The sequence below is a fragment of the Bos mutus genome, chromosome 16, assembly GCF_027580195.1.
Source record: "Bos mutus isolate GX-2022 chromosome 16, NWIPB_WYAK_1.1, whole genome shotgun sequence".
Classification (NCBI taxonomy): domain Eukaryota; kingdom Metazoa; phylum Chordata; class Mammalia; order Artiodactyla; family Bovidae; genus Bos; species Bos mutus.
The window spans coordinates 23,019,005-24,068,539 of record NC_091632.1 but is presented as its reverse complement, the minus strand read 5'-3'; the positions used below and the strand labels follow the sequence as shown (position 1 = coordinate 24,068,539).

General features: G+C 45.1%; 5 protein-coding genes, 2 long non-coding RNA genes and 1 other non-coding gene across 10 annotated transcripts; 5 read left to right on the top strand and 3 right to left on the bottom strand.

Annotated features, from left to right (window-relative positions):
• Window positions 1-20,964: 20,964 nt before the first annotated feature.
• On the top strand, window positions 20,965-64,106 carry KIAA1614 (KIAA1614 ortholog). The gene is given in 15 exon segments (XM_070384837.1): window positions 20,965-21,654; window positions 23,352-24,298; window positions 25,160-25,223; window positions 36,538-36,681; window positions 46,757-47,047; window positions 47,049-47,229; window positions 47,232-47,991; window positions 47,994-48,173; window positions 48,176-48,238; window positions 48,462-48,464; window positions 50,759-50,912; window positions 52,832-53,090; window positions 56,431-56,558; window positions 57,228-57,412; window positions 62,850-64,106. Coding segments are annotated over 15 exon segments (3,600 nt in total). The 5' UTR covers window positions 20,965-21,607; the 3' UTR covers window positions 63,044-64,106.
• On the bottom strand, window positions 50,733-62,895 carry LOC138991247 (uncharacterized). 2 transcript variants are annotated; one of them, XR_011467221.1, is made up of 5 exons: window positions 62,776-62,895; window positions 58,339-58,521; window positions 56,405-56,520; window positions 53,742-54,649; window positions 50,733-50,868 (listed from the first exon to the last, which is right to left on the bottom strand). It is a non-coding gene; the product is annotated as an uncharacterized lncRNA (long non-coding RNA). The 2 variants fall into 2 exon arrangements; XR_011467222.1 differs by lacking the exon at window positions 53,742-54,649 and having other exon boundaries at window positions 50,738-50,868.
• Window positions 64,107-69,152: 5,046 nt separating the features above from the next.
• On the bottom strand, window positions 69,153-124,104 carry STX6 (syntaxin 6). Of its 2 annotated transcripts, XM_070384836.1 has the most exons (10): window positions 123,843-124,104; window positions 106,255-106,424; window positions 104,305-104,399; window positions 91,464-91,526; window positions 88,207-88,332; window positions 86,877-86,983; window positions 82,639-82,733; window positions 70,604-78,569; window positions 69,641-69,822; window positions 69,153-69,476 (listed from the first exon to the last, which is right to left on the bottom strand). In XM_070384836.1, exons 1-8 carry the CDS (start codon window positions 123,875-123,877, stop codon window positions 78,493-78,495), a joined length of 768 nt encoding a protein of 255 aa, XP_070240937.1. In that variant the 5' UTR covers window positions 123,878-124,104; the 3' UTR covers window positions 69,153-69,476; window positions 69,641-69,822; window positions 70,604-78,492. The 2 variants fall into 2 exon arrangements, with proteins under 2 accessions (XP_070240937.1, XP_014335538.1); XM_014480052.2 differs by having other exon boundaries at window positions 69,153-69,822.
• A 13,072-nt stretch (window positions 124,105-137,176) lies between these two features.
• LOC102270888 (major histocompatibility complex class I-related gene protein) lies at window positions 137,177-157,523 on the top strand. Its single transcript, XM_005901566.3, has 6 exons — window positions 137,177-137,342; window positions 148,409-148,669; window positions 149,328-149,603; window positions 150,630-150,905; window positions 151,510-151,611; window positions 155,296-157,523. The coding sequence occupies exons 1-6, from the start codon at window positions 137,288-137,290 to the stop codon at window positions 155,334-155,336; spliced, it is 1,011 nt and encodes a 336-aa protein (XP_005901628.2). The 5' UTR covers window positions 137,177-137,287; the 3' UTR covers window positions 155,337-157,523.
• A 27,398-nt stretch (window positions 157,524-184,921) lies between these two features.
• Window positions 184,922-187,108, top strand: IER5 (immediate early response 5). Its single transcript, XM_070384835.1, has one exon. It carries the CDS (start codon window positions 185,162-185,164, stop codon window positions 186,134-186,136), a length of 975 nt encoding a protein of 324 aa, XP_070240936.1. The 5' UTR covers window positions 184,922-185,161; the 3' UTR covers window positions 186,137-187,108.
• Window positions 187,109-393,291: 206,183 nt separating this feature from the next.
• On the top strand, window positions 393,292-929,561 carry CACNA1E (calcium voltage-gated channel subunit alpha1 E). The gene is made up of 49 exons (XM_070384834.1): window positions 393,292-393,685; window positions 512,386-512,818; window positions 591,897-592,163; window positions 619,180-619,285; window positions 620,136-620,275; window positions 689,958-690,061; window positions 691,179-691,331; window positions 692,888-693,069; window positions 762,071-762,174; window positions 825,075-825,190; window positions 831,854-831,907; window positions 832,558-832,647; window positions 833,605-833,814; window positions 834,593-834,705; window positions 836,528-836,640; window positions 836,986-837,117; window positions 837,584-837,656; window positions 838,519-838,636; window positions 842,972-843,039; window positions 844,579-844,676; window positions 848,904-848,960; window positions 850,141-850,800; window positions 851,195-851,505; window positions 854,768-854,927; window positions 856,100-856,229; window positions 857,124-857,183; window positions 857,947-858,053; window positions 870,998-871,094; window positions 873,522-873,682; window positions 874,412-874,549; window positions 875,827-876,028; window positions 877,005-877,169; window positions 878,120-878,230; window positions 882,139-882,222; window positions 882,941-883,066; window positions 886,665-886,730; window positions 892,022-892,113; window positions 892,657-892,822; window positions 898,168-898,295; window positions 903,433-903,529; window positions 905,686-905,791; window positions 906,952-907,059; window positions 908,231-908,331; window positions 908,612-908,718; window positions 913,598-913,709; window positions 916,555-916,683; window positions 917,717-917,897; window positions 919,002-919,192; window positions 920,972-929,561. Exons 2-49 carry the CDS (start codon window positions 512,400-512,402, stop codon window positions 921,500-921,502), a joined length of 7,344 nt encoding a protein of 2,447 aa, XP_070240935.1. The 5' UTR covers window positions 393,292-393,685; window positions 512,386-512,399; the 3' UTR covers window positions 921,503-929,561.
• Window positions 557,604-557,675, top strand: TRNAW-CCA (transfer RNA tryptophan (anticodon CCA)). The gene has a single exon. It is a non-coding gene; the product is annotated as a tRNA-Trp (tRNA).
• Window positions 910,026-914,063, bottom strand: LOC138991245 (uncharacterized). Its single transcript, XR_011467220.1, has 3 exons — window positions 913,956-914,063; window positions 913,573-913,706; window positions 910,026-911,303 (listed from the first exon to the last, which is right to left on the bottom strand). It is a non-coding gene; the product is annotated as an uncharacterized lncRNA (long non-coding RNA).
• Window positions 929,562-1,049,535: the final 119,974 nt, after the last annotated feature.

The window sequence follows — 1,049,535 nt, the reverse complement described above, 5'->3', positions numbered from 1 at the left end:
CAAAAGCGGCTTATTTTCCATGCACAAATGTGCACCTCTAATTAAGGCTGCCTATACCATTAAAATGGATTAATTAAGGATTTCATACTATACAGAGAGACATTAAAATGATCACAAATTGTCATCATTAATTAGGTTATAATAGTTATTTTTAAGATTGGAAAGAGGTTGGAAACCTATGTGCAACTTTCTTTTTCAGCATCAGCCCTTTTTCTCCTTAAAAAAGCTGCTTCATTTCAGATACAGAAGCAGTGCTGTGGGAGGAGAATGCCAATCACCCCAGCAGTAGCATGTGTGAACCCTTAGAGAAGGAAAACAGAGCCCAGCCCCTCAGATCTGTGACATCCCAGTATTCCAACAGGAGAGTTGGAAGATTTTAACTGAGATTTTGCCAGAGGTAACTTGTTGGTATATGATATCCTTCTACCATGGTTTGACCAAAGTATATTCATGATAACTAGAGAAAGCAATTTATGCTTTCTTAACTAAGGCAAGTTAAGAATAGGAGAAAATAGTCTATTGAGTGTACAGGCATTGATTAACAGACATTTAGTTGAAGAGAAATAAGGTAATTGTGGAGGTAGCAGAGAAGAGCAAGAGGAAGTTGGACCTTGGCAGCAGAAGCCGGGCAGTGAGGAAAGTAGGTGAGCTTGACCACATCCTTTGGGTGGTTATACTGCTGGTAGACACCTGCCTGTTTTGCTACCCTCTTTCTCCACTACTTTCCTTTACTCGGGAAATAGTTCTTTATGCCCAAAAGCAATTTTATTAGCAATGTCTAGAAAAAAAATTTTAGTCTAAGGAAAGTAATTTAGAAAATAACTATCCATGGTGTTATTTTATTCAAATATTTAGGATTCTCTGATGTGATTGCACTTTATTTGGTAAATGAATTTCAGATTATTTTCTGTAATAGTTTGCATGAAATCTTTTAGTTATTAAGAAATAGGAGCTGTACAGCATATTGAAATTTTAAAAATTAAGGTGGCTTCTCAGATTGAAAAAACTTACATTGAATCTAAGGCTTTCTCAACTACAAAATCACCGAACTTTTAACACATCTAATTTTAAAAGCCAATAATAGATATGATCTATGTCACTAAGTTAAGACAGTAAAAGTTCTAGTAGAACTTCAGGAAAAGTTAAGAGAAATCAAATTTTTGAACTTAATTCATTCCTTTTTATGATGCATCTGGCTTATTTCTTGCTTTTGATGATTAGCTGAAGCAAGGAAAGGTTAAAGAGATTTTACAAATTGCTTAAACACACATATGTTTCTGCATTTCAGGTATCAATCTTGATAGCAAGTCTTAAAAGCTAACTTTCTGCATTATATTTTCAGTCTATGCAATGTCAGCACAGTCATAATGTGGTCTAGAGTTTATTATATTAGATGGTAAGAAATTTGTGCTGATAAACGCTATAAACCAGTATTACCCAGTGTTAAGCCACACCACTCACCAAATATGAAGACTTCAAAGAAGTTCGGAGCTTAATTTAAATGATATGAGAAGTTTGCCTGGGAATTGAGAGGAGCCTGCTGATTGGAATGGTTCATCATGCCTTTCTAATATGAATTGGCAAAACTGTGATATTGAGTTGCCCCTTTAAAAACAACCTTCCGGAATGTATTTGCTTGCTTACTATGGAGTATAGTGGTTATCACATTGGCCTAACACTTTGAACACACTTACTACAGAAGAGGAAGTCAGAGGGACAAGATGAGTTTCCCTGAAGAGAAGCAAATGATTATACTGCTTTTCATCTAAAGTATGCTTCCTTATAGCAGACCTTTATTTTATTACTAAAGTAAAGCCACCTTCAGTTTGTTTGTTTGTTTTGTTTTATGCCATCAACCTAAGGAGGACAATCAAATAACCAACTGTTGGCCTTGGATTCAGTGTGTCTGCTAATTACACCATCTCATCTTATATACCTTCAGACCCGTTACTTGAGTAAACGTCCACCATATCACCTTAGTTCTTCCTATGCCCTTTCCTCTGTGCCACCACAAAACAGAGGGAAGACTTAACTACCAGAAAGATGTGAACTTCTAAGAAAGAGCAAGGATTTCATCTCACTCTCCTTTTATCATTATCTCTGAAGTCCCTCCCTACAATTCCCTGATGGTCCATGCTGCAACACCAGCATGGTGGAAGTGAGAAAGATTGTGGGGAATCCCGAAAGAGTAACTGATTGTGACATTGTTATTCTTTTGAACTATAAAATTGTGAGCCACTCACACTTGCAGAAAGAGCAGAACTCTTAAGCTTTATCACATTGTGAAGATTAATATCTTACTGTTTTCCAGATTAGCACAGAAGCTTGTATCAGTGAAGAGTATTTAGGAGGGCAATAGGGTGTAAAATGTACCTGTCTTTGAACCCTCTCCCTCTTACTCATGTTTCCTTCACCCCACCCCACCCCACCACACTGTGTTGGTCAGGTGATACTATTCTATGAAACTGAGCTATAGTTGTCGAAAGTAACCATGGAATGTGATTAGTCCTCTGTGGGTGCTTCTTCCCCTGCTTCTTCTCCCTTGCTTTCTTTCTTCCTCCCTCCACTCTGGTAAATGGAAAAGGTGATGTCGAAGAATTGATGCTTGCTTGGACTCATGTTGTATCTGTGACTATGCTGTTAACTGTCTCCTTCTTCCTTCTTACATGGGTAGAATTCTTATGAAGTGTGGCGTTCCCTTCTTGAAAGTAGGTTTAATGCACAATGTGGTACTGTTTTATAGTTTCTTGATGGTTGTATAAAGCAAAAAGTTAATGTGGTTATGTGTTTTTAAAAGAAAATAAGTGATTGGTTAAAAAAAAAAAACTGTTCTTTTTTCATTATTACAAGCCTTCACTGTTTTCCAACAGTTTACTGCCTCCTTTGTCACTGGTGAATGGTTTGTGTGACTGTGTGTTTTTCTCTCTGGGTTTCTTGGATCCTGAATATGATTCCTCTTAGGACTACTAACTTGTTAAGAGTTTAGGGCAAACAGACTTCACGGGTGAACATTTTTTAACTCTTTTACTAAATTGAAAAATAAAATAGCATTTTTTCTTTAGGTAATATATGAAGTGTGACCCTAAAGCAATGGGATTGATGCAGCCGATCTTTTTTCAGTTAAATCCTGAACAGCTGGACACCTGTTATTATTCCATACCCAGACACTGTGGGAACGTAGAATTTTCTGTGGAATTCCTGGATTATTACTCTTATCTATCTAGAAAAAGTTATCAAATTAACTGACCCCAGGATAAATATACTCGAAAAGAGAAAAATATTTTATTGACTAAACCAGAATATGATAACATGCAGTTACCACATTAAAGTCAGGATAAGCTGTGGATATATATGACTCATTGGATCCTCAGCACCTCTCTCTAATCTGATGATAATAATAACATGCTCAACATTTGTATGCCTATAGGCGTATACATACACTATAGTGTTTTACATTTTTAATTTTAGTCAATCAAGTGTTCTGTAGCCCTTCGATAATGAAATATCAAAGATAGTTTAGAAACTTGTTTGTCAAAGATTGTTCCTGTCAACTAGAATTCAGACTTTTTTTGCCTGCAGTTCCACAGATTCTGTAGAAATCTTTAAGCACATCCCTGGCAGCCTTCGTCAAAAAACTTGCTGGGTAGGGTGTGTGTCCTGCTGCCAGCTATGGTCAGTGACCACGAGGATATACGCTGACTTTCTTCCATGCAATGCCCCAATCTTAGTCTAGTCTGGAGTTCTAGCAGTAATACAAATCAGGGGAGGGGAGACGTCCTTTTTCCAAAGGTGTTTTGTCAGTGGGAAGTCATACAAAATCATATTTACTGAAATGTGTCAAGTACCTAGACGATAGTAGAGGCCTAATAAATATTTGTTAAAGTGAAAGGTAACTTCTGGAGATTATTAGTAGATAAGCTATTGAGCAAATTTAGGAAGTAATTGACTTTTTTCCCCCCATCGATTGCTACAGAGGTTGTGCCTCTTAGGAACACTTGCTTACTGACAAACTGGTCAGTCATCCTGTGTTGAATCAAGTTGTGTGAAAACTTGATCCTGGTGCTCCCTTCCTGATAATTAGCTGCTTCTTCATCCCATGAACTTTCTATTCTACTCCACAGAGAACAGATTAGGTCCCCCAAGGGCAGAGTAGTCACTGCTGACCCTCACTGCCCAGCACAGGCAAGGACCATCTCTCATCAGTGACATCATGTAGTATTAGCACCATTTATAGAGGAGAAAGTGCGTAGTGCCTGGCTGTGGACACTGCAGTAACTACTGACCCTGCAATTAAGATGCAGATCTGACTGGCTGGAGAGCCCACATTCTCCCTGTTCCTTAGAAGGAGAAAACATATTTCTTTCTTAGCAGGAACTAGGAAGCAGCTTCTTTCCAAAGCTATGCCTGATCAGAATGTAACCATCTTAAAGAAAATCAAAGAACATTTTCTTCCTACAAAACACACACACACACAAACTATAGGTTCCTCAGCAAGCTGGGTTCTCTGATTGTTGGTGAGAATTTATCTTCTGCCCCTCCAGGGATGACAGTTCTTGGGACTCTTAAATAGTAACAAATGAGCTCCTTAATCAACTGCTTTTCACAGGAGTCTTCTCCCTTGAGTCAGTCACGTTTTTTCCTGCTCTTCCCTGCAATTTTTAAAAGTTTCATCCATGGTGAATCAGGATGGTATACTGGAGAAGGCATGAACTTGTGATGAATCAGGCATTGATGTGGAGAGGAGAAAAGAGCTATAGAGAAATGAGATTGGATGGCTATTGCTAAGTGCCATTGATATCTACAGAAGAAGCAAGAACGGCTGAGGACAAGTACCAGGCAATTGAAAGCCAGATGTAGAATCAGGGCCTCTTTGTTGCTATACAAAGACGTTCTCATCTCCTACTGTGGGAGGCAAGAGGAAGGACAAAGGACTTAACAGACTAGCAGACCCTCAAAGACAGTTAAACAATCAACCAAGATTGTTGCTAGGTCAGGACCCCCTGTTGGGAAAGCCTGAGACGTCAGATGCAACATCTGGTTGGATCCCTTGCATAGGTTTTGACTCCTCAAACCCCTGAGAACACTCTGAGCCTGTAGCCATAACTCCCCATAATCCTCACTAGCCCTCCCACCCCTGTTTCATATTTTGTAGGAGCTGGAGGATATCCTGAGGGTTCTTGAAGAAAGGGGCCAGAATATAAGATTGAATAGAGAAGTATGTTTGACTTGGAAGTGCTTCACAAGATACAGAATTTAACTCCCTAGCAAGGATTCCAGAAGTTGGTAAAAAACTGGCTGTTAGGATAGCTCCTAGAAACATTGAAAAAGTGATCGTCCGTGTTCAGCAGTTAAAATTCCAGAATTGCTACAGCAGACAGTGAAGGCAGGGTCCACAAAGCTAGGGAAGTGGGCTTGCTGGATACGCTATGGCTGGAAAGCCAAGAGGACTTACCATGAACAAAGGTCATGGAGAATGTACTGGTCAGAGGTACACCAGCATCACTAAAAGTTCAGAGGTGACTCTTGTATGAAGACACCATTCCAGAGCTGTGAAAGCTGACAGCAATAGCACTGGGGTGGTAGGACTCTGTAAAACCAGAGGCCAGCTGGCAGCACAAATCCACCCAATGTTGGTCAAGATGCCCGTTGCTGTTCTTCAGTCACTAAGTCACGTCCTACTCTTCGTGACCCCGTGGACGCCAGGCTTCCCTGTCTTTCACTATCTCCCGGAGTCTGCTCCAACTCATGTCCATTGAGTCAGTGATACCATCCACCCATCTCATCCTCTATTGTCCCCTTCTGCCTTCCGGCTTTCCCAGCATCAAGGTCTTTTCCAGTGAGTTGGCTCTTTGCATCAAGTGGCCAAAGTATTGGAGCTTCAGCTTCAGCATCAGTCCTTCCAATGAATATTCAGGGTTGATTTCCTTTAGGATTGACTGGTTTGATCTCCTTGCTATCCAAGGGACTCTCAAGAGTCTTCTCCAACACCACAGTTCAAAAGCATCAGTTCTTCAGCTCTCAGCCTTCATGGTCCAACTCTCACATCTGTACGAGACTACTGGAAAAAAAAACATAGCTTTGACTAGACAGACCTTTGTCAGCAAAGTGATATCTCTGCTTTTTAATATGCTGTCTAGGTTGGTCACAGCTTTTCTTCCAAAGAGCAAGCATCTTTTAATTTCATGGCTGCAGTCACCACCTGCAGTGATTTTGGAGCCCAAGAAAATAAAGTCTGTCACTATTTCTACTTTTTCCCCATCTATTTGCCATGAAGTGAATGGATTGGATGTCATGATCTTAGTTTTTTGAATTGTTGAGTTTTAAACTGGCTTTTTCACTTTCATTAAGAGGCTCTTTAGTTCTTCTTTGCTTTCCACCAAAAGGGTGGTGTCATCTCTATATCTGAGGTTATTGATATTTCTCCTGGCAATCTTGATTCCAGCTTGTGCTTCATCCAGCCCAGCACTTCTCATGATATACTCTGCATACAAGTTAAATAAATAGGGTGACAATATACAGCCTTGATGTACTCCTTTCCCAATTTTGAACCAGTCCATTTCTTCATGTCTGGTTCTAACTTTTGCTTCTTGACTTACATACAGGTTTCTCAGGAGACAGGTAAAGTGGTCTGGTTTTCCCATCTCTTTAAGAGTTTTCCACAGTTTGTTGTGATCAGCACAGTCAAAAGCTTTAGGATAGCTAATGAAGCAGAAGTAAATGGTTTTCTACTTGCTTTTTCTATGATCCAGCAGATGTTGACAGTTTGATCCCTGTTTCCTCTGTCTTTTCTAAATCCACCTGGTACATCTGCAAGTTCTTGGTTTGTGTATTGTTGAAGCCTAGGTTGAAGGATTTTGAGCATGACCTTGCTAGCATGTAAAATGAGTGCAATTGTGAGGTAGTCTGAACATTCTTTGGTATTGTCCTTCTTTGGGACTGGAATGAAAATTGACCTTTTTCAGTCCTGTGGCCAGTGCTGAGTTTCCCAAATTTGCTGGCATATTGAGTGCAGCACTTTAACAGCATCATCTTTTAGGATTTGAAATAGCCCAGCTGGAATTCCATCACCTTCACTAGCTTTATTCATAGTAATGCTTCCTAAGGCCCACTTGACTTCACACTCCAGGATGTCTGGCTCTAGGTGAGTGATCACACCATCGTGTTTATCCAGGTCATTAAGATCTTTTTTGTATAGTTCTTCTGTGTATTCTTGCCACCTCTTCTTAATCTCTTCTGTTTCTGTTAGGCCCTTGCTGTTTCTGTCAGGTCCTTGCTGTTTCTGTCCTTTATTGTGCAATCTTTGCATGAAATGTGCCCTTGGTATCTCTAATTTTCTTGAAAAGATCTCTAGTCTTTCCTATTCTACTGTTTTCTTCTATTTATTTGCATTGATCGCTGAGGAAGACTTTCTTAGCTCTCCTTGCTATTCTTTGGAACTCTCACTCAGTTGAGTATATCTTTATCTTTCCTTTTCTCCTTTGCCTTTTGCTTCTCTTCTTTTCTCCGCTATTTGTGAGGCCTCCTCAGACAGCCATTTCGCCTTTGTGCATGTCTTTTACTTTGGGATGGTTTTGGTCACCACCTCCTGTACGATGTTGCAAACCTCTGTCCATAGTTCTTCAGGCGCTCTATCTATCAGGTATAATTCCTTGAATCTATTTGTCACTTCTGTATAATCATAAGGGATTTGGTTTAGGTCATATCTGAATTGCCTAATGGCTTTCCCTACTTTCTTCAATTTAAGTCTGAATTTTGCAATAAGGAGTTCATGATCTGAGCTCCAGGTCTTGTTTTTGCTGACTATTTAGAGCTTCTCCATCTTTGGCTTGGTGCAAAGAATATAATCAGTCTGATTTTGGTGTTGATAATCTGGTGATGTTCATAAGTAGAGTTGTCTCTTGTGCTGTTGGAAGAGGATGTTTGCTATGACCAGAGCATTCTCTTGGCAAAACTCTGTTAGCCTTTGCCCTGCTTCATTTTGTACTCCAAGGCCAAACTTGCCTGTTATTCCAGGTATCTCTTGACTTCCTACTTTTGCTTCCAATCCCCTATGATGAAAAAAACATCTCTTTTTTTTTGGTGTTAGTTCTAAAAAGTCTTGTAGGCCTGCATAGAATCATTCCACCTTAGCTTCCTTGACATTATTGGTTAAGGTATAGACTTGGATTACTGTGATGTTGAATGGTTTGTCTTAGAAACGAACAGAGATCACTCTGTAGCTTTTTGAGATTGAACCCAGGTACTGCACTTCAGACTTTTGTTGACTATGAGGGCTACTCCATTTCTTCTAAGGGACTTTTGCCTCATCCATCAGAGGGCAGATAGAAGCAAGAACTACAATCCCTTGGCCTCCAGAGTGAAAACCACAGTCACAGAAAACTAACCAAAATGATCGTATGGATCACAACTTTGTGTAGCTCAGTGAAACTAGGTGCCATGCAGGGCCAACCACGATGGACAGGGCATGGTGGAGAGTTCTGACAAAATGTGGTCCACTGGAGAAGGGAATGGCCAACCACTTCAGTATTCTTGCATTGAGAACCCCATGAACAGTATGAAAAGGCAAAAAGATATGACACTGAAAGATAAACTCCCCAGGTCAGTAGGTGCCCGATATGCTACTAGAGAAGAGTGGAGAAATAGCTCCAGAAGGAATGAAGAGGCTGAGCCAGCGCGGAAATGATACCCAGTTGTGGATGTGTCTGGTGATCAAAGTAAAGTCCGATGCTGTAAAGAATAGTATTGCATAGGAATCTGGAATGTTAGGTCCATGAATCAAGGTAAATTGGAAGTGATCAAAAAGGAGATGGCAAGAATGAACATCGGCATTTTAGGAATTGGTGAACTAAAATGGATGGGAATGGGCAAATTTAATTCAGATAACCAGTATATCTACTACTATGGGCAAGAATCCTTTAGAAGAAATGGAGTAGCCCTCATAGTCAACAAGAGTCCAAAATGCAATACTTGGATGCAATCTTAAAAACAACAGAATGAGTTCAGTTTGTTTCCAAGGCAAATCCCTGGCTGGGGTCCTTCTCTATTGCTCAGTGCATTGGGCACTTGAAGGGCTACCCTCCCCGGGGTCTTTCTCTATTGGTCAACGATCAGCGCTGGTCTGCAGAAAGAAGCTACAGTGACTCAGCAGCATCACCTTGCCTCCCTGGCTGCTCTGCTTTCCTCCAAAGGTATTCCCCGCCGGGATCTCCTCCCTCATGTCCCCTCGGGCCGTTTTCCCACAATCAACTGCAGACCTCATCCTAGGATTGCTCTCCAATCCCTGCACTCCAGCTCCCAGCCACTACAGGTTCCAGAGGACTTGCATCCCTGTCCAGGATACATAGGGCTGTGGCAAGGATTGTCTGTGGTTTTCTTTCCATTCAGACTGTTATATAGATCAGCCGCTGCACTTTCCAGCAGCCTCAAATCCTTTTCCGCTGTCCCAGATCCTTGTCCCATGTGGGGATTTGACCCCTGCTTCAGTTCCTCCTGATGGCTGGGACGGTAAAGAATGTTCTGCAATACCAGAGACCCAGGTTCGATCCTTGGGTTGGGGAGATCCCCTGCAGAAGGGAATGGCTACCCATTCTAGTATTGCTGCCTGGAAAATTACACGGACAGAGGAGCCTGGTGGGCTACAGTCCATAGAGTTGCAAAGAGCCAGATCCAACTGAGCGACTGACACACTTTCAGCTCTCCCGTCCCTGGACACGGGTCCAGCTGCTCATTCTCCTCTTTCCCCCTCCTTCCTTGGTCCTACCCAGTCTTGCGTGGATATATATATATATATATATTTCTTTCCAGTGGTCAGGGACCCCTGCCCGCTCTCAGCTAGTGTTCCGCAAGATCTTCTGTGTCTGAAGGTATATTCCTGATGCATCCATGGAGAGAGATGGACTCAATGTCCACCTACGCCTCTCCCATCTTGAGGAGTCCCTTCATTCATCTTTATATCTGCTTGTCATACTTTTGTCCTTTTTCTGGAAAGAAAGGTTTTTTTTTTGTCTTTTTTTTTAACACAGGTGATCTGAGTACCCTTGCTACCCCTTTGCTCAATTGTGGTGTAAATGGAGAGATACTGAAACCTCAGTCCAAGGACATGGTGACCAGGGCCCAGGCTCCTTGGGGGTAAGATCAGGGTCACATCACCAGACTAGCCTCTGAGGCTGGGAGAGCTGAAAACTGATGATGAGGGGCATCTAGAAGGAAAGAGCATCAGCTGTGGTGCAGAGACCAGCTGCATCAGTGAGGGGCTGTCTCATCCTTCTAACCTCAGGAAGAAAAGCTCACCACAGTCCTGGAAGAACAGCTGTCTGAACACGTGTGGAAAAGTGAGCCGAATGGCATGCAGGGTGGACTATGGGGGATGCAGAAGTGCACCAGCCAGATCCCGGTCTAAGGAAAGGTTTGCATCACAGGTCTGGGGCACAGGTGTGAAGGCACAGGTGTGGGGCACAGGTATGGGCGTGCTGTGAGCAATGTCTCTGGTTGGCAGCTCTCAGCTCTCTTGTCCCCCAGTGGCTCAGCGCCTGCAATGCAGGATACGTGGGTTCAATCCCTAGGTCGAGAAGATCTCCCAGAGAAGGAAATGGCAACCGACTCCCGTATTCTTGCCTGGGAAATCCCATGGACAGAGGAGTCTGGTGGGCTACAGTCTTTGGAGTTACAACGAGTCAGGCACAACTGAGCACAGACGCACCCACCATTACAAATTTTTCCATTCTAGACTGTTCTTGAGGGCAAGGATGCCATCTGCTTTTCTGTCCTGATTGTCCAACCATAATGCTTAGCTTATAGGAAGAAATATTAGTTGAAAACATGAATTGAATTAATTTGGCCAAGGATAATTTTTGTATGGGCTTCCCAGGTGGCGCTAGCGGTAAAGAACCCACATGCCAATGCAGGAGACATAAGAGGTACCAGTTCGATTCCTGGGTTGGGAAGACCCCCCCCCGGAGGAGAGCATGGCAACCGAATCCAGTATTCTTGCCTGGAGAATCCCATGGACACAGGAGCCTGGCAGGCTACAGTGCACAGGGTCACAAAGAGTCGAACACAACTGCAGTGACTTAGCACACAAGCACAATTTTTGTACATAAATGTTAGGAGCAGCTTTATTTATTCATAATTGAAAAAAAAATGAAACAACCAAATGTCCATTAACAAGAGAATGGATAAACAATTTGGGTAAACTGTCTTGGTTGCTAGGGCTCCCATAGCAAAATACCACACACTGGGGCGCTTAAATAACAGAAATATATGTCTCATTGTTCTAGAAGCTGGTAGTACAGATCAGGGTGTCAGCAGATTTGGTTTCTCTGGAAGCCTGTCTGCTTGGCTTGCAGATGGCGGCTTTGTCACTGTATCCTCACATGGCCCTTTCTCTGTGGACACATCGAAGATAGTTTTTAAGAGGGATAGTCATGTCTTTCATAGAGTTATAAAATGCAAACATGTCAGAGATTTTGTCATTAATCAGAAAACCAGTATAGTGTTATAACCTGTTCAAAGAAGAATCTAAAACACAGATAAATATACAGACATCTGGAATGTGGGGAAAATTTATAAACAAATGCAAAATCAGCAAAATTGGTCAATATTCATAAGTCAGTTCTACAAATACAACCGTCACTTCTCAGGACAAAAATCATTTGCATTACTATCCACTTTACTACAATTTATAGAATTATAAAACAGCTCAGATAACCTGAAAGGATGCATAGACAGTACATCCAATGATGTTCGGGGATCATTTCAAAGTCTTTCACGTTTTCCCCTATACTTTAATGACTAACTTCCCCATTCCAATTTATGCATTCATTTATCAGGTCATTTGACATAATTACACACACACACACACACACACACACACACACACACTCACACTCCAAAATGCTTTGTTCTCAACACCCTAGAAAAAATTCCCGTTCAGCTTGGCCAATTAGCTAAAGCCAGCAACCGGGCTCAGATCCTGGGGCAAATGGAATCCACCACAGTTCTCCTTGTTTCATCTAAATCTTCACAGAAATGGCCAAAACTCTAGGTGAGAGATATCATTAGCAATATCAATATTAGCAAGAGAAAGTTTTTGTCTTAGATGTTCCATACTGAAGAAGTTTTAAAAGCTAAGCAGCTTTCTCATGACATACAGAGACCTACCAACCATGATTTTCACCACCGCTTTCCTGGGTGCGGAGACGAGTCCCAGAGCACAGTTCCCAACCCTGCTGCAGAAATGGAGCCGGACTTTGTGGGAGAGACGTTGGTTGAGAGGCCCGAGGGGGAGAAAGGGGAGCAGGAGAGTAGAGGGGTGATTCTGGGTGAGGGCATCTATGGGGCGGAAGTAAACAGCCATGAAACAAGCAGAGAACCTTTCCAGATGTGGCTGCTCATGAAAGGGCGGTGAGGGGCCCAATGGGATAGGACTTTACACACACAAAATCAGAGCTTTCAAGGGCCTGCAAACCCTCAGACACTGGCACTGACGAAGGCCTTCTAAGAATGTATACAGAATCCACTTTGACCTGATCCCTGAGCCCACTGGCCACGTGGGCACTCTTCTCTCCTCAGCTCAGTAAACGTAGCACCTCACACCCTGACCCAGCCTACTGAGACTCTTCTCCAGCAAGCTCTGAAAGGGGCCACTGTGTCACAGTCCCTCATACACACAAACACTAAACACTCCTCTGCACACAAACCCCAGATGTCCCCCAGGGCTCCTTGGAGGCGACATCTTCCCTGTGAACACCCTAAGGTCAGTTCAGTTCAGTTCAGTCACTTGGTCATGTCTGACTCTTTCGACCCCATGGACTGCAGCATGCCAGGCTTCCCTGTCCATTGCCAATTCCTGGAGCTTGCTCAAACTCATGTCCATTGAGTCGGTGATGCCATCCAACCTACGTTGTCACCTTCTCCTCCTACCTTCAATCCTCCCCAGCATCAGGGTCTTTTCTAATGAGTCAGTTTTTCACATCAGGTGGCCAAAGTATTGGAGCTTCAGCATCAGTTCTTCCAATGAATATTCAAGACTGATTTCCTTTAGGGTTGACTGGTTGGATCTCCTTGCAGTCCAAGGGACTCTCAAGAGTCTTCTGCAAAACCACAGTTCAAAAGCATCAATTCTTCAGTGCTCAGCTTTCCTTATAGTCCAACTCTCACATCCATACATGACTACTGGAAAAGCCATAACTTTGACTAGATAGACCTTTGTCAGCAAAGTAATATCTCTGCTGTTGAATATGTTGTCTAGGTTGGTCATAGCTTTCCTTCCAAGGAGCAAGCATCTTTTTAATTTTATGGCTGCAGTCACCATCTGCAGTGATTTTGGAGCCCAAGAAAATAAAGTCTGTCACTGTTTCCATTGTTTCTCCATCTATTTGCCATGAAGTGATAGGACCGGATTCCATGATCTTAGTTTTTTGAATGTTGAGGAAAGTTTTTTCACTTTCCTCTTTCCCTTTCATCAAGAGGCTTTTTGGTTCCTCTTTGCTTTCTGCCATAAGGGTGGTGTTATCGGCGTGTCTGAGGTTATTGATATTTCTCCTGGCAATCTTGATTCCAGCTTGTGCTTCATCCAACCTGATATTTCACATGATGTACTCTGCATAGACGTTAAATAAGCAGGGTGGCACTATACAGCCTTGATGTACTCCTTTTCCGATTTGGAACCAGTCTGTTGTTCCATGTCTGGTTCTAACTGTTTCTTCTTGGTCTGCACACAGATTTCTTAGGAGACAGGTAAGGTGGCCTGGTATTCCCATCTCTTAAAGAATTTTCCAGTTTTTTATAATCCACACAGTGAAAGGGTTTGGTGTAGTCAATAAAGCAGTAGATGTTTTTCTGGAACTCTCTTGTTTTTTTGATGATCCAACAGATGTTGGCAATTTGATCTCTGGTTCCTCTGCCTTTTCTAAATCCAGCTTTATTATCTGGAAGTTCTCAGTCCATGTACTGTTGAAGCCTGGCTTGGAGAATTTTGAGCATTACTTTACTAGCATGTGAGATGAGTGCAATTGTGCAGTAGTTTGAACATTCTTTGGCATTGCCTTTCTTTGGGATTGGAATGAAAATTGACCTTTTCTAGTCCTGTGACCACTGCTGAGTTTTCCACATTTGCTGATGTATTGAGTGCTGCACTTTCACAGCATCATCTTTTAGGATTTGAAAGAGCTCAACTGGAATTCCATCACCTCCACTAGCTTTGTTCATAGTGATGCTTCCTAAGGCCCACTTGACTTCGAATTCCAAGATGTCTGGCTCTGGGTGACTGATCACACCATTGTGGTTATCATGAAGGTCTTTGTTGTATAGTTCTTCTATACAAAGTAACACCCTAACCTCCTCCAGATCCTGTCCGCTCCTTCACTCTCCACCACAGCTCTTAAAACTGGTTTTAGACCCAATCTCTTAAGTCAGTAGCTTGTAACCCTTTGATTACCAGCCAATCCTTTTATTATTTCTGTGATCCTTAAGTCTATAAAAGTTTTGTCCAACAAACCAACCACATTTATTGCATAATAATCCTTGTCCCCTTGGCAACCAACACTGTCATACTCAGCTGATACAATACTAGTCAAAAGCAAAGACACTTCTCATGGTAAATGTATCATTTCCATTAGACTTCTTTAAATATGGGTGATAACTTATGCTCCCCTCCCCATTAGGTGTCTGGGGACCCCAGGTTCCCTCATGGCTCAGTTGGTAAAGAATCTGCCTGCAATGCAGGAGACTGGGTTCGATTCCTGGGTCAGGAAGATCCCCTGGAGAAGGAAATGGCAACCCACTCCAGTATTCTTGCCTGGAGAATCCCATGGACAGAGGAGCCTGGCTACAGTACAGGGGGTTGCAAGAGCTGGACACGACTTAGCGACTAAAGAGAGAGAAAGAGAGAAATATGGGTGGTAACTTATGCTCCCCTCCCAATTAGGTGTCTGGGGACCCAGGTTGGGAAATCCTGTTCTGAGGATTAATGTTGAGTGAGTTCAGCCAAGTCTCCCTTGCTCTCCCTTTTCTCAGATGGGCAAACTGAGGCTGTTAGTTTTAAGGTGAACTGACTTACTTAAACTGCCAAAGAATTGGAATGGAAATTGAGAATTTTTTAAAAGAAAGTGTCCCCTTTTTTGGTCTCTAACTCCTTTTGGCGTTAGGTTTTCTTAAAAAATAAAGTAAAATTAAGTTGGGATGGGCTGTCACTTGCCCCCAGAGTAAGTCTTTTCCGCTTGCAGCCTGGACCTGTTTACAGGATCCTAGAATTTGCTGCATAGCAGCTGCCTGCTCCTCCCCTCCAGGTCAAGAGGCCCAGACCATCCCGACAAGAAGGAACCTGAGACGTTGTCTGGTCCAGGGTGTCCCAAAGTGTGTTCCCCAGGATGTTAATTGCTATGTTGGGGTGGGGTGGGGAAACAGCTTCTGTGGTCATTTACTTTTGAGAAAGGCAGTGTTAAGCAAAGGTAAACTGGTTTAGTCTTGTTTTGTTTTCAGGACATGGCTGAGCCTGTGAAATGCCTTTGGGCCTAACGAACTGCCAGGAGGGTGAGATGGCATGCATTATTGCCCAGATTTACTGGACTTGAAATCTCTTTCACGGGAGACCTGTTCACGTCTCACGGGGCCCTGGGGTTCTGAGAAGCTTAGCTGGGGACCTGTTAGTCCAGCCTGACACTTCCAGGTAAGGAAACAACTCAGAGTGACCAAGGCTTAGACCCACAAGGGGATCTAGTCCAGACCGGAACCCAGGTCGCCGGAGTCTAATCCTGGGCTTGGCAAATTTGGGCCTTTTCCTCTACACCTCACCCACCACATACTTTCGTTTAACACAGGGGGAAAAACTGTCCGAGGGACCCCGGAAGCAGAGGGTGTTTGCTTAGAAAGAGGCTCTCTAGAGGCTCATTTGCGTCTCCAGCAAAACCTCCCAGGCTGGTGGGGGCAGGAGGGGACGGGGGACAGGAACCCCCACAGGATGAGGGACTGCAGAGCCTGGGGGGCTAGAAAGGGCTCCATCTGCAGCAGAAAAGCCGTGAGGCTTTCAGAGTCTCTCATATGTCTTAATCGAATTATCACATAGAACTGAACACTGTCTTTTCTCAAGATCAAAAGCTGTCACTGACATGACTCCAGTGCTCGGTCAACCTCCAGTATCTTTCCCCCTGCATCTGCTCTCATTTTGTTAACGAGAAAAATCAGTGTGGCCACGATGACCATGGCTATTGGCAGACAGGTGAGAGCTAGGGGTCTCTCCTCTTATTGATGGTGGCCTCCCACTGAGCAGGCATGGGGAGTCGGGGAGTCGGAGGGAGAGTATTAGAACATTTGCCTAAGCCCAATCATTTCCTGGTGATTAGGATTACGAAATGAAAAGCTACAGTGTCTCTCGCATGGGAGCAGATGCCTGGCAGACTCAGGGTGGGTGCAGGGCGAGTGGGCCTCCAGAGCAGAGGAGTCTGCTGTCAGTGTCTCCAGGGCAGGCCCGTCCCATCCCGGCAGCTCCCCACCTGCCTGCCCCGGGGAGCGGTGCGGGCTGACCAGGTAGGAACCACGCCTTTGCTCTTCCTGAGTCTTAGTCAACTCAGGCAAGCGTGGCAAAGGAGAACATGGCATACATGTGTTCCCATGCGTGTGTATACGTGTGTGTTAGTGTGTGTGGAGTGGCATGACTAGAAACCTAGGTGGTTGCTCTCTGGAGGTGCCCAGCTGTCATGTTGCCTGACTGTACCAGGCATCTTCTCTCCACCTAGATTTACCTGCTTCTCTCGCGTGCTTTTCTCCTCTCCTCTTCCCCATCTATTTCTTCTTCTGAGAGCTATTTTATCTGCAAATTTCCAGGCTTACTCAGAATTGAAGTGTAAGGGCCACACCACTGTCTGGGATCAGTGGCCATTTGAGGGAAAAGCGAGGCGGGCAGGAGCATCAGGTGTAAGTGGGAGTCATGAAGGCCGGAGGCCGGTCCTCACCCTGCCCGTGGCCTACTATCTTGTAGGCCCTGGGGCAGGATGGGCCACACTGAGGGAATGAACCACATCCTTTGGAGATGACCTTGATCCACTGAGCAGGAGCAGCCCCCTGTTCTGCTCTTAGGCATCCTTACCCGACAGGGATTTTTTTTCTGTCATTTTAACTACGTGGCCTCTAGTCAGTAGCTTTTATGTGCTGGGAGTGTGTTGGAGCCAGGAACGAGGTTGAGGAGCAGGAAGCACTGTGAGGTGTCAGAGGCTGACCACTCAGAGTGATAAGTGCTCGGGCAGAAGCGGGTCAGGGGTGCACTAATCCAGGTCGGGAGGACAGCACAGGATGTCGAGGAAGGTGTCTCTGTAGAGGCTCCAGTTGAGCTGAGTGTGGACGGTCTAGGAGGAGACAGCCAAGTTGGGTTGGGATGTGTGTATGTGTGTGTGGTGTGAAGCAGCGTGTTTCAGGCTGAAGGAGAGACTGGGCAAAGGCGAGGAGACATGAGCCAGTCGGGGGAACTAGAAGCAATCCAATATGGTGGGTGGGCTGGACAGGTTCTCGGGGTGGTGAGAACTGAGGCTAGAGGGACTGCTGTACCATACAAAGGACTCTGAGTTTTAAGCTGAGGATTTCTGCTTCTTCACACTGGCCTCAAAATCACCTAGGACACTTGTTAGGGAACACATTCCTGGGCCTAACTCCAACTAAGGAATCAGAATCCCCAAGGGTGAGACCTCAGAATCAGCCTTTTCAGCAGTGTCCTGGGAGGGTCTACATGAGCTCTGGGTAGACTGGACCCTGGGAAACAGCAGGATTCCTATCAAGGGAGAGGCGGGTACATGGGAAACCAGTCCTGACACTCTGCTGGAAGGAAAAACAGGGTCCGAGGGGGAGGCCCTGGGACTGTGAACAGTATCACGAGGGGGGTCGCCAGGATCAGATGCCCTAGTGCTCCTGGACTAGTGCCCCCTGATGAGGACAGGAAAGGCAGATCTCCAGCTGGACACACTCCTGCAGGCAGTAAGGGGAGGGATGACAGAGGCGTCCCTCCCACCCTTTCCCACTCGACTCCACCTGCTCTAAGGGAGGGACCTTGAAGGACTAGCTCACCCTTTCCCTCCATCCTAAGGGAAATCCCTACTTCCACAACCCACAAGGCTCCCTATTCAAACTGAGTGTTCAGAGCCCATTGGGGGAGGGTGGAGAGGAGGAGTGAAGCTTGTGTTTTCATCCAGGCTAAGGGGGAGGGAGACTTCCCTAGGTGATCCAAAAGGAGGAGGGGGGCTCTGTGACTGCTATTTACTCTACATTTGGGTTCCTCGTAGATTCCTCTCCAAAGGGTGGTAATGAAAGACTGATACTCAAGGAGGTAAGGCAGTTCCCCAGCCCTGAAAGGTCCTCAAGGCTAAGGCCCAGATTAGACCACCTTCCAGGGACTCTCACCTCAAAGGACGGGGTCCTAGCGCCTTACCGGGGACCTAGAGCCCTCAACCAGGCCCCACCACCCTTGTTCTGCAGCCTCACCCCCACCCCTAGACTTTCCCAGATTAACCTTTATATTTAACACTTAAACCAGGCAGTTTCGCACCTCAATGCCAGTGTTTATGCTAATCCCTCCTCCTCTGACTTGCCTCTCCCACTCCTCCCCCTCTGTCTGGCTAATTCCTGCTCGTTCTGCAAGACCCAGCTCGCCCTGACACCTCCCCGACCACCCAGCACGCATCTCAGTCTAGCTATTCCTGTAAACGACCCACACCACCCTGTGCTCACCTTGATGCGACCACTCATACACAGTTTAGGCACTGCCCCACTCTGAGTTGACCAGAAATTCCTCAAAGGCAGGATTTGTGGGTACTACATTTTGTCTCCCCAGCGCCTGGCACACAGTAGGAGCTCAAGAAATATTTGCTGAGCCAAACAGAATCCAGATGAATGGGACATGCCCTGAGACATGCGAGTGCCACGATCATTTAAGAGCATTCTAAGGATCGGCTTATGGTGTTTTTAGGACCTATGTGCTGTGTGCTCAGACACTCAGTCATGTCAACTTCTCTGCTACCCATGGACTGTAGCCCATCAGGCTCCTCTGTCCATGGGATTCTCCCAGCGAGAATACTGGAGTGGGTGTCATTTCCTTCCCCAGGGGATCTTCCCGACCCAGGGATCAAACTCGTGTCTCTTACGTCTCCTACAGGTGCCTGTTAAAGCCTCTGTATAGCTGTGACACTTCATCCCCTTGTTTATTGCAAAATAACAAATTTAATGAGTATACTGAAGGTGAATATTTGCATGTTAAACAGGCTGAGGGCAGGTTTCCTTTAAATACTAAGCCTTTGCTAGAACTTTCAGAAACTTACCTTACAGATCATTAACTTCTGGGGGAGGCGGGGAGCAGAAGTCGTGGAACTGAAATCTCTAAGACTCTGAGCTCCAAAGCAGTGACTCTGAAAGGAAGAAGCAAGGCAGAGTGTCTTGGACCTGGACAGAACTGGGTTCAGACTCTGGCTCATAACAGGTCCCCAATAATAGTAATAGTATTGTTTGTAGGGTTGACTTTGTGCACGGAGGTGAGGAAGGAGTCTTTCGAGGTTTACAGGATTTTATCTGGGCTGGCAGAAGAAGGAGGCAGAGATGATCCAGAAAGGAAGGGCCGGACCATAGCAACAACATAATCCGACTATCACAGTACTTCACAATTTTTTTTTTATGTTTTTAAACAAAATCTTTTCATGTTGAATATGCGGAATGCTGGCAACAGCATTGTTCTGGGTGGTTAATGGAGAGGGTCTTGGACTTATCAGCTCTGCGACCTGGGACAGATCACCTAACTACAGTTTCCTCATCTGTACAAAGAAGACAGGAAATAGTATCCATCTCTTAAGGCTGCAGCAATGCCAGGTGATAGAATGCCCTCCATAAATGGTACCAGTTACTGTATTATGAAGTGATCAGTACTACAGCACAGAATGGTAAGTCCCTGTTGGAGGAACTGCTTGCTGTGGGAATTATGGGGGTGGAGGGTGGGGCTAGCTGCAAGAGCACAACCCAGGACCCTGGAGACCACCTGTGTGACCTTGGGCCTGTTCTGTAACACTGAGGGTGTGCCCTAGATAATCTTCCAGGTGCCTAAATTAGCAAAGGTTACTCCACCCACAGACAGCTCCCCAAACAGCCGCTCTCAGGCCTGGATGCCTTGTCCTGCCCAGATGCCCTCTTCCCCGCTTTGTGCAGAGTAACTCTTACTCACTCAAGGGCAGGCCTCCTTCCCATCCTTCCCTGACACTCCATACCCTCTGCGCAGCAGTCCGCACGCTGCGGTCCTCATGGTAGGCAGCTAGGTCTGTCACCTAGATGGTGACTCTACTGCCTCAGTGCAAACAGAGAGCAACGGGCGCTGGACAGTGAAGCTTGTTAGCAGTCGGAAAGATGATCAGCACTTTCCCTTTGTAGAGATTTCCGGAATCTCCTGGGTCCTAATTCTCTTATAGTTTGTTGTGGAGAAATAGGTTTGGAAATAGTTGGGGCTCCGTTCCCTCCCCCTGGGTGGAAAGAGAAAGCGTGCTCCCTTGGTTTGGGCCACCGCTGCAGGTCAAGTCCTTTGCAGCTATTACTACTTCCTGCCAGGTCTGGGAAAAGTGACAAGGGGCCTTCAGGAGTCCCCAGAGTCCCCCCAGAACCGGTCCCTTTCCAAGGCGTCTGGCCATGCAGGCACCTGGCTCTCCCCTTTGCACAAGAAGAGGGGACTCGCGTCCACCACGTGTGCCCCCTCGCGCTGCTAGAAAGCGGAAACAAATGACCTTGACCTCCAAGGAGACAGCCCCTGGGAGAGGGCGCCTCCTCCGGAAAAGTTGTCCAGACAAAGGGCATTCCTCGGCTTCCACCCCGACAGCCGCCAGCCGCAGGCCGAGCCTCCCCCCTCCGCCCCCGCGCCCCGGGTGTAGGGTTACACGCCTCGCCGCGAAGCTCGGGGGAGAGCGCGGTGTTTCCGCAGCTTTGGCTCACGTGGAGCCGCGTCTCACCGCCGCGCTCTCCCCGAAGCCTGGGCTGCGAGCGCCCTCCCGGCGGACGGGGCGACCCGGGCCGGGAGGGGTGAGGTCCGGCGGCACGGAAGGCCGCCCCGCCCCGTCCGAGGCCCCGAGCTCGCGGCTGGGCCGGCGGCTTAGACGTCTGCACGGTCCCGGGAGGGGCGGCCCTGCAGGGCTCTGGGGACTGGGCCCCGGGCCCCGGGGAGCGCGCGGGGCGGCGGGGCGGGGTGGGAGCGAGGGCTGCTCCTCCAGCCCCTTCCGCTGCGCCTCCTTTCTGCTCTCCCGCTCCCTCTTCCCGTCCCAGCCGGGGGAGGCGCCGGGCTTGGCCTCTCACCCCCTCCGTGGCCGAGCCATGAGGTAGCCGCCCATGCCGCTTCCTGCCCTCCCGCGCCCTCCCCGTCCGACCCTGCGTCCCCTCCCCGGACCTGGAGGGAGGCCGCGGCCCGCGGGGCGGCTGCCCGGTTCCGACCCCACCCGGACCCCGGGGCGGCCAGCAGAGCCCGGAGCCGAGCCGGGCGCGCCCCGAGAGCCGAGGCCTGCGGGCCGCACTCCCCGAGCCCCGGGCCGGAGCCCGCGCGCCCTGCTCCCCGCCGCGGGCCCGGGAGGGAGAGGGGCGAGAGGAGGGCCTGGTCTCCCCGGGGATGGAGGGGATGGAGGCAGCGGCCAGACCTGCCGGCGGCAGCCTTCAGTGAGTACGGAGGAGGCGAGGCCCCGGGCGGGCCGGGGATGGCGGGACCGGGGGAGCGAGAAGGAAGGGTCGCGGGGGGAGCCCTGCCGGTCACGACCGTCTTCATTTCAGCGTCTCAGGGTTGGGGTTAGACGAGCACAGCGCTCGGCCCTAGACTTCAGCGGCCCCGAGCCGCACAAATCGGTACCCACTGTTCCCCCGAGGAAAGTCTCATCCATCCTAACAGGTCTCTAGAGAGGGGTGATCTCTGGAATGCTGTTCAAGACTTTACCTGAAGGCTCTTGTAATGTGACGGAAATTGCACCCAAACCCTTCAAATCCCCTGCTTCCTGGATCGAACCTTAGAAGAGAGGACTCAGTGGCTGGGCTGTGACGACAGAGTTCGTCAATTCTAAATGAACTGGTAGAGAGACTGATCTCGTCCTCCCGAAGACAGGCCTTAAATGTCACAGGCTTAAAACTGATGTAACAACAACAACAAAAAAAACTGATGTAACATACAGACCGTGTGTATGTATTTTGCTTTATGGAATATGTGTATTCATGAAATATATTAAAAACGGAGTTGTAATAAATGACTATAGAGAGGCTTGGCATTTAAGAGAATTCTGTAGTGAATCTTTAGTCAGTATTAGGTGAATAATTAACCCCTAGTTTGTAATTTATGTAAATATGAATTTTTATGCATGCCGTGGGACATTCCTAGATGTATGGTGTAGAAGGGGCATGTTCTCAGAGAGCAGGATAAATATTAAGACATTGTGGCTTCTATGTGTGCACAGAACTGCTTGGCGAGTAAAATCTCGAGCTCACTTTTATTCCCTGTGAAGACATTGACATCAAGTGTGCTACCAAGGAGCGGTCATCTGGGCACGTCACCTGTCTAGGACTAAGGGGAGTTGGGGTCCTGGTCACTGGGTGCTTTGGAAGAGCCCTGACCTTGGGAGGAGAAGCTTTGAGTTCCTAGCCAGGCCTCCCTCAGCTTTGGTGTCTCCTAATGGCTCTGTGCCTCTGTCTCTCTGTAAAATGTCTGTAAAAATGAGGGTCATAACTGTTCAGGCAGAATGGTGTGAGAATTTGAGAGAGAGCGTCTGAAAGTACCTTCAGGCCTGCCCAGCACCGAGCAGAGGCTGAAAGGCCTTGGTGCCTGATCCTGGCTGCCCTGTGGGCACAGCTCTGCTCACGCCTGAGGTTTCGGCACAGGGAGGGGGACACCTTCCACCAGCGGGTCAGATCCAGGGTGGTATCTTCCTGAAGCCCATCCTCTGCATTGGTTCCCTTTGGAAAGGGAAGAGCTTGTGGGCATGAACAGAAATTGCCATCCTCCCCTGAGGCCTGACACCTGTCAGCAAAACACGAAGCCAGGGACTGGGAATGCAGCCCCCATTTCCCCTCTGGTCCACACTAGGCAGAAGATTAGCTGTTGCTTGACGCTTCACTGTCCCCACCTGTAAAATGGGGATAGAAAAATAAGACTACTACTCCGACTTGGAAGAAAAAACTCAGTAATGACTTATTCGTACCATCCAAAGGCTCGTGCTCCCCAAGCTGCTTTCACATTGTCTAGGGGCACCCCCTGATCTGACCCCAAGTTTCCTCCAGACAGGGCTCTATACCAAGGCACTATGGAGACCCAGGAGGTCGTGGGAGCTGGCCAGGTAGTGGGTCTAAGGAGCTCTGTCTGTTTTCTCCTCCAGAGAACCCCAAATAGGGAGCAGAACGGCCAGCTCCATGGAGGTGACCTCAGCTGTGGAGAGAAGTGACCCCGAGCCACAGCCGGAGAACGGACACCTCCCAAGACCCTGGCCCTGCCCTCGAGAAGACGGAACACCCAGCCCGAAGGCCACCCAGCCTCCCGGGGCACCGGGGATACAGCTCCAGGGGCCCTCCGTGCTGGAGTCCAAGGTGAGGGCCTTGAAGGAGAGGATGACAGCGGGCAGACAGGGGGCAGGCCCCAGCCTCACTTCCCACCAGCGGCTGGCCCTCAAGAAACCCAAGTGCAGACGAGTCAAGGTGGGTGGGTCCAAGCCTCCGTCAGAGGGGCCTTCCCCACCCGAGGCTGTGGTGGTCCATCACACGCAGAAGCCAAACGACAGGCGGCTGGACCGCAGTGTCACCGAGGAGGAGCCCGCCAGGAACGGGGACCCCGGGCCTCCCGGGTTGCCTGCTCCCGGACTCGAGTGCTGGAACAGGAGGAGCCCGTGGCCTCCAGAGGCTGTTCAAACACAGCCTGAGCATGACAGAGCTCTGCCGGCCGGGCCCAGCTCTCTGCAAGAGGGCCCCATCCACAGGGTCACTCCCAGCCGGCCGGGGGGCTCTCGTCCTTGTAACAAAACCACCCACGTGCTCACCCTGCGGAAAGGAAGGTCACACCCCCAGCAGGATGGTCTCGGCACCCGGGGAGACCCGGACAGCTTGTCTCCGACCTCAGAGGAAAACTTCGTCCCCAGGCCGGCTCTCCTGGGGGAGCTCTGGAGAACCAGGGACCTGGGGGCCCTGGGCACTGGGGGCAGCACCTTGTCCCTGTCTGACCGCGTGGAGAGGAACCGCCTTCTGCTGCAGGAGATGCTAAGTGTTGGGGGGCAGGGCCCCTCCAAGGTGGGAGTCCCAGGCTGGACTTCATGCTGGGATAGAGCTGTGCCAGGTAAGGCCCACTCTCTGGGTCTGGGGGTTGGGGGCAGGGGGGGAGTCCAGGAGAGGGAAAAGGAGATGGGGGTTACCTCGGAGGGGAGGGGAGGGAAAGTGGGAGAGCACAGCTGTTTATCACCAGATTCCTAGGTTGTCTCTTAGTCTGGGCTTTGACACAGATTCTGCATCACCTCACAGCCAGCCCCATCTGCTAAAGGCTCCCCCAAACCCCCCAGAACAGCAGTCCCCAGCTTTTGGCACCAGAGGCTGGTTGCATGGAAGACAATTTTTCCACAGACTGGTGGGATGATGGGGATGGTTTCAGGATGATTCAAGGGTGACGTTTATTGAGCACTTTATTTCTATTATTACCATATCAGCTCCACCTCTGATCATCAGGCATTAGATCCCAGAGGTTGGAGACCCCTGTCCCAGACCACAGGGAAGCCTCCACAGTTTGTTCCCTGTGGTTCTTTCAACAGTGGCTTTTTGACGATGACACGTCCTCAGCCCTCGGTGGACTTCATTGTCCTTGGGTAGGAGCCCCTCCCCACAGAGAGACCCAGCCTCCAGGCCGGCGGGCTGAGCTCAGGTGGTCGCACTGCTGCAAATGTTCAGGCCTTAGCCACGGCTCTTGCCCTTCCTTCCTCCCACACCCAGCGCTTGAGAAGACCCCCGTGGGCCCTCAGCTCACGACAGTGCCCACCAGCAGTCACTGTGACAGGCTGAGCCTCCACCTGGGGGGGGGTCGGAATTATCTGGGGGAGTAAATGGCTGCTGGAGAAAACTTTCTCCTCCGAGCTTGTGCTCATTAAGCAGCAGCTGAGAGCCCAGGTCCTGGCTCTGCCCTAATCTCTGCTTCTGCTCTGGGTCCTAGAGCGACTAGCCGGCGACGTGGACTGGGACTCGGGCATCTCCCTTCAGGACTCGGACCAGAGCAGGTAAGTGCTCAGGGCACACATCTTCTCTGCGTCTCTCCTGGACAGTTGTCCCTGTCCCTTCATTTCCTCTGCGGCAGGAGAGTAGGAGATGCGGAGAGGGGAGGGGACAAACAGCTGCACCTGCAGGCAGGTCTCCTCCCGGAGGCCTCCTAGGAGGCACCCCTCACCCCCTGATGCCCAGGTGGGGCCCCTGCTCCCCGTGCAAAACTGCGGGGTACAGAGCCTGGTGCAAGGAGCACTGCAAACCACCTGCTCTGCGACGTGGGGCTCATTTCCCTGCCCCGGCCTCTGTCGCTTTATCCTTCAAGTGAGCCAAGTAGTAACTTGTGTCATGTACCTTTCGGACTGTTGTGGGACTGAACACAAGATCAGTTCAGTTCAGTCGCTCAGTCGTGTCCAACTCTTTGGGACCCTGTGGACTGCAGCACGCCAGGCCCCCCCTGTCCATCACCAACTCCCAGAGTTTACTCAATGGATGTGAAAATCCTTTGGGAAAGCATGTGAATGCAAGGCTTTTACTCCGACAGTTCCTTTCCCAGTCAAGGGGTGTGCTGACTGGTGTAAAGGTCTTCATCTCCCCCAGCCTCCCGGACTTTGCTGCAGCCCCTCCATTGATGTCTGAGGAAAGCTGGGCACCTGGGGTGGGGGTGAGTGGCCATGGGGCTGTGTCATGACCAGGTAGGCCAGAGGAGTATCTTTTGGGAGGGCAGGGGGGCCATCTGTGGATCCATCGGTGGCTGCCCAGGGCTTGGCCTCATCTTCCATATCCACTGCACGCCTGGCACGTGAAGCTGAGCGAAGTCTCAGGACTTGGGAGCAGCCACATTTCCCCTTTCTGTGCAGTGACGTCACCCTCCTGTGGGTCTCGTGGTTTCTGCTGAGGGTAGAGGGCAGCAATGTTACTTCTGCAGATTCCCTGCCTGCTAAGTTCCACTTGGCTTGACCTCCCCTCCAGAATATGTGGACCCCCAGTTCCGTTTTCACACAGTGAGGGCTGCCCCGGTTCAGGAGATTCAACCTCTGCTTGGCCACTGGCCTTCTCACTGACTTGGGCTGAGAGCCTGGTGGAGAGGGGGCTGTCTGGCTCCTTCATCCCTCATTATTTACGACTTGGAATCGTAGCTGCCCCCCCTTCTTCCGGGGGTCTCTTCCCGCCTCCCTGGCCGCCATGTTCAGCCTCCCCTCACATCCACACCTAGCCCAGCCACAGTGTGGAGGCGTGTGACTGGTCCTCGTGACATCCTGTCCCCTGCCCTGCCCCTTTGTCCTTCCTGGGGAGCCATAAAGGAGACAACCTGCCTGGGCAGACACAAGTTGTGCCTAGAGGAGCCGGGGCCTCCTCTTCTGCAGCTACATGTCTTCCTGCTCCCCGCTGCTCGCACTCTGTCTTCCCTGGGTGGGAGGAAGGCTCAACTGCAAGATGTCCACGGGGGCTTGCCCAGAGGTCACTATTGAAAGAAGCCGAAGCTCCTGACTTGCATGTTGGATACTAGGTAATTAAAATACCATCTTAAAGGACAAGAACCTCAACCATGGGGGGTCGGGAGGGGCTTTCCCCCAGTCCTGCAAGGAGATGGCGTTTGTGTAGAATGCTCAGGGTAGGAATTTCTGAACTATTGTTTCACCTACCAGACCGTTTGCAGTGGGTTAGGGTCTGCAGTTTACAGTGGCTCAGCGGTAAAGATTCCGCCTACAATGCAGGAGATGTGGGTTCGATCCCTGGGTCGGGAAGATCCCCTGGAGAAGGAAATGGCAACCCATTCCTGTATTCTTGCCTGGAGAATCCCATGGACAGAGGAGCCTGGTGAGCTACAGTCCAGGGGGTCGCAAAGTGTCAGACACAACTTAGCAACTAAACGCACACCCGAGGTATCTGTGTCTAGGTGTAGGCTGTGTAGGTGTGTGCATATGTATATTGTATGATGATCTCATGTGTGTATATGTGTGGAATGAGGAGGGTGCCCAGCATATATCCAGGCACAGAGTTGGCCTGGGGAAAACTGTCCCCTGGCTTGTTTAGAAGGTTGTTCACAGTGCCCCATGGACCTTTATTGGTGATCTACACCCTGCTGAGTAGACACCCAGGCTGAAGGGCCAGAAAGGACGCCTACTTCATGGAGAAAGTTCATCCATGTCCAGAGACCCCTTGGGACAGGCTTTCTCATTTGGCTCTATTCCTGAGTCTTCCGGGCAGATACTAAAGCATCCCTGAGACCCTGCAATTCCGTCTCTCCCCTAAGCAGGATGGTTTTGTTGCTGCTTCTTCTCTATGTCTGAGCTTCCTGAGAGACTTTTGAAGTAAGGCACACTTCCCTCAGCCCTGTACCCCTGGCCACAGGGTCTACATGGAGGGGCTGAGGACCCTGGACAGCGTAGACTCTGAGACCATGGCAGCCGTCATGATGGTCATCCTGAAAGGGCCGGGACATCAGTCAGGACGTGTTCTGGCAGTGAGCCCCTTAAATCTCAGCGTTTGAGGCATAAAAGGTCTGGTTTCACACCCAGTCAAGTTTAGCGTCAGTGCAGTTCAGTGTTAGAACCAAATAATCACCAGGTTGACGACTGATCATTAGTCTGGTCAGTAATGACCAGGTTAACCCAGCAAGTATTTATGTCCTCGGTTGTTACTGTTCTGCATGATGGTAAGACAGGAAGCCCCACAATGATGGTGAAGCAGCAGAGCCCAAGACAGCAGACCCTGTCTGACTGGCGGGGTCGGCCCAGCTCATTGCAGGTGGTCACAAGGAGAGTCACCTGTGGAGGCGAGACCCCCGAGATGCTGAGGAAACACCAGAAATGTCCCAGGGCCAATTGGTTGTCCCTTCTACTGAGGGACGAAAGGAGACTCCACCCCAGAGGACAGGAACCACCTGGAGGTCCTTCCTTCCAGAAGACCATGCTGACACTCAGCTCCAGCCCTTGTGCTGTGCCGCATCCTGACAGTGTCCTAATAACAACGTATTGACTGTTTCCATTTCACTGACAGAGACCCTCTTGGGCAGAGGCTAAGTGACTTGCCTGGTGATAAAGCTATTAAGTGTTAGAGTCAGGGTTCACAGTCAAAAACACCAAGGGCTGTTCTCTAACCATTATGCTGCACTGCTACAAGCTGTCCCCACAGGTCATGCCTTGGGTTAGGGATCTGGGGGCCCTTGGCCCCCTCCCCCAGCCTGGTATTCTCAAGTATAGACCAAGAAAGGTAGGTGGCAGGCTCCACGGGCTAAGCTTGTTTCTCTCCTAAGTCGCCGTTGACATGATTTGGGAAATGGGGTTTTGATTTGTGGAGAGAAGACAAGGGGAGGGGTAAGCACTTCAGGACGACAGAGGACGAGATGGTTGGATGGCATCACTTGACTCAATGGACATGAATTTGATCTAATTCTGGGAGTTGATGCAGGACAGAGAAGTCTGGCATGCTTCAGCCCATGGGGTCACAAAGAATCAGACACGACTGAGTGACTGAACAACTCAACAAAAGCACTTCAGGGAAGCCCAGTGGGGTCAGTACTGTCAGCCGTGACCTCGCTCACAGCCATGTGTGAGCACTGGACTCGTCAGAGGAGGGAATCGAAGGGTGCTCTGCTCGGGGGCTCTGCCCCCATCCATTCTTAGAAGCCTGTGGTGTTGCGCCCCTGCTGTCTGTAAAACGGCCAGGACCCGCTCGGTCTGTCCACTGTCTTGAGGCCTTGGGAGGGCACAGCAGGATTATACATTGCCTTAGGACCCCAGCTGAACCCTGCTTGTGCAAAAAGTGTATAAAACCAGAGGAGCAGCTGCAGTCAGTGCGATCCTCACCCCAGGCCCTGCACCGGAAGGGAGTCGATTCTTTCCAAAAAAGCACTCAGCCTCGGGCCGCTGCAGGCACCAGGGAGGCCCCCTGAGGCCCGGGGCCTGCCTTGGCAAGCTAGTTGGGAAGGCGGTGCTGTGGGGCCCAGGCTTGCTCTGCTTCAAATCAGGGCCTTCCGTGTGTGCCATCTTTGGGGGGCGGAGGGGCAGACCCTGACACGTGTCTGCAGGGGCTTTAACCCCTGCTCCGCTGTGGGGTCAATGGAGGGGAGAGGGTCTCTGGGGTCGTTTAATTTGTGCTGTGATGATGATGAAAGCACAGAGGACTTCCTGAGTTGTTGATTTCCCCCATCCCTGTGGCAGAGTTATGCCCATTTCTAGATGCAGAAATAGAGGCTCAGAGGAGGGAGCCCAGTCTCAGCGTGTATACTTCATCACAAGAAAAGAAGGCGCAGACGTTGTCTGGTTCCGGTTTTCAGGCCTCCACGCAGACAGCTAGCAGCCAAAACTCCCTGCCCCGAAGCTGTCTGCAGGCTCCAGTTTACAGGAGGGGCAGACAGGGAACCCTCAAGAATTTCAGAGGCCTGGGCTGTGGCTCGAGTGGTCAGGCCCACAACTGTGAGAAAACCTTGGGCTTTTAAAACTTAATTTATTACCTAGCATTACACTGTGTGTAATTTCAGAAGGAATTCCCACTTTGCCCTCACTGCCCACTCTGCCTACACCAACTTTGGCTGTTGCTGGTGGATCTTCCCTCTGGAGCTCCTTGAGGGGCGAGGACCATGCTGTTCTCTCTGGGACCCGGGACCTGCCAAGTGTCAGCACGGTACCGGCACTCAGAATGTGTTTGCCAGAAGCATGCGTGTATGACTGTAACTGAGGGCTCACCTGGGGTGGACGCCCCTGTGGGCTTGATCGGATCTGACTGGAGCCAGTAGAGGACATTCCAGATGGGTAAGACCTGCAGACACGCATGGGAGAGGTATGCAGGGGATTGCATGGAAGGTACTATCAGGACACAGGGTGGGAGTGTGGGCTGAGGCCATTTTGGAGAGCCTGGGAATTTAGATTTTGGAGAAGGGAATGGCAAACCACTTCAGTTTTCTTGCCTTGAGAACCCCATGAACAGTATGAAAAGGCAAAATGATAGGATACTGAAAGAGGAACTCCCCAGGTCAGACTCTGATGCTGGGAGGGATTGGGGGCAGGAGGAGAAGGGGACGACAGAGGATGAGATGGCTGGATGGCATCACTGACTCGATGGACGTGAGTCTGGGTGAACTCCGGGAATTGGTGATGGACAGGGAGGCCTGGCGTGCTGCGATTCATGAGGTTGAAAAGAGTCGGACACAACTGAGCGACTGAACTGAACTGAACTGAAGGTAGGAGGAACTGGAGAGACATTTTCTCTCTCTCTCCTCTTGACAAGATTGGGAGTGGCAAGGGCTTTCCTCCAGTTTTTCTTTGTGTCTGTGTATCAGAGCCAGTGGGCTTCCCTGGCGGCTCAGATGATAAAGAATCTGCCTGCAATGTGGGAGACCCGGGCTCAATTCCTGGAGCAGGAAGTTTGCCTGGAGAAGGGAATGGCTACCCACTCCAGCATTCTTGCCTGGAGAATCCCATGGACAGAGGAGTCCATGGAGGTCACACAAAGTCAGACACGACTGAGCGACTAACACACCCACACCTGAGTCGGTGGGCAGGATGGGGAATGGCCGGGTGTATGCAGGATGGTCAGGGGCTCAGCTAGTCTTGGTTACACCCTTTCCTAGGTGTCTCCTCTGATATACCTGCAGCCCTGTGACTCCTAAGGGTCTCATGCTCACCTCCAGGATTCCTCATGACCCCCTGAGTCTAGGGAACCAGAAAGTCCAGAACCTGGCTGGGGAGCCAGAATGACCTGCAGACCCCCTTACCAGGCTACCGGGTACGAGGCCACGGGCATGGCAGCATCCCAGCACTGCCAGGAGACGGGGTCCTCCTACCAGGGAGGGTGTGGGGTGGCAGGAGGGAGTCCTGGGCGAGAGGGTGAGAGAAGCAGCTCCTGCTCCTCCCAGGAGTCGCAGGGCTGCAGGCATACCTGAGGGCACCCCCAGGTTCAAGGTGTAATGAAGACTAGCTGAGCCCCTACCTGTCCTGCATACTTACCCCCTGTCATTCCCCATCCTTCCCGCTGACTCAGATATACAGACACGAAGGAGAACTCGAGGAAACCCCTTGCCACTCTCAAACCTGCAAAGACTAAAACTAAAAAGAAGAAAATTACATTTAGCCGCTCACCAGTGTTCCCAACTACACACACACTCCTGAAGCATCTAGGGTTCTGAGTACCCCGTGGAGAAGGAAGGATGCTATCCCTTCAAGCCCTCCCTCACAGCGAGTGTCACCTGCAACTTTCCTCCATGTCATTGTCACACTCATACACCCCACACGTGAAAATCTCATTGTGGTCCCAATCTTTATGAATAGAGGGGCTCAGGAAAGTTAATTTGCTCAAGATCATTCATCTGTGAGGAGCTGGGCTGAAATTCAAGAGGAAGCCTTCCTCCATGGTCTTCAGAGGGGAATAGGCCACTGTCCCCCTACCTGGGGGTGTCTTGGTCACCTGCCTCCACCCATGCAGTGCTGACCAAGGGGACAGCCCACAGGAATTTGTTCTCCTTTTCCTTCTTCAAGAAGGCAAGGACAGAACCACTTTGCTCTCCCTAAGGAGTCGACGACCTGGGGAAGCTCTGCACGCCCCCACACACATCTTTTCAAAGGTGTTCAATGCGGTGTATCCCACGCAGCCATCCGTTTTTGTTTGTTTTATTTTGTTGCCGTGTAGTTGATTGACGGTGTTGTGTTACCTTCTTGTGTACAGCAGAGTGATTGTTATACGTACACGTATATTCTTTTTCATTTTCTCTTCCATTATAGTTTCTCATAGGACACGGAATGCAGGTCCCTTTGCTACACAGTAGGACCTTGTTGTTTATCCTTTCTGTATACAGTTGTTTGCATCTGCTGATCCCAAACTCCCAGTCCCTCCCTCCCCCGCCCCCTGCTCCTTTACGCCCACACGTCTGTTCCGTGTGTCTGTAACTCTGTTTCTCTTCTGTAGGTAGGTTCATCTGTGTCTCGTTTTAGACTTCACGTGTAAGTTACGTTATAGGGTATTTGTTTTTTCTTTCCGACTTACCTCACTTAGTGTGATAATCTCTAGGTCCGTCCTTGTTGCTGCAGATGGCATGATCTCATTCTTTTTTATGGCTGAGTAGTATTCCACTGTATATATGTACTTCATCTTCTCTTTCTGTTCCTCTGTTGATGGGTGTTTAGTTTGCTTCCCTGTCTTGGCTGTTGTAAATAGTGTTGCAATGAACATAGGGGTGCACGTTATCTTTTCAAATTATAGTTTTCTCTGGATATGTGCCATTCTTAAGGATGCCGCTCCTCCTTCTATTTCGAGAGAAGTGCCCATTTGTTTTCTGGATAGCAGCTTCCTTCTGCTACCAGATAGCCTCCTCCAGCTCCCTGTTCAATGGAAATTGCCTTTTCTGTGGAGCCCTGTGCAGGGCTCCAAAGGTCTAGAACAAAACCCACCAAGCCCTCTCTAGCTTCAAAATAGTCTCTCACTTCTGAACATGCCTTTGTGTGACATCCCCAAGTTGACAGGGGATCTCTTTGGCAGGTGCTTTTAGTTCACGTTCAGGGATTCCATCTTAAGCTCAGCAAGAGGGTGAGAGGAACTTAACAAAATAATTGTGCAAATAATAAAAGCAGTGATGATAATACATGCTGATATTGATTGAATCTCATCAAGTTCCTGGCTCTGTGCTCAGCTCTTCTGAGGGGATCGGTCTCACTTAACAACTGAGCCCTTTTTTAGGAGAAGAGGAAGCCGAACTTTAACCCCTAAGTAACCTACCAGGGTGACACAGCTAGTAAGTGGCAGCCCAGGATGAGAAGCTGGGCAGCCTGTCCCAGTGGACATGAATTTGGGCAGCCTCTGGGAAATAGTGCGGGACAGGGAAGCCTGGTGTGCTGCGGTCCGTGGGGTCTCAGAGTTGGACAGGCTGTCCCGGAAACACACTTCTAACCTTCACTGTAGGGTTTGTTCTGTCCATGTCCTGCAGCCCTGGGAAGCAGGCGTCTATAACAGTGAGCCCACAGGCCCCTGCCCACATGGAATACACGGTCCAGAATAGGTTCCGAGCCCACTGCTGCCCTCACTCGGGGGGCTGCGCACAGTGTGACAGTAAGGGCACTCTATTCGTGGCTATCTGAAAGCTCTCTAATGTGCAAAAATGGCACAGTTGCTAGGCAGAAAGGTGAAGGTGTGTTTTGGTCACAGTAGATGTTCCTTCTCCTTGCTGCATCCTGGACTCTGGGAAATGTCAGATCCCTTTCCATCCCAAATTGTTTCCCTAATTCCTGTTCTTAGGATAAAAGGGTTAAAGCCAGACTGGCTGGAGCTTATTATTTTAATCCAGGATTATGATGGCTGCTGAAGGAGGCTGCTCTGTCTCCCTGACCTCTCTGACTGGGGGAAATGGTGGTTGTCCTGACTGGAGATCTTGAGCTGGCTATGCCTGGCTGGGAGGGGAGCTGCAGGCAGGGCTCAGCTGGCCTCTCTACCAGGAAGCGGGGCTTAGATGGAGAGACCAGAGTGGGAGGGGCTTTCCCGCTGCTCTTTGTCCTGGGGTCAGCTTAGGACGCTGTGGTTGGAAGGGCCAGGGTACTCACGTGGATCTCCCGTTGTCCCCCACAATTAGCTCTTTTAGGTGTTGCTGCTTCTTGGGGGCCACGCATCTGTGAGCCCCCTAGGAGAGGACCTCAAGTTTCCCCACCCGGCCTTGTGGTACTGCAGACTTTCTGGCCTAAGACGTAGGTTCATGAGATAGCAACGTGGATTCTCTCTCTGTACAACTCCAGCTATTTACAGATGGGGAAACTGAGGCCCGGGGGAAGCACTCAGCCTCTTTGACCCTGTGTCCCACCCACTGAGCTCACAAGCCCTAGGTGTGCGAGCTCTCACGGCAGTGACAACAGCTCTCTGTGCTCAGGTGGAAAGTCTTTGCCGAGCCACACAGGGACTGCCCCAGCCCTGCCAGGCAATCTGCAGAGGGACCGTGGGAGCGGGGACCTTGGGCTGTAGTCACAATGGGAAGGAGTTGGCTCCAGGGCTGTCGTCACATAAGTGGAGGGTCCGCCTCAGATAGCGGAGTCTGAACCTGTCTGCCTGGCGAGGTCGGTGGCCTCGGGTGGACCAGGACAATGCAGCGAAGTTGGGGGGCGGCGGGTGGGTGTGAGAATAGGACAGGTTCACAGGGCTGCACCTGCTTGCTCCCTGCCACTGGGGAGAAAGACCCCTTTCCAGCCACAGGGCTGTCAGGCCTGCCCACTCCAGAGCACACCATGACCAAGAGCCGGCTGCCCTCCTGACTTTGGCCGCGGTTGGTGAAGGTGGCTGCCTCTCTCCTCCCTGCTCAGTTTGTTCCTGCATGGATGCCTCCAGGCACCTCCAAAAAACCCTGCTTTTCTAATCAGTGGAGAAACCAGCTTTGTCTGCCAGAAACCAAAGCAGGGCAGCTGATGAAAAGGAAAAAAATAAATAACAGCTCCAAGTAGAGGGAGCAGAAAGAAAAAACAGCAAAGCTGGAAAATGGCTTCGAAACCTGGGGCGAGGCTGTTCCTGACAGCATCTGGCCAGCTGCCTGGAGCCCTCCTGCCTGCCCACCAGGTCTTGTGACAAATGCCCTCCGACAGCCGGGCGGCCACAGCTGTCACCGGAAGGCTCTGAGCGCGCGGGCTGGCAGCCAGAGGCCCGTGGCTGCAGAGGCGTCTCTCCGGGCTGGTAACCTCATTATCTCTGCTGGCGGAGCTGGAGCCCCAGGGAGCACAGCTGCTCTCAGCGGTGCGTTGGAGGCCCTGCCTGCTCGGGAAGCTGTGCAGAGGGCTGCCTCGCCTCACAGGGCAGCGGGCCTTGAGAGCTCACTCTTCATTCTCTCCTGGAAGCCCTCCTGGTTCCAGAACCGTGCCTGGGCCCTGCCAGGGTCCGTAGGCACAGATGGTGCCTTTATTCTGGCAGTTCTCAGTTTTAATCTTGGCCCCAAAGCAGGATTAGGTGCAAATAATGGGAAAATAAAAAGAAAGAAAAAAAAAAATCATAGACTGCCCAGTGCTCGTCCAAGGTTGTCCCAAGGAGGCCTCAGGGTTGGGCCATTTTCCACTCACATCTCTATCATCCGTCACCTAGGAAACGACTTGGTACCATCCCCCGTCAAGACGAGGCCCCTTTCTCCAGGTGACATATGGGCTGGGGAAGCCCGGGATTTGGCTGTCTGCAGACTGAGATGCAGGCCAGCCTGAGCCTCTAGCCGCCCAAGTCCTCCTCCTGCAGACCCTCCCTGGTGGGGACAGCCCAGCGTATGTGACAGCGAGGAAGGACAAGGGCAGCTGTGGGGAGTGCAGACATCGCATCAGAGAGTGAGTCTGGCTTCAGCCACATGCCGGCTCAGCCTGCTCTGGGACCCCGGGGCAGGGAGGGGCCGGAGGATGCGGCAAGGATGCTGGAGACAGTGGAGCTGGCTGTTGTCTGCTCCGCTTCACTTGGTGTTCGACCTTGAGTGACACGTCACATGTTCCTCTCTGCTCAGGAACACCCTCATCTGTCAGGCAGAGAGCGCACCTGCCCCCAGGCCCGCCTGGCTGCGGAGAGGGCCCTCTGGTCAGCGGGAGGCTGTGGGGCAGCTGTTATCCCTGCGACCTGCCGCTGTGTCACTGGGAGATGGCTTTGAAAAAAGGCTGCTGTCATTTTCGGCAGCTCTGGACTGGCTGGGGAGGCAGCACAACTGGGAGGTGGTGAGAGCTGCTGGAAGCAGCCCCTCGTTATGATGAGGAGTGAGCCATTTGCTAACTTGGTGTGGGTCCAGCTTAGTTCCTCTCGGCCCTGACCTGATGTCTGTTGGGTTAGGATTGGAACTGAGGCCAGAAATCACCAGGACTTATAAAAATGTCATTCTCTCAGAGGAGCAGAGCAGTGATGGGCAGGGCCCTGATGCCTTGTGTCTGCGGTGAGAGCTTAGGACGGTGCGCTGTGAGCTTGAGTGGGTGTGTGTGGGTGCCGAGAGACAGGAGGAGAGAGGGAGGCGATGCGTGTAGAGACCATCTGGCTGGGCACAGTCCCAGCCCAGCAGCCCTGGGCCCTTTCCTTCCCCTCCTCCCAGATAACTCCTGCTCTCTGCCCAGGGAAGAACAATGAAGTAATCTGGAGACTCCCCTACCCTTTTCTAGATCCTCCTGGGGTCTCTGCCTCCGGTCTCTGAGCAGCTGTCCGGGGTGGGCCGGTTCCTTCCAGAGTCAGCAGGCCCCCGCCCCCAGGCCCCAGGCTGGTGCCCTCCCGTGTGGGAGCTGGCCAAGGAAGGCTTCCATGCGGGGCTGTTTCTGGCACAGCCAAGCTCGACACTGTTAAAGCCCTCCTAATCCGTGTTATTTTCTTCTAATCCCTACCCCCACCCGCTCTGGCCCACACACCCCCCTGCAGGCCCTTCGGTCCCAAGCTGCAGCCCGTGCTGAGCCCCAGGCATGAAGAAGCCAAGCATCTGCTGCAGAGAGCCCGCATGAAGGCCAGGACCCGGCCTGTCCGTGCCAGCCATGACATCGTGCCCACCCTTGCCCTGTGCAGCCGGTGAGTGGGGCCCGGGCCAGGCCGGCCGGTATGGGCTGCGGCAGGAGAAGAGATGGGATCCAGCCAAAATGCCAGCTCTCACTCCTCCCTGCTGGTCCGTGTGGGAGCTTTTCCCGTTGTCAGGCACCGCTTTCATGATTTTAGTCAGTTAGTACGTCTTCGCTGAGAGCCTACTGATGGCGTATTAGGGAACATAACCCGAGTCTCCCTGGGGGAACAGCGGTGTCACAGTCTCCAGGGAGAAAGACCAGCAGATGGGTCAGTACAGTTCTGTGGACTGTGGTGTGGAGAGACGTGTGTGTAGGATTGGAAGTCTACTGTAACTCCATCTGGAAAGGAAGGGGAGGCTTGGAGGAGGTGGCTTCTAAGTTGGAGCTTGAAGGAGAAACATAGATATTTACTGGGCAGCTGAGGGAGGCAGGGGTGAGCATCCCCGGGCAGAAACTGAACAGAAGCAGTATTCTCAGGAGTTGGGCCAGACGGCCCAGTGGAGGCAGTCATGGAGGCCTCCAGGACTGATGGACAATTTGGAAGCCTCCTGTAATAGCTAGGAGCCACCAAAGGATTTCAAGCAGCTGGGTAGCACCATCACGTTTGCATTCCAGTAAAGCTGCTTTGGCTGCAGAGACAGTTGGATCTGGGGGACCAGGGGGACAGTGTGTGGTGATGGGAGGAGAGGGTGGAGATGCAAGGTTGCCCAGAGCCAGAGCAACAGGCTTAATGAGGCAGCAGAGAAGTGGTTAAGACCGGAAGTGGACTGCTGGGTTCTGGCTCTGCCACTTCCTAGCTGTGTGCTCTCGGGGAAGCCCCTGTGCCTTGGTTTGCTCCTCTGCACAATGGGAATTATACCAGACCCTATCTTTCAGGATAATTGTGAGGGTTCTGTGAGTTCATAGAAAGTGTTTAGAACAGCCCCTGGCATGTAGTGAGTACCCTACAAGTGTTACCTCTGACTGAATCATGGAATCAACTGGATGAGGGGAGCCTGAGAAGGGGGGCATCCAGGATGGAGCCCAGGATTCTGACTTGGTGTCTGGAGGTTCAGTGAACCCTCGGTGCAGGATTAAGCTTGGGAGGGACTGTCCACGGAACACCCACTGGAGGTGCTTATCAGGCAGTTGGATACAGGAGCTGAGGAGGAGGACAGAGGTCAGACTGCAGAAGTAGACATCATCCCGATCTCACAGTGGTGGGGCCATGAGGGAGGTGAGCTCGTCAGGGATGGAGAGATGAGAAAAGAACAAGTTCAAGGACGTTCAGCACTCCACACAGGTAGACGCCCCTTGCACGACATCCCATCCCCATCTCTGCGCCTGTTCCGTGTACCACGCGCCCCAAGGAATCACTTACAGGTGGAGCTGGCGGGTGCATCTGACCTGCAGTGAGGCTGCCAGCTCAGGTCCAAATGCCCCAGGCCCCAGCAGGACCATCTGTGGCTGACCAGGCCTGTGGCTTCTTTGGCGCAGTGGGTACTAGAGGGAGCGAGGATTCTCGGTGGAACTGGACACCATGCTTTTTGACGGGGATGCTGAGCTGGCTTATTAAAGGCTGAGGAACTTCCGGACACCTTTGAGACTGACTTCAGCAAGAGCAGAGGGCTGAGGCTTGCCTCTGGGTCAGTGTCATGGTGACCTCTAGGAGAGGCGCTCAGGAGACCCTAAATCCTGGCGAGAGGTCCCCACCCGGCTCCCCTTTTATCTCTGCATTTTGTGCCTTGTTTCTTCTGGCTGGAGGACACTAATTAGGAATGCCAGTGCCTCCTTTGAAGCATCCTGACTGTTCTTCTCTGCATGTATATGCGGCCCAGAGCCTTAGACTTCCATGGAGCCCTCCTGTTCCACTTTCTTTAGGTACTAAGGTTGAGTTGGGTAGCTGCAAAACAGGCAAGATTCTTGAGAGTCCCTTGGACTGCAAGGAGATCAAAGCAGTCAATCCTAAAGGAAATCAACCTTGAATATTCATTGGAAGGACTGATGCTGAAGGTAAAGCTCCAATAATTTGGCCACCTGATGCGAAGAGCAGGTTCATTAGAAAAGACCCTGATGCCTGGAAAGATTGAAGGCAGGAGGAGAAGGGGGCAACAGAGGATGAGATGGTTGGATGGCATCACTGACTCAATGAACATAAGTTTGAGCAAACTCTGGGAGATGGTGAAGGACACGGGGCCTGGAGTGCTGCATTCCATGGGGTCACAGAGCATCAGACATGACTGAGCGACTGAACGATAACAACAAAAATCTGCAAAGGAGACCGGATGATGTAACTGTACCTTGGGACACTTCCTCTTCCCCAAATCTCATCAACCGCTCACGACGACCCCAGCCACTAACTTTAAAGTAGGTTCCCTCTCACCAGGCTCTTCTCCAGCAGTAGAAATGCAATTGAAATGCAAGGTGACCCACTTTAGCAGCTGCTGTGTCCAGAAAAGAATTACTTTGACTTGGCAGCACTGGTGAATCCTCAGAGGGTATAGCTGAAAAATCAACGCCAGATGGCTTGCTGCAGATGCTTCTAAAGGTTACGCTTGTCAGATCACCCTGGAGAGCCATGCTGAGCTACCATGGCGATGCCACACAGGCCTGGGGCCTCATTAGATGCAGGAGCCCCTCCTCCACCCCCTCCAACCCCCAAGCCCAGACACATCACTCGTTCCAAAGAGCAGCCTGATGAAAGCTGACGGAAGAGTGGGACAGACAGGCACAGCAGCCCCCAGAAGGTCTTCTTTATCTCAGGTCTAGCTGGAGGTGGCTGGGGCCATCCTGAACAGACAGGCTTTTTCAGGAGGTGAAGAGGGGGCCAGCCGCAGCTGCATTTTCTTGAAGCGAATCGGTGTAGAAATGGAGAGCTCTTGGAAGTGCAAGCTCTTGCTACTGGGGAGACAGGCGCACCTGGGTTGGTGTTCCTGATCCCAGGAGGGCAGAACACACCCACCAGAGGCAGGGCCTGGGAGGGGACACCGTAAGTGCTGGCGTTCTGTGTCAGGGGCCGGGTAGGGCTGCCTGGAGCTTGTGTGGCTAGGACAGCACTGTGGTAGAGAGGGGCCTCCGCACAGAGGCCGTTTGGCACCAGCGTCTGAGCAGACAGGATCCTCTCGGAGAGGGATGGTTGTGGAGGCATCAGTAGTGCCTCATGTTGACAAGGTTGCTGTTTGCTTGCTGCTGGAGTGCCTTATTTTCTCTGCCCTCGTCTCTAAGACCTTTGCCATACCTTTATGCCCTGGTCCCAGCACTGCTGGTAGGGACCTCGGGGATTCAGTAACTGAGCTGAAGGTATGTGACTGGGGCTTCCCACGTGGTGGTAAAGGATCTGCCTGCCAATGCAGGAGACGCAAGAGACATGGGTTTGCTCCTTGGGTTGGGAAGATTCCCTGGAGAAGGAAATGGCACCCCACTCTAGTATTCTGGCTTGGAAAATTCCACGGACAGAGGAGGCTGGTGGGCTACATACAGTCCATGGGGTCTCAAAGAGTCGGACACGACTGAGCGACCACGCAGCAGCAAACCTCATGGGATTAAGCTGTTCTGCATCTCCCCATTTCTTCTTCTTAATGAAGGCAGTGTTTGAGAATTTTATCTTATTTGTTTTGGGCATGCTGCTATATAGCATGTGGGAGTTTGGTTCTCTGACCAGAATTGGAACATACGCCCCAACCCCTGAATTGGAAGCACAATCTTCATCATTGGACCACCAGGGAAGCCCCTCCATTTCTTCTTTTAGAACAAAAATATGATTTCTACCTTTGGCACGAATTCAGGATGACTGAGTTCACCCGCTTGACTGTAAAGTTTAAGGTCGTTGATGTGGCTGAGAGGACCTGGAGTTCCTTATTAGATTAGGAATATACCACCTCTACAACTGAGTGTTTTTCCTCTTAGAAAGTGTAGCTCATATGCTGTCAGCAGAGCAGGGCCTTGCCCCCGGGGCCTGGTGTGGGGTGTTGTATCTAAGCTGGCGTGCTGAGTGTCCAGCGGGCCTCTCCTGCACTGGGCAGGCCTGGCAAACCAGGGCACCCTGCCCGCGCAGCAGGGGCAGAGCTGCTCAGCGGGGCTGCTCTTGTTTCTAGAGGGTGAGATGGTGCTGTTTCTCTGGCTAGAGCCTTCCTTTCTGGGCAGGAATGCTCTGGATACCTGACCCAGGAGCCCCACACTGTCAGTGAGCCCACCAGAGGGATTGTCTCACCGCTCCTTCTCAGGTCCTGACAGGCTCAAGAGATGCAGTTGCAGATGGGGTCCTTATCCTGGGCGCCAAGGGCTGCAGCGCCTCACAGTCACTTCAAGAGAATGGTCGCCAGAAGCGGGGTCAGAGGGACTTCCCGGCCATGCTGAGACAAGCAGAGAGAGACACTGCACCTCCTCACCAGGGGTGATTCTACCCAGGAGCTTTACATCTCAGCCTCACAGCCCTCTCCAAAGGCAGGCCCATAGTGACTCTGGGGGGCCCTAGGCACTCTGGCCTTCGTGACTCCTTCCTCCATACTACGTGTGTGTGTGTTCAGTCATGTCTGGTGCTTTGCGACCCCATGGACTGTAGCCCACTAGGCTCCTCTGTCCATGGGATTTCCCAGGCAAGAATACCCAAGTGTGTTGCCATTTCTTTTTCAAGGGAATCTTCCCGACCCAGGGATCAAACCCATGTCTCTTGGATCTCCTGCACTGGCAGGCGGATTCTTTACCACTCAGCCACCTGGGAAGCCCTTTCCCCATAAACAAAGTTAAAATTTAAATGTTATGACCATGCTGGCTAAAAGGTAAATATATTAATATTATATCTGAGAATGTTTTCTTTGACTTAAAAGTGTATTTATGTATTCTCTTTTGACTTCAAAAGAAACTAAAACATTTTCATGGGCCCCAGGAGAATTGTGGTTCCCAGGTACCGTGGCTATTGTGCCTGATGGAAAAGATGGCCCTTTTTGCATGTGGATTCCAGGAAACAGGATGACTGACAGCGTCAGAATCTGCTCAGATCTCAAAGCAGGCAGATCCACTTACTTAGCAGTGGTGCTTTTTTTTAATCCTCCTGGAGCAGCGCCAATTGGGGAAAATGCTGGAGTCGGGGTTGGTGGCAGGTGGGCAGGCTGCCCCTGCCCACTGCATCCAGGGCAGTGTAACCACCTAGGGAACACCTAGCATCAGGCTTCAGGGAGGCCCCAGAACTCGCACCGTGGCACTTCGCAGCTTCCTTGGTTTAGGAAGTACTCACCCACTCCTTGGAGAAGGAAATGGCAACCCACTCCAGTGTTCTTGCTTGGAGAATCCCAGGGATGGGGGAGCCTGGTGGGCTGCCATCTATGGGGTCGCACAGAGTCGGACACGACTAAAGCGACTTAGCAGCAGCAGCAGCAGCCACTCCTTGGTGTGAACTGGGGGCTAAGGTACAATGCAGTGTGACACAGCAGGACCTTGGCTGTAGCTTTATTGTGCCGGCTCAGCATTCATGGCTGGGTGAGCACCAGCCCCTCTCTTGGTGTGACCAGAGGCCCCAGGTCCAAGATTTGAGGTTGTAGTGAGCTGACATGGCACAAGTGAGGGAATCAGCTCTCAGCTGTAGCTGTTTCCCATGGAGCTTTGCAGGGAATCAGTCTTGGACAATTTAACTATGACATCTCGGGCAACCCCAGGACCCCCAAGGGTAGCATCTATGTGCCATACTCCACGCCATCTGTGATCCAGACCATTCTACCCATCAGGGTCTTGAGATTAGTCAGTGGCCTGGCTGTCAAGGCACCCAGGAAAGGGATGAATTGGAATGGTCAGGGATACCCTCAGGGCCCAGGTGTGCACATGTCCACCTGAGTCAGGCAGGCAAGGCCATTTATGCATACAGAAAGCACAGCCTGGAAGGATACACTGTCCAGACTAGTCAATGCCATGTATAGTTAAGGAAGTCAACCAGTTCAGTGGCCACTCTCCCCACTGGTTGGCATGTTTTAACAGTAATTGTTAAGCATGGATGGTTTCTTCCTGCCATTGTCTGACCTCCTTTTAAAAAAATTTTTATTGGAGTATAATTGCTTTATAGTGTTGTGTTAACAAAGTGGATCAGCTATATGTATACTACATCTCCTCCCACCGCGCCCCCATCCCACCCCTCTAGGTCATCACAGAGCACCAAGTCGAACCCCTTGTGCTATATAGCGGCTTCGCACTAGCGACCTGACCCGTGCTGTGTCCACATTGAACTCCTTTCCTTTTAATTGCAAACCACACCTGTCTTTCTGTTGGGTAGCTGTAAATTTGGTGAAGAAGGAACTCATGTGAAGGCAGCCTTTTTGAGAGCACTGACATCTTTCCTCCAGAATCGCTGAAGCATCCAATTAGAGGAAGGATAAGAAAATCAGCCAGTCACTCACATACATTTCACTTAGAATAAGTTGTTGGAGTATCAAGACAAGCTTGAACGAGTTGTGCTAGGAGGAGGGTATAGTTAGGGAAGCCTTGGTAAGTGCCTTTGAGGACTAAAAGCAGTAACAACACATAAAGTATGCCAGCATAGATAACTGCATGGGTACTGTTCCCGGTAATTCAAAAGTAGTTCAGTTCAGTTCAGTCACTCAGTCATGTCCGACTCTTTACGACCCCATGGACTACACCTTGCCAGGCTTCTCTGTCCATCACCAACTCCTGGAGCTTGCTCAAACTCATGTCCATCAAGTCAGTGATGCCATCCAACCATCTCATCCTCTGTCGTCCCCGCCTTCTCCCGCCCCCAATCTTTCCCAGCATCAGGGTCTTTTCAAATGAGACAGTTCTTGGCATCAAGTGGCCAAAGTATTGGAATTTCAGATTCAGCATCACTCCTTCCACTGAATATTCAGGACTGATTTCCTTTAGTTTGGTTGGTTGGATCTCCTTGCAGTCCAAGGGACTCTCAAGTCTTCTCCAACACCACAGTTCAAAAGCATCAATTCTTTGCTGCTCAGCTTTCTTCACAGTCCAACTCTCACATCCATACAAGACTACTGGAAAAACCATAGCTTTGACTAGAGACAGCCTTTGTTGGGAAAGTAATGTCTCTGCTTTTTAATATGCTGTCTAGGTTTGTTATAGCTTTTGTTCCAACAAGCAAGCGTATTTTAATTTCATGGCTGCAGTCACCATCTGCAGTGATTTTGGAGCCCAAGAAAATAAAGTCTCTCAATGTTTCCACTGTTTCCCCATCTATTTGCCATGAAGTGATGGGACCGGATGCCATGATCTTAGTTTTTTGGATGTTGAGTTTTAAGCCAACTTTTTCACTCTCCTCTTTCACTTTCATCAAGAGCCTCTTTAGTTCCTCTTTGCTTTCTGTCATAAGGATGGCGTCATCTGCATATCTGAGGTTATTGATATTTCTCCCTACAATCTTGATTCCAGCTTATGCTTCATCCAGTCTGGCATTTTGCATGATGTACTCTGCATGTAAGTTAAATAAGTAGTGTGACAATATACAGCCTTGACGTACTCCTTCCCCAATTTGGAACCAGTCCGTTGTTTCATGTCCAGTTCTAACTGTTGCTTCTTGACCTGCATACAGGTTTCACAGGAGGCAGGTAAGGTGGTCTGGTATTCCCATCCCTTTAAGATTTTTCCAGTTTGTTGTGATCCACACCGTCAAAGGCTTTAGCGTAGTCAGTGAAACAGAAGTTAGATGTTTTTCTGGAATTCTTTTGCTTTTTATGATGATCCAATGGATGTTGACAATTTGATCTCTGGTTCCTCTGCCTTTTCTAAATCCAGCTTGAACATCTGGAATTTCTCGGTTCACAAACTATTGAAGCCTAGTTTGGAGAATTTTGAGCATTACTTTGCCGGCATATAAGATGACATAGCAGGAAAGAAGTAACAGGTCTCTAAAATCCAAGCCCCTGTCTCCAGTCAGAACCTGACCATGACGATGGTCAAAGACTAGTTCCGTATTCATGGCTCCTTCTAAAGAGAAAAACTCCCTGCAGCTTGCCTTTCCCAGCTGTTCAGGTGCTGGTCCGTCCCGAAACTGGTCTTGTGTGCCCTCTCCTTCGTGGAAACAAGTAGGGGTCACTTGGTTGTGCTAGTCCCTTCCAACCCTGATGTCTCTTGAGTCTTTGATGACAAATGGGTGGCATGGGTAGTCAGAGGAGGAGACAGCATCAAGCTGTATCAGTCAGGGTTCTCCAGAGAATGAACCAACATAATGTGTGCTTATAGAGAGAGAAAATTTTATTCTAAAAAATTGGCTCGTGGTACCTAGGAAACTTGGTAAGTCCAAATTCTGCAGAGTAGGTTGGCTGGCTTGAGACCCAGGCAAGAGTTGCTACTCAAATCCAAAGGCAGTCTGCTGGCAGAAGTCCTTCTTGCTCAGGGAAGAGCAGTCTTTGTTCTATTCTGACCTTCAACTGATTAGACGAGGTCCACCATACCATGATCAACTTTATTTGAAGTCTACCAGTTTAAGTCGGCTTCCCTGGTAGCTCAGCTGGTAAAGAATCTGCCTATAATGCAGGAGACTTCAGTTCGATTCCTGGGTCAGGAAGATCCCTGCGTGAAGGAATAGTCTACCCACTCCAGTATTCTTGGGCTTCCCTTGTGGTTCAGACGGTAATGAATCCACCTGCAATGCAGGAGACCTGGGTTTGATCCCTAGGTTGGGAAGATCCCCCTGGAGAAGGAAGTGCTAAACCACTCCAGTATTCATGCCTGGAGAATTCCATGGACAGAGGAGCCTGGCGGCTGCAGTCCATGAAATCACAAAGAGTTGGACACAACTGATGACTAAGCACAGCACAGTTTAAATGTTAATCTTATCCAAAAAAAAACCTTCACAAAAACATCAAGAACCTGGGCACCATGGCCCAGCCAAGCTGACACATAAAATTAAACATTACACATGGCATCTATACACAGGTATGATTTAATGACTGGTAATCAAAGGCAGACAGGTTAAGAAGAGAGAGTGTAGGAAACAGTGGCAGGAGAGTTGCCTAAGATAAATGGGGTGAGAAGCCTGGAGGCCTTGCAAGTGGGCCACAGCAGGAAAGGAAGGCAGAGAGGAATGTGGAAGGCCTGTGTCTTTACCCCAAAGACTGAGAACTTGATCCTGTGCCCTCTTGAGAGATGATGCGATGAAGCTGAGATCCAGGAGATCCAATGAATAGGAGGCCACCGCAGGGGTCCAGGGTGAGTGATAAAAGCAGGAAAGGATGTGAGTCCCAGCTGCTCATCAGTAGATTGGTGGCGAGGTGCTGCTGGGAAAGGCAGGGAGAAGCATGGTCCTTACTTAGGTGGCCTCTGGTAGATGAGGGCCTGTAGGGATCTGAAACTCGGGCCACCTGGCTCCGGGGGGCCTGGTGTGAGGTTTGTGCAGGTGTTTTCTTGATCTGAGCAGGATTTGACCACCAGCTACAGTGTCTCTCAGAGCAAAGGCTGACGACAATGTGAGGACTCTTCCTAGCATAGTAATTGTTGTCACAGTGTTTTGGGACAGAGTGTGTGAGGAGGGCTGGGGAGGGGCAGATACAGGAGGCAGCGCTGGAACAGACTAGATGGCAAGACCAAGGAGAAACACTAGTGTTACTCTGTCTAAATTTTGTCCCAGCAAGATGCTTAGGAACCCTGAGTGAATCCGGAGAGGAGGAATGCTTAGAAACCTGGCTGCAGGTCCCACACGGTCTCCATGGAAACGTCTGCTCTTCCCATTAGACCCTTATAAGTAATGCAGGACTGCCACAGTTCATCCCAGTTCACCAGGTGCCCGTGATGGCCGGGCTCACTTCTAAACACACGCCAGGACTTCGGTATCCTCCTTTCCTACAGTCCTGCGTTTAACAGCGTTTCATCTTAACTCAGACGGAGGCAGGCAACAGAGGCAAAGCCCAAAGTAGAGAAGGTCGTATTCATTTTGTTCAGCACTGTGTTCAGGATGGGGATGGGCCTGTAAGCTTTTCTGCTTTGCTGCTGGACTCCTGAGGAACCTGATTTGGGCAACTTTGGGTTGTAGTTTTGCCTGAGCGCTGTGCAGGACCGGGCCCCAGGGTGGACGGGTTAGCGCCCAGCGAGGAGGCTTGTACCTTCCTCTCCTCCTCCTGCTCATGACCTCTCTCCTCCTGCCTGCCCATCAGAGATGGGCGGAAAAGCCCAGCCCTGGACCCAAGGATGACCATTGCCTGCCGAGACAACCTCCAGAATGGGAACACGAGCGACTCCTCCAGCGGGGAATCCAGCAGCGGGCAGTGGCCAAAGCGGGGCACCTCTCCGTCCCACGTCCGCTTTGAGGATGAGTCCGCCCGGGACGCTGAGTCCCGCTACCTGGAGCGGCTGCAGCAACGTCAGCGGCAGGTGCTCAGCCTGGCGGACCAGGGTCCCCTGCGCTCCAAGCCCGACCTCGCCGACTACATCCAGGGGGGCTGCCGGCGCCGACGCGGGCGCGGGCGCTCTGCACCCTTTGCTGGGTGGGCTGCAGCCTGGGGGCCTCTCGGCGCCGCCGCCCGCTCGGGGCAGCGAGAGGAGGTGCCGAGCCTGCGGCCACTGCATCGCCCCCGACCCGAGGGTCCTTCGGGAGCGCGAACCCGCCTGCGGAAGGGAGGGGCGTCGGCGCAGCCCCTCAGCTCTCAGGGCCTGAGCGTCCCGCTCCGGCTCCTCTCCGCCACCGAGCCCAGACTCCACACCGAGTGGATCCGGGAGACGCACATCGGGGAGCAGGCGCTTCCCGAGGAGGCGGACTCGGCCCTGGACAGCACCGACACCTCCGACAGCTGCCGGACCGACAGTGAGGAGGCCGGGACCTCTCAGCCCAGCAAGACCCGCCTGCGGGCCTCCAGGCCTCGGGGAGGCCACAGGTGGTTGCACAAGGCTGAGATGGAGCCTCCCCAGAGCCCTCAGGCCTCACACGACCTGCCTGGGCTGGAGCTCCTGGAGGTGTCAGATGAGGTGACAGAAGGCGCGGGCCAGACGACGGCAGGGGCTCTGCTCCCCAGAGAAGATGCTTTGTCTAAGCCTCCTGTCCAGGACTTGAAGAGGGCTTTCCCCGGGTCCCCGTGGCAGTCTGGACCAGGGCTGGAAAATCACTGGGCTCACCCCGGGGATTTTCGGACAGCCTACACCATCGCCTCTCCCATGAAGCTGGGGTCCTCGGGGCCAGGCAGACAAGGCCCGGTTATAGAAAGCCAGGAGTCTCTGGGAACTGACTGCCCGCAACAGAGCCGCGCAGAGCCCTCTGCCCACCACCAGGCCCGACAGCCGACTGCTTCCCTCTGCCCTGACGGCTGGGTGCCAACCCCTCCCTCTTCAAAGAAAACCACCTCACCCGTGTCTCACAGGAAGGCAGCCCTGGCTGGGCTTCGCAGGCTGGGCAACCAGGAGAGCCCATGGACAGCCCCCTGCCTGCTTCCAGAAGCGCAGTTCCCAGGACCTGCGAGCTCACCTCGCCACAGCCCCCGCCCCACAGTCCCCACAGCAGGCACCCGCTGCGGGCCCTGTCCACCAACAATTGCAACAGCAGCATGCCCCAGGGGCTGCAGGAGCCCTGGGAAGGAGCCATCCTCGTGGGGAGATGGGTGCCCGAAGCCAGGACCCCACAGCACCGCTGGAGGACCGCAGAGATGGTAAGGGATGGCCCAGGGGCTAGGGTGGTGCTAGCCCAGAGATCACGGGCTGGGTTTGTGGCCCACCAGGCACTTAACTGTTCATCTTAATAGATGACAGAGCTGTGCATTGCTCCTAGCAGCTCCCAGAGCCTGGCAGATGTTGGGGAAGTTGGCAGGGTCTGTGAGCGGTGCAGGATTCGACATCAGTCTGGAGGCAGATTAGCCAACTCCCCCCGGGGAGGCGGTGGTAGGGATGCTAAAGGAGCTCCAAGCTCTGTGGCTGTGGGAGGCCTGGGCTTTGAGGGAATTTTACTACCAACAGAGCAGAAAGAGGCAGCAGCTCCAGGATTTACTACTTGCTTAGAGCAGCAAATGCCAGATAATCCCACGGCTAAGGTCCCTCCCCTTCAACATCGTCACTTCATATACTCATTCATTCAATACAGTTTGAGCACCCGTTACAGGCCAGGCACCATCCTAGGCCCTGCAGGGGGTGCATAAGTGAATTAATTCAGCAGGAGTCTACCCCCTGAGACCCTCGGCGGCCAAGCAGGTGTGCTGTCCTGATGACACAGTGACCAGTAAGCAGAGCTCCTACAAGGAGTGCTGGGGTTGTTCTCTAGTGCTTGAGCCCTCCTAGAGCCCCAAGCCTACTGGGCACACTGGTAGGTTTCAGCAGGCAAGGCTGCTGAAGGCTGGAGGGTATCCCCTCTGCCCTTGGAAGGGGTCCTCATGTCGTGGGCAAATCGTGAGCTTCCCTGATGCTGTGATCTGAGGTGAGCAACTCAGCCACCCGCTCTTAGGCAGAGGTAGTAGCCTTGCCTTCACGTGCCCGCGGCTCTGGCAGCCCTGGTGCTGTGATGGCTCGGGAGGAATCCAGGGCTTGGGAACAGTGAGGGGGGAGAGGCCAGAGAGGTGACGGGCCGTGCTGACCTTACTGAGGATGCCAGTGCCCAGCGCCCACCCCACCTGGGGGGTGCCACCACCCCTCCACTGCATATGGGGAGCCAACGCTGCCCTATCCCTCTCGTACTCACAGGAACCTTGAGCAAGCAGGCCCCACCCTGAGTTCCCGCCTGCCCTGTGCTCAAGTGTGGTTTTCCTCCCTTGGGTGGGCTCTGGGCTGGCTGCTCCTACCCACTTCCTATGGGGCTCCTATTTTGAGAGTTGCTGACCTTTCTGGCCAGCCCGGCCTTCACCTGCTGGAGCAGAGGGCCAGGTGAGGCCCCTCCTCTCATTCACCACGAGGTCCTGGGCTCTTCACATCACCCCTCTCTCTCTAGTTCTCCTCTCTAACCTGAGGATATCATTAGAACCCATCTCCTAGGAGCTCAGGCAATAATCTCCGTAGAGGGTTTAACTCTTGCCTAGCGTATCACAGATGCTGTAGACATGGTGGCTATCGTTTAGCTGTTAGACATCACAGCCAACCAGATTGTGGGTCTTGTCCCAGGAACACAAATCCCCCCCAGCCTCTGATTCTTTTGCGACCCCATGGACTGTAACCCACCAGGCCTCTCTGTCCATGGGATTCTCCAGGCAAGAATGCCAGAGTGGGTTGCCCTGCCCTCCTCCAGCAGATCTTCCTGTCCCGAGGATGGAACCCGTGTCTCCTGCATTGCCAGTGGATTCTTTATCGCTGAGTTACCAGGGAAGCCCTTGGTTTCTGCCATACAGCAGTGCAAGTCAGCCATAATTATACATATATCCCCTTCCTCTTGAGCCTCCTCCAAGACCCTGATCCCACCCCTCTAGGTCATCACAGAGTGCCAGGCTGAGCTCCCTGTGTTATATAGCAATTTCTCATCAGCTATGTTTTACACATAAAACAGCTAGTGTATGTATGTTGATGCTACTTTGTCCATTCCTCCTACTCTTTGCTTCCCCCACGGGGTCCACGCGTCCTTTCATATACCTCTTGATACAGGAGCGACATGACTTATCATAAGCAGCCTTGCACTTTTTAAAAATTATTTATTATTTTTATTTTTGGTTGTGCTGGGTCTTCGCTGCTGCATGTGGGCTTTCTCTAGCTGCAGCAAGTGGGGCTACTCTAGGTTGCTATGCACGGGCTTCTCATGGCGATGGCTTTTCTTGTCGCCAAGCACTGGCTCTAGCACAGGGGTTTCAGAAGTTGCAGCATGCGGGCTCGGTAGTTGGGGCACATGAGCTTTAACTGCTCTGTGGCATGTGGAATCTTCCCAGACCCGGGGTTGAACCTGTGTCCCCTGCTTTGGCAGGCAGACTCCTATCCACTGTACCACCAGGGAAGTCCAGCCTTCATTTCACAGGTGTTTATTTCTCATCTGCTGCGTACCAGGCGTTATGCTGGGGGTGATGGGCTTCATCCCAGGGAAACAGGATCCCTCCCTGCTGCGTGTGGGTCTCACCACTGCCTCCGTGGCTCTCGTGGGGCTCCCGCTTCCCTGCATCTTCCTCTGGCTCTTCTGCCTCTGTCGCTAGGACTGCCCCCCTCACCCCCATGACCTGTGGGGGTGGATCAGTGCCACGGGAGGAATGCTGTGGTTGTTGTAAGAGGACTCCAGGGCTGTCTTGCCTCAGCAGCTGTTGGCACCATCAGCTCCGTGGGCATCACCTTCTCCCTGGCCTCAGAGGAGCCCAAGTCCAGCCAGGAAGCAGAAGGAGGCCTGCGGAGGACAGAGCCGAGTTCTGTAGGGCACGTGTCATCCCGGTGAGTGACGCGAGCGACAGCCCTGACTTGGGAGGTTGGGGGTTGGGGTGCTGGGTGGGGAAGGAGCCCCCCGGAGTGGCAGCAGGATAAGTTAACTACTCCCAGATCCTTGGAGGCTTCTAGATCAGGTGCAAGCATGGCACCCCAGCACTCCGTTCCCTGCCCTGTCCAGTCTAGTGTGCGTGCTTATTCATTCCCCAAGCTTTCCCCGAACAGCCTCAAGCTGCAGGTACTGTGCTGGGCACAGCTGTGCATACAGCCCCAGCCCTCCAGGTGCTCCCAGGATGGGCTCTCTGTCAGAGGACTTGCTCCTGACCCTGGGGCGGGAAACAGCCTGCCACTCACGGTTCCATGCTCTCCTTCATTCCCGAGGCTCTGAGTCCTTACTCTGGGGCTGCTGAACCTTGGTGAGCTGGTCCTCTGGCCGGGCTCTCCGTTCTCCACTACACATCATCCCTGGTGACGTGGCCCAGGGCTTCACATGCGACTGCAGCCAGATGGCCACCTCCTGCCCCGTGTGTGCCGCAGAACTCCGGATTTGTGCACCCAGTTCCCCCGACATCCCCACTAGGGTGCCCGAAAGGCCTAGTGCAACTCTTGATCTCTCCTCTGATGAAAGCTGCTTCCTGGGGCCCTCCCCCGGGCAAACACACAGCACACCGCCATCCCCTCAGTGCTCGCATCCCGCCGTCCTGGCTGCCTCCTCCCCGTTCCCTCCCACCCTCATCCACTGGCACGTCCTCTCTGGCCCCTGCAGCCACCTGCATGGCGTTCTCCTGGTGTCTTCTTTCTGTGCAAACCTAACATTCCCTCTCTGCTCTCTGCCTTCCTCTTACCCTTTCAATTCCTTCTCCACTCAATGGTCTGAAGTGTCTTTTGAAAACCTTAACTAAGTGATGTCATTTCTCTGACTGAAACCCCAGTGGTTTATTCTTTCACTTACCTCGCTGCTACTGCTGCTAAGTCACTTCAGTCGTGTCCAACTCTGTGACCCCATAGACGGCAGCCCACCAGGCTCCCCCGTCCCTGGGATTCTCCAGGCAAGAACACTGGAGTGGGTTGCTATTTCCTTCTCCAATGCATGAAAGTGAAAGTGAAAGGGAAGTCACTCAGTCGTGTCCTACTCTTCGCGACCCCATGGACTGCAGCCTACCAGGCTCCTCCATCCATGGGATTTTCCAGGCAAGAGTACTGGAGTGGGGTGCCTTCGCCTTCACTTACCTTACACTGATGCAAACCCCTTACCCTGACATAGCACTCACTGACAGCTTCGCTCACCTGTCAGATCCCTGCTGATCCCTCTTTCCTCATTACGTCAAAGTCCTACAGGCCTGGCCCTGTTATGTTCTCGAACCCACCACACAGCGAGTCTCTTCCTGTGTAGGCCTGTGGTTTCAGCTGCTCCCTAGCCCTGGAATTCTCACCTCCAGGCTGGGCAAGATTGACTCCTTCCTGCCATTCAGTCCTCTGTTTAAATGTCGTCTTGTAAGAGAGGCCTTCCCCAGCCACCCTGTCACCCTCTGCTTCACCCTGCTCATCGGTCACTCAGAGGGCTTCTCCCTTGCTTACTGGCCTGTTGTTCATAAGCTCCCAAGTGGAAGGGTCTTTCCATCTGGTTTATCCCATACCCTCGTTATTTGCCACATGCCAGTGCTGGCAGGAAGCCTTGCAGAGGTTCTGAGGAATCACTGGGTGAACGAATGACTGGTGAACCCATAGTTGGCTGTGACCCTGAGGGTCTTCTCTGCTGCCCAAGCAGAGGCTCCTTCAGAAGTCCACTCGGCCTTTCTGTCTGCAGCCTGGCTGTCACCTCCTCCTCGAGGCTGGGGTGCTGGCCCACCTGGGCCCCACAGGACCCTAAGGTTCTTGCCTCCCCCCAGCCCTCTCCCACCCACCTCACATCCACCTCTGCATTTCAGTGCCTTGTCTGGGGTCAATGCGGGCCCCAGCCCGCCTTCCACCACCGCTTCTGACAAGAACAAGAAAAGCAGCGGAGGCATCGCCTCTGCCCTGGGGCTGAAGAAGTTCTTCTCGACGCTGAGTCAGGGCACGCGGCCCAAGATGGGCAAGTCCCGCAGCTACAGCGTGGAGCAGCTGCAGCCCCCGGCGCCTGGCCCGGCTTCACACACTGGCACCCCCAAAGTGAAGAGAGCCCCGTCCTTACAATCCCTGCATCTGGTGAGAGTCCCAAGGGCCCAGCCGAGGGGTGTGTGAGGGCAGTGGGGTGCTAGCCACCACTGAGATGAAAGGTGAAGGAGAAGAGAAGTGCCAGGGGGTGCTCCTGAGGAGCCCGGGGTGGGGAAAGGGACGCTCCTGGCATCCCCACAGTCCATCCGCAAGACGTGGACTCCCTGGACACAGTGCGATGAGCGAGTTCTGTTCTTCCAGCCCACTGCCCCAGCCTGGGCTAAGCCTAGACCCCTCCCCCTCCCTCACTCCACCACCTCTGCCAAGGCCTGGCATCCGCTGCCTGATTATTCTGGAAGCTTCCCCGCGGCCACAGCCACTCTGTTCGTCTAGCACAGATCACTGCATACCTGGATTGCCTCCACAGCCTCCTCACTGGCGTCCCTGCCCTGTCTTTCCCCATGTGGCTTCCAGAACGGTCCTTCCTGCATGCAAATCTGGTCTTGCCTCCCCCCCTTGTGGAACATCCACCACTGGTCCCTTATCACCCCCAGGAAAACACTTGGAGGCCACTCAACATTGCCAAAGGGTTTCTATAATCTGACCGCTTCTGTAATCTGACTGATCATTCCCCTAATACTCAACCCCAGGTATCCTTGACCTTGCAGTTCTGAAATCAGGCCACACAGTTTGAACCTTCACCTGAAATATTCTTCCCATCTTCTCCACCTGCTAATGCTGTTCATCCATCAATACGTAAGGCACGGCTTCCTCCAGGAAACCGCTTCTCATCCTTCCTTGGGCTGAGCTGGGCACCTCTGCTCTGGCTTCCCTTCTCATCCTGCGCTTTCCTCCTTCATGGAACTTCTCATGTAGTATGTTGGTTTTTGTCTGTCTCCCCTCAGTGGAATGTGATTCTCTGACGGAACACTACTTGATCTTTAGAGTCTACATATTTAGTATGATAATTAGCATAGTAGACATACGCAGTACGCAGTGAATGAATGAGTGAGTGAACACCGGGCAGCCTGCAAAAGTTCCCTTCTCATGTGCTAGCGGATACCAACAGCACACCAGTAGCAGCGCCTGACTCTCAGCTAGGTCTCTGAAAGTGCTGTTCTAGCCCAGGTTTTCCAGGTATCATGCCTGTTCTCTTCCCCGCCCTCTCCCCTGGGCAGAACAAAGCAGATGATTGCGGTTCAGGGCATTGGAGCCTTTCATTTTTCAGCCTGAAGTAGGGAAGAGAATGCAGGCTGAATGAACGTTCCATTGGTTGTCTTGCATCACGTAGAGTATAAATATTTGCTGGCTGGATGAAGTTGGAAGGCAGAGAAACAAAAGCAAAATGATCTCAAGCTTGGGACAAAAGCCTAGAGTGACATGGTGCTCCAGGAATTCGCTGCTTTTCTCCTGAAGTTAAATTTGTCCCGGTGTGTCTGAGCCATGGTGCTCAGATGTATGGCCATCAGAGCTTCAGTCTGTACCCAAGGGAGATGACAGCCCATCATCTGCCATGTAATCCGAGTGCGCCAAGTTAGGAAGTAAGCTGGCCGAGAAAGGGTGGGAGCAAGTGCCGGGAGGACTGAGCAGCAGAAAGAATTGTTCAAGAACTAAAAAAAGAACATAAAATAAGACTCCGCCTCACTCTGGTATATTCATGACCTATCTCAGGGTGAACCCCTTCCTCTTGTGCTGCCAAGTGTGCATGGTGAGAGTGCAGATGGGCTTGGTTTCCACTCTGCCCTTCTAAGTAGGCAGTGAGCACCCTCACCACGTGGGCGGCTCCCACGTCCTCTAGTGGCTGTGGCTCGTTCGTTCCTCCCTTTTCCCCTCCTCCCTGCCTTTCCACTCTTGAGTTGAACATGACTTCTTCCAGGAAGCCCTCCAGAACTTCAAGGCAAACTCAGGCCCCCTCGTAAGCTTCTGGATAATACAACTTCCTGAGAGCACGGCTTCCCAATGTGATAAATAATGTGTGCAGTATTTGTTTAGAAGTCTGCCTCTCCCTGCCTCCCACCCGCTCCCTCAGAATAGCCTCCTCACTGGGTCAGTTTCTAGAACACAGATCGGACCTTGTAATTATTCTGATTACTATCACTCAGTGGCTCCTCTGCAGGTCAGATGAGGTCTCTCCGGGTCTGGCCCTTGGCTCCAGCCCACCGCCCATCACCTCTGCAGCCCAGCCCCCCAGACCACAAGTATATTCCAGAACATTCATGCTTTCTCCCATCTCTGTCTGTCTGCCTCTACTCTTTCTTATGCCTGGAACTCCCCACCCCTGTCTTCATCTGGAGAGCTGTTGCTTCAGGTGCTGCGCAGGCAGCGGCTCCTCCAGGGCCCCGAGGCCTCCTGAGCTGAGTCGCTCTGCTTCCCTGCACAGCGTCATCCATGCTTCTAGCCTCACACTTACAATATACATTTAGGGCTTCTGACCTGTCCATGCTCACCCCACCCCCACCGTGGGGTGAGCTCCTTGAGGGACTTCAGTCTTATCCATCATGCACAGTGTTTTAAGGTGCATACTTGATAAAATTTTTAATGTCAGCGATCATAAAAGGGATACTAAAGAATCATAAACTAAGATTTCAACTCTAAAACTGTGTTCATTATTCTGTAATTATTTGATTTTACCTTTTTAAAAATGTATTTATTTATGACCGTGCTGGGTCTTCACTGCCTCACGTGGGCTTTCTCTAGTTGTGGTGAGTGGGGTTACTCTCCAGTTGCAGTGGGCAGGCTTCTCACTGCAGTGGCTTCTCTTGTTTCAGCATGCAGGCTCTAGGCATGCAGGCTTCAGTAGCTGTGGTGCACAGGTTTATTTGTCCTATGATGTGTGGAATCATCCCGGACCAGATATCGAACTGTCTCCTGCCAAGTGGATTCTTAACCACTGGACCACCAAGGAAGTCCTACCTTTTTTTCTTAATCAAGGAGAAAGTTAGCTTTTCTTAGTCAGTGAGATAATTAGCACTATCATATTCAGTTGCTATTTCAACCAACACATTTTTTTCATTATTTGAAGCTTCAGAGTGCCTGCATAGGCCCATCTCTTTAAGTGAGTTATGGTTATTCTGTTAAGCACTTTCTTAGCAGGCCCTCAAGTTCATGGTTGGGGTTCCCTCTCTGTCAACCCCTTGGTTGTGGTTTAGTCACTAAGTTGTGTCCAACTCTTACAACCGCATGGACTGTGGCCTGCCATGGTCCTCTGTCCATGGGGTTCTCCAGGCAAGAATACTGGAATAGGTTGTCATTTCCTTCTCCAAGGGATCTTCCCAACACCAGGAATCAAACCCAGTCTCCTGTATTGTAGGCAGATTCTTAATGAGGGAATCCCTGTCAACCCCCTATCAGATGGCTTTTCTTACCTGCAATATTGGGTCTTCTCCACCAGGTGTCACCCTCTCGCCAACATCGGAAAGCCACCTCCTTTCAGAACCTCCATTCTCTGCTGAGTGGCAAGGTGGACCGGTCCAACCTCTACCTGGTAGGGGAGCCAGGGGATCACAGCGCAGCTGACAGGTAAGAGTGGGCAAGTGTTTTGGAGGGGAGACCCAGAGCATGAACAGTGGAGCTATACACTTAACTCCTTCCTGCCTTAGCAGCATGGCCCAGGGGAGGGTCCCTTTAAAAGAGAAACCGAGGCCAGCTACCTGTGCTTCAGGTACCTCAGGGGTCTTAGAGCCCACACCTCAGTGCCCTTGTCCTGAGCAACTGGACAGGGGTTGGGGGTTCTATAGAGTTGGAAGGTTTGATTCCTCCATCCCTTTACTATCTAATGACATCCTGAAATCTGAATGTTCAGAGAGCTGCCTTGGTCCAGTTGAAGATTTATTAAAGATCCAGAGACAGGGTCCCCAAAGAGTTCCTTGCCCCTTGACCAGGTCTGCCTAGAGAAACCGCCCTCTCTGATGAGACCCGCTAGGCTAGCTGCTCTTACCGCGGGCTCCACGGAGGGACTTCAGGGGGTCCATTAATTCCTGGAATTTCTTGTGTAAAATTAAAAACTTTGTCACATTCTCAAGAGATCTCTCCAATTAAAATGATTAAAAACCACTGGGGGAGGGGGCTCTGTGGAACCTCACATAGCCGTGGGCACCGCCAGGCCCGGGCCTGGCTGGAGGCCTCCTCTAGGCCTAGAGGCCCCAGTGCCTGCCCCCTTTGCCCTCCCTCGCCTCTCGCCCCTTACAGGCTGGGCAAGGCGCCAGCCCGGCGCGCCCTCAGCGTGGAGGACGTGAGTGCCCCCGGCCCCGCGCGTGCCGTGGGCCGCCTGGTGGAGGTGTTCCCCGACGGCACGAGCCAGCTGCAGCTACAGCGCCCCCCGGAGGGCACTTTCGGCTTCAACGTGGCCTCTGGGAATGGACGCCGGGACTCAGGTAGGCCCCCGCCACCCTGTTCTGGCTCCACGGCCCCGGCGCATCAGTAGGCCGCAGCAGTGCCTTCTGGCCGTGGCCGTATCTGTTTTCGGGTTTTCACCGAGAGCTCCAGACTCAGAGAGCCTCTCAATGAGGAGACTGGAATTCTCCCCTCCAGGCGGTAGGGACGGCAGGCTTGCTCCACTGTCCCTCCGTCCATCTTGAAATCAGAATCCCAACTCCCATGTTTTCAAGGGAGAGTCAGAGGGAGGTTGTTTGTGTTGGCTGGCCCTCCAGATCTCTTTGATGTGGTTGGTGTGGTTCCCTTCCTCTAGCTGCGGAGTGTGTCTGGGCACGTGGACCGTGCCTGCCTGTCTGTGCCCCTCCCTCAGGGCGGGCTCCTGCTGGGGATGTTCACATGGATCCTGGCTCTACGCCTCTGGCCGGGCGGCCTGCTAGGTCCCGATCCAGCACTGGCAGGATCAGGGAGGGTCTCTGGACGTCCTTCTGCACCCTGGCCAGTTCTCAGCCCTGCCGCATGGATGTTTCAGGGAAAAAATGACTTGCCCAGGCCTTTACCTGAGGTCTGTGAGCTAGGATCCACCACAAGGCGAAAGTGAAGTGAAAGTGAAAATCATTCAGTTGTGTTTGACTCTTTGCAACCTCATGGACTATACAGTCCATGGAATTCTCCAGGCCAGAATACTGGAGTGGGTAGCCATTTCCTTCTCCAGGGGATCTTCCCAACCCAGGGATCGAACCCAGGTCTCCCGCATTGCAGGTGGATTCTTTACCAGCTGAGCCACTAGGGATCCACCACAGGGCAAGGGACCTTGGGAGGTATTTCTCAGCTGAGATGAGTAGGGAAGGCAGACAGACATGCAGGAGTGGGAAGGAGAGGAGAGAGAGGAGGAAAAACAGAAAGGCAGACACAGAAAGACACTCACAGCTGCCCTGGACGGGTTGTGCCGTGGTGGGTTTAGTCCTGTGCTTTGATCTCCTGAGTCAAAGCCATTTAGGTGGCAGAACACTGCTGCTGCTGGACTTGCAGACTGAAGTGAGTTCTTGCATGTGTTCCAGCATTTGTTTTTCAACAATGTACGCTGAGCATCTCCTAGGTGTTGTAGATACTGGGGACAGAGCAGTAAATGGAACAGATGAAATCCTTGTCCTCAGGAGTATACGTTCTCATGAGGCAGTTAGACTATCCACATCTACATATATATATAGCAGGATAAGGCCCAAGGGCAGTGAGTTGGGAGTCCTGATGGGGCAGCTTTTCTGAGAAGAGACCCCTGAGCAGACAGACACTGGCATGACGTGAGGGTGGCCCCATGTGGTGTCTGGGGCAGTGAGTTCCAAGCAGAGGGAACAGTCCATGCAGGGCCCTGAGGGCTGGAAATGAGCTTGGCCCATGGGAGGAACTACAAGGAGGTCAAGCTGGACAGAAGGGGGTGAGGGGGAGGGACTAAGCTGAGGGTAGGAAGGTTGGGGGACAGCCGAGCCTCGAAATGTGGGAGAGAGACTGAGCTGAGCTCAGACGGGGCCGTCTTCCTTGAAATGAGACAGGAGTTACAGGGGCTTGGAGCCGGGACCGACATGCTCTGATTTAACGCTTTTACCAGGGTCCCTGGCTGCTGTGTTGAGAATAGACCCTAGTGGGATGCAAGTGGAGCCAAGGAGCCCAGTTTTAAGGTTATTTCAATAGTCTGGAATAGATATAGTGGCAGCGGCTTAGACTGGCACGGCTGTGGAGGTGGTAAGAAGTGGCCGGGTTCTGGCTGACTTGAAGGTAGTTTTGACTATTTGCTCATAGGTTTTACATGAGTGTGAGAGGAAGGGAGGACAAGAGTCTCCCCATTCTGGCCCTCAGGAGGATACTCGTCTGTCCTCGCAGGGGGATGTGTTAAGCATGTGTTGACCATCGTAAAGCATTCCACAGGCTGTTAGCCACTCTGCCCTTTCCTCCAGCTTCCTCTACCCTTCAGTGAGGGGGTCAGGCCTTGCCAGAGAGGCAGCATGCAGGTGTAGTTAGACGACAGAGCATGGTTTGTACTCCAGCGCCTCTGCTGTCTGTGTGACCTTGAGCAGGTTACTTACCCTCTTTGAGCCTCTAGTCTCTAATTTGTAAAATGAGGGACTTCCCTGGGGGTCCAACTGTTAAGACTCTGTGCTTCCCTTATAGGGGTTATAGGTTCAAGCCCTGGTTGGGGAACTAAGATCCCACATGCCAGGCAATGTGATCCAAGAAATAAGTAAATGCTGCTGCTCGACCCCATGGACTGTAGCCCACAGAACTTCTCTGTCCATGGGATTCTCCAGGCAGGAATACTGGAGTGAGTTGCTGTTTCCTCCTCCAGGGGATCTTCCCGACCCAGGGCTCGAACCCACGTCTCTTATGTCTCCTGCGTCGGCAAGCAGGTTCTTTACCACTAGTGCCGCCTGGGAAGCCCATATATAAAGAACACCTAACCTGTAACATCAAGCTAACGAAACCCTGCCTGGAAAAGTCATTTCAGTGGGGTATATAGGGAAGTACCTGGCACATGTGTTCCTTCCCTCTTCAGAAAAAGAATGTGTATTTGGGGAGAAGAACTCCAGACAGAGGGCGGGGGGAAGTGGGCCGAGACATGATCTGCACCAGCTGCCAGTGTGAGCTCAGGCCCAACCAGGCATTCTCCTGTGCCCCCCATCCTTCCCACAAGTCCCTTTAGGCCTCTTTGCCGGCAGTGGGACTCCCTCCCCGATCACCTGTCACGGACTGCTGATGGGCAGGGGTCTCCAGTGACCAGGAGCTTCTTGGGTTCTGCCTTGGCCTGCTCTGTGGGCGCCCCTTGCCTGGGTGGGTGCCAGCTCTTCCCTGTCCTGCCCAGGTGGCACCCTCCTCCGGCCACTGCGGTTGGCTGTCAGCTGTCCCGCAGAGATGCCCTCACCCTTGGAATGTGGCTGGTACTGGTGCGTCCTAGCCTCAGGCCGTGCTCCAGCCCCCCAGGGTCACTTCTCCTGGGCCTCAGAGAGGCTGTGAATTGGGGCTGGTTTGTATTCCTCACTAAAACATCATGATGTGGGTGTTCCTTGCTGGCTGTCACATCTAAGTCCGTACAAGCACGTGAGAACGGCAGGCTTCGCCGTCTGCTTCTCATTGAAAACAACACAGAGATCATACATCCTGAACAAAGGCCGTTGGCAGCAGACAATAAACGTCTACAACAGCCTCTCTGTCATACTTGTGTCATGACTTCCAACTGTGAAACGTACCCCGGAGTCTTCCCCCTACATGGCAGGCGTGACAGCGGTGTCTGGTCCTCCGACTCCATTCTTTTGGGTTTTCTCATCCCTCCCCACTGACACGCTCTGCTGGACAGCAGCCATTTCTGCAGGTTCCTCCCCTGCCTCCTTACCTGCCTTCCCCCGACTACTGCCAGCACGCAGACAAGGCAGGCAAGCAGTTAAAGAACCCAAAAAGAAGAGGGGAAGGCTAGGGCAAGGGCTGTGAGAAAAGCCTTGTGCAGCCAAGATGACAGACAGGCCTTGCCAGGAGGGAGCCGGCCTTGCAGGAAAGGATCAGATCAGCCAAGAAGCACTGAGAGCGAGTTCCACAGCTCAGACCGGGAAGCAGGAACATGTCAACAGATTGGCTTTGCTAAACCCAAGAGCGGCAAACCTTCGAGTGTCTTAGAGGAGATTTCAGTGCACATTCAAACCCCAGCTTTGAAAAGCTTGACTTCTCTTGGGACCAGAAGCTCCTACGATGCTGGGTGAACTGGAAAGATGACTTCCCACCCTTAAAAGGCTTCCAGCCAGAGAGGAGATGCTCTTTCAGGTCCCTTCTAAGAACACTGATTTTTAAGAAGAGGAAGTAGAGAGCCGGGCATGGACAGCTGTTAAGTGTTTCTAATCAGCCAGCCGAGCTCAGGCTGGGGTGCGGCGAGGGTGCTTAAAGCCACGCCAGCGTGTCCCAGGGCACCCTGCAGGGGCCGTCACTGTACAGGCTCCCCGGCCTGCAGTCTTCCTGCTCTGCACACCTGTGCTCACTTAGTGCGATTTGGTGGGTGGGGGGGACCCATGGATGTGGGACACCCAGTCTTCCCTGGAAGAGCCTGTGCTCCCTTGCTCCCTCAGGCAGAGACAGCAAAGGGGAGGGTTTGAAAGGTTTTCTGCGGAAGTTGAGGCAAGAGGGGCTCAGTCAGCTGGACTGTCCCACACTGTGTGGCCAGGGAGCCCAGCCCAGCCAACCCGAGGCCCCCAGAGCCTGCTCCGCTAACATGAGTTCCTCAAACTGAACTGGGGAAAGAAGGAGAAGCAGCTCCTTGAGAGGTTCACCCTACCTCAGACACCCAGGAAATGGTCCCCGCCAGGTGGGGCCCCTCGGGGGCACTGGAGGGGAGAGTGTACGCAGAAAGGAAAAGCGAGCCACTATGACTGTAAATCGGGGGCTAGAACTTCTACGGGGTCTTCCCTCGTAGCTCAGTTGGTAAAGAATCCACCTGCAATGCAGGAAACCCGGGTTTGATCCCTGAGTCTGGAACATCCCCTGGAGAAGGGAATGGCAACCCACTCCAGTATTCTTGCCTGGAGAATCTCATGGACAGAGGAGCTTGGCAGGCTACAGCCCATGGGGTCGCAAGAGTCGGACAACTTAGCAACTAAACCAACCGACCAGAATTTCTGTTTCCTGGGCTTTTGCCCAGATGCCTCTGAAATCTAAGGATCCATATCCGAGGAAGACTGAAACCAGGGCTGGCCCTAGACAATCCGGTGAAGCAAACCAGGTTTGGATTTGACCTTAGCCCAGCAACTCCCTGGGCTTCCCAGGTGGCGCTAGTGGTTAAGAATCTACTTGCCAAGGCAGGAGACATGGGTTCGATCCCTGGGTCAGGGAGATCCCCTGGAGAAGGGAATGGCAACCTTGGACAGAGGAGCCTGGCGGGCCAGTTCCTGGGCTTGAAAGAGCTGGACATGGCTGAGTGACTAACACTTTGATTTGTTTGCGGCTCCAGTGATACCATCCACCCCCAGCTACTTGAAGGGAGCAGGTGGGTCTTATTTGTGAATCCCCACCTAGAGCAGTGCCGGGCATGTTGTAGGTCTTAACATTTTCCTTATTTTATAATCAAGGCTTCTCCCAGAAAAAGATAAGATTAGCTCATTCACACTGAGGTATACATGAATAATAACAGCTTAAGGCATTATTTGTATTAGGGGCATTTTAAAAGAGAAAAAAGGAAAAATGAAGTGGAGGCAGGCCTGCTGTATCTATTATAAAGGGAGTTGTGGTTGTGAAGTGGAATAATGAGTGTGCGTGCGTGCGTGCGTGCGTGCATGCGTGAAGCACCTTGTATAAGCCCCTGCCTCCCCTCCACGCACCCCCCAACACCACCCACCTGGTCGGCATTCCACAGAGCTGCGTGTCTTCGGTTTGGATTTCCTGCGTTAACTCTCCTGTTTTTCTTTGCAGGGTTCTACGTGCAGGAGATGGCTGACGAGAGCACAGCCAAGCTCTACTCGGGGCTGCTGGGGGTGGGGGATGAGATCCTGGAGGTGAACGGGGCCAAGGTTGCAGGGCTGGGCTTGGCTCACGTGAGGGAGCTCCTGGCCCACGCGGAGAACTTGTCGATCCGGGTGCTGAGGCAGAGGCCTGTCCCACGGTGACACAGAGGTGCCTTGCCTCTCACTGTTACCACACCACCGCCCCCCCACTCCCCCACCCCCCGCCCGATGGAAACCCCGAACCGCCCCCGGGGGTGGCTGGGAATGTGCTACACAAAGCTGCTTTGTCTACTGAAAAAGAACACGGTGGCATGCAACCCCTCGGGCCTCGGTCGGGCTTCTGTGACTGACTGTTCTTGCAGAGGGAAGGAGCCTGTTTGTGTGTTTTGTTTAAGGATGTTAATTTATGCAGAAGCAGGGAAGGGAATGGGTCTCCCACCCTGAAGGGCCTGAGGTGGGGTCACCGTCTTCTGGCACCTTTGCTGGCAGCAGGAGGAGAGAGATTCGGTGGGTCCTTCGGTTGGTCCCCAAGCAGCATCGCCTTACCCCCGGGCCCCGTCGTCCCACAGTCAGGGGCTCCCCGAGCTCCTCTCACTCCAGAGCCAAAGAAAGTACTTGGCCGTGTTGGCCTTGAGCCTGCCTTTTTTGGTCTCATTTCTCCCAGCTCCCATCTGACGCCTTTGCTCTTTTTCCAAAAATGGCCCAAGTGTCCGGGAGTCACAGCCTTACAGCCATGGACCATATATCCCAGACCAACTGTGTCTGGTGTGAGAACAGCTGAGAGATGGTATCTGGTAGTCAGAATATTAAGGATTTCTGGGAAATCTTTATGATATACGAGGTTGAAGGGACAAAATGAAACCGAGACCAACTTCAGGGAAGTGCAGCTGTAGCCAGTGGGACTGACCAGAGCAGCCCTGCCCCACCCCGCCCTGACCTCTGCTCCCGCCCAGAGTGAGACTGGAGCCGCTGCAGCCTGGCCGTGAGGGGCTCTGTCTTCCTTCTCCTGGGGCCTTGGACAAGGCTGCAGCTGGTGCCAGGCTGTCTCCAGCCACAAGCTCTCAGCCCAGACTCCCTGAGGGCAGCTGTGGGTGGGTCGCTGGCAGGGAGATGGCAGGGCATGCGAGCAGAGGGAGGGGCCATCCCATCTGGCTCTTCCATGGCCCAAAGTGTTGGGACTCTCTGGAAGTAGTCTTAAATTATTAAAAAGCAAAACCGAAACGTCTCCCACTCTTGAGTCGCTAAATTTTGGGCTGATGTGTTCACTTGACCTTCACTAGCCTGGCAGGGGCCTGGGGGGAGGGGGAAGGAGGACACAGGCATGGCAGTGGGCTGTGTTGGCATGCCAGAGGCAGGGGCCGGGGAGGCCTCTGGGGTTGGGGTGATGCCAGGGTTGAGGTGGAAGCCTCCAGAGGTCGCTCTTTGGCTGGAAGAGGAGCCCTGGGCAAGGTGCATTTAGGAGCAGGAGACAGACTGGAGCTAAGGGTCCTCAGATGGGATCAGTTGGGATGGGCAGCCCCGGGCTGCTGGGGGCAGGCTGTGGTGAGAACACTGCAGAATCAGGTTACCATGTGTGTGGCTGCAGCTCTTAGCAGGCACGGTTGCTGAAGGAGACTTGAGGCCTAAGAGAAAGATGACGGGCAGTGGAGGGGAGGTCAGGCAGGCAGTGTGTGTGTGTGTGTGTGTGTGTGTGTGTGTGTGTGTGTGTGTGTGTGGTGAGCTTTCCCAGGAGATATGTGGCCTGAGAGAAAGATGACGGGCAGTGGAGGGGAGGTCAGGCAGGCAGTGTGTGTGTGTGTGTGTGTGTGTGTGTGTGTGTGTGTGTGTGGTGAGCTTTCCCAGGAGACATGTGGCCTGAGAGAAAGATGACGGGCAGTGGAGGGGGTCAGGCAGGTGTAGTCTGTGTGTGTGTGTGTGTGTGTGTGTGTGTGTGTGTGTGTGTGTGTGGTGAGCTTTCCCAGGAGACTTTCCCTGGAGAAAAGATGTGGCCAGTGGAGGGGTCAGGCAGTCTGTGTGTGTGTGTGTGTGTGTGGTGAGCTTTCCCAGGAGACATGTGGCCTGAGAGAAAGATGACGGGCAGTGGAGGGGAGGTCAGGCAGTCTGTGTGTGTGTGTGTGTGTGTGTGTGTGTGTGGTGAGCTTTCCCAGGAGACATGTGGCCTGAGAGAAAGATGACGGGCAGTGGAGGGGAGGTCAGGCAGTCTGTGTGTGTGTGTGTGTGTGTGTGTGTGGTGAGTGTTCTTTCCCAGGAGACATGTGGCCTGAGAGAAAGATGACGGGCAGCTGCAGGGGAGGTCAGGCAGTCCTATGTGTGGGGGCGGTGAGTGTTCTCCTCTCCCAGGGCCTTAGCAGCAGCAGCCAGTTAAAACCCCTCTTTACTTCCCTGGAGGCTAGCGGGGAAGGACAGCTCCCAGAGCCCCCAGCACTGCAGGCTGGGGAGGCTGTGCTGGCCTGGGGTCAGGATGATGGGATTGAGCAGCAGGATCAGTGGAACAACTACTGGGGTCTTCCAGGTGTGAAGAGGGCCCTGGGATAACTCAGACACCAGCCCAGGGCCCCCCACAGCTGAAATGGCCCCAAAACAGGAACTACAGGAGTGGGGAAACCCTGGCATCTCCTGCACCCCAACCCGTGGCCTTGTGTTCATAAGACTTTGAGGAAATTTCACGTTGAAAGATGCTTCTAGAGGCAAAAAGACCCGCTGTTTTCTCTGTCTGGTGAGGATAACCAGAATAACATGCCTCTTCAGCCCCAGCTGGGAAGTAGGGTGCTTGGGCTGGGACTGAGTAGGGGAAGGTTTCTAAGGAGCCCTGAACAGCTGCATCTGTTAGATCCCAGATGCGGGGTCAGGCTTCTAACACATCTTATTTCATCCTTAAACTAGTCCTGCCAGGGATGTCCCATCTAGTGTCTTCTTTTACACAGACGGAGAACCAAGTTCAGCAGTGATGACAGGCCGTTCAGACCTAGTACTCTGACTGGGGGCCCACTCTTCTACTGCTGCCCCCTCCCCCCGTCCCCCATGCCAAAAAAAGGCTGGATGGAAGGAGGAGGGAGGGAGGCTCTGTGGGCTGTGTGTGAAGTACACCTGCTTTACTGTAATTCCACGGAGGCTGAGGGTGCTCCCTCCTGGAGTAAAGCGATGCTGGGCCCCGACTTGTGTGGGTAGGAGGGGGCTTTGGATTCTCCGGCCTCCTGTCTGACCTTCCCCTTCTGCTCTGCCTGGGGAACTGCTGACCTGGAAAGCTAGGTCCAGCGCTGCGGCATCCACCCCTCCCACAGGGCCATCAGAACCTTCTTATTTAGAAAGTGTTAGTCGCGCAGACGTGTCTGACTCATTGCGACCCTATGGACTGTAGCCTGCCAGGCTCCTCTGTGCATGGAATTCTCCAGGCAAGAATACTGGAGGGGGTTGCCATTCCCTTCTCCAGGGGATCTTCCCAACCCAGGGATTGAACTTGGGTGTCCTAAATTGCAGGCAGATTCTTTACCAGCTGAACCACCAGAGAAGCCCTTGTGTTAACTAGGAGCTAGGCCATGGGCCATGCAGGAGCTCCGAGAGATGAGAAAGATGGGCTCCACCTTATCTGGCCAGAGGCTAGGGGAAGACTCAGGCATCCCCACCTGGCCTGATGGTGCAGAGAGGAGGCACCTGGTTCGCCCTAGGGTAGAGAGGCTGGCAATGATCTGAGATTGGCTAGGGGAGGCCTGCTTAAGAAGCGGGAGGAAAGGCTCTTAAGAGGAAGAACTCCCAGGAAGGTAAAGGAAAAGATGTTCAGGCACAGAAAATAAGCAGCATGTTCAAAAGTATGGATTTCTCCTGAATCTGCCCTCTGTCCCTCCGGTGGCTGTGTAAGCTGTGTGTCCAGACGTCTCTTTGTACAGGTGGGCATCTGACACTGCGACCACACAGAACAGAAAATGGCCCCGGCTTTGGCTTCGGGCGTGTCAATATCCTTAGGACAGCCAGGAGCCTGTTCAGGTGCGATGGCAACCTCGGAGCCCCCGCCAAAGCCGCGGGTGTTGAGCTGGTCTGGCAGGTCTGTAGAGGAAGGATGCCGATTTGGACTTTTTATTTTAGGATCGCCTTTCCTCGATACTGGAGGGGCGAGAGCGCGTCTCCTCGGCAGAGCGCTGCTGGGTGTCTCCGGCTTGAGGTCCGAGGTCTGTGGAGGGCGCCCACCAAGCCTTCCCCTCTTGGCTACTTTTTTCCAGGTGGTGGTGGTGGTTTAGTCGCTCAGTCGTGTCCGACTCTTGCGTCCCCATGGACTGTAGCCCGCCAGGCTCCTCTGTCCATGGGATTCTCCAGGCAAGAATACTGGAGTGGGTTGCCATTTCCTCCTCCTGGGGATCTTACCGACCCAGGAATCAAACCCGGGTCTCCTGCATTGCAGGCAGATTCTTCACCGACTGAGCCATGAGGGAAGCCTACGGCGCCGCCGGCAAGTCCGGTCGGCCCTCCCCGCCCCTCGGCGGCCCCGGAGGCCCCGGTCGCGCCGGCAGGAGGATGGGGCCGGCCGCTCTCCGGGCCGCCTGCCTCGGTCAGCGCCCCCGCCTCCCGCGTCTCGGCGCCGCCCGGTCCTTGCCTCCGTGGGGCCGGGGAAGGGCCCGGGCGCTGTCCCCTCGGGGAGGTCCAGCAGGTCGGGGCGCGCTTAGACCGCGGGAGGGCTGGAGCCTGGAGTCTGACGGGACTGGGTTCTTGGGGGTTTTACATGCCCCGTAGCCCGCACAGCTGGGACGCTCGGCTTGGTGCCCGCTTTATCCTCGAGGAGCGCACCTTTGGGGACGGGAGAAGGGGGAAGAGGGCAGCCTGGGGAGCTGCCCGGGGACCGCGCCCGGCGTTGGCGGCGCGGCAGGGGGACGAGCTGGAGCCGGTGGCGAGGGGAGCGAGGTGAGGCCGGGCGGCACGCGTGTCGGGGCGCGGGCGTGGGGACCCGGTGCGCGCAGTGCCTCAAGCGCTCTCACGTGGAGGAACGGCAGGCCCCAGTCGCATTTTGGAAACCAAGGTGGACCTGGGAATCCAGGGACGTGCAGTCACTGTGCCGTCCGCCACCCTGTTCGGCCTGCTCCTCAAATACCCCAGAGCTCTGCTGGGGACAGGAAGGTCACAATCCTGAATCCCTACAGTGACTCAGCGAGGGAGGGACTACTCATCTCCGAGTTGCAAATTAGGAGTCCCAGACTCAGAGGTTAAGTTACTTATCCAAGGTCACACAGCAAGTAATTAACAGAGGTAGGATTTGAACCCGGCCCTCTGCAACTCCCAGCCTGCGTCTGCCCTTCTGCGATCCTATGAGGCTCACCTCTGGAGGTCCCCGAGCCACCCTCTCACCCCACCAGCCCCCCACCCCCAATCCCTGGAGCCTGTGATCAGCTCTTCAGGCCCAGTGCTGCAATGACCTTCACTATGGCAGGCCTGGGGGGTTTGGCTTCAGTTTTCCTTCAGGGAAATGGAGCTGATGCTCCCACCTCCTGGTGGGGGGAAGGGAGTAGGGCGGGCAAATCATTTTACAGAACAGTGTTTCTGAACTGCAGGCCTCTACTAGTGGGTCATAAGATATTTTAAAGAAGGACCAGCATTAAAAAATAATTAACAGTGCTTCACACAAGGCAAGGTTAGGTTCTGTATGGAAAATGCCTTTAAGACGTGTGTGTCCCAGAGTTGTAATCTGAAGCGTGTTCTGCTCTGAGGGTGGCATAGAACCATCTTTGGGGCTAAGGCTGGGAGGCTGGCCCCTCCATTCTGCCCTCAGGGCCCAGCGCTGCCCAACTTAGGAGCTGCTGAAACCTGGCCTGAGGGCGGGTGTGAATGCGCCCGGCCCCTGAGAGCAGAGGCATCCTTGCTCCCACATCCGTCACCTTGAGGAGGCCTGCACCCGGGGTTGGGCACCGTGACGGGACAGGGCTTCCTGGTCCTCCAAGCTGACCACCGGCAGCAGGATTCCCACAAGGGCAGTTTTTGGCTTGAGCTTCAAACTTCAGTTGCTGGTTTCTTGGTTCCGCTGCATCCCAACTCCACACACTCACATCCACCCATTTATCTTATTTATGTGTCTTTGTTGGGGCAGTCTCCCCCCTGTCCACCCGTGGACCCCAGACAGCCTTCAAATATGTTAGACGTGTCCACCCGCAGAAGCATTCCATGACACTGATGCCGAAAACTTGTGCACCAGTGTCAAATCTGTAGACAGAATTTTTGGGTGACGTAGAAAAGAATGCTGTAGTCCAGGGGGTCGTAAAGAGTCAGACACAACTGAGGGACTAAACTGAACTGAGAAAAGAATAGCTTTATTGCTTTGCTAAGCAATGGGAGACACAGCAGGCTTCTTTCTTTGAAAACTGTGTGTGCCAACCTGGAAGGATCTGGTGCGGAGTTTTATAGTAATGGCTCAAGGATGGGATTGTTAAGACTAGGGTGTGTCCAGGGCCTGCACTCCTTTAATCTGGTCCCAGGTAATCTCAGGATGAGCTTCTCTGGTTCCTTCAATCCGGCCTCAGGTGGTCTTCTCTGGAATGAAGAATGCTAACATCTTTCATTTGTTGGGAGTCTTAGTCAAAATGGGTTTCCCTGGTCACTCGGTCAGTAAAGGATCCACCTGCAGTGCGGGAGACCCAGGTTTGATCTCTGGGTCAAAAAGATCCTCCAGAGAAGGGAATAGCTACCCACTCCAGTATTCTTGCCTGGAGAATTGCAAGGAAAAGGAGTCAGGCAAGCAACAGTCCATGAGATCACAGAGTCAGACATGACTAAGAGACTCACACACTTAGCCAAAGATACTGTTATGTGTATCCCTTGAGAAGGAACCAGGACCCTGCTGCAAGGCTGCACAACTGTTTCTTGACTGTTTCTCCTTGTGTCTCTTCCATTTCTTCCCTGATTACCAGCTATTCGAATCTGCCCTTTGGAACTCAGGGAAGGGCATGGAGGCTGGAGTCCGTTCCCTACAAACAAGAAAAGGGGGACAGAAAGGCTTCCATGTCCAGGAGCCCCACTAGGTCCTGCTCAGTTTCAACCCCTGCATGCTGACTATGGCCCCCTCTGCTTAACTCCTGTAGAATCTCATCTCAAGGGCTCTTCCTTGCGGTTCTTTCCCCATGGAACTGCTTCTTTATCCTCCACCAAACTTACCTGGCAACAACTGGACTTCCCTGGTTCATCTGCCCACTTCCCCCCACAGGCTGTCACCTGATCCCCTTCCTTCCCTCCCTCTCCATCATCCTCTCTGAAGTTTCCCTTTCTTTTAGACAGCCAGAGCACCTGCTTGAAAATGGCAACAGCCTTCCTTGGCAGGCAGCTCTGCCCAGCTCTCAGGCTGGGGTTTGGCCAGGTCGCAGTGCTGGGTGCCGAGGAAGGGGCTGCTGCAATTGGCTCTGACACTCTGCCCACAGAGCCAGGCCTTAACAGCTGTCCTGCCAGGCCTGGAGGGTATCCGGGCTCTCCAGTGGATGCCCAGCTGCCTGCTGGGCCTGCCTTTGTCTTGCCCTTCTGCAATCTGGACTCGGGCCCCGACTCACAGTGTGAAGCTGCCCTCAGGGGTCTGGCCCAATGCCGGGGACCGGGGAGAGGCCTTCCCTGTCCTTGGGATGCCCAGGGTGGAAGCAGCTACAGCTGTGCTTAGAGACAAACCAGTGTGCCAAGGGCTACGATGGTAGCCCCAGGCAGGTGGCCCCATTGCACCTGGTGAGCAGAAAGGCCTCCCAGGAGAGGCAGTCCCAGACTCACCAGCTTCCCTCCCAGCTCAGTGTTGTCTCAGGAACAAGGAGCGCTGGCAGCCATGGGACTCATGGTGACCTTTGGATGCCACAGCTTTCTCATCCTGTGCTCCTCAGCCTGTCTCCAGGCCTTTCTGAGTTTATATAATGAGCTTGGCTCCCCTATTTTTTTACACATTTCCAGCCAAAGGAACAAAAGCTTCAGAACATTTTATCAGCAAGGCTGACCTGCCTGAGGTCCTTGACCAGGTTTCTTGAACTCTGCAGTAGGCTTATGGGGTTTGAGTTATGGTCAAGTTCAAGGTGGCGGGTGTCCATCATCACCATCTTCGGCACTTCTAGTCCAGTGCTTTCACCTGCTGCTTACCTGTGCTGCAACTTATTTGAGCCTTCTTCCTCTCCTCAGTTTTACCTGTTTCTCCGGTTAGAACAATGGCTTGGTGAGAGAAACATCTGCTCACCACCCCTGAAACCTAGATAGTGACTCCTCAGAAAGGCTGCATCATGTGAGAACTTGATTCCCATTCTATCATACAATGGTTGTAATCTTGGGGAAGATTCGTAATTGCTCTATGCCACAGTTTTCAGACATTAAAATGGGCCTCAACAGTATTTCCCTCATGGGGTTGTGAGAATAAACAGAAACAGTCCCTCAGGCCTTGGTCATGTCCCTCAGGCCTTGGTCAAAGACCAGCTGGCGTACCAGATTATCATCAAATATTGGCCAAAAGTATTAGCTTTATTAGCTACTAATGAGATAAAAAATTTTGGAAGTTTGCTCTCCTGGAAGAGTTGATGATCCTCCCGGAAGGCTGCCCAATCTTGTGAGCTTTTGTGAATGGAGACAGAGCCATTTAATGGTGCACTTCAGGGTGGACAGAGACTGGGGGGGAGGAAGCGGCCCTGCAGAGGTCAGAGAGGCTGGCTTTGGGAGTCCACGTTCCAGTCCAGGGCGACTGCTGGAGCCCATCACTCCCTCCCTGAGAGGTGGTGGTGGGGATGTTTGTGCTCAGGCTCTGCCTGTACCAAACAGGAACCACTGCTGCATTCTGGCTGCCAGCACCCTGTGCGGGGGGTGGAGGGGAACCCTATTCCCAGACAGCTGGCACCCGGGACGTTCCGAGGATGGGGCACACTTTGAAATGTGTCCTCTTCGACAGTGAAGACACCGTGGTGGCACAGATGGTCTGCCCTTCCTGGGGCTTCCGTTTGTGCCTCTAGCGTTGCCTTTTAACATTCCCAGTGTGAGTTTTGTGTAGGACTTGCGGCCAGTGGGACCTCTGGAACAGCAGCAGAGCTGGGAGTGGGGTCAAGGTGCTGGGGGAAGAGGACCTCTCGGCCGTGGGGATGTGCGTCTCCCCTCGGTCCACGCCATGGGGTCCATGTTGTCCCCAGCTGTGGGGAGGTGATCGGCTTTATCAGGAGATACGTAGACCCATTTCCTCCCCGGGAAACAGTTGCTGTAACCGTCAATAAGCAGGCACTCCTCTAGTAAGGCTGTATGTTGACTCGCCTCTGCCCCTTCTAGTTATCAGGTCAGGGGGTCATGAGGCTGAGGACTCGGGAAGCACTGCTGGGCCAACTTCCGAGCAAGGTGTGGGGGACACGTACACGGCTCTGCCCCTCACCAGCTGTGGACGGACCTTGAGAGACTACTCGTGTCCAAATTTCCTCATGTGCAGATTTGAGGTAAGACTAAATGAGGAAATTTCTCCAGTTCACACAGGCATTTCCAGTACTAGATGCGTTAACAGAAGGTACTAGAACAGTGCCTGGCACATACACAGAACGTGCTCAATCTGAGGACGATGATGCAAAAGAAGTGAAGACCCCATCCTTCATGAGCTCACACAGCCTGACCTTGTCCCACAGAGCTCAAGGCAAGCTCTTCTGACTACCAACTGGCATGGGCAATATTTTTGTATGCCAACACTTCAGTGAAGGGCAAGTCGGGGACTCGATTCCTTTGTGTTATAGTCTCTCTGACCCCCAGGTGCCTCATCCCAACTGAAACGGTGCTGTATGAATGCACAGTATGACTGGCTGGGGGTTTAAGAATTCATATATAACTTACTCAGCCAGAGAAAACAATTTAGAACTCACATCTCACACCAGCCACAAACTTTTCCTACCCCAGCCATATGCACAGGTTCATGTTTATTAGTGCGAGCAGGAGGAGGAGAGGCAGCTGTGTTTTGGTCTGAAAAGAACTAAAAATAAAAACCAACCAAATCAAAAACCAGGACAAAGTTCATGGTCTCTCCATTTCTCTTTAATACTGAACAGTATTCTTTGTACAGTTGTAACATGACTTCAAGAGTAGAAGTAAGAAACTTTACTGATAAACTTCTGGGTGTAAAAATATCACTTTTAAGGATGGCTAGTGGAGGCTTTTTTAAACACAAGTATTTTTCAAAAGTTTTCAAGTTTATTGTGTCATCAAATTTTAAGGTCAGGATTAGAATCAAGGCCATGAAGCTGTTTTATTTTACAACAGCGGTGGTTTACTGCAGCCTAAATTCCACAATGCAGGGAGCAGTGGTTCTCACACTTGGGTGGGCATCAGAATCCCCTGGAGGGCTTGATGAACAGCCCACTGGCCCCATCCAAGTCTGTGGGTCTGGGGTGGGGCCCAAGAATCTGCATTTCGAGCAAGTCCCCAGGGGATGCAACCCGCTGGTCCCACTCCACACTTGCTGAGCTACTGCGTAGAGGAAGCGAGACCTACCTACAGCGAGGCTGGAACTGCTAGCCCCGGGCTCTGACACTGTTCTCCTGGGGTGGTGGAGCTGGGGCGGAAGCACCATCTGGAAATCACCACGGCTTTTGCATTTCTAATCACCGATCTCACGTCTTTCATTTGTACCTCTAGCTAATTAAAAATAAAATGCTTTAAGGTTATTTATCCTTGAAAGAGAAAAAAAACAATGGTTTAGTCCTGCTGAGCATTGCCATGTATTACACAACTTTTAATTACACTAATTTCTGATTACAAGTGAGCCAGTGGAAGCATATTTCCACTTACAAAACCCGAATCCATCATCATTTACAGCTTGCTTGCTTTGGCCCTCTCCTGGTTGCCAGGCCGCCCCCAGCCCTGGGCGTTCTCCCAGCCCGGGTCAGTCAGGACGTCATCACGTGATGCTCGCAAGCAGTTCCAGTGCCTTATTAGTGGGACACCTGCCTGGCCTCCCCTCACCCCGCACAGACAACAGGGTACACTCACACTATTTTCCTGAGGATTAGGACAGCTGCCTGTCCCGGAACCGACCAACCGTGGGGTCACAATTCCCATTCAGTAGCCCAGTCTCAGCCAAAACCTACTTTCTGCAGAGCAGGAAAAGAACCTCCCTGAATCTGGTCCCACCCCCAGGGCTGCCAGAAAGCTGGGCTGGAGCAGGGCGCTGGGCTGCCGCCAGGGAACAAGCCTGCAACAACTGCAGACAACGAAGCTGGGTGGTCTTGTTTCTAATACCCTCCGGATAATCAAGTGGCTTCAGGTTGGATAAGTCGTAACTTTTAAGAAAAAAAGAAAAAAGGCAAAATACACTGTCACAAAGGGTCAGGACCATGAAATGTTCGTGTGAAGCCCAAGCAGCAGGGCAGGCGCCTGGATGCTGTCTAAGCACAGTTCCCCGCACGGCCTCGGGGAAGGGCATTTCTGGACACAGGTCACATGCGAAGGAAAACGGCACCAACACGTTAGCTTGTATCAGAGGGAAGCCAAGTTCTTGTCCTTTCTTTCTCACCTCCCCAAGTGTCTGTCCTAGTAAAGAGACGGTAATATCACCTAACAAAGAACTTGCCACCCACGGACATCACAGCAACACGACCAGAGTGCCACTGTAACATTCAGAGCCTCGTGTTCACCCAAAAGCAAAAGATGTCAAGTGGCTGAGCTCAGTGGGGAGCACAGGTCGCTACAAGCCTACGTCCCATCACTGAGGTCAGCCTGTCCCAGACAGTGGGTGGGCTCCCTGTGCCAAGTCTGGACTGCAACCCACCCAGTGACTCCTGTGTCTGTTGAGGGAGCTGAAAGTGTGTCCTCTCTCAAAACATGAGGGCTGAGCTAAGTGACAAAGTCCTTCCGAGTCTACTGTTAAGGATGCTAACATCCCAGAAGTCGGCTAGCTTGGAGCTTTGGCCTCCAGGTTCACAGCAAGGCTGTTCTGAAGGCTGTTCTCTCGACTCAGAACTTTCCTGGGTTTCTGGACTCAACAGCCGATAGCAGTCAGCAGTCTCCCTGGGAGCATTATCAGGCAGACCAAAGGAGCTCCTTGGTTTCAGCACAGGCTGGGAGCTGGGTAGAGGTAACCAGATGGGGCAGAAAGGCTACCTCTTCCTGCCGGGAGTGCCCCCCCCCCCGCCGCCCCAGAGACGTAAAGGCTGGGAGGGGGAGGCTGCAGGGTCCTACCCTGGGCCCCATACTCACGCACTGTGCTCAGGCACGGGGCTGCCTGACTACGGGCCTTGTGGCTTCACCCTCTCTCTGCACTTGATAGACAAAGAACAGTCTTAAAAAAAATTTTTTTTTTTCCTTAAAAAAACCTGGAAGGGGGAGAAATGCCAGTGAGAGGAAGACAAAGAGGGAGCACTGGCAGTACTGTGTTCCATATTTTAGAACTTTAGCTTTCTAGACAGTCCGAATTTTGTTTACAAATTTGTCCTGTGTACAAGGTAACACCAAATGGTTCAAATTCCAGCGTGGAAAAGCAACTCGTATTTATCAGTTGGTTTTAGATCTTCGGATGCTATGAATTCTCGAGAAAGGTGGTAATGGTCTCACTTGACAGCCAGGGAAATAACCAAAAGAAAAATCTTGGCTCCGCCACTTTCACTTACAGAAGGTAAAACGCTTCAGAGAGACAGATTTCTGCTGGAGTTAAGGCTGCGTTTCTCTTCGCAGCCCTTAATCTCACGAGGTGAGAAGGAGTGGAAGTTGCCAAGTCGTTGGCTACCAGACCCATCAGTCTGTCTAACTCTGGCTAAAAGCAGAGAATAATGGGCAAGTTACCAAGCTTCTCCCCCAGCTCTGGCGTGAAGAGCCTCATGTAACACACATGCTGTGACATCCAATTGCCACGCAGTAGCAGCATACAGAGCGCGTTTGTGATTTTTCACAGTTCACACAAAGACAAGATCAAAAACCAGGACAAGGAACTAAAGGTGTTTTGGTTTCCCAGCTGGATTCCTGCTCTGGCAAATTCTTTCAGTTGATCACTCCCCCATTCTACCCACCCTGCCCAACCAATTGATCAGTAAAATGTTCTTCCAATAAACAGAAATTGAGCTCTTTCTGTTATCCATCATATCCTGCCAGCTTTTTTAGCAATGATGAGTACGGATGAAGTACATGCTGAGGAGGGGAAAGGCCCCATGGCTACTGGAAGTGCCTTTGAGCCTCATGGAGGTATTGTGGGCATCTGCTCCACCCCCATTCTGGCACTCAGGGTCAGCGGACCACTGCAAGGAACTCACAGCATTAGGTCACTGATGAGGAAACATTTATCCTTAGAAATGAATCTAAGCCCCTGGCATGCTCTGTCTGCCACAGTCTGGAATTTCACTGGGGAGCCTTCAAATGAACATTGGTCTGCAGTGACTGCCCAGTCCTGATATATAACAGCCAGGGTCAGACCCAGGATCAGGTCACCTGGGGCTGTGTGTCCGACAAACACATTAAGAGGTGGCCTATCAGAGAACAGCTCCTCCAAGGTCAGAAAGACAGGGAGAATGCTGCACTGCCCGGATTTTAAGTAAACTTTCTAAATATTTTCCTCTTCAGTCTGGTCTGCAACAGCCACAGTCTAGCAAACACCTTAAATGAGCAAGTTTGCCAACTCTTAATATCCCCAAACAGTTAGTAGTTAAGCCTCGGTATCACAAAACTTGGTCCCTGAAGCCTGGGGAGAATCTTACTAATGACCAGCGTGTTCCCAACAGGCCCTGCAGACATGATGTCAGTTTCGAAGGACATGGTCAATCTGGTAACACCCGGAGAACAGTATGGCATTTAAACAGGGCAATCGTGTAATTCATCATGGGGATCACAGTACTGAGACAAGGTCCACATGGATGTTTAACAAAGACATTTTAAGGACCAGCTGTGTCTTTGGCTTGTAGGAGACTATTTTAACAAGCTCAAAACTTGGAAAAGTAATCTAGTACCCTATATCTGAAGCCATTTGTAAAAATCACTTTTTTCCCTAATTTGAAAAGAAATAACTTACATATCAAGTAGAGTGGAGTGTAAACGTGGATGTCAACCACCCTTTTAATTCTATAAACCTGCTTTCAGCTTTTCATCCACAGGCAGATTTCCTGACCTACCATGATCCTAAACATGAGAAAATACCCTTCTTTAAAAAAATTGTTATGAGAATTTATTCCAAAGTGCAATTCAAGAGTTAGCTGGGCAAGTACATCATTGCAAATCACACACACCAAAAAGGGAAAACAGAAGCTCGACACAAACAAAAAAACAAGATACAAACAAAACAAGGGGGAAAAAAAAGTTAGTGTGCTGAGGAATGGACCCTGAAAGATGAGGAGACGGGAGTCGAAGCCAGAATTCTGCCCAGATGCTGCTTCACAAGTGCAGAGAGAGATGGTGGGGAGGGACCGGCAGCTGCCACGGCCACACGCTGGCTCTGGGCTCAGCTGCTACTTCAATCCTAGGTTTTCATCAGGGAAGTTATAAAAATATATACACATGTACACTGGAGGCATTTTAAAAGTCACCAGAAGCTTGGAGTGTATAGTGTCTCAGCAGGGTCAGCAACTAAAACCCAATGAAAGCATCTGTCATTTAAATCCGGAAGGGCTCAGTTATTTGAATGGATGATAAACCACATCGTCTCAGGGAAAAAGGAACCATGTTCACCTACCCATCCTTGCAATTACAGGGTAAGAAAAATCTGGTCCAGAACTAGCCTTTTTTGACATTATGGTTTCTGGTAAGTGTCATTAATGTACTGACCACTCCCAGCCCTCAAGGCGGAGTGCTGCTGGAATAAAAGAACTGCCGCGGACGCCACCCTGGGACCTCAGGCCGCTCACGTGAGCCACTGAGCCGCTCATTTCAGGGTCCCCTAGGAATGCAAGTTGCCCCTCTGGGGAGGTGGCTGTATGACAGTGGCATGAATCCAGCAAGGGCCTGACCCCGGCGACCTCACCCGCCCTCCGCAGCTGTGCCCTGCTGCTCCGTCCTCCCTTTAATTCAAGCCACAAGTCGCCAGCAGCCCCAAAGCCCAGCACTTTTCGCTCTTTTCCACTGGTTATTCCTACCACAAAAACAGCGCCTAGAGAAGCACTTTCACCCCAGCACTTACCCCTGCAAACCAACCACTGCATCTTCTGTCACAAAGTGCTTCTGAGCTCTCTGTCCCCACTAACCACCAGCTCTCAGGGGTGAGACAGCACTGCCTCGACAGGATGCGAGACCTATCCAGGCACCCACACCCCCCATAGGTGTTTCTGCAGTGGCCAGCGCGAGCCGTCTGAGGGGCGAAGAGTCTGAACGCGAGAAAAGAGCTGCCAAAGATGGATGGAATAAGCGTCAGCCAACATGAGCCGAGTCCGCGAAGTTTTCTGGATTCCTCGAAGGCCCTCCAGGGGGAGCAAGTTCCGGGGGGAGTGAATTCCGGGGGAGGCAAAGCAGAGCCAGCTGTCCTCAGAATGGGAGCCGGGGAGCCGGGAGTGTGCAGTCCTCGACTTCCTCTGTCCACCGGCCCTCCCCACACTGGGCTGGAGGCGCTGTCTCCACAGTGGGGTCACGGAAAGAAAAGTCAGCTCAGGCTGTGCTTCCAGGAGAGGGTTGCGAGGAGCGAGCCGCCGCGCGCTGCTTCTCCCTGTCCCCCGGGGTGTGTGTGCAGCAGGAAGCGAGCCGGGGCCCTGCCGTCACAGCACTAAGAAGAGGATCAGCACGATGAGCAGGACCACGAAGAGGACTGCGATGGCACACCACTGGCGCCGATCTGGAAGGCAGGACACGAGGGTCAGCGCTCCTAGGACCTGACCTTCCCCAGGACACAGTTACAGGACAGTTAAGGCAACACCTGGGCATGCAAAGGGCACAGAATGGGCAAATGATGGCAAAGAGAGGCCCCAATTTGCCTGGGCACCTGGCACTAGACCGCTGCTGTTCCTGGCCTGCCCGTACCCCGAAAGCCAGCCTCGTAAGAAGTACTGGCTTTGTGTCCCAGCTCTCTTAAGATCTACAGGCTGCAGCTTTCCGCTGGCGGTTATCACATCCCTGGAAAAGGTGTTGGCATTGGTGTTACAGGTCAAAGCTCATCTGCTTTAATGTCCCACCAAAGTCACATCGTTTAAACAATAATCATGGTCTTTTCTCAAGGAGCACAACGGGAGGACAGAAAGGAGATGAAAGCTGCTGGTGGTCACTTCAGGAAACAAAAAAGCTGAAAAAGCAAGCTGTACTGATCATGGGTGTGTGACGGGCTTCATACCATCCTGGGCAAGAAAGATCGCTTTAACCAGTATTAAAGTAACTGACATGAACATCTCTAAGTCAAAGTGGAATGTCTTCTCTGAAGCTTTCTGCCCTACTCACAATTTACAACAGGCGCAGGAAACAAAGTGGCCAGAGCCCATCTACGTGACCCCAGAGCACGGTGGCCCCGAGGGACGGATGAGAGCAGGGCCCCCACAGTCCTTGCTGAGCGCCCCTAACTCACAGGGCTGCCGGAGGACCACGCAACACGAGTATCCGCACACTCTGTGGGCCCACACTTGGCACAGGATGCTGTCGTCCTCAGGATGCGCCCTTTGCTTGGGCAGATGTAGGAAGAGCAAGCTGGCTCCCCACAGAGAACCCCTGCCATTCTGCACAAAAGGTCAAGCTGAGATTAAAGCCTGTGACACTGGAGCTCAGCTGCTAGAAGTAAGATAAGAGTTCTGTTTAAGTAGAAGTAAAAAGGTACCCCTACCAATTCATCAAAAGTTTATTTGAAAGATTTTAGCACAACACTACTATTGAGAATCACATTGTAAAAAGGTCTGAATCTAGGAAAATAGACCACGAAACTTTACACAAAGCAATGCTGGGTCCATAAAACATGTAACTAAAGTAAATGTCGCAGACAGCAAAGTCTTAGAACCGGTCAGCAGAACTGCCACCGACCAACAGTAAGTAAAGCAAGTACCTTTCCAGTGGCTCACTGCGCTCCCCATCACACATGCTAGAAACTCACTTAGCAAGTGGGATTAGAATCAAGACCTCAAGTCCACCTGTTCCTTTCTGAGACAGGACTAGTCCAAAGGGCGTGGGGAGGGTGAGTCTGCCTACTCCAGATAACAGTATTCACCTGTTTAACTATCACTTCAATGGTCCAGAAAACTCAAGTATCTAGCCTTCCTTCATCTACTTAAAAATGTTTACAATAATTTAAAAATCCTCTCATTAAAGTGATTAATCTATATTCTTCTAAGATGATACAGTCAAGGTAAATACCTCCTTGCTGCCTTGCCCAAGGCATCCTGCCATCTTAGACCTGAACTTCCAACAGTGAACCAGCTTCCCATCAGCCTCTACCCAGCCCTCCTCCCACCTCCAATCACTTTCTCTTCTGAAACTGCACTAAACAGGGGCTTTCATCAAAGAGCACACAAGCCAGCACAATCCAGGAATGTGCTTTTAAATCCATTTCCCTTTGAAGTGTAAGCTGCTCCTAGGAAGCATGAACGGGGTGACCCAGGGAGCTGTTATCCTAGCGGACTTCTCCCAGAAGGGGTGGGTCCTAACCACGAGGGTTTTTGTGACCCCAAGTGAATGGTCCTAACCAGCCTTTTTGCAAGCTTGGACCTGTCTCAGAAAGTCAGGTGCGGGGGCGGGGGGTGGGGGGGCGGTGCAGAACCCCAGAGGTGACTCTGCAGGATTTTCCTGCTCTCAACAGTCTCCTCCCCTAAAGAGAAAAGATGAACAACAGAACTTTGGAAAGTGAGGGGAAGAAAACCTGGGTATCCACTCAAAAGAACATACTTCTTTTGGGTAGAATGACAAGACCAGTGTCTCTCTTGGGTCATTCAAAATAGTAAGTATGGCACCCTGGCAGATTTCTGCCCAGGAAAGCAGCCAGGCATGGGGAGGGCAGGGTCTCGCCTCTGCAGGCCTGTGAAATGTGGGAGTTCACTAACTGCCTAATCACACACTCCAGCGTGTCCCGCTACTCTTTCTTTGTATGTAGGCTTGATCGAAAAGCAGTGAACTTTCCCAAAAGTTACGAAGAACAGAGACAAACACCAAACTGCCCTGTCATCAAATCGAAGCCAGCACAGCCAAGCAGGAGGCCCCGAAATCGCTCTCTTTGGGGAGCAGATACTACAATGAACACCACAGGCAAGCTGTCCAAACCCAGGGGCCTTTCAGCATAAATGCTCTGTTTCCTGGCTCTCCTTCTTGAGGTATGACAGGACATACCTCAAGTTCTTACTTGCTCCCCAAACTTTTTTGGGGGGAGAAAAAGTAGAAGACAGCGTGAGCAGACTTAAGTAGAAGACAGCGTGAGCAGACGTCAGTGCTATTTATACACACGGAGCGGCTTATCACAATGCAAGTACTTTTCTAAATTACTCATTCCCAGAACGCTGGAGACAAGGACACAGTGCATCTTTGTTACACTGTTCTCTCCAAACAAAACCGGTGCTCAAGTAGCTACTTGACTTTGCCACTAATACAGACACTAGTGAAAGATCCGGTTGAAACTGGTTATACAATACTTCAGTAAAAGCTTTTTTTTTTTTTTTAAAGGAGAAAAAAAGAGGAGGGAAGGGGTGGAAGAAGAGAGAACAGAGATAAGCGGGAGGAGGACTTCACAAAACTCCTCTAGACGTGTGGAAGACGAAGTGAGCTGGGGCCCGCCGCTGGCAATGAAGAGCCTACTAGAAGCACGAAGCGTATGTGCCCTAGAGAGAAGGAAGGAAACCAGTCTGGCTAGGAGCTTCCCTTTGTCTTAGATGTAACAGGTCCTTGGCCCCCCATGGCCATCTTCTGCCTGTCTTACCCCCCCCCTTTTTTTTTCCAAACAAACACTTACTATGTACTAATACATGAGAGACACTGTTAAACATTTGTACACTAATTACTATTTCATTTATTTCTCACAATGACCTTGAGAGGTAGGCGTCATTCAATTTTTTTATATATAAAAGAAACAGAGCCCAAGAGAAGTCTTATGTAACTTGACTATGAGTTAAACAGTTGAGAAGCAAATACACACTTGTATTTAAATTTTGCCTCAAAAGGCAAGAGTGGACAGTTAGACTATGTCATACAGATGTAACAATAGGAAATCAACTGAAGAAAGCTGTCAAGACACAGGGGACATTCTGATGGGGGAGGGGGTGCTCTGGTTCAAGAACACTTAGGTGCCCTTGAAGGATGTCTCAGTCCCTCCCTTCACCCAGAGTCTCCCACCAAATAGAGGGAAAAAAGATACTCTATTTTCTCTGATTTAAAAAGATGTTATTTCTCTTAGAGAAGACAGGTTGTAGTAACAAAAAACAGTCACTGGCACTCATCTTCCTACACAGTAACCAATTTGAAAAAAGTTACTTCTTCATCCCTTGCCTGGTATAAATTTGCTGGAATAGTTCACTACAGATTCAAATAAAAACAGTTTAAATGAGATCTGCAAGGCCATCTTCTGAAATGTAGAGGTGTTTCTTTCAGTGAAAAGTCAGTCCAGGAGAAACAGTAACTAGCTCTTACTAGTTGGGAATTGGGAAACCAATTCCCTCTTTTGGAAAATGAAATAGAAAAAGGAAAATGAACGATTTTGTAAGTGCAAAGAAAGTTACTCCACCAGAAGAAACGTCAGCACCAGCCTCGCATGGTGGGGACCACGAAGGCTCTTCCCAGGTGAAGGCCACAAGCCGAAGACCAGGCCTGTGTGTGCTAGTCTTCCATCTCCTGACCCCAACGTCTAACAAAAATGTGCCAGAGGATCTGAACAAGCGCACCCATGAGACACCCCCTAGACTGTGTCTCTAGAATTAAGAATTCTGGAGCTTTAAGCACATACATACCACTGGTCATGTGCGATACTTTTGCAAGTTTCTTCATCACATTGTCCAGTCGAGACTGAGTGCTCTCCAACTCGTGAGAGAAATCGTCCAGCATGCTAGAAAGACAAGCAGACACAGGAGGAGGTTGCTCAGCACAGCTCCAGATACAGTGGCCATGGAGTTAAATTACTGGGATCTGGGCCTCAGTCTTAACAATCACCAAACAGACAACATTGGGATTCAGACCCCCCAATCTTTTTATCCAAGGGACAAGATCTGTTTTTGAGTTCGGAATTTTGGAAATCTGAAAAAGTAGTAAGTTACATACACTGTGTATTAGCCAACACCCCCAGCAGAGTCTGGGGCTGTCATCAAACACCTGAGTTAATATTTCTACAAAGAAAACTATGAGGAGTCATGGCTGCAGTCAGTTCAGGTCAGGTTCCTCTGTAACAAAAGCTTGCTGCAAATGTTTTTAGAGCTTTCTAGATTGCAGAACTGCAGCCAAGGCCAATGGGGACCTGAACATACAATAATACAAACTCAGCTGCAGTGCAGTGTAGCAGAAAGAAGGCTGTGTGAATCAGACAACCAGGCTTTGCCACTTGCTACTTTGGACAAGGGACCCTTATCTGTAAAAGCAGGCGATCCTATCAACAGGGTTCCCATGAAAGTTAAAGTGTTTGCTGCTCAGTCATGTCTGACTCTTTGGGACCCCATGGATTGTAGGCCCCCAGGCTTCTCTGTCCATGGAATTCTCCAGGCAAGAATACTGGAGTGGGTTGCCATTCCCTTCTCCAGGAGATCTTCCCAACTCAGGGATCAAACCCAGGTCTCCTGCACTGCAGGCAGATTCTATACTGTCTGAGCCACCAGGGAAGCCCCACACAAAGCACTTTATAGTAGCGTGAGTTAAGAAATGGACTTTGATCAAATCATCATCTGCTTTAAGCCACTCCATGCTTTACCATAAAGCTGGGCAGCCTCAGGACTGAGCTCCGTGCACCTCGTCTACACGCACAGAGAACCAGCTCCCTGAGGCTCACACTGCTTGCTGCCCAAGGTGTGGCTAGGAAAGAAAACACAATACTCATACCAACAGTGTTTATTTCATAAATTACTAAGCATTCCAGACTATTCAACTTTGGATTAATATATGATTATCCTGAGGCTAGAATATGACATACTAATTAGTAACCAGAGGGCTTTTTAACAAGGCTTTATTCATTCCTCTGGCAGCACCAAGGGCAGCGAGTGGTTTGGGTCTGGGCCCACAAGAGGCACCCGAGAGCCCTGCAGGATTCAGGCAACCAACTCCTCATTAAGTCAGTCATTAAATATCCCCCATGTTGGCAACTACACAAACAAGCCTTTGTCCCTTACCTGAATTTTCAAATTAAAACATTTTTTAGCTCATTTTAGATTCTGGTAGCATCTTGGCCCTGCAGCTGGCAGACCTATCCACACAGGGCAAATGCTGATAAACAAGAGCTACCTGTGTGTGCTGTGTAAGATCTTTCTTACTCAAGACAAAAACGGGTAAGTCATCCAACCTCCAGTCCAAGGACACACATTAACCATGCACTAACCAAATTTCTTAGGTGGCTCAGTGGTAAAGAACCTGTCTACCAATGTAGGAGACACAGGTTCAATCCCTGATCCAGGAAGATGCCCCTGGAGAAGGAATGGCAATCCACTCCAGGATTCTTGGCTGGGAAATGCCATGGACAGAGGAGCCTAGTGGGCTACAGCTCTTGGGGTCAAAAGAGAGTGAGATATGACTTAGTGACTAAAGGACAACAAAATTAAAAAAAAAACAAGTTTCTAGCCTACCTCTGTGCTGTCCAAAAGAAATGCAATGTGAGTCTCCTATGCCACTTCATATTTTTCAGAAGCCGCATTTTAAAAAAGGGAGCTGAAATTAATTTTAATAACCTGTTTTATTTAGCCCAATATACCTAAAAAAAACTATCATTTCAATATGCAATTTTATATTTTTTCACACTAAGGCCTTCAGAACTGGTGTGCATTTATACCCAGGGCCCTTCTTAGTTTAGACTGGCCACATTTCATGTACTCAATGGCCATGTGGGGGCTGGTGGCTATTGTACTAGACAGCACGGGTCTAAGTGTAAGACCCACTTCTTCCTTTTAATTTACCTATTTTTATTAGAATTACACACATACATAGTTTGTAGAGCCAATCAGTCCTTTTATAAAAAACCACAGTTGTCCCCCATCCCCGAGGGCCACCGCTTTCAGCCCCTCCACTACTCTCTGGGTGCATTCTCCAGTTTCTGAAGCTACACGCTGGCAGCTCAGTGTCCGGATCCCGCTGACTCTGCACGGTGAAAGCCTAGGGCTTAGCGCCCTCCCATGCCATTCCCCACCTCTGCATCCTTCCCACTTCTCTTCCCGCTTCCTTCCTTCCAACAGAACTGTGTCCTGGTTGGATAAGGTCGACATCCAGGGCTCCCACTGTCAAGAGTGAGGACATGCTCTTCTCAGCTGGGGGTCTGGGGCCTGAATCACACCGCTCTGGGCTCTCCCCTCTGCTCACCAAGGACCCTGTTTTCTCAGGTTCACCATTTATCTTTCTGCTTTCCAGGAGCTAAAATGTTAAGATCACTGTTTCTTATTCCAAGCTCTATGTCCCCATAGATTTTATGCCATTAAATACAAATAAAAACCTCTGTTACTGTTCTCGTGGACTTCAGAGTAGGAACGGAGATAAAGAGGTTGTGTTCAGTTCACCGTCTTTATTTGGAAGTCTGCCAGGGTCTGTCATCTACCCAACCAATGTAACTGCTCAAATAATTAGTTCTTTCCCATCCGCATAGTGAATTTTAGGGTAAGAATGCATTTCAGACCAATTAAGCTGCATACCTAAGCTCCTGTTCTGCCACCTTCCTACGTGGCCTCCCTGCTTCCAGTCTTTTCCACTGTGGTTCACCATCAAAACCAAAGATGGACGGATCTCCCCCAAACATAAACCTGACCATGGCATTACTAACACAGCCTTCCTTGGGGTTGTGTTTCCCATCGCCCTTTGAATGACAAGTCCTAACTCCTTACTGTGGCTTCTGGGGCCTTCCCTGATCTGTTCTCTGCCTCCCTGACTTGACTCCTGTAACCTCCCTCTCAACCCCGGTGCTCTAGACACACTAAACCTCTCTGCTGTGTGCACATATCACCTCTAAGTCATTATAAGGACTCTTCCTTCCAGGAGAGCCTCCCCTCACCCTTTCCTCCCACCCCATCTGGTACCTTATACTCATTCTTCAGTCCCAGTTAAACCTCTCTTCTCTTCTCAGGGAGTTTAGACTGAGTCAGCTCTCCAGTTCAGGCTGTTAGGGCCCTCAAGGCACCACACACTCCCCTCACTGGCAGCTCTCCACTTCTGTTACCCTTCACAACTTGCACCATTTCTATAATATCCATTCCACCCAGTAAGCAGTGAACCCTTGATGGCAGAGACCCTGCCTATTCTCTTGGCTGCTTTGTGGATACCCTGGGGCCTCCCAGGAGAACAAGATGCCCAGTTTGAATTTGTAAGAAATGAATCCATAAGGTTGAACACAAAATCAAGGTAGGAGAGTTTCTGAAATACCCTACTAGATTTTTTTTTTCCCCCCAGAAAAAATATTTTGTGAAATGGCAAAGGTAGCATATTTTAAGAATTCTGTTTTTGGTGTCATACTTCAGGAGTGCAAACGGAGATTTTTCTTAAGGAAAAACGAATCCAGGTATGTTTTCTTGTGCTTTTTTTCTAGGAGAAGACTTTTCCATTGTAGGAGATTTTTTTATTAGTTGGAATTAAACTTATATTTCCCCCTCCAACAAAATAAAAATTTAAGATACAGAGCAAAAAGTTCCATTTAATATAGCAGGAAAGGCATGCAATGATGAAGTTAAGTCTTATCCTCTTTGGGACAAAAAATCTCCATGGAGCTTACACAGCCCTAACAGTTTCACATTCCTATTCACTACAACACTTGAAGTCAGCTGTTCAGAGGAATTGGTACCTCTTTTGCAAGTGTTTAAAAATACTAATAACTTTGCCTAAACCTTCTTGAAAATTGTATCTGATGGATTTGCCTTTTTTGGAGAGGCTAGTCTGTAAAACAGAGTAAAGATGCAGCTAGAAACAAAACAGCTTTTGGCTTTACTGGCCATGTAACCGGCAGGCTCTTCAGGGGTCTCCTAAGATGGCTCTTCCCTTCACCTCTCTGAGGCGAGAGGGGCATCCCGGTACTCACACGGCCTGCTCCTCCAGCTCCCCTCCGATGCGCTGGGACATGTTCTTCAGCACTCCGATGCTGCCAGAGACCAGCTCCAACTGCTCATCCTGCTGTTCCACGATCAGCTGGTGCCAGAGAAATGGGAAATAAGCAATTAAAATCCATCTTACCTGGTTCCAAGCCCAGCACTCGAGCAGCTGCTAGCTTCTTTGCCAACTCGGGACAATTCACATTCAGAAGCAAAGCCCAGAAATCAAAGGACCAGACCGTCCGCCTCAGAGAACACGCTGCTCAAAAGGCTGGGCTGTCAAGCTACTGATATCCCCTGCTGATCCAACTTGTGAAACAGTCAGCGGGGCTTGAAACCACCCAGAGAGATTTACCCTGGTTGGCTGAAGTCCAGCAAGGGACAGACAATGGCCAAAAGCACCTGTGCAGTGACCACGGACATGTGGGGATGCTTAGGAAGAGGAAGCCCGCTGCCGGGGTCAGGGTCTCAATTGGCAACAGCCGGCCACAACTTAACTGTAAGAGAAAGTCTAGCAGGTCTCTGGACATGGGAAAACTACACACACGGAGTCCTTTGCTCCCTCCTCAAGGACACGTGAGAGGAGGCTCTGCGGCAGTAAGCTACCTTGCAGGCAACTCCTGAGCACAACTTACTTTTAATTGTGCTGCAGTAGCCTCACTTTTCATTGAAAAAAAAAAAAGTTTGCTTGGTTAATAGCAATTTAAGTAGACAAATGGTTAAGCTGATGTGCTAATGGAAAAAGATCAGCATGTATATATAAAACACAGTATTTAAGAACCAATCATTTTGATGGGGTGATAATGCTCAAATCCCCAGACACTTTACTATTAGCTTCCTTTAATTAATACAAATCAAAAGCAACCACACAAATATAATCAACCTTTCCTTCCACCCCTTAACCTCCACCAAAGCAACGATTTTTACATCTAATGGAACCAACAACAATTTTCGATGAAAAAACAAGGACTCAATTTTTCTCAAAGTGCCTTTGTTGAAATGAACAAAAAGCTGAGTACAGAAGCAGAGGCTGGGGAAGAGGCTGCTGTGTTTTTAAGTCAATGGCCTCCTCTGTCAGTTGCGGGGGTCTGGTCTGCTTGTCCTAAGAGGTCTAATCAAGCTTGGTTCTCTTGAAACTGTCATGCTCTGAAGGGTGTCTGCAACACCCTTTATGAAAGCAACCGTCACACAGGTAGACTCCGGCAGCTGTGAGGCTAGCTCTGGCCCATCCTGCCTGTCATCAGCAACAGAGCCCTGGCTGGCAGAGGAGTGGGGAGGGTGGTGCTTGGCCTCCCACCTCCCTGTCCTCCACTCAGGTACCTGCTGCTGTGCCTGCTGCTCTTCGATGAAATGGGAGTTGGCCAACTGAAGCTCCCTGTCGAGGCGCCCGTATTTATCCGTTGTTCCACTGCTCCAGTTCTGTCCACCACTGTCTCCTAGCAGGGCCTGCGAGAGCGGGGCCGGGGGCAGCAGAGCAGGAGGGACAAACCGTTACTCTCACTGAACAAGGGCCTCATCACCATGATATGAAGAGTTCTCCCACTGCTCATAAGCTGTCTTTCCAGGGGTCAGCTTTTTATGGATTGGTGCAGGTTGGTGCCTGCGGAGTACAAATCAAAGAATGCCATGAAGGGCACTTTCTATGGACTCACAAATGAGCTCTGTCCCATTAAAAATGCAAGTGAGAGTCAACTTTAAAGCAGTCTTAAAGCCCCTCTGTGCACTGCTTTGTGGACCATAAGGCACGTGTTCTCACAGGACCAGCTCTTCCTAGCACCCTTGGAGTTTCACTGGAGACCCGTTGAAGGTCCTAGTCTAACTGATTCCAGACATCCAGAGCCTTTTCTATTTAAGTATGACCAAGGAAATTTTTGGTGTTCAGAGGAGGGAGGAGATAGTTTCCTAAAGTGACAAGAAATTAAGTCATAGTCCCTCATACAGTGAAGGCACAAGAACCACCAATGTCTGCTCAGTGTGACCCACAGATACATCCCAATGCCCTTCAGCTGAACTAAAAGGCTAGAGGTTTCCAGATGGAATAGGGGTTGCTTCGGCAGGCAGCATGGCCACAGTGGGGGCCTGACCCTGATAACCCAAACAAGGGTTGGCCCTGATGTCAGTTCTCCACCTGGGCCCCCAGACGCCAGGGTTGTGTTTTCTAGTATGAATTTGAGGAATTCTGTAGTCAGAAAAGGTTAAGTTTGGGAATGTCTTCCTTCATTGAAGAGGCCAGCCAGGAAAGTGAGCTAACCCTGCCTGGGATCCTCACAAGCCTTTTTAACCAAAGAACTGGACCAAGCTAGTGACTATGATTCTTCTGTCTTGTAAAGCTGCCAAAACTTCTTACCAGGTACCCTTTAGCTCTGGAACTGTTAAAAGTCTAACTGATTCCTTGGTTCTCTGCAAAGCCCCTCAATACCCACACTAGCCTTGCCTGACTTTGAGACATGAATTCGGCCAAATGGCCACATTTCAGAGTCTACATTCAAAGAAGTTCAGGATGTATGTTGAGTTCTGAGGCAGATATGAGAAGAGGACCAAGATGCCTGAGAACTTCCACAGCCCAGAGCCTTAGTCAAGAGTCTGGATGATGACTGTCTCGGGTGTAGAGCAGACATAAGGTTTTGGGGGGATGCTTCTGCCCCATCTGGTCATGGGGCTGATTGAAAGGATCCTGCTCGTTTTGATACAAAGACTCTAATGACTCTATGGTGGATACTAGGACCTAGTGACAATTTTTTCAAGGTCAGAAAAAGTCTACAGTGTATCACTAGGCTATGAATAGAGAATCAGAGCTCCTGCAGCCACAGTCATGGCTATTTTTTCCTAGCTTATCCATGGTCTACACTTGGGTAGGCATATGACATGCTGTTAAGAGTCACCCGTGAAGCTGTTGAGATTCCCCTGGTCTGACCTCCAGGAGTTAGTTAGTGAGAAAGAAGACGGAGAGGGCCCAGAGCACTGGGGACCAGCCCAAGTATAGGTGCCAAACCAGGAGGCCTTGGCTTTGTGAGGATCAGCCCAGCACCTGGTGTTGGAAGCAGCTATGAGGTGGACTCTGCCCACCTTCCATTCCTTGAACGCCTGTGACTCGAAGACATTTTGTTGTAGTTTAGTTGCTAAGGGAAGTTCAGGATGTATGTTGAGTTCTGAGGCAGATATGAGAAGAGGACCAGGATGCCTGAGAACTTCCACAGCCCAGAGCCTTAGTCAAGAGTCTGGATGGTGACTGTCTTGGGTGTAGAGCAGACATAAGGTTTTGGGGGATGCTTCTGCCCCATCTGGTCATGGGGCTGATTGAAAGGATCCTGCTCGTTTTGATACAAAGACTCTAATGACTCTATGGTGGATACTGGGACCTATACTTGGACTGTGTCCAACTCTTGCGACCCCATGGACTGGCCCACCAGGCTCTTCTGTCCATGGGATTTCCCAGGCAAGAATACTGGAGTGGATTACCATTTTCTATTCCAGGGGATCTTCCCGTCCCAGGGATCGAACCCAAGTCTCCTGCATTGGCAGGTGAATTCTTTACCACTGAGCCATCTGGTAAGCCCAAAGATATTTTACTCATCGCCTAAAACAAAATTCCCAGCCACAGTCAGAAAGGCTATGCATAAATGCACATTTTATTTATGTTAGCTCACTAGCTTTTCTGAGAGTCAGTGCCAGATGGGATGGCTAGCTACTGTCTTTTCCTGTCTGCACTGTTACAAGCAAGGAAGGTGGATGGGGAAACAACAGTGATGGAGAGTGGCATGTGGGGAAAGGAAACAGGGAAGTTAAGCTGGAAGATATTTAGAGAGTCCTCTTCCCTTTTCAAGCTTTTAGAATACTTGTTTTCAAAATTAAGTGGGTCAAGAAATACCTACAGGTATAAAGTGAAGAGTATATCATAAACCACTGGTTCCTAGTTAATTAAAAATGGTGAGCTGTTCTTCAATTATCAGCCTACTAAATTCAAGGACTGGGTCTCTTGTAGCTTTTATTTTTGATGTGTCAGTATCTGGGCTTTGGTTTCTGAAATTTATTAGGTTTCATAATTTATTTGTAATAACTTACAAAAACTGGACCTCACATCAAAAAAGAAAAAAAAAGATACATAAAACAGTGAAAGATTTAACACATATTTAAGTTTCTTCAAATGCTTTATGTAAAGTTTCAATCATTAAATGTCTAGAGCGTTCTACACATGGGCAGCTAGAAATCTAAAAAACAAGAAGAGAAAAACCATGACACAATCCCTCCCCACTCACAAAGAAGCTTGAGGTCCAGCAGAGAAAATGACAAGAAAGCAAGCAATTACAGCTCTTAACAGAGTGGCTGGCACACAGAATGTGCTCCACAGGTGCAGAATAAATGGCTTGTGGCAAGGGCTATGAGGCACACAGAGGGTGCAATGGGAGCCCAGAGGCGAGAACCAGAGGGTGTGGCGGGAGAGGGGGAAGGCTGTTGCCATCTCTACGGGCTCAGCACCAAGGTCGTCTGCTTGAAGACATGATACACGGATGTCAGAATTTGCAAGTCCACGTATCTGTGTATTTTCTGTGATACTGTATATTCCAACGCTTACTCACCTGTCTATTTTTCCTCTCAGCTAACGCCTGCACAGATGAAGCTGACATCTGATCTTTCATGTCCTAATGAGATAAGCAGAAGACCAGAAAACAAATGAACATCCTTAAAACTGTGGTTAATATTCTGCACACTAGTAAAATATACATAATTCATGATTAACTTTTTAAACAAAAAGGCAGTATTTTTTGCCTTCTATTTTCAGCCTCAAAAATAAAGGAAATAAAGAGAAGGACATCCCCTTAAAAAGAGGTAACCTGGATACTAAATTTAAATATGAGGAAAGAGAAAGTACTTCCTGGGTACCTACCACAGGCCAAAACACTGTTAAACATGTACACATTAGATCACTATGTGATCTATCCACAATGACCCTATAAAGCTGGCATCACCTTCATTTTACAGTTGACAAGACTAAGATCTAAAAAGATTAAGATACTTTCTCAAGGTCACACAGCCAGTAAATGGCAATCCTGGGCATACACACAAAAGCTTGTGTTCAATGCTTGTATCTTTAAGTATATGCTGTGCTTAGTCTCAGTCGTGTCTGACTCTTTTCGACCCCATGCACTGTAGCCCACCAGGCTCCTCTGTCCGTGGGTTGCCATGCCCTGCACCAGGGGATCTTCCCAACCCAGGGATCGAACCCAGGTTTCCCACACTGCAGGTGGATTCTTTACCATTTGAGCCGCCAGGGAAGCCCAAGAATACTGGAGTGGATAGCCTATCCCCTCACCAGGGGAACTTCCTGACCCAGGAATCGAACTGGGGTCTCCTGCATAGCAGGTGGATTCTTTACCAGCTGAGCTACACGGGAAGCCCATCTTCAAGTATGCTGCTGCTACTGCTAAGTTGCTTCAGTCGTGTCTGACTCTCTGCGACCCCAGAGACAGCAGCCCACCAGGCTCCCCCATCCCTGGGATTCTCAAGGCAAGAATACTGGAGTGGGTTGCCATTTCCTTCTCCAATGCATGAAAGTGAAGAGTGAAAAGTGCAGTCGCTCAGTCGTGTCCGACTCTTAGAGACCCCATGGACTGCAGTCTACCAGGCTCCTCCGTCCATGGGATTTTCCAGGCAAAAGTACTGGAGTGGGGTGCCACTGCCTTCTCCGATCTTCAAGTATAATACATGTTAAAAAAAAAAAAAAACCACATACTTTAAAGTATACTTACCATTAAACACCAGAGAATACTTTCAAATAGTGATGAACAGGTCACTTTATTTCTGAGTTGGATTCATGGGACATATAGACTATTTCTAATGCCAGTATTTTCCAGAGTGATACCAAAATTTTGTTTGTATGGAAAGAAAAAGGAATGTACCCATTACTTAATCTAATGCAAAACACTTTATTAAATATGAGCCATCAGCTGCATATTTAACTACAACCCAATATACCTTAAAATGATTTCAGCTAAGTATATGATTACTATAAGTCTTCTTTTTAAAAAAAAAGGGATGCCAAAATATTCTTTTCTGCTGGCTCATAGGCTACTTTAGAGGTACAAATGTTGACGTATTAGGCTTTTACAAACTTCTTGCAGGACGCATGACAAGGGAATGGTAGATGAGGGTGCCACATTTCCTAATTCCTACTATGGGAAGTTTGATAACCACCTCGCTGCAACCTTCAGTCTGCCCGGTCCCTCACTCAGGAGATACTGACCGATGTGTGCCTGCACACAGCAGTGATGATACGGACACGGCCCCTGCCTGACATGGCTCACATCATGGTAGACAAGCAGCAGCAAATGGCAATCACACACACACACTTCAATAAGGTGACGACCATTCTAGAAGGAAGGGAGTCAATGGGGCTGAAATCCAGTGGGTGAGCGCCACTCTAGAAAGACAGGGATGATACCTGATCGAGACCTGAGGGCCTAGAAGCAGCCCACCACAGAACAAGCCCAAAGCCAGAGAATTCCAGACAAAGGAAACAGCAAGCTCAAAAGCCTGCAGGCAAAACGGCTCAATGGTTTAGCTTTTGAGAAGACTCGTTGCTGAAGGAGCCACCGCGTGCTGGGAGTCGGACAAGGCTGACCAAAACAGGCAAGGGCCATCAAGGTGCTTAGAGTTTATACAGAGGCAGTGATTGGCACACTAGTCCTGTAAAGAAGTAGATATTGAATATTCCGCCTCTGTCGTGTTTTTTTTTAAACCACCTTTTAAAAATAAATGTAAAACCATTCTTAGATCTCATGGGCCACAGAGTGCAGGCCCCTGTTCTAAGGCAATGGGAAGCCTTAAAGTATTTTGAGAAGGGCTGTGGAGTATTCTGGGTCATGTGTTAACTCTGGTTATTCATTGGGAAAAATGCTGGCAATTAAGCAGAGCAGAAGTGAAGAGATCATCTTACTGTCACACATTAAAGTGCTGCCCAGGATGGGAAAGAATTGCCCTGAAGGTGGGAGCCTTCAACAAGAGGGCACGGGAACGCTTGGACATGATATTGGGCAAGAGGTAGGGCATCTGAGGGTGCTCAGTTAACCCATAAATTCTAGGAATCTTTACCTAAGTTAATCTGTTCACAAACCTCAAAAGGAAAAAAAAAAAAGAATGCCACCCACAGAAACTGAGAAAAAATGTACTTAGTAAAAAAAAAAGTATTCACCACAAAGATCCAGATACTGGCATACTTAAAACAAGAGAAACAGTGATATAAGCCATATTTCTTGAATGTTTGAGATTTACCTGAGTCAGTCACCTGAGGTATTATTAAAAATGCAGGTCCCTGGACCCCACTCAGAACTACTTACTAAATGAAACTTAAGGAACAGTTTAAAAACAAGTCTCCCAGATGAGAAGCTGTTTGACAGGCTCTGGTCCACACAAATTCTAGAAGCCTTCAAAGGAGACCATTATGCTATTACCTCCTGGACTGCAGGATTCCTTTTCTAATTATCAATTAGAGTTTAAGATGACATTCTGATTTTCAATCAAACAGTATGAATAGTATAATCTCACTTATTTAGAATATCAGAATTGTTCCCTGGCTAGGATGATGCACGCTTTTGCAAAATGCATTTAGGGGGACTTCCATGGTAGTCCAGCAATGCTGGGAATGTGGGTTCAATCTCTGGTCCGGGAACTGGGATCCCGTATACCCTGGAGCTACTGAGCCTGCACAGCCTGACTAGTGTCCATGTGCCCCAACAAAAGATCCTGCGTGATGAAACTAAAACCCAACACAATAAATAAAAATATATTTTAAAAAACACATTCAGTACACTTTATAATAGCCTTTTACAAGTACTGAACACTGTGTGTGTGTTAATCACTCAGTCATGTCCAATTCTTTGTGACCCCATGGACTGTATGTAGCCTGCCAGGCTCCTCTGGCCATGGGATCCTCCAGGCAAGAATACTGGAGTGGGTTGCCATGCCCTCCTCCAGGGGATCTTCCTAACCCACGGGTGGAACCCGGGTCTCCTGCATTGCAGGCAGATTCCTTACCATCTGAGCCACCAGGGAAGCGTCCTATTGAATATTAGTTGCATAATAAAAATAGCAGCACACCTGTATGGGAAAAGTAACTTTGAAGTTCTAGTTGGACTCTGAACATTATCTGTAGAATACATTTTTGCTCTTAGAAGGTAAGACAGTGAGGGGGGAGTAATGACTGTAAAGGTACACAAGAGGATTTCTGGGGGTTGCTGGGAATGTTCTGGAATGCTTCCAGGTATTGCTTCCATGGTTGTGATCAGTTTACAAATTCTTCAAACTGTATACTTGGGGTGTATATACTTTTCTATACAGGTGTATACGCTTTTCTATACTGTTATATAATTAAAAGTTAAAAAAAAAAGTCTATTGTCCACATTTCTATTTGGAATACAAAATGTCTATTCATATTCTCTTTCCACTTTTTAATCAGAATGTTTGTTTTTTGTTGAGTTGTATATGTACTTTCGGAGAAGGCAATGGCATCCCACTCCAGTATTCTTGCCTGGAAAATCCCATGGATAGAGGAGCCTGGGAGGCTGCAGTCCATGGGGGTGCTGAGGGTCGGACACGACTGAGCGACTTCACTTTCACTTCTCACTTTCGTGCATTGGAAAAGGAAATGGCAACCCACTCCAGTGTTCCTGCCTGGAGAATCCCAGGGACGGGGGAGCCTGGTGGGCTGCCGTCTATGGGGTCACACAGAGTCGGACACGACTGAAGCGACTTAGCAGCAGCAGTAGTACTTTACTAATATTTTAAATATTAACCTCTTATCAGATACATGATTTGCAAATATCTTCTCCCATTGAGTAGGCTACTTTTTCATTTTGATGATGGTTTCTTTCACTTTGCAGAAACTTTTTAGTTTGATGCAGTCCCGTGTATTCTTTTTTTCCCTCTTGCTTTGAGTCAAAGCCAGAGCTCAGCGGTGAGTGACCTGGACGGTGTGGCAGGCGCAAGGAGGCAGAAAATGTGTTCATTTCATGTGGCATCTCAGTGCAAATTTGCCTGGAGTTCTTGGCGAGGAAGCGGGCAGGTTTTATTATTTACTTATAGCCTACGTGCTAAGCTCGCCCTGGGGCCTCGCTTGGTTTTCAGAAACTTCATTCAAAGGCCCAATAGACATTTCTTCTGTTCCAAAGAAGATAAACAGATGGCCAAGAGACACATGAAAAGATGCTCGACATGTCTAATTATTAGGGAAATGCAATGACATATCACCTCATGCCCATTAGAATGGTTATAATGGAAAGGACAAGAAACAAAAATGTTGGAGAGTACACAGAGAAAGGTGAAGCCCTGTACACTGTCAGTGGGAATATAAACTGGTGCAACCACTACAGAAAACAGTACGGAGATGCCTCATAAAATTGAAAATAGAACTATCATATGACCAAGTTATTCTTCTTGGTATTTAACTGAAGAACATGAAAATACTAATTAAAAAAGATATATGCCTTTTTATGTTCACTGAAGCATTTACAATAGCCAAAATAGGACAACAACCTAAGTGCCCATTGATGGATGAACAGATAAAGAAGATGTAGTATGTATATACACATATACATACAACAGAACATTATTCAGCCATAAAAAACAAAATGTTGCCATTTATGATAACCTGGCTAGACTTTAAAGATATCATGCTAAGATATCTTTATCTTAGATAGAAGAGTCCTCATGCCAAGAGTCCTCTTAGATATTTCTCCATGTGAAATAATTCTGGTGGATAAAGACAAATATTATATGATTTCACTCATATATGGATTCTAAAAAAAAAGAACAAAATAAAGCAAAAACAAACTGATGAATACAGAGAACACACTAATGGCTACCAGAGGGAAGAGGCAGTTGGGGGTGGGTAGGTGAAATGAATGAAGAAGGTCCACTGTATTGTGAAAGATGATAACTAGACTAGTGGCAGCAATCATTCTGTAGTATACACAGACGTTGAATTGTAATGCTGGACACATGAAACATATATATGTGTGTGTGTACATGTATGCATGTATGTCATACAAAAGCCAAAAAATGAAAAAGAAAAGACAGACATCAAAATGAATTGTGAGAGAATTAAAGTTTTAAATTATTTGTATTTAAAAAAAAAAAAAAAGAACTATTGCTACTGAACAATGGCTAGAAGGCAAACCAACCCTCTGAAAATAAACTTGGCATCTTGTATTAACAGTTTTGATATTTGTAACAAATATCCACTGCCTTGACCTAGTAATTCTAATCAGATCATATCAGATCAGTTGCTCAGTCGTGTCCGACTCTTTGTGACCCCATGAATCACAGCACGCCAGGCCTCCCTGTCCATCACTAACTCCTGGAGTTCACTCACACTCACGTCCATCGAGTCAGTGATGCCATCCAGCCATCTCATCCTCTGTCGTCCCCTTCTCCTCCTGCCCTCAATCCCTCCCAGCATCAGAGTCTTTTCCAATGAGTCAACTCTTCGCATGAGGTGGCCAAAGTACTGGAGTTTCAGCTTTAGCATCATTCCTTCCAAAGAAATCCCAGGGCTGATCTCCTTCAGAATGGACTGGTTGGATCTCCTTGCAGTCCAAGGGACTCTCAAGAGTCTTCTCCAACACCACAGTTCAAAAGCATCAATTCTTCGGCGCTCAGCCTTCTTCACAGTCCAGCTCTCACAGCCATACATGACCACAGGAAAAACCATAGCCTTGACTAGACGAACCTTTGTTGGCAAAGGAATGTCTCTGCTTTTGAATATGCTATCTAGGTTGGTCATAACTTTCCTTCCAAGGAGTAAGTGTCTTTTAATTTCATGGCTGCAGTCACCATCTGCAGTGATTTTGGAGCCCAGAAAAATAAAGTCTGACACTGTTTCCACTGTTTCCCCATCTATTTCCCATGAAGTGATGGGACCAGATGCCATGATCTTCGTTTTCTGAATGTTGAGCTTTAAGCCAACTTTTTCACTCTCCACTTTCACTTTCATCAAGAGGCTTTTGAGTTCCTCTTCACTTTCCGCCATAAGGGTGGTGTCATCTGCATATCTGAGGTTATTGATATTTCTCCCGGCAATCTTGATTCCAACTTGTGTTTCTTCCAGTCCAGCGTTTCTCATGATGTACTCTGCATATAAGTTAAATAAGCAGGGTGACAATATACAGCCTTGACGTACTCCTTTTCCTATTTGGAATCAGTCTTGTTGTTCCATGTCCAGTTCTAACTGTTGTTTCCTGACCTGCATACAAATTTCTCAAGAGGCAGATCAGGTGGTCTGGTATTCCCATCTCTTTCAGAATTTTCCACAGTTTATTGTGATCCACACAGTCAAAGGCTTTGGCATAGTCAATATAGCAGAAATAGATGTTTTTCTGGAACTCTCTTGCTTTTTCCATGATCCAGCAGATGTTGGCAATTTATCTCTGGTTCCTCTGCCTTTTCTAAAACCAGCTTGAACATCAGGAAGTTCACGGTTCACATATTGCTGAAGCCTGGCTTGGAGAATTTTGAGCATTACTTTACTAATTCTAATATTAATTAGAATTAATTAATTAGTAATTCTAATAGGATTTACTTTAAGGAAATAATATAAAATATATACCAAAACAGATATACAAAGATATATACTGCAGTTTTATTTATAATGTGAAAGAATAAATAAGCATCATATCCAAGCATGAGAATAGTATCAGATATATCTGTATCAGATATTACAATTAGGAAGAGAGTTCAGTGAACAATTCACAGAAAAATACAAATGATCAAACATGAAAAGATGCACTAATGCATTAATAATCAAAGAACTACAAGCTAAGAAATATTTTTCCTGGTTAGAGTGGGAAAGATGAAAAATATGAACACTACTTAGTGTTGCCAAAGGTATTAGGAAATATAAAATATGCACTCTGCTATTAAGAAATATCATTGATAAGGTCTTGATACTTTGAAAATATTTATCTGTGTTTAAAATGGGCATTTTCATTGAACTTTTTAGTACTTAAATATCCAAGATACACTCACAAAGATAGTTCCTGAAGTATGGTTTGTAATTGCCAAAAATTAACCACATAAATACGTACAAACAGGGTCAATGATCAAACAAATCATAACAGAAACAGGTTAGAGAAGAGAGCATAGCCTCTCATGTCAAAGACCTGGGTTCAAGCTTAGTTATGCTTTTTAATAAATATGCAAGGTTGGACAAATTACTCAATTTTTCAAAGTGTTTATTTCTTCCATATAAGATGCTATTTTATAGGGTCATTGTGGGGGATTAATAAAGTATGCAACTATGAAAAAGAATACTCTAAATCTACTCTGTCCAATAGCTGTCAGCCAACTACGGTTATGCACTGAGCACGTCAAATGGAGTTAGTACAACGGAGGAATTAAACTTTTGACTTAATTTTAATTAATTTAGATTTAAATTTAGTTACTGGGAAAACTTTCACATATGTCTGGAAAATCTGGCTATTTTCCAGTAAATCAACCTTTTCAACTGTAAGTTTTATAAACTCTAAATACAGATGAAGTATCTCCAATGAAAAGCTCAGTTCTGAATTGAGATATGCTTAAATATAAAATATATGCCAAATTTGTAAGTTTTAGTAAAAAATTTTTTAAAACTTTATAGAAATCTCAATTTTTTAAATATTGATTACATGTTTAAGTAACAGTCTTCTGGGTATACTAATTTAAATAAAATATATTAAGTTTGTTGTTGTTCATTAGGTAAGTTGTGTCTGATTCTTTGTGATCTCATAGACTGAAGCACACCAGGCTTTCCTGTCCTTCACTATCTCCTGGAGTTTTGCTCAAACTTATGTCTATTGACGGAGAAGGCAATGGCATCCCACTCCAGTACACTTGCCTGGAAAATCCCATGGATAGAGGAGCCTGGTAGGCTGCAATCCATGAGGTCTCGAAGAGTCAGACACGACTGAGCGACTTCACTTTCACTTTTCACTTTCATGCATTGGAGAAGGAAATGGCAACCTACTCCAGTGTTCTTGCCTGGAGAATCCCAGGGACAGAGGAGCCTGGTGGGCTGCCGTCTATGGGGTCTCACAGAGTCGGACATGACTGAAGTGACTTAGCAGCAGCAGCAGCATGTCCATTGAGCTGGTGATGCCATCCAACCATCTCATCCTCTGTCGCCCCCTTCTCCTTACCAGTTTCTTTTTATTTTTTAAATATGACTACTAGAAAATTAAAGATAGCTTGTACTTTAGTATTTCTATTAGACAGCATGTATCTGTATTGATATAAAACTATGTCCACAATATTTTTACATATAAAATTACAAACTAATATATCATTTCTTTTAAAAATATATTTCAATTTCGTTTTATAGAAATGCCTAGAAAAAATAGATAAAACTGATTATTTTTATAGAGTGGAATTATAGAATGGAGGCACATTTTCACCTTTCTTATTCATCAAAATTATTTGCATTTTTTTTAAAGTACAGATTGTTTTTAATTTTAAAACTTAAAAACGCTTATGATTACATAACAGTATAATCACAAATATGGACAAATAAAACAAAGTTCTGTTTTTGTGTTGTATTTTGAGTTTAGGTTTCTTTTTCTATTTTTTGTTTTTGTAAAATTTTTCTAATTCTCTTTAAAAGCATGTGTGTGCATGTGCTCAGTCGCTTCAGTTGGGTCTGACTCTTGGTGACCCCATGGACTGTAGCCCGCCAGGCTTCTCTGTTCATAGGATTTTCCAGGCAGGAATACTGGGTGGTTTGCCATGCCCTCCTCCAGGGGCTCTTCCCAATCCATGGATCAAACCCATGTCTCCTGCATTAGCAGGCAGGTTTTTTATCACTAGCAACACCTGGGAAGCCCTTAAAATGGGCATGCATTACTTTAATGAAACACACATTTAAAAGTTTCCATTTTTAAGTTTTCCGTTTAATAAAATATGTGTGTATGTGTGAGTGTGTGTTAGCTCCGACAGCAGTAACCTCAAGAGCTGTGTGGTGCGCATCCTGTGTTTGGCATTGCAAAAGGCAAAGAGCTGTGGCTTTCACTTTCAAGATGGTCCTTTCTTTATGCAGGGTAAAAACTGCCAGATACCATGCCACAGATCACCTTCTTATTAGGATCTGGGATTTTAAGTTACATTGCTAAACAGTTTTGAGTATTGTGTAACACCTGTCATGCCAAAAACATAATTAAAACTCATCTTCTTTTAGAATAAGCTGTCAATAAGCAGTTAGTACTGATAAAATATGGGTCACTTGTCAAAAAAAACAACAAATAAATGAAACAACTTCCTGTGTATGCTGTTCTCATTTTGCGCCATCTTCCAAGCTGAGTGAATAACACGCTGGAAATCCCAGTGCTTCCCGCGCAGAGGACTCACATCCCAGCGTCATTTGTAGTGACACAGTATGCCTCACTCTTTTTGATTAACCAAAGCCATTTCTATCATGACTTATAACTGACTATAAACAATTCTTAGATTTGAAGAGATGGATTTTGGGGAGAGGGTGCTATAGTTTTGATTGCCTTTGAAAGTTCAGAAAGTTGCAGTTAGTGAGGATCATTTACTTGTTAAAGAAAACTGAGATCGAGAGAGGCTACATGACTTGCCATGCTGAAAATTTACTGAGGTCTCAGGGGAGCCTAGAACTCATGTCCTCTCACTTCTTATTCACTATTTTGCCATTGACTACAAAAACCTTTCACTATTAAATTAACCCAATGTCACTTCTGCAATAGATCTCCATAACACAAATATATCACATGTGAAATCTCTGATATATAGGCAACTCCACAAATGTTTGCTTTCTTTGGGCTTCCCTGGTGGCTCAGAGGGTAAAGAGCCTGCCTGCAATGTGGGAGACCTGGGTTCGATCCCTGGGTTGGGAAGATCCCCTGGAGAAGGAAATGGCAACCCACTCCAGTATTCTTGCCTGGAGAATCCCCATGGATGGAGGAGCATGAGGGGAAACAGTCCATAGAGTTGTAAAGAGTTGGACACAACTGAGCGAATTCACTTCACTTTGTTTTCTTTAGTAAAAAACTGCTGGTAAGACTTAATAAAAACTGCACAAACTAAAAAGACACTTGGAAAAACATACACAAGACTCTTTAAATAAAAATGACTTATTTAAAAGCAAAAACAGTGGACATTAATTGAGAAGAAACCGAGATAGAGGTTTAGTTCTTCAGACAGAACAGCTACAAAAAATGTGTAACGTATCACTGCCTGCCCAAAGAAGGAGAAAGCACAATTGGCACAAATGCATCAAAATGCATTCCTTCAAGCAACTGAATGACATCTAACTGATACTGGTAACCAAGGAGCTTGCATAAACTTGTGGTGTACAAAGTCCTAATCTGAGCCTGGTCTTGTGTTTCATTTACCCAAAATGCTAACTCTCTGAACCCATGCTATCAGTGTCCTTGAAGTGGAACTCAGAGAGCTCTGGATACAAATATTGTCTAGTTGAATATAACAATACTGAATCAACACAATGCTTTTAAAAAAAAAATCAAGTTACTGTCAATTACCACTTCTTTTTTTCCACAAAACCTCAACTAGAATTTATTAAAATCAGAGAAGCAAAAAATCAGTTAGGTACTATTAACCCACCACTGGCAAATAGTAACAGCTTCCAAATTAGAAGGAGGACCAAAAACTCTAACACATTCAGTTGAATCACACCGTTTTGAGTCTACTTTAGCTCTCAACTCTAAAAGGACTCTGCAACACTGTGAAGTATAGATGATTTAGAATACTTATTGCAAAGAACATACTTTAAAAAGCTTTTCAAATACTAGAAAATGAACTTTGGATTACACTTTCAATTATACCAACTCACTTAACGTTTACTGTATTGACCTCTGAATTTCAATGTGCAGAACTTCTAAGTACTACCTTGCAGAAAGAATAAATATAATGATTAAAGTCATTTAATCATTGCATCACTGCAAGGCATCATTTAAATATCAACATCTACAGAAGTCATCTTCAGAAAAACCTATCACAAAAAATTTAAAAAGCACACACTCTATTTATAAAGTAAGTAACTGGGAAATTGTTTGCGCTACCCAACAATATACCACCTAACAACAGGGCTTCCTTATCAGAATATCCTCTGAACTGGCTAGAGACTAGGAATGTCTAACCCAAATGTTCACTGTATAGATGGGGTATACATGCTCAATACATGCTTGAGTGCTCAGTCACTCAGTAGTGTCTCTGCCACCCCACATGGACTGTAGCCCCCAGGTTGCTCTGTCCATGGGATTTTCCAGGCAAGAATACATGAGCAGGTTGTCATTTCCTCCTCCAGAGGATCTTCTCAACCCAGGGATCAAATCCACATTTCCTGAGTCTCCTGTGTTGGTAGGCAGATTCTTTATAACTGAGCCACCAGAGAAACCCATAGATGGGGCTCCTAGATCTAAATAGGTTACCACCCCATAAACATGGGTTTATTTCTAAACAATTTCTAGGTATATGGATACAGAAAGGCAACTAATGAGTAAAACAAGGAATAAGAATCGTTTAAAGCTCAGTGATAACCTACCATTTGAAATAATTTCAAAAGGAAATCACATGACACGGAGTCTTTGGCAAACACATAGCAAGGTTCCTGCCTAAGATGACTCTTAAAAAGCCATATGTTAGCACTGGTATGATCCCAAGTCTTTTTATTCAAGGAAGCTGCTTTCTAGTACATATGTTAAAGACAGCTGGTTCTCTTACATCTAGTTATGCTAATCAACTGGCTTAGCCATATAGTTTCAAAATACAAACATATCTTAATGATATTTCACTTACATGCTATTTTCTCTTAGGTCTTTTTAACAATAGGTTAATATCAAAATAATCTGAGACTAAAGATTTTTTTCCCTTGGATTGATTTCTTATAGGCTGATGATTGCTTGTTTGCTCTGGATAACTCCCGAAAGGCTGTCAAGCAGTTGTATATAGAAATGTCAGTAACTGGGTTGCAAGAGTTCCAGAAGCAATTCAGATGGTAGAAGAGGCCGCCATCCAAACCCAGTAAGAGCACTCTTCACAATGCAAAGTGATTACCAATCAATCAGGAAACCAAATGGTTTCTACCATAGTTCTTCTTTTTGTCTAGGAACACAGCATACTAAGAAATAAAGAGGAAAAAAGACAACTGGTCTGGAAGAGTGAGACAGATGGACAGGAAGGACACAATAACCTTCCCAAAGCCAGCAGTCTACCCCCTCATTTTTGCTCTGAGAAATAAGCCTGATGATATTAACAATAGATTTTTTCTATCAGAGAAATTATATGTGGAAACTGTCATTTAACTCACTTAAGGAGGAGTTTTATAGCTGACCTAGTAGTTTACATTAAGGGAAAGAGTTTGGAGCAGTCTGGCTTTTTCTTGCACAAGTAACACAATAAGATTTCACTCCTTACCCTGACAACCTGCCGAGTACTTGTGATGAAGGCTTTTCTTATACTCAATTCGGTTGCATCAAGGTTGAATTTCCTAGGATTTGCTTCAACTATGCGTGGGTCAAAAAGTCAAGGTAAAGCAATTTCATCAGCCAAAACCTAACAGCCAACATCAGTGTTAAACCGCAGATCTCTCACAAGCAAGCAATAAAATCTGGCCCAATTTCTGAACACACAGTCAACTTACACTGATCATCCTCAAACTTTCTCTGCCCACAGCTAGACAGGGTTCCTTGTGCCCCAAGGCAGAGGTGACCTGCCTGGGTTCACTACAAACCCACAGGTGTCCGGCCACAGCTGAGCTAGGCTCTTCCACGTGCCTACCACTGTTTTGACTCCAGATCATCTTTCCCAGGACAGCGATTGCAAGCCGTTTTCATTTGCCATTCCCAACCATCCCACTTCTGTCAAGATGCTAACTCTGCTTCTTAATCTAGAAATCGAGGCTTCTTCTCCGAGGCTTCCCTGCTCTTTTCACCCCGACCCTGGGTCACTCCATGGCTCTCTGTACTCATTTCTTATCGTCCGCAAGGATGCGTTTGTAATAATATTTGACTAATGTCTGTTCTCCCTCCTCCAAGCCCCCTTCTACCCCCACCATAAGTTCTACAAGGGTCGGTACACAAGGGTCGGTACACTTTTGCTTATCAATCCAATCTCAGGAACTAGCAAGATGTCCAGCACATAGCACACTCAGTGACTATTTGCTGAATGACGATATCTATTAAAACTTTTGTTCTCTTTATCTCACAATTTCTCTATCTCCCCCAATCTTTTTCTCTTCCCTCCTGTCTCGAGGTAGGACATATATCCCTGTAAGGGTGCTTTTGCTCCCACCCCTTCACATATTTCTCTTCCACTAGTTTCAGAGAACATATCTGTCTTTTAATAATTTAAAAGGTACCCCAGGGTCATTTTGATGAAAAGAAATTATCCACTCCACAAGTCAACTCTATATGAACCTGTGTGCTGACTATAGACTGATCCGGACAAAATCTGGTTTCCTTTATGTTTTGTTACACTCAAAAAACAAAACAGGCCTCAGAACATGCAAATGGCATATCTTCGATCTAAAGTTATGACTGAATATTTCCAGTTGAAAAAACGGCCATGTAATCCAACTTTTACAGTTCCCTGGTTCATCCATCATATCAGCGAACTTACTTAACATCAATAGCATGACTTGGCACATAGATCTGCTTTAATAAGTGCAGTTTCATGGGACAAGATGCTTCTCTAACGCTCACTGGCACTGAACAGGAAAGTCTGGGGAAAGATTTTCTTTTGATCTCTAATTACAATGTACAATATTGGTCTGTATACACCTCCTCAAAATAATGACAGCTAACACTCACAGAAGCTCTCTGTGGGGACTTCACGCAAGTCCAGTAGTTAGGACTTTGAGCTTCCAAAGCAGGCATGCAGGGGGCACAGTCTGATCCCTAGTTGGGGAACTAAGATCCCACAGGCTGCATGACTCAACAACAACAAAAAAGAAAGTTCACTGGGTCAGGCACTATCCTAAGCTCTTTACCTGATAAACTTTCAACAATCGTATGAGCTAGGTACAACTGTTACCTAAGGTTCTACTGAAAAGCAAAGTGCCCAGAGTCACAGTTAGCAACTGGCAGAGGCAGGACTTGAACACCCAGTCTGACTACAGGGTCCAAGCTCAAAGCCACTGCGCTACGCGGCCTCTATGTTGCAGAATCTGTCATGCACTGAAGCAGAATTTGATTACTCTACCTTAGCCTCCTGGGCAATGATTTTAAGTGTGCCATGGTACAAATAAGAGCAACATCAATCAATGATAAAAGGAAATATCTAATCTATGTATTTGAGACATCTGAATGAAAACCTGTCCATTTGCCTGTCTGCCTCACATGGCACAGATGCCTCAGAAAAGGATATTGATGGTTTCGTCGAGGTCCTCTAGGTCCCACTCTATGCTCCGGAGGTTGTTCCTCAGCTCGTTGGTGGTCCAGTCGATTTCTTCCCTCGTGGCTGTGGATGGGTCCTGGAGGAGCTCTGTCCATCTCTGAAACAATCCCTGTGCAGTGTTGACTGCTTTCTGAACCTCTCTGTAACCAGGTGAAGGGAAAGGAGAGAAATGAGACAACGCTTACTATGAACAAGTTAACACAAGACTTATGTTAACCATTACAATCAGACCCCACCCTCAGCAATGAACCACCATTCCCCAAAGTGTTTCTCTGTTATTACAGAAGGCTCTTCATGGACAAATATCAAAATTCAAAATTTTAAAATAATAGTCTGAGTATTATGTTTTCAGTTGATTTCAAAATAAAACAGCCACAACTTAAGCAGCTATAACATCAAGTTTGTTCGTAAAGTGAAACTGCTAGCCGCTCAGTCGTTTCATCCTTTGCAACCCCAGGTTGCTCTGTCGGTGGGATTTTCCAGGCAAAAATACTGGAGAGGGTTGCCATTTCTTTCTCCAGGGCATCTTCCCAACTCAGGGATCAAACCCGCGTCTCCTGTGTCTCCTGCATTGGCAGGTGGGTTCCTTACCATCTGAGCCACCAGGGTGTCCTTTAAATTTTGTAAAGGACAAAATTTAATTTTTCTAACAGACCATACTTAAAAGTAATCTAAGAAGCTATAATACAAATTAACTAAAGGACCATTAACATTCACACATGCTGCTAGTTGGTGCAAAGTAATTTATATTCAGATGAAGATTCTAAAACAACTTTCTTTTCCTTAGGAAGACTGCTGGGAAAGGGGGGTAAAAAAGGGTAGATAGAAGAGTTACTGTTACACAGCTCATCTTTTAGAAGGTAAGTATTTCAACTTGAGACATTTTAAAATTCAAAATCTCATTAGAAGATTCCCCAACAGTATTAGCTTTATATATCTCTATTGTACTTTCTACTCTGCACAGAAGATTAGTGTGCTTCAAGTTCAGGGGGTGAGACTAGGCCATTAAGTACTACGGTCTATTTTCTTTTAGATTATAGATAACAGCCACAAGGTCTTAAAAACCTTTCTCCCCACCATTGGGCCAATATCTACCATTAAATGTTATAATCTAACACTACCATGTATAAAAGCCAAAAAGGAGTCATTTTATAATCATGGTCTCTTGTGTACAAAGATTATAACCTTCATGCTCCTAAACTAAGATATCTGTTATGATCCTTCCATGATTTCTTAACCGACTCTTCTGGGTGTTCAATCAGTGTGCTTGTTGCCTATGGCTTTAAAACAGGGAGCTGCACGCATCCTATTCCCTCTGACATTTCAGGTGTCAGAGGAAACAGCACTAACAAAATGAAAAAAGGTACCTTATAATATCTTGGACTGTGAATACTGATGAGAGCTAAAAAGCTGAATGTTAAATACAGAATTATAGACACTGGATCCAGCTGAATAAATCACTGAGCTCTGTGGCCCACAATCAATCTACCAGGAACAGTCTACTATGTTCAGCAAGTACTTTTCATGGGTTCAGCAAGTCCCCTCATTGCTCCTCTCACATCAGCCCTATGCTTTCAGTGCTAAAGAGAAACTATCTGAGACAGAAAGAGGAAGGACTAAGTAACTGAGATGCAAATCTACTATTTTTACTCTCTATTGAGGTTTCTGGCTGATCTGGTAAAGAAAAGGGCATACATTTTCCCATAATATGAAGTACTTGGTGAAGGGAAGTTTGTGTTGAATTGTGTTGAATACCTTCTCTGATAATAGAAGGCAGAGTTAAAAAGTTATCTAAGACAATATATCTCATTCTAAAGGACATAAAAATTACCAGTTCTGTAAAGGAAATCTGAATTCTGAATTGCTTTTTGTTTTTTTAATGATTTAAGTTAATCACTTTAGTTTATTTTATTTTATTTTTAAACTTTACAATATTGTATTAGTTTTGCCAAATATCAAAATGAATCCGCTTTTTGAAAACTAGAAGTCTCAGGCTGGAGCATACCACATTCTCTACCACCACCAGACAACTAGGATGCTGGAATTAAACTCTTAAGCGCTAATCCATAAACTTTTTCAGTCTCAGGGCTCTTCTGCACTTTTCAAAATTACTGAAGACCCCTAAAGAACTTATTTTGATGTGGGCTCTTTATCTGTTGTCATTTACCATATTAGAAATTCAAACATATTTTTAAATATTTACCAATTAATAAAACATTACAATGAAATTACTGTATGTTAATGTTTTGCAAAAAATTTCTAAAACAAAAATATTTAGTGAGAAGACTGGCACTGATTCACATTTTTGCAAATCTTTGATTCACATTTTGCACATTTTGCAAATATCTGGTTTAACAGCAGGACAGGTATATTCTTACAACTGCTTTTACACTGACTGTTTACATACGTTTTGGTTGAAGCATATGACAGAAATCCAGCCTTATACAGATATATAGTTGGAAAAGCGAGGAGTACTTTAACAGTCTTTTCAGATAATTGTGGATATTCTTTTTTGTCGCTCTAAGAAAACTTGACAAGTGGCAGTTTCTTAAAGCTTAGCGGCAATATGAAGCTGAAACTGCACCAAAGACCCTGTGAACACCTCATACATTGCAACTCACTGCTCCATCTTCTACAGTGAATGCCTCTTTCACCCATCATGTACTGCTCATTTGCAAAGTATTTTACCAAGCATCAAAGATCTTCCAAATGCTGACTCATTTCATTACACAACATCCAAAATCATACAATAGTATCACCACCAATCCCACTACAAAAACTTTAACTACTTGGAATCTGTAACATGATACAAGTTGAATCAAGCTTCCCAAATTCTTTTTTTTAAAAAGGCTCTAATTTCATCATCCGTAAAAATATTGTCAGTTGTTTTCCAAGAAGTGACAGGTTCACCTCATTCATTTTTGAGAAAATCTCAAGGTTTTTAATGGATAATTTTGATCCTTATGAGCATATGCAAGTCTCAATAACAAGTCTGCAAGTCATTTTTTGAAGAAAAAAATGAGATTCTGTGGAGGAAAAAGTGAGCTATTTCAGCTTGTAACTGCATCACGGAAGTGCCTTCGCTGGAGTCAGTCATCTTACAATACAGCAAAAGTGCCCCATGCACTCTCTCATGCTGTCACAAAGAATATTAAAGTGTGTACTGAGGTTGGGAGAAAACAACTGTGAGTTACACTTCTGATTAAATAACTTGTATCTACAATATACATATATATATATATTAAACTCTCAAAACTTAAACAAACCCAATTAAAAAATGGGCACAATGAAGACCCAGCACATTCCAAAATAAACAAACAAATCTTTAAAAAAGAAAACGGAGCTGATTTCTTAAAAAAAAAAAAGGGGGAGGCCAAAAGATCTGCACAGTCACTTCACTAGAGATAACATACAAGTGACAAGTAAGCACATGAAATGATGCCCAATCCCTTTAGTCATTAGAAAAATGCAAAGTAAATCCATAATGAGATACCACTACAAACTTGGAATGGCCTCACACAACCAACCGACAATGCCAAGTGCTGACCAGGTGGTGGAGTAACTGGAACTCTCATGGATTGCTGGCGGCAACACAAACTTGTACAGCCATTTTGGAAAACAGTGTAGTCGTTTCTTAAAATTAAACATACAAAACGTACATTTACCATATGACCCAACAACGCCACTTCAAGACGACACAAAAACACACACACTCACACAACAACCTGCAAATTCTTACAGTGGTTTTAGTCATAATAGCCAAAAACTGAAAACAAGCCAAATGTCCTTCAACCAAGGAATGGACGGCTCTGGTACACCTTCACAATGGAATAGTACTCAGCAATAAAAAGGAACAAACCATGCCTACATGCAACAATAAAGACAAATCCCAAAACGTATCATGCAAAGTGTAAGAAGTTAGATGGCCACACAATGTATGCTTCCATTTCTGTAACATTACGGAGGAGGCAGAACTATAGGGAGAGAAAACACATCAGTAGTTGCCAGGTGCTGGACATGGCGGGAGAGGGACAGAGAGAAACTTCTAGGGGTGATGGATCTGTCCTACAACTTACTTGTGGAGTGGTGGTTACTGACTACATGCATTTGTCAAATTTCACAGAAGTATACACTAAAAAGAGTCAGTTTTATTGTTGGCTAATCATAACTTTTAAAAAGTGAGGAAAAGTTGGGACTTCCTAGGCAGTCCAGTGGTTAGGACTCTGCACTTCCACCAGGGGCCCAGGTTTGATTCCTAGTTAGGGAACTAAGATCCCACAGGGTGCATACAACAGCGAAAAAAAAGAGAGAGAGAGAGACCAACTCTTTTTTTTTTTTTAGAAAAGGAAAAGTGTTATTGGGAATCAAGATTAGATAAAATTAATATTTCTTTTACTGTTTCATGAAGAACAATCTGAAGGGAACGTGATTCTTTTTCTTTTTCACCACGAGGGAGGAATGGTTTTGGTGCCGCTGCCTTGATTTAGGGAAAGACACGAGTGGTTTAACCTGCCACTGCCTTTGCACCATCAGTTTAAATGTTAACATGATGAAAAAAGTAAATAACATCTGAGTAGCAAAAGCATCTGAAGCTGAGGGGCTCTGCTATGAAAGGATCTTGAGGTGGCCCCCACACTGGGAGCCAAGGGCCATACTTTCATCACCACAACTTTAAAGACGCTGACGACTCAGACTTGAGAGGAAGGAGGAGCAGGTGGGTGGATTCAATTCTAGCAACACAGAGTGAAATCAAAGAGTCCTAAAGCATGCAAGAACTTGAGCATGTCCTAAAAAAGAAATGAAAGAAATGGCAGGAATTAGAAAAATGCTACTAAGCGATCCCAGGATAACATTCAACACCCCACATGCCCGGCCAGTGACCTGGCTCATATCACTCTCAATCTCGTTCATTTTTAGTCTTCGAGTAGTAGCACAGACATAAGAAAGTCAAAGTAGTCTTATTTTACTTTTCTGAGATGTGTTTTAAGGGATCACAAAGGTGGGAATGGTCAGCAGTGGTTCTGATCTGAAAAGCCAGAGAACCTGTAGTATGTCAAGGAATCCCATCTTAATAGCATCTATAACAGGGTCCCTCAAAGTTTATAACACCTCCCAATTTTTCTTCTTTTAATATCATTTCAGCTATTAGCCTGAAAAAGAAAGCATGGAGAGAAAACGTGTGTCACAGACAAAACCTGTTTTTAAACCAAATATTAATGATACCCAGAATATCCAAAAGAACTTGGGATTCCTGAACAGTTTGAAGACACACGTAAGAAGTACAAGACACTAACTAGTGACACAACCCACTCAGCTCAGAACCATTTGTAAATACCTGGGACTACATGTTTAGAATCACCTGTCATTCCAAGTAAACCGATGAACAAGACACAGGAGTATACAACCAGGCCAGCTGTTTGGTATTTGGGAGGATCTCAGTAGAGAAGAGCTGGTGGAGCTTTCTTCACCTACTTTTCCAGGAAAGGTACAGGGGTTGTTTCTGCATGAACTTGTGTGCATTCCCACACATGTAGGTGCGCCATCCTCTGCTCATGGTTAGCGCCCACCACACATTGAGCCCCTGTGAGCATGCTGCACCCTGCAGGGAGCTCTGAGGCTGCCGACTCCTTAGTCAACGGTGATCCACATTCATCTGCGGTCTCTGGAAAGGTAGGAATCACACGATATTGCCTCTTTTTCCTGTAGAGTCTGCTTTAGCTATTTTCAGGTTTTTCTTCCAAGTGCATAATGGGAATGATTAAAGTCTGATACTCAGAACTTTCTATGAGGGGCCACGTACACCTTGAATTTCTGGAGTTCTTCGGCTTAGCTTCTTGGTACAGAGGCTTCCCTGGTGGCTCAGACCATAAAGCGTCTGCCCACAATGCGGGAGACCCGGGTTCAATCTGTGGGTCAGGAAGATCCCCTGGAGATCTTCAGCAACCCACTCCAGTACTCCTGCCTGGAAAATCCCATGGACGGAGGAGCCTGGTAGGCTAGAGTCCATGGGGTCGCACAGGACTGAGTGACTTCACTCACTTCACTTCAGCTTAACTATCTTCTTGATAAGTAATAATCTGCTCATGGACAGCTTTGGGTATCATGTCTGACACCATTTCAACAAAAATCTTGCTAATTGCTTCCCTAGGCATTACAGGGTTAGCTCCTTACCAGGAGATATTTTTCAGCCCCTTGAAGGAGAGAGATGGCTAACTCCCACATCTGCTGCAGATGCTTCGAAGTCAGTCTCAACTCACACATTTCATGGATAACAAGAGTCACAGCGTGGAAATACCAGGGAAGAGGCTCTTCCCCTTGCTGTCCACCAAACGGCCCATCAAAATGATGAGCCCCATCACATCCTCACGGATAACAACTTCTATGACCAAGAGAATGAAGGCTCTTCACTGAGAGTCATACCAGGGCCCATGCGACCACTTGTAACACAGAGCTTCTTTCCAGTAAGCAAATGTCAAAAACGACTTTGAAGAATGTATCTTTCAAGCAAAAATAAAGTAATCCAAGCTTTCAAAACTGGATTCTTCCATTCCTTAAAAAGAGTTGAGATTGGCAGGATGAAACCAACCCAGTTCTTCCGTGGGTGGTGTTTTTTTTTTTTTTTTTCCTTTTCTTTTTGGCCACACCATGAGGCATGTGCTTATCTTAGTTCCCTGACCAGGGATTGAACCCTTGTCCCCTGTATTGGAAGTGAGGAGTCTTAACTACTGGACCACCAGGGAAGTTCCCCTGTTTGTTTGAAGCTAGCGAGCACTAACCTCTAGTCACTGCTGGTTAAGCCCCTACCACACAACATTCTGCCAAAGAATTGATGCTTTTCAATTGTGGTGTTGGATAAAACTCTTTGAGTCTCTTGGACTGCAAGGAGATCAAATCAGTCAATCCTAAAGGAAACCAATCCTGGATATTCATTGGAAGGACTGATGATGAAGCTGAAGCTCCAATACTTTGGCCACCTGATGTGAAAAACTGATTCATTAGAAAAGACCCTGATGCTGGAAAAGATTGAAGGCAGAAGGGGACGACAGAGGATGAGATGGTGGGATGGCATCACTGACTCAATGGACATGAGTTTGAGCAAGCTCCAGGAAATGATGAAAGACAAGGAAGCCTGGTGTGCTGCAATCCATGGGGTCACAAAGAGTCAGACATAACTGAGCGATTGAACGACAATACAACATCCCAGTCTGTTCCACCATGGAGAAAAGTTCACCATCCCAGCCAACCCTTTGTTTGGGTTTTAGGCAATACATTCAGATGTCCATAAAATCATTTCTTAGCTGGATCTCACCAAATTTGTTGGTAAGATGGAAGGAAGAAGTGTTTCAGCCATTAGGGAGCTTCAGTTTCCCTGAACCTGTCATTCAGTTGGGCCAAGAAACTGCAGGATAATCATAGGTGCAGCCTCCACCAGCCTTTTGATTTCTCCTTTCTTCTTTGACCATGCTGATAGGCTCTGAAGTGGCATCTGTTTCAGTTACTCTGGTTGTATAACAATGACCCCCAAAATCAGGGGCAACAAATGACCATTTCTTATGTACATGGATTCTTTTTTTAATTTTTTTATTTTTTAACTTTATAATATTGTATTGGTTTTGCCATATATCAAAATGAATCCACCACAAGTATACATGTGTTCCCCATCCTGAACCCTCCTCCCTCCTCCCTCCCCATACCATCCCTCTGGGTCGTCCCAGTGCACCAGCCCCAAGCATCCAGTATCATGCATCGAACCTGGACTGGCGACTTGTTTCATATATAATATTATACATGTTACAATGCCATTCTCCCAAATAATCCCACCCTCTCCCTCTCCCACAGAGTCTAAAAGACTGTTCTATACATCAGTGTCTCTTTTGCTGTCTCGTATACAGGGTTATTATTACCATCTTTCTAAATTCCATATATATGCGTTAGTATACTGTATTGGTGTTTTTCTTTCTGGATTACTTCACTTTGTAGAATAGGCTCCAGTTTCATCCACCTCATTAGAACTGATTCAAATGTATTCTTTTTAATGGCTGAGTAACACTCCATTGTGTATATGTACCATAGCTTTCTTACCCATTCATCTGCTGATGGACATCTAGGTTGCTTCCATGTCCTGGCTATTATAAACAGTGCTGCGATGAACACTGGGGTACATGTGTCTCTTTCAATTCTGGTTTCCTCAGTGTGTATGCCCAGCAGTGGGATTGCTGGATCATAAACATGCACGGATTCTTTGGGTCAGGAATTTGTGCCAAACACAGAAGGGATGGCTTGTCCCTGCTGCACACTGTCTGGGGCCTCAGCTGAAAGACTCCCTGGGCAGGGGGCCGGGGCAGGAGGCGCTCCTCAGTAGCATCTCTGCGCCTGCTTAGTCTCGCCGCATGAGCGCTCGAGCAGAAGGGCTGCGGTAGAGCTGGACTTGCGTCCCAGGTCACAAAGATGTGACTGGAAGCTGAACTGGGTGTCTTTTGTGACTTAATCCTCAGGAGTCAAGCAGTGTCATTTCTGCCTCATTCTGTCAGTCAAGGCAGTTACATAGGTCTGCCTGGGTTCAAAGAAAAGCAACGAAGATCCCAGCTTGATAGAAGAAAGCCAGCTTCACAATTTAAGACAAGCAAATGGGACAGGATAGATTTTGGACGGCCACCTTCGGAAAAACACACAGGCTGTAACACGTGTGTCTGGAGCAGCACCCATGGTGTTCGTCATCCTGTATGTACGAAACCGGGGTCCCTGGTTCACCAACGCACCGAGAGGCTGCTGAGGGAGACGGTTTCCACTCTACCGATGAAACTGAAAACCCTAGGCTGTGCGAGCCTCTGCATCATTCTCCCACCCTGGGCCCCATCGGCCTGTCCCACCACCAACCCCTCAGGCTAGGTGAGGAGGCGCTCTTTTCACCGCCTGACTTGCACACTCAAGCCTTTTGTAAGGGGAAACACACACACCTGCGACACTTGCCCTTACTGCCATTTCCAAATTCAACTTCACTGTGATAATATCTTTTGCAATAATTCTCCTAGAGGCGGAAAAAAAAAAAAAAAAAGCCTTTCATTACCTACAGTTCTAGACAATTCTGACCTCAACCTGCCCTGCTTCCACAGCTCCCCGGGACAGTACTGCTGCCCCAGGGACACTGCAGGTCCCAGTCACGGGTGACTTGAACTCGCCCTCATTTTCAGTGTACTTGACACCGCAGCCTATTTTCTTGAACTCTCACTTCCTTGTTTTTGTGATATTGTGCTATTTTAGCTTCTACTAATTTTCTCTTTCCTCTTCTTCCACCTGGTCCCAGTATTTCTCAGCACTACGTTTACAGTTTCTAGGTGCTCAACAACACTAGTAGATTCAAACGCTCCCTTGAGGTTGATGACTCCCCAACTGCCGTCCCAACCCTAACCAGTCACCCAGGACTAAATCCTATATTTTAGCTGTCTCCAGGATCATTCCATTTGCCTAAAACCAAACTAATCATATTCTTCCTCAAAAAAAGCAAGTATTCAAACAACAAAATAAAGCTGAAAACAACAACAACTGCTTCCTTCTCTAACTTCCTCATTCTAGTTCTTAGTGACACTAGTCTCCAAGATTTGAAACTAGTCTAGACAAGCATCATCTTTGACTCTTCCTCTTACTTCTCACCTTGCACAACCTCTACTTAAGCTGCGTCACTGGATTTTAGATCTAGAAGGAACTTTCACAATAACAAGTCTGCATTCATTAAACAAATAAGAGAACAGGGGCTCAGACTTCTTGGTTTCAGACCTCAAGTTCTTCTGACCCAGAGCACGAGGCGCCTTCCAGTAACAAGACTTTTCAACCCCATCAAAGCCTCCTGACAAATCTATTTTCTTAGTGAATCAAAAGACCTGGGTTTGAGCCCTCAGAAGTTGTCTGACCACAGGCAAGTGGCATGGTAACAACTGTTAAAACCGCCTCCTCATTAAGAATTTACAAAAGCAAACAGATTAAATTTAAACTCCTCAACTGGGTATTCCATGCCTCCTCCTCCCCACAAAGGAGCCAACTTTAATTTCCAACCTGATTTCTCACTGAAACAAAATCTGTTTCAGTTGGCAGCTCTTCTTCTCATCCTCCCTTTCCTCATTTCTGGCTCTGGACTTTCGCTCACCGCTTCCCCATCTGGAAGAGTCCTTACACCTCTGCAAATGAAAAGCAGACACCTCCTTCATGGCTCAGATTAAGGCCCTACTTGCTTCATGCAAGTGTCCCTGACCAACATTCCCTGGGGAGTCTTTTCTGTCTCCACAGCATCTCAGCTCTATTCCAAAATCTTACATGCAATCCCTATCGTCTATCACCTAAACTGCTTCACACAGCTGCACAGTGTTCTTCAAACCAGGAGCCAAACAGAGTATCAGGAATTCAATAAATGTGTAACAAATGTCTGCAAAGTGATTTTTACAATGAAACATCTGATTGGGGAGTTGCCTAGGCCTCCACACTCTCACTGCCAAGGGTGTGGGTTCCAGCCCTGGTTGGGGAACTAAAATCCCACAAACTATGCAGCAAGGCAAAAAAAAGAAAAAGAAAGAAACATCTGAAACATCTGATGGATTTTCAAAAAGTAGAAAATGAGACTTGACATATTCCATTTTATTGGATAATAGTACTCATAAATAAGGATAACTTTTCTCAACATTGTGAATAAAGTGCACAATGCTTGCCTTCAAGGAGCTCATAAAAGGTTCTACACAGAGACAAGAGAGAGAGAATTATACAATGTAAAACATATTGTTTTGCTCATCTGCTTACTTACACCATTATTTCAACAGGATCCATAGCCAAGAACATAGAAATAAAACTATCCTCCTTTAGGCACACAAAGCCTCCAAACCAGCAAAATATTAAAGGAACACAATATTTATGCCTTTTCCCTACAGGAGAGGCTCACTTGGTACAAAATACTCTCATATTCCACCACTCACTTTCTTAATGGCTTATTTTGATTACAAGCTGCAAACAAAAGAGGGGTAAAAACTATAGATCCCAAAACTCAAAATGGGATCATTCATTCAACAAACACTATGTAGGACCTTACTGAAGACAATGATGAAAAAAACATGATTCAAATATGGTATGTTTCACCTAGCAAATTAGTCAAGGTTTCTTCAAATGAGAATCTCAGTACTGGCAAGGGATCAAGGGAAATGGGTCCATCAAACTTTGGGGGTGGAGTGCGGAGTAGAGTAGAGAGGAGTGTATCCTGGAAGGCAATTTGGTAACATGTATCAGAAGCTTTGAAAATGTGCTAGCCCACTGAATTAGCAATTCTGCTAGAGGAATAAAGGCTCTGGAAATAATCAGAAACAGCAATGAAAACCTATGAAAAGCAGGGCTTATCATTACAATAACTGTAATAATGAGAAATTTAGAAACATCATAAATGTCATCCCAGGTGATAAATTATATTACATTTATATGACAAAATACAAAGGCAGTCATTAAAAAGCCTCCCCACCAAAGGCATGCTACATGCTAAGGATATAAAGATATACAGATGAAATGATTTCAAGACAGTATGATCCCAATTTCTTCATGATTAATAATAACAATAATACCAATTTATATAAATCCTGGCCTTTCCAATTACAAGCTTATGAACTTGGAAGTTTTTTTTAACTAATTTTGTTCATTTGTAAAATAATAATAATAGTACTAGTACCTAGTTCATAAGGATTAAAACGACAACCCCTGGCAGGTTCTCAGCACAGTGACTGATATATGATAAGAGATCAAAAACTGATGGGTAGTATTATATAAAACTATTAACAGAAACAGATAAGAAAGACACCAAAATTTTAACTATTTCTGGATGATGGCATTTCAATGCTTTTTTTTTTTTTTTAACATTTATGCACGTGGCTGCACTGGGTCGTCGTCGTGGCACGCGTGATCTTTAGTTTCAGCGTTCAAACTCTTAGTTGCAGCATGTGGGATCTAGTTCCCTGACCAGGGATTGATCCCAGGCCCCCTGCCTTGGGAGCTTCAGAGTCTTAGCCACTGGACCACCAGGGAAGTCCCTTCAATGAATCTTTAATCCTTTTTTAAAATACTTTTATTTCCTAAGTTTTCTAAAATGAGCATATGCTACTTTAAATGTTACTCCAAAATAAAAACAGAACAAAAAACCAGTAAGACATGGTCTTTCGTCTTAGAAAGGGCAGACTGTTTGGAAGGAGACACATAAACAGACATTTAAAAGAGAATGTTTACTGAGCACTTGATGGATGCCCCAAACTGTGCCAAGACAACATACATGCCTTAACTCATTTAATCCTCATAACCGATAAAGCAGGCATTGTTAAGCCAATTTTGTACCTAAAGAAACAAGTTCAGAGAAGATAATTAACATGCCAAAAGTTACATCAAATAATGGATAGAGGTGAGATTCCAACTTTAGATCAGCCTGATTTACACAGCTCAGTTCCTTCACCAAATCTCACTGCCTCTGGAAGTCACATAAAAAGAAAAATAACATCCAGAGCACGCATTTCCTTTCCCTTTGCACCTAGCTTTGTTTTTCTTACAGAATCTACCACCACCTGATATACCATATATTTGTTCACTTGTTTACCACCTGTCCCTAGAACATAAGCTTCATAAGGACAGGAATGTCGTTTGCCCACTGCTGGACCTTTCGCCCCTGGTAAACGAAAAGAGAACACTCGGTAAGTGTTTTAGAATGAAGGATTCTGGATAGAGCTGTGACCTGACCATGTCTCCAAGGCCACATCTGGCAGCAGTGCCAATGAAGCTTGCTGAAGAGGACACTTGTAAGAGTCCAGGTGGGAGAGGACAAGGACGTGAATGAGGGCGGAGGAACCAAAACCAGAGAGGAAGAGAATTCCAGAGATATCCCGGGGATGCACTAAGAGGACCTGATGACCAAGTGGACATAGGACTGATACAGAGTGTTGAGTCGGGAGTGAATAGGGCTAAGAGGAGGAAGAGATTTTTAGGTAGGGGAAGGAAATGAAAAAGAATTGGGGGTAAGATACCCATCCCACAGCATGGGGGATGTCAAACAATTAGTAAAATACACAGAAGAACACTTGGGAGAGAGTTGGGTCAGAGTGACTAGGGTGCGGGATGTACAGAACCACCTGATGCAATGGGAATAATCAAGCTTACTCAGTGAGGACACACCTGAAGAGGGTCAACCACTCAAACTACAAGTGAAGGGCCGGTCTCAGTTTACTCAGTAGGGCTAAGCGTTCTGGGAGCAAAAATACCACTGTGAATACATGGGCCAGTAGAGCTCCACCTGCCCAGAGAGCCCAGCTGCCCGACTGTGGTGGTTTTCCCCCATGTTCTGGTGTTCTGCTCTGAACAAGACATCGACAGTATCAAAATCTCACAAAGTGAACCTCAAACACTCAGACACCAATCACTGAATATTTAAATTAAAATAGCTTTCTAACTGGTCTCCTTTTTAATCTTTCTTCACACTGATGCACCAAACACTACTACCAAATCAATATTCTCAGGACCCTAATTTCATGTCATTTCCCTGCTTTTCATAACTATTCATGGGATTCTCAAGGCAAGAATACTGAAGTGTTTTGCCATTCCATTCTCCAGTGGACCACATTTTGTCAGAACTCTCCACCATGACCCATCTGTCTTGGGTGGCCCTACACGGCATGGCTCATAGTTTCACTGAGTTTCAAAAAAGCTAAGTGCCAAAGAATTGATGCTTTTGAACTGTGGTGTTGGGGAAGACTCTTGAGAGTTCCTTAGGCAGCAAGATCAAATCAGTCCATCCTAAAGGATATTAGTCCTGAATATTCATTGGAAGGACTGATGCTGAAGCTGAAACTCCAATACCTTGGCCACCTGATGCAAAGAACTGACTCATTGGAAAAGGCCCTGATGCTGGGAAAGACTGAAGGCAGGAGAAGGGGATGACAGAGGATGAGATGGTTGGATGGCATTACCTACTTGATGGACATGAGTTTGAGCAAGCTCCGGGAGTTGATGATGGACAGGGATGCCTGGCATGCTGCAGTCCATGGGGTCCCAAAGGGTAGGACACAAATGAGCAACTGAACTGAACTCCCTGCTTTGAAAACTTCCAATGGCCTCAAGATGAGCTCTTCTTGATTTTATTCTACCTGTTCTGTGAAGTGTTAACAGTATGAGGAGAACTAGGCAGCTGAATGTTGAATCCTGGGTCTACCACCTATTAGCTTTGTGACCCTGTGGAAGTAACTCAACCCCCCTGTGGTAGCTGTTTTTCTTATCTGTTAAGTGGGGCTAATACCCACACCACAGAACTCTTCTTACAAAGTGGTAATTCTTATAAAGTGCTTACTGAGCTTGCAACACCTGGCATAGGTGTTGCATCCTTTAAATGTCAGTTATTATTATTATTACTTCTCCAAATAAACTTCCTACTCCGCCTGGGATGCCCTCCTTGATTTCTAAACACACCATGCCCATCTGAGGGCCTTTGCTGGTCATGTTCTCATCCACGAACCACCATTCCTTACCAACCACAACCACCAAAGAGAACTTCTTCAACATTTATGCTATATATTCAAGGTGGCGGGCTGGAAACACAGGAAAAACAAACAGTTCCAACCCTCAAAGCTCACGGTAATAATGACAGAGAGCCAGAGGAAGAGGTGCGATAATGTGTTACAGGTGTCAAGGAAGCGCTTTCTGGAGGCAGTGGAGACGCTGACTTTGAATCCTGCAAGCTGAGTGCGCGCATCTGGCAGAATGCATGCATATGGGGTCAGAGCACCCAGTCCCACAGTCACAGTCACTGTACTGAGTCTGGAGATCCTGGAGCTCTGGGCAGGCACAGTGAGAGAAGGGTAAAGGAAGGCTGCATCACAAGGCCAGGAAGTCTTGAGACTTTCCTCCAGGCAACAGGCAGCCACTAAATGATGTTAAGTAGGGAACTCCTGCTTGGGTTCTAGAAGAGCTACACCTGTCCTGCCCAATATGGACACCACATGTGACTGCCGAACTATGCTAGTGTGACTGTGGGACTAAGTTTTAAATTTTAATTACTTTAAATTTAAAAGCTGACACTCAATTCACTTACCAAAAAATTTAAAAATATACTTGGAACAATTTGGGTATGTGAATCTACTTTTTCAACTGTAAGTTTAATGAATTCTAAAAACAGATCAAGTGTCTCTGATGAAAATTCAGCATCCAAATTGAGATGTGCTGTAAGTGTAAAACACACACCAGATTTGAAGACAGTACAAAAAGGGTGAGAGTCTTCGTTAATAATCTTTATAATTATCACATGTTGAAATATTTTGACTATACCAGGTTATCGATGACATTAAAATTCACTTTACATGTTTTTCACTTTCCCTGTGTCGACTAGGAAATGTAAAATGGCATGTGTGGCTCACACTGCATTCTGGAGAACACTCGTCCAACAAAACCAAGGCAGACGCAAGAGGAAAGAGACTGGAAGCAGGAAGACCAATTAGAGACTCTTCTTGATGAGTCCAGAAAAGACACACAGGACTGAATCATCTAAGTGATACTCATCTTCAAAACCCAATTCAAGACCTGCTACTATGTCCAAAGCTTTTCCAATAGTAACCTTTCCTAATGGGATGCCTTTCTGTGAACTACTAGGGGACTTATCATCTGTTGGATTCACTTCAGCACTAATCATTTCCATCAGTCATTTCTACTTAATTATTGGGTGACTTGTTTCTCAGATTAGACTATCAGCTCCTAGGCTAAAGGTCACAATTTAGGCTTCTTTCATTTTTCCACATCATGCAGTGAGTGTATTTTCAAAACTTTTAATAAACAGAGGTACATGGCTCCCCATATATTTCACCACATTATCTGGAGACACTCATGTAGCTAATTTTACTTTTCCATAGCAAAAGGTTTTGATATCTTAAAAGATATGCACTCAAACAATGTAAAAGTCAAACAAGATTCCTGGCCAATGTTTCAATAAAGCAGTGCTATCTAATCAGTGAGCAAGCCCTGGCAAACTGTACTATCAGGAAAAAAAGTCAAGATGGCAGAGCAATTTAGCATTTTCACAAATTCCATTTAAAAATGAAACAAAAAATTCTGATTATCTACAGCCTCCACTGCCAGACATAACCTTTGAAACCTAAGAATTAAAAACATTTAAAGGAAAAACACACAGATTTCACATTTAAAAATTAACACCTAAAAAAAAAAATCAATTCTTCTAATAACATTTTCCAGGTAGAGATCCATGTATTATTAATCATCTAAACTCAGATTTTCCCATCTAAAGTCAGGTGAAGGCAAAACTTTTTAGGGAAATGTTAAATATATATATAAATGTATCTTACTGTACCATGGATAATAAAGTATTTCACCTAGAATATCACTTAAATTTTCTTAGAAGAACCTTAAAAAAAAAAAAAATCACATACACCCTCAAGTAACTGGTCAGCTTTTATCCCTACAGAAATAGAAATAGGGAGCTAGGAACTAGTTGAAAGCAAAGCCGTACTTTAGGGTGATTAGCACTGATCTCTCAGGAACTTTGCAGTTCTCAAATTTTTAACGTTTGTTTGACATTTAAAACAAAAGCTGACAAGTTGTAACAACAGGATCCATCTTCCCTGAATTTGTTTAACGGCTACAAAGCCTATATAACAGAGTGCCATTAAAGTTTCTGGGTATCTGCAAACAACTGAGCAATCAAAGATGGAGTCACGACAGCTCACAGGGAAAAATAAGTTTAAGGCTGTTCTAGTCTGAAAGGCAGAGGAAGAAATGGGGGAAACCTGTCAAACAGCCTGGATGAAATCAGGGAGTTAAAAACCAAGCGCTCATTTCCTTTAGCACTGTGGGAAAAACCCGGTGCTAACAGAAAGCTAAGGAAAGTTTAGTTTGGCTGATTTCATTTTGTTTTCCTTCCAACATCATCACTGAGTTTGAACGGCTGCTTTCCTCCCCTCCCATTACTCAGTAAAAACTCCCCCACTGAATTGAGTCGTCTTCCGGAGCCAGGCGCCCCCGCCTCCAAGCCTGCTAACGTGCTCAGACGCCTCTGGGCATGTTGTGGTCTCACCCGTCTGCGGGGCCAGCGCTCCGAACTCAATGGACAATAGGAGCTCACCCCCGTCCACGCCAACTACAAAGCTCAGGAGGGCCATTTCCCTTTTCCTGCCCAGATGCTGTTTTTCCCCCTTCGAAGCAGGGCCCCGTGCTCCACTAGAGCCCCAGTTTGGTCTGGGACGCCTAAGCTCCCTTCCCACCTGCAGAACTGCTGAACCCCTCCTCCCGTCCAAATAAGTTGTAGGGCAGCGCACAGGCCAAAGGGGACCCCCTCCCCAGGGGCTTGACTGGGGGCATGGGTTTCAAAGTCCAGGTAGGACGGGAAAGGGATGTCTCTGGACACTTGATCACGGCCCTCCAGGCTAAGCCGTCCCCACTGTCCCCACGCCAGCCTCTACTTGCCTCCCATCCCCCCTACAACGAGGAGAGGCGGGGAGGTGCGGGCAGGCAGCACGGCCACCGCCTCCTCCAGTGGAGCCCTCGGCAACACTCACCCTTTCACCACAAAGAAGGGGTCCTCCATGGACATGGCGTCCCGGCCCCCGGCCGCCTCACGTTTGCTCCGCGCACAGGGCGCCCGCGCCCTCCAAATTTCCCTCTGCCCACCCTACCCGCCTCTCGTAGCGGCCCGCGCCTCGGCCTGGGGGTCCCGAAGCCTCTGCGCGCGCAGGGCGGGGTGCACCGGCCAGCCGCTGGTCCAGCACTCGATGGGCACTGCAGACCAAATCCAGACTCCGAAGCCGGCCCCGCGGCTGTCCCCTCCCCCGACTCCTCCCGGAGCGTCCGGCCGCCTGGCTCCGCCCCCAGGTTCCTCGGCCTCGGCCAATCACGAACGCCATCCGCCGCACCACTTCCGCATCCGTGCACACGTGATCACAGCCGACCCCGCCCCTCGTTGGCGGGCCCTGGGCACCTTGTCACACGACCCTGGAGGCGGGGCTCTGGAGGCGGTGGAAGAGGGTGGGTCTTGTCTCCACTTGCCCCTCAGGATTCAGGGGCCGGAGCTGCTTGTCCCTTCGCCGGAAAGGCATTCAGGTGTCCTCAGTTCAGTTCGGTCGCTCAGTTGTGTCCGACTCTTTGCGACCCCATGAATCGCAGCACGCCAGGCCTCCCTGTCCATCACCAACTCCCGGAGTTCACTCAGACTCACGTCCATCGAGTCAGTGATGCCATCCAGCCATCTCATCCTCTGTCGTCCCCTTCTCCTCCTGCCCCCAATCCCTCCCAGCATCAGAGTCTTTTCCAATGAGTCAACTCTTCGCATGAGGTGGCCAAAGTACTGGAATTTCAGCTTTAGCATCATTCCTTCCAAAGAAATCCCAGGGCTGAGCTCCAGAATGGACTGGTTGGATTTCCTTGCAGTCCAAGGGACTCTCAAGAGTCTTCTCCAACACCACAGTTCAAAAACATCAATTCTTCGGCGCTGAACCTTCTTCACAGTCCAAATCTCACATCCATACATGATCCGGGAAAAACCATAGCCTTGACTAGCTGGACCTTTGTTGGCAAAGTAATGTCTCTGCTTTTGAATATGCTATCTAGGTTGGACATAACTTTCCTTCCAAGGAGTAAGCGTCTTTTAATTTCATGGCTGCAGTCAGTCCTAGGTATGCGTTAGTATCTCCTTTGCACAATTCTTTCACCTTTCCTCTACTTTTGATACTTGATTTTGATAACATTGATTTAGAAATCCATCTCGTCCTCCACTTACAATAAAGCCTGCTCGTATACATTATCTGACTATATTGCACAACTTTACATAGGTCTTACTATATCCAACAATGCACTGAAGGCTGTATGTACATTATCTCAATATTCTTGGGGGGAAGGTATTATTATTACCATTTAGTAGATGAGAAAAGTTCAGAGACGCTTCGAGATTTCCTGCTCTCATACAACCTGGACAGGGCAATCAGAGAATCTGTGCACTTTCCACCAGATGGGTGTATTTTCTATTGCTGTGTGCCTTTCTCGAAGTGACCAGTAAGATAATTTTTTCATACAGCATGTGATGCTTCCCAGGAGAAAGAACTTTTGAGGGACAAAGGAGGGGCCAGATATGGCAACTTCTTCTGAGCTAAATGGTTCAAAAGCACTTCCAGAAAGTATTTTGGTCAGAACAGTTATCAAATTCATATGTTAGATGTGCTATGGGGTCTGTGAACATTAATTGCTGATTATCTTTGAGCACTTCCTGTATGTCAGGCACTGTGCTAAGTGTTAACCTCAGTTGCTGTCAGGAGGTAATTACTGTTGTTATCCCCATTTTACAAATGAGAAATCTGAGACTTTTGCAGGTTAAGTGACTTGCTTAAAGTACCAGTCTTTTTGGAGATGGAAGAGTCCTTTGAACCAGACAAATCCTGTTTGAACCTGAGTTCTGTTATTCAGTCCCTCATCTATAAAGTGTGTATAATAATATTTAGCTCGTGGATTGTTGTGAGGGTTAAGTAAAAATGCATGGAAACCCCAAGGCCCCAAGGAAGTAAGGCAGTGAAGTCAGGGAATCTAGTCTGGAAGCTGCTGTGGTCATCCAGCCTGAAGGGCTGAGGACCAGAATAGGACAGCAGCAATCATAAATGGAGAGGAAGCAGACAATCTGATAGATGTTTCCAAGGAAAAACAAAACACCTAGATATGGTGAAAGGCTGAATGGGGTTAAAGGGAAGAGAGGTGAAAATCAGACTCCAGGCTTCTCTGAGACCCTGGAGGAGCAGCTGAAGGGGATCAGATGTAGGGAAAAAGAAGCTGTTGGAAGAGAACTGTTTGGGTTCTGAACATATTGAGATGGGGAACTCAAAAGGGATCAATCATTTTTCATTCATTCAACAAACACATGGAAATTGAAGAGAAGATGAGAATAAAGATTAAGAGCCATAGTTGCAGCCGGACTGTGCTCAGTCACTCATTCGTGTCTGACTCTTTGCAGCCCCATGGACTGTCGCCCACCAGGCTTCTCTGCCCATGGAATTTTCCAGGTAAAAATACTGGAGTGGGATGCCATTTCCTACTCCAGGGGATCTGCCTGACCTAGGGATTGAACCCATGTTTCCCGTGTCTCCTGCACTGGCAGGCAGATTCTCTAGCCCTGTTGCCACCTGGGCAGCTGGATTACCTGTGTTCAAATCCTAATTCAGCTATTTCCTGAGTATTGTGTCTTGGGCAAGCTGCTTAGTCTCTCACTGTCCTCAACTAAGAAATGAATATCATAATAGCACCTTGCTCATAGAGTGTCCGGAGAAAGGTAATGGCAACCCACTCCAGTACTCTTGCCATGGACAGAGTAATGAAATCCCATGGACAGAGGAGCCTGGTAGGCTACAGTCCGTGGGGTCGTGAAGAGCTGGACACGACTGAGTGACTTCACTTTCACTTTTCACTTTCATGCATTGGAGAAGGAAATGGCAACCCACTCCAGTATTCTTGCCTGGAGAATCCCAGGGATGGGAGCCTGGTGGGCTGCTGTCTATGGGGTCACACAGAGTCGGACATGACTGACGTGACTTAGCAGCAGCAGCATAGAGTGTCATCAGGATTAAATGAGTCAGTGTCTGAGAAGTGCTCAGAATAGTACTAGCATGCGTTGTCATCTTACTATGTGCTAGGCACTGAAATGAACAGGCTTGGTCCTTGACTTCAAGGAATTCTCAGACTAGCAGGAGAGCAAGGCCAGTTACATAATGAAAGAAAGGCATATGTTGCCAGAGAAACACGGAGACAAGCCACCAATCTATTTGTGTGTGGGGGAGGGTGGGGAGGACTTCTGAACAATGGCTAGAGGCAGCCAGGAGACAGCAGGGCAGCCTTTGGAGGAGCCATGGCAGGGGGCATAGCTGGAACGGAAAGAATAGGATTGTGGCAGCAGGAGCCAAGGGTGGAAATGGGCAGGGCCAGTTTCTCGGGGCCCTTGATTGTGATGTTAAGAACTGTGAAGACTCAGCTGAGGGAATTGACAGGATAATTCTGGCATTTGACGTAGGTGCAGCAGTGGCTGAAAGGTCAGCTGGGAAGTCATGGTCCAGAGAAGGGGTGAGGGTGTCCTGAGATAGGCTCACTGCAACTAGGATGGAGAGGGGGATATATTTGAGAAATACTTTAGAGGCAACATTCGGGGATTTGGTGAGTGAATGGTTCAGCGTTCAGCGTTTTCAGAGCTGGTGAAAGAAGGAGTGTTCTGGACTTGGAAGTGGGTTGTTGTTAGTTCCAATCACTGAGAAAAAGAACATAGGAGGACTAGAATTAGGGTGAACATAAATTAACTGCTAGCAGGTTGATTTTCCGGGGCTTCCCGGGTGGTACACTGGTAAAGAATCCACCTGCCAATGCAGGAGACACAAGAGACATGAGTTTGATCCCTGGGTTGGGAAGACCCCCTGGAGGAGGAAATGGCAACCCACTTCAGTATTCTTGCCTGGAAAATTCCATGGACAGAGGAACCTGATGGGCTACAGTCCATGGGGCAGCGAAGACTCGGACACAACTGAGGATTCGAGCATGTATGTCAGTTCTCCCCACTAAACTGTAAACTCACAGAGGGAGGGAGACTTCCAATGTTACTACCACCTCAATACCTGGCATAGCGTCTTGTTATCTATTCCATGAAAGGGGTGTCTCTTTCTTTAATATGTCATCCTTTCTCAAACCAACCCAGACCTTGGCCTCTGCTACCCCAGGGAAAGGGAAGTATAGCTTAAATGGGAGGAAAAATAAAGGAAGCTCTTTCTTTTCCCTCTTCTCTTCTTTTTTTCTTCTTTTCTTTTTCTCTTCTATTCTTTTAAATTTAACAGGCCTCAGATCCTGGCATAAACAAAAACATAATAACTCAGGAAGAACACTCAGCAAAAAGTCATCTCCTCTACCCACTCCCCACCCTCCACTACCTCCTGAAAAAGAAGAGTTAAAAATTTTCATGGAGCAAAAAAATCAAAACAGTAGTTGCCTTTGGGTGGGGAGTATGATTAGGAAAGGAAACTTTCTGGGGGCTAGTGATTTTCTGTATTTTGACAGGACTGTAGGTTACACAGGTATGTGAATTTGTCAGGACTTGTCAAGCGTACTTAGACTCTGTCCATTTTGCTGGAACAAGGCTAACATTCCAACTCTGAGATTTTGAGTGGTCAGCCGTGAAAACCTTGGGTCTCTGAGCAAGTCTCCAAAGTTAGGAGAGTGAGTGGTGGAGGATACTACTGGGATCCTGCAAGGCATCTTGTGCTGAAATAGGAAATGCCAATGCAGAAAGAGGGCACAGGCCACCAGGTCACGAGCTCATGAGGATGAGCATCAGAAAGGATCAAATCACACCCTGTTGCTAGGAATGCCAGAATAAACCCGGGCCACTTCCAACCCCATAAAAGCTGTGAGAGTTCCATGTCACTCCAACAAGGGGATCTCTTCCATTCTCAGATGGGAATGGTGTCTAAACTACTCCCTCACTAGGTCATTTTAAGGATCAATTGGGATGTTAAATGTGACTACATTTTGCAAAGTGTTTAAGATACTCTGTGTCCCCCTAGGTCTTTTTAAAAAATAGTTTTGAAATTTTAATTGTGGTAAAATACACATAACATAAAATTTTCCATCTTAACCATTTTAAAGTACTCTGTTCAGTAGTGTTTACAGTCACATTTTCTACCAACCTCCAGAATGTTTATTTGCTAAACTGAAACTCTGAAACATGTCCTTAGTCTCTGCTCCCCCTGCCTGACCACCCTTCTACTTCCTACCTCTATGAATTTAACTTCTCTAGATACCTCATATAAGCGCTTCTCATACACTCATACAGTATTTGTAACACATGTATCTCATACCGTATTTGTCTCTTCGTGATTGACTCTTTTCACTCAGCATAAGGTATTCGAGGCTCAATCATGTTGTGGCATGTGTCAGAATTTCCTTCCTTTTTGAAGCAGACATTCTATTGTATGTATACATCACCTTTTCTTTGTTCATTCTTGTATTGATGGACACTTGGATTGCTTCCACCTTTTGACAATTGTGAATAATGCTGCTATGAACATGGATGTACCAGTATGTAGTTGAGATACTGTTTTAAATTGTTTCGGGTGTATACCCAGAATTGGAATTGCTGGATCATAATCTTTTGAAGAACTTCCAGACTGTTATAGTGGCTGCACCATTTTCCATTCCCACTATGAGTGCACAAGAGTTTCAATTTATTCACATCTTTGCCAACACTTGTTATTTTGTTTATGTGTGGTTTTTTTTCTGTAGTAGCCATCTTAATGGATTTGAAGTATGTCTCATTGTGGTTTTGATTTGCATTTCCCTAATAATTAGTGCTGTTGAACATCATTTCATGTAAACATTTCATTGTATAAAATTCCCAAACTTAATTTTTATTTTTTAAAATTTTCTAAATTTTTATTTTATATTGGAGTATAGTTGATTTACAATGCTGTGTTAGTTTCAGGTGTACAGCGAAGTGAATCAGTTTTACATATATCTATTCTTTTTCAGATTGTTTTCCCATTTAGGTTATTACAGAATATTGAGCAGCATTCCTTTGCCAAACTTTAAATACATGTTTTTCTATATAAATAAACAAATGGCTTATTGGCCATTTGTATATCTTCTTTTGGAGAAGGGAATGGCAACCCAGTCCAGTATTCTTGCCTGGAGAATCCCATGGACAGAGGAGCCTGGGAGGCTACAGTCTGTGGAGTTGGAAGAGTCGCACACGACTGAGCGACTAAGCACAGCACATATCTTCTTTAGAGACGTGTCTATTCAAGTCCTTTGCTCATTTAAAAATTGTGTTTGTCTTTTTGTTGTTGCATTCGTCTTTTTGAAACAAGATTGAGTAAGGGAGAAAAGTGCTATGTAGACGTTAGGTATTATACTCTTCATCTTCATCCCAATCTTTTAAAGGCCCTGAGATGCATGTGCTTGTTCTGGAGCACTCCAGAAGACACTGGCTCTTGTTGGCATCCATTGACCTGGCTGTGTCTACATTTCCCAGCACCAACCATAGGGAATATCCACATGCAAGTTGTGTTTTCTTTCCTTATATATATAACACAAGAAAGTGATTAACAATTTCTGAAACATCCATTTGATGGTCACCAAAAAGGTTGTTTAAAATTGTATAATGATATATATTGAAAATAGCAAGACAATATTATATTTATAATATGATTTCAATTCTGCTCATTTTTATATGAAGAAACACTTTTACACATAGAAAAAAGAAAATGTACTTAAAGTTTGACCATTTTCTACAATGGAGTATATACTTGGATAATCAGAAATATAAAAAGTAAAAAAAGAAAGAAAAATTGAAGAAAGATAAGTGAGAAAGCCAAGTGACCACATATGCAAAAATATAACAAGGGTTAGCAGTTTTAAATCCCTTTTAGAATAAGGCAGGTTAAGAGTGTATGAATGAAAGGATATTAGTGAGTTCGCAAAGTTAATTTATACTATTGAAATTCAACAAACTTTTAAAATTCAGTTATTTATTTGTGGCTGGCTGCTTGGTGCTGCGTGGGCTTTTCTTTAGTTGCAGCGAGCGAGAGCTACTTTCTAGGTGTGGCGCGTGGGTTTCTCATTGTGATGGCTTCTCTTGTTGTGGAGTACAGGCTTTAGAGCTTGCGGGCTCAGTAGTTGTGGCTCCCCAGGCTCTCGAGCACAGACTCAATAGTTGTGGTTCATGGGCTTCGCTGCTCCGAGGCATGTAGGATCTTCCCGGGCCAGGGATCTAACCTGCACCTCCTGCACTGGCAGGCAGATTCTTGACCACTGAGTCACAAGGGAAACCCTGAACTTGATAAAACAGTGAATTCAAACCATTGTTGAGCGGCAGATATGACATTTACCCTTTTCTATGAATTTGCTAGTGCACAGGGAAGGAAAAACTACAGTCTTGCTTGGTAAACTAGTGAGTCACAACAATAGTTATAACGATTGCTAACATTTACTTACTATGGACCAGACATTGTGCTAAATAATATACATGCATACTCTTCAGAAGTGGCTCCAAAATTTCTACATGGGGCAGGTTTAGAATGTAACTTCTTTGGACAACAGGGCTAGGAGACTTGAACTGACATTAGATGGCAGACCCAGTGTATATTTTGAAATTATGGGTTATTTGGGATGGTAATTATGTGTGTGTGGTAATGATGCTCTAAAGTCCCAAGAGAGGCTTGCCAGGTGGTGCTAGTGGTGAAGAACCTGTCTGCTAAAGCAGGAGATGCAAGAGACGCGTGTTCAGTCCCTGGGGCAGGAAGATTCCCTGGAGGAGGAAATGGCAACCCACTCCAGTATTCTTGCCTGGAGAATCTCATGAACAGAGCAGCCTGGTGGGCTACAGTCCATAGTGTCACAAAGAATTGGACACAACTACCAAATTCAGACTTAAATTGAAGAAACTAGGGAAAACCACACTAGACCATTCAGGTATGACCTAAATCAAATCCCTTATGATTATACAGTGGAAGTGAGAAATAGATTTAAGGGCCTAGCTCTGATAGATAATGTGCCTGATGAACTATGGAATGAGGTTCGTGACATTGTACAGGAGACAGGGATCAAGACCATCCCCATGGAAAAGAAATGCAAAAAAGCAAAATGGCTGTCTGGGGAGGCCTTACAAATAGCTGTGAAAAGAAGAGAAGCGAAAAGCAAAGGAGAAAAGGAAAGATATAAGCATCTGAATGCAAGAAGAGATAAAGCCTTCCTCAGCGATCATGCAAAGAAATAGAGGAAAACAACAGAATGGGAAAGACTAGAGATCTCTTCAAGAAAATCAGAGATACCAAGGGAACATTTCATGCAAAGATGGGCTCAATAAAGGACAGAAATGGTATGGACCTAACAGAAGCAGAAAATATTAAGAAGAGGTGGCAAGAATACACAGAAGAACTGTACAAAAAAGATCTTCACGACCCAGATAATCATGATGGTGTGATCACTGACCTAAAGCCAGACATCCTGGAATGTGAAGTTAAATGGGCCTTAGAAAGCATCACTACAAACAAAGCTAGTAGAGGTGATGGAATTCCAGTTGAGCTATTTCAAATCCTGAAAGATGATGCTGTGAAAGTGCTGCACTCAATATGCCAGCAAATGTGGAAAACTCAGCAGTGGCCACAGGACTGGAAAAGCTCAGTTTTCATTCCAGTCCCCAAGAAAGGCAATGCCAAAGAATGCTCAAACTACCGCACAATTGCACTCATCTCACACGCTAGTAAAGTAATGCTCAAAGTTCCTCAAGCCAGGCTTCAGCAATACGTGAACCGTGAACATCCTGATGTTCAAGCTGGTTTTAGAAAAGGCAGAGGAACCAGAGATCAAATTGCCAACATCCTCTGGATCATGGAAAAAGCAAGAGAGTTCCAGAAAAACATCTATTTCTGCTTTATTGACTATGCCAAAGCCTTTGACTGTGTGGATCACAATAAACTGTGGAAAATTCTGAAAGAGATGGGAATACCAGACCACCTGATCTGCCTCTTGAGAAATCTGTATGCAGGTCAGGAAGCAACAGTTAGAACTGGACATGGAACAACAGACTTTTCCAAATAGGAAAAGGAGTACGTCAAGGCTGTATAATGTCACCCTGTTTATTTAACTTATATGCAGAGTACATCATGTGAAACGCTGGACTGGAAGAAACACAAGTTGGAATCAAGATTGCCGGGAGAAATATCAATAACCTCAGATATGTAGATGACACCACCCTTATGGGAGAAAGTGAAGAGGAATCAAAAAGCCTTTTGATGAAAGTGAAAGTGGAGAGTGAAAAAGTTGGCTTAAAGCTCAACATTCAGAAAACGAAGATCATGGCATCCGGTCCCATCACTTCATGGGAAATAGATGGGGAAACAGTGGAAACAGTGTCAGACTTTATTTTTCTGGGCTCCAAAATCACTGCAGATGGTGACTGCAGCCATGAAATTAAAAGACGCTTACTCCTTGGAAGGAAAGTTATGTCCAACCTAGATAGCATATTCAAAAGCAGAGACATTACTTTGCCAACAAAGGTTCGTCTAGTCAAGGCTATGGTTTTTCCTGTGGTCATGTATGGATGTGAGAGTTGGACTGTGAAGAAGGCTGAGCGCCGAAGAATTGATGTTTTTGAACTGTGGTGTTGGAGAAGACTCTTGAGAGTCCCTTGGACTGCAAGGAAATCCAACCAGTCCATTCTGAAGATCAGCCCTGGGATTTCTTTGGAAGGAATGATGCTAAAGCTGAAACTCCAGTACTTTGGCCACCTCATGCAAAGAGTTGACTCATTGGAAAAGACTCTGATGCTGAGAGGGATTGGGGGCAGGAGGAGAAGGGGACGACAGAGGATGAGATGGCTGGATGGCATCACTGATTCGATGGATGTGAGTGAGTGAACTCCGGGAGTTGGTGATGGACAGGGAGGCCTGGCGTGCTGCAATTCATGGGGTCGCAAAGAGTTGGACACAACTGAGCGACTGAACTGAACTGAACTGAACTGAGCTGAAGTGACTTAGCAGACATTCACCAAGCAGGAGACACAGGTTCGATCCCTTGGTCAGGAAGATCCCCTGAAAAAGGAAATAGCAACCACTCCAGTATTCTTGCCTGGAAAATTCCATGGGCAGAGAAGCCTTCGGGCTACAGTCCATGGGGTCACAGAAGAGTTGGACACAACTTACCAACTAAACAACAATAACAGAAGTCCCAAGAAGTGACAAATCACCTCTTGGTTCCATCACTGCTGATTTCATTGAATCCACACAACTCTATAAGGTAGATATTGTTATGACCCCCATATTCCACAAGACAAACCTGAGGCTTGGAGAGGTTGATAATTTGTCTAAGGTCTCATAGGTATGAAGTGGCAGAGCCCCCTTTGAAGATAAGTTTGTCTGACTCCTAAATCCATGTTCTTTGCTATAGTACTTTACTGATCATTTGTACAAGGGCTAGCCTTGTCCCAAAATTGGTGAATGGATTTTACCTAATCACTGAAAATGGCTCAAATCAGATTTCACAGACATAACGCAGGCACATGCACACACACACACACACACCCCTGTTGAACTTCTTAAAACACCCCAGAGGAAACTACTTACTGAATGGGATAAAATACACTACAGTATATTGAAAACAATCCATTCAGTTCAGTTCAGTTCAGTAGCTCAGTTGTGTCTTACTCTTTGTGACCCCATGGACTGCAGCATGCCAGGCCTCCCTTTCACAATACATTTAATGAATTAGACTTTTTTGCTAACTTAATAATTTGTCTTTTGCTTTTTGAGGATGACTTGTCACATTGCAAATGGGTCAGATTCTTCAGAAGGGCCTCAAGATATATATAATAAAACAGTGTTTAAAAACCAAAGACATAGATCCATAGTAAACAGGGTAAACACAACCTACTGTGACAAATACAGCTTGAGGTTCAAGGATTAGACACTTGCTCAGAGGTAGAGCTAGTTCCCAAGGGGAATGAATAGGACACTTCTCACTCCAATGCTTTCTAGCTTAGTCGGGCAGTCTTCACTTGTCCTTTAAGATACTGACACTTATTAAATCCATTTACTTAAAAAATTTAAGACTATTAAGGCTATGCTATAAAAATGCATGTTGGTACTGGGAAATTGTTAAGTTAAAAATAAATTACAAAATAATATTAGGATGTGAAACTTGTTTTGGTAAAATGAATCCCCCAAAGTGTGTTTGTATACATTCATATATAGTCACAGCAAAGTACTAAAAAGACATATACTAAAATGTTAACATTGGCTTTCTCTGAAGAGTGATTTTTATCTTATTACTCTGATTTTTTAATGTGCTTTCAAGTTTTCTGCGTTGAATTTGTTGATTTGCACTTAGGATAAAATGACTTAAAAATGAAAAGCACGGTCACCATACCTACTTTCTAATGTAATTGCTGCAGACTGCAGTACAGTATGCAGTTTTGTAACAAGATAGGAACAGAAATTCAAAAGAAGAAATGAATTCCCTGCTGTGGGACATCAGTGCTAGTGAGAGATCCCGGGGACTGTTGGGGGCTCTGAGAGTGAGAGGCACAGGGGTGCCCTGCATTTGTTAAGTGAAGAATTAAGGGAAAGAAAGAGAAGGGAAGGAGGAAGGAAAGGAAGAAATACAAAGGTCCGAGAAGAGAAGGTGCTAGGAGATGCTGACAGTTGTTAAATATCATTATTATTTCATTATTTGGCTTCTTTTTTTTCTTTTGGGAGATGGAGGACACGTAATTTTCTGTTGCTCCTAGAACAAATTACTACAAAACTAAGTGCCCTAAAACAACACAGATTTATTCTCTTACAGTTCTGGAGGTCAGGTGTCCAAAAGTGGGTCTCTGGGGCTAAAATGAAAGTGATGGCAGAGTTGTGTTCCTTTTGTAGGCTCTAGGAGAGAATCTCTTCCTTCTCTTTCCAATTCTAGAGACTGTCTCAATTTTATAACACCCTTGAGATTGGACCCACCAGATAATCCTGGATAATCTCCCCATCTCAATATTTTAAAGTCAATTTTATCGCTGAGTCCCTTTTGCCATGCTAGGTAATAAATTCACAGGTTCTAGAAATTAGAATATAGGTATCTTTGGGGTGAGGAAGGGGGTATTATTCCACCTACTGCAGAAGAAAACTGGTATGTTCTACTATCTACCTTGTACGCTGTAAACACAACCTCATCTAAATCTTCAACAAGCCTTGTGAAATATATGCCAGGATTTGCTTTTAAAGTTGAGAAGACTGACGCTGGTAGGGAAGGATGGGGAGAAGGGATAGTTAGGGAGTTTGGGGTGGACATGTATATACTGCTATATTTAAAATGAATGACCAACAAGGATGTACCATATAGCACAGGGCACTCTGCTAAATGTTATGTGGCAGTCTGGGGTGGGAGGGGAGTTTGGGGGAGAATGGATACATGAATACGTATGGCTGAGTCCCTTCATTGTTTACCTGAAACTATCACAACATAGCTTGTTAATCAGCTGTACCCCAATACAAAAGAAAAAGTTTTCAAAGCAAAATAGATAAATCGAGGAAACTGAGCCTCAACACAATTTGGGATTCTGCACAAGGTCAAGTAGCTAGGATGCAAACATCCCAGGTCCCTGAGCAGAAGCTCAAGCCAGCCTGCCTGGTGGCCTTGCCTCCACTCATCTCTCCCGCTCACCTCTACATCCTCTCTCCTGTCTAGGCCTGTCCTCCAACTCCCTGAACAAGCTTACACTTCTGTTTCCCAGGTCATTGTGTTCTCCTGATGACCAGGTAGTTGTGGCTTTGTGCTGAGGTTTGCTAATCTAGGAAGCCAAGCCAGCTGCCCCTCAGAATCTTCTTAAAGCCCCAGGTCTCCTTTACTCAATGAGCATTTTTGAGCTATTGGGCTGGGGGTGCTAGAGCAGCATGGAAGATAGATGTAAGCTAAAAATGACAAGATAGTCTAGGGGATACATATTATATCAGACATGTGGACTGCAGCATTATAGGAAGCCAGAGCAAGTCCTGGGAACTTTGTGTGAATCTTTCTCATGGATCTTGGGTGAAACCTAAGCTCCAGGGAATAAACAAAGGCTTCTTTTTCTTTTGAGCTCCCTGGGGGACCAGAACTGATTCATCTTTGTGTTCCCTGTGTCTTTCTTATAGCTGTGCTCCATAAATATTTAGAAGTTGGTAACAGGACCAAGATAGGAACAGCAAAAGGAGCAATCAGTGTCTCAGACCAACAAAGGGTTAAAGGTCACTGGGGAAGGCGGTCCTTTAGTTTTCTCTTGCTCTCTATGCTACCTAGCAACTGATGACACCAACATTTCCACTGTTTTGACTGGGAGAGAGACCTTGAATGTCACAGTTGCTGAATCACCAAAAAACGGAGAGAGCCGATACAGTACAAGGTTCTTGAAAGATCAACAGGGACCTATCAGTGTTATTGTTAAAAGAATCAGAAGAGAAGGATTTTAGAGGGGCTGATGATGCTCCTATTGCCTCTCATCATTGTATTAATGATGAAGCTCAGCGATGCTCGTGAGTACCCCAAGTTCTCTTTACTCTAAACTCCCCAGCTGAGGGAGCCTCTGGGAAACAGTTTGTCTTCCTGAAACTCCTGGTGAAGTGAAGAAGCCAGGGGCAGAAAAGTGTGTTTATTCAACCCAGGACTTGTTGGAGTGATGAACCGGAAAGCTATACAGTTTTCCAGTCTGTGTGCGTAGGATCTTGATGTTGCCCACCTTTTCTGAGGGGTTGAAAGCCATTCTGGAAAGACCCTCTGGATAACTTCCTCATTCCTATTTCCTTTCTGAACGTTCTTCCCTGTCTTTTCTGCTCATGTCTTTTCTTTCACTTTTGTTTTTCCTCCCTACTAGCTTGGTGAGTCTCATGAGGATGTGGTCAGGGTTTCAGGGGCATTGAAGAGTAGAGCAGATCCATTGTTCACATTTATTTGTTTATCCTCCTCACCACAAGCCCTACCTGTAACACAAGATCCCAGAAAGATAAAACCATGGTTCTGGACTTGTGTACTGAGTGTAAGAGTTATCAACTGAGTAGAAAAAGATTTTCATTGTATGGGGAACCTGTGTTACTAGGGAAGCAGTTGCTTTCTGTTGCCCCAAATACACAAGAAGACTGGTGGGCTGGAAGCAACAGGCTTCTCTGCTCTAAGCAACTGCTTTCTCAGCTAGAGTTCAGCACTCCCAGGGGGTTGCTGGACAACATCTGGGCTACCATCATAGACAATGATGTATGAGCATGATGGGAAGGAGCTCTTTCAAAATATCTGTGTGTTTCTTGATGGCCTACTATGTGATGGCACTTTTGGGGACATGACCATGGACAAGATAGACATAGGTCCTAATTCTATAGAAACTTCTATAGAAAAGTCCTACCATTCAAGTCAGACATGGGAAAGATTGAAGGTGAAGGTAAGAGACAGAGGATAAAAAGAGGGCAGGAGTGATATTTCTAGAAGGTAAAAAGCCTATATATTGCCTGTATTTGATTCTCAAAGAACTCTCCAATAATATGACCACAATACCCCCTAAATATAATCTTTTATGTGTTGGTCTAACTAACCCTTGTGGCTGAGACAATATCCCCATTTCCCGATGAGGAGATCCAGACCGAGAGAGGTGGACTCAGCTCACATAATGAACAGAGTCTGAAGCACATGCAGGTCTTCCCGCCCACAGCCCCTGGCTTTCCCACAAAATCCTAGCGTCTCTGGATGTGGATGCTCCGCACTTTGATAACTGACAGCATGAGAAATAGAACCAGTCGCCTATGAAGGGCAGGTAAGGTCACCTTGTGCTGGCTCTCCTTCTCTTCCGCTGCATCCTTCTCGGCCCTGTGTTGTGTCCCGGGGCGTTGACTGCTACAGGCGACATCACCCGGTCTCTCTCACAGGCTGATTTCTGTTTGGGTTCACCCAATAGGAGACGCCGAGGGAAAGCAATCAGAGAGCGAAGCGAGGTTGAGGTATTACCTTCTTCTTTTCCCTCTTTCTCTAGTGCCTCTGGTAGTATAATAGCTGTGTCCCTCCACAATATAGTTTTCCATGAATAGCCCCTTTTTCATGGTTCTAGCTACCACTGGGCTTCAGGAACACTATTTGCTCCTCTAATCGCTACAACACTAGGGCTGGTAACGGCTTCTTATAACTGCTAGCTTCTGGGTTCCCTAACATCCCTCATTTGTTCCTGTAACCTTGCTCACAGCTCTGTGTAGAGTCCCTCCACTGAAGTTTCTTCATGTGACTCATCTAGAGTGAAGGCTATTACCTGCCAGGACCCTGACTGAGCACGCTGAGCATTGAGGAGTGCTAACAGAGGGGAGATGGAGTTATGAAAAAGGACTTGGTCTTGTTGATATTTGGACCTAATGCTGGCCCTGAATGGGAGCTTCTGGGGTGGAAATGCAGGGAGGAGATACCAGAGTGTTTGAGATCACAGAGCAATGTTAAGATCACTCCAGCATCACTTCCAGTGTGGTGTTCTCATTGACTCCTTAGCCTTCAGTAACCTGCTCTTGCCTTTGTACTCCCATAGCTCCTGCTCCCAGTTTTATAGTTTTCTATCTACCAAAATCTCTCAGTCAAGGTTCTCCTTAAAGCGGGGAGAGAGATCTCATTTTTCTCGTTTCCCTCATATGTTCTAGTGACCAATAGGCACTTAATAAACACCTCCTGGGTTTTATGTTCCAAGGTGATGTTTCTAAGAAATTGAAGTGATCTGGCTGTATGCCATAGAGCAGGGGTCCCCAATCTTCTGGGGCCAAGGTAAGCAGCAGGCAGGTGAGCAAGCAAGCAAAGCTTCATCCATATTTATAGCTGCTCCACATAGCTTGAATTACCACCTGAGCTGACCTCCTGTGAGATCAGCGGCAGCATTAGATTCTCATAGGAACGCTCAAGAACCTGCTGCGAACTATGCATGGGAGGGATCTAGGTTTTTATGAGAATCATCCTGAAACCCTCCCCCACCCCTCGTCATTACCCAGGCTGTGGAAAAGTTGTCTTCCAGGGAACCAATCTGTGGTGCTAAAAAGGTTGGGGTTAGGGTTGGAGAGAACTGCCATAGAGAACTTGGGCAGCAATAATGACTAAATTCATGACTGTGGTTTATTCTGGTTGCAGAATTTGCATGAAAAAGAAAGAGGTTTCCAGCCCATGGGAAACTGTGAGCTGGTGGGGGTGGGTGTAATCAGGTGGGGCAGGCATGGGATCTCTCTGGCAGAGCTATATGTGGTTTGTATGGTTGATCCTGAAAAACACCAAGGTCAGTCTCTTGACGTTATTCATAACTCTATGGATATTTCAATATGCTATATCAATCTGCTTCATGAAGTCCTCCACAGATAAGGACTGATGATAGATAAGTCCCCAGAATTGTCAACTGGGCTAGTGTTAAGAGACAGGCTTGCAAATTATCTGCTAAGAAATGACCTTGAGTTCCAAGAGTTAACATGAGAAAATATGGGCACTTGCTATAGACCTTATTAGACTCCAGTCTGTTTCCATGGAGCTGTTGCCAAGGTACATGCAGTAGAAATTTCTCCAAGATACTGTTTTACTCCCCTAAGGCCCTCTTCTTAGTTGACATTGAATCTATCTAAATCCGAGAAATTCAACTAATGTGTAGATTTTCTTCTGACTAGTGGGAATATTTGTCTATTCTTACTAAAACCCATTGACCTCGGTCATCCTCACTAGAGGATTCCCAAGGTCTCAAAGGAAGGGGCCTAGGTTAAAGAGAAAACACATGACTTTTTAAATACTTGCTTTATGAAACCCAAATTGAGACAGATGATAAAGGACATTCTTTCTGATGGCGAGTTTATATTTATTATGGAAAACTTTTCAAGAGTATGAGTACCAAATCACATTTTGTTACAACTTCAATGAATCATTTTATAAGAATAGAATTCATAAAATTGTAATTCTTCTGGGAAATAGGAGACCTGTGGTCATCATCGTATACAGAGAGTACTGGGGGAAAAAACCATCAGGGCTCATTCATTCATTCTCTGAAGGTTTATATGGCTCACAGTAGACCTTGCTATTCCTCAAACACATGGAATGGGCAACTTTCTGGAGGACTTGGGCTTGTTGTTCTGCCTGGAAGGTTCTCCTAAGCTGACTTCCTTTCTCCATTCACATCTCTGCTCAAGTGCCACCTGCTGAGATAGCCTTTCCTGGTCCCTCTAACCTATAAGATCATCCCTCTTCACATTCTATTTTCCTTGTTTTTTTCTTTTTTTTAAATTAGTTTTTCTCTTTTTAAATTTTCTTTTTTCAGTATCTTTTTCTCCATTTAAAAAAATTTTGTTTATTTTTGTGTATATTTCCTTTCCTTTCTTTATTTCTCTTCAAAACCCTTGTGTTTATACACTTAGCTACTGCCAGTCTTCCTTCTAGAAAGGAGTTCAGATAGCTGGGACATTGATGTGTTCATTGCTGTATTCCTAGCAGTTAGGACTGTGCCTACTGGAAGTTCAGAAAAGCATAAAATTTAAAAGGGACACTGGTAACCTCCAAAGGGTAGCCTTAAAAGAGTAACTTAAAAGTCAAACCGCCACATTCAGCACTTCCTGGCCCTCAACAAGTTTCTGTAGTGAGAGGAGTTGTTAGGAGAGACTGGCAGTTCTTGAAGTGTATAGAGCCACCCACATCACTGCATAGTTGGACTAGTGTCCAAAGGCCCTCTTAACTAAAAATATCACCCTCCACTTCTCCCTCTCATTCCCACGATGCCTGAAATTCCAGAGAGTAGTTCCCAGGAATTATAATCATTTTGACTGTGTTAAGACATAGGGCCATTTGGGAGGGCCAACAAATAATTGGGGCTTTGTTGAACTGGTCATCCAGTCAGGACTCACAGCCAGTTGTAGGAAGGTCTCAAGTCTGGTTCCCCTGGGACAGGAAAATCTGGGATTAGTGAGTCATCCTTGACACAAGAGGGCGGGAGAGAGCAATGGTGAGCCTGGTGAGGAGCCTGAAACAGAGCCTGGGATGGGGAAGGGCCTCTGCTTCTGAACAGCTGGGCAGTCTAAGGCAGAGAGGCTTCCTGCTTGACAGGTCAGAGGGAAATTCTTGGGCCCTCTACTTATGGATTCTAAGGATGATATTGGACAATTTTCTTCATCTCTCTGAACCCATTCCTATCTGTGAAATGGGAATTTTAAGAAAGTGAAAAGTGTTAGTCAGTTAGTTGTGTCCAACTCTTTGCAGCCCCATAGACTGTAGCCCACCAGGCTCCTCTGTCCATGGGATTCTCCAGGCAAGAATACTGGAGTGGGTAGCCATTCCTTCTCCAGGGGATCTTCCAACCCAGGAATCAAATCCGGGTTTCCCACATTGCACACGGATTCTTCACTGTCTGAGCCACCAGGGAAGCCCTGGGAATTTTAAGATCTACCTCAAAGGGTTGCAGGGCTTCTCAGGTGGCTCAGATGGTAAAGAATCTGCCTGCAATGCAGGAGGCCCTGTTTCAATCCCTGGGTTGAGAAGATCCCCTGGAGAATGGACTGGCTACCCACTCCAGTATTCTTGCCTGGAGAATTCCATGGACAGTGGAGCCTGGTGGGCTACAGTTCATGGGATCATGAAGAGTTGGGCACAACTGAGTGACTGAGCACACACACACACATAAAAGGTTGTATTGAGAAGTAAATATAATTCATGTTTATCCAAGACTTAGCATGGTAGCTATCACATGGTTTGCACTCAAGAAATAAGCGTGGTTCTGAGGGTTATGACTCAGATTTCACTGTGCTCCATGGTGCATGGAAGGCCTAACTTCATAGCGGGTTTTCCATCTCCTCCTTGTGGCATTTCTGGATCCCTTCATGGAAGACCAGGATGTCTCTCCTAGTTGCTGGAACATTCCATTGGTGCCTCTTTTGTGGCACTTACTGCTTGCTGCCATATGTCCCTGTATTGTATTTATTTTTGTCACATTCTTTGGCTCTCCAATAGGCTTCCCTGATGTCTCAGCTGGTAAAGAATCCGCCTGCAATATGGGAGACCTGGGTTCAATCCCTGGGTTGGGAAGATCCCCTGGAGAAGGGAAGGGCTACCCACTCCAGTATTCTGGCTTGGAGAATTCCATGGACTGTATAGTCCATGGGGTTGCAAAGAGTTGGACACGACTGAGCGCCTTTCACTTTCATTTTCACTTTGGCTCTGCAATAATACTGTAAATTCCTGGAGGAAAAGAACTGGTGTCTGATCTGTCTTTCCCTTCCTGACATTGCCTCACAATTCCTCTTACATGGTAGAAACTCAAATATCAATTGCCCTCATGGATGACTATCTGAAAATACGTTAGCAGTTATTGTCATTTCCACAGCCTTTTGTCAAAATGGTCCAGCTAGTTCATCTACAGGCTAAAATGAACATAATTTAAGATGTAGAGTCACCACTATATTTGGTCTGATCGCTGTTCAGTTGTGTTGTTCAGGCTTTTCAGCAACGTCTATCAGAGGCTGTTGGGACAGAGCTGCCTCTTTGAGAAGCAGCTTGACTGGCCTAGACAGAAGACCAAATTCAAAATTGTAGATTTCAGTCCACTAAGTGGATTGATGCTGATAATCTGTTCATGGAAAGGGAGAGAAAAACCCAATTTGTAATTATTGGAACAAGAAGAAAGAATCAGAAGGTCAGAATGAATCATATGAAATTGCCATTTTGGTAGATCAAAACTAGTCCAATAGAGGTCTTTTCAAATGATTCAACCTTCATAGTTATATGGAAATCTAATCATCCAGACAGCATATCCATAGGAATATAACCTATCACAAGATCTAATGTATCATGAGAGAAAGAGTACCATGAATTTTCTCCTGTTTTTTCTGTTCTGAGTTACTGACTTAACATCTGTCAACCAACTTCCCATCACAGCTGAGGTAACATTTTAGAAGCCCAAGTAAGGAGCAAGCATGGCTCATACCTATGGATACGCCAGATGGGTAACTGGGTGCGTGGCAGAGGAAGGGGACCAGGCTGTGATGTCCTGGAGCAGAGCCACAGCTTGACTGCACGAGGCTGGATGGGCAGGCGACTGGCAGATGGAGGCCAGCCTTTAGGGGCAGAGCACCCTGTGAAGTCAGGGCTGGCTGGTGGAGAAAAACTGCTCCGAAACCAGGAACAAGACTCGGAGGTTGGAGAAAAGGGCATTCCACTGTCCTTGGACAGCTGGCAACAGGCCATGTGTCTCTCTGTTGACCTCTAAACTCTGGATTATGCAAATCTTTATGAAGTTACATTTTTGTAAGAAAGTGAAATTACATGGATTGTAGATATTATGTATAGAGATGATGTCAGTGATACTCATTTAGAATAAATAACCCCATTGAGCAGTAATACCCCAAGTTGGTAATACTATTTTTTTTGTTTGTTTGTTGGCATCTACCAGGCAGGCAGACCCCAGATGTCATAGAAGGAAACCCAGTTTCCGAGGGAAGTTCTATATGTCAATGACATAGTCTCTTTTTAAAATCCTTCCTCCCTCTCTCTCATTCTTTGTCTGGGATTTGATTTCTATGAGGCTTTTTGCTATCGGAAGCGTGGAAGCAATTCCTACCTATTTCTTTTCCCCTCACCCCCTCAGCTCCAGCCCCAGGCCTCACTGCTTTTCCCAGAATGTGCCAGGTTGACCTTTCCTTGGGGCCTTTGTACAAAATCCCCCTGCCTGGACCGCAGTCCCCAGACATCTGCCTGGCTCCCTTGTTCCCTGCAGGCACTTGTTCAAAGTCTTCTCAGACCAGCTTTCCCTAACTTCCGCTGTTTAGAATTACATTGCTTAGTCCTCTTTGCACCTTTATTTTTATCCACTGCACTTTTTAAATGACGGGTTATATGTATTTATTTTATATTGTCTGCCTTCCTTGTGTCCTCCCATTAGGATGTAGGCTCCAGAAGGGCAGACATTTTCACCTGTTTTGTATGTAATGTGTTCAGAGTCCAGAACAGTGCCTAGCACGGAGAAGGTACTCACATGTTTGTTGAGTACTCAGATGGAGACTAAGAAAGTGTGAGAAAATGTTCATGACTTGCTCTTCCTTTTGCCTTCATCTTTGAGCAATTGCATAATCTGCGGAGGAACCACAAAACCTTTCCAGATGTGGAGAAATAGAACCGTTTGCAAAATCGGTTGCAGATTCCACCATATTACACCTTTTGCAGACTCTAGGCTGGATGTAAATTAGATTTCAGCTCTGCTTCCCATTCACCAGCTTGCACCTTATGAAAAGTATTTTTTAAAGTATAAGTTCCTGGGAATTCCCTGGGAATTATAATTTAATTTTATAAAACTAAAATTTTATTTTATTTTATTAAAATTTCTATTTTAAAGTTTAAGTCCAGTGGTTAGGACTTGGAGCTCTCACTGCTGGGGTCCTGGGTTGGACCCCTGGTCAGGGAACTAAGATACCCATGTGGTGAGGCCAAAAATGTTTTTAAAATAAAGCATAAGTTTGAAGTTAAATTGATTCGCATTCATTCCAGCATAATTAATTATTTTGAAGCATAAAAATAGTGTTTTGCAAACAATTTACAAATACCTACAAATATTTAAGTTCCAACCATGCGCTAGGCTCCCTGTGCTAGGCCTTGTAGGAAATACAGAAGGAAGAAGCTAAATCCCAGTTCTTAAGTATCTTAGGACTGAGAAGTGGGTAGAAAGTGAACAAAGATAAGAGAATAGAAGGCAGAATATGGAACTATTGTTTCGGGGATAGAGTTTATGCCTCTGCTTTATCCTCACTCTTGCTTTCATAAGAACCAACACTTTTGTGATGGTCTTATGTCCAGTCTCAGAGGTTTTCACTGGGTTGCCTCCCCATTCCAGCCCCCACCGCCACGGGAAGGGAGAGGGGTGGGGAATAAAAGGTCAAAGCGGTACGGAGGGACCATGGGGCCTTTATGCTCCGCCCAGGCCTGGGGGAGAACAGCCTCCATCTTGCTCAGCAGCACAGCTGACATGCAGGATACTACCTCCAGGGAGGGGGCCCATGGGACATGGGTGCTGCCCAAAACTGCTCCCACCCCAGCTGGAGGAGCAGAGAGAAAGAAAACTGAGAAAGAAAGAAAGAAAACTGGAGGATCCTGCAGGTTACAGAACTGGTGCAATTGGTTGGAAGGGGCCGGGGCTGAGTAGGCCTGATTCGGCCTCAGGGAATCCTGCTGCTGCTGCTGCTGCTGCTCCTAAGTCGCTTCAGTCATGTCCGACTCTGTGCGACCCCATAGACGGCAGCCCACCAGGCTCCCCCGTCCCTGGGATTGAGGTGAGGGTTCCCTGGCCTTGGGGAGGCCTGTTCTAAAAGACAGTCTGCACAGTGTGGATTCTTTCATAAACAGCTTTAGAAAAAGTTATAGCCAGACGTGCATGCACAAAAATGAACCCAACCATTTTGTGAACTGTTTTGTTTGTTTGTTTGTTTGTTTTGACTTTTTTCTTAAACATATATTTAAAATGAAGAGGAAGGAGTAAACTTCATTAAGTTGCATTCAACCTGGGGGTCAGCCTGACCCCCATCTGAGGTTCTCCACAGCGACCAAGGCCGTGCCTGAAGATCTGAGCCTTCACAAAGGGGACAACAGTGGGATGAGCTACCTGGAAAAAACTGGGGGAAATGGTGTCTAGGGCAGCTCTTAGACACATACAAGAGAAGCCGTGGATGTGGCTCCACCTTTTAGAGGGCCCTGCTCCAACAACTCCCTTATCCACATCCTTCCCCACAGAGCAAGCGTCCATGAGGCCAAGTGGAGGTGCTTGCCCTGGGTCTGCACCTCACCACAGGTATCTGGAACCTGCAGCTCTCTGCCCAGATGACTCAGGGCTGCTTGAATTTACATGGGCCTCTTCCTTTGGTCCATCCTCCTAAGGATGGTAAGGCCTCTGCTAAGTCCAAGAGGTGGCAAAGAGGCAGTGTTTATAGATGGAGCCTGAATGAGAGAGCACCAGGCCCTTAGCAGAGCTGGGGGGACTTGGGGAAGGTAGAGAAGGAGGTGGGTCTCAGGCTAAGGCCCAGGGGCTGGAGGATGGAGGCTACCTTTCTCTGCGCCACCACCAAGTCAGATTTTTGAATTTGAACTTGGGCTTTGAGGTCATATGAAGGGATATTTGTCAAGGTAGGGAGAGTAGAACATACTAAACAGTTCGTTAGCTTGATTTATCCCTGTAAGATATTTGGGCCTCTGGCATGTGGGCCTCCTCTGATCTCTTGACACAGCCTTGCAAATATCAGGGCTGGTCTTGGGGGCTGTCTTTAGAGATGCGTTTTGCTGACTGGGGAGGATGTTGATGGGTCAGGATGGCAGGAGGTAACAAGATAAAAGGCCTAGAGATGGGCATTTCCAGACAACACTGAGCAGAGCCTGGGAAGAAAGCCACCGTGCTGCGTGTCTTCTCCCCGCCAGCTTTTTGGCAGGACATGGAGGACCTTGGTTTCCTTGGTCTCAGCTCTGCTTACCTCTTAGGTGTCATTTCTCCTCTCCTCTGTGATGCTTGCTGAGCTCCAGCATCCTAGGCCACTGGTTCCCGCAGTGAGCCCCGCTCTCCTAGCCTCTGTCTGTACAAATTGTTTTCTGTTCTGCTCCTACTGTCTGTCCTCTCTCCTATGTCCCTGCTCAGCCTCATTCCCTGCTCACCTCCTCCCCATCCCAGGATCTCCCCTAAGATGTATCTTCTCTAGAAAGTCTTCCCTGAAGGCCCACGCCCTGCACTGACCCCATTATGACACCATCCCATTCCTTCCAGACTGCACTGTCTCCACCAGACGCGGGGCTTCCTGGTTGACATGAGAGAAGTTCAGTGCAAAAGCAGCAGAGAAAGTCATGCAGTTTTATTTCATCTTAGCCGGCTTTTGACCATTAGGGACTATGACAATTCTTACAGTGAGGTTTGGCTAGAAGAAAAAAGTAGAGAAAGAATAGGAAAATGGTTTTCAGAGTTGGTTTGATATAATAGACAAAGCATTTTTAAAATTTTGCTTTTTAAAATTTGAAAATTAAATTTTTTAAGAAAAAATTTAAAATTTTCCTTGGGAGGCCTGAGTCTTTATGTGGGTTCTCACTGTGGGTCTGTCGAGCAGACTAACCAACCCGGTGTGTGTGTGTGTGTGTGTGTGTGTGTGTGTGTGTGTGTGTGTACACGCGCATGTGCATGCACAGCAGTGAGATAGGGCCCTCATTTATCACCCTAGAGCCTCTGCTGGTGAAACCTGGGCGTTGGTTGTCAGGGTTTTCAAACCCTCAGAATCCCTCAGGGATAGATCTCCCTGGAGGGGCCAGTGAGTGGCCCTGGGCCCCTCCCCAAAAGACCAGAGCACTTAACTTCACCTACAAGTTGAGTTACGCGTAAAAATGTTCAACCTGAACAAAAAAGGCTCCAAGTCTTGGCTAAAGCTCTGAAGTCCTTTCCAGGTCGAAGTTCCTGGGGTTCTGTGATTCCATAAGAGGAAGTAGCAGCTGGGTCCCCGAAGGAATGGGTGCAAATGAACACGGAGGACTATCATGAGGTTTAGACGGAATCTAGCAGCTTATGGATCTGGATCAGCCATGACCCAAATATCTGCCTTCTCTGCCTCTCTCGCAGGGACTCACTCTCTGAGATATTTTCGCCTGGGCATTTCAGAGCCTGGCTATGGGATCCCTGAATTTATTTCAGCCGGGTATGTGGATTCTCATCCCATCACCATGTACAACAGTGTCTCCCAGCTGAAGGAGCCGCGGGCCCTGTGGATGGAGGAAAACCTGGCGCCTGATCACTGGGAGAGGTATACACAGCTGCTGCGGGGCTGGCAGCAGGCGTTCAAGGTGGAACTGAAGCAGCTGCAGCGTCACTACAATCACTCAGGTGGTGAAGGCAGCAGGGATGAGCACGTTCCATCCCTAGCCCCCAACCCGGTAGAGGCCCCTGGGCTGACAGTGGCTGTGAGCTGAGCTACATTCTTTTGGCAAAGCTCAGGCAATCTTGTCACTGGGGTTCAGTGCCTGCCATCTGTCCTGTGCCTCTTCCACATTGTCTGTTTCTTCCCCAGGACCCCATGTGCCCCCATGTCCCTGTCCCATCTTCATTCAGGCTGCTGACCTGCATCTCCTCCTAAATCTAGCCGTTGCGTGTCTTATTTCCAGGCCTAATGAAGTGCTTACTTATGGGCAATGACTTACTACATTAACTTTCCCCGGGGATATTTCTGGCTCCTGGGTATCTCTCCCTCCTCCATTGCAGTAAAAAGTGTATCAGTTAGTTGTTCCCAATATAGGATAACTCCACAAGGCAGGAATTATCATACTCCTTTGACATGCAGTAGGTACTCTGTAGATACCTATGTATAGGTGGGCTTATATCACAGGAACTTTCTGGAGACTCAGTGATGCCATGCCAGGCCTGTGCGGTAATGTATTCTGGGGTAGAAGATGCTTCCAGCCATGCCCCTAGTCAGATCATCCGGGTACCCACCTTTACATCCCCCTGTCAACCCCTCCCTTCCTGCCATTCATGTGTCTTCCAGGGTTTCACACTTACCAGAGAATGATTGGCTGTGAGTTACTGGAGGATGGAAGCATCACGGGATTTCTCCAATATGCGTATGATGGACAGGATTTCCTTATCTTCAATAAAGATACCCTGTCCTGGATGGCCATGGATAATGTGGCTGACATCATCAGGCGGGCATGGGAGGCCAATCGGCATGAGTTACAATATCAGAAGAATTGGCTGGAAGAAGAATGCATTGCTTGGTTAAAGAGATTCCTGGAGTATGGGAAAGATGCCTTACAAAGAACAGGTAAAGAGGAGGGGGAACTCCTTGTCCCCACATCCTCAGAACTAGCAGTTTCATACGTAACAGTCCTCTAATTTAGCTTTTAGCCATCCTTTTCTGAAGTCTGTTTTGTTAGTTGGGCTACAGTGACCTGTAACTTCCTCATGAAAACTTTCCCTAGTTACCTTTTTATCAGCATTTTAACAACACTCAGCAATTCTACTTGTTTTGAGTGGAGTATGTCCAGGGACCCTTCCTTTTGGGGGATTCAGTGAGATAAATCCTCCCATCTCCTGTTAATGATAAGTTGGGTAATATTGGGTTGGCCAAAAAGTTCATCTGGGTTTTCCTGAATGAACTTTTTTGGCACCCCCTGCCCAGTACTTTGGGAGGTAATGCAATTCTTCAAGCTTTGTAGTAACCAAGAGATCATACAACACCAGGATGAGTAAAAATCTGAAATTAGAAAAAAGACACACAGAGGGTCTTTGCTTACCTTAAGAGGTTAGGATAAGATTCCTTTCAGTAAAAAACTCCTCTTATACATCAAAGATATGATTCAGTTGGTCAACTTTTAGTTAACAAAGAACTTTTCATGCATGATCTCATTATTCAAAATGAATTATGTCTGTATCATGCTGTGGGAAACTCCCAGACACGATGTGCCTTTTCCCACAGGAGTGATGTTTAATAGTGGGGCTTTCCAGAGCTATGGCAGCCCCTTGGGGAGGCACCTGGACTACAGGTATGAATATGGACTCTCTGTTCAAGCACATCGGTTTTGGAGGCAGTTGACTGGAGTTTGTTTCAATTCTCCCACTCACTAGCTGAATACTCATTTTCATTTTAATGGTTTCAGGTAACAGAAATCTGCTCAAATTGGCTTTAGATCAAAGAATTTGTTATTGGTGAACCTGGGTTCTGGGTTATTCTTATTTTTATATGTTTCCTGCAATGAAGAAAATTGGGAAATGCAGTTGCTGTTTTCTAGTATTGTGCACTCAGTACATAAGATACTTCTATTTTAACTTGAACTTCTTTTTTTTCTAGAGCCCCCCAAAGTCAGAGTCAATCACAAAGAAACTTTCCCAGGGATTACAACTCTTTACTGCAGAGCTTATGGCTTTTACCCCCCAGAAATTTCCATTAACTGGATGAAAAACGGGCAAGAAATTGTCCAAGATACCGATTATGGAGGCATTCTTCCCAGTGGGGATGGGACCTATCAGACTTGGGTGTCTGTTGAGCTGGATCCTCAGAATGGTGACATTTACTCCTGTCACGTGGAGCATGGCGGAGTTCACATCGTTCTTCAGGGTTTCCAGGGTAAGGCTGGGGTTGTGGCTGTCTGGGGAGTGAGACCGAGGAAAGGTGGTGAGCAGGAACCGTGGATCACTGCGTGCTTTAGAATAGGTCTGTTAAATCAGAGGTTCTCTCAACTTTTTGGTCCTAGGGCTCCTTTATACTCAAAAAATTATTGAGGACCCCAAAGAGCTTTTGTTTATATAAGTTATATCTATTTCTATTTACTGTATTGCAAATTAAAAAAAATTTTTTTTAAGTAAACACTAGAAAACATAGCATTCTATTTGCTGTCAGAGTGATAATGTCATCTCATATTGTGTGGCCTCTAGAAAATTACCCTGTGCCCATGTGAGAGATGGAGATTTAAAAAAGGGGGGGGCGGGGAATCATGAGTTAGATCTCATTGACTCTCTGATTGGGTCTTGAGGACACCTGGGGCATTCAGACCATACTTTGAGAACAGCTGTTCCTGTTTCAGATTATTCTCCACAGAGCTGTGAAGAAGTCACAGTAAGAAAAGTAGTATTGGGCTTCTTAATGATCACAGGAAAAAAGTCCCCAAAAGATAACATAGAAGAGCAGGAGGACACGTGGATTTTTTCCTCCCTTATTTGCTTACTTTCAGAATCGGAAACTATACTTCTCGTGGTGAAAGCTGTTGGGTTCATTGTCCTCGCCATTGCCCTGGCTGGAGTTGGCATCCTAGCCTGGCGAAAGAGGCCCCGAGGTAAGAGGCGCGTGGAAGGATCCTGGGGATGAAGACTGTCTCTCCACAGCTCCAGAGTTTTATTTTCTGCACCTGCTACTCCAAGCTCCCTTTAGAACTGGGTTTGGCCTCATTTTGTACCATAGGACCCAAAACACCTCTCTCAGCATATAGGGAACACACACCATGGATGATGCTTGCAAGGAGAGTGGTCTGTTTCCTAAGTGGTGCCTGATGTCAACAAAGTGGTACAGTTCCTGTCCGGGTGGACTGTCCTTTGTGCAGTTGGTTCAGAGAAGATATGGTGACATTGATTTGTCTTTTTCCAAATGATCTCATTATTGTTAATTACTACTGACCTTTTAAAAATAATTTATTAGAATTGGAGGCTAATTACTTTACAATATTGTAGTGGTTTTTGCCATACATCGACATGAATCAGCCATGGGTGCACATGTGTCCCCCCAGTCCTGAACCCCCCTCCCCTCTCCCTCCCCACCCCATCCCTCTGGGTTGTCCCAGAGCACCGGCTTTGAGTGCCCTGCTTCATGCATCTAACTGACACTAGTCATCTATTTTACATATGATAATATACATGTTTCAATGCTAATCTCTCAAATCATCCCACACTACTGACTTTTGAGAGGATTTTGTCCTTTGTTTTTCCCATCTTGACAAACATTATTCTGTCACAATCACGTGGAAGTCCTTTTTCTTCTCCTTTTTTTTTTTTTTTGGTCTGCACTGGGTCTTTGTTGCAGCACCCAGACTTTCTCTGGTTGCAGCACTTGGGCTCAGTTGCCCCGTGGCACGTGGGATCTCGTTTCCCGACCAGAGATTGAATCTGCATTCCCTGCATTGAGAGGTGGATTTTTAATCAGTGGACCACAAGGGAAATCCCTGCTTTTTCTTCTAAATTCATCTTGCAACCCATGAAATGTGGAAGAGTAGATACCTTTAGAAAATGGAACTCAGGGTAAGAAAAAGTGAAAGGAGAAATGAGACATATAGGTTCTTGGTACCCAGGGAAAAACTTCATCCATTCCATAAACATGTATTAAATGCCTCCTGTGTTCTAGGGATTGTATTAAATGCTGGGCTATCACAATGCAAAAGACAGACACAATCCCTGTTAGAAAGCTTACAGTCTAGTCTTGCAAAGGTCATTTCCCACCTCTGGCTTCACTAGGTGCTCAAGTTGATAAGAGCATAATATTGATGAGCCCTGGATTATGGGTTTGAACCCAGTTGTGGGCCAGGAATTTGGCTGTACTTCACAGCCATAGTATCACCCAATTCAGGTGATACTGTTCAAAGTGTCCTATTAGTTAAACGAAACACCAACCCTGTACAAGAAAATTAACTCAGAGTTAATGGATCATTGTTTTCTTTATAAAAAGTATAGTTCTAACCCGAATCTAACAAGTGATAACCGCTGAAGCAAAAAAAATTTTTTTCTTCTTTTCTTATAATGATACACCTCTCTCAAGGATGATATGCACTGTGATTTCCTGCTCTTTTATCTTGTGGAGTTTGTGAATTTGAGTTGAAGTTTCTCAAGTAGTAAGAGAATCTTGACAAGTAGGCTAAAAATGTTTCTCAGAGTTTCAGTTCAGTTCAGTTCAGTCGCTCAGTCGTGTCTGACTTGTTGCGACCCTGTGGACTGAATCACGCCAAGCCTACCCATCCATCACCAACTCCTGGAGCTTATGCAATCTTATGTCCACTGAGTCAGTGATGCCATCCAACCATCTCATCCTCTGTCATCCCCTTCTCCTCCTACCTTCAATCTTGACCAGCATCAGGTCTTTTCCAACAAGCCAGTTCTTCCCATCAGGTGGCCAAAGTATTGGAGATTCAGCTTCAGCATCAGTCCTTCCAATGAATATTCAGGACTGATTTCTTTTAGGATGTCCTGGTTGGATCTCCTTGCAGTCCAAGGGACTCTCAAGAGTCTTCTCCAACGCCACAGTTCAAAAGCATCAATTCTTCAGCGCTCAGCTTTCTTTATAGTCCAACAACATCCATACATGACTACTGGAAAAACCATAGCTTTGACTAAATGGATCTTTGTTGGCAAAGTAATGTCTCTGCTTCTTAATATGCTGTCTAGGTTGATCATAGCTTTTCTGCCAAGGAGCAAGCATCTTTTAATTTCATGGCTGCAATCACCATCTGCAGTGATTTTGGAGCCCCCCCAAATAAAGTCTCTCACTGTTTCCACTGTTTCCCCATCTATTTGCCATGAAGTGATGGTACCAAATTCCATGATCTTAGTTTTCTGAATGCTGGGTTTTAAGCCAACTTTTTCACTCTCCTCTTTCACTTTAATCAAGAGGCTCTTTAGTTCTTCTTCACTTTCTGCCATAAGTGTGGTGTCATCTGCATATCTGAGGTTATTGATATTTCTCCTGGCAATCTTGATTCCAACTTGTGCTTCATCCATTTCTTATGATGTACTCTGCATATAAGATAAATAAGCAGGGTGACATTATACAGCCTTGACACACTCCTTTCCCGATTTGGAACCAGTGTGTTGTTCCATGTCCAGTTCTAACTGTTGCTTCTTGACCTGCATACAGGTTTCTCAAGAGGCAGGTCAGGTGGCCTGGTATTCCCATCTCTTTAAGAATTTTCTACAGATTGTTGTGATCCACACAGTCAAAGGCTTTGGCATAGTCAATAAAGCAGAAGTAAATGTTTTTTTCTGGAACTCTTGCTTTTTCTATGATCCAACGGATGTTGGCAATTTGATCTCTGGTTCCTCTGCCTTTTCTAAATCCAGCTTGAACATCTGGAAGTTTACAATTCATGTACTGTTGAAGCCTGGCTTGGAGAATTTTGAGCATTACTTTACTAGCATGTGAAATGAGTGCAATTGTGCGGTAGTTTGAGCATTCTTTGGCATTGCCTTTCTTGGGGACTGGAATGAAAACTGAGCTTTTCCAGTCCTGTGGCCACTGCTGAGTTTTCCAAATTTGCTGGCATATTGAGTGCAGCACTTTCACAGCATCATCTTTTAGGATTTGAAATAGCGCAACTGGAATTCCATCACCTCCACTAGCTTTGTTCATAGTGATGTTTCCTAAGGCCCACTTGACTTCACATTCCAGGATATCTGGCTCTAGGTGAGTGACCACACCATCATGATTATCTGGGTCATGAAGATCTTTTCTGTATAGTTCTTCTGTGTATTCCTGCCACCTCTTTTTAGTATCTTTTGCTTCTGTTAGTTCTGTACCATTTCTGTCCTTTATTGTGCCCACCTTTGCATGAAATGTTCCCTTGGTATTTCTGATTTTCTTAAAGAAATCTCTAGTCTTTCCCATTATGTTGTGTTCCTCTATTTCTTTGCATTGATCACTGAGGAAGGCTTTCTTATCTCTTCTTGCTATTCTTTGAAACTCTGCATTCAGATGCTTATATCTTTCCTTTTCTCCTTTGCCTTTTGCTTCTCTTCTTTTCACAGCTATTTGTAAGGCCTCCTCAGACAACCATTTTGCCTTTTTGCATTTCCTTTTCTTGGGGATGGTCTTGATCACTGCCTCCTGTACAATATCCTGAAACTCCGTCCATAGTTTTTCAGGTATTCTGTCTATCAGATCTAATCCCTTGAATCTCAGAGTTTACTGAGCACTGTATAATTTATTTTTGAGCTATAAGGAAAATGCACACATATCTGACTACAAACTCTTTTTCTTTCAGGGAAAAACAAAGTCATCTACCTTTCTACACCAGAACACTGATGGGAGATGGCTGCTTTCCAACTGTCTCTTCTCTAGGAACCATGGCCTCCTCTGTCCCATATGGACTCAAGCCTAGCACTTAAAGCTCTTGATAACAGCTGCAACAGACACGGATATTACAGGATTACGCATTTGTAATCTATGTACATTTCTACACATGGCAGAAAAATAGGAGCTACAAAATTCTTTGGCTCTAAATTAAAGACTGTCAGGTATCAGGCTCTTTTGATGGAATCTTTTAGAATGTGCATGCTAAGTTGCTTCAGTCGTGTCTGACTCTTTGCCATCCTATGGACTGTAGCCTGCCAGGCTCCTCTGTGCATAGGATTCTCCAGGCAAGAATACTGGAGTGGGTTGCCCTGCTGTCCTACAGGGGATCTTCCCCACCCAGGGATTGAACCCACCTCTCTTACATCTCCTGCATTGGCAGGCAGGTTCTTTACCACTAGTATCCTTTATCACATTTCCTCTAAATACATCTGCTCTTCTGACACATTTCCTTACATCCCACTTGTCAACAGTGGTTTGCAGGTAGATTAGAGAACCTCAGGGCTGGGAGAAACCTTCAATCCAAGGCCAGAAATGTTTTCTCCAGTGCCTTTGCCTTGAGCATCTAGCCTCCACTTGAATTCCACCAATGATGGGCACCTCACTATATCATAAAAGGCTTTTCTCTTCTTTCAGGAAAATGTTTACTATGCAAAAGCTGTGGGTGCCATGACTGTGACCCTACAGACAGGTGGGACCATTCCATGAGGACAGTCAGTGAGTTTCTACAACAGCTTGTGAATGGTGGGATCATTTTACACCTTTCCTGGCCTAAGAGGAAGCAGAAGGGCCCTGTTCTTATGGCAGCTCTGCCTGGTAGTTGGGCATCTTGGAAATATCCCTTGTCAGATCTGTTCTTCTGTCTTATATGGGAAAGTAAGAAAAATAATAATCAGACATTATCACCATCAGTGGAAATACAGAAACATGAACCCAACTGCCATCTTTTAATGTAAAAATGATAGTATGTCCCAGAAGAGGATTCAGTTCTAATTTCTACCGTTCCTCTATAGGTTTATTGTAGATGGGCTCAACTCACCTTTATATATGTGCTTTTTCTCTATACATCTGCACTGGGAATAAACAGAAGTCCCATTGTGAGAATTAGGATTCCCTTGATCCTCCTTACTCTTTCCAGCCTCTTAAAATCCTCACCATCACGTACCCCTCATCCTGCCCCTGTGTGGCCACTGGTCTTCTGGTTGACCGTCAGTTCTATATTCATCTGTCCCACTTCACCGACCCTGTCCGACCACACACCTCAGCTCTGAGGTTGGCGGACCCAACTTTGACAGCTGACTTTAAACGTGTACATAGACTTGACCTTTGCTCTTTCTCGACTGTGACATTTGCCTCCGGCTTTAATCATCACAGTTACAGGTACAGACATTCTCAGTGTGCCAGGGCTATTCCTTGCTCCACTGTCCCCACCTCCTTCCATGGATGAAGCTCCCACCCCTCGTTTCTTTCCTGGCACCAGCCGAGTTGCATAAGAGCACATTTGTGTTTGTTTATTTTGCTTTTAGGGTTGCCATGGGCGATTTCCATACCATCTTTTAAGCAGCGTTGCACTGTGAAGAGAGCAGCTTTATTTCTGGAATGGTTTCTTCTTACAATTAGAATAGTTAGGGACTCAATATATTTTGAATGGACACTTACAGTGATTCAGGTGCTATATCTATATAAATGTCTTGTCTCTCCACTGCACAGTACTCTCATCAAAGATGTTAATAGTCAAAGCCTTTTTGTGTTGCCAGAGCCTTGCCCGACACTTAACATGTAATAAAAATGTCTGTATGGATGAAGAGGAAAAGGCAGAGGCAAGGGCAAGGATGTGGTGAGGAGACATCCAGTAACACACTAGCAGCATCTCTGTTTATCCCTTGGGGATTTTATAACATAAAGAGAGTTATCATATAAATGTAATATAAAGGGATGATTTTGTACCTTTGTTTTACAAGTGGCTCAAGATTACATTATTTCTTGATAATTTTGGACCTCTTGCTTCATTAGCTCATATTTGTTGATTACAGATGCTCAGCTATTGGAATCTATGAAATATTTGATAACCTAATTAAACATTAAAAACAACTGTGCTATCACCACAATCATCTTTTGACTTTGGATTGTCTTTACTTGGGTGTCCTTTGTAACTCAGCTGGCAAAGAATCCACCTGCAATGCAGGAGACCCCGGTTCAATTCCTGGGTCAGGAAATTCCCCTGGAAAAGGAGTAGACTATCAACTCCAGTATTCTTGGGCTTCCCTGGTAGCATAGACAGTAAAGAACCTGCCTGCAATGTGGGAGACCTGGGTTTGAACCCTGGGTTGAGAAGATCCCCTGGAGGAGGGCATGGCAACCTACTTCAGTATTCTTGCCTGGAGAATCCCATGGACAGAGGAGCCTGGCGGGCTACTATCTGAGTTAAGAATAGTGGATGAGAAATATGTTCAGCTCTCTTCTTATTCATCTTGTTTTTTAAACTCTATTTATTATATATTTTCTTGTTAAGCACATACAGACCAAGATATATCATACTTAAATAACAATGTATGAGGAAAGCCAGGAAACCGGTTTAAAGAGCAGAGAGAAAGTCAGGCAAGGCTTTCCTGGCCCAGGCTCCTCTGTCGTACACATGAGCTGTCCCATCAGAGAGCTGGCCTCCTCTGCTTCTCCCACTACTTTCAAGTTCTTCTGGCTCATTCCTTATTTCCAAGGAACTACATACTTAGTTTTTCCTCTTCTATTTTTAACCTAAGGAGAGATTGGTTTCGCAGTTGTGGCCCTGAGGAATAGTCGTCCCCTAGGGAGGCCAGTTGATCATTTTCGGGCAGGGTCCCTCCGAGTGGTCACACCTTGTTTTCATCGCCCGCGTCTGGGGTCTTTGTCCTAACGTGTAGGTCAAGCATCCCTGTGGGCGCATAAACTGGAGTGTCACTGGATTCATGTACTGTGATTGCCAAGTGGTCAGATACTTGTCTCGGCTGGTCGGTGTATCTCCCAGCAGCAGAGTCTACATGAGAACAACCCCTCACAGTCAGACGGTGCCTGGAGGCCCCAGAATTGATGCACGGGTATGTGTGTGTGGCGGGGGGGTGCAATTCTTGCTCTTTAGCTCCACATTTCCAGGGTGAGCTGTTCTTCCACACACCATGAGTTCAGAAAACGTTCTCCAGGGAGGGAAAGGCATTTGCTCAAAGTGCCAGTGGGCAGCAGCACCGGAGGGGTGTGGGGTCATTTGTCTTCCAGCCCAGATGTTTTCCACTTGACTGCACTGCCCTTGTTGGAGAAAAAGCCGCCACTGTCCTTCCTGAAATGCCTTCAGCACCTCTCTTTCTTTGGACTTTTGCCGTCTTTTAGCCTTTGATCTCACTGCAGCATCTTTGCATCTCTCTTTCCCTTTGGGCTCCCTTTCTCAAAAGTCCTTTCATCTTCCAGTTACCCCTGCAGGCTGTGTAACAAATCCCAAGCCCTAGTGGCTTAAAACAACAGCAATTGTTTTTATCATTAATATCTTTCAGAGTTTCTGTGGGTTGGGGATTTGGGTAGGCAGTTTTGGCTTGGGGTTGCAGTCAAATAGTGACTGGAACTAAAACAGAGCAGGACTGGAGCAACTCAGGGTGGAGGGTCAGGCATCTTTTTCTCTGTGTAGCCTGGGGCTCTCCATGTGGTCTCTCTGTGTGGATTAGATTGGGCTTCCTCACAGCATGGTGGCCTCAGGGCAGCAAGACCACTTACACGGAAGCTAGCTTCCCTCAGAGCAAGTGTCCCAAGAGATAAGGGCAGAAGTGGCCTAGCCTTGGAAGCCACACCATGTCACCTTCGCCATACTCTAATTAGTCAAAGAAGTCACAAAATCCTGTTCAGGTTCAAGGGGAGGGTGTAGAGACCTCAACACTCAATGGGAAAATTGGCAAAGTCATGTTGTGGGAAGAACATGTGGGTGGGAGGTATGGCTGTGGTCGTGTTTGGAAAGCCAGAGCCCATCAGAGGCACGCTGGCTCACCCCTCTCTCCCCATCCCACAGTGCATTAGTGTCTAATGACTGCCATAGCAACCCACTGCAGACTGGGCGGCTCTGGAGCAACAGATTTCCCATCTCACTGTTCTGGAGACCAGAAGTCCAAAATTAAGGTGTTGGCAGAGCTGTGCTCCCTCTGAAGCCACCAGGGAAAAGTCTGTGCCAGGCTTCTCTCCCAGCTGCTGGTAGAGCCTTGGCTTGTGGCTGTGTAACTCCAGTCCTCACTGGTGTTCTCCCTGTGTGTGGGTCTCTGCATCCAGCTTTCCCTTTTTATGAGGATAGCAGTCATACTGGATTAGGGGTCCATGCTACTCCGATAGGACCTCATCTTAACTAACTACATTAGCAACTATTCCATTTCCAAATAAGGTCACATTCTTAGGTACTGGGGCTAGGACTTGAGTTGGGGATATACACAGTTTAACCCATAGCACACCTCTGCCAAACCTCTGCAGGCTCCTCTCAATCCAGCAAAAGTTCGTTTTGCTCCAGTGAATCAGCCGGCACTTAGGAAATCAAAATAATTAAACGAACTCTCCCCAGAGTGAGACTGACTCGTAAGCAGTCCACCTGACCTTAACTCGCCACGAGAGGAGTTAAGTCAAATGAATCTGGCAGAATTTTGCATATGGTTTTGGGGGAGTTTGGGGGACTGCAATCCTTTCTTTAAATCATACCACTTGGTTTTCTTTCATTTATAATGCTCATCCCCCCAACCTTTGCCTGACAAGGAAAGGTATTTTTGGTCTCCAGCTTTCATCCCTGATGGTGAAAGCAGCTTCTCATTGATCTACTTGCCCAACAGCTTCTCCTTTAGAGACTGAGGCTTCTGATGCCTGCTCTCTTTGGCTCAGAGGGAAGATGCTGGTGTCTTTCAGTAGGTTAAATATGCCTTCAGACCCCTGGACACAAGATCTCTGGGAACACTTAGCTGATGGGGACCCTCTGCTGAGGAAGGAGCTCAAACTGGGGTTCCAGAGGAACTCACCCAGCTTTCACTGTGGCGTCCTTCTCCTTCTCTCTTGCTTCCCCATAGTTGGCTTGGCTGAGTAAAAAGAACACCAAATATAGCCACCTACATGAATGACTTACCACGTAGCTAGACAGACACCATCTATGCCATTATATGTATCTTTATTGTACATCTTATTTAATTACAATACTAAACTCTGTCCATTTACTCCATCTCTGGCCCATGAACCAACTGAGGAGGGCCATAATTAAAATATAAGGGACATTCATGCAAATTTGAAAACTATTTCCTTCCTCTGGGTGAACGCTGACCAAGGCCAGGTCATATGGCTTAGCCAGCAGAACATCGAGTTTTTCTTCCCTGTTTGCCCCTCTGGTGAGATGTCCTTGTAGGGGGCACAATCTTACATGACAGCTCTAATCCTACCATCAGAAAACAGATAGAAATTGGCTGTAGACTAAGACAAATGAATTGGTTTGGAAGGGAGGGGTGAGGGTGGAAAAATACAGGTTAAGTCATTCAAATGGTAGAATTAGAAGTCCTATTTGTGTATACAAATGGCTAAAATTACCCGAAAGGCTTTACATAACCCTATCATGGAGTTTATTTATGGCAATCTATTTTTAAATTTCTATGTCATATTAGACAGTCCATTTGCACGATGCCTTGTATGTAGTAGGAACTCAGTAAATACTTCTTGAATGAACCAGTACAGTATTTTAATTAGCTGGTCCACATGTACTGGTGCAAAAGAACAGTGTCATCTTACAAATGAAGTCATAGACGGGAAATATCCCACTCAGGATCGTATGACGTTCGAGGGGCCCAGGATGAGCACTCCAAGGATTCATCTGAATTCTTCAAAGGTTTCATCAGCATCAACATTCTTTGTTTAGTACTTTATCCTGTTATTGCCTTGTCTGTGAGATTAGGTATCCCAAACATTCTAACCACACTCCTCTTCCCACACACACACATTAGGGACCAGGACAGATTTCAGAGGTTCTTACCTTCAGCCACCTTTTTCTGGAAGGTTCCGAGAAGAGGTGCTGAGAAAAGAGTTCTCAGCCATCTTGGGGGCTTCCCTGGTAGCTCAGTGGTAAAGAACCCGCCTGCCAATGCAGAAGCCATGGGTTCAATCCCCGGGTAAGGAAGATGCCCTGAAGAAGGAAATGGTGACCCACTGCAGTAGTTTTGCCTAGGAAATCCCATGGACAGAGGAGACTGGCAGGCTACAGTCCACAGAGTCGCAGAGAGTCAGACACGACTTAGTGACTAAACAAAAAAATCGGTGGCTATCACTCAGCCATCTTGGGGACCCAAATATCTGATACTTAATTTTTTTTTTTATTCTTAAGGATTCTGAAATTTCCTTTCTACCATCACTTGGAAGTATTTAGTTAATAATGCAAGTTTAAAAAATTATTTATTTAATTTTTATTTTTGGCTGTGCTGGGTCTTTCTTGCTGTGCAGGCTTTTCTTTAGTTGTGGTGAGCAGGGGCTACTCTCCAGTTGCAATGTGCAGGCTTCTCATTGAGGCGGCTTCTCTTGTTGTGGAGCACAGGCTTTAGGGCACAAGGGCCATGTTCTAGAGCACAAGCCCAGCAGTTGTGGCACACACATTACACAAGTGGGATCTGTGGCAAGTGGGTTCTTCCCAGACCAGGGATTGAACCCGTGTCTCCTGAATTGGCAGGCAGATTCTTTACCACTGAGCCACCAGGGAAACTCAACGAAGATTCTTGAAATACAAATTCCATCAATTCCTACTCATCACCTATGAAGTATAGGAAACAGTGCTAAAGAGAATTGATCGTGTGTATATTTTCCTCTCCTGCTTCCTCCCATTTAGGGTTAGCTGCACTGAGCGACTTCACTCTCACTTTTCACTTTCATGCATTGGACAAGGAAACAGCAACCCACTCCAGAGTTCTTGCCTAGAGAATCCCAGGGCCGGGGGAGCCGGGTGGGCTGCCATCTATGGGGTCACACAGAGTCAGACATGACTGAAGCGACTTAGCAGCAGCAGCGGCAGCACCCAGTAGGAGCATCTGCCTTTGTTCCGCGGTGAGGGTTGGGTATGAGAGAATGTTTGGGACCAGAAGGTTCTGAGTCCATTGGAGCTGGACAGTCAGAGTGAGCGGCTGAGTGGCAGCAGTAAAGCTGAGTTGGCTTGGAGCCCTGGCAAGCCGAGGCTGGGGCTAAGGCAAGTGCTGTGGCAGCAGCCAGACCTCTGAAGATGCAAAACCAGGGCCAGAAAGTGGCAACAACTAAGGAGAAAAACAGGTTCTGAGAAAATAGCTTCTTAAATGGAAACTAAATTCAGGGAACAGGAGACTCCAGAATGAAATGGGAATGGAAACCAGAATGGAAAAGGAAGTGAAACCAAGGAAGAAATGAGACTTTCACTCCCAAGCTAAAGCAGTCTGCTTTTCTCCCTTTTTGAAGAATCAGTGTAGATTCTAAGGTGACATTGCTAACTGAACTGAGTAAAAGCTCTATTTTTTTTTTTTTAACAGCAAGATGACAGTAGCCTAAATAAAGAATCCTGGGAACACACAGAGACGACACAAACTCAAAAGGTGAGACAATTCCAGGAAAATCTGGAATAATAAAAAATAAAACATTTGGAGTTCATCAGCTGCTGAAATACAGCCCTTTGACGTACTTGAAAAGATTCCAACGCTTATACTCTGCATATCACTCACATAATGGCTGCAGATATGTGGCCCCCGCATGACGCACCACGGAAGTCACCAAACCAGATGTAACCCCCAGAGGCTGAGAACTTGGGCTGCCTGCCATCTGACTTTTAAAAAGCTGAATTAGTCATTGATCCCTGAGGAACAAGGAGGGTTGAGGATGAAAGGCAAGCTGCTCTAACCCAATTTAGGTCTTTGCAACTGAAATTGAGATCAAATTTCAAAAATCTGTAAACTTGCCCAGCTTCACAGACCTGTGATTCATCTACAAGATGACATGTTTATAGGCCCAGTGATGCCATTTTCAAGGATTGGCCTCTGCCACAATGAATTAGTCGTTTCTTTGTGTGGCACTGCATACACCATACTTTGATTAAAGCCAGAGTGTATTTATTCCAATTTCTCATTAATAATCTGCCACGGATATTGATACTCAAGTTAAATTCATATGTCCTTCATTTGTTAATCAGCCATTCATAGAATGTATGTTCCATGAGGCCCGAGACGCCAGTACCTGGCACATAATAGATATTCAATAACTGTGCATATTGACTAAAAGACTTTCTGTAATACCTACTATGAGCCAGACTATATAGAAAATGGTACCCAATGATGTTTTGAAAATCAAGTGCAGAAATGGCCCAGACATGTGCTTATAAGCAAGTCAAGCTCACATGATAGAGAATGATTCTAGGGAAGATAATCTGGAATGTATTTCTGTAAAATAGACCCTGGGCTTCATGTTAATAGAAGAAATACAATTCTGACAATGACCTTTGGGGATAATGCCGAAAAACACAGGTTGGATAGAACTCCGGAGCCTAATGGAGATAGGAAGGCTTGTTTATAAGTACTGCTTTAGTGAAGGGGAGGAGAGAGAGAGGGGAGGGCTGGAAGAGCCCAGGGCTGCCCTCCTGCTCTTCAACCCCCCTCCCCCTGCCGCAGCAGCTGTGCTGGGCTTCCAAGGTCAACAGCAATTGTGGTGGTGACATCGAGGAACTCAGAGATGTCCAATGAGACAGAGGAAGCTCTAATTCTCTAATTTCCTTCTGCCTTCCCCAGCTGGCCAGTCCTCAGAATCCACTCCTTTTCTCAATCCCTCAGTGCCTTTGGCTCTGCCCCTCAAAGGACACTGGCTACTCTGTGCTGAAATTTATCTGTTTCTGCACAGCTGATCTCTGTGGCTAGCCTGGAAGCTGCTTAAGGACACAGTCTGAATTCAACCTCATTTGCCTCAGTTTTAAAAAAAAACAGTTAAGTACCTCTTTCCTAGTGTTAGTGTGGGAGTCATAGGAGATGTGTGTGTGTGTGTGAAAGCACTTGGCACAGTGTGTGCCACATGCTGTGTCTCTTCCTCTAGGTTTTCTCCAGGAACTACGCCTTGTGCCCCACATAATCATAGCTACCATTTACGGAATACTTACTGTGAACTAGGCACTTTACATGTATGGTCTCTTTTCATCATAATTTCAGCAGCAGGTCTTATCTCCATGTCACTGAAATTCAGATAAGTTACATTTCTTGATGAGGTCAGAGTTCATAAATGACAGATGCATGATTCGAACCCAGGTCCTTCTCCATAGAGAGCTGTGCTCTTTTCAGTACCTCACCCTATCTGCACATAGTAGGCACTCAACTGATACTTGATGAAAATTATAAGGTATTATTTACTCTAAGGGCTCCTCTGGTGGCTCAGACGGTAAAGCGTCTGCCTACAATGCAGGAGACCCGGGTTCGATCCCTGAGTCGGGAAGATTCCCTGGAGAAGGAAATGGCACCCCACTCCAGTACTCTTGCCTGGAAAATCCCATGGAGGGAGGAGCCTGGTAGGCTACAGTCCATGGGGTTGCAAAGAATCGGACACGACTGAGCGACTTCACTTTGACTTTGAACTATATTCTAGGACTTCCCTGGTGGTCCAGTGGTTAAGAATCTACCTGCCATAAAAAAAGGGCACATGAAAAGATGCTCAACATCACTAATTATTAGAGAAATTAAAATCAAAACTACAATGAGGTAACAGCTCACACCAGTCAAAATGGCTATCATCAAAAAATCCACGAACAATAAATGTTGGAGAGGATGTGCAGAGAACGGAAGCCTCCTAAAGTGCTGGTAGGAATGTAAGTTGGTACAGCCACAATGGAGAACAGTATGGAGTTTTCTTAAAAAACTAAAAATAGAGCTCCCATATGGCCCTGCAATCCCTCTCCTGGGCAGATATCCAGAGAAAAACACAGTCTAAAAAGATAGATGCACACCAGTGTTCACTGCAGAACTGTTTACAGTAGCCGAGATATGGAAGCAATCTAGATGTTCATCGACAGAGGGATAGACAAAGAAGATGTGGTAAATATATACATAATGGAATATTACTCAGCCATTAAAAAGAATTCCATAATGCCACTTGCAGCGGCATAGATGGACCTAGAGATTGTCATGCTGAGGGAAGTAAGTCAGAGAAGGAAAATATCACATCTCTCGTATGTGAAATAGAAAAAGAAATGATACAAATGAACTTACTTATGAAACAGACTCACAGCTTTAGGAAAGAAACTTAAAGTTGCCGGGGTTAGGGGAAAAATATGAGGAAGGGATAGGAAGTTTGGGACTGACATGTACATTTTTCTACATTTAAAATGAATAACCAACAGGACCTATGAAATAGCACAGGGATCTCTGCTCAATGTTATGTGGCAACCTGGATGGGAGGGAGTTTGGGGTAGAACGGATACATGTCTATGTATGAGAGAGAATGAGTACCTGTGAAAGTCATGTCCGACTCTTTGTGACTCCATGGACTAAAACAATACAGTCCATGGAATTCTCTAGGCCAGAATACTGGAGTGGGTAGTCTTTCCCTTCTCCAGGGGATCTTTCCATCTCAGGGATCAAAGCCAGGTCTTCTGCATTGCAAGCAGATTCTTTACCAGCATGGATACCTGTGTAAATACCTATGTAAATACACACACACACACACACACGTTAATCAACTATACACAAATACAAAATAAAAAGTTTTTTTAAAAAAGAATCCGGCCATCAATGCAGGACATAGGTTTGATCCCTGGTCTGGGAAGATTCCACACGCCATCGGGCAACTAAGCCCATGTGCCACAACTACAGAACTCATGAGCTGCAGCTACTGAGCCCGTGCTCCGTAACAAGAGAAGCCACTGCAGTGAGAAGCCCGAGCACCACGACTGGATAGGAACCCCCACCCGCCACAAGTAGAGAAAGCCGCGACCAAGACCTACTGCAGCCAAAAATAAACAAATAAAAATTAACAAAGCAAAAACTATGTTCCATAGTGAACCTTGGGAACAAAGGAATCAAAGCAGCTTTACAATGAATCAGAAAGTTAATAAAGTCCCTTATAAATTTGTGAAAGTCTGGATCTTTTTGCTCAGCCTTTGGTGATGTGACTTAAATGCTGAATATGGCCAAATGAAGCACATAGGGAATTGTCATGTGTTTCATGGAAATGTCAGTGAAGGCCATGGACAAGATTCATTCCTTGGCAATTGTTGGCAGATGGGAAGAGCTGATGCACAAAGGGAAAACTGAAAGCTCTTCAACTTGCAAACAAACTCATCCAAGGTAGATCCAGGGATACTAAGGATTTTCAAACTGGGATGTCAGGTTAGGGGTTATACAGTTAAATTCTCTCATTTTACAGATGAGAAAGTTGAGGCTTAGAGACAATAAAATGATTTGACAAAAGAAATGCTAAAACTAATCACAAACTTTATATCTTTATAACATAACATCACTAGTCATTAGGGAAATACAAATTAAGACCACAGATTATCAGGACACACCTATAAGAAGAACGAGAATGAAAAGCAGTGACAACAGCAAATGCTGGTGAGGATGCAGAGAAAGAGAAACCAGATCGCTCACCGTTGTTTACAGAGCACAGAACGGTAAAAGCAACATAGTTTGGCCATTCCTTTAAAAACTAAAAATACTTATCCAGAAGTGAAATTCTTAGTAATTTACTCCAGAGAAATGAAAACCTATGTCCACATAGAAATCTGTACACATTGCTCATTGCAGCTTTATTTGTAATAGCCAGAAACTGGAAACAACCAAAAGGTCCCTCCATAAAACAGTCATCCATCCATGCTATGTAATATTACTCAGCAGAAAAAGAGAATAAACTATTAATACATGCAATAATTTGGATGAACCTCAAGAGTATTATGCTAAATGAAGAAAGCCAATCTCAAAAGGTTACATACTACATAATTCCATTCTACAACACTCTCGAAATGACAAAATTTTGAGAGATGGAAAACAGATTAGTAGTTGCCAAGGTTAGGGGTAGTTGGAGAAAAGAGGCTGGATGTGACTATAAAGGGGTGGCATGTGAGAGATAGTAGACCTGTGTCTTGACTACAGGGCTGGTCACACAAATCTGCACATGTGATAAAATAACATAATAAAGTGTGGAAAATTCTGAAAGAGATGGGAATACCAGACCACCTGACCTGCCTCTTGAAAAACCTATATGCAGGTCAGGAAGCAACAGTTAGACCTGGACATGGAACAACAGACTGGTTCCAAATAGGAAAAGGAGTCCGTCAAGGCTGTTTATTGTCACCCTGCTTATTTAACTTATATACAGAGTATATCATGAGAAACGCTGGGCTGGAAGAAACACAAGCTGGAATCAAGATTGCCAGGAAAAATATCAATCACCTCAGATATGCAGATGACACCACCCTTATGGCAGAAAGGGAAGAGGAACTAAAAAGCCTCTTGATGAAAGTGAAAGAGGAGAGTGAAAAAGTTGGCTTAAAGCTCAACATTCAGAAAATGAAGATCATGGCATCTGGTCCCATCACTTCATGGGAAATAGATGGGGAAACAGTGGAAACAGTGTCAGACTTTATTTTTCTGGGCTCCAAAATCACTGCAGATGGTGACTACAGCCATGAAATTAAAAGACACTTACTCCTTGGAGGAAAGTTATGACCAACTCCTTTGCCAACAAAGGTCTGTCTAGTCAAGGCTATGGTTTTTCCTGTGGTCATGTATGGATGTGAGAGTTGGACTGTGAAGAAGGCTGAGCACCGAAGACTTGATGCTTTTGAACTGTGGTGTTGGAGAAGACTCTTGAGAGTCCCTTGGACTGCAAGGAGATCCAACCAGTCCATTCTAAAGGAGATCAGTCCTGGGTGTTCTTTGGAAGGAATGATGCTAAAGCTGAAACTCCAATACTTTGGCCACCTCATGCGAAGAGTTGACTCATTGGAAAAGACTCTGATGCTGGGAGGGATTGGGGGCAGGAGGAGAAGGGGACGACAGAGGATGAGATGGCTGGATGGCATCACTGACTCGATGGACATGAGTCTTGAGTGAACTCTGGGAGTTGGTGATGGACAGGGAGGCCTGGTGTGCTGCGATTCATGGGGTTGCAAAGAGTCAGACACAACTGAGCAACTGAACTGAACTGAACTGATACTCACATATGGTATAAGTACTGGTTTCTTGGCTTTCATATTAACCATAATTATGTAAGCTGTAACCATGGAGGAAACTTGGTGAAAGGTACATGGGACCTCTCTGTACTAGCTTTGTGCTTTCCAGTAAATCTATAATTATTTCAAAATAAAATATTTCTAAAATGAAAGCCACTTGTAATTATGATACTTGTAATTATTTGGCTTCTTTGAAACAAGTTCCACATAGATATTAGCCAGATAATAGACTGATACTCCTAGCTTGTTAAAGTGATCTGTGCCTGTTATCATAGCTACCCCCAGATCCCTTTTTCGAAAAATTCCATTTCGTTTGCAATCAGTAAGATTGTAAAATTAAGACACTTAAGGAGACCCATTAACAATGGAGTAATCTGAAAAAGCTGTCTTATTAGAATTTGGTAATTTCATATTACAACATTAAAATCATTTGTTTGGGAAGTCTTTGGAACATTTCTACTGTTTTAAAACCCCGTAATAGAAGAAGTGTAAGGTATTTGGTGCTTGGATCTTGCTGCCATTTGAAAGCACCCTCACCCAAGGCAAGGTAAGCATCACTGACTTATATGACCAACAATACTAAACACTTGGTGGTGAGGAGATCAAGATGATTTGAATGTTAAGCCTCTTTTTGCACAGTCTTAAGACTGATTATCCTTCAGCCATTCTAACTGTTGGGTTCTCAAGTTAGTTCCCTTGCAGTGGCTGTTTTCTAGTTGCTCACAGCTGTACCTTGAGTCTACAAATACATCACCCATTTTCTGTGGCTCTTAGTGACCTGAGAGTTATGACTAATGCTTTCCATTATGACTGTACTGATCAAGCTAATGAATAAACCAGTTAAGTGCATAGTTCCTTAAGGGGCAGATCCTCGTGGAATTGATCTGCATATGTGGTTAGGTGTGATGCAGTTCATTTCCTTGTAGGGGAGACAGACAGGTAAGAGTACAATAGAAATTCATCCTGATTGGTCCTACAATAGGACAAGGGTAGGATTGAAGATGGCAAATTCTTTGAGGAGGGGGCAAGGGCAGTACTGGAGACCAAGGCTCATGGTGTCAGAGAAAGAGGCTTGAGCTGCTTTTTCTTCTAGTAGTTACAGAAGAAGGTAATATACAGTAAGATAGGAGTGAGTAGGGGAGTTCCAGCCACTATCCAACCCTTAACAAAGCAACATCTGCCCCGGAAACAGGGAACTACAGGCGTCTGTGTTGTTCACTGAGGTATCTCTAGCACGGAGGACAGTAGCTGGCTCAAAAAAATAGTTGTTGAATGAACGAATAAAAAGAATACATTAAAATTCATCCTCTATATCGCTGTATCCTTAACTACTTTTCCATCAGTTCAGAGTGTTACAGAGTGGCATCACAGGAGCCACGAAAGGCAATTTCAAGGAAGAAAGTGTATTCAGTGATGTCAATTCACGTCATATATCGCATGGGGCTGATGGTGCATACCAGGTGCCCCAGGGCCCAGCATGGGGCCCAGCATGAGTCACCGTGCCTCTTCACTGGATGAATGGCGTCCAATAATTATTTTTAAGAGTTAACTAGAATATTGCGTTGGCTCTTTCTGTTCTCTCACATTTTGTTAGTTTAGAACCCAAACTTGTGGGGTTTTAATAAACGCTGGAAATATTTAGGAAACATCTCAACTCCTTTTTCCTTAAAATATTTCTCCACTGCCACTAACTCAGCAAATAAAATTGGGCTACGCAAAGTCTTTTTTGTTCCTCTTTTTCTAGTGTGTTGGAGCTGGAAGGGACCTTAGATGAACTTCATCTTCATAGATTAGGATCCTAGACTGTGAAGTCTAGAATGGCTTGCTCAGGGTCACCTGACCAGCTAGTGGCAGAACCCTGTGAGAATCTAACTCCTCACCCAGTGATATCTCCATAATCCCCTGCTGTCTTTCTCTCTCAAAAATTCAAAACAACAGATGTGTCTGGGGGGTACCTATTAGATACAAGGCCTTCCCCAGCGGTTGAGTGGTAAATGCTCCACCTGCCAGTACAGGAGACTCGGGTTTGCTCCCTGGGTCGGGAAGATCCCTTGCAGAAGGAAATGGCAACCCACTCTAGTATTCTTGCCTGGAAAAATCCCATGGACAGAGGGGCCTAGCAGGCTACAGTCCATGGGGTCTCAAAAGAGTCGGATACAACTTGGCAGCTGAACAACAATTAGATATAAGACAGTAAGCTGATGGTTTCCACTGGAGAGACAGATTGAAAAAAGGTCCCTACCTTGAACAATTTTATAAATGAATGGGAAGAAAGACACATTTGAGGAAAATTCTAGAAAATATACGCAAAAAATAAGTTGCATGGAAATCCATGTGGCAATGAACTTCAACTTGAATGAGAGAAGACTTTGGAGCAAATGTGACACCTTAAGTGTGCCCACTCTGCTCCACAGGGAGAGCGGTTGAGGGTGTGTGGAGGTGGGGGCGTCAAATCCTTCACTGGCCCCAGAGACCATTTCCAGCATAGCTGGTGTGGTTGGAACGCTGCTCACCTCTCACTGTCTTCTTACAGGAGAGGCCAGGAACCATGACAATGTCTAGGCCAACCACAGGTTTTCTGAGCAGAGAAGAAAGAAGCAGGCTCAATATTTCAGGCACATACTTACGTCCTTATCTTTTCTTAATCTACAATGTTCCTAAAGGAAGTTTTTTGAGCCAAGAGTCTTAGTTTGCAGTTATAGTCGGTTTAACTTGATTTTGTAAAACCACCTCCAGAAATGCCCAGGATATTAAGTGATACAGGACTGCAGAGAACAGTCAGTAGAATTAATGTGCTAATGAGGTAGTAACACAGCTTTGCTCAGGATTAACACATTCGGGAGCCAACCAATTAACTGCTCTTTCTAAAACCTCCCAGGCATATTCTGTGTTCAGAGCTTGGTAAATCTTCTAGCCTTTGTAAATCTCAGCTCTCCTATGGTTTTTGTTGTGTTTTTTTTGGCAGGGCTTGGGGAATGGGAGAGGAGTTAGAAAATGAAAAGTTAGCTGAGTGACAAAGCCCAATTTAAGCTATCTTGTTGTTATACCAAATACTGATTGCATGCGTGCTAATTCGCTTCAATGGTGTCCGACTCTCTGCGACCCCATGGACTATAGCCTGCCAGGCTCCTCTGTCCATGGGATTCTCCAGTGAAGATTACTGGAGTGGGTTGCCATTTCCTTCTCGAGGGGATCGTCCGAATCCAGGGATCAAACTTGGGTCTCCTGCATTGCAGGCAGATTCTTTACCATCTGAGGCACCAAGGAAGCCCTGGTTACATATCAGAAAATCACATATTTGTTTAGCATCATCCCAGTCCTTTATGGATTCACACAGCCTTCCCCTCCACCCAATTTGGGTCAGGACAGAAGTGCTCTCTGAGATGCAAGTACTCTATTTTGACTGTTAATCCTGGCACTAACTTTGCTCTCTAATTAACATCCCTGTATCAGGCAGAGTCCTTGCCAAGGTAAAAAGAACATAAGCATCTCTGGATCCTAACATCTAACATTTGAGTCAGCCACAGATGCCTTTGTGGGAGGGTCCTTTGGAAATATAACAGCATATATTCCTCTCTTTACTCTAAAAGTCCTTCTCCGGTCTCCAGAATATCCCTTCACTCCATGAGGTATTTTTCTTCTTTAAGACGTTTGACAAAGTCAAGGCTGAAAAAGATAAAGTCACAAAACACTTTACATTTATGGAGCTATATACTGCTCCTCCATCCTCTTCCCTGGAAACTTTCCTCATGGGAGGATACCTGTCTTTCTCCTAAATCATTAATTCAACAAATGTGTGCTTTGTGTAACCCTGTGCATGCCATGTACACTGCTAGGTGCTGAAGAGTATGCATGAGGAACAACTCTTGCTGGAAGGTCAAAGTTACTCACATTACTTTTCTATTTTGTTTATATGTTAGAAGAAAGTTTGCCAATTGTATAATCCCTTTTCTAAAATATCAGGAGAAAAAGGGATAATTTCTGAATGTTCCAAGTGTCTTCCTCTACTATGTATTCCATCCATCCATCCGTCCGTCCATCTGTCCAGCCACTCACCCCTGCACTTCCAACATTGTGTTGCCTTCTTTTGACCAAATGCTGTACTAGGCACTGAGGATAAAGACCCATCTGCTAACAACCTCAAGGAAGTTCCAGTCTGGAGGGACACGGTTGTATGATCAGACCATGAGCCAGAACATTACTGTTAGAGTGGAAGCATGTACTCAACACAAAAGGAACGAAGCCCATGGCTTCCAGCAGCTGAGGCCGATTGTGAGTGAGTTCATGGAACAGTTCTTGATAACTGTTTTAATTCCCTTTGGGTATATTTTCAAGGAAATTTAGAAACAGCAAAACCTAGAATCCAATTTGATATGTATAAACGTTTAATCCTTTGGGGGCGTATTTGGTCCTTCTGTTTCTCCGCTTCTCTCCTTTACCTTCAGGCTCCCGACCTTGTGGAAGGCAGGTTGCTAGTCTGTTTCCTTTGTTTAGGGCATCTTGTGCTTTCCCTTCCCATCCACACCCCCTCTCACGACAGCAGACATTTCAGGACCCCAGCGAGCTCGGGCCGGCAGAGCAAGTTGACATGTGGGAGCGGGAGAGGTCATCTTTCACAGAAAAGCACGAGGAAGAGGTAAAAATGGCAGGCTGAGAGATCAGAGAGAGAAGAAAGAAAGAGGACAAGGCTGGGAAGGAAGGAGGAAGAAAAAAGAAAAAAACAGCAACCCCAGCTCTAATCAGATCTCTCCAGACCTGGTGTTGAGCAATTTCTGTCACTGGGAGTCAGGTTTAGAAAAAAGCTGGCGGGAATGGTCTTTCCCAACATGGGGGCGACGTGGAGCAGAATTACAGGAATACCAGAGGACTTGACTCACTCACCGCGAACTGCATCTTAAACAGAGATTTTGCTTCGAAATTATGAACTGGGGGTGTGAGGTGGGGAGAAAACCTTCCCAGCATCCATCATGTGTTGCTTTCGAAAATTATTATTTTGGAGCACAAGCTGTTTCCTGTCTTTAAAGCCTATTATCTGTTTCCCTTCCAGGTGGAGCCTGGGCTGCCTGCTAATTTAATCCCCTGGGCTTCTCCCTCTGCCTTCAAGATCTCACAGAGATGCAGGCTTCATAAAGAGGGCACCTTTGTGCCTTCCTCCCCGGAAGGCCCCCATCTACCCTGGCAGCCAAGGAGATGCTATTTTGGGAAACAGCAGCTGAGTGGGAAGGATTGTTAATTGTTTGTCAAACCCTTCCAGTCTAGTTAGATCTCATGGAAGAAAAAAAAGAGGGGGCAAAGCCATACCCTTTCCTTCATTCTATTTTACTCTCCCATCTGTGGGGCGGGGGGGAGATGGGGAGGGAGAAGCTGGGAATAAGGGGTTTCTTTTCCTCCTCAAAAGCACAAGCACACAATCTAATGTCTAAAAAAAAATTCTTCTGCCCAATTGGAAACATAATATTGGCCCAAGAACCAATCAAAGTAATTTTAAAATTGTTTATAAGCCTCAAAACAAACAACAACAACCAAAAAATCCCAAACAAACAAAAATCCCGTCACGATGGAAGAAATATCAGGGTCTCTGTTATCCAGGGGGACCGCAGCATTTATTCAAACTGCTGTGGCCAAACTAAGCAGATCCCTTGGCATACCCGCGCCACCCGCCCCGCCCCGCCTCCGGCCCCCCCCCCAGCTCTGCCCGCCCCTGCCCATGCCGACACCCACTGACACACTGGAAAACAATTCTACCCAGGCACACTAATCAGAACATCCATGGTGACACACACTCAGTCCATCACAGCATGGACAAATTCAAAATCAAACAGAAAATGACCCACATTGAGAACCGGCTCCTCAGGACTCTGACCTCAGGGGCCCCCCACGTGACTCTGAAACTTCATAAGCTTTATGTCAGCCTACAAGCAAAAGGGAACCAAAATCTTATGCTTCTTAAAAGGGCAATGCCACAAAACATTTTCTAACTAGTTTTTCTTCCTTGACCCGTTCTAAGGGAAGGATGTCTAGACCTACCTGACTTTTAAAGAACACTTCCCCCCATACACACACACAATGATTTTTTTTATATTTTCAAGGAATGTCAAAAAGAATTATCTTTTAGTATGAAAGGAGTTGAACTCCAAGAACTTTAGAAGTGATAATGGTGCAGGGATGGGTATGAGAATGCTTCCTATTTTACATTCATTTTTCCTCAAAAGCACTCAGGCTGCCTTATAAATATAAATATGCTAATCCACACACTAGCTCCTGGTTAGAGAGCAGATCTGAAACTTTCTTTTACACTGGAGGATATGTCTGTATAAATTTACTCAGAATTTGCTTAGTCAAAATGAGCATGAGATGGGCTAGTGATTTGGGGTTTTTGAACTGAATGAACATTCATGTTGAAATTTAGATCAGCTGTGTTGATCTAAAATGGACTTGATTGGTGATTTAGAATTTGTTCCATTGGCTACAGCAATTAGAAGGACAGCAGGGAGATGAGGCAAGGCTTTCTTATTGGCTGAAAGAGATATATGTTGCCCCTAAACGAGGTGCTGATACCCAGTAGGCTTTTTGGTAACCAGTAATGTTTAATTAAGAACAGACTCAGACACTAAAGAATCTGCCTGCAATGCAGGAGACCCAGGTTCCATTCCTGGGTTGGGAAGATCCTCTGGAAAAGGGAGTGGTTACCCACTCCAGTAGTCTTGCCTGGAGAATTCCATGGACAGAGGAGTCTGGTGGGCTACAGTCCATGGAGTCTCAAAAAGTTGAATATGACTGAGTGACTAACAGGAAAGCTACTAGGGCTTCCTTGATGGCGCTAGTGGTCAAGGACCTGTCTGCCAGTGCAGGAGATGCAAGAGATGTGGGTTTGATCCCTTGGTTGTGGAAGATCCCCTGGAGAAGGGCATGGCAATCTACTCCAGTATTCACACCTGGAAAATCCTATGGCCAGAGAAGCCTAGTGGGCCACAGCCCCCCATAGCGTCACAAAGAGTTGGACAGGACTGAAGCGACTTTTCACGGACGCAGGCAAGTAACTACTTCCTCAGTAATAATATCCCACACTTGTAAATAGCATTGCAGAAAAAACAAACTATCAAAAAAACCTCACTTTATTTTATGTAAAAATAGCTTTTCCAGGGAAATGGTAGAGCTTAGGGTCATGAATAATTGTAAGCCAGGGTAAGATAAAATGTGTTCACAGTGATAGTTTGGTTAATGTTGCCACTAGAATAATTTGTCAGGTACTCTTCCCTCTAATCTAGTTGGCTGTGTTTGAATATGTTAGTCTCAAATTTGGAGAACCCATTAATTAGTTTATCAGATGGTTACTGATCCCTTGATATGTACATAGCAATACTCAGTTTTCTGGGTATTGTGGAGACAGGATGCAAAAAAGTATAATGTAGCATTTCTCAGCACTTTATAATATTATTGGGAAATAAATATATCCACATCAAAGTTAAATAAATGACATGTGAGTAAATAAAATACAAAAAAAGAAAAAAACAGATATCATAAGATAACAAGTGGTTATTGTGGTTTTAAGTAACAAATGAATGTTGGGTTATGAGAGAGTACGCGTGCCCAAGTGAGCACACTGCAAACACCAGCGGGCATGGAAGGCTCCCTGGAGGAGGTGATGGTGCAGCATTTGGGCAAGAGAGAGTGCATTCTGTTGAGGAAGTAGGAGATGAGATATATACCTTTGATCAGACCTGTCCAGCTGAGGAAGAGGAGGGTCATTTATATTGCTCAGGTTAAGAGAAGGGTTGGAAAGATTTGCCTTGATTCATGCTGCTGCTGCTGCTGCTAAGTCGCTGCAGTCGTGTCCGACTCTGTGCGACCCCACAGACGGCAGCCCCCTGTCCCTGGGATTCTCCTGGCAAGAACACTGGAGTGGGTTGCCATTTCCTTCTCCGATGCATGAAAGTGAAAAGTGAAAGGGAAGTCACTCAGTCGTGTCCAACTCTTCTCGACCCCATGGACTGCAGCCTACCAGGCTCCTCTGCCCATGGGATTTTCCAGGCAAGAGTACTGGAGTGGGGTGCCATTGCCTTCTCCGGCCTAGATTCATAGAATCATAGAATTCTAAACCTGAAATGATCCTAAAAGAATCAGCTAGGCCACCGGTTCTCAAACATGGCTGCACACTGAGCTTTAAAAAAATCCACTGCCTGGGTCTCACTCTAGACATTCTGATTTGAGTCATCTGGGGTGAGGGCTGGAAGACTCCAGATTTAAAGCCTCCCCAGGTAATTCTAATATGCAGCCATCATTTGAGGACCACTGATTTTAGTCCAACTGTCCAATTTTATAAGACAAGGGCCACCTGCAAATCTGCCCATGCACAGCTGGTAAGAAGCCAGGCTCTGTCCCCTGTTCCACTCCAGGCTATTTGTCTCTAACAGTGTATTGTGTAGTGCTCTGGGGACCAGGCCAGAGGGTTGGATTTTTGCCATAAAGGTCATGGGGAACCACTGAAGGTTTTTGTGCAGGAAAGTGGCACATTAAAAACAAATGGTCCTGCAATTCCAGGTGGACTTCAGAATTGAAAAGAATCAATACACCCTACAAACACACAAAAATGAGGCTGTCCAAGTGAGTACATTTTCTCTCTGAAATTTAAGTGTGCATGGTTGTATTTTGAATTTTAAAATAATATTGTGATAATTTATGTATTACCATATTCAGATAAGGAGAACTGGGCTTCACTAACTTTGTGGCTACTTCTCAGTTCTAGAAAGAACTTTCTTCTGGCCAGTCAGCTCGGTTGTTTTTATATTTTTCTTTGATTTTTCTCCTCACCTCTACAACCATCTAAGTGTTTCATGTTTCATTTCCTTTTCATTTTATCTTTCCTCTGCTCTCCCCCTTCACCAATCAAGGACATTTGTTAATTGCTCACAATATGCTCATGCATATTTATATGTCCACACCTCCCAATCCCTTTATTATCCATAGGGCAGTGTTGTCCAATAGAAATATAGTTTAAGCCACAGATGTAAAAACAAACAGGTTAAGTTAATTTTAATAATTTTATTTAACCCAAGATATTCAAAATTTTATCATTTCAACATGTTACCATTCTCTTTTCGATACTCTTTGAAATCGGCTATGTGTTTTACAATTACAGCATCGATTTGGATGCTAAATGTTCAAATTTCGAAAATACGACACAGGGACTTCCCTGGTGGTCCAGTGGTTAAGACTTTGCCGTCCAGTGCAGGGGACCTGGGTTCAATCCCTGGTCAGGGAACTAGAGCCCATGTGCCACAACTAAGAGTTTGCCTGCTGCAACTAAAAATCTCGAATGCTGCAACAAAGATCCCACATGCCACAACTAAGACCCTGGGCAGCCAAATATAATAAATAATTAAAAGAAAAATATTGTAACAAATTCAATTAAGACTTTAAAAATGGTTCACATCCAAAAAATCTAGCAAATAAAAGAAAATACGACACAGTCGGGACTTCCTTGGTGGTCCAGTGGCTAAGACTCTGTGCTCCCAACACAGGGGGCCTGGGTTCCACCCCTGGTTGGGAAACTAGATCCCACATGCGTGCCACAGTGAAAATACTGTGAGTTGCAGCAAGTAAGGCCCAGGGCAGCCTAAATAAATATTTTTTAAAATGGCAAAATCAAGTTGGGTTTCAGGAAAAGGATTTTATCCTATTTCATTTTTTAGATGCTAATGAAATAAAATTCAAAATTCAGTTCCTCAGTGGCACTAGCCACATTGGCCTAGGGGCTACAGGATTGAACAGCGCAGGACTAGGGTTTTCTACAGTGGTGTTTTCCCATTCTGTGACTTGAGAGGGTACCACGGTCATTTGAATGAGTTTGAATGCTGTACTTACTGAGGGAATTTGTTTTTCTTTGGAGTATTAAAGGAGACAAGGTATGACAAAGGTGATCATAAGAACAACCTAAGTTTCTCTGAACTAACATACAAAATTTAGGACAAGATGGGGGCTGGGGCTGTAACAGTTTCAGAAAGGGAACTTTGAGGAGGAAAAAGAAGACTGTCAGGTTTTGATGTCCACCCCTAGTCGAATGCTATTTGAAGATAAAGAAATTTTATAGTTGTCAAGGTGCCAAGAAGGAAAAAAAAAAAAGATGTAAAATATGCCAGGATAGTGAGAGAAAGTTGAAATGAGGATTGCCTGTTTCAGAAGAGCAAGGGCAGTATTATTTACATAAAAGTGCTTATAGTATGCTTTTGCAGAGTTTTCCTCCTAAAGAACGGGGATGTCACACAAATGATTACTCATTTACATAAAGCAACTTTCACTCCTCTCAAATTCCAAATTTCAAACATTGAAAGGTAGGTACAGTGCAGATAATTTGTATTTCACTTGCCCACTTCTTAACCATGGTTACTTATCACAGAGCTATTGTATGCATGGGGCTTCCCTGGTGGCTCAGTGCTAAAGAATTCACCTGCCAATGCAGGAGAAATGAGTTCTATCCCTTGGTTAGGAAGATCCCCTGGAAAAGGAAATGGCAACCCACTCCAGTATTCCTGCCTGGGAAATCCCATAGACACAGGGGCCTGCAGGGTACAGTCTGTGGGATTGCAAGAGAGTCAGACATGTCGTAGCTACTACATAACAACATTGTATCCATGATCCCTAGCGGGTTTGCATTGTTCTTATATTGACTAGACCCCATTTAAGGCAATATTAGCTCTGTCATCATCTGATAATAATGCCTAGTCATGCAAACCAGAAATAAAGTCAGTAGAAGTAGGCAGACAGGCCTTGTGTTAAAACGAATCCTCAGATCAGAGCTTAGACAGTACTTGAGTGGGGATAGCTGTGACTACACTCAGTGTACTAAGCTGCTTGTGCCCAATGGATAAATGGGGTGGAAGGGCAAGACAGACTTCATGGACATCCTCTGGCCACTTCTAAAGCAGTTGCTTGCTCTGTCCTTCTGATACCCCCAGTCTCATCATGCTACCAATTACTCTTTTTAACTGAGAAAATCCTGAAGATGACAGCAAATTCTAACTGCTTTCTAAAGCTTAGAAGAATACATTCTATACTTTCCCACTTTTTTGGCAGGTGAAGATGAAGCTTGCTGATCCTGAGAGCTCAGGTCCTCTGGATATGAGTTCTCAAGGTTCTGTTTTACTGTCTCAAGATTGAGGAACTCCTGACAATAACAACGATCATGCTCAATTTGAAGTCAGTAGACATTTATTGCGGAGAAGCTAATGGCACCCCACTCCAGTACTCTTGCCTGGAAAATCCCATGGATGGAGGAGCCTGGTAGGCTGCAGTCCATGGGGTCGCTAAGAGTAGGATACGACTGAGCGACTTCACTTTCACTTTTCACTTTGATGCATTGGAGAAGGAAATGGCAACCCACTCCAGTGTTCTTGCCTGGAGAATCCCAGGGATGGGGGAGCCTGGTGGGCTGCCGTCTGTGGGGTCGCACAGAGTCGGACATGACTGCAGCGACTTAGCAGCAGCAGCAGCAGACATTTAGTGAGCACCTACTAGTTGGTATAATAAAAAAAGCATTCAAAATTCAACAAGTGCTAACAGTATACCTACTATGTGCTTAGTACTGAGCTAGGCACTAGTATAATAATGACAATTATGAGAAATAAATACTTGTGTGGTACTCAGAACTGTATTAAACACTGTAGGTATGCTTATAATTCCCATTGTATACAATAGGTGGCTGAGGCACAGAAAGATGAAATAACTTGCCCATTACAAAACATGATTTACTTATTTCACCTAGATGTGAAATAACTTTCCTAAAGGCAACAGCAAGAAGTGAAACAAGGGTAATCTAGCCCCTGAGCCCCAAACTCACCAGCCTTTAGAATTAAACAGATTCAGAGCTGAAGTGCACTCTCTTCCATCTACAGCTGTATGACTTCTGGAAAATCACTTAACTTTTTAGAGTCTTAGTTTCCTCACCTGTAAATGGAGATAAAGACATCTACTTTCAGAACTTTGTAAGGATGACGTATAATGCCTCTACAGTGGCGAGCTCAGGGCCTGGCCAACAATATCATTATTCAGTTCAGTTCAGTCATTCAGTCGTGTCCGACTCTTTGCGACCCCATGAACCGCAGTACACCAGGTCTCCCTGTCCATCACCAGCTCCCGGAGTTCACCCAAACCCATGTCCATTGAGTCGGTGATGCCATCCAACCATCTCATCCTCTGTCGTCCCCTTCTCCTCCTGCCCTCAATCTTTCCAAGCATCAGAGTCTTTTCAAATGAGTCAGCTCTTTGCATCAGGTGGCCAAAGTATTGGAGTTTCAACTTCAGCATCAGTCCTTCCAATGAATATTCAGGACTGATTTCCTTTAGGATGGACTGGTTGGGTCTCCTTGGAGTCCAAGGGACTCTCAAGAGTCTTCTCCAACACCACAGTTCAAAAGCATCAAGTCTTCGGTGCTCAGCTTTCTTTATAGTCCAGCTCTCACATCCATACATGACCACAGGAAAAACCATAGCCTTGACCTTTGTTGACAAAGTAATGTCTCTGCTTTTCAATATGCTGTCTAGGTTGGTCATAACTTTCCTTCCAAGGAGTAAGCATCTTTTCATTTCATGGCTACAATCACCATCTGCAGTGATTTTGGAGCCCAGAAAAATAAAGTCAGCCACTGTTTCCACTGTTTCCCCATCTATTTCCCATGAAGTGATGGGACCGGATGCCATGATCTTCGTTTTCTGAATGTTGAGCTTTAAGCCAACTTTTTCACTCTCCTCTTTCACCTTCATCAAGAGGCTTTTTAGTTCCTCTTCACTTTCTGCCATAAGGGTGGTGTCATCTGCATATCTGAGGTTATTGATATTTCTCCCGGCAATCTTGATTCCAGCTTGTGCTTCCTCCAGCCCAGCGTTTCTCATGATGTACTCTGCATATAAGTTAAATAAGCAGGGTGACAATAAACAGCCTTGACGTACTCCTTTTCCTATTTGGAACCAGTCTTGTTGTTCCATGTCCAGTTCTAACTGTTGCTTCCTGACCTGCATATAGGTTTCTCAAGAGGCAGGTCAGGTGGTCTGGTATTCCCATCTCTTTCAGAATTTTCCACAGTTTATTGTGATCCACACAGTCAAAGGCTTTGGCATAGTCCATAAAGCAGAAATAGATGTTTTTCTGGAACTCTCTTGCTTTTTCCATGATCCAGCGGATGTTGGCAATTTGATCTCTGGTTCCTCTGCCTTTTCTAAAACCAGCTTGAACATCAGGAAGTTCACGGTTCACATATTGCTGAAGCATGGCTTGGAGAATTTTGAGCATTACTTTACTAGCATGTGAGATGAGTGCAATTGTGCAGTAGTTTGAGCATTCTTTGGCATTGCCTTTCTTTGGGATTGGAATGAAAACTGACCTTTTCCAGTTCTGTGGCCACTGCTGAGTTTTCCAAATATGCTGGCATATTGAGTGCAGCACTTTGACAGCATCACCTTTCAGGATTTGGAATAGCTCCACTGGAATTCATCACCTCCACTACCTTTGTTTGTAGTGGAATTCATTAATCCAAGTGTGTATGCACTTGGTGGGCTTCCCTGGTAGATCACTTGGTAAAGAAACTGCCTGCAGTGCAGGAGACCTGGGTTCAATCCCTGGGTCAGGAAGATCCCCTGGAGAAGGAAATGGCAACCCACTCCAGTATTCTTGCCTGGAGAACCCCATGGACAGAGCAGCCTGGTGGGCTACATACAGCCCATGGGGTCTCAAGAGCCAGACACGACTTAGTGATTAAAGCACCATGCACTTGGTATGGCCACCTCAGATGTCATAACCTTGAAATGCTGCCATACCAGTTGGCAGAAACTCTTGAGTGCCCCTCTTTCAGGACACACAGCCCCTCCTGCAGGTGCCTGCCCAAAACCCCTGCACTGGAAGGGCCTCCAGGACCAGATGGTCAGTGCCTGTGTCCTACAGTTGTAAAATATTTTCAGTATCTCCTGGTAACAAACATGAGATGGGCTCTTGCCTATGGTCAGAGGGCAGTTGGGGAGCAGCCCTAGGCATGATGGGAAGAAGTACCAGGGACAGTGATGAAGCTGTATGGAGGATGGGGGGACTCCCCGCTCAGGTGGGTCAGGAAGGCTTGGTGTGTCAGGGACCAGTGTGGGTCGGGGAGAGCATCCAGATCATCACTAAAGTTCCTTTTGTCTCTTGCCTTTTTCATTCTTACTACCTCCACCTGGTTCAACCTTTACTACTCTTTGCCTAAAGTCCCCCTAGATCTTCATAATTAAGTGGTCCCCTTTATAATTGAGTGGCAATTAAGGGTGCTGACCGTTCTAGAATCCGTTCTGTGGTTCCCTTAGTAAACAGTCTTTGTTAGATTCCTCATCTTCTCATAGGTATCCACAACCCTCTATCATGTAACCCCGGCCTCTATTTCCAGTCTTTCCACTTACTATAGGTGCCTGGGACCCCTGCCAAATGAAGTGTTCCTGACAATGGACTCAGTGGCCCCTGCTGCTTGGAACTTGTGGACCCTACCTCTGGGATTTTCAACACCCTCCTCAAATACAAATTCTTTGTTCCATCTAGGATCCTTCCTTTCCTTGTCTTTTTCCACCCCAGGTCATGTAAGGTGTGATGCTCTAAACTTCCATTGCTAGCATGTGATACCTTGTTTTCTCTTCACAACAGCTCTAGGAGGTAGGCACTATTACTATGATCTCTATTTTAAGACAAAAAAGACAAAGGCACAGAGAAGTGAATTAATTTTCCAAAGGTCACACAGCAGGCAAAAAGTAGAGCTGGGATCGCAACTCAGGAAGCTTATCTTCAGAGCCTGTGTTCTTAGTGTTTTATAGTGATGACTAGCTCTCAAAGAAAGAGAAAATAGAAGAAAAAAATTGCTCATTATTACATGAAACACACGGCTTGCTTTTGCAATTATTTGTGTTGTCCTTTTATCTCCTTCTTTAGGTGAGCTGAAAATTTCTAGAGAAGAGGAACTCTGGGTCTTATGGACTAGTGTCTGTAATCATCATTAAGTTGTGAGGATAGATAATTACTGAGCTATCACATCCTGATTATGAATTAGCTTAATCAAACCTGCCTTTCACTAGTACTTTTCCCAACTAAATACATTACTTGGCCAAATCCTGATGCAAGATCAGGCTAGCGTTCCACATGGACTTCAGGAAAACTGTGCTTAGTTTGGTGACTCAGATTGTGGATGAGAGTTGTCATTCATGGGAAGATATGCAGATGCGTATGTGATTTCTCCTTTTTAGACTTGGAGAAATTGAAGCATCCTGAGGTTATTTACCCAGCATCAGGCAGGTCTGTGGTGGAGCTTAGCTGGGACTAACTCAAATTTACTCTCAGGAACCCAGTCTAGGACCCTGGACAACCCTCTGGTGTAAGGATCAGTAAATAGACTAAGCCATCGACTGACCAGAAAATTCTGGAACACTCTTCCCCTAAATTTTTTCCTTGACACAAAATAAAATTATGACATCATGATGGGAATACAGGACTTCTCTATTTGTACTTTTAAAACATGTTAGATTTTTTTTCCCCCAAGGGTGGATTGGTCAGTCCTAGTGTTGAAGAAAAATCGTTGTCAAGAACGTGAACCACCGTTCACTGTAACTGATGTTACAACTGTATTGGTTCTAGAAACTAGAGAACAAAATGATAAATACTAGCTTAAATAGAAAACCAAAAACTTTGTAGGTAGACACAAAACCTTCCTGAGTAGACAAAAACTTTGGAACTTTTAGAACCCCCGTTTTCTTTCTTCGGTGTTAAAATTGACAGGTACTAGAGTGTATGTGACTTTAGGAGGCAAGGGACTTATCCAAGATTAATATCTGCTAAATATCTTGTAGCAAAAGTATGTTATCTAGGCGAATCCTGTGCCGCGTTTTGCCTTCGTCTCCATTTCTGTTAGGTTGCGCGGAGCTTACAGGTGTATGTCGCCTTGGAAACGGAGGTGCGGGGTGGGAATGGGAGGAGAGCTGATCCAGGAAGGATCGAGGCTTTATTGCCGAACAAAGTCCACCACGATACTCAGATGAAAGTTCGAATGGTTTAGTTCGCTCTGGTTCCGGGAAGCAGCGCACAGGCCAGCACCTTTAAGGCCAAACAACACCGTGGCTGTCCCGCTCTCCGCATCACCGGCGCTCACAGCACTGTCTGGGGTAACCGCCTGCAGGCGGTCGCGCGCGTCTCCCCCTTTAAGAACCTTCTCCGCGGGACTAACGTTCGAATAGCCCTGGCGCCCCTCCTCGGTCTCTGATTGGCCGCTCGAGGCGCACGAGGGCGCGCCGATGGCCCTGGAACGGTTGGCGGCCTCTCGCGATTGGCTGTCGAGAGGCCTTTATAAGGGGCCGGGCGGCCAGCTTGCCTTCAGTTAGCGACCGGACGGGAAACTGGCTGTGTTACTGTAGTGGGGAGGGCGTGGAGGCTAGTGAGCGCGTCGTCAGAGCCTTTTCTCTTCAAGAGTCTTCACAGACCGAGGGTCCACCCCCCGTGGCGGACTTGTTGGTACTTCTTGTTCCCGTCTCAGCTTCGGAACGTGGGCCGGGGCTCACCCCCTCACCTCCGCGCCAGCCCTGGGAAGGAGGAGGCAGGATGGAGTTCAAACTGGAGGCTCACCGCATCGTCAGCATCTCCCTGGGCAAGATCTACAACTCGCGGGTCCAGCGCGGCGGCATCAAGCTGCACAAGAACCTCCTGGTCTCGCTGGTGCTCCGCAGCGCCCGCCAGGTCTACCTGAGCGACCCGTGCCCCGGTCTCTACCTGGCCGGTCACCCGGGGGCCCCGGCGCCGCCGCAGCAGCCCGAGGAGTCGGCGGCCGGGCCACCCGCGGGCTGGGGGGAGCCACCTCCGCCGGCCGGCCGTGCCGCCTGGCCGGAGCCCGAGCCTCAGCCGGAGCGCCCTGCCGTCCCAGAAGTGCCAAGGGCGGGTGACGCGCAGCCCGCGGCCACGGTGACGGCCGCCGGGGACACTCTTCAGGGCGGAGAGGCGGAGGCGCCGGAAGCTGCCTGGCGCCGCGTGGAGGGACCGCGAGAGACGGCGATCGGAGGAGCCGGGGGTCCCGCCGAAGTCTCGGGGGTCTTCCCCCAGGGGCCCAAGGCAGCGCGCGGCCCCTGCGGCTGCCCCCCGGGGGACGAGGACAGGCTGAGCGCGGCCCCTCGCGTGGACGGCTGCCGCGCGCCGCGCCCCGCCGCGGCTGAGCCCCCCGCGTCACCCCCTGTCTGTGCCAGAAAGCGCGGCGCGGCGGGGGTGGGCTGCGGCCCCGCGGACTGCCCGGCGCCCGGCTCGACCCCGCTCAAGAAACCCCGCCGGAACTCAGAGGAGCAGCCGGGCGGGGCGGCGGCGGCCGCGGAGGAGGAGGAGGAGATGGAGACCGGTAACGTGGCTAACCTCATTAGCATCTTCGGTTCCAGCTTCTCGGGACTCTTACGGAAAAGCCCCGGGGGCGGCCGGGAGGAAGCGGAGGGAGAGGAGAGCGGTCCGGAAGCCGCCGAGCCCGGGCAGATCTGCTGCGATAAGCCGGTGCTGAGAGACATTAACCCTTGGAGCACTGCCATCGTGGCCTTCTGAGCCCCCGCGGACCCCATGCGGAGAGGAAGTTGAGCAGCTGGCGTCCCGACGTGAGGGCTGGGCCTCTCCCGGCGGCGAGGACGCCCCCGAGGCCGTCGGCGCCGAGCGCGAGCGGGTGCCGCCGGGCGGCACAGACTGCCCTTGGGCTTGGCGGCCGCCTGGGCCGAGCCTCTCGGGTCTCCTCTGGAGACTTCGGAGTGGGAGACTTATTGGAAGAGGACGGCGATCGTGGACTTTAGTGTCTGTGTCTGTGTATGTCAGTTTGTCTCGTTGAATTAAGGCTATTTTGCCCCTCTGGAGAGCGTCACCCCTTCCCCGCGGTTTAGGAGATTGGGGCAGACAGGGACTTTCCTCTGCCGGCAGCGCCGAGAAGGAAGCGGCGAAAAAGGCCGGGGCCGGGGAGTTCCCCGTTCGCTCTCGGGGGAGGAAGGGACTTTACACACACCTCTTACATGAAAGCTAGAACTGCACCGAGGCCAGGAGCGGCGTTTCCTCCCAGGATTTCCTCGGACTAGAGGGATTTAGTCTGGAGTAGAGACTTGTATTATTTCTCTCCTTCCCCACCTTTCTCTGTCACTGAAGAAACGTTTATACCCTGTGATTACTCGGGGAAAGGGAGTGTTAGCGGCCCTTGTCTTCCTCACGGAGGGAAAAAAAAACTTGATGAACTTCACAGAAGAGTTCAAGCTTGGAAATAATGGAGTTTATAGAGAAAAGATTTATTTTTTAAAAGCTCTAGATCAGAACTACTACACAGTGCTTTTAAAAAGTGTTTAAGGAAACAAAGTTTACAGACAGAAGCCCTAAGTGGAAAGGTCCTATGGTTTTGTAGATAGTGACTCCAGTCTTTGTTGTATAAAGGTTGGGGGAACTGACAAGGTTTTTGTACAGTATTTTCTCCTTCGTTGTATTGACTTTTGTATAAAAATGTAACTTTACGTGTCTAACACGTATTAAATATTTTGAAGCAACTTCACTGCCTCCTTGTGTGTAAATCGCCTGTCCGGGTTGTGAGGGAAGTGGGAGGAGGGCACCTATGGTCCTCCTGGAAAATTGAAGATGTGGTTCTTAATAACAGTTGTGCAGACTGGGGACATTGTTTGCTGACTTCATTAATTATGGAGAGAGGCACATTTAAGCTTTCTCCCTCACATCAGAAGACTGCTGTTAGGTACTAATATCAGTGGTCTGCCAGTTTCTTGAAACCTGCCACTAAAACTCCCTTTTCTAAAGTCAATTTAGGCAATTTGATTTTTAGCCCAATCTGACAATGTCCAATATTAAATAGCCTAAGTGCCAACTTCTGAGGCCCTTCCCATCCACAAAAGTGTTTTTCACTAAAACTTTTAGTTTCCTGTTATTAATAAAACCTGAGGGAAACTGCTGAGACTGACATGGCCAGCTGGTCAGGTCTACACCTCTGCATTCCAGTGGATGTCAGGATGGAAATTTCAGTGCTTTAAAAATTTTTTTTTAAATTATGTCTGTAGAAAGTAAATGCATCAGTGAAAGGAAATAGCTTGTGTCAAACTAGATAAGGTTGGAGGCCAAGGAGGGCTAGATGAATTAGCAAAGCCTGATTTGTTTGTTTTTGTCACCCAAATGGTGACATCAGTGTTTTGGCTGTGGGTCATGGTAAATAAATACTTTGACAGCCAAGTCAATGTATTGATACATTTTTGGGGGGTCTAAGGCAGAATGTTCAGTATTTGAAGGGTAGTCAGTAATCTCTCAGAAGCAAATCAGAGAATGGTGTCTTAAAATATGGTTGCTAGTACTTTAAAAGATGGAACTGGTCTAAAATAGCTTATGAATAAACTGGGTGTTTATGAGGTGGGAAAAATTGAGGAAAGGAGACAAACCTCTAAGAAGGGATTATTGCCTTTGAGCAGAAGCATAAGGGAGTGCTTTGCTCCCTAAAGTCCTGACAGTGTAAACTTCTGTCAGGCCAGTAGGCCCCATGTTTTGGTATTTTTGCAAATCTATCTGTGACTGGTTAAGTCAAAGGAATTTTCTACTTTATGCTCCATCACCATAAATAATATATTCATAAAATTAAACATTCTCTAATCAGGGTCTTGTTAACATTGACTTGTTTTGCTTTCAGAGATTAGCTACTTCAGTTACAGCCACAAGAGATCCATTGAGTGGGACTGCTTAAACTGGAGGTGTCTAGGGCCTTAATTTTGCAAACATTTCCTGTTGCTAGAAAGTAATTATTATGCTTGAACAACTCAGTGCATTTTTATATTTGAAAGAAGGGAACATTTGGTGTGTTTGAGTTGATACATTTTGCTTGAGATGAAAATCGCCATTGATCCTTATTTTCACATTAAGATGAACCATGGGACCATGAGTCTGCTTAGTTTAGAAACGGTAAATGGATATATTTGATAGGGAAATACAGCTTTGGAGAAATCAGTAAAGATGAGTTTTTATCGTAGAAGCAGTATATGTCATGGTTAGAGCTGGGCTCTGGAGCCAGACTTCCTGAGTTTGTATCTTGGCTCTGCCACTTACTAGCCGAGGGATCCTGGACAAGTTACCTCATCTCTCTGTGCCTTAATTTTTTCTCGGTTATGAAATTGAGATAATTGTGCCTACCTTGTAGGGTTGTGAAAATTAATGCCTCTAAAGTTTTTAGAAAAGCACATCATACATAGGATAAGTAAGCATACAATTGTTAGTTGTTAATGTAGAAGTGAGTTCTGTGTATAAATCAGATCTATGGTCAAAAGAATTGTGTATATTTGTAAGAAAGGAGGGGAAAGGAGAGTCTGTTTCGAAATTAATCCAATCTGTGAATTCCAGGTTCTTTTATTCTTGTTTTTCTCTGGACACTGGGCAGTCCACAAAGCTTAGAACAGTTTTGCTGTTCTGTGTGTCTCTCACCAACCCTGTGACTTTTCTGATTGTATTAAACAGCTCTATTTTCAGCGAGGAGTAAGCAAGAGTGAAAACATTCAAGGAGCAGAGATCTTGTTGACATACAAATGCTTTCTGTGGATGAGCCAGAGAGGGAAAAAAAAATAGCCCACAGAGTTATTTTTAGCCTGAATTGCTTGGGCATAGAATGTTTCTTAAGCCATGTTAATTGATAGGTCCTGGAAAAGAGCCTTCCCAATGCCAGGATGGGGTTATCAGATTCAGTGTGACCAGAAATGAAACGTAGTTTTAGTACTGAACCACTTCTTAACCACTCAGGGAGGGAATTTTTTGATCAATGTAACCTCAGATCTGGTCTGGAAACATTTTTTCCAGATATTTAAAGTGCTTTCTGACAAGGACTCCAGGAAGATCACATGAGTAGTGAATAGAGGTGGTCAGTTTCAGTAACATCTCAACTGTGACTGTTTAAACTTGTATTCCCTCTCAGAAACCAGTGATTATATTTGCGGAAAGGAACTAATGCTGGAAAGCTTGAACTGCCCCTCCAACATCACTGCGTTTGCCCTAAGGCACCTAATGTAGTGATAATAACCCTTGTATTCCTACCATTCACCACTGATTGGATCTGGGGATAAGAAATGGAAGCGGATGGACCATCTAACAATTTTGGTAGAATGCTTCTCAGAATAAAGATATAATAAATATTAGGAACAATTCATAATGACAAAACTCTGTTTTTATCATTGGATTAATCTGAGTCTCCAACTTGCTAGGCATAACTACTTGGCTTAGAGCCTGTGAGATGAGGTCAAGAGGGTAATACCCACTGTGACATGCAGTTTGATGGACGTTTATTTCCTTATACTTTTTTTTTTTTTTAAGTAGAGTTAGTTCAGTTCACTGAATAACCAAAGAACTCCTGATCTCTTGCCCTAAATATTTTATTCTTGTCCTGTTTTGTGAATTTTTTATTCTCCTAGGCTTGCTTTTATCCCAGCAAGTTCCTTGAAGAAGACAGGAATGAAAAGAAACACTGATCCAACCCTCCCGTGACTATAAAAGAAGCCATTCCGATTAGGTACAGAACTCGGGTGGGGAGTGAGGTCTGCTTCCCAGGATTCCTGGCACTCTTTCCAGTAATGAGCAGTTTGTCTCTCAGCCTTTGAACCATTGTTCACATTTAAAATTCCACCCAGCGGAAAGCCTTGGGAGGAAAAAGACAGTAGAAGCAGAGTTGATGTTAGGAATCATTGTGATCTTAACTTGTGGACCTGGGAGTTTTTCAGTAGCAATTCTGGAGGGTGCCCTAGAGAAGAGATTAAGAACAAAAAGTCTAAAAGGATAAACACATCTAGTAGAATTTCCCCTTCCTGATTCAAACACAATTTTCCCCAATGCCTGCCACCGCCCTTCTAGCCCAAGTGGGAAGGAGGGTTTTAAAAATAAGATCTCTCTCCAGCAGTTGCTCTCTCTTGGGAGAATATAGCCCAGCTGGGATATTGCTGGGTTGTGTCCTGGGGTTTATCTCAGACCTTTGGAATCCTACAAGGAGGGAGGGAGAAGCCTCCTGGGACTGGATTCCTGAAAGGGCCTCTCCCTGCCTGCTCTGCTGACCAGCAGCAGCCTCCACCTCTGGATGCTACTTCCGGGTAGGTGAGAAACAGTATTGGCTGTCAGCTTTGGGTCTCTGCAGGAAGAAGGGCTGGCCCCTGTCATCACCACCAAGTCTCCCCAGCAGGTCTCTCTGGGGACTGCATTAAGTAGGCCTGTTGATATTTTATATAATCGAGTTTTCTAGGACCCGGTCACAACAAGTCTTTGTGTGATAAACCACATTCGTAACTTACAGGATGATGGTGAGGCACAGCTTTTCTTTTTTGCCCCTTTTAGGCACCAGGGTAGCCCTAATCCCAGCCTTCTGTTTTCTCCCTGGGCTTTCAGGACTGGGCTTCTGTCAGGTACCCCAGCCCAGTCATTCCCTGAGATGCCAAGGCAAGACTCCTTTCAGTTTTTCTAGAACTCAGGGGTGTGCCAAAGCTATGTGTTCCCACCTGTTTGTTCTTCAACTCATTTGACCTCCCAAGTCTTGGGGCAGGGAGGCTGCTGGAAACTTGCTTTCTCTAAGGTCAAAGAAAACCATTCTGTTCCCTCTCAGAGAACTGAAGTTGTCTCTGAAGGCAGGATTTCCTTAGGCTACTCCCCACACTTGATGCACTTCCTGAACCCAGGACACCACCGGTTAAGAGTTTTTCTCCAAGTTGATATACAAGTGTATGACTTTTTCTAGCGTCATCCTGCCCTTTGAGCCATAGATACTTGCTTCAGTGCTGTAGCTGTTTTGCCTTTCTGTCGAAGCTGAGTCTAAGATTCCTGCCCTCCATCCTTTTCTGAGTGTGCTCACATTAATGTTTGGGGAAAGGTCTGAGAAGCAGGGAAGAGCTTTGATTGGGAATGCTACCACTAAGGAGCAGAGCTGGATTTCTTGACTTCGAGGCTTGCAGTCTCTAGAGACTACCTACCAGCGATCAAGTCACATCTGTGATTACTGGTCATCCAATCCCAGATTCCAGCATAGTAGGGGCTGGGTACGGGAGTATTTATCCTAGAAACAGGAACAGCCACTGAAAAGCAGCTTGGCTTGTGACCAGATGGGGGAAAGGAAAGGAAAAGCCAGGGAAGCCCATGGGCTACATAGCTCCCTCTTCCTTTGCCACTTTCTGAACAGGTAATGAATCCACAGGCCCCTCTAATGGAGAAGTCTCTTTTTTTTCCCTTAATTTTTTAGCCACATTGCATGCCATGTGGGGGAATCTTACTCCCCCACCAGGGATCAAACACGCGCCCCTTGCATTGGGAGCACAGTCTTAACCACTGGACTGCCAGGGAAGTCTCAAGAAATCTCTTAAGTGCTTCTTTGCTTTGTCTCTCCTCTCTTAGACTTTGATCGATTAATAGAAACTTTTTACAGTGAGTTACTAGAAGTAGGGGTGGGAGTAGTCATAATCCCTGAAATCACACAACAAAAGTGATGGGCAGCAAGTGAGCTGGAGACTGTGAGGTGAGACTGTGCGGCCCAGGACAGTCATCATGGTGGGGGGAATCACCACTGAGTCAAGTTCTCCCACAGTCAAGGTCTGCTGTGGGCTGAGGGACTTCAGCACCCCACTGGCTTTCTCTTCCCTGGCTGTTCTCAAACTGTGCCACAACCTTCCATTTTTTTCAGACAATTTCCAAGTTTTATTTTTGGTTTGGAAAAGGGTGGAAGCACCTTGACATGTGCATTTATCAACACGAGCCTTCTCTCTGTGTATGACCTACTTTAGACTAGAGTTGCTTTTATGTTTATGGCCGTGGGAGAAATCCCTGAAAGCAGAGATTCCGTTTAGAAGCTGAACTTAGGGTACATGGGACGCTATGCTGAGGTCGTTGTTACTCTGTGCTTTCTGTGGTTTTCTCCCTGCATTCCACTCCCTCGGTTTTCACAATGTCTTTGAACAGGCGCTCCTAGTCTGCACTAAGGAAGGCAGCTGTAAAGATGTGGTGTGTGGGAGATTCCGGCGCGTGGGCTGGCCCAGCTGTCTGCTTCCCAACCTTTTAGTCACCTCAGCATGAGGCATCTGGCCTCAGCCTAACATGAAGTTGGCCGCTTCTTAAAGCTCCTGAGCTCCTCTGTGAGGGGAGGGCGGACAGGAATGGTCTCCTACTTGTCAGGAAAAAGGAAACAAGGTCCAGAGAGTGAGTAGGGCATCTTGAATGACCAGGTGAGAACCCAAGCAGAGGCCGTGCTGGAATTCACCCCTGGACTGGGATCCCTCTGAGCCAGGGACTTGTAGGTCAGAATCTGATGAAAATGTGACTCACTACTTGGAGAGTCATTCATCTTTCTCAGTTTCTATTTATAGCTTAAAAAAAAAGTATCTACTTGCCTCACAATTGTGATTTAAAGATAAATTAGTTTGTAAAGCAAAGTCCGAAGATATAAACAACTCAGCCCTGGGTCCCATCAATTAAGTATTTACGGGAACATCCAGGAGAAACTCATCAATAGGAAATACAGAAGTGCAAACAGCAGGATCCTGGCCCTCGTGTAGGGTGGGTTACACTCCAGATGAGATGCAAAAACAACAGAGAAACTACCGCCCCTCCCCAGAAAATCTGACAATAGCTAAGTGTGATCTAGCCCCTTGCTCCTCAAAGTATGGTCTTTGACCCAGTAGCTTGGGTCATCTGGGGGCCTACCAGACATGCAGAATCTCAGGTCCCACCCCAGACCTACTGCATCTGCTTTTAACAAGATTCCTAGGTGACCTGCATGAACATTAAATACAGAGTTCTTTCCAGGGAAGAAAGGAAAAATGGGAAGGGAGTTTGGAGAAGAATGGATACATGTATCTGTATAACTGAGTCCCTTTGCTATCCACCTGTTAACTATCACAGTATTGTTAATCACCTCTACTCCAATTTAAAAAAAAAGTTATTTCCAGTGATCTGGAGGGAAGGGTCGTGGCTGGGGGGGGTGGGGGAGGGGCTGTCTAGCGTGAACTTCTCAACTTGAGGTCACCCAAGTCTAGTTCCCTCTAGTCATTCCTTCCTTCACACACTCCTTCCTCCACATGGGACTAGCCGCAAGCTTCTGGGCCTTTTCATATGCTGCTTCCCAGGAGGAGCAAGGCCAGGTTTAGAGATGGTCCTTAAAGCTGAGAGCAGGAAGAAACTGCAGGCAGGAGAGAAGGGACCTAGTAAAGGGGAAGCATGAAGGTAGGGCTGGAGTAGGAAGAGGGTACTGTTGGCAGGACCATGGTTGGTGGAGAGGTGGGAGTCAGGCTTGTGCTCAGAGAGATGGGCAACATAAAAGTTAAGGAAACTGGGACCACTGAACTAAACATGGTTCTTGGTGAATTTTGAGAGAGATTCAGGCAGAAGATGGGACAGAAATTTTGATTATAAAGAGAGTGGAGAGGCTGTGGAGGCTCCAGCTGTAGCTTCCTCCTCAAGAAATTTGACATAAAAGGCAAAAGAGAACCAAGATAATGGCTAGAGAGGATGCTGGGTCGATTGAAAGGGTGTGCGTGTGTCTTAAGACAGAGCCAGTGGGCACTGAAACAGCTATATTGAGATGAATGGGTTTTGAATACATAAGCTACTAAGTAAGGGTCTCTTATCAGAAGGAATAAACACTTTCTTTTCCTTCCCCTGTCAAATAAAAGGAGCCTGGAGAAGCTCATAAATCACTCCAGGGACCTTGTTAATATCAGCCGCCCTGCATTCTCTTCCTCACTCTCGGCTCATGAAGACTCTTGCAGCTCCAGCCCCAGTATACCAGTTGGCAAGGTAACAAAGGGCGAGAGGATCCCGGAGGATAAAGGATCACTCCCTGAAACCCTAGCACTGCCAGCTGCTAATCGAAAGATATATATTTATGATGTTTTGTCCTCTTTAGATATGAGGAGTTTAAAGCATCAGAATACATGCATGTGCTCTGAGGAAAGCAGGACTGGATGTTTTGTCAGCAGAAAACATACACACACACATAGTACGCTCTCATTTGGAAAGCTAGTTTTGAATGAGCATGGGTTCCTGGGTAAGAACTTTGCTTTTCCTCCCCTCCCAAGAACGTCTGACCTCATCTGTCATTCTCGGTGTTACAGAGGATTCGTCTGAGACCAAGAACAGGTTGAGACATGTCCAACAATGAGGTTCTGGATGCTGAGAAGAGGGAGGGAAGTTGAGCAGTTTTAGGTGTCTTAAAGCAACTGATGAGAGGTTTAAGGAGATGGGAGAGGAGAGAGGGGTGGACAGCTGTTGAAGGCAGGAGTGACAGATGTCTGTGATGATGTCAAGAGACACAAGACGAAAATAAGAGTCAGAAAACAGGAAGCATGTGAGAAGGAGGAAAAGGTAATGAACTGAGAGCTGCAGTGTATTTGATCAAACACAGCCCTGTCCAGATGGAAAGCTGCATTATGCCCCAGCAAAGTCCTCTGGAACACAGAGAAAATGGAAAAGAATGAATAGCTCTACTGGATAGGGGTGGGGGGTTGCGTTTTCTACCGAAGCTGGAGGACTAGAGGAACCTTATTCCTGGATCTTCATCACAAGTTTTGACAGGTCAAGGTGAGACCCTAGCTTGCTAAGCTTTCCACGCTTACATCATTGAGAGACAAAATCAACGCAGAGCTCAGAATTCCTCCAGTGGGTCTGCTCTCTGTCCTCATTAGATGAAGCTATTTCTAAAAACAAACAGATCATCTCCTCTCAGGGAAGCCCTGGTGGCGGAGCGATAAAGAATCTGTCTGTAATGCCAGAGACACAAGTTCCATCCGTGGGTCAAGAAGAGCCCCTAGAGGAGGAAATGGCAACCCACTCTATTCTTGCCTGGAGAATCCCATAGACAGAGAAGCCTGGCAGGCTACAGTACATGGGGTCGCAAAGAGTCAGACACGACTTAGGGACTAAACAACAGCATCTCCTCCCGTGAGTTCCTGCGCAGCCCCTTTCCGCCACTTCCAGTGCCTTCCCGTGACTGCAGTCTGCTTCCTCTACTCTAGTTCCTTCTCCGGCACCAAGGGTGCAGACCTTGACCTCGCCTTGCCTCACCTCGCCCTTTTGCCAACATATCCAAACATCTAGCTCAAACATCTAGCTCACGCTTCTAGCTCTTCCTCCCCATGAAGATCATTTTCCATCCCCTTTACGGTCCCCACTTCGTCATTCTTCCAGCCCTCACTACTTCATTCGTTCTCCCCTTTCCCTCAGCCTCCCTCCCCCTAGCACTGAATAACTAATGGATTACTCAGTTTACCAGAGAGTTTTCGTGATATTATCAGCCTCTGAGTCAAAAGCCTCTAATGACTTCCCATACTCTCTGTGAACTCCTCTGCAGGCATGCAGCCTTTTATGTTTATTGTCTACTCTGTGCTGGGCTCTACGTACAGAGACAGCAAGGAACTTGATGTTTACGGGGGAGGGGGATGAAAAACTCCCTGGAATTCAGGCTTCGGGGACATTGATGAGGGGTGCTTAACTGGAGCATCAGGGAGGGGTTCTTGGGAAGAGGAGGTTATTTCTGTACTGAGTTCCCAAAGACTGAGAGTGAAAGAAGAGGAAAGCCGGGAGGTAGGACGAGGCAGGGCTGGTTAGAGCAGTTCCATAACTCCGGTGAGAAATGACTGGACTAGCAGCTGCAGCGGCACTGCCCCGAGACACCTCTGGGACATTGTCTTGACTGTTATTTAGGTACATGTTTTTTGTTTTGTTTTGTAACTTCCTGAAATTCTTTCCTTCTCCCTTCCCCATCAGATTGTAAATTCCTTGAAGATAAGTGTGGGCCCTTAATCTTATCTGTGTAGAGGCCTTTCAGTGTTAGGATCTGAACCGAGGTGGACTTCCCCAGTTGTTCAGAGGGGGGAAAAAATCTGCCTTCAATGCATTAGACACAGGAAATGCAGGTTCACTCCCTCGATCGGGAAGATCCCCTGAAGGAGGGCATGGCAACTCACTCCAGTATTCTCGCCTGGAGAATCCCATGGACAGAAGCGCCTCATGGGATACAGTCCATGGGGTCTCAAAGGCTCCAACGTGACTGAGCATGCACACACAGACTACAAAAAATGAAAAAAAGAATGGGGACCTAACAACAGTAGTCAGTGGGGGAGCTCACAGCCAAACAGAAAAAGGAATGTGAGGTTTCTTTTGCTCAGACCCCATTCTTTCTGCAGCCCAGCTGGGTTCCCACTCTGGTTTCTGCAAAGAAAATTCTGAGTCACCTCTTTCTTGCTAAATTCTCTTCCCCCAAAGGCTCTGAAGGCTGTAGGGTTACTGGAGTAGGGAAGGGGTAGGAGCACCTTCTGATTCTTTCCCCGTTTCCCAGGACAGACAAAGAGCAGTGATGCTGGCAATGGCCAGGCCAACAAGATAGTAGCCAGAACAGAACCTTCTGCCTCTCAGCCCTGGGGCGATGGACTATCACTTGGAAAGCAGGCAGAAGGTGGTGAAATTAGCCTTGAGAAGCTAGGAAGAGGTGAGGGGGCTGGAGGGAAGGCAGCCATCCTTGCAGGCAGTGAACAGAATCAGTCCTTCCAGCCACCTCTCCAGTTACCAGTCTGTCTTGTGGGTAATTGCTTGTTTACTCCTGTCCAGTTCTCAGAGGCTGTTGGACTTGTGCTGCTCTGGGAGTTGTGGGTTTACCGATCCCCCTTCTACCCTCAACTTCTCACTGCACTGAACCTGCTTGGAAAGAACGAAGACCAGAGTTCAAGTTCTAATGAGGTCTCCAGTGAGGCAGAGGTGATAGTCCTCATTTGGTCCCAGGCAGAGAGATGCTGAAATCCCAGAACCAGCCCCTACATTGGTTGTTGGCCTGTGTGCGGCCTGAGTGCCCTGGGGAGGTGGGCAAAGCTCTGGTACTTGGCTTCTGGGAGAGTGCAAGTAGCCCTTCTGGGATCATTTCTTCCCCAACCTACAGTCTTGTCCCCCAGAGACGGCGTTTGAGTGCTGCAATTTAATAAATCCCTGAAAGGCAGAGTGGATTCAAGATGTGATAAACACAAGCATGCAACTTGTATTCATAGAGGAAACAGTAGAAAGTGAATCCTCATATCTGTTAAGAACTTGGGCTAATGCTCTCAGAACAGATTCTGCATTTCTATTGTGAGGGATGATCCTCTATTAGTTTAGGACTTTATTCCTCTGGAAGCTAGCCATTCTGTGAACACTGACAGTTGCTGGTAAAAGTCATAGGTATGCAATTCATGTCTTCTCCTAATTAAAGCACATTTTCGATTATTTACAAAATGGCTAGTGCTGTAATAAACTAACCCTTAGGAGACCCCCAGCTCAGACAATCAAACAAACCTAATTTACTATAGAATGTCAATGTGAACCTAACTGCAGAGTTTACTGTTGTATCTCCTTAAGGATATTAGGTCCCTTAAGGACTGCCTTGATTTCTGTTATGTTTGGTTCTCCCCTTTGGCCAGGGCATCCTGGAATGTGAAGTCAAGTGGGCTTTAGAAAGCATCACTACGAACAAAGCTAGTGGAGGTGATAGAATTCCAGTTGAGCTATTTCAAATCCTGAAAGATGATGCTGTGAAAGTGCTGCACTCAATATGCCAGCAAATTTGGAAAACTCAGCAGTGGCCACAGGACTGGAAAAGGTCAGTTTTCATTCCAATCCCAAAGAAAGGCAATGCCAAAGAATGCTCAAACTACTGCACAATTGCACTCATCTCACACGCTAGTAAAGAAATGCTCAAAATTCTCCAAGCCAGGCTTCAGCAATACGTGAACCGTGAACTTCCTGATGTTCAAGCTGGTTTTAGAAAAAGAAGAGGAACCAGAGATCAAATTGCCAATATCTGCTGGATCATGGAAAAAGCAAGAGAGTTCCAGAAAAACATCTATTTCTGCTTTATGGACTATGCCAAAGCCTTTGACTGTGTGGATCACAATAAACTGTGGAAAATTCTGAAAGAGATGGGAATACCAGACCACCTGACCTGCCTCTTGAGAAACCTATATGCAGGTCAGGAAGCAACAGTTAGAACTGGACATGGAACAACAAGACTGGTTCCAAATAGGAAAAGGAGTCCGTCAAGGCTGTTTATTGTCACCCTGCTTATTTAACTTATATGCAGAGTATATCATGAGAAACGCTGGACTGGAAGAAACACAAGCTGGAATCAAGATTGCCGGGAGAAATATCAATAACCTCAGATATGCAGATGACACCACCCTTATGGCAGAAAGTGAAGAGGAACTAAAAAGCCTCTTGATGAAAGTGAAAGTGGAGAGTGAAAAAGTTGGCTTAAAGCTCAACATTCAAAAAAAAAAAAAAAAAGCTCAACATTCAGAAAACGAAGATCATGGCATCCGGTCCCATCACTTCATGGGAAATAGATGGGGAAACAGTGTCAGACTTTATTTTTCTGGGCTCCAAAATCACTGCAGATGGTGACTGCAGCCATGAAATGAAAAGATGCTTACTCCTTGGAAGGAAAGTTATGACCAACCTAGACAGCATATTCAAAAGCAGAGACATTACTTTGCCAACAAATGTTCGTCTGGTCAGGGCTATGGTTTTTCCAGTGGTCATGTATGGATGTGAGAGTTGGACTGTGAAGAAGGCTGAGCGCTGAAGAATTGATGCTTTTGAACTGTGGTGTTTAAGAAGACTCTTGAGAGTCCCTTGGACTGCAAGGAGATCCAACCAGTCCATTCTGAAGGAGCTCAGCCCTGGGATTTCTTTGGAAGGAATGATGCTAAAGCTGAAACTCCAGTACTTTAGCCACCTCATGCGAAGAGTTGACTCATTGGAAAAGAACTCTGATGCTGGGAGGGATTGGGGGCAAGAGGAGAAGGGGCGACAGAGGATGAGATGGCTGGATGGCATCACTGACTTGATGGACGTGAGTCTGGGTGAACTCCGGGAGTTGGTGATGGACAGGGAGGCCTGGCGTGCTGTGATTCATGGGGTCGCAAAGAGTCAGACACGACTGAGCGAGTGATCTGATCTGATCTGATCTAGGGAGTCAGGGTGACAATATACAGCCTTGACGTACTCCTTTTCCTATTTGGAACCAGTCTTGTTGTTCCATGTCCAGTTCTAACTGTTGCTTCCTGACCTGCATATAGGTTTCTCAAGAGGCAGGTCAGGTGGTCTGGTATTCCCATCTCTTTCAGAATTTTCCACAGTTTATTGTGATCCACACAGTCAAAGGCTTTGGCATAGTCCATAAAGCAGAAATAGATGTTTTTCTGGAACTCTCTTGCTTTTTCCATGATCCAGCGGATGTTGACAATTTGGTCTCTGGTTCCTCTGCCTTTTCTAAAACCAGCTTGAACAACTGGAAGTTCACGGTTCACGTATTGCTGAAGCCTGGCTTGGAGAATTTTGAGCATTATTTTACTAGCGTGTGAGATGAGTGCAATTGTGCGGTAGTTTGAGCATTCTTTGGCATTGCCTTTCTTTGGGATTGGAATAAAAACTGACCTTTTCCAGTCCTGTGGCCACTGCTGAGTTTTCCAAATTTGCTGGCATATTGAGTGCAGCACTTTCACAGCATCATCTTTCAGGATTTGAAATAGCTCAACTGGAATTCCATCACCTCTACTAGCTTTGTTCGTAGTGATGCTTTCTAAGGCCCACTTGAAACGCTGGGCTGCAAGAAGCACAAGCTGGAATCAAGATTGCCGGGAGAAATATCAATAACCTCAGATATGCAGATGATACCACCCTTATGGCAGAAAGTGAAGAGGAACTAAAAAGCCTCTTGATGAAGGTGAAAGAGGAGAGTGAAAAAGTTGGCTTAAAACTCAACATTCAGAAAACTAAGATCATGGCATCCAGTCCCATCACTTCATGGGAAATAGATGGGGAAACAGTGGCTGACTTTATTTTTGGGGGCTCCAAAATCACTGTGGATGGTGACTGCAGCCATGAAATGAAAAGATGCTTACTCCTTGGAAGAAAAGTATGACCAACCTAGACAGCATATTGAAAAGCAGAGACATTACTTTGCCAAGAAAGGTCTGTCTAGTCCAGGCTATGGTTTTTCCAGTGGTCATGTATGGATGTGAGATTTGGACTGTGAAGAAAGCTGAGCGCCGAAGAATTGATGCTTTTGAAATGTGGTGTTGGAGAAGACTCTTGAGAGTCCCTTGGACTGCAAGGAGATCCAACCAGTCCATTCTGAAGGAGCTCAGCCCTGGGATTTCTTTGGAAGGAATGATGCTAAAGCTGAAACTCCAGTACTTTAGCCACCTCATGCGAAGAGTTGACTCATTGGAAAAGACTCTGATGCTGGGAGGGATTGGGGGCAAGAGGAGAAGGGGACGACAGAGGATGAGATGGCTGGATGGCATCACCGACTTGATGGACGTGAGTCTGAGTGAACTCCAGGAGTTGGTGATGCATACGAGGCCTGGTGTGCTGCAATTCATGGGGTCGCAAAGAGTTGGACACAACTGAGCGACTGAACTGAACTGAACTGAACTGGGGAGGCAATCAGAGTCCTTGGGCAGGAGGAAGAGGAACAGTATCTCCAATGGCATGTGGACCATCTCTGCCTCTTTCTTCCCTCCAGTGTGCTTAGCTCTCAGCAGACTGTAGCTCCCCGAGAAGCCATGTTTTCCCAGGATTCCTCTGCCTGGAATGCTTTCCCCACAAACCTACTGGGCCAATTATTCTTGTAGACAGTCCTCCTTGCTGTAATGGTTTGTTCACGTGTTTCTCTTTCTGACCAGACTGGGCCCTTCCCATCTCTAAATCACAAATCATCTTTCTAGTCCTAATATCCACATCAGAATCAAGCACATGGGAAGTACTTAGCATTAGTTGACTAGCTATCGACTGGGGAGACTTAAGTTTTGGGTTGGCCCATTCACAGTCTGTGTGACTTTCAGCACAGTCACTTAATCATTCTGAGTTTTAGCTCTTTCATTTAAAAATAAATCCTGCCAATTCCAACTCACACAGTGAGGAATTAAAAATGAGACAACTGTGGAAGTGCTGAACAAAACGCCAGGTGGTAGAGGTGGTAGGAAGGGTGCTCGGCTCCAAGCAAGACATATTTGTCTTAGTCTGCTCAGGCTGCCGTAACAAAATGTCGCAGACTGGGTGGCTTACACAACAGAAATTTATTTTCTCGTACTTTTGGAGGATGGAAGTCTGAGATTAGTGTGCCAGCATGGTTGGGTTCTAGTGAGGGCTCTCTTCCTGGCTTGCAGATGGTTGCTTTCTCATTGTATACACACCTGTGATAGTTATGGGGCAATCTCTTCTCCCTCTTCTTATAAAGCCACAATCCTTGTGCACTCACTTAATTTTAATTACCTCCTAAAGACCCTATCTCCTGCAGTCACATTGGGAGTTAGGGCATCAACATGCACAAGGGAAGAACTGGGAACACAATTCAGTTCATAGTAATATTAAAGGAGATTCAAGAGCACACAGAGCTCCCTTCAGTCCCGCCCCTAGGCACCCCAGCTTGCAGATCTGGCATCTCTCTGAGTCCACAGACCCTTTCCTCTTGTTCTCTGGACAACAGATTGTCTTTCTGGTCTTGTGTCAACATTTATTCTTTTTATAACTTCTGTCTCTTATTGGGGCTGCTCTTCTGGGCTTGGGTTTTGGTGTCTACACTGGGGTTGTGTGGTAGTTGAAGCCATCTTATAGGCTAAGAAGTAAAAAGGAAATCATCTGATGTTTTGATGCCAATTTGAGCCAAGGATACAGGAGGAGTGGCCCTGGAAAAATAACTGAATTTCTTCCCCCATTCAGAGGTGCCTGGAAAAGAGATTGTCTGTGTCTTATAGTATATCTGGGGAAATAACCATTAAAGTTAATGGGAAGGCATTTTGCAGCTACAGTATATGAATTATGACTTGTATATCAGTTTATAGGTGTCCCAGTAACCAAAGAACTTGTGTGGCACATCCTATGGCTTATGAAGAATACTTTATACATTATCTCATCTTCACAACAATCATTTCTCAGATGAGGAAATTTACACCTAAATGGCCCAGCAAGTCTCATGCCTAGGTCCTTTGACTTACATCCCCAAACTCTTTCCACCATACTAAAGTAACCCCACTAGACCACTTCAAAAAGAACTTAGGGCTCTTAGAACTAGCCAAGCCAACTCTACATGCTCCACTCTGATCATGGAGAGCTGGAAACTTATTTGCCCCATATGAATCCTTTCTTCTGCTTTGGAATTTTATGGAATTTGAAGCAGCAAATATATATGGAATGAGGTAACATTCTTAAGACGAAAAGATTTTACAAATGCAGAGTATTAATTATTGTATTAGGTTCCTTTGATATGGGACCAAATTTCAACGAACCTTGAATGCTTTAAGTATATTCCCGTCGGATGCCCTGCCCACCCGGGACAACTGAATGAGGTAAGCACTACCTGGTTTTAATCATATCCCTTCACTAAACGTTTTGTTCAGAATCTTTTAAGTGCCAAGGTCTCTACCCTGCAGGAGTTCGCCTTCCAAGAAGTCAGGGGTAGGCTGCGCCCCTGAAGAGGGATGGCGGAAAGAACATTCTTTGGTCTGCCCCTTTCTCCCCCTGGGTTGGGAAGATCCCCTGGAGAAGGGAAAGGCTACCCACTCCCGTATTCTGGCCTGCAGAATTACACGGATACAGTCCAGGGGGTCGCAGAGTCCGACACTACTAAGCTACTTTCACTTTCTCCCCCCACCCTACCCGATTTGGTCGGTCAGTCTCAATTCTGAGCCAATCACCTGGAAGCTGAGACACTTGAGGATCCGCAATACTTTAGCACACCACATCAACAAACAAAAGCTGGAGGGTGACGCACTGTGGTAATCTTCCTCTGGGAGGGGCGGGGTGGGGGCGTCGATCCCATCCAGGACCTAGAGGGACTTTTCACAAGTGCAATGCACTTTGGGAGGGCTCCCTGGAACGGACGACCCCGGCGCCCGACGGCGATTCCCCCTCCAGCCCAGACCCCTCGGCCTACGCTTCCCCGTTCTTACGGGCGGTCGGGCAGGAGAGAGAGCTTTATTTTCCCGGCCTCCCCATTCACCTGGCCGCGCAGGCCGGGGACCCTCGGCCAAAGCCTCCACCCATCGCCGGAGGAAGGGCGGGGAGGTTCGGGAGGCTTTCGAGGGGCTGGAGGTCAGGCGGGGTCGGGGGAGGCTTCGAAGAGACAACGCGAGCCGCGTAGTACTCCCGCAGCCTCGGCCGCTGCGAAGCTTCCTCCCCTGCCCCGCCTTTCCGGGCAGGCCGGCGGCCGGGAGGGAAGGCTTCCTGCGCCGGCTCCCGTGGCGCCTGCGGCCCAGCCTTTCGGGGGCCCCGCCCGAGAGTTGGTCTGGCCCCCGCCCGCTGCGCAGCTGGCGGGAGGGCGGGACCCGGCCGGGCGGTGTCCTCTGAGTCGTGCCCCCCGCAACCGCCGGCCGCGGCCACAGTTGCCAAGGTTACGGGGGCGGGGCGCGCCCAGGTGGGAGGGAGGCTGCTTTGGCGCTGGCCGGCGGACCTGCGCAGCGGGCGGGGCGGGACCTGCCTGGGGCGGGCGGCGGGAGTCGCTGCCTGGTCGCCATGGGAACGGCGCAGCTATTTCCAACCCCCCGGGTGGTGCCAGTGGCGCGGTGCCAGGGTGCGAGGGTATGGCAGGACAGCCGCAATCTGCTGCGGCCTGGGACTTGACAATGCGCCCCTTTTGTAGCGCGGGGCCCGCGGGCAAGAGGCCCGGGTAACTGGAGGGCCGCCCCCCGCGCGTCGCGCCTCCCCCCGGGCGCTCCCCGGCGTGGAGCCCCGCGGCCCCGGGCACTCCCGGCTGCACGTGCAGCCCCCGCCGCCGCCCTCGCCTAACAAAGCGGGGCCCTCCCAGGCGCGTTTCCTTCGTGCCCCCCTTCACTCGACGGACCCTTTGATTTCTTTCCATTCTCATCGTCATCTCTGACTCGTTCCACCTCTCACAGCCGCCTCCCGGAGTGCCTTCTCTTTTGTGCTCGCCAGCTCAAGTTTGGCCCTCACCCCAGAGCTTTGCCTTAAAAAACGACTCCATTTGACCTTGCCCCTCCCCCACGCTGTCATCCTTTGCTGGTTTAACGCTTTTGTTTCGCGACTGCTCTGTCTTACCTTTTCTGTTAGCCGCTGGCTCCCCTACCTAACACAAGCTACTTTCTGTTCTCAGCCTTTTCACTTCCCGAAACCCTCTTGACATCTCTGCCTCTTTCCCAGTTTCCTTTCCACCTTTTTCTCTCGGAGGACTGTGGACAGCAGAAGGGAGACTGCAAATGGCTACCTAGATTGAGCTTTCTTTTGTTTCTCGCTGCTGTTGTTCAGTCGCTCAGTCCTGTCTGACTCTTTGTGACCCCATAGACTGCAGCATGCCAGGCTTCCCTGTCCTTCACCATCTCCCGGAGCTTGCTCAAACTCATGTCCATTGAGTCGGTGATGCCATGCAACCGTCTGATCCTCTGTCCTCCGTCCCCTTTTACTCAATCTTTCCCAGTATCTGGGTCTTTTCCAGTGAGTGTACTCTTCGCATCAGGTGGCCAAAGTATTGGAGCTTGAGCTTCAGCATCACTCTTTCCAATTAATATTCAAGGGTTGGTTTCCTTTAGATTGACTGGTTTGATCTCCTTGCTGTCCAAGGGATTCTCAAGAGTCTTCTCCAGCACCACAGTTCGAAGGCATCAATTCTAACCCCACTCAGCTTTTGCTGACACCACCCTTTTTCTGTGACCCTGAAATCTCATTGTTTGGGCAGTGTAGCTGACATTCTGGTGGGCTTTTGGGAATTCTGCTGCCGTCACCATTACCCGTCTCTTTGATTGTAGGCTTAGGTAAAGGAAACTTCTGAGAACTGACCAAAGACCCATGAAATGCAACTGGAGGAGTAAACTGTCTCTGCTTGCTCACTCTTTGCTTCAGGTCATACAGCATCTGCCTCTTCCCACCTCTAGACTCCCTCACCCAGGTCCATGCCCCACCCCACCCCCCAACATCACATTGTTCATCCTTTGGCACCATGGATAGAAGAGGAAAGGGCAGGTCCTCCTCCCCAGGAAGGAAGGTGGGGCAGAGTAGCTTGTGCAGGAAGGGAAGGAAAAAGGAGGGAAGGAAGGAAGTGGCCAACAGAAGAAGGTGGAATCCGGTGGGAGGGCTTTGCATTGTTTTAACTCCTTTCATTTTTAGCTCTCCAAAGTCAAGCCCAAGGTCATCCCAGAACCCCAGGGGGGGTTGCCTGCCTGAACCTGAAGGGGATTGTCAGAAGCTTTCAGGGACATATTAAAGGGAGGTGGGCAGAGTTCAATGTATGCCGCAGATTCTAAAAACTTACATTTTTTGTGTATCCATTTCCTTTTGTTTCTTTTCTGTTCAACAAAGTCAGCTTTAAAAGAAAAAACAACTTTTTTCCCCCCTATAAAAAGCCCCAAGATAGAACTATACCTCCTCTAAGAAAACTTTTATGAGGACCTTTGTGAATCTACTCTTATAGTCTGTAATACTTCACATTTAATGGGATATATAGTTTATAAAGGTCCATCTCTTAATTCTACCTAATCTCACTCTTTATTATTACCCCTACCTGGTCCCTTTCACCCACTAACTTTAAAACTCAGCCTTTCAGGGAATAAATATTTATCCATATTGCTTTCTAATATTCCCTCCACTCTTTTTCTGGCCAAGGCCCAAATTGCAGCCCCTAGGAACACAGACAAGAAAGTGCTTTGGTCCATCTTTGGCCTGTGGTCCAGTACCAGAGGTATTAAGTTATACATTTAAAGAGGTTTGTTATGTGACTATTATTTGCATAGTGTATCTTTGCATCTCTGTTCACTTAATATCCAAATGCTTGGCAGCATCTTGTTCTTTGGAAGCCTCAGAGTGAAAACAATCGATTTGTGTTTTGGGAGAGCTTTCCTGAAATTTAATAACTTATCCTGCAGTTTGTCTTCCCATCTTGTGGATTCGTTATCAGTATCCTGAACACTGAGCAGAGGGCAGAAGGAGTAGGGTTTTGTTTTTCTCGGTCTGGGAAAGCTCACCCCTGCATTCTCTGTAGGCATACCCTCCTGAGGGGAAAGTGTCATCAATAACATTTTTCCATGGCCTGGGATGGGGCTGAGGGTCAGGAACAGAGCCCAGCAACCCTAGAATCCTTTTGTGTATCTTTTGGTTTTAAGTTGCTGTCTCTTGATGGAGGCCTGGCTGTGTAGAGTTGGGAAAAGTATGGGCAGAACCATGGGGCTTGGCTTCCTTTCCTTCTGTCTTACTTACACAGTGCTCTAGAGAGAATTTTCTACCACCTTTAATCAGCAAACCAATCTGCAAACCAGTCTGCTCTGGGCACTGCCTCAGGGAATTTACACTCTTGCAGAGAACACAAACTCTGCAAACAGTTCCTGTGTGAAGGGGTGCGGAATGAAGCAATGGGGAGGGGAGATTCATGGTAAATAGTAGAAAGGATTTTCTCGTAACTGGAGATCCCAACTATGACAGAGGCTGGGCCGCCTTAGGTATCTGTGGTCATGGAGATGGTCGTCTAAACTAGGTAGTCACCTGTCAGAAACGCTGCAGTGCATATTCTTGTGCTGGGTGGGAGGTGAATTTGATGACCTGATGACCCCTATAAGTTCTTTCTAACTCGGAGGGTCTGATATTTTGAAATATATTGATGATCCTAGGCAGTGTTCAATGAACGATTCAAACTTTATAGGGAGTCCATTCATCAATTATTTATTGAACGTGTGCTCCGTGCTGCTGCTCTGCTAGATGCTGTGGGGGACTCAGAGATGTGAATGGTGGGGTCTAAGATCTTTGCAAAGGCCACCGACAGAGCAAACTGAAGCAGAAAGAGTTCCGGGCCAGAGTGAGAAGTTTTGTCTCCCATTACTTCTCAATCAAAGCCCAGAGGTCAGCCTCCTCTTACACCTTTGCCTCGTGATTTGTTTCTTCCTGAGATGCTAGATTGAAATATTTCCAGGGCTTTCCATCTCGAGGAGAGGGGCAGGAAAAAGAACCTATATTAATCCAGAGAGAAGTGCTGAGGGAGTGAGGCCATGTCTGGAAGGCTGAAAGCTGGGTGAAATTAGACAACACCCCCTCCCCCCCTCCAAATCAGGATATGCTGGGATGGGGACAGGAATGAGAACTGGGAGGAAAATGAGGTGGAAATGAATGGGCCCCTGTAGGAGGAGGTAATGAGGTGAATCAGAAAAATCTGTCACTGAGATCCAAGAAGAGACCGGGGAGTTTCGTCTCTCTCGGTCTTTTTAAAAGATGAGATGTGTCAGTGAGAGGGCCTGGATTTATGAAGACAGATCTGTTTTGTTGGCTCCTACCAGGAGCCTGGGGAGTGAGCAGGTGGGGGCTCGCTATGGTTGCTGAGAAAGACGATGATATCCCAGTTCTTGGGCAGCCTGGAATCAGCTCTGGTCCCATTTTTCTTTTCCCATCTTTGGCAAGAGGAGTCCTGCTAAGACCTGAGAACTCTTTCCCTGGCCAGTGCTCAGCACCCTGCCGCCCTCCCCTTTGGCAGCCTCCCCAGGAAGAGTTCAGGCACCTGTAGGCCAGAGAGAGTGTTGGGGTAGGGTGGAGTTGGGGGGTGGTGGAGGGGATCACCATAGGATGGTGAGTGTCTGGGGAAAGGGAGGAGTCCCTCACAAAGATTCTGATTTGCTTCTCTATTCAAGGGAACAACCAGGAGTCAGTTTAATTGGAGACCTTGGCATCCTAGGGGGTGGAAACCTCTGCTTTGTTGGTGTATATTTGTGTATGTCCCAAATACTGTCCCTTTTCCATTGCCTGGGATAGTCTCAGAATACCATTGCTGAGAATGTCCTTTAGGGGGTCATGTCTTGTGGCTCCAGAAGGACCTGGGAGTATGATTTTAAGGGCCTTCCTGGGGGGCAGGGAGCAGTTTTATGTCCCTAACCACAACCCCTACTAGCCTACAGCTTCTTTTGGGATATTGGTCTACTTTGAAGCACAATCTTCAGTTCTCACTGAAATGCCAGTGCTGCCTTTGTGGGCATGGTGCCGCCCTGGATCACCATCTGCTGGAAGGAGCAGACTGGTAAGCACAGGAGGGCCACCCAGCATGGACCAGAAATCTGAAGGAATGGGGTCTAGGACCAGGGAATTTTTCTGGGGATGGGCACAAGACAAGGAAGGAAAAAGTCCCAAATACCAGGGCTAGGGTTAGGAGCTGTTTTTGCTCCCTTCACTCCATCCCTGTGAGCAGAAGGACTCTGAAACTGACGCAGGTCCTGTCTGCAGGCACAAGGTGTTCAACTATCTCTGAATTCTAGGGCCTGTGCACCCTCGACTGTGGCCTGAGTCATCTCAGAATCTCTGTGGGGTAGGGGGATGCTGTCATGGAATTTCATTCTGCTCTAAATCTGAGAACAGAAAGGTTGCTGCTGGGAGTTTTGCTCTTGTCTGCATTCAGATCATTGCCATGTTCTTTGCTTTGATGAATGAACGGAAGCCAGGAGCTCAGTTTGACATGGACTCTGCAGGGAAATTGCGGGATGCTGTTGTGGGCTGCAGGAAGCTCTTCTCCTGCCCAGATGATGGATGTGATGGGCCTCTGCGAAGGAGGCAGCCAGATGCTGGTTGCTTTTCAGGGTTTAGCTTTTAGTGCTGGGGTTCAGCAGGAAAGCCCTGGAAAGTTTTTCATGCAAACCGAGAGAGGGCCAGAGGCACCACACCTGCGCTCAAAGTCCTCAATGTCACAGACCTGTGGGTGGCAGCCCTTGGATTTCTGCCTGCAGTGGGCAAGGCTGAGAAGGGGAGGGGCTGAGTTGGCAGCTGAAACGTGGGGTAGAGCAGGGGTCCCCAGCCTCTGAGCCATGGACTGGTATCCCCTGGGAGATTGGTGGCAACATTAGATTAGAAATAAAGTACATAATAAATGTAATGGCCTTGAATCATCCTGAAACCACCCCCGCTTCCCCGTCTGTGGAAAAATTGTCTTCCATGAATCTGGCCCCTGGTGCCAAAAAAGCTGGGGACCAGAGGGTGGACTCTTTAGCCCCAGAGGAACTGATCTTGAGGCTAGTACACTGGACAGAGTGGCCAAGAGAGAGCCCTCTGCCTCCCATGCTTTTTCAAGTGTCAAGGGCTTAGTTGTTGACTTGTAACCCAGGCAACACAGGTCAGTCATCCTCCAGGGCTCAAGGTCACTGGGGTCTATTTCTGTGCTGACTGATTGGTTTTATCTCCCTTCTTAGCTGAGATGTTCAGGAGCTAATTGGGCTTAGAGGACTAAAAGAGGTTTGCCTTCACTTTCAGAATTAAATCCAAATGCTGCAGTATTAGGGACTCAAATCTTTGTGGTTCATCACCTGCCTACTATTTCTGCCTCATGTTTTGACACTATCCTGCATATAGACACCAACTAGTCACACTGAATTATTTGCAGCTTTCCAGAGCATAGCATCTTCTCAATCCTCTCTAACTTGGCCTATGCTGTTCCCTCCCCCTAAGAACACCCTTCCCTTTCCCAACTCCAGAGATGCCTGGCCTTCCAAAGAGCTTGCATCTCATCTTTTTCGATGCCCACAACCCCTCCCCAGTCTAGAGTAAGCTGCCCCTTCTAAGTGCTCCAGAGGATGTTGTGCCTAACCCAAACCCTAACCATTACCCGAATTACAGCAGTTACCATATTATATTGTGGTGCTTTGCTCCTGGGTCTCCCTGAGAAGAAAACAGTTTCTTCTGGGATTTCCCAGTGCTTAGCACAGTGCCTGATAACAATCAGCACTTGTGTATTTGTTCAGTTGCTAACTGCCTGTGTCCCCCATGCCCCTTCCCTTCCCCCACTAGAATTTAACCTCCATAAGAGCAAGGGTCTCGCTTTCCTGGTTCACTGCTATGCCCCAGGGTCTAGCACATAGTAGGTCTGCACTAAATATTTGTTGAATGATTGGACGGGAGTCAGGGCCTGTGATTCACATTTTGGCTCTTCCCCCGAGTGTTCTGGAGAAGAAAATGGCAACCCACTCCGGTACTCTTGCCTGGAAAATTCCATGGATGGAGGAGCCTGGTAGGCTATAGTCCATGGGATCGCAAAGAGTCGGACACGACTGAGCGACTTCACTGGTTCACTGAGTGCTCTGGTGATCATGTGCAAGTTACTCAGCGTATCCGTGATGGTGTGGTGGGACAGGCAGTGGACCAGAGCACGGCCCTTAGGCACCACTTCAAGCCTTCAGTGCCTTGGATCTTATTCCAGCCAGTTGTGTGCAGAGTTCCCAGACTTGTGTACTCGCAGCTCAGAAATGCAGAAGAGTTAATACCCTGTGGGACAACTCTTGCCCAATGAGGAACCACAGCCAGTGGATAAATGCTTTCCCCCTTTCTTCTGGTGGATGATTTTTTAAATAATGTTTATTGGAGTATAGTTGATTTACAGTGTTGTGTTAGTTTCAGGTGTATAGCAAAGTGAATCAGTTGTATATATATATATATATTTCCAGCCTTTGTTAGATTCTTTTCCCACCTAGGTCATTAGAGAATATTGAGTAGAGTTCCCTGTGCTATCCAGTAGGTCCTTATTAGTTATCTATTTTATGTATAGTAGTATGTATAAATCAATCCCAATCTCCCAACTCATCCCTCCTCACTTTCCCCCTGGCCCCCATAAGTCTGGTCTCTACACTGGTGTATGATTTTGAGATACATTTCAAAGTGTCCTCAGATGGTCCCATGGGACTGGTCAGCCAGTTGACCTTTATGGACAGCTTCATTGTATAACTACTGTCTGTACTGGTGCTCCCTCCTGCCCTGTTGCTGCCTCCTTGGACCACATTCTCAAATGTACTGCTCACATATAAGCAGGCTCTGCTCTGGGGGAACCTGGGTGAAGACAACCCGTGTCCACTCCTTGTTCTGCTACCTACTAACTTTGGGTCAAACCACTTAGCTGCCCTGCTTCTGTTGCCTCAGCTGAAAAAATCGGTGCCATCATGTCAACCCGAGGTTTGTCATACTGGATAATGTAATATATGAGAACGTCTGCTTAAGTCCTTGCATGCATCAGGCACTCGCTAAAGGTTCCTTTCCTGTGTTTGTGAAAAGGCAGGCCTGGGAAGCCTGCTTGGCCACCTAAGGGGTGAGGCCTTATGAAGAAATGTTACTGCGCGTGATCCCTGCTCCTCGGCAGGAGCGAAGGGTGACGTGACTAGATGACTCAGCCATTTGGCAACAGGATCATTCTTCTCTGGAGCATTCTGTCAACATTGGTCAATGGAGTCTTGCAACATGCCTGACAGGTGGGAGGCGGGAAGAAGCAGGGTGTGGAGGCCAGGAGGGGCCCAGCCTGTTGCTCAAGGGGCCAGAGGTAGCTGGCATGTCCCAGATGCTCCTCTGGCACATGTGGAGGCCTCCTGCGAGGGGCAGTGACTCCACAAGTTCTCTTGCTGTCCCCCACGTGCCTTCCTGTCAACCTTGCGCCCTTTCCTGGATGGCATCTTTCTGCTCCAAAGAAGGATTCTGGTGTTTTTCATCCTTTGTCTCTGCCCCCACCCCATGTTTTCCCTCCAAAATAGCTTGAGTCTCAAAGCAATGAAAACTCATTTCTGGCCCTCCCATAGGTGATGGGAGACGGTTTTGGGGGGGGCACAAAATCTCCCTGGCTGCCCCTTAAATTGTACAGTATATGCCCCCTTAGCCTACAGGTGAGGCAGGTGCCAGGCACATTAAGCCCATTGGCTCCCAGGAAGCTCAAGGAAATGACTCAGGAGGGCTGGGTTGGCTTTCCTGCTATTTAGTCATCACCTCTTTTCAGGCCCAGGCCTCTGCTTCCCACCCTCCCTGGCATTCTTCTGCTCTGGGCAGCCATGCTTGATGGCCAGAAGGATTGTCTGACTCCCAGGTCTCCTGACCTGAAGGGACTGGGGGCCAGAGTGAATATCTGGATGTCACTCCCCAGCCCAGAGGTGGCCCCTTCTCCCAGAGCCACCCCTGCCACCTCCCAAGGGACTAGATTCCCACTGGTCCAGACATCTAGTGCACATCTGACTGGGGTACCCTCTGGAGGAGCCCAGGAAGGGAGAGGGCCAATTGCCAGCAGAAGGCAGGCTGTGCTGTCCCTGACTCCTCCCTGTCCCTGAGCGTTTGGACCCCACTCCACCTAGCCAGAGAATCCTGCCCTGTGAGCTCCTTATTGGTCAGGTGTGCTTGGAGACCCGCAGCTCAGCTCACTCTGCCCTCCCTTCCCACCCTCTACCTGAGTCACCAGGGAGCCGTAGCTCAGGGAACTTTCTCTGGAGGGAAGCCACTGATAGTAGAGGGGAGAGGGAGACTGATAACAGAGAATTGTCGACTAAGTTGCCGGGGCCTTTCACCTCTAGTCTCCCCATTCCCAAACTGCTACCCTAACCCCAGCACAAGCATCTAAGTCGTCATAACCTGTGCACACCACTTGTACTTCCCGAATTCCAAACGCAGGCAGCTAGTCCGCAGTCAAACGCCTTCCCAGCCGCAATCCTCCTTTCTGTATTCTCTGATCCTCTCCATACTCTGGACCCATGTAGCTGACCACAGATTGTATCCGTTGTGGCCTTCATCATGGGGATTCTCAGTGTAGTTTCCAGACCAACAGCCCTGGCCTCACTTGGGAACTTGAAATGCAAATTCCCAGGTTCCGCCAAGACCTACTGAATACAAAACTCTCAGGATGGGGCTCAAGAGTCTGAACTTATCAGAGCCTCACCAAGTGATTCTGATGTCCTCTGAAGTTTGAGAACCACTGTCTGATCATAATGTTGGCAACAGCCTAAATGGAGAAAGCCTTGTCCGGAGGAGGGACAACCCTTGTCCAGGCAGGAGCAGCTAACTGCTGTCACAAGCCAGGCTTCCTCATGAACGCAGAGGTGCAGGAGGCCCCTGCCCACTGATGACAACCCCAGAGGCACCCGGGGATCCTGAGAGGGCTCTTCTCGCTGACATCTCTTCCAGGCATTACAGAAAGTGCCATGTCATTCTCAGAGAGAGAGTTTTCTGAAAGCCTGTTTTTTTTTGTTTTCACCCACGAAGCCTAGGTGGGGATTTCATAAACAAGGGAGTTCCCAGAAGAGAAGCAGTGGGCTGGCTGTAGCGTTATAGACTTCTGTCCTCCTTTATCATTGGCTTCCTGACAAGGCATGGAATTTTCTTTTACTCTTCCCCACACAGCTGACACACAGAAGGGGACGACAGAGGATGAGATGGTTGGATGGCATCACCGACTCAATGGACATGAGTTTGAGTAAACTCTGGGAGTTGGCGACAGACAGGGAGGCCTGGCGTGCTGCAGTCCATGAGGTCTCAGAGTCGGACACGACTGAGCGACTGAACTGAGCTGACACAGCTGACAAAGTTCCAGACATGACCACAAGGGGCAGGGGGTGGGGTGGGGTGGGGTGGGGGTGGGGTGGGGTGGGTGTGGGGTGCTGAACATCCTTAACTCCACAAGTCTTCCTCATCCTTAGCCAGGCCTTGAGTGGGCCACTCAGAAAAGAGGGCAGACAGCAGGCCACTGGCTTCTCTGAGAGAGTCCAGCAAGACCAGCGCCCCCGCCTTCCGCCCCCCCACACCCCAAACATCACCTCTGGTTCTCTTCACCTGGGATCCTCCCTGCCCCCACCCAGGCCAAGGGTGTGTGGCCTGAGCCTCACTCCCAGACTTCCTCCTGCTTCTTTGGGGGCCGCTCTCAGCTTTGGGGAGCAGCATAAGTGGTAGAACCGGTGTAGGAGCGCCCCGGGGCTCTCTGAGGCTGTGGCTTCTACTCCTGGGAACAGCCCGAGGCTATTTCTACTCCCTTAGTCAGCACTGGGCGGGAAGGGTGAGGGCCTGGGAAAGGCCAGTGGTGTGAGCTCCTGTGGCAATCGCTCCTCGGTAAACACAGTAATAGCAGGTCCGGGATTATGATCGTTACCCCGATAATTATCAGCTGCAGTGCATGCCCTCGGAGGTGGGCCACACCAGCTCATCACTCACTGCACAGGGGGCTGGGGGCGAAGCTTCAGATTTCCCAGAGTGCGTCCTGCAGTTGCTAGGCAACTGGGAGTGTGTGCCGGAAGCGGGGATCTCATTTAGGAAAGTCTCCCCAGGCCTCCCGAATCTCTGAAATCTGAAGCAGCTGTTCTCCACGTGTAGACCTTGGATGACTGACTGCTCACCTGGTGGAGGTGGGGGGAGGTCAGGAGAGGGGTGTCAGAGGCTGGGCACTGAATAAGAGAATCAGTCAGCCCAGGGGAGAGGGGCATGGGGGAAGGGAGGTTGGTCTGGGGGCCACCCTCTTGCTGAAATGCCAGAGCTGCTGTTCAGGGCGTGGGGCCAAGTTCAGCTGTGTTACTGCTGTTGCTAGTTGAGAAGCAGCTCTGGGGTGGTTGCCTGGTACTGGCCAGAGAGGTCTAAGAGGTGACCCAGCAGAAGAGAAGATAGAGGAGGAAGGTGGGTTCGTGTCAGTTGGCTTGTTTTAGTGGCAGGTCCCTTTGCATATGTTAGGCAGACCCTAGTGCCTTTTGTATTGTTCCAGAGCTCCATAGAACCAGAGGTTTTAGGGTTTTTTGGCTTGTTTTGGCCGTGCCCTGAGGCATGTGGGATCTTAGTTTGCCAACCAGGAATCTAACCTGTGGTCCCTGCAGTGGAGGCTCAGAGTCTTAACCACTGGACCAGCAGGGAAGTCCTTCCATAGAGCAGAATTTGAGATCATCGAGAAGGAGAAAGACCTTGGAGCTGCTTTCATTTCTTGCTAAAGGTGGTATAATCTGGGGGCTGGTGAACTGAATTTTCTCTGTTAAAGAACCTACAGCATTGTCTTTGGCCTGCTTCAGGAATGTACTCCCAGAACCCTCAGCATCACAGGCTGGGGCAGGTGCAGAGCAGGGAAGGAGGAGGAGGCAGCAGTGGAGCCTATTAGCTTCCAGCTCTGTCAACCTTGACCTGGTGCGCATGGCATTTTCCTGTTGAATTCTGCAGAGTGTGTCTAACTCTGTTCACCTGGAGGGAGCCCCTGGCTCAGAAACAGAAACAAATCACAAAGGAATGAAAATTCAACAAACCTTCCTTGACCATGGTGTACTCAGATGGGGAAGGTGCTGGGTGCCAGGAGGAAAGGGGGCCTGAGGGACTTGGTTCCTCCCCTTAATGAGCTCACAGTCTAGGTGTCACATGCACACTTCAACTGGAGGTCACTTTTTCTTCCTGGGAATGTGCCTCCTTCAGCAGCCCGAGGTTGGGGCTTTGTCCTAAGGTGGAGGTAATAAAAACCTGTTTATCTTCCCAGGGCAAGATGTGCCTTGGGGCCTCTGCATGTCAGTTTGCCTGAGTCAGGTGGAAGATCACCTCCTAGTCTCTGGAATGTTGTCAGGGCAGGGAGGCGAGAAGAGGTGAGGTGTATCCCTGGTGTCGGAGCTGAGGAGGTGGACACAAAGAGCTGCCGGCTGTCTCTGGTCTCCTGGCAACCCCGACCATGATACTCTCCATATAGCCAGAACTGCCCTGAGGAGACCATGATGAACATATTCTGTAAAGGTATTCAAACAAAGAAACATCCATGGTCAACATCACCTTCAGTTTCAACAAATATTCATGGAATTCCCACCATGTGCCAGCTAGGGGTTGGCGCTTTCCCATGGTTCTTATTTAGCCAGCATTCTCTCAATCAGGAAGTACGTATCACCTCCATTTTACAGATGAGAACACAGAACCTGGGGGCCGTAAGAGTACTCATCAGACTCAGTGAACTCAATGCCGCTTGCTAGTTCTATAGGACACCACTTAGATGTCATTCAAATATTTCAAACTTCTTTTATCCAAAACTAAGTTCACTATTATCGTCTCCTCCTGGGTTCCCTGCCTAAGTAAATGGCCATTGGTCTAGCTGCCTGAAATCTGGAAGTTATCCAAGACACCTCCCCTTCTCTCATCTCTGCTTTCTGTATTTGTTTTTCTTACCGTCTGAATATCTCTTGATTCCACTTCCTCTTTCCCGTTCCTGGGTCACTGTCCTAATACAGGCTCTAGTAATTCATGAGGCTGCTCATCACAGTGGCCTCTGCCTGGAGCCATCCCCCACCCCCCACCCCCCGCCTTGCTCATCCAACCTTCTGCTGGAGAGTAGCTCTCTGTAGTTTTCACGATAAATACAGACCCATTATTTTAAATAAAAGGCTCTTTTGGACTGGACCTTGATCACCCATGATGCCATATCTCCTCTCCAGGGCCCCAGGCCCGTGACCTGCATGCAGTTCCCACGTGAGCTACACATGCCTGCGAGTTTTCTCAAGCTGGCTTTTCTCCCTGGACTGCCCTTTGTCTCAGTCATCACCACTCACTATCCCAACTCCCATATATGTCTTCTGACCTAACCTGAGCTTCCCGCCTTTTGGTTAATGTTTCCAAATGCCTGGGGTGGAGATGGTTGCCCCAACTTTTGTGCTATCTGTCTCCAGAATGGAGCTTGGCTCTCTGCTAACCAGAAGTGGAATGATCTGGTGCTTGACCACTGTAGTGGTTATCTGACAGAAGAACAACCTTAGAATATAGTGCTTTAAGTTGGGGTGGGGACACTGCAACATTACAAAAAGAAAATTTATAAAGCTATCCAGATAAATCATGGAGTTCATTGTTCAAAGGAACAGGTTTAGCAGTTGTTGAAGCCTCCAGTGGACAGTGATGGGCCTTCACATACGTCGTGTCATCTAACCAGTAGGTCTGGGCTGGGCCACAGACAGCCTGAATGGCACAGCCACAGTCACTTGGCAGTTACCTGCCAAACCTGGGGTTCAAATCCAGGCAAAGGCTCTGCTCCTCCCACTGCCTCCTGGGGCCTCTCCTGTTGGGAGGCCGGTTTTCCATTGTGGGGATTGTCTTTTGGTCATTTAGGGGCTTATCAGGACTGTGGCAAGGAAGGGGATAAGGGATAGGGGACCAGGGATGAGAGGACGCCCAAGGCCCCACAGCTCAACCTCCTGGTTTTTCTCCTGTGTGTTCAGCACATCTCATGGTGCTGGAACAGTTCCTGCAGTAGGATTGTCACAGGTGGCTCTGAAGATTGAGGTCAGTGTGACTCAGGTCAGCATTAGGCACAGAGGGCCCAGGCCTAGTGGTGTATATCAGTGTGGAGAGAAGGAGAAAAAGAGCTGGGTCCATGGAGGTGGTGGTGGGGGCTCTTGGGAGCCCTGGGGGTGGGGCCCGCCCCCCTCTGGCTCTTTGCTCTAGTGCTCTCGTGCCAGCAGGTCCTTGGTAAATGATTGTTGTATGAATGAAGGAGCAGAGTGAGTTCCAGAGTTCCATGTCTTTCAGGAAGGAGGAAGTATTCTCCCTCCTTCCTGGGTGTCTGCCCCTCAGATGGGGGCCATTTCTGCCATAAGCCATCCCTGTTTCCTCTGCTCTCCCCTTCTCCCCTCCTCCCCCCAGTCTCATTACCCCACCTGGGCAATTAGCATATTACTTTACTTTTGCCAGGCTTCAGGGTCTCCTCTAGAAAGATTCTTTCTATCTTTATCCACTGGACATTCATTGCCTTCCTTCCCTGGCTCAGCAAGTATGAGGCTCCGCTGGAGGAGAAAGGAAGATGCTATGCGCCTGACGTTCTGGAGCACAGGTTGGTATGGGAGCCAGCTAGTCAACGGAAAGTTGCCATGGATTTTGATCAGAGGTGAGGGACATCCAAGAAGACTTGGATGAATGGGATTCAGAGAGGGCTTCTTGGAAGAGGTGACGCCTGACCTGAGCCAGGAGCACTTGCACAAAGCTGAGAGTAAGTTTCCTTAAGTTTTATGCCCTAAGCTTTGACTCATTTTATTCCCAGCCCTGACCCTGAGGATGCGCAGAGTTAGTAGGAAAGGGAAGATAGTGATGGTGAATAAAGCACCTTGCAGATAAAGGAAGTGGGCAGCAAGGGGCGGCGCCCTGAGGTGAGAGCCCCCAGAGCCACCCAGGGGGCTGGGTGTTGGGAGGGAAATTGCTGGTGCTTGGACCCCGCTGATCACTGTCCCTCTCCCAGTGTTGTTGCTGTTCAGTCACTCAGTTGTGTCCCACTTGTGACCCCATGGACTGCAGCATGCCAGGCTTCCCTGTCCTTCCTCCCAGTGTTACCAGTGCCCTTGCTGGGGAGAGAAGGTAGTTCCAGGTGGCATGGAATCAAGTTTCCTGGGTAATAAAACAGTGACATAGGTGCTTACCCTGTGCACTTCACACACATGTCCTAGGAAGTACGTACCATTACTATCAGCCCAATTCCATAGGTGGGGAAACTGAGGCACAGAGAGGTTGAGCAACTTGTGCAAGGTCATACCAGCAGTACCTGGATGTGAACTCAGGCAGTCTGGTGCTCAAGCCTGTGCATCGAACCACTCACTCTTCTACTCTTCCTGGTGATACCTCTGAGCAACGGGAGAGAGTAGACACTCCTTGGGCTGTTGATGAAGATGACTACAGGTGGGACATTTCTGAAAGATTCCCATCTTATTTAGAAAATTCACATACATCTTGTACCTATTGCAAAATAACCCCCCTAAACGTTTAATCAAAATAGTGCCTCCCACCAAATAATTGAGTAAAATCGATGCTCTAGAGAGAAGTGCCACATTTATCCCAAGGCACCGAGGATGGGCAGGAACACAGTCTGTAGTGGAGAGGTACAGCCCGCTCAAGTTCAGAGCAGGAAGAGCTTGGTCCGGTTGGAGGAGCTGGATGAGGAGGAACTTGAGCATTTCGCAGCCGCCCTGTGCTGCTGCCCACCCTCCGCCTCTTACGGTCTAGCTGGCAACTCTCTGAAGTCAGGGTGCGCCTGATCAGACTTCCTCACGTGATCCTCACAGCCAAGGTCATCTGGAAATGGGCTACTCCCACTTTGTGGTCACTGGGCTACCTTGTTTACAACTGCAGTTCCTGCCTCTCCTCCCCTCCCCCTCCCTCCTCCTTCTCCCTCTCCCCCTCCCCCTCCCTCCTCCTCCTCCCTCTCCCCCTCCCCCTCACCTCCTCTTGCTCCTTCCTCTTCTTTTGTCTTCTGTCCTGGAAGGAGGCCTCCCTGAACATCACGTGAGGGATGCCCACGTGTGAGCACAAGCTCTGGGGAACCTCTTCCATCTTAGTTCACAGCACTTTGTTCTCTACATTCTTCCAGTTCCTCTCTTTTCTAGAAGTTTTCATGTTTGCTTATGTTGAGCCTCTGCAGAACCACCCTTGCATGGCCTTAAGAAAATTCCGGGATCGTTGCCTTTCAAAGTGGGCAAGTGGATTTCAGCTCAGGGGCTAGGAGGTGCCCGGGCTGGCGGGAGAGAGTGTCCTGAGGGGCTGATGGTGGCTGGACAGGGCAGGAGGGCTTGGACCTGGGGCTGAGCCTGTTGTTCTCCAGAGCAGGCAGCGGTAAGGGTGTCTCTGGATGTGTGTGCTTTGGTGGATAAGGGAAGGCAGGCGGGGGAACACTGACAGTTGGACAGAAACTCTCAGCAAAGCTGGGCTTTGACCTTTCACAGATGGAATAGATCACTTTTGAGCCCTTTCCATGGAAGTTCTGAGAGCAGAGGCCCCGCCCCTGGAAATCACCTAGCCCATGCTGGCTCGTTGTCAGCCCTGGGGGAGCTGGTGACCTGGGGGCAGGGTGCACAAACCTTTCTTCAGGCACAATTCAAAGGTCAGGGTATCATGAACAATATTCGTTAACCTCACCCCTTTCTCTTGATTCTTCTGAAGTCTGGACTCTGGAACCTCAAGTGTCTGGAGGGAAGTGAAAGAGAGCTGACATCAACTGCTCGTCGACAGTACTCCTGGCACCAGGCCAGGCAGCATACGATACGTGTGACGTGTTGGTCAAGTAAACATCGTCTTCATGTTTTTGTACCAGGAAACTGAGGCCGGGAGGGATCAAAGCATCTTTTCTCAAAGGAAACCCAGGCTGCCTCTTTCACAGGGTGCTCTTGCATTAAGTGTCTCCCAGAGAGGCTGGGTACACATCAGAATCTCCAGAGGAGAAGTCTTGGGATCTTGGTTTTTAAAAAGTCCCTGAGGCACTCGTCATGGCCAGGATTGGAAACTTCTGCCATGCACCACGTGGCTTTCCTGAAGGCCTGAGTGGGGCAAATGGAGCAAAAAGAGAGAGTAGGTACCCATGTTTGGAACATTAGCTTAGCAAAGAAACTTTAAACAGTGCTAACTGGCATTCTGGCTATGCTTGGGATGAGTCACTGAACTTCTCTGAGCCTCAGTTTCTTTGTCTGTAAAGTGGACATCCAAATACTTACCCTGCAGGATTACTAAAGGTCTTGGGATACTGCAGTAATGACTCAGTTTAACCCACTCCAGTATTCTTGCCTGGAGAATCCAATCCCATGGACAGAGAAGCCTGGTGGGCTACAGTCCATGGAGTCACAAAGAGTCAGACATGATTGAGCAACTCTCACTCACACACTCAACTAACTATTGGATAAATGGTAGCTATTAACACTATTTGCTGCATCAGCTACGCTTTTTTGTGGGCGGCGGGGAGGATGAGTTGGGGGACAGTGAACTCCTCTGTGGCCCACTCACCCATCGCTGAGGCCCCTCCTTGGCACAGTCTGTTACATAGAAAGAGCAGATTGCCAGGCACTCCTATCCCTCCTGGGAAATCCTAGTATCCCTGTAGGCCACTGGGCCCTGTACTCTGGTACTGAGGCTCAGACACCTGGGGACACTCTCTGCTTTTCAGCTGGTGAGTCTGCCCGCCGCCCCCCCGCCCCCACTTGAGGGCTGGCCCAGGGGCAGGCCGGGCATGGGGAGCTGGCAGGGGAGCTGGCCTCGTGTGGAGGAGGCTGGCCCCGTGCCCTGCTTCTCTGCCAGCTGGGCGGCTGGGCCGGGCAGCAGCTTGGACTAGCTTGCAGGCCCAGCGGGGACCTCTGTGGGCAGCAGGCCCCCTGAGCCCGGCTGCTAGCACCAGGGCCATCTGGTGCCTCTGTCCCCTTTTGTGTGTCTGGGGGAGGAGCGGGGAGAGGAGAGGCAAAGGGGAGGAGACAGATTCTCTGGCCCACTTGCTTCAGAACTAGGGAGAAAGGAATGGAGTGGAGGTGGAAGAAGGGGACGAAGGAGACAGAGGGAGACTGAAGCCTGAAAGGGGGTAGGGGAAGAGGGAAGAAAACGCAGAAGGAGTGGGTGCTCTCAGAATCTTGGTAGGAAAGCTAAAAAGGAAAGAGAAAGCGGGAGACAGAGCCAGGTGGAGAGGAAGACCTGAGTGGGCTAGAAGCAGGGATGTAACTATGCAGGAAAGAATGGAGGCCAGGAGGAGGCAAAGGTATACGAAGCGTCTCCACATGCCACATGTGGAGCTGTTTTGCCGGAGTATTTCTGTTCTAGGAAAGAGGAAGTGAGAGCCTGTGGGCTGTAGGTGACGGGAGGGGGATGGCTGAGAGAGCAGGCTGGGTTTCCGGTCACAGCAGCCTGGGGTCCAGCCCCGCCCTGCCCAGCAGCTGTGAAGGTTGGGGTCCCAGTCAGAACCACTGCCAACCGCAGACTTCTGGAAGGGGGTGTGATGGTTGGTCTCTAGGGTTGGGGAGAAAAGTTGTGTTGACAAGCATGTGCTTTGATGTGTGCACTCGGAGAGTAAAAGCGTGCATTCCTGGGGCCCTCAGGGAAAGTGAACTTAAAGAACCTCACATTTGGGGGTTTACAGTGGGCTTTGAGGGAACTGTCTTCTGTCAGGTGGCAGAGTATCCCTCCTCCTCCATGCAGGCCCCAGGCAGCAGGGCATACACGCAGCAGACAGAAATACCCATGAGTGTGCAGATTTGTGTCTCTCTGGTGTTCCTATAGACTCGCATTCTTCCCTCGGTGAAGTCATGAAGGATACAGAGTAGACTCGCATTCTTCCCTCGGTGAAGTCATGAAGGACACAGAGAATGGTCTATTTTCTGTCCTGCGGACAATACAAACCGGCCCTGGGTTGGAAGGCTTCCTCTCCTGGCACTGCTCCTGTCAGACTCCGCTCCTGGAGCCCTCTCAGAATTCAGCTTGCGTCCCCCTCCTGGGCTTCTTCCAGGCCGTGCTGCCTCCGGCTGTGGACCCTGCATGTGCATCCCCACTCTTACATTACCAGAAAGCCATCCTGTCATCTGCCCACAGCCTTACCAGCATCTGTCTTCCTGTCCCATCTGGAACGTGGGACCAGTCACCGTTACCTCCTTGAGGAGGGAAATCTGCTCTGAGCTACTGCATGACTGAAACAGTGGGAAGGCACACAGCTAAGTGTGATTGATTTAGTGCAAAGAGGTCCATTTAACTTCAACCAACACGTGGTGGGTTTTTTTTTCTCTCTATTCAAGTCGCTTGAAGATCACCAACTGGTGGTTCTGGAAGCACTCTGTAGCTCTGGGGGTGGCGGGGGTACCCTGATCGGATGCGGGTGTCGTGGAGCTGACCTTGCTTGGGCCCCAATAGGCTCAGTGAGGGGCTGTGAGGAGCAGGGTGGGAGCACGCATGCCAGAGAGGCTGGTGCCTCTGGACGAAGCCCCCATCCAGGAGGTCACTGGACGTGGCCGACAGACAGCTGAAACGAGCAGGGCTCTACGGGAGGTGCCCACTCACGTGTGTCTGCAGGCGGGCTCCCGCTGGCCCAGCTGAGCCCCCTGAAGAAAGAAGAGAAGGGGCTTTGTATCCACAGCTATGAAGTGAGTGCTCGTGATGCGCTGTCCTCACAGCATCTCTGACCGGGAGGAAGCCTGGCCCTAAGAGGCTCAAGGCCTCCCGCCCACCCACTTGGCTGGTACAGGGCAAAGCCTCTGTGCAAGCTGCTGCCAGGGGCCAGCATGGGCCGAGCCCCAGCCCCTAACCAGGGTCAGGAGGCGCTCTGTGGAAAACGATTTTGAAATGGCCCCAAAGAATGAGCAGGACTTAAACATTTGGAAAGCTGATGCTTCTTCTGGGGGTGTGGGCACAGTGTGGAAGCACATCTGGGCAGGGACGCACGTGGGGGCCATTGTGGAGTCTGAATGCCACCGTGGAGGTTATGTTTTCTTCAGGAGAAGGGCTGGGGGAGGGGGTCCTGTGAAAGTTTTGATGAGGGGCATCGAAGGGTCAGGGTTGTCCTGGCAGTGGTCACAGTGGGGCAATGAGAGAGCTGCAGGGGCCGAGGTAGGAGACTTCTGTGTGAGCAGTGGGGAGGCTGGGAGAGGGGAGGGGAGATGTGTGGGCCAGAGAGTTGTGGGCCTGGGAGGAATAAAAAAAATGACTGAAATGTCAGCCGGGACGATGGTGGGGTTATTTATAGAAATGGGGAAGTCACAGAGAGAAGGCGCTTTGGGGGGTGGGGGAGGGGGACAGGAGAGTTGATTCTGAACCTGGTGAGGTCATTTGTTGTCTGGACGTCCAGGTGGCCATGGTGAGCAGCAAGGGCGCCCAGATAATCAACCCTAGAACCTCACCTTGACTGTTCAGCTTCTTGGTTCTCCCCGGAGGTGCTGTGCTCACAGAATGGCTTTACATTTTGCGTTCTCCCAGTGCCACCAAACCCTCGATGCCCTGGGAGCCGTGGGGCCCAGTCACCAGCTGGCGCTCAGGGTCAAGGCCACGCAGTCCCTGCCCCAGATGTGGCCCCTTGGACCTTCAGGGAAGTTACAGATGAAGAATCTCCCTAGAGGGGTGTTCCTGCAGGGCCCAGTCACTCTGTTTTTCCCAGGAGAGACTTGGCCCACCTTGTTGCAGGAGTGGAGAGGCTGGCAGTGGGGCAGGGCGGCACTTTGGCTCAGGGGCCATGGCAGTGACCCTGCCTGGGTGAGGAGGGAAGAGACATGGCTTCCTTCTGCTGGCTTTATCTCTGCAGGAGAGGGAAAGGAGCAGACCCCTGGCATTTCAGCATTTCTTGGTCTCCTCTCATACTCTCCACCTGCACGGGTGAGATGAAATCAAATTTTGGATTTGGGTTCATTCCAATTCTTAGTGAGAAGGTAGAGCTCTGGGAAAAGCAAATTATAATGGAAATAAGATCCATTCATTTTTTTCAGCCAGAAAGTAGGTATCTAGTATCTGAAAGTGAAAGTGTTAGTCGTGTCTGACGCTTTGCAATCCCATGGACTGTAGCCCACCAGGCTCTTCTGTCCATGGACTTTTCCAGGCAAGGATACTGGAGTGGGTTGCCATTTCCTTCTCCAGGATATCTTGCCAGTCCAGGGATCAAACCCGGGTCTCTAGCATTGCAGGCAGATTCTTTACCATCTGAGCCACAGGGAAGCCCTAGTATCTATTCTGGATCAAATAAAGGATGGATAGGTGAAAGGCCCCACCCCTGAGGAGCTAGAGTTGGGGGTATAGATGCAGACATGGGCAAGGACAGCATAGGAGGGGCCTGTAACCCAGATTTAGGGAAATCAGGATGTCCTCACAGAGAAAGCATGTTTCATCTCAGGTGGGAGGTGAGCAGGAAACTGTCCAGTGAAGGGAGAACGGAAACTTCTCTGAAATGGGAACAGCAGGAGCACCCCCAGAGTTTCTAATTTTGTGGATCTAGAGATTGGCTTGGGCATTGGCATCTTAAATCCTCCCCAGGTGATTCAAACTGGCAGTCAGGGCTGAAGGCCACTGACCCACCAACTGGTTTGTTTGCAGACTGGCGTGGAAATGAGACCCCTCCTGCCCACAGGCCTCTGCTCTTGTAGAAGAGGAAGAACTCTTCTTTCTTTTCCCACCTGTCTTAGCTACGTTCATTGGGGCCCCACAGTTTAGACCTATGAAGACAGATGAACAAGACAAAAATAAATGGAAGTTTATGAGGCCTCATGCATACGTAATGGGAAAACTCAGGGAAGGGAAGCTCAAAGGGTGGTTGGACCCTGGACTTAAGGAGCATTTTAACAAAGAACAATGCCTTTGTAGAAAATCGAGAAACAAAGGGAAAGGATTGTAGGTTTCCAAAGGTGGCCAACTGTGGGAACATAAATACATGGGGAAACTAAAGGAAGATAAGAGCTGGTTAGTGGAGCTTTTGATGGAGATTCCTCTGGTGCCCTCTCTGGGCTGATAAGGGGGGTCTAGAGTTGTCTCTGGTGATTAACTCCTGACCTTCCTGGTTGGGGGTGGGGAACATCTTTATAAATTTATGTTCTGCTTTTGGGCTTCCCGGTGGCTCAGACTTTAAAGAATCTGCCTGGAATGCAGGAGACCTGGGTTCAATTCCTGGATTGGGAAGATCCCCTGGAGAAGAAAATGGCAACCCTCTCCAGTGTTCTTGCCTGGAGAAGTCCATGGACAGAGGAGCCTGGCAGGCTACAGTCCATGGGGTTGCAAAGAGTCGGACACGACTGAGCGACTAACACTTTGGACAAATAAGGAGAAGGCAGAGAGCTTTTCTTATTTTTTTCCCTTAATTGCTTTCTGCTCAACAGAGTCCTTATGCTGAAGTGGCATGTTTTGGGGGGGGTGTATTCTGCTGCCCTTTACTCCCCAGGCCCAGTGGCCCCCAGCACACAGCAGGTGCTCAGAGGAGGCAAAGGGTGAGCCCACTGAGCATAGCCCAGGTGAAAGTAATGGGAATGGCCTCATTGAAGATGGACATGCAATGCAGGCAGCTCTCCTGGTTTTAAATGAGGAAATTGTGGTTCCCCCAGAAGATGTGAAACTTGTCAAAGGTCATTCTACAGATGACAGAGTTGGCATTTAACTCTCCGTTTAGGGAGTGCTGCCTCAGAGTTCTTCTGGCTTTGTGTTGACAGTGCTGGGCTTTGGTAGGGGAGAAACGGGGGCAGCTGCTGGGTCATCCTTGGCCTTTCCTCAGCTACTCAGAGTGTCCTTGTGCCTCCAGCTGTTCCCTCCCATTTGCCTGATTTTATTAGAGATGATTTATCTCTGGCTCTCACCATCGATGGCTCTGGAGGCCCACTGACAACTTTAGAAGCTCTCGAGAAAGCTCACTCTTTATTGGCATCCCTGGCAGGAGCCAGTTTCTTCAGAGCCTTGGTCTCCTGTCCTGGGGGCCAGGGGTGGCACCCCTTGTAGGAGGGAGCAGCTAGGGACGGGGATGGGCAGGGCTGCTAGTGGTGTGTTTCTGCTGGTGTGTTCCTGGATCTCTGGGTTTATGTGGGGACAGCTCAGCCTGAGGCTGAGGGGGGAGGGGACATGCCTGGGCATGTCTGCTGGGGCATGATTGTGTGAAGACTGCAGAGATTCTTGAGAACCTCAACTGGACTCAAGGTGTGGTTAAACCCCGCCTGGAAAGAATGTCTTAGTCAGGGTTGGGGGCGGGGGGAGGTCCACTCTGGGGGAAGAGGGATGGGTACTGATGATGATGTGGTAGATACAGATGGGTATTATTACTGAGCACTTCCTAGGTGCTGGGTACTGCACCTCAGTCCTTTATAGATGTGAGATCATTTTCTCCTTAGAAAGTACCTTGACATGAGACGTGCACTTTCTGGTTTTACATTTCCCAGTTTTCAGATGAGGAAACCAAGGCTCATATGTCCAGCCACCAGTGGAACTCCCATCTGTCAGCGCTCTTGACCACTGCCCTCTCTGAAACCCTGAGTTCTCAAGATGTCCAGAAATACTGGGTTGGGGGTGGGGTGTGTCAGCGGGGAGACTAGAGCAGGTATGACTCAGAACCAGCCCAGTATGGGTTCCTCTTGTTCTTGTGTCTCAGACTGGCAGGGTCTGGGAAATCTTGCATTAGTTACATTTATAGGTCTTTAAAAGCAAAATTGTTTTCACCCTTGACCCTAAAATAAAACACCATCTCTAGGCTTTGCTCATAAAGGAGGAATGGCTATCTTTAAAAGACTCTTTACAATGCTTCCTGCCATGATTCCTCTGGCCAATTCTGCTATGAACTGGCACAAAAACTAACAGCTTAAACCCTTCTGGGCAAAACTACAGAAGAAAATAAACCCTGGAGTGTCACTCTTGGCCACATACTGAGCATGAGTAAGTAGCAGAGATACTGATCGGTGAGAAAAAGCTGATTGCGGCACTGTGCGTGTCTGTGTTAACCTCCCTTTGGGGGGGTAACTTCCTAGTGAGTTGTGTTCCACCGTTCTATTTATAGGTCACTTGCAGGAACTCAGAACCGCTTCTCTCACAGATCTATCTAGAAAGGCCCACCTATGGCTTGAAACTTAGCGCGCTGTGTGCTGTGCTAAGTCGCTTCAAAACTCCCTACTTACGATGAAACAATAGGAGAAAGGAATTCGGCTGGGATGGGTAGTTAATGTTTACCGTTCCTTTGTTATAGCTGGGAAATACCCCATCAAATACTTTACGAGGGAAGTGATGATGTCATGGCCAGAAGCGCAGCTTGTTTCAATTTTCAGGTTGGTTAGTATTTGGTGCACCTCCACCTCTTCCTACCCCTGTCCCTACTGGATCTTTCTAGAGGGCTTTCAGCTCACTCCCAAATTATTTGCACGTGTGCACATGTGCTCACTGCCCCCCACCCCCCCACACACACGAAGTAGGACACCTCTCAGTGCCCGCCCTGCCTCCCCTCACCGCAGTCTGTCTCTCGGACTCCCAGTGTGGGGTGCTTCCTCACGCACTTCCCTAAAGTCTGACGACAACCATATGAAAAAAGATCAGTCCTGCCTCCAACACAGAGCTCCCATCAGATCAAATCTCCATCCTTCCATGGCCTCCATCTTCTCAGGGAGTCAAGCAGGATAGTCTGACTGCCTTTTTTTTTTTTTTTTGGAGTAAATAAAGTTTTATCGTTGGGTCAAGCAGCAAGAGGAATGGGTGACTCATGCTCAAAAACCCCAAACTCCCCAATAGTTGCCTTCTGACTTTACTTCCCACTGCCTCTCCTGCCCCAATCCCCACTGCCTTTTTCCACACAGCAACCAGAGTGATGGTTGACAGCTGTCATCAGTTCATGTCACCTCCCAGCACATGGTAAAACCCAGCCCCTACCATGACCCTGCCAGGCCTGCATGGCCTCCCTGCCTCTCACCTCCTTTCTCTTTTCCTAGGAACTTGTTGCATCTATTTTTATAACGAACTGGGCTATGTGGGTTACACAAACAACAAGCCCCACCTCCCATCCACAATAAGTGGACTGAGAGTGTTAATAAGGCTGGGGTGAAAATAACAACAGTTCAATTGGTTTTACACATGCTAACACCTGTGTGGAAAACACACTGATGTGAGCCGATGAGAGCACACCTTCAGGGGTGTGACCTTTATGCCACTAGGTGGGGTGACTGATGAATGAAGCAGACGCCGCACAGATAACTTAAGGATATATTTATGAAGGGTCAAGTACAGATCTGGGAGAAGAGAATTTGGGGCATGTGAAGAATTTGGAGGTGAAGAGACTGAATGTATGAGTAGGGGAATCAAAAAGAAGTAAGTTCTTTTAAATGTTTGTTTTGAGTCATGAGAAAAAGTGATATTTCTGAGATATTAGAATAATGGATCTTCAGTCTCAGGATTGCAGATGCTCTGACGCACTGAATTAGTGGGCTTGTGGCTTCTGGGGAGACTCACCCATCATAGGTCAAAAAAGTCTTGACCAGCTTTGCATTTCTAATTAGAATATTACAAGTCCAAGTCCATAGGAAGCGAATAATCAATAATTCCGAAAGCCTTGGGAATCCCCTGCAGGTCCACTGGTTAGGATTCCGCATTTTCACTGCTGAGGGCCCAGGTTCAATCTCTGGTCGGGGAGCTAAGATCCTGCAACCACAGAGCATGGCCATAAAAAAAAAAAGCCGGGTAGCTGAGAGGGAGGTTTTCTACTTTCCATGAAGATCCCTTTTCTGTGTCTAGAGTACAGTATGGAGATTAAAGCGTAGAGTGACATGTCCAGCTGCGGTACAGAGAAGAGAGGGCTCAACACAAAGGCAGTACTAGCCTCCCAAGACAGAAGCCAGCCCATCTGATGCTGGGAGAAGCTTGGAGGGAGACTCGGGATGAGGATGTAGGGTAAGACGCTGTGTGACCCGCCCACTACCCACAGATTCAGGGTGGAGTGGGCGGGGTGGTAGAATCTGCCCAGACTGGGTGACAGGAAGCAGGGAGGAGAGGGGCTTATGCCCACTTCACATGTGGATTGCTGGGAGGAGAATGTGTAGGGCCATCACAGCACAGTAGAAATACTGTTGGGTTTCAGCACAGGGAGGGCCTGAGACAGTGACCCTTGCTTCTAGGAGCCGTGCATAAGGGTGTGTCCAGGACCTCCCAGATGACCCCTAGGGATGCATCAGGAAGCTGGGAATTAAGAGTCTCATCCCAATCACTGGGTCAGTGGGACCTCTGGGCAGAGTCTCGGTGCGGACAACCAGAGCTGGGACTGGGGGACGATGTGGCTGAGCCCCGGTGGGTCAGCGGTGCCAGGGAGCATGGAGCAGGAGTCCAAGAAGCAGGGAGACGGCCAGGTTGCCCATGGTAGTTGTTAGGCCTAGCCTACAAGAACGAAACAGGACATGAATACCCCCAAACCCAGTGGGACAAGGGGCAGGAGAGGATGTGGCTTTGGGACAGTACATGAGAAAGGCACTTAGGGTTTTCATTCATGATAAGATCAAAGTGAGTCCCCAGTGTGAAATAGTAAGACTCATGAAAAAAAAATAAAAGGTTTATATAATTTGGTCTTACTCCTTGGAAGGAAAGTTATGACCAACCTAGACAGCATATTAAAAAGCAAAGACATTACTTTGCCAACAAAGGTCTGTCTAGTCAAGGCTATGGTTTTTCTAGTAGTCATGTATGGATGTGAGAATTGGACTATAAAGAAAGCTGAGTGCTGAAGAATTGATGCTTTTGAACTGTGGTGTTGGAGAAGGCTCTTGAGAGTCCCTTGGACTGCAAGGAGATCCAACCAGTCCATCCTAAAGGAAATCAACCCTGAATATTCATTGGAAGGACTGATGCTGAAGCTGAAACTCCAATACTTTGGCCACCTGATGCGAAGAGCTGACTCATTTGAAAAGACCCTGATGCTTGGAAAGATTGAGGGCAGGAGGGGAAGGGGACAACAGAGGATGAGATGGTTGGATGGCATCACCTACTCAATGGACATGAGTTTGGGTAAACTCTGGGAGTTGGTGATGGACAGGAGGCCGGGCATACTGCGGTTCACGGGGTTGCAAAGTCAGACACGACTGAGCGACTGAACTGAACTGATAGTCTGGTCTCATTCTTCTCTGGTCTGGTCGGTTCACTTCTGGAGCACTGTGGTCACACTGGTGTCCCACCTTGAGAGTGAACAGAGAAAGCAGATACCATTCCCAGGAGAGTGGTGAGAAACTGCCAGGTGAGAGCAGGTTAGAAGGAATCGAGAATGTGCAGTCAGGAGAAAGCTAGTCCAGGAGTGACTCACTGCTTAGTTCCCCCATGGTCCCAAGGGGAGTTCTGATGTATGGACATTGTAGGGAGAGAGATTTCAGCCTGAAACCCCAAAGAACTGTCCAGTGATTCTCAGCTGGCATGGTCCGAATCAGAACAAAATGTCTTTCCTGGAGCTGCTGTATCTAGGCTGCAGCCAGGACGTCATGCAGGAGATTCAGACATCTGTCTGGGTCACAGACCTGGTTGTTGTTCAGTCACTCACTAAGTCGTGTCTGACTTTGTGATCCCATGGACTGCAGCACGCCAGGCTACCCTGGCTTCCCTTCCCACTTAGGCCTGGACAGTCTTTAAAATATCTCCCAACCTTAAGATTTTGCGGGTTGCAAAACAGAATTCTAATTTTACAATTTCTGACCCCGAAGAGGCTCTTACTTTGGGTCACAGTGTCTGAGTGGAAGGATCCCAGCTCCTCAGTGTCAGACAAACCTCATTTTCAAGACTGGCTGTGTGTCGGTCACTAGCTCTGTGACCCTGGAGGAGTTCCCTCACCTTTTCTCATGTATAAGATGGCCATGCTTACCTGGCAGGATTTTGTTGGCATTAAGTGAAACAATATCATAAAAGGTGGGAAAAGAAAAGATCAAAGCAGACTCTGTGTGTGTGTATGTGTATGTTACTGGGAACAGGGAGACGCTAGCACCTTTACAGTGCTATAAAATCGCATTACTGCCTCGTGGTTAATTTTCTTTTTCATAAGATCACCTTACAGAGCATCAGGTTTAATGACAAGATGAAATCGACTCTGATGTGGTGGAAAAGATTCTGGCTTGAATCCTCTTAACGGGGAAGGGAAGGGTTCGACACAGGGAGGCGGGGAGGTGCCTAAGACTGTGCTCGGGAAGGGGCAAGAGAAAGTCATCTTCTGAGGGCTACAGAGAGACACCCCCTGGCCCCGTTCCTGGCTAAGGATGAGACTGCCAGTGTGCGTAACCGCCCCACCCCCAGCCTTTTGAGGAAGTAGTTACTTGGATAAGACACCCATGACTGGTATGGCCCCGTCTGTGGCAGCCTGCAGCTGCGACTGGGCACAGAGTTCCTCTGAACCATCCCACTTCAGCCAGCCCCCACCTGCCTCTTACTTAATCCCTCCTGATTCCTCTGTCAGTTTCCCTCTCACAGGGAGCTGTACGTGACTGACAAAGGTAAACACGCTCCCTCTCCCAGGGACGCTTGCCCTTCAGCCCCAAACCAGCTGTGACTCTGCACTGGGGGCTCCTCTTCCGTGGCAGGAGAATCCCAGTGGAAGTGGGCACGGATGGCACCACCTGGTGTGTCTTTTTGCCAAGCTGACCCACTCTTGAGTCCTGGGGCACAGTGGTGAAGGAACAGGCCCAGCTGTGCACGGTGTGGGGGAATGCTCCGCCTCTGGTGGGTTGGAGGAAGTGAGTGGTCCAGCCTCAGGCCCCAAGCTGACTCAGTGGTTCCTGGAAGGAGGTGATGTCACGGTGACATAGCAGTTCCCATCCCCAGAAAAGTCAGTAGGAGAGTGAATGACCAGTGTGTCCCATCAGCACCAATGCCTGGGGCTGTCTTCAGAGTGACCACGTTCTTCCCCTCCTGGCTGGCCACCTCTGCTGGTGGCTCCCTTCTCCAGATTCCTACAGCTTGGATCATCTGTCCCTACAGTGACCCCATATTCGGGGCAGTCTTGATTGATCCTAAGCCTTCTGCCTCTTTGTTTTTCCAGGTAAACACACTCACAAATGAGAGGAAATCATTAGGCCTGAGCATACCTCCTGGGCTTTAGGAACGCGGCATCACCAGGCTGGATCGAACCCGAACATGGGATCCTGGGCAGCCTTGCGTCTTCTTCCAGTTTCCCGTCTACATCTCTTTTCAACATTGCTAGCTCCGGAGAGTTGGAGCTGTGTCCCTTTATTTCTTTTGTCTTCTGCAGGGAGTGGGAAACTAAAAATGCTTTGCGGGGGCGGTGGCGGGGGGTGGGGTAGGGGTGACAGGCACCCCACCTTGTCCTTGTCAGGCGCTCCCTCCCTTTATCTCATGGGGGTTGAGACATCTGCATCAGGGCCCCTGTCGGGAGGTAAGCAGGCTCAGTCTTGTTTCTTCGAGGTCAGATCAGCGCTAAATCGAAAGGTAACGGCAGTCAGGCCTGGTGTGGGCTTGGGAAAAACCTGGAGAATTTGTGAGGGCCGGGGATGCTTTCAGAAAACCCTTTCCCTGGTCCCTTGTTCACCGGAGACCCGATTTCCCGGGAGGCTGCATGTCAGACCCACGTGGAGTATCACGGGTCCTTTGTCAGCTGGAGTCTGAATTCCAAGGCCACCTCTATGGTCCTTCCCAGACCCGTTCCGACGTTTTACGAGCGAGCCGGGCGAGACCTTACGCTGCCGGATGCTGCCCCCTGCAGGCTGTTCAGGGGCACAGCCCTCACATCTGGGCTCGCAGGCTCCGAGCCTGAGTTCAGAGCTCTACCGAATGGTGGCTTTTCATCACCTAAAGTTGTCAGAGCAGCTAATAGTCCATGAACAGGGAGAAAATTAGGCTTCTCCAAGTGAATTGGGTGTTGAAAGATACTGAGATAAATGGTGGCGATGGTAAGGATGACAGATGCAGTCGTGTCTACTGCAGCCATCTCCTTGAAATCCAAGCTCACAACCACCCCAGAGGAGCAGCAAGTGTTCCAAGGCCTTGTTTAATGAATGTCAGAATCAGACCTAGAAAGGTAAAACGCTGTGCCCAAGGTTATATATCCAGTAAATGCTGGAGCCAGTACCTGAACTCAGTGACCCCAGAGCTCTGTGGCATTGGCTGTCCATCACCCCCGCCCAAGAGAGCAGAATCCTGTCCAAGAGGAAGATCCCTTTTTCTATGGTGTGAACAGGGTTCTGTGGGATGAAGGTGAACTTTTCACAGCAGTCTCTTCACTAAGAGCTTTAGTTGTAGCCTCCACGAAATACCCCACTTGCCCTTCCCATTGCTGGGAATCTCACTATAGGAAAGCCATTCGCTTGATTAACATTGGCTAGGTGGTACTCTCTTGCTAACTGGAAATATGGTTCCTAAGGGAAAGTCATATGTTAACCCTTACATTGTAAATCTACATCCGTGGGAACTAGCTGTCAGATTGCTTTATCCCTATGATGGAGAATTAAGGGTTAGGGGAAAGTGGCAGACTGAGGTGTCTGATTGTATTCCTGGATGTCCAGAGATTCCCTATACTGAGGATATCCCAAATTAAATTCTTCATCTTCTCCCCAACCCTATTCTTTCTTGGACATCAATCTTCAGGTTCTCCTTCACTCCTCCACCTAATTGGTCCTGAAGTCCCACCTGGCTTGCCTCTAAAGTGGTGCTTAAATCTTTATCATGCACACCTCCAGTCTCTGGTCCTCTCAGGCCCCCATAAACTTGTCCCATAAACATAGCTTTTTTTTGGCCGCATGGTATATGGGATCCTAGTTCCCCAACCAGGGCTCAAACCCAACCCCCTGCAGTGGAAACTCAGTGTCTAAGCCCTGGACTGCCTGTCCCTGACTTCTTTCTAACTCCGCCTTCACTGTTCTACGAGACTTCCTATTGGTAGAATGTAAATCTGATAATGCTGCGTTTTTTCCTCAAGATCCTCCTCAGGAAGACTTCCTATTGGTAGAATGTAAATCTGATAATGCCGCGTTTCCTCTCAAGATCCTCCTCGTCGCTCAAGGAGTACGACTCCTTAATCTTTTATTACAGGTCCCTGGGGACCCCTCTCTCTAGCCCTAGCTCTGTCTCCCTCTGTACCTCCCTCCATTACCCTTCTCCATCCCATTTCCCATCCTGACTGGCAGACAGTTTTCCTTTGTTATCTCGAATGTTCCTTCACATCTCCATGCCTTTGCCCATGTGTTGGTTTTGTCAGAAAAGCCCTTCCCTTTGGTGGTCAACTGACCACTCCTCAGTGAAGCCATTCCGGATTTCCATCTCCATCTCCTAAGGAGGAGGTAAAAATTTAAGTCTCTGTCTCCCTGACTAAGCCTGGATGCATAAATGAATGAAGGATGAGTAAATGAAGTCAACTGATGAGTGGGCTATCCATTCATTTCACAGGAAGTGCTGTTATTTTTTTTTAAATGAATGCAAACTGAACCACGGCTCCATTTACAAATGCTGCACGGAATGTGTGTGTGTGCACCTTGGTGGGTATACTGACTCTGTTATGATAAATAATTTTATGGGCCTTGAACTTATTCACACAAGCAGAATCATTTCAGAACATTGCCATGGAGACGAATGAGGACTCAAGCAGCAGGGTACCAGTTAAGCACTGACAGATTTTACAGAAAATGGGCTTAGACACACCTTTCTTGTCAAAAAATAAATAAATAAATAAAAATCCCCTAGCTAATAAGAAGAGTGCTTCAAGGCAGACTAAAGCCTTGCACTCTTGATGAACAAAAAGCCCCTGAAGAAAGGAACACAGGAAGAAGCAGGTCAGGAAGAAGATAAATTCTTAGTGATAGATAGAAAGACAAAAGGAGAAAGAGGATGCTGGAGCCCTAACATGATGTTGAAGTTCCAGATAGTATCAGAAAATAAGCAGAGGTTATTTCAACTATCTCAACTACTGTATATCATTACATGGAAGAATGTAAGGAGAGAATCTTGTTGTGTGAAATGATGGAATATCACAGGGAATATTCATGGCTGGAGGAAACTGGACCCTTGAACCTTGGCAACATGATCATAGTTTAATACAGAACTAGAGCTAAAGTCCTACAATTCTGATCTGCAGAGAATGACCTTCCCTGTCTGGTAAAAAACTCTTCTTTCAAGGGCGGGTTCAAATGTCACCACCCTGTGAATGAACCCTTTCTCCACTCTTCTAACAGGGTTAACAGTCTCCTCCGCCTTCTGCTCAGTGCATCAATCTGTGGATTCATGTTGTTCTCAGGTCAGCCTCACCTGGACTGTGACCCACACGAGCATGGCACCCTTGTCCAGCCATCTTTACACCCAGACACCGATGTGGTGTCCAGCACAGAGCATATTAGGAGCTGAGGTTGTGTCTCCCAGAATCATGTGAAAACCCTAACCTCCAGCACCTCAGAATGGGACTGTATTAGAGACAGGACTTTAAAGAAGCCTTTGGGTTAAAATGAGGCCTTTAGGGTAGGCCCCCACCCAACCTAACTGGTGTCCTTGTGAGATGAGGAAATTTGGACACACAAGAGACGTCAGGATCTTCATGTACAGAGGATCTTCATGTACAGAGGATCTTACCTCTGTACATGAAGATCCTGTGAGGACTCAGCGAGAAGGGGCCATGTGCAAGCCCAGGAGAGAGGCCTCGGGAGAGGCCAGCCCTGCTGACACCTTGATCTTACGCTTCCAGCCTCCTGGACTATGGGGAAAATAGATTTCTGTTGTTTAAGCCTCTCAGCCTGTGGCAATTTGCTATGGCGGCCCTGGCAAGCCAATGCAGAATGCTTCCTCAGTAACTCTGTCAAATGTAGATAGAAATGCTGATTGTGAGAAGAGGCAGCCTCAGATTTTGGTTGGAGATATTAGGAAGAGAACCTCCAGGAACCAAAATGGTTCACTGCTGGAGAAAAAGCCACCTGTCTGAATGGATGCCCTAGCTGGATGTGAAAGAGAGAGATGCGCATGTTCACTATACATATTTATATTTGTAATTTACATATATACATGTAACTTTTAATAATTTATTTTGAAATAATTTCAAGCTTTCAGAAAAGTTGCAAGAACAGTATAATGAATTCCTATATCCCACACCCAACTCTTAACACTTCACTAAATTTGCCCTATTACCTTCTCTCTCTGTTTCTCTGTGTACATGGACATATATGTACATGGATGTATATGTCTGAACCACTTGAGTGCAAGCTGTTGAAGGGATGTCACATCACTTCTAAATATTCCAGTGTTTATTTCCTCCAAACAGGGTTTACAGACTCACCATATGACCCTCCAAATCAGAGAATGAACACTGTCGCATCATGACTGCCCAATTCGTAGACCCCTCCCCCCACTCAACATTTTCAGGCCATTCCAACAATGACTCTTTCTCCCCTCTGGTCCAAGATTATATCCAGGAATATGTGTGGGATCGTTCTCACCCCTCTTTAGTCTTCTCCAACCTGGAAGAGTTCCTTTGTGTTTCATGTCACCGATTCTTTTTAATTAAAGAGTACAGACCTTTCATTCTGTGGGATGTCCCTGGGTCTCTCTGGGATATTCTCATGATCAGACTTGGTCATGCTTTTTTCTTTTTTAAATTATGAAAGTATGACAGCACATTTACAGGGGACTTGAAAAATACAGAACAGAGTTACACTGCGGTTGTTGTTGTTCAGTTGCTAAGTGGTGTCTGACTCTTTGAGACCCCATAGACTGCAGCACACCAGGCTTCCCTGTCCTTCACCATCTCCCAGAGCTTGCTCAGTCTCAGGTCCATTGAGTTGGTGATGCCATCAAGTCATCTCATCCTTTTTATTTGGAGTTTCAATATAAAGCTTTCAAGAATTAATAGAATGAATATACAGAAAAGTAGAAGGATATAGTAGACATGAAAAGCATAGTCATGCTTTCTTAAAAGAATACCACAGAAATGTGTTTTTTTTTAGTGAATTATCTAGGCATGGGCTGGGGGAAACATGATGTTAGCCAATCATACAACTGGTGATTTTTATTTTATTATTTATTTGCTGCTTGTAGGATCTTAGTTCCCTGACCAGGGATCGAACCCATGCCCCCTACAGTGGAAGTGCTGGGTCCTAACTACTGGACTGCCGGGGAATTCCCGAACTTGTGAAATTCACTTATTTTTTAAAGTGCCCCTTGACTATCTTTACCCACTTGGCGATATTTATCTTGATCACTAGTTATGTTGGTGTCTGTCAGTTTTCTCCCACGTAAAGTTACCATTTCCTCCTTTAATATTGAATGGCATTTTGAGGGGAGATATTCCTGTTCTTTAATAAGCTTCCATGTATCAATCTTAGCCTCCATTGATGTCTCCTGCTGGAAGCAAACACCACTCTGACAGTTGCCAAATTTCTATTTTCATCATTTCTTCTACTTTCATTAGTTGGCAGGCTACTTTAATAAGAGCTTTTCCATTTTCTGGGTTTGTGTGTATATTTAAGTGGTCCCTTCAGGGTGGTCCTTGTGTCTTTCTGACGTGTCTCCTTCATTCTCGTCATGTTCTTACTTTTTGGCACAATTTGTCCCAGCTTCATCTTGTACTTTTTCTGCTGCAGGCTGGAATTAGTTCTTTCTTCAAGGAGCCCTGCTTTCTTTTGGTGGAGGATGGTTTTTAGAAATCAAGATCTGGGCATTTAGGGTGTGTATTGTTCCTGGGGTGTCATTGCTTCTAGGCCCTTTCAGTGGAGAAAGTTTGGGAACATATATATTCATTTGAAAACACCAGCATATACATATACTTAAATCATTTTTGTTGTTTAGTTGCTAAGTTGTGTCTGACTCTTTTGCAATCCCATGGACTGTAGACTGCCAGGCCCCTCTGTCCACGGTATTTCCCAGGCAAGAATTCTGGCGTGGGTTGCCATTTCCTTCTCCAGGACATCGTCCCAAACCAGGGATTGAACCCGTGTCTCCTGCCTTGGCAGGCGGATTCTTTACCATTGAGCCTCCTGGGAAGCCTTTTCTATATCTACCTGTGTTTGTATGTTTTAAAACAACGTAAGCTGATACTCATACCTCCAAATCCCAATCCACATTCAAGGTTCGTTATAAATCATCCCCTCTCCATATTTGCAACTTTGTTCTCCAACTTGGCTCTCATTATTCTTAATATATGCACCTAACTGTTCAATAAATTTTCTTATTGGCTTAATGTGACCACTGTCCCGATCACTCCAGCTGTGCCTTTTACTTCTACCCTGCCCCTACCTTCCAGCGTCCCGTGTACATGGGCACCAGTACACATCATGGTGTATCAAAGCGCCTCCATGTGTCAGCCCTCTCTTCCTGTCAGTATCCCATGGGGATCGGATGCCGACTCTTCCATATCAGGAAGGGAAGGGAAAGGAAAGGGAAGAGGAAAGAGAGAAGAAGGCTGTGCATATTGGTTTAATTAAAAGCTAAAAGGAAGGAAAAGGAGATGCCATTTCACCTAACCCAGTAAGTGCTTTATCAAGTATTGATTAATAAGAAAGTATAGATAGATGTACATGCAGGTGTGAATTGGTAATTAATATTGTTTTAATAAGTTATCTGATTATTTATGTTTAAAATATAATGCACTGTTGTCCTCTTCACAAATGCTGTAGAACCTTGTAGGTAGGGTAGAGTGGAAAATATAAAATAGCAGTGATAGGATCAAAGGAAAGTCTAAGTGACAATTCACGGTTGGGCACATTCCTCACAACAGGGACACATCTCAGAATTTTGCAAAGTTACAAAGAATTCATTCTCTGAGGTTTGAAACCAATAAAAATCAGCTTAAGTGAATGACATTAACTACTTGTGGGGTGGAAGCATCTTGAAAGATGACTTGTAATTGGCTACCAGCTACAACCAGGGTGCTTTCCAAATTTCCATCGAGGAGACCAGACCGGTGAGCCTTCCAAAACCTCCCTAGGCTGTCATTCATTAATTCAACACTAATTGTGTTGGTGTCCACTGGGTTTCTTCCAAGCAAAGTTATCATGTCTCTCTTTAAAATCATGTGTTAGCATTCAAGGGATATGATGGAGGAGAAAATACTGTCCTCATATGCAGAAGGTTCATGGTCTGGTTGGAGGTGCGGACCAAGTAAGCAGGTTGTTTCAATACACGTTCTGGTGCCTTGAGAGGAGGGAGTGTCCAGCCCTGACCCGAGGCAGCGTGCGTGGAAAGGATTCCCAGAAGAGGTGGCATCTAAGCCAACGCTTCAGGATAGTGGGAATCAGCCAAGAGAAGTGGCATGGGAGAAAGTAGAGAGCAGAGAACATTGTGGCATGAGTGGCTACATGCTCTAAGACCTGGGGAAATGAGAGAACCTGGAGCACTCAGGGCGTGGCTTGTGGCTCAGTGTGGCTGGAATGGCAAATTTGAAGGGGTTTGGGAGGATGTGAGACTGGAGACCTACGCAGCCCTGGATCAGCACAGGTCTTGGATGCCGAATCTAGGCATTTGGACCTCACCCTAGGGAGAGTAAGACACCGCTTGAGTGTCTTAGGCAGTTGTGTGAGAAGATCGCAGTCCTATTTTAGAAAACCCCTCTTGCTGTGTACAAGGTGTCAGCCCAACTCAAGGTTAAAGGCACATTTCCCACAAGCCTGCCCTCACTTCAGACACCAGCCCCAAGTTTGGGGGTCCTCAGAATCAACCTCTCTTGAGAGCAGCTAGCTATAAATTCAGGGGTGCCCATGACTACCCTCAGATTTGATAATTTGCTAGAACAACTCATAGAATTTAAGAAAGTGTTATTCTTAGGAATAGTGTTTTATTATAATCAAACAGATAAAAATACATAAAATATATAAACTGAAATCAAAGCACAGTAGGCTGGAGCCTGAGAAGGTTCCAAACAGTAAGTGTCTGTATTCCTAGGATGCGTTTCCTCCCCAGCATCTCTATGTGACAATAAACATGAGTCTTGCAACTAAGGAAGGTCATCTGTGCTTCAGTGTCCAGAGTTTTTACTGAGGCTTCATTACCCAGGCATGATTAATTTAATAATTACCCACATGGTTAAACTCATCTCCAGGTACCCTCCCCTGCCTGGTGGTTGGGCTGGTACCTTGTGGCCCAAAGCCCCAGCCACAGTCATTCCTGTCACGTCGGTCTTTCTGCATGGCCAGCCCCAACCGAATCATCTCATTAGCATAAGGGCGGGTCCCACCTTGAATAACAAAGGTACTCCTCTCAATGCAGAAATTCCAAGAGTTTGGAGGTTACTCCAGGAGCCCAGACAAAGGTCAGATTTCTCTCAGTAAGGCCAAATTTCTATGTACTGTGGTATGGCAGTGAGACTGAATGAGAGCAAGTCTGGAAGCAGGGAAAGCAGTTAGCTGGTTGCTGCAGAAATTCAAGCCGAGAACATGGTGGCGAGACCAAGGAACGGCAGCGGGAATGAAAAGCAGCAGAGGGAGTGCAGATGCATTCAGGATAGGAGGTCAGGACTTAGTGGTTGACTGGGTCCCGCAGTGGTGCCTGGTTGACGGATGAGGGAAGTAAAAAATGATGCCAGGTGACTGGCCTGGACACAGCTGGCTTAGGCCCGCCGTATGCCCATAGCACACATTGCTGAACTGGGAAAAATATGATAGAGTAGAAGGAGGGGCTTAAATATTTAAAACTACAAGACGTCAATTTTTTACTTCGATCTAGGCTTTAGAAATCATTGCTTCTTATTCCATGATACTCGCAGGCAGTATAAGGTCTATATATCCCCAAAGAATTTGTCAGCCACACGGGGCAGCATCTTCTCTACCGCAGGGCCCACAGCCAGGGAATGGGAGCCCCATTACTGCTCACTGGCAGCCTAGGGCTTTTCTTGGAGCTGGATTTAAGGGAGGTCTCTCAGTGCCGGGTGGTAGAATAACGTGGACTCTGGAGCAGGTAGAACTTGGTTTGGATTCTGCCTCTGTTGTGTGACTTCAGGCATGTAACTTAACCTCTCTGAGCTTCTCTGAGTTTATCTGTAAAACGGAAATGACAACAACCACACAATGCTTTTGTCGGGATCAAAGAAGATGGTGTATATCCGCCTGTAAGAACACCATGTCTTTCCTTGCTGACCTGAACACCTGAGACTCTTTCTCAGACTATCCTGATTGCATCGGATACTACCAGACCTGGTGCCCACTTATCAGTGATATTTATTTCCTTCACAAGGCCTGCTCTGACCTCCAGAACCCAGAGGAAACTCTCTCCTAAACTCTCCACCCCATCACTTTCTTCGGTCGTATCCTACTTTGCTGAGCAAGCTTTCTATTTCTTTATCTGCAGTTTACTTCCTCAACTAGACTGTAATCTCTCACAGAGCAGAGACTTTCATCTTTTTTTAATGTTCCATTTTGGAATCTTAGCACAGTGCCTTTTTGGACCTAGCACTTGCTCAAAAAATAGAAATCAGTTGATATTCTACCTACTTTCATCTCCTAAAACTTGCCCCAGAGTCCTAAGCTGAACTCAGCCTACATAAGGTCATTAGTACAAAGGAACATGTTTATTCATTTATCTGTTTATCCAGCTGCCCTTCATTGAAACACATCCAAACGAGGACAGTGCCTCATAAGGCTCTCTGAAGGATTGCAAGGAGCCTGTCACCTCTCAAAGCATTTGTGGAATTCCTGCATTGAGTTTTCGGGTGGTGAATCCTCACACCTCCTGGGAGGAGTTATTTTTGGAAACAGTGAAAGTCATTTTGGCCAAATTTGGTAGGTGTAGTCATTCAAGGGGCAGCTGGGTGTAGAGCAAGAGGCACGATGATCAGTAAATATTTAATTTGGCATTTCCAATGTGTCGGGCACTTTACATTCACTGTTTTATTTTCATCTTAATATCATCTCTAGGAGGCAGGTGCTATTATTATCCCCACTTTACAGACAAGGAGCCTGAGGGCCAAAGAATGCCAAACACACTCTCTATAAGGGACTCCATCGCTTTTTCCCCATTATCAAGCTAGTGTTCGGAAGCACACAGGACAGACATATGGGAGTAACCCTCCTGCCCCTCCAGCAAAGAGGAGGGCTCAGGATGCCTTATCTAATGACATCAAACCTAAGAACTGTGACACTTGAACTAATGGGGGCAGGGAGAGCTTGAGGAACACAGGAGCTGAGAAAACTGGCCCTTCCCTGCAATGTAGGTGAATGCCAGCACACAGGAAGGCTCCTCTGAGAGGGACCAGAAAACGAGGAGAGGATTGGTCCACGACTGGGGCATCCCTGAGCAGGGGGGATGATTCCTAACTGAAAGGTTTCCTTTTGTGCCTCTCTCTTTTTTTTTAATTGATCATTTTACTTTAAAAATTTTTATTCATTTTACTTTACTTTTTTGGCCACACCATGTGGCATTGGGGACCTAGTTCCTGGATTAAGGATTGAACCCCTGCCCCTTGCCTTGGGAGCACGGAATCTTAACCAGTGGACCGCCAGTCCCCCTTTTGGGCCTCTTTTTCACTTTCTTAAAATTGTAGTCATGTTTACTGACTATAAAAGGAGTTCAAGTTCACTGTAGAAAACTTGGAAAACAGAAGTATAAAAAAACTTAAAATTACCTATAAATGACCCTCCTTCTGAGATCCCAGGCCTTGCGAAGACAAGGCTGCTGAGCAGATCAGTACACATGGGATTATTTATAAACTCCCTGCTTCCCACCCACCCACTCTCCTCTGGGCTAGAGAAGGGCCTTCAGCCAGGACATTCCCTAGCAGCCTACTCAGGCTGCTATATCAAGCCCTGCCTTTCTAGGGGCTAGATTAGGCGTTCCTTATCTCTTGGCTGCAGGGTTCTCATAATGTGCCCAGTTGGCAGGCGCTTGGAGATGTGCCAGTGGGCTCTGGCTGCTGCTATAAGGGCCTCTAGCCCGCTCAGGGTCGTCTGCTCTGATTTCCACTGAGACTTGGCTAACGACACCGAAACCTTCCCTGTAGGAAGTCTTTTGTTTGCATCATTAGAGGGTAGCTGTCAGACAGCTGAGGTGAACCTGATGGGCCTGGCACAGGCGATGGGTGTGTCTGGCTTGCGCAGGCTCCATGGTCCAAGTCCTCCTCCTGACTCTGCCGTGCCTGCCCCCTACTCCCTCAGTCCCCACCCCGACTTCCCTCCCCTCTCTCTTCCTTAGTGCTTGGCTCAGTCTCCATCCATATGGTGTCGGCAGGCAAAGGCCTTCCGTGGCTGGTGGCCTGCTGCGTCTCAGTTCCAGAATTCTGGGCTGTACTCCTCCCTAATTGACAGTGGACTGTAGCAGATGTAGTCTCTCTGCCTAGAAGAGGAGTTTTGCCAAAGGAGGCAGACTGACCTTATTGCTGCAAGTTGGGGCAGAGACATAAGAGAGGCGTCCTAAAAACATGCAAAGGCTTAAATCATGCAGAGCCACTGTGAGATCCTAGTTCCTCCACTCTAATAGAGGTGTGATCTTAGCAAGTTATGTTACCCCAAGTCAGACATGACTGAGCGACTTCACTTTCACTTTTCTTTCATGCATTGGAGAAGGAAATGGCAACCAACTCCAGTTCTTGCCTGGAGAATCCCAGGGATGGGGGAGCCTGGTAGGCTGCCGTCTATGGGGTCACACAGAGTCGGAGACTACTGAAGTGACTGAGCAGCAGCAGCAGCAGCGTGAGGCTTAGTGTTCTCATCTTTAAGATGTACAGAATGCCATCTCTATTTTAGAACACATCCAAAAATTGCAAAAGATAACATATATAAAGCTGACATCAGTTCAGTTTAGTTGCTCAGTCGTGTCTGACCCTCTGCAACCCCATGGACTGCAGCACGCCAGGCTTCCATGTCCATCACCAACTACCGGAGCTTACTCAAACTCACGTCCATTGAACAGGTGATGCCATCCAACCATCTCATCCTCTGCCATCCCCTTTTCTTCCTGCCTTCAATCTTTTCCAGCATCAGGGTCTTTTCTAGTGAGTCAGTGCTTTGAATCAGGTGGCCAAAATAGTGGAGTTTCAGCTTCAGCATCAGTCCTTCCAATGAATATTCAGGGTTGATTTCCTTTAGGATGGACTGGTTGGATCTCCTTGCAGTCCAAGGGACTCTCAAGAGTCCTCTCCAATACCACAGTTCAAAAGCATCAATTCTTCAGCTCTCAGCTTTCCTTACAGTCCAACTCTCACATCCATACATGACTACTGGAAAAACCATAGCTTTGACTAGATGGACCTTTGTTGGCAAAGTAATGTCTTTGTTTTTTAATATGCTGTCTAGGTTGGTCATAGCTTTTTTGTTCCAAGGAGCAAACGTCTTTTAATTTCATGGCTGTAGTCACCTTCTGCAGTGATTTTGGAGCCCAAGAAGATAGTCAGTCGCTGTTTCCATTGTTTCCCCATCTATTTGCCATGAAGTGATAGGACTAGATGCCATGATCTTCATTTTTTGCATGTTGAGTTTTAAGCCAACTTTTTCACTCTCTTCTTTCATTTTCATCAAGAGGCTCTTTAGTTCTTCTTCACTTTCTGCCATAAGGGTGGTGTCATCTGCATATCTGAGGTTATCGGTATTTCTCCTGGCAATCTTGATTCCAGCTTGTGCTTCATCTAGCCCGGCATTTCATATGATGTACTCTGCATATAAATTAAATAAGTAGGGTGACAATATACAGCCTTGATGTACTCCTTTCCCAATTTGGAACCATGTGTGGTCCCAACAACAACCAAGTATGTTGTTCCATGTCCAGTTCTAACTGTTGCTTCTTGACCTGCATACAGATTTCTCAGGACGCTGGTAAAGTGGTCTGGTATTCCCATCTTTTGAAGAATTTTCCACAGTTTGTTGTGATCCATACAATCAAAGGCTTTGGCATAGTCAATAAAGCAGAAACAGATGTTTTTCTGGAACTCTCTTGCTTTTTCTATGATCCAACTGATGTTGTCAATTTGATCTCTGGTTCTTCGGCCTTTTCTAAATCCAGCTTGAACATCTATAAGTTCACAGTTCACGTACTGTTGAAGCCTAGCTTGGAGAAATTTGAGAATTACTTTGCTAGTGTGTGAGATGAGTACAATTGTGTGGTAGTTTGAACATTCTTTGGCATTGCCTTTCTTTAGAATTGGAATGAAAACTGATCTTTTCCAGTCCTGTGGCCACTGCTGAGTTTTCCAAATTTGCTGGCATACTGAGTGCAGCACTTTCACAGTATTATCTTTTAGGATTTGAAATAACTCAACTAGAATTCCATCACCTCCACTAGCTTTGTTCATAATGATATTTCCTAAGGCCCATTTGACTTCGCATTCCAGGATGTCTGGCTCTAGGTGAGTGATCATACCATTGTGGTTATCTGGGTCATGAAGATCTTTTTTGTACAGTTCTTCTGTGTATTCCTGCCATCTCTTTTTAATATCTTCTGCTTCTGTTAGGTCCATACATACCATTTCTGTCCTTTATCGAGCCCATCTTTGCATAAAATATTCCCTTGGTATCTCTAATTTTCTTGAAGAGATCTCTAGTCTTTCCCATTCTATTATTTTTCTCTATTTCTTTGTATTGATCACTGGGGAAGGCTTTCTTATCTCTTCTTGCTATTCTTTGGAACTCTGTATTCAGGTGGGTATATCTTTCCTTCTCTCCTTTGCCTTTCATGTCTTTTCTTTTCTCAGCTATTTGTAAGGCCTCCTTGGATAACCATTTTGCCTTTTTGCATTTCTTTTTCTTAAAGGTGGTCTTGATCACTGCCTCCTGTACAATGTCATGAACCTCCATCCATAGTTCTTCAGGTACTCTATCAGATCTAATCTCTTCAATCTATTTGTCACTTCCACTGTATAATCATAAGGGATTTAAGTCATACCTGAATGGTCTAGTGGTTTTCCCTGCTTTCTTCAATTTAAGTCTGAATTTTGCAATAACGAGTTCATGATCTGAGACACAGTCAGCTCCCAGTCTTGTTTTTTAGAGCTTTTTCATCTTTGACTGCAAAGAATATAGTCAATCTGATTTCGGTATTGACCATCTGGCGCTGTCCATGTGTAGAGTCATTTTTGTGTTGTTGGAAGAGGGTGTTTGACATACATGGATATAAAGATGATGATGGTATGTGTGTGTGTGTGTGCGTGCTCACTCAGTCATGTCCAAATCTTTGTGATCCTGTGGTCTGAGCCCACCAGGTTCCTGTGTCCATGGGATTTCCCAGGAAAGAATACTGGAGTGCGTTGCTATTTCCTCCTCCAGGAGATCTTCCCAACTCAGGGATCAAACAGCATTCCTTGGTCTTCTGCTCTGGCAGACCGGTTCTTTACACTGTGCCATCTGGGAAGCAAAGATGGCATATATGGAAACATACGTTATGGTAGTTACTATCATTTTTATTAATGACGTTTATAATCAGTTAGATGGTAGAGAGATTGTAGCTTTTTTTTCTTTCTCTCTTAGATTTGAGATTTAACAGAGGAACTCTCCATATTTGTTAAGAATTAATCTAGGCAAGAGATGCATGTTCCATTGATATTTAAATGATTTTTCAAGTTTGAGAGAATCCATTCAAAGCAACTTTTGAGCCCTGAGGAGGCGTTGGTTCACCTTTGTATTAGCCTTGAGAATCAGATCAACATTATTTGAAAAGGCAATTCATTGTACTTATACCTGGTCAAAACTTAGTGGCAAAGCATTCTTTTGGTAAGCCACAAGTCACTTTCTGGATGCAATGATTTCCTTTAAAAATAAAAAAACACTTCTTATCAGAACTTAGGAGATACAGTTAAAGCAGTGCCCAGAGAAAACAGCAGAGTGAGATTTTATTGTCAGTTGGACTGGCCCATAGGGTGCCCAGATCCTTGGTCAAACATTATTCTGGGTGTGTCTGTGAAGATGTTTCTGGATGGGATTAACATTTGGCGGGCTGGGTAAAGCAGATTGCCCTCCCAGTGTGGGTACACCTCGTCCAATCTGTTGAAGGCCTGAATAGAACAAAAGCTGAGTAGGAAAAAAGTTTCTTTTTCTCTGTTCATCTTTGAGCTGGGACATTGGTCTTCTTCTGCCTTTAGCCTTGAATTAGAATTTTCACCATTGACTCTCTTGCTGTCTGCAGATCTTGGGACCCTTCAGCATCTGTAACCAAATGAGCCATTTCTTTATAATAAATTTCTTTTTATATCTATTGATTCTGCTTCTATGGAGAACCCTAATATAGACAGTTTTATAAGGAGCTAATAAAAAATTAAACAGGAATGAAAAAAATGAACTAAGCATTCAACTGAAGTAGTTAGGAAAATATAAAGAAGGCAGAAGGACTTATGAAATGTTAAAGCAGAAATGAAAGACTTGTAAAACAAACAGGTTTAAAGTTAGTAAATTATAAGCAAATAATAAATTCAAATATAATTCTTTGAAAATAGAATAAGACCGATCAATTGTTGACTAACCTTGTCAAGAGAAAATAATGAAGCACAAATAAGAAATGCTAAGCAGAAAATAAACACAAATGGAGGGAATGAAAAGAATCCTTAGAGACAGTTTGGTCAACTCCATGAAAACAAATTTAAAATCTTATGTAGCAAAACAATTAACCTTATCCAAAGAGAGATCCCTGGCTTTCCAGGTGGCTCAGTGGGTAAAGAATCTGTTTGCAAGGCAGGAGACACTGGAGACATGGGTTCGATCCCTGGGTGGGGAAGATCTCCTGGAGGAGAGCATGGCAATACACTCCAGTATTCTCGCCTGGAGAATCCCCATGGACAGAGGAGCCTGGCAGGCTACAGTCCATAGGGTTGCAAAGAGTTGGACACAACTAAAGTGACTGAACATGAGCATGAAAGAGAGATCCAGCCCTGCTCTTTGGCTCCCAAGAGGTAATCTCTAGGCCTCTGATTGTCCTGCCTTGTAGGAGTGTTTTTGTTTACCTGGGGGCCTAAGGTGACACCTCACTGTTTAACAATATGATTTATGATGGAAACTTTGGGCCATACCATATTAGCTCTTTCTCTAGAGCACCTGGAGACTAAAAGTCATCCATGTGGGCAGCAACGTCTGTGTGACTGAACCCCAACAGAATCTCTGGACACCACTGCTTAGCTGAGCTTCCCTGTTTGGCAATACAGGTACGGACCGTTGCATATTGTTGTGGGGGAAAGTAGCACTGTCCACAGCTCCAGTGGGAGAGGACAAGTGAAACCCTGTGCTTGGACGAGTCCTGGACTCTGCCTTCTCTTTCCTTGGCTGGTGTTAATTCATATCCTTTCACAGTAATAAACTATAACTGAGACTACAGCAGCTTTTAGTGAGTTCTGTGGGTCCTTCCAGCAGATTTTTGAATCCAAGGATAGTCTTGGGAACCCTCTAAATTTGCAAAACCTAACATACTTTCCTGAGAAATGTAATTTTCCAAAAACTGACCCAACATCATATTCAATGACATATTCAAGGTCAGCTTGCCTTAGTTAATCTATAAATTAAAAGAAATCCCAACAAAACTAACAGCTCATATGGAAAAAGAAGCTGAAAAATGAATAGTAAACTAGCTCTGTAAGATATTATGCATATTATAAAACTTGAATAATTAAAATAGTGTAGGACATTATGTGGTTGGAACAAATAGGAAGTCCAGAAATAGAGAAAAACTTATTGGGAATTTAACTTATGATAATGGTGGCATTTCAAATCATTGGGGGAAAAAAAGATGAATTATTCAAAAAATGGTGTTGAGACAACTGGGCAGCCATCTGGAAAAAAATTAAGTTGGATCCATACCTCATTTTTTATATCAGATACATACCAGGAGAAATCAGTGATTTAAATTTTTAAAAATGCTAGAAGAAACTATGGCAGATTAAAAACAAATCTAACGACTATTTTGTAAGGGGAAGAACTTTCAAAGATGACACAAAATACAGAAGACATCAAGAAAAAATTATAACTTCTGTTGCATTAAAATTATGTATGGCAAAACTAGTAAAAGCAATTTCTAAAGTATCATCAAACCAGGGAATGTATGGTAATATTCCTAACACAGAGACCTTTTATGAATCAATAAGAAAAATGACTATATGATAAGAAAGTTGGCAAAAGATATGAACAGAGAGTTCACAGCATAGGAAGCACAAATGATTTATAAACATGAAGATGCTTCGTATTACTCATAATAAGAGAAACTGCAAAATAAAACTACAGAGAGATAGCGTTTACCACTTTTCACTTACCAAATTGACAAAGATAAAAAATTTGTTTATAAACTGTTGGTAAAGGTATAGGGAGCAGAAAGTCTTATGTTGTCAAAGGAATGTTGAATATCTGTACAACCTCTCTGGATGGCAAAAAATAACAAATGCACATTACCTGTTGACCAGCCTTCTATTTCTAGGGATTTACCATAATCATTCTGGATAAAATATAGTGTATCTACTTGGGGAGATGGTATTTAAGGGTAAAAACTTAGAACCAGTAGATAAATAAGTCCTGGAGAGCTAATGCAAAACATAGTGATTATAGACAATGATATTGTATAATAAACTTCCAAGGTGCTAAGAGACTAGATCTTAGTCGTTCTTATCACAAAAAAGAAAGGTAATACTGTGGCACGATAGACGTATAAAAAATTAAATAGTATGTACAAAGTTATGCATTGTGGCATTGCTCAGAAACGACCGGAAACGACCAAAATGCCCACTAAAAAAAGACTGGCTTAAGTAAATTACGGTGCATTGAGGAAATGGAAAACCATGCAGCTCTAAAATAGACTGAATGAGCTCCCAGAGACACTTGAAAGAGGAAGAACTTAGATACAGAACAGTATATGTGAAACAGTGCAATATCATTTCTATAAAATGGGAAAGAAAACAACATCTATTACAGTGAGAGCAGATATGTGGTGTTTAACCTTGTCCCTGGTATAAGGTAGGTACTATGATTATATCATGTTCTGTGGATGGGGGGAAGGGCTGAGAGAGGTGCCCTAAGTCACCCGCTGGAAAGGGGCAGTGCTGGGTCTTGAGCTCGGGTAGACTGGCTCGGAGTCTGTACTCTTCCCACCATGCCCTGTTCTGTAGTTTGGGTTCACCTGCTTGCATGTTCACGAGCATGTCTGGGCGGCTGAGGGAAAGGTGTGGGAGAGCGTATTTCACTATATTCCCTTTGTACTTTTCGACCATGTGAAGTATCGTCCATTAATATATTTAAGCCAAACATTTATTTCTGATTGGAAGCAGATAAATGACACAGGACTCAGGTCCCCTGAGGCAGGTATAAAATTCTGTCCTGGATACCAGGAACCCAGAGCCTCTGCCTACCATGCCAGGGAAACTGGGGCCTCCTCCTGGCTCTGATGCACTCAGGGGGTCCATGTAAGAGCAGTGGGTGGAGGTGAGGTGGGAGATGCCCAGGTCTTGCCCACTGGTGGCCTGACCCTACCCGCCGGGCCTCATGGCCACTGGCTCCAAGATCAAGGAGGTGGGTGTCAGGCCAGGCCCTCTGCTCTGGGCTCTGCTGTGGTCTGTGGGTATCCTCATGACGCCCCCCACCATCCCCAGCGGCAGTCTGCTTGCTCATTGCCCCCCAGGCTATCAGCACCGTCTGTGATGAGATGGGTCAGGAGGGCACCTCTCCTCAGCAGCCAGCCTCCTCCTCAGACTGTGGGGCCGGAGGAGCCAGAATACCTGCAGCAACCACACGACCACAACGACCCCAAGGGCAGTGACCTCAGGCGCATGACAACCATAATGACCACAAACTCTGCGACAACCAGCACTGCAAAAGCCAGGTGACCATACAACTGCCACGACTGTGGTAACTGCAGTGACCACAGAACAGCAACCACCGCACACGTGCATAGCCACCACAGCCTGCGGCAGCCACAGCATCAGCTGCTGTGCATCGGATGCGTGTTACGTTTTGACCTCCTGGATCTGAGATCTCCAAAGGTTCCCATCACACATCAGCCGAGTTCTGGGAGGCTGGGTAACTTCCTGGACCCTGAGGTGGGGGGCGGGCATTCAGATCAGGTGGGCTGGGCTTGGGACATGGCCTCCGCCCTCTCTGGGGGAAGGCGTGGTCATTGAGGACTTTCAGGGAACTTGGCTCTATGAGGAGGGGGCATCTTTCTTGCTTCCCTTCCAGGGGATGCCCCGTGAGGCTCGGTGTGGAGCTGCGAGCAGAGATGACCATCTCTGGGGATGGGACAAGACGGCAGGCTTTCCTCTCATTCCAGTGGCCCACTTGCTTGAACATGTCTCGGAAGGGAGGCACTGACCTTCTAAAAATCACTTTCCTAAAGGAGGGTGGGGGAGGCCATTTCTTGACAGAAAACCCTAAGTTCTGTCGTCAACATTCTGTAGGATTAACCCCTGTTCTGCGCAGCCTGGCTTGATCCTTGGCTGGCCTGTGGTTTTGTCCACATCAAGGAAAGAGGAATCTTCCCCCCTCCACTCTGGGAGGACTGTCACTTTTGCTGACAAGTATGCTATGCTTCCTCTTTTCTGATTTCAGAGAAGAGTTACACTCTTCCTTCAGGGAAAGGAGAACCAGTTCCCAAAGCCGTCAGAAGGGCTGCCTCTGAAGTTTGCCCAAGTGCTGGTCCTGGCTGTTGAGAGGGGCTACCAGGCCCTGCCCCCAGATTCAGCCTGTTGGGGCAGAAAGGACGTTTTCCTTTTTCTTATGCTGTTCTGGGCCAGTGGCTCTCACCTGTGATTGAACAATGGGATTTCCTTAGGAGTTTTAGAAAAGTACTGTTACCCAGGTAGCAGCTGATATCAGCTGTATAGGACTTGGGGAAGGGCGTCTCTATGCTTGAAAGCTTCCTGGGAGATTCCTGGGTGCAAGGGGAACCTCCATCCATGTTTGTGGTTCCCATAAATGCTTCTTCATTTACAGCTTGTAACCCCGTCTGGCTAAAAGCTGGGCAGGTGTTCCTGATGTCACAGTGTTCAGTAGTGAGGCAGACTCAGAGTGGGCCTTGGGGAAAGGTGAGCAGGGCCAAGGGTAATCACCAGCATGAAATTCTGCTGCGTAGATTGTCATCTACCTCCTCACTGTCCAATAACTCTTTGTACCTGGCATAGGCCCCTATTCTTGTTCCCAAGGGTCAGTAAAACTCCACCCGCACCTCCTTCCTTGCTTCATTGGTTCCCTGTCTTGTGCAGAGTCAGCCACGGGGTCTTTTCTTTGCTTCCTCTTGGCCTCCATAGCCCCCAGTTCAGAACCTGATTTCCTGTTGTCATGATCTGGGGATATTGCAGATCCTGTCCTTGGGCCAGGGACCAGGTTCCTTCACACTTGGGGGTAAGAAGCTTTGTATAAACTTCAGCCCTGGACACATTTTATTATGGCTTTATAACCACCCCGCCCAACCCCGATGTTTGTGTGGGAGCCCCATACAGTCTGTTTTGGGGACAACTGAAATGCTGGGCTGGATGAGTTACGAGCTGGAATCAAGATGGGGGGAGAAACATCAACCTCAGATATGCGGATGATATCACTCTAATGGCAGAAAGCTAAGAGGAACTAAAGAGCCTCTTGATGAGGGTGAAGGAGGACAGCAAATAGGCAACTTAAGATTAAATATTAAAAAACTAAGATCATGGCATCCGGCCCCATTACTGCATGGCAAATAGAAGGGGAAAAGGTGGAAGTAGTGAGAGATTTCCTTTTCTTGGGCTCCAGAATCACTGCAGACGGTGACTGCAGCCATGAAATCAGAAGACGACTGCTTCTTGGCAGGAAAGCGATGACAAACCTGGACAGTGTGTTGAAAAGCAGAGACATTACTCTGCCGACAGAGGTCTGTAGAGTCAAGGCTATGGTCTTCCCAGGGGCCACGAACGGTTATGAGAGCTGGACGGTAAAGAAGACAGAACGCGAAAGAATTGATGCCTTTGACCTGTGGTGCTGGAGAAGACTCCTGAAAGTCCCTTGGACAGCAAGGAGATCAAACCAGTCAATCTTAAGGAAGATCAACACTGAATATTTACTGGAAGGACCGATGCTGAAGCTCCAGCTTTTGGTCATTTGATGCCAACAGATGACTCATTGGAAAAGCCCTTGATGCTGGGAAAGATTGAGGGCAGAAGGAGAAGAGGATGTCAGAGGATGAGATGGCTGGATGGCATCACCGATGCAATGAACATGAACTTGGGCAAACTCCGGGAGATGATGAGGGACAGGGAGGCCTGGCATGGTGCAGTCCTCGGGGTTGCAGAGTTGGACACGCCTGGGTGACTGAACAATAACCACCTCGTGTGGTGTTCCCTATCTTATCACAGGAGAAATCTCACCACCGCAGGTTGCTCCTCGCCCTGGAACCTCACAACACCAAGCATGACCCCAGCTTACAGCCCTGTGTCTCTGCTGTAATCCTCAGAGATGCTGATCTTTTTGAGCAAGGCTTATACTTTTAATTTTTTTTTTTTGTATTTTATCTGTTATTGCTAAGCATTTGGAGCAGGGGACTTTCAAGCATGAATTTACAGCACGGTTGTGCCTGTAAGTCTTATAATTACTACTCTGTTTTGGCTCTCCAGCAGGCCTATGACAACACCAGGCTCACAGGGTTTATTACACTTGAAAGTGTGGAATGAACATTGAGGTTGGAAGATGCCTTGAAATCACCTCACCCCGCCTTCTCATTTCACAAAGGAGGAGACCGAGGCCCAGTGCCTTGCTTTGGGCTCCGCACGTTGTTAACAGCACAGCCGGGAAGGTAAACCTGACTCTACAGCCTGGGTTTGGAACACCCGGCCTTGAATAGGATTTCTTCCATACAGAATGGTGTTTTGGCTTTGCAGCCCTATCTGAACCTCACTCCCAGTTTAAGGGCCAACTCAGGATCTACACAGTCCTCCTGTGGTCTCTCCTTCATCTTGAGGCATCTGGCACTTAAAAGCAAGGGAAAGAGGATCAGCTCTAGTAATTACTGAATGCCTCCCTTGTAATGGTTTTGTGCGGGAGCTCACATTTTCATATACGCTACTGCCCTCTAGTGGTCACAATATGCATCAACCGTATAGTCTGGAACAGCACGTTTAACTTGCTGAATGATTCAAGACTACTCAGTTCATCTTGAAATCATTAATGTTCTCATAGTCATAACTTTCCTTCCCTGCATCGAAACATAAATTCAAGTCCTATTTATTTGGTATTCCAATGTCAAAGCTATGGTTTTTCCAGTAGTCATGTATGGATGTGAGAGTTGGACTATAAAGAAAGCTAAGCCCCGAAGAAATGATGCTTTTGAGTTGTGGTGTTGGAGAAGACTCTTGAGAGCCCCTTGGACTGCAGGAAGATCCAATCAGTCCATCCTAAAGGAAATCAGTCCTGAATATTCATTGGAAGGATTGATGCTGAAGCTGAAACTCCAAAACTTTGGCCACCTGATGTGAAGAACTGACTCACTGGAAAAGACTCTGATGCTGGGAAAGATTGAAGGCAGGAGGAGAAGGGGACCACAGAGGATGAGATGGTTGGATGGCATCTCCGACTCAAAGGACATGAGTTTGAGTAAGCTCCAGGAGTTGGTGATGGACAGGGAAGCCTGGCATGCTGCAGTCGATGGGGTCGCAGAGTCGGACACGACTGAGTGACTGAACTGATGTCTAATATATAAGATATGTATGAATATAATCAAAAGCTATAATAACTACCTTGATGGCATCTAACATTTTCCAGTTGATACTGCTCATCTAGGCAGTACTGTCCAGTAGAAGCATAACGTGAGCCACAAAGTAATTAAAAATTTCCTGCTGCTACTGCTGCTAAGTCACTTCAGTCGTGTCCGACTCTTTGCGACCCCATAGATGGGAGCCCACCAGGCTCCCCCGCCCCTGGGATTCTCCAGGCAAGAACACTGGAGTGGGTTGCCATTTCCTTCTCCAGTGGATGAAAGTGGGAAGTGAAAGTGAAGTCGCTCAGTCATGTCCGACTCTTCGCGACCCCATGGACTGCAGCCCACCAGGCTCCTCCATCCATGGGATTTTCCAGGGAAAAGTACTGGAGTGGGGTGCCATCGCCTTCTCCTAAAAATTTCCTAGAAGCTTCATTTTTTAAAAATAAAAAACACGTTAAATTCATTTTAATGATACATTAATATATCCAGGATATTATAATTTTCACACATATCCAGTGTAAAAATTACCAAGAGATATCCTTTTTTTCCTTGTACTAAGTTCCTGAAATTTGGTGTGAATTTTACAATTGCAGCACATCTCAGTTCAGACCAGCCACACTAAGTGCTCATGAGCCATGTGTGACTAGTGGCCACTGAGTTGGACAGCAAAGGTTGGGGCAGTGATTGCCAAACTCTGTCCTTGTTATTGCACTGATGTTTGTATGTCCATGAGGAATGTTTTCACCAGTGTGCAGCAGAATGAGAAAAATAAGAATTGTGCTTTTAAATAGATAAAGTCAGTGTCAGATTATCACCTATCTTGCCCAAGGGAATGCCTGGAGGATGTCTTTCTGACTGTTGCTGTTCATATAATCATTCTTTTATGGAATGATGGTCATAGCAGATGGCAGATGATTGACCAAGTGTCCCTATTTTGTAAATAAAACGTTCTCCATACTCTTCAGGGGCCCAGACTTTGTGTGCACGTGTTACTGGTGTGTGACGTATTAAATTCTGGGAGCCACATGCTAAGCATTTCCCTCCACCCTACAAGCAAGCTTGGACTATTGATGGTCACAAATGGAACACGTGTCTGTGTGGCAAGGCTCTGGCCAATTCTTGGTGTGTCAACTCTACACCTTTTTCTCTGCCTCACAAAGACATAAAGACATGCAAGCAAGTGAGCATGATGCGAATACAGGGGTGACCTTGAATTTACTCTAAGAACCACAACTAAGAGTAAATAATTAGCAAAATTCAGTTCTTAGCAGTAATTAGTAGTCATTACTACTCAACAGAGTCTACAGCCTTGAATGCCACATACCTGGCATGTGGCACTGTAATTTCACGTTGGTTGGTTTAGTTGCTAAGTCATGTCCGACTCTTGCAACCCCATGGACTCTAGCCCACCAGGCTCCTCTGTCCATAGGAGTTTCCAGGCAAGAAAACTGGAGTGGGTTGCCATTTCTTTCTCCAGGGGATCTTCCCAATCTGGGGATTGAACCTGGGTCTCCTGCACTGCTGGCAGATTCTCTACTGACTGAGCTACCAGTGAAGCAATTTCACATGGCTGGTTTTAAATGTGGAGTGGTGGAAAGTGGTGGAAATACTAGAAGAGAAGCCACTGTTTTATGGGAAAGGACATTAATATTCTCCCGGGCTTTATAACAGACAGTATCTGAAGTGGTGCTGGGTAAATTTGTCTCACTTCGTGTGGCTGAGGGATGGGGGGCTAAGAGCTCCTTTCCAGGAACCAGGGGCTTGACCCTCTGTGCACACATAAAGAGTATCTAATTGCAGTAACTCCAAACTGCAGTCCGGTCTTTGGGTCCCCCCTTTTCTGACTGATGCTCCTCCTTCTCTGCCTTGCTGTCTTAGCAGGTCACAGCCCTATCCCAGGCTTTGAGACATCCTCAAATTGTCCTTAAAATATGCTTTCTGGCCACCCTGTTACAAATGCGTGTCTTTGTTCAGCTGTCACGAGGGTACTCATTAGCACTTGTATTTCTTTTTCAAATACAGCCTCTACCCTCGACTTAAAATATGGAAAAGATGCTAGCATATAGAAAATTTGTAAATCCAATAAGTTTGTTTGCTCTGGGAGCTCACTATTTAAGAAATCCTAGGGTGAATTCTGTAAATTGAGCTGTCAGCCCTCTACTTGTTTTAAAAATTCAAGTTTCAATATATCTTGCCTGAGGGACATAAGTCCACTGGAATTAAGAAATTTAAAGTTGCAAAGAAAAGACTGAGGCTTCAGTCTCCTCCTCCATATTTAAATGGTGGTATGTAATCACAATTATCCAGCTCCAAGTAATTACCCTAGTATTAATGAAGGGACCCTAATCAAAAACTGTGCCCAAGGGAAGCTTCTGCCTGAAAGTCAGGGTTAATGGCCCAGCCATTGTTTTAATGGATTTTCAATGAGGTGTGAAGATGACAGGCCAATAAGGGTGAAATTTTATGGTGCAGCTAAACAAGTGCAATTAGTGTCTTGCCGTTAGTATTCTGACTTTGTTTCTGCTTTTATTTCCTTACAACCCCCGTGAACTGATTCCCTGGATGTTTAGTTATTCATTTATGTTTAATAGAATTCACAGAGCCTGTGTTAATTCTGAGTACAAGTGTCCCATCTCAGCTGCTGTTATTGGAGGGGCGTTACTAAGGCCCCTTGGGAAAGACATTTCAAGGGTGAACCTGATGACTGTGGACTCTGATGACCCACCTGTTTTTGCTCTCCACCGGCTCTGGCTCCTTCCAGGCTCTCTGGCCCTTTAGATACCCAGCCCCACAGCCTTGTCATCTACAGTAGCCAGAGCCCCCACCCTGGGGGAGTGTGCCCACCTGCTCAGTTGTGTCTGACCCTTTGTGTCCCCGTGGACTCTATCCTGCCAGGCTCCTCCATCCATGGAACTTTCCAGGCAAGAATACTGGAGAGGGCCGTCATTTCCTACACCAGGGGTTTTCCTGACCCAGGGGTCGAACACTGAGTCCCTTAGCCTCTTGCTCTGGCAGGTGGATTCTTTACCACTGCGGCATCTGGGAAGTCTGGGAGGCGCGTAGTTAGTGGTTATAAACTCAGCCTCACTTGGTTTGTCTCCTGCCTCTAGTAGCTCTGAGTCCTTTGGCAAATCACTGGGTTTTTGTGTAAGAATGATGCCTCTAGGGCCTATGAAGGATCTTCCAGGGCCCTCTGTCTTGCCTCATTTTGAATCCAAGTGCCTGAGCTCAGATTCTGGGCTAGATCTGCCTTGAGTCCACCCCTAGCACTTCTGGGGACTCAAAATTTGATCATGGCTTTTACTCCCCTAGAGGCTTCCCTTGTGGCTCAGCTGGTAAAGAATCCGCCTGCAATGAGGGAGGCCTGGGTTCAATCCTTGGGTTGGGAAGATCCCCTGGAGAAGGGAAAGGCTACCCACTCCAGTATTCTAGCCTGGAGAATTTCATGGACCATACAGTTCATGGGGTCACAAAGAGTCAGACACGACTGAGCGACTTTCACTTTATTTCCCTGGCTGAATTCCCTCTTTCTGAAAGGCAGCTTGAACCCTTTTTTTTTTAAATTTTGAAAATCTGTCTCCTAACCGACAGGTTGGCAAACTATGGCCTGTGAGCTATGTCTGGCCCATTGCCTAATTTGTAAATAAAGTCTTATTGAAATATAGCCATGCTCATTCATTCACATATCGTATGTGGCTGCTCTCCTGCGACAATCGCAGTCTAAAACATTCACTGTCTGGCCTTTAATGGAAAACACTTATGGGTTTTTTGTCTGTGTGGATTGAATTATGTCTTGGGAAAAAGGTATGATAAAGTCCTGACCCACGGTACCTCAGAATGTGGCCTTGTTTGGAAATAGGGTCTATAAGGACAACAATTATTTTGGATTAGAGCTCACTCTACTAGCCTCATTTTAACAACTTGATTACCTGACAAGACACTTTATCCTTTCCTTCTGCCTCCTGACCAACCCTGGGGCTTTCCTGGGTGACAGGGTTCCCTGTCCACCCTCCTCTGGAGAACTGCAAGTAACAAACTCTCTTTTCAATGGTAATTGTCTTCTGAGCTGTTGGCCTCTCAACTCTGAAGAAACCGGAAATCCCAGGTGCATTTTAGAACACAGGGATAGACAGAGAGGGAAAATAGTGTGAAGATGAAGAGGGAGTGCCATGTGACAATGGGAGACGGGAGTGATGTATTTACAAGCCACAGGACTCCTGGAGCTGCAGAAGGTAGAAGAGGGGCCAGAACAGTCCCCCCGGAGTACCTTTGGGGGAGCGGGGCCCTGCTGACACCTCGATTCTGGACTTCTGGCTTTCAGAAGGCGAGACAGTACATTTCTGGGTTTTTTCAGCATAAATGAAAATTTATTGATAGAAGCATGAAAAAAAGTGACATCTTCTAAATTTGTACATCATGCTGTGTGGGTTAGTGGTGGTCCTGCAGTTGAGCGCAGAGAGGATTATGCAAGAGGTGGCTGTAGTTATTTAAAACAGCAAAAGGATCATGACAATGATGTCAAGCTCTTGATTTGTAATGGCACATTCTTTAAGATGAATTGGACAAATCTTGAGGTCATGAGAACAATATTTGATCGACTCTGCCTGGATTTATTGTTTTATTTTTATTGCAATCTAGTTGCTTTACAATGTCGTGTTAGTATCTGCTGTATAGCAAAGTGCATCAGCTGTACAGTACACATATACCCCCCCTTTTTTAGATTCTTTCCCCATATAGGTCATTACAGAGTATTGAGTCCCCTATGCAGTTGGTTCTCGTTAGTTATTTATTTTATACACAATAGGGTACATATGTCGATCCCAATCTCCCAATCCATCCCACCTCCCCATTCCCCCTTCTGTATCCATATGTTTGTTCTCTATGTCTGTGTCTATCTCTGCTTTACAAATCAGTTCACTTGTACCATTTTTCTAGATTCCACATCCTTCGGAAGTATCACCATCCTTTGTCCATCTCTCAGGATGGACTGACCCACATTCAATGGCGATTCACATGGAACTTTAGCCTCCAGAGTTCTTCTTTGAATACTAGCTGCTAACACAAAGATCTGCACCTGTGGTGGCTCCACGCCCTAGGCGTCAAGGCTCACACCTGGCTGGCCCTCCTATCCTCGTGGGGAAGTGTGGGGGAGGAGGGGTTCGGTTGGCGTCACTACCCCCTGGTTACTGGGGGAGCACCAAGCGCCCCAAGCCTGATCCCGGCCCTCTCATGCCTCTCTGACCACCAGGCCGGCCGGGTATGGGCCCAGCACGCCAGCGCCATCCATTTTCAGGGCTAATTGATTCGGCAGGTGAGTTGTTACCTGCTCCTTTGCGATTCGGACTTCCATGGCCACCGTCTGCTTCTGCTGTTTTAAGTCCCTCAGTTTGGGACTGTGTGATGGCAGCCTAGGAAAGGAATACACACCCTAACCAATTGTTTCGTTTCCTTTATTCCTCATTGTTCTTTTGTGTAGCATATTTGTATGTGTGGTAAACTGGGCTACAGTCCATGGGGTTGCAGAGAGTGGGATACGACTGAGCACAACAAAACAGTCATTTCAGGGTGACCCTCACACAGAGTGTTGCGTCTGGGTCTCCTGAAGTAGTTAAGCGAGCAGGCAGCTCAATGGACCCCAGACTGAGGTTCAGAGACCTCAGGGGGACCTGCACAAGGTCCCACCCCCAAAAGGCAGTGAGTGGGGAGTGAACTAGTATTAACAAGGGTTCCTTATGTGTGCTTTGCTAACATTATCTCAAGACCCTCCAACCCAGAACCAACCTGAGGATTAGTTGCTGAACCATTATACTAAGATAGCTTTGAATATAGAAAGGGTGTTTTTTTCTCACCTCATCTCCCCAGTCTCTCTACTTGGCTTCTTAAGACAGAACCACTTGGAGATGATCAGATACCTACCACTTTTCACAGCCATGATTAGAACCAGCTGGTGCTGGCTAGAGTGGGGAAGCTGTTTCCTTGAAGGGTGATGAGTTTACCAGTGTGTGTTGAAACGAGATAGGATTGCTCTAGAGACCCCTTCAGTTGCCGCTCTGGGCTGTGGTGGGGTCTGAGGAGGGGAGGATGGGGAGGCACCTGGGACTATGCCAGGTGCTAGCGTTACCGTGATGGCCGGAGCTGGTTCTGGTCCAGGCTCCATCTGCATGTCATGGATCCCCCGAACTCAGACACCAGGTGCCCAGCGAATCTCCTGAGGTTCTTGCAGCCGTAATGTCCATTTCAATAGTTACAACATTTCTTCCACATCAGGGATATTTTGTAAAGTTATGTCAGGATTTTGGGGACTGTGAATGGACAGGCCATCTCAAAAGGACTATGATCCCCGTTTTATCTATCTATTTGGCTACACTGGGTCTTAGTTGAGGCATATGGGCTCTAGTTCCCTGACCAGGGATGGAACTCAGGTCCCCTGCATTGAGAGCGTGGAGTCTTAGCTGCTAGACCACCAGAGAAGTCCCTATCCCCATTTGATAGATGAGGACATTGAGTGTCCATGGAGTGAATTGTACGTTTTATTGTTGTTGTTCAGTCACCCAGTCGGGTCTGACTCTTTGCAACCCCATGGACTGCAGCACGCCAGGCCTCTCTGTCCCTCACCATCTTCTGAAGTTTGCCCAAATTCACATCCATTGCATCAGAGATGCCGTCCAGCCATGGAATTGTACCACTCCTGTCCCCGCCAAAAGATGTACTCAAGTCCTAATCTTCAGTGTCTCAGCACGTGACCTTATTTGGAAATAAGGTCATTGTAGGTGTGATTGTTGGAGAAGGCAATGGCAACCCACTCCAGTACTCTTGCCTGGAGAATCCCATGGACGGAGGAGCCTGGTAGGCTGCAGTTCATGGGGTCGATAAGGGTCGGACACGACTGAGGGACTTCACTCTCACTTTTCACTTTCCTGCATTGGAGAAGGAAATGGCAACCCACTCCAGTGTTCTTGCCTGGAGAATCCCAGGGACGGGGCAGCCTGGTGTGCTGCCGTCTATGGGGTCGCACAGAGTCGGACACGACTGAAGTGACTTAGCAGGTGTGATTGTAGGGGTTGCAAAGAGTTGGACATGACTGGGCAACTCACACACACAGAGGTGTGATTACTGAAGATGCGGTTATCCTGGAGCAGGGAGGGCCCTTAGTCCAGTATGACTGGTGGGGTAAGAAATTGATGTGAAGCCACAAGGAAAGAACGCCAGGTGAAGACAGAGGCAGAGACTGGAGGGATGCAGCTGTGCGCTGAGGAATGCTGAAGATGGCTGGAAACCACCCAAAGCCAGGAAGAAGCAAGGAAGGATCCTCCCCTAGAGTCTTCAGAGGGCGAGTGGCCTCCCCTACACTTTGCTTTTAGTCTTTGAGACTCCAGAATTGTAAGAGGGTAAGTTTCCTTTGCCTTAAGCCGCCCAGTTTAATGTGCTTTGTTGAGGCAGCCCTAGGAAACTAATACAGGGGTGTTATCTTGTTAAGACTCTTATTCCTAATTGTGAAATTTAAGATTTTATCCTAGTCAAAGAAATTTCCCACATTCTATTGGCCTACTAATCTGATGTACCCTGAAGACTATAATGCTTCGTTTTGGGGGAGGGATCCTGGGGCGGCATGAGAATTCAGAAGTGCCTGTTTCTTTCCACCTTATCACTGGAGAGTAGGGCAGGGCTCCAACTGAGTGGAACCTGAGTATCTCCTGGATACTGACAGTGTGGGTTTGGGAAGAGGAAGATGAAGGGGTCTCAGGTGTGGGCTGTGGCAGAGGCTAGATGAAGGGGGCCTGGACCCCAAGGACATTAGGTGCTCAAACCTTGGCTACTGTTTATTTATCTGAGGATTAAACTATCAGTTCAGTCCAGTCACTCAGTCGTGTCCAGCTCTTTGTGACCTCATGGACTGCACACATCAGGATTCCCTGGTTATTGTGTACACCAACCCCTGGAGATCACTCAAACTCATGTCCATTGAGTCGATGATGCCACCCAACCATCTCATCCTCTGTCGTCCCCTTCTCCCTCCGCCTTCAATCTTTCCCAGCATCAGGGTCTTTTCCAATGAGTCAGTTCTTTACATCAGGTGACCAAAGTATTAGAGCTTCAGCTACAGCATCAGTCCTTCCAATAGATGTTCAGGATTGATTTCCTTTAGGATGGACTGGTTGGATCTCCTTGCAGTCCAAGGGACTCTCAAGAGTCTCCTCCAACACCACAGTTCAAAAGCATCAATTCTTCGGCACTCAGCTTTCCTTATAGTCCAACTCTCACATCCATATATGATTACTGGAAAAACCATAACTTTGACTAGATGGACCTTTGTCAGCCAAGGAATGTCTCTGCTTTTTAATATGCTGCCTAGGTTGGTCATAGCTTTTCTTCCAAGGAGCAAGTGTCTTTTAATTTCATGGCTGCAGTCACCATCTGCAGTGATTTTGGAGCCCAAGAAAACAGTCTGTCACTGTTTCCATTGTTTCCACATCTATTTGCCATGAAGTGATGGGACCGGATGCCATGATCTTAGTTTTCTGAATGTTGAGCTTTAAGCCAACTTTTTCACTCTCCTCTTTCACTTTCATCAAGAGGCTCTTTAGTTCTTCTTCACTTTCTGCCATAAGAGTGGTGTCATCTGCATATCTGAGGTTATTGATATTTCTCCTGGCAATCTTAATTCCAGCTTGTGCTTCATCCAGCCCAACGTTTCATATGATATACTCTGCATGTAAGTTAAATAAGCAGGGTGACAATATACAACCTTGACATACTCCTTTTCCTATTTGGAACCAGTCTGTTGTTCCATGTCCAGTTCTAACTGTTGCTTCTTGACCTGCATACAGATTTCTCAGGAGGCAGTTGAGGTGATCTGGTATTCCCATCTCTTAAGAATTTTTCACATTCTGTTGTGATCCACACAATCAAAGGCTTTGGGTAGCCAATAAAGCAGAAGTAGATGTTTTTCTTGCCTGGAGAATCCCAGGGATGGGGGAGCCTGGTGGGCTGCCATCTATGGGGTCGCACAGAGTCAGACACGACTGAAGTGACTTAGCAGCAGCAGCAGATGTTTTTCTGGAACTCTCTTGCTTTTTCGATGATCTAATGGATGTTGGCAATTTGAGCTCTGGTTCCTCTGCCTTTTCTAAATCCACCTTGAACATCTGGAAGTTCACAATTCACGTACTGTTGAAGCCTAGCTTGGAAAAATTTGATTATTACTTTGCTAGCATGTGAGATATGTGCAACTGTGCAGGAGTTTGAATATTCTGTGCATTGCCTTTCCTTGGGATTGGAATGAAAACTGACTTTTTCCAGTCCTGTGGCCACTGCTGAGTTTTCCAAATTTGCTGGCATATTGAGTGCAGCACTTTCACAGCATTATCTTTTAGGATTTGAAATAGCTCAACTGGAATTCTATCACCTCCACGAGCTTTCTTCGTAGTGATGCTTTCTAAGGCCTACTTGACTTCGTATTCCAGGATGTCTGGCTCTAGGTGAGTGATCATACCATTGTGGTTATCTGGGTCATGAAGATCTTTTTGTATAGTTCTTCTGTGTATTCTTGCCACCTCTTCTTAGTGTCTTCTGCCTCTGTTAGGTCCCTACCATTTCTGTACTTTATTGAGCCCATCTTTGCACGAAATGTTCCTTTGGTATCTCTAATTTTCTTGAAGAGATCTTGTCTTTGCCATTCTATTGTTTTCCTCTGTTTCTTTGTACTGATCACTGAGGAAGGCTTTCTTATCTCTTCTTGCTATTCTTTGGAACTCTGCATTCAAATGGATATATCTTTCCTTTTCTCCTTTCTTTTCTCAGCTATTTGTAAGGCCTCCTTGGACAACCATTTTGCCTTTTTGCATTTCTCTTTTTTGGGGATGGCCTTGATCACTGCTTCCTATACAATGTCATGAACCTCCATCCATAGTTCTTCAGGTACTCTATCAGATCTAATCCCTTCTATCTATTTCTCACTTCCACTGTATAATCATAATGGATTTGATTTAGGTCATACCTGAATGGTCTAGTGGTTTTCCCTACTTTCTTCAATTTCAGTCTGAATTTGGCAATAAGGAGTTCATGATCTGAGCCACAGTCAGCTCCAGTCTTGTTTTTGCTGACTCTATAGAGCTTCTCCATCTTTGGCTGCAAAGAATATGATCAATCTGATTTCAGTATTGACCATCTGGTGATGTCCATGTATAGTCTTCTCTTGTGTTGTTGGAAGAGGGTGTTTGCTATGACCAGTGTGTTCTCTTGGCAAAACTCTATTAGCTTTTGCCCTGCTTCATTCTGTATTCCAAGGCCAAATTTGCCTGTTACTCCAGGTGTTTCTTGACTTCCTACTTTTGGATTCCAGTCCCCTATAATGAAAAGGACATCTTTTATGGGTGTTAGTTCTAGAAGGTCTGTAGGTCTTCACAGAACCATTCCACTTTAGCTTCTTCAGCATTATTGGTTGGGGTATAGACTTGGATTACTGTGATATTGAATGGTTTGCCTTGGAAATGAACAGAGATCATTCTGTTGTTTTTGAGATTGCATCCAAGTACTGCATTTCGGACTCTCTTTTTGACTATGATGGCTACTCCATTTCTTCTAAGGGATTCTTGCCCACAGTAGTAGATATAATGGTTATCTGAGTTAAATTCACCCATTCCAGTCCATTTTAGTTTGCTGATTCCTAGAATGTTGACATTCACTCTTGCCATCTCCTGTTTGACCACTTCCAATTTACCTTGATTCATGGACCTGACATTCCAGGTTCCTATGCAATATTGCTCTTTACAGCATCAGACCTTGCTTCTATCACCAGTCACATCTACAGCTGGGTGTTGTTTTTGCTTTGGCTCCATCCTTTCATTCTTTCTGGAGTTATTTCTCCACTGATCTCCAGTAGCATATTGGGCACCTACTGACCTGGGAAGTTCATCTTTCAGTGTCCTATCTTTTTGCCTTTTCATACTGTTCATGGGGTTCTTGAGGCAAGAATACTGAAGTGGTTTGCCATTCCCTTCCCCAGTGGATCACATTTTATCAGAACTCTCCACCATGACTCATCCATCTTGGGTGGCCCTACATGGCATGGCTCATAGTTTTGTTGAGTTAGACAAGGCTGTGGTCCATGTGATCAGATTGGTTAGTTCTCTGTGATTGTGGTTTTCATTCTGTCTGCCCTCTGATGGATAAGGATAAGAGGCTTATGGAAGCTTCCTGATGGGAGAGACTGACTGAGGGGGGAACTGGGTCTTGTTCTGTTGGGGGCCATGCTCAGTAAATCTTGAATCCAATTTTCTGTTGATCGTGGGGCTGTGTTCCATCCCTCTTGTCTGACCTGAGGCAAGCTACGGTGGAGGTAATGAAGATAACGGCGATCTCCTTCAAAAGGCCCCATGCAGGCACTGCTGCACTCCTGCCCCCAACCCTGCAGCAGGCTGGCCCTGACCCACGCCTCTGCCAGAGACTCCTGGACACTCCCGGGCAAGTCTGGGTCAGTCTCTTTTGGGGTCACTGTGCCTTTCTTCTGGGTCCTGGTGCATACAAGGTTTTGTTCGTGCCCTCCAAGAGTCTGTTTCCCCAGCCCTGTGTAAGTTCTGGTGGCTCTATGGTGGGGTTAATGGCGACCTCCTCCAAGAGGGCTTATGCCATACCCAGGTCTGCTGCACCCAGAGCCCCTGGCCCTGCAGCAGTCCCCTGCTGACCCATACCTCTGCAGGAGACAGTCAAACACAGTTCTGTCTCAGTCTCTGTGGGGTCTCTGGGTCGTGGTGCGCACAGGGTTTGTTTGAGCCCTCTGAGCATCTCTGGCAGATATGGGGTTTGATTCTAAACATGATTTCACCCCTCCTACCATCTTGCTGGGGCTTTTCCTTTGCCCTTGGACGTGGGGTATCTTTTTTGGTGGGATCCAACGTTCTCCTGTCAGCGGTTGTTCAGCAGCTAGTTGTAATTTTGGAGTTCTTGCAGGAGAAGAGGAGTGTACATCCTTCTACCCTGCCATCTTGAAATATGGATTAAACTGTCCATAACTGTGAATTGCTGAGCCTTTCCTGGTCTGTTCATGGACCACAGAGACAGGATGATCAAAACAGTGTCCTCCTCGAACAATCTTTGGTACGCAAATGTTCACTGCAGCTTTACTTATGACAACAAAAGGTGTCAATACAAATAATCCAAACTTCCATTGACTGACCAAGAGACAAGCAAAACCTGGCATATCCAAACAATGACATGTTGTTCAGCCAGAAAAGAAGTGAAATCCTGCTGCGACAGGATGAGCTGCACAGACATCACGTAAGTGAAAGAAGTCGGACAGAAGTGTATGACTGCACTTACACGAAATGTCTGGAATAGGCAGATCTGTGCAGACAGAAAGCACACCAGTGGCTGCCGGGGGGATGGAGGAGGGACAAAAGGAAAGAACTGCATGACGGGTATGGGGCTTTCCCTTTTGTGATGAAAATTTCTGGAGCTAGGTCACAGTGATGGGTGCATACCACTGTGCATGGACTAAATGACACTAGGTTGTACATTTTAAAATGGTAAATTCTATGTTATTGTACCACACAGACACACAAAACCCAGAGTCTCTGCCTTTCTGCATTCAAGTGAGAGGAGACAGACAATTAATAGAGAAATACGTATTTAACATAAGAGCTGTGAAGACAAGACAGGCCAGGGGACAGAGACTGACAGGGAGGTGCTACTGTCCAGGGTGGTCACTGTTGGCCTTTCTGAGCAGGATGTGAGGGAGAACGCCCAGGAGATGGCTGGGAGGGGACTCTTTCAGGAAGAGGGAGCAGAAAGGACCAAGACCCTGAGGCAGGAGTGGGCTGGAGGGTGGGGGAACCACAGGAGGACAGCAGGATGGAGCTGCGGCAAGAGGGTCCGAAGGGGAAGGAGTCTATGGCTGCAGGGGTTTGTGGCTGCAGAATGAACAAGTGGAGGAGACTGGCAGGCTGGCTCTGGCTGTGTTAAGTAATACTAATGGGAGTTACACAAACAGCATCCCTCTGGTCTCGGTTACCATGCAACACGGTCGTGATTAAACAGATTTGTAACCAGGTGAGGATTTTTATTGTGCTTTGTGGGCGCACTGCCCAGGTAGTTCATTTATTTATTTTTCATGGGGGCTGTATTGAATGACATGTTGTATTTTGCACGTGTAGGTCTCCTGTGGTCCCCCTGCCTGGGGCTCCCTGATTCCCTCACTCTGCTTTTTTCTTTCCCACTGCGCTTGTTTCTCACCACCCATGCACCCCTACAGGTATACACAGCTGCATGGTTAATTTCTGTGTCCTCTGGGCTAGGCTACAGTACCCAGTTATTCAATTACACACCAGCCTTGTGCTGCTGTGAAGGTATTCTGAGGTTGTGGTAAACATCTACAATTAGCTGACTTTTAGAAAAGGAGCTTACTCTCTATAGCATCTTATCAGTGGAAAAGCCTTTTCTGCAAAACTGAAGTCTCCCTGTGGGAGAAGACATTCTGCCTCCAGACAGCAACCTTGACTCCTGACTGCGTTTCTAGCCTGCTGGCCTGCCTTGCAGACTTGAGATATTCCAGCTTCCACAATCAAATGAACCAAATCCTTGAAATAAATCTCTTTCACATCTATGCATATACATACATAGACACATAGTCACTCGTATATTTCCGGTGAGTTCTGTTTGTCTAGAGACAGATACCATCTCCTCCCCCAGAGGCAGGGTCTTGCCTGTTTCCTTCACAGCTGTGTCCCAGAGCCTAGAACTGTGCCTGGCAGTCGGAGGAGCCCAATCTGTATAGTCCAGTGGATAGTTCTTGCTTGCTTGGTGTTGGCTTTATTGGTTGTTGGCTTAGCTTGAAAATCAGGGGGAAAAAAGAGCCAGGACAATCTTATCTGAGCTGGGATTTCCCGGGGAGGGCTCAGGGCTATAGATCCTGCTCTTGAGTGTGTGTGTCTATTTGTAGCTGAGAAAAAAGCTGCAGCGGTTAAGAAAGGTTGCAGATTTAAACTCAAGTTCGGGTTCTCCTAGCAACATGCCCACCCACAGCTGCTGGCTGGTGTAATTCAAGCACCAAGTACATACAGCTGGGGCAGTTCGTGTTGCTAGGAGAACAGGGACTCCTGACTGCGGTGGTATTAGGGCCACAGGGGGGCGGTGCCCTTGTGTCCCCAGTAATTGTGTTACAGCAAGGTGTGCAGGAGGAAACCGGTGAGTGGGAGAAAGAGGGGCAAAGCACAAGCTCTAGTGTTGGTTTGTTTGTTTAGGAGCTAGTGGTTAGTGCGAAGCCTCTTGGTTCAGAAAATGTCCCAAATGGGTTTGTAGTTAGGGACAGCCTGTTGGAGCTTATGGAACAAACAATTCCGCATGCTGTCTGGCTTTCAGCATCCATAGGTCATCTGGATCACAGCATAAAGTGTGAGGATGGATTGGGGGTGGGGTCTAAACACAAAAGCATCAAACTGGCATTGGCTGGGGCCAAGAGGGATTTGGGTTTCTAGATTTTGCATTCACTTTGAGGACTATGGTCCATGGGGTCACAAAGAGTCAGATATGACTGAAGCAACTTAGCACACACATAACTACATTCACAGACCATCCTGACTTCCATCTTCTATCCAGGGCTGAGTCAGCCAGGTTGACCAGCTGAAAAACAAACCAGGACACCCACCCAGGTGGTGGCCCTGCCTCTCACTTTGTTGGCTTCCAGGAACATTGATTAGCCTGGAGAGGATGGTGTGGTGTTGGCTGGGGGATGGGAGAACAAGAGAAAGAGGGCTAAAGAAAATTCCACTCACGGCTGCCCTTATAAAGTGCTGTTTGCAATTGGTAACCACCTCATGTTACCATTTCTACTTTGTAAGAGAGGAAGCCGACTCGGAGGGCTGAGCTGTCCCAGGAAGTGACAAAGCTGTGAACTTGGCCCAGCTCTGTCCCATTCCGAAGATCACCTTCTTTCTCTCAAATCTGTTGCTACGGGATTTAAGTAGAAACGGGTGGAGCATACCTTGGGCCTCTTTTCTAAGAGGATGCCCTACAGGAAATTTAATTCAAGTCTTCTCTTAGAGAAGCCTTAGAAGTAGGTAGCAGGAAAAACAACAGTGTGATCATTGGACTGATTTTATCTTCCTCCTGAACACACAGAAAGACTGTTCCAGAGCTGCTACTGCAGCAGCGTGGTGTCATGGGACTGAGTTTCTGGCCAACGGATGGGGCTAAAGGAATAAACACCCCTGCTCAGCTTGGTCCTAAAACCTGCCAGCTATGGCCACATGCTTTCTTCCCACCTGCTGGTTGGATGCAGAGGACCCAGGGTGGGACTCTGCAGCCATGCAAGTTGGTGGAGCCCCTGGGAAGAAGCCTGGGCACCCCAGTGACTTTGCAGAGAGGAATATCTTCTTCCCTTGGTGATACTGGGCTGTGAGCGAAAAAAGCCTTTGTTGTTCAAGCCCTTGGCTTTGAGGATGTTTGTTAGAGCAATCAGGCTATGCTGATTGATACAGAGCATACGTGAGTGTATGTGATAAGATCACTTTTGGGGGCATGCCTAGAGAATGATATTTGGCAGAGGTGTTTCCACGGGGAGGTGGGAAGGAGCCTCATGGTGTCGGAGGGATAAGATTTAATTAGGAGAAGAGGGAATCAGTGTGTGTATAAAATTCAAAACTAGGAGAAAAGGGAACCAGTGTGTGTATAAAAATAGCAGTAAACACCCTCTAGGAAGACCCTTTCTGAATTGTAGTTAAAGATAATAATCATAAAGTTAATTTTATTGTAGAGTCACTTTTCTAAGAACTTTACATGGATTATCTCACTTAACCTTCATAATATCCCAGTGAGGTAGGAGCTATTAATGTCATCCCCACTTTGTAGGTGAGGACATTTCCCTGAAAGTTAATGGCCGAGCCGGGATGGGAGTGCAGGTACGTCGGCTATGAAGCCTGTCTCTCTGGAGTGTGCAACAGCCCTTTTTTATGAGAACAGGATTCAGATCTCTTATCTAATTGTCTGAAAGAAAGGCAGAAGTAATTTGGGTGGTTTAAATGTCTCAGGTTGCTGTTCGAATTCTCTGAAAGGGCACCAAATGTTCCTGGAAACATCCGGAGGGAACAGGACTGCTGGGGTGATGAGGAGGAAGACAGTGGGCATGGAGAAGCCAGCCTGTGGTCATCGTAGGTTTAGAGAAGGTCCCGTGTAGACCCGTGCTCAGGCAGAGGGAGTCACAGGCGCTGGACAGGTGTTCTTCTAACTGAAAGTGGGGTCCAGCTGCTTGCAGCGCAAAAGCCAATAAAGGGGCCAGGTTGGTGGAAAGGAGTTTGCTCTATTTTGGATGCCAGCAACCTGGGCAGAGCTTGGGGGTAGGAAGGGGAGTGGACTCCTGTTCAAAGGCTGACTTGCTGCCCCCACTTCCAACAATCAAGGGGCAAGAGCTTTTATAGGCTGAGGGAGGGGGCTGAATGCAGAAACATCACAGTCAGCTCTGACAGTCATCTTGCGACTGGTCACGCAGTGCTCCGACTAGCATCATCTTGATCAATTCAGGTACAGTTAATCTTTAGTTCCAGGGTCGATTTGTTCCCATTCCCTTGAGGCCAATTCTTGCAATTGTGGCATCTTATGTCATGGCTATAGTCTGGTCATCACGTAGCTAACTTTTCCCACTGGTGAAGGTTTCAGTATCTGTAAGACAGCTCACAGGATATGGCTCAGAATATTATTTACAGCCCTTGAGGAGGAACTAAAGATCCTTGACTTTGCTTAATGACTCAACGGTTATTGTTTAGTCTTGCTGGACTGTTTGCCTTTGTTTCTGCATTTTCTCACTTCTCTGATTAAACTTCTTCTTTGGTTAAAGTTTTTCCACAGACAAAAGGCAGGCAGAGGACATGAGGGGCAAGGGCCTTAGGGTCCTGCTCTGTTTCACTCTGAAGCTCCCTGGAGCACGTTGGCTTGTCTGCAGGGAGGGCTTTGGGTAGGAAGAGCACTGACTGCTGTTTCTGCTCTTTGTCCTGAGAAAAAGGACAGGTCTGAAGGTATCTTTAGAGGAGACATACTTGGTCAAAGTTTACTGAATCCATATACCAAATACTTATAAAGGGCCTACTGTGTGCCAGGCAAGGAATGCTGTGAATGCGCTAGTGAGTAGAAAGACATGGCTGGATTCTAGACGATGGGTGTTTCATTGCAGGACCAGCCGGAGGTCACAGGCACCACACTTGGGGTGGGGTGGGGAAAAATTCAGAATGGGGAGTCCAGCAGGCTCCAAAGCCAAGCCATATAGCATGACTGGGATGGGCTTGTTTACCTGCTAGTGTTTTCAGAAGAGAAGCAGTTGGTGTTTCTGAGTTGCTAAGTTGTGTCCACCTTGTAGCAGTCACAGTGCTTAGGGGACTGACTGCCCTTAGGGAGCCAGAAGGGGAGCTCCTGAGTGGAAATATGCACAATTCTTTTTGGGACCAGCAGAGACCATGCCCCATACAGGCTCTTTCCATTTATTTTTTTAAAAAGCACTTTATTTATTTCCTTTTTAGCACCAAAAACATTTTGTACTGGGGTATCCCCGATTAACAATTTTGTGGTAGTTTCAGGTGAGAACTAAGGGACTCAGCCATACATAACATGTACCCATTCTCCCCCAAACCCCTCTCCCAGCCAGGCTGGCACATAACATTGAGCGGAGATCCGTGTGCTATGCAGTAGGTCTTTGTTGGTTATCCATTTTAAACACAGGCCTTTTCCATTTCTGATGTCACTTTGGGATCGACATTTGATTTGCTCGGTTACACGGGCGTTCAGGTGGAGCTGAAGTCTTGTGTTAAATGAGGAAACACTATTCACCGGTTGGTCTGGAGTCTGGAGATGTGATTTGCTGTCTGGGGCACTGCATGGAGGCAGCCTGCCTTCCTCCCCCACTGACATTAGTGCTGCCCTGAGCAGGGACATTCCATAGTGTAAGTGTTCTTGCTGATGAATGTCTGACCCTCGGGTGCAGGTGACTTCATGTCCCACTTCCTTAAATGGGATGTGTTCTGAGTGGGAGCAGGGATACATCCCTGGGCTCAAGGAGAGGTCCCTTGTTAATCTAAGCTGTGTCCGGAGTGCAGATGCTTCCTTTCTTCCCAATCCAGGTAAACTCTGGGACCCCCATACATTTGCCCTGTCAGATGTAGTGAAACTCACAGGTAACTTACAGGTGAGTGGGCAGGATTCCCAAAATGGCCCTCTTCCACTCATCTGTCCTGAGATCTAGGCCCCTGTTCCCAGCTGCTTTCTGAATATCTTGCCACATTTCAAAGTCACTGTGTGTCCCTTCCCTCAGTCATCATTTCTAGAGTCTTCTCCATGCCAGCCCTGCTAGGGGTGGGAGTCAAAGAAAAGATGGCCCCCTTTCACATGACTGGTCTCTCTCTCTCTTTTTAAAAATTTATTTATGTTATTTTTTGGCTGTGGAGAGTCTTCGTTGCTTCAGTAGGCTTCTCTAGCTTTGACGGCAGGGGCTACTCTCAGTTGCGGTGTGTGGGCTTCTCATTGCGATGGCTTCTCTTGCTGCGGAGCACGGGCCCTAGGCACGTGGGCTGAGTAGCAGGGGCTTGGGGGCCCTAGAGAGCTGGTTCAGTGGTTGCGGCACTCGGGCTCAGTTGCTCTGAGCACGTGGTGGGTTTCTGTTGAACTTACCTCCTCCTTCCTGTTCTGGACCAAGCATTCTTTGAAGGCAAGGGCTGCATTTGCTCCCCAGTGTATTCTCAGCACCTGCGAGTTAGCACATATTAGATGCTCAATAAAATATTGTTGCCAACATGTCAAATGAATGCAACACCTGTCTTCCAAAGGCTTCAGGGTGTTGGGGGAAGCAGAGAAGGGAACCAACAGATGGAGTTCACCCTGCACACATGTTGGGGTAGAGGGTAGTGGGAGGAGGGCATTTAACTATGTCCCCAGGGTAGGGCTCAGGGATGGCTTGCAGGCGGAGGCAACTGAGAACTGAGAATAAATAGGAGAAAGGACAGGGCATGGGGGAGAAGGCCATTCCAGATGCCAGCAGAGCGGCCCAGGGCACCAGCTGACAGAGCAACAGTGTATTCTGGGCAGTAGAAGGAGGCGAGGGTAGGAGGCCCAGGCAGGTGGACAAGCTCATCCTTTCTGCAGACCAGCCCTGCCTTCCCTGACCCCCCGGTTTCTGTGGAGCCACCTCAGTTCTCCTGGAGACTTTCCTATGCATCCTTTCCTCTCTCTTCCTCAGGACTCTTGTTCTCTGGGTTTTGTGCTCACCCTTCCCCGCCCTGGAGCCTCCATTCTGGTCCCACTGCCCTGCCCTTATGTTCTGCGGACCTGGTTCCTGTGCAGGCCACCCAACTGGCCCTCCTGCCCTTGTCTTCTTGGGCTCCCTGCACCCCCATACACTTCTGGCAGATTCTTCTTTTTAGGGTTCCATCCTGACTACAGCCCTCCCTGCCTGGTAGCATTCAATGGCTCTGAGGTGTCTACAAAATTAGGTGAGAGATTCTTGACTCCGCATGCCAGGACTCCAACCTGAAGGGCTACCTAACTTTCTAGAATCATCCATTGTCCACATTCATGCAGCCAGCATCAAACTGGACTCTTTACTTGAGTTCATGCTGTCTGGACTATCTGTTCCCACGTCCCCAAATGTCTATGGGGTCCTATACCTCTTTCAAGGCCAATCTCCATCTCTGCTCTCCGTGAGCCTTTCCCCACTCCCTGATAAACTTTATTTCATAGCTCTTACCTCGTGTCACAGCATAGTTCTAATCTTCCCTGGGCATGAGAGCTTGTCACAAGGTTGGCAGAAGTGAGGAGCTAATATATGCCTTATGGCCGGAGGACCCAGGGGGATCCAGGCCCTAGCAGCCACTATCCACAAAGTCCCAGAAGGAGAGTCAGAGGAAGAGCAGAGAAGAAAGAAGAGTCACATTTGATGGCAGCTGGACTTGGGCTCCAAACTGGAGTCAACCAGGCTGAGCCTAGGGGCGGTGTTCTCCCTGGATCTCTGCTCTTCCTCTGCTCTGGGCAGCCATATGGAAGGACAAGGGAGAGGGCATCAGCCTGGGCCACTGAACTGATCGGCTGCAAGAAGAGAGGAGAAGGATGGGCCAGCCACTCCACCGGACCCCTCACCAAGCCTGTGTTTTGGGAACAGTAACCACTGCTGCTGCTGCTGCTAAGTCGCTTCAGTCGTGTCTGACTCTGTGTGACCCCATAGACGGTAGCCCACCAGGCTCCCCCGTCCCTGGGATTCTCCAGGCAAGAACACTGGAGTGGGTTGCCACTTCCTTCTCCAATGCATGAAACCACACCTACTTGCAAATACGGGCCAATCAGTGACCTGCCGTCTGACCAATCCGACGAACATTCTCCCTCCTTGGGATAGAATAACAGGGGAGGTATGCGGAGATGGAGCCCTGAGATGTCTCCTCCTACTTCTGGAGTTCCTTCAACACCCAGCACAGCAATGGAGACAGTGAGAACAACAGGGACTGGTTGGATGAATTTGAAACCAGCACTTCCAGCATGAGTGGTGGTCTGGGTCTGTCCTCATGTCAAGGTCCAGACTTGCAATCTCTAGACAGGATGCAGTGACATTAGAGTGAACCCTTTCCCTGCCTCCCGTTGAGTACACACTCACTTACACACTCACTGGTGCTCAGTAAATGTCAACGGCCTGCTGAGCTAAGAGGAGTCGGAAGAGATGTATAGGAAGGTTTTCACCTGAAGATCCTGGATCTTTTTGAGCGGCCATCACAGGAGAAATAGATATTGCATGACAACATGGGATCCAAGAGGAAGGAAAGCCTGAGAAGCAGAACGTATCGGGGCAAAACCACTGGGCAGTGGAAATACACAGGCTGTCAGACCCCCTCTGGTTAGGAAGAGAGGACTCGGGGGAGGAAGGGGCCATGGGGACCTGTTTAGGGACCCTGTATCAGAGGGTGCTTTTTTTTGAGCTTCATATTTTATTCTTTTGAATTGGAGTACCATTGCTTTACAATGTTGTAATAGTTTCTGCTGAACAATAGTGTAAATCAGCCATATGTATACATACGACCCCTCCCTCTTGAGCCTCCCTCCCACTGCGCCCCCAGATCATCACAGAGCCGTGAGCTGCGCTCCCTGTGCTGTAAAGCAGCCCCCTGCTAGCTGTCCATTTTACATGGTAGTATATAAATGTCAGTGCTACGCTCTCCGTTCATCCCACCCTCTCCTTCCCCTGCTGTGTCCACAAGTCCACTCTCTCTGTCTGTATCTCTGTTCCTGCTCTGCAAATAGGTTCATGAGTACCATTTTTCTAGATTCCATATATATGCATTAATATACAATATTTGTTTTTCTCCTTCTGACTTACTTCATCAGAGGGAACTATTAAGAGATGCGTCAACCAGGGAACTGAACCCCCAAACTTGTGTCTGCCCTGCCAGGTGTTGGGGCTTTGGTCAGCTTGCCCCAACCCTCTTGTATAAAGTAGGTCTTCTGGCTCTGCCTCCCGTGGTAAGGGCTGTGAGGGATGCTGGTTGGCTCTCTGCTTTGTTTTGGGGTGGGATTTGGGGCCAGGGCTCCCTCTTATTTCTCTCTACTCTGATGCCAACTTCCATCCTCTTGAGGGTTTCCTCCCAGTCCTGGATGCTGAGGTGGGGGCAGTTTTGTTCTCATGATACTGGGCTGATGGACATGGGGCCTGGACTCCACGTCCAAGGAGATCAGAATGGGACCAGCAGGTAGATTTGTTCCCACAGAAGGACAATGCCTCTGCACCATCCAGTGGGGGTGTTCTCACAAGTCCTGACCAGACGTCCGAGACTGCCAGAGATGTCCCAGGCCGAGATGAGTGCCTGGGGTTCTAGGATTCTGCCTTTGCTGTGGTTCTGAATAGATAACTTTTTGGGCTGTTTCTTCATCCTCCAAATGGTTTGAGGAGGGGGGAAATCATACTGTCTATTCCACAGGTTTCCTAAAGAGTAAGCTGGCTTCTAAAGTCAATACCGAAAAATCCCCGAGACATCCTTGATCATTTACATTTCCCATATGGAACCTTGTGATTTTGGATTTCAACTACATGTTCCTTTCCTGCACTGCCAAATTAAAAAAAAAAAATCTCTCTTTTGAGAAGCTTTTGATGGTCAGGATCAAGGGTCTTACCTTCAAGCAAGCGTATTTGTATTTGCCTCGTGTCACATGCAAATGTCATTAAGGATCAGAGACTTGGAACAGTGAAGGCTTTTGTTCTTCCAAATGCCTTCCTCAGCCTTACCTTGGGTCTCACAACCCCTCTGGGAGGGCAGCTGGGTTGGTGTTGATTTTTATCACTGTCTTTTCCAGGTGGGGAAATCCAAGCACCCACTAGTATGGGGGCAAGGAACCAGGTCAGAGCTGGGGGTCGAATCTGGACCCTCCCTGCATCCTGTTCCCTAGGGGCCACCCACAGGGCAAGGAGGCTGCTTCTGCCTCAGAGCTGCACATGCCCTCTCTCTTTGCCTCCTCATCAGCCCACAGCAATGCCAAGAAGTCAGGATTTCAGGGGACAGGAGCCTCAGCCCCTAGTCAAATATTCTCTTATGGGAGAAGAAGCCCGGGGACCCAGGTATGTAACAGACAAGGGAGGAAAGGGACCCTGCCAACAGCCTTGCTCTCCTAACTGAATTAACTTCATGTGGCCTAGAGTCTACCAGCCATTTCGGAGCTAGTCTCTCTACCCGCCAGCCTTCCGTTTCTTTTGCCTTTTCTCTCCCTTTGCTCCCTGCAGCGGCCCGGTGCAGCGAGAGCCCCTGACTTCTCAACTTCGCCAGGTGCCCCACCGCCGATTCTGCAGGTCGCCACTGGGTGGCGCAGCCGCCCATGAGGTGCGGGCTCGGGTCGCGCGGCTCTGGGTGCAAGTGGCGCATCCGGCGCGCCATCTCCACCAACCCCAGGGGAGAACTGGGCTCCTAGGGGCGCTAGAAAGAGGAGCGGAACGGAAGGGGGCTGTCTTCTGGAAGCCTGGGGGGCGGCTCCCAGGCTGTGGGGCCAGGTGGGGCTGAACAAAACTCGGGGACCTTTAAAGAGAAGTGGATGGTTTCCTGCCTCCCGTGGGTCCGGATAGGGTAGGGAAACGTGGAGAGAGGAGGGGTTGCTGGAACCTTTTTTTCCCTCAGGGAAGCCCTCTCAGGTTGAGAATAGGCCAGAAAATTGCATTCCAAGAGCAGCGGAGAAAATATCAATGCACATGATTTGGGGAAGAGGGTTTCCTTACCTACTTAACAAACACAGCGCTTGTACATGCCAGGCGCTTTACAAATGTTAACGCCTTTTCTTCTCAGAACCACCCCACAACCTTATTTTACAGTCAGGACACTGAGGCACAGCTTTCCCCGTTAGTAAGTGGCATAACTGGGGTGTCGCCCAGACAGACTGACTCTCCTGCAGCCCTCTCAGGGCTGGGATGGACTTCAGACCACCTCCTTCCTCACAGAAGGCACTGGGAGGGAGGCATGCCTGAGCTTCTGTGTACAGTTTAGCTCTGATGCCCTCCTGCTTCTTTAATTCATTCTTACAGGCACTGTTGATGTGGGGCTTCTTGGCACTTGGACTACAGTGGTCAGCAAAACCAGCCACAATCCCTGTCCTTGTGGAGACTTTATCCTTGTGGAGGTAGTTGTATTAGTAGTAGTGCTCAGCCATGTCCAGCTTTGTGACTCCATGGACTGTAGCCTGCCAGGCTTCTCTGCCCGTGGGATTTCCCAGGCACAGGAGTACCGGAGTGGGTTGCCATTCCCTTCTCCAGGGAACCTCCAGGGGACCCAGGGATGGAACCCATGTCTCTTGCATCTCCTGCAATGGCAAGTGTGTTCTTTACTACTGGAGCTACTTGCGAAGCCCAGGAGCTAGTTAAGGAGACAGAGATTAATCAGTCTCATCAGTGACACTTACAGAGATCAGTGTTCTAGAGAAAGCTCCCTTTTCTTCCTGGCCCTACTCCATACCCTCCCATCCCAGACCCACTTGGCATGTCTGAGCCCCTATGTGTCTATTAAGACTCTCGCTCAGAGCTGAGAGGATAGGTGGTGACTTGACTTAGTTGCACAGCCCTTGGTAACTTAGAAGGGAGATCACATGCGTTATTTTGTTTGGCCTTATCCATAATGGGTTGGCGTGGTTCTCCTAGGGAGGCAGGCCTTTTAGAAGAGGATGCTTCAATCCAGAAAAAAATTCTGGGCAAGACTGGGAAAAAGTCTTTCAGACTTGGGTTTGAATCCAGACTGTCACCTGGTTTGTAGTGTTTGCCAATTTCTGTGGTCCATCTGTTGGTGGATTTCAAGTTACCGATGTGATGTCACTAAATAAGGAGCTGGGAAGAGATGCACAAATCTGACTCTCACAGTCTGTGTGGGCATGCGCCAGTGCGCTGGTGGCGGTGCCTCTCACTACTTGTGTGAACGGAGGCAAGTGATGTAACCATCATAGCTTCAGTTTCCTCATCTGTAAAATGGGCTAACAGTACCTCTCTCAAAGTGTTGGCATGTAGGTTAAGTGACTTACTGTTGTTTTTACTTATCTTATTGAATCCTTATGATGCACTTACTCATTCTGTTTACTTAGTTTCATGTTTGTTTCTCCAATAAGCTATGACCTCTTTAAAAGTAGGGACCATTCACACATCTTTTTGTTATTATAGTTTTGTTGTTGTTTGGTCCTCTTTTGTCTTTTAAAAAAATCAGAGTATAATAGACTTATTATATTAATTTCATGTGTATGGCAGTGATTCAATATTTTTATACAGTACAAAAATAATCACCATGATAAGTTTAGTTACCATCTGTCATCATACAAAGTTATCACAATATTATTGACTATTTCCTATACTCTATATCCTTTATTTTATAACTGGAAGTTCATGCTTAATCCCCTTCATGTAGTTGTCAACCTCCTAACCCCTCTGCTCTGGCAACCGCAAGTTTGTTCTCTGCGTGCACGAGTCTGTTTTCTTATGTTTGTTCATTTATTTTGTTGTTTAGATTCTTCATATAACTGAAATCATGCGGTATTTGTCTTTTTTGTCTGATTTATTTCACTTAGCGTAATTCCTTCTAGGTTCATTTATGTTACTGCAAATGGTAATATTTCTTCTTTTTATGGCTGATTAATATTCTACTGTATGTGTGTATATATATATACATTTTCTTTATCCTTTCACCTACAGATGAACACTTAGGTTACTTCTATATCTTGGTTATTGTAAATAATGCTGCAGTGAACATTGGAGTGCATATATCTTTTTTATTTAGTGTTTTCATTTTCTTGGGAAATACCCAGAAGTGGGATTGCTGGATCATATAGTAGTTCTATTTCTAGTTTTTTGGAAAGGATTTTCATAATGTGTTCCATCCTGGCTACACCAGTTTATATTCCACTCAACAGTGACAGGATTCCCTTTCCTCCACATCCTGACCAACACATGTTACACGTCTCTTTGGTGATAGCCATTCTGACAGATGGGAGGTCGTATCTCATTGTCTTTTTGATTTGTACAGTAAGTCCTCTACATAAGAACCTTCAAGTTGCGAAATTTCAAAGATGTGAACATCCATTCACATGTCCAGTCACATAAGATGGTTCCCAAATCTGGCGAACGTTGTGACGTGCATGTATCTTCCACTGGAAGCTGTGCTTTTGTGCTTTTGTGTACTTTACTGTATACTTTGTAGAGGACAGTGGTACAGAGTCTTTACTTCAAGCCCAGGAAGTCCTGAAGCAAGTAAAAGCAGCAGTGGTGTAGCTGGCACTGCTAAGAGGTGCCAAGCGATAACAATGGAAGCAAGTGACAATAATTGAGAGAGTAGAGCAAGGTGAAAAGATAGCTTGTCCTCTGTCTCCTGTTGCTGACAATCCTTCAGCTCTACCGTCTTATCCCTCTTCCAGTCAGTAACTCTTCTTGCCTCTTCACTCGATGCCAGCCCCTGTATGCCAGTTGCTGTAATGTACTGCTGTACTTTTCAAGGTACTATACTGTAAGATTAAAAATGTTTTATTTTTGTGGGTTTTTTAATGTATTTGTGTGAAAAGTATTATAAATCTATTACAGTACAGTTGTTGTTTAGCTGCTAAGTCGTTTGACTCTTTTGCAACCCCGTGAACTGTAGCCCATGAGGCTCCTCTGTCCATGGGATTTTCCGGGCACGAATACCAGAGTGGGTTGCCATTTCCTTCTCCCAGGATCTTCCCCACCCAGGGGTGGAACCTGCGTCTCCTGCATTGATTGGTAGGTAGATTCATTGCCACAGAGCCACCAGGGAAGTCCATTTTTCAGTACAGTATTATGTAGCCAATTGTGTTAGTTGGATACCTAGACTAACTTTGTTGGACTTATGGACTTATGAATACATTCTTAGAATGGAGCTCAATTGTTTGTAGGAAACATACTGTTCTTCCTTGATTATTAGTAATGTTGAGCATCTTTTCACATACTTGTTAGTCATTTGTATGTCTTCTTTAGAAAAATGTCTACTCAAGTCCTTTGCCAAGTTTTTATCAGGTATTAATCTTTTATATTGAGTTGTATGAGTTGTTTATATATTGGATATTAACCCCATGTTGAATATATGATTTGAAAATATCTTCTTGTATTCAGTAGATTGCCTTTTCATTTTATTGATGGTTACCTTCACTATGCACATTTTTTTGTGTGTGTTTATTTTTTTGATTAGGTCTCTTTTGTTTATTTTTGCTTTTGTTGTCCTTGCCTCTGGAGACAGATCCAAAAAGTGTTTCTAAGACCAGTGTCAAAGAGCATATTGCCTATGTTTTCTTCTAGGAGTTTTAAAGTTTCAGGTCTTACAATTAAGCCTTTAATCCAAGAAAGTGCTCTAGTTTCATTCTTTTGCTTGTAGCTGTCAACTTTTCCGATTACCATTTTTTGAGGAGACTATCATTTTCCCATTACATATTCCTGCTTTCTTTGTCATAGATGCTTGGCCTAATAAGCAAGGGTTTATTTCTGGGCTCTCTGTTTTGCTCTATTCATCTACGTGTCTGTTTTTTTGTGTGTGTGTGTGCCAGTACCATACTGTTTTGATTCCTTTAGCTTCGTAATATAGTTTGAAACCAGGGATTTGTGATACCTCCAGTTTTTTCCTTCTTATTCAAGATTGCTTTGACTATTTGGGATCTTTTGTAGTTCCATACAAACTTTTAAGATTATTTGATCTGGTTCTGTAAAAAAATGCCTTTAGTATTTTGACAGGGATTGTGTCGAATCTGTAGATTGCTTTGTATAGCTGCTGCTGCTGCTAAGTCGCTTCAGTCGTGTCCGACTCTGTGCGACCCAATAGACGGCAGCCTACCAGTCTCCCCCGTCCCTGGGATTCTCCAGGCAAGAACACTGGAGTGGGTTGCCATTTCCTTCTCCAATGCATGAAAGTGAAAAGTGAAAGTGAAGTTGCTCAGTTGTGTCCGACCCTCAGCGACCCCATGGACTGCAGCCCACCAGGCCCCTCTGTCCATGGGATTTTCCAGGCAAGAGTACTGGAGTGGGTTGCCATTGCCTTCTCCGGACATTTAAATAATATTAATTCTTTCAGCCTATGAACATGGTATATTTTCCCAATTATTTGTGTTGTCTTCAATATCTTGCATCAGCATCTTATAGTTTTCAGAGAATAGGTCTTTCACCTCCCTGGCTAGAGTTATTCTTAGGTATTTTATTCTTTTTGATGTGATTGTAAGTGGGATTATTTTATTAATTTCTTTTCTGATAATTCATTATTAGTGGATAGAAATACAATATATTTCTATATATTAATTTAGTATTCTGAAAATTTATTTAAAATTATTTTTAATTTTTATTTTTTGGTTGTGACATGCAGCTTGCAGCATCTTAGTTTCTGACCAGAGATTGAGCCCATGTCCTTGTCATTGAAAGCATGGGAATCCTAACCACTGAACTGCAAGGGAATTTCCTAGTATCCTGTAAATTTATTGAATTATATATTCTAATTTTTTTTTAATGGAGTCTTTAGTGTTTTCTTTATGTTGGGTTGGCAAAAAAATTTTGTTTAGGTTTTTCTGTAAGATGTTATGGGAAAAACTGAATGAACACTTTGGCCAACCCAGTAGTATCATGTCATCTGCAGGTAGTGACGGTTTTACTTTTTCCTTACCAATTTGGATGCCTTTTATTATTTTTTTTCTTGTCTGATGCTGTGGTCAGGACTTTTGATACTACATTGCATAAAAATGGTGCCAGTGGACATTTTTGTCTTATTTCTGATCTTAGAGGAAAAGCAGCTTTTCACCATTGAATATGAGGTTAGCTCTGGGTTTGTCATATATGGCCTTTATTATGTGAGATATGCCCTCTATACCCAGGCTTCTCAGGTGACTCAGTGGTAAAGAATCCACCTGCCAATGAAGGAGCTGTAGGAGATGTGGGTTAGATCCCTGGGTCAGGAAGATTCCCTAGAGGAGGAAATGCCAACCCACTCCAGTATTCTTGCCAGAATAATCCCAGGGACAGAGGATCCTGGGAGGCTATAGTTCATGGAGTTGCAAAGAGTCAAACATGACTGAGCGACTGAGCATGCACACATGCATATGCCCTCTTTACTTACTCCGAGGAAGGTTTTTTTAAAAATTATAAACGAATTTTAATTTTGTTGAATGCTTTTTCTGCATCTATTGAGATAATTATATGGTTTCTATCCTTTATTTTGTTAATGTGGTGTATCATATTGACTTATTTGCAGATACTGAACAATTCTTGCTTCCCAGGTGGCTCAGTGGCACAGAATTTGTTGGCCAATACAGGAGACACAGGCTTGATCCCTGGGTTGGGAAGATCCCCTGCTATAGGAAATGGCAACCTGCTCCAGTATTCTTGCCTGACAAATTCCATGGACAGAGGAGGAGCCTGTTGGGCTACACCCCATTGGGTCACAAAGAGTCAGACACACCAAGAGAACAAGCATGCATGCATGCACAATCCTTGCATTCCTAGAACAAATCCATTGATCATGCTGTATGATCCTTCTAATGTATTTTGAATTCAGTTCGCTAATATTTTGTTGAGGGTTTTGGTATCTATGTTCATCAAAGATATTGGACTGTAATTTTTTTTTTTTGTAGTTGTCTGGTTTTAGTATCAGGGTAATGCTGGCCTTGTAGAATGAGTTTGGAAACATGACTTCCTCTCCAAATTTGTGGAATGCTTTGAGAAGAATAGTATTAAGTCTTCTTTAAATATTTGGTAGAATTCACCTGTGAAGTCATCTGGTCCTGGACTTTGATTTTCTGGGAGTTTTTTGATTCAACTTCACAACTAGTAATACGTCTGTTCAGATTTTCCATTTTTTCTTGATTCAGTCTTGGAAGATTGTATGTCTAGGAATTTATTTTCTTCTAACTGTGAACTTCCAGATGTTCAAGGTCATTTTAGAAAAGGCAGAGGAACCAGAGATCAAACTGCCAACATTTGCTGGATCATCAAAAAAGCAAGAGAGTTCCAGAAAAATGTCTATTTCTGCTTTATTGACTATGCCAAAACCTTTGACTGTGTGGATCACAATAAACTGTGGAAAATTCTGAAAGAGATGGGAATACCAGGCCACCTGACCTGCCTCTTCCGAAACCTATATGCAGGTCAGGAAGCAACAGTTAGAACTGGACATGGAAAAACAGACTGGTTCCAAATAGGAAAAGGAGTATGTCAAGGCTGTATATTGTCACCCTGCTTATTTAACTTATATGCAGAGTACATCATGAGAAACGCTGGGCTGGAGGAAGCACAAGCTGGAATCAAGATTGCCGGGAGAAATATCAATAACCTCAGATATGCAGATGCCACCACTCTTATGGCAGAAAGCAAAGAAGAACTAAAGAGCCTCTTGATGAAAGAAGAGAGTGAAAAAGTTGGCTTAAAGCTCAACAGTCAGAAAACTAAGATCATGGCATCTGGTCCCATCACTTCACGGGAAATAGATGGGGAAACAGTGGAAACAGTGGCTGACTTTATTTTTCTGGGCTCCAAAATCACTGCAAATGGTGATTGCAGCCATGAAATTAAAAGATGCTTGCTCCTTGGAAGGAAAGTTATGACCAACCTAGATAGCATATTCAAAAGCAGAGACATTACTTTGCCAACAAAGGTCCATCTAGTCAAGGCTATGGTTTTTCCAGTAGTCATGTATGGATGTGAGAGTTGGACTATGAAGAAAGCTGAGGGTTGAAGAATTGATCCTTTTGAACTGTGGTGTTGGAGAAGACTCTTGAGAGTCCCTTGGACTGCAAGGAGATCCAACCAGTCCATCCTAAAGCAGATCAGTCCTGGGTGTTCATTGCAAGCTGGGTGTTCACTGAAGCTGAAACTTCAATACTTTGGCCACCTGATGCGAAGAGCTGACTTATTTGAAAAGAGCCTGATGCTGGGAAAGATTGAGGGCAGGAGGAGAAGGGGACAACAGAGGATGAGATGGTTGGATGGCATCATCGACTCGATGGACATTGGTTTGGGTGAACTCCAGGAGTTGGTGATGGACAGGGAGGCCTGGCGTGTCACAAAGAGTCAGACACGACTGAGAGACTGAACTGAACTGAGGTTGTCCAATATGTTGGTGTATAATTTTCCTAGTAGTCTCGTATGAGCCTGTATTTCTCTGGTGTTGGTCATAAGTTCTTCCATTTCATTTATGATTTTATTTACTTGGATCCCCTCTCTTTTTCCCTTAATGATCTGGCTAAAGATTTGACAATTTTGTTTATCTTTTCAATGGCTTCCCTAATAGCTCAATTGGTAAAGAATCTGCCTGTGATGCAAGAAGATTCTTTTCAAAGAACCAGCTCTTAGCTTCATTGATCTTTTCTATTTTTAAAACCTCTATTTCATTTATTTTTGGTTTACTCTTTATTATTTCCTTCTTTCTGCTGAGGTTGGGCTTTGTTTGTTTTCTTTTTCTAATTTCTTTACCTGGTAGTTTAGATTATTTGAGGCTTTCCTTGCATCTTGAGGTAGGCCCGTGTCACTATGAACATAGGGTGGGTTGCCATTTCTTTCTCCTGGGATCTTCCCCACCCAGGGGTGGAACCTGCATCTCCTACATTGGTAGGCAGATCCTTTACCGTAGAATGGAATTGGTTTTACTGTGTCCCAAGTTTTTTGGAAAGTTGTGTTTCCATTTTCATTTGTCTCAAGATATTTTTTTTTTAAATTTTTTTTTTTGTGTTGGTTTTGCCATACATTGACTTGAATCCGCCATGAGTACACATGTGTTCCCCATCCTGAACCCCCCTCCCACCTCCCTGCCTATCCCATCCCTCTGGGTCATCCCAGTGCACCAGCCCCGAGCACCCTGTATCATGCATCAAACCTGGAGTGGCGATTCGTTTCACATATGATATTTTACATGTTTCAATGCCACTTCCCCATATCATCCCACCCTCGCCCTCTCCCACAGTGTCCAAAAGACTGTTCAATACATCTGTGTTTCTTTTGCTGTCTTGCATACAGGGTTATCGTTACCTTATTTCTAAATTCCATATATATGTGTTAGTATATTATATTGGTGTTTTTCTTTCTGGCTTACTTCACTCTGTATAATAGGCTCCAGTTTCATCCACCTCATTAGAACTGATTCAAATGTATTCTGTTTAATGGCTGAGTGATATTCCATTGTGAATATGTACCACAGCTTTCTTATCCATTCATCTGCTGATGGGCATCTAGGTTGCTTCCATGTCCTGGCTATTGTAAACACTGCTGCAATGAACATTGGGGTACACGTGTCTCATTCAACTCTGGTTTCCTCAGTGTGTATGCCCAGCAGTGGGATTGCTGGGTCATATGGCAGTTCTATTTCCAGTTTTTTAAGGAATCTCCACACTGTTCTCCATAGTGGCTGTACTAGTTTGCATTCCCACCAACAGTGTAAGAGGGTTCCCTTTTCTCCACACCCTTTCCAGCATTTATTGCTTGTAGACTTTTGGATAGCAGCCATTCTGACTGGCGTGAAATGGTACCCCATTGTGGTTTTGATTTGCATTTCTCTGATAATGAGTGATGTTGAGCATCTTTTCATGTGTTTGTTAGCCATCTATATGTCTTCTTTGGAGAAATGTCTGTTTAGTTCTTTAGCCCACTTTTTGATTGGGCCTTTTATTTTTCTGGAATTGAGCTGCAGGAGTTGCTTATATATTTTTGAGATTAATTCTTTGTCCGTTGCTTTGTTTGCTATTATTTTCACCCATTTTGAAGGCTGCCTTTTCACCTTGCTTATAGTTTCCTTTGTTGTGCAGAAGCTTTTCATTTTAATTAGGTCTCACTTGTTTATTTTGCTTTTATTTCCAATATTCTGGGAGGTGGGTCATAGAGGATCCTGCTGTGGTTAACGTTGGAGAGTGTTTTGCCTATGTTTTCCTCTAAGAGTTTTATAGTTTCTGTTCTTATGTTTAGATCTTTAATCCATTTTGAGTTTATTTTTGTGTATGGTGTTAGAAAGTGTTCTAGTTTCATTCTTTACAAGTGGTTGACCAGTTTTCCCAGCACCACTTGTTAAAGAGATTGTCTTTTCTCCATTGTATATTCTTGCCTCCTTTGTCAAAGATAAGGTGTCCATAGATGCGTGGATTTATCACTGGGCTTTCTATTTTGTTCCATTGATCTATATTTCTGTTTTTGCGCCAGTACCATACTGTCTTGATGACTGTGGCTTTGTAGTAGAGCCTGAAGTCAGGCAGGTTGATTCCTCCAGTTCCATTCTTCTTTCTCAAGACTGCTTTGGCTATTTGAGGTTTTTTGTATTTCCATAGAAATTGTGATATTATTTGTTCTAGTTCTCTGAAAAATACCATTGGTAGCTCAATAGGGATTGCATTGACTCTATAAATTGCTTTGGGTACTATACTCATTTTCACTATATTGATTCTTCCAATCCACAAACATGGTATTTTTCTCCATCTATTTGTGTCCTCTTTGATTTTTTTCACCAGTGTTTTATAGTTTTCTATATATAGGTCTTTTGTTTCTTTAGGTAGATATTTTCCTAAGTATTTTATTCTTTTCGTTGCAATGGTGAATGGAATTGTTTCCTTAACTTCTCTTTCTGTTTTCTCATTGTTAGTGTATAGGAATGCAAGGGATTTCTGTGTGTTAATTCCTGCAATTTTACTATATTCATTGATTAGCTCTAGTAATTTTCTGGTGGAGTCTTTAAGGTTTTCTATGTAGAGGATCATGTCGTGTGCAAACAGTGAGAGTTTTACTTCTTCTTTTCCAATCTGGATTCCTTTTATTTCTTTTTCTGCTCTGATTGCTGTGGCCCAAAACTTCCAAAACTATGTTGAATAGTAGTGGTGAGAGTAGGCACCCTTGTCTTGTTCCCGACTTTAGGGGAAATGCTTTCAATTTTTCACCGTTGAGGATAATGTTTGCTGAGGGTTTGTAATATATAGCTTTTATTATGTTGAGGTATGTTCCTTCTATTCCTGCTTTCTGGAGACTTTTTATCATAAATGGATGTTGAATTTTGTCAAAGGCTTTCTCTGCATCTGTTGAGATAATCATATGGTTTTTACTTTTCAATTTGTTAATGTGGTGTATTACATTGATTGACTTGTGGATATTGAAGAATCCTTGCATCCCTAGGATAAAGCCCACTTGGTCATGATGTATGATTTTTTTTAATATGTTGTTGGATTCTGTTTGCTAGAATTTTGTTAAGGCTTTTTTGCATCTATGTTCATCAGTGATATTAGCCTGTAGTTTTCTTTTTTGTGTGGCATCCTTATCAGGTTTTGGTTTTAGGGTGATGGTGGCCTCACAAAATGAGTTTGGAAGTTTACCTTCCTCTGCAATTTTCTGGAAGAGTTTGAGTAGGATTGGTGTTAGCTCTTCTCTAAATTTTTGGTAGAATTCAGCTGTGAAGCTGTCTGGTCCTGGGCTTTTGTTTGTTGGAAGATTTCTGATTACAGTTTTAATTTCCATGCTTGTGATGGGTCTGTTAAGATTTTCTATTTCTTTCTGGTTCAATTTTGGAAACTGAAAGTTGTACTTTCCTAAGAATTTGTCCATTTCTTCCAAGTTGTCCATTTTATTTGCATATAGTTGCTGATAATAGTCTCTTATGATCCTTTGTATTTCTGTGTTGTCTGTTGTGATCTCTCCATTTTCATTTCTAATTTTGTTGATTTGATTTTTCTCCTTGTGTTTCTTGATGAGTCTGGCTAATGGTTTGTCAATTTTATTTATTTTTTATTAGTTCAAATGCAAACGTATTATACTGTGGTGGATTTGTTTGGATTCCAACGCATCATTCTTCTCAGCTGTTGGTGCATCTATAAAATCCAGGGTTTGGTCTCCATGACCTCTAAGGTCTTTTCACATTCCTATATGAAATGACATTTTCCCCTAACTAGTTACCATCCTTGTCTTTTCCCTGTAGATCTCAGAGAGAGGTCATTTTTTCTATTTCTGTAAGGTCACCTTCCTTAATTCATATTCCTGCTGTTGGCAGCTCTTCACCCAGTTCTCAGATCCTTCTAAGCACGAGATGGGGCCCCTCACCCTCCGCCTATGCAGAGCTCACCCGGCCAGAGTGTCTTCTATTCTCTCTTCATCTGTCTTCTCTAGAGTTTGTCACCTTCCTCATCCCTTGACAGTCCATTGGATGGTTGCCATAGGAGGGATGGTGCAGGATGGCATGAGATTTCATCACACTCGGGGATGCGGTGGAAGGTTGCCACAGAGGGTCTCTGGCATCCTCGTTCAGGACGTTGTTAGCTCTCAAGATATTTTTTTGATTTCCTCATTCACTCATTGGTTGCTTAGTGGCATGTTCTTAGTTTCCTGTGTTTATCATTTTTTCCCCCAATTTTATTCTTAAGGTTTATTTCTGGTTGGTTGTGTTTGGAAAAGATGCTTGATATGAGTTAAATCTTCTTAAATTTATTGAGGCTTATTTTGTGGCTTAGCTTGTGATGTTCTGGAGAATGTTCCATGTGTACTTGTGAAAAATGTGTATTCTGCAGATTTTGGGTAAAATGTTCTGTATATCTATTAAGTTCATCTCATATAATGTGTCCTTTAAGACCAAGGTTTCCTTATTGATTTTCTGTCTAGATGTTCTGTCCACTGATTCCACTGAAGTAAGGGGGGTATTCAAGTCCCCTATTATTATTGTATTATTGTCAATTTATTTCTTTATGTCTTGACATTTATTTTATATATTTAGGCACTCTTTTGTTTGGTACATAAATATTTAGGAATGTTATATCTTCTTTTTGGATTGATACCTTTATCACTATGTAATGACTTTCTTTGTCTTTTCTTACAGCCTTTGTTTTAAAGTCTGTCCTGCCTGGTATGAGTGTTGCTACTCTAGCTTTCTTTTTGTTTCCATTTACATCGACTATCTTTTCCCTTAATTTTCAGTCTGTGTGTGTCTTTAAATCTGAAGTGATTCTCTCCAGGCAGCATATATATATGGGACTTAAAAAAAATCCATTTAGTTACCTTGTGTCTTTTGACTAGAACATTTAGTCTATTTACATTTAAAATATTCATATTTATGTATGTATTGTCATGTATTGCTTTCTGATTGTTTTTGTAGTTCTTCTGTCTTCCTTTATTCTTCTCTTGGTGGCTTCCCTTATGGTTTGATACTTGTCTTAGTTTTATGTTTGTGTTCCTTTCTCTTTCTCTACTGTCTACATATTGTCGGGTTTTGGTTCCTGATTACCATGAGACTAATATATATCTATATATCTAGTTATGTCTATAATCTATATAGCAGTTTTTGAGTTGATAGTTGCTTAAGTTTGAATACATTCTAAAAGCACTACATTTTTACTTCCCACATTTTGTTGTTTTGAAATGATAATTTGCATATTTTATTCTTGACATTATAATTTACTTACTATAGTTGAAATTTCTTGCAAGTATCGCATGCTTATCAATTGTGCCACTGGAGCAACAATAGTTGAAATTTGTATTTTTGCCTTTTAACCTTCATATTAGCTTTTCAAGTGACTGATCCATTGCCTTTACTATTTATTTGCCTCTACCAGTAATATTTTTCTTTCATATATTTTCTTAGTTCTAGTTATGACCTTTCCTGCTTAAAGAAAACCATTAACATTTCCTGTAAGGCTGGTTCAGTGGTGATGAACTCCTTTAATTTTTGCTTGTCTGGGAAAGTCTTTTTCTCTCCTTCACTATAAATGATAGCCTTTCTAGAGTATACTTGGTTACCGATTTTTCCTTTCAGAACTTTAAGCTGTTCCTTTAGGCTTGTGAAATTTCTGCTGAAAAATTAGCTGATAGTCTTATGAGGGGTCTCTTGTATGTGACTTGTCTTTTTCCCTTGCTGCCTTGAAAATTCTCTCTTTATCTTTAACTTTTGTTATTTTAATTAGGGCATATATTGGAATAAATGTCTTTGGGTTCATCTGGTTTGGGATTCTATGTTTCATGGACGTGGATATTTGTTCCTTCTCCAGGTTAGGGAAGTTTTCAGTCATTATTTCTTTAAATAAGTTTTTCTATCGCTTTCTCTCTCTCTTCTCTTTTTGGGACCCCCTACAATGTGAATGCTAGTGCGCTGGTATCCAGTATGCTTGATGTGTTCCCAGAGGTCTCTTAAACTGTCCTCATTTAAAAAGATTCTTTTTCTTTTTGCTGTCCTGTTCAGATGATTTCCGATTCTTTCAGATTGCTTATTTGTTCTTCTGTTTCACCTCATCCATCCCCTGTTGACTTCTTCTAGAGTGTCTTCTGTCTCAGTCACTGGGTTCTTCAGCACTGATTGGTTCTTTCTTATATTTTCCCTTTGTTAAAGTTCTCACTGTCTTCCTCCACTCCTCTCCTGAGTGCAGTGAGCCTATTTACGGCCATAACTTTGAACTCTTTATTGGTAGATTATTTATCTCCATTTAATTAAGCTTTTCTGGGGTTTTATCTTGTTCTTTAACTTGGAGCATGTTTCCTGACTCCTCATTTCGTTTGACTTTCTGTCTTTGTTTCTGTGGGTTAGATGAAACAGCTCCCTCTCTTGGTCTTGAAGGCATGTCCCATGTGGACAGCATGTACCAGCTGGCTTTGGCAGGCTGGTGGAGCTACAGTGAGTGCGGACCAGGGAGGTCCTGAGGGGGGCTGTGCCTGGGCCGCCTTCATGGGATGTCTGGAGTTGGGGTGAGCACCAGCAGAGGTGAACACAGAGCACACCATGCCAGAGCCACCTTGAGAGGGCAGCTGTAGCTGGTGGAGCCAGGGGCCTTGAGTTCAGTGGGTTAGCCCTGGCTGGCCGGCTAGAGCGCCTGGACCATATTCCCACCTATGCCATTGAGATAGATGGGGAATGCAAAAAGATGGGGTGTGCAGTGTCTGTCACTTGGAGAGAGTTCTAGCAATTCCCTACACATTTGGCATAAGTGCTAAGGTTAATAAATAGACTTTCTCAGATAATCTAGATGTTCTTTAAACTGCTGAGTTGTTTTTTTTTTTTTTTTGGTTTGTTTTGTTTTTTCGTTCACCATAGGGTGAGCAAGTATGCACACAGTCCCCTTGGAGATATCCCTCCAATTGCGTGTTGCCATGTGGGGGGCGAGGTTTCCGTCAATCCTGTGTCTCTCTCTACTACTCACATCTATAGGTTCTTCTATTGCTTTTTGTGTGCTTGTGTGTGTGTGTAGAAGCTGTTCCATCAGCTTCTACATTTTTCAGGAAGAATTACTCTGTATATTGGTGTAGATTTGGTGTGTCTATAGGAGCAAGTGAGTTCACAGTCTTCCTACACAACCATTTTGGACCCCAAGTAATCACATTCATCTTTGTATCCTCACTGTTCAGCATAGGGCCTACCACATAGTAAGCTCAATAAAATGTCCCTTTAAAACCCAAAGGTATGGCCCTGAGAGAGCAGATCATATGGTGGGGATGTTTTGTGGATAATAGCCACTCCTAGAGAGCACCCTTCCCTGGGGTTCATCTCTGGGCTCTTTGGCTCTTTCTGTGATTCTGGGTGAGCTGCTCACTTACTCAGCCTGAGCTTTCTCTGTAAGTTTGGGGAGGGCTGACCCGCTGACTCCTGTGTGGATCTTTCTGAAGGAGCCGGCATTGCTTGATCGGATTTTAGCTTTCCAAGGTCTGTGGAACAAGTCTGAAAGACGGTTGTCAGAAGGATCACTCTTGAATGTCTCTCTTGGGCTACCAGGGGCCACTTGTAGGGAATATAGCCTTAGAGGCTTGTGGGGGCTGGATCACAGCTGTAAGGAGCTCTTTCCATGAGGTTCCCCTGGCTCCTCCCCAGCTCTCTCCAAGTTTATGGAACAGGGCAGAGGGAATACCAAGGTAGCAACATTGCTACCCCAAACCTCAGAATCATGTCTATACATGGGAAAAGGAGCCACTCTGGCCTTCTCCCCAGGAAGCATCAAACCTATCATCAGTCTTGCCCACTCTAGCTCTGTTGCTCTGGAAAGCCTCCCTGTGAACTTCCACTGGTATGAGCTGGGCCCCTCTGAATCTCCTGTGCTCCCTGATACTCGCTGCTGCCAGCAGTGCCCAGCTTGGCACCACCTGCTGCTGCCCACAGGCCTGAAGCTCCCTTTCATCCCTGCTTCCTTTCCTGCTTTGTAGCTGGCCCACTGTCTCTAGGGGTACGTTCTCCTAGAGGGGAGAGACTAGACAGCATCGATCTTTGTTCAATCACCGTGGAGTTTCTTTAAATTCTTGTGACAGCATGTGTGCATTGGTCTCTGAAGAAGTGAAGTCTGCCTTGTTTCATCACCTTATAAAAGTTATCTGAAAAGTTTAAAAATCTAGATCTTCCTTAAAATCTAAATTCTCACCACAACTGAAGATCATTGGTTTGACTTGGTTCAAATGTTCTTGCAGTCCCTTAATAAAAGTGTCGCCGACCATCAATATTAAAAGTGGCATTATTGGAGAAATGACAGAATAATCACCATCTCTTTCCCTAGACTTCCGTTTCCTCTACAAAATGCGGATAACAACAGCCACATTTATTGAGCATTTGCTATGTGCTGGGCAAAGTTCCAAATGCTTTACACATTATTTTATATAATACATTTAATTCTCACAACAACTTTATGTTATAATATCCCCATTTTACAGATGAGGAAACAGAGGCAGTGAGAGGTTAAATACCTAGCCAAAGGTTATTCAGCTAGTATGTGGTGGGACTGAGATTTGAACCTTGTCAGTCTGGCTCTAGAGCACAGATTCTTATAATAGTAGCTCCTACTTCTCCTGTCTCTCCTTTCTTTTTTTGACTGCTGAGATGCTAATTACTAATCAGTCTAATTCATTCCTTTAAATAGTCCCATTCTTTAGTTTAACTGAGAAGTTACGTGGTTTAGTTGCTTTTCCTTTTTGCTCTTCATCTGTGCACTCAGCCATCTGTCCATCCATCCATCTGTTCATCTGTCCATCCCATCCATCCAAGATCAATGCAATGTAAATAATTACAGAGATACTATTTACCAGCTGTTAGCTCTTAACCTCTTTGATTTATTCACCAGAATAAAATGGCATTATAACATTTTCAGACTGCTCACGAGTATTACATGTGCTGTTTTATGTCCAGTGTCTAGCCTAGAATTCATATTACTCTATGTACTTGAAAGAGACATAATTACACTGAAAAAAACATCTACAACTGGTAGAATTAAAGATTCACTAATATCACTGATAGTTTATAAAAATCTAATCATGTTGCATCCTAGGGAAAAATAACCCTTCTAGTGTTGAACTGATGAAGGAGTCAATGTTCGCCTTAGCCACTCTCTCCCTCCTTTGGACAGTGGGAGCCATCTGCCTCTTGGCTGACAGAGAGAGATTTGAGCCCAGTGAGATGGCCCAGTCTCCTTTCCTTTTTGAACTTGCTATTGGCAAGTTTGGGCTGCTTCTCCCTGAAAGAATAGGGTAGAAGGGCTTTTCAAGGGAGGGGATGGAGGGGTGAGTATCAAGAATAATACTCCAAAGGCTGGGGTGGCCTGGCCTTAGTGGTATCTGGGGTATGTATTACCTTCCAGAGAGGGTTTCCATAGCAAGGCCAGCATTTAGAAATTTCTAGTCACCTGTGATTCTGATCTTGGAGATGGCTGGAGAGTGAAGGTAGACAACCTTTTGCCAGAGAGAGCTTGGCACTCAGGCTTCTGCCGTCTGGGTTGTGAATGCTTTGTGTGTGTGTGTGTGTCTTTGTGTGTATGTGTGTTCCATAGGCAGACTCTCTGGCCAGATGTCAAAAGGTCTCAAACCAAGGACAGGGGAGTCCTTGATCAATTGTCTCCTTAGCCATTTCCCATTTCTGCCATTTTCCACAAGTTAAATGTAGAACACATTACAATTCAAAAGAAGTGGAATTTTTTATACATTTATTGTCTCACATCTTCATCCAAGTAATAAGCTTTTAAAAGACAGCCCATTGGACATAATAATCATCAATAGTAAAACAAAGACACAAACCCAAACGTAAGACAAACCAACCAACCACAGGCTCAAGCTGTCTGCTGCAATCACCTCCCTGCTGCTGCTGCTGCTGCTAAGTCGCTTCAGTCATGTCCGACTCTGTGCGACACCATAGACGGCAGCCCACCAGGCTTCCCCGTCCCTGGGATTCTCCAGGCAAGAACACTGGAGTGGGTTGCCATTTCCTTCTCCAATGCATGAAAGTGAAAAGTGAAAGTGAAGTCGTTCAGTCGTTCCCGGACTCTTAGCGACCCCATGGACTGCAGCCTACCAGGCTCCTCTGTCCATGGGATTTTCCAGGCAAGAGTACTGGAGTGGGGTGCCATTGCCTTCTCTGAATCACCTCCCTAGTGCCCTGGAAAGAGGCTGGCATTTCTGGATCAGCCTCTGCAATCAGGGAACAGGAGGGGATCAGTGAGCTGCCGTGCTGGTCAAGAGTCCAGGATGCCTGTGTTTGGGACCATCAGCCTGCAGCTCACAGCCAGGGCTGAACTGAAAGATTGGTTTCTGTGGGTGTGGCTTCAAGCCACACCCATGGGAGGGGAGGAGGGAGGGAGGGGTTCAGTGAAGGAGCACTGCTGGGGAAGTGCAAGACCCTTCCAAGGACTCAGAGGCAGGGGTCTCTCCAGATTCTGGGTGGAGCCCATGTTGGAGCATCTGGACTATTAACTCAGCTGGAGGGGAGCCACCTGTTGTTTCTGGAGTGTGAGGAGCAGAGAGCACACTACAGCAATCAAAAGGCATATGTCTTCTAAGTGGCAAGGCTTGTGAAACCATTTGACCTTGAAAGTACAGCTGTAGGAAGAACTTGCAACTACTAAGCAAGCGCTTGCTGATTATCTCGGTCTCCTGAAGACCCCACAGTTCATGCATTCGGCTAACACTCACTGAGCAATTGCCCGTGGCAGGGGCTTTTTGGGTGCTGGAGATACAGCAGTGCACAGAAAGAATCAATCACCCTGTCTGCAGAGTCTGCCTCCTGGTGGGTGACCCAGCTCATAAGTAAGTAAAATACATGGCATGTTGGCTGGAGATAGGTGTCAGAGGAAAACAAGGGGCAGGAAAGGAACACTGGGGGGAAATGTAGTTTTAAATGGAGTGTCCAATAAGGGCCTCACTCAGAAGGTGATATTAAACTGAAGACCGGAGGAAGGGAGGCAATGAGCCTTGCGGGTGGTGTAGAAAATGAGTGAATCAGGCAGAGGGAATGGCAGGTGCCATGACCCTGTGGCAGGGGAGGCAGGAGGGCCAGTCCAGAGGCTACAAAAGGGAGACTGGTTGGAAAGGATTCAGAGAGGGGGCAGGTCATGCAGGACTTTGTTGGTCACTTCAGAGCCTTTGTTTACATCTTAATGAGAGATGGGAAGCTGGTGCACCATTTCTAGCACAGAAGTAACCTAGGGTTTTACAAGATTGCTTTCCCTGAGATATTGAAGAGTAAAAGTGTTAGTGGCTTAGGGCTGTCCAGCTCTTTGTGACCCCATGGATTTGTAGCCCACCAGGCTCTTCTGTCCATGGGCTTCTCCAGGCAAGAATACTGGAGTGTACCATTCCTTTCTCCAGGGAATCTTCCCAACCCAGGGGTTGGACCTGGATCTCCTGAATTGAAGGCAAGTTCTTTACCATCTGAGCTACCAGGGAAGCCTTGAGATATTGAAGAAAGACTGAAATAGTGTTTGGCCCAGAGAGTGTGGTGAGATGGTTCCTGGGCGTAGGAGAGGGTGCCTTTGAGTTAGACATGGAGATTTGCTTACATATGATCCTGGCTGATAAGATAGACTACTAGCATCAGGTGCCTAAGGAGGGAGATTGGACGAGGAGATGGTGAGATAAACTCACAAAACCCTGTGGCAAAGAGAAAGAAAGAAAATTGCAGTGTGCATGGCACAATTCCATCGATGGAAAATTACACATGTATGTATGCAAGAAGTGTGAAAACTGCTCATGAAAAGCAGACAGTGGTGAGATATCCCTGGGGTCCAGGGCTTAGGACTCTGGTTAGGACTTCCACTCCAGGGGACATGGGTTTGATCCCTGATCCCTGATGCTGTGATGGGGCCAAAAAAAAAAAAAAAAAAAAAACCAACCAGCAATGACAAAGAAAAAAAGAACCAGGAAAAAAGCAGGCGGTAGTAATGTCTGGGTGGCAAGTCATCCTAACATTTTTCCCCAACACACTTCTGTATTGTTTAATTTTTTTTTTTTTTGCAATAAAGCAGGTATTGTTTATATAACCATGAAAAAAAAATCCAGTAGAGCTATTTTCATCATGGGGAAAAAAAAAAGAACACGATTACTGGAAATTCTGTGATTTGTTCTGTTAGTACATTTTATGACTCAGGCTCTCAAAAACATGCTATAACTAACTGAGGGAATGGTGACGATTTCTGCTTCCACTGGTCACATGGCTAAACCCACGTTGGAACCCCTGCTTGCTTTGCCCCAGTGGCATTCCTGCCCCTCTGTTCCGGGGTCAGGCATTGCCTCCCTGTGCTACAAGTTAACTAACAGCCCACCTGATTATCCCAAGTTCTTTACTGTGGAGGGGTGGGACAGTACCTAAGGGGAACGGCTGGAGATTTGGGGCCAGACTTTCCTAGGCGTCTGCTGGAAAGCAAAGATGCAATCAGGAAGGAATAAATACTGAGAAAAATTCTAGGCCTCAGAGCAACACCTGGCCCCTTTCAAGGAAACAGTAAGAAGGTCTTCAAAAAGCGGAGTGAGGAGTAGAAGAAACAGGCAAGGCCTACTCCTGTCTGCCCCTTGCTCCCTGCACCATCACCTCCCAGGGATAATTAACCTCCCAGTCAGCTGAGACTTCATGAAAATTTAAAGACCGGAGCTGAGGCGGGCACTGCGTGTTGTCTTCATGGTGGCTTGGACATCTTTGAAAGCCCGAAGTCTCAGGGTTTCCCACCGAGGCCCCTGTGATGTCTGCATGGGGCTTCCTGGGCCCTGGAGTCATTGGGGCCCCATTCCCTGGGGATGCTGCATAGAGGGAGAAGGCCAGAGCCTGAAGCAGAGACCGCCCTAGGTCCCTCTGCCGGATACCTGTGGGCTTTTACAGGTGTCCCCAAATCTGCAGAGCCACACCGTGGTTACTAAGGCAACACCCACCCCTCCAGAGCCAGGGGAGGGAGGCAGCGCTGACAGAGGAGGGTTTCATGAGCTGCTTTTCCAGAGGGATCAGGACTAAAAATACCCCCACAATTGGCACTTGCATGGCTTCGGGAGTCTCTGCCTTGTGTGTCTTGCTCCCCTACTGTTTTCTGATCTGCCAGGTTCGGGGCGGCCCTGACTGGGATGAGAAAGACAGGCATTTGAGAGAACCCATGATAACCCTGACAGCTCTGGTGTGGAGGCAGGTGTGAGTTAGGGCTGGTGTGAAGCAGGGGGCTGCTGTTGTCCTGGCGGACACAGGGCCTGCCTTCTTTGACTGCAAGGAAGTCATTGGCTTGGACACCCTTGGGCAGCTGACTGGCAATCATCGAACCATCGGTGACTCCGGAGGGCACTGGAGACAGGCCCAAATGCTCTGAGCCTGCCTGCCGTCCCTCCCTGAGTCACTGCTGAGGGTGCAAGAGGCCCTCCCAGGTCACTGCTGGGCCTGGGATCAGGCATCCTGGAATTTGCTGGCTGTGGGGCTTGCTGCTCTTTGTTCCGCATGGCAGGGATACACACGGAAGCAGAGACGTGAGCTCAAGGCCCTGCAATTCCCGGGCTTCCAGCCTGTGCTTCTGAGGGCAGCCCTGCTTCTGGGTCTTCATGTGGTGAGAGAGGAGGATTACTTAGGTCTGCACCATGAACAAGAGCCTCTGAGGTGGGCCACCGATACAGCCTCTGTGCCCCGTAAGAGGGGCATGTGGAGGCTTGAGTCTGTGACCAAGTGGCCACACACTGGTAACGGGCTGCCTTGGGTAGCACTCAGACGGGGTCTGCTTGGCTGTCTGAGCCGCCACAAGTCACTGAGAGGCCACTGGACAGCCTCTGGATTGCTGCTCCTCAAACCTCCCCAAACTAGGCCAAAGAACACCTAGTTGCGTGCTAAGTCACTTCAGTCATGCTCTGACTCTTTCTGACCTTATGGAATGTAGCCCATCAGGCTCCTCAGTCCATGGGATTCTCCTGCAAGAATAGTGGAGTGGGTTGCCATGTCCTCCTCCAGGGATCTTCCCAACCCAGGGTTTGAACCCACATTTCCTGCAGCTCCCATATTGCAGGCAAATTCTTTACCACTGAGCCACAGGAAGCCATGCTTGTTAAATGCAGGTTCTGACCCAGCAGGGCTTCATGGGGCCTAAGATTCTGCATTTCTGACAGGCTCCTTCCTAGAAGTCTCAAAGGCAATGGTTCTCAAACAGTGGAGTAACTAAGAATGCCGGGGAGGCATTTTAAAACTCCAGATTCCTCCACTCCACCTGCGACCCCCTGAATCAGAGTCATCACATGGACAAATGTCAGAAAAGCTAACGGGTGATTTGCAGTCACCGTCCTCCAGCCTTCAGTGGGTGGCTAGACATGGGGCTAAATGCTTCCCCAAACCAGTATGGTTCAAACATTACTCTATTTTTAGTAAGATCTGCCCTTTGCAAAGCTGGCCTACCATCTTTCATTCTTCAACAAATATTTATGAAGTCTCTTCTGTGTTTCCATAAGGGTCTATTCTTCCTCTTCTGGCTGGACAGACAGATGGCAGATGACAGACTCTGCTTCATGCCTCCAAGGCTGCGAAACTGAATTAAAGAACTCTCCAGTGACTTAGGGTTCAGTGGGTTGGTTTCCTTACATGGTTACAGAGCAAGTAATGTGTTCTTAATGAGCTGCCATTTACTTATGCAAATCGCAGGCCCCAGATGCCAGGGGGATTAGGGCTTAGCAGAGAGGCGTGCCTCTGAATACCACTCAGGTTTTAGCGCAGCAACTGCTGTCCTTTTGGATCCAACCCTGTTTTCTGTCTGTAACAGTCATTGTGTGGCCAGTGTGTTTGTGCGTGTGGATGTGTCTGTGAGTTTGGCGGTCTCACCAAGCCACCCTGGCATGAAGGGATCTACACCTGCCAGAGATCCTAGGGGTCGTGGTCACAGACCTCTCCTTGCCCATGTCTGCTTCAGGCCCGACCTCATGGAACTCTGTGAAGACCAGCCAGGGTGGTAGGCTAGGGCTGTTGAACTCCATGGTATAATGGCCTTGCTAGAGCCAAGAAGTGCTGTGAACTTCATTTCTGGTCTTCATGAGAAAATTTCACAAACGTTCCTTTGCATCTTGTCCAAGGACAACAAAACACAAAAGCAGGGTCTTTGTTTCTCTGCCATTCTCCCAAGAAGCTTCCTCATCGCACAGGGAAGACGCTGCTTGGACTGCGAGGGTGTGAGGCTGCTGTGTGTGCAGTGCTAGTGTTGGCACGCCCTCTTCACTGGCACAGAGGAGCACCTTGCTGCAGCTGGTGACATTCAGTGCCATTCCAGGCACTATCCAAACAGAATTTTTCAGGCCTCTCGCCTCATTTCCCAGCTCTTGGAACATGGATAGGAGAGCAATGATCAGTCCAAACAGGTATGGCATTCTTGGGAGTCAGAGACACACTTGTGATGTGCTCCCAGGCTGTCTGCCTTGGCATCTCATTAGCACTGTTTGGCTGCCACCCTCCTCCTCCCGCAGTAACTGGCTGTAGCTGCCTGGATGTCTTCATGCTCACTGCTGAAAACAGCTCCCCCTGTCTATCTGGCCTGCCCCAGAGCCTGGTGGGAAACTCCTACTGCTGGAGCATCACAGATGCTGCCAAGTGAGGCTCTTTGAATCACTTCCCACAGATGTCACCCTTGTAAAATGCCCTTCCTGTTGCCCTCACCATCTTGTGCCCTCCAGGCCCCATCTATTCCCTTCTGTCTCTGTGGCTGAGGACTTGGCCATGAACACATGTAACTTTTTTCAGGCAACTCATCCCGGGAGGAACTGCTGGATACCATGCAGCTGGGAAAATGAAGACTTTTTTTTTTTTGGTGCCCATTCCCTCCAGCCCAGAGTCGGTCCCTTTCATGAGGGCTATGTATCTTGAGCTGCTGCCCGCTTCTCCACGGGAGAAAAGGAAGTGGTGGGACAGACGGCGGGGTTGTAGCACAGTAGATGGAAGGGTGGGTTTCACCCCTGAATCTCACTTAAGGCATAAATCACCTTGTCTCATGGGTCACAGTTCCTTTACCTGCAAAATGGGGAAGGTTGGTTTGAACTTCTCTGGCCTACTCTAATTCAAAAAAACAAAGACTAAGAATGAAATAAATAATCAAACTGTTTGAGCTCATATTTAAAACTTAAGGGTTTTCACTGAAGCCAGCTCTAAGGATTGCTCAAAGACTCTAACAAAAAAGGGGAATCTGAATTAGAAGACTGATAAAAGAGCCATTATCAGGACTTCCCTGGTGGTCCAGGGATTAAGATGCCAAGCTTCCACTGGAGAAAAGAAATAAATAGATAAAACTTAGATTTTTCATATAAAAGTATGATTTTTTCCCCTTCCCTAAAAAAGTGGACATATTTGACACCACCACTACCTCTTGGCAGCAGTTGTCTAGACCTGAGTAACTGCTGCCCCTTGTTGTACGTGCCCTGCAGTGGGGTCCACTTTGGGGCCCACGTCTCATGCCAGGCCGCCTCCCTTCATGGCTTTACATGTTTGGTCTCTTTACATGTTTGATTTCCTAGAGCTAACATTACACATTACCATAAATTGAGTGGTTTAGAACAACAGAAAGTTACGCTCTGAACACCGAAGTCTGAAGTCAAGGTGTTGGCAGGACCATGGTCTCTCTGTAGGCTCTAGGGGAGAGTCTTTGTTTGCCTCTGACTAGCTCCTGGTGGATCCCAGCAACCCTAGCTACCTCTTGACTTGTAGCTGCATTTTTCAATCTCTGTCTCTGCATCCATGTATTTCTTTCTAAGTGTTCTAGTCACTGGATTCGGGCCCACCCTAATCCAGCATGGTGACAGCTTAACTTGATCACATCTGCCAGGACCCTATTACCAAATAAGGTCACATTCTGAGGTTGCTGGTAGACATGAATTTGGGAGTGGGGGCCCTACCCAGCTCGGTGCAGCATGCGGACGGGCAACCCTGGACCAGTGGCTTTATGTCCTCCGACTTGCCTCTCTCCTGACCTTAGCCCCCAGCTTTCTTCCTCTCAGTGGTATTTCACTCCTCCTTCAGCTCTCTCAGTGTGAAGAGGTGGCACCTCAGTTTTCTGGTCTTGGTTTGACCACTTGAAAGGCCACCTCAGGGCTAGTCATTGTCCTGGGTTTTTTGTTTCCATGTGTCGCTGCAGGACAACAGATGCTGCCTGGGCTGTGGTGGGCATATGCTGAGTGTGGGGTGCACTTTTTCGTGTGGGTTCATTGCAGCTCTCAGTAGCATTGCCCCTGAGCAGCCCCTTCTCTGATTTACACTTCTCTGATTTACCCAGAGGGCAACTGTCCTTCTTCTGGGTACCCACAGCAGTTGAGACATACCTTTACTCTATAACATATCTGACTCCATCTTTAATCTGTTTGACCTTTGCATTCTATTGCTTTTGCTACAAGTTAATCACTAAAGGGATGTTGCCTACTGCTTTGCTGCTGCTGCTGCTGCTAAGTCGCTTCAGTCGTGTCCGACTCTTGTGAGACCCAATAGATGGCAGCCCACCAGTCTCCCCTGTCCCTGGGATTCTCCAGGCAAGAACACTGGAGTGGGTTGCCATTTCCTTCTCCAATGCATGAGAGTGAAAAGTGAAAGTGAAGTTGCTCAGTTGTGTCCGTCTCCCAGTGACCCCATGGACTGCAGCCTACCAGCCTCCTCTGTCCATGGGATTTTCCAGGCAAGAGTACTGGAGTGGGGTGCCATTGCCTTCTCTGGCCTACTGCTTTAAGTATACATAATGGGCCGTCTCTGGGGACCCTGCTTCTCAAGCCTGAGTGTTAAGCTAAAATACTTTTGTTTAGCTCTCAGGAGACATCCTCACCAGGACTACCTGTGAATGGTTGCAGGAAAGAAGAAATTAACACATCGCCTCCAGTGGCTAAAGCTTCCCTGGTGACTCAGATGGTAAAGAACCTGCCTGCAGTGTAGGAGACCAGGGTTTGATTCCTGGGTTGGGAATATTCCCTGAAGAAGGGAATGGCAACCCACTCCAGTATTCCTGCCTGGAGAATTCCATGGATAGAGGAGCCTGGCAGGCCCTAGTCCATGGGGTCACTAAGAGTCAGACATGACTGAGCAACTAACACACTTCAGTGGCTGGCCAGAACTAGGAAATGTTCGCAACAACTTACTGCCTTTTTTTTTTTTTGCTTTGCCCTCTCACCTCTCCCTCTTTGTTCTATAAGAAAACAAACATCCAAACCCAGGCAGGATGTTTCTTTGGGACCCTAGTCCATCATCTTCTTTGATGGCTTTCTGGATAAAGTTGCCATTTCTTTCCCCATCAACTCTTCTCTCAATTTATTGGCCTGTTGGTGTGATGAACAGTATGAGCTTTGACTAGGTAACAGTTCTGGCACTTAATTACTAAATCGAAATGTGTGTTAGTCGCTCAGTCGTGTCTGACTCTTTGGGACCCCATGGACTAGGGCCTGCCAGGCTTCTCTGTCCATGAAATTCTCCAGGCAAGAATACTGGAGTGCATTGCCATTTCCTTCTTCAAGTTGCAATAAAGTGTTTATAAATCTCTTTCTTCTCTAGACTTGGAGCTCCGTAAGGTTGCCATTTCAGCTAGAAACATGGTTGGCTTCTTCAAATTGCAATAAAGTGTTTATAAATCTCTTTCTTCTCTAGACTTGGAGCTCCGTAAGGTCAAAGACTGTGCTTTTCATGCAGACATTCAGCTAGAAACATGGTTGGGCAAGAGGACTGGAGTGGGGTGCTGCTGCTGCTAAGTCACCCTTCAGGATTGGGTCCAACTCTGTTTCACTTTCTTGAATGCTCCAACTTCTGACCCTTCCATGGTCTACCCAGCCTTGACAGCCCACCAGTCTCCCCCGTCCCTGGGATTCTCCAGGCAAGAACACTGGAGTGGGTTGCCATTTCCTTCTCCAGTGCATGAGAGTGAAAAGTGAAAGTGAAGTCTCTCAGCTGTGTGTCTGACTCTTAGTGACCCCATGGACTGCAGTCTACCAGGCTCCTCCGTCCATGGGATTTTCCAGGCAAGAGTACTGGAGTGGGGTGCCATCACCTTCTCCGTACCCAGCCTTAATTTGGTGGATAATTGAGAAGAGATGGTGAGCTGGGCCCTCCCTTGCCAGCCATTCTCACCACTAGGCCTGATATTGTGTGTGTTGAAGTTTCTTTCCCCCAGATTTCAGTCTTGTTCAGTAGAAACGTTTCACTTCATTTCAGTGATAATCCCCAGATCCATCTCCAGGGGTTGGATGATGCCCGTGGTCTGCCTCATCCTGGCAGGCAGGTCATATGCTTGGTCGAAGTGTTTCATTCCAGTGGAACTCATTTTCTCCATCTGCTGTGTCTATGCTGTGGCTTCATTCATTCAACTTTTCCCTGATAAATATCTACTGAGTTCTTATCAGGTACCAGGTGAGGTTCTGGTTTCTAGGAATAAGGTCATGATTGAATGAATATGGGCCATTGTCATGGAGTATGATTTGATTTAAATTGTGATAGCTCTGATTATACAGTTTGTAGGACTCCCTAAAGCATCATTAGTTCATTAAGCATTTTCTAAGGGACAACCATGTTCCTACCCGAATGTCTGCATCAAAAGCACAATCTTTGACCTTACAGAGCTCCAAGTTTTGGAGCTCTATAATTTAAGCTAGAAAAGCTAAACACACTGTCCTATGACTTTGTCTGTCAGGAGGATCTGAATTCAGCCTCGAGTTCTGGGGAGTGCCGACTTCCTTGGAACATGGCATGTAAGCTGCGCTCTAGAGGAGAGCTAGGAATCTGGTTGATAGAGGCAGATGGGGACAGAGAATGGCGGAAATGGGACGCATGGAGACCCTGTGGTGGGAGACAGGACAGCCTCAACGAGGGGTAGGGAGAAGGTCTGTGTATCTGGAGGTTAGAAAGTGGCCGAGGAGGTGGCAATGGAGAGGCCAGAAAGGCAGGTGGGGCCACATCAGGCCTCATGGTCCACACTGGTGCAATAGATGTCATGGAAGCATTTTAAGCACGGGAGTGGCGTGTCCAAATGTGCATTTTCAAATGCTCATTCTGGCTGCAGTGTGGAGGATAGATTGGAGGAACCGAGAGAGAAATTGAGGAGAGCTGGGGGAAACTACTGGAATCATCTCAAGTGAAACTTGGTGATCACTTGGACTGAGGGGGAGGGAGTGAAATGGCACAAAGAAGGCAGATATGGGAAGTTGCTGGGAGGTCAGATGGACTTGGCAATGGATTGGGTTTGGTGGGTGAGTGAAAGGGAGGCGTCAAGGATGACTTGAGGTTTCTGGTTTATAAAATTGGTTGGTGGCATCTGTTATGGTGAAGAACAATGGATGGGAGCCAGTTTTGTGGGGAGAACATTAAGAGTTCAGTTTGGTATATGACTGCACCTATTTCCTGGGACTAGTGGGAAGGACATTGCTCAGAAGAAACCTTGGGCCTTTTATTTTTTAATTGGAGTAGCATTGCTTTACAATGCTGCTTTCATTTCTGCCCTACAGCAAAGTGAATCAGCGGTTTGTTTACGTATATCCCCTCTGTTTTGGATTTCCTTCTCATTTAAGTCACCACAGAGCATTAAGTAGAGTTCCCTGTGCTGTAGAGCCAGTTCTCACTAGTTATCTATTTTATACATAGCAGTGCGTATATGTCAATCCCAATCTCCAATTCATCCCACACCCCACTTCCCCCCTTAGAACCATCTGTGGTTTGATTCGGAGATGAGCCACTGTGATCTCTTTCCTCCTTACCTTGTGTCCACTTGAACCCTTGTAAAAAATGATCACTGAAAACATGCTCATTAGGGGACTAATTGATCTGGCAGGTTAGCAGTTAGTGCCACGTGGACATTAAAAAATATGATGCCTTTTTGTCCTGAAAGAATTAAATGTCCTTCCCACAATGAGCCGCTCTCTTGATCCTCATGACGACCATGAGTGGGCGGGCAGCAGTGCACCGCAGAGCTGGGCTTCGGCCACTCATTTGCTCGGGGACCTTGGGAGGTCATGTGACTCTTTTGAGCCTCTACTTTGCATGGTGAGGATCAGATAAGATGGTGTGGCTGAAAGGGCTTTAGAAAGTTAACTGCTATATAGAGATAAATGGCACCCCACTCCAGTACTCTTGCCTGTAAAATCCCATGGACGGAGGAGCCTGGTAGGCTGCAGTCCATGGGGCCGCTAAGAGTCGGACACGACTGAGCGACTTCACTTTCACTTTTCACTTTCATGCACTGGAGAAGGAAATGGCAACCCACTGCAGTGTTCTTGCTTGGAGAATCCCAGGGACAGGGCAGCCTGGTGGGCTGCCATCTATGGGGTCACACAGAGTCGGACACGACTGAGGTGACTTAGCAGCAGCAGCAGCAGCAGAGAAAGATGGTGCTTAATTGTTACTGTGGCTGCAGCTTCCTCAAGGCACTGTACAGCTCCTGCCCCTTACAGACTAGGAGGTGGATAAGATTTGTGTCAATGACCGAGACATCACTTGGAGGGTTTGGTTGTCAGCATCACCCACCCCCATCTGTGGTCCTGTAGCTAGAGTTTTCCTCCATGTGACGCTGTCCTTATGCAAGAATTTTGCAAATTCAGTTCCTTGAGACATTGTGCCAAATCCTTCAGCAGAATTGAAATCTTTCATGTCTGCTCTGTTCCTCTTCGTCACCAATTTTGGTAATTTGATTACAGAGAAAACCCTCTCTGTTGGAGCTCTCCTGCTCTGGCCAAGGAAGCTGGTTCTGCTAAAGGTGATACAGCCCCTCCTTCTCAAACAGGTTGTTTTTATTCATGTTTTATTCTTGAGTTTGGAAAATACAGCCTTGCTGTGAGCTACAGTGGGCAAACAGCCTCCAGTTCTTGGAGCAGGGCAGGGAATACACAAATAAATGCATTCATATACACACACACACATACTCTTGGGCAGCTGCTTCTGGAAAAGATCAATACCTTTGTGCATTTTCCTCAAAAAAAAAAAAAGGGGATGGTCAGAATGTTACAGATGATTTCAGTTCTTGGCACTGGGCGCCCAGCCCGGCTGTTTGAGCTGGGGAACCGTGGGCCCGTCTTTGGTTTCTCTGGGCCTCCGAGTCTTCACTTACAAAATGAAGGCATTTAAGTCATCATTTCCAGCTCAGAAGGTCATTCATTCACTCATTCCACCAGTATCTATTCTAGGTGCTGGAGATGTAGCCGTAAATCAGTCAAACTCCTGGTTTTGAGAAACTTACATCCTCATTCTGTAGCTGGATTGTTCATTCATTCAGGAAATAGTGGTTGAGCCTCTACTCTGTGCTGGGCAGCATGTGGGCACTATGGAGACAGTGGTGACCCATGTGGAAGTGGGTGTTGCTTTGGGGGAGCTTGCAGTCCAAGAGAGAAGAAGGGATCGTAACAAAGGGTCCTGACTACGTTGTGATGGGGTGAAGAGCAGGATGCTAGGATGCTGGGGGGCACAGTGTGTGGACCTGCCTCTGTCTGAGCGTCAGGGTAAGTTTCCTGAGAGGAGAAAGCTGGGTTGAGAGGAAAGAGGAGGAGGAGGGGAGGGAGGGAGGTTCTGGGCCAGGGAAGAGCCTCTGAGAAGCTGTGAGGAACTGGGAAAGGTCTAAAGTGGCAGGAGCTGGGAAACAGGAGCAGCATGGGGGGGTGCAGGTGGAAGAGAGGGGAGAAGCAGAGATCTAGGCAGGGGACGGTTCACCAGAGCCATTGGTCTCAAGGTCTGGATGGTGACAGGGAGACCCAGGGCCTCTGGGACCCCTTAGAGAGTGAGGTGCCCCCAGGGCCAGACCCTAATCTGGGGTGGCACTCCCAAGTTCAGGGTCTTCTTCAGGTAGCCCAGTTCCCCTTTGATTTTCACTCAGGCCCTCTTGCCTTCTGGACTATTGGAACACCCTTTCTTTTTGGCCTCTACAGAGAAACTGCTCACCCCTAATTTCTTTCTTTTAACCATTTATTTTCCCGAAGAGATGTTTATGAGATTTGAGGCATCCAAGGCATTTGATGGTAGGAAGGGGGCCTTTTCTAACTGCACAGTTTTCTTTTCCCAGTGAGTTGGTGTCTCGCCCTGCATGCTGTCTTTGGAAGCCGTGCTGAAGGTTTGGCTGGGCCCTAAACTTTTGTGAGAAGGTCGTGTGGGAGCTGGGAGCACTGATTATGAGCCATGTAGAGCCAATGCTGAGAAGGACCCACAGACCTAAAAACCAATGCCAAACTCTAGCCACTCTGCACTGAGGCAATCTCGAAACAAAAATCTCACTTAAAAATAAAACATGTGCTTTTCCACATGAATTATTTCCCCTGGGGTTGTGACACCAGTGAGTGACATTCCTGCCTTGTAAGCTTCGGCCACCCTGGTCACCTTGAAGCGCCTCAGACACTCCATGTTCCCTCCCTCCCTTGGGGTCATTGCATGCGCTGGGCCTTCCCCTTGGAGAACTTATCCTTCACTTTATACCCTTTTGCCTCGGTTCCCCTTCCTCATGCTTCTTAGTTTAGTTTAAGCATCACTTCTTCAGAGAAATCTTCCTTGGCCCTCCCGGTTGAGATTATTTACTACCAAAGCCCTCTGTTCTTGTCCTCCATAGTACACACCTCAGCTTATTGTCACATTTGTGAGGTGGTTTCATTGGCCACCCAATAGATTCCAAGTTCTCTGAGAGCAGGAACCGTGTCTGTCGAGTCACTGTTGCAACTACAGGATGAGCGCCACACCTGGTGCATAGTGAGTGCTCTGAAAACATTTGTTGGATGAGCAAACTATCCTGGGTCAGTTTCCCAGTCTTCTTGGATATGCTGTTACCACCGGGCACCTCAAGGCAGCAGAAATCACACTCTCCTTTGATGACTCTCTAGCTTGTGCTTTTGTGAAACCTGGGCTGAGACAAGCTTGTCAGGACATATCTCAGGACATTTCCCTGGCCAAAAGGGCAATGAACGGGATATTTAGGGATAAAGGACTCAAGGCTCTGGGCAAAAGATCAGATGTTTGGGCAGAAGCTGGGAGTTTGATGTGGCTGAGATAGTTAGTGCTCATCAAATATCCATGTGTTCCCTACACGGCTTCCCTCAAGGCCGTGTGCCTGCTTCTTTCTAATGCACCACATGGAAGTGATGGGAAGCATTTTCATGGGGAGGCAATTAAGATGCACATGACTTTTTCATCTCTTTCTTCTCTTCTGTTGAAGAAACTGTTTCCATAGGACATAGTTGCAAGATGGAGAAGGGTTTCCTAACATGCTTTTCACAAAAAAATCAACTTTTTGTGAAAGAGAAATAAATTTTTGTTACAGCAAACCTTTAGGATTGAGATTAGTCTTATTAAGATTCAGGATTTATTTGTTACTGCAGCATAGCACAGACTGTCCTAATATCCTTTTACCACATTAAATCTTTCTCATGATTCATTCAGTTCAGTCGCTGAGTTGTGTCCAACTCTTTGCGACCCCATGGACTGCAGAACGCCAGGCTTCCCTGTCCAACACCAACTCCTGGAGCTTGCTCAAACTCATGTCCATCAAGTCAGTGATGCCATCCAACCATCTCATCCTTTGTCGTCCCATTCTCATGATTATGTTTTCTCAAAAGAAAAACACTTTTTTTTCCTTTCAAATTCATACCTACTAGCCAGTTGCCTTCAGACATTCTGGAATTTGTATTAAGAATTCTGGACATCCACCAGTGATTTTCAGATACAACAGATCCTGTCAGCACTTGGTCATTTTGGTCTCTTGATACAGGTTCTTTCCCTTCCTGCGGGAACAAGGTTTCATATTAAGTAAATGTCTTCCAGCCCTTGGTGGCATTTCTGACAGCTTATGGGAGAGAGGTTCTGCTTGGCAGATCCCTGGAGTGTCTCGCACACCCTTCAAATTGACCTCTTCCAGGTAAGCTGGGGCAGAAAGCATGTCCCACTCAGCTCCCAATCACCTCCGGTTATTCAGAAGGCTCAGACCTCAAGCAGACAAAATAAAAATACTCTGAACAGTCATTCACAGGGGAGGCTCTTCTCTGGGGTAGCTGCTGAGGTGAAAGAGGCTTCAGCTGAGGTACGGGGGCTGCTGCTGTCAAACGACAGATCCTATTAGGGCTGAAGGAAATTTTACTTTCCTCAGGCTCTGACTAACTGGCTGGGCTTGGGCAAACCACTCCCATTTCCTCACCTGTGAAGAAAAGTGCGTGAGTGGGGGTGGGGCGATGCAGCATTTAGTAGTTTTCAAACCACCAACACTCAGGGACCACAGGGATGAGCAGTGGAGGCATAGGACCCTGACTCTCTCTGCCAGAAAAGCCCTGCTTTTATTTATTTTATTTGTGTTGGGGTAATCCATTGATGTATTAACTACTCTATCTTTGTTCTGTCTCTCATGAAAGATTCCAAAGAATGAAGTGAGGCTTTTTTCCTCCCTATTACCTGAGATTCTGGCCTCCTGGCCCTAGGGGTTTGTTAACAGCTTTTGAGATACAGGACCAAAAAGTCATGCACAAAGAGAATCACTCTCCCCCAGTCTTAGTTTTGTTTGGAGATGAGTTGTGTGGGAGGAGGGGAGAGTCAGTCTGAACTCGGGGTGGTCCTTCCTGGGAGAGCGCGGCTGGCAGGGCCCAGGGAGGGGTGGAAAACTGTCTCACCTGCGAGGTCACGGTACTGGTGGCTGGTTGTCTGCTGTGTGGTTTTGGAGGCCAGTGCTTTGGCCTTGAGAAGAGCCATGGATGGATCTCTGTGGTCAAGTGTGTCTTGATGAATGAAATTAGATGAGAGTTGTGGAGAGTGGTCTTCTCTGTTCAAGGAGCAACAGTAGATGTGGAGATGCAGGGCAAAGCCTGGGCCCAGGGACGCAAGAGATGAAATGAGGGAGAGGAGGCTTCAGCGCCTGATTATTATTGATACTGGACTCCTTGGCTACCATGGTGAGAAGAAACTTGGTGCCAAAATGTAGTGTACTTTAGAAGAATCTTCCCTGGTGGCTCAGATGGTAAAAGCATCTGCCTACAATGCAGGAGACCCGGGTTCAATCCCTGGGTCAGGAAAAGGTCCCCTGGAGAAGGAAATGGCACCCCATTCCAGTACTCTTGCCTGGAAAATCCCAAGAATGGAGAAGCCTGGTAGGCTACAATCTATGGGGTCACAAAGAGTTGGACACGACTGAACGACTTCACTTTCACTTTAGAAGAGTAAGGAATATGAATGATGTGGAGGGAATCCTCTGCCCTACTTGGTTAGCCTTCTGGATAAATCTTCTTTTAGAGAAAAGGTGACTAAACATTTACAACCCACTGTACTGAATGACCTCTGAGGTTCTTTCTGGAGCAGACAGTCTATGATACTGGAGTTTTAATGGTGATTTATCACTGACTCAAGGGACATGAGTTTGAGCAAACTCCAGGAGAAGGTGAAGGATAGGGAAGCCTGGTATGCTGCAATTCATGGGGTTGGAAAAAGTCAGACACGAGTTAGCGACTGAACAACAACAAAGGCGGTAAGTGTCTCAAACTGGGAGAAATCCTCTTATATCCTCTCCAGCTCTGTTCTACACCAGGCAGCACATGGCAACTGTGTGGCAACTGTAGAGTTTCAGCCACGGTTGGGGAGCCTAACAGGGTCGTCCTACAGATTTGGAATGCAGTGCACATGAGATTTTGGGAACGGCAGAGCCAGATACGTGGTTGGAGGGTCTGACTCCCGGCTGACTTGGACTAGTGCCGATCCTCTGATAACTGAAAATGCTCAGTGAATTCATATGTTCAACTTCCCAGGCTAGCTGAACTCTCCAGCCTGAAGGTACAGCTCCTACAAAGGAAATGAGCCACTGGCTCCACAGCGGGGCCCAGGCTCAGGTGAGGTTCATGCGAGATCATACCCCTGACATAAATGCACACGTGAGTTGGAGGTGTTTATGTGCCTGGTCACATCAGTGGTCCCTCTTTGCATGTCACTGGCCTGCAGAGCACGAAGGTCTCCTCTAGGGCCTGCTCCACAGACTGCCTGCCACTTTCTCTTCTCTTGGACTTGAATCCAAGTCAGCTAGTTTGCTTGGGGCAGATCTACCTGGATTTATGAGGCTGAGGCTCCAGGCCCTGAGAGGTACTGGGGGATGAAGAGTGTTCTACGTGGAGAGGGTAATTTCTGTGGAAGAGACTTTGGGGGAAAGGTTCTGATTCTCTAAGTTTCCAGTAATAACTTGCCAGTATTTCTTATCTTATTCAAATTAAGTATACTCTTTCATACCTAATTTTGTATTAGTTATTCTGTGTCCTTTTTCTTGCAGAGGGCACAAAATTTGTTTAAGCTTCAGGTGTCATACAACCCACGCAGATCTGGTACTGCTTATGCTAACACTTGTGTTTGGGATATGTTCATGACCATCAGTGTAGCTAGACAGGAGCATGTACAAATTCCCTGCACTTTCCATTGTGGGTGCTTTGCCCCAGCCCGTTCCCCTCTGGAGTGACTTCCGCATCTTTATGGGGGCTCCAGAGCCCACATCAGGGTCAGCCACTCCAGATGTGGCCAGGGTGGTTTCTCCCCTCCTCCAACAGTTCTGGACATTTTCTTTAAGAGTCCATTTAGTGAGTACTCATGTACAACTTTATGGTGTTTCTTTTGTCGTTTGTCTTGAATTGAAAGTTGAGTACCAGGTTATTATTTAACTTTTTGTGTTATTTTGTCATATCTCCCCAGATGAGAGTGCAAGCTCCTTAAAGACCAGGGGGCCACCTTCACAAAAAGAACTGTGTTTTCCATGGAGCTTGGCCCTGAGGAAATGTCTCAATGCACATTTGTTAGCTTGTTCAAGTAATAATGCCTACAGTGTTTTCAAAATTGACTGTCATTCAATTAGGAGAGGCAGAACAGGTAGATATTTTCTCTGCTTTATATAATTGAACAACTCAGCTGAGATATAGCTCGTGTATGAATGTTGTTCCAAGGTAAGACAATCTTAAATCATTTCAAATAGATAGTTTCATCTTCTTTTTTAAGTTTTTGCCAAAAAGTAGACATTTCCAGCAAGTCTCTTTCCAGTTTTTCCTGTGTATCAGAGAACCTTTCCTTCTGGCTATGTTAAACCTCCTCTTTTCTGATTCACAGTTTACTTGCATTCTCCTTACACCTCTGGAGAGGTCTTTTCAAAACACTGTGTCAGCCCCCAGCTTAAACTCCTCCAATAAGTTGAAAGAAAACCAGCATGTGCATGACTGTCCATTTTAAGCGAGCCAGCCTGGCCTGCCTCCTCTACCCTTCTGCCTTCCTTTTCCTTCTCTCTGCGCTAGTCACACGGCCCTTCTTACGCTCCCTCGGACGCACCAAGAGCTTCCTGCCTCAGGGCCTTTTCACCTGCAGCCCCTCCGCCTGCTCTATCCTTCAAGTCTCTGCCTAACTATCAAAGGCTCCTCCTTCAAAGGACCTTTTGATTACTCATCATGAAGACATCCCTGTTCTTCTAGACTCTGTCACAGCACTGTACTTTTTTTCCTGCACAGAATTTTTCGCAGTCTGAAATTATTTTGATTATTTGATCAGCTGTTTAGGATCTCTTTTTCCCAGGAGTAAGTTCTGCAAGGACAAGGACCCTGTCTTTTTTTTTTTTAAAGCAAATTTTTATTTTATATTGGAGTACAGCCGGTTAACAATGTTGTGATAATTTCAGGTGGACAGCAAAGGGACTCAGCCATACATAAACATGTATTCATTCTCTCCCAAACTCCCTCCCATCCAAGCTGCCACATAATACTGAGCTGAGTTCCTTGTGCTATCCAGTAGGTCCTTGTCGGTTATCCACTTTAAATATAGTAGTGTGTACATGTTTCTTTTACTCGCTGTTGCATGATCCCCAGTCCCACCTCTATTTATCACATGGCAGGGATTCCGTATATATTTGTCAGCTGGAGGCAAGAAGTATGTAATTTATTGATCTTGGGTAAAAGAGAACACAGGACCTGCTGCTGTGAGTTTGGTCATAAGAGGCTCAGCTGAGCCTGGGAAGCCATCTGATGACAGGCGCCCATCTTTGGATGGGAGCAGTCAGTTGGCATGTCTGGCAGGGCAGGGTCTCCTCCTCTCTCACTGCTCTGGCCCCTGTCTTGACAGCATCACAGGCCTTCCTCCCACCATCTCCCTGGCCTCATCTAACGGGTCTGAGAAGGCCAGCAGGGAGCTGATGAGCACCAGGTGCTGCTTGTATGGCTGAAAAAAATGCAGTTAGGGAGACCCCCTACTGCCCCTCACAGCCCCGTCTTTTCATGAGGCCTCCAAGTGTGAGCGTTGCCACTTAGAGTCAGAACGGATTCGGTGGTTTGTCATCTCCAGGGAGGTGGGGATCACTCAGGCAGATGAGTCCAGATGAGATTTTAAAAGATGCTATTGTCTAGGGTGACAGAGAACAGCTCATTTTAGGGCCCGAGGTCTCGCTTGGAGTTGATGGATAAAAGAATGATTTAGTAGCTAGAGAAAGGGAAATCAGCTTCCGAGGCTTCCTCCAGCTGCTCAGCCATAATACTGTCCAAGAGCTGACCTTTAATGTGGGCGTGCGAGGCCATCCTGCTGGGACAGACTAGAAGAATCAAGCTAAGAGAGGCTGATGGCAAATCTAAACCAGCCAAGGGTGGAACATCCAGGGAACGTGGCCTGGTGGGGAGGGTGGCCAGAGAGCTGGAAAATAAAAAATAGCCATCACATATTTGCAGTGGGACAAGTGAATGCAGAGGGCTTTGGTGGGGCACAGCAGAAGGACCAGCAGTGTCTGGGGAGGGGGATGGAAATATTACTCCCACCCCAGAGCAGGGTGGGCAACGATGCCTGGGGCTGCTACGGCAGGGTGGGTGTCATCCGACTTGGTAAGATATTTAGTGGTGCTTGGCAAAGCCCATTTCATGTAGACAGCCTAAGTCGAGCCTATGAGGAATGAATCATCTCTGTTTCCCAGTTATGGAAACAGGCCCTGGGGATCCTGTATGGGTTACCTGAGGCTCCTGGCTAGTGAGTGGCAGAAGCAGGATGGAAGTTGGCCTTCAGAGGCTAGAGTCAAGCTCTGATCCTCTCTACTAAGCCAGGGAGGTGTTTTGTGAGCTCAGGAGCCCCCACTGGAGGCCATGACCACCCTCCCTTGCTGGATCTTGCTCAGCTCCAATCAAATCAGGTACTAAGAGCTTTCGAAGGTACAAGCCTGCCCTGAAGTGATCCTCCTCACCCTGAACTCAGCACCCCAGGAGATCCAGACTGTGGGATTTGGGGCAGAGGAAGATGGCAGATTCTGGTGTCAAGCGTCCTGTCAGGTTCTGCCATCAGTGGGATGGAGAGCCTGTATTTTTGTCAGAATTGGCTGATACCCCCAGAACTTCATTCAGGTTCTGGATGGCCCACTGACCTGACTTGGATGGCATTTCCTTTTCCCAGGGAGGTAGATGGCTTTCATGCTCCTATTCTTCAACTGCAAGAATGGCGTCTATTCTTCCCTCTCTCTTTCTCCATGCCCTTTATCATGTAACTTTGTGAACACTATTTCCTTATGTCTTGACTCTGAGATTACTTTACTAGCAATCTCAGTAAAGTAGAGATTTACTCTATTGTGCAATTGTGCTGTAGTTTGAGCATTCTTTGGCATTGCTTTTCTTTGGGATTGGAATGAAAACTGACCTTTTCCAGTCCTGTGGCCACTACTGAGTTTTCCAAATTTGCTGGCATATTAAGTGCAGCATCACTTTCACAGCATCATCTTCCAAGATTTGAAATAGCTCAACTGGAATTCCATCACCTCCACTAGCTTTGTTCATAGTGATGCTTTCTAAGGCCCACTTGACTTCACATTCCAGGATGTCTGGCTCCAGGTGAGTGATCACACCATGGTGATTATCTTGATCGTGAAGATCTTTTTGTACGGTTCTTCTGTGTATTCTTGCCACCTCTTCTTAATATCTTCTGCTTCTGTTAGGTCCATACCATTTCTGTCCTTTATCAAGCCCATCTTCAAAAGCAGAGACATTACTTTGCCAACAAAGGTCCATCTAGTCAAGGCTATGGTTTTTCCAGTGGTCATGTATGGATGTGAAAGTTGGACTGTGAAGAAAGCTGAGCACCAAAAAATTGATGCTTTTGAACTGTGGTGTTGGAGAAACTCTTGAGAGTCCCTTGGACTGCAAGGAGATCCAACCAGTCCATTCTAAAGGAGATTAGTCCTGGGTGTTCTTTGGAAGGACTGATGCTAAAGCTGAAACTCCAGTACTTTGGCTACCTCATGCAAAGAGTTGACTCATTGGAAAAGACTCTGGTGCTGTGAGGGATTGGGGGCAGGACGAGAAGGGGACAACAGAGGATGAGATGGCTGGATGGCATCACCAACTCAATGGACATAAGTTTGGGTGAACTCTGGGAGTTGATGATGGACAGGGAGGCCTGGCATGCTACGATTCATGGGGTCGCAAAGAGTTGGATATGACTGAGTGACCTAACTGACTGACTCTGAGATTAGTCTTGTGACTTGCTTTAGCCAGTAGAACAAGGCAGAAGTATAATTTCCAGCCTGGACCTCAAGAGACCTTGCGTGTTAAGGCCTGCCCTCTTGCTCTCTCCCTGGGGTGGACCTGCCTGGGCTTGCCTGCTGGTTGATGAAAGAAGAAAGATGACAGATGTGTGGAGCAGAGCTGCCCTAGCAAAGGCACCAGCCAAGCATGCAGAGAGAGTTCCCAGCAGATCTACAGATGCCTGGGGAACCGGCCTATACCAGCCACTCTGCACTGCCACGTGAGCCAGAGCTGTTGAATTTTGTGTGCCGCTGGGGTTTCATAGCTCACAGACAGAGGTACTTGAAGAGCTAATAAAGTACCAGAACCTGAAAAACTAACTCAATATATTATGTGGAAAAAGAAAAACAGTAAGAAATTTGGTTGAACAGACCTCATCTCCGGTATGGACTTGCGGCTGTTGGGTTCCATCGCTTCATCCTGCAGAAATAATCAAGAGTCCCAGAAAGGTGAAGCAACTTGTTCTGGATCCCATGGCTGCATTGAGACTAGGAGTCCTATTTCCCAGGCCCAAGCTCTTTAAATCTCCTACCTGCAACCTATCTGCCTCCTTGTACAGTTCAGACAGGCACACTGGGCTGGTGTGGGTCTGAGCTTGTGGGTGAAGGTCAAGGATAGGGTGTGCTCTACAGCCACACTCTTAACCTCTGAACACTGCAGCCTCTCAGCCCCAGGGTCTGAGACTGAGTAAACAGCCTTGAAGTAGAAGGCCAGTACCAGAGTGACCACTCAGTCTTCAGTAGTGGCCTCATGACTCCAAATGGCAGCTGCTTGCTTCTTTCAGCCACTAAGCCCCAGAGGTCACTTTTGAGCTCTGTCTTGGGCTTCCTAGGTGGCTCAGTGCTAAAGAATCCACCTGCCAATGCAGGAGCAGCAGGAGACGTGGGTTCGATCCCTGGCAATGGAGCATGCACGTAAATCATGATATTTGTATGTAATTTATCAGTGGTTCTCTTTAGAAATGAATCATAGCTTGGAATTAATAAACAAGGCTCTCTTTATTTAGGGTATTTTGGGGGAGATTTCCTGGTGGCTCAGCAGTTAAAGAATCCTGCTGCAATGCAGGAAACTCAGGAGACCTGGGTTTAATTTCTGGGTTGGGAAGATCCCCTGGAGAAGGAAATGGCAACCCACTCCAGTATTCTTGCCTGGGAAATCCCATGGATAGAGGAGCCTGGCTCCAGTTTATGGGGTCACAAAAGAGTCAGACATGACTTAGAGACAACAATAACAACATGCCTAATTGGTCCTGTGCCAGAACACTGCTACGTGGCCTCAGGTAGTTGGATTACACCACAGGCACTGGTATTTCCCTGCCTTGGAAGGTTGAGAAACACTCCTTTGTATACCAGGCATGGTAAAGAGCAATTAACTGGCTTGTGTCTCCTGGTGCTGCTGCCACCAAGCTCCTTCACATGTGGGGGTGGAACCCGGTCAAAACTCGAACTGGGACTTGATCCCACTATCTCTGAGTAGGAGGGGACTCAAACCCACTATCTTTTCATTGAAACCACTCACCTAGTGTCAGGACTTATAGAAGCTCAGATTCTTTTGTCTCATCACAGAAAGGACTCAGTGTGAGGCAACATGGCAGGCAAAGAGTTGAGTTTATTAGCATGGGATGCTTGTGAGAGATACAGGCAGACAGGTGAGAAGGCTCTGCCCTGATGACTAAGAGGACTTTATTTTTATAAACAAAAGAAAAGTGGGGAGAGGGAGAAGACCACCTTCTTCCCTATTCTTCGGCAAACATCAAGGCTTACTTCATTAGTTCCTCCCCTTTGACCGTGTATGGTTTAACAGGGACTGTCATGGTGCTATTTAAATCATACATGTGTTAGTAGAAGGATGGTACATACACGCTAAGGTGATTCAGTTGTGTCTGACTCTTTGTGACCCTATGGACTATAGCCTGACAGGCTCCTTGGCCCATAGGATTTTCCAGGCAAGAATACTGGAGTGGGTTGCCATGCCCTCCTCTAGGGGATCTTCTCAACCAGGGACTGAACCAGTGTCTCCTAAGTAGCCTATATTAAAATATAGTAATTCATCTCAAGTTTTGGTACAACATCCCCTTTCATCTAGTTTTTTCCCCCTTTCACCTCTATTTTTGTCTTGGCTACATGCAAAACTACTACCCTTCAAGGACTTTTAACTCTTTGACTGCATGTAACAAGATTCAGACCCCATATGTATTGTCTTGTATTTTAACTATGAGGGTTTGTGGCTTGGGTGTGCCTGGTGCTTGGATGCACCTGGTCTTCCTTCAAGGTAGTTAGTGTTGATTGTTGCTAGGTTACTGGATTCTTTTCTTGAGTGGTCATTAGTTTACAACAGTCTCTCAAATTCCCTTAAAATTCCCTTTTTGTCTTTAATCCCCTAGTGAGATTTTTGAACTATTTAATTATCTTACTCTATCCCTCTCACTGCCAGCTTCACTACTTGCACACGTGTTCTCCCAGACGTGAGCCAGCCCTTGCCAGAAATCCAGGTGTGAGTTCACACATGTATACATGTGTGCATGTGAATGAGGGATCTGAGACTGGGGTGTATAGGATCAGGGATCTGTGAAGCTCTCCTTCTGGGGTAGACTACGATGGGTTTAATGATCCTTTATGCTTTTCTATAATTCTTCTGTTCCAGGGTCTTCACTGACCTTGTCTCTTGTTCATTCCCACCCTGCTGGACGTGCAATGTCAGATCTGTGTTTGGGAGAATCAAGATTCCAGCCCAGTAATGGGAATGGAGGCAGGTATGGGGCTCCAGGCAGCAAGACTGAGAAAGAACAAGTCCTGCTGAGCCTTCTGCTTGGTTCCTACTTTCATTCAGGCTTTAGAAGAGGCCTCTGGGATTCCTGGGGTTGTTGATGGGTCAGGACAGAGAGGCTGCCCTCAGGCTGATAAAAGGGGACATGGGGCTGCCATCCGGTTCCCCAACATACTTTGCACTATGATTTCCAGTCTGGCTACACATTAAGATCACCTAGGAGTTTTAGAAATTCCCACATGCCCAGCCTTCACCTCTGACGATAGGATCAGAATCTTTCATGAGGGAGGTGAAGGCCCAAGCAAGGTATTGTTATAAAACTCACTAGGTGACCCTTACATGCAGCCAGAATTGGAGCATACTGCTTCCAGAGGTGAATCTGTAAGAGCCCCCCATGAGAACTTCAGCCAAGTGCTGTTTAGGGGCATATGATGGTGAGGCGGTTCTCTGGGTTAAAACACCACCTGTGGTGGGCTGAATTATGGCCAGCAAGATATCATGTTCTAATCCCTGGAGCCCATAAATATTGTCTTATTTAGTGTGTAGGTGTGACTAAATTAAGAACCTTTAAATGGAGGAATTTATCCTGGATAATTCAAGTTGGCTCTAGATGTAATTAGAGGGGCAGAGAAAGGTTGCACAGACATGGAGAAGAAGGCAGTAGGAGACGAAACAGAGAGAGATTTGAAGATGTTGGCCTTGAAGATTGGAGTGATGTGGACATAAGTCAAGGGATGTTTGCAGCCTCCGAAACCAGAAGAGGCAAGGAATGGATTCTCTCTAGAGCACCGCAGGGACAGCAGCCCTGCCAGCACTTTGACTTTGGCCCCATGAAGCCGATTTTTGTTTTCTGTCCTCCAGAATTGTGAGAGAATAAATGTATATTGTTTTCAGCATTGCAGTTTATGGTAATTTGTTATAGTAGCCACAGGAAACTAACACACTGTCCTTGGGGGAGGAGATGTCAAATTGGTGTTACTCTTTATGGGTAACATCCCCAAGCCAAACACGTAACCTGTATGAATCCAATCTGTCAACCAACCAGCCAACTAGTATTGATGAGAGGACCAGCCCCATACTTGATACAGTAGCAGTTACCAAGCAGGATGGGTGGCAGCCTGGGGCACAGTCAGGACGGAGATTGAGCCAGCAGACTGAGTTAGCATCACTGTGGCTTTCTACCTACTAGTCACAAGACTATCAGAGGACCTTTATATAAACCTGCTAAGAGCTACGTTCAATTCCTAGGTCAGGAAGATCCCCTGGAGAAGGAAATGGCAACCCACTCCAGTATTCTTGCCTGGAGAATTTCATGGACAGAGGAGCCTGGCAGGCTACAGTCCATGGAATTGCAAAGAGTCGGACAGGACTTAGCAACTAATCCACCACATGTAGCTATTAACATTTACTATCCTCTTAGGGAATTCTATTTGCTTCTCTCTTGTGTTGGAGCACATTTTCTGGATCCTATCTGCATTTTGTCTTTGTTGTAACAAATCTTTGATGTAACACATCTTCCAGTAGCTTTCTATGAAAAAAGTTTACATGACAGGTAAACTGTAGAAATTTTGTATGTCTGACTTATATTCTTGTTTCATATCCAATATTTATTGAATTTATAGCTTGGTTGAGTAGCAACTTAGAATAGTATTCTAAGTTGGTAAGCTTTTCCCACTGAATTTTTAAGGCATTCCTCCATTGCCTTTCCAGGTTTCTACAGATAAGTCCAATACTACTTTAAGTTTTTTCTTCGTAAGTGATCTGATTTTACCTTTGAAAACTTTTAGGATGATCTTTTCATTTGCTGTATGCTTATGCTTTAACATATGCCTTGGTGTGGGGCTTTTTTTCAAATGTTCAGATAAGCATATAGTGAAAGAAAGTGAGAGTGAAAGTCATTCAATCATGTCTGACTCTTGGTGACCACATGGACTATACAGTCCATGGAATTCTCCAGGCCAGAATACTGGAGTGGATAGTCTTTCCCTTCTCCAGGAGATCTTCCCAACCCAGGAACTGAAGCCAAATCTCTTGCATTGCAGGTAGATTCTTTACCAGCTGAGCTATACGGGAGTTCAAAGCATGTAGTGGGCTCCTCTAATTTTGAAACTTAAGTTCTTCTGTTTGGGGAAAGTTTTTCTGGTTGTCAATTTGTTTTTAACAATTTTTTTTGGTTCTCTCTAGAAGTCCCCATTATTCAGATGTTGGACTTTCTGGAATGATCTGATTTTTTTTTCTGGAAGATCTTCTCAATGTTAATTTCTAACTCTTCTATTGAAAATTTTATTTACTCGATTGTATTTTAATTTCCAGAATTCTCTCTTTTCCCTGAATCAGTCTTTTCTTTCTAGTGTTGTATTCATGTTTTGTGAATATACTATTTTCTTTTATCTATCTGAGGATTCAATAATAGTTTTTTGAAAGATGTTTTCTTCTACTTCTTTCAGTGTTTCTTTTATCTCTGAGTTCCTTTGTGTTTGTATGTTTGTTCATTTTGGCCTTTATCTGTCATGTTTAAGAATTTCTTAAAATGTATACCAGTTCTTGGCTAAATGCTCATATTTAAGAGAGAGGTATTCATGCTGCAGTTCATGGGGTCACAGAGTCGGACATGACTGAGCGACTGAACTGAACCGATTCAGTATATTTGGAACTTCTAAGAAGTTTGCTGACTTGTGGGCCTACCTGTAGCCAGTTGCATTGAAGATCCCCAAATATCAGTATCTCTAGGTCTTTTCTAGTTACCCTATAAAGAAATCCTCTTATCTCTTTCTGTAGAGTGTAAGACTGGCTATTTAGAAGGGGCAGGGTCATAGTGGACTTGGAGAGCCATCTTCAAAGCAGGTCTGTCGTATCAGCTTCTGCGAGTGCTGTTAGTAGGCAGCAGTCAGTTGTCATCCCTGTCATGAAAGGTCTCAGCTGCAGAAAGCCACCTTGCTCAAGATTGTGTCCTTCCAAGAGTGGCCCACATCCAATGATTGGTTACAACAAAGATGTAAAGGCCTGGCATTCTTGGCCCACTGTGGGACAACTCTCACGGGCCATTCCAGCTCATTTATTGTCTCACCATTTCCAAAGGTCAGGAGTCTGGTATGCTTTCACTGGCTCCTCTGCTCAGGGTCTCCCCAGACTGTCAAGGTTTCAGGTGAAACTGCGCTCTCATTTGGGACATGGGACCCTTTCCCAAGCTCACTGATGGTTGGTAGAACTCAGTTCTTTGCAGCTTCTTGCTGGCTGCTGCTGCTACTGCTAAGTCACTTCAGTCATGTCCGACTCTGTGTGACCCCATAGATGGCAGCCCACCAGGCTCCTCTGTCCCTGGGATTCTCCAGGCAAGAACACTGGAGTGGGTTGCCATTTCCTTCTCCAATGCATGAAAGTGAACAGTGAAACTGAAGTCGCTCAGTTGTATCTGACTCTTAGCGACCCCATGGACTGCAGCCTACCAGGCTCCTCCATCCATGGGATTTTCCAGGCAAGAGTACTGGAGTGGGGTGCCATTGCCTTTTCCCTTGCTGGCTGCTAGCTTGGTGCTATTCTCAGCTCCCAGAGGCCAATATTCTCTGCTATTCGGCCCTGTCCACAACGTGGCTGTTTTGGAGGACATCTCTGCTGCTTCAATCTCTCTGACTTCCTCTGTTTCTGACCTCCAGACCCACTTAATGTTTTTCTAGTGGTCTGCTTTTATGAATCTTTCAAAGGCTATCATTTTAGCCTTCAGAGAAATGATGTACAACTGTCTTTTCCCATTCATCTTTCATGCGTTTACATAAAATGTCATTGATTGTATGTAATTAGAATAATAAGTGTGATTGAAATTTGCAGTTTTGAGAACATAAAAACAGAGACAACACACCAGTCAGGAGTAGAAGAGGGCAAGGGAACCAGAGATGAAAAATAGTGGCTGAAAGTGCTGAGTATTAAATGGGGATCAGCAAGCTTTCGTTGATCTAGTGAATTCAGTAAGAGAAGATTGACTAAGAGAGCTGTAATAACACTTATGGAGGGTTTATTCTAGACCAAGCCCCATATTAATCCCTGATTTCCTCTGTCTCTGACTTCTGAACCCCCTTTTAAAAGGACTCACCTGATCAAACCAGGCCCACCCATATCAGGGACAGGAATCTTGGGACCATATTAGAATTCTGCCTACCACAGAGGACTTCAAGGTGGGGAGGGGCATGGTCTGGCCTGTGTCTTAGTAGGATCACAATGGTTCTGCATTAAGAATAGACTCAATAGAGAGGGGAGCATATATGGACACAAGGTGACCAGTTATGAGGCTTGATCGGGTGTTGAGCTGGAGAGGCCTGAGAAGTGTGTGTTGAGACTGCTGCCTGGCCAGGAACTGCCTGGAGGCCTAGCTGGGGATACTGGGCTTTCTTTTTTTCTTTTAATTTGACCACACCATGCAGCATGTGGGATCTTAGCTCCCCAACCAGGGATCAAACTTGTGACCCCTACAATGGAAACACAGAGTCTTAACCACTGGACTGCCGGGGAAGTTTGGAGATCCTGGGCTTTGAAGGGGCCATGGTAGTAGCATCCTGAGTTAGAGACAAGTGTAACTTTGGGTTTGCCAAAGCACAAAGGCTCTGCAGCAGCCTCTGTCCCATCCTGCGGAGGATTTGCCAGGAGTCGAAAGCACTGTGGTTACCCGTGGCAGAGAGGCAGGGTGGAGGTGAGAGCTCTGTGTCTGTGTTTGCTGAGGATATGGGGGCCAGGCTGGGCAGGTGACACGCCTGAGAGCCTGCGAGCTTAGGCCAGCGCCCCCATCCCTTCTTCATCCCAGCACCTCCTGTCACCCCTTCTTTCCCTGTCAACAAAGATGTGTCCCTGGCTCCCCCAGAAGGGAAGGCGGCAATGGCTGTGAGCCGGGGAAGGCAGAGGCAGCCTGAAAAGCACAGCGGGGATGCACTGTGAATATCCGAGACTTGTCAGCACTCCCAGGCGGGCGGGGAGGAGGGGAGAGAGAGAGCAGAGAGAGAGAGCATGCAGAGCATGTGGAGGCAGGGTTGGGGAGGGCTGATGTGGAGCTCAAGGTGAAAACACCTAGCCCTGCGCCTCACACGGAGCAGGCCCGGAACCCGGTCATGTTTCCTGAGCACTGGCTCGGTGGACCCAGTGCCTAACACTTCATTTCTGTCTCAAGGAGTTTACAATTTTGTACAATGTGAGTTTTGAAATAGCTTGTATGCAACAAGCACACTTGTGTGTGTGTACGTGTGTGTGTAAGATCTCAAGTAAAAAATCTGAGATGAGATCTTGACTTCAGCACTTACTTGCGTGACATCATACAAATTGCTGAACACCCTGGGCCTGCCTTACCGTCCTCTTTGTAAATGGGGGGCGGGTGGTACAAGTGCCTGCCTCACGGAAGGATCTCATTAATGACATGAATTTGTAAAGTGTTTAGAGCAGTGCTTGGGATATAAGTATCTTGTATAAGTGCATGGTACATTGGAAGGACTGATGTTGAAGCTGAAACTCCAATACTTTGGCCACCTGATGCGAAGAGCACCTTTTCCTCATTGGAAAAGACCCTGATGCTGGGAAAGATTGGGGGCAGGAAGAGAAGGGGACGACAGAGGATGAGATGGCTGGATGGCATCACCAACTCAATGGACATGGGTTTGGGTAAACTCCAGGAGTTGGTGATGGACAGGGAGGCCTGGCGTGCTGTGGTTCATGGGGTTGCAAAGAGTCCCAGGACTCTTTCAGTCACTCAGGACTGAGTGACTGAACTGAAACTGAAACAGATAAAGAAGGCTGAGCACCAAAGAATTGATGCGTTTGGACTGTGGTGCTGGGAAAGACTCTTGAGAGTCCCTTGGACTGCTAGGAGATCAAGCCAGTCGATTCTAAAGAAAATCAACCTTGAATATTCACTGGAAGGACTGATGCTGCAGCTCTACTGCTTTGGCCACCAGATTCAAAGAACTGACTCATTGGAAAAGACCCTGATGCTGGGTAAGACTGAGGGCAGGAGGAGAAGGGAATGACAGAGGATGGTTGGATGGCATCACTGACTCAATGGACATGAGTTTGAGCAAGCTCTGGGAGATGGTGAAGGACAGGGAAGCCTTCAGTCCACAGGGTTGCAGAGTCAGAAATGACTTAGGGACTGAACAACAAAAACAGCAGAAAAGGCATGAAACTTGAAATCTCCAATGACGTCTCCTCATCTTGTGAATTTCTTTCTCAGTTCTCGAATCTTCTTGTACCTGATGTGAACGGAACTGAAGGGCTGATGACTCAGGGTCACACCTTTTGTGAACGAAGGAGAGAGGGGTCCCAGATGTTCCTGGTTCCAGATGACACCAGAGGTCAGTGGTCATCTACACATGGCCTCTGGCTCTACCCCAGACCACTACAGCCCAGTGTCAGGGGACAGGAACTGGGACTGAACTTCTGAAAGGTTCCTGGGAGGTTTTGGTACCTAACTAGCAATGGGACACACTGATAGTATTGACTTGTCTTTTCTGCCTGTGTTTAATCCTTACTTCTATCTGTGGAAAGCGTGCGTATGTGTGTGAGGTAATCATTTGTCATCCACTTGCTCAGACAGAGTTATGGGAACAGCAGGCTTGGACGTGAGGCTTTTGTATTAAAGCTCATTCTATTGTTAGGCAGGTGAATAAAGCTCATTACTGGTTCTGGTCAAGATGTAACGAGTTTTTCTGTTCTCCACCCTCAGCACCCTCTGTCTGCAGCAGGTATGTGGCCTGATGCCCTTTCTGACCATTGCCTGCATCCCTTTCTGAGTCAGGCAGAAAAATCCGAGGGCCGGCAGTCCTGACAATCACTGTTCTGGGAGGTCAGAGAGGGAAGCAGAAAGATGCGGCCTGAGCTCGGTGTGAGGAAAGCAGGAGAGCTTCTGAGAAGTGGAGGAAGAAAAGCCCCTCCTTAGAGCCCTCCAGCTCCTAGCGCTGCTAAGGGGATGGATGGTCAAGGTGAAGAATTTAGAACTGCATCTCTAGTGGGTTCTGTTCATCCCCCGCTACCCCCACCCCCAGAACTAGAACAGTTTGCTCAGAATGGTGCTGTCTGTCTTTCCGAGGCTCCCTGATTGTTTCATTATGGCTAATGGGCTGATTTCTAGTTACATAACCTCCTCTCTGCTCGTTGAGGTCTCATTATTCCGCAGTGTGGTGTGCACCAGGTCTGGGTTCCCGTGGAGTTACCTGAGAGAAGCTGGAACGTGCTGTTTCTCGTCATTTCCACTCAGCAAGGGAATCAGGGAGAGAGCACTACACCCTAGCCAATTATTGTGGGGTCCTTTGGGGTTGTTGTGTAATCTCCCATGGGCAGTGGGGTGGAACGGGCCTCGCCCCCTCTGGTGGGTGCACTGGCCGAGGCAGTGCCTGTTCCTTACTTAGTAGGTCTTGAGTACATGAGTTCTCTTCCAAACCCAGGAGATTTTGAAGTACATTTGTATGTGGTTGAGTGGGGGGACTCCTGAATTCACTTGAGGTTTTCTTGCACACCAATATACAAAAATAAGAAAATAAAAGCAAAGAGAGGCCTTCCTTCCAGGCCTGGTAACTGCTAACTGAGGTCCTGAGTGGGCTTTGAACTAGGTAAGTCAGGCCACCAGCACAAGAACCTTCAAATCCAAGTATAAAAGCCCTGACTCCCAGGACAGGACAAGGCTGTGGCGGGGAGCAGAAGCTTCGGTGAGATGCCAGGGGCTGGAGCCCTCTGAGACAGCAAGGGTGACAGGACGGCGTGGGGTGGGGGCCGTGGGGGCTTTGGGGTCAGCAGAACTGGTTTGACTCTGTTCTGCTGCTTCCCAATCATGTGGTATCAGTTCACTGTATCAATTAGGGTCCAGTCAGGAAAATAGAACACCTCTTTATCTTTCAATGCATGCATGCTCAGTTATGTCTGACTCTTTGCAACCCTGTGAAATGTAGCCCCTGGGCTCCTCTGTCCATGGGATTCTCCAGGCAAGAATACTGGAGTGGGTAGCCATTCCTCCTCCAGGGGATCTTCCTGACCCAGGGATTGAACCTTTGTCTCCTTCTCTTCTTCACTGGTGAGGCAATGAAGTGAGGCACCTGGGAAACCCACTCTTTTAATAGAGGGTTTTGAGTTAAACAGGCAGTGGAAGAGTCAAAGAGATAAGCAGGGGGTAGGGAATAGGGAACCAGCACAGTGGGAAGCTGCTGTCCCTGGGACTCAGGGAGGCAGTCTTCTTACCAGAGTTCAGAAGCCAAGGCCGTTCCCAGGAGCTGGGGCCATGGAGGTAGGGAATGTCAGGGGGAGCTGGAATCACAGGGGAGACAGAGCCATGGCTGGAGATGCCATTCATAGCAGAGAATAAGGAGGAGAGATGCTCCCATTGGCTGAGCCTGCTTGAGGGCAAAGGAACCTGGGAAATGAGACTGCTGTGATACAGACCAGAGCCAGGCATGGGTCTAAGAACAAACATGCATAACTGGCACGGCCACCAAGGTCTTAAATAAGCCATGTCTAATGTGCTACTGCTTATCCCTAGGCTGAGGCTTGGAGCTGGACTGGCGGGTGGACACTCTCAATCATCTGGGAGGGGAAGGAAACTCAGCGTCACCCACTTAGGTCCTTCTATGGACCCCGCACCTCAGTCCTCTGTGATAACCTCGATTGTGTTATCATGAAGTAAATGTGACCCCGTGTACTTCCATTTTACTGCTCTGTTTCTTGCGTTTAGAAGCCGCTGGCCTCTTCTTCCTTTTTTAAAATGGTTAGTTCATTTTTACTTTTGCTAGCCTTAAGGTGCCACCTACCTCTTTTAAGAAGACTTCTCAGGCAAGACCCAGATCTGCCTGAGTGACTGCAGAGAAAGAAGTTTTAGGGAGAGTGGAAAGCTGATATATGGGACGTGGCTGAAAGCGTGTATCAGACAAACCTGCTCTGCAGCGCCCCCTCCAGCTGGTGGTGAGAAGCCTCGGCCATCTTCATCCCTTCCTTCTTTCTCTCCACTCGCTTTCCACCACTCGTCCCTTGGCCCAGTACTCAGTGGGAAAGAGATGGCCTCACTAAAGGCAAGTTTGTTTAGTGAAGGTTCTGTTTCTGTGTGGGTGGGGTTCAGGGAATCCACACAGAATGGTGGCCCATCAGGGACAAACGAGACCTGGAGGCCGTCCCCACCCACAGTGCCCGAAGGAGCCACAGTGCCGGAGCCCCGGAAGAGTTGGAGCTTGGAGGAGGGGTCAGGCGCTATGTAGTCTTAGAGAAATACAGTCGCTGCATTCCCAGACTGTGGCAAGATGTGGAGGGGGCAGAGAAATGAGGACCCATGCATTTCTCCCGGCTGCCCTCTCGTCTCCTGCCGGGCCTTGCATTGGCTGAACCAGAAATGGGAGGGCAGGATGCCAAGTGTAGTGGCCCACTGAGGCTGGCCTCTGAGGTCAGAGCAAGACGGAGGGTAGGGAAGGGATTTGGAGGAGGGGGTACAAATCGAAAATAATCAGCATAGTCTACCTTCTTTGTCACTTGGCATCTATTCTTGTCCTTTATTTAGTGAAGTAACATGTGTTTCTGCAACACTGGGAAAGCCCCAAGTCCCATGAACCCCTCTGTCATCACAGAGTGATGCTGATATGGTAACACTCCAATCTCGACCCTCGACTGTCCTGTCGGCCACTGCTCTTCATATAAAGCAGCAGCAAAAATGTCGGGAAAAGAAGCAACAAAAAGCTTTTCTTTTTCCACCACTCATTTTGTATTCCTCCAACCCCCTGCCAGCACTTTGATTACTGGGGCACCTGGTGGATGACCCAAACCTTCGTTTGTGCAGGATCCACGCTTTTAGTGGTCCCATCTTTACTGGGTTGTCGTGGCTTCCCATCAGCCCTTATTATTGGACGTGGAAGCACTGAGAGATGTCCCAGGAAACTTCTCAATTACAGTCTTGGTCCCCTTTGCCCCCATGTGTAGCAGCAACCAATTTCTCTGTTTTAGTTAAATTAATTCATTAATCATCCCCTTCTCTGACTGTCCACCAGGAGCTCCAAATGGCTGAATGTAGCTTGTAGTGTGTTCTCTGGTAGAAGACTTGCTCCAGTGTGGTATCTTAGTTTGGGTTCTTCCAACCTTGGGATAAGGACCTGGGTGCAGGTAGTTCATTTGGGAAGTGATCTCAGAAAACACAAGTGCGAATGGGAGGAAATGAGACATGGAAGGGAGAAGAGCCAATAAAAGGTGAATTAATGATCAAATGACTGTGGGCCACTGGGCTTGGTCCTGCCGGAGACTCTGAGAAATAGTGTGAATAGGACCCTCCAGAGTCCTCCTATCAGAGAACAAGGAGGCTGGGGCTGTGACTACTATCCCTTATTGGTAGAGGGTTTCAACCTTGACTTCTGTCTGTGGTGGAATAAGCTCCCACAATGCTGGAGAAGGCTCTTTGTCAGAGGAGGAGAGAGGCTGGCACTTGGCTCTTGTAGAGTGCTAGGACGTGCCTGCTGTGCTGTGGGGGGGACTCAGCGGCATGGCCTGAGCAGTGTGTCATCATCACTGAGCCCAAGGAAAGCAAACCCTCCCTAAAGGGGTTGTTGGGCAGTTAGTTCAGTTGCTCAGTCATGTCTGACTCTTTGCAACCCCATGGACTGCAGCACACCACGCTTCCCTGTCCATCACCAACTCCCAGAGCTTGCTCAGACTCATGTCCATTGAGTCGGTGATGCCGTCCAACCATCTCATCCTCTGTCATCCCCTTCTCCTCCCACCTTCAATCTTTCCCAGCATCAGGGTCTTTTCAAATGAGTCAGTTCTTTGCAACAGGTGGCCAAAGTATTAGAGTTTCAGCTTCAGCATCAGTCTTTCCAATGAATATTCAGGACTGATCTCCTTTAGGATGGACTGGTTGGATCTCCCTGCAGTCCAAGGGACTCTCAAGAGTCTTCTCCAACACCACAGTTCAAAAGCATCAATTCTTTGGCACTCAGCTTTCTTTACAGTCCAACTCTCATATCCATACATTACTATTGGAAAAACCATAGCCTTGACTAGACTGTTGGGCAGTAAGAGGAGTCATTCTCTCCTCTGTCCCTTGGTTCTGGGACCTGGGTTATCTGACTTAAGGGGGAAGAACACCACACATTGGCCATGGAACCCCACCTTGTAGGACAGCATCCCAGCCTTACAGAGGGTGGCCCCCAGCTAGCACCATAGGAAAGGGACTGCCCTGCTGAAGCTTTGGCCATGGATGAATACAACCTGCCAAGACCTTGGCGAGGTAAGGAAGAAGTGAGGGCAGAGGGGGTGTGGAAAGAAAGACCTCCACCTGTGTCCTCTAGTTCTTCCTTCTACAGTCTCCTGCTGGTCCCTCTCATTGGCTGAACTCAACCGGAAGCAGAGAGGGAGGTGGTCTGGATGGTGCAGCCCGCAGGGTCAGTCTTCTGGAGAAGAGCACAGGGCAAAGCGAGCCAGAGGGATGGGGGAAGGGAAGGGCAGCACTCAGGCTGATAGACGGTTCCCAGAATGCCTCCCCCCTTTCTATCCCTCCCATAGTCATCAACTGTGTTCCAACCTCATTACCTCACCCCTGGAATATTGGGACAATCTCTCAACACGTCTCTGAATCTCCAGTCCACCGTGCCTAATGCCTGAGGCACACGCTGAGTTCCATCACTCCTCCTTGCAGAGAAGTCTCGTGTTCCTCATTCTCTGCTCTTTACTGAAGGTGGCCAGGTGCAAGGCATTTTACAGGATAAAAGGATGATTCAGAGATTGCACTCGTTTCTAATAAGGAGGATAGGTATTAAGCTAGAAATGGATCATTTCACCATAAAAGAGATGTGGTTAAAAAGATATGTAAATTTGGGCTCTTAAACATCTTGGCATCATATTCAGGGATCTTCACAGTTTAACTCCAAGTTTTCCTTCCAGACTTGTTTTCTAAGGCATGTTCTACTTTATTCTCCCATGTGCCCAGGGTCCCAGCTCCAATGGTTGCCTAGCATACTTTGCACCAATCATAGTTCGGATTCAATGCCTTTGCTCTTGTTATTTCTTTAGCCCAGAAAGCCCCTCCTCAGCTGGCCTTTGGGATGGTCTGATCAGTCACTCACAGCGGGGTGAGTCAGAGCACCAGAATTCTAGGGCCTCCTACTTGGAGGGTGGTCCTCAGACTAGTAGCATGGTATTGCCAGGGCCTTCTCTCAGGTGACTCTCAGGCTCACCTGAATCGAGACTCAGATTCTGCCCTTGAACCAGAGCCCCAGGTGATTCCTATGTCCTTGACAGTCTGAGAAACATCCTATGTTTTGTGAGCTACCTAAGTGGGGCTTGTAGTGTGAGCAGGGCAGCTTACCCTTCCGAGTGTTCCAGAATAAAGTGCAAGGGCTTAGTTTTTACTGTAGTTAGTTATAAACTGTTTGTGTTTCCAGCTTCCTAGCTTTTAAGTTGTAAGGATGAGGGAGGCTACTGAAATGGTTAAGAGAATGGGCTTTTACAGCATATAGCCACAGGTTCAAATCTCAGCTCTGCCACATATTAGCCTGGGGCTTTAATAGAGGCAATTAGGGGATTTCCTTGCAGTCCAGTGTTTAGGATCCCATGTTTTCACTGCGAGGGCATGGATTCAATCCCTGGTCAGGGAACTAAGATCCCACAAGCCATGTGGCTGGATAAATAAATTAAAGGCAATTAACCTTTCTCAGCCTCAATTTTCCAAAACATAATGTATTAATGATATTACCACAGAGGTGCAAGGATCAAATGAGATAAAATATGAACATTATTTAATAAATGTTAATTGCATTTATTGTTTTGCAAACATGTGAAGAAAAGCAAAAAGCAAGAAACCTTTGGATGGGAAGGTCTGAGCCAGATAGCCAGTGATGGGAGGGGCAGGTCTTCGGTGCTGGAGCTCCAGGGCATCAGAGTGAAAAATGAGAGCAGACAAAGCCACGTCCAAGAGCAACTGAGTCAGCCTGGCTGAACAGAGGTTCCCATACCAGAACTACATCCTTAGGCACTGTCTGAAATGTAGGCAGCATCCTGGTGGGCTCCCTGGAGGTGGGGTTGTGACATACAAAGTTAGGGTGTCTGATCAGCCAGGACTGAAAAGGAGACGTGCCCCCTCTTCCTGGATGACTCATCCCAAATAACCACAACCATGTAACATCTGACCAGGGTTCGGCCACTTGCAGTACACTCATCTCCATCATTTCTTTTAATCTGGGCTGTGACAGGGATTAGCCTGCTTGTTCAGGTCTCCCATGACGGCCCACCTCTGCTGATTCACACAGGAGAGATGATCTAGGCAGGGCGAAAGACAACTTTGAATATGTCTCCACAGACTTTGACATTTTGAGCAGGAAACAGAAGGACTTGAGGGCCCATGATGTGTTTTCTTCCCTCCTTCCTGTTGAAGGTTGTGACTTTGGGGGAGACAGGAGGCTGTGAGATGAGAGCAGCTGGCTCCAGGGAGGGTTCTGAAGTCTGAAATCGGTGGACTTGACACACTAGGGGGATGGCTGCTGACAGGATGGAGTGAACACCCAGGAAGTGTGGGTTTGGGCCTGGATGCTTGCCAAACCCATCTTGAAGACTTTCAAGGGGCATCAGACTGTGGAGAAAAATACCCAGAAAAAAATGGAAAGCTCAATATGATCAATGGTGTATGTAGCGACATGGAAGCAGATGGTAAATCTTCAAATGAAGATAAGAAGGAAGGGGTTGGGAATGTGACTGTAGACTCCAGACCCAACTGCTCATGGTGTAGGCCTGGAATATTGAACTTGAATGGCAATGCAAGAAGGTGAATGCACGTGCAGATTTATTTTCTCCCTTTTGTAGGTTTATGCCAAGCCAAGGACTGTCATTAATGCTGTTCCAAAGAGGCGGTTATACAGTGGGTAAGTCTTGGTTTCAGGAGTTCAAATCCTGGATCTGCCTCTTGCTCTGTGTGACTCTGGGCTGGAACTCTGACTTGCCTTAGTGGTAGTTTTCTCATCTGTGAAGTAGAATAATGAAGTCCATCTCATAAGGTTATTCAGAGAATTCAGTGAAATGATACAAGCCAAGGGTACTGTTAGATACACATAATGTCCCATTGCTATCAGGGGAGCCTCTTCTGTTCTGGTGACATAAACTAGCCCTTCCAGGTGGTCCCTCTGGACCCCCACACTAGCCTGATCAGGCACAAGAACATCCAAAGTTCTCCCAAAGCCACAGGTAGAGAAGGAGCTTCCCAGGCAGGAAATGGAAGGGAGAGGATAGTCAAGTAGGAGGAAACCCACAGGCAAGTGGTGTCTTGAAGGTCCAAGAAGGATGGGTTTGATGAGACAGGAGTTATCTTCAGTGTCAAGCGCTGGTGAGAGGGGAGGTGTGCCATCCAGGGAGAGCAGGAGAGTATCTCTGGACTTGGGAGGTGTGCTGTGCGGGAGGAGGGAGACCTGGAGGCGGCCCCACCTGCCATGAGAGCTTAGAGTTTGTGGACCTCTCAGTCTTGACCTTCCTAACTATTGTGATTAAGTAATTTATTCTAACTTTCTTTTAGCTCTAAATGATTCTGTGATGAAAGAATTGACTTTGAATTGGACATTGTCTCATTTCAATAAGAACTCATTGAACATCCAGGAAACTTACTGTGTTTGAGGCACCTTGGGGAACACACACGTGGTTTAGAATCTCAGTCACCTACTATAGCTTGATCTGGGCTGAATCATTCACCTTTCCCAAGCCTCAGTTTCCCCACGTGTTGCAATCGTTACTGAGCACTGGCTGCCCTGGCAAAGTACCAGGTTGTTTTCAGTGAGATTATCTAACTACTTACAACCTGGGGGAGAGTTTGTCAGTGGGGAATAGGACTTAGAGAAGTTGTATAATATATTCAAGGTCCCATGTCATGTCTGTGAGCTCTGGAGCTGGGAGATGGGCAGAAGTCTGCCTCCCCCCACATGCTGCCTCTGCGTGGCTGCGTGCTACTTGATGGGCAGAAGACGCACCGCCTGGGCCATGTATCTGTACCATAGAGCAGACCTGGTGAATTACAGTTAGGTAGTTGTTCATCCATCTCTCCTGCAAGGTGTCAGATTCCTTTTTATATATTTATTTTTGGTTGTGCTGAGTTACTGTTGCTGCTCTCGGGCTTCCTCTAGCTCCCGAGAGCGGGGCTATTGTCTAGTTGCAGCGTGCGGTCTTCCCACTGTGGTGGCTTCTCTTGTTGCGGAGCACAGGCTTTAGGCAAGTGGGCTTCAGCAGTTGCAGCACACAGACTCAGTAGCTGTGGCTCATGGGCCCTAGAGCGTGAGGGTTTCAGTAACTGTGGCGTGTAGGCCCAGTAGTTGCAATCTTGGGCTCCGGAGCATAGGTTCAGCAGTTGTGGCACGTGGGCTAGTTGCTTTGAGTCACGTGGGATCTTCCGGAAGAGGGATTGAACCCATATCTCCTGCATTGGGAGTGGGAGTGGATTCCTAGCCACTGTACCACCAGGGAAGTCCAAGGTATAAGATTCTTAAAAGCAGGGGGTGATTCTGAATTACCTGCTTGTAGTACTAGAGCCTAGGAGAAGCATCTGGTATATAACAGGGGCACAGAAGATGTTGGATGAGTGGCTATAGCACAGGCTCTGTGGATGGATTGAAAAATATAGTCTCTGCTCTCAAAGACATAACATAATCTAATGGTGATATGGAAATACAACTATGTAATGACAACACAATAAGATAGTTGCTTTAATGGATATATGTATACAGTACACATTTTCTTCTTGTAATTGCATTTATTCATGTGAATAAATACATTTTTAAATGTGAATACATTTTTAAAATGAAAAGTTAAGGTAATTTTTATTATGGAATATTTTAAGCATGTACATATAAGGAACAATTGTGTATCTATCACCTAACTTTATAAATCTTAACATTTGCCATGTTACATGAAAACATACCAGCTTCCCAGGTGGTGGTAGTGGTAAAGAACCTGCCTGCCAATGCAGGAGACATGAGACACGGGTTCAATCCCTGGATTGGGAAGATCCCCAGGAGGAAGGCAGGGGAACCCACTCCAATACTCTTGCCTGGAGAATCCCATGGACAGAGAAGCCTGGTAGGCTACAGTCCATGGGGTCACACAGAGTCAGACCTGACTGAAGCGACTTAGTACACACACACACACATGAAAACATACACCATAAATATACTGCAGATCAACTGAAAGAATCTATATATTCCTTCAGCTCTCATTCCCTTATTAATGTGAATTTGGGCTTAATATCCCCATATATATTCTTGTATACTATTGCTTTGTATATACATATCCATAAACAATATATAATATATTGTTTTAATATTTTATGTATGGTTTTCATTACTCTTTTGCTCAAAGTTACCATTTAAGATTTATTCATGTTTATATACTATAGCTCTAGTTCATTCACTTTAACTCATATATATTCATATCATTTTTGAATGTTTTAAAATAATAAATTAAAAGTAATACTTGCTTCATTAATTTGGATAATACAGATGCATATAAAGAAAAGTTACCCTCTCCCCAGCCTCCTCTATGTCCTGAGGTAAGCCAGAAGATTACCTGTTTGGTGGGTGTCCTTCTACAACTTTCTCTTGGTTCAGACAAGCATATATACAGTGTATATAGATGCCTTTCTTTCTCTTTTCCTTCCTTCCTTCCTTCTTTCTGTTAACAATATGGGATTCTACTAAACATGTAGTAGATGTGTCTTATTCCACTTAATCTGAGATGTGTCTTATTCTTATCCTGAGATGTGTCTTATTCCATGTAATCTGTGTAGGTTTATTGGATGCAAGTCTTAAACTTGACTTTCATCCTGTGTCTGCAAAAGTGAAAGTTTAGATCAGGCCCTGTGCCTCTCACCAGAGAGATATCCTCTCTGCCCTTAAACTGGGAAAAGGAAGTCCCAAGAGGGGCAGGTGGGAAAAGAGGCAGGAATGCTCTGCTAGGTCATGCAGAAGACCAGGCTTTGGGCAGGAAGGGCCTTAGCCATTATCGAGAATCATAGCTCTCCACAGACATGGGTGTGTTCAAGTTGGAATCAGGCTAGATTACAAGAACGTTTTTCAGTAGTAACTGATAGAAGCTTTAGAATTTTTGGTTCAAAGTTATCCCTGGAGCAACATAATTTTTCAGGCAAGCCTGGGTCATCCATGGGTGAAGTTATACATCACACACATCTGAGACTATGATCTCAGCCCACCTCCCACTTCCTGTATCATCTTTGTATCAGTTAGGATGCAGGTTTTGCTGCTTTGATAAAGACCTGAAGCTGGAGCTGGCACAAATTTTCAAAATTCTTATGAGCTGGTTGTTAAGCATAGCCATCACTAAAATTGTAATTATATAAATTTAAAAAGCAATAAACTGGAACTTCCCTGGCATTCTGAGCTGCTAAGGCAGGGGGTCTGGGTTGATCCCTGGTCAAAGAACTGGATCTCACATGCTGCAACTAAGAGTTTGCATGCCACAATGAAGGCCGAAGATACCAAGTGCTGCAACTGTGACCCAGTGCAGTTAAATAAGTAAATAATAAGTAGGGGTGCTTCAAAAAAGGCAATACACAATTCTAAAAACCAGGGCAATGAATACTCAAAACTCATCATCTCCTAATTATTTTACTACATTTTCCTATTTGCTGTGCTTTGACAGTGATGTACATCTATTACACAAGCACAGAGGTACTGCTCTGCAGTGGTGTGGTGATCCAAGCTACTTTGATCTTACTGCTCTGACATCTCAACACCTACATTCTGTCCTGGCTCCAGGGAGGCTTGTTTAAGTTCTAACATCCATCCTGTACCCTAGCCAGACAGGAAAGAGGGGAAGAGAAGGGCAAGGTTCACTCCTTCCCTTTTCAAGTCACGGTTGTGTATTTGCATACATCACTTTTGCTGACATCCCATTGGCCACACCTCACTGCAAAGGATCTTGGGAATATGGCCTTTATCTGGGCTTCCATGTGCCTAGCTAAAACTCTTTTTACTGTTGAAGGAGGGAAAGGATACTGGAGGGATAGCTGGTACTCTCTGTATAGCATTTCATGGATTCTTCTCATAGCCCTATACCATTAAGCATTCTATCCCACCCTTATCCTACTTCTTCTGAAGGCCTGTTACAGGGCTCAGGCTTGCCATGGTCATAACCAGTACAGACATGGCCTTCTTCAGCCAATCTCATATCCTTAGCCTCCAGGCAGTGAGAAGAGACTCAGAGGCACATGAGACAGACCCATTTCTTCCAGAGTTAGGAAAGCAACAGATGAACAGAGGCACAAGAGGCCCCCTCTAGTCAGGGCTGACCTGGGATCTGAGGAGGGAGGGATAACAAAACCAGGAAAAATGAGATAGTACCAGCCTCAAGGAGCTTCTAGTCCAGATGAAATGCTTGTACCTGGAAGATCACTAACAATACAGGCAGTAACCGCCAGGGACAAGGTAATTCCGCTCTAATTTTAAATTCTGGGCAGAGAACCAGTCTCCATGAGCAACCAACTCACTGCTGGACTAAGCTCTTGTTTTTAGCTTTTATAGTTATAATCAAATAAAACTTGCAATGAAGTTAGGTTGACATTAGTTAAAGATCTACATAATTGTTGTGCTGCCTGGTAATTAGGCAGAAATGGTAAGCAATTCACATAAATGACTGTAATTAGCATTATTTTTACATAGCCAATGTAGTTTTTAATTTTCCCTGTTACCCTGTATGGTTTATTGGTTGTCACTCTTAGCTCCAACGGTAACTAACACTTTGCAGTGTAGGTAGGCTGCCTGGCTCTCTCCAACCTCTGCCCTGGGCTCAGAATGGCTTCTGCACTTCCCCATCAAGCCCCCTTCATACTGGTAAGTGGCAAAGTTGTTACAGGCTTGGGCTCTGGAGTCAAAATGCCTTTACAACCCACTCCATGACTTAAACTTGGTGACCTTAGTGAATTGTTTGATCTTTCACGGAATCACTTAGACATCATTTCTGAGAAGGGGTCTGGGATATAATTAGTCATACATGTATGTTATTATGCACTCACTTATTCATTCATCCAATCGACAATGAATTTCAGCATCTGCTCTCAACCAGATATTGCTCTAGGTGCTGAGTACGGGTAGTGAACCAAAGCCTTGCCCCCATGGTTTGCCTGTTAGAGCAGGGAGATAGACAACCAGCACACATCACGGTTTATCAGGCGGTGGTCAGTTGCATGAGGAATCCGAGGCAGAGGAAGGTGTCCTGGTGAGGGAGGCTGCTCTTTCAGCAGAAGTGGGTCAGGATAAACTAGGCGAAAGAGCAGGAACAGAGCAACTCCCAGTTTCTGGGGCTTCCTTTTGCTCCTGCTGTTTGTTCACTGTGGGTCATCCCGGATTCTACTCCACATCTTTATCACCCCTGCAACCCAGGCTGACTGTCTTCAACCTCTGTACTGTCCCTGGTCATGAGAGCAGGTGAAAGGGGGAACGTGAAGACTCATATCTGGAAGTGACATTGGCCAGGGTAAGTTGCATGCTGTACTTGATTTCAAGGATGGCAGGAATGTGGGGCCCTACCTTGTGCCTGGAAGGAGAGGAGCCAGAAATATTGATGTGCTAAGTAACTTCATTTATCCTGGATCTGCTCTCTGTCCTATTCATGATCTGGTACTTGAACTCTATGCACTGTATCACCAGGGCTCCCTGGCCCTCTAACTCCCACTTGGATTTGGCCAAAAGAGCGCACCAAGAGGAGAGCCAAGGGTGGGGAAGGGCAGGCTGGTGTTCTTGATGCTCCCTGCCCTGCCATGGCTGATATTCTATAGCCACAGCTCCACCAGGCACTCTCACACCCCGGCTCCAGCTCTCACATGGGCTCTGGTAACATCATTACTTTGGCCACCTGATGCAAAGAGCTGACTCATTGGACAAGACCCTGATGCTGGGAAAGATTGAGGTTAGGAGGAGAAGGGGACGACAGTGGAAGAGATGGTTGGATGGCATCACTGACTCAATGAGCATGAGTTTGAGCAAGCTCCGGGAGGCCTCCCTGAGGAAATGACGTGTGATGTGAGGGAGAAAGTCAAGCAGGTATCTAGCATAAGAGGATGGAACAGACAGGGAAAACCAAGGGGAGGAGTGGAGGGTGATACTAGGCACATACAGGGGACAGGGAGCCAGGTTCAGGGCTGTGAGTGTGGTGGGGAAGTGAGAGGAGTCCAGGCCAGAGAGGTGGAGGCCCAGATTATGTCAGACTCTTTGATGGGATGGGAGGGGTTTGTGGTTTTATTCAAAGTGCCATAGGAAACCCCTGGTGGTGGGGAGAGGTTGAGCGGGTGAGCAACAGGACCTGACTTACAGTTTTAAAGTTTCACTCTGATTTTAGGGACAAAGTGGAGATGATGTGTTAGGAGGCCAATGCTGAAGTCTCAGAGGGAGGTGTGAGATGTGGTGGCTTGGACCAAGGTGAGAGCCATGGAGGTGGTGTGCTAAGGCTTGTACACACTCGTGTCTGATTCTTTGAGAGTCCATGGACTGTAGCCTGCCAGGCTACTCTGCTCATGGAATTTCCTGCCAAGAGTACTGGTGTGGGGTGCCATTTCCTACTGCAGAGAATCTTCCTGACCCAGAGATCAAACCCGTGTCTCTTGTGTCTCCTGCATTGGCAGGTGGATTCTTTACCACTAGTGCCATCTGGGAAGCTCCATGGGGGTGGTGAGAAGGGATCAAATTAGGACCTAGGTAGAGATGACACAAGACTGGCTGATGGATTGAATGTTGGCATGAGAGTAAAGGAGAACTTAAGAAAGAATCCAGGTTTTGGCCTGAGAGGAAAGAATTGAGGGGGATACATCTCTTTGGGAGAGAGGAAATCATGATCAGTTTCCATCATATTAAGTTAAAGATACCTGTTAGACCTTGAAGGGGAGCTGTTAAGTTAGTGATGAGAGGGAGAGGTCAGAGCTAGAAATAAAAATTTGATGATCACCAGTGGTACATGCATGCTAAGTCACTCAGTCATGTCTGACTCTGTGACCCCATGGAGTGTGGCTTGCCAGGCTCCTCTATCCACAGGGATTCTCCAGGCAAGAATGCTGGAGTGGATTTCCATGCCCTCCTCCAGGGGAGCTTCCTGACCCAGGGAGTGAACCCACAACTCTTCCGTCTCTTGCACTGGCAGGCAGGTTCTTTACCACTACACCACTTGAGAAGCCGGGGTAGGTGGTGCTTACTGCCTAGAGATGGATGAGCTCTGCTAATGAACGAGAGCAGTGGGGAAGAGAAGAAGTCTGAAGATCCAAGGAGGATGCTCTAACATTTAAAAGTTCAGAAGATAGGGAGGCTCCAGCAGAGATTAGAAGGTTTAGCTGAATAGGAAGAGAATTACATGAAGCCAGCGTTCCAGGTAGGAGAAGCGGGTATTAACTACACCCAATGCTGCTGAGAGACTGCGTTAGATGAAGACACCCTTTCAGGTCTTAGCTTGACTGGTCCTCTTCTAAGAAGTCTGTTCTAACCCCTGGGGGCTCAGGAGCTTTGTGACACGCTCTTATACACCACTGCGTCTCCTCCACACTGTATTTACCTTCTGCCAAGTCCGTCTTCCCCACTGTACACAGCTTCTTGAGGGCAGGAATGGTGTCTCTACTCATTAATCACACTGAACCCAGTGCCAAGAACTTGGTAGAGTTAAATTGATGAATGTTTTGTTCAGTTGCTCAGTTGTGTCCGACTCTTTGTGACCCCATGGACTGCAGCACACCAGGCTTCCCTGTCCTTCACTTCCTCCTGGAATTTGCTCAAACTCATGTCCATTGGGTCAGTGCATTGAAAATAGTTCACTAAAAACAACAAACAAAACCCAGGAGTCAATCAAGGTGCAGTCCATGCTCATCCCCCTCCAGTACATTCACTGTCCAAAGCTCCAGATTTTATTCTCAAGAGTTGAAGTTTCTTACTTTTTTCACCTTGCAGGGGCCTGAAGATTTGCAAGTTTCTTTTAAGCATTTCCATTTTAGTAGTTGGGACCCCACCAATGTTCCTCCTCCTTATGATGCCGAGGGCTTCTGGGACTATTTCTCCTGGTTGAGCAACCTGGGTACCATGGGATGGAGCTGCAGAAACATGGAGACATAGATTTACAGAGTGTCTTCCTTGGTGACGACTTACTAAATCCTAAGAAAGAAACAGCCACGGGGAGGAGGAGGTGAGCGGAAGAGAGAGGGAGAGAGGTGGGGAGTAAAGGAGAGAGAGGGAGAGAGGCCCAGGACAAAGGTGAAAGAGGTGGCCTTGAGGAAAGGAACGTTTTCTTCTCTGGCATCTCAGAAATGCTTTCGTGAAATTCCATTGTTTTATAGAAGGGAAGTTGAGCCTGAGAAGCAAATGGCTTATCCAGGGTTTTAGCGTTGGTGGTGTGGCAGGGCTGGCCTAGACCTGTGTGCTTGTGTCTCCCAGTTCAGCACATTTTCTTTTCTTTTTCCTTTTTACATAATTATTATTTTTTGGTTTATTTATTTTTATTGGATGCTAATTACTTTACAATATTGTAGTGGTTTTGCCATACATTGACATGAATCAGCCATGGGTGTACATGTGTTCCCCATCCTGAATCCCTCTTCCACCTCCCTCCCCATCCCATCCCTCTGGGTCATCCCAGTGCATCAGCCTTGAGCAATTTTCTGTAACATGGTGATGACCTTAGAGTCAGGAACAGGTGTTTCGTTTTCCAGGCATATTTCTTCTACTTATTCAGTGATACCTGGAGCTGCTGTCAAAGACAAGCGTCTTGTTCCACAGGTGAAAGGAGAAAGGCTAAAATTGCAAATGATGCAGAGAGAACAGTGCCGGGGCGCTTCTCTGCTAAGGCACAAAGGATGGGAAGTTCCTTAGAGGGTCTGGGAAGGGAGCGCTCTCCTGGTGTCCGCTGGAAGGAGAGCAGAGAAAGAGAGAAGAAGGCAAGGCTAAAGGTGAGGAATTCAACCTGAAATTCGGGGACTTCCCTGGCGGTCCAGTGACTAAGACAACACTCTCAGTGCAAGAGGTCCGGGTTTGATCCCTGATGAGGGAACTAGATCCCACATGCCGCAAGGGAGAACCCACATGCCTCAACTGTGATAAAAAAAGGTCTGGTACACTGCAAAGAAGATCGAAGACCCCACGTGCTGCAACCAAGACCAACTGCAGCCAAATAAATAAATATTTTTAAAAATTCTTAAAAATAATTTTAAAAAAAGAAACCCTGAAATTGGGTGGGGACAGGGAGGGGAGCAAACTAGCTATCCTACTGCTGAGAATGAATAGAACCATCTCACGATGGCGCAACTTGACTGAGCAGATTGAAAAGGTACAAGAAAGGGAGAGAGGCCCCATTCTCATCCAACCAGTGAGAGCGAGGTATGAATCTTGGTTCCTCTCCCATTAGGGAAACAAATGGTCTGCTGAGGAGGGTTCAGGTTTGAGGAGTCGAGTGTGACCAAGTTCGGACGAGATCTGCAACTGGATCATCCTGGGGTTTAGCAGTGGGCTTGGCCCTCAGTCCCATGAGCTGAGCGTTCTTGGGTTTGCTGGAGTTTGGAGGCTTTGCCAGACTCTGTCTCACCTAGATCTTTCTAACGGTGCTAATTTCCAAACCCAATCATTTCCATAAAGAGCCTGGCAGCCTCGCCTCCCTTCTCAGTGAAGGTTTAATAGCAGAGCACTGAAACAGGTCTCGTTGCTAAGCCTTCATTATTTCCACAACATATACTACAGGACTCCTACTAATACACCATGAAGCATTATCCTAATTAAAACTAAACGACTCATGTCAAATTAAATGAGAGGAGTACATTGGGTTAGCCAGGACTTTGGCTTGCAATTGCGTGTTTATTTACTTGTTAATTGGCCAGGTTCAATAACCTACCTCAGTATTTTCTTCTCATCAGTTCAAATCACTGACACTTCAGACTTGGTCTGTTGGGGAGTCCTGGCCGAGGAGATGAGATGCCTGACAGTCCATCCCACTGTGCTGTCTTATAAAGCTGTTGAGCCACTGTGTGCTCAGGTTCTCCTGGAGCAAAGGGAGCATGTCTTTCATGAGCCTCCCACCTTTTGTGGACACTGCAAAGCTACTGTAAAGTGGGGTCGTATGAAGAGCTCCTACATGTGCTCCCCTATGGAAGAGCTTTGATCCAAAGGCTTCCTAGGTCCAGGAGTCCAACAGGGCTTTGAAGGCTAGTATAAGCAGGAACAGCCTCATGGGTCACTCCCCGCCCGCCCCCTCCCCCCACCCCAATTCACAGATGAGAAAACTGTGGCTCAGAGAAATTGGGTAGCTTGGCCAAGTTCACACAGCTAGCACCTCGCTGTGGTTTTGGTGTCCCTTTCAAAGGGCTTCCCTGGTGGCTCAGATGCTAAAGAATCTGCCTGCAATGCCGGAGACCCGGGTTTGATCCCCCTGGAGGAGGAAATGGCAACCCACTCCAATATTCTTGCCTGGAGAATACCATGGACAGAGGAGCCTAGTGGGCTACAGTCCATGAGGTATCCAAGAGTCGACCCGACTAAGTGATTAACACTTTCATTTTCACTCTCTTCAAAGCACACACCCACCATGGCATTCATCCCATTGTGTGTCTACTGCCATTTTGCTACCTGCCTCCTATACCAACTCAAGGGCTCTTGAGCACTCAGTGGCTTCGTGGTGGGCAGATGGAGTTCATGTCATTAAATGACCATCTTATGTGTAGGTGGTCACCGTGGGAGCCCATTGCCATGAGAGCACTTCCCTGGCCTATTGTTGTTCAGCCTCTCAGTCACGTCTGACTCTTTGTGACCCCATGGACTGCAGCTTGCCAGGCCTCCCTGAATTTCCTTGTGGCCAATTTAGGAAGGTGAATTTCTAGAAGTAATGGGACAAATTTCCACATGAAAAGTTGAAGAAAGAGGAAGGAAGTGGTAGAGGTGCAGAATAGGGGAATATTGTAATAGAAAGGATTCTGATTTGTAGCCAGACAGATCCAGGCTCAAGTCTTGGATGGTAAGATGGTCCCTTACCATCTCCTGGAGTTTGCCCAAGTTCATGTCCATTGTATCAGTGGACAAAAAGATATGACAACAAAAGATGAGTCCCTTGCCTGCTACCTGATGACTAAATTTCTACAACTTGGCATTTCTCTTTTTGGTTTAAGGCTCATATTTTGTGTAAAAATGATGAATGCTGGTGGGCAGTGCCTTTGCTAGGTGTTATCATTTTCACCTACTTGTGAATGAAGATACCAGGTTAGCACTTTCTCCAGAGATGCAGTCTTCTTTTACTAGGGAGGGGACGATGTCTCAGAGAAGTCCTTTAGCTCTTACGTGGCAGAGCCGGGGCTAGGACACACGCCCTTTACATCCCAGCCTAGTGTTTTCCCCTTTGTGTGATGCTTAGAGGTCCTGGGTACCTGGGCCCAGGAGAGTTGTAGGAAAATCCTTGGGCAAGAACTCCCAGCTAAGTGAGGAGGGTTTCCAGGGAAAGGGGTGCTGGGCTATTTTCACTGCATGGCACACAGGGTGTGCCTTGGGGCTTCCTCCCTCACACCAAGGTGGGTTATTATTACAGTGAGCACCCTACTCTCCTCCTGCCACTGGTGTTCAGAAAATAACTCAGGCTGTCATTAACCAGTCAGCATAATTTAGTACCAGCATGAAAAAGAGGGAAAGAAAAGGGGAACTAGGGAGAGAGTTTACCCAGGAGGGAGACAATACAGCTTCCAGATGGTTCTCCCTGAGGCTGTGTGGCCTCCAGGTTTACCTGGAGCCGCAGGCTGCAGCCAGAGTTTTGATAACTGAGGAGCCCCAGGTGTGTGAGCTGGCCCTGACCTGACCACACAATGGTCAGTGTGCCCTGATCTGCACAGACTGTTTGGAGAGATGTTAGCTACAATCCAGTGCACTTTGCACAAAGGCAAAAAGATGTGTATGGGATCCTAGAATGTTCGTTGCTATAGCAACATCTGCCTTTATTATCACCTAAATCCATTCACGGTATAAATATAGTAACTATTTGACTTCCCCACCCCCAGTCCACTTGGTAGAATATTTTTTTAAAAATTATGACAACCAAAAAAAGAAAAAATAAAACTGCAGCAAACTCCGGTATCATGGGAGTGTGTGTAGAATTGACTTTTGGAGGTGGGGAGAATATGGGGACATTTGTGGTTGGGATAAATTTTCACAAGTTGCAAGTTAGTGGAGAGGCTAGTTTCCTTGCAGCCAATTCAGAAAGGTGAATTCCTTGAAGTAAAGGGACAGATTTCCACATGGAAAGTTGAAGAAAGAGGAATGAAGTGGTAGAGGTGCAGAAGAGGGGAATATTGTAATAGAAAGGATTCTGATTTGTGGTCAGACAGACCTGGGCTCAAGTCTTGGCATCATTGCTTATCACTTGAGGAACAATGGGCTGCTTATAAGTAGGAAAACATCTGTTAAGTAGGAAAACCATATCCTGCACCCTATTTCAGGAACTTTATCTCCTTGGACCAGCACTTGACATCAGTTCACGAGCAGACATTTATTTCCTATGCACGAGCTCAGTCCTCTGCAGGGGAAGGGGAAAGGGGGCAGACCCAGCAGGGGCAGGAAGATCTTTGTGCCTGTTTGGAGATTGTCTGTGATGTTAATGATGGCCCACAGCAGACTGGGAAATGGCATGACAAGCACTGTGAGTATCCTTAGGATAAAATACTCTCCTTCTATCATATAATTAAGGTGACCTTAAAAAAAAACTGTAGAGTAGTTTGGGGAAGAAGAAGAGTCTAACACCTAGCTACACATGGATATGCTATTATTTACTGATTGAACCATTTCTCTTTTATGAGGCATTTGGTTTGTTTCAAGGTCCTTCTGTCATATGACCATGCGTGTATAAATTCCAGTCTACATCTTGGATTATTTCCTTAGGATAAATTCCTAGAAGTAGAACTGCTGCATCAAAGAAGATAGGAGTTTGTAGGGCTCTTGACATATGTTGGGGCTTCCCTGGTGGCTCAGATAGTAAACAATCTGCCTGCAGTGTGGGAGACTCAGGTTTGTTCCCTGGGTCAGGAAGATCTGCAGGAGAAGGGAATGGCTATTGCTAAGTTGCCAAGTCACTTCAGTCGTGTCTGACTCTGTGCGACCCCATAGATGGCAGCCCACCAGGCTCCTCCATCCCTGGGATTCTCCAGGCAAGAACACTGGAGTGGGTTGCCATTCCCTTCTCCAATGCATGAAAGTGAAAGTGAAGTCGCTCAGTCGTGTCCGACCCTCAGCAACCCCATGGATTGCAGCCCTCTAGGCTCCTCTGTCCATGGGATTTTCCAGGCAAGAGTAGTGGAGTGGGGTGCCACTGCCTTCTCCGAAGGGAATGGCTACCTGCTCAATATTCTTGCCTGGAGAATCCCGTGGGCAGAGAAGCCTGGCGGGCGGGGCTACATGTAGTCCTTGCGATATATATATATATTACTTGACCTATATTACTAACCATACCTTCCTAGAAAATTTGTAACAATTTACACAGTGTACTAATTTGCTCATTTCCACATATAGGTCTGACAACCTATATGTTGTTGTTAAGTTAAAATGGGGCATTTTAACTTAAAATTTTTTTTTTTTCTCTTCTTACTTTCTCTTTGATTGCTCTCTGTCTAGGATGCTCTTGGAATTAATTTTTTTCCAGCTTTGTTGAGATATTATTGACATATAACATCATGTAAGTTAAAGATGGATACCTATATTGACTTGACACACACATATTGTTAAATGATTACCACAGTAATGTTAGTTAGCACCTCTAGAACCTCTCATAATCATCATTTGTTTCTTTTGTGATGAGAACACTTAACATCTATTCTTTAATCACCATGCTGTGCATTAGATCCCTAGAATTTATTCATCTTATAACTGAAAGTCATGTTCTTTGTCCAACATCTCACTATTTCCCCCATACTCTAGCCCTGGCCACCACCATTCTGGTCTCTTTTTTCTGTAAGTTCAGGTTTATAGATTCCACGTATAAGTTGATATCATATAGTATGGGTCTTTCTCTTTCTGCCTATTTCACTTAGAATAATGCTTTCAGGATCCATCCATGTTGCTGCAAATGGAAGAATTTCCTTCCTTCTCATGTGTAAATAATATTCCATTATGTTTAAGTGTGTGTGTATGTATCAAAACTTCTTTATCCATTCATCTAGATGGTCATGTAGGTTCCCATAGTTGGGCTGTTATGAATAGTGCTGTGATGAACATTGAACATGGGGGTACAAATAAACCTTTTTTAAAATTAATTTTTATTGGAGTATAGTTGTTTTACAATGTTGTGTTAATTTCTGCTGTACAGCAAAGAGAATCACCTATATGCATACATATATCCCCTCCCTTTTGGCTTTCCTTCGCGTTTAGGTCGCCACTGAGTAGAGTTCCCCGTCCTACATACTAGGTTCTTGTTAGTTACCTATTTTATACACTGGAGTGTATATATGTCAATCCCAATCTCTCAGTTCATCCCACTCCCATACCCATCGTTCCCCTGATGCTGGGAAAGATTGAAGGCCAAAGGAGAAGGGGGTGGCAGAGGATGAGGCGGTTAGATAGCATCACCAACTCAATGGACATGGATCTGAACAAACTCCAGGAGATAGTGAAGGACAGGGAAGACTGGCGTGCTGCATTCCATGGGGTCACAAAGAATTGAACATGACTGAGTGACTGAACAATAGCAACACCCACAGTGTACAAGGTTTTCCTTTTCTCTATACCTAGATAGCATATTGAAAAATAGAGATGTTACTTTGCCAACAAAGGTCCATCTAGTCAAGGCTATGGTTTTTCCAGTGGTCATGTGTGGATGTGAGAGTTGGACTGTGAAGAAAACTGAGCACTGAAGAATTGATGCTTTTGAACTGTGGTGTTGGAGAAGATTCTTGAGAGTCCCTTGGACTGCAAGGAGATCCAACCAGTCCATTCTGAAGGAGCTCAGCCCTGGGATTTCTTTGGAAGGGGTGATGCTGAAGCTGAAACTCCAGTATTTTGGCCACCTCATGCGAAGAGTTGACTCATTGGAAAAGACTCTGATGCTGGGAGGGATTGGGGGCAGGAGGAGAAGGGGACGACAGAGGATGAGATGGCTGGATGGCATCACTGACTCGATGGACATGAGTCTGAGTGAACTCTGGGAGTTGGTGATGGACAAGGAGGCCTGGCGTACTGCGATTCATGGGGTTGCAAAGAGTCAGACACAACTGAGCGACTGAACTGAACTGAACTGATACCCCTGCCAGCACTTAGCTCTCATCTTTTCAATAACAGCCATTCTGACAGGCGTGAGGTGACATCTCATTGTGGTTTTGATTTGGAGTTCCCTGATGATGGGTGACATTGAACATCTTTTTGTGTACCTGTTGGCTTTGTGTGTCTTCTTTGGAAAAATTGTCTGTTCATGCCCTCTGCCCATTTGAAAAATAGGATTGTTTGGTCTTTTGCTATTGAGTATGATTTTCTTATATATTTGGGATATTAACCCTTTATCAGAAATATGATTTGCAAATATTTTCTCCCATTCTGTAGGTTGTCTTTTAATTTTATCGATTGCTTCTTCTGCTTTGCAGAAGCTTTTTAGTTTGACATGCATCTGTGCATGCTCAGTCGCTTCAGCCATGTCCAATTCTTTGCGACCTCATGGACTGCAGCCTGCCAGGCTCTTCTGTCCATGGGATCCTCCAGGCAAGAGTACTGGAAGGTGTTGCCCTGCCCCCTTCCAGGGCATCTTCACAACCCAGGGATCAAATCCATGTCTCTTGCATTGCAGGCAGATTCTTTACCAGCAAGCCACCCGGGGAAGCCCTTTTAGTTTGATGTAGTCCCATATATTTATTTTGGCTTTTGTTGTGTATGTTTCTGGTGTTATATCCAAAAATTGTTGCCAAGACCAATTGTAAGGGACTTTCCCCTATGTTTTCCTTTAGGAGTTTCACAGTTTCAGGTCTTTTGTTGAAGTCATTAATTCATTTGAGTTAATTTTTGTGAATGGTGCAAGATAGGGATCCAATTTCATTCTTCTACATGTAATTATTCAATTTCTCCAGCACCATTTTATTGAAAAGACTGTCCTTTCCCCACTGAGTATTTTTAGCTCTCTTGTCAAATATCAGTTGACCGTGTATGTGAAGGTTTATTTCTGGGCTCTCTTTTCTATTCCATTTGTCTTTTTGTCTATATCTATTTTTATGTCAATATACTATTTTGATTACTATACCTTTATAATATAGTTTGGCATCAGGAAGTGTGATGCTTCCTGTTTTGTTTTTCTCATATTTGTTTTGGCTATTCAAAGTCTTTTGTGGTTCCAGATAAATTGTATGATTGTTTCTTCTATTTCTGTGAAAAATTCCATTGGAATTTTGATAGTGATTGCATTGAATCTGTAGATGACTTTGGGTAGACTGGAAATTTTAACTATATTAATTCTTCCAACCCATGAACATGGGATATCTTTCCATTTAATTGTCTTTTTCTATTTCTTTCACAAATGTCTTATAGGTTTCAGCATACAGATATTTTACCTCCTTGGTTAAAATTATTTCTAAGTATTTTGTTGTTTTTGAAGCTATTGCAAATGGAATTATTTTCTTTATTTCAGATATTTTGTTGTTAGTGTATAGAAACACAACTGATTCTTAGAAAATTTTAATGGGCTAAATTAAATTGTGTGTATTCTCTCTCTAGTCCGTTTTCTTTTCAGAAAGTAAGATGGGAAATATCCCTTTGCTTTAGATATATGACAATTTTCTTTTCTTTTAAACATTCTTCTCATCAGCAGTAGAAAACTTGTAGATTGCTAATAAAGAACAAGAAACCTCTTCTTTTTAATGGATATTGCAAATAGCAGATGGTCATATGAGATTTTTCTCCTGAGGCTCTCCTTAGCAATGGCCCTCAGTTTGTCTCTGCAAGAGTCTTAAAATTTTACTTGGGAGAACGCGTCTTCTAGCTTGGACATGCCTCCTAAAATGAATTTTAAACAATAGTTCTTGATAGAAATTTAAGTAAAGTCATGAGTTAGTTCCTTTTTTTGTTTGTCCTTCCAATTGTCTGGATAAATTATTGAATGCCTACTAAGTGTCCTGTGTTGTACAATATGCTGTGAAGTACAGGCAAGCCTCCTTATTTATGGATTCCATACTTATGACTGCTTGCTTGCTAAAATTTACTGTAATCTTAATCAGTGGCTCTTTTATGGTCATTTGTGGACATGTGTAGCATAGGGAAAATTTGAGTTGCCCAAAAAGCACATTCCCAGGGGAGGCAGAACAAGGTGTTTCTCCATTTTATCTCTCATGCTCTAAATAAGTGTCTTTGTGTAATGTACTTAATGCCATGTTTTTTAATTTTTCTTGGTGATTTCCTTGTTTAAATACTGAAGCGCTGTCTAGGGTTCCAAAGCACAAGAAAGCTGTGATGTGCATTAGGGAGACTTTGTGTTTGTTAGGTAAGCTTTATTCAGCCATGAAATATAATGCTATTGGCGGTGAGTTCAAGGAACCAACGACATATATTAAATAAGGCATCTTTAGACAGAAACGCACATAAAACAAGGTTATGTATGGATTGGTTGATGAAAATGTGACCAGAGTCTCATAAAAATCTAACCCTGTGTTTTCCCTGGGAGCAATGCTTTAGCGTTTGCGAATTCGGTATTCGTAGCAACTATAGGAAACAAACCAGCAGGAATAACCAGAATTGACTGCATATCAAAGGGTGACAGTTTGCCCTGGTAGGTGAGACGAACAAAACAGATAATGAACAACATAAACGACAAAAGTGGTGTAAATACCAAAGACAAATCGGAGTGAGATGGAGGAAGGCTTTGTGAAAGCAGTGGTCTTAAGTCTGGGCTCTGCAGAATGAAGAGAGTTTAGGTGGACCCAGGAAGCTGAGAGTAGGGTGATCAGTAGTCTTGTTTGGGGATGAGAGGTTGTAAGCCAGCTTGCTTGAATTTCAAGGTGATTTTGAGTCTGAGACGTATGAGAAATAAAAGTAGAAAAATAGTGTGGGTGAGGTTATAGAGGGTCCTGAATGTTAGTCCGAGAGGATCTGGGTTTCTTCTTTAGACCAGTTGTTTAAAAAAGAAACAAAATAATTTTACCGAAGTACAATTTCCATACAGTAATACAATGCACCCATTAGTTTGATAGTTTGATGAACTCTGACAAATGTATACTAAAAACCACCACAATCAAGATATATTTTGACAACCCTAAAATGCTCTCTCATATTCCTCAATACACCTTTCACTCATAATACTAGGAAAAAATATATAGCATAAATTTGCCTCTTACAGAATTATAGATAAATGAACTACTAAGTATTCTAATGAGACTGGCTTCTTTTGCTCAGCATAATGTTTTTGAGACTTATCCATTTTGTATATAGTGCATAGTTTCTTTTAAAATGCAGAACAATAGTTCATTTTATGGATGTACAAAAATCTGCTTATCTATTTTCCTGTTACAACATTTCGGTTGTTTCAAGTTTTGAGCTATTATAGATAAAATTGCTATGGCCATTTATGTACAACTCTTTCTGTGGAAATATGTTCTCATTTTTCTTGGATAAATATCTAAGAGTAATAACTGTTGGGTCATATAAGTGTGTGTTTAACTTTTTAAGAAACTGCCAAGCTATAGTATTTCCAAAGTGGTTAAAACATTTTATATAACCCCAGCCATATATGAGAATTCCAGTCGCTCCATATCCTGACAGCTAATACAGTTAGTCTTTAAAATTTTTGCCATCTTAGTGGGTGTGGAATCTCTTCGCATTTTTAACTTAAATTTTCTTTAAGACAAATGGTATTAAACATATTTTCATGTATTTGAGATTTTATATATCATTTTGTGAAGTAACTGTTCAAATATATTACCGTTTAAAAGATTGTCTTATTGGCTGGGAGATAGTCTTTAAATATTCTGTATATTAGTCCTTTGTCACACATATGTATTATGAAATTTTTTCTTGTGTGACTTGCCTTTATTCTTTTGTAATGGTGTCTTTTGAAGATAAATTTTTATTTTTTATTTTATTTATTATATTAATTACTTTTTGGTTGCACTGGGTCTTCAGTGCTGTACGCAGGCTTTCTCTGGTAGTGGCGAGCAGCCATTCTCTTCAGTGTGGAGCACAGGCTTATTGCAGGGGCTTCTCTTGTTGCAAAGCAATGGCTCTGGGTGCACGAGCCTAGAGCCCGTGTTCAGTAGTTGCATCATGTGGGCTCAGTAGTTACAGCCTGTGGGCCCTGGGGCGCATGGGCTTCAGTTGTGGCACACAGACTTCGTTGCTCTGAGGCACGTGGGTTCTTCCCAAACCAGGGATCGAAACTGTGTCCCCTGCATTGGCAGGTGGATTCTTTTTTTAAAAAATTTATTTATGTATTTTAATTGGAGGCTAATTACTTTACAATATTGTAGTGGTTTTTCCATACATTGACATGAATCAGTCATGGGTGTACATGTGCTCCCCATCCTGAATCCCCCTCCGACCTCCTTCCCCATCCCATCCCTCAGGGTCATCCCAGTGCACCAGCCCTGAGCACCCTGCTTCATGCATTGAACCTGGACTGGCGATCTATTTCACGTATGATAATATACATGTTTCAATGTTATTCTCTCAAATCATCCCACCCTCACCTTTTCCCGCAGAGTCCAAAAGTCTGTTCTTTACATCTGTGTCTCTTTTGCTGTCTTGTATATAGGGTCATCGTTAGCATCTTTCTAAATTCCATATATATATTAATATACTGTATTGGTGTTTTTCTTTCTGACTTACTTCACTCTGTATAATAGGCTCCAGTTTCATCCACCTCATTAGAACTGATTAAATGCATTCTTTTTAATAGCTGAGTAATATTCCATTGTGTATATGTACCACAGCTTTCTTATCCATTCATCTGCCAAAGGACATCCAGGTTGCTTCCATGTCCTGGCTATTATAAACAGTGCTGGCAGGAAGATTCTTACCCAGGAAGTCCCAGAAGTTTTTATTTTTGATGAAGATCAATTTGTCTTCTTTTAAGATGGTTCATGCTGTTTTGTACCCTCTCTAAGAAATCTTTGCCTATCTCGAGGTCACAGAAATTTTCTCCTGTATATTCTAGAAATTTCATAGTTTTAGCTTTTACATATAAGTCTATGATTCATATCAAGTTAGTTTTTGGTATGGTGTGAGGGAAGGGTTGAGGTTCATGCTTTTCTCTGTGGATATCCAGCTGTTTCAGTAGCGCTTGTTGAAACAACTCTCTTTTCTCCACTGTATTCCCTTGATACTTCTGTCAAAAGTGATTATTGACCCATGTAAGTATGGATCTATTTCTAGGTCCTCAACTCAGTTCCACTGGTTTATATGATTATTTTTATACCCACACTGCATGGTCTTGATTATTGTAGCTTTATAGTGAGTCTCAAATCAGGTACTATAAGTTTTCCAACCTAATCCCTTTTCAAAATTGTTTTGGATATTTTAAGTTCTTTTAGGTCCCATATAAATTTTAAAGTCAACTTGTCAATTTCCACAAGAAAGCCTGCTGGCATTTTCATCAGAATCCCAGTCTGTATCTACATATCAATTTAAGAAGAATTATTATCTTAAAAATACTGAGTCTTCTAATCTATGAATATTGTGTATCTTTCCAATTATTTAAATCTACTTTAATTTACTCAACAATGTTTTGTATTTTTCAGTGTACAGGTTTTGCATGTATTTTATTTATTTATTTTTTAAAATTTTATTTTATTTTTAAACTTTACAATATTGTATTAGTTTTGCCAAATATCGAAATGAATCCACCACAGGTATACATGTGTTCCCCATCCTGAACCCTCCTCCCTCCTCCCTCCCCATACCATCCCTCTGGGTCGTCCCAGTGTACAGGTTTTGCATGTATTTTATTTAAATTCTCCCTGAATATTTCATGCTGATTGATGTTACTGCTAATGATTTTTAAAACAATTATTTTTTCATTGATTTTCTCTATTTTTATCCATTTTTTCTATGCCATTGGTTTATGTTTTTATTATTATTTTCTTCTTAGTTTAGTTTGAATTTGCTCTTATTCTAGCTCCTTAAGAGGGATGCTTAGATAATTTATTTTACACCTTTCTTCTCCTCTAATGTAAGTGCTTAAAAATATAAATTCAATTAGCATTGTGTTTTAGTTGCATGTCATGTATTTTGATATGTTTGCATTGTCATTCAAGATATTTTAAATTTTGTTATGATTTTTGTTTGATCCGTGGATTATTCATAAGTATTTTGATTGATTTGAATACATTTTGAAATTTATTTATTAATTTTTTATTATTGATTTATTTTTTTGTGGTCAGAGAACGTTATAAGTTCTCTGAATTACATGCTGCTTGTAAATGTCAATTAGTTCAAGTTGGTTCAAGTGTTTGTCAAGTCCTCTCTTATTTTTTCTTGCCTGGAGAATCCTGTGGACGGAGGAGCCTGGTGGGCTGCTGTTCGTGGGATTGCACAGAGTCAGACACGGCTGAAGTGACTTAGCATGCATGCATGCGTTGGAGAAGGAACTGGCAACCCACTCCAGTATTCTTGCCTGAAGATTCCCAGAGAGGGAGGAGCCTGGTGGGCTGCCATCTATGGGGTGCACAGAGTCGGACATGACTGAAGTGACTTAGCAGCATCAGCTTTTATTTTTACTGAATTTTTTTGGTCTATTTTATCAATTACTGAAAAAGGTTTGTTGAAATCTCCACCTATAATTACTTATCTATTTTTTCCTTTCTGTTCTTCTTTTGCTTCCTGTATTACAAAACTCTGCTTTTAGGAGTTAGGATTATTATGTCTTCTTGAGAAAGTGACCCTTCTATCATTATAAAATGTGGCTCCTTATCCTTTGTTATATTCCTTATGATGTTAACATAGGCACTCTTTCTTTTTGTTAGTATTTACATCATATATCTTTTAAATATCATTTTAGTTTTAACTTATCTTTGATTTTATACTTAATGTTTTCTTCTAAATGGCATATGCCCTTGGGTTATGCTTTCATATTCAGTGTGACAATATCTGCCTTTTTAAGATTTTTAAAAAATTTATTGGAGTATCAGTTCAGTAGCTCAGTCCTGTCTGACTCTTTGTGACCCCATGCACTGCAGCACTCCAGGCTTCCCTGTCCCTTACCAATTCCCGGAGCTCCTTCAAACTCATGTCCATCAAGTTGGTGATGCCATCCAAACATCTCATCCTCTGTCGTCCCCTTCTCCTCCCACCTTCAATCTTTCCCAACATCAGAGTCCTTTCTAATGAGTCCATTCTTTGCATCAAGAGGCCAAAGTATTGGAGCTTCAGCATCAGTCCTTCCAATGAATATTCAGGACTGATTTCCTTCAGAATTGACTGGTTTGATTACTTTGCAGTCCAAGGGACTCTCAAGAGTCTTCTCGAACTCCACAGTTCAAAAGCATCAATTCTTTGGTGCTCAGCTTTCTTTACAGTATAACTCTCACATCCATACATGACTACTGGAAAAACCATAGTTTTGACTAGACAGATCTTTGTTGGCAAAGTAATGTCTCTGCTTTTTAATATGCTGTCTAGGTTGGTCATAAGTTTTCTTCTAAGGAGCAAGCGTCTTCTAATTTCATGGCTGCAGTCACCATCTGCCAGTGATATTGGAGCCCAAGAAAATCTGTCTGTCACTGTTTCCTTTGTTTCCCCATCTATTTGCCATGAAGTGATGGGACCGGATGCCATGATCTTTGTTTTTTGAATATTGAGTTTTAAGCCAGCTCTTTCACTCTCCTCTTTCACTTTCATCAAGAGGCTTTTTAGTTCCCCTTCACTTTCTGCCATTAGGGTGGTGTCATCTGCATATCTGAGGTTATTGAGATTTCTCCCAGCAATCTTAATTCCAGTTTGTGCTTCATCCAGTACAGCATTTCGCATAAGGTACTCTACATATAGGTTAAATAAGCAGGGTGACAATATACAGCCTTGACATACTCCTTTTCCTATTTGGAACCAGTCTGTTGTTCCATGTCCAGTTCTAACTGTTGCTTCCTGACCTGCATACAGGTTTCTCAAGAGGCAGGTAAGGTGGTCCAAACTCTTTAGGAATTTTACACAGTTTGTTGTGACCTATACAGTCAAAGGCTTTGGCATAATCTATAAAGCAGAAGTAGATGTTTTTCTGGAATTCTCTTGCTTTCTCTATGATCCAAGGGATGTTGGCGATTTGATCTCTGGTTCCTCTGTCTTTTCTAAATCCAGCTTGAACATCTGGAAGTTCATGGTTCACCTACTGTTGAAGCCTGGCTTGGAGAATTTTGAGCATTACTTTGCTAGCATGTGAGAGGAGTGCAATTGTGCGGTAGTCTGAACATTCTTTGGCATTGCCCTTCTTTGGGATTGGGATGAAAACTGACCTTTTGCAGTCCTGTGATCACTGCTGAGCTTTCCAAATTTGCTGACATATTGAGTGTAGCACTTTCACAGCATCATCTTTTAGGATTTGAAGTAGCTCAACTGGAATTCCATCACCTCCACTAGCTTTGTTCATAGTGATGCTTCTTAAGGCCCACTTGACTTTGCATTCCAGGATATCTGGCTCTAGGTGAGTGGTCACGTTATTGGAGTATAGTTGATTTAAATTGCTGTGTTAGTTTCAGGTGTACAGCAAAGTGAATCAGTTATACATATGCAGATATCCACTCTTTTTTAAGATTCTTTTCATATAGATCATTGCAGAGTACTGAGTAGTTTCCTGTGCTATACAGTAGGTCTTTATTAGTTATCTATTTTGTATATAGTAGTGCTTATGTGTTAATCCCAACCTCCCAATTTATCCCTCGCCCTACTGTTACTCTCTGGTAATCATAAGTTTGGTTTCTACATCTATAACTCTATTTCTGTTTTGTAGATAAGTTCATTTGTAACCATTTTTGTTGTCTTTCTCTGTCTGACTTACTCAGTATTACATTCTCTGCATCCAGCCATAATGCTGCAAATTGCATTATTTTTTTCTTTTTTAATGACGGAGTAATATTGCATTTTATATACTGTACCACATCTTCTTTATCCATTTCTCTGTAGATGGACATTTAGGTTGCTTCCATGTCCTGACTATTGTAAATAGTGCTGCAGTGACTATTGAGATGCATGTATCTTTTGGAATTATGGTTTTCTCTGAATACATGTCTGCCCTTTAACTGGAAAATTTAGATCAGATATGCAGATATTGGGCAGATCTCTCTTAATTCATGAAGCCATTCAGTGAACTTTTCACTTCAAATATTTCATTTTAATCTCTAGATGATCTATGTTATCTTACTTATATATTCCATTCCTCTCTTCATTATGTTCATGTTTTCTTTTAAATACTTACACATAGTTGTAAGATTTATAATTGTGTTACGTCCTTGTCTGAAAATTCCCCATCAAATATGTCATTTCTAGTTCTATGTCCATTGACTGATTTTCTTCATGGTTTTGAGTCACAATTTTCTACCTTTTTACATTTTTACTAATTATTTTCAGTGGAAACTGAGCATTATGAATTTCCTTTGTTGAGTGCTTGATTTTGTTGTATTCCTTTAAAAAGTGATGGTTTTGTTTTGGTAGGCAAAAGTTTTTGCAGTTACTTTAAGTTATTTGAAGACCAGATTGATCCTCTTGAGGTTTCTTTTAAGTTTTTTTAAGGCAGGTCTGGAGTATACATTAGAGCTCTGGTATAGTAGGCTCTATTTACCATATTACTAAGCTATGGTCCTTCTGGTGACTTTACTGAATGCCTTATGAACTAAGAGAGATCTGTCTACTCTGGCTTATGGAAGCAAGTGATTTTCATATCTGTTTGAGTTCTGGGAATTTCCTGGCTTGCAGCTCTCTGCTGATTGTTCTTTCCTGTCATTATGGAGCTTGACCCTATGCATATACAGGTTAATATTCAAGCAAAGATTTGAGGGAACCCTATGCAAATTTCCAGGGACATAGCTTCATATAGCTCCCTTATTTTCAGTATTCTACTCTGCAACTTGTGGCTGCTTTCTCAAATTTTAATCTCTGTCTCCCCAATTTAGCAAGACCACTAGGCTTTGTTTGGATTCCTCCTCCTCGTGCTGCAATTTGGAATTTGCGTGCAGGTGGATAGTCAGGGTGAATATAAAACATCATATTTAAATCCCTTTTCTCAATGCAGGAGACCTGGGTTCGATCCCTGGGTTGAGAAGATCCCCTGGAGAAGGGAAAGGCTACCTACTCCAGTATTCTGGCCTGGAGAATTTGATGGACTGTATAGTCCATTGGGTAGCAAACAGTTGAACACCACCGAGCGACTTTCACTTTCACTTCACTTTCACTTTCTAAAGGGTCATTATCTTGCATTGCTTATAATCTGATATCTGAAAATAGTTGCTTAATGTGTTTTGTCTGGGTTTTAATTTATTTATTATTTTATTTATTAGTCAGGAGAACAATTCCCGTAGCAGTTACTTATTCATAGGTGGAACTGAAGTCTAGAGCAGTATTTATCAATCTGTGTTTGAGTTTGTGTAATGAGGTTATGCATGTATTGTTTATGCCTTCATATAGGTAATATGGGTCATAGATATTGTCTTAGTTGGCTTGGGCTACTGTAACAAAATGCCATGGACTGAGTGCTTAAACAGTGTAAATTTACTTTCTCAGTTGTGGGGGCTGGAAGTCCATTATCAGGGTGCCACCATGGTTGGGTTCTCTTGAGAGCGCTCTTTGTGGCTTGCAGATGACTTCCTTTTCACTATACACTCACATGTGACAGAGAGAGGGAGAGGGAGAGGGAGAGGGGGGAGAGACAACAGGGTTGTGCTCTGGTGTCTCTCTTTATAAGCACACTAATCCCATCATGGGGGCCCTATCTTCATGATCTCATCTAAACTTAATTAAACTTAATTACCTCCCAAAGACTGCATTTCCAAACACCATCACATTGGGGGTTAGAGTTTCAGCATATGAACTTGGTGGTGAAGGGTAGGGGGATGGGATGCAATTCAGTCCATAGCACACATTCCTCAGAAATACCTCTCACTTCCTCATGGTAATTTTTTCCCAACTTATGTGATATCTATTCTGCTAAGATGTGTTTTAGGATCTAAGTGACAGAACTCCCACTTTCTAGTCTATTAGGGCTGTGCAGATTGAGAATTATTGCAGACAATAGGGAGCCCTTACATTCAGGTTTTTGAGCAGGGAGTTGACATGATGAAATGGTTATTTAGGCATTGAAGTATAGAGGACCAAATGCAGGAGGGTGACAAGAGACAGAAGGTTATTTAATGATTATTATGCTAACCAATTGATGTGTTCTCTCAAGGTTGGGGGTCAGCAGAATTTGTCACTAGTCATTTGCTTATGAGTTGTGCCCAAGCTTAACATTATCCTCGGCACTAAAGCATTGGACAGCTCTAGTGATGAAGAAATCTTCAAAGACTCAAACGCCGAAATATATTCATTCATTTATTCATCTAGCATCTGTTTTATTTAACTGTTGTGTCCAGCATTTTCTAGGAATACAAAATAAAGTATACTACTCTTACCCTTAAGCAGCTTATGAACCCCTTGGGGAAGGGGGACAAGCATATAAAGTAAAATATAATCATAATAATAATTCATTATTTGAGTATTATCTTACTCTTTTAAAGTGAATCCTCATACCTTCTTTGGTCAAAAAGATAACCAACATACTGTCTTACAGATTGTCCGTATGCTTTAAGGAAAGAAACAGGATAGTCAGTGTGGGATGGTGTTAGCCAGAGAAGACTTTCAGAGGAGGTTTTGTGTGTTTTCTTGAAAGATATGCTGAAGAAGAGGTGGAGGTTTCTTTGCACTACATAAATCTCCTGGCAACCATCACAGGAGTTCAGGCTGACCCAACTGAAGTAGAAGTTGGACTTTGGGAAATATGACTGGAGAAAAGGAGGACCCCAGATAATAGAAATCTTGAAGGCCAGTCCCAGGCATGTGGACTTGATGCAGCAATCAAAGAAAGAGATGTGGGAGGCTCCTGTGGTCATGTATGGATGTAAGAGTTGGACTGTGAAGAAGGCTGAGTGCTGAAGAATTGATGCTTTTGAACTGTGGTGTTGGAGAGACTCTTGAGAGTCCCTTGAACTGCAGGGAGGTCCAACCAGTCCATCCTAAAGGAGATCAGCCCTGGGATTTCTTTGGAAGCTCTAATGTATACTCCAGACCTGCCTGCTAAAGCTGAAACTCCAGTACTTTGGCCACCTCATGCGAAGAGTTGACTCATTGGAAAAGACTCTGATGCTGGGAGGGATTGGGGGCAGGAGGAGAAGGGGACGACAGAGGATGAGATGGCTGGATGGCATCCCTGACTCGATGGACGTGAGTCTCAGTGAACTCCAGGAGTTGGTGATGGACAGGGAGGCCTGGCATGCTGTGATTCATGGGGTCACAAAGAGTCGGACACGACTGAGCGACTGAACTGATCTGATCTGATCTGTGTGTAGCAAAGTGATGGAAGACTTTGCCCTGTGTTTTCTTTTCCCTTTTTTTTCTTTCACTTTCACGTAAGCTTAATTTTAAATTTACTTTTGACACTAAAAATCTTTTAAAATAAGCTTTCTGCTTGTATCTTATTATTTAAACAAGCCATAAAATAGATCATCACCATAAAAACTTGTAATAAAATTTTAAGACTGTAACCATTGGGTTAATGTGTTAAAATGGTAACCAAACTCATTTTCACTCCCAGAAATAATGCTAGACACTGAGAGAGAGACAAAACATAAGCGTTTATTTATTCACTCACTCAGGTAATATCTTACGACGCTTGACAGGATATAGTCCCTGGCTTCAGTATCTTACAGTATAATGATCAGAAGGGACTGGACAAACAGCTGGTTGAAAGGAAGCAAATCTCCTTCCTTTCTTCTCCCTCAGCTATAGCAGAAGTTCATTCAAATCTCGGGCCACTCTTCAGGGCTTTCTGATTGGTTTAGGGACACAGGAGGGGAGGATTCAGAATGGAAGTTAGGAACAGTTTGGGGGCTCTCTGAGGCTGCTGAAGCCTTTATTCTCATGTCTCAGAACTCCATGTTGACATCTTCCCAGGGAGATTTCTTGGGAGTAACAGTTTATTTTCCTAGATTGTTGAAATAGTCATTTGAGTCTTTAGTTGGGGGTCAAGTAGAAAGGGTGGAAAGAGCATGAAAGATGTCACTTTCTTATATAGTTGTGGGGATAATACCCAGCTGTGTGAGGGAGGCATAATAAATGAAAGTCAATGATTTCAGTAACAGATGGGAAGCACTTGCAGCTAAGGGATTTTAGTTTATAATAAGCACGTGCCATGCCATGTGACCACAGCTTAGAGCTGAATGCAGTCTTAGCTTGTATTAATTATAGTATCTAAGAGTCTAAAATGAAAAGTTCCCATTTTACTTTCCATTGGCCAGTTTATGTCTAGAGCATTTTATTCCCTTTTAGGGGCTAGGTTTAAACAGAGAAACAGGCAAATGGACCTCTTAAAATATTAAGAAATTAGATGAGAAAATGAAAAGGATTGAAACCAGGTGATATCTGGAATTGTTGAAAGAGACCTCTGTGCTGATCCTGTAAAAGAAAGGATTCAAAGGATTTGAGAAGTTTCAAATATCTGAGGGGCTGTCTTATAGAACAGGAAGTAAACTGGATCTAGGGGAACCTAAGGGATGGGACTAGAAGCAACTCAAAAAAGTATCAAGGAAATTCAAGTGGGAGAGAAAAGTCAATTAGAACAGTTCCAATATGGGCCAGCTTGTCCATCATGGGTGGTAAGTTCACTGACAATGCATAAGTTTGATGTACATCTGGGAGAAGTGTTGTAGAAGCGTTCTAGTATCTGAAAGACAGTAGGATTGTTCACTAAGATTCTGTACTCTGTGATGAATCCCATCACATGTCAGTGCCCTCTCAGTGGTGAGCTTATAGAGCTCAAAAGAGCTCCTAGGAACCCAGGGAACTGTGGATGAGTTGGTAAAGAGAGTGACTGCCAGACGCCCTAGTTGTGAGTCATGTTTTTGAGCTACCCTTAGAGGCAGGGTGGAGGGAGGAAGAGAAAAAATTCCAAGAGGGAAAATACCTTCTGTTGCTCTTGGCAAACATTTGAAACAGCATCATCAGCTTGATGCAGCCCTACAGCAGGGAGAATCCTCTGGTGCCCCGGTTCCTCTATCAGCCTGTGCTTCCCAAGGCAGGAGGCTGGTCTTTGACAATCTCTCTCCAGCATCTGGGGAGTAATTAGCCCCTTGGGTGGTGGGTGAAGTGAGTATAGGTTTGTTGTAACAGGAGACAGAGCTTACACTAACTCAGAAGCTGTATTTGATATTTCCTGATAGTCTCAGTTGTTCTTTCTCCATTTGACTTATGGGGACTTTCCTGCTCTCTGGAATGTAGGGCCTTATCACCAGGACAAGTGAGTTACCCAGAGTTTGCTGTTGGCGCTTTTGCTCACTTGACATTAATGCAGCCTTTTCTTTTTTTTTTTTAACTGCCTTTGGTGGTTCTCTTTTCACATGTACCTGTCTTCTGAAAAGTGAAGGTGTTAGTTGCTCAGTTGTTTCCGACTCTTTGCAATCACATGGACTGTAGCCCGCCAGGCTCCTCTGTCCATGGAATTCTCCAGGCAAGAATACTGGAGTGGATTGCCATTCCCTTCTCTAGGGGAGTTTCCGGACCCAATGATCAAACCTGCGTCTCCTGCACTGCAGGCAAATTCTTTACTGTCTGAGCCACCGGGAAGTCACCTGTCTTCTCTCTCCCATTAATGGTAACAGTCCTGAGGTAAAGATTGGCTTATACTTTTGTGTGTCCCCCACAGCACTTAGCTTCATGCCCTGTGTGATGAAAGTGCTTATTTAAGCATTAAGGATAAATGCCAACTTGTCAAAGTAGTCAAAGTAGATTTTCTGTAAAGGAGATGATGCTGGCTAGTTGTTATCTATTTATTTTGTGGACTCTTCATTATGAACATTAATCAGTGAATATCATATCTTTATAAAAAATCCTTCAGGTGGTTTAGGTCATTTGAAAATTCTTGCTGTTGGAGTAGATATCAGAAATTTTAAGGTCTCTTCTGCCTCAGCACTGGGAATCACCTTTGAGGTCTGATTGGATCTGATTGTTACAATGAGTTTCAGGGATTCTGTTGCTGATGACTTGCATCTACTCAAAGTCAACAATACACTGCTCACCCCCTCATGATTTGGGTTGTTACTTCTATTATCACAACCAATAAAAAGTTTTTCTAGAAGCTACACATACATATTAGTCCTTCAGTGTCCAAAAGGAAAATTAGCCTAGATATAGGGCAGCTATCAAGTGCTGACTTATGTGTGGGTTGCAGTGTGATGGCAACTTTGCTCATTACATCCCTTTGGTCCTTTCCTTTTCCTCTTCTAGTAGAGGGCAGACAGTGTGACACCCCTTGAAAGAGAGCCTTCTCAAGCAAAAGCAAGCCATCTCCAAGGGAGGTTTGCTTTTGCCACCTGGATGAGAGTTCATGTCTGGAGGAACCAAGGAAACCATCTTTGAAAAGCTGCATATAGACCAAATAATAGAATCCTAAACCATGTTGTTGTATTTTAAAAATAACAAAACTTGGCAGGTAATGGGAGCATGCTATGATTTAATTGCTTTTGGTATTAATTTTAAAAAGATATAACAGGCTTTCAGGGAGGGATTTTCATGACTGTAGGAGTGTTTGAACATTATCTTTGTGTGTGTGTGTGTGTGTGTGTGTGTGTGTGTAGCCTATAAATCACCAAGAAAACTAAAGAAGCAGAAGCATGGCAAGCTCATTTTACTGCCAGAACAAGGATTGTTGTCTGCAATAAAGTGCCCAGGGTCCTTAAGGAGCCTGTGCTGGGCAGCATTCTTGAATGTTCAGTCTTAATTTGTCCTCCCTTGATTCAGTTTGTTCATCTCTGTTGCCAAATTATCGTCCCTTCGTGCCACTCAAATTGTTTTTCCTCCTTGATACATAACAACTGTGAAACACCCAACCATTGTTTGTCTCACACTTTTAAATCATGACTGACAGCTGACTCCGGCCCTTTGATTCTGTCTTCAGTTGATCCACGTACTCACCTAGTAATTATGGTTGTTCTTTAGGAAACTCACAGGTTTTTGCAGCAAGAGCTAATAAGATAGCTGTGAAGAAATGTCCTGTTGCTCGCAGTTCTCTCTCTGAGTGGCAAGCATCCTTACCTAACTTTCTTGTGTTTTCCAGATGAGAGGAAGTAAAATAAATGTCTAACGGTGTCCCTAACGAGCTGTGACTTTGAGGAAGTCGTTTCTCAGTGTCAGGATTACTTTCTGTCCTCCTGCCCTTTCTTTCTCTCTCTCTTTCTCTCCCTATACATGTATCAGTTTTTCAAATTCTTTTCCCATTTAGGGAATTACAGAATATTGAGCAGAGCTTCCTGTGCTGTACAGTAGGACCTTGTTGTCCATTTTAAATATAGCAGTGTATATAGGTCAGTCCCAAACTCCCAGTCTATCTCCACCTTTCCCTCCCACCCCTATAACTGGGAAGTAAGTTTGTTTTCTGAATCTGTGAGTCTGTTTCTGTGTTGTAAACAAGTTAATTTGAATCTTTTTTTGCGGGAGGAGGGGATTGGATTGTCTCTAGAGGTTCCATCTGTGTTTCTGCTCCATCTTGGCTTTCTCCACCCATACTCTGTACCACAGGGCACTGGGTATGCAACAGACAAGACCTGGTTGCATTTCAAGGGAGTGAGAACTCAGCCCGAGTGAGTGAATTGGGCTTTGCCAAGCCCTGAGGAGCTGGGCCCTGAAGCACTGCAGAAATCATACCTTAACCCACAAAAACATCCCAGTGCAGTGCCCTGAGCATTTGAGAGGAAAAAAGCTATAGAAATCTAATATGGAAATGATTCTTCTCTCATTTTAATTTATAGGCTCTCTACAGGCTAAAGTGAGAGCTCATTGGTATTCAGGTTTGGGGTGTAGTTTTTCACACCCTTTTGGGTTTTGTACTGTTCAAGGCTCCTTTTAATTGGGCTACAAGAAGAAGGAACAAGCTAGGGCCAAAGCTGGCCAAAGGGCTATGGGGGGTCCCATGGGGGCGGGGGGACAGTAGCCGGGCACTGGGCACAGTGCACGTGGAGCCCACTTGCCTCGCTGAGGCAGCAGAGGTATCTGAGCCATGCAGCACTCCTCAGCCTTCATCGGAACAATCCACAGACGTGGAGAAGCCAAAGGAACCTTAATAGAAGCCCAGTAATGCCTAGGGTACAGTGTGACACGTGACATATGATTAGGGAAACAAAGAATACTAAGAACCTTTAACCTGGAAAGGAGAAACATCGGGAGTAGCATTGGAACAATTTCCCAATACGTAAAGGACTGTCACATTGAAGAAGAATTAGGCTTGTTTATGTGCTTTCAGAGTGCATTGTTGATGAAATTAGACCCATTTGCATTCACTTTCAAGAAAAATATTCTTAATAGTGTGTCAGAAATTGGAATAATAATATTTTACATCTTTCTGATGTTTTAGATTTATAACATTCCTACCTGATTTAACAGCACCATGAGGTAGGTAGAGCTAGTATTATTATTTATATTAATATTAATCATTATTACTATCAACACCATTAATCATTTTAACCACCAACACCATTGTTTTTAATCAGACATGAAAACAAAAATAATACATTTATTTAAAGCCCTGAATAAGCTTTTCATTAAATTAACAAAAACACACACACACACATGCACACACACACTCCCCAAACCACAAAATATGTGAGGAAACAAGTTCAGTTCAGTCACTCAGTCATGTCTGACTCTTTGCAATCCCATGGACTGCACAATGCCAGGCCTCCCTGTCCATCACCAACTCCTGGAGTTTATTCAAACTCATGTCCATTGAGTCGGTGATGCCATCCAACCATCTCATCCTCTGTCATCCCCTTCTCCTCCCACCTTCAATCTTTCCCAGCATCGGGGTCTTTTCAGATGAGTCACTTCTTCACATTTGGTGGCGAGAGTATTGGAGTTTCAGCTCTATCGTTTGTCCTTCCAATGAATATTCAGGACTGTTTTCCTTTAGGATGCACTGGTGGATCTACTTGCAGTCCAAAAGACTCTCAAGAGTCTTCTCCAACACCACAGTTCAAAATCATCAATTACTCAGCACTCAGCTTTCTTTATAGTCCAACTCTCATATCTATACATGACTACTGGAAAAACCATAGCTTTGACTAGACAGACCTTTGTCAGCAAGGTAATGTCTCTGCTTTTTAATATGCTATCTAGGTTGGTCATAACTTCTTCTAAGGAGTAAGCACCTTTTAATTTCATGGCTGCAGCCACCACCTGCAGTGATTTTGGAGCCCAAAAATATAAAGTCTCTCACTGTTTCCACTGTTTCCCAATCTATTTGCCATGAAGTGGTGGGACCAGATGTCATGATCTTTGTTTTCCGAATGTTGAGCTTTAAGCCAACTTTTTCACTTTCATCAAGAGGCTCTGCATATCTGAGGTTATTGATATTTCTCCAGGCAATCTTGATTCCAGCTTGTGCTTCATCCAGCTCAGCGTTCCTCATGATGTACTCTGCATATAAGTTAAATAAGCAGGGTGACAATATTCAGCCTTGACGTACTCCTTTCCATATTTGGAACCAGTCTGTTGTTTTATGTCCAGTTCTAACTGTTGCTTTCTGACCTGCATACAGATTTCTCAGGAGGCTGGTCAGGTGGTCTGGTATTCCCATCTCTTTTAGAATTTTGCACAGTTTGTTGTGATCCATAGAGTCAAAGGCTTTGGCATAGTCAATAAAACAGAAGTAGATGTTTTTCTGGAACTCTCTTGCTTTTTTGATGATCCAACAGATGTTGGCAATTTGACCTCCGGTTCCTCTGCCTTTTCTAAATCCAGCTTGAACACCTGCAAGTTCATGGTTCACGTATTGCTGAAGCCTGGCTTGGAGAATTTTGAGCATTACTTTACTAGCGTGTGAGATGAGTACAATTGTGCGGTAGTTTGAGCATTCTTTGGCATTGCCTTGCTTTGGGATTGGAATGAAAACTGACCTTTTCCAGTCCTGTGGCCACTGCTGAGTTGTCCAAATTTGCTGGCATATTGAGTGCAGCACTTTCACAGCATCATCTTTCAGGATTTGAAATAGCTCAACTGGAATTCCATCACCTCCACTAGCTTTGTTCGTAGTGATGCTTCCTAAGGCCCACTTGACTTCCCATTCCAAGATGTCTGGCTCTAGGTGAGTGATCACACCATAGTGATTATCTGGGTCATGAAGATTTTTTTGTACAGTTCTTCTGTGTATTCTTGTCACCTCTTCTTAATATCTTCTGCTATAGTTAGGTCTATACCATTTCTGTCCTTTATTGTGCCAGTCTTTACATGAAATGTTCCCTTGGTATCTCTAATTTTCTTGAAGAGATCTCTAATCTTTCCCATTCTATTGTTTTCCTATATTTCTTTGCAATGATCACTGAGAAAGGCTTTCTTATCTCTCCTTGCTGTTCTTTGGAACTCTGTATTCAAATGGTTATATCTTTCCTTTTCTCCTTTGCCTTTCACGTCTCTTCTTTTCACAGCTGTTTGTAAGGCCTCCTTAGACAACCATTTTGCCTTTTTGCATTTCTTTTTCTTGGGGATGGTCTTGATCCCTGTCTCTTGTACAATGTCATAAACCTCTGTCCAGAGTTCATCAGGTACACTGTCTATCAGATCTAATCCCTTGAATCTATTTCTCACTTCCACTGTATAATTATAACAGATTTGATTTAGGTCATACCTGAATGGTCTAGTGGTTTTCCCTACTTTCTTCAACTGAAGTCTGAATTTGGAAATAAGGAGTTCATGGTCTGAGCCACAGTCAACTCCTGCTCTTGTTTTTGCTGACTGTATTGTGCTTCTCCATCTTTGGCTACAAAGAATATAATCAATCTGATTTTAGTATTGACCATCTGGTGATGTCCATGTGTAGAGTCTTCTTTGTGTTGTTGGAAGAGGGTGTTTGCTATGACCAGTGCGTTCTCTTGGCAAAACTCTATTAGCTTTTACCCTGCTTCATTCTGTACTCCAAGACCAAATTTGCCTTTTATTCCAGGTGTTTCTTGACTTCCTACTTTTGCATTCCAGTCCCCTATAATGAAAAGGACATCTTTTTTGGGTGTTAGTTCCAGAAGGTCTTGTAGGTCTTCATAGAACCATTCCACTTCAGCTTCTTCAGCATTATTGGTTGGATTACTGTGATACTGAATGGTTTGCCTTGGAAACGAACAGAGATTATTCTGTTGTTTTTGAGATTGCATCCAAGTACTGCATTTCAGACTCTCTTGTTAACTATGATGGCTACTCCATTTCTTCTAAGGGATTCTTGCCCACAGTAGTAGATATAATGGTCATCTGAGTTAAATTTACCTATTCCAGTCCATTTTAGTTCGGATTCCTAAAATCTCGACATTCATTCTTGCCATCTCCTGTTTGACCACTTCCAATTTGCCTTGATTCATGGACCTGACATTCCAGGTTCCTATGCAATATTGCTCTTTACAGCATTGGACTTTACTTCCATCACCAGTCACATCCACAACTGGGTGTTGTTTTTACTTTGGCTCCATCCCTTCATTCTTTCTGGAGTTATTTTTCCACTGATCTCCAGTAGCATATTGGGCACCTACTGACCTGGGGAGTTCATCTTTCAGTGTCCTATCTTTTTGCCTTTTAATACTGTTCATGGGGTTCTAGAGGCAAGAATACTGAAGTGGTTTGCCAATCCCTTCTCCAGAGGACCATGTTTTTCCAGAACTCTCCACCATGACCCATCCATCTTGGGTGGCCCTACATGGCATGGCTCATAGTTTTGTTGAGTTAGATAAGGCTGTGGTCCACGTGATCAGATTGGTTAGTTTTCTGTGATTGTGGTTTTCATTCTGTCTGCCCTCTGATGAAGAAGGATAAGAGGCTTATGGAAGCTTCCTGATGGGAGAGACTGACTGAGGAGGAAACGGTCTTCTTGTGATTGGCAGGGCCATGCTCAGTAAATCTTGAATCCAATTTTCTGTTGATGGGGGGCGGGGGTGGGGAGCTGCTTGGCTGCGCGGTGCTGGGGTGGTGGCTGCGCAGCACTGGAGAGACTTTGAGGAAATATCCCACATCCAGGGGCAAAGGAGAAGCCCCAGCAGGACCATAGGTGGGGCAAAATCGCATTTAGAATCAAACCCCATACCCGCCAGAGACGCTCAGAGGGCTCAAACAAATCTGTGCACCAGGACCCAGAGACCCCACAGAGACTGTCTCCTGAGGAGGTATGAGTCAGCAGTGGACTGCCACAGGGACAAGGGCTCTGGGTGCAGCAGACCTGGGTATGGCATAAGCCCTCTTGGAGGAGGTCACCATTAACCCCACCATAGAGCTGTCAGAACTTACACAGGGCTGGGGAAATAGACTCTTGGAGGGCACAAGCAGAACCTTGTGTGCACCAGGACCCAGGAGAAAGGAGCAGTGACCCCACAAGAGACTGACCCAGACTTGCCCGGGAGTGTCCAGGAGTCTCCGGTGGAGGCGTGGGTCGGTGGTGGCCTGCTGCAGGGCTGGGGGCACTAAGTGTAGCAGTGTCTGCATGGGGCCTTTTGAAGGAGGAAACAAGTTACCTGCTGTTAAATCTTTTACAATGGCTGGTCTGACACCATGGTTCTCTTTAAATACTTCTTGAAATTCTCTCTTGGAATATCAACTCTTGATTGCTAACTCCAGGGCCCTGTACTCATTCTCCCAAGCCTAGAATGGTCTTCTTTCTAACCTTGTCTGGGATCATCTGGAAAGGATCAGCAGGAGGATTTGGGAACCTGGGGTGCTAAATGACTAATTCAGGGTCTAATTTGTGGGGCCCCATGGAGCGGCTGAGCATATCCCAAGGTGCACAGCTGGTTTTTCAAAGTGTTGCTATTATAGGATTATTGGAAATGGCAAGTGGGCCTCAAGCATGGGGCCTCTTTTCTCGATCTTTAAGGTAAACTTAGCAGCAGTAGTCCATGGCCTTGACAGTCTTTAGACTGAGGAAGGGGGAAATGAATGGACAATGGAGAAGGATGATACTAAACTCATTTTAGAGAGAAGACAGTCCTCTTTTTTAAAAAAAGATCTCTAAGGAATAATTCCATATTTGGCCCCAGTTCCTAGCCGATCTCTGAAGTTCTTCATTTTGCTAAACCCAAATATCTCAGGCTGGCATTTAGTGAGTTCACGAGCTGATAGCACTTACAGAGCATTCCCTCTGGGGAGATGCAGGAGACCATACACGCCTGCTCCTTGACTTCACAGTGCATTCATTTTCAATTTCCCCAAAGAACTCAGAATTATAATAGTTGATGTTATGATGGAAGTGTCAAAAGTACATGAAGAGAGCTATAAAAGCTGGGTCACATAAACATGCTATCATTTGCTATACAGAAACATATTTTTTTAATCATATTTTTAATATCAAGATAGAAAATAAAGACAGAAATATTGAGCATGTGAGAGACTGAACAGGAGGAGGGTTTGAGCAACAGGTCAGGGTCAGCCTTCCCCTCTCAGGTTTCTTCTTTCTTTCCATCTGTTTTTGTAACTGAGAAGGACCCTATGGGGTCTTCCCCGGACAGACCTCTCCCTCATACCCTCTGCTTTAACTCCTCTCTGAAGCACCTAGATAATATTATCTGATGCACATATCCTAAGTTGTTTTACATATGCTAAACCACCAACAAATGGAAGAAATTAACTACCTGATGACCATGAGCTTATCGACCCCAAACCTATTGGCACCTAAGGATCGATATATTAACCTCCTTGACATCCCCTGTTACATCACCATCAACCAGTCAGAGCACCATGCATGACTGATCACACACCTGGGATTTCACTCCTTCACCTTGCCTTTAAAATGCTTTCCTGAAACCCATCAGGGAGTTCAGGTGTTTTGGGCACCAGCAGTACTGGACTTCTAGATTGTGTGGGCTTAGTCACTCAGTTGAGTCCTACTCTTTGTGACCCCACGGACAGCAGCCCGCCAGGTCCTCTGTTCATAGGGATTCTTCAGGGAAGAATACTGGAGTGGGTTGCCATGCCCTCATCCAGGGCATCTCCCCCACCCAGGGATAGAACCCAGGTCTCCCATATTGCAGGCAGATTCTTTACTGTCTAGCCACCAGGGAAGCCTGGAGTTCTAGACTGGTGCCCAGCAATAAATGCTAGAATGTCCTTCACCACAAGCCAATGTCAGTAGATTGGCTTTACTGTGGGCATGTGCCCAAGCTTGGTTCTGTAACACTTTTCATTAACACAAATTGGAGTAGCCTCACTCCTTCTTTTCTTAAGTCTTCTCATATTGCTATGTTCAGAAAGCCTGTCAGTCCCAAAGCCTTCTTTTTGATTTCTCTCAGCTGGCCTAGGGGCCCACAGGCAAACAGGTTACCTTGCAGCCTGCCTCAGAAGTCCAGAGGCCTGAAATGGTTTTGCAGAGAAACCTTCTCTGGACACACCAATCCTGTGGGGAGGGCTGATGATATGAAGTGGGGTAGTCTGGGAAGATTCCCTGGAGGAACTGGGTTGTCAGTAAAGATCTGAAGGTGGTGTGTGTCTTGGTGTGTGAGACAAAACCTCAGAGGGAGCAGGATGGGGCCAGACTTGAGCATGAGAAGGGAGGGGCCAAAGTTGTTCTAGTGATGAATATAATAATTCACGTGTTTAGAATTTGAGTCCCTGCTTCTATCCCCAAACTTCCTTTTCTCATTCTTCTCACTCACATTCAGAGTACACTGAGAGCTTTTATTACAGTGTTCTCAGGGAGCAGATTGATGGAGCTAGAACAAAAAGGTCCACTGGATTTCTGATGAAATCTGAACTTACTCGACATGAACAAATATCTTAAAAGCTGAAGCTTTAGATTAAAAAATATATATATATATGTATATATACACACATATATATTGCTTGGCTTTAAATATCAAGAGCCAAAGTCTAGAGAGCTAAAGTTTTAAAAGGCAAGATGACACAATTTATTTCCCACTCAAAAGGAGATGAAAATGTGACCAGCTGGGGGAAGGGAGGAGGATGGAAGCCACATGGTTATTGCTGGAACATAGAAGCTAGAACATAGGAGTTACTGTGAAAAATCTCAGCGCCCCTATCTCCTGGGTGAATTATGGGTACATGTGTGCTAAGTCACTTCAGCTGTGTCCGACTCTTTGTGACCCTGTGGACTGTAGCCTGCCAGGCTCCTCTGTCCATAGGATTCTCCAGGCAAGAATACTAATGTGGGTTGCCATGTTCTCCTCCAGGAAATCTTCCTGACCCAGGGAGTGAACCCATGTCTCTTAAGTCTCCTGCATTGGCAGGCAGGTTCTTTGCCACTAGCACCGCCTGGGAAAGCCTGGATTATGGAAGGGAAGGGCAATTGAATTGCTAGATGGATTGAAAGGAGCTCCAAGAGCAGTAGAGACTCGGACTCTATAAGAGATTCTAAACAGACCAGAGATTTACATATAAAAAATTAAACCATACAAGTATTTTTTTAAATGAGTGAATTCCTAATTTTGGAGTAGGGAAAACCTTTGTAACAATGACTTAAAACCAAGAAGTAATACGAAAAATTGATGTTTTGTTACATAAAAAATTCTAAAAACTTGCATATCAAAAAGTTACTATAAGAAAAATGAAAAAGAAAAATATTTGCAAATTATTTGCAAACAAAGAGTTAATATCCTTAATATATATAGACTTTCCCTTATCAACTTCCCCTCATCGGAGTGTGTAGTGTTAGTCACTCAGTCGTGTCTGACTCTTTGTGACCCCATGGACTATAGTCTGCCATGCTCCTCTATCCATGGGATTCTCCAGGCAAGAATACTGGAGTGGGTTGCCATTTCCTTCTCCAGGGGATCTGCCTGACCCAGGGATTGAACCTGGGTCTCCCGCATTGCAGGCAGATTCTTTACTGTCTGAGTCACTATAGGAAAAGCAAAATAAATGCTTGACTCTTTCCTTTTATTACCCATTTTTAAAAGAATGAGTTGATTTCCAAGTGTGATCAATAAAGTTTTTTTTTTTTAAAGTATCATAATGAAATTGTAGATGTAAACTTAATTAATGTGTTTCAATTAACTGTAATTGTTCTTATTGGTAATTGGATATCCCACCTTTGGCTAGTAGGAGCCTCTTCAAGTTGGCTTCTGCATCTACTTGACATGACTCTAGCAGTCTTTGACAGCTTCCTTGATTTCTGGAAATTTTGCTAGATATTGTCAAATTCTTCATCATAGAGGTTCTATTGTTTTGCCTTCCCACTAACTTTTTAACAGAATATGATGTCACACTTGGGGTTTTTATCAACCTGACAGATGGGATATAGTACCTCACTGTATAGTTTAAAATAAAAAAAATTTTTTTAAAATGATGTATAGTTGATTTACAATATTATATTAGTTTCTGGTGCACAACACAATTTGTAGAGATTATACTCTATTTGTGGTTATTATAAAATATTGGCTGTATTTCCCGTGTTATACTATGTATTCTTGTACTACATTTATTTTATACATAGAAGCTTGTACCTGTTAATCCCCTCCCCTAAATTCTCCCTCCTCACTCTCCTCTCCCCACTGGGAACCACTAGTTTGTTTCTATTATCTGTAGGTCTGTTCTTTTCTCGGTATATTCACTAGTTTGTTTTGTTTTTCAGATTCCACCTGTAAATGATAACATGTAGCATTTGTCTTTCTCTGACTTATTTCATTGAACAGAATACCCTTCAAGTCCATCCATCTTGTTGCAAATGGCAAAATTTCATTCTTTTTATGACCGAGTGGTATCAGTGTAGTTTTCGTTTGCTTTGCTCTTGTTTTGAATCAGGCTAATCAGCTTCTCCTGTGGTTAGGAGCCATTTGCATTTTTTCCTATAAACTCTCAGTTCTTATCTTTATTACATGTTAAATCTTTTAAAGTGCGGTGGGCCTCCGTTCCTAGAAAGTCTCTGCATATTATGGACATTAAACCTTTGTTTATGAATAAGTTGCAGATAGTTTTTCCTACTTTGTCATCTACCTTTGTTCTTAGAATTTTTTTTTTTGCCCTGCAAATGTTTTTAAAAATTTCTTATGTAATAAAATTATCAATATTTGCTTCTGGGTTTTAAGTAACAGAAAGGTTTTTCTAATTCCAAGACTGTAGAGGAATTTACCCATAGTTTTTTCAGTTACCCATATGATTTAATTTTTACATTTATTTATTTATTTTTAATTTTTATTTTTTTGCTTTTTATTTGAATCAGCCATGGGTGTACATGTGTTGCTCATCAAATGTCAGAATCCATTTGAAATTTATTCTGGAATATACTATATGAGCAATGGATCTGATCTTTATCTTTTCCTCTGTGGTTATACAGTAATCTTATACTCTGTTTTCCCCACTTTGAAATGCTAAATATTCAGGTAATAAAATGTTCACATCTGGGTCATTTTCCAGGTATGCATTTTCTGTCCATGCATAACAATATCAAAACATTTTGTCATAGAAGTTTAGAGTAGGGTTGAATTCTGATGTGACTAGCCCCTTTCTACCCATGTAGCCATTGCTCTTCATTTAAGATTTTTCCTGGTGATCCTTCTTTGTTTATTCTTCCAAATGAACTTTATAATCAACTTGCTTCCAGTTGACTCAAGATAAAAAAATTATCTAAAGGTATTTTTATTGAGATTGTATTATGCTTACAAATTATCTTATAAAGAAACTGACATCTTTAGGCTGTTGAGTCATTTCATTTGTTCAAGTCTGCTTTTGTTTCTTTCTGATTGTTTTATAATTTTCCTGATACAGATTTTGGGCATTTTTTTTTTAGGTTTGTATCTAGGCCTTTTATCTTATACTGCTACACTGAAATGGGTTTTTTTCTCTCTCATTAGACTTCTAATTGGGTTTCTTTTTATAAGATAATTTTAGTACCTACTACTTTACTAAGTTTTCTTATTATGTGTAGTAGTTTTTCCATAGGTTCATTTCAATTTTCAAGATGATATCACATGCAAATAGTTTTTCCTCTTTCATTCCAATTCTTATTCCTCTAGATGCATTCTCTTATTTAATTGCATTAGTTCCAAAACAGGATTAAATAAAAGAGGAGACAGTGCTTGTCTTGTTTCTGAATTTAGCAGGAAAGCTTTCAGTGTTTCCTCATTCAGGTGGCACAGTGGTAAAGAACCCACCTGCCAGTGCAGGAGACACAAGAGATGTGGGTTCAATCCCTGGGTCGGGAAGATCCCCTGGAGTAGGAAATGGCAAGCCACTCCAGTATGCTTGCCTGGAAAATTCCATGGGCAGAAGAACCTGGTGGGCTACAGTCCATGGGGTTTCAAAGAATTGGACCTGACTGAGTGCATATTCACACACACACATTTGTAAAATGCTAGATTTGGAATTTTTATCTCTGGGTTTCTTTCTCTATTGTCTCAACACTGAAACAATCTAATAATCTCTTCTTTTCCCTCCATTTCCCTCCACTAAAGCTATTTTGAAGTAATATCCTTTTACTTCCTTACATAGCTAATTCCTGTAAGGCAATAAATGAGCTTATTTTACTTTTTACTTATATCCTTTCCAGGCTCCCTCTGTATTTTAATGGTTTTACCGCATGGGAATTGTCAGAACATAAAGTTCTAACATATTACCTTACATATTCTTGCATACTTTCCTTTGTAACTATAATTTGGTCTTGAAGTGAAGTGAAATGAAGTGTTAGTCGCTCAGTCACGTCTGACCTTTGCAATCCCATGGATTATAGCCCGGCAGGCTCCTCTGTCCATGAAATTCTCCAGGCAAGAATACTGGAGTGGGTTGCCATTTCCTTCTCCAGGGGATCTTCCTGACCCAGGGGTCAAACCTAGATTTCCTGCATTGCAGGCAGATTCTTTACCATTTGAGCCACCAGGAAAGCCAGTAATTTGACCTTAGGTTTATCAACAAATATACACATAATGTTTTTTAAAAAATTCATTTTTGAATTGCTTGCCTATGGGTTTAGATGGTAAGCCCATTTAAGGGCTTTGTGTTGCACTTTTCCCCAGGTTTATAGCTGTTATGTGGTGTGGAGTTGGGATCATTCCTTGATACCAGAAGCAGAACTTCTTTTGGTACTTGAAAAGGCCCCAGAAGTGTGCAGTTCATGGGGGCATCTGGCCTAGGGCAAGCCCAGTGGGGATTATTTTTGGCTGTAAGAGTCAACTGCTATGGATGGAGATGATTTCCCAATTCCATCTGTAGCAAAATTTGCCTTTTGTAGGTTGAGGCCCTGGTTGAGGCTTTCTGTTTAACAAGCATGCCTCTGAAGGAGTATATCCTGCCCCTTTTGTTCCTTTGGGGCTTCCCTGGTGGCCCAGACAGTAAAGAATCTGCCTGCAAAGCAGGAGACCCAGGTTCAGTCCCTGGGTTGGGAAGATCTCCTGGAGGAGGAAATGGCAACTCTCCAGTATTCTCGCCTGGGAAATCCAATGGACAGAGGGGCCTGGTGGGCTACAAACTGTGGGGTCACAAAGAGTTGGACACGACTGAGTGGCTAACACAACACTTTGTTCCTTTGCATGACAGGGATGTAGATGGAATCAGGACAGGTCAGGCGTCATATCTGCCACCTCTGAGCACACAAAGGTAGAGCCAACACGAGCAACATCTCTTTAAATCTCCTGTGTTAGAGGATGTCCCTCTGTCTGACAGTGAGATGACCATCTCATCTTCGTCAGGGAAATAGTGTGTCCACAAAAGCTCAGAGAACGGGGATCAGGGATGGAGCTCTATTTCTTGAATATGGTGTCCTCTAATTCTGACCTTTTTTTGTAAAGCCTTTTCTAAGTGTCACTAATAACATTCTTTTAAAATCTCTCCAGGAACAGAGTGTCTCTGTGAACTATATTGCCCCCTGCGTTGTCTTCTAATAATTTTATATGTACCTGTATTCTGTCTTTGCTATCAGCCTGTAATCATTTTGAGGGTCTGAGTCCTATTTCTCACACAATTTATCTACCCAGCAGTGCCAGCACAGGACATGTTGTCAAAGTAGAGTTGAGTTGAACTTGAAACCAGGAATGAATTTTGACAGCTCAGAGCTCTGGCTTTGCAGCAGAAAATAATGTCTGTAAATTTCACAGTGGGTGGTCTTAGAAATCATGCTGAGAGCATGCTGAGAAGGACTGGGGCAGCTTTACCAGTTCAGGGCTCCAGAGTCTGCAGTGCCTGAAGTGCCCGATATTAGGAGTGAAGATTAAAAAAAAAAAGAAAGAAAAATAGACCTGAGTTTGAAGATTTCAACTTAGGTTGAAGGGTTTAAAACAGAATTATCAAGAAAGTAAACATGGCTATTTCAACAGTTTAGGGGTTTAACCAAGTTAAGTTCTGAAGCATGATCCTGACACTTTAATTTAAATGAAAATTTAACATCAATAAAGTGAGGCTGCTGCTAAGTCACTTCAGTCATGGCCGACTCTGTGTGACTCCATAGATGGAAGCCCACCAGGCTCCCCCGTCCCTGGGATTCTCCAGGCAAGAACACTGGAGTGGGTTGCCATTTCCTTCTCCAATGCATGAAAGTGAAAAGTGAAAGTGAAGTTGCTCAGTTGTGTCCGACCCTCAGCGACCCCATGGACTGCAGCCCACCAGGCTCCTCCATGGGATTTTCCAGGCAAGAGTACTGGAGTGGGGTGCCATTGCCTTCTCCGAATAAAGTAAGGACACGACATCAAATAAGAACAACACTATTCTCAGCCTGTACTCTGAATGTCAACTTGACTTTTACCCCACAAGTTCGATGAGTCCAAGGCTTTTTCAAGCTGGGTGCCTCTAACTCAGCAACTATAGTTACATTATTGTTAGTCTGGTCATAAGTGGTTTTTGGACATTGTGTCCATCAGCTTCCTGACCCAACAGGATATATACTTAAAATTGTTTTTCCAGGAGAGCGACTGGCTGTGTTTTACTCCGTGTGCTTTTTCTTCTGCTGATCTTGTGAATAAGCCTCACTGATTTTTCCCTCTTGTGGAACTCCCAACAGTTATTGTCCATACAGTCCACACACTCAAGTCACTCTGACTCTGATGCTAACTTAAGCCTGAGAAAACCCAGGTCCAGAGTGCCGTGTTCGTTTCCCAATGTTGCAGAGTGGTTTGATTGACAAAACTGTGATGAGAATCTGAGTCTTTGCTGACAGTTCATATACTGCAACCTGCACGGCGCTGCTCACACTTCATAGAATAGCAGCACCAACAGCAATAATAATATGATACTTCATGTAATGCTTTATGCTTTGCTTCTATTCTTTTTTGAAATTAATTATTTATTTTTGTCTGGGCTGGATCTTTGTTGCTATGTGTGGGCTTTCTCTAGCTGCAGTTGGTGGGGACTAGTCTTTAGTTGTGGTACACCAGCTTCTCATTGAGGTGGCTTCTTATGTTGCAGAGCTTGGGCTCTAGAGCCCTGGTTCAGTGGTTGGGGCGCTGGCTTAGTGATTGGGGCACATGGATTTAGTTGCCCTGTGGCATGTAGAATCTTTCCAGACTAGGGACCAAACCCAGGTCCCCTGCATTGGCAGGCAGATTTTTAACCACTGCCAAGAAAGTTCTTTTTCTATAATTTTTAAGGCTGAATAATATTGTATTGTATATATATACACCATCATTCGTACCTTGAAGGATTTTAAGCAAGGGTGTGACCTGGGCTGTGATTTAGAACAATCACTCTGGGGGTCTGGTGTGATTCTAGAATGGAATGGAGGGGACAGAGTGGAAGCAGGGAGACCAGGGAGGGGCTAGTGCAGTTGCCCAGACTAGATGGCAGTGGCCTGGCATCAGGCGTGGCAGAGGGCTTGGATTCTAGAGACATTCTAGAGGTGGGATGGGTGGAATTTGATAAAGGTGATAAAATATGTGTCCTCACTTTAGAAATCCAGAGGTGGCTCGGGTCTTCATACTTAGAGCTTACGGTTTATTTATTTATCATTCTTTTTACTTTTATCAAGATAGTACTAGCTTGATTAGAGGATTAGCCCCTAAGGTGGATAACACTATACCAATATTTGGTTCTTAGAATTGAGTTCTATTTTGGAATGGCAATACTTACAAGGATTTTCCATAGCCTGGGTTAAAATGTACCAACACTGTCGTCCTTCCTTTGTTATGACTCTGTGCTCACCGAGCAGCAGCCTTGGATGAATAATTTGGTCTTGCAGATGTGCTGCTAGCAAGAAAGAGGTGTGCTGGCTACAGAATTTAAGTACATTATTCAGGCCCCAGAAAGGACAACCTCCTGTGTGTAAATTAATAAACTGGCATTCCAGTTTTCCAGTCTCTAGATATTTTGGTTTATGTGACTTTCCCCTGGTATTGGTTAATTTCAAGGGAACTAACAAAGTTGAGTTTCTGAAACTGCCCTGCTGATGCTAAACGGTGATGACTCTGCTGAGAAATGACCGCCTGGTGAGCCTCATCTTAAGCAGCAGCCCCCTCCCTCGTGGCCATTTATGAAAATTTCTTGAACTGTGAAAGCTCCAACTAATCAGAACCTTCCAAAGAGTTCCTTAACTGATGTTTTCTGTTTGGCACATCCCATTTTATGTCAAGCTAAAATTCTTTCACAGACCGGGCTTAGTACTAACAAGGCTTGAAGACAAGGTCAGGTAGAGAACAGACTAAGAAGGCCCCCAGGCAGTCCTAGAGAGTTGAGAGACAGAGGGAATGCCTGGCTTTTTTTTTTTTCAAATTAAGTTTTATTGGAGTATAGTTGCTTTACAGTGTTGTGTTAGTTTCTGCTGTACAGCAAAGTGAATCAGCTATATGTATACACATATCCCCTCTTCTTTAGATTTCCTTCCCATTTAGATTACCACAGAGCATTGAGCTGAGTTCCCTGTGCTATAGTAGATTATCATTAGTTATCTATTTTATACATAGTAGGGATGTCTGGCTTCTAATTCAGGTTCAGGTGAGTTAAAATAAAGTCTGGAGCCAATGAGATTCTTTTTCGGGTGGCTGAGATGCATGGCTTGTAGGATCTTAGTTCTGTGACCAAGGATCAAACCCAGGCTACAGCAATGAAAGCTATGAGTTTTAACTACTGGACCACCAGAGAATTCACACCAATGAGAGTCTTATGCCATTTATTCATTCTGCAGAAATTTTATTTTTCATTGATATCTAGGCCAAATAGTAAATGGTAAATACCAATCCCTGTAATGTCAACTTTTGCCCCAATAACACTTGGTCATAAGCTACTCCCAAATTCAGAGGCTTAAAACAATAATCATTTCTTCTCAAGGAGCAGGAGGTCAGCTGGGGGAGCTTTGCTTCCAGTTGCAGTGGCCAGGCTAGCTCTGTGTCATGAATCCCTCCTGTTTCTCCTGGAAGCACTGGGCCAAGCTGGGCATGTTCTGTTCATGTCGGTGGCAGAGGGTCAGAGAGACAGCCCTGATGTGTCATGTCTGGGACATCATATTGGCCAGAGCAAGTCACATGACTGAGCCAATGTCAAAGGCTGGAAGAGTTCCCAGCCCTCCTGTGGGAGGGGCCACAGAGGGCATGGGTCTAGGAGAGTGAAGGACAGAGGACATTAAGGCAGTCTATCCCAGGCCCAATTCAGAATTCCTGGAAACATGGTGCTATTTATGTCCCTGGGAAGGTTCTGCAGATGAGGACTTTTTAAAAGAGAATGTGTTAACAGTTTGGTTGTTCTCAGGGAAGGTTCTGCAGATGAGGACTTTTTAAAAGAGAATGTGTTAACAGTTTGGTTGTTCTCAAAAAGTTAAACATAGAATTACCATATGATCCAGCAATTTCACTCCTAGGTAGACATCCAAAAGAACTGAAAGTAAACAGAAATAGACCCAGGGATATAGAAAACAAATTTATGGTTACCAAAGGGGAAAGGGAGGGGAGGATAAATTATGAGTTTGTGGTTGACATATATACATTATTATATATAAAAGAGGTAACCAACAAGGACCTGCTATATACTCAATGTTTTGTAATACTGAGTAATCTATGAGGGAAAAGAATCTGAAAAATATGTATATGTGAATATATATATATATATATATGTATTAATCATTCTGCTGTACATCTGAAACTAACACAACATTGTAAATCATCTATATTTCAATTTAAAAAAAAGAATTAAAAGCAGGGACTCAAGTAGATAGTTTGTACACCAATGTTCACAGCAGCCTTTTTCATAACAGCCAAAGGTAGGAACAACACAGATGTCCATCAAGAGATAAATGGATAGACAAAACGTGTTATATACATACTATGGAATGTTAGTCTTAAGAAACAAGGATATTTTGACACCTGTTACAAATGGATGAAGCCTGAGGACATTGTGCTAAGTTAAATAAACAGTCACAAAGGACAAATATTGTAGGACTTCACTTATGTGAAGCACATAAGTGCTAAGTCACTTCAGTCATGTCTGACTCTTTGTGATGCCATGAACTGTAGCCCACCAGGCTCCTCTGTTCATAGGATTTTCCAGGCAAGAATACTGGAGTGGGTTACCATTTCCTCCTCCGGGGGATCTTCCCGACCCAGGGATCGAACCCATGTCTCTTACATCTCCTGCATTGGCAGATGGGTTCTTTACCACTAGCATGACCTGGGAAGCACATAGAGTAGTTATATTCACAGATACAGAATGTAGAATAGAGGTTACTAAGAGTTAGAGGTGGGAGGCTGCAGAGTTATTGTTTAATGGGTACAGAGTTTCAGTTGGGGAAGATAAAAAGTTCTGTAGATGGATAGTAATGATGGCTGCACAACAATACGAAGGTACTTAAAGCCACTGAATTGTAGACTTAAACATGAGAAAAAGGGTACATTTTATGTTATGTATGTTTTACCACAGTAAAAGAGAGAGAGGGAGATGTGGTTGCTGGGCTTGGTCATCAGATCTTTAGAAAGATCTGGGGGCATCAAAGATGCTGAGCTGAGGAGGTGTCTCTGGTATGAAGGCCTCTGGGTCTCGATGGGAGAGAAGAAAGCAGAAGTCTGGAATATTTGAATTTAATGTCCTAATGGAGTTTTATTTGCAGAATTAAATCCATTTGATCAGTCTAGAAGCTTGTTTTCTTTGTGTAAATTGACTCAGTATTATATACAACAAGCCATGGGAACTAGAAGGATTCAGGACCAGGGAAATAAGGATAATTTGGGGGTTGGTGAGAGTGTGGGTCTCTTCCCTCACCTTTTATTAAATGAACATAACAGAGCCAGCTGATGCAAGGGGTAAGGTATTGGACACAGCAAAGCCAGTAAAGCCCAAACAAGTGCTTTATAAAACTTGAAGAGACAGGGAGAAGGAAGGTCAAGATCTGATGGAAAGGTGCCACACCTTCCCATCGTGATGACTGGACTGTTCCTATTTTCTTTCCCCTGGAACAAAAAGCAAATGGATGCTTCAGGAATTCCTAGAGTCACCTGCTCCAATATTTGTACTTCCCTTTTTTCATTCCCCCAAAAGTTCTTTGAAGATATGCCAATGCCATTGACATCTCAGCGTGCTGAGAGATGCACGGTGGTGTTTGTCTTGTACAGGAACAACTAAGGAGGGCTCCTCTTGCACAAAGGTTTCATGCCTCTGTTGTTTTTTCCTTCCTCTCTCCCCCGTGCTCAACTTCCATGGACTTGGAAAGCCATGGATTTTAAATTATCATCTTTGCATGTAATACATTTTAAGAGTGTCCACCTGGAGCGACAGGGTTGGCACATGCTGGAGAAGCAGTGGGTTGTCTGATTAGACAGGCTCTAAGGAAGTGCATGCTCTGGATGTGAGAAGAGAACATTTTCAACTCTCCCTCTGATAACACATTTGCTCTTTGCTCAAGGATGCTGGGCCTGGGTGACTTGGGTACCACTAGGCCCTGTGAATGGACAAGCTGCCGTTTTCAGCATTCACTGGAAATGTGGAAATAAATGTTGTTTCTTTGGCCTTCGACTTCTCCTTGGGCAAATATGGAAGGCTGTGTATTACCAGAGTCCCAAGAATTGGAGGTCCGGGTTTCCTGCCAGGGTTCCTGAGGGCAACAGACTGAAGAGATTGCAGGACAGAAGGAGGAGCAACCAAATCAAAGGCCCTAAGGTGGACAACTGACTGGGTGGCCAGGGGTCTAGGTGATTGAAAGTGAGGGGTATTTGGTGAGTTATCAGAACATCCATGAGGCTCAGGCAGTACCAACTCTTGTTTCCAGGACCCTGTACCCACCATCCAACCTCGATCAATGAAAATGAATTCCTGCTTGTGCTATTCTGGTGTTCATTAGGTTAGATCCCTGTTCCTGCCTCCTCTGATTCTAGACATCCCATAGGGGCAGGATGGAGGCCAAATCAGTTCAGTTGTCCTTGGAGTGAAGGGGTGGCTTCCTTCAGAGGTCTGTCAGGGACAATGTGGTCACAAGGACAGCAAGTGAGAACTTGAGATGCCTCCAGTGGGCTCTTGGGGAGGAACGAGAGTAACTGGGAAAGAGTCCACAGACAGGTGGTTTTGAAAAATGGATATTCCTGACTTACTGATCTTTTCTAAAATAATCAATTTGTGTGTGACTGAATGATTCAAATTCGTAGCCTTCCCTGAAAGGGAGCAAGGTTTTTCTCAGACATCTGGGTAAGTTCAGAGTGAGACAAGTGCATGGGAAGTTATCTTACTCATTTCCTTGCCTGCGGGCAGGATCAACCCAGACACCTGACTCAATTCTAGCTTAAAAAAAAAAAAGAACTTCAGTGAAAGAAATTGTTTGGCTTGTAATAATATTTATTGAGGATTTTCTATATTCTAGGCATTGTTCTAAGTACTTGACAGGCATTATCTCCTTCACTCCTCACAATTGCCCTATAAGAAAGATATTGTTGGGACTTCTCTGGCGGTCCAGTGGTTAAGACTCCATGGTCCCAATTCAGGGTGTGAGGGTTTGATCCCTGGTCAGGGAACTAAGATTCTACATGCCATGCAGTATGGCCAAAGAAAGTTTTTTAAAAATAAAAAAGAAAGGTATTGCCATTATCCATATTATGTAGAGGAGGAAACTGAGGCACAGAGGGGTTAAGCATCTGGCCTAAGCTCACATGTTATTTAGTTCGTGGCTGAGCAGGCAGTGAACCCCAGGCAGTCTGATGCCAGAGCCCCCACTGTAGTCCCCTGACGAATGGCACTTACTCCTCACCATCTCATTTCAGGTCTCAGACTAAGTCTGCTCAGGCTTCCATAACCAAGTACTATAGCCTGGGTGGCTTAAACCACAAAAAACATTTTCTCACAGTTTTGGAGGCTAGAACTCAGAGATCAAGGTGTTGGCAGGGCTGGTTTCCTTCTCCTGAGGCCTCTCTCCTTGGATCGTAGATGGCTGTCTTCTCCCTCTGTCTTCACATGGCCTTCCCTCTGTGTGCATCCAGGTCCTACTGTCTTTTTATAAAGACACTGGTCATATTGGATTAGAGCTCACCTGCTGCCGCCAAGTTGCTTCAGTCGTGTCCGACTCTGTGCAACCCCAGAGACAGCAGCCTGCCAGGCTCCCCCGCCCCTGGGATTCTCCAGGCAAAACACTGGAGTGGGTTGCCATTTCCTTCTCCAATGCATGAAAGTGAAAAGTGAGAGTGAAGTCACTCAGTCATGTCCGACTCTTCTCGACCCCATGGACTGCAGCCTGCCAGGCTCTTCCATCCATGGGATTTTCCAGGCAAGGGTCCTGGAGTGGGGTGCCATTGCCTTCTCCGAGAACTCACGTGATGGAGCTCTAATCGCTGCATCAATTGCTTTCAATTGCTTCTTGAAAGACCCTGTCTCCAAATACAGTCAAATCCTGACATACTGAAGTTTATGACTTTCAGTATATGAATTTAAAATCCCCTGGAGGAGGCACGGCATTCTTGCCAGGAAAATCCTATGGAAAGATGAGCCTGGCAGGCTACAGTTTGTGGGATCTCACAGAGTTGGACACAACTCATCATGCACTCATGCACATATAATTCAGCCAGCATGTACAATTCTCACCTGTGAATTCTCACAGGGTGATGGAGAATGTAGGTCCTATTGAAGCCCACAATGATTAGATTGCCTCTTGGTCTTCTCTTCTGAATGAGGAAATAGTCCCACCTCTGCTGTTTGCTTCCCTGCTCTTCTTTTCCAGTCAGTTAATTATCTACACTGTTCTTTTGCCCATGAATTTCATGTTCTGCCTTGTAAGTGGTTGGGTCCAAACTGAAAGCATACTATGTTCATTTACATCTAATTTTTCTCTTTTCTTCTATTGGTTTGTAGATATACTACCAATTCTGGGTTGGAGGAGAAAATTTTGTGTAGCGATGGGAGAGATAAAAGGGTAAAATAAAAGAGTATGAACATTTGAAAAATAATAATTCTATCTTAACCACTTGTGCTGGTTGTCCTGTACCGCTTGTCCTGTACCATATATTGAATTAATAAGCCAAAAGGTTTCTCCTGTATGTGGAAAACAATTTGAAACCCCAAGAATCCAAGAATCATATAAACAAGATGCTGAGGCTGAAGAAAGCTAAGGTCTTGCTAGAGGTCTCCAGGCTCTTATTTACAATTCAATGCAATGAGTTTCCCTGGTCCCATTCTCTACTGAGTCCTCTACCATATTTCTTCATTAATCAAATGAAATTCTTTCATTTCTTTACTCCTATAGGTCAGCTAGGTCTGAAGAAGAGTCTGCAAATTATTTCCCAGTAGGCTCCCAGTTCTGTTTATCAGATTCATCAGAGGAAATGAGACATTAGCATGTAATATGTGTTGAAGTATTTTATCTGACAAGTCAGTTTGGGCTGTTTCTCATATATATAGGTGGGACCATGTCTGATGCTAACACTATACTGAGAACTTTGCTCTAAATTGACGTAAGATAACCACTTAGAAAGAAGTCCTTGAAGGGCTGTGGAAACATGGGTATTGGCACCCTGTCCCCATCTCTGTGGGTTATGCTGGCCTGGGTCCTTTGTTTTATTCTCTTAGAGCATTTTATGAATTAGTAAATATGATTTTTTTCTCACTGATTTTGGGGTGGTTCCCTGGAGAAGGGAATGACAACCCACTCCAGTATTCTTGCCTGGAGAATCCCCTGGACAGAGGAGCCTGGTGGGTTATAGTCCATGGGATCACAAAGAACTGGACACAGTTGAGTGACTAACACAACACTCGGGGTGGTTGTCTTTTTTGCATAGGGGAAAAGGGCAGGTCTACAGGACCTTGCCTGCCCTTAGACCCTACTTAGTCTGAGACTCCTCCAGGGTAATCCACATACTGAAGTCAGAGTTTTCAACACCTCCTTCCAAGGTAAAGCCAGAGCCCTCGAAAGATTCCACGCTATTAAAGTGTACTTGACTTGAAACTGTAACTAAACATTGAGGGTGATAAACTGCAGATAGAACAAGAAGCCAGTTAGAGAGTGTACATGCAGGAGCGAGCAAGCTGCATCTGTTGAATGGTGAACCCCAAGAGTTCAGTTACCCCAGTTCCCTCCACAGAGGGTAACCATGGAAACCTCATAACCCAGTGCATCATCAGTCTGAACAAAATACACACACACACACACACACACACACATGCCCCAGGAGGGCAATGATATGTATGAATATGTGTGCATGTGCCCATGTTTCAGTTATCGTATAATGTGGGGTGTGTTTGTGTGGTGCCTTGACAGTTTGTGTGTGCGTATATCAGATGGAATTAGCATGGGCGTTCACTACCAAATGCTTTCCGGTTATGCTCTTGGGGTGATGAAGAGCGTAGGTTTGTCGTTTGGGTGCTGTACTGGGAGCTGGTTCGAGCATGTGGGAGAGGACGTGCATTTTCAGTTTAGTGGAGAGTGATGTGGTGGGATGGTTTGAGCACACTGGAGGGATGGTAACTTATTTTTCCCTTCATCAGGTTTCTATTGCACAAAAGTGTACAGGTGTGGGATATTTCACCAGCTGGGAGGTCTGATTCTCCTGGGATGGGAAAACTCAGTGTGGATCCATATTGAGCTCAGACGATCTAGTGTGGATGCAAATCCAATTTGGGGGTATCATTTTTACAAAGAAGTGTCTGTTTTTTTCACAGACTGTGCTGGTCTTCTCTTTTTTTCATCGTTCTCTTTCTGATTTAAAGCTTTCGCTTTTTCTGAGGCTTGGGCTAGCTTGCCTATGGCATGAGGTCTGTGAGAATGTGGCACTTGGGAAGAGAGTGGGGGGACAACTCGTGGAAGTCTGCTAATGAAATGTGTCATTCAGCATGCACATGATATCAAGAAGATTGCGTGTCACTTGGCAGATCTTTGACAGCAAGGCAGCTCCATCTGGATTAAGGATAATTTGGGGGAAAAGCTACATGAAGACCGGGACTTCAGACCAGCAGGCCTGGGTTTCTAGGTTATGAATGGGGATAGCACACCTTACTGTAGAGTCTGGCCCTGTGCTTGACTCTCAACGGGAGCTCTGTGCATTTGAGGGCTGTATGTCTGTGTGTTTCTCAGCTCTGTCCCTCCTCCTCTCCGTAATGTATGAGTGAAAGAGAATTCATTAGGAAGTCTCAGGAAGAAACCATTGTCCTCCATTCATATTTACAGCTAAAGTTTCTTAAATGGGTAGGTCTTGTTTGTCCATCAAAACATGGCTATCCAAAGAATATTTTCCTTTCTGTTTTTAAAGCAGTCACTTCCTGGATGACAGAAATCCACACTGACATTTCCCAGCAGGGGCCTCAAACACTGCCCACATTCTCCCTGACGCCTCTGCCGATCACCCGTGGGCCTCTGGCAGCACCATCCCAGCCTCCCTCTGCTTTCCTCATGACCCTGCTCCTGGCAGAAAGTTAGGCTGAATGGCTGCAAGATATCTGCTGTCAGGTGGCTGCCTGAAGCTCTGACACCTTGAAGGGAGTTCCTGTTACCTCATGCATTCGGTTACCTTTTGAGTTTGCCTAAATGGTGCCAGAGCAGCCTTGGAGATGGGCAGAAGGGAATCACCTGTCTGGAGGTGTTCACTTTCCCCATTCCCTCTGGAGCCCATTCTCAATCCCTCTAGGACCTATTTCCATTCTGGACTGTCTCACCAAAATGCCTGGAAGGGCCCCTTGCTCTCAGCTCCCATCTCATCAGAACAGTTTGGAGAGGAGGTCTCCTTTGCCCCATGCACACCCAGGGAAGACTGGGACTCCCATGGGCTCCCACCAGGGCTTCCTCATGCCATTTCTGGGGTGCACCTTGAGTCTTTAACAAGCAGTGATTCAGAAATGCATGGTTTGAGGTGATTTACCCTTTCGTTTAACCACTAATTCTTATGTGCCCCCCAAGTGGCAGCCACTGGGGGTATGGCAGTGAAAGAGGTGCTATTTTTGCCCCTTGTGAGTTCACACATCAGCTGAGGTACCAACAATACAGTAAGAAAAGGTATGTGTGTGCTCAGTCACTTTAGTCGTGTCCAACTGTTTGGTACCCCATGGACTGTAGCCTGCCAGGCTCCTCTATCATGGGATTCTCCAGGCAAGAATACTGGAGTGGATTGCCATGTCTTCCTCCAGGGCATCTTCCTGATTCAGGGATTGAACTCGAATCTCCTGGGTCTCCTGCATTGCAGGCAGATTCTTTACCACTGACCCACTGGGGAGGCCCCAATAGGGGGTCAATCCAGGGCCCTACAGGAGCTTAAAAAGGGACCGTGGAGGCTTCTTAGGGGAACTGATGTCTGATCTGCAACCTGAAAGATGAGGGGGAATTAGCTGGGTAAAGGGAGGTGATGGGATACTTTCCAGCAAGAGGGAATTGATTTTTTTTTTTAAACTGCCTAACAGGTAAAACCTGATGGCAAATGGTGAGAGAGAGAGAGAACAAGCAGAGGACAAAAAGATGGAGAAACACAGGAAATAGTGGAAAAGGCAGAGATAGACACAGACAATTGGACAGTAATGGAAGGCTGGAAGATGGAGAGATGGGAGGAATAGAGAAAGGACCAGGGAATCGTGGACTTTGAGAGCTGGAAGGAACCAGAGAGAACATGTAAAATCCCTCCATTTTATAGATAAGGAAACTGAGGCACAGAAAGGCATTTACCAAGGATTTACCAGAGTTACACATGTGTTTAGTAAAAATGCTGAGTAAGAGACCTAAGATCCCAAGGCTTCTAGTAGGTTTGAGAGAGAAAGAGCTAGAGCAGGACATGATGGGGAGAGAGGGGAGTCAGAGACAGAGGGACAGGAGCTGAGGAGAGGCGCGGACAGCTGAGATTCGTGGGTGGCGCACTGTCAGGATTATGTGTGGAGGGAAAGCAGGGAAAGTTTAGATGAAATCTGAGCCAGGTTTCTTTTCCTTTTCCCATTCCCTTTTCCTCTTTTTCTCCCTCTCTTTCCCCTTCTCACCACAGCCTGCCTACAACTAGATGGCAGGGAGCTTGTTGCCATGGCTACTAAATGGCATTCAAGCAGGCTGAATTATTAAACCAGGGTCTTTGAAGCCAGGGCCCCAGTACGAAGTCCCGCTAGGGGGCGCAGGGCGCAGCGTGGGGCACAGGTCTACACCGGGGTGGGCCAAGGTGCTCCCTTGCTGGCCTGGATCTTGGAGTATGCCTTGAGCACCCGAGCACCTCGCTGAGTACAGCAGAGGCCTGGGAGTGGGGGAGGGGCAGCTGCTGGGGTGAAGTGTTGGAGGGACTGAACCCCAGCTTCCAAGCCAACTCTCCTCACCTGCTCCAGCAAAGGCACTGGACAACAGCTGCAACTCATTGGAATGGAAGAAGAACCCAAACCAATATTTTCGTTATGTCTGAAAGGGCACCATACTGTTCAAGTTAGTTGTTACTTGTTGCCAGAGAGGCAAGAAATAAAATGACAGGTGTATCACTGGGGTCATACTAGGCCATCTGGGATTGCATTTCTTTCTTGGATAGTTGGAGGCAATCTGTTGTGGAGCCATCCGGTTGGTAGGTGTGGCCCTCTGCCTACAAGAAGAAGGGGGCTGTCAAGGAGGGTTGTTTGTGGGCACAATGGTTGTTTGTTTTGATGGTGGAGGGGGGTGAGTATGGATGCCCTTTTCTTAGGGAGATTCCAAGCCAGGAAAACCATCAACCTTCTGGTAGCCCAGCTCTTTAAACTTTTTCATTAAAAAAAGAAACCCAAACATTGTAGTGTGACTGTTTCTGCTTGTGGGCTGATGGAAGAAGGGCCTCCGTGGCTGATAAGTGTCCTGTGTCTGTGGGTACGTATGTTAGGGGGTGGTGGGGGGCATGAAGAGTCCATTTTGAGGTTAATGGAGTCATTCTCCTTCCCTCTAATAGATTCAGTAGATCCTGAGGTCAGTTTTCTAAAGTGGGAAAATTTCTCCCCATGTCCTCCCCACTCTGTCTTCTCTCTCGAGGGGAGGGCTGTTGACTCTCCAGGTCCTAGGATTCTGATCCCCCTGTGTTCAGGCCCCATGTTTTCCTGTATGAGAGAGGCTCCTGCTGATGCTCGAACTGAGAAAAAAAAAATTCTTAATAAGGGAAACCAGATCTGTAAGTCTTCCCAGAAATCTGCCAGCCTCTGAAAAACTGATGGATAGCCCTGATTTTTTCCCTGATGGTCAGCTGGAGCAGTTTTCCACGTCAGGGCTACAGGCTTGAGTTTCCAAAAGCTGATTTCATAGAGACCAGACTCACTTCTTTTCAGGGTTGATGATAATTTTTAGGATTTACCTGATGCTGGGGCTGAAGTTCTGAATCCTCCCAGTGAGATCTCATGGGGGTGAAATGGACACGAGCCAAGGAGGCTGCACTTCCTCTCCCCATTCCAAGCTAAGAGGAAGGGGAGAGGAGCCTTTGGCTTTGTGACCATTTGATTCCCTTCAATGCATGTTTTCTGAGATGTGCCAGGCCTTGGGTAGGTGGGTATGGAGCTTATAAAGGTGACTAAATAAAATCCCTGCTCTTGGCCATAGCTCACAGCTAAGTAGGAAAGGCCCAACGTCTTCATTCAACTCTGGCAACCCCCAGAGGAAGTCTTCAGAAGACTTGCCCCATCTCTCTGCACCAAGGCCAGGACTAAGGAGCTAGAGCTGCAGGAGCGAGAAGCCTCTCCTTTCTCTTTCTCTTCCTCCCCTTCTTTCTTTCTGTTTCTCTTCTCGGCCCATTCAATCCTACTGCCTCTCCTTTCTCTCTCAATGGGGCCCTCTGGTTCTGAGTTTTCGGTAGTTAAGTGGGCAGCTGAGTATAGCCAAATGGCACAGCCCCTCTGGGGATCTATTTGGACTGAAGAGATGGGCTGGTGGGAACTGAGGTCTTCACCAGCAAGGGCCCTGGGAGGCATTTCTATTATCCAGGAAAAGATATGCAAAGAGCCAGAGAAATAAGAGGAGATGGAGCCCTCGGAGGGAAATCTCTGACAAACCTAGACAGTGTGTTAAAAAGTAGAGACATTACTTTGCCAACAAAGTCCGTCTAATCAAAGCTATGGTTTTTCCAGTAGTCATGTATAGATGTGAGAGTTGGACCTTAAAGAAGGCTGAGTGCCAAAGAATTGATGCTCTCGAACTGTGGTGTTAGATAAGCCTCTTGAGAGCCCCCTGGACAGCAAGGAGATCAAACTAGTCAAAAGGAAATCAATCCTGAATATTCACTGGAAAGACTGAAGCCGAAGCTCCAATACTCTGGCCACCTGACGCAAAGAGCCGACTCATTGGAAGAGACCCTGATACTGGGAAAGATTGAAGGCAGGAGGAGAAGGGGACGACAGAGGACAAGATGGTTGGATGGCATCACCGACTCAATGGACATGAGTTTAAGCAAGCTCTTGGAGTTGGTGAAGGACAGAGAAATCTGGTGTGCTGCAGTCCATGGGATGGCAAAGAGTCAGACACGACTGAGCAACTGAATAACAACAACCAAATACACCTGCGAAACAGTCTTCCTTCGAGCACTCATTTGGCCCTGGCCACCCCCAGGGAGCCTCTATATCCCTCCAGAGGCAGCAGAGATGTTCCCCACTTGGGCTGGGGTCTCTTCCTTGGACACCATCAGGATCAAGCACTGGCCCCTCCCCACTTCCTCCTCTCTCTTAACTTGCTGCTTAAAGCCCCCGTTCACTTCTGCTTCCCTTCCCTTAGTAGGTAATCAGTAGGTAATCACACTTCCATCGCTGTTCCCAGCCCAACAAGGCAACCAGCCAGGACCCTAGAGCCAGGGTGAGGTCCACTGGCAGAACCTTGGGAGGTGCCGATGGTGTTCAGAAACAGGGACGGTATTCCACTGTTCCACTTGAGTGGAAATAGACTGTGGAAGTTTGAGGTCACTGAACTTTTCTGCAGAAACCCCGACCGAAATTTCTGGTCTCCAGGCCCTTTCTCTACACCGAGCCCCGCCCGCCATCCAGCCCCCGGCCCCGCCTGCCGGTGTGCGCGCTCCCGCTCCCTTCGGCATCTCTCTCCGCACCCTCCCGCCGCGTGGTGCTGCCCAGCCGACTGTTTGTTCCTCTGTTTGGATACAGCTCCAGTCTTCTTATCTCCTTCTGACCCCTCTTGGGGGCATGTGTGCGAGTTCTCTTTCTGATTGTCAGAAATTTCTTTTTCACTGTGTGGGCAGGAGACAGCTTGTTCCCCCCGCAACTGTCTCCCCTCTCCTTTATTTTATTCTCCGTTTCTCTCCTTTCCCTTCTCTTGCCTCCCCTCTCTCCTTTTTTTTCCCCCTGATACCTCCTTCTTCCCCTTTCAATTTCACCGTCTCTCCTGCCCCCTCTCCCCGCGCCCCTTCCCTTACCTTTGTGCCCTTTTAAAAATAATATAGTAATGTCTCGGGAATACTAGCACACTCTCCTCGTTCAGCCGAGCGCGGGATTCTGCGTTAATTCAAGGTAAGCCCCGGTGGTTCCTGCTGCCCAGGAAATGGTCGCCTTCGCCCTGGCGCCCGCTGTCTGAGGGGCTTCGCTTCTCTCCCCGGTGTGTTGGTGTAGGGCGCCTGGCTCCGAGCCCCCAGTGCTGCTACCTGTTGGGGGTGCATGGACCGTGGAGATTTCCTAGTTTGAAACCTTCCCCTAAGCCGGTTCTTCTCCACGCGCAGCCCTTTTCTTTGTAACTTCCGTGTTAATTTCCCAGGCGTGGGAAAGCCCCCGCGCGGTGGGGTGTTTCGGGGTGTGAGTGATGTGCCCCTTGCCAGGGCGCCGGGGACTGGCACCTCGTTTGTGCCTGCGTGTTCACTCGGCCAGGCGGCAGCGAGGGAGGCTCGTGCAGCCCCGGGAGCGCAGCCAAGCTCGGAGGAAGGGGTGCCGGCCGGGGCTGCGGTGTCTCTGCCAGTTCCAGCCTCGGGGAAGTGCTGTGGGTTGCGGGGGGCGGGGGGTACCTCTCCGGGGAGGGCTGGCTGAGGAGGGTCTGAGCTTCCAGTGAAGTTTCTTCCAGTGTGCGCCCTTGGAAGCATCCCGGGATCATCGTTGCTGGGGTGTTTCTGGAGCCTTGGGGTTGTGGATCCGTGGGAGAGTGAGTGGACCCTATCCTGGGAGAGAGCTGGGAACAGGCGCTTGCAGGAGGAAGGCGAGTTCGAAGAAGAAGCCGAGCTATTTAGAGTGACTTGCCTTTTGACTACGTTTGGGTCTCCCAGCCAGATGGTGGCTGTGTCCTTTTCCAGGGATGAGCACCCAGTTCACTGTGCCCCTTTGCTTTGTGCCCGTGCCCAGGAGAAAATGATGGGAGATGCCACCCCCTCCCCCTCCCACATTCCTCTGAGATCGAGGCTTCTGCCTCACTCTGGGCCCTGAGGTGGCAGTTTGGCCACTTGCCCAAGGAACAATTGTTCTTCTCACTGGGTCTGACTCTGTGGCTGCTCAGAGCAGGTGGTTCAGGCTGTGTAGGTGGGTGCATGACCCAGATCTGGGTGACTGTAATGATCCTCTCTCTCTACCTTTAGAGGCCATGGTGTTGGAGCACTGATTCTTTCTTATGGTGGGGCCAAGAACCCCACGGTGTCTCAGAGACATCACAGTCAACAGATGGGCTGGAGGAGCCAAGCACTTTAGTCCAAAGGAGACTTTGAGACCTGCGCTCAGAGAAGTGTTTTCGTGAAAGGAAAGAGGTTTCTGACACTTAAATGAGAGCATCGTTTTATCGCCATTGACACCAGAGAAAAGTGGTTTTCTTTACTGGGGCTGGGAGCTGGGTTAGATACTGGGGAAAACTTCCCCAGTTGACACTTCCAAAAGGAATCATTAATGGAAAATAATAGAACTTCCTTTCCTGCCAAATGTGTGGGTCTTTTGGGTTGTGCAGCCATCTCTGGAGCCTAGAAAGAGATGCCTTTTTCTTGTTTGACTCCACTCTACTATTCTCTCACATGATTTGTCTCCAGCCAGCTAAGATTTTTTTTAACCTCTTTGTAGTACTGAGTAATCATATAATTTATTGTCCAAGCTGAGACACTTTTGAGAGTAGACAGAGACATTAGTAATAATTAGACATGGACAAGAGAGACTGTCTAGACAGATAGGGATGAATGATTGCCCTGGGAGTGAGGGAGTATAGTCAGAGTGAGGGACAGTTAACGAGACAGTGTGCCATGCTCTCATATCATTTGAATCTTGCACCTTCCTTCCTGGAGTGGCTCTTCCTGAGTCAAATTGCAAATGGGCTTTATTTCAGTTCCCTCTGAGAAGCTAGCACTGATTATAAATCTCTTCCCTTTGACAAACCCCTCTTTCCTCAATTCCATGAAACCCTTCACAAATCCCACTTCCAGAATGGACCTTCATGCTTTTTGCAGGAGTTACAAGGAGAGGGTGATTTACATGGAACTGATTTACATGTTTCTATCTCTCTGTCTGTTTCCTTGTGATATTTATGAGCTTGGGCTCCCAGGGGGCCATCCTTCTGCCAGGACTTGTGAATGTTACGTTGATGGCAGGATGATATACAGTGACCCTCAGAGTCACACGGTTGAGTGATTGAATCGATGCTGGCATACCTCCTCAGATGTCCTGAGGCTTCTGGTGGGGTATGTATTGGATGTGAGAGAGGAGAGGGAGAGGAAAGAAACCTGTATGTGTCTGAGTTTCAAACTGCTGCTGCTGCTGCTAAGTCGCTTCAGTCGTGTCCAACTCTGTGCGACTCCATAGACGGCAGCCCACCAGGCTCCCCATCCCTGGGATTCTCCAGGCAAGAACACTGGAGTGGGTTGCCATTTCCTTCTCCAATGCATGAAAGTGAAAAGTGAAAATGAAGTCACTCAGTCATGTCCGACCCTTAGCGACCCCATGGACTGCAGCCTACCAGGCTCCTCCATCCATGGGAGTTTCCAGGCAAGAGTACCGGAGTGGGCTGCCATTGCCTTCTCCCAGTTTCAAATAGAAGCATTCTATTGCAGGGAAGTGCCCAGCTCTTACTTCCTGGGTTGTGTGAGGAAGTGATGAGAATTCTCAGGGGATGTGTCAGTCACACCTCCAGCCCGCTAGGAGCCCGTGAGTCTGTCAGACAGTCAAATTGCTGCAGGGCTTCAGCAGTTTAGTTATCACTTATTAAGTGCTTATAATTTTCCAGATACTAGAGTGAGGAGTTTCCAGACTTTATCATAATTAATCCTTACCCAGCCCTATTAAGTGCATGCATGCTAGTTTACTTCAGTCGTGTCCGACCCTGCGCGACCCTGTGGACTGCAGCCTGCCAGGCTTCTCTGTCCATGGGATTCTCCAGGCAAGAATACTGGAGTGGGTTCTCATGCCCTCCTCCAGGGGATCTTCCCCACTGAGGGATCAAACCTGTGTTTCAGCAGGTGGGTTCTTTACCACTAACACTGCCTGGGAATCCTTATCTAACCTATTAAGTAGGTATCCCCATTTTATAGAGGTAACTGGAGCTCAGAGAAGTTAAGTAACTTGCTCAAGTTCACCCAGAAGCTAACTGACTCTCTCCATGCAATGGGCACCTTTTTGTGCTGAAGTTGATCAGAATTTGGTTCACACATGTGATACAACCTATTTAGGGCCCTGGGGGTTTCAGAGTAGGGTGGATTGGACAGTCCACTTGTCCATCCCATCTGGTTCTTGATTATATTGCCCCTGTGTTTTCTGTCTGTGTTGTCCTTTCTTTTCTTTTAAGATATAATAATAACAACAGTTTATTGTATCTTGAAGAAAAAAATGGATTTAAAAAAATGGCATTGAGATAAATGGCCAAACAGTAAAAAAAAAAAAAAAAAAAATTTAGATGGACCTGCCAAGCCTTTTCCTTTGGATTAACCACATTGTCCTTTCTTGGTGTCTATGAAATTTGTGTGCCCCACTCCCTGCCCTGTCACCTGGGCCATCACTGGAAGTCCCTCCCTTCTAGAACTCACTCCAGTGTGTCGATGAATGCCTGGGGTAGAAGGATTGTCTCGTGAAAGGGCAGAGCATGTGTCAGCATATGGTACTGAGGGTCAGTCTACACCTTAGTTATTGAAGTCTGCCTCTCTCAGGATCACAGTTGACTGACTCCAGTTGTCTCAGAGACTGACCATAGCTTTGATTTGGAGAAAGCCTCCCCACCCCTTGGTTTGCCCAGAAGTAACTCTATAGACGGGGCTTCCCAGGTGACTCAGTGGTAAAGAATCTGCCTTGCAAGCAGTTGACCCAAGTTCAATCCCTGGGTTGGGAAGATCTCTGGAGAAGGAAATGGCAACCCACTCCAGTATTCTTGCCTGGGGAATCCCATGGACAGTGGAGCCTGGGATGACAGTCCAAGGGACCACAAAAGAGTTGGACATGACTGAGTGACTAAAGAGCAGCAGCAACTCTATAGACTAGGAGGGGAACCTGACCATTTCCAATTGACAGTGTCTTGGTTAGTCCTTTAGATCCTTTCTCTATCGTTGAGGCAAAAATAGAGCCTTAAGATAGGTAATCCTAGAACTTTATTTCCACCTGTTCATCTTTCCTATTTATCCTGCAGCCCTGTAATCTGCCAGACAAAGAACAGCATGCCCAGAGGCCACAGGGCATTATCAGGTAGGGGTGGGGTGGATAAAGGACCATTGGCCTGGGAGACCTGACCCAACTCATTAAACCCCATTAAGGAACCTTGTGACCTTGGGTGATTCACAAGCTTCCCTGAACCTCATTTAACTTGCCTAAAAATGAAGATTGGGCAGACGCTTCCCAGGTATTTCCCTGCTCCAGCTGTTAAAGATTCCACAGTTCAGGGCAGTGTTGAGCTCCGGTTCCACAAATCCTAGGCAGAACCTCTCCTGGTTTCCCCTCCCTGGGTGAGGATGGGGGAGCCCAGAGAACGAAGGATGGAGGTAGATGGAGGGGCCACGAAAGTGTCGTCCTAGGGAAAAGCAGTGACTGCCCCAGGTCTCCTCTGGGCACCTCAGCCTAGTGCTAGTCTGGAAAAATAGCATTGTTTATTTGGCCTTTCCTCCCATCTGCCTTGTGCTATCTTGCAAACCCGAGGAGTTGTATATCCTTATACCTACAATAAGTGACAGAGAATTGGAAAGAGCAGGTTCCCCTATGCTAACCAACATCTACAGTGTTCCCTGAATGATGAGCTAAGCACTGGGTGAGGGGTAGGGGTGGTAGGCAGGAGGATGGGAGAAGGTGGTCTATGAAAAAAATGAAAAAGAGACATGGTCTTCATCCTCATGGCCTTGCAGTGTGGTAGGGAGCTGGGACTAGGCCACTCTGTAGTTGTTGTTCAGTTGCTCAGTTGTGTCTGACTCTTTGCGACCCCATGGACTGCAGCATGCCAGGCTTCCCTGTCCTTCACCATCTCCCGGAGTTTACTCAAACTTATGTCCATTGAGTTACTGATGGCATCCAACCATTTCATCCTCTGTCATTCCCTTCTCCTCCTGCCTTCAATTTTTCCCAGAATTTTTCCCTTCAATTTTTCTGCATCAAATGGCCAGAGTATTGGAGCTTCAGCATCAGTCCTTCCAATGAATATTCCTTTAGGATTGACTGGTTTAATCTCCTTGCTGTCCAAGGGCCTCTCAAGAGTCTTCTCCAGCACTATAGTTCGAAAGCATCCATTCTTTGGCGCTCAGCCTTCTTTATGGTCCCACTCTCACATTTGTGTATGACTACTGGAAAAACCACAACTTTGACAATAAGGACCTTTGTTGGCAAAGTGATGTTACTTTATAGTAACAAATTGTAAAGCCATTTGGAACCCAAAACCCACTACAAAGCTCTTTGTTTTAGCATAGAGTATTATGTCACATGCTCAGTTGTGTCTGACTCTTTGCAGCCCCATGGACTGTAGCCTGCCAGGCTCCACTGCCCATGGACTCTTCCAGGCAAGAATACTGGTGTAGGGTGCCATTTCCCACTCCAGGGGAATTTCCCGGCCTAGGGATCAAGCCTGCATCTCTTGGGTCTCCTGCATTGGCAGGTGGATTCTTTATCACTAGCGCCACCTGGGAAGTACTGAGTGGTTACATGCAAATCAAAAAACTTCCTGAAAGAAGCAAAGATAAGTAGTACCTCTTTCCCTGTAACCTGGACAAGGTGTGAAGGATGTAATCCTCTTCTGAGACATGAGAATTCCAAAGGGTTCTGTTGTCTGCTGTAGATGTGTGGACTTGCAGGAATGGCAGTGAATGAGATTCTAGAACAGAATGGGCTTTACTGAGGAAAGGCCCTCCCGTCTGTGTTCATATAGTGTTACTTTGAAAGATACATCCTCGGGAATCACGGAGCCTTTATAACTACATTGACTACACTTGGAAAAAAAAAAAAAAAGAACTTTCCCCCTATAAATACTAACCTGGGATCGGGGTAAAGAGAGAGTGCTCCAGATTTTCGCCATAGGGTTAGTGGTGGCAGGAACAGCTCAATGGGCGCTGAGTGAGAGGGCATGAGCTGGGCACGTGAGAGGAAGGCATGAAGCTGTCTTGGACATGGGGCAGGCACTGCAGCCTGTGGCAGGGCAGGGCATCCAGCCCTTTGTGGGCTTTTACGTGATTTCTAACCTGAGTAAATGTAGGGCTACATTCATGGGCACACCTCTTAATGATGGAAATATCACTGCAGTTGCAGAAACGTAACGACGCAGCTCTCTGTGTCTTTCCAGCATAAGCTATCTGCGTTGATGCCTCCTTTATGTATCTTTTGGGGTTCCCCAAATTGAATCAAATGTGTACAAGGCCTTTTGCTGGGAGAAATTGGAAAAAAAGATGAAAATGACGTAGTTTCCACTCTCAGTTAATTTCTAGCTCTAAGTACAGTCCTTTGAAGAAATTTTGATTTCTTTTACCAAGTTACGTGTTACCTGGTCTTGCCCCAGTCCTTCCTGGCCACAGACCATGGCAAATCATTAACCCCTTGGGCCTCAGCTATGGTATCAATACACAGGCCCAGCAGTGCATCTTGGAGAGGAGGGGCCCGGACCCGCTGGTGGCCTGAGGCCCCATCCTATTCTAAGATCAATGCCTGTTCTGTGGTGTTGTTATCCACCCCTTCTTTCTCCCCCTCTCTTTATTCTTTGTCTCCCCTGCTTAGCTAGTCATGCAATAGATTTTTCTTTGTTTGCTCTATTTACTGAATGGAATTTTATTCTTCGTTCTTAATTTTAAAAATGGTGGAGAACATTTTATATTTCTGCCTCTCAATAGAAAGTAAATTAAATCTCTCTTGACTTATTCGGTCCTTGATTGTTGTTTTCTTGAGTGAAAAGATCCTAAATACAGACAGAGTTGCAGGCCTTCTTTAGAGAAGGGATGTGGTGACAGGTGAACACACATTATCCCCGCTTCTCTCTCTGGTGGATCTCTGACTCTGGGTTAACGAGCTGTTTGGCGCTCAAGTCTGAAAGTCCTGGGGATGTCTGCCTCTGTGCCCAGGCAAGGAAAGCCAGCCTGTCAATCTCAGGGCCTGGGCACTGGCCTAGAGTGGCCCGCAGTGTCCTCAAGGAGGGGAAGGAACCTGGGCTGGGATGGGGTGGGCAAAGCTCCAGTTGTGAGCCCAGCTCTGCTCCTGAGTGGAAAAATCAGAGCCTCTCCCTGCTGCTCTTCTCCCTCCCCTGCTCCCACCCTGCTTCCTCCTGCAGGAAGGAAGTGTCCTAAGTCCTGTTCCGGGCCAGGCACTATTTGGGAACTGGGAATACAGCAGTGAACAAGGCAGACCTTTCCCAGTTCTGTGAAATTTTTGCTCCACTGCAAAGAGAGAGAGACAATAAATGGACAAGTAAATTTATTTTAAAAAAATCACACTGTGATACATGTCACTCTCAAAATTAATATAGGGTGACGTGGCACTTGTTTGGGAGTGGAGTGTGTTAGTCGTTCAGTCGTATCCGACTCTTTGTGACCCTGTGGACTGTAGCCTCGAAGGCTCCTTTCTCCATGGGATGCTCCAGGCCAGAATACTGGAGTGGGTAGCCATTCCCTTCTCCAGGAGATCTTCCAAACCCAGGGACTGAACCCAGGTCTCCGGCATTGCAGGCAGAATTTTTACCGTCTGAGCCATCAGTGAAGCCTGGCACTTGATTGGGTATCTCTTTAAATTGGACCTCAGGGAGGCTTCGAGGAGGTGATGTTTAAGCCGAAGATCAGAATGCAACAGACGAAATAGCATCCATATCACCAGTTCTCATAATGTGGCCATGGTGAAGAATAAGCATGATTGTATATGAAAGTGTTTTATAGACTGCATAATAAATGCCACACATTTTATATCTCATTAGGCAAAATTCCTTGAGGGTAAGCATTGTGATTAATTAACGCTTGCAATTTCAGCACCTCGCATGGTAGTGAATGAGGGTTGAAAAACATTATGTGTATAAAATAGGGAGTTCAGAAGGGATTTTGTAAGAAATAAGTTAAGATGATGTGGATCTGTACCAGGCCTTTGTTGAAAGAAGACACTCTTGCCACTACTGGGCTTTTCTGGTGATTTCTATCCATGATGCCTTGGGGAAAGCAGAGAAGGTTCCCAGGGCATCACTCGGGCACAGAGGGGTGGAGCGGGATGGGCAATACTGTGGATGCAGACTTCCTGATGAAATTCCAGATTGCTTTTCTTGCTTTTCAGCGTCTTCTTAACCCAGAGCAGAGGGTAACTTGTCTGAAATTGTGAAGAGAGGCCCACAGGCTCCCTCTCTAAGCTTCCCTTTCCATACTTCTGAAACCTTTGTCTTCCTCCAGCCCCTCAGCATCTCTCTCTTCTCTCCAGTCCAGGACCTGGCTCATCAGCTGCCCTGGAGACCTCAGTCCATTCTGCTGCCTGATGCCTGTGACTCTGCAGCCCTGCTCTCCTTCCCTGCCACCCTTCTTAAGGGTTTAGTCAATACAGCCCACCTCCCGAATCCTGTGAGTCATGGCTTTTCAAACAGGCAGGTGTGAATCACTCAACTTGTAGCCCTTGAGATGTCTTGGGTGACAGCTGAGGGAGAGGCTGTGCCTGTCGCTGTCCCTCACCTTCCCATTGCTTTGTCATGCTTCCTGCACTGAGAACCCAGAGCTCCCGTCTCGCAGTTCTTCTCTGGGGCCTGAAGACCAGTTTATGGAGTACATATGAGTGGGCATTCACTCATGTGGGAGGAGTCCTTCAGGGAGAACATCCTGTGCCCAGGTGTGGTTCCTGGACCAGCAGCATCAACCCCATCCCAACATCCTGAATCAGAACCCAGGGCTGGATGCATGTGATGCATGATGAAGTCTGAGAATCACTGTTAGAGGCTTAGGTTAAGGGATGTGCCAGAAACTTGGAACATCTTACACTTCTTGAGATAGAGACATTGTTATTCCTGTATTTATAGGAGTGAACAAAGGATTCTAGAATCCAAGATCCCAGTAGGTGGTGGAGCCTGGATGAGAATCAAGCATAAGCTCCAAAGCCAGAATCACTATGAAGTTTAGATGCCTAATTAAAATGCAAATATATCTGGAGACATCTGTTACTAATCATTAGCACCTTAATGCTAATTACCGTCCTGGTCATTTATGATAGACTTCTGAGAAGAGAGCTGGAACTGCTCGATAGCCTGGGTCGAGCATCTCGTGGGTGCTTTCACTGCTTTGGTAATTTCTCTCCTGGCTAGCTCTGGCGGAGTTCCTCCTCCCGTTGGGAACCGGGTGACTGATCCTTAAATGTAGGTGCTTCCTGGTCCCAGTCCTGGCCCTTTTCACTTGTTTGGGTACCCTCTCTCCTTGAGGGACTCCAGCTCCTTCCTTGCATCAGCCGTTACCCATACGATGATGACTTACAAATTTGTTTTCCGTCCCAGGATTCTCTTTTGAGTGAATTTCTCTCTGCTGGACATTTCTATTTCAACTCCTCATAGTATCTCAGACTTACCTTGTCCATAACTAAACCCATCATCATTTACCAAAATTTGTCTTCTTCTCATAGAGACTCTTTCAGCAAGTGGTACCACTGTCCATTTGGTTGCTCGTCCTAGAAATATGGACGTCATCTGTGACTCTTCTTCCTCCTAGTTGCCTTGTTCCCTCACCTACATCTTGTTAGTGAGGATGTTCTACTGACTGTTGTGTCTAAATGCCACAGAATTCTGGCCTTTATCCCTTCTTCACTGCGACTGCAGTCAGCGTTTTGCCCCTGGTCTACTGTGCCTGTCTTGTTTCCATATTCCGGATTGTGGCAATAGCTACCTTTCTGCAGAGCAGATATGAGCATGTCTTTCTTCTTTTTGACATGACTCCATGGGAACTTTTTTCAGAATAAAGTATATATGGTAAGATGGGTGAAGTCTGTCATGGTCTAACCCCCTGCCTGCCTCCCCAGCCTTGTTTCCAGATATTTCCACTCACCTTCTCCTTACTCTCTGCTCCTCTGAATGACTGCAGTTACCTAGACATGCCTTCCTCTGTTGAGCCTTGATATGTTCAGTAGTGCTAGTTCAAGGTGACCTTTCCTAGCCCCTCCTCACAAGGGCCTGGCTCATTGTTGCTTATTCTACCAAAGTCAGGTACTTCTTCCAGGAAGGTTTCCTTGGTTCTCTCCACACTGTCCTGCATCTTTTTCCTCTGTAGTCTCTCAGCGTCTTGTGCTGTAGCGTCATTGCCAGCCTTGTCCATAGCATGTGAAATCTTCCAGAGCAGGAATTATTTCTCTTATCTATGTCTCCTTGATGCTTTGTACTTAGCACATGCCTAATACATTTCTTGAATGTGTAAACAAGTAGAGAAGCCACACTAGAACTTTCAACCAATCCTGATTCTCCTTCCCTCTATTGTGGTACCCTAGTCCCTGTGACTGGGGACGCTGTACTCACCGACTGTGACTTTAACAGAGTAGTCATCACCAAGAACCTATCGACTCCTCTCAGAGACAGTGATGAGTTGACTGAAAGCTGTGATACTGTGGAGTGTGTGTGTGTGTGCACGCGTGCATAAGTGTTCTCATGAAACCCAAAGTAGGAGAATTCAGGCAGGTGCTATAGTCCTGCCAATTTTGTATCCAGTAATTTTTTAATATATAGAAAGTGAAGAAGGGTTTTCTTTGGTTCTCCCACTTTTTATTTAGGATAAACAATGTGTTTCAGTTATAACTGCATAGCCATGACTCCTCAGTATGTTGTCTGGAACATAGTAAATGCTAAATAAACTTTCAGAAGGGCTTTAACCAATGGGAAGAGCCCTGTGAAAGGGTTTGGGTTAGGAGCCTGAGGGCAGGATCCATGAATCCATAATAAGACCAACCCATTCCCATGGCTGTGAGCGCCATCTTTATGCCCCAGACTCCTGTGTCAGTTTATTTTTCAGGATCCCCAAATAAGTCATCCCCAAACTCAGTAGTCTAAAACAGCAACCATTTAGTATTTCTCACAATTCTCCGAGTTGGTTGGGTAGGTTGGTTTGTTCTGGGCCAGCTTGGTTGGAGTTGGATGGTGTAGGTTAGCCTCACTTACACATTTGGGTCTTTAACCCTGAGGCAGTGAGACAGCTGGAATGGCCGGAGCCTCTCTCCTCGCAATTACTGATCCTCAGAAAGGCTTGTTCACATGGTTGAGGAAGGGTTTCCAGAAGCAAGAGAGAAGGCAATCCTCAATGCACAAGTCTTTTTCAGTGCTCAGCTTTTATCACATTTGCTTCTGTTTCACTGCCTAAAGCAAGCCGCAGAATCAAGCTGAGATTCATTGTGGGCAGGTCCTCCAACAGAGCAGACACCAAGATCAGATTAAATGTGTGAAAATTTTATTGGGGAAAGCTCCTATGAAAGGTAATGGGGGAGGGAGCAGGGAAAGGCTGGAAGAGCTATCAGAGCACCTCGAAAGTCTGACCCTAAGTGATGAGTAGAGGGAAGAAGGTTGGTATCAGGGTCCCAGCCTGCTCTGCAATCTAAAGATGTTCAGTAAGTGCTGGGATGTTTTCCGGCCAGCCCAAGTCAGCCGTCAGCAGGGTCCTGTGTCTCCCAGGAGTGGGCCTGCTTTAGTATCCCTGCTCTGCTCCCTCTGTGCAAATTCAGTGATGGATTTCAGAGCCTAGCAGCTGGGGCTCTTGGTCAATTAAGCACCCTGAAGTTAGACGTCTGCCAGGCACATTCTCATGGCTACCTACAGTGCCAGTACTCAAATAATTCATTATAAGTTCTTAAATTTATGCCTCCAGGTCAGACTTCTCTTCTAAGATCTGGACCTCTTAGATCCATCAGCTTTCTTCATGTCTCCTCTTGGCTGTCTCATCGGCATCTCAAGCTTAATGTCTTCAGACTGAACTCTTGATCTCTACCACCAAGTCTGCTCCTTCAGCTTTCTGGTCTTGGTGAATGGCACCTTCATCCAGCCACAAGTCCAGGGTCCCTGTTGATGCTTGCAATTCTGCATGCCCTTAGGCAATCCATTATGAAATCCCATCAGTCTGACTGCCTGAAGATGTATTGATCTGCATCTTTTTTTACACCTGCAGCCCCCACCTAGACCAAGCCACCAGTGTCTCTCACTTAGGTGACACAACAGCCTCATAACTCAAGTCTCACTAGGCATACCTCGCTTTATGGCACTTTGCTTTATTATGCTTTGCAGATTTATTGTGTTTTTTTCTTTTTTCTTTCTTCTTTTTCTTTTCTTTTTTTTTTTTACAAATTGAAGGTTTGTGGCAACCTTCTGTCAAGCAAGTCTTTTGGCACCATTTTTTCAACAACATTTGCTTATTCATGTCTCTATATCACATTTTGGTAATTCTTGCAATATTTCAAACTATTCAATTTTGTTATATTTGTTAAAGTGGCTTGTGATCAGTGATTTTTTTAATAATTAATTTTATTTTATTTTTAAACTTTACAATATTGTATTAGTTTTGCCAAATATCAAAATGAATCCGCCACAGGTATACTTGTGTTCCCCATCCTGAACCCTCCTCCCTCCTCCCTCCCCATACCCTCCCTCTGGGTCGTCCCAGTGCACCAGCCCCAAGCATCCAGTATTGTGCATCAAACCTGGACTGGCGACTCGTTTCATACATGATATTATACATGTTTCAATGCTATTCTCCCAAATCTCCCCACCCTCTCCCTCTCCCACAGAGTCCATAAGACTGATCTATACATCAGTGTCTCTTTTGCTGTCTCGTACACAGGGTTATTGTTACCATCTTTCTAAATTCCATATCCCAATGTTCATTGCAGCACTGTTTATAATAGCCAGGACATGGAAGCAACCTAGATGCCCATCAGCAGATGAATGGATAAGAAAGCTGTGGTACATATACACAATGGAGTATTACTCAGCCATTAAAAAGAATACATTTGAATCAGTTCTAATGAGATGGATGAAACTGGAACCTATTATACAGAGTGAAGTAAGCCAGAAAGAAAAACACCAATACACTATACTAATGCATATATATGATCAGTGATTTTTGATGTTACTGTCACAAAAAGATTATGCTTCACTGAGGACTCAGATGATAGCATTTTTTTTAGCAATAAAGTGTTTTTTAATTAAGGTATGTACATTGCTTTTTAGAAATAATACTACTGCATGCTTAATAGACTATAGTATAGGGTAAACATACCTTTTATATACACTGAGAAACCAAAAAATTTGCACAATTGCTTTATTGCAATGTTTGCTTTTCCTCCCTTTTCTGTTTATTTTTTTAACTGAAGTATAATGGAGTCCAGTTGATTTACAGTGTTGTATTAGTTTCAGGTATACAGCAAAGTGATTCATTTATATATATACACACACACACACACACACATATATATATATACACACATATACGTATGTATTCTCTTTCAGATTATTTTCTATTATTGGTTATTATAAGATGTTGAATATAATTCCCTGTGCCATACAGTAGACTCTCCTTGGTTATCTGTTTTATATATAGTAATGTGTATATGTTAGGCTTCCCCGGTGGCTCAGCAGTAAAAAATCCACCTGCAACGCAGGAGACTTGCAGGAGATGCAGTTTCGATTCCTGGGTCAGGAAGATCCCTTGGGAGGAGGAAATGGCAACCCACTCCAGTATTCTTGCCTGAAGAATCCCATGAACAGAAGAACCTGACAGGTTACAGTCCATAAGGTCACAAAGAGTCAGACGTGACTAAGAGGTAGCACACACGCAGGTACGCAACGTGTATATGTTAATCCCAAACTCGTAACTTATCCCTCCCCTGCAGTATTTGTTTTATTGCAGTGGTCTGGAACCAAATCCATAATATCTGGCTTTGGCCCACACCCTCTCCCTGCCATGGCCACCTCCGCCCAGTCCTCCTGCTTCCCCTCTTCTCTGCCTGCCTCCAGCTCATTACGGCTGAAATGAAAGGCAGAGGTATCTCAAATGAAATGTCACAGCAGGTGTTAGTCATTGTGGCAGGCCAGCCAGGGAGTAAGCAGAGTAGAGTACGAGGTCAGGTCAGCCCGAGGAAGGTGCCTGGGAACTGGGCAGACAGCCCGAATTCGACCATGGATACAGCAGCTCTGGCCCTTATTTCTGTCCTTCTCTCCCCCTATGGGGTGGGCAAGGCTTGCTGGCATCCTCAAATTGTTGAAACTCTGCTGTCGAAACATAGAACTGCCCAGGTCACTGTGACAGGGTTTCCTTGGGTGTCAGATGGGTCGTAACCAAGTGGGTGGGGACTCAGTTCTATGGTGGAGGGCTTGGAGCACCAGCCTGGGGTCAGGCAGCTTTTACATCAGGTCCTGCCCACCCCATTCCTTCCTAAGTGGTTTTGTGCAGGTAAGTTACTTTCTCTGAATCTCAGCTTCCTTCATTGTATCTAGAAGTATACCCATCTCACAGGATTTGTGTGAAGTCTGAATCAGTATAAGTGCAATCAACACATATTAGCTGGAGATGACTGAGACTTGTTTAGAATCAAGGGGGTGGTACGGTGCTGAGCTCTGTGGGGAGGGGAGAGAAGGCAGAATGGCAGGCAGAGGTCTCTATGGGCACTGCCAACATACCTGTGGCCCACCTTTTTCCTCTGCTGTCTGTCCTATGGCATCTCAGAACCTCAAGCCCATTAGACATACACTAAAAGTTGATTAAATGAGCATATAGAATATTTGAGGGAGGCAATGACTAAAGATTGTCTTGGATCCCATATCCTTTTATGGGATGGCCCACAGATTTTGATGGGGTTGTAAAGATGTGAGGATTTGGGGAATGTCAATTTATAGAAGCCCTTCAAATCATCAATACCAAACACAATTCTGTGAAAAGTATAAGTTGCACCCCATTTTCTTGCTTTACTCTGCTTTTTAGGTTTTCAGAGCAAAATCCTCAAAGTCCAAATATAAAGTACCAATGAAATAATCTGCATTGTAAACTGTAGGGTTTGGAATATGCATAATGTCAGCTGTTATGTGGGAAATAGTTCCTGATATGTTTGCTATTTTGTTTGGCCTGTAAAGGTAGAGGGTGCTTGAGGTTTGCATTGCTATTAGCCTGCTATTGAAGAATTATAATTCTTATTTTCATTGATACTGAAACAATCTTCTATTTTGAGAGGTAGGAGGACCTTTGAAGGAGCCCCAACAGATGTAATTATACCCCAGACCTTACCCCAAATCCAGTACATCAAACAGGGATTAAGTCTCTAGTAGTGTGATTCATGGAGAAGGCAATGGCACCCCACTCCAGTACTCTTGCCTGGAAAATCCCACGGACGGAGGAGCCTGGTAGGCTGCAGTCCATGGGGTCGCTAAGAGTCAGACACAACTGAGCGACTTCCCTTTCACTTTTCACTTCATGCATTAGAGAAGGAAATGGCAACCCACTCCAGTGTTCTTGCCTGGAGAATCCCAGGGACGGTGGAGCCTGGTGGGCTGCCATCTATGGGGTCGCACAGAGTCAGACACGACTGAAGCGACTTAGTAGTAGTAGTAGTAGTGTGATTCATAACGTTTAGAGTCATAGAATTTGTTGAAAATTTGATGAAGCCAGTGGACTTGACCTGGTGAAAATGGGTGCTCCAAATATTCCTACAGTATCAGGGACCCGAGAGCCTTAAGAAGCCTATCCTACTTGGAGTCTGAGTGGATCATGCTAGATTGAGAATGTCCTCAGAATCATGAGGCATCCTTGAGAGGACTGGGCAGAACTCAGAGGACATAGATGCCAGGTGAAGAGGCAGGCCTGGTCCCTACTTTTACGATTGAGTCTGGTGTCATGACTCACCAAGGATGTTTCTGTTCTCATTGCCCTCTCTGAGGATGCCACCTGCTTTGCACAGGGACAGGGGCTTCTGTCCACAGCTTTGGGCCCTGATGTCCAGAAAGTTGGCCATGGGTCATGGTGGCCCACAAGAAGCAATTCATACGGACACATCAGAGGGTGACTTTGGGGATGGGTGACATCATTCCTGGCCTCTCCCAGCGTGAACTCTGTAAAAGTCTGTGGAAGGGCCTTTTCTTCCACAGCTTTTGTTCCTATTACTTTCCTTCCTAAAATGGTCTCTCCTCTCCACCCATCTTCCTTGGTATCATTTCTAGCCCTTGCCCTGGCCCCCTCACTCTTCTATGAACTGGAGTACCCTTAAGGCCCTCACAGGGCTACTGCTCTTCCCACACTCCTTGTCTTTTAGTTAACCTTTCAGCTGTAATTCCCTGGAGAAAGGAAAGGCTACCCACTTCAGTATTCTGGCCTGGAGAATTCCATGGACTGTGTAGTCCATGGGGTCGCAAAGAGTCAGACATGACTGAGCAACTTTCACTTTGCAGTTAGAAGGCAGCTTCTCACAGTTAGAGACTCAACTTCTGACTGTCTACCTAGAAGCTCAGAGTGGGAAGTTTAAGAAGAAACCAAATATGTTATTTAGGAGAGCAGCCAGGAGTGGAAGGAAGCCCCAGTGGAAGCTGAAGGAACTGTGAAGGGAAGGTCTGGTGGAAATGACTGAGACTGTGCTTTAAGATTCTCCTCCTCCAGAAATTGCTCCATTTTGCTTCTTAGTGGAGTACAACTCAAACAAACAAACAAACAAAAACAACCAAAACAGAAAAGCACAGTGTGGTTCCTCTGAAGAGTTGTTTGTTTGTGCTCACTGCGTCCAGACTTTCACCCTATTTTCTCTCTTTTTTAAAGTAGCTTTTTATTGTGGAAAATTTCAAACATATACTAAAGTAGAGAGAATCATCTAATGAACCTCTAGGCATCCACCGCTCAGTTTCAATAATTATCAACTCATAACAAATTATTTTTTCACCTCAGTCTCCCTAGTTTACCTTCCCGTTGGAGTATTTTGAACCAATTCCCAGTTATTATAATTCCATTCATAAATATTTTGATACTGGTCTCTAAAAGATAATGGATTAGAAAAATAACCATAATAGCATTACCACACTCTCCAAATTAACAATAATTTTAATTAATTGTTAATTAAAACAGTAATTAAGTAAAACTCTTAATATTTTCAATATCTAGTTGGCATTCAAATTTCTCCAATTGTAGCATTTTTTTTAAAAGCAGTTCACTTTTTTTTTTAAAGAAGTTTATTTGAATCATAATCCAAATAAGGGTCACACATCATATTTTGGTGAAAGATTTCTTAAGTCATAACGGCAGGTTCCTTTACTCCACTTGGCTTTTAGCCTAATGGTTTATTTGTTGAAGAAACTTTTCATATTTTTGGTAGATTTTCCCACATTCTGGAGTTTGTTGGTTGCCCCTCCGTCATGTTGTTGAATGTTTTTTTCCCCTGTGTTTCCTATAAACTGGCGTTTAGTGCCTTCTGATTCAGATTTGCTTTTTTTTTTTTTTTAATTTTGTAAGATCACTTCCTAGGGGATGGTATGTATTTTATGTCTGCTTGTTTCCCTTCATGTGACATTAGCAGCCACTGAAGATTATTGCCTGGATCAGAGTTGGCAAACTTTCTCTATAAAGGGCCAGATAGAAAATATTTTAGTCTGTAGGCCACACAGTCTCTATCACAACTAGTCAACACCACCATGGTAGTGTGGAAGCAGCAGGAGTCAACACAAAAATGAATGTGCATGGGTGAGTGCCAATAAAACTTTATTTACAAAAACAAGCAGGCCAGGCATAGCCCAAGGGCCATAGTTTGCTGACCCCTGCCTGGATTGTTTATTTCCTTGGGGGTTACTCAAAGCTGATATCCTAATCCCATCATTCCTTCTTCATTTATTAGTTGGAATCACTTTTATTTTTTTCTGGTTCCACTGGGCCTTCATTGCTTTGCCCAGGTTTGGTATAGTTGCAGAGAGTGGGAAGTACTTTTGTTCTGATGCACAGGCTTCTCATTGTGGTGGCCTCTCTTGTCGTGGAGCACAGGCTCTAGGTGCATGGGCTTTGGTAGCTGCTGTACGCAGGTTCAATCGTTGTGGCTCCCAGGCTCTAGAGCATCTAGTCGTTGTGGCGCATGGGCTTCCGTTGCTTTGAGGCATGTGGAATCTTCCTGGATCAGGGATCCAACACATGTCTCCTGCCTTGGCAGGCAGATTCTTATCCACTGTACCACCAGGGAAGTCCCTTGAATCACTTTTAAAAACAGATTTTCCCCCACACTATTTGGCTATCTTCATTCTTTTGATCCTTCCTTTTGCCCCAACCCCACCAAAATTGTCCTAAGATCATCAAGGACTGTCCTGTTGCTAAACCCATTTCTCATCTTAAGATACTTGACCTACTGGCAGCATCTGACATAACCGATCCTTCTTTCCCCTGTAAAATACTTCTTGTGGCTTTCAGGTTTCACCACCCTCTCCTGAGGGTCTTCCTTTGCCAATGGTAACTCCTTCTCAGTGGCTTTTTAATTTTCCTAATCAATCTGTGAGTCTTGGATTCTCTTGGCTCAGTCTTCGGACTTCTTCTGTTCTTTATCTATAGTCACTTCTTCAGGGTTCTAGACATAGATGACTTCTAAGTATATATGCATATAATTAACCATATATGCATATTAGATATTATATTTCATATGATATGAAATATATAGCTCTCCCTTGGTCTTCTTTCTGAACACTACATATGTCTCTTCAGTTGCTCATGAGACATTTCCATGGGGATGTCTAAAAAACAAGTCAAATCTTACATTTTCAAATATGAATGCTTAATATTCCCTATAAAACCTGCTCCTCCTTCAGTCTTTCCTTTCTCAGTTAATGAGGACTCCATCCTTTCAGAAGCCTAGATCAAAAACATCTTAGCATCACCCTTGACACCTCTTTTTCTTTCACTCTGCACACCCAACCTGTCAGCACATCATCTTGATTCTGTCTTCAAATATACCCACTTCTCACCACCTCTGCTTCTACAGAAGTCTGGTTCAAGCTATTGTCCCCCATCTCCGAGACTGTTGCCTGCTACTGACTGGAGCAGGTGGTCATCTGCCCTACCTGAAGTACATCCCCAAGCTAGCAGCCCAAGGGACTCTTTAAAAACCAGAAATCAGGGTAACTCACTGTTCTCAGAGTTCTCCAATGGCTTCCCATCTCATTAAGAGTCAAATCCAGAATCCTTAAATTAGTGACCTGCAGAAGCCTACACGGACTGAACCTCAGCCCGACCCCTTGCCTTTCTGGCCCCATATCCTTTCACTCTTCCCATGTGTCTCCCTGCTCCAGCACACAGGCCTGTTGCTGTACCCATTATGCTAAACAGCCTCTTTGCCCCTGGTTCTTTGCCCTTGCTGTTCTTCTGCCCGGGATGCTCTCTTATAGATACTTGAGTGGCTTGCCCCTCCCCACCTTCAGGTCTTTCTCAGTGAGGCCTGCTCTGATCACACTACTATTCCCTCTACCCCTCTGCACTCCAGGAAGGAAGAATGTCCAGATCTCAGCAGAGAGAAGCCGGACTGTCTTTCACTGAGACCCTGACAGGGAAGCTAGAGACCACACAGGAGTATTTCCCTGTAGTCCTTTTCCTGTCCTGACTTGCACTGCAGTGGGTCTACATGGTAGGTGAAGCTCCAAGATGGTGAGGGGAGTTGTGCCTTTCCCTCTCTATCCATGCAGGATACCCTCAAAACCACCCCCTGAAAGAGACCCTTTTTCTCTTTCCTTGAAACATAAGCTCTGTGACTCTCTGGGTTGCTGGACCAGCTGGGGTGTCCCAGAGCTGGGACTGGCGTGGGGGACCCTGTTGGATTCATAGCTAAGCCTTGGGATGATTTCTTCCAGGTCTTCACTCATGAATCTGCTTCAGTGTTTTGTTCTGGAGCTCATACTGGCTCAGTCTTCCCTGGTGGCTCAGAGGGTAAAGAATCTGCCTGCAATGCAAGAGACCTGGGTTCAATCCCTGGGTCAGGAAGATTCGCTGGAGAAGGGAATGGCAATCCATTCCAGTATATTTGCCTGGGGAATCCCATGGACCGAGAAGCCTGGTGGGCTACAGTCCATGGGGTTGCAAGGAGTTGGACATGAGTGAGTGCCTGACACTTTCACTTTTCACGCTGGCCCAGAAAAAGGCTATGGTGGCCTCCTCTTTAAGCCTTTCTTCCCTTTTGTTTGTCATCCCGGGGTCAGCGCATCTTGGTGCCTCTCCATTCATTTATGTGAAAACGTCTCTCGTTTTGAATATGAATCTACATCTGCCATCTGGAGACTTCTGATCCCTGCCGGGGTGGCAGTTGGATGATATCATGAGATAGTGATGCCTGCAAGGCTAATGCCCTGAAGTTTTTCCCCAGCCAGGCCATCATCCAGTTCTTGGCCTCTCTTTGTAGCATCAGAAACTCTCTGAGCCAGATGATGGAGCCCCAGTGACCACCTAGTCTAACTCTCTGTGTCTCCTCTGCAATGTGTCTGAAAAGTGGCTATACAGGCTGCTTTAGTACTTTTCAAGGTAATCCATTCTACTTTTAGATAGGGCTTCCCTGGAAATTCAGCTGATAAAGAATTTGCCTGCAATGCAGGAAACCCTGGTTTGATTCCTGGGTTGGGAAGATCCCCTGGAGAAGGGTTAGGCTACCCACTTCAGTATTCTTGGGCTTCCTTGGTGGCTCAGTTGGTAAAGAATTCGCCTGCAATGGGGGAGACCTAGGTTCAATCCCTGGGTTGGGAAGATCCCCTGGAGAAGGGAATGGCAACCTACTCCAGTCTTCTTGGCTGGGAAATCCCATGGACACAGGAGCCTGGCAGGGTATAGTCCATGGGGTGGCAAAGAGTCAAACATGATTGAGTGACTAAGCACACAGCACAATCATTGGAAAACACTTTAAACCTTCAATGTATTTGAGTCTCTTGTTTATTCTCTTGAAGAATACTTCCATAGCGACTTCTTCAACACTTGGTCCTTCAGCGAAGGCTGCCTGAAGATAGAATCCTTTCAGATCCCATTTACTAAGTGGCGAGGTTCTTAAAGGCAGGAATCCATCCTATTCTCTGTATTCCCTGCACTTGGCGTAATATCTGAATCTAATAGATGCTCAGTAAATGTCTAAGGCAATAATGAATGAGGAACAACTACTTATTGAGGATTTAAAATGTGGCAGACACTCCTCTAAGCCCTTTATGTGCCTCAGAACAACCTAGTATAGTAGGCAGTGCTTTTATTACCATTTTTTTGTTTTTTTGATGAGGAAACTAAATCTTAGAAATGCTAAGTACCTTTCTAAGGTGACGCCGTCATGAAAGGGAGTAGTGAAGACTCAAACCCAGAAGTGTGGACTCTCTAATCCACTCTCCTTTGTATATTTCATGTTTCTTTCTTTCTCTTTATTTTTTTATTTTTATTTTTTTAAATTTTATTTTATTTTTAAACTTTACACATTGTATTAGTTTGGTAAAATATGTGCAATATAAAGTTTACCATATTAACCATTTCTAAGTGTACCGTTTAGTCACATTAAGTACAGTCACAATGCTGTGCAGCTATAATCACCTTCCTCCATCTCTGTAACTTTTTCATCTTCCCAAACTAGAGCTCCAGACACATTCCTTCCTCCCCCAGCTCCTGGTGACCACCAATCTACTTTCTTTCTCTAGGGATTGGGCTACACAAGGCACCTCATACAAGTGAAATCATATACCATTTGTTCTTTTGTGACTGGCTAATTTCACTTAGCATAATTTCTTCAAAGTTCATCCATATTGCAGCCCTATACATCCATATGAAGAAATGTGTCAGGACTTCTTTCTTTTTAAAGGTTGGATGATATTCTATTGTATGTACATACCACATGTTGTTTATCCAATCATTCACTGATAGAAACTTGGATTGCTTTTGGCTATTGTGAGTAATCCAGCTGTGAAGATGGGTATCCAAATATTTGTTTGAATATCTATTTTCAGTTCCTTTGGGTATATAGCTAGGAATGAAATTGCTAGATCACATGGTAATTCTTGGGCTGCCCAGGTGACACTAGAGGAAAAGAACCCAACTGCCAGTGCAGATGTGAGAGACATGGTTTCGATCCTTGAGTTGGGAAGATTCCCTGGAGGAGGGCATGGCAACCCACTCCGGTATTCTTGCCTGGAGAATCCCCGTGGACAGAGGAGCCTGGTGGGCTACAGTCCATGGGTTCTCAAAGAATCGGACATGACTGAAGTGATTTAGCACACACACATGCATGGTAATTCTCAATTTAATTATTTTTGAGGAACTGCTATATTGTTTCTCACATGGATGCACTATTGTATATTTCCACCAGCAATGTACAAGGGTTCCTTCCAATTCTACACTTCCTTATCAATATTAGTTACTTTTTTTTTTTTGTATAATAGCCATCCTAATGGGTATAAAGTGGTACATCTCATTGTGATTTTGATTCACATTTCCCTAATGACTAATGATGATGAATATCTTTTCATGTGCTTATTGATCATTTGTTATCTTTGGAGAAGTGTCTAGTCATTTACTTTACCCATTTAAAAATTAAGTTCCTTGTTTTGTTGTTATGGGGGTCCTTTATATATTCTAGATACTAAACCTTATGAGATATATGACTTGCGTATATTTTCTAAGAGTTTTATGGCTTTAAGCCTTACATTTAGGTCTTGATCCGTTTTGAGTTAATTTTTGTATATGGTATAAGGTAAAGGGTCCAAACGGAGAAGGCAATGGCAACCCACTCCAGTACTCTTGCCTGGAAAGTCCCATGGAGGGAGGAGCCTGGTGGGCTGCAGTCCATGGGGTCGTGAAGAGTCGGACACGACTGAGCGACTTCCCTTTCACTTTTCACTTTCATGCATTGGAGAAGGAAATGGCAACCCACTCCAGTGTACTTTCCTGGAGACTCCCAGGGACCGTGGAACCTGGTGGGCTGCCGTCTATGGGGTCACACAGAGTCGGACATGACTGAAGCGACTTAGCAGCAGCAGCAGTAAAGGGTCCACATTCAATTTTCAGTTGTGGACATCCCAGTTTTCTCTATACCATTTATGGAAAATACTGTCTTTTCCCCACTGAATAGTCTTGGATCCCCTGTTGAAAATAATTTGACCATGTATGGAGGGTTTATTTCTAGACCTCTAATCTGTTGCATTGATCTCTATGTCTGTCTGTATGTCAGTACCACATTGTCTCAATTCCTGTGGTTCTCAAGTAAGTTTTGAAATTAGGACATGTGAGACCACTAACTTTTTTTCTAGATCATTTGGCTATTCAAGGACTCTTGAATTTCCACATGAATTTTAGACTTCGCATTTTGGTTTATGCAAAAACGTTGAGATTTTGATAGGGACTGCATTAAATCTCTTTGGGTAGTATTGGCATCTCAAGACTGTTAAGTCTTCTGATCCATGAACATGAGATGTCTTTTCATTTATTATTATCTTATTTAATATCTTTTAGTAATTTTTCATAGTTTTTGGTGTCTTTATTTGAAAAAAACTTTTCTCTTTATTTAAAAATTTCCCCAACCACCAAGTTTTCCTCCTAGAAAGTAACCACTATTTTCATTTTCTCATGTGTCCTTCTATTTCCATATATATCAGTAAAATTTTGATGTATAAATTTCTCAAAACCAAATAGTAACATACATAACTTACTGTTCTGTACCTGTGTATTTCTCCACTTAAGAACTGATCTTGGAGTTTCTTCCAAATCAGGACCCTGAAATCTGTCTCTCTTTTAAAAAGCTTTATACATCCCATAATTTATTTAACTTGTCCCCTTTTGATGGATATACAGGTTTATTTCTTTTCTTTTTTTTTTTGGTAATATTTTACTATTAATGCTTCAATGAATAAGAATAAGGATTTCATTTGCCCACATGCAAATACACATGAAGAAAATTTCTTTTTTTTTAATTTTATTTTATTTTTAAATTTTATTTTATTTTTAAAACTTTACAATATTGTATTAGTTTTGCCAAATATCGAAATGAATCCACCACAGGTATACCCACGTTCCCCATCCTGAACCCTCCTCCCTCCTCTCTCCCCTACCCTCCCTCTGGGTCGTCCCAGTGCACCAGCCCCAAGCATCCAGTACCGTGCATCGAACCTGGACTGGTGACTCATTTCATACATGATATTATACGTGTTTCAATGCTATTTCTTAAAAGTAGAATTGTGCCAAAGAGTGAGTTTAAAATTTTGCATTGTAGTCCCAAATAGTCTCCCATGGAAGTTGTACCATTGATCCACTTACCAGCCTGCTGGCTATTTCCTTGTATCCTTGCCAGCACAGTGTGTTATCAAACAATTTTTAGCCCTGGACTATCTTAAGGGATGAAAAGTGTATCTCCTAGTTTAAATGTGTTTTTCTCTTGTTGTGATAGTGAACAACTTTTCAAATATTATGAGCCTTTTCTATTTTCTAATTTGTGAGTTGATCGATCATATCCTTTGCACATGTTCATGTTACCTTGTAATTCATTATATATTAAGAGAAAATATCTACTTCTGTTTTACGGACTATGCCAAAGCCTTTGACTGTATGGATGACAACAAACTGTGGAAAATTCTTCAAGAGATGGGAATACCAGACCACCTGACCTGCCTCTTGAGAAATCTGTATGCAGGTCAGGAAGCAACAGTTAGAACTGGACATGGAACAACAGACTCCAAATAGGAAAAGGAGTATGTCAAGGCTGTATATTGTCACCCTGCTTATTTAACTTATATGCAGAGTGCATCATGAGAAACACTGGGCTAGATGAAGCACAAGCTGGAATCAAGATTGCCGGGAGAAATATCAGTAACCTCAGATATGCAGATGACACAACCCTTATGGCAGAAAGTGAAGAGGAACTAAAAAGCTTCTTGATGAAAGTGAAAGAGGAGAGTGAAAAAGTTGGCTTCAAGCTCAACATTCAGAAAACTAAGATCATAGCATCTGGTCCCATCACTTCATGGGAAATAGATGGGGAAACAGTGGAAACAGTGGCTGACTTTGTTTTTTTTTGGGCTCCAAAATCACTACAGATGGTGAGTGCAGCCATGAAATTAAAAACGCTTGCTCCTTGGAAGAAAAGTTATGACCAACCTAGACAGCATATTAAAAAGCAGAGACATTACTTTGCCAACAAAGGTCCGTCTAGTCAAAGCTATGGTTTTTCCAGTGGTCACGTATGAATGTGAGTTGGACTGTAAAGAAAGCTGAGCGCCGAAGAATTGATGCTTTTGAACTGTGTTGTTGGAGAAGACTTGAGAATCCCTTGGACTGCAAGGAGATCCAACCAGTCCCTCCTAAAGGAAATCGGTCCTGAATATTCATTGGAAGGACTGATGTTGAAGCTGAAATTCCAATATTTTGGCCACCTGATGAGAAGAACTACCTCATTTGAAAAGACCCTGATGCTGGGAAAGATTGAAGGTGGGGGGAGAAGGGAACAAACAACAGAGGACGAGATGGTTGGATGGCATCACTGACTCAATGGACATAAATTTGAGTAAACTCTGGGAGTTGGTGAAGGATAGGGAGGCCTGGCGTGCTGCAGTCCATGGGGTTGCAAAGAGTCAGACATGACTGAGCGACTGAACTGAAGTAATATATTAAGAGAATTTGTCCTTTGCAGTGTAGATGCAGAAAATATTTTCTAATTTGTAGTTTGCCTTTTGTAGTTGTTTATATTTTTATGACAGTTTTTATTTAGTTGAATGTATCAGCCTTTTTATTACTATATTTTGGTTTTATATTGCTAACAGAGGCCTTTGCAACTACAAAAATTACACATTAAAAAATTCTGGCATTTTTATGGTTTCATTTGTTACATTTATATCTTTGATTCATAGATAATCTATTTTGGCATAAGACTTGAGGGAAGGATCCTACTTAATTTTTTCCCATATGTCTACTCAGTTGTCTCAAAACCATTTATTAACTATTCATCTCTCCCTCAGTGATCTGGAATATAATATTTCTCATAGATATTTAGGTCTCTTTCTGCATTTTAAATTCTGTTCTATTGATCCATTTGTACATTCATATGCCAGAATGCATATTTTAATTAAAGCAATTTTATAATATGCCTTAATATGTGAGGACTAGTTATCTTTAATAGCATTTCTGTGTTAGAATTTTCCTGAATATTCTTGCTTACTTATTGTTCCATATGAGCTTCAGATTAAACTTATCTAGCTCTCTCCAAAACTTACTGGTGATTTTGATGGGAATACGTTTAATTTATAAATAAACTTTAGGGAGAATTCACATCTTTCGGATGTTAAATTCTTTATCCATGAATGTGTTGTGACTTTTCATTTGTTCAAGTCTTTGTTTTTTTGTCCTAAAGCAGTATTTTAAATGAAATATTTCTTCATACATCTTGCATAGTTCATATTAAATTTATTCCTCTCTCTTTAATTTTATTTTAATTTGTTTTGATGAAGATCCATCCTCTTAACTACTAGAGATCTCACTGTGCTTTTAGAAATTTAGTCACTTTAAGCTTCCCATTCTTCTGGCCTGGGGTGCTACAGTGTCCCTAAAGGAAATAATCCTCCCAGACATTGCCAGTTCTCCAAATCTGGCCTGTGATTTACTGTTTTCACTTTCTGAGTAATGGGCCTCTTTCATGTCCATTATTACCATCTTATATTTGTCTAAAAAGCCCTTTGTATATGTGATTTCACTTGATCCTTACAATGATCTTGAGATATCAACAAAGAGAATATTTATTCATGCTCATTTTGAGAGGGAAGAAGTTGCTCTCCCAGTTCACACGGGTGGGGCTGGACTGTTGTGTTCAGTTGCTCAGTCGTGTCTGGTCTATCTGTGACCTCACTGACTGCAGCACGCCAGGCTTCCTTGCCCATCACTATCTCGGAGTTTGCTCAGACTCGTGCATTGAGTCAGCAATGCCATCCAACCATATCATCCTCTGTCACCCTGTTTTCCACCTGGTCTCAATCTTTCCCAGCATCTGTGTCTTTTCCAATGAGTCGGCTCTTGGCATCAGATGGCCAAAATTTTGGAGCTTTTGCTTCAGCACCAGTCCTTCCAATGAATATTCAGGGTTGATTTCCTTTACGATTGACTGGTTTGATCTCCTAGCTGTCCAAGGGACTCTCAAGAGTCTTCTCCAGCACCACAGTTAGAAAGCATCAGTTTTTCGGCACTCAGGCTTCTTTATGGTCCAGCTCTCACATCCATATATGACTACTGGAAAATCCATAGCTTTGACTATACAGGCTGTTGTTGGAAAAGTAATGTCTCTGCTTTTTAATACACTGTCCAGGTTTGTCATAGCTTTTCATCCAAGGAGCAGGCGTCTTTTAATTTCATGGCTGCAGTCACCATCCATAGTGATTTTGAAGCCCAAGAAAATAAAATCTGTCACTGTTTCCATTTTTTCTCCATCTATTTGCCCTGAAGTGATGGGACTGGATGCCATGATACTAGTCTTTTAGATGCTGAGTTTTAAGGCAGATTTTTCACTCTCCTCTTTCACCTTCAAGAGGCTCTTCAGTTCCTCTTTACTTTTTGCCATTAGGGTAGTGTCATCTGCAAGTCTGAGGGTATTAATATTTCTCCTGGCAATCTTGATTCCAACTTGTGCTTCATCCAGCCTGGCATTCTATACGTGATATACTCTGCATATAAGTTAAATAAACAGAGTGACAATATACAGCCTTGATGTGCTCCTTTCCCAATTTGGAACCAGTTTGTTGTTCCATGTCCAGTTCTAACTATTGCTTCCTGACCTGCATACAGGTTTCTCAGGAGGCAAGTCAGGTGGTCTGATATTCCCATTTCTTAGAGAATTTTCTGCAGTTTGTTGGATCCACACAAAGACTTTAGCTTAGTCATTGAAGCAGAAGTAGATGTTTTTCTGGAATTCCCTTGCTTTTTCTATGGTGGTCCAACAGATGTTGGCAGTTTAATCTCTAGTCCTCTGCCTTTTCTAAATCCAGCTTGTACATCTGCAAGTTCTTGGTTCACATACTGTTGAAGCCTGTCTTGAAGGATCTTGAGCATGACCTTGCTAGCATGTGAAATGAGCCCAACCCTGCGGTAGTTTGGAGCCATGCATCCCTGTCCACGTTTTTTCAGTCCCTGTCCTTGCCTGGCAGCCCCAGGCTCCTGTCCCATCTCCAGGAGCAGCCTGTCTGTCCCTCCCTCAGGGTTGCTCTCCATCCTAGTTCTCCCCCGAGCTGGCTGCTCTGGGTCTGTGCAGGGATGGGCCCCCAAGCACTTGGAGCACACCCAGCACCCAGCTGCAAGCTATGGAGTCTGAAGCCAGCCTCTGCTGCTCCTTGTTTACTGAGGCAGTAGTTGGGAATGTTTGTCCTTTCCGGAGGTCGTGCTGGCAGGTTGACAACCCAAATCATTTCATCCTGCTGCCTTGACTTCTCAGAGAGAACAATGCAACACCCCCACCTTCCTCTCCTGTCGCTTAGATGAGGATTAAAGGCAGCCTCACTTATTTTCCTGCTTCAGCAGGGGTTGCCTTGTGCTCTGAAGGGGGCTCCGTATTCCTTCACTCACAGGGGATCTTTTCTGGGCTCCAGGATCAGTGGGGCTGAAAGGGGCACACAGGCCACCAGCACACGTGAGACCAGGCCGCAGGGCCAAAGGGGAGGCCCTCGGCCCCGGGTACAGAGCACAGCTTCAGTGTGTTCACCTCCTGCCTCCCTTCTTTCCTTTTATCTTCCTCCACTGTTCTGAAAAGTATTCACTACTTTCTATCTGCCCACTTCCTCCAACTGCCACCAGAGCAGTTATGCTGCTGTCTTTCATGAAGACTCATTCATTCATTCAAACAAGCTTTTATTGAATGCTTGTTCAATGCTTGTTCAACAGTTGCAGTAGCTGAGGATACAGCAGCAGACAAGACAGTGACCTGAGCTCAGGGAGGTGGGAAGAGAGAAACAGTAAGCAAGTCACCAGACAGGCAAACAGATGGCTTCCCGTAGCAAAGAGTGCCATGAAGAAAACCAAGCAAAGGGGTGCGAAGGAGGGAGATTTGGGGGTCTCTTCCAAATGATGAGAGTTGGGAGAAGGAGTTGTCTGAAGAGGTGTTATTTGATTTGAAACTTGAACGATAAGCCAACTATGCCAGCATCTGTAGTCAGGGAGAAGAGAGAGCAAGCACAGGGGTCCTGAGGTAGAGGTGCACGTGGCAAGTTTCAGCAACAAACACACCAAGGAAGTGGGAAAATTGTGAGCAAAGGGAGGGAGATACAGGAGGAGGGAGGAGAAGGAAGCAAGGGTCTTAGAAGCCAAGATAAGGCTTTTGGATTTTAAGTACAACAGGGAGATTTTAGAGAGTTTAAAGCAGAGGAGAGACATGGTCTGATCCATATTTTAAAGCTATTCTGGCACCAGGAGACAAATATCAAACTGCTCATAGCAACATTATTCATATTGGCTGAAGAACTAGAAGCAACCCAAATGCTCAGCAACAGTAGAATGGATAAATAATGGACTGCCATAGAACAATAAAAATAAACAAACTAGAGCTCAATACACAACACAGAGGAATCTCATAAATGAAATGCTGAGTGAGAGAAGTCCAACATGAAGTAATGCATGCAGTGTGATTCCGTTTTTATAGTGTGTATATCAGACAAAATCAAAACAACAGTTTTTACAGATTCAGGGTTAGGTGGTAAACTGTAAGAGGGGTTGAAGAAGTGATTACCTTAAAGCTAGGAGAAGGGTTATCTTTGGCAGGGCAGGTGGGGCAGTGACAGGGAGAGAGCACCAGGGGAGCTTTTGGGGCAGAACTAGGAATGTTTTTACTTCTTGATCTTGGAGATGATTTACTTCTTGACCTTGGGGATGATACAGCATGCATGTTCATGTGGTCACAAACCACAGAGTTATACATTTTTGTTTTTTTGTGCTTTTCTGCCTATGTGTTGTATTTCACAGTAAAAATGTGCAAACACTGCAGTTTGGCTGGTGTGTGACAAATGGATTTAAGGGAGCCAAGAGTGAGAGGAGGACTAGTAAGTACTTAGCTGACTGTAGACATCCAGGTGAGTAGTGAGGGTGCTGGGACTCTGGTGGTTTCAATGGAATGGGTCAGGGCTGTGCTTGGAGGTGAGGTTCACAGGGCTTGCCAACAGATTGGGTTGTAAGCAGTAGTGATGAGGGAAACAGTGGTCTGGATGCCCTGGGTATTTGCTTTGAGCGTCTGGTACTGTTTCCTGAGAAATAAAACTTGGGAAGGGGGACAGGCTTGAAGGGGAGATGAAGACATCTACACTGGTTCTGTCAAATTTGAGTTCCATATTTTGTATTTAATGGAGAAATTAAATAGGCAACAGTTTCCTAACTGGCTGGTCCACTTCCAGTCTGGCTCCCTTCATTGCATTCTTGACCTTCTGGTTCAAGCGATTTGTTTCAGGAATAAATCTGGTGATGTTGTTTCCCCAGTAGAGAAGGATCTTCTGCAGATCCTTCCAATGACTATTGCCCAGTAGGAAGAGGCTTAATTCCTCATTGTGACCTCAAGCCACCATGCCCAACTGGGTCCTGCCTCTCCAACTTTGTCTTAGTGGCTCCTCCATCACCCCGGAAGGGCCACATAGAAGGACGATGGACTTTTACACATGCCGTCCTCTTTGTCTTCAGCTTCTTCCCTCATCTATGCCCTCACCATCTTATGCCTACTCTTCAAGTCTCACCTTGGATATCTGTTGCCCCAAGCAGCCTTTCCACATTTCTTAGCCCCCAGGACCCAGTGGGGTGCCATCCTGTGCTCCCTCAAACCCCTCCTTCATTTAGCTCTTGCATCAGCCCTCATCCCACAGCCCGGAGTAGCTCTTCACTTCCATCTCTTTTCGTTGACTGTGAATTATCTGAGGGCAGTGGCCAGGTTCATAACTGCATCTCTTGCAGCTGGCCATAGCTGTTAAGGCAAATGCTCAACAGACATCTCTTGATGAATGACTAATGACACACCCTCTCCCATACACGTTCTAGGTACTTGCTCTTTCTCTTTCACCTGCATATCTTCCTCTTACACTCTCCCCACAAAGGCACACTTTGTACTGCTCCTTTCACAAGCATTCTGTCTCAGGCCACAGGGCTGAGTCTCCAAGACCTTCAGGGAGAGAGGACTTGGGGTGGTTGGTGGTATCCCCTTAAATCTTCTGAGAGTGCAGATGTTTTTCTACCTAAAGGTTTGGAAGGTCATCAAGGAGGAGGCAAAGATGTCATTGGAGCAGCTGTCAGAAAGAGATGGGAGAGCGGAAATCAGCTTCTCTGGTGTCTCCCAGGCAAAATGATCCAAAAATTGCCTCGGGGGAAACCCTGGGTCTAAGTGACTGCAAATGCTGTTTGTCCTCCCAGTCATCTTGGCAAGGCCGGTGGAGTGACATTATGTATGTCTTCCCTGCCCAGCACCCTCACGTCCATTCAGTGTGAATTCTCAAGGAGTCATTAAGTAGAGGAGTCACACATAATGTGCAGTAGAGGGTGGCCTTTGTGGGCCTATGATAGGGGTGAGGTTTCTGTGCTGTTTGCCTGGGAACCTTAGTTCCTTTTTTTTGTTTTTAAAGAATCTGTTGACAGAGCTCTGAATGCCTCTGTGGTTCACACTGGTGAGGTTAGTCTAGGGATTTAGCCACATCAAAGGTCATTCTTGGACTTCAGAGATGGTGCTAGTGATAAAGAACTGCCTGGCAATGTAGGAGACATAAGAGACGCGGATTTGGTCCCTGGGTCGGGAAGATGCCTTGAGAAGGAAATGGCAACCCACTCCAGTATTCTTGCCTGGAAAACTCCATGGACAGAGAAGCCTGGCGGGGTACAGTCTGAGGGGTTGTAAAGGGTCAGACACAACTGAAATGACTTAGCATGCACAGATGAGGTCATTCTTACAATTTTGCCACACCTTTCCTCCTGCTCCACTGATACCTGCTGTCCCAAGATGGCCAAGGGATGGGAAACTGAATTTCATCCCTGTAAGAAAAAGGTGAGCCAACCCAGACCCCGGAATGAAAGAGAGTGGCTTGGGGCTGGCAGAACTGCCATAGTCCCAGCCAGATCCCTGTTACCTGCCTCAGCAGAGGTGCCCCAGGACAGACTGCAGCCTCAGTTGCTGGGCTCCTGGAGAGCAGCTGTCTTAAAGAGCAAGCAGCCATCTGCCATCCTGATTAATGATGGTCACCTTGGAGGACTGGTGGCTTATTTCCTTGTAGAGCCTCTTTATAAGTGCTCTGCAGACCCTGAGCTTGGGATCTCTTGTGGTTGGTGTGAGCCTGGGCAATAGAAAATACCACTGATGGCCGGCCTGAGGGATGGGAATTGCTTCATTCATCCTCACTGTTGGGCGTGGCCGCGTGAGAGACGGTGGCCCAGGTGGCCAGCCTGTGGTGTGAGTGGGCCACTGGGAAAGTCTGGAGCCTAGAGTAACCATTCAGGGTCTGTTGGCTGCAGAGGCTCCCTAGAGTACTGGCTGTGTGTGTGACTCCAGGGCCGCTGTTAGAACCTCAGCTCGTGGTCTGAGACAAGACATACATGGAAACATGGGTGAGGCTGGTCTGTCGGCAGAGTGGGGTCCTCACCAAGGGCTGAAAGAGATGTCAGAGAGGAGTTACCCTGCATCTTCTTTTTACAGGTGAACAAACTGAGGTCTAGGAAGGTCAGATAAGGTTTTCATCTCCTTGATTCTTTTTTTTTTTTTTTTGTTCTTTCAAGTTTTATTTATGTGAGAAAGTCCATTTCTTCCTCACTTTTGAAGGATAATTTCACAAGGTGCAGAATCCCAGGTTAGTAACTTTCTTCTCTAAACACTAAACATTTCACTTGCATAATTTCTGAGGCATCTCCTTGATTCTTGAGTGGCTGAGCCAGGGCTGAGCCTAGATCTTCCTCCTAGCCAGGGTTCCTCCCAACACCCACCAGGTTCCATTAGACAGGAGGATTGGGGTCCTGGGGCCACCAAGTGCTACTCGGGGGGCAGGGTCACAGGAAGTAGGGGCTGCAGGGGTCACTCTACCTCCCCTTGATGGGATCCAAGGCCAGTCTCCTCCTCACATCTCTCTCTCTTTTTAAAAAATTTTAATTGAAACATAGTTGATTTATAATGTGTTAGTTTCAGGTGTACAACAAAGTGAACCAGTTCTACATATACACATATCCATACTTTTCCAGGTTTTTTCCCATATAGGTCGTTACACAGTGTTAAGTTCCCTGTGCTATACACTTGGTCCTTATATAGCTCACATCTCTCTTTTCACTGGGTGATTAGCCATGAAAGGGTTAAGCCTGGGGCTTTGCCCAAAGTAGGGCAAGCTCTGGTAGGGTGTGTGATGGAGACTCCAGAATGGCTGAAGAGGCAGTGGGAAGACAGGAGAGCTGGGAGGAGGCGGCATTGAAGGTCAGTGAGAGCCATGAGCGCCATCACCCAGCTCTTCCTGCCCTCCCTCTGCCCCAGCCAGCAGTCCCCTCCTGCTCCTGTCTCCCAGGCCTGCTCTCACCTTGGGGCACCTGCACTAGCTCTTCCCTTTTGTCTGGAATGTATTTCCTCACATATCTACATAGTTCCACCCTTGACTCCCTTCAGATGTTTACTCAAAAGAAACTTTCTCTAGAAGATCTTCCTTGGTTATCCTTTCTAAACTTTAGGCTACTACATCTCCCTGCCTAATTTTTCTTCCTGACCCCTTATCATCATCTAAAATGCCCTTTGTTATCCCTAAACATTTTTTATATTATTTATTTCCTCCATTGGAATACAGGTGATAGGAAGTCGGGGATCTTTGCTTTGTTGCTTTTTATGAGCCCAGACTGCCTGGAGCTCCGGGTTGAAGGGAGAGGGCCATGATGGGAGTCACCAATAACAGCCTGCCACGGGCTGCTATTGTAGGCCTGGTTCTTCCTAATGACTGCAGGTTACTTTAGTCTTTCCCTTCTTGCTGCTCTTCGGACAGGGTGCCATTTCCTCAGGATGGTTCCCCCTAGGGAGTCAGCCAGTCTGAGGTGTGGGTTTATGCCTTTACCTTCTACTGGCTTTTAATTGAAGGCTCTCGGGATCATGTTGCTTTCATGCAAAGAGCTGGATCTCTGATGGTGGGAATTCCAGGCACAGCCGTCAAGGACAGGCTGCAGCCTCCCTGCCCACAGGCCTCCAAAGAATTGGCTGCTGACCCCACCTGCTGCAAGGCCATGGCTTAGATTTTCCTGAAAGCCATTCTGTGGAAGCAGGCCCTGGGCAGTACACTCTTAGAGCAGCCTGCCCTGCGCCTGGGGTATGGAGTTCATTACAGACTTGCTGAGAACAGAGCCAGGCACCCAAGACACGCTTGCTGACTGAATGTGGGCCAATCAACGAGGACCACAGCTCTTAATGGGGACTTCCCAGCATTGCCTTCTAGTTAAACACAAGGAAATCTTTACCAGATTCCATTATTCAGATCCCGTCTTCCAGAACTTGAAGAATGGCCATCACCTTCACGTACATTCACCAGGGTCACGGAAATGAAGCAGCTCACAGGCTTGACTCATGGCCTGATTTACTTTAGCTGTAACCTGTTTCCTCTTAGTATCGGTCTAATTATCTCTAAAGCATGTCTGTCCAGAGAGTCCGAAAGTCCTGAGAGCATCTTCCCTAGCAGAAGAGATACAAAATAAGTATTGAAAGAATAAGAGCATATCTGAATATTCTTCTTGCTCTGCCTTTCCTTTCTTCCCATCCCCAGATGGTTGTTTGGCATTTTGGCCCCTGAATCAATGTGTGGCTTGTTTTTGTAGGGTGAAGCAGACAGGTGCCTACTTAAGAAGGTCCTGCCCAAACAGCTGCAGAGCCCTGTTCACATCCCATCTCCTAGCCAAAGGCCCTACAGATTCAGGGATAGGGGGTCAGGTAAGACGATCCATAGCCCCCTCTGAACCTATTCCTCCTCCATCCATGATTTTGGGTCTTCAGGCCTCAGGCCTTCACTCATTTTTAGTGGGACTCATGGTGTCTAAACTCAGTGACCGTGTCTGCTGTCCTGGGTGGTGGAGTTGGTGACAGCAAGTGGCTGCAGCCTGCTGGGTGGGGCGGGGAGTGGCCACTTTACTACAGAGGGCTTTCCTAGGTATCGTCCTCCATGATGGTAAATATTTCCCCTTCTTGTCAGAAAACAACAAAATCCCAGCTGAAGGCCTAACAGGCATTTGGCAGAGTGTTAATTATTGATGCGGTAGGACAGCATCTCACCTCACCCTGTAGGTCCAGAGACCACTGCTCACTTTACAGCTGGGAAGCAAAAGGTGACCCGCAGAGAGGACCTACCCAGGGCCAGGCCTGGTGGCGGACAGGGAACAGGAGCTAGGCTCTCGCCCTCACCTGCTCAGGTAACTAGCAGGTGACTCTTGGCCATTATTAAGACTTTCTGCTGGGCCACCTCTTTGGACTGGCACCATCCGGTCACTGCTACTTAAGTTGGTGGGATTGGCGTGTGGGAGGGCGATGAGCAGGGTAAACCTTCTCTAGGTGCCTGCCACCTCACTGGCTTGTGGCTCGATAGTGAGTAGTGGCATGGATAGTTGCAATAATGGACTCGGTCCCTGCCCTGGAGTCACTGGTTCCAGGGAGGGCGGATATAAACGCCAGTGGTGCCCAGCACTGAGCTATCTTCTTAGCTCAGATGGGGTGTAGGTAGACAGGATGGCCTTGCTGTGGAGATGCAGGGTTGCACTTGAGTGTACAAGTCCCCAGGGGAAAGAGAAAACATATGTAACTTGAGGTCTGCCTAGCCTGTGGGAGGTTGGGTCACATGTAGTCCAGCCCTCATTTCACAGCTTGAAGAAGACACAAGTGATCTGAGGAGTTGAGCTGGGGAGTCAGTATGGTTTGCTCAGTGGCAGTTCTGCTTGTTATCGTCTGAATGATGGGCCTTGTTTTAAGCTGCTGGGCCCCAGGTCTAATTAGCCATAGCTGTGCTCCTGGAAGGCCTGCGTGGTGGTGGTGAGTGTGTGTATGAGTCAGATGAGTGTGTCGTTGTCTCAGAGGTTTTTGTGTCTTCTGGTGTTTATTGTACACGCTCTTCTGGGAGATACAAGTCAGATTTCCAAGAAAAGGGCTACTTTTCCTTCTCCTCTTACATGCCCTGGATGTTTAAGGCTATGCTTTCAGCTTTCAGCTGCTCTGCTTGCCATTTGTGTATGGAGACACTGATGTTTACTTAAGACATTAAAAAGTATGGGGCATGAATCTTTTTTATCCTTTTTTTTTCTTTTATTGGCTGTATTGCATGGCATGTAGGATCTTAACTCTCTACCCAAGGATCAAACCCATGCCCCCTGAAGTGGAAGCATGGAGTCTTAACCACTGGGCCACTGGGAAATTCCCCGGAGCTGAGTCTTGAGGGAGCAGCAGGGAACTGTAACATCCTCTAATAGAACTGAGCCTGTGGTGAGTGCATGAGGGCACTGGGTGGGCAGGCAGTGGGCTGGGGGGACAGGACCCAGGATCCAGCCTGGAGCTCCCGGGCCCATGCCTCCCACCAGGCTCACTGGTCTTCGTCTCTACAGGGTGAGTCCAGAAAGGACCCTGAAAGTGGGCAGGGGGGGAGAACAGTTGGTGAATGTTCCCTCACAGAGATCTGTAGATGGCAGCATCCTTAGGAGGCTCTGGGGGACCCGTGGGGAGAGCAGAGAGGTGGCAGATCTGGGCTGGCTGCTGTTACAGGGCAGAGAAGGTCAGAGAGGCATCACCGTGTGGCATCAGCTTGGCCCTCAGTGGAGTTGATGCCCTTTGGGTGGGGATGGAGGCACAGGTGCATCCTGAGGCTTATCCAAGGCCACGAGAGTCAACGCAATGCAGATAGGACTTGAATCTCTGATTTCCAAGGAATGGGCAGTGTTGGAGATCTCACTGTGAGCTGGGCTGGGCTGGGTTAGGAGGCAGGGGTCACTGAGAGGAATCCACAGGGAATCTGCCGTCTTATTGGGAAGATGAGATATAACAGCCCTGCACCATAGGATTCAGGGTTAAGGTGTGTCGTATGAAAACGCCAAGGCCTGGAGTTGTTTAAAGAAGGGAACGAAACCCTGGTATTAAGAGGGTTGATGATAGAAGAGAGGCCTTGAACTGAAGCCTCCCAGATGGTGAAACTGGAGAGGAGGGAAGGCGTGCCAGCTGCCAGGCGGGGGAGTGTCTTCAAGAAAAGCACAGAGTTATGGGTGACAATGAGAAGATGGGCCTGTGTAGAAAGGATGGATTCATGTGTGTGTGCATGTGCATGCCTGTGCACACGTGTGTGTGTTTGCGTGTGTATTGGCATGTTGTAGATGAGGCTCCAAGATACATGTGATGGAACTGAGTTGGAAATGGATTATCCTGATATCAGGACATTTGAACTCTCGATCCCACTCTTCCTTACCAACAGCCTTGTCACCTCGAGCAAACCCCGTTCCTTCTCTGTTCTTCAGTTTCCTGGGCTGTAGTTGCCTTTCCAGACCTTATCCAGCCCTGGCTCGTAACAGTGGCGTTTTGAGTAAAGACCCTCAGCCCCCTGACTTTACTGCTTCTGAGTCCTTCCCTGAGGATGACAGGCAGGGGACCGAGAGAAAGGGGGTCTTTTATGACCCTGCACCCTGGCCAGGAGACTGCCTTCAAGTTGCCAATATTTACTGGGAGAAATTTAGTGGTGCTCTCTGGAGCCCATTGCTCTCAGGCAAACCAGATCTTGAATTAAAGCCTTAATTATCCAGGCAGCCTTCCCTGAGGCCCCATTCTCCATTTTAATTTTGGGAAACTGGTGTATGTGATATTCTTCTTCTCTTGATCTGTCACCAGTCAGGCTGCAAACACTTCCCTGGAGACCCAGCAGAGGACGTAAGTGATGGCTCCTGGGGCTTGGAGCCCTCCATTACCTGGTGCTGGGAGGGCGCAGCTCCCCTGTAGCTATTGCCCAAGGACAGGGTGTCCTGTGGCAGAAAGAAGAGATATGGGGAGCCCTGGTCTCTGGGGGCTTTTAGCACCTGCCTCTTTGCTCCCCCGCCCTCATCCCTCCCTTTATATCCAAGGTGGGGTTGGGGAGGGGGGAGTCGATACGTCCTCTGGCTCAGTGTCTCTGATCTAACCTCATAATGGCCCGTAAACCTCAGCTTGCCCAGGACTGAGAGAATATGACCCAATGAGCCCGCACACCTGTCATGCACCTGCCCTGACCCTGATTCCTGGCGTGAAGGTGGCTCTTGGACAACAGCCTTGCATAGAGGCACTTGCAGCCAGCTGAGGAGGAAGCAAGGATTATCACGAAGCAGTTATCCACCGAGAAGGCACAGCGTTGCATTAAGTGGCCCAGAAGGTTATGTGGAGAGAGACCAATGTGGACGTGGCAGTGAAGTATTAGGGCTTTTTCAGTTTAGAGAGACAGAAATTCAGCTCCAGGTGGCTGACAGTAAAAGAGGCAGGTTTTAGTTCATGTAACTGGGAAGAAGAGGGGTGGATCTAGATCAGGTTCAGCTGGACCAAACAGTTCAAACGGCCTCCATTTTCCCCTTGGTCGCTCACCCTCACTTGTGTTTTCTCCTCTGCGGCTTTTTTCCCTTCCTTACATTCATTTTTATTGGAGTATAGTTGCTTTACGATGTTGTATTAGTTTCTGCTGTGCAGCAGGAGGAATCGGCCGTACATATGCATGTATCCCTCCTTCTGGACTTCCTTTCCATTCAGTGCACTAAGTAGAGTTCCCAGTGCTATACGGGAGTTTCTCATTAGTTTTACACACAGTAAGTACCAATAGTGTCTGTGTATCAATCCCAATTTCCCAATTCCTCCCACCCACCCCTTTCCCCCTCAGTATGCATACACTTGTTCCTCTACTTCTTTTTGAGTGAGCTTTCCAGGTGGTTCAGTGGTAAAGAATCTGCCTGCCAATGAAGGAAAACCAGGAGACGCAGATTTGATCCTTGGGTCAGGGAAGATTCCCTGGAGTAGGAAATGGCAACCCATTCCAGTATTCTTGCCTGAAAAATTCCACGCATAGAGGAGCCTGACAGGCGACAGTCCACAGGGTCGCAGAGTCGGGCACTGCTGAGCACACGCGCTCTACTACTTCTTTTTGAGTATTGACCTTCTTCCTCTGTATTACAAATAGTCTTCGAGTGGGAAGCTTGGCATTTCCGGGCCCTTTAATCTGAATGTGGCAAAAGAAAAAGTTTTTCTCTTTCAGTATCCATAAATAAAATCTGGGGGAAGCACTCTGGCCTGGTATAGGCATGAGCGATTTTGGCTGGGCCTCTATCACATGGCCAACCCTGTGATCATGGTCAGTAGGCTCTATGATCACCTTTCCCATCAGAATCACATGACTCAGGTGGGAGGAGAAGTACCTCTAAAGAAGAGAGGATGCTGGCCACACAGTGGCAACAGATGCCCTCTGTTAGTGGCTTAGACGTAATGATGGTGACTCAGCTCTGTGGTGCCCTGGGCTCAGATTGGTGGGGAAGGAGGGAAAACTGGGATTGGGTCATTTGGGCTAAAAGGAATTTCCTGGCTTGGGTCCTGAGGGGCCAGCAGTCCCACATCACAGTGTCCAAAGGGCCTGAAGACCTTGATTCTGATCCAGGTTCAAAAGCATCTGATGAGTGGGGACATTGCAGCAAGTGGTGAGAGGGGTGAGTGTGTGCAGTGCTGTGGTTCCTGTGATCAGCTGTCTGGATTGGAGCAGCACAGGGCTAAAGTGCAAGTCAGGAAATGAAGGCAGCCTTAAAAATTATACCAATCTAGCAAGGCAAGAGAGGAGGTGCCAGTCCAGGGGGCCTGTAGGCCAGTACGGGGCGTATCAATCATTGCTCTTACAACGGCCCTGTTCTTTGAAGCTCCTCTGATCCTCTTTGTTCTGTTGTATAGTCTAGGCAAGGTTGAGACTATAGGAGACAGGCTAAAGGGGCTGGGGGAGCTGGATGCTGATGGGCCTTGAAGAGTGGTGGAGAGGATTCAGGGAAAGTGGAGAAAGGCACAGAGTTATAACGGGCATGGAGGTAAGAGTCAGGGAGCACACACAGCTTTAGCCATCCGAACTGGGTTCCTGTCGCAAAAGATGACTCTCCACGTCTCAGTCGCAACAGATGACTCTCCATGTCTCAAACCTGGAAATGATCAGAAATACTGTCCCCTCCCCCGACCTCCTTTGCCTTATATGTTCCCAGTTATTTCATCCATAACCTCCACAGTTAAGGGATTAATTAATTCTACAATGTGTATTAAGTGCCTGTATCATTTAGGCACCTATATTAATGGTGCTGAGGATACAAGAGAAAACAAAGTAAATGCAGTTTCTGTACTTTGGGAGAGAAGCAACCAAACAATAAAAATAAAACAAGTAAACAAATCAATGAATGAAATAGCTGTAAATGATGGCAAGTCCTATGAAAAAAACAAACAGGGAGCTGGAAGAGAAAAACAGCAGGGAAACTTTTTTTTAAATTGAAGTACATAGTTGATTTCCTCTTGGTGTAGGTTGCCACCACACTTGGTGGCTCAGATGGTAAAGAATCTGCTTGCAATGTGGGAGACCTGGGTTCAGTCCCTGGGTTGGGAAGACCCCCTGGAGAAGGGAATAGCAACCCAGTCCAGTGTTCTTTCCTGGAGAATCCCCATGGACAGAGGAGCCTGGCTAGCTACAGTCCATGGGGTCACAAAGAGTCAGATATGACTGAGCGACTAACACACACACAATTAATTTATAATATTGTGTTAGTTTCAGGTGTACAGCAAAGTGATTTGGTTATACATATATATCTTTATTCTTTTTTTGATTCTTTTCCATTATAGGTTATTATGAGATATTGAATATAGTTCCCTGTGCTGTACAGTAAATCCTTATTTATCTGTTTTATATATGTATGCATCTGTTAATCGCATATTCTCAATTTATCCCTCTCCTCTACCTTCCCCTTTGTAACCATAAGTTCATTTTCTATGTCTGTAAGTCTGCTTTGTAAATAAGTTCTTTGTATTATTCTTTAGATTCCATGTATAAGTGATATCATAGGATATTTGTCTTTGTCTGACTTGCTTCACTTAGCATGATGATGCCTAGTGCCATCCAGGAGAAGAACTCTTTTTGATGCTGAGTCAAGAAAGGATTCTCTAAGAGGTGACATTTAAGTTTGGATTCAAGGAAAGGCCAGGCATTTGAAAAGCAGGATGAGGAGAATTCCAGTTGGAGGAAGCGGCTGGAAGCATTGGAATAGCTGAAGGAGGACTGGTGTGTCTATCTCCTCACTCATGAGCAGTGTTGGGACTGAGAGGGTGGGAGGTTCATACAGTAGGGCAGGAGTGTGTTGAGTGTCAGCCGGATCCACCTCTGGGGCTAAAGGCCAACAGGAAGTGCTCAGGGTCCACGGTGTACCATGGAGCATGGCAGGTAAAGAATTGTCTTGTCCAGGACTCTCCAAGACACAGGAGAATAGACTCAGTCTTGGAGCTGTAGAACTTTGGGTTTTACTATGGAGAAGGAGTGATTTGAATTCTGTATCAGTTTTCTTCCATGGCTGTAGCAAATTGTAGAACAGGTGTTGGCTTAGAGCAGCAGAAATCTGTTCTGTTGCAACTGTGCAGGACAGAAGTAATACGTCGGAATAACTGGACTGAAATCAAACGTTGAGCATGGCTGAGCTCCCTCCAGAGGCTCTAGGAGGAGCTGCCTCTTGTCTCTTCCAGCTTCTGGTGGCTGCTGGCATCCCTTGGCTTGTAGCTGCATCCCCTCCCATCTCTGCCTGCTGGTCTCATGACCTTCTCTTCTTCTGTGTCAAATCTCTCTCTGCATCTGTCTTCTAAGGACACTTGTCATTGCATTTAGGCCTACCAGGATAATCCAGGCAAATTTCCCCATTTCAAAATCCCCAATCACATCTGCCAAGTCTCTTTTGTATTATGAGGCAACATTCACAGGTTCTGGGATATTAGAATGTGTCTATATTTAGGAGCTACTGTTTAGCCGACCCCAGATGTGATTTAAAGGAGCAGGAGGAGATAGGGAGAGTGAGGGAAGGATTTGTGCACCAATATCTGAAATACATGCTCAGCATCTGGTTGGAATCCCTGATGAGTGCTGGCAAAAATACTTGGTTACATCTCCAGCTGTGATATTTTAATTTTTCATTACATCTGAATCCTGTCATTCCCAGGATAAGATTTGACCAGCAGCAAAGAGGGATGAGAAGTTTGGGGTGGCAAGAACCCTTTCAGTTACATCAACTCTTTATGTTTTAAATAAAAAGCCTCCTGACATGGAATAAAAGGCAACAGAGCAGTGCGCACTGATGGTGTTCAAGCAAGTGGGGGTGATAAGGATGCTGGAGGGTGGAGGAACGTGGAGACTTCTGTTGGCATTTACAGGGAGGGTTGCTTTGTTGCCTTCAGTTCTGAGTTTTTATTGTTAGATTCTGAGAATTCATGGACTTAAACAATTATGTGAGATATGATTAAGTAAATAAGAGAAGAACACGGTATTTCCTAGCTCTGTCAAAGAAACATTAAAGTCTCCTACCTAGACAGTCTTCCTAGAAATATTGAATTTCTTTTCATTATTTCTGAAGTTAAACAAGAATAAATTTGAATAATTAATACATTGGTCTCTCTCTTCACCGCCTCCTCTGCCACTTGTTAGCATCTATATCATCTGAAGGTGCTGAGAGGAAAGAAATAGATCAGAGGCATAGCAGTGCAATTTGTAGATATTGGCTAAACTGCTCTTTAGACTTGAGAGTGGAGATGATGGTTATGACTGGAGGGTGAGGGTCCTCGTCTCTAAGCCAGTGTCTGCTCCTATTAATCTTTCTTGCAGCTTGGTGAGCCCTTTGGAATAAGGCATCTTTTCTGATTGGTAAGAACAGAGTGGGGCTAAGTGCAGGCTGAGGTTGTCCCCAGGCAGGACTAGTGAGCACTGCTCTGACCCGAGGGAGAGCAGGACAGGGACTCAGACTGACCTCAGTGCCCCGTCAGAGTGGTCTCTGGGGCTTCAGTCATGCTGCCCTGGCTTCTGGACACCTGCTTGTTGTTGGCTGTGCCACTGCCCCATCACAGACCATTGCCAGCTACACATATTGGGAATTAGTGGGAGCTGTTTGGCTTCTAAAGATATAACGGCTTCCTCTGCTAATCTAGAGGGGCCTGCAGGAGATCACCTCTCTGGGGTCCTGTGAGGGGTTTTCGTTTATATCCCACAAGCATTTAATATGTCTACTACTCTGTGTCAGGCTCTGGAGATACTGTAAGACACGGCACAAGCTTGGCCCCCAAGTAGCTTTTGTCTAATGGGAGAAGCCATGAAATTAAAAGACACTTACTCCTTGGAAGGAAAGTTATGACCAACCTAGACAGCATATTAGAAAGCAGAGATGTTACTTTGCCAGCAAAGGTCCATCTAGTCAAAGCTATGGCTTTTCCAGTAGTTGTGCATGGATGTGAGAGTTGGACTATAAAGAAAGCTGAGTGCCGAAGAATTGATGCTTTTGAAGTGTGGTGTTGGAGAAGACTCTTGAGAGTCCCTTGGACTGCAAGGAGATCCAACCAGTCCATTCTAAAGGAGATCAGTCCTGGGTGTTCTTTGGAAGGACTGATGTTGAAGCTGAGACTCCAATACTTTGGTCACCTGATGCAAAGAGCTGACTCATTTGAAAAGACCCTGATGCTGGGAAAGATTGAGGGCAGGAGGAGAAGGGGACAACAGAGGATGAGACAGTTGGATGGCATCACTGACTCAATGGACATGAGTTTGAATAAACTCCAGGAGTTGGTGATGGACAGGGAGGCCTGGCGTGCTGCGGTTCATGGGGTTGCAAAGAGTCGGACACTAGTGAGCAACTGAACTGAATGGGAGAAACAGACAGGTAACCCAAATCAGAGTAGGATAAAGGTTGCTACTGATCTGAGTGCGGGGTGATCTGAGAGCACAGATCTGGTCTTGTAAGGCAAGGGTGGCTTTCTGGAGGCAGTCATGCCTACACTGAAGTCTGAGAGAGAGTCAGGGTTAGCCAAGTAAAAGGTGGAGGAGAACATTCCAGATAGAGGGAATAACATATGGCCAGGCTCTGGAGAGAGCGAACATGATGTGTTTGGGGAATTACAAGCGGTTTGGCATGAATGTAGTGTTGAGTGCAGGGTGAGGGTCAGAAAAGTTGAGGGTGAACCAGGTGCCGACTCTTTGAATGGGGTGTTAGGGCAATGGACCATGAAAGGGTTTAAGCATGGGGGTGACATGATCAGACTTACACTTACTATTATTTTAGAAAAATCATTCTGACTGTAGTATGCAAAATGGCTTGAGGAACGAATAGGACTATTTAGTAGGGACACCAGTTCAGGTGCTGTTGGTCATTTGGACAAAAGACATTGGTGGGATAGACTAAGGTCTAGGCACAGTGGATGGTGAGAAAACACAAATATTTGGAATATTAATAGAGAATAAATGACAGGGCTTTGGGGTTGTAGAGGGTGAGAGAGAAGGAGGAATAGATGACATTTAGGCTTAATTTTCTGAGCAGCAAACCTAAATGATGGTCTCATTTTGCTCAGATAGGAAATGCAAGAGTGTAGCAGACTTTGAAGGAAAGATACTAGACCTGACATGCTTGTGAACTATTCAAGTAGAGATGACACTGGTCTAGAACGCAGGAGATAGAGCAGGACATAAGAAGCAGAATCAGATCCTCAGCACATGGATGGGAACTGAAGCTGAGAGACAGTGAGAGCTTCCAGGAATAGCACTGAGTTATCTATTGCCACATAAAAAAGAGAAATTTAGGAACTGAATACAACAACTATTTCATTATATCTCTCTGTTTTGTGGGTCAGGAATTTGGGCAAGGCTCAGCTAGGCAGTTCTTCTCTTCCTTGTGGGGCTGACACAGGTCACGGGGTGGATTCAGCCAGCATATGGGCTGGTCTGGAGATACAGGAGGCTTCACTCACACATCTGAAACCATGGAGATGGCTGGAAGGTCAGGCTTGGTTGGAACTCTCTGGTGAGGCAGCCTCAAGGTAGCTGTACACCCTACGTGGAAGGTCAGGATCCCCGGACAGTGTATCCCATGAGAGGAATTATAAACTGTCAAGTTTCTCAAGGCCCAGGACTGGAAATTGGCAGAGTTATTTTTAGTGTATTTCATTGATCAGAGCAGCCATAGAACCACTCACTGAAGTTCAAGGTATGGGCATAAACTCTGCTTCTTGATTGGAGGGCTGTCAGATTTTCAAATTTGTAGCCACCATACTGAGGAATAAAGGTGATAAAAGGCTGTAGAAGGCAAGGCTACCTTTATTTACCAGTAAGGAATTTGAAGAGATTCCCTGAATACTAAAATTGATAATTAATTGGGATGCACTAGTAACGCTATTCAGGGTTGTTAAAAATGAAATATTTCCATACATATTTGATAAAGAGTCACTTTGCTGAGCTCCTGAGTGCTAACTGCCTTGGCTGACTTGGTCTCTCTCCTGTCCACACAAATTGCACTTTTACTGTATTTGTGTATTATTCAAGTTTAGGATTTATCTCTGTATCCGACTGGTAGCTGAGTAAGAGCATAGACTTAAAAAATAATGTCTGTTGTAATTGTGCTTGCCACATGATTGTTAATATTGCTCAGTGAAAAAAAATGAGTGAAAGCAGTATCTGTGAAGGTGGAGATATGTATCTACCGTGTGCTAGTCACATAGTGAGAGAGATGATAAAATAGGGGAGTGAGATCTATAATATGTCAGATGTTGACAAGTGCTATGGAGAAAATCCAGGCAGGAGAATGGTGAGAGCCAGGGAAGAGTTGCTCTTCCAAATAGAGCTCTCAAGGAAGACCTTGATGAGGAGGTGACTTGCATGAAGATCTGAAGAAATCAACAACCTCAAATATGCAGATGATACCACTCTAATGGCAGAAAGTGAAGAGGAACTCAAGAGCCTCTTGATGAGGGTGAAAGAGGAGAGTGGAAAAGCTGGCTTAAAATTCAGCATTCCAAAAACTAAGATCATAGCATCTGGTCCCATCACTTCATGGCAAATAGAAGGGGAAAAAGTGGAAACAGGGACAGATTTTATTTTCTTGGGCTCCAAAATCACTGTGGATGGTGACTTTAGCCATGAAAATAAAAGATACTTGCTCTTTGGAAGGAAAGCTATGACAAACCTGGACAGTGTATTAAAAAGCAGACAAACCTAGGCAGTATATTACAAAGCAGAGACATTACTTTGCCAACAAAGGTCTATATAGTCAGAGCTATGGTTTTTTCAGTAGACATGTATAGATGTGAGAGTTGGACCATAGAGAAAGCTGAGCACTGAAGAATTGATGCTTGTAAACTGTGGTGCAGGAGAAAGACTCTTGAGAGTCCTTTGGACTGCAAGGAGATCAAACTAGTCAATTCTAAAGGAAATCAGTCCTGAATATTCATTGGAAGGATTGATGCTGAAGCTGAAGCTCCAATACTTTGGCCACCTGATGTGAAAAGCCAACTCATTGGAAAAGATCCTGAGGATGGGAAAAATTGAAGGCAAAAGGAGAAGGGGGCGGCAGAGGATGAGATGGTTAGATAGCATTGATAACTCAATGGATATGAGTTTGAGCAAAATCTGGGAGATAGTGAAGGACAGGGGAGCCTGACCTACTGCAGTCCATGGGGTTGCAAAGAGTAGGACATGACTTAGCAACTGAACAATGGCAACAACAACTGGAGAAATGAGTGAATGAGCTTACATGGTTTTTTGGGGAGCAGTGGGAACCTACTTTATCAAAATCCATGCCAGCTTCCTGGGGTCAGAAAAGTCACAAGTAGAGATTCCCTCCTTTAGTTTGAGTTGTCTGTACCTTACCTTGTTCTTTTAGAGGAAGATTGTGTAGCTCATGTGGAAGAGTAGGTTTTCCTTGAGGAAGAAGGGGCAGAGCAGTGAGGCCCTGGCTACCCCAGGGTGTTCTAGGAAGGAGACAGCATTATGGGCGTGGTGTGGGAGGGCAGGAGAGCTGGGTTCCTGTGGAAAAAGAAAGGGAGGGAGAGACAGAAGGAGGGTTTTGTGCATGAAGAAAACAAAACAAAAATTGAGAGAGCCAGCTCCAAGCCTAGTGAGTGGTGCTAGGAAGTAAGGTTTGGAATCTTACCACCTCTTGTCCAAGACTTCCAGAAATTTCGGCCGTGTTCCATGGTGTGAGGAGATGGAAGCAGCCAGAGTCTGCTGGGACCCTGCTTCATGAGGAGAATTGAGCCCCGCTTGGAGGAACCCCACCAAGGAAGGCGTGACTTTTTCAAATAGAACAGTTCCCAGGGGAAAGGGTCCAGTGAGTTGGTTAACTTGGGTGAGGCCCTGAGCTCATTGCCTGGGTTTGAATCCTGGCCCTACCTCATACTAGCTGATGAAAAGATGAAAGTGAAAGTCGCTCAGTTGTGTCCGACTCTTTGCAACCCCACGGACTGTAGCCTGCCAGGCTCCTCTGACCACGGGATTCTCCAGGCCAGAATACTGAAGTGGGTAGCTGTTCCCTTCTCCAGGGGATCTTCCCAACCCAGGGATCAAACCCAGGTCTCCCATGTTGCAGATGGATTCTTTACCGTCTGAGCCACCAGGGAAGCCCCAAAATTCTGGAGTAGGTAGCCTATCCCTTCTCCAGTGGATTGTCCCAACCCAGGAATCAAACCAGAGTCTCCTGCATTGCAGGTGGATTCGTTACCATCTGAGCTACCAGAGAAGCCCCACTAGCTGATAATATCAGATAAAATCATTATCCTTTGCATATCTGTTTTATCATCTGGAAAACGTGGAAAAATACATCACAAGTGAAGGGGAGGTTTAAGTGAGACATTGTGTACCAAGTTCTTAACCCAGGGCATCCCATGGACTACGGGCTTATTTTATTGGATTGACCTAAAAGTTTCAGATTTTTCTGTAACATCATAAGGAAAAACCCAAATGAACTTTTTGGCCAACTCATAATAATTAGAACCAAAAATCTGGAAAGACGTCCTTTAGAAGAGAGCTCTCCCCCACAATGCTTGTTTCCAGATCAGTAACTGATTGACAGTTGCCGGAGGATAGAGAGTGTTCAAGATAAATTGACAGAAGGCATTGCCAAGTGTGGGGGCATCAGAAACGAAGGTGCAGTGTCTCTGAGATGATGAGGCAAACCAACAGGGCATGGAGACCCACTTCATAAGACAATTAATTTGCATGCTACTTTTGATCAAAATTTCGTACAAGATATGCCGAGTTGGTATAAGGGATTTGTGCCCCCTTCTCTCTTCTACATTTTTATTGGCACCATTGGGACCCCCCCCCATACCACATTCGCCACCTGACATGCATCTTTTTGTGCCCTTCTCTCTGTGATGCTGTCATTTTTAAAGCAGAAAGTTGTGTAGATTGGGTTTTGTTTTTTGTCCATGTCTTATAAAAAGGTGATCATCATATATACACTTTTTATGCTGCTTGTTTTTCTGATTTCATAATGCCTCCCACAGCCCACTTTTCAGGAACACATTTTTTTTGATGAAACAAGGCACCTCGGGGGGACTGTTACTTAATAGTACAGTGGTGAGGGCGAGTGGGTATTTCTTGTGAATTCTTGTGAGGCTGAGCACCTCAGTTGACCCTACTCTGCTGAAATCAAGGACAGCTTTTACCTGACAATCCAGTAGCCCATGAGCAAAAGGAGGTAAAGGCAGTTCTTCTCACCTTGTGTTTCCAGGGCTGTCACAGTGCCCAGGGGCAGCAGGCGTGTTGAAACTGTGTCGTGATGCTTGACTCACTGACCAGCCTGCAATTTCCCTGTGCAGGTATGCTCCTGTGGACAGACTGATCAAGAATGTCTAGGATGACTCTGAAGTGCTTGTGGTAGAGTTCTTTCTCTTTAAGTTTTATGTATTTATTTTTATTTATCTACTTTTGGCTGTGCTGGGTCTTTGTTGCTGTGCAGGCTTTTCTCCAGTTGCAGCGAGCAGAGGCTACGCTCTGGTTGCGGTGCACGGGCTTCTCGTTGCAGTGGCTTCTCTTGCTGTGGAGCTTGGGCTCTGGAGCATGTGGGCTCAGTAGTTGTGGTTCCTGGGCTCGAGAGCACAGGCTCAGTAGTTGTGGTGCTCAGGCCGTGTTGCTCTGCCGCGTGTGGGATGTTCCTGGACCAGGGATTGAACCTGTGTCTCCTGTGTTGGCAGACAGATTCCTCACCACTGAGCACCAGGGAAGCCTGACAGAGTTACTTTTCTTTGAACTGTTGGGGAGTAGAGCATGAAGATGCAGGGATAGAGGAGGCTGGTGGGATTGTCTTCTTCCCTGATTGTTGCCTTCCAGTTGTGTGTGTGTGTTCAGGTTGATTGTTACATTGGAGACAGTGATTCCTATATCATCTGTTTGCTCTGTATCTAATCCACACCAATTCCCCTTCTAGCTGAACATATGACTTTGTACCTGGTGCTTGGGATACAAAGATGCACAGTAGGCTCTTGGTCTGACTTGGTCCCTTAGTGGCTGGGCCCTCCCCAGAGGCCTGAGGTCCCTAGAAGACTTGCGTGCTCTGGCCTTTGCATTGCCTCCCCCAAGGCCTGGCTAGGAGAAGATATCCAGGTCCTGCAGGCCTCAGCTGTGTTTAGATTCCTCCGCAGCTTCATCTCCGAGGCTGTTTCAGGCTCCACTGATGGGCTCTGTTCCTCCCAGGGTGGCTCCTTCTGCATCCTAGGGGTTTCCTTATCCCAGGGCTGCAGGTAAGGAGAGGCTAGCGTCTCGACCCTCTGCCCTCTGTTCCTCCTTACTCCCAAGGCCTGGGTGGGAGCCCTTAGAGGCTTCTCTGTCTCCAGTGGACAAATAACTGGCTGCTCAAATTGGTCCTAAATATAACCAGTACAGCAAAGAGGCTCACTAGAGGGGATGGAGAAGTTGTACTTGGGTAAGCGACTGTTTGTTTCCGATTATTTTACTGATAATTGAAGCTGCCCTCTCCCAGGCTTCCTCTTTGCTTCTTTCTCAACTGCAAATGTAATTGTTTCCATTGAGGTGGCTCCCCTCCTCCCTTCCCACCTGTTTCGGCCTCGCCCACCCACTGTTCGAAAGGAGTCTTTACTTGTTCTTGTTCCCAGATTAACTCCAAAGGCTCGCAGAGCAAAAGGATGGGCTTGTCTTGGGGAGCCCTGGCTGATGGAGCTGGCGCCCACTTCTCTTTTCTTGGACTCAGAGTTCCCAGAATGGGCATGACCTCCCATTGCCATGCTTAGAAGTCCTTGGTGAGGCCCTCTGGGCACTTTTAAACATCTGAACCATTATTCCTATCTCTATATGAGAAAACTGAAGCAGACACATACTTGTGATTCTTCCCAGTGCCCCTGGTGAGCAGGGCTGGTCCCTCTGGCCCTGTTCAGGACTGTTAGCCCCCGTGGTAGGGAAACACTTCTGTTCTGGTTTCCCTGTGTGTATTTTTTCCTCGTTTGGAAATAAGGGACGCTGCCAGGCAGTCTGTGTGAGCCCAGTTAGAGTAGTCTGATAATGATAGTTCTTAGGCAGGATTGCCTATGAATTACCCAAAGGATGCCTCCCCCTGCTCTACGGGGAACTTCAGCCCTGCCTCATCCATCACTTTCAATCTAAGGCAAAGGAGAGGCTATTTAGTTTTTCCTGAATTTCAAGGCTATATTGTTTAACCCCAGACTCTGAATGACATTTGGAGTCTACATGCTTTGAATGCCCGGCCCCTGAGTGTCCTTATTGGATGGTGTGGGATGGTGGAATCTGCACCCTTGGTGTTGTGAGTCCCAGGACAGAGAGAGGGCAGCAGACAGTCATTGCACTCCTTTCCCCTGCTGTTCGTTCATGGTGAGAGGAGGAAAGGGTGGTGGGCTATGGGCCTCTGCCATGCAAGGGAGTGAGAGATTTGCTGGTAGAGGGCTCTCTGTCACAGAGTGGGAGTTCTGCCAAGTGTAAGGGGATGCAAGTAGAGGGGACTTGACATGCCTTCCAGGAGGACAGGACAGTGCCAGCTCTAAAAACAGACTGGGAGGACATATATACACTGTTGATACTATGTATAAAATAGGTAACTAATGCTGTAGGGTGCAGAGAATACTTAATCCACTATGGTGACTTATATGGGAAGGAAGTCCAAAAGGGCAGTGATCTATGTATATGTCTGGCGGATTCATTTTGCTGTACAGTAGAAACTAACAACACTGTAAAGCAACTATACTCCCATAAAATAAATAAATAAATTAAAAAAACACAACAGATTAGATTGCATCTGTCCACAGGGGGCTCTCGTGGACAATGCCATGTCATGTCTTCTCAGTGCATGACATGAGCAATCTTACATTCCTTAAATCTGGCAGGGACCAGGCTGAAGTAGCCTTTCTTTTGTTTGGAATTGGGTGAGTTTTATTAATTCCTTCTGTTTTTTGGTCAGGAGCTATTTCTTGAGACTTAGCTAAGACCTTGCAAGCATGCAGATTAATGCTAAAGGCCACACATGCAGTTTGGTTTTGCTGCAAGATGCAACAGTTGTAATGATTTCTTTTCTCATGTATAAAGGGACATTTAAAAGAGGGTTTGGTAAAATCGTGGAATTGGTCAAACAAGAGATGGCAAGAGTGAATGTCGACATTCTAGGAATCAGCAAACTAAAATGGACTGGAATGGGTGAATTTAACTCAGATGACCATTATATCTACTACTGCGGGCAGGAATCCCTCAGAAGAAATGGAGTAGCCATCATGGTCAACAAGAGAGTCCGAAATGCAGTACTTGGATGCAATCTCAAAAATGACAGGATGATCTCTGTTCATTTCCAAGGCAAATCATTGAATATCACAGTAATCCAAGCCTATGCCCCAACCAGTAACACTGAAGAAGCTGAAGTTGAACGGTTCTATGAAGACCTACAAGACCTTTTAGAACTAACACCCAACAAAGATGTCCTTTTCATTATAGGGGACTGGAATGCAAAAGTAGGAAGTCAAGAAACACCTGAAGTAACAGGCAAATTTGGCCTTGGAATACGGAATGAAGCAGGGCAAACTAATAGAGTTTTGCCGAGAAAATGCAGTGGTCATAACAAACACCCTTTTCCAACAACACAAGAGAAGACTCTACACATGGACATCACCAGATGGTCAACACCAAAATCAGATTGATTATATTCTTTGCAGCCAAAGATGGAGAAGCTCTATACAGTCAGCAAAAATAAGACCAGGAGCTGACTGTGGCTCAGATCATGAACTACTTATTGCCAAATTCAGACTGAAATTGAAGAAAGTAGGGAAAACCACTAGACCATTCAGGTATGACCTAAATCAAATCCCTTATGATTATACAGTGGAAGTGAAAAATAGATTTAAGGGCCTAGATCTGATAGATAGAGTGCCTGATGAACTATGGAATGAGGTTTGTGACATTGTACAGGAGACAGGGATCAAGACCATCCTCATGGAAAAGTAATGCAAAAAAGCAAAATGGCTGTATGGGGAGGCCTTACAAACAGCTGTGAAAAGAAGTGAAAAGCAAAGGAGAAAAGGAAAGATATAAGCATCTGAATGCAGAGTTCCAAAGAATAGCAAGAAAGATAAGAAAGCCTTCTTCAGTGATCAATGCAAAGAAATAGAGGAAAACAACAGAATGGGAAAGGCTAGAGATCTCTTCAAGAAAATTAGAGATACCAAGGGAATATTTCATGCAAAGATGGGCTCGATAAAGGACAGAAATGGTATGGACCTAACAGAAGCAGAAAATATTAAGAAGAGATGGCAAGAATACACAGAAGAACTGTACAAAAAAGATCTTCACGACCCAGATAATCACAATGGTGTGATCGCTCATCTAGAGCCAGACATCCTGGAACGTGAAGTCAAGTGGGCCTTAGAAAGCATCACTACGAACAAAGCTAGTGGAGGTGATGGAATTCCAGTTGAGCTATTCCAAATCCTGAAAGATGATGCTGTGAAAGTGCTGCACTCAATATGCCAGCAAATTTGAAAAACTCAGCAGTGGCCACAGGACTGGAAAAGGTCCGTTTTCATTCCAATCCCAAAGAAAGGCAATGCCAAAGAATGCTCAAACTACCGCACAATTGCACTCATCTCACATGCTAGTAAAGTAATGCTCAAAATTCTCCAAGCCAGGCTTCAGCAATATGGGAACCGTGAACTTCCTGATGTTCAAGCTGGTTTTAGAAAAGGCAGAGGAACCAGAGATCAAATTGCCAACATCTGCTGGATCATGGAAAAAGCAAGAGAGTTCCAGAAAAACATCTATTTCTGCTTTACTGACTTTGCCAAAGCCTTTGACTGTGTGGATCACAATAAACTGTGGGAAATTCTGAAAGAGATGGGAATACCAGACCACATGACCTGCTTCTTGAGAAATTTGTATGCAGGTCAGGAAGCAACAGTTAGAACTGGACATGGAACAACAGAGTGGTTCCAAATAGGAAAAGGAGTCTGTCAAGGCTGTATATTGTCACCCTGCTTATTTAATTTATATGCAAAGTACATCATGAGAAATGCTGGACTGGAAGAAACACAAGCTGGAATCAAGATTGCTGGGAGACAATGTTCATCGCAGCACTGTTTGTAATAGCCAGGACATGGAAGCAACCTAGATATCCATCAGCAGATGAATGGATAAGAAAGCTGTGGTACATATATACAATGGAGTATTACTCAGCCATTAAAAAGAATACATTTGAATCAGTTCTAATGAGGTGGATGAAACTGGAGCCTATTATACAGAGTGAAGTAAGCCAGAAGGAAAAACATAAATACAGTATACTAACGCATATATATGGAATTTAGAAAGATGGTAACAATAACCCGGTGTACGAGACAGCAAAAGAGACACTGATGTATAGAACAGTCTTATGGACTCTGTGGGAGAGGGAGAGGGTGGGAAGATTTGGGAGAATGGCATTGAAACATGTAAAATATCATGTAAGAAACGAGTTGCCAGTCCAGGTTCGATGCACGATACTGGATGCTTGGGGCTAGTGCACTGGGATGCTTGGGGCTAGTGCACTGGGACGACCCAGAGGGATGGTATGGGGAGGGAGGAGGGAGGAGGGTTCAGGATGGGGAACACATGTATACCTGTGGCAGATTCATTTTGATATTTGGCAAAACTAATACAATTATATAAAGTTTAAAAATAAAATAAAATTAGAAAAAAAAAAGATTGCTGGGAGAAATATCAATAACCTCAGATATGCAGATGACACCACCCTTATGGCAGAAAGTGAAGAGGAACTAAAAAGCCTCTTGATGAAAGTGAAAGTGGAGAGTGAAAAAGTTGGCTTAAAGCTCAACATTTAGAAAACGAAGATCATGGCATCCGGTCCCATCACTTCATGGGAAATAGATTGGGAAACAGTGGAAACAGTGTCAGACTTTATTTTTGGGGGCTCCAAAATCACTGCAGTCATGAAATTAAAAGACGCTTACTCCTTGGAAGGAAAGTTATGTCCAACCTAGATAGCATATTCAAAAGCAGAGACATTACTTTGCCAACAAAGGTTCGTCTAGTCAAGGCTATGGTTTTTCCTGTGGTCATGTATGGCTGTGAGAGTTGGACTGTGAAGAAGGCTGAGTGCTGAAGAACTGATGCTTTTGAACTGTGGTGTTGGAGAAGACTCTTGAGAGTCCCTTGGACTGCAAGGAGATCCAACCAATCCATTCTGAAGGAGATCAGCCCTGGGATTTCTTTGGAAGGAATGATGCTAAAGCTGAAACTCCAGTACTTTGGCCACCTGATGCGAAGAGTTGACTCATTGGAAAAGACTCTGATGCTGGGAGGGATTGGGGGCAGGAGGAGAAGGGGACGACAGAGGATGAGATGGCAGGATGGCGTCAGTGACTCGATGGATGTGAGTCTGGGTGAACTCCGGGAGCTGGTGATGGACAGGGAGGCCTGGCATGCTGTGATTCATGGGGTCAAAAAGAGTCGGACATGACTGAGCAACTGAACTGAACTGAACTTGGTGAAATCGTATGCATTGTGTAATCTTTTAAGAGTTTATAAAGTTGCAGAAGGGATTTATTTCAGATGTTTGAAAGAGCTTTATTACTGTGGGCTAGTGATCCAGTGAACCAAGGAACATTAAGGCTAATCCTTACATGGAGATTTCTTGGAAAAGCCTTGATATTATAGTTGTGTTTTTGAAATGAATGTGAATGTCCTGTTTTGCAGAAAGAGTGTGGTGAGAGGAGAATCTGGCTATTGCTAAGCTGTGTGTTAGATCTGATTTATTCATAATGAGCTATCATTTTACATCAATGTAAAGCAGGCTTCTAGAGACTGTCCTCCTTCAGAAGTACACCTGGCGCACTACATCATGTCCTTGTAACATTTTCCCCCATATGTCTCTTCCTCAAATCCCAGTCTAATGCATATGCCAACAATGTTTCCTACTTATAACACTTCCTTACTTTAATCGTTTTATCAGAAACTCAGGCAAGCAGTTGTGGAATCAACAGAAGTTTTGGTTGATACTGCAGTGTTTATTTGAAGGCAATTTCTGGCCGTTCCTTGGAAATCACCCTGGATGTGTTGGGTTTGAGCACTGGCTCTGTTGGAATGCTTGATAAGTCCTCTGGCTTTATTGGCCTTTGTCCCTTATTTGTATAACAGAGGCTTGGCTGACTATAGTTGATTAACGAACAATTATAATCAAATACTCACTCAACAGATGTTTGTGGAACATCAGCTATGTGCTAAATGCATGGATCTGGTCTGAGAGTGCTCAGTAGTGTCTGACTCTTTGTGACCCCATGAACTGCCACCTGCCAGGCTCCTCTGTCCATGGGATTTTCCAGGCGAGAATACTGGAATGGATTGCCATTTCCTTCTCCAGAGGATCTTCCCAACCCAGGGATTGAACCCACATCTCTGGCATCGCCTGCATTGGCAGGTGGATTCTTTACCACCTAGGAAGCCCAAATGCATAGGATACACAGTCGAATGATAATAATAAAGAATGCACAGCTAATTGCCCTTTGTCTGGGTGGGAGGGTGGTGGTAGTTGAAGGGGCTTTATTTGGATAGAAGATAGAGACATATAAACAAGTAAGTACAATGTTAAGGGTGTATGTAGCATGCTGAAGGGTATAGATGAGGAATGGTTTAATTCTGCCTGAGAAGGACAGCGAATGCCTCACTGCAGGAAGAGACATTTGTACTTGGCCTTGAAGTAGGACTTTATTTTTTTAAACATCCAAGGGGAAAGCATAGTGTGGGCAAAGGCACAGAAGCTCAGACACACATAATGGATGTGGGGACTAGCAGGCAGTCACTGTGGCTAAGGGGGAGGTGATGCTGGAGAGGAAGCTGGGCGAATGGGCCATTCTAAGGAATGTGGGCTTGCACTCCCACTAAGCACCTTCTAGTTCTGCTGTTCCGCACAGCTGTGCTTACTCTTCCCTTTTGGGTAAATACCTAGAGCTTGGGTGGTGGACGGTTTACAACTCCTCGTGGGCTTCCCTGGCTTCCTTTTTGAGATGCTTCCAAGATTAAGCTGCGCAGTAGTGACATATCTCTATTCACAAATTTAGGTATGCAAGAAATGTAATTTTGGGAATTCCCTGGAGGTCCAGTGGTTAGGACTTCACCTTTCAATGCACGTACTGTGGGTTCGATTCCTGGTTGAGAAGCTAAGATCCCACATGCCTCATGACCAAAAAACTAGAACATAAACAGCAAGGGCAATATGGTTAAGAAATTCAATAAAGACTTTAAAAATGGTCGGCATAAAAAAATCTTTCAGAAATGTAATTTTATTCATTTCCCTATAATTTTCCTTAATTTCTATAATAAATTCTCATTCTGCTAGAAAAGGAAACTTAATCTTACTTAATTTGAAGCCCTCTCCTTTCCTTAGGGTTATAGCTAAATGTGAGTTGCATGGGGGGAGCTGGTGTAAACATTCACCCTGGTAGTTGCTGAAATAGCGACCCTGCTGATCAGTCTTGCAGCCCAATGCTGAGTGGTTTTGACTTTCTCTCTCTCAATGATAAGATCTCCTTATGTCTGGCTCTCTCCCTTGTCACATAGGAATCATAGTTGTTCTGCTGCTTCCATGACTCATTAGGCCATGGGTAGCCCCACAGGCTGTCCAAAATCCTATCTCTGCTGAAGCCTTTTGTAGAAAAAGTCTTGGCAGTTCCCCAGAAAGTTAAATATAGACTTATGACTCAGCACTTTCACTCCTAGGTATATAACCAACAGAATGCGTGTGTTTTGTGGACCCACAAAAACTTGTACATGAATGTTCATAGCTGTGTGATTCATGATAGCCGAAGAAGGAGAACAACACAAATGCCTATCAGTTAATGAATGGATAAACAAAGGGTGGCCTATTCATAGGATGAGATACTGTTCAGCCATAAAATGGAATGAAGTACTCATACGTGCTATGGCTGGCTATAAACTTGGAAAACATTTTGTTAAATGAAGGAAGCCAGACATAAAGGTCATATATGATTCCATTTTTATGAGCTGTCCAGAATAGGCAAATCCCTAGAGACAGAGAATGGATGAGTGGTAGCTAGGGGCTGGGTGCAGTGGGGTGGGGGTGGGGATTGGGAATGGGGGATTGGGGATCTCCAATTGGGTATTGGAGTGACTACTGACAGTATAGGATTTCTTTTGGTAGGGGAATGGAAACGTTCTGGAATTAGTGGTGACGGTTGTGTAATATTGTGAACATGCTAAAAACCACTGAACTGTAACATTTTACATGGTAGGTGATTTTTTTTAAGCATGCAGACACATCGTTTTATTGTTTTTAGATTTTTAAAAACCTTTTTATTTTGTATTGGGGTATAGCCAATTAACAATGTTGTGATGGTTTCAGGTGAGCAGCAAAGGGACTCAGCCATACACATACATGTATCCACTCTCCCCCAAACTCTCCTCCCATCCAGCCTGCCGCATAACATTGAGCACAGTTCCATGAGACACATCATTTTAAATTGAGGTTATAATGAAAAAAATCCCAGAGATATTAATAACATTTTCTGATATCAGTGCATAATTGTGTGCAAAATAAATCTCTATGGCATAACATGTAGCAATTTTTAATGGATCATTGCCCTGAGCCATTTGTTTCTTAAGAAAAACCATCAGTTTCAATGAAATAGCAAAATTCTTAAAGCATCTTTTTTTTCTACTTCTTCGTCTTTAGCAAATTATCACGAGTCACTGCCTGAAGTGATAAGCTTTTTCTGTAGAGTCATCATCACTTTCCTTTTAACCACAGATCTTTCATGTGTTTCTTTCAGCCAAATAAGGTCAGGCTAAATGGTAAATGTTATGTGAATGATATCTTTATTTTGAGGATTGCAAAAAAACAGAAAAAAGAGAGTGAATTTTTCACTCTCTCTCTGGATACCCTATGTAACTATTTCTTCTCTGAGACCTTATAGGACTCTACCTGGGTAAGGGGGCAAGGACCCCTGATGTTCTCAGATCCCATAAAGTTGTGGGGAGGGTGGTGCAAGGATCCTTGAGAGGTGAAGGACTGGGCACAGCGTTCCCCTTCCTTGGGGGCCACTGTATCTCTCCACCCTTGCTTCACCCCTGGCTCCCCCAGCGTGGGAAGCTCTGAGCTGCTTTTCTGTGTAGTTCTCTTCTGTCTGTGGTCTAGGTGCTGAATCCTGTCTGCTCCTTCCTGAGGGCTGGGCTTTGAAAACTCAAAAGCTGGAACTAACTCTTTCTTCCTCTGTGATTCTCTGTGCTCTCCTTCTAGAGGCAGTGCACACAGACTGCCTCAGCAGTGAGGGAAGGACAGGCAGTACAGGGAGACACAGAGCTTGGTTTAGAAAGTTGCTATTACCTACTTCACAGGGCAGTTTTGAAGGCTGGTTGCATGCCAGCATCTGACATTCAGTAGGTCTCAGATGAATATCACCCTACCGCATGCTGTTTAGTCTTCTACTTTGTGTGGGGCCCTGCCCCATGGGAAGGTTTCAGAGCTTCATGGGCCAGGAGATTCGGCTGCTAGATTTTCCCAGGACCCCCAGGAAGCCTCAAGGATTGTCATTAGGAGGGCCTGGCCTTGGGCAGAGGCAACATGAAAAGAGGACTTTAATGCCCATCTAGGAAGGGAAACTGGGAAACTGAGGGTAGCGAACAGTGTTAATCACTCAGTTGTGTCTGACTCTGTGACCCATGGACTGTAGCCCGCCAGGCTCTTCTCTCCATGGAATTCCCCAGGCAAGAATACTGGAGTGGGTTAGCCATTCCCTTCTCCAGGGGTCTTCCCAACCCAGGGATTGAACCTGGGTCTCCTGCATTATAGGCAGATTCTTTACCATCTGAGCCACCAGGGAAGCCCTGGGAAACTGGGAAGGAATATGAAAGAATGGATAGGAGAAATCAAAGACTCTTTTAAAAAAAAGATTTATTTGTTTATTTATTGGCTGTTCTGGGTTCTCATTGCTTTGCGTGGGCTTTCTCCAGTTGCGGTGAGTGGGGGCTGTGCTTCGTTGCATGCACAGGTTTCTCATTGCTGTGGCTTCTCTTCCTGCAGAGCACAGGTTCTAGGCAGCCGGGCTTTGGTAGTTGCAGCACATGGGCTCAGTGTTTGCAGTGCACTGGCTCAGCAGCTGTGGTGCACGGGCTTTGTTGCTCCACAGCACGTAGGATCTTCCTGGACCAGGGATCGAACCAGTGTCCCTTGTGTTGCAAGGCAGATTCTTTATCACTGGACCACCAAGAAATCCCCCCAAAGATTCTGATTGTATACTTTGTCTTCAGTTGAACCAGCCCTTGCCTGAGGCCTCCTCAGATACCACATTATGAATTTACCAGAGAGGCCAGGGGGAGACTTCAGGGGTTAACTATCTCATCGCAGGTTTGGCATCAGGCCTCTTATCGGCCCCCAAAGGCCCCATGGGCACAGTTTCCCAGTTTCCCTAGGCCCCCAGAGGCCCCATGGGCACAGTTGTGTTTCCAAGCTGAGTTGTGCTCATGGTTGACTTTTATTGCTTTCTTTGAAGCCAGGTTGCTTCAAAGCAGCCATGAACTGGAGACAAGCAGACCTGCCATCATTCCAAGTTTCACTCAGTAAGTTCCTAGAGTATATTTTGTATCTGGTCTGGTGCTGAAGGTTATGAAGAATGCTCTGAAGGCACTCAAAATCTCTTTAGGGAGACAGGAAATGGATATATGAAACTATAACAAAATGAAAACAAAACACTCCTTTGTGAATACTTGCCAGAACGTGTGTGTGAGATGTCAGTTGCTATAATTCAGGGAGAGACAGTGGTGCTAGACTGGCCTAGGAAGGAAGGAGAGAATCCATATTTGGAAGTAGTGGGAACTAAACTGAGACAGTATCTTAGGTCACTTCCCTGGAGACAGACCCTGAATTAAAGATGGATATGCAAGTGACGGTGAGATTCCTCACAGCTGTTAGAATGGCTATCACCAAAAAGACACAAATAACAAGCGTTGACAAGGATGTGGAGAAAAGTGAACCTTTCTACACTGCTGTTGGGAATGTAAACTGGTGTAGCCTCAGGGAAAACAGTATGGAGGTTCCTCCAAAAGCTAAAAATAGAGCTACCATATGATCCAGCAATCCCACTCCTCGGTATATATCTGCAGAAAGTGAAAACACTAATTTGAAAAGATACACACACCCCAGTGTTTATAGCAGTATTATTTACAGTCGTCAAGATACAGAAGTAACCCAAGTGTCCATCAGCAGAGGACTGAATAGAGAAGATGTGAGACGCATACATATATGTGTATATATGTGTGTGTGCATGTGTGCACGCGTGCCCCATGGAATACTACTCAGCCACAGAAAATAATGAGATTTTGCCATTTGCAACAACATGGATGGAGCTGGAGGGTGTTATGTTCAGTGAGATAAGTCAGACAGAGAAAGATAAATACTATATGTTATCATACATGTAGAATCTAAAAACAAAAGCCAGTTAATATAACAAAAAAGATATAGGCTTGCAGATATAGAGAACAAACCAGTGGTTACCAGCGGGGAGAGGAAAGGGACGAGGGGCAAGGCAGGGGTAGAGAATGAAGAGGCACAGACTGCTGTGCATGGACTAAACTGAGAGGTTATGCTGTACAGCACAGAGAATATATGTATGTGTGTGTGTATATGTATATATATATATAGCCAATATTTTATAAGAACTATAAATGGGTCTTTAAAAATTGTGAATCACTATGTTTTATACCTGAATGAAATATTGTAAGTCAACTGTACCTCAGTTAAACAGTTAAGTAAAATAAAATACCTTAAAAAAGGATAAAATGCTTCCAGGAGAAGCTAGTAAGGGCCCAGGGGTGGAACAAGAGGGCAGGGAAGGCAACAAGCCAGGGTGCTGTTCCAGGTGCCGTTCCAGCCTCAGCCTGGCCCCTCCGGGAGCTCTGGAGCATGAATGACATGGCTGACTCTGTCCAAGTCATTACAGCTGCTGTTTTGCCTCTTCCCTCCCCCCTCCACTTTTCTTACTCGACGGGGCTCTGATGTTCTGTGGTCCCAGCAGACACTGGCTCAGAGCCATGCTTTCTGCTGTAAGTTGATTGGATCCCCTTGGGTTGTTGGTTGCATGAGACCCAGTTATCTCAAGGGTGATGTTGTTGTTCAGTCACTAAGTCATGTCAAACTCTTTGTGACCCCATGGACTGCAGCATGCCAGGCCTCCTCGTTCCTCACTATCTCCTGGAGTTCGTCCAAATTCATGTCCATTGAATCGGTGATGCCAATCCAGCCGTCTCATCCTCAGTCACCCTCTTCTCCTTTTCCCTTCAATCTTTCCTAGCATCAGGGTCTTTTCCAATGAATAGGCTGTTCGCATCAGGTGGCCAAAGTGTTGGAGCTTCCGCTTCAGCATCAGTCCTTCCAATGAATATTCAGGGTTGATTTTCTTTAGAATTGGCTGGTCTGATCTCCTTGCTGTCCACACAGCAGCATGGCACATTGCTTAAAGGCCTACTCTGTGGCACGTGCTTACCTGCTCATCTGTAATCCTCACTGCAGCCATTGGAGGTACTCTTAGTTCAATTTATAAGTGAAAGGATGATAGTTTGGAGGCTGACATTCCTTCAAACTTCTTCCTCTTTGGGACTTCCACTTTCTAACCCCTGGTGGCCCAGGGGTTAAGACTCTGCGCTTCCATTGCAGGGGGACGTGAGTTCGATCCTGGTCAGGAGACTAAGATCCCACATGCCACAGAGCTTGGCAAAAAAACAAAACAACTTGGTCCTCTTTGCATTATGTGATCCTGTGTCTGTACTGAAGGAGGCACCCCTCTGCCTAACACATCCTGCTAGCTCCTTTGGGGCTACCACACAGGTGAGCCCCACCTGGGACCAGGACACCCTGACTTCTGGGGATGGATCTGCATCTTCTGCCTCCCCTGTCCCTGGAGAGTTGTCATTTGGGAGTATTGTGATAGCACCTCCTGCTGTGGAGAACCTGTTGCTGCTTAGCATCGAAGCAGATTCTTAGCAGAATTTCAGATTTTGTCAAAGATCTTAGGCCTGGTATCTGATCTGAAGTGCTGCTTCAGAAACTCTGTTCTGAGTTGAATTGGCACCATCTCATCTTGCCTTTCAGATTTTCTCTTTCCCATATTGGGCTTTAAGAGTTTGCCTCTTAGTTTGTTCCAGGACCACCTGGACATTTATTTTTGTTGTGCACTGCAGACTTGAAAACTATTTCAGAAACTTGCCTCCTCAAAGGGGTACCGAATGTGCAGTTGTATAAAAATATTAAAAAATGAAGCGAAGTTTCAAGCTCTCCAGATGAACTTGATTTGGGATGATAATTATGTTGGTACTAGTTACAGGTAAAAATAACAGTCACTAGCTGACTGCTGAAAAGATAGATTGCTTTATAAGGGATGGGTAAGATATAGTATATTAGCTTTTATATTTTAATTATTTGCAAATGCAGTAAATATGGTTCTGCTCCAGAACCACAAGAAATAGGTCAACTTATTTGTAATTTACTCTACTTCCTTTGAAAATAGTCCTTTAATTCTTATAGAGCTTTCAGAAATCCCTACCGATGCCTTTGATAGACAGCCATGTGAAGCACTTGGCAAAGAGAAAATGCATCACAGATCTGCCTGAGTAACCGAAAAGGAGATATTTATAACTAGGTGACAAATGAAAACTATTTCCACAGAGAACCTGGGGTACAAATTTTATTGTCGAAAAGATTTCTGAAAAGTTATTAAAGACATCTGAATTAGAAATAATAAAAGCTAGCTGAAAATCAAAATTAGCTAAAATAGGAATATGAGTTTGAGCAAGAAAAAGGTGTTTCAGTTGTGTGGCAGAAGCAATTCAGACATGCTTATGGGGCTTCAGTAAAAGCTGCTCTTTACAATTTACATCTGATGTTTTCCTCTTGTGTCTTGTAAAGACAGAGAAGAGCCTATGGGGGCAGAGACGGAACCAGCAATAACAGTGGCCTTGTTTTGCCCACAGTCAGAACTAATACAAGAGGCCATGGAACCAATTTTTTTATTTTTAAAAAAAAAAAAATTTATATAAAATTTTGTATTACAAAAAGTCTGTTTTTTGGTCAGTCTCTGTTTACACTAAATTTGTTTCCAACTTTCCAAGAGGGAGAGAATCAAAATATTTTGGAGCCAATGGTGTGAATGATTATGAACTTTAGAGTCAAATTGCTTAGTTCCACATCCATAGAGTGGATTTCATAACACCCCCGAGTGTGGATTCTTCAGGGAGTAAAGATGATGAATAGAAAGTACTCAGCACACAGTAGGTTCCTTTTCAGTGACCACAAGGGTTTGTAGTCATGCTGACTTATCAGGATTCCAACCCTATACTGAAAGAAGCATCATGAAGAGAGGTTGAATCAGATGCTGTAGAAGAGAGTGGATCCTTTTGTCTAAATGACTCCCTAGTTCAGGTCGGGACACTCCTCACTAAATTATGCAGGCCTCCAAGTACACCGGTGAATAGTTGCATGTCAACATTTCAAAGTTAGCTGGCTCCAAGATATTTCTAGCTTGGAAATTTCCACTAATTCCAGCCTTGCACAGAATGCATTGTGGGGGTTGAAAACTGGAGAAATTACCTGGCTTGCAACCAAGGCTTTTTAATGACAGCATTCTCCAGTCTCTGTTTCCCGGTCTGACTGGGCCACCGGAGAAAACTGACGCCTGTTATGTCACAAGCCTTGCTCTGACTGTCAGTCACAGTTCCTCTCAGAGGAAATGGAATTCACCACACATTAACTGAGGCATTCTGGGTTGCATAAGTCACATGAAGCTCAAAAAGCCACATCACAGAACTCTCTCTGCTAAATTTGTTGAATGGAAGTTGCCCTATGTTTCTGTTATAATACATAGGCCTCAGAGATGGGACCTTCACACCTAGAGGGACCCCTTCAGCTTGAAATATGACCTTGAAAGAGCCAAAAAATTCCAGTTTCCCAGGGCCATGCCATACCTGCCACATTGTACTGGAGACCTGTGAAGACCATGGGTCCCTTCTTTAATGCCATAAAGATGCCTGAATGCCTCGTCCATCTCAGACATCATAGGATCAGTAGAAATGGCTTTGGTAGGAAATTCAATGCTGAATTGATTAAGATTTTGCCCCTAAAAGCCTGAGATAACCTAAAAGAGTCAGTAGAGTCTAAAATAACTGGAAATACCATGCTAAAAATTTCCCCCACTACCCAATGTATTGGGGTTCAATAATCAAAATGAATTTGGCTTTAAAATTTAAAAAGTATATTTTTTACACATCTGGGAAGTGTATATAATCTTTGCACCTGTATGTATATCAATCAGTAAAGGTGAAAAACAAAAAAATGACTGGAGTGGAGGGAAAATAATACAACATAGTTAAGACCAAACAGAAAGCTGGTCCACCCCCCACCATAAATGCCTTCACATTTAGAAAGTGGGGACTTCAAGTTTGTCTCTGATCGTATCTACAAGCCCGGATAAAAAGAGAAGTATAATTAGTCACAGGTACCACATTTTCATAAGATGAAAGAAAAATAACTGCTCTGGAAGTTTTCCAGATACCAAAGATGTAAAGACCAGTAGGGGCCAAGTGATGTAGTGGATGAATAACAATATGATGGGCATTTGTTAATTAAAAAATTATTATTATTATTTTTGGCCACATCATGTGGCATGCAGGATCTTAGTTACCCGACCAGGGATTGAACCCATGCTCCCTGTGGTGGAAGTGCAGAGCCTTAACCTCTAGGCTGCCTGGAAAGTCCCATGATGGGCATTTGTTAGTTCACTCTACAAGTACTTATAGAACACACACGACATGCTCACCATGCCAGGGGGATGGAACAATGAATGGGACTCAAGCCTTGCCCTAACAGAGCTCACAGTTGGGCTGAGTCTGAGGGGCTTGTTTCCTGTATGTCTGTCTGTGCAGACTGGAGGCACAAACGTTAAAAACAGTTCTGACAAGAGAGGTTTTATTAGGGGTCAAGTTCATGTCAGTTGCATTTGCAGCTCCTCCTGTATGGTATTCAAGTTTGATAGAAACCTCTGTCAAGCTGAAAAGAAATTCATTTATTTGTTCCATAAATGCTTATGTGCACTTTTTTTCTGTCATACGATGAGAGACCCTGAGAACACAAAGGTAAATATTAGGTGGAGTCAAGGCTTTCTGGAACCTCCCATGAAGGTAATACACACAGGCAAATTGAGTGGATTATGGTGGGTGCTATGACAGAGGTGTGAGCTGAGATTTCTGGGGACGTCTGATTCTCCCAGGGGGAGTCAAGGAGGGGTCTACCAAGAGGAGAAGGATCCTTCAGTTGAAGGATCAGGAACAACTCAAAGAACAAAAGCAAACACTTGTGCGTATAAAATGTGTTGAGGATTAACTCCTTTTATTCCTCAGAACGGCTCTATGAAGAAGGTACAGTCATGATCCCCACCTGTTTCACAAGTAAGGAAACCCATGTAACATGGAAGCTAAGCACTGTTCTGCCCTGCAAGCAGATTTCCTTGCGGGGCAGTGACTTCAAGCCTGGAGCCCCTCATCTTTCTTGTCTCCACTGGGTGACTTCTCTTGAGTCCCCAGGAGACCCCTGGGTTTCCTGGCTTCAGGCTGTAATGGCACTGTGTACTTTTCCTTCTTTCTTAAAACTCATTACATAATTATACACTTATCTGTGCACTTATTTATTTAATGTCTGTTTCTCCCTGTAGACCACAATCTACAGAATTACTGTGTGTACATCTTTTAACTATTTAATCTCTAGTGCAATAATTTGGCACACATAAAGCACTCAGCAAATACTTGTTGAGTGGGCAGAGCCAGGAAAGGGCCTGAGCTGCATGAAGAATGCATGGTCAAAACCCAAGGTGACGGGAGGTGGGAGTGAACCATGGAGATGCTAAGACTTGAGACAAACCTATAAATCACACCCATCACCTATGCCAGTGCCTCTTTTGTTGTCACTTGCTTTAAAATAGACCTCTGCTGGGATGACCCACTGAGGAAAGTAAGCTGTTTACTCTGCTGGGGCAGAGATAAGAAATAGGGAAGAAGCTTGGATGGGGCCAATTTTCATTCTTTGACAGCCTTGGCCTACTGGATGTTTCCTGAGCCAGGTTAGGGCACAGAACCTGGGTGGCTCAGTGGTAAAGAAGCCACCTGCCAGTACAGGAGCCACAGGTTTGATCCCTGGGTCGAGAAGATGCCCTGCAGGAGGCAGTGGCAACCCACTCCAGTATTCTTGCCTGGACAATCCCATGGACATAGGAACCTGGCAGGTTACAGTCCATGGGGTCGCAAAGAGCAGGATGCAACTGAGCATGCATGTACAAACCTGCAGTAACAGATTTTCATATCTTTTATTTTTTTAATATTTGTTTAGCAATAGTTATTTACACTATTGTGTTAGTTTCAATTGTATAACAAAGTGATTCAGTTATATAATCATATTTTTACAGGTTATTTTCCATTATAGGTTATTACAAGATATTGAATATAGTTCCACGTGTTCCCACGTGCTCAGTAATGTCTGACTCTTTGAGACCCCATGAACTGTAGTCCGCCGGGCTCCTCTGTCTATGAGATTTTCCAGGCAAGAATACTGGAGTGGGTTGCCATTTTCTCCTCCAGGGCATCTTCCCCGACCAGGGATTGAACCTGCATCTCTTGCATCTCGTGCATTGCAGGCAGATTCTTTACCACTTGAGCCATCGGGGAAGCCCCTATAGTTCTATGTGCTACACAGTCAATCCTTATTATTTATCTATTTTATGTATAGTGGTCAGATCAGATCAGATCAGTCGCTCAGTCATGTCCGACTCTTTGCGACCCGTGAATCGCAGCACGCCAGGCCTCCCTGTCCATCACAAACTCCTGGAGTTCCACTCAGACTCACGTCCATCAAGTCAGCGATGCCATCCAGCCATCCCATCCTCTGTCATCCCCTTCTCCTCCTGCCCCCAATCCCTCCCAACATCAGAGTCTTTTCCAATGAGTCAACTCTTTGCATGAGGTGGCCAAAGTACTGGGGTTTCAGCTTTAGCATCATTCCTTCCAAAGTGGTATGTATCTGTTAATCCCACACTGCTAATTTATCCTTCCCCCTCCCCTTTCTGCTTTGGTAACCATAAATTTGTCTTCTTTGTCTGTGGGTCTTTTTTGTAAATAAATTGATTTGTATTATTTTTTTTAGATTCCATGTTTTGATAATTTTCTTTCCTCCTTCAGTCTCTAGGAGACGGAGACAGAAAGGGCCTCATGCTGAGAGGTGGCTTTTGACATGCCTTTCTTTGCTCCCTCCTTCCCCAACCTTTTGGGAAGGTGCTTCCAGCTCCAGCTTGGGGTGGGAGGGGACAGGGAGTGGGTTCTCTCTCGCTGCTGTGGGGATGCAAGAACGGGCCGGTTTCCTGTCCTGTGACACCATGTCACTCTTGCTTTGTGTCCTGAGCGTTTCCTGCCTCCTGCTTTCTATTTCCAGGGGGAGGATGGCAGCAGAGTCTATATTTGGTGGGATGTTCTGCTTCTCTTTGGTTCATTTGACTCAGGGAGGCTGGTTGATTAGACAGCTTCTAGAGCCCGGAAACTGGCAACTGAATTTTCCTAGCCTTTGTTACTTCTGTTACCCCCAGGGGGCTGCCAGGGATGAAGTGTCTGTTTTGGGCTCAGTTCTTCCTGCCGTTTGCATGATGAGGAGCTCAGCTTCTCTCAGGAAGAACTGGCTAAAGACAGAATTGACTGTAAAGTTCTTTGCCTTGAATGTGGTCTTTAGTTCTCTGAGTCAAAGTAATTTATCTGTTCATTGAGTGGATATTTATTGAGTCACGGCTAGGTGAATAGCTCTATAACAATTACTAACATAGGAAGTCTATAGGGGTCCTGTGAAAATCATCGAAAGTGTTGCTGAGGCTGTTGAGAAGATATAGAGATTGAATATTTTAAGAGTGATCAGAATAGGCTTTATGGGAAGGTGGAGTTTGAGTTAGGCCCTTAAGGATGGATAAGACTCAGTTAGAGTCAACTTGGGCAGAGAGAGGCTATAGAATGAAATTCCAAGTGGAGGAGATTGTGTGAGCAAGGGTTAGGAGGAAGATGTATTTGGGGTCTGGCAAAAGGATCAGTACTCATGGAGCAAAGAGTTACTGTGGTGGCAGTGGTCCTGGAGAAATGAATTTAGAGATGACTACTGGGGCTAGACAGTGGGGATACTTGGGGGCTTACATGGAGAACCATTGAAGATTTTACAGCAGTGATACACTAGGATAAACCTTGGATTTTAAGAAGCTTCTTCTAAAAGAAGTATTGAGTTGGCCAAAAAGTTCATTAGGATTTTGGGGGGAAATAAAACCCAAACGAACTTTTTGACCCACCCAGTATCTTCTGGAGGATAGATGAAAGGGAGGAGAAATTGAAAGCAAGGAGACCAGTTCAATTCAGTTCAATAATACTAGCTAACATTTACACAATGCTTACAGTGTGCCAGGCATTGTTCTATAAATTTCACATATATTAAATCATTTAATCTTCACAATAATCCTCTGTGTTTGATTTTATCATCTCTGTGTCACAGGCAAGAACACTAATGTATAAGGAAGTTAAGTGACTTGTCTGAGGTCATATTGCCAGTGACTTGCAGCATCAGGATTTGAACATAGGTAGTCTGACTTCACTATTACATACTCTTAATACTGCACTATAAAATTTCCCTAGATGTATTAAACCCCAGCAAAGTGCAAGGAGCTGCTAGCATCATATAAATGTGAATAAAATACACATGATTTTGTCCTTCATCACTTGGTTAAGATATAAATGTTTTGATAGTTCTTACGATGATTATCTTGAACTATGACTGGTGGTAATGGATAAAAGGAATAATTGACAGAACCTTGTGCTTGATGTGCTGTGAAACTTAAGAACACTTATAATTTGCAATCTTGGGCTGACCTTTTCTTTAATTTACTCATTTGTAATATGAGTATAATAACAATGACAGAGATTTTGCTTCTGGTCAAGATGAATGAAGTAAAAGGAACCACATTTAAACTACTTGAAACATTAAAATTCAGAAACAACATGTGAAACAATAGTTTGCAAGTAATTGCAAATCAAGCAGAAAAAGACAGTAATTCTTGAGGGATAGGAAACACATGAGGTGAACTCTATCATTGTCCCAGCTTACTGTCTTGAGAGAGTTTCCAGGCCATGTAGAGGGAAGGGAAACCCAGCCAAATCCCAGCCAACTCCCTGAATTTAAGAGACAAAGCTGATAGTCCAGGGAGACCAAGGCAGTTCGAATGCTCAGGACAGAGTAACAGAGAAGAGAAAGTTGCAAAGAGAGAGGACTCCAGGAGTTTGTAGAGAATCCCTTTTGAACTTTCAACTGAGTACCTATGTTGTGGGCATGTGTGTGAGGAAACTATCCAAAGCTGAGGAAGGCTTCACCTGAAAGGATTAGAGGCAACAGTGTCTAGCAGTCACACGGGGCCGGAAATACTACCTGTTCTCAGTAGCCTGACAGGAAACCTCAAGAGTCAAGGGCATTGCTCTGGTTCTGCGTAACAAATTTTAAAAGCAGGACACAAAATGATTAAATGGTTTCCAAGAACTGCATCCTGGAACAAATCTCACAAATAGGGAAATTTTTTCAACATCCAATAAGCTAAAATTTACATCAGTCATCTAAGCAAAAATTACTAGACATGCAAATAAGCAGGAAAATACAGTGCCTAAATACGTGAACCATGAACTTCCAGATGTTCAAGCTGGTTTTAGAAAAGGCAGAGGAACCAGAGATCAAATTGCCAACATCCGCTGGATCATGGAAAAAGCAAGAGAGTTCCAGAAAAACATCTATTTCTGCTTTATTGACTATGCCAAAGCCTTTGACTGTGTGGATCACAATAAACTGTGGAAAATTCTGAGAGAGATGGGAATACCAGACCACCTGACCTGCCTCTTGAGTTGGACTGTGAAGAAAGCTGAGTGCCAAAGAATTGATGCTTTTGAACTGTGGTGTTGGAGAAGACTCTTGAGAGTCCCTTGGACTGCAAGGAGATCTAGCCAGTCCATTCTGAAGGAGATCAGCCCTGGGATTTCTTTGGAAGGAATGATGCTAAAGCTGAAACTCCAGTACTTTGGCCACCTCATGCGAAGAGTTGACTCATTGGAAAAGACTCTGATACTGGGAGGGACTAGGGGCAGGAGGAGAAGGGGACGACAGAGGATGAGGTGGCTGGATGGCGTCACTGACTTGATGGACGTGAGTCTGGGTGAACTCCGGGAGTTGGTGATGGACAGGGAGGCCTGGTGTGCTGCGATTCATGGGGTTGCAAAGAGTCAGACACGACTGAGCGACTGAACTGAACTGAACTGAATAAGATAAATTTATCAACTGAAATTGATGTACAACTAATTCAGATGCTGGAATTAGCAGACAAAGCCATTAAAAATAGTAATAGCTGTATTCTGTATGTTCAAAAAGTTAAGTAGAGACATGGAAGATATAAAAATCCATCTTCTTAAAATGAAAACTACAGTGTGTGAGATGGAAAATACACTGAATAGACTAAAGATAAGTTAGACTTTGCAGAAGGAAAGTACTGTGAATTTAAAGTCCTAGCATTAGAAAACATCCAGAGTGAAGCACAAGAACCAGAGAGAATTTTTTTAAAAAAGAACAGGACATTTTGTAAGCTATGAATAGCTTCAAGGGGCCTTACATGTAACTGGAGTCTACAAAGGAGTGGAGAGGCAGAAGGGACAGAAAAAAATATTTGAAGAAATAATGGGTGAAGCTTTCAAATTTGATGAAAATGATAAATTCAGAAATCTAAGAAATTCACAAACCTCAAGTACAAGGAACCTGAAGAAAACTAAACTAAGGCACATCATAATCAAATTGCTCAAAACCATTGATAGAGACAAAGTATTAAAACTACCAGAGGAAACAGACATGCTATATACCAAAGAACAAAGGTAGGAAAGACAGCAGATCTCTTCTGGAAACAATGCAGATGGAAGCTTGTGGCGCATCTTTGAAAGAAAATAACCCTATCAACTGAGACTCTGATGTCCCCAGAGGAAGTATCTTTCAAAAATGAAGGAAAGATAGGGACTTCCCTAGTGGTCTAATGGTTGGACTTTACCTTCCAGTGCAGGGGGTACAGGTTTGATTCCTGGTTGGGAACTAAGATCCCACATGCCTAGTGGCCAAAACACCAGAACATAAGAAAAAAAAAGAAAAGAAAAAAAACAACAGAAGCAATTGTAACAAGTTCAATAAAGACTTTAAAAATGGTCCACATCAAAAACCTTTTAAAAAATGAAGGAAAAATAAAGACTTTTTCACACATACAAAAGCTGCAAGAATTCGTCACCAGCAGAACCACACAAGAAATGTTAAAGCGAGTTCTTCAGGCAGAAGGAGCAGGCTACCAGGTGGAATTCTGGATCTAAAGGCAGGAGTGAAGAATACCTGAAATGATACTTATGTGGATAAATATAGAATATTTATTATCTAAATCTCTTAAAAAATAAAGTGTTTAAGCAACAGTAGTAATCTAGTGTGGGATTTAATATATGTAAAAATCAAAGTCACGACAACATAAAGATTGAGAGGAGAGAAATGGAGACCGTACTATTGTGTGGTTCTTATACTTTATCTGAGTGGTATCCCTTGAAGGTAGCCTGTCATAAGGTAAATATGTATATTTTGAATCTCCAAGCAACCAAAACAACAATAAAACAAAGAGTTAACACTAATAAGTTAGTAACAGAAATAGAATCATACAAGATTTTCAGTTTATTTACAAGAAGGCAGAAAAAGAGGAAAAAAGAATCAAGGAACAGATGGGAAACAGAAAAATAGAAACAAGATAATAGATTTAAACACAACTATATCAATAAATACCCCAGTCAAAAGACAAAGGTTGTCAGACTAGATGAAAAGTTAGGACCTAACTACAAGAAGTCCACTGAAGATAAAGATATAGACTTGCCTCTGAGAAAATAATGGTTTCAAATCAGCGGCTTCAGCTTCCATCTTACGCTCGAAAAAGAAGAGCTAGGTAAACCCAAAGTAAGTAGATGAAAATAAATAATAAACATCAGAGCAGAAATCAAATAACTTGAAAACAGAAAAACAGAGAAAAATTAATGAAATGAAAAGCTAGTTCTTTGAGAAAGTCAATAAAATTGATAAACCTCTAGCCAGACTGATCAGGAGAAAATGAGAAAAGATATAAATTACCAGTATCAGGAATGAGCAAGGTGACATCACTATCGATTCTACAGATATTAATAGGATAATAGGATAATATTATGAACAATTTTCTGTCAATAAATTCAACAGCCTAGATAAAATTGGCAAATTATTTGAAAAATACAAACTGTCAAAGATAATTTAAAAAGAAATAGACAAGTTGCTGTATGGCTCAGGAAACTCAAACAGGGGCTCTGTATCAACCTAGAGGGGTAGGATGGGGAGGGATATGGGAAGGAGGTTCAAAAGGGAGGGGATATATGTATACCTATGGCAGATTCATGTTGAGATTTGACAGAAAACAACAAAATTCTGTAGAGCAATTATCCCTCAGTTAAAAAATGTAAAAAAATTTAAAAACCTGTATACCCCATGAGAGAATTAAAAAAAAAGAAATAGATAACCTGAATAGCTGCATAGTTGTTAAAATATAATTTTTGGTTAGAAACATTTCTGTAAAGATAACTCCAGGCCCAGATAACTTCACTGGTGACTTCTACCACCCATTGAAATAAGAATTCCATGCAAACTCTTCTGGAAGATTGAAGAGGAAGGGATACTTCCCAACTCGTCTTAGGAAGCCAGTAGGACACTGATACCAAAACCAAAGACATCACAAGAGAAGAAAACTAGAGAACAATATCCTTCATGGACACAGTTGCAAAAATTCTGAACAAACTTTTAGCAAACTGAATTCAAAAAGTGGCAAGAGTCCATGACAATATGCTGAACGTCATCAGTTGTTAGAGAAAGCAAATTTAAACTGTTGGGAGGTACCAATATGTGTCGAGTGGAATGTCTAAAATTAAAAAGACTGACGACATGAAATATTGTGAGAAGGAGGAAGACCTGGAACTCTAAGTGCTGAAAGTGGTACACGACGTTAGAAAGTATTTTAGCCGTTTTTTAAAAAAGGTAAACATATATCTAGAATATGATACAGCCAGTCTGCCCCTAGTTATTTGCACAAGACCATTGAAGGCTTTTGATTTACATACAAATGTTCATAGAATCTTTATTTGTAATAGGGCCAACCTGGAAACCCCAAATATTCATCTATAGGTGAAGTACAAACTGATACATCAATACAGTGGGATGAAGTGAAAATGAAAATCGCTTAGTTGTGTCCTTTGCAAACCCAAGGACTATACTGTCCATGGAATTCTCTAGGCCAAAATACTGGAGTGGGTAGCCTTTCCCATCTCCAAGGGATCTTCCCAACCCAGGGATCGAACCCAGGTCTCCCGCATTGCAGGTGGATTCTTTACCAGCTGAGCCACCAGGGAAGCCCAAGAATACTGGAGTGGGTAGCCTATTTCTTCTCCAGCAGATCTTTCCAACCCAGGAGTCAAATTAGGGTCTCCTGCATTGCAGGCAGATTCTTTACCAACTGAGCTATCAGGGAAGCCCATACAATGCAATACTACTCAGTGATAAAAAGGAAATATTGACACAAGCTACAGGATAGGATGAATTTCTAAACAATCATGCCGAGCAAGTGAAAGAAGTCAGGCAAAAATTAGTATATATAGTATGATTCCATAAAGAATTTTTAGGAAATGCACATTAATGTAGTGTTGCAAAACAGATCAGTGGTTTCCTGGAGAGAATGGAGAAGTGGGGAGGGATGAGGGAGAGATTACTAAGGAGCTCAAGGGAGCATTTTGGGATAATGGATATGTTCATTATCTTGATTTTGGTAATGGTTTCTTATTTATTCAATTCTACTTCAATAAAGCTGTTAATAATAATGACCATCTAAATGATTAAGAAGATGACATGTGAAAGCCCCTTATATACTATATAACACTACAGAGAATTATTAATTATACACAAGGACTTAATTAAAGATGACTATGTGATTACAAGCTTAGGAAATCAGAAGAGTGATGGGAGAAGTAGCAGAAATAAGGGAGACAGAAACAGGAACTAGTTTGCAAAAGATAGTGATTTCAAAAAGACACATGTACCCCAGTATTCATTGCAGCAGTACTTACTGCCCGGACATGGAAGCACCCTAGAAGTCCATTGACAGATGAATGGATAAAGAAGTTGTGGTACATATATACAATGGAATATTACTCAGCCAGAACATGGAATGGATTTGAGTCAGTTCTAGTGAGGTGGATGAACCTAGAGCCTGTTTGTTATACAGAGTGAAGTAAGTCAGACTTCTTACTTCATCATATATTTATGCACATATATAAAATCTAGCAAAGTGGTTCTGATGAACCTATTTGCAGGGCAGGAATAGAGATGCAGACAGAGGGAACAGACTTGTGGACAGTGAGAGGAGGGAGAGGCTGGGATGAACTGAGAGAGTAGCATTGAAACATATCCATTACCATATGCAAAACAGACAGCTAGTGGGAAGCTGCTGTGTAACACAGGGAGCCCAGCCTGCTGTTCTGGGACAACCTAGAGGGGTGGGATGGGGTGGGGATGGAAGAGAGTCTCAAAGGTGAGGGGACACGTGTATACCTATGGCTGATTCATGTGATTGTACGGCAGAAACCAACACAACACTGTAAAGCAATTATCCTCCAATTAAAAATAAATTTTAAAAAAGACAGTGATTTCTGTTTTCCCCAACGTGACACGTAGGTGGGAACACCAGGAGCTCTTTGGACATGTAGAGCTGCAGCTGTGTAGAGGTACCTTATGTGCAGACAGGTTCAGAGGGCAAGCTGGAAGCTGGGGAGAGGAGGAGATGGCTGGAAGGGCAGCAGGGAGCAAGGGAAAAGCGGAAGTCTGGGGACACTCCCAGCAAATTCTATAGCAGTAGTTGGGGACCGGGGCTGTTGGGATGGGCAGTTAGAGTTCTGAAACGGTGACATTTGAGCTGAGCCAGCCATGTGGAAATCAAAAGGAAGAGAGTTTCCAGGCTGGGGGGCCGTATCTGCAGAGGCCTGGAGATGGGCAAGGCCTTGATGTGTTCTAGGAGCTGTTTTTGGAGACTAGTCAGTCAGAAAGAAATGACTGCCTTCTCCTGTCCACCGCACACAATGGGGTGTCGTTGCAGAACTTTTCTGCTTTGAATGTGCAAGATTCTGCATCCGGTGTGGGGTCAATTCTCCTTCTCCACACATGTGCACTGGCCCACACCCGCCTGCACATCTCCATCACTAACACTGGGACCAGACAAAGCTGCCCAGTCTCCAGTTTTCCCTCCAGGGAGGACCTCATTAAGCTCCACCTTACATCCTTAGGCATTGGATCCCAGAGGTTGGGGACTTCTGCTTTATATCCAGCATTGCCTCTCATTTTTGCAGCCATCTCTGTTTCTACTTTGCAAGTAAGATCATCTATATACCATTTTTCTAGTTTCCGTATACATGTTAATAAATGATACTTGTTTTTCTGACTTCAGTCTCTATGACCTTCTCTAGGTATGCTGATTTGCATTCCCCTGATGATTAGTGATATTGAGCATCTAGTGTGGCTTGGGTTAATCAAGAAGGAGGAAGGCAGTAAGTATAACTTGGTTGGGCTGAAAGGCTGCAGTGAGTTTCCTTCAAGGACACCCCCAGAACTTATTTATCTCATAACTGGAAGTTTATATCTTCTGGTTGTCTTCACTCATTTTGCACACCTCCCATCCCTCTCCCACCTCCAGCAACCAACAATCTATTCTCTGTATCTATGAGTTCATTTTTTCTTTTTTTAGATTTCACATGCAGGTGAGTTCATACAGTATTTATCTTTTCCCCCTTAATTTTTATTGGAGTGTAGGTGCTTTGCAATGTTAGTTTCTACTGGACAGCAAAACGAATCAGCCATACACATACATACATCCTCTCCCTTTAGGCCTTGCCTCCCATTCAGGTCACCACAGCGTATCAGGTAGAGTTCCTCGTGCTGCACAGCACTTCTCATTACTTATCTCTTTCATACATAGTATCAATAGTGTACATGTGTCCATCCCAATCTCCCAATACCTCCCACCCACTCCTTTCCCCCTTGGTATCCATGTGTTTGTTCTCCACCTCTGTGTCTATATTTCTGCTTCTAAATAAGCTCATCTATACCATTTTTCTAGATTCCATATATACACATTAATAAATGATATTTGTTTTTCTAACTTCACTTTGCATCACACTCTCTAGTTCATCCATGTATCTACAAATGACCTAATTTAATTCCTTTTTATGGCTGAGTAATATGCCTTTATATATATGTGTATGGACCACATCTTCTTTATCCATTCCTCTGTTGGTGGACACTTAGGTTGCTTCCATGTCCTGACCATTGTAAACAGTGCTGCTGTGAACACTGGGGTGCATGCATCTTTTTGAATTATGCTTTTCTTTGGGTAATAGTGGAATTGCTGTTTTCATTTAGCACAATGCTGTCAATTTTTATCCATGTTGTTGTATATGGCAGTATATCCTTCTTTTTTCCTGGCTGAATAATATTCCATTGTATATACCACATCTTATTTATTGATTCATCTGTAATTGTTTCCATGTCTTGGCCAGTGTAAATAACACTGCAACGAACATGAGACTGTACATATATTTTGGAAATCATGATTTCATTTCCTTGGAATAAATACCCAGAAGTGGAATTGCTAGATCATGTAGTAGCTCTATTTTTAGCTTTTTGAGGAAACTGTGAACTGCTTTCCTTAGTGGAGATATCAATTTATAGTCTCAACAACAGAGTACAAGAGTTTCCTTTTCTATTCATCCTTACCATCACTTGTTATTTATTTTTTGATTATAGCCATTTTCTAGCAGATGTGAGCTGATGCCTTATTGTGGTGCTGATTTGCATTTCCCTGACGATCAGTGATTGAGCACCTTTCCCTGAACCTATTGGCCATTTGTATGTTTCCTCTGAAAAAACATTTATTCAGAGCCTCGGCCCATTTTAAAATTAGACTTGTTTTTTTCCCTGTTGAGTTGTAGGAGTTCTTATATATTTTAGATATTAATCCCCTATTAGATATATGATTTGCAGATACTTTCTCCCATTTGGTACGTTGCCTTTTCATCCAGTTGGTGGTTTCTTTTGCTGTGCAGAAGCCCTTTAGTTTGACGTATCCTTGCTTATTTATTTTTGCTTTTGTTGCCTCTCCTGTGAATGTTGACTCAGATGTCTCCATAAATGATGGGTTGGGGGTAGAGGGCGCAAAGGAAATAAAGGCCATAAATGGACCAATTGAAGGTGCTTAGAATTAGGAAAGTGTGTGTATGCCTTTAGAGAACCACAGCTCAGAGCATGAGCCTGACCACCATCTTAACACTAACATTTAAAATTTAAAACAGCCTAGGGGGAGACATTCTTGTTTTAGGATCATCAGTCTGATTTTATTACAGAACTGTAGTTGGGAAATGAATTTTCATTTTAGGAAGTTTTTAGAATGTATCTGAGGCAGGAGCTGGCAAATGCTCACTAAACCCATTTCCTCTTCCTCCTGGGCACACAGCTTGAGTGCAGTTATGTGTGGCCATGAGACTGAGCTCTGGCCAGTGGAATATGAGCAGAAGGGCTGTGTGGCACCTTCAGGCCTGGCTGATGAGACCCCTGCGTCATCAGCCGAGCTCTTTCTTGTCTTTGCCTGCTGGCTGCGTGCCAGCGCTCCAATGGAGAGCGGCTCTATCTGGTGGAACCTTCTACGATGAAGAAATGTCCTAACTCTCTGCTATCCAGTATGGCAGCCATGTGCTCACTGAGCATTTGAAATGTAGCTTGTGTGACTGAGGAACTGAATTTTTTATTTTATTTACTTTTAATTAATTTAAATAGCCACAGAGGGCTGTGGCTACCATACTGGATAGCACAGCATTAGATAGATGGAAGGAGTCTGGCCCCTGAATAACTGGGTGGAGCAGAATTCCAGCCTGTTTGCATTGCCTGGTAAAGTGTATGAGAAATAGTTACTGTGTTAAGGTGCTGAGATACAGTGTCTTTTCCATAAAGTGAGGGATACCTAGGCTCATTCAGCTACTAAAAGTTCGTATAGTATCCGTCTTCAGCTGGGCAACAATGTGGCTGCACAAACTCAATATCTAATATCAAACCCAGTTATCTGTGTCATTTTTTTTTAAAGTATTTATTTATTTATGGCTGTGCTGAGTCTTCGTCGCTGAGCGGGTTTTTCCTCCGGCTGCAGTGTATGGTCTTTTCACTGTGGTGGTTTCTCTTGTTGCAGAGCACAGGCTTCGGAAGTTGCAGCACGTGGGCCCAGCAGTTGTGGCTCCCAGGCTCTAGAGCACAGGCTCTGCAGTTGTGGTGCCCAGGCCTAGCTGCTCCCTGGCCTGTGGGAGCTACCTGGATCAGGGATTGAACCCTTGTCTTTTCCATTGGCAGGCAGATCCTTTACCAGAAGCCCTCTAGTGTCATTCTTAAACGAACAATCCAATCTCCTTTCACCTCCCTTGAGCTCCTAGTCTTGCCCCATCCTATTTTATTGGGGGATAAATGGAGCCCAGGAGGCAAATACTACCTTCTTTTGCTGCACAGGGTAGCAGAGACTGCTCTACCCTAGCTCACCACATGGCCTCAGGCAGGTCGCACTGCTTCTCTGGTTATTGGCTTCCTCACTCATAAAACTGTGATTTCTGAGTCCCCCTCTTTTTTCCCCTAAAACACTTCTTTTCAATATTTGCTCTCACATGGATGGATAAACAAAATTTGGTCCATACAAACAGCAGCCTAGTATTATTCAGCCTTGAAAGGAAAGGAAATTCTGACTCACTCTACCATGTGTATAGACCCTAAAGAGTTAGGCTGCATGAAACAAGAGCTGCAGACTGTCAAATCCTGTGTGATTCCAGTTATGAGGTACCCTAGTTGTCAAATCCATATAACAGAAAGTAGACTAGAGGTTCCCAGGGTTAGGCAAGGGAATTACCATTTATGTCTGGGGTTTCAGTTTGAGATGTTAGAAAAGTCTGGAAATAGATAGTGTGGTGGTTGCAAAGCACTAAACGTACTTGATACCAGTGATTTTTTTAAAGCCACAATTAAAAATAAACACACACACACACACAAAAAAGATAAATATCTGCTCTCTTTCTGTCCTCTCTGTTTCTCCTCCTTTGATAGCGTTCTCACTCCCAGAGCTAGTTCCAACCCCCACCCTGCCCACCCCAGGCCTTTCCACATTCTGTTCTATGCCCCTGTTTCAGCCTTAGCACTTAGCACTCTTACTTGCTTCATCTGCTTATTTTTTTCCTCTGTATGAATTGTGTCCATGCCTGAGATCACCTGTGCCTCACACCTCACTCATCTTCAGCCTCTCAGCCCAGCTTCTGCCTAAACTTCTTCACTGAGGTGGCTTTGGGGAATATCACTGTAATTATGCTCTGTTCAGCTTCAAAAGGATGGTCTCTGGGGACCTGATGAGTCTCTTTTGTCTGGGCACTTAATCCTGTCATGTGGCTCTTCCTCCCCACCTATACATTCCAGACTCTCACCTCCTACACTCCCTGGGTGTCAGGAGAATTAAAAGTTTGTAAATTGCCTTGAGTTCCTTGGGAATAACTAGCAAGTGTAAAGAATAAAAATCATTTTATATAAAGCTGTTGAAAAATAGGCAGTGAATTGATTCAGTCTCCCCTACTGGACTATGATTATGAATATCTTAGATGAAATATCACATTTTGGCAAGATGGGTGATGGCTGTGTTAGGCTGCTAATTGTAATATGAAGCTTAATTTGCACTCTGCTTCTCATTCCACTGGGCTGGGCAGTGGGGGTGGCAAGGATGGGGCTATTCAGGGAGGCTTTATAAGCCTGTCCTTTAGTCGGTGATGGGAAAATAATTGTTGCAGCGTTGTATAGTCAAAGTTTGGTTACTTGATGCTGTTAGCTCCTGGCTATTCTGTTACTCAATAACACCATCATTTCCCCTGTCTCCTACGGCGAAACTACATCCATCATTTATTCAACTACCTCTTCCTCTTGTTTCTCTTACTTGTATCTTTCTTCCTCCTTGTCTCTATTCCTGTCTTTTTCTCTTGTTCCTTCCCTCCCTCCATCTCTTCCTTTCTTATTGAAAATTCTTTAATAATTTTGATCGTCTATAATAATGAAGAGACTGGAGAGAAGGTGGTAAATGAAATAAACAAGGTTCCTTGTAATTGCAGCTATGGTGGTTGACAAACAATGAAACAAGGAAGTCTAACAAAGAGAGTCATTCATCCATTCAACAAATAATCATGGAAGAGTTTACTGTGAGCCAGGCAGTGTTCTAAGCACTGGGATACATTGGTGAACAACTTACAGTAGGGCTGTGATGGGCAAAGCAGGGGACTTTGTCTTATCTAAGCATTTAGGAGGGACTGTGAAGGTTGAGAAGAAATCAGGTTGGCAAAGGGGTTGGGGAAGTGGTTCAGCTAGCTGCTGGAGGGAGCAGCTTGTGAGAAGGACAGAAAGAAACTTACTCAGTGTGGCTCCTGCATGTGGCATGTCCAGAGTGGCAAAAATGTCCCGAGAGTCCTGAGAGCCAGGTGGAGGCTGATCCCTAAGGGCCATCTAAGCCACGGTAGTGAGTTTGAACTTCTAGGGCATCTGAGGATGCTCAAGTGCATAAGGACAGTTTGAATCAGAGCTGTCCAATTGAACTTTCTTTGATGATGGATATCCTGCTCTGGATGTCCAGTAGCATCAATGTCCACCATATTAACAACTGCATACTTGAAATGTGACTAGTGTGACCTCAAAACTGGGTTTTGATTTTTATTTTATTTCCATTTAAGTAGCCATGTGTGGCTTGAGGCCACCATATTGACAGTACACACCTGGATTGTCGGCTCATTATATCCAGACATCTAGTGGATTCTCTTCTGCCTAAAACCCCCCGGGTGGGCCCTTCTGTTTCTCTCAAGGCTCCCCAGCCACTGAGGCCTGTTGTACCAGTCTAATCTCCTAGTGAACTGGGTAACCATTTTCTACCAGTTTCTACTTGTGTCCCCCTTCCTCTTCAATGAGTCTTTACTTCAGTGAGTCAGGGTGGGGGCTGCTCTTGCTTTCGATTTTCACCCCACTGCAGGCCACATCGCCTGTATTCACTGAATAGATTTTGTTTCCACGGGCTCTTGTTTTTCATCATGAGCTGATGGATAGAAAGCTCTAAGGATGCAGATACCAGCTGTGTCCTTTCTCCCAGAGTGTACACAGAAGGCATCTACCTGTGAATTGTACAGCCACTGGGACCCCTTTCTGGGGACCCCCCAGACTCTCTCACTTGCAGGGCTGCGAGTGCACTGGGGTGCAGGGGTTCTCTGCTTCCTCAGGGAAAGGCGAGGCGTCACCTCCTGGGACCTTGTCTCTACGCTGGAGACCTGTCAGGCTGCTCTTCTGAAAGCCTTGTGGTGACAGGGAGCTTGCTTTCCATTCCTGCATTCACTCTTGACAGTCAAATCACTTTCCCACTGAGATTTACAGTTTTAAAATGATTGGGAAAAAGTCTTATTTCCATGCTTATGTTTTCGGCTCAGCTTGAGGCATAAAAGGAAATGTTCTTATGGTAATTGCTTTCAATCAGTCTGGGGATAATCAATGATCTGCCACTTTTCTAGCCTCCCTCTACCCTCAGAGCCAGAGAATGGTAGCGCGCCTGCCCTGAGGGAGAGCCATTCCTGAGCACGGGTCTCTGTGCGGCAGCAGGAGGCCCTCATGACATGGTGGCCGGGGCTCATCTCCTCTCTCTGGGAGTGCAGATGGTGTCACCCCCTTTTCAGAGTACACAGAGACTGGAGACATGGCGATTTTAGTGAGGGAACAGATATTTTGCCCTGACAGAGTCTTGATTCCCACTTGGGGGATTTATTTTCTTAGAGTAACAGACTCTCAAATATCATTTCATCAGTGCTTGCATTTTCTGTGTCCCCTCTGGTTGTTCCCTGTGGTGACAGGGACCTCAGTACCACATGAGGCTGCCCTCCCATCTGTAGGTGCTTCTGATGCTGGGAACAGATTTCACTGAGCTAAAGTCTGCCCCTTTGTAGCTTTCACGCCTGGATCCTGAGCTTCCCCAAGGGATTCTATAAATCCAGGCTGATCATCCCTCCTTCATGTGAATGCCCCCGGATGCTGGGTGACAGCCTGAGTCTTTCCTCTCGGTGGGCTCCCTGTTCTTTGGAGGACTAGGTATCAAGCCCCTGGTGATCTTGGCTGACAATCTTTAGTTTCTCCTCAAAGCTAAAACTTCACAGTCCACTGCTGACCTCAGCACAGCATGTGGGGTAGATGCTCTCCTCCGTTAACACAGCCTGGGAGACTATAGAGCTCCAAAGCAGTCCATCCCTGTTATTTACAGTAGCTGTGTTATATAGACTGATGGAATTAGTGAATACTGGAGCCTTGTTCCTAAGGGAAATACAGGGTTAGGGTTGCCCCGAGCTTCTGGTCATGATGTTTTCATCAACCAGTCAATGCATAACCTTGTTTTATGTGCATTTCTTTTTAAAGACACCTTATTTAATATATGTTTTTAATTCATCAGCATTGAAATCACACCCAGCAGTGCTAAAAACTGATGCTTGAATAAAGTTTATCTACCAAACATATTTCATGTGACAGACTTCTTGTGCTTAGGGACACCAGATAACACTTCAGCATTAGGCTTGGGGGGCCATTTAAACAGTGACGTTACCAACAGCAAGCATGAAAATGCGAAAATCATGGTTCTATGGAGACAGTGAAAAGGACTTGTTTTAGGAATGAGCTGAAATGAGAAGGCAGAGCATCACCTTGTTTGACTTTGGCTGGAAAGTGTGCATGGGGTGGCTCAATTTTTTTTGCCACCCTTACATGTCTGTGGATGATTGCCAGAGCGCCTTGAGTATTGATTTGGGGATTACAGATAAATTTTAGTCAGTAGGTGAATCTGTGTGTGTGTGTGTAGTCTGTGAATAAGGATTGATTGTATCAAAAGCATGAGGAAAAAGTCGAAAAAAGGAGGTTAAGCTTTATGCAGAGACGTGGAGGGTGAGTGCCTGGGTATGACATCCTGGGCAAGTGTGTATTGCTGGAAGGTGTAGGTCTGAAGTGTTGGTCCTGACCACAGAGTGAGAGAGTCTTACTTTTTGTCCTGTGTCCTTGGGTGGACTCAGCTTGGGGAGCACATGTCTGTCATTTGCATCAGTACCGTCTGGCCCAGAGTGAGTACTTGGTGACTGTTCGCTCTGAGGGCTATGGGGATGTTGTTGATGCTGGTTCAGAGCAGAGGGAGGGAATGAAACGAGACGAGGGATGCACACAGGACCTGAGGAGTGCTTACAGTGAGTACACGAAGCCTAATTCAAAACATATATGAAGAGGTAGTGGAAGGACCTGCTGGAGGAAACGGAAGTGGCTGAGCCACAGAAAGATGATCTTGGGCGAAGCAGACTCTGTGTATTGGGAAGGGGGGCCGGGGAGAGGCAGAGGTGTGTTGTTTTCCATTTCCTTCCTTGGGAGGACTTTCTTTCTTGAAAACATGACTCCCCTCCACATAAAGGATGGCTGCTCTTCATGACAGATCCCTGAGACAGCTGGGCTCTTATGCCCACTGTTCAGATGAGCAAGGGGCCTGAGAAGGGGATTAAGCCATCTTCCCAAGGGAGCAGGGTCCGTGGTTGGAACCTGGGCTCCCACCCTCGTTGACCTGACCATAGGGAGTGGCTTCAGCTGCATTCCATGACGGACAGATGAGAGGACATCATTTTACATATCTATTTTTAATGAGAAGTTAGGAAAGTGGAGGCAGTTGAGAGAGCTTATAAAAGGAGACATGCTCTTCATGCTGTTTGATGGTATCAGTTTGGTTTAGTTCGATGGACACTGGCTGAGCCTCTGTGTGCCCTTTCTGCTGGAAAGGATGGAATCACAGGCTGGACAGAGACAGAATCTGGTCAGGTGCAGCTGCCCATCAGTAGGGGAGTGGGCTTCATCTATGAGTCAGGGAAGGACTTCCAGGATTGTTAGCATGGGCTCACAGTGCTTGCTGAAATTCATACCCTTTTGTGTAATAAGAGACAGAACCTGGGGCCTGCTATAGAGGCAATTCTCTTCTGTTAGGTTGTCAGCTCAGTGCTTTGCCCTGTGGCTGCACCTCTGAGAGTCCTAGGTGCTGGGGATTTCGGTGAAAGATACAATGAGCGACAGCAAATGCCAGTCTAGCAGGGGAAGTAAGTCAGATGGACATTTAGCTGTAGAGTTACAATGTTTTCCCACCATCATGTGATTACAAAAGAAGGAAAAACTACTCCCTACTAGAAGGGCTGCTGGAGACAATTTGACATGTTATTTGACCCCCAAATTGCCCCTGCCTTATCGTCCCATCTCTGTGCTTCCCACCCAGTTGCTCAAGCCAAACATCTAGAAGATTCATCACTGATTCTTCTCTTTTCCTCATCCCCCACATCCAGCCTACCTCCAGTTTGCTTAGCATCTATCTCTAGCATAGAACTTGAGTCTATCCATTGCTCTCTTTGTTTATTGTCACCACCCAAGCTCTGGGCACAACCCACTGCTGCTGAGGCTGTTGCAAGAGCTTCCTAGCTGGTTTAAAAATCTACCCAACCTCCCCTCCTTTCAGTAGTTTTTGCAGCAGCCAGAGTAATTTTTCCAAAGTATAATTCAAGATCTTGCCACTCTTATTCTCAAAAGCCTTTGTAACATCCTGTATTAGTCAGTGAAACAACTTTAGGTATTTCACAGGGAATAGAAATAAAGGATTTCGTTACATAGAAACAAATAGAGGATGGGAGGCAACCCAGAGCAGGAAGCCACTGCCACCTCTAGGCTGGAGAGACCCAAGCCGAGAAGCCAGAAGCTACTCAACCATGATGGCCACCAACCTCCCCTGTCTCCATGATGGAAGCTGGGACCTCAGAGGAAGGGGCCGTCTGGTGGGAAGCTACAATGACAAAAGAGACATTGCCATAAATGTCAGCTAGTGCTAAGAAGGCAATGGCAGCCCACTCCAGTCCTCTTGCCTGGAAAATCCCATGGACGGAGGAGCCTGGTAGGCTGCAGTCCATGGGGTCGCTAAGAGTTGGACATGATTGAGCGACTTCACTTTCACTTTTCACTTTCATGCATTGGAGAAGGAAATGGCAACCCACTCCAGTGTTCTTGCCTGGAGAATCCCAGGGACGGGGGAGCCTGGTGGGCTGCCGTCTATGGGGTTGCACAGAGTCGGACACGACTGAAGCGACTTAGCAGCAGCAGCAGTGCTAAGAAGGAGAGAGAGAAATACTCTGGCTTCTCCCTATTTTCTGATCTCTCACTAGGGTCTCCCAATGGCTGAACTCTGCCAAAAGCCCATTGTCAGGGAGCCTGGGAAATGCTGAAGGGTGGAAGCAAATCAACAGCGAACAGACCAAGTCTGGTGCCCCCCACTCTCTGCCATTGTCTGTGGGGACCCAAACCATCTGCCTCTGGTTTCCTGTCCACTCTTGCCTTGTGCCAGCCTGCCCTTCCTCCAAGCAGGCCTGCTTCTCCAGTCTCCTTTCTAGTCCTGCAGCTCCCCAGGCTCATCCTTCCCTACCTCTTTGGACAGTGCCCTCTCTTTCTGGAATATGCATCCCTTGGCAATCCTCCTGGCTGGCTCCTTCTTTATATCCTCAGTCTTAACTCAAATGGCACCTTCCCAGAGGGGCCTTCCTGACCACCCACTCTGTATAAACTGGCTCCCCTCACCTTACTCATGGCTATTCTATAATATCACCCTGATATGTCACCCTGATATGGCATTTGTTTTCAGCAAAATTGTTTTATTTGTTTGTTGCTTATTACTGTCTCCCCTTGCTTCATTCAGGTCTCTGCTCAAATGTTGCCTCTACAGAGGGGCTTCCATGACCACCCAAGATAAGGAGTGCCCCTCACCCTTCTTGACTTATTTCACTACACAGTTTTATTATTATTATTATTTTATAGAGCTAGTCATTACTTGGTGTGTGTGTGCATGCACACACACACATTTATTTTCCCCACTAGACTATAAACTACATGAAAGCATCTTGTTTACCTTGTTCTCTTGAAAGGAAAGCTCCAGAGAGGCAGGGGTTTTGTGCGCCCCATTCAGCAGACCAAACAGCTGTGACCATCCGCAGTACTTAGAATGATGCCAGACATAGTACACACTTGGCCTATCTGTGGCATGAATAAATCAATAGTGTTGAAATCGAGTAGAATCTCCATAAGCAGTGACGGGAGAGAAGAAAGGACATTCTCAAATAGTACTAATAATGAAAAAAAGGCCAGACTGTGATATGTAGTAAATAGGAGTTATGTGAAGAGAGGCAGGTTGAGGCTATGCTAATAAGTTTATTCAGTTAGGTAATAAGGAACCATGGTAAGTTTTTGAGCAGGATCATGCCATATTCAGAACTGCACTTTGAAGGATGCATAGAAAGTATCCAAAGAGTTCCTGCATTTTAATGCCAGTGAAAATTTTGTAGCTATCCTAGTCACAACTGGTTTAGACAGAGGGATGCCATTAGCAAAGTGAACTTAAGAGGAATTCATTTATTCATCAAGGGTTGATGAATAAATGATTGAATCATTGATTAATAAATGATTGAATCATTGAATAATTCAATAATAGTTGAATAATTGAATCATTTATTCATCTAGGATTGGAGTGCCTCATAAGAACCAAGTTCTGCTAGTGTAAGGGAAGACACATTTAAATGCAAAACAGGATGTTAATGTAAATGTGAAACCAGGGTCCCTCCCCTTGGGCTCACTGTCTAATAAGGGAGATAAACCTGTAGACAGATGACTGCATTGCAGTGTGATCTGTGCTAACTGAGCTCTTAGTGCAAAGCAGGGAGCCCTTCCTGGGGTGTCACAAAGGTTGCTTACATCCAAGGCCCTGCTCGGAAGGTGAAGGGAAATGAAAGTGGACGGACAGCATGTGATCCAAAGGGCTACAAGAGCAAGGCTGCTTGAGAACAGGAGGCAGTGGCCCTGTGGGCAGAGTTTATGGTGATGGTGAGGATCAGCAAGGGACTGTGGACGTGGTGAGCGGTGAGAGGTTGGAATGATGGGGTGGGGGCCAAGTGATTGAAGGCGCTTCTACGCCATGTAAGGAGGTTGAAGAGGAAGACTATTTCCTATCACTCTCTGATTTCTGCTCTTAGGAGAAAGTCTCTGTGCCCCTGACACACCTGATTTTCACACATTTGTTCCTTCTTTCCAAAAAGATATTTAATAACTTTCTGTTATATGCCACATACTATTGTATGCATTGAAGATATAGAGGTAAATAAGCTAAAGAGGCTGTCTAGCAGGAAAGACGCATGCATATATATATATATATATATATACACATACACGTATTAAGTATACATATTTATTTTTGCCATCATTCTTAATTTTATGAAAACATATTTGTGTGTGTATATATATTTTGACTATATATATATTTTTTGGACAAGTTAATGAATAGTTCTATGAAAAATCAAAACTCATAAGGAACTATAGTGTGCTTCGAGAGGGTTTCTGTTTAGCTTGGGAAGTCCTGGAAGGTCTTTTAGTGCTGTGGGAAGTGACACGTGAGAAAGGTCGGAAGTGAGGAGCAAGCCATGTAAATATAATAGGGAAGAGTGTTTTCGGCTGAAGGAATGGCAGGTGCAAAGGTCCTGAGGCAGGAGACGTTCCAGGAAGGACAAGGAGGACAGGAAATCTGGAGTACAGTGTGTGAAGGCAGAGGGGCAGGAATGGAGGGGGAAGTCAGGAGCAATCACTGGTGGGCTTCTAAGCAGAAGACAAAGTGATAGCTTTTATTCTAAATGTGATGAGGAGTCAGTGGAGGATTTTGAGCTGGGGCCTGATGCAACGTGACTTATATTGTATTAGAATCGCATCGACTGCTTCTGAGAAGGGGGCTCTAATGGGGCAGGTGAAGCCGAGGGACAGGTTGGGAGACAGTTGCTATGGTACAGGTGAGAGACGATGGTGGCTTGGGACATCTGCACAGCAGTGCTGTTGGTGAGAAATGGTCGGATTTCATATATTGTGCTCATGGAGTCAATATAATTTGCTGATGGAGTGAATGTGGGGTGTTAGGAAAGTGGAGAAGTCAAGTGGTTGCTAATGTTTTATTGTTTTCTGGCACACCCCATGGCATGTAAGATCTTAGTTCCCTGACCAGGGATTGAACCCATGCCCCCTGGAGTGGACTCAGGGAGAATTAATCACTAGACCACCAGGGAAGTCACTGTCCATGTTTGTGACTTGAGCAACTGGGTGATGTGGTGGTGCTATTTACTGAGATGGGAGACACTGACAGAAACACTGAGCAGGGGGCAGAGAGCAGGGAAATGAAGAATTTTTATTTGGAGAAGCATGTCAGACCCCCAAGTGGAGATACCATGTGGGCAGCTGGATGCAGGAGCCAGGAGTTCAGGGGTGAGGTCAAAGGTGGAGACCTGAAGTCAAAGGTGGAGATAGACATAGGGGAGTGTCTGAATATAGATGGCAATTAAATGCCGTTTCAGTGAGTCCTGACCACCTTTTCAGGACCAGAGTCAGTGCCGCCTCTTCCATGAAGCCTTCCTTGACTGCCCCAGGCATTTCCTTTGCCTTCCTGTCATTTCCTCTAAGTTGGAGCCCTTCATTTGGGTTGCTTGGGGAAGCTATGGCCCCGAGATCTCTTGGGCCTTCATGGGGCCTTGACTAAGTAGGTGGGCCCGCTGTCCACAGGATGAGGTGCTCACCTTCTACGTGGAGAGGCAGGTGGACCATGTCTCCCAAGGCGCTACAGGGTTGGTGTTTTGGGTCCACCAGAAAAGGTGCATTCTTGTCTCAGTGCCTAGACCCTCAGGGTGCTCAGCACACATTAGGATGGATTCACAACCTCATCAGGAAAGCCAAAGACAGAAGGATACATATAATATGATTGTATTTATTGGACTGGCCAAAAAGTTTATTTGAGTATGTCTATAACATCTTATGGAAAAATCCAGACAAACTTTTTGGCCAACCCAATATATGAGTTTCCTTTGGCATGATGAAAAAGTTCTGGAACTAGATAGTGGTGATGGTTGCATGACATTATAAATGTACTGAATGCAAATGAATTGTAAACTTTAGAACGGTGAATTTTTTATTATGTGTATTTTACTACAATGATAAAAAATCAAGAAATGTTGTCAGGAATGACAGTTTCTATAGGCTTCTCATTCTAGTCTCTCTTTTGCAGTCACCTCTCCCTCTGCCCCCTTCCTCTGCTGGCTCCTTCTCCTTGGGGCAGGGCTAGAGGCCAAGGGCAAGGCATGGGGATGAAGAGTTTGGAAGTTTGCGGCTGGGAGCTAGCACTGACCTGCTTCCAAAGGCAGTTTGTCCCTTTGTAGGGAGAAGTGGAGGGAGGCAGGGTTGGGATAGCAGAGCAGGGTGGATTTATTCCCACCTGACCCAGGTCTGGGATGCACATGGGGTGGGACAAGGGCTGGTTTCAGGGTGAGAGCTGGCTAAACTTAGGAATCACCATGGAGACGGAGACTGAGGAGACCCTGGAGACTCTGCCTCTCAGAAGCTGAGTCCCAGGTGAATCAAGCTGTCCCTGGTATTCCGAAATGCCCCACAGAAGTCAGGCCACAGGTTGGGGCTGGGGGCCAAGGCAGGTGGCCCGGGATGTGAGCTGTATCCCGGAGGAGGAGGTGCAATAAATTGCTGGCTTGTGGAATATCAGGCACTGGCTGAACTATTTGTGCAGACTGGGTCTGACTCCTGGGTGCAACAGAAAATTGCTGAATTTATCAGAAAGTACCATAGCCCAGGAATCTGCTCAGCTATTCATATTTCTGTGTGTGTGTGTGTGTGTGCGTGTGTGTGCCTGTGTGTCTTGTGGAGGGATAGATATCTCCTGGACCAGGGGCTGAGTAAATGATGAAGAGCCTCTTATTGGCCTCTTGTTGACCCTGGGAGAATAAGCAGAGAATATTATTCTGAAGAGAATTATGTGGCAAATCAGCAGAGAAAGTGTAAAACACAGGCAGTCTGGTCCTTCCAGAATATAATCTCAGAGATTTTCATGTGGCATTAAAGCCTTTTAGGGTTTCATCCAATCTTATTGCTCATGTTTCTCCAACTGAAATCTTTTTCCCGATACATGACTAGACCACACTGACTCCAACCTCCTTGCCTTTGTATAGAAGAGTCCCTTTGGCCAAAACCTAGCCATTCTTCAAGAACAGCACAAACCTCACCTCCTCCATGAAGCCTTCCTGGTTTCCTTTAGGCCACAGGGATCTGTCTGTCCTTTTCAGAATTCTTCAAAGGTTTGAAGTTGCTTTCACTATGTGGTTGAATCAGCTCTTCCCAAGAGAGCTATTTCAGAGATGTCACCACTGTTCTCAGGCACAGTGTAGATGTCTTACCAACATCTGGTGAGTGGAAATTTATGCAATCCTAAAGATCAAGCAATCAGTGTTTAAAAAGAAGAAGAAGGGAAAAAAAGCGAGACAGGTAGAAATGTGTGTGATCAATGATTAATGAGGCCCCCAAAGAGAGTGCTTCAGGAACAAGACAGAGCAATATGGTCATTGGCAGCAAATCTGTAATTGTGGCTGTTGGGGAGAGGGTTGGCTGCCCTTAATTAATGGGTAGCTGGAAAAAGAAAAGACAGCGGCAAGAGAGGCTGAGATGGGAAGCAGGCTGAGAAGGCTTAGCGTGAAGATGTGTGATGCTGACAATTTTGAAATGTTACATTTAGCAATGAATAATGGATAACTGATCTAGTGGAAAACGCAGGGCAGGCTCTTTAGGAAGGTAAGAACGGGGTCTGTGAAGTGATAAGGAAGTTAACTGTGGGTAGCTATGTTGGAAGATAGAATGTCAGTTTGTTTACCCATCTCGATGTTGTCTGTGGCTGTGAATGGACTTGCTGGAGCTTTAAACAGCCCTTGGTGTTGTTTACATGTTCCACCCACTTTCATGCTGAAGGATGGTGCATCAGTTAAACACAGGCTGTGGGGGTAGGCTGCCTGGGCTTAAATCGTGGCTTGCTTACTTACCACTTATAGTACTGCAGGAATGCTGCTGAACCTCTCTGTGCCTCAGTTTTTCTCATCTGTAAATTGGGTTAATAACAGTACATTCCTTATGGTGCTGTGAGGATTAAATGAGGTGTAATTTATGTAACGCATTCTGGAGTGCCTAGTGTGTTGCAGAACCCAATATACTATTAGTTATTCTTACCATCAATTGTCAGTGTCTTCAAGAATTTGAGGATGAGACTGATGGAAAAGCTGGTGTTCTTTCCTGATGGAGGCAGTGAGAAGTTGTGGACCAATGTGTAGTCACTCAGCCTCAAAGGCTTTGAAAGCCCTGATACTTCAAATATTTGCAAAAATGGTTGCAACATTCAAGAAGCGAATACCAAGAACCTCTTATTGGGCTTGCAGGTTGAAGGGGCTGGTGCTGTTTGTGTGACTGTCCATCACCTTGTGTTGCCAGTAGGCCTGTGCCTGGGGACGGGAAAGTGAAAGTGAAGTTGCTCAGTCATGTCTGACTCTTTGTGACCCCATGGACACATGTAGCCTACCAGGCTCCTCAGTCCATGGGATTTTCCAGGCAGGAATACTGGAGTGGGTTGCCATTTCCTTCTCCAGGGGATCTTCCCCACCCAGGGATCAAACCCGGGTCTCCAGCATTGTAGGCAGACACTTTACCGTGTGGGGATGTGAGGAAAGGTGGATATTGGCTGCTGGTATCCAGACAGGACCCTAAGGGACGCCATGACGATGTGGTGCAGTGGGTTCTCTGGGCCACAGACAGTTGTCTCAGCTGATCGCAGATCCCTGACCGGTGCAGGGTGTGCTGGGTGTTTAGTGGGAGAGTGGGATATCCTCCAGGGACCCCAGACCTGGATTTATATCAGGCTTTGCTTCTCACCGGAGAAGGCGATGGTACCCCACTCCAGTACTCTTGCCTGGAAAATCCCATGGACGGAGGAGCCTGGTAGGCAGCAGTCCATGGGGTCGTGAAAAGTCGGACACGACTGAGCCACTTCACTCTCACTTTTCACTTCCATGCATTGGAGAAGGAAATGGAAACCCACTCCAGTGCTCTTGCCTGGAGAATCCCAGGGATGGCAGAGCCTGGTGAGCTGCTGTCTATGGGGTCGCACAGAGTCGGACACGACTGAAGTGACTTAGTAGTAGTAGTAGTAGTTGCTTCTTACCTCTTATGTGACTTTAGAAAGCTACTTAACTTCTTTGAGTCTCAGAACATGGGAGGAATATCTAAGATAATGTAGATAGAGAGTCTGGCACATAGTAAGGCTGCGAAGTGTTAATTCCCTTTTCCTTATTTTCATCATCTGTAAAATGTGGATTAAAAAAATCACCTGAAGTGTTTATCGTAATTATAGATAGTAGTTATTCATTCATTCAACAATTTTCTTTTAGTATTCACTCTGTGTCAGATGCTACCTTAAGGGCTTAGGGTGTATCAGCAAATAAAATAGCAAAGATACTGGCTCTTTTGTGGTTTACATTTTAGCAAGGGAAGATAGACACTAAACTAGCAGAAGCGAATAGAGTTTCTAGTTTGTAAAAAGACGTTAAGTGCTGCAGAGAAAAAAGAACTTAAGTAGGATCTGGGGCCTTGGGAGTGCTGGGGTCGGGGGGCGGTGTGTGTATTAAACAAGACGGCCAAACCAGACCTCGTTGACACGGTGGTATTTGCGCAGAGACTTGAAGAAGGTGAGGGACTTGGTCATGATGGCATTTAGGGAAGAGCATTCCATGCAGAAGAGACAGTACATGTCTTCAAATGCTGTGAGACTGTGCCTAGAGTGTTCCAAGAATAGCAAGAAGGCCAGTGTGGCTAGAACAGAGTAAAGGGAGAAGAGAAGGAGATGAAGTCAGGGAGTAACAGGGAAACCAGACCGTGTAGGGCTGACGCTGGGGAGACTTTGGCTTTTACTCTAACTGAAATGAAGATGTACTGCAGGGTGCTGAGCAGAGAGGAGTGGTGAGATCTGCCTGTTTAAGAGAATTACACTGCACACTGGCTACTCTGTCCACAGTTGACTGTAGAGAGGCAAGGATGGAAACGAAGAGACCAGTTAGAAGGTTACTGCTGTGTCCAGGTGAGAGATGCTGGTAGCGTGAATTAAGATGGTACCAGTGGTTGGTGAGAAGGAACTGGGTCTTCTTATATTCTGGAAGGTAGAGTCATTAAGTGTCACTGATGACCGTATGTGAAGAATAAGAAAAAGACAGGAGTTAAGGATAGTCTGAGTGGGAAGATGGAACTGCCATCAGTTCAGAAGAATGTGGAACAGGTTTTGATGGGAAAAATTAGAGTTCACCATTGATCATGTTGAATTTGAGTTGTATATTGAAAATATCCAAATGGGAAAGTCACATTAACAGTTGGCTACATTCATTAGAAGTTTGAGAGACTGATAGGGGCTGAGAGATAAATTTGGGAGTTGACAACACAGAGGTGGAATTAATTAAAGACACGAGGCTGGATGAGGTCACCGAGGGAGTGAGTGTAGACACACAAGAGAAGAGGATCAAGGGCCAAGTCTTAGGGCCTCCAGCTTGAAAAGTTAAGTGAAAGTAGAAGAACCAACAGAGGAAGCTGAAAGGAAGTTGGGAGAAGCAAAACCAAGAGAGTGTGCTGTAATGGGAGTCAAGCGAAGAAAGTGTATCAGGAGGAAGGAGCCTGTGATGGGTCAAGTATGTTAATTATCTATTGTGGCTCACTCCAAAACCTAGTAGCTTAAAACAGTGTTTATTTTCTCACAAAGCTTCTGGGGGTCAGGAATCTGGGAGTGGCTAAGCTGAGTGGTTTTGACTCAGGATCTCTTGCAGGGTTGCCGTCAAGCCGTTAGCTGGGGCTGAAGTCATCTCAAGGCTCAACTGGGGCTGGAGAATTCTGTGCCAGCCTCACTCTTACAGTTCTTTGGCAGTCCTCAGTTCCTCACTGGCTTTTGGCTGAACAACTCATTTTCTCACTATGTGGGTTTTTCCATAAGCTGTCTGAGTGGCTTCACGACGTGGCAGCAGCTTCTCCCAGAGCAACTGATCCAAGAGAAAGACGGCATGAAAGGGACCTCCCAAGACGGTAGTCACAGTCTTTTATGGCCTAATTTTGGAGTTGTCATACCATCACCTCTGGACGCTCTTGGTCTCACAGCCCAAACCTGGCTCAGTGTGTAGGAGGTTATACAAGGGAGAGAGTACCAGGAAGTGGGGATATCTTAGAAGCTGACTACTAGATCAAGTTGAGAATACTTAACCAGAGTGTGAAAAACTGATGATGGGAAGAGAAAGACAAGGACTTCCTGGTGGCCCAGTGGTTGAGAATCTGCCTTCCAATGCAGGGGATGTGGGTTTGATCCCTGGTTGGGGGACTAAGATCCTACACGCTGCAGGACAACTAAGCCTGCACACCGAGAAGGCAATGGCACCCCACTCCACTACTCTTGCCTGGAATATCCCATGGACAGAGGAGCCTGGTAGGCTACAGTCCCTGGGGTCGCGAAGAGTCAGACACGTCTGGGCGACCTCACTCCCACTTCACTGCGCCACAGACACGTCTGGGCGACCTCACTCCCACTTCACTGCGCCACAGCTAGAGAGAAGCCTGCTTGCTGCAGTGGAAGATCCCGTGTGCTGCAGCTAGGACCCGACACAGCTGAAAATAAATAAATACATTTTTTCAAAAGAGAAGAGAAAGAGAATTACTGGAGTATTGTCCTTGAGTAGGAAAGATATGCGCGGTGTCAAGGGGGAGTGGACCTCAGCTAGACGCATGCTGGGATCAGGAAAACAAACCATGTGGTGGGGGTAGATACGATTACAGGAGTTTGCGGTGTTGTCTTCTGATCATTCCTTTTTCCTCAGTGAAGTGGGGAAACAAAATTATCAGCTGGGCTGGCTATGATATGTTTTAAAACCATGGTTTTGATCCTTTGATGACTTTGATGATGGTGGGTAACTGTGGCTGCTGTTAGACCCCTCCGTCATGATTCCTTTCACTTTTAGTTAAAAGGTAGACTTATATTCTTGTAACTTGTCCAGATGTGGGGCATCTGCAAAGTCATGGTACCCTTTTTGAATTAACATAGAAAGAAAGATCTGTTTAACTCCATGCTAAAAACATAAAATCACCTGTGCTGTGCTCAGTCATGTCCGACTCTCTCTGACCCCATGGACTGTAGCCCGCCAAGCTCCTCTGTCCATGGGGTTCTCCAGGCAATGATACTGGAGTGGGTTGCCATGTCCTCCTCCGGGGGATCTTCCCAACCCAGGTCTCCTGCATTGCAGGCAGATTCTTAACCGTCTGAGCCGCCAGGAAGCCCTAAAATCACCCACCCTATTTTTACATAGATAAGAGCTACCAGACCACAAGAGTTTAAGGGAAAAAAAATTACAGGAAAAAATCTTAATGTTCTTTCCATTAATGGAAGTTCTTTTCATTAATTATTTTTTCTTCTTGGAATCGGAAGAAGACTGGAGTTTCTTTATTTCAAGAGTAGAACATATCTGGTCAGAACAATCAAGGTGCCTGGTTGCAGGGTCTCTGTAGTTGACATGAAAAATCACTGGCTTGGACTTTTAGGGCTTTCAGATCCCTGAAGATAGAAGGCTCTGCCTCCAGATGAAGGAATTATAGAGCATAGAGGAAAATCACAGGGACCTGTTGACATTCTCAGAATGTCTCTGGAAGAAGCAGAAGCATCAGCTTCACCCCAGTGCCCCCCACCCCTGCAAGCTTCCAGCAGGCTTTATGTTATTAAATCCTATCCTCTTTTAGGTCTCACTAGAATAAATAGTGGTTAGGACTCTGTCTTGGACCCCTAAGCAGCCCAGACTGCCAGTTGGGTCAGGCTACTTGGTCTCCTCTTGACCACTAGGAAAGGGGAGGACAGTGAGAGAAGTTTTTGAATGGGCCACACCTGTGATGCTTAGACTCCAGCTTTAAGACCTAGCATCCCTCCCTCTCCTCCTTCCTCATCCTCTATTCCCCTTGCCTGGCTCATTAGTCCTGGGACCTCCAGGTTCAGGCCTGAGCATGAGGTCAGCCCTTGCTCCTCTTGTGCAGTAGGCAGTTCCTATGGTTGCTCTCCTGGTTCCCAGAAAGCCCTCGCCCCATTGGTTGGGATGGAAAGTAACCTTGGAGATCCTGAATGCTCTCCTAGCAACCATACCAGACCTGGTGGCCACCTCAATTTTGCAGAGACAGATTCTTCTGTAAGAGGAACAGATCAATGAGCCGTCCTGAGGCTAATGTGCTAATGCCACCTTATCAAGCTGGTACGTAGCTCAGAGAAGTCACCTCTTCCTGTCATCCCTGCTCTGGCACTCAATTTTCCATTGTAGCATCAGCCCCAGGCTTCTGGAAGGCTCCGCAGACCACAGGATTCCTGTAGTGGGTTGATTTTTTCTCCCTTTAGAATCTGCCTGCAATGCAGGAGACCTGAGTTTGATCCCTGGGATGGGAAGATAACCTGAAGAAGAGAATGGCAACCCATTCCAGTATTCTTGCCTGGAGAATCCCATGGACAGAGGATCCTGGCAAGCTAGTCCATGGAGCTGGACACGACTGAATGATTAATACACACACACACACAAACACACACACACAGTGTATATATGTCAATCACACTTTCCAAATGCATCCCACCCCCTCCTACCCGCTCCTAGCCCCTCCACCCCCAGTATCCATATGTCTGTTTTTTATATCTATGTCTTTATTTCTTTCTTGCAAATAAGCTCAAATGCATCATTTTTCTGGAGTCCACATATAAGCAATACTATACGATACTTGTTTTTCTCTTTCTAACTTACTTCATGCTGTATGACAGTCTCTAGATTTCTCATGCAGTTTTCACCATATGAGGAACAGCTATTCTTCTTCTCCCTATTTTCTAAAAAATAGGACAAAGATGTGCTAAAGCTTTAAATTAGATGATAATACCAACAAACAACTTTTTCCTCCATAGGCTTTATAGCTTAGAAAGTGCTTTCTCACTTTATCCTATTTAATCCTCATAATAAATCTATTGGAGGCTAGGACAATTAACTCCGTTTTACAGATGAGAAAACTGAGGCCCAGAGACGCTGCTGACTTGCTCAATGACATTAAGCTGGTAAATGACAATCCTAGGAATAGAGCAGAGAGAAGAAGGGCCAGAAGAGGGTGATTCAAAGTGAAGGTTAACTCTGGAGGAAACCCTCCCGGCAGCTGGAGCCAGCAGCTTGGAGACTGCTTGCTCTCCATGGACCTTGCTGAAGGACACTGAGGTTCCTGGGGCCACCAACACCTCTCTGCCTCCCGCACACCTAACCTGGATCCTGTGTCAGCTTTCCATTCTGTCTCATTTTCAGGAAAATGCCTTAGCTGCACTGCTGGGCCTACTCTAGTATGTTTCCAAGAGGTTTCACTTCACCTCACAAAACCAGGCACCTCTTTGAAATCTTTAGCCCATCCCTAAAAATCAGCCCTTCAGCTTGGTCAAAGGGCAAAAAAAACAATGGAAAAGTCAACTAAAAACTCCCTTCCCCTCTTCTAGGTTCTACTGTGCACTTCAGAAATGCTGTCTACCAAGAGGACATAAATATTAAGAGATTCTCCTCTGCAGATTCTAGGTGAACCTTGATTCTTCAGCGAGCCTCCTCATCCCCCAAATCCCTGAAAGATTTGTCCTCCTGTTGGTGACCTTTCTGCCCCTCTTCTGAAGTTGTTGGTGCTAACTGTTCCTGAAATAACCTGAATCAAAAATAATGGCTTTCAGAAAAGTTACAATTAGCTTTTCACTGGGAAGAAAGCTCAAAGAGGTGCTTTTTGTTAGTTTTTATTTAAAAAAAGAAAAGAGGTGGAAAAAGAAAAAAGAAGCAACTGAAAAATCTTGTGGCCTTCTGAGTCTGTTGAGAAAACACTGAACTATGTCAGGGGAGAACTGTTCCAACAGGAGACACATTGATTTTTGGCTTCTTTTCATTGTTTTTATTGCTGATTACATCCTCTTTTTCTAGATTGTCAGTGTTGAGTAGAGGTGAATGAATTATTTTTCCTCACAGTTCATTGATTTCTGTGTTGACACACATTGATTTCAGCTCAGAATAAGGAAGAAAGAGAGTCCTAATAGAGCTGTCTTAAGTTGGAAGAGTTGCCTTGGGGGCAGAGATATCTGTGTCAATAGAGGTGTTCAAACATAGGCTGAGTGACTGTGCAGGGAATATTTGGATCTGACTCAAGCAATGACTGGGAGGGTAGCTTGGGTAATCCTTAATGTCCGCTATGTCTATCTCATGTTCAACGTTATGAGATGACTTAATCTCTTTCAGTTCAGTTCAGTTCAGTCGCTCAGTCCTGTCCGACTCTTTGCAACCCCATGAATCACAGCGCGCCAGGCCTCCCTGTCCATCACCAACTCCCAGAGTTCACCCAGACTCACGTCCATCAAGTCAGTGATGCCATCCAGCCATCTCATCCTCTGTCGTCCCCTTCTCCTCCTGCCCCCAATCCCTCCCAGCATCAGAGTCTTTTCCAATGAGTCAACTCTTCGCATGAGGTGGCCAAAGTACTGGAGTTTCAGCTTTAGCATCATTCCTTCCAAAGAAATCCCAGGGCTGATCTCCTTCAGAATGGACTGGTTGGATCTCCTTGCAGTCCAAGGGACTCTCAAGAGTCTTCTCCAACACCACAGTTCAAAAGCATTGATTCTTCGGCGCTCAGCTTTCTTCACAGTCCAACTCTCACATCAATACGTGACCGCAGGAAAAACCATAGCCTTGACTAGATGGACCTTTGTTGGCAAAGTAATGTCTCTGCTTTTCTTTTTTTTTTTAATCTCCAAAATATTTAATTACAAACAGCTCATGCAGTTCAATATAAAAAAACAAAAAAAACAATCAAAAAATGGGTTTAAGACCTAAGTAGACATTTCTCCAGAAGACATACAGTTGGTCAAATGGCACATGAAAAGATTCTCAACATTGCTAACCATCAGACAAATGCAAATCAAAACCACAATGAAATATCACCTCACTCTGGTCAGAATGGCCATCATCAAAAAATCTACTAATAATAAATGCTGGGGAGGATGTGGAGAAAAGAGAACTCTCCTGCATAGTTGATGGGAACCCTCTTGCACAGTGTTTATGGAGAACAGCATGGAGATTTCATAAAAAAAAAACAACAACAACAACTAGGAATAAAACTTCCACATGACCCAGAAATCCCACTACTGGGCACACAGCATGAGAAAACCATAATTCAAAAAGACACATGTACCTTGCATGTGTTCAACTTTCATTGCAACACTATTTACAACAGCCAGGACATGAAAACAACCCAGATGTCCATCGACAGATGAATGGATAAAGAAGCTTTGGTACATATTTATGATGCAATATTACTCAACCATAAAAAGGAATGCTTCCGAGTCAGTCCTGATGAGGTAGATGAACCTAGAGACTTATACAGAGTAAGAAAGAGAAAAAACAAATATCGTATATTAACACCCATATATGGACTAGAAGAATGGTACTGATGAACTTATTTGCAGGGCACCCCACTCCAGTACTCTTGCCTGGAAAATCCCACGGACGGAGGAGCCTGATGGGCTGCAGTCCATGGGGTCACGAAGAGTTGGACACGACTGGGCGACTTCACTTTCCCTTTTCACTTTCATGCATTGGAGAAGGAAATGGCAACCCACTCCAGTGTTCTTGCCTGGAGAATCCCAGGGATGGGGGAGCTTGGTGGGCTTCTGTCTGTGGGGTCGCACAGAGTCAGACATGACTGAAATGATGCAGCAGCAGAGTTCTGAAGACTGGGAATTCCAAGACGAGGGTGCCAGCATGGTTCGGTTCTGGTGAGGGCCCACATTCTGTTTCAGAGCCCGTGCCCTCTCGGCCATGTTCTCATGTTCTTAGGCGCAGTGTAAGGCTCTGCTTTTCAATATGCTGTCTAGGTTGGTCATAACTTTTCTTCCAAGGAGTAAGTATCTTTTAATTTCATGGCTGCAGTCACCATCTGTAGTGATTTTGGAGCCCCCAAAATAAAGTCTGACACTGTTTCTACTGTTTCCCCATCTATTTCCCATGAAGTGATGGGACCGGATGCCATGATCTTAGTTTTCTGAATGTTGAGCTTTAAGCCAACTTTTTCACTCTCCTCTTTCACCTTCATCAAGAGGCTTTTTAGTTCCTCTTCACTTTCTGCCATAAGGGTGGTGTCATCTGCATATCTGAGGTTATTGATATTTCTCCCAGCAGTCTTGATTCCAGCAAGATAATAATCCATAATAATAATAATTCCATAATAATTCCATAATCTCTTTAGCTAGAGCCTGTATCTTAACCAGGACAATATTTCCAATATGGTGGTATGCTGGAGGGTGTTTTTGGTGATGGATTTATCATTAAAAGCAGGAAAAATTATAAAACAACAATATACCATTCCATGCCTATTAGAACGGCCAAAATTCAGAATATGACAGCACCAAATGTTGGCAAGGATGGGAAGCAGTAAGAGCTCTCATTCATTGCTAGTGGAATACAAAGTGGTGCAGCCACTTTGGACGATAGTTTGGCTGTTTCTTGCAAAAATAAATGTACTATTGCTATATGATCAGGCTATCATGTTCATTGATATTTATGCAAAAGAGTTGGAAACTTATGTTCATAAAGAAACCTGCACACAGACGTTTCTAGCAGCCTTAGTCATAATTGCCAAAACTCAGAAGCAAGATGTCCTACATCTTGGACATGATGGATGAACTGCAACATCAGACAATGGGATATTACTCAGTACTAGAAAGAAATGAACTATCAAGCCATAAAAAGGCATGGAGGAAGCTTCAGGGCATGTTGCTAAGTGGAAGAAGTCAATCTGAACAGACAACATACTGTAGGGCTCCACCTGTATGATGTTCTGGGAATGGCGAAACCATGGCAACTGTAAAAGGAGATTTGTGGTTGCCAGGGGTCAAAAGGGCGTGGGGGCGGGGTGAAGAGGCAGAGCACAGGGCAATGAAAATACTCTTTATGATACCTGTCATTGTACATTTGCTCAAACCTATGTAATCTCCCGGCTTTGATAATGATGTGTCAGTGGAGGATCATCAGTAGTGACAAGTGTACCATTCTGGTGGGGTGTGGACAGTAGGGGAGGCTTTGCATGTGTAAGGGCAAGAGGTAAATGCGAACTCTATGTGCCTTACTCTCAGCTTTGCTTTGAACCTAAAACTGCTCTAAAAAATTAAAGTCTTTTTTTAAAAAAATGAAAAAAAAGGTAAAAATAGAATTAGCACATCAAATCATGATTTTATGGATATCATTGCCTAGGATGAAGCTAAGACAGTCAATGCCATGGAAACCCACTCTAAGACTGCACGAATTACAGGTGGGGTCCTAAGACATGACCTTGAACATTTAAAACCTTCATTGCTGAATTTCGACACTGACTGTTGCAAAGCTTGAATAGTTTAGACAATCCAGGTAAATGATTTGAAATCATATCTACAGTATTTCCATGCTGTATCTCAGTGCTCTTTTCAAGGATACATTGTGAAGCAGATTTGAATTTGCATGGCCACAAAACTCAGAAATAGATATGATTTTCATTATTTCCAGAACCTTATTTGATTTCTGAATCCCCAACCACTGTAATGGTGAACAACTTGGTATTTTCAAATTCATGTTTTATCTTGGTTCTAGCCAGAGATTTCCTAGTTAACGCACAATTTATCATTCTTTTGATTAAATATATCGTGAACTAATATTCTGTCTCCTATCCTTTCTTCCCTGGTGCTTTCATGGCCTGACATTGGCGTGGGGTATGTGGCCTGTGAGGGTGGCCGCAGACTGGCTGTGACTGGAGTGTAGATATCCTCTGCTGGGTGGGCATGGGTGTGACTGCATCAGCTGCTGGACCCTCTGTGTGCCCCGCCATGCCTCTAGTCGCCAGTCTCTTCCTTGCCTGAACCCTGAGGCTCCTTCAGGACAGTGGCTAGATCCCCTCAACCCTCTCCGTGGGCAGGAATGTGTGCTGAAGATAGGAAATCTGCAGAGAGTCTCCTGCACCACTTGGAGGACACAGGAACTTTAGGGGTGGCTCAGACAGTCAAGAATCTGCCGGCAATGCAGAAGATGCAGATTTGATCCCTGGGTCAAGAAGTTCCCCTGGAAAAGGAAATGGCTACCCACTCCAGTATTCTTGCCTGGAAAATTCCATGGGCAGTGGAGCCTGGCAGGCTACAATCCATAGGGTCACAAAGAGTTGGACACAACTCAAGCGACTTAGCATGTACGTGGCTATCCCAGGCCCTCCCTCTGCCTCACCCCAGCCCAGCCCTGCCTCCAATTTCCCTTGTGACATGTTAAGCATCTGATGGTTAGGGCCCTTCGAGTGACCGTCTCTGCCCAGGGTTCTGGAAAGGAAGCAGGCACACTTACTGTATTATTGCTGTAGCAGCTTCCAATATGCTCTTTCCCTGCTCCCTAGAGTCTGTTCTCAACACCAGCCAAGTAGGATAGTGTCCTGCTGCTGCTGTTGCCAAGTCGCTTCAGTTGTGTCCAACTCTGTGTGACCCCATAGATGGCAGCCCACCAGGCCGCACCATCCCTGGGATTCTCCAGGCAAGAACACTGGAGTGGGTTGCCATTTCCTCCTCCAATGCATGAAAGTGAAAAGTGAAAGTGAAGTCGCCCAGTCGTGTCCGACTCTTAGCGACCCCATGGACTGCAGCCTACCAGGCTCCTCCATCCATGGGATTTTCCAGGCAAGAGTACTGGAGTGGAGTGCCATTGTCCTAGCTCTGCTTAAAACCCTCCAATGGATTCCCATTTCACTCAGAGCCAAAGGTACAGCCCTTCCACATTACTTCTCTGAGTTTATCTCTTGCTATTCCTGTTCTAGCCACACTGGTCTCCTTCCTGCTCTTAGAATGTTCTAGGCCTGCTCCCTCAGTGAGGCCTTAGCACTACGTCTCTGTCTCTCTGGAGATCTCAATTGCTCACTTTTCCCCATTCCTTCAAGTTTGCTCAAATGTCACCTCCCCCATGAGTTCTACCCTGACCAGGCTATTTAAATTACAACCCACCCCAGCTCCCCCAACCCCACGCCACACTTGGCCAACTCTTTTGTTATAATGCACAGTTCTCAGCTTAAATAAATACCATCCTCCAAGCAGCCTCCTTGATTCCCCAGTGCTCTCTATGGACTCCCAAAGTAGGTGTTTTTGTTTTTTTTTTTTTCATTTGAGCACTTAGCACAGTGTCATGTCAGAATCTGTTCATCAGCCTGTTTTGAGCCCTGATGCCTAGCCCAATGCTTGGCACATAATAGGTGCTCATTATACATGTGTGGAATAAATAAATGATTGGATGAATGAGTGAATCAGTTCATTAAAAAGAAAAAAAGATTGTTGCAATTAGCTAGAAGGCTTGTAAAGCCTTCAGTATGGTGCCTGGCTCAAAAAGAGGTAATTTATAATTTATGTGATAAGGGAAGGCTTCTTGCCACAGAGCTTCCGTGTTGTCTGTCATTCAGCTAGTCTCAGTGAAAATGGCACTGCTTTTTATACAGGAGAAATCAGACCAAAATGTTGGAAAAGTGTGTGTTGGATGGAAGGGGCAGTCCTATGTTTCTCCAGCATCGTCTTACAGGTGACTTGCAGAGACCCTCTTCTTGCCTCATCTCCTGTTATCACTGCAGCAGCCCAGCTTCAAGGCATCTTGAAATGTGCTAATGTATTTAAGTGATTTTCATTTTACCTCGAAGAGCCTCCTTTGCTAGGGGATCTCAAGTTTAAGGTGGAAAAAAGAGGTAGAAGAAAGGCAGGGTAGCCTATCTTGGAGCGTATGTATGATGACTAGATGGTCCAGCTTTCTGATGCTTCCCAATTTTGTACAATTGTATTTTTTCTAATATGGGTAACTATATGAGATGTTTCTTATATGTCATTTTTAAAGTCAGAAAAAAACTTTTAATTTTTGAATTGAGAAGTAAGGTCGCCATAATCATGGTGAATTTTTTTGGACAAGATTATGGTGAAGACAGTCAGGAATTTGACAACAGCCAGAGGACAGTGAAGAGCCATGGCAGCTGGAGGATGCGAGTATAATGTGGCAAGGGAGAGACCAGGGGCCAGGAAAGGAGGGGAAAGATCCCAAGACGCATTTTGTCCATCCCAACCCCCCACTCCCTCCCCACCACATTTCATCCCAAGCAGAGCTGTCACTTGATTTTTGTCAAGTGAAGACAGGATCGCAGGTGATAACTCATTCCCTCTTTTCCACATCTCTGGGCTGCCCCAGACCTGCTCTGTGATGATCCTGCATGGTGCTGCCTGGGGAGGCCTGGGACACTTGTGCCAAGAGTTTGCTCTGCTGCATGCAATACTGTGTTTGTTTAGAAGGTGCCACTGTCCATAGCTCTGCTTCTTTACCACAGTCCTGTGTAAAGACACAAAGCCAGGGCTTCCCTGTGGTCCAGTGGTTAAGCATCCACCTACCAGTGCAGAAGACATGGGTTCAATCCCTGGTCTGGGAACTAAGATCCCACATGCTGTGGTGCAACTAAGCCCATGTGCCTCAGCTACTGAAGCCTGGGCACCTAGAGCCCCTGCTCTGCAACAAGAGAAACCACTGCAATGAGAAGCCCCCACTCGCCTCAACTAGAGGAAAACCTGTGCACGGCAAAGAAGACCAAGCACCCCTTATACAGTACTGAGCATAAAATAAAAATTCAATAAATATTAACCATTATATTTATTGATGGTAATAATGATGACAGTGTCTGCTAGGACCACTAAATCTTTTTATGCTACACTTAATTGCAGAAAGTCCTTTTCCATGTAATTCAGTTCCCTTCCCACCTAAATTGAATTTAACTTTTACTCAATTGAATTTAACTTTATTCAGTTCAAATCATTTCCCCATTATACCAGTGATTCCTTTTTTTTTTTTAAGTTTCACTGTGGAGAGTCATGAGATGGAAGGTGAGGGGAGGGCTACCTGCCTGGATAGTTCTCTGAAACCTTTGTGATAGATGTAGCATCTTTTCATGAAAATCCCAGAAGCAGCCAAAGAAGCAAGAAGAAGTGAAGGTGTTAGTTGCTCAGTCCGACTCTTTGCAACCCCATGGACTGTAGCCCTCCAGGTTCCTCTGTTCAGGGAATTCTCCAGGCAAGACCACTGGAGTGAACCAGTGATTCTTAGAATTAGTATCCCATTATCAAGAATTTTATGTAAGACTGAGGTCCCAATGTCTTACGTGTAAAAGATAAACGACAACCAAAAAAATCATGTTGAGGAGCGTGAGGGGATGTCTCCCTGTTGTGGCCAAAGCGACTCACTGGCTTTTCAGGCTTATAGAATAGTTATGTCTTGTCATGGTGTGGGTGGCTATGGGGGCTTCTAGTCAGTGAGCTTTGGGATGAAGTGACAGAAAATCTAACGAGAATGTATGGGCTGCAGCTGTAAGGAACCGTGATGTCTCGAACTGCTAGAGTCTAGTGGTGGATGGCTGGGCAGGCTGACGGGACGTGGTGACACCATTCTTGAGGCCTGCCCTCCTCCATGTGGCAGCTTGGTCTTCAGGTTGGCAATGAGGCGGTGGTGGTGGTGGTTCCACAGTTCACATCTGTGTAGGACACCGTCCAGAGACAGTTCCTTTAAAAGCTTTCCTTAAAATCTGGAAGAATTCTCCCCACAGCCCCAGGAAGCTTGACCTCTTCCCTTCCTGGCCTTAAGTCAGTCACGTGCCCTTCCCTTAACTACACCGTCCATGGGATTCTCCAGGCCAGAATACTGGAGTGGGTAGCCTTTCCCTTTTCCAGGGGATCTTCCCAACCCAGGAATTGAACCCAGGTCTCCTGCATTGCAGGCAGATTCTTTACCAGCTGATCCACAAGGGAAGCTCCTTCTCTTAATTAATCACCTGCAAAGGGTTAGGATTACCTTGACTGGTGTGGTCTAACTAGAACCCACAGGTTGAGCAGAAAGTGCATGAGGGCAGGGGCATGGAAGGTCCTGAATGAAATAACCGTACGCCCACTGCAGTTTTTCTTTTTCAGCTTGTTGTAGGCGTGCAGGCGTTGTCAATGTGGTTGTATTTTGTTGTCTAATGTCACACAAGTGCTCCATGTCTTAGTCTACAACTCCACCAGTCTGAGCTGCACACATTGAACTAACAACATTGTGTGCTGTGTGTGTGTGTGTGTGTGTGTGTGTACTGAGCATAAAATCCTTCAGGTCATTTTATCTCTGGAAATGCAAGTTTTGTTGGCTTAAAAAACAGGTTGATTATAATATCATTATTAGTAATTATGTGGTAAAATACACAATAGATGGCCAGAAAGAAAAAGGCATAAATGAGCAGTGAGAGAGAGCAGAGATGAGGGTGGGATGAAGAAGAGAGTTAGAACAGCTCTCAGAGGCCAGGTACGCTTGAAAGGCATCCGTTCATCCTTTTATTTCTGTGGGGACCTGAGCACCCAGCTCAGAAGCCATGACTTTCCACTTGCTGGCCCTCTTCGCTGTAACTTCCCATGTGTCTGATCATAGCTGAGAGGGTGTCCAGACAAAGGCTGGCTTCTGAGACAGGCCTGACAGTGGGGTCTGACCCCCAGGAGGGGCCACTGGCAGGCAGGCGGGGCAGAGTTCAGTATCTGGAAGGGACGGCCACCACCACAGGGGCTCACATCTGGCCAGAATGCAAGGCCTTGAGGCCTTAAGGTTGTCCTACTTTCTGTGGCCGCACCTGGAAGCCTGAAATGCAGACTGGGGGGCTCTGCACTTGTTTCTCTCGGCTGGTGGTGGCTCCGACTGGCTCTCTCCAGGCAAACCAGATTCCCTGCTTAGAGCTGCAGAGGAAGGGGCTACTCGTGGGCTAGTGCCTCTGAGAAGCTGCACTGGAACTGGAATCCTGCTCAGAAAGGAGGTGCCATTTATGCCGACTCCAACCCCTTTACTGCGGCAGTAACTTATTCCTCTTTAACAGACAGCTTCCAGGCAAACCAATTCAAGTCATCTTGGTCTGTGTGGGCAGGAGGGCTATTATCAGGCACTAGGTGGAGATCCCAGTGCTCCTGAAATTGACACTTGACAAGCACTTGATGGAAACAGAGGTGCTGGGGGAGTTTGTGCAGCACTCTGCGTTCAGCTGTCGGAGCCCGACGACGCTGCAGCGGTTTGGACAAATGTCTTTCAGGGAATAGGTGTGGTCTCCTGGAAGTCGGCCCCCAAGCCCTTCTGTATCCCAAGCCAGACAACTGTGGCACCTTAACTCTCTTTCCATAAAGCTGTCATCATAACTGATTCCTTCCAGATCCTGAGAATGTTATTCTGTCCTTAGGTTTCTACTTGCTCTAAGATCTTCAGAAAAAGTAGGCCTTCCTTTTTAGCTTTGCCTGTCTTGTCTGTTTATGTCTGAGTGCTTTAGGGAAGTAGAAGGAATAGCAGAAGTAACAAATCCTGGAAAAGTCACAAATTCTCAAGGAATTTCAAGATACTCTTGTAGAAGTAATTTTTGGTTAAAAAAAAACACAGAATTTTTTTTTTTTTTTTTTTGCTGGGCTAACTCCTTAGGTTTCTTCCTGGATTCTTTTTGTGGTACCATAAAGAATTACCCGTGCCTTTATCATTCCCTGACACGTGGTAGGTGCTCAACAAATGTTTGTTGAATGAATCCATGGACATTTCTGCATGGAAATTAAGCCTCCCCTCCCATGTTAAAGTGTTTCCCTTCCCCTCTCTGAGCCAGGCAGGTCCTGTGGAGATTGTAAGAAGTTCTTAAAGCAGAACAGCAAAGGCAAATATTCAAGCAGATTGGAAAGTTACAAGCAAAAGCCCCTTAAGCCCACTCCTGCCCACTCAAATGTAGTGGTAAGGATCTCTGCAGAAGCCAATACTTTAAGAGGACTAATTTACCACAATAGCAAAATTATAGTATGGGAAATTGCAGAATATCTTCCTTCCCCTCTACTTCCCCTTCCTCCTCTTTTCCCTCCCCTACTCCTTTCTTTTATAAAAACGTATTGAATGTTTTTAGGGCTGGGTGCTGGGGATACAACGGTGGATAAAGCTGCTGTGGTCTCTGCCTCATTGTTCAGTCTCTAAGTCCTGTCTGACTCTTCGTGACCCCATGGACTGCAGCACGCCAGGCTTCCCTGTCCTTCACTATCTCCCGGAGTTTGCTCAAACTCACGTGCTTTGAGTCCGTGATGCCATCCAACCATCTCACCTTTTGTCGCCCCCTTCTCCTGCCCTCAATCATTCCCAGCATCCAGGGTCTTTTCCAGTGAGTCGGCTCTTCAGATCAGATGGCCAAAATACTGGAGCTTCAGCTTCAGCAACAGTCCTTCCAATGAATATTCAGAGTTGATTTCCTTTAGGATTGACTGGTCTGATCTCCTTGCTGTCCAAGGGACTCTCAAGAATCTTCTCCAGCACCACAGTTCGAAACTATCAATTCTTTGGCTCTCAGCCTTCTTAATGGTCCAACTCTCACATCCGTACATGACTACTGGAAAAATCATAGCTTTGATTATACGGACCTTTATCAGCAAAGTAATGTCTCTGCTTTTTAGTACTCTGTCTAGATTCATCATAGCTTTTATTTCAAGGAGCAAGAGTCTTTTAATTTCATGAAAAGACCAGTCACCATCTGCAGTGATTTTGTAGTCCAAGAAAATAAAATCTGTCATTGTTTCCATTGTTTCCCCATCTATTTGCCATGAAGTGATAGAACCAGATGCCATGATTTTTGTTTTTTGAATGTTAAGTTTTAAGCCACCTTTTTCACTCTCCTCTTTCACGTTCATCAAGAGGCTCTTTGGTTCCTCTTCACTTTCTGCCATAAAGGTGTTGTCATCTGCATATCTGAGGTTATTCATATTTCTCCCCAAAATCTTGATTCTAGCTTGTGCTTCATCCAGCCTGGCATTTCACATGATGTACTCTGCATATAAGTTAAATAAGCAGAGTGACAATATACAGCCTTGACGTACTCCTTTCCCAATTTGGAACCAGTTTGTTGTTCCATGTCTGGTTCTAACCATTGCTTCTTGATCTGCATACAGATTTCTCTGGAGGCAGGTAAGGTGTTCTGATATTCCCATCTCTTTAAGAATTTTCTGCAGTTTCTTGTGATCCACACAGTCAAAGGCTTTAGCGTAGTCAGTGAAGCAGAAGTAGATGTTTTTCTGAATTCTCTTGCTTTTTCGATGATCCAGCAGATGTTGGCAATTTGATCTCTGGTTCCTCTGCCTTTTCTAAATCCAACTTGTACATCTGAAGGTTCTTGGCTCATATACTGCTGAAGCCTAGCTTGAAGAATTTTGAACATAATCTTTCTAGCATGTGAAACGAGTACAATTATACGATAGTTTGAACATTCTTTGGCATTGCCTTTCTTTGAGATTGGAATGAAAACTGACCTTTTCCAGTCCTGTGGCCACTACTGAGTTTCCCAAATTTGCTGGCATACGGTCTCTCTCTTCATGTAGCTTAAAGGCCAATGTGTGTGTATGTGCGTGTGTGTGTGTGTGTGTGTTTATATGTGTTTTGAAGGGGGGTAGTCTGTAGTGTGAGCCTGCTGCATAATTGATTAAGGCCAACACCAACACTTTGCGTTGCTGAGGTCTTGTTTCCCAAGTCCTCAGGATCCTTTGGTGAATTGAGTATCACACCACTTAGCCTTTTTCTTTTGTGTAAAATATATCTGTTTCTCTCTGTGCATACTATGATGTGGCTAATTTATAGTAGTTGATTAATAACTCACTGGATTGGCCAATATTCAATTTGATTCACTTTTGTGGTTATATCATAATATAGATAGCAGTTGTGTGACGCAGATGATCTCTATAGGTTTCTCCTTCCTATCCTTGACATGCAGGTAGATTGCATTTCTGCTCTCCTTTGATTAAGCAGGGCCAGGAGACAGTTCTGGCTAATGGAAGGGGGGGAAATGCTATACATCACTTCCAGATCTGGCCTCTAGACCTTTTGTAAGAATCCCCAAGTGCTTTTTCTTTTTCTTTGTCTCCTGGCTGGAGAGAAAAAGTCTAGTGGAGGATGATGAGGCTCTAGGCTCAGTTGTTAGCTGCCTATTTTTGTTAATAAAGTTTTATTGAAGCAATCACATTCATTTGTCTATGTGTTATCTATGGCTACTTTTATACTACAAAGGCTGTGGTGAGGAGTTGCAGCTGAAACTCACGCCCTGCTAAGCCTAAAATATTTACTTTCCAGCCCTTAAAAAACAATGCCATCCTTAGGGGATGACAGGGCCCATGAATGAGATCAGTCTGGGTCCTGGAATGACGGGGTGCAGGGTCTTTCCCATCTTCTAGGCCAACTTGCATTATTTGACTATGACATGAGAGAGAAATAAACCTTTTTTTAAAAAAATTATTTTTCCAGTTTTATTGAGATACAATTGACATACAGCAGTGTATAAGTTCAAGGTAGTTACTTATATACATAATGAAATGACCACCACCATCAGCCTTGTTAACATTCATCATCTCAAATAGATCAAAAAAAAGAAAAATGAAAAAAATTTTCCCATGTGATGAGACATCTTAGGTTCAACTCTCCACAACCTTCACATGTAGCATATAGTCATATTAACAACTGTCATCATGCTGTATTTGGCTTCCTGGGTGGCTCAGATCTGCCTGCAATGAGGGAGGCCAGAATTGATTTCCGAATTGGGAAGATCTCCTGGAGAAAGGAATGACTACCCAGTCCAGTATCCTTACATGAAGAATTCCATGGACAGAGGAGCCTGGTGGGCTGCAGTCCTTGGGATGGCAGAGAGTCAGACATGACTGAGTGAATAACCCTTGCACTTGCACTTGGGTTAAACCATCGATATTTGCGTTTTTTTTTTTTTTTTACTAGCATTATTTACCTAATAAAATATGTCATTTATATAATAAAAACAAGAGCTAACATTTATTGGGCATTTTTATTAGGTGCTGTTCTATGTGTTTCTACTATTCTATGTGCTTCTGTTCTCAAAACAACCCTATGAAGAATCTGCTCTTAGTGATGTTTTAAAATGAGGAAATGAAAGACTCTGTCATTTGTCCAGGGATTCATTTGGTCAGAGGGGAGCTGGAATTCATACCTAGGCTGCATGGCTTCAGCATTATGGCTCCAAGCCTCTCTTTTTTCCTTCATATTTACATAATTCACATCTCCAAGTTTTTTCTGAGAGTCTATCTTATTTGAGTTTCACCACAGACTTCTGAAAGACAGGTTATATTATTATTGACAATATAATTACAGAATATATTTATTAGTAAATATTGTATTAAATAGTAGAAATTATATAATTATTATCATTGTTCAGGAGAGGAAACTGACCTAAAGAAGTGACTTACTAAAGCTTGCTTAACTAGCAAATGGCAGAACTATATCCTGAGCCCTGAGCTGCTGACACCAGTTTGAAGTTATGTGTCTTCCTTGGGTCTCGGTTTCCATTCAAAATACACCAACCTGTCAAATGCTCTTGGACATTAGCCCATCCTGAACGGTCAGCATAACAACATGGACATATGGAGAGGGATGTGGGATGGGCAAAAACGGATGTCAGTCTAGGGGAGGATGGAGTTTTGCAGGAGTGGGGGTGGGTCAAGGAGCTCATCCTGGATGTTTTTTGGTACCTTCAGTTCATGATGCAGACTGAACATGAGTGAAAGGGACACTGTCCCACCTACGGGCCTTTAACATCCTAATTCATCCAAGATATTACTTCTTATCCACTTGGCACAATCTCTCAGGACATTTCCTGCCTTTAGGACAGTGTTACTCAAGACTTGATTCCTGGGAGTGGTGGAGATGAGGTGGTGCTTATTAAAACTGCAGATTCCTGAACCCACCTAAGATCTATTGCATGAGAATCTCTGGAGGAAGGTCCCAGGAAGCTGCATTTTAAAATCAGCAATGTAGATGCTTCTGATGGACACTAAAGCTTGAGACTCACAACCCTGGGAGGTTACCCCAAGTGAACAATCCAGCTTTTACTCCTCCTTTGTGGTCAGGTAGCAAGCTAGCTCAGATAAGAATCCCTAGATGAATATTTATCACCGTACCAGGAATGTTCCTCTCTGAGTAGGTGGGTGAGGATGAGGAGTAGGGTCATTCCCTGCCTTTTGTTTTGCTGGACAGGAAGCCCACTAAGTATGTCAATTCTCTTCTCTAGAGCATCATTTTTAGAAAAGAACTCAGAATGGTATCTCAGTTGTGTAGTAGCTTTTTAAAAAGTGTTTTCCTCTTGTGAGTTCTCATTCCTTATGGTTGGATGGGGACCCTTCTGCCCTCTCCCTGCCCAGGGCAGACAAAGGTGCAGGGCTCGGGTATCTCAGGTCCAGCTGAGGGACATTTGTGAGCCTCCCAGTCACCTTTTACTGCCCGTCAGCTCCACTTCTGTTCGCTGTCTCCCAGCCTGTGCTGCTTGGTGGGGCATCCAGGGCTGACTTCTTCCTCCTTGCTCAACTAAAACTTTCAGGGTTTGAAGGCAGTACGTTCACAAGAGCATTGTGACTTTGTTGACTTCTTGATGTATCCGTCTCTCAGAAGGTGACTGGAAGATGTTCACGTTCTGGAAGAATCAGAAAGTGAGGGGTGGGAGTGGAATGGGCATGAACCCAATGAGAGGACGATTTATGTCTTCAACATGGTGGACTCACCTGTTGGGTCTGAGAGGCAAGGACATGCCAAGGGGATGCATGGACCATTATTACTAAAGCAATCAAAGATAGATGGATAAAATTAAAACTCTTTAAAAAAGTATATGTATATATATATTAATATATATTATTTTTGCCATACCACTCAGTATGTGGCATCTTATTTCTCTGATCAGAGATTGAACTTTTGCCCCCTGCATTGGAAGTGTGGAGTCTTAACCACAGAACCACCAGGGAAGCCCCTAAAATTAAAACTCTTGATGGTCCAAAGAGTTTGTTCCTTTTGGGAGGAAGATCTTGACTTTGGCTCTGAGGGGAGAGAGGAGAGAAGGTTTCAGAGGCAGGCAGGTGTGTGGACCACTGGCTTGAGCATCTTCATCAGTGCAAGGTGCTTGGGAGTAAGAGTGGAAAGGAGAGCCCTTACTCTGCTTCCCTATGTGGGCTGACAAACAAAGGGAGACAAATAAGTTTAATGGGGCTGCTGGATTACAAATGTGCCTAAACCTTCTTCCTCCTCAGGATCACCATAATTTAAGATCCCGTACCTGGCATACCTTCCTGGGTTGGGAAGATCCCCTGGAGAAGGAAATGGCAGCCCACTCCAGTATTCTTGCCTGGAGAATCCCATGGACAAAGGAGCCTGGCAGGCTACAATCCACGGGATCGCAAGAGTTGTGATCGCTAAGATCACAACTTAGCGACTAAACCACCACCACCACCACCTTGCGTATTAGTCAAACAAACCAACAAAGAAGAAGAAGAGAAGTAAGTGGAAGGCAAGTTTAGAGGAGTAAGATAGGTGTCCTCGGGGCTTTCATGAGCTCATTCTTGAGCCATTATCGCAGAGCAGCAGGGTCTGTTTTCCTTCCCCTAGAGACTGGGGGTGGGCACACATGACAGAAACTTTGCCCTCAGGAAGCTTCTCACTTGATGTGTCCACCCTCCATTCTGTTGCTGCGATTCATGGGGTCGCAAAGAGTCGGACACGACTGAGCGACTGATCTGATCTGATCTGATCCTCTCTTTATTTCTGCTGCTCTATAGAACTTGTGGACACAGACTAAGTGGCCATGATGGTGTCCAAAAGGTCCAGTTGAAAGGGCAAAGTTTACAAAAGTTCATCAATAAAGTTTTATCAGAACCCAGTCACACACATTCATTTACATATTGTCTGGTTGCTTCAGGCTACAACCGCAGAATTTGAGTATTTGCAAGAAAGATTACATGGCCTGCAACGTCTGAAATAATTACTATCTGGTCCTTTTACAGAAAATGTACCTGTCCCTCTAGATCTAGAGGCCTCACACTGGTTTTAAGTGCTTGGCCTCGAAATGATGTACATCCTCCACTCACAACTCACAGGTCAGCAAGCTCACATGAACCTCAGGGGGCCAGGGTGTATATCCTACCATGTGCCCGGGATGGGGATAACCAGACTATATGACTAACAGTTATCAGTGACCGCCATGTGACCCCGTGGACCCCCACCAGGCTCCTCTGTCCACAGAATTCTCCAGGCAAGAATACTGGAGTGGGTTGCCATTCTCTTCTCCAGAGAATCTTCCCGACCCAGAGATTGAACCCAGGTCTCCTGCATTGCAGGCAGATTCTTTTCTGTTTGAGCCATGAGGGAAGCCCTCATCAGTGACCACCACAACAGTCTCCTACGTGTTGAACTTAGTCCTAGGGTCTGGATATAGAAAGATAAATCCAGACAAGATCTCTGATCTCCAGGTATTCAAAGAATGCCAGAATTTGGGGGCTGGGAGAAAAGCTAAGTATAGAGAGATTCAAATGTCCTTCCCTGGAAGATGCAGACTCCGTCTCGTCTAAATTTCCTGAGATGAAAGATGTTTTCTCAGCTCGATGATAGCCAGACCTGGGGACTGGCCAGCTTGGCAGGCGGTGGGGTGACAGATTCCCATGATGAACATTTATATCAATAATAGAAGGGTTGTTTAACAGGAATTCTTAAAGGAAAGATGAGATAATTTCATGTTTTGATATTCGTAAAATTGATTCTGTTGAAGCAGGAGTGCTGTGGTGCATATTACTGCTGCTGTAATTTTGGCAAAAGATGTGACTCAACTTGGCAGAGTGTCTGGGAAGGGGGAATCCAGTGAGGAGGGAGAGGGTGGGCCAGGAATCAGAGACAAGGAGCCAGGTCCTTGGTGGGAGCTGGGAGGGTGGTCCGGGAGCCTCTGCCAAGCGGGGACATGAGGAAGGTTCTCTCGGCTGCAGAGAACCCGAGGCTGCTTGGGTTTCTGGTGGTGCTAAAGCCTGCGGAGAGAGAGGGAGCAGCCAGGGAGGGGTGTGTGCATGTGTGTGGTGGGGGAGAGACATTTAAACATTGTAGGAATGAAGGATAAATTTAAAATCCATCAAGCAGAGTTGAGACAGGATGACAACGTGAGGAACATGAATCACTCTTTCTAGGGACCCACCCAACTGTGTGCAGGATTGGAAATGGATTTTCCCCTTCATTTCTCCTCTCCTGCAAGCTTATCTGGGACCCTTTATCTCCCCCGCCCTTGCCCTCTTGATCTAGCTTGGTGGCTGCATACCTAAGGCTGGTCAGTGCATCCCCAGGGCCTCCTCCCCTCTATCTCTGAGCTGTTGGGTGTGGAGCTGTGCCAGCTGGGATGACCAGTCCACGTGCTCGAAATGTAGGAGACAAATGAGGAAGATACGTCTGGCCCACTCCTCAGGGAGATCAGGGTCTATTTGACACTCATACCAGGCTTGATCAGCTATGCACTAAAATCATCTTGCCTTTTTTTTTTTGGTGGGGGGGTGCACCTTGAGGCATGTGGGATCTTAGTTCCCCAACCAGGAATAGAACACCCCCCTCCCCACCCCCCCCCCCCCAGCCCCACACAGTGGAAGCAAGGAGTCTTAACCACTGGACTGCCAGGGAAATCCCCATCCTGCCTTTTCTACCTGCTTCCTTAATATAATGAGGAGGGGGTTGAGGGGGCATTTATGGATTTTGCTTCATGGGTTAGAGGCAGTGTGATCAATATAGTGGAAAAAACTGTGAGTTAAATTTAAAATCTGAGCCCTTTCCTGCTCTTTTATTTCTAGTATGACTAGTCTGAGCAAGACTCTTTATCTCTCTGGATCTCACCTATAAAATGATACGGCTCGACACTTAAGATTCCTGCCCATTTTAATATTCTAAGTTTTTATGATTTGCGATTTGGTATGCAGTCCAGACTGTGGAAGGTGGAGCAGGGTGTGGGAAGATGCCTCCCCTGGGGGCCCAGCCTAGTCCTCAGTTCATCATAGGTGCTCACTAAGCCCTGGATTAGTGATGTGGATACCTGGGCTCCTCCCAGTATGTAGACCAAACGGCACTTTTTGGAGCCACGGGGGCGTGTTTGTGCCAGCTGTGTCACTAGGGGCATGGTTTGGAACGCGGGTGGAGAAGAGGCTGGGAATCACGGGTGTTGGGCTCTTGGCTGGGAGGGAAATAGGAGGTAGAGGTCTGGAAAAGATGGTAAGTTTAGGTTCTCTCAATTCAGGACTGTCCCCCAGACCTCACACTTGCTATGGGAACTCTTTCTAAGTCCTTCAGTTCAGTTCAGTTCAGTTGCTCAGTCGTGTCCGACTCTTTGCGACCCCATGAATCGCAGCATGCCAGGCCTCCCTGTCCATCTCCCGGAGTTCACTCAGACTCACATCCATCGAGTCAGTGATGCCATCCAGCCATCTCATCCTCTGTCGTCCCCTTCTCCTCCTGCCCCCAATCCCTCCCAGCATCAGAGTCTTTTCCAATGAGTCAACTCTTCGCATGAGGTGGCCAAAGTACTAGAGTATTGGCTTCAGCATTATTCCTTCCAAAGAAATCCCAGGGCTGATCTCCTTCAGAATGGACTGGTTGGATCCTCTTGCAGTCCAAGGGACTCTCAAGAGTCTTCTCCAACACCACAGTTCAAAAGCATCAGTTCTTCAGCGCTCAGCCTTCTTCACACTCCAACTCTCACATCCATACATGACCACTGGAAAAACCATAGCCTTGACTAGATGGACCTTTGTTAGCAAAGTAATGTCTCTGCTCTTGAATATGCTATCTAGGTTGGTCATAACTTTTCTTCCAAGGAGTAAGTGTCTTTTAATTTCATGGCTGCAGTCACCATCTGCAGTGATTTTGGAGCCCCCCAAAATAAAGTCTGACACTGTTTCCACTGTTTCCCCATCTATTTCCCATGAAGTGATGGGACCGGATGCCATGATCTTCGTTTTCTGAATGTTGAGCTTTAAGCCAACTTTTTCACTCTCCTCTTTCACTTTCATCAAGAGGCTTTTGAGTTCCTCTTCACTTTCTGCCATAAGGGTGGTGTCATCTGCATATCTGAGGTTATTGATATTTCTCCTGGCAATCTTGATTCCAGCTTGTGCTTCTTCCAGCCCAGCATTTCTCATGATGTACTCTGCATATAAGTTAAATAAGCAGGGTGACAATATACAACCTTGACATACTCCTTTTTCTATTTGGAACCAGTCTGTTGTTCCATGTCCAGTTCTAACTGTTGCTTCCTGACCTGCATCCTCTCTGTGCATGCTCTCCCTTTTGCTGGTAATCTTCTCCTTTTCCTCACCCAGCCTGAGGGTCACTTCCTCCACAAAGCCCACAAGTGGGCTGAGGGGACCCGCACATGAGCTCACATAGCTATCAGGCCCACCTCAATCACAGCACATCAGGCTGTGTGGTCAAATTCATGTTCATCATGTTCCTCCAAGGAGGAGGATGTGGACTAAATCCAGCTCATCTTGGCATGCCCAGTGCCAGACTCGTGGTTAAGGCTTCAGTCAGAGTTGATTGAATGAGTGTGTCTCATAGGGGCAAATCCGGCTACCTCTTCCTTGGTATGGAAGAGGAAAACCAGCCTCAAGGGAGCCAGCCAGGGTACCTGATTCCACACATGCTCCTCAGACCCTGCTGGAATGAGCATAAGAAAGTGAGGAAGGAACTGTGTGTGGGACCCAGTTTTCATCAATAACTTGCACCACCAGAGAGAGTATGAGAGTTAGGGGAGCAGGTGGTGGGTGGGTTCCCCAGAAAAGCTGGGTCCCTGGGGAGAGGGGTAAGGAGATTCTTTCACCATAGACAGGCTGGGATGGCCAGCTAGCTGTCAAGGTGGGGCTGAGAAGGACAGCCTTTGGCATCCTTCTCTCAGCACCCTGAGACATTGATCACAGTTGCCTATAATTATGGCTTTAACTTCTGCTGTCTGTGCCAGATTGAAGTTCATGGGGCAAAAATCAAACCTGCTTCTCCTGACTCTAAACACCCAGCACTTGGCACACAGCATGGTCCATAGTGGATGCTCCCAAGTTCAGCCATCATTTATTGCCAGCACCTGGCACACAGCCTGCTCCAGGATGGGTGCTCCAGAGTGCCACAATCATTTATTGAGAGCCAGCTGTGTGCCAGTTTCTGGGCCAGGCCAGAAGCCTTGCCCCAGAGGACAACGTCATTAACCTCTTTCTCTTCTCTATCTCCCTCGTGCCCACCCCTCCCCTCCCTGCCCTCCCACCCCTTATCTCTCTCCCACCTCCCCGCGCAGAGCAATGTTCTGTGATGGTGCCCGAGATGCATGGACTGAGCCCCGGCCACAGGCTGCCCGAGCCTGCCCTCTGCCCGGCCGCGGGCGGGAGCCCTGAGCCCGGCGCCGCGAGCCGCCGCTGCCGCCACGTCCTGGCCCTGCCCGAGGAGGAGGCATGGCGGCCCCAGCAGTGCGCCCTGCTCGAGGCCGAGGCCTCCGACGAGGCGGGCATGCTGCCGGCCTCCCCGCGCGCCGCCGGCGGCTTCGACAACTTCTTCCCGGTGCAGGAGGGCGAGGGCCCGGGCTGGGAGGGCGGCTCCAGCCCCTTCCTGCCGGTGAGCCCCGAGGTGATAAAGCGGCGGCGCGGGGGTCTCATCGAGCAGCGGGACATCATCAAGGCCCACGAGGCGCACAAGATGCAGAGCACCCCGCAGGCGCGGCGCAAGGAGTGGGAGTGAGTACCGGGGGTGGCAGGGTGGAAGAGGGGCGCATGGGGCCAGGGAGGAGCCGAGGGCATGTGGGGTCACGTGGGAAAAGATGATGGGCCCAGCGGAGCAGATGGAGCTGTCTCTGCTGCGGCCAAAAGAGAGGCTTGACCTTCCGGCTAGGCCTCCGAGGTCAGACCGGATCCATCTCACTAACCAGCCACAGGCTCCTGGAACCTCACGGAGGTCTAAGGACGTCCCGAGAGCCGCTCCCCACTCTTCCCACTCCCACTCCCCTTCCCAAGCGCATTTAGTTTACCAAGAGCCTGGGCATCAGGACCTGGGGTCTGATTCACATCCCAAGCTTTCCTGAAAAGAGGAGCTCTGTAAACCATGGAGAATCTATCAAAATGTGAAGCACCTATCTCGTTTTTCCCTCCAGAATTGCTGCTAACCCTCCTCTTTCTGGTATATTATTGAGTGAACGATTTTATTTGAGGGCAAGTGTTCAGTGGATAGAAGGGATTGACCAAGATTCCAGCCTCTCCCTCCTTCCCACACCGCCTTTGTTTCTTTTTGTGTAGAGTCAAAGGATTTATGTTCTGTCTTGGGCCATGTTTACCCTGACTGATGCTTATTGAGAACTGGGATTTTATTCCTTGGAGTCATAAATTAAAGGAAGATAGTATTGCATTTAATTCTCAGTGGCACCAGATTTACCTCCCACCCAGGGACTTTGATTTGTCCTTCTGATGCCAGTGTTTATTCTACCTGTTTATTAATACATGTCCTGAGGTTTGTACGTCTTTATCTCCTCTTGCCTTGGACTGAGTTAGTAGATGTTAGACTAGGTGTTTTTTTGATAGTGCTGGTCATGGTGGAATTTTCCTCCCTGGTTTTGATGGACATCCTGGATGGTGCAAATTGGGGCAGATGGAGGTGATCCCTGGTGTTGTTTTCCTATAGATGTTAATGTTCGTTAGCTCATTCATTTGGTGACATGTGCCAGGCTCCTGGGGTCCAGAGAGGAAGTGGGTACCCAGCACTTAACAAACCTTCTCTCCTATTGATCACTTACCAGTGTGTTAGCCTTTAAAACCTCACATAGCCCTCTAAGTGCCAGCGACATTCTAAGCACCTTACCTGTGTTAACTCATGTGATTCCTCATCCTTACTATGAGGTAGTACAATTATTGTCCACATTTAACTGACAAGGCACAGGGAAGTTAAGTGATTCTCCGCAGATAATTATTACGGCATTGGAACTGTGGTTTGAGGTTCATTAGTGATTTGTACCCTGGAAGTCTGGTATTAGAATACATGCCTCTAACTTCAAAGGCACAGTGCCTTTTATTTTAGGTCTCATGGTACTTAACTGCTGATCTCAACCAGCCATTGAGGTGTCATGGCAAGAGCACTGGCCTAGGGGTTGAGAGACTTGGGTCTGATTCCCAGGGTGGCCTTATAGGTGGTGAGTCATCTCATTGTGGCTTTGAAAATTGAGTAGGAGGAAGTAGATGACCATTTGAATATGGTCCAACTCTGCTAGTTGGTATTTTTTTCATAATCAGAAGTGCTATACTTTTATGCACCTCCATCGTGTCGTCTTAGGGGGATGCTGAACAGCTTGAGGGCAGAGACTTGTCTTGCACGTTCAACATATCACTCAATGCCTGCCGTATGACCTAACTCAAGAATTCCTACAGTACTTACTGAAAAAGTCACTTCTCCACGGCTGGGAATATGTGAATAAGTCTTAGGTTTGGTAGTTGGAGGATGGAGTGGCAGCGGGAATCAGGAGAGATTGTGCTTTCATCAGGGCAAACCCATGAAAAGGTGAAATAGGGCAGCACACCAATAGCTTAGGGACATATTAGCCTTTAAGAGTAATGGTAGAGGAGGAGCTCACCAAAGAGGTCAGAAAGAGCGGCCAGGGTGGTAGGCAAAAAGCCAGAGGATACAGGGACAAAGAAGTGGAAAGAAGAGTGTTTTCAGAAGGAAGGAGTCTTCATTTGTGCAAGATTTTCTTTTTTTTTAAATTAATTTTATTTTATTTTATTAATATAAATTATTTTAATTGGAGGCTAATTACTTTACAATATTGTATTGGTTTTGCCATATATCAACATGAATCCTCCACGGGTGTACACGTGTTCCCCATCCTGAATCCCCCTCCCACCTCCCTCCCCATACCATCCCTCTGGGTCATCCCAGTGCACCAGCCCCAAGCATCCTGTATCCTGCATCGAGCCTGGACTGGCGATTCGTTTCACATATGATATTATACATGTTTCAATGCCATTCTCCCAAATCATCCAAGATTTTCTAAAAGGTCAAATAAGATGAGGATGGAGAAGGAATCGTGGGTTTTGGCAATACAGAGGTGGCCTTCATGGGAACAGTTTCAGGAGGATGATGGGGACAGGACCCAGTTGGAGTGTGTCGTAGAGACAGTGGGAGGTGATAGAGACAGTGGCATGGCCCCAGACTCCCTGCTCCCCAACACTCACAGCCATCACTGCAGTCTGCTGGGAGATCTCCATGATTAATACCACTAAGCCTTTGTCCTCACCACAAACTCCCTCCCTGAAAGGCTCTGTGCATGCCTTAGTCAGACCCACTTCCTGTTCCTTCCCCACTTCCCAAACCCTGATATCACGCTGGCTAGGACTCATGTTCCATCATCAACAGGAGCCTTCTCTCGACATTCCCTTTGCCTCCTGTTCTGATTGGACCCTGCCTCTCCCCAAGAATGCTACTCGATCTGCAGCTGTGTCATGTGGTGGCTGCCTTCCCTCCCATACTGCTTGGTACTCTTGAGGCTGTAGGTGGGATAGGTGTCTCCCTGCTTGCCATTGTTGCTTCTAGACTATTATTCCTCACTCCTGTACTAAAATGCCAGTTTGGAGCTCATGGCATCAGACACCACCACCTGCTACTCCTTCCCTGTGCATCTATCTGCAGACTCCTAGGCCTGCTCCTTCATCCCAGGAAGGTTTTAGCTCTTGCTTACTGCCTCTCTCCCCATCTTTTCTCCTGACAGCAGTTCTTGGTTAGTAGATGACCCTTCTTGTACCCTGGCCTCTTGGTTCCTTAACCTCTTCTACTTGATGGTTTAACTCGACAACTTTTGCCTGGCCTCATTTCCTTGGTCAATGTGGACCACGTCGTAACTGCACTGCTCCATGATCTCAATTTCAAGCGTCCTACTGCTGGACTCCCCTCTCTTTTCTGTCTGGTTCCCTCCCTCTGGTGCTTTAGTCCCCAGATTCTTTAATCTCACTGGCATCCACAGACATTTGATCCTATGACTTGGTCACTGCCCCTTCCCCAGCCATATCCTCACTTCCCATCTTATCAAATTAAATTCCATTGTAAGCACCAAAAATACTCTCCAGAGAAAAATAGTGACATTGCACTTGAGGTCACTTACCTTCTCAAGACTTTCTCCTGCCAGCTTCCAAGGTAGAGCCAATCAGCAGCCAAGGGAAAGGACGCTGGATGCCTCCCAAGCCGGTCAGTAGCCTACTTCATGCTTCACCATTGTTATAATCACTTCCTTGTTTTCACTCTTGACTTCCTTTACCCTCTGGTGTTCTATTATATGGGTCTGGCAAAACCCCAACCCTGCTTAAAGCTTGCTTGCCATCTCTTCTTCACAGTCAAACATTACTATAGCGTAACTCACAGCCTTGCTGACTGGTTTTTCTGTAAATTTGTGACCCCCTCACCAAGTCCACCCTTAGTCCTGCCCAGAAATCTCACTCGGTTCGGTTCAGTCTATTAGTTGTGTCCGACTTTTTGCAACCCCATGGGCTACAGCACACCAGGCTTCCCTCTCTGTCACCAACTCCTGGAGGTTGCTCAAATTCATGCCCATAGAGTCGCTGATGCCATCCAACTGTCTCATCCTCTGTCACTCTCTTCTCCTTCTGCCTTCAATCTTTCCCAGCATCAGGGTCTTTTCCAATGAGTTAGTTCTTCGCATCAGGTGGCCACAGTATTGGAGCTTCAGCATCAGTCCTTCCAGTGAATATTCAGGACTGATTTCCTTTATGAAATCTCATTACTTTTCCTTTTTTATCCACCCTCATACTCTTTTAGAGACGATTTCACACACTTTCCTTTTTACTCAAACCCCAACATCTCCTTATAAGCCAGCTTATTCTTAGCTCATGACCACAATTACTTCCCACTTCACTGGGAAAATAGCAGCAATCAAAGAGGCTGGCATGAGCTCTGGTCCATAGTGACACACTCTGCATCTAGGCCCCTGTCCAGGCGGTCCCTCTTGTTTCTGTGGACTCACCCCTGTCACGCTCCACGTGGGGGTTCGGTGCCCGCGTCGAGCATGATGAGCCTCTTTGTCAGTACGCTCTGCCTCTCATTTTTCTCCTACAGTTAGTTCCCTCTGGAACCCATTCCAATCAGGCTTTTGTCCCAAACAAAGCTCTTACCATGCTTGTGTGGTCCTCCACTTTGCTCCTATATTCTTCCCTATCTCAGTCAATGGAACCTACACTCTTTCTGTGGCTGAGACCAGAAATGTCGGAATCATCTAGATTTCTCTCACACTGAGACCCGAAGCTTGCCAGTCCCTGGTGACTTCCCCTGGAAATCCTCCACTTTGCTAAATCCAGTGGACAATTCTCCATGTCCATCTTATTTGATGACAGTGGCAGCAGAAGCAGCATTTGACCATTGCCATTCTCTCTGCACCCTTTTCTCTTTCTGCCTTGGCCAGTTGCTCCTTAGTCTCTTTGACTAGTTTCCTCTTCCTTTTCCCAGTCTCTAAACAGTGAAGGGCCCAGGGCTCCGTCCCCCTTCCCAACACTATTCCCTAGTGATCTCTTCCAGCCCCCACGCTTAGTTACCATAATACACTGGTGAATCCCAAATGTCTATCTGCAGCCAGGACGCCTCCTCTGAATTTTTTAAATTTATTTTTAATTATTTTTACCTTTAAAAATATGTATTTATTTGGCTGCACCAGGTCTCAGTTGCGACACACAGGATCTTCTGTTGTGGCTTGTGGGATCTAGTTCCGCAACCAGGGATCAAACCCAGGCCCTCTGCATTGGGAGTGTGGAGTCCTAACCATTGGACCAACAGGGAACTCCTCCTTCCCTGATTTTAAATGCTACCCACTTAGCATCTTCTCATGTGTCTGTAGGCATCTCAAGGCCAGGACGTCCAATGGCAAAATATCTACTTTCCCCCAAGCCTGCTTCTCCTGTGTTCTTCCCTATCTCAATGGAACCTACACTCTTTCTGGGGCTGAGACCAGAAATGTCGGAGTCATCTAGATTTCTCTCACACTGAGACCCGATGCTTGCCAATCCCTGGTGACTTCCCCTGGAAAATGTAGCAGGTCACATTTCTGTCTCCCACTCTCTCTCTGGTCCAGCATTAATTTATTAGTTAAATTAACTAATTTAATAAAATTGAAATTTTATTTTAATTTTTTTATTCCATAAATACTTACGTGGTACTTACTAGCTATCCAGCACTGTTCTAAACACTTTATTCATTTAAACCTTTTAACTGAATAAGGCTGGTACTGTTAATAGCCCCTGATTTGCTGTTGAGCCACAGAAAGTTTGAGTAACTTTCCCAGGATGATTACTGCAACCACCTCTTAACTAGCCTCCCTGCCGGAGCCTAGTGGACTAGGTGACTCCTGCTGGAGTCACCCCCACTGCAGTGAAGGGTCCTTTTTGTTCTTTAAAAAAATGATTTACAAAGGAGTTGGAAAGATAGTGCGTAGAGTTTCCATGAAGAGTCATTGGTCCTCTGCTCAGAACCTTCTCGTGGCTTCTCAGCCCACAGAGCAAACCCCAGTCCTTAGCACAGTCTGCCTGGCTCTGCCCAACCTCCCTCCTAGACCTTGACCTTGACTTCTCCCCAACAAAGACACACGGGCATCTTTGGCTTCATCTCTGAATCTGTCCTCCCTTCATCTGCTCCAGCTGTGTTGTCTCAGGCCTTTCCTTGACCCTACTTCACTGCAGGGTGCTCGCCCTGGCTGTTCCCTCTGCCTGGAGTACTCTTTCCCTGCAGATCTGATCTATTCAGCCCCTACTCCGCTGAGCACTCTGCTCCGAGAGCCCTTCCTGACCCCTATTTATAGAGTTCCCTCCCCAGAGTCACCCTATCTCTTTATTATGCTTTAGTTTTCATCATAGCCTTTACTATTGTTTTCCCAACACACACATTATGCACATAAGTGCACATACAAACACATAGAGACACATGCACACACACACACACACACACACACACACGTATTTGTGTATGTCTGTCTCCCTGCACTGAAAAGTAAGCTTCTTGAAAGTGGGGACTCTCTTTATTTTCAGAGTATAGAATAATGTCCCCTGTGTAGTTGGCTCATAATAACTGTTTGTTGAATGAATGATGAGAGAAATGCACCGAAAGGAATCGATACCTCTTCCAATCAGCTAGCTTCCAGGGAGAGAGGCAGCTAGGTTCTCTGGGTCAGCAGTGCGGTTGTGCAGGTTGTTGACTGTACAAGGCCCTCCAGCTGAACCATCAGCAGAGGAAGTGGGGAGTCTGTTCCCTGCCCTCCCCCAGGGCTGCTCAGGACCCTGTGTCCATGGTGCACCTTGGAGAGATGGAGCCTTCTCTTCTCTCTTCTGGCTTGTCCTGACTTATATTTCACAGATAGGCTCCTGCTGGCACCAGGACAGGGCAGCCTGGTCTGTGTGCAGGGCATAGATTTGCTGTAGTAGGAAATCAGGAAGGATTCTCTGTCAGGGGCCCTGCCAGCTTTCTGCTCCTCCCCCAGCTCCAGCCCCTTCCTAGGCCCTGGCCACCGCCCGCACAGCTGACAGCCCACACCACACACACCGCCAGCTTTTACCAGTCCCGCCTTCTTGGCACTGACTCTGGACTCAGGTGATGCACGAACCTGACTAGAAACCAACCTGGGCAGTTTCCAGCATGCATTTTTGGTCTTGCCTGGGGGAGCCAAATGCTGGGAGGGGACGTTGGAAGGGTAGGAGGAGACTTCAAGGAAAAGATATCCGTTTTCCTGAGGACAGACTGTAGGTGATTTGGATGAAGCAGATTTTCTTGTGTAGAATTTTATTTCTCAAAGAACCTATTAAAAAATTTCTTTGGGCCCAGTGTACAGGTTATGAGACCTTTCGGTTAACACTGTTTTATAGCTCTAGCAAGTGGGCGTGAAACCATGTGTTACTAATGCCTTAATATAGTTCCCTCTAGCTTCCAAGATGTTTTCATACATACTATCTCATCTGACCCTCACTATGACCCTATGAATGAGCTACTGTTATTCCTGATTTACAGAAGGGAAAAACGAGCCGCAAAGTCAGAGGTGGTGTTAGGTCAAAGAATCCAAGTCTTCATAGCCACTGCCCCTAGTGATGGAGCACTGGCTACACGCTGTGTGTGTTATTTATTCCAATGGAAATCATAGGTACTATTATAAAGAGTGGAAACATTTCATATGGGACTATTATTGCATATGGAGGTGGAAGAAAGGAAACTGTGTGTAAGTTTCAAGTCTGCGTAGGTTGCTGCAACTTATTCTATGAAGACAGAAGAGGTATTTCCATAATCATAGTCTTATTGCAGTATACTGCAATTGCCTGTTTACATGCCTGTCTCCCCCACCAGACTGTATAGAGCAGGGATGTCTGTCTGATGCCCATCGTGTCTCCATTACTTAGCACAGTGCCTGGCATGTAATAGACTCTTAATAGACATTTGCAAAATGACAAAAAGAGAAGTGATTTGCACACTGGGAAAGTCCATTTGATGAGGTTATGTTAGTTGTCCGGATCCTGCAGCTAATGAGGTGTCACACCAGGCCCTCTGACTTCAACGAAGCCCATCTTGTTCCACGGACGCATTCCACTTGCTTTAGTGTCTCCTGCAGTGACAACAAGCACAGGCAAGTGACAGGAACCCAGTTCAAACTACAGTAACTCCCCTACATATGGATCTTCAAATTGCAACAGGTTGCAAATTGCAACCTGTGGTCCATCAACATCAGGCGTGAGTGAAACTGCAGCTTGCCCTCCATCTCCTATTGCTGACGGTCCTCCAGCTCTGCCATCTCCTGCCTCCTCTCCCTCCTCCAGTCAGTAACTCTTCCTGCCTGAGGCCAGCCCCTCTATGCCAGCTGTGATGCTGTACTACTGTACTTTTCAAGGTACTATAGTATAAGATTAAAATATTTTATATTTGTGTGTTTTTACATCTTATTTGTGTGAAAAGTATTATACACCTGTTACAGTACAGCACTGTAGAGCTGATGTGTTCGTTGGATACCTGGGCTACCTCTGTTGGAGTTAGGAACAAAGTGGACTCACAAATGTGCTGTTGGCATGGAGCGCATTCATATGTAGGGGGCTTACTGTAGGGTTGATCCTTGCGATGCAACTTGTAAACTGTGGGACCTGAGGCTGGTGGCAACCTCTCTGCATTTTGTAGAGTGCGGGAGAGTCATAATATTTAATTTGCCGATCTGTTGTAAATTTTGGCCGTATTTATTCTATCACATATACTGGTGTGGGTCCTTGAAATGTTGGTGAGCCCCAGGGTTATTTTGGGCATCACATCTGCCTACACAGCCTCCTTGAATGACCTCAGCCAGGTCCATGTGTATAGCCATGACTCCTGAATATAGATTCCCTAAGACTCTTGCAGCCAAATGGTAGCCTGACACCTCCATACTGTGGTCTAACTGGCATCAAGAACTGACATGGCTGAAACAGAACCCCCGACCCTCTCCTGACCCCACAGCCCCTCAGCCCTCCCATTTCTGTAGATGGCACCACATCTGTGCAGTGGCTCAAGCCAAAGACTCTCATGATCCTTTTTTTCTTCTTCTTCCCCTTTCTCTTGCTTCCAATCAACTGGAGAGCCCTGACACCTCCCAAACATATTCCAAGCCTGACACTCTCCCATCCCCACGGCCGCCAGTCTCTTCTGCATCGCTGTCACTCCAGCCACTGAAGCGGCCTCCCCATCGGCCTTTCCCCCGTCTCTGCTTCCCAGTGATCTGGAATGTGTCTGTTCACACCGCAGATGGGGACACTGATAAAAGGTGTAACCCACACGGCGTTCTGTGCCATGACTTCCCTTTGTAGTCAGAGTACAGTCTGAGCTCCTTTCTCTGGCTCGCCGAGCCCCACACCGCCTGGTTTTGGGGTGCCTTCTGGCCCCCTCCCTCTGACTCTCTTCCTTCCTCTCTGTAGTCTCACTTACCTCTCACTTTCAGGCCAGGCCTGGGCCTGCTTATCTCTCTGTCCTGGCTCCTCCCTCTGCCTGGAATGTTCTTTCTCTAGAACTTACATTATCGGTACATTCTTGTCATCTTGACATTAGCTAAAATGACACCTCCTCAGAGAGGCTGACCTTCACCACACGGTCTAGACTAGACATCTGGTAACTCTGGGTCACATCACCCTACGTGGTTCGCTGCCTCCCCGACAGTGCCATGCAGTGGTGTCCCCTGCACAGTCGCAGTGCTGGCCGCAGTGCCCGACACCCAGGCTCTCAATGAATATATGAGTGAATGGATGAATGGATGACTGCTCCATGTGCAGTCGATGTGGTTATAATTATGATCTCGATGCTCACCTGGCCTCTCACAGCCCCCAGACATGTGGGGTCTAGTCCAGGAACCTTGCGGAGCCAGGGGCTCTGGGTCTAGAGCGGGGTCAGCCCCTGGGGTGTGGAGCCTCATGGGCTGTGAAAACCCAGGTGGGTTAAGCTGCAGGTCATTTGGGAACCATCCTCCTTCACACCTTCTTCCTTTGATCACACTGAATCGTGTGTTATCGGATATTGGGAAAAATATTCTAGCTTTCAAAGCTTCATTTTCCTCCTTTGCTAGGTTGTGGATGAGGACAGTGACCTTTTTTGAGTTGTTATGAAGAGCATGTAAAGTACTTAGTCCCATGCTTGGCTGTTTCCCTCCTAACATCGGGTTCCTTGCCTTCCAGAGCCTTGTCTTGCCATCCCTGTCTATAGCAGGGCATAGAAGTTTGCTGAAGTCTGGGGCGCAGAAGGTGCAGTCAGGGTTGGGATCAACCACATATGTCAGTGGATCCCAGCAGCTCTCAGGTGGTGAATAAACAGTGTCCAGTACATGGTAAAGAATCAGTGCACACCAGCCATTTTATCGTCATTGTTGTGGTCATTACCATCTGCTCCAGCTGCCTCATTTACAGATGAGGAAACCGAGGTCCTGAGGGCTGGGTGGCTGCCAGTGCTTTCCATCAGCCGTTCTTCAGATGGACTGTGGACTGTGGTGAGTGAAAAGGCTTGGAGAACCCAGCCCTATAAATCCCAGCCACGGCCCTGCAGCTGTGCTATCCTGGGAGGCGGGGCTGGGCATCCAGATTGGGAGAAACGGTAACTCAGACACACCACCAGCATTCTCACCAGCTTTCACACTGCACTCAACATTCGTGATGAATTCTGTTTAAAAAAAAATAGACGTCTCAACCTTGAAGCTTTCCGGCTGAATTTTTAAAGTCACGGGGCCAATTTTTTCTGAACTCTTACAGAACCATGGAGAAACCAGTCAGGCTAACTAGGGACATCCTTCCACATGCTGCCACTTGCTGGCAAAATTCAGGCTCCTCGGGGTTAGTTCTCAGAATGCTAGAGTCTGTAGGACACCGTTGCCAGAAGGGCACAGGGGCAGCATTTTGTTGAGTTGAATAGAGGTGCTTTGTTGAATGATCTGATACGGTTTAAATCCGTGTGCTTTGAGGAGGGGCAGTAAGGTCACTGCCACCCCCAGCCCTCCCTATGGCCTCAGACAGGGCGGCATCCTGCGTTTAGAGGTCCAGCTTGGGCCCGAAGGCACCCGAGCATGCAGCTATGCCGAGTCCCACCCCCTCACTCAAAACGAAGCATTGCAGGCTCTTAGGGTGGTAGTATATATAACAGGCTTTCAGAAACCAGAACATATGCCAATGGAACACAGAAACCATGAGCCTTCAACACACTGCCTTATCACTAGCCAAAAGCACGTTTGGAAACCATGAGCCAAGAAGGGACCTGCAAACATCTGCCCTGCCTTCTTGAAATGCTGAGCATTCCGCCTCCCCCAAGGAACTGACACAGTTCTGGAGACTCCTAGAGACTGGCTTTACGGTGGCCCTTTGGGGGAACTTCAGCACATATCCTTGATTTTTTTTTTAACCTGTCCCCTCCAGGGATTAAAAAAATAAAATAGTTTCTTTCTAGGTCTGTTCTCTAGTGACTTCCCTTCCCTGCATTTTTTTTTTGTTCTTCAGACCTTCCGGCAGTTCTGTGAAAGGGTCCCTCGGAGGGCAGGCTGTGGGGAACCTGAGCAGTGTGGTCCCCTTGCAGGCACCCAGCCCCTCCCACCGTGTCTGGTGACTCCCCCCCCACCCCCCATAACCTCTCTGCTCCTTCTCTGAGCCACCAGCTTCCCCAAGGGACAGCAGTTTGTCACCTTTTCTAGGGCATGGAGCCAGGAGCCAGCACTCTGTGGAGTCACGTGACCCTCTGTTGTCCTGGTCGTCCTCTCAAGGACAAACCAGGGAGGAGGAGGCAGGGGAGGAGAGTGTGTGGCCCTGTAGCCCAGCGCTCAGTCCTGATGCACCCCAGGTGTTGAGTCCATGACTGGTGTCCCTTGATGGCACCATCAGGGTCTTGTCCCTTTTGAGGGGCAAGTGAACCAGTCTCTCCTCCGCACCACCCAGCCAGCCAGCGTGGTCCTCGTCTGGTTACCTTCAGAAGAGGTTCAGCCTCCTGGACATGTCAAGAGACAAAGGGATTCAATCCCGACCCTTTTTTTTTTTTTTTTTTTTGAAGAAAATGGGGAAAAGGGTGCCCTCTAGTGTCAGCTGCACAATTTATCCCGCTTTTCCCTTCTCAAGGTAATTTTTACTGTTTTATGGTGCCCTCTAGTGGTCATTTCTGTGTAGTGCGGCCATGGTCTGTCACTTGGAAGCTTTTTACAGAGTGCTACGAAAATAATCTGGAGCAGCCTAGGGGTCACCCATCATATCACAGGTAAGGACAACCAGGCAAGAAGATGGAGAGCCTGGCAGAGCTGGGGGAGCACGCAGGGATTCTGGCTTCGGTTCTGTCAAGGCCTCCCATCTCCCTTACTGCCCTGCACTGCGCTTCACTGACCTGGATGCATGGCTGCAAATGAGTCAGGGGTGCAGTGACACCCCTGACGTCACAGGGGTGACAGAGGGTGGCAGGGGCGTGGCTCGTAATTGACAAGCAACTGGAAACTGCCACGGAGAGGGGCTGGGTGGACAAACTGTAGTTCTAAGGAAATTGCACCTAAGGAATACTATGCAGTATTAAAGAGACATTGTGGTATTCTTTCTAGAAACCGTCAAGGAAAGATATCCAAAATAGAGTGTTAATTTTTAAAAAGCAAAATTAAAAGCAATATGCAGACCTGTATGTTATATGATTACACTGTCATGACAGAAGGAAAGGGAGGGACAAATGTTCCTCAGCAGTGACACATGGAAAACGGGAAATGCTCAGCGCTGAAGACCTCACACACATGCACACGCACGTGCACACGTGCACACACACACAGAGCACTTACGATTGCAGATACTGTGATAAGCAAGACAGTTAAAAACCTTAAACGCCTTAAATGAGAAATTACGTGAGGCGTTGAGACAGCAGTTGTTCAGCCACTCAGTCGTGTCTACCTCTTTGAGACCCTGTGGACTGCAGCACACCAGGCTTCCCTGTCCTTCACCATCTCCTGGAGACTCGTGTCCATTCTTGATTGCAGCTTAAGCTTTATTCAGCTCGATGTTTCACATGATATGCCCTGCAAAGAAGTGAAATAAGCAGGGTGACAATATACAGCCTTGACATCCTCCTTTCCCAACTTTGAACTAGTCTGTTGTTCCCTGTCCAGTTCAGACTGTTGTTTAATGAGAAGGAAGCGCGTCGCCCTCGGCCCTGTGGCCAGTCCATTGTGGCCTTCGGCCTCTGTGCTGTTTTCGGGGCCGTGCCTCCTCCCAGCACAGGATGCCCCTCAAAAGGCCGGCTCCCCTACCCCACCTTGTTTCTCTTGGTCGTTGGCCCCTCTCACCGCCTCACTCCTCCTCTTTTGTTCTCCAGCACCCAAGGTGGAGGAGGAATGAACAAACAGAGTGGGGCCCTCTTTTGCTTCTCTTCCTCACTCCACCTCTTACCTGTGCAGACCCGCTGCACACTGTATGCGCCTCGCTGTTTGCTCATCACCTGCTGATCTCAGTGATGGGAGAGCTGTGTCTCTCCCCATATTTATAAAGAGTACAGGGAGGAGTTGGGTAAACTCTCTTTCTTAGAGTCCTTAGGGTACAGAAATAACATACAGAAATACTTGGCACGCTCTTTGGTGTGGGGTAGGACGGCCAGACGTACTTGGCATGCGTGTGCTGAGGTCAAGTCCGTCTTCACCCCTTCTCCCCCTCATCTCAGTGCTCCCTGGCCACCATCCATTGTAGTGACTCTCTGCCCCTTATTTCTGTGCTGAAGCTGTGAACATTTGTCCCTTCCTTTCCTTCTGTGGTGACAATGTAATCATATAACATACGGGTCTGCATTTTGCTTTTAATTTTGCGTTTTAAAAATTAACACTCTATTTTGCATATCTTTCCTTGGCAGTTTCTAGAAAGAATACACAAAGTCTCTTTAATGAAAGAATACCACAAAGTCTCTTTAACGCTGCACAGTATTCCTTAGGTGCGGTTTCCTTAGAACTAGTTTGTTCACCCAGCCCCCTCTCCTGGCAGTTTCCAGGCGCTTGTCAATTCCGAGCCACGCTCCTGCCGCCCTCCGTGATTGGACCGCTGTAACATGCGCTTTCCTTCCTGTAGGAGATGGTCGGTGGGTGGAGGAGGCTTTCCCACACTGTGCCCTCGCCTCTTGAGGACTAGCGCTTCTCCCCAAACCCCTCCTCTCATCTCAGCTGCAAATTGAAATGTGAACTTTCTCAGTCTGTGTCATCTCTCTGGCCCCAGCGGAGAGGCGCAATGAATTAATAATACGCCAGCAGGAAACAGAGAGTTGGGCTCCTTAGCCATCAGTCTGTGTGCCCAGCCTCTCTGCTCACTAATTAGCATGCTGACAGCCTTGGTTTCATCTAGAGCCAGGGTCAAGCTTCGGAGACGTTTGTGCCTCAGCATGGGCTCTCCGGCGCAGAGTGGGGAGCCCAGGTGCCTTCCTGGGTGGAGTGGGTGCCTTCTTGCAGGAGTCTGGCTGAATTCAGAAGTTCCTCCTGGGAACCCTGTGTACCTCCTGGGGATGGGATGGAAACGGGCCTGGGGATGGAGGCAGGGATGGCTGTTCTTGTCCAGGTGGTGCTGGCTGGTGTGTGCTGGTCCAGGTGACCGGTTTGTGACCTTGGTTCTGCTGCAGGCAGGTGACACTTGCTGAGCTGTGCTGGAGGTAGCTGTCTCAGGGAGTAGCCTTGTCTTCAAACTACAGGCTCCCTTTAGGGCGAGGTGGTCCAGGAAGATTGCCTCAACATAAATACTGTTCTAATTCCACAGTTGTGTCTCACCACTCTCCTAGGAGGTTAGTGTTTAGGATTAGGAGGTGTGACCTTCAATCTGGCCCTGGCACAGTCCCAGGCTTGTATAAGGTTGCTAAGGAAATGCTTCTGTACAGGAGACTGTCACCAAGAAGCTGTGTAACCCTGGCTAATCCTCTTTACCTCTCTGGGCTCTGTTTGTAACATGGGTTAGAAACAGCCCTTGTTTGCTGTCTGAGGCAGTGTGGCCAGATTACTCAGAGTGTAGATTGTAGATCCTGTTTTCAATCCAGACTCTCACACCTGGAAGCTGGGTGGCTTTGGGTAAGTCACTTCACCTCTCTGGGTCTCTGTTCCCGCCTCCCTTTATTATATAGAGCTAGTCTTAGTGTCGGAGAAGGCAATGGCACCCCACTCCAGTACTCTTGCCTGGAAAATCCCATGGATGGAAGAGCCTGGTAGGCTGCAGTCCATGGGGTCGCTAAGAGTCGGACACGACTGAGTGACTTCACGTTCACTTTTCACTTTCACACATTGGAGAAGGAAATGGCGACCCACTCCAGTGTTCTTGCCTGGAGAATCCCAGGGATGAGGGAGCCTGGTGGGCTGCCATCTATGGGGTCGCACAGAGTTGGACACGACTGAAGCGACTTGCAGCAGCAGCAGCAGCAGCAGCAGTCTTAGTGTGGTATTGATGTAAACTCCAATCTGATGAAAATAATTTTCCCCCCATGTTTGTATGCTGTTTGACAGACGGACTCGAGATGAAATCTCTGAGGCCACCTGGCTGAGACTCAGCCCTGTTCCCTCCCGCTCCTCTCCGCTCCCTGTCTTCCCAAGTAAGCTGTGGAGCCGCTTGGGGGCCACGTGACCAAGACAGAGTCACATCCTCTGGGCTGGGCTGCAGGCCTCGCCGCCTCCTGCCCTTGGTCCTGGTTTGGCTGAGGTCCAGGCTCTCCAAGCCCATCCTGCATCCCCTGGTGCCCAGGACACCTGCCCTTCCTCCCACATCGCTCTTGGGCCGCCCACGTTGCTGCAGGGGTGGCAGAGGCTGCGCACTGCAGACCGGGTTCCCAGAAACAGACTTGGAGACAAGGATTAATGTGCAGGATGTTTATGCCAGGGTGGGAGGGTGCTCTTGGGATCAACACCTGGGGAAAGGAAGGGAAGGAAGCAGGATTGGGCAGAGAGAGAAGCTGGGCTGTGATGCATCTCAACAAAGGCCTTAGATGACGTCATGGGGTGGTGGTGGAGGACTCTAGAGTTTGGAGGGTCTTCCAGAGTTATCCTGAGCTGTGGCGAAGAAGCCAGGCCTTTCTCTTCCCTCTTCGGCAGACCCTAGATGCAGACCAGCCCCTGGAAGGTGTCATGACGTAGGTCCAGGTCAACAGCGCAGCTAAAGCAGTCCCTGAGGGGGCTGACATTGTGCGCCATGTGCCAACAGCATCTGAGCAGCTGGAGGAAAGGACCCGCAGTCCTGATGGGAGACAGATGCGTCACAGCATCCACTAGACTGCTGTAAGGCCTCCTGCGCCCTCAGAGGGAGGGCGTCGTATCCCACCAGCCACACAGCACAGACTTGCCTTGGAGCCTCTGTTCTGGGAACAGAGCCTCTTGCCTCTGTTCTGGGAACATGGGGGCTGGCCAGGACCTTCCAGAACACCAGCCAGGACCTGATCTCTCCAGGGCGCTTCTCTGTTGTGGGGGCTGGCCTCTCTGTTCTGACCTGTCCCCATACCTATGGATGTGGTTGGAGCCTCTTGGTGGAGGGTCTGGCCAGGATGACCTGCCCGGCGTCCAGGCTGGGCCCTGCCGTCTCTCAGGGTCCTCTTGGAAGCTTCTGGCCGCAGAGCTTGGTGGGAGCTGGCAGTCCTTGAGATCAGGTAGACCTGGGCCTGTCACCCAACAGCCTGGCATGTCCCTTCATCTTCCCGGGATTCAGGACAGTGGTGTCTCAGGGTTGTTTCTGTTGTTTTCTGTGTGTTTACCGTTACCAACAAGCTGAATATTTTCTCATGCCCTTGTGCTGTGCTAAATCTCATTTGCACGAATGTTTATTATCAGTCTCGGGCTTGTCAGTTTGGGCTGCTGTAACAGGGCACCATAGCCTGGGCGGCTTTTAAACAACGGAAATTTATTTCTCATAGGTTTGGAGGCTGGAAGTCTGAGATCAAGGTTACCCACTCCGGTATTCTGGCCTGGAGAATTCCATGGATAGAGGAGCCTGGAAGGTTACAGTCCATGGGGTTGCAAAGAGTCAGACACAACTGAGCGACTAAATAGCAACAACAACAGAGAGCTCAGGGACTAAGACTGTCACAGAGGAAGAAGGCCACTGACACTTTTCTTTAGCTTCAGCCATCATTAGATCTGGAGCTGTGGTGACTTTTCAAGGTTATGGACTCCTTCAAGTATCCCAGGAAAGCTATGGAACTCTTCTCACCCAGAAACACACACTCATATACACACACCAGCCTGAACACTTTTGCCTGCAAATTATTACAAGTGATTTATTTTACATACATAAAAGAGAAAAATGATACCCCAAAGGAATATGCCTCTTCCTCAGTTTTTCATGTAGAAATTAATGACCATTTGCTAAAAAAAAAAAAAGATTCAAACTGTACAAGTAAAACAAAAGGTAAACTATGCTTAAAATTAAATTTGAATAGAAGATTATTACTGTTGGCCTTGAATAAGGAACCGAAATTGTACAGAGGTACATCGTGTTTGCTAGCCTTGGTTTTGATCATAACATACTCAGAATCTCAGAGATATGTCATTCCATCATTTTGAAGAAATCATGACTCCTTTTTAAAATTGAAGTGTATTTGATTCCTTCCCTGATAGCTCAGTTGGTAAAGAATTCGCCTGCAGTGCAGGAAACCCTGGTTCAATTCCTGGGCCAGGAAGATGCCCTGGAGAAGGGATAGGCTACCCACTCCAGTATTCTTGGGCTTCCCTGGTGGCTCAGCTGGTAAAGAATCCATCTGCAATGCGGAGACCTGGGTTGGGAAGATCCCTGGAGAAGGGAAAGACTACCCACTCCAGTGTTCTGACCTGGAGAATTTCATGGACTATATAGTCCTTGGGGTCACAAAGAGTTGGACACGCCTGAGTGACTTTCACTTCAATTGTGTTAGTTTCAGGTATACAGCAAAGTGATTGTAATATATATATTATTTTTCAATTTATTTACCATAATAGGTTCATTACTAGATATTGAATATAGTCCCCTGTGCTGCCCAGTGATTTCTTGTTGTCTGTCTCTTTTATATATAGTAGTGCATATCTTTGGAGAAGGCAATGGCACCCCACTCCAGTACTCTTGCCTGGAAAATCCCATGGACGGGGGAGCCTGGTAAGCTGTAGTCCATGGGGTCGCTAAGAGTCAGACATGACTGAGAGACTTCGCTTTCGCTTTTCACTTTCATGCATTGGAGAAGGAAATGGCAACCCACTCCAGTGTTCTTGCCTGGAGACTCCCAGGGACAGGGGAGCCTGGTGGGCTGCTGTCTATGGGGTCGCACAGAGTTGGACACGACTGAAGTGACTTAGCAGCAGCAGCAGCAGGAGCAGCAGTGCATATCTTTTAATCCCATACTCCTAATTTATCTTCTCCCCCGTCTTCCGTTTGGTAACCATATGTTTGTCTTCTGTCTGTGAGTTTGTTTCTGTTTTGTAAATAGATTCATTTGCATTATTTTTAGGTATAAGTGATATATAATATTTGTCTTTCTCTGCCTTACTTCAGTTAGTATGATATTCTCTAGGTCCATCCATGGTGTTGAAAATGGCAATATTTCATGCTTTTTAATGAAGTACAGGTAACATCTGGGCTTGCAGTTGGCATCTGAAGTCCAAGGAGGGGGTGATGGGACCCTCTATCAGTAGCAAGTTGGTCAGAAGCATAGGTAACAAGCTGGGTGTCTGATTGGTGTCTGAAGTTGGGGAGTAGGGTACAGTCTTGTAGAACGAGACCCTTATCCTGTAGAATCTTAGGCTGTCTCTGGGTGGATAGTGTCAGAATTGGGTTGAATTGTAGGGGATCCCCACTCTATAGAATTGGGAAACAGGAACCTAAAACTCTACCCTGACCTGGAGCTTAGCCTCCCTCTGGTGTCAGGGGAAAGGACCAGCCCCCTTGGAGGATACCCCGCCCTGTCACTGACCCTCACATCCCCTCTCTGTCTGTGATCACCTCCTTTGTGACTTCCCTTGCTACTTTTTCTCAGCTTAAGAACCTGAGGTCTCTCCCGACAAGGCTTGTCTCAGCCTGATCCTGGAGAAACCATATTTGCAGTCCCCCAATCCTGCTTTGAACTGTGGTGTTGGAGAAGACTCTTTAGAGTCCCTTGGACTGCAAGGAGATCAAACCAGTCCATGCTAAAGGAAATCAGTCCTGAGTGTTCATTGGAAGGACTAATGTTGAAGCTGAAACTCCAATACTTTGGCCACCTAATGTGAAGAGCTGACTCATTTGAAAAGACCCTGATGCTGGGAAAGATTGAAGGCGGGAGGAGAAGGGGATGACAGAGGATGAGATGGTTGGATGGCATCACTGACTCAATGGACATGAGTTTGGGTAAACTCCGGGAGTTGGTGATGGACAGGGAGGCCTGGAGTGCTGCAGTCCATGGGGTCACAAAGAGTCACGACTGAGAGACTGAACTGAACTGAACTGAATCCTGCTTATCTGGGCTTTTTAACATTCTCTCAATTTTTCATTGCCTTTAAAATCTTCAACCGTTTAAGAAACATAATGATGTAGTTTTTTTTTCTCTCTCATTAAAAAGGACATGATCATTGCAAAGCAACTGGGAACACCTGGGTATAAAGAAGAATATAAAAATCACTCATAATCCAATCACTCCAATCTAAACACTGCCAGCATTTTGATGTGTTTTTCCCTCTGGTCTTTTTGGAAACATTTTAGATACATACAAATGTGTTTTTAATTTCTTTTTTTTCTCCCTAAATTGAGCTCCTGCAGAATATAGCTTTCTATCTTGTTTCTTTCACTTTTCATTATATTGTGAGTAATATAATAATACCATTAAGTATTATTTGAGAATTAGATTTGTAATGGCTAATGGCTGAAGTTCAGGGAAAGACTTTGGGGCTTTTTATGCTGATGTTAAGATAGAGACTCATAGAAACTTAGTTCCTGTCTTCCTGCTTATTCTTCCTCCCTAAAGAGTTCTTGACCAAGAGAAGTGCAAATAAGGAGAGCAGCAGCCAACTGTGAAATAAGAAACTATTTCAATTGTATCTCAGCACAGCGAGCAGCAGCTCTTGGATGTTTCTGGGCTCATTGGTCTAAGTGAAGTTTCCTAACCCCATCCCTGGAATCTTAGATGATCTCGGTGGGCCTGTTGAGCTGACTTTGGCTTAACTTACTTACCTGGCTCTATGTGGCTTTGGGCAGATGACTTAACCTCTCTGGGTATTTCCTCATCTGTAAAAGGGCCAATAGCACCCCTTAGAGTTTTGTACAGTTTAAGTGGGGTGAACACATAACATGTTTGCTACAATACTTGGCAAATAATGATCAATAAATGTTAGTTTTACCCTTTTCTTATCATGGGGTATTTATGTGCTTAAATTTTTTTTTTCACTGTTGTAAATGAATCAGTTTATCAATATGCAGCAAATATTTACTGAGATCTTCCTAGGTGCCAAGGATTCTTCTAAATGTTGGGAAGGGCACGGGTAACCATGACTAGACAGAGGTCATCTCACGGAGTTTAAACTTTAGTGGAGGGAAAAGACAAACAAGGTAAGTTCAGGTGGTAATAAGGGTTATAAATAAAATAAGATAATGTACTGAATTAAAGGGTGGCAACTTTGGGTAGGGTGGTCAGGGAGGACCTTCCTGAATAGGTGACCTGAGTGACAGGGAAAGATGTGGAAAGGGCAAGTCAGAAGGCTCTGAAAAGGGAATGAGCTTGGGAAGTTCAATCAAAATTCAGAAGCAGTGAGTGAGCAAAGAGGGCTTGAGGAGGGGTCCGGGAGGTAGACAGGGGCCACCTCATCACGGAGCGCTTTGGGGGACAGAGCAAGGAGTATCGACTTTATTGCACAGTGTGAGGGATCCCCCACTGGAGGGTTTCGTGAGGGGGAGAGACACACGTTCAGTGGTGTGAGCTGGACCTGGCCCATGTGGGCTTATGCCCATTCCTTCCAAACTAATTGTTTGGTGACATCAACGCATTTGGTGATTTAAATGGCCATGGTGAGAGGATTTACACCGCGGAAATTTGGAGCAAATGCTGTGAATCAGGGCTTTCATCTTTCAGGGAGCCTGTTGTTAACAAGTACCAGTACACCACTGGAATGGACTGACGCAGGCTTTTAAAAACATTTCTTGAGCTTCTGTGTGGAGAATGAATTATATGCAGGTGATACTGCAATGAACATTCTTGAATACATCATTTTGACTGTAGTTCTGGGTATTTCCTTAGGAGAAATTACTAGAAGTGAAATTACTGCATAAAATTACCTAATTGCCCCATACGGAAGGTTTCACCAATTTATTCTTCCACCAGCATTGAGAGTCACGTTTTCTGTACCCTTACTTAGGCTGATCATTAGCAAGAAAAGAAGGGGGAAAAAGAGAAAAATTAAATTTGTTAGATAAAATATGGTGTCCTACTTGATAATTAATGATTGGATACTTATTGCCCATTTGTTCATCTTCTTTATTGAATTATTTATTCATGTTCTATTCTCCTTTAAAAAAATTGGCTGTTTGCATTTTTCTTATTGACTTGTCAGAACTCTATACATGAAAAGTTTTAATTTTCTGACATTATGTTACAAATATTTTTCCTTAGTTTATGTATTCCTTTAATTTTTTAATATATTGAAGTTTTACATTTCTGTGGAATAAGACATATTGTTTCTTCAGCCAGAGAAATATTCATTTATGTTTTACTTATATTTTAAAAATACATCTTTAATCCGTCTGGAATTTACTAAGTTCTTAGGTAATGTTCAATTTCATTTTATTGTAAATGGTTAACCAACTTTCCCAGTGATAGGTATTTTTGAAATATATTCCCCTATCATATTTTTATTTGGACTATTTTTAGAGCAGTTTAAGGTTCAGAACCAAATAAAGGGAAAGGTACAGAGCTTTCCTATACACACCCTGCTCCACGTCTGTATAGCCTCCCCAGTTATCAGTTATCATCAGTTCAGTTCAGTCAGTCATGTCTGACTCTTCATGACCCCATGGACTGCAGCACACCAGGCTTCCCTGCCCATCACCAACTCCCGGAGCTTACTCAAACTCATGTCCATCTAGTCAGTGATGCCATCCAACCATCTCATCTTCTATCATCTCCTTCTCTTCCTGCCTTCAGTCTTTTCCAGCATCAGGGTCTTTTCCAATGAGTCAGTTCTTCTCATCAGGTGGCCAAAGTGTTGGAGCTTCAGCTTCAGCATCAGTCCTTCCAATGAATATCCGGGACTGATTTCCTTTAGGCTTGACTGATTTGATCTCCTTGCAGTTATCATCATCCCCCACCAAATTTGTTACACTTGATGAATGTAACTGACACATCACAGTCACCCCAAATCCATAGTTTACTGTAGCGTTCACTCTTCATGCTCTTGATATTGTACATTCTATTTGTTTGGACAAGTGTATAATGATGTATCCATCATTAATAATATCATGCAGAAAATTTTTCACTGCTCTAAAAATCCCCTGTGCTCTGCCTATTTATCCCTCCCTAGTCTCCATTCTAACATATTTTAATGGTTAATACTGTATCATATTGGGGCTTTCCTAGTGGATCAATGGTAAAGAACCCATCTGCCAATGCAGGAGACACAAGTTTGATTCCTGAGTTGGGAAGATCCCCTGGAGAAAGAAAAGGCAATCCACTCCAGTATCCTTGCCTGGGAAATCCCACGGACAGAGGAGCTTGGTGGCTTCAGTCGCAAAAAACTTGGACACAACTCAACGACTAAATAGCAACAACTGTATCATGTTATCAATACCAATGCACTGATTATTATCATTAATTTATGATATTTCCAGTTTTCCAGTAGTACAGATGACACTGTGATGAGCATCTTTCTTTTTTTTTTTTAATTTTTATTGGAGTATATTTACTTTACAATGTTGTGTTAGTTTCTGCTGTACAGCGAAGTGAATCAGTTATATGTATACATATATCCCCTCTTTTTTGGATTTTCTTCCCATTTAGGTCATCACAGAATACTGAGTAGATTTCCCTGTGCTATGCAGTAGGTTTTTGATAAATTTTTGATATTTCTTTGGTTAGGGTCTCCCATATGCTAACCTGGAAATAAAGAATTAATAAGCATCATTAGTTTATTTGGGAGTGATCCAGGAGCCATCAGTAGGAGAAGTGAGAAAGGGAAAGGGAGAAAGTCAATACAGGCTGTGTCATGGGCAGTTAAGGGCTCAATTCCAAGTGACCTTTGGGGGTCTGTCTTGAACTCATCTCCTAGTTGTTCCCACTGAGAGTGAAGAATCCTCAAGTTCTGCCCAAGATTGGTTAAGGATTGCTCCCAGAGGTGTTAACTCCTTGGAACTTCCAGCCAGCCTCATGTGTGACCTGGTACACTTTCTTACCCAGCAAAGATTCCAGGCAGAGAGTTGCCAGCCCAGCACTATTTATTGAGTAAATCTTTCTCCACTGATTTTTAATGTTACTTATATCATCATCTACAACCTCAGGTATAGTGTAGTCTGTTTCTGTCTCTGCTTAATTACATTGGTCTATTATTTCCTCACTATCATGTGGTTTTGATTTTTAGCTTTATAATATATCAGAATATCTGCTAAAGTAAATTCCCCTGTAGTATACTTTAGAATCACTTTGCCATAATATTAAACATTTACAATTTTGCTGGGAATTATGAAAATCTTCAGTTGATTCGGAAAGCAAGAACATTTATACTTTTTTCCATCATGGAACATGATGTTTTTTTCAAGGTTTCGCTTACATTTTGTAGTAAAATATAATTTCCTTCCTTTATACAGATTATGTTTCTACATATCTTGTTAAAGTTTTTTGAAGATATAGTTTTTATCGCTATTATGAACAAGATACTTGTTTTCTAACATGTTATTGCTGGCATGCAGGCAAGCTATAATTTTTTGTGTACATTGACGTTAACCATTTATATTGGTGTCCCATTGAAATCTGGACTCCTATAATGTTCTGCCAGATCCGGCTGTCTGCCCCTCCAGCTTTATCTCTACACCTTCTCTGTTCTTTCTGTCCTCTGGGCCCTCTGGCTTTTTCTTACCTCCTCCAACATCCTGACCTTTTTGTCTCACCACACAGTCTGCTCCTTTTATCTAGAATTCTCATTCTGTTCATTATGCAGCTGATTGCTTTTTATCCTTCAGATCTGAGCACATACATCCTCTCTTCCCAGAGGACTTTCCTGACTACTCTCTCAATCTGGAATTACTTGTTTGCAAGAACCCTGGCCATTTACTCATCAAGCTGTTTCCACTGATTAAGACAGTATCTGTCACATGGTTGTTCTTTAGTTGCTAAGTCATGTCTGAATCTTTTGCAACCTTATGGACTGAGGCTGGCCAGGCTTCTCCATCCATGGGACTTCCCAGGCAAGAGTACTGGAATGGGTTACCATTTCCTTCTCCAGGGGAATCTTCTCCTCCCAGGGATCGAACCCACGTTTCCTGCATTGACAGGAGGATTCTTTACCGCTGAACCGTCAGCGAAGCCCCCTGTCACATTATAGGCTCTAGTATATATTATTGGAATGAGCCAGTGCATCTGGCTACCTTTCTGAGCTCTCAAATTAATATAATACAGTTGAAGAAGTTCTTTTACTTGGATTGTCCTGGATTGGTTTATTCTATTCAAATGATATTTCTGAGGTTGAGGTATCTTGAGTCCAAAGAGCTCAGTGGTTGATAACAAAATATTATGAAATAAAATGCAGCTAAACATTTGTTACCCATTAAAACATCAACCACTAAGAACTCTCACTAATGCATGATTCAAATGGGACTGTCAGGACCTCCGTGAGCGCTTACCGACAGCGTCTCTGACTGGTTGTTCTCAAGTCCAGACTTCCCCATCACGTTGTGCCTGTGGAGCTCAGAAGACCACAGGCTTTCCTTCTCACCATATGGCTGATGTGTGTCCAACAGTTCAATATTCTCTTTTAAAAAAAAATTCTGCATTTGCTCTCAGTCCCATCTCTTCATCTTCCTGCACTTTCCATCTAACAGATCATTTCTACCAGTGTAAATACATGTTATGTAATCTCCCATTAAAAAAGAAAAAAAGTGTCTCTCTGGGATGTCGTGCCCCCCTTTATCTTTTGTCCTGTTTCTCTGCTCTCCTTTACAGTAAAACTGCTTGAAAGAGATGTCAATAGTTGTCTCCACTTTTTCATCTGTTATTCCCTCCTTGGCTGACTCTAATAGGCTTCTGTCTGCTAAAGCCACTCTTGTAAAGTGGTATCCTTGTTACTGAGTCCCAGGGTTCCTTCTCTGCTTTTCTTTTACTTTGACTTCTCAAGAGTATTCAGTACCGCGGATGACTCTCACTATCGCAACATTTACTTCTCTTGGCTTTTGTGACAGCCTGCTCTTGTCTCCTGCCTTGCTCTGTGATTGTTCCTTATAGTGCCTGTTACTGGCTCTTCGTCTGTGCCGTGTGCCTAATGTAGGTGTGCCTCAGACCTGGGTGTTGACCCTTTTATCCTCGCTGTCTTTACTCACCCCCTAGGATCTCATCCATTCTTGCAGACTTCCAGAAATCTGTATGTAGATGACTTCCAGCCTTCATCTCTCCTCTGAGCTCCTGAGGCTTAATCCAGCTGCATCCTTTGCACCTTCTCTCAGGGGTCTAGTGGCATCTTCAGTTTCACATACCCAAACCAGAACTTTCCACGTACCCTCTTTTCCACGTCTCTCCCTCCCCCATGTCTTCTCTGCTCCACAAGTGACGCCGCCATCTACGGTGTAAGGCCTGTGGTGGGAGTGACAGCTACTTCCCCGAGGGCACTGTTCCTAGGACTGGCCTCTCTCCCATCTGACCCTCCTCATTTTGTGGTACGTGTCCCAGAACCCAGTGTCTTCAGGCAGTTCTCCTTCCTTTCCACTCCCACTTCCTGTTCCTTCTTGGGAATTTTGGTCTCGTAATGACCCTAGAAGCAGAGGACTGAAGGCTACCGTGCGTGATGGTATTCTGTATTCTCCCAAGTTATATCCATGTAGGAGAAGGTTGGCTTCCTGGTTTTCTGGGTAGTAGAGCTCCTGCCTCCCTGTGATGTGAAGCGGGAATTACAGATGAGGGATGGTGCATTGATGGAAATTCTTTCAGGCTAGTAGGTTTTTTTCTGTTCCAATTCCATTATCAGGTTGTTGTTTTTTTTAATGTTATTTGTTTTTGTACATTTTCCCCTTTATCATTATGGGTATTTTGGTGCAGAGTGGGAAAGTCTAAATCAAAGACTGTTAGTCAGATGGGGTTGTAAGTTAGAAATTCCCAGAGAAAGACAAATATAAATAATTATGAGAAACTTCTTGATGCCCAGCAGAATGACAAAATTCAGAAAAGTGGCTAATACCCATGTCGGCACTCATGAGGGGAGTGGGAACTTTCATGGACTGCTGGTGAAAGGATAGCTGGTACAATGATTCTGGGAGGTAATTTGGTAGAATCTCGTGAAATGACATGTGTATGACCTATGACCCAGAAGTCCCACTCAGATACATAGATCCTAGAGAAGTGCTTTGCATAGATCCAAAAGGCCATGTCCAAAGATTTCATTGTCATATTGCTTGTAGTATTATGGCATTAATGGCAACTTAGGGAAAAGATAAGTCAAGTGCAGTGGAAGCAGCTCTGGCTATGTAGTAGGGAAGCAAGAGCCTATATACTGCAACACAGATGAGGTTTTTAAACAGTATTGAGGGAGAAAATGAGAAACAATGAAATTCCTTACATAGGTAAGTTGAAAAATCCCTCCCTCCTAATATCTCATATTTTGTAAAGATAAATACTTAAGATTATACGCTAAATGTGTCTGAGAGGTATTTATGCTGGAGGAGGGGTTTGAAGGTGGGAGTTAAGGATGAAGATGTAAAATCCCTGGTGCCTCCTGAGTCATTTCAGGGAGAGGGAAGGACAGCATGCAGGAAATTAGAAAGTTCAGATTTAAAACATTTCTCCCATGAATTTCAGAAGGCTAGATTTACATTTCCTAAGTAGTCTTTTTGTTGTTGTTGATTTGTGTGTGTGTGTGTTTAAAACCCAAGTCCATGACCAGCATGAGTGGGCCAGGCCTTTGTTGATGGGGATAGGGGTGGACTTTTGCCCTTTTCTGTCCCCAAATTGTTCTCAGCTACAGATGATGTGAAACCACTATGCACAGTCAGTCCCTCTGTGTTTAGAGGGTGAGCCTGGTGGACTGGGTCTACACCCCACCTGGTGTCCACAGCTCCCAGTGGGTCTACACCCCTCCTGGTGTCCCCAGCGGCCAGTGGGTCTACACCCTCACCTGGTGCCCCCAGCGCCCAGTGGGTCTGCGCTCTCACCTGGTGTCCCCAGAGCCCAGTGCAGTGATGGGCAAGGAGCGAGCTCTCAGCACTTGCTAGCTACTTTCAGCTGTATCACTTCATTAGTGACTTTTCTGGTGTATATGCTTGCCTTGGCAGGAGGCTTATGCAGGTGTTTCTCCACCAAAACGGCAGGTCTCACCCACAGAGACAGCTTTGTCTGTCTCCCAAGAGAATAGCATGTCATCTGGTCATAGATATATATCCTCAAAATGATGGCCAAGTCCACCCCCACGAGGAGACAGCATCTTTTCTATTCAGAGAATACCCTTGTGGAGCTCTGTTCAAGTTCACCCAATCTCACAAATGCACGTTGAATGCCTACTAAGTGCAACGGGGTTGAAGATTTGGGGGCAATTCCAATGAGATGACCAGAATGCTCTAGAATGAGTGGGAGCTAGAGTGTGGTACATGGATTACAATCCTTTATGCGGTAATAGAAATAATAGGGAATAATAAGGACTTACATTTATAGAATGCTTTATACCTTTCAAAAGTATTTTCCTGTCAATTATCTCAGCATGGTTTGGCGACCATAGTCTCAGGCAGTCCTTGTGATCAGGTAGATATTTGCTTTGGAAAATGGTCTCCAGCACTGGGCTACATACCTTTTGGGGTTGCATGGGTGTGCGGGGGACAGAGGTGATTGTCATATGCTTCCACAGAAGGAGATGAAGGAGCCAAGACTGAAAACTTTCTTGTCCCTAGCCGTGAAACTAACTCTGCTCATCGATTCCCCAGGGGTGTCCTGAAATTCTTCAAAGGAGTTAATAGTCACTCACTTGAATTTTTACAACACACACATATGCTGTGTGGCATAATGCTTCTATTCAGGATGGATCAGAGGAGGTGGACTGGAAGTTGTATGTGGTCAAAGAAGCTGTCAATCAGTCAAAGAACAATGGGTACCTGAAACTCCCTCAAATTTGGGGGAGTGATTGGTCTGTGTTCACACCTGCGGGCTTGGCAGAGGCAAAAGGGGGTGGTGGTACTGAAAAAGTTGACGTAACTTGTTGGATGACTGGGTGACTCCACACTCTGAACCCAAGATGTTCTGACTGGGGCCCCAGCTGGTAAGATGCCCAGGTCTTCCCAGAGCCTAGAAAAGCAGGCTTCCTAGCCCCCAGGGAGCATGTCAAGTCTGCGATGCAGAGTGGGTGGTGAGGGCTCAGTTTACCAATATTATTTTCAGTTGACGAAGTGAAATGATTCAGTGCTTCTAGCATTTATTTATTGATCCCAGGCAAGTATTAAGAACAACACTTGGGTGGCTGCTTGGTTTAACACAATGGCATTGGTCAATCTTTTCATTCCCTACCCAAGTTGGCAGTGCCAGGCTTGCTGTATTGTAGCATCTGGTTAATACAGACACATGGATCACCCTGTGTTCTCGGAACTTCAAGTGCGTCATATTAGCTGGGGAGGAACTCATTGACGACACGGCCTCAGAGGAATGTGTCGAGGGCCGCCTCTGCTTCCTTCCCCTGCCTTGCTGGTTTGCCGGGGAAGTGAGATTTGTGGGCAGCTGCAACTGAGTGTGTTTGGGCTGGAGGCAAACTATTGTGTGTTCTTAGCTTGATTCTACGCAGTACAGTAGGAAAGGGGCCAGAGAGCGTAGCTGGCAGCAGGGGCGCCTCCATTTGGGGAACATGAGGCAACTGGGAGAAGTGATGGAAGAAGGAGGATAGGGGAGTTAGGGAAGCCCTTATGCCCCACGTCTGGCAGCTTGGACACTGAAGTGGCCACAACTATGCCTCACAGGTTATGTAGTCGGTGCACTCACAGCATTTTAAAGCCCGCGTGGACCTTGGACTCTGGCAGGTGCTGTAATTGGCTGTAAGAATAGCAGCTCAGCTTTCTACTTGACTGGGGGATGTGGGAGTGGGGATTAGGTTGTGAAGGGCAGAGGCCTGTGTTACTCCGCATTTTGTTCTGGTATCTTCTCTCCCCAGTAGTCTGTCTTCTCACGTCCTCTGTTGTGAGCAGGCTGGCTGCCCATCACCCAGATGGCAGGGCCCCCAGAGGCCTCTTGCAGCTTCCGAATGTCCTGTTTCTTGAAGATCTTAGCAAGAGTTTGAAGACATGATTATGTCCTAGTTCTCAGTCTTCAGATAGACTCAAACCCCTTCATTCTCGGTCCTTCAGCATGCTTCTGTTCTCTTGCCTTCTTCCATTCCCAGCATGTGCTGAATGGGGGGTGGGTCCCGGGTTCAGTTAATAAGATTTCCCGCCACATGAGAGCAAGTGTCTCAGCACTGCTGTGCCCAGCTGTCCCATCCACCGGCCACTCCCTCTGCAGAACAGCTGTTTCTACAGACCTGCTCTGTCCCGGGAGCACCCTCTTCAGCCTGTCCCGCCTGGTTCAGGGTGACCTTTCTTCTTTCCCTCAGCCCAGAGTGGGCAAAGCAGGATACTTATAAACCAAGGAGGAGAAAAACACGGAAGAGCCCACCACGTGCAAAAGGGCCACATGCCAAGGGGCAGCCTAACGTGATGGGAAACACAGCAGACTTGCGTTTGAGTGTTGCGTCTGGCTTAGCAAACTGTTTTAGTCTACATGAATCATTTTGCTTTCTAAGATCTAACGGACTTCCCTGGTGGTCCAATGGTAAAGAATCTACCTGCCAATGCAGGGGACATGGGTTCGATCCCTGGTCCAGAAACTCAGATCCCACATGTCTTGGGGCGACTAAGCCCGTGTGCTGCAACTCCTGAAGCTGGCGTACCCTCATGCTCAATGACAAGAGAAGCCACTGCAGCGAGAAGCCTGTGCATTGCAGATAGAGAGTAGCTCCCACCTGCCCCAGTAGAGAAATCCAGCACAAAGCAACAAAGACCCAGTGCAGCCAAAGATAAATAAGTGAAAGTGAAAGTTGTTCAGGCATCTGACTCTTTACAACCCCAGGGACTATACAGTCCATGGAATTCTCCAGGCCAGAATACTGGCGTGGGTAGCCTTTCTGACTCTTTGCAACCCCAGGGACTATACAGTCCATAGAATTCTCCAGGCCAGAATACTGGAGTTGGTAGCCTTTCCCTTCTCCAGGGGATCTTCCCAACCCAGGGATTGAACCTAGGTCTCCCGTATTGCAGGCAGATTCTTTACCTTCTGAGCCACAGGGGAAGCCCCAAAGATAAATAACTTTTTAAACAAAAGACAGCTTCTTTTGCTGCAAAACATCTCTACTTTCTCTTTCTCACAGAACTAATACGTAAAGTGTGCAAAAGCTCTTGGTGAAAAATTAAATAGTAGACGGAAGACCGGACAGGCCTGGACTGGCTCAGGCTTCTCAACTGTTCCGTCATCACTATCATCTTGGTGTTTGTCCCCATGGTCCTTGACCTCACACTTCAAAGTTTGTCTCCTCCCTGGATTTTCCCAGTTGATGGGAAAATGTGCTTCTCTTGTTTCTTCATAGTCGTGGAAGACGACTATGAAAATGGCTTTGACACATTTTGAATCCTGCTGCTTTGATCTACAGTCCACTGCCGAGAAAAAGTAAGTACAAGGGGTGTTGCAGTTTCAAAAGGAAGCAGACAGCCTGTTGTAGGCAGGACCACTGCTCTTATCATCTCTCTACAAGCTCATGAAGACAGCAGCTTCTGAGACAGGGTGTCCTGTCACCACTGTGCCAGCAAGATTCTTCCTCCTTCAGTGGATGTGAGAAAACTGAGGTTTTGTGAGCAGACAGAGCTCGCTGCAGCGTAAGTGGTGAAGCCAGGATTCGATCTCAGGTCTGTCAAACACCAGGATCCACCTTCTTCCCATTGCAGCACCGTGAGCTTGACTATGTGCGTGATCTCAACATGGCAGCTCTCACGCTGCACTAAGCAGGACTTAGCACTTGGACGAATCTGCAGAATAAAGCTGGCTTCACAGCACATTGGTGGGAGAGGGAACGTTGACTGAAGATTTTGTGGGGCCGGATGAGGAAGATGTTTTACACTGCACACAGCTTCGGAAGACTTTCTTGAATTCCTCGAATTCTTTTTAGCATCTCTGTTCTCCTTGATGCCTTTCCCTCAGCTCCATTGCAGGGCTGGCTCATCTGTCTTCTCTCACTCTTTTTCCTTTGGCCCCTGGGTACCCGCTCCATTGTTCCAAGTAGCTTGGTGCCCACCGAGCAGCATGCACAGGGCAGCCAAGCAGAATCTCTGCAGAGTTGGGCTGACTCGTTTTGATCACAGTCCAGAGAGCGTTTGCAGTAATTTCCTGCCATGTCCCCAAGTGGCTTGTCAGAGTATTCACCGAACAGAGCTGGTGTCTTCCAAGGGTAGGGTAGGACTACGCTTTTAAAATTAGCATTTTGCTCTCTGTTTTTTTCATATGGGAGAGCGTGAAGGAGAGCAAGTTAAAAGAGAAGGCTTGGATCTCCCTTGTGGTCCAGTGATAAAGAATCTGTCTGCTAATCATGCAGGGGACATGGGTTCACTCTCTAGTCGGGGAACTAAGATCCCACAAGCCGTGGGGCAGCTAAGCCTGTGCATTGCAGCTGCTGAGCCTTTGCTCTAAAGCCCTTGAGCTGCAACTCCTGGAGCCCAGGTGCCTAGAGCCTGTGTTCTGCAACAAGAGAAGCCACCACAATGAGAAGCCCACATACTGCCACGAAGAGTAGCCCTACTCTTCTAGTAGAGTAGTTCAGGTTGCTCTGCGACTAGAGAAAGCCTGCTTGCAGCAATGAAGACCCAGTGAAGCCAAAAATAAATAAGAACGTAATTAGAGAGGGATGGCCAGTGGGGAAAGAGAGGAGGAGATTGCAGTGACACAGTGAAAGGTGGAATTATAGGGCTTGGGGATTGCCTGGAGAGACAGGGAAGGAAAAGGGAAAGACTAACTTAGGATCTTGGCTACAGGGCAGAATGAGATGGAGACATCTGGAAGAGAAACAGATTTGAGATGGGTTGGGGGAGAAGAGTTTAGGGAAGGTAATATATTTCCTGAACATTGGGCTGCCTTGCTATCTTCTTGAGGCACCGTCTCCTAGGGCCCCACCTGTTTGGCCTTAGCACATGTGGTCCTGGTTTTAGCCTTGGGTCATCTTTTGGAGTGCTCAGCTCTGGTGGGAGAGATGGAAGGAGTGGGCCCCAGAGCCTGGAAGGCAGTTCCCCAGTTCGCCACCTTGAAGTCCACTCTGCTTGGTTCCGCTGGAATTGCTCCCACCTTTAAGACTTCCCTGGTGGCTTAGACAGTGAAGAACCTGCCTGCAATGCTTGAGACCCAGGTTTGATCCCTAGGGTGGAAGATCCCCTGGAGATGGGAATGGCTACCCACTCCAGTACTCTTGCCTGGAGAATTCTATGGACAGAGGAGCCTGGTGGGCTACAGTCCATGAGGTCGCAAAGAGTCAGACACGACTGAGCCACTTTCACTTTCTAGGGTCTCCTCTTTCATTTTTTCCTGCCATTGTTCCTCTGTCCTCTCTCTGTAAATTTGTACCCATGGCCTTTGATCTTTTAGAATTTTCTCACCCCTCTGGTTCACTGATGACAGCTTGTTTTCCAGTCCTAGTTATATAGATATATTCTTAAACAAAACAAAATGGAGGGAAAGGAAAGGAGACATGTACTTAGATTGTTCTCTTGATCAGTTCTCCTATAATTATATGTTTTTGTGTCCCATTCCCCTTCGGACTTTGAATTCCTTGAGAGCAGAAAAACTGGCTTATTCATCTCTTTGTTCTCAGTGCTAACCAAGTCTTCTTTTACAAGCCCTGGGGAACTTCATGTTTGAGGAATTGTATGTTTACTTCTTTTGTAAACTTAAAAGATAAAAATACAGCACATCATCTTCCAGCTCAATATTTTTTTCCTTGCCTCTTCTGTGTTTAGCATGGATTTAATCAAATGCAAGGAAAATATGAACACAGCAGAAGACCTGAAGCCTTGAAGCTATTTCCCCTGCTCCAGACTCTAGACTTCAGGGCTAGAGAGGATGAAGGATGCATGGTGGGGATAAAGGGTGGATGGAGAAGATGAAGGATGGCAGCAGGGATGAAGGATGGGTGGAGGGCATGAGGCATGGGAGTGGTTCTCTGGGCTGGAGCAAGTGCCTAGTGTGGCTGGCTGAGTGGTTGATGAGCTTTTTCCAGCCCACCCACATGTATGCATTGCCTACTTGCCCTGTGCTTGGCATACACCAGGGGTGTGACGTGTAACAGCTGATGCACCACACAGGAGCCATGCCCTCAAGAAGCAGAGGGACATAAGCCTAAGACACAGTCAGTAGTTGGAGAACATTCCAAGTTAGAGAGTTAAAAATTGCAGCATTTGACAAATCTGGTCCCAGACTTACCTCACTTGCTAAATTGGTGGTTCACGCTGCCAGGATCATTCAGCTTCCAAAAAGCCAGCCATCATAATGGGGAAGGCATCTTTGCATCTTTGTATGTGGCTCCTGAGTTGGTTCAAAGAAAATCAGCAGCAGCCCTACTCTGGGGAGCTGATTGCTCTCTGAGCCTGACACACTCAACATTCATAGAAGAGGAGGAGCATTAAGGATGCAGCTGAGTCTTCTTCCTGCAATGATGGTCACTAAGTCATCTTGGAGCCCACCCAGCAGTTGGTTCTCAAGGTAAAATAGCATCATTTTTCTGGACTGGCTCCTTATCTTGCTTACTAACAGGGCTGAGCTCAGAGTCTGGGGCAACCTTATTTACCTTGTTAGACTGGTGTTCTTTGGAGAGACTTCCAGACTAGAAGAGGGATGTGACTAGGGCTGCTGGCCTGTGAGCCTGTCTGGGGTCTCTCAGCATCTGTGAGTTCACCACACAGGTGCTAACCTGGCCACAGCTTAGATTTTGCCTCTGCCTATAATAGAGGATGAAATGAATCTCAGCTAAAGGGCGCAGGTGTGCATGGTGCCAAGTGTTGCATCCTGAGCACCTCAGAATATGGTGGGCCTAATGGATAAAGCTATCACAGATGCTCTTATTAATACAGCAGACCGCTGTTTCATTACAGGGGCTGTGGCTCCCCAGCACCCGTTGCTTGGAGTTACAGGTATCAGCTTCTTCTTGTTCCTGGCATTCGGTGGCTAATGCACTTTGTGAAGATTCAGAGGCATTTAATAAGATGATTGAATGCCATGCTGAATTAATGTTTACAGCCTCTTGGCTTGGCCTCTCTAACTCTTGAAGTACTTGGGGCTGAAAACTGAGAATCTGTCTTGATCCCACACTCTCTCTGCTTACCCCATCATTCTTTTACAGTATGTGCCCTCGGAGACTCTTGCCCCCTGCCATGTGATTGCAGAGTGGATTCTAACTGATGGGAGAGATATGAAATGTATTGTTTGTGTCACTAATGGGCTTGCGGCTCCTCCTTGAACCTTGTGTTATTTCCAGATACCATGTTTGGCATAAATGGCATCTGGTTTGCTTTTTCTCTCCAAACACACCATTCTTAACAGTGTTCTTTCTTTCTTTCAACAGTGTTCTTTAGATCCATACTTGTTCGAGTTTTTCTTACTCCCAGAAGAATCTGGGCCATTGAGTTTTAGGCTCATGATGTCATCCTGTGTCATGATGTCATCCTGTGTTGTAGGGTGATCTGGTTAGATTCTACTCCCAAGGCACTTAAGTTCTTCCCAAAAGTTATGCCTCATTTTACCAGCAGACACCAGGCAGAAAAGGCCTGGTAGAGCACTCAGGGTTCAAATATCCCGAATATCCAACCTTCTCTTAGGAGTCATTAACTGAGTAAAAGAACATTTGATTGCTATTCCAGTTTAGAGTTTTTTTCCTATCAAAATAGAACTCTATTAAAAAGCTAAATCTGTATATACCTAGTGTAGTGTATTAGTCTTTTTACTGATGCCATAACAAATTACCATGAATTTAGCAGCTTAAAAACCCCTCAGATTTATTACCTTCCAGTTCTGTGTGGACAGAGCTAGTGTTGGTCTATCCAGGCTAAAATCAGGGTGTCAGCAGAATGTTGCCTTCTGGAGTTTCTAGAGAAGTGTGTGTTTCCTGCTCATTTTGGTTGTTGGCAAGAGTCTTTTCTTAGCAGTTACAGGATCTCAGACTCCAGTCTCTTGCTATCTGTAACCTGAGTGCTGTCTCCTTCTTGAGGCTGCTGCCTTTTCTGGTTTGTGACCTTCTTCCTCCATCTTCCAAGCCAGTGGGCTGAATCTTTCTCATATCACATCTCTCTGATCCATGTTTTTTCTTTTTTCCTTCCTCTGCTGCTTTCAAGAGATTGTGTAATTAAATTAAATGAGACCATGATAATCTAGGTTAATCTCTCCATTTTAGGGTCAACTGATTAGCAACCTTAATTCCATCTGCAGCCTTCATTCTCTTACATGTTCTGGGGATTAGGATGTGGACATCTTTGGGGGGCGGGTATTTTTCTGCTTGCATGCTAAGTCACTTCAGTTGTGTTTGACTCTTTGTAACCCTATGGTCCAGAGCCTGCCAGGGTCCTCTGCCCATGGGATTCTTCAGGCGAGAATACTGGAGTGGGTTGCCATGCCCTCCTCCAGGGGATCTTCCCTACCCAGGATCAAACCCGCATCTCTTACATCTCCTGCATTGGCAGGTGGGTTCTTTACCACTAGCACCACCTGAGAAGCCCACTATTCTGCTTACCCCATATGTAGTTTCTTCACAAAGCCCATTATGCCTACAGTTCTAGAGACTGCAGCCAGGAGGAGGGGAACTAACATCTATTGAGCACCTACAGTATGCCAAGCACCATGCTTGACATGCACATGCATTCTGTGCATTAATTAGGTAAGGACCATGCACCCCACTCCAGTACTCTTGCCTGGAAAATCCCATGGACGGAGGAGCCTGGTGGGCTGCAGTCCGTGGGGTCGCTAGAGTAGGACACGACAGAGCGACTTCACTTTCACTTTTCACTTTCGTGCATTGGAGAAGGAAATGGCATCCCACTCCAGTGTTCTTGCCTGGAGAATCCCAGGGACGGGGGAGCCTGGTGGGCTGCCGTCCATGGGGTCGCACAGAGTCGGACACGACTGAAGTGACTTAGCAGCAGCAGCAGCATCCTCATTTGGGGCTTCCCAGGTGGTGCTAGTGGTAAAGAACCCACCTGCCAATGAGGAGACATAAGAGACATGGGTTCAATCCCTGGGTTGGAAAGATCCCCTGGAGAAGGGAATGGCAACCCATTCCAGTATTCTTTCCTGGAAAATTCTTTGGACAGAGGAGCCTGGCAGGCTACAGTCCATGGGGTTGCAAAGAGTTGCACATGACTGAAGCGACTTAGCATGCACACATCCTCATTTGGGGATGAGTTAACTGAGTTTTGGGGGAATTATGCAACTTGCCCAAGATCTAAAATCTAGTAAATGACAGAGCTAGGATTTGAGCCCTAAAAGGTAAAACTCCAAAGTCTGAATACTGTCTTTCTATCATTCCATACTGTTCTTTTCCTGGGATCTCAACCAAGAGCTTTAGAATTAGGCTTGTTTAAATATAAATGTTTCCTCTAGATCCATTAAAATCTGTTGAGGTCTGAGCTTGAGGTAGAGTGTAGATTACTCATTTCTCTGACTCCTGTCTCTGATAAGTAGCGGGAACCAATTTTATATCACTTGGGCCTGGGACAAGAAAGACGACTGAGGAAGTGAGGAACCTCCCTCTCAGAGCCTTTGGTTGGGCCAAGCTCAAAATCTTTAAAGGGTGGCTTAAAGTGGAACCAGGAATTTTGTTCCTGTAGTGTCCTACCCTGAGGGTTGGGAAGCTGGTTGAAGTCCTTCCTCTGTTCTGCTCATCTCAGATGCCTGGGGCCCTGCAGCAGGCTGGCCCCTGCTCTGAGTGGCTGTGCCCCCTGCATCAGAACTAGAGGAGCTCTGTAGGAATTGCAGGGACAAAGACACAGGGTGGGGCAGGAGAGCATGCCAGGTTTGGTGTGAAACCCCAGGTAGTGTGATCATTAATTTCCTGTGGATGCAGCTGCTTTGGATCTGGGTTGACTGTTGATGCAGTGGCCTTTGGAAGCTCACAGTTCAAGCCAGAGACACTTGGTTTGTGCCTCAATTAGAAAGATTCCCAGAGACACGCAGTCCCATTCCTGAGATGCCTGCCAGAGTAACGACTTGGGAAGGCTGAAGCTATTTTCAGTCTCATATACACACACATATGTACACTCACGTACACACTTTAAATAATGTGATCAGCTTATGTCCTGCTTCAGTATTCTGTCTTTTTCTTCCAATTTTGGTACTTCTCTGACAGACTGGCAGGGCACCATGATTCTGTCTTTGCACGTTGATTAAAGCAACTCTGACAGATAAGGATTGCAAGTTGCTAACTTGCTTCTGAGTTCTGACTGATGAGGAATTTCTAATGTCTATCCTAATGTCTTCTCCCTCTTAGCTTCTGCACTGAGAGTCTGAAGCATTGTGACGAAGTAGTGTTGGCATCTTTCTGTTTGCACCACCCACAAGGGTGGGAGGAGCCTGGGAGGAGGAGACACCCGGGCCTCTTTCTGTTGATGACCAACTCCTTCCCACAGACCACCTGTATATGAAGGTGCTGGGCTGTGGGCTCCTTTGCTTCATTCTAGAAAATACTGGTTGAACATCTACTTTGGATATTCAAAGACAAACAGTGACACACCTCTCCCTCAGTTAAAAAGGCAAGTACAATAGAGTGTTATAAATCTGTAACACTATATGAGAAGATACTATATGAGACAGAGAAGTATAGGGTGTTATGGAGATGCATAGGAAAGTGCCCAGCCCAATCTTGGCAGTGGATGGGCAGGACAGGCTCCCCTAAGGAATCGACATACAAGCGAGACCTAAAAGCAAGCCAGAGCTCCTTTCTTCAGGGTCAGAGGAGTGTGTGTGTGTGTGTGTGTGTGTGTGTGTGTGTGTGTGTGTGTGTGTGTGTGTGTAGGTAGGTAGGAGGTTCAAGAAGAAGTAAAGAAGAGTTCTAGGCAGATTAATGTCACAGGCAAAGGTCCAGAGGCCAGAGAGAATTAGGCAAATGAGAGAATTGGAAGCTGAGATGTTGAGTGGGATTCAGAGGTGGATTATGGATGGAAAGTGGAGAGAGATTAGATTAGGGGAACTGAAAAACTATGACCATCTGTAGACCAAGTAAAGAAATTTGTGTTTTAACCTCAGGGAGATGGAGAGCTGCTGCCCTGTGAAGGAAGAGTAGTTTCAAACAAATTTGGCTTTAAAGAAGACGATTTTGGCTGCAGTGTGGAGAGTTGCTTGGAGGAACCGGCATCAGAATCAAGGAGACTCATTACAGTAGATTTAAGTGAAGAAAGCAGTAGTCTGACTTAAATGTTGGGATGGAGGAAGTGGATGAATTTTAGAAACATTTAGGAATTGCAAAGGCTAGGACTTGGTCTCGATGATTGATTAAGTTGGGTTCAGGGAGAGGAAGTGGTGACAAGAATTTAACCAGATTTCTGTCTCAACCGGACGGACAGTACAGCCGTTCACTACTAGGTGGACTGGAAAGGCAGAGCAAATGTGCGCGTCTGGGGTGGAGATGAGTGCAGCACGGACATGTTGAATGTGAGGGGCTGTAGGATGGCCAAGATGGAGTTTCAGTCGGTGTTGACTCACCAGGCCTGGTTGGTTATTGAAATATGAAATATTTCTGTGCTGCCAATAAAGAGCCACCACCCCGAGCAGCCCCTCATCCCTGTTCTCCTTCCACAACCTTGCTCACCAGTCACTTGGACCTTCTATCTATTTCTATCGATAGATTTCTATCGATCCACAGACCAATAATGTGAATCATGTGCAGCATGGCAGAAGGTCTCCTCTTCTGACTGGTTAGTGCTCTCGCTAGGGCTGTTCAATATTTTGCATATCTCTCCTTGGAGATGGCTAATGTCTTTCAGGCAGTTGATTGTAAAAGATCAACTTTTTGAGGAAAGAGAGGTCATGGCCAGGAGTACAGTTGACCCCTTCATGTCTGTGGGTTTTGCATTCTTGGATTCAACCAACTGCAGATTGAAAATATTAAAAAGAATTTTTTCCAGAACATTCCAAAAAGCAAAATTTGACTTTGCCTTGCTGGCAGCTATTACATGACATTTACATTGTATTTACAAGTATTTACATAGCATTTACATGGTATTAGGTATTATAAGTAGTCTAGAAATGAGTTAAAGTATACAGGTAGATGTGTGTGAGTTATTTGCAAATACTCTGCCATTTGATATAAGGGACTTGAGCGTCCATGGCTTTTGGTAGCCATAGTAGGTTCCTGGAGGTCCTGGAACCTATGCCTCTCATATTCCAAGGGATGACTACTCATTTGAGATCATCAATCTTAAGGTTGAAGGCTTGAAATGGATAAGAGTCTTTAATAAGAGTACGGAGTAAGAAGAGGGACATCCTAGGGCTGAGGAATTTGGACTTGACCCTACAGGAAGTGAGGAACCAATAAAGTTTTTTAAGTAGAGGCATGATCCAACTAGTGTAACCCCCAGGGCAAAGACGAGAGCCACAGTCTGACAAGGACTTCTCTGGCAAACTCATCAAGGAGCTTATGCTCACACTGGGGTAGGGAAGATCAAGACTTCCCCTTTAAAGGGAAGAGGCTCACCATGTGTGATGATGAAGTAGCAAGTGAGCAGCCCTGTCCCACAGTGGGTAGTTCTGTCTTACAACAGATCCTGGAGCCCCTAGTGTGAAGGCCCCTCCTCCACCTGATGATTAAGGTTGGCTGAGTGCTTAGGCAGTCCATTTGCCTTTGTTGAAATCCTCAATAGTAGAGACAGTGCTTCAGAAATAAATGATTTCTAAATTCCCTTTCAAAGCCTAGATTCTTGAATAAGTGGAAAGGGTTCTTCATACGAATAAGAACCTTTGTACTTTGCAGTTTACAAAACCCTTTGAGTTATGTTGTTAACTGAGCCGATGAGGGTTGTGAAAGAACTCACAGAAGTATTAACAAGGGAAGAAAAAAGTTTTTATTCACTTTCCAAGAGAGGAAAGGGAACAGAGGCCTAGAGTGGCTGAGGGCTGAGGTCTGAAACTTCTTATTGAGTTTAAAGGACAAGGTACAAGAGAAAGGGGGGTGAGTTCATATTTATTCTGGTCCTCAGTTGAAACTGGGCTGGCTGTGCTTCTCTAGGATGTAGTTTTCCTGAGAATCTGTGACTTCCTGCCTTCAGTAATCTTCCAGTTCTTGAGGTTTCAAAGAGACTTGATAGTGGCCCTTGACAGTTGCTATTCTATTTGGAATGGTGTTAGATGGGTTTGCGTATATTACCTCATTTTATCATTTCATCAGGTAATTTAGAGGATCTTGCAGAGATCAGGAACTGAGAGTCAGAGACATTTGAGGTTAATAAATTATGGAGCCAACCTTAAATCTGGGTGTTTAGACCCAAGGGCTGGTTCTTTCACACTTCTCCAGTGGTTTGCAAACTGTGTTCCTTGGGGCCCTGCAGGGACTGTGTTGGGTTGCACGTGTTGGGAAGCACCCAGGAAGCAGTGCTCAATTCCCAGACTATCTCAGCCAGGCTGTCAGGCAGTTGTCAACCTTTGAGATCAGCCTTCTTTGGAAGCTTTCCCCCAGGGAAGCATTTCCCAGTGGGGAGAACCTTCAAGACTTCTCAAGGCCGGTCTATCAGTCATCCTCCAAGTTGGTGGTGTGTGTGTGTATGCCAAGTTGTTTCAGTCTTGTCCGACTCTTTGTGAGCCTATGGACTGTAGCCCACCAGGCTTCTCTGTCCATGGGACTCTCCAGGCAAGAATACTGGAGTGGGTTGCCAGGCCCTCCTCCAGGGGATCTTCCCAATCCAGGGATTGAACATGCGTTTCTTAGGTAGGTTCTTTAGCACTAGCACCACCTGGGAAGCCCAAGGTTGGTGATGGTCCTTTTTCCCCCAAACGAGATGTAGCACGCCTCTGGCTCTGTTCTGACCTTAGGCCTTCAGCCTTTGCTCCGGTCTGTCCCCTCAGGACCTACCCTCCTATCCTCTGTAGCTCCAGCTCTTCTTATCAGGATGTCTGTTTGCTTTCTGTCCCTCCACCCCCTCCTAGAGATTCCTGGCACTCCAGACACTGGAGGAGTGAATATAAAAATGTACCAGCTTGGATTCTTTCCCGGACATGCATTGTTCCTGACTCTGTGACCATCGGCAGGGCAGTTTTAGTGTCTTCAAATCTTGATGGGCTTTTATTTGGACACTTAGTGCCAGTGTTTTCCTAAAACCACTGCATCTCACGCGTTTCAATTTACCAACTCCCTTGTCCTTGGAAATTGTACCTGCATTCGGACCATCCTTTTCTGTTGACTTTTTTTTTTTTTTAATAAAGGCTGCAGTTTGTCTTGACGCACCAGTAGGTATGAGTTAAGAGACTGAAGAGAAAAAGCCCAGAGGCAAAGACAAATCATTTTGCTTCCTGATTATACAGCGAGAGTAAGAATTAATATTTCTGTGATTTCCATTTCTGAGAACTGCCTTAGAATTTAGTGGCAACTTTCTGACTCATAATTTGTGAAACAAAGGCCTAAGCCTTTTTCTTCTGCTCAAATACTTATTGACCACCTGTCATATGGATGTAAAGCTTAGTGCTAGATTCTGTGGTGGATACAAAGATTTTAAGAAATGATTTCTGCCTTCAAGGGAGTTATTGGTCCTAGCATGGACTTAAATAATACAAGAAAGAGGCAGGGAGGGAGGGATGAAATAAATATTGAGGGTGATCTGAAAAATGGAAGTAATCACATGATTTCAAGATTCCAAGGGAGAACACTGATGTTCTGACGGGTGACCCACTGTGTCCCATTCCAGAAGCATGGGGGTTGATGGCAGAGTTCTGCTGGGTCCAAGGGCAGGGAAGTCCAGCAAAAGAGCAGTGACCTTGATAAATCAACTCCCAAGTGGTGTGGTCGATGGTGGGGAGTTCTGGACTCAAGTGAAATGCTTGTGCAGAGAAAAACTCAAAATATTTCAGCTCTGCGTTTTTGAAGAATTGGTCATGAGTAGCTCTTGACTTCTTAGCCCTAGACCAGACTGGAACTGTTGGAGACATGACCCTGGAATAGTTTGTCCCCCAGATCTCCCTCTGAGAGAGCACAGGCTCTGGAGTCAGAGGCCCAGGTTCAAGTCCCTGCCCCCTTTTCCTACTCTGCTGTGTTGGTTGCTTAACTTGTCTTGGCTTCAGTTCCCTTATGGTACAAAGGAGAAAGAAAGAATGCCTGCCTTGCTGGCTTGTTGGGAAGATGGGGGACAGCACAGGGAAAGTGCTTGGTATATAGCAGGCCCTCAAATTAATAGTAGTGGGTTGGCCAGAAAGTTCATTCAGGTTTGTCCGTAAGATGGTACAGAGATCACTGTGATCCAATGGTTTCAGAGTGGTATGGAGGCCACAGAGTGTGGTGGCCTACACGGGTGTCACACCTCCTCTCATCAGTGTCTCACCTATGCATGATGGAAGGAGGGTCTAGTGATCAGGCTCCTCCTCTGAGCCTCTAAACCTTCTTTCTGTGTTAGTCCTGTTTATACGCTGATAAAGCGGGAGTGCAAAAATCACATTCAGAGTTGGAGAGGATTTTTCGATACAACTTAAAATAAGGGTATTGAACAGGAGAGGCAGCTGAGGCCTGGAAGAGGTGAAATGACACCCACAAAGGCAAAGTTAAGAAGGTAGCCCTTGCCTGTGATAGAATGCTCCTCCTCTATGCTGCTGCTGCTGCTAAGTCGCTTCAGTCATGTCCGACTCTGTGTGACCCCATAGACGGCAGCCCACCAGGCTCCCCCGTCCCTGGGATTCTCCAGGCAAGAACACTGGAGTGGGTTGCCATTTCCTTCTCCAATGCATGAAAGTGAAAAGTGAAAGTGAAGTCGCTCAGTCGTGTCTGACACTTAGTGACCCCATGGACTGCAGCCTACCAGGCTCCTCTGTCCATGGGATTTTCCAGGCAAGAGTACTGGAGTGGGTTGCCATTGCCTTCTCCGCCTCTTCTATATAGCTGCTTTAAAAACTGGTGGCAGCTCGGAGGCCTGGGAGGTTAGTTCATGCGTCATGAACTAATGATCCCTTTGGCTGGACCACCCACACGTGTCAGATTTATCATCGACAAATGCTGTTTTAGTCAGCATCATTCAAAGACTTGTACCATAAATGTAGCAACAAGTGGGTGTGGAAAAGTGCTGGCTTTCCCTCTGTTTTTCCTGCTTAGCTTCCTCTTTATTTTTGGTTTCTGAAGTGTTTCCCGCTCTGACCTGACATTTGCTCTCTCGATATTTGCAGTAAGTCCCCAACATATCAACAGGTTCCCTTCTTAGAGCATGTTTGTATGTCCAATTTGTAAGCTCATCAAAATTAGCCTAGGTACCCAACTAACGAAATTGGTTATATAGTACTGCACTGTAATAGGCTTACAATACTTTTCACACAAATAATACATAAAAAAAATTCACAAAAAGTAAAGAAAGCATTTAAAATCTTACATTACAGGACCTTGAAAAGTACAATGGCACAGCACAACAGCTGGGTACAGGGGCTGGCATCAAGTGAACAGGCAGGAAGAATTACTGGCTGGAGGAGGGAGAGGAGGTAGGAGACGGTCGAGCTGAAGGGTCGCCAGCAATAGGAGACGGGGGCAAGCTGCAATTTCACTCATGCGTGATGTTGATGGTGCAAGTTCTGGTTCCCTGCTGGAACCAGATGACCATTGGCTTCTTTAAAAGTTTGCAACTTGAGGGTTCGTAGGTAGGGGACTTTAGTGTATGCCATATGAATAAGGCTTTCTGAGTGCTATGGGGGATACAAAGAAATATAAACAAAATTTGAGAGTCTTAGAGAAAATATGAACAGTTGAAAAGTTGGATAAATGATGTGAGAGAAAATAAAACTGAGCAAAACTGCAACACACTGTATGATTAAGTGTCAAGTGAAAAATCTCTGTGATTCCAATGCTAATTTATGGGTTGGTGCCTGTTGATGACAACATTTTCATCAGCTTTCTGTGATATGAGGAAAACAAGGCAAGTAGTGATTATTTTATAGGGCTCAGTTTACATAAGATAACATATTATTGCACTTCACTTTTTTGCACTTTGCAGGTCCTGCTTTGTTTACGAGTTGAAGGTTTATGACAATCTTGCATTGAGCAAGTCTATGGGCACCATTTTTTTCCAACAACATTTTGTCACTTTGTGTCATTGGGTCCCATTTTGGTAGAAATTCTTGTCATCTTTCAAATCTTACACGAACAGAAAGATTATGACTTGCTAAGGCTCAGGGGATGGTTGGTATTTTTTAGAAATAAAGTATTTTAAAAATTAAACTATGTACATTGCTTTTTTAGACATAATGCTATTGTACACTTTATAGACTATAGTATAGTGTAAGTGTAACTGCTATATGCATTGGGAGACCAACAAATTTGGGTGACTTGCTTTACTGCAGTATTTTTTTGTATCATTTTGTTATGATGGAACCCATGATATCTCTGAGGTAAACCTGCATTTGTTTTACAGGATTTTCTGAGATTATATGCTTCTGAAATTTTAGTATTAAAATGCTCTTTGTTTTATAAAATGATGGGGTATAAATAGCAGTAGTTTTTTTTTTTTTTAAAGCCCATACTTAGAAAAATAAAAAGTTGGCTACTTAGCATGTTTCTTTTTAAAATATTGCTCATCCTTGAAATTCAAAAGGAAATGAATCTTTGGTGTGCACACATGTCTAGAGTCCAGGGGAGAACAGTTACTGAGTACTAGTGTCCAGGGGGCTTCCCTGGTGGCTCAGAGGTTAAAGCGTCTGCCTCCAATGCGGGAGACCCGGGTTCGATCCCTGGGTTGGGAAGTTCCCCTGGAGAAGGAAATGGCACCCCACTCAAGTATCCTTGCCTGGAGAATCCCATGGACGGAGAAGCCTGGTAGGCTACAGTCCACGGGGTCGCAAAGAGTCGGACACGACTGAGCGACTTCACTATAGAGTGTCCAGGGGAAGCTCCCAGGACAAGGACAAATATCAATTTTGTTTGACAAAGGATTTGATAAACTGGAAGGGTGTGGGCAATCTTCCCTTGAGGGAGTAATGTGAGAAGAACTCTAGATATAACACTGGAGAGTTCCATTGGGGTTGTAGGAAGGAGTTGGGAGGCCTTGTCTATTTACCTGCTGTGTCCACAAAAAGTTTACCCAGCTGTTACTACAATAACAACAGGTCTGTAACTCTCTTGAATTAACCAGTCACTGAATCAATGACCCAGTCTCGATGGTGTTCTGGCTCTGGCCCATCCTTTTGAACGCTGATTGTTCACCTTGCCTTAACACTCACGTATGGCCAGCAGTCGCTCATTTCCAGTTCTGACCTCTTGCTTCCATCCCTGAGCACGGTTCGGACTCATGAGATGGACTGAACTTGTTCATTCTGGCCTTGTCCAGAAATGTACACCCTGGGCTGTGTCCTCGAGGGCAGCACCCTTACTGAGTTAGCCCCAGCTCCTGAGGAGGGCCCAGTGAGCAGGGGCATGTAAGATGCATTGCCGGGCAGACTAAGAGAACAGGAAACATCTCAGTAGGACCCATGGCTAAGTGAAGAGGGAGGAACCAGTGGCTGAAGCCTGGGGATCTGGGGCTGGGATGCTCACCATTGATTAAAATAGGAAGAGAGCCTGATTAGAGGAGGAAAAAGAATTTGGTTCCAAAGTCGCTGAGCCCAAGACTGAGAAGGGAGATAAAGGGAGGCTGGAGGAGGAGGACCAGGTCCATTCGGAGCCAGAAGGATTCATGATGGAGAGCTTCTGGAGGGAGAGGGCACCACTGCTGCAGGTCCAGAGAACATGGAGGAGGAAAGAACTGGAAAGAGTGTAGCCCCCTGAAGGCTGCAAAGAGTGCAGGAAGGGCTAGGTGGACTGCAGTGGGCTGGGGAGCCCATAGGCAACAACACAAGAGGCACCACTGAGAGAGCATTCACCCGGGTCTTGGCAAGGAGCCACCCTTTCCGTCCTTGGCAAGGGCTGAAAATCATCCCTCACTGTAGGGGGCATGAGGGTGAGGGAGAGGCATGCTTGCCTCCGTGTCATCTGAGGTATTCCCTTGACACAAGCCCCCACCCACTTGGCTTGCGTCTTCACGCCTTTCCCTTTCCTCCTCAGGGGAAGGCGGCCCTTGCTTCTGAGAACTGAGTGGCTGTAGGGTACAGAGAGGGTAGTGGCTAAGGGGACCATCCTTCTTTAGGTCTCTGTCCCGGGCTGCTAAGCAGGGCATCTATTTGAGCTTATTTATGTGCTTGGAGTTGAGAACCCATGATTTGCTTGTTCCACCAGCTTCCCACGCTCCCGGGAAGGTGCTAAGCAGCAGAAACTCAGATGCCCCCTCCCCCTGAGCTCTTTCACTCTCTCTCTCTCTCTTTCTCTGTCTCTGGTGCTCCTCAACTCCAACCAGAGCTAATATTTACCTGCTGCATTAGCTCTGGGGCTGTGGGATGTGACAGCTGGAGGTGGAGAAGACTTTTTTTCTCTCTTCCTCCTCCACCTGTCTTTCTCTAGAGGTTTGAAAAGGGGGAAAAATGTAGCAATCTTCAGGACTGCCTGGCTGATAATTCAGAGATCGCTGGGGAGTGCCAGGGGTCTTGTATTAGCTTCTCTACCAAAAGGCAAGGAGGGAAGATGCCCTAAAGATTGGGTCATCTGCTGGGCAGCCTGGGAAGGGGAGTAGCTGCCAGCCAATGGATATTTTATTTTATTTTATTTTTTACAGGTGAGGTATTCCAGGGTTGGGAACTACAGGGCCTTCGTGACAGAATCTGAGGCATTACTGTGATGGTCTCAATTGGTGCTGGCTGACGTGGACCACCTTTATGAGGAGACTGAGCAGATTTCCCATGGCTAGGTTCCGGACTATTCCCTTCCCCTGGGGACTCTGCCAGGTACTGACTCAGCCTGAGTATTCACCTGCTCACCTATCAGGACTCGAACATATATAATACTTTGAACAAATGTCTGAGAGCAGGAATAGGAGGAATGTCTCAACTCAACGTGGTTTGTGTATGACAGAAAGATGAGTAACTGGTGATGTTCTAAGACCGTGATACATTCCTGCCATGGAAAGGAGGTTCCCCAGGGATGCTAGAGGAAGGGACGTGGAGGGGAGATGGAGTAGGGATGAAAAGAGGACTCTCTTAATTGGGAGTGGGAGGGTGGGGATGTCACCGCTGTAGATTCTGGGTGTGGTGCTCCTGGGCGTCAGCACTCCTCCTCCTCTCAACTCCTCTAGCTGCCTTTTCCTGCCTCTCTAGCCGTTCACCAGAAAGCCTGTTTCTATTCTTCAGTCTGTTCTTTTGAGCTGTGTTTAATGATTTTCACTCACCCCAATTTGTCATCTCATTGCCATGGTAGCTGGCTAGGGGTCTCCAGTGGTTGGGGGTGTCTTGCTGGCAGGGCATGGAGGCAGAAGACACAGGTGATCCTGGGATGGCACTTCTGCAGCTCCTGGTGCTACAAAGCCCCCTTTGGGTCTGCTCTGCCCCCATCTCCCTGCAGGTCCCACAACCTTTGCTTGAGAGAAGCAAAGAGAAAGAGAAGCAAGAGAAGCAAAAGCAAGAGAAGGAAACAGTAGTTGCAGTTTTCTTTTGTTCTGGCAAGGCATGGGCTGTCTCTTTCAGGGTAGAGCTACAGAAGAGCTGAGATGGGATGGCTGCTTAGGGGAAGAGCCCCAAGGAAACACATCTCCAAACACATGGTTCTACTGTCCCATCCACAAGTAGGAAGAGAAACGAAGGCAGTAGAGAGGGGCTGAATTCAGCCTGGGGAAAGCCACTTCCAGGAAACGTGCATCATTTGATGTGCTGTGGGCTCTTGGCCTCTAGCTGGGAATCTCAGAGCCCAGGAATATGCAAGTTTTTAATATAGGCTCTTGACTTCCCTGTTGAGGTTCCTGTATTTTTGGTGCATTGCATCACTACATGTTAGCCTTTTCATCGTTCACTTGGATTTCCTATCACATCATGGCTGGTGTACACAGATACATTTAAAATCATTTATTTACCCCTCCATCTATGCATTTATCCACCTGATCATCCATCTCTCCAACAAATATGGGAGAAATAATTATTGAATACCTATTACAACTATGTACTGTTCCAACTATGTGGATATAGTAGTAAACAAGATTGACAGTTTCTGTTCTCAAGTAATTTACATTCTTCTAATACAGATCAACAACAAATAAAAGAAAACAGCAGATGGTAAAAAGTGGAAGATTAACATAGAGTGATGTCATAGAGGCTCTCTGGGTGGATGGTCCCAGAAGGCCTCTAAGAAGATAACATGTAAGCTGAGATTGTAGCACCAGGAAGTAGTCACCATGGGAGACTGAGGAAAGAGCATTGCCAGCATGGAATGACTGCCTTGATGCCCTGGTGCAGTGCAAGCCCACGTGCTTAGAAATATCAAAAAACCTCACTGTGAATGGAATGAGTGAGGGAGAGGGAGGTATGAGGAAAGGTCAGGTCAGAGAGTCGTCTCAGACACCTTACGGGGCCCACATCAGAGCCTCTTGGCCTCACTCATTTCTGGGACCTTTGGCTGCTTTTTCTACCCCAGATGCCACTGTAGTGGTTGGCCGACTCTCTGCATTTAAATTCGGTGCCCTTCACCACATGCTATGTACCTCCTACTTCTTACCCTGGAATTTCTATGTTGATGCTGACCTGTGAGATATTCAGGATTCTCTTGGGCAACTGCAAGTTGAAGAAAGAAATTAACTCACTGGATGATTAACTTTTGACCAGTAGGATACCCAGCAGATGAATTTTTCTCTGATGGACTCTCCCAAGATGCAGTTCCTTGGGCTTTTAGCACTGGCACCCCACTCCAGTACTCTTGCCTGGAAAATCCCATGGACGGAGAAGTCTAGTAGGCTGCAGTCCATGGGGTTGCTAAGAGTCGTGTCACTTTCCCTTTTCCCTTTCATGCGTTGGAGAAGGAAATGGCAACCCACTCCAGTGTTCTTGCCTGGAGAATCCCAGGGACGGGGGAGCCTGGTGGGCTGCCGTCTATGGGGTCGAACAGAGTTGGACACGACTGAAGCGACTTAGCAGCAGCAGCAGCAGCAGCAGCTTGGTAATACAGCCTCGTATTGACTGCCTGGGTGTCTTCCCTCCCTGTTGCATCACTCCTACTTCATGTGATTGCATGTAAACCCTTGTCTCAGGTTCTGCTTTCTAAACTGAGCTGAGACAGATGGGCAGGCGTTAGCTGATGGAGGGCTTTGCAGGACATGGTAAGGAGTTGTATTTCATTCTGAGAATTAGGAGAAGTAGTTAAAGAATATTGAACAGGGTAATGATGATCTGGTTTATTAAAAAGATGACTCTGATGTAGTTAGGAGAATCAATTGAAAGGAGGTAGGAGTGGAAGCAAGCTGAGCAGTGGGGAAGCTGTTGTCATAGTTCAGGTAAGAGATGGACGATGACCCAAACAAGTGGGGGCTGTGGAGGACATGGGCGTGTGTGTCTGTGACAAGGGTGATCATAAGGCAAGGCTGCACTAAGATGTGTGCTGGGTTGTGGGTCAGATCACTCTCAGTAACGGACTCACCTCTACACAGCAGCCTTTATGCTTGGCATTCACATATGTGGTTCAGCAAGATGACAAATTACATCCTCCTGTGGACATTCATCTATGTTGAGTGTAGTGAGTTTCACCCTTGGGGCACACTGCTCTGGAGAACTGAAGACCTTTACAGTTTCCTCAGTTCAGTCGCTCACTGATGTCTGACTCTTTGGGACCTCATGGACTTGCAGCACGCCAGGCCTCCCTGTCCATCACCAACCCCAGAGTTTACTCAAACTCATGTCCTTTGAGTCAGTGATGCCATCCAACCATCTCATCCTCTGTCGTCCCCTTCTTCTCCCACCTTCAGTCTTTCCAGCATCAGTCTTTTCAAATGAGTCAGTTCTTCGCATCAGGTGGCCAAGGTGTTGGAGTTTCAGCTTCAACATCAGTCCTTTCAATGAACACCCAGGACTGATCTCCTTTAGGATGGACTGGTTGGATCTCCTTGCAGTCCAAGGGACTCTAAAGAGTCTTCTCCAACACCATAGTTCAAAAGCATCAATTCTTCAGTGCTCAGCTTTCTTTATAGTCCAACTCTCACATCCATACATGACTACTGGAAAAAGCACAGCTTTGACTAGATAGACCTTTGTTGGCAAAGTAATGTCTCTGCTTTTTAATATTCTGTCTAGGTTGGTCATAACATTTCTTCCAAGGAGCAAGCATCTTTTAATTTTAACAGTCACCTTAGGATGGCATTATTCAAATTGCTCCTTGCTCAGGGGGAAGGTCTTTGGATTTTCTACTCTTGAATCAGAGTAGTCCTTCACTTACATTTGTTTCTTTTATTTATGCTTCGAGTGGTTATTTCTTTTACAGAAAGGGATCCATGGCTAAAAAAATGTAAGGAAATACTTCTATTGATGAGTAGTAATTTAGCAAAATAAGACCAGACTGAGTCTTGGATGCTGAGAGCCCTAGGCTTCGATTCCAGCTTGACCAGTTCCTAGTTATATGTCCTCAGTTGAAGTTTCTTACCTGCAATATGGAGATTAATAACACCAACTGCCTGGAGTTGTCGTGGGGGTTGAATGGTTTTGGTGTGTAACCTGCCTGACCCATGCTCATTCTCTCCCCTCTCTGCATTTATAATCAATTAGTCCTGTGGAGGGTGCAGTTCAGTGGGGTTAAGGTGAGATGGGTTCAGCCTTGGCCCTCATCTAGCAGATCTCTCTCTAGGGTTTAGTCTGGAGGTTCTGCAGTTTGTGTCATTAAGGAGGTAATGTGTGTGTGTGTGTGTGTGTGTGTGTGTGTTACTCAGTCATGTCTGACTCTCTATGACCCCATGGACTGTAGCCTTCCAGGCTCCTCTGTCCATGGAATTCTGCAGGCAAGAATACTGGAGTGGGTTGTCATTCCCTTCTCCAGGAGATCTTCCCAACCCAGGGATTGAACCTGCTCCTCCCACATTGCAGGCAGATTCTTTACCATCTGAGCCACAAGGGAAGCCCCAAGGGAAGTAGGTAATAGATCCTTACAAAACATTCCTTTAGTGATATTCAGGAGGCTAGAATCCAGCCCTTTCTTCTGAGAGGCACCAGGCAGCATCCATTTATGAATTACTGTGATGGTGCCCCTGTGAGATAATTTGAGACAAGTGTTGTTCAATCCATTTTATAGATGGAAGATTGTAATACTTCAGGCAGTTGTGGCTCCTCACTTTGCAATCAGACTGTAAGGCATTTACCCCTCTGTGTTCTCGTCTTCCCTTGTTCAATCAAAAATAACCCTGGCGCTTATAGGATAAATCACCAGTCACTAACAGTGGCTGATATGAACAACTCATATGAATATTAGACCCTTCTTAGATAAAATAATGTAGCTTTTTTGAAATTACAAGAGGACTTTATGTTTATTTTAGAAAGTATGGGAGAGCATAGAGAAGAAAATTTAAGTTATCTATAATCTCATCATGTACAATTTATTATACTCAGTGGGGATTATAGTGCCTGCATATTGCTTTTATAACCCGCTTTCCTGACTAATAATATACTGTGAGTAGTTTCCTATGTCATTATATATTATTTTACCATATGATTTATTTTAGCCTATGGTTTTTAATGATTGTCAAATACTTCATTATATGACTGTATTATAATGTGTTAACCAGTTTCTTATTGTCCTTATTTTAGATTGTAGTTTCTTATATTCAAATTAACAATCCAATGGACAATTTTACAAATGCCTATTTTCATGCAAGTTCAGTGATCTCATAAAGATAAATTCTTAAAATTGCAATTATTGGGGGCATTTTTTGTTCAGTCGCTTAGTCGTGTCTGACTTCGTGACCCCCATGGACTGCAGCATGCCAGCCTTCCCTATCCTTTACTATCTCCCAGAGTTTGCTCAAACCAGTGAGTGGCAATGCATATATTTATGATGCTAGAGAAATATTGTCCAGTCTCCCCCAGGAGAGTTTGTACTAATTATACCCCTGTCAGGAGTGCATAAGATTGCCCAGATCTTTGCCATCAGTCTGTATTTTAATTAAGAATATCTCCTGAACTTCTTTTAAACATTTATTTGAATTATAATATATTTCAAATATTTAGTATAGAAAGCAGTTAAAAAACATCCATGTATTTAATCAGTCAATCCTAAAGAAAATCAACTCTGAACATTCACTGGGAGGACTGATGCTTAAGCTGAAGCTCCAATACTTTGCCTACTTGGTGCAAAGAGCTGACTCATTGGAAAAGACCCTGATGCTGGGAAAGATTGAGGCAGGAAGAGAAGGGGGTGACATAGGATGCGTTGGTTGGATGGCATCACCAACTCAATGAACATGAGTTTGAGGAAACTCTGGGAAATAATGAAGGACAGGGAAGTCTGGCATGCTGCAGTCTGTGGGGTTGCAAAGAGTCAGACACAACTTCGTGACTGAACAACAGAAATATATTTAACATGAAGATTAAATAGATAATGATATTTGCCATATTTTCTTCTTCTTTCTTCCATTTTTAAAGAAATAAAATGTTACAGATGCATGTATGTACCCTTATCCTTATCCCTCACTCCAGAAGTCAATTTTCTGAGTTGATATTTCCTTACCATGTGCATTTGCAATTTTACTGCTGGTGTGTGTATTCATAAAATATGCATGTGAATTTCTGTGAGTTTTAAAGTTTTATATAAATGATGTATGGAATCTGCCCTTTTGCAGCAAAGTGAACATTTATTTTTAGGATTTACTAGTGTTATTACACACACACTTAGTTCATTTTTTAACTTTCTGCTCACCACTGCACTGTATAAATAAATCACAGGTGGTTAATTTACTCCCCTTCTGAGGGGAGTTAGGTTGCTCCAATGCTTTTGCTGTTACAAGCAATGTGAAAATGATCAACCTTGTCCATGTTTCCTTGGGCAGAGGTGAGATTTTTCTCTAAGGTTGGTGCATAACAGTGGAATTACTGAGGTTTGGAATGCAGATGTCCAACTTTATTAGGTGTTACCACATTGCTTTCCAGAGTGACTGTGTCATTTACTTTCCCACCATATGCAGAGTTCCCGTTTCTGTATATTGCCCACAACACCTGAGATGATGAGAATTATTAAAATTTGATGAATCTGGGTGTAAAATGAAATTGAATTATTCCATTAATTGCATCCCCCCCCCAATGAAATTGAGCTTTTCATGTATGTTTATTAGCCATTTGAGTTTCTTCTTAGGTGAATTGTAGGTTCATATCCTTTTCCCATATTTCTATCACATAGTTTGTGTTTGCTTCTTATAATTTGTGATAGTTCTTACAGATAGATATGATTTGTGGGTTGTAAATATCTTCTCCATCACATGGCTTGTCTTTTTCATGTTGTTTATGGTGTTTTTTGTCATACAGAGTTGTTAATATTAGTGTGGTCAAAGATATCTGCTTTGTTCTTTGTGATTTTTGTTCATTTTGTCATTTAAAAAATTCCTTCTACATATTTAGGTTAAAAAGAAGTCATTTGTACTTTTTTAAAAACTAAAATTTTTAGTTTTTGCTTATCACATTTGGCTCTTTTACTTCACCTAGAGTCAATTTTCATGTATAGAGGTAAGTTCTAATTTTGTCTTTTATTCCTCCCCCTGCCCCCATGGTTTGTCCTTTGTCCCATTAGTCACCATTTAGTGGCTAGTTCATTTGTTTGCACTGTTTCTGAGCATCTTATTTTTTTCCACTGGCCTAACGGTATATGCATTTTATCTCTGTCTCACTAATCTAGTTTTTATAGCTTGTAGTTTTGATATTTTAGGGTAAATCCTTCCCATTGCGTTGCTGTTGTTCAGTTGCCCAGTTGTGTCCGACTGTTTGTGACCCCATGGACTGCAGCCCACCAGGCCTCGCTGTCCTTCACCATCTCCTGGAGTTTGCCCAAGTTCCCTCCCATACCCCTGCCAAATCGTCTTGGATATTGATCTTTATTCATTAATAAAACTTTTAGGATAAGATTGTTGTATTTCATTTTAAAAATGGGATTTTGACTGAAACTGAATTTATAGTTTTATTTGAGGGACAGTTGGAATCTTTAAGCTATTTTTCCAACCCTGAACATGATGTTTCTTCCTATGCTTAGATCTTCCTTAAAGTCCCTCAAAGGATTTAAAGGTTTTTTTACATTTTTTACTGCACATCTGTTACTTGCTTAACAGTTTTGATGATATTGCATGATGCCTTTTTATTATTGTATCTTCTGGTTCTTTGTTGTAGTTTTACCGGAACTGGTATTTTTGTATACCTGTTTCATATCCAGCATGCTCACAGAACTCTCTTATTACTTTGAATGATTTCCCCCCATTGCAGTCATATTTTTTATGTAGGCGGTATCAATTATGAATAATGACAGCTTTGTTTTTTCCTTTAAAATCCATATGCCATTTCTTTCTTTTTCTTTACTTATTACACTGACTAGTACTTTAAGTACAACAGTGAATAGAAATATTTTTAGTGGGTGTCCTAGTCACATACCTCACTTCAAATATATGGCTTGGCTTCAAGTCTGTACGCCTTCAAGTCTGAACAATACCTCACCTCTGGTCACCCTTCCCAACTTACACGGCACTATTGACTAGTGATATGGCTTTGTCTTGCGTCTGTGTGGTCACAAGTTATACTCTCTCTCTTATCTGTCATCTGTCTATCTATCTTTAGATTTGGCCTCATATTTACCATTATCTTTTGCTTATCATGTCATTTTCTTGCATGGCAGTCTTTTCTTCCGTTTAAATTTCCTTCTTGAGGAATATTGTGTAGTACTTATTTCATCTGAACTTGAGTGGTAAAATCTTCATTGCTCTGAGAAAGACTTTATTTAAATCTCAGTTTTGAGTAACAATTTACTGAGTATTTTTTGAACTTGAAGGTATTATTCCATCATTTTCTAGCCCCTAGTATTATAGCTGATTGTTGTTCAATCGCTCAGTCGTGTCTGACTCTTTGTGATCCCATAATAGCAGTATGCCAAGCTTCCCTGTCGTTCACTATCTCCCAGAGTTTGCTCAAACTCATGTCCGTTGAGTTGGTGATGCCATCCAGCTGTCTCATCCTCTGGCACCCTCTTCTCTTCCTGCTTCAATGTTTCCCAACATCAGGATCTTTTCCAATGGATCAGCTCTTTGCATCAGGTGGCCAAAGTATTGGAGTTTGAGCTTTAGCCTCAGTCCTTCCAGTGAATATTCAGGGTTGATTTTCTTTAGGATTGACTGGTCTGATCTCCTTGCTGTCCAATGGACTCTCAAGAGTCTTCTGCAGCACCAGTTAGAAAGCATCAATTCTTCAGCATTCAGCCTTCTTTATGATTCAACTTTCACATCTGCACACGAGTACTGGAAAAACCATAGCTTTGACTATACAGACCTGTAACCTATTAATAATATTGTTTCTTTAGGTAATCTTTTTTTTTTCTCAGGATGCTTTTAAGATTTTTCTCTTCATAATTTTATAACTTTTGATATTTCACTAAAATGTGTATAAGGTTGGATTTATTTTTGTTCATTCTGCTTAGAACTTACTGAAATACTTGACTCTAAGGATTTATATCTTTCACTAATACTGTAAAATTTAATCTTTAGCTCTTCAAATACTCTTTCCCCCATTATCTCTTTCTAGAACTCCCATTAGATATATTTTCGATCTTTTTCATCTGTTCTCCCTTTCTGTTAACTTTAATCATATTTCCCAAGTGTTTATCTCTCTGTGCTGTATACCTAGGAGTTTTCTTAGCTATCTGCTGCTGCTGCTGCTAAGTAGCTTCAGTTGTGTCTGACTCTGTGCAACCCCAGAGACGGCAGCCCATCAGGCTCCCCCGTCCCTGGGATTCTCCAGGCAAGAACACTGGAGTGGGTTGCCATTTCCTTCTCCAATGCATGAAAGTGAAAAGTGAAAGTGAAGTCGCTCAGTCATGTCCGACTCTTCGAGACCGCATGGACTGTAGCCTTCCAGGCTCCTCCGTCCATGGGATTTTCCAGGCAAGAGTACTGGAGTGGGGTGCCATCGCCTTCTCCTTAGCTGTCTACATGTCCATTAATACTTTTCTTAGTGTGTCTAACCTAATAGTTAACTTGTCTACTATATTTAATTTCAAAGATTAGATTTTTCATTACAAGAAATTGTATTTACCAGTTAAAACTTTTTTCATTGTATTCTGTTATTGTCTTTCTCTATGTACCTTTTCTGTTGTTTCAAGCTCTAGTGTGCTAATTCTCTTACTATATCAACTAACTTTCCCTTATAGTAGATTGTTTCCTTGTGTGATTAAAAGTTTTTGATTGCAAGCTCATGTCTAATGATGCTTGTTTTTCCTATGCAAATGCAGTAGAGTCAGAGTTGTAGAGGAGTCTTATAGAATGGTTTTGTTTAGTTCTCTTGTTTAACCCAGGAAGGTTATTGGGACTAGTTTTTACTTTAACTTAAGGATTCCTGAACCCTCCTGAACATGTGGTATGAATTCACCTTATAAATCCGTGTACTATATACAGTCTTGGGTTTTGCTTTCTCAGGTTTTGCTTTTCTCACGCAGAGATAAAAGCTTCCGCATCATCTCCTTTTGCTGCAGAGTGGATTTTTATGCAGTGTATTGTTTAACTGAGAGTGCAGTCCTTCAAGTGTTCCAGCTTAATGCAGAATCTTAGTGTCAACTTCTATTCACATGTGCTCTTAACACTTTATCTCTTGCTCTTGAATGGGCATTAAAGCCCACCTATTGTTTCCCAGGACTAATCGTTGTCTGTGGGGTAGCTGCAGTCTTGGTGTATATGCTTAGTCCTACGTTTTTCATTTCCCCCTTGGAATTTCCTTTTATATTTTGCAAGTTCAGCAATATATGTTTTAAAATAAATTTGAAAATGTATTTCTGTACTTTATCGAGTTTTCCAAACATTTTTAGCAAGAGGCTTTTTTTATTCTGCTATTTCACTAGTACTGGATCCTTGAATGACTTTTACAAAGAGAATTCTCTAAAATAGGAAAGCATAAGCTATTTCCTGGGGGCATACACAGCATCCTCCAAGACTTGTAAGTGTGATGTTCCTAACGGAGAAGTTACTCAATGCTGGACTTCTCTTCAGAAGAAGATTTGAGGAAGGAAGTGGGGGAGGAACAGCAATGCATTTAATGAACAGTTACTTTCTGCCCCCTCGGATAGATGGTACCTGAGTGTTTAGCTAATAGCAGTTCACTTAGAAAAGCAGTCATTGATAAGTCCTGGTAAGCAGCGTCTAAAAATATCTTGCCTGAAGTGATTGAGTCTTTTTAGGAAATAAAAGATCAGAGTCTGGAAGCAAGGAGATGGGTCTCCAGTTCTACTGAAGGTAAATTCTAAAAGCGAAGTGGGAGCCACAGAAGGTGTTGGTGAAAGGAGAGATTGAAGGACTCAAGCTCTCCTCTAAATTTAAACATTAGAAGAGGAAGCAAACAGAAGGAGAAGCAGGGGTGAGGGTGTAAAGGATTGAGTTGAAAGCATGAGTGTAGGAGTTTTCACTGAAGACAAAGCCAATTTGTGGGGGAAACCTATTCTCCATGGGGCCTGGTAACTGCATTTCTTAGCATCTGAAGTATGAGGAGGAACGCCACTTGTCTGAGATCTGGTTGCTAAGCCTTAAGCAGATGATATTGGATTGTGATCACTGTTTCCTCCACCCCGAGTTCTCCCTTCAGTCTCTGCTAGGAATATGTCTCGTTCATATTGAGGTGTGGAAACCCTGTAGGGTTATGAGGCCATTAGAAAACCAGACATGCAGCTCTGAGTTCACTCCAGCAGCCAAAGGCTGTGTCTTGTCAGAGATGAGGGAGAAAAGTGAAAGAGAGTGTTGGTGTGGCAAGAGCATCCTATTGTATTCCTAGTTACAGTGCTAGGGAATCACGTGATCTTGAGAACCTCAATTATTCTACACCCGTGGTCTCAAGCAGTTTTGTCACCCCCCCACCCCCACCAAGAGACATTTGGGAATTGGAAACATTTTTGCTTGTCACAACTAGGAGGTGCATAGGGCCACTAGTGGTAAGGAGCCAGCAATGCCACTAAACATCCTACAATGCACAGAACCGCCTCCCGTGACAAAGAATTATCTGACTCAAAAATGTCATTAGTACCGAGGTTGAGAAACCCCACTCTTACATGTCTTTTCTCATCTGTAAAAAGGAGAGGCTGGAAGAGGAGGTTGATCATATGTGTGGCTAGATTAGGGAAGCTCTGTTCAACTTACTCATCTAACTCAGACCACTTCTACCCACATCACGTCCATAGAAGCATGAATCAAATGAAGTGGGTTAAAAACATTGCCCCTTTCTTACCAAAGAATGCAATTGTGGACTCAGAATGCTCTGAGCTTTGCAAGCTCACTGTGACCACTGTGTTTGCCTCTGCCCAATGCAACATTCATCTTGACATGTTGTGCTTGCAAGTTGCCCTTGTCCCTGTGAAGTGAGACTCGAAGACTTGTCTTCTTTGAGCTGAACCAGTTGTCTCCAAAACAGGTTTATCACTTCTAGCTATTCCCAAGCAACCTGCCCAACCTGACACAGATTGTGAGAAGTCCATGAGCTGGTTGTATCCATTTAGCTTTGCATACAGTGACCATTCATTCGTGCATTCAGTAAACATGTATTTAGTACCCTCCATGTGTAGCAGCCATGCATTTGTGGTGTGAAGAATGAAAGGATGTGTAAATGAAGCCCCTGTAGTGCAGTGGGGGAGAAGAGATCCATACACCACAGTACGTGAGGTAGGAGGACAAAGTGCCTCTTTCCCAGAGAAGAAAGAGATCATGTTTGTGTCATGATCACAAAATGCTACACAGAGGAGGTATGGTATGAGTTGGGTTTTGAAGTCTAGTTTTTTGACAGCAAGATAAAGGAGCAAGGGGACAGAAGGGAGGAAGAAAGTGGGAAATTATATGCAGGAGTATTTGCATTTGTGGAAGTTGTGTATTTATATATTTGTAGACTGGTGAGAGTCCTGCTTCATTGGAGCAGGCAGTGAGAGCAGCACAGTCAAAGGAGATATTGCTGGGAACATGGATGGAGTGGGGTGGGCCATTTGTTCAGACCTGGTCTTTGAAACAAGGACTTACATGAGGTGATGTTTAAGTTTGCTTTCAACCCTAAGATGATAAGATCTCATGATTTCATAGTTTTATTTGATAAGCACTAGAAAACTCATCTATTCATTCAATAAATAAATATAATGATATATTTTTAGCAGACACGGTGCTTGGCATGGGGAGGGTACAGCGTTGTTCATACTCTTGGATTTTGCTGCAAATCTGGAAGAAGATGGGTTGGGAAGCTCTTCCCAGCTTCCAAGGAGGGGGCATACAGGTCTAAACTTGAGAGATAGTTGTGCAAATAGAGAGGAAACCTGTGAAAGGGGAACAGGAAAAAAAGAGTGACAGGATTTGGGGAAAGGTTGGTGAAGGATGTGGGCAAGAGGAAGAATCATCTTTCATTCCAAAGTTTTATGCCTGAGTTAGAGGGCAAGTGTGGTGCTGCAATCAGAATGAGAGACCCAGAGAGGAGCTGGTTTAGAGGGAAAAACACTATTGAGTGGGTTTTTAAACCAGTTGATTGACGGCCCTGTCAGGCCATCCAGGTGGAGGAGCCTTAGAGCAGTTGTGAATGTGGTATCAGACTTTTAAAAGAACACACCAGAGGAAAAGATGGGGGAGTCTTCCAGATATTAACTGTGGCTGAAGCCTTCTAGATGGATGATATTACCCAGAAAGAGGGTCTACATAGAGAAGAGGGTGGGAAACAGGCTCTGAGGGATGCATGCCTTTAGAATAAAGAAGAAAGAATAAAAAGTGAAGAAGATGAAGGGGCAGCAAGGGAAGTGGCAGGAGAACAGTAGATTGGAGATGCTTCCAAGAGGCAGGGGAAGCAGGGAAATGGGGAAGCCAGTTCCTACTGAGCCCCGGATACAGCAGAATATGTACACACCCTGGTAGCCTCCAGGGAAACAGACTCTGGTTCTAACCATCCCCCCCCCCCCGAATGTATTTAGCAGTAGAAGTGTTGAGCCACCTGATCATTTTATCACTTTTTGGGCCCTCAGCCAGAAGGGGAGTGGGGAGAGTGGGAGGAGGAGGCTCTCCAGTGAGTCATCCGTCCTGGGTGTGGAGTTGTGGGGAAGAGGTTTGCTGCGAGGGAAAGCTGCTTGATTTGTTTTGGGGTAGGTCCCAGTGTGGCAACAACAGGACTTCAGAAGCTACAGCCTTTGGCCCGAGAGGTATCCCCTCATCGGGAAGACGTTTGGGGAGTGTCTGTGATGGATTTTGTCCAGGCCTGTTCCCCAGGGCCTGCATGGCTATGTGGGTTTCTGTAGCTCATGCAAGATCTACGTTTTTCCTCCAGGAAAAGAAACTTTTTTATTTCTGGTGGAGAAGGCTCTGTGCTCACTGCCTGACCCTCAGTGACTCGACAGTGACCCTGAGCTCTTCCACTACAGGCCCTTGAAACCATTTTTGCCCAGCCTCACCATTCAGGCCACACTCGCTCCTTCCCACGTGGCTTTCACAGTGGGGGAAGGGGTGGGATGTGTCCTCTGGCATCAGGCAGGTCCAGCTCCAATTTTGGCTCCATTGCATACTCACTGTGCAATCTTAGTTTAGGGTGTCAACTTAAAAAATATTCACAACCTAAAAGTTGAGAGTTATCTTTTATTCTGCAGGTATTTTTCGTACTTCAAGCCTGGGAGGCAGCATCTCAAGTAACCCTGAGAGAACTGCTCTGAGGAGGCAAGGTGAGGGGAACCAGGTTATACAGAAGTTTTGCAACAAAGGGCAGGTAGTCTGAACACCCAAAGATTATTGTTAATTAAAGGAAAACCAGATATCTCAAGTTAAGGAGTTTAGTGCTTGTCTATGTATGGGGAGATGCAAGAGTCTGGGCTCCCTCATTCTTTTGATACGCACCTCAGCTATCTGGGGCCGGTATTCTATTTTCACATCCTGAGTTTCCCTCAGGGCTCACTGTAGGGAGTGGCTGCAGTCTGATGGCTGTGAGATGGCAGATATCCTTTCCTTCCTGAGTTCCCTCAGGGCTCACCAGCTACAGTCACTGATGAATTTGACATACTGTGCTTACTCTGAGAAATGCAGTATTTCCTGCAGTATCAGTAAACAAGGATGTCACCATCATCAGTGATTCCAGCCCTCCAGGGCAGCCAGGAAGGAGAATATCTGCATGATGTGGCAGTCATCAGGCTGTAGCTACTCCCTACGGGGAGAACTGAAGAACTCAGGATGTGAAAAATCACAGGATACTGGCCCCAGATAGCTGAGATGAATATGAAAGGATTTCATATTCATCTGAATATGATTTCAGTGAGCCCAGTCTCTTGCATCTTCCCATTCATAGGAAAGCACTAAATTCCTTAACTTGAGATACCTGGTTTTCTTTAAATCCCAATAATCTCTTGATATTCAGGCTACTTACCCTTTGTTATAAACTTCTATATATCCTGACTCTTCCCCCTGGGAGCAGCTCTCTCAGGGTTACTTGAGATCATGCCTCCCAGGCTTAAGTCCAAAAAATTTCCATCGAATGAACCATAGCTCTCAACTTTAAGGCAGTAACTATTTTTTTTAAGTTGACAACTGATAGGGTAGGAAATATTCCATTTCTCAAGGGACATTGTTTCTCTGATCTCATCTGAAAAACTGTTGAAGCCCCCAAGGAGTCTTATGCAGATCAAATGATGTAGCACATACACAGTGTTAGACCTTCCACAAATGGTAGGGATTGTTACTGCTTTGAAGCTTTTTCTTTCATTCTTCTGCTTCGTTCTCTTTGTTGAACTGTTTTCAGAATTTCTTTCCCTCTCTTCCAATATTTGCCACTTAAAAAAAGCAATTAATTTGAAGAAAATTATAACCTAACACCCCTTAGCCAGCTCCTGTCTGACTCCCTAGGCAAATGAAGGGCCTTGAATGCTTTGATTGTTCTGGTATAATACCCTTTTGGAAGTAGGCAACTGTCTTTTGGCATCACTTTATAATGCCTGATGTCTGTCCATGCAAATATCACAATACTATCACTCACTGTAATATGACACTCTAAGTTTACAAAGCATTTTCACATGCATCATCTCAACAAACTCAACATCATTTTGGGAGCAGGGTCTTTCACCCCAGAGAGCTAGTGACTGTCTTCAGTTTTTAGGGGTGTGTATGTGTGTGTGTGTGTGAGCTCAAAGGATTGCTTCTTTTCTTTTAACACAAAAAGCTAAAGTTTCCAAGCAGGTGGGGTGTGGGTTAAACACTGTTCTAAATGGCAGGCCTGCTGTTCATGGGGAGGGAAAGTGGCCTGAAAGTTTAAAAATAACCTGAACATTATAGACTCCTGTGAATTCTACAGCCCGGAGCACTGCGAGTCTGTGGGTGTCTTACCTGCTGGAGTGCAGGCAGGAAAACAACAAGTTGAGAGGCATGAGGATTTAAATGTGCTGAATCCTTTAGTGGCACGCGTTGGCAGCAGAAGTATTCATAGAAAAGAAATTAAAGCCATACTGAATGATCAGGATCGATATTCCTGAATGGTCAGAATGGCACTACCCTTGAATTTCCTGAATGCAGAGCACTGACTAATACTTGGGTCTGCAGTGCAGCGGACCCTTCTCTGTGGCTGGACAACATCTCCTCTCCTTCCTCCCTTCCCTCCTGTTGACTTAAAGAGTATTCATAACCTAAAAGTTGAGAGTTTTGTTTTATTTGGTGGGAATTTTTAGGACTTCAAGCCTGGGAGACAGCATCTCAAGTGGTGAGGTGAGGGGATCCAGGTTATATAGAAGTTTTGCAACAAAGGGCAGGTAGTCTGAACATCCAAAGATTATTATTAATTAAAGGAAAACCAGATATTGCAAGTTAAGGAGTTTAGTGCTTTTCTATGTATGGGAAGATGCAAGAGTCTGGGCTCCCTCCAGTCATTCTTTTGATATGCACCTCAGCTGTGTGGCCAGTATTCTTTTTTTACATCCTGAGTTTTCCTCAGGGATCACCGTAGGGAGTAGCTGCAGTCTGATGGCTACTAGATGGCAGATATTCTTTCCTTCTTGAGTTCCCTCAGGGCTCACCAGCTCACCTTGCATGGCGGCTGCAATTTCTGGTGTCTGTGCCATCCTTTGTTTACTGATATGGTAGGAAATATTCTATTTCTCACTCCCTTAGTGACCCCTCCAGAGTTAGACTGAAAATTTTTCCAGATTACTACCTGGATTGACCTGCCAAGGAGCTCAGAGGTTGGGGCATTTGGGGTAGATTTGGCCATTCTTCAGATAATAAGTAGGTAGATGGAAAATTATGTTCATCATGAGTAAACTGTGTACAGTAATGTACACTCTGGATTTTGAGAAGTTTTGAAGAATTTCAATAGTGTTTGAAAGAGGGCTCAGTTCTTGCATGGCTTATGTTTGAAGATGTAACAATGCAGAACCAAGGCAGGTCAGTCTAATAATAGCAGCATGACTTGAAGTACAATGCACTTGACAATCCGTTGTCACAGCTGGTCTGTTGATAGTCTCCTTAGATTCATATGGGTGGGTACTACTGCTGTCGTTCTGTACCTGGGGGTAATAAGCCCAACCAGGACTGGGGGATAAGTCTGTCTTGTCTTACACAAACATGACTTGCTTATTCTGGGGTCCTTCAGCACCTGCTGTAGTGTCTGCACATTTTCTTGCCTCAGAATTGTAGGATCATCATGAAAGTAAGTGACTACCCCATTTCTATTAATGATATCATGAGAGGCTATACAGTGTGGTGGTTAAGATAATGGATTTTGGAGTCAAACAGACTTAGGATTGACTTTCTGTGATGTCATTCACCAACTATCTGATCTTAAGGGAAATTATTTCTTCTCTTTCAGTTTTGCTTTTCTTATGTGTAAAATGCAGATTATAACAGTACCCACCACATAGAATTATTCTGAGAAATAAAGAAAGTAAAGGACTTGGGACAGTGCCTTGCACATAATAAGTATTAGTATTATTACTAATTAGTATTTTTCTTTTTTAATAATCTATAATTTAAATTTTTTTAATTATGCAAGTATACATTTAAATTATGCAAGGATACATTTTCAAGAGGAATGGAAAATACAGAACAAGGTTACGTATAGTTCCAATCTATATTGCAGTTATTTTTTAAGTAGATAAATTAAGATTTTTAGTTGGAGTTTCAATATCAAACTCTCAGAAATTAATATACAGAGAAGTAGAGGGATATAGTAGACCTGAAGAGCACCATGAACCAATTCAACACAATTAAGATTATACAATTTTCAGACAACAATAGGATACAAATTCTATTCAAGTTCCCTTAGGCTATAAGCTAGGAGACACTGGAACATATTCAGGGACATAAAACAAAGTGCAAATATTTCATGGCCTAAAAGTATTGAAGTCACACAGAGTTTGTTCTCTTATCACTGTGGAATTGTGTTAGAAATCAATATCAAAAGATATTTGAAAATAACCCACATATTTTCAAGTGCAATGTGACATTTACCGAGACAGATCTTTGATTTAGCATTGAAAGCCTCAATAGTTAGAAGACTGAAAAAAACAGAGAGTGATTGCAGAGAAGAAAGCATTTAAATGATACATTAATATCAAAATGAGAAATTAATATCTAAAGATACTTTAAAAATCCCATGTATTTGGTAATTAAACATCTTTTGTATGATTCTTTTTAAATGATGGGTGTATCTAAGAAGCCCTAACATGGAAAATTAGAAAATATTTGTAATAGAATAAAAATGAAAAGAGAATTTACCAGAATTTGTTGCATGCAGTTGAAGCTGCTCAGTGCAGTTGAATACAATGTGGAGTCTTGAATAAGGTATGAAAATAAATAATGGACGCTAGCATAGATTTTTGTGAAATTTGAACAAAATCTGTACTTTAGTTAATAGTTCTGTATCCCGTGTTAATTTCCTGTGTTTCTTTACAACGTTGTATTTCTTTATATTCTCAGAATTGGATTAGAAGTTTCAAGCCTCATTCAAAAAATTCTTTTTAAAATATAAATTTATTTTAATTGGAGGCTAATTACTTTACAATATTGTATTGGTTTTGCCATACGTCAACATGAATCCACCACGGGTGTACACATGTTCCCCTTCCTGAACCCCCTTCCCACCTCCCTCCCTGTACCATCCCTCTGGGTCATCCCAGTGCACTAGCCCCAAGCATCCTGTATCATGCATCGAACCTAGACTGGTGATTCGTTTCATATTTGAAATTATACATGTTTCAATGCCATTCTCCCAAATCATCCCACCCTCTCCCTCTCCCACAGAGTCCAAAAGACTGTTCTATACATCTGTGTCTCTTTTGCTGTCTCACATACAGGGTTATCATTACCATCTTTCTAAATTCCATATATATAAAAAAATCACTAAGATAATAAATTTTCTAGACTTTTAGCAGTAGTACTGGATGCCAAAATACATGGAACTATATCAAAGTTTTGAGTGAATGTAAATTAGAAACCTAACAATCTAGCATTCTATTCCTACTAAGTCAAACAAGAGGAATAAAAATGTATAAATTTTTTAACTAGGCAAAAATTCATAATTTTTCTAAAATATATTACATTATACATATTATATATATATGTATACAAAAGCTTTCTACTATGCTTGATAAAGGCTTGAGAAAGAACAACAACAAAAAAAGAGATGGAGAAATTGGAAAACATAAACTAAATGAAAAGGGGGCACTGAATATGAAATAGAAAGTGAAATAAACTTGATAAAAGTAAAACAGCATTGTATAGTCTAGTTGTTTTTAAACATGACTGCTCATTAGAAACACTTCCGGAGTTTGGAGAAAAAAAGCAATACCTGGGCATTTGTATTTTTCAAAAAAAAAATTCCAAGACAATTCTGATATGCATCTGGATTTTAAAAAGTGATTACAGGTTTTTCTATTAAGTGGTAATTTTAGTGATATAGAATTCTATTATTTTCTGTTGGCCAATTGTGACACAATGGTTTTACGTGAATAATTGTTACATATCACAATAGTAAAAGATATTTATCAGTTTTCACAATCAGTAGACAAAAATAAAAGATAATTGCAATTGCAAGCCATAATGGAAACATGATTAACCTAACAATATAAAATAATTACATATAATTTGGAGGGTTAAGTAGAGTGATGTGGCAAGTAGAAGTGCATACATGTACATGTTTTCATCTGCCCAGCCAATCTATGTCTTTTGGTTGCTGCATTTAATCCATTTTACACTTAAGGTAATTATTAATATGTATGATTCTATTACCATTTTCTTAATTGTTTTGGGTTTAATTTGTGTAGGTCTTTTCCTTCTCTTGTGTTTCCTGCCTAGAGAAGTTCCTTTACCATTTGTTGTAAAGCTGGTTTGGTGGTGCTAAATTCTTTTAACTTTTGCTTGTCTGGAAAGCTTTTGATTCTCTGTCAAATCTGCCTGAGGGTCTTGCTGGGTGGAGTATTCTTGGTTGTAGGTTCTTCCATTCCATCACTTGAACTATATCATGCCATTCCCTTCTAACTTGTAGAGTTTCTGTTGAGAAATCAGCTGATAACCTTATGGGAGTTCCTTTGTATATTATCTGTCATTTTTCCCTTGTTGCTTTTAATATTTTATCTTTGTCTTTAATTTTTGTCATTTTGATTACTGTATGTCTTGATGTGTTCCTCCTTGGTTTGTCCTGCCTGTGACTCTCTGTGCTTCCTGAACTTGGTTGACTATTTCCTTTCCCATGTTAGGGAAATTTTCACCTATTATCTCTTCAAATGTTTTCTTGGGTCTTTTCTCTCTTCTCCTTCTGGGACACCTGTAATGCGAATGTTGGTGCATTTAACATCCCAGAGATCTCTCAGACTGTCTTCATTTTTTTGTTTTCCAATCCTTTTTTCTATATTCTGTTCTGCGGCAGTGATTTCCACCATTCTGCCCTCCAGGTCACTTGTCTGTTCTTCTGTCTCCGTTCTTCTATTGATTCCTTCTAGTCTGTTCATCTCTGTTTGTTCTTTAGTTCTTCTAGGTCTTCAGTAAACATTTCTTGCATCTTCTCCATTCTGTTATTCTGAATTCTTTTTTGGAAGGTTGCCTATCTCCACTTCATTTAGTTGTTTTTTGGGGGTTTCATCTTGTCCCTTCATTGGGACATAACTTTCTGCTTTCTCATTCTGATAAGCTTTCTGTAATGTGGTTTTCATTTTAGCTGCTGCAAAATTGTGGTTCTTCTTACTTCTGTCTGCCTTTTGGTGGATGAGGCTGAGGCTTGTGTAAGCTTCTTGTTGGGGGGCATTGGCTATGGGAAAAACTAGGTCTTGCTCTGGTGGGCAGGGCTTGCTCAGTAAAGCTGTAGTCCAATTATGTACTGATGGGTGGGGTTGCACTCCTTCCCCACTAGTTGTTTGGCCTGAGGTGACCCAGCCCTGGGGTCAGTGGGCTCTAAGGTAGGGTTAATGGTGACCTCCAGGGGGACTTAAGCCGAGGAGACCTTCCAGGACTGCTGCTGCCAGTGCCCCCGTCCCCGTGGTGAGCCACTGTCAACCCACACCTACCCAGATGACCCTCCAACACTAGCAGGTGGATATGGTTCTGTCTCCTGTGGGGTCACTGCTCCTTTACCCTGGGTCTTGGTGCATGCACAATTTTGTTTGTGCCTTCCAACAGTGGAATTGATTTCCCTCAGTCCTGTGGGAATCTTGTAATCAAATCCCACTGGCCTTCCCAGTCAGGTTCCCTGGGGATTCCTAGTCCTTTTGCTGTATCCCCAGGATTGGAAGCCTGATGTGAGGCTCAGAACCTTCACAACAAGAGAAGGATTTCTTTGGTATTATTGTTCTCCAGTGTGTGGTATTATTGTTCTCTCCCATGGCTATGGGATTTGATTTGATTGTGTTTGTGCCCTCGTACTGCCTCACTATAGCTTCTTCTTTGTCTTTGGACACGGGGTATGCTTTTTTGGTGGGTTCCAGCATCTCCTGTCAATGGCTGTTCAACAACTAGTTGTGATTTTGGTGCTCTCGCAGGAGGAGATGAGCACATGTCCTTCTACTCCGCTATCTTGAATGGGAAGCCCATTAATTAGTACTTTTCTTTGTAATTATTCTTTGTTTGCTTGATGCATGTCCATTTTTTTAATAGTTCTGGAATCTGCAATATGAAATTATGACTTACTGGAAAATATAGATTATTTTAACAAAGGGAAAACAGCATGCATGATAGGAAGCTTTGGGTGATTATATTAATACATTGACCACTTTATATCTGGCAGAATTTCTTTGAAGAATGTGATTGAACGGTGGGGGATTATGTGAAGAAAAAAAAAAACACAAAAAGTCTTTAATGGAAAGGGCTGTGTAGTATGTCTATGTGTGTGTCCAAAGGACAGGCTTATTAAGGGTATTGCTGCTGCTGCTGCTACTGCTAAGTTGCTTCAGTCATATCCGACTCTGTGCGATGTATTAGAGAGAAGTATTTCATAAATTCTCTCTTTTGATTGAGAATTACATTTCCACCTTTCCCATTTTTAAATGACATATTACGAGTATTTAGAAAACTTCAAAAAAGCTTATAATTCTTCACCTTTGATTGTACTGTGTTAAGCCTGTTTGAAAGTTCTGAACAGCATAGGAAGATTCCTTGTGTATGTCTGGACACGGCCTGGCAGAACTTGAGATCAGATTAGAAGCCAGTGCATGTATCTGCATACGATCAAAAGTGGTATATCTCTTTCACATGCAGTTCTTCATAAGGGAAAGAGGTATGGTGATGACATTTGCCTTTTTTGGTAGAGAGAAGAGATAGAACCGATTAAGACTGTAGTTGATTTTTTTTGAAGCAGAATTTTATTCTTTGTTTTATGTTCTGTGAAAAGGGAACTGAAAATATTCTCTGTGTAGAGATCTGGATGTCTCTTTTTAAATAACTGATATCCCAAATCTTAATTCAATTATGTTTTTAAAGAGCAGGAGCTGTTCCTCATAGGGGAATGAACCCTATAATTTATGATGGATAAAATGAGGGTGAGGTTGTTATTGTGCTAGAAAAGCTCCCCTGAATTAGAGTCACCTGATCTCCTACATGAGTGCTAAGCATGCTTTCTTATTAAGGTGAGAACGAACACTCAACCCAGAAGGAACAACTGGAAATACTTAACAACAGACTCAGTGGCAGAATGTATTAGGAGAAGGGCAGTCCCTCAGACAGGGACCAGCTACCTGGTTGATGCCAAAGCTCTTTTTCACCAAAAAGAGTTGCAGGAGATTCAATCATTCATTCTTTGACTATGTATTTAGTAAAGACCTGCTAAAGTAAAGGCTTCCCAGGTGGTGCTAGTGGTAAAGAACTTGCCTGCCAATGCAGGAGATGTAAGAGGTATGGGTTCGATCCCTGGATTGGGAAGATCCTCTGGAGGAGGGCATGGCAACCCACTCCAGTATTCTTGCCTGGAGCATCCCTTGGACAGAGGAGCCTGGCGGGCTACAGTCCATAGGATTGTAAAGAGGCAGACATGACTCAATCGACTTAGCACACACACATGCATGGAGAATGATGCAGGCACACCAGGGAATAAAGAAGGGGAAGATATGTCTTCTGCATTTAAGAAGCTTATACCACAGTGGAGGAGACACAGCATACCTAACTGTAAAATTAAATAGAAATGTACTGGTGAACTTATATCCATGGCAACAATGACAGTGAGTAAACACGTTACTATCCATGAGTGATACAAAAGTTTTATGAGTTTGCAGGAGGTAGAGATCATAGATTGAATTGGAGAGGTGGCAGAAAGCTCCCTAGAGTTGGAGAGGTTATGGAAGGCTTCATGGAAAAGGCAGAATTGAACTGAACCACACATCTGGAGAAGGAAATGGCAACTCACTCCAGTATTCTTGCCTGGAGAATCCCATAGACAGAGGAGCCTGGTAGGCTGCAGTCCATGGATCCCAAGAATTGGACACGACTTAGTGACTAAACCACCACAGGACACCTAGGAGTCAGAGAAGCAGAAAAGAAGACTGTGCTTGGGTCAGTCTGAAGCAGGTGCTGTGAGCAAGAGTTTTAAAGTTTTATAACTATGTTAATACTCTGGAACACGGAGATGGTGTTGGCAAGGTATGGATTCAGATTGTCTTGACTTGTCAGACTAAGGAGTTTGGCCCTGTTTTAGGTAGTGAGGACCTATGGCTGCAGTCAAGCGACTGACAGGGAGAATCATGTCACCTGGTAGAAGGTGTAATTTTTGGATGGGGAACTTGCTTTGAAGGAATTATAATGAATTCACTTTTAAATGCATTGAGATGATGATGGATAGCCCAGTGCTCATGGAGATACCCATTGCTTAATTGTGTATTTGCATATGGAAATGAGGTGAAAGGTACGGGACAGAGGCTGGATGGGGAAATAGAGGGGTAGCTGAAACTGTGGGTAAGGACGTGACCCCAAAGGGAGAGGAGTCAGAGGGAGAAGGTCAGGAGGTTGAGGGCAGATTCATGAGGGGCTCCCCTGATAAAGGGAGAGGAGGAAGAGGAGGAAGAGGAGGAAGAGGAGGTGGTGAGGTGGGACGAGTGGAAACTGAGATGCTAAGTGAGGGACAAGAGGCGGTCAGTGGTGCCAGACTCTAGTGTGGTCAAGGAGGAGGAGGGGAGAACAAGGACCACATGAGGTCAGTGGGGTCTTTGTACCATTTCCGGGGGCTTGGAAGGGGACAGAGCCAGCCTGGTCTGCCTAGATGCACATTTCAAAGCTGGCCTCAAGTCCATATCATATGGGAATGCCTTATTCACTCTGATTATTTTATACCAGGTGGGTGTAAGCAGCTGCTCAGCGGAGGAGAGAGTGGGAGAGAAAGGGTGTGGTGATGGACAGGTGGTGGCTTAATCTGTGATGATTCCAACCCAGAGTCCTGTGAGAGGCAAGCCTGGTGGGTGGGATGGGCACGCGTTCTCTTCTCTGGGTGGTCAGAGCTCCCCTAGGCTATCCTTGGGCTGTGAGCCACTTTCCCTGTTGGACATCGTCTTCAAGAGTGAAATGTGGGGAGTGAGTGGATCAAGACTGGCTGGTCAATGCAGGATGCAGCCTGGCACCCTCTCAGTCTCCTCACTGTCCCCTTGACTCCGGTCCCCGAGGCCACGCCTGACATGTGAAAGGCGCTCATTTTCTGTTTGCTGAATGAATGAATCAGCCCTAGCCCACCAGGCTTAGTGAGCTCTGCAGTGTGTGTGGGCTGTATTTTTTTTTCTGAGTCAAGAGGCCAAGGGGATGGACGGAGAGGCGTGTTTCTGTCCGTTGTTCTTACAACAATGATGTAAGATGACAATGCACTCTTGGCTCATTCCCGTCAGTCAGAGCTGGAGCTCTGTGGAGTGGTCCTGCCGCCTTCTATCTTGACTGGGCAGCCGGACTAGACACTGATGGCAGGTGCTGAGGTGATGGGGCAGGCATCCTTGGTTGTCTGGGGCTAGACACTGGACCTCCAAACTGACTTTCCCAATAGATGGTACATGCGTGGTGCGTGATTAGTCAGTTGTGTCTGACTCTTTGTGTCTCTTTGTGACCCTTTGGACTGTAGCCCCCAGGCCCCTCTGTCCATGGGATTCTCCAGGCAAGAATACTTACTGGAATAGGTTGCCATGTCCTTCTCCGAGGGATCTTCCCTACCCAGGGATCAAACCTGCATCTCCTGTGTCTCCTACATTGTAGGTGGATTGTCTACCCATTGAGCCATTGGAGAAACCCAAGTCATAGTTGCTTAGTATCCGACTCTTTGCGACCCCATGACTGTAGCCTGCCAAGCTGCTCTGTCCATGAAATTCTCCAGACAAGAACACTGGAGTGGGTAGCCACTCCCTACTCCAGGGGATCTTCCCAACCCAGGGATTGAACCAGGGTCTCCCATATTGAGGGCAGATTCCTTATCATCTGAGTCACCAGGGGGTTAATTTCTCTTAAGGTTGACTTTTGTCTGGGCTGAAAAGTGACTCATCTTATGGAAAACAAAGGATTGAAGTGGTAATGCTAGACTCTTCGTGATCCTAGATGCATGGAAAGAGAATCAAGTGCTGACTGGTTCAGGAATTCCCTATCATTAATCACCACATCCCAGCTCAGGCCGTCCTGTCCCCCAGGGCTTCTGGGCCCCCAGTGCCATGCTGATTCTTCTCTTTTCCCGAGCTGCCTCCAGCCTGAGGGAATGTCTCCCTCCTTGGGTCTTACCCCACCTGTGCTCTCTTAGAGTGCTCGCCACATTCTGACTGCTATCAGTGTTCTTCATAAGGATGTTTTCCCCTTTTCCTCTTTAAAACTGTAAGCTCTTAGGGGCCATGACTGTGTCTAATTTTCCCTTGAGCCTCCAAATCCTTGAGAATAATGCCTGGCACATTAAAAGGGGTTAATTCTTATTCGTTCCATGGGCTTATGAATTAAGGAGGCACCTTTTCACCAGGTATCAAGGCCTTTGGGCTCTTTAGACTCTGGTCTCTAATCTTTTGCTTTCTTTTCTCTTTTTCCCTCATGGTCTTTCTGACCAAATTTCAGGCACATTTCTTCGTGCCTCTGTCTACTCTGCACACACCACAGACACACTGCTGGGCTGTGCTTCTGAAGTCTGCTTTTAGAAGCAGGACACAGCCAGATGTGCAGTGTTTGCTGTATGTACGGTGGTCACAGCTACCGTAGCTGAAGTGTATTTAACAAATACATATATAGCACCAATTGTGTGCCAGGTACTGATCTAAGAGCTTAGCTAACTTCGTAACATCCCTATGGGACAGGTGATGGGTATTCTTAGAAATTTAACCCTCAGTGAGACTCTCTGGCTCAAGGCCATGGCTTATTCTCCAAAGTCTAAGACTGTACCTATGACCAGACTCTTAAGCAAGGAAAACATCCTGACATGCAGTATGTTAAGAGTGGTTGCGCACTGTAAGGAACCCTGACCTTATTATCAGGAGCTGCAGCTCTGTTTCCTCTCTCTGTGCACTTGGACACATCCCTGAAGCTCTGGGCCCCAGATAATAGTGTGTCTCACAGTCCTGCAGCAAAGATGCAGTGAGATAATATCACCATGGTTGGCACCCAGGAAATATTGAGTTGTCATAAATGAATGGTTTGAAAAACATATTTTAGCAAAATCTGCACATCTATAGTTAGTTGATAGAGTGTTGGTGCTGTAGGGTTTCTCGGGCATAGGTTTGAGAAATGCTGGTTCTAGGCACAGACATTACATAAGGACGTGAAGTTATGTTTTTACCCAAGTCAGGGCTGTAAGGTATTGTGGAAGCCACCAGACTCCCAAGATGTCTGCATCGCCATAATGCTCTCCTGCTCTGCTGTGAATGTGCACATGGTCTCCTGCCAACTTTTTTCTTAAAACCCACTCCCAAATCCTCTCTGCATTATGTTCCTTAGAGCACTGCTTTGCATAAGAGTCTATTTCTTGGAAAGGCTCTGCAGGGGAAAAATAGAACAAAAGGGGCTCTGATCACTTAAGCAAGCATAAGCTATCTGGATAGAGCTGGGAATGGAGAGGGGGGTGGGGCTGGTGGGAGGGAACAGAGGTTTTGGATGAGGCAAGGTTTGCAGACTCCTAAGTGACGGGCTGAAATCTCCTGTGAAGATGGCCCATGGCCTGACGGATCCGGGAAGAGCTTTATGAATGAGGGAAAGAGGCTAAGTGCTTTTCCATCTTTGCCACTTGTGTCTCTCCATCTTGGTACAAACTCCCATGGCCTGCCTGGTTCAGGAGGAGTGTGGCCACATTGTTGCCTTCCTTTCCAGGGAAGCTGGAGGGACCCTCTACCAGTTAAGTCCTCTTCTGCTTGCACTCTGAATGGTGCACTGGAACAGAGGGGCTGAGGGGTTAGGGTTACTGTCTGCATTGGATTCGTATGCTAGGAAAGGTTTTCACTTGCTTTCTTAGATCCTTTTGGGTTTATAGTTTGCAGGTCACTTTGTGCAGAAAATACACGTAGACCTTTCGGCTGCACCGTCTTAGCTCATGTGTGTGTGTGTTTTGACCTCATACCACTATGTCCAGTGTGGGGGACTGCATGTTTCAAGTACCATGAGATGCCTGGTTGCATTGATGGTAAAATTTTGGGCTTAGGCTTCAAGAAAGTATGACAGGGGAATAGAGGTCTGGTGACCAGAGGTCACCTCTTTAGGAATGTCTAGACCCTGAGGTATGAGGTGTGAGGCAGCCAAGTATCTGAGGTCACAGCGAAGTGCTCACACATGACCAGTAGATGGTGCTCTAACAACATAAAAATATGGCTAATAGCCCTCCGGAGCTGGAAAGGGATTTTAGGAAACCAGTTTCCAATCCGAGTTATCTGATTTTTTACATTTCCATTTGTGGTCTCTTTAAGAGGACAGTGGAACTAGGGACACAGGAAGGAGAATGCCCACCAAGTTCCCTTGCAAAGGGCATTATGGTAGTGACCTAATCTCAGGTTTTTTTTTTCCCTAAGGATCCTCCCAGATCTTGAGGGCAGTAGTTGTGTTCCCAGTTAAGCATCTTCCCAGCATAGTCCCAGGAGCATTTGGTCACTGATCACATTCAATTTGAGGATGGTAAGCACAGTATTCCCATAGGCTTAGTGTGACTGGATAGTTTCTTCTCTTGATTGTGAACAATTTGGAACTACACTATCACTGCCCAGAAGAAATTAGCCTGGATATTAGAAAGAACCATCAAGTGAAAGTCAGAAGAGCTGTTACAAGTCTCAGCTTTGCCTCTCATTAGATGTGGACAAACCACTTAACATTTATGAAACTCTGATTTGTCCACCAAATCAGGGTCATAATACATGTTTGCCAGGCTGACCTCAGAGGTTTGGAGTGTGGTTTATATAAATTGAAAATTATTAAGGACATATAAACTATTATTCAGCCGTTAAAACTGTAGCCATCTGAGGGCTGGGAGAATGGAGGCATGGGAGAGCATGAAAGCAGTCCACAGATCTCAGAGGGCTGTGAAGCCAGGTGGGGGTGAATATGTGAGAGTGCCTTCCTCCCAGCATTACTGTCCTTAGGCCAAGTCCATTCCGAAAGCTATTCATGCCATCATATTTGCCTCTGTGCTCCTGGGCTGCACCCTCCAGGAAGTCGCAGTTTTAACCCCCTACAGAGGCACTCCTGCTCCCCTGCAGACTTTACATCATCCCCGGCCATACATTTGTGATTCGTGCCTCCTCGGAAGGTGGAAGGCGGGAAGGAAGCCTCAACTCCAGGGGGCCCTCTCATTTCTATGAGTAATATCCTGCTGTGGGAATTCTCGGAGAAGGCAATGGCACCCCACTCCAGTACTCTTGCTTGGAAAATCCCATGGACTGAGGAGCCTGGTAGGCTGCAGTCCATGGGGTCACAAAGAATCAGACACGACTGAGCAACTTCACTTTCACTTTTCACTTTCATGCGTTGGAGAAAGAAATGGCAACCCACTCCAGTGTTCTTGCCTGGAGAATCCCAGGGACAGGGGAGGCTGGTGGGCTGCCGTCTATGGGGTTGCACAGAGTCGGACACAACTGAAGTGACTTAGCAGCAGCAGCAGCAGCAGTGGGAATTCTAGGTCCCTAAAGAATTATAACAGCCACAGAGCACAGAGGATATTGTAGAAAGAGCAAAGGAATCTGGATCTCTGCTGTATGGGCGACATTGAAGACACAAGTCAAGGGTTCCTGGTCTTCCCAAAAACTCTTCCTGGAAGTAATATGTTGGTGAGCCTTGCTTCTCTGAGCATTAACAATTAGGCATGCCACCTTCCAGCCTTTAAAGGCCAGGACAAGGATCAAAGGGGGTGATACTGCAGTATGAGAATGAGATCCATCATGCATTCCAGCCAGTAAGGTTATACAATTTAATCACAGAAGCAGATGCTTTATTTTTGTCATCATCTATTTTGCCCAATACTTTGGCCACCTGATGGGAAGGGCCAACTCACTGGAAAACACTCTGAACCTGGGAAAGATTGAGGGCAGGAGGAGAAGGGGGCTACAGAGGATGAGATGGTTGGATGGCATCACCGATTCAGTGGACATGAGTTTAAGCAAACTCCAGGAGATGGTGAAGGATGGGGAAGCCTGATGTGCTGCAGTCTGTGGGGTTGTAAAGAGTCCAATGCGACTTAACAAGACTGACAACACAATTTTGTTCAGGAGTGTGTGCTCAGTTCCTGAAACAATGCCTTGGGCTTAAAAATATTTGTCCAGTGATTTGAATGAATTTTGTGCTATGGGTTACGGTCCTACCTCTGAAAGCATGGATTTGGTCTTCTCTGAGAGCCTTTTCTAACCCTGTGTAGTTTACAGAGCTATTGAGAGAGTCACTTGTGACTGGGTCCAAACAACTGACAGCTGATGGGGCTTTGGGTTCATAGTACCACCTTCCCTTTCACTCTGAATAGGTGTTCAGACAGAAAAGGACCCTCTGATTAAGGGAGCTAGACGATAGGGTAAGGGAGTAAGGAAAGCAAAATACTAATTAGAGCTGACTCACTTCAAATCATAATTGGACCCAAAATGGGCTCCCCTGAAGCAAAAGGTCAACCTGCCATGCCCAAAGGGAGCAGTGCCTGCCGCGGGTGGGGGTTTTCCACCACCAGAGACTTTCCCTTCACACAGACATTCTCACACAGCCTGTGTCACTGCTCACATGGCCTTGCTGCCCCGCCACGTCCACGGAGGAACACACTGCTCCTCACTCAGACATCACGTTGTCTCCCTTCTCACCAGTTATCTCACACACAGGCACTGCCTTTCACATCTGCGAGGGAACACTCACCCAGGATTTCCAGCCTCTGGTCACTCTTCTGTTTTCCTCCTCTGCCCCACCCCGCCTTCTCTTCCACCGCTCAGGTGGGAACAACTTGGAAGGGACCCTGCATTCAGGCAAAGCAGTGGCAGCTGATACCTGTCTTCAGATCAGACCACTGACTCACGCGGGGAAGGGCGTGGTTGCTAAACCCGGGAACTTTCTCTGGGACCTGAAGTCCACCTTTCCCCTCGTCTGCAGCTCAAACATTAATTCTACTTTTTCTCCATTTCTGGAGTGGGTTCGAGGAAGTCAGTGGAGCTGACCTGAGGGTAAGAGGTAGGGATGGGCGGATCCCCCGATTGTTAAGATTTCAAAAAAGTGGTTTTAGCCTTTTTGAAATCTTAGTGAGTAGAACTCACTACTGGGGACCCGGTGTCTAGACCACCTTTCCAGAAATGCAGGGGTCTCCTAGAGCCAAATCCAAGAGGCCATCCCAGATTGCGTTTAGAGAGGGGGCGGCTCTCTAAATGCAAAAAGCTCCCACCAGAGCTGGCTCCAACCCGAGAGTGCGGAGACCCCGGAGGTCCTAGCGTCGCTCACGGGGCCTCCAGGCTGCTAAGTAGGTACAGGGGCAGAAGGGAGTGCTGCCTTCTCCGCGGGGAATGCTAGGGCAGTACTCTCGGAGCCCGGGAGGTGCGGAGACGCGGCGACCGGGCCCCGGGGCAGGGCACGCAGAGCGCAAAGGTCCGGGCGGCCGCGCGCCGGGCAGTGCGCGGGGCACAGCCCCGGCGGGCACTGACGGCGCGAGAGCGTGCGCGCGTGCGTGTGCGCCCCCGCCGGGCCTCGGCTCTCCGGCGGAGACTTTGCCGCGCGGCCAGCTGCGCCGGTCTGTCTCCTCTCTGCAGGACTTGGGGGAGAGGCTACTCTAGCCCGGTCTTTGGCAGAGGAGGCCCCTTCCCTCCGGCTACACCGATCAATGAGCCACACTAGCCCCGCGTCCCGGGAGCCCTCCGGCCGACGTGGGCCGGGGTCCTTCCGGCTCCATCCCGCCCAGCCCGCGCTCGCCGGCCCCGCCCCCGCTTCTCCGGGCGCTCCCGTGCGCGCCTCGCTGCGCCTCTGCGCTCGCCTCGCTCTCCCCCTCCTCGCCTTTCCCGGTCTCCCCGTTCCCTATCTTCTTCTCTGCTCCATCGAGGGGAGAGCTGCCGGGGTGGAAGAGGAAGACCGAGTCATCAGTGAGCAAGTTCGGTCCCTGGACAACTCGCGTGCCAGGCCACCGCTGGGCTCGGCTGCAACCTGTTCCTCCCTCGCCCAAGAGCTCTCCCGCCCGCCCGCTCGCTCCCGCCCTCTCCCCGGCGCAGCCGCGGATCGCTGTTGCATGCTGATCCGGGGAGGCGGCGGCGGCGGCGGCGGCGAGCGCTCCGGGAGGATGCTGGCACTCGGGCTTCGCCGCTCTCTGGATGCTTTTCAACTTCTCTCCCAAGCGCAGGAGCTTTGAAGTCATTTGTCCCTCTCCGGTTGGATCGACTTCTTATTTTGATATTTTGGGCGTTGCGGTTTATGCAGGAACCTCAATACAGCTCTCCTCCCTCCCTCCCTGTCTCCTCCACCTTTGGATGCGTCTGTGCTGGCAGGTTTAAAGACCCAAGTCTTGGTTGTGGAATTTCTTAGATGGACTTGCAGGGGCCGGCGTTATAAAGCATGTCACCGTAACCTTGTCCTTGTCTTTTTTTTTTTTTTTTTGAAAAGTTCTTTTGTTTTCATTTTTCCCCTCCCCCCACCATCAATAAATTACCAAACTGTTACCTAGCGGGCCGGTGCCTGCCTCTCTCCCAGAACTAGGTGGTGCGTCTGCCAGAAGAGGAGCTATGTTTGAAGAGCAGCCTACTCCACCCCTCTTCTCTCCAGTCCCTGAACGCCACCACACACTGGCATTTTGAAAAAAAAAAAAAAAAATGTCTCCAGAAACGGAGCACCCCCAAGCTCTCCCCCCCCCTTTTTTTTCCTCCTTGAGGAATGGAGCTTCGCAGAGGTTGCATTTAGATTCAACAGTTCAGAGCGGCGGGGTTGCTGCTGCCGCCTCTCCGAAGAGCTCGCGAGGCTCCCCGGAGGCGGTGGTCCCCGTGCCCGTCTGGATGCGGCTCTGAGACTCCGTGTGTCTTTCTGCTTGTTGCTGTGTGCGGGTGTTCGGCCACGATCACCTTTGTGTGTCTTCTGTCTGTTTAAACTTCAGGATGGCTCGCTTCGGGGAGGCGGTGGTCGGCAGGCCGGGGTCGGGCGATGGAGACTCGGACCAGAGCAGGAACCGGCAAGGAACCCCCGTGCCGGCCTCCGGGCCGGCGGCCGCCTACAAGCAGTCGAAAGCGCAGAGGGCGCGGACTATGGCTTTGTACAACCCTATTCCCGTCCGGCAGAACTGTTTCACCGTCAACAGATCCCTGTTCATCTTCGGAGAAGATAACATTGTCAGGAAATACGCCAAGAAGCTCATCGATTGGCCATATCCTTTCTTGCCCACCATTACTCCCCTCTCCCCTTTGCATTTCTTCGGGTAAGGGGGGAAACCTAGCGTGGAATTTGCCCCCCATCCCTTTTCTGGTGCCGATTTGCCCCTTCGCTGAAGTGCACTCTGTACTTTGGTGCATCTAAGAGGCAAGCATGGTGCCGTAGAAACCGATGTGGGCACTAGTGTTTTTCAAGGTAAGACTTTTGGTTTCTGATTTTTCCTCCGTGAAAGTCTCCAGCATTCCTGGGTGCATGGTGTTGCGGTGTTTGCCTCTTTTGGGGCTGGGCTTGATTGGATTCTCGGCCCCCTGGTCCCTTCACAAGCTGCATAGAATGGGTTGCTGCTAATCTCAGGATTTTCTTTCATACTCAGTCCCCTCTTACGTCCCTTGAAGCCATCCCCTTTGCCTCCATCCCCACCAGCTGGGAAGACATCGACACTGTCTGCCTGGAGGAAAGTCGAAGCTCTGTGAGAGGATTTATCAGCTCAGAAGCTTCAAAGCTAGGAGCCCAAACGCTGTAGATACATTGACAAATGGATAAATAACACAAGCGTTTGGCCTGGGACCCAGCTAACTGCTGGGGATTGAGTTTAAGTTCTGCTGGAAGAGGAGTGAGTGAGTGTGTCCCAGGAGGCAGTCTCCAATGACACAACCCAACAGCTTAGAGTTCGGGTGCTTTTCTCGGTCATGGCAGAGCAGCTCATCAGGGCCCATCCTTTCCTTAGTCCGGGTTGGGTTCTCCTGCCTCTTCAAGCTTGACCAGCTGAGTGCCTTCCCCATTCCCAGGATCCAGGCAGACCTGCTGGGCCTGAATTCATCAGCGGAGGGCTGCATCAGCTGAGGCCAGAGGTGTGCAAGCAATCCATCTCTCGTCTCTCTCTAGCTCCATAGGAACTGCTCTCCACAAAGAACTGGTGGTGGCAGTGTTAGGGTGAATGGGCAGAGAAGGAGCTCCTTGGCAGGTTTAGTTAAGTGCACCCGATGCAGGCTGCTGATGAGGCATCTCACAGCCTCGTTCTTCACTAAGAATATGGGCATCTGGCAAGGTCTTTAGGAATCAGGGGCTGATGGATGGTGAGGGAATGAGTAGGGAGCAAGCCGGAGGAGGGGGTGGATTATATACGGGTGTAGGCTTGGAGACATGGGACTTTGATGCTTGTGGAGAGATTTCTTGGGAGGGATGTACCTGCAAAAAGAGGCCACTCCTCGTCTTCCTTCGCCTGCCTCCCCCCACCCCCAACCTCCAGGTGTGCATGGGGAGGCAGCTGGAGCCACCTTGGGTCTCCAGTATCCTGGAAGCTCCTGGCTTGACCCGCCTTGGGGCCTAGGCATCTCGCTGCTACCCCCACCCCAGCCTCTGGCCTTCCCTTCCTTCCTCCCTAGTTCTCTGCCTCAGCCGCACCGCGATTGGCTGGCGTGTGGGGCTTCTAGGGAGCACCCCTGATTAGAAACGCGGGAGCATCTCTAAGCAGATACTCTTACTGCTGCAGCTCGCACCACCACCCCCCCCCCCGCCCCCCTTCTCCCTTCACTCCCCTCTCCCTCCCACCCCCACAGAGATCCTGGGGCCAGCCGGTTCCAGAGTTAAACCTATCTGGGGTGAGGGGGGACGGGCAAGGGGGAAGGGTCCGGCCCCTGCAGTCCCGCCCGGCCGGTCCGCTGCACAAAGCGACAGCTCTCATTGTGTTTCGTGCTGCGGCTGGCTGCGAACACTCCGCGAGCCAGGTCCCTACAGATTTTCCCAGCAGGCACCCCGTTCCCCGCCCGCCCATCTTCTACAATTCTCCAAAATTTCCCACCCACCTTGTGCTGCTTTACAGCGTGCCTCTCTTAGGGGCGTGTTTACCCAGACAGGCGCCCTCCCGTTGCCAGGCGGTAGACAAAGCCGCCCAGCCGCCCCGCGGGTGGCAGTGTGTGCCCGTGGCCAGCGTTGGCACCTCGGACGGCACCCCCGTAATTCCCCTCGCGGCCTGGGCTCCGCCGTTCCTCCAGGTTTAGCACCTCGGGCACTTCCGGCCCGGCCCAGGCTCCCGGGCTGGGAAATTAAGCACGTCGCCTACACCACGAGGTCGTTGCTTTTCACGTTTTCTTTTCCGCCGCAAAGACGCCGCCTTTCTAGCAGGCATTGCGAGCGGCGCAAGGTGTGACCGTGGGTTTCACTGCGCTCTTTCCATGTCTTCGGCCAGAATGCGCCAAAAAGTCAAAAGAGACAGTAGGGAGTTAATTTCAGCATCCTACTCAGTGCCTTGGCCCTGAGCCCCATCCCAGTGGGCCCTTCCAGCGCATTGTTGGAAGTTTCGAGGTGGTTCTACAGCATGTAGGCTGTTTGTAACAGTGTTCTGAGAACATTTGCTAAGGTGTGTAGAGGAGCCCTGTTGGCAAATTAAAAATACACCATGTTTGCTTTTTATTCCTGGCTGTACAATGTAATTGACTAATATATATTCCCTCTGGTGGTGACCATGTGGAAACATTGCACTTCTGGGGGTTCTGCGTGTGCTCTAATAGGGCATCTAAGTTCCTGGTCTCACCCCTCTTCTTTCTAATTCCTTTCCGAAATTATGTCCTTCTTCTTACTGGGAGTCTGAGCACTGGTTTTCCAGCAAAGCTTTGGAGCTCAGCTGTCTGGGTTCAAATCTCAGTTCCTTTACCAGCCCTGTGACCTTGAAAAGTTACTTTATTTCTCTGTGACTCAGTTTCCTTATCTGTGAAGTGACCGTGAAAATAATGAGTTACTGGGAGAATTAAATGAATTAATATATGTCAGGTTCCTAGAGCACTGCCTAATTACCCAATAAATATTAATAGAGTCCTTAAGAAATGTTAGCATACTGAAGGGAGGGACCTTAGTTCTTGGTAAACTAAGTCTTCTAGGTTTTTGCCTCCCACAGACAGCAAGGGGCATCATCCTCATCACCTAGGGGCTTTTTAAAAATTCAGAATTCCAGGTGCAGAGAAGAAACCAGTGGTTATCACAGGGAAGAGGGGCAGAAGGAGGGGTAAAATAGGTGAAGGGGATTAAGAGGTTCAAACTATGGGTTATAAATAAGACACAGGGGTGTAATGTACAAGACAGGGAAATATATAAAATATAGTCTATATTTTATAATGGGACTTCCCTGGGGGCTCAATGATAAAGAATCTACCAATGCAGGAGACATGGGTTTGATCCCTGGGTGGGGAAGATGCTCTGGAGAAGGAAATGGCAACCCACTTCAGTATTCTTGCCTGGGAAATCCCATGGACAAAGGAGCCTGGTGGGTTACAGTCCAGGGTTGCAGAAGAGTTGGACACAACTTAGCAACTAAACAGCAACATATTTTATAATAACTGTACAGCATGTTATCTATAAAAATATCAAATTGCTCTGTTGTACACCTGAAGCTATTATTGTAAATCAACTATGCCTCACTTAAAAACAGTTCAGAATCCCAAGCCACACTACAGAGTTACTGAATCAGAATTTGCATTTTAATAAGATCCTCAGGTGATTAGTATGCCCATTTGTTTGGGAAATGCTTTTGTGCTCTACTTAAGGGCCAGAATTTCACAGAATGTAAGATTCAGGACACATGTCAAGACCTGTTTTGAACTGTCATATTCACATGCAACATGCTTGAGGATTTTGATTATTCATGCAGTGCACCTTCTAAGATAAATACATCTGTTTTTGGCTGCAGAAAGTCACTGGAGAACCAGGAGTTGTTCAGTCGCTCAGTCATGTCCAACTCTGTGACCCCATGGACTACAGTATGCCAGGCTTCCCTGTCCTTCAGTATCTCCTGGAGTTTGCCCAGACTCATGTCTGTTGAATCGGTGATGCCATCCAGCCGTCTCACCTTCTGTTGTCCCCTTTTACTCCTGCTAGGAGGATAATGTATAATTCTGTGTGCTGTGTTAGTGGTTTCTGACCACTACATTTTACTGGTCTTTAATCACATTGGCCTGAAAAGTTAAATATAAGGAATGATGTAACTTATACTTGGGGGATTCTCTGATTTGGATGGAGGGTGGTAACCTTATCCAGTTATTAATAAGGAAGGTCTTGTACTTGTGGGAAAAAATGCCTAGGATAACCAGATTTGGCATGGAAAGTGGTGGCAGGTCAACAGCCCACTCTGAATATGTTTCATTTTTCTTGGAAGCTACATCTGCATAGGGAGATAATTTTATTTTCTTATGGCACTCTCTTCTGCAGTGGATACCATAACCTTTTTGAAAATGTTAATCTGATTTAAAATGTGGTATTACATTTTACATGATTCTTCTTTTCTTTCTTGCTCATCTAATAGATCTAACAAAGGGTTCTCTTTTTCTCAGGGAATTGGCTGCTCTGAATGTCACCCTGCATTTACTATGTTGTGTGCTTATTGGTGCTAACCCTTCTGTGCCAGGGCCAGTTGCCCTGTAGACCTACAGGGTCTCCCTCATGGTTTGTGAGATGCTCCCCCACATTTGCGCTTTTCTAGGTTCGAAGAGGAAAGAAAGAAATGGCATGTCTGACTTTGTCATTGAGGAGCAGTGGGGTACTTCTTCCCCACTGATGGCGTGGGTCATCTCAGCAGGGGAGCACATGTTTTATGTGGAAATGAACATGGTTTAAAGTAGGAAGATCAAATGTGTTTTTAGCCACTGAGCTAACGAAGCTCATTGTAATGAACCTGCGGATATTCACTCATGATTTCTTATTGTAGAGAACTTCATTATAGCCCCAAAGGACTCTGGCTTTGAGTCTGAGATTATATGCTGTATTATGGAGAATTTCCCACTGTCAATTGTCCATTATTTTTGGAGGATTTTGGTGAAGATTACTGAGAGCTTTAGTTCCCCGATCTCCCATTATGGCGTATACCTTTCTCCTGCTTTGTTGCCTATAAATATATTGCACCTTGAAAGATAGTAGACTGTAATCCTGGCAAGAATTTCAGGTTGGATGTAACTCCAGTGGCTCATGAGTCAGATCACCTTGATTAGGGCAGAGGCTGGCAGTTAACAAGAACAGAGTCTGTAATTGTCGGCTATGATCAGATAATGAGGAGAGGCTTCACATCTTCTGTGTACCTGGACAAGGAGGCACTGAGGCTACGGGATAAAGGTCTTCATTTGCTGAAGCTCCGAGGACCATCTCCACATTGCCCTGTGACTTTGCCCTTGAAATAAGGTGTGAGAAATACCTCCTCTGGAAACTAGGCTGGGTCTTGTCGAGGGGACTATTTGTAGTTGGGAGGTAGCCTGGAAAGCAAGTTGGAGTGAAGGAGTTTGACAGAAATGAAATGACTTGAAGATGGAGACAATAATATCCTGGCTGTGATGGTTTTGTCTGTTGTTTTGCGTGTCATTTCCCCACTTTCCTCCACTTGTTTTCCCTGCGCTGGGTGCAGTATACCCAATGAATTAGAGGAGGAGGAGGAAAAAAGGAGAACAGGCCTTCTTTTTTATCTTATTCTGAAAGATCCAGACTCTGGGATTAGTAGCTGGAGCCAAAACTGCTTATCTCTTTTTAGCTGCTGCTGTAAAAAATGTAGGTGTTTTTTTCTTTTTCCCTCAAACTCTACTGCGTTTTATTCTCTTTATAGGAACATCTGGTTTCTTTCCATCTTCATATTCTTGGTTGAAATAAAATGCAGTCAAGATGTGCTAAACTCTGAGAACTCTCACAGACTCTTTGGCTCTGTGTGTTCCATCAGCTCATCAGGAGCCTCCCTCTTGTCATCTGCAGGGCTGCCTGGGAAACTGCAGCTCCTCAAGCCCAGCCATGTGGTCCAGCCCATGAGAGGCAACTATACTGATCTAATTTTGTTTATCACTGACCACAAAGACATGAAAGGGGGAACTCACACGTGACTGTAATTAATACCCTTTTATTCAAGGAGAGAGAGACCAGGTCCTTTCCTTCACTTTCTCTTTCTGCCCAGTTCTCCGCCCTTTTCATCTTTCTATATTTCTCCCTCTCATTTTTAGGTTCAGCCTTTGTGAATAATTCATTATATGTGTGGGTTTTTCCTAGGCTTTTTAGAAAAGGAAGGTTATTTGTCTTCCTCTTGGTTATGAGCAAGATCCCTTGCAGAGGGCCAGCTTCACAAATCAGCTTTTCTCTCTAAGTCTTCTGTATTTTTGCAGTGGGACTGGGACATGTGAGAAAGGTAACTGGGGGGAATATCTCTTTAAATAGGTTTTTTCTTGCAGTTTTTGTAATGATCGCCTCCTCTCCAGTCCTGTTTCACTGGGGTGCCCCATCAGTATGCAGCCATTCCCCTCCTGTATTCAGAGAATGTGGTTAACGAGAAGATATTTATGTCCCCAAGCACTAGTCACTCTGAATCCTCTCATCCTCCTAGGTCTTCACGCTGATAAATGCTGAGCCACTGAGCTAAGAAGCAAGCTTCTGTAGCTGCTGCTTTTTAAATTCCGGTGTGGATTCACATAGGATTGGAGTGGGGAGCAGACACTGAAATTAGTGTATCGTGCTCCCCTCCACTCCCATCAGTACATGTCTTCTAAAACAGTCTCTTTCAAAGAGGGATAAAAATGCCAGGGACCTCTATCAAGGTTTCTCCTTGCAAACATTCCAAACCTACACAGAGAGGGGTGGTGGAGTGCGGGGGTGGGGGTGTCATCAGCCTTAATTAGGGACAGAAAGTATAGCACAAAGTGTTTATGTTTAGGCTCCTCCAACCGAGTGGTCTTTTATGTGCTAAGCTTACTTCAGAATGCTGTCTGTGGTGTATTTTTGACTGCTGAGTACCCAGAGAATGTGTGGGGCTTCCCAGGTGGTACAGTGGTAAAGAAGCTGCCTGCCAAAGCAGGAAACGCAAGAGTTACTGGTTGGATTCCTGGGTTGGGAAGAGTCCCTGAACTAGGAAATGGCAGGCAACCCACTCCAGTATTCTTGTCTGGAAAATTCCAGAGGAGTCTGGCAGGTTATAATCCATGGGGTCACAAGAGTCAGACACAACTGAGTGACTGAGTGTGTGCACGTGCGCGCACACACACACACAAAGAATGTTTATGGAATTTTCTATTCCCTACATCTTTGACCAACAGTCGGCTACGGACTCTTAACCCTGTATATGAGCCCCTGTGTCCCCATCTCTGGAAAGCAAGGAGCAGCCAGAAGGTATATCCTTAAGAGGCAGAAATGGGCCAGATTAAGGAGCAGAGCACTAAATGACTTGACATGTGTCTGTATCCAGTCCATCATCCACCCTGTCCCTGGCGTTGCAGTAGTTTACCCCTTAGGGACGTATTATTGTATTGGAATTTTGAGTTCTAAGTTTGTTGGACTGACCAGTTCCACTCTCAGCCTTTTTGGACTTTTTTAAAGGCCTACAATGGATGCATTCGTAAAGCAGTTCATCCCAGAGGCAGGTGGGCAGGGGTTGAGGATGTAACTCCAGGCTAGGCTCCAGCTCTAGGCTCCTGTGGTCCAGATGAGTGAATGGCTTCAGGGTGGGGCCCTCCTGTGCCAAGTGTGGTCTTATTGCCTGTGGGTGGTTGATTTGAATTGCTGTTGCAACTGCATAATTTTGAGGCTTTTTGGGGCTGCATTTGGTCCTGCTGCATTTTTGCTGCATCTGTTTACCCCAATCGCTGGAGAATTTGGAAAGCCTGTCTCAGAAGTATGCACTGGCTTTCTGAAGGCTTGTGTCAATAAAGCCAGACGGTGGCAGTGGGGTGGGATGTCACTTTTTTTTTTTCCTCCTCCCCATTTGGGAAAGAGGAAAAAGGTGTGACCAAACAGTAGGTAACAGGTTAGAGGGGAGAGGTGCTGTGGTGGTGAGGTTTGTCAGTGATTAGACTCAGGTGTCATTTCCGTAGCCAAGACACAAGGGGCTCTTAGTGGCTTCCGGGACCCAGAGAAGAGCCTCTGCAAACCAGCGAGAGGAAGTTCCTCCTCTCAAGTCTTTCCCAGCCTTCAGCTCAGTTTTAGGTTTGAAGTGTTTCAAACTTTCTGTGCCTCTTTTGTCAGTTTCTACACCATTGTCTCATGGGGCTGGTCAGAGTCAAAAAGCATGAAATGGATTTTTAGCAGTCAGTCATTGACGTCCTGGCCATTTCCAGCTGTGTGCTATTGGAAACTGTCTCACTCCAGCTCCATCAGGGATGTTTCTTTTCAGCAGGTGATTTCTATCAGCATCAAGGCTAATTCCTCATTTAGCCTCTTTGTGTGGAAGTCATATGTATGCAGGCTGTCAGTTTCATCTCTACCATTGGTCTTCAAACTTCACTGTGTCTCAGAATTTCCTGAAGGGCTTGTTAAAATACCGATGACTGGATCTCAGTCCTGGAGTTTCCGATTCCCTCTAGAAACTAAAAATTTGCATTTGTCACAAGTTTTCAAGTAACACTGATGCTGCTGGCCTTGGAACTGTACTTTGAGAACAACTACTATGCCTGGTGATGCCTTTAGAGAAGGCTAGTCTTACAAATCACTCGTCGAAAATCTCTGTCTCGTTTAACAGCCTGAAGCCTTGTTGTTAACGGGTTCTTTTGGGTTCGGGTCATGAGTCTTTGAGACTTTCTTTGCCAAAATGCAGATGATCTTGGGAGCAGGGACATAGTAAGCTAGTGTATGATATTATCAACTTGGTTCTTCTTCTTTCTGGGCTTATGATTGAGAGCAGTCTTGTCTGAGAACAGGCAAAGGACATGCCCCCTTTAATTCCAGCACCTAGCACAATGTTGGCACTCAGTGAGCATTCGGTAATCTGTTGTTGAATGATCGAATTCATCAGTTACTGTTGATTAAACACAGGCATAACTGAAGTGCCTAATAGTGTCTACTGGTGCACTGACCAGGTCCTTTAGGACCCGGTGTAGCCTGAGTAGGGGGAGAGGAGGATGGTAGGAGGTGGTCAGGGCACTGGATAGCTGGCAGGGGATTGGAAGGTCATTCCATAGGAAGTTGGAGGTTGTAAAAAGTAGCTTCACCTAATTCAGAAGGTTGGTCAGGGTCACTGTAGTTTCTGCGACATTCACCACAGGCTGTGCAAAAAGTACACTGTGTCTGTTGTTATCTGGCATTTGCTTGTACAGAACTCTTTATTAATTGGCACCTGGAGATCTATGGTTTAATAACAATTGAGATTTGTACTGATGGTCCCTAGGTACCACAATATGCTGTGGTGCTTTCTGAATATTATCAACAAAGCATTCATTACATTATGTTCAACATGGTTTGAATGGTGTGTGTACTTTATTGTATTTGGAGCTTTTGCAAATATATAATCCATACTGATTATATGAAGTGGCTCATTATCACTTTTTTTTTTTCATTAAATTAAAACCTTCTTCTCTAGTTATACCGGATAACAGAGGAATTTTGGCATTGTTCTAAAAATGAGTCCTTTTTACTCTAGCAACGCTGTGGGACCTAGAGATGGATCCTTGTACGATTGTCGTAATGTCAGATGGTGGTTAGAACAAAGTCATTATTTTTTAAATGGATTGTTGTCTCAGCAGGCTTTAGATTTACTGGGCGAGTTTTCCAGCTGACAAGCTGGCATTGCATCTAACAGGGTGTGCTTGGTTCTGTGGGCTTATGTTGGAAATGAACCCCCTGAATTTCCAAGAGAGTCTCTAATAAGCATCTCAGCAAGAGGTGACACTGGTGGTAAAGAACCCGCCTGCCAGAGCAGGAGACCCGAGAGATGTGGGTTTGGTCCCTGGGTACGATGGCCCAGGATCCCAACATCCCAGAATGTGGGAATTTTCTAGCACAGTCAGCATTTTTAAATTGTGATCCGTGGACCATCCCCCCAACTCCCAAATGAAATGTAAGCAAAACTGTATTACATTTTGGAAATAAGGGGCCACAGGATCACTTAAAATGCAATAGGATTTGTGATTTCAAGATAGAAAGCAAGAAAACACTGTACCAGAGGGACCAGGGAAGATCCCCTGGAGGAGGGCATGGCAACCCATTTCAGTGTTCTTGCAAGGATAATCCTAAGGACAGAGGACCCTGGTGGGCTATAGTCCATAGTGTAGCGAAGAGTCAAACACGACTGAGTGACTTCACTTTCACTTTTCACTTTCATGCATTGGAGAAGGCAATGGCAACCCACTCCAGTATTCTTGCCTGGAGAATCCCAAGGACGGGGGAGCCTAGTGGGCTGCCGTCTGTGGGGTCACACAGAGTTGGACACGACTGAAGCAACTTAGCAGCAGCAGCAGCAATCCTAAGGACAGAGGACCCTGGTGGGTCCATAGTGTAGCAAAGAGTCAGACATGACTGGAGCGACTTAGCACGGCACAAGAAGTTGGCAGGTGATACTTCTCCCAAGTTGGCTGACTCACCTAACTTTTGTACCTTGGACTATTCTGTGCTCTGTTATACTCTTGTCTCATTTCTGCTCGATCAAGATTAGAGGATATTTGGCCTGAAACTGTTCATTGCAGGGTGATGGCCTTTAGATGCTTAAGGCTATGGAACTTTAGAGTCGGAACTTAGTTGGAACTTTAGATTGACCAGAATGACTATCTTGATGACATCTAGATGATTGTTTCTGGAGTATGGGGACAGTTATATCCCTCTGGTACAGTGTTTTCTTGCTTTCTATCTTGAAATCACGAATCCTACTGCATTTTAAGTGATCCTGTGGCCCCTTATTTCCAAAATGTAATACAGTTTTGCTTACATTTCATTTGGGAGTGGGGGGATGGTCCGTGGATCACAATTTAAAAATGCTGACTGTGCTAGAAAATGCCCACATTTTGGGATGTTGGGATCCTGGGCCATCGTAGCCTATAGATGCAAGTATGACGGGAGCTCCACAGGGAAGAACTACAGGTCTGTGTTGGTGTGAGTACATCAGCACGCTGCCATGATGAAGCATGCACATTCTAAGCAGCGAGCACTAGAGTAGTATAGGAACTCTTGCTGTATCACCCTGATAGATGACCATCAGGCTTCCAGTGTCAGAGTGCTCTCCCGTTATTAGAAAACTTAAAGGATAGCAAGTTGAAATACTCTTCCTTATAGTTTCCACCTGTTAGTTATTTTCCTCTCCTCTCCTGTTCTATAAAGCAACACGGACCCAAATCTCCTTCTTGTTCACTTGTGCTGTGAACACAGTACTATAGCACTGAGCAGTGCTGTTGGCTAGAACTTTTTGTGATTGTTTATGTTTCTATTTGTGCAGCCTAATGCTGTAGCTGCTAGCCACATGTGGCTTCTGAGCACTTGACACGTGGCTGTCGTGACCAAGTGTTAAATTTTATTTCATTTGAATTAATTCAAATTTAAATAGCCACACGCGGCCAGTAGCCACAGTACGGGGCCGCAGAGGTAGAAAGGCTACATAGAGTCAGAAAGGCTGAGTTGCTATCTGGGATCTGTCCGTCGTTCGCTTTGTAACTGGACAAGGTTTCCCTAGCTTGGTGCAAAGGCCTTCCTGTGATCCACTCTGCACGTGGCACCAACCTGTCTCAGCTGCTGTAGTGCCCTCCTCTCCCTCTGTCGATGGGCTGCCTGAAGGGACCATCCTTTCCCAGGCTTCTGTGCTTGTGCCCTTGCTGCTCTCTATGCCTAGAACATCTTCTCTCTCTTCCCCTGACTGCTCAGCTTTAAGACTCTACTTGAGGTCATTTCCTCCAGGAAGCCTTCTTTAATTTCTCTCGGCAGAATAAGACCGACTCCCTCCTCCTGGCTTCCAGATGATACCTGGTTTATTACTTTATCGTAGTACTTACCCCATAGTTTTAGTATTGGTTTTAAATCCCTGTAAGTGAGAGCTCATTATCTTTAAGTTTTAAATGACCGGGACATAGAACAGTGCTTATTAACATTGGCATTAAACATGTTTATTTAAATTAAGATAATTTTTTAAGGTTTCTTTGTGTGAAGAAATTGCATTCTAGCTCTGATGATTTGAGGTTGTAGTCAACTGAAAACCTCGGATCTTTTGCTATGAATTGATGGCAGAGTTAATTTTCCCTCACACTGTTCCCATTCAATTTAATTTTTGAATGTAAATTCGGGACTCTGTTTATTTCATTTTATTTCCTTGCTTTTGGTCCAACAGTCCATCCTGTAGAGATCCTTTTCAACTTTGAGCATCCATGAACTTCAGACCCCATGCATGTTATTATCCACATTTTATATATAGGAAAACAGGCTAAAGAAGATTAAGTCAGTTGCCCCACGTCATCACCAGTGAACGTGAACCCTGCTGGTCTGAATCCAAAGCTTAGGTGGTTGTCATGACACATTGTTTCTAGACCCTTTTCAGGATAGTCAGCACTCTTAATGTGAGCGCTATGTCAGCTGCAGACAGGACGGGCTCGTGCTTTATCCTTTCATTCAAGTAATCGATGGAAATATGGTTAGAATTGGGACCCTCCCTTCTGCTTACCACTAGTACATTGGTCAGTGTTCATCGACTGTTCAGCTTTTCTCACATTTTCTCAACTTTAACCAGCTGATAGCCCTCTATCTCATCTGTAAGGATATTGGGGAAGATATCCTTGTCATATCCTTGTCATAGGCTTTGCTGAAATCCATACACACTTTTATATCTATTTCATGCCTGTGCAAAGAATCTGTCTGTAATGCAGGAGTTCTGCATTCAGTCCCTGGGTCAGGAAGATCCCCTGGAGAAGGACATAGCAATCCACTCCAGTATTCTTGCTGGGGAAATCCCATGGACAGAGGAGCCTGGAGGGCTACAGCCCATGGGGTCACAAAGAATTGGACACAACTTAGCCTCTAAACCACCGTACCTGTATTAGGCTAGGAAATAACATCTTGCTTTCTCCGAGGTCCATACTGGGTGTTATTTTCAGAGACTCACCTAGACAGCATTTTATTTCTTTACTAGACAGTGTAAGTTTTGAAGTCTAGAATCCCAGGAGTTGAAGTGATATTAGACATCAGCTGGTCCACTGCCCAGTTGAGGAAAGCTTCACCTTAGAGGTTAGGATTTACCAGTCTCTGCTTGGAAGCGTTAGTGTGTCAGTTAAAAACATGGCCTTTAGATTCAAGTCTTGATACCACCTTCACCACTTCTAGCTGTGTGCCTTGGGAGTTATTTGACCTTGGTGTGTTCAGAATCCTCAACCATAAAATGGAAATAGAAATGTTACCCACAGTGTGTATCTTATGGGATTTTCGTGACGATCAGATGAGATAACACATGTAAAACGTAAGAATAATGTCTGGCTCATAGCAAGCCATGAGTACATCTTAGTTGTTAGTGTCTGGTTAATTTCAGATGAATCACCATTAAATTTCTACAGATCAATTTTCCCCTTCTAACAATACCATTTGCTTTCTACTGACTTGCTGGCTCTCTAACCGGAGCACTGCCAGATGTTTATGTGGCCTCAAGTTGGTTTCGTAACCTCGCTGAGCCTCAGTGTCTTTAGGCGTGAGGTATAGGTCACCTGCCCTGCTTTGCCTCCCTTCCAAGACTGTTGTAAGGCTAACATCAGCTAATATGTGGCAAAGTCCTTTGTAAAGATGTTATATATTGGGGACTTGCTTGTAGTTCAGACTGTAAAGAATCTGCCTGCAATGCAGGAGACTCGGGTTTGATCCCTGTGTCGGAAAGATCCTCTGGAGAAGGAATGGCAACCCACTCCATTATTCTTGCCTGGAGAATCCCATGGACAGAGGACCCTGGCAGGCTATAGCCCATGGGGTCGCAAAGACTAGGACACGACTGAACGACTAACAGTACTACTACTGCTAACATTTTATTAAGTATTTACTATGTGCCAGATTCTTGTGCTAAGGGTGTCCCATGGATTACTGCATTTATGCCCCGTGACAGTCCTACAGAGATATGCATGCTTGTTTTCTGCATTTCACAGTTGGGAGGATTACATGGAGAGGTTAACTCATTTGCCCAAGATTACACAATACGCGAGAGCTGGAGACCTGGATCAGAGCCCGTGCTCTCAACCACTTCAATGAGGTGGTCTGCCCACCAGCCCTTTTTGTTTTTCTTCTCAGAGTTATTGGGTTTACATTTTTAATGTTGCATTAAAAAACACCTACATCCAAACCTGCCTTTTTTCATGCATCTCTAATGCCAATTTTATACCAACATTATCTCTGAGGACATGTTTGGATTTACAACTCAGAGAAAAATATCTTTAGGAGCAATAACATTGCAGAATTTTCCTAGCAAACTTTTGATGAAAGCAGATAAGATACTCAAAACCATCAGCCGTAGACCAAGGCATTCTGCTTTGTTTTTGTACATAAATGATAGTTGCAGGTTTCAGGTGGCCTGATTGAAGGCATGTGGAAGGGTCTGTCCTAGAGCCCTGGCTTGACCTCTGGGCAGGTTTTCTTCTCAGGGGTTCTGGGTCTTCTAGCTGCCTCCTCTTCATCTCTTTTCAGGCTTCTGAGTACTTAGAGTCTCCATCTTTGTCCTGTCGGAAAAGGGAGTCAGGATTGGATTCCATGAACTCTGGAGGAAGCTTCTGAAAGGGCAAGACGGATGTGACAGGAAGGGGGAACCTACATGGCTTGAAGCCCACGGCCATTTGCCTCATGAGCCTGGGGAAGGTCATCCAGCCAGGATACCAGAGGGCCTTTTACCTGCGGGAACTGGGTGCAGATGTGAACGTGAATGGAGAACTCAGATGTAGGGTGTCTGGAAACCAGGCAGAAGACTCAAAGGAAATTAGGGAGTGGGCTTACAAAAAGTGAAAGGAACTGCCTCTTCTTTCTGCTAACTTTGGGTTGTGTTTGCAAGGGAGTTTGTATTTATGAGATAGCTGAGCCATATGGATGTACAAGGATGCATGTGTTCTCCTGGTCTGTTGATACGAGAGCAGTTGAAGGGCGTGGGCTTGTCTGGAGGTGGGGCAAGTAGGCGGATGTGGTAACATCAGGAGGGGGCAGTTCTGTGGAATATGGGCCCATGTAAATTCAGAGGATCTGGGCATTTTGGCAACCTACTGTTCCTTTCTCATAGATCGTTATGTATGTATTTATTTATTTTTGAGGTTGCCATCTGCCCTTCCTCCCCCAGAGTTTTGTGGATAAAGTTGTTCTGTCTTCTCTGGATAACCTCTTTCCCTGGTGATGATTAGAGAGTAAACAACAAATTCCCACCCCTGAATGTATAGGCTCAGAAAGACTGAGCTCACTTATGTCACAAATATCAGTAGGCAGGCTCAGAGGAGCAAAGCGAAGGAATAGATTCTAGGAAATGAGAATGGTCTGACAGCTCTCCACACTTCCACCGTGAAGGACACTGGCTTCAGAACAGCTGTAAAGTTGTATCATCTCTTTCTCTTCTCTTAACCTTCATTGCTTTTTATTTTCATGTACTTATTTTTGTATCATTTACTAGCACTATGTGGGGACCATGATCTGGGCCTGGAGAGTTTTCCGTGCCTCAGTTTACATCCCTGGCAATGTTGAGAGGAAAGTATTGTATCATTTTAGTTGCTAAATCATGTCTGACTCTTTGCGACCCCGTAAACCGTACCCACCAAGCTCCTCTGTCCATGGAATTTTCCAGGCAAGAATACTAGAGTGGGTTGCCATTTCCTTCTCCAAGGGATCTTCCCAACCCAGGGATTGAACCCACATCTCCTGCATTGCAGGTGGATTCTTTACTGCTGAGCCACTGGGGAAACCCCTCAGAGGAAACTAACCTTTAATACTTACTGGGTGGCCAGCACTCTACAGTGTGCATTAGAGACATCCATCACTTTACCCAGTCCTGAGGGAAATAGATATTATTGTCTCTTCTGACAGATGATTAGCCCAGGGTCACAGGAAGACGTGTCTGGCCAACTCCATTGACTCTTCTCTTTCCACTGTACTACACTGCCTCGGATCAGACCAGAAGAGTAGCAAGTACTCTTCTCTAACAGCATCCTTTTAGGATGACCCTGAATTGCTTGCCTGCATCAGTAGCACCTGCTGGGTATGAGGCTAAACCAATGGAGGGGTAAGGAATCAGTAGATGGGAAAAGAGCAAAGATCTCTTCCCCAGCACCACGAAATGGGTCTGTGACAATTTGCTCTGTGTCATTGGAATGTGAGCATCATTTGGAATTGGGGCTCTTTGCTATTTTTGTCTCCTTTCTTCACCAAAAGCTCCATTGTCAGGCTCTCTTCATCACTCTGCAGGGACTTTTGATTTGGAAGTGCCAATTCTCCTTTTCTTTTTAATATTAGCATAGAAAGTCCATTTTCTGTTTTCCAGCTCTCAAAAAGTCTATTCTCAGCCTTCCCTTTTCCAGGGCACCCATAGTGTGAGTGATAGTGGGAGGAAGCAACTTTTATGACTTTTTTTCTGGAGTTTCATCTTTTACTGAATGCTTCTGGCTTTGTGGCTAGTTGAGGAAAATGGGGGTTGTGGGGACAGAGCGGGTGCAGGAACGACTTTACTATCTCAGTAGAGAGTATAGGAAAGGGTTCCGGTAGGTTTATAAAAGCAGCCTTAAGTTCACCCCCAGGCCCCCATTTTGAGGATTCTGACTTTTCTTTAACTGTCTCAGGGAGGTATTTCTAGCCAATTGTCATGGAGCTTCTGTTATTGAAAGTTTAGAAATATTTCCACTGTAGACACTTGAGAGGCATGCCTGGGTGTGCCAGGACTCTGCTTTGGTTGTTATTGTTGGATGTCAGTAGCTTCTCCAAAGGTGGCTTCTCTCCATTGTAATAATGGAGGCTCCTCCTCTCTGTCTCACTTCCCTTACCATCATGTTACCTATTAGCACCACAGACTAATAGGATATTAGACTTACAGGGACCTAGAGAAATGCGCATCAAAGCCGAGGGTCAGAGAGGGTAAGTGACCGCCGCTGGTCTCTCAGTAAATGACTGAGGCTGGGCTGGAATCCAGTGCTCCTGACTCTCGGTTCAGGACTTCGTTGATCACATTTCCCCTGTGCTTTCTTCAGTCTTTGTGTACTCATCATCCTTCTGTCCCTTCATCCTCTTTCTGGGATGTTTTCCTCCCGTTTTTAGTTAGCAGGTACATATTTTTAGTGTTTTTCTAGGTTGGGCATTGAAGGCGGGGGTCATGATTAATAAGAAAGGACTTAAGAAAAAGGAGGAATGGACCAGAGAAGAAAATTCAGGAGAAGCTAACCAGCACGGATCCAGTTGAATCTGTGAATGGGACTGGGAGGCAATCCATGAGAATGGATTATGAGAATGGGAGGCAGTGGTTCAGAACAATGGCTAATATTTCCTTCTCCCAAAATGTTGCTTGAGAATGTTATGAAGGGGTAGTAGTTAACAGGCACTGAGCTTCTACCCAGCGCAAGGATCACGTCTCAGTAGATGGGAGATTGGATGCTCCAGCATGTACTTATCTCACAGTGTTTTCTGGACTCTTCAGTGGTCCTGAGAGAGTAAACCATCCAGACCCTAACCTTAAGAGAGACGCTCTTGAGAACAGTCAAGTAGGGATGGAGAAGTAAACTCAATAAAAAGATCCCTTTCTTTTAGAAGCCTCCATTCAAGCCAGGAAGCCAAGGGAGTTTGATTTGATTGCTCTGATAATAGGTTCCTAAGCTTTTCAGGAATCCAAAGAGGTTTCTAGTCCTGGCTCTGGAAAAATCTTATTCCTTCTGTGATTTCAGTTTCTACGTCTATAAAATGAGTGTGCTGGATTAGCTAACGGAACTCTAAGGCACTTCTCATTTCTTACCGAGGTGCCCCTGGGATTCTAGTTTCCTCATTTGTTATCTCTCGTGACTTGAGGGCACCTTTGGCTGTCACTGCCTTCACCATGGAAGGCAGTGTTCTTCTCCCTGAATGCACGTGAAAATCAGCCTGAGTCTTTCTGGATATTCTGATGCCCAGACAGTAGCTGAAATGAATTAAATTAGAATTTCTAAAGATGGAATCCGTGCATCTTTAATTTTTAACAGCCTCCCAGGTGATTCTGCTGTGTAGACAGGCTGAGATCCACTGATGATCTAGAAGAAGAGGAGAGCCTTTACCTGATAATGTTTCTTTGAAATATGCTTTTAATCATGTGTCTTGGTTGCTTCCTCTCAGTTGTCTTATAGCCACAGTGATATAGTGGAGGGGCCTCCCAGAATTCAGCCTGAGAGAATGGGGTGATTGATTCTTCTTTTTCATGGTGTTGGCAGACGGTTCACTTGTGGCTGCTTCTTGCACACGTCTGGCTGCACAGGTCCCTAGCCTTCTGTGCTAAGGGTGAAGCTTCAGACTTCCAGAAGGCAGGTCTGCTAGGGGAGCATCTCAAGTCTAAGGGGCAGAGTGTCTTGCTGACCCAGGAGGCCCTTGAGCAAGTGACTGAAGATTCATTGACATTCTTCCTTCCTGTTTGTTAACTCCGTGTGTGTCGGAGGGTTGTCCAGCTCAACTGCTGTCAAATTTAGGCATCTCTAGTATCCTTGATGGTTTCCTAGGGACATGGTGCTTGCAGTGAGTGATGTGTGGAACTGGCTAGTCACAGCTTGTGGGTTTCAATTGTGTGTATCTCTTCCCAACTCCATGTGTATGGGTGTCAAGTTGGTAGCTTGAGTTTGCCATGGAGACAGGTTTACACTCCAGAAATTGACACTTGCTATGCACCAGGGCTTTTCTCTCTTTTAGGGAGGGTGGTTTTTAAACATTTATTCTTGCAACACTTAGTTTACTACTTAACAATATAGTCCATTTGCTTGTGGAACTTCTCTAAATTGCCCCAGATTTGCCTTTGGGTGGCCGCTCCATCCAGTGGTCTCAGCCTTGCCCTTCGGAAGAACTTAGACAGTTTCAGCGTCCCCTCTGACAAGCTAGCCCTTCAGATATTTGCTAAGAGCTATGATGTCTCTCTCCAGTCTTCTTTTTATAAGCTGAGAATCCTTAGTGCTGTCAACATTGTCTCATGTGGTTTGGAGGCTCATAGGTGTCTTTGAATGTTGGGGTGCAATAGCAGGGTTTTTTGAGGAAAACAAAAACTTCTGCCAGAGATGATCTGTGGACTCTTTCACAGAAGGCTTTTCCTTTTCTTTCTGCATTCGGAGTACCATCTGAGCCCCACAGAGTCAGTGGGGATGTGGAGTAGGCTACAGTCTTGGGTGTGGTTGCTGATGGCAGCCCACATTCTTTGCCTAAAACACACGTTGCTGCCAGAAAGGCTTGATGGGCTTGAATTCATCAGAGTGTCATCAAAACACAGATTCTGGCTTCTGAAACAGGTAATTTTCCCACCACTGTTTTGTTTTCCTTCCAGAGGCTTTTAATATTTCCCCTTTCTTTCTTCCCTTTTCTGTAGCATTCAATCATTTGTCTCCTGATCACCAAAACTCTGTGTCGAATGACAGCATTTTGAGTCCAGGATTCAGCGTGACACACAGAAAGGGAATTTGTCAAGGCTTATCCAGCTGTCTGTTAGTGAGAGGAGAGAGAGGGAAGCCGGTGCTGGCTGAGTTTCGCAGAATCACCACTTCCCATCCTTTTGGAACTGGGGCTCAGCTGAGACTGAGCACTGGTTAACCATGTTGGCAATGATGTGAACTTCCTTTCAGTCTTTTTATATAGAGGGCAGGGACATGGGAGTGAGATGGGAGTTGATTGGTCTAAAAGCAATGAAAAGTTCAATGCAGCTACACAGCCAACATCGCAGGGTTAGTGCTGGGGATCTTTTGTTTTGAGTAACTGAGTCCATTGACCTCCCTAAGAGAGCAGAGGGCCGTATGGGCAAACAGAAAGCCTTTTGGGGAGGTTCTCTGCCTCTTTGCTCTATTTTCAACATTGCTTCCTTTGTCTTTCATTCATTAGGATTTCAGTCTTTAGGAGTAGGTGTAATGGCATTTCCATCTTCTTGACAGAGAGAGGGAGAGAGGTGTGTTCAGGACTGCCTGTCAGATGGTGAATTTGAACAGAGGCAGCTGTTGTCATGGTGATGGTAGGTTGCATCCCACCACCATGGAAACCAAAGTTAAAAAACTGATGTTAAGGCTGGAAGTCACATGACACATTTTTGTTTTGTTTTGTTTTAAAAAAAGAGAAAGGAGTTTGGTTTTTCAATCTGTTTTTTTTTTTTTTTTTTTAATGCGCGTTGGGTGGTGAGAAAAATTCCAATAAGGAAGCGATGAGATAATGAAATGGGACAACGCGAAGTATGCAGAGCCTTGCACCTCATTTTCCTGCTTGTTAGCAGTGTGTTTCTGCTGTAATGGGGATGGGAAAGGCAGGACAGATCCAGGATGGATTTCCAGAATTGCAGTCAGAATTGTGTACTGGTTGTTCTATCACAAGAGCAAATGCTGGGGTTTAGCCCTCCTGCCCTTCAGTGGCTGTGTGTCGTCCACCCCATTGGGACAGAGACTGGGAACCTAAAAATAAGGACTGAGAAAAGAGTTGGGGGTGGAGTTGAGGGTGTGACCTGCCCCAGACATGAGAGTGGTTCATACATTGATAAATTCAGATGCTTAACGTTGTCTTTCAGGAAATTGAAAAATTTATCAGTAACCCCTGAGAACCCCAATGAATGCAATGTCTCTCTTTATTTCCTTTTCTGAATGAGACTTCTTTGGATACTCTGTCCTGCTGGGTCAGCCACAGAAGCAGGTTCAAAGAAGTCCAGGAGGAGCCTATCCAGGAGCATGTTAGCCTCTGGGCCTAGGCTCCCTTGGACCATGACTTACCTCTGAACCTGACCTCTAACCTCTGAACCTGGGTCAGGCAGAGCTGCGAAGGCTTGCTGAGAGTGTTAGAAAGCCCTCTTGGCTCATCATCTTTTTATCTCATAGTCACTCCTATTTCATCTCATTATCTGGAGAGAAGGTGAAACATCTTTCCAGGAAGGAGAGCTGGCCCCAGGCCTACCAGGGCTGGTTTGGATTTTCTTTTCAGTCTGGGAGGCATTGAAGAACTGTACACACGGCATGTGTGGAAAGGCTGGGAGATGACTTTTCCTGTGAGCATACTGGCCTCTGGGAGGGGTGCAGACAGTGTCCGTGGAGACGATGGTGGTGGCCCTGTCCATGTCTGGGGTTTAGGCATGAGGTCCCGTCTCTGCCCTACTTCTGGTCCCTCTAGGGCAGATGTATCGTTCTCCATGGCCCAGGCAGGGGATATGATCTCACCAGCATTATCTCACTGCATTTCCATCAGGGTCTGTAGGAGCCAGAGCCGGACCTCTATGATGGTTCAACCCCTCCCATTCTTAGCCCTGGCCTTGGGTGTGATGAATGTCCCTTCTAATCACTGGGAAAGATTGCATCAGAGCCATCAGCTTCATAAATCCTCCTCTGGGGACTGCTGTTTGGATGTGCTTTCCATATTCCCAGGAGGTTCTGGGCCAAATGTCTTTGCTCTCTTCCCGGAGACTCATTACCATAATTTTCTTTTCAATCCTTTATTGCTGTGGGTCTCTTCAATGTCAGCCCCTGGCTGCAGCCAGCCAGCCCACTCCCGGCGGCTGTGACCACTCACAGATGCTTCCCCCAAAGCTTCAAGCCACAGCTAATGCTTAAAGATGGATTTAGTAGGAGAATAAAAATGACTGCGCATGTGTGTAGCACCTTGCGGTTTCAAAGGTTTCTTTTTAAAAATATTTATTTTATATTGGAGTATGGTTGATGTACAATGTTGTGTTCATTTCAGGTGTACAACAAAATGATTCAGTTATGCATATACATGTAGCTGTTCTTTTTCAGATTCTTTTCCATTATAGGTCATTCATTACAGAGTATTGAGCAGACTGCTATGCTATATATACAGTAAGCCTTTGTTGATCATCTATTTTATACATAATAGTGTGTGCATATTCACGTGTCATCTTAGACTTTGATCCTCACGTTGTCCTTCTTTGGCTCTGGAGGAATGGGTGGTGGTGGTTTTCCCTGACTTGAGTACCATGTTGGGGTGACTTGTGGAAAACCGTGGCTCTGGTTTCCATTGCCAAACTACATATTCTCCATCGCATTCCAGGTCACGAGGGAAATTCTGATTCTTCTCATATTAAAAAGGCAGCCCGAAGGTCTTGGATAGCTAGATTTCACTATCATTCATTTTTAAACTATCCCTTTGGTGTTGAAGAAATCACAGACTTGGCAGCACCCCCTGCCCCAAGACTGTCTTTGAGTCAACATTCCACTTGTTAGAATGTGTCTGTGCAGCTGTGAGTAGAAGATTGTGCATAATGATGCCCAGGCTGTCTTCTGACTTCCTTCCATCTCTTAGAATTGGGCATCCCCAAACAGGAGTCAAGGGTGGACAGGAGGAAAGGAGACAGACTTGCCCATAGGGAGCATGCTTTGGTCCTGGGGTGAGGGATGAAGATGGGTCCTGAGGCCTGCTATCCTGAGACTCTGCTATTCTGGACTCCCCCAGGAGTTTACAGGAACGGCCTAGGCACCCACAGGCTGCCCCCGACAACAGCGCGTGCTCCACCAGTCCTGGGGGTGGAATGGGAGCACAGCAGGAATGGGAGCACAGCATTCCATCTGCCTGCCGTGCCTCTGGTGGGTCCTCGGCCCCTCTGAGCTCATTCAATCTCCTCGGAGTCCCAGCCTCACGGCTCTGAGATGAAGCTGCTGAGAGTAGAAGGGACCTAGGATCAGCACCCAGGTGGTACAGAGATGCTTGTTTCCCAGGGGGCACCCAGGTTTGCTGCATGGGCCCCAAGTCCTGCTCAGTCCTGTACCTTCACATCAGTCCCTGCAGGGTGGGCAGAGGGAAGGCAGTGCCCAGGCCCGGCCACCAGGGCTCTGTGGACAGGCAGAGCCAGTACTACCATGGTAGCCAGTGGCTCGCCGGGAGGGCAGCCCTCCCTGTCCCCTGCCCCAGCTCTCTGGGCTTCAGGAAAGGAGATGAACAAATAGCAGGTGTGCAGGCCAAGTCGTGCTGCTTGAATTAGCTGTGTTGCTAAGGAAACAAGTCAACCATTTGAAGGAAGGAGCATTGGGTAACAGAGATAAATCAATAAGGAAACCTATTTTTATCATTTCCCTAATGATTGTCTTGAAGCTGTGAGACGGGGAAGGGAGAGTTGGAGTGACACAGGTCCTCATTAACGGGCTCAGAGGGAGAAAGGAGTAAAGGGTGTTTGGGGAGCTTGCCAAGAAAGTTTATAAAATGAGGCCCCTAGCAAGCAGACAGTGAGACAGATGCAGAGGAGGCAGCTTTGCAGGTTTCAAAGAACTTCCATGGCCATTTCCTCATTTGGTCCAGTCTCTTTGTTCTTCTGCGTTTGATCCTCTCAGAAATCTTGATCTAATAATTTCCATGACCCTCAGGTTGGTATAGGTTTTTATGTTGATTTGTTTACTTGTTTGTTTCAGAATAAATCTAGCTTTAATTGATTTCACAGCTGTATATGAATACATGCTCATTATAACACACTGCATTAAGGAGCAAAGAAGAAATCCTACTACCCCAAGAAAACTCATTATCCTTCTAACAAGACAGATTTTTTTCCTTTGCTCTGATAAAATCTTTTTTTCATTAAAGGGATCTTCTATGCATGCTGGTTTCTTTTTTTGAAGAGTTGATATGTGTACATCACTTGGCTGACAAGGGTCTGTATAGTCAAAGCTGTGATTTTTCCAGTAGTCATGTACGGATGTGAGAGTTGGACCATAGAGAGCGCAGAAGAATTGATGCTTTCAAACTGAGGTCCTGGAGAAAACTCTTGAAAGTCACTTTGACAGCAAGGAGATCAAACCAGTCAATCTGAAAGGAAATCAACCCTGAATACTCATTGGAAGGACTGATGCTGAATCTTCAATACTTTGGCCACCTGATGTGAAGAGCCGACTCGTTGAAAAATACTCTGATGCTGGGAAAGATTGAAGGGAGGAGGAGAAGGGAATGACAGAGAATAAGGTGGTTGGATGGCATCATCGATTCAAGGGACAAGAGTTTGAGCAATCTCTGGGAGATGGTAAAGGACAGGCAAGCCTGTTCTGTTTCATGATGGGTGTTGCTCTTTGAGGCCTTGGCGACGCAGAGTTGCCTTTGACCTTTCTGAGCACGTCTTTGTCTGTCCCGTGAGGTGCATCCTTGTGCCCTGCAGGCCCTTCCTTGCAGCCCAGGCTCTTTCCCTGGGAGGTACATCAGAGCCGTTGCTAAGGGCCTGAAGTTCTGTCTTGGGAAGACTGGGAGCAGTGCCCCTGAGTCAGCTCCCAGGTGGGGGTCCAAGCCAGCGGGAGTGACTACAGCCTGGTCATTATGATGGCTCCTCAGCGGAGCTGCAGCTCACAGGCGGGGAGTCCTCCCTTTCACTCAGCCTGCGCTTAACACTGAGTGAATTTCTTCTCTGTGTCTGGAGCTCTGCTGAGCCCCGCCGGTGGAGACGTGAACAAACCCCGGCCCTGCTTTCCAGGTAGAGTTTCTTGGGGAGATCAATGTGATGATGAAATTGCACCCTGCGGAGAGCTGGGGGGCACAGGGAGAAACCTTTACAGGCCAGGTGATATTTCACCTTGATCTTGATATATGACCAAGAAGAGAGGAGAAAGGCCATTGCAGGAGGAAGCAAAAGCACTGACATGTAAGGGCCCGTTCTTTGTACTTTCTTCAGAAAGAGAAGCAGATGGGAGGTTGAAGGGAAGAGCTACAAGGGGGAGTGGCTGGGGCCTGGGTAGGGTTGGGTGTTCTTTCCTGGTCTTCTCTCCTAAGATTTCCCTGGCCCCCTTTTCTCTTCCACCTAGTCCACTTGGGCTTCTGGACCCCCTCTGCCACCCATCCTCACACCCACTTCATACCTCTGCGTCCCAGTCAGATAACCTAAGCACAGAACTCTCTGTTCAGACCAGTAAGCTCACCTAGCCCAGAATGTCCAGGTGCAGACAGATCAGCCTTGTGGTAGACACAGGGCTAGCCTCCTCAGCAAGGTGTGGCCATCACCATACAGGATGCTTACAGCAGGAGAGAGGCTGACAAGTCAGATTTCCTGTGACTGGTCAGGTATCTGGATGGCTGAGAATTCACGAGGGCTCAATAAATGGCACCACCCAAGGCCTAGGCAGCTAGAATCTAAAAGTGAGAGTTTGGTAATTCATAGGTTCTGAGAAGACCCTGTTTCCACATCCTCCCAACCCAAACCCTCTGCCTGCAGTCTTATGTCTAAGGGCCCACTCAGAGCAGTGATCCTTTGGCTTAAAATTTTGAAAATGTCAAATACATGCATCCTTGAGAGGGATGTTCCTTTAGGCCTTGTAGAGCGCCCCGACCTCAGGATGAATTCACGTCTGGGGCACTCTGGGGTGAAATTACAGTGCAGAAGCAAAGATAAAACTATGGGAATTCAGTTTGTCTGTGGACTAGCTGTGTGGGGGAACTCGTCACAAGAACGTAGGCACGTTAAGTGAGATGAGCATCTCTGAGGTGTGTTTGCTAGAGTGTTTGGCTCTCAGGGGCCTAGCTTGGTACCCAGAGAGACCGAAGCAGAAGGGATGGCGAGATGGCTGGGGGGCTTTCTTTGTGGTGCGGTGAGGCTCTCTCCTCTGACTGAGTGGGTTTCAGTGAGCACAGTGGGGTGTGGAGGCAGGAGGCTGGTGCTGAGGTTCTCTGAGCCCCATCTCGTTTTCAGATCTGGCTGCTTTGCCCTGCAGGACAGCAGAAGCTGGCAGAACTGTCCTGAGGGTATGAGTCCTGGGCGAGTGTTGGGTGTGTGGGAAAGGAAGACAGCCAGCTGCTGGGGCTGTGACTCAGGGATGGATGGGGGCAGGGAGGAGGTGCTGCTAAATGAAAATGAAAAGTTCTGCTCGGATGCAAGCTGGCCATCTCACCCCCTGCAACCTACCATTCTAGCATCAGGACCAGAGCAACTGGCGGGCGAGTTGCATCCTGCACGGACCCCCCTCTCCTCCATCTGTCAGGGATGTGTGAGTGCCCTTTGACCATGGATGTTCACAGCCACATATAACCTGGTGGGGATGACGAAGCATCGGGGGATGTGTTTATGGTTTGTCCTCCTCCTGTGCCACCTAGGGAGGGCTCTGGGCCCTATGTCCTGCACAGCCAGCCTGAATGGGGGTAGGAGGGAGACAAGATCCCTTCCTCTCCCTCCACTTCACTGCACTTACTACCTGTTGCTCCCGCCTGGATTCCAGATGCTGCCAGATCACAGGTTGTTCAGCAAGACTAGCGGCAGCAGCTCACTCCTGTTTGTCGCAATAGTAGTTATAGAATGAAATCCCATGTGCAGAATGACTCTGGAGCTGGTGATTCCCTCTCCTTTTTTCTAGAAGTTCCCCACTCCCGCCTCCTCCTGGTTTTACAGCACAACCTTTCTGCGGGAGCCAGGATGCTGGCACTGGAATCACAGTCCTGTTTTTCTAAAAGTCGCAGGGAGCCCACTCACCTCTCTTCAGAAAAATGCAACAGAAAACAAAGCCTGAATTCATTATCCTCTCATTTGTAGTTTAATTCCTAGAGGCCCCGACTTCGGTGCCCTGGATGCAAGCTCATGATATGTATCTCTGCTTCCTTTAGATGTAGACGCTTAGGAGAAAATAAAATGGGACAAAGCTAGTTTCTCCTGGACCCATTAAATATTATCCTGAACTGGATATTAACATAAAAGGGAGCTCATGGAGAGAATGGCTCCTTTTCTAAGGGCCCTTCTTCTATTCAGTTGAGCAGAGCTTCAAGAGAAGGGCACTCCAGATGTGATTGCCAGAGACAGCCACAAACAGCCGCAGCTGGATCCTTGCTGGAGCATCAGTGGTTTGAAGATAAAGAACATCAAGCCTGCAACAGCATCATTGTTTCTTCCTCTCTTTGTCCCACTTCCTTTTTCGGTCCTGGTTAATTCCCAGATATGTCAGTGAAATCACTAAGAATCTGGAATGTCTACCATATGTCTAATACATTATTTACTGACTGCATTCTTCCTTTCCTTGAGAACATGCTTTGTCTTCAGAGTCTGATCAGAAACGGTTCTAGTTCCGTGTGCTAAGGACCAGCCACTGTTCTGCCTTCCGGTCTGCTCCTGTCAATCATGCTGACTGCACAGGCATGATGTGGGTTGATGAAGTTTGTGTATGGATGTACATAGCCATCTTGGAGGCTGTCCTTCTCTCTTTGGTGATTCTGTTTCTTAACTCCTCCTTTCCCACGCCGTTTGAGTACATGATCTTGGCCACCATCATTGCCAATTGCATCGTCTTGGCCCTGGAGCAACATCTTCCTGAGGATGACAAGACCCCAATGTCCCGCAGACTGGTAGGTGCCTCTCTCCTTCTCATCTTTCTTTCCCCCTGTTCCTCTTCTTCCCTGGTTTCCTTCTCCTTTGCTTCATCACCTGGCCCCCTTCTCTCTTTTCCTACTCTACACTTCTGTGAATTTGTTCTTTGCTGAGGAACAGGTTGGTGACAAGTCCCACTGGGATTCATAAAGAGGACTGACCTTTTAAATTTCTGCTCCCAGGAAGTTCTGTGTCTACAGCACATGGCAGCCAGGCAAGAAGAAAGGAAAGGCCCAGGGTCCGCTTTCTTCTCTCTTCTTCCTGGGGGACTTTGAGAATGAGAGGAAAAAGGGAGAGTAAAGGAGAGAGCATGAAGGATGCTCAAAGCCTGTGTGCCTTCATGGTTCTGAACTTCCTAAATGTTTGTCCATATTCTCTGTAAAGAAATTATCCATGTGTCTAAAGTACCCCTCCCAAAGAGAACAAAGAAAATGCTTAAAATCCAAACAAATGGGTAAGTGGTTCCAGTCTGATTACCCATGGATGAGAAAGGACTCTTAAGCTTCCAGTATAAGTGATGACCATCTGTGGGAATGCCAGCCCCTTCAAGGCAAAGCCAGCACCATCAGTATTTGCCTTGGGAAGACAGCTGGTCCTGGGTGTGAGCCCCACATCCACCCACTTCTGCAGCTGGCTTCCCTTGCTCTTGTGCACTCTGTGAGTCCTGCAGCACCCTCACTTCCCGGCTGTACATGGGCCTGGCTCAGCACAGGCAGCCTGGTGTCCTGTAGGAGACAGGAAAAGTCAGAGCAGAGGGGTAGCTAGGCAGGGAGTGCCTTGGTTGAAACAGTCCTCCTCTTACCAACACCTCTGTTCTTCATCCCGCAGGAGAAGACAGAACCCTATTTCATTGGGATCTTTTGCTTTGAAGCTGGGATCAAAATCGTGGCCCTGGGGTTCATCTTCCATAAGGGATCATACCTCCGCAATGGTTGGAATGTCATGGACTTCATCGTGGTCCTCAGTGGGTGAGTCCTCTTCCCGTCTCTTCTTTGCACTTGGAGGTGCCTGTGGGGTCATGAAGTGGCTGGTGCGAAGAACCTGGGAGTGGCGGGGGCGGGGGGAGACAATTCTGTGGAGGAGAGGAGGAGGAAGAAGTTCAAGGATAAGATTCCCATGGTTCTGAGCCATGGCTGAGCCAGCTGCAGGGGAGTGCAAGTGTTCTGGAGACGCACATGGCATTAGACAGAGGCTGTGGACCCAAGGTCTGGCTGCTGCTGCTTCTGGTTTCCCATTCTATGCTCTGCTAGTGCTGAACACATGTTTCCAAATGAGTCTTTTCACTAAAGCAAGCAGCTTGCCCTGGCATGAGGGAAAACCCCCGTAATGGGCCAAAGGATGCTATCGGGTGCAGTTTTCTTTAGGAGGTTGGGAAAGACTCTTTTAAGTATATTCTCTGAAATGATAGTTGGGACTCGTGTCTTGACAAAAGAGGATTTAAAAAAAAATGATTTACAGATTTATTTATTTATAGATTTATGCATGTTTATAATATGAGAAGCTGGAAAACTGAATCATGTGAAACTGATAACACATCCCTTTGGAAATTGACATGGTAACATTACGTTGTGTTAAGGTGGTATATGTGATGGCAGCACTTTTATTTAAATATTTGGTAATTCTGCTTTTGAAAATGAATATAGTGTGCCTCTACTGGGCCGGTCCGGTGCTGTTGTCAGCATATGTGATGGGTCTTGGGACTGGTGTTGGTGAGCATGCCTCCTCAGGCTTTTGTGGCTTCTCGTGTGTCTCTGTATCAGGCTGCTCTTGGTACCTGCAGGCGAGGGGGCAGTCTGTGGGTCCTTTGTGGGCGTGGCTGCAAAAAGTGTAGCATGGAAATTCCTTTACCCGCTGCCCAGAAGTTGAAACCTGTGAGGACAAGTTAAGAGCTGGGTGGAAAAGTGAGGAGTGGGGAGAGATGAGCTACCATTACTATTGACCAAAGACAGAGGGGAGCAAAGAAGACCTTTTTCTTTTTTTTCAGAGGACTTGGGCAGGTAAAATCTGACAAGAATGAGAGTTTAGAAACACTTGCATCTTTTCATTGTCTTGTGCAACAGACACAATTGTCATACGTTTAATCTTCATGTCAACTATGATTAAGTGAAAGGGGAAAAGTTGAAGGTGTAATAGACTAGAATGTATAAATAGAAACTATCGAGCATTGAGCCCCTTAGTATAGGGAACAGATAAGTAGTAGAGATGACTCTTTATGTTTAAAAACATCTGTTGTCTTACAAAAGGATCTTGTGGTTATTTTTCTAAAAGAAAATGCTACTACTGCATTTAAAGTGTGATTTAGTGTGTAAAGATACAGCTTCTGCGTAGTGTTTCAGAAGTACACAGTGTAGACTGTAGTACACCTGGGTGATGTCTTGTGGGTTTTATCCCCATTTAATTAAACTGTGATTGACAAATGAAAATTGTCTATATTTAAGGTATACAATGTGATGATTTGATACATTGTAAAATGATTACTGCAATCAAACTGATTAACATATCCATCACCTCACGTAATTTTATTTATGATGGTTAGAACACTTGAAAACTACACTTTTAGCAAACTTCAAGTATGTTATACATTATTATTTACTATATGATCATATAGTAATAATATAATAATATAGGTATTATTATTTACCATGATGAATACTAGGTCTGCAGAATGTATACATCTGTAGCTGAAAGTTTTTACCCTTTGATCAATATCTTCTCCTTTCCCCTACCCCCAGTCCCTCATAACCACCTTTCCTTCCATTGTTACTATGACTTCCACTTCTAAAAAATTAGTATAGTCAATATAACTGAGATTGTGCAGCATTTGTCTTTACTTTGCATAGTGCCCTTTAGGTTCATCCATGCTGTTACAAATGGCAGGAATTCCTTTTTAAAGACTGAATAATGTTCTTACGTGTGTGTGTGTGTGTGCATGTATATCTGGATCACAGTTTCTTTATCCACTCATTCACTGATGGAAATGTAGGTTGTGTCCGTATCTGGCTATTGTGAATAATACTGCAGTGCACAGGGGTCCTTAGACATCTGTCTGAGGTAATGATTTCATTTTCTTTGAACATGAAATGTCTCTATTTCATTTTCTCTGGACACAATACCCAGAAGTGAAATTACTGGATTATATGGTAGCTCTATTTTTAATTCTTCTGAGGAATTTCCGTACTATTTTCTACAGTGACTGGGCCAATTTACATTTCCACCAACAATGCACAAGAATTCTTTTTTCTCCACATCCTCACCAACAGTTGTTATCTTTTGACTTTTGCTAATATTAATAGCTTGGGGATTATTTAAATGTCCCTAAAATAATATATACTATATAAACAGTCCCCAACTTATGGTTTACCTTACAGTTTTTTTGAGTTTCTGATGATGCAAAAGCAATATTCCTCCAGTAGCAACTGCACTTTGAATTTTGATGTTTTCCGTAGGCAGAATGGTACTGTCTTATGATGCTGGGCAGTGGCAGATACAGCTCCCAGTCAGCCCTGAGATCATGAGGGTTATTGTTGTGTTTTTTACTTTCAGTATAGTATTCAATAAATTACATGAGATATTCAACACTTATTTAAAAAATTAGCTTTGTGTTGCATGATTTTACCTAAGTGTAGTCTAATCCAAGTGTTCTAAGAAGATACAAGGTAACTAGGCTCAGCTCTGATGTTCATTAGGGACCTTTCTTGGCAAAGTAATGTCTCTGCTTTATAATATGCTATCTAGGTTGGTTATAGCTTTTCTTCCAAGGAGTAAGCGTCTTTTAATTTCATGCTGCAGTCACCATCTGCAGTGATTTTGGAGCTCAAGTAAATAAAAGTCTCTCACTGTTTCCATTGTTCATTAGGTTAGGTGTATTAAATGTGTTTTCAGCTTATGTTGAGTTTATTGGGGTGTAACCTCATCATAAGTCATGGAAGATCTATACAGTAAAAGGCCTTAAATGAATCTGAGTCATTTTAGAAATATGATCTGTTTAAAAGAAGACTACTGTAATGTGTGGGTTAAATGTTAAAATTATGTGAATTCTTAGTCTCACCAAGTCTTATATGTGTCAGAGGCCATTTGAAATTTCTTGTCTAGTCCATTTATTTTCATTTCAAACTATTCTATGTTTAATAAGGAAAATTTGGAAAATACGGAAAAAAAGAAAAAAAGTCACTAAGAAAAATTCCTGATTATTTTGTGGTATTTTCTTCCGGCCTTTTTGATGCTTAGCAAGCTCTCTTTTCAATGCTTGTAATTTTGCTGCCTTTTCTCAGTATATTATGGGCATAGTACATGTTACTCCATATTTTGGTAAAAAGCAGTAAAGACTGATCAGCAGTTTATGAAGTAGATGTACTCAGCTTCTGTATCCATTTTTGTACTTATCTGAGACCTAGGTTGCTTTCTGGGTTTGGCTGTTATGAATAATTATTAAAGATGCTCCAGTGTACATCTTTTGGGTGTCACATTTTAAGAGGCATTGTGACAGGTTGAAGTTCTTTTAGAAGAGACTCTGCTTGCTGGGGTGGGGCCTAGGAAGTAGGATGTGTGAGGGAAGATGTAGAAATTGGCATTGAAAGACAAGAGAAGCTAGTGGGAGCCATAAGCTTGGCCTTCAAATGAGGGTTGCCACATGATTGAAGGGGCAGATTTGTAGAGGTCAACAGAATCCTTCATCAGTGTAACCAGTAAGGCCCTCTGTGTCCCCTTGTGTGGGGTGCACACGAGTGGGCATGGGTGCTGAGCCCTTGGCCAAGCCACTTGTCCTCTCTGCTTTCTCTCCCACCAGCCCCGGTATCTACCATTGTTAGCAGCTCCTCAGACTTTGCTGAAAGGCCACTGCCGGCCATCCGAACCAATAGGACTTTGCCCCTGTTCTTCCTGAAACTACTCTTTCTTTCTTTCCAGGGAAGGGGCATGGCACTCTTGAGATCCAAGCTCAGAGTTGTGATTCTATCCCATGGGAATGGATAATCAAATTTTGTCTTCTGTTCAGACAGTGCTTTCATCTACCATGTCACATTGCTTCTAAAATGCATTTTTCTCCTGCAGGTGCATGTCTAAAATATACAGCCTGCGTCTTACAATAATGGCATGATATAGTTTAATTGACAGCATTCGTCTCTTTTGGTGGTGAGTAAAACCACAGGGCACCTACAACTCTTGGGGTCTTAGCTACAGTGAGTATGTTGTCATACCAGCCCAGAGAAGCAGGTAGATCAGATTTGAGATCGGAGTCATCCAGTAGTCAGAGCGGGTAAGTGCTCAGCCCAGGACTGCCAGCAGCTTGACAGCAGATCCAGAGTTGGAACATGTCCTTTGACCCAGGGCTGGTGTGTCGCCCCTACTGGTGCAACCCCTTCTCCAGGCTTCCTGACACCTGTCCCATGAGCAGCCCACGCTGGCCACTCTGACTTCTCATCTCAGCCCCAGGTATCACCTGCATCTGCCTCCCGTGCGGAGGAGGAATGACACTGCTGGAATAGGACATCGCCTCGGGCTGAGGCTGTCTGGCTTCTCAGCTCTCAGTGTGTGATGGGAGGTAGGGAGGGAGCTGAGGTGCCAGACAGCTGGCTCAACCAAGGACCTACCATCAATGTCCTTTTTCAGAGACAGGGGTTTGGGGGGCCTGGGCCACTGTCTTTTGCCTGAACCCCAGACCTGCTAACTTTCAGAATTCTTAGGTCTGTAAGCTGAGGCAATTCATGGTTCAGAGGTAATTTATGTACATTATTCATAGACTCCTCATAATCCCCCAAATGGGATCTTGTTATCCCCATTTTATAGATGAAGCAACCAAGGTTCAGAGAGGGTGCTAGGAGGTGCTGGAGCCGGACTTGAGCCCACATTTTCTGGCTCCAAGTTCCTTTGTCAACAGTCATTTCCTTATGCTGTCAGTGACCTCACCACCTCACAGGCTCTGCAGCTCTGTGCTTGGGTGTTTCTTCGGTCCCCTTGAAGCCATGTGGGATGGGCTCAGTATAATCAGGCAGATGTCCCGGAGCTAGAGCTGAAGCTTCACATGTGACTTGAAGAGGACTAGAGCCCCCTGTGTCCATCCTAAGACTTCTATCCATGGGCTTGGAATACAGCCAACTCCCTGCTCAGTGGTTAAGAAGGCACGTTACTTAACTCTCATGGTTTCATCTGTAAAAACTGAACCAGAAGTTCCACCTTGTTTCATAAGTTGGCTTGTTCATCCATCCATCCACCCATTTATTTAACAAACTATATGTTGTTGAACACTCAAATTCTGGGACTGAGAAATACCAAGGTTAATGTATTCTCATTTCTTCTAAAAGACAGTGAATTTGCCATTCTTTTAACAAATTATGGTGGCTTAGATGGTAAAGAATCTGCCTGTAATGGAGGAGACCCTGCTTTAATCCCTGGGTCAGGGAGATCCTTTGGAGAAGGGAATGGCTACCCCCTCTAGAATTCTTCCCTAGAATTCCATGGACAGAAGAGCCTGGTGGGCTTATAGTCCACGACATTGCAAAGAGTTGGACATGACTGAGCGAATAATACTTTTACTTCACTTTCACTTTCTTAACAAATTATTACCTTACATAACTTTGGATCTCTCTTATATTGGTAACAATTCAAGAGATGCTATTTCTAAATATTTGTTAGGTCTCCTGGATAATTCTAAATTATTTGAAGTCATTATTACAGATTAGCCTTAAAAACAGGTCACAGCCCCTAGAATAGATGGGTGATGATAGGGGAGGATGAGAACTCAGAGGCACTCCTAACCCATGGGTAGGAATAGGAAAGTGAGGGCCAGGATTGTGTCTTTGAACCCTGTTCATGTCTGTGCGTGGTTAGAGTAGACACTTAATAAATGCTAGTAGAATGGAATCACTTGGTCCATGCCAGATTCTCTTGTCACCGGTTGGATGTGAAAGAGAGTGCTGGGGGCACCCTGAGACTGTCAGTATGGAGGGGTCGCCTATTCCCAGTCCTTCCCTTGGTCGGTCCAAGCCAAGCCTTACCTGCAGCTCTCTCAGGTAGCTATGACCCAGCCTAGCTGCCCGAATCCTGATCACTCCATTAGAGAAATGAAGACTGGGAACTGAGTCTCTAGGTGAGTAAGAGATATTGAACTTCCTGTTGTTTGGCCTTTTACTGGACTCTCAGGGTTACCTTTTGGGATTGCTTCCTGGGTGATAAGTGCAAGGGGTGGCGTCAGAGCTGAATATTGACAACCCAACTTCCTAGAGGTGTATTGGCCGATGGAGGGATATGGAGAGAAGGGCACTATTGGCTCACCCAGCATTTGCCATGTAATGAAAGCTGCCATCTATTGACCTATATTGCAAAAATTACATTTGTGTCTATATCTTTATTGCTCAGAACATGCTTTATGATCAGTTTTTCTAGCTTTTCTGTGGGAGATGACCTCTCTTGGCTATTCTGTTAGCTGCAGAAACGTGAGTACTAACTCTGAAGAGTGGGCAGATGTGTCTGAGCCTCCTTCCTCCACCAAGACCATCATTCCAGGGCCCAGGTGACCACCTGTCCCCACCCCTCTGTCTTCCTTCAAGTCCTTCAGGAGATATTGTTGAGGACCCACAATGGGCCAGGCAGTGTGCTGCATGTGGGTGGTGCAGGGCTGAGTGTCCCCAGCAGGGGACCATGTGTCATGGTCCAGAGGAAGGGTACCCCGTCTAGCTCTGGGTACTGGGGAAGACTTCCTGAAGGAAGGAGCATTGAAATTGGGGTGTCAGGGCAGGCTGATAGGACTTAGACAAGGAAGTGGAAGAGCTTTTCTGGGTAGGAGAATTTTGCGAATTCAAATCCTTCAAGAATTCAAATCCTTGAAGCTGAGAGAGAGCACACAGGGTGCTTCCAGGGAGGTGGCCAGGGGAACAGTGAGCAACGCTCCCAGAGAGGGCAGCAGGGGCCAGTTCAGGCCAGCTGGTAGGAGCTCGTAGTGGAGCCAGAGGCAGAGGGACCCACTGAAGGCTTGGAGCAGGGACCGGTTAGAGCAGTGATTGGTTCTAACCCTGTGCTCGACGCCGTGCAGGTCTTTTTTCATCCTGGAATTCACTTTGAGTAAAGGAAATGGAAAAGAGAGGGGGGAACCATTGCCATACCCTGAGCTGCAGTTTGGGAGGAGGTGCCTCACCGTGCAGAGGGAAGAAGAAAGAAGGGAAAAGGGAAGGGGGAGGAGAAGAGCCCTAGGAGATGCCACATAAGAGCTGGGAGCTGCCATTGGAGGTGCCCAGCTTCTCACCGTGGCACAAGCAGAGTGGTTCAGCCTGGAGCCTGTTGGTAGGAGGACGCTATCTGGAGCTAAATATACATCGATAGGTATTTTTAGAGGGTTTCTGTAAGGAGGCCGCCCTAATACACGCGTTTCCCGAGCAGTTAAAGATCGAGGAAAGCACAGATTTCCTTCCCCAGCACCGTCTCCCCAGTGCTGAGAATGTGGGGGAGGTGTTGATAACGCAGTCTCGGGGCCCCCAGCCCAATTTAAATCTCTGTGGTACTAGAATGATAGCACTTGGGATTTATATAGCGTCTCCGTGCCAGTGAGCCTGGTGAGCTTTTACAGACCTGTCTTTTACTCATTCTCTTCACTCTAAGTGGGTGAAGCAAGTGGGGGGTGGGGAGCAGGAAAGGGCTGGGTACAGGGAGGAGTCATTGGAGCTTGTTGGTTCAGAGATGGGGAAACTGAGGCCAAGTGAGGCAACGTGATAGGGGCTAGGAGCTACTCAAAGGAACTGAGGCAGTAGAAGCAGATGAGATCTCGGGTGCCTCCGCTAGCCCTAAGCTAGACTGATTCTCAAGTTCTCTCTCCCAGTGGAGTTGGGCTGCTCGTCTGAAAGACCTCCACCTCCTCACCGGCTCCTTGTTCGTTTCTAGCTCCACTTTGGGGGAACACAGCTGCTGCTTGCAGCTTCTCCTTTTGTCAGAACATTAGTTCTCTGTCTTAATTGCATTTCCCTCCAGATGGAAAAGATAGTTAGGATATGGAATTTGGATTCAGGGAGGAGATGGGCAGAAGGCAAAACGTGGAGCTTTTGGAGGTCTCTTCTTTGCTCTTTGACGATGTAAACTTTCTTTTGGGGAGACTTCAGATGAGAGTCCCAGCTAGTAATTGACAGGCGGTTGAGCTGCAGTTGCTCCTTGGGTGGGAGATCATTTCTTATTACATAGACCCTTGATCCCTTTTCTCTATTGAGACTCATCATTAATTCATTCTACAGATATTTATTGCATGATTAGAGTAGGTATTTACTATGTAAGTACCTACTTACTATGTTCTGGTGTATGACGCTGCCGTTGGGCTCGTTTCTCTTTCCTGAAGCGTTGCTTCATGTCACCTCCACAGATTGACAGAAGCTCAAACCGGAGAGAGCTCATGGGGTCCTGAGTTGGTCTTGGTGTCAACAAGGAGGAAGGAAAGCCAGGGGGAGTGGAGGAAGCTCAGAATGCTCGGGTGGTTTGGTTTGGGAGCATTTTTCTGGCTTTATATTCATTCAGGGTAACAGAGGGAAAGACACGATGACCAGGTACTCTCTAAGCTAGACCACCACCCTGGGTCTGGAGCTCCCATTGGAAGGCAGTTAAATGCATCCAGTCTTAGGCAGGTGCATGAGTGTGTGTGAAAGAGGGCAGCGGGGGTGAAAAGTCTGAGGCAGGACTACAACACAGAGGTGGCCATGGCATTAATGTTCATTCTTCAGATTTACAAGAGAGACTCGAGAATTAAAGGGCGGGTCTACATTTCCATTCTGTGCGTGATGTATGTCTCCTCCCTTGGGTAGGGCTTTTGTGTGCTTCTGTCTGTTACTGTCAGTGTAGTGTACAGGTCTGTGTGAAATGTGAGATGCAACAGTACTGTTCAGTGTATGTTTCCCTGAATCAGAAAGTAACAGATACGAGGAGTGAAGAGAGATCGCCAAAGGGAGCAGGGCAGATGCTGGAAGGAACAAGAGGGTGTGCTGGGCTTCAGGAGAACCTACAAAGGAAGGCTAAGTCTGAGGTTGCTAAGACTTAGCCACTGAATTTTAGACCTGGGGGAATGATAAATCTGTCCAGCTTTCCGTGTTTATTATTTTTAACAGGAGAAAAAACTGAGACCCACATAGGTAAGCCACCTGTCCATGGTTTTAGAGCTGGAATGTGCTGAGTTGGCTCCTGGTTGGTCAACTCTGGATTCAGGCTCAACTGAAGCTATACTCCACTCTCTCTGGCAGTGAGAATCTGTTACTTCCAGATTATATTCAGGCCACTGGGGTGTTAAGAAATAAATCAGATTTTTAAAAATTACTTGGCTGGAATATATGTGCAACTTATATGGAAACAGAATTTAATATAGTGGACTACATGATTCAGGGTTTTGGGTCCTGGTCCTCACCCTAGTATACCTTCCCTCTCTGGTCCTTCAGTATGGTACTAGGTGATACCTAAACCATCTCAGCTTTCCTTTATGAAATCTCATTTATGAAATAAAGGTGGGACTTCCACTGCCTACCTCACCAGGTCTCACAACAAGAAAATTCAGTAATGACCATGCTGCTGCTGGTGATGTGGGCTCACATTTTACCTATAGCTTGCATGTCTTATCTCAAATGTGGAAGCCCTCATACACTATCTCAGCATTTGCATACATCATTTTATGCATAGAAACACAAAGCGAGGCAGATATTATCTCTGTTTTAAGATGAGGAAACCAAAACTCAAAGAGACTAAGTCACGAGCTCAAGGCCAAACACTTACTAAAGGAGGGGTCGGCATTTTCATTGCATTATACTATCAGCCGTCTAAACCCCATGCAGTGTCTCCTGTACAACACAGCTGTCTCAGCCAGAGTGTTTTGAAAGACAGTGAAGCAAAATATGAAATCGGTGAGGAGAAATACTATCCCCCTAGGTCAGTGATGTTATGAAGATAAATGTTAAAATACACCTAAAGCACCTCGCGGAGAAGGCAATGGCACCCCACTCCAGTACTCTTGCCTGGAAAATCCCATGGATGGAGGAGCCTGGTAGGCTGCAGTCCATGGAGTCGCCAAGAGTCGGACTCGACTGAGCGACTTCACTTTCACTTTTCAGTTTCATGCATTGGAGAAGGAAATGGCAACCCACTCCAGTGTTCTTGCCTGGAGAATCCCAGGGACAGGGGAGCCTGGTGGGCTGCCGTCTATGGGGTCGCACAGAGTCGGACACGACTGAAGTGACTTAGCAGCAGCAGCAGCAGCAGCAGCAGCAAAGCACCTTGAGCGCCTTTTAAAAAAGATGTTTAAAATCGAAAACATTGCAAATACTATAGTTCTGTAGGCCTCATTCAGAATCATCATTTATCTCTATTAAACTAACAACCACACAGACAAGTTTCACCGCAACCTATTGCAGATTCCATGACTGTGGCTGATTTAAAATTTCCCCTTAGTTGTCATTTTGCTCAAAGACAGAAGTTTCCTCCAAGTTGAATGAGGTATATCTTATTTCTTCTTAGAAGTATCTAATTTTATTTGAACTAGCCAAATCCTCCTGTGGTTATTATCAACAACAATAAAGAAATTCCAAGTAAAAGTGGAAACAAAGGCCTTCATTTTTAACCTCATCAACGCTGTTTTCCAGATTCTTTTTTTAAGAAAATATTCTCTTTGTCTTCTGGTCCTCCGCAGCACACAAACATACACAAGTCAGAGGGCTCTGGACGTTAGAAAGGAGGGCTGAGGAGAGTGCCCTTCTGCCTGGGAGGAATGTCCAGTCAGGAGGACCATTCCAGTTCTCTCTCTGAGGAGAGCTGACAGGAGAGGCTGAATTCTGATGTCCTCCCCCTTGCCTTTCATCTCCTCCCGTCTCGGCTGCCACTCTTCTGTCAGGAGCCTGGGCCTTGGTGACAGGATGGTTAGGAGAGGAGCTCAAGGTCGTGGCTTTTCTCCCTGGCCTCAAGCTCTGGGACAGTGAATGGAAGGCAGAGTGACAGGTGTGACTGTTTCACACTTGAGATGGCATTTGTGGTGACGTCTCACAGTTTACATCCCTGTGGGGGTTCTGTACATCTCACCTCTTCCCCCACCAACCCTCTAGGGCTGGACTAGTCCTGGAGGAGTCATTCTTAGTCCAGAACCACAGGCGTGGCCACGGGAAGTTGAAGCTGAACTAGAACTGATTTAGGGTATCTTTGCCGTGCAGTCTTGATCAAAACTCTGGATGATGGGCGGGTAAACCAGAAGGATTTATCTCCTGGGCCTCCCACTCAGGGTTACCCTTGCCCCCATATCTGAAACTTTGAGTTATGGGGAAAGACATAGGAGGAGGAAGGGCCAGGAGAAGACCTGGGGGAGGGAAGGATAGAAGCAGCCAGTATTCGTCTTGGGCCTCTTACGTTCCAGATGTTGTGCTGACTAAGAGGGATGCAGTCCTGGGTGGGGGTCTAGTTTCTGTTGTCTTGGAGCTAGCTGTCTAGCAGAGGAGACAGATACTAAATTAAACTTTAAAGGTGTATCAGGGTTGCAGAGAAGACGTGTTACAGTGCTAGGAGGATTTTATACTGGGACCCTAACCTAATCTGAGGGGAAGAAGGTCAAGAAGTTGGTGTCGAAACCCAGAGATGGAGTGAACCTTTCTCTAGGAACAGAGAGAAGAGGGAAGGGAAGGATGAGGAGGGTTTAGGTGGAGGTTGGGGCAAGTGTGAAGGGCTGGAGGTGGGAGAGGGCAGCCCTGGGGAACAGAAGAAGGCCGGTGGAGCCCAGCCTGTAGTGACTAAGGTGATGGTAACCTGAGGGGAGTTGGAGAAGTGGAGGGGCCACATCATTCAGGGTCTGCTTGGCACCACCAGGGATGTTCAGTGGGAGGCCGTTGGCTGGTTGGAAGCAGGGAAGTCGACATATTTGCAGAAGATGAATGGGGATGCGTGATGTTCGCTGAGAAAATAGAACTTCCCTGAATGATTCCAAGTCTGCTCAGTGTTAAGATAGAATTAATGTCTTTAAAGAGTCCCTCCCTCTCCCTTGCCTCCTCCATCCAACAGTGGCCCTCAACTATAATTTTGCTTAACCTATTGGAACTGTACCAAAACCCAGTCTCTAGACTTTATAATCTAACCCATTCTACGCTAAAGATCTGTTAACCCTGCCTGGAGTAGAGACATAGTCCTGCCTTCTGGATTCACACTCTGAGTGTCTCCTACTGCTTCAAATAATGGGTTAGAATTGATGAGTGTGTGGGCTTTTATTTTTGATGTTCAGCAGAGAAATTATTTAAAAAATGCTTTTCTGAGAACATTGCTATATGATTATTAGGATTTTTATTTTTCTGATAGAACAATAGTCAAAAGATCAAGCCAACCCACATGCTTGTTGATGAGATGTTTCTCTTCCTCCTGCTCTCTTAGCCCGTGACACATCATGATGCCGAATCTGGATCTGAGTTGAACTCTGGTTAATAGCCACCATAAATATACCATTTTGTCATCTAGGGGCCCCTTCTAGGGGGAGCTTAAAATGCTCTGTAATTCATCCTCTTCCCACTTCTCACGTCGGGAAAGGAAACAGAGGCCTCCCCTCTCAGCTCCCTTTCTGAGTAAGTGCTGTGTTCTCTCTTCTAGAGACAGGTCACCCAGATGGAGGCTTCTCAGCTGGGCTCTGATGTCGAGGTGGGAGGTGTTCACTTCTTACCCCAGGCTTCCCCACTGAGTGCTTAAATTCACATCCTCTCTTCACATGAGTGCAGCCAGCTCTTTAATGTTCTGGCTTCTTCCTCCTTGCTCTTGCTTTGTTCTTCTCTTACTCTCCCTAACCTTTCTGTTTTCATTTTTCACTGTAGTTCAAAATAAAAGACTAGGTGAGTTGGGGACAGGTGCCATGGAGAGTGATGTATTTGTGTATGTGCTTATGCATGTGATGCTAGTTCCGACAGACACCTTCTTAGAGCTCTGTCTACAGAATGACTTTGACATTCAACCCCTCTTCTCCAGCAAACAGATCCACGTATGAGGTGGGTTCTCCTTACTGGGAATCTGATAGCTCAAAGTTTGACCAGCTTCTACTGCAAACAAAGGAGGACTTCCATGATTACTTTAACTCCCCCCAGTTGTGACTGATCTGAAAACAAACTAAAGCTGAGCACTAGCAAGTCACCCAGGAATTAACATTTTAGGACCACAGATGGAAAATAAAAGCATGTATATACTTTAAGAATACACCAATGGATTTCAGTCAGTTGTAGGGAGGTGGATGAACCTAGAGCCTGTTATAGAGAGTGAAGTAAGTCAAAAAGAGAAAAACAAATATGGTATGCTGCTGCTAAGTCGCTCCAGTCGTGTCCAACTCTGTGTGACCCCACAGATGGCAGCCCATCAGGCTTCCCCATCCCCGGGATTCTTCATGCAAGAACACTGGAGTGGGTTGCCATCTCCTTGTCCAATGCATGAAAGTAAAAAGTGAAAGTGAAGTCGCTCAGTCGTGTCCGACTCTGTGCGACCCCATAGACGGCAGCCCACCAGGCTCCCCCATCCCTGGGATTCTCTAGGCAAGAACACTGGAGTGGGTTGCCATTTCCTTCTCCAATGATGAAAGGGAAAAATGAAAGTGAAGTCGCTCAGTCCTGTCCGACTCTTAGTGACCCCATGGACTGCAGCCTACCAGGCTCCTCTGTCCATGGGATTTTCCAGGCAAGAGTACTGGAGTGGGGTGCCATTGCCTTCTCAATATATATATATATATATATATATATATATATTTCATGTATGAAACAGAAAACTAGCGGGAATTTGCTGTATAACACAGGGAGCCCAGCCTGGCACTCTGTGACCACCTAGAGAGATGGGATGGGAGGGGATATGTGTGTGTGTGTGTGTGTGTGTCTGTGTGTATATAATTATGACTGATTTTCATTGTTGTGCAGCAGAAACCAACACAACATTGCAAAGCAATTATCTTCCAACTAAAAAAAAATGGGTGAATTCTGTAGTATGTAAACAATACTTCAATAAATCTGTTTTTAAATAAAGGAACAAAGAATGTACCTGAAGAGACCCCTGGAATTATTGCAGTGGACATGCAGATTCATGGCTGCACCCAGCATTGGCTGTTTCCTGAATAGTGTTTCTCACAACTCCGTACCACAGTATCATTTTTCTAAGATGTGTGTGGGTGCCATTGTAATTTATCAGATATAAACACACTTGGACTAAATACTGGTGTTGTGCTTCTCTTTTAGCTAGTATAGCACAGTGGTTAGCAGTTTGGGCTCTGTAGATAAGCAGACTGGAGCTCCTGTTTCTGCTCTGCTGTTTACTAGCTCTGTGGTTGTGGGCAAGCGGTCCAGCTTCTTTGAGCCTCGGCGTCTTCATCTCTGTGAAAAGACGGGAGGTAGTGATGGATAGTCCAGCTTCTTTGAGCTGCGGCATCTTCATCTCTGAAAAAGACGGGAGGTGGTGATGGATAGTAATACCTAACAGAGTTGCTGTGGAGCTGTATTAATGAAATAACTCCTCTGGGAGGGTGAAGTGAATCTGGGATTTTTGACATTAAAAAAATGAACCTTGCACTTGAAAGGGTAAGAACGGATGATTCAGTGTGACCCGTTATTACAGACGAAGGGGCTGAGGCCCAGAGAGGGCTTTGAGAACTTGAACTCTAGTGTAGTCCTGGTACTCTTGTGTCTGGGTGGAAGGTCACTTGCCAGCAGCTAATACCCGATTTTGGCCGGGAGGTGAGGTAGACATGGAAGTTAGATCATCGTCTAACCATTGTTAGACCATCGTCAATGTTGGACCCCCTTTTTTTTTTTTTTTAAGTCTAAAATACCTTAAGTACTTGCACTCATGAACGGAATGGTTTGGTTGGAGTAGAATATATATGTGTGTGTATCTGTCCGTAAGACAGCTCAGCACAATGTGATCAGGACACAGCTTTGTTCTGGTTGGTGGTTCAGTCTCTAGTAGTGGTTAGAAGAGGGAAAGATGTAAGCCAGGCCAGGGACACCCAGATCTCGATCCAAGGTTAGGTAATCCATAGTTAGCCTTTGGATTCTTTGTCTTCCACTGTTGATCCCAGGTAACTTGGATAGTTAAGTCTTTTTTGGTGATTGCTTGTGCATTTTTCCTCATCATTGTCTGTATGAGTATAAGGGTTAAAAAAGAAAATGTAAATTGTTGGATGTATGGTAGGTATATAATAAATACTTTCTTCTAGTTATTAATAATACCCGTCGATTCAAGGAATATTTCCTATGCATATACAAAACACTTTACTGAGTATTGGGATGAAAAAGGTAAATAGGAAGATATCTGCCCTCAAGGAGCTTTCAGTCTGATATAGAGATAACATCCATATACAGATAATTTTAACTGTTTGATCAGGAGGAAAGTTTGCAAATCTGTTCTGTCCATTCAGCTTTCCATCTATCTGCTTTTTATTAAATGCTTTCTGTGTACAAGGTCTAGTTGTGGATAGCAAGAGGGACAGTAATAGAGTTAAATGAGGAAGAGACGGAAGGTCACTGGGAAATCATGCAACTGTTGACACCTCTACTAGAAGCTGGTATCAGCAGCCCTTAACACTTTTGCCCCCTAGTTTGATCAGGCTTTGAAAGTAAGAATGAGAAGAAAGTAGACTGTTTCATTTCATTTTAGTGTTGCTTTTTCCTCTTTAAGAAACCAGTTGAGGCTATTTATAAAACGTTCATGTTTGCCTGGATATCACTGCTGGTTAACATTTGGCAAACTGCAAACTCTGTGGCCAGGAGGACAGAGGATCAGGAGCCAGTGTCAAAGGGAAAACCAGCTTCTTCCTTGCTAATGTTTTTTCTGTCCTAGGTTTGCACAAAAAAGGTTGAGAAGTCAGATATTTACTAGTGAACTGTGTGTGACTACAACAAATAAATTGGAGTCAGTAGCAAATAAATGATTGTTGTAGGTCTTTGGAGGAGGATTTATTATTGCGGCCAGAGTGTTTGGTCCTTAGGGATGTCAATTACATTGCTCCTTGCTGCAGCTTCTCACATGCCTTCTGTATGGGGGTTATGTCATTAGATCTAGGAGAGCTTTTTTGAAGGGAAGAGGCTAGTTTGGCTTCAAGTTCAAGACCCTAATGAAATGAGTTTCAGAAAGGAGTTACCCAAATTATTTAGCTTTATTTATTGATACTCACTGTGTCCAACTCTGGAAAAGGGTTCCTTCATTTCAGCCACTGGCCCTTGTCATAGCAATGCCAGGTCAGGAGGCAGGGAGGGGAAGGATGGATGGAGAATTGTAATTACCTGCTTATTCAGGAGTGCTGGCTTAGTTAACAGCTGATGGTCAGTGTGAAGCACTGCATTAAACATTTTGAAGGGTTTTCTCCTTTAGTTTTCACAACAACCCTATGAGGTAGATACTGTTATTATTACCACTGGATGAGGAAAGTAGGGCTTAGCTGGTTCAGGAGTTTTCCCCAGTCACACTGCTAGTGGTCAATGGGGCAGGGATTCAAATGAAATTGCCCAATCCCAGAACTTATGCTTTTTTTAATTTGTTTTAGTTTTTTTAAATTTTATTGAAATATAGTTGATTTTAATAAATTTTTTGAATTTTAAAATAAATTTCAAAATAAATTATGATTTCAATAATTTCTGCTGTATAGCAAAGTGACTTAGTTACAAATATATATATTCTTTTTCATTTTCTGTTCCATTATGGTTGATCATAGGATATTGACTAGAGTTCCCTGTGTTATATAGCACCATCTGATTGTTTATCTAGCCTGTATATACTGGTTTGCATCTGCTGATCCCAAACTCCAAGACTTCCCTTCCCCACCCCACCTCCCTCGTGGCAGCCTCAAGTCTGGCCTCTATGTCCAGAAGCTGGGTTTTTAACCATGATGCTGCACTGCCTTCCTAGCGTATATATCACAGTGACTGTCGACTCTGATTTTGTTTCCCTCCTGATGCACTTTAACTGACAAGAGTAAAGGGATTTATCTGTGATAGGTCAAAATCCATTCATTGGAATATGGTTTTGGTTACTGGGAAGATGTCTTTTATTGAAGAGGATTAAAAGAACAATAGATTATTGGATTTTCTCTATCACTTTAATCTTGAAATCATTTCAGACATATTATCCATTTAGCCCTTTAAAGTCAGTTAATGTTATAATACAGGACACAGCCTGGCAGGATGGACAGAACAAAGGCTATGGAATTACATTGTTTTGCGTGTAAAGTCTGAATGTGGCTCTGTGACCCTGAGCAAGTTTTGTAACCTGTTATCCTCAGTTTTCTTGACTTCCTACTTTTGCATTCCAGTCCCCTATAATGAAAAAGACATCTTTTTTGGATGTTAGTTCTAAAAGGTCTTGTAGGTCTTCATAGAACCATTCAACTTCAGCTTCTTCAGTGTTACTGGTTGGGGCATAGGCTTGGATTAGTGTGATATTGAATGGTTTGCCTTGGAAACGAACAGAGATCATTCTGTCATTTTTGAGATTGCATCCAAGTACTGCATTTCGGACTCTTTTGTTGACCATGATGGCTACTCCATTTCTTCTAAGGGATTCCTGCCCACAGTAGTAGATATAATGGTCATCTGAGTTAAATTCACCCATTCTAGTCCATTTTAGTTCACTGATTCCTAGAATGTTGATGTTCACTCTTGCCATCTCCTGTTTGACCACTTCTAATTTGCCTTGATTCATGGACCTAACATTCCAGGTTCCTATGCAATATTGCTCTTTACAGCATCAGACCTTGCTTCCATCACCAGTCACATCCACAACTGAGTGTTGCTTTTGCTTTGGCTCCATCCCTTCATTCTTTCTGGAGTTATTTCTCCACTGATCTCCAGTAGCATATTGGGCACCTACCGACCTGGGGAGTTCCTCTTTCAGTATCCTATCATTTTGCCTTTTCATACTGTTCATGGGGCTCTCAAGGCAAGAATACTGAAGTGATTGCCATTCCCTTCTCCAGTGGACCACATTCTGTCAGACCTCTCCACCATGACCCAGCTCAGCATTCAGAAAACTAAGATCATGGCATCTGGTCCCATCACTTCATGGGAAATAGATGGGGAAACAGTGGAAACAGTATCAGACTTTATCTTTTTGGGCTCCAAAGTCACTGCAGATGTTGACTGCAGCCATGAAATTAAAAGACGCTTACTCCTTGGAAGGACAGTTATGACCAACCTAGATAGCATATTCAGAAGCAGAGACATTACTTTGCCAACAAAGGTCCGTGTACTCAAGGCTATGGTTTTTCCAGTGGTCATGTATGGATTTGAGAGTTGGACTGTGAAGAAAGCTGAGTGCTGAAGAATTGAAGTTTTTGAACTGTGGTGTTGGAGAAGACTCTTGAGAGTCCCTTGGACTGCAAGGATATCCAACCAGTCCATTCTAAAGGAGATCAGTCCTGGGTGTTCTTTGGAAGGAATGATGCTAAAGCTGAAACTCCAATACTTTGGCCACCTCATGTGAAGAGTTGACTCATTGGAAAAGATTCTGATGCTGGGAGGGATTGGGGGCAGGAGGAGAAGGGGACGACAGAGGATGAGATGGCTGGATGGCATCACCGACTCGACGGACATGAGTTTGAGTGAACTCCAGGAGTTGGTGATGGACATGGAGGCCTGGCGTGCTGTGATTCATGGGGTCGTAAAGAGTTGGACATGACTGTGCGACTGAACTGAACTGACCCTCAGTTTCCTCATTGGGAAGTTAATGGTTCAGGGTATTTGTGAATATTGATGAATATTTGATGAGCATCATGATATGATGTGGCAGGCTTCCCTGGTGGCTCAGATGGTAAAGAATCTGCCGGCAGTGCAGGAGACCTGGGTTCAATCCCTGGGTCAGGAAGATCCCCTGGAGAAGGGAATGGCTACCCATTCCAGTATTCTGGCCTGGAGAATTCCATGGACAGAGGCTACAGTCCATGGGGTCGCAAAGAGTTAGACACAACTGAGTGACTAACATACTTTCGTGATATGATATATATCAAACACTTGGCACAGTGCTTTGTACTCAGTAGATTTTGATAAATAGCATCTCTTGCCATTTACTAATTTATTAATGAGGAAAGGGAAGCATAAAATTAACAAGTACATTCCTTGAGTTACTCTGAGCCCTGCAGAAGTTCTTGATATAGCCATGATGAAGTCAGTGTCCTGTATTTTCAGTCTGTTGCTACTTGTACTGGGTCATATTAGCTTCTAGAATGTAATAAATCTTGGGTGGACTTCAGAGTTCCGAATCACTTTGTATTTTATCCGTACTCACAGCTCTTCTTTACCTAGGATACGGGGTTTCAAATTATAGTTGAACAACTGTATTTATCTAATAATAGTAAAGCCGGTCTGCCCCTAATAGTACCTAATACAGCAAAGTATCAGCTGGCTACACGTAATAGCAATGCTTGCCTGATGTGTATGGTCTTCTTTTTATTTCCTTAACCCTCTTTTTAAAAATTCTCTTTCCAGCTCTGGTTTTACATTTACTCCATGACATCAGTCCATTTTATTTCCTCTCTAATATCTTATTTTCTTCCCTTCCCTTCATATTTATACAATCAAAATCTCACGATAGGTTTGTGTTTGTGTGTGTGTGTGTGTTGCATTCTGATTACACATCTGAGTTGTCCTCTTTTGTTTTTTTATTTTATTTTGTTATTTTTAATTGGAGCATAATTGCTTTACAGAGCTGTGTTGGTTTCTGCCTTACAACATCAAGAATCAACCATGAGTATATATCCGCTCCCTCATGAGCCTCCCTCCTGCCCCCACTAACCCATCCCACCACTCGGGGTTGCTCTTCCTCTCTTGAAAGAACACAGACATTCACGTTACAGTAAATGATTTGTTTGCTTTCATTTATGCAGTATTTTCTATTCATTAGACCTTATTCTTTTTCATGTTTCTTTTCCTTCTTTTTTTTCCTGTATTGATCAGAATCTTATAATCAGTTTCTTATAATTATCAACCACATTAAGTTCTTATAGTGGAGATACGACTTTTTATCTTTTTTCTTTTATTCCCCATCACGTCCCCCACTTTTGCAGGCTATAAGCAGGAATCCACATGTATTACTAAACTTGATGCTGAACTTACAGTTGATTTTTAAGACTTACTGTAGCACCTACAGTTTGACAGTCAAATGCAGTCAGTGCCAGTGAGAAATCATGTGTTGTAGTGGGAAGCCCATCCAGATAAAAATTGATCCAGGCCTGGTACTCGTCCTTGTTTCCAGTATGACGGCAGGGCTAGCTTGTAACCATCCTGAGTCTAAATTTTCTGCTCTACAAAGAGAGCAGTACTAGCCTTGCAGAAGTGTTGAGGAGATTAAATGGAATGACATATGTGAGAGTGTCTGCTACCTTCCTAGCTGTTGCTGCCTTTTCCTGTCTACCTTCCTCCATGCCTTCCGCGCATCAGTAGGAGGAGTCCTGGAGGCCCCTATGCAGTTTATCTATATTCAGGCCGTGGTGCTGCGGAGGAGGGAGCCCATTAAAGTTTGATGGTGCTCCTGGGCACTGCGGGGCTGGAGAGGTGAGATGGAAGAGAAGAGAAAGAATAAGAAATTACGCAGCTTTTCAGAAGATGTGCACAGGCTTATGGTTTATGATCTGTCCATATGGGTGCCTGCCGACGTGCCATATATATTCTTGCCTGAGGTTACAACAGAGTACATCTGCACCTATGCTTTCATCCGTATCCTCCGTCTCATGTATTATCCTAAGGAGAACTCTTGAATGTAAACAGCATGGCAGTTGTGTCCTCGTAGCAGCTTGCTTTCTTTATCAGAGATTTCATTGAAAGGATTTTAAAGCCTTTCTTTCCTTTTTTTAAAAAATATTTTTAATTGATGTAGCATTAATTTATAATATTGCCATAGCTTATTTCTATGAATTATTCTAGGGCTGGATCCCCCTGCCTTTCTGTAAACTGCTCCAAGGGATAACTCTTTCTTTCTCCACAGCTGAGTAGCTTTCCCAGCCCCCGACCCTGACTGGTTTGGTCTTGTCTTTGCCAGGAGGACTTTACCCTAGGAATTTTCTGGGAGTAAACTCCCCCAGGTCATCATTTCTGGAATGCAGATCCTGGGCATTTGGTAATGAATTTGTCACACGAACAGCGACTCAGCCCTTATTTCACTCATGATTCTGCCCTGTTATTTGAGGCAGACCCATTTTTCAATGAGATTATCTTCTCTTTATTTATGTGAAAGAAGGGAGGAAGAAAAGCCTGTTTGGTGATTTTCTGAAGGGCAGATCTCCTCCAAATTTAGTTGTGTATTAAAAACAAAAACAAAGATCAAGGGATTTGAGAAAAGGGTGGTTTGTTTTTTTCAACTGAGTTCAGAGATTTTCCAGAAAGGGTAACTTTTTTTCTTCCCAGGTGTTGCTAGTGGTAATGAACCCGCCTGTCAATGCAGGAGACTTCAGAGATGCAGGTTTGATCCCTGGATCAGGAAGATCCCCTGGAGAAGGGAATGGCTACCCACTCCAGTATTCTTGCCTGGAGAATCCCATGGACAGAGGAGCCTGGTGGGCTACAGTCCATAGAGTCTCACAGAGTCAGACATGACTGAAGTGACTCAGCACAGCAGGGTACTACCTCCTTGATTTTTCTGTTTGATTAAATTCTTTGCTACAAAATGATGCCGTTTCCAACATCACTATTTCTATCAGTGGTGTCAGTGGTCCATGTGATTACAAGGAAATGACCTTGATGTGTGTCAGGAATACTACCAGGATCTTCTCCAAGGTACCTCCAGTTCCTTGTGACAACCCCAGCTGCAGCCTAGAAGAATTGGATGGATGGGCTTTAGGGAGTCTTGAATCACCTAGAATCATATGGTAAGTTAGCATATATGAGCATTTCCCCCCCAGGAAAAGGGTCCATAGCTTTTATCAAAGGAACCTGTGACCCACATTTAGGACCATTTTATTAAATGATCTCTAAGGAACCTACAGCCTTGAGAATTTGGGGGAATTTATTATCCTTCCTGTCATATATATATTTCTGTTATGTTTGATGCCTTCATCAATCCATGATCTTACTTTCTTCCTGCCTGTTTCTGTCATCTCTCTCCTCATTGGGATTGTTGTCAATGGGTGCATTCACTATAGTGAAATTGAAGTAGCTCAGTCGTGTCCGACTCTTTGCAACCCCGTGGACTGTAGCCTACCAGACTCCTCCCTCCGTGGGATTCTCCAGGCAAGAATACTGGAGTGGGTTGCCATTTCCTTCTCCAGGGGATCTTCCCAACCCAGGGATCGAACCCAGGTCTCCCACATTGCAGGGAGATGCTTTAACCTCTGAGCCACCAGAGAAGCCATCATAACTTGACTCCTGGTGACAGGTTTGCCCCAGCTCTCCTCTGTCATCACATATGCAATTGAATCATTTCCTTATATATACTTCTGTCCTGATCAGGATCTTTGGACAGATTTTTCTTTCTTTTTCTTTTTATTTATTTATTTATTATTATTATTTTTTTACTTTACAGTATTGTAGTGGTTTTGCCGTACATCAGCATGCATCCGCCATGGGTGTACATGTGTTCCCCATCCTGAACCCCCCTCCCACCTCCCTCCCCATACCATCCCTAAGCTTTTTAGCATCACGTCCTGGACATCCATCAGCTTGATCTCTTTCCTGCCTTGTGTCCACTGCCCCTCTTGTGTCATTACTGTCACTGAGAGCTTTCTCACCCCAGTAGGGCCAGACTTGGAGGTACCTTTCTCATCTCTGAGCTTCGTCCTATATTCCTTCACATGCTGTCATTCTGCTTTGTTTATTTCCTGCTGCTACTGCTGCTAAGTTGCTTCAGTCATGTCCGACTCTGTGTGATCCCAGAGACGGCAGCCCACCAGGCTCCCCCGTCCCTGGGATTCTCCAGGCAAGAACACTGGAGTGGGTTGCTATTTCCTTCTCCAATGCATGAAAGTGAAAAGTCAAAGTGAAGTCGCTCAGGTCGTGTCCGACTCTTATAAGACTTCAAATATATCCCAAATAAACAAAGACATATTGGTAAGATTCAATATTGTAAAAATATCAATTTTCCCCAACTTAGTCACTGCATTTCCAAACAAAACCTTGATATTTTTCACAATTTACTTTAAATTTGTATGAAACTATAATGCCCAAGATTGGCTTATTTTAAAGGCCAGATGGAGAAGAGATGATTAGCACTATCAGTTATCAAAAAGCGTTACAAATACACAGTCATGAATAGGACATACAAAAAATAACTGATGGGCTAGAACAGAGCGCCTAAAAGCAAGCAATGCACACATAGGAACCTAGCACATAAATAGAAGTGGCATCAGACCTCAGTGTGTGCACGCGCGCTAAGACACTTCAGCTGTGTCCGACTCTGCAACCCTATGGGCCGCAACCCTATAGGCCACAACCCGCCAGGCTCCTCTGTCCATGGGATTCTCCAGGCAAGAATACTGGAGCGGGTTCCTATGCTCTCCTCCAGGGGATCTTCCTGACCCAAGGATTGAACCCACATCTCTTATGTCTCCTACATTGGCAGGCAGGTTCTTTACCACTAGCGCCACCTGGGAAGCCCAGGGCAAAAGATGTACTTTCACCAAATGAAGTTGGGAACCTATGGAAAAACATATAGGTACAGTCATACTTCACATAGGGCTTCCCTGGTGGCTCAAATGGTAAAGAATCCACCTGCAATGCAGGAGACCTGGGTTTGATACCTGGGTTGGGAATATGCCCTGGAGGAGGGCATAGCAACCCACTCCAGTATTCTTGCCTGGAGAATCCCCATGGACAGAGGAACCTGGCGGCCTTCAGTCCATGGGGTTGCAGAGTCAGATACGACTGAGCGACTGAGCACAGCACGTACTTCACAGAGTAACACAAAAATAAATTCAAGGATTAGAACATAAATATGACAAGTATGATTTTAAAATAGTACTAGAAAATATAGGGGAATATCATTATGACTGGAATAGCATTATGGAATATCACCAACTCAACAGACCTGAATTTGAGCAAACTCTGGGAGGTGGTGAAGGACAGGGAAGCCTGATGTGCTGCAGTCCATGGGGTCGCAAAGAATCAGACAGGACTGAGTGACTGAACCTCAACAAAATCATTATGACCTTCCTGAAAAAAGCCCAAATGACCGATAAACCGCCATATCTTCATCACAGTCTTGCATTTCACTTATACACTGCCTCTGTCTCAGCTCCCTACAATAAAATGGGGAGTCTGATTACCTAAGAGAAAAATGAACTCTGCATAGGTAACAAAATTATTTTTTCTTAGCTGGTTTCCAAAGGTCAGGGCATATTCAGGAGTCCCATTTGTTCCCTATAAAATGACTAAAACAAAGAGGGTTTGTAGATAACGAATGTCACTCTTCTACAAGCTAGGCCATCAGTGCTGTTGTCTCATGTACACAAATATCCAATGACAGCTTTCAGAGATAAGGAAGAGCTATAAAATGAATGATAACCAGGGGTTCTCTGTCTCCAGCAAAGAAGATATATGAGGAAACCAAATCAGTGTGGTAGGAGAGGTAAAACTATGGTAAAACTCCGGGTTGAGAAAAAAAATGTCTCTTGACTACGAGAATCTGAAACACTGTAATGCAAAGGAAGAAAAGCATCATATGCATGCCCTTTTCTCAAATGCTCTGAAAATCAAATTAACCATTCATCTTGGGAAGAGTGAATAGCTGGTGAATTTAAAGGGGATAAACTCCAGTTCACTAATAAGCCTGATCAAAACCAGAACCCATGATCTAGAAGGATGAAATGCATATACCCATAGAGAACCTTGCTGTCTTGGGGGAAGCTCCAACCCTCTCACCTTTGATAGAACACAGAGAGAAGAACCATACGCATACCGCTCCAGTGTCCCAGGGGATAAGCTGTACCAGCCCCTCCCCTCAGCCAGGGAGAAGCCTCTGACCTTTTGTATGAGATTCTGGACACACACAGACACACACACACACACACACACACACACACACACACCTGTTGCCTCACCATATGGGCCATGAATCATTCACAAAGCTTCAGAATCAATTATTCATACAAACCAAAGACCAAACACTTTGCTAATTGTCCAGGCAGGAGGGGTGAAGAGGGAAAGGAGACTGACTGAAGGAAAAGGAATCTGAGTCAGTCTGACAATTGGCAGTATTAACACTTCATTTATTTTAAATGAAAACAAAAACAACCACCATAAAGAACCAAGAGAAAGAAAATCACTTTCTCTAAGTTAACTGAGTAACTAATGGGATAGGGGCTGATAGAGAAGGGGAGGAACCTCTGCCCCCACCCCCAGAGTCCTAATCAAAGCACTCCACTCCATGGCTCCTTGTTCTCTGCCTGTTGCCCACCCTCAGCTGGGCGGGGTGCTCAGAACCACACACACTGCTACGGGGCCTAAGGTTCAGTCGTGGTCTGCATTTTTATTCCTGCTATGTGGGCTCAGGATGAGGAAACACACAAGGGCAGACTATGAAGCTAGAGTTCAAGGCTTAAGCTGGGTCCCTGATTCCTGTCTCTCCCTCCCCACTCAGCCCCATGGGCAGATACTAACAGGCCCTTGCTTTTCACCTCCTTATTCACTCATCCTTTGTTGGGCATCTATTAATATTATGAGTCTGAGAAAATCTAAGTTACTCTAGAGAAGAAGGAAGAAGCCATGCCCCCACCCTCAATCTCAACGGAAAGACCAGAGGGCCACAGGAATAACAAAAGAGGAGGCAGGGCAGCATCTGCTGATGAAGGGAAAATGCAGCAAAATGCTCAGGGGGTCCAGAGAAGGGGGTCTATCTTCCTGAGGAGTCAAGTCTTGAGCTGGTTCCCACAGAACATGATGGCACAGACTATTAAAAGGTAAATGGCACCCCACTCCAGTACTCTTGCCTGGAAAATCCCATGGGCGGAGGAGCCTGGTGGGCTGCAGTCCATGGGATCACTAAGAGTCAAACACAACTGAGCGACTTCACTTTTCACTTTCATGCATTGGAGAAGGAAATGGCAACCCACTCCAGTGTTCTTGCCTGGAGAATCCCAGGGATGGGGGAGCCTGGTGGGCTGCCGTCTATGGGGTCACACAGAGTCGGACACGACTGGAGTGACTTAGCAGCAGCATCAGCAAGAGTTTTAGAGAGTTCTCCATTTAGGACTTGTACATCTCTTATTATAGTTATTTGTGTTATCTTATAATTTTATTGTTCTTATGAATGAATTAATATTTTTTGCATTTCTAATCAAATATTGCTAGTGTCTAGGAATGTTACTATTTTTCTTTGTTGTTATTATACCCACTGAGGGCTTCCCAGGTGGCACAGTAGTAAAGAATCCGCCTGCCATCGCAAGAGGCATGAGTTTGATTTTTGGGTCAGAAAAGATCCCCTGGAGTGGGAAATGGCAACCCACTCCAGTGTTCTTGCCTGCAGAATTCCATGGACACAGGAGCTTGGTGGGCTACAGTCCATGAGGTCACAGAAGTTGGACACAACTGAGCACACATACATATTATATTTATCAATTTTGTCAAACCTTTTCATTAATTGAAATACACTCTTGTACATTCTTTTAGATTATGTAGAAAATTATATCAACTGCAAATAAGTTTTATTATATACTTTTCTTTCCATTTCTCTCAGTCTATATATATTTTCCCTTATTATATTAGCTAGCTAGAACTTATAGGAAAATGTTGAATTATGGCAGTGATAGAAGACTTTCATATCTTATTTCTGATATTAAAGGTAATTTTTTAAAGCTTCACCATCAAGACAGGTATTTGTTATAGTGTTATTGTGGATACCCTTTATAAAGTAAATAAAGAGTAATGGTTAAATTAATTTCACCTAAAGCTCAATATTTTCATTTAATATATAAACTCAAAGATTTTGAAAGTTCATTTTGTAGAAGGTTAACCATTGAAATTATTGTGAATGCTATTGAAAATTAATTATAAACAGTGTTAACAATAAGTATTTATTTTAGAGTGAAAATATGCATACAATTTTGGTGTAATTTAGTGCCATTGTATAAAAAGCTTTTGCTAAATTCAGAAACCTATGTAATGGAAATTCATGGAGTTGTGATGTACGCACAATTATTAGTCACAGCCAGCAAGGTCTGGTATTCTCTGTGTTGAAATAGAAGCTATAGGCAAATAGAACCAGTAACAAAAAAAGGTAGCAAAGAAAATCCAGAAAGTCCATCAAAAAGTGAGAAAGGAGGGAAATGAAATAATCAGTAAGACAAATAGAAAATATGAATGAATCTAGAATACGTCTCAGCTTAATAGCAATCAGAACAAATGTAAATAGATTAGACTTAATAGAGTGTGTAATTAAATTTTAACCTTATGTTTAAAAGACTTAGCTAAATACAAATATTAGAAGTTAAAAATAGAAAGACTGGTAAAAGATATGCTAGGCAATGTCAATAAGGAAAGCTTCAATGAAAAAAATATAACAGTTTTTAAAAAGCATTAAAGGGGACAGTGATGACTGTTCCATTCTGACAAAAGGAAAATCATTTAAGAAGATGTGAAAGTTCCGTCTTTATGTGTCATCAGCATAAATGTCTGTTAAATATTCAGGGTAGCTATTAAAGAGATTTTCAGATGGTTTTGAACAAAATGCAACCAAAATTTCTTCCTTACAAAAGAGTTCAAATCCATCCCAACACACACACACACGATTACCTTTAAAATTTTAAGCTATCATACCACTGTCTTTTATCCTTTGACAGATCTAATATCAACTTGATTATTTCTTTATAGACTGTTAGCATTTTCCCCTTATTTTGGGTATTGTAATATTTTACTGATATGTGCTTTATGTGGTGGATTTTACTTATTTTTATCTTTCATGCCAGTTTTGGGGATCCTTTCAATCCAGAGATTCATATCTTTACTGTTTAATTCTGGGAAGCACTTCTGAATTGTTTTTCGTTCCTTCAACTTGCTCCTTCCTTTTCTCTTTTTAATAGTATCTTCTCTATGGTTTATCTATTCTTTATTTCTAGCATTCATTATATATAACACTGGGACTTGTTCTATATATCCTCTGTATCTCTTAACTTTGCTTTTTTCCATCTTTTTATTGCTGTGTTGATTTCTGGAAGCATTGCTCAATTTTATTTTCCAGGTCTCTAATTCAGCTCTCTGTTTTGCCATTCAGTTTATTCAGTCATTCAAAAATTTTTTCAGTTACTGAAATTTTCATTTGACCTATCTCTAGCGATTAAAAAAAGCCCTTGTAATATTCTCTCCCTTTCCCCTAAGCTAGTAATTATATGTATTTATTCTCATTGAGTGTACGTTCTTTGATTGTTGTTTCCTTGCTCTATGGCATTGAATTTCCTCAAGTATTTTGTGGTTCTTGATTGCAATGTCACCCGACATATTTGTTTGTGCAGACTGTAGAGACTTTAGACTGTGAGACTGACAGTCTTTTGAGAGTGGGGGAGATGTGACCTGCTGCTGGGTTGGTCACTTTGATGGCCAGCTGCCTGTTCCTTTCAGGCATGGAAAGGCACGGAGTGCTGACCCCCACTTTCTCACCCAACATCCCTGTCCAGTGCCCTGGCTTATAGGCAGATATTCCTTTACTTCTGCCTGGTCCAAGGAGGTAAGGAAGGGAAAATAGGGTGAGGATGAGAGAATAAAATGCTTACTTGATCTTATTGCTACTCTACCCATCACCCTGTCAGTCACCCCTGGATCCCTCCAACTCCAGTGTCTACCGTCGGCAGACAGGAGCCCTCAGGGAGCCAGCCTGCACTGATGGCGGTGGCATCCTCCTCCGGGGCTGGGAACTGTGGTTTCCTTTTAAAAATCAAATTGCATCTATTTTCTGTCCTAAGGGTGTTTGTTACAATTTCTGTTCGACCAAGGGTCAGTTTTCCTTCTTGCTTTCCAGTGTGGTTATTATGTGTGTTTGTAAAATGATTTCTAGGAATTGGAAGGAAGAAGAAACCACAGTGTGTGCTCTGTCTGCCTGTCTGAGAAACAGAAGCTGGGGCAGCTTTTTCTAGCCTCGCTGAGTCTCAGTTTTCTTATGTTTACAACCAGGTGGTGATAGTGGTGATAATTGCTATTTGAAAGTATACGATGTGTCAGGCATTATTCTAGGCTCACACTCTCCATATGTAACTCATCGAATTGCTCAACAACTCTGTGATACATACTATTATTACCATTTTATAGATGAAGAAACTGAGGCACAGGGAGGTTAACTAATTTACCCAAACAAGTGGCTGCCTACTTCACAGGACTAGTTTGAGGAATTTTGAGTTAATACATATAAAGCACTTAACATGGTAGTTCATCTAAATCCATAACAAATGGGAAAATGGAAATTATTATTTTTCTCAAAGATAAAATAACAGAACTGACTGATAACAGGCAGCAATAAGTATATGGTGAATGAATGGAAAGATACCAAAAAATCATATTCTTCTTAGTCTGCAGAAGATCATGTAGAAGTCATTGAACAGAAAACTCTCTCCAAATGTTTTCTTTTGTAATTAAAAAAAAAAATTGTAGGTTTCTGGTCATTGGCCACTTGATTCCCACTCGACCAGCTCAACATTTTAAATTTGTAGGTATTGAGCTCTTGGTGCTTAAGACCATTTTAATCTTCTCTGCTTTGTCATAGGGTATAATCACAAATACATAACTTGTTTAATAAGTTTTTTTTTAATCAGTTGTTTGTAATTTCTCATGTTGAGAGTACTGAAAAAGATAGTAAATTTTGCTTTAAGGGAACTTACAGTTTAATTTCCTTATAGATACACACCACATATACATTTACATAAGCTGCATAAGAAAATGTCCCTCATTTAGTAGTACGATATGAAACCAGCGTCCAGAACAGTGTTTGGCACAGACCAGGTGTTCAATAAGTGCTGCTGAGAAAATGAGCTTGTAGTATATGTAAATTAAATGTTAAGTGTCTGCCTTCATGGGACCCAGAGGCTAGGAAGAGAGAGACTTGTAAGAAGTTAACTGGGATGTAGCAGTGCAGTCATGCTATATAGAAAGTATCCTAGGAGCATGGAGGAAAGAGAAGGTGACTGTGTTTGGGGGAAAGAAAATCATTGGGAGGTGATGTTTGTTTTAGGTTGTTGCTGAAGATGAAAAAGGGGTTGCCATAGAGAACGTGGGAAAGGGTATACAGCCAGGAAAGTGGAGGATGTCAGGGGGGCAGGGATTATATCTTTTGAAAAATATTTCTTTCTTTCTTTTGGTTGCCCATTGGCCTTCTCTAGTTGTGGTGATCAGGAGCTACTCTTCATCGCAGTGCACAGGCTTCTCATTGTTTGTTGTGGAGCATGGTCTCCAGGCGTGGAGGCTTCAGTAGCTGCAGTGCGTGTGGTCTCAGTAGTGTGGCACACGGGCTTATTTGCTCTGTGACATGTGGGATCTTCCCCAGCCAGGGATCAAACCCATGTCCCCTCCCTTGGCAGGCAGATTCTTAACCACTGGACCACCAGGAAAGTCCAGGGGGTTATATCTTATCCGTATCAGAACTCTTGTGTCCCTGGCACTTAGTTATTCAGCAAGTATCTCTGAAAAACAAATGAATGATGGGAGACACTAATGAGTAAATTACTGAACGGCAGGTAAGGAAATGGGGAAGAATTTAAGAAGACAGGCAAAGGTTTCGAGGATGCTCTTCAGGCCCAGTGAAGAAATGCTGAGTTGATCCAACCTTTGCCCAGGGATTACATTTATGGGAGGAAGAATACATTGTTCCCGGTCTCATCCTTCTTCTCTAAGGTCCTCGAACGTTACTAATGCTGCAGGAGCCTCTCCGTCTCATGTGTCCTATTGTATCTGAGTCCCACTGACGCTTTCCTTGAGCCTAGAAGCAGCCTGAAAAAAAACAAAAAACTGATAAGCTTTCTTCTTAGTTAATAGAAATCCTTCCTCAGGGCAATAACCTCTGAATGTTAGACATAAAACCATTACATTACTTAATGGACAAAGCTGCTGTTAAAATTTACCTTTTCTCCATAGAAGACAGATGGGGACTTTAGACTTTGCTCTTAGTTGCCATATATAGGAAGTGGTATGTGGTGAAATTGTGTTATTTGACCAGGGTCCCAAGTTAAAATAGGATAGAGGTGAAAGTAGAAACCCGGACTTCTGATTTCAGAGCCCCAGTCTTACAGCACATATAAATGTTGTCTGTTTAGTCTCTGGCCTCCATCCTCTCCATGATGATCACCAACACTCAGTGAGTACCTGCCGTATGGTTATGATGTCCTGTTGTGTGCTGGTGACACGATATGCACAGTTAGGGACTGTTTATGATGAGGGAAATGGAGGATCTTCACGAAACCCACATTAATATAAATACGTTTCCTATATGCCTTGTGGAGTTGGTCATAATTATGCACATACACAGTCTCTCCTGGTGGCTCAGATGGTAAAGAATCTGCCTGCAGTGAGGGAGACCTGGATTTGGTCCTTGGGTCAGGAAGATCCCCTGGAGAAGGGAACGGCTGTCCACTCCAGTGTTCTTGCCTGGAGAATCCCATGGATAGAGGAGCCTGCCAGGCTACAGTCCATGGGGTTGCAAAGAGTTGGACACGGGCGAGGGGCTAATACATGCTCATGCACATACACACAATCAACATCAGAGGTCTTGGACTGGATGCTTCATCTTCAGGGATTTATATAGTCTCATCTGATCTCCTGTTTACCGCTGTGGTCTCCATACTCTGGCGCACTGTGTGTTACATGGTCTTTTATAGAACCACTTTAATTCCTTGTGCATGTAGGACTTAGAAGTCATTCGGCAATATCTGATGCATATTGAACAAGCTAATGATTGAGTGGCAGATATGAAAAAGGGGAGAGTTTAGGAAGGCAGGCAAATATTTCAGGAATGTTTTTAAGGTCCTAAGATTTAACATGGTTTGTCAAAAATAGCATACATTTCATTTTGAAAGGAGCTGAGGTGTTATACTTTATATTCTATTGCCATAATAATAATTAAAGATACACCTAAAAAAAAAGATTGAGGGAATTTCTAAGGAATAGGATTTTAGAAGCTAGAGGTTGGAGGAACTGTGATCTCCCAGTTAGTTAGGTGGACAGTGAAGGAAAAAAGAAAGAAGGAGAGGAGCATGATTTCTAGTTTAGTAGTAGCAGGATCATTGAGAGCATAAACAGAAGTAAATTGATGCTCATCTCCCAGATTAGTTAAGAACAGGCTAATTAGCTAATGAACAGTTCCAGTCCTGTGTTCTGAAAAGCTCAGTCTCTGGGCAAGCTGCAGTGCTCAGCAGCAGCTGCAAAAGCGTATGGACACACGAACACCAAGCAGAGGAGCCCATGCTGAGTTCTGACCTGCAAAGGCTGATCTTTTTGAGTTACCCGTTCTTAAAGGAATATCAGAGAACAGAGAGCATGTTTGTTTAGTAAAGTTAACAGAGAGGCAGCAGGACTCAGCAGCCTGGACTCTGGACTGTCTGGGGTCAATTGCAGCCCAGTCACTTACTATCAGAGAAAGCCTCACATCCTGGCCTCATCCCCTTGCATAGTCAGAAGGGAGAGTGTACCTTTAGAGGCTCAGTTATAAAAGATGCTGCAACTTCTGCTTTGCTGTCTTGGATGACTTGCTCTGGGGACAGCCAGCTTCCATATTATGAGGACACTCAAGGAGCCCTGTGGAAGTCATGTGGTCAGAGTCTGGTGAATGAGCCATCTTGGAAACCCAGAATAGTCAAGCCTCAGGTAACTGCAGTCCTTGCTGACATCTTGACTGCAAGACCATGAGAGATCCTGCTCCAGAACCAGGCAGCTCAGCCACTCTCAGGTTCCCAACCCACTGTGCGAGATAATACATGTTGATGTTGAAAGCCACCTAGTTTTGCTGTGCAGTAGGAGACAAAGGAAGCAAAAGGCTTTGTACAGAACTCCTTTAAAGGCTGTTGTTAACAACAGATGTGATTTGATAAAATAGTGGTCCATTCTTTTACTTTCTTTTTACAGAATGCTTAAAAAGTAACACTTGCCAAAGTATCAGTAACTTCTGTGGAACATTAAGTCCTACCATATGTTCCATATAAAAGGGATTTGATGCTCATATAAGGTTTTGAAATGCTATGCACTGTGTATCCCTTTTGGATGTTCATATATTAAAGGATCTGAGAAGTTCTGATTAAAGAATTTTTTTGTATAGCCCGATGTTTCTCAAATGTGTATTGCTAAGAAATTACTTGATCAAATATTACTTGATAGAATGCTGTGAAAACATCCTGAAAGAAATAGTATTCTGTGCCATTGATTCTGAGACAAACGCCTGTACTTAAGAGAGTTTGGAGTCACTTGGAGAGCTTGTTGAAGCATAGATTTCTGGGCCCTATTTTTAGAATTTCTGATTCAGGTGACCTGGGATAGTGCCTGAGAACTTGATTTTCTAATAAGATCTCTGGTGATGGTGATACTGCTGGGTGTGTGTGTGTGTGTGTCTGTGTGTGTGAGGGGAGGGAAGAGACCATACTTTGAGAACCATTGTAAACAGTGGATTCCAGGCTCCTTACTAAAAGCCTTGAAGAAGGAGTATGGAAATGGCTAGTAAACACAGGAAAGAACGTTCAACCATTCTTATTAGCCATTAAGTAAATGCAAATCAAAACCACAATGAGATACTCTTTACAGCCAAAAAGAAGACAGTGACTAGTGTTGGACAGGAATATGGATAAATTAGTGCCCTTAAACATTGCTGGTAGGAATGTAAAATGGTATAACCAGTTTGGAGAACAACATGTCAGTGCCTCAAAATAAAGTTACCATATGATCCAGCTGTGTCAGCCCTACACATAGTCTTAAGAGAAATGAAGATGTGTGCCATACACGAAGCGGTACATGAATGCCTGTAACAGCATTATTCATAGTCAAAAATGGTCATCACCCAAGTGTCCAAGAGCTGATGAATGGGTAAACAAAACGTGATCTATTACACAATGGAATACTACTGAACTATGAAAAGGAATGAAGTACTGAGTCATGCTACAGCATGGATGATCCTTGAAAATATGCTAAGTGTAAGAAGTCCTTCACAAAAAGGCCGTGTATTGTTAGATGAGAAGTTCAGAATAGGCAAGTCCATAGGAGCAGAAAGTAGAATAGTGGTTAGCAAAGGTTGATGGGAGGAGGGTAGGGAGAGGCTGCTAATAGGTATGGAATTTTTTTTTCCAAAGATGAACATGTCCTGGAATTAGATAGTGCTATTGGTTGGCTTCCCAGGTGGCTTAGTGATAAAGAATCAGCCTGCTAATGCAGGAGATGTGGGTTCAATCCCTGGCTTGGGAAAATGCCCTGGAGAAGGGAATGGCAACCCATTCCAGTATTCTTGTCTGAAAAATTCCATGGACAGAGGAGCCTGGCAGACTACAGTCAATGGGGTCACAAAAAGTCAGACATGACTGAGCGACTGAGCACACACATTAGTTGGATGACTCTGTGACTACACTAAAAACCCACTGACTTGTACACTTTAAATGGGTGACTCTTGTGATTTCAAATTAAAACTGTAAGAAAGAATGTACATAGCTTCTAAATTAAGATACCAATAAAAATACAGATATCCAATTACAGCATATATTGTAAGTCTATCATAATTTATAAGGTGCTACAAATAGAGAGAGTGGTGGGCTGATATAGAGAGGACGTTAGATATACATGCCCCTTTACCTTGCTACTCTTCCTCCTTCCCCCCATAAAGATAATAGGTGCTACTGTTGTCTCATTGTGGCTCTGAGTAAGATGTGGAAGTGATGGGGAAACAGCAGGATGACCCCAGACAGATTGGAGAAAGTTTGACATTTCACGTGGGGCAGTGTTGTTGTTCAGTCACTCAGTCATGTCCAACTCTTGGCCACCCCATGGACTGCAGCATGCCAGGTTTCCCTGTCCTTCATTATTTTCCAGAGTTTACTCAAACTCATGTCCATCGAGCTGGGGATGCCATCCAACCATTTCATCCTGTGTCGCCCCCTTCTCCTGCCTTCAATCTTGCCCAGCATCAGGGTCTTTTCCAGTGAGTCCATTCTTCACATCAGGTAGCCAAAGTATTGGAGTTGTAGCTTCAGCATGGGGCAATAAATGAAAACAATTTGAGGGGTTACCCTTTTTGCAATTGGTTGGTTTTAGTCATTGTTGTTATTTGTTTTGCACTTAGAAAAGTTTAAAGTTCTAAGCTAGAAGAGAGGCTCTTGGATCTTTGGTGTGCATGAAAATCACCCGGGGCTCTTGCTTAAAAAGCTGAACTTTGGCCTTTAACCCTGAGCGAATGGAGGATGCTAGCATTCACAATCATATGCTAGCAGATGTGAAGGAGGCACCCAGATACCCCTGGTGGTTCAAGGACCCCATTGAAAACATTTAGTTAGATAAGCACCTAAACTATATATATTAGGAAAGTGTATAAATCTGCATGTGACTGCTAATGTGCAGTTCCAGACAGTGGTTACTCTAGGGAGGTGAGGGAGAAAACAGGGTGGGATGGAGTTTGGTCTGTGTTTGAAATGTTCATTTAAAAAATAATGATTTGAAGCAAATCTCAGCAAATGGTAACCCCTGTTAAATATGGGACTTTGTATGACTGTACATTGTTTTATGTTCTGAATATCTGACATATCTCATAATAAGAAATATTCCATAGTACTTTATCATCTGTGGAATTTTAGATTGGGCTCTGTGTTTCCTGTGGGGCCGTAGGTGATAGAGGCTGTGCCCTACCCTGCAGGTCTCGTCTCCTCCCACAGCAGCCCCTCTTCAGGGAGGGTCCCCTGGCTCCACAGGGTCTCCATCAGGGCAGGACACAGGAACTCTAGAAGCCCCAGGATAGAATTTCTACTGACAGAGCAGAAAACAGGAGGAATGAGGAAACCGCAGCCTGCCAGCTTGGTCCCGGGAGACATCTGTTCCGGGAGTTTGGGAGGATGCCATATTTGGATCACAATAGTTGTCACTTTATTTTTTTCCATTTCCCTCCTAGGTTTTAAGACCCCTGCCTTTCCCCCTGTCTCCAGGAGGGAGGGATGTTTGTTTCTTTGTCAAAGGTTACCTCAGGCCACACAGCACCACCCCCTCCCCCCCACCCCACGTCTAATTTCTTTCTTTGCTGTTTTCATCAAGTGGAATTTTTTCCGTGATCCCCCTTTTATGTGGCTGGGCAGGGAGGTGCAGAGGAGGTCATCAGATAGGGCTCTAGCCTGGCTGCCTGCAGGGGAGTGGGACCCTGAGCTCTGAACCTTCGTCTTGGGCTGTGGGAGGGGGTTGGGGAGGGGCTATAGGGGTGCTGGGATGGCTAGCCTCGTGGAGAGGGGAGCTGGGGCTCCGGGGGGAGGATGTGAGTGATGGGAGGCAGCCTGCTGGCCTTTGACACTTTGGTTAATGTAGAGGCTACATCCAGCAGACGCAGAGCTTGGTTTGAGAGGGGATGAATGCCAAGTCATCAAGTTTTAAAGCGATCTCGGGCCAGTCAGGAAGCCTGCCAGCGTGTGCCATGCCCGAGGAAGAGAGAGGTCTGGCAGAGCGTTCTGGCCCGAGAATGAAGAGACTTGGGCTCTTGCCAGCTTCTTCTTTCCCCGAACCTCTGCCCTCTTCCCTGAAAGCAGGCAGAGCTCTTCTCCATCTACCTCGTGGGGGTGATGAGAATCAGTTAGGTGTTTGGAAGATGGCTGGTTTATAATCTGATAGTTGCTGCAAAACGTATCATCTACCACTCTTCTGCCCTCCCTCCCAATTCCCTGCTGCCCTTGGTCTGCCCACATCAGTCCTGCTAGGGCTGTGCCCTCTGTTTTCTATCTCAAATGGCCCTCTCCCAGATCTGTGCTCCTCCGGGTTTGATGCCTCTTGAGGTTTCAAAGGTTACGTGGGGGATTATTTAAGGTTCGGAGTGGCTCTTAGTGAACAGACAAGTGCTGATTGTTGTTCCTGGCCAAGCACTGTGCCAGCTGCCATGGGAGATGCAAAGTTAAACAGGGCTTGTTCACCATAGGAAAGAGTCTGCATGGTCAGTGCACACTCAGCTCCTGTTCTGCCTCTTCCTCCCCATGGCCCATCTTACAGGCTGTGAGATGCTCTGGTCCTGGGGAAGAGTCTGCATGGTCAGTGCACACTCAACTCCTGTTCTGCCTCTTCATCCCCATGGCCCATCTTACAGGCTGTGAGATGCTCTGGTCCCAGGTGTTTGTCTCTTTCAGACTCTGGGGATTTGGAGTCAGATGTTCACCTGGGGTCCAAGGTGGTGAGGTAGGTACTGGACTCATCCCTTTTCTGTATCCTTCATACCTGAGTTTCCCAAACCTTATCTGTCCTTTCAAAATATGTGATCTATTCCTCCCTTCAATGTCATCCTCCCTGACAGCAGCCCACATCCTCCTCATCTCAATATCGTGGGTGATTTAACCGCTCCTTGATTGGCTCCTTGCCTTCATTTTGTCCCCAGTTTCAGTCTGTTCACCGCCACGAGATTCTCCCTACAGCTCCTTCCATGGCAAGGCACTCCCTTGGCATCTCAGGTCTGACCTGACCTCTTCTGCGTGACCCGTGGAGCTGTTCTTAGTTGGTGATGCTGTTCCCACCCCTGCCCATGCACCGCTGCCACCTGCTCAGCCCTGTTCTCTTCTGCACCCCTGACCATCTCAGCCCTGGCCAGCACCTACCCACATCAGAAATCCCTTCTGTCATCCCTCCTCCTTCATCTCCTCTGCATCCTTCTGGTCTCTCCTCAGCACCTCCCACCATGATGTCATCTGGTTCTTCTGCATTCAAAACCACACTGCATTCAAACTGGAAGGGACTTCACAGAGCCTTGAGTCCTGCTCCTCTCCCGAGATCTTGAGAGGGGAAGTAACCTGCCTGTGATGCACACCAGGTTATTCCAGGACCAGGCCTCCCCTTCCTGGTCCAGCACACGCTGCCCGCCTACAGATGGAGATGAAGTGTTCTCACCCACAGCTCGCTGGGATGTTGTTATTGACAGCCACAGAGATGCAGGGGAAGTAAATAACAATGTTTATGGAGGATTTCTTATTCACTGCCTTTTCCATGAAATTAGCACTTTATTATAGCCTGATCTCCTTCATATTGTAAGTTCCACACATTGAGCCCTTTTTTATATCAGAATACAACACTGCCTTATTGACTAATTACTTTATGCTTGGAAGTCAAAACTGCCTTAAATATCTTTTGTTGCCTGAACATCTCGCACAGTTCCACACATGGAGCGGAACTCAGTCTCAATCTGGGGATTCACTGGGTTTCATGGACAATTCCAGGCAAGGTTCATATTGAGGCTGTTAGTTGTGAGGGGTCCCTGTATCACTGTTGGCTTTGCCTGAACTCTACATCTGTGGCTTCCCAGAACCACCTGATTAGAATCAGGTAGCCCCCTACCCTGCGTTCTCCTGGCATCTGATTAGTTCCTTGACTGCGGCTCAAAATGTGGGGATAATTATGAAAAAGCCCTACCTTCTCCTGGATTCTGTGTGTCCAGGGACATTAGGAAGTTATGCCCCACACCTGGTTGGTGAATATTATGAGTAATGACACAATTAACACCATCTTATCTACTTGTGGTCTTTCTGCACAGCCCAGGCCTCTTCCCATACCGCAGCCAAACCCCAGGCTGGGATGCAGGCCAGTCTGGGAAGGTTTGGGCTGATTTCCAGATGGGCAGAGGTAGTTGTATGTCTCTGAGTGTGTCTCTAACCACCTCTGAAAGTCAAATACACAATAAATTACTTTGGTTTTATCCATCACGATGAGTTGGCTAAGTCTCTTCCTCCATCAGCCCAGATAATGAAGAGATGACATTTTTATTGTTTACTCTGTGGCACCGAGGATAAAGCGAGTTCCCAGGTAACAGGGCACAGGCAGCATTTTCTAAGCACCCACATGGTCTGGAAAGGAGAGGTGTCTAGGGGAACCAGAAAGGGAAAGCGAGGTAGAAAGAGGATTCCAGCCCCAAGGGCTGGAAGGTCTAACATCAGTTTACAGATGAAGAAATGGAGGTCCGGAGAAGCAGAGCCAGCCCAGAGTCCCAGGGGTGGAGGTAGGAGAGAGCTTGCACTCTCGGACCCCTGCCCTGGCGATCAGGTATCCATTTCCCTGACATCGTAGCCCTCTCGGGTTGCTAGCAGAAATGGCACACCTCTGCATGGTCTTGTGCTTTGAGGACGTGAAGAAGGAATAGAGGTGAATGGATTAGAATAGGCATGCAGGGGATCACAGAGGGGCTGGGGAGAAGGGAAGGAAGAAGGGCTGAAGAGAGAGCGGCGAGCGGTGTGTACTTCTGATTCAGGATACTTCCCTCCTCTGGAGAGAGGAGCACGTAAGAGAATGAGAGGCAGGATCAAGCTGCCCCGTGTCAGGGTGGGAGGTGTAGACGTGATTCCAGCAGCTCACCACCAGGCTGCTTCTGCGTTCACCTATCTTTTTCCCTTATAATGATATTGCCTCAGCTGTAGAGCTTTCCAGAAACTTCTGGGGAGTGAATCTGCCCAAGAGGGAGGAGGGAAGAGGAGGAATTACCCTTGGGTTCCCATCATTCTTGCTGGAGCAGGGGGTCTCAGCAGAAGGAACTGTTGGTGAGTAGAGAAGCGTGGGGCTAGACTGGACATGTATCTTCTGGTGGGCGAAGGGTAGATACTAATGATTAGATTTCCAAATACCCTGAATTAAGTAGCTCCAAAGCCCTACATAAATGACATGGAAAGGGAGAATTGTAAAGTCCTGAATTTGGATTTCGTAATTGGATAGCTTAAGTACCAGATAGCAGAGCTATGGCTTTCCAGCAGTGCACATGAAAAAGACTGGTGTTTTCTGGTTTAATGAATGTTACCTGAATTTGCATTAGTAGAAATACAGGGTCCAGAGGAAAGGCAGCAATAGGCTCTCTTGAATTCACTCTGCACATAAATGATGCTTTCATTCAAGGTACATAGTGTATTGTTGTTCAGTTGCTGAGTCCACTTCTTTGCAACCCCATGAACTGTAGCACACCAGGCTCGCCCTGTCCTCCACTATCTCCTGGAGTTTGCTGAAATTCATGTCCATTGAGCTGGTGTTGCTATCTAGCCTTCTCATCCTCTGCCACCCGCTTCTCCTTTTGCCTTCAATATTTCCTAGCATCAAGATCTTTTCCAATGAATCACCTCTTTCTATCAGGTGGCCAAAGTATTAGAGCTTTCGCTTCAACAACAGCCCTTCCAGTGAATATTCAGGGTTGATTTCCTTTAGGATTGACTGGCTTGATCCCTTGCAGTCCAAGGGATTCTCAAGAGTCTTCTCTAGCATCACAGTTCAAAAGCATCAATTCCTTAGCAGTCAGCCTTTCTTATGGACCAACTCTCAACATTCGTACACGACTACTGGAAAAACCATAGCTTTGAGTATGTGGACCTTTGTCAGCAAGGTGATGTCTTTGCTTTTTAATATTCTGGTGTATAATCATAGTGTATAATGATGTATTAATTCAAGGTACATAGTGTTCAATGTATATACTGTTTATTTTATACTGTGTAAGAGATGCTGACTGTCTGGAATCCCCTCAGAGCAGCCTGGTGGAAGAGTGTGAAGCTCTGGAAACCAGAGCACCTTTCTGACGGGTGTTTTAAAATGTTTAGTAAATGGCAAACCCTATTGTGAGTTCAGGGGACACAGCCCCGTCCTGCAGGAGTCCAGGTATCTTGGGAAATTAGATCTGGACCCAACTATTGCAGTAAAGGTGGTGCATCTGTAAGAGAGGGACATACAAGGTGCTCAGGGAGTGAGACAGAGGCTGCATCTAGCTGTGCTTGGGAGAGTCAGCAAAAGAGGCCGCAGAGAGGAGCTGTTGTTTGAGTGGAGATTTATTCAGAAGGGGCTCCTCAGCTGCGTGGTGGGGCAGGGGAAGAAAACCAAAGAGGGAATGCAAACCAAGGTACGGAAATGGGAGCAAGCCTGCTGTGTTTGGAGAATAGCGTTCATGGGGTGGGCAGGGGCTGGGCAGTAGGCAGGGTGAGCACGCTGGTTCCTGAGGTAGCCCTACCGGCAGGTGGGAACATTAGGGTCTTGTGTGTTGTGATGACCTGTTGGGATTTTATTAAGAAGGCAAGAGAGGGTCATGAAAGGGTTTAAAGCAAGAGAAAGAATTCCTGAGTAGATAAACCTTCCAACTCTCCAAGGCTCAGATTCTTGTTGTGGTGCATGAAAGTGGGTGGTGATGGCTAGGGAGGAATACTAAGACTCGAGCCCAGAGGACCAGATAGAGAGCCATCCTTTACGTGTGTTACTGTCTAGAGCAAAATGCAAGTATGGATCTGAACTGTGTCAGTGAGACCAGAAGGGGACAGGTGTGATTTACAGATCTTTAAACTGGGGCTATGAGGGAGAGGGAATAAGCAAAAATGAGTCCCGTGTTTAGTGGAGGCGGGGGTGGGGGTTCCTTCCTTGAGAGGTAACAGCCTGAATGCAGAGCAGTCAGAGTGGGGAGATGAGGGTGACTCTGTGTTTGTTGGGTTGGATATGCCTTTTGGACCCTTGGATGTGGCACTCTGGTTGGAAGGCTGGAGGTCAACTCAGGCTTGGCATAGACATCTGCAGTTCAGCGGTGTGTGGACGACATTTGTAACCATAGAAATGAGTCAGAGAGAAGATGGCTGAGGATGGACTCAGCAGACCCTGCATTAAACAGGTGCTGAAGACATGGGTGACCCAGAAGGGAGGCTGAGAGGCAGCAGGCCGGGCTGTTCAGTGGCTAAGTCGTGTCCGACTCTTTGCAGCGCACCAGGCTTTCCTGTCCCTCACTATCTCCCAGAGTTTGCTCAGATTCATGTCCTTTGAGTTGGTGATGCTCTCTAACCATCTGACCCTCTGCCCCCTCTTCTCCTTTTGGAGAAGACCTTGATGCTGGGAAAGATGGAAGGCAAAAGGAGAAGCAGGCAGGCAGTGGGAGACAGATTAGTGGGAACCATCGCAGGGAGGAGTTTCCAGAAGAAGCAAATGGTTAACAAGGTGAAATGCGAGGAAGGAAATCACTGCTGGCATTTCCTGGAGAAACACTGACCTTTTTTTGCTTCCTCGCTGGAGATAAATGCCTTCTTCTTTTTTTTTTGTAGCAGGCAGTAATATACAGGGCCCCTGCCCTCTGGAGTGGATTGTTATTGTTCCATGTCTTAGAGTCCATACATAAAGTCCGTTCTCGTTCTAGGCTGGGAAGTTTGTGCTGAGAGACAGAGGGGGCTGGGTGTGAGGGATTAGTGCCTTAAATTTATCAAGACTCTCTAAGCTCCTTGGAAGGCAAGCTAATTTCTATATAAATAGAAAGTATTATTATTATTACAGCCTCATGTTGTATCAGAGCCAAGCACTGGAGTCCTCAATACTGTATTTATTTCTTTGGGCTTCTGGAGGGGTGGGGAAGAATGGGACGTTTAGGTTGCTAAGTGATTGTGCTGCTAAAAATAAGGAAATTCCCAGTGGCTGTCTCTCCCGTTTTTCTGGCTAGACTAGGAGGATGCCAAGGTCAAGTTATGGATGGTGGGCTGTGTCTCCAGGTGGCCCCAGGGCAGCCTGTTGGGGAAGGATGGGAGAAACTGTGTCCCTCTCCAGTCCTCCTCCCTGTGTTCCCTTGGGGCTCACTGCTTTGGGAAATTGCAGGAGAAACTGGGCCTCACTCTGCCTGAATTGAAATGCCTTGCGAGGTAGTCCGCCTCTGTGGTTGCTATGGTGACGGTGGGTGGTGGAGGGAGGGAGTGTTGCAGTATTTGGCCTGTGTGGCTGAGGTCCCCAGCGCAGCCTGCTTGAAGCCCAGGCTCTGAGGCTCTCCACAATTCATTTGGGATTCCAGTGGGTCACTTGCTGCAGTGTCAAAATCTCCAGACAGGCCAGCCAGTTCAGCTGGCTGAATCCGTCACTACTGAATATGCATCTCACAGGCCAGATTTTGGCAGGTGTTCCTGGGATTAGGACCTCCAGAGTGACTTTGATGGAAGAAGGGATGTGTGGAAGAGAGCTCTGAGCAGGGCACAGGGGGTGAGGTTGTAGCCTCTGAGAATTGAAAATGGCCTTTCAGATTATCTAGTTCGTCAGACTCTTCACATCCCTGATTTCTGGGCACTAAGCCCCTACTTGGACTCTCCCTGTGATGAAGAGCTCACTACTGGCAGGGCATACTTTTCTATTGTTGGACAGCTCCTAGGTACCCCACCCCATACTCATCTGCCCTCCCTCTCGTCCTTCATTCCTTTCGGTCTGTCTGTCTTGGTAAAACCTGGCTCCTTCTAATTTGATCCACTGGCCCAAATTAGGCCAAGAAGAAGCAGAGTATAAGTCTTTACCCAAGTGATAGCCACTTGCTACCAAACAGAACATTCATGCTTTTCTCAACTACTTCTCCTTGACATTTCACAACCCCCTGTGCTACCCCCATCCCCGGTGTTTCCCAGTATTGCTCTTAAAATATGATACCCAGAACTAAACATTGTACCCACTGGTCTGACCCATGTAGCCAACTTGCAGATGGTACCACACGTTAGTGCGCACAGTAGAGGTTTACTTTTCAGCCCCCTTATCGCACTGTTGGCTGATTGTCTGTCATTCTCAGGTCTTTTACATATGAACATCCATCATTGTCCTTTAATTTTCTACTGTTTTTGCTGTTGACATCTAAGCTGTTGATGAATATGTCGAAATGGACAGAAAATGGGAAATAGATGGGGAAACAGTGGAAACAGTGTCAGACTTTATTTTTTGGGGCTCCAAAATCACTGCAGATGGTGACTGTAGCCATGAAATTAAAAGATGCTTACTCCTTGAAAGGAAAGTTATGACCAACCTAGATAGCATATTCAAAAGCAGAGACATTCCTTTGCCAACAAAGGTTCATCTAGTCAAGGCTATGGCTTTTCCTGTGGTCATGTATGGATGTGAGAGTTGGACTGTGAAGAAGGCTGAGCGCTGAAGAATTGATGCTTTTGAACTGTGGTGTTGGAGAAGACTCTTGAGAGTCCCTTGGACTGCAAGGAGATCCAACCAGTCCATTCTGAAGGAGATCAGCCCTGGGATTTCTTTGGAAGGAATGATGCTAAAGCTGAAATTCCAGTACTTTGGCCACCTCATGCGAAGAGTTGACTCATTGGAAAAGACTCTGATGCTGGGAGGGATTGGGGGCAGGAGGAGAAGGGGACGACAGAGGATGAGATGGCTGGATGGCATCACTGACTCAATGGACGTGAGTCTGGGTAATCTCCAGGAGTTGGTGATTGACAGGGAGGCCTGGCGTGCTGCGATTCATGGGGTCGCAAAGACTCGGACACGACTGAGCGACTGAACTGAACTGAACTGAACTGAACTGAATGATGATAGAACATAGTAGCACACCTCTGGAGACCTCCCTATAGGTTGAAGTTAGTAATATAATTACATTAATAGCTAATATTTGCTGCCTATCTGTTACTTATCTGTCCATCTCATCAACCCTTGCTGGTCTTCTGAGTTGGTTGCTATTGTTTAATGATAATATTTTTCTGATGAGGATGTGGAACCACAGAAAGGTTAAATAAGTTACCTAAGGTCTCATAGGCTTGAAATAGCAAAGTTGGTGTTTTATTCACTGTATAACTTAGGCAAGATTTTTCAAATATCAGCAACTTGCCCAGTGGTATTCCCCACTATTCTGATAGCATAATAAGAGATTTTGTCAGAGGGCATACTGAAATACAGGGATACCAAATCTTCAGCATTTTCCTGATTTATTTATCCAACAACCTATTAAAAAAAGAAACAAGGTTAGCTTAGTTCAATGTGTTCCAGGCCCATGCTAATTCCTAATTATATTAATGAGAAGCAATGATGGTAGTGATAGGAAGACTTCTCACACTTACCGAACCCTGCTCACCTCTGCCTGGAGCTGAGCTAAGCTTTCTATATAGTATTTGATCATCTTGCTTTCTCATTGCTCACAAACTATTTACCAGTATAATGCTGAATTCCCCTGGGGTTGACAGTGGGCTTCCTTGCTACCATTCTAGAATCTTCTTTTTGGAAATCAAAAGATTTGTTTGGGATTCTAAGGCCTCTGTTTTTATCCTCAGTTTCTCACAAGCAGCTTTGATGTTCTTTCTGTGCTGAGTCTGAATGAACATTGAACTTGGGAGCTGGGGACTGGGTTCAAGACCAGTCTCACCAGTGCTTTTTATCTGTGGCTCTAACAGCAGAGCACTTAGCCTTCTTGAGCTTGGTCTCCTCATCCTTAAAATGGGGATGATAATCCTAGGCAGAATATTGCTAGGGACTTTGTAATACTTGTATTGGAGAATGTTTATGCTTCTTAAAATTCAAAATTCCAGACATATTGGAGTTATTATTATTTAAAATGGTTAGGGCTTCTCTCTTATATTATCTCCCATCTGGGTTTCATGTTTCTCTTAACAAAATTTGTCCTACGCTTTTTTAAGTTATTTTATGTACTTAAAAGATGCATAGAAGTATGGTTGAATGTTAGTCACCAGACCCAGAAAGAGGTACCCACAAGCCGTCTTCCCCACTAATTTGGCTTGAGGTGTAAGGAATGGGGTTGCAGACTCAAGGAGGAAAAAGGGTATCCTTGAGGAATTCTCTCATCCAGAGTAAAGCTTCTGCCTGTCCCTAACCAGCAGCAGTCCTCAAAGAAGCGAATCTCATTGATCCTGGAAGGAGGATCTATATGTGTAGATTTTCATTTTTCTTTTTCCTTCCACCCTCCCCAGGGTAATCTGGTCACCCCTTGCAGTTTCTTCGGGTGTTCTCATGAGAAGGAAGGCTGCATAGAGAGAGCAACCAGCTTTTTTCCCAATGGGATCAGCAGCCTGGTTTTCTCATTGGGAAAACTGAGGCACAAATGAATGGGCTTACCTGGTGCCACCATCCCAGCAGAACCAGGAGCTGCTGTGTTCTGTCCCTGGTCTTAGCTCTTAGAAGATGCATTTCCCTAGATTGTAAGCTCTAAGCTCATGAGCATCTTGCTTGCCATTGCATCCTGGCTCCTCACACTGGTGCTTGGTACACATGAAATGTCAGTGTACATTCATGCAGGAAGGAATGAACAAAGGAATGAAGGGGGAATTCTTTTCCTTGGAATCTGTGGCTCCCGCCGTGACACGCAACCTTTCTTAAGCTTTGTGATGAGGAATCCCAGAAAGGAGTTCATCACAAACCCCTTTTGGTCCAGTGGTTAAGAAAACGCTTTCAATGTAGGGGACACAGATTCTTTCCCTGGTTGGGGAACCAAGATCCCACATGCTGCAGAGCAACTAAGCCCGTGAGTTGCAGCTCCGGAGCCTGTGTACTGCAACTAAAGAATCCTTAGGTCGCAAGGCAGGACCCCAGGTGATGCTGCAAAGATCCTGAGTGCCACAGCCAAGATCTGATGCAGTCAAATAAATAAATATTAGAAAGAAAAGCTCCAACCATCTTATCTTTAAATCTTGTCAAAAAGGATGGAGATGTTCTGAGATTGTTGGAAACATGGGCCTGGGTGAGCAACTGGCGTAGGAGTGCTGGAGCCTGCAGCTGCTGTCACGAATGAAGGGCACTGCAGGAGTCAAGTACAGGATGGATTGGATGTACTGGAGTGTTCCTGGGTGTCTTCTTACTGGATGCCTTGCAGGGTGGCATCAACACCCCTCATCTGCCTAGGGCAGAAGGGGTGTAGTGTACCTTCATGCCTGGTTTACATTGAATGCTAAATTCCCAAGACAGTGAATTCTCCATTTTTGTTCCACAATATCCCTGGAAGAGATTCTTGTTTTCTCATGCCCCTGTAATAGCCATCTCTAAACAGGAATATAAATAAGATGCAAAAAAGTCAGGCTTTCTCCACAATCACAGCAGATTTGAACCGCCAGAAGGGACAGAGAAAGGGTGAGTGTGGGTGGAGTGGACGATGGCTTATCCCCAGAGAAACCCTGAAGGCACTGGTCTTTTGAATGCACTTCTTCTTATAATAGTATCAGGACCTTCTCCCCCAAAGAGGAGTCACCTTAAAGTTCAGATCCATTTTCCATAAGACATGTGCTTGCAAGATGCGTGACCCCAGGCCACACTGGGGCTGGTGGGCAGAAGTCAGGGTGGAGTGGGGTGGGGAGGCTCTGTGGCCATCATATTGAGGAAACAAGATGTTGAAGCTTCCAGTCCAGACAGACTCAGGTCTCTAATTGCTAGGATGGAGACCAGAATGCATGCAGCATCACTGCCGCTACCAAGAGGTGTAAAACGAGAGTTTGGAGGGAGAAGCAGAGATAATTTGCTAATTCACAGCCTTTCTCACAGTTCACACACAGTTTTCAGTCTTGCCACCCCTATGCCCATGGCTCTTCTTTTAAATATCTCAGAGATGGTGAGATCAGTAAGTAAAAGCCTCACGTGACATAAGGTTGGAAGCCGTGGGCGCCCCTCCTCAGCTCTGGGAGCAGGGGCTCTGGTGAGGGCTGGGGGGTGTGTGGGGTCAGCTCAGGGGGAATTGGGATTGGCATTCCCACTGCTCTCCTCCCTGTGACCCTGGTTGCTGAAGTCCAGCCCATCTTCCTTCAGCAGGGCTTTCTTTGATGATGTCATACAGGCTCCTCCAATGACGTGGTTGTTGAGAGAGCAGATGGCAAGTGTGGTGGGGTCAGTTGAGAGATATGGTCAGGGAACCTCTGTATTTGGCCCAGGAACACCTCCTGACTTTTCTATAGAGCCCTCATTTTCCCCTCTGGAAGGTGACACCAGCACCTCTAATCTTTCTGGGGTCACCCTTGGCCATGCAGTGGCTGCCTCCATTCTTTTTGACAGCTCTGGGCATTTTAACAGTCCTTTTTCTGACAACTATGTGGAACAGGCGCATCCTGTCGGCACACTGAGTATTCTGGGAAGATGGAGATAACGAACTTCATTTTCACCCTGGTTACTGTCACCAAAGTCAGAGCCTCTGTACCTCCCATGGTAGGGAAATAGAGCTCCCCCTTGCTCCCCTGTCCAGACATCCCTGCTCACTCGGGCTGCTCTCTCAAGTCCTGCTGCACAGCCTTCCAAAGACTAGCTTTGCTCACATGGTCTCCCTGCTCAAGAACCACCCTTGGCTCCCCAGTCTCAGGAGAGAAGGGCACGGAGCTAACTAGGGCCTGCTGTAACCAGAATTTAAGGTCCCAAACAAGGTTCAGACTGGTCCCACTTTTACCCTCAGTCCTGGTTTTTGAAATGGGCACTCCCTTTAAAGTGGCAAAAAAGGAGTGGTTCCCGATAAAATTGTCCAGAATAACTAGGGTTTGACGGAGGAGCCTGGTAGGCTGCAGTCCATGCTGAAGGTCAGACACGACTGAGCGACTTCACTTTCACTTTTCACTTTCATGCATTGGAGAAGGAAATGGCAACCCACTCCAGTGTTCTTGCTTGGAGAATCCCAGGGACAGGGGAGCCTGGTGGGCTGCCATCTATGGGGTCACACAGAGTCGGACATGACTGAAGTGACTTAGCTTAGCAGCATCCTTCAAAAAAAGTTACAGGACATGAGAGAAGAAATAAGGATGTTAGCTTGGAGAAGAGGTTAATTCCAGGAGTGCTTATCTTTGCACACTTGAAGGACAGTCTTACAGCTCCAATAAGAGGGGTTTCCTTTGCATAAGCACAAGGACAGGGATGAGCTGCCTTGGAAGATCATTGCTGCCCTTCTCTGTCGGTCCAAACAGAGGCTGGAGTGATCCTAGCCCAGGAACATATATAGTGGCTTAGAGTTTGGGCTTGATGTTTTCCAAGATCTTTTCCAACCTGAGGTTGATCTAATTCTATTCCCTACAACATACCTTTATGGAACTTGTGCTCAGTCGCTAAGTCATGTCCGACTCTTCGAAACTCATGGACTGTAGCCTACAAGACTCCCCTGTCCATGGAATTTTCCAGGCAAGAATACTGGAGTGGGTTGCCATTCCCTCCTCCAGGGGATGTTCCTGGCCCAGGGATCCATATCTCCTGTGTCTCCTGCATTGGCAGGCAGATTCTTTACCACTGAGTCATCTGGGAAGGCCCCTGTGGAGAACTTACTGTATGCCAAGTACTGTGTCATAGATTGAATGTTCATCCCTCTCCCCCCACACCAATTCATATATTGAAGCCTAATTTCAAAGGTGATGATGTTTGGAAGTGAGCCTTTGGAGGTGACTAGCTAATGGGATTAGTATCCTATTAAGAGGCCCAGAAAGCTTCCTTGTCCCCTTCCTCCATGTGGGGACACAGCACAGAAGATGGCAGTCTATAAACCAGGAAGCATGTTTCACTGGATACCAAATTAACTGCCACCTTGATCTTGGACTTCCCAGCCTGCAGAACTGAGAAAAATAAATTTCTGTTCTTTGAGCCACCAGTCTGTGGTATTACGTCAAAGCAGCCCAAACAGACTGACATACTTTATTCCGTATTGTATGGGAACAATGTTCTCTTAGGCCTTGCCCTTGGAGAACTCAGTCCAATAGGGAAGATAGATAAGAACAATGAATTATTAGAGAGAAGATGGGGGGAAAGGTGATTTGGGAAGACGACCTAAAGGAAGTTCATGCTAAACAGATTGTTGAGGGAAATGTTTTGGAGGAACAGGTTAGATTCAGATAAGGCAAAGTACATGCAGAGGCACTGACGTGTGAGCACCTGAACACCTGTAGAAACCATAATTAGTTCAGGTGATTGGAGGATGGCATGGGGGAGGTGTGGGAGCAGGCTAAGCTTCAGATCATGGTGATATTTGAAAGTCCATGTGGAGGTATTGGAGGATTTAAAAGGGGAAGATGCCTATTAGACTTGAGTTTTAGAAAGATCGTTCTAGCGATTGTCTGGAGATAACATTGTGGGAGAAGGGGATAGGAAGGCAGAGAGACCACTGCGTCGTGATGGGGGAAATGATAAGCACATTGGCAGTGAGGATAGAGAGAAAGCAAGATACTAATGGAGACAAAGCTGCAGGAATCACTAGAAGACAATATCTAGAGAAAGACGAAAGAGGTGACACTTGGGTTGACACCCGAATGATGAAAAGAAAGCGGTTACATGAAACCGTGGACTGAAGAGAGTTCCAAACCAAACGACCAGCAAAGCCCTTGAAACAGAAATAAATCTCTTGGGCTTCCCTGGTGGCTCAGTGGTAAAGAATCCTCCTGCCAGATTCAATCCTGCAGGAAGATCCCCTGGAGAAGAAAATGGCAACCCACTTCAGTATTCTTGCCTGGGAAATCCTGTGGACAGAGGAGCCTGGTGGGCTACAGACCATGAGATCACAAAGAGTTGGACATGACTTAGCTACTGAACACCACCACCAGTCAATCAATTTGAGGATAATATCTCTACGAGTTTTCTCCATTCTTTTTTAAAAACTTTTATTTTTGTATTGGGGTTTAGCCGATTAACAGTGTTTGTGATAGTTTCAGGTGAACAGTGAAGGGACTCAGCCATTCTTATACATGTGTCTGTTCTCCCCCAAACTCCCCTCCCATCCAGGCTGCCGCACAGCATTGAGCAGAGCTCCCTGTGATGTATAGGAGGTCCTTACTGGTTGTCCATTTTAAATATATCAGTATGTACATGTCCCCATCTCAGACTCCCTAACTATTCTTTCCTTCCAGCAATCGTAAGTTTGTTCTCAAATTCTATGAGTCTGTTTCTGTTAGAAATAGCATTTTAAAGTCTGCTATTTCATTGAGTGAACTATACTCAACTATGGAAAATGATATGGTGGTTCCTCAAAAATTAAGCATAACATTACTTTATTATTCAGCAGTTCCACTTCTGGGTATATATTCACAATAATTGGAAGAAGGAACTTGAACCGGTATTTGTACCCTAATGTTCACAGCAGCATTATTTACAGTTGCCAAACAGTGGAAGCAATCCAGGTGTCCATTGACAGATGAATGGATAAACAAAATGTGGCATAGACCTGCAATGGAATATTATTCAGCTTTAAAAAGAAAGGAAATCCTAATACATGCCACAAAACAGACGAACTTTGAAGACATTGTGCTGAATGAAATAAGCCAGTCACAAAAGGACAAATATTGTGATTTCACTTAATCAATTTTGTAGAAATAGAAATAAGAATTGTGGTAGCAGGGATTGGGGGAAAGAGGGACTGGGGATTTGGTGTCTAACGGGCACAGTTTCAGGTTTATAAAAAGAGTTATGAGGGTGGATGGTGCTGATGGTTGCACAGCAATGTGAATGTACTTGATGCACAGAATTGTGCACTTAAAAATGGTTAAGATGGTAAATTTCACACTATGTATGTTTTGTTGTTCAGTCACTTCATTGTGTCTGATTCTTAGTGACCACATGGACTGCAGTATGCCAGGCTTCCCCATCCTTCACTGTCTCCTGGAGTTTGCTCAAACTCATGTCCATCGAGTCAGTGATGCCATCCAACCATCTCGTCCTCTGTTGTCCTTCAATCTTTCCCAGCATCAGGGTCTTTTCTAATGAGTCAGTTCTTCTTCACATCAGGTGGCCAAAGTATTGGGGCTTAAGCATCAGTCTTTCCAGTGAATATTCAGGGTTGATTTCCTTTAGGATTGACTGGTTGGATCTCCTTGCAGTCCAAGGGACTCTCAAGAGTCTTTTCCAGCACCACAGTTTAAAAGCATTAATTCTTTGGTGCTCAGCCTTCTTTATGGTCCAACTCTCACAGTAGTACATGACTGCTGGAAAAACCACAGCTTTGACTAGATGGACCTTTGTTGGCAAAGTAATGTCTCTGCTTTTTAATATGCTGTCTAGGTTGGTCATAGCATTTCTTCTCAGGAGCAAGCATCTTTTAATTTCATGGCTGCAGTCACCATCTGCAGTGATTCTGGAGCCCAATAAAATAAAGTCTGTCATTGCTTCCATCTTTTCCCCATCTATTTGCCATGAAGTGATGGGAACAGATGCCATGTTCTTAGTATTTTGAATCTTGAGTTTTAAGTCAGCTTTTTCACTCTCCTCTTTCACCTTCATCAAGAGGCTCTTTTAATTCCTCTTCACTTTCTGCCATAAGGGTGGTGTCATCTGAATTTCTGAGGTTATTGATATTTCTCCTGGCAATCTTGATTCCAGCTTGAGCTTCATCCAGCCTGGCATTTTACATGATATACTCTGCATATAAGTTATATAAGCAGGATGACAATATACTGCCTTGATGTACTCCTTTCCCAATTTGGAACCAGTCCATTATTCCATATTTGGTTCTAGCTGCTGCTTCTTGTCCTGGATACAGGTTTCTCAGGAGTCAAGTAAGGTGGTCTGATATTCCTGTCTCTTAGAATCTTCCACAGTTTGTTGTGACCTACACAGTCAAAGGCTTTAGCATAATCAGTGAAGCAGAAGTAGATGTTTTTCTGGGATTATCTAGCTTTTTCTATGATCCAACGGATTTTGGCAATTTGATCTCTGGTTTCTCTGCCTTTTCTAAATCCATCTTGTGCATCTGGAAGTTCTTGGTTCATGCACTGTTGAAGCCTGGCTTGAAGGATTTTGAGCATTACTTTGCTAGCACGTGGGATGAGCGCAATTGTACAGTAGTTAGAACATTCTTTGGCATTGTCCTTCTTTGGGATTGGAATGAACACTGACCTTTTCCAGTCCTGTGGCCACTGCTGAGATTTCTAAATTTGCTGGTATATTGAATGCAGCACTTTAACATCATCTTTTAGGATTTGTGGTATGTTTTACCACAATTAAAAAAAAAGCCACTAAGGAATCTGAGATATTTTGAAGTCAGGTTTACTGAGGTATAATTTACATACAGTAAAATCTATCCTTTTTAGGTGGACAGTTTTGTGTGTTTTGACAAATGTATGTGGTCAGCTAACCACCACCACAATCAAGATATAGAATATTTGTTTTTCTCTGAAATTTCCCTTAAGCCTGTTTATAGTCAATCCTCTCTCCCCATCCCCAGCTCATAACAATTATTGCTCTGTTGTGTCCTTATAGTTTTGCCTTTCCAAAATATAATATAAATGCAATCATTTCATATGTTGCCTTTCACTCTTGGTTCTTGTATTTAGCAGAATACTTTTGAGATTTATCCATGTTGTTGGATATGCTAAGAGTTTATTCCTTTTTATTATTCGCCTACTTTTCAATTGTATGAATACATCACAATTTATTTATTTACCAGTTGAGGGACATTTGTAATGTTCCCAGTTTGGGCAGTTATGAATCTGACTATGATAAGTAACCTTTCATTGCTGGGTTAGATAGCAAGTGTATGTTTATCTCTAAGTAGTTGCCAAACTGTTTTACAAAACACCTATAGTCTGTATAGACTATAGCAGTATACAAGAGTTCCAGTTGCTCTAGATTCTTACCAGCTTTTGCTACTGTCAGGCTTTTTATTGTTTTGTTTTGTTCTATTTTAGCCTTCTAATAGGTGTGTAGCAATAACTATTGTGGTTTTAATTGGCGTTTCCCTAGTGCATCTTTTCGTGTGCTTATTTTCCATCTACATCTCCATTTGGTGAAGTGTCTGTTCACTTCTTTTGACCATTTTTAAATTTTCTAATTAAATTTTTATTTAATTTTAAAAGTTTGTATTTAATTGTGGGTGATTTTTAAATATTTTATTATCATAAAAAGTGCTTCAATGAACATTATATATAAAATTTTGCCCTCAGTTTGGAGCGTGTACTTGAAATAATTTCCTAAAACCACTGGATCAAAGAGAGAACATCTTCAATGTCCTTCTGTATGCATTGTTCATGAGCTTTTCAAAGTGGTTGAACCAATTTACTGTCTTTCTGAAAGTGGTGGCAGTTGATAGGTGGAACAGGCTATCAAGTTGTTTTAATTTGAATTTGACTATAATGCCATGGAACTTTTTCATATAATCATTAAACATTCTGTTTCTTCTTCTGTAAACTGTCTCAATCCTTGCCATTTTTATTGCTAGGCTCTGTCTTCATAAGGTCAGTGACAGAGTATGTGAACCTCAGTGCCAGGAATGGTGATTTACAGTATTTTCATTTTTCATAAAATATTAACCAATCTCAGCCTGGTTTCTTTCATGCTTGGAGGCCATGAGCTGATTTGCATAGCTGGCAAGGTAAAAATAACTTCAGAGCTGAAAAGAAAGAGCATTGCCATCGAGTTAAATTTGGACCCTGGGTGTCAGCACTTGTACAAGGGGCAGCAGTTCCTTCGTCTAGACTCCATTATTAATGAACACACTCCACTGTTACTTATAAATAGAAAAAGGTGCTCTTTTAAATTCCTTTCTGAGAAAATGCCCATGCCACTTAGTTCTTCAGCTAGGAGAGCAACCTCTTGATTCCTCTAACAACTCAGCATTTTATTTATTCACAATGAAAGTGCAGTTAAAACCACTTATATTGTTTGTGCTTACATACCCTATCAAATAGATTTGGGTAACAATTAAAAGAGTTCCTGTATATAAGCACACTTCTTTTTAATTATTAAAATTGCTTGTATTTTATTGTATTCCAAATAGGTGGTATGGGATGTGATATGAGTCAGAAGTACTGGAATGAATTTTGGTTTAATGACTCTAAAAAGTAAAAAGCATTTTGTTTCCTCTGACAAATAGCTTACTTCATTTGGTGCTCTACAGACAGTTGGTATTTCAGAATAACTTTATGGCTGCCTCTTCATCATGCACTATAATTGTAGGTTTGTCTTCCATGCAAGTACAGGAAATTATCTAGGTATTTTTTTTAATACTTGTCATCCTAGAAGACAGAAAGCCTGTCCTGTCATGCAAAGTTGTCTCTTACACATTGCAGGCAGAACTAGAAAAGTGGAACAATGGACAAATATATATTTTTTTCCCTAAAATTTATGGATCCATGCTTTGTCTGAAAGAGTCATTGATTTGAGAATATTTCATAAATTCAGATTCTTTCAGCTAGATACTTCCCAGACATCCAAAAAAAAAAAAAAAAAAAAAAGCTCCTTACCCCAACACTCTATGAGGAAATAGAGTTTTATTACTTAGGCTTTTCTTTTCCTCCTACTTTGAAGGATCCTTCAGCCAGCCCTCTACCTGGGGTTAACCTGTACTCATCAGCATTTGATGTCTTGAGAAGAGGCTTCTGAGTCTTTCCAGGATCATGAATGTGCATAATTTTTCAGTCTTTTCAAAGCTGGAGAGAGAGCAGAGTTTCAGTATCTTAGGGATTAAGCCACCTGCTAAGATGACATTCAAGAAAGCAACTGTGCATCCTCTAATTGCTATATTGACCTCATGCCAGGGATATGTTTCTGAGTTTTTCCTTGTTTCTCATATAGATGACTTGGCTCTTGTCTGACCATGCCAGATATTCACTTTGGTTTCTTATCCAGATGGTATGAATCTGGACAGAATAGGTGGGTGGGTCATGGTGAGTGACAGAAACCAAACTTGGACTGCTGTAAGCAAGGAGAGGCTTTTCAAAAAAAAAAAATCTCACAGGACCACCACGCTGCAGAACCATTAGGAACAGTTGGGACTCAGAAACTGCAAGAACAGGGTGCCATCTCCAATAGAATTCCCTCCTTCCTCTTAACGTATTCTCTCTCACTGGAGCCAGCTTTGTTCTGTGAGAGCAAATACGGATGAGGACAGCCTTGTATTCTATGTCTTATATTTTATTTCATAGCTGCTTCAGAAGAGTTCATCCAAACTCTGGCCCTGAGTCTAAACATCTCTGTAGCCTCCCTGTCCCTGTCAGCCGACCAGCAATGTCACATAAGAACATTGTTGTTTCCGAAAAGAATGACAGGTATAGAGTGATGGTGTTGAAGGAAAGGCATTAAGACCACAGGCAGCCACTCTGTACGGACAGTGCTGGATTTTACAGCTGGCGTCTGTAACCCAGCACTGGAGTTTGCTAGAGCATTCTTCTGCTGAGGCCAACGTTAGAGGCTTGGCCCCTGCATGGATAATGAGCTCGGTTCTGCTCCTCAGCTGGGCTCTCTCTCTGGCTAACCATCTCACAGATGCTTATTCCTGGTCCTACGGGAGACCTGGTGAGAGAAAGTGTGTGGGTGGTGTATCCACAGAAATCCCTCACCACTACTAGCCAAACAACTCAAAGAACAAGTATTTATGTTAGTGAGTTCTTATAATGTGGGATTTCCCTCTCCAGCAATTCTCCTCCTTTGCCAGCTCTCTGAAGCACAGTTTTGGTAACATTCATATGATGGTGCAATCACAGGGCACCATAAGGCTCTGCAGAGAGGCAGCTCTGTGGTCATCCAAGAGAAGACATTTGTCAAATATATGTGCCTTTGGGATCTATTTCTAGCGATTAGCCCTTATTTTTTGTAGCTACTGAAAGCTCTCCAAATTTGGAATCTAAATTTCTGGGTTTGAGTCTCAATTTGACCATTCACAATACTACCTTAGTGACCTTGAGCTAGCCAGTTTCTCTCTGTGAGCCTTAATTCTCACACTTATAAAATAGGACATAATGGTATTGCTATGGAGCAGGACTATGTAAGCTATGAAGCAAAACTGAGGTAGTTTTCTTTTACCATCATCGTCATCACCTAGTCCTAAATGACAGTCATATAGTTACTGCCTATCGCTTGGCATGTCTCCTTGCTGTGTCTGAGTGAAAATCAGGGACTTTCTCACAAAAAAGGAAGAAACTTGGGACCGTTGGTAGAAACTTGACCTTTGTTTCCACTACTGTAAGGTTAAGGAGATAAAACTCTCCTTTGTACATTACTGTGTTCTTCATCTTGCATCATTTGGGGAAATTTTTCTTTTGGATTAAGGCTTCCTTTGGAGACACCACAGGGGGTAAGTTTTATGCATCCCCTCGGAGATGTTTTTGGGCTTCCCTGGTGGCTCAGACAGTAAAGAATCCACCTGCAATGTGAGAGACATGGGTTTGATCCCTGGTTGGGAAGATCTCCTGGAGGAGGGCATGGCAACCCACTCCAGTATTCTTGCCTGGAGAATCCCCATGGACAAAGGAGCCTGGTGGGCTGTAGTTCATGGGGTTTCAAAGAGTCAGACACAACTGAGCAACTAAGCACTGAAGATGTTTTAAGAAGAAAGCAGAAGGGAATTTTCATCACTGCTGGAGGTCCCTGTGTGTACTTCTCCCAGAGTGGGTGGAGATTAGTTGTGAAGCACATGCATTGTCTTTGGCCAGGATATCGCTTAGCTGAGAGTTTCTCTTATGGTTCTGGTTCTCAACTACCCTACCGAGGTAGGGCTGCCTTCAGTAGACATTTGTTGATGTTTAGAGACATTCGTAGTTGTCACAACATGAGGAGAGGAGATAGAGTAGGGGAATCTACAAACATCTAGTGGGTACAGGCCAGGAATGTTGCTCAGCATCCTACAGTGTAGTCTGGGTCATTAAGATCTTTTTTGTATAGTTCTGTGTATTCTTGCCACCTCTTCTTAATATCTTCTGCTTCTGTTTGGTCCATACTGTTTCTGTCCTTTATGGTGCCCATCTTTGCATGAAATGTTCCCTTGACATCTCTAATTTTCTTGAAGGGATCTCTAGTCTTTCCCAGTCTATTGTTTTCCTCTATTTCTTTGCTTTGATCACTTAGAAAGGCTTTCTTGTCTCTCCTTGCTCTTCTTTGGAATACTGCATTTAGACAGATATATCTTTTTCTCTTTTGCCTTTTGCTTCTCTTTTTTCTCAGCTATTTTTAGGGCCTCCTCAAACAACCATTTTGCCTCTTTGAATTTCTTTTTCTTGGGGATAGTTTTGATCACCGCCTCCTGTACAATGTTATGAACCTCTGACCATAGTTCTTCAGGCACTCTGTCTGTCAGATCTAATCCCTTGAATCTATTTGTCACTTCCATTGTATAATAGTACAGGATTTGGTTTAGGTTATACCTTAATGGTCTAGTGGTTTTCCCTACTTTCTTCAATTTAAGTCTGAATTTTGCAATAAGGAATTCATGATCTGAGCCACAGACTAGGAGCTCCTAGTCTTGTTTTTGCTGACTGTATAGAGCTTCTCCATCTTTGGCTGCAAAGAATATAATCAATCTGATTTTGGTATTGACCATCTGGTGATGTCCATGAGGGCCATTTCTTGCATTGTTGAAATAGGGTATTTGCTATGACCAGTGCTTTTGACTGTGTGGATCACAGCAAACTGTGGACAATTCTTAAAGAGATGGGAATACCAGACCACCTTACCTGCTGTCTGAGAAATCTATATGCAGGTCAAGAAGCAACATTTAGAACCGGACATGGAACAATGGACTGGTTCCAAATTGGGAAAGGAGTCCATCAAGACTGTATACTGTCACCCTGTTTATTTAACTTATATGCAGAGTACATCATGTGAAATGCTGGGCTGGATGGAGCTCAAGCTGAAATCAGGATTGACAGGAAAATATCAATAACCTCAGATATGAAGATGATACCACCCTTATAGCAGAAAGCGAAGAGGAACTAAAGAGCCTTTTGATGAAAGTGAAAGAGAAGAGTGAAAAAGCTGGCTTAAAACTCAACATTCAAAAAACTAAGATCATGGCATCTGTCCCATCACTTCATGGCAAATAGATGGGGAAAAGATGGAAACAGTGACAGACTATTTTCTTGGGCTCCAAAATCACTGTAGATGGTGACAGTAGCCATGAAATTAAAAGACGCTTGCTCCTTGGAAGAAAAGCTATGACAAACCTAGATAGCATATTAAAAAGCAGAGACATCACTTTGCTGACAGAGGTCTATATAGTCAAAGCTGTGGTTTTTCTAGGAGTCATTAGGCTAAGTACTGAGGAATTGATGCTTTTGAATTGTGGTGTTGGAGAAGACTTTTGAGAGTCCCTTGAACTGCAGGGGATCCAACCAGTCAATCCTAAAGGAAATAAGTCCTGAATGTTCATTGGACGGACTGTTGCTGAAGCTGAAGCTCCAGTATTTGACCATCTGATGTGAAGAACTGACTCATTAGAAAGGACCCTGATGCTGGGAAAGATTGAAGGCAGGAAGAGAATGGGATGATAGAGGATGAGATGGTTGGATGGCATCACCAATTTGATGGACATGAGTTTGAGCAAGCTTTGGGAGCTGGTGATGGGACAGGGAGGCCTGGCGTGCTGCAGTCAATGGGACTGCAAAGAGTCAGACACGACTGAGTGACTGAACTGACCTGATCCTAAAGCATACTCCCTGAGACATCTGATCTCAGATGTCAATACACCATCGTCTCCTTGGTGTGACATGGTTTGACTGTTGAACTTTCTTTGGTGGGAAAGGAAAGAGGATTTTTAGGCTATGAGTTTATTGTTCATCAGAAGGCATATTTTCAGACTCCTCCATATCTACTAAGATTCTTATGAAACTTAATTGGGAATCCTATTTTAAAATGCAGAAAACACTGTCTTCTTTTTATTAAATACAGAACTACTCATTCCTCCGTCTCTATTGCTAAGAAGCTGCTTGACCTTGCCCTTCTTCCCATTCTCCTAAGAAATGTTAGGGCTCTGGGGTATGATTTATTATCTGCACACTTAGAAGAAAATCCATGCTCCACTCTGACCTAAGCCAAAAACAACCCAAATGAACAACCAAATTAAAACAAAACAAAACAAAACAAATGGCTGCCTCAAGATGATTCTGAGGTTAACATATGTATTGATCTCTTCATGACTTCCATTCCTTGGGACAGCAAGATGCTTGTGCTACTTCAGGGACCATCGGAAGGAGCAGAGTCTCTTCTAGAATGCCGTGTCTGCAGTTCTTGGAAAGCACTCAGCCTTTCAAGGCACACTGTTTCATTGTTCTGGGAAAACACCAAAAGCCATTGAAGCAGCAATTCACGTTGGTCCACCTTGTCCTCTCCTTAGAGAGAAGGAGCGTGTGTATTGGCTGGTCTCTACATCTGGATTTTTCAAACTGTGGGCCAAACCCCATGCGTTTCATGAAAGCAAGATAGTTGATTGTAACCAGCATTAAACAAAAGGGAGAAAGGAAGAATGGAAGAGAAAATATGAGTGTATTATACATGGAAAGAATAAGTATTATTTTATGAAGCATTATATAATTATATAATGTATATGCCTCCTGGCTTGTGATGTAAAATCTATTTCCGACTGTAGGCTGTGGCAAAAAAGATTTGAAACTCATTGCTGTTTACGCTTTTACTTCTGTTCTAAGAACTTGGGTCAGATGAAGCCCCACAGCATGTTTTCCCTTACACTGAAGGCCTGAGTTCCCTCCCGCATCCATTCCGGAACCAGTTGCTACTCAGGACAGTGGATAATTTACTTAGACTAATCTCTGTACACTCTCTAGGGCAGGAGAGGGGCCTGGCCTCTTTAGCTGGCATGAACAGAGTATAACTAAGGATATCTCTGTTATCTGGGGAGATTATTATAGGGGAGACACATAGTAGCTGCTGCCTGGGAAGGGCCTCTGGGGCTTCTTCCTGACCCAGGGATCAAACCTGGGTCTCCTGCATTGCAGGTGGATTCTTTACTGTCTGAACCACCAGGAAAGCCTCTGGGGCTAGAAGGTGGCATTCATGCAGGTACAAAGACCAAGGCAGACACTCAATTACAGTAGCTGGGGCTGGGGAGAAGGCGAGGAATCAGTGGTTAAATTAAGTTCTTTGGAGCTCAGAGTAGCAGTGATGTCCCATCACCGACTGTAAACTTGGAACTTTTGAGCACTGACAGGCTTGGTCCAAACTTTTAATAGCCTAGAAAGTCTTGTTTGGTGGTGGTTTAGTCATTAAGTTGTGTCTGACTCTTTGTGACCCCATGGACCCCACCAGGCTCCTCTGTCCATGGGATTTCCCAGGCAAGAATACTAGAGTGGGTTGCTATTTCATTTTCCAGGGGATCTTCCCAACCCAGGGACTGAACCCATATCTCCTGCACTGTAGGTGGATTCTTTACTGCTGAGCCACTGGGAAGCCCATTTAAAGTTTTTTATTTGACATTTTTCCCCTTCTCTGCAGCCTCTCCACTCTCCATTCTAACCCAGACCACTAGGTTCCAGCCATAACAGCCCTTGCTTGAGCTTTTCAAGTATAATGATCTCCTGTTTCCCCCGGGGCCTTCTGCATGTGCCTTTTCCTGTATCTGGGTGTTCTCCCCCCATTGCTTCCTCTGACCTACTCATACTTCACCTCTGAGCTCATATGCCATTTCCGCAGGAAAGTCTTTTTCCCTTTCCTCCCCATAATTGTGATTTATTTAGTGCCTATCTCTTTCATTAAGTTTCACAAAGACAAGCACCATCTTTATCCTGTCCTCCATTGTAATGCCAGTATACACTCAATACATGTTGGTAGATTGTAGATGGGTTCTGGGCTCTGGGGTGGAGCTTAGCCTAAATGGGATCAAGGGGTCCCAGCATAAGGGCTGGGGAGGAAGAAGAGGCAGCTTGTGGTGTTTGGGAACTGGGCTGAGCCTGACACCTGTTTTCTCTTTCCCAACCTCACTCTTCTCCCGCAAATATATTTTGGTCAAGTTGAATTTTGGAGAGGGGAGACTTGTCTCTATGTGAGTAATTTAATATACATTGACTTTTTGTTTTTGAAAAAATAAAATGTTTAGAAATTGATTCCCAGATCAAATCACACCTTTCAGTAATTCATTTAAAAGTAATGGAGAGCCAAACATCAGGTGTAATTCAGTAGATTTTCATAAATCATCATTGTGTGTACATGTGGTTAAATGGGTGTCCAGTTACACATACGAGTGCCTGTGGACTCATTCACAGCTCCATGGGCAAGTTCAGCCAATCTGTCCCAATGGGGATGTATTTGTACTCATTTATCCCTGAGTCAAAAAAAAAAAAAAAGGAAAAAACGCTATGATAAACGATTTAAGAAAAAAAAGAAAAATTCATCCCTGAATCATTTATCCCTGAGTCAGGGCTTCCCTGGTAGCTCAGCTGATAAAGAATCCACCTGCAATGGGTTCAATCCCTGGGTTGGGAAGATGCCCTGGAGAAGGAAATGGCAACCTACTTCAGTATTCTGGCATAGAGAATTCCATGGACTGTAGAGTCCATGGGGTTGCAAAGAGTTGGCCACAACTGACTTTCACTTTCACTTCATCCCTGAGTCAGGTGTGTTTCTTGGGTACCACTCTTGCGTATTGTTAGGGTAAGGGCGATAGTAGATGGCAACATGAAAGGCAGTTCCTGCCATCAAGGAGCTGGCTTTGAAATGAATTTTGAGGATCCAGCTCATTATCATTCATGGTCAGACTTTTGTTCTAAGATGCAAGAATGGTATGCAATTAAGTGTTAAATGTTGTGCAGGCTTCTGGATGGTCAGCGAAAGGGGAGATTGGTGTGAACTGCAGGGGTATATCACCTTGTGGTTGGCTTTGACTCATAGAGTTTTAGAGCAAGAAGGGGTCCAAGAGGGCTCTCTATCTGACTATCTCATTTTATAGATAAGAAAACAGATTTCTTCTCTTCTTCCTCCATACCACCTATTAAATACATTCTATGAGCAGGCCGTAGTGGACATTATATTGTTTTTTAGTTATCCTATATCCAGCTTTCCCCATGGTCCCGCATCTCCCTTTTGGGAGAATATGTTATTGTATGTGCTCTTTCTAGGGTTCTTTCTCACCCTGAATGTGGTGGAGGACTGTGCCTGCGCAGCCAGATAAAGTGTAAGGGGACATGTGACTTAAGCTCAACCACTTGCTTTTTCCACATGGCTTTTAAGCTAGCAACTTTATGACATTAGTTTTCACTGGTAGGAATCAGATGTCCTGGACTCTCTGATCTTTGCCCAGTGCTTTAGTTTCCTATTGCTGCTGTAACAAGTTACTGCAAACTTAGTGACTTAAAAAAACATTAATTTTCTTACTCCAGAGGTCAGAAATCTTAGTTCCAGAGGTCAGAAATCCAAAATCATGGATCGGCCCCATCATCTGGGCTGAAATTATGGTATCAGCAGGACTGTGCTCCCATCATAAGCTTTTGGAGAAAATCCATTTCTTTGTCTTTCTGAGCTTCTAGAACTGCACTTCCTGTGCTCTTTGACTGGTAGGCCCTTTTTCCATCTGGCTTCACTCAGCGTATTGCCTTCTTTCTAGTCAAGTCTTCCTGTGCCTCCCTCCTTTTAAGGGCACTTATGATTGTTTTTAGGGTCTACTTAGATAATCCAGAATAATCTCCCCATCTCCAAATCCTTTAATCACATCTGCCAAACCGTTTTGTCATATCAGGTAATATTAACATTCACCACTTTCAGGTATTAAGACCTGGTTGTCTTTGGGAAGCATTATTCAGCCAACAACACAAAGATTTCTGCTTCTCTGTGTTCCCACCCTGATCGTCCAATATTCCTTCAGTTCTGTAGGGTCCTGATATCTTCTCAGTATACTTGTTTGGGATTTGTTTGCTTAAGAAAGCTAACGTTTGTTTCTGTTGCTTACAACCAGGAACCCTACAGGTAAATCAGCACTGTGTGAAGAACTACAAGCAGCCTCTTTTAAACATCAACCTTCTTAGAGAGGCACTGGCCCCATTTTACAGATAAGGAAGCCAAAGCTCAGAGAGACAACTGCATAAGGCCAGACAGCTGGTGTGAGTGAGAGAACTGGTATTTAAAACCAGCCAGTATGACTGGAGAGCATGTGCTCAACTTTCTCAGAATCCTAGTTCAAGTCTCTTTTGATGGTGGACCTTTTCCAAGGACGGGCAGGATTTCATCTGGGCCCTGAAGTCTGGGTCTTATTATTGCAGCAGGGGAGAGATGGCATGAGAAAGTCCGTCTAGGCAAGAGGGAAGCTGGAGAGTAAAAGGTATATCCAAGAGATGCAGAAGAGGAAGGATAGGGTGGGCTTTGATGCCTCATTGGAGGTAAAATAGTAAAAACAGAGGAGCCAACCCCCCAGGGAACACTTTTAAGTGAGCAAAGCAACTCATTTCTATTGACTTCCCAAGGAAATAATATCCTGACTCAACTCTGGGTTGGAATCCAACTTGAGATCTGTGCCTTCTGGCCTCCTCCAGGTCTCCCCTTAATAGGGGCTGGATAAATATGAATCCCTTTTGCTACTATTCATCAGTCTTTTTGCCTACATGTGAACAACTTGGCTTTCAAATGCTAATGAGGTTCTCCCTTGGGACTTATATGGTCAGAGCCCAAACCAGGGATTTCTGGAGCTGAGGAGGGAATTCTCTGCCTGGTGCTAACACTCTGCCACTTGTGTTTCTTCTCAGAAGAGAGCTTGAATGTTTGTTTAGGGATGAGGCAAACCTGGAGAAGGACGCTCCACACTTGGTCATTTCACGCCACCACTGAAGTAGAGAGGTACATGAGATGCCAACCTGAATTTGAATTTCAGAGAGGCAGTGAGTCATTTTTAGTGTAATATTTGCACAGTGCTTTGGGGCATTTTAATCCGCCTGCAATACAGGAGACCCTGGTTCGATTCCTGGGTCAGGAAGATCCATTGGAGAAGGGAAAGTCTACCCACTCCAGTATTCTGGCCTGGAGAATTCCATGGACTATATAGTCCATGGGGTCACAAAGAGTTGGACACAACAGAGCAACTTCCACTTCACTTGGAGCACTTTTGGCTATGGGAGACTGAAAGTGAAAATATCAGTCACTCAGTTGTGTCTGACTCTTTGCAACCCTATGGACTGTATGTAGCCCTCCAGCCCTCCAGGATCCTCTGTCCATGGGATTCTCCAGGCAAGAATACTGGAGTGGGTTGCCATTCCCTTCTCTAGGGGATTTTCTCTACCCAGGGACAGAACCCACGTCTCCCTCATTGCAGGCAGACTCTTTACCATCTGAGCCACCAGGGAGGGTACAGTGAAATACGCATGTGCAAAGAGACTGCTAGACTTGGATTGACCAGGAGACTGAGACAGACCCCATGGTCACAAGGAAGGCAGGGTTGCAGAAATCTTCCGGTGATGACTTGGGAAGGGGCCTTTGGTTGTAATTGTCCAGAGCATCATTCCATCATCTGCTGCGCTGTGCCACTGGGTGAGGGTCAGACCACACCCTCAGGGTCGAATCAGCCTCCACTCTCTTCTTACCTGCTGACGCCTACAAGTGAAAATGTTCGAGGTAGGGCTGAGCCCTGACATTCATCAGGAAACAGTTTTGGCACATTTATAGCATGTAGAGCAGTGTGTGTGCAGATGCTGGTCAGGGGTTTGTCTGCTCACTGACTGTCCTCGGCCTTGAAGATCAAGTAGTAATTAAGACCCCTCTGTGTCCAGAGCTCCCCACCAGGTTCTGCGCTCATGGTGACAAAAGAAGTGAAGAACGCCGTCTCTGCTCCTGAAGAGCGCGCACCTGTGCCTCTTAGGACGGCGGAGAGCTTAGCTTTATTAATTTGGAACTGTCCTCCTCAGGGGCCTCGCTCTGACCTTGTGAAGCACCTGTCCCGTCCTGTCTGTTTGTGTAGATGCTGCGGCGGTCACCACCTAGGGCTCAAGGAGCCTCATACCCTGCTGGTCCCGAGAGTGATGCAGTCAAGCCTGTGCGAGTTAGCAGTGTGTGGCCTTGGAATGAAGGAAGCCAAATTCTCTGGCTTGTTTGGGGGCCAAACTCTGTGACCTTGGTATTTTTAGCAAAGCACTGGACTACAGAACAGTGGAGCTGCCAGGGACCCAGAAGATGCTGCTGGCATAATGGCAGAAAGGGAAAACTATTAGCTTTGATCTCACAAGAGAACTGACTTTAATGCCTGGTCTTGCCTTTTATTAACAATTTAATTTTCTTCTGAGCCTCAGTTGCCTCCCCTGTGAAATGGAGTGGATAGTAACATCAGGATATTTTGGAGGGTTTAATGAGATAACATATTGGAAAGTGCTTGCAGAGGGTAAGCTCTGTATTGGTCACTGCAGTGTTTCCCATTCTCTTGGTGCTTTGTAAACACCTGTGTTATGACACTCTTTGCAGTGAATTATAGTCAGTACATTTCTGTGTGTCTCCTTCCACTAGACTGAGGGCCAGGGCGTTTTTCCTATGATTCACTTTCCTGGAGCCTCTCACGTAGGCCTCCTCTGGATGAGGCTCAGAGTTGAGCTGAGTAACCTTCAGAACTTGGGTTTTGCTAGAAGACAGGTCTTTGAACTTTTGAGTCTTCCTCCCTGGCTCCCTCCATCTCTGGCTCTCCCACTGAGGGCCGGGCTGATCCTGTCCTGTGGGGTCTGTTTGAGAGCAGGCATCTTAGCAGTATGTTGGAAGCTTGTCATTAGTCTCTAAAATGCTCGAGGACAGGTTTCCAGTGCTCTCCTGTATGCTCAAACAGGCACGGGTTTGCGTAGCAAACTGGCTCTGATCTCTTCATTGATAACTTCTAGGGTTTCTGTGGTATTTCTGTTCATTTGATCTCAGTTTTAACACAGTTATTGATTTCCTCAGTGCAGTTCAATTCCTAGAGCATTTTTTGAGCATGTTTTCATTGCTAGACCCTGGGCTGGGTGTTGGCCATGTTGAGATGAGGAAGACAGTGTCTCCAGCTGAGGTATTCTGGATCTCAGAGGGGAGGCAAGTGAGAAAACAGAGGCTTCCTCTTGGATGTGGTTAGGACAGTGACAGAAGTGGGGACAGAATTTTGTGGGAGTTCAGAGTAGGGCCCTTTTCCTTAGTTATCTTTTGGAGCCCATTGCTGTTGTTCCTGACAGATGGATGGGGGAGCCAGATTGTGATCCCTGCCCTCAGGGATGGTTTGAATACTAGGAGAAAGCCAGTGGCAAACGGGCATGAGCCAGAGGTTCAGTTGAAAGCCCTGCTTCACTGGATGAAAGAGAAGGAAGTTTCAAGGGCCGGGGGGCACAGGGTCACGGGTGCACGACCTTGCCTGAAGAATGAAGGGTTTCGGAGGCCTGGGGAGAGGTTGGTTGAGCCAAGGGCTGCACTTGGTAAAGGGGGCCTGGACACATCTCATGGCTGGCTGCTTCTCCCTTTGACATTAGCTTTACTTTTCTCCCCATTCCCACGTCATCTTCCCTGTTTCTCTGATGGTTGCTTCTCCACCAGCTCTTATTTCTTCTCATCGCCTTTCTTGCTTTCACCTCCACGTGTTCTTCGACTGCTCACCGCCCCCATCCTCCCATTCTCCTTTCCCTCTGCCACTTTTTCTTCCTTTCTACACCTGTGCCTTCTTGCCTTTTAATAGTGTTCTTGACTCCCTACCTCCATGTTCCAACATGTCCCTTGTTCGTCTCAGAGTTGGGGAGGAGACTTTCATTTTCAGTGGCCTTTCTTATGATGTGAAAGAGCATCTCGTGTGTATCTGGGTATCCTGGGAAACAGAATCCTGGTTTCTGAACGGGGCAGATTACTCATTGTGTTTGTAAGGCAGCAAACCAGAGGGAAAGCAGCCTCCGTGTGTGCCCCTCCAAAGACTGAGAGTACAGTGGGCTTTCCCTGTGAGCAGGATCAGGGCAGCATTGACCCCATTTTCATGGGATTCTGATTCTCTGTAACTGTACCCATCCCTGAAGCTTCTCTTTCTCTCCTTTCATTTTTTAAAATTTCTGTCCTGATTTTCAGTTCTATTTTCCATGTTTCTCCGTGTTCTCTCTCTAGTTTTTTTTTTTTTTACTTATTAGAAATTACATCAGTCCCCTGCTTTGTGTCTCTCTTTTGCTTTGGAAGATAGAATCAAAAGCTCCTTATTTTCAGATGAGTTGATGGAAGTTTGGGTTGGAAAAGACAGAGAAAACGTGTGAAGCTTGCCTAGCTCCTAAGATGCTTTCGAGACTAAGCTTTCTTTCTAGTTCTAATTTTGAGACTGGTTCAACATAGTTATAGAATCTTAAAAGAAATCTCTATTGGCTATTTAAATAACCTTCAACCCAATGTTGGAATCCTCTTTCCTTCATTAAGAGGGTTCTTCTGCTCTGTCCTTGAATACTTTTAATATTAGGAAGTCATTACCACATAAAGCAGCCCACTTGTTGGCTAGCACTGCCTGTTTCAAAGTTACTACTCATGACTATAATCTGGATCTGTGCCTGTTGATCTCATATGTGCATTCTGAAGGTAATACAATGTAAGCCTTTTGTTCACATATTAAAGGAACTTAAAGGTATCTTCTTCAGTCCTTGAAATATTTTGGAGAGATTCCACCAAAAATAATTAAATGAAATAAACCATTCTTGTCACCCTTTTACTGTATAGAAAAGTCAGTTTTCTGAATGACTTATTCCCCAGTAGTTCCATATAGCTGAAATTGTCCTGGAAGTTGTAAGGAAGAAAAAGAACTATCCTATACAAGGAACACTAAAATTAGACAAAATTGTAAAAGCAATATTAGTAACATTTGTACTAGATATAATGTCTAGTTTGTTAGATATAATGTATACTTTGCACATTATAGTTTAGAGAAAGTGAAAGTGAAGTCGCTCAGTCGTGTCCGATTCTTTGTGACCCCACGGATTGTAGCCTACCAGGCTTCTCCGTCCATGGGATTTTCCAGGCAAGAGTACTGGAGTGGGGTGCCATTTCCTTCTCCAGGGGATCTTCCCGACCCAGGGATTGAACCCAGGTCTCCTGCATTGTAGGCAGACGCTTTTACTGTCTGGGCCACCAGGGAAGATTCTTAGTTTAGAGAACACTCATAATATTCCATGCCATTTAGTTTTGTAAGTAGGCCATGAACTCCCCTAGTTTGTAGATGAGGGTAGTGAGGCTCATAGAGATTGACTGGCCTCAGGGCACCCAGTTCTCAAGTGCATGAGTCAGGACTGAATCCCAGTTCTTCTGATTCTTAGTCTTCTGCTGTGTCTGTCATGAATACTTAAGTGTCTTCATCTCTCCAAAGTACCTGCAATGTCATGGGATTATATGGAATAAATTGTCTCCTCAAGACAAGGTACTTGGTGTACACAATCTAACAGGATTGTTATGGATTTTTGTTTTGTGTGTGTCTGTTTCTGCATATGGCTGTGGAAGTAGAAAAGTGGAAACAAAGAAACCAAATTCAGCTCAGGCAGTGATTTTATATAATTTGGGGGCAATTATAAAAATACTCTGTGGGGACCAGTGATGCTATTCCCTAAGTATAAGCATCAGTATGATTGATTTTGTTTGGAAAAAATTCTAAGTGTCAAGGTAAAGAAGAATGAGTTACTCCTTTACTGCAGTTAATCAAGAGAAATTTCCCGAAGGAGATAGGAAACAGGGAAATCTAAAAAAAATTTAAATAAAAAATGTGAGGGCTTTGATAGATTGGAAAGTTGCTGTTATTCAGTCGCTAAGTCGTGTCTGACTCTTTGCAGCCCCGTGGACTGCAGCACACCAGGCTTCTCTGTCCTCTGCTATCTCCCAGAGTTTGCTCACATTCATGTTCATTGAGTCGGTGATGCTATCTAACCGTCTCATCCTGTGCCGCCCCTTTTCCTTTTGTTTCAGTCTTTCCCAGCATCAGGGTCTGGAAAGAGGGGAAAGTAATTGGTAAGAGTCAGAGGAGGGTTGGGAACATGGTTTGGGGGCAAGAATGAGACAGATGCTGGGGACCTCGTGTTTTACTAATGACTTGAAACTAAGATTCCAATGTGATGATCAGTTTTCCTCCTTTGCAGAGTGAAACCCTGATGCAACTAAATTTAATCTTGCTTGGAATCACTGGTGATTCACTCAAGCTCAGGTGCGCCCACACGCAGCTGGCATCAGCTCTGTGTGCTTTCCAGGCTGATCCTTCTCTAACCCAGCTTCCCCCACATTGAACTAGGGGAGAAAGCCAGACTGTGGTAACCTTGATCCTCTGTGTCTCTATCTGCAGCATCCTGGCTACTGCGGGAACCCACTTCAACACCCATGTGGACCTGAGGACCCTCCGGGCCGTGCGTGTCCTGAGGCCCCTGAAGCTCGTGTCGGGGATACCTAGTGAGCATCCATTTTTCCTCTTCTTCCTCTGCTAAGAACTTTACTGTTGTGTCCTCAACCAGATCCAGGGATAAGCAAGAAGTAATTTCCCCAGAGAGGAAGCCCCTGCAGTAATAAATAGAGGACCTGCAGCAATCTGGCATTATCTTCCATTTTAAAATTTAGCAAATTTTTTCACATTTAAAAGATAATGAAAGATCTTTACAGAAAATGTGGAAAGGAAACAATACAAAATTGAAAATGAAGAGTACCCATTATCCTGTCACTCAGAAATCAATTTTGTTAACATTTTAGCATATTTTTTCATTCATTTTTTTTCCTGTGCATTTTAATATATGTGGGCTTATACTGTATTTTTGATTTTGGATCCCATCATGCACATTTGACTTTCCTGACACTAATAATTCTTCAAAAATATGACTTTGAAATCTGTCTTATATTCTTTCTTATACCATCCATGACTTGGGTAGTCCTTTCTGCGTTACTATTCATTTAGGTTATTTCCAGCTTTTTTTTTTCTTTCTTTTTTATCCTAAAAAAAGAAATAGCTTGGTAACAAACATCTTTTGACTTAAATATTATTCAGATCTCTGATTATTTTCTTAGACTAGAATCCTAGAAGTGCAAGTTTTGGGTCCAAGGATACAGTATTTTATGAATAGTGGTTGTACTAATTGTGCTTCCAGGACAATGAATGGGAGAGCTGGGTCTGAGATAAGAGTCATGGGGAAGATGAACTTTGTTCTTCCAGACTTACAACCTAGTAAGACAAGGCCTAATTCCCTTTGGGAAAGAAACACATTCTAGTAGGTTTCATCTCTAAGAAGAATCCAGAAGACAATGTGGGTGAAACGAATAAGGGAAGGGTAATAGGCATGTATGTGATCAGGGAATAAGTGAAGAGAAGCAAGGGGTTGATTCCTCAGGGGAGGGGTGATGGCAGTCTTTGGCTTGATGTGTCTTGGTTATCCCTTGGTGAATCATTTTCTCATCTCAGGACCAGTGGTCCTTTTTCCTCAAAGACTTGGCCCTTTCTCCTAGGAGAGGGTACACAGCCTGCCCTGTCAGGGGGTGCTAAGTGAGGGCTCTGTTCATCATTCTCTTTCTTTCCTTCCAGGCCTACAGATTGTGTTGAAATCCATCATGAAGGCCATGGTGCCTCTCCTGCAGATTGGCCTTCTGCTCTTCTTTGCCATCCTGATGTTTGCTATCATCGGCTTGGAGTTCTACAGTGGAAAGTTGCACCGAGCGTGCTTCATGAACAATTCAGGTAGGCTCACTATTTTCTGGCTTCTCCTCCTTCCCTTCCTCTCTCCTATGGTCATGGGGGTCATTTCAGGGCATTTGGAGGCTAATTGGAAAACAAAGTGTGTCCTATCTCAACCCTAGAATTAGAAGCAGAGGCTTCCTAGTCATCAGCTTTATGAGGTACAACCAGCCTAAAGATCCCCGTTGCACACTGATATTGCAAAGCAAATAACTTCTTAGGTTTATAGTCTGTTTCAAATAGAAGGTCTCAGCTGCCCCATTCCTCGGTAGAAGGCTATCAGAAGGCATGTCAAAAACCATTTGCCTGAAAAATTACCCTTTGTACAGGGTAATTGTACTCTTTGGCCCACAGCCAGAAAGACCTCAGGAGTCTGAAGTCAGACCTGGGGCCCTCCAGATCTTGGGGACATTTTCCCTCCGTGCTCAAGCTCATGACATTCCCCCCTTCTGCTGTCATCCATGCATAGTATGGAAGAATTGAGGGAGTTCTGAGCATGACTTGGCAGTGGTTAAATGAGCGAGGTATACCGCCGAAGAATTGATGCTTTTGAACTGTGGTGTTGGAGAAGACTCTTGAGAGTCCCTTGGACTGCAAGGAGATCCAACCAGTCCATCCTAAAGATCAGTCCTGGGTGTTCATTGGAAGGACTGATGCTAAAGCTGAAACTCCAGTACTTTGGCCACCTCATGCGAAGAGTTGACTCATTGGAAAAGACCCTGATGCTGGGAGGGATTGGGGGCAGGAGGAGAAGGGGACGACAGAGGATGAGATGGTGGATGGCATCACCGACTTGATGGACATGAGATTGAATGAACTCTGGGAGTTGGTGATGGACATGGAGGCCTGGCGTGCTGCGATTCATGGGGTCGCAAAGAGTCGGACACGACTGAGTGACTGAACTGACTGAATTGACTGAAGAGATCTCACATTCTTGTCTCTGTATCTTGTTTGTTCAAGTTGAGTAGAGTGCTTTAGGAGGAAGGATGAAGGGGAGAGGTGGAATGAGCCCAATCAGGCATGATGTTTTTATGAAAAGAATCTTTAAAGGACACAGTCCATGTTGGATTTGTTTTAATTTTTGTCTTATTCCAAATGAGGAATTTAGGCCAAAAAAATGAGTTAAGACCCACGAAAGGGACTGTAGTTTATAATTGTTCCCAGGGAACCCCAAAACAACTGAGGGGCTATCCTGAAGTCTAAAGATAGAAAATCAGTTAAGATTCTGCCTTCAGCTCAGACCTTTCTGGGTGATACCCAGTCCTGTAAATTCCTGTGGGGCTCAGGAGATGGTAGAAGATGTGACCTGCAGAAAGTAGGGGTGGGGGACGTGTGGAGGAGGCTTCATTTTCAGAGCAGGTTGGGAAACACTGGGTTGAACACATTACAGTTTGTGAGCTATGAGGTGTAATGATGCCAGAGATGGGTAGGAAATGGTGACAGAGAGGATAAACCTTCTTGTGGGAGATAGAAATGCATGCTTGTGGTCTCCAGGGGTTATTTGCAGCTCATGCGAAGCATCACATGGTTTATCCCCCACCCTCCAAATGTGTCTGCAGGTATTCTAGAAGGATTTGACCCCCCTCACCCATGTGGCGTGCAGGGCTGCCCAGCTGGTTATGAATGCCGGGACTGGATCGGCCCCAATGATGGGATCACCCAGTTTGATAACATCCTTTTTGCCGTGCTGACTGTCTTCCAGTGTATCACCATGGAAGGGTGGACCACCGTGCTGTACAATGTGAGTAGAGCTGGCGAGGGGCCCGAGCAGAAGGGAAGGATCGTGGAATTAGGCTCCTGGCTTGGTTGGGGTTGGTCAGCCAGGGGAAAGGGAAGATTGGAAATGTGTATGGGGGTGTGCATGTGTGTGTGTGGACTCAACCATGGTAAGGCTTAGGAGTTTCCATGCCTCTGTTTTTGGCCTCTTGCTAAGCACACAGCTTCTTAATAGAGTTAGGAAATTACATGCCATATTTGGTGGGTGAACAATGCTAGTTAAAGCAGCTCAGCTCAGTCATTATAGAGTATGTTTTGCTACTGGTTTGACGTGGTGGTAGGAGTCTAAGGTAAGTAAGGGGTACCAAGTAAGGGGTACCAAGAGTTACAGATTTCTTGGTTGCTGCCTTTAAAGAACTTACCATTGGTCTGGAAAGATATTCCAGTAGTTCTCAATCTTGGCTGCCCACTGGAATTAGCTGGGAGAGAGCTTTAACAATTTACACTGCCTGGGCTGTACTCCAGATTAAGTAAGTAGGAATAGCCCTAACCCACTCCAGTGTTCTTGCCTGGAGAATCCCAGGGACAGGGGAGCCTGGTGGGCTGCCATCTATGGGGTCGTACAGAGTCGGACACGACTGAAGTGACTTAGCAGCAGCAGCAGCTAGGGGTAAAGACCTGTCATTGATTTTTTTTTTTTTGAAGCTTCCTAGCTGATTCTAAGGAGAAGCCAATGGCACCCCACTCCAGTACTCTTGCCTGGAAAATCCCATGGACGGAGGAGCCTGGTAGGCTGCAGTCCATGGGGTTGCTAAGAGTCAGACACGACTGAGCGACTTCATTTTCACTTTTCACTTTCATGCATTGGAGAAGGAAACAGCAACCCACTCCAGTGTTCTTGCCTGGAGAATCCCAGGGACGGGGGAGCCTGGTGGGCTGTCATCTCTGGGGTCGCACAGAGTTGGACATGACTGAAGCGACTTAGCAGCAGCTGATTCTAATATGTAGTCACTCTCAAGAACCATTGCATTACAGGCATGTAAGAAACGTGCTTAGTTGTAAGATTCACTCGGGATGCTTATTAGAAATTCTGATCACAGGCCCTTTGGAGATTTGATTTCATGTGGTATGGGTGAACCGAGCTACATGTTTTTCACGCGCTTCTGCTGATTCCTATGATCAGCCACACTGGGAAGGAGCTAAGCTGATGCATAAGACAAGGGTGTCTAGCTGCCTGTCTGGGATGTTTGGGGATCCCTGCATGAGGACAGAAGTTAGGGTGACTACTGAAATCCCTTTTACCTCCCAGAGTCTGATCTTAATAAGTTATGAAAGGTATAGTGCAGAGTCTCAGTTCTAAAATGAAAGAGTAGGGAGTTGTGTGGTTTGATGCTTAGGGGAGCCTAGGGAGACAAAGCAATTTGGGCCAATTGTCTTTGTAAACAGATGCTCATAAAGGTCTGTACTCTCCTGTGCCTCCCAGCCATCCCACCCTAGGGCACATCATTGTCTCACTTGCCCTCCCCTAGGCTTCTTTACCCTAAGGCACCCTCAGATTCCTTCTAACCTGATTCTTCTATACAAATAAACGTAATGGGTGGGACATGGGGTCATTTACAAAAAGCCCCTTTAGAATGATTTGAGGACATTATCTGTACTGGAAGGAAAAGAAGTGCTGTCTCATGAGAGACTCAACCAGATTGTCATGAAGAAAGAGCCAGGGTCTGCATAAGGCCATACAAGTAGGTGCCTAGTAAATGTCCATCATTAACTTGGACCCATCCCTGTGCCACATGAGCAAGGCAGGTGGGGCTTTGCAGAAAACAGCTGCAGGCTGTTCACGCCAAAGATCTGGGAGAGGTGTGAAGAAGTCTCAAGGACCAGCGTATGCCTGGCAAGCCCAGGGGTTATGTGTGACCTAGAAAAACCTTGAGAACACTCTGGGATTCTTACCAGTTGTGGGGGTGGCAGGGAGGAGGGAAGGGAGACAAGGTTGATGGGGCCAGTCACTCCTCATTTGAGATGTGAAGGTTGTCTTGAGGCCATGTCACTCAGGTTAACCAGGCGCCTCTGGAAATGACAGCATTGGGCCCCGCAGTGGCTGATATCATTTGCGGGGCTTTGTGCAGGATGGCTTTCAATTATATGTGTAGACTCACCTAAGTGATGTGATAAATGCTCTGAAAGCCCAAAAGCAGAAGTGTTGCATTTGAAGATACAGGCAAGATCTATTGGTCCTCCAGGGCCAAGACTCAGAAGGGACTGAGATAAGCAGGAGTCACTCATCACTTGGTTTCGTTCCTTTGTTCATTCATTCATTCTTTCAACATGTATTTGTGAGCATCTGTGATGTGTCAAGCACTGTGCTAGGCACTGGGGAAACAGGGAGAAAAAGTGTCATGACCGCTGTGCTCCTGGTGCTCTCTTCAGATTCCAGCCCCTCTCCGGCTGTCTGACCAGCATAGGTATGGAGGTCACACAGACAGTGAACTTGCTCTCCTGTCTAGATGTGCCCTACTGAGGAAGCAGGGAGAAGAGGTCAGACGGCAGATCCTCTGAAACCTTTCATTGCATGGGCTCCCAGGACCTCAGACACACAGTACCTCTGACTTCCAGGCCATCAGTCATTGAACTTCAGCTTACTGAAGGCCTCCTGCTACCCCTGCGGCTGGATCCAGGCTTGAGAGAACTCATTGAACTGTAGAACTGGCTTCCAAAAAGCGGCTGGCTGCTCATTGGGCAGAATGAACTCGTGCCCACTTTGAAGTGACGTCACTTTCCAAAGCTTTGGATCTAGGGGGAGGGTATGGAGCCAAGAGGCCATAGGCAGAGATGATGGTCATAGTGAGGCTAATAACTCCCCCTTGATTCAGGAGAAGTTGGATGGAAAAGGCATCCCATTTTCAGCCAGGAAAGCAAGGACAAAGTCTGGCTCCCTAGGAAGAGAGGAAGTCAGCCAAGTCCAGCTTCCCTTGAGCAGGGAACTGGGGTGTGAAGCATGGCCCAGGTGGAGCTCTCCTATAGGAACTGGACACATCCTGGAGTTAGGATTGTCTTCTGCTGGAGGAAGGTTCAGAGCCAGGTGTGTTCATACTGGTGGGCGTGGGGCTTACAATATATGGTGGAATCACATCATATGCTTTTGTTTAAAAAAAATTCAACAGAGTGAATTTTAAAGGTGTTATTGACATTATTCAACCATTCATGAATGAGGCAGCATCCCATCTCACATCTGGAAGGGAGCGCTGAGGAGGTATACAAAATGAAAGGCTTTTATAGGCAGAAGGGCACTGGACCAGGAAGTTATTAAAAAGTGGATTGGTTGTGGCAAGGTCACTTTCCTTTAAGGCAGGGGTCCCCAACCTCTAGGATCTAATGCCTGATGATCTCAGGTGGAACTTATGTAATAATAAGAGAAATAAAGTGCACAATAAATGTAGTGTCCTTGAATCATCCCCTAACCACCCCACTGCCACCCCCAGCCTGGGGAAAAATTGTCTTCCATGAAACTGCTCTCTGGTGCCAAAAATGTTGGGAACCACTGCTTTAGGGGATGGCAGGGTTGTATCAGGCAGATGACCTCATGCACACTGACCAGGTGATTCCTGATTGCCTGGTTTAAGAGCCCATTTGTGGGAGAGACTGACACTGTAATAAAGTTTTGATTTGGTGACATGGGGCTTAGTACAAGTGACTCTGTTTTGGACCTGTTGTCTTGTTTTTTTAACACTGTTAATTTACCCAAATTCAACTATTCAGCTTGGACCAGAAAGGGGATTCAGAACTTGTAGACACAATAGGGGAAGGAGAGAATGGGATGAATGGAGAAAGTAACTTCGACATATATATCCCACCATGAGTAAAATAGATAGCTGATGAGAAGTTGTTGTATCACACTGGAATCCCAGCCTGTGCTCTGTGATGACCTTGATGTGTGGGTTAGGGGGAGGGGAGGGAGGCTCAAGAGGGAGGTGATATATGTATATATAATTATGGCTGATTTGTTTTGTTGTACAGCAGACACTAACACAACATTATAAAACAATTTTCCTACAATTAAAGAATAAATTTAAAAAAGGATCTAGGGTATGGGGAAAAGAACATTTAAACAGTGGGGACTAATTCACCTACCACTCCTCTTCTGTTTATGCCCATTAAGAGTGTGAGATCAGAGGTACCTAGGATCTGGGCTGAAACATTGCAGATTCTGGTAGCCCATGCCAACAATACCTGAGTATTTATTTTCTTCTCTTAATTTCAACTTAAGATTTTGAAAATGAAAAAGTTTTACATATGTATTAGAACTGGTTACACACTAGTGGATTAACTGTGAACACTAAGTCACCTTGTGCGAACGCTAAGTCCCTACAGTCATGTCTGCCTCTTTGCAATCCCATGGACTGTAGCCCACCAGGCTCCTCTGTCCGTGGGATTCTCCAGGCAAGAATACTGGATTGGGTTGCCATACCCTCCTCCAAGGAATCTTCCTAGCCCAGGGATCGAACCCAGCTCTCTTATGTCTCCTGCATTGGCAGGTGGGTTCTTTACCACTAGTGCCACCTGGGAAGCCCCTACTCTGAATACATGCATGTATGTATGTATGTTTCGCCATAGAGAAAAATCAGCCCTGGTGCCTTTTATTATCACCACTGTTCAGAGGTTGCAGATATAACTGGTTGATTTCCCTTTCTACCACTCATTCCGGAAAGGCCCAATTCACCCAGCTGCCGTATTTCCTCACAAAGACCACAAAGAAAAGGAGTCCCTTTTTCCCATTCCAATGTCTCCTCTATTTAATGGCCACAACAAATATGTAAGATTTATTGGCACCAGTTACGCTCGAACCATTAGGAGTGCCTTCAGGTTGACACTGTATACAGAAGCTCTCTCAAACATGTGGACTCGGTTTAACCTTTTTCTGTATTCTGTAAATGCTTCCCTGGTGTTAGCATTCCTTTTCTGCTGCACAAACCCTTCCTAAATGCTTCCTGTGACATTGTATGGCTCCGCCATTGATTTTGGTTAGCATCATTTGCGTGCAGCCTTTCTCATTATCCTGCTTGATTGTAAGGGTAGGGAAGAGTTCCCATTGTCAGGGCAACCTGGAGTCCTGCATGCTGAACTCTATTTAGTCTTCCAGAATTTCAAGTTGGTTTGGTCACCCTCCAACTGTATTCTTGGCTTCCCTCCCTCTTGTGGTAGAAAGATGCAAAGCAGTCTACAGTTCCGCTGGCTGCTTCTCCCTGTTTTGACTGTTTCTGCAAAGGTCTCCACCACTTGCAGACTCTCCCCTCTTCTTACTGGTTTAGTTTGTTTCATGTCTCCTAATCTGGAGACGACTCTTGGGAATCCCTTGGACTGCAAGGAGATCAAACCAGTCCATCCTAAAGGAAATCAGTCCTGAATATTCATTGGAGGGACTGATGTTGAAGCTGAAGCTCCAATACTTCAGCCACCTGATGTGAAGAACTGACTCATTACAAAAGATCTTGATGCTGGGAAAGATTGAGAGCAGGAGGAGAAGGGGGCGACAGAGGATGAGCTGGTTGGATGGCATCACCGACTTGATGGACATGAGTTTGAGCAAGCTCCGGGAGCTGGTGATGGACAGGGAGGCTTGGCATGCTGCAGTCTATGGAGTCACAAAGAGTCAGATACCACTGAGCAACTGACCTGAACTGTTTCTGGATGGGTGTTCATTCTCCAGGACAGTGCCTTCTTCTCTCTTGGCTCAGTGCAGTCCATTCTGCAAATATGAGTGTGGTTCAAGGATTAACTTCTAACCTTCACCTGAATGAGATGTGGCAGATCCGTCTTTCTGCTGATTCTGGTCTGAGTTGGGTTTCTCTGTTGTGACTCTGGTTTTGTGTTCTCTGCTGTTTGTGCTTATCAGAACTAATATACCGACTACAGGGGTTCCCAGTCTGTGTCTGCAATTATTCCAACCTGTGCTCTTCAAGTCCAGTTTTTTGAAATATTTATTTGGCTGTAGCAGGTCTTAGTTGGGGCATGTGGGATCTTTAGTTGAAGCATGTGGAATCTAGTTCCCTCATCAGGGATTGAATCCAATGCCTCCTGTGTTGAGAGAGCAGAGTCTTAGCCACTGGACCACCCAGGAAGTCCCAAGTCCAGTATTTTGATCTGTATTTCATCTGTGTTTTTCACAGAGCTATTTTTCTTCTCACTTGGTATCTATAACTCATGCAGATGTGCATAGTTCTTGGAGGCATGCTCTTCTCTGACTTTGCAGGTACACTCCAGCTTTATCTGTTATGACTGCTTCAGCACTCTGTGCTGCCACGGGAGAGATTTTTTGATAATGTATCCAGTCTTAGGACTTTAAATACGATCTATACCCTGAAAATTCCAAATTTATGTCTCCAGCTTAAACTTCTACTCTGAATTCATGTATCCAACTCTCTCCTTACATCACCATATAGCTATCACAAATTCCTTTCCTGGAAAGGAAATACTCTTTCCTGGGTTTTGGCGAGAAGAGGAGAGTCTCGCTCATTCTCAGAAGTCCTTTGGTCCTATAACTCGCTTTTAACTTGCCTTCTCCCACCTGCATATAGTTAATAGTTTCTGAATAGTTAACAGCTACTCACTTTTTACCCCGTTGGCATTTAGCTTATGTGTGTTATGCATAAGCATGTTGAAAGAATAAAACCATATCCGAGGGTTGGTGGAAAACTGCCATCTTCAGCTTCCTGAAGCTTCTCTGATTTTATGGTATCTACAGAGAATGTGTTTGGTGCTGACTTCCATGTGACTGGGGAATGTGTCTACTCATCTCTGCTTTAGTTTTCATCACCACCTCCTCCACATGCCCTGGGAACAGAACATACTCAAAACTCATTTGACAGATAGGGGCCAGGAACCTACCACCATCTCCTGGTGTCAGAGTGATAAGGTGTACCAATTAACCTAGGAAGGTATCCAGTAGGTAAAATTTGTGGATTTCTGTAACCAGTAAGTCATGCTCTGGAATAGGCTGTTTTTCTCTCTGCATCCTTGTCTGCATGACCCTGTTCCCGTGTCCTTGCAGGAGTCTGAGACCCAATACAGATGACACCTGGAATCTGACATCAGTGTCTGTTCACATATGACTTGTATAATACACAAAGGGATTGATAAGTGTATCCTGGAAGTTAGTCTTTCCCTGTCCCATGCAGGCTGAGGGGTGAAGTAGATTGGGAAGAAGATGAAGAATTGAGTTGGGACATGAATGAGGAATTTGCGATGCTTAAATGGTGGTGTAAGGAGAGAGTTGGATAAACGAATTTAGGGTAGAAGCCTAGACTGGAGATATAAATTGGGAGTTTTCAGTTAATAGATGGTATTTAAAGCCCTAAGATTGGATAAACCATCAAGGAAGGGAATATCTAACCATAGGGAAGAGGTTCCAGAACTGAGTTCCAGTGTTGAGATGTGGGTGAGTTAAGAAGTTATCAGCAAGAAGACTGAGAAGTTGCAGTGAAGGGGGTCGGGGAGGGATGGTGTCCTGGAGGCCAAGGGAGAAGATTGTTGCAGAGAGGAGGAAGTAGCAGTGATCAGCTGAGTCCAATGATGCCTAGGGATGGGTTAAGTAAGTGCTAAGAATTCATCATCAGAGGTTAGGAGAGGGCAGTGGGAGGGGAAAAAGCCTGATTGGGGAAGATTTAAGAGAAGGTTGGAGATATGACCATACTCATTTTGGTGAGTTTTGTTGAAAGAGGAGCAGAGAAAACAGGAAAGGTAGATGAAATACCATTTGCTTTCTTATGAGAATGAATCTTTCAAGATGAAAATCATTGCTGGTGGAGAGAGAGGACAGTTGGTGGAGCAGCCTTCTAAAGCAGGTGAGAGGGGGTGGGCTCCTAGCCTGGCAGAGCCCAGGTGGAGGACTGGGCTTGGCGCCCAACTTTAGGGTTCATCAATAGTCCTAGGAGGGAGGCTGCAGAGGCTGGGATGTGGGTAGGGTGGCAGGAGCTTGTGGAAATTCTCCTATTGCTTCTATTTTCTCAGTGAAATTGGAAGCCAGGTCATTTAGCAGAGGGTGGGAAAAGGGAAATGCTGGAAGTTTGAGGGAAGGTGGAAATAGTTTTCCAGGAACGAAGAAATGAGTGGAGTGGAGATGTAACTGCTAGGCTGCATTCGGGACCCACTTGGGGTTCGTGTTGCTGGGGTGAAGGTGAGACCAGTGAATGTGCTGTTTTTTTTACCTCTGGTCACATTTGGCCCCTGAGGTTCAGGCAGGAAGTAGGTACGGAGCTGGGAGTAGGGTACAGAGCTGACTTTTACCAGAGTAGTTTTGCCAGGTGAGCCTAATGAAATGAGCATTAGGAGACTGACCTTAGCAGAGCAGTGAAATTTGACCTGGGTAGGAAGGAAAGAGAAGGGGGTGACAGAGGATGAGATGGTTGGATGGTGTCACCCACTCGGTGGACACGAGTTTTTGCAAGCTCCAGGAGATAGTGGAGGACAGAGAAGCCTGGCGAGCGTGCTGCAGTCCATGGGGTCTCAAAGAATCCGACATGACTGAGTGAACAACAACAAAGAAAGGAAGGAGGTGGGGGAGAGACAGTGAAAAGGGAGTAAATGTATTATAGGCCCTTTTTCAAATGTTACTCTGGAATCTGCTGGATAAATTCAGTGTGTGGAATGAGTTGAGAAGCCTGCCTCATTGCATGGAGGAAGTAGGAAGTGAGTTTTAAAGCCAAATGTTCTGATTTCTAATTTGGTGCTTGAACTGCCCGCAATAGAGGGAGAGTGAGGGTGGGAGGGAAGGGTGTGTGTGCACACACACGTGCAGAGGAAGCTGTGACCAGAAGGCGTGGCTCACCTCGTGGGCCCTCCCAGCCTTCACTCCTGGGAGCCTGGCCCCGCTTCAGCCCAGTTCAGAGCGTGGACTTAGGGAACTTTTGGGGACTGAAACCTACCAGGCCTGGCCCCCTTCCTCACTTGCATTGTACTCCGTCATCTTGTTTTCCTCCTCGGAGTGTCTCTTTTTTAAAAAAACACATTTATGTTTGTAGCTTCTGCTGCTGCCTTTGGCAGCCTGCTCTCGTTTGAATCACTTGTCCTCTCTCTAAACCCTGCAATGCCTTCTGCCTGCATCCTGCCTGTTGGGCCAGAGTCCAGGGTCCACTGTTTCCAGTCCTTGGCTCCCTCTGTGGGGGGGAAAAAACAAAAACAAAAAACCCTGTGATTTTTCTTTCTCCCTTGCACATATTTCCATCCATAGCTGCTTCCATCCTGAAATTATTCCCACTCTTTCATATCCATTTTGATTTCTTAATAATTTGTCAAACCAGAGATGTCCTTCTGTTTGAGATTGATTCCAAATATGCTAAGTTTGCCTCCTGATCGGGCGCCTGGATTTCACACCACTCACTAGGCCAGTCTCCAGATCTTTTGTCTCCGCGGCCCCATTAGGCTGGCTCAGGGCTCTTGGCCTTTCTTTTAGCCCACTCTAATACACAGTTTAATTTCTGATCCCTGGCCAGAGGCCTCAGGTGCCTGGTGTGTCATGCAGCCTTAGGCTATGATCTCTCTGTTCTGAGGTGACCCCATGCCTGAGGACTAAGGGGCACAAATTAACTGGGGTGGTGCCTTGGTGACTCAGTGGCTGTTTCAGGTACTTTCCACTGGATCCCCCTTGGAGGCCAAATCCTTAATGGAATCCCAGCTAGACAGGGATGGCACAGTGCCAGCCTCTGGCACTAGGCAAGCCAAAATGGCCTGTCTTCATTTTTCCCTCAATTTATCGTTCTCTAGAAAAGTATTTATTGAGGACTTTCTTTCAGTGCCCCTCAGAGTGTGGTCCATCTTAGAATCGGCTGAGGGGCAATTAATATAATTACAGATTCCTGGGCTCTGCCTGGATCTAACGACTCGGCAGCTGCAGAGGCAGGAGGAAGGAATATGTATTTTTCACGTGCTCCCTTGTGATTCTGAGGCTGCAGTGAGGTTTGAGAATGACAGTTCCGTGCGACAGTGATGACTCGGCCTGGGGAGGGTGTGAGGTGGTCTGCATAGCGGGGGCTTACTGAAGAGAAGCCTTCAGCCTGTCTCTCCCACTACATGCATTTCCATGAGATCCTACTTTAATCAATATTTGTCTAATACAAACGAACTGACACACAGTGGGCTCTCAGGAAGGAGAACAAGGACCACTGGCGCTTGCATCCTCCTGAGGACACTTTGGAGTTTCCCTGGTGGCTCAGTGGTAGAGAATCCACCTGCTGAGCAGACGACTCAGGTTCAGTCACTGAGTAGGGAAGATCCCCTGCAGAAGGAAATGGCAACCCACTCCAGTATTCTTGCCTGGAAAATCCCATGAGCAGAGGAGCCCTGATGGGCTACAGTCCATCACAGAGACTCAGGCATCACTTAGCAGCTGAGCGCACATGCATGTGAGGGCACTTTGCTGGCTGCCCTCCTCCCATGCGTGCTGGTCTCCTCCTCCCTCTCCCGTCCCTAGGCCTCTGCCCTTGGCCAGAATCAGGAACTTGTTAGCTGAGGTCTGTAGGTAGACTCTGGTGGCTTCACAGTATTGTCTCATGTTGTTTTTAAAATACCTTAAAAAAAATTTTTTTTAATAGTTGAAGTATAGTTGATTTACAGTATCTCAGGTATACAGCAAAGTGATTCAATTGTATATATATCCTTTTAATTATAGGTTAGATATAGCTCCCTGTGCTATCCAGTAGATCCTTGTTGTTTGTTTTTTATATAGTAGTGTGTATCTCTTATTCCCAGATTTCTAATTTATCTCTCCCCTGCTTTCCCCTTTGGTAACTGTAAGTTTCTTTTCTGTGAGTCTGTTTTGCATGTAAGTTCATTTTTATCAATTATTTATATTCCACATATAGGTGATGTGATATATAATATTTGTCTTTCTCAGTCTGACTTTACTTAGTATGATAATCTCTTAATGTGGTAATCTCTGCTGCTGCTGCTAAGTTACTTCAGTCATGTCCGACTCTGTGCAACCCCATAGACAGCAGCCCACCAGGCTCCCCCGTCCCTGGTATTCTCCAGACAAGACCACTGGAGTGGGTTGCCATTTCCTTCTCCAATGCATGAAAGTGAAAAGTGAAAGTTAAGTTGCTCAGTTGTGTCTGACCCTCAGCGACTCCAATGGACTGTAGCCTTCCAGGCTCCTCCATCCATGGGATTTTCCAGGCAAGAGTACTGGAGTGGGGTGCCATTGCCTTCTCCCATGGTAATCTCTAGGTTCATCCCAAAAAAACTCTGTCACTATTTCCACTGTTTCCACATCTATTTGCCATGAAGTGATGGGACCAGATGCCATGATCTTAGTTGTCTGAATGTTGAGTTTTAAGCCGAGTTTTTCACTCTCCTCTTTCACTTTTATCAACAGGCTCTTTCGTTCTTATTCACTTTCTGCCATAAGGGTGGTGTCATCTACATATCTGAGGTTATTGATTTATCTCCTGGCAATCTTGATTCCAGCTTGTGCTTCATACAGCCCAGTGTTTCTCATGATATAGTCTACATATAAGTGAAATAAGCAGTGTGACAGTATACAGCCTTGACATACTCCTTTCCCTATTTGGAACCAGTCTGTTCTATGTCCAGTTCTAACTGTTGTTTCCTGACCTGCATACAGATTTCTCAAGAGGCAAGTCAGGTGGTCTGGTATTCCCATCTCTTTCAGAATTTTCCACAGTTTGTTGTGATCCACACAGTCAAAGGCTTTGGCATAGTCAATAAAGCATAAGTAGATATTTTTCTGGAACTCTCTTGCTTTTTTGATGATCCAGCGGATGTTGGCAATTTGCAGCCATGAAATTAAAAGATGCTTGCTCCTTAGAAGAAAAGTTATGAGCAACCTAGACAGCATATTAAAAAGCAGAGACATTACTTTGCCAACAAAGGTCCATCTAGTCAAATTATGGTTTTTCCAGTAGTCATGTATAGATTTGAGAGTTGGACCATAAAGAAGGCTGAGTGCTGAAGAATTGATGCTTTTGAACTGTGGTGTTGGAGAAGACTCTTGAGAGTCCCTTGGACAGCAAGGAGATCCAACCAGTTCATCCTAAAGGAAATCAGTCCTGAATATTCATTGGAAGGACTGATGCTGAAGCTGAAACTCCAACACTTTGGCCACCTGATGCGAAGAACTGACTCATTTGAAAATACCCTGATGCTGGGAAAGATTGAAGGCAGGAGGAGAGGGGGATGACAGAGGATGAGATGGTTGGATGGCATCAGCGACTCAATGGACATGAGTTTGAGTAAACCCCAGGAGTTGGTGATGGACAGGGAGGCCTGGTGTGCTGCAGTCCATGGGGTCGCAGAGTCATACACGACTGAGCAGCTGAACTGAACTAGGTTCATCCATGTTGCTGCAAATGGCACTATTTCATCCTTTGTTATGGCCGAGTCATATTCCATTATGTGTGTGTGTGTGTGTTACACCACATCGTCTTTATCCATTCATCAGATGAAGTACACTTAGCTTGCTTCCGTGTCTTGGCTATTGTAAATAGTGCTGCTGTGAATATTGAGGTGCGTGTATCTTTTTGAATTAGAGTTTTTGTTTTTTCTGGAAGTGGAATTGCTAGATCATATGGTAATTCTATTTTTAGTTGTTTAAGGAGCCTCCATACTGTTCTCCATATTGGCTGCACCAATTTGCATTCCCACCAACAGTGTAGGAGGGTTCCTTTTTCTCTGCACCTTTTCCAGCATTTGTTATTTGTAAACTTTTGATGATGGCCATTCTGACCAGTGTGAGGTGGTCAAATCATTGTAGTTTTGATTGGCATTTATCTAATAATTAGTGATGTTGAGCATCTTTTCACGTGCCTGTTGACCATCCGTATGTCTTTGGAGAAATGTCTATCTAGATCTTCTGTCCATTTTTTGATTAAGTTTTTTTTTTATATTGAGCTGTATAAGCTTTGTTGTTTAAAAACTAACCCCTTGTCAATTGCATCATTTACAGATATTTTTCCCATTCCATAGATTGTCTTTCATTTTGTTTTCAGTTAAAATATATCTTTTAACAGTCATGCTTCCTTGAATCCAAGATATATATTATTGATTAGAAGATCTACTAAAAACTTAATAATAGTTTTTAAAGGGGGGGACCCCTACTACATTCTATATGTTACATGTTCATATATTTAGAGTTGTAAACCCTTGTCTGTGAAGAAAGGTGTATCTTCAAATTAAGGAAGTGTAAAATCACACACACAAAAAGCTAAAAAAAGCATAATCAATGTGCTTGAGACCAAATGTTCATTTTGGAGACTACCTGTGGACACCTGGCTTATTTGTACAGACCCTGGAAGAAAGCTGTCTTTGCCATCTCTGTGTTTGTTTGAACTTCGTGTAAATGCACTGTTGATTAGAAGGCTTGTAGTTCTGTGTTAGTCTTTTTAAAAAATTCAAGTCTGAGCTTGTTTGCTTACAGAAAGGGATATAAGTGAGCACGCTATTCCTTTTATGTATGATTCAGGATTTTCTCAGTCCTGTGAAACTAAAACAAAATATGGAAATAAACTGGATACCAAAGCTGATTCGAGACTGCAGCAGTCATCCTCACCCGAGCTTCAGGACTCGTCTTCCCCAAAACCACCTCATGTTTTGAGTGAATGATTTGGCATTACATATATGTTTTATATTATAAATACATATGTATTAAGTTGCAAAAATATATTTATGCCAAAGTGGTCCTCTCTGTGTTTTCTGCATTGATGTTCTGATGTAGATCTTGTTGGACGGAATGTCTGTTAATAGAGGTGGTGTAACAGTGGTTATGAATCCTGGTCCCACGTTTACTACCTGTGGGACCTGGGCAACTTAATCTCTGTTGTCCTTTTCTATAATGTGAGGGTAATTATGTTACCCCCCAGTAGAATTGTAGTAAGAATTAAAGGAGGTAACTTGGGTAAAACCCTTGGCATGTGCCTAGCACATAAGAAGCACTAGCAGTGTTAAATAATTATTTAGAACATCTTGGACAGCCCACTCATATGGGGAAGACAAGCAGAGCGTCTTCTTCCACTGCCCACCCGCTCTACAGATCTGCTCCTCACTGACTGGTCCCTTCCCATCTTTTAGTCTAGCCACTTAATATCTGTCATGTGCCTCTTTGCCAATAATACGTTCACATTCTTTGAAATTAGTTTTTCCTCCAAAATGTTGGCTACCTCCCCCACAGAGCCTTCTCTGACTATCCCTGAAAACTCAAAAGATGAGAGGTCTTTTTTTCTAACCCTCATCCTTGACCTGAATGTCAGTAGCATTCATTTGGTGCTTTTTGAAGATGCCCGCATCAGAAGTTGTCTTTTAGGTGCCTCTGCCCCTTTTGCCTTTTGGAAGGCCCATTCTGTCTTCTGGCAACAACCACAGTTTGTGAAATTTCACAGACGTGAAATTCAGTAAATACCCATCGACAGGCTCATTTCACAGGGAAGCTCTGTGATCTCACCCAGGGCACGTGGGCTCCCAGACCACCCGGCTGTCAGCATATGCAGCATGAGGTCTGTGTTCAGATGAGGGAGCTGCTGTCGGGAGGGACGCCACTAATGCTGGGCAGTGGGCTGTCACCACGGTTCCCGCAGTTCGCTGTCTCTGCTGGGCTCCAGCTCAGCGCCCTGTTCCCTTCTCCGGTGACAGGTAGCAATACACAAACCAACGAGTGAGAAGCAGGGGGACTGTACTAATTTATTGGAATGTTTACACAGGGTTGGTGTGTAATTAGTAGTTAATTTCTGTGACACAGTTGGCCTTCCTGGCTTGGAACCTGGCTCTGAAATGCTCTTAAAGAAACCCAGATCTAAGAGATGGCAATCTGAGAGATGGTTAGGATTTGGGAACAGAACGAACAGAAAGTATGCCCTGTTTTCTGTGATGAAATGTGACCAGTAACAGCCCCCAAATTGAATACTCCCTGTACACACATACACACACACACACACACACACACACACAAGCATGCACCATTTCTGAGATCGTTTTCTGCTGCTGAATCCACTTTTTACAAGGTCTGTTTTTTCACTTTTGTGAACATCAGCTTGTTTGATCCTTACACTGAGGATAGGGGAACAGCCGCTGGACCCCTTCCTGCCATGAGCCCTGTGATCGCAGTCAGAACACTCATGTCTCTTTGTAATGTCAGCTAGATGAATAAATAAATGTGTGTTAGTCTTTTTATTAGTAATATGCGGCTAATACCTACCACCAGCTGTCCCTAACGTCGAGTCTTGTAGCAATTACATGAGATGAAACATAGGAAAGTGCTTTGAAAAAGACCCTCATTCTTTGCTTCTTTTAAATGCCTTTTTGCTTATAAGACTTGTATACGTATAAACTTGATTTTGCTAAGTGAGCTTTTTCTTTTTTTTTCCGCTCATTCAAAGAGAGTATCTGGTTGCTGTCAGGGGCATGTAAGGCAAATTTTCCCACCGAGTTTCTTGTTCCTTAGCTTTCATTAGCTCTGTGTATTGGGAGCTCTCATGACCTTTGCTTTTTGTTTCAAAGTACAGTGTTTATATTATGTCCATGTTGAAAAACATACATATATTTGATGCTAAAATGGCTTCTGAACACATCTTAAGTTCATTCCAGTTCTTAATAACTTGAATTACCTCTGGATAACTGGCAAAATGCTGACGTTAAAGCTGCCCTTGAATTCAAACACAGTTACTTTGGGACCTTCTGTGCTTCGTGTGAGGGCAGGCCTGACTTTTATATCCAGTGGTGATCCTACATGGGCTGGGACTGAGCCCTTGATAAAATTTCTGGCATAATGAGAAAATAATAGCAATATAGTTTTTTTTGAAACTAAATTTGTTCAACTTAAAAGTGAATTTTCAAAGTTAATGTCTTTTCTTGACAGAAGAAAAAGTTAACAACCCCATAGCAAGCCCATATTCTTTTCTACTTGCTTTGTGAAAATTCTCTGATCTGTAAAAGCTGACAAAAAACTATGGTAATATAGATTTTATCTATATAATAGATTAATCTATTAATATAATTACATTGATATAAATAATTTACTTGTGAATGTACAATATTGCTATTAGCAGCTTGGCATGTGAGTTTTCTTTTTCCATTCTGGTGACAATGAGCTTTTTACATTAATCTTAATAGGAATTAGTAGTTGCTTTTGTGACTTGTCATCAAAGAATGAATGTTTTAGAAACCCAATTAGATCAACACAGCAAATGCCATAAGGAATAGGTATCCAATGTTCAACACTGGATTGTACTCAGAAGAACTGGGTTCAAGTGTGGCTTTATTTTCTGTCAACTCTCCCCCTCCACCACATCATGATCTTAGGCAAGTCACATGACCTCAGTGAGACGCCTTTTCCTGTTCTGTTAAATTGGAACACTCAGTTCATTTTATAGTTGTAAGAATTAAATCAGAATGTATGTGTGAAAGGGCTTTGTGCACCGAGATATGCTTTATAAATTTAAGGTATCGTTAAAATACTTCAAGGTTATGAACAGTGATGTTTAGAAGATTTCTATTATTGAGTTTCACAATGCAGATTTTTCACATATCATTTTTAAATGTGTTTTGACAGATATGGTCAATGGGATCCCTTGGAAGTAAGGCAGAATATATATTCAAAATATTGTTAGAATCTTTCTCTTTTGTGCACAAAGTGTCATGGTACCATGACCTTTTCTGACTGTTTTCTTGATGATATAAAACAGAGCCACCGTTCCCTGAGTCATTTGTATGAAAAGAGCAGATTTCTAGATAAAGCAGGAAAGAAAGGGAGTGTGGGAGCGTGAGTCCTTTCCTGAGGGATCCCACTTTGATCTGAATGGCCGAGGTGTACCGCCACCTGCCTAAGGGGGGCCAGGGAAGTGCTGCTACTTACAGCTGTGCCACTGAAATCAGACAGACCGCCCTTCCTGGTTTGGAAGGAAAGGCAGGACTCAAAGGGCAGCAGGAACTCATGCATCCAGGTGATCACGCCTCTCTCACTGCCAGTCATGATCACATTCAAGTTCTGGGCAGCGCGTGTCCCCCCAAACCCAGGTGGGGCTGGGGTCGTCAGCCAGGCTGGCTGTCACAGTCTCCCTTTCTCACAGGGCTTCCAATTGGGGACTTGCTCCTCTCTCCACCTACCCCCTACTTCCCGAGGTCTCCCACTCTCCTCTCTTCTGTGACAAGTCCCCCTTCCTTAGGGTGGCCTCGGAGTGGCATGACACAACCCCGCAGGGAGCATGCCACCAGAGCAGGTTGGGAAGAGCAGAGAGGCCCCCATGGCTAGCTGAATCACCAAACTGGGCATCGGGGCTCCAGTGTTGGCACTCCTGACCCCGCGGTCTCCGTGGGCCGGCAGTCTTGGTCCGCCCTCCAGCCTCAGTCTCCCTGGGAGCATGAGCCTTGCCTGTCATTCTGTGCTACTAGAAGCAGCTGTTACTGTTGGCCCGCCGAGCCTGGGAGAGGTTACCGCAGAGAGTAATCTCCCGTATTTGGTCTGTGTGCATGTGTGTGACCGATCGAGAAGGGAGGGTGCATGCCTCTCTTTTGTACCCAAGTTATTTATTGCATTTGTCTTACGACTTCCATTTAGAGCTAAATAAACTGCAAAGTAGGTTATTTAAGCTGGATCTTGGATGTCTTCAGCAAGTGGGGAAGTGGGCGGTGAGGAGGAAGAGTGATGGAAGGCTGGGCAGAGGAGATTCAGAGAAAGGGGCCAAGAGGAACCAGACGTGGCTTTCTCCGCTTTTCAGATGGGTGAGGCATGGGTGTGCTGTGTCTTGTCCGCGGGGTGCCCTTTTGCCGGAGGACTTTGAAACGCTTTCTCTGTCTCAGGCATTTGGGAAGCAGCCTCCTGGGGACATATCTTGAGTTACCATTTATGGATAAAAAATGTAAGACATGCCCTGCACTTTGCACGAAGTCTGCTGTGATCTTACCCCACCTGGAAAGATAGCACCCCACCTCTTCACCTACCTGACCTGATCACATCTCTTCCCTATGTGCCCTGATCTTAAGCAGCCTCATAGAAGGGAGATGCATAAGGGAGAACATGTCCTTAGAACATATTATAGCCACTGAATCTAAATGAGGTCTCAGGGGGTCTCATCTCCACAGAGCAGTGTCCCTCCCGCCAGCACGTGCCTGTCTGTGTGCCTGTCAAGCTCCCAACACCCTGCAGGCCCGGGGAGTTCTGTGTCATTTCCAGAGACTCTTGGTCGATCAAAATCACTCATGAATTCTCTTTTGCGGAGATTTGATAAAGGGTCTTTTCTTGAGTACCAGAAATACTGTACATAATTCATAACATGAAACGAGATGAAGTAGAAAGAGCGAGAAAAGATAATAATTGGGGAATTAAAAGTTTTCAGCTTTGTTACAAGCTGGGAGAATGAGTCAGCAGCACATATGTCTTGAAGGAAAGCGTTGCACAGAGCTAGGTTTGGGGTGGGGGCCCAGGGGTTCCGAGATGGAGGAAGAAGACTGCTCAGGACTCAGAAGGAGGGGGTGTGGAGGAGGTGGGTGAGGGCTAAGGAGGAAAGGGGCAGATTGTGAGTGGGGGTGAATTCCAGCCCTGCCCTGCCTCTTCCCCTCGCCTCTAAGGAAGGAGATATCCTGGGGCCTTAATCATCTCCCTATCTCTCATTCCTCTCCTGGTTTAATTAAATTCCTGTTCTAATTTGGAAGAGCTTGCATATCCTTTTCTGCTGTAGCAACCAATCTCTTTTATGAGACCCACCCGGCACTTGGGAGCTGTGACCTCTGTGGGGACTTGATCCTCTGTGGCTTTTGTGGTCTTGGTCAGCTCAGTGATGAGCAGAGGTTGGCTTGAGAGAAGGGGGTTATCTTGCTGTTGTCAGTCATCTTGTTTCCCGTGGCCACAGTCTGTGCCACATCCCCTGACACCACCTGGAGTGAAACCTCTCCTCCCATCCGTATGTCTTGACATCTTTCTCATTCCTTACTTCTACTCTTGAAGGACAAAACACACTTTGTTGGAATCTCTGGATACTCATCCGTCAGCCTCTGGTGAATTTCCCTTGTAGCTCAGTTGGTAAAGAATCTGCCTGCAGTGCAGGATTTGATTCCTGGATTGGAAAGATCTCCTGGAGAAGGGAATGGCTACCAACTCCAGTATTCTTGCCTGGAGAATCCCATGGCAGAGGAGCCTGGTGGGCTACAGTCCGTGGGGTCGCAAGAATGGGACACAACTTAGAGACTTAAACTACCACTGGACACTCAGTAATGCTGAAAAGAGAGATGAAAAACAAACATGTGGATAAAATGACTAGCTACCAGGACTTTGCTGATGGTCCAGTGGTTAAGAATCTGCCATCTAAAAGCAGGGGGCATGGGTTCGATCCCTGGTCAGGGAGGTAAGATCCCCATGCCTGCCACAGGGCAACTGAGCCCATGCACTGCAACTACTAACCTTGCAAATACTGAGCTCATGTGCTGCAACTAAGATCCACTGCAGCCAAATATAAATAAATGAATAAATATTAAAAAAATATATACTAGCTACCATTTATCATATACCTACTGTGTGCCAGGCCCTTTACCTACATAGCCTGTAATTCTTACAGTAGCCTTGAAGTTGACTGATCGTTCTTTGTTTTACAAATGAGGCAGCTGAGACACAGAGAGGTTAAGTGACCTGCCCAGAGCTGTCCAGCTATTCAGGTAGAAAGCCTGGATTGGAACCTAGTGTTACATCACTGGAAAAGCCCACTCTCTCCACTGTTCCCTGCCACCATCAGTTAGAGCAGGCTGGCAGAGGAGGTGGTGGGTGATTGGACCGTTCAGTTCACCTTAATTTACACAACAGGCTTTAGACAGCCTCCTTATTGCCAGGATGTTAGAAGATAGTGTGCCTGCTTTTGAGGAGCAAAGACAGACCTGTGTTCAGTGGTTGTCCTGATGAGGTGTTATCATTCCTTCCAGTCATGTCAGCTGAGTGTCGTGGGGGTGTATAGACAATGGTCATGTTCTGTTTGAGGGCATCAAGAAAGGCTTTGCAGAGAAACCTCGTAGTGGCTTGCTTGGCAAAGTGATTGTTCGGTGGGTTCAAGGGACAGCAGGGAGGCTAGAGCATTTCAGTGAGAAGGGATCAGAGAGTCACTGGGACTGGATCCCACTGGGCCCCGATGGGTTTTATTTCACACTTGATGGGAGGGGTCTTTGAAGTATTTTCAGCTGATGGGTGAGACAATTTGATATATGTTGAAAGATCACTCTGGCTGCTGTGTGGAGAACCGGCTGTGGTGGGCAGAGGTGGAGGTGTTAGAACGATGGTGAAGTCTTGGATGGTCAAGCTGGTGCTTATCAGACTGGGATGGATTTTGAAGGTAAGAGCTGGCAGTCCTTGCTGATGGGTTGAATGTAAGGTGAGAGAGAAAGGCAGGGACCAGTGATGACTCCTCAGCTATGAATTAGTGAATTAACAGTGATACAGTTTCCTGAGACAGGGAGGCTTAGAGAAGGGGTGGGTTGATTAACCCAGTGTCAAGAGTTCAGCTGGGGTATGTTAAATTGGAGATGTCTGTTTGATGCATCTTTGGTATCCAAGTTACTGATGTCACGATGAGTGAGTGGTTAGATACATAAGCCCGGAGCAGAGAGGAGAGGGGCAGAACCGGAGATACTCACTTGAGAAGCATTGACTTATTAATGGTTTTAGAGTTATGGGATTGATTGGCCAGTGCCCCACAGGGAGAAGGTACAGCTAGAGAAGACGATTAAGGACTGAGCTCTGAGGAACTGTAGCTCAACGTGTATTAGCCCAGCAGTGGGCCTATTACTGAGACCTTAAGAACGTCAGGGTTTTCTCTTGGAGCCATTTCTTTTGGAATTTAGCCCAAATTTAATATTATTACTTCTCCTAGGAAGTTACCAAGATAATAGCATGCTCTAGGGCCAGTTTATTGATTATGGCAGGGACTTCTTTACTGTAGAGAAGGCAAACAGGAGTTACCAGGACCAGCCAGTGAACTGGTGTAGGACAGATAACAGTTCCAGGTGTAGAGAAAGCTCTTCAAGTCTGTCCTGGTTTGGTTCTTTTTCCTTCTGTCTGCTCCTCTTTTCCTGTAAAAAGTATGTTTTCCATCAAGATGATGTTGCTTGTAAAGCTGGGTTTTTGTTTCTGTAGCTGAACGCCTTTTCATCCAGCAGACTTTTATTGAGGGCCCACTGTGTGTCACTTCACTGTGTGTTAGACACGGGCCAGGTGCTGGAAGGCTCCTTTTCCAACGCAGGGCTCCCTGACAGTTTCTTTGCTGCCCTCAGGCATTTGCGCTTTCCCGGTTGGTCTCAGTTTGCTTACACTCGTTACTTTATTCACCTGTACATCATTATTCATACCCGTTACATCGCTGATTATTAGTTACAGCAGCTACTAAATCTCTTAAGCATTCTTCTGTTTCATTTTTCCTTACAGCCCACACTTAATTCAGCGATAATCCCTGTTGGCTCTGCAGTCCCTATTTATCCAGATTCTGATCTCCAGTCCTGAGCGCACTCTGGCCCACGCCCCCACATGTCATGTGGAAGTTACTGCAGTGTCTCCCTGAGTGTATCACTGCCCTGGCGCAGGTAAATCAGGGCAAGTCTCTCCTGCGGGGAGCCCTCCAGGGGCTCCTCCTCTCACTGAGTGGAAGCCAGAGCTCTTGCCAGGGAGCCACAGGACCCTATACAATCTGCTCCTCTCCTCTTCCACTCTCCCCCCTTCTCCCCTCCCTCATCTCCTCCAGCCATAGCAGTCTTCTTGCTGCAGACGCGTCGAGCACATACCTGCCTCGGAGCCTGGCCATTGTGCTGTGTTGCTGGGGTGTCCTTCCCCAGAGGTCAGAGTGCACTCACCCTCTCCCCTCCTCGGATCTTTACCCAGTGACTCTTTTCATGACCATCCTATTTAAGGTTGAATTTTCCCTTCCTGGTAGTCTCTACCTACTCTTCATGCTTTCTTTCTATCCAGAGAACTTCATCTTTTACCACAGAATGTATTTTTCCCATTTATTTGTCTGAAGACTAACTTACCCATTACAATAAGCCTCAGGAGGCAGGAATTTTGTATTACTCACTGCTTTGAATCGTTGCTGCTCAGATTGCTGAATGAATAAATGACAGGAGTCCATTTCGGAAGGGGGTGTGGTCAGTGCTCTGCATCTGTTACAGTTACTGTTTCCCCTTTGACCATTTCACCAGAACCTCTGCTGAAGGGTGGAGTGCTGTAGTGAGAGGGTTGGCTGCCATTGAGACCTAGTCTGTGGCCGGGAAGGAGCACTCCCGTTGCAGAAGCCAACTGGCTGCCATGGGAGAGAGCCATTCGCCCAGGTATCCTCGGTATTATTAGCACTCACCATCCTGTGTTTGAGGTTAGATAAATCCACAAAAGGGCTTATTGAGGGCATATTCACAAAAGCAAGTCCCTCTTTTGATGGCTCACAAGATCTGTTTTTATCCATGAAGATAACTGTGGGATCCCTGGCTGGGAGACAGCAGTTGTGGGGGTGGGTGGGTAGAGAGATCAGAATTCCCAAGGGGGTCCTCATGACATCTTCATCCGGGTGCCACAGCAAGCATCCAGCACCACTGAGCAGAGTTTGACTCTGTGAATGAAGTGAAGGTCAGTGACCCTTAAAACTGGGAAGGAAAACCTTCTGGCCTTAAGTACTGGGAGACCTCTTGCTTATATCTTTAGGAGTGTTTAGTGTTGTGAAAGGCCAGTGTGAGGCATCATAGCCAACATTTATATAGTATAGATTGTTTGCCAGGCACTGTTCAGTGTACTTTATAGATAGAAATACATTTGATATCCTCAACAAGCCTTTCAGATAGGACTGTTACACCCCCATTTTGCAGTTGAGAAGATCAAGGCCATCTGTTCCCAGAGTCTCTGCCCTTAACCATTTCATTACAGTTGTCTCAAAATAAGTGTGGCTAGTGGGCTGTTTAGGAGAATAGAGAGATTGTTTAATATGCTTACATGTTATGTTTTGATTTGTGATATTGTTGTGGGGAGTAGCTATGTGTGAAAACTGACGTTTTTGTGAGGCATGCATGTGTGAACACTGTAATTACTATTTCCAAGAGAGAACAGATTTTTTTTTTTAAATTTCACCACTGTGCCTAGCTGGAGACTTTGCTTATGACACATTTTTGTTTTTTAATTTTCATAAGAGAGAATGTTAAAGTAGGGCTGTCCTTTTGATGAAAGTTCTGGAGGGTTTGGGACCCTTGAAGGCTGGTCAGATGCTATTAAGTATTTTTCACCTTTGATCCTCTGTACTAAGGAATTCCTGATTGCCCAGCAAGAATTCCCTGGTGATTAGAGAAGTTAGCTTCCAGTCCTCTCCTGCTTTTGCCTCTGTCTGCCTGGCCTCCATCCCTGGTGATGGATGTGTGCTGGCTCCAATCATCAGGTGCCCAGGGCCAGACGGTCAGGTCCAGGGGCACTTCAGGCAGAGAGCGACAATAGAAGACCAGCAACACTTGGTGGATATGAAGTTTGGGGATTGCTGTCCACCCCCCTGCCCCCAACTTTGCCCTGCCCTGTGGGTGACAGATCTAGCCAGCTATTTTTATTCCGGAAGCACTGATTTTAAGAGAATGGCTGTGCCTCTTGTGTTTGCTGGACTCATCCTGGTTTGAAAGGAAGGTCCTTGTGACTCCCATGAGTGGGACCCTATGATGTCCAGCCTTCAAGTCTCATTGCCTTCTGAGCCCTGAGCAGGTGCAGAGTTCCACCTTGACCCTGTCTCAGACCGAGGTCCCATCTGCCCCACCAGAGTGTGGGTCTTTGAGGACCCCACCCCACCTTGGTCAGTCTTCCTTTTGGTGGGGAGTAATCAGGACCCTAAAACCCCACTGCCTTCAACATTACATAAGAACTTCCCACCCATCTTCCAGGCAGGCTTGAGTAACGCCTCTAGCTGAGTGAGCAACCATGGCATTGTTGGGAAGAGGAGCCGAGGTTGGTTGGCTACCCTTTCCTTGGGCTGAGACTGGGAATGGGGAAGGGATGGACCGCTGGGCATGGCCCCGGAGGCAGTAGCTACATCAGACCAGTGGCTTCTCTCTGCACAGCCCTGGCCTCACACTCAGATAGTTAGGCTCTTGATGCCACTTGCTCCTGACACAGGTGAGGCTGCTCCCAAGTCACTGGAGATGAAATTGGGTCGCCTGTCATGATTCCTGCGGGACGAGGCAGAACTGTGCTTACTATACACCTTGCCCTGCTTTAACCTCCAGCTGGGTCTGGTCTGTCATCTCGGCTGGAGGGAGGCGAGGAGACCTCCCAGGGCTCCTCTGGGGTGGGACTTGCCCCTGCCCGCCTCCCTTCACCTAGCGCAGAGTTTCTTAACAGAGTCAGAGCGAATCCTTTCTCTTTATCTAAGTCCAATTTGTTGAACAAGGGGAGGACGGTGATCCTGAACCCCTCCTGGCGTGGGAGAGATGAGAATGGCCCCGTTTGTCATCCTGAGCGTGGAGGAAGGCACAGACATTATCTGTCTTCTCTCAGAGAGCCGCGAGAGCCTTCTCTCATCCAGCCCTTGTCTGAGGATGGAGCTAAGGAGAGCCGGCTAGAGATGAAGCAAGTGAGGGAGGAAACGGAGGGAAAGGACCTCATTTGAGTGTGTGCGTGCACGCATCGTGTTTGTGGATTTAACTTAGGAGGCAGTTGGGGGGGTGGAACAGAAATTAGAACAGACAGGAAGAAGGAGGCATAACGTGGACAGGAGGGTGGAGAAGAGGCTGCTGAAGAAGCAGTTGGAAGGAAGAGGTCAGGGAGGGAGTGGGGAATGAGGCAGAAGGCAGACGGGGCTGGGGCGGGGGAGGCTGCACCGTGTTTCCCAGATGCTGACAACTTGCCCTGGAAGCTAGTGTGATGCCTCAGGCAGCGCTCAAACCACAAGCAAAACACGTGCAGGCGAAGAACCCCTTTTATAGTGTTTTCTTTACATTTTAGAAAGAGGAACAACCACCAAAAAAGAAACACAAGGGGGAAAAAAGAGACAGGGGAAAGAAGATCTGTCATGGAGGTATGAAAATTTAATCAACACCCAGTGTTCTTGGCCGTTCAGGAGCAGGCACAGATCTTATTATCTAGGCAGCTATTTCTGTCACCTCTCAGGGCCCCTGGGAGCAGCACCCGTTAGTGCCCGAGCCTGGAAGACAGTGCCTGGGGCTCATTGTCCTGGTCTCTGTCATGGGTGGGAGAAGAGATGGTGGTCTTGGGAAACTTCGAGTAGAGAGGGAGGTTGCAGGTTTACCTAAGGTATTTATGTACATGGGGATTTTAGTGTAGACTTTCTTCCTGCGGTACTAGATATAAATGTGAGGTCATTTGAGCATTTACAGCCCAATCATATTGCCTTTGGTGTGTAGATATGGACGAGTATATCCCAGTTTGTAGGATGCTCCTTCCGTATGACTTTAAGGTCATCACACCATCCTGTTTCTTTCCATCTTTCTGGTTGCTTCTTTTGCTTTGGGCCCTCATTTCTTCTCACACACTCTTTCCCTAGGGGATATCATTGAAAGTCCCTGGATGATTCTTGATGACTCGAATTTATATTTCTAGCTCAGAACTCTCTTTTGCGCTCCAGGCATATATATCTAATTACCTATTGCCAGCACCATCCTGAAATGGCTTAGATTAACAAGGCTTAAACTGAAGACGTGGTTCCCCCACCCTCCTCTTGTCCCAGTCTCCCCATCCAAGTACCAAAGCCCCACCACCTGTTTAGTGGCACATGCAAAAGTCTCCTGTCTCCCTCATTTCCTCCCATTTCTTCACCTTCTGTCTCCCACCAAACCCATATGCTACCCTCCAAACGCATCCCAGTCCTCCATCTCCACGACAGCTCCTCTTGTCCAGCAGCTGTCTTCTTTCCCTGCTGCTGCTGTCCCCTCCTGACGGTCTCCCCAGGTTTTTCTCTTGTGTTTTTTCTGTCTGTTCTCTGCTCCACAGCTGAATAGTGTTGTGTGTGTGTGTGTGTGTGTGTTGGCCACATCATATGACATGCAGGATCCTAGTTCCCTGAGCAGGGATTGAACCCGTGCCCTCTACATTGGGAGCATGGAGTCTTAACCACTGGACTGCCAGCAAACCCAGAATGATTTTTAAACAATGTGCATGTCCCATACCACTTTCCTTTCCAAACCTTTTATTTAGTTCCTGTTGCTTTGGAAATAAGACAAAAACCTTTAATGTGATCTGTGAGGCATGTGGCCCCTGCAAGCCTTGGTGGCCCTTACCTTTTGTACTGGGGCCATGCTGGCCTTTGTCAGAATCACACAGCCCCCAGTGCACCAACCGCAGGACCTGTGGGCATGCCATTCTGCACATAATGGAATTTCTTCCCTTGGAGCCCCTTCCCTTTCTGGTCAACCCCTGCTTGTCTTTTAGATCTCAGTTTAAGGGCTTCCCTGGTGGTTCAGTGGTAAGGAATTTGCCTATAATGCAGGAGACTTGAGTTTGATCTCTGGGTGGGGAAGATCCCCTGGAGAAGGAAATGGCAACCCACTCCAGTATTCTTGCCTGGGAAATTCCATGGTCAGAAGAGCCTGGTGGGCTACAGTCCATTGGTTCACAGAAGAGTGGGATATGACTTAGCGACTAAACAACAACAACAATCTACACGGAAGGACACAGTCTCAGGGAACTGTTCCCTCGGCACGACCCTAAGCAATGTTAGCTCGCTCCAGAAATCTCACTCATGACCCTTCTCTGTTTTCTCCAGAGCGCTTACCCTCATTGTACTATTACAGTCATTTTGTAGTGTTTTAAGTAATGCCATTACTCCTACCGAGGCTTCCCAGCTGGCTCAATGGTAAAGAATCTGCCTGCCAGTGAAGGAGCCACAGGAGATGAGGGTTCGATTACTGGGTCAGGAAGATCCCCTGCAGAAGGAAATGGCTACCCACTCCAATATTCTTGCCTGAAGAATCCTATGGACAGAGGAACCTGGGGGGGTTATAGTCCACTGAGTCATACAGAATCAGATGACTGAGCATGCGTTCTTCCTCCTGAGTGTAAGTTCCCTGAGAATAGGGCCCCGTCTGTCCTGCTCACTGTGGTGTGTCCAAGATATGGCACCCGGCTGGCCTGGCCCATTATAGAGGCTGAACCAGTGAGTGAATCTGCCCTGAGCACCTCTGTGTCTGGGGCTTTGATTCAAGCTCGAGGCACGGGGAGTGGGAGGTGAGGCAGGACCTTCAGAAAGATGTTACCCAGTGTCCTTGGCCTAAGGCCCCTTCCTACTTGGCCCTAATCTGTTTTATGTTATCTGCTTGCACACATGTGCATATTTCCAAAGAGAGGTTATGTACTCCTTGAGGACTGTGCCTTAAACTCAGTGGAAACCCTTTCATTGGGTTTTATTTTCTGGAATGTTGTCTCCCTAGATGTGTCTTCCTTCCCTTCCCCATTGGCCTGTACCCCGGGTTCCGAGTGTGTCCTGTGGTACAAGCCGCCTGCAGTAAGACAACCTAATAGCTGTGTGTTCCCAGACATGGCTCTTATTCTCTAGAAGATTCAGCTCTCTGCAAAATGCGAATGAGATTATTAATGGTAATAATACCTTGTCTATCTTTCAGGGTTGTTGTGAGGAAAAGATGAGTTCATTTATGCCAAATACTTTGAAAACCATGCAGCTTCTTAAGAGTGTTGGAATTAAGTAAGGACGTTGGGGAGTGATGAGAGATGAGCCATCACTCCTAACTGCAGTGGAAAAGAAGGTTTCTTGGAGGGGTGGGGTTGAGAATGAGCCTGGGTAGATGGTGTTTCAGGCAGGATACTGATAGAAAACAGAAGGTACCTTCAGCTGGAGTTGGAAGAGATTTAATGGCGTATTTAAGAGACGTGGTCAGAGCCAGTGGGTGATATTTAGACCCTGGGGACAGCTTCTGTGAAAGGTCATTTCCACTGCGAGGTCTAGAGGAGCAAGGTGGGGATGGGGGGGGTGATTGGAGCCCAGTGAGAGCTGGGAGCAGGCAAAGGGGCTGCCATCACGGAGGGACCTGGTCCAACCAGAATTGCCACAACAAAGTGCAAGGGAATTGAGAAAAATAGACCACCAGCTCTCTCCTCCTACTGGTGCCTCCTGGGAGAAGTGAGACGGCTAGGGAGCCGGGTAATGAAGTGCAAAGAGGCTAGCTCTCAGGGCACAGAGAAGGGCAGGGGATACACGGGGGTGCTGGTGGTTGTTCAGTCACTAAATTGTGTCCAACTCTCTGCCACCCCATAGACTGCAGCATGCCAGGCTTCCCTGTCATTCACTATCTCCTGGAGCTTGCTCATGCTCATGTCCTTTGAGCCAGTGATGCCATCCAACCATCTTGTCCTCTGTCATCCTCTTCTCCTCCTGCCTTCAGTCTTTTCCAACATCGGGGTCTTCTCCAATGAGTCAGCTCTTTGCATCAAGTGGCCAAAGTATTCGAGCTTCAGCATCAGTCCTTCCAGTGAATAGTCAGGCTTGATTTCCTTTAGGATTGACTGGCTTGATCTCCTTGCCATCCAAGGGACTCTCAAGAGTGTTCTCCAACACCACAGTTCGAAAGCATCAATTCTTCTGCACTCAGCTTTCTTTATGGTCCAACTCTCATATCTGTACATGACTACTGGAAAAACTGTAGCTTTGACTGGACGGGCCTTAAAGGGCAAGCAAATAGAAAATAACCAGCACAGGTTGTATAATTTGAGAAGACAAGCACAAGGAGCAGCCAAGATGTCCAGTTGAAGGTAATGGTGTAAGAAAAACAAAGCAGAAAGGCTGGAAAATATTTAGGGATCAGCTGAAGGAATCAACAGGAAATATTCAAGAGGTCCATAGCATTGACCAAACCACTGTTGATTATTAGGCTTGGAAGGTTGGGTTTTTATCCTGCCAACAAGGGAAGTTGTAGAAGATGTTTCAGTAGAGAAGCCCTATTGTGAAACCTGAATTTGGACAAATGTTTTAGGCAGAGGTATGTGGTTGGAGGGTAGCTGCGAATGACTGAAAGGCTGTTGCAAGGGGAGAGGGGGTCTGGACTGAATGGCAACCAAGTGAGAATGTAAAGTGCTGGATGAACACGAGGACCCTTGGGACTGGATGAGACCTGGATCTGGAGGTTGTCACCAGGCATGTCCACTGGAGACCCGGGGCCCAGAGAAGCCCCCAGTCCTGCCATTTCTGGGCAGGATCCCTTTGCTTCCCCTGGTACCTCCCTCCCCTCTATTCCCACGCCTGGGGTCTTCTCTTCCTTGGGGCATCTCTGCTGCAGTTGACCACTTGCTTGTTTCTGAAGACCTCTTCCACATTCCTGAGTCCCAGTGGTGTGTTCTTACTGTAAAACTCAGGAATGAGGGACCGAGGTTTCTGAGCCTGTAGGGCTCAGGCAGGGGTGTCCCCAACTGGGTTTCAACCCTTCAACCACAGCCTGAGTCACTAGCAGCTTTAGCCTCCGAGGAGACCCCAGGGTCTGCAAATGACATTAAGCTTGGGAAGAAGAAATGGAGAGAGGATGTTTTCCTCCCCAGCTTTTTCCTTAGCACTTGAATGAATGAGTGCTTTTCCCAGCAGGGTCCCCTCCTGTCTTATCTGCTGGCATTTCTGTGTACAATGCCAGTTCTTACTTAACATCTGCCAAGCACAAAAGGTGCATCAGGGCCACATGGAAACAAAGTGAAATGCTGGTGGTGCCCCTGAGCTTAGACCTGAAATCAGACAAACAAGAAAATAAAGCCTCAGCCCAGGAGCTGAGGGTCTTAGGAGAGAGAATGGCCGTGGGGCGCTCTGGCTTGCTTTCTGGTTGTCTTCCTGCCTCTTCTACTCTCTCTTCCTTTAAAAACTTCTTATTTAAAAGATGTTTGTGATTTTTTTTCCCTTTGTTTGGGTTTGTTTGGTCAATGATAAGAGAATGGAGGTTAGCTGGGCATTCTTACAGGGGTGGTGTTAAGCAGAAAACAGCCTGGTGTCATAGGAAAGCAAGCCTTAGGAGTGAGAGCCCCAAGTGTGGCTGAACATTAGCACATGTTTATGGAATCTAGAGCTCAGTGTGGCGGGAGGAGCTCTGGGTCAGGGTGGGGAGTCAGTGAGAGATTTGCCTGGTTGCTTGTGTGCAAGTTGTAAGAAAAATTGCTAATGAGCCAATACAAATCATCATCATCATTTATTCATCATGTCATTAAGCACTGTATTTAGCTCCTTTATGCATAATCTTGTTTAATTCTCACAGCAGCTCTATGAGATAGAGCTACTATTAGCTTCAGTTTATAGATGACAAGGCTGAGAGTGAGTAGCTTGCCTAAGATCACACAGCTGCTAAGAGCACAGGTGGATCTTAGACTCAAGGGGACAAAAACCACGATTGTTGAGGGATTGTTCCACCTGGACATGAGTCCCTGGCAAGAACTCTTAGCTGAGGGGGATGGAGTTAGGGAAGCGTTGTCAGGACAGAGCTCATCTCCACCCTTACCCCACCCCTCCCCTGTGTGCTGGGAGCTGGCCCAGACATACCAAGTGTTCATTTGAGGGATGGTCAAGAAAGGCTGGGTAAAGCCTGATCAATATGGTGTGTAGCAGGCACCTTTCTGAACCACAGTGGATCGTCTTAGTCTAAAAGCCATGGTCGTTTGTTCCCCATGTTGTACAAGAAAAAGGGGGCAAACCTTTTTGCCTCCAGCACTACAGAGAGGGTCCACGGCCTGCGCAGACGTCATGAAGGCTAGTCCTCTTTGAGTTTCCACACGTAGAACCAGTTGGAAAACTTCTCCAGCCATTCTTCTTATCCCATCCCAAATTGTATACCAGTAACCTTAGCATATAACCTTGAGAAGTCTCCTTCCAAACGCATCTTTGTATAATTGGGAAATCAGCAAAGTGTATGTGAGGAGTTGCTGGGAGATACCCAAGAGCTTATCTTTTTCTACAGCACTTTTCTTTTGATACCTTGCTTGTGCTGTAATAGAGCCAGGCTCAGAGCACAGTATTATGCATCTAAGGTTTTTAGGTTTGGCATGCCAAATATTCTTAATCATTCTTTGCAGCAGAGTGAAAAATTCTTGATCCATAGTTACAATAATCTACAGTGCCAAGTAAGATACATCCTCATTCACTTCTTGAGTATCCACAAGACTGCCAGATTGACTGAGGAACTTTTCCAACCTTGAAGTCTTGGAGATGTTTTCCTGTCTTATTTTCTGGAGGCCTTTTTGGTTTATTTTCCATATTTAGCTTTCATCTCATTCAGAATTGATTTTTAGGTATGTTGTGAGTGGGAGTTGATTCATTTTTTTGCCTATGGACATACAGTTGACCTAGCGCTATTTACTGAAAAGACTATCCTTCCTGGACATGAACTTGAGCAAACTCCAGGAGATAGTAAAGGACAGGGAATCCTGGTGTGCTGCAGGCCCCGGGATCACAAAGCGTTGGACGCTACTTAGCAACTGAACAATCCTTACTTGTTGCTGTTTGTCACTTTTATCATAAGTCAAGTGACCGTATACCTATGCATTTGTTTCTGGACACTATTCTGTTCCACAGTGTCTCTATTGCTTTATAATACACTTCAGTATGTGGTAATATAATTTCTCCAAATTTGTTCTCTTTTTTTAGGTTTGTCTTAGCTATTATTTTTTTCTTCTAGCATTTCCATATATATTTTAGAATTATCAATTTTCAAAAAATTTTTTTTTGCTAAGGTTTTGACTGAGACTGAATTAAGTCTGTAGATTTCTGGGAAGGATTTATATCTTTTTAATACTGAGCTATCTCATTCATGAGCTTAATATTTATTATATCTAATTTTTCTCAGTAATGTTTTATAGTATGTTGTGTCTGATGCACTTTTATTAAGTAATGTTTTTGATGTTTGGTTTGTAATTGGTATTATTTTTATAGTTTGTTTTCTGATATTCTGTTGCTAGTATATCAACATACAAATGAATTTTGTTTATTGAGGTTATGTCCAGCTGTCTTGCAAACTTCACTTTATTTTAATAGTGTATCTGAAGATCCTTCTGGATTTTCTACATAAATACTCATTTCATCTGCAAATAATGATAGTTTTATTTTTTTCCTTTCTGATCCTTTTACCTTTTGTTTCTTGTCTTACTGTACTGGCTAGGACCTATAGTACAAATAGAAATGATAAAAATTTTTTTTTTTTTAGTTACAGTCTCAGTGGAAAAGCTTTCAATATTTCCTCATTAAATATGATTGCTGTAGGTTTTTCATATATACCACTTTTCAGCTAGGAAAGCTTTATTCCTAAATTGCTAACATTTTGTTTTGTTTCTTGTTTTATCATGAACAGAGCTTGAACTTCCTGAACTTCATTTTCTACTTACAGCAGTCATCACATTAATTTTCTCCTATATTCTTTTAATATCGTAATTACACTGATTTTCCAGTGTTAGTCTAGGGCTGAAAGTTTAACACCAGTTTTGTTATGTATACTTTTTTAATATCACTGAATTTGATTTGCTGTATTCTAGTTTATGATTTTATTATCTATCTTCACAATACAGATTAGCTTGTAATTTTCCTTTTCTTAAAATGTCATACTTAGGTTTTGATATCAAGGTTAGGTTTCCCTTTTGAAACAAGATATATTCTCTTTTTTTATTTTTGGGTAGAATTTGTAAGATTGAAGTTATTGTAAGATTCAGTCATTGGACTGAAGTTATTTCTTTCCTTCGAATTTATTCATGAAGTCATCTGGACCTGGCAGTTTGTTTTTTTCTTTCTTTCTTTTTTTTTTTTTTTAAACTTTTATTTTGGCTTTATCTAGGTTGTAATTTTGACTTTATCCAAGTTGTAAGCTCTTTTAACAGTGGAGAAATCAATCAGTGTAATTCACTATATTAAAAGGATGGAGAAAACTTGTCATCAGTGCAAACATAATCAATGTAGAAAAATAATTTAGTAAAGTTCAAGTTTTATTTCGTTTAGTGATTTTTAAATTACAGATTTAATTTCTTTACTAGACATCAGACTATAAGGTTTCCTACTTATTCTTGTATCAGTTATTTTAAGTTGTGTTGTTAAAACAATTTATCCATTGCATCTTAATTTTAAAATTTCATTGCATGAAGTTGTTAATCATATATTATTATGTTATTTGATGTTCATAGGATCTGTAGTAATGTCTTTTTTTCCATTCCTGATATAGACAATCTCTGCTTTCTCTATTTACTTCTTTTTTTTTTAATCAGTTTTGTGGTGGCTTAGATAGTAGAGAATCCACCTGCAAAGCAGGAGACTCAGGTTCAATCCCTGGGTTGGAAAGACTCCCTGGAGAAGGGAATGGTGATCCACTCCAGTATTCTTTCCTGGAGAATTCCATGGACACAGGAGCCTGGCGGGCTACAGTCCATGGGGTTGCAAAGAGTCTGACACAACTGAGTGACTAACACACCCCATCAATTTTATTCACCTTCTCAAAGATCCAATTCTTGTTGTGTTGATTTTCTGTATTACATTTTATTTTTTAAATTAATTAATTAAATTGGAGGCTAATTACTTTACAATCTTGTGGTTTTTGCCATATATTGACATGAATCAGCCACCGTGTACATGTGTCCCGTGATCCTGAACCCCCATCCCACCTCCTTCCCCACCCCGTCCCTCTAGGTTGTCCCAGAGTACTGGCTTTGAGTGCCCTGCTTCATTCATGGAACTTGCACTGGTCATCTGTTTTACATATGGTAATATACATGTTTCAGTGCTATTCTCTTGAATCATCCTACCCTCACCTTCTCCCACATAGTCCAAAAGTCTGTTCTTTACATCTTTGTCCCTTTTGCTGTCTTGCATATAGGGTCATCATTACCGTCTTTCTAAATTCCATATATATGCATTAATATACTGTATTTGGTGTTTCTCTTTCTGACTTACTTCACTCTGTATAATAGGCTCCAGTTTCATCCACCTCATTAGAACTGACTCAAATGCATTCTTTTTTTATAGCTGAGTAATATTCCATAGTTTATACGTACCACACTTCCTTATCCATTCGTCTGCCAATGGACATCTAGGTTGCTTCCATGTCCTAGCTATTATAAACAGTGCTGCAATGAACATTAGGGTACATGTATCTCTTTAAATTCTGGTTTCCTTGGTGTATATGCCCAGCAGTGGGATTGCTGGGTCGTATGGCAGTTGTTTCCATTTTTTAAGAAATCTCCACACTGTTCTCCATAGTGGCTGTACTAGTTTGCATTTCCACCAACAGTGTAAGAGGGTTCCCTTTTCTCCACAACCTCTCCAGCATTTATTATTTGTAGACTTTTTGATGGCAGCCATTCTGACCGGCGTGAGATGGTAGCAAATGAAACAACTGACAAAGAATTAATTTCCGAAATATACAAGCAGCTCATGCAGCTCAATACCAGAAAAATAAATGACCTAATCAAAAAGTGGGCCAAAGAACTAGAAAGACATTTTTCCAAAGAAGACATACAGGTGGCTAACAAACACAAGAAAAGATGTTCAATATCACTCATTATCGGAGAAATGCATTTTATTTTTGCTTCAATTTCTGTTATTTTTTTCTAATTTGGGGAGGGTTTACTATGCTATTCTGTTTCCACCTTTCTGTGCTAAGGTGTGTGTTTTTTATAAGCAATTTTTGTCTTTTAATTGGCGACTTCAGTGTCTGTTTTGTTCACCAGGGTCAGTTGCACCTGGATAGCACCCGGCGTGTTCTGAGTGTTCCACCAGAAAATGTTGAACAGATGAGTGAATAAGCCCTGATTCTTGGTTGAGAGCAGGTGACTGGGACAGAGGTAGTTGGAAATCTGAGTCTGTCCAGCTGTGAGTGAATTAGTGTAACTCCCTTCGGCACCTGTATCATCTGTTTAGTTGCCGCTCTGATTTGGGCAGTTTTCATGCTACTCCGTTTCATACCAGTCCCCCTATCAAGGACTTCTTCTTTCCTTCTCCTGCACCCTCATCACTAACAATTAAAGCGGTGAGAAGTGCTGCAGGCTTAGGTATATTGCATGCTGCTTGCCAGCGTTCCTGACGGTCCCTCCTTTTCAGTGTTCTCCCAAGGAAAGATTGCCTCCCACACCTCCCTCCATGACAGAAGAGCCCAGATGACGCTGGGTATTTTAAGGGGCACAGCGTTGTGACAGTGACAGAGCGATGTGGTGTGAGCACAGCGACTCTGTTGGAAGTGCCATTAGGGCTTTTCACGTCATCTGGGTGACTGCTGCTTTGTCCACGTTTAGCTGGGTGAGTCCCAGAACTGAGGGAGTTTATTTTCAGTGTGGGAAGAAAAGCTTCTTGGATCTGTATGGCAGCTCCTTTTTTTTTTTAAAGACTCCAAATTTGATATAACTTTCCCCCCTGCCTTGCTCCAGAGACCCAAAGTTATAGACAGTGAGTCTCTATATGACATTTAATTTGCCTACAGTGGTGTTTTGAATGTTATAGATAAATCAACTATGAATTGACTGTGTGTCTATACTTATGTGGTTATGTGAGATAGAAAACTAGATGAACCAGAGGGAAATATGCTTGCCAAGAGTAGGAAGATGCCAGAGAAGGGATGACAGTGGGCGTGGCAGATTAGATTCATAATAGTGGAGGGGACATCAAAAATCATCTGGTCGAATCTTCTGTCCTTGGATAGGTGAAGTATTCTCATCCAATTTTAATAGACAACACAGTTGACGTTCAGAGTTGTTTCTTCACTTGTAAAGAAGTTAAAATTTGATTCTGTTAGATTATAAATTCCAAAGGTCAAAGACTATATTTGCCTTGATCACTGTTGTATCTCTAGTACTTGTTTCAATACCTAGCACGTGGTAGGTGCCCAATAAAGGTTGACTGAACACTAAATACGTAGCTGCTGCTCGTAAAAATTCCTTCAAGGCTACTCTTCAAGATATTCTTCAGAGTATCTGATTAATCTGGTCCTAAAGTACTTACCTCAAAGATTATCAAACTTTTTGATTCATAGATACACATTAGTAACAGATAAAATAAATTGATTTTGGTTTATTAAATTTGATTTATTAAATTATATATCACTTTTTTACACTCTGATTTTTTAAAAAATTTAAAATATATAGTTGATTTACAACATTGTATTATTTTCAGGTATACAGCATTCCTATACACTGACAACAAAAGATCAGAAAGAGAAGGAAACAATCCCATTTACCATCACAGCAAAAAGAATAAAATATCTAAGAATAAGCCTACCTAAGGAGACAAAAGTCCTATACTCAGAAAACTATAAGATACTGATGAAAAAAATCAAAGACAACACAAACTGATGGAGAGAGATACCATGTTCTTGGTTTGGAAGAATCAATATTGTGGAAATGACTATAGTACCCAAATCAATTTACATATTCAATGCAATTGGTGATGGCACTTTTCATAGAATTATATAGTGCATTTTTATTAAGCATCTGTTATGTACCAGGCACTGCTCTAGGTAATGGGAGGATTGTTGTTGTTGTTTAGGCGCTATATTGCATCCGATTCTTTTGCCACCCCATGGACTAGAGCTGGCCAGGATCCTTTGTCCATGGGATTTCCCAAGCTAGGATGCTGAAGTGGGTTGCCATTTCCTTCTCCAGGAGATCTTCCCAACCCAGGGATCAAACCTGGATCTTGTGCATGGCAGATGGATTCTCCACCACCTAGCTACCAGGAGAGCCTGTAATGAGAGGATGACAAGGAGCAAAAGACTCCAAATCCCTACCATCATGGAACTTAGATTCTAAACAGTTTAAAAAGGAAAATAAATAATATTAGTCATATTAGTATTAATTAATACATAGTGTGATAGAAAGGGGTGCACTCTGAGGGGGCACAGGCAGTTTTGGTAGGAGGGCTTGTGGGTGTCATTTTATGTAGACTAGAAAAGGCCCCAGAGAAGTTGGCTTTTGAATAAAGACCTGAAGAAAGCTAGAAATTCCACCACATGGCTATCTGGGGAGCAAGCACTCTGAAAAAGGATCAGATCAGATCAGTCGCTCAGTCGTGTCCAACTCTTTGTGACCCCATGAATCGCAGCACGCCAGGCCTCCCTGTCTATCACCAACTCCCGGAGTTCACTCAGACTCACATCCATCGAGTCAGTGATGCCATCCAGCCATCTTATCCTCTGTCGTCCCCTTCTCCTCCTGCCCCCAATCCCTCCCAGCATCAGAGTCTTTTCCAATGAGTCATCTCTTCACATGAGGTGGCCAAGGTACTGGAGTTTAAGCTTCAGCATCATTCCTTCCAAAGAAATCCCAGGGCTGATCTCCTTCAGAATGGACTGGTTGGATCTCCTTGCAGTCCAAGGGACTCTCAAGAGTCTTCTCCAACACCACAGTTCAACAGCATCAATTCTTCGGCGCTCAGCCTTCTTCACAGTCCAACTCTCACATCCATACATGACCACAGGAAAAACCATAGCCTTGACTAGACAAACCTTTGTTGGCAAAGTAATGTCTCTGCTTTTGAATATGCTATCTAGGTTGGTCATAACTTTCCTTCCAAGGAGTAAGCATCTTTTAATTTCATGGCTGCAGTCACCATCTGTAGTGATTTTGGAGCCCAGAAAAATAAAGTCTGACACTGTTTCCACTGTTTCCCCATCTATTTCCCATGAGGTGATGGGACCAGATGCCGTGATCTTCGTTTTCTGAATGTTGAGCTTTAAGCCAACTTTTTCACTCTCCTCTTTCACTTTCATCAAGAGGCTTTTGAGTTCCTCTTCACTTTCTGCCATAAGGGTGGTATCATCTGCATATCTGAGGTTATTGATATTTCTCCTGGCAATCTTGATTCCAGTTTGTGTTTCAGTCTAGTGTTTCTCATGATGTACTCTGCATATAAGTTAAATAAACAGGGTGACAATATACAGCCTTGACGAACTCCTTTTCCTATTTGGAACCAGTCTGTTGTTCCATGTCCAGTTCTAACTGTTGCTTCCTAACCTGCATAAAAATTTCTCAAGAGGCAGATCAGGTGGTCTGGTATTCCCATCCCTTTCAGAATTTTCCACAGTTTATTGTGATCCACACAGTCAAAGGCTTTGGCATAGTCAATAAAGCAGAAATAGATGTTTTTCCGGAATTCTCTTGCTTTTTCTATGATCCAGCAGGTGTTGGCAATTTGATCCCTGGTTCCTCTGCCTTTTCTAAAACCAGCTTGAACATCAGGAAGTTCATGGTTCACATATTGCTGAAGCCTGGCTTGGAGAATTTTGAGCATTACTTTACTAGTGTGTGAGATGAGTGCAATTGTGTGGTAGTTTGAGCATTCTTCGGCATTGCCTTTCTTTGGGATTGGAATGAAAACTAACCTTTTCCAGTGCTGTGGCCACTGCTGAGTTTTCCAAATTTGCTGGCATATTGAGTGCAGCACTTTCACAGCATCATCTTTCAGGATTTGGAATAGCTCAACTGGAATTCCATCACCTCCACTAGCTTTGTTCGTAGTGATGCTTTCTAAGGCCCACTTGACTTCACATTCCAGGATGTCTGGCTCTAGGTGAGTGATCACACCATCGTGATTATCTGGGTTGTGAAGATCTTTTTTGTACAGTTCTTCTGTGTATTCTTGCCATTTCTTCTTAATATCTTCTGCTTCTGTTAGGTCCATACCATTTCTGTCCTTTATCGAGCCCATCTTTGCATGAAATGTTCCTTTGGTATCTCTGATTTTCTTGAAGAGATCCCTAGTCTTTCCCATTCTGTTGTTTTCCTCTATTTCTTTGCATTGATCACTGAAGAAGGCTTTCTTATCTCTTCTTGGTATTCTTTGGAACTCTGCATTCAGATGTTTATATCTTTCCTTTTCTCCTTTGCTTTTCGCTTCTCTTCTTTTCACAGCTATTTGTAAGGCCTCCCCAGACAGCCATTTTGGTTTTTTGCATTTCTTTTCAATGGGAATGGTCTTGATCCCTGTCTCCTGTACAGTGTCACAAACCTCATTCCATAGTTCATCAGGCACTCTATCTATCAGATCTAGGCCCTTAAATCTATTTCTCACTTCCACTGTATAATCATAAGGGATTTGATTTAGGTCATACCTGAATGGTCTAGTGGTTTTCCTTACTTTCTTCAATTTCAGTCTGAATTTGGCAATAAGGAGTTCATGGTCTGAGCCACAGTCAGCTCCTGGTCTTGTTTTTAAGGATAGTACATGTGAAAGCCCCGCGGCTGGAGTAGGTCTGCAGAAGTTGAGGAAGAGCGAAGAGGACAGTGTGGATGGAGCTTAGCAACAAGAGGGCTAATGGAAATGGGGTGTGATCTGGGGAGCCAGGCCATGGAGGGTCCTTGTGGGACATGATGAGGCTTTGAATTTTACCTGGGCTGAGCTTGGAGGGAGAACCTAGAAGAAGGCAATGCCACACGATTCAGCTTACATTTTAACAGGGTCACCCTGGCTGCTGTGTTGAGAACAGACCGAAAGAGGCGATAATCCCAGTAAGACATGGTGGTGGCTTAATCCAGTGTGGTCACAGAATGGAAGAGAAGGAGTAACTATTCTTGCCTGGAAAATTCCATGGACGGAGAAGCCTGGTAGGCTACAGTCCATGGGGTCGCAGAGTTGGACACGACTGAGAGACTTCACTTTCACTTACCACTTTTTTTGAAGGAAAGGCTGATAGATTTATGATGGACCAGAAGTTGGATATGAGAGAGAGAGGGCAGTTAAGGGTAATTTGAAGCTTTGGGCCAAACAGCTAGTAGAATGGCATTATCATTAAATAAAAATTGGGAAAACTATGGGAGAAACAAACTTGTGAGAGGCATATTGAGCTCAGTTTTAGACGTGAAATTTGAGATGACTATTGAATCTCCACAAAATATCTGGAATAGGCAGCTGGACATGTGACTCTATAGTTCAGAGGAGAGGTTTGTGGTGACCGTTTATATTTATGGGTTGGAATATATAATAAAACATTTTTATAATTTTTTTGTTATTTTGTTTTATTTATGCGTATTTTGTATTTGGTATTATATTGCATTATTATTGTAACGTATAGGTGGCCATGAAAATTTGATGAGAATGAAGTTTGATGTTCCAGTAGTGTGTGGCCCAGATAGATCTTCCTCTTGGTGGTGTGGGGCGGGCGGCGAGGGGGCAGGGGTCATTGATTAGTTTCAGAGCCACTAACCCAAGCTAGTGTATAGCACATGTACACATCAATTCTACAAGTGAGCCTGGGGGAAGAAAAGGGATAGATCAGCATCAGCCAGCTTCACTACTGGAAAAGCAGCCTCATGGGGTGAGTCAGCTATGTCAGCATTCTTGCTGTGAAGGGGAGCTCATCCTGATTTCTATGACAGATGTGCAGACGCAAGTCACCTGGAGAATGTCATTTCACCATGCTGACACCCCTCATCCACAGGTTGAGTCATGGGCTGACATGTGCAGTTGAATTCATTTCTGTTTTTTCTTAGGGTTCATTCATCTCAGGGTGCACCTTTGAGGTAGTGTTGACAAACAGGCCAGAGATAACATGGATCAGCGCGTGCTTAGGACTGGTCAGCACTGGACAGCCTGAGAGTCTGAGAAGACATCTGTTCCCAGGTTGTCGTCCTCTTCCTGAGAGTCCCCAGTGGATTGTGCTACATTCATAGCAGTGTGGTGGGTGCACATAGGTGGAAGACTTGGAGAGTTTCCCGAAGGGACTTATCTGGTGAAGTTACATCCACCATATAGTTCAAATAATAATGCAAGATGGAGGGTGCTGGAAGGCAAGGCATGTGAAGGCAATACATGTTGTGAGGGACGAAGAGAAGAGAGAGATTCTTGGGGACCATGGAGTCAGAAAAGGCTCATTTTCACAGCAGTTGGGGCTGGAACCAGCCTTTGAGAAATGGAGAGATTTAAGTTAAAAAAAAGAAAGGGTGGGAGGGGGGACTCCTGTCTGTGGTTTTGCAGGAAATACCTACGCAACTTCATATGGCACCGTATTTATCCTAATCACACACATCTTCGGTGGTCCCAAAACAGACATTCCAGGAGGAAAACAGAACATGGGCAAAAACGAGGAGGTGGAATCAGCCATGATATGGTCATTTGTTTGATTCTAGTCAAGCATCCATCTGCTTAGGCAGTAGATATTTATTGCCTGGCATGCATGAACAGGCCACATTGACCACCATGGGAGGTTCGTGTAGCAAAGTGGTGCCATACGTGTGTGGTTGGTGCTCATTATGTGAGGCCTTGACAGTCAAGCTGAGGAATTAGAACTTCATTCTGGCAGTTACTGACTAGAAGTTTTTGGATAAGAGATAGAATGTTTTAAAAATAGTGTTTTGGACAGATATCTCAGTAGCTGAACACAGGCAGGCTTAGGTCGTGAGATGCCTGGTGGTGGAGAAGTGAAGAGAGTCGGCTAGGAGAAGAACTGAGAGTGTTGAAACAATGCCATTAGGGTCAACAGAAAGGCATGGAACCACTGCCAAGCCTGTGCTACAGGGATGCCTGTACATTAGCCAAATAGGTGCATGGTAAGTACCTACTAGGTCTGTAGTTTTCTAATACATGTAAAGGAGACACAGGGGAAAAAATTGAACATATGGCTCTCCCCCTCAGTTGCTCAAAGTCTAACTGAATATAAAATGCATGTCCACATTGCAAGTCAACCTGCCAATAAAAGAGGACAGAACTTAGATAAGCAGAAAGAGCTATGGAAAGGAAATTGAATCATTGTCTGTTCAGCTGGCATTTATAGAGCTCCATAATGGCTTAAAACATGACCATATATTATCACGTCTGACTCTCACTACAACCTATGAGATTGGTATTATCATCCCTATCTGATGGGAAGGAGACCAGGATGCTGAGAGGCTGAGTGACCTATTGTGTCACCCAGCCTGGCAGTGGCAGGGCATGTCTCAAGCTCTGGACGGCTGACCCCAGAAATGTTTTTTCTACTCCCATGTTGCCTTGTTTTGCATTTTGTGTATCTCTTTTGCAGCCTGGAAGACCCTGCAGAGAGTGTGTTAGGATTGTATGTGTGTGAGGAGGGGAGGTGGACTTTCTCCATTACTCTTTCTCTATTACTGGCCAGAGCTTTTGCCTGTATCAAGCTTAGTGTTCCTACAATGCATAGGTGAGGAACTGTCTACTCACAGTACCAGTCAGCTGAGATAGGGGTCACGTCCGGCCTGCCATGAGTGTATCCCTTCCTTAAAGGGTGTACAAGACCCTCCCCAGCCAAGACATCCAGTACAAAGCCTGTCTCACTGCCCAGAAAGTCCCTGCCCTAATTGCAGTGTCCTTGAGTAGCAGAGTCCCTACTCCTTTCTCCTGGATGAGTTAGGTCAACCAGGATTCGACCACTTCTCCTTAGGAATGATCCATCAGAGCTGCCTCTGGTCCATTTCTGTTCTCAGTTGTTGTTCAGTCTCTAAGTTGTATCTGACCCTTTGTGACCCCATAGACTGTAGCATGTCAGGCTTCTCAGGTTATCCTCAGTATATCCAAGGTGAGCTCCTCTATTTCCTTCCACAATCACATAGATCTTTCTGAAAGCCAGCTCTTGGTTTAGTAGAGGGCTGCTCTCTTTCAAGGAGTCAAGTTTCATTGTTTAACCTTCTCTGATTAGGACGGCAATGTTAGAGTAGTTGATGGTGTATTAGTTTGCTGGGAAAGCCAAAATATACCATAGGCTGAGTGGTTCAAATAACAGAAATCTATTTTCCCACAGTTCTGAGATTTGGAAGTCCAAGACCAAGGTGTCAGCAGTTTGGTTTCTCCTGAGGCTTCTTCCTTGGCTTACACACGGTCACCTTCGTGCTGTGCCGTGGTTTTTCCTCCATGTGTGCATCCTTGGTATAGCTTCATGTTTTTGGATTTCCTCCTCTTGGGAGGACATCCATCAGACTTAATTAGAGCCCACCCTTATGGTTTCATTTTAAGGTAATCACACCTTTAAACGCTCTCTCTCTAAGTATAGTCACATTACTGGGAGTTAGTTAAAAATTTCAGAATTCCACACAGAAATTTTGGAGGGCACAGCACAGTCAATAAAAATGGGAAAGTTCTTCTTTACTTCACCCTTCATCTGTCTGTTATCTCCACTTCTTGCAATACCTTTTCTGGAAGTCCATTTGGGCTGTTTCCAGAAATTAAAAGGGTGGGATCTGAAGTGGTTGCTTAAAAACCCCACATGATAAGTTCCTCCAGGACAAGGATCATTCCTTGTATTATGTTTTCTGCCAGAGTTTAGCACAGAGTAAGACACAGAATAGGTTCTCAGATTTTGCAGGATGATTACGTGATTAGAGGACATGTGAAGCAGAGGTATTTCTTTAAGTCCATCCACTTAGAAATATCTGTTTAATCAAATGTAGTACCTAATAGAGTATAGATTTTCAGGTTATGAATTTTGAAAAGAATCAACTTGCAATAAAATACATTTCAAATTCAGACACTATACATCAAATCTCATCTTTCTTAGATAAAGGACACTAGAGCCAAGTTGCAGAGTTCTGCTTCCTGCTCTGCCTCTCATGGGCTTTTGGTCCTTGGGAAGTTACTCAGCCTCTCTCAGGATCTTTTGCCATTGGCAGAATGAGGGGATGGAGTCTCAAATGACAATTAGGTTTCACATTGCATGCAGTTTTCAGCCAGTGGATATGATTTCCTAGAGGAATCTGAGATCATGTCCACATCCATCTTTGAAGAGTATCTTGAATAATTAGCCATGTCTACCAAATGCACATGAAGGAGGAGAGGTGGTATCAATGGGGATGTTTTTTGAGGTCACTCTGAGCAGTAAAGTTCTTTGAATTTGTGATTTGGGAGAAAGTACTTCAGAAACTTGCAAGGCTCCATAGTCATCACCAAGAACATTTGCTTGCATTATACTGTTGATATGTAGGAGTGCTCACTGGCAGAGACTTCTGGTCAACCAAATGCTGGCTGAGTACATAGTATGCGACTTGATCTAAATTCAGGAAAACACGTACAGGGCGTAGGACTTCCATACGTAAATTTGTTAAATTGCATTGATGTAAAATGTGCAATTAAGAGGGTAATGAGAGTGATTGTCTCTAGGTGATGATTATGGATAAGTTTTACTTTCCCGTTTATGCTTTTTTGTACTTTTCAAATGTTCATGTATTGCTTTCATAAGCAGAAGAACAAAATTTTATTAAAAAAAAATAACACCCTAGCAGGGTGAAAGAACAATGAAAAATTTCAAAGTTCAATTCATTTCAACACACACCCCTATTATTCCACAAACATTTATTTAACCTTTATAATACAAGCACTGTGAGGGTTATGAATAATGATGATCAAGATGGCGATCTGTTCACGGGATGAATGTTTCACAGAAGAGAAAGCTGTTGAACTAGGCTTTATAGAAAGAGTTAGCAACTGATGGAATATGGGAAATAGACCTTTCTGTCAAAGCAAACAGTACCTGTATCTGGGAAACGTAGTGTGTTATCAAGGAACTATGGAAGGTCAAGTTTAGATGGTGGGAGGGATCCTGTCTGGGAGAGGAGGGAGATGATTCCAATGGACAGATTGGGCCCAGCTTGCTGTGCTCATGGCCTCTATTTGGTGAACAGAGTATAGCCAGTGCAGAGTTCTGAGCAGTGTCATAAGGCAGTGTATTGGCTTCTGGTTGGGTTGGAGGAAACTCATCAGGCTAGCACAGTAGTTTAGCTATAAGAGAATGTTGTCTAGGGATCCTAGGTTTTGAGAAAGGCCTTTCAAGATGGTGGATACTTCTGTGGGCACCAGACTTCTCTCCACTGTTCTTTTTTTGGAGTAGAGTTGATTTACAATGCTGTTATTTTCAGGTGTACAGCACAGTGAATCAGTTAGACATATGCACATGTTGTTGTTCAGTTGCTAAGTCACGTCCAACTCTTTGCAACCACATGGACTGTACCACACCAGGCTCCTCTGTCCATACCCCTGTGGACAATATTCTAGGCAAGAATACTGGAGTCGGTTGCCATTTCCTTCTTAAGGGGCTCTTCCTGGACGAGGGGTTGAACCTGTGTCTCCTGCATTGGCAGGCAGATTTTTTTACCACTGAGCCACCAGGGAAGCCCGTGTGTGTGTGTGTGTGTGCGTGTGTGTGTGTGTATGTATATATATTTTTGTATATACACATCCACTCTTTTTTTTTATGATTCCTCTCCCATATAGGCCATTACAGAGTATTAAGTAGAGTTCCCTGTGCTATACAGCAAGTTCTTATTGTTATCTATATTATGTAGTAGTGTGTTTATGTCACCCGCTTTTCTTAACTGTTATAGGTTAGGGACAACGAGCGGTTTCCCAGGTGGCTTAGGGAGAATAAGGTTTAAGCTATGTCACTAACATGGGACTTCCCAGGTGGCAGAATGGTAAAGAATTTGTCTGCCAACACCAGAGACACAAAAGACAAAGGTTCAGTCCCTGGGCTGGGAAGACTCCCTGGAGGAGGAAATGACAGCCCACTCCAATATTCATGCTTAGAGAACCCCATAGATAGAGGAGCCTGGTGGGCTACAGTCCATAGGGTCACAAAGAGTCAGACATGACTGAGTACAATTGAGTATGTCCAGTGGGTGAGGATAAAGGTTGCTAGGCTTTTTGGAGTGAAATGACAATTTTACTGTTTTAATGTGGTGTCTTGTTAACCCACCTCTGCTTTCTCTGTCTAGCTTTTTTCTACTCCGTTACTGACATTTAGTTCATGTTCATTTTAGTTCTCAAGTGAACTAAATTACTTCTATATTATGAAACTCACATTTGAGATCATTAGAAATGTTCTGTAATGCTGTAAGCTAGTATCATGGGGCTGGTTAAGTCATATTTTTAAGGAAGAAAAAAAACACCAAGAAACTAGATGGCATGATAAGTTGAGATGGGCTATGTGTTCTTTAAATGGTCAGTCAGTAACCTTTAAACCCCATCCTAGGTGAAAAGCACAACTGTCTTATTGCAAATGTATGTGTCCATTTCTGATCACTGGGGGTGTCTCAGGAGTCTTCCCTCTTCTGAGCTTCTTTAGCATTCCCCAGGATTGGAAACACTCACTAACAGGGCTTACGTGAGGCCAAATCAGAAAGTCAGTGTCCATTAGCACTTACAGAGAGGAAGCCAGGACTCTACTGCTAAAGGAGGAATCTGATAACAAGATTATCTTTCTTGTATTAAAAACTTGAAGTCATTTCTCCCAGAGTTCATTGCTGGTGGCTTTCTTTGTAGTCTGATAGTTCAAAAATGTGTCGCTTCTGGTAAATGCGTTCTTGATTGTGTGAACACATGAATCATTTTTTATCATAGAAAAGTCTTTAGGTGGGGTATTGATGTCAAGATTAACTCAGAGAAAATTGGCTGCAGTTAGGGCTGAATGATAGTGATCATTCTAAAAACTCATTAAGAGTCTGAAAAATGAATGTTTAGACTTTATCCTTGACCAAAACCCATTTGTCCCATAGTGAAACATGGTAGCTGAGGAATGACTGCTCAGCAAGCCTGAAGTGTAGGCAGGTCTTTCTTTATGAACCAGGCATGTTCTTGAAATTGTGTGTGTCAATCAGCTTTTTGTAAATGGAATCTTTTTTTTTTTTCCATTAACTTACTCTATAATTTCAGCAATGTTTAACGTTCATTCCTGATTGATCTTGAGGTGGCAGTTAACCGCGAACATTCAGCCTCAGATTTTAATGCTTCTTCCTCAGTTTCGTGCTTTCTCTTTGCTCCCTTTCTTTCACCAGCTACTTAAGGAGCAAATAACTGTGAGTTAGGCACAGTAATAATAGGTGTTGGGAATGTAAATAAGAATGGCAGGTAAATAATTACCAAGCAAGAGGTAAGTGTAATATACCAAGGAGTGCGGGGAGGCCCATTTGAGCAGAGTGTCCCTGTCTGGGGTGGTGAGGGGAAGGCATAGATGTTACTCGAGCTGAGCGCTCAAGGAGATGAAGATGTGAGGGAGAGCTTGCTGTAATGCGTGCTGTGCCCTGCCACACCATGGTTCCTCAAGATAACTAGCATCAGAGCCTTGGTGGACTTTGGTGTTGAATGGTTCAAGTGTCAGTTGATGGTCTTTCCTTCTACATGGAGTGAATATTGGTGGAAAGTTCACAAAGCTTTGTTTCCCTAATCATCAGGAAAGTATTTTTCTCTCAAATTTCCTGTGAAGTACACTTGTGGAGTTTGTTATATGAACTGCCTTGTTTCAGGTTCAGTCTATAAGACTGGAACCTATTTTTCATGAAGCAGGGAACCCTGAAACAAAACAGAGAAAAAGAACATGAATATTTTAATCTCCAGTGGGAACCCTTAATATTTGACTAGCAACTTTCAGTTCAGTCGCTCAGTCGTGTCCGACTCTTTGCCATCCCATGGACTGCAGCACACCAGGCTTCCCTGTCCATCACCAACTCCTGGAGCTTGCTCAACCTTAAGAAATTACAAATTTTCCATGGCAAAGGACACTATATGTAATGTCAAAGGACAGTTGATGGGCTTCCCTTGTGGCTCAGCTGGTAAAGAATCCGCCTGCAATGGGGGAGGCCTGGGTTCAATCCCTGGCTTGGGAAGATGCCCTGGAGAAGGGAAAGGCTACCCATTCTAGTATTCTGGCCTGGGGAATCCCATGAACTGTCGGGGTGGAGAAGAGTTGGACATGACTGAGTGATTTTCACTTCACTTCACTTCAAAGGACAATTGATAGACTGAGAAAAATGACACAGAAAACAAATTCTGGTATAACTGATATATAAAGAATTTCATCAAATTTATAAGGGAAAGATAAACAACCACATGGGAACAAAAAGAAAAAGGACATAAGTAAGCAGTTCAAAGAAAAGATAATCCAAATGACTAATCAACACCTGAAATGATGCTAATAACCCAGAAAAATGCACAATAAAGCCCTAAATCCCATTTTTCATCCATCAGATTGGCCAACTTTTAAGGGTCATAGCATCCAATACCTGTAAGAATGTGGAAGAGGAGGCATTCATGAGATTTCAGTGGAGGATTTAGTGCATTGCCGCAACCTTTAGGAGAATCAATACCAAAAATATGTATTCCTTTTGACTCTGTAAGCCCATTTTTAAGATGCTCACCTATTGAAATTAAAAGATCAGTTAATAAGAATATCATAGGCAAGAGAGTATTCAGCCCTGTTTTACAGCACAAAAGCAAATGGCAGTGGGGAGATCTGTGGAGTATTGCATAGTTGAGGTTCTGTATAAGCCTGTGCCCATGTGGTTGTGTGTTTTAATGAATTTGATCTATGTATTTGTCCTGGGGGGGAATTCCTAATGTTTTTTACATAAGATAAGCAAGCTACAGAGTAATGCGTATAGTGTGATCCTATTAAAAAAAATAGCAAAGTGCTGTATGTCAGTTTGCAAGTGCATGGAGAGCGGCAGGCAGGTACACACACGAGGGAGGCCATGAACACGGTGTAAACGCAGCGGGGTGGCGGTGGAGGTGAGGGGAAACTCAACGCTTTCTTCATGCATTTTTGTCTTGTTGGACTGTTACTTATTCCTAATGCTCATTGCTTTTGTAATTTCAAATTTCACAAGTACTAAAGATGAAGAACTGATGAGGGCACTTCTCCTCCTCCTGTCTGGCCATATTGCTGTTCAAACCAGCTAGAAAACGGTTCCATGAGGCCAAGTGAGGTGAAGGCCCTGCCTCCTCCCCGGGCCTTTAGTATCAGACCTAGAATAGAGCAGTATTGACACTACTTACTATCTGTTTTATTTTAGCCTCTCCTCTTCGAGGCCCTATCATTCATCCACTCATTCATGATTTCTTAGTTATCATTTAGAGACACACACACGCACGCACAATTGCCTGCTCTGTGTCAGACTTAACGCCTATCCTGGCTCTGAGCCCTGCTCATGTTCCAAGTGTCAGTGTGGCTTTTTCCAGTTCTGACCTGAGTCCTCTCAGGCCAGGCAGGCTAGCATCTTCTAGAATTGTCCTCGGGTAACTGGAAGGCCTAACTGGAAGGAGCCCAGTTGGTCACCCTCAGCTGGGCTGTGCTCTTTGGAGGCCTGCTGTCCAAGAACGAACAAACTCCACCCGAAACCACATCACAGGGGCACTTTCTCAGGCTCGGTGCCCAGGGCGGCAGAGAGCTGCCAGCCAGGTGCGTGACGCTTGGTTAATTAGGTGATTAGCGGCTGTCCCATGGCCCAAGCTGGGTGCTCATGAGTCTGGGCTGTCTCGGAGACAGACCTCTGGCTGAGAGTGGATGTCCTCTGCAGAGATCGCTCATGTTTCAGGCCCCAGGATGACGGTTCTTTTGAGAATGTCTTATATACCACTCGAACCCTCAGACGCTATCTGCCTTCTCAGTGGTTTTTTTTTTCCTTCTGGTGTATTATTTGTTTTGTCTTGATTCGTTGCACTTTCCAGTCTCCCTGACTGCATCTTAAGCTGCCTGAGGTCCAGGAGTGCCCCTATAACAGTTTCCTCACCCAGCCTCGTGCTTTGGGCCTGGGCAGTGCTCAGTGAGACCAGAGTTGCCTGGAGTGTATGTGGCTTCCGGGGAGCATGTGGAGCTGTGTTCCCAGGGCCCGTCCCAGCCGGCAGGGTGGTGGAGAGGGACCTTTCATCGCAGGACCTCCTGCCGGCCCCTCATCTGGATGCTGTCCCTCAGAGTGAAGGGAACCCCTGAGTAGCTGAGGGGAAGAGGGAACACCTCCCCCACTACCCTGCAACACACACACATCCCAGGGGAAGAAGAGAAGGAGAAGCTGGCTCCTCGGCCTCCAGCAAGCATGCTGAGAGCTTACCTGTTAAAATGCCCTTTTATTGTCTCTCACGGCAAGCTGAATGTGGATTGTTGAGGAACCCTCAGTTTGACCGCTTTTTCTGATGAGTGGCTCTGGCCAGGCCTCGGGGGAGCCACCCAATCCACACAGCCTTTCCTAGGGCCTCCTGTCTGGCTCCCCAAAACCCAGGGAGATGAGATTCAGCCCAGGCTTCATGCGGTGATAGAAGACTGCTCCGTGGATCTCAGGACCCCACCGGAACTCAGACAGATGTCAATAGCAGCATGTCTGTCTGGGAGTCCTGAGGAGAGCTCATCTCCGTGTAGCCCCACGGACTTCAGACTGAACCAGAGTAGCCTTGAACTGAGTGAGCTGATGGAGTGCTGGAAGTTCCGCGTTCTCCACCAGAGACGTCCTTTCTCAGCCTCTCTCCACCCTGCAGCCAATACAGGGATGTCACTGAGGACTATCATTAGCACAGAGCTAACCTGTGTCATGGCATGGAAAGAGCGCGTTTGTGCATTTCCTCTTTCTCTTGTACCTAAGTTTCCAGAGGAGCCAATTAGAGTGGGTATAGTGTAACTCAGGAATACAGGATTGGGAATAAGGGAGCTAGTTTCTATTCCAAGCACTGTCACTGACTTTCTCTGTCACCTTAGTAGGAGATGGGCTGGAGGGAGCCTTCTTCTGGGATTGGCTGTCCCCCAGGAGCTCATGCCTCACTCCCAGGGAGGCTGGAAGGTCAGGTCAGCAACTCTTTACAGATGTGAGCTTTGTTTAATGTTTAATATTTAAAGAACTAATAATAGTTCACATAACCTACTTCCCCAGTTTGATTTGTGTGGCCTGTTTTTACAGAGTTATTCTGTCAGAGGGATTTCTTTTTCTCAAGTTCCTTACTGGTGAGACTCTGTGCTCTGGTTATGAACCATGTATGTCAACATTGTGGAAATGAAATTCCTACCCCCTGGACCCAGGCAGATAGATTTGATTTAAGGCTCAATAGAAATGTAGTCTGTACAAGTCAAATATGTTTCTAGAGAATCTTCTGTCTTGAAGGTGCTTGAAGGAAACAAAGACATTCAAGTCACAGTCCCGTTTCTGAAAGAATGCCACTAATTCTATAAAGCTTCCAGGAGTCACATGGATGCTTACATAGCCTTTTGAGTTTGAAGACTTCATAAATGCTGTTATCAGTTCTTCCTTACTGAGCACTGCGATAGAGATCCTGTCTCAGACTGGGGTTTCTGGAAGGCAACTCTGCACTGGATTGCAGGCAGAATGTTGATCGGGGTGTGCTTTTGGGAGATAACAGCTGAGGAAGGGAGGAGTCCAAAGGCGGGCAGAGGAGAGGCTGGCCCACACCAGCTGAGCTAGGTGCCCCTTCGGAGGTGCAGGGCAGTGTCCAGCGATGGATGCAGCTGTGAGTTCTCAGGAAAGGGTGATCCTGGCAGCTGTGGGATGGGCTTGTCCTCTCCGAGGAGGGGAGCTGGCTAGAACAGAGGTCCCCAACCTTTTTTGTTATCAGGGAAGACAATTTTTCCACAGACCAGGGTTGGGGGGATGGTTTCAGGATGATTCAAGTGCATTACATTTATTGTGTGCTTTATTTCTATTCTTATAACATCAACTCCACCTCAGATCATCAGGCATTAGATTCTGGAGTCTGAGGACCCCTGGTCTGGACCACAGGGCATCTGCGTTTCACATGCTTTCTGCCTGCCATCCCTTGAGCTGAGTGTCTTAGCCACATGGCTTCTAATCCAGCCATTTTAGAGATGAGGCAGCCAAAGGGCAGAAAAGCTAAGTAACGTGCCTACAATCCCACAGCTAATACCTGGTGGGGTGTGTGTTACCTATCAGACTATGCTTCTCACTTAATCTTCCCAGCACTGCTTCATGAGAGGGGTTATCACCCCCACTATGCAGGTTGAGAAGCTGAGGCACTGGGAGTTTAAATGATTTGCCCAGTGTCACAGAACTAAGAAGAGGTGAGGCTAGGGTCTTCCCATTACACTATAGCATCTCACAGGGCTAACCTGTCCAGTGAGAGATGCCCAATTCTGGCTGGAATAGGTACACAGCCCTTGAGTAACTTATGGACCACCAGTTCTCCCCTCTCCATTTTTGTGGACAGATTTGTGCCTTTCATTGTCTGTAAAGGAGCATGGTCTTTGAAGTCAGGCAGAGGTGAGTTCAAAACCCAGTGCTTTATGACCTGCGTGTTCCTCAATTTCTCTGGGCTCGGTGTTCTCATCCATAAAAATGGATGTTGTAGTGATGCCTTAGTTGGGTCGTTATGAGGATTAGAAGGAGTTGGATGGGAGATATCTCGGCATATTTCTCCCTACTCTCCCTCCTGAAAAGGGTTCAGGGGCTGCACAGGGGTTTTCAGAGGGCAGATACCTTGAACAATAGTGGTGGTCTATTGATTCAGCATTTTCTCACCTGCTTTTTTCTCTCACGCAGAGACAAAGTGAGGCTAAGTCTTCCATGCAATTTGCTCAGAATTCTAACACTAGCTGTTAGTCTAATCATAACACAGTTCTTCTTGGAAACAAACATAGCAACAGCAATTATATCTTACTTTTAATGTCTAATTGGCTGTAAACTCGCTCTCCCGGAGTTATTTCCATCTAGCGTATGGAGTGTTGTGCGTTTTGCCTGTCTCAGTGTCCTCCTGCAGCCCCTGTCTTGCCTTTATTAGTGAAGTCAGTTGGATGTATGATTGCCTTTAGGGTGCGCTGGCAGCTCCAGCCGTTCCCAGCAAAGTGCTGAGATGCTCCTGAGAGCCTCTGCTCCTGACTAGCCCCTTGCTCTCCCTCCTGAACCCCTGGCCTTGTGTCTTCATATGAACTCTGTTCCATGTCTCCTTCCCCTTTTGGTCTCCTGCCCTGGCTTCTGGAGTAATCCTTCCCTGGTCTGTGAGCCCTGTTTCCTCATGCCCTCCTCTGCTTCTGCGCCTGCAGCATGGCGGGCTCTCTCCCTCTCCTCTTAAGCTACTCATCATTTTTCACAGTGAGTCCTGCAGGGCGGCAGAGCCATCCTAGCCAGGCTGTGTGACGCTGTGAGCCAGGGTGCGGAGAAGCAAACCCACACGGTTGTGTCTTCACTTCCTGTTGGGCTGATCATTGCCCTTAGGAAGAATGAGCCTTTCCAGGAGTCCAGCTGGGGGCCAGAGCCTATGTGGGGAGCTACTTCCATAAGCTTTCTCCTCACTGTGTTTTTCCAGCTTGCTGAAGCCCTTCTGCAGGGCTCAGGCCTCAGCGTAGGTGTGTCTGCTGCCTGGTCATCCTGGGGAGGGGAGGGTTGGGAAGGTGCTGGACCTGTTGCTGTGGCAACACGTGGCTGTGATCATGAACCCATTTCATTCCCAGCAGATTTTGGCATGAATCAGTCTCTCCTTCTCACCCACCTTCTTTCTCCTCCCTCTTCATCTCTCCCCACACCCTTCTGTCATCTTCCCTCCTCCCCACTCAACCTCAGACTTTCCTCAGATCTCTTTTTTTTTTTTTCTTTTCCACTCCTGGATACAGCAGCATAGCAACTGAGGCTACCCATGGCAGACTTCTTCTTTTTTTTTCTCTAGACCATTAGTTTTCAAACTTTAGAGGCATAGTCTGAAAAGCTTGTTAAAATACAAATGGCCAAGTGCTGAGCTTCATTTGGAGGGTTCTGATCTGAAGGTCTGCCCTGGAACACAAGAACATGCATTTCCAGCAAGGCCCCCCAAAGCTGCTGATGCTGGAGGACCAGGGACCACCCTTGAGAACCACTGTTCTGACTGTGTTTGTCCAATTTGAGTTAGTTGTAGCTGGAATATTCCTTTACATTTCTATTCTAAAAGATTTGATTAGCTCATTCACCCACTCATACAACAGATACGGATTGAGCAGTAGTCAGAGTCCTGTAGCAGGTATGCTATACATTGAACCACAAAACTCTGTCCTCCAGGATTTCACAGATTTGTACAGGGGACTGACAAGTAAATAATCATTATGTGGTGTGATAAATATTACAATCCCCTGCAAATGATAAGAGGCTTAGAAGTAGGCACCAGTCTCCTTGTACAAGGCAAGTAAAATATTTAGATGAGACAGATATAAATAATAGTGATTCATTCATTCTTCTCCCCCCATTTTCAAGGGTTAAAGGGAACGGAACTTAACCTATTTAAATAACATTAATACGTAGTGAGTGTGGAGCATTTTCTGTGTTTCAGTTTTCAGACAGCTGGCGTGGTCCTCCCCTCACTTACTGTGCAGCCTCAGGCAGGTTAGCCAACAGCTCTGTGCCTCAGTTTCCTTATCAGAGAAAAAGGCTATGCTACTAGTATCTGCTTCAAAAGATTCTTGAGAAAATTAAGTGTGCACCTTTGGGCAAAACATTACATTGAAATTGCTCTCAAAAGTGTTGACTCTTATTATTGATGTTGTGGGACCTCACGTTGAATATCAAGAGAGTTTGTCTTAGGAAATGTATACTCTTCAGGCTAAATACATGGCCAGGGTTTAAGCCAAGCAGTTGGTTTGGGGCTAGCTCTGAATATGCAAATTAGAGGATCTCAGAACTAGTTGGAAAAGCCCTTGGGGCACTGGAGGGCCCTGTCTGGGTGATCAGGGTATTGGTTCATCCAGAAAGGGTAAGAGAAGGGCCTTGAAGGATGGCCGAAATTTTTCACAATGTATTTCTTCATCTTTGAAAAGATGAGTGGGGGGTTTCAGGTGGAGGCGTAATGAATTTCCAGCTGAAAAAGCATCTCTACCCGACAAAGCTTAGGACAGAACACAGAACTCCCCATGTGGGATCTAGAGAGTTTCAAGCTTAGCTTTCACACTGAGAGAACCAGGGCCACCTTCCCTGAGACATGCTTTCTTCCCCGTCACCTTCATACCCTCTGGCCACTGCAGAGAGACTGTGTTTTTTTGCTGCTTTCCCAAAGAGGCTGCTCTCTCCCCTCTTAGTTCCCTCCCCCTCAACCCCCTCACCATCTACTGAGAGATGTGTTTCTCTCTTCCATTAAGTTGGCCAAACGTTCTTTTGGGTTATTCCACAAAGTGTTACGGAAAACCCAAACAAACTTTTTGGCCAACCTGATAGTTTCCCAATCAGGAAGAGTTCCCCTAATCTCTGCCTGGGGTCCTGTAGGAACCACAGTCCACATTCAAGTCTCTATTTTCCACCTCCCTCAAACCCAGTTTTACAGCTGAAACTGTAGCTGGATGTGATGGCAGATCTGCCAGTTTTGTTTTTAATTCTTTCCTGAGTTCATCAGAGATGAGAGTGATAGAGCCTTTCTTCTTCTGAAGAGTATTGGAGGATGAAGTCCTTCAGTGGCCAGATATACCTGGGAAGGGCTTATTAAGTGATAATCCCTGATAAACCCGCTCTAGGCAACCTGTGACTCTGCCCTCTTAGTGATAAAAGAAACCTCTGGACATTTAATTAACTCTTTAAGAAATCCTCTTTCTCATCACCTTTTCTTTTCTCTCTTTTGCTTGTCTTAGATTTAATCAGAGTCGTGTGCTGTGCTGTGTTTAGTCGCTCAGTCGTGACACATTCAGCGTATTAACTTACTCATTTTTTATTCACTCTGAATAAAGTACCCACTGGGAACTAACTTGGGTTCTGAGGCAGACAGACAGAAAAAGAAGACCTTTTCCTTGTTCTTGGGGAGTGTCAACTCTTGTAGAGAAAGGCATACCAGCAAGCCATGAGTACGGGACAGAGTTGAGTGACATGGTAGCCTTGTGTGCAGAGAGTGAAGAGAATGACCGACTCTGGGAGGATTTCTGGGGGAAGGTAACCTTTAAACAGAGGCTTTCCAGGAGGAAAAGGCAGAGAAGGTATCCTACGCAGTGGGAACTATATGACCAAAAGCACAGAGCTGTGAAAGAAAGTGGCATGTGAGATAATTGTAAGAATCTCGGTGTGGCCATGTGACTTGGTTATACAAGGAGGCGGGGGCTGTGAGATGAGCCAGAGAGGTTGGGCTGGGGTCTCTCGTGGTAGGAGATTTGGCATGGGCAGCCTTTGGAGGGTTTTAAGCAGAAGAAAGACAGGTTGGAGAGATGTTGACAGATGAGAGATGTTGGTTAGAAATGACGACTTTGCCCTCCTCTGAAGACTGAAGCCAGCTGTGGCTGGCAGTCACTTGTCCCTCTTAACGAGATCACCCTGGCAACAGACTGACTGTTGCACTACTGGCCAGGGAACTCTCTATGACAGTCTTCCAACCTTATCAGACAGCTAGGGCAGAGAAGAAATCATCGCATTAAGGTGTTTTTCAAAGTTGTGGAAACAATGTAATATTCAGATAGGATTTCAATATGCAATTGGTGAGAAACAATTTTTTTTTTTTTTTTTGCTGGCACTGCTGTTGTAAATACCTGCATTCATAGCTTTGTTCTGATATGTTCCATGTTAAAATTTTTTATTTCTCTTTCTCTCCCCCTGCCCCCCCATACAAGAGGCAACACCATGTCATGTCTTAAGAGCAAGTCAAACATGGGTTTGGATTTTGGTTCTATAATATACGACAATGGGGCCTTGAGCGAGTCCTCAGGTTTTATGAGCCTGGGTTTTGTTTTGTTTCTAAAACATGACTTTACAGTTGCAGCTCCTCTTACATGTGGTTGGTATGCACCTGGCTCAGTGTTCAGGGTAGACTAGATGCTTAATGAATGGAAGCCTTGATTCTTTTTCTTTCTCAATTACATTGGAGCCTTAGGGTATAAGTCACAGGAAAATGTGGAGATAAAAGTGTTTTAATCGGGTCTTCTTGGTATATACTTAGTACCTCCAGAAATAGGTTTCATTGGGTCCATGTTGGATTTGCCATCCAACAGCTTATATGCAGTCTTGTATGAGTCACCCAACGTGGTTGATTTCAGTACATTCCACCCTAATGTACAGCAATGAAAGTTGTGCAAAGAATGGTAAAGACCAAAAGAGATTTTTTTTTTCCAGTGGTTACCAGATTGGGGAAGCAGTGAACATTATTGCTTTATTATCTGTATTCTGTTTCAACCTTGCTACTCCCCTAAGCCAGTAGGAATGCTCAGTTGGAGTGCACCCTGTGTATCTTCGGGGAAAGAGAAGAACCGCTAAGATGAGTCCTAGGAGGGCAATAGTGATCAAAAGATGAGAAAAGGGAAGGTTTCAGGGAAAAGACCAGAGAATTCAAGTCCATCAGATAGAGGAGAACCACAGTGAGGAATCTGGGTCTGAGTGGGAAGGGACCCCACATCTGTTGTCTGATGTAGGCACCTACTCAAGTGAGGAATTCCCTCCTCAGTGTCCCTGACAGATGGTGTCTGGCACAGTGATTCCTATTCTTTTTCACATCATGGCACACATAGAAAATAACATTTGTCTAACACTGGGGTGAGTGGACAAAGCTGCTCACAAGTGGAGGGGACCAGCCCTGGGGACTCAGGCTGAGCCAGGCTCTGCCAATGGCCATGGGAGGTGAGTGGGGTGATGTTTTGGGGCCATGTGCAGCCCAGCATTCTTGGAGAAACTCTGATCGAGCAGGACAGATCAGACTTAAGAACCTCACCTACATACTCTCAGACCCCTGGGTAATAAATAGGCATATTTATCCCACGATAAATAAATCAAGGGACTGAGCATTTCATTATCCCCATTACCAGCACCAGTGCAGAGCCATTGAGCATGTTTTTAAGAGCTATGTCTTAAAGTTAGAAGATAGAAGACATCAAAGCTATGATATCTTGCTTTCAAGCCGTTCTTACCAAGGACTAAGAGTGGTTCCTGTGGCCACAAAATAAATGAAAGTAAATGGCCTGGGGCTTCTTCAGGGAACCAGCTGGGCTTACCAGCCTTACATAGTGTTTGACACGCAGTCGTTAATTAAAACATGGATGTTGGATGATAAATTAATTTACCTGCTCAGAAGGCATTATGGAGGGAATGAAAACCACTAAAAATGATTATGCTTGAAGCTCTTTGCTTGAGTGTCTGCTCTTATGTGCTGTACTGAATATTTGAGTTAGCTAAGTGTACTTGCTATGTGTCAACAGAGATGCCATTTTACAGGTGATATATTTATTTCCAGAAAAGGAAACTCATATAGGCCCGTGAGGCAGAAGAATGGTAGTAGTGTTAAAATCTGCTAGGTAATAGCGTTACTGAGAATCTCTTTGTTTGTAGGCATTAGTAGAGTGGATAAAGGATGTAGTTCTGTCAATAAGAACCAGTCAACCCTAATGGAAAGGAAAGACTAATATGTGAGAGAAACAGAACACATATAAAGAGGGTCTGTAAACAAGTACAAATAAAACCCAAGTGCAGCCCTTAATGCTCTATTTTCAATTATAGGCATTTATGCTCATGACTTAGCCTCCTTATGGATACCAAGGCCCTCAAGGACTGTTTTCCTTTCTCATTCATCATGTACAGAGTACACACTCAAAAATGTTGAATGAATATGCATGCTGCTACAGGGTGCACCTAAGTGCTGGGAAATTCTAGAGAAAAGTCGAGTGATGTGCTTCAGGGAATCCTTCTGGAGACTGAGCGGGCTTAGTATGAGGGAACGCATGACTTGGCAGAGAGGGAAGGTAGAAGGAAGGAAAAGCTCTAGGGTAGTGAGCAAATCCAAACATTTACACCCCCATTCAGGGTCTTCCAGGACCTGCTTCTTTCTCTCTCTCTTTTTTTTTAATATTTATTTACTTATTTTTGGCCGTGCTGAGTCTTCACTGTTACACTTGGGCTTTTCTCTATTTGCAATGAGTGGCGGCTACTCTCTCATTGTGGTGCATAGACTTCTCATTGTGGCATCTTCTCTTGTTGCGGAGCACAGGCTTCGTTGCCCCACGGCATGTGAGATCTTCCCGGACCAGGGATTGAACCTGTGTCCCCTACTTTGCCGGAGAAGGCAATGGTACCCCACTCCAGTACTCTTGCCTGGAAAATCCCATGGATGGAGGAGTCTGGTGGGCTGAAGTCCATGGGGTTGCTATAAGTCAGACATGACTGAGCGACTTCACTTTCATTTTTCACTTATATGCATTGGAGGAGGAAATGGCAACCCACTCCAGTGTTCTTGCCTGGAGAATCCCAGGGATGGGGGAGCCTGGTGGGCTGCCATCTATGGGGTCGCACAGAGTCGGACACGACTGAAGCGACTTAGCAGCAGCAACAGCCCCTGCTTTGCGAGATGGATTCTTAACCACTGGTCTGCCAGGGAAGCCTGGACCTGCTCCTGTCCATCTTGCCTTACTCGCTGCTCCCCACAACTACTCTTTGCGGCCTCATCATTCCCACTTGTTTCCCTCTCTTGGACTGTCTTCCTCCATTGATGGGCCAATCTACATCCTTGTCCTACTTCAAGTCCAGGTGAAGGCACAGCCCCAGGATGCCTTTCAGGACATCTCCAGCCTCACTCCTTTTCACGAAATCTGATAGCCATGTTCATAGCTCCATTCTCTGAACCTTCAGAAGTAAGATATCATCAATGGTGTCCAACTTCAGGGAGCTTCCAAGGGAGAGCAGGAGGCTAGACTACCTACGTACAAATGACCAGAGGGAGTAGGACCATATATTTAATCTCAATACTAAATGATGTGGGGGAGAATAGAAGGGCTGTGCCAGGTAGCCTGGGGGTCAGAAGTCCTAGCTGTGCTTCTGTAATCAACTGGGGAGTATCTTTCAGAAATCAGCTTTTTGATATTTGGTTCTTCATTCATAAAGTAAGGGGCTTGTACAAGATGCTGTTCTTCCTTCTAAACTTCAAGATGATGAAAGGTACAGAATTCATGTTAGACGAATGGGAAATAGAGATGTTTAACTGGAGGGGACAGGGGACTCATGGAAATGCAGCAAATGATTGTAACCAGAAGGACTGACCTCTGAGGACTGTGGGATAGATCAGAGAACCAGCCAGGGACTGGTTGAAGACCTGTTGCCCTGTGTCATCAGTATAGTCTTTCTAAACTACACAAAACTCTCACAATGCAGAGGGTCTGTCAAGCCTCATGCACCCTTTGTCCCTGGGCTTTAAAGGGAGGGTCTGCTGAGACTCACGTCTTCTCTCATTCTCTGAGCTCTTCTAGTGCTTGAGTTTCTTGCAAGAATACATTCAGTCTCTGGTCAACCAGCCGTGTATACTGGGTAGAAGGGTGATGTGTGTTAGCTGATCATCATAAGAAACAACCTCTTTATTCATTTGTTTATTTTTGGCTGTGCTGCATGCAGCATGTGGGATCTTAGCTTTCCAACCAGGGATCGATCCCTGTACCCCCTGCACTGGAAGCTCAGAGTCTTAACCAGTGGACCACGAGGGAAGTATCCTCATTCATTTCCTCTCTGAGTGGCTGACTTGGCCAACGTACATATGGCAGCATCAGAAAAGCATACTCACCTTTTCCCAGAGGTGAGCAGCATCTCAACCTGGATGGCTCACTGTGTGGTCAACTGCCCAGCTCCCAGTGACCCCAGGGAAGCTGACCTCCCCAGCACCCTGCTGCAGTTGCCTGGCAGGAGGACCTTCCCTTCTCTCTGGCTATTTCCCTACAGTACTCTTTATGTTTTCTCTGACCATGAATACAAAGCAAAACCCACTAGTTACTGCAGAAAAAGCTGCAAAGTATAGAAAAGGATAAAAATATTTTAAAATAAAATCACTGATTTCTACCCCTGCCCAGTTACCATTTTCCAGTGTTTTGCCACAAAGGTTTCTCTAAAAACCCATATATGACCCTGAACCGTATAAACAACCTATACAGTTTTATTTGGGGAAAATCTAAAAACTCTTTATTATAGAAAATTTCATGTGTACACACAAGTAGAAAGAATAGGATATTGAGCCCCTGTGGAACCCAATCCCGGCTTCAACCAATACAAGATCTTGAACAGATCTGTTCTCTCCATTTTGGGCTTTTGGGCCAGTGATCAGAAAGGGAGGAGACAACAAACCTCACATAACAATGGTATTGGAATCATTAGGATTTACCGAAGCGTTCTTCAGCACAGCCGGCCCCGAGCAGTGTGGGTGTGAAGGCGCTCACTTGCGTGGACAAGGTCATGGCAGCCTTCCTGGTCAGATGCAGCACTGCTCATCCGCCCTCACTTTGACATTTACTTGCGTCCTCTTCCCAGGCGTGTGGATGGATTTTCACAAATACGTCCATACCTGTCTGCCCAGCCCCAGTGGTGATCACCACCCACGTCCAGGGTGGGGCAGTGCTTGCTGGTCGGTGATACTACGCAGAGCTCCCGAGGGTGGCCTTGCTGGCATCATACTGCTGCCTGTGAACATGGGTGGGAGAGTGGATTTTTCTGGCTGTCCTCCTGGGCCCACTGGTCCTGCTCTGTTTTTCCACTGGTCAGAGAAGAGGAAGAATAAGTGGTGAAATGCCCAGTAGGAAGTCCCCCTGGAGGTACTTTTGCATGTGGGCTAAGGCACTGCCGAATTCTCAGTGACAGGCGCTGGCAGTCCAGGCAAGAGGAGAAAGTGGCCGCTGGCCATCAAATCTGGGGGTCTGAAAAGGACCAGAATGCGTGGAAAGCCTTGATTACTAATCTCAGGCCCTTGGCTCAGCCAGATGCTGCCTTTGGAGCTTGTTTGTATGGGGAGGCTTAGCATATTTATTAAATACACTCAGGGGTCTGACACATAATGAAATACTTTGCCTCCAGGACTGACAGGTTCCGCCTCCCTGCTGGGTGGCAGCAGGTGGCTGAGTTTCACTCGGGCTCTCTGTCCTCACTCTTTCCACCTGCCCCCACCCCCGACCCTGCTTTCTTGCCTGGGGTCTGAGAGATACAGCTCTTACCTTCTGGCTGCCAGGCCCTAGCCTTGGCGTTCTTCTTTATTGTGGCTCTGCCCTAGAAGGTGGTGATAGAGTGGGTAGGATTGCTATCAAGAGACCAAGTGAGATAATGGACAGTCAGGCATCCTCAAGAAGTTGACCCCATGTGGCTCTAGATTGTGGCCCCGTTACTTTGCTTGTCCAGACCTTAGTTACCTTCCTCCTCTGCCAAATGATGGATTGGGTAGTGTGTTCCTGTAATCTACTTAGATGGTGGCTAGAATTCCTGGTACACGTGGTCCACAGGCCTTACCTTGCTTAGTGGTCGTATGCTGTACATCATACTTCCTTTCCCTAAAATGTGACTGTGGTCAAGGGGCAGTGGCTCTGCCTTTAGAAACATCATCTACTATCCATCTGGGTGGCTCAGGGGCAGAGTGTTACTGCTTTGTGAGGTTGGTCAAACCCTGATGAGATAACGATTTAATGCCTTAAATCAGATTCCCTATAAACTGTCTCTGGGACAGAGATTTTTGTGGCAATGATTTTACTGATGGACTGCTTGCAGGGAGACCCCGAACTGGTAGGAGGGAAGGTGAATAGGTCAGGAGAAAATACTAGACAGAGATGTGGTTGTACACGTTTTAGCCTGAGTCTGATCCCCAAGGCAGCTCTGGAGTGAACTGCACCACAGAGGCTGTCCCATGCAGAGGGGAAGGGGCTGGGCCCGTGACATCCCCGCATCAGTGAGCTGTTGGTTCCAGGTCACGGCCCCCATGGATAGGCACAAACTCCCAGATGAGGAGGGTCTGTCAGCCGGGGGCCGATGTCTCAGGAGGATCCAGGTGTAAGCCATTAGCAGCCAAAACTCAGAGCTGCTGGGGACGCTGGTCCACCTGCTCTAAAGGAGACCACTGGGGACAGCACAGACTGCCACGTCCAGGCCAGTGAGAGCTCAGCAGGGAGAGGGTTCTTCCAAATGTAAGTCCCTGTGAGGGAATGTGGATGGCTCAGGACATTGAGAGAAATGTGAGATGTGATTTCTTAACTAGGCCAGTGTAACTGATGGGTATAGAAGTCAGGAGAACATTACATTTGAGGAGGAGATGGTTCCTAGGAAGGGATGTGAGGGAAGCCTGGTTTTATCTGGATGCTGGCTGCACAGTTATATACACTTTGAAAAAATCCACTAAGGATGGTGCCCTTATGATTTATGAATGTTTCAGTACAACATCCACCCAGGTGCCTGGGGGCTGCTGCTGCAAAGAGGCAGGAGTTCGGCATCAGCGTTCCCTGCCCTCATTTTTCTTCTCTTGTGTCCCCTACCTCTTGGCACTTCTTAATCTTTTTTTTTTTTTTTTAATTGAAGTGTAGCTGATTTACAACATGTTAGTTTCAGGTCCACAACACAGCAGTTCGGTTACACACACACACATCTATCCATTCTTTTTCAGATTCTTTTTCCTTACAGGTTATCACAAAACATTGAATAGAGTTCCTTTTGCTATATAGTAGGTCCCTGTCAGTTATCTATTTTATATATTATTTTATATGTAATAGTGTGTATATGGTAATCTGAAGCTTCTAATTTATCCCACTATCCCCCTTTCCCCTTTGGTAAGCATAAGCTGGTTTATTATGACTGTGAGCACTTCTTAATTTAAACCTTCTCCTCCTCTCCCTTTCCCCTCCATGATAAACCTTTCCTCTGCCTTTCTAACCTCCGTTGCCTTTGCCAAGGTAGTTTCTTAGACTCATGTGATGCTTTACTCTGAAAGCTTCAGCAAATCCTTTGCTGACTTCCTGAACCAGATCAGACGCACCTGCAGGTCAGCTGCTGGTGTGGTCCTTCATCACCCTCCCCTCAGTTTAAAGTTGAACAGGCCGTGTGAGCTCACTTATTTAATGGGGGTCTCCCCATTATACTACTTCATGTGGATCAGGACCTGGTACTGTTCTGTCCATCATTCATCCCCAGTATCTAGGAGAGTATCTGTCGCACAGTATTAATACATGGTCCACACATTTGTCGTACAACACACGACTTCTGGTGCTGAAACGTGGACTTCAAGTCTCTTGGGATGAAAAGGAGGTGTTCACTTGGTGCTGGAATGAAGTGCAGGCCCAGAGGAGGCCAGCAAGCTGGCAGTGCTGGGTGCCCAGGTATCATACCATCAGGGAAGGTGGAATTGTGGAATTGTGGAATTTTCTTTGATCTCTGCCCCTTTCCTTTACTCCCCTCTTGCCCTCTCTGAATTTTCTCTCCCTGGTGTGGTCAGCAGAGGCCTTGGACTTTTTTTTTTGGCCTCACCATGTGGCATGCAAGATCTTAGTTCCCTGACAAGGGATTGAACTTGTGGTCCCTGCAGTGGAAGTGTGGCGTCTTCACCACTGGACCACCGGGGAAGTCCCCTTGGCCAGATGTTTTTGCTGAGATGAATGGCTTGGCCTCTTTGACAGCCCAGGACTGCTGCTGCAGCCATCCCTTGACTTGAGTTCAGTTGGTAATTCCAAAGGCCAGAGTCTCTCAGCCAGCAGTTCTCAATAGCAAGCCATTTTGGCCCCCTGGGATGTTTGGCAGTTCTGGAGCCACTTTGTGCTGCCACAACTGGGAAAAATGCTGTTGGCATCTAATAGGTAGAAACCAGGGATCCTGCAAACATAGTGCACAGCACAGCCGCCTCCTCCCCAACCCAGCCTGGACTCATCCAGCCCAAGATACTAGTGAGGCACTGGCCAAGAAACCCTGCTGGGGGCCAGGCTGGGGCTTGCCTGCTGGCGCCTCTAGCCTGGGAAGCAGGTGTATCCGAGAGACCTTTTTTTTTCTCCTGAAAGGACCCTTTTTTCCCCTGAAAAAAACCCCATATTTTCCCAGTCCCAACTCATCAACCTCCCAACTCTGCAGCCATGTGTCATTCAGCCTCCCTGGTGGAAGCTGCTCTGTGAAAGGTGTGGCCGTCCAAGAGGAGGCTCTTCAGCCTGTTTTCCACAGAGCCCTGTGGAACCCTGATGGAGACCTGCTTCCAACTACGGAGGCTAGCCCTGCCTTCGGCCTTGCGCCAGGAAAACCATGGGATCCCCTGCCTCCTGCCATCCCATCCCATCTTTCTCCCCAGTCTGGCTTCTCCCACCCCTGCCCTCCACCATCTCCCCCATCCCCCGGAGATTAATGTGATAATTGCCATGTGTGCCTGTTTACCCAGGGAGTGGGTGGGCTCACCACCCCCAGTCAGGCAGGTTCCCAAAGGAACACATTCCCACCTGCTACCCGCTGAGCGCTCCCTGTGCAGGTGGGCCGCCACCCCCAGTGCTTTCTCTGTCTGTCATCACCCCCGCCCTGCACACGTGTGCATGTGTGTGTCACTCAGGGAAACGGGAGGTGAGAGAGATGGAGGCCGGCCAGCCTGTCGAGTCTAGGGGCTTGACTGGGTCAGTGGGAGGAGACTCAACATCTTAAATAAGAGGACATTGCTCCAAAGAAAAGCTCTCTTCGGTACTGCCTGCCACAGAGTAGGTGTTCCATGAATGGTGGGGAAGGAGGAGGCTGGAATGCACTGTCAAGCCTTCTTTTCAAGGAGGGGCTGGTTTATACTTTAGCTGCTCCACAATACTAGGCTGGGCAGGGAAGCTTCCACCGTGAGACTCGCCTGGAACCAGAAATGGGTGGACCGTGTTGGGAAAGGTCTTCTTTCTCTCAATCTTGCATGGAGTACTTAGGGTGACTGTTCGGTCCCTGAGGGAAGAATCGGTAGGGAGAATGAAGTGATGCTCCACACCCAAGGTGCTTGGGATCACAGAAGCTGGGTGGGTGGGGGAGGTGGGTACTGGGGGACAGAAGGGAAGGGGAGATGCTTCCTCTGACGTAGGCAGCCCCTCCGCTCTCCCACCGCCTGCTGTGCCACAGACAGGCATGCCCACCCCAAGAGGGAGCACAGTCACAACTCTGGAGCTGAACTGGCAACTTTGTGCTCGGTGCTCCTAACTCCCACCTCGTATGGTGTCAGGGCACTTGCTGCCTTCAGAGTTGTCAAGTACTTTTTTCTTCTTCCATCTCAAAAGATATTGCAGTAGTTGTCTCTCCTACACTGGACAATTTTAAGGTTGTAATAATGATGAATCAGAAAGAGATTGAAACTCTAATTAGCATCAGAAAGAACCTTGCCATTTTGGAGGAGGGAGGCGTGAAGTCCTAAGCTTGCCCACTTCCTGCTGAGGTTTGTTCCCTTGCCCTAGTGGACCTGTCATTGGTCCACTGACAAGCAGGGGAGGTGAGATTGTGAGGCCACCTGGACAGGAATGATGGGAGGGGAAGAGCTAAGAGGAAACGAGGGAGAGGAGGAAGGTGTAGCGAGGGTGCAGCGGGTCTATTAAAAGGTTTGTGAATAATCTAGGGGAGCTGTTGGGCTGCTTTCTCCAGAAGAACCTTTTAAGCTGTCAGTCATCCTTAATAAGCCCCTAGGGCATGGTGCTGGGGTCCTCCCAGATATTCATTTTCTCCTTCTCTTTTCTTTCTCCTCCTCTTCTCATCCCACAGACTCCAATACCATGGTGGATGACTTTTTCAAATGCAATTCAGATAAAGCTTGGGGAGAATATCAGAATGAATTTATTTTTGGCATATTTTAAACCCGAGAATCATTTTACTCAAATTGTGGTCATTTACTGGTTAGCTGAGCACCTATGTGTGCCAAACACTTTGTCAGGTGCCAGGTACAGAAATGAGTGGACAGTGAAGGCTCTTGCCTTAATGTAGGTTAAAGCAAAACCAAAACATTCTCACAACACACTGAGTATTTTAGAGAAGAGTTAGAAAGCATATCCCAGACTCTGGGCCTGTGAAGGGGAGTCCTTCTATCCCTGTATTTCATGGGCTGTATTGTCTGATATCTTAGTAGGTTTCTGTTGAAAAGGAGGTTTGTAATCAAGGAAGCATATGAAATGATGGAGGAAACAACTTGAATACTGTTTCTTTGGGGTGGGTCTTCTCTCAGGCTAATGCAAAAATAAAATCTGCTGTGTTTCCTGAGTTTCTTTGATTCAGAAGCTCATTTTCCTCCAAACATGTGAGCATCATACAGATCACTAGCTATAAGACCACAATTTGAAAATTATTCTTCACTCTGCAACATCTTTGGCAAATAGTTACCCGACTGAAATTGCTCTCACCATTCTCAAGATATAGCACAGTCACTCCTGGGACCAAAGAGAGCTTAAAAGCCACAATTTCATCATTGCTATTGCTGACACCAACTAATGCTTATTGGCACTTGAGCCCTGATTAGGGTACTAGGAGCAGACTGAGTTCTTGCTGCCAAAGAGTACTAAGGATGGGGGTGACTGTCTAAGCCAGAGTTGTTGAAAAGACACTTGCTCCTTGGAAGAAAAGTTATGACCAGCCTAGACAGCATATTAAAAAGCAGAGACATTACTTTGCCAACAAAGGACCATCTAGTCAAAGCTATGGTTTTTCCAGTAGTCATGTATGGACATGAGAGTTGGACTATAAAGAAAGCTTAGCACTGAAAAATTGATGCTTTTGAACTGTGGTATTGAAGAAGACTCTTGAGAGTCCCTTGGACTGCAAGGAGATCCTACCAGTCCATCCTAAAGGAAATCAGTCCTGAATATTCATTGGAAGGACTGATGCTGAAGCTGAAACTCCAATACTTTGGCCACCTGATGTGAAGATCTGACTCATTTGAAAAGACCCTGATGCTGGGAAAAATGGAAGGTGGGAGGAGAAGGGGATGACAAGGGATGAGATGTTTGGATGGCATCACCGACTTGCTGGACATGAGTTTGAGTGAACTCTGGGAGTTGGTGATGGACGGGGAGACCTGGCGTACTGCAGTCCATGGGGTTGCAAAGAGTCAGACACGACTGAGTAACTGAATTGAACTGATGTCTGTTCAAACCCCCTGTAGCCCTTGGCATCTAGTTCTTTTGCATCTTCCTTCTGATACCAGGAGTGGTTTCCTCTAAGGTCTGGCCCTCATCTTCTTTGTTTGCATTTGACTCACCAGACCTGTTAAACCAAAACACTGGCTCTTGAATACTGAAATTGGCAGGTCTCTGCTTCTGTTCATTTAGTTCAGAAGGTGTTTGTTTTTAACTCTTATTCTGCTTCATTTGCAAACATACCTCTCTCAATGGTGTAGGGGCAAGACCAAGAGACAAGTTTGGTGAAAGAGATTGCTTTAGAAGCTGTTTTTTAATGGAAAAATCTATTGTGCAGTGATAGTTGCCATCATCAGTGGGAGGCTGTATTTTATAGGCTGACATATTTGATTGGGAAGCAGAAGGAAAATGAGATAATTTGGGGGAAAAACAGAATGTCATAGAAGTCCACAGGAAGCAGGAAGATGATGAATCAAAATATGTTGGCAAAGTGAGAGAGAGAAAAAGGTACATCAGGGACAAGAAACACTTTGCCATAGAAATTCTGAGTTTGGATCTTCATTTTACTAATTTAGTGTGCAAATTTTAGGTATGGCATTTGATTTGGATGGCCTGGCCTTGTTTCTCCAGTGAATTGGGAATAAAATATCTTTCCATAAACTGTTGAGTTTCAAACAAGTATTAAAGTTTGTGTGTGAGAGAGTAGGATGGGATTGGGAGGGATTTCAAAGCCCTGTGTGTGCAAAATGTAGTTCAAGTGGACTAATTAGGGAGATTTGGGATTGATATCATGCGGAGAGAGAGTCAAGTTTAATTGAGAGATCCAAGTATTAGATAGGACTTTCAAAATGTTCCAAAACTGAACAGTTTCAAGATGCTTAATGAGATATCCTACCAAGAGTTGATTTTTTTTTGGTGAGTTGGGGAGTTGACTGAGCCACGTGATATGATCCTCCCTCAACCCCTACCATTCAGAGGCCTGGCATCACACTTGTGGTATTAGAATCCAGAATGTAGATTTCCATGCGGGTTTTAGTTCACGATGTGTCAGCATTACAGAGAGAACAAGGGATCCCTTTTGAAATCTAGATTTATTCCTTGTTTTTCCAGAGCCTTCCCAGGGCCTGGCCTGGTCTAACTGTGTACGTTAGACCATGATGTGATGGAAGAAAGGAAGCCAGAGCCCAGGGTCAGGAGCTGAGCAGGACGTGGATAACACTCATCTCTCCCAAGCAACCTGTCAAGGTCTTCACCAGAATCCCTGGACTAAAATGATGGATGTACCTTGCCTCTGTCTTTTGAGAATTTGCCTAATTTAGAGTAGAAAGGCTTAGAACCTACATCACCACACACTATAACACTAGTGATTATTTGTGTGATCTTAGAAAAATATTTGACCTTTCTGGACTGTTATCCATTGGGTGAGGATGTTAGACCATTCAAATGCAGGATGTTGTGTCAGGGTGACATGGTGCCCCGCACAGTATACACGGGAAAATGAGTTAATCTACAATCACATCAAATCGGGAGTGAAGCAACGCATGTTTATCTGTATTGCACTGTGCTTATTGCATAACCCTAAGTGTGAAGCTGCGGAATGGAGGCCTTCACCTGGCAGATGGTTTTGATGAAGTATAATACTAAAGAACCATTTTTCTTTCTTTCAGACCAATGATGCCTTAGGAGCCACCTGGAATTGGCTGTACTTCATCCCCCTCATCATCATTGGATCCTTCTTTGTTCTCAACCTTGTCCTGGGAGTGCTTTCCGGGTAAGCCAGATGTTTCTCTCTTCTCTTCTTTCTGACTATAAACCTAATGCTCTGGACTTCTGACAAATTCGTTCGTGCAGCCCTCATTTACTGAGCAGCCGCTTTGGGCCAAAAGCTACCCTAGATGCTGGGAGTACAGCATTTTAATCATCTTTAGTATTCTTAGGAATTAAAAATCTTAAATTGGTACAACATTGAATATGATATGTAGTGAGAGTCCATTTATCCATCCTTTCATTGCATCATTCAAGAGAGACCATTTATGTCAAATGCTGTGCTGGTTGTTAGGCATATAATGTTTAATAAGATGCAGGCTTTATCCTCAAAAGGTTCTTACTCTATCTTGTATTGGGCATCAAATTTCATATTTGTGGCTTGAATTACTGTACATCAGTTAACAAACATTCAGTGTTCAATGCCATGATAAGCGTTACAAGGAGCGCATAAAGTTTAAGGCATGGTTTTTGGCCTTAAAAATCTTATGTTTTGCTGAAAAGACAACACCAACACTTGAAACAGTTAGGGAGCAGGAGTTTGTTTACTGGCTAATATAAGATATAGTTCATTTGGGGAAGAGACAAACCTATATAGTCTGAAGTTATCAGGAATGGTTTCATAAAGGATTGGGATTTTGCTTGGGATGCAAAATATGTAATAGAATAAGATAGAATACATGGGAATGAATATTCCAGAAAGGGGAGCACCATCCCATAAGCCAACACGAAGAAATGGGATTTGTTATGGAGAGTGAGAAGACTATGATGTGACCTAATTTAACCTGAGTGGAAATTTCACTTTGGGAATTGAAAGGAGAAAATAGAAGGGCAAAAGCAAGGTCGAAGAGGGTCTTCTATTTTCTGAGCAAAACTGAACATGATTTCTTGTCTGAATGGCAAATGTTCTTGAAATGGAAATTTATATAAAGTGGTGCTTCTGTTTAAGCATGGTGGATTGAACCAAGTTGGTCATCTCTTATACATCCACAAACACAGGAAATAAATTTTGAGAAGGACACGGTGACAGAGAGATTAGGAAAGGGTATGAAAACAAATGAGAGTTGCCAACAAAATGTTTGAAGATGGAGAGTAAATGATAACTAATCTAGTGGCATGAAAGCTGAGGCTCTGTTAACTACAATGAGGAATGCCGATAAAAAACGAGAGCCAAGAAAGGGTCAGGAATTGAAGCATCATGTAAAGCTGGGTTATCAGATCAGATCAGATCAGTTCAGTCGCTCAGTCGTGTCCGACTCTTTGCGACCCCATGAATCGCAGCACGCCAGGCCTCCCTGTCCATCACCAACTCCCGGAGTTCACTGAGACTCACGTCCATCGAGTCAGTGATGCCATCCAGCCATCTCATCCTCTGTCGTCCCCTTCTCCTCCTGCCCCCAATCCCTCCCAGCATCAGAGTCTTTTCCAATGAGTCAACTCTTCGCATGAGGTGGCCAAAGTACTGGAGTTTCAGCTTTAGCATTGTTCCTTCCAAAGAAATCCCAGGGCTGATCTCCTTCAGAATGGACTTATGGGGGATACTAAAACAAGATTTTTCATAAATCCTTGTAAGGAACATTAAGATATGTCCTCCCCTCAAACAAACAATGCTCACAGGTGCCTGCCCCAACCAACCCCACACCGCCCTGGTTAGAAGATTTCCTCTCTGTCAAGGCTGAATCAGAAAAGCTTGGATTTGTGGACACACAGGAAATGACCGACTTGGTTCAATCCACCATGTTTAAACAGAGTTTAATATTAGAATGGGGTTGATCAAGAGAAAACAGTGAAACAGGAGTATTATATGAAAGTCCACAAACTGGGTTTCATGTTTCCAGCCCAATTCTATTGCTTCGCTGTCAGAACTGTAGCAGTCTGGGGAAGGAGGGGGAGAGGATTTCACAGCAGTCCTCTGTGGAAAACCATCCATCTGAAGAGAAAAGACCTCTGTGTCCTGATATTTGACGGTGACCAGAAAAATGGTCTGACCCATCACTTTTGGTGAGGTCCACTTATTAGTTTCCTTTGGCCACCCCAACAAATTATCACAAACCAGGTGGTTTAAAAGAGTGAGAGAAATTGTCTCATAGTTTTGGAGGTTAGAGGGCCAAAATCTGGCAGGGTGATGCTACCTCCAAGGGATCTTGGGGAGAATTTCTTTCCTTCTTCCAGCCTCTGTTGGCCCCAGGCATTCCTAGGCTTGTGACTATATCACTCCAGTCTCTGCCTCTGTGGCTGCATTGCTTCCTATTCTGTCTAAAATCTCCTTCTGTCTGTCTCTTATGAGGACACTTGTTGTTGGATTTAGTGTCATCTGGATGATTCAGGATGACCTCTTCATCTCCAGATCCTTAATTACATTACCTTTTTCCAAATAAGGGAGCATTCACAGATTCTAGGAATTAGAATGTGGACACATCTTTGGGAGAGGCAAGGACCAGTCAAACCACTACACTCCCCCATTCTATAAGGCCCAACCATTCATAGGAGCTTCCAACAAGCCTTTTGTATCTTGATCTTAAATTAGGGGTCATCAGCATTCAAAGAAAAGGTCCAACACAAAGACAAATCAAAGGAAACTATTAGCAAGGTGAAAAGGCAGCCTTCAGAATGGGAGAAAATAATAGCAAATGAAGCAACCGACAAACAACTAATCTCAAAAATATACAAGCAACTCCTACAGCTCAACTCCAGAAAAATAAACGACCCAATCAAAAAATGGGCCAAAGATCTAAATAGACATTTCTCCAAAGAAGACATACAGATGGCTAACAAACACTTGAAAAGATGCTCAACATCACTCTTTATCAGAGAAATGCAAATCAAAACCACTATGAGGTACCATTTCACACCAGTCAGAATGGCTGCGATCCAAAAGTCTACAAATAATAAATGCTGGAGAGGGTGTGGAGAAAAGGGAACCCTCTTACACTGTTGGTGGGAATGCAAACTAGTACAGCCACTATGGAGAACAGTGTGGAGATTCCTTAAAAAACTGGAAATAGAACTGCCTTATGATCCAGCAATCCCACTGCTGGGCATACACACTGAGGAAACCAGAAGGGAAGAGACACGTGTACCCCAATGTTCATCGCAGCACTGTTTATAATAGCCAGGACATGGAAGCAACCTAGATGTCCATCAGCAGATGAATGGATAAGAAAGCTGTGGTACATATACACAATGGAGTATTACTCAGCCATTAAAAAGAATACATTTGAATCAGTTCTAATGAGGTGGATGAAACTGGAGCCTATTATACAGAGTGAAGTAAGCCAGAAGGAAAAACATAAATACAGTATACTAACGATATATATGGAATTTAGAAAGATGGTAACGATAACCCTGTATACGAGACAGCAAAAGAGACACTGATGTATAGAACAGTCTTATGGACTCTGTGGGAGAGGGTGGGAAGATTTGGGAGAATGGCATTGAAACATGTGAAATGTCATGTATGAAACGAGATGCCAGTCCAGGTTCAGTGCACGATGCTGGATGCTTGGGGCTGGTGCTGGGAAGGCCCAGGGGATGGTATGGGAGGGGGGGGGAGGAGGGTTCAGGATGGGGAGCATGTGTATATCTGAAATTAAAAAAAAGAAAAAAAGAAAAAAAATAAATAAATAAATACAGAAAATTTTAAAGATAAAAATAAAGGCTAAAAGAAAATAATGTCACCTATTAAAAAAAAAAAAAATGAAGTAGTTATTCTGGGATAGAGGAATCTCCCAGAAATACTATTTAGTTGCAGGGGACAGATATGGACAAGTCTGTATAGTTTGATCCTTTTACAATAAAAATACATATACATCTGTTGTATAAAAAAAAAATAATAATAATAAATAGGTAGAAGGAACTTGAGGGAATATGAATAATGAAGGGAGCAGAAGGTAATTTTTTAAAAGCATAATTGACATCAGCAGAGATAGAAGAGATTATCTACAAGATAGTTGATTGCTATGAAAAAGAACACTGAGCAGTTAAGAGCATTTGGAAATTAAAATAATTAATGTAAAACTTATATTAATGTACAATGAATTAATGTAAAAGTATAAAAATGTAATAAACAGTAAATGGTAGGACTATAAAGTTGAAATCACACAGAAAGTAGAACAAAAATAAGAAAATCAAAGATTTGTTTCAACGTTGAACTAATAAAAATTCCATAAAGAAAATAGGGAAATGGATAGAAAAAAATTACTATCTAAAAAAAAATACTAAAAATGTTCTTAGAACTAGTAAACTCACATTGCCAAATTTAAAACATCTGATGATACATGTGCAAAGATATTCTTTCTATCATTAGGTTTTTATAGTGCAGACTTAGCGAAAATCTGGGTATCCATAACTAAGAGAGCAGTTAGCTGTCTCTTGGATGCAGACCATGACATATTATGTGGCAGTTAGGAGCAACAAAGACCATGTACACAATGAAAGCAGAGTTTAGTGAAAACAAGATGGAAACAGTATAGTATCATCCACATAAATTAAAAATGTGCACAGTTTGTAAAAATTCATTAAAAAGTATACACTGAATATAATGTAACAGTTATTTATATGGCAAGGAAATAGGAGGTGGGCATGGAGATAACTGAGAACAGATGAATTAATAAGAAAAATGCCCACTGATAACTCAACACAATGAAAGAGAAAAGACCACACCAAGATAACATGACATTTCAGAGCATCTGAGTAAGATAATATTCTGTAAGCTTCTGGTGATTATTAAGGGGATGAATTTTATTTATACAGAATCTTGGAGTTAGGATGGCTTTGGATTTCTTAATGATATTGAAAGTTAGGAACCAATAGAAAACCTCCTAAAACTTTCTGAAGGAAAAAAATTTCCAAGATAGAATTCCATACCTAGCGAAAATAGCAATTATTTGTGAGGATGAAATTGCAATATTTTGAGACACTCTTTCTGAAGAAGCTACTGGAGAATGTGAGTCGCTAAAAATAAGGAATTCATTGAAGAGGGAAAAGGACATGTGACTTATGGAAACAAGAGATTCATTGGAGAGGAAGAAAGTTTTCCAGGATAATGATGAAGGGAAGTCTAGGATGCTAACTGTCTGAAAGTCTAGGGAACACCAAGTTCAGACTTGAGTAGGATGACAGAAGGCTGTAAAAATGATATCTTTAAGAAAAAATGGAATTAATAATTCCCAATATGTATTAGTATAGTTAGAAGAGTTTAATGTTTTTTCCAAAACTATATATATGTGAATATATAGATATTTGTATGTATTTTCACACACATACATCAATCTAAGCAAAGAATTCCACAGAATACAGAAGTGTTATCACCAAAGGAAATAAGCAAAGTAGGTACTCCATACAGCTCAACTGTCAGTCAGATGTGGATTGTTCACACTGGATTTTGAGATAACCCCTATGGTGCTATGGTTGCCTTGAGAGCATAGGAGAGAATAAGTAGGGGGAGGAGAAGGGAATGTCAGAGACTAAAATCTTAGGTTCCACAGTGGGAAAGTCCTTAAGCAATACCTAAAACTGAAAGATAAAGAAACAGCAGTTGTATAATATTTAGAAAATTGGAAATGAGTACTAGAAGAAGCAGGTAAAAGAATTACAAGTGGTTGCCTATGGGGCATCAGATTCAGGGGTGAGAAAGGGTGAGGCTGTGGGCTGCTGGTTTTTCACTATAAGCTTTAAAAAATATTTGACCTTAAAGCACAACATGCATCACTTTGAAAAAAATAGAAATTAAATTTTATAATGATTGCACACCCACAAAAAGTATAGGACAAAAGGTGTGTATAAGACATGGACCTGAGAAAGAGACCAATCTCTCTTCCCCAGGAAGAGGATTGGCCTGGGGAGAGACCAGATACAGGAAGATTAAGAGAAAACTCTGATGTATTAGTCAACTTTGTAGTACTAAGAGCCTTGGGTGACTTGTGAAATGGTTATGAAGGAAAAACAGCAGACAGTATGAAGAAGTTCTTAATAGTGTGTGTCTGGAGTGGAGAGTCACAGATGTAATAGGATTTCTTAAGTAGGTGCTCATTCAGTGAGCATTCATTGACAGCCTTTATGCTCAATAGGTAATTATTTCCACATATCCTGTAGCTGCAACTCAACTACTCTATTTCAATGGCTGCCCAGGATGGGTCTGACCATAGACTTCTTTCTTCTTGTATTTCTACTGAGGGGATAATCTCCCATTTGTATAATCTTATCTGCTACATTTTGTTCTTACTTATTTCCTAAGTGTGTCCATGTTTTAGTTGGAAAGATTCAAGTCAGATTCTCACTTTTGAATAACAAGTCAGTGATGTTCCAGATAAAGTTCCACTTTGGGTTGGGAATGTGTCTTAACAGAGCTGGAAAGGGAAAGAACACTGGCACAGAAAGATAATCCTGTGTCTGACTGTGTCCGCTCTGATGCACTAGCTCTAGTTTGGAATTGCCTCTTTGAATTCTACATATGTATCCTGGTTGGAAGGTGCCGGGGTCCAGCCCCGGTGGATTCAGAGGATTCGAAGGGGAGACGGCTTTGGCGATCAGGAGACAATAGCTTGATTAAGTATTAATTAGAGATATAAAGAGTGATTAAATAGGGATAGCTCAGTGAGAAAATTCAGTGAGGAAAAGAGGCTGAATAACTTGGTTTACGTGGAAAGCCAATAAAATTCCAAGACAAGGAATTTGCGTCACCTACGTAGGCCGCAGGCGTCCTCCTGTTCTCCCGAAGGAGAGGAGACACTAAGGCCTCCCCAGTCAGATCTTAGAAGCCCAGGCAAAATTAGTAGGCTTGACGAGCCTCCACGCTCCAGATGGGAATTCAGCCAGAAGGTGAGAGAAAGAACAACATGGGGAGACCAAGCTTCGGTGAACAAGGCCCGCACTTTATTTTCCAAAGTAGTTTTTATACCTTAAGTTGTGCATAGAGGATAATGGGGGAAGGGGTGGAGTCATGCAAGGACAGCAGTCCTTGATCCCTATTGAAGCCAGGCTTTCAAACTTATCATATGCAAAAGTTTAGGTGATTAACATCATCTTCTGGCCAGGAGGCCTGTTAACATTTTATGACCCTTTCTTCAGAAAACTTATTTTTCTCTAAAGGTGATTATTCTAAAGTCAGGTGCCACCCTCCAAAAGCATTAGATAAAGTTGCATTCCTATAGGGCAAAGGTGTGGTGGGCTATAACAAGAAAAGAATTAACTCAAGGGTCCAAGGTTACAAACATTAAAGCTATTACTTAAATTCCTATATACCAATTATATTAATCAATACATTCCCAGGGACACAGTAGGTAAGGGATATGGAAACTTAGCAGCAAACATTGGCCCAACAACTGAAAAACCCTTCACCAATACAATTTCTAATCAATCTTTTAACTTCTCAAAGGAATCTGTATTTAGACAGTTTTAGAACATCTCAGGAGAAGGAAATGGCAACCCACTCCAGTACTCTTGCCTGGAGAATCCCAGGGACGGGGAAGTCTGGTGGGCTGCCGTCTATGGGGTCTCACAGAGTCGGACACGACTGAAGCGGCTTAGCAGCAGCAGCAGCAGCAGAACATCTCATGCCTCTCACGGTTGGGAGGCTCTGAACAAACACATGTGGCCAGAAGAACCTGTTCAGGCAGGCTAGAGAACTCCCAAAGGAGTTTGTGAACTAAAACACTCTTGTCACGCCAAGGAACTTTATTAACTGGAGCTGTAAGTTAACTGTTTTTCAGAGAGAGAGATGGTGGTGGGGGACAGCCCCCCATAAAGTCAGAGGTGTAGGTGAGAGCACAAAGCAGTAAAGTAGGCAGACTCTGGTTTTGGGGGTAGATGCTCGGGAATTTCCAGGGGGACTCCTGAGGCTTGATCCCGCCTTTGCGTATGCCGAGCCTCCTTCCTCATGACCTTTGCCACAGGCGGAGTTCTTCACGCTGGCTCCTGGCACGAAAGCATGGTAGGTTGGGAGAAGCGCAAGCTTTGGCACCTGACAGTCATGTTGTTTAGTTACTAAGTTGTGTCCGACTCTGCAACCCCATGGACTGCAGCACGCCAGGCTTCCCTGTCCTTCACCATCTCCCAGACGTTGCTCAAACTCATGTCCATTGAGTCGATGATGCTATCCAACCATCTCATCCTCTGTTGTCCCCTTCTCCTCCTGCCCTCAATCTTTCCCAGCATCAAGGTCTTTTCCAGTGAATTAGCTCTTTGCATCAGGTGGCTGAAGTATTGGAGCTTCAGCCTCAGTCCTTGCAATGAATATTCAGTGTTGATTTCCTTTAGGGTTGACTGGTTTGGTCTCCCTTGCTGTCCAAGGGTCTCTAAAGGGCCGTCTCCACCACTGCAGTTTGAAAGCACCGGTTCTTTGGTGCTCAGCTTTCTTTATGGTCCAACTCACACATCCATACATGGCTACTGGAAAAATCATAGCTTTGACTCTGTGGACCTTTGTTGGCAAAGTGATGTCTCTGCTTTTAAATATGTGGTCTAGGTTTGTCATGGTTTTTTCTTCCATGGGTGAAATCCTAACCCTGCTGCTTATTAGTGTTGTGCATTTGGACATGTTACTCTGGGCCTGCTTCCTCCCCTGTGAAATGGGATAGCAATATCGCTCTCCCAGGCTGAGGCCTAAGTGTGGCATGGAGTAGCCGTCAGCTCTTACCCTCTCTGATAATATTGATGCTCATTTTCTCTCACTGTTAGCTGCAGGTGGCTATCATCCAAGTAGCAGCCTATGATACTGGGCTTGAACCCACTGTGAGACTATGAGCTCCTCTCAGACCAGAAGGCGGCCTCCTCAGGTTGGGAGATGAAACAGAAGTAGCATGGGACGTACCTCCTTAGCACTTCTGGAGAAGGTTAGGAAGTGACAGCAGCAGCTGGGAACAGCTGGTGTGAAGAAATGCTGACATTTAAAAGAGTGTTAACAATAGGGGCCTTATGGGCTGGAGCTGGAATAGCTCTGTCCTGGTTTCTTTTTCTCCTTCTGATGCTCAACACCTATGTGGTTTCACTGGTGTGTCTACAGACAGTTCAGCAGCAGCTAGTTCCATGTACAGGGTGGTGGGGGTGTGGGCTCTGTCTCTTGCTTTGTCTGGTTCTCACATGCCCTTGAATGGGGATGTAGGTGTTCTGCTTGGAGTAAGGGGTTGGTTGGGAGTTACATGTATAAACCAGGGAGAAGCTCTGAAGGTTTTGTCTCTGGGGCATATGTTCCCCATGACCTGCAGGCAGTGTAATGTTATGCCCCGAGGCTTCCTAAAGCAGAAAAAGAGCTATGGAAGGAGGAGCCCCTGTCAGGCAAATGAAAAGAGTCTGGTAAGGGAGGGCAGGTAGCCCACACGAGTGCTCATGGCCCACCAGGTGTGAAAGTGACTGTGGCACCCATCCTAGAGGCACGGGCCTAGGTGGGTAGAGGGCTCAGAGGTATGTCTGAGAGTCTCAGTGTATTTAAACAGGAACTGTGGATAGAAGGACAAGATGGATACTTGTCACATTTGTACTTGTCTCAGAGGAAATGGGATTTGATGAAAACTATTAGCTTAGGCTTGAAGAGAAGCAGAGCTTCCTGTCTCCATGGAAACGAACCAGGGCTGCAGAAGCATGTCCTGAGGTGCAGTCAGGGGTGACAGGGCAGAAGGCTCATGCAAACAGAAAGTGACCCTTATCCCATCACCTCTACCCTCTGCTCCCAGGGTTTCTGGAGAGAGGGAGAGAGTCTTGGGGGAGCCATTGTGGTGTCTCCAAACCAGGGCAGGGATAGCCAAGCCAGGAACTGCTGACACATGCATATACAGGGAGCGTGTGTATAAAGTATGGCATAGTTTTCAGAGCACCTTTGCTTCCGTGCTCTTATTTGTTCCTTGTAACAGCTATGTGCAGTAGATAGATACTTTTTATTTATTTATTTACAGATGGAAAGAAGAGGGTTTAGAGGTTCTGAGCCCCAACTAGTTACTGGCAGAGGTATGGTCAGAGGTTGTAATTTCCCACCTGTGGTTAGAGACTTGTTCTGATACACCTACGCCACGTGGCCCATATCCAGGAATATGAGCTCCCAACATGGCACAACTAGAGAAAGCCAGCCAGTGGTTAACATAGAATAGCATCCTGACCATACAGATGTTGGTGCCAGTTTTAAGCTGTCCATACATTGATGCACATACTTATTCACACACATTGGTCTTCATATACGCAATGTGACCTGGAACATAGAAAGTCCCTTGGACTGCAAGGAGATCCAACCAGTCCATCCTAAAGGAAATCAGTCCTGAATATTCACTGGAAGAACTGGTTCTGAAGATAAAACTCCAATACTTTGGCCACCTGATGCAAAGAACTGACTCACTGAAAAAGACTCTGATGCTGGGAAGGATTGAAGGCAGGAGGAGAAGGGGACAACAGAGGATGAGATGGTTAGATGACATCACCGGCGCGATGGACATGAGTTTGAGTAGGCTCCAGTAGTTGGTGATGGTCAGGGAAGCTTGGCGTGCTGCGGTCCGTGGGGTCACAAAGAGTTGGACATGGCTAAGTGACTGAACTGACTGACATACAAGATAGAGGATGCTAAGACCTGCTGTCCAGGTTCTTTTACCCTCAGGTCTGGTAGGAAGTGGTGGACTCTCTGTATATGAGGAGGGATTCCTCTGGTTGTATCTCTTGAGTGAGTGGAGTGGCTCTTGTTACTGGTGAGATAACTGTCACCAGTTAACTGGTGAAGTTTGTCTTGCCACTAACTCATTTGCTGGATAGCTTTGATAAGTTCAGGGCAATTCAACAAAAGCTGATTGTATGGCTACTGTGCTTAAGACAGTGTACTAGACACTGAGGTTGAAGTGAAGTTGCTCAGTCGTGTCCAGCTCTTTGCAACCCCATGGACTGTAGCCTACCAGGCTCCTCAGTTCATGCGATTTTCCAGGCAAGAATACTGGAGTGGGTTGCCATTTCCTTCTCCAGAAGGAAATCTCAGACACTGAGATTACAAAGATGAATAAAATAAAAAGATTGTAGATTAGTTAAGGAAATCATTCAAAATTACATGTAATGGTGTCTAAATTCAATAGATCCAGAATTCTGGCCCTATCAAAAGTTTGATTCATGTGTTGTATATTTCGGGCACCTACTATCTTGCAAGGCATTGTTGAGTGTACAAAGGTGAATAGGACCTATCCACAAGGAAAAGGCTAAAGAATGTATCTTCAGTATTAAACCTTGGATCTCCTGAGCGACCTGCCATTTCTTCCCTCTGTATGTTAGGAGTTGGCACCTAAGTATTTCTCAGGCCTGACTTGAGGTAGGAGTAGCTGGTGGTCTTAGGAAGGAAGTTATTCTTGTCCAGCTCAGTGGCTCGGATGAACACGCAACTGCTCATCTTGGAGTTGGTGGGTATTAGTTTGGCCTGTGTGTCATGTTCCAGAGGCAAGCTGACATCAGAGGAGACTGGCTAAGATGCACCTGTGCAGGAACCATAGGGTAATTCTCCTTCCAGGATTCTGACCCTGGAATCCCTGGGAGAAACTCAGCAAGCAGTTCCTGGGTGCTCGCTCCACGTCTCTTGCTGCTCGGGGCTGGGAATGAGATCAAACAGGGACAGGGAGCTGCTGTCCTCAAGGAGCTTGTAGTCTATGTAGAGAGATAGCATAGGTGAATATTTATATTCGATGGGGGCAAGGATCGGGCAGGGCCACTTGAAGAAGCTGAGACTGACACACTCTTTGAAGAATGAGTAATGGCCAGCCAGAAGAAGGGAGAAGAGCTTTCCATCAGGTTGGCTGTCAGGAACGTGTAAGAGGCTGTTCTGAGACTCTCTAGTGAAACACATTGAGGGGGATGTAGAGGAGGTGAAACTAGAGGTGAGAGGTTCATCGTGAGGGGCTCCTCCTATGGGCTAAGCTAAACCTGAGTTCTGACCTGACCCCTGGAGCTCATGATGCAGGGTTGGTTCTCAAGCTTTAGGCAAGGAAGACAACTAGTTTGCATTTGAAGGTGATTGCCCTGGAGGAGTGAGATTGGAGACAGAGAGGCATCTTTGGAGTGACAGTTGAAGAAAGAAGCAGTGAAACAGTGAGGCAGCAGAGAGTGCAGTGGAGTAGTGATGGAGAAGGTGGACCAGATCCAGGAGATGTTGGTGGGATGGGATCTGCATGACTTGGTGACTGTATGAGTGTGTCTGAGTGTACTGGGGGTGGAAATAAGAGGGAAGTCTCTTGGACTGCTTCTAGTATCTTCCTTCTTCTTCTTTTTTTTTGGTTGTACTTGGGTCTTCGTTGCTGCGTGGGCTTTTCTCTAGTTGTGGTGAGCTGGGGCTACTCTAGTTGTGGTGCGTGGGCTTCTCATTGCAACGGCCTCTGTGATGGCCTCTCGTTGCAGGACACAGGGTCTAGGACAATCCAGTGCAATAGTTGTGGCACATGGGCTCTGTAGCTGCAGCTCCCAGGCTCTAGAGCACAGGCTTAATAGTTACGGTGCCTGGGTTTGATGTTCCTTGGCGTGTGGGATGTTCCCAGATCAGGAACTGAACCTGTGTTTCCTGCATTGGTAGGTGGATTCTTTACCACTGAGCCACCAGGAAAGCCCCTTGATTTCTTTCTTTTCTTTTTTTTAATTTTTTTGTTGAAGTATAGTTGATTGACAGTATCATGTAAGTTTCAGGTGTACAGCATAGCGATTCAGTTATGTATGTGGACAGACACATACACATAGACTTTTCCAGATTTTTTTTCCCTTACAAGTTATTGTATAATATTGACTCTTCCCCCTATACCTCTTCATCCTATGTTCTCCCTAGCCACCTAGTGGCTCAATTCAGAACAAAAGAGACTTGCAGACAGAAAATAAGGTGAAAATGGGAAAATAAGGGTTATGGAAGGGATAAATTAGGAGGCTGGAATTACCATATACACACTGTGTGTAAGTCGCTCAGTCGTGTCTGACTCTTTGTAACTACATGGATTGCAGCCCGCCAGGCTCCTCTGCCCATGAAATTCTCCAGACAAGAATACTGGAGTGGGTTGCCATTGCCTTCTCCAAATGTGTACACACTACTATGTGTAACATAGATAACCAACAGGGACCTGGGGCTTCCCTCATAGCACAGTTGGTAAAGAATCCTCCTGCAATGCAGGCAATCCTGGTTTGATTCCTGGGTTGGGAAGATCCCCTGGAGAAGGGAAAGGCTACCCACTCCAGTATTCTGGCCTGGAGAATTCCATGGACTGTATAGTCCACGGGGTTGCAAAGAGTCACACATGACTGAGCGCCTTCCACTTTCAACAGGGACCTACTGGATAGTGCAGGAACTGTGTGTCCTGTGCTGAGTCGCACACTAGTGCTTTATACACAGTATAAAGTATACTGTGTATACTTTATATACAGTATAAAGTATGAGAGGTTGTGGAAAGAATCTGCATTTTCCCAAGATGCTGTTTTATGTGTCAATTGTCAGAGTCATATCTTTCAGTGTGATAAAAATTATTTGAGGCAGAAAGGACTATAAGTGTAGTTTATCCCTGCTGTTCATATTATAACTGGGAAAACCAGACCAGAGAGTGAAGCAGCTTCCTCAAGTCATACGCAGCTATTTAGGGATAGATGTTGACTAGAACCTAGTCTTCTGGCTCTCTATCCAGAGTACTTATCTCCTCTGCATGAGGGGGATAGCTTAGTAGTAACGTGCAGACTCTGTACGGTGTACATGGGTTTGAATCCCACGTCCATCACTTGTCATCTGCGTGACCTTAGGCAAGTAGCTGCACATATTTATACCCTCAGTTACCCAATTGCAAATGAGGACTTTAGAATCCACCATACTGGATTGTTGGGGAAACTAAACCTGATCATTCATGCTAAGTGTTTAGTACCTGGGAGATAGTAAATATTTAATCAGCGTTAGTTCTGAGTGGCAGAATTCTTCCCTCCAGATCTTGGGTTATACCTCAGTAGTTGGGGCTGGGAAAGAGTCATTTTTACTTACCTAGTTGCCCTATTGAGCATGAACTTGGATGTTTTCAGATGTCACTGGTAGGGCTGACCATCCACCGCAGCCTGTTCCCTGGAGGAAACAGTAACGGCAGACCACTGTGTTACACCCCTGTGCCTCCGCGCATGACCATCACCTTGAACGCTATACTTCTTGCAGTTTCTTAGCAATGCTCTCTCCTCCTGTGGTCAGGAATGAGCCCTGCCCTGTTAGCTTTTCTTGCTGAATTCCTGCTCCTCCCTCAGGGCCTATTTCAGCTTTGACTTCCTTCATGAGATCCTTCTAGATCCATGCCCCTACTCCCATGCTGCAGTTAGGACTAAAATCTTTCTTCCATATTCTCCTGTCACACTGTGCTCCCCTCCATTAGAACCTACCGCTCATTATGTGCTGTGCTTAGTCGCTCAGTCATGTCCAACTCTTTGCGACCCCATGGACCGTAGCCCGCCAGGCTCCTCTGTCCATGGGGATTCTCCAGGCAAGAATACTGGAGTGGGTTGCCATGTCCTCCTCCAGGGGATCTTCCCAACCCAGAGAATTGAACCTAGGTCTCTCGTGTTGCAGGTGGATTCTTTACCAACTGAACCACCAGGGAAGCATTACTCATAAGATTATGCAATTTTGTTATGTCATTTAATAATAATAATGCTAAAGAAAAGAGTTAACTTTTACTGAAAGTTCGTTATCTTCTTGGTATTCTGCTGAATACTTTATTCTGACTGATTTTATAACAGCCTCATGAATAAGTCACTATTGTTAGTCCCGTGTTATAATAAATGAGGAAATGGAGGCTGAGAGAGTTTGAGAGTCTTGCCTAAGACTGCACGGTTGACAAGGGCCCGAGCCCTCCTGTCTCCTCCTCAGGGTGCACTGTCTTGCTTGTACTGGAGTGCTGAATGTCTCTGTCACCTGTTAGATTTTGTTCCTAGTGCTGGAGATGACTTTCCACATAGTTGGACCTCTCTTAACATCTCAGTGCCTTGTTCTTGTGCTCCGTACATAAATGCTGAATTGAAGGGAAACCCAGTAACGCCAGCCCCCTCTTAGGGGATTCCTTACCCCGTTGTGACCTTCTAGAGAATAATATGGCAGAGGACTGAGGAAGAGGCTGGTAGGATCTTAAAACCCTGGAGCATAATCAGTCGCACGGGAGATCCCGGCAGAAGCTCCAAAGAGCTGTTTACTTTGCAGAGGTGTTACAGACATGAAATTGTCGCATGTTGAACATTTTTTTCACACCTATTGATTTTTTTTCTTTTAGCTATTTTCTCATGTCCTTTGCCCATTTTCCTCTAGCCATATTTATTTTTTCAAATGAACGTAAAAGATCTATTTGTATAGAGAGGAAAATAATCCATTTATATCATATGTGGCAAATATTTAGGGAACAGTCACTTAAGGATAAAGCTGTTATCCTAGTGGGAATTGTGGGCAGCTAACTCTGTTGGAAACACAAAAGACTAAAGCAGTTGTTCTTTTTCTTTCTTTCTTTCTTTTTTTTTTTCACTGTAGAGCACTTCATTTGGAAAGCATTTCATGTGTATTCATTTGTTTAGTTCTCACAGCAATCCTAGGGAGTGGGTTGTTATATTACAAATAAGGAGCTTGGAGCTCAAAGGTGAACAGGCAACATGCTCTGTGTCATAAACCTAAGGGAGTGGTGTTCTGACCCTTGGTCCACTGTTCCTGGTTTCACACAGCACTGTTTCCCATATGGAGTTGGGTGCTTCCAGTGAAATCTTTGCTGCTCAGCTTCTATTCAGAGCATAGACATACAATTTATGTATACACTCTAACACAACAAAATGCTCATCTGAATTTAGTTATTAGGGCAGCAAATATTTACGGAGTGCTCACTCTGTGCCAAACACTGTTCTAGATGGAATTGAAAAATCCCTCCCCTCATAGAGCTTGTATTCCTGTGTTGCACATATAATCTTTATTTTCTCGAATATTACCCCCCATTTCAAGTTGTACTGTTAGGGAGAAGTGTGTGTGTGTGTGTTAGTGGCTCAGTCATGTCCGACTCTTTGCAACCCCAAGAACTGTAGCATGCTAGGCTTCTGCATCCATGGGATTCTCTAGGCAAGATTAGTAGAGTGGATTATCATTGCCTTTCTCCAGAGGATCTTACCGACTTGGGAATTGAACCCTGGTCTCTTGCATTGCAGGCAGATTCTTTACCGTTTGAACTACAAGGAAGAAGTACGATCGGTACTAATACCCTGAAATTGCCTTTGTCGATAAATTTGTGGATTGAGATTGTGACTGTGAAATGTAATGCTTTGGAAAGAAAAAGACTCCAGGTCTCTTTTATTGTTTAAAACTCAGTTTCATTTCAAAAATCAAGCTCTAATGTGCTCTATTATTTATCTGGACAAGCAGAGAATATACTAGAATCGATAGTTCTGGGGACCTGGGCCAAGGTGGGAGGGTCATTGTCTGAAGATGTGTGGTGGGGATAGAGTGGTGAAGTCATATCTTGTGGAAGCGAGTAATCATATCTAAAAAGGTCAGCTCTGAGAGGTAGGGTCAAAATGGTAAGAGAAAAGCAACAGAGAAATTGGTGAGGAGGACAGTCAAGATAAATCATCAAAGCAAGGCACTGTTTTATATGGACTCATCCTTATAGAGAATTTTGAACAATTAGACTGGGAATTCATTACGTACCTTTTTGGTGATGAAGACTAGAGCTAAATGTAAAAAATGATTCCACTCTCTGTTGAAAGATTTTTCATGCATGAAATTCTTGGTTGGCCAGATTCTTAGGTGACTGAAACAAAACTTACCTCCTCTGCCATAATCTAAATAACTTACTGTAGATTCACCCTGTCATACTCTGATGATGAAGTTCAATCACCAAGTCGTGTCCGACTCTTTGCGACCCCATAGACTGCAGTACACCAGGCTCCTCTGTCCTCCACTATCTCCCAGAATTTGCTCAAATTCAAGTCGATTGCATTGGTGATGCTATCTAACCATCTTATCCTCTGCCACCCCTTCTCCTTTTGCCTTCAATCTTTCCCAGCATCAGGGTCTTTTCCAGTGAGTTGGCTCTTTGCATCAGGTGGCCAGGGTATTGAAACTTCAGCTTCAGCATCAGTCCTTCAGTGAATATTCAGGGTTGATTTCCTTTAGGATTGACTGGTTTGATCTCCTTGCAGTCCAAGGGACTCTCAAGAGTCTTCTCCAGCAGCACAATTTTAAAGCATCAATTCTTTGGTGCTTAGCCTTCTTTATGGTCCAACTCTCATATCTGTACATGACTACTGGAAAAGCCATAGCCTTGACTATAGGGACCTTGCTCAGCAAAGTGATGTCTCAGCTTTTTAATACACTGTCTAGGTTTGTCATAGCATTCCTTCCAAGGAGCAAGCATCTACATCTGTTCATATACATATATACACACACATTTGTGTACATACACACACACACAAATTTCCATAGTACATTATGCTTATATTCATGCTTAAACTCTGTATACATGTTATACTCCAGTCTCTGTCCCTCCATGAAGGGAGGGACTTAACCCAATAGGTGACTGTACCGTTCTCTGAATTTGCCTTATATGGTGTATGCTGTGTTGCACTCTTGCACACTATATTCAAGCCTCCTTAAAGATCGTTTCCATCCTAAAACCCCATTTTAGTTATCTGTTTTTCAGAGGAGGAGCTAATTTGTGTTTAGTAAAATAATATAATACGAAATAATATTTAAGAAGTTGACTTTATTACCAGGCCAACCTAGATTTAATTTACCAATCTGCTGCTGCTAAGCCGCCTCAGTTGTGTCCGACTCTGTGCTACCCCATAGACGGCAGCCCACGAGGCTCCCCCGTCCCTGGGATTCTCCAGGCAAGAACACTGGAGTGGGTTGCCATTTCCCTCTCCAATGCATGAAACCGAAAAGTGAAAGTGAAGTCACTGAGTCTTGTCCGACTCTTAGCAACCCCATGGACTGTGGCCCACCAGGCTCCTCTGTCTATGGGATTTTCCAGGCAAGAGTGCTGGAGTGGGGTGCCATTGCCTTCTCCGACCAATCTGCTACTAAGGTTGAAAAGAGATATTTTCACTTGGGACATCCCTTACATATCTCAAATTTAGGATGTTCTAAACTAAATTCATTTCACTGGCTCCTTGCACTACCCCAACACTAAACACACGTGTTACTCTTCCATACTCTTACTCTGTTATCTTTTATCACTTTTGTAATTCAAGGTAGTAACACTAGTTAACCACGGTCCGTCCTTTTCACCTATTCTCTGCATCTACTTACTCATCAAAACCTACTGATTCTACCTTTGAAGCTTTTCATGAGCTGTATCCTGGACTGTAGCAATTGCTTCTTTAAATGTTCTCCTTACTCTAATCCAGCCAGCTCTCCATGATCAAAACAGCCTTTCCTAGCTAGACATCTAATTGTATGATTTATGTATAATTATTTATAATGGATTTCTACTGCCTAAATAATAGAATAATTTATATGTTTATTTGTTCAGTTTTTCAACAAATAGGTATTGTGCTTCTCCTGTGCTAAAAAGTGTTCTAGAAACTGGGAATGTAGCATAGAATTAAACAAACAGAAAGTCTTGCACTTGGGAAGTTTGAATTCCAACACAGGGAGATTCTGAGTTGTTTTTCTCATTTAGGTAAATGAGAATACAAACATTGTTCATGTAAGGGAATTCTTCAGATTGCAAAGATGTCTATTTTTCCTTGTTTCATCATTAACATGAATGTTAATAAATGCAAATAAGATTTTTACTGAATAGAAATTTATATGAAAACTTAAGTATATAAGAATATTCAGGACATTTCTTAAAACAGTGAGGAACAGGGAGTTTTCTCCAAGTAGTAAAATGTATTCTAAACTGAAGTAATTGAAATAGGGTGGCCTGATGTAGGAATAGGAGGATCAAAAGAGATTCAACTATGCATACATGAATTTACAGTATATGTTTCATTTCAAATTAGTGAAATGATTCCATGAATGGTGTTGATAACTGGCCAGTCACTTGGAAAGAAAAGGCTTAATTGGCTCCCTCTCTCATAATTTATAGCAAAATAAATTTCAGGTGGAGCAAGTATCTATGTTTTGAAAATTAAGCTATAAATATTCAAAAGGTTTGGACAGCTCAAAAATCTTTAAGGGGGAAAGCCTTTCTGAGTGTGATACAAAGCAGTAAGCCATTAAGGAAACAGTTGATAAGTTGAATTTGTAAAAATTAAAATGTACTATCGCAATTCATTAATAAGATCAAGAAACAAAACTTGAGTTAGTTTTGAATTTTAGATTGAGGATTAGGGAAGGGGGTTAAAAAATGATTGGTTAGTAATAATTCTGTGGAAAGCTCTAGTTGTAGATGGAAAGTGAGAATCTCAGGCACTGATGGGTGAAATGTAAAGGGAAAACAGAGGTGAAGGATTTAGGTGGTAAAATAGTCAGGACAAGGTAAATGGTTGGCTGTAATGGGTGAGGGGAGGTCGTCTGGCATATCTCCCAGGTGTGCCGTCAGTTCAGTCATGTCCGACTCTTTGCAACCCTATGGGCTGTAGCCTACTGGCCCTTCTGTCTTGGGATTCTCCAGGCAAGAATACTGGAGTGGGTTGCCATTTCCTTCTCCAGGGGATCTTCCCAACTCAGGGATTGAACCCAAGTCTTCTGCAGCTCCTGCGTTGCAGGCAGATTCTTTGCCGCTGAGACCCCAGGGAAGCCCATACATCCCAAGATTCACTTGCAAATACCTTGGATAACTTTTGTTTTCCACTTACTAAGTTGAATAATATAGGAAGAAAAACAGCTCTGTTCCGGCAGGAAGATGCATTCAATTCCAGACAGTGAGTCTGAAGTTCAGGAGGGCCAAACAAGTAGATAGGATCGGCCAATATCTGTGTTTTAAGGACAGAGGGAGAACAGATACGACCCACTATCGGAACATAGTAGAGAAAATGGCACAAATAGATAAGGTTATCCATGGATGGCATGTAGAGAAGAAAAAACAGAACCAAGGATAGAGCTTTCTAGTAACACTGTTAATGTATTAGAATATCAAGATCAGTCGAAAGGGTATCACAAAAGCATCACATGGTAGAAGGCAAAGAAATATAGGATTTCTAAAAGGAATGAGGAAATCCCAAATGCTGAATGTGTTGTAGTGACTCGATACAGAGATGACTAAAAAATAACTGTTGAAGTTGGCAACGTGGAGCACCTGGCTAACTTTTTTCAAAAGGTTTTTTTTTGTTTGTTTGATTTTTTTTTTAAATTTTGAAACAATTATAGAGTCACAGAAAGTTGGGGAAAAAAGTAGACTTGTATCCCCTATACCTAATTTGATAACATCTTGCATGACTGTAGTATAATACCACAACTAGGAAACTGACTTTGGTGTGGTCCAAAATGTTTATTCATGTTTAACTGTTTTTTTTTTTAATGTGCATTCTTATGCGTGTGTCCATGTGTGTGTGTCCGTGTGTGTGTGTGTGTCTGTTTCCATGCAGGTTTATCAAGTGTAGATTTGTGTAACCACCACCGTAATCAAGACACAGAACTATTTCATTACCATGAGACTTCCTCATGCTACCCCTTTATAATCACATCCACTGTCCTCCACCCACTACCCCCTCATCCCCTGGTAATCTGTTGTTCTCCATCTCTCTAATTTTGTCAGTTTAAGAGTGTTATAGAAATGAAATCATACAGTACATAACTTTTTAAAATTGACCTTTTTTTCTACTCAACATAATTTCCTTGAAATCCATCTAGATCTTTGCACATGTTAATAACGTATTCCTGTTTGCTTCTGAATAGCTTTTCATGGTGTGGCTGTACCACAGTTTGTTTATTCATTCACCCCTTGGGAAGACATTTGAGTTGTTTTGAGTTTTGAGCTATTACAGATAAAGCTGTTATGAACATTTGTGTACATGCTTTTGTGTGAACATAAGTTTTATTTTCTCTGAGATAAATGCCCGAGAGTGTAATTGCTGGGTCATAGGGTAAGTGCATGATTAGTTTTATAAGAAACTGCCAATCTGCTTTCCAGAGTTATGTGCCTGCTAGCAAAAGTGAGAGTTCTGGTTTTTCCTTGTTCTCATCAGCTTGTTTTAAAAATTAAATGATAATTTACAATCAAAGCTAAAAATTATCACAATCAATGTGGAAGTTTTAAGGTAATATAAATAATGTAAACCAGTGATTATTAGGTAGATCACATTTTTAAACATTTTTGACTAGTAAATTCTCAGAAAAAGGATAAATAATGACAAAACCAACACTGGGTGGGTTGGAAAGATGAATATGGAGTTAATAACTTTTCATTTTAACAGTTAAAGGCTTTAAGAGGGGATAATCACAAACACTGGCTCAGATGGTTAAGAATCTGCTCACAGTAAAGGAGACCTAGGTTCAATCCCTAGATTGGGAAGATCTCCTGGAGGAGGACATGGCAACTCACTCCAGGAACCTGGCGGGCTGCAGTTTATGGGGTCGAAAAGAGTCGGACACGACGGAGGGACTAAGCACAACATGATCACAAACACAGCTTCTTTAACCATCAATTTATTTAAAAGTCCAAAGAAATGGTTTTTGTCTTCCAAGACCTCTCAAAGCTTAGCTCAGCCTATGTTTCCAGCCTCAATGCTATGCTCCCTCTCCTTTGGCCCTGCCACACACTCACTGTTGCTGGATTCCCCAGGAGCACACAGCTTCGTTCCTTTGTTCCTTTTACTTAGAAAGAACCACCATATCCCCTTTCACATACCTGACTTGTTTGACTTGGGAGCTCTGACTCATCTTTGAAGGTCAAATTCCCCTTAAGTTTCCTCTACTTGCACTATAGGTAATCCTCTATTAGAGCCCTTGTCTTGAAGTTATTTGTGGAGACCTTTGCCCCTTTCCTGGGCTTCCCTGATGGCTCAGATAGTACAGAATCTGCCTGCAATGAGGGAGACCCAAGTTCGATCCTTGGGTCGGAAAGACCCCCTGAAGAAGGCAATGGCTACCTACTCTACTATTCTTGCTTGGAGAATCCCATGGACAGAGGAGCCTGGCAGGCTACAGTCCATGGGGTCACAAAGAGTCAGACATGACTGATGAACACTTTTTTGCCCCTTTCATAGCATTGTGATGGCAAGCACCAGGGTGAGTTCTTTTTGCTCCCTCACTTGGCAGACCTAACAGGCACTCAGTGGGCTCCCAGTAGATGCCCTCCAGTGAACGAATCAAAAGCAATCTTCCTGTTTATGGGATGTCTACATTCTTCAGAAATTTTCCTGAAATTTTGGGCACCATTTTCAATGGATATAATTCCCCCGAAACCCAAGTTTAACATTAGTTGAAGAGCAGAGCACAGATGACTGTAGCAGAACTCCGTTATTTTGCTGGTGTCAAGGGACAACTCTAAAAATTGTGCTTAGACTTTCTCTATTGCAGGGAGAAGGAGGGAACATTTGTCATTATCAGATTGATGGACATAAGCCAGTGTATCAAATCACTGCTGTTTGAGGGTTTTTAATGGATTTTTTTTTGCTTACAAAATTTATCCCATATGCTCATTTCACTGTGGCTTTTATGCCAAAATCTTAGTCTTTTCAAGATTAGAAATATTTTTTTTGCTTGAACCTATGGCTCTTTTTCTGATCTGTGGAATCTCATAGTAATTGATTTTGCCATGTGGAAATTCATAATAGTATCAGAGCCTCACTTCATTCTGAGCTTATAGCCCACAGTCAAGCCCCTATAATTAGACATGTTTTCTGTGCTCTTGCAGACATGTGCACACTGAGGTGGCTGAAATAATACCTCCCAATTTCCCCGGATGATAATCACAGCTTTTACAACTTGGTTATATACTGGGTGCTTGGCATGTCTGGCTGTTAAGTTGCAAAGCCATTAGAGTTGTAGCTGAATTAAAAATTCTTTATTTTCCCCTCAGTGTCAAGTGCATCACTACATTCTCAACACTTAATTATTATCGCATCCCAAAATATTCCTCATTTAGCAAAAATATTGAAATTATTCTTTCCTGGTGAAGAAGCAAACTCTGTTATGCAGGGAGAACACAGAGATGGTGTGTTCCACAGAGGACCCGGGAAATGAACAGCCACTGAGAGCCGTGAGAGGGCAGGAGGGACCCCAAAGCTTGTTAAAGGGGCCACACTGCTCTAACCCATACTAAACTAACCTTGGTAACCAATTTACTTGCCAGCTGAGAGATCCCTAAGCTCAAGATGATCAGAACAGAGAGAGGAGAGCCCTTAACCCTCACCAGAGTTGGCAGAAATGGCAGTAAAATGAGACACAGTTCTTTCCTGCTCCCCCAACCTTGTGTGCTGCACACAGAGAAGTACCTCCTCCATCACCTGACCCCTACTTTTTCACATCATGCTCTTCCTTTAGATCAATACCCAATAATCAGATACCATACAAGAGAGGAGTGATCTTACTAGTGGACATCAGTGCCTCAGCCAGTAAATGTCTGAGATTCAGAACTGAGGAAAGGAGATCATCTTTTTTGTTTTTTTCTAATTTTTGTTGGAATATAGTTGCTTTACAATGTTGTGTTATTTTCTTTTGTACAGCAAAGTGCATCAGCCATATGTATACATATATCCCATCTTTTTGGATTTCCTTCCCATTTAGGTCACCACGAGCATTGAGTAGAGTTCCCTATGCTATGCAGTAGGTTCTCATTTAGTTATCTGTTTTATATGTAGTATCAATAGTGTTCATTGAAAAGACCCTGATGCTGGGAAAGATTGAAGGCCGAAGGAAAAGAGGGTGGTAGAGAATGAGATAGCATCACCAACTCAATGGACATGAATTTGAGCAAACTCCGAGAGATAGTGAAGGACAGGGAAGCCTGGTGTGTTGTAGTCCATGGAGTCATAAAGAGTCAAACATGACTTAGCGACTGAACAACAACAAAAAAATCAATAGTGTATTCATGTCAGTCCCAATCTTCCGATTCATCCCACCTCCCCTTAATCTCCTTGATGTCCATACGTTTGTTCTCTATGTTTGTGTCTCTATTTCTGCTTTGCATAAATTCATCTGTACCATTTGCACTCTGTAGTCTAATGGCTGTGACAGGAAACAGGCCGATATCCCTGTATTAATAGTACTTGTTATGAAGAAAGTGAACAGGCTTTGAATAGCAGCTCTAACTCTCATCTTAGGATGAAAAACATCAGACTGGAGAGAGCAACATGGGTTAGCTAGGTGTCAAATCTCTGGATGTACTTTCCTGAGCTGAAGCAAGGGCTCCTCGCTAGAAAAACTATCTGTGTTTTGCTCTAGAGGGACAGTGTCTGTTATTCTGAAAATGTCACTTTCCAACCAGTGGGGCTACAAAAATGACCAAACAATAGTATCTTGAATGTGTTAATTAACCTGTGTGGGGTACCCCCTGTTCTGTATTTGTGGGGTTAAAAAGGGTGCCTCTGTGTTAACCAGCAGTGAAAGATGCCCCAGGGGATCAAGCAACTTAATATTCCTTTCAGAGATAATGAACCGGCATTCAGGACTATGCTTTTATCGATAACTCCACCTCTTCATTCCCTCTGCATATACCAATGAGCAGGAAAGAAAGAGTAAAACAGTCAAGGCCAGGTTGTGTCCCAGATTGTCTACCCCCTGGAGAGGAGGAGGGATGGTATTCATTCAGTCACTCGTTTCTGGCCCCTTTTCTCAGGACTGTCCTCAGAAGCAGTAACAAAAAGCTGTATCTGGGTTGGTCATTTTTACAGACAAGCAAAAATCATTCCTTCTTTCTAGGAATTTCTGGTCCATAATATTAGCCTTTTAATCCTGGTCAAGATTTGGTCCTCACAAAATTTGAAAAGTAGGCATTGATGCTTCAGATGACATACCTTTGCTCTCCCCAGTTTAATGGCACCCCTTCCATTTCCTCCATCCTTTTGTCAGGGAGGAAAATTATTTAACTGACTAGTTCACAGATAGTGTTTTGGACTGAGTTCCCCTGAAAGAAGATCCTAAGAAAGGGATTGAGTCTAGGTAGTTTATTTGGGAAGTGATGTCTAGCTGCAAAAGGGAGAGAATGGGGGAAATTCAGACGGAAGGGGAAAAGCAAAATAACATGTATTAATTGAGAGGCTTACTAGTATAGGTTGCTGAAGCTTAACCCACTGGGTACCTTCCAAGGAACCATATAAGATACATTTCAGCATTGCTCCACTGAGGACTGAGCCATGGCAATGTATATTTACATAAAATCTCCTTTAATTCCCATCCCTCCTTGAGTGCTGACACTTTGGGGCTGCCCTGCTTGTGAGCTGATCAAGCCTGTAGGGGACTGGAGAAGTCTCTCAGGCAGAGAAACATGTGGGGGCTGTCACATTTGTCAAGGTGCACAGGCTCCATCCACCGCAGCTTCGGGACAACTCAGAGGTGACTGAAGGGGTGTGGGGTGGGCCGTCCAGAGCATATACTGCTTGCTGCCCATCTAAGACATATTTCACTCATCCAGGATTTGTTGAGTACCTACTATGTGCCAGGAATCTGTTTTCTCAGGTTAGTTAAAAGAAGCAGAGTGGAACTAGAACCTGAGCTCTGGAGTGGGCTGGAGGAGCAGTTGGTCCACTTCCTAGAATGTGAGCATCCTTCAGTGGGGCCAGGAGGCAGGTACTCTGGGGATAGGTGTCTGCTTAGAATCCCAGTGTGCACTTGTCCTGCTCAGCTTCCTGCCCTTTTAACCCTCCCCTCACCGTGAAGTACGGCATTCCCTTTATCATTATTTAGTTCCCTCTTCTTCACAGCTAATCCTGTTATGGGCCAGTTTAAGCAGTGCTAGAGTCTGGAGCTTTTATGACTTCAGCAATTGGGGATCTCCTTCTGTTAGCAGTGATGAATGATATAATAAGTAAGCAGAGTCTCAATTAAAATACTCATCCATCGTGGTTGATGTCACAGAGTCTAATCTCAAACTCAGTAGGTCTGTAAATTAAAAATATTGGGCCTCGGTAGCCAGAGGGTCATCCAGTCCTAGAGCCTCAGGACACTGTCCCATAATCTGGGTCGGACTCCATCTGTCAGTTTCACATCCCCCTCAGCCCAAAATTCCTATATTCTCTGGCCCAGTCGTCTTCCCTCCCCATAGCGGGCAGGCCAGCAGAGACATGGGGCTGTCAGGAGGATGGATGGAGGGAATATGCTTGTCTTGACCACCTCTCTTGGGTCTCTCGGATCCCAGCCCACAAAACCAGAGCTGAGATTCTTAGGGTGTCAGCCCCTTTAGCAGCTGTGGGGCCCAGACAACCATTTCACCTATAGAAGCCCCAGCCTTCTGGGGCTCATCACTTCCTCCCCCAACGAGTGAATGAAGCGCGTGGGAGCAGGGGCCAGCCTCTCGCGATGGCTTGTGTGCAGTGTGGCAGTTCAGGCTCTCTCCTCTGTTTTGGTTTCTTTTCCCTCTCTGTCTGCATCTGGTTTTTGATAGCAAAGGTTAATGTTATAATTAAACAATCAATTTAGCAAATTTTCTTTGGGGATTTCCTTGCCTTTCCTTTTGGCAACTGGATCTCCTCTGATCTCCAGAGATCCCCTGTGAAGTACATCCGCGGTGTTTTCGCTTTCTCTCATGTGTAGTTGTGGCCTTTTTTTTTTTTTTTAATGCTGTTTTCAAGGGCTAACAAATGATAAATAAGACACAGCATGTGCGTGGTTTATATAAGCAGGAAGGGATATATCAGCTTCTCTCTGCAGGAAGAGAGGAGAGAGGGGCAGACTGATAACTGTCACCCGAGGCCTTACTCCCAAACACCACAGGAATTTGAAGTCTGAGAATCTTAATTGCATGTTGTGAGAACAGGGGCGATTTCAAATACCCACTGGGGACATGCTGTGCTAAGTAGAAAGTGTGTGAGAAAATTTACAAAATATTGATCGTATTTTCTTCCCTGTTTTGTTTCTTGTGCAAAACATAAACGTAGCGAGAGATGGGAGAGGGAGTTCACGGAAGGGAGAAGAGGAGGAGAAATAAACTTTGAGAATTCTGGTTGCCATGACAACATAATGAGCTCCCAAAGTGGCATCTCTGAACTAGTTTTGCATGGGGAGGCAGGGGAGCCCAGAAGGAAAGAATTAAAATAATACAAATAATAAAGCAGCGATCATGAGGCCAAGGACACCTCTGAAGAGGCTCTTAGCACTCTCTGGGGATGTGGGCCGTGGAAGATGCTTGCTGCTGTCTGACCGTGGCAGGGAGTGCGTGGTTGCTCTGTCGTGTACAATGCTTCTTGCAACCTCCTGGGCTGTGGACAATGCGAGGCTGAGAGATTCTGACAAAGGAAAGTGCATTGTGTGTGCAGCGTGCTGTGGGGGAGAAGCCTCTGAAAGCCAGGCTCGCGTCCTCTCCTGCCCCTTCCTCGCCTCCCCAACCCCCTGCCCAGCGTTCCTGCTTGCAGTGGGTACTCTGGCACCCAAATGGCAGTGTGTGCTGCACCTGTCTCACCACAGCAGGTCAGCACAGAAGGTCTCCATCACGGGGCACTCATTGTAACTAGATGGCTCTTTTCTTCAGCCCAGTGCCCCAGAATGTGTGGGATTCAGACAAAGGAAGGCAACACTGGGAAACATAAATGTGAGGGCTGAGAAGGACTTGTAAGTCATGGTTTGTCTGTCTACCATTCTCAAGTTGGAAACATACCTGAAGCATCTTAGAATTGTTTACTCTTTAAAAAGGTTTATTGTAAAGCAATTACCCTCCAATTAAAAAAAAAGTGTATTTAATGAAGAAATCTCTCGGTGCTGTCTTGTCAGATCATTCGTTTTTTTCTCATCAGAATAAACTGTGAGCATTGCAATACATATCCTTCCCTCATATAATCAGCTTTTATCTTACGGCATTTTGAACGAATCCACAAATTAACATGCATGTTCTTACAACTGAAATCGGGGATCCTGCTGCCACCTTGTGCTTGCTTGATATCGATACCCGTTAGTCTGTACGCTGTTACATCTCAACCGCCAAGCACAGTAGCTGGCACACAATAATTACTTGATACATGCTTGTTGAATGAATGAATGAGTGCTTGATTCCAGTTCAAGCATCCGGCCCTTGTTATTATGTGTGCTCTGACCAGACTCTAACAAAGGACTGTTTGGCCATAATCTACATCAAGCTCTGCGGATGATGTATGAGTGAGCCCCTGTACTCCTAAGGAGGATAGCAGTGCCACTGAAATTAGCAAATCATTGAGTGAGTTCTTTGGGTCAGCAGAGAATAATCTACTAATCACCCCTTCAGATATTAAGCAGTTATGTTGTTAGTATTTGCATTACACTTTCTATATTTTGGCAACCCACTCCAGTACTCTTGCCTGGAAAATCCCATGGACACAGTCCATGGGGTCGCAAAGAGTCAGACACGACTGAGTGACTTCACTTCACTCACTTCTATATTTTAGACCCATTTTTTAGTGAGGGAACCTTCTTTTTCTCTGGCTTCATGTGTCCATGTGGAGGAAGTTCCTCTAGAAAATAGTCCGTCTCTTTCCCTACCCTTCATTCATTCCTCCTGACTCATATCTGGTAAGCTTAGAAGAACTGAGTGTGGTTCCCTCAGCTTCTTTCTCCTTTTTAGAGCTGGCCTGTCTCCAGGTGTAGGGATCCTTACCTCCTCTGGCTCTTAGCTTAGGGAGAGTGCCCTGTAATAGGGATGGCTTGGACTCATAGGTCATACCTATGACTGGGTGTCTTAAAAGTCATAGGGTGAAGGGATGGAGTGGAGCCATGGTCTCCACTGGGCTGGATCAGAAATAAAGCTGATGTTTTTGTCTTCTTGTATCAGACTCCTACATATTCTGTTTATCTCAGTTGGCTCTATAATCAGGAAGAGGAAAAGTAGTATATTGATCCCCACAGTACTGTTAGGCTTGATTAGAAAGTCATTTTTCCCCTTAAACGTGCAATTTAAAATGATACAGTATAATCTCAGGTATGATTTCTGTCACATCCAAGGAATCCAGAAATTTTAGTGTGCATGCCTTAGATATTTATGTTGAAGGTCAGTCAGGAAAGCATAGGTACAGAGCAGAAATTACATTGATAGCACACCACACTAGTGTATGACCTTCTGATCACCAGGAATAGGAGAATGAAAGAGCAGTCTGAGAACTGGTTCTTCCTCTTGGGGCTTATGTCTTCCCTAGGAAGCTTAAACCTGCCGTTCTTTCATATTGGCCATCACTGCAACAGGTGTTCTGTGGCTGCGGATCAACCATGGCTTCTAGCAGAAGAGCAGCTTTGTGGAAAGAAGGAGGGTTTGAGCTGGGCTTTGAAGGGTGGCTAAGATGTAGATAAGCCAGGAATGGCTTGGAATAGGATTAAGGGAGAGGAACATTTCACGCTGGAGGAACAGGATGAACCTCACCTTTGAGGCCCTAATTTATTTGTGGGATAGAGAGGACAGTGCATTTGACAGTGTTACAACCAAGGCTGGCTTCATTGAGTGTGGCCAGATGATGGGAGGGATTACAAAAGAGCCCTTGTGAGCTTTGGCTGGACCCTGCAGGTGGGTGAGTCATCTTGCGAGCTGGATGGAGGATACAGGATGACCATGTAGGATATGGTATTTTATTGGGTTGGCCAAAAAGTTCATTTTGGTTTTTCCACACAGTGTTATGGAAGGCAGTGGACTCACAGACTTGTCCTGTGGGCAAAGACACCTGCTTATCTGGTTCTTTTGTCGCCTCCCAACTCTTTCATCTTCTGGGAGCTCTGAGCTACCCCTACATGAGGACTATGGCTGTGTCCCTCTGTCACTCGGAACTGTGGCAGACATGCCTGGTATAGAAGGTAGGCTAGGCGGCTTCTGAAAGGACTGAAAGAGCTTTCATTCCACCGAGAACATGGCTGTGAGGTTTGAAGTTAGGCATGAGAATGTTTCAAAAGAAAGGCCTTTTTTTCAGATATGTGAAAAATCAGAAATAATAGTCAGCATTCCCCTATAAACACACTCATCTAGAAGCTGTAGCAAGGGACTGTACATCATAACAATAGCAATAATAAAGCCTCTGTTTGTAAAGTGATTGCTTAGTGTTAGGGCTTTTCTTACTGTGTTTGGGCATCTCTAACATATGTCTTTAACAAGGACATACTAAACAGTCATTAGGATTTTACAGTGCTGGGGATAAATATAGAAAAGAAAAAAAAGGCAACCTCAGATGTGAAGGTTTTGGAAGAGTCTCTTACTGAAAGTCAGAGAGAGTCTAGCATAGTGGTTTTGGAATTGGAGAGTTCAGGTTTAAATCCTAACTCTTCATTTTACTACAGTATGATTACAGACAAATTTTCTAGCCTCAGTGAGCTTCAGTTCCCCAGTCTTTGAAGTGGGAATGGTAATAGTTCTTAGAATATTTTTGATGTCAGTTAAATGAGATAATGAATGGAATGAACTTTGCACAGTGTCTGGCACGTAGTGGATATTCAGTAACATACAGCTATTATTATTAAGGTCGTTCTTAACTAACTTCCTGTGGAAACACAATTTTTCTATTATCTATTGTATCTTTGAGTTGAGGCTTCATAAGAGCCTCTAAATAACTAAAATGCAATATATGGTGAGAGTTACATGTTTTCTCCCTCAGGCTCCTTTAACACCTTTGCATGACTCATTTATTAGCACCTTAGAATACCAGAGCCTCAGAAGAGTGGTAGCCAGGCAGGACAGAATCTTTTTAATAGCTAAGGAATGGAGCTGTAAAAGATAAAGGAGTCTGGAAAAAGCCAAACATCTTGTTCAAAACCAGACGTGTTGAGTAATCACAATATGATAGGAAATTTTTATATATTATCTATTTCATTCTCATGTCAACTCAGTAAGATAGGCTGTTCTCATTATATTACAGATGAGGTAATGAGACTACAGGAGGTGAAATCATTTGCCTGAAGACTCTCTGCTAATCAATGGAGGGATCAGGATTTGAACTCAGGGCTCTCTTAATCCAAAGCCTGTGTGTTTTGTCCTCTACTGTGTTGGCCCTGGGGAAATGCACAGAGCAATGATGCCTGTTGGAGGAAGGCAAATTCTGGGGGCCAAAGGCCCTAGGAGAGCCAGGGAGAGGCTTAAGGGTGTAAGGCCAAAGGGCCCAGTGTAGAGATATGAAAGAAGTGAACATGTTAACAGGGAAGTGGGGGAAAAGTGGAGGGACAATCCACTTTCACAACTGCCAGTGTTCTTTAGGGCTGGCTTGGTCTGGGAGAGAGAGACTGAGGCCCTGACCACACTCCCCAGACACAGTGCCTATCAGGACAGTACAACAGGGTTGGGGCTACTCAACATCTGTCCCTTCTCAGTGGCTAGGCAGGGAGCAGGCCAGACTGGGCAGTGGCCTGGGGAGCTTAGGATAGGCAGGCCATTGGTTATTTAGCATAACAGTGTATAGAATTGACAAACATCCATGCCCAGAAGGGGACCGATGTCAGAGTGAGGACTGGTGTTCTAAAGGTGGGTCCCCATCTAAGGGGCTACAGAGAGAACAGGAATTGGGATACAGGCTGGAGGACCCAGTGGGCAGGAGGAGTCACTGAGCAAGGAAAATCAACAGGGACATGGGATGGGGAGATGGCCCTGGAAGGATCCCTGGGCAGAAGGTGGGCTTTAATGTGGTTTCTCTGACTTTCTTGTGAAAGCAGGCTGGGAACTTTGTAAGCAGCCAGGTCAGAAGTGCTGGAATGTACAAAACTGAAGATCCAACCCCAGGGGCAGGGGACGGGGTGTGGGAGGAGGGATGTATGACGCACACCAAAGATGTGTCAACCCAATGGGCTTGAGTGAATGAAAGCTGCCACACTAAGAAACGTGCAGGCTGCCAACCAGCAGGGCCAAGGCAAGTCAAGGAACTGTGTGTTCTCTAATTCACACGCAAAGCAGCCCAGGCCATCCTGCCTCCCAGGCTCTCTGTCTCAAGCAATGAAGAGTCAAAAAAAAAAAAAAAATAAGGAAAGGGAAGAAAACCCCCTGACAGTGGGTTCTACAATTTTCCAGATATAGGTCTACTCGGTGGCATACTTCACCACACCTAGTACTTGTCTCTAGTTATCACCCGGGAATCCCTGTTGCCAGGTCAACAGTCTCTTCAGTCTTGAAACTCTTCCATATCTTTGCAGTGTTTGAAAATGTTGATGACTTCATGGAGACCTTTCCTCCTCTCTTAGGTTTCTCTTTTTTGCTTTCTCGATTTCTGGTCACTCCCTCTTAGTATTTGTGTACTGTAGATTGATTAAGGGGCTTCCCAGGTGGCTCAGTGGTAAAGAACCCACCTGCCAATTCAAGAGATGCAAGAGACTCCTGTTCGAACCCTGGGGCAGGAAGATCCCCTGTAGTAGAAAATGGCAACCTGCTCCAATATTCTTGCCTGGAAATCCCATGGACAGAAGAGCCTGGTGGGCTGCAGTCCATGGGGTTGCAAAATGACTGAGCGACTGAGCACACAGCACAAGTTGATTAAGTTATGTGACTGAAACAACCCCCAATCTCAGTAGCTCAGAGCAGTAGATGTTATTTTTAACTCACACTGCAAGGTCAGAGCTGCATATCATAGATACCTCTTAGAGACTAGGGCTGACAGTTCCATATTCTGGTACAGAAGTGCCACCTAACATAGCAGTTCTCACATTTCATTGGTCAGAACCTGTCATTAACCTTGCCTAATGTCAAAGTTGGAAAAGAGTAGTCCTGCATGTGCTCGGAAGTCAAGGAGAACTATCAGTAATGTCTCCCTCATTCTGTTTGCTGGTCTCTCTTCCCCTGGGTCCTCATGAAACACTGGTTCCCCACGGGGAGCCATTCTGAGCCACGTGTCCCTGCCCTTCCTGGGAAGTCTCATTTACTCCTACAGCTATAAGCCTTCCATGTCCTTCTGACTCTGAATCCCCATCCCTGACTTTTACTTCTCTCCTCTGCTGCAAAACCATATCCCCAATTGTGTGATAAATCTGAATAAATTACTTTAAGCTCATCATCAGTTCAGTTCAGTCACTCAGTTGTGTCTGACTCTACAACCCCATGGAGTGCAGCACGCCAGGCCTCCCTGTCCATCACCAACTCCCGGAGTTTGCTCAAACTCATGTCCATTGAGTCCGTGATGCCATCCAACCATCTCATCCTCTGTCATCCCTTCTCCTCCCGCCTTCAACCCTTCAAGCTCGTCATACTGCAAACCAAATGAACTTCTAGTACCAAAATCCCATACCTCCTTTCTCTCCTAATACACATGCTTAGCCATCTTGGGGGCCTTTGAAATTTCTGGCTTATCCGGTCTACAAATTCCTTTTTATTCTGTGAAATGTGTGTTGGTCTGTTCATCCTCCTTTCCATTGTCAATGCCCTTGATCATGCCAGGCCCAGATTCTCACCGCAGTCTACCAAATAGTGTTTCTTCTTCATTTTTAGTCTTTGGCAAAAATACAGCGATTTTCCCCAAAATAGATCTAATCGTGTTGCTCCCTTATGTAAAAACCTTTGAGAATTTCCTCCAACCCACAGAATAAAGTAAATCATGTCAACTCCTTGGGGAGAACAGGGTTGTATTTGAACAGAGACAGACAAGAACCTGAATCCTGGTCTTCCGCCTACTAGCTGTGAGTAAGCTATGTAATCTCATTGACTCTCAACTTTCTAATCTATAAAAAGAAAATAATACCTATCTCATGGGTTGCTTTTTTCTGTTTGCCTTCGTGTCTATCATCCAGTTGACTGGGGGCTGGTTATTATGCTTCATCTTGAACCTGGGCTGATAGAGTAGCCTCTCTCTGACCTCCTCCTTCCCCATTGCCAATTGTACTTCAGCCACTGACTCACACCACAACAAGGGGGAAGAGTGTTCTGGAGGCTCTAATCCTAGTAGTGAAGTGTTTGTCCTTATTTGCCAGAGCTGGCTGTATGGCCGTATCTAGCCTGAGGAGCTGAGAAGGCTGAGAGCCAAAAATACTATGTGAGCAGCATGAATGACTGCTCCAATATCCCACAGCAGTCACTGCAGACCTTCGCCCTCGGGGTCACCTCCTTGCCTGATCAAGGTCTGACACGGAGACCACTAGTGAGTCAACCTTGGCAGATTTTCCTTAGCTTTCTTCCAAAGAGGGACACAATAGTTTTAAGTATGTCAAGGACTTTACAATAAGCACTAACCCTCAAAGATGCTCTGATTAGAAGGGATGTGAACTATCTTTGAGTCACTTCTCCTCATCACTGATGAGGAAACCAAAGGACCAAGAAGGGCAGGACCCCCCACCTCCAGCTCCCTAGCATCTTAGTCTCAGCATGTCCATCCTGAGCCCTCATTATTGCTGCCAGCAAATCCCACCATGCAGCCCGTGTTTTCTCAGTGGCTGTTGTTACCATTTATTTTCCACTTGTCTTTCAAAACACGTCTTCTTCCCTGGACACCTTCCCTTATTCCTCTCTCAGAATTGGAGCCTCTATCTCCGCTGTTATATCCATGTCTTGTTTATAGCATATGCCATTTTTTATTGTTTCACTTGTCCGTCTCCTGGGAAGATTGGATTTACTTGAGTACCAGAATGGTATCTCACACATTGTTGTATTTTCCAATCTAGCAGGCAGCACTTTATCCAGTGCTACTGGATAAGATTCTACGTCTGAGTGATTGGAAACAAAAACAATTCCCTCAACCATGCAAACAGGCAGAGCTGGTACTGAAACCCAAGACTCCAGATTCTTGTTCCCACTTACTATTGAATTTTATTCAGCTTGTAATTTTTCAGTCACTTACAAAATTGTGTTCCATGCTCTTATTCTTGGGTATAAGAGGCTGTTTCTTGTCAGATTTTTTCCCTCTATTGTTCATTAGGGTTTGCTGATTTGCTTTGTTCCTCATTTGGTAATAATACCGCTTTGCATTCTAGATGGATATACTCCCTAAACAAAAGATTTTGAGTTTTTGTTTTTTTGCCATTTTATTATCATGTTACAGGAAATAAACAGATTAATTCTAATTTGCAGTTTGATAGCCTGAATAAAAGGACTCTATATTGTTTGGGGGGTTTAATATTTTGCAAAGACTGAGTTACGCTTTTATTTTTTTTCCTTTTAATTGTTTTACGATATTGTGTTGGTTTCTGCCATACAACATTAGTTACTCTTGAGATACTTGAAGTTTTTTTGCAAACTATAAAGGATCATACTGTTATGATACAAATATTATACTTAACATCCAGCATCATGTCTGGTGTATAATAGATGCTGAATAAGAATTCGATGAGCAAACTAAGACCTTTTTTCCTCTAGGTGTATGTTTGCAAAGAAAATGTTTCCTTACCTAGCTGGGTTGCACAAAGCTTGTTTTTAACTTTTCAAATTGTTTTTATATCTATTATTTCATGTTGTCCTCACGACAAGCTGTTTTGCAACCACAAACCGTACCCTGCGAGTCAGTCAGTCCTGTGTTCTGACAGCCTTGTACAAGTCTCCGGGGGAACCAACCTGGACCCTGTAAACAGCAAAGTATAAAGGATCAGTGCAGTCTACTTTCTACCAACAGCAGCCCACCACACCATATTCCTCCTTGGGGGTCAGTCCCCTTATCCGTATTAACTCAGACTCTCTTGGCTACCTCTTTTTTTTTTTTTGACTTCCAGAAGGATCACAAGTCTTTTCCTTATGTTCTAAAGTGCCCTGTTTGGGGTAGGTGTTTCCAGTTGTGAAGATCGTATCAGCAAAGTCCTCCCCAACAGGTGTTTTCCATCCTAATCTCATTCATTCAATATATAAATGTAGTTCCTACTATGAGCCAGGTGCTATGTTAAGTTCTATGGGAAAAGCGTGACTAGACCTACTTTTAAGAGACCCTCTCAAACTTTGTCTCCAGGACTGTTTAGAATAATTCACCTATATCTCCTCATCTTATTATCCTTGGTGTCCAGAATTTATGAATTTTGTACCCTGATTGTTTTGCTTTTTATACAACGTGGACCGTTTCTTCATATGCTTCACCCTTGCAGCCTAGTTCTATAAATTTCACTTCCTGGGACCATCAGATGTGACTAATGCTGGTCTTCATTTGAGTTATAACCTAAGAATTCTCAGGCTAGCAAGGGCCTTAGAAAATATTTCACAGCTGAGCTAGAGTCATCTCTGTCCCACAAATTGTCTTGACTAAGACCCCAGAGTGGCAAGTGGCAGAGTTAGACTGGAATCGAGGGCCCTTGACTCCTATTCAGTGTTCATTGTTTGTCCGCCCTTGTCAGTGAGCTTTTTGTTTTTTCACTTCCATCCTTGTTATCCCTTGCTCTTGATTTGGTGCTGAGGACCACAGTTCTTGCCCCTTATTAGATCCATTAGAGAGTCTCGGAGGCCAATAACAACCCGCATTTCCAAGCAGTGGCCTCAGGTCTATGAGTGATGACCTTTCAGGCTGATGTGCTATGGCTTATACCAAGTTGATGAGCCTCTTTTAATCCTTATTGCCACCGAGATACTGCAGCTTGGATTGCAGCTAGTAGGAATGATAAGATCCTCCGAACCCAGGGAGTTCATGTCCACAGGATAGGCCAAGATGGGGTTACTAGAAGGGCTTTTCTGTGGAGAATTCTCTTACGTGGAGGTGTTTAGGAAGCAGGCTTGTGGGGCAGGGACAAAGAATTCTAAAGACTCTCCGGTGGACTTTCCTCTAGCTCCTCTCAAAGAGGAATGGAGATCCTGGGAACCTTGCAGTCCTAATTTTTATTGTTCTGAAGGGAAATAGCAACCCACTCCAGTCTTTTTGCCTGGAGAATTCCATGGACAGAGGAGCCTGGCAGGCTACAGTCCATGGGGTCGCAAAGAGTCTGACTCGATTGAGCAACTAACACACACATGCACTCTCTCTCTCTCTGCTGGTGCTACGGTTGGGTTTCTTCTGCCGTCTCCTTGGCAAGGGAAATGTGATTGGCTTGATTCGGAACATGAGATGGGGATGGGGGAATTTTTAGCAAGCTCCAATTAATTTACAGATTTCAAGAGAGGCAGTTGTTGGAGGTACAGAAGGGCCCTCTTGAAGGAAGAAGTATAACATCTAACCCCCACTAGCCAGATGGCAGTGGAGACCCTGGAGTTATCAGGGCAGCAGGTGCCAGGGCAGGGAGAACAGATGGCACTTTTGCGCCACTCTTCACAGTCTTCTTTTGGGATTTTCTTCTTTTCTGTCTTAATCTTTAGTGTTCCTTTAATGAGCTCTGGATTCAGTAGCAATATGCTTTGGAAAGTCACTCAGGGTGATACACTGAGAAGCCCGGTTTGCTACTTAGGAACTTAAATGGTCTAGGGGTTCCTCATAGCTCCTCTGGCTTATTAAGCCCACCCCTCAGTTGCCTGAGGCTTGGCCCTTTGAGAAGGTGGTCAACTGCAGGCTTGGGAGGAAGGCATAACAGAGGATCTGTTTAAATGAATGCAGGCAGCTGAGTCTGAGAGCCCAGAGGCTCACCTCTGAACTTGGTGAGGGTAAATATTAAAGTGGTTTCTGAGAGTTTAATAAATTCTTGTAAAAAGGGGCTTTGGGTCAACTATAGAAGAATGTAGCTGACAGGCACAGTTTCTTGAACTGGAAGAAAAATTATTTCCTGCTTATGTTTTAGGGTCTCTCTCTATATATATACATATATATATATATACACACATGCATATGGCTTATTACCTTTTCCAGAACACCTTTGCATATATATTCCTTTATTCACATCATAACTTCAAGAGAAATTATTATCCCTGTTCTATAAGAAATAGAGGTTGACTGGTGGCGTAGACAGGGTCACATAGCTAGGCGATGTCGGAGCCAGGGCTGGAAGCCAGCTCTTCTGCTTCTAGTCAGTGCTTTTTTTCTTATTATTCAGAGTAACTCAACACCCTCATAACCATGAAGCAATGTGTTTTCATGACTCATGTTTCATTGACTCACAAAAACCCTTCTGTCTGCAATATTTCGTATACACAAAAGAACAAATATGTATGTGATTTTGTATAAGGTTTGTACCATATATGTGCTATAAACATGAGTGCCATGAGTATCTGGTTATTCACAATAAAGCTGGAGAGGGAGCATTATTACTGGAACCAGTGGGGTCCAGTGGCCTTTTTCCAACTGCTGCTCCCCCCTCTCCTCAAGGGGTAGCACTTACTATTCCTTTGCTTTTCATTAGTTTTACTATGAATACCTATGTCTGTTTCCTTACAAAATAAATCAGCTTGGTTATAGGAATTGGAATATAACGTGTGTGTTTTTATTCACCTGGGGTCATTGCTGTGTAGAATTCCACTGTATAAATGTGCTGCAAGTTGTTTATCCATTCTCCTCAATGGATCCTTCTACTTTTTTTGCTGATGCAAATATGTTGCCATGAAAATTCTGGAAGTAGTTTTCTGGAGTTACAGAGCATATGAACATTCAACTCCATGAGGTAATACCAATTATTTTTTTAAAGTGATTGTACCAATTTATAATTTCACCCGCAGTTTGTAAGAGATTCTGTTGTTCCCCGTCCTTGTTAACACAAACCTTTTGGCCTCTGATTTTGTGTGAACTTGAAGTGTATAAACAGCATCTCATGGTTTTAATTTGCATTTTCTAGATTCCTAATGAGGTTGACTGTGCTTTCAAATGTTCATTGCCCATTTGTATTTTACGTGTTTCCAGCTTTTGTCTCTATTTCTTTTGGATTGTTGCTCTTTTTCTGAGTTCTTTATATACTCTAGGTAAACATTACTTTTCTTGTTTGTTTTTGTCTTGAAGTATCAGTAACTCTTCACAGTTAGTAGCATGTCATTATTGTGTTCTAGGGTGTCCTAACTGAACAGAAATTTGAAGTTTTAATTTACTCATGTTTATCTTATTTTTATGTTTTTTTAAATCTTGTTTTGAAAAATCCTTCTCTACTTCAGGGCTTCCCTGGTGGCTCAGCTGGTAAAGAATCCACCTGCAGTGTGGGAGACATGGGTTCGATCCCTGGGTTGGAAGGGAACAGCTACCCACTCCAGTAATCTGGCCTGGAAAATTCCGTGAACTGTATAGTCCATGGAGTTGCAAAGAGTCGGACATGACTGAGCGACTTTCACTCTCTACTTCAAAGTTATAAAGATATTCTTATATGCTCTTCTAAAAATTTTGTAAAATTTTGCTTTTTATATGTAAGTCTTTAACCTACTTGGATTTCTGTGTGTGTGTGTGTGTGTGTGTGTGTGTGTGTGTGTGTGAATGATTTGGAAAAGGGGCCTATTTTCATTTATTTTCCATATAGACAGTGAATTGCCCAGCACCACTTAAAGGAAAACAGCTAACTCTTCTTGGTGTTTTTCTTTTCCATAGAATTTTAGCATCTTTATCAGGTTCCAAGAAAATATCTGTTAGGATTTTTATTGGAATGCTTCTCATCCTCTAGCATGATTTAGGGAAACTGGTATTTACAATAAGTCTATCCATGAACATATAAATATCTTCATTGTTGGTGCCTTCTTTAATGTCTTTCAATATACTTTCATAACTCAAGAAATGTCTTACATATCTTTTATTTGGTTTATTCCTAGGTACCTTATGATTCATGTTGCTATTACAAATGGTATCTTTTTATTATTCATTTTGTAATTGCTCTGGTATCTACAGTTTCCATTGACTTTGGAAATTGACAATTTGTGTTCATTAATGTTGTTATGCTTTCTTAATTCTACTAAATTATACATAGATTTTTTGAGGTTTTCAGTGTATAGTCTTATCATCCAAGGATCACCTAGCTTTTTAATTATTTTTTTCCACTTAGTCTACTTATGCCCTCTATCAGATATGAATTTGCATTCTGTTTATTTTCTTTCCGTGGCTAAATTTTAATTTTTTCCATGCATTTCAAATTAATGAAATTTTTGTAATCTCAATACCTTAATGCTCTTGCCTTGTCATATAAAAACTTAATTACTTATATTGCCTAATTTTTGGTTTCTAAGCCATTATTGGTCAATGTGAAACTCTAGGGTTTTGCTTTTTTTTCTTTTTCCTGGCCGCACCATGTGGCTTACTGGATTCTAGTTTCCCAACCAGGGATTGAACCTGGGTCCTCAGAGGTGAAAGCACAGAGTCCAGAGCCCTGGATCGCCAGGGAATTCCCTCGAATCTTTTAAATCAACAATTTAGAAATAAACATTACAATTTTAAACAAATATATTTGTTAGATTTATTGTATGTAATACTTAACATGCCTATCACTTTATTCGATTACCATTCTTTCTTCCATTGTAATGGAAGAAACTTTTTTTTTCAATTGTTTTCTTTCTTTCTAAAGTACATCCTTCAGAGTTTTCTTTGGCACAGATCTGTTGATGCAGTTCCTTCAGTTTTTATTTATCTGAAAATATCTTTATTTTGACCTCATTCTTAAAGTTTGTCAGGATTCATAATTCAAAGGTGGAAATTATTTTATCTTAGCATTCTAAAGGTATAATACCTGTATCTTGGCTTCCAAAATTACTGATGAGATCTAAATGATATCCCTTAATAAATGATGATACTTAAAAATCTCTTAGGATTCAGTACTCTTGCCTGGAAACTCCCATGGATGGAGGAGCCTGGTAGGCTGCAGTCCATGGGGTCGCTAAGAGTTGGGCACAACTGAGCAACTTCACTTTCACTTTCATGCATTGGAGAAGGCAATGGCGACCCACTCCAGTATTCTTGCCTGGAGAATCCCAGGGACAGAGGAGCCTGGTGGGCTGCTGTCTATGGTATCGCACAGAGTTGGACACAACTGAAGCGACTTAGCAGCAGCAGCAGCAGGATTCATTAAAGACTTTGCCTTTGGTATTATATGGTTTTAGTCTAATGGCACTAGTTATGGGTTTCTTTTTATTTATCCTACTTTTGATGTGTTGTGCTTACTATATTTATTTGAGTGTTTCATCAATTCAGAGACAATTCAGGTGTCTTTTCAAATATTTCCTCTCCTTCTATCTCCCCTCTCTTTATGGAACTCTGACTTGATCTATTTAAGATCTTTACCCAATCTAACATTTGTATTAACCTCCCTTTCGTCTTTCCTATCTCTTTATTTTATTGGGCTGCATTAAAAAAAATAAATCTCACAGTTTACTGACATATTTTTTCAGTGCTGTCTATTTTTCCGTGTAACTTATCTTTGAAATTAAATTTCAAAGAAATAAAAAACACAAGTGATCAACATTAGGAATGAAAAGGAGATCATGACTATAGATCCTACATATATTAGAAAATAGGGATAAAGCATGAGTAAATCTACACCAGTAAATTCAGCAACTTAGAGAAAATGGTAAGTTCCTTGAAAACATAATTTGCCAAAATTTATACAAGAAATTGAAATTTTAATTAAACCTGTATCTCTTAAATTTAATGAATAATCTAACATTTTCTCACAAAGCAAACTCCAGCCCACATGGCTTCCTCAATAAGTTCTGTCAAACATTATACCAAACCTTCATGAACTCTTTAGACTATAGAGAGAATAGAAAACGTCTCAGCTCATTTAATGTGGACAGCATTACCCTAATACTTAAATTGTTATTGTTGTTGTTCAGTCACTGAATTGTGTCTGACTGTTTGCAACCCCAGGAACTGCAGCATGCCAGGCTTCTCTGTCCATCACTATCTCCCTAAGTCTCTTCAAACTCATACCCACTGAGTCAGTGATACCATCCAACCATCTCATCGCCCCCTTCTCCTGCCTTCCATCTTTCCAAGCATCAGGGTTTTTTCCAATGAGTTGGCTCTTCATATCAGGTGGCCAAAGTGTTGGAGCTTTAGTATTAGTCCTTCCAATGAATATTCAGGGTTGATTTCCTTTAGGATTGACTGGTTTGATCTCCTTACTGTCCAAGGGGATCTCGAGAGTCTTCTCCAACACCACAGTTCAAAAGGGTCAATTCTTCAGTGCTTAGCCATTTTTATGGTCCGGTTCTCACATCCATACATGACTACTGGAAAAACCATGGCTTTGACTATATGGACTTTTGTCAGCTAAGTAGTGTCTCTGCTTTTTAAAACACTGTCTAGGTTTGACATAGCTGTTTTTCCAAGGAGCAAACTTCTTATAATTTTGTGGCTGCAGTCACCGTTCGCATTGATTTTGGAGCCCAAGAAAATGAAATCTGACATTGTTTCCACATTTTCCCCATCTATTTGCCATGAAATGATAGGACCAGATGCCATGATCTTAGTTTTTTGAATCTTGAGTTTTAAGCCAGTTTTACACTCTCCTCTTTCACCTTCATTAACAGGCTCTTCAGTTCCTCTTCACTTTCTGCCATTAAAGTAGTATCATCTGCATATCTGAGGTTGTTGATATTTCTCCTGGCCATCTTGATTCCAGCTTGTGATTCATCTAGCCTGGCATTTCTCATCATGTACTGTACATATAAGTTAAATAAATCTATTGTTGTTCAGTTGCTAAGTTGTGTCCCATGGATTGCAACACGCCAGACTTCCCTGTCCTTCACTATCTCCTAGAGTTTGCTCAAACTCATGTCCATTGAGTTGGTGATGCCATCCAACTATCTCACTCTCTGTCTCCTCCTTATCTTCCTACCCTCAGTCTTTCCCAGCATCAGGATCTTTTCCAATGAGTCAGCATCAGGTGGCCAAAGTATTGGAGCTTCAGCATCAGTCCTTCCAATGAATATTCAAGGTTGATTTCCTTAAATCTGACAAACATGTAATTAGAAAAGAAGATTGCAGAGTAATACTTGTCATGAATATAGGTGGGAAATTCCTTAACATAACATCATCAATCAAATTTGGCAGACTATAAAGGATAATGATATTTAACCCATGAGCTTGAGGTTGGCTTGGCATTTGAGTATCAATCAGTGTAACACATTAACAGTATTAAAGGGGAAAAAACACATGTAATAACTCAATAGATGCCCGAAAAAAAGATAACAAAATCTAATATTCTTTTATGATTAAAAACTCACAGAACTTTCTCAATCTGATCAAACAGCATCTTAAAGCCTACAGCTGAGCTGGTATCATAGTTCAAGGTGAAATATTAACTCCTTTTTCCCCTGTGATATGGAAATGGGCAAGAGCTTTCACCTTTCTGTTCAACATTGTCCTGTAGATCTGAGCTATTTTAATAACAATAGGAAACAAAAATAAAGGGCACACAGATCAGAAATGAAGAAGTAAAACTAATTTTTTTCACAGACAATATGATTGTGTATTTTGAAAATCTAGCAATAGAATCTACAAACTACTTAAGCTAATAAGCAAACTTAGCAAGATCATAGGATATAGCTCATATACAAAAATTTAATTGGGTTAAATATACTGGCAGTGATCCATTTCAATGTAAGTGAATTAAAATTTTCTAATGTAAAAAAATTCAAACATCTAGGAATTAATCTGACAAAAGATGAGACCAGGCACCATATTTGCATAATGTGTATCTGTTTTTATCTTTTTAACCTTAGAGATTTCTATTACTTTCCTGTAAAATTAAGAATGTATTAATTAGCATGCATCTTCTAATTTACCCAGTATCTGGCTATTTTGTGTAAAACGTATTTCAGAACATTATTGCATGGTTCTGCTTGAAGTTGAAGTCAGTTTTTTTTTGATTCTGCAGAATACCTGTGAGATACAACAGTTTTTGAGCAGCTTTAGGTGGAAATAAGTTCTAGCATGATAGTGACTATCTTACTTCACACTTAAGCAAAATTGTTGAGTCAAAACCTATCAGGCTCCCCCTTGAGACATAAAGCCTGTGCTTACTGCTTCCCAGACAGGAAGCATGCCTGCAAAGCAGTAGGTTAACCTCTGGAACACTGTCGGCCTGGTATGTGTCAGCTTTCCTTTAAGTGGGGCTCTGTCTATACATGCGTTTCGTGTCGATGTATCATATATGTGTGCCTTTTCATGATTGTGGATATAGCCACAGGTATGCAAAGATAATGTTTTCAGAAAAGATAAGAGTGAAGATTTGAAAACAAGTCATATTTTAACTTAAACTTAGAAGCCATGGTAATATTTGTATGCCAGACATGTGAAAAAATGATTAGTGTTTACGAGCAGAGTGTATTTAACTTACAAAAGGATATGGCCGTGATTTATGCCATTGAAAATTGGTGCTTTTAATGAGAATTCATTTCTCGTAACTATCATTTGATAATAAAAGAGTCATGTAAATTTACTACTCCCTGTACCTGCTAAGAATGTGAATTTCATGCCTCCTTATTTATGGCTTCAACCATTCAACTTCACAGAGCAGAGAAGGGCAAAGATATCCTGTAGTGGAGTCCAGGAGTTTTTGTGACCTCAGGGATGAGAGATGGAAGGGAAGACAGAAAACAAAGAATGAAAAAGAAGAAAAAAAAGCAGAGGAGGACAGCACCAAAAAAAAAAAAAACGAGTAAGATACATTGAAAAGATGTGACTGAATGCTACCAATATAATCATAAGGGCATCAAGTGACACTGACCTCCTAGCTGCCAATCTGCCTCTCTAGAGCTATTTGTGGTCAAAAGAATCTTGGTTCTGTCACTGCTTCACCTTATGGACTTCAAACAGGTTTTTAAATATCCTTTGGCTTCTTTAAAAATGAGATGATAGCATGTATTTTGTGTCTTTATGAAAACTAAATGATATAGTGTTTTTAAAGCACTTAACAGAGTTTCTGGGACATCATAAACACAAAATAAATGGTAATTAATATGATGATCTCCATACCACATCTTCTAGACACACACACACACACACACACACAAATCAGTTCTGCTCTGGACAATACTTCTCCAACTATCTGTAGTGAAAAATCACTTTTTCACATTCCCAGTCTAGTGTGTGTTGACAGTTTTGTAAAATGCAATTGTAACAAAAATGGATTGCTACAATAATAAAATGAAAATACAGAGACATAAATATAAGCATTCAACTTTTATTCTAAAATTAAATTTACATTAAATATCTATAAGTTATTATAGAAGTTACTAAGCACTTTTAATTTCTGAATTTATTTTATCATGTTCTAGTAGCACTGTACAGTGTACAGATGGGCATTGGTCCATGGACTATACTTTGAGTACCACTGATCTGCGAAGAGCAGACCTATGATGGCTTTATATACATTTAGGATAAACTTTGCTAAGAGAAGGGTTTGGAAGTTCTTACAAGTCTGTGTTGGGGTGAGGGGTTATGGCCTAAGCTGGCAGCTCTCCCTCTAATGCATTCATTAGCACACATGTCCCTCATTGTTTCAAACTCTGGAAAAATTTTCTCTAGAAATTCCCATCAAAAAGTCCTATGCAAGAGTGATTTCTTCTGCAGGTGGCCTGTTGTTGTTGTTCAGTCACTAAGTAGTGTACAACTCTTTGAAACCCCATGGACTACAGCACGCCAGGCCTCCCTGTCCTTCACTATCACCTGGAATTTGCTCAAACCCATGTCCATTGAGTCAGTGATGCTATCCAACCATCTCATACTCTATCATCCCTTTCTCCTCCTGCCTTCAATCTTTCTCAGCATCAGGGTCTTTTCAAATGAGTCAGTTTTTCACATCAGGTGGCCAAAGTATTGGAGCTTCAGCATTAGTCCTTCCAATGAATATTCATGACTGATTTCCTTTAGGATTGACAGGTTGGATCTCCTTGCAGTCCAAGGGAATCTCAAGAGTCTTCTCCAACACCATAGTTCAAAAGCATCAATTCTTTGGCCCTCAGCCTTCTTTATGGTCCAACTCTGACATCCATACATGACTACTGGAAAAACCATAGCTTTGACTATATGGACCTTTGTCAGGAAAGTTATGTCTCTGCTTTTTAATATGCTGTCTCGGTTTGTCATAGCTTTTCTTCCAAGGAGCAAGCATCTTTTACTCCCATGGCTGCAGTCACCATCCACAGTGATTTTGGAGCCCAAGAAAATTCTATCACTGTTTCCATGTTTTACCCATGTATTTGCCATGAAGTGATGGGACCAGATGCCATGATCTTAGTTTTCTGAATGAGTTTTAAGCCATCTTTTTCACTCTCCTCTTTCACCTTCATCAAGAGGTTCTTTAGTTCCTCTTCATTTTCTGTTGTTAGGGTGGTATCATCTGTATATCTGAGGTTATTGATATTTCTCCCAGAAATCTTGATTATAGCTTGTGCTTCATCCAGCCTGGTATTTTGCATGATGTCCTCTGCATATAAGTTACATAAGCAAGATGACAATATACAGCCTTGATGTACTCCTTTCCCAATTTGGAACCAGTCCCTGTTCCATGTCTGGTTCTAAATGTTGCTTCTTGACCTGCATACAGATTTCTCAGGAGGCAGGTAAGGTGCCTCTCATCTCTTTAAGAATTTTCCGTGGTTTGTTGTGATCCACACAGTCACAGTCTTTAGCACAGTCAGTGAAACAGAAGTAGCTGTTTTTCTGGAATTCTCTTGCTTTTTCTATGATCCAGAAGATGTTGGCAATTTGATCTCTGGTTCTTCTGTCTTTCTAAATCCAACTTGTACATCTGGAAGTTCTCGGTTCACATAATGCTGAAACCTAGCTTGAAGGATTTTAAGCCTTACCTTGCTAGCATGTGAAATGAGTGCACTTGTGCGGTAGTTTAAACATGGTTTGGCATTGCCCTTCTTTGGAGTTGGAGTGAAAACTGACCTTTTCCAGTCTGGTGGCCACTAAGTTTTTCAAATTTGCTGTCATATTGAGTGCAGCACTTCCACAGCATCGTCTTTTAGGATTTGGAATAACTCAGCTGGAATTCCTTCACCTCCACTAGCTTTGATCATAGTAATGCTTCCTAAGGTCCACTTGACTTCACACTCCAGAATGTCTGACTCTAAGTGAGTGACCATATCATCACGGTTATCTGAGTCGTTAAAACCTTTTTTGTACCTTCTGTGTATTCTTGCTATCTCTTCTGCTTCTGTTAGGTTCTTACTATTTCTGCCCTTTATTGTGCCCATCTTTGCATGAAATGTTCCCTTGGTATCTCTAATTTTCTTTAAGAGAACTAGTTCTCTAGAAATTTATGAGCTGAACAGTTAGAATTGAGAAACAGCTTACTGTTTACTAATAGTTTACTAATATTTTGGTAATGTAGACTTTGTCAAAAGATGTATTTTTGTCCTCGCTGAACTTCACTGATATTCCTTCTTTTCTAGTGTTGATTTATATTATCCTTCCCCCAAATACTTGTTTTGCGTTACTATCCCAGGGTGATAAAATAGCAAGAGTCATCCACTCACTGTACTTTATAATGTAAGTGAACTAGCTACTGTGGAGCTTCAGATTCAAATTCAACTTATGTACATTTAAGATGTACCATGCTCTGCACCATGATGGATACCTTTTGATCTTTTGAGCCCACTGACACAACAGCTCAGTGAGATTGGTATTTTTATCAGTGCCGTTTATTAGAAAATCAAGCCTCAGAAATGTTGAATGATGTTCCCATGGTCTATGATTCAAACTTAGGTGTGCTGCATCCAAATATAGTTCTTTTATACTATAGTACATGTTTAATTATCTCTCAGAACATCTTATTTCTTTGGGTGTATTAGGTATTACTACAGAGTCCTCACTGGAAATTGTATAGTAGCCAACAGTGGTCCTAAACAGTAATGTCCACCACATTCCAGCCTTTCAGGAAAACATCTTTCCTTATACACCACCTGTTTTTGTAGCATTTGTTTCTAATAGACATTGAAATTTTCAATAAAGTAATAGTGAGTTACATTTTAATGAAGAACTCCAGTTAACTGTAAGACAAGCTAAAAAATGTGGTGATTTATTAACTATTCCTGGTGGCTCAGACAGTAAAGAATCCACCTGCAATCTCTGGGTAGGGAAGATCCCCTAGAAAAGGGAATGATACCCGCTCCAGTTTTTTGCCTGGGAAATCCCATGTACAGAGGAACCTGGCTGGCTACAGTCTAGTCCAACTGAGTCCAACCCTCAGCCCATGAGGTCTGAGGGTTGGACATGACTGAGAGACTAAGCATGCAGCACAGCTTGAGAAAGATTTCTAAATAAAAGATGATATCCTAAACATAAGTGAGACTGCAGAAGGATAAAGTCTCAACTGCAATAGAAAATATTTAAGTAGAATACACTAAAGAATTGCCTGCCCTGATGATGCTTTACAGCTTTGGAGTGGTTTTGAAAGTTCATGTTCTAAGACACAGTATAGATTTTACTCTTAGATTGGATGGAGAATTAGTTCTTGAAGGTAGACGGATTGATCACACTACCACTAGATAGGATCTGCATTGATCATGACTCATAACAGTAACTTACATCCAGAAAAAAAATATATAATTCTGCATGTTTGGTTACTTTTATTCATTCAACAAGTATCTATTGCATTCCTTGCTCTTTTCTTGTGTGTTTATTTATTTGGCTGCACTGGGTCTTAGTTGTCCCCTGTGGGATCTTTTTAGTTGTGGCATGCAAACTCTTAGTTGCGGCATGTGGGATCTAGTTCCCTGACCAGGGCTTGAACCTGGGCCCCCTGCATTGGGAGCTCAGAATCTTAGCCACTGGACCACCAGGGAAGTCCCCTCCTTGTTCATTCTCATGCGTGTGTGTATATGAGTTAGTCATGTCTGACACTTTGCAACCCCACGGACTGTAGTCTGCCAGGCTCCTGTGTCCGTGGAATTCTCCAGGCAAGAATACTGGAGTGGGCTGCCATTCCCTTCTCTGATGGATCTTCCTGACCCAGGGATTGAACCCAGGTCTCCCTCGTTGTGGGCAGACTCTACTGTCTAAGCCACCAGAGAATCTTATAGAAGGATGGAAAACCAAATAGTTGAACAAGGTAATCTTTTAGCAACAAATGTTGTTAACAAAGCAGATGACTGTAATAGAGTGTAAACAGGTAGTGGGATTACTAATTTTAGTTCTCTGAATCAGAAAGATCCCCTAAAGTCAAGGATACAGACGAGAGAGTCAGACTCATGTGGGGTCTTGCAGACAACTGTGGGATGCCACGGGAGAGTCTGAAGCAGGAGGGTAACATGGCTAATTTGTATTTAAAAAGTGGCTCCTTCGTTTTCTGTTGTGAGGGAAATAGGGGGATTGAGGCAAGAGTAGAAACAGGAAGTAAGTTAGAGAGGTTATTGCAGGACACTGAAGGTGGAGAACATTCAGTTAGAAACTGGGGCTGCTTGGGCTCAGGGGCCAAAAGTTTAGGGAGAGAGTAGGAGGGTAGGAATTGCTGTTTCACTGGACTAGGGCTGCAGCGAGAGAAAAGAAAGAATTGATAATGACTCCTGCTGCTGCTAAGTCACTTCAGTCATGTCCAACTCTGTGCGACCCCAGAGACGGCAGCCCACCAGGCTCCCCCATCCCTGGGATTCTCCAGGCAAGAACACTGGAGTGGGTTGCCATTTCCTTCTCCAATGTGTGAAAGTGAAAAGTAAAAGTGAAGTCGCTCAGTCGTGTCCAACTCTTCATGACCCCATGGACTGCAGCGCACCAGGCTCCTCCGTCCATGGGATTTTCCAGGCAAGAGTACTGGAGTGGGGTGCCATTGCCTTCTCGGATAATGACTCCTAGGGTGGGTGATATTCTTTACTGAGGTGGGAGAGTCTAGAGGAGGAGTGATTTGGGGGAGAAATAAATTCGATTTTGGCCATGTTAAGTTTAAGATGCCTGTTGGACACCCAGGTTGCTGAACACAGAAGACAGTTGTGTAAATGGGTTTGGAGCTCACTGGAGAATTGGGGCTGGAGTCATAGATTTGATAGTATAGAGATGATGTTGACTCTGTGGGCCCGATGGGATCATCTCAGGGGAACACGGCTAGCGGAGAAGACCTAGGCCTGGACACTGGGGCACTCCGATATGTTGAGGAGAAGCAAGGAGATAGAGAAGAAGCAAAGCAGAGGAACCTAAGAAGTTTCTTTCTCCTTAAAGAATAAGCTGGCATTGCACACCCACATGTTCCCCCTGCCCCTTGTTGACCTTGCATATCCAGGGTCCAGTACTGAGACACAGCCCAGGCCCCACTCACTCCACTGGGCCCAGTCTCACCTCTTGTTCCAGAATGCGAGCCTGCTGTGTGTCCAATGGTTGCCCCTCCTGTGAGGTGCCCTTCATTCATTTAGTAAACCTTTGTTGAGCAGCTTATTTGCACTGAGACCATGAGTGTAATGCTCAGCAAGAATGGTTCGGCACAGACCCTGCCCTCAGGGTCACCAGCAAGTGGACGATTACAATGAACATAAATGGTGGAGGTATAGCTGTTTTAGTATAGACTGTGTGACCCAGGCAAGTATTTAGTTCAGTTCAGTCATTCAGTTGTGTCCAAGTCTTTGCCACCCCTACGGAGCGCAGCATGCCAGGCTTCCTTGTCCATCACCAACTCCCACAGCTTGCTCACACTCATGTCCTTTGAGTTGGTGATGTCATCCAACCATCTCATCCTCTGTCGTCCCCTTCTCCTCCCGCTTTCAATCTTTCCCAGCATCAGGATCTTTTCAAATGAGTCAGTTCTTCACATCAGGTGGCCAAAGTATTGGAGCTTCAGCATCAGTCCTTCCAGTGACTATTCAGGACTGATTTCCTTTAGGATTGACTGTTTGGATTTCCTTGCAGTCCAAGGGACTCTCAAGAGTCTTCTCCAACACACAGTTCAAAAGCATCAATACTTTGGCGCTCAGTTTTCTTTATGGTCCAATTCTCACATCCATACATGACCACTGGAAAGACATAGCCTCGACTAGATGGACCTTTGTTGACAAAGTAATGTGTCTGCTTTTTAATATGCTGTCTGGGTTTGTCATAGCTAGTATAATTGCTGTTGTAAGCCTAAATTTCCCATTTGAGGGAATGGAAATAAGTATGACAGGCTCTCTGATGTACCCTGAGGCTGTGATGGATGGATGAGCAAATGAAAACTCCTATCTAGCCCCTCATGGAACATCTAAAAAGACAGTAAGTGGGGAGGCCTGGTCAGCGTCTCTGTGTGGGGAGTCGACACATGGTATGTTAGCCTACAGCAAGTCTCTGGTTTTTCCTTCAGATGCCTGCTCTTCTCCTTACCCTTCACTATTCCTATTCTGTCTGCCCTGGGTCTTCTCTTTGGTTCTATTTGTCTATCCCAAAGCAGAAGAAAGGGCTGGTTTTAACAGAGAAGAATCTTTTGATATTGAACCAGGAAGATGGGTGGCCAAAAACTTCATTCATGATTTTCCATAAGATGTTACAGAAAAACTCAAACATTTTGGTCAACCCAATACGAGGAACCTTTAATGTTTAAATAATCTGGGAAAGTGAAACAAAGGATTCTGGGAAATTCAAGGCTCTTTACACAGAGTACCAAGTGCCCACACAGTGTTCTGTGTACAATGGCTGAGCTTGGTAATAAACTCTCAGCCACGCCCTTAAACCCAGCCACACCCACTCCTCACACACCTCAAAACCTTTCAGGGAGGGTACCGATTGCAGCAGCTTCTCAAAGGAGTGCAGAAAGTGTCTCTGAAAAGAACACAGCCATTTGTTCTCTGTCAAGATGCCTCTTTCATACTGTAATTAGAGTGCTGTGGAGGGGGCGAAATGGGGGAGGAGGAGGAACGTGAAATGCTCTGACTTCCCTCATGGCTTTTTCTTCCTGCACCGCAGGGCCTTGAACTCACTGAAATACTGCGACTGAAAAACACACTGTTATATGCACAGAGAGGGAGAAAGCAACATGTGTGTCCCGCTTTTGTGCCTCCAAAGTGTCTGTGTGCTAAAGCGAGGAGGGGCAGCTTGGGATGGGGGCAGGGCAGCATTCGAAGAGGAAGGAGATCAGAATCCCACCTTGTAACCTGTGTCACTGCAAAAGTCACACTGGACTGATGTAGCCTGCATCCTGAGTTTTAAAGAAGAATGAACAGATTCTTCAAAATAAATTCTGGCAATATGTTTATGTTCACATCTGAAAACATTGATACGAATAATATATGCCTAGCAATTCATGGGGTCACAAAGAGTCAGACACGACCGAGCGACTGAACTGAACTGAAGAGTGTTGCATCTTCAGGCCTTTATTTTCCCAATCTGCAAAGTGGGCGTAAAAAAAGTGATGATCCCTTAATTCCCTTTCTGAAAGGTATAAGGACAAGCTTGTGAGAACTCAAAACTTGTCACAGGATTCATAGTTCCTGCTGTTCCATGGTCATCTTTGCTAATACAAGGAAATGATAAAGCTTATTGGTGTGAAGTAGTGCAGCATTCAAGAGTATTTGTGGGTTTTTGTTTTGTTTTGAATTGTATTTGCAGCAATAGCAACAATTTCTTGATTCCATCTTGCAGAAAAATCAGTTAGCATCTTTCTAACACTTGCTGGCAGGGGAGGAGAAAGAAGGGTGTGGAGATAGTCTTCAGCCACTGTTTCAGTCACAGCAGATGACGTTTGAAGTGACTGGCGCATTTCTTGTAGATAACAGAATTGATGCTCTTGGGCCCAATGATGTTCAACATAAATGTATCAGGATATCCAGCTGACTTAATACACAGCTGAACTCCTGGTCTGCCCTCTAGAAACGACTCCTCACGGTATCTTTTCCATCTCAGTTTCTTGAACTCCATGCTTCTAGTTGCTCAAGGAGAAAACCTTGAGGGTCTTCTTTGTCTCACATCTCTCTTATAGTCTGCGTTTAAGGTGTCAGCAAGTTTTCCTAGCTCTACATCGCAGTATACCCAGAATCCCAGGATTTCTCAATGTCGCTACTCCCGCCACTCTGGCTAAGGCAGCTGCCATGATCTGGAAATAACCTGGGAGGTCTCCCTGCCTTCACCTGTAGCCTTCATCAGTCTGTTCTCAACAGGCAGTCAGAGACAGTCTGTGAAACCGTGAATCAGATCCTGTGACTCCTCTGCTGCAAACCCCCCGCCCCATGGTTTCCAGATGACACCAAGTGAAAGTCAGGTTATTATCCATGGTCTACATGGTCTAGCCCCCTACCTCGGTGTGGCCTGTTACCCTCTCTGAGCTCACCTTATTAGATTTTTCATTTATTCCATCCACTCCAGCCATATGGGCTCCTTTCTGTTCTGTGGAAGCTCCTCCAGGGTGTTCCTGGCCCACAGCTTGCCCTGGCCACCTCTTCTGGAATACTCTTCTTCAGATATCTGTGTGGCTCAGTTCTCAAGTCTTCTCAGGGAGGCCTTTCCCAGCCACTCGACCCCTAAATCCCAGACCCTCTCCTCATACTTACTATTCTTCTATGCTTTGTTTTTCCACCTTTTCAGTATTGAACATACTTTATATTTGTGCTTATTACCCTGGTTATTGTCTGTCTCCTTTACTAGAATGTAAGCTTCATGAGGCTAAGGGTTTTTGCTTTTATGTTTGGTACTGTATCCCCATGTGCTAAAGCAATGCTAACCAGGTAGTAGGCACTCAATAAATTTTATTTTGGAAGCACAATTAGTAGATAGATAGATAGATAGGGGCCTTAATAGTAGGTTGTGTATACTGTCATACATTCTTAGGAATGTCAGACATACTTAAAATAGGCACTTGCAATACCTATTCTGTGCTAGATACTATACTTTGCACTTTCCATCTCTTATTTAAATTAATCCTCAAAATGCTTTGAAAGAGGTGTGGTGTTTATTGCTACTTTACAAATGAGGAAACACTCAGAGAGGCTTCAGAACAGGTCCCACCCTGATGGAGCCATGATTCAAGCCCAGTTCAGTCATGTTTCAGGACTTCTCATCATTGTGCTATAACGGTCTGGATTATACCAACTCCAAGGTTAAAAAGCAAAACAGGGAAACATAGCTCCTTTGTGATCTCCTTTATGCTAATTGCCAGGCCTTTTATTTTTTATTTTTATTTAAGATTTATTTATCTCAAATAAATGAGATCTCAGTGTCAAGAAGAACAAGAAAGAAAAAGATCATGAAAAATTCCCCAGCATCTTAAAATCATCTGCCTCCTGAGGTCTCATGACTGCAACATCATGAAGATGTGAATGGCACTGACTTTGAACCTGGAGATGAAAGTGATGCTGTAGATCAGCCGCCACATGCACTGTCGGCCTTGGGCCAGCAAGCCCCCTGACCTCTCTGCACCTCAAGTTCCTTGGCTGTAAAAGGCAAGACTCGGGAATGTGACTCGTCAGGTCCTCCCACTTGATATTCTGGCCTGTGAGACTCATGGCCTTTCTTTCTTCGCTGTGGGAGTAGTATGGCAGAGTCAGGGTGGACCATCGCACTCTGTGCAAGGCTATTTATTTGCCTTCTCTGCTTTAGGGAAGGACTTCTGCTCATTGGAGGAGCTCTTCAAAAGGCCCTGATCTCTAAGGAGAAGTGACATAGTGTGATGCAGTGACTCAGTTCGTGCATTCCTCATCCTCCAGCATGCCCATCCATTCTGCTTATTAGAGTCAACACTGGATGGGATTTAGAGGATCGGCTGCTGTTTTGGCCTTTATTTATTGACATCCTAAGTCTCCTTAAATCCTTTCTGGAACAAATCAAGGGATAAGGTGTAAATAACTGTAATACAGCTGAACCGTGTGACCTTCAGTAAGCTATTTACCTTCTCTGGGCTGTGTTTGCTCCTCTGAAAAATGGGAGAAAAGGTTCCCCGGCTCCTAGCACACTGAAAAATTGTTTTACAGGCCATGAAACTCATGCCACCCTCCAGTGAAATTGAAATGAAAACACTGCCAACACACAATTGCCTGTATGACCTTCCCCAATTTCTTTGTTAATTTCAGAACAGGTAGGGTCAAAGAGGTTTGCTTTTTTTTTTTTTTCTTTTATGTCTAACCTAAATCCTCTTTCCTAAAGCAAACGTGTTATAGGAGGACTGGCAAGGTTCCCCTCATGCAGTGAAACACTTTAGAAATGTGGGCTTTGAATATTAATAGGAATATGACCACGTGGTCATTTGTGAGCTTGGCAGAGTCCGTCGTCCACATACGCTTCTGCATGCCAGCATGAGCATGTGCTTGTTCATGCCAGTGTGTGTGTGATGAAGCGTACAAGTGTGTACAGAAGTGAGGGTAAACAGATCTTTGAGTCACAGGGGCCAGCCCTCCGGGCAGGCTTTATCTTCCTTTTGGTTGCCATGACAACAGCAAGGGCCTCTGCATCAGTAAACAAAGCTCCCTGCTTGGACTGAACCCGGAGGAGGGGTCTGGAGCTAGAAGCCAGAACTGAGAGCCATGTAGTCGTCCGGGGTAGAGTGTTGTTAGAGCAGACCTACCAGAACATCTTCCCCATTAGGTGAAGACAGAGATGCCTGTCCAGATACCCTGAGACTCTGAGGTGACATAATGTGGGCAGGAATTTCCAGCTGGAGCAAGGCTTCAGTGAAGCTCACTCTAACCCCCAACAGTTAGTCATCTCACCGAGAATTCTAGCAACGTGAAAGGCCAAAGTCCCTCCCATCCCCCTGTGGATCCATACCAATCACTTTAGTTTATTAATAGGCAGAAGAGCCGCTGTGTGAATTATCTGGGGCTCCTCTGTAAGTCTAGAAGTTCATCAAATAGAAATCAATTTAATATTAACCTAAATATGACTTCACATACCTCCTAGTCACATATGATAAACACATGGATAAACACACCTTGTCTGAGATTATCTTTATCATTCTTCCACTTTAATCATGAATAATATGTAATTGGCTATGTATGAATAGTTGATTTGTACAAATTATGCCTCTCATATAAACTGCTAAAAAACAAAAGCAGTCACAGTGTAAATTTACTAACTTGGATGTAAGAAGAAAAGTGTACTTAACCATGCAGTGTGGTGAGATCAGCCTACTCCCTAGTTCCAGTAGCTGAAGTTTAGAAACCCAAACCTCGCATGCACATGTGACAACCAGAATAGAGGCTCAGCTCTGCTCCTCTTCACACCATCCTCCCTCTATGTGGTAACTGTAGGTTATCTTCCCAGGGGAAAGAAAAAGACAACCAAAAATTATGAGTAACAGAATTAGTTAAGAAGTATTCCAATGAAATGTGATAGATTATCCCCCCCACCACCAGTTTTATTGTGATATAATTGACATATAACACTGCATTAGTTTAAGATGTATAAAATGCTTCAGTATTTGTAGGTATTGTAAAATGATCACCACAATAGGTTTAGTTAACATCCATCGCATCACATGGTTACATTTTTTTGTTATGATGAGAACTTTCAAGATTTACTCTCTTAGCAACTTTAAAGTATGCACAATACTGTTAACTGTTGTCTCTATGCTATGTGTTACATCTTCAGAACTTGCTTATCTTATAACTGGAAATGGGTACCTACTGACCCCCTTCACCCGTTTCCCCCAGCCCCTACCCCCACCTCTGGCAACCACCGAAATATTCTGTTTCTGAGTTGTTTTTTTAAGTTACACATATAAATGAGATCGTACAGTACTTGGCTTTCTCTGTCTGACACATTTTACTTAGCATAATGCCTTCAAGGTCTGTCTATACTGTCCCAAATGGCAGGATTTCCTTCTTTATCATGGCTGCATAATATCCTGTGGTGTCTCTGTGTGTGCACGTGTACATAGATGGAGATTTCCATTGTTTCCCTGTTCTAGCTGTTATAAATAATGCTGCAATAAACATGGGATACAGAATCTCTTTGAAAGAATAATTTCAATTCCTTTGAATATATACCCAGAAGAGGTATTGCTAAACCATATGGTAATTCTATTTTCAATATTTTGAGGAACCTTCGTGCTGTTTTCCGTAGTGGCTGCACGAATTTATATTTGTGCCAATAGTGCAAAAGGGTTCCATTTTCTCCACATTCTCCCCAGCAGTTGTCTCTCATCTTTTTGAGAAGAACTCTTGTAACACGTGTAGTTTTGATTTGCATTTCCCCGATGATTAGTAATATTGAGTACCTTTTCATGTACCTGTTGGTCATTTGTATGTCTTCTTTGGAAAAAATTTAGTTCCTCTGCGTATTTTAGTTCCTCTGCGTATTTTGGTTCCTCTGTGTATTTTAGTTTCTCTGTATTTTATAATGGTTTTGTTTTTGTTTTGCTATTGAATTATGTGAGTTCTTGATATATTTTGACTATTAACCCCTTATCAGATATATGGTTTGCACATATTTTCTTCGTTTCCATAGGTTGCCTTTTCATTCCGTAGCTTGCCATCTCATTGAATTTTTATCATTTTACAATCTCTTGCAAGAATCCGTTCAGGACTCTCAGACTAAAACATATTAATTCCTACTCTGGTTATGAGCAGAGCTTATTTTGTGTTTTTCTAATGTCAGCCTTGTCTGAAGAGGAAGCTGAGACAGAGAGGTTTACTGCTCAGTTTTTTAGCACCAGCGGTTACTGGAGTACCTCGCTGCAAGAGTAGACTTGGTTGTATTTATGCTGCATCACGTGGGGTTTATTTTTGTTTGCCTGGTTTGAAATTCTGAAGTCTAGATGCATCCTAGTCTAAATTCTGTTACATCTAGGGCATAGAAACACTGGATGGAGCAAATGAAAAGGAGCTGATTACCCATCCTCTTTCCTTGAACCGTAGGTTAATGCCAGGTGGACTTATGGGACATGAACACTCTTCTCATGTCAGATTTTCTCCTTTGGAACTTCCTGTGGCTTAATCCAAAGAAACTGGATAAAATGAGATATTCATAGGGCCATTCCTTGAGGCACGTTTCATTAAGAAGTTTGGCAGTGGATGGCTAAGTAAGGTAACAGCCATATGTTTTATCTTTGCAAAAGCATCATCATCTGAATAACTCCAGGATAATCCTCTATGAAGAGGAGAGAGTATTCAGGTCCTCAGGGAAGAGAGGAACCAGAAGGAGGAACACACGTCCCTTTCCTCAGTCTGGCTACATATATGCTCATGAGATTGGCAAGCGTGTTGTATCTAAGGTTAGAAGAATCACTTATTTTGGGCAGGTAATGGAGCTAAATCCTGTTTGTCCCTGCTTTCTCCAGAATGCAATATACATATAAATGGTGACTAGGATACACAAATTCAAGCAGTGCCTCACTAACATGACTAATGCTACAAGTTTTATAATAGGTCCTTATTAACCCAACACAGAACAACGGAGTATATGCTGCTCTTTCAATTTAAAAGATAGTCTTTTTAGAAAAAACACAAAATTTTGTTTTTATGTCTTTATTTTCCTCAACCTCTGGCTGAAGAATAAATCCCTTTTGTGGGTTTTAAATGTGACTGCTAGACACATGGAAGACAGCTCAGGCCTTGTAGAAACAGCACTTAATCTGGAATCAAAAGACATTCGTTTAAATTTCGGCTCTGTCTCCTGCTAACTTGGTCATTTTGAGCAAGTAACCTTTCTGATTCTCCCAGGGTTTCCGCAAATCTACGTGAAATAATTTACATGAAAGTAATTTAGAAAATGAGACTTTTACAAATGTGGCTTATGAACATTAGCTGTCCTTAATATTTTATTTTTGTAATCTGTGGTATCAGCTATAATACTCGGCTGTGGATTAAACTTCCCAGGTCCTTGTTGGAATGTGGTGTGACTCCGACTCTACTTGGCCTCATGGAACCTTCAGACCTGTCAGAGAGAGAAGCCTTGGCACAAACACTGGGGCAGCAAGGGAGGAGTGGGAAGTATCATGAACAATATGGTGCCACACTTTGTGCCCTGGGCTCCCAACTGAAAAACAAAACAAGCTGATTGATAAACATCATATAGAAGGCCTCCAAACACAGCCCTTCTTCCCCTCCACTGACGTGCAGAGAGCTGCTTAGAAAGTTTCCCTGTTGGTGCACACTCTGTTTCTTTTAGCCAAGAGGCTTCTTAAAAAGTCCAAGCCAGATTTGTTGGGCTCTGGGCCTGTAGGATGCCAGGTGGGAGGGTGGGAGGAAACGGGGGCCTGCAGTGGCAGAGGAGAGCAGGGAAACCAGCTGGTGAGACTGGAGCCAGGAAACTTCCAAAGATAAAGAGAGATGAGGCTGGGATGACTTGCCTCTCCTACCGGAAATGAAGCCACGTGGTCCTTCTGGGGCTTGGGTAGAGGTGACACGCTGCACACTGCATAGGCTAATGCTGCAGAGATTTTAGTGGAGCCAAACAAACATAGAGGTGGCCGTGTCCAGGAGTTACCTGGCAACTGCTCTGTTCTTGTTAGTTCACCTGGCTCTGCTTGGGTCCGTGCAGAGATGCTACGTCCCTTCATTTAAGCCTTTGGAATTCAGGGCAGATCTATCAGTATGGTTTTCAAGTCAGCCTAGATATTGTAATTTAAAAAAAAATCTATTAAACAAGTACCACACACCAGGCCTAGTCTAGTCCTGGAGGATGCAAAGTTGAGTAAGACAGAATGTTTCCACAAAAAGCTCACAGAGAGGGAGAGAGACAGTCACACGTATAGCTCGCCACCATAGACGTCTGGCTGTAAGATGAGCTATGAAGAGACAGGGAGAAAGTATAGAGCAGAGGTCAGAGGACGTGTGGCAAGGGAGAGGGGCAAGCTAAACATCAGAGGTGACATTTCAACCTGGCCTTGAAGGATTTTAACAGACTCAGGCAGGTAAGTCTGGGTTCTAGGCCAGTGTGAATTAAACCTTTAGATCCCTCACTGCTCTTTCAGGAACCGTGGGAAGTGTGCTGTGGCTGGAGCTTGGCTGGAGTGGGGCTGCAGGTCGGCACGAGGTAGATTGGATTGATGGGGGGTGAGGTTTGAAAGAAAGGACCATGAAGGACTTTGAAAGGTCTGTTAGGTATTTAGCAGCAGGTGGAGCAGATGTGAAGGAAAAGATAGAAGAGGGAATGTATAGGATCTGAGGGTCATGGTTCTTCTTAGTGGCACTGTGTCTTAGGACACTTGCCCTTTCAAATGACCACTTAACGCCCGTTAGATTCAGTTTTCTGAGCTGGAAAATGGAGATGTTGGTAATAATGCAGATGCTAAAGGATTATCGTGTTTCTCTGCTCATAGCTCACGTATGTATGTGTGTGCTCAGTTGTGTCCAACTCTTTGCGACCCCATGAACTGTAGCCCATCAGGCACCCCGGTCCATGGGATTCTCCAGGCAAGAATACTGGAGTGGGTTGCCATTGCCTCCTCCAGGGGATCTTCCTGACCCAGGGACTGAAGCCATGTCTCCTGTATTGGCAGGCGGGCTCTTTACCACTGAGCCACCTGGAAAGCCCCATAGTGTGTTTAAATTCTCCTGTTTCAAGGTCTTGCTCAAAATACTGCATCCTGCTAAACCCTCCTGAATTCCCTTAGAGCATAGTTGAAAAATGAAGGCACACACATATGAAAAGGTAAAAAGCTGCATATAAATATGCCATTGGGCTGGGCAGATATGTGGGGAAGCTGGGCTCTTAGAGCAGAGAGGCCTAGGGTTCTAAACCTGGCTCCATCTCTTACTTAAACTTGAATGAGTTGTTTAACTTTTATGTTGAGGCTGAAAATACCCGTTTTGCTGCCTTCTCATTTTGGTTGCAAAGATTAAATGTCCGAAATGGATGAAGGTACTTGGAAATTAGAAAGTGCTCCTCCAATGGCACTCAATGTGGTTGTTATTTTAGGTTTGGACATAGTAAGATCCAGTGCATATTTTAGAAAGATAATTCTAATTGCTGTGAGGTGGATGAAATGAAGGGAAGAGAGGCAGGTGGCCAAGAGACTAGGTATATGCTATTTCAGTAGTCCCGGCAGGAAAAGGTGAGGTCCTAGACCAAGGCAGCAAGAATGAAGAGGGAGGGTGGATCCAAGTGCCATTTTGAAGATAGAACCAACAGAACGATGACAGGGATAGAAAGACTAAGAACCAAAGGTAAGAACTTTGGTAGATGGTAACACCATAAACCAAGATAGCTCCTTGTTGCTTTCTTACTTGCTGAAATCCAAAAGAGGAGGTGGAAAAAAGAGGTGCTCCAGGGCTTAAATTCTGTTACCCTGACTCTCACTGAAAGTGTGAAAGAAAGTGAAGTCTTTCAGTCATGTCCTACTCTTTGCGACCCCATGGACTGTAGCCTACCACTCTCCTCCATCCATGGGATTTTCCAGGCAAGAGAACTGGAGTGGGTTGCCATTTCCTCCTCCAAAGGATCTTCCTGACCCAGGGATCAAACCCAGGTCTCCTACATTGTAGGCAGACGCTTTACCATCTGAGCCACCAAGGAAGTCTGACTGTCACAGTTCCTAGTCAACTCTTCCTTCCCCCAAGACACCCTTGGTAGAACCCACTGAACCTGACACCAAGTCCAGGAGAATTTCTTCTTCTAGTCTGCCTTGTCCGGTGTCTTTAGCCTGATTGTGACCTCTGTAAGGTGCCTGTGCCCAAGGAATCCCCTCTGTCTTGGAAGGAGAGGCCAGATCAAGCACGAACTGGTATCCCCCTGCCTCACGGTAGACTGGCACCTCTCCCTCTCCTGCACTGGGGCTGGGGCATGTCCCTTAGCCCCTGGTTCCCCTCCTCCTCCCTGGACATGAGGGAGTAGGTAGCAGGACCCTCAGTGGGTGCTGAGCTCTGTTATCTTCAGGTTGCTGCTCTTTGTTGATGGAGAGCCTGAGAATAAGTGGAACAGCCTTCAGGGGAGTAGGAGAGTGCATGAGCCGTGGCTGGGAGGCACTGTGCTAGCAAGGGGTATTCTGGCTGGACAGGTGTTTGATGATGAGAAGGGCATTGGTGCGAATGTGGCATCTGGAGGGGCCTACTAGCCAGTGACTATTTCATGATCCCCATTTGCTCACTCATCGAATCTCACCATCTTCCTCTCTGCCAGGGAGTCCTCATTCCTCTTCTCTCTTCTTTTTCCCATGGGTCTTTAGTGGGTTGTTTTGTTTTAATTGTCTTTTGCCGCAGAGTGGCTCTGTCCCCTGTTAGGGGCTGTGTCTTCCGTCTGACCCTTATGCTGGTTTTATCCCCCTGTCTTGTTTTCCCCTCCACCCCACCCCATCCTCCCACTTTCTTCTGGAGCTGTGTGCCCTCTCCTTTCTTATTCAACCTTGACCAGCCATCATCAAACAGCATTTCAACCCTTCAAGGCATCAGTGTCATGGTCTTCAGTGGCAGCACATACTAAGCACCAAGCTCAGTGGGTCAGGCCACCAGCTTGATGGGTAGCGTTCAGACCCCAGTAAGTGACAAGTGACCCCCCCTCCCCTAAGCCTTGGTTTCCCTATCTGTTAAATAGGGTTTTAATAGTGCTTACATCATGGGGTGATTGTGAAGATCAAATGAATTAATGGATATGAAAAACTTCATATAGGACTGGCACATAATCATCAATCAACAGACAGTAGTCACTGTTGTTATTAAAAGCATAAAGGATAGTTTGACCCCTCAGAGGGTTGAGTTTCTGTTGTAGCCAGAGCCACATAATATATAGCATTCTGGAACCTAGCTCGTCCCATTACTAAGTCAGTAGCTTTCAAAACAGAGCAAGCAGATGAGATCAGGCACTTTGCTATACAGCAAAAAACATTGTAAAGCAACCATATTCCAGTAAAATTTAAAAACCAAATCTCACCTTTATAAGTACAAAAAAGGAAATTAATGCAAATGTTATTAATTTCAGCTTTTTAAAATAGTATTCTAGTATGTTTCTTTCCAAGAACCTGATATACGTATAGTACAAGTTTTATATGTATGATTGTTATTTTCTAATTTCTATTTAATTTTTTTCTTTGATGGATTTCTTAATGGTGTATTCATTCATTTCCAAATATATGAGTGTTTTCTAGCTGTTTTTTTGTTATATTGATTTCTAGCTTTATTGCATTTTATTTCAAGAAGATAATTTATATTGAAAAAAAAAAAGAGAAAAACAGAGCAAGCAGAAAGTTTTAGTGCTGACTGAAATGAAACTGATCCAAGAAGACTTCCTGCAAGAGGCTGAACGAAGTTCATTTCTGTACAACATTTTAAGATTATAGTTGCAGGCAGGGACAAAGGGAATGGGGTCTACACAGTGCCTGCTCAAACACTCTCTCACCTGCTTGCTTCACTCTTTCTTTTGATCATGGCACTGCCCAAACCTAGTGAATCTTATCTGCTTTGTCTGCAGGGAATTTGCCAAAGAGAGAGAGAGAGTGGAGAACCGGAGAGCCTTCATGAAACTGCGGCGCCAGCAGCAGATCGAGCGTGAGCTTAACGGGTACCGCGCCTGGATAGACAAAGCAGGTAAGACCTGGGGGCTGGAGGAGGCTGCTGATGGGCTGCACAGACATCCGGAACCTACCCAGTACCCATTCCCAGTACTTCTGCTCGAAGGGCCAGTCTAAAACAGGGCAGAGAGAAGCTGGAAATGACTCGTTGGCTTTTGGGGTTCCCAACTGGTCCCATTTTCTCCCTTTGAAGTCTTGTTCTTCTACCAAACATCTTTCAGGAGACAGATATTTTAGCAAGGTGAACTGAGTAAAAGTTCGCATAACCGAGTGCGTGAGCTAAGTTTGGGCTGATGCCATTTCACACACTACCGTTACTACTAACAATAGTCCGTTCAGTCCACAGATATTTATTGAGAGCGTACTTTGTGCCAAGTCCTGTTCTAGGCATTTGTGGTACAGCAGTGAGCCAGAGCTCTACTCTTGTGGAGCTCAATTACCCTATAGCTGGGAAGGCAGTGATGAACAAAATAAGGAGTAATTTTTCATAGGGTAATAAGTACAATGAAGCACTTTCCTGGTGGCTTAGATGGTAAAGAATCCACCAGCAATGCAGGAGACCTGGGTTCAATCCCTTAGCTGGGAAGATCCCCTGAAGAAGGAAATGGCTACCCACTCCAGTATCCTTGCCTGGGAAATCCCCTGAATAGAGGCACCTGGCAGCTACATACAGTCCATGGGGTCACAAGAGTTGGATACGACTGAGTGACAAAAGTTTCCACTTTCAAGTACAATGAAAACAGATCAAGATAGGGTTAGGGGTTTAGGGTGAGTTTCAGTTTTAAATGGAGAGTCAGGGTAGACCTGTTTGGGGAGGGATGTGAAGGAGATGAGAGGGTGAGCCACAGGGAGCCCTGAAGGAAGCATACCCAGTGTCCTGGCTGTAATGTGGGAGGAGACCCAGAGGGCTCCAGAAACTGCCTGAGGTGTGAGCAGTGGAGGGTAGGAGCTGGGATGAAGGCATTCTCATGGTGGGAGCAGGCGGCAGAGCCTGTAGGACCTCTACCGGTCCTTGTAAAGTTCAGAGCTTTCCTGCGACTCAAGTGAGAGCCACAGGGGGATCTTGAGCAGAGAAGGGACATGCTCTGTTTAAGATGTGGTTGCTGCATTGAGAACAGACAGTAGGAAGACCCAGGCCTGAGCAGGGAGACCGATAGTGAGACTACTGCAGTAGGGCAGCTAAGAGATGATGCTGAGAACTGGTTTTCCCTGTTCCTTGCTGTCATCAGCTCCTCGCTCATGGCTCAGCCTTGGGAATAATTGTTGCCCAGCCCTGAGGAAAGGTCCAGGTTTATCCTGATTTTATGAACCCACAGAGAGCCTCCAAACTCAAGAGTGACTGCGGCTCTGCTGTTTATGAGGGGCAATCACCCCATATCTGTCAGTAAAGAGGATACATTTGCTTTCCTTGTTATTTTAAAAGTTGCATTGCATTGGTGTTATATATCTTCATTTTCTTACTGAACAAAGAGTACATTTTTTTTTAATTAAAAAAAAAAAAAAAGCGTGACAGCGTCTTTGCTCTGTTCCTGATAGAAAAGCAGAGCACAAAGAGATCTCTCGGGAAGAATTTGGAATAGGATTGGGTACTTAGTGGCCTGACCCTTATTCTTCTCTAAGCTTTGGAATGATGGATGTTATGACTCCTGTTCTGACCACAACACACGCAGGCTGTCTCAGCTCAGGAGTCGACATTTGATCATCTATCTGGTGAGAGAGCAAGTATGATGCGAAGTGCCGTGCCAAAGCCAAATAAAAGCCACTCTTCATTTGGGACTATCTGCAGTTCTTTGCTGCTTCTGGAAGCAAGAGCCATGGAGTGGTGACTGTACTCCCATTTCATCCTTGCTCCTCTGAGACTCTTGTGTGGACATGGACTTGAATCTTCTCTCCCTCTTCTGGGAACAGTAACTCAACAGATTTGCCTCCAGGCCAGCCTGGCAGCTTAAACCTCCCAACTGCCCTTGGCTTCCTGGGCAAGGGAGCCATCTGACAGACCACCCTAGTGAGCAGGCTGGCAGCAAACCCCAAAGAGAACCCTCCACGCCCTTCTCACAGCCCCCTTCAGGGTCAGGGGGCTCAGGATATTGCTCTTTGCAGCTCTGCTTTTCAAAATAATGCAGAATTCCAAGGCTCCACTTTATTCCAGTTGGCAAAGCCTGCTCTCTTCTCCTTCTAAGAAAAAAAGACGCACTGCGACGTCAAATTGTGCTTCCTGGCCCTTTCCTTTACAAATGGAGCGTGAGTGATTCAGAGACATATGGGTTACGTTTCCCTGGAAAGACACTCGCAAGTTCCAAAGCGAACTTGGCAAAAGACATTGGGGGAGGGGTGGTGCCAGCCTATCAGGAGCCCTCGAGCGCTCCCCAGAGGTACTCAATGGCACCATCCACCCTCCTCCTGCCTCGGGGGTCCTTGAATCTGCCCACCCAAAAGCCCCAGACACTGCGCAGAGTGAAAAAGACTCTCTGGCTGAGGTCATTCATGTGGCTATGAGGTATTTAACAAGTACCTAATTTTAAAAGGATGGCCTCCAAAAGCCAGTGCTGTCAGTGACTTTCAAACCTTCTGTGTGCACATCAAGGAGCATCCCACCAATAGCACTTAACCTGTTAACTTAGTTTTGCCAGAGGGCTGTACTTAAAAAAGAAGACTAAATGTTATGACTTTATAATGGCCACCCTGTGTGGTACGTTCCGAGCCTCATCATGTTCCCCTCCCTGGGAAATACATTACATACTCTCAGTTTTATATGCAGGTGGAATTATGGTAATAACTTTACCCTTTTATGCTTGTCTTTGTACTTGTTAGAAGTGCTTAAATTAAACCATTGCTTAATAGAACTGCTGCAGGCTTATCCCCAGCAGCTGGGATCTTAGGGAATGATTGCTGGCACTTCCAGCTCCCCTCGCTTATGGCTGAGATAGGAGCGGGGATCGAAAACTCATCCACACCACTCTCAATACGGGGCTCAGAATCCCACTATTTGTGCGACAGAAGGTCTGTTTTGTTGATACATTTGAGGGATGTTGTTCTTGTTGTTCGGTCACTAAGTCGTGCCCAACTCTTTGCAACCCTATGGACTGCAGCACACCAGGCTTCGCTGTCCTCCATTATCTCCTGGAGTTTGCTCAAATTCATGTCCATTGAGTCAATGATACCATCCAACCACCTCATCTCCCCTTTCTCCTGCCTTCCATCTTTCCAAGCATCAGGGTCTTTTCCAATGAGTCGGCTCTTTGCATCAGGTGGCCAAAGTGCTGGAGCTTCAGCATTAGTCCTTCCAATGTATATTCAGGGTTGATGTCCTTTAGGATTGACTGGTTTGATCTTCTTGCAGTCCAAAAGACTCTTGAGTCTTCTCCAGCACCACAGTTCAAAAGCATCAGTTCTTCTGCACTCAGCCTTCATTGTGGTCCAACTCTCACATCCATACATGACTCCTGGAAAAACCATGGCTTTAACTATATGGACCTTTGTTGGCAAAGTGATGTCTCTGCTTTTTAATATGCTGTCTAGGTTTGTCACAGCTTTTCTTTCAAGGACCAAGAGTTTTTAATTTCATGGCTGCAGTCACTATCTTCAGTGATTTTGGAGCCCAAGAAAATAAAGTCTGTCACTGTTTCCACTTTTTTCCCTATCTATTTGTCATGATGGGAGCAGTTCCCGTGATCTTAGTTTTTTGAATGTTGAGTTTTAAGCCAGCTGTTTTGCTCTCCTCTTTCACCTTCTTCAAGAGGCTCTTTAGTTTATCTTTGCTTTCTGCTATTAGAGTGGTGTTATCTGCATATCTGAGGTTATGGTATTTCTCCTAGCAATCTTGATTCCAGCCTGTGCTTCATCCAGCCCGGCATTTCACATGATGTACTCTGCATAGAAGTTAAATAAGCAGGGGGACAGTACACAGCTTTGATGTACTGCTTTCCCAATTTGGAACCAGTTCATTGTTCCATGTCCAGTTTTAACTGTTGCTTTTTGTCCTGCCTATAGGTTTCTCAGGAGACAGTAAGGTGGTTTGGTATTACCATCTCTTTAAGAATTTTCCAGTTTGTTGTGATCCACACAGTCAAAGGTTTTAATGTATTCAGTGAAGCAGAGGTAGCTGTTTTTCTGGAATTCCCTTGCTTTTTCTGTGATCCAGTGAATGTTGGCAACCTGATCTCTGGTTCCTCTGCCTTTTCTAAATTCAGCATGTACATCTGGAAGTTCTCAGTTCAAGTACTGCTAAAGCCTAGCTTGAAGGATTTTGAGCATTACCTTGCTAACAAGAGAAATGAGTGTAATTGTATGGTAGTTTGAATATTCTTTGACATTCCCTTTCTTTGGTATTGGAATGAAAGCTGATCTTTTCCAGTCGTATGGCTGCTGTTGAGTTTTCAAAATTTGCTGGCATATTGAGTACAGTATTTTAACAGCATCATCTTTTATGGTTTGAAATAACTCATGCCAGAATTCCATCACCTCCACTAGCTTTGTTCATAGTAATGGTTCCTATGGCCCACTTCACTTCACATTCTAGGATGTTTGACTCTAGATGAGTGACCATACCATCATGGTTATCCAGGTCATTAAGGCCTTTTTTGTGTATTCTTGCCACCTCTTCTTAATCTCTTCTGCTTCTATTAGGTCTTGTAATTTTTGTCCTTTATTGTGCCTATCTTTGCAAGAAATGCAAAAAAGAAACTTCCCTTGGTATCTCCAGTTTTCTTGAAGAGATCCCTAGTCTTTCCCATTCTATTGTTTTCTTCTATTTCTTCTCATTGTTTGCTTAAGAAGGCTTTCTTATCTCTCCTTGCTATTCTCTGGAACTCTGCATTCAATTGGATATCTTTCTCTTTCTCCTTTGCCTTTTGCTTCTCTTCTTTAGTGAGGCATATTCTAATAAGTCTTGGCAGAAAATAGTGTCTCACCCATGATGACACCTCTGTGGAGTACAGGACTGCTTCTGGGGAGGTCAAGAGGGGAGTCCAGGGAACTGAGTGGTGGTTTTACAAGTGCCAACAACCAAATAATGCCATCCTGACGCCAACCAGCCCTTTCCCTCTCTATTGCCAGTGGAGTATCCAGCCATTCAATTCAGTTCTGACACTAAACACCACCCAAAGTGAGTGCAGACCCCACAAGCGAAGGGCTCCACCGAATGTGCCTCTCTCTCCTTCACACACCAGCCACAGTAGGTCCCCAGGTGACCTGTACTTCTTCCTGGCTGAGGACAAATTCAAAGGGTTCCAGATTTGCTAATTCATTAGCATGACTTACAGAACTCAGGAAAAAACTATCACCAGTTTATTCCGAAGAATACAAGTCAGTAACAGCCAAATTCAAGAGATACACAGGGTATGACATAGGGGGCAGGGATAATGGGTGAACGACAGAGCTACACACACATCCAGGCATGTCACCCTCCTAGCGCCCTGATGGGCAACCTATCAGCAACCTGGGCCCCATCATATAGGGGTATGTTTTGGTTGATTTTTTAAAAACGACTTGTTTATTTGTTTTTGATTGTGCTGGGTCTTTGTTCCTGTGTTCGCGCTTTTTCTAGTTGCAGTGAGTGGCGGCTACTCGCGTTGTGGTGTGTGGGCTTCTCATAGCAGTGGCTTCTCTTGTTGAGGAGCACGGGCTCTAGTCTTTCGGGCTTCAGTAGTTGGGGCACATGGGCTTTAGTTACTCCATGACGTGTGGAATCTTCCCCGACCAGGGATCGAACCTGTGTCTCCTGCATTGGCAGGCAGATTCCTGCCCACTGTACCGCCAGAGAAGCCCCATGTAGGGTTTTAAATGGAGGTTTCCTTGTGCAGACCTGATTGATTGCATCATCGACCATTGGTGTCTGATAGTGTCAAGCCCCTCTCCCCTCCTGAAAGCTACAACCTTCTAATCATGTGGTGGTGTCTTTTGAGTGACCATCCCCCCTCCTTACACTATCTAGGCCTCTCCCTCTGTGAGTCATCTCATTAGCATACAAAAGACAGTATGTCCCACGGGCTTTGGAAGCTCTGTGCCTGAATGGTGAACAAAAACCAAATATTTATAGTTTATTATGTCACAGGGACAGTTTCATGATGGGCTTAAGCCTCTTCAACTCAGGCTTTGCTCAACAAAGCAGGATGGACATGGTGGGGGGAGAAGAAGCAAGCCCACGAGCCTGCTCCTCTCTTTGAGGGGCGGTGAGCATCTTCCTACGCTCCTTTCCTGAAAGAAGTAGGCTGGACCCCATAAACGTGGTCTCATCTTCTGAGTGAGGGGGAGGTGTTATGACCTGGGGGCTACTGCAAACAAGCAAAATTAAGGAACTCCTGTTGCCAGAATAGCTTTAAGGAACCTGCATAAAAGAAAACAGAAATGGAAATTTTCATTTTTATCAGTTTAGGAGGATTTTAGTTAAAAAGATCAACTCTCGCTCTCAGAGCTGTTTATTCTCCTAAACCGTGTATCAGACAAAGAGCTGAGTCTTAACCCATCACCCCCGGTGCCCCCTTCACCATAGACCTTCCTTTCTGTTTTGATGCTCGTCCGTGACCCTTGATGTCTTTCTGATGCTGGTGCCTGCAACCAGCTCTGAACTCCACTCTCTCTCCACGTTGCCCTGGAGCCAGAGCTGTTCCTCAGGGATTTTCATCTCGCAAAATAATTTGGCATTTACCCATAATTTACTAAACCATTTGTTTCCATATAGAGGAAGTCATGCTTGCTGAAGAAAACAAAAATGCTGGAACGTCAGCCTTAGAAGGTAAGGAAGTGCTCCAAGGCCTCATTGCTCTCTCATCTGCCCCCTCATCTGCGGCGGCTATGTGTCTTGATCAAAAGAGGAGAAAGAAAGAAAAGAGGGGTGCTTTGGGATTTGAAATGCGAGTCTCTCTGTCATAAAATCCCTCATGCTTTAAAAGGAAGGGAATTGAGTCATGAGTTTAAATGCTTTTTAAAGTGATGAAAATGAAATCCAAGAGTTGTTTTGTTCCAGGGCGTGTGATTGATAATGGGCAATGAAAAGGCCATCATACAACCAGTGGTTCAGAAACGGATCTTCTTTGACAGTTTGCGGGGGGCATCTTGGGACCACTTTCACTGGCAAGAAGTGACATTGTTTATGAAGAGCCAGAACAAATAGATACAGGGTGCCTGTTTACCTACTGCGTTTAGAAGAGCTCCCGCAAGGAGTCAGGAGCCTTGTTGCATGGGATTCAAGAGCCTCGTGTGTCAGAGGCGCTGCTGAGCAGGGGAGCCGCATTTCTGTAGACGTTTGCCACTTCTCTCACCCTGATTCGGGTATTTAAAGGCAGGCGCCTGTGTCACAGGTGCCTCTAGGCCACAGTCCTGTTTTGACCAAACTGATCCGGTGGTTCTCATGTCCTCTCTCTGCCTCTCGCTTCCCTGGTGTAGTGCTTCGGAGGGCAACCATCAAAAGGAGCCGGACCGAGGCCATGGCACGGGACTCCAGCGATGAGCACTGCGTGGACATCTCCTCTGTGGGTGAGTGGAGGTTGTCGGATCATCTTTCACTGCTCTGAACCTCCCGTGAAAGGGAGCATCCTATCTTAGGAGAAACGCCACAAGGAGGAGGGGAGCCCAGAGAATCCAGAACTTTGGGATGTAATTAGGGAAAGGCACTGGAATCTAATCTCATCAACAGTGACTTAAAGAAGAAAAAAAAAAAATGGACCAAGGGATAATGTTTATGTGAAACACGGGGTTTGGGGCCAAGAATCCAACCCAGATTCTTCAAGTGTGGCAGATGTATCTCTTCAGCGTGTGTATCCTCTCTCCTGGATGTGCTAATGAGCACCCACTTTGGGATATTGTTCACTGAGGAGGCCCATATGAGAAACTGCAATCATTTGCTTAATCATAGTAACATCTACCTACTTGCATCACCTGCTTCCATGTGATGCTTAAACAGATTCCCACTGACAACCCTATAACTTGCCTGCTGTTCCATCCGAGGTTCTCTTAGCCTGGCCGATAGCAGACTTTTCTTATTCAGAAAAAAAGGGAAGGGTCTTGACTTCATCCTGAAAGGCAGAAGAGGCGTACAGAGCTCATCACTGCTTCAGGTTGCCAGGGGTAGAAAAATCACAAATGCAGCAGAATGATTCCAGTGCCTGAAGCATATTTAAAAAGAAAAGCTCAATCTGTTACAAACATAAACAGGATCCTATTAGAATTCAAGATACCGGCTGGATGCCTGCTATCCTGCCCCGGGGCATCCTTCCATTTCCTAGGACCAAGAGTGCCCAGAGGAAAAGCAGAATTCCCTGCTGCGCTGTGGAAACTCTTAGCTCATAACATGGGGCTGCCCCAGGGTCTGCAACGGGGAAGTCCCCTAGCCCTGGGACCAGAGCTGCCCACCTGGACCTATGAATGCCCCTTTGTCATGGAGGGTGACCTCTTTTGCAGCCTCATTCTTCCTCCTTCCTTCTCCCTTGCTAGGCACACCTCTCGCCCGAGCCAGCATCAAGAGCGCCAAGGTGGACGGGGCCTCCTATTTCCGGCACAAGGAGCGACTTTTGCGGATCTCTATCCGCCACATGGTTAAGTCCCAGGTCTTCTACTGGATCGTGCTGAGCCTGGTGGCTCTCAACACTGCCTGTGTGGCCATTGTCCACCACAACCAGCCCCAGTGGCTCACCCACCTTCTCTGTAAGTGGATGCTGACTGCTGGCTCTCACAGCTGCCGCTCGATTGGTGTGTGAATGTCAAGAGAGCAAGGTGTCACGTGGGCTTGGCAGTGGTTCTGCCCGCCCAGAGTTCTGCCTCTCTGCCACGTTGTGGCCGAGGCCAGAGTTGTCCTCAGGGATTATCCCATGACTGTTTCCAGCTGTCATTCATTATTGAATCGGATAAATAAATCTTCAGTGATGAGTCAACAACATAGTGTTACACCTTGCATAATCCAGGGCCTTCACTTAGTGCCTTCAGGAGGCTCAGGGATTAGGGAGTCTTGGTCACCCAAGTCCTAGGGGCAAGTTCTTAGGGAAATGGATACTTTCAGCAGACCAGAAAGGAAACCTGTACAGGTCAGCCCTTGGTAAGGCTGCCCCAGGGTGCGGGTGAGTCTCCTGGAGGCTGTCACAGCTGGGTGTGTGAAGACTAAATCCAGCTCTTTCATCAAAGCCATGCTTAAGCCCTTTCTGTCTCCTGAAAGCCATCTGCCACATAAATGGCAGTGACAAACCCACCTGTCAGAAGAGAGCAGAGCTGACCTGTGGAGTGTGCTGGGACTCAGTCTGGGCCTGAGTGTGTTCAGACAAGGAGAGAGGTTTTGCCTGGCACTGACCTGGCCCGTGGTCACTGACTGTCCTGCCCATGTGGGTCCCGCTGCTCTTGAGGGCTCCTCCGTAGGTGGTGGGGAGGGGTCGGGGAGGACAGGAACCCATGCTGTCCATGCAACCAATGCTTCTGCCTTTAATGCTTTCAGACTATGCAGAGTTTCTGTTTCTGGGGCTCTTCCTTCTAGAGATGTCCCTGAAGATGTACGGCATGGGGCCTCGCCTTTATTTTCACTCTTCCTTCAACTGCTTTGACTTTGGGGTAAGTGCCCTGGAGCCGCCCATCTTTCTGCCTGGGGTTGCTATGCTGTGGTTTGAGATAAGCACCTTGCTCCGGGGCTCAGCATGGAGCCTTGAAATCAGAATTTATTAAAGGAGGATAGATAGGATTAGCCAAAGGGAGGTCAGGAATGAGTGAACACTTGCCGTACGAGGATTTGTTTGGGTTTTTGAAATGCTCTTTTATTTTTAATGTTTTTACTGAAATGTGTAACACGCACACCAGAGAGTAAACACTTCAGTGTATATAGCTCAGTAAATTTTACAAAGCTCCCCATAGCCAGAATTTTGAACTGCTTATTACCTTGGAGGAAGCCTGGGAGAGAAGAACAAAAGACTTGTTTCCGGAAAGTGGTTTGATCAAAACTGAGAAACAAATATATTTATTTTTTAGTTCAGTTTAAAATTGAGAAAATTATCTAGATACACCCTTAAACATTCATACTCATATGCACACACACCCTCTTATATTAGCAAGTCCCCACATAGACTTCACCCAGTGTCCACATTCCTAAATAATAATGACACATAAATGTGTGCATTATCAATGCTCTTCAAGGTGCTTTCACATGCATTTTTCTCCTCTGTCACTTTCAGTCCTGCCCACGATGTGAAGCATTGGGAATTAGGCTACCCATTTACACATGAGTCAACAGGGGACCTCGTGTGCAAGTTCACACAGCCAGCTAGCAGCAGAACTAGGTTGCAAAACTTTGGGTTCCTGAACCACCTCTCCTCCTGCCAAACCCACTTCTTTTTCTGCCAAATCTCCAGTTAGGTGCTAACGATTTTGAGCACTTGCCAACCTGCATTTTAACTTGGAACATATGCTTCTGGGTAGAGGCAATTTTCAGGCATAAGAACTAGTGAAAGACCATTTTTATCTTAGTTCCCTTATGTACATACTTTTCAGCATTGCTGCGAGGATTAAATTCTGTTATTTCTCCTAGTGCAATGTGGGGAATGTATTAGACCTTCAATAAACATATAATTAAAACATAAAACAAATTGAATGGCTAATTTGACATTGCTGCTTCCTATAGCAATCAGATTCTATGCCATAATTAGTACCATCACATCCAGGTGTGTGGGGCCTGAGTGACTGAAAGGCATTTCATGCACAGGTGACTGAAATATTCTTGTTAGCACTAAATTCTAGGCCAGTGAGAGAATGTGGACCTTCTCAGAAGTTTTTCTATTGGAAAGCAACCTGTATTCATTTAAATTTGTTTTCTTGTTTGAGGACTGCACTTCTGTCTGTCTGTTCAAGGTGTTTTAATAAGAACAGTACAGCTGTCAAATCTATGCAGAAGTGGTGAATGACTTGTAGTTTTCAGGAAAGACAGAGCAGTTGGTAAAACAATCTACAGTATGAAGGAGGAAGTTTAGCGAGGAGAGTGGGGAGAGAAGTGGTAGAGTCTCATTTTTCCTTGGCAACCTTCACAAATAGGTGGTCCTGTTGGAGATGGGCTTCCCTGGTGGCTCTACTGGTAAAGAATCCGCCTGCAGTGTGGGAGACCTGGGCTCAATCCCTGGATTAGGAAGATCCCCTGGAAAAGGGCACGGCTACCCACTCCAGTATTGTGGCCTGGGAAATTCCATGGACTGTATAGTTCACGGGGTTGCAAAGAGTCAGACAGGACTGAGCGACTTTTGAAGAAGATTGGAGGGAGGAAGAGTGGGGAGGGAAAGGTTTAACTTCAAAATAGCCCAATGAGAACTGTTGATTGAGGAATCCCTCCTCCCCCTCCTCCTCCTCCCCCCTTTGCCTTTTCTTCTCACTGTGGCTGGCTTTGGCTCTTTAGGTCACAGTGGGCAGCATCTTTGAAGTAGTCTGGGCCATCTTCAGACCTGGTACATCTTTCGGAATCAGTGTCCTGCGAGCTCTCCGGCTTCTAAGAATATTTAAAATAACCAAGTAAGTGATTAGAAGCTAGACTCTTCCCAACCACCCCTGGGCGTGGAAGCTCCTCTCTGCCACATTATATTGCGTTACATCCTCACCACAGGATCCCTTTCCTCACCCCACTTTCTACTCCACGCTTCAGCTTCTCTTCCGTCTCCAAAGACCAAACCCGGGAAAATGCCTGAGTGCCAGCTCCTGTGCCACCTCCCCAAGGGAAGCCACATTATTGCTCCATCTCTCCTTCCTACAAGTATCCAGATGCAGCTTAACTCATAGGTCTCCAGGCAGATGCCCAACTGGGCCTGGGGGTAATTTGGTATCCGGTTCACTGCCATAACGCTGTCTGGGTTTTTGTAGGTATTGGGCATCCCTCCGGAATTTGGTGGTCTCCTTGATGAGTTCCATGAAGTCTATCATCAGTTTACTCTTCCTCCTTTTCCTCTTCATTGTTGTCTTTGCTCTGCTAGGAATGCAGCTGTTTGGGGGCAGGTAAGCACCAATGAAGTTTCCAGCCAAAGCAGCCTCAAAACCTCATCTTCATCCTGTGAGCTCTGGGGTCACCAGTTTGTTCACCATATTACCATGTGTTTGTTCTTGTCCATGGCCCAAATCAACCATGCACCTTATGTGTGAAACGAATGTCTCTGTTTTTAATCCTTCCACACCATACGGGGTTCTTATTGAGGGGACCTCTCCCTTTGGAGCTGCCCCTGAAAGGAGCAGCTTGGGGTCTTGTGAGTCAAGATAAATCCAGATCCCATCACCAGTGCCCTTCAAGTGCACAGTTCCCGGTAGTAATCACTAAAACCATCTTCGTAAGTTACTGGAATGGGAGGAGAGTAGGGAAGACAGGGATGTGAAGAAAGGGGAAAGGGGTGATGAAAATGGCATAATTTTGAGAAGGGAAAACTTGGTGTGAGATTTTCATTTCATTCTCTCTGAATCTCCTTTTCAGGTTCAACTTTAATGATGGGACTCCTTCCGCAAACTTTGACACCTTCCCTGCAGCCATCATGACTGTATTCCAGGTATGAGGATGTTAAAAATGTTACTTGGGATCCCTTGGTGCACATCCTTCAAGGTGATGATGTTGTAAAAGAGTCCTCCCTTTCCTCTCCAGGCTCCTCTCAGACAGTACTTACTACTTTTGCTTATTGAGTAGTCATCACCACTGTAATTCCTAGGATTTCTATAGCTCTGTTAACGAATAATAAAAGAGCTCTGTTGTGATGATCTCGTTGGCCTTCTCCCTACATGTGTGAGTTTGCAAGAGATGTTAAGTCAAAGACATTCAGTAACATCACATTTCTGGTTTTATGAAATTTGAAGTACTTTCTAACTTACATGTCCATTTAATGAAGAATCTTTTCCACCCCCATCCAATCCTTTTTTCTTTTTTTTTTTAATCATGGGAGGAAACTTAAAACTGGTGATGCTTAAGAGCTAAAGGAGAACTCTATTTAGCCAGAATATGAGACTGAACCAGAACTCAGTTTTCTGGAACTGGAGCCCTTGAGGCTCTTTCCAGCAGTGCTGCTGCCTCAGGAGCTGTATCTTGGCAGCTCCAGAAGATGATCCATCAGTGCCTGAACCACCTGATCTGTGTGTTTCCCGTAGGCTTGGCAAAGCTGAGGTGTGGGATGGGAGACCGGAGATTCTACGTTTTGAGGAATAGAACTTTTCCTTTTGATATTCTTCTTCCATTTTCAATGGCTAAAATTCTCTTACATATCAGAAGGCAATTGAGGATTATTCCTGGGTGTGACTTTTTTTCCTCCCTGACAAGAGGGTAAATGGAAAAAACCCAGACTCAGAATTTTCCCCTTTCCATTGACCCCATTTTCTCATCCAACCCAGGGCTCTAATTTGCCTGTTGATTGCTTTGCGTAGATCCTGACGGGTGAGGACTGGAATGAGGTGATGTACAACGGGATCCGCTCCCAGGGTGGGGTCAGCTCGGGCATGTGGTCTGCGATCTATTTCATTGTGCTCACCTTGTTTGGAAACTGTATCCTTTTTAAAATGCTTCTCTATTCTGCTGGCCTAGACCAGCATGTGAGGAGGAGGAGGTGGTAGTGGTGGTGGTGGTGGTGATGCTGGTGATAGTAGAGGGCGGGTAGCAACGGGGTAGACAGTGTTAGGTGTACTAAGAGAAACCAGGATCCTGCTCTTAAGGAACATTTGCTATTTGGGTAAAAGATGAGTATAAATAAGATAGAGTATCATCCCAGTTATCATATATCATAACATCCAGGTTATCAGATTATCATCACAGATAAAGTCATGTGAGTCTGTTACAGTAAATAATTGGAAGGACTATGAACTGGGGAAAATAAGAGAGGACAGAGATCACTATAGGCTGAAATAGTAATAACCGGATTATAATATTAATGAATTAATTATATGTTTTTTTTTTTACTTAAACATTTATTTTTGTTTAAGTATAGTAGATCTACAATGTTGTATTAATTTTAGGTTACAGAAAAATGTTTCAATTATACATATATATATATTCTTTTTCAGACTCTTTTCTTTTATAGGTTATTACAAAATATCAAGTATGGTTGTGGGTGCTATACAGTAGGTCTTTGTTGGTTTTCTGTTTTATTTATAGTAATGGATGTATGTTAATCCTAAACTCCTAATTTATACCTTCCCTTCTTTCCCTTTCAATAATAGTAACCGTGAGTTTGTTTTCTATGTCCATGGGTCTACTTTTTTTCTGTGTATAACTTCATTTGTATCTTTTTTTTAAGATTCCACATATAGGCGACAGCATTGCCTTTGTCTGGCTCACTTCACTTAGGATGATGTTCTGTCGGTCTATCCACGTTGCTGCACGTCATTAGTTCATTAGTTCTTATTGCTGACTGATATTCCACTGTATAAATGTCCTATGTCTTCTTTATCCATTCATCTGTTGATGGACGTTTAGGTTGCTTCCATGTCTTGGTTATTGTAAATAGTGCTGCAATGAACATCAGGGTGCATGTATCTTTTCAAATTATGGTTTTCTTCAGATATGTGTCCAGGAGTGGGATTTCTGGATCATATGGTAGTTCTCTATGTTAACAGAGAACAGAGCCTTCCACCTAATAAGTTCTCAAAAATATTCAGTTCAGTTCAGTCGCTCAGTTGTGTCCGACTCTTTGTGACCCCATGAATCTCAGCACGCCAGGCCTCCCTGTCCATCACCAACTCCTGGAGTTCACTCAGACTCATGTCTATCGAGTCAGTGATGCCATCCAGCCATCTCATCCTCTGTCATCCCCTTCTCCTCCTGCCCCCAATCCCTCCAGCATTAGAGTCTTTTCCAATGAGTCAACTCTTCACATGAGGTGGCCAAAGTACTGGAGTTTCAGCTTCAGCATCATTCCTTCCAAAGAAATCCCAGGGCTGAGCTCCTTCAGAACGGACTGGTTGGATCTCCTTACAGTCCAAGGGACTCTCAAGAGTCTTCTCCAACACCACAGTTCAAAAGCATCAATTCTTCGGCGCTCAGCCTTCTTCACAGTCCAACTCTCACATCCATACATGACCACAGGAAAAACCATAGCCTTGACCAGACAAACCTTTGTTGGCAAAGTAATGTCTCTGCTTTTGAATATGCTATCCAGGTTGGACATAACTTTCCTTCCAAGGAGTAAGCATCTTTTAATTTCATGGCTTCAGTCACCATCTGCAGTGATTTTTGGAGCCCCAAAAAATAAAGTCTGACACTGTTTCCACTGTTTCCCCATCTATTTCCCATGAAGTGATGGGACTGGATGCCATGATCTTCGTTTTCTGAATGTTGAGCTTTAAGCCACCTTTTTCACTCTCCACTTTCACTTTCATCAAGAGGCTTTTGAGTTCCTCTTCACTTTCTGCCGTAAGGGTGGTGTCATCTGCATATCTGAGGTTATTGATATTTCTCCCGGCAATCTTGATTCCAGCTTGTGTTTCTTCCAGTCCAGAGTTTCTCATGATGTACTCTGCATATAAGTTAAATAAGCAGGGTGACAATATACAGCCTTGACATACTCCTTTTCCTATTTGGAACCAGTCTGTTGTTCCATGTCCAGTTCTAACTGTTGCTTCCTGACCTGCATATAGATTTCTCAAGAGGCAGGTCAGGTGGTCTGGTATTCCCATCTCTTTCAGAATTTCCCATAGTTTATTGTGATCCACACAGTCAAAGGCTTTGGCATAGTCAATAAAGCAGAAATAGATGTTTTTCTGAAACTCTCTTGCTTTTTCCATGATCCAGCAGATGTTGGCAATTTGATCTCTGGTTCCTCTGCCTTTTCTAAAACCAGCTTGAACATCAGGAATTTCACAGTTCACATATTGATGAAGCCTGGCTTGGAGAATTTTGAGCATTACTTTACTAGCATGTGAGATGAGTGCAATTGTGTGGTAGTTTGAGCATTCTTTGGCATTGCCTTTCTTTGGGATCGGAATGAAAACTGACCTTTTCTAGTCCTGTGGCCACTGCTGAGTTTTCCAAATTTGCTGGCATATTGAGTGCAGCACTTTCACAGCATCCTCTTTCAGGATTTGAAATAGCTCAACTGGAATTCCATCACCTCCACTAGCTTTGTTCATAGTGATGCTTTCCAAGGCCCACTTGACTTCACATTCCAGGATGTCTGGCTCTAGGTCATTGATCACACCATCGTGATTATCTGGGCTGTGAAGATCTTTTTTGTACAGTTCTTCTGTGTACTCTTGCCACCTCTTCTTAATATCTTCTGCTTCTGTTAGGTCCATACCATTTCTGTCCTTTTTCGAGCCCATCTTTGCATGAAATGTCCCCTTGGGATCTCTGGTTTTCTTGAAGAGATCTCTAGTCTTTCCCATTCTGTTGTTTTCCTCTATTTCTTTGCATTGATCACTGAGGAAGGCTTTCTTATCTCTTCTTGCTATTCTTTGGAATTCTGCATTCAGATGCTTATATCTTTCCTTTTCTCCTTTGCTTTTCGCTTCTCTTCTCAGTACTGTGATTAATGCTCATACTGCTGAGCATAGCTAGCGTTTATCATACTTGTGCTATTCATAAAACCTCATACTAAATGGTTTTTGGCACTATTTCATCTAATCCTTACCTTACAAATCTTAGAGGAAATAAGTTGATCAAAGTCAATTACTAAATTATAATGGGAGACTAGAAAAAAAGTGCATTTAATTCCCAAACCCATGACTAGTCTTGGGATCTAGACAAGGAAGATTTAGGTTTTAATCCCAGCAGCTCTGCTTACCAGCTGTGTGGCCTTGGGAAAGTCACTTAACCTCTCTGAACTTCTAGTTTTCACATCTGAAAAGAGGAAACAATATCTATGTCCTTCATTAGTTGTAAATAGTAAAATGAGATCGTTTACTTGAATATTCCACAGACCAGAAACTTCTACATGATGTTTTGGGCAAGTGGGACTTGTCTTGAATTGAGATCACTCAAGTGAAAAGGGGACAGCCATGTGTTGCAGATGTATTTTTTGCCTTTTGCACAGTCTCACGGAGCATAGATGTTCCTCTAAGTTTTCTGCTCTGAAAACTTCTAAGGGTCAGAGCAGACTATATACAAACACGAGAAACCCATATACAGAAAGCTAGGCAGTGAGTCACAGAAATGGTAGGTCAGTTTGCCGTAATAGCAGCACCTTAATTTTCCTGTTGCTCTAAGGGTAATCAGACCTGGACTTTTGTGCTAAAACAGATGTATGTTCCATAACACATGAGCCTCGAGGATAATTGGAAAATTGGGACGTCTGAGGTTAGAGCGTGGAATAGAAATGGGCTCCATAATGATCTTGTGTGCCCTGAGACATTTTGTTAAATGAAATATGGGCGCCTCCCAGGACAAGAAAATTGAGAAATGTTAGCATCCCATTACTGAGAGATAGTAATGAGTCTGTAGAATCTCTTTTTTTGTTGTTCATCTTTAAGGTCAGACTAGCATGACTGGGCTTCAATTCTAGCCTCCTGGAAAGGAGAGATGAACTCCTACCTCTTGTTCCCTACCCGTCTTGTTCAGTGGTTCTCTATTCGATGTTGCTGTAATTAGAGGCTGTAACTGTGCAAAGGCCTCCTCCCTCCATCTCCCCCTTCCCTGGGGGGTTTGATTCAGGTATATTTCTTTGTCTGGTACAAAGAGATGATATGTGGAAGGAGAGAAGACGTATTATCCTTCAAACAGAGCTGCATAATATCTCTCCCCCCCCGCTCACAGTCCCTGCTTAAGTGACTCTTTGGGGTGACTGTCCCTGCTGGTGTTCCAGACAGGAAAGGCATGGAGATGTCTTCTCAGCCTTGCTGGGGCTCCTTTTGCTTTTCTTACTTGCCCATCCTTAACTCATTGCCCCAGACACACTGCTGAATGTGTTCTTGGCCATCGCTGTGGACAATCTGGCCAATGCCCAGGAGCTGACCAAGGTGAGCCTTATTCTCCAGGGATCTAATGGTTCTCTGGGCCATTGGGTACCCACTAGGCTTTGGGGCTACATCCAGAAGCCTGCACTGCCTGTCTCGGGCCTGCAGGGAAGGCCCCTTCTGGGAGCTCATGGACACCCGGAGAGCTACATGTGTCCACGAAGGGAGCCTGGTTCACTCTCACTGAGTTTGCTGAGCCTTGGACCAGATGGGGTCTCTCATTGGATATTGAGGATGATCACTTAGTCACTGCAGACTCTCAAAGATAGCCTTTGCAGGCTTGTGACTTGGAAAATAGAGAAAACACCAGAGTCTTGGATTTAAGTTCCACCTCTGCTCCTGTGACCTGTGGCTGTGTGACCTCAATCATGTGCCTTCACCCTTCTGGGTTTGAGGGTGAGAGGGTCCAGGACTGTGGCTGTTGGGGTATTCCAGTGCTCACTTCATCTTGGGGGAAGTTTCCGTGAGTTTCAAAGAAGCCAGACACCATATTTCTCAAAGTACAGTTCCTTTCTTTCCTCTGAGTCATGTCTTCAGGGGTAGAGGCAATACAATTGCAGTGGGATTGTCTGGGGAGATGAGTGAAACCTTCTCCCCGCATAATACAAATTTGGTTTAAGGCAAAATCCATAGCATCCTAGTGATGTTTATGAGCTTTTTCCATGTATTCCTTGAGGGTTACCTGCTCTTCTCTGCATTCTCAAGGGTCTTCTTACCTGCAGACAGGGTAAGCTCTTGTAGCTGAAAAGCTGGCTGTGAGTCACACATCTGTCCCTTACTGGCCCTTTTAGCTTAGGCATGACCCCTGGTCTCTATTAGTGTTGCTTCCTTCATCTGTAAAAAAAAGGGGGGGGGGGAATGCTATATCTGCCTTGCATACCTCTTAGGAGGACAGCAAGGATGAAGCAAAAGGACGTGTGTAAAAACCAGAGCAGTCTTTGAAAACATATGCGATCTTAGTAGCTCTAGTCATTTTACCTGAACCGGGTTTCCGTGCCGTCATCACATAGAAAGACATTTATAAGCTGGAGTGTGGGTGAGGGGGCTGAGATCCCTGCCCGAGCACCAGGGTAGGGGTCACTTAGCTGTGCAGGGAAGAGGGTGTGATGAGGACTGTGGCGTTCATCTCAGGAGCTCTGCCTGGAAGGTCCTTCTCCATCACGCCCGGAAACTGAAGAGCATCCGAGAAGTGTCAGCTCTGGCCTCTGACGTTTACAGCCCTGGCCACCTCCACCAAGGGCTGGGGTTTGGGGTAGACCTTCAAGTCTCTCCTGAGGAAACATGGGGGGCCTGTGGGGCAGGATGGGGGCCAGAACAGCTGGCCACACCAGGGCTGTGGAGGCTGCTGTCTCAGGAGGCCTGACTGCTAGTTGCTGGAGGTCTGTGAGCCAACATGACCTCACTCTGCCTGTTTCACCTCTTGCTCTGCTTTCCTCGCTTCTCCAGGTCTCCAGAAGCTCCCTCAGCCCTTCTGGGCAGGGCCGAGGAAGCTACTCTCCTTCATGGGGATCCCAGACAACGCCATCTCTACTTTGTGTCTAGGATGAACAAGAAGAAGAGGAGGCCTTCAACCAGAAGCACGCACTGCAGAAGGCCAAGGAGGTCAGCCCGATGTCTGCACCCAACATGCCTTCCATCGAGTGAGTCGCTGTCCCCACGTCACAGACCCCTGGGCTCCTGTGTCGACAGCCCAGTGCTCAGCTCCACAGCTGTTGACCCTTGGAGGGAGCCTGCTCTGTGCCAGGAAGCGTCCTGTGAATACAGTACTGAGCAAGACAGGGTCAGGGTCTCTCTTTTCACAGACCTTTTATTTCAGTGAGCAAGATAGCTGATAAATGCACAGAAATAATTGTAGATAGAACTTCTATAAAATAAGTAAAACAGGGTACTAAGGCAGAGGAATAGGAATTGGGTGCAGTACCTTTGGGCAATTTGGGAGGAGTTCTCTGAAGAGAGGATGTTTAAGCAGAGACCGAAATGTGTAGAAGATGGTTGTGTGATGTTATGAAGATGGAACATTCCCAGTAAGGTCCCAGTGTGGCTGGTGTGGAGGGAGCAAGGGGAAGAGAAGGAGGTACGGCCAGGGAGGTCCTAAAGGCTCAAGTGAAGGACTTTGCTTTTGTTCTGATTGCAACTGTAGGAGGGTCTAGAGGGGAAGGATGGGTAGGATTTGATTTATACTTGAAAAGGTCACTCTGCTCTGTGGAGAATGGACTGGAGGCAGGAAGACAGAGATTGGCTCTGAGTAAAGCAGTGAGAGTTAGTGGTGGTTTAGACCATGATAGTAGCAACAGAGGAGATGAGAGTTCATCTCATTCAGTCTGTATTTGGAGAGAGGACAATAGGATGAGCTGATGGAATAAATGTGATGGAAGTAGAGATGGAAAAAAAAAAAAGGAGAAACAAACATTTCTGCCAGGTATTAAGGTTTGATGCCTGTGTAACTGGAGAGGTGGTGGTGGTATTTATGGCTCACTTGAAGATGGTGGAAATCCAATGTTCCTTTTGATGGCATTAAATCTGAGATGCATATAAGATGAGCAAGTAAAGATTCCGAATGGGCTATTGGCCACGTGTGTCTGAAGCTCAGAAGTCAGGGTTAGAAATAAGGATTGGGGGTATAGCATTTGCATTTGGATGGCATTTAGGCTGTCATCCCAGGAGAGCTGACCCAGGTAGAGGTGGGCTGAGAGGCTGAGGCCAGGGGCCAGAGAGCACCCTGTGTTCAAGGAGAAACCCACGAGGAGAGCAGGTGAGCAGGGTGTCCTGGGGACATGGAGAAGAACATGCTTCTGGAAGGAAGAAGTGGACGGAAGAGCTCAGGACTACTGAAAGATCACATGAGATGAGGACAGAAAAGGGAGCATTGAATTTGGCAAAATGCACACTGTTAGTGAACTTCACGAGAGCCATGTAAGTGGCCCAGTGGGAACAAAATCCAGTTGGAGTGCATTAGAGAGAGAATGGGGGGCGGGGGGTGATACATTAGAGCAGCCAGTGTAGACCCTCTTTGAGGATCCAGCCTGGCCCTGGTGGCTGCTGGTGGAACTAGCAGACCGTGGGGCCCTTTGGGCGGCTGACCTCTGCGTGGCACTGGGGGAGGACCTTGGGGAGAGGCTGACCACAGAACCACGGAATTCCTGTTGGGGCTTCTGGGCCCACATGAGGACTGTGCGGGGCCCTGCGGTATGTCTGGGGAGGGTCTGAGGCACCTGGCAGCTGGACCTGTGTCCAGCTGGACCCAGACCCTGTCATCTGTTACTTGAAACTGATCAGCGAGGTGCCCTTCCCTTCCCAGAGCTCGTGTGAAAGGCTCTCAGTGTCCTCGGCCTCGCCCTGTAGGGACATTCCAGAGTTATGTGTGGGGCCTCCCCTGCACGGCTGTCCTCTTGTTCTCGCCTTTCAAAATTGAAGGCAGGCCTGGCCTCTGGGCCCCTCCTCTGTGAGTGAGAAAAAAACCCGCTCCAAAATTCGTTAAAGATCGATAAAGATGAAACGACTCCTTCTTCCCTAGAATTTTCTCTGCGCCTTGAGCAGTTTCTACCCCACTTTCCCTGCACTCGTGAGTTTGGGCTAAAAATAAATACATGCAGGTATCCAAACATGCTAGTGGGTGGAGCTGGCTGCCACTTTAGGAGTGGGTGGTGCTATTTCCTGAGATGAGGAAACCTGGAGGAGGAGTGGGTTTGGAGATATGAGGGGGAAGCATGCTTGGCCCAGAGTGGAAACTCGCTATTTGTGGAATGAAAGAATGAATGAGATGCTGGTAGGCACAGGCCGTAGGGAGTGAGCTGTGTGCGTATCCGGGCACAGTGAGGTGGGAGGGACTTTGTGACCATCCCAGGTGAGTAGAGATACAGGCTTTGGATGTGATGAGTGTGCTGCTGGCTGAACAACAGAGTGTGTTTGGACATGCAGGCCCAGACCCCTGACTTCCGGACTATATGACTGAGTGTGAATGTGGCGGCTAGAACGTTATTACAACCCCAAAAACCTGAGGGCTAGACCTAGCTCTGTCGCTCAGTGCTGTGACATTAGAGCGAGAACCTCTTAGCATCTCAGAGTCCCTGTTTCTCCATCTTTGAAATGAAGAATACCAGCCACCTGTCCTGGTCCACATGGTTCTGGTAGGGTGTGTGTGAGGTCACATGCGTGTGAATTGGGGAGATGCTTCTCTGTGTGATTGTAGGAATGTTGAAGATGTACTAATGGTTGTGATGGGATGTGAATCTGGATCTTTGTATGTGTAAGTGGGGAAGTAAAGTTTGAAGTGTGGATCTGATTTGTGTGGAAATGAGAGGTTGGTTTTCTCTTTGGCCTGGCCTCTGTGTGCGTGTGTATGTGTGCACGCACACTTGTGAGCATGCAGAGAATTCTTCCACGTATTTACCCTCTTCCACACGTGCTTCTGGAGGGCCAGTGTGTGACGACTTGAGAATTTGCAAATAGCTGGTGTAAGCGTTAATCGCTCAGTCATGTCGGACCCCATGGACTGTAGCCTGCCAGGGTCATCTGTCCATGGAATTCTCCAGGCAAGAAGACTGGAGTGGGTTGCCATTTCCTTCTCCAGGGAATCTTCCTGACCCAGGGATTAAACCCAGGTCTCATGCATAGCTGTAGAGCTATCACTGCATAGGTATCACTGCACAGCTGGTGGAAGGTGCTTTCCTGGTGGGTGTGCATGCTGCCTGTCTAGAGTGTGTGCTTCTCTTTCTCTCTGCCGCCATGCCCCTTGGCATGGCTGCCCCACGTGCATGGCAGCCACTGATGCTGAGGGATGCTGGGGATCTAGTCACAGGCGTCTCCACAGTCTTGACCACATCCAGCCCAGGGGTGCTCCTGTGCCCTGTGCCTCTCTAGGCTCAGACCAGCTGCCTCTGTTCCCCCTGCCCACTGGACCAGGCTGCTCTGTGGATGTGGACATGGCGATTGAGCGACACTAGTTTGCCTGCATGTTTTCCATGGGTGGGTGTCAGTTTCATCAGGAAAGAAGCCTCATTTGCCAACTTCCCAGGTCCAGGCAGGGTCCGTTGGGCCAGACTGGTTTTGTCACCCCAGGAACTGGGGCAGGCTCATTCCACAAGTGTCCCAGACATGTCTTTCTCCACCTGAGCACTGACCCTGTGCTGACAGCTCCATTTTTCCTGTTTGCCTTTGTGGGTGATGCCCTCACCCTACCATTGACTTTCCATTGACCTTGTGGTCGAAAGGACATAGCACGTGTGTGTGTGTGTAGAAGAGATTTTTCCCTGCACAAGGCCAGGAAGGGTAATACGTGCTTTACCCAGCTGAATAGACAGAGTGTTCAAGGCCTTCAGCCGGGGCCAGCACCGTGCACACGTGCAGGGGACACCACTCACATCCTGAGGTATGCGGATGGCAGCCCACAGCGCGATGGCCCTGCCTTTGGCCACGGGCCAATGGCGTGCACGCTAGACCATTTGTTCCCTGCATGTTGTGTGAGATAAGAGGGATGAGCTGGGGAGTCATACCTTTGTGAATATCCTAGATATGATCAGGAGTAAATGAACTTCATCCAACTTTACAGGGTTTCCAGAATAGGTCTCTGAAGGACACTTAGGTGAAACCTGAGTGCCAGCAGGGCTTGATGACTGAGCGTCCAAAGCTTCTACGAACTGAGAAACCCTGTGCGTGCCTGCATGTTCGCTTCAGTATATTAGATCATTATGTTTGCACACAGCAAGGAACCAAGGCCAGTCCCTTGGAGAGTTGATGGCTGGGCATGTACAGAGGGCAGCAGGCACCTAGGGGATTCTGTGCCTCTCCCTGGAGATCGGCTGGTGGCCGTGGGGCTGGCGGGTCCTAGAGGTGGGGGTGAACTGAACCTGTCCGTTTTTCTTCCCCAGAAGAGACAGAAGGAGAAGACACCACATGTCGATGTGGGAGCCACGCAGCAGCCACCTGTATGTGTGTACCGGTCTGCGTGTTTGTGAGTGGTTACGTGTGGGTGCGGGGACACCGTGTCTTTGTCCTTGCCGGGGACTGAGTGGAGTGGGCGTGCACGCGTCCGTGTGGGCCGTGGCGTGTGTGTGTGTGCGTTCCGTGCACATGGTTTGTGGATCCGCCCCTCCGCCCTACCCACCGTGTGCCTTTCTCAGTGTGCGTCTCAGGTATGTGACCCCGTGTGCAGTTTGCTCTTCCGTGTGGCCTGTGAGTGGACACGTGTCGGCGTGGGTTGTTTGTGCCAGTGGGGTGCCTTTCATGCGGGCGCTTGTGGACAGCTCGTGTGGGCCCCAGTGAGGATGTGCGTGGGCACCTGTGAGCATCCCCTGCACGGGCTCTAGAGGTGCGCCCACGGGCACACGGGCGTGCAGGTGTAAGCGTCCACCTTCCACCACCCGTGGAAGCCCACCCTGTATCACGTTTGAGTGTTCCTGCTGCCACATGAATGGTCAGCTAGGCCTCCAAGCTGAACTGTTCAGCGGTAGTTTTGAGTATGAGCTGCTCGTGGGCCCTGGACATAGAGACCCTTGGATTTTATCAGTGGTTGTGGAAGAGACCCCACCACATCGCTGCGAGGGTCATGCCCAAACTTTTTGTAACATGGGTCTGCTCCCTGCTGTCGTCAGTCTCCCTTTAATAGGACCTGCCCTTGTATTTCTCAGCCTTAGCTCTCCCAGGCTGGCATGGGAAAGGGAAAGAGAGGGAGAGGAGGAGGAAGAAAGGCCTCTGACCTTGAACTAAGGGCCATTGCCATGCATAGAGAGAGTACAGGTTGATGCCCTTAAAGCAAAGGGGAGCAGGGAGTGAAGACCTGGCAACCTTCGTACTACTGTCTGCAGGCCCTGGCCACCAGGACTCAGTCCTGGGCTGCCCTCGCCCCTCCTCAGCTACTTCAGGGCAGGGATCAGAGTGGGAGACCCCACAAAACTGGGGGGCACTGGTCCAACCACCCACTCGGCCCCTCACATTTTTCTGTGCTTCCTGTCTGCAGGTCCTGGGCTCTCCCGTTTGCTCCCCACCGTGTGTTTCCCCCTGACCCTGTGCCCTGGCCACTGCAGGCTGGTCTGGGCCCCCGTGGCCGCCCTCCCCGGCCCTTGGCCAGCTGTTCTGACCTCGCCCTCACCTTCTCCCCTTTGGCAGGAGGGAGCGGAGGCGCCGGCATCACATGTCCGTGTGGGAGCAGCGAACCAGCCAGTTGAGGAGGCACATGCAGATGTCCAGCCAGGAGGCCCTCAACAAGGAGGAGGCCCCGCCCATGAACCCCCTCAACCCCCTCAACCCGCTGAGCCCCCTCAACCCGCTCAGCGCGCACCCCAGCCTCTACCGGAGACCCCGGGCCATCGAGGGGCTAGCCCTGGGCCTGGGGCTGGAGAAGTGTGAGGAAGAGCGCGTCAGCCGTGGGGGGTCCCTCAAAGGGGATGGAGGGGACTTGGCGAGCGCCCTGGACAGCCAGAGGAGCCCCCTGGCCCTGGGCAAACGGGAGCCACCCTGGCTGGCCCGGCCCTGTCACGGGAACTGTGACCCGACCCAGCCGGAGGCGGGCAGTGGGGAGACGGTGGTGACCTTCGGGGACCGGGCCCGGCACAGGCAGAGCCAGAGGCGCAGCCGGCACCGCCGCGTCAGGACCGAGGGCAGGGAGCCCTCCTCCACCTCCAGAAGCAGGTCTGCCAGCCAGGAGCGGAGTCTGGATGAAGCTGTGCCCAGCGAGGGGGAGAGGGACCGTGAGCCCAGGGCCGGCCATGGGGGCAAAGAACCCATGATCCAGGAGGAAGAGCGAGAGCGATGCCAGGACTTACGGAGGTAAATGCAACATAGGAGTGCCCTGGAGACAGATAGTGTGGCCCGCGTTAGGGATTCTTCAATGTAAGCCTTTCTGAACCTCACTTTTCCCTTTTGTATAATGCATCTTTTACGAAGTATGTGTCAATACAATAGCAGTGAGATCTGTTCCCCTGGAAACCAGGGCATCCCCTGTTGGGAGTGGGGAGGACATGATGTGCAGGAGTCAGCCAATGGATGCCGCTCCGGTAGACCTCAGCTCCTCTGCCTGGTGAGGAGGGAGACAGCAGGTGCCACGTGCTCTCCAGCAGGGCCATGTGGACTCCCCCCACCTTTCCCTCTCGCCAGGCACAGAAGCCGTTTCAGAATCGCTTCCCGATGTGAGCAGCAGCTGTCTTCTCCTCTCTCCTCACAGGACCAACAGTCTGATGGTGCCCAGAGGCTCCGGGCTGGCAGGAGCCCTGGATGAGGCCGACACACCCCTTGTCCCACCCCAGCCGGAGCTGGAAGTGGGGAAGGACGCAGCCCTGACGGAGCAGGAGCCGGAGGGCAGCAGTGAGCAGGCTCTGCTGGGGGACGTGAAGCTGGACATGGGCCGGGTCAGCCAGAGCGAGCCCGACCTCTCCTGCGTCACGGCCAACACGGACAAGGCCACCACCGAGAGCACCAGCGTCACTGTCACCATCCCCGACGTGGGCCCCTTGGTGGACTCAACCGTGGTGCACAGTGAGAACACAGGGCCCGCCCCCTTCCCCACACCGCCCCCCTGCCCGGGGCTGGGGGAGGGATGCTTCCCCCACACCTCCCCACCCCCGGAGGCTGGAGGAGGCATGGTTCTGGAGTCATCCCAGGAAAGCTGCAGGGAAAACCCCACCAGTGGGATGGAACCCTTCTTCAACATATGAAAGAATAGCAGCAGTTTTAGCCCCATGGCACCCCACTCCAGTACTCTTGCCTGGAAAATCCCATGGACGGAGGAGCCTGGTAGGCTGCAGTCCATGGGGTTGCTAAGAGTCGGACACGACTGAGCAACTTCACTTTCACTTTTCACTTTCATGCATTGGAGAACGCAATGGCACCCCACTCCAGTACTCTTGCCTGGAAAATCCCATGGACGGAGGAGCCTGGTAGGCTGCAGTCCATGGGGTCGCTAAGAGTCGGACACGACTGAGCGACTTCACTTTCACTTTTCACTTTCATGCATTGGAGAAGGAAATGGCAACCCACTCCAGTGTTCTTGCCTGGAGAATCCCAGGGACAAGGGAGCCTGGTGGGCTCCCGTCTATGGGGTCGCACAGTCGGACACGACTGAAGTGACGCAGCAGCAGCAGCAGCAAGAGAACTAAGCTAGAATTTTCTCAATCTTAAATTTTATCCATAAAATGTCGTTCAGCCCGTGGCCCCCCCAGAGTCTTCAGAGAGATCACATGTGATTCTGTACCCCTTTGTCTATTCAGCTACTTAATTTATCTTGTGGATATCTGATGGCATATTCTCTGGGCCGCCCCTCCCCCAGGTGCTTGGCCACCTGATAAGTTAGGGGACCATTACTGGCAGGCGGGCCCATGTTGGCCCTGGTTCTGCTCAGCACGTGGCCTCCAAAAACCCTGTCTGTCTTGAGGCCTCAATTTATCATCTGTGAAGTGAGAGCGTTGAACCAGATGACCTCTGAGACCTTCCTCTGTGCTAACATTTCTTGAATCTTTTATTCTTATTGACTCTCTTTCTCCTAGGAGCTTTTAGTCACACTTTATCTCACAGTTCCCAGAGGTGGTGGATATTCATCTGTGAGACCTTAAAGGGAAACACAACCCAAAAGCACTTACCCCATCCCCATCCCTGCCCCAACCCCATACCCATCTCTACATAACCCCACCACCATCTGTCCCCTTGGCACTGAATTGTGACCACAGGATTCCACTCTTGCTTTTTTCCTCCTGTATTTTTTTCTTTTCACAAAGCAGTCCTCTCTCCCCGTTTTTCTTTCTCTCACTGCTCTGTCTCCATTTCTTCACCTTCTCAATTGAAATACCTCTCAAAGTATTCTTCGGAATGCCGGTACTACTTTATAATCTCACATGTCCAGTAACCCCTGCTGTCTTGTTTAATTTTGTGCACTAATAAGGAAGTGTTTTTGGACCCTCTTTTATGAGGGTCATAGTGGTGTATGTCTCATAAAAGAGGGTTGGGCTTCCTTGGTGACTCAGGGAAGAATCTGCCTGCAATGCAGGAGACCTGGGTTCCATCCCTGAGTCGAGAAGATCCCCTGGAGTAGGGGATGGCAGCCCACTCCAGTACTCTTGCCTGCAGAATTCCATGGACGGAGGAACCTGGCAGGCTAGCTACAGTCCGTGGGGTCACAAAGAGTCAGACACGACTGAGCAGCTGACACATACTCTTATGAGACACAACATTAAGAAAGTTTGACCCTCTTCTGTTCTCATTCTGGGGTTGGTCCCTGCCCTTGGCCATAGGTTAGAGCGTGTTATCAGAGGAGTTTTGGACGCTTTGGATGACTCACCTTTGGGAAAGACCTGAAAGGGGTCGGGACTTTGGAGGTTTGCTACTTACACAAGGCTCCAGGGCAGAACCGTTCACTGAATGGGAATGTGGGAGAGGTGCCCCTGCCCCGCTCGGATGGCCTCGTCCTCTCTGCCACTCACCCCACACTGGACCTTCCATGTGGAAACTCAGAGCAGAAGCCCAGCAGCCCCACTTGGTCTCTGCTTCTTCATCCTCTCAATCCTGGGAGAAGTCATAGACCCATCTTTGCATGAATACTGCATTTTCATTTCTGCGTTAATCAGGACTGGAACACGAACAGCCAGAAGGGCAGCCACAGAGTCATGGCTTCTTAAAATCTTCCACTGTGGTGTGGTTTCACTGAAAGGAGATAGAATTCTACATTGGGAATGTATACCAGCTGTAAGGGGCTTCTCTGATAGCTCAGCTGGTTAAGACTCTGCCTGCAATGTGGGAGACCCCGGTTTGATTCCTGGGTTAGGAAGATTCCCTGTAGAAGGGACAGGCTACCCACTCTGGTATTCTTGGGCTTCCCATGGTGGCTCAGATGGTAAAGCATCCACCTGCAATGCGGGAGATCTGGGTTCAATCCCTGGGTTGGGAAAATCCCCTGGAAGAGGGCATGGCAACCCACTCTAGTATTTTTGCTTGGAGAATCCCCATGGACAAGGAGCCTGGTGGGCTACAGTCCATAGAGTCACAAAGAATCCTCCACGACTGAGCCATTAAGCACAGCACCAGCTGTATGAGCTTAGGATAGGTCCTTGAATTCCCTGAACTTCAGTTTTCCCACCTGTAGAAGGGGAATAATAATATATGTTGTTCAGGTGTGCTACTGCTAAGTCGCTTTAGTCGTGTCCGACTCTGTTCGACCCCATAGACGGCAGCCCACCAGGCTCCCCTGTCCCTGGGATTCTCTAGGCAAGAACACTGGAGTGGGTTGCCATTTCCTTCTCCAATGCATGAAAGTGAAAAGTGAAAGTGAAGTCACTCAGTCGTGTCCGACTCTTAGCGACCCCATGGACTGCAGCCTACCAGGCTCCTCTGTCCATGGGATTTTCCAGGCAAGAGTACTGGAGTGGGGTGCCATTGCCTTCTCCTGTTCAGGTGTACCAACATGAAAAATGCCCTAAGTAAATATATACAAAGAATACAGATTTTAGATAGAGGTAAGTTTGTAAATTTTACAAGAGAAACAAACATTCTCTCTTACCTAGGGAAACATGATTGTTATTTATGTGGCACAAAAGGCTCTACACCTGAAATTAGGGAAGGGGTAGGGCTAGGAAGAGAGCCTGGGCTTCACTCAGTGCAATTTAACAGACACCCTGACCTTCACAGGCACCTTGCTGGACAGTTACCTAGCTCCCTCTCCCACCTTCTCGTCCCATCCCCAGTGGAAAATGAAGGGCACCATTCTGCATGTAGCAAGGTTTCTCAAGAGTTCCACACATTCTTCTTATAGTCAGCAACAAGACTGATGGAGAAGCCAGTCCCTTGAAAGAGGCAGAGATCAGAGAGGATGAGGAGGAGGTGGAGAAGAAGCAGCAGAAGAAGGAGAAGCGTGAGACGGGCAAGGCCATGGTGCCCCACAGCTCGATGTTCATCTTCAGCACCACCAACCCGTAAGACACCCTCCATTGCCACCTCCCTTTGGTGCTAGAGGTTTTGAGCCAAGATTTGAGCCAGGGCAGGGTGATGGGAAGGAGGGATGAGAGTCCAGTCTTCCTCCTGAGCCTTCCTGGTGGAGTATGGCCAGATATCTGAAAGCCTCCAGGGTGCTCACTAGTTGAGGTGGGTCATGGAATTAATGAGAAGCCTCTGAACTCTATGCCCATAGTCTAAAGAGTCATTTAGGATAGAACAACATGGGCAATGTCAGAGGAAAGGACCCTTCATCTAGTCTTTGGTTAGTAGGTTGCGGGGGAAGTTGGGAAGGGAGGACATCTATTTGGGATGTGTCACCAAATATTCCAGAGGTGGACAGAGCTGAGAATAGGAAGCTTAGGATAACTGGGTCATCCATTGGCTGCCCTGCTCATCAGTTTTGAAGTGGGTGTGTTCCTCAGACCAGTGTCATGACCATGAGATAGGATGGGCAAGGAAGAATCTGGAAGGTTAGATTCAGAAAAGATGGGATGTTGAAAGAGAAGCCGCATTCTGCCCAGGAAGTCAGCAAGATATATATGTAGACCAGCTTCAGGGTCTCGGAAGACAAGAAGGCTTTCAGTGACCAAGTGGGCAGTATTCCAGCATGGCCCTGGGAAGGAAGGAACCTGGGCTAAGAGGTGTCAGGCCAACCGAGGCCAGGATGCAGTCAGTCGATAGAATAATCACTTTGATTGGAATACCCGTGGCTCGGGAAAACCAGTTGCTGCTTTCATCAGGAATCTTAGAATCAAGGTCTGTTTTTATGTTTCAGAGTTCTTAGGATTTTCTTGCTCTGCCCTAGTCTCTGTACAGTGGGGGAGTAGACACTGAGGCACAGTGGAAGGCAATGTGTAGCCACCCAAGCGTGTATCTTTGGATGCTGGCTGCTGCTCCCCACGGTGGCTCAGATGCGCACGCAGATAATGTATCTTGGCTTGCATGCTGCAGCCTCTAACCAATCTGATTACTTTCCCCCACTGGGGCTTTAAATCAAGGGTGGTGCCTGAGAAATTAAATTGCTCTCCCCACGGCCTTCTCTGGCCAAGGCCTGGCTGTCTGGAGGAGGCTGATGTGTATGGGGGTGGGGCAGAAGGATGGGATGGGAGGGAAGCTGGGCCGGCTCAGTGAGCTCGTCCGCTGCCCACAGGATCCGCAGGGCCTGCCACTACATCGTGAACCTGCGCTACTTCGAGATGTGCATCCTCCTGGTGATCGCAGCCAGCAGCATCGCCCTGGCGGCCGAGGACCCCGTCCTGACCAACTCAGAGCGCAACAAAGTGCGTGCACGGGGGCTGTCTGCCAGCCTCCACGGTACCCTGGTGCTCTCTTCTCCCAGAGCCTACCATTCCAACATTACAGTGAGCTAAAGAAGCTTCCTAGAGGACGGGAAGGGCTTAAGAAATTGCCCAGTCCTGTTCCTCGGAGCAAAGTATGAACCATTTCACGACCAGCCCCCACCCGAACCCTAACTCCCCAACCATACTTGCTTACCTTTATGCTCATCAGTGGAGCGTTACCCTGAGAGCCGGCCAGGGCTTTGAAAGGGGCTTCCATGGTTGCTCAGTGGTAAAGAATTCTGCCAGCGCAGGAGATGCAGGTTCAATCCCTGGGTCAGGAAGATCCCCTGGATCAGGAGATGACAATGCATGCCAGTATTCTTGCCTGGGAAATCCCATGGATGGAAGAGCCTGGCAGGCTACATTCCATGGGGTTGCAAAGAGTTGAGCACGACTGATTGACTCAACCACAGCTGCCGCCATCCATGGGCTGGATGTGGAGTCTGACCTAGGGGCATGGGTGAAGGTGGGGCCCTGCAGCTCTACATGGGGAGCTAAAACAACTTGTGGAGGCCCAGGATGGATATTAGGAGGGATGAGGGGGCAGGGAGGATTGGAGCTGACAAGGATCCCAGCAGGGGAGCAATCTGTGGGGCGATTCAGACCCAAGATGTTAAGTTCTGACCACGGGGAGGGAAAGGCCGAGGACTGGCCACCAGATCATGCGGCCCCAGCAACATCCATGGCTCCTCTCCTCCCTGCATCAATTAGCAGTTATAACTCCAAGCTTCTGTTCTGAGGTTGAAATGAGTGGGCCTTGGGGTGGGCATGCAGGAGTGCCTGTGTTTGAGGACTGTATGTAGCCTGATGGTCTCCATGTTATGTGTCCTGCAGGTGCTGAGGTATTTTGACTATGTGTTCACTGGCGTGTTCACCTTTGAGATGGTTATAAAGGTAAGAGCAACTGGAGTGCACCTGGACTCTGGGGCTGGAGGGGTCACCCGTCTGCGCCTCTAGGACAGTGCCTTCCCCAGGGCTGTCACCTCCTGGCCAATGACAGAAGCTCAGTAAGGCCTCTGCTGACCCCTCCTCCGGCCTCAGATCCTGGAGAGATCTGTTGTGGCAGGACATGACCACGTGGCTCTCCTTAGACTGGCACAGACCTGTGGGAATGGCCTGGGGGGAGGGGTCAGGTCCCTCCCAGGCAGGCAGTGGGAGTCCCGCAGGAGTGGGGACTGTTCTCACCTTGCCATCACGCTTCCTGGTTTGAGCCAGTGTCCTGGCCAAGGCTTAGGTAGGGATGAATCTTCCTGGCCTTGTATAGTCCCAGCCATACTCACTGCCCTCCACTCTGTTCCCTGCCACCCTCACGACCTGCACTTATATCTTGTTCCCATCCTCACCCATCTGGGATTGTTCCCATCTGTGCATATGCGGTAATGCCTGGTGCTCTGAGCCACTAATGAAAGGGAGGGCTGGTGGGGTGCTGGGAGCCAAGGAGTCTAAGGGAACCTTGGTGGCTCTGAAATGGGCCTCGGGCCTCACAGTTCAGTGGAGAGAGCCCGTGGGGCCTGTCCTCCTGCTCTTTGGATCCTTGTGTGGGGTTGGGTTAGAGGCAATGGCAGTGGAGACACTGCCGTGCGGAGCCCAGAGCTCAGGGCCCGAATGACTAGCACCTTGGGGCTCATCGGTGGCCATTCCCATCCTTCTCCTACAGATGATAGACCAGGGCTTGATTCTGCAGGACGGCTCCTACTTCCGAGACCTGTGGAACATCCTGGACTTCGTGGTGGTGGTTGGTGCATTGGTGGCCTTTGCTCTGGCGTAAGTAACTCTTTTTCCTGTCCGTTTTCCTTCCCTCCTTCTTTCCTGAGACTGACTGATCTGAGGGCTTCTCCAGGGCTGGTTCACTCAGTGGTGCCTGCGAATACTGCCCTGGGAGTCTGCTTCCCAGTTGCCCCTCGACAGAGCTCCCAAGAGCCTTACAGCTTCAGCTAACCTGCCCCGAATGAGGAGCACTGGCAAACGCTAAGCAGGGAGAAGTCAAAGGCCCTGGCGTTTCTCCCTTTGAGCTGAGATGAATGAGCCTGGACAGCAGTCACCTGTGTTCCCCCATGGATTCAGGGTGGGACCAGGGACAACTGGTGTATCCTTGCGTTTCTTAATTCTGTCATTAAAGGATCCACTTGAAAGAAAAATGAGGCAGGTAGACCAGAGTTGGGGACCACAGAATCCTGGGTGTGGGGAGATTCTCTGCTCATGAGCAGGGGTCCCGCAGAGCTATTCCAGGGACTTAAGAACCATGTTAATATGTGAAACTCCTGAAGGAAAGACTTTTCAAACCTTCCTTGGTAGCATACTTAGGAAAATAGTCTGAAACCATCCAGGTAGCTAACTATATTCATTACATTAGGGATTTTTTTTTTTTTTTTTGAACACTGATTCAGGAAAGGACTCTCCTAGCCCTCCAGGGTATAGCTAGGAAGTAGGCTTACTGTCAGTGCCTTTTCCTTCAGCTGGTGGGTAGAGGGCCCCAGAAGATGAGTTGACAGCCTTCTGGGCTCTGTCTGGACCTGTTCCATTGTCAGGGCAGCTTCGCCTTCTCCCAGTGGGGCAGTGGAATTCCCTCCAGCCTCTCTGAGTACAAGAAAAAGCCAAGTCTTCTAGGCAAGACGAGCTATACAGTGTGATGGGGCACAAAGAAAGCATGTGGGACCTGCTGTCATTGATGGCAGCTGCAAAAGGGAAGGAACAAGGCATCTCCATAGACTTGACCTTCCTGGTCCAAATGGTCAAGTTTGGATCATCTGTCCTACCTTCTCCCCAGACACTGCCAGCTTTCATCCCTATCCATTCTGGCAGAGAAAGAAATGGGAGAAGAGTTAAGAATGTTCCTCAAGTGACTGAAATTGGGGAGTGCTCTGTCTGTAGGAGAGATGAAAGGTCCCCAGGTGTGCTAAGAATTTGAGACCTCCCAGAACCTGAAAGTAGGCTGTGTCCATTGCTGCCCCAGCCAGGTTCTCCCAAGGGAGAACCAGGCTGAATGTGACTTGTGCCCTGAGCTGGGCTGGCCATCAGGACAACTCCAGTGTCCCTTATCACTCCCTGGTCCCATGTGCACCAGTGTATTAACCCCATTAGACTCACGTGGAGTCACTCATACCCTTCACAAGGAAGCAAAAGATTGAAGACAGGAGGAAAAGGGGATGACAGAGGATGAGATGGTTGGATGGCATCACCAACTTGATGGCCATGAGTTTGAGCTAGCTCCAGGAGTTGGTGATGGACAGGGAAGCCTGGCACGCTGCAGTCCATGGGGTTGCAGAGAGTTGGACAAGATTGTACGATTGAACTGAACTGTTCCCAAGGAGATTTCACAAAAGTATTTTCCCAACAATCTGGTCCCTGTGTGGACTGTCAGAGCAAGATAAAAATAAAGGCAACTCTGGCTCTGCTAAGGGGACTCCTAGCTCCTCTTCCTCCTCCTTCATGGAAAAAAATACCAAAGACTGCCTTTGTCCTAAGGAGATCCACTGTTTTTGTTAGAGGTAAATCTTACCCCTCAGTTTTTAAAGTCAAGCTCCCATCTCATTTTACCAATTCATTTGTGTACATTATTCATCATATTGCTCTCTCTTGTTTTGATCTCAGTAAAAATAAGTTTTCGCTTTGAAGAAATAAGGGACAAAGAGAGAAAAGCATATAGAAAGGAGGCCACCCCGTCTTGAAGAACAGAGCTCCCTGGGGTCACAGGGCAGAGTGGGAGGAAGGGGGTGGGCTGTGGAGTCAGAAAGGCCTAGCTCCTCCATTACCAGCTTCATGGCCTAGAGTAACATAGCAAGGTATTAACCCATTTAACTTTTGTTTCTCATCTCTGACAAGGAAACAGAATGATGTGTTTCAAACACTTAGTCCAGGGCCTGACCCAAAGCGATCAGTAAATGTGAATTCCCTTTCTTATGCTTCCATTCTCCATCACGTCATGAAGTGTGAATATGCAGCAAAATACGTTGATGCATAACGGATGCAAATAGTTGAAGATGAACACCGTCCGCTTTCCCAGACTTGGTTATCGTCCACACACACCTGGTCTGTGTTGGTGCCAGTGGGGAGGATGTGTGTGTTAAAGGAAGGCTCTCTGCATGCCAGCCTCGTCTCTGCAGCGCAGCAGTCTCTTCTCCGATCCAGAGCAGTGACGATGGGCTGGAGGGGTGTCATCTGTCTTGTTCTTTCTCTCTGCCTCTTTGAAACATGGCGGTGGTAGCTTTGGTGCTGGCGGCAGGGGGAAGCCTTAACAGCCCTGGAGCCGAAGCCTCTGTTGGTCCTCAGACCAGGTACAGTGCAGGGGACCCCAGGATTCCTCTGGTTCTGGAATCCACACGTATGTGATGGATTGAGCGTTTTGATCCATCACTTGCTTTTAGTGATGTCACTTCTCGAATTTTTTTTCATTTCTCTCCAAAGTATAAATGGAACTGGCTCACACTCTCTCTTTTGTTAGCATCCTTCTAAGCTTGCCGTGCATAGCTCCTCTCCCCTTTCTCCTGCTTATGGGACACTCCCCATCTCCTCTGGCCTTCATCACGCTTGCTGGGATCCAGGTAATGCTGTCTCTTGCTTGTGTGCTCGCTCTTACTAATTCTGTTCCCTCCCTTTACTCATTAAGGGCCCAGAGAATTCAGCTATCTCATCATTTCAGTAGGGCTAGCCAGAGTTTCCCCTGCCAGCAGAGTGAGGGCCTCGCCTGGGGTAAGATGACATTGAAATAAGTCCTATGTCCCACTGCATGGTGGGGTCAGGGGCTCAGGCCAGCAGGAACCACATGTGAGTCTTTCTGTAGGCTTGTCAAAGGCCTCCCTCCCTGTGGATACAGCTTTTATTGTCACTTCCCATGTTTTTTCCCCTAGGAATGTCCACCATTCACATAACATTACTCCTGCCCTCTCTCTCCCCCGGCCCCGTGCCCTTGAACCTCACCATACTAAGGCTTCTACAAAGGCTCAATTTGAGCAGAACCGATGGTGATTGCCATGGTAACAGCTTCCCATGGCTCCTCAGAAGTCAGAAGTGACTTGGTATCCCTTCCACCACTGGCAGCCAGAGCCTTCTCAGAACCCAGCCCAAGTTCCAAGAGCAACACCCCAAACCAAGGGGAGAGAATGGCCTCTAGCTGAATTCTCAGAGAGAGCTGAGCCCTTCTGCGGCAGAGGTCTGCACCTGTCGCCATGTATGTTTTCTGGACACATGTGCTGTTTCTGCAGTGGCCGAAAGGAATCTCTCTTCTCTGTAGCCACGCACGTCGAGCAAAGCAATTCTTTATAATGTAAACGCGACAAATTCCACGTGGGGACTTTATTGACTTTTGAGGAGGAGGGGACAGGGGTTTATTTTCTGCATGTGGTCATAGCAGGGGACAAGAAAATAAACGGAAAGATACCTGTGATAGCGCCTTTTCCGTTTTTCCCCGTCCACTTTTACATTATAAAGCATTTATAAGAACACTCAGGTCTCCCTCCCTAAGCCGGATGACCCTGTGTAGAGGCGGGCGGGCTTCTGGCCAAGGGTGGCGCCCTCATCCCACTGCCCTCACAGCACCGCGCCTTCTTGGCCCTGTGAAGACAGAGTGTTTGCGACTATAAATGTCCTGACTGTGCCTTTTCCTCCCTGTGGTTTCAAGAAAAGTCTGGTGAATGACTAGGTCTCTGAAACCATTCTCTTTTTATCTTTTTCTATTTGAAAAAGAGGGCTTTTTTTTTTTTTTTCCTGTTTGATGGTTTATTGTCCACCAAAAGACCGGAAACTGCTTTTCCCAGTCTTCTCACACCCTGTTGCCATCGCTTCTGCTTCCCAACTTGCTGGGTGGGAAAGCAGAGATGGTTCCAGCCTTGGCATTTCTGGGTATCTGCACATTGGTCCCCTCACTTTGGGGTGCCACGCCCAGAGTCAGCTGCCTGGTAGGGGGGTCTTGTGTCCACTATGCAGGTTGAGTTCACGAGCCTTGTGGGATCCTGCCCAGTAATGGCCCTGCTGTCTGGCCCCCAGGCTTCCTGTCATCCATGTTCAGCCAAGGGCTTCCTGGGCAGGCGGTGGGCGTGGCCGCCTCGCAGGAGTGACCGCAGGGGAGGACGGGAAGGTGTGATCCTGCACCCCAGCCCAGGTGCCTCCCCCTTGTCATGGCTATTGCTCTACAACATGTTGCTTGACCAGCTCAAGTCACCAAGAGAGCTGTCCTGGGTTGGATTCTAAATAGTAAGTCTGAGGCTTATGATGGCTTCTCAACACAGTTTAAAAATGACCAGAATTCTGCTCCTGGATACAGGTCTGTACATCAGTCAGAGTCATGCAGGCTCGTGGGCAGCTGAAAGCTTCCCATTACCATTTTCCATCATAGCAGGGCACGAGGTAAGGTCAGGACTTCCTGGCACGCAGAGGCTCTGGATCACAGCCGCGCTTGGCCTTTCATTATTCAGTGCTTAGCCAGGAAAGTAAAACATGAGTCAATCTGCCTCTTGATGCCAGAAAGAACGGAATTCCCATATTAGCTTTTATTACATTCTTTTCATTGAAGTATGTCACTTTCTGACACTTAACCCTCTGCCCTAGTCTCTCAGATGGATAAGGTCTTTTGAATGCATTCCGAACCAGCCACAGCAGCAGAGCTGGTTCTGAATCCTTTCAACGAAGTATACAAGCACAGACCATTTTAGACTTGGAAATGGCACTCTGCTTCTGGTTTTGCATTTGAGGTTTTGTGTTTGTGAAGGTGGGAATGTGCACACATGAGAAAGGCGTGACTATTTAGAACTGAAATGCTGGTACGTGCTCACACTTGGCAGAGCTTGGTAACAATAGAACTGACATTTCACCTCACACCTGCCTGACCCTTTCTCCTGTCCTTTGCAGTCTGCTTTGTCTAAGGCAGTCCTCTCCAACCTCAAGCTTTGCCTTCGGGGCTTGTTTCTTGACAGCCCTCATTCTTTTAACCGTGAAAGGGATGTCTCCCACAGAAAGCTATGACTACACATTAATCTTGGAGGAGGGAGAAAGGTGGACAAAGTCCTACTCCATGCCAGGAAGACCCATTTACCACTGAGCCAGACAGTTCATCCAGTTCCAGTTCTCTGTGGAAGAGAATGAAGGATTAAAATTAAATTTAGCCGTCAGGTAGCCCATTAACTGTGGATTTAGGATGTCAGCTGAGCTTGAATTGGAAATTTCCAGCCATGAACAGATAGAAGGATGTCGTTGCTTGAGACTCCAGCCTTAGGAGCCACCTCAAGATTGACTTTTTCTGACTTTGTGCCCCAGCAGGGACTCTGAAGATGATTAATGGCCATGGGCTCTTGGGGTTCCCACTGCTCTATTTTATACCCTGGCAGCCTTGCGTACTGGGTTGGGGAGGGAAAAAGGAGGGTCACGGTGGTAGCACATGGAGGAAGTGTCTGAAAGAAGGAGATAAGTTCCCAGTCTACCTGCTGTTGTCTTTAAGCCCCAGCATGCATGTTTTTTAATAAACATTGGAAAATGCATTGTCTGTTACAAGTGCCGTTGGTGCTGCTGGGGAACCCTCTGTAGAATGTGTGCTTAGGGACTTTTATCATATGGAGACAATGAGTGTGAACACCTAAATATCTCTCTTTATTAGCAAGCACAAATTGGAGAGTTGGTTGTTTGTAAATAGGATCTCAGCTTGTGGTCACAGAACCAAGCAAAATGAAATGGTCCAATCCACGTGGTACCCAACAGTTTGACTAACCAAACTCTGGTCCCAGAGTACCCAGCACGAGAAAATGAGGCTTCACAGCTATGGGAAGAGCCCACTTCTGCAGGATTAGTGGAAACTCATCACAGTGCCCTCCATATTTAAAAGTAGGTTTCAGAGTAATTTGGGTCAGAAGATTTCATGATGAGACTTGGAAAGTATCAGCTCAGATCATGTGACCTGCCAGCCATCTGCTTCATCCACACCCATAGAGGCACAGCCTAGCATTATGAATTAGTCTCCAGCTGAAGGGAGTGTATGGGCTGGACTTTAGCTGGCACCAGTGCCTTTGAAGAAAGATCAACAGATGAGGGGTCTTTGGGTATGTTCAGATTATGAAGACTAAGAAGCAAGATAAATCAGGCCACTGCTCATCAGAATGAATAACAAAATCACTAGGCAAGCCTTTGGTGGTGCTAGTGGTAAAGAACCCACCTGCCAATACAAGAGACATCAGAGATGTGGGTTCAATCCCTGGGTCAGGAAGATCCCCTGGAGGAAGGCATGGCAACTCACTCCAGTATCTTGCCTGGAAAATCCCATGGACAGAGGAGCCTGGTGGGCTACAGTCCATGGGGTCGCAAGAGTCAGACATGACTGAAACAACCTAATACACACACAGTTAGATGCTTTGCTATCTCTTGCTGCTTCCCAGTGCTTAGACAGAAATACCTTCCATCGAGAGTATAGTGCTGGTGTTTTGCAAAGGAGAAAGTTTGCAAAGGCAATAATCAGTGTACACAGGGAGCTCATGAGGTTCATATGCCAGAAGAAAAGAGTTATGCACTAACCACTTAGTGTAGAGCTAGTGCTCTGCTCACAGAACAAAGAAAGCTGGCAGGGACCCAAAGGATTTAGAGTCCTGGGTGATCCCAAGAGATGCTGAGGTATGGGTCAAGAATGAAAATAACCCCCAAAGGGCAGCAGCTGGTCAGTGACAAGGTCAAAGTGCCGGATTCAGATGCCGCACATAGAGGACCTAGCCTTGCTACTGAATACTAGAGAGTTCTGTTTCCACAGGCAGGCGTGGCCAATGCAAAGGGGCAACTTCTTCCTCGCTTCCATGGGGCTTTGGAATTTTTAAAGTGCTTTCACACTTTCTATTTCATTTGTCACTCTACAGTCCTGTTTCACAGTTTCACAGTTGAAAAATTGAAAAATGCCTGAGGTTTGGTTAGTTTGACTCATTTGAGTAATAATAGCAAAACCAGTTCTTAAACAACTGATCATTTTGATTTCGAGTTCAGGGCTTTCTGCATTACATTAAGCTCCCTTCTACCTCTTAGAAGGTAGTTCTAAGTAGTTCTACTTTGTTCCAAGCCATTAACCTCTGTAAAGTCAAAGTGGTGGCTTGGTATGGATTTCTCCTCGTCCCACGGACCCTCTGTCTCTGCCTGGAAACAGACAAGACCTGGTGGACCAGATGGAGAAAGCATTCCTGACCTTGTCCATCTTGCTGTTTCATCTTTATCTTTTTCTTCCCGTGAATCCTCACAGGCCCTAGGCTGATGAAGGATACTAGGATAGACGGCTCTGTATTTGAGCTCATGAACTGCTGGTTTCTTTTGCTGTTTGCTTCTTTGGTTAAAACCCTCCATTGGTTCCTGTGTGAAAAGGCATTGTAACATCGTAAATCACAACACCGTAAATAAGAGCCTAGGTTTCAGAGTCAGGTGTTAAATAAACTTAGCGTTGTTAATTATTAACCCACCTTTGCTCTCTGAACTTCTATTTACTCTTCTATAAGTAGAAATTAAAAATAACTATTTTGGTCATGTGAGAATTAAGTAAGGTAAAATATATTGTGTCCAGTATAGTGCCAAATACTTTGTATTATATTAGTTAGGTGTTATGATTGACTACTTAATAATAATCCAGACACTTGAGGAAGGTTCAGGGTTTCTCACAGCATTACCCCCTTACCCCCTTACATTCCAGTACCCTGTCCATTCCCCTAACACAAGAGATTCCTTAAAATCCCATTACTGTTCCCTGCTGGGCTCAGAGGAGGGCAGAGGACCATTCCACTTAAAAGACAGAGGGGCTCTTCAGAACCCAGTGTCCTGGCTCTCTCCCCCACCCCCAAGCACCCTCCTATGAAAGAAGAGTCAGTTCCTAGCAGAAATCGATTTAAGTCCTTTGAGAAAGTATGTGGTGGGGGGAGGGGTGTGGGGCGGTGAAGCTGGAAAGCAAGAGTACAGTGAATGATGAGTGATTACACATGGAAAATCTGGAGGGCAGATTGACAGTTGAGCTGGAAAATTCTCATCTTTTACTGATGAGACAAAAGAGAAATGTGGCAGTTATTTTCTGGAGAGCAGCCAGGAACTTAACAAATAAGTAGGAAATACAGTAAATGGGGAAATGGGGAGCCCAACTGAGCCCCTATTAAAGTGGAGCCAGTACATCCTCACATGTGAAATTATCCTCACGTTAGAGTCAATTTTTAAAACTGAGAAAATTTCACTAATTAGCTAGGCAGTGTAAAAAAAAATTCTGATTATACATCTAGTAGCAAAAACTAGCAAAGTGTTATCAAATGATTATATTTAGATGATCTGTAAAAAGCTCATGAATTTTTTTCTAAAACAATGTGCCTCAGTTGAAGTACTTGAAGAGGTTGTCCTCTTGGTTTGATAAAATCTTCCCTTGCAATCTTGTTGACTTGGAAAATGGCTTAAATGATTCTTCTATGCAAGGATTTGGGAGAGGCAGTTTGGCCTAGCCCTTGTGTAAATTTATGATATATTTTAATTAATGGGGGCTACATTGTTGATTGACACTTTTCCTGACTCTGTGGCTTCATTGGCAAGTATTCCTTTCATTTCAGTGAAAATTTTCAAACTGTACTGGAATGTATCTTAACAAAACTGAGAACGCAAGCGTGCTTTTTCACAGCCACTCAAGAGTATAGCTTTTCAGTGGCTCCTCTGCAGCGAGAGACCTGTGTGAAAGATGTGCAGAGCAATGACTAATCTTCATTTCACTTTTGGCCTGTGTCTAATTACCAGCCCTGGCTCCACTCTGTGGGAGTCAGAATGGGACGAATAGCCCTCCAGCCAGGACTTGGGCGGTCACAGTCAGCTGTTCAGATCAGAGTGCACCGTCAAAGAATTCCACTTCCCGAAACAAGGGACACACAAGCACACTGGTCAGAGATCCCCTTTTTCCATAGCACGATATTTTACGAAGATCTTGGGATAGTATTAATTGTAGAAAGCAAATTCTGCCCTTTATCTGAGTGTGTGAGAGGAACAAAAATTATTGAATCTTCCTTCATACGATGGGTATCTGTGAGGATGAACCCATTTAGACTCTACTGGATCTCAAGTTCTTGGGGTTAAAGTCCTGAGCTAAGAGGAAGGTGAAAGCCTGGACCTCCTGCCCATCCATTGATCCCACTCTTCTCTCACTTCAGGGATATGGGAGATTCTCCTTTAGCTTCTCCTCGAGATGCATGTGGCCTAGGAGAGAGATGGTGACCCATGTAGTTGTTTTGGCAGAATTGTCAATCAAATGATTCTGTTTTTCCCACAGCATTTAGCTTGCAGTTTTACCTTCATTTGCTTGCTTGTTTATTTGAGACCTGTCTTCTCTCCTAGATTAGGTGGGCTCCAAGAGGGTAGGCACCTTGTTTGTTTTGTTCACAACCATGTAGCCAGTACTTAGGATAGTGCCAGACATTTATTAAAGACTCCATCAGTGCTGTCAAATGAGTGGATTAGAGGTATATTTGGCTGACCTACCACGTGTCCAGTCTCATGCATGAGAAGACACTGTTACAACTCAGGAGAAGACATTACCTCTGCCTTCTGAGAATTTGGAGATTATCACGTGAGAGATTTAAGGTTTATAAGGCCCTGGGGTTTAATTCTCAAACAACCATTAATTTGACATTTACAGTGAAAAGTAATATACTTTCCAATATGGGGCCATTCCCTGAATAAAATCGTCACTAGAAGTCTTTGCTTGTGGCATATGGTGGTGTAACACAGGTTTATAGTACATAAAAAAATTAAAGGAAGAAAAAGTACCCTTCACAGCAGACTGTCAACCAAGAAGCAAAGGCTGAATTCTAGACACTTCTCCATAGCAGCAGGCCTGTTCACCCATGGCGCTGGGGCTCACTCACTGAGATCTTATGCAAGGCACATCTTCCCCAGGCTGCAGTTTTGTTTGCAGTTAAGAGGATTTCAGGGATCTCTTCCAGCTCTAGAATTTGGTGAGCCATTTGACAGAGCCTGGAACTGAAACCTGCTGGCGCAGAAGCTAGTGGCGCAGATCGAGAGCTCTGAACGTCACACAGACTTGGGTTCAAGTCCCAGCTCACCCTGCCAGTGCTGAGCGCTCGACCTCTCAGCATCTCATCTGTGAAACAGAGACAATAATACCTTTGTGCTAAAGTGATTAGGATGTCCACATAAAGAATTGCACTAAAAGTGCTTAACACTGAGTCTGGCCAAGAATAAATATTAAAGTTAGTCCTCATATCTCATATGTTTTATATTCATGCTCTCCATCGTGATGTGTGTCATTGTTAAACCCCACCGCTAGAGCAGGGGTGATTTGTCTTCCAGCTGCACAATAAAAAGCTCACAAAGGACAGGTGGTCATTTAATTTATCAAAAGGCATCTCTTTGTGTGACATCAGGACCTTGATAGACAGTGCCTTCCCCTATAATTCAAGCTGGCTTTGTAATGTGGCTCTTCTGTGCTTTTGAGAGATGTCAGAGTAGCCCTCTCCTGGACATTGCATGTCCCTCTCCAAATGAAATCCTTCATAAACATAAATATGCCACGATGCTTTGAAACACCTTTCCCAACACATAGTTTCTGGCCCAGAGTAGGCATTTTTCCTCTAGTCTGAAATCTTATACATTCACTGGGAACAGAGTTTGACTGAAGACTACTAAGGAAGAGGACATGAAAGCTACATTTAGAAAACTTGAGTTCAGCAAGACTCCATGAAATAATGTGCAACTTGGGGAATGCCGTCAGGTTAGAGGCAGTGTCACTAATGCCTGCAGAGGGCCTTGGCCTTTCCAGGGTAGAGAGGTGGGTATGGAGCCATGGTGAGCTGGCCCTTCCTTTCACAAAGCGTGTGGACTCTGCAAGTGCCAAGGCTGTAAGCGGGATCACCCGGGTCTGGACTTCTCCAATTTCCCATCACCCTAAATTCTCCTTTCTCCCTGAAGTTTACTGACTGTCTGCCTTCTCTCCATTCCCCTCCCCTCTTTTTTTTTTAACTGCTTTCTGGCTGGATCCTCCATAGGAATGCTTTGGGGTAAATATTTTCTTCTTCAGTTTTCTTTGAAGTGGGGTGGAGGAAGGAGAATGTATGATTGGGAGGTAAGGAGCTGACTCACCGAGAAAGCAGTGGGGAGTTTATGTGAGGGTGTGTCCTCACTGACTTCTAAGAAAACCAAAACTAGGAGTCACCAAGCTTTCTTGGAAAATGATCATTCTTACTGGTTTGGATGTGTATTTGGGCTTTATGTTGCCTTCTTAGATAGTTTTATTGACCAACCTAATAAAGTAAAAGAGTTTATCAAACAGACAAAACCCATGGATGCAAAAGGCCATTGCTATCAATGTAATACTTTGGGTTATCTACAGTCAGATCTACAGTTCAGTAAAAGTGACTTATAGGTCATAGATAATAACCATTTAAGAGGGTCTCAAAATATACATTCTAGCCAGTCAGTATTCCATTAAATGTCTTCCTACCTTCCCTTGTATGAAAAAATAGATGGCCTTTGATCTTCCTGTTTGGGTGGATGGGTATGGCAGGGAAGACAGGGTAGAAAACAGGCAGAAGCCATGGAGTTTCCATCTGATGTTCTAGATGGATCCCATTTCTTCTGATTGTCGGTGTCATGGTAATCTGGGCCAGTGTGAGGGAAGAACCAAAGCCTGAGCTCACTATTTAGAGTCTCATTTCCTACCATCTGTGTGTTTTACAAATTGCACTTGTTTGACTTGAATGCAAAGATCTCAGGGGATGAGTGGGGTGGAGAGAGAAATGCAGGTTGACTTATTCATTTCCTTCCTAAAAATAGATGTATTTTGTCTACTAGGAGCAAGCATTTTTGAGAGGCTGAAGGGGGAGGGTCATAAGCTGTAAGGCAAGGATTAAGGTGGGCGGGGGCTGCAGTTTGGGCCTCCCCCAACTGTAGGCTGTCCACAGTTTGTGCTGGATGCAGAGGGCTTGAAATGGGAAGGACTGCAGGAAGAGCCAGCTGCACAGAGAGAATGGGGGTGTGAGCCAAGGTCCTGGCTGGAAGCCTGCATGACATGCTGTCTCTGGAGCAGGCAGCCTAGCACAGCAAGGGCATCGTGTCCCCACCAGTCCTCCTCACCCTGCTCTCCCTGGAACTGTGCAGAGGTGACCAACCTATAAACCAAAAGAAAGGACTAGGTTGAGTCTTCTGATAAGACTTGTTCTCAACTGGGGCTCCCTATTCAACAAATATTAGGTTGGCCAAAAAAGTTTGTTTGGGTGTTTCTGTTAAGGTATGGAAAAACCCAAATGAACTTTCTGGCCAACCCAATATTATTAGAGTCTTCTACTGAAGACTTCTAGGCTAGGCACGGTGCCCATCCACAGTAGGCTATGGCCCTGTTCCTTAGTCGATGGATCATCCATTTCCATTTGGCCAGTGTGGTCATGAGCAGCGTGACTCTGGCTGTTGGGAGGGGGAGAAGTGTTGATTAACATATGTGCATGGGTGCCTCTGTGGTGTCCCCATGTCTCCCTCTGCATGAGTATACATGGGGGTGTGTGTGTGTGTGTACATGCGTGCATATGAGTGTGTACACCCTGGGGAGTGATTGGGAAGTTTTCCCAGAGCATGTTTCTTGGGGGTCTCCCTGAAGGAGTCTACTCTGACCCAGTTTCTAGCCTCTTGCCCACCTCTCTCCCCTTTCCCCCTGCTTTGTTAATGCAGTAGTGTGACAATCTCTTTAATTCTCCCCTGTCCTGTGATTCCCTGGGGCTTCTCTGCAGAACTAACAAGGGCCGGGATATTAAGACCATCAAGTCCCTGAGGGTTCTCCGTGTCCTGAGGCCGCTGAAGACCATCAAGCGCCTGCCCAAGCTCAAGGTGATGTTCACCAGCCTCTTCCCTTCATCTCCCCTTTGTCCATTTTCCCTTTCTAGCCACCACTGGCCTGCTTTGGGAGAATTATTTCTGGAAATATTCCTGTTGCTCCCATGAGGACTAGGATTCTTTTTGTCTGCTAAAACTAAGGGTCTTAGTCTCAAAGGAAAATAACCAACATCCTAAGAACTCTCCAAGGAGGCTTTCACCCCTTGACTCCAAATCTAGGAGGTATTTTCTACCCACTGTGGCGAGTCATAGGAAGAACCTTGTGTGGCTTTGTCCTGGGGCCTCCCGTGTGGTTAAGGTGGGTCAGACACCAGAATGGAAACAGCAAGAGCCCTGTATGTCATGGTCTGTGTATTTGGTCGGGCAAAGTAACCTGGGATGGTTTCTTTCCTCGTGGTTCTAGAGAAACAAAGGACCTTCTAGCCTTGATGCTTCATATTTTTGAGGCATGAATAGGTCAATAACTTGCCCAAGGACAGAGTCATTTTTGGCATCAGCAGAGAAGAAATGGGGAAGTGAGCTTCCGCAGCTGAGTTCTCCCTGTTGCCAAGACCTGTGTCTGCATAGGTCTAAGTCTGGCTTCCCCTGCCCCCTGGCCTGATGGCCCATCCTGAGCTCCTTCCCCAAGGCTTCCTGCCCTCAGGTTGCTGACATGTGGAACCTGCCTCTCCTACACACATCCACTGCTGTTACGGAAGCCGAAGCCTTATTGGATAGAAGTTCTTCCTCCCTGTATTCCTGTGAATGAGAGCCAGTCACCACTGGACAGGGAACTGGGGACCCCCATACCCCCCATTCCTCTGTCCCATTGAATTTACATCACCTCTAATATTCCCCACCCATCCTCCACCAGCACCACCGCAGCTGCTTCCCTTTCAGCCCTCTGGCTCTGAGGGGAATTGGTAAGCCAACCAGGTTGATCAGAGGCTTAGGATCACAGGAAGGTCTCTTTTGAAAGACCCCTAACTGACTGAGACATGGCTTCCTCTCAGAACCCAGGGCCCTGGCCACTTGTATGGGTTCCTGAGGAGAGAGGCTCATGCCTCACAGGAAGTGTCCTCACTGCCTGCTCCCCTTCTCCACTGCCTGGCCTCCCCTCCTGGATGAGCGCCTCCCATGGTGATGGGCCCAGCACAGGGCCTGGCCTGGCTCAGCACCCGTGAACATTCATTCCTTTCTGCCTCACCTCCAGCAAAATATGGCCAGGAGCCCTGGGGCCCGACAACCACTGTCATTAGCCACAGCCCAGGTCCACTGGTCTCATCTCCTCTGAGCTATGTTGTGGTCCAGAGAAGAGCTCAGACAGGCGGATGGTATTACTCACCAGGCTGGAGAAGGCACCCCCAACCTTAGCTAATTCCAATTAATTAGGAAGGGCTGGCTCTTCGCTCTGCAGTTCCATAACCTGAGGGAAATGTAGGTGGATCTGATAATTCCATGAGTCTGCGTGTCGCTCCCATTCCCTGCAGTGCTGAACTAATTAAACCAGCAGTGTTCACCCAGCACTGTGAAGAGGCAACCGCTCAAACGCAGGGCCACTGTGGGGCTAGTCTCGCCAGTGCGCCAAACCTGCAAACCTAGAAAACAACCCCAAAATGGTTTGAAATACGTTGAATTCCCATGTAGCTCTTCATGGCGTAGGGCCTAGAAGGCATTCTCCAGAGGGAGATTCAGTGCCTTGAACTGAAGTGCAAGTTTCTGGTTCTGACCTTCAGTCCTCCTGTCTCTAAGAAGGCAGCTCTCACCCCTTCCCACATCACCTGTTGAATCTTTAAACCCAGCACAGCTAGCTTTAAACTAGAGAACCTTTATCTGAAGTGTGGAATGCAATTGGGGGTAAATCTATGAACTTATTACAGAATGTCATTAAAGTGAACAAAGATGATAGTTTATCACTCCCTGCTCCATTTAGAAGGCAAAGGGAAAACAATACATATTCAATATACAAAGCAAATCTAAGAATGTGCCCCAAATAAAGGAGGTTTATAGATAAGCTATTTAATGTATTGCAGAAAAGGGATCCTTAAAATCATTTAGCCTATCGAATGCCTAAAACGGGCTAAATGATTTCGAGGATCCCTTCTCTGCAATGCATTTCTGTTTCACACTAAGTGAAGTGCACGTAATAGAATTCCACAGAGGACTCCCTTCACTGCCTGCTGCCATCTGGTCTCTTCTGCTTCGGGTTTCCTTTCAGATTCAGAGCATGCGTTCCCCTCCCAAGTGGCAGGTTCCTGTAGTCATGACCAGGGTAGAGGCCAGGTCTGAATCCTGTGAGTGTCGCTTCTTAGTAGGGTGGTATCTTCTGGGGCACCTTCTCCGAGCACCCGCTGCCAGTTGTGTGGGTCCCGTTCAGCTTCAGGCAGATCCACAGGCCATTCCAGGGACTCACACACCAGGGCTCTCTTCTTCTGTTCTCAGGCTGTCTTCGACTGTGTGGTCACCTCCTTGAAAAACGTCTTCAACATACTCATTGTCTACAAGCTCTTCATGTTCATCTTTGCTGTCATCGCAGTTCAGCTTTTCAAGGGCAAGTTCTTCTACTGCACGGACAGTTCCAAGGACACAGAGAAGGAGTGCATGTAAGTGCCACTGGCATGCACCACTCACTTTCTGCTCAAGTGTGTTTTGATAAGGTCCACTCCTCCCTTTATAGATAGGTCATTTCTTTCTCTCTTACTTAAATCCATTCCACTTTGGGGGGAAACAAAAGTCAAAATATGAAGTTGCTACATTTTGATTGAGTACCTCTTTTGTGTCAAGCATGGACATTTCACATCAGGTTTAAATTTTAAATCTTTCTCATGACCTTCTGAGATAAGTCTTCCTTGCACAGTATAGATGTGGAAGTTGAAGCACAGAAAGTTTAAGTTGCTCAAGATTACCCAGCAACTGGGCTTCCCCTGTGGCTTAACTGGTAAAGAATCTGCCTGCAATGCAGGAGACCTGGGTTCGATCCCTGGGTTGAAAAGATCCCCTGGAGAAGGGAAAGGCTACCCACTCTAATACCTGGAGAATTCCATGGACTATATGGTCCATGGGGTCACAAAGAATCAGACATGACTGAGCAACTTTCACTTTCACCCAGCAACTAATGAAAAGATTAAGATTTAATCTTCCATGTCTGTTGGGCACGAAATCTCATTTTTGTTCCATGATAATATGCTGTTATAATAAAATCCCTCCTTCCTTGCATTTGAATGCCAATAATTCAATAATTACTAGGGTACGTTACTGTAGTCCCTAGGATTTCTTTGCTCTTCTGTGAGCTATAGTGACAAGGTTCTGGTCCATTTCTGCTCTGGTTTTAGAGGCAACTATGTAGATCACGAGAAAAACAAGATGGAGGTGAAAGGCCGAGAGTGGAAGCGCCATGAATTCCATTATGACAACATCATCTGGGCTCTGCTGACCCTCTTCACTGTCTCCACAGGGGAAGGGTGGCCTCAGTGAGTAATGGGTTTGACTTGGCGTGCTTGTCTATAAGCTGGGCTGGGACCAGATGTTTGCCTTGAGAAGCTGATTTAGGATAAACAAGGCTAACCCTTGGGTATTGTACCAAGGAAGGTAAGTGGTTATGAGTAGGTGAGACAGGCAGGAGAGAGGAAGAATGAAAATCCCTCAGACAGGAATCAAGCGGGATCTGATGAAGTCAGGGAAATATCTGGTGCACTTCATGTTTTCGCTGATTATCGAGGAGTTGAGTGGAGCCATCTGACTCTTACAGAACAAATGAACTTTCAACAGCTCTCCACACCTTAGAAGAGTCCCTGAGGACTGTTTTAGACACATTTATCATCCAGGTTGACCCTGGACATGAGAGAGGGTTGTGGGTTAAGGATGAGCTGGAAGAACCCAGGGACGCTTTCTGTGATCATACCTTATACGGCAAAAGTAACAGAATGCAGTTTTTTTATGCTGCTCATGGCACTAGTGGTAAAGAACCCACCTGCCAATACAGGAGACGTGAGAGACGCTAGTTCGATCCCTGGGTCGGGAAGATCTCCTGGAGAAGGAAATGGCAACCCACTCCAGTATTCTTGCCTGGAGAATCCCATGGACAAAGAAGCCTGGCAGGCTACAGTCCATAGGGTTGCAAAGAGTCAAACGTGACTGAAGTGACTTAGCACATAGCTGCAGGCTGATTGTTTTCAGAGACTTGGCAATAACCAAGACACCACTTTTTGGTGGCAGCATACTCTGTTGGCAGCAAAATGCCAAAGGGGAATTGTGGAATATTGCTATTTTATAACAACCTCAACTATAAAATAATGTCACTCTGGTGCTTAGGAGTTGGATCCATGATGGCACAGGGGCTAGAAACAGCAGTGGCTTGGGGGTCACCAGATCGCCACCAACTTGGTTGTGGAGCCCCAAATTCATGGAAGATCCATGAAGTTTAGAGAGTCAAATAAGAAAATGCTGGGGGCTTCCCTGGTGATCCATTGGTTAAGAGTTTTCCTTCCAATGCAGCATGAGTGGGCTCAGTCCCTCACTGGGGAATTAAGAACCCACAAGTGTAGTGGCCAAAAAACCAAAACATAAAACAGAAGCAGTATTGTCATGAATTCAATGAAGACTTTAAAAATGGTCCACATCCAAAAAAAAAAGAAAAATCTTTAAGAGTATATGTATTTAATAGGGGGCATATCAGCTAATGAAGCCTTGAGTCAGAGCAGCTGCCAGGACAGCCCCCACCACGCCTGCCTCCTCTTTCTGTCCCCAGAGTCTTGCAGCACTCGGTCGATGTGACAGAGGAAGACCGAGGCCCAAGCCGCAGCAACCGGATGGAGATGTCCATCTTTTATGTGGTCTACTTTGTGGTCTTCCCTTTCTTCTTTGTCAACATCTTTGTTGCTCTCATCATCATCACCTTCCAGGAGCAAGGGGACAAGATGATGGAAGAGTGCAGCCTGGAGAAGAACGAGGTGAAGCAGGGGGGTCTGGAGCATGGGGCAGCGGGGGCTCCAGAAAGGACTGTCAGACCAGCAGCGTTAGGAGGAAGACAGAATGTTCTCTACTCTCTTATGAATTAGAGAATTGGGGGGAAATGTTTTAGTTGGTCATCAAATAAACATCTTTGGAGCATCTGCTGTGTTTAAAGCCCAAGGACAAGTCATAGGAATGGGCTTCCCTGGTGGCTCAGATGATAAAGAATCTGCCTGCAAAGGGGGAGACCTGAGTACAGTCCCTCGGTTGGAAAGATCCCCTGGAGGAGGGCATGGCAACCCACTCCAGTATTCTTGCCTGGAGAATCCCATGGACAGAGGAGCCTGGTGGGCTGTAGTCCATGGGGTTGCAGTCCTTACTTTTATGCAGCACGTAGTCTAGAGGTTGGGGGTGAAAGACATGTGCTAACATTGTAACATTAAGACATCTGCTTCCCTGGCAGTGTCCCTCAATGGTGTGTATTTGCTGTAAGGGTAGGGAATAAGTCTGACTTGTTACTGCTTTTGTAGTAACAAGTGTGGTTCTGGCACATTGTCGAGTTCATTGTTTTTATCCTGGAACTGCCCTAGAAATCATTAAGAGTCTATAAGACAAATGCAAAGAAAGTGCTGTGGAAATGCACAGGGAGATAGATTTTTACTTCTGACTGCAGGCACCAGGTACAGCTTCCTGCCTAGTCATCTCAGCCATGTGCTGTGTAAGAGACCACTATTATCAATAAAAATATTAAGTCCTTACTATATGGGACTTGCTGTATGACAGTACGAAGTCCTTACCGTATGGCATCCCACCTGTAGCTTTGTCCGGATAATTTCTTTTGCTACTTTCACCTCTGCTTGCCCAGTCCTACCCTCTTCTACACTGTCCTCTTCTCCTAAGCATCTAACAGAGAGCCCCCCAGGGTGCGAGGTTTGGGGGATCTGAGCCTGGCTAACCAGTGTGACCCTCCCGCAGAGGGCATGCATCGACTTCGCCATCAGCGCCAAACCGCTCACCCGCTACATGCCCCAGAACAGGCACACCTTCCAGTACCGCGTCTGGCACTTCGTGGTGTCTCCATCCTTTGAGTACACCATCATGGCCATGATCGCCCTGAACACCGTCGTGCTGATGATGAAGGTGAGAGGGTGGTGGCTGGGAGGCGCTGTGGGGAGCTGAGCCTCGGAGACTGCCCCCTCCCAGGGCACTTGTGTGTGTGCCCAAGACACTGAGAAAACCCTCCAGGAGAGTGAGGGGGAGGTAGGGAGGACGAATGGGGACTTGGTGTTTAATGGGAACAGAGTTTCTGTTTAGGAAGGTGAAAAATTTGGAAGATGGTAATGGTGAATGTACTTAGTGCCACTGAACTTTACAGTTAAATATGGCTAAAATTGTGTGCTTTGTATGATGTGACTTTTGCCACAATAAAAAACATTAAAAAAAAATTCAAGATTGGGAACTCTGGCAGTCCAGTGGTTTGGACGCCTCACTTCTATTGCAGGGGGCACAGGTTCAATCCCTGCTCAGGGAACTGGGATGCCACAAACTATGTGCCATGGCCAAAAAAAAAAAAAAAAAAACGGCTTACCAGTCTGTTGCTTCCTTACCTACTTTTCCATCATGGAATCTCTCTTTGATCTTGTCTCCATCAGCAACCCAGCCTCTAGGTCCTTGGGGTAAAATGCAGTGTAATACATAGCGGCAGTCATGGAACTCTGAAAACAAAGGCTGGTGATGCAGTCAGATACAGGTGAGGGTGGAAATGTCAGATGTGGGTGATCGTGGAGTTCTAAGAGTCAGAAGAGGTTTTATGTTATTTAATACTAAATGGTAAAGTAATTAACTCTAGGAAATGTTTCTGCCCTTCACGCCTTCAGTTTTGGGAAGACTGGCCATTTTGCTAATAAGATTTGTGTTCTTCTCTGTATCCTTTTGCTACATAGGATGTATACTTCTCCTCTCTGGCCCTAAATGACCATCTTTCCTTCTACATCATGCAGCAGAATGTCTCCCTAGGGCAGGGATGCCAGATGGCCAACCTCTGTGACCTGGAAATGCCTCTCACCTTCCCTGTTTTCTCTTCCTGGCAGTACTACTCTGCTCCCTGTACCTATGAGCTGGCCCTGAAGTACCTAAATATCGCCTTCACCATGGTGTTTTCCCTGGAATGTGTCCTGAAGATCATTGCATTTGGCTTCTTGGTATGTCGTAGGATTTATCCTGGCCTCATGCTTATCTTCCCTTCTCTTTGGGCTCATTCCCAGCCTCTGTTGGAAGGGAGGGGTAGTCGCTGCTATTCCAGAAATGGTTCACACACCCACCCACCTAACTGTAAGTTTGTTTGGACTGCTCAATAAAAGGTCATAGAGACAAGATGCTGTGTGAGGGTGTTAGGAGAAGAGGCAAAGGGCACCAAAGCCCTCACAGAGACTTCAGCCCCGTTCCTTTCAAATTCTATCAGTGGTCAAGAGGCCACCAATATTGGGTCTTACTGGAACTTAGTAAGATTTACCTGTTGAGGAGGAGCCAAGCAAGGATTGGACTAGTAAACCCAAGTGCTTACTGATGGAAGGCTTAAACTCTTATAACTCAAATGGAAAGATATCTGTCCCTCTTAGCCTCCAACATAGAAAATAATAGATTTTATTAATACCTAATTGTCCTCCTCCCTTTAGTTACGTGAAGAGTAACTTTTGCCAACAAAAATAAATGTTTAGTACTAAAGCTTACAAAGACTAGTGACCTTTAAAGTGTCTGTATGTGAGAGAGAGAGAGGTGGGCATTCTGGAATAGGTTTGGGGAGCATTGGGATGAGTTTTTCTGGCATGAGTCTTCCTTTTACTTTTTTTCAACTGCTAATTATAGTTTTGGCAGATTCTCACATCTGCCATCAAGCGTGTTAAGCAAACCTAGCCCTTTGCTTCAGTGTCCTATAAACAAAACAGTTCTCTCTGCCACCCCACCCTTGGCTCAGTGTTTACAAGTAAGATCAGTGGGATACAGATAAACCCACCTGACAGCTGTTTCACACTTATTTTGTGTGTGAGCTACCATTTCAAATTATATGTGTATATGGCATTCCCTGAAAGAAGAGAAACTTAGCTTATTATCTGCATGTGGGTTTGACTGCTGGCAGCTTGGGCAGGGACTCTGACCTCAACGTGGTGGTTGTGAGTGTTAACGCTGGGGGTTGCTTCTGGCTTCCTAGTGGTTCTTTGCAAAGTCATTGATTTGATGGTGTAGGGAGGAGAGTTGAAGGGAACCCATGGCAGGTGGCTGTATTGTTGGTTGTTGGACTCCCTTTTGAGTCTTAGAGAAATCAAAAAGTAAACTACCAGCCACAAAGATGCCTTTATTATACAGTCTAGCCCTGGGCAGGGGGAGCAAGGGGCGGGGGAAGCTTATACAACAACAGGAAAAGTTTTCCTCCGCATCTTGATTACTTGCATGTTGGATTGATACTGTCTCTGCTTAAGCCCCCAATTATGTGTCAAATTATAGGGAATACTGAATACCTACTTATAAGCTTAACTAGGTGATTCAGCCCCAAAGCCTGCCTCCTTCCCACCCTCACCCTCATATTTTCATTCAAGGTCTAGAAGCATTCTGAACACTATAAAAGGCACCACTAGCCCCAAATAAGTCTTTTCATTGATATGGTACTGTGGGTTTTCAGAATTCCCTAATATATACTGTTTTGTCAGATCTTAGCAATGACTCTGAAATAGACATGGCAGAAACTATCCTTGTTGTTGTTGTTATTTTAAATGAGGAAATTGAAGTTCAGAAAAATTATGTTGCTTTTCGAAGGTTACAAACTAAAAGGCAGTAGAATTGGATAGTGAAATGGGAATAAAAAAGGAAGGAAGAAGAAGAAAGAAAGGGAGAGAATTAAAATACATTGGTTGTCTGGAAAAAGAAAAGTGAAAGTAAGTGTTAGTTGCTCAGTCATGTTCGACTCTTTGTGACCCCATGGACCGTAGCCCACCAGGCTCCTCTGTCCATGGGATTCTCCAAGCAAGAAAACTAGAGTAGATAGCCATTCCCTGCTCAGAGGATCTTCCTGACCCAGGGATTGAACTCAGGTCTCCTGCATTGCAAGCAGATTCTTTACCATCTGAGCCACCAGGGAAAAAAGCTTTACATATTATTCATTTTACCTTCATAAGAACTATTTTATTAGATCGGGCATTACGGTTTTCTTCTTATATGGATGAGCTGGGGCTCAACAAGATTCAGTACTTCGCATAAGTTTACTAAAAGGCAGAGCCTGTGATCAGATCCTGGTCTATCTGGCTTCAGAAGCCCACACTTTGTCCTCCATAATCTCCTAGTGTATACTATACGCCTCTGCGCTTTACCATGCTGTATTGTAAAGCCTCCTCTACTGGAATCCAGTGCTTCTGTTCCCTGAGATTTAGATTTGTATTCTAGCTCATATATGGGAACTATCTAAGAATGCAACACAGGAGACCCATATTCAATCCTTGGGTTGGGAAGATCCCCTAGAGAAGGAAATGGCAACCCACTCCAGTATTCTTACCTGGAGAATTCCATGGCCAGAGGAGCCTGGCAGGCTACAGTCCTTGGGGTTGCAAAGAGTTGGACATGACTGAGCGACTATTGCTCACTCACATCTAAGAATTAGGAAGCTCACCCCAGGTTGGAAATAGGAGAGCCCTGAGATGTGAGGAACTCAGAGACTCAACTTGGCCCCAGTCCTGAAGGAGTAGGCACCCTTAACAGGTGAGTTTGTGAGGCTGGATGTCTGGTTTATCTACATGCCTGGCAGGTGCCTGTGACTTTTGAATCAGACAGACCTTTCCAAGCCTCAGTTTTCTCATGCATTAAAGGAGGATAACAAGAACTGCCATGAACAGCCATAGATCCTGTGTGTGTGTCCAATCAGGGAACATGCCTAAGATGTCTGGTCCTGAGTAGGTGCTCGTAAATCTACCTTCTCTCTCCCCACACCATTTCTCTCCATCACATCTCCCTCCCTACTCTTCATGCCAGCCCTACCAATCGGTAATTTGTGAAGTATTTATCACTACCTACTTAGAGCATCCATGGGAGGAATAAATGAACTGAAAGAATGCTGAGGAAGGGTCTGGCACAGAATCTGGCATGTATAGTAAGGATTCTTGAATGCCAGCCGTGGGGGTGGGAGAAGGTATAGTTGCACAGTCTCAAGGGTCACTTACAGGAGCTGTCACCCACGGGTAAGTGGGTAATGTTTTGGAGAACCAGGTATTCTCTTTCTTTTAAGGAATATAGTTCAAGGTCTGTGTTCACCTGAGCCCTGGAGATGAGAGCAGAGCCCACTTTGCTCTAACGTTCCAGAGCTGAATGTTTTCTGGTTGGTGCATTTTCCAGGTCCTTTACGCCTTCGTGTCCTTTAACCTTCTCATCTCATTACTGCTTCCTTATATTTTATTTATTCACACTTCCTCGAAAGGTGTAACAGAGCCGAGAAAGATGGGAAAGATGATTTCGTTCATCCTATGCCAATCAGAAGTTGGTTTGAAAATGTTCAATGAAGTTAGGAAGAGATTTTTGGCACATCTTTGATCTTTAGGCACTTAAGACATCTCTGACTTTTATTGTTAGTTGAAAATCAGAATGGTGTATTTATAGGGTCCCATTATACTATTTAAATAGTTTAAAAGTTATAGTTATAGAAAACCTTAGACTAATACTGTAAATCATTTTATTGTCTTGTGGGTAACAATGATGATCTTTCTTTTCTTGGAGGTCAACATGTTCTAGGCTACAAATCACTTTCTTGCATATTTTTATGTAGTATTACATTAAAAAATCTTATGTGTTCTTTATATAGCTTTTTAGTGACAGCTTCAAAAAACAAGGTCTTCAAATAGTGATGAAACTGCTTCCCAAATGAGAAATTCTCAAATTAGTGAAGGAGAAACTGCATTTTTGGTTAGAAATAGGAAACTAAAGCCAAAGTTAAAATGAACTTGTCTTAGAATTGAAAAGCTTTAATTCCAAGTGAAAGAATTATATCATGAAAGATATATTTTCTTCATTTTTCCCTCTTGTTTTCTCCCCCCCCCCACCCCCAATGCTCATGGCTGAATTCACTTGGCAGAACTATTTCCGAGACACCTGGAATATCTTTGACTTCATCACTGTGATTGGCAGTATCACAGAAATTATTCTGACGGACAGCAAGGTAAATAGCTCTTCCCTCTTTCTCTTTAAGCTCGGCCCTGGAGTAGCATTAAAACAATCCTCAGCACATTCAGTCCATTTTTAACTCCTCGAACCCAATGTGCAGCCCCCTATTCACTTCCTCAGTCCTGAGCTTTCCCCAGAAAATGGGACCATTGGATGGCACTGGATCTCATGGAAGGTGTGGGCCCGTTTGCACGACTCAAATAGGTGAGTGGGATAGAGGGCCCAGGAGAGGCCACGTCACCGTGTTCTGCCGGATTCTTCAGGAGATACCAAGAATCTAGGCACAGGATCTTTGCCCTCAAAGTTGTTAGATCTGAAGTGGTTCCCTGAGATGGTTCATCCCAAACAAAACTTGGAGAGCTCATCACAAAACCAGCATGTTCTAGAGGGATTATGAGGTCTGCTCTCTGACACCCACGTGCAGAGTCAGGACCACTCAGAGAAGACTGGGGAGGCCAGTTTTGCCAACTGTTTTCCGGGCACCCATCTGGGGAACTTCTATACCTTCCTGCCTGGGAACAGAGGGTGGGCCTGGGGAGGCTCGGAGAGATGGTCCTCTCTGGCCAGCCAGCTGGAGACAGGGTTAAAAATGAAAGACACCATTCATGTTCTATTTAATGATCTGAATGAGGGATAAAGGCACAAATGCCAGTGCTTAACTTTCCTAAATGACCCAAATGTCACTAATGATATGTTTCCTTCTGGTCCACCAGCTGGTGAACACTAGTGGCTTCAACATGAGCTTTCTGAAGCTCTTCCGAGCGGCCCGCCTCATCAAGCTGCTGCGTCAGGGCTACACCATCCGCATTTTACTGTGGACCTTCGTGCAGTCCTTTAAGGTAAAAGGCCTTACCAGCTCCTCCTCTGAGGCTTGAGGGGCTCCTGTCGCATCAGACAGAACACTGGGCAACACAGCATTATTCTGCAGGTCCCCTCGCCTCTGGGAATGGGTGTTTGTCAGAAGCATCAGATGAACACAGCAGTCCTCAGCTACAGTACAACTCGGCCAGGAGGTGGTTAGCTTATGACTGATTGGTTAGGATCTCATTCTAGAAAGCATCCCAACTTTGAAACTGAGTTATCGTCTCTGTTCGCTGAGGCAGGGGGCTTGTCTTATGAGGTGTGTTCCCTCCCAAGTATTCCAGAATGCCCAGAGCAATCCTATCCATGGGCAGAGCCAACCACCTGTAGTCACATACCCTCTGCATTTTCAGAGGTTCGTCCGTGGCTTTATTTCACCCAACAGTTTTTCAAAGGACTCCTTGGGTTGTGTTTTGTAATGAGATGATTCATACCATTCCCACATATGTCATCATTAGTATGTAATTCCTGAACCACTGAGTATATGGCATGCTAATGGCCACCTCTGCGTCCTGCAAATGAATAGGACATCTGGGCAAGGTTAATATGGTGAGCATCTGTTGAATGACCTCATGGAGTTGTACAGAGGTATATGTGTAATAAACAAGTTAAAAATTGAAACCTGAGACCCATGTAAATGGCAGAGACTTGCAGTAAAAGAAATTTTCCATATTTAAATATTTGCATGCTGTAGCAAATATAATTAGTTTTTGAAGTTTGGGGAGTGTTGATGCTGTTCAAAAACGTACTATTTTCTTCAAAAAAATAGAGTTTTTCAATAAATGTATTTTTAAAATCTGATGAAATTGATTCAAAGATGAAAAATCATGAATTCAATAATTGCCTTCTTTAATTATTTGTACATTTTAATTTTATTATTTGATGTTTGGCTGCACTGGGTCTTCATTGCTGCATGTGGGCTTTCTCTAGTTGCAGAGAGAAGGGGCTTCTCTTCATTGCGGTGCTTGGGCTTCTCATTCCAGTGGCTTCTCTTGTTGCTGAGCACAGGCTCTAGACACATGGGCTTCAGTAATTGATGCTTTCAGGCTCTGGAGCTCAGGCTTAGTAATTCTGGTGCGCGGGCTTGGTTGCTCCAAGGCATGTGGAATCTTCCTAGACCAGGGCTCAAACCCATGTCCCCTGTGTTGGTAAGTGGATTCTTAACCACCAGACCACCAGGGAGTCCAATTATTTGTATATTTTAATTCCAAACTGAACTGAAGAGAGCTTGTCAGTGAATCCATGGTTTCTCGTTATTTGAAAGGGACTTCACCCCACACCGTCATGACTGAATTACTTCTCCATCAAGTTCCTGTGCATCTGAAATGTGAGACCAGTTGTAAGGATGTTCAGGTTCCCACGAGCAACCTTGACATCTTTATTGTATTCATCATAATTGTATGGTGTGATAATTCCCACAGAGGCCTCACCTCAGTGAAAACTGTTTCTCCAAAACTGAATGACAGAGGAGAAATCAAAACCCTTAGCAAGAATTTAACCGTTTGAGTCTTGAATGGAGCTGGATTTAGAATTTGAAACACAAGATGCTCTTAAAACCTCTTTGTAGAGGCCTGCCCAACAAGTTACAGCTGTTAGTCTCTTAAGAAATATGTGTCAGCCTGTCATAGTCTCGCGATCACCAATTCTCTGTGAAAGTGTGTACTATTGAGGGCACAGAAAAGCGTGTCATAAACTGATGGCCAAATGGTTGGCTTATTCCAGTGAATAGAGAAGATTGGAGGCAGTTGTATCTGTCTCCAGGTGACACTGTGATGGATGGGTGTTTGCTTTTGGAGCCACTCTGGGACACAGTGTAGAAGTTGTTTTCTTGAAGTTGGTTTAACAAAGGCTGCCTCTGCACACACACAGCAGAGAGTCACACCGTGTAGACAGCATTGTCCCGTCTCTGCCTCCCCCTCCCTCCCCCTGAGCATCACCTCATTGTCCGCCACTGACTCCTACTCAGTGCTTCTCTCTCTTCCTTATTTTTTTTTTCCTTTCATAATTTAACGATGACATTCGGCTGTCTTCCGGTTTGCATATTTTCTGACCGGAAGTATGTTGTTATTCTTTGTTCTGTGAATGTGTCCTGTCTTTTCTTTCTCCAGGTGGTTTACAATCCTTTTTGAAAACAAAATTTTTGGCTGTGCCACTCCACATGTGGGATCTTAGTTCCCTGACCAGGCATCAAAACCACGCCCCTGCATTGGGAGTGTGGAGTCTTAACCACTGGATCACCAAGGAAGCCCCTCTTTTCCTTATTTTGTGTTGGAATGTATGCCATGACAAGAAGGGAGAGGATGGGAGAGAGGTACCAGGAACTAGAGATGATGGGATGGGGAAGGCAGCGTAAAGGCAGGAAGCATGACATAGAAGGTGATGGGAAGAGGCCAGAAACCTGCCTCCCTGCTCTCTCCTTTCAGCAGAAGGTGTCTTTACATGCCCCTGGGGAATGTAGCCACTCCTCATAGACCATGAGAATCAGCACTCCATTGGAGAAAGGGTTCTCCCACCAACTCTCAATTTCATTTTCATGTTTATTCTTTATTCAAATTGTAAAAAGTCTCCCAGGACTCTTCATTTAGTTAGCACCGTTGAGAAGCTCTGCCTGGCTCATGCAGTCTGAAAGCCTTCAATTGCCCTCCTGGGAGTCGTGCTGTACACACTTGAGAGAATGAAGACCCGGAGTTGCACGAACTGCCAGGGGGCTTCCTGGGTGGTGAAAACAAGGGGCTTCCATTGTCAGCACCAAGATCCCCCAGAATTGTAGTGCCCACCCTGACCATCAAACCAAACTGCCCTATGTCTTCACCCTCCCCCAGCCACCAGGGGTAGCTCCCTGCCTGCCTTTTCCTCCACTTACCGCTTCACCTCCACCTTTAAAGAGTTGTCATCCCTGAGGGGCAGGTAGCTTGCACAAGATGGAAACTTGTGCTACGTAGCTTCCCAGCAGGGTTTTGTGGTCACTCACACTTTGAAAGGTTTTTTGGAATTTTATACAAAACAGACTGAAAGGTCGGCAGGCTTAAACATTGGAAAAAGATGTTTCATCAGAGCTTGAAGGCGCCTTCTAGGAACTGACCAATGCCTGAGACCCCAGCCGATTCATTCTGCTTCCAGTGCTCCATTAGGAGCCTCGTGTTGAGTGAAGGAGTGGGAAGGGTAATACGGGGATTTGGGAGTCAAAGCTGAATGCTTGCTGTGTAATTGGCATCATAATTGCCCAGGTTATTAATATTCTGCATACAGAGTGGGATGAAGCCCAGACCCAGGAATTTTTCCCAGCTCTCCCTCAGAGACCCGGCCATACACTTTTCTGGGTCTGAGAATATTCTTGGTGAGGAAGGAAATTACAAACCTCTCTGGGGCCAACAGCTTGCATACCTATCAGACAATGTGGACATCTGCAAAAACACAGAACTCCAAAATAGAACATCCCAGGGGATCAGAGAGCCGCTGCCCTGTGTTTAAGTCAGTATCAGGGCGAGACTGAGACTTGCACTGCCTGGGGTGCAGTTTGTTGACCCCGGAGCTGCCTGCCTTGAAATTCATGGTTGTGTCTCTGCTTCCTTCCAGGCCCTTCCCTATGTCTGCCTTCTGATCGCCATGCTTTTCTTCATCTACGCCATCATTGGGATGCAGGTGAGTGGGTGCCTTGGGAACCTGATGGGGGACAGCTGTTGCCCATGTTGTCTCTGACTTTCCAGCCTGAGCCTGCAGGATTCAAGGTGCTTTAAAGAATCCCTTCTTACCCAGAGGTTGAAGTGTTAGTAGCTCAGTCGTGTCCGACTCTTTGCAACCCCATGGACTGTAGCCCTCCAGGCTGCTCTGTCCATGGGATTCTTCAGGCAAGAATACTGGAGTAGGTTGTCATTTCCTTCTCCAGGTGATCTTCCCGACCCAGGGATTGAACCTGGATCTCCTTCATTGCAGGCGCTTTCTTTACCACTAAGCCACCAGGGAAGCCTCTTACCCAGAGGCTGACTTTAATATCTTGTTGCAGCATGACCTTGGGAAGTCACACACGCAGTTCCCCACTCAGGTTGCCCAGGTGATCAGAGTGGTCTGATACAGGGGCTTCGTCTGTGGTTGTCAGGTCCTGGTGCTTCCTCACAAGCAGTTGGACTCCACTGAAGATAATGCTGTTGTTCTTGGCCAGAGGGTGCCCCCTGAAACTAAGGAGAGGGTGAGACTCCTGATCGTCCATATCTCAGGAGCCTCCCATATTTGAGCCAGACCTAGAAGAAGATTTGGTGGTTGCTCTCTTATAGACACAGACACAAAATGTATGTGAGTTACACCCCAAACAGCTGAGATTGGGAACAACTCAGAATCCCTGGCAGTGAGCCCAGTCCTTGGGAAACCCATGGGCCACATTCCAGCTGATACCTCTCAAAGGACCATGCAGCCTGCCAGATGGTTCTCCTGGGTTAGCACATCCTTTCTGGTTTCAAGATTGAGACATGGATGAGGTTCCCACCCTGGGTACTCATGCAGGTAGCCAGAGGCCCACTGAGCAGAAGGGGCCGAAAGATCTTTCAAAAGGCAGTGGTCATTTGTGGTGGGTGAACACCTACCATAAACACCCTGCCGCACATCCCAGCACCTGTCCGGTTGGGTACACAGGCTCTGCTGGGCTCCAAGAGGCCAACTTTCTGACTTGGAGATATGGAGGCTACACCCTGGTGTAAGACCTCAGCCACGTGGCCGTCTCCTGCAGTCAGGCAGTCTGGCTGCCTTTGGATGGCCAGCTGCCTTCTCAGTGGTGGCTGCCACCTGGAGCCACTGCTCACATCCCCCAGACTTGCCATGTCGGCAGCCCTTTCTAGAGCTTATCTGAAATGTCGTCTTTTTGCTCCTCTCTCTTGCCTGCACTTCCTAATTTTGTTCATCTTTTAATCCCATTACTGGAGAGTTTTGTTCTCCAAAAATACAATAGAATGTCAGATGTCAGAAAATGTGAGACTTGGTTGAAAAGTAATGAGTTCTTCACAAAGGATATTTCAGTAGAGCTTTAATGATGATGTCAGGGGTGTGTTGCAAGCTGAATCCCAGCTGAAGCTTGTCTTGCTGACTTCTGTTAAGTCCTTTCTAACTCGGAAGCATTTGATTCTAGAATTTAAATGTTCTTTAATAGCCAAATGAAACTTAATTAAATTAGGTTGTTGTTGTTGTTGTTGTTTTTGTCCACACTTAAGGGGGAAGATCCCCTGGAGAAGGGAATGGCAACCCACTCTGGTATTCCTGCCTGGAGGATTCCATGGATAGAGGAGCCTGGAGGCCCCCAGTCCATGGAGTTGCAAAGAGTTGGACAGGACTGAGCAACTAACACTTTCAAAATAGTTCTTATCCCTTTTCATCTTCAAGCAAAATAAACTAGAATAACACCATCTCTAATACCTGTTAGTGATACTACTGATAATGATGAATACCATTTACTATCACTTGAATTCCTAAGTGTTTTAGACACTGTGCTGAATGTGTGCTCTTACCTACTCCTGCCTCTCCCTTCCTCTCTTTCTTCCTCTCTCTCTCCCTTCTATATGTATATATTATACACAAACACATAAATACAGGACACACAAGATACATAACTAATGTATTCAGGAATGATGTGAAAATGTTTACAGGTGGGTTTCACTGTTTCCATTATTGCTTAGCATGGTAAGGAACTTGCAACACACTCCAGATCTTAGATAGTAAGTGGGAGAGATGAGTTTAAATCTCAGCTCCATCTGCTCCACAGCCCATGCCTGCACCTTCTCTGTGCTGTCTCTCCTCCCACCAACAAGGAAACACAAGTATTTCTTTGACTCTTCAGTGGTAGGTGGAAAGTTCTTCAGTTGTGACATTGTGATATTTACAGTAGCCATAATGTGTAATAATTTATTGCCTGTAGACCTATTTCCAAAAAATAAAAGCACTGTTCCCATTCTACCAAGACAGGAATGGCATCCCCATTTTGACATACCTTTAGCTGGCTGTCTTCATCGTGGCCCTTGATAGAGAACCCACACCGTGAATAAAGAAGACTCCTAAAAAAAAAAAAAAAAAAGCAGACACCTAGCTTGTTACTAGAAAGATTTCTCGTATAGCCGTAACAAAGCAGGGGGATCCATACCAACAGAAAAGCAAAAGGAGAGTAGAGAAGCATTGGAAAGACAGAGATAGCAACAGGATGTATCTCTGAGAAGTATTGTTATTCTGAATTCTCAAGGGCTTCTTGGAAGAAGAGAGCTTTGCAGACAAACCTGAGGGTAAAAAGGAGTAAGGTGCTGGGTTTGGGAAAGAACCCTGGGGCTGCTAGTAGTCAGGAGGTGTGGCTTGTAGGCCTCAGCTCCACCGCTGACCAGCTGTGCAAACTTAGATCACTGAACCTCTCTTGGACATCATCACCACCAGTGCAGCAGAGGAGTTGGATAGATAGCTTTATAGATCCCTTCTAGTTCTAAAATTCTGTATGTATGTGCTCAGTTGCTCAGGCATGGTTGACTGCGACCCCATGGACTGTAGCCCATTAAGCTTCTCCGCTCATGAAATTTTCCAGGCAAGAATACTGGGGCAAGTTTCCATTTCCTACTCCAGGGGATCTTCCTGATCCAGGGATTGAAACCTTGTCTCCTGTATCTCCTGCGTTGCCAGGTGGATTCTTTACCACTGTGCCACCTGGGAAACCCGAATCCCAAGTGAAAACAAGAGTTAAGCCTATAATTTCATTAAGTGTTCAGATGGGTCTCAGCAAACCTTCTTTCTCTTCCATAGCCTTTCCTTATGATATAGGAGATTTGGGTTAATGACAAGGACTAAGTGACAAGCTTTAAAAAAAGGTGAAAAAGTTTAAAGGCCACCTTTGTAATAAATATGCACTTTCAGCTTAACAATAGCTCCTTGACTATTATACACATAACTTTTATAAAATAACAGTATGCCCTCTGGCCAGTTCATGATTGGTAAGGTGTTTGAGAAAATCGTAGAGAGGACAACTAATGAAGTCTTCAGGAGAGTCATAGGGAGAAAAAACACCAAGTTGTGTGTGTGAAAATCAGGGATAAGTCATGGATTGTGTTTTAAGAGGATGAAAAGAAAGACAGAAGGAGACATGAACATGGGCAAGGATATGTGACAGTTTCCTCCTGGGGCATCCAGAACTAGGTTTGATTGTTTGGCTGGGATTTTTTTTCAGTGCTACTATTTGTCTGATTGGGAGCCCTCAGCCTTCTTATCTCCCTTCCCTCCTTCCCCAGTGCCACCTAGCTTGCCACCTCCATTCTCCCTGAGAGAGAAGTAGTATTTAGGTTTTGAAAATCAGCTATGAGAACAAATTCCCCAAGCAGGTGTCAGTGGGAGTTATTTGAGCAAAATAGCAGAGACTGTTCCTCAATCGCACATTCCAGACACTGTTAGGAGGAAAGCGTGTTCCATTTAGCACATATTAGATAAGCTGAAGCATGTTAAATACAGGCTGAAAATTATCCCAAAAGGCTGGAAAAGTGACCTGTAAGCCTTCAGTTGCACAAACATTGCCTTGTGAGAGCAGACCCTGAGATAGATCTGAATCATGTGTACATGTGTAAGGATACCCTTCCCATCTAGAGAGGGCTTCCCTGATAGCTGGCTCAGTTGGTAAAGAATCTGCCTGCAGTGCAGGAGACCCCAGTTAGATTCCTGGATCAGGAAGATCCTCTGGAGAAGGCATAGGCTACACACTCCAGTATTCTTGGGCTTCCCTTGTGGCTCAGCTGGTAAAGAATCTGCCTGCAATTCTGGGTTGGGAAGATCCCCTGGAGAAGGGAAGGGCTACCCATTCCAATATTCTGGCCTGGAGAATTCCATGGACTGTATAGTCCATGGGGTCGCAAAGAGTCAGACACGACTGAGCGACTTTCACATTACTTCACTTCCCATCTAAAGAGATGTGGGATACACCTTGGCTCCAGGCAGCACTGTGTCTAGGAGTTCATCCTTATTCTCTGTGGCCAGAGGTCTTGTGTGTGCCTCTTATTTCCATATGAATTTACACAGTAACCACATTCTAAGCCCAATGAGCAACGGCAGATTAGAAAACTCACTCTGTAGCCAGATCTGCCCAAACCTGTTTTCTTTTTCCTTTTCCAAGTATCAAGTTTTCCAGACTTTCTTCATCTGATGGGCCTGGGTTATAGACGTATCACACTTCCAAGGTGTGACTCTTTGGATGGGAGCACATCCCAGGAAGATAAGGATGCCCCTCTCTGACTTACACTGCTTGCAAATTTCAGGGTAGCATCTGCCTATTTCTTTTTTATAAAGAATAAACCACATCTTCTGCAAATACATATGCTCTGATCATTACCAGCTGAGACAGGAAGAGAGGTGGGTAACGTGTTCCCTGCACGCCTATCATGGGGTAATCTTGTTGACAGACAGCTTGAATGCCATGGTGAATAGGTATCATAGAAATTAAAAGACCAAATTAGGTGTGGGAGGAACTACATCTAAGCAGAATGACTTCCAGAGATCTTGCCTTCTGTGGTCCTTGCAAGCATTCCTCCTCGCTTCCCAGGAGAATATAACTCTTCACACGTATCAGGCCAAGAACGTGGGGTCTGCCAGCCTTCCTGGGTTTTGAGTTGTCTGCTTCAGGGTTAGGCCGTCAGGAGGAGCCATGTAGGTGAAGTTACCGCCCCTGCCAGTATGTGCTCGGTCAGGTCGGACTCTTTGCGACCCCATGGACTGTAGCCTGCCAGGCTCCTCTGTCCATGGGATTTCCCAGGCAAGAATATTGGAGTGGGTTTGCCATTTCTTCCTGCACAGGATGTTCCAGACCCAGGGATCGAACCCACGTCTCTTGCGTCTCCTGCATTGGCAAACGGCTTCTTTACCATGACGCCACTGACCCTGCAGGTCCCACTGCTCACTGATGCTCAGGGCTTTCTGCTGTTTTTCTCATCCAGGTCTTTGGAAACATAAAGTTAGATGAGGAGAGTCACATCAACCGGCACAACAACTTCCGGAGTTTCTTTGGGTCCCTCATGCTGCTCTTCAGGTACCTGGATCCGTCCCCTGCGGTGGCTGGAGCGCTCCTGAGAGAGAGAAAGACAGTCACCCACCTTTTCTGCCTGTTCCCCTTTGTCTGCCTGCTCTGCTCCTGTGAGGATAGATGGGGGTGGGATGGTGGCGGGGCCTCCAGAAGACCGCCCTGCTGACTTCAGGAAGTTTCCTCTGCATCTTTGACTCCGTATGCAAATGCCAACTTCTGCACCTCCTCTAGGGCTCAAAGAGGGGGAATCTTTGGACAGAGTCCATTAAAAGGCTGAAACATAGATGGCCAGGTTTACATGGGGTCTGGGAGTCTCACAGCCCTCTCTACCACTGTCAACAGAAGACAGAGAAGCAGTGTGTGAGGTTGCAGAGCCCCAGGAGCCCTCCCTGGCACTCTCCATCACAGGATGGAGAGCACAGGCAGAGGCTAACTGGGCGAAAAAGGAACCTAGGGAGGAAAGAAGGGATGCGGGAACTGGGAAGATGGCCAAGGAGAGGATGGGCCATGCAGACTTGCTACTACTAACCGAGTTGTTTTTGCGTTCAGGAGTGCCACGGGTGAGGCCTGGCAGGAGATAATGCTGTCGTGTCTCGGGGAGAAGGGCTGTGAGCCCGACACCACTGCGCCGTCGGGGCAGAGCGAGAGCGAGCGCTGTGGCACCGACCTGGCCTACGTGTACTTCGTCTCCTTCATCTTCTTCTGCTCCTTCCTGGTGAGCAACCGTGTGCTATCAGCTCAAGAGGGGTCCAGCCCACCTGTCTGATAAACAGACGAGAGGTTTCCTCCTGTGTACATTCAGTCACATGCTCTAGCCCGTGTTGAGAAATAGGTCCTCCTCAAGAGAGCTCTTGGAGGCCAGGGTGCTTGTCAGACACCCGGGTGGGTCGCTTTTGTTGGCTGAGAAACATCTTTGCTCCTTCTAGGGTAGGACTGCGTGAGGAGAGGTGATGAGGAGGTGGATGGGGTTCAGCAAACATAGTATTAAATGTCACATTGAATTGGTGGTGACCCAGAGTAAATCTTTCTCTTCTGTATCTCCGGTGTTTTATCTTACAAGCAGAGCTGAGAATCCCATCTCTCTTTCGGAGACCTTTGGACCCTTTGAGAAAATGTACCGTGAAACTCTAAGGGGACAGCATTAATCGAAGCAGGATAAATGACAATGTACAATGGAATAGGTGTGGTTCTTTCGTAGGTTGCTATGTTTGATGGCACTTGGCCAACTTGATAGATGTGAAAGGATACAATTGCTCTAGCACTGGTAAATATTGAGTAATGTATGAAGCACACCCATCTAGAAAATGGTGAGAAGCCCCAGGTGCCTTCTGAATTCTGTTTTTGGGAGAAAGCCTGACTTGGCACAGCAGCTTCCAGAAATCTCTTCCCTGTACCGTCAGATAAGTGGTGATAGACTGATGGGCAAGGTGCTACCAGGTCACTCAAAGGGTTAGTGCCGTGTTTCTGGCCACCCTGACATCCCTCAGCTCAGCTCCCCTGCTAATGCCACCAGCTGCACAAAAAATGTCTCAAACTAAAGTGCTGCCATTTAAAAGCGGCCAGCTTCATGGCTGGGCATCCCGAAGTGACTTGCCTGGTGTTCAGGCGTTTCTACCGCTTTCAAGTGACCCATAAGGGACTTGGCACATGTCCATGTGTGAAGTGGCTGACAGACAGACTAGTAAGGGTGTCAAGCAGGTTGGTGTGGCAGGGGATGAACTAATCGGAGATGTGGGGAGCCCACATTGGTCATGTTGCTTTCTAGCTTTAGCCAAGGCACCTTCCCTTTTGTAGCTTCTGTAAAATAGAAAGAAAAAGTACTCAGTGATAAGACTGGTATCTGTACAGTGAACTGATACGTGTGGATGTGCAACATTTTTTAATGAAAAAAAGAAAAACATTATTTATAAATAGGAAATTATAATGAAAATGACTGCAAGGAAATTTAGAATGATGATATAAATTAGAGTTTTCATTTATTCATTCCTGTATTTAGCTCATTTTTACTGAATGGCCATTAAAAGGTTCACATTGAGCTAGGCACTGGGGTGAAGCCATCCAGTCCCTCTGTCACCTAGGATTGAAAGGTGACAGTCATACAGGAATATTACTGCCCATCATGAGGGAAGGGGAGCATAGAGAAGGCCATGCAGACATCTCCATTTTATCTTCCATCATTTAAATGTTTAATAATAAATATTTTAAAAGAAACCAAAGATATAACTGGAAAATTAATTAGAGACTATAAAGTACTTTTAGAATTTTGAGTTAGAGGCTACTGCATAATTCACATTAATGTTATTTTTAAAGAGGCTATATTCAGTATGAGATGATAGGCTTGCAAATCTCAGCCCTACACTGACTTCATGACCTTGGGCAAGTCACACAGCTTCCTCAAGACAAACCAACCACTCTGGAAAGATTTACCGATGCGCTGGGATGTAGCCGGCTGTGTGCTTGGAGCTAAAGAATACAAATGTGTATAGGAAGTGCTTGTGTCCTTGAAGGGCTGATGGTAATTAAACCTGCCTCACAAAAGGTTAGAACAAGCATTAAAGCGTATGATAGGTGTGAATATATACTACTGCTGCTGCTCAGTCACTTCAGTCGTGTCTGACTCTGTGCGACCCTAGAGACGGCAGCCCACCAGGCTCCCCCGTCCCTGGGATTCTCCAGGCAAGAACACTGGAGTGGGTTGCCATTTCCTTCTCCAACTCATGAAAGTGAAAAGTGAAAGTGAAGTCTCTCAGTCGTGTCCGACTCCTAGCGACCCTGTGGACTGCAGCCCACCAAGCTCCTCCGTCCATGGGATTTTCCAGGCAAAAGTACTGGAGTCGGGTGCCATTGAATATATATACAGCGCTATAAAAGACTATGCCAATGTAAAGGAATAACAATACAAATATATAGTTTTTGCTAACATTAATAATAGAGTCTGGAAAGGAGTGTAAAGAAAATGTGTGGATACAGTCGGCCCTTTCTGCGGGTTCTGGCTCCATGAGTTCAACCAACCTCAGACTGAAAATGTTAAAAAAAAAAAAAAAAAAACTCCAGAAAGTTCCAAAATCCAAAAGTTGAATTTGCTACATACCAGCAAATGTCCATTGCATTTACATTGTGTTAGGAATCATAAGCAATTTAGAGGTAATTTAAAGTGTACAGAAGGCTGTGCATAGGTTATGTGCAAATACTACACCATTTTTTTTTTTTTTTTTGGCCACACTGTGCATGGCGTGTGGAATCTTAGTTCCGGACCAGGGATCAAACCTGGGCCCCCACACTGAAAGCATCAAGTCCTAACCACTGGACCACAAGGGAATTCCTGGTACTTTACCAGCTTACATAAGGGACTTGAGCACTTACAGATTTTGTTATCCGGGAAGGTCCTGGAACTAATTCTCAGCAGATGCCAAGGGATAATGGTGCTGTGTACTCAGTCTCTCAGTCATGTTCAACTCTTTTGCAACCCCATGGACTGTAGCCCACCAGACTCCTCTGTCCATGGAATTTTCCAGGCAAGAATACTGGAGTGAGTTGCCATTTCTTCCTCCAAGGGGATCTTCCTGACCCAGGGATAGAACCCATGTCTCCTCCATTTCCTGCATTGGCAGGTGGATTCTTTGCCACTAATCCACCTGGGAAGCCAGTTGTATATGGAAAACCCTCTATAACCTGGACAGTGATTAAATAAATTTCACTGTGGCTCCAGTCACAGTGACAGAAAGAAAAGTCCATGTTAGGATTAGATTCAGCTGCTTGAAATGGAACTCCTCAAATAACAGTGGTTTTACCGGAGGGGATGTTGTTTATTTTCCTGGCATGTCAGTGAAGCCTGGAGGAAGGCAGTGCGGGCTGGTTATGGTGACGTCACAGAGTGTCTGGTACCCCAGACTCTTTCCCTCCTTCTGCTTCCTCACCTCCACCGAGAGTCCCTCAGCTTTGTGGTAAGAAGACAACTGGATTCCAGGGATCCGCTTCCATTCTAGGCAGTGGAATGGAGAAGGGAGGGAGGGAGGAGACTGGTTATTAGGATGCAACCAGCCATCTCTGTATTGCAGAGGAGACTCCCAGCAGGCCCTGGCTGCAGACTTTCTCTTGATCCTAAGTATCCTGTCTGCATATCCTGTCTGTTGGGCACTTCCACCCACCCAGCCGCTTCACCTGGGAATCAGCAGCAGAGGCTCCATTTGCTCACCCCCCCACAGGCGATTCATTTCTGTCAGGCAAGATTCTTTCCTTTGCAAGTGACAGCAAGTCCAGCTGCATCCGACATGAACAGAAAGGGATTTTATCGGCTTATATAAATGAAGAGTTGGGCAGGACAGGCTTAAGCGAGCTTGCTCTGAGGCTCAGATGACATCATCCCCAGGATTAGGTTTCCTTCTCTGTTGACAGATCTCTTCCCCAGGTTTTTCCACACAAGCTCTTTCCTCCAACAACCCCAGCCTGTGGTTCCAAGATGGCAACAGCAGCAGCAGCTCTAGACCTCAATCCTGACATATTCAAGGCCAATAAGGAAAAACAAGTTCTCTTGCTCAGAAGACTCAATGCCATTTTCTTGGCCTTAATTGGATCACCAGCACTGTAGCCCAGGGGACAGGATTCAGTGGCTGGTTGAGGCCTGGGTCATGGTAGTGCCCCACTAAACTGTATTAACTGAGACTAGGCAAGGGGTGTGTCCCTGGGAAGCTGCAAATAGTGCTGGGTGCTACTGTTCACTGTGGCCGAGGCCTGTTGAGTCCACCTCCTTTAGCTCTGTATCCAGGCTGCTGTCCTGCCACTGGCCTGGTTCAGGAGCACCTCACAACTCTCTGCCTGGACTGCCAGCCACCGTCCACCCTGATACCGATGCAGTCTGAATGCACATAGCTTTTCTCTTTCTCCTAGGTCAGCCTCTTTAGTGGTTCCTGTTGCCTCTTGCATAATCTAAATGAGAGCCCAGCGAGTCGTGGACCACAGGCTAAATTCAGTTTGCCAGCTGTTTTTGTATGGCCTGTGAGCTCGCAATGATTTTTGCCTTCATCAGTAGTTCAGACAAAAAAGATGAACGATATATCCTGACATGAAGATTACGTGAAATTCAAACCCATACACTTTTCTGTCCCTGTTGTGCATGTTTCTCTCATGGCTCTCAAAGAAGTCTATGGGAACTTCCCTTGGGGTCCAGTGGTTAAGAATCTGCCTTCCAGTGCAGGGGATGTGAGTTCGATCCCTGGTTGGGGGAAATCCTGCATGCTACAGGGCAACTAAGCCCACTTGCTGTACCTAGAGAGAAGCTGGAGTGTGGCAACAAAGAGAGCCTGCATGTTGCAACTAAGACTCGGTGCAGCCAAATATATATATAAATATATATTTAAAATCTGTAACATTTGTATGTTGCCAGTCGTCTCTGCAGAATACTAAATGTCTTTAAGAATATTCAAGTAACAGCATCTAGTGAACACCTGCTGTGCTTTAAGGAATGTGCTAGTCATGGAAATATATCTCAGACCCGAACTTTCTTACCTCCCACCCCTGGCACCTGGAGCTCTGTCTGGAACACAGAAGGTGCACAATAAATGTTGTTGAACAAGAAAGCAGGAGAACAGGGTCTCGGAAGCACTTGAGAGCCATGAACAGCTTCAGGTTGCTGCACAGTAAGCCCAGCATCCACTGTAAGGCATCCCGCCAGGTCTCTGATAAGCAGCTGTGGTGAGCGCAGGTAGGGAAGGGAGACTGGAAGAGAGGCTTGGTGTTGGGCCTTGACTTCCTCTGGCCTTTGAGAATGTGTTGCTACTGCTGCTCCCTCTGCTGCTGCAGTAACAAAGAAAGAAATTGAATAGATAACAAAAGTGACCGAGGAGTACTATGCAAATATAAAGTGGCATGGCAAAGTGGATTCATAGCACTCGCACGTGAGATGTGTGGTTCAGTTGTGAAAATGCATTGCCTCCAGCAGGATCAACTGGGCTATGGTTAGGAACTTTTAGCCTTACAAACTTGTGAATTCTTAACTTGCCTCGCAGTTTGTTTTTCTGCTCTGGGTCTCCCCTAACTCCCCTTCTCCCCTTTGCCCTCCAGATGCTCAACCTGTTCGTGGCCGTCATCATGGACAACTTTGAGTACCTGACTCGGGACTCGTCCATCCTGGGGCCTCACCATCTGGACGAGTTTGTCCGAGTCTGGGCAGAGTATGACAGAGCAGCATGGTGCGTAGGCCTCTTGGCCACCCCCTCTGGGGCCCGTATCAAGGGCCCCGGGGTTCTCAAGGAGGAGGTTGGGGTGGGAGCCACCCCATTCTTGCCTGTTGCAGAAGGAGAGGAGAGTCCTCCTGGCTGTGGTCCAGGGAAGAGGCCAGGTCCTCAGACTGGCTCTGGGATCAAGCATGCCATGGACCACTTAGCTTCTGCGTTTTCCTTTCCCTGTTCTTTCCTTCTGTAACGGGCATTTTCCTTTGACAATCTCAATAGACAGTCTGCAACTCAGAGTGTTTGAGTTCAATCCCCAGAGGAGCTTCCAGAATGGTTAGTGGACTCCTCTGAGTCACAGGAGGGTTGACAAGGGTTCTCTGGGTCAGCTGGACATCTGGCCACCTTAGTCCTTTCTCTCTCTCATCCCTCTCAAAAGTACAATTTCAGATAACTCTGAAATTATAGAGACAACCAAGCAAGTTCTTCTTCAAAATGATGGTTTAAACACATGTGGGTTTTTATTACATGGAACTGAGTTAAATGGCAGAAATTTGCAGAGATGACCTCCCCGGATCTTTTTCACTTTCCAATAGTTCTCAAGTGAAATTGTGCCTTCTGGACTTTAAAGCAGAGGCTGGAAAACTATAACCCATAGGCTCAGTGTGGCTCACTTTATCTGGAAATAAAGTATTATTGGAGCACAGCTATGCCCATTTCTCTATTGTTTATGGCTGTTTCTGTATATTGTGATAAAGACAGTATGATCCTCAAATTAAAAATAATATATTTATTATCTGACCCTTTACTGGAAAAGTTTGCAAATCCCTGCTTCAAGTTCAAAGGCAACCTTTTTGGTCCTCACAGTGGAAGGCAAAGTGAGAGTGCTGTGAGCACGCATTCCATGGGACCTTTGTCCCAACTTATTTTAGTCTTAGGATCTTATCTCACAAATCTACCCATTCTGGCCCCCCTCTGAAAATACTATAAGAAATGCCATCCTTCATAGGAGCGGACCACGTTGCTTCCACCTGGAACCATTTCATAGTCTGAGACTCTTCCCCAAACCTGTCCTCCTGTGAGGCTGTTGTATTTGGGTCACTTCTTTAGGCGTTGGAAGAGCACATAGGAATTCCTCATCCCCTCAGTAATTATTAATACCTTAGAGCACAGAGTTCTCTAAATCCGTTATTGTTACAGTAGCTGAGCAATGGTGGTTACTTTCTGGGCCTGCTTTCTAGTAGGATAGGATGGTTAGAAGGCCATGGGCAGTGTGTTACAGGCGAAGGGAGCCAGGCCTGCATCTTGTCAGCTGTGTGGCCTTGGACGAGTCGCTCCACCACTCTGAGCTCCCATATCTGCTGTATAATAGTGGTAATGATCCCCCTCCATGAAGGCTGGTTGTGAGGATTATATTAAATTATGTATGTAACTTTTGTTATCATTAATAAGCATATGGGAAAGGAAGTAGAAAGTATGAGACATTGGTGTCTGTAAAGCTGGATGGCCATGGGATCAGGACACCAAGAAGGGACCTCTAGCCCTCACCTGAAAGAGAAGAAACTATTTGCCAGCAAAGGTGTTCTTTGCTTACCTAGCCTCACTCAGGTGAGAGCCCTTGGCTCTCAAAAACTTCCACTTCCTGTGGTTTCACATTATTTGGGGACCCAAGTCCCTTGTTCATTAAACATGCTGCTCCCCAGTTCTTCCATCTGCTGGGAAGAGCAGTTCCATGAGGACTAATCATGAGACTCAGACACATGAGCTGTGAAAGACCAAGGAAAACCTCTTGCATCTGCTTTGAAATTCCCAGCGTGACTTGTCCTGGTTAGTTTCCCTGGCCTTCTCTAGGAGATGAGAGGGGAAACTAACCAAGGTGCAGTGGGCCAGTGTCTTCAAAAAGGAGATAGACGGGTTGCAAAGTACATCAGCCTGTGGACCACAGAGCCAATGGACTCACGCCTCAACCACCATAAGAACCAAAGAACACGTGGTAAAATGAACCTCCTCTCAAGAGTCAAGAGACTTGGAAGTACTGCTGAGCTATTTGGAAGAAGAGGAAGAATCAACAGCAAAATCAAGAAAAGATTAAGAAGAGCAGAGCTGGGGCAAAGTTGTCGTCTTGACATGGCTGGTGAGGACTGGATGTTTGGAGGTGGAGGTGTGCGCTTATGGTTTGCGGTGGAAACCTGGATCTAAACCAGGGTGTGTCCAGACCCACAGATCTCTGGCCGTTGCTGACTGGTTCTGACCCCTCATGGAGCAGATGCTTTAGCCTCTGAAAATGAATCAACTGTCGATTCTCTTCTTTCCACAGGAAGCCAGAAGTCTCTAGCAGGCTCTGTGAAAGGGGGTTGATGTGACAGGCCACTGTGGTCCTGGAATTCTAACTGGATCTGACCAGGCTGTCTGCGGGTGGGGTGGCAGGAGCAGGACTGGAGGGAGAGCCCTGTGGCTCCCTCGCAGGCTGCTTTTTGGGCACAGATCCCGGCAAGCTCCTACCACATTGAGAAGCGTTTGCCCAAGTGGCACTCGGGGGAAAATCTGCCACAAAGAGAAGCAAAGTCCTTCACAGGTTCCCTCCTGCCAACTGGGAACCTTGCTAATTAGCCTAATGGGAAATTTCTCTCTCACACTCTGGAGAAAGACGCTGACTTCCCACCACCTGACACGCGGGTCTGAGTAGCTGCCTGTAAGCAGTGTCTGTGAAAAGCAAAGGGCTCTGCAGTCTGCTTCACAGCAGCCTGGCATCTGCTCCTGATGGCCGTCGGAGGCATTTGTGAACTGGTGGACTTGGTTCTTAGAGGCCTAGCTGGAGCCAAACTCCATTTGCCGCAGCTGGCCAGGTACGGGCCAGACACATCATGGGGTGCTCATGGTCACTAGGGATTGATTTCCTTGGAAAATCGGAGGCAGTGTAGTTCGCAGAGTGATGGTCCGTGCCATTTGCAAGGTGCTGGTTCTCTGATGCTAACCGTCCTCCACCTCTCCTGGTCTGGCTTTGCCAGGCCCCAGGAAAGAAGCCACCCATCCCCCTCCGGCCGTCCCTTTCATGGCTAGGCTGTCGTGTCTCTCCTCCCCTTCTCTGAGTGTCCTATTAACCCACCTGTGCTTCCTTTACAGCGGCAGGATCCCGTATAAGGATATGTACAAATTAGTGCGGGTGATCTCGCCGCCTCTGGGCCTGGGAGAGAACTGCCCCTACAGGGTGGCTTGCAAGGTTTGCCTCCGGTCCCCAGCCATGACCGTGACCATGACCGTGGCCGGCAGCGGGGTGCAGCCTCCAACCCCCGCCCTCCGTTTTGCTCCACCACCACTGCGCCACATGAGGGAACCTTCATGTTGCTTTCCTTTGAGTTTAAAGAGGTCCAAACCCTTCCAGAACCAGCAGCTGTTACACAAGGAAGAAGGGCATTTTGGGGGATGGGGGAGGGACGAGGATAAAAAAAAGAGCTGAGGACTTAATAACAGAGGCTGCTTTGACCTCTGTTTTCTTCACACACACTCATTCACCTCTCTCTCTTTCTCACTCCACCTTATTCTGTGGATTTAGAGGAACCTCAATTCAGAGGAACCTCTCCCTCCTCCACAGAAGGCAGAAATCTTTTTAATTCAGCAAGGAGTTCTGGTTTCTTTCCCTTAGAGATAGAGCGCCTCTTTCTCACACTTGAGTAGTATCCTCCCATAGAGAAAGTAGAAAAGTGTGATGCTAACCACACTTACCCCTGCCCCATTCTGGACAGTTTGGTCCCAAGCAATTATTTTGGGTCGGTTGGCCAAAAAGTTTGCTCGGATTTTTTTCCATAAGGTCTAACAGAAAACCCTGAACAAAACATTTGGCTAACCCAATGAAAGCTATAGGACAGAAAGCTGAGAAACAATTAAAAAAAAAATGAGGGCAGGAGGTGAGGATAAGTAAAGAAGGTGAAGAGGATAGTCTATGGGGTGTGGGAAAATTTCATAGCTCAGAGGGTCTGGGAAGGTCTCAGTAGAGCCCAGAGGGCTCCAGAGCAGAGTTCTTGCCTGAAGGTCCTGCTGTATATCGTTGAGGGGTCTGTTGTGACTGCCCGGTCACTGCTTATTTGTGAGACCAGGAATATGGTTCAGGGGCACACAGGTGACCTCCCTCTCCAGCTAACACAGTGGCTCCACCCAGCCCGGGCCAAGGCCAGGCCCCCGAGATAAGGAAGCCTTTCCTGGTATGCCGTGAGGGATGCACAGGCTCCCTGGGCGCAGCGCAGTCCGGCAGCTGGAAGACAACTTAGGCCCAGAAAGATGCCAGCCTGGGCGATGGGGGAGGAACTGGCCAGGGATGGCGGCAAGTGATTCCTGTACTCGGGCAGGCCGAACAGCTGCCTCTGCAGAGACTCTTTAAACTCCACCCTGGTGAACCCATCGCGGCCGCATGTGGGAGAGCCCGGGAAGGCAGCATGGCATGCGAGATGCTCCTCCTCCTCCTGGTTTTGTTTCTTCTGGCCCCAGCATGCCGCCGCCCCGGGGCATGCCGGCACACAAAGAGCACTCTTACCCACAGAGCCAGGTGGAAGCAACGGGCCAACTGAGCAGCAGCCTCCATCCACCACTTTCAGCGCCAGCCGCCGCCTCCTGCAGCACTCACACCTCAGAGCGGGATACACGATGCCCCCGCCTATGGGTTCAGAGCAGGAGAAGGGCCTGACTTCCAGGCCAAGGAGAGGGGGCCAGAAACCCCTAACCCAGGGCTGGAGCACCGTCTATCTGGTTTATACCGCTCGCACACAGCCCTGGGAAGTGAAGACCAGCTTGTGTTGTAGGGGGCATGGCTGGTGTGAATAGGGAGATGGGGTGATGCTCCTCCCGGAGGGGAACACCAGTCCCTAGGACAGCGCGCGGCAGAGGGACCTAAGGTTGCTGCCACGTTCCCGGGTCTGTGTGGGGCGTGATATAAATCCGCACCAGGATGGAGACACGTGTATGATTTGCCTTGATTAACAGGTTTCCTATTCTTTTCCTGTTTGTCCATTTTGTTTCGTTTCTTTTCTCCTGTTTTCTGTACTCTTTTGTTTGTTTTGGCTCCCCCCGGGAATGCCTGTTCTCCTCTCCTCCCTGTCTGCATTCTTCCCTGCCACCCTCCCTGCCCTGCCCGCCGACCCTCGACCCCCACCCCCACCATGAGCAGTGGCCGCATCCATTACACTGAGATGTATGAAATGCTGACTCTCATGTCACCGCCGCTAGGCCTCGGCAAGAGATGTCCCTCCAAGGTGGCATATAAGGTAGACCACTCCTTCCTTTGTTCTGGGCTAGTGACCAGCAAGAAATGGGATCCCGCTGTGGGGAGGTCAGAACGTGGGGGAGGAAGCTGGGCTGGGAACGGTGGGAGGAGGGAACCAAGGAGAAAAGAAATGATGCGATGCAAAGGTCAGGAAGGTTCCCGGAAGGATGATACATAAGGTGGTTTGTAAGACTTTCAATGTGTTATTCTGTTTCTACAAGTGTGTGACTTCTTGTGAGTGGGTTACTAGAAAAGAAGTAAGTAGCATGTTTCCTTTAAGAGGAAGCAGAGTGGCGGCCTGCAGAATAGCATATTTGGGCAAGAAGGACAGCAGTCAGAGCTTATAAAAAGATCTTCCATCAGATAAACTAAGAAATAGGAAATATGCATAAATTCCACTAAATATGGTCCAAAAAGAAATTTTTAGGAGAGAGGAAAACTCTTAACAAATTTCTTCCTCCATGACATAGGAAGGAACAATGGTATGGTTTCTTCTAGGTATCAGGAAAAAAAAAAGGAACACGACCTCCATCCCTTGATACATGATGAAGAATGCAGCTCCCTTCCCCCATTAGCCCAACTACCCATTTTTCCTGACAGTATCAAAGGAAAGGGTGATGATGGCACAGGTTGCATTCAGCCTTAGACCTGCCTTCTTGGCATGACCGAGATATGGATGGACTCCCCTCAGTCTGCTTAGAGCAGCGTTGTACATTAGGAGTCCCCAGCCATCAGGGTGCTCAGAGCCTCAAGGCCTGAACTTTTCCTCCACGTTCAGTACTGTGTGTACTCAGTCATTTAGTCATGTCCGACTCTTGCAACCCCATGAACTATAGCCCGCCAGTCTTCTCTGTCCGTGGGATTTTCCAGGCAAGAATACTGGAGTGGGTTGCCATTTCCTACTTCACATTCAGTAATAGTTACTGTTAATCCCCCATTGCTATTTAGACTGACTCAGAACTCTGGAGCTCTTTCATTCACCGAGTGGTATGCCCTAGCAATGGTGCCTGGAAGCGCCTAAAGCAGTGGGAGAGAGGTGGAACTCAGATAGAAACCGGAAACTGGCCTTACACTCTAAGATCCCATATTTGTGGTGTCATATTAAGCGAGATGTTTTGATGGAGTGTTAGAAACCCTGCCTTGGAAAGAGACACTTGACTTCCTGCTAGGCTGGTGGTTCTGCTGGAGGACCTTCTCCTGCTGCTCCCTCCAAGTTTAAAGCTCCAGAGAGCATCTCATTGGAACAGGGGGCATCTATTAGGGACCCTCATCCACCCCACTACATGGCTCCTCCTGTGCAGCTTAGGAGCCGACATCCTTTATGCTCATGATTCCACATCTAACAGGTGATGGACTATATGGCTCTGAGTTCTTTGAATTTCTGGGGTGAAGCTTGGGACGGGGGCACCAAGGGTTGCCGGAATCAGAGGAAAAATTCATTCCAAAAGCAAGATACTCTCTGGAAAGTGGATTTGGCCATTTCCGTTTGATCCCCTTCCTCCGGGTGAAGGGGACTAGGCCTGCCCACTCTGCTCCTGCCTCGGTCACCCTTCTCTCCTGTCTTCTCTGCTCTCCCCAGCCCTCTTCCCCTGGACCCTGTTTGCATTCTCTCACTTTTCCATTCTGCTCCACCTCATCCTTTGGATAAGCTGGACTTCTGCATGTTGAACCATGTGCTGGCAATTTAAAGACTCAAAAAGGGGGCATCAGGATGCATCTTTCAAGTCAGATAAGCAAAGTAAAATCTACCCCCCCATCACTGTCTTTTCACCTAGTTTTTGGGGGTCTTCATGGGATTGTAGAACAGCCCTGAAGCAGGGAATGGAGCCACCTCCCTGAGCTGACTCCTTTCCCTGAGACATTGTTTTTAGGAATCCTGATTAAAGACATTCTTAGGACCCTGGAGGAGTCCTACAGAATGATGAGTCCCTCTTCCCTTGGAATTTGGCATCATTCCCTAGGGGAAAAAAAAAAGAAAAAACAGCAGCCAATGAGCCTTCAGTGAGAAGCAGGGCGGGACAGGACTGGGAGGGGACGGGGAATCCTTGCCCTTCTTTTTCGTCTCTGCATCTGACCTCTGCTCTTTTCCTCCCTTGTTGCCAAGGTTTCTTTCGATATATGTTTTCTCCTGCTGTTTCTTTTCTCTTTTTCACACAGAGGTTGGTCTTGATGAACATGCCAGTGGCCGAGGACATGACCGTCCACTTCACTTCCACGCTGATGGCTCTAATCCGGACAGCTCTGGACATTAAAATCGCCAAAGGTCAGTAACCTTAGGAAGGAAGAAGATTCTGGAACAACTCACCCAGAGTGATGCAGGACAGAGATATTTGAACTTCATCCAACCATGAAGTAACCTGGAGGTCAAGTAGTTTTCACCTCCCAGTTTTCACCTCTGAGATACAGTAACTGTTACTGTATTATTTAACTTTTGCCCCTTTCTTCTTAATGAATGACTTGATATTCGTTAAGGCTCCTTTGAGCTTTAAGAGTATGTGATCTTCGATGTCTGTACTATGTAAAATGTCTACTATCTACCATCTACCATCTAAAATGTCTGCTGCTAAGTTGCTTCAGTCGACTCTATGCGACCCCATAGACGGCAGCCCACCAGGGTCCTCCGTCCCTGGGATTCTCCAAGCAAGAACACTGGAGTGGGTTGCCATTTCCTTCTCCAATGCATGAAAATGAAAAGTGAAAGTGAAGTCGCTGAGTCCTGTCTGACTCCTAGCGACCCCATGGACTGTAGCCCACCAGGCTCCTCCGTCCATGGGATTTTCCAGGCAACAGTACTGGAGTGGGGTGCCATTGCCTTCTCCTCTAAAATGTCTAATAGTAGACATTTTAGTAATATTTGTTGAATGAACAAGTGAATTTCCTTTCTGTTTTTTTTTTTTTTACATGGTGTTTTTAACGTCTTGGAAGGCTTCTGTGGCCAGTGCTATCCTTTAGTGATTTAGGAAAGAAGGGTTTGCTACTTCAGCAGGGCCTCCAGTTTTCCTGCTCTTACCTGATCCAAGTCCTTTTTAAAATTGGTTCCCTCAGACTCTGGGGTTAGATCACTGGAAGAACTGATACACGTATAATGAGGCAGAGGAGGCGGGCTTGTGGCGCTCTGCATTTCCCCTTCTGATATACTGAGCAGCTGCGAGGCTCCGCAAATGAACCAGGAAGCTGATCTTGGTCCCCAGGGCCTCAGCTCTCTGTGGCGGGATATCCCTGAGTCACTGAAAACACGAGCCAGAATGCGTTCCGCCTCTTCAGCAGAAAGACCCAGGATTGCAAGATCCACAGTCACGAAGTGCCAAGGTTTCCTCCAAGAATCCGAGGGGCCATGCTGACGCAGCCTCTGTCCCGTCTCCTCCCTCTGTCCTTGTTACTTCTGTGTCTGTTTTCGTTGTTAATGAATGTATCCTCTCCCAGGCGGTGCAGACAGGCAGCAGCTAGACTCAGAGCTCCAGAAGGAGACCCTGGCCATCTGGCCTCACCTGTCCCAGAAGATGCTGGATCTGCTCGTGCCCATGCCCAAAGGTGCGGGCTCTCCTGGCTGTCCTTGTCACTGTGGGCCCAGAACGCCAAGACCACATCTTTGGGGGGAGCGTGGAGTGATCAAGGAGATAAGGGAAGGGTGCCCTTTTATTCTTAGGAAACAGAAATCCCTCACTTCTCAATTGTCATTAACTGAAAGCAGTTTCTTTTTGCTTATTGAAGTATAGTTGATTTACGTTGTTAATTTCTGCTATATAGAAAAGTGATTCAGTTATACATATTTTCTTTTTTATATTCTTTTCCACCGCTGTGCTATACTAACCTTGTCATTTATCTATCGTGTATAGACAGACAATACTAACCCCAAACTCCCAACCTTCGCTCCCCTTTGGCAGCCACAGTCTGTACTGTGTTCATGGGTCTGCTTTGTTTTCTTAGATAGGTTCACTTGTAACATTTTTAGAATTCATATAAAGTGATATCATATGATATTTGTCTTTTCTTTTCTGAATAATTTCACTTAAGTGTGATCATTTCTAGTTGTATCCGTGTTGCTGCAAATGGCATTATTCCATTCTTTTTATGGCTCTGTAATATTCCACTGTGTAAATGCACCATTAACTTTATCCATTTATCTGCGGATGGACATTTAGGTTATTTCCATGTCTCGGCTACTGTGAATAGTGCTGTTATGAACGTAGGGGTGCATGTTTTATTTTTGAAGCATAGTTTTGTCTGGATATATGGTCAGGAGTGGGACTGTGGGATCATACGGTAGTTCTGTTGTCAGTTTTCTGAGGAAGCTCCATCCTGGAAAATAGTTTCTTAAGATAGGTCACTGTGGTTGTGGGTGAAACTTCTTGGGTGCACAGCTCTATCCTCCCACATAACACAGTTCAGCAGACCTTCAAGCAGTTGGGGAAAAGGTGCTGTTACTAAGAGATGGAAATCAAGACCGTTCCAGGGGGTGGGGGAGTGGTGCTTACTAATGTGTTTCTTATCATTAGTAACACGGCCCTCCCTGGGTGGCCATGGCAGTCCCCTGAGGATAGCTCTGGGGGCCTGTTTACTGTGTCCTCAGTGCCTGGCGCAGAAGGAGCCCTCCATAAAGGCTGGATGGCTGGGTAGTGGAAGGGGCAAACCTGCTTCCCAGGCGTCCTCACTCTCTCCCCATCTTCTCCTGTTTCCCTCCATGCCACACTGGTGTCCTCAGCCTCTGACCTGACTGTGGGCAAAATCTATGCAGCAATGATGATCATGGACTACTACAAACAGAGCAAGGTGAAGAAGCAGAGGCAGCAGCTGGAGGAACAGGTGAAGGGCAAGGACAGGCCGTGCGGTGGGTGGGTGGGTGGACCCCTGAGGGGGCAGGCCAGTGCATCCCTGGGGGACCGTGCCCCGCAAGTGCACAGAAGCAGAGGCCAGGCCTTGCAGGGCCCAGGAGCTGCCTAGGATCGGGGGATTAGAACCCCAGTGGGGCAGAGATTCAGGCAGTCACACAGAGTACCAGTCATATTCCCGTTTCACTCAAGTCGCTGGCATTTCCCTCATAGTCATTTGAGTTCCCTTTTCCTCCTCTCCACTTTTAACACAGAAAAACGCACCCATGTTCCAGCGCATGGAGCCCTCGTCTCTGCCTCAGGAGATCATCGCTAATGCCAAAGCCCTGCCTTATCTCCAGCAGGACCCCGTTCCAGGCCTGTGAGTATAACCGGAAAGCCCACAACCCCCCGCTTGCATTGTGATTTGTGTCATCAGGCAGACCCACAGATTCATCGCCTAGGAGTGCCCAAGAAGTAATACTGACTGAGATGAGTGGATGCGCCCCCTCTGAAACTGAGAAGGCAACATGTTGTATCTTTTTTTTTTAACTTCTTACGGCAGCTCTTTTAATATCTTTAAAATTTTTATTTACTTAGTATTGGTTGAGCTGGGTGTTCATTGCTGTTGTCAGGCTGTCTCTAGTTGCAGTGCACGGGTTTCTCATTGAGGTGGCTTCTCTGGTTGCAGAGCATGGGCTCTAGGGAGCGTGGGCTTAGTTGCCCCACGACATGTAAAATCTTTCCTGACCAGGGATCAAACTCATGCATTGTCAAGTGGGTTCTTAACCACTGGACCAGCGGAGAAGTCCAACGTGTTGTATCTTAAAATGGCTATTCAGCGGGGAGTAACAGAAAAGCAGACTGAGAACATATTGGTGCCGTGGCCAGCTCAAGAGATAGAGAGCCCTGTGAACGGACAAAGGAAGAAGGGGCTGTGTTAGTATCACCACTTTACAGAGAAGAAACTGGTGGCTCAGAGAGATTCATTAAGTTATCCAAAGCCACATGGCTGGTAGGACACTGAACTGGAATTTAAGTCCGTTATTTCCAAGCCCAGAGTCTTCCCTTTACACTATGTTATCTGAAAAGAACCTTTTATCGGACAAAACTTTTTTTTTTTAATTTTCTATATTGAAAGCAGAAACAAAACGCTAATTGAGGAATGTACCAGTTCTTCTGAGTTGTAAGCCTTAGCCCCAATGTGGCCATGAGTCATAAAGGATGTATTATTATATACACACCTCATTATAACACTGTCTCATCACACGCATGTAGTGAGTACTCAAAGGGCAAGAGTCCATCTTCCCAACGTAAATGGCATTTTGTAGTTGGTTGTGCTAGTGGTAAAGAATCCACTTGCCAATGCAGGAGACATAAGAGACATGGGTTCAATCCCTGGGTGGGGAAGATCCCCTGGAGGAGGGCATGGCAACCCACTCCAATATTCTTGCCTGGAGAATCCCATAGACAGAGGAGCCTGGAAGGCTACACGCCACAGGGTCGCAGAGTTGGACACGACTGAAGCAATTTAGTGTGCACGTGGTTAGTGAATTTTTTTTCCAGTCTAGCTTTTATGGAACCAATAAATCACTAAATATCATCACATCTTCAGTAATTATCAGAGGAGTGAAATCCCAGGCTTGGGAACGAGACCTCTGTCAGAACACCATTTGGAACCTCTCACACCATGAATTTCCTTCTCCCTGTGGTGTCGGAGATCTGTTTTTGAAAAGCACTTTTCATAGGTCACAATCCACATTTGAAAGTGAAGAAAGATGACCAGGGCCATTGGTCATTTTTACAAAAACACGTGATGTGTTGAAGTAGCAGGTGTGGATTCTCCTGTCTACAGAAAGCAAGTTCATGTTTCTCTCTGGTCTGTGCAGAAAGGTCAAGAGGTATGATTAGAGCACTAGTACTATCTTCTTGGAAGAGTTTATGGTGTTTTTCAAGGGTCTTTGGCTTAGAAATGGAGGAAGCCATCCCTCATCTAGATCTGTTTTGCCACGACGATTTGCTGTGCAAACTATAACTCCCACCATTGGATCATCCCAGCCTCTCTCCCATATGTTTATTGATTCATTCATTCATTGATTTGACCAATATTTACTGAGAGTCAATGTAACCCAAAAACTGGTTTAGTCGCTGGGGATTCAGTCAACATGATCACAGTTTCCATGGACACAGTCCTTGAAATAGAAATTACAAGAGTGGTAACAGGTAAAATGTGCGTGTGTGGCAGGGGGGCGGGGTGGGGGGTCGGCTATTGTGATGCTGTGTAAAGGAAGCAGCGCATGTAGTTTGAGGGTTTGAGGAAACTTCCTGAGGAAGCAACATTTGAGTAAGACTCAGAAGCAAGTACTTCAAGAGATGAAATAAAAATCAGGTTAAGTTTAAGGAACCTAAAAAGGGTCATGATGGATGGTGCACAGAGAGGTCAGGGCAAGTGGCAGCTGACAGATTTGGCAGGGCTAGGAGACAGAAGTGAAGTCTAGTTTCATCCAGGGGTAATGGGGACACAATCATCAGAGTGACGTGATCAGGTTTCAGCTTTCCAAAGGTCATTCTTTAGTCTGGTGTGGGCTCAGTGGATTGGAGGGAGGCAGTTTGAGAGATGGAATATCACCTAGTACATGACTGCAATTGTGTGAATTATTCAAGATTGTGGCTTGGATTAATAGGAAATGGAGAGAGAGCGCCAGACTGGAGAGGTAATTCATACACAGAATGGGTCAGATTTGGTGACTGACTGGCTACATGGCATGCAGAAGGGGAAGGAATCAAAGATGACCTTTGGGTTTCTGGTTTGAGCTTTAGGCAGATGATGGCCCATCTCCTGAAAGGAGGAGCGCTGGTGTTCCTCAGGACCAGCTGTGTTTCTCAAGCCCTGTAGGGTTCAAGCAGTGACTGCTCTGGGGGCAGCATGGTGAACATGACTGGGCTCCTCTCTCACTGAGTTTACACCTGGTAGAAAAACAGACATGAAACAGAATTATCAGAAAGAAAAAAAAAAAAACACGTCATTTCTGATGATTTAATCACAATCCTAGTAAGTATGAGGATGGAAAAAAATGCATTATGATCTGAGTGCATGTGAGAGAGGGCTCTGACCAGTTTATCAGATAAGATTTCCTCAAGGAAGTGACTTCTAAGAAAAATTTTGAAGGATAAATTAAAAAATGGCTTGCAAGGGACTGGGTGTGTGAGAAGCATGCTGTATGCTGGGAACAGCCTTTCTTAAAGTCCTGAGGCAGAAAAGGAGTCTGACACATTCAACCAAATGTGGTTGAGAGAGCCCAGCATGTTGGACTTCAGGGAATAAGGGAAAGTTATGCAAGAGGAGGGGCTTCCCTTGTAGCTCAATTGGTAAAGAATCTACCTGCCATTGAAACATGTATATTACCATATGTGAAATAGACCACCAGTCCAAGTTTGATGCATGAAACAGGGCACTCAAAGTCAGTGTGCTGACCCAGCCCGGAGGGATGGGATGGGGAGGGAGGTGGGAGTGGGGTTTGGGATGGGGGAACACACGTACAACCTGTGGCTGATTCATGTCAATGTATGGCAAAAACCACAATATTCTGAAGTAATTATTCTCCAATTAAATAAATTTTAAAATAAAAAGGGAAACATTCACAACAGAAGGAAAAAAAGAGAATCCTCCTGCAGTACAGGAGACCCAGGTTCAATTCCTGGGTCAGGAAGATCCCTGGAGAAGGAAATGGCAACCCACTCCAGTATTCTTGCCTGGAGAATCCCATGGACTGAGAAGCCTGCCAAGGCTACACAACTGAGCGACTAAACCATGCAAGAGGAGGATGGTCAGGCCTCTGGACTCTTCCCTATCAACACTGAGGAGCTGGACAAGGTTTTCAAAGTAAGAGGTCACTCAGCGTTCAGATTAGTCAAGTCTAGAATGTTGTTCAGTGATTTTAAGGGTCCTCTCTACCCATTGGGGACCCTGCAGTTACTCATTTTCTATAGGACAGAAAGGGGCCCATTTCCTGTAGAGCTGTGCTCATCTGTTCCCTGTGTTTCTCAAGCCAAGGCCCGAGGAGGAGGAGGAGGAGGATTGACATTTCAGCGGTTGTTTCAATAGCAGATGGCTCTCTAGCAGTTGTGAAAATTCAGCAGAAGCCCTCACCAGCAGCAAGGGGACAGGTCGGGTGAAAAACCTGCTCTTCAAATCTTCCCCTGTGCTCCCAGTCTAATGAATTACTTCTAAGTAATTGCAGTCCTTGCTCAGGCCTCAGATTTTCCAGTGGGTTCAAGAGTCATATAGCAACAGACCCTGCAGCAGCTCTTCCCATCTCATCTCTCCTTTCTGACCCCACTGCGAGCCGCTGCCGCATCACTGTGTCCCTCTTCTCGAGATGAGGAAGCTCAGGCTGCGTGCTTGCTTAGGGCAAAGGGGGTTCGTAGCAGTAAATGGTGATGGCAGCAGTGGCCATATTCTCAGGACAGGTTCTTGGCTGCCTTTTTTTTTTTTCCCTAACTAGCTGGGTGGGTCTTATTGGCTGACAGTGTCTGCAGGTACCAAACGGTGGTTTACTCATAGGCACACGGCAAAAGGTCTCTGCACTTTTCATTCAGAGGACCCTAAACACCTGGCCAACTTTGTCTCTGTCCTTCTACCTCATCACCACCAAAGCATCCTCCTACGTAGCCATCGACCCAGATGTTGTCACATCTTCAGCATCGCCTCCGACATCATTCGACACAGTATCTGGTACAGAGCAGTCCTTCAGTAAATGTTCATGGCATTCAGTTGTTTCATTTGGCCATGGATGTTGGCACAATAGAACCATACTCTTACTGAGAGTGGAGGAAATTTCTTAAAAGACCGTGACTGCTTAATATTTAAACAAACTGTTCACTGTTTAAACTATGGCATGTTTCCGCCGAATGGAGAAGCTGAGCAGAAACAGGTTTACAATCTAGCACTGGTCTTCCATATGGCTGAGTGTGACAAATGATGTCATTTGTCACAGATATGCCAGTCGCCAGCAAAATGACGAATCATTCCAAATGCAGGTTGAAAACAGTGGTTTCTCTTTTCCAGTGTTCTGCACCCCCCCCGCCCCCCCAAGGCTAGCCACCTGTAAGCTGACAGGCTTACAACCTAGCCAAGGCTAAAGGGTATTGCCTTTGCTGGGAAGAAAGTCTTGTCTGGGTGGGAATTAGTAACGGCAGTTATGTCATGACTGTTTCTCTCTCATGCACACATTACCTCTGAACGTGGCATTGCTTTGCAGGAGTGGCCGGAGTGCATACCCTTCGATGAGTCCACTCTCCCCGCAGGAAATATTCCAGTTGGCCTGTATGGACCCAGCTGATGATGGACAGTTCCAGGAACAACAATCTCTGGTGAATGAATTCAAAAATTACTTCCTTGGTTTCCTAATCCCTCCCACTCTTTTTTTTTTTTTTTTTTCCCACGTTCTAGTCCATAACCATGATCCATCAGGAAAAAAAAAAAGAAAGAAACACCTTTCTGATAGTCCAACCAATTACCCTGGGAGTTTCCTGCCATCTCCACTTTCCTGGATGAGTTTCTCATGTTCTCTGACAAATGCTCCCTCTTCAGGTTTTAAAACCCCAGAGGCCCCTTACCTGCTGCAGGAACTTATAATGCTTCAGGCCAAGCTCTCTTAGTTTGTGTCCCTGGGCGTCACATGGAGAAACAGAAGTAACAAATTAAATCTTGCCTTTGATTGGGAGCCTTAGGATGAGTCATCATAAGAATGACTGGCACCAACCAGGCAGAGTCATGTGGCCTAGGAATGCCACCTGCCTCCTGGAGAACTCGGGGGTGGTCTGTACCAGTGACTAGCTGTCTGCTGGGAGATACAGGAGAATCTCATGCCTCTGCTCTGTGTGGGTTCAGAAAAATTGGCCCTTGTGGTCACAATTCTACAAGATCAAATACATTCAAAGAGGTCTCTAAGATCACGCTCGTGAACCTAAAGATTTTCAAGAACTCTATTGAATAGAGTTTAAACTTAGAGATAAGAGAGCAGATGGAATTTTGGATTTTACTAATACAAAGCTAAAATAGGATTCCCAGAGATGACAGACTTTACTATTATTAGTTCAGAAGCCGTGAGGTCAAGTTCCCTCTGGAGCTTTGAATTAAAGCCCAGGTGTTGATTGGTCTGGAGAGAAAAAGGGGTGAGACCTGACCCCTGCAACAGTCTATATAGACAGTTTGTTTTAAGTGAGTTCCATGTCACGTAGATTCTGATGCACCTGTGTTCTTCTCACCCCTTCTCATCCCTGTGTTCTTCTGACTGCTCCCAGGGCATGCCTCTGCATACCCCAGGGCTTCGCGAATGGATGTGTGGGTGAAATGTGGGTATGGCCTGCTTGTGAGTGGCATGTCTGATGGGATGGGTACCCTTTGGAAGGGAAGAGATACTTCAGTAGCACCAGCAAATGAGTGATTCCATTTCCTGGGACTGAGGAAACCTGGAATTATGGATGGCTGTACTGGGGAGACCACCAGACCAGAGCCTCCCCTCCCCTCAGTGTGTGAGTGGCAGCCTGAAAGTGTTCTTGGTAAGGTAGGTAAAAATACCTGGAGTCATTCCCTGCCTTCCTCTCTGAGGAAATTGGCACCAAGGCCCTGGCCTAATTGGTACAGACAGTTTAAAGGGACCTCTCATCATTTTATGGCTTGCCTGCTAAGAAAAATCTCAATCATGTGTTCTTTCTTTCACAGGGAGGCTTTATTGCATCATCCTCCCTGCAGGCTCCCCAGGGCTGAGCTGTAGCGCCAGCACCTTCTGGATCTATGTTCATCTCGTTGTCAGTCCTAGTGTCTGTAGTCCAGTTCAGGTGTCAGCCCGTGCTACACACTCACCACTGTGTGCTCCTGCTCCGCGTCCTGGGGCATGGCTGTGATCTGTGTGTGTCTTGCACCACCTCTGACACCCATAGAGCGCAGTATCGTTACCACACAGACTGCAGCATTATCACATGTTTCAGGTGGGACATGTGTACTATATAAAGCATACGCTGCAAACACCATAACTCAAGTGCACATATCCTGTCCCGTGAAGGCAGTGCTTCCCATTCACACCAGGGACCCCTCGGCCAAACAGTCATGGAGGCCAAGGGGGTGTCTTAGACACCCTTAACTTTAACAGTACCCTACTCATACACCCATGCCTTCAGGGTGTCATTTCCTAAATATAAAATGCTCTTTTTCTGGTATAATCTCCAGATGTCCAAAATATTCCTAGCTCTCTTTGTTGGGTAGCCAGGATAAACATTTTTAAAGCAGTTCTACTCTTTATGCAGTGATACTAGCTGTCTATATAGAGCATGTACATTTGCCAAACTAACATTCCTTAACCAGGAAAATTAAATGATTTGGGCAGGAATCTAGAGATTTCCAATCCAACTTCTTAAAGCTCTCAAATGCTCTCATAGTCCAGTACAATAGCTACTGCCCACATGTGGTAACTGAACACTTATAATGTGATTAGTCTAAACTGAGATATGTCATAAGTGTAAAAATACACACCATGTCAAAGGCTTGGTGCCAAAAAATGTAAAATACCTTATTTTTATATTGATTATATGTTGCCGTGAGAATATCTGTATATATTGGGTTAAACAAAATCTATTTTTTCATATTTATTTTTGCCTTTTAAAATGTAATTACTAGGAAATTTTAAATTACATAAGTGGTTTGCAGTATATTTCTATTGGACTGCACCAGTCTAGAGCATTCTTGAAAGATGGCTACCCACACCCTTTTTTGGTTTTAATCATAAGAAAGCTCTTAAAAGCATGTCTTAAGATTTCAGAAATTGGTGACTTTCCTTAAAACACTGCTTTCTATTTAATTGACAAATTCTTCAGATTAAAAGAATAAACCCAACACTAGCAACTTACAGAAAGTAAATTTCATAAAGTGGTAAGATCTGATGCATTGTTTAGTAATAATTTAGATGGTCCTTAACTAGAAAAGGTAATCTTTTACCTCTGAATCCTAATTAGAACTTTCTGTTTTGGGACATCTGGTATACCACATATGTGCACACAGAAACACAAACCTATGTATGCCTACATCTGAGACCTTAGAGATGGATGTCTCTCTTCTGAAAGCCATTCTTCTTATGGAGGAGGCAGAATCATCCACTGAAAGTGAGAAGCTATGGGATGGAACCAATTCCCACAAGCTTGGCTGTGTGTTTATTTCTAGGAGCCAGAGGTTAGTGAATTAAAAAGCGTGCAGCCCTCTAACCATGGCATCTACCTTCCTTCGGACACCCAGGAGCATGCGGGCTCTGGGAAGGCATCCTCTATGCCACGCCTGACTGTGGATCCCCAGGTAAAAGGCAACCACCACTGCTGTGTTCAGTGGCATCCTGGGCTATATTGAATAGGTGGGTTATGAAAACACATCTGACATCTTCAGGTGAGCCCTTGACTTGCTCCCACGCCTCTCTAAGAGCTGGATCATGGGCCTTCTCTGCGGACCATGCTCCTCCACACTGTGTTTCCAATGACAGTCTAGCCACAACAGGCCAGCCAGCAAAAGGGCGGGGCCTCTGGATGGGCTCCACATCCTCACGACTCCACTGGCTAGGCAAGAAGTACTCTCCAGGATGTTCCCCATGGGTTTTTCCTTCCTTTTCTCTGTTCCTGGCTCTTCTAGCACATATGCAGTTACTTACACACAGCTCTGTGTCAGGACTGTCTGTCCTAACCAGCACAGACCACACCTCATTCCTTTGTCTGTTTTCCTGGCTTCTTTTTTTCTGTCTGTCTGTCTTACATCAAAGTTTTGACAGCGACAAGAAATTTTTGTGGATCTGTTTTAATATCTGTGGCAAATCAGACTGCCGAGTTTAATGTGGAGCTGGGGTGGGACTGATGGAGAGAGCAATGCATTCTCAGGAGCCTTGCGGTATCTATTCAGTTACCAGCTCTCCTAAGCTCTAGCACTGTAGGGCAGCACCTTCTCTGAGGAGGGCAAGATACAAAAAGGCAAAGCCATGCCTCTTGCATCGTGGAGACTTTCTGACAGTAGCCCTCACTTATTTCAAAGCAGCTCAAGGTTCACGGCAGGTCCTGGCTGGGTCCCTGGGGTAGATGGCTCTGGGCAGCTTGCAGAGGACGCTTAGCTCCCTGCTCCCCTGAGCATGACAAGGAGCCCTGCAACAGCCTGGTGACCATGCTAACGTAAAGATGCTTTCTGGAACAGCCTCCTCCAGCATAAGCTCTGAACAAGACGGGGTCGTGGGAGGTGACAGTTGGCAATCTTCAACCCTCTCAGTCTTCTATCTTCCTTACTTTTAGACTCTTTCAGTAATTAATCCATACCTTGTGTTCCTGGGCGGGGCGGGGGCTCATGTTTCCAGGTGGTGACAGACCCCAGCTCCATGAGACGTTCATTTTCCACCATTCGCGATAAGCGTTCAAATTCCTCGTGGCTGGAGGAATTCTCCATGGAGCGAAGCAGCGAAAACACCTACAAGTCCCGGCGCCGGAGTTACCACTCCTCCCTGAGGCTGTCAGCCCACCGTCTGAACTCGGACTCAGGTGAGAAGGTCTTCACTCTGCGGTACTCCTGCTCTCGAAGGGCTGCTCCTGATGAGGACTGAAAAATCATGGCAACAGAATCCAGACAAAAGACAGGGTTATAGGAGTGAAGGAAGAATGCTTCTTAATCAAAAGGGTTCCCTATCTGACTCACATCATGAAACACAGCAACAAAACTCTCCCTAGTCATCACAAAGGCTAATGAGATTTCTTTCTGCCAGACCAGGCTGTAGAAATCATGAAAGTGGAGGTTTCTCAAGGGGCTTCTACAAACCACTCCTCTGCCTTAGGTATGTATTAGAGACCCCCTGGCAGGCTCTGGGTTTCACCCACCAACTCCATTTCAACCCGGACAATGCTACCTGGAATCGGTTTATGTATTTGAGTTTTGTGTCTTAAGGGAAGGGGTCATATTGATAAAAACAGAAAATCACTAGTTTGGTTCAAGCTGTTCTTCAGCCAAATAGCTATTCAAGCTGTTTCTTCATTTTACTAAACGAAGAAAGAAAGATAAAAAACCAATGACCTGCGCCATATCACGGGGCAGGTAAGTGGCAGAAAAGGAGCGTGTATGCTCAGTCCCTCTTTTCGACCCCATGGACTGTAACCTGCCAGACTCTTCTGTCCATAGGATTTCTCAGGCAAGAATACTGGAGGGGGTTGCCATTTTCTCCTCCCGGGGATCTTCCTGAGTAGAAGTGAAATCCTTTGACTTCAGTCTCAGGACATTATAGTAACTATCCATTATTTCATTCATAGCAGCTTCTTAATTCCCTTCCCCTAATGCCATTTTCCCCCTAAAAAGTTTAGAGGATTCTTGGGCCACACTGCTGGCAAAGATTCTACCTTAATTATATCTAGCACAAACAGAAGCAGAAGAGAACAGTTGCATCCTTGGATTTGTAAGTCTTTCCAGTGACAACTTGCATACTTACCTTTTCACAAAGTTAATTTTCCAGCCTTTCTCTTCTGCCTCCCTTTCAGATCACCTGTTGACATGCCTGCAGAAGTCAGGGTCCTTGAGAGGCTTGGTCTCAGGCTGTAAGAGTTGTTCAGCAGCCAGGATGGCAGAGTTATGATTCACTGCTTTTTCATCTCTCATAGGCCACAAGTCCGACACCCACCGCTCAGGGGGCAGAGAGCGGGGACGATCGAAAGAGCGAAAGCATCTTCTCTCTCCTGACGTCTCCCGCTGCAACTCCGAGGAGCGAGGGACCCAGGCTGACTGGGAGTCCCCAGAGCGCCATCAGTCCCGGTCTCCCAGTGAAGGCAGGTCACAGACCCCCAACAGACAGGTGAGCATGGAGAGGAAGCCAAGCCTCTGCAGGAAGACAGGGAAGGGCGGGCTTTTAACACTGGATGCAAAATGCATGCATCCAGCACTCACACAGACCTCGCCTTCACAGGAAACGATATCCATTGGGCACAGAGGTTAGCTACTTAATGCTTATGTATTCAGAAATGATATAAATTCACAGAAAATCAGAGAGTACCCCAAGAAAGACAGTGGTGTCTAGGGGTCAGTCTGACTGGGTCCTCAGAAATCAAAGTCACAACAAGTAAGTTCATAAATATCTCAGGCAGATTTCAGAGGAAAGGAACATTTTTTAAGGCAAAAAAAATGTCTTTGGCTAATTGCATGATTCTTAGTATTGGTTGGAATGGTGATTCCTCTCTCAACACAGGATACAAAAGATCAATCCAATTTCATTTATCTAGCTTCCAGCTATCCCAAGAGGAAGACCATCTCTCCTTCTGCCCTGTTACTGAAACAAAGCCCAGTCTTAAGAAATAGCTACTAGAGCTGTGTGAAAACATTCCCTGGCCCTGTTTTCCTCCTCACCGCCATCCCTGGCTCCCTGCCTTACCTCACTCCAAGGCTGTCAGAGGCCAGATGGCAGACCCACTCAGTGGCAATGGGGAAGAGGAAGGGCTTCCATAGACAGCTTTTAGAGGCTGTTGAGAAGGGTACTTCTAGAGCAGTGCTGGTGAGTTTCAGTGCAGAATGGAATCACCTGGGCTTGTTATAACTGCACATTCCTGAGCCCTTCTGCTTCACCAGTGACACTCACCAGAAAGGAGAACCCAGAAATCTGCACTTGGAATGACCCAAGAATCTCCCAGAAGATCTCGAGCAGATGGTTCCTAGGTCACACACACCTTGAGAAATGCCTCCCTGGAGGTCTGTTTACCATCTCAGGGACCTTGGGGACTAGGTGAGTAGGTCAAGTCAGGCCTGAACCAGCAGATGAGTAGCTGGGTGTACAAGCCAAGCTAACATCAGCACACCAATGAAAACACAGATGAAGAAGGAGATGAGGGAAGGTATTTGCCATGTCCTGAGACCCAATTCCCAAGAACTTACCCCAGACAGAGCAACTCTAGGGCACTCATTCACCTTCCATGGAGTTGTCTTTCCTAAAACTGCAAGATTTTCTTTTAGTGTGCCACGTGATAGAGCTTTCTGAATCTTTGCTACTCAATGTTTTTATTCCATGGAACAAACATCTGAGAGCTTGTTATTAGTAGAAATGAAGGAGCTCAGGCCCCAGCCAGACCTTCTGATGCCAGAGAGGCACATGTGCTTATTGCTCAGTTGTGTCTCTTTGTGACCCCATGGACTATAGCCCACCAGGCTCCTCTATCCATGGGATTCTCCAGGCAAGAATACTGGAGTGGGTTGCCATTTCCTCCTCCAGGGGATCTTCCGAACCCAGGGATTGAACCTGTGTCTCCTTCATTGCAGGCAGATTCTTTACCCGCTGAGCCATTAGGGAAGCACAGAGATGTGTAAGCATAATGAAAGTTGACGCGCCCAGTAGTACTGGCTCCTCAGTCTCCTTTCATCTCTGCATCCCTGAGTGGCTGTGACTGGTATTGCATTGGCCAAAAAGTTCGTTCAGGCGTTCTGTTACATGGTACTGAAAACCCTGGACGACCTTCTTGGCCAACCCAATGACGGGGCGGGGGGATTCCAGTGGCTCTCGGTAGGAGGGGTTAGAGAGCTTAACCAGGTCTCAAGTAGGGAGGATGCCAAACCCAGGCTAACATGCCATGTGTCTTCTGCCACACAGGGCACGGGGTCCCTGAGTGAGAGCTCCATCCCCTCTGTCTCCGACTCCAGCACCCCACGACGAAGTCGGCGGCAGCTCCCCCCAGTCCCTCCCAAGCCTCGGCCCCTCCTTTCCTACAGCTCTCTGATCAGACACGCTGGGAGCATCTCCCCACCAGCTGATGGGAGCGAGGGTGGCTCCCCACTGACCTCCCAAGCTCTGGAGAGCAACGACGCCGGCCTGCCCGAGTCTTCCAACCCCCGGCAGGGCCACCCCTCCCCACAGCGCTACATCTCCGAGCCCTACCTGGCCCTGCACGAAGACTCCCACGCCTCGGACTGCGGCGAGGAGGAGACGCTCACCTTTGAAGCAGCCGTGGCCACCAGCCTGGGCCGGTCCAACACCATCGGCTCGGCCCCGCCCCTGCGGCACAGCTGGCAGATGCCCAATGGGCACTATCGGCGGCGGAGGCGCGGGGGGCCTGGACCGGGCACGACGTGCGGAGCTGTCAGCGACCTCCTGAGTGACACGGAAGAAGACGACAAATGCTAGAGGCTGCTCCCCCCTCCGATGCATGCTCTTCTCTCAAACGGAGAAAAACCAAGACCCGAATTGGGAAGCCAGTGCGGCCCGGGGGGGAGGAGGAGGGAGGAAGGAGCTGGAAGGACACCGCGCAGTTATCAGAGGAGAGGAGGGGAAGGACAGAAGGCAAACCACTCAAACCCACCAAATCGCTCTATTTCCCTTTGCAAGATGGGCACTGCCATAGTTCTGCCTCTTTGCTGGGGAAAGAAAACACAAGAACGACGGAGGGTTGTTCCCAGGGGAGAAGGGACACGGGATGGCTTTGCCTCCCCTTGCCCCCTTCCCAGTTTTATGCAGCCATTGGGGGGAAATCGAGCCGGCCTGTGTCTGTGCCCATTGCCCCAGGAAGCCTGGGAGACATTCTGGCTCTTCCCTGGGGGAGTCGTGGAGACCCCGGGAGAGGAATCGCCTCCCTCACCAGCTCCTCCTCCTCAGCCAGCACCACGGCCACCAGGGCCACCGCGACAGCATCTCACGCGTTTCCCTGTGGCTTGCTTCCCCGCAAGGAGCACAGGCCAAGTTCAGGAGCATCGGATGTCAAGGGTGGGAGGCAGAGAGGGAGGAGAGCAGCAAAGGGGAAGGGGTCGGGGTGCCGTGGTGGCAGCAGCAAGGGCTGGTCTGAATGAGCCAAGCCATAGTCTGGCAGCCCTCACTATAGAGGCAGGGGCGGAGACATGGAGAGCTGGGATGCTGGTCGCTACAGTCCTGTCTGAGCCTGTCACCCGCTCAGGAGGTGCTGTGTTCATTAGGATAGGCTAACAGGCCCTCCTAGTCCAGGGAGGTGCCTGAGGCGCTCTGGTGAGGGTGATATTCTCAGAGTATGTAACAATCGGTGTGGCCAGGACACCAGATGATAACAGAGTTCAGCCTTAGCGCTGGTGCCCCATGCCACAACAGGCTTCAGCCTGGGAGATGCCAGGCACAGGGGAGCCCTGTGGCGGGGGCACTTCAGGGATTCAGCAAGGGTCAGTTTTCCAACCAGTATGGAGGTACTTTGGTACGTGGAGCGGGGCGGCACTGTCTCGCACATACTGGCTGAGTGTCAGCCCAGACTTTGGTCCACGAGCAGGCCCATTGCCGTGCCAAGGCCAGTGAGCCCAGTGCCAGGGGCCTGGCCACCCCCCAAGAGGGCCACACACACCTATACAAGGTGGGCTACACCTCACCTGCTAGGGGCTTCCGTAGAGATGAGAAAGGCCGAAACCAGAGATGCTTCGATGAATCTGAGTTTACCGAGGCGTTCCTGTGAGGGAGGGACCCTCGGACGGGCAGCTTCTGCAGCTGGTGTGTGATTGAGGATCAGTCTGTCAGGATTCTTTAAGGTGATGAGAAAATATACCTCAGCTTAGACCTGGGCTGCTGCTTCTAGCAAAGCAGGCTCCGGTGGGGCCTCAGAATACAAAGTGATATGCGTGGAGCCCCAGTGGCCCTGAATACTCCCCTGGGTGTGACCCCTTCCCGGAGTAGGAGCTCAGCAGAAGACAACCTCAGGACTTTGTTCCTAACCCCCCAAACTCAGAAGCATTGAGAAAGAGAGTCCTTTCTAGGCCGATCAGTGCTCCTTTCACTGTATCAATTATCCATTAGGGGACCATCCCTTTACACCCCTCTCCAGTTCCCCAGCACCATCACCATTAGGTGGAAGGATTTCCTGGAGGCGGGGTACTAGGCAGGGCCCTCCTCCCCCAGCCAGGAGTGGATGGAGCCTGCCTTCTGGGGCTCTCCCTGGGGAGATTCAGAGGCTCCCTGGCTGAGATTATAGCAGATAAATACTCTATCCTCCTCCAGCCCTGGCAGACTTCACCTCTTAGGTAGAGCAGTCAGTGGCTGTTATTTTTCTTATGAAATTGGGGCTTTTTTTTTTTTTGCTTTGTTTTGTTGTTGAAATAGAAAGAAGGTATCATTGTATCAGCTCTGAAAAGCCAGATTCAACACTGTGGCTGCAAAATCATTTGTAATGGCCCTGCCTTCTGCCCTAGACAGGGATGGCGCTTCCTGGCCACAGTCAGCCCACAACCAAAGTCATCCCCCGCAGGAGACCAGTGAGGCAGACACATAGGCCGCCGGCTCTGAAGCACTGTTTCCCCTTTCCTCTCTGGCTCAGCACACCCGTGTGCCCCGGGGGTCACTGGGATCGGGACCCTGTAGCACCCAGACCCTAAGAGGCGGAGTTGTGACCTGAGACTCAAGACGTGGGGCCTTGTGCTGTCTTAAAGGTTTCCTCCGCTCAGTGTCATTTCCTGCCCAAGTGCTGCTATTATGGGCTGCTTTGCACAAAACTGCTTGCTTCCACCTTGGCAAATGCAGCTTTCCCAGTTAGCCCGTCGCTCTGTGTTTTGAGAAAAGGCATTGAAATAACCCCTACGCCATGGCGACAGGAGACATGGAGGCTGGCAGAATTACCAGAAGTGGGATTTGCCTGCACACGACATTACAGACACTCAGTGTGCTGTGCCGGGAAGCCTTCCTGGACACCTGAACTCCTTCAACTCACATCCACACGAGCACCTGGTCCCAGAGAGGGGGTATCACGCACCATAGATGCAGGTCCCTGGCCAGGCCCCTGGGCTTTTTTTTTTTTTTTTTTTTTTTTAAAGTACACACGAACTTACCAACTCATCTCTTATTCCACTTCCCCTGACCGAGAAATCAGGTTCCTTATCCTTTAGCCTGCATTTGCCCTTCTATTAAGACCAGAAAATAAAAGGCAATTTTCTGTTAAGTCACGGAACACATTAGCATAATCTTATAATGGTTTCCTTCCACCTCTGAATAAATATGAACCCAAACCTTGCCTGTCACAGCCAACCAGGAGATCCATTCCTTGGTAGCAGATTCTGCCTCTTTCCCTTGGGAAGAGGCCCCCTTTGAATCGCAAAACCTCTGCTTCTCTTTGCATTAAAAAGTATGGCAGCATCTTGAAAAATTCCAGGTGGACCACCACCTTGCTTGAGGCACACAGCATGATCAAGCTTAGCACTGTAGGTCCCCTCAGAAGAGTCTTCGGCTACGTGTCCAGTTTCCTTTGCTAATATGAGTCTTCAGGATCCCCTCAAAATAAGAAGGGAGGTGATGGGGAAAAGAAGGCGGGGGGGGAGGAAAGAGAAGGAAAAGAAACCAAGGCAGAGAGAGATTCTAACTAGCTTGGTATATAGATACTCCTCTCTTCACTTAAGGCTCCAGACAGACTTCTGGTGGGAAATTCTTCTCTCTTTATAGATATACTTGTCCCTCTGACAGTCTCAGTCACTGAGGGGGCCAAGTGCCAGCAGACCTTCAGACAAGGGGGTAGAGCTCTAGGCCAAGGTGCGCTGTGAGCTGGGGTCAGGATAGAATCACCTACACTGTGAAGGGACGGTACCCTTGAGGGTCCCCCACGCTCAATGTAAACCGTGAAATCAGCTGCCCAATGTGGGGCTGTGTCCTCTTCTAGCTGAGGAATCTGTTTCTATTCTGGGGTTTGCTTCTCCCCATTCAGCGTTCCTATGAGGTTCCGAGATCCCTGATACCACCAGTTCTCTGAAGCTGAACTCCAGATCTTCTGGTTTTGCCTTCCCTTGACACAGGGATCACAAGAAGACCCATGTTCCACCACCTGGCCGGCACGCATCCTCCATACCCATCCTCTTTAGCACGGGCTTTGTGATGAGCCTGGATGCCCTCCCAGCAGAGCCCTCATCTTGCCACATATTAGCAGTGACACAGCTCCTGAGAAGGTTTTGTGTTCATGTCAGACTCTTTGTGACCCCATGAACTGTAGCCCACCAGGCTCCTCTGTCCATGGAATTCTCTAAGCAGGAAAACTGGAGTGGGTAGCCATTCCCTTCTCCAGGGGATCATGTTAAGTCCACCCAGTCCAAGCTTATCTGCTGGGCTCTCTGCCCTTTCGGGCATGCCTGAATCTCATGAAATACAGTCAGGGACTCACCTGGTGATTATTCATGAGATGATCAGAAACAGTATAAGCTGTAGAACTGCTGCTGGTGTGTATAAAATGTCCACATACTCGATGAACGCCCATTGCAGGAAAATGAGGTCTCTCCTGGAATAACGAAACAAAATTGAATAATCTGATGTTTTAAGAAAGTTTGCAATTTTTTTTTTTTTTTACTCCATCCTTATTTCTAAAGCCTGCTCTGGATGTCTCATTTTTGGACAGACTATTTCTTTAGTGGGTCATGCCAGGGATAAATTGAGAAATTCTTTAATTTCTTACCTCATCTTTTAAGGTTGTATTGGAAAAGGGCATATGTATCACAGGAGGGGAGCAGAAAGTCACCTATTTTGCAGGGATTTTATGAGACCTGAAGATTAAGGAACTTTCGCTGCTATTCGTACCAGTTTCATGTCTGTTAATGTTTTGTGATCCTCAAAGGCCCAATGCCAGTGTATGCAAAAAATCAGGGTGAGGAGAGACATGTCCACGCCTTGGGGTAGATTGTTCTTCACTTGCTTTTCATCTGTCCTGTTCATATTTCTCTCCTGAATTCCAGAACACCGAGCACTGTTCTGGAGTTTCAGAAGGGGACTTTATGCTGTCAGAAAGGAGGATGACGTGGGCCCCCTGCAAGTGGACAGTCAGGGCATGATGGTTTAACTCCAGCCACCCAGAAGGAGCCAGGTCCAGATTTGGATAACTGTATATCCACACTAGAGGCTCTTATTTTAACAAAAGCCAAATGAGATTAACTCAGGAGCTATGACCCAACCTTTCCACGAGGTGATCAGAGGAGATCCTACATGAATAAACACTGCCCCTGTCAGCTGTGTGGACATTTTGATTTTTGTTTTTTCCTCTCTGAACCACCCAGTACATCGTAGCCAGGTCTAATAACCCTACAGAGCAGCAGCCAATGGTTCTCTGCTGACTCCAGGGGTGGGCTCACCTCCAGCCTGCCACGGTGATTGTCAGCTGCCCTGTGCTGCAGTTCACCCGCTCAGAGAACACAGACATACCACTTGTGGGGCAGGGGGACAAAAGACTAGGAAAAGACAGAACCATCCTTGGTATCCGATGGCCGTCTTTTTCTTCTCTTGAGTCCGTTCTGCTTTGAGCCTCTGAAGCTTATGCATCTTAGATCACTCCAAGCCAAAGAGAACAGATTCATAGATTCTCCCATCCTACCCAAGGGCCTGGAACGCTGCCCTTAAAATTCACACCAGTTAAGAAGCAGGAATGGAACTCAGATTAAAGTCTCATCACGTTGCTGGACTGTCCCCAAACTGCCTATTTTTATAGTCTTGTTTCCTTCTATTCCCTCCCCACCCCATGCCAAAAACATGGCTAGTATCTTGACCTTCTAAATGCAAGAAGGGATTTTATAATAAGCTGTGTTATTATGTAAATTACTGAGTTTGAATTCTTATTTCTGGGGGTTTGAAAGAGTTGAGTAGATCAGGTAAAAAGAGAAAAGGGAATTTGTGTTTATTTTAATTTGGATTTTGGTTTGGTTTGGCTAGTTGCATTTTTTGGTACAAGACCTACTCTAGAACAGCAGGGAGGGATAAGTACGTGCTCTGCAGTGTTTCTAAATTAACTTCTCTTTAGGAATTAATTTCTGTCCAGTTTAATGATGTGATACTTAAGTCAAAAATCTGAGGTTACACAGTACCAAATCTAGCTTCTCTCTCTGGGTTCCTTTTCATCTTCTTTTTCCTTCTAAGTCAGCTTTTGTCTCTTGTTTCTTTTCCTTTTAGGGACTTAATATGTCATCTAGAATACTGAAAAACTATGAAAACATAGGGGAAGCCCAGGAAATAATAAAATGGATGTGGGATTTTTATAGGACATCTTTAATAATTATAAAACTTATGTCTTTATGAAAAGATTAAAAAAAAACTTTTAAGGGCATAGTAATTTGGGAAATGAAAATTATTGGGAGTCAAAAATAATAAATGCTACCCCAGCCTTCTGTAGTAACTTATGCCTTCAGCATAAGTTTTCCCTTATTGGGAAAATTAAAGTACTAATGCTTGGCTAGTTCGTGGATGTGTTAAGTGTTTGGAAGTAAGTTAATAACTCAGCATTTTAATAAAGCACTTATTCTCTACAAATCACTTTAGAAAAGTCTTCACTCCCTATATTCCATTTAGTCTTGGCATTGCTCTAAGCATTTTTTTTTTTAAAGAAACTTTATGTTTAGTGAAACCTGAATCCAGGATTTGCTTTAATTTCACCCTCTATTTTTTCCCATCTTCCCCTTCCTCCTTTTTTTAGCTTTCTAATGACAACAGAAATCCAGACTTTCTGTTTTTAATCCAGAAAGGCAGCTGAGTGTTCATGCTCAGAGCTTCCCAGTGCCATCTTTGTGGACACTGAGCCAGTCTTAGGTCAGATGCTCACAACATGTAGGATCCTCCTGAGACACATTCTCCTACTCAGCACTGGAAATCTGGAAGGAGCTTTGTGTGTGTGTGTGTGTGTGTGTGTGTGTGTGTGTGTGTTCTGCCAGTTTGTCAGAGATAAGAATGGATTATTCTCTGTGTTCTGGACCAGATTCTAGAATGTATACCAGGCAGTACCACTTCCTTCTTGGTTCACTCAGAGGAAGACCGGCCAACCTGCAAGGGGACTAAGTCAAAGCTACCAAATTCAACTTTGACCTTCTCTGGTGACTCAGTTTTCTTTCCAATACTCTAATTTCTTCTAGCGATGGCCTGCATCACACCAAGAACCGCCACTCAAAGCAAGCCTATTAGATACCTTGATAAGGGATGAGCAGGAAAAAACACACCCCAAAACTTCAAAGTGCCATTAATCAACTTTTAAAAATAAAGGTAACAGGAAATGAGGGCTAAACAATGTAACCTAACTGCCAACTAAAGTCTACAGTAGTCTGGTCTTAGTTACATTTGATAGGGAGCTATATAGTGTTAAGCAGATTCCAACAGATTTATTAAAAACATAGGTATTGTATTTTAATGGCTACCAATGGAGATATATACTTAGCCTGCAGGCCAAACATCAATCAGTGTTTTTCTATCCTGGGGTTTTGTCACCAAGCCAAAATTTATACAAAGCCACCCTAAGTGCTGTTGATTGCAGAGGAACCTCCCTCTTGGTGGCATTAGAGAGCTGTCCAGCCAGCTCCACTCAAACTGAGTCCATGATTTAGAACTCACACATAAAAACAAACAGAGGAGAAAAATCTAAAAAAGTTAGTATGTGGAGCATCTCATAGCTGGGATGAGTTGGGTAGAGGTGAGAAAAACAAACTCTAGAACAAAGACAAGGTTAAGGTGGGAAATACCAGCTGGTCCCAGAAAGAGGAAGGCATGTGACCTGGGATCCTCATTTTTGCCAGATCACGGACCAGCATGGTACTAGAGACGGCCTCTTTCCACTCTACGTGGTGGATTTAAAGGCCTCAGAGGATTCATAGAGCCCTGAAAAAAATTTTCCAGACTTGGGAGATGGAGAGAAAGGAGGTTCTTGCTTTCAAGCAGCCTGAAGACAACCTCAGTGACTTTAGCTGCTCTTCAATAAAGTAGTGCCAACAGTGGACAGATTTTGTTGACCTTCCGTGTGGCACAAGTGTCGTGGGAGGGGAGAGGGAGGAGGGGAGGGTAAAGGGAAGAGGGGCAGAGAGTGGCACAGGAGAGGAGTTTCATCATGAATAAATGTCAGACTCCACATGGCACTCTGCTAGTAGCCTCGGAGGATAACATTGCAAGGAAATGGACAACAGGGTGTCCAGGTCATACCCTCTGTCCTTTGGGATCCAAGGTCAGGACATTCCACCCCTTGGTTTGCTCTTACAGGATGCGCACTTCAGATAGGATCGAACGGGAAACTGGGTGCTCTGCCTTAGGCTGTTAAAACGCTGCCACCTGTGTTAGAAAACACGTGCAAGTCAAGGCACTCCAGATGCTTCCTTACGGGCAGCATCCACTGCGGTGTGGCGTGCCAGCCTGATGCCCCTTCAGTGACGTGCGTGACTGGCAGCCAGTGCTGGCCCGCCCACAGTATCGGTGCATCTCACCCAAAGCCAGAGTTCAGCACTGCATGTTGACCAGGTGGATATCCTGTAACATAGATGCTCGTTTGGATCCAAAAGGAAAACCATTAAAAATTAAAGAAAGACAAACAACTTTCATGTTTCTTTGGGGGGGTGTGGTCCAAGAAAATAAATAAAACCTTGTTGTAAAGAATTCATCAGCCTGATTTCCTTCTCTCATTCAATGTGTTTCTTTGAAAGTGAAGTCGCTCAGTCGTCTCTGACTCCTTGCGACCCCATGGACTGTAACCTACCAGGATCCTCTGTCCATGGGATTTTCCAGGCAAGAGTACTAGAGAGGGTTGCCATTTCCTTCTCCAGGGGATCTTCCTGACCCAGGGATAGAACTAGGGTCTCCCACATTGCAGGCAGACACTTTACCGTCTGAGCCACCAGAGAAACCATGTGTTTCCTTTGCTCCCACTCAAAAAGTAGATCATGGGAGTGAAACTTTGCTCTCAGGGATGCTCAGTAGGAAAGGGGGGATGGGAGTGGCAACAGCTTCCAGATGTGGATGTCTGCTCAACCCATCTGGTTATGAGGAATTCCAGGGTTTCCCAAAGTTCCAGGACATCCTGTCCTAGAAGATTTTCTTGTATTATAAATGTTCATCTTAGAGGAAATAAAAAATAAATAACCAGACAAACTGGTTCCCTGAAGCTGAAAAAGTTGGGCAGATTTTTCTGATTAGAAAAATACCATTTCTGGGGGAAGAATTTTAAAACAGGCAGAGGGCTTCTCTGGTGGCTCAGTGGTAAAGAGTTTACCTGCCAGTGCAGGAGACACAGGTTTGATCCCTGGTCCAGGAAGATCCCAAATGCCCATGGGGATAACTAAGCCCATGCAACACAACTACTGAGTCTGTGTTCTAGAACCTGGGTACCACAACTACTGAGCCCATATGCCATGACTACAGAAGCCTGAACGCTCTAGAGCCTGTGCGTCACAAGAGAAGCCACTGCACAGGGCGAGTGGTGTAATGAATAACGCATCCAACTACAGATCAGAAGAGAAGCCACTGCAGTGAGAAGCCCACGTGCCACAACTAGAGAGAGTAGCCCTGCTCACCGCAACTAGAGAAATGCCTGTGCAGCAATGAAGACCCAACACAGCCAAATAAAATTATATATATATATATATACACACACATATAATACACACACGCACACTCTTATCTAAAAGAAGGCAGAGAATCTCTTTATGGAACACAGGGCTTCATGAATAAAACTATAATCAACTTGCCTCCCGAAAGGGAGGGAAGATGATGGGATACCAACTCCCTTCCAAGTTCAAGAGGGAGCAGACTCCCCAAGATTTTCAGGAAATGCTGTCCATTCTTCCCTTCCACTCATATCATTCCTCATCTAACATCATGGCTCCTTTAATACAAAGAATCAGTCCCTGGGTTCAGTGATCCCTTTGAGTTTCCATGCTGAGAACAACTTTTTGTCTCATTCTCCGCATCATCATCTCTTACTCCTAGTATTGAGTTTAGTATTTTAATTTGAATAATTCTTTTATCAATTAAGTAAAACCCAAAATTCTAGAGTAAGCCCCCCATTTTGCAGTTCCATCAAAAATAAACTCTGAAGCCCTAAGAAACATAATTTTGTTAAGTGAGCATTATTGCATCACATTTTTGGATAGTTTCAACTGTGAGAAAACGGCCTAGGTCCTTGGAGGCTGGAGTGGAAACCTCTAAATTCTTGTCCAACTCAAATTTTGTGTGTTTTCCGGTCACAATGTCTTTCCCATGGTTTCTATCACTGTGGGAGCTGGGAAGAGTGAATGTCAGCCACAGTCTTCCTTACCCACATTCTTTATGGTATTACCAGTTGGTTTGTTCAGGCAAAGGGTGGTTTGCAAGGAATTTCCACAGGGTTTGTTTGGTTCCCTTCTCATCTAGAGCTTAGGTCCATAGTATTTCACAGGGTAATGGCACTAGGGAACATATATAAACAAAGACAGACACTATTCTGAACTTCTCTCTGGTGCTTCTGTATTATGATTCTGAGCATCTCTTGGTTACCCTAACACATGATCTTTAACCTAAATTTTCTACAATATTAAAAACATGTCTTTACTTGTATACCAAGCTCCTTTGCTGATAAGCTAGGAAAACTCCCAAACCAAATACCAAGATGTCAGTTCCTTAAACACAAAATATTTGGATGAGTCACAGGTGTAGTAGCTCTAGAACACCTCAAGCATATGAAGCAACACAGAGAAAGAAGAGAGGCTGTAAAAGCAGGTACTGGAGTCAGACCCAACTGAGTTCAAATGTGCACCACCATTCATGACCTGTGGGTCCTTGAGCAAGCCACTTAACCTAACACTTTCTTCATCTTTAAAATGGAACAATAAGAACTTCCCCAGTGGTCCAGTGGTTAAGACTTCACCTTCCAGTGCAGGGGGTGCGAGTTCAATCCCTGGCCAGGGAACTAGAATCCTACATGCCTTCTGTCCAAAAACCCAAAACATAAACCAGAAGCAATATTGTAACACATTTAATAAAGACTTTAAAAATGATCCACATCAAAAAAAAAATCTTAGAAAAATAAAATGGAAAAAATATAACAACTACCTCATAGGTGGTTGTATAGACCAGACTAGTTACTGCATATAAAGAGAATAGCCAGGACTTCCCAGGAAGTCTAGTCATTAGGACACAGTGCTTCTAATAAAGGGGGTGTGTGGCCAATCCCTGGTCAGGGAACTAAGATCCCACACACCTTTGTGTCCACCCCTAGCCCCAAAAAGGAAAGAAAGAATAGCCAGGGCCTGCCCCATGATAGGCACTTGATAAAAGTCTGGGAACACTATCCCTGTCATCACTGTCACATAAAAGTACACTCCCCAGCTCCCCTAAACCCAAGAAACCTAACCCTTCAGTGTGTGTGTTAGTCGCTCAGTCGTGTCTGACTCTTTGAGACACCACGAACTGTAGCCCTCCAGGCTTCTCTGGCCATGGAATTCTCCAGGCCAGAATACTGGAGTGGGTTGCCATTTCCTTCTCCAGAGGATTTTCCCAACTGAGGGATCGAACCCTGGTCTCCTGCACAGCAGGCAGGTTCTTTATCGTTTGAGCTACAGGGAAGTCCTACAGAAGAGTATGCTGGGTGGGCATTCCCCTTCTGTCAGTGAAACACAGAGGACAATCTGATCCATAGCTTTCTAATGAGAAGGAAATAAATTAAACTTTAAAAAGTAAGCAAATCATTATTATATATTTTTAAATAATGCCTCCAGTTTTGTTTGAGAAACAAGCCCTAATTTGCTTATTCTTCACTTCTATTTCCATTTTCATTTAATAACAAAATGGGAGAAACATTAGTGGGAGATAGTAATTGTAAAAGTAGCAATAAAGTAAATGGCAACATTAAAAATACTTCATACACATGAACGTAGCAATATTCAAGGCAATTGGAAATAAGAAGCAACTCAGGAATTAATGGTACATGTGTTAACAACTGAGTCCATCCAGGAAGGAGATTCTCATGCCTCAGGGCCTTGTTTCCAAATCTGTGGTCTGATGTTTTCAAACTGTGATGCTCTAGAAGATTATTGAGAGTCCCTTGGACAGCAAGGAGATCAAACCAATCTATCATAAAGGAAATCAACCCTGAATATTCACTGGAAGGACTGATTCTGAAGCTGAAGCTCCAATACCTTGGCCACCTAATTAAAGAGCAAACTCATTGGAACAGACCCTGATTCTGGGAAAGGTTAAGACAGGAGAAGGGGCGACAGAGGACATGATGGCTAAATGGGATCATCAACTCAATGGACATGAGTTTGAGCAACTCTGGGAGATAGTGAAGGACAGGGAAGCCTGGCATGCTGCAGTCCATGGGGTCGCAGAGTGTCAGACAGGACTTGGAGACTAAACAACTGCTTCTGCATGCCGGACCACATATGTACATAAAATACCTATAGCCTCAAGCTGCTGATATTTAAGTGATTCTGTAACATATGGAAATCATAGAACCAGAATGTTAACGGAGGAAGGAGCTTAGGTGTCAATTCTGGCCCAAGCCAGTTCATACATGAGGGATGTAAAATTTAGAAAAACTCTAACAGGGTTTTTCCAGAGATTAAGGAGGTCTCCTGTGAATCTGGAAAACCACACGAGGCTCCAGCCACCCTAGCACAACTTTCAAAAAAGAAGAAAACAGCGGAGAAATACTGAGGAGGCTCTCTTGCTCACATGTCCAGAAGACTCCTTTGATAATCTAATGAAAGCTATGGACTATCTTCCTTGATAAAAGCACAAAATATCTGAGTCTTCACATCCCTCAATCCCATCCCAGAGCCTATTTCTAACTCCCCTGCAACAGTCTCAGGAGGTATTAGGGAAAGACCAAGCACAAAACAGAGCTACTTGCATCAAAGGAATTCAAAGGAAGAGCTGTGACATCAAACTATTTGGACCCAGAAATAAAGGATAGAATCCAGGCCCAGTTCCCAGGCATACTGGAAATACTGCTTTCCTCACCCTTAGAATCTGAGATCTGATGGCTTGACTTGGATGGGAGTACAGTGTGGGCTGGGAAAGTTTTGAGAGGGGGAAAGGGTGCCTTATGTAAACACAACTCAGTAAACACACTGACACAAAGCAAGAGATCTGGACCCAAATTCCAGTTATACATCAAATAATTCCTGCAGCCATGTTACTTGATGTGACACTGAAAGATGAACCCCCCTCCCAGGTCAGTAGGTGTCCAATATGCTACTGGAAAAGAGCAGAGAAATAGCTCCAGAAAGAATGAAGAGGCTGAGCCAAACCAGAAATGACACCCAGTTGTGGATGTGTCTGGTGGTGAAAGGAAAGTCTGATGACATAAAGAACAATATTGCATAGGAAACTGGAATATAAGGTCCCTGAATAAAAGTAAATTGGAAGCGGTCAAACAAGAGATGACAAGATTGAACACTGACATTTTAGGAATCAGTGAACTAAAATGGACAGGAATGGGCGAATTCAATTCAGATGACTATTATATCTATTACTATGGGCAAGAATCCCTTAGAAGAAATGGAATTTCTTCAACAGAAGAATCCAAAATGCAGTACTTGAGTGCAATCTGAAAAATGACAGAATGATCTCAGTTCATTTTCAAGGCAAACGATTCAGCATCACAGTAATCCAAGTCTATGCCCCAACCACAAATGCCAGAGAAGATGAATGGTTCTATGAAGACCTACAAGAACCTCTAGGACTGACACCAAAAAAGATGTCCTTTTCATCACAGAGGGCTGGAATGCAAAAGTAGGAAGTCAAGAGATACTTGGAGTAATAGGCAAATTTGGCCTTGGAGTACAAAATGAAACAGGGTAAAGGCTAACAGAGTTTTGCCAAGAGAACTGGTCATAGCAAACACCCTCTTCAACAACATAAGAGAAGACTCTGCAAGTGAACATCACCAGATGGACAATACCGAAATCAGATTGATTATATTCTTTCCAGCCAAAGATGGAGAAGTTCTATACAGTCAGCCAAATCAAGATTGGGAGCTGACTGTGGCTCAGATTATGAACTACTCTTTGCAAAATTCAGACTTTATTTGAAGAAAGTAGGGAAAACTACCAGGCCATTCAAGTATGACCTAAATCAAATCCCTTATGATTATGCAACGGAAGTGACAAATAGATTCAAGGGATTAGATATGATAGACCGAGTGCCTAACGAACTAGGAATGGAGGTTCATAACATTGTACAGGAGGTGGTGACCAAGAAAAACAAATGCAACAATGTAAAAAGGTTGTCTGAGGAGGCCTTATGAATAGCTGAGAAAAGAAGAGAAGTGAAAGGCAACTGAGAGAAGGAGATATACTCATTTGAATACAGAGTTCCAAAGAATAGCAAGGAGAGATAAGAAAGCCTTCCTCAGTGAACAATGCAAAGAAATAGATGAACACAATAGAATGGGAAAGACTAGAGATCTCAAGAACATGAGATACCAAGGAAATGTTTCATGTAAAGATGAGCACAATAAAGGACAGAAACAGTAAGGAGCTAACAGAAGCAGAAAATATTAAGAAGACATGGCAAGAATACACAGAAGAATTGTACAAAAAATATCTTAATGAACCATATAAGCACGATGGTGTGGTCACTCACCTACAGCCAGACATCCTGGAGTGTAAAGTCAAGTAGGCCTTAGGAAACATTACTAAGAACAAAGTTAGTGGAGGTGAAGGAATTCCAACTGAACTATTTAAAATCCTAAAAGATAATGCTGTGAAAGTGCTGCACTCAATATGCCAGCAACTTTGGAAAACTCAACAGGGGCCACAGGACTGGAAAAGATCAGTGTTCATTCCAATTCCAAAGAAGGGCAATGTCAAAGAATGTTAAACTACTGCACAATTGTGCTCATTTCACATCCTAGTGAGGTGATGCTCAAAATCCTTCAAGTTAGGCTTCAACAGTACATGAACTGACAACTTCCACATGTACAAGTTTGATTTAGAAAAGGCAGAGGAACCAGAGGTCAAATTGCCAACATCTCCTGGATCACAGGAAAAGCAAGGGAATTCTAGAAAAACACCTACTTCTCCTTCACTAACTACACTAAAGCCTTTGACAGTGTGGATCACAACAAACGGTGGAAAATTCTTAAAGAGATGGGAATATCAGAACACCTTACCTGCCTCCTGAGAAATCATAAGAAGGTCAAGAAGCAACTGCTAGAACAAGACATGGAACAACAGACTGGTTCAAAATTGGGAAAGGAGTACATCAAGGCTATATATTGTCACCCTGCTTATTTAACTTACATGCAGAGTACATCATGTGAAATGCCAGGCTGGATGAAACACAAGCTGGAATCAAGATTGCTGGGAGAAATATCAACAACCTTAGATACGCAGATGATACCACCCTAATGGTAGAAAGTGAAGAGGAACTAAAGAGCCTCTTGATAAAGGTGAAAGAGGAGTGAAAAAGCTGACTTAAAACTCAACATTCAAAAAACTAAGATCATGGCATCTGGTCCCATCACTTCATGGCAAATAGATGGGGAAAAAACAGAAACAGTGACAGACTTTATTTTCTTGTGCTCCAAAATCACTGTGGATGGTGACTGCAGCCATGAAATTAAAAGACCCTTGTTTCTTGAAAGAAAAGCTAAGACAAACCTAGACAGCATACTAGAAAGCAGAGACATTAATTGGCCGACAAATGTCTGTATAGCCAAAGCTATGGTTTGAGTTGGACCATAAAGAAGGCTGAGTGCCCAAGAATTGGTGTTTTTAAACTGTGGTGCTGGAGAAGACCCTTGAGAGCCCCTTGGACAGCTAGGAAATCAAACCAGTCAATCCTAAAGGAAATCAACCCTGAATATTCTATGAAAGGACTGATGCTGAAGCTGAGCTCCAATCCTTGGCCTCCTGATGCAAAGAGCTGACTCACTGAAAAATACCCTGATGCTGGAAAAGATTGAGGGCAGGAGAAGGGGGTGACAGAGGATGAGATGGTTGGATGGCATCACCAACTCAATGGACATAAGTTTGAGCAAACTCTGAGACACAGTGAAGGACAGGGAACCTGGTGTGCTGCAGTCCATGGGGTCTCAAAGAGTCAGACACGACTGAGCAACTGCACAACAGAATCCTTAGTTTTCCCAATATGGAATTAGGATAACAAGACCAACCTTGCACCGTTGTATTTAGGATTAGAGATAAAAGCTGATCTTTGAGCAATGCAGGGGTTAGGGGCCCCAACTCCCTGAGCCACTAAAAATCTGCATACTACTATCTCTCCCTCAAAAATAGAGAAACTGATAGACGCCTCAACCCAGGGTAGGAAGCTGCAACAGTTTGGATAGAATAAGGATTTAAACCTTAGTTCTTTTGATTCCACATACTGTGATCTCTACTTGAATACAAATTTTTCCCCACACTTAATGATCTGTAAAATGAAAATACAGGTACTATTATATATTTATTGAAAAAAATCTGCCTATAAGTAGAACCAGGCAGTTCAAACCAGTGTTGTTCAAGGATCAACTGCATACACGTATACACACAGACATGCACAGGGTACTCAGTTGCTTATCACTTAACAGGCATTCTATAAAACATGATTGCTGTTATTCTTAGTTCACTCACCCATTCATCAAATGTATTTATTAACCATGCAGTGTCGTGCACAGCACTAGGGTTTTGGTAATGAAAAGCCAGATGAAGCAGTGGCTTTGAGCTGTCCACCATCTAATGAAATTTTAGACAACAAATTGTTGACTGTGATTCTTATAGGGTAGGGAAGTTTCAGGGTAAATGGAAGCCCCTACGAGGGGCTGAGGAGTCAAAAATAGCCTCCTGGAAGAGCCAGTATTTGAACTGAGGGCTGAGGGGTGGCAGAGGTTAGTTGGGCCACAAGAATGGGAAAGAGTGTGCCAAATGAAGGTGTGGGAGAAAGTAGTCCGCTGTGGTTCAAGGGCAGAGCTCTGACAGGATGTGTGAAGGGATAAGTCTGGAGCCTGAAGGGAGAGAACTTCAACTGGGTTCAGAGCTTAGTCTTCACGCAACCACCATGTGAGTCAATGGCAAGCTTTGAATTATCAGAAGACTAGACACAGATACCACATGGGCGAGCCAGAGCAGGCTTGCTTGCTTGAAGGATAAAGAAGAAAGCCGGGACAGTCAGTATACACCAAAGAGAAATAAGTGTTCTCCAAGGCACAGACACACTCTTCTGGCTACCACGTTCTGTCCTGGGAATACACAGCTGAAGACGATAATGTGAGTGAGCGAGGGTCACATCAAACCCTTTGGAGGCTTCACCATCTCCTCCAGGTTTTCCATTCCCCAGCACAACGCCAAAGCTGTTCTCTGTGTGGGTTATCTGGAGCAGTGCCAAGGGATGCCTCCCGCTGCTGCACCCTATCAGTCTTGAAATCTCACTGTGATGACAAGGCTTGCACAGGGCAGAACACCCGGGCTGGAGGGCAGTTCCCGTTTATCACACTGGGCCCTACCCCCTCCCTCCTACCACAGTCCAGCCCACAGCAGTCCCCGAGTTTAGTGCTGAGAAACCCAAGCGGAGCCCGTTTCTCAGGAGACGGTGGGAGCCGTGGTGTAACACATCCTCTGACCTTGATTCTGTTTGTCCCCAGGACTTCATCCTGAAGTCAGTGAGCAGCCACTGAGGTGATTAGAAGCAGAGGAAAGACACGGTCTGATCTGTACAAACAAAAACACTGTGGCTGAAATGAGACGAACTGGGTTCAAAGGGGAGAGATCCATTATCCCGGACAAGGATAAAGACAGCAGAGGTGGAAAGCAGTGGGCAGAACTGAGGAGTCCGTTTAGGAGAGGATTAGGCAGGATCTGAGGACTGGCTGGTCTGGCACACGGACACACGAATCTGTAGTTTCCAATGAGTGAGCCAGCACGTTAGTTAAGATGGTGTGTCAGTTTCTTTTTGCTGCTGCAACAAATTATGCAAACAAGTGGCCTGAAACCATGCAAATTTATTCTCTTATAGATCTGGAGGTCAAAAGTCCAAAATCACTTTCACAGGACTGAAGTCAAGACGTTTGCAGGGCTGGTCCTTTCTGAAGCCTCTAAGGGAGAATTCCTTGCCTGCTTTTTTCTGCTTCTAGTGGCCACCCATATCCTTTAGCATCTGGACCCTTGCTCCATCTTCAAACTGTATCACTCTGAGCATCACAGTACCTTCTCCTCTCAGAAGGCAACCCCTCACTCCTAAAAAATGTTGCAATTACATCAGTCCTTACAGGTTATTGTAAGCCTATTCTTAAATAGGGCTTCCCTAGTGGCTCAGTGGTAAAGAATCTGCCTGCCAATCCACCTACGGGAGACATGTTTGTTCCTTGGGTCAGGAAGATCCCCTGGAGGAGGAAATGGCAACCCACTCCAGTCTTCTTGCCTGGAAAATTCCATGGACAGAGGAGTCTGGTGGGCTACAGTCCATGGGGTCTCAAAAGAGTTGGACACGACTGAAGCGACTAAACAGTAACAATAATTTTTAAATAATTCTCCCACTCTTGTCTCAAAGACAAGTCCCAATTGGCTTATTTTTCATTTCTAATTTCCATATTCATTTCACGACAAAATGGGAGCTGCTCTGCCAGATAGAGGTACTTGGAGAGGATTTTCAGGCACCATGATTGGCCATCAGCTGTAACTTCCCTTGAGACAGGGAGCGAGAAAGCTGGGATATGAGAGGAAGGAAAAGGAAGAAGTATTAATACAACCAAAGTACAACTTTACCATTACCAAGCATCACCATCGAGTCACCAAACATGGCAGAAAGGTTCTTTTGTAATTAGAAAACTCAGCGGGTTAGTCACATACTAATCGAGACCTATTTTTGCTTGAATTAGGTCAGTCTTCGTTAAATGCCTCTCTAGAAGTAGGCGGAGGTCGAACTCCCCCTGGGTGGTTTGCAGTGATGCAGCAGAAATGACTCACGTTCGCTGCTGCTATAAGCTACACAGATGGCTGGGAGCGGCTGATGGAAGCTGCCCTGCCAACTCCCCCAAGACTGAAGCCCACCCTCCCACCACCCCTACTTCAAGCCATGCAAATAGACTGCAGGTGGGCAACCGTGGTTTCTAAACTGACCCTCATGCTTCGGGGCACAACAGTTTCTTAATCCTCTGCTATCAGAATGCCAGGAATTATATCTCAGCTAGCTATGTAGTTGTGACTGGCACAGAGAAGGTCCTGGCATCCTGATAGACAGGCATGTCTCTCTAGTGGAATAAATAATCACTCCAGTTGGGTTCTCATGGGGTGATCAACTTGTTTCAGCTTGCCTGAAAGGTTTGCATCCTGGGTAAACCAATCATTGGTCAGTCTAGAGCTCTTCAGAAAGGATAAGATGCAGGGCCAAATCTCTACTTGAAAGATATTCCAGGTTCTCCACAGTGTATGAAATAATCTTCAAGATGAAAGGGATATTAGTGAATATCTGATCTAGTAATTCTAAACCACAGTGTACACCAGAATCCCCTAGGCTATTTACTGAAAATGCAGATTCCTGAGTGCTACCTCCAGAAACACTGATAAAATAAGTCTTGGTGGGCTCCATATTTTGCCATTTTATAAGCATCCTGGATGATTCAGATTAAAATGGTCCAAGAGGCCATGTTTGAGAAACAGGAATTTAATTCTAGCCCCTCATTTTACTGATAAGAAATCTATCCTGAACTGAATCACTTTGCTGTATACCAGAAACTAACACTACATTATTAATCAACTTTATTTCAATATAATATAAAAAATTCTAAAGAACAAATCTATCCTGCATAAGGCCACATAATAGGCCAATTACAGCCTGATATAAAATAAAAACTCAAATACACATTCTCTTCCAAGTTCAGTTATTTCCATTTCGAGCATTTAGGGATACGTGAGCCTTCCTTTTTGAAGACGTCTGTTTATATTGTCCCTCCAGAAAATATCATCTGCCTGAGAAAATATTTAACAGAAAGGAACTGAGACTTACTGGATGTAAGCACATTTATAGGGCTTGGGCTTTCTTTTCTGTTAGTAGCTGATGTCAGGTTCAAAGAAAAAGAAGTTATAATGCTTTGTTTTCCTTCTTGAAGGGTTTCTTAGGAACATCAGCTGCTTTGAGCCAGTCTGCTCTTATACAAAAGGTTTGAGACCTCACACCGACTCAGCCAGGATAAGTGATGTTAATTATAAAGGTATCTAGGATTAAAACAGAACTTCCTGGTGGCTCAGACGGTAAAGAATCCACCTGCAAGGCATGAGACCTGGGTTTGATCCCTGGGTTGGGAAGGTCCCCTGGAAAAGAAAATGGCAACACACTCCAGTATCCTTGCCTGGAGAATCCCATGCACAGAGGAGCCTGGTATGCTACAGTCCATGAGGTCACAGAGAGTCAGACACGACTGAGTAACTAGCACACACAGGATTAAGACACAGTCACAAAATGCTTAATTCATGCTCTAAAATTTGTCCTTTGTGAAACTGGACCCAGGGCATTTCCTGTCCATGTGACTCTTCTCTGGTTTGCCCATACCATGTAGAGCCAGTCTTCAAATATCCGACAGCAAGCTTTTGAAAGTAGTGTTGAAGGTATGTATGCTCAGTTGCTCAGTTGTGTGCTACTCTTTGAGATCCCCCATGGACTGTAGCCCACCAGGCTCTTCTGTCCAAGGAATTCCCCAGGCAAGAATATTGGAATGGGTTGCCATTTCCTACTCCAGGGGATCTTCCTGATCCAGGAATCAAATCCAGCATGTTCTGTGTCTTCTGCATTGACAGGCAGACTCTCTACCACTGTGTCACCCGGGAAGGCCTAGTATTTTAAGGCGGCTCTGACTAAATAGGTGGCCATCTGAGATGGACCCCATTTGCTGCTGTTTTATTCCCCATCTGTGTAACTTACATCTACCACACATAGACCTGTCCTCTGGAGCTAATTCCTCATCCAGAAGACAGGTCATCAAATGTTTAAAGACTGTTACCAAGACACCCAGGGTAAACATCCCTAATTCACCCAGGTGTCCTCTTTCCAAATTCCTCTTCCTCCTCAGGGTGTGATCTTCTTTCTGCTGTCTTGTCAAAGTGTGTCATGCAGACCTGAGCCCAATTCCTAGGTCCCACCCTCTCCCCTCACATCAGCATCCATCATTAGAACTGGGGGAGAGAGGTGAACAGAGGTGACATGTTTCACATGGAGACTTGAAGATTTTCAAGACTGAAAAGAGTTTATGAAAAGGGGCCCACCCCAAGCATGGAGGGAGAGAGCATCCATGCCTCCCACAAGCCAGGTAAGGACTGCTGCTGCTGCTAAGTTGCTTCAGTCGTGTCCGACTCTGTGTGACCCCATAGACGCCAACCCACCAGGCTTCCCCGTCCCTGGGATTCTCCAGGCAAGAACACTGGAGTGGGTTGCCATTTCCTTCTCCAATGCGTGAAAGTGAAAAGTGAAAGGGAAGTCACTCAGTCGTGTCCCACGCTCAGTGACCCCATGGACTGCAGTCTTCCAGGCTCCTCTATCCATGGGATTTTCCAGGCAAGAGTACTGGAGTGGGGTGCCATTGCCTTCTCCGCCAGGTAAGGACTAGGGATTGCTTTAGCAGTGCTGACAATAAACTGAAGTCATGTGGATTTGTCTCAATTAATCAATTTACAGGGACTTCCCTGGTAGTCCATGGCTAAGACTCCATGCTCCCAATGCAGGCGACCCAGGTTCAGTACTTGGTCAGGGAACTAAATCCCACTTGTTACAACTAAGAGTTTGCATGTCACAGCTAAAGATCCTGCATAATGCAAATAAGACCCAGTGCAGCCAAATAAATAAATAATTAAAAACAAAAAAACAAAATAGCTTTAGATATAGTTCACATATTGCATGGTACATCCATTTACAGTTATAACTCAGTATTTTTAAAAATTAGATTCAGAGTTGTGCAACTATCACAATTAATTTGACAACATTTTCATCATCCTCCAACATATAATCAAATTTTAAATAATATCTTAATAAATTTATTTCCTAATTATTGATCATCATTTATAAGACCTTCACACTATACACTGATACTTAAACACTCAGTATGAAAGCATGAGGAAAAGAACAGAGCAAGGCAATGCACTTCTTAGAGACTATATGACCCTGTTGTGCAACATTAACTAGTAAGTATTTCACAGTTTCCTAGAGGCTAAGAACAAGGACTCTGGGGCAAAGTTGGTCACGTTCAAATTCTGGCTCACCACTTACTGACCTTGGGAGAGTCTGCTGCTAAGTCGCTTCAGTCGTGTCCGACTCTGTGCGACCCCATAGACGGCAGCCCACCAGGCTCCCCCGTCCCTGGGATTCTCCAAGCAAGAACACTGGAGTGGGTTGCCATTTCCTTCTCCAATGCAGGAAAGTGAAAAGTGAAAGTGAAGTCGCTCAGTCGTGTCCGACTCTTAGGGACCCCATGGACTGCAGCCCACCAGGCTCCTCCGTCCATGGGATTTTCCAGGCAAGAGTACTGGAGTGGGGTGCCATTGCCTTCTCCAGCTTCCATCCATAAAATGAGGATAATTGTTCTTACCTCATATGGTTCTTATAAAGATTACACAGATTAACATAGAAAGCATGTAGAAAAGAATCTGGCTCTGCATCACTGGTGCTAATCTAATTATTGTATATATACTTTACTCTTATGGATACTGACCAGGGTAACCCTTTGTGACACTATGCGTTGTGAGATTTTGCATGTATATCTAATTTGTTAGCAGTTCAGTATGCACTGAAAGTCTGTGGTTAGAAAGAAAGTCCCTGTGAAATTAATGGTTATTGGGCAGTTTACCTGGGAGAAAAATCAGACAGTGTAGTCTTATTTCATGAACACAAAGAAATTTACATGAGAGATTCCAGTGACCTCCTCCTTGGGTTTGATTAATTCACTAGAGTGATTCACAGAACTCAAAAAAAACCATTTTAATTTACTAGACCACCAGTATATCATGCAAGGATTTAACTCAGTAACAGCCAGATGGAAGAGATGTGTAGGGTAAGGTATGAGGAAGGGCACAGAGCTTCCATGCCCTCCCTAAGCTCGCCCTTTTGGTAGTATTTTGGAATGAGATTAATGCAAATCTTATAAAATGAATTAGGAAGCATGCCTTCCTTCACCATCTTCTGAAAAGTTTTGTGTTGAGTTCACATCTCTTCCTTAACATATCCATGTCTTTTTATTAAAAATGAATATTTTGTAAAAAGCATATAGTTGGGTCTTGCTTTGTTTTTTAAAATCAAATCTGACAATCTCTGTGTTTCAATTCAGTTATTTGTATCATTTCTACTCAATATAATTATTTACATGATTATTCATCTATTTTTTCAAGTATTTTTTTCTACCTTTCCTTCTCACATACTCTTTCTCCATTTATACATACTTTAGACTACTAATTATTTTCCACAGGACACTGAGGCTCTGTTGTCTTCTGTTAATCCCAGTCAGTGAGATTTTAGTTGCAAATATTTTATTTTTCTTATCTGAAGCTCCACTGATATTTTTTATATCTTCACTGATTTCCTTTAAAAATTAGAAGATGGTTGCAGCAACTATTTTACATCCTTTTTTCCCCTCTAATGCTATCATTTCTGTTCCTGTTGACTGATTTTTCTCTAATCGTGAGTTGTTTTCCTGTTTCTTGGAGCATCCAGTAATTTTTATGGAATGCCGAACTTTGTGAATACTTGTTGTTGAGTGTCTGGATTGTGCTGTCTTTCTTTAAGTGTTGGTCAGGGAGTTAGGTAATTTATAGATCAGTTTGATCTCTTTAAGGTCTGTCTTTAAGCTTTTCTAGAGCAGGCCTAGAGTAGTTTTCACTCTATAATAGCACAGCCCTAGTGCTAAAGTGTGGGGTCTACCATGAATGCCCTGGTGTGATCACCACTGGCTCTCCAATTTGACCAGTCATAGTTTGAAGACATCATCACAGCTTAAACATTTCATTGACCTCTGGGGATTATTCTGATTACAATTCTCTTTAGTATTCTTTACCTGACTTTGTATGGTTTCCTCTATGAATATGCAGCCTTGTGCTCAGCAAAGACTCATGAGAATCCTTTTTTAGGTTTCAGGAGTCCTTTCCCTGCTCACATTTTTCTGAAATTCTGCACTGCACGTCCACCTCAACTTTTACCCCAAATCTTTGTTCATCTTTAGTATTGTTTTGAAAGTATAAAAAATTAGATATTTTAGCAAGAGTTTTGTCTCATTGACCTATAGATAAATAGCACCTATTCTAAAAATAATTATGCTAACCTAATGGCAACCCACTCCAGTACTCTTGCTTGGAAATTCCCATGGATGGAGGAGCCTGGTAGGCTGCAGTCCATGGGGTTGTGAAGAGTCAGACATGACTGAACGACTTCACTTTCACTTTTCACTTTCATGCTTTGGAGAAGGAAATGGCAGCCCACTCCAGTGTTCTTGCCTGGAGAATCCCAGGGACGGAGGAGCCTGGTAGGCTGCCATCTATGGGGTCGCACAGAGTCAGACATGACTGAAGTGACTTAGCAGCAGCAGCAGCAGTAAGCAAAAGGGGTTACATGCCTTGAGCGAGGTTCTGATATGACCTGTAAACTGCATATATTTAAAATTAGTTATGAGAAATAAACCCATCCTGGTGTTCCCAAAGTCCTTTCTACCTTAATACAAACCAGACTTCCCTGTGAGCCTGACAGGACAGTAAATATCCATCGATACATCCCTAAATGTGTGCAGAAGAGTATATAAAGACAGAAACCAAAAGTTCGAAGCCCTGGTAAGATTTATAAAATAACTAAGTAGATAAGTAAACAGTGTCTAAATAAAGCTGAAAATAACCTCTGCTGAAAACTTTCTTTTAAAAGTCCTCATATGTTATCATTTAGTCTGAACTAAAAGCTACTGGGAGAAACAGGTAATATCTACATATATCTGGACTTCTGTTACTACCACCTCAGACTGGAGCTGTAGCTCATCCATAGGAATGATTATGTCCCATAGATGTAAATGATTAGCACCATCATTCCCAAGCACAGTCTTCTTACAAGTATTCATAAGAAAGAAAACATTTTTTCATCTAAATTTAATAACCAGGGCCTCTTGGGGGACTCGTACCTTGCTTTGATCTAACTTGCAGAGCCATAGCAGTTACTGCTGAGAAGGAACGACTTTTAGAAAGAAAAATATTATCTATTCAAAATTGTTTTCTGTCTGAAAGTCTGCCAAGTCAGTAAGTAGGGAATACACAGACAGAGTATATGTCTATATTCTCAAAAACTTAAATGTACATGCATATTTAAAAGTTCATTCCAAATGGAAATCCTTTATTGAGTTTTTCTAAATTCTGGAAACTGTGTTAAGTACTATAAGGGATATACAGATGTTAAATAAGGCATGGACTTTGAATGAAGTAAGTTCACAAGTCAGAAGAGAGATCACAATGTACGTGATTCTAACAGAAAGCAAAGAATAAGAAGGTATAAAGTGCTAAGGAGTGACACACATACAACCCATGGGAGTGGAGGTGCCTGGCACATAACAGGTGCTCAAATCTGTGGGTAAATAAATGAGGAATATATTTCTCTGATCATATATCTTAAATACTATCATCATTTCATAAACTATTATTTGGAAGGGAACAAAGACTGGGGACTAAAAAAACACTCATAAGATAATCTGATCTTTCATTCATGATTCAGACCTGTGTAGTCCAGAAATATCAGAAAGAGATATTTCTAAATAATTTTTCTAAGTATTTTCTCCGGGAGTTATGTCACAGTGAAATACTGTGTTGGTATGTCATCAGTTATCAGATCATTTCAGTTCAGATCAGTCGCTCAGTAGTGTCCGACTCTTTGTGACCCCATGAATTGCAGCATGCCAGGCCTCCCTGTCCATCACCAACTCCCGGAGTTCACTCAGACTCACATCCATCACGTCAGTGATGTCATCCAGCCATCTCATCCTCTGTCGTCCCCTTCTCCTCCTGCCCCCAATCCCTCCCAGCATCAGAGTCTTTACCAGTGAGTCAACTCTTCGCATGAGGTGGCCAAAGTTCTGGAGTTTCAGCTGTAGCATCATTCCTTCCAAAGAACACCCAGGGCTGATCTCCTTCAGAATGGACTGGTTGGATCTCCTTGCAGTCCAAGGGACTCTCAAGAGTCTTCTCCAACACCACACTTCAAAAGCATCAATTCTTCGGGGCTCAGCTTTCTTCACAGTCCAACGGTTATCAGTATTAGGTACATTTTGCTCTCTACCTACAGTATATGCCCAGGAAGAATGGTCCCAGAAAGCTGAAGCATTACATAAAGGCAGATGGCAGATTCAGCCTGAATACTAAAGAATATACTAGAAAAAGAGAAACCAAATTAATTTATGATGCTGAGACATGCTAGAGGAATGCGAACTCCTCTAGGACAGGCAGTATGACTTCTAGAATTCCATTCCTCTTCTTTCTTTCAATGCAAAACTGTTTCTACTCTTTAAAAAAAAAATGAAGCTATAGGGACTTTGGCTTCCCTGTAAGATGGAATAACAGGAACCATATCTAACCTTACATCTGAAACAATTAAGAAAGAACTAAACATATGAAACAAAGGTTTGCAAGACACTACATATCAGACAATGAAGGCAAGTGATCCTTGAGATACAGAAAACATCATATTCCTACGAGAGGTGATGGCCATGGTGCAGGGTGGAGGGATGTGAGGGCAATCATGAACTCCCTGAACTGAGGAGAAGGCAAGGAGAGTTTGTAGGAAACCATGGCAACTCAACTTGGTAAAAAGAGAGTACCAGAAAGGAAAGTGCTACACAGAGAGAGAACTCGGGAGATACACAAAGATTTACTCTTGAGTATTTAGCTGAATACTGATTAGCACATGCATATGAGGAAACTACTCAAGGCTTGGCAAACCTATTTGAAATAATTAGGGATCAAGGTGTCTGGTGATCAGACAGGGCTTGGAATAATGTCTATTCACAATGGCCAGACTGAAAAAGCAAAAATTAAGGATGCTTTGTAGACACAAGTCTCTTGCATCATTAATAGGGAATAATTAGCCATGCATTGATAACTGCTCCAGTCTTTCCTTATAAATCTTAACAACAAACTTGAAAAGATCAAACAATTTTCATGTAACATAACTACAACCCATAACAAAGCTCAAGAATATTTATGGGACTATAAAAATATCCAGCATCCCACAAAGTAAAATTCAAAACATCTGACATCTAGTAAGAAACTGCCAGAATGAAAAGAAGTGGGACAAATGCAACCCACAGTTAGGAAATAAATTAATCAAATGAAATTGACTCTAAATTGATATAGATGTTAGCATTAGCATACCAGAACATTAAAGCAATTATTGTACCTGGGTACCAAATGCTCAAAACTTAAGAAGAGACATGGAAAATATACAAATGACTAAAACTGAGCTTCTAGAGATGGAAATTAAATAGGTAAAAAATTAAATAGGTAAAAAAAAATAAACCATATGAAATGAATAGCAGGTTAAGCTTAGAAGGAAGATTAGAAAACTTCAAGATACAATCAAAGAAAAATTTTAAAACCATACACACAGAGAAATGAGAATTTTAAAATGTAAACAGAGAGATTAGTTGAAGATAGATAGAGTAGAAGGACATGAGCTAACTCTTTTCTTATGAAAACACCAAAATCACAGCTAACTTCTCAACAACCACCAAAAAAACCCCACTGAAACCTACCCAAAAAAAGATACCCCAGATCCAAGGACAAAGAAGCCACAGTGAGACACTAGTGAAGTATTGTCACTCAGTCGTGTCCAGCTCTTTGCGACCCCATGGTCTGTAGTCTGCCAAGCTCCTCCATCCATGGGATTTTCCAGGCAAGAATACTGGAGTGGGTGGCTACTTCCTTCTCCAGGGAATTTTCCTAACCCAGGGATCGAACACTGGTCTCCCACATTGCAGGCCAACTCTTCACCATTTGAGCCACGAGGGAAGCTCAATGAGACAGTAGGAGGGGCACAACTGCAGTAAAGTCAAAACCCATACCCACCAGGTGGGCAACCCACAAACTAGAAAAAATTATACCCCAGAAGTTATCTCACAGGAGTGAAAGTGCTGAGCCCTACATCAGGCTTTGCAGTCTAGGAGTCCCCAAAGAACTTGGCTTTGGAAGCCAGCAGAGTCTGACTGCAAGACTTCCATACGACTGGGGGAAACAGAAACTCCATTCTTGGACGGTACACAAAAGTCTCACGTACACCAGAACTCAGGACAAAAAAAGCAGTGACCCCAGAAGAGACTGGGCCAGACTTATCTGCTAGTACCACAGGGACTCTGATGGAGGTGGGGTGGGGGTTGGTTGTCACTCTCTGCAGGGACAGAGTCACTGGCAACAGCAGTTCTGGGAAGCAGTCCCACCAAACAGCCTGTAGGCTCCAGTGCTGGATCACCTCAGGCCAAACCAACAGGGCAGGAACACAGCAACCCCACCCATTAGCAGACTTGCGGCTTAAAGTCTCCCTGAGTATGGCCATGAACTCTCCCTGAGTATATCATGAACTCCTTATTGCCAAATTCAGACTTAAATTGAAGAAAGTAGGGAAAACCACTAGACCATTCAGGTATGACCTAAATCAAATTCCTTATGATTATACAGTGGAAGTGAGAAATAGATTTAAGGGACTAGATCTGATAGAGTGCGTGATGAACTATGGACAGAGGTTTGTGACATTGTACAGGAGACAGGGATCAAGACCATCCCCATGGAAAAGAAATGCAAAAAAGCAAAATGGCTATCTGAGGAGGCCTTACAAATAGCTGTAAAAAGAAGAGAAGTGAAAAGCAAAGGAGAAAAGGAAAGATATAAGCATCTGAATGAAGAGCTCCAAAGAACAGCAAGGAGAGATAAGAAAGCCTTCCTCAGCAATCAATGCAAAGAAATAAGAGGAAAACAACAGAATGGGAAAGACTAGAGATCTCTTCAAGAAAATCAGAGATCCCAAGGGGACATTTCATGCAAAGACGGGCTGGATAAAGGACAGAAATGGTATGGACCTAACAGAAGCAGAAGATATTAAGAAGAGGTGGCAAGAATACACAGAAGAACTGTACAAAAAAGATCTTCATGACCCAGATAATCACGGTGTGATCACTGACCTAGAGCCAGACATCCTGGAATGTGAAGTCAAGTGGGCCTTAGAAAGCATCACTACGAACAAAGCTAGTGGAAGTGATGGAATTCCAGTTGAGCTATTTCAATTCCTGAAAGATGATGCTGTGAAAGTGCTGCACTCAATATGCCAGCAAATTTGGAAAACTCAGCAGTGGCCACAGGACTGGAAAAGGTCAGTTTTCATTCCAATCCCAAAGAAAGGCAATGCCAAAGAATGCTCAAACTACCACACAATTGCACTCATCTCACACACTAGTAAAGTAATGTTCAAAATTCTCCAAGCCAGGCTTCAGCAATATGTGAACTGTGAACTTCCAGATGTTCAAGCTGGTTTTAGAAAAGGCAGAGGAACCAGAGATCAAATTGCCAACATCCGCTGGATCATCAAAAAAGCAAGAGAGTTCCAGAAAAACATCTATTTCTGTTTTATTGACTATGCCAAAGCTTTTGACTGTGTGGATCACAATAAACTGGAAAATTCTGAGATGGGAATACCAGACCACCTGACCTGCCTCTTGAGAAACCTATATGCAGGTCAGGAAGCAACAGTTAGAACTGGACATGGAACAACAGACTGGTTCCAAATAGGAAAAGGGGTATGTCAAGTCTGTATATTGTCACCCTGCTTATTTAACCTATATGCAGAGTACCTCATGAGAAACGCTGGGCTGGAAGAAGCACAAGCTGGAATCAAGATTGCCAATTACATGCAGATATGCAGATGACACCACCCTTATGGCAGAAAGTGAAGAGGAACTAAAAAGCCTCTTGATGAAAGTGAAAGAGGAGAGTGAAAAAGTTGGCCTAAAGCTCAACATTCAGAAAACTAAGATCATGGCATCTGGTCCCATTACTTCATGGAAGATAGATGGGGAAACAGTGTCAGACTTTATTTTGGGGAGCTCCAAAATCACTGCAGATGGTGATTGCAGCCATGAAATTAAAAGATGTTTACTCCTTGGAAGGAAAGTTATGACCAACCTAGACAGATACTAAAAAGCAGAGACGTTACTTTGTCAACAAAGGTCTGTCTAGTCAAGGCTATGGTTTTTCCGGTGGTCGCGTATGGATGTGAGAGTTGGACTGTGAAGAAAGCCGAAGAATTGATGCTTTTGAACTGTGGTGTTGGAGAAGACTCTGAGAATCCCTTGGACTTCAAGGAGATCCAACCAGTCCATTCTAAAGGAGATCAGTCCTGGATGTTCATTGGAAGGACTGATGCTGAAGCTGAAACTGCAGTACTTTGGCCACCTCATGCGAAGTGTTGACTCACTCATTGGAAAAGACTCTGATGCTGGGAGGGATTGAGGGCAGGAGGAGAAGGGGACGACAGAGGATGAGATGGCAGGATGACATCACCGACTCAATGGACATGAGTTTGGGTGAACTCCAGGAGTTGGTGATGGACAGGGAGGCCTGGCGTGCTGCGATTCATGGGATAGCAAAGAGTCGGACACAACTGAGTGACTGAACTGAACTGAGTATGGCCCTGCCCACTAGAGAGACAAGACCTAGCTCCAACCAGCCCTGGGTAGGAACCAGCCTCTTCCATCAAAAAGCCTTCACAAACCTTTAGACAGCCTCATACACCAGAGAGCAGACAGCAGAGGTAAGAACCTCAATCCTGAAGAATGGAAACCACAACGACAAAGTCAGAAAAAATGAGATGGCAGAGAAATATGTTCCAGATGAAGGAACAAAATGAAGCCCCAGAAGAATAACTAAGTGAAGGGGATATAGTCAACCTATCAGAAAAAAAGAATTCAAAATTATGATAGTGAAGATAATGCAAGGTCTTGGGAAAAGAATGGAGACAACCATCAAGAAAATGCAAGATATGATTTAAAAAGACCTGGAAGAACTAAAGAACAAAGAAAGAAATGAACAATATAATAACCGAAATGAAAAATATACTAGAAGGAATCAATAGCAGAATAAGTGAGATAGAAGATAACATTTGTATGGAGGCATAAAATGCCCTGAATAGCCAAGGCAATCTTAAGAAAGAAAAATGGAGCTGGAGGAATCAGGCTCCTTGACTTCAGACTACACTACAAAGCATAGTCATCAAAATAGCATGGTAGCGGCACAAAAACATTCAATATTATCAAAATAAAGGGCTCAATCAAAAAATGGGCAGAAGACCTAAATAGAAATTTCTCCAAAGTCATACAGATATCCAGAAGGCACGTGAAAAGATGTTTAACATTGTCAGTTATTACAGAAATGCAAATCAAAACTACAATTAGATATTACCTCACACCAGTCAGAATGGACATCATCAAAAAAATCTACAAAAAAATAAATGCTGATGAGGGTATGGAGAGAGGGAACTTTCTTACACTGTTGATGAGGATGTAAATTCGTGCAGCCACTGTGGAGAACAATATGGAGGTTCCTTTAAAAACTAGAAATAGAGCTGCCATATGATTATTCAATCCCACTCCAGGGCACACATCCAGAGAAAAACATGGTCTGAAAAGATATGTGCTCCCCAATCTTCACTACAGTACTGTTTACAAGAGCCAAGATATTAAGCAACCTTAATGTCTATCAACAGAGGAATGGATAAAGAAGATCTGGTACGTACATAATGGACTATTACTCAACCATTAGAAAGAATGAGATCGTGCCATTTGCAGCAACATGGATAGAGCCAGAGATTATCATACTAAGTGAAGTAAATTAAACAAAGAGGAATTTTGAATGGTATCACTTATACACAGAATCGTTTTTTTAAAAAATGATAAAATGAACTTATTTACAAAACAGACAAAAATTCACAAACTGCTTAGAGAAAAAAAAATTATGGTTACCAGAGGAGAAGGATGGGAGGGAGGGATAGTTAGGAAGCTTGGAATTGACATGTATACACTGCTTAATTTAAAATGGGTAAGCAACAAGGACCTACTGTATAGCACAAGAAACTCTGCTCAGTATTATGTAACAATCTAAATGGGAAAAGAATTTGAAAAAGAACAGATACATGTATATGTATAGCTGAATCACTTTGTTGCACACTTGATTGCTAATCAACCATATTCCAATATAAAATAAACAGTGAAAAAGTCTACACAAATTCTTTCAGAAAATTGAAAAGAAGGGAATACTCTCCAAGTCATTCTATGAGTTCAGCATTTACTGTAAACCAAAACAAAACAATGATAAGAAGTGAACTACCTATCAATATCCCTCATAAACATAGATGCAAACGTTCTAAGCAAAATTTTAACAAATCAAATACAATATGCAAAAAAAGATAATACATCATGGCCAAGTGAGGTGTTCCAGGAATGCGAGGTTGGTTTAACATGCAGAAATCAATAAGTATAGGAGGATTCTGGGAAGACGGCAGAGTAGGAAGCACCAGAAATTTGTAACCTTACCTAGACAATAACAGCATTGGCAGAATCTGTGTGTTGCAACTACTGTGGGACACTGAAGTATAGACTGAAGGCTTGCCACTTAACAGGAAAAGTCTTTGATGGTCAATTGCAGTTCGTTTCAGTCAACTTCAGTTCTTGACACAGTAGCAGCTATCCATTCCCCGCTCCTCCAACTCGTGGCAGGCATCCATTTTTTTCCCCTGGAGTCACTTGCATACAGTTTGCAGGAGCCAGGGTGGGCAAAAAGAACCCAGTCCTCTAAATGTGAGGTAGCTCTGGTGACTGCAGATTCTGATCAGAGATTTGCAAATAAAGAAGTCATAGCTTAAATTTTTGTATATCCCCCCATTTTTGCAAGCTCTCCTCCTCTGACTAAAGTGACTCAATGGGATTTATAAAGAGTCAGTGCCATTTTTCCTTCCTTTGTCTTTGTTTAACCCTTTGTGAGGCAGATATTGAAGCAACAATATTTAAGGAGAAATTAGAAAGTCACTGTGTACTCCCAGGGAGGGCACAGGCTCAGAAAAGACCTGAGAAGACTTTGCGTTTATATCTAAGGTGATTTGTCACACAGAAATAGTCTAGAACAATAAAAGAAAGAAACCAAACCAACAAAAACAGCAAACCATGGGAAAGGCAGAGAATCGTTTTGAGAAATACTGCACTATTAGATTCAAATGTCCAGTTTCCAACTACAGCATCACAGGCATACAAAGAGACAGGAAAATATAACCCACTCAAATTAAAAAGTAAACCAACAGAATTGTCTCTGAAAAGGAACTGATCCTGCATCTACTAGACAAAAACTTTAAAACTGTTCTAAAAATACTCAAAGAACTACATTAAGACAAGACAGTCAATAAAATAACGAGCAAAATGGAAAGATCAATAAAGAGATATGAAATCTAACCAAAAAATAAAAAATTATAATTTAGAACTGAGACATAAAATAACCGAAATGAAAAATTTACTAGAGGGATTCAAAGGCAGATTTGAGCAGACTGGAGAAAGAATGAACCTTAGTTGACTATAGGATTATAAAATTACTGGATCTGAGGAATGGAAAGAAAAGGGATAGAAGGAATGTGAACAGAGCCTGAGAAACCTTTGAGACACTATCAAATGAAATGAACCAACATATACATTGTGGAAGAGACAGAGAAAGGGGCAGAGAGAATATTTGAAGAAATAGTGGCCCCAAATTTTATGAAAGACGTGAATACATCCATCAAGAAGCTCAACAAACTCTAAGTAGAATGAACTTAAAGAGACCCATACAAAGATATATTTTAATCAAACTGTCAAAAGCCAAAGGCAGAATTTTTAAAGCAGCGAGAGGAAAGGAACAACTTGTTACATACAAGGGATCCTCAATTATATTATCAGCGTAGTTCTCATCTGAAAATTTGGAGGCCAGAAGGCAGTGGGCTGATATAGTCAAAGGACTAAAAGTATCAAACAAGAATCTTATAGCTGGCAAAACTGTTTTTCAAAAGTGAAAGTGAAATAAAGACATTCAGATGAACAAAAGCTGAGTTTATAACCACCGTATTTTTGCCTGGAAAAAATAAAAGGATGTTAAAGGGAGTCTTACAGGTTGAAATGAAAAGATACTAAGACTATACACACAAGAAAAATGAAACAGTAAATTAAATGTTTCACTACAAAAAAAAATCAATAAAAGAACACAGTAAAGCAGGCGACTGGGGACAAAAAAAGCTATAAGGCATATTAGAAAATATTAGGGATAATTACTGTAAATGTAAATAGACTAAACTCTATCAAAAGACATAGATTACCAGAGTGAATAAAAAACATGCCCCAAGCATATGCCATCTGCAACAGACTTATTTTAGATAAATGATACAAATAGCTTGAAAGGCTAGAAAAGGATATTCTGTGCAAATATTATAGTCAAAAGAAAGCAGGAGTGGTTATAATAATATCAGATAAAATAGACTTTAAATCAAAAAACGTATACAAGGGCTTCCCTGATAGTTTAGTAGTTAAAAATCTTGCAACCAGTTTGATCCCTGGTTTGGGAAGATCCCACATTCCGAGGAGCAACTAAACCCATGAGCCACAACTACTGAGCCGGTACTCAAGAGCTTATGAGCAGTAACTACTGAGCCCACAGGCTGCAGCTACTGAAGCCTGCATACCTTAGAGCCCACGCTCCACAAAAGAAGCCACTGCAATGAGAAGCTTGCGTATGCAACTAGAGGTAGCCCCCACCTGCCGCAATAGGAAAAGCCTGTGCAGCAACAAAGACCCAGCATAGCCGTAAATAAATAACTCTTGGAAAAAAGTATACAAGAGACAAAGAATGTTATACATTAATAAAAGTTTCAATGTAGCAAAAATATAATGATTATAAACATTTATATAGTAAATAACAGGTTGTCAAACACATGCAAAAACTGACAGAATTAAAGGGAGAAATAGACTGTTGTACAATAATAGGTGGAGACTTCGACACCCTACTCTCAATAATGGATACAGCAACCAAACAGAAAATAAGAAAGAAAATAGAGGACTTTACAACACAATAAATCAATTAGATCTAACATATACAGCCTCTACCCAAGAACAGAATACACATTCTTCTAGAGTGCACATGGAATATTTTCCAGGACAGACCATAGGTCAGGACACAGGTTAAGTCTCAATAGATTTTAAAAGATAAGACTCATACAAAATATCTTTTCTGACTACAACAGGATGAAGTTGGCAATCAATAACAAAAGAAAAAACTCTACAAATTTGTAGAAATCAAACAACACATTTTTAAATAATCAATGTATGAGAGAAGAAATCACAAGAGAAGTTAGAACTTGGAATTGAGTGAAAACAAAAGCACAACAAACCCAAGGGTACAGAACACATGAAAGCAGTACTAAAGGGGATATTTATACATTATAAATATAAATATGGATTGCCATTTCTTCTCCAGGGGATCTTCCGGACCCAGGAATCGAACCCGGGTCTCCCACATTGCAGGCAGATACTTTACCGTCTGAGCCACCAGGAAGATCTATGTTTACATTAGAAAACAAGGAATATCTCAAACAACCTAACTTTACAAGCTAGGGAAGTAGAAAAGGAAGAAAAAACAACCCAGAGGTAGTAGAATTAAATAATAAAAATTAGAGAGGAGATTAACTAAATTGAGAATAGAAAAATAATAGAAAAAAAAATCAATGAAACCAAAAGTTGACTCTTCAAAAAGACCAACAAAGTTAACAAACTTTAGCTAGATATACTGAGAAAAAAAAAGAGAGAAGAGTCAAATTACTAAAATCTGGAATGCAAATGGAGATATTACCACCAATTCTATAGAAATAAAAATAATCATAAGAGAGTACTATGAGCAATTGTATGCAAACTAATTGAATAAATACATGAAATGGAATATTCTTAGAAACACAAATTAGATCCAAAATAAATCACTAAGAAATAGAATAGATATATAAATAGAATAAATATATATAAATAGAACATATATATATAAAACCAGTATATATATATAACTAGTATATATCCTAGTATATTAGTATAGTATACCTATAACTAGTAAGGGGACTGAACCAGGAATCAAAACTTTCCAACCAAGCAAACTCTGAACCTAATGGTTTCAATGATGAATTCCACAAAATATTTAAGGTAGCATTAACAGCAATACTCCTCAAGCTTTCCCAAAAAAATTAAAGAGGAAGAAATACTCCCTAACTTCTTTACAAAGGCCAGTATTAACCTGACAGCAATGCAAGACACACTACAAAAAAAGAAAACTATAGGCCAATATTCCTTATGAAAATTTGTGCAAAAATCCTTAACAAACTATTAAGCAAACCAAATTCAGCAGTATATTAAAAGTATTATACACCATGACCAAGTGGGACTTATTTCTGGAATGTAAAGATGGTTCAAACAGAAGAAAATCTCAGTGTAATACACCATATTAACATAATGAAGGGGAAAAAAAACTACATGATCATCTCAGCTGCTGCAGAAAAAGCATTTGGCAAAATTCAAAACTGTTTTTCATGATTGAAAAAACACAAATTAGGAACCAAAGGAACATAGCTCAATGTAATAGAAGCACATATGAAAAATCCACAGTGAATTTCATACTGAATGATGTAAAACCAAGAGCTTTTCTTCTAAGATCAGAATAAGGCAAGGACTCCCACTTTCTTCACTCTATTCAACATAATACTGGAAGTTTTTGTCAGATCAATGAGGTGAGAAAAGGAAATAAAATGCATCCAAATTGGAAAGGAAGGAGTAAAATAATTTCTGGTCAGATAATATAGTCTTATACACAGAAAATCCTACAGATTCTCCCCTCCAAAAAAAACACCCTGTTAGAACTAATAAACAAATTCAGCAAAGTAGCAGGACACAAAGTCAACATACAAATATCAGCTGCATTTCTATACACTAACAACAATCTGAAAAGGAAATTAAGAAAACAATTCCATTTACTATAACTTATGGTACAAAAAAAATATGAATTAACTAAGGAATCAAAGGCTTGTACAATGAAAAAAATTTCTAAAAGAAATTAAAGAAGATATAAATAAATGGTAAGACATTCCATGTTTGTTGACTGGAAGACTAAATATTAAGATGTTACTACTACGCAAAGTGATCTACAAATTTAATGGAATTCTTATTAAAATCCCAATTATCTTTTATGCAGAAATAAAGAAATCCTAAAATTTATATGGAAACTTAAGGGACCCCCAAAGAGCCAAAACAATCCTGAAAAAGAACAACAAAGAAAGTGACTCCCAGCTCCTGATTTCACAACTTACCACAAAGCTAGAGTAACCACAATGGTGTGATACTGACATAAATTCAGACACACAGACTTACGGAATAGAACAGAATCCAGAAAAAACATCCTGGTGTATGTATGTGGTCAAGTGAGTTTCAACAAAGGTGTCAAGACCACTCAATGGGTGAAAATACAGTCTTTTCAACAAATGGTTCTGGAAAAACTGAATATCCACATGCAGAATATAGTTAGATCCTTAACTAATTTCATAAACTCAAGTTAACTCAAAATGGATTCATGACCAGAACACAGGCCCTGAACTCTAAAATTCTTGAAAGAAAACATAGGACAAAATCTTCAAAAACTAATTTAGCCATGATCTAACATATGACAACAAAGACACAGGCAAGAAAAGAAAAAACAGACAAACTGAATATTGTAATTTAAAAAAAAATATATATACATCAAAAGGTACTATCAACAGGGTAAAAAGGCAATCTACAGATTGGGAGGAAATATTTAAAAATCAAATATCTGATAAGGGATCAGTGTCCAGAATTTATAGAGAATTCCTAAAACTCAATAACAATAACTAAAAAACCAATTAAAAATAGGTAAGGTACTTGAATATGCATTTATCCAAAGAAGATAAACAAACAACCAATAAGCACAATTAAAGATACTCAACATCACTAATCGTTAGGGTGATGTAAATAAAAACTACAATGTAATAGCACCTCATACTCATCAGGAAAGGCAGACATAGTAAACAGAAGCTTTCCAGGTGGTGCCAGTGGTAAAGAACCCTCCTGCCAATGCAGGAGACATAAGAGATGTGGGTTCGACCCCTGGGTTAGGAAGATCCCCTGCAGGAGGGCATGGCAACCCCCTCCAGTATTCTTGCCTGGAGAATCCCATAGACAGAGGAGCCTGGTGGGCTACAATGGGGTCATGCAGAGTCAGACATGACCGAAGTGACTTTGCAACAACAAAAATACCACGTGGAAGAATTAGAACACTTGTGGACTGTTCATTGAAATGTAAAATGGTGCAGTCACTGTGGAAAACACTAAGGTGGTACCGCAAAGAGTTAAAAATAGATTTACCATAAGATCCAGCAATTCCACCACTGGGTATACATTCAAAAGAATTAAAAGCACAGTCTCAAAGAGCTATTTGTGCACTATCTTTATAGCAACATTATTCACAATAGCTAGAAAGTAGAAGCAACCTAAATGTCCATTGATAGATGAATGGATATATACATATAACAGAATACTATTCAGCCTTAAAAATTAAGGAAATTCTAACATACAGTTCAATATAAATGAACCTTGAGTATATTATCCTAAATAAAATAAGCCATACAGTGAAATAATCATACAGAAATACTGTATGATTTCACTTAGATGAGGCTACAGAAAATATAGAATGATGGTTGGCAGAGGCTGGGGGGAAAGAAAAATGGACAGTTCTTGTTTAATAGGTATAGACTTTGAGTTTTGTAAGGTAAATAGTGTTCTAGATGGATGGTATTAATATCAATGGTTGTACCACAATAAGAACCTACTTAATGCCACCAAGTGTAAACTTAAAAATTATTAACATAGTAAACTTTATGTATTTTACCACCAAACTGTAAAAGACTTCTCTCTGATTTCCCCTCAGCCTCATTGAAACTATCCAATGAGTTTTTTTTATTTCAACAGCAGACTAGACACAGGAGAAGGTAGAATAGATGCAGCAAGAGAAAACACTCAAATTGAAAAATCGAAGAAGAAAATGAAAAAGTTTAAAAAAAAAAGAAAACAGAAGAGAGTAATACATGCATTAAAGTGAAGTCATCAATCATGTCCGACTCTTTGCGACCCCATGGACTATAACCAGCAAGCCTCCTCTGTCCATGGGATTTTCTAGCAAGAGTACTGGAGTGGGTTGCCATTTCCTTCTCCAGGGGATCTTCCTGACCCAGGGATCGAACCCAGGTCTCCTGCATTGCAGGCAGGCGCTTTACCATCTGAGCCACCAGGGAAGTATAATGTATTGAACACAGTAAAAATAAATAGTCTATCATAGATATGCTTCCCAGGTGGTCAGTGGTAAAAAAATCTGCCTGGCAATGCAAGAGACACAAGAGATGGGGGTTCGATCCTTGAGTCAGGAAGATCCCCTGGAGGAGGAAATGGCAACCTGCTCCGGTATTCTTGCCTGGAAAATTATGGACAAAGAAGCTTGATGGGCTACAGTTCATGGAGTTGCAGAGTCAGACATGACTGAGCGTGGGTGCACACGCGCACGCGCACACACACACACATCATAGATATAAGCCCAGAAGGAAAGGAGAGAGAGACTAGGGTAGACCTAACAACTGAAGAGATAAAGGATCAGAATCTTTTGAATGATTAAAAATATTCAGCAATCTCCCAAGAGGATGAATACAAAGAAAGCCAACCAAAGCACGTATAGTTAGCCTGTTGAAAACCAAAGACAAAAATAAGAACTGCTAATTCCAATTTTCCCCAGTAGCCAGCCCTGCCTGGGCCAAGTCTGTTATCTAGTCCTTTTCCAGATTTGTCAAACGCCTCCAGGAAATAAAATGATGCCAACTTCAGCTCATATAGGTACTGGTCTTTCTCCTTCCAGAATTTTACGCTATTGAGTCCCTACTGCTTCCACATTTCTTTGGTGTCTTAAAATAATTTTTGCAATTTTCCTATTATTTCTATTTGGGGAGCAGAATCTCATCTAAATATATACCTTTGTTCTGTTTGCCTGTTCATGGAGAATGTAGTTTTCCTAAAGATTTGGCTATTTATTGTGGATGGGGTCAAAGTGGAGAAAGAAAGAGAATAGGAAGGTTGTCTGAAAATCATCTAGGGAGCTTTGCAGGAAGTACGGGAACATCGTAATAGAGAAGGCAAGAAACCATATATATATATGTTGAAGTGCTCTCCAAATGATCCTGACATCCCTCCATTACTCATTCCTGAGTATCAACAGACTTTAGAAAAAAGAGCACATCACAGCCACATGAAATTCTAGCCCATGTGACAATTATACAGTTGACCCTTAAACAGTGTGGGATTTAGGGGTGCTGACTCTCTGCACAGTTGAAAATTCTTATAAATTACAGCTGTCCCCCCATACCAATGGTTCCTCCATATCTGCAGATTCAACCAACCGGGGATCATGTAGTACTGCAATATTCAGTACTGAAAAGAATCCACGTGGAAGGGGACCCTTGCAGTTTAACCCCATGGTGTTCAAGGGACAACTGTATTTCTTTTCATAAGTTAGCAAATACTGATGTACACAGTTATTCCTGTAGGTGTAGTTAATATAAAGCTACTCCTGAGTATTCAACTCATTCTCAGAAACCCCAAACCATTTTCAGGTGCCAAAACTGATGACCAAAATCTGGACTGAGGTGAAGTCACCTGGGAAGTGGCAGCCAGTCAGCTGGTCTTCTCTGATGCTACCTGATCTTGCGATGGGAACTCTTGATTTTAGGCAACAAATTTGTGGGAGGCCTAATATCGTAAGTTCTTTCTAGTTCCTACCTATAAAATGGGGATAATACCTTCTACATAAGGTTGTTGTGAGAACTGAAAAGGTAACAGTGATAATGAGCCTGGTACATCCTTAGCGTGGCAGATTAGTTTGGAAATCTGGGAGCTCACCAATCCAACTTTTTATGCACAGAGAAATGTTACATTTCCCAGCCTCCTCTGAAATTGATGGAGGCCACCAGATTCTGGTTAATAGGATGTGGATATAAGTGATGCACATCACTTCCAGGTTGGCTGTAAAGTCCCTACACAATCTGTGACCCCCCTGCCCCACCCTTCTCTCTTTCTATGGTGCTCTTGGAAGCAACATGCTTAAATAGCAGTTTCACGGGACACAAAGGCCCTGAGCCCTGTGGTCACTGCCAAGCAGGGAGCCCCTGATCTTCATAGTGTATGCGTGCTCAGTCGTGTCCGATTTTATGTGACCCCATGGACTGTAGCGCAGACTCCTCTATCAGTGGAATTTTCCAGGCAAGAATACTGGAGTGGGTTGCTACTTCCTCCTCCAGGGGATTTTCATGACCCAAGGATCGAACCCACATCTCTTGTGTCTCCTACGCAGGCAGATTCTTCACCAACTTCATTTACCAACTGACCTTCACTAGATAAGGGTATAAGGAAGAAATGAATCTTGTGGTTCTTAGAGTAGATAGCATGAACTCCTCTAACACAGAAATTGGTATCTTGAATTGGGATGCTACTAAAAGCAAAAGCCCAGAATTTCTGCCAGACCCTAAAAAATCAGCATTGAGTGACAAGCAAACCATTGTTGGAGGCTAAAAAGATTATATTAAACAAGTGTCATACTCTTGATGAAACACTAGAACTTGAAATACAGTGCTATAACCTGGATGTCAGATCACGTGTCGAACAACCTCATAGCTTTAGGGAAGAATTTGGAAAACAGGATGCTACCAGTATTTATTGGACACTCTTGGTTGCTTTTGATGAGGTATTACAAAAAAAAAAAAAAAGAGATGAATTCATAAAAGAATCAGCTTGTTTGCAAGCAGAAATAAAATGAATAGAAAGTCTAGAAACCCAGGGCTTTGCAGGATTGTAAAATCTGGTTGCTTCTAACTCTGAACTGTTAGAGATGGGATTTTTGAAGCCTCTGAAGACAAAACCCTTGTAAAACTTCTCAACTGATAAACATGACTAGGGAAAAGATCAGATTAAAAGTTCCAAGTGGTTTCATTATAGTCATATTTTAGCCATATTTAAGTTGAGACAGAGAGGCATGGAGGTGAAGAAATAATGATTTTCAAAACCATATCTGAGAACTATGTTTCAGGAGAAATCTGGGTATGTTTACTCATATAAGAGATGGATTTGAAATAGATTAGAAGCCTACTATGTTTTTGAGGGAATTATGTTTCCTAAGAAATCATGAATGTGGATTTTAAAAAGTATTTGATTGTTCAAAACTTAAAAACAATCTTTAAGACTTCAATAAACAAACATGTTTTATAAGCTACACAATTCCCCTAAAAAGCATTTTATATATTAAGAAACACTACAGACCAGTGAGCCATCTCAAAGAACCAGGAGCCACCGAGAACAACGAATAAAAGAATTGTTCCCAGAATCAATATAATAAAGGAACCACCCCACCCCAAGGACGGGTGACTTAATGACACCTACCCAATATGTCTCAGAATTGCTCCACTCTCCCCCACCCCCACTACTTTTTTTTTAAACTTCTTATTTTCTATTGGGGATTGAAGGCAGGAGGAGAAGGGGACAACAGAGGATGAGATGGTTGGATGACATTATCACCGATTTGATGGACATGAGTTTGAGTAAGCTCCAGGAGTTGGTGATGGACAGGGAGGCCTGGCATACTGCAGTTCATGGGGTCACAAAGAGTCAGACACAACTGAGCGACTGAACTGAACTGATAGCCAATTAACAAAGTTGTGGCTGTTTCAGATAGACAGCAAAAGGACTAGCCATACATATACATGTGCCCATTCTCCCCCAAACTCCCCTCCCATCCAGGCTGCTACATAACACTGAGCAGAGTTCCATGTGCTGTACAATAGGTCCTTGTTGGTTCTGAAGGGCTGTTTATCGTGGTTATCCCAGTCCAGTCCCATCAGTGTGTTCTGTTTGTGTGTGGAGGGATAGGGAATGGGGAAAAGCATATAACTTTCTTATCTCATCAATTGCCCTTAAACCAGCATGTGGACTTGTTGGAAATGGATACATAAAATTGGGTTCCTGAGCTTCAGGCAGAGAGCAGGGACTGGGTGGGGCTTTGAGTGGCCCCTTGGTGTGCATGTCCTGTGTGTGAAAGTAGGAGTGAAAAAGACTTCCATGGTCAGATTGGCAGCCTACGGCAGAGGCTTGCTAGATACTCACCAATCCTGTTTCCCTCTTCTTGACACAAAAGACTACATTTCCCAGTATACTTTACAGTTAGGTTGGAACAGCAAGAATGGCTTCTGGCCAGTGGGATGTGGATAGAAATGATCATACTTAGTCCCTGTACCATCTAATAAGGTGGTCACTAAATTTAAGTTTAAATAAAATAAAAAGTTGAATTTCTCAGCAACAATACATTTCAAGTGCTCGTCCCACATGTCTAGTGGGATCTGTACCATACCGGCTGGTGCAGGAACCACATGTTTCCTTCATCACGGAAGTTCTATTCAGCAGTGCTGCTCGAGTCCTGCTGCAGTGGCCTTGGCAGTCATTTTCTAAATGAGATGAAGGCTCAGAAGGCCCAAACAATGGGGAGAATGGTGACTCTCATGATTCAGACAAATTTTATAGATTTAAGTTTCAATTAGAATGAAAATGTACCTCTAGTTAAACAAGTGATCAGTGGATAAAACAGTCCTATTTGTGCCTGCAGCAGATAACTGGGGACAAGGGGAATAATGTTTGCTGCTTTAATAACAATGTTATCAACACTGAAGATGTTAGTATCCTTTATCTGCTTATCGTATTTGCAAAGTGCTACGTAAATAAGCCAACAGATTATCCTGACTTCTAGACTGATGATCCCCTCAGAAATCTTATTACCACACTTGAATTATGCTCTCAACCAAGGAAGAGTTTGTAAATCAAAGGGAAACCTCAGGGCTTGCTAAAACACATTCCAAATCAATAAAGTCCTGCGATGACTGCAAAAGTGCTTTTAGAAAATTGAATATTATCTAAATTATGATTAGGGCCAATGGCTGCTTGTATGAAAGATTCCTTATGACAAACCTGGACAGTGTAGGTCTAAAAGCAGAGACATCATTTTACCAACAAAGGTCCGTATAGTCAAAGCTATGGTTTTTTCAGTAGTCATGTATGAATGTAAGAGTTGGACCATAAAGAAGGCTGAGTGCCAGAGAATTAATGCTTTCAAATGTGTGGTGCTGGAGAAGACTCTTGAGAGTCCCTTGTACTGCAAGGAGATCAAACCAGTCAATCCTAAAGGAAATCAACCCTGAATATTCATTGGAAAGACTAATGCTGAAACCGAAGCTCCAATACTTTGGCCACCTGGTGTGAAAAGCTGACTCGTTGGAAAAGTCCCTGATGCTGGGAAACATTAAGGGCAGGAGGAGAAGGGGGCGGCAGAGGATGAGTTAGCTGGATGGCATCACCAACTCTATGGACTTGAGTTTGAGCAAACTCCAGGAGATAGTGAAGGACAGGGAAGCCTGGTGTGCTGTACTTCATGGGGTCACAAAGAGTGAGATACAACTTGGCGCCTGAACAACAACCATAAAAATTCTTCCCACCCCTCCACCCAACAGAATCAAGTTAACAGGGCACTCTGTGAAAACAAAATGAAGTGGATTTTTTTCTAAAGAAAATGTAGGATAATTTCCAACATGACATACTCTCTTTCCTGATTTGGTTTTTTTAACATTTCACCAAAAGAAACTAATGGGTTACAAGCATCCTTCACGACCTTAGCTTTCTCTCTGATGCTTCCGACAAGGTCAAATGGCTCATGTTAGTCTGGAGCCACAGGTGTTGTTTGTTTATTTCTTTTTCCATTCATGAGTATATGTCTATATGAACCTATAAATAAATTATACACCTTCCTTTTTAGGATATTGCCTTCCTATACATCTAAATCCAGGCATGCTCCTACACACACACAAACATATCACACCAGTAGCAGCAGCATTTTGAGGGGAAAGACAAATAACATGATTCTACCAGTATCTATGCGACCAAAGGCACAGTCACTTAATTTTTTAGGACCTGTTTCACTCTAAAATGCACTCAAGAATGGAATAATCTCTAAGATCCATTCTTTTTAACTCTCCTTACTTATGACTTTAATGCAAAGTAAAACCAAATAGAAAAATATATCAAGAAATATTCTACTTAAAATTTCATTTTCCAGTTTAAACATTTATGAGATTTAGGGAAGAATATGTGACTTATTTATTTATTCATCTCTGTAAACAAATTAAAGTTTCTTTGACTTTACCTAAGTATTCTTAAACTCACAGAAACTTTGGCTATAAGGGTAAACTCTCAAACCAGTAAATATCAGGATTGATGGACTGATCTTGCTGGCTGGATAATCTAGGATGACATTTGCTGCGATACAGAATTTGACCAAACCAAATGTGTATTTTTGTCCTATAAATTGAAAAATTGTCCTGCTGACATTGTTATCTCATGTGAGGCTTCATCCATCTAACTTTGAGTCACTCTAATCTCTCAAATAGCTTCTTCCATCAGATTCTTTTTAAGTAACACAAATGATCATATGACCTCAGAGAAAATACTTGATCCTTGTCAGTGTCCCTTAATACCTCCAGAGGAAAAGAATTTTTAGTCAGGAGACAGGACTATAATGTGGAAATAGTGTCACATTGGAAACCAGGAAAACTAAATCTCAATTTCATTCAGAAAGTTTCCATTCAATCTTTTGAGTTTCCATTCAATGAAAAACATTTATTGAGTAGTCACTACATCCAAAACTGTTGGGCTAGGATTTGGGGATATAGTGGGGAATAAGACAGAAAATGCTTACTAACTCAGGCAGGGGGGAAAGATAAGCATTAAACACGCAATTCCAAGTGTGATAAAAATTTCCAAGGGGGATATAAACGGTACTATGGGAACACAGAAGAGAAGACTTTACTAAGTCTAAGGGATAAGCTGAGATCAGAAAATTAAGTGAGAGTTGTCCAGAGGGAGATAAAGGAGAATTAATCCAAGCAGTGGGGAAGGCACGTGCAAAGGCTTAGAGGCAAAGGAAAGCATCATGGGTATATGGAAATAAGGGAGGCTGTAACCAGCCAGAGTACAGAGAACAGGGGGAAATAGCCTGAGATGAAGGTACCCAGATGAGGTACCCAGGAACCACAGTGTGGGAGACGCTGAAGTAATTAACCAGCTGTGATCTCAGGACCTCTGAGATTTACCTCTCCAGGCCACTGCGCTACAGGAGGTTACAGTAGAGGGACTGTATAGAATCTTCTAGCTCAAAGGTTGAAAGGTCTGTGATATCTAATTGGTCTATGTCTCAGAAGTTAACTAGCTTAAATTCAAGGGTTGAGAGACATGCAGCTATTTAGGGTAAATATAGCCTGATGTCTCAAGCAATTTTTCACTATTCCATGAATTTTATGGATGTCTCAACACAAGACAAGGACGTCAAATTGTCATGCTGTGTGGTCTAGTCATGAAGTGGAGATCCTGAGAATAGGAGGTCATTAGTCCTGCTTTGGGTCTGTTGCTGACTTACCCAGATGGTTATTAATTTCCACCTTATCGGTTCCATTCATCCTTCTGAACTCTCATGGGTGTCCTGAAAATGCTTCTCTTAGAATTGTTGTGGTTTAGTCGCTAGGTTGTATCTGACTCTTTTGTGACCTCATGGACTGTAGTCCGCCAGGCTCCTCTGTCCATGGGATTTCCTAAGCAAGAATACTGGAGTGGGTTGCCGTTTCCTTCTCCAGGGGATCTTCCTGACCCAGGGATCGAACTCACATCTCCTGCATTGGCAGGTGGATTCTTTACACTGAGCCACTGGGGAAGCCCCTCTCCTAGAACAATCATGATTAAGATGTATAAGATGTTCTAAGTATATATGTAGAATAAAAGGTATGGGCAATATAATTGGTTCAGTTCAGCCCTTCCAGGTAAGTCATCCAAATTTCAGCAAGATCATATTTTTTCATATTCTTATGTGTTAGGTGAAATAATTTGACCTGGAGCAAAGTTCTAGTAAGCAGATTCACAGAGGGCAAATAGCAACTGTCAAGAGTGCATGCCTTGCAAAATCAGAAAAATGTCTTTTTTTTTGGTTCTGCTATATTTAGAATACCTAGACAGTGTCAGGGCCATAACTCAATAAATATTTATAGAAAATGCAAATTTATCAAGATGTCTCTTAGTATAGTTTATGTTGACCCAATTTACTTTGGTAAATATGCAGAAAAAACTCATAAAAATCATAGACGATATTAACTCATATTTCTAAAACTGATCCATTTTCTGTTACCCATTCTGGTTTGCTTTGTATAGTTCTTGACTTCCTTGGTTTTTTTTAACCTTAGTTTGGCTCAGTCACTTGATGTTAAATTTGCTCTAACCACTCCTGTCTTTGATAATCCATTTTGAGCTCACCACCCCAGCTTAGCTGGCAACTTACTTTATACCAAAGGTTAATATTTGACCCTTGGAATATCACACATTATGACAGCAACCTTTAATTTAAATCTTCTGGTGATACAGAATAAGCTACTAATAAAAGCGAGGTGCATACACCACTAGGAAGCTTTTCATTGCATTATGGCAAACGTTGCTGCCCTCAAGTTATTTATGGAGAAGGCAATGACAACCCACTCCAGTACTCTTGTCCGGAAAATCCCATGGATGGAGGAGCCTGGTAGCCTGCAGTCCATGGGGTCGCTAAGAGTCGGACACGGCTGAGCGACTTCACTTTCACTTTTCACTTTCATGCATTGGAGAAGGAAATGGCAACCCACTCCAGTGTTCTTGCCTGGAGAAACCCAGGGATGGCAGAGCCTAGTGGGCTACCGTCTCTGGGGTCACACAGAGTCAGACACGATTGAAGCGACTTAGCAGCAGCAGCAGCAACTTTAAGTCATTTAAGGTAATTCTTTCCCTTGGAGAAACAGAATAAGTCTGCTCCCTGTTTCTCATGACAGTAATCCAAATAAGTGAAAGTTAATGATTATGTTCTTCCTCAAGCTTTTCTTCTCCAGAAACTCTTTTCACTATCCTATAAGACATACTTTTGAAATCATCTACCTTTCTTATAAATTTGAGTACTTAAAACAGAAATTTCATGGTAAAAGCCACAACAACCAAAGTCAAGAGGGAATACATCAGATATACAACAGATTAAAGCTAGTATTTCTATTGATAACATGTAAGTAACTCATACAAATTAAGGAGAGGCACAAAACTCTGATTAAAATATTGGCAAGATATGAATAAACAATTGACAAAAAATACATAATGATCCTCAAGTAAATGAAAAGATGCTCAATCTCACTCATAATTAGATTTTATGAAATACAAGTTAATGAAAATTAAATTACACTGAATATATCACTCTCATCCAGCATACAAGTAAAAAAAAAAAAGAAACAACAAAAGAGACATTTTGTTGGTGTTGCTCTGTAGAAAGAGGCACTCTCATACACTGCTGATGGGAATATAAACTAGAGCCAGTCTTCTGGAGAAGAATTTGGGTTTACATAATTAAAAAAAATACATATGCAGTTACCTGTTGAAACACAGTTCCTCTGCTGAGTTTATCATTAACCTCTCTACTCAAAATTTTATTCCCTTTTTTGTCCTGAACCTCTTTCCCTCAAGAATGAGAAATATCAAAGAAAAGGGTATATTGAAACTGCCTACAAGGCCCTGTGTCCTTTCCTTTGCAGTAAAAGGCTTTTGCTTTAGTCTCCCAGGCCTCCCCTGAGTTTCAAAAGGTGGGCTTAAGAGTTAATGAGTATAAAATGTGAAGAGGTAGAAACAAAGAATACTTACTGGGCTGAGAAACAGGTAACAATTTAAATTATAAACCAGTTGCATAGCAGAATCACAGAGCTCCCAGTTCCCTGAAGATGTAGATAAAGCTCTTACACACATTCCTGAGTTGTTTTTACAGGAAACAAATGAAAACTGTTGGCCACGAGCACTTAGACACCAGGCAGGCTGAAACCAGAAGACTGGAGATACTTGAGACTTCACTTTGATGCCAACCCATCTAAGAATTGTGCATGAGTTGATCACACACCTGCAGGCCCCTCCCTCACACTGTCTTTAAAAAAATTTTCCCGAAAGCCATCAGGGGGTTTGAGTCTTTGGAGCATGGACTGCTCATTCTCCTTGCTCAGCACCATCTAGTAAATGCTGCACTTGCCTTCACGACAACCTGGTGTCAGCAGACTGATTTTACTGCTCAAAGGCAAGCAGATCCAAGTCCAGATTCAGTGATACTATTGACCCAGCCAAAGAGTTAAAGCAATTGCTATAAGTAGTTGTAGAAATTTACCCAAAGACATACCCTTAGCAATAGATACACATGCAAGATTATTCACTGCAGAATTGTTTGTAATAGTACAGTATTGGAAACAAATGCAGCAAAGTGATTGAATAAATTACGGTACATGTACACAATGTAGTACTACCATGTATCTATAAAAACAATGAGAACATTATCTATGAACTAATATAGAGTAATTTTTAGGGTATAATGTTAGGTGAATAGAAGCAATATATTCCAGAGTGTCTACTGTATGCTACTTTGAGTATAAGACAGGAAAAATAAGAAAATATATACAAATGTACTTATTTTAAAAAGTAGGATGAACTGAAAACTAACAATTTTGGTTACCCACAGATAGGGGGTAGAAACAGGATGAAAAACAGGAATGTGGTAGGAATTGGGAGATAACATTCCCTGAGTAAGAAAATTACACAGTTGTAACTTAGAACTATTTAATATCTCACATAATCAAAATACAGATATTTAACTAAAATGAATGGTGAGGAAGGAGATGCCAAAAGGAATATTAACAGAAAAAGGATGAGGCAAACTCTATTACCAATAACAAAACCACACTGATGATGTGATGGTGGTGGATAACTAACCAATGTAACTTCGATAAACAGTGGTTTGACTACATAACCTAAAACTAATTAGAAAAGAAAAAAACTATACAAATACTGTACTTTTAGTTGGTAGGTTTGTTTTCTACAGGGTTATGGGTTAGCAATTCTGAAACTACTTCATGAATAGTGTGTGAATCAGCATATATATTATGAATAATAAGAGCTAGTTGCTCTTAGAGAAAAAAGTTGCAAATCAGGAGGAGGGGAAGGCTAGAATAAGCCTTGAGGAGCTGAACTGAAATTGGAGGAATTAATATAAATTCAAGGACTTAAGAATACATACAAATAAAAATACTTATAGGGGTGTGTGTGGGGGGGGGGCAAGAGTGCCCACACATTATAGTTCTGTCTACTGAAGAGGACTACAGTCAATTATATCTCTACATTAGTAAGCATACTTGAATCTTATCCTCTAATAAAAGTAACTATTTCAATAAAATGTCATTCTTAATAAAAGGAACCAGGACTCCTTGCAAGGACATATCTCAAGGCTTCTGTGCGTTAGTTGCTCAGTCATGTCTGACTCTTTGTGACCCCATGGACTGTAGCCCACCAGGCTCCTCTGTCATGAAAATTTCCAGGCAAGAATACTGGAGTGAGTTGCCATTCCCTTCTCCAGCGGATCTTCCCAACCCAGGAATAAATCTGGGTCTCCCACCTTGCAGGCGGATTCTTCACTGTCTGAGCCACCAGTAAAGATGTTCAAAGCTTGGGCAGGGAGAATATAAGATGAACCTGGAACATTTTATGGGGACAGAGATTAGGAAATGCTTGAAAAATGATGGAGCCATGTCAAAAAGACACCAAAGCCAACTGAATAAGCTACAATGAACAAATCCAGAACAATTTGAGCAAAATAGAGTGAAATAAAAATCCATAAGTCCACAGAGATATAAATAATTGAAGAGATACATAAATGGTGGAGAAAGGAAAGCTCCTCCTTGACTTAGACTCCAATTGATAATGTAGAAATCTTACTAGGAAATCAGCATTTAGTAAACATCTGAGTAACAATTACTCAGTCAAGACTTATTAATGGAAGCCAAAATTCGTAGACAAAAGTATGAGAAACAAGCTATTTACATGTTTTCAGAGTATCTCCCCATAAGATACTTATTCATTACAAGGAAAAATAATACAGCGAAGGAGCCTGGCAGATACCACCTTTACCAAAGGAGAAAGATGCAGTGTGTGATCCTAGACTAGATCTCATTCAGAAAAATGGCACTCCTGGAATAACTGGCAAAATGTGAACAAAGTCTGTAGAATACATAATATAATGGTATCAGTGCTAATCTTCTGCTTTTGATAACTGTACCATGGGTGTTATGGGCTGAATTGTGCCCTTCCCCCCAAACTCGTGTGTTGAAGTACTCACTCCATTATCTCAGAATGTGACAATTTGGAGGTAGGGCTTTTAAAGAGGTGATTAAGGTAAAACAAGGTCTTGTGGGTAGGCCCTAATCCCACATGATTGATGTCTTTGTAAAAAGAGGAGACTGGCAAACTGCAACAGAGAGATGACTATGTTGGGACACAGTGAGAAAGTGGCTGTCTGCAAGCCAAGGAGAGGGGACTCAAGAAAAGCCTAAACATGATGACACCTTGATCATGGAATTCTCATTTCCAGAGCTCTGTGAAAACAGATTTCTTTTGTTTCAGCCACCTGGTCTACAGTATTTTATAATGGCAGCCCTAGAAAACTAATACAGTGAACAATGAAGTATCATTCAGTCTTAAAAAAGGAGGAAATTTTGACCACATGTGAGAACATGATGAACCTTGAAGACATTATGGTAAATGAAACAAGGCAATCACAAAAGGGCAAAAACTGCCTGAGTCCACTTATACGAAGTACCTAGAGTAGTCACATTTATTTTTTTTTCTTTTTTTTTTTCTTTAATAGAAAATTATTTAATTAGTATACATGTGCTCCCCATCCTGAACCCTCCTCCCTCCTCCCTCCCCATACCATCCCTCTGGGTCGTCCCAGTGCACCAGCCCCAAGCATCCAGCATCGTGCATTGAACCTGGACTGGCATCTCGTTTCATACATGACGTTTCACATGTTTCAATGCCATTCTCCCAAATCTTCCCACCCTCTCCCTCTCCCACAGAGTCCATAAGACTGTTCTATACATCAGTGTCTCTTTTGCTGTCTCGTATACAGGGTTATCGTTACCATCTTTCTAAATTCCATATATATGCGTTAGTATACTGTATTGGTGTTTTTCCTTCTGGCTTACTTCACTCTGTATAATAGGCTCCAGTTTCATCCACCTCATTAGAACTGATTCAAATGTATTCTTTTTAATGGCTGAGTAATACTCCATTGTGTATATGTACCACTGCTTTCTTATCTATTCATCTGCTGATGGACATCTAGGTTGCTTCCATGTCCTGGCTATTATAAACAGTGCTGCGATGAACATTGGGGTACACATGTCTCTTTCCCTTCTGGTTTCCTCAGTGTGTATGCCCAGCAGTGGGATTGCTGGATCATAAGGCAGTTCTATTTCCAGTTTTTTAAGGAATCTCCACACTGTTCTCCATAGTGGCTGTACTAGTTTGCATTCCCACCAACAGTGTAAGAGGGTTCCCTTTTCTCCACACCCTCTCCAGCATTTATTATTTGTAGACTTTTGGATCGCAGCCATTCTGACTGGTGTGAAATGGTACCTCATAGTGGTTTTGATTTGCATTTCTCTGATAATGAGTGATGTTGAGCATCTTTTCATGTGTTTGTTAGCCATCTGTATGTCTTCTTTGGAGAAATGTCTATTTAGATCTTTGGCCCATTTTTTGATTGGGTCATTTATTTTTCTGGAGTTGAACTGTAGGAGTTGCTTGTATATTTTTGAGATTAGTTGTTTGTTGGTTGCTTCATTTGCTATTATTTTCTCCCATTCTGAAGGCTGTCTTTTCACCTTGCTAATAGTTTCCTTTGATGTGCAGAAGCTTTTAAGTTTAATTAGGTCCCATTTGTTTATTTTTACTTTTATTTCCAATATTCTGGGAGGTGGATCATAGAGGATCCTGCTGTGATGTATGTCAGAGAGTGTTTTGCCTATGTTCTCCTCTAGGAGTTTTATAGTTTCTGGTCTTATGTTGAGATCTTTAATCCATTTTGAGTTTATTTTTGTATATGGTGTTAGAAAGTGTTCTAGTTTCATTCTTTTACAAGTGGTTGACCAGATTTCCCAGCACCACTTGTTAAAGAGATTGTCTTTAATCCATTGTATATTCTTGCCTCCTTTGTCAAAGATAAGGTGTCCATATGTGCGTGGATTTATCTCTGGGCTTTCTATTTTGTTCCATTGATCTATATTTCTGTCTTTGTGCCAGTACCATACTGTCTTGATAACTATTTAGAGAGACAGAGTAGAATGGGGGCCAGGGACTTGGAGAAGAGGGGCTGGGGAGTTGGTATTTAATGGGTACAGAGTTTTAGTAATGCAAGATGAAGAGAGTTCTGGAGACCTCTTTGTGATGGGTTGCAGCAACATGAATGTACTTCATGTCACTGAGTGAATGGCGCTCAGTCGTGTCCAGCTCTTGCAACCCCATGGACTGTACAGTCCATGGAATTCTCCAGGCCAGAGTACTGGAGTGGGTAGCCTTTCCCTTCTCCAGGGGATCTTCCCAACCCAGGGATTGAACCCAAGTCTACCGCATTGCAGGCAGATTCTCTACCAGCTGAGCCACCAAGGAAGCCCTCTACTAATGTCATTGAACTATACACTTAAAAATGCTTAAAATAAGTTTCAAGATATGTATATTTGGTCAGAATTAAAAATAAAAATAAAGGAGAGGGAATTTTGGATATAGAGACAGGAGGTACAGGTGGGCATCATAGAATGATAGAGGCAGAAACTGGAGTGAGGCAGCTATAAACCAAGGGTGGTCAGGAGACCCGGAAGCTAAGAAAAGCCAAGGAAGGATTCTCCCAAGAGCCCCAAGAGGGAACTCTGTCTTACGACACACCTTGATTTCAGATGTCTAGCTTTCAGAACAGTGAGAGAATACAATTTTGTTGTCTAAAGGAAAGGTCAGAAGAAAGGAAAGGAGGGAGAGAGGGGAAGGGAAGGGAGGAGGGAAGAGGAAGGCCAGAAGGAAGAGGGAGGAAGGGAAAGAAGGGAGAGGAAAAGAAAGAAAGAAGAAAAAGGAAACTGTGAGCCTGAGAGAGCCTGTCTGTGATACAACATACAGTGTGACTTATCTAGTCCACTTGGAACCGATTCAGGAGAGTAAATGATCACTACTTCACGTGGATGAAGTTCTGGAAATGTGCAAGTCTTAAGCGTCTGGAAGTACATCTGCCCAAACAACAGTCAAGCAGCATTCTTTTCCCTGGTGGAGTACACTTTGTAAATCATTGCCTGAACACCGCATTACCAAGAGGAAAGGGTGAAGCAGAAGCTTTGTCTCCTGTGACCCTGTTTGCAGTTCCTCCTACTCTTCTCGTTGCCGTTCAGTCACTAAGTCGTGTCCGACTCTTTGCAACCCCATGGACTGTAGCCCTCCAGGCTCCTCTGTCCATGGGATTTCCCAGGAAGAATACTGGAGCGGGTTGCCATTCCCTTCTCCATCGTCCCACTCCCGCTTTTCACCAAAACAGCAATCAAAGTGAACGTGTTAGTTGCTCAGTTGTGTCTGACTCTTTAGGACCCTATGGACTGTTGCCTACCAGGCTCCACTGTCCGTGATATTCTCCAGGCAAGAATACCGGAGCGAATTGCCATGCCCTTCTCCAGGCGATCTTCCCAGCCCAGGGATCGAACCCCCGTCTCTTATGTCTCATCTACTGGCAGGCAGATTGCTTACACTAGCACCACCTGAAAGTAGCAATGGTGGAGGGCAAATGGTAAAGGAGTTATGAGACTTCTTTCTATTTTCTGTGTGTGTTCACTTTTTCACTTACCTGCTCATATTCAACAGTCAACCATTAAGTACCTTATATGTGCTGAGGGGTAATTTACTCAGTTGACAAACATTGATTGAGTGTCTGCCATGTGCTAGTACAGGTATCAGAGATACAGTAGGGGACAAGACAGCATCCTTGTGGCTGCCATGAAAATGCGCATCTCAGGGAAGGCCATTTACTGACAGCCCCAGCTTCTGTGCTCTGAAATCTATCACTATATTCCTGCCAAGGGTACACTTCCAAAGACTCCTCCCAGTTAACGACTGAACTTGGCAGAAATAAGAAGGCCGACCAGGTCCTGGAAGACATGATTCCTTTGATGTACGATCTTTGACTGACTTTTTTCTTGAAACATTCTTAAAGTTATACTGCAAACTGAGGGGTCCTTCCTTCTGCCTTCCACCCCACCTCCTTCACCAGGGTCAGAACTCCATCATGATCCACCCTCTCTACCAGTTTCCTCTGGTTCTTTCCCCATATTCTCTGACTGGGGTATCCCCCAATAAATTTCTTGCATGTCTGATCCTATGGCTTCTTTTCAGGTTTTTGTTTTTCATTTTTATTGGTGCTCCCATGATGGCTCAGACAGTAAAGAATCTGCCTGCAATTTGGCAGACTGGTGTTCAATCGCTGGGTGGGGAAGATCCCCTGAGGAAGAGAATGGCTACCCACACTTCAGTATTCTTGTCTGGAGAATTCCATTTTGTTTTTGTTTTAATTTTTATTGGATTATAGTTGCTTTATATACAATGTTGTGTTAGTTTCTGCTGTATAGCGAAGTAAATCAGCTATTCGTATACATATATCCAATCTTTTATTTTTTTGGATTCCCGTCCCATTCAGGTTACCGCAATGCATTAAGTAGAGTTCCCTGTGCTATACAGTAGGTTCTCGAAGTCATCTCTTTTATACATGGTATCAATAGTGTCAACCTCAATCTCCCACTTCATCTTCCTTCCCCCTTGGTATCCATACATTTGTTCTCTCCATCTGTGTCTCTATTTCTTTAATCCCACCTTGGTGTCTGCTTCTTGGAAAACCCTGATTAATAAAGTCCCCAACTCCCTGCAGGAAGGGGCAGAGGGAGCATGCCCTCTGGAGTCAGAGACCGGTCTTACCACTTATTAGGAAGCTATTTCACCTCCCCCACCTCAGTTTCATTACAGACTTAGATTCAGTGTCATCACTTGTAAAATAAGGATAATAATAATAAACTAAACTCAATGGGTGCTTATGAGGATTAAACACCTTATTATATGGGTAAAGCTCCTACAATGGTGCGAGGCACATGGTCTGTATAAATGCTGGTTATTACAGACCTTGCATTTTAGTGAAGAAGAGAGAGAAATAGGATACACCAAACAGGTGGCAATCATACTAAGGTGAAAGTCAGGAGGAGGATGTGACGTGATGACCAAGGAGCTATTTTAGATCAGGAATCAGGAAATGTCTATAAGAGAGTGTCCACCATGTTGAGATCTGGAGAAAGCTGAGTAGCTGAAGGAAACAGCTTGTGCAAAGACCTTAAGGCAAAAATGAGCAGGTTGTGCTTCAGAAAGGACAAGAAAGTCAAGGAAACTGGAGGGGAGAGAACAAGGAGAACAATAGGTGAGGAGACCGGGAGACAGGTGGAAGCCAGATCATGAAGAATCGAGTAGGCCAGACAAGGAGTTTCATTTCTTCTCTTGTTAATTAATCTTTTGCACATTTGCCAGCCACCCAACTAAGTGCCAACCCCCCTGATAATTCTGGCTCTACATTTTCCATTCCCATGATTAGAGGCAACTTGAAGTAGCAGTGACCTATGACCCCAGGCAAAGGTCATACATGGGGCAAAACCATCTTCTAAAGAATCTCTTTCCTTCTTTGAGTTTTTGTATAACTAGATAAAATTTTCTGCTCTTGTCACATTTTTTTTTCTATTTTTAGACATTTTGGGGATAAAAATAGGCTTGTTGTTTTACTAAGCTTTACCTTATAGGTACTTCACTTTTCTTAATAAATAAGTGAATATATATAAAAATTACTTTATTTTTTAATATATATATATATATATATATATATATATATAGCACCACCACCTACCAACTCTGATTGGCTGTTATCCTAAGCACTGCTGAGCTTGGCTAAACTTACTGCACTCCAGTTGACCTGACCAGCAGTCAATGAGTGCCTTTCACAAGTGGGCAAAGATTGATAACCACTTTAGCCATTACATGATAGTCTTGAAATGCCCAGGAGAAGGTGTGTCTATTTTACTTTGTGTTGTATTCTACTGTGAAGCCAGAGGCTGAAGTTTTGTGTTTTAAAGGTCCTACGTACTCACTAACTTTTCCTTAACCCAGACCTGTCTCTGTATTTGTCCATGGCCATATAATTGATCGGGGTCTCAGCTCCCTCACTTATAAAATGAGGATAATATATAATTTCAACTTGCCTTGGGAGGCTGAGTGAGTGAAGTTTTCTCTGGTAGATTCTTCTGAATCTGGGTCCATGAGGCAATGAGGAATCATGGGTGGGGGGTCGGGGGGTGGGTGCGGGGATCCATTTTCCCCACAAGTTCGATGAAGGTGAAAAAGTTTTTAACTGGAATTCTAGATGGGAAAATGATAACTAAAGTACTGAGATAGTGAGACAAGCTGCTGTGTGTTCATGCCAAATTAGAGTCCTGATAACAAGAATAGCATTTGCAGAAGCACCCTTCTGGGCAAAATTACAAGGGACGTCAGTCTCTAGGACTCAGGCTGCAGACTGGCAATCTTGGGTCCTCCCCACGGGGTGCCTTAATTTCTCTGTTAAAATCTATGGATGCCTCGCCTGGTTAGTTGGTGCCTTACACCATTCACTGGCCCTCAACTGTTCAGTCTGCAAACTAGAACAACATACAATTTAACCAACCTATCATCTTCCAAGGTTAATGGTGAGCTTTACCAGTAACCAGGGAGGGGAGAGGACAACATAGTCAGAGAACAGAGTGGGCAATTGCAGGAAGTACTTCCTGGAATCTTAACATTGAAGGAGAAGGATATAAAATTAACTGTTCTCTAGGTTAGACAAAGGACCATAAAAGTAAGAAGGAAATACCTTCTTTTTTTTTTAAGTTTTCTTTTTATTTATTTTTAAAAAACATTTTATTATTGTTTATTATTTATGCGAACCAGTTTTAAAGGCTTTATTGAAATTTTATGTTTTGGCTTTTTGGCCACAGGCATGTGGGATCTTAGCTCCCGAACCAGGGATCAAACCCACACCCCTGGCATGGGAAAGCAAAATCTTAACCACTGGATTGCCAGGGAAGTCCCAGGAATATTTTCTAATTTTGGATTATGGAGGAAGGAAAAAACAGATTCCCTACATTGTATTGCTTATCTGACTATGGAAAATAAAGATATTACTTTTTCCTGATGGTATTCTTTAGCCCAGAGCAGAAGCTCTTAAGTTTGGTTGCTTCTCAGAGTCATCTGTTAAACCTAATTCAATACTGCTTGAGAGAGAATCTCTAGGATTTCCACTTACGACTAACAGGGATCATGTTTATTCTCCCACTGGAAACAGCCAAAACACGGCCAAAACATATAAAGCAATAGTTTCCAAGACCTCAGGCATAAGCAAACAAAGGACAGTGATCTCTGAATCCCAGGAAAGAAACAAGGTAAGTCTATTGATTAGCCCAGCTTGCAGCCAGGTTGTTGCGAGTTTCTAGTACAGGTTGGAGCACTGTGGACTGCTTGAACTGAAGAGGGAAAGCCAAAATTTTGGTGAAATTAAGTTGGTAGAATTCTCAGGACAAAGTATCAGAGAGAAAAATGTAATAAAGAGAGAGTGTGTGTGTGCCTTGAATATTTGCAGAGTGCGTGTGCTAAGTTGCTTCAGTCGTGTCTGACCCTTTGTGACCCCATGGGCTGTAGCCTGCCAGGCTCCTCTGTCTAGGGGGATTCTCCAGGAAAGAATACTGGAGTGGGTTGCCATTTCCTCCTCCAGGGGATCTTCCCCACCCAGGGATTGAACCTGAATCTCCTGCATCTTCTGCATTGCAAGAAGATTCATTACCAGTAAGCCACCTGGGAAGCCCATTTGCAGAGTACCCCTTGAGTATTCATCTTAATATTGATCAGGGCTTCCCTTGCAGCTCAGCTGGCAAATACTCTGCCTGCAATGTGGGAGACCTGGGTTTGATCCCTGGGTTGGGACATTCCCCTGGATAAGGAAAAGGCTACCCACTCCAGTATTCTGGCCTGCAGAATTCAGTGGACTGTATAGTTCAAAGAGTCAGGCATGACTAAGCAACTTTCACTCACTCACTCACATATGTACAAAAAAAACTACCTAATCATCCCACCCTCTCCCTCTCTATGAAACGAATCGCCAGTCCAGGTTCAATGCATGATACAGGATGCTTGGGACTGGTGCACTGGGATGACCCAGAGGGATGGTATGGGGAGGGAAGTGGTGGGGGGTTCAGGATGGGGAACACATGTACACCTGTGGCGGATTCATGTTGATGTATGACAAAACCAATACAATATTGTAAAACAATTAGCCTACAATTAAAATAAATAAATTTATATTAAAATAAAAAAAACTACCTAAAACTAGGGTGAAAAAAATCTATGAGGATTAACGGTGACAGTGTCCAGCATTCATACAGGGCCAAGAACAGTGTCTATTCTCAACACCCAGAATGGAAAACCTTAAGATTCAAGGGTAGGTTAAACAGAAGTTTTCAGTCATAGGGAATAATTAGCCCCTAACTGATAACTGCTTCAGTCCTGCCTAACAAATCTTAAGAGCAAATTGGAAAGAATGAAAGTGTTTCCAGATAACTTAATTTTGTTCCAGAAGCCTAAGCATACAGAAATATCCAGCACTCAACAGGGTAAAATTCAAAATGTTCAAGCATCTAATTTGAAAAAAAAAAAAGCTACCAGGCATAAAGAGAAGGAAGAAAATGAAATCCATAATGAGATAAATCAAATAATTGAAAACAACCTAGAACTGACACAAATACTAGAATTAGTAGATAAGGACTGCATTTATACACTGATTTTACTTAATTTGAAAGTTAGAGACACGGAAGATATTTTAAAAGAGCTAAAGGAAACCTACAGAAATAAAAACTACAATGTCATGTGCACCCATGGCGGATTCATGTCAATGTATGACAAAACCAATACAATATTGTAAAGTAATTAGCCTCCAAAAAATTTAAAAAATAAAAAAAACTACAATGTCTGAGATAAAAATTCACTGGTTGGGAATAATAGCAGATTAGACATGACAAAATAAAAGATCAGCAAATTATGACGACACAGCAATACAAACTATTCAAATGAAACACGCAAAGATAATTTTTAAAAATGATCAAAGCATTAATGAGCTGTGGAATACCTTTGAGCTGCCTGATATATTTTTAATTGGAAAATCTGAAGTGCAAGAAGATGTCATAATAAATATTTGAAGGAATAATGACTAAGATGTCCCCAAATTTGATGAATACAATAAAAATACAGATGCAAGGATTTCAGTAAAATGTTTATCACAGAAACATTAATAAAATCACATCAAGATACATTAAATAAAACTTCAAAACCAGTGATAAGGAGAAAATCTTAAGAGCAGTCAAATGAATAAAAGACATATTATTTGCAGAAGAATAAAGATAAGGAATGAAACAGATGTCTCATTGGAAACAATGCAAGTGAGAAGACAGTGGAATCACACTTTAAAGGACTAAAATAAAACAACTGTCAACCTAGAATTTTAGGCCCAGAGAAAATATCTTTTAAAAATGAAGGCAAAATGCTTTTTCAGACTAAGAAACTAGAAGACTTTTTTGTGTGTGTGTGTGCCAAATCTATGCTATCATAAATGCTAAAGGAAGTCCTTCAGGCAAAAGAAAGGTGATATCAGATGGAAATATGGTCTATAAAAATGTATGAAGAACAGTGGAAATGGAAAATATATGGACAAATATTTATGATTTTCTCCAACTCTTTAAATCACTTAAAAAGACAATCATCCTTTTAAACACAAATGATAACAATATGGTGCTTAATTTATTGTGGTTTTATACATTATGTAAAGGTAAAATATTTGACAAAGTACAAAGTTGACGTAAGCAGAAATATACTATTGTGCAGTTCTAGTATACATGAGTGGTAAAACAGCACTCAAATATGGAGTTTGATAAGTTAAAGTAGTGTACTATATATTCTTAAGCAAACACTAAAATAATAAAGCAAAGAGTTATAAATAATCAGCTAATAAAAGCAATAAAGCAGAATCATAACATCCATTCAAGTATTCCCAAAAGAAAGCAGAAAAAGAGGGAAAGCAGAGCAGGAAAGAGCACAGGGAACGAATATTAAACAAACAACAAGACAGAAAAATCCAATCATATCAATAATCACAATAAACAGAATGGTCAAAATAAGACAACTGAAAGGCAAAATGTGTGAATGTACAAACGTGAGGCTTAACTATATCATTTGCAAATATTTTCTCCCATTCAGTGCATTGCCTTTTAATTATGTTTATGATTTCCTTTGTTGTTCAAAAGCTTTTAAATTTAATGAGGTCCCATATGTTTATGTTTGCTTTTGTTTCTTTTGCTTTGGGAAGGAGATCCAAAAAAATATTGCTCAGTTTATGTCAAAGAGTATTCTACCTGTTTTCTTCTGGGAAATTTATGGTTTCTGATATTACATTTCTGATTAAATGGTCTTCAGTCATTTTGAGTTTATTTTTGTATATGTATGATAAAAATGTCCTAAACTAATTCTTCTATATATCAGGTTTCCCAGAACCACTTATTGAAGACATTCCTTTCTCCATTGTATATTCTTACCTCCTTTGTCATAGATTAATTTAGCATAGGTTTCCTTCTTTCTGTTATATTGATGTATGTGTCTGTTTTTGTGCCAGTACTGTACTGTTTTGATTCTGGTAGCTTTGTAGTATAGTCTAAAGTCAGCGAGTGCAATACCTCCAGCTCTATTCTTCATAACCAGGATTGTTTTGGCTATTCGTGTCTTTGGTGTTCCCATAGAAATTTTAAAATTACTTGTTCTAGTTGTGTGAAAAATTCCATTGTTATTTTGATAGGGATTGCATTGAATCTACTGAGATTATTTTGGATAGTATTAATATGGCCATTTAAATAATATTAGTTCTTCCAATCCAAGAACATGGTATATCTTTCTATTTGTGTCATCTTCAGTTTCTTTCATCAGCATCTTATAATTTTCTGAGTATAGGTCTTTTACCTCCTTCAATAAGTTTATTCCTAGGTATTATAACCTTACTCCTTTTATTCTGATGGTAAATGGGACTGTTTATTTAATTTCTCTTTCTGATAGTTCTTTGTCAGCATATAGATATGCAATGGATTTCTGTATGTTAATTTTATATCCTGCAACTTTACCAACTTCATTGATGAGCTCTAGTAATTTTTGGTGGCATCATTAGGATTTTCTACATGTAGCATTATGTCATCTGCAAACAGCAACAGTTTTACTTCTTTCTTTCCAATTCAGATTCTTTTTATTTCTTTTTCTTATATAATTACTTGGGCTAGGACTTCCAATACTAGGTTGAATAAAAGTAGTTAGAGTCAGCATCCTTATCTTGTTCTTGATCTTAGAGGAAATGTTTTTAACTTTTCATATTGAGTATGATGTTAGCTGTGGGCCTGTCATATATGGCCTTTATTATGTTGAGGTATCTTCCTTCTATCCCTACTTTCCAAAGAGTTCTTTTTATCATAAGTTTATATTGAATTTTTCCAAAAACTTTTTCTGTACCTATTGTGATGATCATATGGTTTTTACTTCACAATTGTTAATGTAGTATATTCGAGTGATTGATCTGCAGATATTAAACCATCATTTTTGGTCAGGGGACACTGAGCACAGTAGTGTTTGCATGGGATCTTTTGAAGGAGTTCACCATTCATTACCCCCACCATTGTTCGGTCTCAGGTCAAACAACAGAGAGGGAACATAGCCCCACCCATCAACAGAAAACTGGATTAAAGATTTACTGAGCATGGTCCTGCCTATCAGTACAAGATGGAGTTTCCCCCACAGTCAGTCTCTCCCATCAGGAAGCTTCCATAAACCTTGGATCCTTCTCCATCAGAGGGCAGACAGACTGAAAACCACAATCACAAAAAACTAACCAAACTGATCACATGGACCACAGCCTTGTCTAACTCAATGAAACCATGAGCCATGCCATGTAGGGCCACCCAAGACGGACAGGTCATGGAGAGTTTTGACAAAATGTGGTCCACTGGAGAAGGAAATGGCAAACCCCTTCAGTATTCTTGCCTTGAGAAGCACATGAACAGTATGAAAAGGCAAAAAAAAAAAATGACACTGAAAGATGAACACCCCAGGTTGTTAGGTGCCTAGTATGCTACTAGAGAAGAGTGGAGAAATAACTCCAGAAAGAATGAAGAAATGGAGCCAAAGTGAAAACAATGCCCAGTTGTGGATGTGACTGTTGATGAAAGTAAAGTCCAGTGCTGTAAAGAGCAATACTACATAGGAACCTGAAATGTTAGGTCCTTGAATCAAGGTAAATTTAGAGGTGGAGATGGCACTACAAACAGGAGATGGCAAGAGTGAACACTGACATTTTAGGAACCAGTGAACTAAAATGGACTGGAATGGACTAATTTAATTCAGATGACCATTCTATATACTACTGTGGGCAAAAATCCCTTAGAAGAAATGGAATAGTCCTCATAGTCAACAAGAGAGCCCAAAATGCAGTACTTGGGTGCAATGTCAAAATGACAGAATGATCTCTGTTCGTTTCCAAGGCAAACCATTCAATATTGGCAAACCAATATCAGAGTAAACCAACTCTATGCCCCAACCAGTAATGCTGAAGAAGCTGAAGTCGAGTGGTTCTATGAAGACCTACAAGACCTTTTAGAACTAACACCCAAAAAAAAGATATCCTTTTCATTATAGGGGACTGGAACATAAAACTAGAAAGTCAAGGGATACCTGGAGTAACAGGCAAATTTGGCCTTGGAGTACAAAATGAAGCAGGGCAAAGACTAACAGAGTTTTGCCAAGAGAACACATGGGTCATACCAAACACCCTCTTCCAACAACACAAGAGACAACTCTACACATGGAGATCACCAGATGGACAATACCTAAATCAGGTTGATTATATTCTTTGCAGCCAAAGATGGAGAAGCTCTATATAATCAGCAAAAACAAGACTGGGAGCTGACTGCGGCTCAGATCATGAACTCCTTATTGCCAAATTCAGACTGAAATTGAAGAGTAGGAAAAACCACTAGACCATTCAGGTATGACCTAAATCAAATCCCTTATAACTATACAGTGGAAGTGACCAATAGATTCAAGGAATTAGATCTGATAGAGCGCCTGAAGAACTATGGATGTAGGTTCGTGACATTGTACAGGAGGCAGTGATCAAGGCCATCCCCAAGAAAAAGAAATGCAAAAAGGCAAAATAGCTGTCTGAGGTGGCCTTACAAAAAGCTGAGGAAAGGAAAGAAGTTAAAGGCAAAGAAGAAAAGGAAAGATATATCCATTTGAATGCAGAGTTCCGAAGAATAGCAAGGAGAGATAAGAAAGTCTTCCTCAGTGATCAGTGCAAAGAAATAGAGGAACACAATAGAATGGGAAAGACTAAAGATCTCTTCATGAAAATTAGAGATACCAAGGGAACATTTCATGCAAAGATGGGCTCAATAAAGGACAGAAATGGTAAGGACTTAACAGAAGCAGAAGATATTAAGAAGAGGGGCAAGAATACACAGAACTATACCAAAAAGATCTTCATGACCCAGATAATCATGATGGTGTGATCACTCACCTAGAGCCAGACATCATGGAATGCAAAATCAAGAGGGCCTTAGGAAATATCACTACGAACAAAGCTAGTAGAGGTGAAATCTGAAAGATGATGCTGTGAAAGTGCTGCACCCAATATGCCAGCAAATTTGGACAACTCAGCAGTGGCCACAGGACTGGAAAAGGTCAGTTTTCATTCCAATCCCCAAAAAGGGCAATATGAAAGAATGTTCAAACTACCACAAAATTGTACTCATCTCACACGCTAGCAAAGTAATGCTCAAAATTCTCCGAACATGGCTTCAACAGTACATGAACCATGAACTTCCAGATGTTCAGGCTGGATTAGAAAAGGCAAAGGAACCAGAGATCAAATTGCCAACATCCATTGGATCATAGAAAAAGAAAGAAAATTCCAGAAAAACATATACTTCTGCTTTCTTGATTATGCCAAAGCCTTTGACTATATAGATCACAATAAACTGTGGAAAATTCTTCAAGAGATGGGAATACCAGACCACCTGACCTGAGAAATCTGTATGCAGGTTTTTCACACATATGCACAAGCAACAGTTAGAACCAGACAAGGAATAACAGACTGGTTCCAAATTGGGAAAGGAGTATGTCAAGGCTGTATATTGTCCCTCTGCTTTTTTAATTTATATGCAGAGTACATCATGCAAAATGCCCGGCTGGATGAAACACAAGCTGGAATCAAGATTGCTGGGAGAAATATCAAAAACCTCAGATACACAGATGACACCACCCTTATGGCAGAAAGTGAAGAGGAACTAAAGATACTCTTGATGAAAGTGAAAGAGGAGAGTGAAAAAGTTGGCTTAAAACTCAACATTCAAAAAACTAAGATCATGGCATCCATTCCCATCACTTCATTGCAAATATATGAGGAAACAATGAAAACAGTGACAGATTATTTTTCTTGGGCTCCAAAATCACTGCAGATGGTGACTGCAGCCATGAAATTAAATGACGCTTGTTCCTTGGCAGAAAAGCTATGACCAACCTAGACAGCACATTAAAAACAGAGACATTTACTTTGCCAACAAAGGTCCATCTAGTCAAAGCTATGGTTTTTCCAGTGGTCATGTATGGATGTGAGAGTTGGACTATAAAGAAAACTGAACACCAAAAAATTGATGCTTTTGAAGTGTGGTGTTGGAGAAGACTCTTGAGAGTTCCTTGGACTGCAAGGAGATCCAACCAGTCAATCCTAAAGGAAACCAGTCCTAAATATTCATTGGAAAGACTGATGCTGAAGCTTAAACTCCAATACTTTGGCCACCTAATGTGAAGAACTGGCTCATTTGAAAAAAACCCTGATGCTGGGAAAGATTGAGGGCAGGAGGAGAAGGGGACAACAGAGGACGAGATGGTTGGATGGCACCACCAACTCAATGGACACAAGTTTAAGTAAATTCCAGGAGTCAGTGATGGACAGGGAGGCCTGGCATGCTGCAGTCCATGAGGTCACAAAGAGTCGGACACCACTGAGCGACTAAACTCACTGGCACCCATAGGATAAATCCCATTTGATCATGGTATATGATCTTTTCAATGTGTTGTCGGGTTCAGTTTGCTAATATTTTCTTTAGGAGTTTTGCATACTCATCAGTGATCTGCCCTGTAATTTTATTTTTTGTTATGTCTTTGTCTCATCTTGGAAACACATTTTGTCGGACTCATAGAATGAGTGCAGAAACATTCCTTTCTCTGTAATTTTTTTGGAATACTTTGGTAATGGTAGTAATTGATCTGCTCACATTTTCTATTTCTTCCTAGTTGAGTCTTGGGAGATTGTACATTTCTAATAATTTGTCCATTTCTTCTAGGTTATCCATTTTATTGGTATATAGTTGTTCATAGAAATCTCTATGTTCTTCTTATTTCTGTGGTGTTGGTTGTAACTTGTTTTCATTTCTGATTTTATTAATTTGAGCACTCTTTCTCTTTTTTTGATGTGTCTTGCTAAAGGCTTATCAATCTTGTTTACTTTTTCAAAGAACCAGCTCTTATATAGTCAAATGATTTTTGACATGTGTGCTAAGAACACACAGTGGTGAAGTATAGTTTCTTCAATTAATGGTATTGGGAAAAGTGTATATCCACATGCAGAATGAAACTGGACCCTCATTTCACACCATTTACCAAAATAAATCGAAACAGTGTAAAGACTTACATAAGACTGGAAACTGTAAATCTACTAGAAGAAAACATAGGAGGAAATCTTGACTTTGGTCTGCTGCTGCTAAGTCACTTCAGTCGTGTCCGACTCTGTGCAACCCCGTAGACGGCAGCCCACCAGGCTCCCCCGTCCCTGGGATTCTCCAGGAAAGAACACTGGAGTGGGTTGCCATTTCCTTCTCCAATGCAGGAAAGTGAAAAGTGAAAGTGAAGTTGCTCAGTCCTGTCCGACCCTCAGCGACCCCATGGACTGCAGCCTTCCAGGCTCCTCCGTCCATAGGATTTTCCAGGCAAGAGTACTGGAGTGGGGTGCCATTGCCTTCTCCGACTTTGGTCTAGGTGATGGTTATTTTATATTTAGCACTAAAAGCATAAGCAACAAAATCAAAAATAAATAAGTGGGGATGCCACTTCATTAAATCAGAAAGTTTCTGTAAAGTGAAATAAATAATCAACAGAGTAAAAAGGCAACCTATAGAGTGGGAGAAAATATACATCAACCCTGTATCTGATAAGCGGTTAATATCCAAAACATATATAAGGCACCCATGCAACTTAATAGCCAAACCCAAATAATCCAATTTAAAAATGCCAGAGAGGGTGTGGAGAAACAGGAACGCTCTTATACTATTGGTGGGAATGCACACTGATAGAACCACTATGGAGAACAGTATGGAGATTCCTTAAAAACTAGGAGTGAAACAACCATATGACCCAGCAATCCCACTATGAGTCATAAACCCTGAGGAAACCAGAACTGAAAAAGACACATGTACCCAAATGTTCATTGCAGCAGTATTTACAATAGCTAGAACATGGAAGCAACCTAGATGTCCATCGGCAGATGAATGGATAAGGAAGCTGTGTACATATACACAATGGAATATTACTCAGCTATAGAAAGGAACACATCTGAGTCAGTTCTAATGAGGTGGATGAACCTAGAGCTTATTATACAGAGTGCAGTAAGTCAGAAAGAGAAAGACAAATATTGTATATTAATGTATTTATATGGAATCTAGTAAGATGGTACTGATGATCCTACCTGCAGGGCAACAGAGGAGACACAAACATAAAGAATAGACTTTTGGACTCTGAGAGAGAGAGAGAGGGTGGGGTGATCTGAGAGAATAGCACTGAAAAATACACACAACCAAAAGGAAAAAAAATGGGCAGAAAACCTGGACAGAGGTCTCAAAAGAAGACATATACATGGCCAACAAGTACATGAAAAGGTGTTTAACTTCACTGATTATCAGGCAAATGCAAATCAAAACCACTGTGAGCTATCTCACACCTGGCTATTAACAAAAATATAGAAGACATCGAGAATTGATGAGGATGTAGAGAAAAAGGAGCCCTTGTACACTGCTGGGAAGAGTGTAAATTGGTATAGCCACTATGGAAAAAAGTATGAAAGTTCCTCAAAAAGTTAAAAACCAAAAATAAGAACTATCTGATGATTCAGTCATCCCACTACTTCTGGGTATATATCCAAAGGAAATGAAATCAGATATGTCCTGAAGAAACATCTGTACTCCACATAATCATATCAGCATTGCTTACAATAACTGAGATATGGAAATGTCAGTTCAAGTTAAATGTCAGTCATAGATGAACTGACAAAGATGTGATTAACTATCTATCCATCCATCCATCTACCTACCTATCAATCAATCGAACACATATAGGTCCAGACGCACACATGCACGTGCGCACACACACACGCCCCACATAAAGGAAGATTTGTCAGTCTTAAAAAGGGAACTCTGCCACTGTGACAACATAATGAACCTGGAGGACATTATACTAGGTGAATGAAAACAAATACGGCATGGTCTCACTTATACGGGGAATCTAAAACAGGCTAACTTCATAGAAGTAGAGAATAGAATGCGGCTGCCAAGAGCTAAGGGAGGTAGAAATGAGATGTTGGTCAAAGTTTCAGTTATGTAAGATGAGCAAGCTCTGAAGAGCTAATGTATACAATATGACTTTAGGACAGTGATTGTATTGCATACTTGAGATTCAATAACAGGGTAGATCTTCAGTGTTCTTACCACACACAAACAAAAAAGAAAAAGGAAGAGAAAAGGAAAAAAGGTAACTATGTGAGGTGATGGATATGTTAATTAGCTTGATTTTGATGATTATTTTACAATGTATATGTATATCAAATCAAATCAAATATATACTATTTTTATCTGTTGACTACATCTCAATAAAGTTACAGAAGAAAAAGCTCTGAGTACCAATGGCTTCACTTGTGAATTGTTTCAAACCTTTAAGGAAGAAATAATACTTATGATATACTAACTGTTCCAGAAAATTGAAGAGGGGCTGATATTTCCCAGTTCATTCTAGAAGGCCATTAATATACTAATCAAAACCAGATAAAGAAAATACAAGAAAAGAACACTGACTATCTTTCATAAGCACAAATGCAAAAATTCTAAACAAAATTTTAGCAAATTAAATCCAATGATACATAAAAAGACAATACCTCATGATCAATTGGCATTTCCCAGGAATGCAAGGTTGTATTTTAACATTTCAAAATGAGTCAGTGGGCGTCCCTGGTGGCTCAGTGCTAAAGCCACCTTCCCGTGCAGAAGACGTGGGTTTGATCCTTCATCCGGGAAGATCTCACATGCTGGGAGCAGCTAAGCCTGTGTGCCACAACTACTGAGCCTGCGCTCTAGAGTCGGTGACTCTCAACTAAATCCTTCGTGCCCTCGAGCCTGTGCTCCACAAGGAAAGCCACTGCAGTGAGAAGCCCACCCACCACAACTAGAGAGTAACTCCTGCTTGCTGCAACTAGAGAAAAGTCCCCAGAGCAACGAAGACCCAGAGGGCCAAAAATAAACAAGTAAAATTATTTAGAAAATCAGTGTATTTCTCCATTCACTATATTAACAGACTAATAAAGAAAACCTATATAATTATAAAAATAAATGCAAACAAAAATATCGATATAATCCATCACCCATTTCTTACAAAAACAACTAGAAAACAAGAAATTCTTTCTCAATCTAATAAAGGGCATCTACAAAAAACCTACTCCTAATGATGAAAGAATGAATATTAATGCCTAAGATTAATAACAAGATAAGGATATCTGCTGTCATTGCTTATATTCAACATTGTTCTGGATGATCAAACCATTATAGTAAGGTCAGAGAAACATATCATTAATGATTAGGGAAACCCAAGTTAAATCTGTAATGAGATATCATTACATACCTTTTTAAATGGCTTTAAAAAAGGATTTACCATACCAAGTAAGGTAAAAGTCAAAGATGTAGAGGATCTGGAACTCTTACAGACTGCTGGTGGGAATGTTAAATGGTGCAGCCACTTTGGAAAACAGTTTGACAGGTTTTTAAGCTAAAAATACAACAGCCATGTGTGTGCATGCTAAGTCACTTCAGCCATGTTCAACTCTTTGCAACCCTATGGACCAAAGCCTGCCAGGCTTCTCTGTCCATGCGGATTTTTCAGGCAAGAATACTGGACTGGGTTACCATGCCCTCCCCTCCAGGGGATCTTCTTGACCCAGGGATCAAACCTGGGTCTCCTTTGGCTCCTGCATTGCAGGTGGATTCTTTACCACTGAGCTGCAGGGGAAGCCCATAATTAAGCTATTCCACTGTTAGATATTTACCCAGTTCAGTCCAGCCACTCAGTCACGTCTGACTCCTTGTGACCCCATGGACTGCAGCACACCAGGCCTCCCTGTCCATCACCAACTCCCAGAGTTTACCCAAACTCATGTCCATTGAGTCAGTGATGCCATCCAGCCATCTCATCCTCTATTGTCCCCTTCTCTTCCTGCCTTCAATCTTTCCCAGCATCAGGGTCTTTTCAAATGAGTCAGTTCTTCGCATTCAGGTGGCCAAAGTATTTGAGTTTCAGTTTCAACATCAGTCTTTCCAATGAATATTCAGGACTGATTTCCTTTAGAATGGATTGGTTGGATTTCCTTCCTGTCCAAGGGACTCTCAAGAGTCTTCTCCAACACCACAGTTCAAAAGCATCAATTCTTCGGCGCTCAGCTTTCTTTATAGTCCAACTCTCACATCCATACATGACCACTGGATATTTACCCAAGAGAAATGAAAAAATATGTCTGTATCATGACTTACACATGAATTTTCATAGAAGTTTAATTTGTAATTGTCCCAAACTTGAAACAACCCAAATGTCCATCAACAGCTGAATGGTTAAACAAACTGCTGCATATTCATTCAATGAAACACTATTCAGTGATAAAAAGTAATAAACCATTGATCAAAGAACATGGTTGAATCTCAAAAAATTTATGCAAGTGATAGAAGACAAAAAAGAATACATACCGATATTATTTGCACGAAACTTCAGGAAATGATTAATATGTTGTGACAGAAATCGTATCTGTAGTTATCCGATAAGGGGCTCAGAGCAGTGGAAGGGGAATTGCCAAGAGGCAGGAGGAAATTCTTAGGGGTGATGAATGTGTTCATTTTCTTTATTGTGGTGACGGTTTTATGACAAAACTTACCAAACAGTACATTTTTAAAGTAGGTTTAGCTCACTGTATGTCAACTAAGTATCAGTAACTGTTTAGTTAAAAAAGAGAATCTCTGGGATGGAGGTCCAGGTATACATATTTTATTCTTTTATATTAAGTTATAGTTGATTTATGATATTAGTTTTCAGGCGTATAACATTGTGTGTATATATATTCATATAGATGTATATTTAAATTTTATATAAATGAGAGGAGAGAACTACTGACTTAAGATGGGAAGGCTGGAAAAGGAGAAATGATGATCCTCCAAGAGAGTTGACCTGAGTTCCCTTGACAACCACACTGCACTGGCAGCCTGGCAGTGTCCTGTCTCCAATGCAGCTCTGATGCTCAGCTGTATACCCTTGCCTGGAACCCCTGGCAATGCTGTTTGGTCTTGTAATTTTTTTAGCATAATGTTTCCATGCTTATGATCTCACTTGTAGCTCCCCAATTTTAGTCTGTCATGGAACAGTTGCTTAGTTACCTAGCTGGCTATCATCTGTCCTCTAAACATACCCACTGGAACAGATGACAACACATTTAGAATTGCAAAACTGCAAAAGAATTTTGTGGGAAGTCCTGTAAGACCATAAGGTAGGTGAGGCATCCTCCCAGTCCTCAGGCACATTTTCCAGCCAAATGAATATGGTTGGTTTGTTTCTTCAGTAGAAATAAGACAAAGACAGTTTAACCACCTCACGGTAGAGATGTAGGCACTTTTTTATTTCAAAGCAGTTAAGACTAATATTTGTCCTCCAGTAAGTTGTCCACAAAAAATGATTGTAGGAGGAATGTCCTATCTTTGTGAAGTGTGTTCAGGAGTGATAAAAGAGCCTGTGACGAATGATCACAGGAATGACTCTACCGGGGAGAACCTAGGGACCATATTTGAGGCTTTGTGAAATTCTTGAGCAAGAAGATGAAGGCCCAAGGAGACTGTAAAGAGAGCTTTGGATAAGATAAGGCCTGACAAGTGACCGGTCAGCCGTATTCATACTGTACTAATTGGGATCTGACTGGACCTTCTGATTTGAATCTCCAGCCATAACTGGAACCCCAAATGCGCTTCTCACATCCTACAACCCCGCTAACAATATATAAATGTCTATCTCTATCAGATGGGAACTCTCTTTAATTCTGGCCCCCAGACTTGCAAGGGGACCTGCCTTACTCGTTCTTTCCTACCTTTCTCATGCTATAATCAATGGGGAGGGATCTCTGGGTCGTATGTCACCTCCCTCTCAGAAATTTGCCCCTGTTCGTTACTTCTTCCTTTCCCTGTATCTTAAACCACTCGTTTCTATTGAATTTCTTGTTGTTCATATTTAAATGAGGTCAAATCTTTTCCATCTTAACAAAGAAACATAACACACTCTCCCTTTATCCCTTCTCATTAAGCTGCTATCCTTTCATCTCCCCTTCATAATTAAACTGCTCAAATAACAGTCTCTTATTCACTCTTCAACTCAAATACACCTCTCTACACCAACAACTAAAACTCCTCTTACCAAGGTTGCTAATAACTGTCTTGTTAAATCTAATGAGCACTTCTTAGAGTCTGCAGACCAAACCTCCGTAGTGTGTGACAACACAGTTAAGTAGACTGGTTAAGAGCATGAACTGTTTGGTCATGAGAGTCTAAATCTGAATTGTGACTCATCCTCATACTAACTTTGAGCAGGTTATCTAACTTCTTGGGTTTGGCTTTGTGAACAATGTTGCCTGCCGTATCAGTACACAAAAGATGTTGCATCTGTCAAGTCATCATATTAAAGCCACACTGACAGTGCTCCCTGAGGGACCTCAGGATAGAAACAGGATGCCCACTATCCAGCGGTCAACTGCTGCGGCCACCCCCACCAGTGCACCCTTAGGAGACTCAGGACGAGAAAGCACAGGATGCTGGCCTCTGAGAGCTGCCATGCATATGAAAAGAATGATTTCAATGAGCACAGACTCTTGCATCTTTCAATACAAAGAAAAGTGCTAAATTCCTTAACTTGAGATAATGCAGTTTTCTTTAATTAACAGTCATCTTTAGATGTTCTGACGACTTAGTCTTTGTTGTAACAACTCTTGTGTATCCTTGCTCCTCCTTCTTCACTACCTCTTTGGAGCAGTCTCTCAGTTAACTGAGATGCTACGTCCCAAGCTTAACCTCTCAGATTAAATAAAATGTAACGACTGAGCGACTTCACTTTCACTTTTCACTCTCATGCATTGGAGAAGGAAATGGCAACCCACTCCAGTGTTCTTGCCTGGGGAATCCCAGGGACAGGGGAGCCTGGTGGGCTGCCGTCTATGGGGTCGCAAAGAGTCGGACACGACTGAAGCGACTTAGCAGCAGCAGCAACTCAACTTTAGATTGTGCATTTTTTTCAGTCAACAGTTCCCTTATCTATGAGGATGAAAATATTCACCGGATGGAACGGTTCAGAGGATGTGATGAGCTGTATACATGCAACACTTAGAACAGTGCCTATTACGTGGTGAGCACTCTTTTTTTTTTTGGCCTTGCTATGTGGCATGCAAGATCTTAGTTCCCCAACTAGGGATCAAACCTGTGCCCTCTGCATGGGGAGCACAGAATCTTAACCACTGGACCACCAGGGAAGTCTCCTGTTACTGTTTTTGACCTCCCCCTCTCATGTTCCTGAAACACTCTTTTCTGCCTTTCTGTGCTTCTCCAGTTTTCCATCTACTTATGTAATTGCTCCCTCTTGTCTCCTTGGTAGCTGCTCTTTCTCTGCCCATTCTGAAAGTGGTGGTGTTCCCAGGGTTCTTAAGTCTTCTCTCCTTACTTTCCTTGGGTGAGGTATCCTAAACCAAGCTTTAGTTTCTTCCTATATTCAATGACTCCACATCTACCCGCTATGGTTCACATCTAACTACCTTGAACATCTCCATTTAATGCCCCACTGACTGCTCAAACTAGACATGCATGCCCAAAACTAAATTTGCTGTCTTCCCCTCGAACACTCATTTCCTGTTCTGTGTTCACTATCCCAGTGAATGACTGAACCATCTTTTCAGAAGCTCAAGTTATAACTTGAGTTGAACCTTCATTTCTTCGTCTTACCCTTTACAACCCATCATTCATTAAGTCAGATGTCCTCTATAAATAATTTTGATTCTATTTCTATCATTACTTTCAGTCTCTGGTTGAGGCTGCCACCATCTTTTGTCTGGATTATTATAAAAATGCCTAATTCATTTCCTTTCTTTCAGTCTTGTTTCTTTCCACACAGCACTTTGACTGCATCCATAAGACCCTGCTACAATGCAAATCAATTCTCATGAGTTCCCTGTACCAAACTGTTCAACATTTCATCCTTTTCTTAAAATCCAAATTCCTAGGCACGGCGTTCAAGGGTTTTAAGATCTTTCACTTCAACCTCTTTCTGACCATTCTCTCCCTTCACTGCAGTCCTAGTGACTGTAGTCCATCAGACTAGGCTAAATTCAGTCCCCCAAATGTTCCAGACTTGCATGCAGTTCTCTTTCCCCTTCCTATTCTCTCCTATCATCATCTGGTTCATCCCTACCTGGTTCAGATGTCACCTCTCATGTTCAGTACAGTGCAATTGATTATCAACCTGTTATTGTTGACTAGTTTTGCATCTATTAATAAGCCCTTTGAAAAGCTTATCTTTTAACAACTAGGTGATAGGTTTACTGTAATTATCCCTATTTTGCTGATGATGAAACTGGGACCTAGTCAGTGATGAAGTTGGAGCAAGAATGATTACTATTAAGTGGCAGAGAAGGGCTCTAAACAAGCCCATGCTTTAAGTACTACCCTACCCCATCTTCTGTGAGAAGCTGGGGACCTTGTCTATTTTGTCCACCATGGTATTCAGGTAAAACAGTGCCTGGCACAGGCAGGTACTCAGTAGATATTTAATGACCTGTGGGCTGAATTAACTGGCTGGAATCCAAGCATCTAACAAATTTCAAACTTGATTTTCTGACAATTCTATTTCCAAGGAAGTAGAAAAAAATTATTCACACTTATTTCTATACCAGGGGATCAGGAAAATGCATGAAACACACTGTATTTGGATTTCAGTATGGTATTTGACATGCCACTTGACAATGTCTCTCATGATATCCCTTTGGGGAAGAAAACAAAATATAAATTAGATGTCATTAGATGGTCAAAGTTAGTTGAACTACAAGGATGCTGACTTCCAAATTACAGAAAGTAAGAAAGGACTCTGTCTTTTTCTTAATTTGACTTAATATTTTAGTCTGCCTTACATACAGTCTTTGTTTTATTAACTATATAGCTCTAGAACCTCGAACAATACCTGGCATATAGTAATTGCTCAATAAATGCTGTTTAATGCATGAATGTAGTGACATACTTGAAGACTGGATAATAGAACTGTAATAAACAAATGAAAATACATTGGATGACCTCACAGCAGTATGTGATACAATGGATAACTCCTTCCTCCTTGAAAGTTCCTTGCTGGTTTGCCATCTGTAACTCTGGGCATCCCATTTCTTCCCCTTTTGTGGAGTCCTCTTCCTCTTCCAAAATTTAAATGGTTGGGTTTCTTACATTCTTGTCTCTTCTTACCATCTTCTTACCACTGAACCTCTCAACTCCTCTTTGTATTCACTTCCTATCAGTACACCGTGTGTGCATACTCAGTCACTTCAGTCGTGTCCGACTCTGCGGCTCCATGGACTGTAGTCTGCCAGGCTCTTCTGTCTGTGGGATTCCCCAGGCAAGAATACCGGAGTGGGTTGCCACACACTTCTCCAGGGGATCTTCCTAACCCAGCTCTCCCACATTGCAGGTGGATTCTTTACTGTCATTCTTTACCCCCTGAGCCACCAGGAAGTCCATCAGTACACTGATGATTTCCAAATCTTTAATTAGATCATCAATCTGTCATTCAGATTGACATTCTTGTATTCAACAGCCTATGTGACATATCCCCTGTCAATTGAAGCTCATGATGTGCAAACAGAACTTATTACTCACCCTGCACCTAACTAAACAAGCAGCAAAGCCAAGGAAACACCTGCTCCTCTACTTAGATTCTCTTTCTCAGTGAATATGCCAGTTGTTCATCCAGGTATTCGAGTCAAAATCTCACGTGTTATTTTTACCACCTTTATCCTTTACCCCCTCTAATCTTTCAAGGGATTCTGATATTTCTACCTCTAAATATCTTGTTCACCTTCTCTCCATTGCCACTGCTGCTAACATCTTTCAGACCACCACCATCACTCACCCGGAATACTGCAACAGCCTAACTGGTCTCCCTGCCTTCAGCATTGTTTCTCTCTTCAGTCCATTCTTAATTGTGAGGCCAGAGTGATATTTATAAAGTAAAGATACGACGCCACTACCCTATTTATATTAATAGCTCTTTATTTCTTTTAGGATCATGTTTAAACTCCAACTTGGCTTACCTCTATAGCCTTGTTCTCTACTGCTGCTTCCTGATCCTATACTGCTAACCTGATTCAATGCCTCCGAGCAGCTTCTCTCTTCTTTAAGCTGTTTGGTTTGGGGAAGGAGATTATTCCTTTCTTTTTGCTCAACCAACATCTACACCTCTGTCACTCTTCAGCTAAAATACCCCTTCTTTAAAAAAAAAAAACAAACAAACAAACAAATGAAATAAAATACCCCTTCTTCCATGAAATCTTTCTTAATTCCCCAAACCTGAGTTAGAGACTCTGTCATAGCATCCTGTACTTTCTGTTAAAGCACTTATCTTACCCAATCATACTCATTGGAGTAATCATTTCTATTCCTTATTGAACTGAAAGATTCAAGGACTGTGTCTACTATATTCATCAATGTATAGTCCCAGAATGACTGCAGAATAGCAAGAGTCATAAAAATCGTTTGGATGAATGAACAAGTTAATAAAGAGTCCACTCCTAAGAATACCCATCTAAATGCCAGGATTGGCTCTTATTCCAAAAAAGCATCTGCATAAGCCAGGTAAAAGAGAAGGAGCTTAGCAATAAATAGCACATGTGAGAGAGATTAGGAATTGTGTAGTGAAAGGCTGAGGATGAGTCAATACTCTGTGGCAGCCAAAAAACAGATTCAACTTTGGCAGCACTTACATGAACTATGGTATTTGAAAGATGGTAGCAATGGCTTTTCTACACTCAAATTATAACATAACTGGAGCTTTGTGATCACTTCTGGACACTGGGTTTTGGGTGTGATAAAGACAAGTAGGAGACAGTAAGGAAGTGACTAGAGAGATGAAACTTCACGGAAAACTATAAGATATTAATGAAAGAAACTAAAGACAAAAAGATATTTATCGTCATGGATTGAGAGACTATTTTTAAAATGTCTATACTACCCAAAGCAATCTATAGATTCAGTGCAATCCCTATCAAAATTCCAATGGCACTTTTCATAAAAATAGAACAAGAAATTCTAAAATTTCTATGTAATCACAGAGACCCTAACAGTCAAAGCAATCTTGAGAAAGAATAACAAAGTTGGAGTAACAAAGGCATTACATTCCCAGGTTTCAAATTATATTACAAAGTAATAGTAATCAAAACAGTATGATATTGACATAAAACACACACACACACAGAATAGTGTCCAGAAATAAATCTATGTATACACGGTCAATTAATTTATGACAAAGGAGCCAAGAATACACAATGGAAAAGAACAGTTTCTTCAGTAAACAGTGTTGGGAAAACTGGACAGTCATATGCAAAAGAAAAAAACCAGGACACTCTCTTATACCATACAAAAATTAACTCAAAATGGATCAAAGACTTGAATGTAAGACTTGAAACTCTAAGACTTCTAGAAGAAAACATAAGCAGTAAACTCCTTGACTTTCCTTTTGGCCATGGTGTTTTGGATCTGACATCAAAAGCAAAGGCAACAAAAGCAAAAATAAACAAGTGAGACTACATCAAACTGAAAACCTTCTGCAGAGGAAACCATCAAAGGATGAAAAGGCCACCAACAGAATGCGAGAAAATATTTGCAAGTCATATATGTAAGGGATTATATCCAAAGTATATATATATTTTAAAATTCATACAACTCAATAGCAAAAAAAGAAAACAATCCAATTTGAAACTGGGCAGAAGATCTGAATACACATTTTTCCAAAGAAGACATACAGATGGCAAACAAGTACATGAAAAGATGCTCAATATCACTAATCATCAAGAAAATGAAAACCAAAACCACAGGGGGATACTACCTAATACCTGTTATAAAGACTAATATCCAAAAGATGAGAAATAACAAATGGTAGTGAGGATGTTCAAGCTGGTTTTAGAAAAGGCAGAGGAACCAGAGACCAAATTGCCAACATCCACTGGATCATCAAAAAAGCAAGAGAGTTCCAGAAAAACATCTATTTCTGCTTTATTGACTATGCCAAAGCCTTTGATTGTGTGGATCACAATAAACTGTGGAAAATTCTGAAAGAGATGGGAATACCAGACCACTTGACTTGCCTCTTGAGAAACCTATAGGCAGGTCAGGAAGCAACAGTTAGAAATGGACATGGAACAACAGACTGGTTCCAAATAGGGAAAGGAGTACGTCAAGGCTGTATATGGTCACCCTGCTTATTTAACTTATATGCAGAGTACATCATGAGAAATGTTGGGCTGGAAGAAGCACAAGCTGGAATCAAGATTGCCAGGAGAAATATCAATAACCTCAGATATGCAGATGACACCACCCTTATGGCAGAATGTGAAGAGGAACTAAAAAGCCTCTTGATGAAAGTGAAAGAGGAGAGTGAAAAAGTTGGCTTAAAACTCAACATTCAGAAAACTAAGATCATGGCATCTGGTCCCGTCACTTCATGGGAAATAGATGGGGAAACAGTGGAAATAGTGTCAGACTTTATTTTGGGGGGCTCCAAAATCACTGCAGATGGTGATTGCAGCCATGAAATTAAAAGACGCTTACTCCTTGGAAGGAAAGTTATGACCAACCTAGATAGCATATTAAAAAGCAGAGACATTACTTTGCCGACAAAGGTCCGTCTAGTCAAGGCTATGGTTTTTCCAGTGGTCATGTATGGATGTGAGAGTTGGACTGTGAAGAAGGCTGAGTGCCGAAGAATTGATGCTTTTGAACTGTGGTGTTGGAGAAGACTCTTGAGAGTTCCTTGGACTGCAAGGAGATCCAACCAGTCCATCCTAAAGGAGACCAGTCCTGGGTGTACATTGGAAGGACTGATGCTGAGGCTGAAACTCCAATACTTTGGCCACCTCATGCGAAGAGTTGACTCACTGGAAAAGACCCTGATGCTGGGAGGGATTGGGAGCAGGAGGAGAAGGGGATGACAGAGGATGAGATGCCTGGATGGCATCACTGACTCGATGCACATGAGTTTGGGTAAACTCCAGGAGTTGGTGATGGACAGGGAGGCCTGGAGTGCTGCAATTCATGGGGTTGCAAAGAATTGGACACGACTGAGTGAACTGAACTGAACTGAACTGAGTGAGGATGTGGAGAAAAGGGAAACTTTGTGCACTGATTGTTGGAATGTAAATTGGTGCAACCGCTACACAAAACTGTTAGGAGTTTCCTCAAAAAACTGAAAATAGAGCTACTGTGTGATCCAGCAATCTTCTGAGTATTTATTCAAAAAAAAGAAAAACATTAACTTCAAAAAATATATGCAACCCCATGTTCCCTGCAGCTTTAGTTACAATAACCAAGTCATGAAAACAACCTAAGTGTCCACCTATGGATAAACACATTAAGAAAATGTGGCGTATAAATATAGTGCAATATTATTCAGTTATTAAAACCGTGAACGTTTTGCATTTGTGACAACATGGATAGACCTTGAGGGCACTGCGTTAGTCAAATGAGTCAGACACAGAAAGACAAATGCGGTGTCATCTCACGCGGGTGTGTGTGCTTTAGTAGTGTCCAACTCTTTGAGACCCTGTGGACCATAGCCTGCCAGGCTCCTGCCCTTGGGGTTCTCCAGGAAAGTATACTGGAGTGGCTTGCCATGCCCTCCTCCATGGGATCTTCCCAACCCAGGGACTGAACCTACATCTATGTCTCCCGCATTGGCAGGTGGGTTCTTTACCACTACCACCACCTGGGAAGCCCCATATCATCTCATATACACGTGAAATAAAAAACAACTCAAAATTCACAGATACAGACGACAGATTGGAGGTTGTCAGAGGTGGGGGACAGGGAGCGAGCAACATGGGTAAAGGGTCAAAAGGTATAAACTTCCATTTATAAAATAAACAGTCATGGGCATGTAATTAGAATACGGTGATTATAGTTAATACAATTATGTTGCTTATTTGAAAACTGCTGAGAGAGTACATTTTAAAAATTCTCATAACAAGAAAAAAAGTTGGTAAATATGTATGGTGAAAATTAATAATGTTACCTAGGCTTCCCTGATAGCTCAGCTGGTAAAGAATCCGCCTGCAATGCGGGAGACCTGGGTTCCATCCCTAGGTTGGGAAGATACCCTGGAGAAGGGAAAGACTGCCCACTTCAGTATTCTGGCCTGGAGAATTCCATGGACTGTATAGTCCATGGGATAGCAAAGAGTCAGACATGACTAAGCAACTTTCACTTTCAGACACTGTAGTGATCATTTCATAAAATAGAAAAATATTGATCATTATGTCGTAACACCTAAAACTAATAACAATGTTATAAGTCAATTATATCTCAATTTTTAAAAATACACATTATTTTAAAAGCAGGCCAATATAGAAAAGCATCTCTCTTTCAGTCATATTCCCCATAGCTTATTTTTAAAAGTTGAAACCAAGTGAAGGATGAGCCGGGAAACAGATGAGCTACAGGCCAGACATTTACAACTCGACTCCTGTTCACATTTCTTGGGGCAGGAGGGAAGTGGGCTCCAGACTAGATATTTATGAACAGCCTCGCAAGTCTGCACTTTGAGATAGAAATAACAAGGGGAACAGGGTAAATAGATGGACTTTGTTTCCTGTGGACACTCTAAGATAACAGGGCAGGGACAGAGAGTCAGCAAACCCTGTTTGAGTAAAAGATCAAGAAGTCATGTATTTCTCATCCATGGGGCAAGGGAGATGCTACACGTGTGCAGAAAGCCTCCCCAGGTGTAAAAAGGGGCCACCAGACCATAATAAGTCATGTCAATCCTCCCCCAGAGACCACTGTGCTAAAATCCATCTTGGCTGAGGGGTGTGCATGCACACAGGGGCGGGTCCAGAGGCAAATCATCTGTGGGGTCAAAGCAAGATGATTGGACAGAGGGAAAACAAAGAGCCGGAAGACTGCCCCCTTAGAAAAGATTTAAACTTCCCAAAGGAGTAGCTCTGTCACTGAGTTCACCCCAGCCTCTGTCCACACATACTCTGCTTTTCTAACAAATGCTCTACTTTCCTCTCTACCTTCCACCTCTGACGATTTTTTTCTTTTCAAGGCAGACAAGGACCCAGGACCCAAACTCTAGCCATTTACCAAGTGGTTAGGACTTGTGGTTCTCACCACCAAAGACCAGGGTTTGATCCCCAGTCAGGGAGTTAAGATCTTGCTTCAAGCTACTGCTCAGTGCTGTGTCTGTCTCCTGTGTGTCCAAAATCAAAGGGCATCAGAACATACCACCCCAAATATACTTGGGGTGGCATATTGGCATATTGATTTGAGTTTGTGTGTCATGTCTGATTCTTTTTGACCCCATGGACCTATTGATTATTTTTACGTGAAGGCAATTGATTTTCAGGTGAAGGCAACCGAGAAACAACAGATGCAGAAAGGGTTCTCTGACCTCCCCCTTCTGTCTAAAAGCAGGTCATAAATTTTCCATGAAAAAGATGTCAGTCTTGTATCATGAAGACAAGAATATTCTTGTCAACAGAGATAGGAAGTTGACACCAAGCTGAGTCTGAGTCTGTACCAATCTTACTAACATAACATTTAACTTCCATTAGATTTCCCAATTAATTTCCAGTCACGTTCCTACAATATACCACCTCTCTAGCCCAAACACCTTTTTCTTTGTCTTAGCATGGCTTCACAATGTATCACTCTTTGTTCAAATGATATCTAAGGCCCTGGGTCTAACTGCTTCTTTGAGGTTTTCACTTCTTTCCATGAAGCCTCCCCCACCCCGTGCCACATAAAAATATTAACATCAAATAAAATTCATATGCTTTTTCTCCTGCTAATCTTTTTGTCTGTTTAATTTATAGGCCCCCAATACAGAAACTAAGAGGACAGAGAGAAGTCTTCCCCTACACATGTGAATTAACAAACTACCAAAGGCTGAAGAGAAGAATACTGCTTTGGAACAGAGATGATTTCTTCCAATCCAGAGTTTCTACAATTGTGACACTTAGGTTTATTAATCTAAAATTGGGAAGCCTAAGAGAGTGATGAAAAACAATAGGCCTCAAATATATTTGCTGATTGACCATGGACTTTAGCAATTAATTGGAGCTCATTTCTTAAAAAGGCTGAGTGGTTTTCTTATTTCCATCACTGTCACAGACTTTAGATATGGTTTTTCCATTCCTGTTAATATTGCATAATTTTATATATTAAATACTGATTTTCTGTTTTTCTCAATGCCTTGGAGTCCTACAGTGGAAAAGTGAGGACTCTCCAGATTTGAGCAATTTGGCTTCTCCACTCTCCTTTGAAAAAGTAGATTAGGTGCAAGGGTGTTTAATTACCTTCTAGTCTCTCTAAATAGGTGTGAGAGTCCAAGCTTTATGGTCCTTGATAGCTATAACCAGCTTATGTAAAGCTGTTCAAAGTAGCTCCTATGGCCTATTTCTTCTTTCCTTTCATTGTGAAGTTTTCTGAATGCCTCTAAGAGTCAACATTTGCATGTCCAGTGGTTATTGAAGTGGTCCAGAATATACCACCCCAAAATATGCCACTTTGGCACAAGGATTATTTTGAGCTGAAGGCAACTGAACATCAACAGATGCAAAGAAAGAATTTTCTGCTCTCTCCTTATCTGCTTAAAAGCAGGACATACATTTCCCTTTCAGGAAGTTGCCCCCCATCACCTCCCAAAGGAAAAGCATACTCTTATGATCAAAGATGGAGAGTTAACAATGAAGTGAGTTTGCATGAGCAGACCTTAAAAAATAACTCTTCTCTCCCATTAGTTCCCACCAATATTTCCTAGTCCCTCCCTCACTATTTATCATCCCTCAGAGAAAAAATCCCTTTTCCTTTGTTGAAATGGTACATCAGTCCCTGAGTCTAACCACTTCTTTGAATTTCACTTTTTTGTGAACTCCTGTGGAAATAAATATTAATAAAAACTGTGTGCCTTTTCTTCTATTAATCTATCTTTTGCTGGTTTAATTCACATGCCTGAACCTAAGAGAGTAGAGGAAAGGATTTTCCATCCTGGCAGTATTCTCAGTCCTATAACTGTGCTAGGTCTGAAACAGTTCACTCAAGGCATGATTTCTGCCCTTGCTGCTGCTGCTGCTGCTGCTGCTAAGTCGCTTTAGTCGTGTCCAACTCTGTGGACCCCATAGACGGCAGCCCAACAGACTCTTCCGTCCCTGGGATTCTCCAGGCAAGAGTACTGGAGTGGGTTGCCATTTCCTTCTCCAATGCATGAAAGTGAAAAGTAAAAGTGAAGTTGCTCAGTCGTGTCTGACTCTTAGCGACCCTATGGACTGCAGCCTACCAGGCTCCTCCATCCATGGGATTTTCCAGACAAGAGTACTGGAGTGGGGTGCCATTGCCTTCTCCCTTAGGGTAAAGTAAATGAGATAACAGAGGTAGTGCAGTATTACATTGAGTTGTTGTTGTTCAGTCACTCAGTTGTGTCCGACTCTTTGTGACCCTATGAACTGCTGTGTGCCAGGCTTCCCTGTCCTTCACTATCTCCTGGAGCTTGTTCAAACACATGTCCATCAAGTCAGTGATGCTATCCAACTATCTCATCGTCTGTTGCCCCCTTCTTCTCCTGCCCTCAGTCTTTCCCAGCATCAGGGTCTTTTCCAATAAGTTGGTTCTTCACATCAGGTGGCCAAAGTACACTGAGTAGGTGCTCAATAATAGTCAAGCATGAATGGAATGTGGCTTTTCAGGTGGCTCAGTGGTAAAGAGTCTGCCTGCCAATGCAGGAGACACAGGAGGCACAGGTTCAATCCCTGGGTGAGGAAGATCTCCTGGAGAAGGAAATGGCAACCCACTCCTGTATTCTTGCCTGGAAAATCCCATGGACAGAGAAGTCTGGTGGGCTACAGTCCACGGGGTCTCAAAGAGTTGGACATGACTGAGCGACTGAGCATGCATGCAGGTGAATGGAAAAGGATAGGCTTCATTATTGGGAAGGAAATGAAGTGAAGGAAGGAAGTGAAGTCGCTCAGTCGTGTCCGACTCTTTGCAACCCTGCAGACTGTAGCCCACAAGGCTCCCCTGTCCTTGGGATTGTCCAGGCAAGATAAAAACAGCTCATATTTGCTGAAGGCTTACTCTGTGCCAGGCATGAGTGGTGGTAAGAGCTTATATAGTCTTAATTATTGTAGCAACAACATAGAGTAAAAAAGAACTTTCTCCCATTTCACAAGTAGTGATGAAAACACGTAACATTTACTGAACAGTTAGTAGGAGCCATTCTAAGGGCTTTTTGAGGCTTATTTCATTTAAGCCCTTTAAGTAAAATGATCTAAAGGTTGGAAAAAAGGTAAAAAGGCTCCATCATGATTTTTCAAAGTTTTACACAGTAGTGTCTAACAACCAGCCTAAAGGTCTTATAATTTTCTAGAGGAGCTAACTCCAACGTACCATTTACTATTGCTGAGGTCCATTACTTACGTAGGTAGTGTTTAACTATTAGGAAATTTACATGTTACAAATTTTTGTAAATCTTTTTTGTCTGATAAAAAAGATAACCCCAAAAGCCATAGTTTTGCTTATAGAATATTAACCAGTTTTGTATCAAATGTTGTGATCTTATTGCAGCATTCTCTCTCCTGATGATTATGTATCTGTTCATTTATCCTCCTTTAAACCAGTTTTGTCATCCTCCTGGTTCCATGTCAAATAAACCTTTGATACAATCCTTTATATATATATATATATATATATATGAATGTTTTAACCTTTTGGACATTATACTTTGACAAGAGAGTCCTTTGGACTGTAAGGAGATCAAACCAGTCAATCTTAAAGGAAATCAACCCTGAACAGTCATCGGAAGGACTGATGCTGAAGCTCCAATACTTTGGCCATCTTATATGAAGAGCTGACTCACTGGAAAAGACTCTGATGGTAAGAAAGACTGAGGCAAAAGAAGAGGGAAACAGAGGAGGAGATGGTTAGATAGCATCACCAACTCAATGGGCATGAATTTGGGCAAACTCCAGGAGATAGTGGAGGACAGAGAAGCCTAGGGTGCTGCTCCAATCCATGGGGTTGCAAAGAGTCAGACGTGACTTAGTGACTGAACCACAAAAGTACTCTTAGTGATCCTGTGAAACATTTGCTATAGTCATTATCCCTATATAAAGCTGAGGAAACTGGGACACAGAGGAGGTAATTACTTGCCCAAGGACACACAGACAGCAGGTCATAGAGTCAGGATGAAAATCCAGGCAGTATGATATTAGAGTTTACATACTTATGAACTTTTTTCTAAGAAGGGTAAGACAGTATGAGAGTTAAATGACTTCACTAATAAGACCCTGCTCTAGTAAGTGTAAGGACCTGGTTATTCTGGCTCTGGCCCCATGTTCAGAACACCTGTGTCCTTCTGTATATCATTTATAGGTACTGTATGGTCTAAAGGAGGTGACTAAAAATGGGATAAAGAAGAATTAAAATAAATCTTCATTCTTCTCATCTTTTTTTGCTAACTCCATTAGAGTTACATCATGAGAAACCAAACCAAGGGAATGGAACAAAGCAAAAAGACAGTCCAGACACCATAAAAGTGACAAAGTATTTTTCTCTTCTACATCAGCATTTTCTCCTTTGCCAAGTCAACAAATGAGCTCGCTAATTGCCCAGAGTTCCAAACTCTTGGTTTTGCATTCATTCTGATTTGCACTTCAATGCCATTAGGGAAGATTACTGGAAAATAATTTAGAGGATGAGTCCACTGCTGGTACATATGCCAGTGACAAAGCCAAGTTTGTTACTTAACCAAGTGAATCAGTGCAGGAAGTGATGTATTGGCATTTACCAGATAGAGATTTCTAGGTAGTTGGGAAGCACACGCCTTTAACAATATGCCCGTTAACCCCCAAATTTTGGACTTCTTTGGGAAGAGAATGGAGCAGAATCTTCCCATTCTCTGTATGTGCTCTTCCCATGCTCCATCTGACCTAGAGAGAGAAAATGCATCCTTTTCTTCATTCATAGGAAATCTTTATTATTCTGAATACAAGTCTTTTGTTATATTTTCGAACATTTTATCCTCAGTGACTCACTTTTTCATTTTTTTCAAAGATGTTTTTATTGAGTAAAAGTCTTGAAGTATCACCTCACACTGATCAGAATGATCATAATCAAAAAGTCTACCAACAATAACTGCTGGAGAGGGTGTGGAGAAAAAGAAACCCTCCTACAATATGGAGAACAGTGTCGAGGTTCCTTAAAAAACTAAAAATAAAACTATCATATGACTCTGCAATCTCACTCCTGGGCATATATCCAGAGAAAACCATAACTCAAAAAACTACATGCACCCCAACATTCATGCAGCACTGTTTACAATAGCCAAGACATGAAAGTAACTTAAATGTTCATTGACCAGTGAACGGATAAAGAAGATATGCTACATATACATACAATGGAATATTACTTGGCCATAAAAAGAATGAAATAATGCCACTTGCAGCAACATGGATGCCCCTAGAGATTATCATACTAAGTGAAGAAGTCAGCAAAAGACAAATATATGATATCTCTTCCATGTGGAATCTAAAAAATGATACAAATTAACTTATCTATAAAACAGGAACAGACTCACAGACTTAGAAAACAAACTTGCAGTTATCAAAGGGAAAAGGTGGGGTGGGGGGATAGGGATAAATTAGGAGGTTAGGATTGACACACACACACGACTATAGCTGTGGCACTGGATGACTCGTGAGAGTCCCTTGGACTGCAAGGAGATCCAACCAGTCAATCATAAGGGAAATCAGTCCTGAATATTCACCGGAAGGACTGCTGCTGAAGCTGAAGCTCCAATACTTTGGCCACCTGATGCGAAGAACTGACTCATTGGAAAAGACCCTGATGCTGGGAAAGATTGAAGGCAGGAGGAGAAGGGGCTGACAGAAGATGAGATGGTTGGATGGCATCACCAACTTGATGGACATGAGCTTGAGCAAACTCTAGGAACTGGTGATGGACAGGGAAGCCTGGTGAGCTGCAGTCCATGGGGTCGTAAAGAGTCAGACATGACTGACTGAACTGAACTGATATTTAAAATAAATAACCAACATGGACCTACTATATAGCACAGGGAACTCTACTCAATTTTCTGTGATAATCAAATGAGGAAAGAATTTGAGAAAGAATATACATGTATTATTCCATTTCATATATTATGTATAATTCCATTCCCTGGAATGGTTACCCACTCCAGTATTCTTTCCTGGAGAATTCCATGGACAGAGGAGCCTGGAGGGCTACAGTCCACGGATCACAAAGAGTCGGACATGACTGAGAGATTAACACTTTCATTATCTGAATCACTTTGCTGTACACCTGAAACTAATACATTGTATATCAACTATACTCCAATATAAAATTTAAAAAGAGAGATAAAACATCTTAAACCAGTTCTGCTAACATGAATACACACAGAAAGGTAAGTAGCATGAAGGTATCAGAAGAGGATTCTGGACCCTTCTTCTGATTAGAGTGGGGAGTCATTCCTTTGTTCAGCTGATTATGGCCACATGTTGACAAAGGCTCTATGTTACCACATTATCCCATGTTAAAAAAGAAACCCAAACCTCCAAATTTTATGTAAAAATTCTTGCTTACAAATGTTGGCAATTGTTTCAATTTTTTAACACTGTGCCAACTAAACAGAACTTATCTGAAGTCCAAATATGTAGCCCACAGGTCCACAACTCCTGCTTTAAATAAACCTATTATGGGAAAATATAGATTTAAGCAGGTGTTAAAAAGAAAGCATAATTATTGTTTTAAAAAGACTCATCACAGTTTTCCTTAGAGAACAAGTTCTTCTCTGTATTTAAAATATTACTAGGTATAGGAAAGCTTAATTCTAGACTCATTTTTGAATAATACATCAATTATATAAAACACCTTATTTGCAGAGACTACCAAATCTTGCTTGATCCTATTCTTCTAGTTCTTTGAATTCAGACTATTTTAATTAAACTTAACAGTTATTCAATGGACATGAACAAGATGGTCCTTAGGTGACCAGAAGTGTTCAAGGTGCTGAAAATGTTAATACCAGCAAAGATAAGACTTGGTCCCATAAAAGCTCATGTTTATAGGAAGGTAATATGCATAGTAGGAAGAGTGTGGATGCCTTTTGAATTGATGAATTTGATTAGCATCTTGAATCTGATTATTATAATATTAGTTCTATTATCTGTTACCAGCTCTATTAATCTTCATCAGTTTCAGTTTTTCTCATCTGTAAAGTAAAATAGTTCCACCATTCTAATAAGATCTCATTAGAGATATGGAAAATCAGTAGGCAAATAGTATATGTTTAACAGTTAACTAAATCTCCAAAATTCGTATTCTCTTCCTCTCTTTCTGTCGAGTAGAAAATTTTGTTGCAAGTGATATAAACCCAATTTGAAATGGCAAGGCAAAAAGGTGAGTTGGACTATACCGTCAGTGGAATTCTCCAGGCCAGGATACTGGAGTGGGTAGCCATTCCCTTCTCCAGGGGATCTTCCCAACCCAGGGATTGAACCCAGGTCTTCCACATTGCAGGTGGATTCTTTACCAGCTGAGCCACCAGGGAAGCCCATTAGTAAGAATACAAAATAAATTATGTAAGCAAAAGAAGAACTGAATAACCAAACCAGAATGCATCAGGCAGGGAGAGCCTGAAATGCCATCGGGGTTCTCTTCTCCTGCCTTTTCTGTTGTCTTACTACAGTTCAATTTCCTCCACATGACAGTATAGATGCCATGGTTTGTATTTCATAGATTTTACTTCCAGAGAAGGTCCACATCTTTCATTTTGGGAGTAATCAAAGAGGACCAGGAAAGCACCCTGATGGGCTTGGCTTGGGCCAGAGACAGTGGATGTGGAAGATGTGAACACACAGAAGTTCCTTATAACCACACGAACACCTGGAGAAGAAACAGTTGTAAGAGTAAGGGGAGATGTGATGGTCTCCTGAGAAGGAAAATCTGGTGGACAGACACAATGGTCAACAATCTCAGCTCCTTAGAAATGGGTTCAAGACACAACTGGATTCCTTTCCACCAAGAATATCTACTGTAGGGGAGAACTGATGCCCCCAAAGAAAACTCAAGAGTTTTTAGGAAGATGGAGTAGTTTATGGATAGTCAAAAAATGATCAAAAACTACCACTTATTTGATCTCAATAATTAGGTTCCACATCAATAAGCTGGCCCCTAGTTTCTGTTCTTAGCTATTACAAGCATAATTCTCCAGCTAATATGCCTTCTGGAACCCCTTTAATTTCCTGTGTTCCTTTCTTGCTCTGGGAGTTTCTGCCTGATACGCCCACCAACCCTTAATCATACAGTCTTCACCTCCTATCTCGGCTTGTGTGCATCTAATAACATCTAACATTCCAGTAGATATCAAATCATTTCCCACAATTATTTAATTGTTTAATGCTTGCAGCACCTCCAAAAGGGACAAGGTAAGTATTACCATCCTGTTTTATAAATGATGAAATAATTCCAAATCAGGCCATAGAACAGAACTAAGACCTAAGCCTGCTATATAATTTTCATGCTGAATCACTATATGCTGAGGATGACTTGCTTTTCCCATTAGATTCATAAGTTCCTCCAAGGACTAGACTATCCCTGACTTTGGACGATGAGCACCGAGCAAAGGGCTAGATACATATGTGTCAAGGTGACCAGGCCTGTCAATAGATGATCTCACAGACGCTTTCCTCACTTCAGAGACAATCCCAAACTATAGGTTCAGAATGTCTGGACATATCCCCATGTGATGTTCCATGAATCCAGCTCATGAATCCAGTTCATGAATCACCCCAAGTACTGAACTCAAGTACAGGGATAATATTCAGACCATCACCATTTCTAACTGGGCATAGAAAAAGTATCCCATGGGATGCCTGTCTCAGGCATTTGTAAAAGTTTTATTGAGATATAATTAACATACTATAAACTATACATATTTACAGGGCATAGTTTCATATTTTAACATTTAAATACTATCACTACACAAGCCATCACCACAATCGAGAACTGAACCCATCAATACAAATAAACTCAATTAAAAAATGAAATACAAAACTGGATACTCTAAAACTCCTAGAGGAAAACTTAGGGAGAACACTCTGTGACATAAATTACAGGAATATTTTTTGGATCTATCTCCTAGAGTAATGGAAATAAAAACAAAAGTAAACAAATGGAACCAATTAAACTTAAAAGGTTTTGCACAGCAAAGGAAACCATAAATGAAATGAAAAGACCGCCTACAGAATGGGATAAAATATTTGCAAATGACAAGACCAAGAAGAGATTAATTTCCAAAATATACAAACAGCTCATATAGCTCAATATTAGAAAAAGCAAACAATCCAATCAAGAAATGGGCAGGAGATCTAAATAAACATTTCTCCAAAGAAGACATACAGATATCTATTAGGCACATGAAAAGATGCTCAACATCACTAATTATTACAGAAATGCAAATTAAAACTACAATAAGGTATCACCTCACACTGGTCAGAGTGACCATCATCCAAAAAGTCTACAAATATTAAATGCTAAAGAGGGCATGGAGAAAAGGAACTCTACTGTGCTGTCAGAAGAACTATAAACTGGTACAGCTGCTATGGAGAACGGTATAGCGTTCCGTAAAAAACTAAAAATACTTACCACGTGGTCCAGTGATCTCATTCCTGGGCATATATCCAGAAAACCATAATTCAAAAGGAGAAGTGCACCCCAATTTTCACTGCAGCACTATTTACAATAGCTAAGACACAGAAGCAGCCTCAATACCCACTGACAGAGGACTACAGAAGATATGGCATATATATATATATATATACACACATATACACACACACAAATATATACATACACACACATTTACACAATGAAATAATGTCATTTGCAGCAACATGGATGAACCTAGAGATTATTATACTAACGAAGTAAGCCAGACAGAGAAAGACAAATATAGCATGACATCGCTTAAATATAGAATCTAAAAACAAATGACACAAACTTATTTACCAAACAGAAATAGGTTCACAGAGAAAACAAACTTATGATTACCAAAGAGGAAAGGGAGGAGGGATAAATAAGGAATTTGGGATTTTTATATACACACTATTATATATAAAAGATAATCAATAAAAACCTACCGTATAGCACAGGAAACTATACTCAACATCTTACAATAATCTATAAGCGAAAAGAATCTGAAAAAGTGTATATATATGTGTGTATATATATAACTGAATCGTATATATATAACTGATTCATATATATAGCTGAATCATGTATATATATAATCACACCTATATGACTGAATCACTCTGCTGTATACCAGATACTAACCTAATTTTGTAAACCAACTATACTTCAATATAAACCAAAAAGAAAGAAAAGAAGTGAAGCTATCACCACAATCAAGACAGCAAACGTGTTTCATTCCCCAGAGTTTCCTCCTGCCTCTTTGTAACCCCGTCTCCCCACCTTTACCTCCAATTTTGTACAAATGGAATCAAACAGTGTGTACTCCTTTGTTCCTGCTTATGTCACTCAGCAGGTATTTTGACTGCTATGTATGTTAATGGTTCACTCCTTTTAATTGCTGAGTAGCATTCTATTATATGAATATGCCACAGTTTATTCATCCATTCATCTGCTGATGGAAATTGGGTTGTTTCCAGTTTGGGGCTACGGAAAATTAATTAAATATGATCAGTGAATAAGCTGCAGTACGGACATATGCTTTTATTTCTTGGGGCAAATAGGAGCAGAATAGTAGGATCATATGATAGGTATATGTTTGGCTTTTTCAGAAACCACTGTATTGTTTTTCAAGGTGATTATATCATTTTACATTGCCATCAGAAGTGTCTGAGACTTCTACTTCCTCTATATCTTTACCAATGCTTTATATGCTCAGTCTTATTCATTTTTTCCACCGTGAAAAGCTATGCAGTGGCATTTCATTTGGTCTTAACTCACATTTCCCTAATTAATGATGTGTAGTATCTTTTCATGTGCCTAAGTGCCATGTGTATACACTTTTTGGTGTAGTGTCTGGGCAAATATTTTTCTCTTTAGGATTTGGCTATTTTCTTATTGAATTTTGAGAATTCTTTACATATTCTAAGTACAAGTCCATTTTCAGATATGTGCTTTGCAAATGCATTTCCCCAATGCATGGCTTTTCTTGTGGCCTTAGTAGTCCTTCAAAGAGCAGTTTTTAAATTTTGGTGAAGTCCAATTCACTGTTATTTTATGGGTCATGCTTTTGACACCAGACATTTTGAACCTTTAGAAACCTATAACTTAAAGTAGGAAACTGGGGAAAATAAAGAGAAGTGGGAGATAAGGGAGGAAAATGGGAATACTAAAATTAGCCAGCAATTTGGCTGTAGCTAGCAAGCCTTGTTCTAAAGAGATTATTACAAAGCTTTTATTCTGTGGGACACACACACAGCTATTTAACCACTTTCTAGAAGAGATGAAAATGTTTCCAAACAGCATTTCTGGCTAGTGTTGTCACATCCAATTGGTCTTATTGTTTGCTTAGGTTTTCTTTTCCCAGTTTTCTCCCTGCTTTCTTCTCAACAGACATTCAAAAGGTTAGTTTGTATTCAGAACACTCATGTCCAAAACATGGCCCTTTTTGGCATTCCTAAAAGCATTCAGCCAAGATTGACCTGAAATCTGTGTTGATGACTTTAAGTGATCCTGAGATGCCCATCTCAGTAACACGCTGGGCATTGTTGGCAGTGTGGTAGGTTCGTTTCTTGGAGGAGCAGAACAGAGGCTCTGTTGCTGGGGTTCTCGGGTATTAATAGAATCAAGGGAGTTAGACGGTGTTAACTCTCAGGTTACCACGGGCACACACTGGACCAACGCAGCAAAAACTCGGGAGCTGCGTGCTGCCCCTGCACCATGGGATCATGGATGGTGTTTTCATTAGACTCCTGATGACGAGGACTGTCAGCAGTGCCCCCCACTGCGGAGCACCCAGAGGTTTAGCGGGCACAGGGGGCGCCTGGCCGTGTTACAGACAAGCACTCCACCCTCCCCTGGAAGCAAACAGGAAAGCTCAGTGCATACTCAGCACCTTGCAGTATCCCGTGGTGAGGTGCAGCGCCCTGGGTGGAGTGCCACTGCCAATCAACACCACCATCTCCGCCGCCAGCAGCCAGCATAAAGTTACAGGCAGAATGCTCTCCACGGAAGGTCTCCCTGCAGGGTGACCGAGGCCTGGGGTTTCCCCAGAGGCTGTGGCAAGTGTAGTGCATGCTGTGGGGCGGTCCGTAAAGGGAGAATGCATCCTGTTTTCAGTGTCATCCGCAATGTACTTGACTGTCTGGAAATGCCCAGGGGCACTATTTTGTCTATTTTTTTCTAAATTTTTATTGGAGTATAGCTGACTAGCAATACTGTGTTGGTTTCAAGTGTACAGCAAAGTGAGTCAGTTATACACACACATATATCCACTCATTTTTAGAATCTTTTTTGTGTGTAGGTCATTACAGAGTACTGAATAGAGTTTCTCAGACTTCCATCCCTCACAAGAGCCTATTTTCCCTCCCAGGGTGGAAAACTGATGTCTTGAATGAGTAACAGTTTCCCACAGCCAGGGAATCATCACCTCTGTTTTCCTGGATTGTAGGTGACCAGAATGCATATATTGTGGAAATTACCAGCTTGGAAGAGGGTTGGTGGAGAGGGAAACGGAATAAGACCCATATTTCTGACCAACCGCAATAGTGACAGTGTAACTTCTTCAGTGGGAACAAAGAACTCTTTTTCTGTCCAGAAAGTAGTCTTAGAGTCCAAAAGGTGTTTCACAAGGCCATATATCTGGTACATTTCCACCTAATCCTGGAGGTTTCCACTACAATATTTAACTGAATTTGAGGAGGTAGCAGGGGCACTCGGCTTTTTGGGAGAGAAAACTTTGCAGACTCTGAGAGAATCCTTGCCAAAAAACCATAGGATGTGAAGTTTCCAGATAATCATTCCAGAGGAAGAAGGGCTGGAGAGTCTAAGAAAGGTGCCGTGGGTGAAAGAAGGCTAATCTCTGCAGACTTGGAGGCCTTAAGGTAAGATGACCCGTTGGGCTTTTGGTCACTGGGCTGTGGACCTCCCTAAGAACCTGGGAAGGAAGGCTTGGATACGCTCATGGGAAAGTCACCTCCATGAGGAGTACTGTGGGAAGGAAGTAAATACAACTTGATTGACAGCCAACCAGTGCCAGACAATGAGCACTGGGAGGAACCTGAGCTGCGATTATCCTGCACAAGCTACAGGTACCATCTCACCTCATCCAAAGTGCAACGCTGGGAAGTAGGCATCTTTTCCCCCACTTCAAAACTGATGCTCAAAGGGGTTTCCTTAATTCATTCACTTACCCTAACTTACTGAACAGCTTCTATGTGTCAGCACTCTGACATCCCCTGGGGATACAAAGATGAATGAGACACAGTCCCTGGCTTTGAGGAACTCGTGGTCAAAGTAGCCCGATTCATGGGGTCAGACATGTCAGCAGCAAAATTACAAAACACTGCTCTACAAATGTTGTTTTAGTCTCATTCAATCTGAGCGGCAGTGCAGTGTTACGACAGAAATAAGACTAAACAAAGGAACAGCGGATTTGGACCGAACCAGTTGTGGAAGGCTTCTCATAGGCAGCGACCTTGAATCAGGTTCTGAAGGGCAAAGAAATTAACCAGGCAAAGAGAGGAAAAGCATTTTCCAGAGTTCTATGCTACTACATCTCAGAATGGAATTGGAGCCTGGCTCTGATTGGCAAGTCTTTGTCTTTCTGCCCCACCAGCTACTAGGGTCCCAGCCTCAGAGGCTCCTGAAGTCCCAGAACCTGTCTGTCTCTGAGGGAGTGGGGATGGCTCCAGTCTGGGTGGAGGATCAGGCTTCTAGGAGGCAGGTGAAGCTCTGATGATCCTGTTTTAACTACGCTCCTAAATTGGCAGATGATTGTTACTCCTTAGCTTCTGAGACTTGTGGGGCAGATCCTAAGCATCCCTGAAACTAAGACAAAGAAATTCAATCATGTCCATCTTTCATGGGAGAATCAAGAGTAATTTACTCCTCACAAAAGCAGATGAGTGACTTCTTAACATCTGGTGGTTTTCTTAGTGGTTGATGAGAGCTAGTATTTACTGAGTGCTTGTGTGCATGCTAAGCTGCTTCAGTAGTGTGCAAGTCTTTGTGACTATAGCCCACCAAGCTCCTCTGTCCATGGGGTTCTCCAGGCAAGAATACTGGAGTGGATTGCCATGCCCTCCTCCAGCGGATCTTCCCAACCCAGGGTCTGAAGAAGCATCTTTTAGGTCTCCTGCAGGGGCAGGTGGGTTCTTTACCACTAGCGCCACCTGGGAATCCCATTGAGTGCTTACTAAGTATTGTTCTTAATTTTACATATATAAACTCATTCTATATATTTGTTGTTTTCAGTTGCTAGGTCCTGTCTGACTCTTTGCGACCCCATGAACTGCAGCATGCCAGGCTTCCCTGTCCTTCACTATCTCCTGGAGTTTGCTCAAACTGATGTCCACTGAGTCAGTGATGGCATCCAACCATCTCATCCTCTATGTGTTTAGGTAATTAGATATTTTCCCCACTTGATAGATGAGAAGTCTATCAAAATAGAATGAGGCACAGAGAAGTCCAGTTGATCTTGTATGGACACAGCTACTTACTGAGATATATACTTACTGACCCATTTTTCAAGACCCAGAACCAAATCTGTTAAGCTACAAGAAGCTCTAAAAATGATGAGGAACCTCTCAGCACATCATCTGAATCAGAGTTATGCACCAAGTTTGGGCAAAGACTCTCATTTTTCAAATCCTGTGACTATAAAACTCCCTAATTGCAAGTTCAAGTAGTTTAGAGGGAATAACCCAGAAAGACAAGGTATTATATATGACTTACACATAGCTACACTTAGCTGCCCTTGACTGTCAAGAGAATGGGAGATCTCTGGTAGTGTAACCCCACTCTCCTGCCACATATACCCCGCCAGGTGGATGGTCATCCTTTCGGAAACTTGCTGCCTTTTTCACACCTTCAGGGTTTCCCTTAATAGCCATTGAAATCAACGAAGAGCAATCTACTCCACGTGCCACAAATTCCCCTGAGGAGGGCTTTGATATGACTGGTGTTTTGCACTCATTGGACATCCTTTCCTGGGTACAGTGTGTGTGTGTGTGTGTGTGTGTGTGTGTGTGCATGCGTGATCCCATGGACTCCAGCATGCCAGGCTCCTCTGTCCATGGGATTTCCCAGGCAAGAATACTGGAGTGAGTTGCCATTTTCTACTCGGTCCTGGGCACACTACTTTTAGTGTAAGTAAAGGCTTCTCGACTCATTGACTTCCATCTATAGGGAGCCCTGAAGCTTCTGCAAGAGCGGGCAGTGTTCTGCTAGGTAAACAGTCACAGATCAAATTCTGACTGTTGGAATCATTTTCAGGGTTTAAAACTCATATACATCCAAGGGGGTTTTCAACATCTCCCCTCCTCCAATAGAGACAAGAATGTTAATTCCTTCTTCATTGCCTCTGACTTGACTCCTGTTTTCCTTCTTTCCCCAGCCCCAGAAAGGTATTTTAAAATGGTAAGTTTTATCATCAAGGCAAACAGACCAGAAAGTGATTGCCATTGAAAAGACAGTTTGTTATACTCAGAGACCACAATAGAAGGGGGCGTGCCACACCATGGTGGGGGTGGGGGCACTTGGAGAAGCACCAAGGGAAGTTAGAAGGCAGAGGGGACAGGGAACACAAGGGAGACAAGCATGCGAGGCAGGGAAAGCAGGTTTAGCACTGGCTAGTTTCAGTAATTTCAGCAAGTTCTGGAGCATAAACCTATTTGCCTGGTACCTGGCTTTGGAGTGATGAGAGCCCACTGAGGAGGTGGTTGGAGGTCAGGGCTCCAGATTGGTTTATCTGAATATGTAAGCCATGCTTAAAGGCCAATCTTTTACTGTTTCTTGGAATTGGCTATCCTGGGGCCATATGGGTTAAACAAAGGTCCATATAGTCAAAGCTATGGGTTTTTTTTTTTTCAATAGTCATGTACAGATATAAGAGTTGAACCATAAAGAAGGCTGAGCACTGAAGAACTGATGTTTTCTAACTGTGGTTCTGGAGAAGACTCTTGAGAGTCCTTTGGACAGCAAGGAGATTAACCAGTCAATCCTAAAAGAAATTAACCCTGAATATTCATTGGTAGGACTGACGATGAAGTTCCAATACTTCGGTATTGGAAAGAGCCAATGTAAAGAGCCAATGATGTAAAGAGCCAATTCATTGGAAAAGACCCTGATGCTGCAAAGATTGAGGGCAGGAAGAGAAGAGGGTGACACAGGATGAGATAATTGGATGGCATCACCGACTCGATGGACATGAGTTTGAGCAAGCTCTGGGAGATAGTGAAGGACAGGGAAGTCTGGAGTGCTGAAGTCTGTGGGGTCAAAAAGAGTTGACACAACTGAGCAACTGAACAGCAACAGCCTGGGGCAGGACAGTCCCTCCTAGGGTCAGCAAGGCCCCAAGATGTCAAAGCATGAAATACGGAAACTAGAGAATGCGCTATTTATAGAAGCTGCCAGATTCTCCTCTGTCAGCTCTCTCCAAGGTCCTGCCTTAGGTGGCTTTTACCACATTGAGAGGTATTCTGACTCATCCTGGTAACACTCCATTTTCTCTAATTTGCATCTAAAAATTAAAATATCCAAATTCAGCAGTGGATTTGGAATTCACACATCTTCGTATGTGAGGCTGGTTTCCCTGGATCAAACACAGCTTCCTCTTTCGAAGAAAGATTGTTAAGTCTCTCTAAACTACTGAAAATGGAGTGGTGGATCCCAAGGTCAGCTATAAATAGCCAACTGGTTCAACCAATTGTGGGTCAATGACTGAGAAATCAGTGAAACACAACAGCAGCCAGTCCACACCAGTCACCTGAATGGCTACAACAATGAGGGGGAAGGGCAGGTATTCTTCATAGTAGCTCTCAGCCCAAGCTGCAAATTAGTATCACCAGGGGAGTTTTTAAAACCTACCAGTATTTGCACCCTGCAGCAGATTAATTAAATCAGAATCTTTGAAGGTATATAGCCTGGGTAACCATATTCATCAGAAATTCTCGATGTGATTCTAATGTTCAGCCAGCATTGAAAAAACCAGTTGTTCTATAGCTAACTGAATTATTAAACAACTGGACAATGGCTCATTAGAATAGTTTATTAACGGATGCTATAAAATTAATTGGGTTAATTTGGAACCACCTTGATTTTGTGACTTGGAGTTCTTGCCCTAAAAGAGAAGGGTCTCAGGCACTCAGTATCTGCTTCTTCCTGCTTCTAGAAACTCTATGCTACCTTTCCCCTGTGCTACCTCGTTGGACTAACCAGACTGGACTGAAAGAAACATTGATCCTATTATCGCTTTACCCTATGAAAACAAAAGATCATTGGAGGCTCTAGTAGATTCCAAGAGGCATGTTTTTGCTTCCCATTGCCATTTGGGTAGGAAACTGAAGACCTACCCTCCAGCCATGAGACATGTCTCAGCTACTGATGGAGCCTGAATGCAATGCCAAGAAGGGACTGAAGCATCTGACTTCAGGCCAGGATGCCTTTGATGTCTGTTTTCCCACATCCCTGGCAAGGCTCTGTGTACTCCAATTTTTGAGAGAAGCAGCAGCAGAGCAATTTACCCAAACCAGCTCAGTCCTGCAGCAGTTTGTGTCTCGTTAAGTACCAAGAAGAGAAGGTCCTTCAAGAATCCTTGTGGTTTCCATAAAATCCTGGGGAGGGGAGGATGGTGTCCAAGGGCCTCTAAACTTGGCTGCCAAGGTGTCTTAGCCAATCTTTCTTTAAGAATCTTCTGTTTCAGAGATCCCATCATTAAAACAGTGTGAAACCTTATTTTGGCTGGATGTTTAGAGACTGATTATACCAACCCCCTTCTGAATACTGCAGCTTTCTCTTGCCTTAAGAAACTGAAATACTCATTTTACTGGGGAAACAGAAGTAGCCAGGCATGAACTAAATAGGTTTTCTCAGTGTCATTGAGAGGCCATGTTCAGATTCTCTTACATAAGGTATCATATGAATGAGTATGGTCATAGCAGACACTCTCTTCCAACAAGAGATGACTCTACCCTTGGACATCACCAGATGGTCAATGCCAAAATCAGATTGATTATATTCTTTGCAGCCAAAGATAGAGAAGCTCTATACAGTCAGCAAAAACAAGACTGGGAGCTGACTGTGGCTCAGGTCATGAGCTCCTTATTGCAAAATTCAGGCTCAAATTGAATAAAGCAGGGAAAACCACTAGGCCATTCAGGTATGACCTAAATCAAATACCTTATGACTTACAGTGCAGGTGAGAAATAGATTCAAGGGTTTAAATCTGATAGAGTTCCTAAAGAACTATGGACAGAGGTTTGTAATATTGTACAGGAGGTGGAGAGCAAAACCATCCCCAAGAAAAAGAAATGAAAGAAGGCAAAGCGGTTGTCTGAGAAGGCCTTACAAATAGCTGGGAAAAGAAGAGAAGTGAAAGGTAAAGGAGAAAGAGAAAGACATACCCAACTGAATGCAGAGTTCCAGAGAACGGCAAGGAGAAACAAGAAAGGCTTAAGTGAACAACACAAAGAAATAAAGGAAAACAATAGAATGGGAAAAACTAGAGAAAATTGGCGATTTTCTCTTTAAGAAAATTGGAGATATCAAGGGAATATTTCATGCAAAGACAGGCATGATAAAGGACAGAAACAGCAAGGACCTAATAGAAGCAGAAAATATTAAGAAGAGGTGGCAAGAATACACAGAAGAACTATACAAAAAAGGTCTTAATGACCCAGATAACCATGATGGTGTGGTCACTCACCTAGAGACAGACATCCTGGACTGTGAAGTCAAGTGCACCTTAGAAAGCATTTCTATGAATAAAGTCAGTGGAGGTGACAGAATTCCTGCTGAGCAATTTCAAATCCTAAAAGATGATGCTGTTAAAGTGCTGCACTCAGTATGCCAGCAAATTTGGAAAACTCAGCAGTGGCCACAGGACTGAAAAAGGTCAGCTTTCATTCCTATCCCGAAGAAAGGTAATGCCAAAGAATGTTCAAAATATCATACAATGCACTCATTTCACATGCTAGCAAGATTATACTCAAAATCCTTCAAGTGAGGTCTCAGCAGTACATAAACTGAGAAATTCCAGATATATAAGCTGGATTTAGAAAACCAAAGATCAAATTGCTAACATCTGCTGGATCATAGAAAAAGCTAGGGAATTCCCAAAAAAATCCCCTTCTGCTTCAGTGACTATGCTAAAGCCTTTGACTGTGTGGATCACAACAAACTGGAAAATTCTTCAAGAGATGGGAATATCAGACCACCTTACCAGTCTCCTGAGAAATCTGTGTTCAGGACAAGAAGCAACAATTAGAACTGGACACAGAACAACAGACTGGTTCCAAACTGGGAAAGGGGTACATCAAGGCTGTATACTGTCACCCTGTTTATTTAACTTCTGTGCAGAGTACATCATGCAAAATGCCAGGCTGGATGATCACAAGCTGGAATCAAGATTTCTGGGAGAAATATCAACAACCTCAGATATGCAGATGATACCATTTTAATGGCAAAAAGTGAAGAGGAACTAAAGACCTTCTTGAAAGTAAAAGAGGAGAGTGAAAAAGCTGACTTAAAATTCAACATTCAAAAAACTCAGATCATGGTATTTGGTCCCATCACTTCATGACAAATAGATGGAGAAAAAGTGGAAACAGTGACAGATTTTATTTTCTTGGGCTCCAAAACCACTTTGGATGGTGATTGAAGCCACGAAATTAAAAGATGCTTGCTCCTTAGAAGAAAAGCTATGACAAACACAGACAGCATATTAAAAAGCAGAAACATCATTCAGCCGACAAAGGTCTGTCTAGTCAAAGCTATGGTTTTTCCAGTGGTCATGCATGGATGTGAGAGTTGGGCCATCAAGAAGGCTTAGTGCCTAAGAATTGATGCTTTTGAACTGTGGTGCTGGAGAAGACTCTTGCAAATCCCTTGGACAGCAAGGAGATCAAACCAATCAATCCTAAGGGAAATTACCCTGAATATTCATTAGAAGGATGATGCTAAAGCTGAAACTCCAATACTTCAACCATTTGGTGCAAACAGCCAACTCACTGGAAAAGACCCTGATGCTGAGAGAGATTGAGAGCAAGAGGAGAATGGGGCAAAAGAGGATGAGATGATTGGATGGTATCAATAACTCAATGGACATGAGTTTGAGCAAACTCTGGGAGATAGTGAAGGACAGAGAAGCCTAGCATTCCGCAGTCATGGAGTCACAAAGAGTCAGACATGATTTAGCGACAGAACAACAATATATGAGTGATGATCTCAATGATTCTAGAACCTATATATATATATGATCTTGAGAATCTGTAAAATAATGATAGTCCTAATAGTAATCCCTCAACATATCATGATTTATAAAGCATCTTTTTCTTTTTTTTTATGATATTATACGTATTTCAATGCCATTCTCCCAAATCATCCCACCCTCTCCCCTCCCACTGAGTCCAAAAGACTGTTCTATACATCAGTGTCTCTTTTGCTGTCTCGTATAAAGGGTTATTGTTACCATCTTTCTAAATTCCATATATATGCGTTAGTATACTGTATTGGTGTTTTTCTTTCTGGCTTACTTCACTCTGTATAATAGGCTCCAGCATCTTTTTCATAGCATTGTTTATGACAGCTAAATTTTAATGAGAGCTTATTATGTGCTGGGTGTTGAGCCATTTACATGAATTTTCACTTTTAATTTTCACAAAACCTTATGGAAGTAGGTGCTACTATCCCTACTTTCAAAAGGGAGAGAGGACAGGAGGAAGAACGAGAGGAAAACCAGAAGGAAAGAAACAGCAGGAGAGGGATGGAGGAAAGAAAGAAAGACAAGACAGGAAAGAAAGGAAGTTAATTGAAGAGAGGTTAATAACCTGGCTGGAGAAGGAAATGGCAGCCCACTCCAGCATTCTTGCCTGCAAAATCCCACGGACAGAGGAGCCTGGTAGGCTACAGTCCATGGGGTTGCAAAGAGTCGGACACGACTGAGTGACTGAACTGAACTGAGGACTCTAACTTGGGCGAGTCTGGCTCCACAGCTGGTAATGTTAACCATCCAAATGTCTATAAAGGGCCTGGCAAGTGATATAAAAAGGGGAAAGCCAGGTATAACATAAAACTCTGTTTTTCTGTATCCTCTGTCCTTCCAGATCTCTAAATGTAGAAGAGTTCTTGTCCTGGGATCTCCTCTACCCACCCTTACTTCATAAATTATATCACCCAGTCCCATCTGTCTACCAAGGGCTTCCCAATTTTTATGTCAGTCCTCACCCTCTCTCACACACAGTCTCATATATATATATAATGCCTATTGTTCCTTTGCCCTTGGATGTCTAACAGGTAACTTACATGTAACATGCACAAAAGCAAACTCTTGAGTTCTCTCCCTGCAGGCCTACCTTCTCTACCCCAGTGTCTCTTGTCTCAACCAATAGGCCAACATTCACCCATGGGCTTAAGCCAAAACCCTTGGAGTCGGCCCCTCTTACTCTCAGGCTCCATAATCAATCCTCCAACAAATCTCAACAGCCCTACCCTCCAAGAATATCCCAAGTATGACTCTCTATCCCAATTTCACTGCTACCATTGATCTGCCTCTTGAGAAATTTGTATGCAGGTCAGAAAGCAACAGTTAGAACTGGACATGGAACAACAGGCTGGTTCCAAATAGGAAAAGGAGTACATCAAGGCTGTATATTGTCACCCTGTTTATTTAACTTATATGCAGAGTACATCATGAGAAACGCTGGACTGGAAGAAACACAAGCTGGAATCAAGATTGCCGGGAGAAATCTCAATAACCTCAAATATGCAGATGACACCACCCTTATGGCAGAAAGTGAAGAGGAACTCAAAAGCCTCTTGATGAAGGTGAAAGTGGAGAGTGAAAAAGTTGGCTCAAAGCTCAACATTCAGAAAACGAAGATCATGGCATCTGGTCCCATCACTTCATGGGAAATAGATGGGGAAACAGTGGAAACAGTGTCAGACTTTATTTTTCTGGACTCCAAAATCACTGCAGATGGTGACTGCAGCCATGAAATTAAAAGACGCTTACTCCTTGGAAGGAAAGTTATGACCAACCTAGATAGCATATTCAAAAGCAGAGACATTCCTTTGCCAACAAAGGTTCGTCTGGTCAAGGCTATGGTTTTTCCTGTGGTCATGTATGGATGTGAGAGTTGGACTGTGAAGAAGGCTGAGCACCGAAGAATTGATGTTTTTGAACTGTGGTGTTGGAGAAGACTCTGGAGAGTCTCTTGGACTGCAAGGAGATCCAACCAGTCCATTCTGAAGGAGATCAGCCCTGGGATTTCTTTGGAAGGAATGATGCTAAAGCTGAAACTCCAGTACTTTGGCCACCTCATGCGAAGAGTTGACTCATTGGAAAAGACTCTGATGCTGGGAGGGATTGGGAGCAGGAGGAGAAGGGGACGACAGAGGATGAGATGGCTGGATGGCATCACTGACTCGATGGACATGAGTCTGAGTGAACTCCAGAGTTGATGGACAGGGAGGCCTGGCGTGCTGCAATTCATGGGGTCGCAAAGAGTAGGACACGACTGAGTGACTGATCTGATCTGATCATAGTTCAAGCCATTTTTCCTCCTAACAGTTCTCCCTGTATCCTCTTCTGTGGGTTCTCCATTTTCCCTAGACAATTCACGCTGAGGGAAAACATCATTTGAATAACAAACTATCAGCTCAATTGACTGTTGAAGCACTGTCAGTTTACCTCCATCTGGTATGGCTTAGAAACTGTCATCCTCGGCGACAACACTCCCACCCCGACTGCAACCTCTGGGCTTCTGCATTGGGCTTCAGATCACTCCTCTGGCAGCCACGATGCAGTCAGTGCTCAGCACAGGGCCGGTGTGCTGTTCCTCTGTACCAGTCCCCCATCTAAGATCGGGGGTCCTGAGACCTACTGTATCCCTGTCCCAACCTATATACTGTAGGCTCCAGTTTGGATGACTGGGTTATGCTTGTTCTGTGTTTTTTATAAGAGACTATCAGTCAGAAGTAGCCACAAGAGGAAACACAGGAGAGGCTCAGATAAGCAAAGTGTGTGTGATCCCCGTGGGTCCTAGAGAGGAGGTTACCACATGCCATGCAGGGGGATGGGGGGAGAGCCATGTTTGGGTCATTGCCAGTAGACAGGGCCAGGGGAGAACTTAGGCCAGACTCTTGACTCTTCAAGAATCGGAGTTCTTGCAGGAAAGGCAAGAGAGGGCAAACAGTTTAGGATGGGCTAGTTTGAACCATTTTGGCAGGCTTGAGGCTATCGGGGTGGTCTTCAGTTGCCTGGTGCCTGGCCCTAGGACAACTGAGGAGGAGGGATATTGCCCCCTAGGGTGTACAGATCAGATAGAGCAAGTGTGGCTCTGGAGTAGTTAGTTTACAATCAAAGGCCTGCTCCTGGCTGAACCCTTTGTTGTCTCTAAGAATTGATAGCCTTGGGAGAAAGGTTCATAAGACATCAAAGCACCATAACATATGGAAAATATAAAACATATATATAGCACAGTGCTTCAGCCCCAACCCAGATTCCTGTTCCAGGAAGCTGCCTGTGCCCTCAGTCCCTCCTATGAGCAACAGGCCCTGCCTCCCCTTGCCAGCCCCTCTTGGGGAATCAAGACCTGCACCCAAGTCCACAGGGAAGCTCATATCCTGTTACTAAGAAAGAAATGTCCAAGCTGACCTCTTTAGACTTCATCAGGTCTCCCCCTACTCATTAGGATATGTGCTCTAGGCTCCTGCCCTGTCCACCATCTGCCCCAAGAGCAACATTTCTAACATTTTCTAGAGCACTTACTAAATGTGCTTACTATATGGGATACTAAGCACATCATATTTATTACATCATTTAATCCTTCAAAACAACTATATAAGTTGGGCACCATAGAGGTAGGATTCAGATCTTTGCAATGGGTATGTCTTCCTTACTCATCTGAATGCAGATCCTCAGGTTTGCTCCTGATATAGGCCCTCTCTCTGCTTCAGAGGGTGAATGGCCAGGGGGCTCTACAAGCCCTACTGGAGGAGGGTAGTGACATACCATCTCAACAGGACGATGCTGGAAGTGGTGGCTCTGCAAACGGTTCTCCCCAGTTTGACCCTCAAGGCCAGGCCCAGAGGTGGGGGGCAGGCTTTTGCAGGACATTGGGAGCCGACATAACACCTGTGCTGCCGGGCTTCCCTGGTGGCTCAGTGGTAAAGAATCCACCTGCCACTGCAGAAGACACAGGTTCAGTCCCTGGTCGGGGAAGATCCCACATGCATGCCAGGGAGCAGCTCAGCTCGTGCACCACAACTATTGAGCCTGGGCTCTAGAGCCCGGGAGCTGCAACTACTGAAGCCCGTGAGCTCTCGAACCTGTGCTCTGCAACGAGAGAAGCTACCATGATGAGAACCTCGTGCACTGCAAATAGAGAGAAGCTCCTGCTCACAACCAGAGAAAAGCCCACCCAGCAACACAGGCCCAGCACAGTCAAAAACAAAAGGATAAAATTTAAAGAAAATACCTGTGCTGATTTATAGAGGGCCTGTCTGCTCCCTGAGTATGGGATGCTCTGTGTAACAGTGAAAACTCAATCAGCCCAAGAGATGGAGGCAGCCAGGTTCCTTACCATCAAATGAGCAGCTAGGCAAAAAATGATAAATAGTGAATAAATTCAACCTACATCCAAGGGCCAGAGGTTGCCTATGTAAGAAACACTCTCAATAAAAAAGAAAGAAATGTTGCCATTTGCAGCAACATGGATGCAGTTCGGGTATTAGACTAATTTTATTGAGTCAGAGAAAGACAAATACTGTATGAAATCATGTGTATGTGGAACCTGAAAAATACAACAATAAATAAATACAACAAACTAATGAATGTAACGAAAAAGAAGCAGACTCGCAGGTATAGAGAACAAAGAGGAGGTTCCCAGGGGGAGAGGGAATATAGGGGCAGAGGTCCAAGAGGTGTGGGCTTCCCTGGTGGCTCAGAGAGTAAAGAATCCGCCTGCAATGCAGGAGACCTGGTTCAATCCCTGGATTGGGAAGATCCCCTGGAGGAGGGCATGGCAACCCACTCCAATATTCTTGCCAGAAGAATCCCCATGGACAGACGAGCCTGGTGGGCTACAGTCTATGAGGGTGCAAAGAGTCGGACCCGACGGAGCAACTAAGCACAGACTACGAGGTGTAAGCTTACGTATAAAATAAGCTACAAGGATATATTGTATGACATGGGGAATATAGCCAGTACTTTATAATAATTATAAATGGAACAGAACCTTTAAAAATTGTGAATCACTATATCGTATTCCTGTAATTCATATACTATCATACATCAACTGTATTTCAGTAATTTTTTTTTTTTTTTTAAAGAGAAACACCCTCAAGAAGTAACCTGATAGATTAGAGCCTGCAGACCTCTGTCTTCATGGTACTTGTGGCCTGGGGCTTTTGAAATACTTTGAAAAGAGCAGTTACCTCTCAAGGCTGCACAGTGGCACCTGCAGAGGAAGGTCCACCTGGAACTGAAACCAGGTCCATGCCCTCAGATGCGGGGAGTGAGCTGCCTGTCTGACGTGCTGGACTAGGAGCTCGGCCCCTTCGTGCCTCAGCTCTGCAGCCCTGTGCTTTTTACAGAGCTTCACAAAGCACCTCTTTTGACACTGTGCCATTCGACCTTCTCAGAACCCCAGTGGTCAGGCTGTACATTCATTTCCTAGGGCTTGCCATAATGAATGACCACAAACTGTGTGTCTTCATAGAAATTTATTCTTTCACAGTTCTGGAGGACAGAAGTCTGAAATCAAGATGTTGGCAGAGTTGATTCCTTCTGAACTCAGGGAGGATCTACTCCATGCTTTTCTCCAAGCTCCTGGTAGCTGCTGGCAACTCCTCGCATTCCTCAGCTAATACACGTATCATTGCAATCTTTACCTCTATCTTCACATGGCCTTCTCTCTGGGTTTCTCTCTATTTCTATGTCTCCTTTACTATCTCTTATAGGGCAGCCACCACTGGATTTAGGGCCCACCTAATCATCTTGAGATCCTTACCTTAATTACTAGATTTGCAAAGACCCTTGTCCAAATAAAGTCATATTCTGAGGTTCCAAGTAGACATGTATTTTAGAGGCCATTACTGAACTCATTATAAGCTGAAATTATTCTCACTGCATTGACGTCCCATGAGGTTAAATTATCCAAATCACGGAGCTAGTGGTAAAAGGGCCAGAACTGAGCAAGGACTTGGCAAGCCACATCTCTGGGGATGCTCTGAGGCATCAGGACTCTCAGCTACCTGCTCAAGCTAGAAGGGGTATCCCAACTTAGGTGCTGACTGTTAACTATAGACGAAAGAAACATCTTTGACCACAGGTAATGTCAACACCAAGGGGCTTCCCAGGTGGCTCAGTGGTAAAGAATCTGCCAGCTAATGAAAGAAACGCCAGAGACACAGGTTCGATCCCTGGGTCAGGAAGATCCCCTGGAGGAGGACATGGCAACCCAGTCCAGTATTCATGCCTGGAGAATCCCCATGGAAAGAGGAGCCTGGCGGGCTACTGTCCATGGGGTCGCAAACAGACACAGTGAGCACACATGTCAATACCAAACCACCTCTACATACGTCTCTTTGCCTCACTGCTTTCAACAGAAATTCCTTCTCAATTTGTATGTGCTTTCTTTGAAGCTGCTGTCTCTGAGAATGCACCTACTTTCAGCTTATTTACTTATATTCATGTGACCAATGTTTACCAAATGCCTATTACATGTCAGATACAGTTTTGGGCAGCACAGATGCAAAGATAAATAAGACATAGCCCCTGTCTGCAGGATGTTTTCTGTCTGGAGGATGTTTTCTGTCTGGTGTTAAGTGTCTACCCGCTGCAGTCCAGAACAGAGGTGAGGGTAATGGGATATTCCAATTACCAAAAAAAAGAGGTCAAGAATAGGAACAGTAATTTTGCCCAAGGATCAGAGGGCAGGGCCCAGGAAGTAAGCTTTTACAGAGTCTGGACAGAAATGTGATGTTTCCTCAGGGAGACACATGGGGAAAGGATTCTAGAGCAAGAGAATACCATGTGGAGAGCTAATCACAAGTTAGTAAATAGGACTGTTTAGGGGAAGGGGAGGATCTGTTGAAGGGGTGAAAAGTTAAGCAGGTACCATATTGTTACAAGCCTTGTATGCTAGACCTGGAGTCAGGTTTTATTCCACCCCGAGGGAAACCACTGATGAGCTTTAAGTGGGGTCAAGTGTGTATGTAACTGATTTGCATTTTCAAAAGAGCCAGCAGCAGGAGAATGGAAAATACAAGGATAAAGGCCGAGTTTGGAGACAAGGAGACCATTAAGAGGCTTTGTAAGAGTCCAGTTGTTAACACTTAGAGCTTGACGGAACATGTCCCACTGGGGATGGACAAGAGGCAGTAACTAGAAAGCTTGGTTGGTACCCACCCTGACAACCTTCCTCCCCCAGGCTGCGTACCTGTCCTCTTTTTCACTCCCACAGCCCTGCTGGCATAACATATTGTTCACGTATCACATTTCACCATATATTTGGTTTACAAGGCTGTTTCCATCATTAATCACGGGTTTCTTGAGACTGCCTTATTCATCTTTGTTTCCCAGAACCTAATAGAATTGTCCAATAAATACGTATTGATCTAATTTTTAATGAGGCAGAACCAACAAGAATTGGTGATCAATTCTATATGGGGAGCGTGGAGGAAAGGAGGAATTTAGAAGGACTCCAAAGACCTCACTTCTGTGGCTGGGAAGATGGTGCCATTACTAGTAAAGTCTGAGGAGTCTGATTGGCTTATTGTTACTATCTTTTTGAGAAAAGACACCTCATTAGATGCAGCTTGGTAGGGCAAGTCATAAACACCTCATAAACTATGTTAGCTTGAATTATCTGATGGGGGAAAACCCACCATCCAATGGCTAAACATCACCAGGGTGAGATTCAGAACTGAGTTCTACCAGTGGCTCTATTCTGACACTCACTAACTCTCTGAACTCAGAAGTGGTCCAGCCTCTCTACCTGGACAGCCTTGCTTGCAAACCTAAATGCTTCAAATGCCACCTCCTCCCAGAAGTTTTCCCTGACCTCCCCTTTTGATTAATCCCCACTTCTTCAGATATTCATAGTATCTCCCCACTCATCACCCTCTCGTGGTACTTTCTCATGGTCTTTTCATCACTCTCCACTTTTTATTATATTTCAGGACGTTCACATCCCCTCATAGATTAAAACTACCTGGAGTGGGATTCATGGTAAATGCCTTTACCAACAGTATGAAGCAAGATACCATTTTAAATAATTCTGCTGAATGAATGAAACATTAAGAAGTAGAAAAATGGATCTTGAAGACCTCTAGTTTTTACGTTTATCGGACAGTCACTGCCTGACCTAGGGGATGAACCTAGTGGCAAGGGAAGGAGCAGAGGGCAAATTTCTGGGGGAAAAGGACTCAGCCAAGGTTTTCTTATAAACCAGAGCATCCTTCAAGAAATTTCAACCACTTCCCTTAAGTTGCCCCAGTTTGGAGAATAACAGAGCGAGCGACTGGCCCATTGGATCTGGAAAAAACGACACTCAGAACGGACAGGTTGCTGATTCCCGTAAAGCCCCTGAGGATTTTTTTCTTCCACTCTGCCCCTTCTTGTAAATGAGGATGCTTCCAATTTACAGCCTACACCAGCCTTTAACTTGGCTTGGGTTGTTTATTCAGTGTCCAGTTAACTGAACAGACTTATCAGGATTCCCTTGGAGGATTAGGGCCACATACCCCACTACCCACACAGACAGGCTTGCAGAGGCCTGGCTGGAGTCTGCCTGGTCGAGGAAAGACGCGCCTTAGCACAGCTCCTACATCAGCACCCATGGGGGCAGTGGATGGTGCCCCAGGCTCCTCTATGCTGGGAGGGCTCGCGCTTGTAATGGACTAAAATACTCAGGGCTGCTGTGACTCATGCCCACCTGACATTTGTCTAATTAATTCTGGCTCTTAAATTCCTGCTCTCTCATCCATGAAGGTGGGGGTGTGGGAGCCTGGAGCTCCAGGTGAACATTCCAGGGCTGGCAACAGCCAGGCAGCCAGCAAGGGGCTCCTCCAGGAGAGGGGTAGGCAGCTGGAGCCCTCCTGGCCCTAAAGGGAACGTGCTGGGGGGTGGCTGACTTTTCTGCTGCCTTGCTGGGGAGGCCTGGGGAAGGATGCCAGAGGCTGAGGCTTGTCTTCTTGCTGTTGATCATCATCAATACAGTCGCGCTCCAGGCTGTTCTGCATTGCTAGGTGGGGTGGAGGGTCTGACACAACATATCTACACTGGTGGCGGGAGACAGGCGAGGAGGCTTCCCCTCCGCAGCATGATCTGGGTCCAGCCTCTTGCTCCATTTGGATGTATTCTGATGGGGCTAGCGATGTTTCAGGATGCTAGAGGGGATTTTAAGCCTCAGAAAGGAGAGGGTTTTAAACTTCTGTATAATTAAGATCATCAAGGAAGCTTGTGAAAATACAAATCCCTAGATGCCGCCCATCAGAGGTTCATGTTATAAGCTCTACAGGGATGCTGACGCAAGCAGACCTCACTCCAACACTTAGAGGGAGACAGGACAAAATGGCCATCCCGTGCCAAGAGGGTTCCCCTCCAGTGGCACTGATCGCCTCCTTGGATAATGCTGCTAAACTCATTAAACTCTTCTCTCTAAACTCATGAGGCAGAACCCCAGATTTATCCAGTTCACTCCTCCCTGGACTCTGTAGTGCTACTGGATAAACACCTACACACCTGGGCAGGCCAGTGGTCCCCAAAGGCAGGGCTTGTAACTCACCTGAGGACAGATTTTACAGCCCCCTTTGCCACTTTTCCCCCCTCTACCGTGACCACCTGGCCACCCCACTCTTTGCAAAAGCTGTTAACTTCCACTTTACAGCAAAATAAAGGTCCTGAAGTTGACCATCCTCTCTTTCCCAAAGCCACCTAGAAACTTATCTGCACAAGCATCCACCCCTCCTTCTGGTCTCAGGGGAAGAGACCTCAGTCACTGAGAGCAGTTATCACCATGACTCTTCTCTCTCATCTTTTCCTCATTGGCTGTTTCCCATTAACACTTATTCAAGCCCAAGTCTCTCCATCTTAAAAATTCTCCCTCAATCCTATGCCCTTTCACCATCTAGGACTTCTCTTCACCAACTTTTTGAATGAATGGGTTTACCTTACCCATCTCCACTTTTCACCTCCTGTTTGTTAGATTCCAGCTCCCCCATTCCCACCACTATCTTTCTGAACTTGCTCTCATCAAGAGAGAAAAGTATGTTCTGTTGTCCAGTACCACTGACACATTTCTCTCCCTACCTCACTTGGTCTCTGGGCAGTTCTTAAACCTAATCAGATCACCTTCCTTGATACTATCTTCTTCTCCAGTCACACCGCCTACTGGTTTTCTTCCCATCTCTTTGATTCCTGCCTCTCATTTTCCTTCCCACAGTCCTCTCTTTATCAGCCTCAAATAGGCACTCTTTCCCTAGGTTCCACCCTTACTCCACAACTCTCATGGCTTCAACCACCATCCCTGTCCTGATGGCTCCCTAATCAGGTTTCTGAGCCCAGAACTGCTCCACAAACTCTGTTCTATCTGGTATATTGGCTATTTCCACTCAGATGCGTAACAGAGATTTTGCTGTTGTTTAGTCGCTAAGTCCCTGACTCTTTGCAACTCCATGGGCTATAACCCACCAGACTCCTCTGTCCATGGGATTTTCCAGGCAAGAATACTGGAGTGGGTTGCCACTTCCTTCTCCAGGGAATCCTCCTGACCTGAGGATTGAACCCGTGTCTGCTACATTGCAGGTGGATTCTTTACCACTGAGCCACTTGGGAAGCCAACAGAGACTTTGATGCAGGTCTAAGACAGAATTCACCACTTCATCTCGGCCATTTTTACCTCACATTCTTTAACTTTCCCTGTATTTTGTAAATCAGTGTTTCTCTAAATTTAATATTTATTTTTAAATCCTGGCATATATGTCACTTTTTCAGAGAAGGTTCTCCAACTACTTTACCTAAAACAGCAATCCTATGCCACCTTCCATGAAATGCCAGCCCCTTATCTTACTTTTTTTTCATAGACTGTATTGCTACCTAGACATTGTTTATTATATATGTTTGGTTTACTCTCATTCTAGCCCATCTACTTAAAGGCTCTACAAAGGCAGGGAGCTGGTCTCGTTCACTGAAGCATCTCCAGTGCCTAGAAAAACATCCGGCACATAGTAAATATGTGTTGAGAAAATGAATGAACATCCCCTGGGGTGCCTTGAAAACGCAGATGCATGGGCCCAGCTTCACCTCTTAAATCAGCATCTCTAGGTATGGCGTCTGGGCTTTCCAGGTGGCAAAGTGGTAAGAACCCACCTGCCAATGCAGGAGACATAAGAGTCACAGGTTCAATCTCTGGGTCAGGAAGATCCCTTGGAGGGGGGCATAGCAACCCACTCCAGTATTTTTGCCTCAGGAATCCCATGGACAGAGGAGCCTGGCAGGCTACAGTCTATAGGGTCGTGTAAAGTTGGACATGACTGAAGCAACTTAGCATGCACACACGGAGGCATGGTGTCCAAAATTAGCATTTTACAGAGTTCTCTAAGTTAGTTCTTACAAGACCAATTTCCTAACAAGATAAACATCACTACCACTGGCCCATGAACCTGCACAAACTCCCTAACTTCCTAACCTTCCTCTTACCTTGCAGATCTGTTGTAGGCATGCCCTTTTCCCCCTTCTCCTTGTCATCTTGTCCCATCTATTCCACGTTTTTGACATCACTTAGATGTGTATCTGCTGCACTGTATTTGTCAATATCACTACCGTCACACTTTGCCAGTTACCTAGGAATCAAATACCTAATTGATATCTCGACTTCCAGTCTTGACCTAATACAATCCATTTTTCCATCCTTCCCTGAGATTGAACTTTCCGAAATGCAAACATCACAACAGCGCTCCCCTCTTAACAACCTTTGATCCATTCCTCATTGCCTTTGAAATTAAGCTCAAATTCATTACTGTGTTCCAGCTACCACATTTCTCCAGTGCCAGCCTTCTTGAGCAAACCTTATCCTCTCTACTGCAATTAAGCCAGACAACGTGCACAACCCCATGCTAACCACCTCCCCTCCTAGTCTTGCCGGTCTTTAGCTGCTGCTCCTCTGTCAGAATGTGCTTCTCTCTGGTTTTCTCCCTAGACAAACCCCAAGTACTCTCATCCTCATCAAGTTTAGATCCTCACTCAGAACCAAGCATACAGCTGAGTCAGAGGGGGTCCTTCCACTAAACTCTAGGCATCCTCAGAACCTACAAGCAGGGGTGTGCTGGAGCCAACTTGCTTCAGCTTGAGAGGGTCAATTGCATGCATCTTTTCCCACTTCTACATTTACATTGGTTGTTTGTAACTGGCCGTGGTGGGAGCACATGCTGTATGTCAGGATTCTGAGGGGAGAGCTCATTATTATTAAACATTGGCCAGCATACCATTGCCTACGGGGAAACACATCTAACACCCAGTATTCATTCAGCTTTATCAATGTTTGTTGGATGAGAGAATGAATGTGTGAGCAAATAAGTTTCAAGAGTCCAAGTTTTCTTGAAATTTCCAACTTTATGTTTCTTGTACAACACTTTTCCCACATATTCTCTCTTTCATACAAAAAAAAAAAAAAAAAAGGTCTTAAATAGCTATCATGCTTTACCTTAGTCTTCTACTTTTCACACCAAAGTTCCTTGATATGAAGCCATGCTTCAGGGCACTCACCATACTGGTGATGTCCCTAGAGAAGTAATGGTATATGAGGGTTCTTTTTCAAAACCTGTGGCTCCCAGATGCGACACAACGCTCTCGGAATGGTCTGACCAGTGCTGGCCACAATGCCACCATCACTTCCAGTAACTGGTGTGTGGTGTTTCACCACAGAAGCCCAAGATGTAAGCTGTAAGCTCTCCCACACACATGTGCATAAACCTGTACAAAAAAGATCTTCACGACCCAGATAATCACAAGGGTGTGATCACTGACCTAGAGCCAGACATCCTGGAATGTGAAGTCAAGTGGGCCTTAGAAAGCATCACTACGAACAAAGCTAGTGGAGGTGATGGCATTCCAGTTGAGCTATTCCAAATCCTGAAAGATGATGCTGTGAAAGTGCTGCACTCAATATGCCAGCAAATTTGGAAAACTCAGCAGTGCCCACAGGACTGGAAAAGGTCAGTTTTCATTCCAATCCCAAAGAAAGGCAATGCCAAAGAATGCTCAAACTATCCACAATTGCACTCATCTCACATGCTAGTAAAGTAATGCTCAAAATTCTCCAAGCCAGGCTTCAGCAATATGTGAACCGTGAACTTCCTGATGTTCAACCTGGTTTTAGAAAAGGCAGAGGAACCAGAGATCAAATTGCCAACATCTGCTGGGTCGTGGAAAAAGCAAGAGAGTTCCAGAAAAACATCTATTTCTGCTTTATTGACTATGCCAAAGCCTTTGACTGTGTGGATCACAATAAACTGTGGAAAATTCTGAAAGAGATGGGAATACCAGACCACCTGATCTGCCTCTTGAGAAATTTGTATGCAGGTCAGGAAGCAACAGTTAGAACTGGACATGGAACAATAGACTGGTTCCAAATAGGAAAAGGAGTTCATCAAGGCTGTATATTGTTACCCTGTTTATTTAACTTATATGCAGAGTACATCATGAGAAACGCTAGACTGGAAGAAACACAAGCTGGAATAAAGATTGCCGGGAGAAATATCAATAACCTCAGATATGCAGATGACACCCTTATGGCAGAAAGTGAAGAGGAACTCAAAAGCCTCTTGATGAAAGTGAAAGTGGAGAGTGAAAAAGGTGGCTTAAAGCTCAACATTCAGAAAACAAAGATCATGGCATCCAGTCCCACCACTTCATGGGAAATATATGGGGAAACAGTGGAAACAGTGTCAGACTTTATTTTTCTGGGCTCCAAAATCACTGCAGATGGTGACTGCAGCCATGAAATTAAAAGACGCTTACTCCTTGGAAGGAAAGTTATGACCAACCTAGATAGCATATTCAAAAGCAGACATTCCTTTGCCAACAAAGGTCCGTCTAGTCAAGGCTATGGTTTTTTCCTGTGGTCATGTATGGATGTGAGAGTTGGACTGTGAAGAAGGCTGAGTGCCAAAGAATTGATGCTTTTGAACTGTGGTGTTGGAGAAGACTCTTGAGAGTCCCTTGGACTGCAAGGAGATCCAACCAGTCCATTCTGAAGGAGATCAGCCCTGGGATTTCTTTGGAAGGAATGATGCTAAAGCTGAAACTCCAGTACTTTGGCCACCTCATGCGAAGAGTTGACTCATTAGAAAAGACTCTGATGCTGGGAGGGATTGGGGGCAAGAGGAGAAGGGGACGACAGAGGATGAGATGGCTGGATGGCATCACTGACTCGATGGACGTGAGTCTGAGTGAACTCCGGGAGTTGGTGATGGACAGGGAGGCCTGGCGTGCTGCGATTCATGGGGTCGCAAAGAGTCGGACATGACTGAGCGACTGATCTGATCTGATCTGATCATTCATGTGGGATATTGAGGCAAGTGCCAGTTTTCACATATCCTTAATAATTTTTGTCCATTTTTTTCCAGTCTCAATACTCCAACATATTGAAATGTTATTTAATCTTGATTCTGTCATCTCTCAATGTTTTGTTTTTTCTTCTTTGACATCTGGGTTCTGAATTATGCATCAGAGATTCTTCAGGAAGCAATAGAAGAGGAACCATGGGAAGGAAAGAAGCCAATGTGCACTGGGGAATGCCTTCTATGCATAAGGTATTAAGCAAGATATTTTGATATATATTGCCTCCTTTAATCCTAGTAACAACCTGCAAGGAAAATGTTGACAGTACCATTTTAACAGGTGGGGACTTTCTGGTGCTTCAGGGAATTAAAGAATTTCTCCAAAATCAAGTGGACCTGGAATTGTAGCCTACATCTGTCTGAGTCTTAAGTATATGTTCTTGTACACCTTTGCTTCCCATAAAATATTACTAATCACTAACATTAGTGTGCATAGAATTCTTACATAGTTACTTCCTCTTGGGATGCTTACAACTCGATTTCTATTTCCCTACTCTCTTTGGAGCATATTAAAAAGCAGAGACATTACTTTGCCAGCAAAGGCCCATCTAGTCAAAGCTATGGTTTTTCCAGTAGTCATGTATGGATGTGAGAGTTGGACCATAAAGAAGGCTGAGCATTAAAGAATTGATGCTTTTGAACTGTGCTGTTGGAGAAGACCCTTGAGAGTCCCTTTGGCTGTAAGGAGATCAAATCAGTCAATTCTAAAGAAAATCAGTCCTGAATATTCATTGGAAGGACTGATGCTGAAGCTGAAGCTCCAATACTTTGGCCACCTGATGCAAAAAGCTGACTCATTAGAAAAGACTGGGAAAGACTGAAGGTAGGAGGAGAAGGGGCGACAGAGGCTGAGATGGTTGGATGGCATCCCTGACTCAATGAACATGAGTTTGAGCAAAATCTAATAGATTGTGAAGGACAGGGAAGCCTGGCGTGCTTCAGTCCACAGGGTCGCAAAGAGTCGGACATGACTGGGCAACTGAACGATAACATCAACTCTCTTTGGAAGACTTATTTCTTCAGCTAAATTTAGATAATCTCCTTGGAGTGACCAAAGAATGGCCAACACTGTCTGACCACGAGGTGTAATGCCACCCTGGTGGGCCACTGCTGCATATAGCCATGGAAGTGCTAACAAAACCAACACTCTCTTTGGAGCGTGTGTTGGACACTCATGTGCCAGGCTCTGTGAACCTTGCTAGTCAACTGATCTTGAGTAACATTCACAACCAGCCTATGAGAGAGAAATGACTATTTTTCCTATTTTCCAAGTGTATTAACTAAAACTTCAAGAGGTCGATTCACCCACCCAGGTGACAACTAAGAACAGGCAGAACTGGGACTTGACTCTGGCGTGCCTGACTTCTGCACCCATGTTTTCCTCCAAGACCTTTAAGGATCTTCTTCACCCAAAAAAGAACAAAAGCTCAGGCCATTGCACAGGTCACTTGGAAAATTCCTGGCCTTTTCTATAAGATCTTTGGATGTTCTTATGTATTTGCAGTTTGGTAACATTCAGATCCATGCCCAAATTTCACTTATTGTTTAAATCTATTATAAGAAGCAAAATAAGCAAAGGCCAAAGAGAAAAAGGGAAAGGATTTGTGTCTGTTCATTCCAGAGCTGCAGTTTTTTTCCCTCCCAATGTTGCCATTCTGGGGCTATGAGAGTCTAGTTCCCTTCAACATGTGCATATCAGATGATGTCAAAACGGTCAATCACCCAGGCTCACAAGGCTGCCTGGCTTCCGTGTCAGCATTCCACATCATGTCAGTGCTCGAATAGGCCAACAGGTTCCTGACAGGTCTATTTGCCTCAGACAGATGTATAATCCCCATCCACTCCTAAGAAAAGGGTATCATTTTTCCTTCACTTGTTCTCTTGTACGTTCTCTCTCTTGCCCTGGACAGGTCCTGCCCAAACACTGTCACCACAGCGCGTCGTGATCTGTCATGCACAGTGAAGCATCATGCTGCTGGGGGCTCCAGCTGCTAACAAGAGCCTGAGATGTTAAGAAGCAACCCTTCTGAAGCCAGAATAGCCAAGTAGAGAGAAATACTGCTAAGCCTAGGTGTTTGGTCCAGACCAGCTCCTTTAACTCCAAATCATTCCATCCTTATCTCACCTATCAGAACAGATGCACATAATTGGGCCCAGGTGTGATTTTGGTACCTGTTCTTTTTACTCTACTGCAGAGCCTGTGACCTGTTCACACTGCCTGAACTCATGTTCCTCCCACCTTCCCTTGCTTCCAAAGACCCTTCCAATTAGTGGACCTTCCAGTGGGTTAGCCTGCTATCCTAGGCTGACCTTCCACAATCCAGCTTCTCTAACTAAAAGGTCACAGTTTCAATGTATTAAGGTAGCTACTGGCTGGCTTCTTGGTCACCTGTATGAGTTGTGCTTCTTGATTTCCAGTCTCATGGGGAAGAGTCTGATTTACTGACCAACTCAGTACAAGGAGGGCATCCTACACAATCACTATGAGCTGGATTCCCAGCCGGGACATCTGAATCAAAACTCGATGTCCCTGAAGATGCTACGAGCCCTGCTGGAGGACCCACAGTGCAGCCAGCTTTGGGTGACTCTGCCTCTATTAGAACAAGCTAGGTAAATGTGTTCTGCTGCTGCTAAGTCACTTCAGTCGTGTCCGACTCTGTGCGACCCCAGAGACAGCAGCCCACCAGGCTCCCCCGTCCCTGGGATTCTCCAGGCAAGAACACTGGAGTGGGCTGCCATTTCCTTTTCCAATGCATTAAAGTGAAAAGTGAAAGTGAAATCACTCAGTCGAGTCCGACTCTTAGTGACCCCATGGACTGCAGCCTACCAGGCTCCTCCATCCATGGGATTTTCCAGGCAAGAGTACTGCAGTGGGTTGCCATTGCCTTCTCCAAAATGTGTTCTAGAGCCAAGGAAAGAGGTTTGAGAGGATACAACACTCATTCTTGATCACATCTCTTTCCCCCAAAAAGAGATGGTAGTCATAAACACCCATCCTTCCAGAACCATGACACCATGCTTACCTTGACTCACTGACAAAAACAATCCAACTTATTCCCCATCCCAAGGCCACCCTTAGTTCCAGACCCTGATTCTCTGTTCTTGAGGGAGGGAACCAAACCCACTGCATGTCCCAGGTTTGAAGGAAATTCCTTAAGAAAGATTAATCTGCATTTCCATTGCTCACCATCCCCAGGAATGATGAAATAGGATTTAGAAAAATATCCTCATTTAGGGGCTTTCGGTTGCCAGGACAATTGGGCCATTCATCTCTCCGCAGTTGAGTTCATTTATAAAAAATGCAATCCAATTTCTACTCAATTCAGCAAAATTCATTCAGCATCTAGGTACCTGGTTCTGTGCTCGATCTTGAGGATGTAAAAATAGGTAAGAGGACTCTTCCACTCAAGCAGTTTATAGTAGGAAGATCCAATCTTTTTACATAATCATATTATCTATGCAAGAAGTGTGTATAAGGTTGAGACACAGAAGTGTTATAAAGAAGGAAGCATTGGTTCTGTAAGTGTGGGGGCTGTCAGGGAAGATCTTAACAGGAGGTCCTACACCGCAAGGATTGGGAACATATTTGTGTGCTGCCTGTTACAACCGGTGGAGTGAACACAGATTATCTCTACTACCTCCTGAAACCCTACTAAAAATGGTAATACAGGGATTTTTTTTTAAGGGAATAAATCTTTAGGGACAAAGAGAATAAGAACACCAAACATATAATTTTGAAGTGGAAAGCAGATGGGGCATTTGATAACAGACTCAACAGAGCTGAGAAGGCTGAAATCTTAGCTGGCAGTGTAAGTAACTGTACTGTAGAACCCACGAAAGTTATGTCTCCAACAAAGAAGGTGATGGAAGAGGTGACAGCGGAAAGGTTGAAGGCTGCTTTAAGAAGCAGTAAGACCCCCAGATACCTTCCACCACCACCCTTTCCCATTGGCAGGAGACTAGAGAGGGTGGGCTGGAGGGATGCTGGATCAGAGACACAAGGCGTAACTAAAGGCAGAGGGGCTGTCCTGAAGGCAGCAGCATTCACGGGAAGTATGCACGCAGAACTGGGAGAGCCTTCTACTCAGTACAACCAGGATATCAGCACCAGGCTCCTCCCCTCCAAGAAAAGAATGAAAGGGTGTTCTGTTTATTCTGAAAATAAAAACCAAAAAACTGACTAGTCTGAGAGACAAGACTAAAAATGTTCCACAGTGGAACAACTGAGCCAGGTCACCCAACAGTGAAGCTGTTTCTGGTCAATAAACCCCACTTAAAAGCTGGCTTAAAATTCAATATTCAAAAAACTAAGATCATGGCATCTGGTCCCATCACTTCATGGCAAATAGATGGGGAAACAAAGAAAACAGTGACAGACTTTATTTTCTTAGGTTCCAAAATCACTGTGGATGGTGACTTCAGCCATGAAATTAAAAGACGCTTGCTCCTTGGGAGAAAAGCTATGACAAACCTAGCTGCATATTAAAAAGCATATTAAAAAGCAGAGACATCACTTTGCCAGCAAAGGCCCATCTAGTCAAAGCTATGGTTTTTCCAGTAGTCGTGTATGGATGTGAGAGTTGGACCATAAAGAAGGCTGAGCGCCAAAGAATTGATGCTTTCCAACTGTGGTATTGGAGAAGACTCTTGAGAATCCCTTGGACTGCAAGGAAATCAAACCAGTCAATCCTAAAGGAAATCAACCCTGAATATTCCCTGGAAGGACTGAAGCTGAAGCCCCAGTACTTTGGCCACCTGATTTGAAGAACTGACTCATTAGAAAAGACCCTGATGCTGGGAAATATTGAAGGCAGGAGGAGAAGTGGAGGACAGAGGATAAGATGGTTGGATGGCATCACCAATTCAGTGGACATGAGTATGAGCAAGCTCTGGTGAAGAACAGGGAAGCCTGGCATGCTGCAGTCTGTGGGATTGCAAAGAGTTAGACATGACTGAGCAACTAAACAACAAGCAAAAAAAGCATGAAGACTCAAAAACATTGGGAAGATAAGTTGAAGAAATCTCCATGAGAACAGAACAAAAATATAAAAAGATACAAGATAAAAAGAATGAAATTAGAGAAATAGCACAGACATACTCAGGAATTCCAAAAAGAAAAAATGGCAAAAACAGCAGTTATCAAATAAATTCAAGAAAATTTCTCAGACCTGAAGGACATGAACGTCTGTATTATAAAAGTACCCCATTGTCCAGCACAAAGGAAGAACACAGACTCACCCAAAAGCACATCATTGTGAAACGTCAGAACACCAGGGATAGACGACCGCGGGTGTTTTCAGGAAGCCATATACAAAGGATCAAGAACTGGAATGGCATAAGACTTGCCTCATTTTCTTCTTTGTGTTTACCAATAATCCACTTGCAACAGCACTGGAAGCTAGAAAACATGAAGCAATGACTTCAAAACACTAAAGGAAAATCACTTCCAGCCCAGAATTTTATACACAGCCAAACTGTAGAGCAAATGTGAGAGAAGAACAAACACATTTCCAGACAGGTATGTTTTTCAAAATATTAACCTCCTCCATACACGGTTTCTTGGAGAAGGCAATGACACCCCAGTCCAGTACTCTTGCCTGGAAAATCCCACGGATGGAGGAGCCTGGTAGGCTGCAGTCCATGGGGTCACTGAGGGTCAGACACGACTGAGCGACTTCACTTTCACTTTTCACTTTCATGCATTGGAGAAGGAAATGGCAACCCACTCCAGTGTTCTTGCCTGGAGAATCCCAGGGACGGGGGAGCCTGGTGGGCTGCCATCTATGGGGTCGCACAGAGTCGGACACGACTGAAGCGACTAAGCAGCAGCAGCAGCAGCATACATGGTTTCTTAGGAAGCTACTTCAGGAAATGGTCTGGCAAAGAGAAGGAGTAATTAAAGACAAGACGGAGCCTTTCCTGGTGGTCCGGTGGTTGAGAGGCCACCTTTCAACACAGGTGGTGCAGGTGCCACGCCTGGTGGGGGAATTAAGACACCCACAAGCCACAGGGCAACTAGGCTGGCAAACGTGAACTAGAGAAGCCCTAGACAAGCCCACGTGCCGGGGCTCTGCAAAAAGGGAAGCCCGTGTGGCAAGGAAGATGCAGCTCAGAATAAATAAATAAAGTTACATCTTTAAAAATAAAAACTGAAGACAGGACGACATGGGATCCATGAAACAAGGAACTCAGCACAGGAGAGAGGGAAAAAACATTTCTAGGATGAAGAGGAAGAGGAATAAGGAAGACAGCCACTCATCAGTCCTAAAGTATAGGTAGTAAAAATTGGGGAAGAAACAGATCCAAGAAGATGAACCTGATGAAATAGTTGATTGTGTGAATATATTAAGGAGAAATTTACCTCTATGGAAGAACATCTAGCTAGGAATTAGTGGTAGGTGAACAGAAAACTAGGTGAATGAAGGAACAAGACAATTATTAACTCCAGGGAAAATTAAAAGTTGTACAAGAAAGGAAATGCAATCATGCTTTCCTACACGGGCATGCTGTGAATATAGTCATAATTATGTAAACACTGACTACTGATCTAACTAAAAATGATGATATAAGTCTATTGGGAGGCCAAGGAGAGGAAAACTGTGGAGGTGGGTGAGGGAGGTGCTAAAGGGAGCTAAATCTTCATCTTTCAGAGTTAGAATTCAATAGGTAATTCCTAAAATTGAAAATCAAGAGGTTGGGAGCAGATATGTGTTATTTAGCAATGTGAAAGTAAATACCTAAAGAGCAACCACTAACGGTTACCTTGGAGAAGAATGAAGGATGGAGAAGGGGAAGGTCAGAAAACTGCTGTTTTTCATAATCATGTTTATAACTATTTGACTTTAGAATATGGATAACTTAGATGACTCTTTTAAGAAAAAGTACAAGTGAGTGTGGCAGAAGTGAAGTGAAGTGAAGTAGCTCAGTCGTGTCTGACTCTTTGTGACCCCATGGACTTTAGCCTACCAGGCTCCTCCATCCATGGGATTTTCCAGGCAAGAATACTGGAATGGGTTGCCATTTCCTTCTCCAGGGGAACTTCCCCATCCAGGGATCAAACCTGGGTCTTCCACATTGTAGGCAGATGCTTTACCGTCTGAGCCACCAGGGAAGCCAACACAATATTGTAAAGCAATTATCTTCCAATTAAAAAAAGAGTGTCAGTGAGAGTTCTCTGGGTGGAGAGGAGGAAGCCATATTCAAGGTTGAGGAAATACTACATAAAATACACAGATACGTGATGATGAGAATTGCCCTGAAATGCAGAAGGGACTTTGGAGGTGGGACAGGGAAGCAGAATCCAGGCCGTGAAGGGCCTTATCTGCCATGAACCCAGACAGAATGCTCCCCAGGGGGCTGGAGGAAACATGGCATTAGACTGATGAACCGCGGACAACGGAAGAGCTGCCAGGGTCACAAAACAAACAGATGCGAGTCTGATTTCCAGAAAGGGGAGTTTGACGCCACAGAATAATGGCTCATTGGTTAAATTCTATAATGGACTTTCAAATAGACGGTTTTCGGAAAGAAAAGAATAACAATAAGAAACCAACATGAGTTCAAGAGGAAGTCATGCCAGAATGATCTCTCACCTTTATCCAGCCTGGGTATGAGATTGAGAGACCAACAAAAAGCCATGCACCCAGGGACTCTTAATTTCAACTAAATATTAATATTGATCTTGTTGCTGTCCCTGTGGAGAAGGCCTGTGGGCCAGGTGACAGTACAGTGGGCTCACTATTTAACTGCCTGATTAATTACACGCAAGAGTGTATATCATTTGCTTAAGAATTCAGAATAATCAAGGCCAGTGCAAAGACACAGAGGAGACCTGTGTCAAAACTGTGAGTAGTTATCTTCGTCCTAAACATTTCTTGTCCCAAATCAATGTTTTCAACTATGGATTGGATGGGGGCTTTTTTTTTTTTTTAATCAAGTTCTTACATGTTATAACCTGAGAAGGTAGATTAATAGTTGAGGGTGGAAGGAGCAGTCTCCTAAATGATCTTGAGATGCTTGAAAAATGGACTGAATTTACAATCTAAGCTTAATAGGAACAAGGTGTATTTATTCACATTACCTGCCCAGTTTGACTTGTAGCCACAAGTTTCTTAGACTCTGGGCAAAGATAACAACTTCCCATTTTGACATGGGTCCCCTCTGTATCTTTGCAAACTGGCCTTGCTTCTGCTATTTGAAATGTCCCTCCCCTCCCCTTCCCACTTCTATGCTTATTCAACACAAATTCAACCGTCAGATTTGGCTGGAGTCCTCTATACATTTCTTTCTTACTACAACTTATTTTTATTTTATGGGTCACCCCACGCAACATGCAGGATCTTAGTTCCCTGGCCAGGAATCAAACCTGCACCCCCGGCAGTGGAAGTGAGGAGTCTTAACTGCTGGACTTCCAGGGAAGTCCCTACAGTTTCTCTTTCTCAGTCCCAGTGGAGTTTGGCATCCCCTCTTTGGGCTCCCACTGGACCCAGTCGCTGTGGGTCAGAGTAGCGGTAGCACACTAGGACCATTTGCTCCCTTTCATGAGTGAGGACGTATGACAAGGTCGTTAAATAGTGGCTGGAAGCTGGTTCCACTGCTCATGGGCTGTGTGTTGCTGACTAAATCCCTTAACTTCTGCGGGCCTCTCTTTTTCCCTCTAGCAAGAAACGGTGGTAGTTCCTACCTTACAGGCTAGTCACGAGGATTAAATGAGTTGCTATTAATGACTAGCACAGTGAATATTAGCTGTTTTTATATACATCTGTCAATTATGTAACAGCCAGTGACCACCCTGTCATCTTCATCTCTGCATTGCAGCACTCCAGGCAGGATAGGGCACATAGCCAGACACCTACTTCAAACCCCTTCTTAACTCTCCACGGCACCCAGGAAAACACCCCAATTCCCAACCTGCCTACTACCTCACAAGCCTCTACCCTCCCCTCCACACCCCTCAGATCCTACACACCAGTCTGCAAAAGGAGCTTCTGGTGCCCAAAAGATCTCGGCACCGACCTCCTCCAGACCTTTGCTCTGGGCCATTCTGTCCCCTCCGAATAGCAACAGAGCCACGTGTGCTGTGAGGCAGCTTAGAGGAGAGCGAAGGTGGGTGGAGTCAGGCTCGCTCGCTCTGTGGGTTCGTCACTGTGGACCAGGACATATGCCACCCCTCAAACACCATCAGGATCTTCCTTCACTCCACTGCCTTCCCAAGGAGCCTAGTGGCACATAAGGGACCCCTCACCCGACGGAGTGGTCGGCCCTCCAGGACAGCTTTTGCAGTGTGCCCCTACCCCTTCTCAATGGAGACACACCCAATTAGTCCAGTTAATTTTGGACTACTGTAAAGCTAAATCAACACTGACTAGACCTGGGGATATTGGCCAAGAACATCCTAATTTCTATTACATTCTAAATGAGCTCTCTGAGGTCAGAGACTCTGTCATCTCCACATCCCAGACCCTCAGATTCTTCACTCAGAGTCATGAACTTGGGAGTAACTTCCCAAACCTCACTGCTGATTTTGATAAGCTGGAAGACCCCAGTCTGGGGTGAAATGAAAGATGTACTTCTCACTGAGAAGAAATGAGATTATATGACCCTCTTTGGCAACTTTTCATCACTACTTTATTTTTAAAATTTTTAAAAGAGAAAAGTGAAAGCTGCTCAGTCGTGTCTGACTCTTTTTGACCCCATGGACTATATAGCCATGGAATTCTCTAGGCCAGAATACTGGAGTGAGTAGCCGTTCCTTTTTCCAGGGGATCTTCCCAACCTAGAGATGGAACCCAGGTGTCCCACATTACAGGTGGATTCTTTACCAGTTGAGCCACAAAACAGAAAGCACTGTATAAATCTCAGCTTTCCAGGGATTTTAGGCTTCCAAAAGCCAGAGGCCATTTCCTAATGCAGATGCTCTGAGTGGGACAGCAGTGCCATCTAGTGGCCATCTTGTGGAATGCAGCAGCTCCTGCCTGTTCCTGCTTATTACAGAAACATGTCTTCCCCAAATCATTTGGATATGCTGACATTTCTCTCCCTTGGTTTAACATCTGTTGACCTTTTGACGGATCAATATTTTATAGAATTTCTTGGAGAAAAAAAATTAACTCAAAGTGTGGTCCAGGAACCATTATAGATTCTCAAGAGCCTTTTAGGAGTTCTGCAAGGCAAAGATAACTTAGTAATACTAAGACATTATTGGCCTTTTTATTCTTATTCTTTCATGAGTGTACAGTGTATTTTTCCAGGGGCTGGCTATATGACCTGCAACAAGCAGAAGCAGATATGAGTATTGAGCTAGAACTGAGCTATTAAGGCAGATGTTAAAGAGACTTGTGAAGTTACAAAAGCAATCTCACTTTTTTGTTTTGGAAGTTATTTTTCTTAAAAAAAGTTATTTATATGAACATATAATGGGTTTATTATTGTTATTTTAAATTATTTTTTAAAGTTTCTGTTTTAATTGTGAAAATGGTTTAAGTATTGAGAGATCTTACCTATTCACAGGAACAAAAGCTTCTGGATGCATGTGCTAAGTTGCATCAGTCGTGTCCAATTCTTTGCGACCCTACGGACTTAGACATCCAGGCTCCTCTGTCCATGGGATTCTCCAGGCAAGAATACTGGAGTGGGTTGCCATGCTCTCCTCCAGGGGATCTTCCTGACCCAGGGATCAAACCTGTGTCTCTTAACTCTCCTGCATTGACAAATGGGTTCTTTACAGCTAGTGCCACCTGGGAAGCCCAGAGTTTGGGGGGTCCTCTATAATTTGAAGAATGTGAAGGGGCACTAACTAAAAAGGTTTAAGAACCACTGATTTGGAGGCTCGTTGAAATGTTAAGCTGTGTTACTGTCACCATTGCTGGACAGAATGGTACACGGGCAGACCCGTGACTTCTCCGATGGTAGGGCACAATGTACATGGTATATTTTTCTGGGGAGGAGGTATTTATCTTTCATTGGCTTTCAAAGATATCTGACACAGTCTGCCTCCACAAAGGGTAGGAGCCATTTGAAAGTGGACGTTAAGCCTAGGCTTGGAGTTCCCATCCTAATCTACTTGTGATTTCAAGAAAGAAGAGGTGGATACAGGATCATTCTGAACCATGTAGGAACTATAGAGAAATCAGATAAATCTTCCTTTTCTTTCCAGTTAAAGAAGCAATCTTTCATGATCTTTTAAAGGGTGATTTATACCTTGCCTTGTCCATAAAAGGACTTAACTAATAAGAAAAACATAATGTACATCCTGGGGTAACAATAGGACACAAGCCTGAAATTAAAATGCTTTTCCAAACATTGCTATATGCTATTGACCTTTCAATCAAAGTTCAGATTACTGGATTTATTGATCAATATTATTGCCTTTTATTTTCGTTTTCTAGTTGACTGTTTCCCTTGGTTGACTGTTTTAAACATTTTATTAGTTTTTAAGAATAAATCATTTAACACTATTTTTCCCTTTAACCATAGCTTTGGCTATATCCTGTTTTTATATAAGATGATTTAATTTTAGGAAAACTCTAAATCATCTATGACTGGAGTTTTCTTTCATCTAAAAATTGTTTGAGGCTCTTTAATTCCCTATTTTCTTAACATAAATACTTCATTATTAATGTCTAGTTCCTTATAATAACTTTGAAAGTGAAAGTGTTAGCTGCTCAGTCATATCTGACTCCTTGAGACCCCATGGACTGTAGCCCGCCAGGCTCCTCTGTCCATGGAAATCTCCAGGCAAG

What these genes read in the sequence shown, in the direction of transcription:
- CACNA1E (XM_070384834.1), top strand. Translation starts at nt 512,400, where the DNA reads ATGGTGCCCGAGATGCATGGACTGAGCCCCGGCCACAGGCTGCCCGAG. An exon ending in CGATGCCAGGACTTACGGAG is followed by an intron (nt 850,801 to 851,194) that starts GTAAATGCAACA and finishes CTCTCCTCACAG; the next exon opens with GACCAACAGTCTGATGGTGC. An exon ending in CACAGACCCCCAACAGACAG is followed by an intron (nt 919,193 to 920,971) that starts GTGAGCATGGAG and finishes TCTGCCACACAG; the next exon opens with GGCACGGGGTCCCTGAGTGA.
- STX6 (XM_014480052.2), bottom strand. Translation starts at nt 123,877, where the DNA reads ATGTCCATGGAGGACCCCTTCTTTGTGGTGAAAGG. An exon ending in AGCAGCAGGCACAGCAGCAG is followed by an intron (nt 86,984 to 88,206) that starts GTACCTGAGTGG and finishes CTCTGGCACCAG; the next exon opens with CTGATCGTGGAACAGCAGGA. An exon ending in GAGCTGGAGGAGCAGGCCGT is followed by an intron (nt 82,734 to 86,876) that starts GTGAGTACCGGG and finishes TTGTCTTTCTAG; the next exon opens with CATGCTGGACGATTTCTCTC.
- IER5 (XM_070384835.1), top strand. Translation starts at nt 185,162, where the DNA reads ATGGAGTTCAAACTGGAGGCTCACCGCATCGTCAGCATCTCCCTGGGC.
- LOC102270888 (XM_005901566.3), top strand. Translation starts at nt 137,288, where the DNA reads ATGATGCTCCTATTGCCTCTCATCATTGTATTAATGATGAAGCTCAGC. An exon ending in AGATGCCTTACAAAGAACAG is followed by an intron (nt 149,604 to 150,629) that starts GTAAAGAGGAGG and finishes TTTTTTTTCTAG; the next exon opens with AGCCCCCCAAAGTCAGAGTC. An exon ending in CGTTCTTCAGGGTTTCCAGG is followed by an intron (nt 150,906 to 151,509) that starts GTAAGGCTGGGG and finishes GCTTACTTTCAG; the next exon opens with AATCGGAAACTATACTTCTC.